This window comes from Triturus cristatus, chromosome 11 (assembly GCF_964204655.1).
Source record: "Triturus cristatus chromosome 11, aTriCri1.1, whole genome shotgun sequence".
In the NCBI taxonomy this organism is placed as follows: domain Eukaryota; kingdom Metazoa; phylum Chordata; class Amphibia; order Caudata; family Salamandridae; genus Triturus; species Triturus cristatus.
The window spans coordinates 283,451,553-284,604,985 of record NC_140594.1 but is presented as its reverse complement, the minus strand read 5'-3'; the positions used below and the strand labels follow the sequence as shown (position 1 = coordinate 284,604,985).

The 1,153,433-nt window shown below is 47.6% G+C and overlaps 2 protein-coding genes and 1 pseudogene across 9 annotated transcripts in view; 1 reads left to right on the top strand and 2 right to left on the bottom strand.

Annotated features, from left to right (window-relative positions):
• MTMR3 (myotubularin related protein 3) overlaps positions 1-205,743 on the top strand; it is a 1,575,327-nt gene extending 1,369,584 nt beyond the window's left edge. For 4 of the 8 annotated variants that reach the window (XM_085633882.1, XM_085633880.1, XM_085633884.1 and 1 more), the window contains 3 exons: positions 53,729-53,817; positions 143,685-143,711; positions 205,050-205,743. In XM_085633882.1, the coding sequence (XP_085490008.1) occupies positions 53,729-53,817; positions 143,685-143,711; positions 205,050-205,221 (288 nt within the window). In that variant the 3' untranslated portion in view covers positions 205,222-205,743. Of the gene's footprint in view, positions 1-53,728; positions 53,818-143,684; positions 143,712-157,475; positions 157,767-205,049 lie in introns of those variants that run through there. The other 4 variants (XM_085633888.1, XM_085633887.1, XM_085633886.1 and 1 more) reach the window with 3 other exon arrangements.
• Positions 205,744-640,993: 435,250 nt separating this feature from the next.
• On the bottom strand, positions 640,994-1,143,623 carry LOC146784046 (acyl-CoA dehydrogenase family member 11-like). The gene is made up of 15 exons (XM_085635447.1): positions 1,143,470-1,143,623; positions 1,107,255-1,107,522; positions 1,063,081-1,063,313; positions 1,005,908-1,006,007; positions 983,253-983,370; positions 951,621-951,763; positions 909,619-909,768; positions 883,033-883,127; positions 858,750-858,849; positions 804,024-804,164; positions 751,108-751,200; positions 750,546-750,653; positions 749,236-749,407; positions 687,718-687,784; positions 640,994-642,456 (listed from the first exon to the last, which is right to left on the bottom strand). The coding sequence occupies exons 1-15, from the start codon at positions 1,143,487-1,143,489 to the stop codon at positions 642,330-642,332; spliced, it is 1,935 nt and encodes a 644-aa protein (XP_085491573.1). The 5' UTR covers positions 1,143,490-1,143,623; the 3' UTR covers positions 640,994-642,329.
• LOC146784047 (large ribosomal subunit protein uL23 pseudogene) lies at positions 921,856-922,339 on the bottom strand (annotated as a pseudogene).
• Positions 1,143,624-1,153,433: the final 9,810 nt, after the last annotated feature.

The window sequence follows — 1,153,433 nt, the reverse complement described above, 5'->3', positions numbered from 1 at the left end:
TAGCAAATACTTGTTCGACTACTTGAAGCGAGAGGAGGAAAACCTTGTATCGCTGTAATAGAGAGGATGCGGATGGTAAAAATGGAGAGAAAAGAACAAAAAGAAAAAAAAGCGGGGTCTCACCCGTTCTTTTAAATGAGGCCCCTGGTGGATGGCCAATCCAATTATTATATTGCGGGGTCTCTGTAGGACTGGGGATCTTAATGTCACATGTAAATTAGGCGCGGAAGGGCACAGAGACGTTTTGCAGCCTAGGGGAGCGCCACCTTCCCGGGTATTGTTTACTAATTGTTCGGGGGGTTCGAGGCCAACTGAAGTCCAGGGATCGCCACACTCCGGGTCTTTATTTAAATATGCAGGGTGGGCCTCGGCAGTCCCTGAAGCCTCGGTGGTCCTAGGCAGTGCCTTATTTGTCCTGTAATCACACAGGCAGTACTTATGGTGTTATAAAGTGATACACTCATAGAACTCTTGCAGTTGTACATTACCCAGGCTTCATTTGTCTAATAGTCAGTTAGATTATGTTTGGTAGGTGCACTCTAATATTAAATGATGATGTCCTTAAAATCGTCTATATACAGATGATTTTCACAATAAACAATAGACAAGTGTCTTCAGAAAAAGAAGACGTATACACTCAGTTATTTATTTGAAAAAATAAGTAACCTTTATTAAAACAGAAATAAATAGAAATGTAACTTTAATAAAACAGTATAATTAAAAAAACGTGGTTGGACTCCAGTGGAAGCAGCGTAGGAAACCTGCAAGACAAAAATGAAACATAAGTATGTGTGCTATGTGGAAGAAGTAAAGAAAGGTACTCCGAATGAAAGGACCATAGTGAGAATGGAAGGGAGGGGGAGTGGGTGGAAGGGAGAAGGGGAGGGTGAGTCAAAAGAAGAGAGGGAGGAGGAGACAGAGCGTCAACCTATTGCACCCAGCCCTTAGTGTTTACCCTCCGTTACCCATTTGTCTAGGACGCTGGGGTCTGCGAGAAAGTGTGGTTCAGCAAGTCCTTAAAATTAAATACATGAGGTCAGAGATTATGGGCCATATTATGAAGGAAGGGCGGTAACATTAGCGCCACTTTTGCGTCAGGAAACTGCCGCTAAAGCGGCGATAAGGGGGTGATAATATGCCCTTGTGAATTCCCTTAGAAGCCCAGGTTCTGGTGTGAACCTGGGCTTCCATGGGAATTTACAAGGGCATATTATCAACCTCTTATCGTCGCTTTAGCGGCTGTTTCCTGTCGCTAAAGTGGTGATAATGTTATCGCCGTTGTTTGATAATATAGTCCTACATTATTAGCTACGGGAAAATCGCTTACATGCACCTGTGCACCCAGGGTGCTGCACCACAACCCCTTCCCCCGCACTGTGCTCAATTGTAGGTCTTGCAAACCGAGGCTTCACTGCTCACTGGCCACCACTGGTGTGTCCCACGGCGTGTCGGTGCAAGCTCCTAGTCCGGGGTATGTTTGTACGATAGACCAGGTCTCCGGTCGGGGATGGTGTCTTGATACCACGATGGAAGGTGTCAGAATGCCAGGGCATCAGCACCGGTTGAGCACCTGCTGCGTGCTTTTTCGTGCAACTAACTCAGTGTCGGAAGAAATAATATAATGGAAACGTCTGGAGGTAAATGAAGGTTTATTTCAAGCTTGATAGAAAATAGGAGTTGAGTGCATCCTTTGTTTTTGAAGTACGATCTACCAACTGTTAGTGGTAATCGTGGTTCAAAGAGGAGTTGGAGTGCACGAGAATACACAAGGTTAAATAATTATATGTTATGCCAACGTTCACATACAAAGGAACAGAGCACATGCTAGAAGCATAATGTGCGTGTGTAATGCAGTGGCGGGAGCCTGTGTACATGTACACTTAGTAAGGAGCTCGCTACAGTGTCCTAAAAGCCAACGCCACGTGTCTGTAGGGCAACGCTGCCTGCTGGCTCAGGCCTGCAGTACGGTCCAGCAGGTCCTTAAAATTAGACCGATGTGACTGAATGAGGTCAGAGGTCACATCATTACGCACAGCGACATCGCTTTTTCGCACGTGCGCACTCAGGTGATGCACCTCATCTCTCCTGCAGAACCGCCCTCAATAGGTGTCTGTAGGACAGCGCTGCCCGTAGGTTCAGGCCTACCTTATGGTATAGCAGGTCTTTAAAATGAGACAGAGATGTGACTGACTGAGGTCAAAGATCACATCATAACACATGGCAATATCGCTTATTCGCACGTGCGCAGTCTGGCTGATGCATCCCATCCCTCCCGCAGCACCGCGCTGAAGAGGTGTCTGTAGGGCAGCGCTGCCCGCTAGCTCAGGCCTACAGTACAGTCCAGCAGGTCTTTAAAATGGGACAGAGATGTGACTGAATGAGGTCAAAGATCACATCATAACACATGGCAATATCGTTTGTTCGGACCTGCGCAGCTAGGCTGAAGCACCCCACCCCTCTCGCCACAGCGCGCTCAATTGGAGGCCATGTGCAAACCAGACCGCTCTGTGTACCTGCTGTCATTGTTGTGTGAGCAAACACTACGGGCAGCAGTGCTCACAATTCAGATGGAGTGTTGATTGCAGGAGAGTGTACACCTCATGGATCCCTTTCGTAGACGACGGGCAGTAGGGCTCACAATTTAGAGCCCGTGTTGATTGCCAGGATGGAGCACACCTCATGGATCCATTTCTTTTTTTTATTGCGCATTGTGATATGCGAGGTGGATGCGGCAAATCATTTGAGGTAGTGTGGAAGAAGTGACGTGTGGCGTCGTGGTTATCCTATTTATACGTACTCAAAGTGGGCTGGGCTTGCGTACACCAGGCCAGCGTAGGGGGTGTGAATAATTATTCCGGGGACTTGGGCGTTGTTCAGTTCCTGCCTGGCCAGGAAGTGTACTTGTGTGTTTCTGTTGTAGTTTTGACATCGCAGAGTGTGCAATTGAGATTAGTGTCAAAAAAGAAACAAGGAAACCCTGAGGTCAGAAGGGACATGGGGTAGACAGGTATTTGCAAGGAACAGTGGTCCCATTCAAGAGGAGTCAAATTAAATATCACAATTACTACAATAAGGAATTGGAATTCAAGAGAATGAACAATGCCTGTGTCTCTAAACTCAAAACCCTACTTTACATTTGTTTTCTGAGTATGAGATGTTGATTTGACTTTACGTATTTGCATTGTTTATTCTAAAGTCACTTTTTAAGTCACCAGCCTGGGTTAAGGAAATAGGCTGATTTTGTTATTTATCACGTTTTTTTTTATAAAATCTACATAAAAACCTTCTTTCATCACATGCATTGTTCATTTTCTTGAATACCAAATCCTTATTGTAGTAATTGTGATTTTTATTTGACTCCTCTTGAATGGGACCACTGTTCCTTGCAAATAATTGAGATTAGTGTAGCATGTGTCGGGAGGGCGGAAACTATCGTTAATGAGAGGTCATGTGATCTAGGATGTGCAGTCTGCCCGTGGCTGATGATGCTCCTTACAGCCAGCAATACCCAGGCCAAAAGGCAGCACAATAATGTGCAGACACACACACACCAGGGACATCATGTAACACATTTGTTTTTTGATGGAACGATTGAGATGCATGGCAATCACACGTGGAAGGCTAATGTACAGAGCATGAATATTGATCAAAATGATAGTTATATGTTGTGTGTAGTATAAAATATGTGTATACAGGAAAACACTTTTCAAAAAAGCTTTCTAAGCATGCTTTTTTTTTAAGGTCGCATGGCAATTGCACACCGAGTGCGCAAGGAGGCCGCACCTGACACGATTTTGACAAAATATATTTATCATAATATAAGTTTATTACAATTAGAAATATATAAATGTTTAAAATAATTTAGATTTTCGCGTGCTCTCATATACTGTTTAAAGTTATTTAGATATACTTTTGAGACCAAAAAAAAAAAGGGAATGGCGTACACTGCGCAATACTATACGTCTGTGACGTAACACAGGGCCTGGCAGCATGTACTTGTTGAATACACCGCGCAGCAGGCACAACCCCATACGTACATGACATAGCGCGTGGCTTTGTACTGCGTACCCGTCGGATACCAAAGTAGTACCTGGGGTGACTTCATGCGTATATGATGTTACGCGGGACGCGGTGCCACGAACTCGTCGGATACGAAATGCGCATCCTTTACGAGTTTAGCAATATGGCGGATAGGATTCGTGAGGTGATGGAGCTTGGTACGCTACTGGTATGGGAGTGCAGTTTTCTCCCCAAAAAAACCAAATATACATCTTTTTACATGATTTTTAAAGTTAAAAACAAGAAGTATAATAGAGTTCCAAAATATTTAAAAATGTAATAGAAAAAATATAGGTTTTATAAATATTAAAATATGAAATTAACATTTAAAAAACCTTCGAAATTCACTGAAAAAACCATAGGTTTTACAGGTGTTATACTTAGGAATTAGCATTTAAAAACCTTGGAAATTCCCCCCAAAAAACATAGGTTTCAGGGACGTTATAGTTATTTGAACATTTGACTCCTATAAAACCAGAGAAATTTGCCTGTTCTAGTTAGTTGAGATAACTATAACTCGCGTGCCCGCAATGCTGATGATGTCACATATTACATCACTCATGGCATGGTCAGTGACATCACTCATGACATCACTCATGACATCATCCATGTGACAATCTGATGCACATACTGATGCTCTAATATAAACTTTGATACACCCATTCTAAAATGCTGACTACTATTTTTGAAACCATACACAGAAGAATGCCATATACTACATAGCACTCACTATTTCCTAGGTCTACTCACACATCCAGTCACTTATACATGTAGTTACTCATCAATAGAGGACTATAATATGTACTCGTACATCTATACATGCAGTCACACGCTGCCACTCATCCATAGTTACTCACACGCCTATTCAGTAATGCAAAGAATGAATCACATACCCATTTAATCATGTATACAGTTATACACACCAACTTCGTTATTTTTAGACATACCACATCTTATTTATACAGATACTAACACATATTTACGGTCTTATACAATCACTGATAGAAGCAGACACTTATTTATACACCCACTCTTGAAATAACTTAGTCTCACGTATACTCATTTATATACTCCAGCAATCACATATAGTGGCTTAAAACATATGTAGTTAGTCACAGATATACCACTTAGACATTTATTCACTCACCAACACACCCATTGACACACTAACTCACCCATACAGCCCTTTCCATATGCACTTTTTAATCCATACAACCACTGAATCACCCACTCAGACATCTGTGCACAGACTCATACACCCACCCTCCCACACAGACACTCAGGGACCCATACAGATACTCAGACAACAAATCAATAACCTATATAGACACTCATGTAGGTATTCAGCAACCCATGCAGTTGCTTACACACCAGTGGAGAGACTAATACAGACTTTTACACAGTTTAGTCACTAACCCATGCATTCAGTAAGACACTTTCAATCACTCACTTATACAGTCAGTCACACACATACGAAATAATTCCTTTAGGCACTTGTAAATGCATTCATTCTTCAATACACCTTGGCATATATATATATAAAACATATTTACATTATATAGAAACACACATTCACTGGATGATGTCATGAGTGATGTCACTGACCAAGTCATGTGTGATGTAATATGTGACATCATCAGCAGTGCACTGCGGGCGCGCGTGTTATAGTTAGCTCAACTAACTATAACAGGCAAATTTCTCTTGTTTTATGAGTCAAATGTTCAACTAACTATAACCTCCCCGAAACCTATGTTTTTTGTGTGAAAAAAAAGATATATATATATGTGTGTATGTGTATATGTATATGTGTATATGTATATGTGTGTATATATATATATATATGTATGTGTGTATAATACACACACAAATTTGGTAACCCACTAGAAAATCACTCGAGCCGAAATGAAGGTTACCAGCCTTTAATTACAGGTACGGAAAGTGCAGCATGCCGGCAACAATGAAAACAGCCTTGCGTCGAGCCTGACGCGTTTCGAGCATTCTCTTCCTCAAAGGCTTTGGACGAAGGTACGTGCTGTGGCGGTCATTCACACCTGGTATTTATTGCCAATTAATGACACGCCCCCAATGGGGCTGCTCCAGTGAGACAATGTTAGGCATTATGGGAGTTGTAGTGACCGTCATTCCATCCATAATTTGGCGCGCTATTACTGTTTTTGAAAATTTCAAGCTCAGTTTGAGCCCTAGCAGATGCACAAGTCTTGACACCTGCATTTCGGCTCCACATTGATGTCGGTGAATCCGGTTCTCGTGGCCCCCTTGACGTCCTGGGGTGGTGCGTTCTCGGCAGACGGGCTGCTGCCTATTGATGCACAAATTTGGTACCCCACTAGAAAAGCACTCGAGCCGAAATTAAGGTTACCAGCCTTTAATTACAGGTACGGAAAGTGCAGCATGCCGGCAACAATGAAAACAGCCTTGCATCGAGCCTGACTCGTTTCGAGCATTCTCTTCCTCAAAGGTTTTGGACGAAGGCACCTTCATTTCGGCTCAAGTGCTTTTCTAGTGGGTTACCAAATTTGTGCAGAAAAAAAAAATTAGGATCTAGTCTGGCACCTGGGGAGAATTCAAAGGTAATGAATCCACGGCTAGATCCTGTCTCTACCATATAAGGCTTAACTGAAAGTAAATAAATAAATTATTCACCAGAATCAGAAGGGCGGTCTCTGTGTTGTGCTTAGGCCTGAAGCCCATTTGCATGTGGTACAGGATGGAATTAGCTTCCAGGAAGTCTGACAGACATCTTTTCTTATATTTTTCTGCCACTTTATTTAAACCCAGGAGCACTTATAGAAAAACTAGTAAAACAAATTGCAGGTGTAGGTGCCCCTTCTGCCTAGGTCCTCTAAGGCCTCCAAAAGGTGCCTTTGCAAGTGTTTCTAGTAATCTTCACTGAATTCGTCCTGTTACTCTTTCTTTAGTTGAACATAGCATGGTAGCACGCAGTGCCTACGTGTCTCTTTAAAGTGTGAATTCACACTCCATAGCACTCACCAGCACTAACATCAAAGACCTTGCCTTCCATCGCGGCAAGACAAGTGGCAGTCCCCCAAGGGCGGAGTATTTGTTACCAACCGTCAGAGCGGGTCGGCAGCTGCTCCCTCTGGTCTCTTCAGAAGGAGACAAAATGGCTTCCAGGCCCAGAGTCTGTCCCATGGAGAATACTTGACTTGGGACCTCAATCTTCGTACATCCCACAGCACGACATCCATAGCTCCCAACATGGACTCCGCAGCCAGCCTACTATGGTGAGAAGCAAGCTCCAACAACACAGCACACAGAGTGCGGGCATTGTCTCAAGTTCACTGGCAGCGCGTGTCACAGCTGAGCCTCCAAGACGGTGCTGTATATAACTCCCAGAGGTTACCAACAACTGCTTGCCATGTTAATATCAGTAAGTGGTGCTGCTCTTCGTCCTCTTCACCTTGGGAACCAGCCACCCATTAACACCAGTGGAGACTCCTGACCGGCAATTAGGACATTTGATGGGTATACGCTGAAAGGAACGTGGAGCTCCACTTTAGGCAGCCTTTTTCCATGGGCTTTGACCGCCCCCTGGTGCTGGATGTCAACTTAGCAGCCAAAAGATCATCCGTCGTTGTTTAGGCTGCTTTTAGTGGCACAATTTCTGAAAGGTTGCTTTACCTCTTTCCTCTCGCTCCGTTAATTGTGATCTAAATCTTTTGTTGACTTTCTTAATGGCATCTGCTTTCTCGCCAATGGACCGTTTACTTTTTACCTATTTTGTAGATTGGTTTGTGGGTAGCAATAACTTGAGCATGTTTGGAGAATTTGGGGACTTCGCACTTTTCTACCTAGAGAGGTTTGCCCTCTGTACCTGTCCACCTTTCTTGCTTAGAGTGATTTCAGCCTATACTATTGCTCAGTTTATCTCCCTACCATCCTTTCTCCCTCCCTTTTGGATAAATAGGAGTTCCGCATGTGGCCTCCTGCTACATTGAACAGACTCAACAGGTCAGATTAGATGACAACCTGTTTGTGGTCCTTGCTTGAGCCCAAAAAAGCAGTGCAGTCCTCAAACGCACCATTTAATGTGGGATCTTGCTACACCTTTGCCAACAGATTGATTGATTTGAACATTTGTACAGCGCTCGAATGCCCGAGGGCGCTTAGGCGCTGATGCCAGAGTCAGAAGGTTGCCGAAGAGAATTCTAATGAAAATTTAATTGGCGAAGAGCCAGGTTTTTTTGAGAATTTCTGAAGGATAATAGCGTTGGACTGTTCTTTACGTCTACCGGAAGCGAGTTCCATGTTTTAACAGTCCCCAAGATTAAACTTCTTCCACCCCAATGAGCTTTTTTAAATCTGGGGGTCTGTAGAAGTTTGCTGTGTTAAGACCTTAGGTTTCTGGAGGGCGTGTACCACATCAGATGATTTTCCAAATATTGAGGACCGGCACCATATAGTGCCTTGTATGCTAAGCACTGGGATTTTAATGTAATCCTTTTTCCGACTGGGAGCCAGTGCAGTGTTCTCAAACCATCGGAGACTGGCTGATATCTTGGGATATCCAGCAAAAATCTGGCTGCCTCGTTTTGAAGTCACTGTAACTTTTGTAAATACTGTGTTTGGATATTCATGTAAAGAGCATTTCCATAATCCCGTCTGGACAAGGCTAATGCTGTCACAAGTGTTTTAGGGTGTCTGGAGGTGTGAAAGGACAAATTGTTATTCTCTTTAAAATGAAAAAAATTATAGAGGTGAGAGTACTGATCTGCTTTTTAAAAGTAAGATTGTCGTCAAAAATGTACCCTCAGTTTTTCACCTTGTTCGCAGGGGCTTGAACGTCTCCCAGAATAGATGGCCACCATCTAGGTGTACCTAGCAGGAGAGACTCGGTTTTTCCACTGTTGAGTTTTAAACAGTTGAAACTCATCCACTAATTTACCTGGGTCATACAACTATTAAATCGATCTGCAGTTTCTTCCATGTTACTAGAGACTGATACTATCTGAATGTCATCGGCATAAGAGATAACTGAGAAGCTGAACTCCCTAACTAATAATTTTAGCCAGGGTGGTAACCTAGAGATTGAACAATTTAGGGCCTAAAGACTAGCCCTGTGGTACCTCTCACGGAAGTCTGAATTGATCAGATGAAAAAGCTCCCATCTCGACTGATTGAACCCTATAAGATAGAAATGATGTAACCAGTTTAAGGGTAGTGCCTCGTATCCCTAACTCTGATAACCTGTTGGCCAGTATTTCATGATTCACTGTGTTGAAGGCTGCCGATAGATCCCAACAGAATCAGGGCAGCCTTACTTCCAGCGTCCAAAATTGATCTTCGCTTTTCGGCAGCCATGACCAAGGCCGCCTCGGTGCTATGTCCCTCCCTGAATTAATTGAGACTGATCTAAAAGTTCCTTGGAAAAGATGGACGTGAGTTGTATATTTAGCACATTTTCCAACGCCTTTGCCGGGAAGGGTAGTCTAGAGATTGGTCTATAGCTACTGGGATCAGCAGGATCTACACTGAGTTTTTTCTAGAGTGGGAGAATCGAGGCTATTTTCCAAACATCAGGGAAAATACCTGAACTGATGATCTCCTTGAATACAGCTCCCAGTTGTTCACTGATAATTTCAGAGGCAAGGTGCAGTATTTTTGGGGGGCATGGATCCGAAGGAGCCCCAGATTTGAACGTCCTTACCATCTGAGTAATCTGTTCTGCGATAGGTGGAGAGAAGGAAACAAACAAATTAGATGGGGAAGGTGTTGTGACTACTGGATGATTTCCCTTTGCAGTTAACTTACTGTCCCTAAAGGACTTGTACACTGCCTCTACTTTGTCCTTGAAAAACTGTGCTAGGGAATTACAAAATTCAACACTGCTTTGAATTCTGGAGGTTTCTGATAGTTTGCCTAGGCTTTTTACTGTCATGAAGAGCTCATTGCTAGAATTCTTCACCTGCAGAATTTTTGCCAAGAAATACTTGCTTCTCTCTTCCATTATTTATTTTTTATAGTCAAAGTGATTGTGCATATCCACTGCCTCTCCTTCTTTGTTTCTGAGCTCTCAATTTATCGGTGAACCAAGGTTCTGAGAGATTTTTCCGCTTAGTGGAAAATGTCCATTCAGGAGCTAGGGGATCAACCGCAGCTTTAATCCAGGAGGAAAACCCGTGAGCTGCAGTGTTTGCATCTGTGATCAGGTCGGGCTTTGAACTGGTTAAAGACAATTGTACTGCAAGGGGGTCAATATTCCTCCAGTCACAACTCGTAATTACTGTACAGGGGCTTTGAGGTCTTGGGGAATGCTGGGAAGTACTCACTGTGAACATTGCTTTATGGTCTGACCAGAGAATAGGCACTTGTTCAGAAACCTTCAATGACAGATTTGATATAAATATGCCATGTAAGGAATGTCCTGCAGTGTGGGTAGGATGCTCAACTACCTGTCTCAAGGAAAAACTAGCCATAGCATTGACTAACAAGGCTAGATCACGGTCCTCCAGTTTTTCCAAATGTAAATTGAAATCCCCCAACACTGAGAAATCAGCTGCGTAGATACTGGATTCAATAAAAGGACTAATGGAATTCACAAAGGTATTTCTTGGTCCTGGGAACTATATAACAAAAGGCCTTCGAAAGAATCGTTTTTGCTTAATATAATCTGGAACGATAGAACTTTGCATTCAGGACTACTTCCTGCTAAGAAACCAGAAACTGACAGGTTGTCTCTGAAGAGGATTGCTAGACCCCCACCCAGCTTATCTGCTCGATCAGCACTTAGAATCGAATAGCCTGCTTGGATAGCTAGAACCAAATCTGGATCAGACGTTTTGTCTGCTCAGGTTTCGGTGACAAATGCCATGTCAAGCTCAAAAGTACACACCATCTCTGCAAATTCAGATTTTTGTTTTATTAGGGACCGTGCTTTGATAAGCATACCATGGAATCAATCAATCAGGATTTTGTAAAGCGCGCTACTCACCCATGAGGGTCTCATGGCACTGGGGGGAGGGTGGGGTGCAGCTTCAGTTCATTTGAAGAGCCATGTCTTGAGTTTCTTCCTGAAGGTGTGCTGGGTCGGGGAGCATCTGATGTTAACCGGGAGCTCATTCTAGGCTTTGGCTGCAACGTAGGAGAAGGCTCTTCAGCCAGCCCTGTTTCTGCGGAACACCTTGGTTGCTTCTAGTTGTGAATGCCTATACAGGTTTACAGAGGAGCTAGCTCTAATCTTAGCAAAGCTGCAGTGCAGATTGCAATAATCACATTGCTTCGGCTCACTCTCTTGGTCGAATAGGAAACAGTTGGGATTTTTGTCTGCAGTATTTAATGTCAGTAATTCTTTCCTGGAATATTTATCTGTGGACCCCCCTCCTGGAGTGAAACGAACAGGGATTGTAGCGCTGGGCGCAAACTGACTTGCCTTTGGCGTGCCAGTGGTGTGCCCGCTGCACGCATCCGCTCCGGCATCCTAATAAGATGGTGGTTGCTGCGGGAGAGTAGACCGCACACCGCTCTGCAATGCCTCCGCAGGCTGGAAGTGGCCTAACCGAGAGTATCAGGTCTCTTACGCCCTCCGCGTAAACGGCACACTAGCTGCGACGGAAGAGGGCAGAGACCTCACTGATATTGGAAGTAAGTTCTAAGCAGTTCTGTTATTGCAAATGAAGTTGAAAGTGGAAATTAATCCAGCAAAGAGATTAGGGTTTAAAATTCATGTTAAAAGAACTGTAGCAGTGTTAAAAGAAATAAGCCACTCTAAGTGAGGAATGAATAAAGCAGCCATGGCAACCTTACCGCCCTTTAGAGGGCATTCAAGCCTACTCCAAATTTACAATGACTACTTCCAGTGCTTTCACCAGAGTCAGTCCAGTGGCTGACTCTGGCGGCCAAGTGGTTATCCCTGCAAAAGTTTGCTGAACAGTACTACCTCGCAGCCTACATATGCAGGGAAGGATATTTGTTAGCGGGTTCTACATAATTTCCTTGGTTTATCTACACTGCTCATTCCCACCTCCCAGAGAATATTTCATTGAGACCCATTCTTGCAGGTGGGAAATCTGCAGAAATGTGTACATCCAAAGAAAACGTCACTTAACTTTGGTAAACAATATGTTCGAGGCATGTGTGCTTGCATGTTTGCCTCTTCAAGGAGTGTTTGGTTTACAAAGTAGCAACTGTATATTGCCAAGTACCAGTTTCTTTGCTGACTTTAGTCTTAGGGGAGACGAACAGGGTCGGGTTTCACCAGGTAGGCTAGTTGGAAACTCGGAATGCACAGCACTATTGACCTACCATAATCTGACTCTACACGCTAGATGATGGCGGATAAAGCAGATTTGTCACTCTGTCCTTATCTGGAATGTGAGCGGGATGAGGGATAAAATAAAGCGTGGAATTGTTCAGCAATATTTAAAAAGACAGGCTCCTGTCGTTGTACTACTACAAGAGACACACTTGGTACGGTACAAAAGTAAAGCTCTCACACGATGGGGATACAAACTCCTAGTGCATGCTGACTACACCACGGGATCCCGGGGAACAGGTATCCTGGTCAGAAAGAACCTGGCTCTTATCGTGCACCGTGCATGGGCAGACCCTGTGGGAAGATTTGCCGTTTTGGAGGCCCAATGGGAGGGAAGAGTGCTTAATGTGATCTCAGTATATCTGCCTCCAGCATTGGGCAAGGAAGCACTGACAGACCTAGGCAAAATATTGACTGACCTTCCTGTGGGCACCCTAATTCTTGGAGGGGATTACAACTTGACCATGAATGACACTTTCGATAGACACCCACGACGACCGGGGCGAGACCAAATGTGCTAATGGAAGAATTCACCACAGCTATGGGTCTAACAGATATATGGCGTACGCTACAACCGACTGACACCCAATACACCTATTTCTCCAATACACACAAAAGCTCATCCCGTATTGATTAGTTCCTGACACACACTGCCTCCATAGGCAACTTCTGACACCCCCAGGCTTTGCCGAGAAGTATCTCTGCCCACTCCCCGGTTAGTGTCGAATTTACACACTGGGAACAGCAACCACGAACCAATATCGTTCTCAACCCATGGTTGCTGAAAATTCCGAACATCAAAGTGGAGTTATGCACGCAAACCAGCAACTACTTCAAGGAAAATTTGGGTTTGGTTAGCTTGGCACAAACTATATGGGAGGCCTTAAGGGACAGGCCCTGTCTCTAGAGCTGGGCTACATCCAGAACAAACGTCGCCTATTAGTTCAATTGGAGGATGAGCTCCAGCAACTGGAACTAGCCCACACAAATATACCATCAGACGACACGCTACACCGTCTCGCACTTACACAAGAAGAATACAAAATCAAAGATAGGGAACAAATGATGGGCAAACACCTTAATACCCAACACAGAATGTATGAACTGGATAATAGCGCCACTAAAACTTTGGCATGGCTAGAGAGAAGAGAACAAGGGGATAGATGGGTGCCGAGGCTGACCCTGCTGGATGGCGAGACGGTTACTCACCCCAGGGATATTGCGAAGGCATTCGCAGATCACCTAGAGAAGATATACTCCCCCTCTACTACTAACACAGCGGATGATTCCCACAAACTCCTCTCTGATAGCGACCTGCCAACACTCCCTGAGTCAGATAGGGACATCCTAGATGGTGACTTAACGGAAGGAGAGATCCAGAAGGCCATCAGTCAAATCCACTCTGGGAAAGTAATGGGGCCCAATGGGACTTCTATTGACTTTTTAAAAGTAACGACCTCTCAAGTAGTCCCACACCTATGTATAATGAAAGCTATGAGACAGGAAAACTGCCCAAAGGCCAACGTCTTGCCGCTATAGTTGTCATACGCAAACTAGGCAAGCCCGTGGACAGTTGCGGCTCGTATAGACCGATTTCGTTAATCAACGTGGAAGCTAAGACCCTAGCGAAATTTCTTGCCAGTAGACTAGTCACAGTTATATCCTCCTTAGTCCACCCTGATCAATCAGGCTTTATGCCAGGGAGGAATACAGCACTCAATATCCGTCAACTTCACAACGTACTCGCACACAGGGAATTCCTGGAGGATGACGCAGTGGTTCTGTCGCTGAATGCCTCTATAGCGTTCGACTCTATAAAGTGGCTGTATTTATTCGAAGTGCTGGCGAGGTTTGGATTTGGTCTGAAATTTTTGGGATTGGTGAAACTACTTGATACAGACATACAGGGACAAATAGGAGTCAACTACACGTCCCGTGCATTCACACTGCGGAGAGGTACCCGGCAGGGCTGTCCCTTATCTCCGCTGATATTTTTCCTTATGCTAGAACCACTTGCCGCTTGGATACTCGAGATGCAATGGTAAGGGAATTGAAATGGGCGGAAGATCGACTATCCTTATACACTGATGATATACTGTTGTACCTCACCTCCCCATATAGATCCATTCACGGTGTTTTAAACATCTTCACGAATTTTGGAAAGTATTCAGGTTATGGGATCAATTGGAGCAAGTCGGTATTGTTCGTGCTCCGGGGTCAGGTCCCTCGTCTCCTGGTAAATTGTAGGATTGAAGTGGCTAGGAATGGTTCCGTTATTTGGGAATCTTTGTAACGTCTAATCCGACCCTTTTCCACAGCCACAACTTAGCCCCCACGCTTGCTCGGCTGCGAGCGGACGTGAAGCACTGGAGGTCCCTACCTCTGTCCCTGGTGGGCCGTGCTGCTCTCTTTAAGATGCTGCCTCTCCCGCGATTTTTATACATCCTTCAGAACTGCCCACACCGTGTCCCAGATACATATTTCACAGCAGTGGAAAGCGAAGTCCGTACGTTGTTGTGGGATGTCAAGGATTCTCGTGTTGCAATGAAGAAGTTAACGAAAGGGTGGTATGATGGGGGCATAGCCCTGCCAGACCTTAAGCTCTACTATTGGGCCTCGCAACTGGTAGTGGTGAACCACTGGATATTCCGTCCCTCCTAATGATTCCGCATTGCTATTGGACAGATACCAGACTGGGCGTAGTGGTTATGTAGTAGCACTGTATTCCAAAGTCAGGAGAAATAGATATTTTGGACCAACCTTTCATACTATATAGATCTGGCACCAGGCGAATTCACGCCTGGGCTGGGCTAATATCCTCACAAAAGCGACGCCGCTGTGGCATGCCCAGGGACTGGGTTCTCTGTCATCAACCAGGTTTTGACAAGTGGGATACAATCGGGATTTCAATGGTTGGAGACTTGATCAAAAAGGGTTCTATTCTTAGCTTTGATGAGCTCCGGGGCCAATAGCAAATGGCCCAGGGAGAAACGTTTCGATACTTACAAATTAGACATGCCCTTATCACAGCTTTTCCAGAACTCAAAGATATACCAGACTCATCACCGTTAGAAGACAGACTGCTAGATGGGCCACTACACTCGAAAGCCATATCATTAACCTATAAAAAACTATAACAACCTACCTGATACATTCCACAAACTCAGAGAGCAAGGGCAGGGTGACTTGGGACCTATGGACGATGAAGACTGGCAAACGGCTTTAATGTCCCCAAGAGAAGCTGCAATCACCCTCCGCTTCCGACTGATGCAACTTACGATCCTACATTGGTCATATTTAACAGGGGTCATTCTGGCAAAAATAGGCGCAAGGACAATGTGCTTTGCCTTAGAGGGTGCAGAAAAGCTGCTACCTTATACCATACGATCTGGGAATGCCCTGAGATACAGCGTATATGTGGGATGGAGCCACGACTCACATTCAGACAGCACTAGGGAAGGAAATAGCTCTCATACCGCAACTAGGCCTACTCAATATATGGATGGCCACAGACCTTACAGAAATTGAAAAGCAGCTGGCCACACTAGGATTTACGCTAGTAAAGCGAGAAATAGCACGAAAAGAGGGGGCGGCGGACTCATCATCCATCCATGTATGGGCGAAAGAACTAGACATGTGTATGATTGCGGAGAAGGAAGTATTTACGACACGTGGGCGCCCTAAAAAGTGGGACAAGAAATGGAGCAAATGGAATGCGTACCGCGGAAATGTATGTATATCCCCATTGGTGGAACTGGAACTGCGTAGAGGTGGTGACAGAGATGGGAACATTGTGTAAAGATGGTTTCTACCTCTAGATATTCTATGAAGTATCAGATAATCGCCGTAAGCAAGGAATGGTACTGTATGTATAATTGTTATTGAACTCAATAAACAGATATTAAAAAAAAAAAAAAGTTTATTCACTCAAATCAAGCTTCTAGCAACAAATAACTTCACCTGGAGTTATTACGACGATGTGACAGATGAACATCCCAAAGAACGGTGCAGACCGCGAGGTGCGCAGCGTCGGGCCCGGAGTCAAGCAAACCCACAAAGAACAATAACTTGGATTTGGTGGAAACAAAGACAGTGCACGGCGTCTGGGAGGTGATACTTCGTTGGCGGCTGCGGCGTCGGTTCCTTACAACCCATGGGGAGGTGATGCCTCTGTTCCTTACTGCAGTGCAGGGGAGATGAGATGTCGATTCCTTACTGTGTCGGGTAGGTGACGTCACAGATGGCGGCGAGGCGGCAGTTTCTAACCGATGCGATGTTGATAGATTCAGGAGTCACCCACGTTGGGGATCGGCTCAGCGTTGATGAAGCACCGGCGTTGTTGAAGCCGGGGCTCCGGTGCAGGAAGCGGCCTCAATGACTGCTTTGGAGTCGATGCGGCACGGCGTTGGCAGGCGTTGGGCCTACAGTGCAAGTTGGGGCAGTGCGTTGTGCTCTTCACAAGCGGTGCCCAAGGCTTCGGTGCAAGTATGGCGTCGCTCGCCGTCGTCAGTGTTGCAGTTTCGTTCTGTGGCAGCTGAAACAGCAGTTCCAAATGCAGAGAGACCGGAGGGGTGAAGTCTTTGTGTCTCTGAGACTTCAGAACAGGAGGCAAGGTCAGTTTCAAGCCCTTTGAGATCCTTACTTCAAGCAGGTGACAAAGCAAACAGCAAAGTCCTTTTAGGTCTCGCCTGTGCCAGGGCATGCGCTGGTCTGGCGAGACATTTAGGAGTGGAGTTTTAAAAGTGCTGCCAATGGCTTTTGCTGGCCTCAAGCGTGCGGATGTGCGAGAACGTGCACAGCTGCCATCTGGCTTTCTGTAATGGCTCATTAAGCCTTACAGCGCGTGAATCATGCTCCTCCACCCCTTGCTCTCTGCTCTCACTACCACCTCCCTTCTCTCCCTCCCTCCAGCTTCATGGCAGCGTGTGAATCATGCTCCTCCACCCCCTTGCTGTCTGCTCTCACTACCCCCTCCCTTCTCCCCCTCCCTCCTCATCAGCTTGTTTTTGTTTGCAAACTTGTAGAAGTGATATCGGCTGCTGAGTCCTACAAAGTTGTATAAATGACGCGGCAATCAGGACAAACTAGGCCATAATAAATGAAGAGAGATAGTAATAATGTGTAACTGAAAGCGCTTTATAAAAAAGAAGCTTATCTTTTGTTCTGACCTACAAAGAGCCCTTTAAAAGGTCTCTTTGAGCTTGCAAGAAAGGCATTTCCGCAATGCAAGTCTAAACGTGTTGTTCCGATCAATTGCAATGTTTTGTTCACACAAAATAAAATGAGCTTTAAACCCAATTTTTCGGCATGACACCCCTTATATATTTAAGCATATATTCGTTTCTGAGTCCTTCATCTATGATTTCTTTTTTCATACCAGCCTCAACCGGCCGGCATGGTGATTTGTGATCAATCTCCGTGTCCCTTTTCAAAATACACCAGAAAGATTGCTTCGGTCTCTTAAAATGTTCAAGCTGTGTGGGAAGGCATGCGCGTGACTCTTTGTGCCAGCACCAGTTTCCTCACCTCTTGTGCCTTGTGGCCAACAAACACGCGGTTTGTAATTCTGCTGTTTTTTTTTTTTCATGTTGTATGTATTTGATAGTTGGGCAATATGTTATGGGTAGTTTTACCACAGATCATGGAGTATTATACAACAAATACATTATTCTAAAGGTTTTTGTAACATTTACTGTAAGAACTCGAGGTTTAATGCAGGTAGAATGATTTATTTAAGCTCCACAGGGCATGGCATCACAAACCGAGCGAAAACCTCCATCTCCCAGCCTCACCGCCTGCGAGCATTCCAGCTGGTAAAACTAAGAGATAGTAGAAAGTCCGGAACAGGGTACATTCGAAAAATAATACCATTACAAAACCAGCATTGGCATAGCCAATAGGTCTCACCTTTGGGACCTTATAAGTGTTTAGCCATGCAACAGTTGATGTTGTTGCACCAAGGATATTGTGCTGCATAACTAAATACTCATAAGGTCCCAAAAGCGAGACCTATTGGCTATGCCAATGCTTGTTCTCCTTTCCTTGGCAGCAAGCAGCCACTGCAGGCCAACCCCAGACAGCAAACAGCACAGGGACAGTATTCCTCCTCAGCTTATCCAGTTCTTCTTCTTGGCAAAAGTTCCTCTTGATTTCCCAGAAGTGATCTAAAAGTCTGGGATGTGGGCCCCTCTTTTTATCCACAAAAATCCTTTGTTCTCTGAAGGCAGAGTGTGTCTGTATCCAGCCAAAACCAGTTCTGTCTTCACTGGTTCAGCTTCCTGGCAGGAGAAGGAGACAGCATTGTTGAAGGCAGACCAGGCCCATGCAGATGAAAGGAAATCTCCTCCCATACTTTAAATGCAGCCCAGGTCTATTCAACCCAGCCCTGAATCATCAGACGTCTGAAGCCACTGCCCCTCTCCAGCCCCTGTCATCCAAAAGCCAGACATGCAATACACAACTAGCAGAGGCAGACTGGATGGGTAGGCAAAAATTACCTACTTTCTTAAAGTGGTATTTTTAAACACAGAATGTAAAAATACCCCTCACTAAAAGATGCACTTCAACATTCTGAGTTCACTAAAAGGAAGTTATGGCTCTCTTGGCCAAGGGAGCCATCGAGCGAGTTCCTGCCCCAGAAATAGGTTGTGGTTGTTTTTCCCACTAATTTCTGATGCCCAATAAGGACAAGGGCCTGCGTCCTATCTTGGATCTCAGGAACGTCAACTGCTTCCTCCAGAAGGAGAAGTTCAAAATGTTGTCACTGGCTCAGATCCTATCTGGCCTCGACCCTGGAGACTGGATGGTAGCGTTGGACTTGCAGAGGACGCTTATTTTCACATCCCCGTCCTGCCGGCCCATCGTCGTTACCTGCGGTTCACAGTAGGCCACAAGCACTTTCAGTTCACCGTGCTCCCATTTGGCCTTACCAGCGCCCCACTGGTGTTCACGAAAGTGATGGCGGTGGCCGCAGCTCATCTGCGCAGATCAGGGGTTCCAGTCTTCCCCTATCTCGAGGACTGCCTGTTGAAGGCGGGTTCGCCCCAGGATGTTGTCTCCCACCTCCAGACTACGGCCGACCTCCTGCATTCGCTGGGGTTCACCATCAACGTGCCGAAGCAGCGCCTGATTCCCTCTCAGAATCGCCTTTTCATTTGAGCGGTTCTGGATACAACGTAGTTTCGGGTTTATCCACCCGAGGAGTGAGTTTGGGGTATTCGGGCTATGATTCCGATCTTTCAGCCTCTATCCGGGTTTCGGTCAGAATGACCCTGAGCCTACTGGTGGTGGACTATGCCTGGTGGCATATGTGGCCTCTGCAGTAGGACCTGAAGTTCAACTGGGCACAGCATCAAGGGAATCTTTCAGATTGCGTCCAGATCTCAGAGGGCACTGCACACCAATTGCAGTGGTGGCTATATAGCCAGAATTGGGTCAACGCCAGGTCCCTCTTCCTTCCCCAGCCAGAGTTCACAGTGGTGACAGATGCATCCCTTCTAGGGTGGGGCAGCCACATGGGAGAGGCTGAGATCAGAGGCCTCTAGTCTCTGGCGGAGTCCGGGCTCCACATCAACCTTCTGGAGCTGCGGGCAAGCCGTCTTGCACTGAAGGCATTCCTTCCTTCTGTCAAAGGGAGAGTAGTGCAGGTGTTCACGGTCATCACCACCCACATGTGGTACTGCAACAAACAGGGCGGGCTAGGGTCGTGGACCCTATGTCAGGAGGCACTTCGTCTCTGGAAGTGGCTGGAACACCTGGCAGACACTGAATGCCAGGGCGGACTAACTCAACCACCGGTGCATGATGGATCACGAATGGCGCCTTCACTCTGAGGTGGTGCAAGGTCTCTTTCAGCAGTGAAGAGAGCCTTGGTTAGATCTATTTACCACCGAACAGTACACGCAATGTCAGCAGTTCGGCGCTCCGCGGCGCTTTTCGTCGCGAGTGGAGTTGCTGTCTTCTATACGCGTTTCTGCCTATACCACTTCTACCCAGAGTGCTGAAGAAGATCAAGCGCGACCGGGCGCAAGTCATTCTTGTGGCCCCGGACTAGGCATGAAGAGTCTGGTATCCCAAGCTCTTGCACATGGTCATCGATCCTCCGATCAGACTGCCCCTTCTGTCGCAGCAGCAGGGAACGGTCCTCCACCCGCACCTGTCCAGCCTCGCACTCCTTGCGTGGAGATTGAGCGGCGACAGTTGACAGCGACAGTTGACAGCTTTTGACCTTCCTCTCAAAGTCTGTAACGTTATCTTGGCAGCCAGGCGTCCGTCCTCCAAAACGGTATATGTATGGAAGAATAGGGGTACCCCTGACAAAATTTCCTAAATCAGGGGATGAATATCAGCTGTAAACAAGACATTTAGGAAATTGATTACAAACGTGGACCTAGGGTTTACATAAACAGTATATAACCACCCAAGTGTTTAGGTAACAAAAGTATTTTTTATTATTTATTGTAATATAAATAGTAAAAAGGAGAAAGAAAAATAAACATTTTCCCCTGAGCACAATATCTCAATGTGCACAATAGTGATGTATTCAGTACATTTCGCTACATTGGATATACGTTTCCTAAAGTGAATATTCAGTCATGCTAATACATTCACAATGTGCCTAATAGTACACATGAATGTAAAAATGTAATACAAACTTTAAACATTCTTTATGTAAAACCAGAAACATGAAAAATACAAAACAAATCACTTTGTGAAAAATGGGATTTTTTCAGCTAAAATGGAGGTTTGCAGGGGATTCTGGGCAAGGAAACGTTGGGGGATCCACGCAAGCCATACCTCCCTGGAAGCCCCCGGGTGTCTAGTTTTCAGAAATGTATGGGTTTGGTAGGTTTCCCTAGATGGCCGCCGAGCACCGGCCAAAAACCCAGGTGACCTCCCTTGCAAAACCAGGTCGTTTTGATGTAGACAATTTTCATGTCGCCTCAATACGTTTTGGGCCCTTGCCTGTTGCGGGTACTTGGGCCTCCCACACGAGTGAGGCACCGTTTTTATCCGGAGACCCGGGGGAACGCTGGGTGGTAGGAAATTTGTGTCAGCCCGGTGATGCCACAACTTTCCCCCACAAAAATGTGTGAAAAAGGTGATTTTTTTCAGCTAAATTTGAGGTTTGCAGGGCATTCTGGGTAAGGAAACGTTGGGGGATCCACGCAAGCCATACCTCCCTGGAATCCCCCAGGTGTCTAGTTTTCAGAAATGTGTGGGATTGGTAGGTTTCCCTAGATGGCCGCCAAGCCCGGGGCCAAAAACTCATGGGACCCCCTTTGCAAAACCAGGTTGTTTTGTGATAGGTAATTTTGATGTCTCCTCAATAGGTTTTGGGCCCTTGCCTGATGCGGGCACTAGGCCTACCCACGCAAGTGAGGTACCATTTTTCTCTGAAGACTTTGGGGAACGCAGGGTGGGTGGAATTTTGTGGACCCACGCAGATTCCAGAACTTTCCACCACAGAAATGTGAGGAAAATGTGTTATTTTGGACACATTTTTAGGTTTGCAATGGATTCTGGGTAACAGAACCTGGTGAGAGCCAGTGAAGTCACCCCACCCTGGATTCCCCTCGGTGTCTAGTTTTCAAAAATGTACAGGTTTGCTAGGTTTGCCTACGTGCCAACTGCGCTAGGGCCCAAAATCCACAGGTATGCACATTGCTAAAAAAGATTCGGAGCCCAGTGGGCTTTCTGCCGCCCTGGGGGGGAATCGGTGATGGGGGTTTCATCCAGATATGCCCCTAAAGGGGCAGAAAGACTGTGGCTATTTTTTGTGGGGGTGGGGGCATTGGTATGACCATTTTAGGCAGCCCCCACCCCCACGCATTAAAAAAGCCGGCGTACTCACTGGCGCCTAGTTGGCTTTCTGCCCCCCCAGGGGGCAGATCAGGGGCCACTGCCACCATCTGCCCTCCCGGGGGGGGCAGAAAGATTAGAATTTCTCTGGGGGTGGGGTGGGGTATGGTCATGCCCATTTTGGGGAGCCCCTACCCCTACACGAATAAAACAAAAAAATCCATGGTTTCTAGTGGGTATTCTGCGCCCCCCAGGGGGGCCAGATTGGGGGCTACAGCTCCCATCTGCCTCCTGGGGGGCAGAAAGACTGTCATTTTTGTGGGGGGGAGGGTGGGGGCATTGGCGTGCCCGTTGCGGGCAGCCCCCACCCTAAAAAAAACCTAAAAACGAATCCCTGGTTTTTAGTGGACTTACTGCCCCCCCCCCCCCCGAAGGGGCAGATTAGGGGCCAATGCCCCATCTGCCCCCCCGGGTGGCGCAGAAAGACTGTAGTAATTGGGGGGGTGGGGTGGGGGCATGGGCCTGCCTGTTTTGGGCAGCCCCCCCCCCCATTTTTTTTTTTTATATTTCCCTGTTGTCTAGAGGGCTGTTTTCCCCCACGGTGGCGCAGATTGGGGGCCAACGCCCCATCTGCCCCCCAGGGGGGGCAGAAAGGCTGTAGTAACTGGGGGTGGGGTGGGGGCATGGGCCTGCCCGTTTTGGGCAGCTCCCACCCCTATTTTGTATTTTTTTTTTTAAATCCCTGGTGTCTAGTGGGCTTTTTGCCCCCCCCCCCCCCGGGGGGGGGGCAGATTGGGGCTACTGCCCCCATCAGCCCCCCGGGGGGGGGCAAAAAGACTAAATTTGGCCAAAATTCTTTGGGGGGAGCAAAGGCCCTTGCCCAAGGGGCCGCTCCCCCCTCCCTGGTGTCTAGTGGGTGGATCCCTGCTTGGGGATCGCCCTCCTGTGGCGATCCCCAAGCAGGGATCCACTGGGGAGATTCTCCCCTTTCCAACGATACCTCTCCCATCTTTCTACGTGCTCAGGGGGCTGAGATAGCCCCCTGAGCACGTAGAAAGTGAAACTGAAATGAGCCTCTTGGCTCATTTCAGTTTCACTGTAATGACATCGGCGCGACGTGCGCGCCGATCGTCATTACAGTGAAAGGGGGGGGAGGCCTCGGGAGCTGGGGAAGCTCTTCCCCAGCTCCCGAGGCTGTTTTGGCAGAAAGGGAATCCCTCTGGTGCCCGCACCAGAGGGATTCCCTAGGGTATGCCTCATGACGAGCTGGACTCATCAAGGGCACAGCGCGACTGTGCTCCATGACGAGTCCAGCTCGTCATGGGCATACAAGGGGTTAATGGATACGAAGGATAGTCTGACCAGTAGCAGTAAATGATAAAAGCGTAGTAATGGCATTTTTACATACTTGTGTACTATTAGGCACATTGTGAATGTATTAGCATGACTGAATATTCACTTTAAGAAACATATACATCCAATGTAGCGAAATGTACTGAATACATCACTATTGTGCACATTGAGATATTGTGCTCTGCGGAAAATGTATATTTTTCTTTCCCTTTTTTACTATTTATAATAAAAATAAAAAATAATTTTGTTACCTAAACACTTAAGTGGTTACATTCTACTTATGTAAACCCTAGGTCCACATTTGTAATCAATTTCCTAAATGTCTTGTTTACTACCAAAACGGTATATGCCTGTAGATGGAACTAGTTTGTAGCATGGTGCGCAGCAAAGGCTGTGGATCCCCTTTCTGCCCCCCTTTCAGAGGTTCTCCTCTTCTTTCTCTCTTTGGCCCAGCTGGGCTCTGCTCTGGGCATTCTAAAAGGCTATCTTTCGGCAATTTCGGCCTTCCTTTGGCTTCCTAACCAGCCTTCTCTTTTCTAGTCCCCTATTGTAAATCGCTTCCTTAAGGGCATTACTCACTTGTTTCCTCCAGTTCCTTTCCTAACGCCCCAGTGGGACTTGAACCTATCTTATGTGCGCTCCTTTCGAGTCGTTCCATAACTGTCCTCTCAGACTTCTGACACTTGAAACTGCCTTTCTGGTTGCCATCACCTCTGCTCGCAGGGTGAGTGAGCTTCAGACTTTCCTTGCTGTTCATCCGGGCATGGTTGTCCTCCGCACTAAAGTGGTTATCTCTTTCCACATCGGACAGACCATCACTTTGCCCACCTTCTTTCCACCCCCGCATCCTTCCAAGGAGGACGAGAGGCTCCACCGTCTGGATCCAGAACATGCGCTTTCATTCTATCTGGATCGCACACAACAATTTGATGTGGATGACCGGCTCTTTGTTGGCTATATGGGAACCAAGAAAAGTTGGGCCATGCAAAAACGAACCATCTCCCGATGATCTGATATTTCTTAGCGAAAAATTAACCTCCAGTGGTGTTGCATGCCCATTCCACCAGGGCGACGACAGCCACTACTGACTGCTTTGGGAAGTGGGGTCCCACTTCATGACATCTGCCAGGTAGCTACGTGGGCTTCCTTGCACACGTTTACTAAACACTACTGCCTGGACAGCGAAGTCCGGAGAGACGGCTTCTTTGGCTGTTTAATTCTGCATGACTTTCTGGTGTGAACTTGGTTCACAGACCCACCTCCGGGGTTGGTATTGCTGGGGTATCTAGTCTAAGGTGAGGAATCCATAACAAATTTTCTCTTCAGATGAAAAAGTTACTTACCTTTGGTAACAATATATCTGTAAGAGACATAGATTAGTTATGGGTTCCTCACCGCCCCACCCATCCTCACCCGTTCTGCCAACTGACTTCTAGGGTAAGGGACTTCCTTTCAGGGCCCTTGTTTTGTGCACCAGTGGCCAGTGTCTTGCATGGCTCTGCGCTTCTGGTGTGGAATGTTGTGTAAAGAACTGACATCCGCTCGCAGGGGCGGTGTCTAAGTAAATACCGCAACGTCGTTCTGGCGACCGCAACGCCAACAACGAAGGCGGAGTCGAACAACTCTACCTACCGATGCGCAGGGGTACTGCTCAAGGAAGATTCTTCTGATCCAGTCTGACCCTTGGGGGTAATTCTACGGTGAGGAATCCATAACTAATCTATGTCTCTTACAGATATATCATTACCGAAGGTAAGTAACTTGTCTGCTCTTGGCATGTAGAGCTGTAGATTCACAAGCGCCCTCCCACCTCCCCGGTCACGTGTAGTTGTTGCAGTTCTCCTTATTTACATTATATACGCATGAACATCTCTTTACTAAATTCACTTACTCCGTTCTCATCCTCTTACGGGAAAACAGCTAACAATGGAGTCAATGCCCATGTGCACTATCATCAAAAGGAGGAGTCACCTTACCTAGTGACTAGAAGACTTCTTCGAAGAAAAACAACTTGCAAACATCGGGACCCAACACTAGATGGCAGGAGCATGTGAATCTACAGCTCGACATACTAAGCACAGATGCTTACTGGGTAAGTAACATAATCTTTCTGTTGGCAACTGTATCTCTCTCTCCAGACTGCTCACTACCATCCTTCATTCCCTGATGAGCCAGTGCCTTATATAATAAGATTCCAAGGTATGCAAATGTGTTGCATTGCTTTGTCTATGTTGTTGATGCTCTTGTGGTTCCCCCCTGCATGCCTCTCAGGGACTGTAAAAAGTATCAGGAACTGACAGCTATGTGCATGTTGCCAAATATTATACACCGGTGTTGTGATATCCAGCGGGCAGAGTTGCAGCTGTAGCCACATCGCACCATCTGGCAGTGCTAGAGAGCTACTGCTGGTGAAAAAGATTTTTGTACCAGTCTAACATCTGGGTGGATATTCTTAAAGTGAGGAATCTGCAGGAAGACCAAGGGCCAGATGTACAACCCTTACAATTTGCGAGTCGCAAATTGCGTTTTTTGCGACTCGCATAATGTAATTTACAACAGTGTCTCAGACACTGTTTGAGATTCCTAAATGGGGTCGCAAATTGCCTGCCTCATTAATATTCATGAGGCAGGTGCAATTTGCGACCCCATTGGGAATGGCTAGCACTCTGAGATGGTGGCCTGCTGGGGTTAGCAGACCACCATGTCTGTGACTGCTTTTTAAATAAAACAGTTTTTTGTTTTAAATTCAGCTGGTTTACTTAAAGGAAAACGTGATGCGTTTAAAAAAGAAAAATGAAACGTTGCTGTTTAATTTTTTAAGAGTAAGCAGTGGTCCCACGCCACTACCTGCTCCAAAAAATATTTTTCGCTGTCGGTCACAAAGGGGGAGGCGTCCCCTGGGGACCCCATTTCTGTTTGCGAGTGACTTACCTCCTACTTGAAGTAGGTGGTAAACTGTGAGTGTTTTCTGACCGCAGTTGCAAAACAATCGTACATTGAAGTGCGACTTGCTATTAGGAACAGACGTCCTTGGCACTCCCCTTCTTAATAGCGAGTCACAAACCCTATTTTGCGAATCGGTAATAGGTTACCGACTTGCAAAATAGGGTTTGTACATGGGGCAGACTAATTTTGTGAACGCAAACGGTCCGAATTCCCGTTTGCGACTGCAAAAAACGTCCCCAAGTATCCAGCAGAAATATTGTTACCGAAGTTAAGTAACTATTTCTATGCATGCTATTTTAGAGGAAGGTCTAAATTTAGAAACGGGGGTGATCTAGGCCACGTTTCTGCTTTCCTTGACTTTTCTCTGCAAGACTCATTATTCAGGTTACCTTAAAAATAAGGTTCCTAACTGATTTTTAAAATAGGTTTGAGCCAACTCATTTTCTTTTCCTCTATTGGAATCATAATCTGAGGGTTCTATAGATCCACCTTGTGACCCACTACACGTGTGACCTAGTTCATATTATGAAAATGAAAATAATTTTTGTTGTTGGCCCATTACCTTGAGTCGAAGAAACTAGGTGCTGGTTCTTTCTGTCTGCTTTATTATAATTTTTCTTCTAAAATTAAAAATAAAGGTTTGATGACTACGCCCTTCTTTTTATCTGACTAACCAGATCTTGTTTCATGTTATTTCTCTGTCAGCTTGTTATCCCCCTCTACCTATTACCAAGACTCAAGTGTGCCTGCACAGACATTAGAACACGATCAGGGCCCTTAGTGATTATAGCCAAAGAACAAAAGATAGGAAGACGGAGGGTATCTTCTGCTCTTCACCAGCACAGCACCATCTGGAACTGTTGAAGAGCAGTTGCAAAAATAATGTCCTGGTTCAAGCTGACTGCTTCTGAAAGGTTCCTAAGGAATCTGCAAGAAGTTGCGTGTCTTTGATATAGAAAGGTACCGAATGTAAGTAATTTCTTTATCCTGACCCAGCATTTGCCTGCGGTTAAAAAAAAAAAAAGCCATGCCAAACTTTTTCCCTTAAAGCCCAGGAATGTATTCTTGTTCCTGACTCCGTTTGCAAGCCTTCTTGTTACACTTGGGGTTTGTGTCCTCATGGGGTAGTAGTAGCCTGTCTCCTTTTTTCTATGCTCCATAAATTAAAGCCTTTAAAAACAAAGGATAGGCTTCATATCTCTACTCATTCTGATCAGTAGGCCAGGACAGCTGTCGACCTTTCTGAATGTGGTGCCACCACGTACCTAATCCCTGCCCACCATGGAGCACTCTGCCCCTGTAAACAGAAGATTTCTATTTTTTATCAGCGTTGGCTGCTTTTCAAACAGGTCATCAATGTAGTTGATAATAGCAAAAAAAAATTGTCATGATTTATTTTCTTTGTCTCCTTATCATGCAATCCTCTGGTTTAGAGCTCATTCTGGAAGTTCATAGGTTCTTGCAACTGAATAATATTAAGGCAGAACCAGAGATTGGGGTGGAGCAGGAACAAAAGTATGAAGACCAATCCCAGATCTTCTGTTATTATGGACACAGTGCTCCAGTCTTGTATTTTCAGTTGACACACAAATGCATTCTGGGGCCTGTAGACTTTGTTCACAACAGTTGAACAAATGTTTTCTAAAAAGAAAATGTAGGGTCGACCTATTTATAGAAAATCGTCAGGTAGCCAGCCTTAAGATGTTTCTTTACTCTTTGCTTCCACCCCACCCTTAAAATTTGGTTTCTCTTTAAATCATCTAGCACCATCCATGCGATACACTCAAAATTCTGTCTACTGCAGTACCTGGAAAAAATTCTGGGAGCAGAGTAGATCTCATATTTCACACTCTCCAAGTTAGGAAAAAGATTACTTAATTTGTGTTTTCCTGCACTGCTCAAGATCCTGGTATTCCTTGCAGAAAACCTTCATTTTCTCCTAATGTTGCATTCAGGGAATGCATGATAATGTTTTTCCTGCTCAGCTTTCACCTGCAAGACTACTCTTTTTTTTTTTGTCCTCCTTCACCTCAGAAAATAGTAATGTCCATTTTTTCAGCCCTTTACTCGAAAGAGATACTGACCACTGGTGGGCTTACTACAATGGGAGTAGTCCTTCCTGCGGCTATCTCTCTCCCGCGGTGTAAACATACACCGGCACTGCTTATAATTTGGAGTGTGGGGAGGAAACCCTTTAGCAGTCCAGAGTATATTGCTGGTGTTATCATTGGACATAGTTACGATCTTATAACTCCAATATCCTTCAAATCTTACACCAACCCTTCTGGGCTCTCCATCCGTACTAACAACAAATTCCAGAAGTGTTTCTTCTTAGACATTTTTCCTAATAAATCCATCTTAGACATATAAACAAGGGATTCCAACCATTCAGAATGCTGTGGTGGAGTAATGCTCACCCATTTCCGACAAATCTTTTTTCTGGCGAGTAGTATTGCATAGAACAGCAGATTTCTGATGGCACCCATAAAATCCTCCACTACTCCGAAGATAACCAATGAAAGGCTTACCTTTATTTGCTGACCCAAGGTACCTGACATTGAAGTTTCCACTTTGTACCAGAGTCCTCTGATTGCGGCGCATTGATAAAACATTTGCACATCCGTTGCTTTTTCCAATCCACATTTACCACAGCTGGTTAGACTTTCATTCCCCATCTTTGATAGCTTTTCGGGTGCTATATATGCCCTGTGGAGCGAAAAAAGGTGGTTCCTTCTTAAAAAAGCAGGTTTGACTGTGAGGTAAAGTGTGCACTTAGATACTTGCCAAATATTCAGCAGCTGCTCCCTCGGCAAGTCATTTCCCCAGAGTTCCTCAGCCAGCATAAACTCTCCGTCCATAGTATCCAGAAGGTGCCAGTACCAGAATGCAACTTCCTTGTTTCCAATAGGTTTTGTTACCAGTTGCTCTTCTAAAATATTGCCTACACCCAGTGTGAATTTCCTACTTTGCTCCCAGCTTTTTCATTGTAGAAATGTAAACTTTGAGAGGGTGCCCTTCATCAGCCCATTAAGATCTTGCCAGGGTAGCAAATTTCCGTCCCTGGTCAGATCCCCCCAGATTTGTAAGTTAGCCTTTTTAATGGGCACCGCCAGTTTGTCGTCAAGGCACTTTGGAGTCCCTGGTGAGTCCCAAATTGGAGCAAAGTGAGAGTAATAGTCCAATTTCGAAAGGCGTCTAATGTGATGCCACATTTTTACCATCGACTGTAGCACCTTCAGTTTAATTGTCTTAAAACATTTAGGATCTCCAAATTTAAAAAGGAAGCCATCTATATCTACTCTGCTTACTTTAAACATTGCTGAAAACATTGAACCTATTATTGAACCATCTGGTATCTTTGCGAGCATTCTAGAATTTTTTAATTGGATGGCCCAAGCCTAATATTGTATGTCTGGCAGTGATAAACCTCCCTTCTCCCTCCTCCTCAGTAGCTTTTTCCCGGAGATCCTGATCCCTTTGTTAGCCCAAATAAATGAATTTATAGCCTGCTGAATTTTGTGTATGGTGATTTTATCAAAGTGCAGAGGTATGGAATTGAATATAAACGTAATCTTTGGTAATATAGTCATCTTGACCAAACTAACTCTTCCTAAGATCGTTAATGGGAGGTTTACCCAGCTCTTCATTAATTGAACAATCTCTTTAAACACCCTCCTCAGATTAATTTCCACAATTTCATTTATATCTTGAACTATCCTTAACCCAAGTTATCGCATTTCCCTTTTAATCAGAGGATTACTGCTTACTTGATTCCATATCATGATTTCTGTTTTGTGCTCATTCACCGAGTACCCCGACACCTCTCCGAATTCTGATGCAATACATAAGATAGTAGGTAAGGCAGTGCCGAGGTCAGATGAATAAACAATTAGGTCGTCGGCATCTAGCACAATCTTTCTAACCCAATCTCCCTGTTGAAAAGGGGAAATGTCACTTGCATTTCTAAGTCTGGAAGCCAAAGGCTCCATATAAAAGTTAAACAGGAGAGGAGAGAGGGGGCAACCCTGTCTTGTGCCCCTAAGTATTTTAAAAGGAGAGGATAACTTCCCGTTCACCAAGACCCTTGCTACGGGTTCCTGATATATTAGCTGTATAGCTCTACAGAAATTGTCTCCCACGTTGTATCTTTTCAATACCGCAAATAAGTAAGACCATCTCACCTTATCAAATGCTTTTGAGGCATCGAATGTTGTTATTGCTAAAGGAATATCGAAGGTTGTCGCAAAATTAATAGCCCCAATAAGCTCATAAGTGAGCTCGTGCAAATATATCCCCTTCACAAACCCTCTCTGCTCTTCATGGATTGAATGGCCCACAATTTTGGCTAGTCTACATGGCCCAAATTTTTGTGAAGATTTTGTAGTCTAAATTTAAGAGTGATATTGGTCTGTACGACTCACAAACTGCCGGATCTTTACCCGGTTTCAAAATAATGATGACTGTGGCCTCATTCTAAGATTTCGGTAACTGCATTCCGTGCTCTAATGCTTCAACCATCACTGATGTCAAAAGAGGGGATAGCACTTCTGCCAACATTTTATAAAGCTCCATGGGAATGCCATCAGGCCCGGACGCTTTACCCCCTTTACTAGATTGAATGACCCTGACTTCCTCCTCCTGCGTAATCCCTTAATTTAGAATTTTTTTGTGGTTAAGATCTATGGGTTGAATCAAATCAGCTAGCCAACCCTCAATGTCGGTATCTAACATTCCTTCCTTCTCTTCCGTATATTAAATATTTAAAAACTCCTTAAAGTCTTCTTTAATCTCGGTCTCGCTATTCAAAATAATTCCGGACTGATAGTCCTTGATCTCCTTGATCCTGTTTTTATTCGGGATCTGTCTTAACCTTCCAAGCTAGGAGTTTACTTGCTCCCTCTCCATATTCAAAATGTGCTAGTTTACTAGCATCCCATCTTTTTCTAACCCTTATTTGGAGAATCTCTGATAGTTGGTTTTTCAATAACAGCTGCTTCTTTTCTAATTCTACTTTTTTCTCCTCTGAAACTGATCTTTTTAACTCCATAATTAGTTGCTCCATTTTATTCTCTAACCCTGAAATTTCACTTTTATACAACTTATTCATAGGACAGGTTACACTAGTGATCTTTCCTCTAATGAAAGCTTTTAGGGTATCCCAAACTATTGCATTTGTAGCTGAGCCACTATTGATTAAAATAAATTCTCGAACCTCTTCCTTCAGGTTATCCATTACTTCACTCTCAGCCAGTATTGTGCGGTCTAAAGTCCACCTTCTTTCCTCACTCCTGATGCTATTTTTGAATGTTAATAAAACTGCTAAGTGGTCTGAAAGGTGGGCTGCCATATAATCGATATTCGAGATATCTTCTCTGAGGCTCCAGTCTACTAGGAAGTAATTTATTCTAGACATACTTCCATATTTTTTATTATGAAAGGATGTGCCTTGTTGATTACCTGCTCTTTCTCTCCAAAGATCACACAGTGTTCTTTGGAGAGAACACTGTGTCGGTGTCGGTGTTGCTCTGGTTCTGCTTGACTTATCTAATTTTAAATCTAATACAAAATTAAAATCTCCACCTATTATAATTGGGCCAGGGAATTCTAAAAGGTTAGTAAACAAATGTTTTAAAGGCTCACAATCGTCATGATTCATGTCATAATAGCCTACTAACGTTAATGGTTTATAGTCTACTTTTACATCAGCTATAATCCACCTGCCCCCTTTATCTGCCTTCGACTTATTGACCTATATTTTTGCTTGCTTTTTCACAATTATAGCAACTCCTCTAACATTCCCACTCTGGTCAGTGCATAGAACTTGTTGTACCCATCTTTGTTTTTCAAAAAGGTCAACACATTCCTTTTTTAGGTCTCGGCTGTCGAAAGCAGCGCATGCGCTGCTCTCGGCATTCGAGAGCTTTTTGGAATCAATACAGGTTCCGAACCTCTCGGAGATGGAGTTCAAGCCTACTGGTGGTGGACTATGCCTGGTGGCATATGTGGCCTCTGCAGTAGGACCTGAAGTTCAACTGGGCACAGCATCAAGGGAATCTTTCAGATTGCGTCCAGATCTCAGAGGGCACTGCACACCAATTGCAGTGGTGGCTATATAGCCAGAATTGGGTCAACGCCAGGTCCCTCTTCCTTCCCCAGCCAGAGTTCACAGTGGTGACAGATGCATCCCTTCTAGGGTGGGGCAGCCACATGGGAGAGGCTGAGATCAGAGGCCTCTAGTCTCTGGCGGAGTCCGGGCTCCACATCAACCTTCTGGAGCTGCGGGCAAGCCGTCTTGCACTGAAGGCATTCCTTCCTTCTGTCAAAGGGAGAGTAGTGCAGGTGTTCACGGTCATCACCACCCACATGTGGTACTGCAACAAACAGGGCGGGCTAGGGTCGTGGACCCTATGTCAGGAGGCACTTCGTCTCTGGAAGTGGCTGGAACACCTGGCAGACACTGAATGCCAGGGCGGACTAACTCAACCACCGGTGCATGATGGATCACGAATGGCGCCTTCACTCTGAGGTGGTGCAAGGTCTCTTTCAGCAGTGAAGAGAGCCTTGGTTAGATCTATTTACCACCGAACAGTACACGCAATGTCAGCAGTTCGGCGCTCCGCGGCGCTTTTCGTCGCGAGTGGAGTTGCTGTCTTCTATACGCGTTTCTGCCTATACCACTTCTACCCAGAGTGCTGAAGAAGATCAAGCGCGACCGGGCACAAGTCATTCTTGTGGCCCCGGACTAGGCATGAAGAGTCTGGTATCCCAAGCTCTTGCACATGGTCATCGATCCTCCGATCAGACTGCCCCTTCTGTCGCAGCAGCAGGGAACGGTCCTCCACCCGCACCTGTCCAGCCTCGCACTCCTTGCGTGGAGATTGAGCGGCGACAGTTGACAGCGACAGTTGACAGCTTTTGACCTTCCTCTCAAAGTCTGTAACGTTATCTTGGCAGCCAGGCGTCCTTCCTCCAAAACGGTATATGTATGGAAGAATAGGGGTACCCCTGACAAAATTTCCTAAATCAGGGGATGAATATCAGCTGTAAACAAGACATTTAGGAAATTGATTACAAACGTGGACCTAGGGTTTACATAAACAGTATATAACCACCCAAGTGTTTAGGTAACAAAAGTATTTTTTATTATTTATTGTAATATAAATAGTAAAAAGGAGAAAGAAAAATAAACATTTTCCCCTGAGCACAATATCTCAATGTGCACAATAGTGATGTATTCAGTACATTTCGCTACATTGGATATACGTTTCTTAAAGTGAATATTCAGTCATGCTAATACATTCACAATGTGCCTAATAGTACACATGAATGTAAAAATGTAATACAAACTTTAAACATTCTTTATGTAAAACCAGAAACATGAAAAATACAAAACAAATCACTTTGTGAAAAATGGGATTTTTTCAGCTAAAATGGAGGTTTGCAGGGGATTCTGGGCAAGGAAACGTTGGGGGATCCACACAAGCCATACCTCCCTGGAAGCCCCCGGGTGTCTAGTTTTCAGAAATGTATGGGTTTGGTAGGTTTCCCTAGATGGCCGCCGAGCACCGGCCAAAAACCCAGGTGACCTCCCTTGCAAAACCAGGTCGTTTTGATGTAGACAATTTTCATGTCGCCTCAATACGTTTTGGGCCCTTGCCTGTTGCGGGTACTTGGGCCTCCCACACGAGTGAGGCACCGTTTTTATCCGGAGACCCGGGGGAACGCTGGGTGGTAGGAAATTTGTGTCAGCCCGGTGATGCCACAACTTTCCCCCACAAAAATGTGTGAAAAAGGTGATTTTTTTCAGCTAAATTTGAGGTTTGCAGGGCATTCTGGGTAAGGAAACGTTGGGGGATCCACGCAAGCCATACCTCCCTGGAATCCCCCAGGTGTCTAGTTTTCAGAAATGTGTGGGATTGGTAGGTTTCCCTAGATGGCCGCCAAGCCCGGGGCCAAAAACTCATGGGACCCCCTTTGCAAAACCAGGTTGTTTTGTGATAGGTAATTTTGATGTCTCCTCAATAGGTTTTGGGCCCTTGCCTGACGCGGGCACTAGGCCTACCCACGCAAGTGAGGTACCATTTTTCTCTGAAGACTTTGGGGAACGCAGGGTGGGTGGAATTTTGTGGACCCACGCAGATTCCAGAACTTTCCACCACAGAAATGTGAGGAAAATGTGTTATTTTGGACACATTTTTAGGTTTGCAATGGATTCTGGGTAACAGAACCTGGTGAGAGCCAGTGAAGTCACCCCATCCTGGATTCCCCTCGGTGTCTAGTTTTCAAAAATGTACAGGTTTGCTAGGTTTGCCTACGTGCCAACTGCGCTAGGGCCCAAAATCCACAGGTATGCACATTGCTAAAAAAGATTCGGAGCCCAGTGGGCTTTCTGCCGCCCTGGGGGGGAATCGGTGATGGGGGTTTCATCCAGATATGCCCCTAAAGGGGCAGAAAGACTGTGGCTATTTTTTGTGGGGGTGGGGGCATTGGTATGACCATTTTAGGCAGCCCCCACCCCCACGCATTAAAAAAGCTGGCGTACTCACTGGCGCCTAGTTGGCAGAAAGGCTGTAGTAACTGGGGGTGGGGTGGGGGCATGGGCCTGCCCGTTTTTGGCAGCCCCCACCCCTATTTTGTATTTTTTTTTTTTAAATCCCTGGTGTCTAGTGGGCTTTTTGCCCCCCCCCCCCCGGGGGGGCAGATTGGGGGCTACTGCCCCCATCAGCCCCCCCGGGGGGGGGCAAAAAGACTAAATTTGGCCAAAATTCTTTGGGGGGAGCAAAGGCCCTTGCCCAAGGGGCCGCTCCCCCCTCCCTGGTGTCTAGTGGGTGGATCCTTGCTTGGGGATCGCCCTCCTGTGGCGATCCCCAAGCAGGGATCCACTGGGGAGATTCTCCCCTTTACAACGATACCTCTCCCATCTTTCTACGTGCTCAGGGGGCTGAGATAGCCCCCTGAGCACGTAGAAAGTGAAACTGAAATGAGCCTCTTGGCTCATTTCAGTTTCACTGTAATGACGTCGGCGCGACGTGCGCGCCGATCGTCATTACAGTGAAAGGGGGGGGGGCCTCGGGAGCTGGGGAAGCTCTTCCCCAGCTCCCGAGGCTGTTTTGGCAGAAAGGGAATCCCTCTGGTGCCCGCACCAGAGGGATTCCTTAGGGTATGCCTCATGACGAGCTGGACTCATCAAGGGCACAGCGCGACTGTACTCCATGACGAGTCCAGCTCGTCATGGGCATACAAGGGGTTAATGGATACGAAGGATAGTCTGACCAGTAGCAGTAAATGATAAAAGCGTAGTAATGGCATTTTTACATACTTGTGTACTATTAGGCACATTGTGAACGTATTAGCATGACTGAATATTCACTTTAAGAAACATATACATCCAATGTAGCGAAATGTACTGAATACATCACTATTGTGCACATTGAGATATTGTGCTCTGCGGAAAATGTATATTTTTCTTTCTCCTTTTTACTATTTATAATAAAAATAAAAAATAATTTTGTTACCTAAACACTTAAGTGGTTACATTCTACTTATGTAAACCCTAGGTCCACATTTGTAATCAATTTCCTAAATGTCTTGTTTACTACCAAAACGGTATATGCCTGTAGATGGAACTAGTTTGTAGCATGGTGCGCAGCAAAGGCTGTGGATCCCCTTTCTGCCCCCCTTTCAGAGGTTCTCCTCTTCTTTCTCTCTTTGGCCCAGCTGGGCTCTGCTCTGGGCATTCTAAAAGGCTATCTTTCGGCAATTTCGGCCTTCCTTTGGCTTCCTAACCAGCCTTCTCTTTTCTAGTCCCCTATTGTAAATCGCTTCCTTAAGGGCATTACTCACTTGTTTCCTCCAGTTCCTTTCCTAACGCCCCAGTGGGACTTGAACCTATCTTATGTGCGCTCCTTTCGAGTCGTTCCATAACTGTCCTCTCAGACTTCTGACACTTGAAACTGCCTTTCTGGTTGCCATCACCTCTGCTCGCAGGGTGAGTGAGCTTCAGACTTTCCTTGCTGTTCATCCGGGCATGGTTGTCCTCCACACTAAAGTGGTTATCTCTTTCCACATAGGACAGACCATCACTTTGCCCACCTTCTTTCCACCCCCGCATCCTTCCAAGGAGGACGAGAGGCTCCACCGTCTGGATCCAGAACATGCGCTTTCATTCTATCTGGATCGCACACAACAATTTGATGTGGATGACCGGCTCTTTGTTGGCTATATGGGAACCAAGAAAAGTTGGGCCATGCAAAAACGAACCATCTCCCGATGATCTGATATTTCTTAGCGAAAAATTAACCTCCAGTGGTGTTGCATGCCCATTCCACCAGGGCGACGACAGCCACTACTGACTGCTTTGGGAAGTGGGGTCCCACTTCATGACATCTGCCAGGTAGCTACGTGGGCTTCCTTGCACACGTTTACTAAACACTACTGCCTGGACAGCGAAGTCCGGAGAGACGGCTTCTTTGGCTGTTTAATTCTGCATGACTTTCTGGTGTGAACTTGGTTCACAGACCCACCTCCGGGGTTGGTATTGCTGGGGTATCTAGTCTAAGGTGAGGAATCCATAACAAATTTTCTCTTCAGATGAAAAAGTTACTTACCTTTGGTAACAATATATCTGTAAGAGACATAGATTAGTTATGGGTTCCTCACCGCCCCACCCATCCTCACCCGTTCTGCCAACTGACTTCTAGGGTAAGGGACTTCCTTTCAGGGCCCTTGTTTTGTGCACCAGTGGCCAGTGTCTTGCATGGCTCTGCGCTTCTGGTGTGGAATGTTGTGTAAAGAACTGACATCCGCTCGCAGGGGCGGTGTCTAAGTAAATACCGCAACGTCGTTCTGGCGACCGCAACGCCAACAACGAAGGCGGAGTCGAACAACTCTACCTACCGATGCGCAGGGGTACTGCTCAAGGAAGATTCTTCTGATCCAGTCTGACCCTTGGGGGTAATTCTACGGTGAGGAATCCATAACTAATCTATGTCTCTTACAGATATATCATTACCGAAGGTAAGTAACTTGTCTGCTCTTGGCATGTAGAGCTGTAGATTCACAAGCGCCCTCCCACCTCCCCGGTCACGTGTAGTTGTTGCAGTTCTCCTTATTTACATTATATACGCATGAACATCTCTTTACTAAATTCACTTACTCCGTTCTCATCCTCTTACGGGAAAACAGCTAACAATGGAGTCAATGCCCATGTGCACTATCATCAAAAGGAGGAGTCACCTTACCTAGTGACTAGAAGACTTCTTCGAAGAAAAACAACTTGCAAACATCGGGACCCAACACTAGATGGCAGGAGCATGTGAATCTACAGCTCGACATACTAAGCACAGATGCTTACTGGGTAAGTAACATAATCTTTCTGTTGGCAACTGTATCTCTCTCTCCAGACTGCTCACTACCATCCTTCATTCCCTGATGAGCCAGTGCCTTATATAATAAGATTCCAAGGTATGCAAATGTGTTGCATTGCTTTGTCTATGTTGTTGATGCTCTTGTGGTTCCCCCCTGCATGCCTCTCAGGGACTGTAAAAAGTATCAGGAACTGACAGCTATGTGCATGTTGCCAAATATTATACACCGGTGTTGTGATATCCAGCGGGCAGAGTTGCAGCTGTAGCCACATCGCACCATCTGGCAGTGCTAGAGAGCTACTGCTGGTGAAAAAGATTTTTGTACCAGTCTAACATCTGGGTGGATATTCTTAAAGTGAGGAATCTGCAGGAAGACCAAGGGCCAGATGTACAACCCTTACAATTTGCGAGTCGCAAATTGCGTTTTTTGCGACTCGCATAATGTAATTTACAACAGTGTCTCAGACACTGTTTGAGATTCCTAAATGGGGTCGCAAATTGCCTGCCTCATTAATATTCATGAGGCAGGTGCAATTTGCGACCCCATTGGGAATGGCTAGCACTCTGAGATGGTGGCCTGCTGGGGTTAGCAGACCACCATGTCTGTGACTGCTTTTTAAATAAAACAGTTTTTTGTTTTAAATTCAGCTGGTTTACTTAAAGGAAAACGTGATGCGTTTAAAAAAGAAAAATGAAACGTTGCTGTTTAATTTTTTAAGAGTAAGCAGTGGTCCCACGCCACTACCTGCTCCAAAAAATATTTTTCGCTGTCGGTCACAAAGGGGGAGGCGTCCCCTGGGGACCCCATTTCTGTTTGCGAGTGACTTACCTCCTACTTGAAGTAGGTGGTAAACTGTGAGTGTTTTCTGACCGCAGTTGCAAAACAATCGTACATTGAAGTGCGACTTGCTATTAGGAACAGACGTCCTTGGCACTCCCCTTCTTAATAGCGAGTCACAAACCCTATTTTGCGAATCGGTAATAGGTTACCGACTTGCAAAATAGGGTTTGTACATGGGGCAGACTAATTTTGTGAACGCAAACGGTCCGAATTCCCGTTTGCGACTGCAAAAAACGTCCCCAAGTATCCAGCAGAAATATTGTTACCGAAGTTAAGTAACTATTTCTATGCATGCTATTTTAGAGGAAGGTCTAAATTTAGAAACGGGGGTGATCTAGGCCACGTTTCTGCTTTCCTTGACTTTTCTCTGCAAGACTCATTATTCAGGTTACCTTAAAAATAAGGTTCCTAACTGATTTTTAAAATAGGTTTGAGCCAACTCATTTTCTTTTCCTCTATTGGAATCATAATCTGAGGGTTCTATAGATCCACCTTGTGACCCACTACACGTGTGACCTAGTTCATATTATGAAAATGAAAATAATTTTTGTTGTTGGCCCATTACCTTGAGTCGAAGAAACTAGGTGCTGGTTCTTTCTGTCTGCTTTATTATAATTTTTCTTCTAAAATTAAAAATAAAGGTTTGATGACTACGCCCTTCTTTTTATCTGACTAACCAGATCTTGTTTCATGTTATTTCTCTGTCAGCTTGTTATCCCCCTCTACCTATTACCAAGACTCAAGTGTGCCTGCACAGACATTAGAACACGATCAGGGCCCTTAGTGATTATAGCCAAAGAACAAAAGATAGGAAGACGGAGGGTATCTTCTGCTCTTCACCAGCACAGCACCATCTGGAACTGTTGAAGAGCAGTTGCAAAAATAATGTCCTGGTTCAAGCTGACTGCTTCTGAAAGGTTCCTAAGGAATCTGCAAGAAGTTGCGTGTCTTTGATATAGAAAGGTACCGAATGTAAGTAATTTCTTTATCCTGACCCAGCATTTGCCTGCGGTTAAAAAAAAAAAAAGCCATGCCAAACTTTTTCCCTTAAAGCCCAGGAATGTATTCTTGTTCCTGACTCCGTTTGCAAGCCTTCTTGTTACACTTGGGGTTTGTGTCCTCATGGGGTAGTAGTAGCCTGTCTCCTTTTTTCTATGCTCCATAAATTAAAGCCTTTAAAAACAAAGGATAGGCTTCATATCTCTACTCATTCTGATCAGTAGGCCAGGACAGCTGTCGACCTTTCTGAATGTGGTGCCACCACGTACCTAATCCCTGCCCACCATGGAGCACTCTGCCCCTGTAAACAGAAGATTTCTATTTTTTATCAGCGTTGGCTGCTTTTCAAACAGGTCATCAATGTAGTTGATAATAGCAAAAAAAAATTGTCATGATTTATTTTCTTTGTCTCCTTATCATGCAATCCTCTGGTTTAGAGCTCATTCTGGAAGTTCATAGGTTCTTGCAACTGAATAATATTAAGGCAGAACCAGAGATTGGGGTGGAGCAGGAACAAAAGTATGAAGACCAATCCCAGATCTTCTGTTATTATGGACACAGTGCTCCAGTCTTTTATTTTCAGTTGACACACAAATGCATTCTGGGGCCTGTAGACTTTGTTCACAACAGTTGAACAAATGTTTTCTAAAAAGAAAATGTAGGGTCGACCTATTTATAGAAAATCGTCAGGTAGCCAGCCTTAAGATGTTTCTTTACTCTTTGCTTCCACCCCACCCTTAAAATTTGGTTTCTCTTTAAATCATCTAGCACCATCCATGCGATACACTCAAAATTCTGTCTACTGCAGTACCTGGAAAAAATTCTGGGAGCAGAGTAGATCTCATATTTCACACTCTCCAAGTTAGGAAAAAGATTACTTAATTTGTGTTTTCCTGCACTGCTCAAGATCCTGGTATTCCTTGCAGAAAACCTTCATTTTCTCCTAATGTTGCATTCAGGGAATGCATGATAATGTTTTTCCTGCTCAGCTTTCACCTGCAAGACTACTCTTTTTTTTTTTTGTCCTCCTTCACCTCAGAAAATAGTAATGTCCATTTTTTCAGCCCTTTACTCGAAAGAGATACTGACCACTGGTGGGCTTACTACAATGGGAGTAGTCCTTCCTGCGGCTATCTCTCTCCCGCGGTGTAAACATACACCGGCACTGCTTATAATTTGGAGTGTGGGGAGGAAACCCTTTAGCAGTCCAGAGTATATTGCTGGTGTTATCATTGGACATAGTTACGATCTTATAACTCCAATATCCTTCAAATCTTACACCAACCCTTCCGGGCTCTCCATCCGTACTAACAACAAATTCCAGAAGTGTTTCTTCTTAGACATTTTTCCTAATAAATCCATCTTAGACATATAAACAAGGGATTCCAACCATTCAGAATGCTGTGGTGGAGTAATGCTCACCCATTTCCGACAAATCTTTTTTCTGGCGAGTAGTATTGCATAGAACAGCAGATTTCTGATGGCACCCATAAAATCCTCCACTACTCCGAAGATAACCAATGAAAGGCTTACCTTTATTTGCTGACCCAAGGTACCTGACATTGAAGTTTCCACTTTGTACCAGAGTCCTCTGATTGCGGCGCATTGATAAAACATTTGCACATCCGTTGCTTTTTCCAATCCACATTTACCACAGCTGGTTCGACTTTCATTCCCCATCTTTGATAGCTTTTCGGGTGCTATATATGCCCTGTGGAGCGAAAAAAGGTGGTTCCTTCTTAAAAAAGCAGGTTTGACTGTGAGGTAAAGTGTGCACATAGATACTTGCCAAATATTCAGCAGCTGCTCCCTCGGCAAGTCATTTCCCCAGAGTTCCTCAGCCAGCATAAACTCTCCGTCCATAGTATCCAGAAGGTGCCAGTACCAGAATGCAACTTCCTTGTTTCCAATAGGTTTTGTTACCAGTTGCTCTTCAAAAATATTGCCTACACCCAGTGTGAATTTTCTACTTTGCTCCCAGCTTTTTCATTGTAGAAATTTAAACTTTGAGAGGGTGCCCTTCATCAGCCCATTAAGATCTTGCCAGGGTAGCAAATTTCCGTCCCTGGTCAGATCCCCCCAGATTTGTAAGTTAGCCTTTTTAATGGGCACCGCCAGTTTGTCGTCAAGGCACTTTGGAGTCCCTGGTGAGTCCCAAATTGGAGCAAAGTGAGAGTAATAGTCCAATTTCGAAAGGCGTCTAATGTGATGCCACATTTTTACCATCGACTGTAGCACCTTCAGTTTAATTGTCTTAAAACATTTAGGATCTCCAAATTTAAAAAGGAAGCCATCTATATCTACTCTGCTTACTTTAAACATTGCTGAAAACATTGAACCTATTATTGAACCATCTGGTATCTTTGCGAGCATTCTAGAATTTTTTAATTGGATGGCCCAAGCCTAATATTGTATGTCTGGCAGTGATAAACCTCCCTTCTCCCTCCTCCTCAGTAGCTTTTTCCCGGAGATCCTGATCCCTTTGTTAGCCCAAATAAATGAATTTATAGCCTGCTGAATTTTGTGTATGGTGATTTTATCAAAGTGCAGAGGTATGGAATTGAATATAAACGTAATCTTTGGTAATATAGTCATCTTGACCAAACTAACTCTTCCTAAGATCGTTAATGGGAGGTTTACCCAGCTCTTCATTAATTGAACAATCTCTTTAAACACCCTCCTCAGATTAATTTCCACGATTTCATTTATATCTTGAACTATCCTTAACCCAAGTTATCGCATTTCCCTTTTAATCAGAGGATTACTGCTTACTTGATTCCATATCATGATTTCTGTTTTGTGCTCATTCACCGAGTACCCCGACACCTCTCCGAATTCTGATGCAATACATAAGATAGTAGGTAAGGCAGTGCCGAGGTCAGATGAATAAACAATTAGGTCGTCGGCATCAGGCACAATCTTTCTAACCCAATCTCCCTGTTGAAAAGGGGAAATGTCACTTGCATTTCTAAGTCTGGAAGCCAAAGGCTCCATATAAAAGTTAAACAGGAGAGGAGAGAGGGGGCAACCCTGTCTTGTGCCCCTAAGTATTTTAAAAGGAGAGGATAACTTCCCGTTCACCAAGACCCTTGCTACGGGTTCCTGATATATTAGCTGTATAGCTCTACAGAAATTGTCTCCCACGTTGTATCTTTTCAATATCGCAAAATCAATAGCCCCAATAAGCTCATAAGTGAGCTCGTGCAAATATATCCCCTTCACAAACCCTCTCTGCTCTTAATGGATTGAATGGCCCACAATTTTGGCTAGTCTACATGGCCCAAATTTTTGTGAAGATTTTGTAGTCTAAATTTAAGAGTGATATTGGTCTGTACGACTCACAAACTGCCGGATCTTTACCCGGTTTCAAAATAATGATGACTGTGGCCTCATTCTAAGATTTCGGTAACTGCATTCCGTGCTCTAATGCTTCAACCATCACTGATGTCAAAAGAGGGGATAGCACTTCTGCCAACATTTTATAAAGCTCCATGGGAATGCCATCAGGCCCGGACGCTTTACCCCCTTTACTAGATTGAATGACCCTGACTTCCTCCTCCTGCGTAATCCCTTGATTTAGAATTCCTTAGCGTAGAATTATCCCCAGGTGTGAGACTGGACCCGGAAAACTTTCTTGCCCAGCATCTCTGCGCGCCGGGGGGCTGTACCACGTGACTCCGCCCCAACGTCCTCCCCAGGCGTGACGTCGGTGAGGTCACATAAACCCCACCCCAGCGCGATGACGTCAGTTTTCTTCTTTTCCGCGTGCAACGCGGATCCGGATCATGTTCCTGGCCTGATTTCAGGTCTTCTTTTTACGCTTTGCGTTTTCTTGAGAACAGTGTGCGAATGCCTTTGGGCTTAAAGACGTGCTCGTCTTGTGCGCGCCTAATGTCTGTGACGTACCCTCACCCCATCTGTATGTGGTGTTTGGGGGAGCACCACGACTCCACGGATCGGGAGTGCCGGATGAAACGCCTCTCGACCCGCATGTCCAGGTCGGCGTCCCCGCGTCCGTCCCCCGCAGAAGGGTTCAAGAACCGCCGCTTCCGTCTCCGACATCGTCCCTCTCCCAAGGCCGCAAGGGCATTGCTCACCTGTTGGTAAGTGTCAGTTTGTCCCCGAGGCCCGGTTCCTGGCCTGTGGGGGGGCGTGGGTTCTCCGTGGGTTGTGCAGCTCCGGGCGTCGCCACCCTGCCCGCCGTTCCCCGGCGCAGGGGCGACCAGAGCCCAAATGGAGGCCTATGCAGCGGCCTTGCAGGCCTCTTTGACTTTCCTTCTTCTCCTCATCTTCCTGGGACGTCTGCGGATCCCTTGCCATGTGCGGGGCTTTCTGCGGCGTCGCCGGCGGCTCCGGCGCCGACAGGTTCAGCTCCAGGTTCTGGAGATGTGGTGTCATCGGGGTGTGGCCCTCCGGGGTTCCCTCCTTCGGACCACGGCGCCTCTGCCTCGCAGCAAACCCCCACGGACGTCCCTGTGGTGTCGCGGGAGGTTGCTGGGGCTTGAGGCTCGTCCTTGAGTCCCCCTTGATCCTCTGGGCCTTGTTCGAGGCCGGGCTGATGCCGCTCAGGCGCCGGCGGCTGCTGGCCGTGGCACCGCCGCAGGGGCCGGCTAGGGGCCACCACGTATCCCTGGGCCCCCCTCGTCTCTCCACACAGGCGGCTGCCTCATCGGAGATCGAGTCGATGCCTTTTCAGTGCCGTTCCTTGGCCGCCCCGGCTCTGATCCCGCCCCGTTCTCGCGCGGCGTGAGTCGTGGCAGAAGTCGTTTCGGGCGTCCACTTTGGCGCTTGTTGACGTTGAGCTGACGCCTGTGGCGGACTCTACGGCGCCGTGCCGGTGGCGGGTCGTTAATTCGTCTTCGGATGCCCCCTCAACTGTTTGTTTCATCTTCTCCGGAGACGGGACGCCGCGTCCTGGCCTTTTACCTGACGTCTTCCAAGGGCGGCTCTTCGCCATCCCCGCACCCGCAGTCTTCCCCGGAAGTGCCTCAGGTTCCCCACTCATCGGTCCACCTTACCCCGTTCCCAGCTTTGCCCTTCCTTCCTCCGGTTGGGCTGGGGGACGGCCGGCTTAGCTTACAGCAGTCGCCCACGGAGGAATTGCTTTCCCCACCGCGTTGCCCTACGGAGGCGAGTGCTGCCTTCGCCCGGGCTGTCTCCACGGCTGCAGGGATCTTGCCCATGGGCGATCCGGCTGCCCCTTTCCCCACGGATCATTTGCTGGAGGTTCTCCATCAGGGCTCTGGTGGACGGGAGCCGCTTCTTCTTCCCTTCGAGGCTTCGCTCCATAATTCTCTCTTGGGGGGGGGGGGGGTGGCTGGGGGCATCCTGCCACGGGGACCCGGTGCCCCAGCCGCTTCTGCTCCGCATGATCCTGTCTGCCTTTCCTTTCACTCTTCTACCAGGGACCCTCTTTTGCAGACCGCCTTTACCTCCTTGCTCTCTGTGTTGTCTCCCCCGTCACGGGAGGCCCAGTGGTTAGATTCCTGGGGGCACAACAGCTTCGTCTCCTCCTGTGCTGCCTTGCGGGCACTTAACACGCTTTGTGTATTGGCCAGAGCCACTTCTTGCTTATGGGATTCGGCGGAGTCCCTTCTGTCTTCCGCTTCTCAGGAGGGTGCCTGTGCTGATCTGCGGCACCATGTGTTGGATGGCCAGGAGCTGGCGGCGTTTATTCTTCGCTCGGCTCTGGACGTTTCGGTGGTGCTTGGTTGCACCATGACTTCTTCAGTGGCCCTCCGTCGCCATGCTTGGCTGAGGGATATTGTTTTCCCTGAGAACGTTAGGGAGTGGCTAGTTGACACTCCCTTCGATGGCGCTCTTTTGTTTCATGCCCCTGCGGATTCTGCCATTCAGAGGTTCCTTGAGGGCTTCGTCCTCCTCCTCCTCCTCCTCAGTGACCCTGGATGTCAGTCTGTATTCTGGGAGGTGTTCTCCTGTTATTTTCTGGGGCCTAGTAACCAGTAGTCCTGGTTGTGTGTTCTGTGTGGTTGGTGTGCCTTCAGGGTCCTTCCTTGGTCCCTTTACTGCTGGGGAAATTTTTTCCTAAGAGTTGTTCCCATGTTTCTTGGCACGTAACATACCCTATGTGGGGTAATGGTAGCTATTACATAACTCTGTCATGTGCTGGGGAGGTGTGGTCACCCTTCGGGCTCCTTGCTCTCTGTGGCTGTACGGTATGTCGCAGGTGAGATCTTCTTGCCAATTGTTTTGAAGCAGCTTGCGTTGTGCCCTGGTCCGTCCTTCTCCTGGTTCGCTACGTCGCTAGCCCAGTCTGGCCTGCTGTCTGCACCATCGTGTTTTAGCGGTTCTGCACTTCTGTCCGGTGTTTCGGCTTGGCCCTTTGTCTGGTGTCCTGGGGGGGACTGGCTTTCCTTGGCTTCTGTGTTCTGGTGGACGGCTCTCTCTCTTTGTTGTCTGCCTGGTTCCACTTCTTTCGTGGGTCTGTGTGTGTGTTTCTCGACTGGCACCTCCCTTGGGGTGTATCCTAGCTCTTCCTGGCCTCTGCCTTCGGCTGGCTTGTCCTGGGTGCGCCGTTCCGTGGTGTTGCCTGCTGCTGGCTGCGCAGGCCGTGCAGGCCTGTTTATTCTACTCCACCGTTGTGGCCTTTGATGTATTCCCTTGTGCTCCTGCCTCTGGTTCCGCTGGGGCTTTGCGCAACTGTGCCTTTCTTTTCCGTCTGTGATTTGGCGGTGGAGCTGTTCCTGCCTTGTCCACTGCTTGCGTCTAAGGGTGTTCAGCTTTTTCTGTCATTGTGTCTGTATTTCTTATGGTGGGCCTGTCTCCGGTTCTTCCTCTTCTCCCTAGGGTTTGAGGTGGTCCTTGTGTTCCTTGGGGCTTCCGGGCGCTGTCTGCCCCTGCGGGGTGTTGGGCAGTTCTCCCTTGGTTGTGCTTAGGATATCCTGGCATTTCCCTTCTTGTCCCTGTGACATGTCCCCTGCTGGAGCCCTGTGTCTCTCCTGGTTGGGAGGCACTCTCTCAGGCCGTCCTCCCTTCTGGGTATGGCTAGGGTACCTAGTCTACGTTAAGTAATCTGCGGCTAGTAGTCTCTATCAGATATACAAGTTACTTACCTTTGGTAACGATGTATCTAGTAGAGACGATTCTAGCCTCAGATTCCTTCACGACCTGCCCTTCCTCCCCGTTCTGCGAGGACCCTCTGCTTGGGTTTTTGCAGTCGCCTCCATCTGGGTGGCTTGTCTTCTGTGGGTGTCCTCTTCGTTTTCTTCCGGTCAGGCATTCCTCCAGCTAGTTTCTCTCCAGCGTGAGGGCCTACTTTTGCTATTACCCTCTGTTGTTAGAGTTTCTGCTCCCCACCCGGTCTTCTTCGTTGGGGGTTCTTTTACCTGTCCTTTGACCTCCTACTCCTTTCCGGGGATATGGCCCTCCTTGGCACTGTAGTCTGCGGATGGATTACCTGTCCGTTGGCCTCCTACTCCTTTCAGGAGGTATGGCCAGTGTAGTCTGGGGATGGATTGCTGTTATTCCTCTGTTCCGGGCTTGTGGCCCTTCCCTTTGTAGTTGTGGTTGCAGACCATCTTTCTTTCTGTCACGCCGTTTTCACATGCTTGTGCCTCCAGGATAGCTCTCGCCTTGGCTTTCAAGGTGGTTTCACGGAGTGGTGCTTTGCGCTTTTCTTGCTCTGGCTTCGCTACTCTGGCCTTCTGGTGCTTTAGTGCCACCTGGTGCTTTCGCCTTGGCTTGCACTGTTGTTCCTCAGAGTGGTGCTCTGCTCTTTTCCTGCTCTGGCCTGCTGTTGTCGCCTTCTGGTGCCTTGGTGCCACCTGGTGATGTTTCTCACCTTTTGTTTCTCTCTATTTTGTTTCTCTGGTTTTCTCACACACTGTTCCCATGCTCTCCTCAGTTTTGTTGTGATGGCTCCGCGTTGTGGCGCGAAAAAAGTTCTCTGAAGCAAACTGAAGTCAGCGCGCCGGGGTGGGGCTTATGTGACCTCTCTGATGTCCCGCCCGCGGAGGACGTCGGGGCGGAGCCCACATAGCCGACAAAGAGCTGGTCATCCACCCGGAATTGTTTTGTACGATCCAGATAGAAGGAAAGCGCACGTTTTGGATCCAGACGGAGGACGTTTGGTGAAGTCGCGTGGTACCGCTCCCCGGCGTGCAGAGATGCTGGGCAAGAAAATTTTCCGGGTCCAGTCTCACGCCTGGGGATAATTCTACGTTAAGGAATCTGCGGCTAGAATCGTCTCTACCAGATACATTGTTACCGAAGGTAAGTAACTTGTACTACGCGTAGCCCGTTGACATTCCAAGTTAGTACCAAATGATCTTACTGAGGTATCTGAGGATTTTTTTTTTTTTCCCATATGCTCCCCACCCCGTGACACCCTACTACCAACCCCTCCCACCCCTTACCTTGGAGAACTCACCCCCGCTTCTTCTTCTTGGACCTGATCTTAGTCCAAATTCTTCTTTTGCTCCGTTAACCCCCAGTCACACAAAAAAATTATTACGGGTCTATACATGAGTGTATTCATATGTAATTCATTAAGTTGCAGTATCTACCTCCTCAGCTGCCCACTCCATCCCCCTTAATGTTTTCTAATAACTCATCTGCTTCCCTTATGTCGCTTATCATGTGCATTTTATTATTGTGCATTATTCGCAGTGAAGCCGGGGAATTTAAGTTGTACAGTTGCCCCTGCTTTCCTGAAGTCCTCCACGCGTTTACCCAACTCCCACTGTCTATCTAGGGTGGCTCGTGATAGATCTGATCTTATTTCGAAGGAGAAGTCAGGACCTTTCAAGGATTTTAACTTTAATGCCGATGCAAGAATTTTCTCTTTCAGCGCATATGTCTGAAAATTGATAAGGATCTTTTTTGGTTTTACTCTACCCGGGTTTTTCCTGAAGAGGTCTCTATGTATTCTTTGTATGTCTTTTACAATGCCCTCCTCACTCTCATCTACCTGGACTGCAGCTTTTTTGAGGGCCACCACATATGATTTTAAATTGTCCCTCTAATTTCCTTCCGGTACATTTAGTACCCTCGAATTGTTCCTTCTGGAATTATTCTCTAACTGCTCCAGCTTTTCCTGAAGACCCTGCTCATCTCTACGCAGTGCTTGGAGCTTTTTTTGTTATTTGCGACATCCTTTTTTAACTCCTCCACTGTGTTTTCAAGTATTTCTGTTCTCTCAGATAAAGTGTCCAACTTTTTATCTAATGTCTCGCAAACCCCCCAATTTCACGCTGGTTAGCTTTTAATACTGAAAACCCATTCCTAATATCCAAAGTTAGCGCTCTTAACATTGCTTGTAATGAGCTGGACGATAATTCACTTGAATTCCTATTGTCAGGAGTTATGTTCTGAGCTGATGTATGCCCCCCACAATCTTCGTGTCCATAAATCTGAGTGTTATCGCCATTCCTATTTATTACTCCGTCGTAAGTCGTAGCCATAGTACTTTCTTGGGTGTTGCCCTGGCTGAATTGCTCACCCTTTTCCATTGCTGTAGCAAAGGTATCTATAGTGGCTATAGCAGCTGTGGTCTCTTGACAGGCTTTAGAGCTCACTACCTCTATGCGTGGCGGTCTTTTTAGTGTAAGCACTGACGGTTGAACTTTAAAAAAGGTGCGCAAAGAAGGTGTAACCTTTAGTTTAGGCTCTGGGAGCACTTCCTTTTGTTTGTTTTTTTCCCCTCCTTTTTACTTCCCGTTTTAGATTCTCTCTAGGGAGACTTTTATGAGAGTTTGTGAGGGGAGTAAGCCCAACCAAAGTCCCTAAGTCCAAAGACTGACTCTGTTTTAGGCTCTTTTTATCTGCGGTCGTACTGGCTTCCTCAGTGGGGGCTCCCACTTATACCTGCCCTTCTAATCCGTAGGATATGACCGCCGCAATGGGCCCCCTACATCTCAAATTCTGGGTTCCACATTCGCAAATGGCGGTCGGCTGCTCCTCCTCAGACGAGTTTGCAGCCCCCAATCCTCCAGAGCATGCGGCTGCAGCGTATGTGCTGAGGCTGCCTCCACTCGCCCAGAGGTATCCTTGCACTGCTGCCCTGCAGCTCTTCCTGAGCTCCGGGACGGCCGTGAAGCAATGCGGACCGGCGTCCGATAAAGGAAGGGGAAACACCGGAAAACTTCCAAAAGTGAGGCACATCAGGTATTCAGTGGGTTTCCAGGGGTCTTAATAAATGTAATTTATCAGCAAATTATCGGCATTTGAAAGGCGATAAGACACTAAAACACGCATTTCCATATGCAGCGACTGGGAGTCTTCAGAGCTTGCGACCTGCGGTCGCCATGTTCTTGTGCAGGACTACTCTTGCACTGCTGACTTTTTCCCATGTAATAGTTCATTATCAATATAAATTCACCCAGATTAGTTTTGTTGTTACCCACACATTAGTTTCTATAAAGTTTTTTGCTTGACTTAGGGTCATTTTTCTCTAAATAAATGTTTTACATTAAATGAACTGTACACCAACCATTGCACAGCTCTTCAGTAGAAAATCTCAACTTTCCAAGAAACCAAGGGCCTGAATGAGATACAAGTATTTTCTTACCAAGTAAACTTGTGTACAGCATACCAGTGCACTCCGTGCCTAGTCAAAAAGGTGTACAAACTGTAAAGTGAGATGGCTGACCTCCCCTCACAGGAGAGTGGTTCTTACAGGCCCACTCAAGTAAAGTTCAGCTGTTGTGTACTTAGCTCACTCTTTCCCTACATGATCATTGTATGTAGCGCTGTACACTGTGTGATACTTGCGTGTGCCGACTAGCATGCATGTGTGCCTGTGAATGGTACATAACATGAAGACCTGTGGGTTCCATTTTAGAACCTTTTGACCTGGAAAGGCTAGTGGAGGTGAGGATGGCAACTTCCAAACAGGATATGTGCTTTGCTGACATTCATCAGTGCTGGGCTGGAAAAACCCAGACTGGAGGAAGGGGAGCAGAGCATCATCAGTGTACATCAAAGATTGCTTCCATTCCAGGAATAGTTCCTGATCAGTGGGGCCTGGGCTCGTTGTCATCAAAATGGTTGGTCTAATAAGGTTGTGACTGTAGGACCAGGGAATCATGAAAGAGGGGATGGCTTGGGCCTTTGAACCTTTACGAGACATATTTCAGTGGATGTTGACAGCTAGGTGTGTTCTCTTGTCACCCTCTTGGCTGGTGTTGTAGGGCAATCGGAATTTGAGCCACTGCTGCTGTGACAGACTGTGCCTTTGACAAAGGACAGCGGAGAGGGCACTTAAAAACTGTACACCTACCACAGGAATATCAAAAGACTAGACACTAAACCGCATCCGTTTCTTTATTTGGACTATAAAGGTGGGAGCATGAGTGCCATAAGTTGTCCGCAGCATTGTTTTACAGCCAGGTCTAACTGGAGAGAAGTTCACCAAAACATCTAGGTGCTGGAACCAGGTCTAGGGACCAAGGCCTTCTTGTCTCCCTGCTAGGTGAAGGGCATCACCTAGGACGTCCGCTCTTCTTGCCATGATCCTTGGGCACTAGCCTTCTATTTGCCTAGACATGCGGATCCGGTGAGGGGGAGGAAAGCATCTGGAGGGAGTGAAGCCCAGCAGGGATCCTGCAGAGTGGATCCTGGTGAGTGAAGTTTGAGAAGCCTGGTCCAGTTGCAAGAGTGCAGGTTGTCCAACCTCTTTTTCAGAAGTTAGGGCCATTGCTCTTTTGAGCGCTGAAATTTCCAATAAACCTGAATGCCAGGAGGGGGCACTAGGAAGCTATAGCCATTATCCTTGTGTGATATGAGGTCTTGGATCCCTGTGTGCTTAGAGGGGGCGACCTTGAAGCTAGGGTTAGCATGTGTATGTGATGAAGTTGCCAACTGTGTGTTAGGAAGGGGGCCACTGTGAAGCTAGTATTCTCTCCCAATTGCAGGCTGAGGTTAGCAACACGTGTGTACCAGGAAATGGGCCACCATGAAACTAGGGACTCTGCCCCAGTGTGCACTAAGTTTTGCGATCCTTCTCACGCAAACCCCCCCCCCTCCCCTCCCCCACCCCCCATTTCCCACAAGGCCATAACCCAAGTGTGAGGTGAAGTCAGCGACCCCGTGTGGTCAGTTTGGGTGCCACAGTGAAGATAATGCCGTTGACAGCATACAAACCAAAGTCGGTGATGACTCCACTGACTCAACCCCCCCCCACCACCACCCCTGTAGTGCTTTGAGGGGGGCAATCGTGAATTAATGGCTCTTTCACCCTGGATTGTTATGCCAAGGATGCTGTGAAGAACAGTTAAGTATTGCCTCAGGAGCTGAGAGAAGATGTGCGGAACCGACGTGACCCATCCTAAAACTGAGGATGCCTGATGTGCCATCAAGAAAATGCCACAAAAGATCATAGGCCCATAGCATCAGCAGACCAGAGCCCTCAAAGAAGCATCCCGGTCCACATGTACTTGCTGGCTACATTTGGGTGGGGTAAGACTGATGTAGGCTCTTGGGCCTTCTGGGGACTTACACAAATTTAGTACATAGTGCTGCTAACATTGACTCTTGAGGCCAAACTTAGACTTTTTGGTGTGGGTTACATCTGAAAGTTGCCTCCATTACCGAATGTGGAATAACAAACCTCACTAGAATGGAAAGAGGGTTTTGGGGATCCAGCCTGTGACGATGCCAGCATGTCGAACTTAAGACACTGTGGTGATTATTTAGTGTGTTGTATCCGTGCTTTGTGTGTTTTCACGAAAATACTTTTCTCATAACGACTAGTATTTGACTGGGCAAACAGCTTATTGCTGTTACCGTTTGTACTTTGAGTATTATGCTTGTGTATGTCATACACTTACCTCCCCCTCAAAGAGCTTTGGACTTATTGACCCACCCTACCACTGAGAGTCAAGTGCTGGAAGGTGTAGTTATTAGCCAGTTACCCAGGACCCATAGTAGGCTGGGCCCCAGGGAAGCAGGAGTAAAAGGCCACAATCCTCACGGTTGGGCCTAGTAATCCCTGCTTGCCCCATGGTCCCTTGAAAGGGGTTCTGACAGTTTGCCTTTTACAAAGTTAGCAGATCGCCATCATAACTGCTTTGAATTTGCTTAAAGAGGAACAGAGACCACAATCAGGTCTCTTGCTAGGAGAGGGTAAAGGTTGCATTTTAATATGTAAATTGCATATATGGAGTACAGAATATTTTGTTATTGTGCAGAGGAAATGTGATTCTGGTGTAGTGCCAGTCCTCTTGTGTCACTAGCAGCAGCTGACCTTTACTTCCAATAACCCTCTGGCTAGCCATGCAAGTTTAGAAATGGACCCTACATTTTTAGCTTTTTGTAGTCCATCTCTTGAGTATATATAAGTTGCAGACCAATACTCATCATATGCCATCCCACTTCATACAGTTACATTTGAAACTCACAGCCTAATGGTGTATCTTCAGCACTAGTGGTGTCCCTCAAGTCAACTTGTTTGCCAGCAGGCTCACCTGCAAACGCCATCAGTGTACATCCTGGATTGAGAGAGGGCAGTGCTCTTTGCAGTGTGCCTTGTTCTTTAGCAGTTGAGAGAGAGTCTTATGTGTCTCACTCGTCCTCCTAGAAATCCTCCAGGAATTGAATCATTACCAGTACTGCATTCTCGTTTGGAAAGCTGGTGGACTGGGCTTGGTGGAATTGCTTCCTGACCAGTGATTTGCTCTTCAACTTAGTTCCCTATCACATTTCTCAGCAGCATAACTAAGATCTCCCACTTTTTTCTTTAATTATTATTTATGCATTTCTCACTTTTAATAGTTGAGAATACTAATAAAAAGAAGTAAATCCAGAAGTATAACGAAAGCAAGCAGTCTTCTCATTTTAATCGAATTAATACTAAACATTATACAGCATGCCTACATTTTAATAGGCCTTATAAAGATATAATACATGTTGCTGGTTTTAAAAGGAGACTACTCTGGTCACTGAAACTAAAGCTGGATGTACACCTTGATTCTGGGTAACCAATTATAATTCATTTGCACTCAGTACTACATCGTGGATAAATGTTCTAAACTATTTTTTTTACTTACTGCAATTTTAAAGTTGTTTGATGTAGTTCTGATTGACCAGTGTTTTGCCTATTCAATTTTATAGGTGACCCGATGGCTTCCAGACCACCTAGCTGCAAATTGTTATGGTTGTGACAGCAAGTTTTGGCTAGCAAGCAGAAAACATCATTGCAGGTAATTTGGAAAGGGAGAGCGAAATAGGAATGAATGGGTGGGAAACAAAATGATGCACAGAGCAGTAGTGAGAGTTGGGAAAACAAGAGAGTTGACCCTGAAGCATCATATTTGTAAGTGACTTTAGTTTGCTCCTTTTGACATAGTGATCTTATCTCATGACAATGACTACCCCTTCCAAATTGTTAAGTGTTATATATAGCCTTTTGCAGACTCTGTGTTGTCATGCAAAACTTTGTTTCAGTTATGCTGTGTAATTTTTAAGTTTGGCATTAGCCAAGGCCTTTTAATTTCACTAAAATTAAAAATGTCCAATTATTTACCCATGAGTTCAATTAGCTCTGTTCATTCATTGGTCTGTTATTGTGTCTTCCACCCTCTGCAGCATACAGCATAGGGCAGAGGGTTAGCACACTACAATCATTGGCTAACTTCACTTGAAGTGTCGGCATTCTGCCCTGTCACAAGAGCACATCTGCACACAAGTGTTATCCTTTTTACCAGGGATTAATAGGACAGCCTGTACTGTTTGAGACAAAAATATTTGGCTCTTGACCTTTTTCTTATTATTTTTTTTTAACATTGGTGTCAGCCCTGCAGCTCCTCGTGCAAGAAAATGTAGCAAAAAACTGAACAAACCAAAACCTGCCTTGACAAAGCTAAAAGACTGAAACCAACTCCAGATTGGCTTTGCCAGTGCTTGTTATGTATTGCCACATATCTGCTTTGGAGTTTGCTTACTTAATGTCCTAACTCTATGTGAAGTGTAGAAGGTAGGATGAGAAAAGTGCGTTCAGTGACTTGTTCCTTACACCTTTAAGTGAGCAGTGGAAGAGGTAGACGTTTCTGCAGGTAGTGAAATTGCAGAAGCACAGAATCAAAACTTTCATATTCACCAGAAATTCAAAGGTATCTTGCCTTTGATGGTATAGAAATCATAACAAATTACCCTTATGGTTGATCAGAAATTACAAAGAAATTGTTGGAAATATAAAAACTAGGACTAACTCTTAAAATACGAAGTCCCCTTCATGGGTGTACAGTTGTTTTTGCATTGAAACCTCTGTCTCCTTGGTGTTGTAAAGGTTTATATTCCTATTTATCTATTCTCATATTCTACAATGTGACTGATAGTGCAGAATTTAAGATAACCAGTTTAGCTAATTCCATGCATTATCGAGTCCATCAAATGGTGAGGGAGCTTCTATGGTTTCCTTGCATCGTTGTCGACGGGTTACAATGTGCCTCTATATAACTTGTGTTTTTTAGAGCCCTTCCTTCTTGTGATGAGCAAGATGAGATGTGGATGAATAGAGTTTGTTCAGAAATATGGGCTTTTGTAGGCTAAGAGGCACATTGCTATCCAATGAAAAGTGGCATATTCAAAGTGCATTAAAACATGTTTTGGCCACAGGAAACTTGCAGTGTCTGCAAATAGAAGAATGGGGAATCCGCCCCATTAGTTCCTTAGCAGCCACATATTGAATTAGTTGTAGTATAGCCGTTCTAGACTAAACCACCAACAAACACCGGGAATTTCCATTGTAGATAAGTGAGCAAGAATATTAGCTTTCACCAGCGTCTTTTGACACTCCAGAGGCAAGAGAAAGACGACTTTTTGAGGCACACAACTATAGTAGAAACATAAAGAATAAACAATTTAGTAAATTAACACATTCCAAATGTCTAAGAAATCTGAAACTCACATTCTTTGCAGATTGGACAGCGATGGGAAGTGCTCCAAGTTCATATGGCCGCGAGGTTGATGATCATAACGAGAAAGGACCTCGAAAAATTTGTGCCTCTTTTTTGTTACCATATAACATTAGAGTTAGCCTTAATCCATGAAGTGACAGCTGACATACAAGAGTGGAATGTATTCATAAGGACACCTAAATCATCATTGAAGAAATTATATGGTTGTCTTCTGTGAGCAGATCATGAAGAACCCAGAAATATAAAGAATGCCTGCAAGAGGTGTGAGGTATGTGTTAAAAAGAGTAGGGCTCAGAGAAAAACCTAGAGTTACTCCTCAAACCCTTGACTCTGAAATGGAGTATAATGAGAAGACTGCTTGTTGGCTGTCTAAGAAAAGAGGTTAGCCAAGTCAGAACTCTGTCTCAAATCCTCAGGCAGAAAATGTGCTTAATGAAGGTGGAATATGAAACCATACTGGCACATCACTGAGGTCTAAATGAATCAGCGATGCACTTCTACCCTGGTTCAAAATAAGTAGATCCTCTTCAAACAGTGAGGAGAACTACCTCTGTTCTCTGACTCGCTTATATACAGTCCTGTGAACTGTTTGTATGACTATTTAATTCAATAAATACGGAGTTTACCTCCTTCTCATGAATCATAGTCACAAAAGGCAGGATAGCGAGATCTACAATTGCTATTGATCTGATGTAGTGTTCTTCAACTTAGGCACCACTAATGTGTCTGTCACACTCAGGGAATGATGGTTGTTGAAAGAGAGATTTAAGAACCAGACCATTACCTTCAATACCTTTAGAAACTGTCTGTGCCAGAGCTGGATTTGTGGTGCAATGTCAGATGTTTTCATAAACAAATACAGAATGAACTGCACAAATCGTCTGAAGTTTTTGTGAGAAACAGGTGATGGAGAGTAAAAAAACAAAAAAAAACAGCCTTCAGACAATTTGAAAGGTTTCACATTAGTACTTGCAAGCAGCTTTGTCTAGAAGAATATGAGAAACCAGCTTTTTTTTTGTTTGTAATGGCAACAACACATGATGTCTTAGAAGTGGAAATAAAATCTTTGTGCCACACTCTTTTAAAAGTTTTACAGGTATGGTTTTCCACAGTAGTTGAGCTTGTGACTCGGGTAGGGTGTGGCTAACATGGGGCAGAGGAGTTGACAATATGGATAGCCAAAAGCATGAGTTATAGCACAGATTTGAAGTACGGTGTTTACATATGGAGAGTAGGTGACCAGGTTAACAACTAGGAAAATATGAGGGTTCAAATGAAAATGATAGAGAACATGTACATTGCAAGGTACTGTGAGCAGAGTGAAAGACTGGACACCTGAGGAAGAGACAGGAGGGACCCTCCCTGCAAAATACATATAGCTGACCGAGGAGCAATGGTAACAGCTCAGTGGATAACAAAATTAAGGCAAGATGCAGGACACTAGTAGGCAAAATCCCAAAAGGCAGCAGGCTGGGTGGTAAAGAATGTGCAGGAAGAAACAGGAACAGGACATGGGGATTCACTTCTTAAAACAGTCTTTTAAATTTATCGTAAAGCTGTTATAGATTAATTGAAATACTTCATATTTAATTATTTTACTTGAGATCATCACACGTTACAGGTAGTAAATCTAATTAAAATTGTCACAACATCTTGTGTTCATTATCTCAAATCCTACCATCCCTGCTGAAATCAAATTTAACGTTTATTGCAGTGTCATTTTCAGCAGACAGTAAAGCTGGGTCTAAAAGTTGCCCAGGCCTCGCCTATTTATCAGAAGCTGCCACTATGTGATTGCGGTTCAGCGCTATTTGTTGCGCTGATGCTAAGCATGCGGAGTGTCGATCCTCAGTTTTTCTGTGGGTACTCTGTACTGAACGCAGATAGCTCCAAAGAACAGAGCCCTCTCAGCTTTCTCCAGAGGTTTCCTGGATTAAAAGACATTAGAGCACAGACCGTTCCCTCATTGAAGGAGAGCCTCTGTTTTCTCTATACTTCCTCATGTTACCCAGTTCTTTGTCCCTTTGGAGGTTAAAATTAGCATGCGGACAGAACATGGGTGATAGTCAGAACAAATCATGCACAAGCAGCCTTACTTACCCGCTGCAGTGACTTCAGTCCGAAAAGTAGCTAAACCTGTTTCGAACTACTCCCCCCAACAGGGGATCAAAACTGGTAGAGGCGTTTGGAAAGAAAGCCTTCTCATCCACCAACATGGCTCCAAAATCAGTGAATGCCAGCTGCCTTCTGGGGCGCTATTCTCACGCCCTTTGAAATTCGGTGGCTCCTGTTCTCCCAGGTGTTCTTGAAGATCTCTGATCTGTCCTCGCCGTGCTGTACAGGACAGTCATGATGTGGTGAAGTTTACAATTCATAGTGACTTGGACACCACCAATTCCAACGGGTGGGCCATTGGCTCTAGTGTTGCAATTAGCCGCCACGTTTGGCTACAGTCAGCTAGTTTTTCTGGCAGTGTCCAGTCAGCCCTCATGGACATGCCCTTTGACAGAATTTGCCTGTTAGAGGACCATGCAGATTCTGCTTTTGAGCAGCTGAAAGAGAGCAGGGCCACATCATGCTTCCTGGGCTTCTATGCCCCACCTTGGCAGCCGCATCAAACCTGTTGCTCCCTTTGCAGCCCCATCAAAGGAATCCCATACCTTCAGCCAATCCAACCTCAAATCGGTGCCCAGCAGGTTTGCAGTGTTGACTGTGCTGCCCACCATCCCCAGGTTCAAGGACAATGGGAAGCTCAGGCCACTGCCGTCCCATGCTGCCACACGTACCAAGCCACTTTATCATGCACTCAGTAGAGGACAGCCACCCAGTGGGAGGTAAGATCCAACAATTCTTTTTTTTTTTTTTTTTTGCAAATCTGTTTTTATTGTTTAGTTGTTTTGGTAAAAGAATACATGTTACGGCAGCATACTTTACACACAGAGATTCATAAGCATATGCAGATTGGTAAGCCGCGCCTGCAGTCAAGATAATATAACCTGCTTTCGGGCTATGCGCCAACCACCACCCGCTTAGGAGCCGGTTACATTGTCCTTATCAGTTCTGGTGTCGTCACTTGAGAAGGGGCCATCGCCACCGCATACCAGCCACTGAGCCGTACATGGAAACTTATATCGCCCACACAACTTAGGCGTCAAAAACAGAGGAGTTACGTACAATGCAAAAGAAGAACCCATAACAGAGGCAGCGTGAACAGTGATACACATAGTTTGCTCCTTCCCCCTTCCTACCCCGACTCCCCTCCCCCCCCCCCCCCACCCCCTGGACCGCCCCCCCCAACCCCCACGGATGCAACTATCCCCATGTGTTCGCAGACGCCCCGTCCTTAGGCCAGAGATAATGGGGGCTATGCTATCCCGTCAGCAAGGCTGCCTGCACTGCGCCGTCGCTTGCGCTGTCGTGTCTGACCACCCCTATGCAGCCTGTGTGACCCTCCCCGTCCAAGAGCCGGAGCTCAGCAAGTAACTGCTCCCAGCAGTCCGCCATGGGCTCCCTCCGCAGCCCCAGAGTGTCCTCCCTACGGATGGCAGTCCCCTCCGCCCTGGCCCATGCCTGGAATGAGGAGCTCCAGGCCCGTGTGTGTGGTGGGTCATGCGCCTTCCATCTCCTGGTGATGAGGCGTTTTGCTACTACGAGCCCCAGGTCCAGGAATCGGGACGCTACCTTGTCTTTGGGCGATCTTGTAAATTGGTGTAAGATGTGTTCAGGCCAGTCTAAGGGGATGCTACGACCCACACTCCCCTGTAACAGCCCACTGACCGCCCTCCAATAGGTGCGCAACTCAGGGCAGCTCCACAGCATGTACAAAAACCCGGCACCGAGGGCAGAGCGCGTCGTTGCGGTGAAAGTACCTATTAATCAACTCAGGTGTAAGGTAGGCCCTGTGAACTATGAACAGCTGGATTTGGCGGAACCGCATATTTCGGGGGATACACACTGGGCTTTTAAGGACTCTCTCCCACTCCTTGTCTGTCAGTTGCCTCCCCAGGTCTAGCTCCCATTTGCCGCGGAGCGGGCCCAGACCAACCGCCGTGTGCTCCCGTAACGAGGCGGCGAACCAGATGTCCGCCCCTCCCCATGACGTGCAGGTATTGCATAGTTAGGTGCTGGCCAGGCTCCGTAGCCATGCTTCCCCATTTGGCGGTCAAGCTCGCCAGTAGTGAGCGGTGCGTAAGGAACCCACCGGGTGGGAGCCCGTCCTCCGACACTAAGGTCTCATACGGTATCAGCTCACTGTCCCTGTATAGGTCTCCGTGTGTGCACATCTGCCTCCCACCAGCCCGGCAGTGCGGGGGCCGCAAGCACCCCCCCCACCTCCGGGGGAACCCTCCAGAGGTATTGCCGGCGCGTATGGAACAACAGCGCGTGTGAGGTACAAGGCCCTCCGAAAGCACCTATGCGCCACAGCCAGGAGGAGCGGCAGCGGTCCCGCAACTGCAGCCAAGGGGTGAAAAAGACCGGTCACACGTTCCAGCGAGTAAGGGGCTGCCACCGTGGCTGTATCATCCCTGCCTCTATCAGCCAACCAGCGGGCAACCCATTGTAGCTGGGCGGCCAGGTAGTAGTGCTCAAAACATGGAGCCGCCAGACCACCCCTGTCCGTCGGGAGGAAGAGCTTTGCGAGCGCCAACCTGTGCCTGGCAGTGCCCCAAACAAAATCCTGCAGCATCCTATTGAGCTTACCAAAAAAGGCGGGGGGGGACATATAGCGGCAAATTGACAAAGTAGTACAGGAGGCGAGGAAGCATGACCATTTAGGCTAGTGCCACCCTGCCCGAGGTCGTCAGCGGGAGCGTGCTCCAAAAGGCCACCTGCGACCTGAGCGCCGTGACCGCCCTCCCTAGGTTGCCATCGAATAAGTCGGTCGGGCAGCGGTAGATTTGTATCCCCAGATATCGAAAGGTGCCGTCCCTCCATTGAACCGGCGTGCCATTCAGGTGATAACCCGGGTCCGCAGTCCCTGCGCTAAAAGCGTACAGACAAGATTTACCCGCGTTCACGCGGAGTTCCGAAACAGTGGCAAAGGACCGCAACAACGGGGCCAGCTGCTCCGGCATACATCCCACATCCTTAACGTACACTAACAGGTCGTCCGCATAGAGCGACACCTGGTGAACAGCGTCTCCCAGCTGTATACCATCTCCCAGGGTTGTCCGCACAGCCGCCGCCAGGGGCTCCATCGCCAGGGCGAACAGCAACGGGGACAAGGGGCATCCCTGCCGGGTGCCCCGGCCCACCGGTACCGCCTCCGAGACATGGGGGCCCAGCCGAACACGGACCGTGGGGTTCCTGTAGAGCAGGTCGACCATCCGGAGGAAATCCCCATCCAACCCGTATTGTAACAACACCGTGGACAGGTAGCCCCATTCCAAGCAATCAAACGCTTTCTCCAAATCTAGGAGGAGGCACCCCGCTCTGGGCCATCTGTGCATGGCCTCACCGGCCACCCTGAAGTATCTCCTAAGGTTTAACGACGTGGTCCTCGCAGGGACAAACCCGTTTTGGTCGGAATGCACCAGATGCGGGACCACTGGCGCCAATTGGTCCGCTAGGGTCTTCGCTAGGATTTTGTAATCGACGTTGAGCATCGCCAGGGGACGGTAGGAGCCCAAGGCCGTGCGGTCGCGATCCGGTTTAGGCAGGGAAACCAGGAACGCCTGCCGCATGGAGGGAGGGAGCGACCCCTCCTCCAGCGCTTTGTTATATAGCGCACGCAGCAGCAGCACCAGGGACTTGCGGTACGCCTTATAGTACTCCGCAGGCAATCAGTCCGGCCCCGGAGTTTTGCCCGTCGCCATTGATTGGATCGCCTCCCCAATTTCCTCTAGGGAAAGGGCGCCACTGAGCGCTGCGTTTTGCTCCCTGGTGGCCACAGGCAGGTGAATGGAAGCTAGGAACTCCCCAAGAAGGTGCCGGGAACCCGTCCCCTGAGCCGCGTACAAGTGCTTGTAGTGGTCCACGAGGGCCCGATGTATTTCGCGCTGCGTGTGTACCACCACTCCGTCCTCCCTGGGGATTGCTCCGATCGGGTCCCGGCGATCCTTCTGTCGGATTAACCAGGCCAGCAGCCGGCCCGCCCTATCTGCTCTGGCATGTGTTCTGGCTGTGTGCGCCGCATAGTTGTGACAGCGGAGCCGCTCCAGGAGCTCCGCGTGCTGCCCACGGAGATCCTCTAGAATACGTGAGTGTCTGTCCCCTCCTTCTCCTTCCCTCTCGTACTGCAGGAGGTCGTCCTCGAGGCGTGCCAGGGAGTCCGAAAGGGCCTGACGTATGTTCCACTGGGCCCCCAGGCAGTGCCCCCGAATGGCCACCTTATGGGCGTCCCATTCTACCAAGGCACTGCTCGCCGTCCCCTCGTTGGCGTCAAAGTACGCTAGTATGGCTGTACCAAGGGAGGAGCGGAACTCCGGTCCTCCAGCGCGCTCGGCTGAAGTCGCCAGGTGGGCACCGGCGGGCGGTCCACCACCCAGCCAATCCGAAGCCATAAGGGGTTATGGTCGGAGTGCGTCCGCCCCAGGTATTCCGACTGCTCGATAAGCGGGAGCAATGACCAGGAGCCCACTATCCTGTCCAACCGTACGTGCAGGTCGTGTACCGCTGAATAATAAGAGTATATCCTATCCGTCGGGTGGAGTATGCGCCACAAGTCCTGCAGCGACCAGTGCGTGAGCCAGTCTCCCAGCGCCCGGGTGTTGGACTCCACCACCGTGCACGGAGGGGAGGGAAGGATCTGTCCAACTGGACATCCAACACCATATTAAAGTCCCCTCCCAGCATCCAGGGGAGCCCAGCATAAGGGTGTAGAAGCTGCGTCAATCGTGCTAAAAAGGAGGCCTGATCCACATTAGGCGCATATAACGAGCCCAGCAACATCTCTTGGCCGTTCAGCTTCCCCCGCACTAATGTATACCAGCCCTCCCGATCCACCACCACCTCTTTGCAATCGAAAGGGACGCCTGCTCGCACCCAGATCAGCGTGCCCCGCGCATGCGCCGAGTAAACGGTGCCGTACGTTTGCCCTCTCCAGTGCCTAGAGAGCCTGCCCAGTTCCGTCTGGGACATATGCGTCTCCTGTAGGAGGGCAATCCCAACGGAGTGTCGCTGCAGATAGGAGAAGATGGCGTAGCGCTTGGACGGCGTGTGCATGCCCATATGTTCCAGGTCACAATGTTAGTGTGCGTCATCGCAAAGCTAGGTGAGCAAGCCGGGCTGGGGGCAGAGCGTCAGCGCCAGGGAAGGGGGGTGGGCCGCAGTCCGGGGGGAGCATGTTAATGCGCTGCCATGTAAACAGTGTAACCATTATGAACAGTTTAACAAGTAGGGCGTATTCCCAATGGGGCATCCGTCCAAACCTCAGGAATGCTAAGTAGTATTAGGCTATTGCAGTGTGGTGACTGATGGGGTTCGTGTAATCGTAGCGACCTGCTGGCACTAGTTCCCCTCCCCTATCTCCACTGGAAGAGGAAGGAGCAGCATCGTGTCCAGAGCTGAACTGCCGCGCAGGCCCAATGCAAGCCCCGGCGGGAGGCGCCCGCTGGTGTAACGTTTGGTGGCACGCGCCTTGCGCAACCCGCCCCCACGAGGCCAGGCGCTCCTACATCCCCCCAGGAGGTCCCAGGGCCCCAGAGCCACCCAACACATTGCCACGGCATACACGCGGCCCCAGTTTAACATACGTGGACCCTGCCCAAACTTCGACATCTTGACATCTCATCACACAATCAGGTCAGCAGTCTGCGGGGTCACCACTGGCAGAAGCAAGTCTTCCGAGACCACCGTGGACGGGGACGACGCCCCACTCGCTCCCGGAGCATTGTGCGTGCATGCCTCCATTCGGTCTCTGGCGGGTGATGTCCCAAGCGTCACCACCGCCTCCAACACCTCCTGCCGCTCCATCCGGATTCTCTCCGGGCTAGGTGCCACCGGTCCCGGCAGCGCCAGCTGTCGTGCCCCCTGGCGCCCACGTCTTCTGGATCGCCTCCCCGGGCGGCCGTCGACGTCAGAGCCAGCAGGCCTCGCCCCCGTCCACTGCCCCGACTCCTCCAGCCAGTCCCACACGTCTGCCGGGGAGTCGAAGAAGCGGGCACCCTCTTTTGCTACCACTCGCAGGCGGGCCGGGAACAGCAGGGAGTAAGGTAGAGCCAACTCCCGAAGCTGGCGCTTCACCGCCATGTAGTTACTTCTGCGCCGCTGCACGGCTGCGGTGTAGTCCGGAAATAGCATGACTCGGCTACTACCCACGGTCAGGTCACCAGACTTTCTAGTTTCACTTAGAACTGCATCCCTGTCCCGGTAGTTGAGGAACTTGAACAGGAACGGTCGGGGCCGGGCCCCCGGCTTGGGCCTCTGCGCCGGCACCCTGTGCGCCCTTTCCACAACAAAGTGCTGAGATAACACCCCCTGAGGCAGGAGGTCCCGCAACCAGTTCTCCACGTATTGCTCCGGGTGCCTACCCTCCACTCCTTCCGGGAGACCCACTGCGCGGATATTATTGCGCCGTGAGCGTCCTTCCGCATCATCAACCCTATCCTTGAGCGCATGGACCCGGTCCAGCACATCCTGCAGCGCTGCGCTATGACACCGGACAACAGGTTGTAGCTCCTGAAGCGTCTGACCATGTGACTCTACCCTCTCAGCCAGTTTGCGATGGTCAGCGTGAAGGAGGGTGAAGTCGGATGTGACCTTGTCAATCCTCGTTTCAAGGGACTCCCTTGTTTGATCCAGGGTAGTGCCAAGTCTCTCCACCGCCGCAAGCATGGTGTCCATTTTAGTTGAGAGGGCCGCCGCTTGCGACTCCGTTTCTCCCCCCGACCGGCCCTGCGCGGGGTCCAGGCTCCCAGCACGCAGCTGACCCTGCTGCGATTTGTCGCGAAGTCGGCCCATCGCGTACTGTTGAGCAGTCTACATTCACAGCTCGTCCCCGGGCGTCGTGTACACAACCGGGCGCGGGCCCTCCAATCCCCGCCAGCACTCAGCTCCGCGCGGCCGCCGGAGCTATACTCGTTCCCCAGGGCCCGGCCACAGACAGCAGGAAGAGGACCGGGGATACCCCACAGCAGCAACAGGCTCCAGAAGGGAAGCACACCGGCAGTGTTCCCCCAGGCCATAAGGGGCTCCCAGAATCGTGCGCCTCGTTCCCCTTAGGGCATCGCACCACCGTGTTTGCTCACTGATGCGTCGATCAGCCGATGTCCGGCCCAGTCCCGTTCTGGCCCTGCCAGGTACACCCGACCGGTGCCCGCCAGCAGACCGCTGTGCACCAAGGCTCGCTCGCTCTGCGTCGTTGCAGCTGTACAGCCACGAGAGCGCTAGGCAATCCAGGCGCGGCAGCCCCGTCGGCCAGCTTCACAACAGGGGCCCCGCTCCCAGGGTCTCTACGCCCAGCACCCCGGGTCACAGTCACTTGCGGAGGCCCCCCACCTCTCCAGTGCGTGGCTCCTGGCGGTCCCTACAATGTCTGGTACACCATCCTCCGCCACGGCCTCGCACAAAATGGCTCTTCCCATGAAATGGCGCCCGCCTCGGCCAGTACTGGGCCTCAGAGTCCACAACGGGCAATCCACGCCTCGGCCTCCGGGCTCTCCGGGCACTCCAGGCGCGCCTCTGCACCCCTCCTATGCAACAGTTGGCCTCTCCTGGTCGCCCCAGTCCAGGTTCCACTACTTGTGCCGCTCACGCTCAGGGCCCTCCTCTCCACACGGCTCGCACCCAGTCACTCAGGGCTCACCGCAGCAGGTCCCAGGTCTCAGCTCACCGTGCTGTCTTGGCCTCGACGGCGGCCCATACCACTCTGGGCCGCAGACTCCCCCTGCACTCCGGGCACGCCGTCCCCCGGGGCCGCAGCTCCTCAGCGCTCCGCCGCCGTGCACACCACAGTGCGCAGCAGGCTCCCAGCATGCAGACCAGGGTGTCGCACTCCGCTGCACGCCACTTCGTTGGACCCCCCACAGCACCGCAGCACCCGGCAGGGCTCCTACCAGTCCGAGTCCGCCAGCAACGTCAGCTCGCAGCCTTCAGGACACCTCGGCCGCGAGGGGAAGGGACCTCTCGTGCAGCGCCGTCCCCCGCTCCGTCTCCCGGCACTATCGCAGGGTCCCGCGGCCGGCCCCGCCTCACAGGCTGCCGCGCGCTGCCTCTCCTCTCAAGCCTCGCCGGGTCGCGGCGCCTCACAATCGCCGCCCGCTGGGCTGCGCCGACTCCTCGTCACTGCCCCACACCGGGCCCGCGTCTAGCTGCCACGATCTGCCCCCTCATAGGATAAATGGCAGGATATCCAGGAGGTAACGGTCGGAGCCTCAGTCGCTCGCGTTCGCCATGCTGCCCGGCTGGCCACGCCCCCCCAAGATCCAACAATTCTTGCCGGTTTGGCAGGCTATAATATTGGACAGACCCTTGCCCTATGATTCCATGCCACTACACCTTCTCCGTCCCCCCCCCCCCCCCCCCCAACGACTGATGGAGGACCTTCTGTTCATATTTTGGCAGGTAGTGCAAGCCCTTTTGGTCAAAGGGGCTATTGAATGGTTGCCAACTTCAGAAGTAGGAAGTAGCTGTTATTCCTGCTACTTCCTGGTGCCCAGGAAGGATAGAGGTCTCCATCCTATTTTAGACACGTGTCCTCTCATTGTCTATCTCGGGAAGGACAAATTCAAAAAGCTCAATCTGGCCCTGGTCTTGTCTGAGCCCAACCCTGGAGATTGTTTGGCGGCGTTGGACTTGCAGCATGCCTATTTTAGTATTCCCATCCTGCAGGCCCATTGACGATGTCTGAAGCTTGTGGTGGACTAGGAGCATTTCCAGTTCATGTTGCTCCCCGTTGGTCTCACAAAAGCTCCTCAGGTGTTCACGAGTAAGTGACAACAGTGGTGGATTTCATTAAGAGCGACTCGAGGCTGCTGGGACTGATGGCCACCTGCATTTTGCTAGTCAAGCTTGCTAAGGTGGCATATTCAGGCTCTGGAGTGGGATCTGAACTCTGCGGGTCAACATCTGAAAGAAACAGTTAGTTATAGATTCCTTACCTTAGAATTACCCCCAGGCGTCAGACTGCTTCTGGAAAGTTTTGCACCAGCAGTACCCCTGCGCATCGGAAGGTGGCATCGGTCGACTCCGTTGTCGTTTTTCCGTGCCAGCAAGCGCAGATCTGGATTGAGCGGTACCCACAGTCACTTTTTGACTGAGTTTTTTGTGACTTTTGTCGACTTCGTTTTTGAGTCTTAAACCAACTCCTGGTGCCCGGTTTCAAGGCATGTGGTTCCTGTACCCGACTGATGTCGGTGACGGATTCGCACCGCGTGTGCCTCTTCTGTATGGAGCACAACCATGACTACAAGTCATGCTCTGATCATGGCCCCAAAGTCTTTGGCCTGGCAGACGGCTCCGCGTCGTGCAAGGTCCCGGTCGCATGGGAGGTCGAGGGACCGATTGGGGAGTCATCACTCCTCTTCTAAGCCTTCGCACTCGGGGTCAGGTAAGTCAAAGCACAAGGAGAAGTCGAAGAAGCATGGTCGCTCTTCGACTTCCCCCTCATCCGTCAATCAATCCATCAATCAGCGGCATTTGTATAGCGCACTACTCACCCGGAGGGTCTCAAGGCGCTGGGGGGGGGGAGGGGGGGGGGGGAACGTTACTGCTCGAACAGCCAGGTCTTGAGTTGCTTCCTGAAGGCGAAATGGTCCTGGGTTGTCCGGAGGTGGATGGGGAGGGAGTTCTATGTCTTGGCCGCTAGGTAGGAGAAGGATCTTCCTCCGGCGGTGGCTCTGTGGATGTGTGGGACAGCGGCAAGAGCGAGGCTGGCGGAGCGGAGCTGGCGGGTGGGCTGGTGGAAGGTCAGGCGGTTGTTGAGGAGCTTGGGGCCCAGGTCGTGGAGGGCCTTGTGTGCGTGGGTGAGGAGTCTGAACGTGATCCTTTTGCTGACAGGGAGCCAGTGAAGGTCTCTCAGATGTCCGGAGATGTGGCTGTGACGGGGGATGTCCAGGATGAGTGGAGCTGAGGCGTTCTGGATCCGTTGGAGTTTCTTCTGGAGTTTGGTGGTGGTGCCGGCGTAGTGGGCGTTCCCGTAGTCCAGCCAGCTGGTGACGAGGGCCTGGGTGACCGTCTTCCTGGTCTCGGTGGGGATCCAACGGAAGATCTTTCGCAGCATGCGCAGGGTGTTGAAGCACGAGGACGAGACGGCGTTGACTTGTCTGGACATTGAGAGGGAGGAGTCCAGGATGAAGCCCAGGTTGCGTGCGTGGTCCGTTGGCTTGGGAGTGGCGCCCAGGGCAGGGGGCCACCAGGAGTCGTCCCAGGCGGAGGGTGATGACCCCAGGATGAGAACCTCCGTCTTGTCTGAGTTCAGTTTCAGGCGGCTGTTCTTCATCCATTCGGCGACGTCTTTCATCCCTTCGTGTAGGCTGGCTCTGACGGTGTCCGGGTCGTTGGTGAGGGAGAGGATCAGCTGGGTGTCGTCGGCGTAGGTGATGACCTTGAGGTTGTGTTGGCGTGCGATGGCTGCGAGGGGGCTCATGTAGACGTTGAAGAGGGTGGGGCTGAGCGATGACCCCTGAGGAACGCCGCAGATGACTTCAGTGGCCGCGGACCGGAACGGGGGGAGGCGGACTCTCTGGCTTCTTCCGGCGAGGAATGAGGTGATCCACTCTAGGGCCTTCTCCTGGATTCCGGTGTTGTTCAGGCGTTGTACCAGGGTGCGGTGGCAGACAGTGTCGAATGCTGCGGAGAGGTCCAGGAGGATGAGGGCCGCTGTTTCCCCGTTGTCCAGTAGGGATCTGATGTTGTCTGTGGCTGCGATGAGGGCGGTCTCCGTGCTGTGGTTGGCTCGGAAACCGGACTGCGAGTGTTCGAGGGAGCAGTTGGTCTCAAGGAAGGCGGCTAGCTGTCTGTTGACGGTCTTCTCGATGACTTTGGCGGGAAACGGGACGAGCGAGATGGGGCGGAAGTTCTTGAGGTCGGTGGGGTCTGCTGTAGGTTTCTTCAGCAGGGCGCTGATCTCGGCGTGTTTCCAGCAATCCGGGAAGGTGGCGGTTTTGAAGGAGGTGTTGATGATGTCGCGGAGTTGGGGTGCGATGATGTCGTCGGCCGAGTTGAAGATGTGGTGTGGACAGGGGTCCGTGGGGGATCCGGAGTGGATGGTGTTCATCGTGCGTGTTGTGTCTTCGGTGCTTACCGGGGTCCAGGTGCGGAGGGTGGCGGTGGGGGGCATCGGTTCGGTGGTGGGGGGCATCGGTTCGGTGGTGGGGTTTGTGGTTGGAGGGCCGAAGCTGTTGTGTATGTCGGCGATCTTGTCGTGGAAGAAGGCGGCGAGAGAGTCGCAGAGGTCCTGCGAGGGAGTGATGTCGTTGTTTCTGGCGTCGGGGTTGGAGAGCTCTTTGACGATGGTGAAGAGTTCTTTGCTGTTGCGGGTGTTGTTGTCCAATCGTTCCTTGAAGGCTGTCTTCTTCGTGGCGCGGATCAGTTGGTGGTGTTTGCGGGTGGCGTGTTTGAGGGCCGTCATGTTGTCTGTGGTCTGGTTGGTGCGCCAGGTATTCTCCAGGGAGCGGCAGTTCTTCTTGGAGGTGATGAGTTCGTCGGTGAACCAGGAGGTTTTCTTGCTGCCGTGTCTGCTGGGGGGGTTCTTCATAGGTGCAAGGGCGTCTGCGCAGTTGGTGATCCACTGCGTGAAGTTGTTGGCGGCTTCGTTGGGGTCCAGTGAGCTGGTGGGGGGGGTTCTGGCTGAGGAAGGTGGTGAGCTGGTCGTTAGTGATCTTGTTCCAGTTCCTTCGAGGGACTTGTTGCGGGTGGTGGTGGGTCGTCGTTTTTCTGAAGTTGAAGTGGACGCAGCTGTGGTCGGTCCACTGGAGTTTGGTGGAGTGGCTGAAGGCGACGTGCTTGCTGGATGAGAAGACTGGGTCAAGCGTGTGGCCGGCGTAGTGGATGGGGTTGGTTACCAGTTGCTTGAGTCCGAGGTTGGCAAGGTTGTCCAGCAGGGCGACGGTGTTGCGGTCCTTGTTGTTCTCCAGGTGGAAGTTGAGATCCCCTAGGAGGATGTAGTCGGTGGAGTTGATGGCGTGTGACGAAATCAGTGATGACTTCGCTGAATTGTGTGCGTGGTCCCGGTGGTCTGTAGACGAAGGTTCCCCTGAGCGTGGTCTTGGGGTCGGTGTGTATCTGGAAGTGGAGGTGTTCGGCGGAGGTGGGGGTGTCATCCGAGTTGATCGTGATGCGGATGGTGTTCTTGTGGGCGATGGCGATGTCACCTCCTGTCTGGTTGACACGGTCCCTCCTGGTGATCTTGTAGCCGTCCGGGATGGCTATGTCGGGTGCTGAGGAGGCGTTCGTCCAGGTTTCCGTCAGGAAGGCGATGTCTGGTGATGTCGAGTCGAGGAGGTTCCAGAGTTCGACGGCGTGACGGTGGATGGAGCGGGTGTTGAGCAGGATGCACTTCAGATGGTTGTTGCTGGGGCTCGGTTTGGCTGGTGGGGTGCGGGGTCGGAGGCAGGAGAAACGGCAGGCATGGCAGGAGAAGGGTCCGTGGGTGCGTCTCGGGGTGGCGTGGTGGCAGGCGTTGTTTTGTCCGGCGTTGAGTGCGAGGAGGGTTGTAGCGTCGTAGGTGAGTCGGGTGCGCTGGTGGCAACGAGGGCCAGGGGGTCTGGCGCTGGGCGTGGTCCAGGCGCGGACGGGCGCAGACGGGCTTACCTTTGGCGCACCTTCAGCGCACATTCGGCGCTCCCGCTGCGCGCGTCCACTGCGCGGTTGCTTAGGGGGCGTCATAAGTAAGGAGCCGGGAGGGAGGGTCAGCTGGGTGGCGGGAGCGGGGCGGCGAATGGGCAGGAGGGGGGCGGGGCCGCAGGGAGGCAGCGGCGGGAAAAGGAAAATCCAGCGGCAGGAATCGGCGGGAAAAGAGGAGGTGGGTGGCTCAGCGAAGGCTGGGTCGCCCTCGAGGAGCAGCGGCAATCAGGTGCAATCTGGGAAGCGAGGCAGTGGAGCGTGGGGCGACCTCTCCTTTGTGGAGGCTCAGCGGTCGCTACCTGTCTCTGGTGTGGACCCCTTAAGTAAGGAGCCGGGAGGGAGGGTCAGCTGGGTGGCGGGAGCGGGGCGGCGAATGGGCAGGAGGGGGGGGGGCCGCAGGGAGGCAGCGGCGGGAAAAGGAAAATCCAGCGGCAGGAATCCGTGGGAAAAGAGGAGGTGGGTGGCTCAGCGAAGGCTGGGTCGCCCTCGAGGAGCAGCGGCAATCGGGCGCAATCCGGGAAGCAGGGCAGGAGGCAGTGGAGCGTGGGGCGACCTCGCCTTTGGGGAGTCTCAGCGGTCGCTCCGCATCCGTCGGCTGACGTGACGAACGGTGCTGGTGGTGCCCCCCGCGGCTCCGCGTGCAGAGCCTTCAGGGTTCACTCCAGCCTTCAGTCTCTTCCCGGGACTGACCCCTGCTCAGCTTCGTCAATTTTACTAAGCGATGCTCGCCATCTTTGGGCAGCCCGACTCCACTGGCGTGCCTTCGGGCCCGGCCGTCTTGGCTGGGGGCCCTAGGCTTTTGACGCCAGGGTCTTCGGCCTCAACACTGCAGGGCCCCCTTGGATCCAGGCCTGGATCCGGATCGGCGCCGGACTACCTCGTTACACCTCCACTGTGTCCGACTCCTCTGGCACCAGGTCCGCAGTCGACCACGGCTTCCACCCTGACGTAGACACGGTGCCGAACCGTCGTCGGCCGACGCCAGATCCGGCGCCGATGGGTACTTTTGTCCCTGTGTTCCACCCTGGCCATTTTCAGCCAGATTGGCAGCCAGAGGAGGGTGAGGAAGACTGGGAGGGGTCTGGTGACCCTTTGACAGACCAGTTGGAGTACAATCCGGGCTGGAGAGAGGACCAGGGTGATGCCAGGGGTCTGGATACCTCCCCAGACCTAGGCATGTTGTCCCCTCCTATCGTGGCTACGGAGGAGGGAGCGTCATATGCAGTGGTATTGCGTAGGGCAGCCAAGGCTCTCGAGCTACCTACGGTGGCAGTCAGGACTAACCTCCTGACAGAAGTGCTTCTGCCGGCAGCGAGCTCTTCGGAGCCTCTGCTACCGCTTAATGAAGCCCTCACGGACATCCTTTTGGGCACCTTGTCCAGGCCCAACACAGTGGCTCCTGTGGACAGGATGATTGCCCGACGCCACTGCCGGGCCCTGTGCGACTCCACTTTCCTCTCCCAACACCCTACCCCTGAGTGATTGGTGGTTCAAGCCTCCACTTCTAAAGGCGCCTTCCCTACCGCACCACCGGAAAGGAAATTAAAAAAGCTGGAAATGTTTTCTTCTGCCAGCTTGGGACTGCGGTCGGTTAACACCAGATGTCTGTTGGGTCGTTACTCCCACTCTGTGTGGGATACGGTGGCGCAAGTGCTGCGTCAGTGCCCAACCATACTCTCCCGTGCAGTTGCCGAGGGAAGAGACGCAGCGAATTTTACCATCCTCTGTGGACTGGATACCGCCGACACACATGGCAGGACGATTTCAACGTCAGTTGCCCTTCTACGCTACACCTGGTTGCGTTCAACTGGTTTTTCATGGGATGTCGAATCCACACTTATGGACATGTCCTTTGATGGCCGTCGCCTTTTCGGCGACAACGCTCTAGAGCGCTTTAAGGACTCTCGGGCTCCAGCCAGGTCCTTGGGCCTCTCCACCACCCGCCCTGCGCAGTCTGCCTTTCTCCCCTTTCGTGGCTGCAGAAGGGGTGCCCCCCTACATCCTGCCCAGAGCTACAGGCCGGCGCAAGCTGTTCAGCCCCAGCGTGTCCGGAGACGTGGGAACCACCGGTGTGGTTCTGGGAGCCAGCGGGCGGGCCAGTCCACCACAGCCCCTCCTGCAGCAGCCTTCAAACCTTCCTAGTCCGACCTTTCAGGGCCACCAAACGCCAGTGGGCAGCAGGATCCGCCATCACCTCCCCCGCTGGTGCACCATCACGTTGACAGGTGGGTTTTGCAAATATTTCGAAGGGGCTACTCCCTCCCCTTCGAGACTACCACTCCCTCCATGCCACCTCAGTACCATTGCATGTTGGAGGATCACCTGGCCCTTCTCCAACAGGTAGTTTCGGCACTCTTGGCCAAGGGTGTCATCGAACGCATTCCTGCCCCAGAAGAAGGTCGTGGTTGCTATTCCCACTACTTTCACTAGGGTCTACTGAGATCTTGCCACCGCTGCCGCTGAGCTAATCGTTTCTTGCCTGCATACCTGCACTTAAACTTTTAACCACAGGAACCTTTGTTCCTCACTTTTTATTGTTGGCCAGAGTGTTTCCTGTGTGTGTTGGTGGGGACTAACGTTTGGGGCGTTTTCGCTGTCACCTGCGTTGGGTTGCCATGACGCCCTCTAAGACTCGCTCCTAATTTGCGAGTGAAGTAGGAGGGTCTCTTCCGCCTTTGGCCACGCCCCCTTAACACGACCGGCCGCTACTTGAACAATCGGATGCAAGTGCGCAGCGCGCGCGCGCAGCGGGCACGCCGATGGCGTGCCGGAGGCTCGCCAGAGGCAAGCCCGTCTGCGCCCGTCCGCGCCCAGCGGCCAGTAATAATGTTCTTGATGAGCGGGATAGCAGTTCACGTTGCAAATACTCTGCTACTGAACTGTACCAGCTACGGGGTAAGGAATGCGCTTGTACACCCCTTGACTTGTCAATTAGATCTCTGGCTAAATGCACAGGCTGTGTGTGACTTCACATTTAGTTGCATCAGAGGCAAGACTCAATCTGAATATTTCACAATAAAAGCCTCATCTGTGTCAGTAAGCTCCATTTTTTAATTTTGGAGTATTAATTGCAGGTCCCTCCCTAAGAATAAGGAATATATATTTGATCTTTTAAGCACTGCTCACCCGGATGCACTGTTTCTTACAGAAACTTGGCTCCACTCTAGTTCCTGCGCGGATGTGGCCAGTGCCCTTCCGCCTGGATATGTAATATTGAGAAGAGACCGAAGCTCTGGGAAAGGTGGTGGGATTGCAATCATATTTAAAGACATCTGTACATGCTGGCTAGAAGCTCTGCCATTCCTTGACTGTGAAGCCGGGCTGTTTAAATTAGCACTCTCACCTCACCTGACTCTTATCGGGTATTCTTCTTTATCGTCCCCCAGATAAACCCACCCATTGGCTCTCTTCATTCTCAGAGCAGATAGCTCCTTATGTTGTGAAGGCTGCAAATTTCATCATCATAGGAGATCTCAATCTTCATCTAGAAGACGCTCATAACAACCTGAGCAAAACGTTCCTTGCTGACTGTGAGGCAATCAATCTAGTTTTATGTAATCGAGGACCTACCCATCAGGCTGGACACTTACTTGACCCTGTTCTATCTAATACTTTGCTTGATTGTAGTATCCCGCCCCTCCCCCTTATTTGGTCGGACCACTTTGCCGTTCAATTCAGCCTAACTTCAGACAGTGTGGTCACACCAGCCTTGCCCCTCAATGCTGTTAGGTACAGAGCATGGTCAATGCCGAGTTGATATCTACATGCCCTGATACCTCTCTTCCTGTGTCCTCTCTGAACTTGGAGGTGTCACAGTGGCTGTCATCTACGATCGATCACCATCTTCCTTTATGCACTAGACGTCCCCTTGTGCACTTGCCCCGGCCCCTTGGTTCACGCAGGACCTGAAAATAATGAAGTCCAAGTGTAAACACCTTGAAAGGTGTTGGAGGAAAACCTACTCATCAGATAGTAAATCAACTTATAGGTTAGCTTTAAAACACTATCACCTAGCCTGCAGGAAAACGAAAGGGATTTTTATTTCTGACTCTACTTCTAAGGCCAGTAATCGCCCTAAGGCTCTTTTCTCTATGATAAAGAAGCTGGCAGGGGCTGACACCTCCCCTGCCCCCCCGATACTTGAGGAATCCCAATGCAATGAGATCGCTGACTTTTTTACCACCAAAGTTGAAACTATCCATCATTCCCTGGCAGCTAGCTTGCCGCTACCCAGGAGTGAGCCTTCTCCCATTATTCATGGTGAGACTCTTTCTCCCAAGGAAGTGATCTCTGACTGGCCTCTATTGGATCGAGAGTCTTTCCGCCTTTGCCTTTCTAAGGTAAAATCTGGTTCCCCTCTATGCCTACTGCCATTCTTGGCCAGCTCGCACCTGCTCCCCTCCTGGTGGTCCAAGAATTGCTTAACGCCTCTCTTCGGGAATCTACTGTTCCCGTAGAATGGAAGAGGGCTATGGTGATCCCTCTTCTGAAAAAACCTGGGGCGGATCCTAAACTTTTTGCTAATTTTCGGCCTATTTCCCTGCTACCCATGTTCTCAAAAATCCTGGAGAAACATGTTAACACTCATCTGACTGCCCATGTGGAGGCAACAGGCTATCTCCATTCTTCTCAGTCAGGCTTCGCACTCATTTCTCTATGGAAACTGCCCTACTGGGGGTTACAGAGACTCTACGTGCTCGTTTGGATCAAGGCGAAACCATGGTGCTGATCCTGCTTGATTTGAGCGCCGCCTTTGATACGGTGTCCCATTCTATTCTTCTCACCGCACTAAAAAATGCTGGGGTGGCGGGGTCCGCTCTGACCTGGCTAGCCTCGTTTTTGTGTCAGCGCTCATTTCAGGTCTGCTCATCTAGTTGCTCCTCCTCTATTTGCGCATCTGCTTATGGGGTTCCCCAGGGGTCCACGTTAAGCCCTATGCTTTTTAACATCTACGTGCGACCCCTGGCCTCGATTGTGGAGGATGCGGGGCTATCCCTCTATTCTTATGCGGACGACACGCAGATTATTTTTTCTTTATCCTCAAACAAAGAGTGTTCCTTTTCTACTTTACAGGAGGGACTTGGTCACGTGGCAGAATGGAGGCAGGCGAATCTACTAAAACTTAACGGCGATAAAACCGAGGTAGTTATATTGGGCAAGGATAAACATCTCTGGGGCCCGAATCACTGGCCCTTGGCAATGGGCCCGCTACCCCAACCGGTTACGCATGTACGCAATATGGGCTTCCTGCTGGACGATTCTCTATCCATGCGTCAACAAGTGGTCAGCATTGCAACCACCTGTTTTACCATCTTAAGGTGGCTTCGAAAAATCCTCTGGCTGCTTCCCGTTTCAACTAGACGTACTGTGGTCCAGGCACTTGTCACCTCTCGCCTTGACTATGGTAATGTACTTTATCTGGGTAGTAGCCAGGAGGTACGAAAGAAGCTCCAGTTGGTGCAAAATTCTGCCGCCCGGCTCCTTTGGAACGTCCCTAAGAGATCTTCCATCTCTCCCTGTCTGCGGGACTTACATTGGTTGCGTATAGAGAGCCGTATTAAATTCAAGGCTCTCTGCTTTATGTTTAAAATCAAACAAGGCCTGGCACCTCTGTATCTGCGATCATTTGTTTATCCCTATGCCCCTTCCCAGTCCCTTAGATCAGCTTCTCAGGGTAACTATGTGATCCCCAGATTTAGACTGGTTAGAATGGGCGGGCGCTCCTTCTCTCACCTTGCCCCTAAGCTTTGGAACTCTCTTCCTACCTCTTTAAAATTGGAACCCACTTTTACACAGTTCCGTAGGGGTCTGAAAACTTGGCTCTTCCCTCAATAAACAGCTATCTCAGTTCTGGCCTTTTCCATCCTTGGCGCCGGGAGACCCCATGGCGGGTAGCTGTGCGCCGTTATAAATTTAATTACAATACAACAATACAATACCTTCTGGTACCCGAGAAGGGCAAAGGCCTGCGTCATATCTTGGATCACAGGGACTTCAACAGCTTCCTCCGGAAGGAGAAGTTCAAGATGTTGATGCTAGCTCAGGTCTTGTCTTCCCTGGAGACTGGATGGTAGCGTTGGACTTGCAGGACACTTATTTTCACATCCTCGTCCTGCCGGCCTACTGGCGTTACCTGCGGTTCACGGTAGGCCACAAGCACTTTCAGTTTACCGTGCTCCCCTTTGGCCTTACCAGGGCCCCTCGGGTGTTCACGAAAGTGATGGCGGTGGTTGCAGCTCATCTGCGCAGATCAGGGGTTCCAGTCTTCCCCTATCTGGCTGTTGAAGTCGGGCTTACTCCAGGCTGTCGTTTCCCACCTCCAGGCTTCGGCTGACCTCCTGCATTCGCTGGGGTTCTCCGTCAACGTGCCAAAATCACACCTGACCCCCCTCTCAGAAGCTCCTCTTCATCGGCGTGGTTCTGGACACGACGCAGTTTCGGGTTTATCCTCCCAAACAGCGCGTCCGGGATATTCGGGCTTTGATTCCAATCTTTCAGCCCCTATTCCGGGTTTCAGTCAGGATGACCCTGAGGCTGCTGGGCCTCATGGCATCCTGCATCCTGCTGGTCGATCATGCCAGGTGGCATACGGGCTCTGCAGTGGGACCTGAAGTTCCAGTGGGCGCAGCATCAGGGTAATCTGTCCGATTGCGTCCAGATCTCAGAGGGCACTGCACGACAATTGCAGTGGTGGCTCATGAACCAGGATTGGGTCAACGGCAGATCCCTCTCCCTTTCCCAACCAGAACACACAGTGGTGACAGACTCATCCCTTCTGGAATGGGGCGGCCACATGGGAGAGGCGGAGATCAGAGGCCTTTCAACATCAACCTTCTGGAGCTTTGGGCGATCCGTCTTGCACTCTATCTGGGAAAGAGAAGTGCAGGTGTTCACGGACAACACCACCGTCATGTGGTACTGCAACAAACAAGGCAGGGTGGGGTCGTGGACCCTATGTCAAGAGGCCCTCCGCTTCTGGACATGACTGGAACATCAGGGCATATCCCTGGTGGTTCAACACCTGGCAGGTTCCCTGAACGCCAGGGCGGACAAACTCATCCGCAGGTGCATTATGGATCACGGATGTCGTCTTCACTCTGAGGTGGTGCAAGGTCTCTTTCAGCAGTGGAGAGAGCCTTAGTTAGATCTATTTGCCACCGAAGAGAACGTGCAATTCTGCACGTTGGAATTTCCATGGCAGCACTCACTAGGCGACGCCTTTCGTTGCAAGTGGAGTTGAGGTCTTCTATACGCCTTTCCGCCTATACCACTTCTGCCTGAGTGCTGAAGAAGATCAAGTGCGACCGGGCCCAAGTCATTCTTGTGGCTCCGGATTGGGCATGAAGAGTCTAGTATCCCGAGCTGCTCAACATGGCCTTCGATCCTCCGATAAGACTCCCTCTTCGGGAGCATCTTCTGTCGCAGCAGTAGGGGACGGTCCTCCACCCGAACCTGTCCAGTCTCCACCTCCTTGCTTGGAGATTGAGCGGCGGCAGTTGATGTCGTTTGACCTGCCTCCCGAAGTCTGTGATACAATCTTGGCAGCCAGGCGTCCCTCCACTAAGACGGTATACGCCTGCAGATGGAATACATTTGTGGCATGGTGCACAGCAAAGGCTGTGGATCCCCTTTCTGCCCCTCTTTCTGAGTTTCTCTTGTCCCTCTTATGTTTGGCCCAGCTCTGCTCTGGGCACTCCTAAAGGCTACTTCAGCCTTCCTCCGGCTCCCTGATAAGCCTTCTATTTTTTATGTCCCCTGTTGTAAATAGATTTCTTAAGGGCATTACTCATCTTTTTCGTATTGTTCCCTTCGTAATGCCCCAGTGGGAATTGAACTTAGTTCTGACATATCTTATGTGCGCTCCCTTTGAGCCACTACATAACTGTTCTCAAAAACTTCTCACTTTGAAAACTGCTTTTCTGGTGGCCATCACCTCTGCTCGCAGGGTGAGTGAGCTGCAAGCTCTGTTTTCCAAGCCTCCCTTTCTGGCTGTCCATCCGGACAATGTTGTCCTTACAACTAGACCTTCCGTTCTTCCCAAGGTGGTTACTTCTTTCAACCTTGACCAGACCATCACTTTGCCCACCTTCTTTCCGCCTCCGCTACCTTTGAAAGAGGAAGAGAGGCTCCACCGTCTGGATCCAAAACGTGTGCTTTCTTTCTACTTGGATCGTACAAAACAATTATGGGTGGAAGACCAACTCTTTGTGGGTTACGTGGGTGCTAAGAAAGGTCTGGCCGTGCACAAACGGACCATCTCCAGGTGGGTCATTTTGTGCCTCAAAGCCTGCTTTTCATTGGCTAAGAAGGAGCCTCCAGTGGGGCTGCGCGCCCATTCCACCAGGGCGACAGCAGCTATTACTGCTTTGGGACGAGGAGTCCCCCTAGATGACATCTGTCAGGCAGCTACGTGGGCATCGCTGCACACGTTTACGAAACACAACTGCCTGGATAGCCAAGTCCGGAGAGATGGCTTCTTTGGCCGTTCTGTTCTCCAGGACTTTCTGGTGTGTACTTGGTTCGCAGACTCACCTCCGGGGTTGGTATTGCTGGGGTATCTAATCTAAGGTAAGGTACCTATAACTAACTGGTTCTATCTGAAAGAGACACGTTAGTGATAGATTCCTTACCTTAGAATATCCCCAGCCGTCAGACTGGATCCAGAAAGATTTTCGGCAGCAGTACCCCTGAGTTTCGAAAGGAGGCGTCGTGCGGCTCCCCGTCCGTCGCCGGCATCGTATGCGCCAAGAAGACGTCACAGAGACTACTTGGGCGCCACCCATGCGCGCTGACGTCAGTTCTTTCTTTTTCTGCGCCAGCAAGCGCAGATCCGGTTAGAGCTCGTACCCTAGTCACTTTTTGACAAACTATTTTGAGACTTTTGTCTCCACTATTTTGTGTCTTTGACTCCTGGTGCCATGTAGGGATGCCTGGGTTTAAATCCTGTGGGGCCTGTCGCCGTACGATGTCGGTGGCTGACCCCCATGGCGTTTGTCTCTACTGTTTGGAGCACAACCATGACTCCCGGTCATGATCCGACTGTCTGGCCATGGTTCCAAAGGCCCTACGGGAACGGTCTTGTAAACTGCTGGAGGCCCGGCAGTCGTCTCCGTGCCGTTCAAGTTCCAGGGGTCGATCAAGGGACCGACCGCGGAGCTGTCATCATCGCTCCTCGGGGTCGAAGTCTTCACACTCGGAATCGGGTAAGAGACATCATAAGAAGAAGTCGAAGAAGTGCTTGCGCTCTCCGATGTCCCCCTGTGCGCCTCTGGACGTGGGGGCCGGGGGTACCTCCCCCGCGGGTCCGTTGGAGCCTGTGAGTCCTGGGGCCTACCCACCTTATCCGGGTCTGTCGGCGACTCTGGCCCAGGTGCAAGATTTTCTTGCTGCCATGGACCGCCTTTTCAGGCCTAGGGCTCCCACCTGCGTGCCTCCGGGCCCCGCGGTCCCACCTGAGGGGCCTCCCTTGCCGTCGGCTCCGCTACCGGCGGCGCCGGCCCCGGCGCCGCAAGGTCCTACGCCGGCGGCTCTGGCCCCGGCACCGCAGGGTCCGTCGCCGGCGGCCCTGGCGCCCCCCGTGTCTCTGTTTCCAGTGCGCCGCAATGGGTTACGTTTGTACCACCTCCGCCCTTGCCTGGGTTTCTGGACAATTTTGCTCCAGGTTGGAACCCTAACTGGGATATGGAGCCGGATCGGCGCCGACCGGCACTGTTCACGGAGCCGTTGGCCCTTTTATATTCCCCTGTCCCTCCCCCGCCGCTGCCCCCTGTGCCTCGGGTAGTGGAGGAAGGGGACGACTGGGAGGGGTCTGATGACCCTCTTGCACGACAGTGCGAGTCGGAGCAGGAGTGGGCAGAAGAGTCAGAGGATGCAGGTGGCCTTGAGCTCTCCTCTGAGCCTGGTTTCCTTTCTCCTCCTGCTGTGGCCATGGAGGAGGGCGCCACATACACTGAGGTGCTCCGTAGAACAGCTGAGGCCCTTGACCTGCCTACGGTAACTCTAACAACTAACCTCCTCACTGAAGTCCTTCAGCTGGCGGCAAGCTCTATGGAGCCTCTGCTACCGTTCAATGAGGCGTTAACGAATGTGTTAATAGGCACCTGGTCTAGGCCAGCCACGGGGGTCCCTGTGGATAAGAATGTGGCTAGGTGTCATCGCCCGTCCCTGGGTGACCCTTCCATTTTAATGACCCACCCAACTCCGGAGAGCCTGGTCATCCAAGCCTCCACCTGCCAAAACGCATTTTCTACCGCCCCACCAGATAAGGAATCTAAGAAGCTGGAACAGTATGACAAGAAACTGTTTTCCTGTGCCAGCTTAGGGCTGCAGTCAGTGAACACCGCATGCCTCTTGGGCCGCTACTCTCATGCTGTGTGGGACACAGTTGCGCAGACACTGCATCAGTGTCTGAAGTAAGTTCGGGCAGTGCTTTCCCAAGCTGTGGCTGAGGTGAAAAATGCAGCAAAGTTCACCATCCGGTGTGGACTAGACACCGTGGACTCTTTGGGTAGGGCGATTTCCACCACTGTGGCCCTCTGTCGTCACGCCTGGTTGCGGTCCACTGGGTTTTCAGGGGATGTTCAGAGTTCCCTTATGGACATGTCCTTTGATGGGACCCGCCTATTTGGCGATAAGGCAGATAGTGCGCTGGACAGTTTAAAGGACTCCCGGGCTACGGCCAAGTCCTTGGGTCTCTCCACCACTTGCCCGGCCACGTCTGCTTTTCGTTCCTTTCGTGGCCACGGAAGGGGCGCCCGACACATTCGTTCAGCCAGAAGCCTGTGCAGAACCAACCTCAGCGCGGTCGCGGACGTGGTTCCCGCTGTGGCGGTACAGGGGGCCAGCATGCGGGGCAGTTTACTTCCGCTCCCGCAGCATCCGCCTCAAAACCTTCCTAGTCCGAGCTTTGGGGTGCACCCCACGCCCGTGGGCAGCAGGAATCGCCATCACCACCGCCACTGGCATTCTGTCACTTCGGACAGGTGGGTGCTGCAAATCGTCCGAAGGGGCTACTCCCTCCCCTTCGAGTCTGTCCCCCCAGCCATGCCACCTCAGTTCCACCGCATGTCGGGGGATCACTTTGCGCTTCTCCAACAGGAAGTCACAGCCCTCTTGGCCAAGGGGCCCATTGAGCGCGTTCCTGGGCCAGAAGTAGGACGTGGTTGTTATTCCCACTACTTTCTGGTCCCCAAGAAGGAGAAAGAGGGCCTGCGCCCCATCTTGGACCTCAGGAACGTCAACCGCTTCCTCCGGAAGGAGAAGTTCAAGATGTTGACTTTGGCTTAGGTCTTAGCTGCCCTCGACCCTGGAGACTGGATGGTAGTGTTGGACTTGCAGGAGGCATATTTTCATATCCCCGTCCTTCCGGCCCACCGGCGTTACCTGCGGTTCACGGTAGACCTAGAGCACTTTCAGTTTGCCGTGCTCCCCTTCGGCCTTACCAGTGCCCCTCGGGTGTTCACGAAAGTGTTGGCGGTGGTCGCAGCTCATCTGCGCAGATCAGGGGTTCCAGGCAGTCGTCTCCCACCTTCAGACTACGGCCGACCTCCTGCATTTGCTGGGGTTCTCCATCAACGTGCCGAAGTCGCACCTGAATCCCTCTCAGGAGGTCCCCTTCATCGGAGCGGTTCTGGATTCGGCGCAGTTTCGGGTTTATCCTGCCGAGCAGTGTGTCCGGGATATTCAGGCTATGATTCTGATCTTTCACCCTCTTTCCCGGGTTTCAGTCAGGATGACACACCGACTCCTGGGCCTCATGGCCTCCTGCATCCTGTTAGTGCAACATGCCAGATCGCATATGCGGGCTCTGCAGTGGGATCTGAAGTTCCAGTGGGCACAGCATCAGGGCAACCTGTCCGATCATGTCCAGATCTCGGAGGGCACTGCACGACAATTGCAGTGGTGGCTCACAAATCGTGATTGGGTCAATGGCAGATCCCTCTCCCTTCCACAACCGGAGCACACAGTGGTGACGGATGCGTCCCTCCTGGGATGGGGCGGCCACTTGGGAGAGGCGGAGATCAGAGGCCTCTGTTCTCCGGCAGAGTCCCGACTCCCTATCAATCTTTTGGAGCTTCGGGCGATTCGACTTGCAGTGAAGGCATTCCTTCCCTCTGTCCAGGGAAGTGTGGTGCAGGTGTTCAAGGACAACACCACGGCCATGTGGTATTGCAACAAACAGGGAGGGGTAGGGTCGTGGACCCTATGTCAGGAGGCTCTGCGCCTCTGGACATGGCTGGAACATCAAGGCATTACCTTGGTGGTTCAACACCTGGCAGGTTCTCTGAACGCCAGGGCGGACGAACTCAGCCACCGGTGCATGATGGATCACGAATGGCATCTGAACTCGGACGTGACGCAAGGTCTCTTTCTGCAGTGGGGAGAGCCTTGGTTAGATCAATCTGCCACAGAAGAGAACGCGCAATGTGATTAGTTCTGCGCGTTGGAATTTCCAAGGCTGCACTCGCTCTGCAACGCTTTTCGTCGTGAGTGGAGCTGAGGTCCGTTGTACGCCTTTCCGCCTATACCACTTCTGCCCAGAGTGTTGAAGAAGATTCGGCGCGCCCGGGCCCAAGTCATTTTTGTGGCTCCTGATTGGGCACGAAGATACTGGTATCCCGAGCTACTCAGCATGGCGATCGATCCCCCGATCCGACTGCCTCTTTAGGAGGATCTTCTGTCGCAGCAGCAGGGGCTGGTCCTCCACCCGAACCTGTCCAGCCTCCACCTCCATGCGTGGAGATTGAACGACGACAGTTGACAGCTTTCGACCTTCCTCCCGAAGTCTGTGATATCATTCTGGCAGCCAGGCGTCCGTCCCACTAAAACGGTATACGCCTGCAGGTGGAACAAATTTGTGGCATGGTGCACAGCAAAGGCTGTGGACCCCCTTTCTGCCCCTCTTTCCGAGGTCCTTCTGTTGCTTCTCTCTTTTGCCCAGCAGGGCTCTGCTCTGGGCCCTATCCAAGGTTATCTTTTGGTCATCTCCGCCTTTCTACGGCTTTCAGATCAGCCTTCTCTTTTTAAGTCCCCAGTTGTTTTTTTTTATCTTCCTCAAAGGCATTACACACAAGTTTCCTCCCGTGCCTTTCATCTTGCCTCAATGGCACTTAAACCTTATCTTGACATATCTGATGTGCGCTCCCTTTGAGCCCCTTCATCATTGTCCCTTGTGTCTTCTCACTCTCAAGATGACTTTCTTGGTATCTATCCCCTCTGCCAGAAGAGTGAGTGAGCTCCAGGCTCTTTCTTCTAAACCTCCTTTTCTTTCTGTTCATCCGGACAAGGTGATTTTAAGGACTCGTCCTTCTTTCTTGCCAAAGGTTGTCACGCCCTTCCACATCGGGCAGACCATCACTTTGCCCACCTTCTTTCAGCCTCTGCATCCTCCAAAAGAGGAAGAGAGGCTCCACCGTCAGGACCCAAAATGTGCGCTCTCGTTCTATCTAAAGCGCACCCAACAGTTCCCAGTGGATGACTAGCTTTTTGTTGGCTACGTGGGCGTCCAAAAAGGTCGGGCCATGCACAAACGAACCATCTCTCAGTGGGTCGTTCTGTGCATCAAAGCATGTTACTCATTGGCTAAGAAGGAGCCTCCTGTGGGGCTGCGTGCCCATTCTACCAGGGCAACGGCAGCCACTTCTGCCTTGGGATGCGGCGTTCCCTTGCAGGACAGTTGTCAGGCAGCTACGTGGGCCTCGCTGCACACGTTTACCAAGCATTATTGCCTTGACAGTCAAGTCCGGAGAGACGACTTGTTTGGCCGTTCTGTCCTCCGTGACTTTCTGGTGTAATCTTGTTCACAGACCCACCGCCGGGGTTGGTATTGCTGGGGTATCTATTCTAAGGTAAGGAATCTATCACTAACGTGTCTCTTTCAGATGTACAAGTTACTACTTGTGTAACGATATATCTGTAAGAGACATTAGTTAGTGATAGATTCCTTACCACCCCACCCATCCTCCCCGTTCTGCGTACTGATTTCTAGGGTAAAGGTCATCCCTTTCAGGGCCCTAGTTTCATGGCACCAGTGGTCAGTTTCTTGCATGGCTCTGCGTTCCTGGCGCAGAAAGTCATGTACAGAACTGACATCAGCGCGCATGGGTGGCGCCTAAGTAGTCTCCGTGACGTCATCTCGGCGCATACGACGCCAGCGACGGACGCAGAGCCGCACGACGCCACCTTCTGACGAGCAGGGGTACTGCTGACGAAAAACTTTCCAGATCCAATCTGATGCCTGGGGATATTCTAAGGTAAGGAATCTATCACTAACTAATGTTTCTTACAGATATATCGTTACACAAGTAGTAACTTGTGCTTCAGACGAACAAGTTACTTACCTTCGGTAATGATATATCTATAAGAAACATAGGTTAGTTATAGATTCCTTACTGCCCCACCCAGCCTCCCCGTTATGCAAACTGACTTCTAGGGTTAAGGACATCCTTTCAGGGCCCTAGTTTTGTGCACCAGTGGTCAATGTCTTGCATGGCTCAGTGCCTCTGGCGTGGAAAGTCGTGTACAGAACTGACGTCAGCGCCTGAGGGTGGCGTCTATGTAGCTACTGCAACGTCATTCCTTTGACCAGGACGCTGAAGACGGACGTGGAATGGACCGACACCACCTTCCCACGCGCAGGGGTACTGCTGACAAAAAACTTTCCGGATCCAGTCTGACGCCTGGGGGTAATTCTTAGGTAAGGAATCTATAACTAACCTATGTTTCTTACAGATATATCATTACCGAAGGTGAGTAACTTGTTCAGCAAGAGGACCCCTCCAATCACGTCCAGATTTTAGAGGAGGCTCCAAAAAATCTGCTGTAGTGGTTGCTGGGCCACAATTTGGTTGATGGGAAACCCCTCTCCCTTTCCCCCCTGAGCTGACAGTGATGAACGATGAATCACTTGTGGTTGTAGTAGCTATCTGGGATATTTAGAGATCAGAGACCTCTGGTAACCAGCATAGTCCAATATCCTTAGCATCCTTCTGGAGCCGAGGAACATCTCCTTGTTGCTAAAAGCCTTCCTTCCATCCATCAAAGCGAGGTTGGTACAGGTTCTCATGATAAAATCAACGTCATGAGACACTGCTGCAAGTAGTGCGGGTGGGTAGGGGGGAGGGTCAGAAGCTTGTACCAGGAGGCTCTGCATTTTTAGGTCTCGCCTGAGCCAACGCTTTAGCGCTGCTCTGGCGAGAGTTTTAGTACGCGGGTTTTGGAAGTGCTAACTAGTGGCTTTTTTCAGGCCTCCAGCTTGCGTTCGCGATGTCGTGCACGCGCACAGCTGGCAGGCTTTCCTCCCCCTCTCTCACCCGCTCCTTCGCATGGCAGGCTTTCCTCCCCCTCTCTCACCCGCTCCTCCCCATTACTAGCTAATCAAACCGCAACAGCGAGACATGCCACTGCGCAAGCGAGGCGCTTCCAAGCCATATGTTTACTTTACTAGTTTCTGTTTCTTTTTGCAGACCCTCTCTCCTTCTACGTATCAGGTCTCTGTGTCCTTTCAAACAACTCCCATTATCTCTCGGCCCCTCGCTACCACCGATCCCGTCCAAACTGTTGTCTTCTGTTACTAAATGCAACGTTGTCCCCTCCCCTGAGTGCAGGCAAAAACACTTAAAGGGGAAGGCCGACTCCAGACCTGGTATCAGAATGCTCGTCACTCCTCCTTTCCCATATTCACACACCCGTTCGTAGCAACATCCCAGCAGTAGTCAGGTTTTTCAAAAGTTTTGTTCTCTCTCTCCCAAAAACAAACGCGAGAGTACCTCCAGGAAACAGTGGATAGATATTTTAACTTTGCAGCCAAAATAAAATTGACCTTAGTTTGCCCCCTCACAGCCTATGTGCTTGTGAACTGATTTTGTCTGTCACGTAGTATCATGCATAGCGTAGCAACCTGTCTGTTTCTTTGCTATGTAACCAGCGGTCGAAGTGCGTTAGTACGGGGACTGCTTTTATTGAACTTCTCAGCTTCTCCTTCTCTACCCATGTGCTCCCCCCAACCCATGTGATCTGTTTCTCATGTACTTTTCTCCTGTTCCCTCGCTGTTTGTTGCCCCCCTCGTGTGCTTTTCCCCCCCGTTCCTTATGTGACTGTGCTGTTTCTCGCACTCATGTGTTCTTACCCACCACCAACCCCTTTGTAAAACCTCTGAAACAGGCATGAGGAAGCAAAATGAAGTGTTCGATTTCACACACTGCATCAAATCACAAATCTAGGTTGCAATTTCGAAATTAAAACGTGAGAACAATGAATTGAAACAATATTAAAAATTTAGGTTGTTACTTTTTATTTCTAAATTATGACCTGAAGCCCAAATGAACAAGCATTAGCAATACAATACGTCACGCATTTAGGCGAGTTTGAGCTATTAACAATGCAAATAACAATGCCTTTTTTTTTGTTTTGTTTTTAGAACATAAATAAAAGGCATTGTCATTTACAATGCCAATAGCTTAAACTCGCATAAATGCGGGACCTAGTGCATTGCAAATGCTTGGTTTGTTTTGAAAGCCATAAGGGCTGGGCAGGGCCACACGCATTGCCGAGCTGCTTTCTACCCTTCAGGGTCGTGTGTCTCTGCAGGGCCCCGAATTACTGTGACATTATCTACACTCGCTCAATCACTCTTGTGGCAGTGCGCTCACTTACTGATAAGATGCCCATGCTACAGCATTTAGAGAAACAGCCTTCTCCAAACAAAACCTGCAAGTCCCGTTTCTCTCACAGATAATATTGACTGATCTCGTTATTGATTGAATGCTTTAAGAGGTTTTGTTTCCTGAAGGGCTTGATAAAGGGGCAAGAAAGGTGACAAAAGATTGGCACTGGGTCCGGGAGATCTAATGGCCGCCTCGTGCATCAGCGCAATCTAAGATGAGGCCGAAGTGTTTGGCAAAAACATTAGATTCACCGACGACTTAATTCCTCCCCTATCTCGAATCTGTCTTTAAATTTACCGGGCAATTTAGTCTTCGTGTCACTGATGTTTATCACCCAAATGTGCCCCTATGAGGAACTGCACTCGGAGACATTAATCTGCTTCTGCTTTTGAACAATAAACAGCCTGTTCTCCCCTAAATGCGAAAGCAGCCACACTAGGAACATGCGTACAGCAAGTGACCATTCCACTGATCACTGGATGCTGACGACGTGTCATTTTGAATCTATGCCCTACATTTTTATATCTAGTTCAAACAAAACAAAATCAGTTATCTGCTTGCTCCTTTCCTGTAGACCCGCATTCTAATCACAAGCAGGTTTTATTTATTTTAATTGTAGACAATTTAAGGTCGATCTGTGTCCTATTACCCCATGAAGAATACAACAAGCATTGGCATAGCCAATAGGTCTCGCCTTTGGGACCTTATAAGTGTTTAACCATGCAACAGTTAATGTTGTTTCACCAAGGATATTGTGCTGCATAACTAAATACTTATAAGGTCCCAAACGCGAGACCTATTGGCTATGCCAATGTTTGTTTAAAATAGCTGGACCACCAAAGAATTTTCCCAGTGGTGAGCCACCTGACAGGCTCTTTAAATGCCAGGGCAGACGAGCCCAACTCATTCTGTTCCCCACCACTGAGAACGCACAATATCAGTACCTCGCCCGTTGGAGTTTCTCACGTATTTACATGTTCTGTCTAGAGTGGAACTTGGTACTCCAGTGTGCTTTGCATCCATTTCCACTCCTGCCCCGAGTTCTCAAGAAGATCAGAACCGACCGGGCCCAAGTTAGCTTAGTTGCCCTGGATTGATCACGGAGAGTATAGTATCCAAAATTTCTGTGCCGGAGCATCTGTACTCTCATCAGGCTACCCCTTTGGAAAGGACATTCGGTTGAGGCAACTGTTAAAGGTTCTGCACCCAGGCCATCGCAATCTCCATCTTCATGCATAGAGATTCAGCAGCGACAGCTGAACAGCTTTGACCTTCCTCAGGTGGTAGTTGAGGTCATCTTGAAAGCCAGGCGTCCCTTGATAAAGACTATATATTCTTGTCATTGGGACAGATTTGTGACTTGATGCGGTACATGGTAAGTAGGCACCGTCCAAGCAGAGTTATCTGATGTTTCCTTGTTTTGGTCCCTAGTCTGGCGAGTTTTACTCTGGACACAGTTAAAGGGTAACTTTCGGCTTCTTTCGCCTTTTTACGGTTGCACAATCAACCCTCATTGTTTCAGTCTCCAGTTGATTGTGTTTTGAAAGTTTTACAACATTTGTTTCTTCCTCCTCCTTTTGTCATACCACATTGGGACCTTAACTTGGTCCTCACATGTCTAATGTGCACTCTCTTTGAGCCACTTCACAGCTGTACCTTGTAGTTTCTTACTCCTAAGACAGTGTTCCTCATAGTCATAACATCAGGCCAGCTTTTGAGTGAGCTTCAGGCTATCGGTGTCAACCCGCTGTACACCACCTTCTTCCCAGGCAAGTAGATCCTATGGACACAGGCATCTTTTGTGCTTAAAGTTGTGACGCCATTCCACGTTGGTCAACACATCACCTTGCCGTGTTCTATGCTCTACCTTACCTCTCCAAAGAGGAAGAGATACTTCATCTTTTGAATCCCAAGAGACAGTGGGGTTTGTTTTAGTGGAAAAAACGGTAAGGTAGTGCAGAAGAGAACTATCTCATGTTGGATTGTGCTCTGCAGTAGGATCTGCCATGCACTGACTATAAATCAGCCTTTGGAAGGACTGTTTGTTAATTCTGCCAGGGCCAAAGCTGCTACCATTGCGTTGGCCTGGGTAGTCCCCGTCCTGGACATTTGCAAGGTGGCTACGTGGAAGGCCCTCCATAGGTTCACAAAGCGCTATTTTTTTGTACAGTCAGGTTCACTAAGAGGGATATTTTGTCCGCTTGGTCCTGCCGGACTTTCTGGTTTGAATCCATTCACAGGTCCACCTCCAAATAGGTACTGCTTTGATATTTATTCAAAAGGTGAGGAATCTGCAGCTAGAAGTTTCTATCAGAAGAACAAGTTACTTACATTCGATAACGCTTTTTCTGGTTGAGACTCTATCTAACCACAGATTCATCACCGACCTTATCGTCTCCATTCTGTGATTGGACTCTATTCATTAATAAGATCACAAGTCTAGAAATCTTCACACTAGTCACAACTAATTTACCATTGGGGCTGTGGGTCTGGGGAGCAGACTGCCTCGAAAGCAGACCGCCTTGAAAGCAACTGACGTCGGCTCGCAGGAGTGGCACTTATATAGCCTCTGCATATCATTTCCAGAGCGAAATGGCATCAGTGCAGAACAAAACGCTGCCACCTACTGGCACACAGAGGTAATGCTGAAAAGTTTCCGGATCCTCTCTGACGTCTGTGGAATATTCAAAATATGAGGAATCTGAGGCTAGATAGTCTCTATCAGAAAGAGCCTTACTGAAGGTAAGTAACTTGTCTTACAGCATAATTTTGAAGTTGCAGGGCATTCTGGATAAGAAAACTTATCAGGATCTACACACCCTGGGTTTTCCTGGGTCTCTAGTTTTCAGAAAAGCTGAGTGTGGTTGAGTTCCCAGGGTGCCGATGGACCCCTGGGACATATACAGTAGTCATCCCCATGGAAACTGAGCGGATATTGGTGTTTTTAAGTTATAGTTTTAATGTTTGCCAGAAATTTTAGATAAGAAAATATGTTGGGGTCCACTTAAGCCATTCCACCCTGGTTATAGGTTTCTAGTTTTCAGAGATGCAGAGATGCCCATTGTTGGTAGAGTTCCGTGGGTGCTGGCCAACCCTTTGCTCAAATACTGCATTCGGATACTGAGAGGAAATGTTTTCAGGCATAGATTTGATGTTTGAAAGGCATTCTGGGAGAAAAACGTGCCCAGACCCATTTCAACCAAAACCACTATAGTTCCCGAGGGTTCTCGATTTCAGAAATGTACTAAGTTGAACAGTAGCCATGGACAACAGCCAACTGCTGAATGCCCTACAAACATGAAACATTAGTGAAAATAATAGAATTGGTCCTCATCTTTGTGACAAACTTCTGGAATTTGCAGGGGATGGTAAAGGCCTACCATGCTGAATTCCAACACTTCTACTGATAAAAAAGTACCCCACATATGTAGGTAAACAAACTGCCCGGAAAAGAATGTCCAAAAATGTGATGTTGAAATTACTTAGTGTAGCTTTGGAAAAGGTGTTTCTTAGAGATGTGGCTAATGTCATATTTGGGCAAACCCTGCCTATCATTAAAGAACATTTACCAACCCCAGACACTTACCAACCCCAGACACTTACCAACCCCAGACACTTACCAACCCCAGACACTTACCAACCCCAGACATTTACCAACCCCAGACATTTACCAACCCCAGACATTTACCAACCCCAGACATTTACCAACCCCAGACATTTACCAACCCCAGACATTTCTGAAAGTAGACACGTGGAAGAGTCTAGAGTGCTGTGGCTTGCTTGGATCCCACCACTTATTTAAACCCAGAATGTCCTGCAGACTTAAAATATGCGTGAAACAATGAATTTTCTCACATATATGTGACAGAAAACTCCAGAACTTTCAGCCAACAGGAAAAGTCCTACCATCAAGGGTTTTACTCTTTTAATAAAAAAACTTTCCTTTGGGTGTGGATGAGCCTATTGTGTTGGACAGGAATGGGACAAAAGTGTGACCTCTGAAATCGATGTTGTCAATATGGTTACAGATTTGGTCCATTTCGATCACTTGTGATGAGCTTACACACACTTGTTGGGTAGTTGTTTTAAATGGGTAATTTTGTTGGCGGTGGATGGACTTTTTCCAATTGGCTGGAATTTCTTGTATTTTCTGTTATGTAAATTTGAGGAAATTCAATTACTTTCAAACATACTTTAAAGTTTGCAAGACATTCTGCCTAGGAAAATGTGCCGGGGTCAACACATGCCACACAACCTTGGGTTCGCTTGTGGCTCTACATTTCAGGAGTGCTCGGGGGTTCAGGAATCCCTAGGTGCCAGCTGAACACAGGCTGAAATGCTGTTCCCATTCCCATGTAAACTGAGAAGAGCTCTAACACCTCCCCCCCTCCACTCACCGACCAGAAACCCCCCAGCCACCGGGGGGTGGGGGTGGGGTGTAAGATTGTCTGGGCCCCAGGGTGAGTGGATAAAGCCAGATGCCTGGATGAGCCAGCTACTGCCTCATTTTATATAGAAAACTATTTTAACAAGTGGGCAGACCACCAATCTGCCTCTGCGAGGTCCGGAAGACTTCCCGACCCTAAGAGGGAGAGGATTCAGTCTAATACTATGACAGGCCAGGCTCCTGTTGGAATTCTTTCTTATAAATGTACTCCCTGGCACCTACTGGGGTTTGTGCCTCCCTGGAACTGGCAATTTCTGGAGCAAACCCCTAAATCTGCCTACCCTAGAAGAGCAGAAAGACACTCTTGGCCCAGGGGGATGGGAGATTGCATCCCAATGCCAGAATGGGCTGGCTCCTCCACCAAATTGGGCTTTTTCTCACTTAAATAATTTCTAGTGTCTAGTGGTATTTCTGCCCCTCAAGAGGAGAGAGGGTTTTTGCCCTAGTGGTGAAGCCGTGCAGCTCCATTAAAAGATGGGTCTGGCTCCTAATCCCAATGATTATTATGTGATGTATGGTGGGCTTTCTGCCCTTCTAGGGTAGGCAGATTGGAACATATCTGCCTAATGATTTGTATAGCTTCCTGCTATATCTGGTCTGTCCTTGCCCATAGGCAGCACACATTATATGGCATCTCTACAGTAGTGAGTGACTGATGGCCAGTGCCGGTGGTGCTCGGGGTACTAGGATGTGAAATTAACACTTTTGGTGGTAGCTTTACGCCTAATCTTGTGGTTGACAAGGAAAGAAAATGTTTCAGCAGCAACTCCCAGCTCACTCCATAGATATACATTCTTTGCTGTTGGGATGTGGGCTCATTTTTACCAACTTTACTTACAGGAAGCATGGTCACTAAAGTTATGATTTTATCATACAAACGTGCTGGTGTCAAAAACAGTTAGTTTCACTGCCTCTCTCTGTCTCCTTTTTGCAAAACCACTTTTGAGGAGATAGGTAGGGCCTGTAATTTGTACTATTTGCATATTGGTGATAAACAATTTCAGTGCACGATTTGCTATTAATTTACATAGGAACCTTATTCCATCAATTTCTTCAGCATTGACTCTCACAGATTCATATGCTTGAATCATTCCCCATAGTCAAGCTGTAAGTCCCTCTTTAATAACGAAATATTAGTATAAAACTTTTTCTGGTGGATTATTTTACCAATTGAATAATACCAGGTGCCAGACTTTTTCTGGTGGATTATTCTACCAATTGAATAATACCAGGTGCCAGACTGATCTATAATCTTGTCCTAGCTCTCCCACGTAGGTATGGGAGAGCTAGCTCCAACTATGTGCCGCCTGAAGCAGCATCCGTATGATGTCACTGGAGCCATAAAACACTCCAGCGCATTCTCTGTGCCTTTTTTATGCACTCTGATACTGATCCAGAGTTGCTCTCCATGATTATTTCATGTTTCGAGCATGCTACTTCAGCTTTTTTCTAAAAATATCATCAGTGCGGTGTGTATGGATGTCACTGCTAAAGAAGTCAGGTTTTCAATCCTGTCACACTTGCAATGTACAAATGTCCATTTTAACCTTCAGTGGTGCTTGGTATCGAAGGATGACTTAAGGTTCTACAACAAATGTGGTTTTAATGCACCTCAAAGCCATCAAAGAATGCAAAGCTAAACTATCATTCATAAGTCCACTTTTTCTGTCCAAGGAAAAGTTCAAGATGATGCCCCGGGATCATCTACTTCTGGTGCTATAAGCGGCTGACTAGATGGTGTTCCTTGACTTGCAGGACATATACTTCCAAATACCGATTCTTCTGCTACACAGGAGGTACCAGCGTTTAGGTTATACGACCCACACTTTACCAGTTTGTAGTTCCTTGTGTCTTCATCAAGGTGATGTTGGTACTTTCTGGACATTTGAGAAGGTCAGTGATCTCGGATTTTTGGTACCTAGAGGACTGGCTGCTCAAGGCCAGCTTGCTGAAGATGATGTAGGTCCACCTGTAGGCAACTGCATTTCTACTGCTCAACACAGGCTTTTCTCCTCTCTCTCCTCTCAGCTTCTCCTTTTCATTGGGGCAGTGGTGAGCACAACATCTTCGAGAGTCTTCCCTCCTCCTCCTTCAGAGTATCTATGACATTTGGGCTATAATTCCAATGTTTCGGGAGGGGGGCTTAAGTTCCAGTACTAAAGGTTCTTTGTCTATTAGATCTGCTAGCTTCCTGCATACTGTTGGTCACTCATGTAACCTGGCATATGAGGGCTTTCCAGCGGTGCCTTTGACTGTGGTTCCAGCATGAGGAGATCTGAAGGGCACCATCACAATCAGTTTTTTTAACCTCTAGTAATGGCGATGGTGGTGACACACATCCAACCTATGGAATGGAAGAACTGGTTATCAGGGGCCTTTGGTGTCCACAGAAGCAGGTTCATCACATCAGTCTGCTCGAACTGTGGACTATTCACATACCCTTGAAAATCCTCCTCCAATTCCTTCATGATCAATCTGTCCAGATCCTGACAGACTATGACTGTTAGATGGTGTGTCAGCAAGCAGGGTGCTGTGGCGTCTTGCACTGTGGCTCTGGTCTTAGGCGTGTGAGCAAGGACTCTTGTTGCTCACCAACCATCTGACAGGCTTTCTGAACACCAGGGCGGACAGTTTGGCTCAGCGCTATCTTGCCGACCACAAGTGGAATGTCCACCTAAAGGAAGGCCAGACTATCTTTGCCCTTTGGGGCAAGTCGCAGGTGGATCTTATTACTACTCACAAGAACACACACTGCCCACAGTTATTTGCCCTCCAGTATCCACTGCAGGGAGCGTTTCTGACGTATTGCACTTTTCCTTCTCACTAGCCAAGCAGGGTAGTGCGGTAGGCAAGGCCAAGGGTGGCATTGCTGCACTTTCGGCATTAATTTCCCTCCCAACCAGTCGTCTTTATTCTGGAGGGACTGGCATATAATGTTTCCTCTTATGTCATTTATTGTGCCCCAATAGTGTTTGAATTTGGTTCTAACTTACACAGTTGTTAGTTAAGTTTTACTTTTTGAACAGGTTTTCTTGTGGCCATGACCTTGGTAAGGGCAGTCCGTGACCTGCAGACTCTAAATCCGCCAGCATTTCACTTGATTCTCCCTGGACAAACTAGTCCTGAAGATTAAAGCGGCTTTTCGGCCAAAAGTGTTAAACCCTTTTTATCTAGATCAGTCCATCACCCTTCCTTCTACCCTCCACCACATCTCACCAGCCATGAGGCGAGACTACAGCAGCTGGACCTGCAGTGGCAGTCAATTACTTTATCCAGATAAGAGATAAGTTCTGATTACTACATCATCATGAAATGTGTGCAACAAGAAGGGCTAGGCAGGATAATATCCAGTGGAGGACGTTATCCTGTTGTTCATCAAAATGTTGTTCCATAGCTAGAAAATAAACATCAAATGGAATCCATGCACATTCTACCAGAGTGCAGGCTTCAAAATCTGCGTTTGCAAGAGGTCTCCATGTGGCTCCAATTTTACAGATGACGCTTGGGCATCTGTTCATATTTAGTTAAGCACTAGTCTTTTTACTCTGAAGTGGGATGGACATTTGCACAATCGGTGCCAGGATTTCCTTGTCTGACTGTCTTTTCAAGCCCACCCCCTGGAAGAAGGCCCTGCTTTGGGATCTATTTAACAGTTGAGGAATCTACAGGTGGAAGCTACTTATCTTTGGTAACAGTTTTTTTTATTTTTGTCTACTCGCAGATTTCTCACCAATCCTGCCATCTCCCTGTTCTGAAGGATCGTCATAGCCTACCATTTTATTATGGCTCTGTAGAAAGCTGCAGATACCAGTAAAGGCCAAGTAGGTCTTTATTCAAGAGCATCCCATCCACAGGTCAGGTAACATCCAAGTCCAGCATCACCTGACAGCAATGGAATTATAGGCAGATGGCATCACTAACCAGGAATGTCCCAATACTCTATTTCCCTAACATTACAGTCACCACATTCTTAGCATACCATACCTCCTCCTTTACAAAAAAAGAAAGAAGATAAACAGAAAAAGCCTGCAGAAGAAAATTATGCATAACATGAATACTTAATATACAAACTTAAAAAAATGTATAAGTGCAAAAGGGGAAATCTACCACTTAACGGAGACATTTCCCATGTATGACACCACTCTGCTGATATTCCAGACTCTCCCGTCTTCTACCTTAACAGCATTCCAGACAGATTTGACAAGTCTTTGAGGACCTGAAAACTTGGAAATATCTTTTTATCGCACAGGTTTTTATCTTAACTAAATCTCCTACTGAGAACTCAAACTGCATCACACCCTTCTTGACCTCATAGTTCAACTCAAGATTTTCCACACATCTCAACCCTTTTGCAACACCTGCCTCCAACGATTCCCATTGCAGAATGTTGATTTTACCCCAATGCTACCATCTGGAGGAGAACTCTGTTATCTTTCCTTTTCCTGAACAATTCAAAAGATACTTTTCCTTTCGTTGAATGCGGTCAAAATCTGTATGACTACAAACAATTCTTCAAGCCCTCTTTCCAATTCTTTCCCGCACTCGACTCCAACTGGATACATTCTTTTACTGCTCTGTTATACCTTTCTACTGTGCCATTTCCTAGGGGGTGATAGAGCATTTTCTATCTTTAACACACTGCTGAAGTATAAACTCTACCATCTCAGCTGAGACAAATTGTGGGCCATTATCAGTTAGAATGATATTAGGCAAAACTTCACGATTGAAAAAATCATTCAAGAAATCTTTAATTCTTCCTATTTCAGCCCAACTAGAGAACTGGTTTACCAAAACTAGAAGATAATTAGCGACTCATCTGCAGTGTTATAGTCTTAACAATATCAACAGCCACTACCTCCCATGGCTTAGTGAGTAAGTCCCTATAAACCATTGTGGGGTTCCTAACTTTGTACATTATGTCACTTTTCATACAGTCCAAACATACGCTGACTATTCTTTCAATCATGATATCCATTACGGGCCACCAGTAGCTCAACCATACTCTTGCTTTTGTGTTGCTCATGCCCTGATGCCCCTCATGTCTCAGTTTTACAATCTTCTCTCTCAATGCTGCAGGAATTGCTAAACTCAAACCACGCAAAATGATACCATCTTCACAGGAACATGTATCCCTCACCTTGCAATACCCTTCCAGTATAGATTTTATTTCTTTATTCTGAACCCCAAGTATTCTGCGTGGCATTCAAACTTTCTGTGAAAGGAAATCCCTACCAATGGCATTCAACCAATCTTCCTGTGACACACTCGCTTCCCTAACACTGCACACTTAAATGCTTTTATCTTCACCAGAATCATAATCTTCTACTACAGAACGAAGTCTCGAAAGATGGTCTGCAGCTTTTTTTCTTGATCCTGGAACATAGCAAAGTTGAAAACTGAACTCTTGTAATACAACAATTCATTTGCAATTCTGCATTGAGATTATATCCAATCCCTTTTTAGTCAAAACCTCTACTAAGGGCTTGTGGTCTATCAAAATGGTGAATTGTTTCCCCACACAACATTTCAAAACATTCTCATTGCCCAAAAAACACTCATAGCCTCCCTTTCAATTGTGGAGTAGTTTGTGTAGTTGATTTCTGCTTCTCACAAAGACCTAGAGATATGAGCATTGGGTTTTATAACATCCTCTACTCCCTCCTTCTGCATTAGCACAGCTGCTAGATCCTTAGTACTGACATCTGTCATAATGCAACATTGTTTGGAGGGACATCTCAAAGTATTGACATTCTCAAGTTCTTTTTCACATTTACAAATTGTTTCTCGCATTCTTCATTCCACATAAATTCTGTTCCTTTCTTGAGTAATCGCCTAATGTTAAAAGTCTTAGCCGGTAAGTCCGGTATGAACTTGGCATGGAATTCCAATATGCCTTGGAAGGACATTAATTCATCTTTTTTTCCTGGGCTACGCAAATCCAAAATGTTAGCCACTTATTCTTTCTTTGGAAACACCCCTTTACAGTCAACACAACGTCCCAGGTATTCAATCTCCTGCTTACCAAAAGCACACTTGCTTAATTTCAGTGTTAGTTCCTTTTCTTGCAGTATGGTCACCCTGAAATCATGAAGTTGTAAAGACTCACCATAGATCAAGATGTCATCTTGAAAGCACTTCATCCCACTGAGGCCCCCAAACAAATTGTATATCACACGCTGAAAGACAGCTGCCTCTGACATTACCCCAAAAGACATACACACAGAACGGTATGTCCCAGAAGGGGTTATAAACATGGTAAGATCCTTTGAGTCTGGATGTAATCTTATTTGGCAGTACGCTGCAGTTAGGTCTAGAGTAGTAAAATGTTTTGCTCCATGCAGCAATGAGTCCATCACTGCAGTGTTTGGCAGAAGAAAATGGTGAACAGCCATACACTTATTTAAGGCCCTTGATTCTACACGCAGCCTGATGTCACCTGATTTTTTTTTTTTGAGCCACAACAATGGGCACAACTCATTCTGAACATTCCACCGGCTTATTGATACCTTCCTCACACAGTCTCTTAAATTCAATCTCAACATATTCCCTCATGGAAATGGGTATGGGCCCCACATTGCTGTCACAGATGTAGGGTCATGTTTTAATTTTGTCTAGTAAACGTAACCATTAAATAACCCCATCTCGCCCTTGAACATTCCAGGAAATTCATCAACAAATTTGCCACACAACAATGCTCTCTACATTAAGTTTCTGTACCGTACTCATTTGCAACTCTTTTATATTATCTTACCTCAGTCTAAGTGGAGATGGAGAATTTAGATCCAGTATAACCCCAAAGTCTCTCTGGTGTGCCCAGCTCAATACACTGTCTCTTTTACTGGATCATAAACCTTCCTCTGAATTTTACTGGTTTTGAACCCTTTATATGATAGAGACTTCTAGCCGTAGGTTCCTTACCTTAGAAATTTGCCCAGGCGTCAGTCTGGATCCAGACATTTTTCGTGAGCAGTAGCCCTGGGCACCGGTAGGTGGTCTCGTTCAACTCTGCTTGGGTTTGTCCACGCCGGAAGTGGTGTTGAGCGGTGCCTATATAGGCGCTATCCAGCCGTGCTGTCAGTTCTTTTCTTTCTGCACCAGCCAGCGCAGGTCCAGCAAGAACTACTCCTTAGTAACTTTTTGACTGGATTTTGTTGACATCTTGTTGAAGTCTTTTTTGAGGTTTATCTCCTGGTTAAGTAGGGATCTCATCGAAGAAGGCCAGCTTCAAGACCTGCGGTGCATGTCACTGACAGATTTTGGTGAATGACCCGCACCTTGTATGCCTCTGGTGCCTTTAGCGGGACCACAATCCAAAGGCCAGCCACGACTGCCATGCCATGCACCCCAACGTCTGGAGGGAGTGATCCCTCAAGCTTATGGCTGCTCAACGTCCGACGCCACGACCTTCATGGGCCCAGTCGAGAAGAAGGTCCTAGGAGTGGTCGCGGAGCCCAAGGTGGTTGTCGCATTCAAAGTCGTCAAGCCATTCAGGTAAGTCCAAATTCCACAAGAAGAAGTTGTTGAAGCATGCCTTGACTTCACCTTGGTCGTCGTCGACAGTGAACGAGATGAGTGAGGAGGCCTGGCTCTGCGATTGAGCCAGCATCTGGGTGCGCTCCTCTCCTCCCTGAGTGTCAGGAGCTGGAGCGGCCCCTGCCCAATTGAGAGAATTTTATGAGGCCATGCACCTCATATTTGGGTGGCCCTCTGATTCCAGCACACCTTCTGGCCCAGAGGGTTCGGGAGGAGCCCCTACTTGATCCACACCAGTGGCTCTTGTGCCATTCGAACCCCAAGCATCCACAGACAGATTGGATCAGCAACGGTCATGCCACCTCAGCCTTTCCCGATGCCGATCCTGATGCCGACGCTCCTGGCGCCGCTATCCCCATTCTCATCCCAGACACTGAGCCGAAGGGGTGTCATATAACGCTGCCTGATCCATGCCTTCCAGGCCAGAGCCTGAGTACTATATTCTTATTGGCTAGGACTCTGGAAAGATTGGGAGCGGTTGCTGGACCCTGAAGAATACCAGCCTTATGAAGAACAACATGACTGGGCTGTGGATCTTGGTGAAGCCAGTGGACTGGATAATTCTCCAGATACTGGCATGCTTTCCCCCTCTAACATGCCTATGGAGGAGGGAGCTTCCTTCGCAATGGTGGTGCGGAGGGCAGCTGAGGTCCTGGACCTTAGCTTTCCCTCGGTGGCACGGAAGTGCTTCAACCGGGAGTGTTCATCAAAACCGCTTCTCGCTTTCAGTGAGGCACTTACTGACTTCCTGCTTGGGACTTGGTCCAAGCTAGCACAGGGGCTCCTGTGAACAAGATGATTGCCTGCCACCATCGCTCGCTCTGGGGAATCCAAATTTCCTCACTCAACACAGTACCCCAGAGAGCTTGGTGGTCCAAGCCTCCATGTCCCGCTTAAATCCTCACCCATTCCCTACTGCACCCCCGGACAGAGAATATAAGAGGAAATCCAAGGAAGATGTTTTCTTTAATCAGCCTTGCACTGCGGTCTGTGAACACCACATGCCTTTTGGCCTGCTATTCCCACACGCTGTGCAATACGGTTGGGCAGTTGCTGCCAATGGTCCCGGATGAGGCCTGGGCTGTGCTCTCCCAGGCTATTGCCGATGGGAGGGATGCAGTAAAGTTCACCGTCCGTTGTGGATTTGACAAAAATGACCCACAGAACGGTTATGTCCACACTGGCTCTGAAACACCACACCTGGGTGAGGACGACTAGCTTTTCTGGGGAAGTTCAGTCCTCACTCATGAACATGCCCTTTGATGGCTCCCGTCTCTTTGGAGACCAGGCAGATTCGACACTAGAGCGCTTTAAGGACGGCAGGGCTACAGGCCTTTCTATAGCCTCTAGTCACTCTCACTCAGCCTTTTGCTCCTTCCATGGCAAAGGAAGGAGCATGCAACCGCCTCTTTACCCACCCAGCCACTGCGTTGTGCAAGCTCTCCAGCCTCTGCGTTGCTGGGGATGTGGTTCCTATCGGTCCTGTGGGTCGGGTAGCTAGCAGTTCGGTCAGTCCTCTAACCTCCCTGCAGCCGCAGCCTCCAAACCCTCCTAGTCTGCCCACGTATCATCATGGGCACCCAGTCGGTAGCAGGATTCACCATTACCTGTCCCGCTAGCAGTCCATAACATCGTACACATGGTTTTTGCAAATTGTCCAAAGGGGCTACTCCCTCCCATTCAACACTACCTTTCCCTCCATGCCACCCACTTACAACATTCTGATGCAGGACCTCCTATCTCTTCTCTGCCGGAAAGTAACAGCTCTTTTGGCCAAAGAAGGCATAGAGCGAGTGCCGGCTCCAAAGGTAAGTTGTGGTGGCTATTTCCGCTACTTTCTGGTGCCCAAGAAGGACTGAGGCCTTCATCCTAACCTTGACCTACGCTTACTCAGTTTCTTCCTCAAGAAGGAGAAATTCAGGATGCTCACTGGCTCAGATCCTGTCTGCCCTGGAGACTGGGTGGTAGCGTTGGACTTGTAGGACGCTTACTTTCACATTTACGTCCTACCTGCTTGCCCATATGCGTTACCTGCTGTGCTCTCTTTTGGCCTCACCAGCACCCCCAAGGTGATGACGGTGGTTGCAGTTCACCTACGCACATCAGGGGTGCCAGTCTTCCCTATCTCAACAACTGACTGTTGAAGACGGGCTCGCCCCAGGCTGTCGTCTTCCAACTCCAGACTACGGCGGACCGCCTGCATTCGCTGGGGTTCACTATCAATGTGCTGAAACCACCCCTGACTCCTTCTCTGATGCTCCCTTTCAACAAAGCTTTTCTGGACACAGTGCAATTTCAGGCCTATCCTTCTGAACATAGAGTCCAGGATATTCAGGCTATGATACCGATGTTTCAGCCCCCTATCCTGTATTTCAGTGAGAGTGAATCTGAGGCTGCTGGACATCATGGCTTCCTGCATCTTGCTTGTGACACATGCCCATTGCCATATGCAAATGCAAAAACAACAATTGATGGACAGAATGCAGAACAATGTCATACATTCACCCCAGTACAGAGATCTGGGCCTAAATCCATCGTTTTTTTGCTCACCATCCCATTCCAGTTTGAACCCAGCCATATGCAAATCAGTCTTGACCCCGTGCTTCATGGGAACAATCCAGCCCGAACTGCCAAGCCAGGTCCTCCCTGGACTGGAAACAAGCATCCTAGGACCGGTTTCGGGGTTTCACCCCTCTTCATCCAGGATAGCTTGATTCCAGTGGCATGGAGAGCACGGGACTCACGTCTGAGCATACCCGTCCCACTCGGGGTGACAAATGCAAAAACAACAATTGATGGACAGAATGCAGAACAATGTCATACATTCACCCCAGTACAGAGATCTGGGCCTAACGGTGATGGATCAAACCCAGATCTGTTGACTGGGTGTGAGTATTTGATTGGTTCTGATGCTCCGTCCATCACTACCCCCTTCTGTACCGCTTTGTTCGCCATAAGTTGGCCGGGTATGCTCAAACGTGAGTCCCTTGCTCACTTTGCCACTGGATTCAAGCAAGCCTGGCTGAAGACGGCTGAAATGCCAGAAACCGGTCCTAGGAAGCTTGTTTCCAGTCCAGGGAAGGCATGGCTTGGCAGTTCGGGCTGGACTGTTCCCATGAGGCACAGGGTCAGACTGATTTGCATATGGCCATGTCTGAACTGGGGTGGCAGAGTGGGCTAAAGAACGGTGATGGATCAAACCCAGATCTGTTGACTGGGTGTGAGTATTTGATTGGTTCTGATGCTCCGTCCATCACCACTCCCTTCTGTACCGCATTGCCATATGCAGGCTGTGCAGTGGAACCTGAAGTTCCAGTGGGTACAGGATCAAGGCAATCACTCTGACATGGTCCCGATCTCATAGGGAACTGTGAGAGACCTGCAGTGGTGGCTTACAAACTGCAGTTGGGTCAGCAGGAGACCCCTCTCCTTTCCCAAACCAGATCAGACAGTAGTGACCGATGCGTCACTCCTGGGATGGGGCGGTCATCTGGGAGAGGTGGAGATCAGAGGACTCTGGTCTCCAGCGGATTCCGGACTCTACATCAACTTGTTGGAGCTCTAAGCAATTAGATTGGCATTGAAAGCCCTTCTACCCTCCATCCAGTGCAAGTGTTCACGGACAACACCACCGCCATGTGGTACTGCAACAAGTGTGGCGGGGTGGTGTCTTGGACCCTTTGTCAAGAGGCCCTCTGTCTCTAAACATAATTGGAACAGCAGGGCATATCCCTTAAGGTTCAACATCTAGCAGGTTCTCTGATCGCCAGAACGAACAAACTCTGCCGAAGGTCCTAAATGATCACGACTGGAGTCTCCATCTGGAGGTGGCTCAAGGTCTCTTTCAGCAGTGAGGAGAGCCTTGGTTAGATCTGTTCGCCACCACTGAGAACGTGCAATGTAAGCGGTCCTACTCGCTGGAGTTTCCAGGGCGGCTCCTTCTCAGACACTGTTCGTCACGAGAGGAGCTCGGGCATCTTGTACGCCTTTCCGCATATACCACTCCTGTCTGCAGTTCTCAGGAAGATCCGGAAAGACTGCGCCTATGTCATCCTTATGGCTCTTGACTGTGAATTAAAAGTCTGGTTTGATCTGTTTTTTAAGAGTTTTTCATAATTCAGTTGCAGTATGATAGCCACAAGATTAGGGGTGTTAATAAATGACTATGCATTAGATACAATGGAGTGAGCACAACACTGCTATCCCAGGTTACATCACTGTAATGCAGGAAATAATTAACTTGTGTAGCTCGGAGTAAGAGAGGTTCCTCCCAAGGTGACCAGTCAGGATATAGCCATAGTTTCTGCAACATTCCATGATAATGACATCAAAAATAGATGAACTGTATAACTGTGAGCAACAATTTAGCTCAGGGGTAACACAAAAAGAAACAATACGAGGTTGAGGTAAAACAAGCAGGGATGGGGACAAGGGAGTAAATAAAGAGGTTCGCTATCGCCCAGTGCAATATCTGTTCATCTTGAGTGAAGTACAATCAATACAATGTAACTCTGTTTCACTTCATACGTATCTTAGTTTGCAAACAAAGGAGCATTACAGACAGTATAGTCGTGGCCTATGAGGACGTTCTTGCTCGGGTGTTAATTATAGATCGGTAGTATCACCTGTTTACCCTCCGGGGCACAGTGCATTTTGAAGGGCCTTCAAGATCAAATGTCAGGTAGACGAAATGGGGTATTTACGTAGACCCAGGTTGTCTTTTCTGCGGAGAGAGACTCCTTCTGCTCTAGCCCAGTTAAGGATGGATTGTGACCAGGCCTAAAATGACGGTGGTTCACTGGATTTCCAACGCCTTGCAATGAAAGGCTTGGCTACTATGATGACAAGGTCCAGGAAAGGACTAGTGGCCCTGTGTTTCTTATCCCTTGGAAATATGCCCAATATGCAGACCTTCTGTGTGTTTGTAAGGAGACGGTCTGTGCATTCAAATAAATGATACATTACTCCCAATAATGCCGTCATTTGGGGCATGACCACAACATATGTAAGATATCAGCAACAAGATGGCTACATTGGGGGCAGCTCGCATCCAGCCTGTGGAAGTAACAGTTCATTTTTTCCGGGGTAAGATATGTCCTCTGTACCATGTCGTACTGTATTAACCGAAACCTAGCGTTGCGAGGCACATGTGTAGGCCTCTCCAGAATCATATGCCATTTTCCGGGTGTGCATGGACGAGCCAAATCTGTCTCCCAGCGGTGATGCAGGGAAGTCAAGTCCATGGCAGTCTGAAGATGAAGTGCATCCGCAAGCCATCTGGTGAGAACACTCATGACGTGTAGGTATTGAAGTGTGAGATGCGTTTGTGGTTCTTGTATAATGTCTCACTCAGTGGCGCTGCAATGTGCCAGTCCAAAAGACGTGACTAATGAAGTGTCCCAGAGGCATTCCTTCTTCTTGTATTAGGATGTCATAAGTCATGAGCGTGCTGTCCCAATAGTGGTCGCCTAATGTGTGTGGGCCTGCTGTGTGCCATGCTGAAAGCTCAACTAGTAGTGTCTTCCTGTTGCCTTTGAGCATACCCAGGATTGCTGGGGCCTAGGGTGTTATATGTTTGGTGAGAAATAAGCAGCGATGAAAACTATGATAGGCCACCTTTAACAGTAGAGGGAGATTGTCCAGTTTATAAGGAGGAATGTCCACTACTGTGTCAGATAGGTGCAACCCTGCCATCAGCGTGCCACCCATTGTATCTGGGATGCTCAATAGTAATGTTCCAGGTTGGATACCGCTAGCCCTTCTTGGGTTGATGGTAGATACAGCTTCGAGAGAGCCACCCTACATTGAGATTGTTCCATTTTAGATCGGCAAGTATTCGCTCAATGGAGCGGAAAAAGGGCGGAGGGAGGTAAAGCAGCAGGTTAGTGAAATAATATAGAAGCCATGGGAGCACCACCATCTTGGTAAGAGCAACTCTCCCTGCAACTGAGAGAGCAAGTGTCTTCCAAAATGACATCTGCAACGTAAGGGAGGTCAGTGCCCTAGTGAGGTTGCATCTAGTAAGTCTCAGTCAGTATGATACATTCGAATACCCTGGTACTGAAAGATAGTCGGCTGCCAAGTAACTGGAGCACTATTAATTATGAGTGCCGGGTCCGGTAGACTGGGAACAAAGGGAAACAAGCAAGACTTTCCCCAGTTGACATGTAGTCCTGATAGACGTGCAAAACGATTGAGGAGGTCTGGTATGGCATCCAAGACATACATCATTATATCTTCTGCATATAATGGTATTGCATGCAGGTATTGCATGCACATCCCCGTCCATTGGTATATCCCATTGTTCTGCGGCAACACGTATGGCTAGAGCCAAGGGCTTCATGGCGCAGGAGAAAAGGAGGGGAGAAAGGGGGCAGCCTTGCCTGGTGCCTCTGCATACTTTTATTGGTTCTGAGACGAGACTACCAGATTGGACCCATAAGGTCGGTTTGTCATAAAGGAGCTTCACAAAGTGAATAAAACTAGGTCCAATGTCATATCTTGCTAGGACATCAAATGGGTAGGGCCATTCAATAGTGTCAAATGCCTTTTCTAGATCGAGTACTAAACTCCCCAATTGTGACCAAGCATGAGGAGCGTATCACATTTTTCGAAATTGACAGCGTAAATTATAAGAGGTGGTATGCACCAGAAAGAACCCGCTATGGTCGCCATGTATCAAAGAAGGTACTAGTGGGGCCAGTCTCTTCTCCAACACCTCGGCCAAAATTGTGTAATCGTGTTTAGTAATGCCAACAGACCGTTGGAACCCAGCTGGGTAGGATCTGTTGGGCTTCAGTAAGGAGACAAGTATGGCCTCGCAGAGAGAATCTGGGAGGTGCGAAGAAAGAAGCGCCTCGCCATATAGCCGTTGAAGATTCGGGACAGGAAGGTCTGCATATGCTTTATACAGTTCAGATGAAAGCCTATCTGGACCAGGCTCCTTCCCAGTGGCAAGGGTGCGCATCATGTCCCGGATCTCAACAGAGGTAATGGGAGCATTGAGGTCTAAGCGTTGATCTGGGGCCAGCTTAGGAAAAGAAAGCTCTTCTAAGAAAGAGCTGATATCTGATACGAGCGCCTCCAGCTCTGATTTGTAAAGTTGCGCATAATGGAGGACCATCTCCTCGTGTTTTACATGTTGGGTATAGCGCATTTCGCCTCTAGGAGACCTCAGCACAGTGATGGGTCACACCGGTTGCTCCTGGTGAATCAGCCAGGCAAGAAGGGATCCTGAACAGTCTGCTGTCGCATGCACCCTGGATGTGTGTCATATAATTCAGGCATCGCAGGTGTTCGAGTAGAGTCATATGTATTTGCTTTGCATCAGCAATAGAGTTCACTCCACCTTCCACAGTTCATCTTCCACTTGTTTCCGCATACCACAGACCAGACCCAGGCAGCAGACCCTCGGTGTCACTGAGTGCATCTCATTTTACCAGAGTAATGTTCGAAAAACTCAGTAAATGCATACGTTAGGGAGACATGGAATTGGGGTCTTCCAGCATGGCAGGCTGTAACGCCAGGGGGGGGGGGACCGGAGAGGGTCGGATGTCCCAGGCAACAGTTATGTTTTGCGGGTTGTGGTCTGAATGGATGCGGCCCAGATTATCAACATGTGTGATGGAGGGTAGTAGTTTGGGTGAACTCAGAAAACCTGTCAAGAGGAACATGTAATGCATGTGGGTGGGAGTAAAAATAATATACTTGTGCCGTGGGGTTGCGGTGCCTCCATATGTCCACTAGTTCCCACAGTTGAGCCCAGTCTCTTAGCGTCGAGGCATTAGTAGAGGCCACCGTGCACTGTAAAGGGGGTGAAATGAGCAGTCTAGACCTCTCCTCCCATCAGCCATCGTAGATCACACCACTTGGAGAGTATCTGTGACAGTGATCGCAGGAAAGAGCCCTGAACAATGTTAGAATCATAGATGTTGTCCAACAGGAGGTGACGACCATCGAGTCTTCCTCTGATTAAAATATACCTGCACTCTGTGTCTGTCTGCTACAACCACCTCCTCTGGCAAGAAAGGAGTGCCTGGGTGAATCCAAATTAGTACACCACAGGTGTATGAGGAAACATTTGTAGCAAAGACTTGCCCCCTCAATCTGTGTTGCAATTTGTTGCTTCTAAATGCGTTAAGTGTGATTCTTGCAGTAAGGTGATTTGGGCATGATGTATTTTGAGATACGAGTATACATCCACAGGGTGGGCTACACAGACCATGAACATTCCAGATGATAATACATTGAGGCGTCATGTTATGCCTGTGTGATATATTGTGTAACACTTAAATCTGAGAGTGTACATTTGTCTACATTGGAAAGCTAGGACAAAGATCCACAAGGAGCGTGTGTAGCAGAACCCAAACAACATAATATTTAAATACGGCGCCAACTTGGCATATTGTCAATACCAAAAGAGTGAGCCTTAAGAATAGGCTTCCCTAGACTCCGTCAAACAGAATGTACCCTGAAAAATGTGGGTGAGAGGGTGGATGGCTGCACAGAATAATTAAAACAGCATCCCCCAACATTGTTGAGATAAAGTGAAATCCCAGGTAGCATTCTAGACACGAATCATTTGACAAGCTCCCTTCCAGCCCCTGAGTAGAGAGCCTCCCATCCGCCGCCCCAGGACCAACCCTCTCCGATCATAGAGACAACATGCTTCTACAAAGGTACATGTAAGGAGTAAATTAGGAAAACAGCAGGGGACGTGTAGTAGCTGGTAACAGGTTACATCTCAAATAATGTAATCTGACATCTGTGGTGTGATGTCTGGCAGAATTGTCGAGTTGGTATCCGATGGGCAGGCTACAGAAGACTACTGGTCTCCGGACGATCGAGCGGATGCTGCATCCCGATCGGAGCCATGAATGGGATCAGAGATCCGTCCTCTGTCCCAAACAGCTTGCTTGCGCTCCCTGATGATTTGCTCCAAGTTCAGTACTGCTGTCAGATTGAGTGAACGTCTTTCATGGCCCAGGTGCGTCCCTCCCCCCCACGTGCTTCGTTCTCCTCCCTTGCCACTCCGCCGGGAACCAGGAAACCACCCAGATGCCTCTAGCAGGTCCCAGGTGGCCTGCGGTGTGTTGAAGAACCTTTTTATTTCCTTCTTCTACTACACAAATTCTTGCAGGGTAGAGTAAGGAGTACTGGATATCTAGCAGTCAGAGTTGCTGTTTTACTGCTAGAAAAGAACTGCGTTGGCATAGTACACCTAGGGTATAGTCCGGAAAAAACATCACCCACGTGTTTTCAATTCTTACCTCCTGAAGCTTCCAAGTTTCACACAATATTGAGTCTCTGTCGCAGTAATCGCAGTAATGCAAGACTTTCAAAATAAACAGCCGTGGGCCGGTTCCCAGCGCAGGTCGCCTCGAGGGAATGTGGTGTGCCCTCTTAAAACGGAAGTAGGACGATAGGGAGGATTCCGGCAATAGTTCCTTGAGCCACCACTCAATGAGTGTAACTGCATCCTGGTCTTCCGCCCCCTCCAGGAGAGCAATAAGTCAAACATTGTTGCGCCTTAAGCGCCCCTCCGCATCCTCCACGTACTGGATCCTGGCATCGCTATCTCTTAGGTGTTTCTAGAGCGACTCAGTGGCTGACTGCACCACCGAGAGGGTCTGCTCCGTGGCCACTACTCAGTCAGTTTTCTGTGGTCAGCATGAAGCAGCGTGAGATCCGCCACTACATTATCAATTTTAGATTCAAAGGAGACACGAGCGTTCAACAGCCTCCAACTCTGCATCAATTCTATCCCCAGGGGGAGAGGGCTGACTCCGGAATTCGAGCTGGTCTGTCTCCTTTATCGACGAAGAGTGTGAGGAGGCCCTAGGGCTAGTGCCACGTGTGCGGCGCATTTTGGTGACACCTCCATTGTCCCAGAAGCTATATTTGCACTCACCTTCTTCGCACTGACAGCGTGCACAATAGGTTAGTATTCAATAGGGTACAGATGCAATTGCCGCTACACGTCAGCTAGCTGTGTTGTTGTATAGCACACGTTGCTCTGTGCTGCAAAGACCCCAAAACTGGAGAGAGTCACAATGGCCAGGGAGACCAGACCCTTTTGTTCGGGTGAAAATGTGTCGCTGCAGACACAATATCAATCAATAGCAGTCAGCATCAGTCATTGCATCACAGGGCAGCATAAAGAGCAAAGCTTAGCATGGTCTATTGGAGAGAATACTTGTAGTGCAGCAGAAACAGTGGAGAAATAAACGATGCTCCTCGAAGGGAGATCTTCCCAGCGTCAAGTTTCCAACTGCCCCGAACCCGAGGTGTGAAGACCAGGCTCCCAGCAGCAGGGGCACACACAAGAGATCCCTCCACCGGTCACAGAAAAACTTGCAACTACTCACAGGGCACCAGTGGCTCGGTGGGTAGCCCGACAGGCCAGGAAGCCATTAGAGAAGAACACTCCAGGCAGGGCGCTAGGGCCCGGTCGTTCCCCAGCAGCATGCGCAGAGCATGAAGTGGGCAGGAGAGGGGCCTTCATCGTGGCACAGACCTGCTTCAGAGTGTGTCCAGGCCCCAGCTGCAGCCCGCCCAGTGAGCCTCAGGATCCCCAGTGCAGGACAGCAGTAAAGGCCGATGGAGCATCGGTGACATGCTCAGTAGCCCCACGATTCAGGGAGCCAGCTGGTGAGGGCATTCCAGGTATGGTGGCGGAATCTAATAGATCCCCAGCTGTATACTCCAAGCATGGAGTAGGCATAGGAGGAGCTGGCACCTAGGCTCTGGCCGCCTTAACTCTCATCAAGGCCCCAGTTGCGGCCCTCTCCAGTGTACCTCGGTCTCCCCGTCACCGGAGCAGCTGGTGCATGCCCCACGGTCGGTGTCTGGGCAGCCCTGCGACGGTTTCGTCCACTGCCTCTCGTCCGTCCTCAACACCACCTGGTGTCAATGCAGTCTTTGATCTGATGCCCACCACCGCCACTCTCGGTTTCTCGCCTCTCCCGGTTTCTCGCCTCTCCTTGCCGCCTGCCACAGGCCGCCAGGTTACGGCGATGGCGGCCTGGCCATTGCAGGCGATTCCTCTACGTGTTGGCAAGCGGACAGGGCATTGAGTCTGCACGGATGCCGTTCCCGGGTGCAGAAATGTGTCGGATAATGGGGGTGGGTGGCGGAGTAGTGTTAAGACGCATTCGCAATCTTGCCCCTCCTGGGAATGAAGAGTCTGGTATCATGAGCTGTTGAGCCAGGCCGATCAGGCTGCCCCTTCAGGTTGATCTTCTGTTGCAGCAGCAGGGTAAGCTTCTCAACCTGAACCTGTCAACGCTCTGCCTTCTTGCGTGGAGATTTAGCGATGACAGTTGACAGCTTTCGACCTTCTGCCCGAACCCGGCAATGTTATCTTGGCAGCCAGGCTTCCCTCGACCAAGACTGTATATGCCTGCCCTCATGTACTTCCATTTATTCTTTCTCTTGCCCAGCAGGGCTCTTCTTTATAAACCTCAAAGGCCTTTCTTTCTGCCTTCTCAACCTTTCTGCTGTTGCCAGATCAGCCATCCCTGTTCAAATCCGCTTTTGTAAATAGGTTTTTGATAGGTCTTCAACATATGTTTTTGCCTTCATCCTTTTTCATGCCTCAGTGGGACCCCAATCTAGTACTCACATTTCTGATGTGCGCTCCTTTCGAGCCACTACACAGCTGTTCTATCAGGCTCTTTACCATCAAGATGATTTTCCAAGTGGTGATAAATCTAAGCCCGAAGGGTCCATGAGCTTGCCCAAATCGTCCTTGTGGCTCTGGACTGGACACGGAAAGTCTGGTATCCTGAGCTGTTGATCATGGCCATTGGTACTCTGATCAGGCTGCTCTTTCAGAAAGTTCTTTTGTCCCAGCAGCAGGGGAGGGTTCTCCATCCGCACCTCTCTGTGCTCCACCCTCTTACATGACGATTGATCAGTGAGTTCATAGCCTTCAACCTTCCACCCGAAGTCTGTAATGTTATCTTGGCAACCAGGCCTCCCTCTACAGGGACAGTTTACGTGCCTGCCATTGGGCTAAATTTGTACCATGGTGTTCAGAAAGACATGTTAATCCCCTTCTGCCGCCCTTCCTGAGGTGTTGCTGTTTCTTCTTTCCCTTGACCAGCAGGGCTCAGCTGTGGGCACTGTTAAGGGATATCTATCTGCATTTTCTGCGATCTCATGACCAACCTTCCCTTTTTCAATTCCCTATTGTACATAGGTTTTATAAGCTTTGCAACGTATATTCCGTTACACTCCCTTCATTATGCCCCCAGTGGGAGCTCATTCTCATCCTTCTTATGTGCGCTCCCTTTGAGTCTCTGCAGAGTTGTCCACTCCGGCTCCTTACCATCAAGATGACCTTTCTTGTGGCAATAACATCTGCTTAATGGGTCATTGAGCTTCAGGCCTTGTCATCCAAGCCTCCTTATCTTAACACAGACAAACTGGTGGTGCTTCGTACAAGAGCTTTCTTTCTTCCGAAAGTGGTCACTGCATTTCACGTTGGCCAACCATCACTCTTACTAGTTTTTACTCTCCACCTCACCCCTCTAAGGAAGAGGAATGACTTCACCATCTGGTCCCCAAAAGAATGTGATCGTTCTACCTTGAACGTACGATAGAGTTCCAGGTGGAAGACTAGCCCTTCATGTGGTATGTCGGAGCGAAGAAAGGACGGGCTGTGCAGAAGCGGACCATCCCCTGATGGATTGTGATCTGTTTGTTTCTGATGCGTTCCTCCAACGTAGCACCACACTTACAATAGAAGATATACATTCCTCCACACTCACCTCAACTTTGTTCCCTTATACCAACATGATATCTCTCCAATATAGTACTAATTTTTTGCAAGTAATATAAATCCAACTTCTTAATGCATGTATCAAATTTGTTAAGTTCCTCGTCTTCCTAATCTTCTAACTCTGGTAAATTCTCAAACACTTCTTGTCCCTTACAACCCAAAGAATGCAATAGGTAACTTTTTCTTTCAGACATGAGATTTGAACCACACACCTTTGAATAGTGCATAAATGTTTTTTTCCTTTTGGACCTCCAAATCAGTGGTTCACCGGGTGAAGTGAGGAAAAAAAGTGGAGGGACACTTCTGCATAATAATTCCTGCAAAGGAAAAGGATTAGTACAAGTAAGCCCAACAAAATAGAACAAGCATTTGCAATGTAATAGGTCTCGCATTATTAAAGTTTGCGCTATAGGCATTGTTAAATAATGCAACACCAATAGCTCAAACTTTAATAATGCGAGACCTATTGCATTGCAAATGCTTGTTTTCTTAGGTTTGCGCTGGCTGGAAGCACTTAACATCCCACGCAATCGTATTCAACACACAGATCAGTAGCAAGTACATTGACCTCTGGAGCTACAGGCTTTCCTTCCCCAAGTGGCGATTCGGCGAAAAACAAGGAGCATGTGGCGAGAGAGGAAGGTGCCGGCTAGCAGGGGACGCCGTCTCCTCATGATGGAGGGTGCAGGCTCCATTGTGTACGTGCAGAAGAGCCCTCCAGCCCCTGAGTCTCCCCCCCTCTCTGCCCCCCCCCCACCCCGGGCACTAGCAGAAACTTGAGACTGCGGCGGAGCTCGGCCAAGTTCATCTCCCCGCGCCCGCTTCCTGCCCCCGCGACCCCCGGCCCCTTTACTCGTAATGCGATTTATTATACATTCAAGCTTAAAAAATGTCAGACCCGGCCACCGCGACCTGCCGTATAATTAAGAATTGTCTGCGCGCATTCATCTGGGGACGGATGCCCGGGGTTGCGAACTCCCCACCAACCACAACACACACTCTGACGCGCATACATACACACGACCACAAAATGCACAACTCACAAGACAGCGCACCACACACACATGCATGAAACACCACACTACAGGCATAGAGTTACAAAGCACGGTCATCTCTCACACACACACGAAATGCTACTCACAAACCTTAAACTTACATGAAACACAACAACACAGGCATCGGGCTACAGAGGACTGTCATCTCACGCACACAAAATGCTACTCACAAACCATCTCACACACGCACATGCAAACAACACCACTTCGTAGGCACATGCCACAAACACTGACAACACAAGCCAACGTCACCTTACACTTACATGAAACGCCACAACACAAACACGTCTACAAAACACAAGTCACAAGACATCGCACCACACGTACATGAAACACCACACTACAGGCATACAAAGAAAATGGCCATCTCACGCAACTCACACCAAATACTACTCACAAACCATCTCCACCGCTCACTACACACGTACATGCATGATGCAACACCATTTTGTAGGGACAGGTCACACACATACCGAGACAACTCAGGCCATCGTCACCTCACACAGCTAAATCGCAACTCACAACAGAGACTCAAATAGACTAGGCATTGCCACAGCAACACACACACAAGTTCCCCACAACACTTGCACACACCTCACAGCAGGCCAACGTATCACAAGTGCACTCGGAGGCATTGCCCACACACGATGGACACACATTCCAAGCACGCCCATCAGAAACACTCCACTGCTGCCAAACACACCCCTACAACACAGGCACATTCACAACCATGCACGACCTCAAAGCGCACGTACCCACAACCTGTGCACAGCGTAAGTGTTAGCCCGAAGCCACGTACCACCACGGCCCCCCCACGGACCGCAGCACCCACCGCGGGCACCCACGAAGTACCCCTTCAGCAGGTCCTAGCAGCCCCTCACCTGTAGTTGGAGTGTCCCGGGGTGGAGGGCTGGAAGCGCCCAGAGCCAGGCGGTGCGAGGGCAGGAGGCGCTGGAGGCAGCCGAGGCTGAGAGAAGAGAAAATTTTGTGGAAGAGGGAGATCGGGTTTCAGGCACGTCACAGGCACAGGCGGCCACATCACCCTTCTGCCGCAGGAGGGGTGGGAGGGTGAGCTGTGTGCAGGAGTGGCAGAGGGGGTCCACAGAGCAGGCCACGGGGTGCCACCTACCGCACGGGGCCCAGGCACCTCACGCACAGGGGGCCCAAGCCTGCATGAGGCTCCCTGCTGGGCGTGGGTGCCACCAACCACACGGGGCACAATCATCTCATGCACACGGGGGTCCAGGGCTGCACGAGGCTCTCTACTGGCGCGGGGGGCACTGGGTGCCACACACCACATGGGGCCCAGTCATCTCATGCACACGGGCACCCTGGGCTGCACGAGGCTCCCTGCTGGCTCGGGGGGCACTGGGTGCCACCCATCGCACAGAGCCCATTCATCTCATGCACACGGGGCCCAGGGCTTCACGAGGCTCCCTCCTGGGTGAGGACTTGGCCCAAAGGCCTTTTGTTACAGGAAAGACTACTCAAGCCAACATGGGAACCGGGCACTAGAGGCAGAAGATGCCTCATAACCACCCAAATATTCCAACACTAGGACAATTAAACCTTCCCCGACCCCTTAAAAAATAAACAAGTAGAAGAAAATAAAGCGTCCGCTCTTTATTTTCCTGGGAACTGGATCAGAAGAGTCGGAGAGCTAGACGGCGCTTGAAAGGTGCTGAGAGCTGCGATCAGATGTGTGCGCGCGCGCAAGGCATGTGCTTTCAATTATCGCGCCCATGTCTGGGCACGATAATTGCTCCTCCCACGGCCTATTGGTGTCTATTACGCGCTTGGTGCACGTAATAGACACCAATAGGCCATGGGAAGAGCTATGCGCGCGCCTTGGGCCAATTGCATGCAGTCTTTTACAATAAGACCCACGCAACGGCCAATGGGGGAGCTCAAAAGGAAACGCACACGCACGAGCGTGTGCAATTCCTAGATCACCTCACATTCCCCGTTTTTCACATACAAAATGTCTCGCGCTGTGCAGTGCACCGCTAGGTGCGAGACCTAAAAACTGTATTTCCAAACCACCTAGAGAAAACAATAATTGTCAAAAGTATGAGCACAGTTCCAGCACAAATGAACAGTTGCAATCTAGACTTTTTATAATGGGTGGGGTCGGAGGATAGTATTTTGTAATGTGGGCAGGACCGGAGTAGGAGAATATTACAGCAGAGAGTAGAGAAGAGAAATTAAAAAGTAGTGACCACAACAGTAGAAATGAAGCACAGTAGGCTACCCCTTTACAGTAAAGTTTTCTGTCCCCTCTCCGGAATACTGATCTCCAAGCTGAGATACGCAAGCAATATGTTCCACTTGTTACAGCAGCTTCTGTAACCGCTAACGTTATGTGCAGATCCTTACGCACCACGACGTAGTCAGGTGCATGAGTGGATACACGTTCACAATGCTGTGATTAGGCCTGGGCAAAAATTTCGTTCCGTTCGCGGAAATTGCGATAATTTGACATTTTTGCGTTCCGCGGAGAGCGCGAAAATGTCAAAAATTCCGGTTTCCGCAGCTTGGCGATAATTTGTTTCTTGCTCGCGCTGTAAAATGATACATTCTCGCGCGCGCGCGATCGCCTTACCTGAATCCCTGCGTTCGCCGACAAGTTTTCTTGATCCGGTCGCGTTCTCCATGAGATGTTGTATTGTTTTTAGCCATTTGCGCTGTCTCGCGACAGTTCGCGCCCGCAGTGACGTCATGCGTCGCGCGATCACGTCTTTCTTCTCGCGATCATGCACCGCGAGAACAACTCAAAACAAGATGGCCGCGCCCGCAAGCAACCACATGGGTAAGTTGGCGACCCGCAACCATGCAGAAAATCTCGCGAACATGCCGGAAAAAAACTTCCGCATCTTCGCGATATTTCTGCTTGTTTGCGATAATTTTAAACATTCTCGCGATAATTTGCGAAGGTTAATTCCGCAAATTCCGCCCACCCCTAGCTGTGATGCCCTTGTTTTGACGCCTGTGGACGCGGACAGATATCTTCACACGCTGTAGCTGCAAACTGGTTCATTTTCACATGCTGTAGCTGCAAGCTCCAATATCTTGGGGAATCCAGCAAACTGGCTCCACCAACCACAAGACTGGAATCGAATAATGCCAAAATGTCACTAATGGCACATTCAGGTACACATGCGGGATCATGTGCTTTGGAGCCACTATTGGGATGATGCCAGAGCCAACTAGAATGCATGCAGCTCCACAGAAGCGCTCGAGTACCAATGCTGTGCTTGAGTGTTAAACGATACGTATAGCGCTTACCAACACAACGCTTTTTGCAACACACTTGGCCACCTCCAAAACTCCAATGGAATATAGCACTTTACAACGAAAGACTCTCCCTTTCAAACCAAACAGTCCTCCAGTTTAAAGCTTTACAGGGCGCAGATAGGTCCAATTCAACTTGAAATTTCTCAAAGTAGAGTAAACTCCTTATAAGAGAAAAAAATCGGGGGGTTGACATGCTCTTGCCTAATCGTCGCCAATGTAGAAGAGACGCAGACTCCAGTAAATGCCAAGTAGGTTCTTTATATCTACTGGGTGCACTGCACTGTCACCATTGATTAGTCAGTCCTCAAATTTGACTCTGAGGCATACAAATAATGGATGGAGATCTGACACTGGTGCGCTGGATGGGCTCTGTATGTCTTCAGTAATGTCATGCTTGTGCTGAGATGGAGCCGTCTCCAATTAGTGGGGTATAAAAGCTATGAAAAGTTTCCAAATCAAGTCTGGGACCTGGTATTCAACAGGTGTGAATTCTACAGTATCCATGAGGAAGATTGTTTCTATGGTAAGTAACTTTTTCACCATGCCTGAAAGACTGCACACAGTGCCACATTAGAAAGACACCCATCTTATATGAAAAGGCCCAAACCTTTGCCAATGTGTGTTGAGAATAGACTAAATCTCACAAATGCCACCATACCTCTAATTTCTGCTGCAGTTCCTGTACATTACTGGGATCTTCAGTGTTTCTGATAAGCTTGTACATAGATTTTAGTCAGAAAAATCTTTCATAATGTCTTTTTCAAGCCCAGCTGTACCATGCTGTCCTCTGGAAAGTTGTTTTTCTGGGATTTTGTTTGACAGGGGACATAAAGCTTTAACAGTAGCTGGCAGTGTTGAGGGCACCTGGCTCCATATCTTAGCCCTCTAGAGGAGAAATATCTTGCTTCATAAAATGTCATTCCTTGGCTGAGAAATCTGCCTCAATTACAATCTGAATTCCTCTTGGGGAAGGTGACCCTAAGAATGCCCTTCCTAAGGGGGTGACTCAGCGAGGACCTAGAGAGTCATCCAAAGTATTACCTTGAGGAACATCAGAATGCCCCAAAATGTCACATCTTTATGAAAAGTACTCTCTCCAGTACATTTCTGTGAAAGACACACCCTGTATAGAGACCCTGTAGGCAGCTGCTTGTAGACAAGGCCCTGTATGCGGCTGCTTGTAAACGAGACCCTGTGGTGGGTGCTTGTTGATTAGACACTATACATGGTCACTCTTAGACAATGTCCCGTAGATGGCTGCTTGTTTACAAGGTCCTGTATCTGGCACTTGTAGGCGGCCACATGTAGACAAGGCAATGTAGATGGTTGCTCGTAGACAAGGTGCTGTAGGTGGTCACTCGTAGACAAGGCACTGTTGGCTGTCACTTGTAGGCTAGGCACTGTAGGTGGTTGCTTGTATTCCATACACCCTAGGTGGTCACTCGTAAATGAGGCACTTTAAGTTGTCGCTTGTATATGAAGTCCTGCAGACGAGGGCACCATATGACGATGCACTGTAACCTTTGTGGGCTATGCATGCATGGAAAGTGACACCCTAGTCAACGATGGCCACATTATTGTCACGCTTTGACACTTCATTGGCAGTGCACTTCAGACATTTCTCTATATGCTGGAAGAAAGTGTTCTGTCTAATCCCAGAATGTCAATGCTTTTTTAACCAAAGTGCCTTATCTGTCAAAGGATGCGATGGATGATGCACCAGGTGTTAACCTACCATGTTATAAGGATCCATAAATAATTTAAAACAGGATGTACAACCTTTATGATACTTTTCTTAAAAAACTATGGTCCAGCAGCCAACTTCGGCAGCTGTACATTTAAAGGAAGATTTCTCCCCTAGTGATCTTTCTCTAGAGTCTGAAAATAGAGAGCTATAATAGAGGAAAAGTCCCATAAGGCACAGTGAGGTTAATGGCCCACTCCATGGTCCCTGCTTTCTACTGCAGACTGACAGGACAATATTGCCTATTTTCGCAGTATAATGAAAGTTGTAGTGAGCTATCTGAATTATCTAAGGGGATCTTCCAAAGTAGTGACTTATGTATGGTCTTGCTGAAGAACGTCAATGTCCTGGTAAAGATGTTCAGATCCTGTTAGAAGATACAGGGTCTGTTTGCAGTCAACCTTAAGAAAAAATTATAATGGTGCAACATAACTAGAAGAACACTGTTGACCTGCGACTCTTTCCCCAGACTTGAAAGTAAAGCTCATTTGTACCATTGGCATGTGATCTCTATGGTCTTAAGATATAGCTGTCCTGGGTCACTATGACCAACCGAGGTGGCTTCAGATTTTGCCATGCCTTGATATTATTCCTTGAAGGAAAGGGACCACAGCAAAGCAGTGCTCATCATCTGAGATGATGGACACATCCTCTGACATGTCCAGTACAGATTTTCTTCAACTAGCTGGGACAGCTATCTCTCTACCTCTAAAGACAGCTTTATTGTACCATCCTTCAAGTAGGCAGTTGACCACTCACCTTTAGACATGCTGGTTAAAGAAAAAACTGTGTTGGACAAGCAAGTAGGTGGTACGGGTCCAGGTCTCAGAGCATCACGATGGGTATTGTTAGACTTGGGGGTCTCTGGTTGGCGCAAGGTTGTCCTTGTGTCAAGCAGGAACCCTCTCCTCTACGTCAGGGCGCAGGATAACCCCTTGTGAATGACCCTTGCTCACCCTCTAGGTGCGTGGCGTGAGCAGCCAAGGCGATTCCTCAGGCGTTGTTGGTTAAGCACTTACAATCACACACACAGTAAATACATCAGTCCCCCCAGAAACGGACACCAGACTTGGATATGTAGAAAAATACGCTTCTTTATGTAAAAATAGGTATATATATCTCAGCAGACTTATCACAAGACCAATAACGTTTTCGCTATGCCACCAGGTTGTAAAGCAGGCAAATGTTCTTTGTTAGCAGGTTCAAATTAGATACTTTGTAGTCTCTCGCAAATGTTACTTGTGGTTCCAGTACTTACAGGGAATCGGCTCCTGCGAACGGGGAAATAAGGCGTTGCGGGCCCCGAGCCCGATACTGGAATTCTTAAGAACGGGTAGTTGCTTTTGGGAGTCGGCACGGGAGGGTGCGACTCAGCAGTGATGGGGGCACCTTTGGATCCTCTTGAGCAGGTGCGTGTAGTCAGGCAGGCGCGGCCCACGACCCTCAGCACGGCAGTGCGGGGGTCTCCTCAGCGGGGGCGGCGCGGCCTGATCTCAGGTCGAGATCGCGAAGCGGGGTCACAGGGCACGGTCCGTGCAGCTGGGGACCCGGCGGGGGATCACGATCGTCGGACCAGTATTCCGGCGGGAGGGGCGATAGCGCTTCAGCGCGCTCCAATAGCAGGCGGTGGCAGAGGTGCCGGCGGCCTAGCCCGGGGTAGAGAGCGACTCCGGTCGGAGCGAGGCTCTCAAGGGGGGCAAAGGCAGGCAGGCTCCCGAGTGTCACGGACCTAGGAGGGGCGATGAGGGGCGCAGTCTTCCTCAAGCGGGATACTCACACGGCTCGAGTTGCAGGACGAGCAAAGGCACAAAGAACCCACTGGTCCTGGGGTTCTGTTCAGGGGGCAAGCTCAGATCAAGCCCTTGGAGAATGTTTAGAGCACAAAGCAGCAAAGTCTTTTCAGCAAGTCTCTTCCTCTCCTTTCTCAGCAAGGCAAGCAGCAGGCCAGCTCCTCCAGCGTCTTCTTCTCCTTCTAGTCGGGCAGAGGTTCTTTGTGGTAAAACAGGATTCTGATTTCTTAGGAGCCAGGCTCCTACTTTTATACAGTGATTCTTTTGTTCTTTAGCGCCAGGGGGCCTGGGCCTGGCCCAGTCCAGTTCTGGAGCACTTTGTTGTGGTGACTCGGCTCTTTCCTTTCAGCAGCAGGGCAGAGACATCAGCCGCTCCACAGGGGGCGGAGCCGGATTTGTGGTGGCAGAGCACAGGTCTATTCAAGAGTCAAGGTTTACTCCTCCCACCCATCCTGATGTAATCTCTCTACCCACCACCTGGCAGCCAACCTGTGTCTGGGGATTCCCCAACCCTGCTCCTTACTGTTGCTAGGCAGAACACACACACACAGCAGAGGCGGACTGAAATGGCCAGGTCAGTAAATACTAACTTTCTAAAAGTAGTATTTACAAACCCAGGATATTAAAATAAACTTGACTACAAGAAGTATTTTATTATTCTGAGTTCAGGCATACTAAACTTGACATTCTACCATGCTCTCTGAGTTCACTGGGGTCACAGCGTGTAGTGACTCCAGCAGCCCATTCTGGCCTATGGAGAGCAGGTAGCCTTCAATAGTGAAAAACGAAAATGGCTGTAATTCACTACTAGGACATGCCACACACATCGGGGCATGTCCTACCTTATGCCTACAATGCACCCTGCCCTTGGGCCTACCAGAGGGGTGGCTAATATGTAGGTAAGGGAAGGTTTAGGGACTGGCAAGTGGGGGCACTTGCGCAGTCAGCGCGACAGTCCCAGACTGCACGCAGGGTCTGCGGTGGCAGACCCTAGACACATTTTACAAGGCTGTTTTCTGTGGGTGGCGCAACCAGCGCTGCAAGCCCACCAGCAGCATTGGCATTCACAAGCCCTGGCACCCCTGGTGCACTTTACTGGGGACTGACAGTAAATCCAATAAACCAATCATGAATATCAATTACAGGTACACTTTACCTAGGGAGCACTTGCACTGCGGCACAGATTAGCCGTGGCGCAGTGCCCTGAGCGGACAACACCAGCAAAACAGTTGAGGCACACCATCAAAAAAGTGGAAGGGAAACTCACGCCAAGGTGCCAGGTCTAACAGGTATAGATGTGGCTTATTCCTAAGGAGCTCTGAAGATATGCCCTCCAGTCATCACTTGGGAAGCTTAAGGGAAAGATCAACACCCATTTCAAGGAAGCTATCAGTAATAGAGTTTTTACCTCAATTGCATAGCCTAATAAAGCACTGTGCCTTCATAAACAGTGGCCATTCACCACCTTCCACACTTTGCATGCTTTTTCAATGGAAACGACCCATCAGAATCAGTGCCCCAAGAGGGGCTCTTCAATATGTTGCTGAAGGAAGGAGTAGAATCAGTTTCCATCTTCCTAATGAATAAAAGGATTAAGGTGTCCTCTCTGGGTTCATCCTAAAGCAGAAAGACAGGATTAGGTCCTGTCATTTGGCCATATGTGTAGACTTTTCTTAATAAAGAAACCTCAGTTCTCAATCTTTGTTCTAACTCTTACAAGAATAAGATTTTTGACGCCCTTAACATTTTCAGTGCAGTGTATCACTTACCTATTTAGCTCGGAGGACATCTCAAATACCCTTGTCTCCCTACATTGTGCCTCTTCCCTATGGTAGAAAACTTAACTAACTGGACTTAAGTGGAAAATACAAGATCTGCAGGGTGCTAACACTGTTTGCTTATGGCCATTCCACAACTGCAATTAACGTCCAGGCATCACATGTTTAAATAGACACTCCGTACTTGTTTATAGTATCTGGGAGCTACCAAAGCAAGCCACCATGCAACCTTTTTCAGAATAAATCCTACTGGTTGTTACTATGAATTTCAGCTTTCACCATACTAGCGCAGTATACCTTTATGAAGCACCTTCTTGCTTTGAGGTCATTACTGGGTTTTTAGTAGTTAAGAGTCACTTGATCAGTAAACCACTATGGAGAGAGGGACCTTTAATAACCCTATTTCGCACTTCATCAGTATGACCAGGACTTCCATGTACGGATGTGTAGCACCCTCACGGGGGCTGTAGACAAACTGAAGTACTTATTCCACATCAATGTACTAAACTCAGATCCACCTGTCTGTGGCATCAGACAGTACTTTCCTGAATTCAAGGGCATTCCTTTGCCTGTTGTACTAGTGGTACTTGACCAAATCATGTCCATTGAAAGAGCAGCGGGGAAGATCTGCTATCTTAATAGCGCAGAAGCTGTGCAATTGAGCAATCCCATATAACATCAAACTATTGACTAAGCACTTGCCAGTGATAGGCAGTGATTGAGAATACCCCAAACAGGTCAAGTGAGAGTGCTGCAAGTGAAAGCTAGACTATGGACCGCACTGGAGAATTCTCTAGTTCTTCGAACATCCAGAAGTAGAATATGTACCACAAGAGACAGTGGAAAATGCTGGTCCCCCGCATGTAGACACTGACAACAAGAGTCGACAAGGAAGTATTTTCCAGGGTGTATCGCAGGATGTTGCTTTCTCTTCTGCATCCTTTTCTCTGATCCTCAAAGTGATCAGTAGTATAGAGAAGCAGCTATGCACATTAATCATGGTAGTCCCAGTGTGGTTGTGGCAATAATAAAGTCTTGCTTCTGCCGTCTCTAAATTTTCTTTAACAATCATTCGCCAATGAGCTGCACTCGAGACAAATCATTTCCTTTTACTGTTTCTGTAACCTAATTACAACACCTATTAGTTTGACTGACTGCCAGACACCAAATTTTGCCCCTCTACACATACCTACTGTATACAGTGAGATGATAATGCACACTTACCAGAATCATACAGACCTGAACTGAAGTGCTTCTGCAGCTGGTGTACACAGCAAAGTGCCCAGCCTCCCAAACTGGTGCCAAGCTATGTGCATCTTTCAAATTCCAGTTTCTCACTTTAACGATGATCTCTCGGCCCAGCTTAAGATTCAGTTGCATACTTGTTCCAATACTGTCACAGAGCATAGTGAGTGGATTTGGGAGAGAGCTAGGGGAGATAGTTTCCAGTTAAACTGAACTATGTTTCAGGCTCAGATAAGTAAAACCACTGAACTTTTCCAGTTACACAACCCTCGACATAGAACCCAGCCTTCTGTAGTAGGGGATCTCTGTGTATAGTCATAATCTAGTGAATAGTCCCGCCCATGTGCGGGGACCCCGGAGCAATAAAAAATAATCTCAAGGTGTCAAATCATGCAGACCTGCATCCACCTTTAAGAGAGAATTTAATTTAAAGACAGATAATGCAGCCTATATCCACAGGCTACACTGTCCAGTACTTCAACTAGAAAATTCCACCAACATCCACAAACAGCACTGCCTGTCCAGCTTTTCTCCACAAGGGAAAAAACCCTGCCTCTACCAGCAAAAGCCTCTGGAATGATAGAGAGGAAGGAATGGACAGACAAGCCCCATAGGCTGCCATTATGTGGCTCAGAACAGGATACTGTGCCTTTAAGAAAACTTTCCAGAACTTTCCCAGTATCCCAGAATGCACAGCAGGTCCCTTTTACTTTCAGTTCTTTTTTCCGGCTCCTGCTAGCAGGACCCTGGAGCATTGAGCTCTCCCTTTTCAAGGGTTTATTTGTCACTTTCAAGTGATTTAGGCACGAGGTGGGTCTGGAGGGGCTGATTCTGCCCATGCTGAGGCCTCTGGGGGGCTCCCCAGGGGCAGGAAGACCAGCAAGCGTCCCCACTCCCCGTCGAGGGCGGCGGCGTCGAGGGGGATGACTACGGTCTGTTTGCCGTCCCCCCAGGGCTCTGGGGAGAAGCGGCGTCGACGTTTGACGTCGAAGGAGCTGAACAGGCTGCCGTCAACGACATCGGCATCTTCTGCGACGACGCCGTCTACGTCGCGCCATCGGCGTCAAGATCCGGCCCGGCGTCGGCGCTCGCCGTCGAGGGGAGAGCGCCGCTCGCCGTCGGCGAAGAGAAGAAGGTCGCCGTCGAGGCGATCGACGTCACGAAGATCGACGTCACGAAGATCGACGTCACGAAGATCGACGTCGCGAAGATCGACGTCGCGAAGATCGACGTCGAGAAGATCGACGTCGAGAAGATCGATGTCACGAAGATCGCCGTCGAGGCGTCGCCGTCGAGGCGGTCGCCGTCGAGGAGGCAAATGACGTCGCGGAGGCGCTCGACGTCGAGGAGGAGACCGATGTCGCAGAGGGGTTCTTCTTCGAGACGGCGCAGGGGGAGCCCTGACGCCAGGAGTAAGAGGGGAACGGAGTCGCCGGGATCGGTGTACTCTGTGGTGTATACACCTCCTCGGATCCCTACGCCATCGCCGCCTCCGCCACCACCGACTCCTCCTCCTCCACCGCCATCACCGCCACCACCACCGCCTGCGTCACCGCCTCCACCTCCCCCTCCTCGGCCTATACCGCCTCGCACTCCGTTGGGGCCACCTGCAGTTCCGCCGCGGTCGGTCTCCCTGCCCAGGTATCCGACTCCACCGCATGGGACGCCGAGGCCGCGACATCCACGGTCGCCGGGCCCGGCTAGACCGGCGGACAGGCTGAAGCCGAGGAGGTCGCGCTCCCGCTCCGTCAGGAGGAGAAGGTCGCGGAGCCATAGGCGGTCGTCGTCATCAACATCAGGACGGCGCCATAGGAGGCACAGGTCCAGGTCGCGCACAAGGTCCTCGGCCAGGGATTTCTCACCGACTCTGTCGGACTCACCGGGAACTAGGGTGTCTCCTGTGGACGATCTAGTCTCCTTCCAGGAGGTGCTGCTGAGGGGTGCAGCCAAGTTGGGGATCACGGTGACGGTACCGACACCCACGACGTCTGTGATATTCGAGACTCTACACAAAAAACACCTGTCTCGCCCCCTGCTGCCTCTCGTGCCGGGGCTGGTGGAACCCGCGTTGGAGTTGTTCCTCACTCCCGCGGTGACGAAATCCGCCCCCTCACGGCTCCTGAAAAAGTATCGGGCCCCGGACTCGGACCCTGCTTTTTTAAGGATGGACCCGAAGCCGGACTCTGTCATCGTGACGGCGGCGAGGAAACAGCATGCGACGGCTCCTTCATCGACGGTCCCGCCGGACAAGGAAAGCCGCTGGCTGGACTCTGCGGGCAGGCAGGTGTGTGGGACCGCGTCTACCACCATGAAGGCGGCGAGTGCGGGGGCGCTGTTGGGGCGTTACGACCGGGCCCTGTGGGAGTCCCTCCAACAGTATGCGGACCTGCTGCCTCGGGACAGGAAGGAGGATTTCCTGGAAATGGTGCGAGAGGGTATGCTGGTTTCGAACCAGGTCATCAGTGCGGCAGCGGATGTCTCCTTGTTGGCGGCGCACACCTACTGTCATGGCGTTCACCAGAGGCGTCCCTCTTGGCTGCGCCTGACGTCGCTCAAGCCAGAGGCTCAGCACAGAGTAGCCAATCTGCCCTTCTCGGGGGAAACCCTGTTTGGTAAACATGCGGATGATGAGATGGCCCGCATGAAGACGGAGGCGGAGACTCTGACGGCTGTCGGGTTGGAGAAGGCCGAGAAGAAGAAGCGCCCGTTCCAGAGACGGTTCGGGTCTACGGGCAGAGGGCGTGGACAGGGTTTGGGACAACAGCAGCACCAACAGTTCCGGAAATCCTTCCAAAAATCGCCAGAAGGGTAGAGGAGGCCAGCAGGCCGCTACTACTACCAAGGGCCCGGCCGGGTCTCGACCCTGAGCGACTACTTCCCCTGAAACCGTTACCCACTCCAGTGGGGGGAAGCATTCAATTTTTTCCGGCAGAGTGGAGAAAAATTACTCAAGACAAGTGGGTGCTGAATATTGTTTGCAATGGATACAGTCTTCGGTTTGTCAGCCCGCCTCCAGCGATTCCGCCGGTAAGCTCTCAGTTTCAGCTGCGAGAGCTCCAGGCGGAGGCAGACATCTTGTTGAGAAAAAAGGCGGTAGAAGAGGTACCTCTGTCTCAAAGGGGAAGAGGTCTGTACTCTCGGTTCTTCCTCGTTCGCAAGAAGGACAAGAACGAGTTCAGGCCCATTCTGGATTTGCGACAGGCAAACAAATGGATTCGCAGAGAGAAGTTTCGCATGCTATCGTTGCATCAGATGTACCCTCAGCTGCAACGGGGAGACTGGCTCTGTGCCATAGATCTACAGGATGCGTACTTCCATGTGCCCATTGCACGGAAGCACAGGAAGTTCCTGCGATTCCAAGTCGGCGCCAATCACTATCAATACACAGTACTGCCATTTGGGCTAAAGTCTGCGCCCAGGACCTTCTCGAAGTGCATGGCGGTGGTGGCGGCACACCTGCGGAGGAACAAGGTGTTTGTCTACCCGTACCTGGACGATTGGTTGATCAAGGCCTCATCCTTCTCGGAAGCGCAACAACACTTCCGGTGGACGTGTGCTCTCTTGCACAAGCTGGGGTTACACGTCAACATGTTTAAATCGGTCCCGACTCCGGTCCAGTGCATACAGTACTTGGGAGCCTCCATCGATACGTGGTCAGCAAGCGTGTCTCCTTCGGAGGAGAGACGGTTATCACTCCTTCGGAAGGCTCAGGACCTCAGGACTGCTCCATCGACGACAGTGAGGAAGGTGTCTTCACTGCTGGGATCGATGGCCTCCTGTATCTTCCTCACGCACGGCTGCACATGAGACCACTGCAGGAGTGCTTGGAGGATCAGTGGGATCAGAAGACAGGTTCTTGGGACGACAAGATACGGCTGTCTCTACATGCTCTTCAGTCTCTGAAGTGGTGGTGTTCGGTGGAGAACCTCCTCAGGGGGGTTCCCTTCCACAAGGACATTCCCACGAAGAGTGTCGTGACGGATGCGTCTCTCCAAGGCTGGGGAGCGCATTCCGGGGAATTGCAGATTCAAGGAAAGTGGTCCCCGTTGGAGTCGACGTACCACATCAATTTCCTGGAACTCAGAGCTGTCTTCCTGGCGTTGAAGGCCTTCCTTCTGTCCTTCCAGACCAACTCGCTGCTGATACAGACGGACAATACAACCACTATGTATTACCTCAACAAGCAGGGGGGGGGTCGAGATCGCGCACTCTGTCGCAGGAGGCGCTGGCGATCTGGCACTGGCTTCTGGCCCGAGGACTGACTATTTCGGCCACGCATCTGCCAGGGGTGCAGAATGTTCAGGCGGACGCACTGAGCAGACTGATTCAGGAAAACCACGAATGGGTCATAAACGACGAAGTACTAGGAGAAGTCTTCACAAGGTGGGGGACTCCAGACGTAGATCTGTTCGCCACGGCCGAAAACAGCAAATGCCGAGACTTCGCATCCAGGTACTACCAGCGGGGGACGCTGGGGAATGCGCTATGGATCGACTGGTCGAACAGCTTTCTGTACACTTTTCCACCCATTCCCCTGATTCCGGCGGTGCTCATCAAACTGTCCCAGTCAGGGGCTCGGATGATCCTGATTGCTCCGGACTGGCCCAGACAGTGGTGGTTCACGGACCTACTTCACCGGTCGCTCCTTCCTCACATAGGGCTGCCGTGCAGGCCGGACCTTCTCACGAAGTTCGGGGGGCAGATGGTGCACCCCAACCTCTCGTCTTTGAGTTTGGCGGCATGGCTCCTGAGATAGTGCAAAATGGCCATTTTAATCTACCAGAAGATTGTATGGACATACTGAAGGAGTCTAAACGGCCTTCCACTAGGACGTCCTATGCCTACAAGTGGAAGAGGTTCTGTATCTGGTGTAAGTCCAAGAGCTTTGACCCTATGTAAGGAAGATGTCATCCTTCCATATCTTTTACATTTGGCGCAGTCCAGCCTTAATTTCCATTCCATTAAGGTTCATCTGGCTGCTTTGACTGCTTACAGGAAATGCCCTTCACAGACTTCCTTCTTTCAGATCCCTGTGGTCAAGGATTTTTTGGAAGGCTTGAAGAAAGTGTTTCCTCCTGTCAGACTTCCCTCGCCTTCCTGGGACTTGAATGTGGTGCTGTCCAGACTGATGAAGGAGACTTTTGAACCCATTCACAAGGCTTCGTTGCAGCACCTATCCTGGAAGGCGGCGTTCCTAGTGGCCATTACATCGGCCCGCAGGGTGAGTGAACTTCAGGCATTATGTTGTCAAGAACCTTATACTGTATTTCACGCTGCTAAGGTTGTTATGCATACTCACTCTAAATTTCTTCCTAAGGTTATCTCTGATTTTCATGTCAACCAGACCATAACTTTACCTACGTTCTTTCAGAATCCCTCTTCGCCAGCGGAAACGTCTCTCCATTCCCTGGATGTTCGGAGGGTGTTGAAATTTTATCTTGATAAGACCAAGGATATTCGTAGGTCAGACCAATTGTTTATTAATTAGGGATCAGTCAGGACCGGTCTCGCGACCTCTAAGCAGTCCATCTCTCGGTGGATTGTGTCCTGCATACAATTGTGTTATCAAAAGGCTAATAAGACCTTAGGGGGTAAACCTAAGGCTCATTCCACCAGGGGCAAAGCTGCCACGACTGCTTTGCTGCGTAATGTTCCGATTGCAGAAATATGCAAGGCGGCCACTTGGAAGTCGGTCCATACCTTTGCTGCGCATTACTGTCTGGACGCGGATGCCAGGACAGATGCTCAGGTTGGGCAGGCTTCGCTGCGAAATCTGTTCGCACAGTAGTGGTATTGTTTTGTATCTTCTCCACCGCAGTTTTTGTGTGGGGATGGGCTTGCCATTCTATTCACTAGATTATGACTATACACAGAGATCCCCTACTACAGAAGGAGTAGTTTCTTTTCTGTAACTCCAGTTCTGTAGTAGGGGTATCTCTGTGATAGTCATAAGCGCCCGCCCTCCTCCCCGGTGGAGAGATGATTATTCATATAAGGAATGCTACAGGTCTGGCGTGCTACGCCTTCAAAAAGAACTGAAAGTAAAAGGGACCTGCTGTGCATTCTGGGATACTGGGAAAGTTCTGGAAAGTTTTCTTAAAGGCACAGTATCCTGTTCTGAGCCACATAATAGCAGCCTATGGGGCTTGTCTGTCCATTCCTTCCTCTCTATCATTCCAGAGGCTTTTCTGGTAGAGGCAGGGTTTTTTCCCTTGTGGAGAAAAGCTGGACAGGCAGTGCTGTTTGTGGATGTTGGTGGAATTTTCTAGTTGAAGTACTGGACAGTGTAGCCTGTGGATATAGGCTGCATTATCTGTCTTTAAATTAAATTCTCTCTTGAAGGTGGATGCAGGTCTGCATGATTTGACACCTTAAGAGATTATTTTTTATTGCTCCGGGGTCACCGCACATGGGCGGGACTATTCACTAGATTATGACTATCACAGAGATACCCCTACTACAGAACTGGAGTTACAGAAAAGAAACTACTCCTTCGGTCATGTTGTTCTCCAATTAACTGTAGTTTTGTTTTGTCTGTGCCCTTGACAAATAGGTATTATGTGCATGGCGGATGGCTGTGATTTATGTTGTATGTGTACATAAACATAACTGGAGAATTTCAGTGGTTTTACCTGTGTGAGCACAAACATAACTCAGTTTGTAACATTTTGTTGTTGTGTTTTTTTTAATTTTGTACTTAATTTTCAGGCTGTGTATAGTGAGGGTTGAGTGCTCAGCCAGCCATTGGCAACTAAACTCAGCTGCGCATGGCCTTCAATAATGTGCAGCAGGTGTTGGGCGCAGAGTCTGGCCTGTGCCGTGCCCTATTCCCAACCTTCTGCGAAGGCCCAGCACCCTTGAACGTGGCCTTTGGGCACTCCTAACTTCAAAGCAAAGCCAGAAACAACTTTTAGTGGCTGGATTTCATTGTGATTTAGTTTTTCTGTTTTTTAAACAATGCCTGAAACTTCCTAGTAGGTACCGAATGTTCTGGCTCCAACTCACGTGTTTTTTCCAGACGTTTGTTTTTCACTCGCGCGTTTGGGTACCCCTGACCACTGTCAACTTTGTGGTTGACCACCCAAACTGCAGATTTTTTTTTAATAGTGGAAAATACGCAAGTCGGAACCAACCTACGAGTTTCAAGGGAGAAAAATCAAGCCTATTCCAGCTAAACATACGTTGTAAAAGAATTTAAATGTGATGGACATCTCACGGGTTAAAACCGCAGAGGTCTAAAAACGTGTAAAACATTTAAAGTCCACTCTAACTTTTTTAAATGCGTATATCTTAAAAACTACTGAACGCTGTCACATCAGACCAAAACAAATAGAGTACAGTGTAATTTACTGCCAATTTCGGTGTAAATCCATTCGGCCCTTTGGGCTATAAATATGAAAAACATTTCATATTGGAGCTAAAATGATAAATCACTAATCTTTTTACCCCATCCCTTAACTTTATCTTTGTGGAGGGATCTTGATGAAACTTGGCAAGCCAATAACTTAGCTAACTGAGTAAGTAGGTTGCCGTGTTTCATGAAAATGTTTACTGGATCAAAAGTTACAGGCAAATCAAAAAACATCTTTTCTGCAGAAACACCATCTCAAACTTAACCCTTGTAATGTATACATGTGTGTTTAACAACTATTACTGCATGAACAGAAATTAGGCAACTGATGCAGGAATGGTACAAGCTGTTCTTTGCAATCTGTTTCAGCAGAACAGTCCTGCTTGCCTACCTGCCACTTAAGATACGGGATTTATTTAGATACTACTTATTATTCTGATACTACAATGCGAATCCACAAAAGATCTGATACTGCAGACTTGTAAAAACTGTTGTTTTATGTTGTTCTCGTTCATAGATTCACATGCAGGTCCTCCCTTGCCCCCGTACAGAGCATTTCGAAATATGTATGGCCTTTCACATCTGTGTTTAAAAAAATGTGGTATGGTGGCCTCTGGGGAAAAATGGAGTTTCATGTACTTTTGCCTCTGGCTGGTTTGGGTCTTTTCAGATGGCATATTTGTGCTACTGAAAAGGCACTGCATACAGCTTTTGAGGCATGTTAAAGTCTAATACTTCTTTTTAAAGTTACTGAGAGACTGCCAGCCCGACAACTGTCAATGATAAAAGCAGTGCCATGTTAAAGTACTTATTGCTTTCCCTTCAGACAAATGCGCTTATCAGATTTGCAGCACTTTCCCTGGAAGGTAGCTTCAGCACATAAGGTTTGTGAGATACAAGCCCTGTTATGCAATGAGCCTTACTTTGTATTCATACAAATGAGTTGGTCTGAAAGGTTCATTTGTTGTTCTTCATTGAGGATTAACAAACTTCTGTAGTGATCAAATTATGTTACTTTCTGCTCTTTCTCCTCTGAGGCAGAAAAATCCCCCATACCCATGATTTGAAAAGTGCTCTCTGATAGATTTTTAAAGTCCATAGTGTTTGCTAATTATGTCCTATTTGTGAGCTCCAAAAAGAAAACCTCTTTATCTTGCAGACCATCTTGTAAAAAATATCTATAAATTGATTGCAATAAACTAGCAAAATATCCTATCTGAAAGAAACACGTTAGTTAGATTCCTCACCTTAGAATATCCCCAGGCGTCAGGCTGGATCCGGAAAGATTTTTCGTCAGCAATACCCCTTGCGCGTCGCTAGGCGTCGTCTGCGGCTCCACGTCCGTCGTCGGCTTCGTGCGCCGGAATGACGTCGTGGGAGTACTTAGACGCCACCCTTGCGCGCTGACGTCTGTTCTTCTTTTTTCCGCGCCAGACAGCGCCGATCCGGGAAGTGCTTACCCCTTAGTCAATTTATGACTAAAACTTTTTTTGACTCTTTTTGGTCTTTGTCGACTCGACTCTTGGTGCCGGTAGGATGCCTAGATTTAAGGCCTGTGACGCCGGTCATCGCCTGATGTCGGTGACGGATCACCATCGCCGGTGCCTTTACTGCCTGGGGGCCGACCACGACGCGGAGTCGTGCCCCGACTGTCAGGCCTTGACCTCGAAGGCTAGGCGGGAGCGGTCCCGTAAGCTTCTCGAGCTTCGGCACTCAGCTCACGGTCCCGGTCCAGGAGGAGGTCCAAGGACCGGTCGTGGAGCCGCAGTCATCATCATCGCTCGTCGGGCTCGAAGTCTTCGGGTAAGTCGAAGCGATCCAAGAAGTCCAAGAGGCGACACTGCTCTTCGGACTCCACTCGCCCGTCGCGTGACTCGGCCGAGGGTCAGGGTGGTCCCACCCCCGCGGCTCCGACGGAGCCGCGTCCGTCTCCATACCCGCTGGTCCCTGGGACTGACGCGACTCCGGCGGAGGTCAGTGCCTTCCTCTCGGCCATGAGGGGCCTGGCTCAGCCGTCGACGCCTGCCGGCGTGCCTTTGGGCCCCGCGGGCTCGACTGGGCGACCTCGCGTGCCGGCGGCTCCGGCCCCGGCGCCGTTGACGAATTCGGTCCCGACGCCGCAGGTCCCCGAGGAGATCCAGCCCTGGATCTGTCTGCGCCGGTCGACCTCACGACGCCTCCTCCGCCGGCGCCGACACCGGTTCCACCTCCGGCGCCATCTCCGGACTACGCCGGTCCCCGTTTAGTCCCTGTCCGGACCCGGCGCCGCCCGGCGCCGCAACCGACGCGGATGGATGAACGCTTCATCTACCGTCTGGCTCCGATCGTTCCTCCTGTTTACCAGGAATCGGATGACTGGGGCGACTGGGAGGGGTCTGAGGACCCTATGGCCCTCCAGGGTCAACTTGCACAGGACTGGGCAGACGAACTGGGGGATGCCAGTGGTCTGGACACTTCGCCGGACGCTGGTTTCATCTCTCCTCCGACTGTGGCTTCGGAGAAAGGTGCAGCTTTTTCCGTGGTGCTGCGCAAGGTGGCCGAAGCCCTGGGGCTCGAGTTGCCTGCTGTGGCCCTGAGGACTAATATCCTCACAGAGGTGCTTCAACCGTCAGCAAGCTCCACAGAGCCTCTGCTGCAGTTCAATGAGGCCCTCGTCGACGTTCTGCAGGGCACTTGGTCCAAGCCCTCCACAGTTCCTCCTGTGGATCGGAACGTGGCCCGGCGCCACCGCCCTGCTCCGGGCGACCCCAGTTTCCTGTCCCAACACCCCACCCCCGAGAGCCTGGTTATCCAGGCCTCCACTTCCCAATCCTCCTTCCCGTCCGCTCCTCCGGATCGGGAATCCAAGAGGCTGGAACAGTTCGGCAAGAAACTGTTCTCTTCCCTAAGTTTGGGCCTGCGGTCTTTGAACACCGCTTGCCTCTTGGACCGTTTCTCCCACTCTCTGTGGGATACGGTGGAGGACGTGCTGCCACTGTCCGGTGGATGCCCGGACACGTCTCTCCCAGGCACTTGCTGACGGGCGAGATGCAGCGCGACATGCCATACGGTGTGGACTTGACACCACGGACTCGCTGGGTAGGGCGATTTCCACCACGGTGGCGCTCCGGCGCCACGCCTGGCTGAGGTCCACGTCTTTTTCGGGGGATGTCCAAAGTACCCTCATGGATATGCCCTTTGATGGCGCTCGCCTTTTTGGTGAGAAGGCGGATAGTGCGCTTGCTCGTTTTAAGGACTCCCGGGCTACGGCCACGTCCTTGGGTCTCTCGGCCCCACGGCTGCACACTTCCGCCTTTTGCCCCTTTCGTGGCCAAGGAAGGGGCGCCTCCTCACGTCCGCCTAGCCACCGGCCGCAGAACCAACCTGCACGCGGTCGTGGACGTGGGTGCTGCCGTGGCGGTTCTAGAGGACAACGTGCCGGTCAGTCCACATCCACCCCGGCAGCATCCGCCTCAAAGCCTTCCTAGTCCGAGCTTTCAGGCCCATTCCACGCCAGTGGACGGCAGAGTTCGCCATCACCTGCTCCACTGGCGCTCCATCACTTCGGACAGGTGGGTGCTGCAAATCGTCCGAAGGGGCTACTCCCTCCCCTTCGAGACGACCCCTCCAGCCATGCCACCGCAGTACCACCATATATCGGAGGATCACTTGAATCTTCTGCAGGAGGAAGTTACGGCCCTCTTGGCCAAAGAGGCCGTTGAGCGCGTTCCTGGTCCAGAAGTAGGCCGTGGTTGCTATTCCCACTATTTTCTGGTTCCCAAGAAGGGCAAAGGGGGCCTACGTCCTTTCTTGGACCTCAGGAGCGTCAACACCTTCCTCCGGAAGGAACGGTTCAAGATGCTAACTTTAGCTCAGGTTCTGGCTGCCCTTGACCCTGGAGACTGGATGGTAGCGTTGGACTTGCAGGACGCCTATTTTCACATCCCCGTCCTGCCGGCCCATCGGCGTTACCTGCGGTTCACGGTGGGTCAGGAGCACTTTCAGTTCACCGTGCTCCCCTTCGGCCTCACCAGTGCCCCTCGGGTGTTCACGAAAGTGATGGCGGTGGTCGCAGCTCATCTGCGCAGATCGGGGGTTCCAGTCTTCCCCTATCTCAACGACTGGCTGTTAAAGGCGGGCTCGCCCCAGCAAGTCGTCTCCCACCTCCAGACTACGGCGACCTCCTGCATTTGGTGGGGTTCTCCATCAACGTGCCGAAGTCACACCTGAGTCCCTCCCAGAAGCTCCTCTTCATCGGAGCGGTTCTCGATTCGGCGCAGTTCCGGGCTTATCCTCCGGAACAGTTGGTCCGGGATATTCAGGCTCTGATTCCCATCTTTCGGCCTCTATCCTGGGTTTCGGTTAGGTTGGTGCTGCGGCTTCTGCGGCTGATGGCCTCCTGCATCCTGTTGGTGCATTACGCCAGGTGGCAAATGCGGGCTCTGCAGTGGGACCTGAAGTTTCAGTGGGCCCAGCATCGAGGCAACCTGTCCGACCATGTCTTGATCTCGGAGGGCACTGTGAAACAGTTGAAGTGGTGGGTCACGGACCGCGATTAGGTCAGCGGCAGATGCCTCTCCCTACCCCAACCGGAGCACGTAGTAGTGACGGACTCGTCCCTCCTGGGATGGGTGGGCCACATGGGAGAGGCGGAGATCAGAGGACTCTGGTCTCCGGCGGAGTCTCAACTCCATATCAACCTTTTGGAGCTGAGTGCGATCCGGCTTGCACTGAAAGCCTTTCTTCCCTCTGTCCGGAGAAGTGTCGTGCAGGTGTTCACGGACAACACCACCGCCATGTGGTATTGCAACAAACAGAGCGGGGTGGGGTCGTGGACCCTTTGTCAGGAGGCTCTGCGCCTCTGGACCTGGCTGGAACACCAGGGCATCACCCTGGTGGTTCAACATCTGGCGGGCTGTCTGAACGCCAGAGCAGACGGACTCAGCCGCCGGTGCATGATGGATCACGAATGGCGTCTGAACTCGGACGTGGCGCAAGGTCTCTTTCTGCAGTGGGGAGAGCCTTGGTTAGATCTATTCGCCACCGAAGAGAAAGCGCAATGTCAGCAGTTCTGCGCGTTGGAATTTCCAAGGCAGCACTCGCTCGGAGACGCTTTTCGTCGCGAGTGGAGTTGCGGTCTGTTGTACGCCTTTCCGCCTATACCACTTCTGCCCAGAGTTCTGAAGAAGATCAGGCGCGACCGGGCCCAAGTTATCTTAGTGGCTCCGGATTGGGCACGAAGGTTCTGGTATCCCGAGCTACTCAGTATGTCAATCGATCCTCCGATACGACTGCCTCTTCAGGAGGACCTTCTGTCGCAGCAGCAGGGGACGGTCCTCCACCCGAACCTGTCCAGCCTCCACCTCCATGCGTGGAGATTGAGCGGCGGCAGTTGATGCCATTTGACTTGCCTCCTGAAGTCTGTGATGTCATTCTGGCAGCCAGGCGTCCCTCTACAAAGACGGTATACACCTGCCGGTGGAACAAATTTGTGGCATGGTGCACAGCAAAGGCTGTGGATCCCTTTCCGCCCCTCTTTCTGAGGTTCTACTCTTTCTTCTTTCTTTGGCCCAGCAGGGCTCTGCTCTGGGCACCTTGAAAGGTTATCTTGCTGCAATCTCTGCCTTCTTACGGCTTCCTGATCAGCCTTCTCTTTTCAAGTCCCCTGTTGTTTCACGTTTTCTCAAAGGCATTACTCACATGTTCCTTTCGTAATGCCTCAGTGGGACTTGAACCTTGTTCTGACCTTTCTGGTGTGCGCTCCTTTTGAGCCTCTTCACAATTGTCCCATTCGTCTTCTGACCCTGAAAACTGCTTTCCTGGTAGCTATCACCTCGGCTAGACGGGTGAGTGAGCTTCAGGCTTTGTCATCTAAGCCTCCCTTTATTTCTGTTCATCCGGACAAGGTTGTCCTCCGGCCTCGTCCTTCTTTTCTACCGAAAGTGGTGACCCCATTTCATCTCGGGCAATCTGTCACGTTGCCCTCCTTCTTTCCACCTCCGCATCCTTCAAAAGAGGAAGAGAGGCTCCACCGTCTGGTCCCAAAACGGGCGCTGTCCTTTTATTTGGACCGCACCAAACAGTTCAGGGTGGACGACCAACTTTTTGTTGGATACGTAGGAGCTAAGAAGGGGAAAGCGGTACACAAACGGACCATCTCGCGGTGGGTCGTGTTGTGTATTAAAATTTGTTACTCCTTGGCAAAAAAGGACCCTCCTGTTGGGTTGAGGGCCCATTCCACCCGGGCCACAGCGGCTACTACTGCCCTGGGCCGGGGAGTTCCCTTGCGGGACATCTGTCAGGCGGCGACGTGGGCCTCACTGTACACGTTTGCCAAGCACTATTGCCTGGACAGCCAAGTCCGGAGAGACGGCTTCTTTGGCCGTTCTGTTCTCCAGGACTTTTTGGTGTGATCTTGGTTCGCAGACCCACCACCGGGGTTGGTATTGCTGGGGTATCTATTCTAAGGTGAGGAATCTAACTAACGTGTTTCTTTCAGATGAACAAGTTACTTACCTTCGGTAACGATGTATCTGTAAGAAACATTAGTTAGTTAGATTCCTCACCGACCCACCCATCCTCCCCGTTCTGCGAATTGACATCTAGGGTTAAGGCTATCCTTTTCAGGGCCCTAGATTTTTTGGCACCAGTGTCGGTCTCTTGCATGGCTCTGCGTTCCTGACGTGGAAAGCTATGTACAAGAACTGATGTCAGCGCGCGAGGGCGGCGTCTACGTACTCCGATGTCATTCCGGCGCACTACGCCGACGACTGACGCGGAGCCGCAGACGACGCCTAGCGACGCGCAAGGGGTATTGCTGAGAAAATCTTTCGGGATCCAGCCTGACGCCTGGGGATATTCTAAGGTGAGGAGCTGGCATGTACCCAGTTGGTCACACTGTCTCTAAAGGTATCTAAAAAAAGATGTGCAAGTATTTGAGTAAGATATGCAAGTATGTGACTAAGTAGCGAAATGCAAATATTTCTTTCTTCACCCATTGTGTTCTATTTTGTGATGCTGCAGACATCACCTCTATACCCTTTAATATTACCTTGCACCCTCGTATAAGCCTCATGTGGTCTGCAAAGCTCCATTTCCCCTTCTACATGAGTGGCATCATACAAATTATTTTGAAACGCTCAGGATATAAGGAGCAATATTATAATATGCTGCAGTTGCTCATTGCATGGCTTGACAAAGAAAAGCTGGCTGCTGACTTCACTAAAGACTAAACTCATTTTATTTGGAACCAGCGACAATTTGGCAGTCTGGTCCATACCCTTTGATAGAAACCGTATTTAGATTATTTAAAATCTGTTTTATTTTTGATGAGGCATTCACCTCAAGGGGATTTCCTGCTTCATGCCGCATTGACGGCAGCCATTAGGAGACACTGGAGAGAGGGGATGGTAGAACCTCCGACCTCACTGGTATGCCAATATGTTGTGATGGCGGCGGGAACGTTTAAGGCTGTCGCGTGTCTCTACAGGCGGATTACCGGCAGCCTAAGAAAACCACTGGAGGCCCTACGCCTCAAGTGCGAGGAGGGCTTTTGGGAGCCCATTGGGGAAAAGCCATGGGGGGGAACTGGTGGAGCGGCCCTGGAAGTGCTCCGGGAACGCCCGTTTCCAGTTAATCCACTTCTATGTGCTACATAGGGCTTACCTTACCCCGGGTAAGGTGAGTGACTACTTCGGGGTTTCGGCGGCGTGCCCACGGTGCGGCCTGGAGGCCGCGGGATTCCTACACATGCTCTGGGACTGCCCGCTCCTGAGAGAGTACTGGCGGGGAGTGACATCTGGGCTGGAGGCCGCAACTGAAAGAAGTGTAGCGCTCACACCGAGCTGTTGTTTGCTGCATTGATTTCCACACACTGCCAAGACCAAAATCACAAGCAAGTTTATTGACCTGGGGCTGGTCCTGGCCCAGAGGGAGATTACCAGCCACTGGAAATCAAGGACGGGGCCCAATTTAGCGCGCTGGACTAGGGAATTAGTGAAGTGGGCGGTGGCGGAGGGGAGCTGCAGGTTACGTATGGCTGCCCGCAATGGGAGTGACAAATCATTGGAGATGGCGAGAGCGTGGGTTGCATTGGTGGAGCTGGTAAAACATCCGCCTGGAGACACCGAGGGCTCTCCTGCCCGGGGGGTGTCAGCAGCGGACACTTAAAGCTGGGTGGTACTGTTGGCGCACGGAGCGGGGCGTAGACACGAGGAGATGTGCTTGGGTGAATACTTGCCCCTCACACACACTGACATCAGAGGTTCGGAACACGTGAACTGTGGACTATCGCTGTCCTGTCCGCGGTTTCGGCTTTGACCCTGTTCTGGGCTCAGCGGCATGGGGAGCGGGGAGGGGGAGGAGAGGTTAGTTTGGCTGGGGTGGGGGGGGGGGGAGGTGGGTGAGGTCCGAGATACATACAGGCAGGGGGTGCCGGTTTCGACTGCAGGACGGTGGAGGAAGGGCCCGGGTTATCCCCCAACTGGATTGCAATTCCCCATGTGGGGCGGGGGTCCTTTTCTTCTTTGTTTGCAGCCGGATGTCGATGCACTGTAATAGCCTGCTCGATCCTGAGATTGTATTCCATCTGTCCACTCGCAGACTGCTCTTTCTTTCTGAGTACGTGTATGTGCCTATGTCTTTGGATAACTCAATAAAGTCTGTTTAAAAAAATAAATAAATAATGAGGCATTCACCTCAACCCCTCCAGTAACCCAGGTTGGTATAAACACCTTTTCGTTAATTCTATCTCAAACCAGTCACCAAAATGATGTACCCACGTACATCCTAATCAACTGTTGGCTAGAATATGCCAGTATTTATACTATAATTCTTGCAAGAAAAATCGAAATAAACAGCAGTGTGTACAGTGAGCAGAAGTTAGATTGTTATTATGCAAAATAGACTGCATCTGACACTCTCTCCACCCTCCATTGACTGTTATTTTAAGGGTCCATTTGTGGAATTCTTTGTTTGGTCTACAAAAGACAGTTGCTTTTGGTATTGGAAGCACAGCTCAAATAGCATCTTTTCTGTTAATATGTCATACTTCTACCAACTTGATGTACTGCATCTATAGGCGCATTGCCACAAGTGCTTTACACAAATGTACTTACTGGTTGATGACTGTGTGACCAGTTTGAATCAAGCTGTTTTGTATGTACAGAGGTTCTGGAACTCTAATGAAGTGGAGGATCTTAAAACTAAGCAGGACCTCCGTGTGACGGAATAAGTTCACAGTTATGTAAAATGTATTTAGGGTAGACAGTTGAGTCAGAGTTTGATGGAAGTGAGTCTGCGGTTGGTGACATTTTCATCCAGTTAAGTTATTGAACATAATTCAAACATTCCTATAGCAGGATCTACATACTTCTCCTGTTAATCAAAGCAGGATGTGCAATGTTGGCAAGACAACATAGGAACCAGGACGAACTGCATATACCCAGGAGAGTCTCTATTCTTTTCTCATAGTTGGCTTATGCTTCTGTCTTCGGCGGCCTGACTGTTTTAGCCTTGAAAAAGCCCCAGGTCTGAGTGCCGCTTAAGGAGCTAAAGTGTTGGCTGGCTGATCAAACATTAGGTATTTTAGAAATATGCTCAATAAATTAACTGGATGAAAATATCACCAACCACAAACTCACTTCAAATTGACTCGGATTCAACTGCTTACCCTAAATATATTGTACTAAACTTGTCACTGTGGGCGTAAGGGGTTCTGCCCGCGTCAGGGTACTGACATTCTTCAATTTCAAAGTTAGCCATCATAGGTGCGTGACTCCACGTCCCCACCCCTTTTTCCTCACTCCCCCCAGTTCTCAGTTGTGGAATCTTAATACATTTTTTAAAAAAAACTGAATATTTCTACTTATGTGCTGTATCTCTGAACACTTTAGCTGAGAGCGGGTATTCCCTCCAATCATAAAAAGCCTCTGTGAAAACAACATTTACATTTATTATTTGAAATTGAAAACAATTGAAAGAAACTACCTTCATAAGCAGCCAAGAGCTGTACTATTGATATTTGTCCCGTAATCCATTTTTCTGCTCTCTTTCAATATTCTCTCTCTGAACAACAGGTCTCTACCCTGTTTAATCACAACATTTAAACCAACATTTTTTTTGTCACTCCACATGATGTTCGTTCCTTTGTACTAAGATATTTTTCTGACAGATGGATGTTGGACTTTTCCCATCTCCCCCTTAAATATTCTTGACTAATTGAACAAGGAATCCATTTGAAATTTATTTTTTGTCTGCAGCTTTTTATAGCACTGACTTGCCCAAGGTCATTAGAGTGCTTTATGACCGAACCAGAATACGTTACACATTTTTTCCTTTTTAATTACAGGTAGATTAAGTGATATGCTCAAAATCACAGGATGTTCAGCTGAGGCTGGGGTTCTAAGAGTGGTTCCCAATTTTCAAGATCAGTTCTAGCATGTTGACTACATCTCCTCCCTTGATTTACAAGCTTGTCCCCTTGGGAAAGGCATTTTTCTTTCCAGGGATGTTTTTTGACTCTATAATAATAAGGACAGAGGCAACCGTGGTATGACCTGCAAGCTACAAACCTAATGAGGTGAGACTGATTTTCTGCCACACCAAATGTATGGTAAGGTGCAGGAAAGATGCCATAAAGAAGATGTATCCTACCCAACCTCCACTTGCCCTAACAGGCATGCCTTCAGGCATTTCAGAAGGCTCTGTACTTTGAGATAGTTGATGCTGAAAGGATGTTTAGCCCTTGACACCAAAGAAGGTACATGCAAGTAGGAACATTATCCATAATGTGTTGGTCACCCTATAGAAGTCCATTATGCAAACCCACACCAGAATAAAAGGTCTGACACAGATGAGTACCAGTGCATCTCTATTGGTTACTTCCGAGATAACTGTACTTCCATCAAGCTACTTTGTATTGCTTCCCTCTTGCATCAAATGTGGTTTTAAGATTCACCCAGCTGTAATGATCAGGAAGACATGCCCCTTATTCACTCTCTCAGTTACACCGGAATTTGGCACTGCTATAAATCTTTCTTGCTATCTGATATGAATAGGATAAAGGTCACCCGGGATGACCAAATATGCTGACCTGTGCAGATTGATGTAGTTTTGTTTGTCAACAAGTTTTAATTTTGTAATGGCCTTTTAGAGGTGGTTATGCTGTTTGGTGGTATATGGTGGGAAAACATAGTTGCGTTTCTGTTAATTCATTTAGAAAAGGCATAACTAAAGTACATATAAACCATGGACTAAACTTTACAGCATTGGCAAAATTAAAACAGTCCATAGTCTGCTGAATAGTAGCTTGGATAGCGACGTGGCACCGAAAGGCAAAAAAATCAGGAAACGCTAGGGCTCATTCTGCTATAGTGCAGCGTTTACTTAAAAACCCTTCTCAGGAAAGTTCCAGGTGTTGACATTTGTAGAGCACTAGCCAAGGATCATTGTGAACATTTGAAAAGCACTTTTGCATAGTTCCGAAGCATCCCTACAAAACCTTTTCTGTAAGCTTGCAGTCAATTTTTATCACTCATGCGTTTCTGCTTTCTAGTTTTCATTGGTGACTGTGGCTCAATGGTATGAGCTGTTACACATCAGTGAAGATCCATGATAAAGATATGAGTTTGTTACTTGTGATCCAATTCTCTATCATGTGATTATTCACTGAATTAATAAATGGCCCAACTACCTTCAAAAACATGATGGGTATGTAATCTTATGCTAAATATATTCATAAAGCACAATGTATGCTAAAGCTTCTTGTCACTAGACACAATGCTGTGGTAAACAACTAGGGGTGACAAAGAGAATAAAATACTGTATTCAAAAATTTATAAGCAACGCCTAAAATGCAGCAGATTTTGCTGTGTGGGGAGGACTGTAGTCAAGGTAGTAGGTTATTTTTTAACATCTTATAAAGTATTTTAAGCTGCCGATCGAAATGTCTCAGCAACCTAAGCAGTATATTCTAAAATGGGTCTCCCTGGCTGGCCTAAAGCAAAACTGCTGTTAGTTGTAGAGTTGCGTTGCCTATCTGGTCACTCTTTAACATTATTGTTGTTACAGAATTTCAATAAATAAATTATACCCTAGAGGTGGATACGCTCCTTTCACTTTCCCTCTCCTTTACGATTCATTCAAGGTCCCAAAACGCCTTTTCCAAGTCTCAAAGAGATTTCAGACTCAAAGAAAAGGGTTTTGCAAATACATTTATTTTGTGGCTGCAACCTTCTGGAGTTCGTCAATTGCTGGCTTTGCAACCTGCAAAAACGTTTCTTCATTAATTGCGAAGTGTTTGTTAGATGGCTGAAGATAACCTTTTTACGGAGCCTCTGTTTAGCCCATATTTACACACTATGATTTCTCAGATATAAATGTGAGAAGGTTGCTGCATGCCTTGTTTTTTCACTCTCTGGCCAGTCTCCACTTAGCCCCAGGTTAGTAAATCCCTGTATTCCTTTCAAATTTCTGTCCTTAATTTTAGGATCAGGAAGTTGCAAGATTCTTTGGCCACCTGACCCTTAATCATGCTCACTGGCACAAATTTCAAATATTATTAGTAAGGTCTTTGTGTTGTCCAGCTTCAGTCTCTGACTGCATCCTCCTAAAGAAGGATGTATGTTTGCTGGAGGCTGGATGATATCAGGTTGAAGTAAGGGTTGATGTCTTGATAAGCATCTAATCTGGATCCAAATGTACGACCATTCTGTTTTGCGGGTCGCAAGTTGCGATTTTTTGCGACTCGCAATTTGTGACTCTCAAAACGGAATGTACTAATGTCTCAGGCACAATTAGCTATTCCCAAGGGGGTCACAAATGACCTGCCTCATCAGTATTCATGCGGCGGGTCGCAATTTGCGACCTATTGGGAATGGGCTACAATCTCTGGGATTGTGGCCTGCTTGGGACAGCAGACCGCCATATCTGTTTGCTTTTTAAAGAACAAATTTATAAATTAAACGCAGCCCGTTTTACTTAAAGGAAAACAAGATGCGTTTAAAAGGAAAAAATTATAAGTTTTCTTTTCATTTTTTAAGGGCAGGCAGTGGTCCGTGTGACCACTGGTGGTAACTGCGATTGTTTTGCCACTGCCTTTGCGGTCGCAAAACAGTCCATCCCCCTGCAATTCGCTATTCGGAAGGGACACCCTTGGCATGCCCCTTCCTGATAGCGACTCGCAAACCCTATTTTGCAAGTCGGTAATAGGTTACCGACTCGCAAAATATGGTTTGTACATGCACAACCCTTTTGATCGGTCTCAAACGGCCTGATTTTCCGCTAAAAGCGTTCGTACATCTGTCACCAGGTTTCTTCTAAGGAAGGGAAAGGGGAATACATTCTGTTGTGCGGTAGCAACTAACTAGTCTGTGTTAAAAGGACAATATTGAAGTCTCCATTAGGTTGAGTCCTAATTTACAGAGTTTAGTTGCCTTTCGGCTTGCTCTTTCGCCCAAGTTAAATTGGGAAGTTTATAGTTTTTCTCTTGGGTACCATCTGTGTGATCTGTGCCTCTGGGTGTAAAGGTTACTAAATTGTCCTAAATTTCCTCATATCTGCTGAGGCTCAGGGTTTCAAAAATTATCAATACTTTCTATCTGGTTTCTTAGTTTGATGTTGCAACATTCCTATTGTTTCTTCTTTTTCTCTGTGACACTGATCAGTCAATTTCAGCATTCTTTGTTTGTACTTGAAAACTATTAAAGTTTCCCATTTATTTTGATGATTTTCTTCCATTGAGCCATTTCTCACCTCCTTGCAGGGACTGCGAAGCTATTCAGGAATCTTGGTGAGCATTTACAACGCTTGAGTCTCTTGTATGTTTCCATCTCTCTCAGCTTTGTATCACTAACTCACGGTTTTTGCCTGCTGCACAAATGCTCAGGGTCTATTTACTCTAGGTAAAACTGTGCCAAACTGTGGACCTGATTGATCTGAAATGAGTCTTGAAAGGCTAGAGCACATGCTGTCACGTCGCCTGTGGATAGCATTTATGCATGCAATGCTGGTGTTCAAATTGGAGATAAAACTGCTGGTATTGGGTAAACAACATTGCAGGCAAAATGGGACAAGGAGTGATGGGCATGCAGTGAGTCAGGTGACTTAACTGCTGTTTAGGGAGTTAGTCAAGTGATGATGATTAGTGCATAAGTAATTGTTTACCTGTGGTAAAGTGTGTGTTTTAAACCTTCGACAATGAATGAAAGTTCGAGAACAGGAGACGATGGGACTGAAAGCTGTATTGATATTGTCCCCAGCTAAATATTATTTTTTCAGAAGGAAAAACGCGGTTGATTTTAAATACATGTAAGGATAGTAATTGTGGGAATATGGGGTTCCTAATCATTTGTGTTTGGTTGGTGAAGAGAGTAATTAGTGGTTGACAAAAAATTGCTGCAGTGTTTATTTTGTTAGAATGATCCAAGATGGCCAAACTCCTGTGCATGTCCTGGTTATGCATGATAACAGCTATAACAAGTAATTTGCTTAATAGACCAAGATATATAGAGTCTCTTATTTTCCTGGATGTAGAATTATGAAGCAAGTCCTATATGTTGTTCAAAGTCTGTCTGGGGGCCATAAAACATTGCATAAAACCTGTAATGGTTAAGTATCTGAAGACAAAAGATGAAAGAGGTAAAAATGCATTATAGAGAGGCAAGAGTCTCTTGAACTGCATTATGGAGGTCCGAAATTACTTACACTCGTTTTTGTCAATGTTAATGCGGAGTCACACCATGTTGTATATTTAAAAAAATATATATTCATTTTATCCCGAAATTTCTTATTATTCAGACGTGTCATATGTAAATAACATACCTCCTGAAAACATCATCCGTACAGCTTACTTTTTCATGGCCAAAACATCTAACTGTTTAGCTCTATATTCTATATCAAAGTCAAGCTATGAAGTTTCCTTTCCCATTTATTATTTTATGTTCCCTTACATTTTTCACATCGAGTTAAGATTTCACAGAACCTAGCCCTATAGCAGCCTTTTTTTATACGTAAAAATATTGATAGGTGTGTAGATCTAAAGCATTGCAGTTTTCAGTTAACAGTTGGCTCTTATTCCTTTCAAATGTTTAGTAGCTTTTCTCAGGTAAAATATTCCCTGCCTCTTCCTCTTTCCATTAAAATGTTGTATGTTAGGGGATGCTAGAGAGCCCGGAGCAAAATGGCCGCACTCTAGTGCAGCTCTGCTGGCCGAGATAAAAATCCGTCTATAATCTGTGTTACCTGGCGCCATCCATGGCTGAAACGGAACAGTAGCTGATGTCGCAGCGCTGAGGAGCACTTTGGTGGCCTTCCTGGGTGCATTGATCGCCTCTGCCTTCGCTCTGGCTTGCCGGGCCTTGCCTGCAGCAATATGGCGGCACCCGAGGGCATGGACTGATCATCCCGTCCCTGCCTGCACCGGAACGTCGGCTGTGGATTTGTGGAGGGCTGCCTGACTGGCTCCCGGCGCCTGGTGTACTCTTCGTCAGCGCCCCTGCTGTTGATGTGGCTGGTCGTGGCTCCGGGGGCGGAGGGACGCCGTCTGCCAGCCGGCCCCTGCCCTTGTCTACAGCTGGGGGGCAGGGCCTCGCTCCTGGTGATTGCGGACGCCGGCCGATGCTGGAGGTGAGGCAGTGCAGTGAGAGGCATGAGGCGTGCGGGGGCCCCTATGAGATTTCCTGGTGTGCCCTGGGACCCCCGCGGGACGGTCTCTGGCGGCCCGTGCCTGCGGACGTTGGCGCTGGCTGCGGTCGCGTCTGTGCCTTTAGCGCGGCGGCTGCTCTCTGGCTGGCGGGAGATCTCCAGGCACGCAGCTCAGGCCTAGCGGGTATACGGCGGCGGATGAGCCTCTGCTGTGGCCTACTTCTGACGCCGGATCGCACCGGTGAGTGCGCTATAAGACTTCGCTCCTGCATTTTCCCAGGGATTAGCTGCACATTTGATCACCGCACTGCCTGGGGACATTTAGATGCAGTGCCTGCTGACCGCCTCTGATAGCGACCCTTCCCTGTCTCAGGATCTTTTGGCCTGCAGTCTTGTGTATGCTTCGTTCATCCTGCAGTACATGGTATAGCCCACCTGCCTGCCATCTCTAGTGTGGGTTCTGTGAAGTTTTGGCGCTGCATTTGGACCCTCATTGGCAGCACTTACTGTTTGATGCTGATGGCTGCTGGTTGCATATTTGAGGAGGTTGGGGTCATGAATCTGCGCTGAATGGTGGACGGATTGCCCTGCATGTGCCATGCTGGGGCATGGTGCACAGCAGACCCTGCGTTGCAGGTTAACTCCTGGGCTGTGACTTTTGCGGGGGTGGAGTGTTGCTTACCTTATTGCTACAGCTGGGCGGGACGTCGTCTGCCTCATTATTTCTGCGCAGTGGTAATCTTCCATGAAAGGTAACTTTCAGCTCTGTGTGCTGTGCCCTACTACTGTTTGGCAGCGCTGGGGGTCTATGGGCTGTCGATCTGGGGCATTTTGTGCACGGGGCCAGCTTATGTACGCATTGATGTAGTCCCTAGAATACCGTGGACATTGGGTGTTCGATTGTCTCTGCTTGAATTGCTCTAGTTGTGACCTGGGGTGAGCTGGTCCATTGGGCTTATTGACCTCTAGTACTTCAGGTGACGCCCGGCTTGCGAGTCTGCCAGCTAGTAATCTGTCAGCATGGGCAAGACCGACAAGCAGCAAACCAAATTGCAGTTTGAGGCTAAGAGAAACACTAAGGCCGCAACGCCTATTGCTTCGGACGCGGAACCTGACCTGGAGGCGGGTGCGACTACAAAGCTGGAGCGTATGATGCTCAATATGCAACAAAGCCTACACACAATTGATGCTAAGATTGACCACATTAACTTGCGCATGGACACCATGGCATCGAAAAATACGAAACATGATTTGCAGATCGCAGAAGCTGAGCAGCGCATTTCGACCGTGGAGGACCGCGTGGAGGCGGTCTGTGCGACATGTTCTAGTATGGAAAAAGTACTGGAGGTAATCAGGGCAAAGAATGAGGACATCGTAGCCCGTTCCCGCAGGAATGATCTACGCATAATTGGGTTGCGGAGTCCACTAAAACTGGGCCCCATGGAGTCATACGTCGAAACGCTGCTCACGACCCTGCTGGAGGCGGAGCACTTCTCAAAGGTGCTGATAGTTGAGCGGGCCCAACGCTCCATCACGGCTCGGCCGGTCCTGGGCGCTCCACCGCGTCCAATAATTGCTAGACTATTGAACTATAGGGACAGGGACACCGCACTTCGGCTGGCTATTGAAAAGGGGCGGCTAGAGTACCAAGGGATGAAAATAGAGCTGTTCCCTGATTTCACGGTTGCAGTACATCAAGCTCGCCGGGAATTTCAAACGGTCAAGAAAAGGCTCCAAGCCCTTCAGATTCAGTATGCCATGCTTTACCCTGCCCGTCTGCGCATCCAACACAATGGGAAGGCGCGTATTTTCACCACCCCGAAAGAGGCTCTTCAGTATGCCCGGCGCCTTGAGCGTCAGGAGTTGCCGCATGAGAAGGGTGGGAACTCTGATTCGGACGGCTGAGCACGAGAGACTATGTTGACGTTCCTTATAACTGTACTAGTAGTCCTGTGATGCTGGCCTTTTATATGCAAAGGGCCTGATAGATCTCTGTTCCGGGAATAGCAACTGCATTAAGATAGATGTCTATGTGCTATTGTTTTCTGTTTGACAGGGACTGTTCATAGATTTGCTTTAAGTCAATGACTGTTCAAGTTCGGGGGCGTATCGCGCACCCGTTACTGATTTGTTAAGCGGTTGAGCTTATTAGCTACTAATACTTGCTGGTAGGTCATGTATTGGTTAGCTTCTTTCTACCTGTCTCGGCCCACCCTGTTTACACGGGGGGCCAAAGGGCTACTAGCGGCCCACTCTATGGGAATACCCCAAAAGGTTTCTTTTGTTAGTGAGGTTGGCGCCCTTACGGAGGCACTGTTTTTCTCCATTTCTTTTTTGATGTGGGTTAGGAAAGAACTGTCCTTTTGTAATTGTAATGTTCACGGGGGGTTTGCTTGCAGTGTGTGTTTTATGCTGCTGTGGGTGGGAGGGGTAGTTGGGGATCAATGTTGTGTTGTATTGGCATTGACTGGAATGGCATAGCGGGTGCAGCTTTGTGTAACTCATTTTTTCTAGCTTGTGTGAGGGGCAATATGGCTAAAGGGCTCGGGCATTGCGGATCCGCAACGGTCTAATGTTTACTGGATTAGCTGGAACGTGCGGGGTCTTAATAATGCTAAGAAGGTACGACAGGTACTTTCTTATCTAGACCGGCATCACATCCACATTGCCCTGTTTCAGGAGACACATCTAACTAAACATACTGTTTCGCAGATTGCCACCAGGTGGGCGGGAGTGCGGCTGGCGGCCTCCTACTCCTCGTATGCAAGGGGAGTTATAATCCTAGTAAAAAGGGGTGTCCCATTTGTGCCAACACATGTGGATGAAGATGACGAGGGGCGCTTTATAATAGTACAGGGTCTGCTATATAGCACGGAACTGACTATTGTGAATTTGTATGGTCCTAATGTGGATGATCCCGCCTTTTTTTATAAAATATGGTGTAAGCTCTGTCAGCTATCTCCTGCAGCGATTATATGTGTAGGCGACCTCAACGTGGTTTTAGATCCTGCATTAGATCGGGTGTCCATGACAGTTCTGCCACCCCGATGAGCTGCTAAAGCTGTACAAGATGGGATGTGGTCGTTGGGCCTTACGGAGATCTGGCGCTTAAGGCACCCGCATGCTAAAGAGGGCACATGTCAATCCTATGCGCGACAGTCTTGGACCCACCTGGATTACTGGTTAGGTACGCAGGAAGTATGCACATGGGCCACGAGGATATGACATCTGCCTCGAACGCTGACGGATCACTCGCCGGTGGCTCTTGATGTGACTTTGCCGTCTCACGTTCCTCCTCCCTTTCAGTGGCGCTTACAATCGTCCTCATTACTAGACCAGGTTTTTAGAGAGGGGATCTGGGAGGCTGTTTCTGATTATTTTGAATTCAATACTGGGTCCGTTCAGGCTATGGAAACGCTGTGGGAAGCGTTTAAGGTGACCATACGGAAGAAGTGTATCAGTTTGCAGGCCGGGGTATTAAAATCGTTACGCCGCTCTATGACTATGTTAGAAAAGGAATTAAGTGATTTAGAACGCAAATATGGTGTTCAGGCGGACCCCAGTACGTTAGCGCTCATTAGGAAAAAAGTAGTGGAGTACAATGCGATAGCTGACCAAGAAATAAACCTTCTGTCACGCTAGGCGCGTTATTATGGGGAGGGAGGCCGGCCGGGCCGAGTGTTGGCTAGTCGTATCCTGGAACCCCAGAATAGGATGCACATGATCCATGCAATCACTACGGCTGCAGGCACACATTATGACACGCCGTCCATATTGCGTACCTTTACAGAATATTATGCCGGGATGTATGCCCATAAGCCCACGGCTGATGCGACCGAGCTCGAGTAGTATCTTGAGGACATTGCCTTGGTGTGGCTGTCGCGTAGGCAGCAAGATTTCCTGATGCATCCGCTCACGTTGGATGAAGTGCACGATGCTATAGCAACTCTGCCCAATGGGAAAACCGCAGGCTCTGACGGGTTGCCGGCTGAGTTTTATAAAGAATATGTAGACCAGTTGGCCCCCTGTCTCCTGCAGTTATATGAAGAGGCATATGATGCCCAGTGCTTGCCGCCCACCATGCGTGAGGCGCTAGTGGTTGGGATCTTAAAACCGGAGAAGGCTGGGGACTGACGTTGGATATTGCTGCCTAGGTGAAAGCGATGCAAACCTTACGCACACGTTTGATTGCTTGTAGGTCCCAATTATGCACCACCCATGTAGAGGATCTATGCTGTAAGAGAGGCCTAAAGCGGCATCCCTTCAGGGAGGAGCGGTGCGGAACATAGGCTCTTACAGAGGCTCTCGGCCATTCGACCGGTCCTCCAGGAAACCCTGTCTTGATCTCGGTAGACTAGGTCTTCCTTGGGTAGAGCAAGCAGGGATCATCTCTGAGTAACAGTAAAAGTGGTACCCAAGAAAAGGCCATCAGCCATGTGGCTTCCTTATTATCAATCCAAGAAAGTTACTTCCGCAAGTGAACAGTCCCTTTTGGTAGGTGTGGCTCCTGAATAAATATATTAATATCGTAGGCAAAGTATTGAGGGCAAATTTATCAATTGGTAAGTTTGAATAGATTTTCTATACCTGACTCTACATATAATTACAGTGACGATATATAGATATATTTATTAGAGAGAGAGAGAGAAGCAGTAGATGTGGAGTTAAGAATTATAATTCTAAACTTTCCTATATGCACTTAATTACTTTTCGGTCTTTTGGCTACAATATTAAGATATCACAATATTCATCTACTAGATGTGCCAGCCTACAATCCTTTTGGTAGTCATCGGCCAGTGGCCATGGTGCACCTTGGTAGGCTGTCTTGATCACAGCAGGTGGAGGTCGGATAGAGAGAATCCAGGAAGGAAAGCAAATAAACAATTGTGGAGAGATCGGATGCTTCTGACCACTTAGGACTTTCGCCAATGCAGCCTAGAGTAGGTGACCGACTTGTTTGAGATGTGCTCATGAATGCTGTGTGTACAACAAGTCACGTGAATGTTCTTTGTGTATGGTTATTACTTATATTGTGCAAAGCAAATGCAAGGAAGGCCAGCTTCAAAGTGCACAAGGAGGACAGATTAAAAACGAAGTGGTAAATAGATGAACAAGAAACCATAACAAGGCAAGAAATGAATCAAACCTACAATTGGTAAACACTGGAAACGCCTGTAGGTCTGGATTTGATTTGCTATCTCCTGCAGCCTTAGACATTAAAGTGACACACACCGGAGGAAGCCAGCAGGAGTGGACAGAGGGCGATGGTTGTAAAGTAGTCCCTGGTGCAGAGAAAAGCAGCACTCTAGTGAAGGCAGAAGGACACACCCAAACAGCCAATCACATGAGAGATGAATACGCCACTGTACTGAGCCAAGACGTGATTGACAAAGTCGTAAGCCAATGGCTGAAAGGGGATGCTTTCTGAAAACCAAAGGTTGAAAGGGGCAGACTCAAAGCCTACCCTGTGTAAATTGTGAACAGTAGGTCTGTTTGACAGGTGTGCAGACAAACTCCAGACATAAAAGTCAAGAATCTGCATTAAACTTAGGGAATGCTGCAGCAGGGCAAACAACACCCTATTGATGATTGGAACAAACTGAAACAAAATGAGTCCTTAAAGTCCCCGATAACTGCAGCTGGTGGGCGTCCTTGGCATGGTACGCTTCAATAGCGTAATTTTAAAACTGCAAATTGAGTAGAGAGCTGTGCTGTCATTATATGAGGACACTCTGTGCCTGTCTTTGTGTGACACTGACTGCTCTGTGCCTGCCTGTATGTCTCTACTCCGCCCCAGCTTATATAAATAACATTTGCGCCAGGTGCTCGATATGTTTTTGCACATAATTTAATACCTGTGACTAAATAATGCGGAATATTTTTCGTAAAACAAAAAAACAAAAAACGGAGAAGGCACCCGACAGTTGCGATTCTTACCGTCCCTTATCTCTCATAAACACGGATGTAAAAATGTTTGCAAAAGTGTTAGCCACCCGACTGCAATTACTCCTTCCCGTTATGGTCCTTGCGGATCAGTCCGGGTTTGTCACCACTCGAGCCACGTCGCATAATTTACGTATGATTTTAGCCGTTATGCTTGTCCTGGAGCCCCAGCTGCCAGCGGTGGCAGTTCTACTAGACGCTGCGAATGCGTTCGATTCGATATCCTGGTCCTATATGATTGCGGTCCTGCATCGCATGGGGGTTCCCTTTGCCTTTACGAATTGGATTAAATTATTATATACCAATCCGGTGGCCCGGGTCAGGATCAACGGGCAACTCTCGGAGGCGATCCCTCTCCAACGGGGCACGCGGCAGGGATGCCCATTATCGGCGTTATTTGCTCTGGTGTTAGAGCCCCTAACTTGTATCTTAAGGCAATGACATGCTCAGACGGCTTTGCGGTTTTTGCAACGTCCGCTTGCAGTCTCCCTATATGCGGATGACATGGTGTTGTACGTCTGGGAGCCGTCGAAGTTTCTTGTGCAGCTTATCCGGGAATATGTTGAGTTTGAGCGCTTCTCGGGCCTGGGCATTAACTGGTCCAAGTCGACCATTCTGCCACTCACGGAGAGTACGCAGCACTTTGACGTAGAGTATCCCTTAATGTGGTGCTCGGATGCTGTAAAATATTTAGGGATTTGGCTGTGTAGGGACCAGCAGGCCGTCATACAGGCTAACTTTGGCACGGCCATTGAGCGGCTTGAGGGGCATGTTACTAGGTGGATTAAGTTGCTGCTATCGTTGGCGGATCGGATAGCGCTGATGAAAATGGTGGTTCTCCCGCGGTTTTTGTACCTGTTTTTAAACATCCCGGTGCACCTGACGCGACACTTCTTTGACAGGCTTCGCTCTCTCCTGGTCACACTAGCCTGGGGAGGTAAAAAGCCTCGCCTTAAATGGGAGATTCTAACACTCCCCTATGACCAAGGCGGCTTCTCCGCGCCTGACTTTCACCTGTATTATCTCTGTGCGCAAGCGCACTATGCCTATTATTGGCAACACGATACAGCTTATATTCCGCATGTGGCGGTAGAGGCCGGGGCGGTGCGCCCTATACCTCCTAAGGCAATGATAGTAAACAACTATTCAGTATTTGAAAAGGGGGAAGTTGATACGGTACAAACTATGGCTAAGGCCTGGCATGACCTTGGTCAGCGGGCGCACAAGTTACCGTTATATGCGCCTGGCCTGCCGCTCCTCCACCAGTCAGGCCTCTCGGTAACTAGTGAAGCTGGCATGCGCCAGACCCTCAAAGATATGGAGTTGGTCACAATGGCGGATGTGTTCCAGAGTGGCCAGTTCCTAACCCCGGATCACGTAAGCGCCCGAGGCAATGTCTCCGCCATGCACCTTTTTGCCTACACTAGATTACGATCAGCGATGCGAGCCCTTTATCCCACTTTCCCTATAAAGCCTCTGACTCTGGAGGCGCTACAATTGATATACACTACTACATCTAGGGCCAAGTTAGTCACCAGACTTTACAACGCATCGCAGAAGGATGTACCATCTGGAGAATCGGTTGCGTTGGCTAGGTGGAATGCCGTGCTGCCAGATCCCCTCTCGGAGAGTGATTGGTTTTATAGCTGCCGTTTAACGAGTCAGCTGACGGCCAATGGTAATCTACGATTGATACACTACAAATACCTGCATCAGCTATATTACACGCCGATGCAGCTTCATCGATATGGGCTGCAGCCCTCTGACACTTGCAAGCGCTGTAGAGCCCAGGGGGCTGACTTCTATCATCTAGCATGGGCATGTCCAAAAATTAATGATTACTGGAGCTCACTTACAAGAGTACTTGGTCTGATGGTTGAGGAGTCTGTTGCCTGTGACCCGAGAGTGTGTGTGCTGGGGGTCGATGCCAAGGTGAAACTATCCAACAAACATTTTGTTTCCATAGCACTGCTAATGGCTAAGCGTAGGATTTCCCTGTGCTGGGGCAGTAGGGCTACACCCACCACTAAGCTATGGTTGCAGGATCTGGCCTATTGCCGGGATCAATTCACGTCCTATGCAGAGGAACTACCTGCCAAGTCCAAGCTGCGGGATATATGGGGACAGCTCACGTCTTACCTGTTGAAACTCACGGACATCTGAGTCCTGACAGCTGTTTGTTTGAATATCTTGCATGCACTCGCTCTGCACTGTATTTTATCTGCCTGCCATGTCTGAGGTCCCATATGCCCTGGATATTGCACCATGCTGCACTATGAGTTGCGTAATGTATATGTGTATACCCTGCATACTATGTCAATACCATAATTTTGAATGATTGGCTACTGTTTGCTACTGTTTTTGTATGGAAAACGAAAAAGCATAAATAAAATAAAAAAAATGTGTATGTTAAATTAGGTTGCCCCTTATTCACTATTGAGTAAAATGTAAGTATCATGGAAGCCTTCACATTTATTGCCTAAATATTACAACTTCTCTCCAGTAGACTAATTCATAAGTATTTAAGTGAATTGCCCATCTGGAAAGCAACATGGATTAAGGCAGAAGTTAGCAGTGACTGTTAACATAATATGGACTGGATCCCCTACAGGAACCACGAGTAAAACTCTGAGAATCAGCTGGAATATTCAGTAAATTTACCAGAGGAACACTCGGTAGCACTGCCATGTAGGTTATATGATCCCTGGGCACGTCAGAGCACCATAATCTGCACTAATGTCACAGTGCACAGTTACAAGCAGTTGTACCATCAGCAGTAACTAACCACATCAGTCTATCAACTGAGACAAAGTACAACCAAAGCAAGATATATCCAAGACTATATTTGTTTAACCAGTGATTCGTGAAAGAAACAAATGAGCTAATTATGTCACTGGATCTCCTGCGTGTTCTTGTTTACATACTATTCTAGAAGACTCTTCAAGTCTCCGATGTGGCTTTGTCAGCCAGAACAATCATCTTCGAATCGCTATGGAGGAGCTCCAACAAATTTAAAACAATCTGTATCAAACCATTTTTAGAAGAACATGGGTTAAACCTGGAGGACCCAACATATTTCAGAATAGTATCAGGCAGACGATTTCTGATTGGCACATCATCCTTCATATTCCTCACTTAAGAATGTCTGCTCAGCTTTCTTCCCTATTTTTTTTTTTTTTTTTGCAAAAACATTTTTTATTGCATTACTCAAACACAATTGACATCCACAATGTTCATCTGGCCAGTGGCCGCCATCCGCTTATAAAATCACATCCAAATACAATCTGGGCCACTTCCACCTACCAATGCGCCGTCCCCAAACCCTCCCCTGAAATAATACAGCCCCCCCCACCCACATGTCAGTGTGCCGGGACGACTACTACCAGGATAACCTCTCTCAGAAGGAGCCGTATTAAGAGCCATGAGCCGCCCCCCCCCCCCCACCACAGACAGGCCCCAGGCAAAGAGGAAAAGGAGAGCCCCCGGCCCCCATGAGCCAATCAGCTAGCCTCCCCCACCCCTAAGTACCTGCCTGTTGCTCCAGTGCCGCAGGGCCTCCCTCCCCCGCTGTTACCCATCCCTGGAGATCAACCATTAGTGCTTCCCACGCCCGAGCCATGTCCAGAGCCTTGTCATCGTTTCTCCTAAGCGCAAGCTGCAGCCTGAACGTGCCCTCGCTACCCGCCCACTTGGTAAATGTCGCTCTCCACCTCGCGACGCTGGGACCCGTCCTCGACTTCCAGTGGAGCGTAATTTCTCGCTTGGCCACCACCAGCCCCAGGTCGCAAAACTTGCTAGTGATTTTCGTGCGCGGCGTGTGTGGAAACCAAAGCAGCAAACAGACTCCCATCTCCACCCGCAACTCCCGCCCTGTCACTTGGGCCAGGCATCCGACGACCTCCTCCCAGTAGCCACTTAAAACATCGCAGGACCAAAACATGTGTTTAAAGTCAGCCCCCTCCTCTCCACAACGAGGGCACTGCGGCATGGGGCCCCCAAAATACTGAAACAATTTAGCCGGCGTCAGGTATGCCCTATGCAGGGTGAAATACTGGACCAGCTGAAACCGGGCGTTACGCGTGCTCTTCCAGGCCCGTCTCTGAAGTGCAGGCCATGTCCGTTCCGGGATAGGTTTTCCGATATCGGCTTCCCACTTATCCTTCAGCGCAGTCAAAGGAGCTAGATGTTCCGTGGCCATTCTCTGATAGAGGCAAGTAATGGCCTTGAATGTGCCCGCCGCCATGACCACATACTGACAGCCGGCCGCTGTCCGCGGTTCCGATAGCCCCACTCCCCAGTGCCTCCGCAGCGCCGCCACCAAGGCCGCGTGGAGGAGATAGTCGCCCCTCGGAATCCCGAAGGAGTCCTGCAGCTCCTGGAATGGCCGAAGCTCTCCATTTAGGTACAGGTCTCCCACCATCTGTATCCCTAGATCTTCCCAGCGGGCCAGCCCCGACCAGTCCCCGCCGTGGGGGAGGGCCGTGCACATACCCAAGGGGATCTCCGGAGCGTAAGGGCGAGCAGCGCCGGCCCTCCGCAGGCTCCGGTTCCAACACAGCCGGAGCGTTCGCTCTTCGAGCTGAAAGACTTTAAAGGCTAGGATTGGAATTGACCTGCAGGTCGTGCTTGGCATGGGGTTGGCTGCAGGGTCTGGCCCTGTACCCAATATTATTTTATTTTTTTAAATAATGTCTTCTAGTATTTAACATTTTGAAGCTGCAAAGTGAAAACCCAACACAAGATGACATTGTGGTCCAGCTGATGAGCATAGAGCTCCAGCTTGGAGTGCTTTAAAAAACATATGGTAAGCTGTCCTAGCGTCATGGATTTAATGACCTGCGGTTAGTTTTCTTTTTGTACGTTGAGGGGCTGTTGCGCTACCTGCAGCCTACAACAACATTAACTAAATATTTGGTTGTGCCCCTGTCCCTTCTAGGGACACCACCAGGCTAAAAGAATAGGTTTAAACAGCCCTGGCAGGGCATTATGGTGTGTGCCAAACAAGGAGCAGTGAATAATAAATGATTGATTTTCATTTGTATTAATTTATATTGTGGGTGTCCCAGTGCCCACCCAGGACATCCAAATCTTTATTTTTTCTTGAGAGCTGTGGGGGAGCACCTGAGGCCCTGTTGCCTGTCGGTTCCCCTGCCATTAGCCATCCCAGATGTCGGAGGGAGCTGCAATTTGTTATTTGAAAAATATTGGGGAGCAGGGATGTTGCCCCTGTCCCCAAGCCAATACTGTTACCAGTGTCGGGGACCCCATCCACTGGGGTCGAAATTCATTTAAAGGAGAGGGAGGCATGCAGACCCACTCCTCGTGCCATTACAGGCCGAGGGGACCCCATTCGCTGTTGCAGGGATTCTGCTTGGAAGCAGGACTGTGCCTTAGGAGAACAGTATGTCAGAATGTAGGGGCCAAGTCTTTCTACCACGTCTGTACCTGGGGGCCCAAATCCAACTAGCTCACAGTGTGTTACCTGAATTACTTATCTTTCCAGAGTAGCAGGTGATTTTGTAAAACCTAGAACATGAACCTCTAGTCCCAAAGGGAACTGAGGAAACATATCATCACCTTAGTTTCTCACTCATGCATGTTCATAGTAAACAAAAGAGAGACACAAAGGAAGTTTACAATATATTTATTAAAACTATCGTAGTTTATTTTGTAAGCAGGTGCACTGCGATAAGTAAGCAAATACAACCGAGCAATGTAATTAACATTACTAGCTGGCTGTATAGAATGAACAACTCAACTATGGCAACTAATATATATATCCATCTAGGCCTACCCTCACTATGTGAGCATTATGTCTGCCTAAGATTATGGTTGATTTGTAGAGGTGCCACATTTTTTCCCTGGCACTGTATAAAATACCGATGCTCAAGTACAAAGATAAATGTACTTATTACAATGTGCTGCTAATAGCAGGTGCATTTCCAATTAATAATTTTCTCTCCCCCAGGCTCAACCACCAAAGAAGACAAAGTGGAGAATGGTTTAAAGAACGTTTTCCTTGGATTTTCCTATATAAAGTTAATTTGCAGTGGCAGTGTTTGGAGCATTTTAATTTGTTGGGCTGTCAGTAATGGGGATGGTTGTGTATTTGTGATTAGATCTTTTAACCACATCTATACCTCAAAAGCATCTTGATATTTATAATGAGAATGCTTACTCTCAACGATGTTACTCCATATAAAGATTGGCCCATTCCAAGGGACATTGAGATCACTATTAAATAGTACTAGCCCATTTTATTCTTGGTCTAGTGTGACAGTGTTTACTAGCTTACATACTGGTACATGTTTGTCAGCAGTCCATATTTGCAAGGCACTATGCTTTGCAAGAGGCACATGGATTTGGCTATGTGTGTTGCACTCTGCATGTGCTAGATCCTGTGTCACAAATTGCAATTTGTATTTTTTGCATCTCTTACAATGTGGCTACTGTACGCCTTTTGATGGTGGTTTCATTGCTGCATGACGTAACACATGTTGTGCATGATCATCTTTGCTACATTCGTTACATTGCAGTTTAGACTTCACTGTCAGTCTTTTAATATTGCTCTACAGCATCTTTTGAGCCTATGCATCTGTGGTTTTTATTTGAATTGTTAGTCTTGGTAAATCAAGCATTTAAACATTGTCTTGACTTATTTGAAGTAATTCAATGCAGCGGGAAGTATATAGTATATGAAGTTTAAAACTGTCAAACGTAGTGTTAGCTCACTATTTTTCTGAAAACTCACCCTGGCTTAGTGAAGAAACCCAGCAGGTCTAAATTATCTTAATAATGTTGATCTTAACCGGATGCACAGTGAATGTCTTTATGCCCTAAACCATAGGGTATATATTTTGGAGCTCAATGCTGCCTTTATTGAAGCACAACTAATCAGATGGTCTGTGGATGTCACTAGTAGTTATTGTTGCGTGACCCTCAAGTTTTTAACGTTACTCTGTGCAAGTCTCCAATTTGCTTCTTGTAAAGCTTGTCGATCACTATTGTGTTTGGTTGATGCTCGGCAGACCATAAGTTACATCACTGGCTTAAGGGCAGAGCATGTTCTAGTAAGGCATGTATTTGTCTTAAAACTGAATACCTTGGAGTAGAATCCCCCTGTGCTGTTTGTGACTGAGCAGCTTCATAAAACAAGAGTGTGGTGTTCAATATACATTGTAGTTCAGGAATAAACAACCTGTATATGTGTTCTTAGAAGAGATCCTTTATGAAGACATGACCAGACTAGGGCCACTCCCTGCTGTGCCCTGCCTTCTCTATTAGCACTCTAACACTGAACTCGAAGAATTCTCCTGCTGTCATGGGAGAGTTCCATAAGGTAAGACCCACGAATCCTACTAGTTACTCCACAGAGTTATTGAAAAAGTTGTTTTATCTATACTGCAAGGCTGCTTTGAGTGCAATTCCAGGGATCATGTTTATAGCTGGGACTTATTTCCTCATCACCTTCACTAGGCCTTTCTCTTTCCAGTCCTGGATTGAAACATGTTTGTAATAGCTCAATACTGTACATTTTAAAGGACATCGAATGGTGCGTCAGTACATGCCTTTAGTTAGCATAGCTACCCTTATCCCTTGGTGGATGTAAGGACGCCCTAGAACATAAAATCAATGACAACTTTATTTGTCGAGAAAATATTTTACAATTTTATTGATTAAACAGGTTGGCTTAGCTCATGGGCCATCCAGGTGTCCGCTGTGAATTAATCGAACAGCTGGAAGCCACCTTTAAAAAGCTAGAGCTGTCTTGTTGATGATATCAACACCAATGCACTTAGATTCTTTACAGCTCCTTCACTTAAAGTGGATTGGTACCCTACTGTTTACTTTTGCATCATACTCCTGACAAGTCAGAGCAAGACCTTATCAGTCTACACAGTTTCTCAGGATTTCATCTGTCCCTTGAGGGATTAAGGAGTGTCCATCTGTAATGACTCTCACTGACCTGAGTAATTCCCTTTTGATTCCAAGATCCACTATCTGGAGGTGTTTGTAGTTTCATTGTTTATGATCACCATGTAACTCCACCTTTTTTTGATGAAAGAAATATTTGCCATGATTCCCCTCCTTTACCTTTCATGTAAGTAAATGGGTGATTGGCTAGGAAACACCGACAACCAAAGAGGCCAATCCCTGCCAGACGATCCCTTTTAGCCTTACTCCTCCCCTCCTGATGCACAGGGCAATAAACTGAGGGGTGAGTGCCCCTTCTTCCTCCAGTGGCCTTATGTGCACAACTGCCATCCTAACTAGCAGGAGAGCAACACTAGGATGCTGTCCATCTCTGTCATCCTGTGTGTAATGGGGCCAGTCACAGAATCAATTTGCCTTTTTACATTGCTTCTAATGATTCAAAAGGATAATTCAGTGCACAGGTAACCGACGTTTTGAGATGTTGCATCTCCTGTTTTGGATTCCAGAATCAGTTCTTTGGACTCCTGTATGCTGCATGTATTTGTCAAAAGCATTCTCCTTTTTAGATTTCACCTGCACAGCGCTTGCGAAGTGCTTGTGAAAAATATTGTTTTTTAATATAAACTTAAAAGGGGCTCACATCAGGCCTCCTCTTTCCTGGCTTTTCATTGGTTGCTGTGTGTTCCACTTACTTTTCCTCCATTTCTATTGGCTGTAGCATATTTTCTTGCATTTACCAACACTTGTTCCTGTGTTGTTGCTCGTATGCTTCTCTTCTCAGTTTCCCGTAGCCAAATGACTGTTTCCATCCTCTTTTCTGGAACTATTTTCTAAAGGCTATTACCTGCAAAGCAGCATTCAAAGTGTCTATTTACATGTCCGACTGCACTCATTTTAAGCTCTCAACGGCCCCCGTCTCATATAAACTGCTTATGCCTTTTCAGTTTCATGCTAGCTCCTATTATTACTTCTTTCGTGGCGCTCACTCAGCCTGAATTTATTATGGATGTCTCTCAGGACCTTGCCTTAAATGTCTTCCTGCCTCTAGTTTTATTTTATGTATTGCTCAGTCTCCTCAGACTTCTTATAAATTTTCAGTGTTGAATATTTTTAGTTTATATGAACTTTGTTAAGGTTTTATTTAGCACTATTTATATGCATTTTGCAGAGGGCTCCCTTCATGCTGAGCTCCTCGCCTCAGATCTCTTTCACCCTTTACTGCCACTCCCCACCAGTTCCAAGATTTCTAGAAGCTTTGTAAGTCCAAATGAGTCACCCCATAAAGCTCTTGCCTCTCTACCCACTTCCCCCTTTGTTCTTGTGCTCTTCCTGTAAGGGATTTTCCGAGAAGGCAGCTGGGGCACTTTCCCTTTTAGAAGTGCAGATGCCTCTTTGTCGTTTTGTATCGACTCTTTTCAGGTAAGGTAACATTTCTTTTATGTAAAAAAGGGGAATCGCTAGATCTCAAAGTGCGAGATAGCACCTGTTTATATATATTTGTGCTGCTTTGTCTTTTCTTTAGTGGCCTAACGGTGCGCTGGGCTGTTATTTTTTCAGAGCGTTGTGGTGAAGGGCCCTCAAAGCTTATGCTGGCAGTGTTGGGCCCATTTTTAGGTCTCCCCTGAGCCAGCGCTTTAGCGCTGCTCTCGCGAGAGCTTTTGTAAATGGGGGATCTGGAAGTGCAAACGAGTGCTTTCAGGCCTCCAAATACAGTGCATGTGCGCCGGGCGCGCGCACCATTTGGCAGCCTGCGTGCTCACTTTCTTGTCCGCTTTGATGTCCTCAGTGAGCCTCGCGGGCACTGAGGACATCAAAGCGGACGCGAAAGTGCACACCATTTGCTTTCAATTTCGCGTACTTCTCGCTCCCCGTCTTTATTTCTCATCTTTAACCCCTCGCGTTTTCCACTCTCAGACGTTTCTTCTACTTAGCCTCATATTCGCCTCTGTGACTCTTCTGTAACTCCCACCTGTTTCTCTCTCGTTCCCTTTTCATGATTTTACCTTTTGTCCCCAACAGCCGGGCTGTGGGCTTATTACCACCTGCGTGATTGCGCGGACGAAAAACAATCTTGTCGCCTAAGCAGAGCCACCCCGGACTGTGTTTTTACGATTTGCTTAACTGCAGTGTTGTCCAAACGGCTCCCACCGCCTTATTCATGTGCGTTCTTATACAGAGCACCAAAAAATGCAAGCATACACCAAGGGCACCTTCCGGAGGCCTGTCTGGGTTCCCGATGGATGATTCAGCGGGAGAAGGGCCTACAGGCTTCATTGCCTAGAAAAACCATCCCCGCTCACTGTGGTCCTAGAAAGTACAGCCAAGCATGCCCCCCACTTCATAAGCAACACGCATGCACAGATCCGTGCGCTTCCTATGGAACTGCTGGCGTCCACGAGCCGCCTTATAACAATGCTGTGATATTTGCAGACCGTTCTGCAGTGTGAAATGGTGTCAGTCTGCAAGCCCTAGGCGCGAAGTGTCTGCGGGAATTACATTGGCTATCTATTAGGAAAAGAGTGCATTTCAAAATTGGCTGCATGATTTTTAAGGCTATAATGAACTTAGCCCTCACTATCTTGCTAAGAAATTGGTAATGTATCACCCTATATCCTCCCTCAGATCGGGTTCGCAGAAACTGCTCTCTGTTCCTAGTTAAGAAAGCTCGTTCAGGTGGCAAGGCTTTCTCATATCTGGCTCCTATTTTCTGGAACAGTCTTCCTCTCTTCTTTCGTATGGAAATGCCTCTCTCCCGCTTTAGGAAACTTATGAAGACTCATCTTTTCTAGCTTCCTGACTAGTTCGCTGTTGCTTGTGCAGAGATACCCCCAGGGGTGATTCAGCGCGATATAAAATTATAAATCAAATCAAATTAACAATGCCTATTGGCATTGTCATTTACATTGCCAATAGCTTTAACTTGTGTAACTGCGAGACCTATTGCATTGCAAATGCTTGTTTTCTTTTGCTTATTAGGACTACTCGCGTCCGCAATGCTGGGAGAGGTGTGAAGTTTTACTCTGCCCTTCGCATTTACTTAAGAGCAGTTGCTTGGGCCCGCAGCTATGAATTAGGGGTGAGGGTGTGGGAGGAGGGAGGGAGCCTGCAGCAATCTCTCAGAAATAACCGAAATGCATTTAAAAAATCAAAAACACTCTTGCCATTTTACTGTGTGATTAGAAATATACAGAACCACAGGCATAGATGTGTCTGTGGTAGTGTTCTGTATATCACTGCGTGAGCAGCTCTGGCTTTTTCAGCATGGCCGCAATGTCACCGAAGTCTGCTGGAGAAGTTCATGATTTATTCTACACGCACCTTAACAAATACACTGATTCAACAACATGTGGAATTGCATGGGGGACCCATGTAGGGATAAGTGAAGATACCATGTTTCACGTGTGCATGTGAAAAGTGTAACATATTTAAACCACATTATACAGAGAATGCTTACCCACAGCTCAACCACGCAGCAATTTGCACAGTACAAGCACCAAAAAAGTATTAGAAACTGAAACAGTGCATTCTTGCTGCTGTCTGGCAATGCTCTGTTATAGGGAAGACATGACTTGGCAGTTCGGGCTGGACTGTTCCCATGAGGCACTGGGTCAGACTGATTTGCATATGGCCTTGTCTGAACTGGGGTGGCAGAGTGGGCTAAAGAACGGTGATGGATTAAACCCAGATCAGTTGACTGGGGGTGAGTGCTTGCAATGTTCAACACTCCGTCCATCATTTCCTTTCGTTTTTGCTTTGTTCGCCATAAGTTGGCAGGGTATGCTCAGACGTGAGTCCCTTGCTCACGTTGCCACTGGATTCAAGCAAGCCTGGCTGAAGAAGGCTGAAATGCCAGAAACCGGTCCTAGGAAGCTTGTTTCCGGTCCAGGGAAGACATGACTTGGCAGTTCGGGCTGGACTGTTCCCATGAGGCACTGGGTCAGACTGATTTGCATATGGCCTTGTCTGAACTGGGGTGGCAAAGTGGGCTAAAGAACGGTGATGGATTAAACCCAGATCAGTTGACTGGGGGTGAGTGCTTGCAATGTTCAACACTCCGTCCATCATTTCCTTTCGTTTTTGCTTTGTTCGCCATAAGTTGGCAGGGTATGCTCAGACGTGAGTCCCTTGCTCACTTTGCCACTGGATTCAAGCAAGCCTGGCTGAAGAAGGCTGAAATGCCAGAAACCGGTCCTAGGAAGCTTGTTTCCGGTCCAGGGAAGACATGACTTGGCAGTTCGGGCTGGACTGTTCCCATGAGGCACTGGGTCAGACTGATTTGCATATGGCCTTGTCTGAACTGGGGTGGCAGAGTGGGCTAAAGAACGGTGATGGATTAAACCCAGATCAGTTGACTGGGGGTGAGTGCTTGCAATGTTCAACACTCCGTCCATCATTTCCTTTCGTTTTTGCAATGCTCTGTTATCCACATGAAATACTGTAAAACTTGTGCAGATGGTATAACATGTTCTGTAGCTGCAAGTGGTCGACTGTGATACCACTGTTGCCGTTATCTCATCCTGAACACCCCATCTCTACGGCTGCTGTAACTGAGAAACACCTCATCCCTTCGCGCTTGACAGCTCTGGGATCACATTTTGCCAAGGTCTGCAGTATGAGGCATGGGAAGCAATGGGCCAAGCAATATTGGTAAGGTTAATTCACACTAAATCATCTCAGAAGGGTCTCCACCTGCTCTTTCTTTTTGTACAAAACTGCATTTATCGCTGTGCTGCTTAGAGAGGAAAAGATGCATTTAGGCACTTGCCCCACCTCAAATAAAGTAAACCACCTGGAATAAAGCAAACGTCTAAGGGGGGTGGGGTGTTCTTGGAACAGAAGCCGTATTGCCAGTTGCGCCAAGCTCATTTTCTTCTCACTGAGGGAAAGATTCCTCTGCCTGAATGGATCAAAAGTTAAATATGGTTCAATGCCCGAATATCCTTTACCCGTCTCCTCAATATAGTTTGCATGTTTACCTACTTTCTTGACATCTAAGCCACTTGTATAGGGTTGGTTCTCGCTGCTTTATAGTACCACCAGTAACAGCATAATATATTGTCTTTCTCAATAAACAAGTCCTAACACCCTTGCCTTGGTTTTTACCTGCTCTGGACCCTGGACTGTGGAGACTGAAGGATGGCGCTGGATCTGCAGGATGCTTGTTTTGAAATCCCCTTCTTGCATGCCCACAGGCATTAACTGTGTTTCACTGTGGGGCTCCAAGCACTTCCAGTTTGCTGTGTTCCCGTTTAACCTCATGTGTCCCTCAAGTGTTCACAAAAGGTGGTTTCTGCTCACTTTCACATTTTGGGGATCAGAGTAGTTTTACCTACCTTGGTGATTGGATATTGAAAGCCGGCTATCCCCAGGTGATAGTCTACCCCTTCCAGATGGCCTGAAACCTTCCTCATTCCTTGGGGTTCACTATCAACATGCCGAAATCACACCCAACTCCTTTTATCAGATCAGTTCGAGACGCAGTGCAGTTTCACGCCTACTGCCTGGTGTGAAGAGTCCAGGACATTCACGCGATGATCCTGATGTTTCAGCCGCAAGCCTGAGACTAACTCTGAGGATACTGGGTCTGATGTTCGCCTGCATCCTGCTGGAGAAACACACCAGATGGCATATGAGGACTGTGCAGTGGGACCTGAAGTCCCAGTGGGGACAACATCAGTGGAATGTCTCTGACCAGTTCCAGATTTTAGAAGGGGCTACAAAAGATCTTCAGTGGTGACTTTGGAACCAGGACCTGGTCAGTGGCAGGTCCCTCCCCCTTCCAGAGTTGACAGTGGTGACCAGTTCACCTCTTCTGGGGTAGGACAGCCACTTGAGAGAGAGATGGAGATCAGAGGGCTCGGGTCTCGGGGATACTTAATTCCACCAACCTCTCTATCTATATCTTGTAGAGACAGATGTGACGTGACGGTGCTTATATAGGTGCCATCCTTTTTTTTTCAGTGTCAACACGTGGATCCCGGATAGCTACTGAAGTCATTTTTGACCAACTGTTTTTCAACTTTTGTGAAGAGATTTCTTCTCTTCATTTCAAAAAGCTTTTCTTCGGCAATATTGTCATAAAAGCAAGGCAAAACAGTATACATAATTTGATAAATTAGTGGATCTTACAAATCAATATATACAGTGGTAAAAGCAAAAAAAGGTTAATCATGACATCTTAGAGGATTTAAAAATAAACAATTTCATCAATGGTATCGCCACAAAATTCATATATCATACAGTATACAGTACAAGCATGATGTATAATGTAGTAAAATACCACAACTCAGGGGGTACAAACCTCAGGACGCAAGGTTAACCAATTCAAAAGTAACCTATAAAATATGTCAAGTCAATACAATCAGCATTTTATAAAACTCCATGCCTGATAAAAGGTTAATAAACAAGTTTAAAATGCAAGTAATAAAAGATTATACACAGTGAGGTTCAATCACACTATGTAAAGATCAAATTGATGCTTCAGCGGAGGGTGAACCTGGTAGCAAGGGTGCTTGATTATACTCGGTTGGCACGGTTTTTGATCTGATGCACCAAACCCACTTTAGGTAGTTGGCTAAGGGGAAAGCATAACGAAGCAAGGAATCAGTCCTGAAAATTCTTCAGGCTTTGCTGCTTTGCCTGGTTCCCAAGTTCTTGCACATAGGCACTAGCCAAATCTTTCGTGGCGTAGCACAGGCGGGACAATACAAAGAGAACATGTTGGTACGTTTCTGCGTGTTCGGCACATATGGGCACTTATCTCCCGCTTTTGACCACTTTGCCGTGTAGGTTTTTATGGGCAAGGTACCGACTATAAATTGGAAGTAGAGTCTGCGGTCAAGATTCTTGGAGATGTGGGGGGGGGGGGGTGCGTGGCGCGGACGCGTGAGCCGAGAGCTCCGCACCAGCGAGGTTAATTATCCTGAATATAGCGGACTCGACCCGGGGGCGCGCTACTGGGGGCCTGAGCCATGAGAGATACTGGAGAGGCTGTTGGTGTGCGATGAACCCAAATCCCCACTGAGAACTGTCGAAGGAATGTACCCGGGCGGAGGTCGCTGCAGTAAAATGGCGACCTGAAGAGAAGCAGAGCACTGTGCATCGGACGGAATCATCCGTGCCGGCCAACTGCGGAGACCGGCGGGCATACCCACCCGCCCAGAGACTTGTCAAATTACTACGGATTTCCTCTGAAATTGGTGTGACGCCGAGGATGAGTTTGGGGCTACGTGGACGGCTGGCCTTGCGGTGCGCTCTGCCATCGCGCAGGTGTTGTGGGCCCACAACGGAGAGCAGTGACGCGGCCTCGGTGAGAGCGGCCACTGACGCTGGTGCGGTGAGTGAAGTGTATATACTGAGACGATCATCAGCCTTGGGGTGACGCGTGGGACACACGTTTAGCTGCGTGATCGGAAGATAAACTGGGTGCCCCACGGCCGGAAAAGATCTCAGCAGATAATAGACCGGTGAACCAAAGTAGACGGAAGGCGTACACTGGCTTGGGCAGAGCTCGCTAAGACCCTTATAGCTCCTGAGGCCTTGAGAAGTGAGGGGGGACGGGAGCGAGGAGCGGTGTCACCTGGGCCTGCCAGAAAAAGGCCAATTTTCCCCCTCCCCCCCCAACCCCCCGGCCCCCCCCCCCCCCCCCCCACGACTGAGATGGCTGAGATTCTTCACTATCGAGAGAGGTATTGCTGCTCGACCTTCTCCCCCCGTCGTGATCGGTGCAGTTCTATGGGGGGCAAGTCCTGTCCCCTCTGCCGCCACCACGAACTGCAAAAAGGGGTGAACTTGCGTATCCTTTGGTTGGCCAGTGGGGTGGAAGACGATCTGCGTGTGCTTCGGGCCCTCCTGGGGAGCAGCGTCTTCGCTCTTCCACAAGAGCCCACACCGCTTTGCAAATGGGGAAACAAGTCGCCCCCCCCCCCCCCCCCCCCCCGGACCAAGAGGAGAATACGACCGGCATCGTAACAGTTGACGAAGGGGGGGGATCACCCAGAAATACCCATCCTCCAAAAATTTGCTAAGGTACTAGAAGCTATCGACGACACAAAGGAGACCCTGCACCAGGACATCAGTACGGTAGCAGTGGGTCTGGGGTTGTTAAGAGCTGAACACACTAAACTTTCGGAGAGAGTGAAACTAACTGAACAATCCTTGGGGACACTTACCCCTGCGCATCAGGCCCTCGCTGCACAGGTCGGAGACTTGACTACCAGAGTCACTGTCCTAGAACGACAGGCAGAGTATGCAGAAGGGCGCAATAGGAGAAATAATGTGAGGGTCCTTGGACTTCCGGAAGGATCAGACATGGTGCAAGACATGGCTCTGGGAAGTAGTGGCGCCGGAGGGACTCTCACAATTCTACACTTTGGAGCGTTCACACCGAGTACCAGCCAGACCACCGGCTCCTGGGCGGCCACCGCGAGCTGTGGTGGCCAGATTGCTCCATTTCCGAGACAGGGACCTGCTTTTAAAGAGAGCACAAACAGCTGTGCCCTATATGGTGGATAATAATAAAGTGGCCCTATTCCCGGATTACACCATGGAAGTCCAGAGACACCGTACCTCCTTCCTGGAAGTGAAAAGAGCACTAACAGATGAGGGGATTCAGTATGCCCTCATGTTTCCGGCTAGACTCAAAATAATGCTAGATGGGAAAGCTCATTTCTGCGAGGATCCCAAGACAGCCTGAGAATGGGTTGAGGCCTACAGAACAGAAGGTAATCCCAAACGACGTAACGAACACAGACCTGGACCGACAACCCAAGAGAAATGACTGCGGAAACGACAGACGAAAAACCACAATGAAACCAAGTCCTTCTAAGACAGCAATAGAGAGAGCGGAAGCGCTGAAGCTGTGTCAGTCATGATGTGTAGCAGAGACGCCTCCCTAGACAGGGACTCCGAAGCAAAATACGGAACTGAGAACTCTGAGACAGATGGCTCACATGTTAATAGTGGTTCTATGCCTGTAGCGACTCCTCAAATGGCTGATGAACTGATGTGATAAGTTTCTCTTCCTACACTTTGTCTCTGCTGTGTTGGGGAATGGTTGGGTGGGCCTCCAGGTGGGAGCGCCTGGGCGGGGTTGGAACAGCCCATTAGGCTGTGAAGTCTACCTAGCTTTTTCACTGTTGGATAACCTTTGTGGGAAGACCACGCTCCCCTGTAGGCACTAGTGCCCATAGCCTGGTGCCTTAACTGCCTGTTGTAGGTAACTGTTATGCAGTATTACTGTAAGTTTGGGCAATTGACAGTTGTCAGACAGCTCATGGGTTGGGGAGTTATATGGTTGGGACTGTTGTTGCACACCAGATGGTCTAGCATGCTTTTGCGGGTGGATGGGGGGGGGACAAAATCTGCTAATGGCACACAATACCGATCGTGTCGAGGAGTATAGATTCCTAACGTGTAATATTAGGGATATGGGTTCATCCTCGAAACGCTACAGTATTCGGAATTATATCAAACGCAGGGGTGCCCACGTGGTCCTGCTACAGGAGACGCACCTTACAGAGATAGAGGTCACTAGACTCAGACGTAGGTGGAGAGGGCAACTATTTGCAACCACTTATTCGGCCTTTGCGAGAGAAGTATTAATATTAATCCGTCCGGGGGTTCCTTTCTCCATCACTCGAACAATAATAGACACAGAGGGGAGGTTTGTAGTAATCTCCGGCACGTTAAATGGGAAGGAGATAACGGTATGCACCTAATCGGGAGCAACTTTCCTTTTTCGACCGTTTATCGGGTAAACTGGCAGGAATATCAAGTGGAAACTTGATAGTGGGAGGGGACTTCAATTGTGTGTATGATGTGGGATGTGATAGATCGACTCCACTAAAGGGTACTTTAGCTGCAAACACAGCGAAGGGTCTTAGGAGCTGGGCTGCGGGATGGGATTTGTTGGATATTTGGAGGTTGCAAAATACACAACGCAGAGAATACTAATATTTGTATGATTTACCCACACAATTGGATATGTTCTTCTGCTTGGCTACATTGTCCAATATGATAACGGGGGCTGAATATCTGGGTAGGTCCCTTTCTGATCATAGTCCCCTACTCTTGAGATTTACACCCACCCCTGAGAGGACACCCATCCCCTTGTGGAGGATGATGGTTTCCGCCAACTCCTTTCTGCAGCTTTGGGCCACTATTTTACCGAAAATCAAGGGACTACAAGCTCCCCATTAATAGAATGGGAGGCACTGGGGACACTGTATGGAACAGAAGGTGGGACTCCGAAAGATGGTGACCCAGTAACTGGATGATTTAGAAGGAAAAATTCTGACACTGGATAGAGAAATTGCAGGAGAGTCTTGATCGCAGGGTAAATTGGTGGAAATGAAAAGCCTCTATAATTCCACATGGGATAGATTGAGGGCATTAGACCTCAAAACCTATCAATCGAAACAACACATGGAGGTAAAGCTGGACGATTGCTGGCCTGGTTGATTAAACCAGAGACAAGGGGTACACCTATTCCCAGTATAACAGATGCACGGGGCCAGATACTTTCCTCTCCAAGGGCTATTAACGCTGAGTTTCGAATTTATTATGAGTCGCTTTATGGGTTACCAGAGGTGAGCCGGCACGGAGAACTACTTTTATATCTCGAGGCCTTGAGACTGCCAAGCTTAGACCACGAAACCGAAACCTCGTTGGCACTACCAGTTACAGCGGGAGAAATTAGAGCGGCTATCAGAGATATGGCTAGAGGGAAAACGCCGGGACCTGATGGCCTCCCTGCTGAATTTTATGCTACCTATTTAGATATTCTAGCCCCAGCACTTAAAGAACAGCATCTACCGCCCTTAATTAGAAAGGCGTTGGCGATTCCCCTGCCCAAAAACACTCATGCCCACTAGACTGAGTTTCGACCGCTATCCATGATAAATATGGATTTTAAGATACTGAGCAAGGCGCTGGCGATTAGGCTCCTGCCTCATATGAGATGCTTGGTTCATGAGGACCAGAACGGTTTTATTCCCACACGATCCACGTCCAACAATCTTCGGCGACTATATCACGTCATGTTTCATTCGGATATAGGAAATTTCCCAGATGCTGTAGTAGTCGCAATAGATTTGGAAAAAGCTTTTGATTCCTTGCACTGGGATTTTTTACTGGCAGTAATGGGGAGGATGTGGATGGGGAAGGGGTGGCAGAAATGGATTCACCTTCTATGCAGCAAAGCCTCAAGCCCGTGTGCGTACTGGCCACATAATATCGACTCTATACCTTATCCATAGAGGCACCAGACAGGGATCCCCCCTGTCGCCACAGATTTTCGCACTAGGGCTGTAAGCATTGGCGGAACGATTTAGACAGGAAGGGAGTAGACTGGGGATCCCCCTCGATGGGTCCGAACACATAATATCGTTATACGTTGATGATGTGTTGATATATTTACGAGATGGCCTCAGTGGGATACACACAGTGATGCCCATATTTGAGGAATTTGCGGAACTCTGTTTTACGCTTGAACCAGAAAAAAACCTGTGTTCCCACTGCACCCCGCTCTCCCGAGGCCACCAGCTTTCCCGCCTAGCCTAGAATGGGCATCGGTCTCCTTTAAATATTTGGGGATACAGATTTATCACACACAAACTGATCTATTTGACGGTAATCTAGGGGGTACCTTGAGAACACTTCGGGCGAATGTGGCCTTTTGGCGTATGCTCAAACTTCCAGTCATGGTAATAATAGCGTTATCCAAAATGCTAATACTGCCACGACTTTTATATTAACCTACCAGTCGTGGTGCCCAAACACTGGTTCAGGACGCTTGATGGACGCTTGATGGAATAGTACGGGATTTGGTGTGGGATGGTGGTCGGAATAGAGTGTCGCTGCAGACCATGAGGCTCCCGTTGGTGAGTGGAGGACTGGGAGCCCCTGACTTTAAGGCTTACTATCGGGTGGCCCAGCTCCAATGGCTTGCTAGATGGTTGGATGGGAGAGACCTAACTACATTATCACTTACCCCTAGTGCTATACACATGTTTCTGCTCCCTAGGTTGCTTAATCGTCGCCAGAGAATTAATCTAATAGGGGTGTTGCTCTCCATGGTGATGACTTGCTGGGACAGATGCATAGCACGTTCCAAGGGAAGCCTGCTCTATGCACCAAGTATTCCACTTACAGGTATCCCTCAGGAGGGAAGATGTCCTCCCCTTACTGGCCGACAATTGGTGGGATGGGAGGGAATACAGAGAATTGGTGACTGCTACAGAGATGGCGAATTGCTGCCATTGGATGAGTTTCTGGAATATCACAAACTCCCACCAGGACAATTTTTAAACTACCATAAAATTCGAGGGGCGATGACAGAATTATGGGGTATAGCAGGGACTGAACCGGGTACTCATCCCACCTACAGGTACTATTGACTCTGGGTTCGGCGGGGAATTTGTTAAAATGGTTGTATCCTGCAATAAGGGAACTAGTACCACAATCCTTGCCTAGATTGCTAGAGCGATGAGAGAGCACGCTGAATAGACAATTGACTGAGAAGGAGTGGGGAAGGGTCTTGAGTGGTCCAAAAAAGATATCCCGAAATATAGCTGTTAAACTAATACAATTTAACATTCTCCATAGAACTTACCTTACCCCACGCAGCTTAAATGTGGTGTATGGCAGGGAGGACCAGGCCTGTGCTAGGTGCTCACAATTGGATGCAGACTGTGACCATATGATTTGATCCTGTGGGCAACTAGTAGACTTCTGGTGCAAAATTGTGGTTATGCTTAATAGTGTCTTCTCTAGATCCCTAGCGTGTTCCCCGGAGATTTGTCTGCTGGGTTTATTTCCGAGACCCAAGCCACAAAGAATAGGGCATAGGTTTATTGATCTGGCTCTCATCCTGGCCAGAAGATGGATAGCTCTTCGTTGGAAATCGAAACATACCCCGCTGGTGGTGGCTTGGGAGGAGGCCGTTACTCGCTGGGCTAGAGAAGAGGAACAAGCTTTGCTTCAAAAGGATAGGATTACAAAACGGCGTAAACCGCTAGCAGAAACCTGGGCAGATATGGTGAGGATGTGGGAAGCACGACACGCACCGGATCAGACCCAGATCTCATCCTCGACCGACGCTGAAGGATAGCTAGAGGTATTCATCTAGACATTACGACTCCGCACTTTCCCCTGTCTATATTGGGACCTCCTCTCCCCACCCCCTGTCAAACACTGATGGAGATTCTTTAAATTACAATCGTACCCTAAGTGCGCAGACCTCTGGTGGTTTAGGTTTAGATTTAGGTGTAGTAGAAAGTTTGTTTTGTGTGGTTTATCTTTTTGAGTGGCATATTTTATCAGCTTGGCACTGATTGAGTATATACTGCAGAGATGGTAATGTAGAAAGCAACGATCGGTATATTCACAACCAGCTACAAAGATAGATGCTTACCAATTCCCCACTGAATCGGAGTTAATAGCAATTGACTATTACAAAGATGCTTGTATCCACGAGAAATAACTGCTTCACGTACTACTGTATTTATGTGCGATACTGAGCTTTCGACTAACCATTGCCTTGCAGGAAGCACTTGAAATATTATACCAGATGTAATCCAAATGTACTGTAATGAACGTGCTCTTGCTATACTTCAGTAACTGTGCTGATTATCTTCTAACTATATATATAAATGCCAATAATAAAGATATTTTTTTTAAAAAGGGTCTTGGTGATAGTATCCCAATACGGTTCAAAATGGGGGCGTGGTTTAACTAGCAGAAACCTCCAGTTAATGTTGAACTTTCACTCAATCTACTGCAGTTTTGACCCACCATGTCCCAGTATTTGTTCTTCAATACATCTTTCAGTATAGACGGTAAGTTAGCCGGATTTTCCCACAAATTATTTAACCCCTTTAAAGACAGTGTCCCCTTGATATCTCTAAGCCAGCTTATTTTATGCTGGCAATCAGCATCTAGAACATCCCTTAGTCTGCTTGCGTAGGTCGATAGCTCGGGTGTAACCCAAATTCTACGCCAGTATGGTAAGGGGCGAAGTCTCGCTATGTCTGCCACAGAGTGCCTTCCCATGTCACTAAGCAATGGGAGGGAAGGCTGGAGATTACACAAAATAACTTGTTTTCAGCAATGGTTAACTGTGCAAGATTTCCGAACCCCCACAGCTCCGAACCATATAAAACTGAGCTAATCACCTTGGCATTACAAATCTGGTTTGGTCAGGGGCAAGCAAAATTCTTTACTTAAGGCACCCGCTAGTTGCCTATGTTTTAGTACCATCTTACCAATATGGGGACTCCATTTCATTATTTTCTCCATGGTGACGCCAGGTACGTAAACGCATCTACCTCCTCTAATGCCACATCCTCCATAGGGATTTTCCCCCTGTATGATCGGTGTTTATTAAAAGACATAAGTTTTGTTTTGCCGGCATTAATCTTACACCCTCTGAAGTTACAAACATCTTCAAACCGGGCCAATGCACACCGTAATCCACTTGGAGTCTTAGAAATATTAAGGGTGTCATCTGCGAACTTAAGAATTGGGTCCTTAGAGCCAGCAAGGGTCGGGCGTCAGTAGGTGTTTGGGCTAAGAATTTAGCAGCCTCATTAATAAAAAAGGGAGAACAACGTGGGTGCTAGGACACACCCTAGGCGCACTCCCTTATCATCCCTAAATGGGTCGGTGAATTCCCCCTGTGCACCCCACCGTATATGCTCTCGTGCAGGCACACTAAGAAAACTAGCAAATTGACCGGCATGCCGAGATCCCGCAGCACCTCCCACAATTTAATACGGGAAACTAAATCAAAAGCTGATTTTAAATCGACAAAAACTGCATACATACTGCCTTTACCTAGCACTACTATCCGCCAGTATATCAAAATAAATCTAAAAACTTGATCTACTGTGCTGATGTGGACCCGAAAACCATTCTGATGAGTTAGGATACTGTTATCATCGACCCATTCCTGAACCTTTCCCAAGACAAGGCGTGCCACCACCGTCTGGATCTAATCGATAAGACTGATGAGCCAATAATTTGCAGGCTGTGATCTGTCCCCCTTCTTGTAAGCAGGTATAATCTCAGCCCCCTTCCACGAATCAGGAATGGGGGCACCCTGAGCCAGACCGTTTACTAACAATGTTATATACCTGCACCAATTTTCCCTATTGTATAAAAAAAAAATCTGCGGGAATACTATCTATACCCGGGGCTTTTCCCACCCGTGATGGCATGTAGAGCAACCATTATTTCAGAGGGTTCAAATACTAGGCTTGGCCGATGGCTAGGTCCCTTCTGTGTAGGTTCAGGGATTCCACGTCCTCTAAAGAATACTGTTGACAAAAATGTTTTACCCATGGTTTGGGGACTACATGATTTTCTGTTGGAGGAGGATGTTCCCCACTACCCCATTTTACAAGTGCCCAAAAATGTTGCAGGTTGCTTCTTGTGCATGCTGCCTTCAATTCCTGCTACCTTCTCTCATCCCACTCTCTTTTAGCTTTACTCTGTGCATTTCTAAATGTGTTCCTAGCTTCCCTAATAAAATTCAAATTTCATGTTCTGATAGCTACCCCATGGGATTTACGTGCAACACTGCATTATTTGTTATACCAGGATTGTCGATTTTGTTTGAACGAACTTCTATTACTACAAGGTTTCAAATAAATGGGTCCGTACTTTGTCGAATAGTGAGGCGTGGATTGTAGTAGTGAGCCCTATTGATTGAGCACTAGGGCAAAGGGCCTCTAGTGCAGCAATAGCCTCATCAACATCCCTACCGATAATGGACAATGCCTCTGGATCACTACTTATGTTAGACCATTTGAGTCTCCTCATGTCATTACTGACCGTTAGGTCTCTAGTGGACGCTAAATTAGCAGGACAGGAAGATTCATCCAATGGCAGAAGAGAAAAAGTTGAAGAGAGTGGGTTATGGTCACTCATCTTGTTCTAAAACGGCCATATCGATTAGGGTATGCCATAAGGTTAAATCTATAAGGAGATAATCAATTTGACTAGTATGGAACCCGTTATTGAATGTGTTGGCCCCTAATCTGTCCGAAGTGGTTCTACCAAAAGCCGCCCTAAGGCCTCTTTCTAAGCAGTGTGTCTTCAGTTGCAATCCTGCTTCTGTCCAGTGTTTTATTGGGACTAACTCCAATTTAGGAATACCCCAGACGGCATCCTAGTCCTCTGAGAGGTCACTATCGTCCCAGTCCAGTGGCTCAAAAGTGGTATTAAAATCACCTGCAATTATGACTGAGGATTCGCCTGATCTTGCGCCTAGGAGCTCATCTGGTTCCTCTACAGTATTAGACTTCCTCCCTCCTCTAGCCCCTCTCGCATATACGTTATAAATGTCAAAGATGCTAGACGGACTGCACAACAGTCGAATGGCTAGAATATCAGGGTTACCTGAGGGGAGCTCCTGAATCAAGCGGCCGATACCTTGGCGAATCCATATTGTTAGCCCCCCTGAAGGACGCTCCTTGCTTCCCGTAATGGCAGGAGTGTGAAAATGAAGGTACCCTGGACAGAAGACTGGAGCAACAGACGACGTTTCCTGAAATACACCGATATAATATTGCTCTATAAAGGTGTTCCAGTTCTTAGAGACCGTTTTGGACCCAAGCCCTGCGATGTTCCATGACATAAAGGATGTTTGATGTATTTGATGTTTCCATTGTGCTAGGGATATGTCCCCTTAGAAGCCTTGTGGGGAATGCCACAGACGGGTATCTGTGACTGATATCCACTTGGTTTGCTTGTGGTGGCTGAGGTCAGGTCACATCTCCAAGGGGCTTGCTCAGATTGCATCTCAATGTACCCAACACAATTTAGGTGCCTAAAATGTCAGCGTTATTCCCACTCCCAAGGACCGTCTCGGCTCTGTGAAAGTTCAAAGGGCCCATTCCTGGAGCTGTCCCCCAGACAGGTCTTCGTCGAAGTCCAAGATGTCGTCCGGTAAGTCTAAATAGACAAAAAGTCTAAGTGCCATTCAACTTTTCCGCACCCTTCCAGGTCCTCAAAAGAAGCATAAGAATTACCCCTCACATCCTGGCCCCACTCCTACACGCCAACTACGGAGCAATGCTGAATCCATCGCCATGCTTCACGGAAAACCCGGGTGCCGGAGCCACTCCAACCCAACTTTAGGGGTTTTACCAACAAATTTCCTGCATCCACCCTCAAACCTGAGAGTGACTCTGAGGATACTGGGTCTGATGTCCTCCTGCATCCTGCTAGTGAAACATTCCAGGTGGCATATGCAAGCTACACCTTGGAATCTGAAGTCCCAGTGGGCGCAATATTATGGGAATCTCTCTGACTGGTTCGGAATGGATTACAAGAGATCTGCAGTGGTGGCTTTTGAACCATGATCTCGTCAGTGGTAGACCCGCTCCCTTTTCCAAAGTTGACAGTGGAACTGATGCACCACTTCTGCGGTGGGGCGGCCACCTCAGATAGATGGAGATCCGAGGACTCTGGTCTCCGGCAGAAACCCACATCAACTTGTTGGAGTTGCAGGCCATCCTCTTGGCGTTGATAGCCTTCATGATCTCCATCTAACGGAGGCTGGTTCAGGTACTCACTGACACCACCACCGTCATGTGGTACTTCAACAAGCAGGCTGGGGTGGAGTCATTGACCCAGTGCCAGCAGCCCTTGCGCTTTTGGAAATAACTTGACATTTTCCTAGTCATGCCACACCTTGCGGGATCACTGAACAACAGGTCGGAAAAATTCAGCTGTTGATGCTGTGCAGACCAAGAACGTCATTTACACTTGGAAATGGCACTAGGTTATTCACCACCGGTGTTAGCAATTCTGCGCGTTGGAGTTCTCAAAGCGGCTCTCGCTAGAAGATGCATTCCGCTTGGCGTGGAACCCTGGATTTCTGTATGCCTTTCCGCAGATACCATCCTGCCCTGAGTCCTCAAGAAGATCAGGGCCGACAGAGCCCAAGTCATCCTAGAGGCTCTGGACTGGGCACAGAGACCTTGTTGTCCAGAATATTTGGGTCTGAGCATCCATCCTCCAAGCAGGTGGCTCCTTCGGGAGGTTCTCCTCACAGCAGCAGGGTTGTGTCATGCACACCAACCTGTGCACGCTCCATCTTCATGCTTGTTGATTGAGCGGTGACAGCTGAGGACTTTTGAACTTCCTCCCGAAGTTGTCGAAGATATTATTCTTGCAGCCAAGTGTCCCTCGATAAAGTCCATATGCCTGCTGTTGGGGCACATCTGTGGCTTAGTGTTCAGGCAAGTACAGTGACCCACTTTATGCCCATCTGTCTGAGTTGTTGCTGTTTTTGTTGTCCTTGGCTCAACAGGGCCTCACGCCGGTCACTGTTAAAGACTAATTGGCGGCTATCTTGGCATTTTTTTAAGTTACTGAATCAGCCCTCCCTGTTTGTCACCTGTTGTGACTTGGTTTCTGAAAGGTTAGCAGAACATGTTTCTGCCTTCTCCTTTCATTATTCGCCAGTAGGACTAGCATCTGGTCCCCACCTTTCTGATGGGTTCCACTTTTGAGCGCATGCACAGCTGACCTCTCCGATTGGTCTTTTTGGTGGCCATTACATTGGTTCCAAGGGTGAGCGAACTTCAGGGTCTTTCAGTCCATCCACTGTGTACTACCTTCTTTCAGGACAGACTGGTTCTCCTGAGGCATGCTGCCTTCCTATCCGAGATAGTGAGTCCCCTCCATGCTAGTCAAGTGATTGCTCTTATGACGTTATTTGGTCCGCCTCACCTCTGTAAGAAGGATGAGAGGCTCCAACATTTGGATCCAAAGATTGCCCTTAGTTTTTATATTGATCGTACCAAAGACCATCAGCTGGACGATCCTCTCTGTCTAGATCTTGGATAGTCGGAACTTGGCTCCAGTCTCAGCTCTGTAAGGGGTATTTTGGTGCTGGCTGGCCTCGTCATATAGCCTCTTTATTTTCTCCTTACTGTTCCTGTCCCAGGGAAGGTGAATGCCATGTGAAACACGTCAGATATCTTTAAATCCTCAGATCTTAAATAACCGACTCTGGTTTTGCCAAAACCCTCCTAGCTCTCATCTGATGCAAGTGCAGGTTTCATATACATACTTTTATCCAGTCTCAGTTAAGACTTCTTTTTCAAGGCTCTAACATTTACGGAAGGAATGCCCTTCCTGTCCTTTGATTTCAGCTTCTAATGCCAGTGGTCCAAATCCTGTCATGGATGGTGGTTCCAATCCAAGCAATTTATGACTAGCTCTGTGGTCTCCCAATATCTGCAGGTCCTGCCCCTGTGGCTTCTCACCCTCTGCACCTTCTCACAAGAAGCAGTGCTTGAAGGATTTGATAGACTTCTAGATGCAGATTCGTTACCATAGAATATTCCCCAAGCGTCAGACTGGATCCGAAAGTTCTTGGTGAACAGAACACCTACGCTCAGGTAGGTGGCGTTGTTCAGCTCTGCATGGAGCTTTCCGCCGCACAAGTAACATGCATGGTGCCTATATAGGTGCCACCTCATTGCGCTGATGTCAGTTCTTTATTTATTTTTTAATCTATTTTTATTCGATTTTTTTATTTTTTTTATTTTTATTGTTTCAGCAACCGTACAAACATATCTAATGTCATATATTTGGTGTTGGCTATGCAGTGGACAATGTAACATATAGCATTGAAAATATTAACAGTTACAGTCTGGGCTCTCAGTTGTAACACACACAGAAAGGCAGTCCGTAATTGAGATACAAATGCCTATTACTTATGCCCATGCAATCACAATGTTGTCTTACTGTGTAGTGTTTGCCAGCGTTCTAGATTGTTGCTGCGTATTGTCTGGTAGTCTACGGAGGCGGATTATAACGTAAGAGGGACAACTTAAAACATAATGGGTGTTGTAGAACAGGCTAGAAGCTTTCCCACAATTCCCCCACCTGATGCATCCTGTGTGCTGTTACGTGTAATGTCAGTTTTGGCATGTGTTCGCTAATTGGTACTGGTTGGAATGCAGACATATTTGTCACACACTGCAGCTGCTTCGCTCATTGCTCTAGGCCTTTCCTGCTTCTTGTATGTGTATTCATAATCTGCAGCACCAGTCGAGGGTGACCCCTCCATGGTAGTGTTGTGGATATGTAGTAGTCCAGCCAACATCACATCCCAGCTTGTGGCAATCAGGGTCTCACCTATACCCATGGTGTCCTCCCGGTGGAGCGCAATACTCTCAGCTTTGGCTCTGCGTGCATGGAGTGTCTCCATGTTGTGCACTGGGCTTTCTAGCACTGAGATCCACTCTCTGTCTGCGAGTTGGTGACCCATATCTTGCTCCCAGTGGTGCCGAAGTGGTGTTAGGTTAGCTGCTGTGTGTTGCCTTAATGAGGCTGCAAACCACCGTGTGAGGTGTCTGGCTTGTCCCATAACGTGTAGGTGGTGTTTGGTAAGATGAGTTTGAGGCTCATGTGTTAGTTCACCCAATCTGAGGGTGGCTATTTGTAAGAGGTGTAGTAGGAATTGACCTGGGGGTAACTCGTCTTTTTCTATTGATGTCATGTATGGGATTAGAGCGTCATCATGGTATAAATCTCCCATGTTTTGAATACCCGCCTCATGCCAGCTTCATAGTTCGGCCTCTGTAACTGTTGTTTGCCCCCTGGGTGTTCTCTCCAATGGTAACGCAGGCACATATGGTGTGATGTGTCGGGTTCGATTTAGATTTCTGTGGAAGCATCTGTACATCACTTTGAGTATTAATGGTTCCAGTTGTCTTGTGCTCGCACCGGGATGAAACAACCTTATCAGCTGCAATAATGTGTAGGTTGGACACGTGGGTGCTGTATCGTCACTTTGGCGATCGGCTAGCCACCATTGCAGTTGAGCAGCTAGGTAGTACTGTTTAAAATTTGGAGCAGCTAGGCCTCCCTGGTCTGTGGGCAGTTATAGTTTATTAACTGCCACTTGGTGCCGAGCTTTGCCCCATATGAAGTCTTTAGCCTGCTTCTCTAGCGAGCGGAAAAAGAGGGGGCTATATATTGGCAGATTTAAAAAATAGTATAGGAACTGTGGGAGGGTCACCATTTTGGTAAGGGCTACTCTGCCTGTTAGAAGTGGGAGCGTGTTCCAGAACAACATCTGGGAGCGGATGACAGTCTGCTATCTGCCCAGGTTGCCATGGAACAAGTCTGACTGCCTATACACTCTTATGCCTAGGTATCGGAATGTGTCTGCCCTCCACTGTACGCATAACCCATTGAGGATGTATCCCGGGTCTTGGTTTGGTTCGTTAAAAGGATAAAGGCAGGACTTAGCAATATTAACTTTCAGTCCCGAGAGGGAGGCGAAGTCTTGTCGGATATGCGCTAGTTGTTGAGGGATTCTCCTAGTGGCTCTGACATAGACCAAAAGGTCATCCGCATATAGCGATAACGTGTGTGTGCCGTCTTCCAATGGAATGCCCTCCCCTATTTTAGTGCAAATTGTCTCTGCTAGTTGCTCTATGGCTAGTGAGAAGAGGAGGGGAGAAAAGGGGCATCCTTGCCTGGTCCCTCTTCACACCAAAATTGTATCGGATATGTATGAGCCCACTCTCAATCGGACCGTCGGCTCCATATAAACTAACTGGACCATTTGGATGAACTAGTCGCCTAGGTTGAACCTCTCTAGTGCTGCAAATAGGAATTCCCATTCCAGGGAATCAAATGCTTTTTCTAGGTCTAGTATAATGTAGCCTGCGTGCATCTATTGAGATACTGAGTCATTTGTGACTCTGAAGAAGCGCCGTAGATTTAATGAGGTACTTTGAGAGGGTACAAATCCGTTTTGGTCTGCATGGACCAGGGTGTTGGGACCACCTGTGCAAGCCTGTCCACCAGGATCTTTGCTAATATCTTGTAATCTACATTAAGCAGGGCTGTAGGAGCCCATTTCTGTGGAATCTTTGTCGGGTTTAAGCAATGACACCAGGTTCGCCTCACATGTTATTTATGCCATCCAATGTCCCTGCAGACTCACATATGTGGGACAAACAACTCAAAGTTGACCAAATTATAGAACTGTCTGAATCCTTCACCACACTTTGGATTCATTTTGTGCAGCACTCCCTAATTTCAGTATACATAGAGCTGTCTGATTTCTTTACATATGTACGAACTTGCACTCCCTGAAATTGTTTATTTTATGTTATGTGAATGACTGCTATGAACCATACAATGTGGCACGAATTATTGGAATCTTGTTATTTGTACCTCGGCTTCCCACCCGAGCACATTTTAAACCTTGTATGGAGACTTTAATCTCATGCTGACTGCTAAAATAGGTGTGCATATAGTAAATGTTTACTTGGTCACCGTAATAACATATGATGTTTGGTTACGTTCCTTGACGCACGCGCCACGCATCACTTGCTGCTCAGCAATTGGCGCATGGGATTCCCTTAGATGACGTAATTTTTTACGTTGTTACTACGGTAACATATGACGACTAGTTACGTTCGTTGACGCTCGCGACACGCATCACTTGTTGCTCAGCAATTGGCGCATGGGATTCCCTTAGATGACGTATTTGTTTACTCTGTTACCACGGTAACTTATGACGACCGGTTACGTTCATTGGCGCTAGCGCAACTCGTTGCCTAGCAACTCACAGCGGTCGACGTACACGCGCACGCCACACTCGGCTTTTATGCAGACTCACTGCAGACGTGACTGCCGATTCAACCAGATGAGCCAGGACCCCCAGGCCTGCTGCCCGTTCTTCCGAATGAGGTAATTGCGGATTCCCCAAGCAAACCCGTATAATCTCAGACCTTGCTCCCTTTCTGATCTCAGACTTTCAAATTCAAACTTGATTCTTGCTTCTTTACAGTTAATTTTGTCTGAAGAAGCCAACTTTACCCACACTAAGGGAATAGAAGCGTCTGGATTCTAGACAGCACTTCGCAAGTAAATAGGTGAGCGCCAACCCTGCACTATTTCGACCCACTCACCGGCCTATGTGCAGCGTTTGTTCACGCTAACATCCCGTTATTTATTATCTTCTAGATACAACCATTCTAGATACAACGGTGGAGCCCCGAATGCTACGGGCCCAGCGAATCAACATAGGTGAGCAAGTCAGGCTCCCTCTTCACGTTGATCGTTAACCCCCACCCCCGCCTTTTCTTGTGTTTACATTGATTGTAATTACTTACAGGCCCTTCAACAAGATAGACCACTGGAGTGAACTCCATCCTGAGACTCATGCTGGATGACTACCTACTCCATAGACTTAGACTATTTTGAATCTGAATTTCTTTCCTACTAAGGTGAGTCGTCCACCACCCTCAGTACATAGATCCTTTCTTTAATGTCAACACACCTGACCAAGTCCTCTTGTCACTCACAGGCCGTCACGCTTAATTCAAGTCCTGATGAAGACCCGCACTGACCTATCAAAAGTGCAGTACTAGGGTTGAAACGTCGACTATCATGTGGACCTTCGCATAGAATCTGCGCCAAAAGGAACTCTTCCATTACGCAGCTTTACTATTGTACACCCCCTGGCCACTTTCGAATATCCTCGATTTTAAACTACTGTACATATCACGCACACTGTCACCGAGCACTTATTATTCACTGTGTCACTTGTGTCATCACACTATTGCTTGACGGCCCTTCATAAAATATTGATGCATACATATATGAATGACGTAATTTATATATAAAGAATTTGTTTTGCATTTGAATTGTCTTGTGTGTTGCTTACAGTTTAATTATTGTATATTATCTGAATAACGCTTGACTATGCCTAATGCGTAAAGCAATACTTTCACCCAACGGAACCACTGTTTACCTTATAAACTTCACACCACCACAGCATAAGACGCTCCCTTCTCTGTAGCCACGGTAGGGGGAGAAAGCAGGCCAAGGTCTGGGGAAGTGTCCAGACCACTGGCGTCACCCAGGTCCTCTCTCCAGTCCGGCTCTTCAAGCTGGTCTGTTGAAGGGTCACCACCAATACCACCACCATGGAAGGAGGAAGGAGACAAATTTGGACGATCAGGTGGAATTCAGGGCCTTGAACGAAGGTTGCTATTAAAATAGGTACTGTGCACTTTGATTTACACAAGATGTCTGCATTTCTAATTGCAGGTTTACTGGAGTGACCCTGATGAGTTGTACTTGCTTCCAAATGGTGGCCTAGAGTTGACTTATGTTATGTTTGATATTTGGTTTCTGTCAGAAAACTGTATTCATTCTTATATTCTAAATAAATAATGATAGCAAAAAAAAAATATCTCTCTTGTTCTGCTGATGGTAGTTGTGGTGATTGCAGAAGCGAGGTTGATGCCTATTGATGTTGTATGTGACTAACTATCTTTTTTGCATGCATGGAAATGGAATATTTGAAGTCCATAGTGACTCTTCCTTGACATCAAAAGGATCAACGTTAGGAGGAGCCAAGATGGCGACCGGGATGGCAGCGTAGGCTCCCAGCTCCGTGAACCTCCGCACCCCGCACAGATATCCTGCACGAGATCCTTAGCCTGCGCTATCTGCCCGTGTTGGTGAACACGAGCGGCAACCGACCGGGTGACCCCGAAGTTTCTGGCAGCGGTACCGCCGGAGAAATGTCCGTCTGAAGTTTGCGGCCTGTGCAGCCCTGGAGCCGGGACCTCGAGTGGACGCCGTGGCCGGGTGGCAGTGTAACACCAGCGGCCTTCGGTGACTGGGTGGAGTCGGACTGCCGGAGTGGTGCGAATGTCGGCCTGCGTTTCGCCGTGGTCGTTCCTACCACTACGCGTAGCGGAACGGGTGCGTGCCCGAGGTGGCCACTCCAAGACTCTCCAGTGATTGCCTCAGCCTTCGCCGGTGAGCTGCCTGGACGCCGCCCGTAACTCGCCCCGATTCTCGCGGGCTGCTCCCGGATTTTCGCGGGCGCTGGTCCGTGGTGGGGACGACTGTGGCCCGTGACCACACACCGGACACATCATTTGCCTGCCCCCGGAACCCTGTTTCCAGCGACATGGAACCCGAGGCGCTTGGGCCTGAGTCCCGGTCCCGATCTGGGTTGGATCTACCCAGCGGCCATTTTGGTAGGACAGTGTCCACTATCCTGTACACTGGGTTGCAGCAGGATTGGGAGGGTGCGCCTCTGAGGAGCGTAGCGGAGCAAGCGCCGGGAGCTGTACTGGGGTACGGTGACCTTCTCGAGGCCCTCGGTGCCCTTCATTCCACCTTGGTTCACGGCGCCTGTGTGTTGGGGAGCAAGCTCGATGGAGTGACATCAGCGTTGAAACAGTTGCCGCCTGCCTATCCCCAGGTACACTGGGACTTCTTACACCGCGCACGAGGGGACAGTGTAGTGGCCGCCCCTGTGAATAGTGCACGCCTGGACTCTCCGGACAGTATATTAACGTGCGATCAGCTGGCTGTGGATCTGGTCTGTTCTGGAGGTTTCGGACCTGAGTGGGGGGTGGTGGCCTTGTCCCGTGCGCGGCCTCCGACGACTCAGGCGCCATCCAAGCAACGGTCGCCTACTCTGCCTGATTCCGCCTTCCTGGGCCTGGTGTGCAGTGTAAATCCTGGCTCAGCACTGGGAAAGACGACCCTTCGTAGTGCTGATTGTGTCGACCTTCAGAGCCCTCTACCCTACTTGTGTGTGTCGCTTCCTGATCTTTATTGGACGCTTTTCTTCCTGGTAACACTGGACATGGCACTGGGACGAGGGGTATGCATGGGTGGGTTTGCAAAGAGTGGCCAAGGATGAGGCTGACCCTTCAGAGATGGTCATCTACTAGGCGGGCGGGCTCGGGCGTTGTGTGCTCTCACGGCATAACTGTTAGTGTACCAAGTGCGTAACGCTCCTTACTTCACTTTGACAGGGTCGATTTCGTGTTCTGTATTGTATGCTTTGCGGGAAAACGTAGGGTGCGGGAGGGAGAAGCCGGGGGCGTGTTTTACAGGCCCTCCTCCAGTTTATTAATACTCTCTCTACCCCCCCGTCTGGTGGGGGTTCTTTTCCTACTCTTTTTCTCTGTTTCTTCTATATTTCGGGTCTGGTTCAGGGGCGACAGGCACACTGCTGGGGGGGGGCGTACTCATCTGCAGAGGTGCAGGGTGGGGGGTTGGGGGGGGGGGATTCTTTAGTCTTTAACCCCTTTTTTCTATGGCCTCCTTTTCTTCTCTTATTCTTCTCTGTCTTTTTCTGGGATCAGCATGGTAGAACTCCTTTGTTGTTAATCACTGCTGTTTCCGGAGTGCCATAATTTCCGTGGAGTTTCCTGGGTCTCGGGGCAGGGGGGTCGCAGGCGCAAATGGCCGTGTCAATCCTTCACATCCTGAACTTCCTGTTTCAGCGCCATTGCCTAGATAGACTGCTGTTTATTGTTTACGTTCATCATTCTGCCTGCCATTTTTCGCTGCTGGGAAACTGTTTGGCGCCTGATCCTTCCATCCTCTTCTATTATAAAATGTAAACCTTTATTATCCTTGTCTCCTACTTGGGCCGTTCAGAGACTGAGAGTATGCTAACGTCGAGATTTTGCACCCCGAGGTGCTGACTGTGATAGACTTGCTTTCTGTTATCCTGACTGTTTAGCGGCCGGCCCCGGGGGTTGTAGGCCCATACGTGTAATTGATTGAAATATCAATAAAGGTTTTCAAAAAAAAAAAAAAAAAAAGGATCAACGTTGAGCAAGAAGTCTTCGACGTCGTAGATGAGAGCCATATTGATGTACATTATTTGGGTTTAGACATCGATGTAGCCGGCATCTTTGTTGACATGTAGTGGTGGATAGTCTTTGATGCCGAATGATCTTAGATGGTGATATTTCTGGGCGCATGTGTTAAATATGGTGTTCATGACGTCCTGTAGTAGACGTCAAGCCTGCTTTTGACAGAAGCAAGTAGGGGCCGAGGCTCTCAATGTCGACACGAATACCTTTAACGGCGATCTGGAATGACATTGAGAATAGTGCTGTCAGTGTTTTCTTGATTACCCCTTTCTCTGAATCTCCCTTTGCCGGAGTCCTTGTCAAAGGTGGTCTGTTTATTGGAGGGAGCATGAAAGGATGATCTTCCCAGTTTTCTTTTGTTTCTTTCTTTCCTCCTGCGCCCTCATGTCCTGCATCATTTCCCCGAGTCTGATGCCTTCATGGACCTTCATGTTTCTTTTGGACATCTTTTTACAGATGCCGCAGCTCTTTAACTGAGTGTGTGTCTGACACAACACAAACTATGTGAGGAATAGAGATATCCTTTTTTCTCCCACAGGAGGGACACCTATCCAGAAAAGAAGGCAAGTTTAAAAAAAAAAAAAACCTGTCAGAAAACAGCAAAAAAAAGAAAAAATACTTCATTCGTCAGAAAGAAGTTAAAGACCGAGGGAAAATGATAAAAATACATTTTGCTGTCAAATTTTAATCGCAAGCAGAGACATTGAAACCTCACGTGCTTGGAGATTCTACACTCAGGAACAAGAGAATAGGACTTGCACTGTGAAGCAGGTGCGAGTATAATGCATTGTGTTTTTCCTTCCCTTAGATATACTTCAAATTTTTCGACACACAAGATGGTGCAATCCACTCTTAAAACTGTTTTTAAGGTTCATAATTGGATTTTTCAGAAAATAATTGAGCCGTTAATAGGCGATTACAGGGTGTTCTTCATCATGAAGATCAATGGACACTGACACCCTGTGTCATATATGAATAGAGAACATATCTATGAAAATGGCTCCAGGGTCCACACACACAGCAGAGAATTGTTCTAATTTTATAGCTAAAATGAAAAGTCCTAGGATGCAGAATCAGGACTACAATTAAGTATTCTTTCTTTTCCACTGTCAAATGCTTTTTGGCAATAATAACAGAACAATTTCCCTACGCCACTCAAGTTGGACGATGTTCTTTTATAACTTTATCCCATTGTCCATTAAGGGCAGAGGATAGGTTCTTGGGTGTTGAAAGGGTATGGAGCCTATGGAAGCAAGTGCTTGCGAAATTTCGATTACTTTCAGAGGACACTGGATGGAGAATTTGACGTAACACAATAAGCAAGCAATAGAGCAATTGATACACTGATCTGGGTGCGGGCGGGCATTCCCTTCAATTTTGAAGAGGTGGAGATGGATCGGGAGGGCATGTACACGCTAGTGCGGGGGAAACTGAATGCTCAAGAGATGTTGTTGGGATCGTTATATGCACCTAATGTGGATCAGCCGTCCATTCTAGCGCGGCTGACGCAGCTCCTGCACCCCTATGCTGGGCTCCCTTGGTTGCTAGGAGGGGACTTCAATATGGTGCTGGATGTCCAGTTAGACAGATCTTTTCCCCCCCTCCGTGCCACAGTGGCGGAGTCCAACGCGCATGTGCTTAGGGACTGGCTCACACACTGGGCGCTGCAGGACCTGTGGCGCTTCCTCCACCCGACGGATAGGATCTACTCCTACTACTCGGCAGTACATGATTTGCATGTCTGGTTAGACAGGATAGTGGGTTCCCAATCATTGCTCCCGCTTATTGCGCAGTCAGAATACCTGGGGCGGACGCACTCCGATCATATCCCCCTGTAGTTTCAGATCAGCTGGGAGGCGGACCGCTCTCCGGTGCCCACGTGGCGACTTCATCCAAGCGCGCTGGAAGACTCAGAGTTTCGCTCTTCCCTGGATACGGCTATCTTAGCATATTTTGACATTAATGAAGGGACGGCGAGCAACGCATTAGTGGAGTGGGATGCCCACAAAGTGGCTGCCCAGGGTCACTGCTTGGTGGCCACGTGGAATATACGTAGGACGCTTTCAGACTCCCTGGCGCGCTTAGAAGATGAACTATTATAGTATGAGCAGGTAGGAGAAGGAGGGGGTAGACATTCGCACAGGTTGGAGGATCTCCACACCCAACATGCGGAGCTTCTGGAGCGGCTCCAATGTCACAACTATGCGGCACACACGCTAGGGCGGATAGAGCGGGCTGCCTATTGGCTTGGTTGATACGGCAGGAGGAACACTGTGCCCCAATAGGAGCAATTTGCAGGGTGGACGGGACGCTAGTATATACACAGCGCAAAATCCACCGGGCCCTCACTGATCACTATAAGCAGTTGTAGAAGGCCAAAGGAGTTGGACCCAGGCACCTTCTAGAGGGGTTATTGGACTCTATCCAAGTGCCCACAGCCTCCGAGGAGCATAAGGAAGCACTCAATGAACCTCTCTACTTAGAGGAAATTGGGGAGGCGATCCAGTCCATGGCATCCGGGAAAACGCCGGGGCCTGATGGTTTGCCTGCTGAGTACTATGAAGCGTATTGTGAGTCCTTGGCGCCGTTACTTCACGCGCTCTACATCAAAGCGATAGAGGAAGGATCGTTGAGGCTTGAGCCGGGAGAGGAGGGAAGCGTTCTTGGTAGAGGTTTTGCGAGGGCCCTGAACTTGGCGCTCTTGTATGCTGCTTACACTGAATTAGCTATTTTGCACACGGGAGGGTCTGCACTTCCAGAGACTTTTAATTAAAGTGTACTTTGTTGATAGGGCTTTTTAACTTACTGCTCGCATGTTTTTAAGAAAATAACTGTTGGTTTTTGGGCACACTTTCCTCACCTTGGCGCCGAATCCCGAGTTGAGCAGGCAGACTCTGTGGAGCGGTGCTCGCGGGCGGTGGCAGCCATCTTGAGGGGATTGCTGGGTGACAGTCTAGTGTGCGGACGCCTGCCTATTTAGAGAAACACTGGCGCGACCGCGCAGCGGACGCGTGCAGCGGGCGCACCGCTGGTGTGCCGAAGGCGCGCCTAAGGCAAGCCCGTCTGCGCCCGTCCGCGCTCGGGTCGCGCTCAGCGCCCAAACCCCTGGCTGAGTCACCAGGAGATTCTGGGAAATACGTTTACACCAGAGAGGCTTTACTGGGACTGAGAGGTGCGTCAAGGAATGCTACCTGCGGGTGTTTGGTTGCTGACGTAAGGGATAGCATACCCTCTGGATCCTGCCTAAATTGTAGAACGATGCTCCCCAAGCTGCTGTTTGAACCGGTCAGGTCTCAGAAGGTCCTTGATCGCCTAGCCGGAGCCTCGGTTAGGACTATTAGCTCTATACTAATTAACGCCAGGTCCCTAGTAAAACACAGTACTGAATGTGCTAATCTGTTGGAAGACAACGGTATCAATCTCACATTTATTACGGAAACCTGGATGGACGAAGCGTCCGGTCCAGATCTAGTTAAAGCCACTCCACCTGAGTTCCAATGCGAGGTGCTTAACAGGCCAAATAGGAAGGGAGGTGGTCTGGCTATTATTTATCAGAACTCTATTCAGGGGACCTTTTAAATCTGTAAATCTGCCCTCTTGTGAAGCCCTCTCTTTTAATCTTAGTATAACACATCATCACTCTTTTAAGAGCACCTTAATATACAGGCCGCCCGGTGCTAGTCTCTCGTTTTTCCCTTCCCTGGGGAACCTCCTGGAAGATGCCTTTCTGGGCGATTCTTATACTATTCTTGGAGATTTCAATTTTTATTTGGAACTCGCTGATGACCCAGAGACAACCCGACTATTGGATTTGATAGAAGCCTCAGAGCTTTCTCAGCATGTGAAAGGACCCTCCCATCAAGCGGGTCACACCTTGGATGGCGTTTTTCCCAACTTTCCAGGGCTATCCTTCATGGGCCTTCTGCCTTTGGTTTGGTCAGATCATGCTGGGGTTCTGTTTAATCTCAATATGAAGATTCACAAGCCTAAAGGTAGTGATTCGTTAGAACAGATTGAAACTAGAGCTTGGAATAGGGTGGAGGCGGAGATCCTGCTTAAGGTATTGACTTCGTCTGCTGCCCTTAGATCATGTGGAACGGAAGAGGCAGCTGCCTCTTACACGAGATGGCTCTCACTGGCGTGTAAAGAACTAGCCCCTCCTAAATCTATTTTGCCTAAAAGAGTTTTCTCCTTGGCCCCCTGGTACTCAGTTAAAATTGCAAAAATGCACATGCAAACGATTGGATCGCAACTGGAGGAAGAGCTACCTCGACTTCCTGGTAGATGTAAAACTATCTATGGCTGCCCAGGTTAAGGCGGTAGCCTCCAAAACAGGGTACATTCTAATACCATTGAAAAAGATTCTGCTTCCGCTTGATTGCCGTAAAACTGTGGTTACGGCCTTGGTCTTATCTAGGCTGGATTATTGTAATAGCCTGTATTTAAATCTACAGCAAAATCTGTTGCACAAGCTCCAGATGCTTCAAAATGCTGCGGCTAGACATCTGACGGGTACCCCCAAATTTGCTCCCATTTCTAACGTGATACAAAAACTGCACTGGCTCCCGGTTGAGAACAGGGTTCAGTTTAAAGCTCTTTGCTTGGTTTTTAAAGCGTTACATGGTGAGGGGCCGGACCATTTAAAAAGTCAATTTCAATGGTTCTCCCCATCGCGCTTGCTACGATCATCTGAAGCTAAATTGATCGCAGTCCCCTTAATAAAAAAAGCCCGATGGGGCGGGCGTAGTTTTTCCTTCGGCACCGCCAAGCTATGGAATAAATTGCCTTTTCATCGAAGAAACATCAACAATCTGCTAAGCTTAAAAAAATTCCTTGAAGACCTGGCTTTTTGTGAAATTATTTCTTTCTGCCCCTGCCCTATCTTTGGAGAAGTAGTTAGCGCCAGGACACCTATTTGATAATCGTGCGCTTTATAAATCGCCTTAATAATAATAATAATAATAATAATAATAATAATAATCGTTGCCCCCTTCAATGCTGGAGGCGTTCCTGGTCTCCCTGCCTAAACCAGACAGAGACCCCACGGCTTTAAGATCATACAGACCCCTGGCGATGCTTAACGTGGATTATAAAATCCTCGCAAAAGTGCTGGAGGAACGGTTGGCACCAGTGGTCCCCCACTTAGTACATGCAGACCAGAACGGGTCTGTCCCTGCGAGGTCCATGTCGTTGAATCTCAGGAGGTATTTCAGGGAGGCTGCCGAGGCCACGCATGAGTGGCCCAGAGCGGGATGCCTTATCCTAGATCTGAGAAAGGCGTTTGATTGCCTAGAATGGGGTTCCCTGTCGGCGGTGCTGTTGCGATATGGGTTGGACATGGGGTTCCTCTATATGGTCGACCTGCTCTACAAGAATCCCACAGTCTGTGTGCGGCTAGGCTCCCTACGTCTCTGAAGCAGTACCGGTCGGCCGGGGCACTCGGCAGGGGTGCCCTCTGTCCCCGTTGCTGTTCGCACTGGCAATTGAGCCCCTAGCGGTGGCTATACGGGCGACTCTAGGGGATGGTATACCACTGGGGGACACGGTTCATCAGGTGTCGCTCTATGCTGACGACCTGTTGGTGTATGTGAGAGACGTGGGGCGCATGCTGGAGCAGCTGGCCCAGCTGCTGCAGACCTTTGCCACTATCTCGGGGCCTCGAGTGAATGCGGGTAAATCCTGTCTTTGAGCTTTTAGCGCAGGGACCGCGGACCCGGGATACTGTCTTGACGGTACGCAGGTCCAGTGGAAAGAGAGCACCTTCCGATACCTAGGGATAAAAACCTACCGTCGCCCAGCTGATTTGTTTGATGGGAACCTAGGAAGGGCGGTCACGGCGCTTAAATCGCAGGTGCACTTTTGGAGTACACTTCCACTGACGACTACAGGTAGGGTGGCGCTCGCCAAAATGGTCATGCTTCCCTGCCTCCTGTACTACTTTGTTAATTTGCCGCTATTTATTCCGGCCCCCTTCTTTAGCAGGCTCAATAGGATGTTGTGGGACTTTGTCTGGGGCACTGCTAGGCACAGGTTGGTGCTTGCAAAATTATTCCTGCCGACGGATCGGGGTGGCCTGGCTTCTCCTTGTTTCGAACACTACTATCTGGCCGCTCAACTGCAATGGGTTGCTCGCTGGCTGGCGGATAGGGGCAGGGATGATACAGCCAGAACAATGCCGCCTTACTGGTTAGAGCAAATAACCAGACTTTTCCATCCTCTTGCTACAGTTACGCGGCTGATGCCGCTCCTCTTGGCTGTGGCATAAAAGTGCTACCGAAGGGCCCTATATCTCACCCGCAATGCTGTCCCTTATGCACCAGCTATACCTCTGGAGGGTTCCCCTAGTGGTGCTTACAGCTCCTGCGCTTGTGGAATGGTGGGAGGCCGATGTTCGTACGCTTTGACATCTATACCAGGATGGTGAGCTCATACTATACGAGACCCTGGTGGCAGAGGAAGGGCTCCCGTCCGGTGGTTTTTGGCGCACCGCTCCCTGATGGCGAGATTGACTGCCAAATGGGGGGTCATGACCCGGAGCTCAACCAGCATCTAACCATGCAATACCTACACGTCGTGGAGAGAGGCAGGCACCTGGTTTGCGGCAACGCTAAGGGAACATGCGGCTGTCGTCTTGGGCCCGCTTCCATGCAAATGGGAACTGGACCTGGGGCGGCCACTAGTGGATAAGGAGTGGGAAAGGATACTTAAAAGTCCCGTGCGTATCCCCAGAAACATGCGATTCCGCCAAATCCAGTTATTCATTGTCCACAGGGCTTATCTCACACCAGAGCTGATCAACCGGTATTTTCATTGTAGTAACGATGCATTGTGCCCTAGGTGTAATGAGCTTGGGACGGGGTTCTTGCACATGCTGTGGAGCTGTCCTGGGTTAGGCATCTATTGGCGCGCGATTAGTGGGCTGCTGCAGGGTAGCACAGGTCGTACCATACCCTTTGACTGGCCCGAATACATCTTGCACCACTTTAAGAGGTTCCCCAAAGACAAGGTAACGTCCCGATTCTTGGATCTGGGGCTCGTGGTAGCAAAGCGTTTCCTTACAGGGAGATGGAAGGCACACGACCCGCCGCACACACGGGCATGGAGTTCCTCATTTCAGGCATGGGCTAGGTCAAAGGGGACTGCCATCCGAAGGGAGGAAACACTGGGGTTGCAGAAGGAGCCTATAGCGACCTGCTGGGAGCAGATGCTCTGTGCGTTACAGCGGCTGGAAAGGGAGGGCCACATGAGACATACGGAGGAAGCTGGTAATGACCACGCTGGCGGAGGCATGCCACAGGCTGCTGTACTGACGGGATAGTATGGTCCCACTTTCTCCTACCCTACCCTGGCACGAGTGCAGCTACACTAACGCGGTTATGGCTGAGGAGCACACAAGTAGCCCCGGGGGGGCGAGGGGGGGGGGACAAAGGTAAGGGGGGAGGGAGTTACACATGTACAAATGGTTTACGCTGCCACTGTTATTGTTTCTTTGCTTTGTAAGTAATTCATCTGTTTCATTGCTCGAGCTGAACGATCAGCATTGGACCACACGAGTAACCGGGAGGTTGATACACTGCTTTTCCAATGCACCTTAGAGACTGCATCAGAACTGGCAGAATGCAGTACAGCTAGCTCCTGGTTGAGCATTCATTGTCTGATTCGCAGTAAAGTTTGAACGCATGTTAAACTAATGTGGTCACATGCCCATGTACTGATTAACAATTTATGCATGATTGCAAACTTCTGTATGCAATGCCTGTTATCACTGAGTGTACTCATAAAATAATAAAAACAGATTTGATAAAAAAAAAAATAGAGCAATTGATTATTTGTTCAGTCTCTACTATAGGGTATTTTAATTAACCCTCTGTGTGGGGTGGAGGGAGAGGTGGGCAGGAGGAGCTATGATTTATTAAAGCACAAGCTTTTTTTTATGTAGCAAAATAATCGGATGTGGTAAAAATGGTATAGGTAAGAGTGCCAGAGCACCCAAGTTCATGCATAGTTTTTAGTTTTTTTTGGAATACATGCATTTGCTTCTGTCTGAAATCAAAGTCTCTGGCATCAGGTTGATTCTTCACCCCAGCCATACTTTCAGCAGGAAAACAAACCTGTTTCGTGAATACAGATTATCTACACTGTTGGAATTTTGCAAACCCGATTCAGTTTATCTGACACACTGAGTGCTTGACGCAGTGGCATAATATATTAGACCAAGTCAGAGGCGCAGAATTGTTAGCGTTATCTGCTCAGAATCATAATGCCTATATTCCTTCTCCAAAGTGTGAAGTACCAGAATTACACTTAGTGCCCTCATGCTCATAGATCTCTCTATAATGCACCAGTATCCATTGGGATTGTCATCCCTTTACCCCTTTTGGTGCCAAATGCAGTTTTGAGAGATAATTAGTCTACCGTCTTCTAAGATTCAGTTACCTTCACCTCGATTCAGTATCTAAGGTTAGGTGTTGTTGCCTTAGCCCAATTATTTTAGATTTTTCTATCCCTTCATGGCCATTAGACTGCCGAGGTGCTGTGCCCACCAGTACGAAGAGGGAACCTTGGATGGAAATCCGGCATCTCTCTACCCATTAGTCTTTCTGGCATTCTCCTTTTGGCATGCATTGATAATGATGTGAAACTTAACTGGCACTCTTTCTCATTGCGCACACTTTAAAAGCCCTGTACTAGGAATGGTGCTGCACTGGAGTGCAAGTTGATTTTCAAAAACCTCTCCGCTGATCATGTTACATTAGTGCCAATTGTTATACATTGTGCTTTTTGGCAAATAACACATTTACTACTCATCTGTGAATATTGTACTCCTGAGATTTTTGGAAACAAGCAACAGAAAATGCGCAGACATTCCGGATACGTAGGACCATATTTGCTGCAATGTTTACTCTTCTTTTATTTTTGTGAAAATCTTTATTGCAAACAAAAGAATAGCAGTAAATCAGCAAAGTCGTCAGTTTACATATAATCCGACCTAGTGGTTTACAATTTCTTTTATCTGAGCTGTTCCCAACCAGTAATATTCTACCCTCCCCATGTGCTTCAGGTCCTTGTTACAATACCCTATAGGTTTGCCACTTCCCCCAGATTTTTTCCCGTTTCTTCAGACACCCTTTGTTATATTAGTTTGTTCCGCCAGCCAGCATCAGTCTAGATCTGTCTCCCAGTCCTCAATCCTTGGTAAAGCCTGTGTTCCTCAGCATCTGACCAGGTTGCGTTTGGCCACCAACGCAGCCAATGCCAGCCAGATCCTAGTATATCTCGGCCAATCCTCTTCTCCAGGTATCGTCAATAGGAACCATTTCGGGTCCGAGGGAACCTCCATCCCCACCAGTCCTAATTCTCCCAATTTTACCCCAGTACATATATGTCTGCGGGCATTCCCAATTAAAGTGGTAAAATATTCCCTCCTGGCCACAGCCCCAGTTGCACTGTGACGACTCTGCCATACCCAAATGGTGTGAGAACTTTCTGGAACAGTATGTGCGGTGGAAGACCTTTAGTTGAAATAGATGGAAACCGGAGCTAAATGCTACCTCTATCAGTCCTTGTAAAGCCTTCATCCAATCCTCATCCTCTATCGGGCCAACATCTCCCACCCAAGCAGTTCTTAATGAACCTAGGGGGTCCGGTGTATTGTTCACCAGTTGTTTGTACACTTATGATATCACCTTCCTCTCTAAGAGATCTGTTAAGAGTCTATCCTCCAAGGGAGCGGACTCCGTTAATTCCTCCCCCTCACAGATTTGTTCCCTGTTGGCGTGGCCCAGCTGCAGATATCTCAACCACTCCCCTGGTCCTAGTTCTCAAATTTTATGAACGGGTTATTTCTCCAGACATCCCCTAATTTTTCAAGCCCCAGCAGTTCCCATTTTACAAAGCCCTGCAGTCTGCCAACCTTTTCTAGTTGTGCACATACCCACAAGGGTGTCATCTCTGCAAGTTTCCCTCCTCAACCCAAGTGTTTCGTCGCCTTGCGCCATGCTCTAATTATCATTTGTGTGGATCTAAAAGAAACACGTTAGTTATAAATTCCTTACCTTAGAATTACCCCCAGGTGTCAGACTGGATCCGGAAAGTTTCTTCGTCAGCAGTACCTCTGCGAGTCGGAAGGTGGCCTCGGTCGGCTCCACGTCTGTCGTCTGGGTCGTGGTCGCCGGGATGACGTCGCGGCTGGCGTCAGTTCTTTCTTTTTCCGCGCCAGCCAGCGCAGATTCTGGAAGAGCGGTACCTCGGTCATTTTTTTACTACGTTTTTTTAGACTTTTGTTGACTTCTTGTTTCGAGTCTAAGACACCGAGCAGGTGCACAAGGGATGCCCGGTTTCAAGGCCTGCGGTTCATGCAACCGACTGATGATGGTAACTGATCCGCACCGCGTGTGCCTCTTTTGCCTGGAGCGCAACCATGACCCCCACTCGTGCTCCGACTGTCGGTGGATGGCGCCGGAGGCTTTCCGGGAGCGGTCCCGAAAGCTGCTTGAACGCCGACAGTCAGCTCTGCGCCGTTTGAGGTCCCAGTCGAGAGGGAGGTCTAGGGACTGGTCGTGGAGCCACCAACATTCTGGTTCCATATCATCAAATTCTTCGCACTCGGGGTCGGGTAAGTCGGAGCAAAAGAAGAAGTCGAAGAAATATTGTCGCTCTTAGACTTCTTCTCCTCGTCGGTCGGCCGATCCGACAAGGCACGCGGGTGGTGCCACTCCCACGGCTCCGTACGCGGAGCCCGAAGAGTCGACTCAGAGCTTCCCTCCCTTTCCGGGACCCGAAGCGACCCCGCCCAGCTTCGTACATTCTATGAGGCGATGCATGCCATCTTTGGGTGGACCAACCCATCCGGCGCTGCTCTGGGCCCCGCGGACTTGGTTGGGGGGGGCCTAGGTCTTCGTTGCCGGCGGCTGCGGCACTGCAGGCTCCCCTTGGATCTAGGCCTGGATCTGCATCGGTGCCGGTTGACCTTGTTAAACCTACACCGGTGCCGCTTTCTATGGCACCGCTACTGCGTTCGGCGCCGATCGACTCCCCGGCCGGCATCGACCCCGACCTCCTTCCCGACGTGGACACGGAGCCGGACTGGTGTCGTCCGACGCCGGATCTGGTGCCGGGTGGGGTTTTTGTGCCCCTGTTCACTCTTGGGGTCCCTTTCCAACAACAGTGGCACCCAGAGGATGATGAGGAGGACTGGGAGTGGTCAGGTGACCCTATAACTGACCAGTTAGATACTGAGCAGGACTGGAGAGAGGAACTGGGGGATGCCAACGGAGGAGGAAGCGTCATACGCAGTGGTGTTGCGTAGGGCGGCCGAGGCTCTCAACCTCGAACTTCCTACGGTGGCGGTCAGGACTAACCTCCTGACTGAGGTGCTTCAACCGGCAGCGAGCTCTTCGGAGCCCCTGCTGCCGTTTAATGAGGCCCTCACTGATGTCCTTTTGGGCATGTGATCCAGGCTCAACACGGGGGCTCCCGCAGACAGGATGATCACCCGACGCCACTGCCCGGCTCCAGGCGACCCCACTTTCCTCTCCCAACACCCCACCCTGGAGAGCTTTGTGGTCCAAACCTCCACCTCCAAAAGTGCCTTCCATACCTCTCCTCCGGAAGGGGAATCCAAGAAGCTGGACCACCTTGGCAAGAATATTTTCTCTTCTGCCAGCTTAGGACTGCGGTCCATAAACACCCCATGTCTCCTGGGCCGTTATTCGCACTCCGTGTGGGATACGGTGGCACAAGTGCTGCCTCAGTGTCCGGAGGAGGCCCGGGAAGTGCTGTTGCCGCTGTTTACGATCCATTGTGGCCTGGACACCGCCGACTCTCTGGGCAGGACCATTTCAACGTCGGTAGCGCTTTGGCGCTACGTCTGGATGAGGTCCACTGGCTTTTCAGGGGATGTCCAGAACACCTTGATGGACATGCCCTTTGATGGTCTTTGCCTTTTTGGCGACAAAGCAGACAACGCCCTAGAGCGCTTCAGGGACTCACGGGCTACAGCCAAGTCCTTGGGCCTCTCCTCCTGTCCGGCGCAGCCTGCTTTTCGCCCCTTTCATGGCTATGTCCCACCCAGGGCCACAGGCCACAGCAAGTTACCCAATCTTCACGCGGCTGGGGACGTTGAAATAACCAGCGAGGTTCGGGGGCCAGCGGACGGGCCAGTCCACCAACCCTCCCTCTGTAGCAGCCTCCAAACCCTTCTACTCCGTCCTTTCAGGCCCTTCAAACGCAAGTGGGCGACAGGTTTCGCCATCACCTCCCCCACTGGTGCACCATCACTTCGGACAGGTGGGTTTTGCAGATAGTCCAAAGGGGCTACTCCCTCCCCTTCGAGACTACCCCTCCAGCTATGCCACCGCGATACCACCACATGTCGGACGATCATCTGGCCCTTCTCCAGCAGGAAGTTACGGCTCTCTTGGTCAAGGGAGCAATCGAGCGCGTTCTTGTCCCAGAAGTAGGTCGTGGTTGTTATTCCCACTCCTTTCTGGTTCCTAAGATGGACAACGGCCTGCGTCTTGTCTTGGACCTCAGGGACGTCAATCGCTTCCTCCGGAAGGAGAAGTTCAAGATGTTGACGCTTGCTCAGGTCTGGTCTGCCCTCGTCCCGCGAGACTGGATGGTAGCATTGGACTTGCAGGATGCTTATTTTCTCATCTCCGTCGTGCCGGCCCACCGGCGTTACCTACGGTTCACAGTAGGCCATGAGCACTTTCAGTTTACCATGCTCCCCTTTGTCCTTACCAGCGTCCCTTGGGTCTTCATGAAAGTGATGGTGGTGGTCGCAGCTCATCTGCACAGATCAGGGGTTTCAGTCTTCCCCTATCTCAACGACTGGTTGTTGAAGGCGTGCTCGCCCCAGGCAGTCGTCTCCCACCTCCAGACTACGGCCGACCTCGTGCATTTGCTAGGGTTCTCCATCAATGTGCCCAAGTCGCACCTGATTCCCTCTCAGAAGCTCCTCTTCATCGGAGCGGTTCTGGACACGACGATGTTTCGGGTCTATCCTCCCGAACAGTGAGTTCAGGATATTCAGGCTATGATTCAGATCTTTCAGCCTCTATCCCAGGTTTCGGTCAGGATGACCCTGAGGCTGCTGGGCCTCATGGCCTCCTGCATCCTGCTGGTCGATCATGCCAGGTGGCATATGCTGGCTCTGCAGTGGGACCTGAAGTTCCAGTGGGCGCAGCATCAGGGGAATCTGTCCGATAGCGTCCAGATCTTGGAGGGCACAGCTCAACAACTGCAGTGGTGGCTTACGAACCAGGATTGGGTCAATGGCAAATCCCTCTCCCTTCCCCAAGCAGACCACACTGTGGCGACGGACGCAACCCTTCTGGGATGGGGCGGCCACATGGGAGAGGCGGAGATCAGAGGCCTCTGGTCTCCGGCAGAGTCTGGGCTTCACATCAACCTTCTGGAGCTCCAGGCGATTAGTCTTGCACTGAAAGCATTCCTTCCTCTGTCCGGGGAAGTGTAGTGCAGGTTTTCACGGACAACACCACTGCCATGTGGTACTGCAACAAAGAGGTCGTGGACCCTATGTCAGGAGGCCCTCCGCCTCTGGACATGGCTGGAACATTAGGGCATATTTCTGGTGGTTCAACACCTAGCAGGTTCTCTGATCACGAATGGCGTCTTCACTCTGAGGTGGTGCAAGGTCTCTCTCGACAGTGGGGAGAGCCTTGGATAGATCTATTCGCGACCGAAGAGAACGCGCAATGTCAGCAATTATGTGCGTTGAAAATTGAAATTTCCAAGGCGGCACTCGCTCGGCGATGCTTTTTGTCGCGAGTGGAGTTGTGGTCTGTTGTACACCTTTCTGCCAGTACCACTTCTGCCCAGAGTGCTGAAGAAGAACAGGCGCGACCGGGCCCAAGTCTGGTATCCCGAGCTACTCAACATGGCCAGCGATCCTCCAATGAAACTGCCTCTATGGGAGGATCTTCTGTCGCAGCAGCAGGAGACGGTCCTCCACCCGAACCTGTCCAGTCTCCACCTCCTTGTGTGGAGATTGAGCGTTGGCAGTTGGCGTCTTTCGACCTGCCTCCCGAAGTCTGTGATGTAATCTTAGCAGCCAGGCGTCCCTCCACTAAGACGGTATACGCCTGCCGGTGGAAATGACTTGTGGCATGGTGCACAGCAAAGGCTGTGGATCTCCTTTCTGCCCCTCTTTCTGAAGTACTCTTGTTCCTTCTCTCATTAGCCCAGCAGGGCTCTGCTCTGGGTACTTTCAAGGGCTACCTTTCAGCCTTCTCTGCCTTCCTTGGGCTGCCTGATCAGCCTTCCCTTTTCAAGTCCCCGGTGGTTGACTGTTTCTTGAAAGGCTTAACACATCTTTTTCCTTCAATCCCTTTCGTTATGCCTCAGTGGGACTTGAATCTTGTGCTCACCTATTTAATGTGCGCTCACTTTGAGCCGCTTCATAACTGTCCTTTACGTCTCTTGACTCTTAAGACTGCTTTTCTGGTATCCATCACTTCTGCTAGAAGGGTGAGTGAGCTCCAGGCTCTTTCTACAAAACCTCCTTTCCTGTTTGTTCACCTGGATAAGGTGGTTCTCAGGTCCCATCCACCGTCTTCCAAAGGTGGTCACTGCCTTCCACATCGGGCAGAACATTACTTTGCCCACCTTCTTTCCGCCTCCACATCCTTCAAAGGAGGAAGAGAGGCTCCACCCTCTGGACCCAAAACATGCGCTCTCCTTCTATCTGGATCGCACAAAACAGTTCCGGGTGGATGATCAACTTTTTGTTGGCTACATGGGTGCATAGAAGGGTCGGGCTGTACACAAACGCACCATTTCTCGATGGGTTGTGTTGTGTATTAAGGCTTGTTACTCTCTGGCTAAAAAGGAGCCTCCAGTCGGGCTACGCGCTCACTCCACCAGGGCGACTGCAGCCACTACTGCCTTGGGAAGAGGAGTGCCTCTGAATGACATCTGTAAGGCGGCCACGTGGGCATCGCTGCACACGTTCACCAAACACTACTGCCTGGACAGCCAAGTCCGGAGAGACTGCTCCTTTGGCCGTTCTGTTCTCCAGGATTTTCTGGAGTGATCTTGGTTTGCAGACCCACCACCAGGGTTGATATTGCTGGGGTATCTATTCCAAGGTAAGGAATCTATAACTAATGTGTTTCTTTCAGATGCACAATTTACTTACCTTCGGTAATGATATATCTGTAAGAAACATTAGTTAGTTATAGATTCCTTACCGCCCAACCCTTCCTCCCCGTTCTGAGAACTGATTTCTAGGGTTAAGGACATCCTTTCAGGGCCCTAGTTTTGTGTACAAATGGTCAGTGTCTTGCATGGCTCTGGTATTCTGGCGCTGAAAGTCGTGTACAAAACTGACGTCCGCGCGCGAGGGCGGCGTCTAAGCTGCCGCAACGTCATCCCGGCGACGCCGACCGACGCCACCATCTGACATGCAGAGGTTCTGCTGTCGAAAAAACTTTCCGGATCCAGTCTGACGCCTGGGGGTAATTCTAAGGTAAGGAATCTACAACTAACTAATGTTTCTTACAGATATATTGTTACTGAAGGTAAGTAACTTGTGTGTATCAGCAGTTCTTTATTCACTTTTTACCGTAAAGTAATTGTCCACCGCCCCTTGCACACATACAAGTTCTGTCCACTCTACTGCCTGGTTCAGTCCTATCGTCAAACATCCAGTCGTTCACCGTGACCATTTGGGCGGCCCAGTAATAGTACCTTACATCTGGTATTGCCAATCCTCCGTCATAGATGCTCCTTTGTAGTTTATGCAAGGCAATTCGAGCCACACCTCCCAACCATAAAAGGGAGCACAATTCCCCCTCCACTGTTCCAAAGAATGATGACTGAATCGGATAGGGGAAATTCTGCAGGACAGAAAGTAAGCAGGGAAGAGTTGTCATTTTAAATAGGGCAGCTCGGCCCATTACCGTTAAGGGTAGAGTCTTCCACCTCCTTGCTTTACTTTTAAATCTCTCAAGTTGGGTTTCCTCTCATATAATTCTTGGGGTCCCTCGTTATATTGATACCCAAGTAGCTAAACCCCTCCAATTCCATAGGTAGCTCACAGCGTGATGTCAGTTTAGGAATCCCCCCACCAATGCAAACAGTACAAAAGATTTGCAGGATTCTATCAACAGCCTGCTTCGGGCACTGTACATATGAAAGAATATCGTTAGCATACATGGAGATCCCTTCATCCCACTCATCCACGATTGGGATTCCCCATATCAACGGGTCCTGAAGAACCTACGCCGCCAACCGCTCCTGCGCCAGAGCAAACAATATCGGGGAGAGTGTCAGCCTTGTCTTGTTCTTTTTTGCATATTGAACTCTCTGGATACCGCAGCATTAACTCTCACCCTTGCCAACGGCTGCTCATAAAGCACTTTTATCCATCCAATGAATGTCAGTCCAATCACCATACGCGCTAGGACCGCCCACAGGTAGTTAGTTCCATTCTAAGCTGTTAAACGCCATCTTGGCAGCCAAAACAGGAGCGCCGAAGGCAGTGAAGGATCCAACCCAGTGACATGCAGGACCCTTAACAACCTATGAAAGTTGAGCCTGGTATTTCTGCCTAGAATGAAGCCTGAATGGTCCGGGTGAGCCAGGGAGCTGATTACCTTCCTTAAGCGTGTTGGAAATATCTTCACCAGTACTTTAACCTCAAAGTTCAGTAGGGAAATGGGCCTAAATGATGCAAAGTTTGTCAGGGGCTTGCCCTCTTTGGGTATTACTGTAATCCGTGCCGAGCGCTGATCTTTGGGCGAAAGTCCGGTGTGACGCGCCTCCTGAAACATCAATAGAAGATGCTTGGCAACCTTGTCCAGTGTACATTTATATAATTGCAGTGGAGACCGTTAGGTCCTGCTGCTTTCCCAGACTGCAAGGACCGAGCCACCGTGCTAATCTCTTCTACTTACAAGTCGCCTTCCAACTCATCTCTTTTCTCATTCGTCAAACCCGGAAACTTGACATCCTTGAGGAATTCCATGCAGTTCACTTCCGTATATCCGGACATAGATGTATATTGTTTTTTGTAATAGGACGCGAACGCCTCAGAAATCCCCTGCCCTGTCACATTTCTCACTCCAGAGTCATCTAGTATCTCCGAAGGTGTACTGGCTTTGTCCCCAATTTCATTAATTCAGTGTCTAGTTGCTCTTGTTGCCACTTTGGCCTCATCCTCCAATACCTCTCTGAGCTCCTTCTGTTGCAGCCGGACTCTATTGCATGTCAAATGTTTGCTCCCTACCTGGGCTTCCTGTCCTAGAATATTTCTCCAGCTCCGTGCATTTTAATACTGTCTTTTTTTTAGGTCCCCAATAAGGCCTGAGCATGTTCCCTTAGTACCGTCTTGTAAGCCTCCCAGAGTATTAACCCTGAGTCCACTGTTCCCATATTTTCTACAAAAAACTGGTTCGTACACTCCCAGATACTGGACTTGAACTTCTGATCCTTAAAATGCCATATATCTATCCTTAGGGGCAAAACATGGTCTTGTGGTGGTCCCACCAAGCTAGCCTCCACTGGTGAGTGATCTCACACTCTCCAGGCCATGTGTCAGACCTCCCTGAACTGTTCCACAGACTGAGCTTGTGTTATCAAATAATCCAACCGTGCTAAACCTCCATGTGTAGCAGACAAGTGAGTATATTGCTTGGTACTTGGATTATGGCTCTGCCAAATATCACCTAGGTCCATGAAGGAAAGTCACCTAGTCCCCCTGCTCTCCTCCCCGAAGTTACTCCCCCCAGGGTATCCCACTCTAACGAGAGTACATCGTTCATGTCTCCCCCTAATATTAACCGTCCCTGCGGTAGCTCCAATACCAGTGGACCTAGTTCGTCCATCGTGGCTGTCTGCAATTTTGGCGGGGCATACACCAAACATAGGTTAAACGTCATTCCCTCCCATTGCCTACTAAAGGCCACATATCTGCCCAGTGGATCTGACCATGATTTCTCAGGAGTAAATGAGAATACCCTTCTGCCTAGCACCCCTACTCCTCTAGAGCCTGAGGTGTACCCAACATGTGCAAGCGGAGCATAGCCATATCTATCTAAGGCGTTACAGTGATGCCCCAGGAGATGCGTTTCTTGTAGTAGGACTGTGATTGGCACATATTTTTTAATGAACTGCATGGCTGTTTTCCTTTTCACCTTCCCATTTAGGCCATTTTTGTTCCAGGACGTCACTATCATGGTTTGCGTTTGGTGACCAGCCATTCATGCTGTATAAATATACCTCCCGTATACAGATCCCTGGGGTCTATTTGAATTTGGTCCCTCTCCCACCCCTACCTTTCTGGTATTCTAGTGAGTCTCCCCCCTTGATGTTTACCTGATATCTGCCTGTATCTACTAATGTTTGATTCTTAAGTGATGATCTCCCACACTGATAAGTTCTTTCTATCTGTGCTTTCTATCTGTGCTCTTATAATACAAGTGTTGGAGCTGTGCATTACTGCTCTGCTCATTGATGTTTGAACATATATTCACATTTAAATTGTTGTGTACATCTCAGTTGTCTTCATATTTTCATAAGGGATACTTTCCTCGAATACTATTTCATTCCCTTTTCATAAATGGGCTAGGACACATTGCTTCAAAGGAAATAATTTCACAACTAATTGTGCTTTAAACTAAGAAGTTTGGATAGTTTCAAAGATAAATGGTACCTTTGACTTTCAAAACTAGAAGTGTGTATTTAGGCATGCATGGAACACCTAGGATCAAAGAGCTAGCCGTTTGCAGGAAATGTGAGCTGATATTCATTTAGAGGATGAGAGAATTTAAACGGATTTATGCAACAGAATAATTTAAGTGAATGTAGAAAAAACAAGTCTTGAACTATGAATTGACCAATGTTTGCTTTTCTTTATTTCTTCTCTCACTCGTCATTGGCTCTGCCTCTCCATGGTGAAGGAATTGTGGGAATGTTTTCTGCTCCAGTTGCTGTAACCAGAAGGTGCCTGTTCCCAGCCAACAGCTGTTCGAACCCAGCCGAGTTTGCAAGATGTGCTACAGCAACCTGCATCCCAATGAATCCAGCCTTGACCACGAACTGGAGAAACCAATTGCTGCCACTTCAAACTGAAAGCCACAGCCTTGGGACAGTTGGTCGCAAAACTTTTGCTAGTCACACTCTAAGTGTTGATGATGAGAAGAAAGGCCTACAGATGAAGGGCGTGCATTTTGGACTGCTTTACACTGCATGGACTTAGCAGGACAGTGTAAATTGATTGTGCAGTTCTCTCTCTAATTTTCTACATAGTGTTTTTTCTGGCCCCCTTTGTCCCATTTGTATTTATTTTGGCTTGCTGGAGAAGGACAAATAGGGTGAGAAAAAACAGATAGCCTTCCCTCACATCTGGTAGCTGACCATTTTGTGGCAGTACCACGGACAGCTAAAACGTTCTGATGGTTGGGAGGTGTGTAAGGGAGATGTACTGGAGCAGCATTTGCGCACATTAATTCTTTGCAGCTTTTTTACTTGTGTGTTCTAGTACTGCTCTTTGTAGTGTACAGGGTCTCGAACGACTGAAGCACTTTGATTATGGTCCAGTGTACCAGAGGAGCTTTAATTTCTCATTATATGTGACTAAAGCACTCTACCCCTCTTCGGTCCCTTCCCTTTGCATTGTGTTAAACATACACACACTGCCTATTCATGCACTCCTCTGCGTGTGTCTAGCACTGCGCTATCATCTCTTTCAGTTGGACACTCTGCAGTTAGGTTTTTCTCAACATTTCTGGCACAAGAGCATTTCAATTGCTGTTTGTGAGGCCAGGTCTCCTCTGCTCCCGTGTCTTAATTTTCACCTTGGGTATCTGAGACCTGATTTGTATACTGCTAAATTTAGTTGAAGGTGTAATTGCAGCTTTTCCTTAAGACCCAGTAGAGCTCTTTGTTGGGGGAAGCTAATTTTATATCTTGTTCAGAGTCTGTGGATAGTGATGGCAGTCATTCTTATTCCTCTGTATAATGGGCTGCAGGATGATACCCACCACTCAGTCTTGAATATCCTAGAAAAGAGGCTCAAGATGATTCACTGCTCATCAGTGATAACAGGGATAGGCTTCAACTGTGCCCTCATTTGGTGCTCTAGGTTTGATGTTGTAGAGCGATTATGATTTCCAGTTCATTGTTACATAAGAGGTGTCCCTCTTTGACAGCCTAGTTGGTTCTTATTTTGGAATATGCGGGTTGATGTAATGATGTTAACTTGGACTGTGTAGTTATTTAAGAGTAATTTATTTGCCGTGCTCAGTGGTTCAATACAGGAAGACATCAAATGTGACCTAACTTGGAGCATGGTGAGGGATCAACTCTGGAGCGGTAGTTCCAAGGGTAATGAAGAGGTTATGTCAATATGTGATTACATAATAGGGTTCACATAACAACAACATGCCTATCTGTAGATGTGGCTTTAAAAAGGAGTTGAGAGGAAGGCCTGCTTAGAAAATGTAGGCCTACAGAGAATATAGGCAGGAGAAGCTCAGAATATTGCCCTTATCTAGGACTGTGTGCTCAGAATAATGCCCTCATCTAGGAATGTGGTCATAATTATGACCTGCTAAGGGCATGAGAGCATCAAGATGGTCAGGCATGCACTCTGCTTTCTGCATGTGTGATTGAAGAGAGTTGCAATGAAGTCATGCCCAGAGATTATTTGCTTTTACAGTGTCACAGTGATGCCCTACTCTAGGGCTTTATGACTCAGGGTAGTCAGGATGAAAGCCTGCTTAGGGACCTCTGCTTTACGTCAGTTACAATAATGGCCATCTATAGGCCTTTTTGCTTGTTAGTGGGCCAGAACATGCCACGCTCAGGGACTGTAAGCATCGAAGGCCATACCTAAGACTCTGAAAAAAAACGCAAAAAAGGAGCGCTCGTTCTGAATTAGGTTAGGTGATACTTGATTGACTGTACGAAGGAGCTAGATAGTTATGAGGGCGGTGTGTACTGGTGAGCAAAGGAAAGAACAAACTTGAGCTAGGTAATTCGCTAGATTTTGGTACTGTGAAATTATGGTACTAGCGATGTTGGTTAAGGAGATTCCAGATGATGCACCTCCCTGCAGATGTAGACAGGAGTGTTTTGGAATGGTTTCCCAACCTGGGAATGTAGGCAGAGGCAAAGTGGTTCAAGACTGTGATGTGCTCTTCAACTGTGAGCATGAAGCGGGGTCATTATGATTTGGTGCTGTGGGTCTGTGTGTCCTAGGCAAGATCATCCACTGCTCTAGGGGTGCAGGCTGAAAGTGAAAAGATGATTTTTGGCTCCAGAGTTGTGGACATAAATATGCTGAATGATGACCTGTTAGGTGTCTAGAAGAGCGCTAAGAGATGGTGAGGTCAGGGGACTGCTCTGCTACCTGACTTAACGTAGGGCAGGCATGTATACATTTGGGTAACAGGCACCACAGCATCATGATCATGTAGTGCTCCTGTGGTAACCGAGAAAGAGATTCTGTAGTGCTAGATGAGAGCTCTATCGTGGGTGTGGGGGGCAACAATGAGAACTTGCTCAGAGTCTTCACAGAGAAAAGATGAGATGTAGATGATGCACTTTTACCTCATCATCACTATAAGGTACGTCTAGAAAGTTCCTTATTATAACAGTTGTTCATGCTGAAGAGATTGTTCTTCTGTGTGTGCACAGTTTTGGCACTGCTGAAGCACTACTATGCCTTAAAGATTCAACCCAGGAGCCACATTGGGCTGATGTGTGCAGGTGATATTCTGCTTGGAAAGGCATCAAGACAATATATAAGACAATGGTGACCGCATTCTGATGTGTGTGTGCCATCCACATCCTCTTTAAAACTCTAGGAACATGTTTATAGTTAGACGAGATATATCTTGATCTCTTATCCTAATAGGTGCTGGTCTTGGTCCTACTAGAGTGCACTTAAAAGCTAACCAAAACAACATTCAGCACGCCCTACAATGAAAGAACAGGGTTTGTTTTGTGGGCTGAACTGTGGTGTTTGCCGATGGTACCCACCCACTCCCTCCACCTAGCTGCACCCTGGACAGAATGAAAATGTCAGGAGAGAAGTTAAGGGAAGTGTATCTCGTGGGTGGCATTGCTATAAAACACAGAAAGGAGTAGGAAAGTATACATTGAAGGTGGCACGTGCTCAGTGAAATAAAACTGTCTTCACTCACAAAATTGTGACATGCTTCATCATTAGGCTTGCTTATTGACCCCCCTGCGCAGACCAATGCCTGGGGTGGAGCAAAAGGGAAGAGTAAACAATACAAACAACAAGATTTTGGGATCACCAAAGAGAAGTGCAGCCAGTGAAGGTTAAAACTAGCGCGGATGTGTCCCCACTCAAAATTGAATTCCTGGGCCATCCGCCTAGGTTTAAAAACGTGAAGGATGGTGGTGATAGGAGAAGATTAGGATTCCTTCACCCCTCCTTACTGTAGAGGTGTCGACATGTTTCTGTCGCTTAAATCGTGCTCACAGTGTCCGGTCACTCCGGCATTCATCAGGACTCTCAGGATCCCAAAACGTAATACCCCCTGATCCTGACTTGGGTATCTGTGGAATATGTTCTTTCCAACATAGGGTTTACCTACTTCACACTCTCTTCACATTCAAGTTTCACCAAGCGAATCACTAGAATTAGCAAGGTGTTGGGAGTGACACCCTGTAGTCAAACTTTCGTCAAGGTAGGTGCACTTCCTGAAAAATCTCCAACTCTTGCTGTGAAGGTGGCCTTTACGGCGAGAGTTGGAGATTTTCCAGGAATTGCACCTACCCATGTTGGAAAGAACATATTCCACAGATACCCAAGTCAGGATAAGAGGGTATTACGTTTTGGGATCCTGAGGGTCCTGATGAGTGCTGGGGTGACCAGACACTGTGAGCATGGTTTAAGCGGCAGAAACATGTCAACACCATTGCAATAAGGAGGGGTGTAGGAATCCTAATCCTCTCCTATCACAACCATCCTTCATGTTTTTTAAAGATAGCCGGATGGCCCAGGAATAAAATTTCAAGTGGGGACACATCCGAGCTAGTTTTAACCTTCACCGGTTACACTTTTCTTTAGTGATCCCTAAATCATATTTGTATTGTTTCCCCTTTCCTTTTGCCCTACCCCAGGCATGGGTCTGCGCAAGGGTGTCAGTAAGCAATGATGAAGCATGTCACAATTTTGTGAGTGAGGACAGTTTTTTTTCACTGAGCACGTACCACCTCCAATATATACTTTCCTACTCCTTTTTGTGTGTTATAGTTATTGACTGGGGAGGTCTGAGTAGGGATGTTGCCTCTCCCCCTCCCTTCTTGTTATGTGATTTATGGCTGACATTGTTGCCAAGTTATATGTGTTCCGGTTACTGGCAAGGGTTAATTTTTAACAAAACAGAACCTCTGGTACGGCAGAGTGAGTCGAAGTAGAGACCCAAAGGCAATGTTGTGTGGCTTCTGGCTGCGTTTCTAGATAGGTGCAATTAACTTTTGGGATGGGCACATGCAGTCTGATTGTGGGTGCCAAGTGGAGGTGTTACGGGTTTTGAAGGACTATAATGTGTCATGGAAAACGTCACTCGCAGCTCTTTGGCTTATCCTTTTGGCCAGTGAAGCACTTTCTCGATCACACTTCTCCTCTGTCTGTGGCGGAGAAGAGGTCTTGTCTCTGTAGCTGTAAATATATATAAATATATAAAGTCCACCTCTCCTGAAGAGGAAAGTGCTCCTATATTTTTCATTTTTTGTCAAAGCAAGAAGTAAATACTTTAGCATTGTTAAATCTATAAATAAAAGCGAAATAAAGCGTAGAGTTTTGCATGGTAGCGTTTGCCAACTTATTGTCTTTCTCCCTGACAACAAAATATTAGTCACCGATATTTCTCCCCTCCATTTCCTCCAGCGTCCCCCAATCTGAGATGCCATTCCCGACTGCAGAGACTTGAAGTACTTCTTCGTAGCTTATACTGATCTTGATCAAATTACATAATGCTTTTCCTAATCCGTGCCTATCAGATGGATGCTTTTACGTATAAGATTTTCGTTATTTTACTCTTCTTCATGATGGAGCCAAAGCCATTGATTTCACACCTGTCATCTGCTCCAATGGCATTCAGTGTGCCACTATGAGGTTTTCAGAGTCCACCTTTGGCACAACCTCAGTTGAAGATAACTCTCAAATTAATATGTAATATATAGCTCTAGCCACTTCACTGGTATCTGATAGAGACTTCTAGCTGCAGATTCCTTACCTTTGAATTTCCAGGCGTTAGACTGGATCCAGATGATTTTTCATGAGCAGTACCCCTGCACACCGGTAGATGGCGTTGATAGGCACCACGTGCATCAGCGCCGGAAGTGATGTCAGTGGCACTTATATAGGGTCCACCAAGTTGCGTTGATGTCCGTTCTTTTCTTTCTGCGCCATCTAGCACTGATCTAGAGATGTGCTTCCCCTTAGTCCTCAGTCACTGTTTGGCTGGATTTTTTCGACGTTTTCTCTAGTGAGTTTTGAGGATTTTCCTCCTGGCGTGTTAGGAAGATGTCATCTAGGAAGACAGGATTCTTCCCACACCTTGTCTGCCTGTGGTGTTTGGTCCACGACCTAAAGTTGTGCTCCGATTACTGTGCTTTGAACCCAAAAGCTTTGAGGGAGTAGTCCCTAAAGCTCATGGTGGCCCGGAATGCGACTCCCCGTAAACAGAGGTCCCGGTTGAGAGAAATGTCCCGGGAGTGCTCGTGGAGTCGTAGGTAATTGTCCCATTCGAAGTCGTTGGGGAAACTGGAGTAAATCAAGGCACAAGAAAAAATTCCTCAAAGAGATCTTTGAGTTCTCCTCGTCGGTAGACAGACGATCCCTGACACAGAGCCAGAGGGGCATCCCCCTATGCCGTATCCAACAGGAACTTTTCTTCCTAGATCAGAGCCTTAGCCATATTCCCTAGGGTTAGGACTCTGGGAGGAATGAGAGGGGTCGTTGGACCCTGGAGAATACCAGCCCTATGAAGAAGACCCTAACATGGACTGGTGTGAGGAACTGGGTGAAGCCAGTGCACTGGATACTTCTCCAGATACTGGTATGCTTTCTTCCCCTATCGTGGCTATGGAGGAGGGAGCTTCATATGCAGTGGTAATGTGGAAGGAGGCTGAGGTCCTTGACCTTCAGTTGCCCTCTGTGGCAGTCAAGAGTAACATATTGACAGAGGTGCTGCAGCCGTGAGTCTCCACATCCGAACCGCTAATTCTGTTCAATGATACCCTCACTGATGTCATTTTGGGGACCTGGTCCAAACCCAAGACTGGGGTCCTGTGAATAGGACGATCTCCTGCCACTGCATGCTCCAGGGGACCCAAATTTCCTTACCCAACACCTTACTCCGTGGAGCTTGGTGGTCCAAGCCTCAACATCCCATGGTGCATTCCATACCGCTCCCCCAGATAGGTAACCCAAGAGACTCCTTGGGGAAGAAAATGTTTTCTTCCACCAGCCTGGCATTGCAGTCTGTGAATACTACATGCCTTTTGTGCCATTACTCCCACACTCTGTGGTACACGGTTTCCCAAGTGCTGCCACAGGTCCCATAGCAAGCTATTGCCAGCGGGATAGCTGCAGCAAAGTTCAGAATACGATGTGGACTCAACACAGCCTACTTGCCAGGCAGAATGGTTTCATCGACGGTGGCCCTGAGGCACCACGTCTGGTTGAGGACGACTGACTTTTCGGGGTCTGTCCAAGCTTCCATTATGGACATGCCCTTTGATGGCACTCATCTTTTCGGAGTTTAAGCAGGTTTGACGCTTGAATGCTTCAAGGACAGTCCTTGGGCCTTTCTTGGGCCCACACCACCCCCAATCGGCCTAATGTTCCTAGCATAGCTACTGAAGGTGCTTCCAGCTGTGCATATTTCTTCTCAGCCACTGATCCGTGCATGCGCTCTAGCCTCCGCACGGACAAGGGCGTAGTAACCACAGACCTCATCTGTCAGGTAGCCAGAGGCCATCCCCCCGGCTACTGCAGCCTCCAAACCTTCCTCCCCTGCTCCTTTACCATCATGGACATCCACTTGCCAGCTGGATTCACCATCACCTACCTCACTGGTAGTCCATAACAACAGACAGGTGGAGTTTACAGATTGTCAATAGGGGCTACTCCCTCTCCATTGAGACTACTCCTGCTTCCATCTCACGACCCGGCTGATGGAGGATCATCTGTCCGTTCTCCATGATGAAGTTATGGCTCTCTTGGACAAGGCAGCCGTACACAGGGTTCCAGGGGCAGAAGTAGCTTGCGGTTGCTATTCCCACTCCTTTCAGGTCGCCAGAAAGGACAAATGCCTTCGTCCTATTCTATATCTGCGAGCTGTCAACCTCTTCCTCAAGAAGGAAAAATAAAAAATGCTCACGTTGGCTCAGGTCTGGTCTATCCTGGACCCATTTTGACCTGCAGGAGACCTACTTCCATAATTCCCTTCTTGCCTGCCCATCGGCACTACCTGCGGTTTACGGTAGGCCACGAGCATTTTCAGTTTACCACTCTCCCCTTTGGCTTTACCAGTGCCCCTCGGGTGTTCACCAAAATGATGGCTGTGGTTGTAGCATATCTGCGGAGATCAGGGGTGCCAGTCTTCCCCTATCTCGACGGCTGGCTCACTCCAGGATTACTATTCCACCTCCATACTACGGTGTACCTCCTGAACTCGCTGGGGTTCACTTTCAACATGCCAAAGACACCCAACTGAAATTCTGCTGAAATTAACTATCTCCCCTGTATACTGGTGGTTCCTTAAGCTCCATGTACTGTATTTTGTAATGAGTCTGATGAAAGCTATCCTGTCATGCCAAGTGATGTCAAAAATGGATAAAACCCAATAAAAATTCAGAAGTCACACCTGACTCTCACACGCTTCCTTTTATTGGAGCTGTTGTGGACACAGTGCAGTTTCAGGCTTATCCTCCAGAGCGGCGAGTCCAGGATATTCAGGATATGATACCGATGTTTCAGCCTCTATCCTGGATTTCAGTGAGAATAACTCTGAGGCTGCTGGGCATCATGGTCTCCTGCATCCTGCTTTTGACGGGCTCTGAAGAGAGACTTGAAGTTTCAACTGGCACAGCATCAGGGAAATCTCTTAGACATGGTCCAGATCTTGGAGGAAACTGGGAAGGATCTGCAGTGGTGGCTAACCATCCGCGATTGGGTCAGAGGCAGACCCCTCTCCATTCCCCAATTAGATTTTTTCGTAGTCGTGACAGATGCGTTGCTCCCTGGGCTGGAGCAGCCAACTGGGAGAGATGGATACCAGAAGACTCTGGTCTCTGGTGAAATCCAGACTCCACATCAACCTGTTGAAGTTCCATGCGATGCAACTGGCCTTGAAAGCCTTTCTACCCTCCATCAAGGGAAGGCTAGTGCAGGTGTTCACAGACAACACGTTTGCCATGTGGTACTGCAACAAACAGGGCGGTGTGGGGTTTCGGATCGTCTGTCAAGAGGCCCTGCATTTCTGGACATGGCTGGAACAGCAGGGCATATCCCTGGTGGTTCAATACCTGGCAGGTTCCCTGAACGCCAGAGCCAAAGAACTCAGTCGTCGATGCCTAGCGGATCACGAATGACGTCACCATCCGGAGGTGGTACAAGGTCTCTTTCAACAGTGGGGAGAGCCTAGGTTAAATCTGTCCACCTCCATCGAGAACATGCAATGTCAGCAGTTTTGCATGCTGGAGTTTCCAAGGCAGCTGTCACTTATGTTATGTTATGTTACTCCGCACTTTTTGAGCGCACGGCTACCCCAGAAGGGTGTCCCGGCGCTTTGGCAAAGTGACCCAGAGAAACACGAAACCAAAGGGAAAGACCTACTACCGTCACACTAGGTTACTTAGTAAAAAGCAGAGTTTTCAACTCCTTCCTGAAAGCCAGAAGATTATTCGCTTTCCGAAGGGAAAGTGGGAGCTCGTTCCACAGGCAGGCTGTCACATACTGGAAGGAGCGGCCTCCCATCCGGACGCGTTTAACCACCGGCACCTCCGTTTTAGCCAGGTCCGCTGACCTCAGCAGCCTCCGCGGCACATAGAAGACGATACGCTTCCTCAGGTAGTGAGGGCCAATCGCATGAAGGGCCTTGAATGCCAGAGAGAGGAGCTTGAATCTGATTCTCCCCAAAATTGGGAGCCAGTGCAGCCTAGCCAAAAGCGCAGAGGCACTAGCTCTCCTAGGCAACCCATAAATAACTCTGGCCGCCGAGTTCTGGACAATCTGCAGTTTGGATAACAAATACTTAGGTAGGCCTGCAAAAAGAGCATTTGCATAATCCAGGCGGGAGCCCACAAGCGCCTGGACAACCTTCCTACGATACTGCAGTGAAAGTAGGGGAAGAAATTTCTTAAGCATCTTAAGGATGCTGAAACATTTCCCTGCTAATCCCAGGATGTGTGGACGAAAAGATAGAACATCGTCAAACACCACTCCGAGATTTTTTACCTGGGAAGACGGCTTCTCTGGGGGGGACATGTCCTGGGGCCACCATGACTTCCAGCCCGGATCAGGGGCACAGCCGAAAAAGAGCAGCTCAGATTTGTCTGAGTTGCATTTCAGGCTGTGCCGCTGGAACCACGCAAAGACTGCACTCAGGCAGTCCTTTATTCTGCCGCCGCTAAAGGCCTCTCCCTTCCTGCAAGTGAACAAGAGCTGGGTGTCATCAGCATATGAGATGACCCGGGCCCCAAACGCCTCCGCTACCTCCGCAAGAGGGGCCATGTATATGTTAAAGATGGTGGGGCTCAGGATAGAGCCCTGAGGCACCCCCACCTCCAGCGGAAGCATTTCGGCCGAGAACGGTGGGGCCCAGATCACCTGTCGACGGTCGGCAAGAAAAGATTGAAACCAGTCCAACACCGTCCCTCGCAGACCAATCTCCCTAAGTCTTGAGAGAAGGCCTGCGTGTGGGACGGTGTCGAATGCCGCCGATAGGTCCAACATAACCAACATAGCCTTTCCCCCATGATCGAGCGTCTCCCTGATGGCGTCGGTGAACTCAACCAGAGCCGTCTCCGTGCTGTAATTCGCACGAAAGCCGGACTGGGAGTCATGCAGCAGTTTGTTGTTCTCAATAAAGGTGGTCAGAGTATGCTGAACATGTTTCTCCAACACCTTCGCCAGAGCAGGGAGGAGGGAGATTGGTCTGTAGTTAGCACATTGCAGGGGGTCGAGCAGAGGCTTCTTGATCAGCGGCAGAATAAGTGCGTGTTTCCATTGGCGTGGAACCACCCCTGAGCTCAATGAAAGATTAAGCAGGGGGTTCAGCAGACCGTTCACCGCCGGAGCCACCTTGCCCAAGCATTTCGCCGGACAAACATCCAACGGCGAACCAGATTGTAGCCTGGATAGCAGCTCAAGCGATGTTTCACAGGACAGCTGGGGAAAAGCAGACAATACGGGCCCAGTTTCAGCCTGCAAGGGCGCTGAATAAGTCAACTTGTCCCCTGACACCACGTCCACTGATTGAAAATCCGCCGTTGGAAAAGTGGCCTGAATCTTTGTGATCTTAGTCACAAAAAAGTCAGCGAGCTGTTTGATCCATTGCTCCGAGTGAGAATGGACCGGGGTCCCAACTGCCGGGTTGACAAACTCCTTCACAACCCTAAAGAGTTCCCGGCTCATATTATCCGCTTTATCAATCCTCTGCTCCAAATAGTTCTTTTTGGCTGCGACAATCTGTTTATAATAAGATTTTATCGCACCACGGTAATTCATTCGCTCCACAAGATCGTATTTGCGCCGCCACTGCCTTTCCAACTTTTTGCAGTCTTGTTGCATTGTGCGTAGAGCGGACGAGAACCATGGAGCAGAATTGAGATGAGCTGTTCTAGCAAGCTTCAGAGGGGCCAACTCCTCAAATCTTGCCTGCATCCAGTTCTGGACCAAGATGAGATCAGTTTCCAGAACCCCTGTCACTGGACACGGATATTTGCCGAGAGCCTCGGATAGCATATCTGCTGACACAAGATGATAGGCTCTGAAATGCCGGGGACCTTCCTCTCGAGCCCTTTGACTAAGCTTGGCTTCAAACACCAAGTCAAAATTTATCAGATAATGATCTGACCAAAGGACCGGGAGTGGAGGGGACACCTCAATAGGTTTGGAGGCAAAGATCACATCTAATGTGTGGCCTTTCTCGTGAGTGGGGCTATGGATAAAAGAGGCTAGCCCTAACATCTATGTAATCTCGCGGAGTTTAATAGCCTCCGGATCCGTAAGGCAGTCCATATGCAAGTTTAAGTCGCCCAGTAACAAGCAGTGCGCCGAACGCATACAAGGTACAGACAAGGCCGACTGTAGATCCTCAAAAAAGGATCCAATGGGTCCAGGGGGTCTATAAAGGAGAATACCAGTACAGGTCTGGGACGCCGATAGATGAAGTGTAAAGCCTAATGCTTCACATCCGGCAATGCTGTCCACCACAAAGGAGGAACAGTCAAAGACCTTGTCCACTACCAGAGCCACCCCGCCGCCTCGTCCCTCAGTTCTATCCCTCCGTAAGATGGAATAATTAGGAGGGACAGCACAGGCGATGTCGGGTTCAGAGCCCGCACCCAGCCAAGTCTCAGTTAAAAATAAACAAGAGATCTTGGAGTGCGCGAGTAGATCCCATATATCCGAAGTATGGCGAGGCAGGGACCTAGTGTTAAGCAGCGCGCACTGGTAGTGTTGCGGAGGGGTAGATGGACTATGGGTAGATGATAATGAGGGGAGCCAATTACACACGGGGCAACCCCGACCCAAGCGGCGACCACCAGGGAAGAGAGACAGACAAGCAGAGCGTGTAGGGCGCAAAGCACGCAAAGAAGCAGCGCTGTACGTAATCATCCTGAGGCCACAGGTAGGCACCTCTAGTCCAGCAGACACCGGAGTCGAGGGCCAGAGTCCGGCCTCGTCCGCCTCCGAGACGCAGACGAGCGCAGACGGGCAGGACTCTGGCACGACTCAGGCGCAGGGAAGGCGCTCCGCTGCGCGAGACCAGCGAGCATTAAATAGCGTCGTCTCGGCGTCCCAGGTGACCTGGACGCTCCAAGATGGCGCTCGCGCTTCCTCCCCAATGCAAAATGGCGCCGAACCCTGCAAAACCCACAGACCTCCCGGTAACCCGGACCCGCCAAACAGCGGTGGTGATGACAAATTATGGTGCAAGGTAGGGGCCAGGAGCGCGTTATAAAAACAGGGGGAAGGCAAAAATAAAAGAACTAAACTCCACAAAACGGGGTAGTTTAAAATCTAGGCAGAGCAAAGATGACGCGCGACCAGCGCGAAACAGCAGCAGGGCACCGATAGTGTTCTAGCCCTCCAGGGCACTAAGCAGACTCACCTGCTGCTCAGCTCGCCCTAAATAGCGTCGTCTCGGCGTCCCAGGTGACCTGGACGCTCCAAGATGGCGCTCGCGCTTCCTCCCCAATGCAAAATGGCGCCGAACCCTGCAAAACCCACAGACCTCCCGGTAACCCGGACCCGCCAAACAGCGGTGGTGATGACAAATTATGGTGCAAGGTAGGGGCCAGGAGCGCGTTATAAAAACAGGGGGAAGGCAAAAATAAAAGAACTAAACTCCACAAAACGGGGTAGTTTAAAATCTAGGCAGAGCAAAGATGACGCGCGACCAGCGCGAAACAGCAGCAGGGCACCGATAGTGTTCTAGCCCTCCAGGGCACTTAGAGATGCTTTTAATCTTGAGTGGAGCTTAGGCCTCCTTTCCGCCCACACCACACCTGCCCAGAGTTCTCAAGAGGATCAGGAACAACCAGGCTCAAGCCTTCCTTGGGGCTATGGACTGGGCATTGAGAGTTTAGTATCCCGTGCTACTGAACATGGCAATCGATCTTCCCCTCACGCTGCCCCTTTGGGAGGATCTTCTGTCGCAGCAGCAGTGGAGGGTCCTCCACACTAACCTGTCTACTCTCTGCCTTCTGGTGTGGAGTTTGAGAGGCGACATTTGACAGCTTTCGACCGTCCTCCCGAAGTTTGTAATGTCATTTTAGCAGCCAGGCGTCCCTCCACCATGACTGTGTACGCCTGCGTTGGGAAAAAATGTGTGGCATAGCGTGCAGAAAAACACATTGATCCCCTTTCCGCCCCCCTTTCTTAAGTTTTACTCTTCATTCTTTCCCTTTCCCAGCTGGGCTCTCCTCTGGGCACTCTTATGGGCTTGCGGCTGCCTGACCAACCCTCATTGTTCAAGTCCCGTTTTATACATAGGTCCTTAAAAGGGCTTGTCTATTATGCACCAGTGGAACCTTGATTTGGTTTTGACTTTTTTCATGTGTGCTCCTTTCAAGCCAACTCCATAATTGTCCCCTCATGCTTCTGACAGTCAAAACAGTCTTCCTTTCAGTGATTACATCTGCCTGTAAACTGAGTGAACTTGCATGCCCTATCATCTAAGCCGCCTTATCTATTAGTCTATCCTGACAAACTGGTGCTCTTCAAATGGGTTTCCTTTCTACTGAAAGTGGTCACCCCATTTCATGTGGGCCAGTCTATCACCCTGCCACCTTTTATGTTCCTCCACATCCCTCTAAAGAAGAGGAGCGACTCCATCGTCTGGACATAAAAAGAACGTTGTCATTCTACCTTGACCGCACACAAGAGTTACCGGTTTGTCACAAACTTTTTGTGGGGTATGTTGGTTGGAAAATAGGGCGAGCGGTGCAGAAGCGAGCAATCTCTATATTGGTCATACTCTGCATCAAAATATGCTACGCATTGGCCTAGAAGCAACCTCCTGAAGGCCTAAGAACTTGTTCCACTAGAGCTAAAGCTGTGACCACTATGTTAGCACACAGTGTTCTAGTCCTGGACATCTACCAGACAGCAACGTTGGCTTCCCTGAACACGTTCACCAAACGTTACTGTCTGGACTTTCAGGTTTGTGGAGATGAGCACTTATCCTGTTCGGTCTTGCATGACTTCCTTGTGTGAAGATTGTTCGCATACTCGCCTCAGGGAGGTATTGATTGGGTATCTATTCAAAAGTAAGGAATCTGTGGCTAGAAGTGTCGATCAGATGAACAAGTTACTTAACTTCAGTAACTCCTTATCTGGTAGAGAATATATCTGAAAGAGAATATTAGTTAGGTAATTCCTTAATTAGAATTATCCCCAAGCTTCAGTCTGGATCAAGAGAATTTTTCTTCAGCAATACCGCTGCATGTCGGTAGGTGACGTCGGTCGACTCCACATTTGTCGTTGGCGCCGTGATCGCCGAATGACGCCACGGTATCTACTTAGACGCCACCCCTGCGTGCGGCCGTCAGTTCTTTCTTTTTCCGCCCCAGCCAACGCAGATCCGGAGAGAGCGGTACCCTTAAACTTTTTTGACTAGGGTTTTTTTTAGACTTTTTGTTGACTTCTTTTTTCTCGTCGCTTGACTCCTGGTGCATGGAGGGATGTCACATCGACGGGCCGGCTTCAAACCTAGTGACTCCTGTCACTAGTTGATGTCGGTCACGGACCCATATCTTATTTGCATCTGGTCCCTGGAGCGCAAGTCGTGCTCCGACTGTCGGGCCATGAACCCTGAGTCTTTGCAGGAGCGGTCCTGAAAGCTTCTCTGTGCCGCTCGAGGTCCCAGTCGAGAGGGAGGTCGCGGGGCCGGTCACCACCATCACTCCTCTTTGAAGTCTTTGTTTTCGGGTAAGTCGAAGCACAAGAATAAGGGCGAAGAAGCACAGTCGCTCTTCGCCTTCTCCCCGTCCGTCGGCCCACACAGGATGGTGAAGGTCATCGTCCTTTGGCTCTGTCTGCGGAGCCTATTGGGTCAGCTCCGAGCCTCCCTCTCTTTCCGGGAGCCAGAGCAACCCCTGCCCAACTTCGTACCTTTTACGAGGCCCTCCACTTTGGGCAGCCCTACTCCACGAGCTTGCCTTCAGTTGGGAGTTCTAGGCCTTCAATGCTGGCGGCTCCGACCCCGACACTGCAGGGATCCAGGCCTGGATTCAGATCGGTGCCAGTCGACCTTACGACACCTCCGGCGCCGATTCCATTGACACCTCCGCCATCTCCCATGCCGGTTGTATCCCCAGCCGGCGTTGACCCGGCCACCCCCTTGACATGGACACGGAGCTGTTCTGGCGTTGGGTACCGGCGCCGATCAGTACTTTTGTACCTCTGATCTATCCTGGCGGTCCTTATCGCTCTGAGTGGCAGCCAGAAGAGGGTGAGGAGGACTGGAAGGTGTCTATTGACCCTCTGGCAGACCACCTTGAAGAGCCGAACTGGAGAGAGGAACTGGGTGAGGCTAGTGGTCTGGATACATCCCCAGACCTTGGTATGCGTTCTCCCCCTACCGTGGCTATGGAGGAGTGAGCCTCCTACACTGTGGTGTTGCATAGGGTGGCTGAGGCCTTGGGCCTTGAGCTACTTACGGTGGCAGTCAGGTCTAACCTCCTGACTGAGGTGCTTCAACCATCAGCAGCCTCTTCGGAGCCCATGCTGCCGTTCAATGAGGCCCTCACAGCCATCCTTCTGGGCACTTGGTCCAAGCCCAGCACAGGGGTTCCTGTGGATAGGATGATTGCCCGATGCCACCGCCCGGCGACCCCATTTTCCTCTCCCAACACCCTACTCCTGAGAGCTTGGTGGTCCAATCCTCCATGTCCAACGGTGCGTTCCCTTCTGCTCCTCCAGATAGGGAATCCAAGTAGCAGGATTATCTTGGAAAGATGTTTTCTTCCGCCAGCTTAGGACTGCGGTCGATGAACACCGCATGTCTCTTGGGCCGTTACACCCACTCTGTGTGGGACACAGTTGCACAGGTGCTGCCACAGTGCCCGGAGGAGGCCTGGGCCGTACTCTCCCGTGCGGTCGCAGAAGGTAGGGATGCAGCAAAGCTCACCATTCGCTGTGGGCTGGACACCGCGACTCGCTAGGTAGGACGATTTCAACGTCGGTAGCCCCGAGACACTACGTCCGACCAAGGTCCACTGGCTTCTTGGGCGATGTCCAATCGACCCTTATGGACATGCCCTTTGATGGCCATGGCTTGTTTGGTGACAAGGCGGACAATGCGCTCAAGCGCTTCAAGGACTCTAGGGCTACGGCCAGATCCTTGGGCCTCGCTACCACCTCTCGCCGCACGCGATCTGCTTTTTCCCCTTCCGTTGCTACGGAAGGGGTGCCCCACCATGTTCTGCCCAGAGCCACAGGCCTGCTTAGGCTGCCCAGCCTCTGCGGGTATGAAGGACCCACCGCCATGGGTCTGGGGGCCAGCATGCGGGCCAGTCCGCCAGTGCCCCCTCTGCAGCAGCCTCCAAACCTTCCTAGTCCGACCTTTCAGGGCCACCAGTTTCCAGTGGGTGGCAGGATTTGCCATCACCTACCCCACTGGCAAAACATCACGTTGGACAGGTGGGTTTTGCAGATAGTCCTAAGGGGCTACTCCCTCCCCTGCAAGACTACCCCTCCCTCAATGCCACCTGCACTCCATCATATGTCGAAGGATCACTGTCCCTTCTCCATCAGAAAGTTGCAGCTCTCTTGACCAAGGGAGTCATCGAGCGAGTCCCTGCGCCAAAAGTAGGTCGTGGCTGCTACTCCCACTACTTTCTGGTTCCCAAGAGGGACAAAGGCCTGCATCCTATCTTGGGCCTCAGGGACGTCAACTACTTCCTCCGGAAGGAGAAATTCAAAATGTTGATTTTGGCTCAGGTCCTGTCTGCTGTCGAACCTGGAGACTGGATGCTAGTGTTGGACTTGCAGGACGCTTATTTTCACATCCCCGTCCTGCCGGCAGCCCACAGGAGTTACCTACGGATCACGGTGGGCCTCGAGCATTTTCAGTTCACTGTGCTCCCCTTTGCCTTACCAGCGCCCCTCGGGTGTTCACAAAAGTGATAGCTGTAGTCGCTGCTCATCTGCGCAGATCAGGGGTTCCAGTCTTCCCCTATATTGACGACTGGCTGTTGAAGGTGAGCTTGCCCCAGGCTGTCGTCTTCCACCTCCAGACTATGGTGGACCACCTGCATTCGCTGCGTTCACAGTCAACATGCCGAAGTCGCACCTGAACCCTTCTCAATAGCTCCTTTTCATTAGAGTGGTTCTGGACACTGCGCAGTTTCGAGGCTATTCTCCCAAACAGTGATTCCGGGATTTTGAGGCTATGATACCAATGTTCCAGCCTCTATCCCGGATTTTGGTGAGAATGATCCTGAGGCTGCTGGGCCTCTTGTCCTCCTGCATCCTGCTGGTGGATCATGCCAGGTGGCATATGCAGGCTCAGCAGTGGGACCTGAAGTTCCAGTGTGCGCAGCATCAGGGGAATCTGTCCGATGTCATCCAGATCTCGGCAGGGACTGCATACCAGTTGCAGTGGTGGCTCACGAACCAGGGTTGGGTCAACGTCTGATCCCTCTCCCTTACCCAACCAGATTTCGCAGTAGTGACAGATGCGTCACTCATGGGATGGGGCGGCCACATGGGAGAGGCAGAGATCAGAGGCCCCTGGTCTCTGGCAGAGTCCGCACTCCACATCAAGCATCTGGAGCTTTGGGCGATTCGTCTAGCACTGAAGGCATTCCTTCCTTCTGTCAAAGGAAGAGTAGTGCAGGTGTTCCCAGACAACACTTCTGCCGTGTGGTATTGCAATAAGCAGGACAATGTGGGGTCGTGGACCCTCTGTCAGGATGCCCTTCGTCTCTGGAAGTGGCTGGAACATCAGGGCATGTCCTTGGTGGTTCAACACCTGGCAGGTTCCCTGAACGCCAGGGCGGATGAGCTCAGCCGCCGGTGCTGCTTGGATCACGAATGGCGTCTTCATTCGGAGGTGGTGCAATGTCTTTCAGCCTTGGGGGGAGCCTTGGTTAGATCTAGTCGCCTCTGAAGAGAGCATGCAATGTTAGCAGTTCTGCGCGCTGGAACTTCCAAGGTGGCACTCGCTATGCAATACTTTTCGTCGCGAGTGGAGTTGCGGTCTTCTATAAGCCTTTCCCCCAATACCACTTCTGCCCAGAGTGCTGAAGACGATCATGCGTGACTGGGTCTAAGTTATTCTTGTGGCTCCGGACTGTGCACAAAGAGGCTGGTATCCTAAGCTATTGAACATGGCCATCGATCCTCCGATCAGACTGCCTCTTCGGGAGGATCTTCTGTCACAGCAGCAGGGGACGGTCCTCCACCCCTACCTGTCCAGCCTCCACCTCCTTGCGTGGAGGTTGAGCGTCGACAGCCTTCGACCTTCCTCCTGAAGTCTGTATTGTTATCATGGCAGCCAGGCGTCCCTTTACTAAAACAGTATACGCCTGTAGAGGGAACAAATTTGTGGCATGGTGCGCAGCAAAGGCTTTGGATCCCCTTTCTGAGGTTCTCCTCTTCCTGCTTTCTTTGGCCCAGCAGGGCTCTGATCTTGGCACCCTCAAGGGCTATGTTTCGGCCATTTCAGCCTTTCTTCGCCTTCCTGATCAACCGTCTCTTTTAAAGGCTCCTATTGTAAATCGCTTCCTTGAGGGCATTACTCACCTGTTTCCTCCCATTCCTTTCATAATGCCCCAGTGGACCTTGTTCTGACTTACCTTATGTGCGCTCCTTTTGAGCTGCCACATAATTGTCCTCTGAGACTCTTGACCCTAAAAAATACTTTTTTGGTTGCCATCACCTCTGCTTGCAGGGTGAGTGAGCTTCAGGCTCTTTCTTCTAAACCTCCTTTTTTGCTGTTCATCCGGAGAAGGTTGTCCTCAGAACTAGACCTTCTTTTCTTCCCAAAGTGGTTACCTTTTTCCACATAGGAGAGACCATCACTTTGCCCACCTTCTTCCCGCCCGCATCCTTCTAAAGAGGAGAGGCTCCACTGTCTGGATCCAAAACATGTGCTATCATTTTTTCTGCATTCCGTCCATCAATTGCGTGTCTTTTGCTTTCTCGCCCTAAGTGCGCCAGGTATGCTCAGACGTGAGTCCTGGGCTCAATGTGCCACTGGAATCAAGCTACCTGGCTGAAGAGGGGTGAAACCCCGAAACCGGTCCTAGGATGCTTGTTTCCGGTCCAGGGAGGACCTGGCTTGGCAGTTCGGGCTGGACTGTTCCCACGAGGGACAGGGTCAAGACTGATTTGCATATGGCCAGGTCTAAACTGGGGTGGCATGGTGAGCAAAAGAATGATGGATTTAACCCAGATCTCTTGACTGGGGGTGAATGTTTTGATTTGTTCTGCATTCCGTCCATCATTTGTGTGTCTTTTGCTATCATTTTATCTGGATCGCACAAAACAATTCTGCATCAAAACTTGTTATTCCTTGGCGAAAAAGGAACCTTCTGTAGAGTTGCATGCTCATTCCACCAGGGCGACGGCAGCCACTACTGCTTTGGGATGTGGAGTCCCCCTTCATGACATCTGCCAGGCAGCCATGTGGGCTTCATTGCATACGTTCACTAAACATTACTGCAGGACGGCCAAGTCCGGAGCGACCGCTTTTTTGGCCGCTCCGTTCTTCAGGACTTTCTGGTGTGACCTAGATTCGCAGCCCTCCTCCGGGGTTGGTATTGCTGGGCTATCTATTCTAAGGTATGGAATCCATAAATAATAGTCTGTTTCAGATGAAAAATTTACTTACCTTCGCTAACAATATATCTGTAAGAGACATGTTAGTTATGGATTCCATACCAGCCCACCCATCCTCCTCGTTCTGCGAATTGACTTCTAGAGTAAGAGACTGTCTTTCAGGGCCCTAGTTTTGTGCACCAGTGGTCAGTGTCTTGCATGGCTCTGCGCTTCTGTCATGGAATGTCCTGTAAAGAACCAACGTCAGCGTGCAGGGGGCGGCGTCTAAGTAGATACCACTATGTCATTCTGGCGATCACGACTCCAACGACGAAGTAACTTGTTCATCTAGCCGTAGATTCCTCGCCAACCCACCCATCCTCCCCACTATGCAAACAGATTTTTAGGACTAGGACTGACCGCTTACAAGGCCCTAGTTTTCCACACCAGTGGTCAGTGTTCTTCTTGGCTCTGCGCTTCTGGTGTGGAAAGTTGTGAAAAGAAACTGACGTCAGTGCGCCTAGGTGGCACCTATATAGAAGCCATGGACTTTACCTTAAACGACGCACATGGAGACGATCGACGCCACATACTGTAAATAATCTTCCAGATCCAGTCTGATGCCTGGGAAATTCAAAGGTAACGAATCTGCCGGCAGATGTAGTCTCTACCAGATAAGGTGTTACCAAAGATAAGTAACTTGTTCTACAGTGCCATTGGCACCAGTTGTGACACTTGTTTCGGCACTAGTTCTCACTTGGTGATCAATGAGCAAGAAGATCATCTGCCTGAATACAGGGTTGCACCCTTTCCCTTAGCAGAACATATACTTCCTTCTCAGAAGTTTGTACATAATTTGAAACGGTTTTTTTTTTCTCCATTCTCTGTGATGTCTTCCTATTGCAGTCAACATACTGAGAGTGAACATAGCTAGGTGAATGATTTATTTCCACCACTGGACTCTTTTTCTAGCCTTTGCTTAGATCTTGAAAACACAAGGGTGCTGGACACCTCACCCAGGGGTGACATCTCTTATATGTCTGGACCTACTACACAGAAATTCAACTCTTTCACTTGGTTAAATAAACAGCTGCATGGGTTCTCGAGCTTCTTGTGTCCACCACAAACGTAAGGTTAAATTTACTCATCAAAATCTCTAATCTAGTACCACCGATGGCAGAGCCTCTCACTCTTATATCAGCCATTGCTTGGTCCAATTTTGGCTGATTGGGAGATGCAGTGTTCGACCAGTTTATTGAATTGGCGAAATGCTAGAAGCATGTTACACAGCAGCTTTAGTCCTAAGATTGTTTTTATCCATCCATCTCGAAAGGTTCAATGGTGCGAGTATCTTTGGCTAAATTTAAACCTTGTGCCTCACTTGCTCAGTTTCCTGATATGGAGCGATTTTCTTTTTTTTTTTTTTGGATGCTACGGGGAGTAACATTTTGTGTGTTTTTAAACTTGGTCCTCTATAAATCCAGTACTTTGTGCTTATTGGCACCCAACAAGTATGTACTATGAGAAATACCTACTTTAGTTTCTCGGGATATTTTATATTAAATACTGCTTTTGTATGAAAAGAAAATGTTTCAAAACTTTCAGCCAGATTCTCGCAGTACCTAATTTATGGATATGTCCCTTGACAGACGAAAGCTATTTGAAGCCAATGTTGACTCATCACTGGAGTGCTTCAAGCATATTAAAGGTACAGCAAGGTTGTAGAGATTGGCATCCTCTGCCTATTAGTTTCATTAGTCGTGTGCCATTTAGCAGGCCACATCACAGATTTATTGTTCCTTTGGGATAATTAATGACTAAACTATCCTTTGAAAGTGTATCTTTGCCAGATTATTTTGCATTAACTTTCTTTTATGTTGTATCAAAGGAGTCCCTTCAGAGTGAGCCTACACCTTCTAAACAGACCTGCACCTTATCCAAGTGTTAGTCTTGGCTGCTATCCTCAGGTAAGTCCAAAATAGAAAATAACGTGCCTCAACGTAAACACAAAAAAAACCTAAACGCAGACACTCAGATGTGCTACTTTCACTCTTGGGAGAGGTTGGGCACCCAGTATTCTAAGGATCCGACTATGCTGCCATTGTCAAACTCGTATCACAATTGGCGATGATGTGCCTCGAATTCCCAGGGCCATCATCAACTCCGGAGCAGGTAGAGGCTTTCAAGGAGTTAATGCTACAGCTTTTTTGGATGATTACCTTTTTTTGTTGACACATCTCCTGTTTCTCTTGATTTTGCTCAGCTTTCCGCTGATCATGCTGTCATATTTTCAATGGAACTGCAGACTCTACTGGTAAAAGGGGCCCCAGGGAAAGTCTTTTGTCAAGAATTCCTGTCATGCGAGGGGAGGAAAACAGTAACCAGCAAAAACGGACTACATCTCCCAGGATGCTTAGCGGTTGAGAGGTTATGTAAACAGGAGAGCTGTTACATAACTCAAGGAAAACACGCCCTTATGTAAACAGGAGAGCTGTTACATAACTCAAGGAACACACGCCCTTATGTAAACAGGAGAGCTGTTACATAACTCAAGGAAAACACGCCCTTATGTAAACAGGAGAGCTGTTACATAACTCAAGGAACACACGCCCTTATGTAAACAGGAGAGCTGTTACATAACTCAAGGAAAACACGCCCTTATGTAAACAGGAGAGCTGTTACATAACTCAAGGAAAACACGCCCTATAAAGGGAGGAACCGGGAGGTACAACGCTGTCGGATATTGTGTTTACACCGACGTACCTGCTTAGTGAAGAGCAGTGTTCCGGAGTGGTGCTCCAGTAAGGCAAGAACGGAGGTAGGTCGAGTCGTTACTCCCTGGGCCGTGTCTTGCCCCATCGTCACCTGTGAAGGACCTGGAAGCTCTACCGGATAACCATTGAGCTTCGCTTTTTGACTCGGCTGAGTCAAAGCGCAGTGGCGCTTTTGCTGGTTGGAGTCGTAACTCCCAGCCCGACCAGAGATACAGGGACTGCCAGCTGTAACGCACACCAGGAGGTGTTTGCCGCGTTACAGACTCGGAAGTCCACGGGATCGATCGAGCGGCTGCTCTCGGTTCAGTCTTCTTTGCTTGTGATTGGGGTATCGGTGACGCATCATCAGGAGGTGACTCCGCGTCCCGGTGCAGTCTGAGGAAGAGGTTGAGCGGCTGCTCCCTTCAGGTAGAGACCCCGGCTGGGTGTTTCCCTGACTCCTCGATTCTCCCCAACACTCTTCGTGCCCCTCGCAGCCTACCGATTGGCATTGTCGGCCATTTCATTTCTGCCCTCTGTTGGCATACGCCGGGATCGGCGTATATGCAGAGGACGGTTAGGACCATCCGTGCTGTGGGCCGGTAACGTACTTAGCCTGGAGGATTCCAGTGACTATAACCTTTGTTTATTCCTTGTATTATTTTTGCCTTCATTAAAATAACTAAACCTTCACAAGTGGTTGCGTTCTCATTATCGTGTCTGTTAAACGATCCTGAGACGTTCAGGGCGTTACAAAATATCTGACCCTTAATAACACTAACTGTCTCCCGGTCGATAACAGACATGGCAACACTTGATGATGTGCTGGCTGCTTTAGCGACCGTGCAAATTGAATTGGCTGCCTCCAGGCAAGAAACAGCCGATGTAAAAGCCAGACTGGATGCTATCCAATTGGACCCGCTCACGCCCAGCACCTCCCTCACGAACCAGACCCCTGCGGTAGTAGTGGAAATGCCGGTAGCCGTCCCCTTGGCAACACCAGAGAGGTACAGTGGGGATCCTAACACAGTGCAGGTATTCCTCACACAAGTGGCGCTACATTTATCGTGCAAACCAAGGGCGTTCCCCACGAGTCAGGCTCGTGTGGCTTTCCTTATATCCTATTTGGCTGGAAACGCGGCACAATGGGCCGTACCTCTGGTGAGCAGGGACGACCCCATCTTATGTGATTGGGGTGCTTTTCGCGAGGAATTCCTGAAAGTCTTCGACAGAAGGGCTGACTCGTACACGGCGGACCGTGAAATGCTTGAGTTGAGACAGGGATCCAACGACCTGGTGCAGTATCTCAACGCGTTCCGAAGGCTGGTTGCGGAAACCAAGTGGCCTGTTGCTAAACAGACGGCGCTCTTCCATCACGGGCTGTGCGAGGAGCTCAAGGACGCCGTGGCTCATATTGACCCACAACCCAAGACATGTGAGGGCCTTATCAACCTGGTATTACGGCTGGAACATAGGCTAAGTGAAAGAAAGGGGGGATCATGGGAGAAAAGGAAAATCCCTTCCATCCTATGTGACAGTGGGAAGTCCTGCAACTTCCACCGCATCCAAGGGAGAACCCATGGACATCGGCGCAATACGAGCGAGCCTCACAGCCACGGAGAAAGAGTCACGCCGTAAACAAGGATTGTGCCTATATTGTGGCAAAAAAGGCCACTACGTACGTGAATGCCCTGCCAAACCGAAGACGTCACGTTATCGGGCCAACCGGTCGGTAACAGCCGTGGTGGACGTACCGGCGGAAAACTAGAGGACTCCCAGACCAAAGAAGGGGCATCTCGGAGTCACTCATCCATCCCTTCACTTTCCAACTCGGTCACTAAGGGACAACGACACCTGTTTCTCACGGTGCACGTGGGAGTGCATGACCAGTGGATACCCGTTGTGGCCATGGTGGATTCAGGGGCCACTGGCATGTTTATGGACCACAACGAGGCATGCAGGCTAGGGCTAGTGCTTCTTCCCAAAGCTGTACCCGAAGACGTCTATGCTGTAGACGGAAGGCGATTGGTGACGGGGCCCATCGGGCAGCACACGGGGGTCCTTCCGATGAGATGTGGGAGGAACCATTTGGAACAAATCGATTTTAACATCATCCGAGCGCCCCAATATGGCGTCATATTGGGATTGCCGTGGCTACAGAAACACAACCCCTCTGTGGATTGGCCAACACATCGCATCGAACTGACGTCACCGTATTGCATCCTGCATTGTGGAATAAGAACGAAATCCCTTGACGCAGATGAGAGCGGGAGTCAGACGGTGGCTACAGCGGCAGAAAAAGATGTGGCTCTCCCCCAGGCTTATCACAGTTTTGAGGATGTATTTGATGAGGTGAAGGCGGAAGTGCTACCACCACATAGACAGTTTGACTGCCAGATCGACCTGGTGCCAGGGGCCAGCGTTCCCAGCGGCAGGCTGTATGCCCTGACGGAGCCTGAAAACGTGCATCTCCGGGGGTACCTGGATAAACTCCTCAAGCTAGGATTCATCCGCCCGTCCAAGTCTCCGGCCGCCTCGCCACTCTTCTTCATCCCGAAGGCTAATGGGGAGCTGAGAGCCTGTGTGGACTTTAGGGCATTGAATGCGATAACCGTAAAGAATCGGTACCCCTTGCCTCTCATCAGTGTTCTTCTGGAACAGGTCAAGAAAGCTCGTATCTACACCAAGTTGGATTTGAAAGGGGCATACCATCTGGTGCGCATGAGGGACGGAGACGAGTGGAAGACCGCCTTTAAGACCAGGTTCGGCCTTTTTGAGTACCTCGTCATGCCGTTCGGTCTGTGCAACGCCCCGGCAGCCTTTCAGTACTTTTTGAATGAGGTATTCAGAGAGGAGTTGGATATCTACGTGGTCGTATATATCGACGACATCCTCATCTATTCGTCCAGTGTGGAGGAGCACGTACACCACGTCAAAGCTGTGCTCCAAAAGCTGAGGGAAAACATGCTGTTTTGTAAACTCAGCAAGTGTGACTTCCACGTCACATCCGTGGAATTCCTCGGAGTGATGCTGAGTCCAGAGGGACAGGAGATGGCAGAACGCAAGATCAAGGCGGTGAAAGAATGGCCGGTGCCCCAAAGCGTGAAGGACGTCCAAAGTTTCATTGGCTTCGCCAACTTTTACAGGCGGTTTATAGATGGATTTTCAGGATTGGTGGCCCCAATCACACAGCTACTGAGGAAGTCCAAGGAGTTTGTCTGTTCCCCTGAAGCGAACAATGCCTTTGAGGCCCTGAAAAGCGCCTTTGGTAAGGCGCCGGTGTTGGCTCACCCCGATCCGGATCTCCCCTACGTGGTGGAAGCGGACGCATCGGATGTGGCGCTGGGGGCTATCTTGTCCCAACGCAACCACGACACAGGGGTGCTTCATCCCGTTGCGTACATGTCCCGCAAACTCAACGACGCCGAACGCAACTACCATATTGCGGAGAAGGAGCTTCTCGCAATCAAGGACGCCTTCACCGAATGGAGGCATTGGTTGATGGGGGCAAGACATGTGGTGTCGGTGTACACGGACCATCGGAACCTACAGTTCATGACGGCCACAAGACACCTTTCTCCCAGACAGCTGCGGTGGATGATCTTCTTTGCAGGGTTCAACTTCCGCATCACATATCGGCCGGGGACGGAAAACCGGAAGGCGGACGCCCTGTCCCGTCAATCTGCAGTTAAGGAACCATTGCCTGCGACCGAGCATTCCATCATTTCCCCGAGGATGGTATTGGGGGTTATCCAACCGGATACTTTCCTGAGGGGAATAAAGAGAGGGATCAGGTCATTCGCATGGCGGAGGTGGCTCCTCAGTCACAGAGAATGGCAGCTGAAGGACGGGATACCCCTGAAGGGCAGGTGCCTATTGATACCCACGCCTAGGCTAAGGAAACAAGCATTCATCTGGTGCCATGACTCTCCATGCGCAGGTCATTTGGGCTTTGAAAAAACGGTGGCTAGCATGGGACGGCATTTCTGGTGGCCAACCATGAGAGTGGATGTCAGGAGGTGGGGACAGGAGTGTCCTACGTGTGCTACCATGAAGGCCGACCATGGCCGAACCCAAGGGCTCTTACATCCACTTCCGACCCCGGATAGACCATGGGATAGCATATCACTGGACTTCGTGGTGGGCCTACCGGTAGACCAGGGGATGACGGCAATACTGGTGGTGGTGGATTACTTGACGAAAATGGGGCACTTCATCCCCTGCAAGAGAGTCCCTACGGCCGGGGAATTGGCGTCACTACTCCTAAAGAATGTGGTACGACTGCATGGATTACCTGGGGTGATCGTGTCGGACCGGGGGTCGCAGTTTACTGCACAATTCTGGAAGACTTGGTGCACTGCGCTGCATGTTAAGACCGCCCTGTCCACCAGCTACCACCCTCAAACGGACAGCCAAACCGAGCGCCTGAACCAAACGCTCAAACAGTATCTGCGATGTTTTGTGGACCAGGGCAGGGAAGAATGGGTCGACTTGCTATGGGTTGCAGAGATAGCCTATAACAACGCCACTCACAGCTCCACACAGTCATCTCCGTTCTATAGCAACTATGGCCAACATCCCAGGTTCTTGCCATTTCTACATCCGTTCAGAGAGGACAGGATTCCCGCCACAGCGGACAGGGTGGCACACATAAAAGACACGTTGATGCGCTCAAGGGCTGTCCTAATAGAGGCCAAGAGAAGATACAAGGCTGCGGCAGACAGGAAGAGAAGGCCCGGGCCACTGTACCGCACTGGAGACTACGTCTGGATATCCACAAGAAACATGAGGTTTCGAAAGAACAGTGTGTTCCATCCCAAGTACATGGGCCCCTATCGAATTACCAAGTGTATGGGTCCCGTGAACGTGAAGGTGTGCTTGCCCCAGTCATTGCGGATACACCCAGTCTTTCATGTATCATTGCTCAAACCAGCACCCTCCAAGCCGTCTGCGACACCTAGGCCGGTATGCGTGGAGTCGGAGGTGGAGTATGAAGTGTCGGGCATACGGGCGTCCAAATGGCGCAGGGGGAAGCTGTGGTACCTGGTTGCGTGGAAAGGCTATGGCCCGGAGGAGCAGTCATGGGAACCGGCTGAAGGGGTTCATGCTCCGCGCTTGGTCTCCTTGTTCCATCGGCGTTTTCCTGCCAGCGCTGGACCCGTGGGGAGCCGCTGAGAGGGAGGATGTACTGTCAAGAATTCCTGTCATGCGAGGGGAGGAAAACGGTAACCAGCAAAAACGGACTACATCTCCCAGGATGCTTAGCGGTTGAGAGGTTATGTAAACAGGAGAGCTGTTACATAACTCAAGGAACACACGCCCTTATGTAAACAGGAGAGCTGTTACATAACTCAAGGAAAACACGCCCTATAAAGGGAGGAACCGGGAGGTACAACGCTGTCGGATATTGTGTTTACACCGACGTACCTGCTTAGTGAAGAGCAGTGTTCCGGAGTGGTGCTCCAGTAAGGCAAGAACGGAGGTAGGTCGAGTCGTTACTCCCTGGGCCGTGTCTTGCCCCATCGTCACCTGTGAAGGACCTGGAAGCTCTACCGGATAACCATTGAGCTTCGCTTTTTGACTCGGCTGAGTCAAAGCGCAGTGGCGCTTTTGCTGGTTGGAGTCGTAACTCCCAGCCCGACCAGAGATACAGGGACTGCCAGCTGTAACGCACACCAGGAGGTGTTTGCCGCGTTACAGACTCGGAAGTCCACGGGATCGATCGAGCGGCTGCTCTCGGTTCAGTCTTCTTTGCTTGTGATTGGGGTATCGGTGACGCATCACCAGGAGGTGACTCCGCGTCCCGGTGCAGTCTGAGGAAGAGGTTGAGCGGCTGCTCCCTTCAGGTAGAGACCCCGGCTGGGTGTTTCCCTGACTCCTCGATTCTCCCCAACACTCTTCGTGCCCCTCGCAGCCTACCGATTGGCATTGTCGGCCATTTCATTTCTGCCCTCTGTTGGCATACGCCGGGATCGGCGTATATGCAGAGGACGGTTAGGACCATCCGTGCTGTGGGCTGGTAACGTACTTAGCCTGGAGGATTCCAGTGACTATAACCTTTGTTTATTCCTTGTATTATTTTTGCCTTCATTAAAATAACTAAACCTTCACAAGTGGTTGCGTTCTCATTATCGTGTCTGTTAAACGATCCTGAGACGTTCAGGGCGTTACATCTTTTGAGTCAGAAAGGCACATGGTGCTACTCCTGATACTTCCTGGTGTCCAAGAAAGATGGTGGACTGACACAGATACTAGATCTTCAGTCAACACTTGCCTTTGGAAGGACAAATTCAAGAAGGTGACTCCTTTAGGGGATTCCCCTAACAGTCTGCCACCTAGTAAGCTCCCTCAACATCAGAGCAGATTCGCTCAGCAGACATCATCTAGATCCAAGTTCTGAAAAGGGTCAGAAGAGATTGGCTCAGCATATCTGAACGGCCCTGGAACTGGCTCAGATGATCTGGATTTCAGAGCTATGGCGTCTGTGCATCTGCTCTTCCTTGGTTTGTCTCTTCTGGAGGACCTGCTATCTCAACAGCAGGGCAGGCGTCTTGATCCAAAACTCCTCTTCCTTGTGTGGAGATTGAATGAAACCCATGTTGCAGGGTTTCTAAAGAGTCACAGAACTATGCTTGGGATCATGGAACCCTAGTGGGCTGAAACTGAGTCATCCTACCACCTGAGTGTCCATGAGCCCGGGGACCGACTAGCTATAGTGTCTCACTTGCCCTACTACTCACTCACAGAGGAACAAGTGGTTACACACCCCAGAATACAACACTCCCGACCGTCTCACGAATCACGGTTACAGGACAAACCGTTTGGCTCTCACTCTCGTACCAGTCCACAATAGGATTAGACAGACACAAGAAAAGTTTATTTCAACTAACATGCTCGAGTGTGCAGTATACATGCCACAACAAGTAGAAAAATGCCTAACACAAATGCCGTCAGCTTAGCAACTTGTCCGTAAATCATAAAGGTGCTGTGATTGTATAAGACAGTGAGAGCTAACCCCCCTCCCCTGATTATATGCTAGAAGATCTCTGGGTGTTTAGCAGTAGACCCTGTACCTCAGTCTATAGATAGAATATCACAGGTGCTGTCACGCTCCCTTCTCAGGAAAGATCCCTCTCCGACTGCCTGTGGTCCACCCGTGTATACCTATATGACCAAAGTACATGTTACCAAACAGCTGGATCTGCATGTTTCGTCTAAGTACTAGGGCCTGGCCAGAACAGAATAACAAGGGGCATTGTTGTACAACCTGGTCTGCAGTGTTAAGACTAAATCCCAGGAAAGTGAAGAACGCAAAACAACAGTATATTCTAAGTGAAAACTGCAGTGTGGCACAAAGCAAAAATATGTTAGTCTTGTAACGAGTGCAAAGCAGAGGACAATCTGGCTTGGGCTCATGCTAACTTAGGGAAAATGACCATGGCTACCTGGACCACATGACACCCTCCCTTTGGTCAAGACAGTCGCTCATAATGGACACAGAAATCACTGGTACACAGAGTCAAAGCATTATAGGTGAGTATCCTGAAGACAGCCTAATAGACTGACGGGAGAATCTTTTATACACAAACAAATATCCAATTATAGCGTGTCGTCAGGGTCCAGTATATATGCTTCCAAGTGGAACTCCATAAACTCCAGTAAGGAATCAGAACCTTCCAAACAGAATAGTGCAGCCATCCAATTGAGCAACTGAAATGAACAGACGTGTTCCTCATATCCAGTAGTCGCCAGGACCATCCACAGAGTGTTGGTATTGACTCAATGACTCTGAGAGCCAAGAGACTGTGTGCACCTGCATATGATGCCGTGTCAGCCACTGGCCCTAATGATGGATTCTATACATGTCGCATACCCAAGCAATCATTCTGGTTATGGGACATCAACGGACCCATCAACAGTTCATAATCCAGGGCAATGGGTGACGGTGTAGCCAGGCAGATATCCAGAGCCCACTGGAAGGGGCACCAGATTCAGGAAAACACAGGTTGAACACAGGTTAAATAGGCATTAGGGAAGGTCAGACAGAAATAGACATCCAGAGCTTCTAGTGGCATTGTTCCAAAAAGCAGACTCATCCACTTGTGATACAGCTGTCCTGTCCGGGCAGAACCACAGATCGAGCAGCCATTGCAGAACAGATAACAATGTCACAAATCTAAAGGAGCAGCAGTGGGAACCCATTGAACATGCTGGAAAAAATAGAATGTATAAAGGCAGGAATTACTCCAAAAATAGTCTGGAAAGAGGACACGAGGCCAGAGCATACACATTTAAAAAGGTTTGGACTCCTGAGGCGAAGAAGCCGGGAGAAAGCATTTCTCTGTTTTTTAAAATTGAATCGTAATACTGTGTGCTTTTAACTCCCCCCTCCTACCTGCACTCCTTGCCTTCTTCTTAAAACAGCGCTACACGCTGCAACGAACCCCTTTCCTTCAGACGCCTTCCTCGAGCGCGAGGCGCGCCACAAACACGCCCCCTCTGTTGGCCACGCCCCCTCATCAGTTACTACATATAGTGGGCGCAGACGCCAGGCGCTTCACTTCTGTTTGGACTCCTGAGGCGAAGAAGCCGGGAGAAAGCATTTCTCTGTTTTTTTAAAATCGAATCGTGATACTGTGTGCTTTTAACTCCCCCCTCCTACCTGCACTCCTTGCCTTCTTCTTAAAACAGCGCTACACGCTGCAACGAACCCCTTTCCTTCAGACGCCTTCCTCGAGCGCGAGGCACGCCACAGACACGCCCCCTCTGTTGGCCACGCCCCCTCGTCAGTTACTACATATAGTGGGCGCAGACGTCAGGCGCTTCACTTCTGTTTGGACTCCTGAGGCGAAGAAGCCGGGAGAAAGCATTTCTCTGTTTTTTTAAAATCGAATCGTGATACTGTGTGCTTTTAACTCCCCCCTCCTACCTGCACTCCTTGCCTTCTTCTTAAAACAGCGCTACACGCTGCAACGAACCCCTTTCCTTCAGACGCCTTCCTCGAGCGCGAGGCGCGCCACAGACACGCCCCCTCTGTTGGCCACGCCCCCTCTAACATCCTGTCCCATTACCATAAATCATGTGCCTTGGTAGGACGCGCAGCGGACGAGCGCAGCGGGCGCGACGATTGCGCGCCGAAGGTGCGCCTAAGGCAAGCCCGTCTGCGCCCGTCCGCGCACGACCGGGCACAGGGCCAGACACTATGCCGGACCCCACCGTCTCAAGGAGACACTATTCTCGTTGTGATCTCCTTAGCCTCAGACCTACTAGAAACAGCAACTGCCATGTCATATCCGACCCCAACGACCCCTTCACTGGATGCAACACCTGCAAAACTGGAAATTTATCCCTTCCCAGTGTTACTCCCCCGCTCCCGGGGCTCAACATAGCGACACTCAATTGCAGATCGCTGCCCAAGCACGCCCTACTCATAAACCATCTTATCGTCGATTACGAGTTAGATATACTTTTTCTAACCGAAACATGGATCACCGGTCACTCTAACTCCGACATAGTCTCAGCCCTCCCCCCGGGCTTCCTTATCATGTCCCAACCCCGCCCTCTTGGTCGAGGAGGCGGACTCGCCATCATTCACCGAGACCACTTCACCTGTCGATCTACGGAGATTCAGAGCCAGGAGTCGGAGAGCTGCCACTTCTCGCTCCAGCTTTCCCCGACCAACTCCCTATCGGGCCTTCTGGTCTATCGGCCCCCAGGGCATTTCGGCCCCTTCTCTGCCGCCTTTCTGGAAACAGTTTCTTCCCTGGCCCACCTAACATCTAACTTCCTGATTACCGGTGACCTCAACATCCATTTCGATGACCCATTCGACACAGGAGCATCCGACCTAATTTGTGATCTGGGCGCCCTCGGCCTCTCCCTGGCTAATTCAGGAGCCACGCATTTGAAAGGACATCTGCTCGATCCTGTGTTCTCGAACACCCCTTCCCTTCAGTTTACTAATTCCCTCCCGTGGACAGATCACTTCTTGGTCTTGGTCTACCTTCCAGGTTCTTTTAAAAAACCTCATAAACCTCCAACTTACACCAAGGACAGATCCTGGGCCAGACTTTCGGTGGAAGACTGGGCCCTGGCTCTGGACGCCACCACCCCCAGTCTCACAGCCGACCCCGCCATTGCGGACACTCAAGTCAGAGACTGGATTTCCTCCTCCCTTGACAGCCTCATCCCCTTTAAAAATCGAGAGGTCAAAAATAAGACCAAGGGCCATGCACCTTGGTATAATCCCGACCTCAGAGCGCTCCGTAAAGAGTGTAAAAAGGCTGAGAGAGTGTGGAGGAAAGACTGGCTCCACAGTAACAAAGACCTGTATCACAAGGCAGTAAGACGCTATAAAACTGCCTTGAAGTCAGCCAAAGCGACATACTATGACATTAGAATCAAAACCGCGACAAACTCCTCCAAAGAATCATACCGGATAGTTAAAGAACTATTGAACATCCCTACAGCACCCTCTTCTCATTCCCCCCCCCCCCCCCCCCCCCAGACAGAAGTAAGGATCTGGCCAACTATTTTGATTCTAAAATCTTGCGGATACTGGACTCCCTACCCACTGTTAGCCCCCCTTCCATCTCGGACATAGCGGACGGTACCAACATTCCACAGCTGGACACTTTCAGAGCAGTCTCTCTCTCTGAAGTCACTTCCACGCTGGAGAAAATGAAGAGCGGCTCCCCCCTCGACCCAGCCCCGGCTAGATTCCTAAAAAAGGTAGCTCACAATATAGCCCCTATCATCAAGGACCTTATCAACACTTCCTTGTCGGAAGGCACGGTGCCCCCCAACTGGAAGAATGCAGTCGTTAAGGCCCTGCTGAAAAAGCCCCAACTCAATCCGGACGACATGGCTAACTACCGTCCTATCTCGCTGCTCCCCTGTATCAGTAAGATGGCGGAAAAGCTAGTCAACTCGCAACTGTCCCAATTCCTCGAGACCAACCATCTCTTGCGCCAATCCCAAACCGGGTTCCGACCCGGCCATGGCACGGACACCGCCCTCCTCTCTGTCATCGAGGAGGCAAGGGGTATTCTGGACTCAGGAGGATCAGTGGCAGTGATCCTCCTGGACCTAAGTGCCGCCTTTGATACGGTGGATCACCGTGTCCTATTACATCGCCTGGCCAAGGCAGGAATCGTGGGCACAGCGCGAGCATGGATTGAATCCTTTCTTTCCAACCGCTCCTTTCAGGTGTGGGATGGTAATTCCCGGTCAGACCCACTTCCTCTCAAGAACGGAGTCCCCCAGGGGTCGTCGCTCAGCCCCACCCTGTTTAATGTTTATATGCCCCCCTGGAAGACGTAGTGGCCCCCTATGGTATAAAAATAATAAACTACGCAGACGACACTCAACTAGTCGTCTCCCTGTCTCACCTGGATAACCATCCTGACAGCCTGCTGAACTGTCTCCAGGACATCCATACCTGGATGTGTGACTCGGCCTTGAAGCTGAACGGGGCAAAGACCGAGATCATGCTTCTGGGCAACAAATGGACGTCCATCCCACCCTCAGCTTGGCCTGACTCCTTTGGTGAAATCCCCGCACCTAAAAAGGAGATCAAAACTCTAGGAGTATGGTTGGAACCCGACTTGACCATGAAGACGCAGGCGACCAAGACTGCTGGTACGTGCATTGGTCTCTTGCGGTCCGTGCGTAAGATCCTACCCCTTCTCCCCCCGCTATCCAGGAAATTACTGATCCAGGGACTTGTCTTAGCCCGGCTCGACTACAGTAAAGCCATCTATCTTGGGGCTCCGGAATACACCCTGGCCAAACTCCAACGCACCCAAAATGCGGCGGCCAGGCTCATTATGAACCTCCCCCCCAGAGTTTCAGCCAAGCCTGCCCTCAAAGCCCTACACTGGCTCCCGGTTCGCCAGAGAGTAGAATTTAAAGCCTTGTGCACCACCCACAAGCTTATCAATGGAGTTGGCCCAGCCGCACTAAGACACATGGTTACCCCATATAAAGCTTCCAGACCCCTCCGCTCTGACGCCGAACATCTGGCCACTGTACCAAAATTCAGGAAGGCTCGAACCGGCGGCCGTCGCTTTGCGGTCAAAGCCTCTATAGGCTGAAACATACTCCCTCACAGCCTACGTCTGGAACCCTCGCACACCCTGTTTCGTAAAAAACTCAAGACCCTTCTGTTTCCTAAATAATCCTTCCCCTCTCCCCCTCTCTGGTCTGCACAGATTTATAGCGCGGGGATGCCTACGGGTCACCAGGCGCTCTAGAAATCACAAAAATAAATAAATAATAAATTTGCTAGGCCGGTCGTATCAGACGCATTAAGTATTTGGTGTATCAATTCCCCGAAATGAAGGGGGAGATTCATGTATAACAATGATTGTATTTCACTGGACGTTCTCGCAACCTGCAGTTCGAAGGTCTCACAGGCTGACATGAGAGCTACTTCTTGTTGAAACAATAGCGCTTTGAGTCTGCTTAGCTTATTGAAATATGGTTTTAGGGTTGGACTAGAAGGCCACAATGAACGATCTACACTGCCATGTGGAGGGGGAAATAGGACATTGTTGCAACAAGTACCTAGTTGGTAAACAGTCACCTCATACGGGATACCAGCTTGCAGACCACAGCAGTCCTGATTATTAAGGACAAGATAATTGCCATTGGAAAGCAATGTGAGAGATGGGAATAATAGCAATAAACAATCCAAATTAGGGGCAGAAGCTTTACTAGCACTGTTAAATTTTACTTGTTGACATACAAGGGAATGTCTGGCAGTGGAATCACTATCTTCCCCTGTTAGAAAAACCTCTCTTTCTGCTCTTTGACAGCGATATGTAAATGGTAAAGACCATAACTTCTGTATGTAACTACTCCCAAGGGGCTCATATCTACCTACGGGAAAGTGTTTCATACAAGCCGTGAATTGAAACATAGAGAAGGGCATTTAAATGGCCCCATGTATTAATCATACTGCAGAATCAGTTTCTGTTACAGTGAATGGAAGTTTTTCAAGTTTTTCTATATGTAACACAGTGTATGTAGCGTCTTTCATGGCCATCAATTGTTATTTACATGTTAAATTGAAAGGTAGGAACAACACACTTGCATTCAAATAATCCGAGGGAACTTTCCTATTTTTGATGGTATGTAGTTTCCACCCAATTACATAATTGATCTAAGTTGGTGTTGCCCGTGATATAATGTAGACACTGCATTTTGTACAGTATCATTAACAGAAGATACAATATTATCTAAAGTATAATTGCGAGGTCTGGCCAAAATGGCTTACGGATGAGACGCGTGTTCAGGTCTCGCCACTTAAGCAGGCACATCACAAGGGGGGAGCACATTAGCAACAACGGCATCCTCGCTGCACAACGTAGCCATCCCAGAGGGCTGTCGGGCCCTGGCTCGCTGACTCTGAGTCTGAGACGACCGGATGGTGCCACGGGTATCGTGGCATTCACACTGACGGCCTGACGTCGGCCTATCTTCTGTGCGGACTGCTCCGGGGAAGGCCTCTGATGTCAGCACAATAGGCTGCTTCCTCTTTTGGGAGAGGTAGACCACACTGGAGCTCCCAGGGACACTCGCCGTGGAGAGGGAGGAGCTGCGGAGACCGGCAGCAGCAAGAGGAGAAAGGGATGGGCGGCGGCCTAAACATAACGGCACACATCAGAGCTTCTTGCGGCCTTGCAGTACGGTGGTAGGTGGTAGGCACAACCTGGGGAGGTCTGGGACAGCGCAATCCCCTCAACACATTGCACGCTACGGGGGTGCTTTGATCCCGGCATGGGGGGCTCGGCATAGTACCAAATAGGGCTCCCAACCCCAAGAGAAACAGTGCAAGGAAACTAAATACACTCTCTGGAGAGGGAGGGGGACTTCCTTTCCTGGCCGGCCCCATGGGCCCCAAAAGAAAACAACACATCTTCACGGCTGCTGGTCTGGAACCAGGGCGACCTCCTGACCGGGTTCGGGGGCCTACACACCTCCACACCCTTGGGGTCACTGTGTTACTTGGTGAAGGAGAAGCACAGTGGGCCAACTCTTGGATTCGAGGAACGAGTGGGGAGGAAAGCACAAAGCCTGAGAGGGGAGGGGAGGGAAGGCATGGCTGTTCTCCCCTGGGAACCATCCTGAGTAGCCTCACACCCACCTACCACACGCTGGGCCAGTACAGAACCCACCAATGGAACTTTGCCAGGCCACTACCTAATCCTACCTGACGTACAAGGCAGACAGCTGCTTCCGGGGGCCCGTTCTCATTCATGCCGGAGCAAGATACGACACCGCTCTTCCAGTGAAGCCGGCCCAAAGCAACCCTATAGCACACCTGCACCTCATCTGAGCGCTCATACGGACTAGTCCACCCACTTACATCAGGAGGCACCCACAGAGTAAGCTACTCGACTGGTACCCTTGACCGGATAAGTAGACCTGACCAGGAGGACTGCTTTGGACACACCAGACCGGTAGGTGCACTGAGAAAGACCTACCGGCTTTCTGATAACACCTCCCCTAGGCCAGCCTCTGGAACATCACCCACCTCTTAACATGGCGACGGGAAAGATGAAGAAAGACTGCAACCTCAAGGACATGCTCCTAAAGCCCACCACGGCCCAATTAGGTGATACTCCATCAACATCACCCTCCGACCGGCCTCCCAGCGTCGGCACCCCGGAGGACCCGATCACTCGCCCCTACTTGGAGTCGCTGTTTGCCTCCCTTCGTGAAGATCTTCAATCAATAAGAAAGAGCTCACCCAAGAACTGAAGGATGTCCAGCGGGACATAGATGGGCTTGGGGACAGAATCTCCACTGTGGATGAGATGAAGAAATAGCACAACTACTACAAGAAATTCTACACCTCTGGGACCAGCACCTGGACCTCCAAGCCCACAACGAAGATCTGGAAAACAGATCACGCAGGAATAACATCCGTATTCGAGGGGCCGCCTCCAGGGAGGAGGGGACGTACATCACCTACTTCGTGATGGGAGTCTTTCGATCTATCATCTAGGGTCTCCCATAATTGGACATTAAGCTGGACAGAACAGATAGGGTTGGTCCCAGATGCTCGCCTACTGCCCCACCACCAGATATCCTAACTTGCGTTCATGACATCTCCTTGAAGGAGTCCATCCTCCAGCAGCCTAGAGGGCAACACCCACCTCAATATCAGGGCTATCACCTGGTTTTGTACCAAGACCTCGCAGCCATGACCCTCCAGAAGCGCAAAGCTTTCTGCCCAATTACCATGCATTTCGGAGCAGCAGGAGTACAATACACATGGGGCCACCCCTTTAGTCTAATATTTCGTCTCGGAGGGAAACTACACCAAACACTCTCACTGGAGGAGGTACGTCCCATTTTGGATCTGAAAGAAACCACAGCCGGATCCCCACAGGGCGTACCTAGGACCCCGACAGGAAGAGAAGCAATGGTCAGGGAAGTATGAGATCCTCCACGACCAAACTGCGTCCAGATCCAGAGACCATAGTCAAGGAGAGACAGGCGGTCATTGATTTGCTATCCAGAGAACCAGCCAGACCCACGACACCCTGATGTCATATGGAGGGCCTCACCGGTGATTTCTGACTTATCTTCTCTGTTGGCTCTCCCTCTCATCTTCCTGTTTGCATAGCCATATTGCTCTTTGAATTGGCTGGGGTGGGCCTGTCCACAAATACCATATTGTGAACACCATGGACTTGTAGTACTCTGACATGGACAATACTTATGCTCCTCTTAATTATTTGTTGCTTATAACCAAGAGTTTCGGCGATTTATTGTTTCTTATCTTTAGTTGGACCCGGGATTTCCCCAAATACACCTCAAATGCTGCCACCTCGACACATGGAGCTCATCACTTTCCTTACCCACCTACTTGTTCAAACACTCAAGAGAGGCCCTTGCAGCGAACTTAGTTCACCACCTAATGCTAGACAGATTAAAAGTACTAACCCTGAATGTCAGGGGTCTTAACCACTCCTTGAAAAGGAACTCGATCGTATCATGTTTAGAGAATTCCAGGGCACATATTTGTCTATTGCAAGAGGATGAACCGAGGCTTTGCTCCCATTCCTTATCTCATCAATATTTTTCATCCCTGCCGAATACAGAGATTAAGGGGACCCCGAATCGCTTAGTCCCGGTGGGAAGAGACCTAAAACTCGTTTTCTAGACAACAAGCTTGATAGATCAGAGCAAAGACATAGCAAAACTGGGGCTCTCTTCTCGGGGGCAGGGAGGGGGTGGAGTGGCTGAAGGGCCAGGGTCTAACAGACATCTGGAGTAACGCACACATACAGGCCCGAGACTATACATTCTTCTCATCCGCACATAAAACCTATGCCAGGCTGGATTACTTCCTGGGTTCAACCGATCTCGCTTCTAGGGTACAAATAATAGACATTTGATAGAGACTTCTAGCTGTAGATTCCTTACCTTTGAATTTCCCAGGCGTCAGGCTGGATCCGTAAACTTTTTCTGAGCAATACCGCTTGCACACGACGTCGGGTGGCTCCGTTCGGCTACGCGTGATGGCGTCTGTAGCATCGGTCATGATTTTGCGGTGCCTATATAGGCGCCACACAGGCACATGCCTGTTAAGTGCCGATCCGAGCTACTCCTCTGCTGCTTTTTGGCTAACCTTTTTTTTACTTTTGTCGATATTTTTGGATTCGACTTCATGTGCGAGGGATGTCTTTGAGAAAGACAGGTTTCAAACCATGCGGTACTTGTTCCCGCATGATGTCGGTCACCGATCCCCATCGCATATGTCTCTGGTGTCTTGAACACGACCACGATTCGAAGTCGTGTTCAGTCTGTCGGGCGATGGCCCCGAAGACCTTGAGGGAGCGAGCAATGAAGTGGCTTGGCAGTCAACACCATCAAGCGAGACTCCGAGGAGGTCATGGTTCCGTTCGAAAAAGAGGTTGCAGGACCGCTCACGGAGCCCTAAGTTCTCTTCCTCTCATTCGAGGTCTTCTGGACACTCGGGTAAGAGGCACAAAAAGAAGGCGGCCAAGCGGACTTCGACTTCGCCTCAACTGACGTCCGTCGTTGAGAAAGGTAAGGAGCACCGACGCTCTAGGCACGGTTCTGTGGAGTCGGAGCGTGAGTCGACTTTACGCCTTCCACCCTTTCTGGGAGCTGTAGCTACTCTTGCTCAAATTAAAGAGTTTTCACGAGGCCATGCGCCATGTATTTGAGCGGAACGACCCTGTTGGTGAGCCCTCTGGTCCCATGGGGGTCAGATAGGGCCCCATCCGGTACGATGCCATCGGCTCCCGCCACGGCACCAGTGGGGCCTCAGGGATCTGATCCCAGATCTCAGTCGACGCCTGTTGTGCCAAAGCAAATTTTTTTTAATGTCATTTTTTTAATTGATTTTCATGAAGTCTCATACAGTGTACAGGTGAGTCATTGAAGAGTACAACAAAATGAAAAAATAAAACCATCAACCAACTTGTGGCTACAATGTACGCATAGAAGGGATAAATTCCAGCCACAGTGATACGGCTACATATAGCTTTCAGTACATGTGAGTATAGCGATTACTATTAACACAAAAGTGTTGACAGGGGCATCTGGCTACACAACAGAAAGCAAGTATATCAACAGGGGTTCCCATGTGTCATTTGGCTTGGAGGTCGACCGTAGCTCCTCCGCATACAATACTAAATTGTCTCTACAGTATGTCAACTCCCTGAGCCACTGCTCTGCTGAGGGACTCTGCATGCTGTCCCACACCATCGCCACTCGCCTTTTGGCAATAAGCAGTGCCACCCTTGCCAGTCTGCCCTTGACACCTTTCTGGAAAGGAAGTAGGCCCAATAAACACATCTGCGGGGAACATTCCAATTTGACCCAAAGTATCTTTATAATTTGGCAACCACCTCAGCCCAGTATTGCCACACCCGCAGGCCCAGGCCAGGTGCCAAAAGTCTGCCCCCAAGGCACCACACCGTGTACAAGCATCAGTGTCCCTAAGCCCATATTTAAAGAGTTTGAGTGGTGTGTAATAAACCTGGTGAAGGTAATTAAAATGTATGATACTTAAGTTCCTATTAGAGGTGAGAGCGCTAGTCAGTTGGCAGCAATGTTCCCATTCTTTCTTCGTAAGCTGTGGGTCCAGACATTCATTCCATTTGTCCAAGCTCTTAATGGATGGAGGACCTATCCTCTCTAGAGTTTGGTAACAAGCTTGTGTCAGGTGGGGTATATAAGTAGTGTGTGCAATGTCAGTGACGTCGGTGGTTCCGCAGGAAACGTGGGGTAATGGGCTTGCAACGCTTTTATCAGTCTGTGAAGCAAAAAAATGAAAAGCGACGTCTTATTCTGAATATAGTCAATGTCATCAGTTGTCAGAAAAGTGCCATTGGGATAAAGATCCTGTAATTTGTCAATTCCCACCAGTGCCAGTGTGCGCATAGCTCCTGGCTCATGAGTCACCAATATGTCCGAATGGTAAGCAAGAGGCAGCAGCGGAGAGTAGAATGGCAGCTTACCGGCCCCTCTGCCCAGCGTCAGCTAGGCTGCAATTGTCGAGTTGGTATGTGTTAAGATGGAGCTTAACGGAATGGGATGTGTGTCCCAGTGTTCCACCGCTACATGCGAGACAAAATCGTGAGACGTGAACCAAAAATGTGCGTACTGTGCGTGCGAGCAAAGATAATACAGGTAGCTATCCAGTACATTGACGCCCCAGCGCTTATAGTTGAGAGTGAGAGTCCTCCAGCCCAACCGAGCCTGCGTGCTACCCCAGAGCAGACAGAAAAACAGGGAGCGCACCGTTAAAAAAAAAGTTGGGTGAGAGGGATCGGTATGTTATTGAAAAGGTATAAAAACTTAGGCAGCACTAACATTTTTATTAGGGCAATACGATCCGCAAGAGAGAGCAGGAGATGCACCCATCTGTCAACTTGCTGCTCCAAAACCTCTGCACAGTTCCATAGTTCTCCCGGAGGACTCTATCTGGATCTCGATTAACCCATATCCCTAAGTACTTAACCGACTCTGTTGCCCATTCAAGAGGGAATTCAGGCTTATGTGGAAGTGTACACACAGTTAGTGGCATCACCACCAAATTATCCCAATTGATATGTAGCCCAGAAAACCGAGCGAACCAAATGTATTCCCGCAGAACCGGTGCCAGGTGATTGCGGGGCTCGTGTATGAAAAGCAGCATATCATCCACATATAGAGAGATGATAATTGGGCGGTGTATAAAATTTAGAGCTGCATGCTTGTGACCTTGCCTGATGAGGCAACCCAGCGGTTCCAGCGTCAGCGCAAACAAAAACTGTGAGAGGGGGCACCCTTGTCTGGTTCCTCTAGTGATTGGTATAGGGTCCGAAGTGTGACCTCCCACCCGGACCCACGCCGTGGGGTTTGTGTACAGTAGTCATACCCAGTTAATAAAGAAAGGAGAGAAACCCATTTGTTTTAGAACATAAAACAGCCCCATTCTATTGAATCAAACACCTTAGCAGCGTCAAGCATGACAGCTGCCGCTGGTAGTTCGGGAAATAGGGTGTGAAGCAGAGCAAACAGTGTGCGCAAGTAATGGGAGGTGGACTGCGTGGGAATGAAGCCAGACTGGTCGAGCAGCACCAGATTCTGCATGAGCAGTTGGAGACGAGTGGCCAAAATCTTCGCCACGATTTTCATGTCTGTGTTAATGAGCGACAGTGGCCGATACGAATCTAGAGGGCAGCTTGTCCTTCTTCAGTAATGTAATGATTAGCGCCTCACGGAGAGATGGTGGAAGCACACCCAAATCGTAATCCTCAGCATACATTTCCAACAAGTAAGGAGTGAGCTCCTCAGCGTAGGTCTTATAAAATTCGCCAGGAAACCCGTCAGGACCTGGCGCTTTTTGGTTGGGGAGGGAGCTTATGGTCACGCAGATATCTTCAGCTGTGATGGGCTGGCAGAGATAGTCTCTCTGAAATTGGTCTGTAATATCTGGGGCACTATAATGGACTCGTCCTGCGTCATCTGTAATCTTAGTGATTTATGTCCTGGCTCATGTGGTTTTTGGTCTTAGTAGCTAAGTGATGTCCCGGCCTCCCACCCTCTCCATAAGAGCAAGTCACATGATGCTTAGAGATGTATCACATCTCCTCCTCTGCCAGTTTTGCGTGTTCAAGTATAGCGTCCTTAATGAATGCCAGGGTCGACTCACAGGGTGCAGTCTTGTAGCCCCGCTCAAGTTTTGTCAGAGTAGCCTCCACCCTAGTCAATTGGACTCGTAGGTCCTTTAAAATGCCGGCTGATGTACCTATGCAGGTGCCCCGAATAGTAGCTTTGAACCCTTCCAAGAGCACCCCAGTGCTGTGTACAGAGCCCTTATTGTGTTCAAAATATTGAGTGATGGCCTCAAAAATTGTCTCCACATAGAGGGGGGTCCAGCAACGCATCGGGCCGGAAGCGCCAGGTGAAAGACCTGGTAACTGTTTGTGGTATACAAAGAGTGAGACGAACAGGACAGTGATCGGAGAGTGTGCGTGGTAAGCTCTCCACAGCTGACACCCATCCTGCCGCCACCTCACTCTTTAGCCAGTAATCGAGGGGAGACCAACTGCCATGCGCTGTGGAGATCTGTGTACCCTCTGTCTCTTCATGTCTGTGTCGCCACATATCCAGTAGTCCCAATTCAGCCATCCCATTGTTAATTACGCGAGCCGCCCCAGGAGAATGTCCCTCCCTGCCACTGTATTAATCCTTAGCGGGGTCCAGATGCGTGTTTAGATTTCCCCCCCCCCCCCCCCCCACCAACCCCCCCACCCCCAGAGAACCATCGCGTCAGGCAAGCTTCGCAGTACTGCGATAAGACGCTCGTATAGAACAGGGTCATCTATATTGGGACCATACGTATTGACAATGGTGACTAGCCTACCCGCCATAGTCCCGTGTACCACAGCATGGCGACCCACAGTATCAATACGAGTCTGGAGTGCATTGAAGGAAAGGCTTTTCTTGACAAGTGTGAGAACCCCCCGACTATAGGAAGAGTAGGAAGAGGCCTAGCGGTAACCAGCCCAGCGAATCCCAACCAGTTGATCGGTAGCCTGCGTTAGATGTGTTTCCTGTAGAAGGCATTACTGATCCCATGGCGATCCAAATGCGCTATCACCTGTTGTATCTTTTTTTGGCGTGTTAAGCCCCCGCACATTCCATGTTAAACAAGAAATTGTCATTACATTGTTATACATAGCTAAAATGAAATATACATGAAACTGAATCTATCATAAGTCTATCAGCCGTGTAGAATGTATGAGCATTGTCTGATACATTGATAAAATAGCCAGCCACATAAACCGAAAATAGCCAGCCACGTAAACAGACCCTATAACACCCACCCACCCACTTCAGCAACCCCAACATGCTAAAGCCATCACCCTCAATAACTGTTCCCAAGTGCAGTTCCGAGGGTTTAACCAGTCGTGGGGAATACCCATAGGGGGGGACGCCAGAGCACAAAATCCCTCCCGGTGAGATTGGTGGGCAAGCCAGCGTGTAGTTCCTTCCCGACCACTGCAATGGTACATCACATAATGACACAAGAGCTGCCCCCGTTAAAAAATTGATGCATATGGTAACAGTGAGGAAGAATAGAGGCACAAGTAGTCTGGAGCCTGCCAAACGTTTGCGGCAATCATGCTAGAATCTAGTGCGGCAACCTGGTTGGATGACGTCTCAGCGGCGGAGCAAGAAAGAGGCATGTCCCAACTCCAGCACATGCGGCTCGTAGGTGTCCCTGTTCATCTGCAATTTCGCTAGTTCCTCTATCCTCATCCCCCGCCATAGTTTTGGAGGACCGGTTGCAACGGGTGACAGATTTGGCTAAGTCAATGGCTGATTTCAGGCAGGTGAAGATCCTGTGCTTTCCATTGTCCTCTATATGCACCACGCAGGATATAGCATGGCATATGGTACCTATGCTGACAGGCTGGTACTCTCTTCGGGCCTCCTGTACCGCCACTGTTAAGTTCGGGTAGAAGGTGAGGGCATTTCTCTCATAGGTGATAGTACCCTTCTCTCGAGCCAAGCGAAGCACAGCATCACGGTCCCTATAATTTAAGATGGGCAATGATGGGACGCGGCGGGGCACCCGGGTGGGGGGGGGGGGTACGCGCAGCCCGAGAAAGATGAGCCCGCTCTGCAATCAGGACTGGAGACAGCTGGTCTGCCCCAAAGATCTCACGGAGAAGTGTTTCCACATGTCTCAAGACGGCCCGTGTTCGTGGACTCTGGCAGGCCCGTAATGCACACGTTGTTGCAACACGATCTAGCTTCCAAGTCTTCATTACGGGCCTGTATGACACCTAGCACCTTCTTCATAGATGCCGCTTTGGTGGTTACTTGTTGCAAACCATCTTCGGCATCAGAAATACGTGTCCCAGCTTCTCCAAGACGCAGCGCATACTTGTCCAGTTTCGCGGACATATGATCCATGTGCAAGTTCAGGTGGTCAATCTTGCCATCTATGGACTGTAGACTGGCCTGAACCGCGAGAAGGGTCTTGTCAATGTTAAGTGATTGTTAGGAGCATCGGCCTCGGTGTCCGAGGCGGCGTGCTGAGAGTCCCTGCTGGTTTTTTGGGGTTCAAATGTGCGACGCAGTTGGCCACGCTCGGTTTTTCTCATGATGCTGGCACAGTACAGAGGGCAGTAATATGCAGTCCTGATAGAAAATGTCGAGCCGCACCTGGTAGCATCGTGCCGTAGAGTGTAGAGGAGTTGGAGAGCAGGATGAAGTTGTGCCCATTCAGGTAAGGTGTAGCGCAGCCGAGGACAGGAGCTATGGGGCAGACAGGCCACCCCGGCCACAGCGCATCTGGGGTTCACCAGCGTAATGTAGGCTCAGAGCTAGGATCTGTGGCATAGCAAGATCCGATCAGAAGTTATGCCTGGAGGAAAAAATTGTGTACTTCTCGTGTCCCCAATACGGAATCGCTACCGTGCACAAAGAAAAGTCAAGTCGGGAGGGGGGTGGGGGCAGCGGACACAGTCACAGTCAGTAGGTATGCAGCAAGATGAGGCACAGTCGGGACACTGCGGGCACCGAAGTAGCAAGTTGCAGGAGCACAGTCAGGCACGTCAATATCGCCTTGGAGTTAAGGAGGAGATAGTAGGGAAGGCCCGCATCAAGAACACATTCCGCCGCACCTCTCCACGAGGCCTGAGTGAAGCAAATATGGCGGTTCCGCTAAGTCATGCCGCCACCTGAGACCCCCGTAGGCTGTAGAGGAATCTGGTCTGCCGCCAGGTCGCCGATCCGCAGCGCCTGCCGTTCTCCCACAGAGGAGCAGGGGCGTCACCAGGTCTCCACCTGCTGCAGCGGGCGCCCCGACCCAGCCACGATGGTGATGACAGCCGCAGCCGGGCTCAGGACAGCAGCACGCCGCAGCAGGGATAGGCTCAGCGGGAAGATAGGCACGCAGGGCACCCGTATATGGGACCGCGGCCCAGCCCCCAGCAACGGCCCGATGCAGCACTGCAGTGGGCCCGACTGTCAGCCTCGAGTCGGGAGTATGCAACCCTGCCTTCTGTGAGCCTGCAGGTGGTAGGCCGCACAGGCAAAGACCCGAGGGCGGCCCGCACCCCAGGTGCTACGATATGCGCAGTAGGGAGCCCGCCAGCCCACCAGTCCACACTGCACAGCCCACTGGTCGTCCGACGAGAGGTGCAGCTCACCCCCCCCCCAGCACCCGCTGACCACAGCCAGCGCCAACTGCAGCTCATCTTGGCCGCGCGCTCAGAGTGCGTCCCCATCCACCATGCTGCCAGTATAGGCCCAGAGCTTCCCCATCCTTCAATTGCGGTGAGGACGCCGTCGCGGTCCGCAACACTCAGCCAGGACAGTCCTCAGCACTTCAAAGTGCAGTGCCTGCGGGCTGGGCAGCAATCTGGGCAGGATGGCGAGGATGATGAGCGAATGAGGAAGTTGGCTGCCGGAGCTGCTCTACAGAGCGCCCATCTTGCCGTGTACCCTCTAGCACCCCCCCCCCCCCGTGCCAATGCAACCTTCCCCGGCGTCAAATCCAAAGTCGGTGCCTGTGACGTCCCCAATACCCATCGGTGGTGCCAGCCCCATCCCCGACGACACGGAGCAGATTCCGACGTCAATAGAACCCATGGGTTCTATGTTATCGCCAGAGCACTTTGTGGATGTGCTGAGCTCAGGAGAGGAATAGGAGGAGTCTGGAGACCCTCTTGAGAACCGGAATGTCTCTGAGGAGACAATGGACTGGTATAGGGAACTTGGGGAAGCCAGTGATCTGGATACTTCCCCAGACACTGGCATGCTCTCTCCGCCTACAGTGGGTACTAAGGAGAGGGCGTCCTATGCCATGGTGGTTAAGAGGGCAGCTGAGGTCCTAGGACTGGAGCTGTCCTCATTGCAGGTCAGGACTAATCTCCTGACCGAAGTGCTTCAGCCTGGGGCTTCCACTTCTTAACCCCTATTGCCCTTTAATGAGGCTTTTACGGACATACTTCTAGGTCCAAGCCTAGCACAGAGGCTTCTGTGAACAGGATGATTGCAGGCCGCCATCGCCCAGCTCTGGGCGGCCCAAAGTTCCTCAGCCAACGGCCCACCCCAGAAAGTTTGGTGGTGCAGTCCTCTTCGTCCGAAGGCGCATTCCCTTCTGCCCCTCCAGATAGGGAATCCAAGAGACTGGACCCATTTGGGAAGAAGATGTTTTCTTCCTCCAGTCTGGCATTGCGGTCGGTGAATACTGCGTGCTTATTGGACCGTTTCTCTAACTCTCTCTGGGAGACAGTTGCGCAGGTGCCGCCACCAGAGTCCCAGAGGAGGCTCAGGCTGTGCTCTCCCAAGCTGTCAAGGACGGGAGGGATGCAGCAAAACTCGCCATATGGTGTGGATTAGATATGACCGATTCGCTAGGCAGGTCGATTTCAATGACGGTGGCCTTGAAATGCCATGCCTGGCTTCGTACAACTGCCTTCTCGGGGGATGTCCAAGCCAATGTGATGGTCATGCCCTTTGATGGAACCCACCTTTTTGGGGAAAAGGCAGACTCGTCCCTGGTCAGATTCAAGGACTATCGAGCTACGGCCAGATAATTGGGCCTCTTTTCCACTCCTTGTGGCCAGTCTTCCTTTCGCCCCTTTAGTCGCAAAGGAAGGGTTTTCCAGCCGTGTCAGCCCTATCCGTCCCGCTCAGACTACCCAAGCCGTGCATGGACGCGGTACATTCCTTCCTCAGAATGGAGGCCAGAACCAGTCTACCACGCTGCCCCCAGCAGCCGCAGCCTCCTAGCACTCCTAGGCTGATTCTGCAGGACCACACTACTCCAGTAGGTGGGAGAATTTGTCATCATCTCCCCCGTTGGAAATCCAAAACAAGACAAATGGGTCTTGCAGATCGTCCAGGAGGGTTAATCTCTTACCTTCCTTTCTTTTCCTCCTCCTATTCCGCCAAGTCAGGATCTGCTGGCAGAAGATCATTTAAAGTTGCTTCAAGAGGAAGTGACAGCTCTTTTGACCAAAGAGGTTATAGGAAGGGTTCCAGCTTTAGAAGTAGGCAGTGGCTGTTATTCCCACTACTTTCTGATTCCGAAGAAGAACACGGGGCTTCGGCTCATTTTGGATCTTTGGACCGTCAATCTTTCTCAAAAAGGAGGAATTCAAAATGCTCACTTTGGCTGAGGTCTTGTCTGCCCTAGACCAAGGAGACTGGACCTGCAGGATGCTTATTTTCACATTCCCATCCTGCCTGGCCACAGGCGTTACCTGTGGTTCAAGGTAGGCCGCAAGCACTTTCAGGTTACCCTGCTCCCCTTCGGTCTTACCAGTGCCCCTCGGGTATTCATCAAGGTGATGGCGGTGGTTGCTGCTCATCTGCGCAGGTTAGGGGTTCCAGTCTTCCCCTACCTTGACGACTGGCTATTGAAGGCCTCCTCGCCCCAGGCAGTCGTCTCCCACCTTCAGACTACGACGGACCTCCTGCATTCACTGGGGTTCTCTATAAATGTGCCGAAGTCACACCTGACTGCTTCTCAGACGCTCCCTTTCATCGGAGCTGTTCAGGACACAGTGCAGTTTCGGGATTATCCTCCCGAGCAGCTAGTCCAGGATATTCAGGTTATGATTCTGATATTTCAGTCTCTATCCTGGATTTCGGTGAGGTTGACTATGAGGCTGTTGGGTCTCATGACCTCCTACATCCTGTTGGTAATACACGCCAGGTGGCGTATGCCATTAGATTGAAAATCCAATGGCAGGAAGATCAGGCCCAAGAGGTACTTGATTCCGCAGGACAGGTACGGAATGAAGACCCACACATAGCAGAGGCATTTTGGGAATACTACCAAGAATTATACTCTGCACAGAATATCCTGCCAGAGGCTATTTCCGGTGTACCTCCGAATGGCATTCACCTTCACTCTTACCCCAGATCAGAGAGAAGACCTGGACCGCCCCATTCGTATGTACGAGGTTATCTCCTGTATAGCTCGCTTTAAACCATCTAAATCTCCCGGCCCGACGCCTTCCCAGCTATCTTTCATAAGACTTTAATGCCATACCCTGGCGCCCCTCCTCACTAGATTCATTAACACCCTGGGGACCTCAGCAACCCCTCCCATATCCATGAAGAGGGCATCCATTGCAGTGATCCCCAAACCAGGCAAAGATAGATCACAATGTTCCTCATACAGACCGATTTTCCTGTTAAATGTAGATCTTAAAATCTTTACGGGGATATTAGCAGCTCGCCCTAACCCCCTCCTCCCAGGCATTATAGATCCAGACCAGGCGGGATTTGTTATGCAACGTCAATGTAGTGACAACACACGGAGGGTCCTTCATCTCATAGACAAGAACCAGAGACACCGACAAGAGGGTATTATCCTGGTGGTAGACTCTGAGAAAGCGTTTGACAGAGTTCACTGGACCTACTTTGAGGCCATCTTGAAACACTTTGGCCTTGGGGACTGATTCCAGAAATGGGTCTTTAGTAATTATGATCGCACAGAGGCAACTGTTTTGGGATTAACGACCATGCTTCCACCCCATTCCCAATATCCATCACCACCAGGCAGGGTTGTCCCCTGTCACCCCTGCTCTTTGCTTTAAACATGGAGCCCGTGGCATACAGAGTACAAAGCAATCCAGCTATTTAAGGGATCAAATTTGGTGACATTTGCCAATCGATCAGACTATATGCAGACGATATCCTGGCGACTTTAGAGTCCCCAAACACGTCCTTAACAGCATTTCTAGACAAACTAACGGCATTCAGCGGAGTATCCGGATCCAAAATGAATATTCATAAATCCCAGGCCCTCAACTTGACCTTGCAACCCAACACACAAGAGATTCTTAAGCAAACCTTTCCTCTCAAATGGGCTGTATCTTCCCTTCCTTAATGGACTTCAGATCGTCCCCCACCCGAGACGGTAGCTCTTAACTATAGCTTCCTGACCCACCAGTTAAGGTCTGACCTCGGCCGCTGGCAACGACACACCCTCTATTGGGTGGGGGAGGATAGTGGCAGTAATGATGGAGGTCCTACCCCAGATCCAGTATTTATTCCAGGTCATACCGGTAGAACACCCTCCGGGCTCTCTTCGCACCCTTCAAGACAAAATAAACCACTTCGTCCAGGCTGATTGGCGACCCCGTCTCAGCAGGGACCTGATGTATCAAACGCCCCTCGCAGGTGGCCTTGGGGTTCCACATCTGTCCCAATACTACCAGGCCACTCAATTGAGAATCTTTGTTGAGTGGTCCCTTTCAGAATCTAAAAATCACTGGCTCTGCATGGACAAGGCCCTGGCAGGACAACCTCTATGGAAGATCCCCTTCCTTCCTAAGAATGCTAGGTCCACCCCAACCTCTACTTCTCCTTGATCACCAAACCCACACTGTCAGACTGGGATAAACTGGTGACCCGGAGAAGTCTCACCTCCTTTCCTGACCCCTTTTGTGGGAAACCCCGAATTTACGCCGGGCCTAATCGACTCAACATTCTATCGCTGGAACCAACCGGGCTGCAGATCTATCGGACACCAGTTGGATGTCGATGGCCCTGTCCCATTCGTGTCCCTTCATGCTTAACATTGCCTGCCCGAGGGTGAACGCTGGCGCTACACCCGGATAAGGTACTGGGTGACACACTCCTCGGTCCGCCCAGGGGCACAACGGCACCCTACCCTGTTTGAATGCTGGCTGCTCTCGGATACTGCGAACTCACGCCTCATCACAACTTTTACAGAATCATAAGCCCTTCAACCACAAATAGAAAATCCCCTGACCAAAAACGCTAGGCGTTGGAAATCGAGCGGGAATTTACCTCGAAAGAATTGGAGGATATCCATTACTATACCCACCACACTGCTCGTAACATACCAGGAATAGAAACTCCAACCAAAATCACCACGTACTGGTATCTTACCCCCGTCAGACTACACAAGTATAAGCCATCTCACTCCCCAGAGTGCTGGCATCAGTGTGGGCCCCCAGCACACTTCTATACATTTTATGTGATTTGCCCAAAACTAGCCTTTTACTGGGCCCAGATTATTAGTGACATAGACATGCACCTCTAAACTGATCTACCCAGATGCCCCACTTACATTCTCCTAGGCCTCCCCAATGCACTCACCTTTCCCTTAAAATCTTGCAGAGGCAGACATATCAGCCTAGCTCTATTAGCGGCCTTTCATACTCATATTCTAGAGGTAATCCGGGTCCGGGCTGGGGAGGATGGGGGGAGTTTTGGGGCAATCATGCTATCATATGCTAGGCATCCTGTCTAACAGGCTGTTAAGCTGCTGTTAAATATTGTTTGAACTCACAATAAAAAACTTAAACCATAAAGTATAAATACAAGATGACGATGTGTTAATACTGTTATCGACCACGGCAAGGACTTTGTCCAAATTGTCCTGATTAATTTGTCGTAGACATACAGCAGCTTCTAGTTGTGACAATTTCCAAAATTCATTATAAGCAGCATAAACAAAACGCTTAGTACAGGGAAAATTTTAGACCCACAAGGAAATCGGCAAGATCTAGGTCTCTGGGCAAAAGAGAAAGATGTTGTTTTACAGAAGACAGTGTGGGATGTTTTAACCATTGTCAACATACTTTTCACACAGAATAAGTGGTGACAGTATTAGAATGGGAGGGTCTGAGGGTAGCATGGATCAGGTCTATGTAGTGAAAACCCTGAAGTAGTATTTATAAAACGTGAATGACAAACATTTGTGTCAAATGGCCACAAGGCCCACCTCGTTAGGTTCACCCTAGAAGAATTAAATGTACAGTTTCTTATCATGCAATTAAGATGATCTTCCATATAAGTTGTATAGGTTTGCCAATTATCGTAAAGAGACAGTGATGGACTAGTGTGAGAATTTTTTTCTTTTAATTTTAGCCAATCCCAAAGGAGTAGTTTGTTGGACGGTGTCATTGAGAAAAAGTTTTTGGGTCGGTATTAGACATGCACAGGACAAGGACTCCGTGCCTTGCACTTGCCAATGCTTAGTGCCTCATACTGATTTTAAATCAATGGCATCCTTCCAATAATCATATCACTTCATTGCTACATTTTCAATGAAAGAAAAGGAATAGATTAATATAGTTTGGGTCAACATATATATTTTTTTAAGACATGGGCGCTAATTTAACCCCTTCGACGCGCATGACGGAGCGGTTCCGTCATGCACGTCGGTTGCGCTGTGCGCATGACGGAACCGCTCCGTCATGGCCCCGCCCGCGCATGGAACCTTCAGCGTGGCGCGGAAATCCGCGCCGCGCTGAAGGGGTTAAAGAAATAAGAAACCGGGACTGAAAGGTTATAGCTGGTAAAATACTTGTATTTTCGCTTTTGCGTACTTGAACTGCCCTGGGATGGAGTAGGGCAATGCTCCCATTGAGTAAATTAGAACAGGGCCTCTGTCCGTTACTTCTATGCAGACAATTATGTCCATAGTGTTTATAACAAACTAGCTGGGCATAGTTAGCAGAATTCAAATATAAATCTACTGTTTCAAAGACAGTGTAATCTTATAATTCAGAAAACAAAGAATACACAGCATTGACACCAATAGCGCTGTTGTAAAAGGGAAACTGTAGCCGACACTCCAGCATGAGCAAAAGCCAAGCCTTCATAGGCGGCTACAATGAGAGATCGTTTACGGTCATTGTTGTGAATCAAACGATCACCAACATTAGGAATGGCCACAAATGGCACATTTTCAGATTTCATGTGATAAGTATAACGCCCTGTGAAACTGGGGAAAAGGAGTAGCCTCTATGGCTGCGGCTATAACCGCTAAAATGTATTGTCTATTCTAGTCTTGGACCCAGTATCTGCGTCTACTTTAACTGTGGCTACTGCAGATTTGGCTGTTTCATCAGCCATGGAATTTACAATAGTGTGCTCTCCCGCACGTTGATGTTCTAAAGTATGGACTACATGTGTAAGTGGCAAACAATCTTTATGAGCAGCCATTCGGACCCAAAGCAGTTTATGCTTGATTGTGCTACCCTTAGAATCCCGAAAATCATTCTGTTTCCAGAAAGACAAATTGTCATTGTAAGACTGTACACAGTAAAAGGAGTCCCTCACTAGAACTGTGGACATATCAGAATTTGCCTATTCCAGAGCTAAAAGTAGATCGCGCAACTTGGCCAATTAAGCCGTGCAGGCACCAAGGGACTGCGTTTGAACTAAGGTAGTCTGAAAGGCTCCATCTACAATTGCACCTGTTGGACCTGGCCCTTTTTGCAGGGTCATCCCTAAACTTTTTGCCTTCCTCCTATTTTTTTTCTGACCTGTTGTTGGCTGTTTTATGACTCTGGGTACCATACCACTGCTGATCAGTGCTATGGTGCATATGCTCTCCCTATGGTAAAATGTTGACATTGATTGGATTCCATGATTGGCTTATTTGGTTTACTATCAGCCCCTAGTAAAGTGCACCAGGAGTGCCAGGGCTTGTAAATACAAATGCTGCTGGTGGGCTTGCAGCACTGGTTGTGCCACCCACAGAAGCGGCCTAGTAAAATGTGTCTAGGGTCTGCCACAGCTGAACCTGCGCGCGGTCTGGTACTGTCGCGCTGACTGCGCAAGTGCACCCACTTGCCAGTCCCTAAACCTTCCCTTAACTACATATTAGTCACCCCTCTGGTAGGTCCAAGGGCAGGGTGCATTGTAGGCATAAGGTAGGACATGCCCTGATGTGTGGGGCATGTCTTAATAATGAATTACAGCCATTTTCGTTTTTCACTATTGAAGGCTACCTGCTCTCCATAGGCCAGAATGGGCTGCTGGAATTACTACACACTGTAATCCCAGTGGACTCATAGAGCATGGTAGAAAGTCAAGTTTAGTATGCCTGAACTCAGAATAATAAAATACTTCTTTTAGTAAAGTTTATTTTAATATCCTGTGTTTGTAAATACTACTTTTAGAAAGTTAGTATTTACTGACCTGGCCATTTCAGTCCGCCTCTGCTGTGTGTGTGTTCTGCCTAGTAACAGTAAGGAGCAGGGCTGGGGAATTCCAGGAGACAGGCTGGCTGCCAGGTGGTGGGTAGAGAGATTACACCAGGATGGGTGGGAGGAGTACACCTTTGACTCTGAATAGACCTGTGCTCTGCCACCACAAAGCCGGCTCCGCCCCCTGTGGAGCGGCTGATGTCTCTGCCCTGCTGCTGAAAGGAAAGAGCCGAGTCACCACAACAAAGTGCTCCAAAACTGGACTGAGCCAGGCCCAGGCCCCCTGGCGACAAAGAACAAAAGAATTGTGCTATAAAAGAAGGAGCCCTGCTCTTAAGAAATCAGATCCTGTTTGCGCCAAGAAGAAACTCTGCCCGAAGAGAAGGACCTGGGAAAGCTGCATGGAGGACTACTGTCTCTGACCTGTGAGACTGGCCTGTGGTGGGTGCCTTGCTGCTGAAGGAGAGGAGGAAAAGACTGAGAAAAGACTTTGAAATTCAACTTGTGCTGAACAATCTCCAAGGGCTTGCTGGTGAACTTGCCCCCTGAACTGCGCCCCAGGAACAGTGGGCGCTACCTTTCCCTAAGAAGAAGAGAAGCTGCTGGAGGTGACCCTGTAACGCTGACCCCCAGAGAACCTGTGTGCTCCTCTCTCTCTCCGAGCACCGTGACGTCTGCCACCGGGGCTACCGTAAGCACCGCAAAGGCCTGCCTGCCTGGCCCAAGCACCGCAAGCAACTTCCCCCGTAGCTCGCAACGCAAGGAAGAGACCCTGGACGTCCAAGCGCCGAGCCTCTGCGACCCTGCGCCGCTGAGATCACTGTAAGGACCCCAAGCACCTGTTCGTCACCTGGACGAAGCCGACAGCGCTGCAACGCGCTAGAAATCAACCCCGAGCCGCCCCTCCTTCTGCCAACCTAGTTGTGCGCCGGGGACTGTCCTCGAGTGCTCCACGAAGCACCGCCGCCTTCTGACTGCAAAGGACGACAACGCGACATGGGACACCTCCTTGTGGACTCCAGAGGCCGCAGCGGACCTTCCCCTCGAAGAACCAAGGTACTGTGATCTGTGCGCCTTGGTACGACCCGTACTTGCCTCTGTACGAGCCGTACCTGCTCTGCCGTCCGTGTACGGCCCGTCCGTGCCTCTGTACGGTCCGTACAGCATCCAAACCATTGCCGGCGCTCACGCGGGGAGTGTGAGGATTGGCAAGAGGCGTCCCGAACGTGTACGACGCGTACCAACGAGGGTACGGTCCGTACGCGTCACGTCCGGCATACACGTACTCACGCGAGAAGCGTGAGAAATGGAAGAGACGTCCAAAACTTAGTACGAAGCGTACCGAAGGCGCTACGAAGCACACAGAACCCCAAAGAAGCTTATTTTGAATAGAAAAGTGCCATTCTAAGAACTGTGGACTGCCTAAAAGCATTTAAAGTAACTGGAACCTTACTTAAGTGAAAGAACTGTATTTTGACATCCTGCTTGAAGAAATCTTTTATATAAAGAACTTTATTTTGATATAAATACAGCCTTGTGACTTTGTGTGGTAGGGTGGTGATTATTGTGTGAGATATCTTGAACGCTTAACCTAATGCCCTCTGGAAATCTAGCCTGACTGCTCGCGCCACGTTACCTAGAGGGTGAGCAGGGGTTATTTTTAAAGAGGTAATCCTACGCCCTGACTTAGAGGAAAGGGTCTCTGCTTGTCGCAAGTGCATACCTGCGCCAACTAGAGACCCCGGATTCTAACAGCACCTATCACAATAGCTCAAGTCGCAGAATAGGCTTGTTTAGAACCAACGGCTGGTTGAGCCGAGCCATCAGTGTGGATGATACATCTGTATTGGTAAAGAGGAAGAACCGTTGAAGGCAGAGGGTGAACATATTCATATTGCAGAAACTCTTGAGTTTGTAATGACGGGTCAAAAACAAAATCGACATCAGCTGAGGTCAAGGGAGTAGCCCACTGGATCCATCAAGGATGCATTGCTTTAAAATTGGTAACAGTATTAGGAAGCAGAAAAGGAAGGATGTATCAATGCATAGATCGGCTTGATATGGCTTGATTCGCTGAGCATAGTCAGGGATGTAAGTTCTGCTGAAATTCAAAAAACCCAACAGAGACTGTAACTTTTTAAGGTTAGATGAAGGTTGCAATTGAGCACACTTCCAGAAAGTGAGGTGCTAAACCCCTACCTTCATTTGTAATTTCATAATCAAGAAAAAGTACAGCTCGAAATGCTAAATGTGATTTTCCTAAGTTGAATTTGTACCCCAAGGTTGCAAATCGAGTTATAATGCAATCTACTCACGCAAGGTGAGTATTCAATTCATCATCCGTCAGGTATATGTCATCAGCATATGAAAAAGCTTCAGGATCAATACCTTTTCAAAGGGACATGATACGTGCCGCAAAAACAGCTGGGCTAGTCTTATATCCCATAGGCAATCTCGCATATCGCTTCTGAGAGATGAGTGCTAAATACAGACAAGTCACAGCTCTCCGGAGCCAAATTGTGACTGAAAAATCTATTGGAAATATCTAAAGTAGTTTTATACTTTATCCATACGATATTGGTAACCAGTGCTGTAGCATGCGTATTTGTAAGGCAAAGGTACGGGTATGACTATTAAAAAGGGAAAAAGAGAATTATTTATTGCGGAAATACAGGGTTCAATTAACCACTGATATTCCAATTGTCAGAATTTCTTTAACGGATGCTTTAGTGTCACGTTTAATTGGCTATTGAGTCTGAGGCTGAGGAAGAGAGGGACCAGGCACAATATGAAAAGGCGAATGCTTATCCCAACCAGCTTGGTTGCAGTATTAGGCAGGAGCTTGGGCAAGAGCCGACTCGGAAGCATAAGCGTGCTTAGTCTCATCCAGGACATATTGAGAAAAAAAAGGAATAATTACATCCTCACCTCAAGGACAAACAAGAACACATCTGGATGGCCAGTCCACCTCTGCCAATAAAATGTCATAAGAAGACGTCAAGTTGTCCCAAAAAAACTTGTTTATGGTGCATTTAATATCACCTTCGATTTGAAGGTCTACATGATAAAGTCTATCCGGGGAAGCTATGCTGGTGTCCACGGTTTCTACAGTTCTAAATGTGTCAGATACTTTCGCCTCCAGATGCTGGCGGAGTGTCTGCTGCACTCTGGTAACTTCCATCGCGCTGTTGAGGAGAGCCACCGCCCAGCTCCTGTCCAGGAGACGGGTTCTCACCGTCTAGGGCATACTTCGCAGTCAACTTTATTCTTCTTTAAAGGGTCTTGACACGGAAGTGGTTCCTCCCGTTTGACCTAAACGTCAAACTGGTACTGCGGGTCCCGCTTGAATTGTGTGGACTCGCCTTGTCTGCGATCCTGGCGTCCCCCTCCGACAAATTGTTGATTTGACGATTCCTGATAGAAATTCGGCGAACAGAGATCAGGAACCTGAAGCCTCTCTGGAGTTTTAATTTTAGAGCGATCATGTAAATCATATCTACGTTCAGTAGCCTCATGTGGTGATGACCCAGCACAAGACTTAGGCTTCTGTTGCTGTTTATTTCTATCCCATGTCTTTTTAGGAAAGACCGAACGTCCCTCCTTGTCAGGAGGTGGTTTACCTTGAGACTGGGTAGAAGGTCTGATCACCAAGTTATTGCGACCTAAGGATGTGTACACATCATCAATATTTATGGGTAACTCACGTTCTCGATCAATGTTGGCCTCTGCCGAAAGGCATTGGCAAACCTGCCTCACCTTTAATGTTAGAAAGAATCATTTCGGAGACAACTGGAAAAATACCCACAAATTTCATCCCCAAATCTAGGGCTGGACCAGCCCCGTGTTCATTCTGTATTTGTTTCAGAACGCTCTTGGAGGGGGTATCAACATAGTGTATACACAGAGGCAAATGCTGTCCCCCAGGTGTTGCAATCTGCCTGTGGAGGAATCAGACCACTAGGTAAACACATGGCAAGGATCCTGTGTTACTCCACAGGACCAGTATGAGGAAAGACCGCATCAAGATGTTCAATCTTCTGAGCTATCTAAAATGGAATGTCCTCACAAGCTTGAGGAGGTTTTCCTATGACCAAATTAATAAGGACTGGGCTAATCATAAGGGCTCCACCATGTGCCTGTACGGAAGGCGCAGCTCCAGGTGGAGCTACCAAAAAGGCACTTGAAATAAACTGAATCAGGCATCTGTATAGAAGACAGACCTGGGCATACAGTAAACAAACTTCAGGCAAATTAGCATTAAGATAATTGGGATGAGGAGTGAAACAGGACAAGACAGTCCATGTGGCTTCATCAATGCTTAAGGAGCCCATGCAAACGAAAGAAAGCGTGTGGGGAATGGCGCCATTAAACAAAATTTGGTGCTCCCAGGCTGTAAGAGGAACTTCAACCACCGCATAAGGACGATATGCTGCTGGCACTGCAGCCGCTGTATAGGAATGAAAGGTATTGTCATTTGCATCAATTGCGGGTATTATAACCCACGAATAAAAAACTTAGAAGTGGTATGCTGCATCAGCTTCAACCATGAAAACTATAGGAGACCCCGCATTGGAGATTCCATGTTGCAACAAATGTTGCAGAACCGTTGCACGGCAATGTGCCGGAATTGCAACCGGTTGAGCCATAATGAAAAGGTTGTAAGGTAACTATCGGTAGCACAAAAACTAGTCAAACGCCTTTAAAAAAATTCAAGCTTGAATAACCTTCAGTAATAGGTGTACCATATCTACCGAGGAGGCAAAGCCCTCCCACCCAGGACGTCTCTGGAAACCGGTGTGAGGGTATTTTGGACTAACACAAGCGCTACTCCGGCATGCCGTGAATCAGTACCAGACCAAACGTTTGTGCCGCCATGTGTCAGGGATTCTGCGGAGTCACAGAACTATGCTTGGGATCATGGAACCTTAGTGGCCAGGGACCGACTCATCCTACCACCTGAGTATTCATGAGCCTGGGAACCGACTAGCTATAGTGTCTCACTTGCCCTCCTACTCACTCACAGAGAAACAAGTGGTTAGACACCCCAAAACACAACACCCCCGACCCTCTCAGGAATCGCGGTTACAGGACACACCCTTTCACTCTCACAATCGTACCAGTCCACAATAGAATTAGACAGAGACACGAGAAATGTTTAAAATGTGTATTTTAACTAACGTGCTCTAGTATGCAGTATACGTTCCACAGCAAGTAGAAAAATGCTTGGCTTGGCAGTTCGGGCTGGACTGTTCCCATGAGGCACAGGGTCAGACTGATTTGCATATGGCCATGTCTGAACTGGGGTGGCAGAGTGGGCTAAAGAACGGTGATGGATCACACCCAGATCTGTTGACTGGGTGTGAGTGTTTGATTGGTTCTGATTCTCAGTCCATCACCACCCCCTTTTGTACCGCTTTGTTCGCCATAAATTGCACCTCAGCGCCTTATCATTATGATGCTGCCGCAGTTCCGCTGCTAGCGGTTCCACTGCAATAGCAAAGAGAAGCGGAGAGAGTGGACACCCCTGCCGGGTTCCCCTCGTAATGGTCAGAGGCGGCGAAGCGTGGCCACTTATCAGAATCTTGGCCACCGGTACATTATACAGGAGCCTAATCCATGATAGAAATAGGGGGGGGAAGCCCATCCTTAGCATTACTCCAAAAAGATAATCCCACTCTACCGAATCGAACGCCTTTGTGGCGTCCAGGAAAACGGCTGCGAGGGGTAGATCAGGTGAGACATTGTTGAGAATCGTAAAGAGTGTCCGTAAATTATGGGATGTTGCCCTTCCCGGCACAAAGCCGGACTGGTCCGGTAGTATAAAATTTTCAAGGAGTAAACTCAGCCGATTGGCAATCAGCTTGGCTAGTATCTTAGCATCGCAGTTTAGGAGGGATAGCGGTCTGTAGGAATCACACTGCCGGGGTGATTTTCCCGGCTTCAGCAATGAGACTATAAGTGCTTCCCTCATGGACGCGGGGAGGGTGCCCACTTCCAACGATTCCTCATAGACTTCTCTCAGAACAGGGGCCATAATATCTACATACGTTTTATAAAATTCTATAGGGATGCCATCCGTACCAGTGGCTTTCCCGGACCGCTCAGCCCTCCACAGGGCTTGGTCGCCCCACTCACTGCTGCCGCTCCTGCCTGCCTCTGCCGCCTCCTGCCTGCAGATTCCTTCGCTCGCTGCCCGCTGCTCTTGGGAATTTCCCACTGCCCGCTGCTTCTTGGAATTTCCCGCCGCTGCCTCCCTGCGGCCCCGCCCCCCTGTGATTCCATTCGCCGCCCTGCTCCCGCCACCCAGCTGCTCCTCCCTCCTGGCTCCTTACTTATGACGTCCCCAGAGCGACCGCGCAGCTGAAGCGCGCAGCGGGAGCGCCGATTGAGCACTGAAGGTGCGCCAAAGGTAAGCCCGTCTGCGCCCGTCCGCGCCTGGACCGCGCCCAGCGCCAGACCCCCTGGTCCTCGCCCTCGCCAGCACACCCTGCACATCTACGACGCCAAAACCCTCCACGCAATCAACGCCGGCCGAAACACCACCTGCTACCGAGCCACCCCGAGACGCACCCACGGACCCTTCACCTGCCGCTTCACCGGCCTCCGACCGAACACCGCACCTGCTAAACCGAGCCCCAGCAACAAACACCTGATGTGCATCCTGCTCAACACCCGCTCCGTTCACAGGCATGCCGTCGAACTCTGGAACCTCCTCGACTCGACAGCACCAGACATCGCCTTCCTGACGGAAACCTGGATGAACGCCTCCTCAGCGCCCGACGTCGCCATCGCCGTCCCGGAAGGCTACAAAATCACCAGGAAGGACCGCGTCAACCAGACAGGAGGAGGCATCGCCATCATCCAAAAGAACACCATCCGCATCACGACCAACTCCGATGACACCTTCACCTCCGCCGAACACCTCCACTTCCAGATACACACCGACCCCAAGACCACGCTCAGAGGCACCCTCGTCTACAGACCACCGGGACCACGCACACAGTTCAGCGAAGACATCACAGACTTCGTCAGCCCGCACGCCATCAATTCCACCGACTACATCCTCCTGGGGGACCTCAACTTCCACCTGGAGGACAACAAGGACCGCAACACCACTGCTCTGCTGGACAACCTGGACAACCTCGGACTCAAGCAACTGGTAACCACCCCCACCCACTACGCCGGCCACACGCTTGACCCAGTCTTCTCATCCAGCAAATACGTCACCTTCAGCCACTCCACCAATCTCCAGTGGACTGACCACAGCTGCGTCCACTTCAGCTTCAGTAAAACGACGACCCACCACCACCCTCAACGAGCCCCCCACAGGAGCTGGAAAAAGATCACCGGCGACCAGCTCACCACCTTCCTCAGCCAGAACCCCCCCACCAGCTCAACGGACCCCAACGAAGCCGCCAACAACCTCACACAGTGGATCACCAACTGCGCAGACGCCCTCGCACCACTGAAGAAGAACCCCCCCAGCAGACGCGGCAGCAAGAAAGCCTCCTGGTTCACCGACGAGCTCATCACCTCCAAGAAGAACTGCCGCTCCCTGGAGAACACCTGGCGCACCAACCAGACCACAGACAACATGACGGCCCTCAAACACGCCACCCGCAAACACCACCAACTGATCCGCGCCACAAAGAAGACAGCATTCAAGGAACGACTGGACAACAACACCCACAACAGCAAGGAACTCTACAGCATCGTCAAAGAGCTCTCCAACCCCGACGCCGGAAACAATGACATCACTCCCTCGCAAGACCTCTGCAACTCCCTCGCAGCCTTCTTCCACGACAAGATCGCCAACATTCACAACAGCTTCGGCCCACCAACCACGAACCCCACCACCGAACCGATGCCCCCCACCGCCACCCTCCGCACCTGGACCCCAGTCAGCACCGAAGACACAACACGCACAATGAACACCATCCACTCCGGATCCCCCACGGACCCCTGCCCACACCACATCTTCAACACGGCCGACCACATCATCGCACCCCACCTCCGCGACATCATCAACGCCTCCTTCAACACCGCCACCTTCCCGGAGTGCTGGAAACACGCCGAGATCAGTGCCCTGCTGAAGAAACCAACTGCAGACCCCTCCGACCTCAAGAACTACCGCCCCATCTTGCTCCTCCTGTTTCCTGCCAAAGTCATCGAGAAGACCGTCAACAGACAGCTAGCTGCCTTCCTCGAGACCAACGGATCCCTCGACCACTCGCAATCCGGCTTCCGAGCCAACCACAGCACGGAGACCGCCCTCATCGCAGCCACAGACGACATCAGATCCCTAATGGACAACGGGGAAACTGAGGCCCTCATCCTCCTGGACCTCTCTGCAGCGTTCGACACTGTCTGCCACCGCACCCTGGTACAGTGCCTGAACAACACCGGAATCCAGGAGAAGGCCCTGGAGTGGATCACCTCATTCCTCGCCGGAAGAACCCAGAGAGTCCGCCTCCCCCCGGTCCGGTCAGCGGCCACCGAAGTCATCTGCGGCGTTCCACAAGGGTCATCGCTCAGCCCCACCCTCTTCAACGTCTACATGAGCCCCCTCGCAACCAACGCACGTCAACACAACCTCAAGATCATCACCTACGCCGACGACACCCAGCTGATCCTCTCCCTCACCAGCGACCCGGACGCCGCCAGAGCCAGCCTACACGAAGGGATGAAAGACGTCGCCGAATGGATGAAGAACAGCCGCCTGAAACTGAACTCAGACAAGACGGAGGTCCTCATCCTGGGATCATCACCCTCCGCCTGGGACGACTCCTGGTGGCCCCCCGCCCTGGGAGCCACCCCCAAGCCAACGGACCACGCACGCAACCTAGGCTTCATCCTGGACTCCTCCCTCTCGATGACCAGACAAGTCAACGCCGTCTCGTCTTCATGCTTCAACACCCTGCGTATGCTTCAAAAGATCTTCGGTGGATCCCCACCGAGACCAGGAAGACGGTCACCCAGGCCCTCGTCACCAGTCGGCTGGACTACGGGAACGCCGGCGCCGCCGCCAAACTCCAGAAGAAACTCCAACGGATCCAGAACGCCTCAGCACGACTCATCCTGGACATCCCCCGACACAGCCACATCTCTGGACACCTGAGAGACCTGCACTGGCTCCCCGTCAACAAAAGAATCACGTTCCGACTCCTCACCCACGCACACAAGGCCCTCCACGACCTGGGCCCCAAGTTCCTCAACAGCCGCCTGACCTTCCACAAGCCCACCCGCCAGCTCCGCTCCGCCAGCCTCGCTCTTGCCACCGTCCCCCGCATCCGCAGAGCCACCGCCGGAGGAAGATCCTTCTCCTACCTGGCAGCCAAGACATGGAACTCCCTCCCCATCCACCTCCGGACAACGCAAGACCATCTCGCCTTCAGGAAGCAACTCAAGACCTGGCTGTTAGAGCAGTAGCGTTCCCCCCCCCCCCCCCCCCCCCCAGCGCCTTGAGACCCTCCGGGTGAGCAGTGCGCTATACAAATGCCTATGATTGATTGATTGATTGATTGCATACCCATAATAGCCTCCCGAACCTCATCCAGCTCAAACGGAGCACATAAAAACTCTCTTTGTCTATCACTAAGCCACCCCAGCGCCACATCCCCCAAGAACCCCTCCAGATCCAGCTCCCCCCTTCTGGTGGTGGTATATAGGGTCCCATAATGCCTCGCGAATGCGCTAAGAATGTTAGCTGTATCTCGGTACACCCATCCCTCAAGGTCATCAATTTCAAGAACGTAGTTTGAATAACGAGGTTTCCTAACTGAGGTTGCCAGCACCTTCCCCGGTCGGTCACCCTCTCCATAGCAGCGGGCCCTCCAGTATTTCCCCCGAAATCGCGCCTCCCGTTCCGCTGTAGTCATATATTCTGTGAGTGTGTCTCTGAATTTTACTTGGACCGTGGCAGATGGAGCACGTGCCAACTCCTCCTCCATCAATTTAAGCTCCCTCTCCTGCCTGCTTAGTGTGTTAGCAAGATCCTTTAGCACCCCGAACCCCTTGGACATGCAGAACCCTCGCATCGTTACTTTAAACGCCTCCCAGATAATTTCGACGCTGTCCACCGAGCCTTTATTGCGGGCAAAAAAGTGCCGTATTTCCTCCTGCAGTTCCTCACGGAAGACCGCATCCAGCAGCATGGTAGCCTGCAACCGCCAGGCACTTCTCGGCACCTTAAGGTCCGCGGAAGACAGCGTGAGCAGAACCGGGGCATGATCAGAGTATGTTCTGGCAAGATGCTGCACCTTTGAGACCGCAGGGCCCAATCCCCTAGACACCAACCAATAATCAAGTCGTGCCCATGAGGCTGCCTGCGCCGTGTAATGTGTGCCTTCTTTCAAGCTCGGGTGAACATGCCTCCAGGCGTCTAGCAGTTGATATGCATCAATTGTGTCCCTGAGAACCCCAGCCGCCTTGTTGTAATGATGAGAGGCCGGGTGCGATCTATCACACCCCGGATTATACGTAACGTTGAAATCCCCACCCCAGATAATGTGTTGGGAGCCCGTCTCAAATATTTTGGCCCACAGTGCAGTAAAAAAAGCAGGGTCATCCACATTTGGCCCATAACAGGCCAATGTAACCGAGGTCGAGCCCAGCCTCCCCCACGCTATACAATATCGTCCCTGCGCATTCCCCACTGAACCCACGAGGTGAAAGGGCACCTATCTTTTTATAAGGATAGCCGTCCCGCGCGCATAAGAAGAATAGGAGGAGAAAATCCTTTGTTCAGCCCACCTGGCCGCAAAACCTCCAGCCCCCTGAGGAGTAAAATGTGTTTCCTGTAACATGGCAATGTTTGTGTACGCAAGCAACTGTCGTCTCTTCCGCGCGTCCCCCAACCCACGAACATTCCATGTGACGATATTCATACTACCTACTGTACAGTCAGCCATACTTCCGATCCCCATACATTCCACCAAGCGCTATTCCAGCATTGTAGCGTGACAAACCTCCCATGATATCACATAGACTCTTTGACAATCCGAGATGCACAGATATAACCACAACCCAACTCTCCCCTAGACCCTGTTCATTAGCAGCCTTCTGGGGGTTAAACATCTTGAAACTAAAAACTTCCCCACTGATTCCCACCCCCTCCCACTGAAGCAGCCCCAACTTGCCAGAAAAGAAGCCCTCCCTTGCCCTCCCCCATCCCAACATGTAAGTCATATACGCCACAACACCCTTCTTGGATGTGCAGCAAAACACCCCAGGGTGATACCGGTTGGGGGCTTCTACTAGGTGGACGCACATTCACCTCTCACCCCCAAACCCGAAGCTCCCCCCAACGGAACATTCAGGCCTAGGGGGCCAGAGGGTGCCCGGTACTCCAGACCATTTGCTCAATTTGGGCAGCCGGCAGTAGTAATGTACAGCCTCAGTCTCGACTCCTGCCACATCAAGCGCATTATACCTCCGATTTCAAGATTGTCCCCTCCAGGTCCATTTGCAGCAGCCTCATGAGTGTCCTCCACCTCTCTCTACGACATCGCTCGCTTCATAGCTGGATGTCCCCCACCTGGACGATTCGGTCTTTTCAGTTGCTTAAGAAAGTAGTCTACTTGGTTCGGCGCAGTGAAAAAATGCTGTTTCCCTTGATATGTCACCCTGAGGCGCGCCGGGTAGAGCAATGCATAGTCAATTTGTGCCTTTCGCAGCTTGGCCTTGACCTCCAAAAGTTTACGCCTCTCCTCTTGAACCATGGGCGTAAAGTCAGGATAGATGGAGAAGGAATTCCCATCATATGTCAAAGTCTGTTTGCCTCTGGCAGCTCGCAAAGCTACATCGCGGTCTCTATAATTTAATAGCCCCGCAATGATCGGGCGCGGACTGCCCTCCGGCGGCGGCCGCGGGCCCAGAGTTCTATGGGCACGTTCTACAATGAACTGGCTAGAGAATGCGTCCGTGCCAACCGAGGATAATAGCAATTGTTCTATATATTCCTCCATCTTCCCAACATTTGTAGATTCTGGAATTCCCAAGACGCGTATGTTGTTGCACCGACTACGCGCTTCCAAATCTTCATTCTTTGCGGCGATTACCCTCAGCAGATTATCCATCCGGGCAAGCCGCATGGTATGGTTGGAGGTCACATCTTCCGCTTCTGGTATGCGCCGTTCCGCTTCTGTAAGCCTCTCCTCGTGCCCCTCAATCTTGTGGACTATGGCATCCATTCTGGTCGCCATGTGATCCACCTTTTCAACCACTGTAGCGAAACCTTGCCGGATCTCCTGTAGAATACTCTGGACATCTGTATCTGGCGCCGCAGCCCCGTCCTGAGCCCCGCCGCGTCCCTCATGGAGCGGACCTGCTTGTGGGCCCTGGGTCCCCCGTCGCACCGTCTGGAAATGCAGTTTCGGCTGCCTGGCATCTGACTTCCCAATGCTGTCTCTGTAGCGGTGGTCTAGGCCTAGTGCCGACCAACTCCCACCTCCACAGCCTTTCTCCGTCGCACAGTAAGGCCTCCAGTCTCGGCCGTGATCTTCGTTTTCCGGTCTCCCTAGTATCTCAGTCTCCAAGACCTCCTGGTAGTCAGCCCTGGCTCTGCTCTTCTGCAGGACAATCGCCGATCAGCTCCTCAGATCTCCAATCCCCTTGGTGACCTCTATGCTGCCCTGGTACTTTTTCAGTTCTGCCGCCACCGCAGCGCTATCACCGCCGGCAACAGCGCCAGATCGATCCCCCAGTCGGAGCGCGCTCCTAATCCGGGGCGATTGACGCATGTAGTGCCCCCTCAATGGGTACAGAATCGGTTCTTTTTCGCTGTGGAGGCGGTGTTCCCTGTAGTGTATTTTATTCCAGCCTCATTGATGAAGGCAGCCCGTCATGGCCGTTAACCCCCACAGGCACGCAGCTCGCTGTCTCCCTCTGCACCGTCCCAGGAGGCGCTCCCCGTCTCCGGGCTGCTCCCAGTTCGCAGATCTGCTCCGCACCTGTGATCGAGGATGCCGCAGGGGGGCGGGGGATCACTGCTTCACCCCGCACCCCCTTCAGGCACCGCACCTCCGCCGCCTCCCCCCCGCGATGAATCCTCTGCTACTCGGCTCTCACCTTCTCAGCTCCCAGGTATGCCAGCAATTCCTCACTCGCCGATGAATATAAACCAGGATCGCAGCCAGGGCACAATCCCGCGCCGATCGTCTCTGCCTCAGGGTCAGGCCGGCACTTCGGGAGCATCCGGCGGGTAGGGCGCCCCCGAGGCCTACCACCTCATGTGCAGCCGCGGCCTCTGGCAATCACAGCCGCCGACCTCCTTCCTTCGCGCGAACAGCCAGAGCGTCCCGGTCACGCCTCCCGGCCGTCCAACGTCGGTTATCTCAGTGCAATCTTCTCCAAAATTTCAGCGAGGCTGCTTGACAGGTTCCCTCAGCTACCGGGAAGGTCTAAAGCTGCTGCCGCCGCCGTATTCGAGCAGGATTAGTGAAGGATCAGTGTACCGGGCCACGGGAGCCTCACGGCAGTGCAGCCATTCCGTGTGCGTGCCACCTAGCGCCCCACTGTCACGCTCTCTTCACTGGAAAGATCCCTCTCCGACTGTCTGTGGGCCACCCGTGTATACCTATATGACCAAAGTACATGTTCCCAAACCACAGCTGCATCTGCGTGTTTTGTCTAAGTGCTAGGGCCTGACCAGAACAGAATAACAAGGGGCATTGTTGTTCGACCTTCTCTGCAGTGTTCAGACTTAATCCCAGGAAACAGCAGAATGCAAAACAGCAGTATGTTCTGTGTGAAAATTGCAGTGTGGCACAAAGCAAAAATGTTAGTCTAGTAACAGGCGCAAAGCCGAGGACAGTCTGGCTCGGGCTCATGCTAACTTATGGGAAACAACAGTGGCTACCTGGACCACATGACACCCGTAGAGTGTTTTTGATCTGCCTGTGAAAGTGCTAGATGTTATTTTATCTGCACATTATTTGTTCACAAAGTTGAAGTATTCTGGCTGCTGGCAAAGTTTGGGACTTGGTGTGAGGACTCTTCTGGTCGATCCACTTCAAGCTACTTTTTCTGATGATCTTCTATTTGTTCTGTCTTTGACCCTGCAAGGCCTTGCCTTGGGCACTGTTGAAGGCGAGTTGTTGGCCCTGTATGGCCTTTCTACGTTTTCCTAATTAGCCCTCTCTGTTTCAGTCACCAGTTGTGATGCATTTTATGATTGGGCTTACATGTTTCCTCCTGCAACTTTTCTTATGCCTTATTGGGACCATAATTTTCTCTGTGGTTTTAGATTTTTAGATTTTTTACACCTTTTGAACCAGTGCACAACTGGTTCTTTGAGGTTGCTTACTAAAGACTGCTAGTCCTCATCATGATCACTTTAGTGAGTTGCAGACACTGTCAGTGCAGCCACCTTTTGCCCATATAAGGTAGTGTTCAGGACTCTGGCTTCTTTTCTATAGAAAGTGGCATTTCCCTTCCATGTAGGGCTGTCCATCACTCTTTGCTTTCCTCTCTTGGCCACACCCTTCTAAAAAAGAGAGGCTTCATCAGTAGGATCTGAAGAGAACACTTAGTTTCCATATAGATCGAACTAGGCACCACCAAATTGATGACAAGGCCTTTGTCAGATCCAGCAGTGCAAAGACGGGCAGAGAAGATCAGAAATTGATTTTTTGAGATGGGTTGTCCTCTGTATCGTGATGCCCTAAACCTTTGCCAAGAAGGAGCCTCCTGAAGGTCTCTAGGCTCATTCCTCCCGAGCTATGGTCACCACTAAGGCTTTGGTTGAGGGTGTTCTGATGCTGGACATCCGCTAGACTGCCACATGGACGTCCGTTTACACCTTTGCCTGGCACTATTATATTGATTCTCAGGTCCGAAGGGAGTTCCGTTTTGCCTGTTCAGTACTGCTGGACTTCTTGGTGTAAAGTCCACTTCAGTTTTGGAAAGGGTACTGCTTCGGTTTCTATTAAGACTGTGAGGAATCTGTAGTAAGAAATATCCATCAGAAGAACCTTTGGTAACGCTCCTGTCTAACCAATGATTCCTCCCTGTAGATTGGACTTGTGCTAAGTCATAAGGTTCAGTTTGAGATTCAACTTACTGTCTTCTGATTAGCCTTAGAATGCAGGAGTTAGCCTGATGAAACGGACGTTGGCATGCAAACATGGTGCCTATATACAGCTTAGCATTGTCGATCTAGGCAAGGCAGCTGCGGAGTCAGAGGGTGCGACCTGCTGGCGGGAGCTGTTGTTGGGGGAAAAACATTCCTGATCCATTCTAGCACCTAGAGCAATTAAAAAAGTGAGGCATCTGCAGTTAAATACAGTATCTATCACAAACCGCATACCATGGGTAAGTAACTTGTTCTTGGATCCAATGCTAGTTTGCAGACTCTTGGCTCACATCGCAACTCACCTTTGGCACACTGATATTCCACAGCATTTCCGGCATTAAAAACATACTTGTCAACATCTGGAAATAATCTGCCGTAAGCCAAAGCCAACTATGCGATCACTCTCAACGTTTGTAAAGTGGAAATAAGGTCAGCACAGTTTGACCACTTCGCCTCTCACATGTAATAATGCATCCCAAGAAATATTTTGAGTGGTAAATTAATTTTACAATCTACTTAGTGCTCTACAAACTTGTTACTTCCCTGGCACTTTGCAATTCATTTTCAAGTTTTTTTTAGAGACCAAAATCTCTTTATCAATCTTTTCCTAATGGCTACCACATCTATCCTCTCTCATGCCCATTCAATTAATTAGAAGAATTCCATGTGTAGTACTCATTTGTGTCTTTTAGAATTTCAATCAACCACCATTGCAGACTAGTCAGGCACTAATTTCTATAAAGTCAAGATCCCCAGAAAATCGAAGCACTGCTTTCATTTTACAACTCTGTGACTTAGTTTATCAGTCCTTAAATGTTGGATTGGACTGGAAACTGCCCTATATTGTTCCGCTTCTTAGAAAGAACAATAATCGTGGACAACTTGGCATTAAGTAATTTTAGACCTATTTATTTCATTGTTAGTCTTTCCTGTCAAAATGGTAGTGAATTAACTGTTGTCCATGTTTATTTTGGATATTTCTTTCTTTGCTGTGGTACAAACAGGATTCAGGACATTCCATGGGATTGAAGTAGCACTGGGCACTGTTCCAAACAAGTTACAGTGGATTTTTTGACCAGGGAGATGTTGCTGCTCTTAGCCTGCTAGATCTCTCCACAGCTTTAGACACACTGTGTCTGTATACGCTAGTGGGGAATATTACAGGGGGGTAGTAATCTGGCAAAGAGGACTAGTGTAGTTCTGCTCCTTTGTAATTAGTCTCACTCAATATTTTTGATAGCTACCAAGTTGTTCTTGAAGGCCCCCCCTTTGGCGCTTCCCTAAGCCCTCCTCTGTTGAGTCTGAATGTAGCTCCTCTTGCAGAGCTTATTGAATCTTCTAATCTCTTGTGCATGTGTTGTGCTGAAGATACACAGGTGATTCTCAGATAAGATGGCAATAAGGCATTGGCTGACTGGATGTCCAAAACTGCCTGATGTTAAACTCTTTCAAAGCCAAGGTAATGATTGAGGGTAACTATCCATCAGTCTGGTCCTCCGGTTGGTGGCTGGATGTTTTGGTGCTAGATGCGCGAACGATCTTCCTCCCCGTCTGGATCGCCTAATCTTAGTAGTTTTGGCCGGCGATCTGAAGAGGATCTTAGGGCTCTTTCTGGTGCGTAGGGTGTGATCAGGGCCCTTAGTAAAGTTGGCCCTTTTTTGCTTAAGGCCCTGTGTGATATGCACAGTGCTTTGAACTTGATCCTGGCCTGTACTGGCAGCCAGTGGAGTATTTTCAGAGCCTTTTCTGCTGATTCATGGCTTGGTATGTTTCTGAGTAGTCTGGCTGCGGCATTTTGCACCATCTGTAATCTATTCAACACGTATTTGGGTGACCCCAGGAAGAGTGAGTTCCCGTAGTCAAGGCACGAAACCACCAAAGCCTGTATCACGGTTCTCTGGGCCTCCTCAGGAATGAAGTCCAGAATTTTTTGAAAAATCCGCCAGATTCCGAAGCAGGTGGCTGCCAGCTTCCTGGCTTGATTCTCCATGGTGAGCTTGTGGTCCATTCACACTCCTAAGTTCTTAATGGAATTCTTATGCGCCGGTGGGTGTCCTAATTCTTTTGGCCAATTCATTTGATTTGAGGTGGCAACTTGTTACCAAGGAACAGGATTTCTGTTTTTCCCCAATTTAGTTTTAGCCTGCTCCTTGTCATCTTGCTGGCTACCTTTTCCATACAGGGCGACCCTAGGTTGTATTTGGAGTTGGGTCCCCGTTACTGAGACTACCAATTGAGTGTCATCTACGTATGTTACGATTGGCAACCCAAATTCCTGGACGATCTCGGCCAGAGGTTGCACGTACAGGTTGAACAACGTGGGGCTGAGGGAGGTACCCTGTGGCACCCCACATGTGACCTCGAAGATGTCCGAGAAATGTCTGCATTCTGTGGTTTGGAAGGACCCGTCCTTCAGGAATGACACTATCCACCTTAACACGTAGTTTTGAATCCCTGCTCTCTCTAGCCTAAGAGTGAGTGTTTTTTGATCCACTGTGTTGAAGGCTGCACTTAAGTCGAGCAGCAGGATGGCAGCGGCACCCCCCTGATCAATGATTCCCTTCAATTTTTCCGTGACAAGCAATAAGGCAGATTCAGTGCTGTGTGCTGGGCTGAACCCCATTTGGGTCTGGTGTAGTATCTAATTTTTCCCTAAGAACTGAGACAGTATGTGAGTAACATGTTTTTAGCCATCTTTCCTAAGATGGGAAGGATGGGAAGGAGTGATGTAGGGCAAAAATTCCCCAAGTCTTTTGGGTCTAAATATGGCTTTTTTAGCGAAGGAAGTACTATGGCGTGTTTCCAGGATTTCGGCACTTTCCCTTGTCCGAGGGATAGAGTGAGTAGCTCTGTGGCGGTTGTCAGGATAGTGTCTCCCCCCTGTAACAGAATGTGGGGGGAATTGGATCTAGAGGGGACCCTGATTTGATGCCTTGTAGGCTCTTAGTCATAATGTCCTTATTTATTGCTGGAAATGCCTTTAGTGTGGGTCTCGTGTTATACTCCATAGTTGCCTAATTGCCTTGAGGGTCTGGACTATAACCACTCCCAGTTTATTTTTAAAAAAGGCTGCCAGTTCGTTGCATCTCTCCTTGGAGGAGGATTGTGGAGAGTCATCAGGTTCCAATGATGTGAGGGATTTAACCACCTTGAAAAAGTTCTATGGAAGAGTTAGTGGCTGACTTTATTTTTTCCTGGAAATATCTGGCTTGGGCAGTCTTCATTTCATTATGGTAGTGTCTAATCTCTTTCTTATATTGTCTTTTTAAGGTGATATCATATGATTTCTGCCAGGTCTTATCGGTGTTTTTGCAGGCTCTTTTTAAAGAAGCCAAATGGCTGTTAAACCAAGTTGGTTTCTTTTGTAACTGGTTTGTTTCAGTCCTCTATATCTTGCCACATTGCTGCAGCTTTCGTGAGCCATTCATCTCAGTTTGAGTCTGCCATCTCTAACTCCCCAGTCATTTCCGGCGTCTGTCTCTTTAGGGATTCATCAAGGTCTCTGATGCATATTTTCATTTTAAGGTTTTTCGTAAAATCTTACCTTTTCTTCAATTTGACACCAACTACCCTATTATCCAAGAAGTGGTGGGTGGCTGACTGGATTATGCCAACACGCTGTATCTTTGGTTTCCAAAAGTATGATCTCGCAACTTCATTTGGTGCAAAATGCGACTTCTGCCTACTTTTTACACTGCAGTGTTATGTTTCCATTATCTGAAAGAGACAATTAGTTATGGATTTCTCACCTTAGAATTACCCCCAGGCGTCGGACTGGATCTGGACAATTTTTCTCCAGCAGTATCCCTGCGCATCGGTCGACTCCGCATTAGTCGTTGTTGTCGTGGTCGCTGGAATGATGTTGCGGTATCTACTTAGATGCCGCCCCTGCGCACTGACGTCCGTTCTTTCTTTTTCCGCGCCAGCCTGCGCAGGTCCCGAGAGAGCGGTACCTTGAGTCACTTTTACCTCTGTTTTTGCAACTTTTTGTCGACGTCTTTTGGAGTCGTTATGACTCCTGGTGCACAGGGGTGTCATCGCAGCAGGCCAGCTTCAAGCCTTGTGACTCCTGTCACACACTGATGACAGTGATGGACCCCCATCTTGTGTGCCTTTGGTGCCTGGTGCGCGACCACGACCCGAAGTCGTGCTCCGACTGCCAGGTCAAGGCCCTGAAGTCTTTGCGGGAGCAGTCCCAAAAGCTTCCGTAGGCCTGGCAGTCTGCTCTGTGCCGATCGAGGTCCCGGTTGAGAGTGAGGTCGCGGGACCCGTCGCAAAGCTATCACCACTCCTCGTCAAAGCCTCCATCTTCGGGTAAGTCAAAGGCAAAGAACCACTATCGCTCTTCGCGTTCTCCCCTTCCGTCGGCCGATGCGAAACGGGATGCAGGTCGCAGTCGCCCGGCTCCGCCCGCAGAACCTGTTGGGTCGACCCTGAGCCTCCTTCCCTTTCTGGGAGCCGGGGTGACTCCTGCCTAACTTCGTAGCTTTTACAAAGCTCTTCATTCTATTTTTGGGCAGCCCGACTCCGCTGGTGCGCCTTCGGGCCCCGCAGACTCGGCTGGGGGCTCTAGGCCTTCTATGACAGTGGCTTCGGCCCCAGCACCGCAGGGCCCCAGGGATCCAGGCCTGGATCTGGATCGGCACTGGTCAACCTCGAGACACCTCCTTCGGCGCCAAATCCATTGGTGACACCCCCACCCCCTGCGATGCCGGTTGTGTCCGCAGCCGTCGACCCCGGCCTTCCCCTTGATATGGAGAGAGAGCCGGACCGACGTCGCCCGACATTGGGACCGGCGCCAACCGGTACTTGCGTATCCCTGTTCTCCCCTGGTGTTCTCTACCAGTTGGAAGAACCAGACTGGAGAGAGGAATTGGGTGATGCCAGTGGTCTGGACACTTCCCCAGACCTTGGCATGCTTTCTCCCCCAACCATGGCTACGGAGGAGAATGCGTCATATGCAGTGGTGTTGCGTAGGGCAGCTGAGCCCTTAAATCTTGAGCTTCCTACGGTGGCGGTTAGAACTGACCTCCTGAACGAGGTGCTTCAACCGGCAGCAGCCTCTTCGGAGCCCCTGTTGCCGTTCAATGAGGCCCTTACGGACATCCTTTTGGGCATGTGGTCCATGCCCAACACATGGTGTTTGCCCGACGCCACCTCCTGGCCCCGGGCGACCCCTTTAACCTCTCCCAACACCTCACCCCTGCGAGCTTAGATGTCCAAGCCTCCACTTCCAATGGCACATTCCCTACCGCACCACCTGTTAGGGAATCCAAGAAGCTGGACCACCTTGGGAAGATGTTTTTTTCCTCCAGCTTAGGACTGCAGTTGGTGAACACGGCATGTATCTTGGGATGTTACTCCCACTCTGTGTGGGATTCGGTCGCGCGAGTGCTGTCACAATGCCCGTAGGAGGCCCGGCTGTAGTATCTCGTGCAGTGGCCGAAGGGAGAGACGTTGCAAAGTTCACCATCCAATGTGTGCTGGACACCGTCAACTCGATAGACAGGACAATTTCCTCATCAGCAGCCCTTAGACGCTATGCCTGGCTGAGGTCTGTTGGCTTTTCGGGTGATGTCCAAGCTACTCTTTTGGACATGCCCTTTGATGGCCGTCGCCTGTTTGGCAACAAAGCAGACAACGCACAAGAGCGCTTTAAGGACTCTAGGGCTAAGGCCAGGTCTCTAGGCCTCGCTTCCACCTCTCGCCCGCACAGTCTGCTTTTCACCCCTTTCATGGCTACGGAAGGGGTGCCCACCACGTTCCACCCAGAGCCACAGGCCTGCGCAAGATGTCCAGTCTCTGTGCGGCCGGGGACGTGGGACCTACCGTCATGTCTCTAGGAGCCAGCGGGAGGCCTAGTGCAACAGCACCCCCTCTGCCACAGCCTCCAAGCCCTCCTAGTCTGACCTTTCAGGGCCACCAATTGCCAGTGAGTGGCAGGATTCGCCATCACCTCCCCCACTGGCGCAACATCAAGTCGGACAGGTGCGTTTTTCAGATCATCCGAAAGGGCTACTCCCTCCCCTTTGAGACAACCCCTCCATCCATGCCACCTCAATTCCATTGCATGTCGGAGGATCACCTGGCCCTTCTCCAACAGGACATTATGGCTCTTTTGGCCAAGGGAGCCATCAAACGAGTTCCTGTCCCAGAAGTAGGTTGTGGTTGTTATTCCCACTACTTTCTGGTGCCCAAGAAGGACAGAGGCCAACATTCTAACTTGGATCTAAGTAACGTCAATCGCTTCCTCCGGAAGGAGAAGTTCAAAATGTGGACATTGGCTCAGGTCCCGTCTGCTCTCAACCCTGGAGACTGGATGGTGGGGCTGGGCTTGCAGGATGCTTATTTGCGCATCCCAGTCCTTCGAGCCCACAGGCGTTCCCTACGGTTCACGGTGGGCCGCAAGCACTTTCAGTTTAGCGTGCTCCCATTTGGCCTTACCAGAGCCCCTCAGGTGTTCACAAAAGTGATGGCGGTAGTCGCAGCTCAACTGCGCAGATCAGGGGTTCCAGTCCTCCCCTATCTCAACAACTTGCTGTTGAAGGCGGGCTTGCCCCAGGCTGCCATCTCCCACCTCCAGACTATGGCCAACCTTTTACTTTTGCTGGGGTTCACCATCAACGTGCCAAAGTCACACCTGATCCCCTCTCAGAAGCTCCTTTTCATCGGAGCGGTTCAGGACACAGTGCAGTTTCGGGCTTATCCTCCTGAGCAGCGAGTCCGGGATATTCCAGCTATGATTCCGATCTTTCAGCCTCTATCCCGGGTTTCGGTCAGAATGACCCTGCGGCTAGTGGCCCTCATGGCCTCTTGCATCCTGCTGGTGGATAATGCCAAGTGGCATATGAAGGCTCTGCAGTGGGTTCTGAAGTTCCAGTGGGCACAGCGTCAGGGGAATCTTTGATTGCGTCCAGATCTCGGAGGGCACTACACACCAATTGCAGTGGTGGCTAACGAACCAGGATTGGGTCAACTGCAGAACTCTCTCCCTTCCCCAACCAGAGTTCACAGTGGTGACAGATGCATCACTTCTGGGGTGGGGCGGCCACATGGGGGAGGCGGAGATCAGAGGCCTTCAGGTGTCTGGCGGAGTCCGAGTTCCACATCAACCATCTGGAGCTTCGGGCAATCCGTCTTGCACTGAAGGCATTCCTTCCTTCTGTCAAAGGGAGAGTAGTGCAGACAACACCACCGCCATCGTATGCTGACGACACCCAAATTATTTTTTCCCTTTCGGCAGAAAAGCTGCCAGGCCCCTCAACTCTTCAAGCTGACTTGAGTAAGATTGCATCTTGGATGCAAAGAAATCTACTCCTGCTCAATGGTGAAAAAACCAAGGTCCTTATTTTAGGGAAAAACAAAGACCTATGGCCAACCATAATGGGTCCTCTACCTGTGCCCACCTCTCAAGTCCGCAACCTGGGATTTATCATGGATAGTAATCTATCTATGAAGCAACATGCGGTAAAAACTGCTGCCACCTGCTTCACCATATTAAAATGGTGGAAGAAAATCATCTGGATGCTCCCTAGTGCTACCCAAAAGACCATTGTCCAGGCACTTGTGACATCTAGACTGGACTACGGAAATATTCTGTTCGAGGCATGTGGGCTGCTGAATTCATATCTGTGCATAGATCGCCGCCTAGTGTTGGGTCCGGATGTTTGCACGTTGTTGTCCTGGAAGTGTCTTCGAAGTATCCTGAGATAGGTGACTCCTCCCCTGGACCACAGTGCGCATGGGAATCCTCTCCATCCTCAGATTGTTTTTTTCCACCATTGGGTTCGGATGTGCTTATCTTGACTCAAGTTAGGAAAAACTTTTTTCAGGCCAAAAGGCCTGTAGTTCGCATCGGTACTGTTCCCGATCGGTATCGACAGTTACTTGTTAGTTAACTAACTTCAAAACCAACTTTTTCGCATAGACATCGACACCATCGACGATGGAATAGAGGACACCATTCAAGCGGTGTCCTGTTTGCAATGCAAAATATCCCCATGTCGACGTCCACCCGGTGTGCAACAAATGCTTTTCACCGGATCACGACGAATCCACATGTATGGCCTGTGCCCGATTCCGATCCAAAAAGACTCTCCGGAATCGACGAGCAGCAAGACTTGAAGCGCAGCAAGCGGCACCGGCCCCGACCAACATCTTCAGCGCCGAGGACGAAGATGTCGAAGGCGTGGAGAACCTACCCTCCAGCCCCGCTTCCGAACACAATTCCGGATCGGAAGACATCGAAGAGCAACTCTTTCACAGGGATGAAGACGACACCGAGGTAGGAGACTACGATGAGGCCTTAGGGGCCGAAGAAAGTAGCTCCGGTGACGAGCAAGGCCTACCCGTACAGACGGAGGATATCCCAGTGCGTCAATCTATGGCTCCGGTCGAGGGATCGCCTTCGGGCCTTACCCAAGACCTATCCCGCAGTTCTTCGGCCCCGCCCTCGGGCCCAGCCTCGGACATTCAGCGACAGCCATTAGTACCCAAAACGACTGGTTTCCCTTCATCGAAACCGAAACCAAAAGTCGTGTCGGTTCCACAGAAACCGAAACTGAAAGTGACACTGGTCGGATCGAAGCCCACTACACCTTCGACGACAGCAAAACCCGTCGGCGCCGACCGCACCAAACGGGACTTCGGTGCCGAACTCGCAGCAGCCGACGTCGGCGCCGACACACGGAAAAAGGCCACCGGTACCGCCAAACCGCCTCGGCACCGAACCAATCGGCTCCGGCCATGAAGGTCAAAATGGCCGCTGCGTCGCACACCACTTCGAAAGCAGCACCTAAGGCCCAATCATCGACGCCGTCGACGGCTACTACCTCTCCTCGACTCGATGACCCCGTGGCCCCGAAGAAGCCCACGCCTGCCTCTACAGAACCGCTCGGCGCCAAAGAACCGTCGGCACTCCAGGTGCGACAAGTTGCAGCGTCCTTGCAACGCATCAAAGAAAAGGCAGCCCTCCAGGACACGTCGGGCCCCGAGCCGAAAACAGCTCAAAAAGCTTCTCCGGCACCACCCCATATCACCTTTGGCCTGCCGCCATCCACGGCGCCCAAAATGTTTGAAATAAGAACACGTGTCAACCACACTAGGATCACACCTGCCGAACGCTCTCCTCCGGAGACGTCACCGTCCCACATCATCGATGCCGACACCGGCAAAATTATGCTCCACAAGCGGAGAATATCTTCCGAACACCCTTTGGACTCCTACCGGATCCCGCTAAAGAAAAAGCTGCCAGCGGATTCGGAACCAGTTCTTTACGAACGTCTCCATACCTCCTACCCAGATCCACAGTCCTTCTCTCCGACACACTCCGAAACCGACGTTTTGGAGGACTATATGGGTGACGACGTCCCCTACCCCAGAGAGATGGACCCTGAAGGCCAACAGGACCCTGACCAGGCTTGGGATGACCCTGTAGACACAGGTGCACCTATGGATACACAGGACACGCAGCTATATGGCGCAAAAACGTCTCCCACAGAGGACACTGCCGCATTCAACGCCCTAATTGAACGCGCTGCGGCAAATCATGGTGTGCAACTCCACTCTGACACAATCGAGGACTATTTTCTAATGGATACTTTCGCATCCTCAGAGAGAAACATCAAAACTCTACCCATGTTGAAGGGTGTCCTCAAACCAGCAAAGGACATTTTCAAAGAACCTACCAGGGCAAGAGTAATAAACCCCAGGATCGACAAGAAATATAGGTCGGCTCCTGGGGACCCTACGTACATTAGAGGCCAGTTGCCTCTGGATTCCATCGTAGTCGCAAATGCTCGCAAACGGGCGCACTCGCAGACAACTGGGGATGCTCCTCCCCCGGACAAAGAGTCCAAGGTGCTCGAGACCTCCGGCAAACGGGTTGCAGCCCAGGCAGCTAACATATGGCGTATTGCTAATACCCAGGCGCTCCTAGCTCGCTACGATCGCGCACACTATGACACATTAGAAACCCTACTCCAACATCTCCCTGACCAATACAAAGAGGGAGCAGAGATCCTCATCAGGGAGGGACAACTCCTCACAAACGCATCCATTAAGTGTGCACTGGATGCCGCAGATACAGCTGCCAGAGCAATAAACACCAGCGTCATGCTACGACGACAAGCCTGGTTACGAATCTCCGGATTCAAACCTGAGGCTCAAAATAACATTCTCAATCAGCCGGTCAACCCCGACTACTTATTCGGGCCAGACGTTGACACCACCCTAGAAAAAATAAAAAAGGACACAGACACTGCAAAGTCCATGGGGGCTCTCCAAACACAGACCTTTCGGAGTGGCTCCTTTCGTCGCCCCGGAAATAGAGGAGCAGGTAGAGGACAGGGGTCACAGCAAACCTACAACAAGGGCAACACACAAAGTACCTACGATAAAAACACCCGGGGTGGTTATCGTGGCTCCAGCACAAAGGGCAGAGGACGCGGATACGGCAATACCAGGTCCTCCCCCAAGAACAAACAGTGACGCCCTCTACCTTCCTCCCGACCACATAACACCTGTCGGGGGAAGGCTACAAAGGTTCCTGTCAACGTGGAACACCATCACCACGGACAGGTGGGTCAAAGATATTATCAAACACGGTTACTGCCTAGAATTAACCTCCACTCCACCCACAATACCACCAAAACACCGTCCTATGTCCTCAGAGCACTTAGCGCTCTTACAGCAGGAAGTGCTCAGTATGCTGGAAAAAGGCGCAATAGAGGTCGTACCCGTCCACGAGCAAGGCACGGGGGTGTACTCCCTGTACTTCTTAATACCAAAAAAGGACGGGTCACTCAGACCTATACTAGACCCGAGACCCCTCAACCGCTACATTCTCTCAGAGCATTTCCACATGCTCACCCTACAACAAGTCCTCCCGCTGCTCAAACAGGGAGACTTCCTGGCCACGCTAGACCTCAAAGATGCGTATTTCCACATACCCATTCACCACTCACACAAAAAATATCTCAGGTTCACTGTTCAAGGGCAGCACTACCAATTCAAGGTTCTTCCCTTCGGCGTAACAACAGCACCCAGAGTCTTCACAAAGTGCCTAGCTACTGTGGCTGCACATCTACGGAGGCAACACATTCACGTCTACCCTTACCTGGACGACTGGCTTGTTCAAGCAAAGTCAGCCCAGCAATGTGCCAGCCACATGTCCCGCACCATTCACCTTCTTCACAGTCTGGGGTTCTCACTAAATTACCCAAAATCACATCTCCAACCCGCACACGTACAACAGTACCTAGGTGCGACCATAGACACTCTGGCAGCCACAGCTCAGCCAAATTTAGTGAGGATCAACAGCATGCAAATGCTGATTTCCAAATTCAAACTCCAACACTCCCTTCCTGCGCGAGTGTTCATGCAGTTGATAGGCATGATGGCCTCCTGCATCTTCATAGTCCCACACGCGAGACTACATATGCGCCCGCTTCAGGAGTGCTTAGCACGTCAATGGAATCAGGCTCACGGGCAACTAAAAGACCTAGTGTTGGTGAGCGGTCGGGCATACAACTCTCTGCATTGGTGGAATACACAAAACCTTTGCAAGGGCCGACCGTTCCAGGAGCCTGTTCCACAAATAATACTGACAGCGGACGCGTCTCTCCAGGGATGGGGAGCTCATGTACTCAATTACACAGTGCAGGGACTATGGACAATACAACAAAAGAAGATGCACATCAACCTTCTGGAACTGATGGCAATCTTCCTGGCAATGAAAGCATTCAAAGTACACCTGTGCAACACGGTCGTGTTGATCCGGACGGAAAACATGACCGCCATGTACTACATACAAAAGCAGGGAGGAACACACTCTCCACAGTTGTCTCATCTGGCTCAGAGCATGTGGAAGTGGGCCATTCAGAGGAACATGTTCCTCATGGCGGAACACCTCCCCGGCAAGGACAATCAGATGGCGGATCTGCTCAGCAGACACAGCCACCAGATGCGCGAGTGGGAGTTACACCCATCAGTACTCCAACCGTACTTCCAGCAGTGGGGTCATCCAGAGATAGACCTATTTGCCACAAGCGAAAACGCAAAATGCCAAAGCTTTGCCGCCAGGTTCCCACATCCGCAGTCGCAGGGCAATGCGATATGGATGAACTGGTCCGGCAGATTTGCGTACGCTTTTCCCCCAGCACCATTGATACCGCTGGTGGCACGCAAACTCAGACAACACTCACTAACACTCATCCTGGTTGCTCCAACATGGGCACGCCAACCATGGTACACCACCTTTCTCGAACTTTCCGTGGTGCCGCATCAAAGGCTGCGGATCAAACCTGCGCATTTGACGCAGAACCATGGCGAGATTCAGCACCCAGATCCGCAACAGCTGAACCTGGCAATCTGGCTCCTGAAGTCCTAGAGTTTGGCTACCTGAACCTGCCACCTGACTGTATGGACATCATTAAGGAGGCTAGAAGACCCACTACCAGAGCTTGCTATGCAGCCAAATGGAAAAGGTTCGTAATTTATTGCACTAACAATAACATTAACCCGCTAGACGCATCCATCCAAAACATAATTTGTTACCTCTTACACCTATACCGATGCAATCTGGCATACACCTCAATACGTGTCCATTTGACCGCAATATCAGCCTATCTCCAGAACAGGCAGCACCTCTCTTTATTCAGAGTGCCTGCCATCAAAGCATTCTTGGAAGGACTCAAACGAGTAATTCCTCCAAGCCACCCACCAGCTCCAATGTGGAACCTCAACTTGGTCCTCACCAGACTGATGGGTCCACCCTTCCAACCTCTGCACTCATGCGAGATTCAATTCCTCACCAGGAAAGTAGCTTTCCTAGTAGCGATCACCTCTTTGAGGAGAGTTAGTGAACTCCAGGCACTAACCGTTCAAGAGCCATTCATACAGGTTCACGCCAACAGGGTCGTACTACGTACCAACCCCAAATTCATGCCCAAGGTGATATCGCAGTTCCACATGAATCAAACTATTGAACTGCCTGTTTTCTTTCAAAACCCACAAACTGTCGCAGAAAGAGCACTCCATACACTGGATGTAAAGAGAGCCCTCATGTACTATATAGACAGGACTAAAGTCTTCAGGAAAACAAAACAACTTTTCGTTGCCTGTGCCCCACACCACAAAGGTAACGCCATCTCCAAAGCAGGTATAGCCAGATGGATCGTTAAATGTATTCAAATTTGCTATCAAAAAGCTAAACGCACATTAACGATTTCCCCACGAGCCCACTCAACACGTAAGTTAGGGGCCTCCATGGCTTTTCTGGGAAACATCCCCTTGCATGATATATGTAGAGCAGCCACCTGGTCCACTACACATACATTTACCAAACACTATTGTGTAGATGTGCAATCAAAACAGCAGGCAGCTGTAGGACAGGCTGTTCTCAAAACTCTTTTTCAGACCGCTGCAGCTGGCACTGGTGGCCGCCGCTAATAGAGGGTACTGCTATATATTCTATGCACAGATATGAATTCAGCAGCCCACATGCCTCGAACTGAATATGCTACTTACCAGTATGCATCTGTTCTTGGCATGTAGGGCTGCTGACATTCATATCGCCCACCCTCCTCCCCGGCGCCTGTAGCAGCTGCAGCTCTCAGAATTACTGTAAGCATGGTCATCACTTTCTGTATCTACTCCATCACTGCCACAATGGCGAAAAACAATCTGAGGATGGAGAGGATGCCCATGCGCACTGTGGTCCAGGGGAGGAGTCACCTATCTCAGGATACTTCGAAGACTCTTCCAGGACAACAACGTGCAAACATCCGGACCCAACACTAGGCGGCGATCTATGCACAGATATGAATGTCAGCAGCCCTACATGCCAAGAACAGATGCATACTGGTAAGTAGCATATTCATTACTTGGGAGCAAACGGGGATGTATTACGCAAACTTCAGGTGGTTCATTACTCTGCAGCAAGATTGCTTTGCAAACTCCCAAGAATGTCTTCCACTACTAGTGCCTTGAGAGATCTATACTGGCTCAGAGTGGAAAATCGGACTAAGTTCAAAGCTCTGAACTATATGCTCAAGATAAAGACAGGCACTGCACCTCAATACCTGCAAAAGTTAGTCCGTTCCTATCAGCCCTCCCGCTTGTTGCGTTCCACCACTCAGGAAAAATGTGTGGTTCCTATGGTCAAGCTCATAAGAATGGGTGGTCGTTCGTTTTCCTACCTTGGCCCGCTCTTATGGAATTCTCTCCCTATAATGAGTCGTAGAGAAACACTTTACACGAATTTCCTTAAACTACTAAAAACTTGGTTATTGAACTCCACAAGCTCTGACCGGATAAATTGGCCCGTATCTAAAGGCTATGTACGAAGACAGCCTCGAACTGGGGTTGCTGCCTCTGGATCAGAGAATCGCAACTATTGTCACAATTCATAAGGAATTGAAAATTAAGACAGACTGCGCCTTCTATCGCCCTATTTCACTGTTGAATGCAGAACCCAAAATCCTTGCTAAATTACTCGCAAATAGGTTGACCAAAGTCATAGGGGACCTAATACACCCTGATCAATCAGGATTTATGCCACATAGGAATACTGCATTAAACCTGCGCAGGGTCCACGGGGTTCTAGGTAGGGCACCTACCATACGAGAACAGGCGATCATAGTCTCCCTGGATACCAAAATGGCATTTGACACGGTGGAGTGGCCTTATCTATTTGCCGTACTCACAAAATTGGGATTTGGGCCTGGATTTATTCAATGGGTGTGTCTGTTATATTGTGAACCTATGGCTCAAGCAGTCATATATAACAAAAAATCGGAGGCCTTTACACTCAGCCGAGGGACCCGACGGGGATGTTCCCTGTCTCCCTTATAATTCGCACTGGCCCTGGAGCCCCTTGCAACATGGATCCGGAGAGACCCAGTCATTCGTGGAATGCGATGGTCCCCGGACTGGGAGGACCATATTTCTCTATATGCTGATGATGTCCTGTTATATCTCACATCTCCCAAGAAATCTCTTCTCGCTGTTCTCAATATCTTGGCCATTTTTGGCAGATATTCCGGGTTTGGTATCAATTGGCAGAAATCTCTCCTCTATGTCCTCTGTGGGAGTCCTCCTCCGCTACCTCCAAATTGCCCGATACAGATAGTCACGGAAGGCTTTAAATATCTGGGAATATTCGTCTCCCTTGATCACTCCCTCTGATATGCCCGTAACCTTGTCCCCCCACTGCAAAGGCACAGACGAGACATCGCGAACTGGAAGTCACTCCCACTTTCCCTGTTGGGCAAGGCGGCCCTTTTTAAAATGATGTCCTTACCCCGTTTCTTGTACGCATTACAAAACTCGGCTGACCCTGTCCCAAACTTGTACTTTAAAGAAATAGAAGGGCTCCAGCGAGAACTTCTATGGGACTGGAAACCACGTTTAGCTCTACAGAAACTCACGCTCCACTGGTATGATGGAGGGATCGGGTTGCCGGATATTAAAAAATACTACTGGGCTGCGCACCTTGCAGCCATAAATCACGGTACATACGGCCGCTTTGACGACCCGGGGTTCAATATGGATAGATGGCTTCTCTCCAACGGTGCTTACAGCCGAGCACTTAATTCCAAACCAGGCAGGTATCCACTTACAGGTCCCACCGGGCACGCTGTTGGAATCTGGCATTCAGCTAATAAATCACTCAGTTGGAGCCAGAAGCTTACACTTGCTACGCCTTTATGGGATTCTCAGGACTTGGGAGTTCTATGGAACTCAAAAGGCTTTGACAAATGGGAACTAATAGGTATGTTGCATATCAAAGACATCTGGGACGCAGGTGACATGAAACCCTTCGACATTCTCCAGCGTCAATATGAGTTGGCAGATTCGGAACGTTTCCGATATCTGCAAGTCTGACACGCGTTGCGATCAGTCTTGCCCCGAAACTCCTCCTTTCCAGACTCATCTCCACTAGAGGACAGAATACTCGAAGCTCATTTGCCTGCAAAAGCCATTTCCCTCACTTTCAGGAAGCTCATCAACAATATGGAAGATCCTTTGCGCCCGCTGCAGGAAAAATGGGTTAGTGATGGTATCGACCTGGATGACGAAGATTGGCAAGTGGCAGTCTCCTCCCCCAAAACTGTTGCTATCCCAGCACGTCACCGCTTAGTACAACTGAAGATCCTGCACAGAATATACATTACGGGCCCCCAATTGCTACACATGGGAGGGCCAACGGATGGGTCGTGCAGGCGGGGATGCAACCAACTGGGCATGTTCATGCACATAATATGGCACTGTGAACCTATCCAAGAATACTGGCTGAAGATACACGAGGTGATGGGTGAAACTCTGGGGGTTGTGCTTCGCCCGGAGGCGCATAGATGCCTCCTTAATATCTGGGACCTCACACTACACAATGGGTCACACTTGGTTACATGGTTGCCAAAAGGAACATTGCTCAGCTCTGGGGGGCCTCGCATGCACCCAAAATTATAGACTGGAAGAAAGACCTCGATTGGTGTATGTTAAGGGAAAAGACGGTGTACATGGCCCGAGGCTGCCCTTGGAAATGGTCCACGATCTTGGACCCCTGGAATGTCTACCTTGGTAATATTTGTGTTCCACCCCGTCATTTTGATTGTGAGGATGCCCCTTCTCTGTGATTTCCAATGAATTATCCTACTGTATCTGTATAGGTAATTGTCTCCACTGTAATTTCACCTGTCACATTTGCGGTACTGTACGTTTGTCGATTTTTGTTAATAAAAAGATTTATAAAAAAAATACAAAAAATAAAAATCTATTTTAGAAAAACGTGGTTATTTAATTAATAAGTTTTCATTTCCTTGGTCCCTCAGTCCTGCGCTGGGAAACCCATTTTGGGTAGCTGTGCGCATTATAAAACTACTTTAACATAACATGTGGTACTGCAACAAACAGGGCGGGGTGGGGTCGTGGACCCTATGCCAGGAGGCAGTTTGTCTCTGGAAGTGGGTGGAACATCAGGGCATGTCCATGGTGGTTCAACACCTGGCAAGTTCTCTGAATGCCAGGGCGGACAAACTCAGCCGCCGGTGCATGATGGATCACGAATGGCGTCTTCACTCAGAGGTGATGCAAAGTCTCTTTCGGCGGTGGGGAGAGCCTTGGTTAGATCTATTCGCCACTGAAGAGAAGGCGCAGTGTCAGCAGTTCTGCACTTTGGAATTTCCAAGGCGGCACTCGTTCGGCAAAACTTTTCCTCGCAAGTGGAGTTGCGGTCTTCTATACACCTTTCCGCCTATACCAGTTCTACCCAGAGTGCTGAAGCTCAAGCGCAACCAGGACCAAGTCATTCTTGTGGCCCCAGGCTGGGCACGAAGAGTCTGGTATCCTGAGCTCTTCCACACGACCATGGATCCTCCGATCAGACTGCCCCTTCGGGAGGATCTTCTGTTGCAGCAGCAGGGGACAGTCCTCCACCCAAACCTGTCCATTCTCCACCTCCTTGCGTGGAGATTGAGCGGCGACAGTTGACAGATTTTGACCTGCCTCCCGAAGTCTGTATCGTTCTCTTGGCAGCCAGGCGTCCCTCCACCAAAACGGTATACACCTGTAGATGGAACAAGTTTGTGGCATGGTCGCAGCAAAGGCTGTGGATCCCCTTTCTGCCCCTCTTTCAGAGGTGTTCTCCTCTTCATTCTTCCTTTGGCCCAGCAGGGCTCTGCTCTGGGAACTCTAATCGTTCCGCCATTTCGGCCTTTCTTAGGCTTACTGACCAGCCTTCTCTTTTCAAGTCCCCTATTGTAAATAGTTCCTTAAGGGCATTACTCGCTTGTATCCACAAATTCCTTTCGTAATGCCTCAGTGAGACTTGAACCTGGTTCTGACATATCTTATGTGCACTCCCTTCAAGCCTCTACATAACTGTCCTCTGAGACTTCTGACACTTAAAACTGTCTTTCTGGTCGCCATCACCTCTGCTCGCAGAGTGGATGAGCTTCAGGCTCTTTCTTTGAAGCCTCCTTTTCTGGCTGTTCATCTGGACAAAGTTGGCCTTCGCACTAGGACTTCTTTCCTTCCCAAAGTGGTTACCTCTTTCCAGATAGGACAGACCATCACTTTGCCCACCTTCTTCCCGCCCACGCATCCTTCTAAAGAGGAAGAGAGGCTCCACCGTCTGGATCCAAAACGTGCGCTTTCCTTCTATCTGGATCGCACAAAACAATGACCAGTTCTTTGTCGGCTATGTGGGCTCCGCCCCGACGTCCTCCGCAGGCGTGATATCAGCGAGGTCACATAAGCCCCACCCCGGCGCGCTGACGTCAGTTTTCTTCTTTTCCGCGTGCAACGCGTATCCAGATTGTGCTCCTGGCCTGTTTCAGGCTTTCTTTTTTGCTTTGAGCGTTTTCTTGGGAACAGTGTGCGAATGCCTTCGGGCTTCAAGACATGCTCGTCTTGCGCGCGCCAGATGTCGACGACGGATCCTCACCCCATCTGCATGTGGTGTTTGGGGGAGCACCACGACTCCACAGATTGTGAGGTGTGTCCGCAAATGAAGCCGAAGTCCCGGCGAGAGTGCCGGATGAAACTCGTTTCGGCACGCATGTCCAGGTCGGTGTCGGCGCCGCGTCCGTCTCCCGCAGACGGCTTCAAGAACCACCGCTTCCGTCTCCGTCATCGTCCGTCTCCCAGGCCGCAAGGGCGTCGCTCACCTGTTGGTAAGTGTCGCAGTTTGTTTCCGAGGCCCGGTCCCAGCCTGTTGGGGACGTGGGTTCTCCACAGGTGGTGCTGCCCTATGCGTCGCCGCCCTATCCGCTGTTCCCCGGCGCGGGGGCGACCAGAGCCCAGATGGAGGCCTATGCGGCAGCCTTGCAGGCCTCGTTGGCTCTTCCTTCTTGTCATTCTCTTCCTGGGATGTCTGCGGATCCCTTGCCACTGACGGGGACTCCTGCGACGTCGCCGGTGGCTCCAGCACCGACCGGTTCGGATCCAGTATCGGAGGATGTGGTGCCGTCGGGGTGCGTCCCTTCGGGGTTCCCTCCTTTGGACCACGGCGCCTCTGCCTCGATGCAAACCCCCACGGGGGTCCCTGTGGTGTCGCAGGAGGTTGCCGGGGCTCGGGCGTGCTCTCGAGTCCCCTCGGTCCTCTGGGCAGGCGGCGGGTTTGTCCAATTCCGAGGTGACGCCGCTCAGGTGCCGGCGGGTGCTGGCCCTGGCGGCGCCGCAGGGGCTGGCTAGGGGTCGGGCGTGTCCTTGAATCCCCCTCAGTCCTCTGGGCAGGCGGCGGCCTTGTCTGAGGCCGAGGTGACTCCGCTCAGGCGCCAGCGGCTGCTGGCCCTGGTGGAGCCGCAGGGGCCGGCTATGGGTCGGGGGTTTGTCCCCGGGCCCCTCTCGTCCCTCCACGCAGGCGGCTGCCTTGTCGGAGGTCGAGTCGATGCCTTTTCTGCGCCGTTCCTTAGCCGCCCCGGCTACGACCCCGCCTCGGTCTCCTGCGCCATGCATTGTGGTGGAGGTCGTTCTGGCGTCCCCTTCGGCGCTGGTCGATGTTGACCTGACGCATGTGGTGGACACTACGGCGCCGGGCCGACGTCGGGTCGTTGATTGGTCTTCGGATGCCCCCTCTTCTACAGAGGTTCGGCTGTTGTTGGTTTCATCTTCTCCGGAGACGGGTTGCCGCGTCGTGGTCTTTTCCCCTGGCGTCCTCTAAGGTCGTCTCTTCGCAGTCACCACGCCTGCAGTCTTCGCCGGAGGCGCCTCAGGTTCCCCATTCATCGGTCCACCCTCCTCCTTTCCGAGCTTAGCCTTTCCTTCCTCCAGTTGGGCTGGGGGACGGCTGCCTTAGCCTGCAGCCATTGCCCACAGGGCAACTGTTTTCCCCGCTGCGGGGCCCTATGGAGGCAAGTGCTGCCTTCGCTCGGGCTGTTTCCACTGCTGCAGGAATCTTGCGCATGGGCGATCCGGCTGCCCATTTTCCCACGGATCATCTGCTGGAGGTTCTCCATCAGGGCTCTGGTGGACAGGACCTGCTTCTTCCCTTCGAGGCTGTGCTCCACAATTCTCATTTGGGGGCCTGGGGGTGTCCTGCCATGGTGGACCCAGTGCCACAGCCTCTTCTGCACCGCCACCATCCTGCTCCATATGATCCTGTCTCTTTCTCTCCACCCTTCTACCAGGGGCCCTCTTTTACAGACTGCTTTTCCCTCCTTGCCATCGGTGTGGTCTCCCCCGTCACGGGAGGACCGGTGGTTAGATTCCTGGGGGCGCAACATCTTTGCCTCCTGCAGTGCTGCTTTGCGGGCCCTTAACACTCTTTGTGTGTTGGACAGGGCCACTTCTTGCTTGTGGGATTCGGCAGAGTCCCTTATGTCTTCTGCTTCTCAGGAGGGTGCCTGCGTTGATCTGCGGCACCATGTGTTGGATGGCCGGGAGCTTGCGGCGTTTAATCTTCGTTCAGCTGTGGAAGTTTCAGAGGTACTTGGTCGTACCATGGCTACTTCGGTGGCCCTTCGTCGCCATGCCTGGCTACGGGATAGTGTTTTCCCTGAGAACGTTAGGGAACGGCTGGTTGACCTTCCCTTTGATGGCACTCTGTTGTTCCACGCCCCTGCGGATTCTGCCATTCAGAGGTTTCTTGCGGGGCTTCGTCCTCCCCCTCCTCCTCCTTCCCCCTCAGTGGCCTGACTGTCGGTCTGTGTTTTGGGAGGTGTTCTTTGTTGTTTTTCCTGGGGCCTTGTAACAGGTAGCCAGGGTTGTGTGTTCTGTATGGTTCCTGTGCCCTTGGGGTCCTTTTGTTGGGCCCTTGGTGCTGTTGGATGCTGGTCCGGCCCTTTGTTGACTTGTGGTGTTGCCTGTTGGTAGCCTGGTAGGCCCTGAGATTATGCCTTCTGTGTCTTCTTTATTGGCTGCTTGGTCAGCCGTCCGCGGGTTTTTTCTGCAGGTCTTTCTGTTTTGTCCTCTGCTGCGGAAATGTTTTCCTAAGAGGTGTTCCCTTGGTTCTTGGGACGTTACCTACCCTATGTGGGGTACTTGTAGCTATTACATAGCTCTGTCCTGTGCTAGGGAGGGGTGGTCACCCTTTCCGGTGTCCTTGCTCTCCGTGGCGTCACGGTATGTCGCAGGTGTGATCTTGCCAATTGTACTGGAGCAGCTTGCGCTAGCTCCGTCCTTCCCCTTGTCGGGGGACGTGCTTTCCGCTCTCCTTACTGTGACTTTCCTGAGGTGGTCTTCTGGTACTTTTTGTGCTGCCTGGTGCTACCATTTGTCTTCCACAGTTGTTCCTCAGAGGTGGTCTGCTCTCTTCTCCTGCTTTGGCTTTCCTGCTGTAGCCTCCTGGTGCCTCGGTGCCGCCTGGTGCTGTTCCTCACCTTCGCTCTCTTTGTTTCTCTGATCTTTTCGCACACTGTTCCCATGCTCTCCTCAGTTTTTTTGTGATGGCTCCGCGTTGTGGCGCGTAAATGTTCTCCGGAGCAAACTAACGTCAGCGCGCTGGGGTGGGGCTTATGTGACCTTGCTGACGTCACGCCTGCGGAGGAGGTCGGGCGGAGTCGCGAGGTACTGCCCCCCCCGGCGCGCAGAGATGCAGGGCAAGAAAGTTTTCCGTGTCCAGTCTTACGCCTGGGGATAATTCTACGTTAAGGAATCTGCGGCTAGAATCGTCTCTACTAGATACATAGTTACCGAAGGTAAGTAACTTCTACGCCAAGTCCTGAGCAACATTTTCTTTGGCCGTTCTGTTCTCCAGGACTTCCTGGTGTGAACTTGGTTCGCAGACCCACCTCCGGGGTTGGTATTGCTGGGTTATCTATCTTAAGGGGATGAATCCATAACTAATTGTCTCTTTCAGATGAACAAGTTACTTACCTTCGGTAACAATATATCTGTAAGAGACATAGGTTAGTTATGGATTCCTCACCGCCCCACCCATCCTCCAAATTCTGCGAACTGACTTCTAGGTTAAGGAACTCCCTTTCAGAGCCCTAGTTTTGTGCACTAGTGGTTAGTGTCTTGCTTGGCTCTGCGCTTCTGGCGTGGAATGTCGTGTAAAGAACTGACGTCCGCGCGCAGGGGCGGTGTCTAAGTAGATACAGAGACGTCATTCCGGTGACCACGATGCCAACGACGAACCCGGAGTCGACAGTGCCACCTACCCGCATGCAGGGTTACTGCTGAAGAAAAATTCTCTGTATCCATTCTGACTGGGGCTAATTCTAAGGTGAGTAACTTGTTCAGTAGCCATTTAAGGAGCTTGTATTGGCTCCCTATACAATTACATATTTCTACTGAAAAGCCTCTTTATTTGTTTCTTTATCATAGTGGTCAACTTTTTCTGATCGTTGCCAGAATCTATTAGTGCACATTCCACTAGAGGCATGACTGGTTGTTCAGCTTTGCCTAGACTCCCTAGAGGAGTCCCGGGTCAGGTAGCTTCCAACTGATATGGTCATCGTTGCATACTTTTACAATGGTCAGAGTCTAGTAGCATGGGATATCTTGAAAGGGCAGTCCATTAGGATTTCTTGCTTTGATTGTCAAAGATTTTCTTTTGTGGGAACCACATTGATATTTGGAATCATTCATGCTGGTCCCAATCCATGGGCATTCCTACCCCTGGTACCAAAGTGACATCCTTGGGAGTTCATTTTACTACTTTTCTCTTTGCCTTGAGTGAAACTCTCTTAAGTGGGTTTGTTAGACTGTTATTTTTCCTCTGTTTCCTTCCCTTAGTTACCTAGCATGTGATACCTGTATGGGTGAAGAAGCACTCAAGAAATTTTCAGTCTTTAAATTTTCAATCCGTTATGCTATTTCCCTCAGACCCACCTCACATTATGTGCTGCTTGAGAATCATTCCTAGAGGATGAGCCTGTGGGAAAGAAGAAACAATTAGAAGAATAATTCATCTTGAGTAACATTCTTTCTAGTAAATAGTCGGTCCTTCCACAGATACCTCATCAACCACGCACCTCCTGGTTTAATTTAGTATAAGAGACTGTTTGCCAAAATTTGAGGTAAATTTGTTCTGTTTATGATTTTAAGTTGTTATAGTTTTAGTTTACCTTTGTAGTACAGATAACAATGCACAACCAAACATACAATTCTGGGAATGAACAGTTTGATACATTTTTTGGGGGGTTGGGGTAATGAAACCGAATATAATTAGGTGTGTGCTCAGTGCTCACATGTGATACCCTCTGTGATCCAGTCATAGCTGTGCTTTGCACTTTGTGTTTTATGGCTTATGACCCTACCACCAAAAAGCTAATACACGTGAGACTTCAAAATCTGCATAGTTAATGGTTTTTCAGTCCCTTCTTGGTTTGGTATCAACATCAGGACTCAACAGGTAATAAAAGGAGCCCAAAAACTTTGGAAGAAACTAAGAATATGCTAAAGGACTGGCTACATCAAAGATCAAACTGCTAGAAAATTAATGAGTATTTCTCCTGCTAAGGCTCAATTACCTAGTGAAAGGGACCTGGCAGACAAAACAGCTTATAGGAGTCCATCTGCACAGGTAGAGCAGAAAATGCAGAAGAGTTGCAATGTCCGGGAAGAGGCTGAAGCAATCTCCTGAAAGGGCTCAAGGGCCCATAGGGGAGGTCACAGTGTCGGATTACCAAATTATAGAAGTCTAAAAGCAAGCTCAGTGGTCTTCAGAGTTGGCTATAATGATCAATAAGTGGCGTAAGGTATATCGCCCAGAAAGTAAATGAATTGGTTGCGCGAAAAGGCAAAAAAATCGGAAAAATACACAACCAATTGTCCAGCAGTAGCCGTGACTGGACACACTGTGCATTGATTGGTTACCAGATGCACATTTGATGTAGATTTAGGGCTGGGGGGAGGATTGCTACTCACATTGTAGGCACTCTGACGAAGGCCAGTAGAGTGGGGCAATGCCACTCATGTGGCAGGCACCTCTGAAAATGTCAGTAGTAGTTCTGGGACTTTCAGATGCTAGTAGGACTGGAGAAGTCTTCCCTGTCAGGTGCATCTCTGAGAGGCAAATAAAGCTCAGTAATAATCTGTCACTCAGTCACATTTCTCATATGCATGATTAGTTTATTGATTAATTGCGAATTACTTAAAACCAGTGCAATAAATGGTAGTTTACATATTACAGTTTGTTTCATTTTATAATAGTCTACGGCATTATACTAAAACGTGTTAAAATTTCCATATTACAATTTTTTTTAAAAATGTTTTAAAATCGTAGAAAATGTTGTATGCGGGATGAGTTAAGATTGACAATTAAGAATAATTTGAAACTTGTAGAGGATTCCATGGACCACATTAGTCCCGTGTCCCAGAGGAAGGTCTACATTTCCTAAGCAATGCAAAAAAGTGCAAGTAACACATCAGTGTTATCTAAGATTGTTATGATTCGGGGTTTTGAGGAGGGTGGTTCAATTCTGATCCTTCGGTTGGTTCTACCCCGGCAGGCAGCGTGGGGATTTTACAATGCAGCCTACCCTCCACCTTTAACAAGAATTTGACGATTTCACATAAGAGGAGTTGTAATTCTAATAAAACAAGGTACATTATGTACAATGGGGAGAATTCAATCCGACTCCTCGGGCAGGTGGATTGTTGCTAAAGTATTTCTTAATAATGTAGAGACAATCTGTGTCTCTTTTTATGGTCCAAATGTGGACGATCCCTCTTATTTACTTAAACTTCAATCAATCCTGATGCTGGAGGAACCTCCTTTAATTCTAGGAGGGGACTTTAATGTGCTGTTAAACCCCAAAATAGATAGATCTAATTTAAGCCATTATGTAGGAGCCCCTAAGGTTCGTCGGGCACTTCTAAATTTAATCCACGACCTCCAACTAGTTGATTCATGGAGGGTTAGGGAGGGTCAACGTAGAGGGTATACGTTTCAGAATAAGAAACTGGGTCATTCCTCGAGGATAGACTATCTATTTGTAGATAGTCTGTCGCAAAGGGATATTGAGCAGATTACTATCTTACCTAGCCACATATCAGATCACGCCCCTCTAGTTTTAAAACTCTCTAGCGGTAAAGAACGAGGGCAGACAAGGTGGACATTAAAGAGGGTAATGCTCAACAACCCTGATGTAATACTAGCTATTAAGACCCTTTCCGTCGACTTTTTCCCCAGAAACTTCGGTAGTGCCTCGTTTGATGTGGTGTGGGATGCGTATAAGGCCACTCTAAGAGGGTCCCTCCATGGATTAATTTCAGGAATTAATAGAGAGGAGACCAAAGTCTTAAAAGATCTAGAAGGGAGAATCGGCCAGCTTGAGTCTACCTGGTTATCCCTCTCCTGTGATCCTGTGCAAGCCCGACTGATTTCATCAGACCTTGATAATGCGAGACAGGATTATAGGGTGATGCTGGACAATAAATGCAAGGCACAGTGGGAAGCATCTCGTATGGAGAATTTTGAATATGGGGAGAAAGCCGGGGCTTTGTTGACCTGGAAGGCTAGACTTGATAGATCTAAAAATTATATTAAAGAACTGGTAGTAAATAATGAAGGAGAGATCTCAAATAGAGTTGAGGACATGCAAACTTGTCTGCTATCTCTGTTTTCTGATTTATATAGGGAGGGGTCTGTTCCAACCCTTGAAGCAATAAGAGCTTGGCTAGGGGATAAACAGCTCCCAGCGTTATCGTCGGAGGATAAATTATGGTTAGATGCTCCTATCTCCGAAGAAGAAATCCAGGAACAGATTAGGAGATCAAAGAATAAAAAAGCGGCTGGTTCCGATGCAATACCAAGTGAGATTTATAAACTCTTAGCGGACGAACTAGTCCCGGTCTTAAAGGTAATCTTTAACTCTATTTTTTCGATAGGAGGCAGGGTCCCTGCATCATGGAAGGAAGCCATTCTGGTTCTGATTTTGAAGCCAGGCAAAGACCCCACTAAGGTAGATTCATATCGACCGATCTCCCTGCTGAATGCCGATTATAAGATCTTTGTCGGCATTCTAGCGGGGAGATTGGCAAAACTGGCTCCGAAGTTGATCCATCAGGACCAGAAGGGTTTTATGGCCGGAAGACACTTAGATGATCTGATGATATACTGCTAGGAAATATAGATCTTGCGGTACAAAGACAAGTTCCCATGGCCTTGGTCGCGCTGGACGCGGCCAAGGCCTTTGATAAAGTTTGTTGGATCTACTTGTGGGTTGTTCTTGAGGCGATGGGATTTGGCCCGATCTTTATTGAGACCCTTCAGAGATGTTATCAGGGGGCCTCGGCCCGGATACTCCTGAATGGTGTGCTTACCTCTGTTTTTTACATCCAACGAGGGACTAGGCAGGGCTGTCCACTTTCCCCATTGTTGTTTAATATTTATATTGAACCGTTGGCCCAAGCGATCAGGCTAAATAATCTAATAGTTCCCTTTCAATCTGGCCCTTATAGCTCGAAATTAGCCCTCTATGCGGACGACCTAGTAGTATATACTGGCAATCCGGAAATCACGATTCCGGTTATAGAGAATCTAGTGGCCTCATTTGGTGCTGTGTCCGGGTATGAAGTAAATAGTTCCAAAACGGAGGTCATGTGCTGGAACATAGACAATTGGAGTGGGAAGGTCTCTTCTGAGTTTAGATACTTGGGAATTACAGTGGTCGCAGATTTGGATAGAATCCCGCAAATCAATCTAGATAGAGTTTCCAAGGAAATAGTCCGTCTGTTAAACAAATGGGGCAATCTTCCTTTGACGATTTTTGGCAAGGTTAACCTTGTAAAGATGATCATTCTTCCTAAACTCTCTTTTTTATTCTCCACCATTCGGTTGTCATTTTCATTGAAGGGTATTAATAAAATACAGGGTAGGATTGGGAGTTTTATATGGGGCGATAAGGGAGTAAGGCTCTCTTGGGAAAAGCTCAGGCGTAGACTCCTTAAAGGCGGATTGGCTCTCCCAGATTTAAGCCTTTATGCAGCAGCCTTTCATTTCAGGAGCATACGAATGTTGTTGGGGAAGTTGGATGAGTCAAGCTGGGGCAAACCTTTAGCTGACATGGTGAGAACTGAGGGAGGGGATGTAGGAGAGGCTTTTCTTTACAAATTTGGTTCTCCTAGATTTTTCAAGCGGGTTAGACTAAAGATATTGAGGGCTGCTCTAGAGTTATGGTATAAGGTGAGATCGAGTTGGGGGATTGGTTATTTCTCAGACCTGGCTAATATTTGGGATTCCCCTGGCACTCCTCTCTGGCTTAAGGATGCCCTAGCCATCCCAATAAAATGTGCTGGTATCTCTGTCTGGTCAGATCTGCTGGATGGTGAAGGCGTTTTACCCTGGGAATACCTAAGAATCAAGATAGGTCCAGGTTTGTCTAGATTCAAATATCTTCAGATAACTTCTTGGTTTGGGGTGGAAAAGGAGAAGGGCGAGATAAAAGGAAATGGGGAAATCGAGAGATTGTGTCAGCAAGGGCCCCTAAAGAAGGAGATTTCGGTCTGGTACAATCTACTTCTAGCGGCAGATGACATCCAAATACCCAAGGCGATTGAGGTATGGTTTTCCTCCAACATGGGCCCCCAAGTCAACGCCCTCTTTGAGCCTTCCTTAAAAACTCTTTATAAATTTATAAAGCCAGCCTGCTTAAAGAAAAATCATTTTTTTGTTATAAATCGACTCTACTACACTCCCTATAAGATCGCTAAGTTTGCCCCCCTCCGAAATCTCCAAGGTGTCATACCCCGTTAGCCAATGATGAGCATATTTTTTTCCAATGTCACAATCTGGAGGCTTTTTGGAATGAAGTGGGGTTATCCCTCCGGGACATTTTTAAATTCAAGGTGGAAGTAAATCTCTCTTTGGTGTTTTTTGGAGCCGATGGGCATTTCACTAGCTCTGCCACCGAGCAGGATAAAGGGTTATTAATGTACTTGATATTATTGGCACGGAGAGAGATCTGCAAGAGATGGAAGGATCCACTCCCCCCGAAAAGAGAGGATTGGCTGAATGCGACATTCAGTATGGCTAGGCTGGAGTATGAAAGCTCTGTGGACAAGGTCTTAAATATCTGGCACCCGTTAATGTGTTGGGGTCGCTCGTTGAGCTTGTTACCATCAGTCCTATGATTACACCATATCCCTGAGAAACATCAGAAGGGATGGGTCTGGTGATCCCAAGCAAGCGCGGTAAGCCACTAGGCCTCCCCCCGCTCCATCCTTATTTGTTGGCTATTAAAACCGCTGCCGCTTGATCAGGTGAGATGAGGACAAAAAAAAAAAAAAAAAAAAGAATTTGACGAAACGACAATTCAGCTGGGTGTCCCTCAGCTCAAAGCAAGGCAGCACCCCCTGCCTTCTTGTGCATATTTCCCTTTAATTGAAGACTTTTTTCAGTAGCTGGCTCCTTTCACCCGGTACTGTTTTGAAAGTGTCAACTGAATACAGGAGATCTTCCTTCCCAACCCTGCATGAGCAACAAGTGTCTGGCAGACTACCCCATTGCCAGGAGGAGAGGTGCTCTCTTGTGGGTAGTAGTAGGCCCAACCAGTAGCTTAAAAACTGTAGCTGGACAGTAGCTGGGTATCTGGTGGTAAAATATTTTTGAGGGGCCAAGTTTTTTTGTAATTTTTTTTAGCTTCATCCTGCTGGGTGCTCTGTTTGATTGCGAAGCCTTGCACATTTTTAGGGCCCTCCAGGTCATCTGCTTAAATACCTAGTGGCTCGTGGGGGTATCCTAGAGTGGTGTAAGCCTTGTGAGTTCAAGCGATTCTTGTAGATAAGCCCTTGCTAGGTACGAGTCACGTTCTTGTAGCTCCTTCCATAGCCTGTGGTTCAATGTGAGGGATTCTGCTTTCCTGATCTTGTTCCAGCATGTTATAAATACCCCACCTTTAGCCAGCCCAACCTCCAGCCGAATCTGTGCTGGGGAGGTGAAACGTGGCAATGAGAAGATTGTTCTGTAGGCACAAACTATTATTTTATCTAGGATGCTTATGGGACTGAATTGCACTTAACACGTAACATCTCCTACTCACATCAAAGGACATATACTTGACCAAATCTGAACTTCAAATCTCAGTGTCCGCCCTGACAGTGGCACCTTGCACTTGGTACGATCACTTTTTAATAGAATTAGTGATCAACAATATGACGATAAACAAACCCCTAGCAAAAGGGGGACTCATGGCACATAATTGGAACAACATTGACATTAATGACTTATGCAACTCACTGGCAAACGCTGCTACGGCCAATCAGCCTTCTGTTGATATAAGTGAAGAAAATATTACGGCATGGCTCACAGCAGCTAGTAAGAAATTTGCCCCTTTGAGGAAAATAAAAACAGCCAGGCGTCATGAGGCCGAGCTTTGGTTCTCAGAAGATTTAAAAACTCAAAAACTAGCCCTGCACCACACTGAAAGGAACTGGAGACAGAATTATTCTCCTGACAAAAAAGAGACTTGCCTGCCTCAATTGAAGGATACAAAAAATCCATCCAATCTACAAAGGCTACTTATTTCTCATATAAATCGAAAGAAATATTCACCATAGTCAATGAGCTATCTAACCCCGATAGTCACTATAAAATCCACCCCTTCTCAGGCACTTTGCAATTCATTAAACACCTTCTTTATCGATAGTCACCTCGATTAAAGCCAGCATTCACGCTAGACCTGCACATTCAACTGAGACAGTAATATTGACTGTATTGGATGAACTACTGAAGGAAGCAGACAAGGGCACCCCTCAGGCCTTAGTGTTATTGGACCTGTCAGCAGCCTTTGACACGGTCGACCATGGTATCCTGGTAGATCGTCTCATGGAAGCAGGTATTCAGGGGTCGGCCCTCAGCTGGATTATATCCTTTTTGGAGGACCGTGTTCAGTCTGTTCGCCTCTCGCCAGGGCTCTTCATTATCCCCACACCTTTTTTACATGCACCTACTTCCTCTTACACTGTCTCTAAGAGAAAGGAAAGTGAGCACATTTAAATATGCAGATGACCTTCAATTAATATTTTCCATCGACAATTCACCCAACTCCATATCCGAATTCGAAGCCACCCATGCTACATATCCGCAGCTGGATATTAGCAACCATCTAAAACTGAAACCAGATAAAATTTAGCTGATTCTGATAGGTGGCACTTGCAATCCCTGGAGCCCACAGTTCTGGCCGGCTGAGCTGGTTTTTCCCCTTACTCAATCCTCCTCAGCTAAGAGTCTTGGAGTCGCAATCAATTGTGATCTATCAATGAAGTCCCAGATTGGAGCTGTAGTCTCTACCTGGTTTTTTTTCAGCTATAGAAAATAAGGAAAATTAGCAGATTTCTCACTAGGGACGCCCTGGAGTAGGTGGCCATAGCCCTGGTTATGTCCCGCATAGATTATGCTAATTCCCTGTTCTTCAGGATGCCACTATACCTGGTAAAGAGACTGCAACTCGTGCAGAATTAGGCTGCAAGACTGATTTTTCACCAGCCTAGATGGCAACATGTCTCCCCTCTTATGAAAAAGCTTCATTGGCTCCCGTACCCCAACGCTGTGCCTTCCAAGTCAGATTTCTCATTTTCAAATCTTTACATGGCACATGCCCAGAATTTATCTTCAACATTATTCAGAGATATATACCCACCCGCAACTAGCGATCAGCCCACATGAATTTACTGGTTACCCCATACTATAAATCAAAGCGGTTGGGGGCAGCAGATTTGCAGAACTGGCACCCCTCTTTTGGAATACCCTGCACCTTGACATTAGATCTTGTACAGATCTCCTAAGATTCAGGAAACATCTCAAAACATGGCTGTTTGCCCAGGCATATGATTCATCTCTAATCTCGGCGGTCCCCCGATTCTTGATTGCCACCCAGGACTTTGGTCACTCCTACATATGGCTCCATGAAACCAATCGGTGTACAATTAATTTCAACATAACATATTACAATACAGGCCTCTCTGCAATTCGCACTCGTATGTAATTGTCAGCAGGAGCTTTGCTCATACTACTTCCAGTAAGGGTCTCATAGAAGGCCCGGCTAACTTTTTCTTTAGGGTTTTAAGAGTTGTAGCCAGCACCAATCCTTTTCTCAGAGTTGCCTCCTTCTAGGCTGTGAAGGAGCCTTTCTTATCAATATTGACCTCTAGATATTTGTACTTGTCCGTTCGTCCAATCTGGTTCCCAAGCCAGAACCATGACTACATTTGGGTTTTCTTGTTGTTGTATGCCATGGTCTTGGTTTTTCCAAAATTCATTGTCAAGTTGTTGGCCTGGGAGTAGGTCTCCTTAGTATCCAATAGCTGTTGCAGCCACACCTGTGTTTGGCTGACCAGTACAACGTCGCCTAAGTTCATTGTCAAGTTGTTGGCCTGGGAGTAGGTCTCCTTAGTATCCAATAGCCGTTGCAGCCCCACCTGTGTTCGGCTGACCAGTACAACGTCGTCAGCATGAAGGAAGCTCCAATGACGGCTCCTCCGGTAAGGCAGAGGAGCGTTGCTGCACTGCTTTTCGCAGTGTAAAAAAAAAAAGAAATGAACTTGACGTTATCTTTTTATTTTTTCCTGCTGCAGCAGCTTTGCAGGGCAGGGTTGGTCTGCTATCAGAGCAGGGGGAGGAGGGGTGGGCACACTTTGTAAGTGCGCAGGAATGTTTGGCCGGCCGTCCCAGGCAAGCCAAACTGTCATGCACACTTTGCATGTTCTCCACCCAGACCTCATTACAGCTTCGGTCGAGAACATATCCAAACATCCATTCCCTGGCTGTGCGCTAAACCAGGGCGCTCAGACCAATCACAACACTGCATTGCAGCGTTGTGATTGGCTTAGGGGAGCCTTGGTACTTCCTTTTTCTGGCCCGACGCGAGAGTCCACGGAGGAAAGACGCGGCGATAAGGTACGTTGATTTTTTATTTTTTTTATTTACACCCCCGTACACTCTCCCCACTCCCTATGCACCACCCCCAACCCATGCCAGCCGCCACTGGGTAGCTTAATATTTTCGCTGTTTCCTTGTCGACTTATATTGGAGCGTGGGAGTTGCAAGATTGTAGTTGCTCAGTCAGGTGAGCCAGAAAGAGATTGAAAAGCATTGGAGCCAAAACACACCCCTGCTTTAAACAGCGAGTAGTTGGAATTTTTCTACAGAGGTGTGTTCCACTTACTAGCTTAACCTGCACCCAGGTATCATAATGGAGCATGATGGACATGTTCAGCAGGTTTTAGGTATTTTCCAGCCTGCTAGCTTGCTCCACAACCTTCCCTGATCAACATTGTCAAAAACCGCCTTAAAATCAATGTAGCAGAAGAATAGGGTTGTGCTGGTGCCTCACGTAGAGTCCATTAGAAGGGAGAAAAATATATTGTTTTTTGTACCTGATGTTTTCGAGAACCCTGTCTGATTGAAGGGTATGATGTAGTTACTGGAGGCCCATGATGACAGCTCCTCAAGCAGGTGTATTTGGCCTCATTGCTAATCAGGGCATTTAACCGGTAGTTGGCTGGAAGGGATCTGTTGCCGCCCTTAAATATTGGAGATATAACTGAGTCTCTCCAGGATGCTGGCAGGTTGCTGGTGCTTCTGGTCTGTGCAAATACTGGTGATACCCTTTCTTCCGAGAGAGATAGATTGTGCTTAAACACAGCTGGGGAAATGTCATTAGGACCAGGTGCTCCTTTCCTGCACCCTTTGGCTATTTGCCCTTTGATGACTATGTGCCCACTATGGTTGACTCTTCAGTTGACATCAAAGTTGCAGCTTCACAGGAGCCCGGCTGGGAGCTGTTTGTCAACGTTTAGTTAAAATATTCTTTTAGGTACTGTGTCTATGTGGCTTTAGGAATATAGGAGTCATTACCTCTGTGGCCGGGTCGGAGAAAAAGGCTAACCGAGGTCCAGACTCTAGCACCGTTGTTGCGTTTTAAATCAGTTTGCAGGTTGTCACAGAGTTTGTCTTACTGGGGTCGTTTTATGGTCCATTTAATATAAGTTTTGAGTTGGCCTAAGGCATTAAGGGCAGTCTGGCCACGTGGACTTTTCTGTAGGGTACGCAGCACCCTGTTTGTTGCGGTTTTGAGCTGCCTAAGGCAGTCGTGTTTTGTGGCTTTTCCCTTGTTAAGGGTTTTGCAAGCATGCTTTGGTTTGATCACTTTTGCATATAGATCCTGCAGTGTTCCACTTAAGGACCACATTGATATCTGTGCCTCTGAGAGTCTGAAGAGTGTCCTTTATAATAGCGGGCAGTTCCATAAGTAGGGCCAGAGTGACCTTGATTTGTTTGTAAATTAAGGCTCCTGGATTTCTCTTTTTACTGATTTTTAGAGATAAAAACAGACAGAAAATCATTTATTTTCCTCTCTATTTATTTTTAAATGTAGATAAAAACGAAAATTGGCCTCTTTTTTGAGTGATTCTAAATGATGTCAGTAATAACTGCTTGGCCAACAGCTGTGCCTATGCACGGTTATGAGCTTATAAAAAGAAAGGAATTTTAGTAAAGAGGCTTAAACATCAGTAGATATGCACAACCTTGATACTAAAATGTTTTTTTTCATATATGTGCATAGATTTATCATCTGTGGGTGTTTATATTATTGAAACCCATCAGATGTTCAAGCATTAAGGCACATTTATCAGGTAAATAAAAGTGGAAATATGCTACTTTCAACTTCATTTTTACACAAAACCAGAAATAAATATGGATAAATACAGATGACGAGAGCAAAAAATAAATATGGATAAACACAGACAGAAATGTTAAAAAAAAAAGAAAATACCATATAACCGAGAGCCCTGTTTGTAATTGATGGGATAAGTGGTCTCCATAGCCTCTGTGATGTCGAGATGTTTATTTTGGAGAGAGAAATATCTTCTGTGGGAGGTGATTGCTACCAGTTCATTCTCTAATTTGGTATGAGTATACATATTTAAATAGCAGTAAGGATGTTAATGTGTAATCCAGATTTGAGCTGGCTCTGGTGGATTAATATGTGGGTGCTGAAGGGTTGTCACTTTCAAATATACTGTTCAGGGCTTTAAAACTTAGATGTTCCAGGTCATCCAGAAATCGAAATCTGATTTTTGTTGAACTCCCAGGTTTATTTTTACCTTGAATGGGTATCTCCCACAGTGCAGTTTGAGATGCTACTAGGTCACTAGTGAAAGCACATAGTAAGTACAGGTTGAAGTCTCTTGAAATTACAAGGTTTGTGGAGTCGGTTTCTGTTAGTCTTGTTAATTCCTGCTTTATTTTCCTGCAGTCTTTAGCCTTCCTCTTTGGATAGACATAGGTGTTAATGAAAATGATGTCAACTTCGGCGTTGTTGATGGTTAGGGAGCATTTTGTTGCGCACATGCCAGTGAATTGAACAGGTAATGTTGTTACAGAAGCTATGCTTGCTATTGAGATATAGGTAGCAAAGTACCGCCGAGAGGTAGCCGTATTTCGTTTTTTTTACAGCTGGAGATGAAAGGTTTGTATAGTCTTGAAAGTGAGCAGGGCCAGCTAGCCAAGTCTCTTTCAGGAGGAGGACGTCAAATGACCTCAGGTATTTGGGCACATCTGGATCTGTGAGTTTTCCACTGAGGCCGCTTATGTTTCAGGAGCACATAAGAAGTAGGCACGTGTTGGCTCTGTCCCTCGGTTTTGGGCTGTTAGCACTCACATTTCCGTTGGACATTGATAATTTGTTCTCATTATGTTCATTGTGTTGCTTTTTGAAAACTCAGTGTTTGAGGCATGTGAGCTGTAGATCACATGCTTTGCATCTAGTGTTGGGTCTGGATGTTTGCAGTTTGTTTTTCTTCGAAGAAGTCTTTTCCAGTCACAAGGTAGGTGATTCCTTTCGGTTATAGTGCGCATGGGCATCGACTCCGTTGTTGGATTGTGTTTTTCTGCCATCGGGTTCGGACGTGAATTCCTGCGCTCTGGTTCGACACCGTTTTTTCGGTTTCCCTCGGTGCGCAAGACACCCTCGACAGTATTGTTTTCGATCACGTATCCCATTCTCCGCATATCGTATTTATTTCTAAAAACCCTCTTTCGAACAGGAAGCTCGTGAAGGCCATTGGGCTTACCCGCGTCATTCCGCCTCGCAGTCGATGGAACGGACTCCATTCAAATCCTGCCCTCTGTGTCACGTGAAGTATCCGTGCACCGACTCACACGAAGACGCTTCGCGACCGTCTGGCTCGACGTCACGACATGCAGAGCCAACTCGCAAGTTCCATTCTGGACCTATTCGGAGAGGATTTGGAACAAGAAGCCAGAGACGCCATGGGAGCCGAAGAAGAACAGGGTCCCATCTCCATCTCCGACTCCAAGGGGGACGATGAAATCCCCAGAGGGCAGCGTAACGTGAGTACAGATCCTCCCTTGCCCCAAAGTCCACCTCAGTCCAAGAAGAAGGCTCTGTTCCAACCCCCGCCTCTGGGCCACGGTCGGCACCGAGAACATGTTTCCAACGCCCCTCCCTCTGGCTTGGCATCGAAACACACCCAAAAGACTTCCGGAGCCGAGCCGAGCCGCCCCAAAACGGGCTCCAATCCGAAACCTTGGGGATTGAAGTCGAAGCCACTTTCAGATCCGAAATCATCAGGATCCAAAACCTCGGCACCAAAACCATCGGCATCGAAACTTTCAGCACCGAAACAATCGGACGTGCAGATTCCATCTCAAGAACAGCATTTCGATGCTCCACCGACCAAAGCGGATCAGAAACAGAAACAGTTCTATATCCATCCAACTACTGGACATATCACCACAAAAGTGACCCTCAAAAGGAAGCCTGACACAGAGGAGACCTACCAATTGTCTGGGCTAATCCTTCTCCTCCTCCCCTTCCATCTCCTTCTTCTAATCAGCCTCAATCTTTCATGATTTCACCTGAGCACTCACCACCACATACACCTCAAGATCAGGATGATGGGGCTGGGGACGATGCACCATTACTTCCAGACCCATGGGCAGATTATAATACTGACTCCCCCACAGAAAATGACCCTGACCTGTTCCATACAAAACCCTCTCCATCGGACGATAGCGTCGGTTACATAACACTGATGAGTAGAGCTGCCAACTACCACGGTTTACAGCTGCACAAGGAATCCCTTGAAGAGGATTTCCTTTTTGAAACCCTTAGCAGCACACAAAAGGTATCGCACACTCCCCCCATGCTCAAGGGTATGATCAGGCACGTTGATGACATATTTAATGACCCCGTCAGGGCCCATATATTTACCCCTACGGTAGATGAAAAGTACAAGCCAGCATCCTCTGACCCAGTGTAAATAAAGGGACAATTACCATTGGACTCCCTAGTGGTGTCCGACGCACGTAAAAGGGCCAACTCCCAAAGCGCAGGAGATGCTCCACCCCCAGATAAAGAATCTAAGTTTTTTGACGCTTTGGGGAAAAGGGTAGCCTCTCAGGCAGCAAACTGCTGGTGCATCTCTAACACGCAAGCGTTGGTCGCAAGGTATGGCATGGCGCATTATGACGAGATGGAGCACTTGCTCCAATTTCTGCCCGATGAACATAAATCTAAAGTGCAAGACCTAGTGCGGGAGTTGGCAGTGGGGGGGGAAATTGGAGGGGCTGGGGGTGGGCAGAGGGGGTTTTGTTACCTTGTTACTTATTGCGGAGGCTTGCAGCGAGGCCTCGCAGGACACTTTTGCCTGGATACCCTAGATGGGACTATAGGCCATGCCTAACCTGACGCTGTTGACGAAGAGATGGGGTTGCAGGGCCGACGGGGGAAACAGGGATAAGGGGAGTGATGCTCCTTCCAGGGGTCTTTGATATCGCAGGGGTAGGATGGGACAGAGGCATGGGAGTTCAAGGAAAGACCCTGTCTTATGCGTCTTATGTCTTATGCGGGGGATGGTAGAGGGTTATCGATATTGTGGAATTGGGTCGGGGGAACTGGACAGGGGCCCTAGAGGGGGTGGTTTATTTAGGCACGGCCAATCTTGCAGTAGTCATTGTGATGTTTACTATCTTATTGTGATAAACATGCAATCAAGTTTGTTTAAAAAAAAAAAAGAAGGCACGCCTGGCTACGTATCTCAGGTTTTAAACCTGAGGTTCATACTTCCATACTGAACACACTCTTTGACAAAGAACACCTCTTTGGTCCGGTGGTAGATTCCTCACTGGAAAAAATGAAGAAAGACACTGAAGTGGCCTAAACCATGGAAGCCCTTCAATTAACACAAGCATGTGGTTCCTTTCGGCGCTTCTTCTACCACGGAGGGTCCAAAAATACCTCCTCAGAGACCACCGCCATGTACAAGGGCATCAACCAACCATCTGCCTCTAAGGGTTACTTCAGAGGGGGTTACAGAGGCAACAAAGGCAAAGGTAGGGGGTCAAATACACGCACCTCCCCCTCCAATACAAAGCAGTGACTTCCCTACACTCCCCCTCGACCATTTAACACCTGTCGGGGGCGACTTTCAGAATTCCTACCCGTCTGGCAGTCCATAACAACAGACAAGTGGGTAGTAGAAATTATCCATTCTGGGTACTGCCTGGAGGTCACCAACATTCCTCCAAACATTTCCTCAAGGTCTCACAAACTCTCACTGGATCACCTACACCTCCTCAAACAAGAGGTTCAGTCTCTCCGCCTAAAAGGGGCTATAAAGCCTGTACCACCGCAACATCATGGGTTAGGCGTGTACTCCTTTTAATTTCTAATACCCAAAAAGACGGTTCTATCAGACCAATATTGGACCTCAGAGAACTAAATCATTACATACAGTCAGACCATTTTCACAGGGTAACACTTCAACAAGTACTACCATTTCTGCAAAAGGACGACTTTCTGTCTACTCTAGACTTAAAGGACGCCTATTTCCATATTCCAATCCATCCCGCTCATTGCAAATTTCTCAGATTTGTGATAGCGGGTCAACATTACCAGTTCCAGGTACTCCCGTTCGGAGTCACCACTGCCCCCAGAGTCTTTACAAAGTGTCTGGCGGTAGTCATGCTCACCTGAGAAGTCAGCACATCCTTGTCTTCCCCTTCTTGGACGACTGGCTTATCAAGGCCAGTAGGTATCCAAAATGTCTCCAGCACACTCGCAGAACAATTAAGTTTCTAGTTCAACTGGGGTTCACAGTCAATGTGCTAAAATCACATCTCCAGCCTGCCTATAGTCAAAAATCGTATCACACATGAGAAACTGCTGCCGCCTGAATTTCCGTTGGGATATCAAGCCTTTCCTACCAGAGAATAAGAAAAAGGAGGACCCGGAGGTGGACAGAGCGAGACATGGAGGTACTTCAGTGGTGCTAGCACTTTGACGAATATGTGACTATAAGGCTGCACCAACCGCATGATCCACATGTTGCCTAATAAATACACCCAGTAGAAAATTTACTGAGGACACAGTGAAGACAGGTGAGCGCATTAGGCCCCACTTTAGTGCATGAAATGCGTGCATTTTTCAGAAGCAGGGACACATATTAGTAGATATAATTAGTCCTGACGAAGGCCCCAGACTCACATGGGCTCCCAGTGTAGGCCGAAACATGTTGGTACATCTGAACAATTCTATTCAGAAAACACCAAACTTTTCATGTTTTTATTCATGCCCCAAGTACCCTCCTAATAAACCTATTGTTTGGGTATACCTGTAGGTATTTTTAGTATCCGAAAGGAACAGTTATAGATTCCTTACCTTAGAATTAGCCCCACGCGTCAGACTGGATCTGGTAAGTTTTTCGTCAGCAGTACCCCTGCGCATCAGAATGTGGCGTCAGTCGACTGTGCGTTTGGGGTCACGGTTGCCGGGATGAAGTTGCGGTAGCTACATAGATGCCACCCTTGCGTGCTGACGTCAGTTCTTTCTTTTTCCGCGCCAGTAAGCGCAGATCCGGAGGGAGTGGTACCCCCAGTCACTTTTTGACTGACTTTTTTCTCGACTTTTGTCAACATCGGTTTTTGAGTACGACTCCTGGTGCTCAAGGGATTCCTGGCTTCAGGGCTTCCGGTTCCTGTAGCTGTCTGATGTTGGTGACGGATACGCACCGTGTGTGCCTCTTCTGCCTGGAGAGCGACCACGACCCCAAGACCACGACCATGAATTTGAAGTCTTTGCGGGAGCGGTCCCGGAAGCTTCTCGAGGCTCGGCAGTCGGCTCCACACCGCTCAATGTCCTGGTCGCGTTGGAGGTCGAGGGACCGGTCGCGGAGCCACCACCATTCTTCATCCAAGTCTTCGCACTCTGGGTCAGGTAAGTCGAAGCACAAGAAGAAGTCGAAGAAGCATAGTCGCTCTTCGACTTCTCACTGTCCGAATGCCGACGAGATGAGGGTTGCGGGTGGTGCCCCTCCCGCAGCTCCACAGGCAGAGCCCGAAGGGTCGGCTCTGGGTTTCCCCCCCTTCCCGGTACCTGGAGCGACACCTGCCCAGCTTAGTCAGTTTTACGAAGCATTGCACGCCATCTTTGGGCAGCTCAACTCCGCCGGCGAGCTTTCTGGCTCGCGGACTCAGCTGGGGGCCCTGGGCCTTCGACACCGGCGGCTTCAGCCTCTGCACCGCAGGGCCCCCTTGGATCCAGGCCTGGATCCGGATCAGTGCCGGTCGACCTTGTTACGCCTCTCCCGGCGCCAATTCCACTGGCACCACGTCAGCAGCCGGCGTCTGCTTTGTCCCCAGCCGACATCGACCCTGGCCTCCACCTCGAGGTAGACACAAAGCCGGTCCAGTGTCGACAGACGCTGGATCTGGTGCTGATGGGTACTTTTGTGCCCCTGTTCTACCCTGGCTCTTTGATTGGCAGCCAGAGGAGGGTGAGGAGGACTGGGAGAGGTATGGGAGCCCTTTAACTGACCCTTTAGGCTATGAACCGCACTAGAGAGAGTAACTGGTGGAAGCAAGTGGTCTGGATACCTCATAAGACCTTGGCTTGTTGTCTCCTCCTACTCTGGCTACAGAGGAGGGAGCGTTGTACGCAGTGGTCTTGCGTAGGGCGGCCGAGGCTCTCCACCTCAAGCTACCTACGGTGGCAGTCCAGACTAACCTCTTGACAGAGGTGCTTCAACCAGCGGCGAGGTCTTTGGAGCCCCTGCTGCCATTTAATGAAGCCCTGAGGAACATCCTTTTGGGCACCTGGTCCAGGCCCAACACATGGGCTCCTGTGGACGGGATGATTGCCCAACGCCATTGCCGGGCCCTGTGCGACTCCACTTTCCTCTCCCAACACCCCACCCCTGAAAGCTTGGCGGTCCAAGCCTCCACCTCCAAGGGCGGATTCCCTACTGCTCCACCAAACAGGGAATCCAAAAAGCTGGATCATCTTGGGAAGAAGATATTTTCTTCCTCCAGCTTGGGACGTCGGTTGGTAAACACTGCATGTCTGTTGGGCCGTTACACCCACTCCGTGTGGGACACAGTTGCGCAAGTGCTGTCTCAGTGCTCGGAGGGGGCCCAGGCCATACTCTCTCAGGTGGTTGCCGAAGGGAGAGACGCAGCCAAGCTTGCCATCCGTTGCGGGCGGGATACCGCCGACTCACTAGGCAGGACGATTTCCTCGTCAGTAGCCCTTCGACGCTACGCCTGGTTGAGGTCGACTGGTGTTTCAGGGGTTGTCCAATCCACTCTTATGGACATGCCCTTTGATGGCCGTCGCCTTTTCGGCGACAAAGCAGACAGCGCGCTAGAGCGCTTTAAGGACTCTCGGTCCACGGCCAGGTCCTTGGGCCTCTCCACCACCCTCCCTGCGCAGTCTGCCTTTCACCCCTTTTGTGGCTACGGAAGGGGTGCCCCGCCACATCCCACCAGAGCCAAAGGCCGGCGCAAGCTGTTCAGCCTCTGGGAACCAGCGCCATGGTGCTGGGGGCCAGCGGGCGGGCCAGTCCACCACAGCCCACTCTGCAGCAGCCTCCAAACCCTCCTGGTCAGACCTTTCAAGGCCACCAAACACCAGTGGATGTCAGAATTCGCCATCACCTCCTTCACTGGTGCACCTTACCCCCTCTCAGAAGCTCCTCTTCATCGGAGAAGTTCTGGACAAGACGCTGTTTCGGGTCTATCCTCCCGAACAGCGAATCTGGGATATTCGGGCTATGATTCCGATCTATTACAATTTATAGTACTCCACTGTTTATTCTTATCATGATATTGGAGACAAATATTGGAGGATTCCAGTGTGAAGCTATTATTGGTGGAAATAAAACAGGAAAACCCTTTGTTTTTATTTATTTTCCCTCACACACCCTAGTGGTGTCATGCTTCATCATCGGGACACCACGACCCCTACAAGTCGCGGTGGGCTCGACCAATATTCCAGGGAGCACTTAGATCATATAATAGGCCAGGGGATAAAGATTAAAAAATCACTGTTGGACCCCAGTTTCCCTTTATTCTTGGGTACAACAGGAATGTTAAAATTAAAGACAATAGGGTCCTATGGAGTGTTATGGTCCTAGGACCCTAGGGCCAACATGTTTCAGTCCTCGTATGCCCAAAAATGGTGGTGCTGGGACTTTCTTCAGGGCTATGTCGTCCCCTGGTGTATACAGGAACTGGGAATTACCCTATCCTATTTAAAATAAAGGGCAGATAGCTGCTCCTTTATAACATATGTATATGTTAATGTACCAGATTCTTAGAACACCAACCAACGCCATAATGTAAGAAAAACTCACATATTGTCTCGGGCTTGCTTTTATCAATATTATGTTTAATAAATCTTGGATTTATACCAAGCACATTGGTTTATTTGCAGCGTGTTATTCCACGTACCTGTCGCCCCAATTATGACGAAAACACCAAGTGCTCAAATCGTGCATTTCGCACTCACTAAAATGTATCACTTTTTGTGAACAATAAAGTTTTTTTTTTTTAAACCTAAATGAGAGTATCTTACCCCATATTAAGGATGGTAATCGTCCGTGTGGACTCCCACCTAAACGGGCGTATCCCTGATATCAGTGATTGTAAAAAGTATATTGGACCATCAATGTATGCACGCCATTATTCCAGGTTGTTTGTGAAAGCGTAGAAGAAATAAACAGACATCGAGACAGACAAGAGACACACAAAAAACTCGTTGTAGTTCCCATGCTATAACCGCTGTCGATCTATTTGTAATGCGCGATAGTATTAATGTTTGCGCATGGTTCATGAAGCGGTACTCACGGTATGATTCCGATCTTTCAGCCTCTATCCTGGGTTTCGATCAGGGTGACCCTGAGACTGCTGGGCCTCATGGCCTCCTGCTGGTCGATCATGCTAGGTGGCATATGAGGGCTCTGCAGTGGGACCTGAGGTTCCAGTGCGCGCAACATCAGGGGAATCTGTCCGATTGCATCCAGATCTCAGAGGGCACTGCTCATCAATTGCAGTGGTGGCTAACGAACCAGGATTGGGTCGCCGGCAGATCCCTCTCCCTTCCTCAACCAGAGTTCACAGTGGTGACTGATGCATCACTTCTGGAATGGGGCGGCCACATGAGGAGGCGGAGATCAGAGGCCTCTGGTCTCCGGCGCAGTCCAGGCTCCACATCAACCTTCAGGAGCTCCGGGCGATTCATCTTGCACTCAAAGCATTCCTTCCCTCTGTCTGGGTAAGAGTAGTGCAGGTGTTCACAGACAACACCACCGCCATGTGGTACTGCAATAAACAAGGCTGGGTGGGGTCGTCGACCCTATGTCAGGCGGCCCTCCACTTCTGGACATGGCTGGAACGTCAGGGCATATCCCTAGTGGTTCAACACCGGGAAGGTTCCCTGAGCACTAAGGCAGACAAACTCAAACGCAGGTGCATAATGGATCACGAATGGCGTGTTCACTCGGATGTGGTACAAGGTCTCTTTCAGCTGTGGGGAGAGCCTTGGTTAGATCTATACCCCACCGAAGAGATTGCGCAATGTCGGCGGTTCCGCGCATTGGAATTTCCAAGGCGGCACTCGCTAGGCAACACTTTTTGTCACAAGTGGAGTTGCGGTCTTCTATACCCCTTTCCGCCTATACCACTTCTGCCCAGAGTGCTGAATAAGATCAAGCGCGACCGGGCCCAAGTGATTCTTGTGGCCCCGGGCTGGGCACAAAGAGTCTGGTATCCCGAGCTGCTCAACATGGCGATCGATCCTCCGATCCGACCATCTCTTTAGGAGGATTTTCTGTTGCAGTAGCAGGGGACGGTCTTCCACCTGAAACTGTCCAGCCTCCACCTCTTTGCATGGAGATGGAGCAGCCAGCGGCAGTTGACATCATTTGACCTGCCTCCCGAAGTCTGCGATGGTATCTTAGCAGCCAGGCATCCCTCCACTAAGACGGTATACGTCTGCAGATGGAACAAATTTGTGGCATGGTGCACAGCAAAGGCTGTGGATCCCCTTTCTGCCCCTCTTTCTGAGGTTCTCTTGTTCTTCCTTTCTTTGGCCCAGCAGGGCTCTGCTCTGGGCACTCTAAAGGGCTATCTCTCAGCCATTTCACCCTTCCTTAGACTTCCTGATAAGCGTTCTCTTTTCAAGTCCCCTGTTGTAAATAGATTTCTTAAAGGCATTACTCATCTTTTTCCTCCTGTTCCCTTCGTAATGCCCCAGTGGGACTTGAACTTGGTTCTTACATATCTTATGTGCGCTCCCTTTAAACCGCTACATAACTGTCCTCTCAGGCTTCTTACTTTGAAAACTGCCTTTCTGGTGGCCATCACCTCTGCACGCAGGGTGAGTGGGCTACAAGCTCTTTCTTCCAAGCCTCACTTTCTGGCTGTCCATCCGGACAAGGTTGTCCTTAGAACTAGACCTTCCTTTCTTCCCAAGGTGGTTACTTCTTTCCACATTGGCCAAACCATCACTTTGCCCACCTTCTTTCTGCATCCGCATCCTGTAAAAGAGGAAGAGAGGCTCCACCGTCTGGATCCAAAATGTGCGCTTTCCTTCTACTTGGATCGCACAAAACAAATCCGGGTGGACGAACAGCTCTTTGTTGGTTACGTGTGCGCTAAGAAGGGTCGGGCCGTGCACAAATGGACCATCTCCAGGTGGGTCGTTCTGTGCATCAAAGCTTGCTATTCTCTGGCAAAGAAGGAGCCTCCAGTGGGACTGCGCGCCCATTCCACCAGGGCAACGGCAGCCACCACTGCTTTGGGAAGGGGAATCCCCCTTAATGACATCTGTCAGGCAGCTACGTGGGCATCGCTGCACACATTCACCAAACACTAACACCTGGACAGCTAAATCTGGAGAGATGGCTTTTTTGGCCGTTCTGTTCTCTGGACTTTCTGGTGTGAACTTAGTTTGCAGACCCGGGGTTGGTAATGCTGGGGTATCTATTCTAAGGTAAGGAATCTATAACTGTTTCTTTCAGATGAAGAAGTTACTTACCTTTGGTAACGATATATCTGTAAGAAAACATAGGTTAGTTATAGATTCCTTACCGCCCCACCCATCCTCCTCTTTCTGCGAACTGACTTCTAGGGTTAAAGACTTCCTTTCAGGGCCCTAGTTTTGTGCACCAGTGGTCAGTGTCTTGCATAGCTCTGCGCTTCTGGCGTGGAAAGTCGTTTATAGAACTGACGTCAGCGTGCGAGGGCGGCGTCTATGTAGCTCCCTCGACGTCATCCCGTTGACCACGAAGCCGAACGTGGAGTCTACCGACGCCACCTTCCAACACGCCAGGGTATTTCTGACGAAAAACTTTCCGGATCCAGTCTGACGCCTGGGGGTAATTCTAAGGTAAGGAATCTACACCTAACCTATGTTTCATACAGATATATTGTTACTGAAGGTAAGTAACTTGTTCATCACTCATCTGGTTCCCTGCATGACTAGTCCTTGCATTATGTAAGAACTCCAATCACATCTTTGGTTGAGCCTGCCTAGGTAGAATCATCTTACCTGGGTGTGGATAGACCCCTATGATGAAGCATGTCACGATAAGTGAGGCGTCTACTCCAATATCTTTGGATACCTCATCGCCAAAAGATTAAGCAGAGGGTGACCAACACACCCCTTCGGGTCCTGTTTTACCTCCTTTTTCTTCTTCTCCGGTAGGAAAGGCTTGGTATCCCTACGGAAATTCAGGCGGCAGCGGTTGCTCATATGTGATACGATTGTACTAGGGAGATTGCAACTGACCTGCTTTTCTCTTACTCTCATTTGTGAAAAAGAATACTCAAAACTACCTAGGAGCCACCTTAAATACTCAAAAGGCTCTGGCGTTTCCCAACGCAGCCAGAATTCGCAACAGTCAGACTTTAGTTCTCCAGTTTCAATCAAATCACTCGCTTCCAGCTCGGGTATATTTGCAACTACTGGGAATGATGGCATCTTGCATTTTGATCGTTCCGCCTGACAGGCTGCACATGCGTCCCCTTCAGGAATGCTTAGCGAGTTAGTGGAACCAATCGCAGGGTCTGATAACTGATCTAGTGTTGGTAAGCGGCCATACTCATCGCTTTCTGCAGTGGTGGAGCACACAAAATGTATCAAAAGGCCGTCCCTTCATGGACTTGGTTCCACAGACAGTACTAACAGCGGATGCTTCGCTCACTAGTTGGGGAGCTCATCTTCTACACCACACAGTGCATGGCCTATGAAGCCAACAGCAAAAATTGTTCCTCATCAATCATCTAGAGCTGCTTGCAAACTTTCTAGCTCCCAAGGCATTTCAAACTCACCTGGTTGGCAAAGCTTTCTTAGTTTTTACCGACAACATGACAGCTATGACATACAAAAACAGGGGGTGCACACTCTCCAACCCTCCCACTAATCCCAAGTCATCTGGCGGTGGGCCATTCACCACAAAATCTGTCTCCTAGCAGAACACCTCCCAGGAGTGAAAAACCAGATTGCAAATACACGAATGGGAACTTCACCCTCAGGTTCTCCTCCCATACTTCCAAAGTTGGGTAGTCCCTCAGAAAGATCTGTTTGCCACACACCAAAACGCAAAATGCCAAAGCTTCGCCTCCAGGTACCAACACCCACTCTCCAAGGGCAATGCACTATGGATGAACTGGTCATGGATATTTGCCTATGCTTTTCTGCCTCTCCCACTCATTCCATCAGTGGTTCGGAAGCTCAGGCAAACATCCCTCACACTGATCTTAGTAGCCCCCACATGGGTCTGTCAACTATGGTTCACAACCCTGTTGGAGCTGTCTCTGGTCTCACATCAAAAGCTGCACCCAACATCCAGTCTCCTCACACAGAGCCATGGAGAAATCAGACACCCAAATCCCAAACAACTGAACTTCACGATCTGGCTCCTGAAATCATAGAGTTTGGTTATATGAACCTTCCACCAGACTGCATGAATATCAGATAGGCCGCCAGAAGGCCTATCACAAGAGCCTGTTACGCAGCTAAATAGAAACGCTTTATTTATTGCAATAACAATCACATCAACCCTTTTGATGCTTTCATACAAAACATCATCTGCTATCTGTTACACTTGCAGCAATCAGGATCGGCTTACACCTCCATCCGGCTACATCTTGCTGCAATAGCTGCATATCTACAAAATGGTTAACATTTCTCGCTTTTCAGAGTGCCCGTAATTAAAGCTTTCATGGAAGGACTTAAAAAAAGTCATACCACCAAGACTCCTACCTGCCTCTGTGTGGAATCTTAACATAGTCCTCACAAGATAAATGGGGCCACCTTTTGAACCCATGTGTAAATGTGATCCACAGTTTCCCTCTTGGAAAACAGCTTTCCTCATTCCAATCACTTTACTGAGGATAGTGGGTGAACTACAGGCACTAACCATATTAGAATCTTTTTTTCAACTGCACAGAGAACAAGTGGTTCTTTGTACAAACTGTGAGAAGTTGGCCTGATATATGATGTCACTAATTCTAGTGTACATCTTGTATCAGTCCAAACAACCCTTATGGGTAAAGTCAACCTTATAGACCAGCTATCCTAGTGGTAGCATGGGCAAGAGCAGTCTTAGGCTAAACTCTGAATGGCATGTGAAGCCAGCTGTTATACCATTTGTAACCCCTTGAATACCAAATGAAAGGACAACACAACAGATATATATATAAAATAAAGTGTATTTATTCTAGTCAAACCCTCAGCACTCTTTATGAGATTCGAGGTAAGTACAACACAGTCTTATTCAAGCATACATTGTCACACAGGTAAGTAATACAGTTAGGCCCTAGGGGCCACGCAAACCATATACTAAGTAAGTGGTATAAGGACCACTGTCATGGAAATAGGATAGGCCTAGGCCTAGGGAATCGCTGGGGCTACACTATACTACCCAAGGTTAGGAAGTGGGAGGCCAACGGGATTCAGGTGCAGAGTGGAAACACTCACGCGTAATGCGTATAATCGATAGAAATAGTACAGTTTAGAAATAATAAGATTTAGGACACTTCTGGAGTAACTAGGAAGTCGAGACTTGAGAACTAGACACTAGGATAGTCAATACCCTGATGAGCACCGGAGTACCCAAGTTACCTAGCCCACGGGCTGCGGGTGCATAGGTGTGAACTTGCGTCGGGTTTCGTCGTCGACTCCTATGGATGGCTGAAGGAAAGATGCTGACAGGCAGTCAGTGAAGAGTGTCCGGTGGATCCCAAGGCCGGGATCAAGAAGGAACGATACCTGCAAGCAGAAGGGACAGAGTCTGGGTCACTAGCCAGTGGCCACGTGGAACCAGGAAGGAACCAGGCGATGTCGGGAGATTGCAGGTGAAGAGGTGAAGCTTGTCGCAGCAGCCACGGGTACCAGGAGACGTCGAGGACGACCAGGACCAGGAGGCGAGCTGTCCCACGAAGGCTCGTGCTGTTGGCGGCGTCGAAGTCGAACTAGGACTCACCAAGCCTTGGCAAGCGGAACCCACGAAGAATGGAGGACTTGCTTCTGGTGCAGACCAGGAGGGTCTGGGGTGCTTCTCTTTTACAGAGGAGCAGGAGCCAGTCTGGAGGAGCCAAACCAGCAGTGGAAAATTGAAGGTGTGTCGTCGCAAAGGTTACTAGCCAACGGGCAAGCAACCGGACAGACGCGGCAAGCAGGAAAATGCAGAAGGGCCCCACGCAGGAGTCGTGGAGTGTGGGGGGCTGATCTTCGGTGCAGATGGTGCTTGGGGTTGGGGCTTCTCAATCCCCGGTGCACAACCTTGAGGGTGCCTCAGAAGCTGCGCTGGAAGATACTCGCCACTTTTCCCAGGTAGCCGGTCCCACGTCTCTCGTCGCCTCCACGGATCTCAGCTCGGCTGTGGATGTGGATCAGGGTCGGAGAAGTCTGGAAGTCAAGGCTCTGGTCAGGCTCTGCAGTCGGTCCCTCGTAGAACTTCAGCAAAGCAAAGGGTAAGTCTCTTGATGGTGCCTGTTCGCACAGGGTGACCACTCCTTGGCCACAAGGGAGATTCTTCAGTCTTCTTCTTTCGTCGAATGTCGAAGGTCCAGAGTTTCTGTTCAAGTTGTAGGTTTAGGATAATCTAATCTCCTGGGTCCCAGCTACCACACTTATACTAATCTGGGGGGCTGGGTTGCCTGCTAGGTCACGCCTTATGGGTGGGACCTGGGAGGGGGGTGGTTACACCCCCTTCCCTTTGTCCAGTTTCGCACTGGGGCTGGAGTGCCCCAGCACCGGTTTGAACTGGACTATAAAGGGGACACCTTGTGTGCCCCAGGCATGTTTCATTCCTTTCAGCCCTCCCTGCCCCAATACACTAAAGTCTGTCTGGGGAGGTGCTAGCACCTCCCCAAGCAGGAAACCTATTGTCCAGGCCTCCCTGGCTGGGAGGGCTCCCAGCAGCAGGAGGTCAGACTCGTGTCTGTGGCAGTAGCATCCATTTTGTGATGCTGAGGCTTTGGTGAGAGTTAAACAGCAAATTAGGATTTTACCATGTCTCTCCCTCTAGAAGGGAGGAATAATATCCTCATCACCAGAAATGGTATGGGGGTATTCTTCCAAAGTGTTAGACACCTTACACGACATGTTTTGATAAAGCCAAACCATAGTTACCATAACCGTTTAAGAATATAAGGTACTTTAAGAGTATATGGTAGGCTATATCATAGAACAGCTATAAGGACATGGTTCCGAAAGCTGCAGACAGGCTCAGCTCATGCTAGAGCACCATCTCACATGTTACCAAGCACTCTGCCTCCAGGATTGTTAAGGCCTGCCATAGAAGTGACTGATAGGTACACATGTGTCTATATATAAGGGTAGATATAGGTATACTATATCTAAGCAAGGGGTGATTACACGACCTTGCCCCAGCTGAATGATCAGCCAGTTGTGTCTGATTGGAAGGCCAGACCAGGGGTGGCATAATACATGCTGCAGCCCCTGGGAGGCCTAGGGTACACCTATGCCCTGGGTACCTAGGGTACACTGTACAGGGTCCAATAAGGTGATCCTTACCAATTGGGTATGTACCTAGGGTACATGGAGTCCATTTTAAAGAGAGAGCAGACAGCCTGAGACCCTGAATGGCAGGATCTCAGGCCAACTAAGTCGAAAAACCAGCTAGACACTAGGCAAAAAGTTGGGGGTAACCATAGTCAGATATCCACCATCCTACACTAACCACACATTTTTACCTAAGGTAGTATATGCATTTCAAATAAATCAGTCGGTAGAATTACCTGTATTCTTCCCACAACCAGATTGTTGCAGAACAAGCTCTACACACCTTAGATGGCAAAAGAGCTCTTTAATATTACGTCGAAAGAACAAAATCATTTAGTAAGACCAAACCACTTTTTGTTGCTTTTGCACCACCACACAAGGACAATCCTATCTGCAAATCAGGTATTGCAAGGTGGATTGTTAAATGCAAACAAACTTGAGCGCATTCCACTCGCAAGATAGGGGCTACTATGGCTTTCTTAGGAAACATCCACATAGTTGACATTTGCAAAGCTGCAACATGGTCTACACCGCACACATTCACCAAACACTATTGTGTAGATGTGTTAGAGAGACAACAAGCTAATGTGGGCCAAGCAGTACTTAAAACACTATTTCAGACAACTCCAGCAACTACAGGTTAGTCACCGCTTTGGGAGAATACTGCTATATAGTCTATGCAAAGCATGTAATCTACAGCTCACATGCCTCAAACGGATAATGTTACTTACCCAGTAAGCATCTGTTCTTTGCATGTATAGCTGTAGATTCACATGCGCCCACCCGCCTCCCCGGGCACCTGTAGCTGCTGCAGTTCTCTCTTTAGTATACATGCATATGCATGGACATCTCTATTCTTAACTACTAACTCCATTCTCACCCTCTGCGGGCAAACAATCTAACAATGGTCGATGCCCATGTGCACTATCACCGAAAGAAGGAGTCACCTATCTCGTGACTGGAAAATACTTTTTCGAAGAAAAATATACTGCAAACATCCGGACCCAACACTAGATGTCAGGAGTATGCAAAGCATGTTAATCTACCGCTATACACGCCAAGAACAGATGCTTTCTGGGTAAGTAACATTATCCTTTGGTTTGCCCTGTTCTCCAGTGGTTTCCTCATGCAAAGACTTCTGTACGTGGGGGGCCCCTTGCACCCCTGAGCACAGAGGAAGTTTTCCTCTGTGGCCGGGCTGACCTCATTGTTTGGCCAGGGGGAGAAGGAGCAGAGGATATCCTAGGTTGTAGTATGGGGTGACATTTATTCCCCACCTGCCAAAGGTAGGCCCTTCTGTGAGGACTCTGTTTGTGATGCTAGGTGTGCTCCGTGTAGTGTTGGTTACTTCTCAGCCTGGGACTCTTCTGAGCATTTGAACTGGATTGCAACAAGGTCCTTGAAGCTCAGGTCGCATAGCCTATAGATCTATTTTAATAGTTGAAGGATGTTGCCCCTATTTCAGATGTTTTGGCGCCCTCCGGAGACGTATTCCGGGGCAAAGATTATTACTGTAGTGATATCCTGATGATCCATGGTGATAATCTGTGAGGTTTTATGTTCCTGATGGCCTTGGTATGAGTTCAGTATAGTTTCTTGTAGGAGATATTGCCTCCAACGTGGTGGTTTCTGGGGCTTCCAGTGGTGGTGTTTTGGACAGCACAGGCAGAAATCAAGGGTTACTGGCCGTTGCTTGGCTGGTGGTTCAAATCAGTGTGCCTGGGAGGCAGGCACTCTGTGTTGTTTACGATGCCCATCTCCGTTGGAGTTTCTTTTATGGTTACTTGAGTTATCTGTAATGGGTTTGTGGAATATCCAATGGAAGATGAAACGGTAACACTTGTTTCCAACCCCATTGGCAATGGTTCCAGAATCTTGGGGATAGTTTCTATTTTGGTTGGTTCCCTAGAGCGTGTATCTAGTGAGCTTGAAGCATGAGGACTGGAACTTGGGGCGGCCGAATAGTTGCCCTGTCATTGTTATTTTGTCGGGGTATAGGCACTCCCTTCATTTTGCTTGAACTCTTGTTCTTGTTTCTGGAAGGCTTGGCCATCCGTTTTGGTTCATCGCAATGTGGGGTTAAAGAGAGTAAACAATTGTGGGATTGTCACCCTTTTTATTTCTGCCTTTTCTCTTTTGTGCCCATTTGTGTTTGTCATTATTCCTTATGTTCCCGGACCCATTTTGCCCTTCTTTTTTTTTTTTAAATTTTTTTTTTGAAACCTTTATTACAGAATGCAATAGATATACAAGTATGGGCCTACAACCTTCAGGCCGGCCGCTAGCAAACAGTGGGATCATAAAACACAGTTATAAAACACAAGCGGCAAGTGGTAAAGGTCCCGGAGTCGAAGGAAGCGTTTGCGGCCACACCGTCCAGACCCCCCAAATGGCGGTTCCATTTTTTAATGAAAAACGACAAACAAACCCACAAGGCAGCAAAAGTCTAAGCAGCATTATGTGCTCCCCTCGGGAGGACCCCACCGATCCACAGGAATAGGGGGGGGGACGGGCCGGGACAGAAACAAAGTGGGCATGATGACACAGAATCAAGGTAACAAGCAGACTAGGGAGACTGGGCCGCTGCCAAGTCAGGCGTCAGTGGCGGGGTACAAATCCCGCCACGATAGGAGTTCCAGGGGCCCCACACTTTCACCCATTTCCCAGGCTTACCTCTCGCCACATACACTACCTTCTCCCGAAACATACACCAATCCATGTTGTCCTTCCATACCGAAACCGTTGGTGACCTCTGGGAGCCCCACAATTGTGCTATGTCACGCTTGGCCACCATATATCCCAGTGTCACCCACCACGTTTGCGGCACCGTGTAATCAGTCGGTTCCCACACATTCAACAGACATCTCCTAGCCTCGGGAAACAGCGTCACATGCGTGACCGCTTGCAACACCGCATGCACACCACGCCAGAATCGCGCCACCTCCGGGCATTCCCACAGAGTATGGAAGAAGGTCCCTAACAAACCACACCCACGCTTACACATCCCATCCACGGCATATCCCATACGCATCAGACCCGGCCCCGTAACGTATACCCTGTGGAGTATTTTGAGCTGGACGAAACGAAGGCGGGCCGGTATGGCCACCTCCTTCGGGGAGGCCACCGCAGATACCCAGTCCTCGTCATCCAGCTCCAATCCATCGGCAACCCATGCCTCACGAAGGCCAGTCAGCAGTCCCGAGCGATCGTTGATGAGCTTTTTATAAATCAATGAGATAGTGCCATCCGGTACATGTCCGTCTAGCACTCTATCTTCCAGAGGGGAGCACTCCGGGATGGACGCCACATCCGGGAATACAGAACACAGCGCGTGACGAACCTGTATATACCGGAAGTACTCCCTGTCCTGCAACTGGAATTCCGTCTGCAGCACATCAAACGTTTTAAATCCCCCCCTCGTCCAGAGATCGCCCACCCTGCTGATGCCAATCGTGTCCCACTTTCAAAGCCTTTCGTGGTCCACAAGCAGCCCTATCGCTCAGATGCATACAAGGGCGTCGCCCTGGTCAACCGATCCTTCCACCCCATCGCCAAGTTTGCCGCGTGCCACACCCGTACCGCGACCCGTGTAGGACCCGTCAAACGTGCGTCGAGCGATCTAGAGTAGAGCGCACGATTGTAGTCGCCACCCGGCAACAACAATTTGTCCATTTCAAAAGCCGGGTTAAGGGCGGGCCCATAAAGCCCGTGGTTTATCGCAGCCAGCTGGGAGGCCCAATAATACCGTTTGATGTCTGGGAGGGCCACCCCCCCCGTCATACCACGGGAGCGTCAGCTTCGCGAGGGCGATACGCGGCCTCCCATCCCAAAACAGTTGGCGCTGCAGACCCTCCACCTCCCGAAAGTAGCGAGCCGGGACGACGTCCATCGTGTTCTGTAGAGCGTATAAGAAACGTGGCAACGACATCATCTTAAACAGCGCCGCACGGCGGAGTGGCGAGAGCGGCAAGCGCCTCCAACGCGCCACATCCTCCTTCAGGCGTTGGAGGGGGGGGAGCAGGTTCTGTTTATATCGGGCCGCAGAGTCCAGGGTAATAAAGATACCCAGATACTTAAATCCCTTCGGAGCAACCTGGATAGGACAACCCCGCGGAAGGATAGGAGCCTCCCCTGAGAGGACATATACACAGGATTGAGCCGTTGATAACTAGGCCGGAGTTGCGGCCAAATGAACACAATACATCCACTAACACAATCAACGATTCACGCGGGGAAGAAAGGTACAAAAGAATATCGTCCGCGTAAAGGGAGACGCGATCCTCATACTCAGGGGTCCATCGGAGACCACGAATCGAAGGGTGCCACCGCAGCCACTCCGCCAGGGGCTCCAAGGCGAGCGCAAAGAGGAGCGGCGACAGCGGGCAGCCCTGCCGCGTGCCCCTGCCCAATTCAAAAGGAGCCGATACTCTACCATTCACCACCACCTGCGCCAGCGGTCCGGAATACAACAATTTCACCCAGCCAATAAATCCCGGGCCAAACCCAAACTTCGCCAGCGTCGCCCAGATATACGGCCACTTGAGCGTGTCGAACGCCATAGTGGCGTCCAACGACGCCAAAATGGCTGGCTCACGTATGAACGGGACCCTCGCGAGCACCCCATGCAGACGCCGCAGGTTAAGCGCGGTGTTGCGATGAGGGATAAAGCCGGACTAGTCCTGATGGATCAGATCGCACACCACGCTGACCAGCCGATTAGCCAGCACCTTGGCCAGAATTTTCGGCTCCGCATTCAACAACGAAATGGGCTTGTAAGACGTCACCCGATCCCGCGGCCTCCCCTCCTTATGAATAACCACAATAGTGGCAAGACGCTGGTCCAGCGGGAGGGAACCCGCCGAACGGGCCGCGAGGAACATATCTCGGAGATGCGGAGCCAGTGTATCCGGTCACAATTTGTACAATTCGATGGGAAGGCCATTAGGACCCATGGCCTTGCCAGAGGCGACCGAACGTATGGCGAGGGCAATCTCCTCAGATGTCGGAGCCGCGTCCATCAACAATTTATCCTCCTCCGAAAGGGAAGGCAGCGCAATATCTTTAAGCAGGTCATGGGAATCCTCTTCCGGGCGGGAAGATACCGGGGAATACACCCCGCGAAAATACTCAGCGAAGCAATCAACAATTTCCTCCGGCTCAGTGACACACACACCATCCAGTCTCTCAACCGACGGGACAACTCGACTCGCTCTCTCCTTTTTATCCAGCCACGCAATCAGTTTACCAGCCTTATCACCCACATCATACAGTCGCCCCTGTTGCTCTCTACTCAGGCCCCTGGCCGCCTCTGTGACTAGGGCCTTGTAGTCCGCTTGTTTGAGTCTGAGAGCATGCAGTTTGTCGTCTGTGACACCATAATCCAGATCACCCTCCAACTCAGTTATCGCAGATTCGATACGGGTCACCTCCTCCCGCTCGCGCCTCCTGGAATGTAAAATGAGGGAAAGGGCCTCCCCCCGGATTACCGTCTTGAACGCCTCCCACAGAGAAACAGCAGACGACACAGATCCCACATTATCTCCAAAATATTGCTCAAGGGATTTAACCAAATCTGCGCGAATTGTGGGGTTACGCAGGTACCAGGGGTTGATCAGGACCACCCTCCCCTCCCCCCTCGGGACAATATCGAAGTGCAACAAGAGCGGGGAGTGGTCGGAAATACCCCGAGCTAGATGCCGCACCTCCCCAACCCTCCCCGCCTGTGCTGCTGGCATCAGAACATAGTCAAGCCTCGAAAGACTGCCATGAGCCCCGGAATGAAAGGTGTATTGTACCTGCGTAGGGTGTTTCAGCCGCCAACAATCCACCAGTCCCAGGGTATCCAAGAGGCCAGACAACCAAGCTTGGGCACGGGGGAGATCCCTGGGTGGGTGACGATCCTCAGTTCCGGAAATTACAGCATTAAAATCCCCCCCAACCACTAGAGTCCCCTCCGGCAGTCCAAGAAGAAGGCGCCCCAAATCCGCGAAAGTAGTCGTCTGCAACCCCGGCGGGACATAAACAGAAACCAAAACAATCACTCTACCCTCCAATCTACCCACTAGAGCCGTATACCGTCCCCTATCATCATGGAGCACCTCATCAACCTCCAACGGGAGCGAGGTTTTAACCTTAATGCCCACACCCCTCGAACCAGAGGTGAAGCCCGAGTGGGCTACAAGGCGATAGCCCCGCCTGTTCATGGCACGAAAGGAATTGCCAATAAGGTGTGTTTCCTGCAGAAATACAATATCAGGTGAAATCCGTTTTAAGAACTGCAGGACCACCCCCCGTTTTATCCTGTCCCCCAGTCCATTAACATTCCAGGACAGAAGTCTCAGTCCCCTACCCCCCATCACAGCCAAAACCGATCAGTCTCCCCCCAGAGAGCACTTTAGATATAGCACAACAATACTTCTGCCTTGTGGTACAAATAAACAATACCCAACCCCAACTCAACATCCCAAACAAAACTCCCCCCTCCCTGCACCCCTGCATGAGCCCAGACAGCCCCCCCAACTTGCAGTGTGCCTGTCGCCCCTGTGTGAACTAAACTGCAAAGACCCCCTAGAGGAGGAAAGAGAACCCCCTCGAGACACAGCACAACCTCCAATGGAGGGGGAACGAGATACAACAGTCAAGAAACCCCGAGCTTGGCCGAAAAGTGGCATCATCAGGAATGAGCCCCAGTGTCAATAGCTCATACACGGTCCGGTGGGCACTCTCCTCCCGCTGCCCCCATCCCATCCCGATCATGTCCCCCAGACAAAGTGTCCAACCAGTCCCCGGCCGTCTCAGGACGGTCAAAAAAGTGAGTGCGACCATCAGACTCCACACGCAGCCTGGCCGGGAAAAGCATTGCGTATTTTAAGTTCATATCTCGAAACCGCCGCTTGACGCCCATGAAACTCAGTCTCTGCTTCTGGACCGCCTGCGTGAAATCAGGATAAAAGTTCACCTACATGTTATCCAGCTTAAGCGGCCCCCGCAGTCTGGAAGCTTGTAAAATCGCATCCCTGACCCGAAAGTTGAAGATACGGGCAATAAGAGGCCGCGGGGGAGCTCCGACCTTCGGCTTGCCGCCAGGAACTCTATGGGCCCTTTCCACCGCAAAGAATTTACTCAGTCCTCGAGGCTGGAGATGAGTAGAAATCAGATCCTCCACAAAGAGATCCGCCGCCGAATCCTCCAGTCCCTCAGGCACTCCGATAATGCGAACGTTATTCCTCCGGGCCCTGCTCTCGGAGTCCTCCAGTCGCCGATCCGTGAGCGCACTGGCCTGCCGGAGCCGGCGCACCTCCGCCTGGAGGGCCGCCACCTCAGTCGTGAGGCCCGACGCGGTATGGGCCAAAGAGTCAACCCGGTCATTTGTCTTGGATAGATCTGCTCTAACAAGGTTGACATCGATGAGGACCGCGTCGAGTTTGTGCGCCAGGGTGTCGAATGGTTGACCCACCGAGGTCTTCATCTCAGCTATTGCGCCCATGACGTCCTGCAAAGTCAGATCCGTCGGCAAATCCGGGGCATCCGGAGGGCACTCGGAAGACTTATGCGACCCGCCGGGAGAACCTTTTGGTAGGGTGTAGCGATCCATAATGTTGACTTGAAGTGCGGCGCCACGCCGGGTCGATTTGGCCTTCAGCCGATCTCCATCCTGCTTCGTGGCCATCGTCTTGTATCTCGCACCCCCACGAGTCATGCAGCGGAGAACGAGCAATCGAGGCCAAGGACCCCGGAGGTCACCTCAAAAAGGCGGAGCAGGTCCCCGCAGGCAGGCAGGATCCCCCAGCGAGGCAACCACCACACAAAGAAACGCCGTGATCCCACTCGCGATGACGGCAAGGGGACTCAAAAGTGAAAGTGTGGGGTACACGGCTCGCCAGGCTCGTCCCGCCGTTGTTATTCACTTCTCCACTGGATCACCCCCAAACTCAAGTCCGGGGTCAGGAGAGGAGCAGGCCGCAAACTTCAGTCGATGCTCATCACGGCACCCGGGGTCCGATTCAAAAACGGAAAACGGGTACCACCTCGGCTCAGGTTCACCGACACAGACCCCTCAACCGATTCAGGATGAAGACAGGATAAACGTAGGAGGTTGCGGAGGTCCTCGGGAGCCTCGCACCTACGCGGCCATCTTGGTTGGGCGCTAGGCTCCTCCCCTCCATTTTGCCCTTCTTGAGAAGGTGCAAGGTCTTGCTGTCCCTCTAACATCAGAAGGTCTTTGGGCCTGTTTTCTTGGGCTGCCTTTTTGGGTCCCCTGCGATCTTTGTGTCCTTTGCTGGCTGTTGTATTTTATATTTTTGCTCCTGTCCATGCGTGTTGTCATTGGCAAAAAGCCTGTGTGATCCCCAGCAGGGATTTTACTTTGATCGGATTTGTCTGTCCTAGTTAGCTTGTCCCCTTGTGCCGCTGTCTGTAGTTTGAAGCCAGTCACAAAATCATTCAGCATTGGTGGTAAAGTTCACAGTTTGTCAATGGTGTTTGTGCAGGAACAAGTGGTTTGAGAAAATGAGGTGTCGGTCTGAACCGGTTTGATCATAGAGTTCAGGTCACCCAGTTTATCATAATTTCAGCTAATTGCCAAGGTGGTTAAAAGTGTGAGCTGAATATCAATCTTGTTTGATTGATACTGCAGAGCTTCTGCGGATACCTGTGCTGTACTCAGGAGAGACTCCCATATGTTGTTTGAAGATGGTTGATGTTCCCTGTTTATCTTGATTTTATCGCCTTCAAAGCTGCATTGGTGGCTTGGTTGCTGAGGGGACTGAGGTAGTTGTTCAAGGTCATGGTAATAGGTGCCCAGTATTTCTTCCCATTGTGGTGTTTTTAGGTACAAGAGTGCCACATTATCCCCTCCTTACGCTTCTTCTTTCATTCTGGGAGGTCCTATAAGTGGGACTCCTGGGCACTCCGATAGAGAAAGGGAATTTGGAGTGCTATTAAGGTTGGCTACGGTAATCGAGGCTGCTGGACTTCCCTCCGGGACTATGTTGGACCAGTGGAGGCCTTGGGTTCCATTTCTTGTTTGCAAGCAAGAGGTTCTCCCACTGTGTTCTTCATTCCTATCCTGTGGACTGCTGGATTTGTCCCCTTCCGTCTTTGGGGCGGTTGGCAGTCCAGTCAGTCTCCAGCTATCCATGTCACTGTTTTGTGAAAACATGTTGGAGGTACCTAGCTGTTGATGAGAGGTCCGAGTGTTTGGTTTGTCTAGGATCATAGGTGAGGGGTGACACAAGGTTGATCCTAATTTGGTGTCTGATGCAGAGGGAGGGGGGAGATATTAAAGGCGGTTGCAGCTCCATAATCTTTTCGTTGCTTTAAAAGAGCGCTTTTCCAGCGCCCTTTAGAAAGTTGGATTTTGTGTATGTTTTTGGCATTTTTGAGCATACAGCTGGCTAAGCGGTGGGGGAGGGGGTGATTTCCTGGTGCTCCCAGGTTTCCAGTTGTTATTTCTGCTTGGCTAAGGAGGTCTATTAGTGGGGCTACGTTGGCTCGAAATTTGGATTTTGCTTTAGACCTTACACATTTCGTTGCTTGGGCGGGGGCGACAGGATGCCCAGCTTCCTCCTTGTGGCGGTTGCTGGACCTCCCCTCTAACCTTCCCACACCTTATGTCTAGCCGAATGACTTGGTATCGGTGCCTGTGCACTGATGCAGGACACCTTGAAGGTGATTGAGCTGTGGCCGTAAGAGAGTTGTGGGGAAGGCTGTGTCCTGATTCTGTTCTTCTATTGCTGGCAGGTCTGTGGCAGGCGTGGGCCCGGTCTGCAGGGAAAGACCGTGAGACGCAAGTAATTCCTTCTCCTGTTTGTTGGTTGCAGGCTGTTGGGAGTGTAGTCATTCTTATGATTAGTGCTACTTGGTGGACCTAGCTTGCAAGCCGCACCCAACTGATCGGGCCGCTTCTGCAAGCATGGACCAGGCTGCACCTTACTGTTGCTGCCTCGTCACTCTGCCGTGAGATTCCGTGCTCAGGATCAATCCGAGAGGTGCCCCCACATACCTGCTGTGTTTATCCTTATGTTGTAGAATAGTAGCGGGGGGGTGCGGCACTAGCGCACTGATGGAACAAGAGTTTGACAAACTGAATAGACTCCTGCCGGCAGGGCAGAGTAGTTCTGTCCAGTCCTGTGATCCAGGCAGCAGCACCGCTACACCCCCTCCGTTAGCTGGCGTGTGCCACCCTAGTGGCTGAGGGGGGCACAAGCGCGCCGGTTATTCTTTTGGTCCTCAATTGGTCGTCAGTCTTGTTTCCTGTCTGTTTGCCATGAGTTTGCTGGTTACAGCTCCTAACTGTAGGTTGCTCTCAATTGACACTAGCGGTTGCACTGGTTCCTTTCACTTGCTTGAGACTCGGGCTCTGTCTGGCACCTACCTCCCATCCGGACAACTCCTTCCAAGGCTAGAAACTCAGGAGGCGGCTAGTGCAAGGTCTGAAAGAAGGGAAAGCAAGAGCCAAGGGTAAGCGGGGCAGCAAGCCGCACCAAAACTTGAAGTGGCTGCTTCCTCCACTCACTGCTGTTACCCTACTAGCCGCAGGGGGCCTATTGGCGGCCGCTCTAGGGTGCCCATCTCTCACTCGTTCTCAGTGCCCCAAGATTAAGCTCCTAGCCTCTCCAGCATTTGGGCCTAGCAATCTTTCACCAGCTTACGGTCCACTTCTGGTCGTCCAGTTGCTGCTCTGTCCCTCGTGGCCAGGTGTGTTGCTGAGAGTCCGCAAGAATTTAATGGGCCAGGGTAAGGTCCTGGCAGGAGAAGGCAGAAGAGACCTGTTCGGAGCAGAGTGTCAAAAACCCACCCCTAACCTCCGCAAGGCTCTATTGTCTTGGGCTGCTGGAGAGGGAGGTCGGAGGTGAGGGAGACGGGAGACGGGAGCGTCCAGTGCGGAGAAAAAGCACCAAGTAAGCTCCGGTCCGCCTGTTTTCTTGGGCTGCCTTTTTTGGATCCCCTGCGATCCTTGTGTCCTTTGCTGGCTGTTGTAGTTTATATTTTTGCTCCTGTCCGTGCGTGTTGTCATTGGCAAAAAGCCTGTGTGATCCCCAGAAGAGATTTTACTTTGATCGGTTTTGTCTGTCCTAGTTAGCTTGTGCCGTTGTATTTAGTTTGAGGCCAGTCACAAAATCATTCAGCATTGGGGTAAAGTTCACAGTTTGTCAATGGTGTTTGTGCAGGAACAAGTGGTCTGAGAAAACGAGGTGTCGGTCTGAACCCGTTTGATCATAGAGTTCAGGTCACCCAGGTTATCATAATTTCAGCTAATTGCCAAGGTGGTTAAAAGTGTGAGCTGAATATCAGTCTTGTTTGATTGATACTGCAGAGCTTCTGCGGATACCTGTGCTGTACTCAGGAGAGACTCCCATATGTTGTTTGAAGACGGTTGGGCTTCCCTGTTTATCTTGATTTTATCGCCTTCAAAGCTGCATTGGTGGCTGAGGGGACTGAGTTAGTTGTTCAAGGTCATGGTAATAGGTGCCCAGTACTTCTTCCCATCGTGGTGTTTTTAGGTACAAGAGTGCCACATTATCCCTTCCTTACGCTTCTTCTTTCGTTCTGGGAGATCCTATAAGTGGAACTCCTGGGCACTCCGATAGAGAAAGGGAATTTGGAGTGCTATTAAGGTTGGCTACGGTGGTCGAGGCTGCTGGAGTTCCCTCCGGGACTGTGTTGGACCAGTGGAGGCCTTTGGTTCCATTTCTTGTTTCCAAGCAAGAGGTACTCCCACTGTGTTCTTCATTCCTATCCTGTGGACTGCCGGATTTGGCCTCTTCCGTCTTGGGGCGGTTGGCAGTCCAGTCAGTCTCCTGCTATCCATGTCACTCTCAATTGACACTAGCGGTTGCACTGGTTCCTTTCACTTGATTGAGACTGGGGCTCTGTCTGGCACGTACCTCCCACCCGGACAACTCCTTCCAAGGCTAGAAACTCGGGAGGCGGCTAGTGCAAGGTCTGAAAGAAGGGAAAGCAAGAGCCAAGGGTAAGCGGGGCAGCAAGCCGCACCAAAACTTGAAGTGGCTGCTTCCTCCACTCACTGCTGTTACCCTACTAGCCGCAGGGGGCCTATTGGCGGCCGCTCTAGGGTACCCATCTCTCACTCGTTCTGAGTGCCCCGGGATTAAGGTGTGTTGCTGAGAGTCCGCAAGAATTTAGTGGGCCAGGGTAAGGTCCTGGCAGGAGGAGGCAGAAGAGACCTGTTCGGAGCAGAGTGTCAAAAACCCACCCCTAACCTCCGCAAGGCTCTATTGTCTTGGGCTGCTGGAGAGGGAGGTCGGAGGTGAGGGAGACGGGGGCGTCCAGTACGGAGAAAAAGCACCAGGTGAGCTCCGGTCCGCCAGTAGCGAGTGCGGCTGGTCCGGGGACGGTAGACCACGGGTGAGTGGGTCGCAGGCTGCAGTTTCAACACTTCAGCTTCTGTCAGCCGAGTCTCGGGGCTCCTGGCGTAACTCTGACGGCGGATAGACACGTGCGTGCGTCGACGGCTTTCACCACCCTTCTGACAACTCAAGCAGGTGGGATAGGAGGATCGACGTCAGTGATCATGTAGTTGAACCTCTTATAGTTACTTTTTATTAATCCAAATGGTTACAATTGTATTCATCAAACATTATAAACAAAGAGTTTTAAATACGGACAATATGTTAAAAGTCAAGAGCGTATACTCGCATAAAGTTTCATAAATGGTCCCCTTAATACCGGATTAGTGACCTCACTTTGTTTTCCCCTCTCATTACAGATAGTCAGCGCTCTAATAGCCTAGCCTTTTAATAATGTCTACTCCACGAGGCAACCTGGTAATTAATCCCTGAAGAATGGTCATACATATGGCAGCACTGTTTGTCTAGAGCCAGTCCCTGGCAATCTCTAAAATACATGAAAACACCTTAATTGAGTGTGGACCACCTTAGACTTTTACAATCTTGCATTTGCGCTTCGATACATTTAACATACTTTATCCATTTTGGTCTTATTTATTTATTATTTATATATTAGTATTTGCTTGAATCGCACAGCTTCTCTCCCCGAAAGAACTGTCTTGGCGCAATTCAGCTTTGGAGAGCAGTGAAATAGGAAAGTGTTCTAGTTAGAAGTGCCATGCTTATTTTAAATAAAATGTTATTGAGTTTTAACAGACAGTTTAAAGACACAACAGCACTTGTACATGAATTGCGGATGCGTAACTCAGACCACATATGAAATACAAAGCGACACGCCCACATAAAACTTATTAATACACACATTTAGCCAGACGAAGGATCAAGGTTGGCGACCCCACCGCCCCTTTTCAGCCCAGCAGACCCAACCATTTGCCCCACACTCGTTTGTACTTCAATGGGCATCGCCGAGCCAGGTATACTGGCTGTTCCTGTAACCAGTCCAAGCCCTTCCTCCATTGGATAATTGTAGGGGTGGTTGGAGCTCTTCCATTTGGCGGCAATGTGAGGTATGCACAATGGAGGTAGTAAAGTTGGATTAGTCTCAGTCTGGCTGAAATGATGATCACCCGGGGGGGGGGGGGGGGCATAACAGCAGCCCACCAGTCATCATCCTCCATAGGGCCCAGCCAACTCTCCCATTGGGTCCGTAAGTGGTCCAGCGTGGTGGTTGAGTTGATTATGAGGGATTTGTAGATTCGGGAGACCCCTCCTTGCCTCAATTACCCCATAAGTATCTTTGCTTCAAGGGGGCTGAACTCGGGAGCGTGGTGTCATTGGGTATATGTGTCACAAGTGCATGCCGGAGCAGCAGGTATTTGTGGAGTCGTGTGGTGTTAAGTGAGTATGTGTGTTGGAGGTCCTGAAATGTTCGGAGTTGACCTCCCCTCCTGACGTCTCTGATTTGGAAGCTACCAATGGTCCCACTTCTAAAATCCTTTTAGCTGCGCCTATTCAAACCCACGTGCCCTACCACAGGGGTGTTTGTAGTGTCAATTTGTTCTCCCATCTGTTGGAGCGAAGTGCAGAGCACCACGCCAAAAGAACAGAACAGATCTGGTGACAGAAGGGATACTCGGTGGGATTGATGAGTTATAAAGCACTGCTTGGATTTGTGGGAGTCCGAACCCTTCGAGCTCCAGCTGGTAGGCCGGGTCCACGTACCCTCCTGGCATCCACTCATTGATCACCAACAGATATGTGGCAATATAGAAAAGGTATAGGTTTCCCATGACCCCATCATACAGGACCATTTTGCTGTGGGCCAACGCCATGTGAGGTCTCGAATTTCCGCAAAGAAACGAGGTTGGTGCTTTGTCTAGGACATGGAACCAGTGTCTTGGGAGGTGCAGAGGGATATTCTGTACTATGTATAGGAAACTGGGAAGGATCATCTTGTACAGAGCAATTTTCCCCATCGGGTTTAAGAGAAGAGTTTGCCATTCCCGAAGCTCCTCTTTGGTCCTCTTTAGCAACGGGGCCGGGGTTAAGGGACCAAGTAAGTTCCTGGTGTATTGCTACCCAAATCCCCAGGTATCCGAAACTCGGACGTCGGATTGGGCTGTTCATTTGCCAGTCCACACACTCTTGGGAAGGGTGTAGCAGGACCAGTGTGGATTTAGCAGGGTTGATTTTCAGTATTGAGGCTTCACCGAAGAGTTTGAGGATCTGTAAGCATCGGGGACCCGAGAATGCAGGGTCTGCGATGTAGAGGAGTACATCATCCGCGTACAAGGCTATACGGTCCTCGTGGGATGTGCTCCACCGCCATCCCTGGATTTGGACATCGCATCTAATGAGGCGGGCCAGGAGTTTAATGGCTAGGGCGAAGTGTAAGGATGAGAGGGGACAACCCTGCCTTGTGCCGCGGATTTGTGGAACTCCTCCGATAAGACCCCTTTGGTCATGACCCGAGCCGATAGGTTAGAGTATAGCACCTTCACATGTTCTCTGAAGTAAGGACTGAAGCCTGTACGGACCAGTATGGCCTCCAAGTATCCCCAGTCCACTGTATCAAAAGCTTTCTCGAAGTCTATTTACAAGAGAGCAAGGTACAGTGGAAGGAGATGCCGGTGAGCCAAAACCACCTGTAGATGTATCCGGCAGTGTCTCGTGCTCCTGCGTGGCATGAACCCACACTGATCAGGGTGTATTAGCGTTGTGATTACGACGAGTCGCAAGGAAATCAGTGTATCATTTTACCTCAGTGTTGATGATTGAGATTGGGCGGTAGGCCGAGCAAGAAATGCCATGCTTTTAATGCTTCCCTAGCTGTTAGTAACAGAGATCTGATTTCAAACTATGACATTCTAGAATTTAGCTCCTTGTGTTTTGAAATGCCTGCCCACCACATTTTGTGTATGTAAAATGTCTGTCTTCGAAATCTGCTTTTATTTTTACAAGATCGCAAATTTCTTGTAGGAGTGTATTTTATTTTAATTTGTCCAGAAAATTTGGGAGTTGAGTGAGATTTTTGTACATCAGACAGGCTGACTGAAAAAAGTACACATTTCCTCATTGGAACTCAGTGAAGTTGACATAAAAAGACAGTCAATATTTTTAAGACTGGATATGGCTCTGACAAGTGCATTGTGAATTTTGTTTTTGTGACGGGTCCATTGAGTTTTGGGGGAAACACAGATCGACTGAGTATCCATAGTCCAAACATTATTGGACAAAAGCATTTGCAATCAATACCTTGGGAGAAAAAGAAGTAAGGAATAACGAGTCACAAATTGCAGGTCTGGAGAATACAAGATTTGGTGACAATAGTTACGTGTTTTGCTAGGTACAGTTCTTTGTCAATATGGACTTCAAGGTTATACAGTACTTACTTTGACGTACCAACGCAAAATTGGGACAGCCCCCAAGGTATGGGCATAATGTAGAATCCTAAAGATTGATGTTGCTAAATATGGGTTACATTTCTACTTTTGTTAGATTTAGCTGTAAAAAAGGTTTAGCCCATCCAGGTCGCAATTGTTGTGACTGATAGTCCTGAGATGGGGTTAGGCTGTGGGGTCGTCTTTTAGATTGATGACACTCTAAGTGTTACCTAAGAAGAAGTGGAATTTTGTGTTTAATAGTTAGTATTGAAGCTGCTGATCGAATGTATAGGTTGAATAATTAAGGTGAGAGTGATGAAACCACACTTCCCAGTATGGCACAGTTGAGGCAAAACAAATCTTATCTAACTGAGTTTGTTGAAATATGTCAGAGAAAAAGCATTCTAACCAAAAGTAAGCTTCATCGTCAATTGGCAGGGATCTGAGACAATGTATGAGAATCTGATGGTCTATAGAATAGAATGCAGCGAAACGTCGGAGTATAAATGCTCCCGAACTACCCCTGTTGCTTAGCCATCTCAGGTCATCAATAGCACATGTTATGACTGTTCCATGCTGAAACCAGGCCAGAAGCTACCTGGAGTTGCATCCAGAATTTATTGTCCACAATGGATTGTTGTTAATTTGAAAAACTCATCCATGAGCGTACCCACATTTGGGAGGAAGGAGATGAGCCTATAATTTGCTGGGTCCTCAGAGTTCATATTTAGGTTTCGTTAGAATAAGTCTTATGAGAGCATTTTTACCTGACTAAAGGAGTACTCCCTTAGACAATCAACTTTCCTGCACTGGTGGAAGAGGGCTGTTGGAGGGCTACATGGGCATCCGTGCACAAATTCATGAAGTACTGTTGCCTTGACAGTTAATCAGTCGAGGTGGGTATTTTGCCTATTTGGTCCTGCAGGATTTTGTAGTTCCACAGACTCACCACCACCTGGGGAGGTATTGATTTGGAATCTATTCACAAGATAAGGATTCTGCAGTAGCAAGTAACCATCAGAAGAACAAGTGTCCTGCCTTTGGTAATGCACTTTCTGATGGATACTCTATCTGACCGCAGCTTCGTCACAGACCCACCTACCTCCCCGTTCTAGTGAATGGACTCTTTCCATCTAAGAATGTTTCAACCTAAAGATCCGTACACTAGTCAAACCAATTTGCCTAGGGCCTCTACGTCTGACAGCACAGATGAACCTTAGAAACCAGTGTATTTGTGTGGCCCTGATTTGGAGACCCACTTGTTGCTTACAGAGCAGTGCGACATCAGTGTGGAGCTACAAGCTGCCACTTACTGGCATACAGGAGTACTGCTCTTGCGTTTTCAGATCCAATCTCACGCCTGAGGGAATATTCACAAGGTTAGGAATCTGCATTTAAATAGAGTATCCATCGGCAAGAGCATTATTGGAGGTAAGTAACTTGTACTTCTCGTCCGTATTTTTGAAGGCACAGGTAGAAGCCAACATACAAGAGGTTTATGGATTCTGGTGCCAACAGCTCCTGTTCATAATGATACATGGAGTGGTATCAAGGTGTAACTCTACTCTCCATTTTCTTGATAAAAACATCCCATTCGTCATCTTTTCTGCTAGTAAAATATGGTCAAATAAATGTCTGCTCTCCTAACATAGACATTATGCAATAGTCCCTGCGCTTTCTTTTTTTGTATTGAGCTCTGTTCCATCTATAGAAACTAAAGTAATTTCAAAACTCTTTTTCAACTACTTTTTAGGTCGAGCCTGGGCAGCGCATGCACTGCTCTGTGGCATTCTGTATTGGAGTATGGAATAGAAGCCCAACCCCCCCGCTCTCCGCCTATTTTTGTCATGGCTTATGTCATTGCCCTCAAAGGAGACCTCTACCATCAAGGGCAAGTGCCAGATCGCACAGAGGCAATAACCGTCCTGCACATAAATAAAGCACCTTACCAAGAAGAAACATCTTTCCCTGCTATCCAAAGCCGTAAAGGGCACCTCCTGTACTGGTCACTAACGAGCATGTAGTAACTGTTACAACCACTGCTGGAATGAAGGGGAAACCAGGCAGATCCCCAATCCAGCAACTGCTATTCAGCCGTGACGGGGATCTGTCTGTCCCCAGTGAAATATGGTTTATTGGTCCTGGTATAACTTGCCAACACTGGGACAAAATTGAGAAGTACCTGCATGTTGTCTTCTTTCTGTTCTCAGCAGCAACATGCAGGCAGTGTGGCGGGTCTCTTTATTAGGTCTCGCTTTTGACATCACATACACAGCAAGAGATATTATATACAACAAGGGGCTTGCAGCCCGCCCATTACTTACCATTTGTTGGCTTCTTTGTCACTATTATTTGCTGCTTTCTAATTGGTCAGTGTGTGCCAGCCTCACTTCTTCTTTCTGGTGGAGCATGAACCAAGTACTGGTTGCTTCAGCTGTCTTGCTGACCTTCCACTGTGATTACAGTACTATTTAAATTTGTTGTCCTCTGTTGCTACTTCCTCTCCCACCCCTGTGTCCATATTGCTTCTTTCCCTTCCCACATCCACCCCATGTCTGTTTTGCTTCTTCACCCCCACCCTCCTGTTCATGTTACCCACTCCCCAATTGGCATAAGAAGCCAAGCAGTGGTGAAGCTAATAGGCCTCGCCTATGCAACAGCTGTTTGCTTTGGCAATGTATTTTATCCATGTTGTACACTAGTGCGTGGAGTGGATTGGCGTTAAGTGGTGTTGAATGGACTCGAGCAGAGTGTCCTGAAGTGGAGTGGCAGGAATTGGCATAGAATTGAGTGGCATAGTGTGAAGTGGTGTGTCATGAAGTAGAGTGAAAGACTGAAGTGGAGTGGCATAGAGTGACTAAAAGTGGAGTAGACTGTCATAGAATGGGCGGTGTAGTGTTTTGTGGCACGGCACAGATTAGTGTGAAGTAGAGTGTTGGTTCGACCTGTAATGGAGTGGAGTGTCATAGGCCCATATGTACAAACCAATTTTGCATTTCTTAACCGTCTGAATCGCTATTTGGGGCCATTAAAAAATGCAAGCCTGCATTTTGGTATGTACAAAAGGCATAATGCGGTGTCGCAAAATGAGACTTCTACTCAGTAGAAATCGCACTTTGCAAATGGCAAAATAGGAAATCGCTAATGGGGATTTCCAATTTGCGATTCAGTTACCACATGTACATAGCATTTTCTAATTGCGACTAGTCGCAAAATTGCCATGTCAGAAATGTAATTACCATCGGATCTGATGGTAATCAGGTGCATATAGTAATAAGCATTGGCAAAGCCAATAGGTCTCGCCTTTGGGACCTATTGGCTTTAGCAGTTGCTTTTGGTGGGACTGTACAGCATCGGGACACATAGGCGAGACAGCAACCCAGCTGAGTAAACTAGGCACCCCCAACAAAAACCGCTTAATGAATGCAACTGATGGGCACTTTTTTCGCTATGTAATTCACTAGTGCCATTTTTATTTTGTTGCCCGGGGTCTATTTTCTGTCCAAGTCCGATCCTGTAGGTGTCATTCTTCATCATAGGGTTGCTCTTTCGCCAGCAGTAACTGTTGCTGGATCCAGTGAGATCTTGTTTTGAGTGTTTTTGTTCGATATTAAATTTTATATTAAGAGGCAGAGTACCATTACTTAATTAGGTTTTTCTCCCTAATTATTTTTATTTTTATTTTGTTAAGTGGGTGAGTACATGAAAGGGGTGCTGGCGCTGAAACTGGTACACTGAGTACATCCATTAAAGAATCTAGGCTGTAGGAAACAACCAGTTAATAGATCCTACTTTGCAGATTGAGGGGGCAGGTAATGGAGACCCTCCCAAACTGGAAGACCAGACATTAGAAGGTGACCTAATTGGGGCTTGGTGCCCAGGTATGACCAGGGTCTTCCTTTTCTCTGTTAAGTTTCAGAAAGTACAGCGACATCCAATTTACTATTATTGACATGCATTCTCTTAACCTGGTGAAGCCATTCTCCATATTTTTATCCAGTGAAAAGAGGATTTGAGTGTCATCAGCATAACTCATTGGCCTAAAGCCTAAAGAGTGAATGGGATCACCCAAAGGACTAATATGAAGATTGAAGAACTTAGTGCTCAATGAAGACACTGTGGTAAGCCTTGAGGAACTGCCCTAAAGCTGGACTGAAAAGGTGACATGAAGACTGTTTCACTGTGGTGTGTAAGAAAGGATTTTATCCTTGCCAGAGCAGGCCACTTGATCCCAGACTAAGCCAATCGAATGATCAAACAGTCATGAGGGATCTATTGAAGGCAGAACGGGTGTTAGGTGCATCATGGCATCTCCTTCATCTTACATAATGTCAACATGTTTCAACCCAATCATGTTCCACTTAGGACCCAAAAATGTAAAATGAAACCCTTCTGCTTTCCTATTCCCAACTTTTGTGAAAGCTACTTGTTGTGATGTGTAGGAGTTTAAGAATGTAACCAGGCCTTCTTGGTGATCGGGCTGCGTGGGAAACTTTCCAATAAAACTGAATGAGAGAATAAATAATACCATCAAGTTTTATGAAATCATGTTTAGTTAAAGTCGGTAGGTTTCTATGTAGTTAGAAAGTAGATTTCCATGAAATCAACAAACTGTCTTCTTTGTGAACGGAATTCTTTTGCAGTTTCCCATACTGAGTCACTGCATAGCCTTGGTACGTGGGTGTTCCTTTTAAAGGCAATTGAGCTCTTAGAGTGCTCAGTGTGCAGCACAATTGCTGAGTGTAGCCTTCACTCAGTTCACATGTGTGAGGTCACCACATTTACATGCATGTGACTTCATGGCTGCAATGCGCCAGTAAGGTAACTAATGGACTATGTAAGTTTTCCCTCTGCCCAACAGTTGTTCCCTGTCCCTTTTAGAACCTCGGTTTCCAAATTTGCAATTTCCTACTAGCAAATGCAAACTACTGGTTCGCCTCACAAGACTCACAAAACAAAGCTACAACTCTATGGAAGACTATTGCTCCAAGTTCGACTCACAAAAGAAAATTACAACTGCACCAAAAACCATTGCTCCAACCTTCTAGAGACAATTGACAGATTATTCTAAGAGCTGGTCCTCGGGGGGAGGGGGTCTTGGCCTGATGCAAGGGAAACAAGCATTGGCATAGCCAATAGGTCTCGCCTTTGGGACCTTATAAGTTTCTAGTTATCCAGCACACAATCCTTGGTGCAACAACATCAACTGTTGCATGGCTAGAAGCTTATAATGTCCCAAAGGCGAGACCTATTGGCTATGCCAATGCTTGTTATAATTGAGACACAGTAGACACAGGAGCCCTACAACATGCCCCCTCTCTGGGGGTTTTATTAGCAGTATTAACAACACCGGCGTTACCGTTGTGTAAAAAAAATGTGAACTCCTCGTCACTTTACTCTGGAAATCCATCTCTAAAATTTGAAAATTGTGACGCTTTTTATTGGGCAAAAGTGCACTGGTGGTGGAAGGCAAACAACTACAAAAGGACACAGACAACGTCACATGGACAGGACTGACGTGTCATCCTGTTCACTCTGCCTTCTAAAGACGGGGCCTGTGCAGGAGCGCAGCAAAGATGTCATCACCCCTGATGCACGTGAAGAAAATGTACCTAAGGAAGATACACACCCCGGGACTGGAGAGGTGAATGAGGGCTACATTTAGACCCCAGGTGCAGGTACATGAACGCACTGAGCTATCTCGCCAGCTTTTACTCAGAAATCTGGCCTCTTAGACAGGCCAGGTAGTTTCGAGTGAGGGGAATATTGCCGCAGATAAATATAACCTGAAAAACGCAGCAACATAGAGACTATCCCACTGAGCTATCACCAATACTCACTCAAAAGTTTGGTCTTTGAGACATGCCCGGTAGATGTGTTGTCGCGGAAAAGCGCTGATTACTTGAGCCTGTGTAACACAGTAGCAGGTGCACTATCCCACTGAACTATCTTAGCAACATTTACTCTGGAGTCTGGCCTCTGACAGTAGCTGTGTGTCCACGGAAATGAGGCACTGATGACTTGAATCTGTAAAACACAGCAGCAGATGCAGTATCCCACTGAGATATCTTACCAACATTGACTCAGAAGTCGGGCCTCTGGGACAGGCCCAGTAGCTGTGCGTCCTCGGACATGCCCTGATGACTTGAAAGTGTGGAAGTAGCAGACAGCAGGTGCACTATCCCACTGAACTATCTTAGCAACATTTACTCTGGAGTCTGGCCTCTGTGACAGTAACAGTATGTGTCTGCGGAAATGAGGCGCTGATGACCTGAATCTGTGCAACGCAGCAGCAGAGGCAGTATCCCACTGAGCTATCTTGCCCACATTCACTCAGGAGTCGGGCTTGCCACAGTGAATGAGGAATAATGACAATTGGAGTGCGACATTAAGGAATAGAAGTGTGCAATAAAACAGTGAGTGAAGACAAGGAGGCAAGGGTTGGATCAAAGCAAAGACACATTGCTGCAATAACGGGACAAAACACAAGCCGACCTCAGTGCTGGGGAAAAGTACTAGGGGGCATATTATCAAGAAACGGCGTTAAAATTAGTGCCGCTTTAGTGGCCGAAAACTGCCGCTAAAGCGGCGATAATGGGCTTGATAATATGCCCTGGAGAATTCCCATAGAAGCCCATGCTCTGGTGCCAACATGGGCTTCTATGGGAATTCTCTGCGGCATAATATCAAGCCTATTATCGCCGCTTTAGCTGCAGTTTTCTGCCGCTAAAGTGGCGATAGTTTTAACACTGTGCTTGATAATATGCCCCTAGGAGTGATAACAAGAGTGTGAGGTCCGGGGAGGGCGACCATGTACTGAAGAGACGCACATGGAGAGGTCAAATGGTGAAATGGTTTAAGAGAGACGAGAAAGTACGGAAGACAGCTGGTCTGACAGCGCGCGGAGGCGAGGGACAGACATACACACTGAGAGTGATAGAGAAAGGGGGACATTATAAAGTAAGGATGACAAAAGTTACTAGAAGATGCAAGGGGGCGAGAAAGAAAAACGTGGTAAAAGGTAAAGGAACTCGGCGGTGAAAAAACACAAATAGAAGCTTTACCTTACTGGACTTTTTTATGTTAAAACTGTTACCGAACAATGTATAAAGCGACAAAACAAAGTATGGACAGGCAGAATGCTAGCACTAATAAGGGGAACAAAACAGGAAAAAGTTACAGAGAGAAAAAAAGTCCTAAATGTCACCCCATTTTTGGGGCATATTATCAACAAACGGCGTTAAAATTATCGCCGCTTTAGCGGCAGAAAACTGCCGCTAAAGCGGCGATAATGGGCTTGATAATATGCCATTGAGAATTCCCATTGAAGCCCATGTTCTGGTGTCAACATGGGCTTCTATGGGAATTCTCTGCGGCATATTATCAAGCCCATTATCGCCGCTTTAGCGGCAGTATTCTGCTGCTAAAGCAGCGATAATTTTAACGCAGTGCTTGATAATATGCCCCTAAGTTTTTAATGGAAAATCTATATCCAACGAGATGACACTTTTGCACACAATATTTAAGACATGATATTCCCGTTAGACAATATATTTGATATTCCGATACACAAACCTAAGCGGTGTCCTTATTTGTATAACATCATTAAAATATTATGCATTACTGGTTTGCCGAGTAGTAAGAGCGTTCCTCCTATGTTGTGTCTTTGTTGTAAACTACAATTGGGACTGCTACTCAAAGGTGTTATAGGGCCTTCGATTGAGGGTAACCGAGGTAGAACACGGACTGCATGTTATTTAGCAGACCCCTGTAGCTAACACACTCCCTACTGATGGGAAAATGAAAGTTACAAAACTATACTTAAATTCGTGCTTTGTTTTCCAAATACACTCACAATTCTTCTCAAGGAACAATTTAGCCATATTTTGCTTAGACTAGTGCTAAACATACCTTATGGCGGTGAACACAGAAGGACATGTGAGTTCTGTTGTGGAAGCCATGGTGTACCAGTAACACAAAAGCGCAGCCAAGACCACCTAAACATGGCGGCCAGTTTCTGCCTAATTAGCAGAAAGGATGAGATGTGTGGAGGGGATCTAGATTCACCAACATACAGCCTGCGGTTTTGCTCGTACATTCTATTTCGCCTGCGTGGCTCAGGGCAGTATTTTTTGCTGCAGCTGATTTCGGTATGCAAATCGGTGAACGATAGTTCCTGGAAGGAGGTATAAACGTGTCTCAACGCCAATAAGGTAATGACGAAAACATATTAGTTCTGGGTGTGACCAACGTGTGCAAGCTATATGACAAAGTGCATAATGAATTGAAAAAACATAAATGGCAAAGTTCGTGAGTAGACCCGGAAAAGAAAAGAATCATGCTCATGCCAAAAAAAACAAGTGAACGCTGTGCACACCCATTATAAAAAGCAAGTGAACATGCCTCAGACCACTTATTGTTGGATACTGAAATGCGGTTGTGGAACAACTTGACACGTACGTGCTTGCATGCTGTAGCGTGGTTAACACGTGGCTTAGATGAAGATACATTATATTGATAGATAAGTTCAGTGCCTACCACGATAGTTGAGTATCGCTTCCTCGCTCCCTCAAAGTGAATGTAAACTCGGCGTGTGACGAGGCTTAATTAAGCGTTACGTGGGAGTGACTACAGGAAGATTCCGACGTTTTAAAGGAACCACGTTGAAGTGTTAATGAAATTCTGGAGGGAATGAATAAAGTTCATTGCAGCAAAATAAAATTAAACAAAATGTGTATGTGCGTATACACAAACGATAATCTATATGTGATTATTCCAAAGATTACCAATCGTGTTAATATCACTGCGATGAAATGCGTGAGACACTCAAAGTAATGTTCTTCCGTGAGAACGTACATATGCCAAGAAGGTGCTCTTCAAATGTAAAAAAAGGTAAAGGTCGCGACATGATCCACGTTTTTTTTTGTTTTTTTTTGTAAAAACCTTTATTGACATTTCAACAAAAGACAAGTATGGGCCTACAACCCCCGGGGCCGGCCGCTAAGCAGTCAGAGTAACAGAAGCAAATTTTAATCACAGGCAGCACCTCGGGGAGCAGATTCTCCATGCTAGCATACTCTTGGCCACTGAACAGCCCAAATAGGGACCAGGATACAAAAGGTTTTCATTTTATAATAAGGGATAGAAGGATCAGGTGCCAAACAATTTCCCAGCAGCAAAAAATGGCAGGCAGAATAGTAAACGCCAACAATAAACAGCAATCTATCCAGGCAATGGCGCGAAAACAGGAGGTTCAGGATGTGGAGGAATATCACCGCCATTTGCGCCTGCAGTCCCCTGCCCTAAGACCCAGAAATCACCACGGAAATTGAGGCACACATAAAAAAGCAGTGATTGGCAGCAAAGGAGACCTACCGTGCTGACCCCAGAAAAGAAGACAAAGAAGAATAAGAGAAGAAAAAGGAGGCCATAGAAACAAAGTAAAAAACTAAAGAATCCCCTCCCCCAACCCCCCACCCTGCACCTCTGCAGATGAGTACGGCCCCCCCCCCCCAGCAGTGTGCCTGTCGCCCCGGAACCAGACCCGAAATATAGAAGAAACAGAGAAAATGGAGTAAGAAAGGAAACCCCACCAGACGGGGGAGTAAAGAGAGTAGTAATAAACTGGAGGAGGGCCTTCAAAACATGCCCCCGGCTTCTCCCTCCCGCACAATATGTTCCTCCCCAAAGCAACAGTAAACAAACACAAAATCGACCATGTCAAAGAAAAAATGGGGAGCATTATGCACCTATTACACTATTAGTTATGTCGTGAGAGCACGCAACCCCTGTGCCCGCCCGCCTGTTAGATGACAACCTCTGAAGGATCAGCCTTATCCTTGGCCACTCTTTGCGAATCCACCCATGCATACCCATCGACCCAGTGCCATGTCCAATGTTACAAGGAAGAGGAGCGTCCAAAAAAGACCAGGAAGTCACACACACATGTAGGGTGGACGTCTCTGAACACCAACACAGTCAACATTATGGAGGACCATCTTTCCCAGTACTGCCCCAGGATCTGTACTGCACACAAGGTCCAGGAAGGCGGAATCAGCCAGAGCAGGCGACTGTTGCTGGAATATTACCTGGGTCGCCGGAGGCTGCGCGTGGGACAAAGCCACCACCCCCCGCTCAAATCCAAAACCTCCGGAACAGACCGGACCCACAGCCAGCCGATCACACGTTGGCACATTGTCCGAAGTTTCCAGCTTTCCCCTATTCACAGGGGCGGCCACGACGCTGTCCTCCTGTGTGAAGTGTGACAAGTCCCTGTGTGCCTGGGGACAGGCAGATCGCAACTGTTCCGACGCTGAAGCAACACTATCAAGCTTTCTCCCCAATACCGAGGCGCCGTGAACCAGGGTGGAATGAAGGGCACCGAGAGCTTCGAGAAGGTCACCATACCCCAGCCCAGCTCTCGGCGCCCGCTCCGCTACGCTCCTCTTAGGCACACACTCCCAATCTTGCTGAGACCCAGTGTACAGGATGATAGACTCCATCCTAGCAAGATGGCCGCCGGGTAGGTTCATCCCAGATTGGGACCGGGACTCAGGCACAGGCGCATCAAGTTCCATGTCACTGGAAACAGGGTTCCGGGGGCAGACAAAAATATATATCCAGTGTGTGGCCACAGGTAACAGTCATCCCCACCACGGACCAGCGCCCGCGAAAATCCGGGAGCAGCCCGCGGAAATCGGGACGCGTTACGGGCAGCGTCCGGGCAGCTCACCGGCGAAGGCTCAGGCAATTACCGGAGAATCCTGGAATTGCCACCCCGGGCATGCACTCGTTCCGCTACGCTCAGTGGTAGGAATGACCACAGCGAAATTCAGGCCAATATTCGCACCGCTCCGGTACTCCGACTCCACCTAGTCACCAATGGCCGCTGTTGTTGAACTGCCGCCCGGCCATGTTGTCCACCCGAGGTCCCGGTTCCAGGGTTGCACAGGCCGCAAACTTCAAATGGACATTTCTCCGGCGGTACCGCCGCCAGAAACTTCAGAATCACACGATCGGTTGCCGCTCTCAGCCACCAACACGGGCATATAGCGCAGGCTAAGGATCTCATGCAGGATATCTGTGCGGGATGTGGAGGTTCACGGAGCCGGGAGCCTACGCTGCCGTCCCGATCGCCATCTTGGCTCCTCCCTCATGATCCACGTTTTAAAGGGAACAAAAACAAAAATAACTGGGAAGACATGGCAATCAAATAAAGTAAACATTGAATATGTATGGAAAACAAAGACACCAGTCATTATGTACATGCTGTGGCCAATCACAACAAGTGCATTCCTCGCGCTAAAAGGAGGCAGCAGGGGGAGGGGCGAGAGGAGGGGGCGAGTGCTGGATAAAAAAGTGTTGGCAAAAGTGAAAGGGTTTCGCTTGCGAGAGCGAGCAGCGCCAGGAGCGATAATTGCTACCATATAGCGCCACGCGCTCCCGCAAGTGAATCGCCACACGTGCACGCGTTGCCATTGAAGGTAATGGAACGTGTGCATGTTTTTGGCTGAAAAGCCAAAGCGATTGCTAAAGGTCTTTTTGCCTATGCAGCGCATGCGCGTTTCGTAGGCGAGACCTAAAAAGGCCACCTGAGTGAGGGCTCCATCTCCTTGGCACTGCATCCTCAACTCAAAGATTCAAAGATAAGCCCAACGTGGTAATCTTACCCCGAGCACAAAGGAAAAAGCTCCGGTGCACACAGGCAGCAACGGCTCTGAGCCACTCACTGAATCTGCATTTCCCCAGGGAAACACGGCGACTTTGAATTTGGTGGCTTGAGGCCTACAACGAGGCTGCTCCCAACCTCACAATGCTACAATGCCACACTTCATGTACCGGTGAAATCGCATTAGCCTCTGGTGCATCCTCTGATGAGCTAATGACCTTCTCCTTCCCTGCACAGGAAATGAAGTGAGTGACTTTTATTTTTGATTGATGGATCGTACCTATCCTTGTTAAGAGCCCCGACGGCCTACTTTCGCGGCACCACTACTTCTGAGCCTGTTCCCGGTGGGTTCCTGACAAGCGGGACTATTAGCACTGCATGCAACCACGCATAATCGGCCAAAAGGACAGCAACTTTCCACATAATTATAATGCTGTAAACATGGCGCTTACACCCACATCTGCTATCACAGGCACATGGGTCCCACTGCGCTCGTAAATGTATGGTAGACCTTCACTTCTTGGGCAGAGTGAAATGACATAAGCCGCTCTCACTACCTTCTTGCATTCGCACCTAACAAGCCACGTGAGACATCTCTCTCTAAAATGAAGCATCTGTGGCTCTTATATTTTTGTGACTTTTGCAACCACAACCGGCTGCTTGACCTTTTCTGTCTGGGGGAAGGGACAGGCCTTAGGATTGCTCCTGTGCCTACATGTGCTTGCCTTCCTCGCAGATTGGAGTACTCTTTGTCCCTCTGCCCTAGTCCTCACCACTGCAAATATCTCCGCAGGGGATACAAATGCTAAGACACAGTTAAACACTGCCCTCTGACACTAATCTGTGACAGAGGGGGTATACATGCTCCACCTCAGAGATGGAAGGATTTGCGCACTAGCCACCAACTGAACCTCAAAGCGCAGTGACTCTCTATTCCAAAAATTACTTCTACGACCACAGCACAACGTACGATTGCTGATTTGATCCCTACCTGATGGATGTGGTGGTGACACCTCATGTGTAGGTGCCTACTCCCCTCATACATGTGACCTCAGCCTACTGCCTACCAACCTGCAAAGAGGCAGCTGATCATCTTCCCTGGTGCATCGCCACCCTCATTATCGTCCTTGTTTTCAGTCTACTAAAATGATACGATGGCCGAGAATGTGTCCAAACCTGTTACGAAAAAGAAACAGCCAGATCCACCTGCCCAAGATTCTACCATTTAACAAGACTTAATTGAAAGAAACAATGGATATCATTCTAAAAAAGCTATTTAACATCCAACAACTGACTCAAACAACAAAAATCAGCATGGACATTATACAACATGATGTGGCTGGTATTAGGTCTGATATCAAACAAATAAAGGTAAAGCTGTCAGCAGCAGAACAACGCATCAGTGATCATCAAGATAAGGCTCTCCCTACAAAAAAAGACCTCGGTTGACTAAACAAACTGTCTGCATCAGTACAGCATGATATTGTAGAACTTGAGGACAGAAATGAGAGGGGCAACATTACATTTTTTTTGGCTTTCCTGAAGGCAGCAGAGGAAAATATGGCTCATGCATTACCTTTTTGGCAGACTGGCTCCCTCACAACACCAATAGCCCCTTTGACAACAGTTTTGAATTTGAGAGAGCACATCGCATCCCTATACCACAAAACGACTGCGCTACCTCAGCAGGCCTGCCAAGACCGATCATCTGCAAACCTCTGCGCTACCAACATGTGGATTTAATCCTGGAATTCATACATAAGCACAGATTCATCACTTCGAAAGGACACTGGATCACGATATCACAGTACTACTCCAAGTCCACCGTCCAAGTGAGAAAAAGCTTCCTGTCCCTCAGACCTAGACTATGGAACATGAACATCCCCTTTTCCTTTTCAGGACCCGACAGTTTCCGCCTTCCCTACAAAGGCTCAACCCACCTGTTACACGACCATCAAGACCTGACTTCCTTCCTTGATAACATCAAAGAGGCGGAGATGGCAACATCCTTTTTCACCACAGAGATGTAGCATATTACCACTTTTACGCCCTACCAAATCACTTGTATTCTGGAAAAGCATTTGCTTATACCCTTTTGCTGTCTTTGTCATTTGTAATGATGACACAGATTGACTGTCTGCAATCCCTAACCTTCAGTGTTCTATTGTCTTCTTTCTCCTCTCCCACAGAATCATTTTTAGTTCTCGCTTGGCGTTAGCAGCGCATGCGCTGGTCTCGCCGTGCTAGGGCTTCTTGGAATCAATACGGTTCCAGAAGTCGTGTCTCAGCTCTGCCTGCAAATTTGATTGGTATGCGTCTTTTGTCATCATATATTATTCAGAACAGACTTTGTTGATTGTGCCGGAGGGTTTTTAGCCCCTCCTGGTTGCCACCCTGTCCTTATTAGGCAACGCCCAGCGGGATTGGATCTTTTACTGGCGGCGTGAGACGGTGGGTTTAATATTGACTTGCTGCACTTTAAAAAAACAAAAAAACATTGCATGCGTTTGCATGTGGAATGCATTCTACGCTATTTTGTTACCCTACTTTGTTACTATGTGCTTTTTTTTTTTTTTTTTTAATCTAAACAATGCTTGAATGTGCACATGCCGTTGGAAGCGTTTTGAGGGGATGTCCGTAACATTAGCATCCAGACGGCAGACTCAGCATAAAAGTTAAGCTTTTGTGGATGAGGGCTCGGAATAAAAGGTAAGCTTTAGTGGATTATGCGTTTCTGATTGGGTTATTTATGGCTTTTTTAGGTCTCGCCTGAGGGCTTAAAAAAATGCTGCCATTGCCGGCCTAGAGCTTGAGTGCAGGTGCGCGCACGCGCTTTGCGTGCCTCTCTCCGCGCATCAATTCCCTCCCACTCTCCCACCACAGATCTCGTCACTCTGCTGGTTTCATTAAGTGCGTCGCAATCATGATCACTTTCACTTTCGCACACAACTCACGGGCTTCTCTTGCGTTTCTTCCCCCACTGTTCTTCCTTTAATTCCGGCTTCTGCGTCAGCTCTTGTTTTCTCTTTCCTACCATTCCCCGTACTTATCTTCACCTACTGCTTCTCCCTCACCTTGCGTCTCTTTCACTGCCGGTTTCTCTCGTCCTATATGGTTGCTCTTCCCCGCTATTACCTCACTAAGGTAATAGGTGCATGTGTCCATCTCGTTTTTCTCTCTCCTTTCCGTTGCCCTACTGTGTATTTGTATTTTACGCATGTTATACTTTTTAATAGAGAAATCGTGTTTCATGGACATCGTGATCGTGGCCAGGTGTTCGTATATTACACTTATAATGAAGAAGTCAACTTTCTATAATGCACTCGATCCCGCTATCCCCCATAACAGATGCAGGCACTGTTAACAGATTTTGAAGCTTCCTTTGTTTACTTGTTACCTCCCCGATTCAAAGTTGTCATATTCCCTTTCACTGTGACAGTATACATATACTTGACAGTATATAGAGAGTATACATAGAGCAAACAATGAATAAGTGACGTACATACAGGGCTATTTATTTATGTTTCGATTTTCTTGTATAGAGGTTGCAACCTCGGCTATTTAATACGTAATCAACGTAATAAATATAAAGTTGCAAGAGCAAGTGGATAATGGTGCCCGCCGAGGATCAGTTCAACATGTTTGTTTTCTTCAACAAGTTTTGACAGTCCAACCCCTTGTGCGCGCTAAAATAATACCGCCTTGGTCGCCAATATGAAGAGTCTTGTGTTAGTACATTAAATAACGTCCTATCCCGTCGCTTTTAAAAAAACTTTACAGTGAGACATTTTGACCCCCAAAAAAAACGAGATAGTAAACTGAGGCGTTTTGTACCCCCTTGTCAGGCAGAGTTTGTGATTTTTATACTTTGATGTAAGCAGTTCTATTTGATTGCATGCAATATGTGTGTGTGTGCAATAGTGTGTGTGTGCACGTGCAATAGTGTGTGTGTGTGTGTGCAATAGTGTGTGTGTGCATGCAATAGTGTGTGTGTGTGTGTTGGACTCAGTGTGTCCCGTGAGAGTGTGTGTGTCTCTATCAGGTATCCCAAGGCCTGCGGATATGACTCCCCCAGCCAGTCGCAGAGCTTCATGAAAGCCACTGTCCAATGAATCACAGATGCTGCCTCGGGGCTGCTTGTTCTCACAGTGAGTCTGGCATTCTTAGTACTCAGACCGAGAATAATAAAATATTTCCATCGCCTAAGCCCATTACCTTCTACAGAGCTCTCTGTGCACCCAAACCCCAGCAGGGCTCAGTACACCTAAGCATCATTCTAAAGGGGCACAGTGCGCGAAACACTCACCAGGTCTCCGTGGACAAAATATCTCTAGGAATACTGACCATCCCACTGACCTCTGCACACCAAAGCATCTCTAGGGATCCGTGCACCCAAGTATCCACAGGGCTCTGCACGTCTAAAACACACAAGCCTATTTATAGGACTTCTCAATCTGCAGGGCCCTCTTCTGTGCACCAAGCAGCCACAGAGACTATGCACAAAACACACACGTTCATATATATCTAAAAGGCTGTCCGCACCAACATTTCTATTGAGCTCTGTGCACCAAAATAACTACTATGCACTCGTTCCCCTGAACAAACAAGCATTGGCATAGCCAATAGGTCTCGCTTTTGGGACCTTTTAAGTATTTAGTTTTACAGCACAATATCCTTGGTGCAACAACATCAGCTGTTGCATGGCTAAACTTTGTACCTTATAAGTGTTTAGCCATGCAACAGTTGATGTTGTTGCACCAAGGATATTGTGCTGCATAACTTAATACTTACAAGGTCCCAAAAGCGAGACCTATTGGCAATGCTAATGCTTGTTTGGTGATATCAGTTATGCTATTAAGGTGCGTGTGGGATGCATTTTGTATATTCTACGCTACTTGTTTCTATATCTTGCCTGTGGGATGCTTTTTCTTCATTTTATGCTACTTTGTTACTATACGATTGAGGTGTGGTTGATGTTTTCTTTATCTAAAGAATGCGTGAACGTGCACATGCCGCTGCTGACATACCACTGCTGACACGCCGCTGCTGACACGCCGCTGCTGACACGCCACTGCTGACATGCCGCTGCTGACATGCCGCTGCTGACACGCCGCTGCTGACACACCACTGCAGACACTACTGCTGACACGCCGCTGCTGACATGCCACTGCAGAGACGCTGCTGCAGACACGCCGTTGCTGTTCACATCACTGCTGACACACCGCTGCTGACACGCGGCTGCTGACACGTCGCTGCTGACACAGCACACGTCACTGCTGACACACATCGCTGCTGACACACATCGCTGCTGACACACTGCTGCTGACACGCCGCTGCTGACACGCCGCTGCTGTTCACATCGCTGCTGAGACGCCGCTGCTGACATGCCACTGCACCACTGATGACACACCGCTGCTGACATGCCGCTGCTGACACGCTGCTGCTGACACAGCACACGTCGCTGCTGACACACATCGCTGCTGACACACATCGCTGCTGACACACATCGCTGCTGACACACATCGCTGCTGACACACATCGCTGCTGACACGCCGCTGCTGACACATCACTGCTGACACGCCGCTGCTGACACGCCACTGCTGATACGCCGCTCCTGTTCACATCGCTGCTGACACGCCGCTGCTGACACACTGCTGCTGACACGCCGCTGCTGACACCACTGCTGTTCACACCACTGCTGTTCACACCGCTGCTGACACGCCGCTGCTGACACGCTGCTGCAGACACCACTGCTGACACGCCGCTGCAGACACACTGCTGCTGACACGCCGCTGCTGTCACATCACTGCTGTTCACATCGCTGCTGACACGCCGCTGCTGTTCACGCCGCTTCTGACACGCCGCTGCTGACATGCCACTGCACCACTGCTGACACACTGCTGCTGACATGCCGCTGCTGACACGCCACTGCTGACACAGCACACGTTGTTGCTGACACACATCGCTCCTGACACACATCGCTCCTGACACACATCGCTGCTGACACGCCGCTGCTGACAAACCAATAATGACACATCACTGCTGACACATCACTGCTGACACGCCGCTGCTGACACGCCGCTGCTGACACGCCGCTGCTGACACACCACTTCTGACACGCCACTGCTGACATCGCCGGTGACACGCCGCTGCAGACACGCCGCTGCAGACACACCGCTGCAGACATGCCGCCGCTGACAGCACTGCTGACAGGCCACTGCTGACACATCGCTGCTGACACATCGCTGCTGACACATCGCTGCTGACACACCGCTGCTGACACACCACTGCAGACACTGCTGACACACCACTGCTGACACACCACTGCACCGCTGCTGACACGCCGCTGCTGACAGGCCACTGCTGACACACCGCTGCTGTTCACACCGCTACTGACACACCGCTGCTAACACGCCGCTGCTGACACACCACTGCTGACACACCACTGCACCGCTGCTAACACACCACTGCTGACACACCGCTGCTGACACACTGCTGCTGACACGCCACTGCTGACACGCCACTGCAGACACGCCACTGCAGACACGCCACTGCAGACACGCCACTGCAGACACGCCACTGCAGACACGCCACTGCAGACACGCCGCTGTGTTCACACCGCTGCTGACATACCGCTGCAGACACGCCACTGCTGACACACCACTGCAGACACGCCACTGCAGGCACGCCGCTGCAGGCACGCCGCTGCAGACACACCGCTGCAGACACGCCGCTGCAGACACGCCGCTGCTGACACGCCGCTGCTGACGCACCGCTGCTGACATGCCGCTGCTGACACGCCGCTGCTGACACGCCGCTGCTGACACGCCGCTGCTGACACGCCGCTGCTGACACGCCGCTGCTGACACTGCTGACACTGCTGACACTGCTGACACGCCGCTGCTGACACGCCACTGCTGACACGCCACTGCAGACACGCCGCTGCTGTTCACACCGCTGCTGTTCACACCGCTGCTGTTCACACCACTGCTGTTCACACCGCTGCAGACACGCCGCTGCAGACACGCCGCTGCAGACACGCCGCTGCAGACACGCCGCTGCAGACACGCTGCTGCTGACACGCCGCTGCAGACACGCCGCTGCTGACACCGCTGCTGACACACCACTGCTGACGCTGCTGCTGACACACCACTGCTGCTACACCACTGCTGACACTCCACTGCTGACACACCACTGCTGTGTGTCTCACTGCTGACACTCCACGATACTGCTGTCACACCACTGCTGACACACCACTATTGTGCACCTCACTGCTGACACACCACTGCTGTGCACTTCACTGCTGACACACCACTGCTTACATGCCACTGCTGACACACCACTGCTGTGTGCCTCAATTCTGACATGCCAGTGCTGTGCACCTCACTGCAGACACGCCACTGCAGACACGCCACTGCAGACACGCCACTGCAGACACGCCACTGCAGACACGCCACTGCAGACACGCCGCTGTGTTCACGCCGCTGCTGACACGCCGCTGCTGACACACCACTGCTGACACACCACTGCTGACACACCACTGCTGACACACCGCTGCTGACACACCGCTGCTGACACGCCACTGCAGGCACGCCGCTGCAGGCGCGCCGCTGCAGACACACCGCTGCTGTTCACACCGCTGCAGACACGCCGCTGCTGACACGCCGCTGCTGATGCACCGCTGCTGACATGCCGCTGCTGACATGCCGCTGCTGACACGCCGCTGCTGACACGCCGCTGCTGACACGCCGCTGCTGACACGCCGCTGCTGACACGCCGCTGCTGACACGCCGCTGCTGACACGACGCTGCTGACACTGCTGACACTGCTGACACTGCTGACACGCTGCTGCTGACACGCCACTGCTGACACGCCGCTGCTGACACGCCGCTGCAGACACGCCGCTGCTGTTCACACCGCTGCTGTTCACACCGCTGCAGACACGCCGCTGCAGACACGCCGCTGCAGACACGCCGCTGCAGACACGCCGCTGCAGACACGCCGCTGCAGACACGCCGCTGCAGACACGCCGCTGCTGACACGCCGCTGCTGACACGCCGCTGCAGACACGCTGCTGCTGACACGCCGCTGCAGACACGCCGCTGCTGACACCGCTGCTGACACACCACTGCTGCTACACCACTGCTGACACTCCACTGCTGACACACCACTGCTGTGTGTCTCACTGCTGACACTCCACGATACTGCTGTCACACCACTGCTGACACACCACTATTGTGCACCTCACTGCTGACACACCACTGCTGACACACCACTGCTTACATGCCACTGCTGACACACCACTGCTGTGTGCCTCAATTCTGACATGCCAGTGCTGTGCACCTCACTGCAGACACGCCACTGCAGACACGCCACTGCAGACACGCCACTGCAGACACGCCACTGCAGACACGCCACTGCAGACACGCCGCTGTGTTCACGCCGCTGCTGACACGCCGCTGCTGACACACCACTGCTGACACACCACTGCTGACACACCACTGCTGACACACCGCTGCTGACACACCGCTGCTGACACACCACTGCACCACTGCTGACACCGCTGCTGACAAGCTACTGCAGACACGCCACTGCAGACACACCGCTGCTGTTCACACCGCTGCTGTTCACACCGCTGCTGTTCACATCGCTGCTGCCGACACCACTGCTGACACACCACTGCTGACACACCACTGCTGACACACCACTGCTGACACACCACTGCTGACACACCACTGCTGACACGCCGCTGCTGACGCGCCGCTGCTGATGCGCCGCTGCTTATATGCCGCTGCTGACACGCCACTGCTGACACTGCTGACATACCACTGCTGACACGCCACTGCTGACACGCCACTGCTGACACGCCACTGCAGACACACCACTGCAGACACGCCACTGCTCACGCCACTGACACGCCACTGCTGTTCACACCGCTGCTATTCACACCGCTGCTGGACACGCCGCTGCAGACACGCCGCTGCAGACACGCCGCTGCAGACACGCCGCTGCAGACACGCCGCTGCTGACACGCCGCTGCTGACAAGCCGCTGCAGACACCACTGCTGACACCACTGCTGACACCACTGCTGACACCACTGCTGACACACCACTGCTGCTACACCATTGCTGACACGCCACTGCTGACACACCACTGCTGTGTGTCTCACTGCTGACACTCCACGCTACTGCTGTCACACCACTGCTGACACACCACTGTTGTGCACCTCACTGCTGACATACCACTGCTGTGCACTTCACTGCTGACACACCACTGCTTACATGCCACTGCTGACACACCATTGCTGTGTGCCTCACTTCTGACATGCCACTGCTGTGCGCCTCACTGCTGACACACCGCTGCTGTGTGCCTCACTGCTGACACGCCGCTGCTGAAGCCGCTGCTAACACGCCGCTGCTGATACGCCGCTGCTGATACGCCGCTGCTGACACACCACTTCTGATACACCACTGCTGACACACCATTGCTGTGTCTCACTGCTGACACGCCACTGCTGACACGCTACTGCTGACACACCACTGCTGTGTGTCTCACTGCTGTCACACCACTGCTGTGCACTTCACTGCTGACACACCACTGCTTACATGCCACTGCTGTGTGCCTCAATGCTAACATGCCACTGCGGTGCGCCTCACTGCTGACACGCCACTTCTGACATGCCACTGCTGTGCGCCTCACTGCTGACCCGCCACTGCTGACATCACTTCTGACATCACTTCTGACATCACTTTTGACGCAACACTTTTGACACAACACTGCTGACACAACACTGCTGACACGCTGCTGCTGACATTACTGCAGACATGCCGCTGCTGACACACCAATAATGACACATCACTGCTGACGCACCGCTGCTGACACAACACTGTTGACACGCTACTGCTGACATTACTGCTGACATGCCGCTGCTGACTCACCAATAATGACACATCACTGCTGACACATTACTGCTGACGCACCGCTACTGACACAACACTACTGACACAACACTGTTGACGCGCTACTGCTGACATTACTGCTGACACACTGCTGCTGACACGCCAATGACACATCACTGCTGACACAACACTTTTGACACACCACTGCTGACAGATCACTGATGACACACCGCTACTGATACAATACTGCTGACACAACACTGTTGACACGCCGCTGCTGACACAACACTGCTGGCAAATCACTGCTGACACACCACTGCTGTGTGCCCCAATGATGATTGACCACTGCTGAAAACACTGCTAATACACCACTGCTGTGCACCCTAATGATGACAGAGAGTCACTGCTGACAAAACACTGCTGTGTGCCCCAATGATGACTGACCACTGCCGACACTCCATTGTTGTCATGCCACTGCTGACACATCACTGCTGTGCACTCCAATGAGGACATACTACTGCTGACACACCACTGATGTGCCCCCCAATGATTACACACCACTGCTGACACACCACTGCATGTGTGCCCCATTGATGGCAGTCCACTGCTGACAAACCATTGCTGTGTGCCTCAATAATGACACACCACTGCTGTACTCCACAATGATGACATACCACTGTTAACACAATACTGCTGACGTGCCACTGCTGACAACTACTGCTGTGTGCTCCAATGATAACAGACCACTGCTGACAACACTGCTGACACACCACTGCTGACACACCACTGCACCACTGCTGACACACCGGTGCTGACACACCGGTGCTGACACACCGCTGCAGACACGCCACTGCAGACACGCCACTGCAGACACGCCACTGCAGACACGCCACTGCAGACATGCCGCTGCTGTTCACATTGCTGCTGTTCACATTGCTGCTGTTCACATTGCTGCTGTTCACATTGCTGCTGTTCACATTGCTGCTGTTCACATTGCTGCTGTTCACATCGCTGCTGTTCACATCGCTGCTGACATGCCGCTGCTGACACGCCGCTGCTGACATGCCGCTGCTGACAAACCACTGCTGACACACCACTGCTGACACACCACTGCTGACGCTGCTGCTGACACACCACTGCTGACACACCACTGCTGACACGCCGCTGCTGACACGCCGCTGCTGACATGCCGCTGCTGACGTGGCGCATCAATGACACGCCGCTGCTGACACGCTGCTGCTGACACGCCACTGCAGACATGCCACTGCAGACACGCCACTGTAGACACGCCACTGCTGTTCACACCGCTGCTGTTCACACCGCTGCTGTTCACACCGCTGCTGACACGCCGCTGCAGACACGCCGCTGCAGACACGCCGCTGCAGACACGCCGCTGCAGACACGCCGCTGCAGACACGCCGCTGCTGACACCACTGCTGACACCACTGCTGACACACCACTGCTGACACACCACTGCTGACACACCACTGCTGACACACCACTGCTGACGCTGCTGCTGACACACCACTGCTGCTACACCACTGCTGACACGCCACTGCTGACTTACCACTGCTGTGTGTCTCACTGCTGACACTCCACGCTACTGCTGTCACACCACTGCTGACACACCACTGTTGTGCACCTCACTTCTGACACACCACTGCTGTGCACTTCACTGCTGACACACCACTGCTTACATGCCACTGCTGACACACCACTGCTGTGTGCCTCACTTCTGACATGCCACTGCTGTGCACCTCACTGCAGACACGCCACTGCTGTGTGCCTCACTGCTGACACGCCGCTGCTGACACGCTGCTGAAGCCGCTGCTGACACGCCGCTGCTGACACGCCGCTGCTGAAGCCGCTGCTGACACGCCACTGCTGACACGCCACTGCTGACACACCACTGCTGACACACCATTGCTGTGTCTCACTGCTGACACACCACTGCTGACACGCTACTGCTGACACACCACTGCTGTGTGTCTCACTGCTGTCACACCACTGCTGTTCACTTCACTGCTGACACACCACTGCTGTGTGCCTCACTGCTGACACACCACTGCTGTGCATACCACTGCTGACACGCCACTGTTGTGCGCCTCACTGCTGACACGCCACTGTTGTGCGCCTAACTCCTGACACGCCAATGTTGTGCGCCTCACTGCTGACACGCAACTGTTGACTCACAACTTCTGGGCCCCACAATGATGACAGACCACAGCTGTGCTCCCCACTGCTGACAGACCACTGTTGACACACCACTGCTATGCTTTCCAATGATGACAGACAATTTCTGTGCTCCCTACTGCTGACTCGCCACTGCTGGGCCCGACAATTATGAAGGACCACACCTGTGCGCTCCAATGATGACAGGCCAAAGCTGTGCGCCCCGATGACAGACCGCAGCTGTGCACCCCAATGATGACAAGCCACAGCTGCGCCCTAATGATGATAGACCTCTACTTTACGCACTGGTGATGACAGACCATTGCTGAACCCAAAATGATGATAAACCACTGCTGTGCGCCCCTCTACTGACAAGCCACTGATGTGCACCTCACTGTTGACACGCCACTGCTGTGTGGCTCAATGCTAACATGCCACTGCTGTGCGCCTCACTGCTGACACGCCACTTCTGTGTGCCTCACTGCTGACACACCACTGCTGACATGCCACTGCTGTGCGCCTCACTGCTGACACGCCACTGCTGACATCACTTCTGACATCACTTTGACGCAACACTTTTGACACAACACTGCTGACACAACACTGTTGACACGCTGCTGCTGACATGCCGCTGCTGACACACCAATAATGACACATCACTGCTGACACATCACTGCTGACGCACCGCTGCTGACACAACACTGTTGACACGCTGCTGCTGACATTACTGCTGACATGCCGCTGCTGACTCACCAATAATGACACATCACTGCTGACACATTACTGCTGACGCACCGCTGCTAACACAACACTACTGACACAACACTGTTGACACGCTACTGCTGACATTGCTGCTGACACGCCAATGACACATCAGTGCTGACACAACACTTTTGACACACCACTGCTGACACATCACTGATGGCACACCGCTACTGATACAATACTGCTGACACAACACTGCTGACAAATCACTGCTGACACATCACTGCTGACACACCACTGCTGTGTGCCCCAATCATTATTGACCACTGCTGAAACACCACTGCTGTGCACCCTAATGATGACAGAGAGTCACTGCTGACAAAACACTGCTGTGTGCCCCAATGATGACTGACCACTGCCGACACTCCATTGTTGTCATGCCACTGCTGACACATCACTGCTGTGCACTCCAATGAGGACATACTACTGCTGACAAAACACTGTCGACAGACCACTGCTGACACACCACTGATGTGCCCCCCAATGATTACACACCACTGCTGACACACCACTGCATGTGTGCCCCAATGATGGCAGTCCACTGCTGACAAACCATTGCTGTGTGCCTCAATAATGACACAACACTGCTGTACTCCACAATGATGACATACCACTGTTAACACAATACTGCTGACGTGCCACTGCTGACAACTACTGCTGTGCGCTCCAATGATAACAGACCACTGCTGACAACACTGCTGACAACACTGCTGTGCACTTCACTGCAGACACACCACTGCTGCCAAACCACTGTTGTGCACTTCACTGCTGACACACCTCTGCTGACATGCCTCAGCAGTGCTCTTCATTGCTGACACACCACTGCTGAAACACCACTGCTGTGCACTTCACTGCTGACACACCACTGCTGTGTGCCTCACTGCTGACACACTACTGCTGTGCACTTCACTGCTGACACACGACTGCTGACATGCCACTGCTGTGTGCCTCACTGCTGACACCCCACTGCTGACACACTACTGCTGTTGACACACCACTGTTGACATTCCACAGCTGTGTGCCCCAGTGATGAAGGCAGAACATAATGCAGCCAAATTTGGAAGAGGTGGGCATGCACAGCACACGTCCACGTCATCTGAAGGAGTCAGGGCAAGGAGGAGGGTGCAAGAAGCTGCCAGCACATCTACGATAGGAGGAACATTAGACAGGTGCATGAAAGAAAAGGGCGAAATCCATTTGATCCCAAAGCGGAGTCACGCGGGCGGGGGATAAGAAGGTGGGTGTAACTAAAAGAAGTGGAGTAGGAGGAGGCAAGAGCTCTGATGTCAGGAAACAACTAGCTCCGTAGAGCAGATGGACGACCAGGGATGCTACCGGGTGTACGAGGCTTTACAGAGCAGATTAAGGCTGCTCGGTCCTCACTAAAGATAGTCGCAGGTGCAGGTAAAAGGGATGTTTGGCAAGGATTGTAGGGGGAGAGGACACGGGAGAGTTACACGAATAGAGCAAGCATTGAATATGCAATAGTTCTCGCCTTTGATTAAGTTAAAGCGATTTGCTTTGCTAATGGTATTGTATAGCAAAGCAAATGGCTTTAACTTAATGAAAGGCGAGACCTATTGCATTTTTAATGCTTGTTTCAACAAGTAGGTTATGCTTGCCCTACTGATGTGTGCAACCAAACACCTTGGAAATTACTTAAACATTTTCTGATTTAATTGTCAACATGAGAGCTAAATAGAACACAGTGACTTTGTGCATATCACTTTCAGGTCATTTTTGAAATGTTACTTTTGATTTTAAATTATTTACCAGCGTCAACGTGTACGGCAGCTCTCCAGCCACGTTTTGTCCATTTTCATATCGTGTATCACTCTGACAACACCCCACATGGGGAATGCCACGCAGAGCATCAGCTTACAGCTTTGCCGGACGACCACATGCCGAGAAGATTTTTAATTTGATCATCTGCTAAGAAAATCTTCATTTAACAGCTGTCAACAAAAAAGCTTGGCAATAATTTTAGGTTTTCCTGTGCATAGTGTGAATTTCCTGCCAACCACTCTGTCCTGTGTATGGTATTAGACTTGTAGCCAACTGTACTGTTATCTGTATCCCTAATGCGGATTTTTGTTGTTATAGGCAAACACGGATCATGTATTTGTCGCATGCCATACAGGCTTGTTTCACAGATTGCATTCTGGTTGGACTGGTGGGCACCCAAAGCGCTACCCTCAGTGATGGAAGGCTACCGCCTTCACCAAGAGTTAAGCAGTACGGGCCCGGTGTTGGCAGCATACCATGTAGTGATTGTTAGGAGTGAACAGGTCTTTTTTAGGTCAAGCCTGGGCAGCGCATGCGCTGCTCTGCGAGGCATGCTGTATTGGAGTATGGACTTGACGCACTGTCCAAACTCCACCCATATCTTTCATTGGCGTGTCATTGTCCTTTATAAATGCTGGCTTCCGATTCATTAATAGGCTTGTTAGTCCCTCCTGAGTACCGCCTTGTTTTCATTTGTAACTTCCCATGAGGACTGGCACTTTTACTTCGGTTGCCACAAGTTATGTCTTTTTTAGTCTGTAAGCACTATTTTCTTTAACGAGTTTCTCCTACTGCAGGCATGAATTGTTTTCCTGCAACATTCAGTGCGCCATACGCACTTTCACTTTCCAAGAAGCCCTGGACCATGGCGGCCGCTTCTTTGAAATGCAATAGGTCTCGCATTTACAAGAGTTAGAGCTAATCTCACTGTAAATGACAATGCCTTTTACATATGTGTTAATTATCAAAAGAGATCAATAAAAGGCATTGCCAATAGCTTAAACTATTGCAAATGCGAGACCTATTGCATTGCAAATGCTTGTTTACTTTAGCTATTCTCATGTTGATCCTTGCCTGTCTTGTTACAGCTTATGATTGCTAGTAATTATTATGTTTTCTAAATATTAGGCTGAATGGTCCAACTGCTGTTTTTGAAATTGTTTGCCTTATAGGCTAGGACTGTCACCTGGCTTCCTTCCTTGATAACATCTAAGAGGCGGAGATGGAAACAACCTCTTTCACCTCAGGATTGTTGGAATGCATTATCACTTTTACGCTCTGCGGAATACATTGTCTTATTGATAATCCTTTTCTTACACCCTTTGGCTGTCTCTGGCATTTGACAGTGATGGCACAGATTGACTTGTTAATAATTCCTTACCAATAATGTTCCACTGTTTTCGTCTTAATCTCCCACAGAATGATTTGATACTTTATGTATGCTCATATTGATGTCTTGTTTCAGCTCATGGTCCCTGGTAAATATTAGATTTTCTAAATGATAGGCTGAATAGACCAACTGCATGCTTTGAAACTTAATGTTCTCCTTATATGCTCTGATTGTCAGAGTTGTACTCTCACTTTCATTGCTCGAATAAAGCCAACACTGGGCTACACTGTGCTACACTTTGGTAGCAACGCACCCTCACTTGGACTCATTTACTTACCTGTATAGTTGTATTATGAAGCCCAGGAGAAATATGGACTTCTCCTTTGGGTCCCGTGCTACTCCACTTTCGGGTGGAGTGGGTGGTTGGGGTGGCTGATGGTGGGTTACAGAGTTGGGGGACTCTAACTGTACGTTTTTCCTTTTTTTTTTTCTTCTTTTCTCCTACCCTTTCTCCAAGTAACCTTCTCCCCTGTGTCATGCTCAGAACGGATTTGATTTGCAATGCCTATCCTGACAGTATCCGTATTTCTTTACTACAAGATACTTCAACCACAAGTAGTCCTCTTACACAATTATTGTGATGAATATGAGTAACTTGTGCCCCTCCGTCGTTTTCTCATACCCCCAATGCAGAAGTGCTCAACACAGCTACTATCACTTAACAAGAAGGGGTTGAACCACTGGGTTAAGAGGGGGAAAAGTCTTGAGTACACATACAAATTTCAAATGTGACATATTCTGCTACAAGAATGTAAGATTTCTATCACGACAAGCCCTCCTTTAAAGCCCCTTTCATCTCAGAGGTCATAGACTAGCCTGCACAAAAGAAGAAGAATGGGGTACACACTGCCATAGCCAAACAAGCAAAAATAATTGTTTTGGACACGCTTGCCAAACAGAATGGGAGGTGGATACTGAATACATTGTCAATCTGGTGAAGAATCTTTTGTACTGAATATTTATACACCCAACACAAACAATTTGAGTTTCTGGAAACACATAGACAAAACGGTTTGCTGGACTCCCCAATGACTCTCTACAATAATGTGGGGCACCTTGAATTTTCTACTTGATCCCACCATAGACTGTAACTCAAGAGCCAAATTTAGGCCATCTTCATCCCACAAACTATTCCTTAAGATATGCTCCTGTTACTCCCTAGTAGACACCTGGCGTATCCAGCAACCGGATACCAGGTATAATACTTTCTTGTCCTCTCCCATCAATCCTTTTCCAGAATTGATCATATATTGGTGTCTAGTAGTCTGGCAAAAATGATCCCTGATTTCACCATTGAACCCAGACCGATCTCCGATCATTCAGCCATTTCGGCCTCTCTAGACTGGGCCACAACCACCCTAACCTACAAATCATAGAGGCTTAATCCCGTTATATTCCAAGATACGATCCATACCGAGACAATTCACCTAGCCATCAAAACATTTTTCAAGCAATGCCCCAGACGACTGCTCTCCCCAAGTGCGATGGGGCGCTTTCAAGGCCACTATTAGGAGGGTGATAATCGGCATCAGCTCTCACATCAATAAATCAAAAAATACGCAGATGAAAATTTTTGAAACTGAAATGAAACAATTGAATTGAAACATTCCAAGAAGGGCACCCTTGTATTAGACACCCTAAGCCGGAAAAAAATATGACTGTAAAAAACTCCTGAACACCAGGGCCGGCCAATGGGCAACCAAATTCAACTCAATAAAACTCTGTGCTGGCAACACTGCTGGTAAAGTCTTAGCTCACTGTAGTATAGTAGGACCTGCTTTCTTGGTCAACCCCATGTTTTGCCTGGTGTCAGTGTGTTTTTGACTTAGTCTGCTGGGATCCTGCCAATCAGGACCCCAGCATTTGTGCTGTCTCCTCCAAATTAGCTTGGTAAGTACTTTGGTACCTCCACAATTGATTAATAATGTACCCTTATACGCCCCTAGTATTCAGTACTGAGGTACCCAGGGCATAGGTACACCAGGGGTCTCCCATGCGCTGCAGCATGTATTGTGTCACCCATGAGAGTCCACTTAAACTGTGACTACAGGCTCCCACTGCAGCCTGTGTGAGGTGGTGCTTGCACCTCTCACAACAAATATGTTTCCTTATATCTGAGGTCACTGCACTTAAAATCTATAAGTCACCCATGGCAGGCTCTTCAGTCCTAAGGGAAGGGTGCTTGGTTACAAGTGAGAGGGTGCCCCTGCATGAGCAGGACTCCCCTACAAACCCTGGAGTCGAATCTCCAGGTTTTGTAATTGCGGTCAGCCATTTTAAGATATATAGTGGACATCAGTTATTACGAGATGTCTAACTATATAATGGCTGCACTGAACTCCCGGTAACAGACTTTCAGATCCTTCCAACGAGCTACTGCTGCTGTCAACCACAGACACGATTCTGCCCTCTTGCTGCAGAGCTGAGCTTGAGCAGGGGAAGGTATAACAATAGGTTTCCTGTCACAGGGAGGTGTGACCACCTCCCAGACAGGACTTAGTGTATTGGGCCGGGGTGGGGCACTTGCTAGCGCCACCGGACTGCTTTGAAAGGCACAGATGGTGCTTTCCTTGCATACTCCCGTTTGAGCTAGTTCAGGAACCCTTAGTTTCTGCTCTGGCACAAAACTGGACAAAGGACATGGGGAGTATCCGCCCCTCTATAAAGCCCCACCCCTGGGAGGGACCCCCGAGTCGGCCCAACCCTTTCCTTAGGGTATTTAAAGGCTCCCCTGTTGGTGGCTCCTTAGATTCGTCGTGGGACCAGACTCAACCCTGAAACTACATCACACGACACCTGTACTTTGTCGTACTTTGACTGGAACCATGATTGCACCAAGGAAGACTTCTGCTGCTCCTGGTCTCGCTGTTCAAGTCTTCTGCGTCACTTGTGCTACACTCAGGTACTCCAAAAGACCTATTGGTATCAAGGACATCCAAAGAAATCTCCCTTTGAGTGAAGAAGTCACTCCCCTGCATCTGCAGGCACCACAACAAAGCTGACTGGTATGCTACTCCTGATGTCCCACAGACATCCAGAGGCTCAGCAACACAGGTGGTGGTTCTGTGGCTCCCTAGAAGCCTGACCTGTCTTTTCTGCAATTTAGAATACAGTATCCCTCTTCGGGGATTGCTGGGACCAAATCCCTATTCACTGTGCCTACTTGCCATTGCCAAGGCTTGTTGACTTTGCACTCCAGAGATCTTCGGGCTACAAGAAGCTCCAGCACCTCACAATCTGAAGAACAGAGTCCTCCCTGCATCTCCTACATCGTGGGCCTCCGACTTTGGTGAGCTGCTTGAGGTCCTCTTGTGACTCCTGTGCCTCCAGCCTGAGGGTAATCTCAAAGGTGTTCCTTTGCTTCAGTGGGCTCCCACGCTTTCTCAGGCCTGCTCTGACTCTCCTGCATTTGGTGAGGCCCTTGCTGGTCCCAACATTTGCTCCTTTTTGTTCTGAACACCAGTAGCGGCTACCAAGGCTTGTTGGTGCTGCAGCCGGACACCGACCACCTAGACACTGACATTCGATGTGGGACAGCTCGTGTCAGGCTCCTCGTCTTCCTCAGCGTTGCCTGGTCCTCACAGCTGCAGCGACATGGTCACATTCATCTCTTCTGAACCCCTTTTTATCGGTGGCTATTGTTCTTCCATGCCTCTTGGTCACCTCTGAGTGGCATGCAAGTTCTTCACTTCAAGAATCCATATTTGGATTCCACCAGACTTTTTCACAGTCTTCTCCACAGGCTTCTCCTTAGAAGTCTCCTATTGTTGTTTACAGCAGGTTCCGACGTCACTTCACCCCTATGCGCCTAGCTACCCTGGTTCAGGGAACCAGATTCCTGGGGCATCCGGAAGTCTGGGGCATCCGGAAGTCGGGTGGCTTCCAACTTTCTGTCTTCCACAGGGTTTCTTTGGGCTCCTCCGGATAGGGTCCTTTTTTTTTTTAAACCGCAACTTCTCCATTGACATCCATTGGGCACGAGGTTATGTTTCCACTCTGCACACAGCCAATGTGGGGTTCCTGGGTAATTACCTTGGGTGGTTCCTTGTGTCTCCAGCTCCTCTGAGTCGTCTGGTCCAAGTCCCGTTCTCCGTTGCAGTTTGCATTCCACTTTCCTAATATATGGTTTGGTCTTCCCCCTGGAGACCAGTGTATAGTGCTACTTACCTGATTATTTCAAAGTATTCTTGTGTATTTTGTTGATATCTCCAGGTAGGAGATATACCAATATGTTAGTGATTGTGTTGTGAACTAGACTTATTTTGATATAAACACTCTGTGGTTCTTTTTCATTTAACTTACTCTATTGATTAAAGTTGGTAAAACAATCTGCTTGACGCTCCTTCAAGATGAGTCTGAAGGCTGCTCTTCACAGCTACCACTTTGAGAGCTTTTTATGGTTATCAAAGACCACTAAAATCAAATCACCATAAGGTTTGTCTGAATTAGTGCACGGTGCATCACTTGAATAAGTATGCACCATATTCTAAGCCTGCCTCCGACACCCACTACTTAAAACACAAACAAAACTGCTCTCAAATGACTCCTGTCAGAGAGGAGGAGTGGCAGTTGCACCTAAACCCCATAAAATATTTTGAGTCTTTTTAGACTTTTATCGGAATTTATATGATGAAAATGTCAATGTTAATTCCTCAGATAGCTTAACATATCTAAACAACTCAACCTCCCCAATTTAGATCCCAATGCAATTCCACCTAGACCAGGCCATCTGATAGAGCCAGGTAGGTGGCTTATGAAAGAAGTCTAAGCCACACACGTAGCATTCGGGAGGCACTATGACCAATCAAGACCAAATATTCACAGATGATCTATCACGTTCCTTATCAGGAGACCTCAATGATGCTAACAATCTGAGTTGATGCAGCAGTTGAAAGTAGTTCTGAATAGGTTAAAAGCAGAAAATGCAACACTTAAGGAAGAGTTGCAAAGAGAGAGGAGACATTTCACACAATGGAGGGAAACTAAACTCAAGGCAAGTCGCATAGTTTTGACCCAGCCTGTGTTTAGTGAACCATATCTGAAGAGACAGTGATAGATTCCTTACCTTAGAATTACTCCCAGGGGCCCGACTGGATCCACAGATTTTCTTTCTTAGTAGTACCCTTGCATGTCAGTGGGTGGCGTCAGTCGTCTCCGCAACCGTCATCGGTGTCGTGATGATGTTGCAATGCCTACATAGACGCCGCTCCTACACGCTGACGTCAGTTCTTTCTCTTTCCGTGCCAGCCTTGGGCAGATCCGGAGAGAGCTACCCCTTTAGTCACTTTTTGACTAAACTTTTTGACGTTTTGTTGACTTCTTTGTTGAGTCCTCGACTCCTGGTGCACGTGGGATGTCCCACAGTCAGACCGGGTTCAAGCCTTGCGAGGCCTGTCACAGGCTGATGTCTGAGATGGACCCGCACCTCGTGTGCCTTTGGTGTCTGGAGCACGACCACAATCCGAAGTCATGCTCCGAATACCGGACCATAAATTCAAAGTCTTTGCGGGAGTGGTCCCGAAAGATTTTGGATGCCTGGCAGTCGGCTCTGTGTTGCTCCCTGTCTCGTTCGAGAGGAAGGTCTTGTGGCCGCTCGCGGAGCCCCTACACCTCATCCCATTCCAAGTCTGCGAAGTCCTCGGGTAAGTCGAAGAACAAGAAGGCGGTAAAGAAGCACCTGCTCTCTTCGCCTTCTCCCCACCAGTCGACTGACGTAATGCAGGACCCAGAGCGTCGTCGCTCTAGGGCTCCGTCACTGGTGCTTCCTTCAGGGATGACTCCGCACCTCCCCCCGTTTCCAAGTGCCGGTGCGTTTCCTGCCCAGCATCGTACATTTTACTAAGCCCTACACTGTATCTTTGGGCAGCCCGACTCTGCCGGCGCGACTACTGGGCCCGCAGAGCCAGTTGGGGGTCCTGGGCCTTCGATACCGGTGGCTCTGGTGCCCGAGGACCCCCGAACCCAGGCCTTGATCCAGATTGATGCCAGTTGATCTTACCTAACCTTCCCCGTCGCCGATGTCCTAAGCGTCGGCCATGCACCTGGCCGATGCCGGACCCTTCCTCACCCAGAGATGGACACGAAGCCAGAACGATGTCGGTCAACATCGAGTCCGACACCATAGGGTACTTTGGTTTCTCAGTTCATCTCTGGTGTATCCTATCGCCCAGAAGGTGGTGATGAGGATTAGGAGCCAATTTTTGAGGGTGCGGTGTAACTGCACATATAAAGCTGACTATATGCGAGAAGCTGAAATATTAAGAATGAAACTAGTCCAGATGTATGCTTGCAGAAACTGAGGTTTTTAAGATGAGGGGGTGCCCCAAAAAATGGGATAAGAAATGGTCGCAATGGAATAAGTATAGGGGAGAGCCCTGTGTGTCGCCTACAGTTGAACTGGAGCTGAATAGACGTCTCGCATAAGAAAGTCCTACTTAATTGTACTGTACATCTATGACTGCCCGACTGAAATGTTGTGTACCCTGAAAATGTTGTCCACTTTTGTATTTGTGGCTGTAATAAAAACCAATAAACAAATAAATAAAAAAATAAAAAAGAATGAAACTAGAGAGGCTATCCAAATAGACTAGTGAAGAAGTCACAAACGGGCTTGGCATTGCCTAGAGAGGAACTGCTAAAAACAAAAACCAAACCAAATCTTGAAAAGATTGTATGCGTTACGCACTTTGGAACTCACACCAATCAGGTGCGCAACCTGATCACAAAAAATTGGAACATAATCCAAAGTGTTGACCCCACAATAGAGACACCACTATTTGCATACAAGAGAGGGAAAAATATCAAAGATCATCTTGTCAGATCTGCCACAGATATCAAGATTAACAATACCAATACACTTATCAGCGCTTGGGGCCTTCCTAAAATCAAAGGGCATCACAAATGCGGCAATTGGGTCTCCTGTGATCTCACGTTTAACACTGCCACATTTGAACATGGCAATGTGAAGCATAATCTATTAACCTTTTCCAACTGTAACAAAGGAAATGTAGTGTACTGTATTTGGTGTCGCTGCGGACTCCCATACATTGGACAAACGCAACAACCGGTCAAAGCACGTATTAGTCAACACCGTAGTCGCATACGTAGATCGGTTCCCAATGCCCCTCTGGTGTCGCACTACAATGAGAAAAATCACACTGCAGACGAACTAAGATGGCAAGTAATGGATGTCGCTACTCTACCAGAGAGGGGAGGTGACATAACACACATACTACAACGCAATGAGTGTCGTTGGATTGACAGGGTCAACTCAATAGATGATGGTCTTAACTCTGCTGAGGAATGGAGGGGGTATGTCACCACCCTCCAATAAGAACTTAATATTGATTATCCGTGTACTAATCCATGACCAAAGGTGAAATGCCATTTTGGTATGAAATATGAAGTATTTTAATGTTCACTGTTTAATTTTATCTCTCACACTATTCCTAACAAATGGTCTACTTATACCAAATCATATGTAATGTAATATGAAGTTCTCAAAAATATGATTTTTGTAAATGATGACTAATAATTATGATACTGTTCTTGATCATGATCAAAATTCCTGTATCTGTTCCCTTTGCATAATAATTTAGTTAATGCCTCACAATTTCACATGCCTCACAATATCACTTGCATTTAACAGCAGCGCAGCATTTACACTTGTGCCACAAGAACACGGAGGTCTTTCTTTACTTTCTATCCTTCACAGATACCGAGCACCGGATTGAACGGTGTTTTCCACTATCCCTAGCAAGGCCTGCCGGTTCCCAATGTAGAAAGGCGGGAAACACTACATAAAGGAGCAGTCTTCCAAAGCGATCACTGTCATTGTACCGTCCTTGAAGTTGACTCACGTAGCTTGGGAATACAGATACTGTGACTCATCGCGCACAGAATATCATCCAGGTAAGAATAACTATAACTGAAGAGCGCAATACCATAGCGCTCACTGCCTTCTCTAGAAACCAACCTCCCCTTTTATTAAATCCATAGACCGACACAGTGCATTGTCACTGTTTCCAGAACTTACCAGGGATTAACCATACCGCTATGGCTATAGCGAGTTGACGTAAAGAGCCGGTCGGCCAAACCGTACGCCTGATTGCCAGCCTTTCCTCACACTGAGGTAAGAGCACCTTTTGAATCAAAGTGCATCACATATTCTGCCCTGCCTCACCGCTTTCCCTTAACCATACTCTCCTTCTCTCCCATTTCCCCCGGCAGTACCCGGACGGGTCCTCTTGTGAGTAATACCCTTTCACTTCTCACTTGTGGCACATCACTAGTTCACAAGGCTGCGCATTAAGCAATCCAGGTAATTCACACTCCATGTCCCCCTTTTTATTTCTCGCATTTGTGCCGGTACATGGGCCTTATGCTCTTATTATTTCATTATAGATGTCCCTGCATCACTAGTCCTGAGGAGACCCCGTACTGATAGAGGGTCGAAACGCCGTCGACAAGCTGAAAGAGCGAACCATTACCCAGCGCGTATTATTATATACAGTTGCTGTTTACAAAGAAATTATACAAGAATGGTCGCCTTTTAAGATTTATGGCAACCTTGTATATAAATATACACCCTGTCACTTACGATTAGGTTCCATTTTTCACTTTGGGACACAGTGCACAAATATCTGTTCTATTGTAAAGTTAAACAATGTATATAATAAGTCTGTTGTGTTTATAAAACAAGTTATAATTGTACAAATGTGTTGGTGGTTCCTTGCCCTCTGACATTATTCTACCCTCTTTTTATTGCGATTGTGCAAATTATATTGCTTGAATTATTTTTTATGAGTCCACAGGAACCGTTGTTTCCCTTTATAGTATCATCTTGGTAAGCGCATGTTCTCTTCCTCTAGCTTGGCACTGCGGTCTGTGAATACCGCGTGCCTCTTAGGCCGATACTCCCAATCTATATGGGATACGGTCGCGCAAGTGCTGCTTCAGTGCCTGGGGGAGGCCCTGGCCGTTCTCTCCCAAGCAGTGGCAGATGGGAGAGACGCAGCTAAATTCACGATTCAATGCGGACTGGATACCACTGACTCCCTAGGCAGAACAATTGCCTTGTCGGGTTCCCTTAGGCGCTGCGCCGGGTTGAGGATGTCTGGCTTTTTGGGGAATGTCCAGTCAACCTTGCTGGACATGCCCTTCGATGGCCGTCGCCTTTTTGGCAACAAGGCAGACTCGGCGCTGGAGCACTTTAAGGATTCTTGAGCTTCCGCCAGATCCTTTGGCCCGCTGCATCTTCCCGGTTACCCCAGTCTGCTTTTTGGCCCTTTCGTAGCCACTGGTTCACAGAAGCTGCCCTGCCTCTGCGTGGCTGTGGACGTGGGACCCAGCGAACTCTCGGGTCTGGGAGCCAGCGGGTGGGTCAGTCCACCCTTTTCCCCCTGCAGCAGCCTCCTAGTCCAACTCTTCAGGACCATCAACGGCCAGTGGGTGGCAGGATTCACCATCACCTCCCCCACTGGCAATCCATCACGTCGGACAGGTAGGTTTTGCAAATAGTCCAAAGGGGCTACTCCCTCCCTTTCGAGACTGCCCCTCCCTCCATGCCACCATCTTTTCTTTCGATCGCATGTTGGAGGATCATTTTGCGCTTCTTCGCCAAGAAGTTCCAGCTCTCTTGGCCAAGGGAGCTTTGAAATGATCCCTGTGCCAGAATTAGGTCATGGTTGCATTCCCGCTACTTTCTGGTGCCCAAGAAGGACAAAGGGCTGCATCCTATTCTAGACCTCAGGGCCATCAACCACTTACACATGAAGGAGAAAGTTAAAATGCTCATGTTCGCTCAGGTCTGGTCTGCGCTCGACCCTGGAGACTGGATGGTGGCATTGGACTTGCAGGATGTCTATTTCCATATTCCCGTCCTGCCAGCCCACAGACGCGATCTACGGTTCACGGTAGGCCACAAGCATTATCTGAAAGAAACATGCTAGTTATAGATTCCTTACCTTAGAATTACCCCCAGGCCTCAGACTGGATCTGGAAAGTTTTTTTTATCAGCAGTACCTCTGTGCGTCGGAAGGTGGCGTTGGTTGGCTCCGCATCCGTCGTTGGCGTCATGGTCACTGGAATGACGTTGCGGCAGCTACTTAGATGCCACTTTCGCACACTGACGTTAGTTCTTTCTTTTTCCGCGCCAGCCAGCGCAGATCCGGAGAGAGTGGTACCTCCAGTCACTTTGACTGACTTTTTCTCGACTTTTGTCGACTTCTTTTCTGAGTCTATCAACTCCTGGTGCACATAGGGTTGCCTGGCTTCAAGCCTTTCGGTAGCTGTACCCAACTGATGGCGGTTACGAATCCGCACTGCGTGTGCCTCTTTTGCCTGGAGCGCGACCATGACCCCAAGTCGTGCTCCGACTGCCAGTCAATGGCGCCAAAGGCTTGGCGGGAGCGGTCCCAAAAGTTGCTTGAGCGCCAGCAGTCTGCTCCGTGCCGTTCAAGGTCCCGGGTGCGAGAGAGGTCAAGGGACAGGTCGCGGAGCCATCAACACTCGTCTAAGTCATCGAAGTCTTTGCACTCGGGGTCGGGTAAGTCGAAGCACAAAAAGAAGTCGACGAAGCATCATCGCTCTTCAACTTCTCCCCGTCGGTCTGCTGATGCTCCCTCTGGCACTGCAACCACAACCAACGCCGGTCATGTCCCCGGCCGGCATCCACCCCGGCCTCCATCCCAAAGTGGACCCAGAGCTGTTCCGGCGTCGCCCAGTGGGGTTTTTGTGCCCCTGTTCACTCGTGGGATTCCTTTTCGGCCACATTGGCAACCTGAGGAACAGGAAGAGGACTGGGAAGGGTCAGGTGACCCTTTAAGTGATCAGATGGAATCTGAGCAGGACTGGAGAGAGGAACTGGGGGATGCCAGTGACACCTCTCCTGACCTTGGCATGTTGTCTCCTCCTACCGTGGCTACGGAGGAGGGAGCGTCATACGCAGTGGTGTTGTGTAGGGCGGCTGAGGCCCTCAACCTCGAGCTTCCTACGGTGGCGGTCAGGACTAACCTCCTGACAGATGTGCTTCAGCCAGCGGCGAGCTCTTCAGAGCCCCTGTTCCCCTTTAATAAAGCCCTTACTGACGTCTTTTTGGGCACGTGGTCCAGACCCAATACCTGTGGATAGGATGATTGCCCGTCGCCACTGCCCGGCTCCGGGCAACCCCACTTTCCTCTCCCAACACTCCACCCCTGAGAGCTTGGTGGTCCAAGCCTCTACTTCCAAGAGCGTATTCTCTGCCGCTTCCCCGGAAAGGGGATCCAAGAAGCTGGACCACCTTGGGAAGAAGATTTTCTCTTCCGCCAGCTTGGGACTGCGGTTGGTAAACACTGCATGTCTATTGAGCCGTTACTACCACTCTGTTTGGGACTCGGTTGCGTAGATGCTTCCTCAGTGTCCGGAGGAGGCCTGGACAGTGCTCTCCCAGGCTATTGCCGCCGGAAGGGATTCGGCAAAGTTTACCATCTGTTGTGGGCTGGATACCACTGACTCTCTGGGCAGGATGATTTCCACGTCTGTAGCTCTTTGATGCTATGCCTGGATGAGATCAAGTGACTTTTCTGGCGCTGTCCAGAACACCTTGATGGACATGTCGTTTGATGGCCGTCGCCTTTTTGGCAACAAGGCGGACAACGCTTTAGAGCATTTCAAGGACTCAAAGGCTACGGCCAAGTCCATGGGCCTCTCCAGCCGCCCAGCGCAGTCTGCCTTTCGCCCCTTTCGTGGCTACGGAAAGGGTGCCCTGCTCCTTCCCGCCCTGAGCCACAGGCTGCAGCTAGTTACCCAACCTTCGCGGGGACGTGGGAACAACCATCGTGGTTCCGGGGGCCAGCGGGTGGGCCAGTCCACCAACCCCCCTGCTGCAGCAGCCTCCAAACCATCAGCCCCACCAAACGCCGGTGGGTGGTAGGATTCGCCATCACCTCCCCCACTGGTGCACCATCACATCAGACAGGTGGGTTTTGCAGATAGTCCAAAGGGGCTACTCCTTCCCCTTCGAGGCTACCCCTCCGGCCATGCCACTGCAATACCATCGCATGCCGGGGATCAGCTGGCCCTTCTCCAGCAGGAAGTCAATGGCCAAGGGAGCCATTGAGCGCGTTCTTGTCCCAGAAGTAGGTTGTGGTGGTTACTCCCACTACTTTGTGGTACCCAAGAAGGACAAGGGCCTGCGTCCTATCGTGGATCTCAGGAAAGTCAACCACTTCCTCCGAAAGGAGAAGTTCAAGATGTTGACGCTTGCTCAGGTCTTGTCTGCTCGCGACCCGGAAGACTGGATGGTAGCGTTGGACTTGCAGGACGCTTATTTCCACATCTCCGTCCTGCCGGCCCACCAGCATTACCTACGGTTCACGGTAGGCCATGAGCATTTTCAATTGACTTTACCGTGCTCCCCTTTGGCCTTACCAGCGCCCCTCGGATGTTCACGAAAGTGATGGCGGTGGACGCAGCTCATCTGCGCAGATCAGGGGTTTCAGTCTTCCAATTTGGCTTTCGTACCAAGGATTAAGAGAGTCAGAAGCGGTGGTCGGCTTTTCTCCTACAATGCTGCTAAGCTTTGAAACTCCCTTCCCCTTCAGCTACGAAGAGAGACCAACCACCTGACCTTTCACAAGCTGTTGAAAACGTGGCTTTTCCCCAAATGAGCCTCGGAAGCCTCTCTCACTTTCAGCACTGGGATGCCCATGGGTAGCCATGCGCTTTATAAATGCTACCTCATTCATTCATTCTTCCCCTGTATCGATGACTGGCTGTTGAAGGCAGGCTCGCCCCAGGCAGTCGCCTCTCACCCCCAGACTACGGCCGACCTGCATTCGCTGGGGTTCTCCATCAATGTGACGAAGTCACACCTGATTCCCTCTCAGAAGCTCCTCTTCATCAGAACGGTTTCAGACATGAAGCGGTTTCGGGTCTATCCTCCCAAACAGCGTGTCCGGGATATTCAGGCTATGATTCCGATCGTTCAGCCTCCTATCCCGGGTTTCAGTCAGAATGACCCTGAGGCTGCTGAGCCTCATGGCCTCATGCATCCTGCTAGTCGATCATGCCAGGTGGCATCTGCGGGCTCTGCATTGGGACCTGAAGTTCCAGTGGGCGCAGCATCAGGGTAATCTGTCCGATTGCATCCAGATCTCGGAGGGCAACGCACAACAGTTGCAGTGGTGGCTCACAAACCATGATTGGATCATCAGCAGATCCCTCTCCCTTTCCCAACCAGAACACAAAGTGGAGATGGATGCATCCCTTCTGGGATGGGGCGGCCACATGGGGAGGCGGAATTCAGAAGCCTCTGGTCTCCGGCAGAGTCCGTACTCCATATCAACCTCCTGGATCTGCGTGGAATTAGTCTTGCTCTGTCCGAGGAAGAGTAGTGCAGGTGCTCACAGACAACACCATCGCCATCTGATACTGCAACAAACGAGGCGGGGTGGATGTCAGAAGGCCCGCTGCCTCTGGACATGGCTGGAACATTAGGGCATATCTCTGGTCGTTTAACACCCAGCAGGTTCACTGAACGCCAGGGCCGAGGAACTCAGCCGCAGGTGCATGATGGCTCAGGAATGGCATCTTCACAGGTGGTGCAAGGTCTCTTTCAACAGTGAGGTGAGCCTTGGGTAGATCTATTCGCCACCGAAGAGAATGCTTAATGTCAGCAATACTGCACGTTGGAATTTCCAAGGTGGCACTCGCTAGGCATCGCTTTTCGTTGCGAGTGGAGTTGCGGTCTGTTGTTCACCTTTCCGCCTAAACCACTTCTGCCCAGAGTGCTGAAGAAGATCAGCCGCGACCGGGCCCAAGTCATTCTTGTGGCTCCGGATTGGGCTCGAAGAGTCTGGTATCCCGAGCTGCTCAACATGGCCATCGATCCCCCGACCCGTCTGCCTCTTCGGGAGGTACTTCTGTTGCAGCAACAGGGACGGTCCTCCACCCGAACCTGTCCAGCCTCCACCTTGCGTGGAGATTGAGCGGCGGCAGTTGACGTCATTCGACCTGCCTCCCGTAGTCTGCAATGTAATTCTAGCAGCCAGGCGTCCCTCCACTAAGTCGTTATACGCCTGCCGGTGGAACAAATTTGTGGCATGGTGCACAGCAGAGGCTGTGGATCCCCTCTCTGCCCCTCTTTCTGAGGTTCTTCTGTTCCTTCTTTCTTTGGCCCGGCAGGGCTCTGCTCTGTGCACTATCAAGGGATATATTTCGGCCATCTCTGCCTTGCTTCGGCTTCCAGATCAGCCTTCCCTTTTCAAGTCCCCAGTAGTAAATCGTTTCTTGAAAGGCATAACTCATCTCTTTCCTCCTATTCCTTTCGTTATGCCTCAGTGGGATTTGAACCTGGTTTTAACTTATTTAATGTGTGCTCCCTTTGAGCCGCTTCACAATTGTCCTTTGAGGCTCTTGACTTTCAAAACTGCGTTCCTGGTGGCCATCACCTCTGCTAGACGAGTGAGTGAGCTCAAGGTGCTTTCTTCTAAGCCTCCTTTTCTCTCTGTGCATCCGGACAAAGTTGTCCTCAGGACTCGTCCATCCATCCTTCAAGGTTGTCACTGCCTTCCACATCGTGTAGACCATCACTTTGCCCACCTTCTTTCCGCCTCCGCATCCTTCGAAAGAGGAAGAGAGGCTCCACCATCTGGACCCAAAACGTGCGCTTTCCTTTTATTTGAATCGCACCAAACAGTTCCGAGTGGACGACCAGCTCTTTATTGGGTACGTGGGCACCAAGAAAGGTCGGGCCGTACACAAGCGGACTATCTCTCTGGCAAAGAAGGAGCATCCGGTGGGGCTGCGCGCCCATTCCACGAGGGCGTTTCATAAACAACTGCTTTGGGACGTGGAGTTCCTCTGAATGACATTTGTCAGGCAGCTACGTGGGCTTTGTTGCACACCTTTACCAAACACTACTGCCTTGACATTCAAGTCCGGAGAGACTGCTTCATTAGCCGTTCTGTTCTCCAGGACTTTCTGGTGTGATCTTGGCTCGCAGACCTACCACCGGGGTAGGTATTGCTGGGGTATCTATTCTAAGGTAAGGAATCTATAACTAACGGGTTTCTTTCAGATGAACATGTTACTTACCTTCTGTAACAATATATCTGTAAGAAACATTAGTTTGTTTTTATATGTTTATTAAGTTTATGCATAACAAACAGGAGACAGTGACATAATTCACAGTTTGACGGTAGTACACAACATTCAGAAGAAAATAGTGCAGCATCATACTGGCAATTAGAGAGATTATCATCAGACATTTGGGGGCTGTAGACCACTCAGCTTCGAATCCCTTTACACCACCATCGCAACATTGTCAGAGTACGAAACATAACAACTTATGCAATTCATAATATACGGGCACAATTCAGCAAGTGGGTCAAAGGGCCAAGTTGGGCAGGGCCACGTACAACAGAGGCAGCGTCTGTGTCAGTGGCAATCGTGTTCTCCATACAATTCTTATACATAGCCCAGAAGTTTTTTGGTCTGTTGCGAGGTGGCAACATATCACTGTAATTTTTGGTCTGAGTGCAGCAAAACATCATATCTTTTGACCACTGGGCTAGTGTAGGTTTAGGACCGTGGAGCCAGCAGACTGCTACACATCTCTTTTCTAAGAGTAACGCCATATCTATCAGCCGTCGTTTTGCCTTAGGGATAGGTTTAGAGTACCCAAGCAGTGTAAGGAGCGGGTCAGGGATTAACGTCAACTCTGTAATTCGGCTTAATTCTTCAAATACCAGACCCCAGAAATAGACTATCCCCGGGCAAGTCCAGGCTAAATGCAAGAAATCAGCAGTTCTTTCATCGCATCTTTCACATGTAGACTCCTCTCGAACCTACACCGGCGAAACTTACGTTGTGCAGCCCACTGGACTACCAGGCACTCGGGAGGCAGCCGCTGTTTGTTCCCCTCGACGCCAGTTTCCATTGCTGGCCGCAGTGGGGGGAACTACAGCTCCCGGCAGTCTCTGGGGCATTCTTCCGGCCAGCAGCGCGCCCGGAGGCGCTACAAAATCAGCGGCTCCCTCGGTGGAGCGGGGGGGACCTACACCGGCGAAACTTACGTTGTGCCGCCCACTGGACTACCAGGCACTCGGGAGGCAGACGCTGTTTGTTCCCCTCGACACCAGTTTCCATTGCTGGCCGCAGTGTGGGGAACTACAGCTCCCGGCAGTCTCTGGGGCATACTTCCGGCCAGCAGCGCGCCCGGAGGCGCTACAAAATCAGCGGCTCCCTCGGTGGAGCGGGGGGGACCTACACCGGCAAAACTTACGTTGTGCAGCCCACTGGACTACCAGGCACTCGGGAGGCAGACGCTGTTTGTTCCCCTCGACGCCAGTTTCCATTGCTGGCCGCAGTGGGGGGAACTACAGCTCCCGGCAGTCTCTGGGGCATACTTCCGGCCAGCAGCGCGCCCGGAGGCGCTACAAAATCAGCGGCTCCCTCAGCGTCGCGGGACGCGTGCGGGCGGCGCCGGGCTGAGCCCGGGCAGAGGGCGGGCCGTCTGTGGCCGTCGGTGGCAGGCGGCGGCAGGGCCGGGCCAGCCCCCTGAACAGTTACAATGGGTAAGCGCAAACATACTGTTACTACTGATGCCGGAGTCAAGAGAGCGAAGGTGCCTAGACAGTCCGAGTCTATTATTTCGTACCTTTCCTCTGCGGTGGGTGTACTATCAAAGGAAATAGCAAACGCTGAACTGGAGCTGGGTTTACCTGCTTCCCCAGCGTCATTGCCTGCTCACACCTTTGACTCTACGCAACGTACTCCCCTTGAGCTGCAGGCACCCCAGGAAGATAGTAAAGAACAAAGGGAGAGCTAGGGAAAACTGGGGGGGTTGTGTCCGTATCCCCTGGATTTAGATAAGCTTTGTCAAAGGTGGACAGACCCAATGTAGTGTGGTACGGTCAAAATGAAGCAATGTTTGGGAACCCACCAAGTGGGTTAAAAGACCCCTCACACACCAACCTGGTTGGTGTCATGCTTCATCATTGGGGCCCCAACCGGGTGGCCGACTGCCTCCCGGTTGTGCTGCGACGCCTGACTACAGCGGAGCTGGTGTAGTGCAAAACTGTGATCCGGGACTTTGGGAGGCCACAGTAGGTGCAAGGCGATGGTAGCTTCACAACCAAATCTGTTGTAAGAAGCGCCCCCCTCCCGCTTCCTGCATAGCGCCTTCACTCAGCCATAGTGTTTGCGCCGCAGTGTCCGCTATTGTGTTGACACCGCGTTCCACACACCTTAGCGAGTGTGTAGGTAACTTATATTTTTAATTTCTTTTTTTTCACCACGTGGCACATCACCTTTTGCCACTCACTTCACACTGGTCCTGACGAAAGCTCCTTTTTTTTTATTTATTTTTTTTTTTATTCAGGACAGCAGATATCGAACATTACAGTTAAATTTACGTAGAGCCATGGCAAGAGCAGGCAACTTACTGATACAATTGATAACTGTAACGTAGCATAGGTATTCCAATCAGTGTATTGTCCCTTTTTTACACCTAAAGTCGTCAACAGATGAACCATAGCAAAAACAAACAATGGTACAGATGGAAGGTAACAACACCCTAACAGTTCACACTATCGATTGATGCACGTCTCCTGCAGAGGGGACGGCAAGGTCGGAGAAGCTCGCAGCTAGAGGAATCACATTTGGACACACATCCCAGCAAGCCGGGACCCCAGTGGGCTTCCCCCCCGCTGACCCGGGGAACCATCCACCCTGTCGCCCCACCCCGCCGACCGTGCGGCCCAGCCGCACCTCACCGACATCCGACCACCACCCACAGCCCATAGTGTCATGCAGAGCTCAGCAGCCCATGCGACCCCACACACAACTCCAAACAACCTTAACCCATATCATCAGATACCGCACCAGACAGTGAGCCTGTGGCTCGTGGGGATTCCGCCCTCTCGCGGGACCAGTGCAGAAAGGGCTCCCAGATGTCCCTAGGTCGGGAGGTGACCGGCATAGATTCCCAGTAGCATGCAAGTTGTGTGTTGCCATATGTAACGTCTGCCACCCAGTCTTCAAATTTAGGCAAGCACCTGCGTCCCCAACGTACCGCCACCTGTCGCTTAGCATAAAGGAGCAGCATCGCGTGCAGTTTCCTAGCTTTTGGTAGAGTATTTTGGACATGACCTAGTAGTCCCAGATGTGGAGACGGCGTGTCGGCTCTATGGAGGATTTGGTTAATAGCTGCAAAAATGCTCGACCAGTATTCCTCCAGGCGGGGACAGCTCCACGCCACATGAAGAAATGTGGCATTTTCGGCACCACACTTCCAACAAGTGTCGTCTTCCCTGAGGCCCATACGGTGTAGCAGCCGCGGTGTACGGTAGTATCTATGTAGGAACTTAAAGTGTATTAGGCGCAACCTATAGTTAGGCGACAATTCCTTCAGTTGCCCGCAGCAGAAGGTCCATTGTTCGTCCGAGAGAGGGGACTCCAATTCCGCGTTCCACGCATGCAGCGAGGACGGCACCATAATGGGAGCTTGCTCCTGCATACAATTGTACAATCGGGACACAAGTTTTTTGGGGGAGGGCCTGGACAGTAAATTTTGCAACGCCTGAAAATGCGGGGGCTCCTCTGGGAACAGAGGCCATAGCGCCCTGCAGGATTCTTTAAGCTTATAGAGCGCGAACGTGTCCGCAAATGTCTCCGGTGTCTCAGAGTCCTCCTCTACAGGAACCCCAAAGGTGCCATCGGGGTAGAGGTCCGCGAAAGTACGCAGAACTTTTCCTCTAATCACGACCTCCCCCCCGCTGTCCTGCAGGCAGGGAATCAATGGGTTGCCCCTCAGGGGCACAGCAGGTGCATACAGGAGAGGGAGGCGTGCCCTCCTCTGCAACTCCCGCCACGACCAGCGGAGCAAGGCCACCGTGTCGACGTCCCCAGTCGGGCGGGGCGCCTTCACGTATAATGCCACGCTAAGGGGCAATGGAGCTGCCACCGCCCTTTCCACCGCCACATGCGGCTGGTAGGGGGTGGGGAAAACCCAGAAGTGTAGGAATTGTGCTTGCGCACATAGCGCGTACAGCGCCATGTCTGGAGCCCCCAGTCCACCCTGTCGCAACGGGAGGGTGAGCAGCGCCCAGGACGATCTCGCCTGGCCTCCGGCCCAAACCAGCGTCAACAGCAGCGAGCGCAATCGAGTATGGAAATGCGCAGTCAAGGGCAACGGCAAATTTACAAAGAGATATAGGAATTTCGGGAGGACTACCATCTTAGCCAGGGCTATCCTCGCAACCAAAGATAGGGGGAGCTTATTCCAGATCTCGATCTTCCCCTCCAGCCAGTCTATCGCTCGCCCATAGTTCATCGTCCACAAATCACTCAGGTTGCGACTGATCCAAACCCCCAGGTATTTGACCGAGTCCGTTTCCCAGCGCAAGGGATAATCCGAAGTTACCTCCGGGGTGGCATCCGTCAGAGGGAACGCAACAGACTTGGACCAATTGATAGCTATTCCGGCCAGGCCCTCGAATCTGACAAACTCCCTCAGCAGTGGATCTAGGTTTTCAGTGGGGTCAGCAACATATAACGTTACATCATCCGCATACAAGGATATCAACAGGCTACGAGAGCTAAAGCCAATACCCCGGGCAGTGTGGTGCTGACGGACCCGAGCCGCCAGAGGCTCCATGGCAATGGCAAATAGCAGCGGGGACAGGGGGCACCCCTGCCTAGTCCCGCGAGATATGCCAAAAGGCTTGGATATCAGCCCGTTCACTCGCACTCTCGCCCGTGGAGCCGCGTATAAGGGCCGTATTAAGTTTATGAAGAGAGGGCTAAAACCCATTCTGCCTAGGATCCGAAACAGGTAGGGCCATTCAAGCGAGTCAAACGCCTTTGTGGCGTCGAGAAAAATAACCGCCGCCCGGATGGAGGGGTGTAGGTAGTGCAGCACTGAGAATATCGTCCTTAGATTGTGCGACGTGGCACGGCCGGGGACAAACCCCGATTGATCAGGCAATGCCACCATGGGCAACAGGGGCTGAAGCCTGTCCGCAATCAGTTTAGCGTAGATCTTAACGTCCACGTTGATGAGGGACAGTGGTCGATACGAGTCGAGCAGCTGGCCGTCTTTGTCCGGCTTCAGCAACGTGATTATCAGCGCCTCTCGCATCGAGTCTGGCAGGGATCCCGTCTCCTGGGCCTCAGCGAAGACCGCGAGGAGCCTAGGGGCCAGTTCCTCAACATAGGTCTTATAAAAACTGGTGGTCAACCCATCAGGGCCGGGGGCTTTGTGCGCCGGCATGCTCTTAATCACCTGCGCGACATCCTGAACAGTGAACGGGACATCCATATAGCGACGGTGGTGGTCATTGAACCAGACAATGGCAATGGAGTCGAGGAAGGCGTCCAGTGACTCCGGGATTGTAGTTTGCCTGGACGTATAGAGGGCCGAGTAGAACTGTGCGAAAGCAGTCAGAACTGCATCATGTCCTAGCCGGAGTTCACCCGACCCATCTTTTATGGACGCTATGAAATCTGATCGCGCCCGCGGGGAGATGAGCTTCGCCAGGGTTCTGCTAGGCCTATCCCCTTCCCCATATCGACGGGCCTCCGCCTGTCGTCCCAGGAACTTTACTTCGCGTTGCGCCTCCTCACCAAACTCCAACAGCTTAGCCTTCATCCGAACCGCCAGTGCGGGCGACGGGTCAGCACAGAAACTGGCATCCAAGTCTCGCAATTCCCCCTCCAGCCTGCGCAGTGTGCCGCGGATTGTCCCGAGGACCCCCGCTCTTCTAGAGATGCACTGGCCTCGGATCACTGCCTTAAATGCGTCCCACAGGGCCGCCTCTGTTTCCACCGTGCCCTCGTTGAGATCGAAATAGCGCACAATATCCTCTCTGATTTCCTCAGTAAACACAGAGTCGGTAAACACGTACGGGGGCAGCCGCCAGGAGAACGCGCGAGCAGGGGCCTCAGGCATCCGCACCACCAACAGGCAGGGAGCATGATCAGAAAGTGACCGGGCCTGAATATCCACTCCCTCCGCCCAGGTCGCCACCTCCGGCGAGACAAGCCAGTAGTCCAGCCGGGACCAGGCCGCGTGCTGACTCGTGATACACGTCCCTACAATATCATCGGGATGCCTGACTCTCCATATGTCCGACAGCAACCCCTCCTCCATGATGTCAAGGACCGCCTGTCTCGCTTTGGTGTGTGTGGGACCTCCCGCCCCTCTACGGTCCACCGCATCTACCAGTGGTACGTTAAAATCCCCTCCGAGGATGATCGTGGAGCAGTCCATCAACAGTATCCGTGCCCATAGATCCCGGAAGAAGTCAGGATCATCTACATTGGGTCCGTACACCGCCGCCAGCACCATCTCCCTCCCCTGCAGCACTCCGTGAGTGATAACGTAGCGCCCCTCTGCGTCCACATGAGTACGGTGTTCCTTCCAATCCAGCCCTGCTCTAATGAGGATTGCCACCCCTCTAGCGTAATTAGAATAAGCTGTGGAATGTACCCACGCCCAGCGTGAGCGCTTCAGTCTAGGGGAGGGGGTGGACCGCACATGCGTCTCCTGCAAGAAACAGATATCTATCTTGTGTCGGGAGAGGTATCCTTGCATGAGCTGAGCTTTTTTATAGTCCCCGAGTCCCCTAATGTTCCACGTTAATATCCTAACGCCTGCTATACCTCCAGCCATGTTGCCTGTACGGTTCCCCCGCCCCCATCTATAAACCGCATCACTTCCCCAGTGTGCACACAGGGCCATGCATACGGGAGCATCCTGGTGAACTGCGAGCATACCCCTCCATCGTACCAAAACCAACATAACACAAACCAACCCGCTTTCCCCCCCCACCCCCCACCCTCACCAACCCCCCAATTAGGTGGTGACAGAACCCCCCGTGGATCACGCAACGCGTGATTGCAACTCAAACTGTCCAACATTGGGATGCACCCCATGGGGCGTGGTGCACCAAGCGTACTCCCCCGTCTGCACAGGGTGGCTGCACAATGTAACCCACCACTCCGCACCGGCTGAGCACGACTCACTCGGAGCTAAGCTTATATCTAATCGGGAGACCATACCAGGAAGGAACAATTCGGCAAATGCAGCACCTTTAACAATTGCAGGCCACCCACAGCCCCTCAGCAACCAAACTCTGTGTACCAGGAGCAACAATAGGCAGAGCGGGGCCTGCGTCCCACCGGCCAGGTGGGACACCCCACACAGAACTTACACAACCGCCCTCCAGGGTCAGTCATTGTCACTCAAGCGCCCTTCGTCCGCCACAGCCAGTGGCGTCTTGCGCCTAGACGCAGTCCCCCCAAGTTGCTTGGCGTACTTCAGCGCTGCCTTCGCCTCTGTGAAGTAGTGTGTGGTACCCTCGTGCGACACCCTCAGCTTCGCCGGGTACAACAGCGCATAAGGGATGGCAGCCTGCAGCAGCAGTTTCTTAGCAGGTAGAAATTCCTTCCGGGCCGCCTGAACCAAGGGAGTGAAGTCCGGATAGAAGGAGATGTTATTCCCTTTGTGTATAATTCTCCCCTTTTCGCGAGCAAGGCGTAAGATGAGGTCCCTGTCTTGGAAATTCAGGATCTTTGCCAGGATAGGACGCGGCGCCGCTCCCACCGGTGGCTTCTTACCGAGCGATCTGTGCGCCCTTTCCACTGCGAACACCGGGGAGAGCGCCGGATCAAAGAGCTCATGGAGTAGTTCTGTGACATATAGTTCCATCCTTCCAATGTTCGTCGTCTCTGGTATGCCCGTGATTCGGATGTTGGATCTTCGGGACCTCGCCTCTAAATCGTCCGTTTTGGCCCGGAGGTATTCCAGTTCTTTTTCCACTGCCGTGAGTTGTTTCTTGGTGTCGCGCCTGAACTCGCAGCATTCAGTGTGCCCACGTTCCAGGCTGTCCAGTCTAGTTTCGTGCGAATCGACCCGTTGTTTGACGGAGTCCAGCTGGGTAGCCATGGCATCTAACTTGGTATCGATGCTCTTAAGACTCGAGCGGACCTCCAGCATCAGTGCTCGGTAGTCAACCTCCGGTTCTGCCCCGTGCGCGGAGGACTCCGCCGCCTCCGAGTCTGCCGCCGTCTGTTTGGCCTGACGCTTATGCTCAAACGTGAGCCTGGACTGCTTCGTCTCGTTCTTCCCTCCCATGACTACGGGGCAGTGCCAGTCGAGTACAGCAAGGCGGCCTCAGGACGGCTCCCACAGCCTCGGTCGCTATCCAGGCAGGCTATTCACCCTTTCCCAGGGCTGGCGCTTCACCGATCTCGGGCCCGCCGGGGCACCGGCGATGCCACGATGTCACAAGAGCTGGCGAAATGGGGCAGGATGGCAGGATCTCTAGACCTCGCAGCTCGGCCGCCAGTCAGGCCGCTCTAGACCACCCACCGCAGGGCGCCGCATGCACGATTCTATAGGCTGCCGTCGAGGAGCAGGACAGAGCCCCAAGTCCGCTAGTGTGGCCGTTACTTCCCAGGGAGGCCAGGTGAGCGCCACGTGTGTGCCCCCACAGCAGTTCTTCGGGATTTCGGCGGCAGCCGCCCCCACCAGCTCACCTCGGTCCGTCGCTGGGCTCCACAGCAGCGTGAACGTGGCGGCTCGGGGCACCAAGGATCAGAACCAGCCGTCCGCAGCCGGGGAGCACTGTGTGTCCGCCTCCTGCAGAGGCCACAAAATGGCGGCTTCGCCCCTCGCGTCTCCCCTCACCGCGCCAGCGGCAGCCGGGACCAGCAACAGCGCGCCCAGAGCAGCACCCGCAGGACAGCAGTCAGGTCTTCGGGCGGAACCGCTCCGCTCGGCACGTCCTGCGCTCCGACCGCGGCCCCCAGTGTGTGGGCCACAGCCACCACGCTCGCCTCAGGACCACTCAGCCTCGGTCTCTAGTAGCCGCTGCCAGCCGCCCCCGGCCGCCGCCGCGTCACAGGATCGTCGCGCTCGGGAAGCCAATGTGCATATCTCCGTCCCCCGGTCGCAGCCAGGCTTCAAATTACAGTAGGTGCCACACCGAGTCCAGCGGAGCCTCCCGGAATGTAGATCGGGACTCTCAGTGCGGGCGGTGCAGGATTACGGAAAGGATTAATAGTGCAGCCGGCGGAGCTCGCTCACAGAGCGGCCATTTCGCTGCCCGGTTGGCCACGCCCCCCTGACGAAAGCTCCTTACTACTTTTATTCGTGAGCTGAAACATGTAGACCCACCACATAGCCAACTAACAGATAATTATTTCTCCATTTAGTTGCATCACATATCTTTTTAATCAATACCCTGAGCCGCCAATAATAAATCTTCTAATGGCAAGGATTCTCAGCGGTATTTTTTAATTATCACCACATCACAGTTTTGCACTACACCAGCTCCGCTGTAGTCAGGCGTCGCAGCACAACCGGGAGGCATTCGGCCACCCGGTTGGGGCCCCAATGATGAAGCATGACACCAACCAGGTTGGTGTGTGAGGGGTCTTTTAACCCACTTGGTGGGTTCCCAAACATTGCTTCATTTTGACCGTACCACACTACATTGGGTCTGTCCACCTTTGACAAAGCTTACCCCAGGAAGATACCCAACAGCCCATCCTTACCCCGACACCTATTACTACTACGAATCCTACCCCACTTGATGATACCCAGGCCCCCGCCCTACACGAGCCCACACACATACGTACTGTTACTAACAAAGCTTCGAGGAAAAGAAAGAAAGCGTAGAGTAATCTAATATCCGTCCGCGCTCGGGATGTTTCTCTGGGTGATCAGCTTGAGTTATTGTTTACAGCCCGTATTGAGCCTCTATTGGTGGGTATTGCTAAGGACATTGTTGAAACACTGAATACCTGTCTTACTGGCCTACTGGCTAAATGCACTGCTATTGATAATATGGTGAAAGACTTTTCTACACTTTCTACTCAACTGACAAAGGGCACTGTCCTTGGGAACCCAAAGTATAGTAACAGAAATGAAACATCCGACTTTAGCCCCTCTTCTGGAGGGAGGGCTCCAGATTTGGAGGGAGGGCATAGTTTAATACCTCTCAACAATGATCCAAGCCATGCACCTGGTGGGTCTAAGCCTATTCTTCAGATCAGAGGTGGAACTCACAGTGGGCCAACAGTACCCAGTGGGCCAAAGGGTTGCAATGTAAACATTGATTTGCCCCCGCAAGCAGCCCCACTAGTCGCAGTTTTTATTGGCGTACCCCCCTTTGCTGATGGTACGGGTGAATCAGCCACCACTTTAATCTCTAAGGCAAAGTTATGGTGCGGAGAGGCATCTTGTGGCGGGCAAGAAATTGTTAATCATGTGATATTCGCCCGCAGGGTAGGGTGGATTGGGAAAAGAAGCAAGACTCCTCAGGGTGATTGTGTTATTGTTAATTTTGATTGTCCAGATTTGGCTGATAGACTTTTTTGGGATGGGTCGGACATCTCAGGGAGCGACTGTCTGAGACCTATTCCGCTGGGATACTTCTACCCCCCTCCATTGCCAATACCTGTATTAGGGCGTTTTAGAGGGAGCAGAGGTTTCACAACAGACACCGTAGGTCCAACTCAATTGACACAACATACTTTTGCGAGCGTTCCTGGTATTCAGCCAGCTTTGCCTAGTCTACCTAATGTACAGGAGAGGGTGAGTCTGGTTTTGTCTAACAGATTCTCTACACTCTCTGATATTGAAGAAATTGATTGACAACCAGCACCAGTCCAAGTTATTAACCCCAGCCCCCCTACTCTAATCAAGCCCAACTTGTGTAATTTTATTAGTTGGAATATTGCTGGACCAAGATCCAAGAGGGAAGATGTCGACTGGATTAATTTTATCAGCACCTATGATATTATAGCATGTCAAGAAACTTGGGATACCTCTACCAATTTCTGGGTGGATGGTTATTCTACTTTTGCTATCCCAGCTGTCCCTAGTAAATCTGGTACGGCTAAGGGTGGCCTTATGTCCCTTTTTTCTTTAAATTTGAAAGGCACATTTAGGCAGGTGGATAGTGGTTCACTAAACCTCTTAATTGTAGAATGGGCAGTTTCAGCAGATTACTACGTTTTTATCATTAATTTTTACAATTCTTGGGACAGAGATTTGGAAACAGGCCATTTAAATAGCCTGGAAATTTTCCTCTCTACGTTCAGTCAAAATAATTATATGAATTATGATTTGGTTTTATTAGGGGATTTTAATGTTCATCCATGTAAGGATCTGTGTATGGTTAGTGAGCATGAGGACATGATGGTCTTTCAGATACCCCACTTAGAACACTCCAAAGGGGGTGAAGCCCTTGAAGAGTTGCTCGCCAATTCCAATATGTACGAACCCGACATCCCGGTGATAGGTGAAAGAATTGTCACCTACAAAGGATCAATCCCGGGCACGATACTTGATTACATTTTTGTGAGTGCAGGTTTTTTCATCTAGAGTGGTGTCCTACGGGGCTATGACTTCAATATATAGTGACCACAATCCTGTTTTGCTTGTGGTAACATGGAATGAATGGTTGGGCATTAATACCCGCCCTAACAACCCGGGATTAGTCCTACGTCCCATAGATCAAGGGAGAAGGCTCAAATGGGCGAAAGTGGTGCCTGGAAATTTCATGCAGGATTTGATGCCTAAATTAGGCGGGTATGTTGAGATTTGTCAGAAGGAGAGTTCCTCAGCTTATGAAGTTATGGGGGCGTTTGAAAGCATCTGTGCGATAGTATCCATTGCCCTTACGGTTAAAAGCACCCGTGTTGAAAAAAAGCACAGGTGGTTTGACGCTAAATGTTCTAAAGCCCATAAAGCCTTATTAACAGCTCTGAAACGAACCCCGAAAGACAGGACTGAGGTCGCCATGGCTAGGAAGGTATACAAGGCTTCTATTATGGGGAGAAAGCACGCCATAAAACAGTTGGCGTGGGAGAAATTAATATCTACTGGCGTCTTGCATAACAGCTCCCAGTTCTGGGCCACTGTTAATCAACCCTTTTTCTCCGATGTAGATAACAACATAATGGACTGTGTTATACCGGATGATAAATGGCTCAACCATTTTAGCAAAGTTTATGGTGCCAGCGATCCGAGCCTAGTTAATATTGGCTGGGAGCCCCTGGATTGTCTCCCGTTAGTTTTTACTCCTGCTGAAGTGGAGAGGGCTATCATGGAGACATCCAAAAATAAAGCCCCGGGTCCGGATGGGGTCCCAGGAGACTTTTACATGCTCTCGCCAAAACTCTGGGCAGGGGTTTTGACCCAAGTTTTCACAGCAGCCAATAGCAACATCTTTCCCAGTAGTTGGGCCTCCTCTGTCATCGTGCCAATTTTCAAAAAGGGCCAGCGCGAAGACCCGGGGTGTTATAGGCCCATTTCCCTCCTAGACTCTGCCATTAAGATCTTAGGGAGAGTCCTGCTTTACCAACTTACAGATAACATCGAGAGGAGGGGTGGCCTTTCAAACATGCAATATGGCTTTAGGGAGAAAAGGGGCACGGTGGACCAGTGCCTAAACCTCCATATGTTAATATCAAAATACACAGTTGCCAAGGAGGGGTCCCTGTTTTTGGCATTCATGGACCTCTCCTCGGCTTTCGACCTAGTGAACAGGTCAAAATTGTGGGCTGTTCTATTGGAATTGGGGGTCGATAAGTCCCTTGTGAATTTCATGGCATTACTCCATCAGGACCTCTTTGCCAAAGTAAGAGTTACAAAGGAGGGAAGATGTACTAGCCACTTTAAATCGGTTAGAGGAGTACGGCAGGGCTGCATCTTGGCCCCCCTCCTTTTCACCGTTTATATAAACGGACTCGGTAAACATCTTGAGGCTGTGGAGGGGGATATGCCGCGTGTAGGAGAGACGAGGATATCTGCTCTCCTATACGCGGACGATGCAGTCCTGTTAGCACGTACCGGGGTAGCCCTTCAACGCTTGTTGGACTCCTTTGGGGCTTTCATGGATCAACTTGATCTGAAAATTAATACCACAAAGTCCCATACGATGGTGGCAACTCGCCATGTTAAGAAGGGCAAAAACATCTCCTTCTTTTGCAAGGGCGAGGCTGTGTCTAGGGTTGCATCTTTTCCATATTTGGGGGTATTGTTTGATGAGAGGGGCACCTGGGGTCCGCAGATTAAGGTAAAGAACCTCTCAATGGCCAGAGCCACATCGGCCTTACTGGGATTTTCTAACAGGCTGGGCGCAAGGCCCATGGAGGCCCTTTTAAAAATATACGATGCTAAGTGCATCTCCATAGCTACATATGGTTCATCTCTATGGGGTTTGTTCATCAGGAATCGCTACAACGAGTGGAAAATAAGTTCTTAAGAAACCTTCTGTCTGTTCCCCAGTCTACCCCCACTTACTCGATTCATAGGGAGGTGGGCTTAGACTATGTAACAGATAAGCTCGGCTGAGCACCCCTAATATGTTGGTTGAAGACATGGCTTAATCAAGAATTATCTCTTAACCATGTTATCCTGCAGGATGTTATGTCCCTGGATCGTATGAATAAAATTCCATGGTTGGAGTATGTAAAAAATACTTTTTCCAATTTAGGTCGTCCCAACCTATTTGCTCTGCCATCGTCTATTAGGAAAGAGGATATTAATTGGACTAAAAAACACTTTATGGATAAGGCGAGACTGGCCCGTGAGGAACAGGAACTGACTAAAACAACAGTCAGATCACACTTTATGCTGTTATCCTCCCCATCCCTGGAGCCATATCTCACTATTGTTACAAAGCCCTTCCATAGATATTTGTTGATCAAATTTAGATTCAATTTAATCTCCTACACCTTAGGTTGTTTTCAGACGTGGAGCAAACCGGAAAGGGGTCCGCCGTGTAAGTGTGATGACTTTTCCACTCAGGACACTATGCACTTTATGATGTTTTGTAGTTTTTATAGGGCCCCAAGAAAAAAATATTTGTTACCCATTTTAACAGAAGCCGGGTTTGTCCAAGTTAGGCCAGCGCTACTTTTCTTGCAGCTTCTTGGTAGTACCCGCATAATATTTTCTGTAGCAAGTTTTTTGGTTGCAGCACAGAGAATTAAAACAAAGAAAAGGGCAATGCCTGTCATTGGGGAGATCTGAAGCGCGATAATTGAGCTTTGTGTTCACACTAATTTGCTCTATCATGCACTTTCCATCTGAATTTTTGTATTTGTATTTGTATTTTTATAAGCTTGTGTACTGCTGACTGTATCCCGATCTCAATTCATGATTTGTATTTTTAACCTGTACATACTGTTGTTTTATGGCTTTTATGATTTTTAAAAAATCGAATAAAGTGTATTTTGACTGACTCCTCTCGAAGTCCATATCGGTGCAGACGCTCCAGGGTATAATAAACTCTGTTTAAAATTTTTAAATGTTCCAACCGGTGCCGGCCATTCAGTGAGACACGTTTTGTGCTCAAGCAGCAATAGGACCATATGTCATCAGTGAGGTCCCTCTGTAGGTCCCGCTGCCAGGCTGTGATTTAGTGTATTTACTTCCCCTAGCAGTCATTGTAATGTGTTAGATCCTAGACATCATTCCAGCATGTGATTGCGCTTTAATGAGGGTAGTCAAGTCTAGCACCTCAGGGGGTTCTGCCATATCTTCTCCCAATAATTCGTTAAGAGCATGCCTGACTCTATGGAATTGAAATCTAGCAAGGAGCGTCGGCATGCCGTCCTTCTCAGTCATATCGTCCCATGTGCGCGCTGCTCCGTCTGTGAAGAGATCGCCCATGACTTGGGCATTGAGCGTGCGTAAAGCGGCTATAACCCCTCTGTCTTTACTTGGCGCAAGCCAGTGGCACCACTCAATGCGGGCTGCTGGGGAATATAGAATGTTACCCGCCTGAATAGTTAGTAAATGATGCCAGGCATGAGTAACAGTGTTAAGGGAATCCAATATACCCGTACGCCCATCAGGTGGTGTAAACAACAATCCCGGGATCGGTATATGGGCAGCAACTATTGTCTCTGTCCGGACGTACGGTATGTCAAGCGGGCCATGTATCCAATGATATGCCTGTGAACATTGAGCAGCTCTATAATATAGGTCAAAATCAGGTGCTCCCAAACCCCCCATTGAGTACAACAGTGTAAGTATGTGCCAGGCGACGCGTGCCTGTTTGCCTGCCCAAGCAAGATGCACCATAAGGGACTGCAGGCGTTGAAAAAACACTCTGGGTAACACCATGGGTATATTCGTGAAGAGGAAAAGAAAGCGCGGCAATACATTCATTTTCATAAGGGACACTCTGCCCATCAGCGATAACGGGAGGTGCACCCAGCGGTTAACATCCTCTTCCATCTTGCTAATTGCCACCCCATAATTCTCCTTGAGGACCACCTCAGAGTCTGTATGTAGTTTGATCCCTAAATAACGCACCGCCTCTGTAGACCACTGCAGGGGATATTCGGGCTTGAAGGCCGTCGTGGTCGGAGTTAGGGGAAACATGATGGATTTGTTCCAGTTGACTCTCAGGCCAGACAAGGAGCCAAAGAGCACAACCTCCCGTAAGACCGGCGAGAGGTTGGTTTCAGGGTCACGGACATAAAGCAACGTGTCATCTGCATAAGTGGAGACGATAAGGCGGTAGTTTGGAAAACGGATGCCTCTGTAGCTATGATACTCCCGAAGGGCACATGCTAGAGGTTCTGCTACCAGTGCATATAGAATAGGAGACAGGGGGCAGCCCTGCCTCGTGCCCCTATATATTTGTATGGGGTTAGTGACCAGGGAGCCTATTTTTATACATGCCGTGGGAGAGTAATACAGTACAGCAAGGAGCTGAAGGAACACCTCTCCCACCCTCATGCGCGAGAGGACGTGTCGCAAGAATGGCCATTCGACAGAGTCGAATGCCTTTTCCATATCCAAGAATATTGCTATAGCAGGCACTTCCGGTCTAGTATGTTGTAGGGCTGCAAAGGTCGTATGCAAGTTGTATGTCAGGTTCCTACTCGGCACAAAACCGGCCTGCTCCGGGACCACCAAAGTCTGGACCAACAGAACCAAACGATTGGCAAGCAGATTCGCGAACATTTTGGTGTCCACATTCATCAAGAATTGTGGACGATACGAGGCGCAATCGTCCGGGGGTTTACCCGGCCTAAGGATAGCAACTATAATCGCCTCTCGCATAGAAGGGGGCATCTCGCCTGTGGTGCATATGTCCTCAAACAGCATGATCAGGTGCGGCAACAACAGGTCAATGAACGCCTTGTAAAAAGCAACAGTGAGGCCATCCCCTCCCGGCACACTCCCCACCCTCATATCAGAGAGGGCCAATAATATTTCATCCCATTCGATCGGCGGCATCAAAAATTCCCGATGCCAATTGGACAACCATGGCAGTTTTTTTTCTTTTTTTTTTTTTTTTGAAAAGATTTTATTGTGCATAAAAGGGTTACAAACACGGGCCTACAACCACCAGGGCCGGCCGCTAGTAGTCAAAGTGTTCCAGCATATCAGAAAACAATGGCTGGCCCACAGGGGCTCCGCACTATCACAGTAAATCAGACTGCACATACAGGAAATCAGAATACACACTTTTAGTATAAATAACAACAAAAAAGAAAAATACAAAAATACAACAAACAAGGCGAAACGACTTATGAAGGGCGGCGAACACCAGCCGGGGGAGTCAACACCCAACCACCCGAGGGCGGTCAATAAAAGAAGACCTGAGAGGGAGGGGGGGGGCAACGAGAGAACCAAATCTGTACTCCGAAGTACGAGATGCACAAGGAACCCTCAAGGATCAGGGGGACGAGGCAACCCCGGACGTATCTACCAAAGGGGGAGCACAGATAGACCCACGATACGCGTTCCACTGCCGCCAAATTTTACCCCAAGCCCCCGGTTTACCACGGGCCACATACACCGTTTTCTCCCTGAACATGCACCAGTCCATGATTTCCTTCCAGACGGACACGGTGGGAGGCCGCTGGGAACCCCAAAGCTGCGCAATATCTCTCTTTGCAATCATGTTCCCCAAGGCCGCCCACCGAGCCTGAGCCGCATTGCAGTCATTGGGCTCCCATACATTCAGCACACAACGACGCACCTCCGGCAGCAGAGCGACCCCGGTGACTCGTCTCATAATATCATGCACCCGGCGCCAGTATTCCGCCACCTCGCGGCATTCCCATAGGATATGGAGAAAAGTAGCACTGAGCCCGCAGCCACGCTTACAGAGTCCGTCGTCTGAAAACCCCATCGAGACCAGGCGGGGGCCCGTCACATATACACGATGGAGAATCTTAAGCTGGACCAGGCGGAGACGGGCCGGGATGGCCACCTCCTTAGGGGATGACAGTGCAGTCTGCCAGTCCTCATCGTCCAGCTCCACCCCATCTCCCGTCCATGCCTCCCGAAGACGCACCAAGAGGTCAGCCCGATTGTTTATCAGTTTTTTGTAAATCAGGGAGATAGTACTGTCGGGGACGTGACCGTCGAGTATGCGGTCCTCGAGAGGCGAAGAAGAAGGGACCGTGGTCCCCTCCCCAAAGACCGAAAGCAGGGCGTGCCGGACCTGTGCATAACGGAAGAACTCTGTCACTAAGCTCATACTCGCGCTGAAGCGCCGCGAAGGATTTAACCGCACCTTTAACCAACAGGTCCCCCACTCTGCTGATGCCGATCGTATCCCAGCGCTCGAAGCCTTTCGTTGTCCAGAGGCTTCCCAAGCGGTCTGAGTCGAATAGAGGAGTGGCGCACGTTAAACGCTCACTCCAGCCCATCGCAACGTTAGCCGCCTTCCATACACGGACCGCAATCCTGGTAGGGCCCGTAAGGGCCCCACCAGCAGACCGCGAGTAAAGCGCTTTGTTATAGTTACCGCCGGGGAGCAGGAATTTATCCATCTCATATGCCGGGTTCGAACCAGGAGCGTACGTAGCATGATTAATGACAGACAGCTGGGAGGCCCAATAGTACCGTCTAATATCAGGAAGCGCGATGCCCCCGTCATACCAGGAAAGAGTCAGCTTGGCCAACGCGATACGCGATCGCCCGTCCCAAACCAGTCTCCTCTGCAAACTCTCCACCTCCCTAAAGTAGGCCGCAGGAATGACATCGAAGAAGTTCTGGAGTGCATAAAGGAATCTGGGAAGGGACATCATTTTAAACAGCGCCGCGCGACCAAGCGGAGACAAGGGCAGCTTACACCACCGAGCCGTGTCTGCCCTCAAACGCCGAAGTGGAGACAGGAGATTCTGCTCATAGCGGACCGCCGGATCCAACGAAACGTACACCCCCAGGTATTTAAAGCCGGACTGAGATATTTGGAGCGGAAGCCGAGGCGGCAAGAGAGGAAGACCACCAGAGATAGGATACACACAAGATTTGGACCAGTTGATTATCAGACCCGAGTTTTTCCCGAAGGAAGTAAGGACATCAAAGAGAACATTGAGCGACTTCCGCGGTGAGGTGAGATACAAGAGAATATGATTCGCGTACAATGAAACCCGATCCTCGAAGCCCGGGGCCCACCGGAGCCCTCTAATCGAGGGCTCCCAACGGAGCCAGGCAGCGAGCGGCTCCAGGGTGAGAGCAAAGAGCAGCGGGGACAACGGGCACCCCTGTCTAGTTCCCCTCCCGAGAGCGAAAGGCCGAGAAACCCGCCCATTGACAACCACCTGAGCCATTGGTCCAGCATAAAGGAGCTTCACCCAGCCAAGGAACCCCTCCCCAAACCCAAACTTCGCCAAGACGGCCCAAAGAAATGGCCATTCAATGGTATCAAAGGCCATCGTGGCGTCTAGGGAAACCAATATGGCCGGTTCAGCCAAGTACTCAGCCCTAGCAAGGACGCCGTGCAGACGCCGTAAGTTGAGAGCGGTATTACGATGTGGGATGAAGCCACATTGATCCGGATGTATCAAGTCACATATAACGCTCAGCAAGCGATTAGCGAGGACCTTAGCAAGTATTTTGGGTTCGGCATTCAGCAGGGAAATAGGCCTATAGGAGGCACAGCGGTCACGTGGCTTACCCTCCTTGGGAATCACTACTATAGTAGCCAGACGCTGGTCGTCAGGAAGGGAACCCCTCTCGAGCGATTCCTGAAACATATGACGGAGGAAAGGCGCGATTTTATCCGGGCGCAACTTATATAGTTCAATCGGCAGGCCGTTGGGGCCCATAGCCTTGCCCGAGCGGAGGGAGCGAATCGCAGTAGCTATCTCTTCGACAGACAAAGGGGCATCCATCAGCTCGCGGTCCTCGACGGATAAGCCGGGCAGGGCAATATCCCGAAGCAGAAGACGAGAGTCGTCCTCATCTCTATCGGACACCGGGGAGTACACTGCACAGAGGTGGTCAGCAAAACACTCAACAATCTCACCAGGCTCAGTCACACACACTCCATCCGACACCCGAAGCTCCGGGACCACACGATTCACTCTCTCCTTCTTGTCCAACCAGGCAATCAGCTTACCCGCCTTGTCTCCGGCGTCATACAACCTGCCCTGCTGCTCCCTATATATAGTCTTGGCAGCATCAGTGACGAGAGACTTATATTCAAACTGCTTCAGGCTGAGGGCATGCAGCCCATCCGGGGTGACACCCGCCTCCAAGGCTGCCTCCAGCCCCGATATTTCAGTCTCCAGCGTCACAACCGCCTCTCTCTTGACCCTCTTGGCCTCCACTATCTGGGACAGGGCATGCCCGCGGAGCACTGCTTTGAAAGCTTCCCACAGGGACACCGAGGACAACACCGACCCCTCATTCTCAGAAAAATATTGATCAATCGACTTAATCAGGCTATCACGGATCTTGGGGTCTCGCAGGTACCAAGGGTTAATAGGAGCGATCCGCCCAGCGGACCGCGACCCGGTGTCAAAAAGCAACCACAGTGGGGAATGATCAGAAATACCCCTGGCCAGGTGTTTGACCTCTCGAATCCGAGCAGCCTGGGCCGCGGGCATAAGGAAATAGTCCAGTCTGGAGAGACTCCCATGGGCCCCAGAGTGAAAGGTGTACTGACACTGTGTCGGATGCATTAACCTCCAACAGTCCACCAGACCGAAGGTCTCCAGGAGCCCGCCCAGCCACGCCTGGGCAGCAGGGAGGGCCCTGGGCGGATGACGGTCCAGGTCACCCGAGACAACCGAATTAAAGTCCCCACCCATAAGCAAAAGACTGTCAGGAAGCCCAAGCAACATACGACCCAAGTCTGAGAAGGTGGAGTTCTGGAGGCCCGGGGGAACATAGACCGAGATCAAGGAAAGGGACTGCCCCTCCCACCTCTCAGTCAGAGCCACATAGCGCCCTCTATCGTCTGGGACCACCCTGGTGATCTCCAACGGAAGTGAAGCTCGCAAGAGAATGCCCACCCCTCTCGAACCAGTGGTGAAACCAGAGTGGGCCACAAGTCGATATCCCCCCCTGTTCATAGCTTGACAAACATTGCCAACCAGATGCGTCTCCTGTAAGAACACCACATCAGGAGTCAGACGACGCAGATATTGCAGCACAACACCCCGTTTGATACGGTCCCCCAATCCATTGACGTTCCAAGACATCAATCTCAACCCGTCCCCCCCCATCCCATCCAGTAGATCAAGGGCCCCCTAGCAAAGAGCTCAACACCCAAGGATGAACCATAGCCAATACTTCGCCTTGAAAACAAAAAACACAAATGCAAACAACCCCACCCACCCACCAACCCCCCCCCAACTCCAACACCCCCCACCCTGCACCCCTGCGGTCCAAAAAACCAACCCCAACTTGCAGTGTGCCTGTCGCCCTACAAACCCCATTCTACGAAAAGACCCCGGAGGAGGGAAGGGACCCGTCCCCGCCCGCTCCCCACACACAACATAGTGAAACATAATGCACAAAAGAAGTAGAACCCAGCCGAACAGTACAACCTGGCAGAGTCCGGGACCATAAGTCACTCCAAAGGAGACCCACCACCCTCGGTACCGGCAGAGGGCCCAGTCCGGTCACCCCGGTCTGGCAGCGAATCCAGCCAGTCACTCACAGTCACAGGAGAGTCAAAAAAGGTAGTCCGATCTTCATGTTCCACTCGGAGCCTTGCAGGATAAAGCATAGAGTACTTGAGACCGAGGTCCCGGAGACGCCGCTTCACCCCCTGGAAGCCCATCCGCTGTTTCTGGACAAGTTGGGTGAAGTCCGGGAAAAAGTTAATGGACGAGTTCTCATGTCGGACCGGGCCATGAACCCGTGAGGCCTGCAGAATCGCGTCTCGGTCTCTGTAATGGAAAAGTCTCGCAACGATAGGCCTCGGGGGGGCACCCGGTCGCGGCCGGCCACCTGGGACTCGATGGGCCCGCTCCACAGCGAAAAACTTACTCAGGCCAGCGGGAGCAAGATGTTCGAGGATGAGCTCCTCGACCAGGAGATCAACCGGGCGGTTATCGGAGGTCTCCGGAACGCCTATGACGCGGATGTTATTGCGGCGGGCCCGTCCCTCGAAGTCTTCCAGCCGCCGGGCCATCAGATCATTGGCCGACTTGAGATCGCCGAGAGTGGCCTGCAGGTCCGACACGTCCGTACCAAGGGAGGACGTCCGCACATCCAGCGATTGAACCCTCTCGTTGGTCTTAGAGAGATCCGCCCGGATTAGGGTAATGTCAATGGCCACCGTGTCGATTTTACGGGCCAAGGCCTCGTACTGTGTAGCGATGGTCTCTCTGATGCCCTTAATGGCGCCCATGATGTCCTGCAGGGACAGATCCGGAGAAACGGACGGGCCACCACTGGTGTCCTCCGGGGGGACATTGGCTGTCCCGGGGGATCCTTTACCCTGAGTGTAGCGGTCCATGTTGTTCGTCTGGACCGGTCCCCCACGTAGGGATGTCTTGGTCTTACGCCTCTCGGGGTCTCCCTTGCCTCCCATGAGAACCTCGATCGCCGAAGGGGACCACCGAGGAAGCGTCGAGGTGGCACAGGCCAGGCAGACGCGTGTCGCACCACAGGCCGCAATATGGCGGAGCGAAGGGACCACCGTCAATGAGCACACTGGCAGCAGGCGAAGCCACCGGCATCAAGCGAAGGCAAGATGGAAGCCCAGTCGCACCAAGCAAGTCCACAGTCCAGCCCCTCAAAGACCAAAAGTGAAACCGAAAGTGATGTGACGGCCACTGGCACCGCTCCGCTGCCGTTGTTGTTCAACTACGCCCCGGCTCCACAGATCACCCTCGCATCGGGCACAGCCGTAGGGTGGGCCTCAAAAGTTCAAACCACCATAACTCCGGATTGCCAGGTCCGATTTGATTTCCGAAAGGAGTTTAGTGTTCAGCCAGCATTCGTCTCCCAGATTCCATCAACCGAGTCAGGATAGATTCAGGATAAATTCCGAGGAGCAGCGAGGGTCCGGGGAGCCCTGTGCTCACGCGACCATCTTGGATGCGCGCTAGGCTCCTCCAACCATGGCAGTTTAATATGCGTTAAATAGTCTAGGATTTGATCATCGGAGCTGCAGCCTCTCGAGGCGTGCAAGGTCGAATAGTATTGCCGGAATTGCTCCGCAACCTGAACATCCGTCAGCAGAGTCACCAGACTGCGTTCTGATTTCTGGGATCGACGAGGTGTCTCTGCTCTGTCTAAGTAGTTGCGCAAGAACCGCCCCCGGTCGCTCACCTTCACCGTAAGTACGGGAAGTGGCATATTTTCCTAGGTGTTTAATTTCCGCATCCGACTCTGCATGGTAGTCCTGTAAAGTCTGCGTTAATTCTAGGGTAAGCGTTTCATTCGTGTCAGCTAGCAGGGAGGTTTCCAACACCTTTAATTTACGTTCCAAATCTGCCAGTCTGGTACGAATCGATTTAAGGACTCCCGCGTGTTTGGATATCGCCACCCCCCCAAATATATACCTTAAAAGCCTCCCATACGGTTTGGAAGGAAGAGACTGATCCCACATTAGCCTCAAAGTATGTCTCAATAGCAGTGGTCATGTCCGCCTTAAAAACGGCATCCATTATGGAATAGGGTGGAAAGCGCCATGTAAAGGGGGAATACGCATCTTGGGTGAGTCGAGCACCAATAAAAGGGGAGAATGATCAGAGTAGGTGCGAGGTAGAATCGTACAAGACTTAATGTGTGGTAAAGTTGTCTGTCGGTAAACAAGTAGTCAATTCTAGTGTGGACATTGTAATATGCAGAGTAATGTGTGTACCCTCCTTGACCCGCATGTCTAAAGCGCCAGACATCACACATGTCTAACCTGATCAGTGAGGTCTCCATAATTTTAGCCGAAGCAGATACGCGTCTCTCCGGGCCGCCAGACCTATCCAAGGCAGGGTCCCTGACAAAATTGAAATCCTCTCCCCATAAGAGCTGCCCAGTCGTACGCAAGTAGATGATGTCCGTCAGTCTGCTATAAAAGTCCGGGTTATCATAACTAGGGCCATAAGCATTTATTAGAAGCAAATCCATTCCCTTACCAGAACATCTTGTGAGCACATTTCGGCCCTCCCCATCAGTCTCCAAGGGCGACAGTCGGAACTTCTTTTTAGGATTAACCCACGTCAGAACCCCCCTAGCATGTGTGGTGAATCCAGCCGCATGCACGTTGGCCTGGAGCCCTTTAGTGCATAAAATAGGGCTATCCAGTGGGAGGTGCGTCTACTGCAATAGAACGATATCAATGTCATGCTTATATAGGTAACTTAAATTTTTTCCAACTTTCCTATAGTCGTTTAAGCCTCGTACATTCCACGTGAGCACTGTAACCGAGTCTGGGCAGCCATCCCTGCGTGTCTCTGCCCTATCCGTCATGAGTGGATATCCAGTATGATTGCCATATCACCAATATCTCCAGGACTATAACACCAGGGCACTGTGCACCGTGAATTGTCACAAAAGAAAAAATTGCATACGTCAGTCTCAATACATTCCCGCCCCCCACCCACGCCAGGCTTTTCCCAACTGTGCCTGTGCAATTCAAACCTACACCTTGTGCGTTTCAGCAGAAAGTATCATCCTTGAAAAACATCGATGTGTAACTCAAATCCCGCTCGCCCCCCACCCACGCCAGACCATCCCCAACTTGGCTGCGATACATCCCCATAAACCAATAGAACCTCCCCGCCCTCCCCTCAATAACAAAAGGAACACTCCCAAGTGTGATTCACGTGCAGGCGGATGTTGCTCGTTAGACACACAGAGCTATGTGGCCTATGTGAGGCCATGGTCCAGACACCGTTAAATGCACATTATGCAACTGCAATGCGTGATGTATCTCCAGATCCCTAGAACATCCCCAAGCACAGTACATTAAATGTGTCCACAGTACAAAATTATACCATTCCAGGTATTTCACCAAGACAGTAGCAACAGACCAGTACCATCTCCCACGAGAGGAAGTCCTTGCACCAGAGCGGAGCGCACTCTCTGCACCTCCCAATAGTCGCCCTCCCCCTGCAGGAGGTTGAGCATTTCGTGCTGGTGCAGTGGTTATAACTGGGGTGGGTATCAAATAACAAGTGTGCACTACCTGTCAATTTTCAAAAGAACGCAATTAAGTTGTCAGGTATAATTCTCCCGCTATGCCATGTGCTGAAGCCAAGAGAAAAAGAATAATTGTTTAATCAAAACATTTTATTTTGGTTTTGTTATTTTCATCATAAAATATATACAACAAAATTGCAAATGAAAATGAAAATTCCCATGGACTACCTTACATACCATTCATTCATGCATACTCACATAACCCATTCTGACTGTAAAAGTGCATTTAACATTCATCAAACATAATGCACAAAATTGATATTGATTCCCTATACAGAAACAACATAGCAAAAACTTTAAAGTATATCAATATATGTCCTTTCGTCAATCAAATAGATTTCAGGTTCAGGATCCACCATTGGTGTATGCTGATATCAAAGGTGACGCTGGGGGTCGCGTAACTAGTTAGCATGGAGGAGTCTCGTTCGTTATCGGAATTAACCAGACAATTCGCTCCACCAACTAAGATCGGCATTGCACCACCACCCACAGGGTGGGATCTCAGCTATTGTGGGATGCAAGAAGAGAGACCGAGGAGCCTCATCCCATCACCCAGGAACCCTTCAAAAATCACTCCCCCCCCCCCCCGCCCCGTAGGTTCCAGGCCATACTTATCACACAGCAGCTTCAGGCTGTGATCAGTCCTGTTCCTCCATCGGTCCTCCCATCGCCTAATCAAGCAGTTGCTTCACCGGACTGTGTCGCTGCTCCTTCGACCAATCTTTTAAAGCTTTCTGCAAGGCCTTCGGGTCCGTAAAGATGTGTAATCAACCCTGTCTGTTAACGCAGAGTTTCTCTGGCTATAGCATGGCATAGTCCACCCCCAGGTCACGAAGTTGCCTTTTCATTGGGGCGAACAGTCGTCGTGCTTCTTGGACCTCAATCGTGAAGTCCGGGAACAGAGAAATCATAGACCCTTCAAATCTTAGTGGTTGTTTCTCTCGAGCCAGCTTCAGCGCAACATTCCGATCTCGTTAATTGAGCAATTTTGCAATGATTGGTCGCAGAGCCGCACCCGGGGGTGGCCTCGGGCCCAGAGAGCGGTGCGCTCTCTCCACCACGAACATAGTGGAGAAGGAGGCCTCGCCAAGCAGGGTTTTCAGAAGCCTCTCCGTGAAGTGCTCCATATTGCTGTCTGAGTAGTTTCCGGGAGACTCGTAATTCGGAGGTTACAGCGCCGGGAACGTGCTTCCAAGTCCTCAGTTTTTTCCTGCAGGACATTCAGAACCCTACCCAGCTGGTGATGTTCAGTGTCCAAGGTGGTCTGTGCTTCCTCCACTTCCGACAGCCGACGCTCAGACATATCGAGCCGCTCAGCATGCTTATCTAACCTTTCAGCCATACGATCCAGTCTGTAGGACAGCGCATTCATCTTAGTGCCCAGAGCCGTGATACCCCCCCTGTAGGTTGTTCTCCATTGCCAGCAGCAGGCCACGAATGTCTTGGGGCAAGTCTGCGGCCAGCCGCTCCTGCATCCCAGCGCCGTTAGCGATGGAAGGGTCGCTGTACTCTGAACTCTTCTGTTTGAACGTTCACTTCGGTTGCGCTTGATCCACCCTGCCCATCTTGACCTTCAGCGGCTTGCCGCTTGCACTCAGTCCAGCACGTTCGCACATGATCGTCAGCAACACATAGGCTGTGTCATCGTAGTGGGAAGATTGGTTGTCTGTAAGGTGCGTCACAAGCCTATTTCTCAGCCAAGGGCGGCCGCGACCAGGGCTACTACGTATCAGCACCCCCCGGAGTATGCACCTTCTCCCGTCACTGGGCTCCAATAGTAGAAAGCAGCGTGACGGCGCCTACCCCAGTCGTCATGGCAGGCGCCTACGTATTAATAGTCGTAGATCGAAGAGTCCCCTTTCTTCCAATCTGGGCAATGTCTTCACTCCGCAGATAGAGGCAGACTCCTAGCACTCCAGGCGCCCTATTACAGAGCCAACACCAACAGGGGCTCAAGGGCAACCAAGCAGGTTCGTCAGGCTCTGCGCCAGGTGCGCAACAACCGGTCAGTGAGCACCACAGCAAGCGCTCCGTACGGATCCAAGGGAGCAGGCCCCATAAGGGTGGCAATCGTCCGCCGAACAGGCCCCTCCAGCTCTTTAGCAGGAGCAAACAGGCACAGCTTCGCGCTGGCTCCAAAATGGCTGCTCCAGTCAGGTCTACTTCTCAGGGCTCTCAATGGCTCCACAGCCCAACAGTGGCAAAGGTTTCGTCGTCAGCGCGTGTTTGGCAGTGCCTACGTGCACCCGGGAAGCCAGGCGGGGCAACGCAGCAGCAGGTAAGCAAAGCAACAGGTCGCCCGTTGGCGGATCCTAACTCCCGTTGCGGGGCAAGCCCCACTCACCAGGGTCCTTCGTCGTGCAGCGCCGCAGCCAGGGAGAGCGCTGATCCTCTGTGGCACAACAGCGCTAGGCTGCGCGGGGTCCGCCAGGTCCAGTTACCGTTGGCATGAGACGGCAGAGCTTGCGTGCCTCCAGTCCTCACGCGGCGCCACCTCAGAGAGCACGCCGGACGGCGCTTAAACTTTACCTCGGGGATCGAGGCCTGTCCGACTAAAAAATTACGGGATCTCTAACTCCGCCCGTAATGCAGCTGAGAGGCCACATTTTTGCCCATGTCAGGGCCGTAGGTCACCAGAGTCAGGGGATGACCTCCTCGTGCCTCGTCATTAGTGGTGCAGTTGCCGGATAGCTGATGGATCGGTAGACGGTGTTACGGAGCTCTTGGCTCAAGCGGTCATCTTGGTCACGAGCAAGCTCTGCCCCAACATTAGTTAGTTATAGATTCCTTACTGCCCCGCTCATACTCCCCGTTCTGCGAACTGATTTCTAGGGTTAAGGATGTCCTTTCAGGGCCCAAGTTTTGTGCACCAGTGGTCAGTGTCTTGCATGGCTCTGCGTTTCTGGCGTGGAAAGTTGTGTACAGAACTGACGTCAGTGCGCGAGGGCGGCATCTAAGTAGCTGCCACGTCGTCATCCCGGTGACCACGACGCCAACGACTGACGCGGAGCCGACCGACGCCACCTTCCGACGTGCAGAGAAACTGCTGACAAAAAAACTTTCCGGATCCAGTCTGACGCCTGGGGGTCATTCTAAGGCAAGGAATCTATAACTAACTAAAGTTTCTTACAGATATATCGTTACCAAAGGTATGTAACTTGTTCTTCAGTTCACCTTGCTCCCCTTCGGTCTTGCCAGTGCCACTCAGGTGTTCACGAATGAGATGGCGGTGGTCGCAACTCAGCTGCGCTGATCAGGGGTTCCAGTCGTCCCCCTCTCTCGACGACTGGCTGTTGAAGGCAGGCTCACACCAGGCTGTTGTCTCCCACCTCCAGACTACGGCGGACCTCCTGCAATCGCTGGGGTTCACTATCAACGTGCTGAAGTCACACCTGAGTCCCTCTCAGACGCTCCCTTTCATCTGAACTGTTCTTCACCAAGTGCGGTTTCGGGCATTTCCTCCTGAGCAGCGAGTCCAGGATATTTGTGCTACGATATCGATGTTTCAGCCTCTATATCGGATTTCAGTGAGAATGACCCTGAGGCTGCTGGGCCTCATGGCCTCCTTCATCCTGCTGGTGGATCATGCCAGGTGGCATATGCGGGCTATGCAGTGGGACCTGAAGTTCCAGTGGGCGCAACATGAGGGGAATCTTTCCGACTACGTCCAGATCTCGGAGGTAACGGACCAAGATTGGGTCAGAGGAAGATCCCTCTCCCTTCCCCAACCAGAGCTAACAGTGGTGACCAATGCATCGCTCCTGGGATGGGACAGGTACCTCTGAGTGGCGGAGATCAGAGAAGTCTTTTCTCCAGCGGAGTCTGGGCTCCATATCAATCTGTTGGAGCTCCGGGTGATCCACTTGACGCTGAAGGCATCCCTTCACTCCCTCAAGGGGAACACCACACCACCATGTGGTACTGCAACAAACAGGGTGAGGTGGGGTTGTGAACCCTATGTCAAGAGGTTCTTTGCTTTAGGCATGGCTGGAACATCAGGGAATGACCCTGGTGGTCAACACCTGGCAGGTTCTCTGAATGCCAGGGCAGACAAACTCAGCCATTGGATGCCTTGTAGATCACGAATAGCATCTTTACTCAGAGGTGGTGCAAGGTCTCTTTCAGTGGTGTGGAGAGCCTTGGTTAGATCTGTTCGCCACTGAAGAGAATGCGCAATGTCAGCAGTTTTGCATGTTGGAGTTTCCAAGGCGGCACTCACTCCGCAATGCTTTTCATCGCGAGTGGAACTGCTGTCTCCTGTACCCCTTTCCACCTGTACCACTTCTGCCCAAGTGCTGAAGAAGATCAAGCGTGACCAGGACCAAGTCATTCTTGTGGCTCCAGACTGGGCACAAAGAGTCTGGTACTCTGAGCTCCTGAGCATGGCCATCGATCCTCCATTCAGACTGTCCCTTTCGGAGGATCTTCTGTCACAGCAACAGGGGACGGTCCTCCACCCGAACCTGTCCAGACTACACCTCCTTATGTGGATATTGAGCGGCGACCGTTGATAGCTTTTGACCTTCCGCCCGAAGTCTGTTATGTCATCTTGGCAGCCAGGATTCCTGCCACTAAAACGGTATACGCCTGTAGATGGAATACGTGTGTGGCATGGTGGACAGCAAAGGCTGTGAATCCCCTCTCTACCCCTCTTTATGAGGCTCTCTTGTTCATCCTTTCTTTGGCCCAGCAGGGCTCTGCTCTGGGCACTCTAAAAGGTTATCTTACAGCTATTTCTGCTTTCCTTCGGGTGCCAGATCAGCTCTCCTTGTTCAAGTCCCCTATTGTAAAGTGATTCTTTAAGGGTATTATTCATTTCTTTCCTCCATCTCCTTTCATAATGCCCCAGTGGGACTTAAATCTTGTCTCAACTTATGTTATGTGGGCTCCCTTCGAGCCTCTTCACAACTGTCCTGTCAGGCTTCTTACTTTGAAAACTGCCTTCCTTGTTGCCATGACATCTGCTGGCAGGGTGAGTGAGCTCCAGGCTCTATCCTCTAAGCCCCCTTTCCTCTCTGCATCCAGACAAAGTGATACTTAGGACAAGACCCTCGTTCCTTCCTAAAGTGGTTACAGCATTTCACACAGGACAAACGATCCCTTTGCCCACCTTTTTCCCACCTCCACACCCTTCCGCGGAGGAGAGACTCCACAAAACGTGCACTATCCTTCTACCTTGATTGCACAAAAAATTTCGGGGTGGATGATCAATTCTTCGTTGTCTGTGGGTGCCAAGAAAGGTCGGACTGGCCAAAAGCGTACCATCTCTCGATGGGTTGTCCTTTGTATTAAAATCTGTTATGCTTTAGCGAAAAAGGAACCTCCAGTGGGGTTGCGTGCTCATTCTACTAGGGCTACGGCAGCAAGTACTGCATTGGCACTTGGAGTCCCGCTTCTTGATATCTGCCAGGTGGCCACGTGGGCATCTTTGCACACGTTCACCAGACATTACTGCCTGGACAGCCAAGCCGAGAAGGATGGCTATTTTGCCTGTTCTGTCCTCCAGGACTTTCTGGTGTGAACTTAGTTCGCAGTCCCTCCTCCGGGGATGGTATTGCTGGGGTATCTATTCTAAGGTAAGGAATCTATAGCCAACGGTCTCTTTCAGATGAACAAGTTACTTACCTTCGGTAACAATGTATCTGTAAGAGACATAGGTTAGTTATAGATTCCTAACTGCCCCATACCATTCTCCTTGCACTGCGAACTAGTTTCTAGGGATAGGGACTCCCTTCCAGGGCCCTTGTTGTGGTGCACCAGTGGTCAGTGTCTTTCATGGCTCTGCACTTCTGGCGTGGAATGTTTTGTCAGAACTGACGTCAGCGCGCAGAGGCAGCGTCTGGGGAGATGAGTTGGCCTAATGGCTAGGGCTGTAGACCTCTAATCTGGGGAACTGGGTTCGAGTTTCGGCAATGACGCTGAACATCCTGTGATTCTGAGCAAATCACTTAATCTCCCTGTGCCTGACAAAAGCTAATGTGTCCTCATGTAATGCAACTGGTGCTATGTAAAGCACTCTTGATACCCGATTCGGGTCAAGTTCGCGCTATATACAACTCTGTAAATAAATAAATCTGTAAATAAGTAGGCACCGTGACGTCACCCCGGCGACCACAACGCCTACAACGGACATGGAGTCGACTGACGCCACCCACCGACTAGGTACTGCTAAGAAAAAAAATCTCCGGATCCAGTCTGAAGCCTGGGGATAATTCTAAGGTAAGGGATCTATAACTAACCTATGTCTCTTACAGGTACATCGTTATCAAAGGTAAGTAACTTGTTCTTTATAGAGGGGCGTTTACAACTACTGACCAGATTCTGCATGTATCTGTCTCTCCACCCAGTCCTGTGTGCTTTCATGGTGACAAATGTAAATTTGCAGCCTTTATGAGTCAATGCCAATTACATTTCCTATGCAAACCTCAGGCGTTCCCCAATGACGCTGCAAAATTAGCTTTTATAATCTCTTATTTGGGCAGTGTATCGGCTAACTGGGCAATTCCTTTAATAGAAACAAACGATCCCCTGTTTTACAAATATTCTGCTTTTAAGGCTGTCATGACTAAGTTATTTGTAAAACAGGTTTTTATCCAAGCAAGTGAGAATGAGTTATTAAACCTATGACAAGATTCTAAGGACCTTCTGACATATTACTACTTTCAATCGACTGGTGGTGGAAACGCTCTGGCCGAAAGAGAAAAGAAAATCCTCATCTCTTAATCCTTATTCTATCAAGGGTTAAGAGATGACCTCAAAGATTCCCTCTCGCACATCGTTGATCTGCCCGACGATTGTGCAAAATTTACCAATTGGGCGAGCGAAAGGGTGACCGATCTCGTAGTGACACCATAGTAATTGTTCTCAAAACCGAGAAGGAGTCCGACAGTAAAACTCTTGATACTGAACCTATGCAGATATGAGGGATAAGGGGCCCACTATCTAATGAGGAAAAGGAACGTTGCTTCAAATTAAACCTAGTTTTTTTTTGGCAAAGCTGGTCATTTCGCTAGGTAATCTTTTTTTGCATAATTAAAAAAGACTAAGGCTGTGGCTAGTGTAGAGGTCGATCAAGAACAGGGAAACTAAGTCTCTAAACCAGAAGGGAGATCGTCTCGTTGAGAGAAGCCTTACACATCTCACAATATCTGACCAATGTAGGAACACAAATTCCACAGCATCTAACTATCAGACTCACAGCAATCCTAGCCCCACAGTGGAGGCACATAATAGCCATGCTTATTGACTCAATGGCCACAGGGAATTTCTTTGATCTGACCCTAGCTGCCAAGCTCAGGCTCACAAAAGTTCCCAGAGAAAAACCTGAACCTGTGCGAGCAGTAGATGGTTCAGAGTTGTCTTCTGGATCATTTGTTTTCAGACAGAGGCTCTAACCTTAGTGTGCGATAGTGGGCATACTGAATGACGTGTCTTTGATCTAATAAACACTCCAACCTTTGGGGTCATTTTGGGAGTACCTTGACAAATGGATTGGGTGCAACGCACCGTATACTTGGACTCCCCATTATCCGCTATTACCTGCTACCAAGACGCTCCAGAAGTGGGAATACCTCTGCATTGTGCCTTGGTCCAAGGAACAGAAAACATGAAACTACCCAAAGAATTGCCGGACTTTCAAGATGTTTTTGACCCCGTGAAAGCCACCCAACGGCCCCAACACAGAGTCTTTGATTGGTGCATAGATCTCCTCCCTGGAGCAACGCTGCCCTGCAGTAGAGTTTACGCATTGACAGAACCAAAACTTCAAAATAAACACAAATATCTGGATGAGGTACTAGAGATCGGTTTTATACATCACTCCAAGTCGCCTGTGTTTTTCCCACTCTTATTTGTACCCAAGAAGATTGGGGAGTTGAAGGCTTGTGTGGATTATAGGGTTGTCAATAAGGGGACTATTAAGAACCACTATCCTCTCCTTTTCCTTGTGGTAAATAAAATATTACGCTCTCAGAATTTTAAAATATAAATAAGATCATGCATAAAGCAAGAGGCTGAGTCTGTGGTATCAGGTTCATAAAGGGCTTTATTCCAATAACTCGAGTCAAAGGGAGAATATTACCATCACCAAAAAGGATCTGGAAAGGGACTCAAAAGTATTCTCAATATTCTCAAAACATTATTCACAGAGTACAGTATATATACATTTCTCAATTGTACGTAAGCAAAAGAGCAAGAGAGAATGAGATAAGAGCATGTGGGCGTGTAAGTAGGCGTGAAGGTGGGCGTCCATGTGGGCGTCCACTTGATGATAATGGGTAATTTGTCATGTGTGGGTGGATACCTGGAGGGGGTTGCGTGATCTGCTGGAATTGTACTGGAACTTTGCCTTACTTGTGCTCAACTCGAGCATGACGTGTAACTGACGTGGGGAGGGTTGCTATGCAACCGGACAAGTCTGGAAGTGAGGCCTTCAGTGAGTGAGGCCTTCAGTGTCAGGACGACCAGCACATCTTGTATTATCTGATATCCGATGTCTGGAGCAGGGACTGATTTGTGACATAGGTTGCTCATCACCAAGAGCCGATGTGGCATCTATTTCTTCATTTACTTCATTTACTGCAGAGGCCTTACATGGGGGCTATGGGCTTTTTACTGACGTGAGCTTTGCAATCTCACAAAGAGAGACAGTAAGGCTGGGCTCCCTCCTTGCAGATGGGTCGCGTTCATTCCTCCTTCACCAGGCAAGAATGTGGTTTCAGTAAGAGTAAGCAGATAACCGTGCTCAATACTGTCTCGGCACCTCGGTCGGGGCCCCTTTGGCTGAGGCCCAAGTGTGCAAGGCCAAGGAGACGTAGCTGCAGCTTTCAGAGCGTTCTGAGGCATGAAACCTCTTTTCGGCTCTGGCTGAGCCATAAACATGGGCTTCATGAAAATGCAGGAAAACATGATGAAAAACGTGTAGGCCTCAATACAGATTTGTCGTTTCTCTCATGGGAGACTGGATGATGGCAGGCCACTATATAGCATAAGCATCATGATAGAAAGGCCATGGAGGGGAAATACATAGGTTACATGTATGTGCATATAAGCGTTGGGGGGGGCACATGGGGACACATAGGCCTCATAGATTTTTATTTTCCTCATCCTTCCGGTACTACTTGATCCAATCATAAATTCCATTTACACAAAACTAGATTTACAGAGAGCTTACCACTTAATCCGTGTACGAAAAGGCGATGAATGGGAATCCTCCTTTAGGACTAAGTTCGGGCTGTTTGAGTATACCGTTATGCCCTTCGGGCTATGTAATGCTCCGGCAACATTTCAATATTTCATTAACGAGGTCTTGAGGGAGTTTTGGGAAGTTTGTGCAATTGTCTACATAAACGACATTCTGATTTACTCAAACTAAGAACAAGACCATGTACAGCATGAACGCGCCATCTTGCAGCGCCTGAGGGAAAACGCTCTTCGCTAAATTAGACAAATGTTCTTTCCGTCTATTGTCAGTAGAGTTTCTGGGGTATCACTTATGTCCAACAGGCATCACTCTGGACCCCAAAAGGTAGAAGCCATTACCAATTGGCCAACTCCATCAAATGTCAAAGAACTTCAAGAGATAGTTGGCTTGGTCGAACGTCCTCACAAAGGCAACGCCGCTATGGTATGCCCAACGGTTGGGTTCTCTCTGTCATCAACCCGGCTTTGATAGGTGGGACACTATTGGGATCTCCGTTGTTGGTGACCTGATCAAAAAGGGGTCTATCCTCAGTTTTAAGGAGCTTCAGGACCAGTATGCAATGGCACAGGGGGAGCAGTTTCGATATATGCAGATCCGACACGCCCTCACCACAGCACTGCCGAACCCCGCAGAGCTACCAGAGTTGTCACCGTTGGAAGATCGGCTGCTTGATGGGCCAATATATTCCAAAGCCATCTCGCTGACTTATAAGAAATTGTGCAACACCATACCTGACACATTGCATAAGCTCAGAGAAAAATGGGAGGGGGACCTTGGATCACTTGAAGATGATGATTGGCAGGCTGCTCGGATGTTCCCAAGAGAAGCAGCAATCACCCTCCGCTTCCGATTAATTCAATTCAAAATTCTACATAGATCATATTTAACGGGAGTAACACTCGCAAAGATAGGAGCCAGGACTGACTGTTTCAGGGGTTGTAACTGTACGGCTACCTTTTTCCATACGATATGGGAATGCCCTCGGCTTCTCCAGCTATGAGTGGGGGCCACGACTCATGTCCAAGCGGCCTTAGGGAAAGAATTGATTCTCACACCGGTGTTGGGGCTGCTTAATATCTGTGCAGAAACGGATCTTACAGAGGTGGAACAACTGCTAGCCACACTTGGATATTCCCTGGTCAAAAGAGAAATAGCTAAGGGATGGGGGGCGGCAAGTTCTCCAACCATACGAGCATGGCTAAGATTGCAGAAAAGGAAGTTTTTATAATTCGTGGATGCCCTAAGAAGTGGGATAGGAAATGGGGCAAATGGAATGTCTACCGTGGTAATCTTTGTATCTCCCCAACGAGGGAACTGGAAATGAGGCGTAATGGTGATCGAGCAATTGATAATATCTAAATGTGACTATTTTACCTTGTTAATGTACGAATGTACTTCTTGATTGCTGAAATATCGTCTCTAATGTATGCATAACTACAACTGAAACGAATAAAAATAAATAAAAAATAAAAAAAAGAGATAGTTGGCTTACCAAATTTTTATCGCCGTTTCATTCTTCATTTTTCAGAGATAGTGGTGCCCATAACACAGCTGCTAAAAAAGGGCAATGATGTGTGTGGTCTCCAGAAGCCAATCAGGTGGTGCAACTGTTAAAAACTAAATTCACCATTGCACCCATTTTTCAGCATCCCAATCCAGATCAGCCCTATTACGTCAAAGCCACATCTTCACAGGCAGCCGTAGGTGGAATTTTATTTTAAAAGAACCTAAGAACTGACCACATGCATCCCATAGCCTTTTATTCCCAAAATCTTCTACCAGTGGAGCAAAACTATACGGTGGCTGAAAGAGAACTTTTGGCCATCAAACTGGTGATCACTGAATGGATGTGTTACCTACAGGGGACTAAACATACAGTCACTATAGTCTCAAGTCATAAAAATGTATAATTCTTTAGCTCCGTTCGGGCTCTCACTCCCATCAAATGCGATGGCTCCATTTCTTTAGTAGGCTTGATTTCATCATCACCTATCGCCCAGGGACCAAGCAGTTACAGTATGATGATCTTTCTAGACTGGGGTATGCTCACTCTTCCCATTCCACATCAGACTCCCCTACTACCATTCCATCAGAAAAGATAGTCTCAGTCAGCGAGGGTGACACCTTTATGGTGGCCTTCCATGAAAAATATAAAAAATGAATGGCCAAATAATGGATCAAAACACCTAACTATACTATCGCAGACAAGCTGTTCCTTCATGCTCAGAAACTGTACATCCCTCCTATAGAATTAAGACATCAGGTAATTCAATGGGTTCCCGACACAGCATTAGCAGGGCACCCAGGCATAACAAAAACCCTAAGGAAATGTCAAAAAAACCTTCTGGTGGAACAACATGTGGAAGGATATACAAGAATACGTATCTGGTTGTCCAACTTGTGCTCAAAACAAGAACACTTACACTGAGCCTGCAGGCTTATTACAGTCTCTACCTATACCCCCAGTTCCTTAGCACACCATTAGTCTGGATTTTATCACTCACCATCCAACAAGCAATACAATCTGAGGGAAACACGTTAGTTAGATTCCTCACCTTAGAATATCCCCAGGCGTCAGGCTGGATCCGGAAAGATTTTTCGTCAGCAATACCCCTTGCGCGTCGCTAGGCGTCGTCTGCGGCTCCGCGTCTGTCGTCGGCGTCGTGCGCCGGAATGACGTCGGAGTACTTAGACGCCGTCCTCGCTCGCTGACGTCAGTTCTTCTTTTTTCCGCGCCGATCCGGGAAGAGCTTACCCCTTAGTCAATTGACTAGAATTTCTTGACTCTTTTTGGTCTTTGTCGACTCGACTCTGGTGCCGGTAGGATGCCTGGATTTAAGGCCTGTGACGCCTGTCATCACCTGATGTCGTGACTGATCACCATCGCCGGTGCCTTTACTGCCTGGGGGCCGACCACGACGCGGAGTCGTGCCCCGACTGTCAGGCCTTGACCTCGAAGGCTAGGCGGGAGCGGTCCCGTAAGCTTCTCGAGCTTCGGCACTCGGCTCCGCTCACGGTCCCGGTCCAGGAGGAGGTCCAAGGACCGGTCGCGGAGCCGCAGTCATCATCATCGCTCGTCGGGCTCGAAATCTTTGGGTAAGTCGAAGCGATCCAAGAAGTCCAAGAGGCGACACCGCTCTTCGGACTCCCCTCGCCGGTCGCGCGGCTCGGTCGAGGGTCAGGGTGGCCCCACCCCCGCGGCTCCGCCGGAGCCGCAGGAGCCGCGTCCGTCTCCATACCCACCGGTCCCTGGGACTAACGCGACTCCGGCGGAGGTCAGTGTCTTCCTCTCGGCCATGAGGGGCCTGGCTCCGCCGTCGATGCCTGCTGGCGCGCCTTCCGGCCCCGCGGGCTCGACTGGGCGACCTCGCGTGCCGGCGGCTCCGGCCCCGGTACCGTCGACGACTTTGGTCCCGACGCCACAGGTCCCCGAGAGATCCAGGCCTGGATCTCTGTTGGCGCCGGTCGACCTCACGACGCCTCCTCCGCCGGCGCCGACACCGGTTCCACCTCCGGCGCCATCTCCGGATGACGCCGTTCCCCAGTTTAGTCCCTGTCCGGACCCAACGCCGGCACGGCGCCGCCCGACGCCGCAACCGACGCCGATGGATGAAGGTTTCATCTACCGTCCGGCTCCAATCATTCCTCCTGTTTATCAGGAATCGGATGACGGGGGCGACTGGGAGGGGTCTGAGGACCCTATGGCCCTCCAGGGTCAACTTGCACAGGACTGGGCAGACGAACTGGGGGATGCCAGTGGTCTGGAAACTTCGCCGGACGCTGGCTTCATCTCTCCTCCGACTGTGGCTTCGGAGGAAGGTCCAGCTTTTTCCGTGGTGCTGCGCAAGGCGGCCGAAGCCCTGGGGCTCGAGTTGCCTGCTGAGGCCGTGAGGACTAATATCCTCACAGAGGTGCTTCAACCGTCAGCAAGCTCCACTGAGCCTCTGCTGCAGTTCAATGAGGCCCTAGTCGACGTTCTGCAGGGCACTTGGTCCAAGCCCTCCACAGTTCCTCCTGCGGATCGGAACGTGGCCCGGCGCCACCGCCCTGCTCCGGGCGACCCCAGTTTCCTGTCCCAACACCCCACCCCCGAGAGCCTGGTTATCCAGGCCTCCACTTCCCAATCCTCCTTCCCGTCCGCTCCTCTGGATCGGGAATCCAAGAGGCTGGAACAGTTCGGCAAAAAACTGTTCTCTTCCCTGAGTTTGGGCCTGCGGTCTTTGAACACCGCTTGCCTCTTGGACCGTTTCTCCCACTCTCTGTGGGATATGGTGGAGGACGTGCTGCCACTGTGTCCGGTGGAGGCCCGGACACGTCTCTCCCAGGCACTTGCTGAAGGGCGAGATGCAGCGCGACATGCCATACGGTGTGGACTTGACACCACGGACTCGCTGGGTAGGGCGATTTCCACCGCGGTGGCGGTCCGGCGCCATGCCTGGCTGAGGTCCACGTCTTTTTCGGGGGATGTCCAGAGTACCCTCATGGATATGCCCTTTGATGGCGCTCGCCTTTTTGGTGAGAAGGCGGATAGTGCGCTGGCTCGTTTTAAAGACTCCCGGGCTACGGCCACGTCCTTGGGTCTCTCGGCCGCACGCTTCTGCCTTTCGCCCCTTTCGTGGCCAAGGAAGGGGCGCCTCCTCACGTCCGCCTAGCCATGGCCGCATAACCAACCTGCACGCGGTCACGGGTTCCGCCGTGGCGGTTCTAGAGGACAACGCGCCGGTCAGTCCCCATCCACCCCGGCAGCATCTGCCTCAAAGCCTTCCTAGTCCGAGCTTTCAGTCCCATTCCACGCCAGTGGGCGGCAGAGTTCGCCATCACCTCCTCCACTGGCGCTCCATCACTTCGGACAGGTGGGTGCTGCAAATCGTCCGAAGGGGCTACTCCCTCCCCTTCGAGACGACCCCTCCAGCCATGCCACCGCAGTGCCACCGTATATCGGAGGATCACTTGAATCTTCTGCGGGAGGAAGTTACGGCCCTCTTAGCCAAAGAGGCCGTCGAGCGCGTTCCTGGTCCAGAAGTAGGCCGTGGTTGCTATTCCCACTACTTTCTGGTTCCCAAGAAGGGCAAAGGGGGCCTACGCCCTATCTTGGACCTCAGGAGCGTCAACACCTTCCTCCGAAAGGAACGGTTCAAGATGCTAACTTTAGCTCAGGTTCTGGCTGCCTTCGACCCTGGAGACTGGATGGTAGCGTTGGACTTGCAGGACGCCTATTTTCACATCCCCGTCCTGCCGGCCCACCGGCGTTACCTGTGGTTCACGGTGGGTCAGGAGCACTTTCAGTTCACCGTGCTCCCCTTCTGCCTCACCAGTGCCCCTCGGGTGTTCACAAAAGTGATGGCGGTGGTCGCAGCTCATCTGCGCAGATCAGGGGCTCCAGTCTTCCCCTATCTCGACGACTGGCTGTTGAAGGTCGGCTCGCCCTAGCAAGTCGTCTCCCACCTCCAGACTACGGCCGACCTCCTGCATTTGCTGGGGTTCTCCATCAACGTGCCGAAGTCACACCTGAGTCCCTCCCAGAAGCTCCTCTTCATCGGAGCAGTTCTCGATTCGGCGCAGTTCCAGGCTTATCCTCCGGAACAGCGGGTCCGGGATATTCAGGCTCTGATTCCCATCTTTCGGCCTCTATCCTGGGTTTCGGTCATGTTGGTGCTGCGGCTTCTGGGGCTGATGGCCTCCTGCTTCCTGTTGGTGCATTACGCCAGGTGGCGAATGCGGGCTCTGCAGTGGGACCTGAAGTTTCAGTGGGCCCAGCATTGAGGCAACCTGTCCGACCATGTCTTGATCTCGGAGGGCACTGCGAAACAGTTGCAGTGGTGGCTCACGGACCGCGATTGGGTCAGCGGCAGACGCCTCTCCCTACCCCAACCGGAGCACGTAGTAGTGACGGACGCGTCCCTCCTGGGATGGGGGACCACATGGGAGAGGCGGAGATCAGAGGACTCTGGTCTCCGGCGGAGTCTCACCTCCATATCAACCTTTTGGAGCTGAGAGCGATCCGGCTTGCACTGAAAGCCTTCCTTCCCTCTGTCCGGGGAAGTGTCGTGCAGGTGTTCACGGACAACACCACCACCATGTGGTATTTCAACTAACAGGGCGCCTCTGGACCTGGCTGGAACACCAGGGCATCACCCTGGTGGTTCAACATCTGGCGGGCTCTCTGAACGCCAGAGCAGATGGACTCAGCCGCCGGTGCATGATGGATCACGAATGGCGTCTGAACTCGGACGTGGCGCAAGGTCTCTTTCTGCAGTGGGGAGAGCCTTGGTTAGATCTATTCGCCACCGAAGAGAACGCGCAATGTCAGCAGTTCTGCGCGTTGGAATTTCCAAGGCAGCACTCGCTCGGAGACGCTTTTCGTTGCGAGTGGAGTTGCGGTCTGTTGTACGCCTTTCCGCCTATACCACTTCTGCCCAGAGTGCTGAAGAAGTTCAGGCGCGACCGGGCCCAAGTTATCTTAGTGGCTCCGGATTGGGCACGAAGGTTCTGGTATCCCGAGCTACTCAGTATGTCAATCGATCCTCCGATACGACTGCCTCTTCAGGAGGACCTTCTGTCGCAGCAGCAGGGGACGGTCCTCCACCCGAACCTGTCCAGCCTCAAGTCTGTGATGTCATTCTGGCAGCTAGGCGTCCCTCCACAAAGACGGTATACGCCTGCCGGTGGAACAAATTTGTGGCATGGTGCACAGCAAAGGCTGTGGACCCCCTTTCCGCCCCTCTTTCTGAGGTTCTACTCTTTCTTCTTTCTTTGGCCCAGCAGGGCTCTGCTCTGGGCACCTTGAAAGGTTATCTTGCTGCAATCTCTGCCTTCTTACGGCTTCCTGATCAGCCTTCTCTCTTCAAGTCCCCTGTTATTTCACATTTTCTTAAAGGCATTACTCACATGTTCCCTCCTGTCCCCTTTGTAATGCCTCAGTGGGACTTGAATCTTGTTCTGACCTTTCTGATGTGCGCTCCTTTTGAGCCTCTTCACAATTGTCCTATTCGTCTTCTGACCCTGAAGACTGCTTTCCTGGTAGCTATCACCTCGGCTAGACGGGTGAGTGAGCTCCAGGCTCTATCATCTAAACCTCCCTTTATTTCTGTTCATCCGGACAAGGTTGTCCTCTGGCCTCGTCCTTCTTCACTACCGAAAGTGGTGACCCCATTTCATCTCGGGCAATCTGTCACGTTGCCCACCTTCTTTCCGCCTCCGCATCCTTCAAAAGAGGAAGAGAGGCTCCACCGTCTGGACACAAAACGGGCGCTGTCCTTTTATTTGGACCGCACCAAACAGTTCAGGGTGGACGACCAACTTTTTGTTGGATACGTAGGAGCTAAGAAGGGGAAAGCGGTACACAAACGGACCATCTCGCGGTGGGTCGTGTTGTGTATTAAAATTTGTTACTCCTTGGCAAAAAAGGACCCTCCTGTTGGGTTGAGGGCCCATTCCACCCGGGCCACAGCGGCTACTACTGCCCTGGGCTGGGGAGTTCCCTTGCGGGACATCTGTCAGGCGGCGACGTGGGCTTCACTGCACACATTTGCCAAGCACTATTGCCTGGACAGCCAAGTCTAGAGAGACGGCTTCTTTGGCCGTTCTGTTCTCCAGGACTTTCTGGTGTGATCTTGGTTCGCAGACCCACCACCGGGGTTGGTATTGCTGGGGTATCTATTCTAAGGTGAGGAATCTAACTAACGTGTTTCTTTCAGATGAACAAGTTACTTACCTTCGGTAACGATGTATCTGTAAGAAACATTAGTTAGTTAGATTCCTCACCGACCCACCCATCCTCCCCGTTCTGCGAACTGACATCTAGGGTTAAGGCTATCCTTTTCAGGGCCCTAGATTTTTTGGCACCAGTGTCGGTCTCTTGCATGGCTCTGCGTTCCTGGCGCGGAAAGCTATGTACAAGAACTGACGTCAGCGTGCGAGGGCGGCGTCTAAGTACTCCGAGGACGTCATTCCGGCGCACAACGCCGACGACGGACACGGAGCCGCTGACGACGCCTAGCGACACGCAAGGGGTATTGCTGACGAAAAATCTTTCCGGATCCAGCCTGACGCCTGGGGATATTCTAAGGTGAGGAATCTAACTAACTAATGTTTCTTACAGATACATCGTTACCGAAGGTAAGTAACTTGTTCTTCACTACCATTTTAGTAGTTGTTGACATGTTATCAAAAATGGGCCATTTCATCCCCCTCAAAAAGATACCAACTGCCTCAGAATTTAGTCAAATATTCATTGATCACATCGTAAGACTGCGTGGTCCACAGACACAATTCATCTCAGATCGCACATCGTAAGACTGCATGGTTCACAGACAAAAATCATCTCAGATTGCGACGTTCAGTTCACTCCATGATAAGTTAGGAATAGAGGTAGCCTTGTCATCTGCCTTCCACCCTAACAGCGACGGGCAAACTGAATGGGTCAACCAATCCCTAGAAAGTACACTAAGATGCTCACTATCAAAGTACACAGGACAATTGGATCAGGCCTTACCCCTAGCTGAATTCACTTGTAATAAAAGCACCCACTCAGCCACAAACAATACTCCCTTCTTCTTCCCATCAGGACAACATCCTTGGGCCCTTCCCATTGATATATCATGAGTTTCTATTATGCTACCTTCAATCACAGAAAGATTAAATTCAAAAACACACTAGGACAAGTTTAGCAAAAGCCAAATTGGTTGTTAAGGTACAAGCTGACTAGCATAGAACCCCAGCACCTGTATACAACAAAGGGGACGGTTTGGTTATCAACATGATACCTACAACTAGAAGGTCCAAGGAAACTACGACCAAAGTTCATCGGCATCGTTAAGCTACGGCATTCCTCTGAATACACTATACATACAGTGTTTCACGTGTCAGTGATCAAGCCATACCACCCCGCCAAATGAAAAGATACCTCACCCGCCACCTGTTCTGATTAATGGATCACAAGAGTTCGAAGTTTGCCGTATCCTGCACTCTAAATGATCTCAGGGAAAACTATATTACCTTAGAGATGGGAAGAGTTATGACCCTTCAGAGAGTTCCTTGGGAACCGGCCTGCTCGGTTCATGCTCCCCGTCTGGTGATATGATTTCATGACTTCCACTCCACCAAACAATGACCTGTAAGACTGCCTTTAGGGGGTGCAACCGTCAGGATTCCTGCCACAGCTCATCTCTCTTGACTATCACAATATAACGGCATGACTCCATCATTCCTCCCAACACTTATGAATGAACAAACGTCTTGTACCCTGACTTTTGACAGTATTCCATGCTGTTGGTAAAAGCTAGCTGTGGCTAGTGTTTTTTGGGTTTGTTTGAAAAGGCTTAATAGCTTTTACAAATGTTTTACCATGCATATGCAAGGTCAAGTTTCAGGTTCCACTGAAACATCCAGAAATTCCACCAGAATAAGCATCAAGCAACCGGCAAAGAAGACCTCAACGTGAACCTTCTGTAAGACAGACCTCAGCAAATTAATCATCTGCACCAGTTTCTTGCTATATGCAGTTAGAACACTAACTTTGTGAACATTCTAAGAACCTTCTAGAAGACAGCCTCATCAAGTACATTATCTGCACCTGTCCCTTGTTACAAACAATTAAACATCACGCAGAGCCAAAGGAAGCCACCCGACGAGCGCAAGGGGTACTACTCATACAAAAGATTCTAGATCCAGACTGTTAAATTTAAAGGTAAGGAATCTGCAGCTAGATATTGTCTCTACCGGATAATGCATTACTGAAAGTAAGTAACTTGTTCTTTACAGAATCATAATTACACATAGCTTTTAAATCACTCAAGGATGGGAAAGCTCCTAGACACTATGGCCTAATTGCCCACTTTTACAAATCTTTTACGGAAGAACAGCGACTTCCCCTGCTGGATCTCTTCCATAACTATACAGAGACTGGATACATTGGGGGGACCACTGCAGAAGCAATCACAGCTCTTCTCCCTAAAGAAGGTGAAGATCACACTTACCCCAGAAACTACAGGCCAATATCACTCATTAACCTAGACTGCAAACTATATACCAAAATCCTAGTTAAGCATTGTATGAAAGTAGAATCTGCTTTCATGGTTACCCCCTATTTTTGCATGGTGTCAGTATGTTTTTGACATAGTCTGACTGGGATACTGCAATCAGGATCCCGGTTACTGTGCTTTCTCCCTAAATTGACCATGGTAAGTACTTTTGTACATCCACAGTTGGCCTCTTGTGTACCCCTTGTAAATCCCTAGTATTGGCACTAAGGTACCCAGGGCATAGGTGCACGAGGGGTCTTGCATGGGCTGCAGCATGTATTGTGCCTCCCATCGATGTCCACTGTGACTACATGCCTGCCATTGCAGCCTGTGTGAGTTGGTGCTTGCACCTCTCATGGCAGATATAGGTTTCCTTATATCTGAGGTCACTACTATTTGACAGGCTCTTCAGCCCTGATGGCAGGGTGCTCAATTATGAGTGAGGGTGCCCCTGCATGAGCAGGACACCCCTACAAACCCCGGAGTTGATTCTCCAGGCTTTGTTATTGCAGCCAGCCATTTTAATACATATGGTGGACATCAGTCATTGCACGATGCCTAACTATATAGTGGCTGCACCAAACCTGGTCATGTTTGGAATCAAACACGTTGGAATCAAACCCCAACACCGATTCCAGTGCTGGTAGTATGATCCAATTACTGGGGGTGCTCTTTGGGGTGCCCCCCCTTGTATTCTCAGTAACAGCCTTTCAGGGTCTGACAGCAAGCTAGTGCTGCTGCTTACAACAGATATGATTCTACCCTCCTACTGCTTTGCCTAATGCTAAGCCAAGCTCGAGCAGGGTAAGTTACGACAATAGGTTTCCTGTCACAGGGAGGTATGACCAACTCCCAGACAGGACTTAATCTATTGGGCTGGGGTGGGGGCGCTTGCCAGCTCCACTAGACTGCTTTGAAGAGCACATTTGGTGGCCTCCTTGCCTACTCCAGTTTGAGCAAGTTCAGGGAGCCCTTGGATCCCGCACTGGAGCGAAACTAGAAAAAGGACATGGTAGTATCCTCCCCTCTGTCCAGCCCCTCCTGTGCGAGGGACCCCAGAGTTGTTTCAACCCTTTCCCTAGGGTATTTAAGGGTTTCCCTGTGGGTGGTTCCTTAGATTCGTCGTGGGACAAGACTCAAGCTGAAACCACGTCACTCTTCGACTGCCTGGACACTTGGACTTCGTTGGACTTCGCCTTGAATGGAGACTGCACCTAGGAAGACTCCTGCTGCTCCTGGTCTCGCTGTTCTGCAAGTCTTCTTTGTCTGTCTGTGCTTCTTCCAGGTTCTTCAACAGACCTGTGGGAATCAAGGACACCCAAAGCAATCTCCCTTGGAGTGAAGGAGTCACTCCCCTACATCTGCAGGCACCGCAACAAAGCTGACCGGTCTGCTACTCCTGTTGTTCCATGGACTTCGCGAGGCCCAGCAACACAGGTGGTAGTTCTGCAGCTCCCTAGAGGCCTGACCTGTCATCTCTGCAATTTTGAGGACAGTATCCCTCGTTGGAGCCATTGGGATCAAACCCCTGTCACCGCGTTGACTTGCCTTTGCAAAGGTTTGTTGGCTCTGCACTCCAGAGATCTTCAGGCCACAAGACGCTCCAGCTCCTCATCCCTCGAAGATCAGCATCCTCACTGCATCCCTTGCAACATGGGCCTCCATCTTTGGTGAGCTGCTGGAGGTGCTCTTGCGTCTTCTGTGCCTTTGGCCTATGGGTCCTCGTGAGGGTCTTTCTTTACTTCAGTGGGCTCCCCTGCTTACTCGGGGCCTGCTCTGACTCTCCTGCACTTGGTGAGGTCCTTGGAACTTGCTGGCTCCAATGTTTGTATCTTTTCTCTTTCCACGCCAATGCTGGACACCGACCACCGAGACACAGACATCCGATGTGGGGCAGCTCGTGAACGGCTCCTGGTCTTCCTCAACGTTGCCTGGTCCTCACAGCTGCAGTGACAAGGTCATTGAATTCATGCCAGAATCTCCTGACATTGGTGGGCATTGTGCTTCTGTGCCTCCTGGTCACCACCTGCGAGTGGAATAGACTCTCTTCCCTCTTCTTGCAGGTTCTCCTCTTTAAGAGTCCATCCTTGTATTCCACCGGACTTCTTTACAGGCTTCTCCAGAGACAGTTTTTCCAAAGTCTTCCATTGTTGTTTACGGCAGGTTCCAGCGTCACTTCACCACTATGCACCCAGCTTCCCCGGTGTAGGTAACCTGGTTCATGGGGCATCCATGGGGGGTGGCTCTCTAACCTTCTGTCTTCCAAAGGGTCCCTTCGGGGTCCTCTAGGGAGGGTCTTACTTCCTTACAGCCGCAAGTGCAACCTCTCAATGGACTTCTATTTAGCACGCTGCTGTGTTTCCTGGGTACTTACCTTGGGTGGTTCCTTGTTCCCCCTGCTCCTCTAAGGCTTCTGGTCCAAGTCTTGTTTCTCCTTGCAGTTCACACCCCACTTTCATGATATATGGTCTGGGGTCCCTCTGGAGACCAGTGTATGTTTGTGCTACTTACCTGATCCTTTGAAGTATTATTGTGTGTATTGTTGATATCTCCCGGTTGGAAATATAACAATGTGTTACTGATTGTGTTGCATAATGAATAGACTTGTTTTTTATAAACACTGTGTGGTCCTTTTTCATCTAATCTACACTGTTGATTAAATGTGATAAAACAAGCTGCTTTAAACTCCTTCAAGATAATCCTGAAGGCTGCTCTCCACAGCTACCACTTTGAGGGCTTTTTATGGTTATCAAAAACACCATAAGGGATGCCATGATTAGTGCAAGGAGCATCACTCCGGAGAGTGTGCACCATATACTAAGCTAGCCTCCTTCAGTTTGCTTAACAAATTCATTTGGAATTCTAAAAAGCCACATATCTCCTTGAAAAACTGCCTGCCCAAGCACCTATGCAAAAAGAGCAATTGATGGACAGAATGCTGAACAGAATGCTGAACAATGTCAAACATTCACCCCATTACAGAGATCTGGGCCTAAATCCATCGTTTTTTACTCCCCATGCCATTTCAGTTTAATCCAGCCATATGCAAATCAGTCTTGATTCTGCACCCCATGGGAGTAGTCCAGCCCGAACTGCCAGGCCAGGTCCTCCCTGAACTGGAAACAAGCAACCTGGGACCGGTTTCGGGGTATCACCCCTCACCAGCCAGCCAAGCTTGACTCCAGTGGCATGGAGAGCAGGGTCAAGACTGATTTGTATATGGCTGGGTCTGAACTAGGGTGCCATGGTGAGCAAAAGAACATTGGATTTAACACAGATCTTTTGACTGGGGGTGAATGTGTGATTTATTCAGCATTCCGTCCATCATTTGTTTGCGTAGCACTTTTTGCCCTAAATTGGATGGGTATGCCCGGAGGCGGGTCTCTTACTCACTGTGCCACTGGAATCAAGCTAGCCTGGCTGATATGGGGTAATGCCCCGAAACCAGTCTTAGGATGCTTGTTTACGGTCCAGGGAAGACCTGGCTTGGCAGTTCCCATGATGAGCAGGCTCAAGACTGATTTGCATATGGCTGGGTCTAAACTGGGGTGGCATGGTGAGCAAAAGAACAAAGGATTTAACCCAGATCTTTTGACTGGAAGCAAATGTATGATTCATTCAGCATTCCATCCATCATTTGTTTGTGTGGCACTTTTTGCCCCAAGTACCTAGGCCATGTCTGTGAGAAGTTGGCCTGATGTATGATGTCACTAGTTCTAGTGTACACCTTATATCAGTCCAAATACCCTTATGGTGATTGGTTGTAAAGTCAACCTTATAGACCAGCTATCCTAGTGGTAGCATGGACAAGAGCAGTCTTAGGCTAAACTCTGAATGGCATGTGAAGCCAGCTGTGATACCATATATAATCCCTTGAATACCAAATGAAAGGACACCACAACAGATATATGTAGGAGAGTAGGGTCTGCAATCCTATGATCACCCAGATTTTTTTGCTTTTGCTTCATTGGTTTACGACTTTCTCCGGCTGTGGGCCTGCCAATCAGACCCACAGCCTAGCTGTTCTCTCTCGAAATTAACACACATGTACGTTAGGTGCATCCACTAATTGGAACTGGGCCGCCTTGTCAGTCCCTGTCTCAGCCTACCACAGGTACCCAGGGCATCGGTGTACCCAGGGCCTACCAGGGGCTGAAGCATGTATTATGCCACCCCTGGAATGGCCGCCCAAATCTGACACAACTGGCTGCACGACAGCTGGGGCCACGTGGTGTAATCACCCGTTGCTGTAGGTGTAGTATTCCTACACCTAAACCCTAAAATGGACACATGGATTCCTATCAGTCACTCCTATAGCAGGCCTTATCAATCCTGAAGGCAGAGTGCAGGGAATCATGTGGGACGGTGCTCTGGCGCGAGCTGAGCCCGTCGACGGCTTGCGGAACCAAGTCCTAATAGCCGTTCCATGGTGACGCGGGCCAACTACTTTTAATGCCTTATAATCCTTGCGGTTATTTGCTAACTTTGGCCTCGCATCACCTACACATGTCGAGTAAGGTGTCATACGAATGGGAATGCGAACCCCTCGCCAGTCCTGGTGACGGGGTTGGCATTCCCCCCTTTTAGAGGGACACGACATGGAAGTAACCTTGAACCCCGGTTAAAGTTGACTCAAGCCTCAGCATCACAAAATGGATGCTGCCACCAGACACAAGTCTGACCTCCCGCTGCTGGGGGACCTTCCAGCAAGGGGAGCTTGGACAAAGGGTTTCCTGTCGAGGGCGGTGTTAGCACCGTCCCAGACAGGGTTTGTGTATCCCAGGTAGGCAGGGCTGAAAGGAAGGTGATTGCCAGTGGCACCCCGGTGCTCACTGTGCATAGCCCGGCTCAAACCAGTTTCGGGGGCACACCAGCCCCTGAGCTGGCGCGAAGCCGGACAAAGGATAGGGGTGTAACCACCCCCCTCCTGGCTCCACCCATAGGTAGAACCTAGTCACGGGCCAGCCCCTTTTCTTAGAATAAAGGTAGGAGCGCGTCCCCTTCCCAAATTGGATAATCAGATAATCGGATAACTCCGAATCACGAACCACTTTCCACGAAAGGAACTCTTGACTATTTCTGAAGACTCTCCCTTGTGGCTAAGGAGTAGCCACCCTGCACCAGCAGGCACCACCTAAGCGCTTGCGGTTTGCTGTAAGTCTCTCCTACGGATCCAGACTGCCCAGCTCGACGAGACCCGAGTTCCCTGCCATCTCTGACCTTTTACCTACCTCATCAGCCCAGCTGAGAGTCGTAGGTGTGACGAGACCTGCGGGACCGGCCATCTTCAGAACCTGCACGACGCTTATCTAGCACGCCCACCGAGGGACCCTCGAGTGAGTGCACCTAGGGTTTGAGAAGCCCTAAACCCTGAGCAGCTCCAGCTTCGAAGCCTGTCTCCCCAGCATCCACGAGATCTGCGTGGGGGCCCTTCCGCTCCTTGCTGTTCACCGCGTTGTCCGACCACTTGCCGACCGGCTTGTGGCCCTCTTCACGACGCACCACGTTTGTTCATCACTAGTCTGGTTGCTCCAGACTGGCTCTTGCTCCCCTTCAACAGAGGAGTACCCCGGACCCTCCGGGTCCACTCCCGACGCCATCTTGACTCCCCCGCTTGGGTTGCCACTGCCAAGATCCGCTGCCCCTTCCTGGGCCCAGCATCATCGACAGCAGACACCTTCGTGGGACAGCTCGCCCTCCATCCTGGTCGCCGCCGCGCCTCCTGGTCCGAGGAACAGCCGAGTCCGACGTCACCCACTCACCTGGTCGAGGTGACTTCAGCCGGTACCCTCCTGGTACCCACACGATCGCTGGCTAGCGGTTGAGAACTGAGTCCCCTCTGCTTTCAGGTTTCCTTCATCACCGATCCAGGCTTGGATCGCTCTGAACATCGTCACTGGTCGCCTGCCAGCAACTTCTTCTTTCAGGCTCCTGAGACTACACGAGGACTCCCGACATCTTGCCGAACTTCACGCAGCCGCAGCCTCCGGGCTAGGTAACTCGAGCATCTCGGTGCTCCAGCGCAGGTTCGCTCTACAAGTGTCCAGTTCCTTTTTCGTTTAGTCCCACTGATCGGAACACTCCGGAATCAGTACCTCCAGACTCTAACCATCCGCATTTCACTGTTAGTGTAGATGGTTTCTCGTGCCCCTCGGGCATTTGTGTAAATTGTGCAACTGAAGTATTTTCCTAAGAGTTTTGTAGTGTGCTTAGCTCCCTGACTCATAAAGAGCCAGGGTAGTCTTGTTATAAATAAATATCCTTTTATTTTCATAACAACTTGTGTGGTGTCCTTTCACTTGGTGTTCAAGGGGTATATGTGATGGTTAACAGCTGGCTTAACACGCCCTCTAGAGTTTAGCCTAAGACTGCTCGTATCCACGCTACTAGGATAGCTGGTCTAAAAGGTTGACTTACAACCAATCATCAATAAGGGTCGTTTGGAATGATACACAGTGATCACTAGAATAGTGAGCACTACATATCAGGCCAACTTCTCACATTGGTGAGCAGCGGTTGGGATTTGAGCTTGCTGTTGTTTTACCACACACGTATCCTAAGAATATCGCAGTGAAAGATCACATAAGTACCCAGGTACATATAACTTAACTTAGAATACTCCGAGTTCTACTGAACCGGCTGTTGTAGTGTAACAGGGCTTAGCACACCCTGACTACAACTCTTAGCAAGGGATCAGTAGGTAAACCCATAGTGTAGGTAGGTGCAACACTTACACCTCACTAGAAAAGCATGTCGATCCACGGAGAGTCTTCGCAGACTCCCTTAGTGGTCAGTGACCCTCCACAGGTCGTGTCACGATATGCAACTCTTAGCTTCAAGGAGATGCGACAACTGTGTGCCTCCAGGAAGCTAAACCAGGGTTCTAACCCTACCATCGCAATACTGATAGGTCTCTTAGAGGCGTACGATGCTAGGAGGTCCTCTAACACAGGTCCCCCCAGTGCAGATGGGAACATGCCGCCCTTAGAGGGAACCCTCGGTGACCCGGACCTCGACCCCCACACAGAGGAGGAGGACGAGGACGAGTTATCGGGAGACGAGGCAGACAAAGGTCCAGTGGTAGTCGGCAGGCTTACAAGGACCAACTTAAGCAGGCATGAGAATGGAACTGGGGGAGCCCCGGGCCCACGCTCAAGCAGGCTTAACCTTGGGAACGGACGAGCTAGGTCTCTCTCCAGAGGCTCTGGCAGATCGGTTCATACACATGTCTCTCAGGCATCTTCTCAGAGAGGAATGACTTCCCCTCAGAGGAGGGAGCATGAAGCGAAGATGCGGGAGGTCAATCTGAGGATCGAGCGGGAAGAACTTGCCCTCGCCAAAGAAAGACTTGCCTTGGCCCGAGAGCAGAAATTAAGTGGGTTAGATCCCACTGGTGGCAGCATTCTCAATAGAGAGAAAGACAGGGGTATAGACACTAGACACCTGAGTAAAATAGTGCCCCCCTTTAAACAAGGAGACGACATCCACAAGTGGATAACTGCCTTGGAGAGGGCCTGCACTGTCCAGTGCGTCCCCCCAAGTCAGTGGGCAGCTATACTGTGGCTTTCCTTTGAAGGTAAAGGAAGGGACAAGCTCCTCACTACAAGAGCTGAGGATGCTAACAACTACCAAGTCCTGAAGAACACACTGATTGATGGGTTCGGCTTAACCACGGAACAGTACCGGGTGCTGTTCCGGGACACCCAGAAAATTCAGTCTCAGGATTGGGCTGACTTTGTCGATTGTGCCACTAAGGCTTTGGAAGGCTGGTTGCTGGGTAGCAAGGTTACTGATTACACAGGATTGTACAATCTTATCATGCGAGAACAGATTTTAAACAACTGTCAGAACCAATTGTTGCATCAGCACCTTGTCGACTCGGATCTGACCTCTCCCCAAGAATTGGGAAAGAAGGCAGACAGATGGGTCAGAACAAGGGTCAAGCAGAACCAGAATCAGAACCAGGGTGGTCAGAAGAAAGCAGACCAAAAGGGTAACAAGAACGAACAAAATGACCAGAAGTCTTCGACAGGTCCCCAACAAACCAAAGAGGGTGGGGGTCAGGCTTCACAGAAGAAGAAGACTCAAGAAGGCCAGTCAAAAAGGTGGTGCCAATACTGTAAAAGTAAGACTCACTGGTTTAGTGAGTGCACCAAGAAAGGAGGGCAAACTCCTGCCACTGCAGCCCCTAAGGCACCTGCACCCCCTAGTACAGTCAGCAGTGGTAGTGCGCCTCCCAAGGCATTAGTTGGGTTAACCTTGGGAACCGAGGGGAGTGACGACTTAGTCGGCACGCTCACTCAGGCCGTCCTTGTCTGTACAGGGGATATGGACATGTCCCCTGACGCCAGTCCCAATACTTTGGGCAAATACAGACAGACACCTTTGATAAATGGAAGAGTGGCTCAGGCCTACAGGGACACGTGTGCCAGTGTCACCATGGTGACGCCTAACTTCGTGGACCCTGGACAGATCATGCTAGGTAACAGTTACCTAGTGACCAATGCCAGCAACGTCACTACCAATCACAGTATGGCAGTTGTTGATTTCTCCTGGGGAGGGGTAAGTGGCCCGAAAAAGGTTGTGGTTAGTTCAGACCTCCCCGTAGAATGTCTGTTGGGCAATGATTTGGAAACGTCACAATGGTCAGAAGTGGAGCAGAGGACTCACATGGAGATGTTAGGCTTGCCAGCACATGTCCTTGCTGTGACCAGGTCACAGGCCAAAAGATGCCCCACTGAACAGGTGCTGGATCCTGGAAGAACGGACCAGACACCTTCCAAGAAAAGGAGCAGTAAGGGTAAGGCTTCGCCTTCCCCCTTGCCCCAGGTCGTGGATCAAGTCTCCGAGGAGGCTGACCTTAAAGAACTGAGGGAAACTGAGCCGCAAGAGCTTGAACCTGGTCAGGTTGAGTTTCTGGGCTCAGGGGGACCCTCCAGGGAAGACCTGGGGAAGGCACAGTTAGACTGCCCCTCACTTGAACCCCTCAGACAGCAGGCCGCTGCTGAGGCTGCAGGGAACGCCACAGGTACCCACAAAGTGTACTGGGACGATGGACTCCTGTACTCCGAGGCAAGAGACCCCAAACCTGGTGCGACCAGGAGGCTGGTCATCCCCTTGTCTCTGAGAGGTTTCCTTCTCACCTTGGCCCACGAGATTCCCCTTGCAGGTCACTTAGGCCAGAATAAGACTTGGGACAGAATTGTTCCACACTTTCACTGGCCCCACATGTCCGAAGATACGAAGGAGTTTTGCCGCTCCTGTGTCACTTGCCAAGCCAGTGGTAAGTCAGGTGGCACGACAAAGGCCCCCCTCATACCACTACCAGTGGTGGGGGTACCCTTTGAACGAGTGGGGATCGACATTGTCGGACCAATGGAACCCCAGACAGCATCAGGGCACAAGTTTATACTGGTGGTGGTGGACCACGCCACCAGGTATCCTGAAGCTATTCCCCTTAGGACCACTACAGCACCTGTGGTGGCACGGGCCCTACTTGGAGTGTTCTCCAGAGTGGGCTTCCCTAAGGAGGTCGTCTCAGACAGAGGTGCAAACTTCATGTCGGGATATCTGACTGCTATGTGGAAGGAATGTGGTGTCAACTACAAGTTCACCACCCCCTATCACCCACAATGCAATGGGCTGGTTGAGAGATTCAACCGGACCCTAAAAGGGATGATTCACGGACTACCTGAAAAGCTTCGGCGGAGATGGGATGTCCTGATACCCTGCCTCTTGTTCGCCTACAGAGAGGTCCCGCAGAAGGGGGTTGGCTACAGCCCTTTTGAGCTTCTGTTCGGACATCCTGTAAGGGGACCCCTTTGTTTGGTAAAGGAAGGATGGGAGAGACCTCTCAGAAAGCCGGCATCAAACATTGTGGACTATGTGCTCGGTCTCCGCTCGCGGATGGCGGAGTACATGGAAAAGGCGTCTAAAAACCTGGAGGCGAGCCAAGAATTACAGAAAGCTTGGCACGACCAAAAGGCTGTTCTGACTGTGTACCAGCCTGGACAGAAGGTGTGGGTGCTGGAGCCAGTGGCCCCAGCAGCACTCAAAGACAAATGGTCTGGGCCCCACACGATCATTGAGCAGAAGGGAGAGGTCACCTACTTGGTAGACCTGGGAACTCCCCGGAGCCCCCACAGGGTGCTCCATGTAAACAGGCTCAAGGCATATGTCGACAGGGAGGGCATGGGCTTGCTCATGGCCACAGATGAGGGACAGGAGGAGGAGAGTGACCCTCTCCCAGACCTGCTCTCTCAGAACCCTGACGATGGATCAGTAGATGGTGTTGTCTTTTGTGGCAGCCTCTCTGGACATCAACAAGAGGATTGTAAACAGGTTCTTCAATCCTTTCGACATATGTTCTCTCTGACACCCAGTCAGACCAAGTGGTGTACCCATGAGGTCGACACTGGGGACAGTCTGCCCGTAAAGAGTAAAATCTATCGGCAGCCTGATCATGTCAGAGACTGCATCAAGACAGAGGTGCAGAAAATGTTGGAGCTGGGAGTCATTGAACCCTCGGACAGCCCCTGGGCTAGTCCCGTAGTGCTCGTGCCGAAACCTCACACCCAGGGCTGTAAGAAAGAGATGAGGTTTTGCGTGGACTACAGAGGTCTCAATGCGGTCACTAAGACTGACGCCCACCCGATACCAAGAGCAGACGAACTTATCGACCGGTTGGCCTCGGCCAATTACTTAAGTACGTTTGACCTGACAGCTGGGTATTGGCAAATCAGGTTAGCTGAGGAGGCCAAGCCCAAAACAGCATTTTCTACCCCGGGTGGGCATTATCAGTTCGTGGTAATGCCCTTTGGTTTGAAAAATGCACCTGCCACCTTCCAAAGGCTGGTGAATCGAGTTCTCACTGGGTTGGACGACTTCTGTGCGGCGTATCTGGACGATATCGCTGTCTTTAGCTCCACCTGGGAGGATCACCTGGTCCACCTGAGGAAAGTGTTAGAGGCCCTGCAGAAGGCAGGCCTCACTATCAAGGCCACCAAGTGCCAGATAGGGCAGACACAGGTTGTATACCTGGGCCACCTTGTAGGTGGAGGCCAGGTTCAACCCTTGGAGAGCAAAATACAGGCCATCCAGGACTGGGCTCCTCCAACCACCCAGACTCAGGTTCGAGCTTTCTTGGGCCTGACTGGTTATTACCGGAAATTTGTCAGAAATTATGGATCCATTGTGACCCCGCTAAATGACCTGACAAGTAAAAAGATGCCAAAAAAAGTTCAGTGGACAACAAGCTGTCAGAAGGCATTCGATGACCTAAAGCAGGCCATGTGCACAGCACCTATCCTAAAGAGTCCAGACTACTCCAAACCATTCATTGTCCAAACAGACGCTTCGGAGCTGGGTGTGGGAGCTGTTCTATCGCAACTGAATTTTGATGGTCATGACCAGCCCATAGCTTTTATTAGCAGGAGGCTGACCCCCAGAGAGAAGAATTGGTCAGCTATTGAGAGGGAGGCCTTTGCTGTGGTTTGGGCCCTGAAGAAGTTGAGGCCATACTTGTTTGGCACTCACTTCAAGATTCAGACCGACCATAAGCCCCTCTTGTGGCTAAATCAAATGAAGGGTGAAAACCCCAAACTACTTAGGTGGTCCATTTCCCTACAGGGGATGGACTTCACAGTGGAGCATAGACCTGGCACTGATCATGGCAATGCAGATGGGCTCTCCAGGTATTTCCACTTAGAGCAAGAAGACTCACCTGGTCAAGGTTAGCTTATTGTCCCAAAGTTTGGGGGGGGGTCATGTAGGAGAGTAGGGTCTGCAATCCTATGATCACCCAGATTTTTTTGCTTTTGCTTCATTGGTTTACGACTTTCTCCGGCTGTGGGCCTGCCAATCAGACCCACAGCCTAGCTGTTCTCTCTCGAAATTAACACACATGTACGTTAGGTGCATCCACTAATTGGAACTGGGCCGCCTTGTCAGTCCCTGTCTCAGCCTACCACAGGTACCCAGGGCATCGGTGTACCCAGGGCCTACCAGGGGCTGAAGCATGTATTATGCCACCCCTGGAATGGCCGCCCAAATCTGACACAACTGGCTGCACGACAGCTGGGGCCACGTGGTGTAATCACCCGTTGCTGTAGGTGTAGTATTCCTACACCTAAACCCTAAAATGGACACATGGATTCCTATCAGTCACTCCTATAGCAGGCCTTATCAATCCTGAAGGCAGAGTGCAGGGAATCATGTGGGACGGTGCTCTGGCGCGAGCTGAGCCCGTCGACGGCTTGCGGAACCAAGTCCTAATAGCCGTTCCATGGTGACGCGGGCCAACTACTTTTAATGCCTTATAATCCTTGCGGTTATTTGCTAACTTTGGCCTCGCATCACCTACACATGTCGAGTAAGGTGTCATACGAATGGGAATGCGAACCCCTCGCCAGTCCTGGTGACGGGGTTGGCATTCCCCCCTTTTAGAGGGACACGACATGGAAGTAACCTTGAACCCCGGTTAAAGTTGACTCAAGCCTCAGCATCACAAAATGGATGCTGCCACCAGACACAAGTCTGACCTCCCGCTGCTGGGGGACCTTCCAGCAAGGGGAGCTTGGACAAAGGGTTTCCTGTCGAGGGCGGTGTTAGCACCGTCCCAGACAGGGTTTGTGTATCCCAGGTAGGCAGGGCTGAAAGGAAGGTGATTGCCAGTGGCACCCCGGTGCTCACTGTGCATAGCCCGGCTCAAACCAGTTTCGGGGGCACACCAGCCCCTGAGCTGGCGCGAAGCCGGACAAAGGATAGGGGTGTAACCACCCCCCTCCTGGCTCCACCCATAGGTAGAACCTAGTCACGGGCCAGCCCCTTTTCTTAGAATAAAGGTAGGAGCGCGTCCCCTTCCCAAATTGGATAATCAGATAATCGGATAACTCCGAATCACGAACCACTTTCCACGAAAGGAACTCTTGACTATTTCTGAAGACTCTCCCTTGTGGCTAAGGAGTAGCCACCCTGCACCAGCAGGCACCACCTAAGCGCTTGCGGTTTGCTGTAAGTCTCTCCTACGGATCCAGACTGCCCAGCTCGACGAGACCCGAGTTCCCTGCCATCTCTGACCTTTTACCTACCTCATCAGCCCAGCTGAGAGTCGTAGGTGTGACGAGACCTGCGGGACCGGCCATCTTCAGAACCTGCACGACGCTTATCTAGCACGCCCACCGAGGGACCCTCGAGTGAGTGCACCTAGGGTTTGAGAAGCCCTAAACCCTGAGCAGCTCCAGCTTCGAAGCCTGTCTCCCCAGCATCCACGAGATCTGCGTGGGGGCCCTTCCGCTCCTTGCTGTTCACCGCGTTGTCCGACCACTTGCCGACCGGCTTGTGGCCCTCTTCACGACGCACCACGTTTGTTCATCACTAGTCTGGTTGCTCCAGACTGGCTCTTGCTCCCCTTCAACAGAGGAGTACCCCGGACCCTCCGGGTCCACTCCCGACGCCATCTTGACTCCCCCGCTTGGGTTGCCACTGCCAAGATCCGCTGCCCCTTCCTGGGCCCAGCATCATCGACAGCAGACACCTTCGTGGGACAGCTCGCCCTCCATCCTGGTCGCCGCCGCGCCTCCTGGTCCGAGGAACAGCCGAGTCCGACGTCACCCACTCACCTGGTCGAGGTGACTTCAGCCGGTACCCTCCTGGTACCCACACGATCGCTGGCTAGCGGTTGAGAACTGAGTCCCCTCTGCTTTCAGGTTTCCTTCATCACCGATCCAGGCTTGGATCGCTCTGAACATCGTCACTGGTCGCCTGCCAGCAACTTCTTCTTTCAGGCTCCTGAGACTACACGAGGACTCCCGACATCTTGCCGAACTTCACGCAGCCGCAGCCTCCGGGCTAGGTAACTCGAGCATCTCGGTGCTCCAGCGCAGGTTCGCTCTACAAGTGTCCAGTTCCTTTTTCGTTTAGTCCCACTGATCGGAACACTCCGGAATCAGTACCTCCAGACTCTAACCATCCGCATTTCACTGTTAGTGTAGATGGTTTCTCGTGCCCCTCGGGCATTTGTGTAAATTGTGCAACTGAAGTATTTTCCTAAGAGTTTTGTAGTGTGCTTAGCTCCCTGACTCATAAAGAGCCAGGGTAGTCTTGTTATAAATAAATATCCTTTTATTTTCATAACAACTTGTGTGGTGTCCTTTCACTTGGTGTTCAAGGGGTATATGTGATGGTTAACAGCTGGCTTAACACGCCCTCTAGAGTTTAGCCTAAGACTGCTCGTATCCACGCTACTAGGATAGCTGGTCTAAAAGGTTGACTTACAACCAATCATCAATAAGGGTCGTTTGGAATGATACACAGTGATCACTAGAATAGTGAGCACTACATATCAGGCCAACTTCTCACAATATATATATAAAATAAAGTGTATTTATTCTAGTCAAACCCTCAGCACTCTTTATGAGATTAGAGGTAAGTACAACACAGTCTTATTTAAGCATACATTAAGTCACACAGGTAAGTAATACAGTTAGGCCCTAGGGGCCACGCAAACCATATACTAAGTAAGTGGTATAAGGACCACTGTCACGGAAATAGAATAGGCCTAGGCCTAGGGAATCGCTGGGGCTACACTACACTAGCTTTAGTTAGGAAGTGGGAGGCCCACGGGATTCGTGTGCAGAGTGGAAACACTCACGCGTAATGCGTAAAAGTCACTAGCAATAGTACAGTTTAGAAAACGATAGATTTAGGACACTTCCGGAGTAGCTAGGAAGTCGAGACTGGAAAACTAGACACTAGGATAGTCACTATCCTGATGAGCACCGGAGTACCCAAGTTACCTAGCCCACAGGCTGCGGGTGCATAGGGGTGAAGTTGCGTCGGTTTTCGTCGTCGACTCCTATGGATGCCTGAAGAAAGATGCTGACAGGCAGTCAGTGAAGAGTGTCCGGTGGATCCCAAGGCTGGGATCAAGAAGAGAGGAGACCTGCAAGCAGAAGGGACAGTGACCACGTGGAACCAGGAAGGAACCAGGCGATGTCGTGAAGATTGCAGGTGAAGGTGAAGCTTGTCGCTGCAGCCAGGAGGACCAGGAAGCGTCGAGGACGACCAGGACCAGGAGGCGAGCTGTCCCACGAAGGCTCTTGCTGTCGGCGGCGTCGAAGTTGGACTAGGACTCACCAAGCCTTGGCAAGCGGAACCCACGAAGAACGGAGGACTTGCTTCTGGTGCAGACCAGGAAGGTCTGGGGTGCTTCTTCTTTGCAGAGAAGCGGGAGCCAGTCGGGAGGAGCCAAACCAGTGCAGAAGATTTCAGGGTGCGTCGTCACAAAGGCCACTAGCCAGCGGGCAAGCAACCGGACAGATGCGGCAAGCAGGAAAATGCAGAAGGGCCCCACGCAGGACTCGTGGAGTGTGGGGGGCTGATCTTCGGTGCAGATGATGCTTGGGGTTGGGGCTTCTCAATCCCCGGTGCACAACTTCGAGGGTGCCTCAGAAGCTGCGCTTGAAGTTACTAGCCACTTTTCCCAGGTAGCCGGTCCCACGTCCCACGTCGCTCGTCGCCTCCACGGATCTCAGCTCTGCTGTGGATGTGGATCAGGGTCGGAGAAGTCTGGGAGTCAAGGCTCTGGTCGGGCTCTGCAGTCGGTTCCTCGTAGAACGTGGGCAAAGCAAAGGGTAGTCTCTTGATGGTGCCTGTTTGCACAGGGTAGCCACTCCTTGGCCACAAGGGAGATTCTTCAGTCTTCTTCTTTCGTCAAATGTCGAAGGTCCAGAGTTTCTGTTCAAGTTTGCAGGTTCAGGATAATCTAAAGTCTTGAGGTCCAACTCCCACTCTTATACTAATCTGGGGGGCTGGGATACCTGCTAGGTCACGCCTTATGGGTGGGACCTGGGAGGGGGTGGTTACACCCACTTCCCTTTGTCCAGTTTCGCGCCAGAGCTGGGGCTGGAGTGCCCCAGCGCCGGTTTGAACTGGACTATGCAAGGAACACCTTGTGTGCCCCAGGCATGTCTCATTCCTTTCAGCCCACCCTGCCCCAATACACTAAAGGCTGTCTGGGGAGGTGCTAGCACCTCCCCAAGCAGGAAACCTATTGTCCAGGCCTCCCTGGCTGGGATCGCTCCCAGCTGCAGGAGGTCAGACTTGTGTCGTGGCAGCAGCATCCATTTTGTGATGCTGAGGCTTTGGTCAGAGGCTAACAGTGAAGTATGATTTTAACATGTCTTTCCCTCTAGAAGTGGGGAATAATATCCTCATGTCCAGAAATGGTATGGGGGTATTATTCCACAGTGTTAGACACCTTACACGACATGTTTCGATAAAGCCAAACCATAGTTACCATAACCGTCTAAGATTATAAGGCACTTTAAGAGTATATGGTAGGCTATATCATAGAACAGCTATAAGGACATGGTTCCGAAAGCTGCAGACAGGCTCAGCTCATGCTAGAGCACCATCTCACATGTTACCAAGCACTCTGCCTCCAGGATTGTTAAGGCCTGCCATAGGAGTGACTGATAGGTACACATGTGTCTATATATAAGGGTAGATATAGGCATACTATATCTAAGCAAGGGGTGATTACACGACCTTGCCCCAGCTGAGTGATCAGCCAGTTGTGTCTGATTGGAAGGCCAGACCAGGGGTGGCATAATACATGCTGCAGCCCCTGGGAGGCCTAGGGTACACCTATGCCCTGGGTACCTAGGGTACACTGTACAGGGTCCAATAAGGTGATCCTTACCAATTGGTTATGTACCTAGGGTACATGGAGTCCATTTTAAAGAGAGAGCAGACAGCCTGAGACCCTGAATGGCAGGATCTCAGGCCAACTAAGTCGAAAAACCAGCTAGACACTAGGCAAAAAGTTGGGGGTAACCATAGTCAGATATCCACCTTCCTACACAACCCCCCCCAAACGAAAGGAGATAAGGCTGGCCTTGACAAGGTAAGCCTCTATTGCCTAAGTGGCCATATAAGGAAGAACCAGCACTGGCATGGTTACCCCCTGTCTCATGGTCCACTAAGCAATCCCTCATCCTAAAGGTATCATAGGGTCTCCACCATAGGGAATCTCTACCTTTGGGGTGTCTTTGCGAAGTAAAAGGCTGGTGTTGAGATGGAGTACTGAAGTGAGTGTCCTCAAAGTGAGGCCTCAGCTTCCTCCAATCATCCTCCACCATGGATGCCTTTCTTTCTTTCACTGAGTTGCACTGTGCTCTCAGGGTCAGCCTCTGGCTACCTAAAGCTGGAGGCTGGGTCCCTTTTTTGGGCTTACTGGAGGGACTGGTCAGGTTTGGGGCCCTAAGGTCCCAGGTTTGCCTGTGCCCAACAGAATCCCTCTGGGGGAGGTCCCTAACTACCTGTAAAGAGGATCCCTCAGGAATGTTTTTACCCATCACCTGGCTAGGGCTACTAGCCAGGCAATCCTCATTCTTTTGATGGGGGGGTTCTTGTGGACAGGGGCCCTCTTGGGGTCCAGTGGCCTCCCTGACCTCTGCAGCCCTGGGCTGACTGAGGCAGGGTAGAGAGAGGCAGGCTACCTGCACCAGACTGGGTCCCACCTTGGAAGGGGCCACTGACATCAGAGGCTCTGCCAGGCCAGGCCTGGCTACCTCTGGGGCAGTTCCTTCACAAGGGGTGAGGTCAGATCCCTGAGGAGGCTGACCTTTTCCTAATGTCTGGGGAGAGGGAGACTTTTCTTCCTCCCCACTACTCTCTGTTTGTGTGGAGTGATCCATAGTTTCAGGCTTCACTACACCTATGTCAGTCTGAGTATGGGCTGAGACCATTACAGCCTTGCCAACCTTTTCAGGGAGGCACTCAGTTTGGGTTTGAGCTGTGACTGTCACAGCTCTGCCAGTCTCTACAGGGAAGTCTGTCTTTGCCTGGGCTGTGGCTACCACTGCCCTTCCAACCTTTTCAGGGAGGAAATCTACTTGGACAGGGGTTGTGGCTGGCACAACCCCACTACCCTTTTGTGAAAGGCCTACCATTTTAGAATGGGTGTCTTGTTCAACTTCAGCCCAAGCTGAGAGTTCTAAGTCATTCCCCAGTAAGCAGTCCACAGGCAAGGTTGGAGACACTGCCACCCTTTTAGGGCCAGTGACCCCTCCCCAGCTGAGACATGCCTCTGCCATGGGATGACTGTTCTGTTTGCCATCAATGTTAGTTACCTGGTATGAGAAACCAGGCAAAAGCTGCTCAGAGGGAACTAGCCTATGGGCCACCATAGTGATGCTAGCTCCAGTGTCTCTGTACGCCTCAGCTTTTCTACCATTGATGTAGGGCTCCTGTCTGTACCTACCCAAAGTGTTGGGACAGGCAGTGAAGTTGGCAAACCCCATGCCACCATCACAGACAAGAGTAGCTGCTGTAGGGGAATTGGCTAAGCCAGGGTCCCCCTGTGCTCCCCAAGAAAACCCAACCAAATTTTTGGGGGCACTCCCACCACCTGGGGGATTACTGCTGACAGTAATAGGTGGTGTGACCGGAGTAGTTGGAGGAACAGTTTTGTTTTTAGCCCTTGGGCAACCGCTGTCAGTTTTCCAATGCCCAGGAGTTTTACACTCATGGCAGTAAGGCTTTTTAACTGTGGTAGAGGAGGGAGCTTGGGACCCACCACCCTGTGTGGAGTTTTGGGGCCCTGAGGAAGATTTCTCTTTTGTTTTATCCCCACCCTTCTCTTGAGGCTTGGTGGTATCTTTCTTTTGGTCACCACCCTGATTTTTAGGCCTAATCCTGGTCCTGACCCATTTATCTGCCCTCTTTCCCAATTCTTGGGGAGAGGTCAAATCTGAGTCTACCAGGTGCTGATGGAGAAGCTGGTTCTGACAATTACTAAGGATCTGCTCCCTCATAATCAAGTTGTACAATCCTGTATAGTCCTGCACCTTGCTGCCAGTTAACCAACCTTCTAAAGCCTTAGTGGCACAATCCACAAAATCAGACCAGTCCTGTGTCTGTGTCTTCTGGGTGTCTCAGAACAACAACCTATATTGCTCAGTGGTTAAGCCAAACCCATCTATCAGAGCACTCTTCAGGACTTTGTAATTGTTAGCATCCTCATCACTGACTGTGAGGAGCTTGTCTCTACCTTTGTCAGAAAAGGAGAGCCACAAGATAGCTGCCCACTGACTCTGGGGTACCTGCTGTACTTTGCAGGCCCTCTCCAAAGCAGTCATCCACTTGTGGATGTCATCCCCATTCTGATATGGGGGGGGGGGGGCTATCTTGCTTAGGTTTCTATGGTCATAAGACCTATCCCTATCTCTAGGAATGTTGCTGCCACCAGTGGGTTCTGACCCACACAATTTTTGCTCTCTAGCCAGAGCAAGCTTCTCTTTGGCAAGGGCAAGTTCTTCCCTCTGAATCCTCAGATTAGCTTCCCTCATTCTGGCTTCATGCTCCTTTCTCTCAGGGGAAGTCATTCCCCTGTGAGAGGAAACACTAGAGATGCTAGAGACATGGGAGTGGATGGATTCCCTTGAAGGGGATCTGTCCCTCCTGCTTCTCTGTGTAAGCCTACTTGGGGGTCTGTATGGGGGGACCCCATGCAAACTCCCATGTAAGCTTAGGTTAGCCTGGCTAAGTCTTCCTACTTGGCCCTGGCTATCTACCTCTTCATCTGAAGTCCCATCTGACTCCTCTGTGGTGGGTAGACCCTTATCTACAGCTATGGCACCATACTTGGCAGCTCTTTCAGCATCATAGGCCTCCAGAAGCTCCACTAGCTGTCTAAGGGTAGGGTTGGAACCCTGTTTTAATCTCCTGGAGGTACACAGTTGTCTCATCTCCTGGAAAGTGAATGCATCATATCTAGAGGGAACCTGTCTAGGATTCTCCTCTCCTGAGGGAGCATCAGTGTGATCTCCATTCAGGGACATGATTCTAGTGAGGGTGTGGTGTGTGCACCTACCTACACTAGTTGTATCTACTAAACCTCTCTAGTAGTTGTAGTCCGGGTGTGTTACTCCCTTCAACCTACAACTACTAAGTCCAGTAGGACTTAAGTATTATAATCTATGTTATATGTACCTAGACAATATCTGTGTGATCTTTCAATTTAGTATCTCAAGATTACAATGGTATTACAACAGCAAGCTCAGATCCCACCGCTGCCACCAATGTGAGAAGTTGGCCTGATGTATGATGTCACTAGTTCTAGTGTACACCTTATATCAGTCCTAATACCCTTATGGTGATTGGTTGTAAAGTCAACCTTATAGACCAGCTATCCTAGTGGTAGCATGGACAAGAGCAGTCTTAGGCTAAACTCTGAATGGCATGTGAAGCCAGCTGTGATACCATATATAATCCCTTGAATACCAAATGAAAGGACACCACAACAGATATATATATAAAATAAAGTGTATTTATTCTAGTCAAACCCTCAGCACTCTTTATGAGATTAGAGGTAAGTACAACACAGTCTTATTTAAGCATACATTAAGTCACACAGGTAAGTAATACAGTTAGGCCCTAGGGGCCACGCAAACCATATACTAAGTAAGTGGTATAAGGACCACTGTCACGGAAATAGAATAGGCCTAGGCCTAGGGAATCGCTGGGGCTACACTACACTAGCTTTAGTTAGGAAGTGGGAGGCCCACGGGATTCGTGTGCAGAGTGGAAACACTCACGCGTAATGCGTAAAAGTCACTAGCAATAGTACAGTTTAGAAAACGATAGATTTAGGACACTTCCGGAGTAGCTAGGAAGTCGAGACTGGAAAACTAGACACTAGGATAGTCACTATCCTGATGAGCACCGGAGTACCCAAGTTACCTAGCCCACAGGCTGCGGGTGCATAGGGGTGAAGTTGCGTCGGTTTTCGTCGTCGACTCCTATGGATGCCTGAAGAAAGATGCTGACAGGCAGTCAGTGAAGAGTGTCCGGTGGATTCCAAGGCTGGGATCAAGAAGAGAGGAGACCTGCAAGCAGAAGGGACAGAGTCAAGGTCACTAGCCAGTGACCACGTGGAACCAGGAAGGAACCAGGCGATGTCGTGAAGATTGCAGGTGAAGGTGAAGCTTGTCGCTGCAGCCAGGAGGACCAGGAAGCGTCGAGGATGACCAGGACCAGGAGGCGAGCTGTCCCACGAAGGCTCTTGCTGTCGGCGGCGTCGAAGTTGGACTAGGACTCACCAAGCCTTGGCAAGCGGAACCCACGAAGAACGGAGGACTTGCTTCTGGTGCAGACCAGGAAGGTCTGGGGTGCTTCTTCTTTGCAGAGAAGCGGGAGCCAGTCGGGAGGAGCCAAACCAGCGCAGAAGATTTCAGGGTGCGTCGTCACAAAGGCCACAAGCCAGCGGGCAAGCAACCGGACAGACGCGGCAAGCAGGAAAATGCAGAAGGGCCCCACGCAGGACTCGTGGAGTGTGGGGGGCTGATCTTCGGTGCAGATGATGCTTGGGGTTGGGGCTTCTCAATCCCCGGTGCACAACTTCGAGGGTGCCTCAGAAGCTGCGCTTGAAGTTACTAGCCACTTTTCCCAGGTAGCCGGTCCCACGTCGCTCGTCGCCTCCACGGATCTCAGCTCTGCTGTGGATGTGGATCAGGGTCGGAGAAGTCTGGGAGTCAAGGCTCTGGTCGGGCTCTGCAGTTGGTTCCTCGTAGAACGTGGGCAAAGCAAAGGGTAGTCTCTTGATGGTGCCTGTTTGCACAGGGTAGCCACTCCTTGGCCACAAGGGAGATTCTTCAGTCTTCTTCTTTCGTCGAATGTCGAAGGTCCAGAGTTTCTGTTCAAGTTTGCAGGTTCAGGATAATCTAAAGTCTTGAGGCCCAACTCCCACTCTTATACTAATCTGGGGGGCTGGGATACCTGCTAGGTCACGCCTTATGGGTGGGACCTGGGAGGGGGTGGTTACACCCACTTCCCTTTGTCCAGTTTCGCGCCAGAGCTGGGGCTGGAGTGCCCCAGCGCCGGTTTGAACTGGACTATGCAAGGAACACCTTGTGTGCCCCAGGCATGTCTCATTCCTTTCAGCCCACCCTGCCCCAATACACTAAAGGCTGTCTGGGGAGGTGCTAGCACCTCCCCAAGCAGGAAACCTATTGTCCAGGCCTCCCTGGCTGGGATCACTCCCAGCTGCAGGAGGTCAGACTTGTGTCGTGGCAGCAGCATCCATTTTGTGATGCTGAGGCTTTGGTCAGAGGCTAACAGTGAAGTATGATTTTAACATGTCTTTCCCTCTAGAAGGGGGGAATAATATCCTCATGTCCAGAAATGGTATGGGGGTATTATTCCACAGTGTTAGACACCTTACACGACATGTTTCGATAAAGCCAAACCATAGTTACCATAACCGTCTAAGATTATAAGGCACTTTAAGAGTATATGGTAGGCTATATCATAGAACAGCTATAAGGACATGGTTCCGAAAGCTGCAGACAGGCTCAGCTCATGCTAGAGCACCATCTCACATGTTACCAAGCACTCTGCCTCCAGGATTGTTAAGGCCTGCCATAGGAGTGACTGATAGGTACACATGTGTCTATATATAAGGGTAGATATAGGCATACTATATCTAAGCAAGGGGTGATTACACGACCTTGCCCCAGCTGAGTGATCAGCCAGTTGTGTCTGATTGGAAGGCCAGACCAGGGGTGGCATAATACATGCTGCAGCCCCTGGGAGGCCTAGGGTACACCTATGCCCTGGGTACCTAGGGTACACTGTACAGGGTCCAATCAGGTGATCCTTACCAATTGGTTATGTACCTAGGGTACATGGAGTCCATTTTAAAGAGAGAGCAGACAGCCTGAGACCCTGAATGGCAGGATCTCAGGCCAACTAAGTCGAAAAACCAGCTAGACACTAGGCAAAAAGTTGGGGGTAACCATAGTCAGATATCCACCTTCCTACAATGTCAATCTTAAAGACTTCAAAAAATACCAGATCACCTTTTTAGGTGCAAAATGGCTCGACAGTACCTTTGAACTTACACCCCCATGGCTTTCCCTGGAACATTGACTAGCAGATAACATCTCTATCTGATAGACTTCTAACCGCAGATTCCTTACTTTTGAATTTCCTCAGGCGTCAGACTCAATCTGAAAGATTTTTTGTGGGCAGTACCCCTGCTCTCCGGTAGGTGGCGTCAACCAGCTCCACGTGGCGTCTGTGTTGCAAGTGACGTCTTCATCACCTATACAGATGTTCCACTTTGTTTCTTTCCTCGATAGCCAGTGCTGATAAGAGAGAAGAGCTACCTTTGACCATCGGGTAGGTCACTCCCCCCCCGCTGCAGCTCCACCTGCACCCTCACTGTCGCTGCTGCCGCCGGAGTAGTCGAGGCCCTCCACCACCCTCAGGCTCCACCTGCGCCTTGTGAGAAAATGGCCTGATATATGATGTCACTAGTTCTAGTGTACACCTTGTATCAGTCCAAACAACCCTTATGTTGATTGGTTGTAAAGTCAACCTTATAGACCAGCTATCCTAGTGGTAGCATGGACAAGAGCAGTCTTAGGCTAAACTCTGTATGGCATGTGAAGCCAGCTGTTATACCATTATAATCCCTTGAATACCAAATGAAAGGACACCACACCAGATATATATAAAATTAGAATGTATTTATTCTAACATATACCCTCAGCACTCTTTATGAGTTCAGAGGTCTAAGCACAACAATTTCTTAAGTAGCATACGTTAAGTTACACAGGAAAAATACAGTTAGGCCCAGGGGCCACGCAAACCATATACTAAGAAAGTGGTATAAGTACCACGTCACAAACTTGGAGTAGGCCTAGGGCCTAGGGAATCGCTGGGGCTACACTACCCTACCAATAGTTAGGAAGTGGGAGGCCCACGGGAAGCGTGTGCAGTGTGGAAACACAAACGCGGGTTACATTAAAGTCAATGGGAATGTAGCAATTAGAAATAGGAACATAAGGACACTTCCGAAGTAACTAGGAGGGAGCAACTAAAGACTTAGACACTTGGATAGTCAATATCCACTGGAACACCGGAGTACTCGCGTTACCTCACCCACAGGAGACGGGTGCATAGGTGTGAAGATGTGTCGGGTGTCGTCGCTGGATCCTATGGATGCCTGAAGAACAGATGCTGGCAGGCGGCCAGGAGGAAGATGTTCGGTGGATCCAAGGATGGATCTTGAAGGAAGAACACCTGCAAGCAGGGGGGACAAAGTCTGGGTCACTAGCCAGTGACCGTGTGGAACCAGGAAGGAACCAGGCGATGTCGTGCAGAACACAGGTGATGTCTTGAAGCTTGTCTCTGTACCTGCGTGGACCAGGAGGCGTCGAGGATGACCAGAACCAGGGTACGAGCTGTCCCATGAAGGATCTTACTGCTGGCGGAGTCGACATCCCGATTGGAGTCAACAAGCCTTGGCAAAGGCAACCCACGCGGAAATGGAAATTCGCTTCAGGTGCAGACCAGGAAGGCCTGAGGTGCTTCTCTTTCACAGGGAAGCAAGGGCCAGTCTGGAGGAGCCAAACCAGGGGTGAAAAGTTAAGGGTTCGTCGTCACTGAGGCTACTAGCCAACGGGCAAGCAACTGGACAGACGCGTCGAGCAGCAAAATGCAGAAGGGCCCCACGCAGAACTCGTGGAGTGTGGAGGGCTGATCTTCGGTGCAGATGGTGCTCGGGGTTGGGCTTCTCAATCCCCAGAGCACAACGTTGAGGATGCCTCAGAAGCTGCGCTGGAAGCTACTCGCCAATTTTCCCAGGTAGCCGGTCCCACGTCTCTCGTCGCCTCCACGGATCTCAGCTTGGCTGTGGATGTGGATCAGGGTCAGAGAAGTCTGGAAGTCAAGGCGCTGGTCGGGCTCTGCAGTCGGTTCCTCGTAGAACTTTGGCAAAGCAAACGGCAGGTCGCTTGTTGGTGCCTGTTTGCACAGGGTGGCCACTCCTTGGCCACAAGGGAGATTCTTCAGTCTTCTTGTCGTTGAATATCGAAGGTCCAGAGTTTCGTGTCTAGTTTCAGTTCAGGATAATCCAAAGTACTAGGGACTCAGCTCCCTCTCTTATACTAATCTGGGGGGCTGGGTTACCTGCTTGGTCCCTCCTATGGGTGGGATCAGGGAGGGGGGTGGTTACACCCCCTTCCCTTTGTCCAGTTTCGCGCAAGGACTGGGGCTGGAGTGCCGCAGCACCAGTTTGAACCGGACTATGCATGGGACACCTTGTGTGCCCCAGGCAGTGTCTGGTTTCTTTCATCCCTCCCTGCCCCAATACACTAAGCCCTGTCTAGGGTGGTGCTAGCACCTTAACCCACAAAATAGGAGAGACGAGGGACAACAATGTCTCTGACACCCTCAATCAGACTTAATCACACTCAACAGAGACAGAGGAAAACAGAAAAAAGCAAATCTTGCAATCAAGGATGCAGAAAGTGGGAAAATCAATAGATTTTATAATACTGCCCTCACACACCCGAGAGTGTCATGCTTCATCATTGGGCCGCTTCATACACCAAGGTGCAGACCAACACCTTTGGTGGAGCGCAATTTTTTTGGAGAGTGAATGATGAAGAAAATGGTGGTGAGGGTAAAGTATAAAGGACAGAAAAGGTAGAATAAACACACTTTCGTGCTATTCAAAAAGAAAGACAACAGATAGTCTCTCAAAATCAAGGGACCAAGGGAAGCAGAAAGAAATTAAAACTGTCTAGGGGTTGACTTTGGTACTTTATTCGTGTCAACCTCTGGCAGGGTTAAAATGAAACGTATGGGGTCTCTAGGGCAGGTAACGACCCTATAATCCCCCTGCTAAAACCAACATGTTTCTGCCAGTTACTCGTGTGCCCAGAAGGGTCACTCTGGCATTCGTCAGGGTGTTGGTCCCTATGTAGTACCCCTTGTCGAGTACTTATTACCTTGGGTGTTTTGGACAATATGCCCGTCTCGCTCTTTTAGGAAATTCCAAGAGGAGGAACATATCTAGGAGGAAGAGGAAAACAATGGATAGTCATTCCCTCCAAACTTCATAATAAAAATACAACATCGTGCTATGTCCCACGCATCCATCATATGTGAACCATGTTATCACACTACAGCCCATTAACCAGCGCACCCAGTGAAAAACATTCGCACACAGACACCCCCACACACCACAGTTTGGTGGGTATACCGAGTCATTCTTTTGTCTATGTGTCCTGTTCTTGATCAGGACCCCACTCAAACGGTATTGCTAAAATCGTGCTTTGTATAGTACTACAAACTGTGTGACCCCCCAATTGTTCGATCTCTCTCACCCCTTCTGTGTGTCCATCTCTACATAAAACGTAGACATACTCACAAGGGTTTACGAAAATTTTTCTAAACCCGGGGCTGCGGGGGCGGGTGCTCTTGTAGTCACACTCTGCATAAAACAGACTTAGTCAGTATCTCCAACCAAAAGACACACTTATACACCACAGAGACTCTTATTTCGGAATCGCCTCTTTCAAAAACGGGCGAGATCAACTGTGTAATTCAGGTGCCTGCCATGTCCTACTTTGTTCCGGGCGGTGGTCAGAGGTATTTAAAACCAACTCGCCAGAAATCAACGTGTTTGCGGTTTTTTCAACCCCACCCTGGCTCTCCTTTCGAGCGCTCAAAGCCCTTAGCTAAATCCAAATGGACCGTTACTTATACTCGCGTTTCAGAGAATCAATCAACACTTACTACTCCAAAGAGGCACCCGATCCTTTTTCCCTCCGTCAGTCCTCTGCCGATACCTTACGCTCCTCTCGTGTCCTATTTAAACACAGTGGAACCTTGCTTCCGTGTGGAGGCTGTTAGTCACGCCCCTTCTCCTCATTGGCCAAGCCCATCGCTGTATTCCCTAACATAGAAAGAGGCCTTCTGTGTACTCTCTCGCCTGGTTGTTCTCAAGGCGGCCATCTTTGAATTTCCCCATGCAAAGTAGTTTGCAACTGCAAATTAGTTAGCAACAATGGTAACCAACAAGGAATTTCTATCGGTTATAAAGGAATGTTGGGGGAGGGTTTTTATGCTCTTATTTTATTCATACTCGTGAGCAATTATCTTGTCATGTCCTCATCCTATGTGAAATAACAGTGTATTCAGAGTTTGAAATTTTATTCTCTTCTAAATTTCCTTCAACACAGCCAGTACAGATCTTATAATCCTTATCTCCGGGCTTACTTTGTGATACCATACAACTGGAACCAGGGAATTCCATCATTTAGTCCTGAGGTATGGCTCCTCACCCGTTCAACGCATCTAGCACCTCCCAAGGCAGGAAACCTATTGTCCAAGTCTCCCTCGCTGGAAGGACTCCCAGCAGCAGAAAGTCAGACTTGTGTCCGTGGCAGCAGCATCCATTTTGTGATGCTGGGGCTCTGGTTAACTTTAACCGGGTAGTAGGTCTTCAACATGTCTTCTCCCTCTAGAAGGGGGGAATACTATCCTCATCGCCGCCAGAAATGGTGTGGGGGTAGTATTCCAAAGTGTTAGACACCTTACACAACATGTTTTGATAAAGCCAAACCATAGTTACCATAACCGCGAGGATTATGAGGCACTTTAAGAGCTTATGGTAGGCGATATCATAGAACAACTATAAAGGACATGGTTCCGAAAGCTGCAGACAGGCTCAGCTCATGCTAGAGCACCATCTCACATGTTACCAAGCACTCTGCCTTCAGGATTGTTAAGGCCTGCCATAGGAGTGGCTGAAAGGTTACCCATGTGTCTATACATTTTTTTTTAAACTTCTTTTTATTGGCATTTATTAGTACAATTGTTACAGATATATATTTTCCCACAGTATCAAGGTACAAATACAGCCAAACAGCTAGTATCAGTAATAATCTGTGTGATGACGTCGAGTTCCTGTGGGAGCTGTATATGCTACAACCCATGTGTCTATACATAAGGTAGGTATAGGGATACTATACCTAAGCAAGGGGTGATTACACGACCTTGCCCCAGCTGAGTGATCAGCCAGTTGTGTCATGATGTGAGGCCAGCCAGGGGTGGCATAATACATGCTGCAGCCCCTGGTAGGCCTAGGGTACACCCATGCCCTGGGTACCTAAGGTACACTGTACAGGGCCCTATAAGGTGATCCTTACCAATTGGGTTATGTCCTAAAGTACATAGTATGAATTTAGAGAGAGAACAGCTGGGCTGTGGGTCTGATTAGCAGGCCCACAGCCACATCTAAGTCGAAAACCAGTGAAGCAAAAGCAAAAAGTGGAGGTGACCATAGGAAGCAGACCCTACTCTCCTACACAACCCCCCCCCCCAAAACTTAAGGACATTAAACTAACCTTGACCAGTTGAGACTTCATGTTCTAAGTGGAAATATCTGGAGAGTCCATCTTCATTGGCATGGTCAGTCCCAGGTCTATGTTCCACTGTGAAGTCCATCCCCTGTAGGTAAATGGACCACCTAAGAAGTTTGGGATTTTCACCCTTCATCTGATTTAGCCACAAGAGGGGCTTATGGTCTGTCTGAATCTTGAAGTGAGTGCCAAACATGTATGGTCTCAGCTTCTTCAGGGCCCAAACCACAGCAAAGGCCTCCCTCTCAATAGCTGACCAACGTTTCTCTCTAGGGGTCAGCCTTCTACTAATAAAAGCAATGGGCTGGTCTTGACCATCTATATTCAGTTGTGAAAGAACAGCTCCCACACCCAACTCAGAAGCATCTGTTTGGACAATGAATTCTTTGGAGTAATCTGGACTTTTCAGAATAGGTGCAGTGCACATGGCCTGCTTCAGGTCATCAAATGCCTTCTGACAGCTTACTGTCCACTGAACTTTCTTTGGCATTTTCTTGGAGGTCAAGTCATTAAGTGGTGTCACAATGGACCCATAGTTCTTAAACTTTCTGTAGTACCCAGACAGGCCCAAGAAAGCTCTGACCTGTGTCTGGGTAATTGGAGGAGTCCAGTCCTTTATGGTCTTGATATTGCTCTCCAGTGGTTGAACCTGACCCCCACCTACTAGGTGGCCCAGGTACACAACCTTGCTCTGCCCTATCTGGCACTTGGTGGCCTTGATAGTGAGGCCTGCCTTTTGCAGGGCCTCGAAAACATTCCTCAGGTGGACCAGGTGATCCTCCCAGGTGGAGCTAAAGACAGCAATATCATCAAGATAAGCTGCACAGTAGTCATCCAGGCCTGTAAGGACTTGATTCACCAACCTTTGGAAAGTGGCAGGTGCATTCTTCAAGCCAAAGGGCATTACCACAAATTGATAATGTCCTCCTGGGGTTGAGAAAGCAGTTTTGGCCTTTGAACTCTCAGCTAGTCTGATTTGCCAGTTGCCTGCTGTCAGGTCAAATGTACTCAGAAACTTGGCAGCTGCCAATCTGTCAATGAGCTCATCTGCCCTAGGTATTGGGTGGGCATCTGTCCTAGTGACAGCATTGAGACCTCTGTAATCTATGCAAAACCTCATCTCTCTCTTACCATCTTGGGTGTGAGGTTTTGGCACAAGAACCACAGGACTAGCCCAAGGGCTCTCTGAAGGTTCAATGACTCCCAGCTCCAACATCTTTTGTACCTCAATCTTTATGCAGTCCCTGACATGGTCAGGTTGCCTGTAGATTTTACTCTTCACTGGCAGACTGTCACCAGTGTCCACCTCATGGGTGCACCAGTTTGTCTGACTTGGGGTCAGAGAGAACATATGTCTATAGGCCTGTAGAACTTGTCTGCAGTCCTGTTGCTGATGGTTAGTGAGGCTGTCAGAAAAGATCACACCATCAACTGAACCATCATCAGGGTTTTGAGTCAGCAGGTCTGGGAGAGGGTCACTCTCTTCCTCCTGCCCCTCATCTGTAGCCATGAGCAAGCCCATGTCTGCCCTGTCAACATATGCCTTTAACCTGTAGACATGAAGCACCCTGTGGGGGCTTCTGGGAGTCCCAAAGTCCACCAAGTAGGTGAATTCTCCCTTCTGTTCAACAATAGTGTGGGGTCCAGACCATTTGTCCTGGAGTGCTGCTGGGGCCACTGGCTCCAACACCCACACGTTCTGTCCTGGCTGGTACACAGTCAGCACAGCCTTTTGGTCATGCCAAGCTTTTTGGAGTTCTTGGCTTGCCTCAAGGTTTTTAGAAGCCTTCTTCATGTACTCTGCCATCCTTGAGCGGAGGCCAAGCACATAATCCACTATATCAAGCTTGGGTTGTCTGAGAGGTCTCTCCCATCCTTCCCTTACTAGACATAGGGGTCCCCTCACAGGATGCCCAAACAAAAGTTCAAAAGGGCTGTAGCCAACCCCCTTTTGTGGGACTTCTGTGTAAGCAAACAGAAGGCAGGGTAAAAGGATGTCCCATCTTCACCTAAGCTTGTCTGGTAAACCTTTTATCATCCCTTTTAGGGTCTTGTTGAACCTTTCCACAAGCCCATTGCATTGTGGGTGATAGGGGGTAGTGAATTTGTAGTTAACACCACACTCCTTCCACATTTCAGTTAAATATCCTGACATGAAGTTGGCACCTCTGTCAGAGGCAACCTCCTTTGGAAACCCCACTCTGGAGAACACTCCAAGTAGGGCTCTTGCCACAACAGGAGCTGTTGTGGTCCTCAGGGGTATAGGTTCTGGGTACCTGGTGGCATGGTCCACTATCACCAGTATGAATCTGTGCCCAGATGCTGTTTGGGGGTCCATTGGTCCAACAATGTCTATCCCCACTCTCTCAAAGGGAACCCCCACCACTGGTAGTGGCATCAGGGGGGCCTTTGTGGTGCCACCTGATTTGCCACTGGCTTGGCAGGTGACACAGGAGTGACAAAACTCCTTGGTATCTTCTGACATGTGAGGCCAGTGAACGTGAGGGACAAGTCTGTCCCAAGTCTTATTCTGGCCTAAGTGTCCTGCAAGGGGAATATCATGGGCCAAGGTAAGAAGGAAGCCTCTGAAACTCAATGGTATGACCAACCTCCTGGACGCACAAGGCTTGGGGTCTCTAACCTCTGAGTACAGCAGCCCTTCATCCCAATACACTTTATGGGTACCTTGAGCATTCCCTGCAGCCTCAGCAGCAGCCTGCTGTCTGAGGGGTTCAAGAGAAGGACAGTCTAATTGTGCCTGCCTCAGATCTGCCCTTGAAGGTCCCCCTGTCCCAAGAAACTCAACCTGGTCAGGTTCCAGTTCTTCTAGGACAGTTCCTTCATGACTCTCAGAATCATCCTCCTGTGAGGGCTGATTCTCTACCTGAGGCAGGGGGAAGGCACAGCCTTAACCCTACTGCTCTTTCTCTTGGGTTGTGTCTGGTCCATTGTCCCAGGATCCAGCGCTTGTTCAGTGTTGCATTTTTTTGCCTGTGACCTAGTCACTGCAAGGACATGTGCATCTATTCCCAGCATTTCTGCATGGGTCCTATACTCCACTTCAGCCCAAACTGAAGTTTCAAGGTCATTTCCCAACAGACACTCTACAGGAAGGTCTGAACTTACCACAACTCTCTTGAGGCCAGTTACCCCTCCCCAGGCGAAGTTAACAATTGCCACACTATGGGAGGTAGTGGCATTGCTAGCGTTGGTCACTAGGTAATTCTCACCTAGCATGATCTGTCCAGGGTCCACAAAGGCAGGAGTCACCATTGTGACACTAGCACCAGTGTCCCTGTAGGCCTGAGCCATCCTATGGTTGATTAAAGGAGTCTGTCTGTACTTGCCCAGGTTACTGGGGTTCACAGTAGAGGACAAAGCTATGTCCCCATCACAGATCAGAACAGCCTGAGTTGGTATTCTGACTAGGCCAGAATCCACTTCAGTTCCCAGGGTTAACCCTATTACACCCTTTTGCTGGGAACCACCACTTACAGCTGGACTAGGGGGTACAGTTGCCTTAGGGGCAATGGGGGCTGGGGGCTTGTCCTTTTTGGTGCATTCACTATACCAATGGGAATTGGACTTACAATAGTTACACCAAGGTTTCTTTTGGCCATCTTTCTTTTTATCCTTTTTGGGACCACCCTCCCCCTGAGCCTTTTGGGGGCCTGGTGAAGACTGCTGGTCTTTTGCTTTCTGCTCATTACCCTTCTGGTCTGCCTTTTTCTGGTCACCGCCCTGGTTCTGGTTTTTCTGCTTAACTCTAGTCCTGACACACCTATCTGCCTTTTTTCCCAATTCTTGGGGAGAAGTTAGGTCAGAGTCAATCAAGTGTTGATGCAGCAGCTGGTTTTGACAGTTGTTAAGGATTTGTTCTCTCATGATCAAATTATACAAACCTATATAATCCTTAACCTTACTACCCAATAACCAGCCTTCCAAAGCCTTAGTGGCACAATCTACAAAGTCAGTCCAGTCCAGAGTCTGTGTCTTCTGGGTATCCCTGAACAACAACCTGTATTGTTCAGTGGTTAGGCCAAACCCATCAATCAGAGCACTCTTCAGGACAGTGTAATTGTCAGCATCCTCATCACTAACTGTGAGGAGCTTGTCTCTACCTTTCTCAGAGAAGGAGAGCCACAAGATGGCTGCCCACTGACTTTGGGGTACCTGCTGTACTTTGCAAGCCCTCTCCAAAGCAGTTATCCATTTGTGTATGTCATCCCCACACTTGTAGGGAGGGACAATCTTGCTCAGGTTTCTATTGTCATAGGTCCTGTCTATATCCTTAGGGATAGTGCTGCCACCAGTGGGTTCTAACCCACTTAACATTTGCTCTCTGGCCAGAGCAAGTCTCTCTTTGGCAAGGGCAAGTTCTTCCCTTTCAATCATCAGATTGACTTCCCTCATTCTGGCCTTATGCTCTTTTCTCTGTGGAGAAGTCATTCCCCTGTGAGAAGAGGCATTGGAGCCATTAGAGATATGGGAGTGGATAGATTCCCTGGAAGGGGATCTTCCTCTCCTATCTCTCTGGTGAAGTCCACTTGAGGGTCTGAATGGGGGGACCCCATTCTGACTCCCATGTAGGCTTAAGTTAGCCTGACTAAGTCTTCCAACTTGGACCTGGCTGTCTACCTCATCTCCTGAAGGCCCTTCTGACTCATCTTGATCAGTATTGTGAGGGGAGTCTTCTTTAGAGAGCAGACCCTCATTTGTACCTAAGGTACCATCCTGGGAGGCTCTCTGAGCATCATACTCTTCTAAGATCTCCACTAGATAAATGAGGGTAGGGTTGGAACCCTGTTTTAACTTTCTGGAGGTACACAATTGTCTCATCTCCTGAAAAGTTAGGGTATCAAATCTAGAGGGTATCTTTCTAGGATATCCCCCTCCTGAGAGAGAATCATCTTGATCTCATCTCAGAGACATGATCTAGTGAGGGTGTGGTGTGTGCACCTACCTACACTAGTTGTATCTACTAAAACCTCTCTAGTAATTGTAGTCAGGGTGTGCTAGGCCCTTCAACCTACAACAACTAAGTTCAGTAGAACTTAAGTAGTCTAAGATTTTGTTTTATATGTACCTTACAGTACCTAATGTGATCTTTCAATTTGATATCTCAAGATTATAATGGTATCACAACAGCAAGCTCAGATCCCAACCGCTGCTCACCAATGTGAGAAGTTGGCCTGATATATGATGTCACTAGTTCTAGTGTACACCTTGTATCAGACCAAACAACCCTTATGGTGATTGGTTGTAAAGTCAACCTTATAGACCAGCTATCCTAGTGGTAGCATGGACAAGAGCAGTCTTAGGCTAAACTCTGTATGGCATGTGAAGCCAGCTGTTATACCATTATAATCCCTTGAATACCAAATGAAAGGACACCACACCAGATATATATAAAATTAGAATGTATTTATTCTAACATATACCCTCAGCACTCTTTATGAGTTCAGAGGTCTAAGCACAACAATTTCTTAAGTAGCATACGTTAAGTTACACAGAAAAACTACAGTTAGGCCCAGGGGCCACGCAAACCATATACTAAGAAAGTGGTATAAGTACCACGTCACGAACAGGGAATAGGCCTAGGGCATCGCTGGGGCTACCCTACCAATAGTTAGGAAGTGGGAGGCCCACGGGAAGCGTGTGCAGTGTGGAAACACACACGCGGGTTACATTAAAGTCAATGGGAATGTAGCAATTAGGAAGAATAAGGACACTTCCGAAGTAACTAGGAGGGAGCAACTAAAGACTTAGACACTTGGATAGTCAATATCCACTGGAGCACCGGAGTACTCGCGTTACCTCACCCACAGGAGACGGGTGCATAGGTGTGAAGATGTGTCGGGTGTCGTCGCTGGATCCTATGGATGCCTGAAGAACAGATGCTGGCAGGCGGCCAGGAGGAAGATGTCCGGTGGATCCAAGGATGGATCTTGAAGAAAGAACACCTGCAAGCAGAGGGGACAAAGTCTGGGTCACTAGCCAGTGACCGTGTGGAACCAGGAAGGAACCAGGCGATGTCGTGCAGAACACGGTGATGTCTTGAAGCTTGTCTCTGCAGCTGCGTGGACATGGAGGCATCGAGGACAACCAGAACCAGGGTACAAGCTGTCCCACGAAGGATCTTACTGCTGGCGGAGTCGACGTCCCGATTGGAGTCAACAAGCCTTGGCAAAGGCAACCCACGCGGAAATGGAAATTCGCTTCAGGTGCAGACCAGGAAGGCCTGAGGTGCTTCTCTTTCACAGGGAAGCAAGGGCCAATCTGGAGGAGCCAAACCAGTGGTGAAAAGTTAAGGGTTCGTCGTCACTGAGGCTACTAGCCAACGGGCAAGCAACCTGACAGACGCGTCGAGCAGGGAAAATGCAGAAGGGTCCCACGCAGAACTCGTGGAGTGTGGAGGGCTGATCTTCGGTGCAGATGGTGCTCGGGCTTGGGGCTTCTCAATCCCCAGAGCACAACTTGGAGGATGCCTCAGAAGCTGCGCTGGAAGCTACTCGCCAATTTTCCCAGGTAGCCGGTCCCACGTCTCTCGTCGCATCCACGGATCTCAGCTTGGCTGTGGATGTGGAGCAGGGTCAGAGAAGTCTGGAGGTCAAGGCGCTGGTCGGGCTCTGCAGTCGGTTCCTCGTAGAACTTGGGCAAAGCAAACGGCAGGTCGCTTGTTGGTGCCTGTTTGCACAGGGTGGCCACTCCTTGGCCACAAGGGAGATTCTTCAGTCTTCTTGTCGTCGAATGTCGAAGGTCCAGAGTTTCGTGTCTAGTTTCAGTTCAGGATAATCCAAAGTCCTAGGGACTCAGCTCCCACTCTTATACTAATCTGGGGGGCTGGGTTACCTGCTAGGTCCCTCCTATGGGTGGGACCAGGGAGGGGGCTGGTTACACCCCCTTCCCTTTGTCCAGTTTCGTGCCAGGACTGGGGCTGGAATGCCCCAGCACCGGTTTGAACCGGACTATGCATGGGACACCTTGTGTGCCCCAGGCAGTGTCTCGTTTCTTTCATCCCTCCCTGCCCCAATACACTAAGCCCTGTCTAGGGTGGTGCTAGCTCCTCCCAAGGCAGGAAACCTATTGTCCAAGCCTCCCTCGCTGGAAGGACTCCCAGCAGCAGGAGGTCAGACTTGTGTCCGTGGCAGCAGCATCCATTTTGTGATGCTGGGGCTCTGGTTAACTTTAACCGGGTAGTAGGTCTTCAACATGTCTTCTCCCTCTAGAAGGGGGGAATACTATCCTCATCGCCAGAAATGGTGTGGGGGTAGTATTCCAAAGTGTTAGACACCTTATACGACATGTTTTGATAAAGCCAAACCATAGTTACCATAACCGCGAGGATTATAAGGCACTTTAAGAGTATATGGTAGGCGATATCATAGAACAGCTATAAGGACATGGTTCCGAAAGCTGCAGACAGGCTCAGCTCATGCTAGAGCACCATCTCGCATGTTACCAAGCACTCTGCCTTCAGGATTGTTAAGGCCTGCCATAGGAGTGGCTGAAAGGTTACCCATGTGTCTATACATAAGGTAGGTATAGGGATACTATACCTAAGCAAGGGGTGATTACACGACCTTGCCCCAGCTGAGTGATCAGCCAGTTGTGTCATGATGTGAGGCCAGCCAGGGGTGGCATAATACATGCTGCAGCCCCTGGTAGGCCTAGGGTACACCCATGCCCTGGGTACCTAAGGTACACTGTACAGGGCCCTATAAGGTGATCCTTACCAATTGAGTTATGTCCTAAAGTACATAGTATGAATTTAGAGAGAGAACAGCTGGGCTGTGGGTCTGATTAGCAGGCCCACAGCCACATCTAAGTCGAAAACCAGTGAAGCAAAAGCAAAAAGTGGAGGTGACCATAGGAAGCAGACCCTACTCTCCTACACAACCCCCCCCCCCAAACTTAGGGACATTAAACTAACCTTGACCAGTTGAGTCTTCATGTTCTAAGTGGAAATATCTGGAGAGTCCATCTGCATTGGCATGGTCAGTCCCAGGTCTATGTTCCACTGTGAAGTCCATCCCCTGTAGGTAAATGGACCACCTAAGAAGTTTGGGATTTTCACCCTTCATCTGATTTAGCCACAAGAGGGGCTCTCATGGTCTCTCTGAATCTTGAAGTGAGTGCCAAACAGGTATGGCCTCAGCTTCTTCAGGGCCCAAACCACAGCAAAGGCCTCCCTCTCAATAGCTGACCAACGTTTCTCTCTAGGGGTCAGCCTTCTACTAATAAAAGCAATGGTCTGGTATTGACCATCTATATTCAGTTGTGAAAGAACAGCTCCCACACCCAACTCAGAAGCATCTGTTTGGACAATGAATTATTTGGAGTAATCTGGACTTTTCAGAATAGGTGCAGTGTACATGGCCTGCTTCAGGTCATCAAATGCCTTCTGACAGCTTACTGTCCACTGAAGTTTCTTTGGCATTTTCTTGGAGGTCAAGTCATTGTCACAATGGACCCATAGTTCTTAAACTTTCTGTAGTACCCAGACAGGCCCAAGAAAGCTCTGACCTGTGTCTGGGTAATTGGAGGAGTCCAGTCCTTTATGGTCTGGATCTTGCTCTCCAGTGGTTGAACCTGACCCCCACCTACTAGGTGGCCCAGGTACACAACCTTGCTCTGCCCTATCTGGCACTTGGTGGCCTTGATAACGAGGCTGGCCTTTTGCAGGGCCTCTAAAACATTCCTCAGGTGGACCAGGTGGTCCTCCAAGGTGGAGCTAAAGACAGCAATATCATCAAGATAAGCTGCACAGTAGTCATCCAGGCCTGTAAGGACTTGATTCACCAACCTTTGGAAAGTGGCAGGTGCATTCTTCAAGCCAAAGGGCATTAACACAAATTGATAATGTCCTCCTGGGGTTGAGAAAGCAGTTTTGGCCTTTGCACTCTCAGCTAGTCTGATGTGCCAGTAGCCTGCTGTCAGGTCAAATGTACTCAGAAACTTGTCAGCTGCCAATTTGTCAATGAGCTCATCTGCCCTAGGTATTGGGTGGGCATCTGTCCTAGTGACAGCATTGAGACCTCTGTAATCTACGCAAAACCTCATCTCTCTCTTACAATCTTGGGTGTGAGGTTTTGGCACAAGAACTACAGGACTAGCCCAAGGGATCTCTGAAGGTTCAATGACTCCCAGCTCCAACATCTTTTGTACCTCAATCTTTATGCAGTCTCTGACATGGTCAGGTTGTAGGAGAGTAGGGTCTGCTTTCTATGTTCACCCCCACTTTTTGCTTTTGCTTTACTGGTTTTCGACTTAGATGTGGCTGTGGGCCTGCTAATCAGACCCACAGCCCTGCTGTTCTCTCTCTAAATTGATACTATGTACTTTAGGTGCATAACCCATTTGGATAGGATCACCTTATTGACCCCTGTACAGTGTACCTTAGGTACCCAGGGCATAGGTGTACCCTAGGCCAACCAGGGGCTGCAGCATGTATTATGCCACCCCTGGCCTGGCCTTCCATTATGACACAACTGGCTGATCACTCAGCTGGGGCAAGGTCGTGTAATCACTCCTTGCTTAGGTGTAGTATTCCTATACCTAACTTACATATAGACACATGTGTACCTATCAGCCACTCCTATGGCAGGCCTTAACAATGCTGGAGGCAGAGTGCTTTGTAACATGTGAGATGGTGCTCTAGCATGAGCTGAGCCTGTCTGCAGCTTTCGGAACCATGTCCTTATAGCTGTTCTATGATATAGCCTACCATATACTCTTAAAGTGCCTTATAATCTTAAACGGTTATGGTAACTATGGTTTGGCTTTATCATAACATGTCGTGTAAGGTGTCTAACACTTTGGAATAATACCCCCATCCCATTTCTGGGGATGAGGATATTATCCCTCCCTTCTAGAAGGAGAAGACATGTTGTAACCTACTTACCCGGTTAAAGTTAACCATAGCCCCAGCATCACAAAATGGATGCTGCTGCCACAGACACGAGTCTGACCTCCTGCTGCTGGGAGTGATCCCGGCAAGGGAGGCTTGGACAATAGGTTTCCTGCCTTGGGAGGTGCGAGCACCACCCCAGACAGGCCTTAGTGTATTGGGGCAGGGAGGGATGAAAAGAATGAGACATGCCTGGGGCACACAAGGTGTCCCGTGCATAGTCCAGTTCAAACCGGTGCTGGGGCACTCCAGCCCCAGTCCTGGCGCGAAACTGGACAAAGGGAAGGGGGTGTAACCACCCCCCTCCCAGGTCCCACCCATAAGGCGTGACCTAGCAGGCAACCCAGCCCCCCAGATTAGTATAAGAGTGGTAGCTGGGCCCCAGGAGATTAGATTATCCTGAACCTGCAACTTGAACAGAAACTCTGGACCTTCGACATTCGACGAAAGAAGAACACTGAAGAATCTCCCTTGTGGCCAAGGAGTGGCTACCCTGTGCAAACAGGCACCATCAAGAGACTATCCTTTGCTTTGCTGAAGTTCTACGAGGGACCGACTGCAGAGCCCGACCAGAGCCTTGACTTCCAGACTTCTCCGACCCTGATCCACATCCACAGCCGAGCTGAGATCCGTGGAGGCGACGAGAGACGTGGGACCGGCTACCTGGGAAAAGTGGCGAGTATCTTCCAGCGCAGCTTCTGAGGCACCCTCGAAGTTGTGCACCGGGGATTGAGAAGCCCCAACCCCAAGCACCATCTGCACCGAAGATCAGCCCCCCCACACTCCACGAGTCCTGCGTGGGGCCCTTCTGCATTTTCCTGCTTGCCGCGTCTGTCCGGTTGCTTGCCCGTTGGCTAGCGGCCTTTGTGACGACACACCTTGAAATCTTCACTGCTGGTTTGGCTCCTCCAGACTGGCTCCCGCTTCCTTGCAAAAGAGAAGCACCCCAGACCTTCCTGGTCTGCACCAGAAGCAAGTCCTCCGTTCTTCGTGGGTTCCGCTTGCCAAGGCTTGGTGAGTCCTAGTTCGACTTCGACGCCGCCGACAGCAAGAGCGTTCGTGGGACAGCTCGCCTCCTGGTCCTGGTCGTCCTCGACGTCTCCTGGTACCCGTGGCTGCAGCGACAAGCTTCACCTTTCACCTGCAATCTTCACGACATCGCCTGGTTCCTTCCTGGTTCCACGTGGTCACTGGCTAGTGACCTTGACTCTGTCCCTTCTGCTTGCAGGTATCCTCTCTTCTTGATCCCAGCCTTGGGATCCACCGGACACTCTTCACTGACTGCCTGTCAGCAACTTTCCTTCAGGCATCCATAGAAGTCCACGACGAAACCCGACGCAAGTTCACACCTATGCACCCGTGGGCTAGGTAACTTGGGTACTTGGGTGCTCACAAGGGTAGTGACTATCCTAGGGTCTAGTTTCCGAGTCTCGACTCTCTAGCTGCTTCAGAAGTGTCCTTAAACTGTTAATTTCTAACTGCTAGTAATCCTATCGACTTTTACGCATTACGCGTGAGTGTTTCCACTCTGCACCTGAATCCCGTGGGCCTCCCACTTCCTAACTGTTGCTAGTGTAGTGTAGCCCCAGCGATTCCCTAGGCCTAGGCCTATTCTATCTCCTTGACAGTGGTCCTTATACCACTTCCTTAGTATATGGTTTGCGTGGCCCCTAGGGCCTAACTGTATTACTTACCTGTGTGACTTAATGTATGCTTGAATAAGACTGTGTTGTACTTACCTCTAATCTCATAAAGAGTGCTGAGGGTTTGACTAGAATAAATGCACTTTATTTTATATATATATCTGTTGTGGTGTCCTTTCATTTGGTATTCAAGGGATTATATATGGTATCACAGCTGGCTTCACATGCCATTCAGAGTTTAGCCTAAGACTGCTCTTGTCCATGCTACCACTAGGATAGCTGGTCTATAAGGTTGACTTTACAACCAATCACCATAAGGGTTGTTTGGACTGATATAAGGTGTGCACTAGAACTAGTGACATCATACATCAGGCCAACTTCTCACATTGGTGAGCAGCGGTTGGGATCTGAGCTTGCTGTTGTAATACCATTGTAATCTTGAGATACTAAATTGAAAGATCACACAGATATTGTTTAGGTACATATAACATAGATTATAATACTTAAGTCCTACTGGACTTAGTGGTTGTAGGTTGAAGGGAGTAACACACCCTGACTACAACTACCAGAGAGGTTTGGTAGAAACAACTAGTGTAGGTAGGTGCACACACCACACCCTCACTAGATCATGTCTCTGGGAGGAGATCAAGTAGATGCTCTCTCAGGAGGGGCAGGTCTGAAGAAGACCCCCTCTAGATATGATACCCTAACTTTTAAGGAGATGAGACAATTGTGTACCTCCAGAAAGATAAAACAGGGTGCAAACCCTACCCTCCTTCAGCTAGTACAACTCCTAGAGGAGTACGATACTTTTAGGGCCTCACAGGCCAGTACCCTAGGTACAAAGGAGGGTCTACCCACCACAGATGAGTCAGAAGGGACTTCAGATGAAGAGGTAGACAGCCAGGGCCAAGTAGGAAGACTTAGCCAGGCTAACCTAAGCTTACATGGGAGTTTGCATGGGGTCCCCCCATACAGACCCCCAAGTGGGCTTAACCAGAGAAGCAGGAGAGACAGATCCCCTTCAAGGGAATCCATCCACTCCCATGTCTCTAGCATCTCTAATGCTTCTTCCCACAGGGGAATGACTTCCCCTGAGAGAAAGGAGCATGAAGCCAGAATGAGGGAAGCTAATCTGAGGATTCAGAGGGAAGAACTTGCCCTTGCCAAGGTGAAGCTTGCTCTGGCTAGAGAGCAAAAGTTAAGTGGGTCAGAACCCACTGGTGGCAGCAATATCCCTAAGGATAGAGACAGGCACTATGATAATAGAAACCTGAGCAAGATTGTCCCTCCCTACAAGTGTGGGGATGACATCCACAAATGGATAACTGCTTTGGAGAGAGCTTGCAAAGTACAGCAGGTACCCCAAAGTCAGTGGGCAGCTATCTTGTGGCTCTCCTTCTCTGAGAAAGGTAGAGACAAGCTCCTCACAGTTAGTGATGAGGATGCAGACAATTACACTGTCCTGAAGAGTGCTCTAATTGATGGGTTTGGCCTAACCACTGAACAATACAGGTTGTTGTTCAGGGATACCCAGAAGACACAGACTCAGGACTGGACTGACTTTGTAGATTGTGCCACTAAGGCTCTGGAAGGCTGGCTAGTGGGAAGTAAGGTTAAGGACTATACAGGATTGTATAATTTGATCATGAGAGAACAAATCTTTAACAACTGTCAAAACCAGCTACTGCATCAACACCTGATTGATTCTGATCTGACTTCTCCCCAAGAATTGGGAAAGAAGGCAGATAGATGGGTCAGGACTAGAGTTAAGCAGAAAAACCAGAACCAGGGTGGTGATCAGAAAAAGGCAGACCAGAAGGGTAATGATCAGAAACAAAAAGACCAGAAGTCTTCACCAGGCCCCCAAAAGGCTCAGGGGGAGGGTGGTCCCAAAAAGGATAAAAAGAAAGATGGCCAAAAGAAACCATGGTGCAACTATTGTAAGTCCAACTCACATTGGTTTAGTGAGTGCACCAAAAAGGATAAGCCCCCAGCCACCATTGCCCCTAAGGCAACTGTACCCCCTAGTCCAGCTGTAAGTGGTGGTTCCCAGCAAAAGGGTGTAGTAGGGTTAACCCTGGGAACTGAGGAGGATTCTGGCCTAGTCAGGATACCTACTCAGGCTGTTCTGATCTGTGATGGGGACTTAGCTTTGTCCTCTACTGTAGGCCCCAGTAACCTGGGTAAGTATAGACAGACTCCTTTTATCAACCAAAGAATGGCTCAGGCCTACAGGGACACTGGGGCTAGTGTCACAATGGTGACACCTGCCTTTGTGGACCCTGGACAGATCATACTAGGTGAGAATGATCTAGTGACCAACGCTAGCAATGCCACTACCTCCCATAGTGTGGCTATTGTTAACTTCTCCTGGGGAGGGGTAACTGGCCTCAAGAAAGTTGTTGTTAGTTCAGACCTACCTGTAGAGTGTTTACTGGGCAATGATCTTGAAACTTCAGTTTGGTCTGAAGTGGAGTATAGGACCCATGCAGAAATGCTGGGGATAGATGCACATGTCCTTGCTGTGACCAGGTCACAGGCCAAAAAGTGCACCACTGAACAAGTGCTGGATCCTGAAACTATGGACCAGTCACAACCCAAGAGAAAGAGCAGTAGGGTTAAGGCTGTGCCTTCCCCTCTGCCTCAGGTGGTGGATCAGCCCTCCCAGGAGGATGATTCTGAGAGCCCTGAAGGAACTGTCCTAGAAGAGCTTGAACCTGATCAGGTTGAGTTTCTTGGGACAGGGGGACCTTCAAGGGCAGATCTGAGGCAGGATCAATTAGACTGCCCCTCTCTTGAACCCCTCAGACAGCAGGCTGCTGCTGAGGCTGCAGGGAATGCTCAAGGTACCCATAGAGTGTATTGGGATGAAGGGCTACTGTATTCAGAGGCTAGAGACCCCAAGCCTGGTGCATCCAGGAGGTTGGTCATACCACTGAAGTTCAGAGGCTTCCTTCGTACCTTGGCCCATGATATTCCCCTTGCAGGACACTTAGGCCAGAACAAGGCTTGGGACAGGCTTGTCCCTCACTTTCACTGGCCCCATATGTCAGAAGATACCAAGGAGTTTTGTCGCTCCTGTGTCACCTGCCAAGCCAGTGGCCAATCAGGTGGCACCACAAAGGCCCCCCCTATACCACTACCTGTGGTGGGGGTTCCCTTTGAAAGAGTGGGCATAGATATTGTAGGACCAATGGACCCACAAACAGCATCTGGGCACAGATTTATACTGGTGATAGTGGACCATGCCACCAGGTATCCAGAAGCTCTTCCCCTGAGGACCACAACAGCTCCTGTTGTGGCAAGGGCCCTGCTTGGAGTATTCTCCAGAGTAGGCTTACCAAAGGAGGTCATTTCTGACAGAGGTGCCAACTTCATGTCAGGATACTTGACTGCAATGTGGAAGGAGTGTGGTGTGAACTACAAGTTCACCACACCCTATCACCCACAGTGCAATGGGCTTGTTGAGAGATTCAACAAGACCCTAAAGGGAATGATACAAGGTTTACCAGACAAGCTTAGGCGAAGATGGGACATCCTTTTACCCTGCCTTCTGTTTGCTTACAGAGAGGTCCCACAAAAGGGGGTTGGCTACAGCCCTTTTGAGCTTTTGTTTGGGCATCCTGTAAGAGGACCCCTATGTTTAGTAAGGGAAGGATGGGAGAGACCTCTCAGACAACCCAAACTTGATATAGTGGATTATGTACTTGGTCTCCGCTCCAGGATGGCAGAGTATATGAAGAAGGCTTCTAAAAACCTTGAGGCAAGCCAAGAACTCCAAAAAGCTTGGCATGACCAAAAGGCTGTGCTGACTGTTTACCAGCCAGGGCAGAAAGTGTGGGTGTTGGAGCCAGTGGCCCCAGCAGCACTCCAAGACAAATGGTCTGGACCCCACACTATTGTTGAGAAAAAGGGAGAAGTCACCTACTTGGTGGACCTTGGGACTCCCAGAAGCCCCCACAGGGTGCTTCATGTCAACAGATTGAAGGCATTTGTTGACAGGGCAGACATGGGCTTACTCATGGCTACAGATGAGGGGCAGGAGGAAGAGAGTGACCCTCTCCCAGACCTGTTGACTCAGAACCCTGATGATGGCTCAGTTGATGGTGTGGTCTTTTCTGACAGCCTCACTGTCCATCAGCAACAGGACTGCAGACAGGTTCTGCAATCCTACAGACATATGTTCTCTCTGACCCCAAGTCAGACAAACTGGTGCACCCATGAGGTGGACACTGGTGACAGTCTGCCTGTGAAGAGTAAAATCTACAGGCAACCTGACCATGTCAGGGACTGCATAAAAGTTGAGGTACAAAAGATGTTGGAGCTGGGAGTCATTGAACCTTCAGAGAGCCCTTGGGCTAGTCCTGTAGTCCTTGTGCCAAAGCCTCACACCCAAGATGGTAAGAGAGAGATGAGGTTTTGTGTGGATTACAGAGGTCTCAATGCTGTCACTAGGACAGATGCCCACCCAATACCTAGGGCAGATGAGCTCATTGACAGACTGGCAGCTGCTAAGTTTTTGAGCACATTTGACCTGACAGCAGGCTACTGGCAAATCAGACTAGCTGAGAATGCAAAGGCCAAAACTGCTTTCTCGACCCCAGGAGGACATTATCAATTTGTGGTAATGCCCTTTGGTTTGAAGAATGCACCTGCCACTTTCCAAAGGTTGGTGAATCAAGTCCTTACTGGGTTGGATGATTATTGTGCAGCTTATCTTGATGATATTGCTGTCTTTAGCTCCACCTGGGAGGATCACCTGGTCCACCTGAGGAATGTTTTAGAGGCCCTGCAAAAGGCAGGCCTCACTATCAAGGCCACTAAGTGCCAGATAGGGCAGAGCAAGGTTGTATACCTGGGCCACCTAGTTGGTGGGGGTCAGGTTCAACCACTGGAGAGCAAGAGCCAGACCATAAAGGACTGGACTCCTCCAACTACCCAGACTCAGGTCAGAGCTTTCTTGGGCCTGACTGGGTACTACAGAGAGTTTGTTAAGAACTATGGGTCCATTGTGACACCACTTAATGACTTGACCTCCAAGAAAATGCCAAAGAAAGTTCAGTGGACAGTAAGCTGTCAAAAAGCATTTGATGACCTGAAGCAGGCCATGTGCAGTGCACCTATTCTGAAAAGTCCAGACTACTCCAAAGAGTTCATTGTCCAGACAGATGCTTCTGAGTTAGGTGTGGGAGCTGTTCTTTCACAACTTAATATAGAACGGTCAAGACCAGCCCATTGCTTTTAGAAGTAGAAGGCTGACCCCTAGAGAGAAACGTTGGTCAGCTATTGAGAGGGAGGCCTTTGCTGTGGTTTGGGCCCTGAAGAAGCTGAGGCCATACTTGTTTGGCACTCACTTCAAGATTCAGACAGACCATAAGCCCCTCTTGTGGCTAAATCAGATGAAGGGTGACAATCCCAAACTTCTTAGGAGGTCCATTTCCCTACAGGGGATGGACTTCACAGTGGAACATAGACCTGGGACTGACCATGCCAATGCAGATGGACTCTCCAGATATTTCCACTTAGAACATGAAGACTCAACTGGTCAAGGTTAGTTTAATGTCCCTAAGGTTGGGGGGGGGGGGTTGTGTAGGAGAGTAGGGTCTGCTTTCTATGTTCACCCCCACTTTTTGCTTTTGCTTTACTGGTTTTCGACTTAGATGTGGCTGTGGGCCTGCTAATCAGACCCACAGCCCTGCTGTTCTCTCTCTAAATTGATACTTTGTACTTTAGGTGCATAACCCATTTGGATAGGATCACCCTATTGACCCCTGTAAAGTGTACCTTCGGTACCCAGGGCATAGGTGTACCCTAGGCCTACCAGGGGCTGCAGCATGTATTATGCCACCCCTGGCCTGGCCTTCCATTATGACACAACTGGCTGATCACTCAGCTGGGGCAAGGTCGTGTAATCACTCCTTGCTTAGGTGTAGTATTCCTATACCTAACTTACATATAGACACATGTGTACCTATCAGCCACTCCTATGGCAGGCCTTAACAATCCTGGAGGCAGAGTGCTTGGTAACATGTGAGATGGTGCTCTAGCATGAGCTGAGCCTGTCTGCAGCTTTCGGAACCATGTCCTTATAGCTGTTCTATGATATAGCCTACCATATACTCTTAAAGTGCCTTATAATCTTAAACGGTTATGGTAACTATGGTTTGGCTTTATCAAAACATGTCGTGTAAGGTGTCTAACACTTTGGAATAATACCCCCATCCCATTTCTGGGGATGAGGATATTATCCCTCCCTTCTAGAAGGAGAAGAAATGTTGTAACCTACTTACCCGGTTAAAGTTAACCAGAGCCCCAGCATCACAAAATGGATGCTGCTGCCACAGACACGAGTCTGACCTCCTGCTGCTGGGAGTGATCCCGGCAAGGGAGGCTTGGACAATAGGTTTCCTGCCTTGGGAGGTGCGAGCACCACCCCAGACAGGCCTTAGTGTATTGGGGCAGGGAGGGATGAAAAGAATGAGACATGCCTGGGGCACACAAGGTGTCCCGTGCATAGTCCAGTTCAAACCGGTGCTGGGGCACTCCAGCCCCAGTCCTGGCGCGAAACTGGACAAAGGGAAGGGGGTGTAACCACCCCCCTCCCAGGTCCCACCCATAAGGCGTGACCTAGCAGGCAACCCAGCCCCCCAGATTAGTATAAGAGTGGTAGCTGGGCCCCAGGAGATTAGATTATCCTGAACCTGCAACTTAAAACAGAAACTCTGGACCTTCGACGAAAGAAGAAGACTAAAGAATCTCCCTTGTGGCCAAGGAGTGGCTACCCTGTGCAAACAGGCACCATCAAGAGACTACCCTTTGCTTTGCTGAAGTTCTACGAGGGACCGACTGCAGAGCCCGACCAGAGCCTTGACTTCCAGACTTCATCGACCCTGATCCACATCCACAGCCGAGCTGACATCCGTGGAGGCGACGAGAGACGTGGGACCGGCTACCTGGGAAAAGTGGCGAGTATCTTCCAGCGCAGCTTCTGAGGCACCCTCGAAGTTGTGCCCCGGGGATTGAGAAGCCCCAACCCCAAGCACCATCTGCACCGAAGATCAGCCCCCCCACACTCCATGAGTCCTGCGTGGGGCCCTTCTGCATTTTCCTGCTTGCCGCATCTGTCCGGTTGCTTGCCCGTTGGCTAGCGGCCTTTGTGACGACACACCTTGAAATCTTCACTGCTGGTTTGGCTCCTCCAGACTGGCTCCCGCTTCCTTGCAAAAGAGAAGCACCCCAGACCTTCCTGGTCTGCACCAGAAGCAAGTCCTCCGTTCTTCGTGGGTTCCGCTTGCCAAGGCTTGGTGAGTCCTAGTTCGACTTCGACGCCACCGTCAGCTCGCCTCCTGGTCCTGGTCGTCCTCGACGTCTCCTGGTACCCGTGGCTGCAGCGACAAGCTTCACCTTTCACCTGCAATCTTCACGACATCGCCTGGTTCCTTCCTGGTTCCACGTGGTCACTGGCTAGTGACCTTGACTCTGTCCCTTCTGCTTGCAGGCATCCTCTCTTCCTGATCCCAGCCTTGGGATCCACCGGACACTCTTCACTGACTGCCTGTCAGCAACTTTCCTTCAGGCATCCATAGAAGTCCACGACGAAACCCGACGCAAGTTCACACCTATGCACCCGCAGCCTGTGGGCTAGGTAACTTGGGTACTTCGGTGCTCACAAGGGTAGTGACTATCCTAGGGTCTAGTTTCCGAGTCTTGACTCTCTAGCTGCTTCAGAAGTGTCCTTAAACTGTTAATTTCTAACTGCTAGTAATCCTGTCGACTATTACGCATTACGCGTGAGTATTTCCACTCTGCACCTGAATCCCATGGGCCTCCCACTTCCTAACTGTTGCTAGTGTAGTGTAGCCCCAGCGATTCCCTAGGCATAGGCCTTTTCTATTTCCGTGACAGTGGTCCTTATACCACTTCCTTAGTATATGGTTTGCGTGGCCCCTAGGGCCTTACTGTATTACTTACCTGTGTGACTTAATGTATGCTTGAATAAGACTGTGTTGTACTTACCTCTAATCTCATAAAGAGTACTGACACTTTATTTTATATATATATCTGTTGTGGTGTCCTTTCATTTGGTATTCAAGGGATTATATATGGTATCACAGCTGGCTTCACATGCCATTCAGAGTTTAGCCTCTTGTCCATGCTACCACTAGGATAGCTGGTCTATAAGGTTGACTTTACAACCAATCACCATAAGGGTTGTTTGGACTGATATAAGGTGTGCACTAGAACTAGTGACATCATACATCAGGCCAACTTCTCACACAGGTTGTCTGTAGATTTTACTCTTCACAGGCAGACTGTCACCAGTGTCCACCTCATGGGTGCACCAGTTTGTCTGACTTGGGGTCAGAGAGAACATATGTCTATAGGCCTGTAGAACTTGTCTGCAGTCCTGTTGCTGATGGTTAGTGAGGCTGTCAGAAAAGACCACACCATCAACTGAACCATCATCAGGGTTCTGAGTCAGCAGGTCTGGGAGAGGGTCACTCTCTTCCTCCTGCCCCTCATCTGTAGCCATGAGCAAGCCCATGTCTGCCCTGTCAACATATGCCTTTAACCTGTTGACATGAAGCACCCTGTGGGGGCTTCTGGGAGTCCCAAGGTCCACCAAGTAGGTGACTTCTCCCTTCTGTTCAACAATAGTGTGGGGGTCCAGACCATTTGTCCTGGAGTGCTGCTGGGGCCACTGGCTCCAACACCCACACTGTCTGTCCTGGCAGGTACACAGTCAGCACAGCCTTTTGCTCATGCCAAGCTTTTCGAAGTTCTTGGCTTGCCTCAAGGTTTTTAGAAGCCTTCTTCATGTACTCTGCCATCCTTGAGCGGAGGCCAAGCACATAATCCACTATATCAAACTTGGGTTGTCTGAGAGGTCTCTCCCATCCTTCCCTTACTAGACATAGGGGTCCCCTCACAGGTTGCCCAAACAAAAGTTCAAAAGGGCTGTAGCCAACCCCCTTTTGTGGGACCTCTCTGTAAGCAAACAGAAGGCAGGGTAAAAGGATGTCCCATCTTCGCCTAAGCTTGTCTGGTAAACCTTTTATCATCCCTTTTAGGGTCTTGTTGAACCTTTCCACAAGCCCATTGCATTGTGGGTGATAGGGGGTAGTGAATTTGTAGTTAACACCACACTCCTTCCACATTGCAGTTAAATATCCTGACATGAAGTTTGCACCTCTGTCAGAAACAACCTCCTTTGGAAACCCCACTCTGGAGAACACTCCAAGTAGGGCCCTTGCCACAACAGGAGCTGTTGTGGTCCTCAGGGGTATAGCTTCTGGGTACCTGGTGGCATGGTCCACTATCACCAGTATGAATCTGTGCCCAGATGCTGTTTGGGGGTCCATTATTCCAACAATGTCTATCCCCACTCTCTCAAAGAGAACCCCCACCACTGGTAGTGGTATCAGGGGGACCTTTGTGGTGCCACTTGATTTGCCACTGGCTTGGCAGGTGACACAGGAGCGACAAAACTCCTTGGTATCTTCTGACATGTGAGGCCAGTGAAAGTGAGGGACAAGTCTGTCCCAAGTCTTATTCTGGCCTAAGTGTCCTGCAAGGGGAATATCATGGGCCAAGGTAAGAAGGAAGCCTCTGAAACTCAATGGTATGACCAACCTCCTGGACGCACCAGGCTTGGGGTCTCTAGCCTCTGAGTACAGCAGCCCTTCATCCCAATACACTTTATGGGTACCTTGAGCATTCCCTGCAGCCTCAGCAGCAGCCTGCTGTCTGAGGGGTTCAAGAGAAGGACAGTCTAATTGTGCCTGCCTCAGATCTGCCCTTGAAGGTCCCCCTGTCCCAAGAAACTCAACCTGGTCAGGTTCCAGTTCTTCTAAGACAGTTCCTTCAGGACTCTCAGAATCATCCTCCTGTGAGGGCCGATTCTCTACCTGAGGCAGGGGGGAGGCACAGCCTTAACCCTACTTCTCTTTCTCTTGGGTTGTGTCTGGTCCATTGTCCCAGGATCCAGCACTTGTTCAGTGTTGCATTTTTTTGCCTGTGACCTAGTCACTGCAAGGACATGTGCATCTATTCCCAGCATTTCTGCATGGGTCCTATACTCCACTTCAGCCCAAACTGAAGGTTCAAGGTCATTTCCCAACAGACACTCTACAGGAAGGTCTGAACTTACCACAACTTTCTTGAGGCCCCTCCCCAGGCGAAGTTAACAATTGCCACACTATGGGAGGTAGTGGCATTGCTAGCGTTGGTCACTAGGTAATTCTCACCTAGCATGATCTGTCCAGGGTCCACAAAGGCAGGAGTCACCATTGTGACACTAGCACCTGTGTCCCTGTAGGCCTGAGCCACCCTATGGTTGATTAAAGGAGTCTGTCTGTACTTGCCCAGGTTACTGGGGCTCACAGCAGAGGACAAAGCTATGTCCCCATCACAGATCAGAACAGCCTGAGTTGGTATTCTGACTAGGCCAGAATCCACTTCAGTTACCAGGGTTAACCCTATTACACCCTTTTGCTGGGAACCACCACTTACAGCTGGACTTGGGGGTACAGTTGCCTTAGGGGCAATGGTGGCTGGGGGCTTGTCCTTTTTGGTGCATTCACTATACCAATGGGATTTGGACTTACAATAGTTACACCAAGGTTTCTTTTGGCCATCTTTCTTTTTATCCTTTTTGGGACCACCCTCCCCCTGAGCCTTTTGGTGACCTGGCGAAGACTGCTGGTCTTTTGCTTTCTGCTCATTACCCTTCTGGTCTGCCTTTTTCTGATCACCGCCCTGGTTCTGGTTTTTCTGCTTAACTCTAGTCCTGACCCACCTATCTGCCTTCTTTCCTAATTCTTGGGGAGAAGTTAGGTCAGAGTCAATCAAGTGTTGATGCAGCAGCTGGTTTTGACAGTTGTTAAGGATTTGTTCTCTCATGATCAAATTATACAATCTTATATAATCCTTAACCTTACTACCCAATAACCAGCCTTCCAAAGCCTTAGTGGCACAATGTACAAAGTCAGTCCAGTCCAGAGTCTGTTTCTTCTGGGTATCCCTGAACAACAACCTGTATTGTTCAGTGGTTAGGCCAAACCCATCAATCAGAGCACTCTTCAGGACAGTGTAATTGTCAGCATCCTCATCACTAATTGTGAGGAGCTTGTCTCTACCTTTCTCAGAGAAGGAGAGCCACAAGATAGCTGCCCACTGACTTTGGGGTACCTGCTGTACTTTGCAAGCCCTCTCCAAAGCAGTTATCCATTTGTGGATGTCATCCCCACACTTGTAGGGAGGGACAATCTTGCTCAGGTTTCTATTGTCATAGGTCCTGCCTCTATCCTTAGGGATAGTGCTGCCACCAGTAGGTTCTAACCCACTTAACTTTTGCTCTCTGGCCAGAGCAAGTCTCTCTTTGGCAAGGGCAAGTTCTTCCCTTTCAATCATCAGATTGACTTCCCTAATTCTGGCCTTATGCTCTTCTCTCTTTGGAGAAGTCATTCCCCTGTGAGAAGAGGCATTGGAGCCATTAGAGATATGGGAGTGGATAGATTCCTGGAAGGGGATCTTCCTCTCCTATCTCTCTGGTTAAGTCCACTTGAGGGTCTGAATGGGGGGACCCCATTCTGACTCCCATGTAGGCTTAATTTAGCCTGACTAAGTCTTCCAACTTGGACCTGGCTGTCTACCTCATCTCCCGAAGTCCCTTCTGACTCATCTTGATCAGTATTGTGAGGGGAGTCTTCTGTAGAGGGCAGACCCTCATTTGTACCCAAGGTACCATCCTGGGAGGCTCTCTGAGCATCATACTCTTCTAAGATCTCCACTAGATAAATGAGGGTAGGGTTGGAACCCTGTTTTAACTTTCTGGAGGTACACAATTGTCTCCTGAAAAGTTAGGGTATCATATCTAGAGGGTATCTTTCTAGGATATCCCCCTCCTGAGAGAGAATCATCTTGATCTCATCTCAGAGACATGATCTAGTGAGGGTGTGGTGTGTGCACCTACCTACACTAGTTGTATCCACTAAAACCTCTCTAGTAGTTGTAGTCAGGGTGTGCTAGGCCCTTCAACCTAGAACAACTAAGTTCAGTAGAACTTAAGTAGTCTAAGATTTTGTTTTATATGTACCTTACAGTACCTAATGTGATCTTTCAATTTGATATCTCAAGATTATAATGGTATCACAACAGCAAGCTCAGATCCCAACCGCTGCTCACCAATGTGAGAAGTTGGCCTGATATATGATTAGTTCTAGTGTACACCTTGTATCAGTCCAAACAACCCTTATGGTGATTGGTTGTAAAGTCAACCTTATAGACCAGCTATCCTGGTGGTAGCATGGACAAGAGCAGTCTTAGGCTAAACTCTGTATGGCATGTGAAGCCAGCTGTTATACCATTATAATCCCTTGAATACCAAATGAAAGGACACCACACCATATATATATAAAATTAGAATGTATTTATTCTAACATATACCCTCAGCACTCTTTATGAGTTCAGAGGTCTAAGCACAACAATTTCTTAAGTAGCATACGTTGAGTTACACAGGAAAAATACAGTAAGGCCCAGGGGCCACGCAAACCATATACTAAGAAAGTGGTATAAGTACCACGTCACGAACAGGGAGTAGGCCTAGGGCATCGCTGGGGCTACACTACCCTACCAATAGTTAGGAAGTGGGAGGCCCACGGGAAGCGTGTGCAGTGTGGAAACACACACGCGTGTTACATTAAAGTCAATGGGAATGTAGCAATTAGAAATAGGAAGAATAAGGACACTTCCGAAGTAACTAGGAGGGAGCAACTAAAGACTTAGACACTTGGATAGTCAATATTCACTGGAGCACCGGAGTACTCGCGTTACCTCACCCACAGGAGACGGGTGCATAGGTGTGAAGATGTGTCGGGTGTCGTCGCTGGATCCTATGGATGCCTGAAGAACAGATGCTGGCAGGCGGCCAGGAGGAAGATGTCCGGTGGATCCAAGGATGGATCTTGAAGGAAAAACACCTGCAAGCAGTGGGGACAAAATCTGGGTCACTAGCCAGTGACCGTGTGGAACCAGGAAGGAACCAGGCGATGTCGTGCAGAACACAGGTGATGCCTTGAAGCTTGTCTCTGCAGCTGCGTGGACCAGGAGGCGTCGAGGATGACCAGAACCAGGGTACGAGCTGTCCCACAAAGGATCTTGCTGCTGGCGGAGTCGACGTCCCGATTGGAGTCAACAAGCCTTGGCAAAGGCAACCCACGCGGAAATGGAAATTCGCTTCAGGTGCAGACCAGGAAGGCCTGAGGTGCTTCTCTTTCACAGGGAAGCAAGGGCCAATCTGGAGGAGCCAAACCAGTGGTGAAAAGTTAAGGGTTCGTCGTCACTGAGGCTACTAGCCAACGGGCAAGCAACCGGACAGATGCGTCGAGCAGGAAAATGCAGAAGGGCCCCACGCAGAACTCATGGAGTGTGGAGGGCTGATCTTCGGTGCAGATGGTGCTTGGGGTTGGGGCTTCTCAATCCCCAGAGCACAACTTCGAGGATGCCTCAGAAGCTGCGCTGGAAGCTACTCGCCAATTTTCCCAGGTAGCCGGTCCAACGTCTCATCCACGGATCTCAGCTTGGCTGTGGATGTGGAGCAGGGTCAGAGAAGTCTGGAGGTCAAGGCGCTGGTCGGGCTCTGCAGTCGGTTCCTCGTAGAACTTGGGCAAAGCAAACGGCAGGTCGCTTGTTGGTGCCTGTTTGCACAGGGTGGCCACTCCTTGGCCACAAGGGAGATTCTTCAGTCTTCTTGTCGTCGAATGTCGAAGGTCCAGAGTTTCGTGTCTAGTTTCAGTTCAGGATAATCCAAAGTCCTAGGGACTCAGCTCCCACTCTTATACTAATCTGGGGGGCTGGGTTACCTGCTAGGTCCCTCCTATGGGTGGGACCAGGGAGGGGGGTGGTTACACCCCTTCCCTTTGTCCAGTTTCGCGCCAGGACTGGGGCTGGAATACCCCAGCACCGGTTTGAACCGGACTATGCATGGGACACCTTGTGTGCCCCAGGCAGTGTCTCGTTTTTTTCATCCCTCCCTGCCCCAATACACTAAGCCCTGTCTAGGGTGGTGCTAGCTCCTCCCAAGGCAGGAAACCTATTTTCCAAGCATCCCTCGCTGGAAGGACTCCCAGCAGCAGGAGGTCAGACTTGTGTCCGTGGCAGCAGCATCCATTTTGTGATGCTGGGGCTCTGGTTAAGTTTAACCGGGTAGTAGGTCTTCAACATGTCTTCTCCCTCTAGAAGGGGGGAATACTATCCTCATCGCCAGAAATGGTGTGGGGGTAGTATTCCAAAGTGTTAGACACCTTACACGACATGTTTTGATAAAGCCAAACCATAGTTACCATAACCGCGAGGATTATAAGGCACTTTAAGAGTATATGGTAGGCGATATCATAGAACAGCTATAAGGACATGGTTCCGAAAGCTGCAGACAGGCTCAGCTCATGCTAGAGCACCATCTCACATATTACCAAGCACTCTGCCTTCAGGATTGTTAAGGCCTGCCATAGGAGTGGCTGAAAGGTTACCCATGTGTCTATACATAAGGTAGGTATAGGGATACTATACCTAAGCAAGGGGTGATTACACGACCTTGCCCCAGCTGAGTGATCAGCCAGTTGTGTCATGATGGGAGGCCAGCCAGGGGTGGCATAATACATGCTGCAGCCCCTGGTAGGCCTAGGGTACACCTATGCCCTGGGTACCCAAGGTACACTGTACAGGGGCCAATAAGGTGATCCTATCCAATTGGGTTATGCACCTAAAGTACATAGTATTAGTTTAGAGAGAGAACAGCTGCGCTGTGGGTCTGATTAGCAGGCCCACAGCCACATCTAAGTCGAAAACCAGTGAAGCAGAAGCAAAAAGTGGGGGTGACCATAGGAAGCAGACCCTACTCTCCTACACGCCTCATCCCTGGTGGCCAGTGGTGGCCTTAGGTTCTTTCTCGCTAACCGCCTGTTGTTTTGCCTGTTTCTGTCTGTGCCCCCTGCCCCCCGCTCGCCGCTTGCTTTGTGCCCCTTTTATTCTGTAACCCTCGCCGTCCTCTTTACCCTTGCGCTGATTCTGTGCCCCTGTGACCCTTGAACTTTGTGCCTGTATCTGTTCTGTGCCCCTTGCCCCCCGCTCGCCGCTTTGCTTAGTGCCCCTTTTTATTCTGTACCCCTCGCCGTCCTTCCTACCCTCGCGCTGACTTTTGTGCCTCTGTGACCCTGATTTGTACACTTTCTTGTCTGTGCCCCGCGCCGGTCTCCGGTCCCCCGTCCCCGCCGCTGCCTCCCCTGCGGCCCCGCCCCCTGCGCACCCATTCGTCACACCCGTCCCTCGCCTCCCGCCTCCCAGCTGCTCTGCCCTCCCCACCTTCCCATATATGGCGGCTGCTGCGCGGCCGCGCCGCTGGCGTGCCGAAGGCGCACCTAAGGCAAGCCCGTCTGCGCCTGGACCGCGCCCAGCGCCAGAACACCTGGCCCCCGCAGCAGTCACGATGTACGCCTCCGCTACGACGCCAACACCCTCACCGCCCTCAACCCAGGAAGGACCAACACCTGCTGCAAAGCCACCCGAGGCGCACCCACGGCCCCTTCACCTGCCGGAACTGCAACTTCTCCTGCAACGAAAGCGCCAAGACACCCACCACAATGGAAGCCAACCAGCTCAGATGCATCCTGATCAACACCCGCTCCGCACACAAACACGCCGTCGAACACTGGGACCTACTCGACACCACATAACCAGACGTCTCCTTCCTGACCGAGACCTGGATGAACGAAACCTCCTCGCCAGACATCGCCATAGCCATCCCAGACGGGTACAAGATCACCCGCAGAGACCGCACCAACAGGGCCGGAGGAGGAATCGCCATCGTCCACAAAACCACTGTCAAGGTCTCAACAAACACAAACGACACCCTCAGCACCGCCGAACACATGCACTTCCAGATCCACACGGACCCAAAGACCACCCTAAGAGGCACCCTCATCTACAGACCACCAGGACCCCGGCCTCAATTCTGCGATTCCATCGCTGACCTCATCAGCACGCACGCGCTGACCTCCACCGACTACATCCTCCTCGGAGACCTAAACTATCATCTGTAGAACAACAACGACAGCAACTCCTCCACCCTGATCGACAATCTCGCCAACCTCGGATTGAAGCAGCTCGTCACGACGCCGACCCACATCGCCGGCCACACGCTAGATGCCATCTTCTCCTCAAGCCCCCACGTCACCTTCAGCCATGCCTCCGAACTCACCTGTACAGACCACCACTGCATCCACTTCATCTTCCGAAAACCACTCACACACCACCGCACCCTACAGACCCCCCCGCCACCGCTGGGGCAAAATCACTGAAGAACAACTACAGACAAGCCTCGCACTCAACCCTCCGACGAACCCCACCAACCCGGATGAAGGTGCACTCGCCCTCGAACGCTGGATGAACGACTGCACCAACACCGTAGCCCCGCTGAAAAACCCCACCAACAGAGACACCAGCAAAAGAGTCAGCTGGTTCACCCCGGAACTCCTAGACTCCAAACGCACCTGCCGGAAACTGGAAAACATATGGCACAGCAACAAGACGCCAGACAGCCGCACTGCCCACAAAGACGCCATCCACAACCACCACCACCTCATCAGGACTGCCAAAAGAACCTTCTTGACAGACCGCCTTGACAACAACGTGCACAACAGCAAGGAGCTCTTCACCATTGTGAAGGAACTCTCCAACTCCAACGACATCCCCCCATCACAAGCCCTGTGCGACTCCCTCGCCGCCTTCTTCCATTGGATACATGACAGCTTCAGACCCCGAACGACCCCTGCCGACCACACTGCACCGAACCCACCGCACCCCACCGCCCAGGACACCCAGACAACCTGGGCCAACGTGAGCCTCGAGGACACAATCAAGACCATGGGAACAATCCACTCCGGTTCCCCATCCGACCCCCTCCCGCACCGCATCTTCAACAAAGCCAGCAACTCCATCGCACCCCACCTGCACAAAATCATCAACCTCTCCTTCGAGACCGCCACCTTCCCTGAGAACTGGAAGCACGCAGAGATCAACGCCCTACTGAAGAAACCAAAGGCGGACCCGAGCGACCTCAAGAACTTCCGGCCCATCTCCTTGCTTCTGTTCCCAGCAAAGGTCATCGAGAAGATAGTAAACACCCAGCTCACCCGGCACCTCGTAGACAACAACATCCTAGACCCGTCCCAATCAGGATTCCGCAGCAACCACAGCACCGAGACCGCCCTCATCGCCGCCACTGACGACATCAGGATCCTACTAGACAACTGCGAGACGGCGGCCCTCATCCTCCTGGACCTCTCCGCCGCCTTCGACACCGTCTGCCACCGCACACTACGCACGCGCCGCCACGACGCAGGGATCCGAGACAAGGCCCTGGACTGGACCACCTCCTTCCTCTCCGGCAGAACTCAGAGAGTCCGCCTCCCCCCGTTCTGATCCGAGGCCTACGAGATCATCTGCGGCATCCCTCAAGGATCCTCCCTCAGCCCGACGCGCTTCAACGTCTAGATGACATCACTAGCACGCATCGCCCGACAGCCCGACCTCAAAATAATCTCTTATGCCGGCGACACTCAGCTGATCCTCTCCCTCACCAAGGACCCCCTCACCGCCAAATCCAACCTCCACCAGGGAATGAAGGCCATCGCCGACTGGATGGAGGACAGCTGCCTCAAACTGAACACAGGCAAGACGGAAATCCTCATCCTCGGGTCCAACCCCTCCGCCTGGGACGTCTCCTGCTGGCCCACATCACTGGGGTCCCCCCCCCCCCTGGCCCCCACCGACCACGCACGCAACCTGGGAGTCATCCTCGACTAAAAACTTTCCATGACCAAACAAGTCAACGCAGTCTCCTCCACCTGTTTCAACACCCTCCGCATGCTCCGCAAGATCTACCGATGGATCCCGACAAACATGAGGAAAACTGTCACCCAGGCCCTAGTCAGCAGCAGACTCGACTACGGAAACGCCCTCTACGCCGGAGCCTCGTCCAAGCTCATCAGCAGACTACAAAGAATCCAGAATGCCTCTGCATGCCTGATCCTCGACGTCCCGCGCCGCAACCACATCACTCCCACACCTGAGGAACCTTCACTGACTCCCCGTCGACAAAAGAATCTCCTTCAAGCTCCTGATCCACGCACACAAGGCTCTCCACAAAACCGGCCCAGCCTATTTCAACAGTCGACTCTCCTTCTACGTACCCAACAGGAAACTCAGCTCCGCTGACCACGCCCTGGCCACGGTCCCACGCATTCGGAGAACTACTTCCGGAGACAGATCCTTCTCCCATCGCGCCGCCAAGACCTGGAACACCCTCCCCCGCTACCTGCGACAAACCGAAGACCTGCTGACCTTCAGGAGACAACTCATGACCTGGCTCTTCAACCAGTAGCAGCTACAACCCCCCCCCCAGCGCCTTGAAACCCTCCCAGGTATGTAGTGCGCTTTACAAATTATATGATTGATTGATTCTGTCAGTTTTTGACATGATTTTTGCGACATTTCGTCAACCTTTTTTGAGTTTTTTCCTCATGGTGTGTTGTCATCGGGGAAGACTGGTTTAAAACCCTGTGGCACCTGTCACCACACCATGTCGGTGACAGATCCGCACCTAGTGTGTTTGTGGTGTCTGGAGCACAACTCCAACTGCTGGGCCATGGCACCAAATGCTTTGATGGAGCAGGTCTGAAGCTGCTAGTGACTGACATGCAACTCGGCAGAGGTCACAGTCGCGTTCAAGAGGAAGGTCTCTGGACCGTTCCAGGAGTCCAAAATCCTTTTCGTCCTACTCAAAATCATCTAAGCACTCTGGTAAGAGGCACAAAAAACACAAGAAGTCGAGGCGAGCTACGACTTCTCCCTGTCTATCGGCCGGCTCGATAAAGGAACATCAGTATTCAACACCTGGTTCCTCAGAACCTTCACCTAGGCCGACTCTGAGCCTTCCCAGTTTTCCAGGAGCCGGAGCTACCCACGCTAAGATTAAAGAGTTGTTGGAGGCCATGTGTCTTATTTTTTATCAGCCCGGCCTCTCTGACGCGCCTTTGGACCTGCGAGGTCAGAGGGGACCCCATCTAGTTCCGGCCTGAGGCTCCAGCTCCGATGGGCCCCCATGGAGCCGGTCATGGATCTGGACCGGCGCTAGTCGTGCCACTACTACATTCCCTGGCGCCGGCCTGACGCTGTTGATCCTGGCGGCCCGGCATCATTGTTCTCTCTGATGACCCGGAGCTGCGTCCACTGATGCTGGTTTTGGCGCCAACAGGACCCCATGTCCTATGTTGCAATCCCTACTGTGGTTACGGAGGAAGGAGCAACATAAGCAATGGTGGTGTGGAGGGCATCTGAAGTCCTCCACCTTCTGTTGCCCTCAATGGCAGACAGGACCAACATCTTGATCTTCTGGGGACCTGGTCCAAACCCAGCACAGGGGTTCTTGTGAATAGGACCATTGCCTGCTGCCACCGCCGCTCAAGGGGACTTGGTTGTCCATCTTCCACCTCCTATGGCGTGTTCCCTGCTGGTCCTCCGGACAATTAATCCAAGAGGCTCGACAGCTTGGGAAAGTAAATGTTTCCTTCTGCCATCCTTGCATTGCTGTCAGTGAACACTTCACGCTAATTGTGCCACTGTTCCCACACGCTGTGGGAAACGGTTGCACAAGTGCTGCCACAGGTCCTGGGCCATTCTCTCCCAAGCAGTTACAGACAAATTCACTATACACTGTGGCTTGGACATGACCGACTTACTGGGCAGAGCGGTTTCATCAATGGTGGCCCTCAGAATGCCATGCCTGCTCAGAAGATTTGACATTTCGGGTGATGTCCTGGCTTCCCTCATGGACATGCCCTTCGATGACACCGGTCTCTTCAGAGACAAGGCAGGCTTGGTGCTGGAGCACTTTATAAACTCAAGGGCTACGGCCAAGTCCATGGGCCTCTCGGCTGCCCTACGTCCCCAGTCTTCGCTTCGCTCCTTTCAACCACGCCAACCCTATCCCACCCTCTGAGCTGGGCAAGCTTCCCAGCCTTTGGGTGGCACAGTTCCTTCTGGCCTTGAGGGTCGGGTAGCCAGCCGTAATGGTGCAGCCATGCTCCCCCCCACTTCACCCTTCAGCAACTGCTGCCTTCAAGCCTTCTAATCTTGCCCTTTTAGATCCTGGGTGTCCAGTTGGTGGCAGAATCCGCCATCACCTCCACCACTGGCAGTCCATAACATTTGACAGGTGGGTTTTTTGCCTACATCCAAGATAGAAGTAAAAAACTCTGTCTATACGTATGCCAGTTGCCTCTTTTTCTTCATAACAATGATGCCCTGTTTAATATGCATAAACGTTGTATGGAAAAAGTTTAACTAATAGATAGATGCTTCCTTTTCCTATAACTAATAAGTTATTTTAAAATATATATATATTTTATTGAGAACAGGAAAAATAGTCAGCCAAGTAACAAATCAAAACGAACATATAAAGTCAAATAATTAGCCGAGGATACCATTACTTTAGAAACAATGTCAAAGAAAGATTTGAAGGAGTCAGCAAAAATAATAATTATCATAAGACTCATTTACACAATCAGTTGATAATAAATACAGTCTGTCTGGTATAAAACAACAGTCTGTCTGGTACAGAACAACATTCTCCCAGTTGCAGATTATCTAAGGTACTCCCTTGATTTTATATTTTAACTAACATAATCATGATCGTCTAGCAGCAACAAATATCTCAAATCACTGAGTAATGTTTTCCGAACGTTTCCAAAATAGAACCAAGAAAAATCCAGCATTTCTTAAAATGCACTGTGCGATATAAAATTAGGAAAGATTTGGAAAGAAATTTTTCCAAATACCCCTAAATTTCACAATTGCTCCTACACGTTTGGCATAGGCCTCCTCGAATCTGCAGGTCTGAACCATTTTATTGAACCAATGCTCGGTACTAGATTGTTTATTGGTTCTCCAGTTTTGGAGAACCAGTGACCTGACTACAGCAATGGAAATCAATATACAATACTGGTGGTTTTTTGTTAAACCTTTTACCTTGACTGAGGAACCGAATAGCACCAGGGTGACAGATGGCTCAATTACTACAGATAAAATCTGAGAAATCTCAGAAAATAACCCTTGCCAGAATTGTCGTAAGTTATTATAGTTATAAAAAGTATGTACCCATCCGCCCTCGCTCTGTTTGCTACATCTAAAACATCGATTAGAGCATGTTTGAAACATGTTGGATAATCTCTGGGGTGTATAGTACAACAACCATCTTGAAAAAAAATTAATTCTCTTGAAATTTGCACCTCTGAGTGCTTTGTTTGCTAACTCGTTGAGCTGTTGCCATTCTTTAACATTAAACCTGCAACCTGCCTCAGAATACATTATTTGAAGCTCTTTCGTAATAATCTCATCAGTGGGCCCTTTGATGAAGTAGGCGATACCAACAGCCGACCCCCAGCATTCTGTTTGCCATTTGTTTAGCAATTTGGCGTGCAGTTTCGCCCAGCATCGTTAGGTAGCTCTGACGTTTCAACTGTGGATAGGTGCGGTGCGGAGGGTCATCCAACTTGACTCCATGCCGAAAGGCTGGCCCTGTCTTCTACTGAAGAAAGTAGTTTTGCACTGAGTTTGCTAGCCCCTTAAACTCGTGTTGGCTGGCATGTAGGGCCCAGAGGTTGCTCAGGCCAAGAGTGCTAAGGCCGCAGGACAGATAGCGGTTCCCTGCCTGTCATCGACTTGTATCCAGCTGGCTTCAAAGGTAGTGGGGCCAAGCTACCTTCCTCTGACGCCCTCAGCTTATGGCAGCTTATTAAAAAAGTCGCCATACGGCCCAGCGACTGTCTACAGATTCCAAATACCAATCTGATTTGTGCTGGTGACGTGTAAGGAGGTAGCTGGAAGATCGTTCTGTAAATTTTTCAGCCCTTTTAGCGCCTCGCAGGTTAGAGTTGGAATGACCTTTGCCTGGGCCACCTGGAGGATTGGAGCAAAAGTTGGGCCATTTAGTTATTTTTTTAATGGAGTTAAGTGTGATGGACAACGCAATTCCTTTATTTTTCACTTCACCCAGCTGGTTCGCATATCTGCCGTTGTTGTTAAAGAAGACTCCTAAATACTTATGGCAACTGGTTGCTTCTATTCTTTCCTGATTTAGGAACCATGTCGGATTTTTGGGCCCTGATGTACGGATCACAAGAATTTCAGTTTTCTTGTTGTTTACCTGTAGCCCATTCTTGTTAGAATACGTGGCAGTTGAATCCAAGAGACGTTGTAATCCTATCTTGGTATGACTAAGAAGGACCAGGTCGTCGGCGTACAGAAGATTGGACAGACGAAGGCTACCTATCTTGGGTGGATGTGAGTCGACTAGACTCGTTGAGCTGTTGCCATTCTTTAACATTAAACCTGCAACCTGCCTCACAATACATTTTTTGAAGCTCTTTCGTAATAATCTCATCAGTGGACCTTTTGATGAAGTAGGCGATACCAACAGCCGACCCCCAGCATTCTGTTTGCCATTTGTTTAGCAATTTGGCGTGCAGTTTCGCCCAGTATTGAATAGTTAGTTTTATGAAAATTGACTAGCTGTAAAAAACTCAGAGAGAGCAGTGGTCATTGTAGTGATTCACATTTGAACCATATCCCAGGAGATTAATGTTTCGTGATTATAAAAATCCCTGAGCTGTCTAAAACCTGAGTTTTGCCAGACTCGATAAAGCTCTGTAGAAAATATCAAACCACCTACTTCAGAATCCTGTATAGAGGTATATGCATGAAATGCCGGAATATCTTGTGATTTGAAAAATAACTGTGTTCTTTCGGCTAGAATCAGTATTACCTTATAAGTTATTTTGATATAAATAGTTTTCATTTATCCTGCTAGTGCTTTTCTTCTTTTTATACTGTTTTAGAATATATCAGAATTAGTACAAATGAAGCACATTTTTTGTAATTCTGAAGTGTGGTGGATACATTTATTTGAATCAAAACACATCAATACACTAGATGATGACATTTGCACACATTATCGTTTGTGTGCAATAAAACCATATTTCGGTGCAAATGTAATTTTCATTTCAATAAAAAATGTGTTGTCTGTAACGGCAGTGTGCAACCACACCATGCCTACTGAACACTATGCCACTCCACTCCATTCCACTATATTCCCTCGCACTCTATTCCATGCCACTCCACCCTACGACACTTTACGACATGTCACTCCACTCCATACCACTTTCCCTACTCCACTGTACCCCACTCCTATCTATCCCCCTGCACTCAAATGTACTCCAGTGTACCCTACCCCACTTTGCTACAATCTACCCCAATCTACTCCACCCCAGTTAACCCCACTCCATGCCACACAATCCAACCCACTCCAACCCACTCCACCCCACCCCACTCCAATCTATTCCACTTCAATCTACCCCACCCCAATTTACCCACTCCACCCCACTTCAAATTGCCCCACTTCATTCTACCCCTAATTAACACAATCTACCCCACTCCACTCTAATGTACCCCAATCCACTACGATCCAATCTACCCCACTCCACTACAATCTACCCCGCTCCACTATATCCCAATACACTCCACTCTATTCCACTACAATCTACCCCACTCAATCTAGGTGAACTGTTTGTTCATTGGTGAATTAAGGCTCTTTACTGGTCAGATTTTGGCTGAGCTCCATCTTTCCAACCATGTCGCTTCTCAAATCCCCCTGCTTTTTGATCTGAATGTACAATGGGATTTGGTTAAATCTCCTTCATGTTCCCCTTTATAAGGCACTTGTTTTTGTGTTTGCGCCGTCCCTCCTGCCCTGTTTCTTGCTGCATCACGTCAGCATTGTTACTAGCCATGTCCCCCTCCCGTCTCACCAGACCGAATACGTTTTATCACACGACCAGCATTGACCGGGTCATTGAGTTTTTCTACTAACTTTCATCCATGCTTTATAGCAGCTGTGCTGCTTATAACATGCCTAAAGATATAGACTTAGCCAATAGTTCTAGAGTAGGCAACACCTATTGGCTTTGCCAATGCTTGTTTTCTCTTCCAGCTGAGGCCCAAAACAAAGGGCCAGTTCAAATGTTCATCATCCTTCCTTTTGTTTGAGTATAATCCTGGCTGCAAGCTATCAGCAGCCTAGCACCTAGATGCCAATGCAATGGGGAAACAAATGCACACAGCTTGTCATCACTTAACCAGTACTTAAGAGAAACTACAATTTGAAGATATGTTTTTGACCTTGTGCAACTCCTTTCTGAAAGAGATTTGCATGCACTGTAAGAATGTCAGATGTGTCAGTAGCATGAGCATTTACACGAATAGCGAATAAAATGGCACTTGCTATTTTTTATTTATTTAATACTTTTGTGGCTCTACTCATCCCAATGGAGCGTGTCGGAGCGCTTTACATCACAAGCACACATTATACATTGGCAATAAATCATACAAGTGAATGTTATTATTATAACTTTATTGCGTGATTTGTTAAAACCTTTGCAACGATCTACAATGTGGAGAATCATTACTGTATATAAAATAGATAATATGATTAAAAACTTTGCATGCAATTAAAAGTCAGCCATCTTCATGACACATAAAACTCTGTTACAAATGCACTGTCCTTGGCTTTCGATATATTGTGTTCAGACAAGGAGACAGCAATCCCAAATAGACTGGAGATTTAAGTCCCAGGCCGACTAGCCTATGCACGTCTTCCCTCCTTTTAGCTTTTATATAAAAATTTATTTTTATTTTTTTAAAGCTGTCCGTGATTCAGGCCGGGTCACAGGTAAGGATGGAGTACAAATAGGCAAGAGGACTAGGTCCCAGGCCGAGAGTCCAAAACGCGTCTCGCCTCCTCTAGCTTTTTTGCGAAGCGGTCCATAACCTGACCAAGGTGCAGTTTAGTATGGTGTTCCCGGGGTCGAAGCAGGCCAGCACTGCTCCTCTGCAAGATCTAACGTCCTTATTGATCTAGCCCCTTTGTAATAGGGTTCTTCTATTCTCTAGGAGATTAGGGCACAAGCATAGCACATGCAGTATGTCTTCCCTATGTTGACCACAGAGCTGGCACGTTTCCTGAGCACGGTCTCTTTTCCATTTAGGGAGATGGCAGTTCATAGGAATCACCCCCATTCTCAGCATTAAGAACTGAAGCGGAGGAGGAGCCTAGCGCGCGACCAAGATGGACGCGTAGGCACAGGGCTCCCCGGACCCTTGCCGCTCCTCGCAACTTATCCTGACATTATCCTGGATTTGTGGACGGATTCTGGAAGATGAACCTTGGCTGAATCCATAACTCTTTTCAGAACGTAAATCGGACCTGGGAGACCTGAAATATAGCGTCTTGCATTTTGGAGGCCCACCTGGAAGCTGTGCCCGGTGCTTTGGTGAACTGTGGGGCCGGGGAGTAGTCGAACAACAACGGCATCGGAGCCTTGCCAATGACCGCGCCCCCACTTTCAGTTTCGCTTTTGCACTTCTGCATGGCCTGATTGAGGAGCTACTTCGCGCGGCTGGGGCGTCCTCCGGCCTTTGTACTGGACTGATTTGTGCCTTTTTCTCCACTCTTCCGAGCGGGCTCTTGGACAGTCTGTGTCTGCTCTGCTGGCACCCTTTTGCTATCGGTCCTGGCGGACCCCTCCGGTGAGCATCGCTCAACATGGCGGGCAAGGGGGATCCCGAGAAATGGAGGACCAAGACATCCCACCGTGGGGGACCAGCCCAGAGTAACATCATGGATCGTTATACCCAGGCCAAAGGATCCCCCGGGCCAGCAAGTGCCGCCGTGGAGGACTCTGGTGGTGGCCCGTCCGTGCCCACGGAATTGTCGCTGCAAGACGTTATGGGCGCCATCAACGGCATAAGGGAGACCATCGCCCGGCAGTACGAGGCTCTGGCCCGTAAAATTGACACGGTTGTCATTGATGTTACGTTAATTCGGGCGGATCTCTCTAAGACTAACGAGAGGGTTCAATCGCTGGACTTGAGGACATCCACTCTTGTTACGGATGTATCAGACCTCCAGGCAACTCTTGGCGATCTAAAGTCGGCAAACGACACGATGTACCGGCGGCTGGAGGATTTCGAAGGTCGGGCACGACGCAATAATATCCGCGTCATAGGTGTACCGGAGACTCTCGACAATCGTACGGTGGACCTCATGGTCGAAGATCTCGTCCTCAATCATCTTGCTCCTTCTGGCCTGAGCAAGTTCTTCGCCGTGGAGCGTGCCCATCGTGTCCCGGGCGGTAGGCCTCGACCAGGAGCTCCCCCGAGGCCTATTATTGCAAAACTTTTTCATTACAGAGACCGGGATGCGATCCTGCAGGCCTCGAGGGTGCCTGGCCCAGTTAACTATGAGAATGCCTCCGTTAACTTCTTTCCGGACTTCACCCAACTCGTTCAGAAACAGAGAATGGGCTTTCAGGGGGTGAAGCGCCGTCTTTGAGATCTGGAACTTAAATACTCTATGCTTTTCCCTGCCAGGCTTCGTGTGGAATATGAAGATCGGACTCTTTTTTTTGAACGCCCTGACACTGTGAGTGACTGGTTAGACTCCCTGCCGGACCGGGGCGAACGATCTGGGCGTACTACAGGTGCTGAGGGCGGAGGGCCTCCGCAGGAATGATTCTTGGTCCTCTACTTGACATTTCCTTCTGCGCCCAGCCAGGTTCTACTTCAATTGTATATTTTGTCTATTAATGTTCTGTTTGGATGCGGGCGGGGACGGGTCCCTTTCCTCCTCTAGGGTCTTTTTGTAGCATGGGATTGTTAGGGCGACAGGCACACTGCAAGTTGGGGGGGCTGTATAGTCCGCAGGGGTGCAGGGTGGGGGGAGTTGCAATGGCGTGGGGGTGGGAGGGGGTCAGTGGTTGTTGGGTTGTGTGTTTTTTCTTTTCAAGGCGGTGTGCTGGTTTCCTTTCAGTTTTAGGTGTCTGGCTGCGTGCCCGGGGACTCCAGCTTCTTGTGTTGGGATGGGGGGGGACGGGTTGAAACTTATGTCTTGGAACGTCAACGGATTGGGGGACCGTATCAAACGTGGGGTTGTGTTGCAATATTTGCGCCGATTGGCCCCTGATGTGGTATTTCTTCAAGAGACGCACTTGGTGGGCAATGTATGTCATGCCATGAACAGGGGGGGCTACCGACTGGTTGCACATTCTGGCTTCACCACTGGATCCAGAGGGGTGGGCATCTTGCTGCGATCTTCCCTCCCGCTTGAGATTGACAAAGTTACTCTTGATGATAGAGGGCGCTATGCGTCCTTGACTGGACGGTGGGAGGGTCAGACCCTTTCATTGGTCTCGGTCTATGTTCCCCCGGGCCTCCAAACCTCCACTTTCTCTGATGTGGGTCGTATGTTACTTGAACTTCCTGATAGTCTCTTGCTTGTGGGTGGGGATTTTAATTCCGTGATTTCTGGCGAGTTGAATCGTTACCCTCTCAGAGCCCTCTCTGCCGCCCAGGCGTGGCTCGGCGGGTTCTTGGACACTTTTGGCCTAGTGGACTGCTGGAGGTTGATACATCCGACACAGAGTCAGTACACATTCCACTCCGGGGCTCACGGGAGTCTCTCCAGACTAGATTATTTTCTTATGCCAGCGGCCCAGACCACCCGGGTCCGGGAGGTTAAGCACCTGGCCCGGGGCATTTCCGATCACTCCCCATTGTGGCTCCTCTTCGATACCGGGATGCGATCCGCCGGGCGGGTCGCCCCCATTAACCCCTGGTACCTGCGTGACCCCAAGATCCGTACGGGTCTCATTAAGTCGCTTGACCAGTATTTTCTTGAGAACGAGGGGTCCGTCTTGTCCTCAGTGTCCTTGTGGGAGGCTTTCAAAACGGTTCTCCGAGGACACGCCCTATCCCTGATCGTGGAGGCCAAGAAAGCTAAGAACGGGGAGGTGGTTGCGTTGGAGGCTGAGATATCGGGGTTGGAGGCTGCCTTGGAGACGGCTGTCACTCAGGACGGGCTCCACGCTCTCAGCCTGAAGCAATTCGAATATAAGTCCCTTGTTACGGATGCTGCTCGGACAATGTATAGGGAACAGCAGGGTAGGCTGTATGATGCTGGGGATAAGGCGGGTAAATTGATTGCTTGGCTTGATAAGAAGGAGAGAGTGAATCGAGTGGTCCCCGTCGGAGGGAGTGAGTGTGACTGACCCTGGTGAGATTGTGGAGTGTTTTGCTGATTACTTCCGCGCTGTGTACTCCCCGGTGTCTGATAGGGATGAGGCTGACTTCCGTCACTTGTTGAAGGATATTGCTTTGCCCTGCCTGTCGGTGGATGAGCGTGAGCAGTTAGATGCCCCGTTATCGGTCGACGAGATTGCTACCGCGATTCGTTCCCTTCACTCAGGCAAGGCTATGGGCCCCAACGGACTCCCTATTGAACTTTACAAACTGCAACCGGATAAAATTGCGCCCTTTCTCCGTCGTATGTTTTCGGAGTCGCTTGAACTTGGTTCTCTCCCTGCTGACCAACGTCTGGCCACTATAGTCGTGATTCCCAAGGACGGTAAGCCTCGGGACTGTTGCACCACGTACAGGCCTATTTCTCTGTTGAACGCCGAGCCGAAAATCCTTGCCAAGGTTCTTGTTAATCGCCTGCTTACTGTTATCTGTGACCTGGTGCATCCGGACCAATCCGGTTTTATCCCGCACCGGAATACGGCCCTTAACTTGCGGCGCCTACATGGCGTACTTGCAAGGGCAGAATATCTTTCAGAGCCGGCCATCTTGGTTTCCTTGGACGCCACGATGGCCTTTGATACGATAGAATGGCCGTATCCTTGGGCCGCCCTTGCAAAGTTTGGATTCGGGCGGGATTTATTAGTTGGGTTAAACTCTTATACACTGCTCCGTTGGCTCAGGTTGTCGTTAATGGGAGGGTTTCCCGGTCCTTCGTTCTTGGGAGGGGCACTAGGCAGGGGTGTCCGTTGTCTCCCCTGCTCTTCGCTCTGGCTTTGGAACCGCTCGCTGCTTGGCTTCGTTGGGAACCGTCGATAAGAGGGATCCAGTGGGCCCCTGGCTTCGAGGATCGAGTTTCGTTGTACGCGGATGACATTCTCTTGTACCTCACCTCACCACGTCAGTCACTCAATGTGCTCTTTGACATCCTTACTTCCTTCAGCAAGAACTCTGGTTTGATTATTAACTGGTCCAAATCTTGTGTCTATGCTCTATCCGGTGGCTTTCCTCTCTTGCCTTCTCGTTTTCCCATTAAGGCGTCCCACTCCGGCTTTACGTACCTGGGGGTGTACGTCTCATTGGACCCGGCGGTCCGCTACGAGCATAATCTCCTTTCTCCACTTCGGAGATTGAGGTTAGACGTGGCCCGTTGGCGTAAGCTTCCCTTGTCTCCCCTCGGTCGTGCGGCGCTTTTTAAAATGATGTCTCTTCCCCGATTCCTTTACGCACTTCAGAACTCCTTTGATATTATTCCGGCGGCCTACTTCCGGGAAGTGGAGAGCTTACAGAGGAGGCTTGTTTGGGATGGTCGTGCACGTATTGCTCTTGCAAAACGGACTCTCCCCTGGTATGACGGGGGCATTGCGCTCCCGGACATCAGGAGGTACTATTGGGCCTCCCAGCTATCTGCTATTAACCATGCAACGTACGCACCTGGTCCGAATCCGGCTTTCGAAATGGAGAGATTTTTGTTGCCTGGCGGCAACTTTAACAGAGCGCTTTACTCTCGATCGGCTGGGAGGAACTTAACCGGTCCCACTAAGATTGCTGTGCGAGTGTGGAGGGCTGCGAATGTGGCCATGGGCTGGAATGAGCGTCTGACGGGTGCGACCCCTTTGTTTGCGTCTGAAAGATTGGGAAGCCTCTGGACGACGAAGGGCTTTGAGCGCTGGGACACGATTGGCATCAGTAGAGTAGGTGACCTCTGGGTGAAGGGTGCGGTTAAATCCTTTGCTGCGCTGCAGAGTGAGTACGAATTGAGTGAGAGGGAGTTCTTTCGGTACGTCCAGGTTCGGCACGCCTTGCTCTCGGCCTTCGGGGCTGGGACTGCAGTCCCTGTGTCTCCGCCACTCGAGGACCGCGTACTCGACGGTCACTTGCCCGACAGTACTATTTCCCTTATCTATGAAAAACTAATAAACGTTCGGGCGGATCTCCTCGTGCGCCTTCGGGAGGCGTGGACCGGGGATGGTGTGGAACTGGACGATGAGGATTGGCAGTCTGCGCTGTCCTCCCCTAAGGAAGTGGCCATACCCGCGCGTCTCCGTCTTGTCCAGCTTAAAATTCTCCACCGTGTCTACGTGACGGGCCCTCGTTTAGTTTTGATGGGTTTTTCTGAAGACGGGCTCTGTAGGCGTGGCTGTGGGCTCGGCGCCACTTTTCTCCATGTTCTCTGGGAGTGCTGTGAGGTGGCGGAGTATTGGCGCCGGGTGCATGCTGTCATGGAGTGCGTCACTGGGGTCGCTTTGTTGCCCGAGGCTCGCCGATGTTTGTTGAACGTGTGGGAGCCTAATGACTATAATGCGGCTCAGGCTCGGTGGGCGGCCCTTGGGAACATGATTGCTAAGAGGGACATCGCACAGCGTTGGGGTTCCCGACGGCCTCCCACCGTGTCAGTATGGAAGGAGAACATGGATTGGTGCATGTGCAGAGAGAAGACTGTGTATGTGTCTCGGGGTAAGCCGGGGGCGTGGGGTAGAATCTGGGGTCAGTGGAACGCGTACCGAGGAAACATCTGCACGCCCCCCCTCGTGGACACATCTGATGCTGCCTTGTCCCCCTGATCCTGAGGTTCCCGGACTGTTACATTTTATCTGTAGACGGTTGTGGCTCTCCCGTCGCCCCCACCTCCCCCTTGCTCATCCTCATTGTCCACCTGAGGGTGGAGGATGTATTGTGTAATTCCCCGGTTGTGGTTAGACGCCCCTTTTTTGATGGTTTCCGCCTTGCTTTTTGGTGTTATTTTATTTTCTTCTTTGTTTGTATTTCTAAAATCTGTGTATCCTGATAACCTCTGAGGTGCACTCCGTGATTTGTTAATTCGGCTGGGCCCCAGGGGGCCTGTTGCTGCCTTGATGTTGTTTACCATGTATATATTAGCGGCCGGCCCTGGTGGTTGTAGGCCCATGTTTGTATTGATTTTTATGTACAATAAAGGTTTTCTCAAAAAAAAAAAAAAAAGAACTGAAGCATAGTACATGCATTGAAGATAGTCGTTAGGTAGCTCTGACGTTTCAACTGTGGATAGGTGCGGAGGGTCATCCAACTTGACTCCATGCCGAAAGGCTGGCCCTGTCTTCTACTGAAGAAAGTAGTTTTGCACTGAGTTTGCTAGCCCCTTAAACTCGTGTTGGCTGGCATGTAGGGCCCAGAGGTTGCTCAGGCCAAGAGTGCTAAGGCCGCAGGACAGATAGCGGTTCCCTCCCTGTCATCGACTTGTATCCAGCTGGCTTCAAAGGTAGTGGGGCCAAGCTGCCTTCCTCTGACGCCCTCAGCTTATGGCAGCTTATTAAAAAAGTCGCCATACGGCCCAGTGACTGTCTACAGATTCCAAATACCAATCTGATTTGTGCTGTTGACGTGTAAGGAGGTAGCTGGAAGATCGTTCTGTAAATTGCTACGACTGTTTTATTTAATAGCGCGCTATTTAGCCCTTTTAGCGCCTCGCACCCGTAGGTTAGAGTTGGAATGAACTTTGCCTGGGCCACCTGGAGGATTGGAGCAAAAGTTGGGCCATTTAGTTATTTTTTTAATGGAGTTAAGTGTGAAGGACAACGCAATTCCTTTATTTTTCACTTCACCCAGCTGGTTCGCATATCTGCCGTTGTTGTTAAAGAAGACCCCTAAATACTTATGGCAACTGGTTGCTTCTATTCTTTCCTGATTTAGGAACCATGTCGGATTTTTGGGCCCTGATGTACGGATCACAAGAATTTCAGTTTTCTTGTTGTTTATCTGTAGCCCATTCTTGTTAGAATACGTGGCAGTTGAATCCAAGAGACGTTGTAATCCTATCTTGGTATGACTAAGAAGGACCAGGTCGTCGGCGTACAGAAGATTGGACAGACGAAGGCTACCTATCTTGGGTGGATGTGAGTCGACTAGATTGAGGGCTACGGGAAGATCAGACAGGAATATATTGAAAAGTGTGGGAGCAAGGACGCACCCTTGCTTCAGGCCTTGTGTTTTTGGTACTGGTTGAGACAGTCGTGAACAGTCTCCAATCTTGATCCTGACCTACGAGTCCTGATGCAAGAGCTGCAAGGCCCTAAGTAAGCTATTTGGAAAGTTCAGTAGGGAGAGTTTCTGCCACAGCTTCGTCCTGTTGACCTTGTCAAAGGCCGATTTGTAGACTATGAAACCCATGTATATGGGTCTAGTACTGGATTCAGACTGGTCGATCAAGAGAGAAAGTGTGATGAGGTTGACCGTTGTGCCAGTGTTGCTCATGAATCTAGTCTGATTTGGTGGAATTATTGAGCTTCCCGTAGAGAATTTAGAAGTATGCCTGAAAAATATTTAGCATCATTGTCAATTAAGGCGACAAAGCGGTAATTAGCTGGAGATTTTTTTCCGCCACCTTTGAAAATCGGAACGAGGATCAATCCTTCCTATGAGGCCGGGATGGCACACTTTTCTAAGATGAAAAGTTAGAGCGGGCTAGCTGAGTGGCCCAAAAAGCTGGATCCTTCTTGAAAAGGGCTGGTGGAATGCCGCCCGGACCAGGTGCCCCGTCCTTGCAACCTTTATCGATCTGCTTTTGAAATGTTGTCACTGTGTATGAGTGCTTGAGAGGTGACTTGTCATGAGGCAGAGGTTGCGCCTCTGGGGCCATGCTGCCCACAGTATCATTAGACTGTATGTCAGATCGGGCTGTGGAGGGTCATTGAAATGGTTATATAGAAAGAGGTACCACTCAGACTCCAGTATGTTGGACGGTGCAACTTTGGGGGCCCTACCCCCTAAGCTATTTAAGGTGCGCCAAAACCTCACATGGTTGCTGGATCTTATATCGTATTGTAGTCTGGCCCAAAAAGAGTTCCAGGAGTTCATTCGTTGTTCCTGTTTGGCCACCTTCAGTTGACAACGTGCCTCGCTTAGTTTAGTTAAGGTAGTTAGGTCCATTGGCATCGTTTTCAGTTTCCGCCACAACCGATTCATGCTTCGTTAGGCAGTCCGTATTGCGGGAGCTAGAGAGGTCGATTGTTTGGGCCCGTCACTTGTACATGCTGTATCGGTTTTGCAAACCGGCTGCTAGGCAGTTCGAGAATATTGCCCAATTCGCAATTGGGTCCTCCGTTGACCTACAGGTGTTCACAATTATTTGCTTTGCTTCTGTGGCCAGAAGCTGATGGTTATTAGCTGAGCACTTGATACGTTTTAGATTGATGGTGAAGCTTTCGAAGCCTTGGTCCACTGCCTGATCATATTGCAACAGCCTGATGTTAAGGGAAAGTTCTTGGGGACGGTGATCGCTATCCATTTTGTTGCCAAAACCAAAAGAGGAGAGTTGGTCCAACAAGGGGAGGCTGGCAAAAGAGTAGTCAATCAGAGAAGCCCCGGTTTTAGATAGAAATGAGAGACCTGGCAGCTTATAGGGATAGTAACTGCCATTGGGGGCTCCAAGGCCAAGATGTTCCAGATTGCCCCTGGAGGACTCGACCCTTTAGATCCACTTTACATTGACAATAAATCATACAAATGTGAATCAATGTACAGGATTTAGCATAAGACGAAAAGGGTTTCAAGGTGTAGGTGTCACACATTGTCTTTACTCGTAGGGATTATATGCTAAAATTGTATAGCTGGAAAAAACTGTTGGGATTTAAAATGTTATGCAGTGCTTCAGGTTGGACTTTATTTCTACTCAAAGAAACATTTTTTAAAAGCCTTCTAATAACAGAGCAAGAAAAAAGAATATTGTTCTAAACCCATGTCTTGCAGTTTGCATGCGTGTCCCTGATGCCGGTTCTAAGCTCACTGTGCTATATTGGAAGGATTGCAATGTATGAACTGCAAGTAATAGGATTTCTGTGGCAAAAACAGTGACCCACTTGTCTATTTGCATAACATAACATTCTGTCATCTGCATGTTACACGATGTGCTTTAAAGGAGACACATTAATCCTCTATGCTACTTTGAGTGTAAACTGAGGCTAAACAAAACATAGCTCTCCCCAGCAAATGCTTTAACCACCAGAGTTAACTTACCAATATTATTATTTCCTGAGATTCACTGGGCACACGCAGCTCTCTGCAGCAGGTGTTTTAACCCCATAAGAGCCTGGATCATTGACATCGTACGTGTTGCGAAAACGCCAACTTGAAATCTCCGCGATTAACACACCCGCTGTTAGCGAAGGACTTCTCCTTTTCGGCGGCAAGACGTGCCTCCCGGTACGGACAGAACCCTCGCTCTTTGATTGGAAGTCTTTCCTGCCGTGCGCTTGTAACGCGCCTAGACGTGCCACCCGGTACGGTACAAACAATCTGTGTCTTCCGGAAGCCTTTCTCTAGAGCGTCGAAGCACTCCAACCGGTGCGGGGAATCTACCTGCTTCCTTGTTTGCTTGGCGCATTCAACCGGACCACAACCAGACTTACACCCTGCGGAATTAATTGTGTTACTGCTGAATTTCAGTTACCTCGCTTCTGACATAAAACTCCGGATCTTCACCCCCAGCGGCAAGTAAAGACTTTGTTTTGTTGTTCCTTTCTTTCTTTAGTCAGACATCGAACGTACTGATTACACTTGACATCAATCCTCCTACAGGCTTAGGACTTATCTGAAGATACTTTCCGTTGAGTATGAAACCTAATACCTCAGCGGATTTCATAACAGATATCCTAGTGAAATCCACCTCAGCTCATTCCGAGCACGACCGGAGCAGTCTTCAAGCACAGGAGCAGCCTCTCGAGGCTAATTAGCACCGCTGTCCGGCTAGGAAGCCCCAGCACATCCCGCAGCCGCAGAGGAGGGAGAGGCGCTGGCCCCGGGACTGCGAGGACCAGCACACAACAGCTCCAGCTGGTCCTCTTCCCGTGCGAGCCGCGCCCCCTCCCAGTGCCACGCCCCCACCTGAGCGCGATAACTCCTCGCGGCACCCGCTTCGCGGGTGCCACTCGCCAAGAGCCTCAGCTCATTCCGAGCACGACCGGAGCAGTCTTCAAGCACAGGAGCAGCCTCTCGAGGCTAATTAGCACCGCTGTCCGGCTAGGAAGCCCCAGCACATCCCGCAGCCGCAGAGGAGGGAGAGGCGCTGGCCCCGGGACTGCGAGGACCAGCACACAACAGCTCTAGCTGGTCCTCTTCCCGTGCGAGCCGCGCCCCCTCCCAGTGCCACGCCCCTATTTACAAACCACAGCATAAAGGCAATCCCTGTAACGCGTATCGCGTATCGCGGGACGCGTGCGGGGTGCGTGCGGGGCGCAGTCCGGGACGAAGACCGGACAAAGAGCGGGCCGTTTGAGCCCGTTCGAGGACATAGAGGACTGGCCTGGCCCACCCACCCTTATTTGGTTCCTGCTAATTGTTTCGTCCCTTCTTCATCAGTAAGTACATCGTGGGCATTGTAATTGACATATTATGAGCACACGGGGCAGTCGCAGTAAAACTGCAATGGGGCTGAGCAAGCCCACCGGGACACTAGATGACTTCCTTGTTAAGACCAACTTAGCAATTGATGCTGAAATCACCAAAATGCAAAAGAGGGTGTCAGACGAGCTTGATGCGGCACGTAGGCTTTCCCAGACTTTTGCTAACTCTAAAAAATCTTCCCTAGGGAAAATAGCGTTTGCTGCATCTCCACAACATGTTTCTTGTCCTTCCCCATTGATAATCTTGGCAGATGTTCATCATGCTTCCCCACCATCTTCCCTTCCATTGGACGCAATATCTACAACATCAACAACTGGCCTCTCAAAAACTCACGAGGGAGTTACTCCCATTGGTCCTGGAACCGTCATGGTTTTGGCAGATAGTCCTCACCACCCTGACCCCTCTCCCCCAGCAGCACAAAACAAAAACAAAATTGGTTCAACTCTTAAAAAGAAAAATAATGCAAGATCTGCCTATGCCCGCAAAAAACAAAAAATTGCAAGGTCACAGTTTTTTAATAATAGGCGTACACTACCCACCACTGGGGGGATCACACAAGCCCCAAATTTGGTTAATCAATTAACAGGGGTGGATAGCGAACTTAGCAACCTTAACGCAGTCCTTGACCCTATCCAAGGGCCTTTCCCCACATATGGTGAGAATCCTATTCAGGGAGGGCAAAGTGAGTTAGGGAGGGACAGAGACAAGGGGGGTGACGACGAAGACTTTCTTAAGATAGTCTGGGGTACATTAAAACAACTACTGTCACCTCTGGAACTTAGGCTTTCTCGTATAGAGAACAATCTCCTCGAGATGGACAAGACCTTAGTCTCCCTGGCCACTCTTAGCCTAAAACAACTGGAAGCAATTTATCCTCATATTGCTGAGAGTACTTCTCAGGAGAATGACGATGCCATTCACCCGGTACCAGAAACTAATGCTAATGCTAGTTCCCTTGCTCCTGAAATTCCAGCGTCGGCCTTGTCCCCACCCCTACCAAAGCCAATCACAATATCCAAACCCTGTCTTAAGCCAACTGTTCCCTTTCCCCCATTACCAAAAACCCCAATATCAGTGGTAACAGACTCCGAGAATCAGCCCTTATCCAACCCTATCCCTAAGGCCGTATATAAGTCCAATAAGACTAATGTTTCCCCTACTGCGTGCATAACTAATCAGTACCATGGCCGCCAGAATTTTCGTGGGGGTTACATTGATCTTCCTCCTGATGCCGGGCCTTACGTCGTTATACTGGCTGGTGTACCACCACTTGACCCACCTTCTAGGGAGACCCAGTGGTCCCTAAAGAATAAGGTGATCCACTGGCTTAATACCAACAGGCAGCTCCCCAACACCGTCAGGACGAGGGTTCTAATGGTCAGGAGAGTGCCTTGGGTGGGGCGTACCCATAAATCTATCCCAGGTGACTGCATAGTGGTCTCATTTGCAGACCCTCATACAGCCCAGTATATCACTACCTGGGATTTACAGGACACTGATCAATCTATTGTCATCAGACCCCTTACCTTTTTCTATCCCCCAAAACAGACGGTTGAGTTACCTGGGGCCTGGTCAATAGTCCATAATCGCAGACGGAAAGGACATGGGGACGGTTGGCAACCTTTTAATAACTGGTGGGAAGGAGCATCCACCATGAACAGGTTCGAATGTCTGGATCAGGTGGATTGACTGGGAATTAGTGCTGCTATAATCCCTACCAACCCTAAAAATCCCCTAATGGAAACCGCTCCGAGAGCAAAATCAATGTCCACACCCCTAGTCCCAACTCATATTGGGATAGATCTAAACCCCCCTGTACAGCGCCCTCTTGTACCACAGGGCAAACTACCGGCAGACTCTGTACATCTGCAAGCTCGGATAGGCATTACTGGGAACGCGGGCCGTCATCCACAGGAAATTAGTAATTCAATGCATTCTCTCCTTTCTTGGAATGTCGCAGGCCTCGATAGTAAGATCACCCACAAGCCTTGGTTGGAGATTGTGCAGAAGTATGGCATCCTATGCCTACAAGAAACTTGGCTTATAGAGGAAGCGCATATGTTGGGCTATCGAACCTTGCATACCCCAGCGGCGGCATCAGCCAAGGGTCGCAACAAGAGGGGTTTGTGTACATATATATCCAATGTAGGGGACGTAAAAGTTTACGACTTTCAATCTAATCAGTACTTCCAAATTATATCATTTAAATGGGGCACTTCGCAAAAGGTGATTCTTGTGAATTTTTATAATAATTTACTAATTGGTGAGGTGGAACCAACTTTGAACGTTATGATCCATCACATTCACAAGTTGAGAGATCAAGCCTTGGGGGATCTCATAGTGCTGTGGGTGGGTGACTTCAATTGCCCCGTCTGTCCGTCTTCTGAGTTAGGTTTGTGCGGCCTTGCAGATCCCGGGGAGGACGGGCCCCTGCACTTTTCCCACACCAATATGGGGTCTCTCCTTAACAATGTTATATTTACCTTTGACCTCACCTTTATTAACCAGGTATGCTCACCCCCGGTTCCCTTTGCCCCAACGTACCATGGAAGAGGTTGTAAATCTACAATTGATTTCGCCTTGATATCACCCACCTATCCTGATTTTATAACATTCTGGGAAACGGGTGATGACCCCACGAGCGATCATTACCCTATTATCTTCGGGGTAAATCTCATGGAGGGCAAAGTAAAGGAACCTAGTAGGGCTTTATATCCATTTGAGGTTACCCTATCTAAGACCAACGGGTATGTAATTAAATGGGAGAAAATAAATGCAACATCTTTTTTTCAAAACTTTTTATCCTCCTGCTCCACGGATATACTTGCCTGCTTAGAGGAAGATACTGATCCAAAGAGCATCATGGTAGCTTTTTCCAATATTCAGTGCCACATAAAAAATGCACTGACTAGGAACTCCAAAGACCAGGGGAGGCATACTCGGGGCTGGTTTGACTCTAGATGTACATCAACATTGAAAACCTTAAAGAAAGCTTTGTCTGCCGACCCTAAAGATAGAGTTCAAATTCGTCGAGCGAGACATGATTATAAGCTGGCAATTAAACAGCGGAGGGCGAAATTGAAGCAAGAGGCCTGGGAAGCCCTGGGGGAAGCTGCTGGGAATAAGGACAGTAATGCCTTTTGGAAAGTTATAAGGTCTGTTTATAATTTAAAAGACAGAGATAACTCTGTAGAAGTGGCCATAACGGCTGAGCTCTGGGCAGAACACTTTGGTAACCTCTATTCCAGCAACATACAGGGTAATGCCTCGAACCCAGGCAATGTGAATTCACCACCAGATGGCATTACCCAGGATAGCAATCTTACTGTTTCCCCAGCTCCTCCCTACCCTATTGAACTGGTATTCACCACACTAGAAGTGGAAGATGCCCTTAGAGAAAGTCCCTTAGGCAAAGCTCCCGGCCCTGACCACACCCCAGTGGACCGCTATAAATCAGAACCGGACTTCTGGGTTCCCTTGTTAACCAACGTACTTAACATGGGAAATAAATGCGGTTTTATCACCACCTGGTCGGATGCAATTGTAGTCCCCATTTCTAAAAAGGAAATAGGGACGACCCTGCTTGTTACCGTCCTATATCGTTATTGGACGGTCTCATGAAAGTCGCTGGCAGGATCGTCCTCAAGAGGATACAATACTGGGAAAAAGAGAAGAAGGTTATCTCGGAGTTCCAATATGGGTTTCGAAAGAGACTAGGGACACTGGAGCAATCTTTAAATTTGTCCCTATTAGTCTCCAAATATACACAGGCCAAAAAAGGGGATCTATTTGTCACCTTTGTCGACCTCAGCTCCGCATTTGATTGTGTGGATCATGCGATGCTCGGGTCGACACTGGAAGATATCGGGGTGGACACAGCTATCCTTATATTTATTAAAGAATTATATAGAGAAGCGGGGGCCAGAGTAAGATTTGGGACCCAGGGGCAATGCTCACAAAAATTTGCTATAAACAGAGGGGTGAGGCAAGGATGCATACTTGCGCCCTTGCTCTTCTCATTTTACATAAATTCTATCGCGGAAAGCCTAATAACATTGGCAAGCGATTATCCGGCTGTTAAGGGTAGCCCTGTACCCATCCTTTTATATGCTGACGACGCGGCAATCATGTCTAGGACAAAAATAGGTTTGCAGAGAGCAGTAAATGAATTTTCATCCTACATGCATAAAAGAAATTTAAAGGTGAATATTTCCAAAACTTTCTCCATGCCCTGCTCTCAAAAGAACAATAGACCATCATGCTCAATATACTTAGATCAGCAAAAGATTGCTATTACTGACACCTTTTGCTATTTGGGCATTGTGTTTGACAGGTGGGGAAGGTGGAAACACGCAGTGTCAGCTAGGAAACTCGCCTTTAGCCGTGCCATAGGTGCTTTAAGAACCTTTGCAGCTAAAATTGGGGGTAAACCCATTCAAGAAATGCTACAGGTCTACCGCGCAAAGTGTATAGCAACGGCCACATATGGCGCAGGTCTCTGGGGTTTTGAGAATGTGTCTGTATTACAAACCTGTGAGAACATCTTCATTTGTTACTTACTAGGTGTGCCCAAAACTACGTCGACTTTTATGACTCACATTGAGACCGGCGTCAAATACCTCAGCGACATTATAAAAATATCACCTTGTCTGCTTTGGTATAAGATCTGGACCACAGAGGAGTGCTATCTGAATAGAAATCTCATAGAAGACTGCATGGGTTTGGACGGTGTTGCAAAAATTAAGTGGCTGCGACACGTACAAGCGATGTTTACTAACATTGGACACCCTGAATTTTACAACGAGCCAGAGACCCTACAAACCTTGACTAGACCGGCCCTCAAAAAGCTATTATCTACACACCTAGAGAGCGCTAGATGGGATACCGAGAAACTCAAAGGCACAACCCTGAACTATCAGCAAATTACCCCCACTGAAGGCCTACAATTTTATCTTGGAACTGAAAAGGCACCCTATGCCCGCATGCTCCTAACTAGGCTGCGCCTAGGGAATTTCTTCCGCTTGGTTGCTTTCCCGAAACAGAATGACTGGGCCTCATTGAAATTAATATGTCCATGCGATGACCATTCCACACAAAGTAACATTCACATCATGTTCTTTTGTAATTTGTACACCAGTCCGAGGAAATTATTCCTCTTACCCCTTCTTAAACGCTGGGGGATAAGAACATGTAAATCGGCATACTTAAAAATTTTGCTTTTAGAAGATGTGGATGTTATTTGGGTTGTTTCTCGCTTTTTAATGTCTGTGATGAAATTTAGAAACTCTATGAGTTAACTAACACATGTCAATCTTGACTGATTAATTCAAATCACTGTTGTACTTTTTTTTAACTCTTGCGAGTAATGTTTTTTATCCATTTTGGTAATTTGTTTATATGGAAAATGTTTTTTAACTGTCTGCATAAATTGTATCTGTATGCTTTTATGATTTTTAGATAAATCGAATAAAGCTATATAAATTCAAATTCAACCCCATAAGATATTTTAAAATACATCCTTTGCAACCAGTTAAGCCAGAACAGATTTACTGCCACTTTTCTCCTCGGTGCCGCTTTCTTTGACACAGAATTTTAAAGAAATAATTGTAGAAGTTGTCTGTCGGAATGCTTTTCATGACTCCCCTTCTGTCCTCACCCACCTTTTGTTGTCCAACTTGACCCTCAATGTATGGGTTCCCAGAGTAGTAGTTCCAATTCCAGCACTAGATAGGACGTATGTGAGAGCACACAAGTGATAATGTTGTTACATACCACACTAGCGCCACGGGAAGGGCGGCCCAACGGAGCTACAAGGAAAGTTAAGTATCTCACCAAGTGAGGCCCCTTGGGCTCACGCATTTGAAGGAGAGCGAAAGGAGAGTGAAGGCATAAGGAGTGACTGGACTAAACGGAAGGGCATCAATAACAATACGTGACATTTTTTTAACATTATGCTTGCCTTCTCTAATAGAAAATGTATCTCTTCTGCAGGAATTATAGCTTTGTCTCCACATAGGAAGCCGCCAGCCTCATATTTGCACAGTCCCATCTTCAGACTGCACTTGCCCTGTTTATTCTCACCGAACCACTGTTGCTGGCACCTGGTTTAAAAAAACGAATCATGCATACTAGTTGGTATTTTAGGACTATATTCACATGGCGCTAGATATACAGGCACTATCGTAATCACCTGTTGTGTACAAAAGAGAAACAAAAGTGCTGTGCTCGACTGGAGCATAAAAGGTCTGTCTCGTGAGTGTCTTAAAGGAGGAAAGCTTGCTCCTATTAAAGGATTTTATTTTGGTTTAAGACGGGTTCAAGGCAGTGTTAAAATGGGCTCATCTGACTTAAAACAGTGTCCCGGCAGTCTTATGGATTGATAGTTGCCTCAAAACTACAAAACCCTGAGCAAACCAGGCCCATGTTTCCTAACATAAGAATGACTTCGCTAAAGAAACACCTTCGTGAATCCATGCCACTCTTCATACCTGCACGTGGAAAGGATGATCATGGCTGCTGAATACAGCTGCTACAGATGTGCTAAAGAAACAATTTAGCAGTTCAAGGCCACACTTGTTACCTGCAAATGGAAAGGCGAATCATTGCTTCCAATTACAGCTGCGACAGAGTCAGCAACAGTGCACGACATGCTCTAGAGAGATGATACTAACCTACGGATGACTCAAGAGGGCTTTGGAAGTACATGTTAAACTGCATGAACATTTTTGTACTATTTTGAATGTCCACGTTGTAACAGGGGTAATAACCACACCCTCTTTCCCACGCAGATGAGCATATACTATAGGTTTTTTCCTTTACCACGCATATTTAAAAAAATAATAATAATATAATTATTAGTTAAAAAAAAAAAGTCAACGGATCTGATGGAAACTTATAGCACAGATTCTTTACTGTAAAATTATCAATCAATCAATCATATACTTTATTCGATAAAAAATTTTCATCATAAAAGTAAGTATACAATAATCATGACCTGTGTGAACACACACTACAAAATACAATATGAATCATTAAAATTTGTTCAACATAAGCATCAAATAGATCACAATACAAAAGGTACGTTTAAAATTCATCAAATTTACTCCACATTAACAACATAACTACACATACCCCCTGTTATATAAATAAATATCTGGGGCCACTAACCCTGCCCTAGGGCCTATCCTTCATTTCGACGCTCCAGCTTACGAGGTAAGTTGGAGCTTAAGTCTCCTCATACGGATCACCCAAGCACTTCCAATAAATTTGGCAACACCACATACCAATGAGGGAGAAGATGTATCAGTACAAAGAACTCGCAGGGCCATTACATGGCATCGAAGGCCCAGACCCTTACATAAGGGTTTTAGCCATATGTAAAGGCTTACAAGGGCCTAGGCACCTTGTAAGCCGGACAAGCAAACATAAGGTGCGCCACAGACTCAATGGGGGATGCACAACACGGACACGCCTTAGTTGGACTACCTTTAGGGTTCCACCCAGAGGTAAAAACATTAACAGGAAGTATTCCAAACCTGACTTTTAAATATAATGATCTATCTAGGGGTTTCTCGATATAATCAAGAAATAGTTCAAATGACCTAAACCCCTTAAATTCTAGGAAGCGCTCAGTAGAAGAACCCCCAGCACCTCTACGGGAAGTCTCCTGCTGGACCCACTCCCAATACAGCTTCTTAATAATTAGTTTAGGTGGGGGGGATTGGCTCTTCCAAAGATCACTTAGGCCAATATATCCAACCAACTGCCTCAGATTACTCAGCCACTTTATCCTGTTACCTTTATCTAACAAGATAAGTTCGTCCAATGCAGCTGCGTAGTTCTTGAGCTCCTCAGTCCTTCTTAGTCGAACCCAAAAGAGTAGAGGGCGAAGGCGCACTATTTCTTTAAGCGGGCGCCTGCCCAAATCTAGACGTAATGGTGTCAATGGGGTAGAAACAGGTAAGGCAACCAAGTCTCTCAAGAACTTATTTTCTGAGGTAATTAAATCCGGGAAGCTCTCGAACCCCCAGAGTTCAGAACCATACAGGGCGGTTGGCAATATTTGGCCTTCATAGATTGCTAGGGCCGGGGCCACAGGTTTACTCACAGACACCCTATGCTCGCGTTTTACCGCCCCTGCAACTCTTTTAAAATTTAATAACATTTTAGCCAGGTGGTCATTCCAACGCATCCGGTTATTCACCCTAACACCCAAGTAGTCAAAGGACTCCACCATCTCCAAAGACTCCCCGTTAAGCGAAAAATTATTATGAAACCTTTTGGAAGGAGAAAGGGCCATAAGTTTGGTTTTCGAGGTGTTAATTGTAAGACTCCTGTCATTACAAAATTCACTGAAGCGGTGCAATAGTTTTTGGAGGCCTGCTGGGGTTTTCGAAATCAGAATGGTATCGTCCGCGAAGAGGAGAGTTGGTGATCTTTCCCCAGCCAGGGATGGCGCATCCGCCGACTCGTCCCTCAGATGGTCCACCACACCGTTCACAAAAAGGGAAAAAAGGGTTGGCGCCATGACACATCCCTGGCGGACTCCCCTTCTCACGGGCACCCTCTTGGTCAATTGGCCTTGAGTACCCCATCTGATTCTAGCATAATTACCTTCATGGAGTTTAACTATAAAGTCCAGAAGGTAACCTGGCAAGCCCATCTCCTCCAAAATATCCCACAGCCTAGCTCGGGGGACCAGGTCGAACGCCATCCTGAGATCTATAAACACCAGGTAGAGACTACCATGGTTGATTGTCACAGTTTTCCAATAGATCGCAAAAAAGCGGAAGACCTGGTCCATCGTACCTACTTTTTTCCGAAACCCGGCCTGGAAATGGGAGAGGACCTGCTCCTCCTCCATCCAAGCACCAACTCGCAAGATGATGACCCTGCCAACCACTTTCTGAATCACATCTATCAAACTGATTGGTCTGTAGTTGGCAGGGTCATCCCTGTCACCCTTTTTATAAACCATAATCACCTCAGCCCCCTTCCACGAGTCAGGGACAGGATGTCCCTTGGAAATTAGGTTCATTATTAATGCAATAAGTGTGGCCCATGCTATGGGTTCTTTCATAAGGAGGTCCCCCTGGATACCATCTTGGCCTGCTGCCTTCCTCGGAGTTAAGTTTCTTATGGCCACTTCTACCTCCGAAGGCACAAATGTATTCTCGAGTGTTGGTAAAGGGGGGGCCCGATTGGCTGGATCATAAAAAAGAGATTCAGTTGCATCTTGACCACCGTATATTATTGAGAAATGAGAATACCATTGTTGGCTACTAATATGATTAGCCAACAGTGGCCTGTTATAATTTCTGGCCTTGTTGATCAAATCCCAAAACAGTGAAGCGTTTTTCATTTTAGATGCATTTTTGAGGTCCTGCCAATGCTGTTCCTCCAACTCTTTTTTTGCCCTCACTTGTTCCTTCGCGTACTCCCTCCTGGCTACTCTAACTAAAGGCTGGTTCTTTTTATGGAGGGCAACGGTTAACTCTCTTCTTTTAGCCCGGCACTTTGCAGAGTACCAGGGATTACTGGGTTTAGGGGGTTTTGCATTAGAGCTCAGGGTTACAAATTGTTTACCAACTTCCTCAATAGCATTATTGTATAACTGAGGGAAAGGTGATTCCTGAGCAACCCCTGATCCCATGGTTAGGTCCTCCAACTCTCTAATCAGCACATCAATATGCGTCTTAATCTTTGCCAATTTATCTGGGTGAGAGCCAACCTTATCCCATTTCAGTCTTCGGTTGCCATCATAAGGAGTCACCTCCTTTGTTAGCTTCAATGGGGCTGCGTTTGGACCACCTTTTAAATTTCTCCACCCTAACGTCAGACATAAGGGATTGTGGTCACTGTCCTGCGAGGGGAGCACCTCCATGTCAACTAGGTCACGCCACATAGTAACGTCCAGTAAGATATAATCAATTCGGGACGGGCTGCTGAGTCTATTAAACGTCATGGCCCCCTCCCGATCAGATGGTGATCTACCGTTTACTGCTCTTAGATTATAATCCACAGTAAGAGCATTAATCTGTAATGCTTTAGCGGACCATTTTTTAATCGGGGGTAATAACATTGCAGGGATGGACCAACTAGCATCGTCCTCCTCTATACCCAGGGGGTCATCCTCACTTAAGGGTTCAAATGTACAGTTAAAATCCCCCCCACAAGTATTTTAGAATTTGAGGGGCAATTGGCTAATGCCTGTTCTAGACTCGTGAAAGTACAAGGCATTTTATCTCCCCGGGTCCCTCTAGCATAAATATTAAATAACTCAAACTTACTTCCCATCACCTGGCCTGGAAATGAAAGATGTTGAATGTCCCTACAATCCGAGTCATGAACGGAGATAATCCAGTTTAGATCTATTTTTATCCATATATGTAAACCCCCCGAGGGTCTGCCCTTACCACAACTGTAAGCGGGTACACAAAAGGTTGCATATCCAGTTTTATATACTGGTACTAGGCTCCAAGTTTCTTGGAACATACATATGTCAAATTTTTCAATAAAGTTGTTCCAATCAGGGAGAATCCGTTTTTTTTCCAACCCAGCTATATTCCAAGATAACAGTCGGATAACATCTTTACCTCTAAAGGGCGGAGCTGGAATAACTCCAATTTCACCAACCGATACCCCTGGGTTGGGTGTTTGAAAGAGTTCTCCCCGAATTAAAAGCTGATTGACATCGCTACTATCCTCCACAGGTAGTGAGTGGGTAATAGCAAGGGGGCTAGTAGCAACCCTACTTTTCGGATCCAAAAGAACCCTATCACTAATAAGGGGTTCGTCAACCTCATTGGATATCTCAGTTATTTTCCCCTCTAGTCTGACAGCACTTAGGCTGTCCCACATACCCTTCCTGTACTGTAATCTTCAATCACAGTCATCCATGCCCGAAAAAACATCAAACCTGTTCCCAAGCTCCAGGGGAGTAAAATACCTCAGGTGCTTCGTTCTCCAGTTGTCGTACCTTGAACCTCTAGGAGGTATCATGTTCCAACCTTGTGGATCGAAAAGCAAATTCTTGCCATATAATGCTGTGGGAATAGCTGGATAAGCTCTAACAATATTCCTAGCTTGGGTTGGAGGGAACACCAGGGACCTGGGGTAAAAATAAGTCAAGGCTCGGGGGCTAATTTGGCTGTTACCATTACCTAGAGGCCAGTTCAATATAAAATCAACCGCTTCTGGATCTCTAAAATTAATCAGGACTATATCTCCCTCGACATCTTTACTTCTACCACCAAGCCAAGGGAGACGTCTGACATACAATATCTCACCATTAACGTTCTTGTTTATAGGTCTATAGGTTCTTAACCAATGTATAATTTTATTTTTCAGCTGAAAAAAGTCTTCTCTCTTATTATCAGCCAATGCAGGGACCCCTGTCAAAACCACCACCAAGGGCACAGCTTCTGGAGGTAAATCAACGTGGGGCCCAAGGGCCCTTGGACGCCCCATCCCAGCTGAGGCTACCCTGCGCCTGACATGTAATCCCCAGTGGTGCAATGGTAGGACCTTCCACAAGATCGATAACGGGCTTACTAGTCAAATGTTCCAAAGTCGTTGGAGGGCCCTTTCTAGCACGATCAAGTGCTAGACATTCGGGGACCTGTGGTACATTTTTACTAGAATCGGGAATGTCCTGAAGACTATTACTAGTGGGTACTGTGACCTGAAGACTAGCCCCATTCGTTTGAGCCTTATCTGCGGCAGTCATGTTTCTCAATGAGGATTCAATATTCTCTAACCTGTGCTCCAACCTCCTCAAGTTATCAGTAATGGGCAATATAAGAGTGATAAGCAAATCTCCTAGTTTAATTAGGAGAGCAGTGGAAATATCAGGAATCTGGGGAGGGTTATAAGCAGGCAAAACAGGCTCGTGATTAGTCACAACTAAATCGGGCCCTACAGAAACGGTACAGGTGGCCAAAATTGGCCTACTTTCTGGCTCAATTGCCTGACCAAAAGCCTTTTCAGTTATAGATTTTTTATGTTGGCCAAAATCAGAATGTTTAATCCTAGGGATAACTGGGGCCATCCCCTCCTTGCGTCTTATTTTCCTAGGTGGAGGACCATGAATTTTCCCTTTAGCCGATTTCTTGGCCTTTTTCCCAATTTGTTTCCCACGGCCTGGTAGCCGTGTGTTGAAGACTTTACGGTTTCTTATATCATTTAAAGGGAAGGAATCACTAATGACATGAACACTGGGAACATGATTTGTAGGGGAACAATCACGTAATAGTAGCGGGACACTATCTTGGGACAGAGGGGCATCACTGGTACCACAACTATCACAATCATCTGGAGGGGCCTGAGGGATAGGAGCCTCTAAGGCCCTACGTTTCATATTCTCAATTGAGCGTCGACGCTCAGTTCTACGCTCGGCCATTAAAATACCCCTCTCATCGTCCACACTGATCTTCTTGAAGTAGCTATCTAAAGGGCCATTTGTCACGCCCCCCAGTTTATCCCCTAGCATTTTGTTCTCTAACAAGGCCATAGCAATAGTGATGTACCACGATACCTTCAATGTCAATAACCAGGCCCAGCCCTGCCTCGGAGGGCCTTAGAGGGCCCTCTCTTTGCCCGGTCTTCGCCCCGGATTACGCCCCGCACGCGTCCCGCTAACGCGTGGGGAAGTGTGTGGTTAAGCTTAAAGAGGGGCGGGGCCGGGAAGAGGAGCCAGGTGCGGGCGGTGATTATAGCCCAAAGGAGCCTGGTCCTCGCAGTCCCGGGTAGTTAGTTGCACAAGTGAAGAGTTCCTTGGCATAAAGAGCGCCGCCGCATCCACACTGCGATCAGCGCAGCAACGAGGGCAGAGACAGTTAGTTGTTTTAAAGTCCGCAGTCCCAAAGAATATTCACAGCAGCAGGGAGAGTTCAGGTCAACAATTCTGCAATGTCCGCAGCCTACGAGCGGCTCCCGCGTAGCGGGGGCCGCGAGGCGTTGTATGCTGGATGGGGGCGGGGCCGGGAAGAGGAGCCAGGTGCGGGCGGTGATTATAGCCCAAAGGAGCCTGGTCCTCGCAGTCCCGGGTAGTTAGTTGCACAAGTGAAGAGTTCCTTGGCATAAAGAGCGCCGCCGCATCCACACTGCGATCAGCGCAGCAACGAGGGCAGAGACAGTTAGTTGTTTTAAAGTCCGCAGTCCCAAAGAATATTCACAGCAGCAGGGAGAGTTCAGGTCAACAATTCTGCAATGTCCGCAGCCTACGAGCGGCTCCCGCGAGGCGTTGTATGCTGGATGGGGGCGGGGCCGGGAAGAAGAGCCAGGTGCGGGCGGTGATTATAGCCCAAAGGAGCCTGGTCCTCGCAGTCCCGGGTAGTTAGTTGCACAAGTGAAGAGTTCCTTGGCATAAAGAGCGCCGCCGCATCCACACTGCGATCAGCGCAGCAACGAGGGCAGAGACAGTTAGTTGTTTTAAAGTCCGCAGTCCCAAAGAATATTCACAGCAGCAGGGAGAGTTCAGGTCAACAATTCTGCAATGTCCGCAGCCTACGAGCGGCTCCCGCGTAGCGGGGGCCGCGAGGCTTTGTATGCTGGATGGGGGCGGTGCCGGGAAGAGGAGCCAGGTGCGGGCGGTGATTATAGCCCAAAGGAGCCTGGTCCTCGCAGTCCCGGGTAGTTAGTTGCACAAGTGAAGAGTTCCTTGGCATAAAGAGCGCCGCCGCATCCACACTGCGATCAGCGCAGCAACGAGGGCAGAGACAGTTAGTTGTTTTAAAGTCCGCAGTCCCAAAGAATATTCACAGCAGCAGGGAGAGTTCAGGTCAACAATTCTGCAATGTCCGCAGCCTATGAGCGGCTCCCGCGTAGCGGGGGCCGCGAGGCGTTGTATGCTGGATGGGGGCGGGGCCGGGAAGAGGAGCCAGGTGCGGGCGGTGATTATAGCCCAAAGGAGCCTGGTCCTCGCAGTCCCGGGTAGTTAGTTGCACAAGTGAAGAGTTCCTTGGCATAAAGAGCGCCGCCGCATCCACACTGCGATCAGCGCAGCAACGAGGGCAGAGACAGTTAGTTGTTTTAAAGTCCGCAGTCCCAAAGAATATTCACAGCAGCAGGGAGAGTTCAGGTCAACAATTCTGCAATGTCCGCAGCCTACGAGCGGCTCCAGCGTAGCGGGGGCCGCAAGGCGTTGTATGCTGGATGGGGGCGGGGCCGGGAAGAGGAGCCAGGTGCGGGCGGTGATTATAGCCCAAAGGAGCCTGGTCCTCGCAGTCCCGGGTAGTTAGTTGCACAAGTGAAGAGTTCCTTGGCATAAAGAGCGCCGCCGCTTCCACACTGCGATCAGCGCAGCAACGAGGGCAGAGAAAGTTAGTTGTTTTAAAGTCCGCAGTCCCAAAGAATATTCACAGCAGCAGGGAGAGTTCAGGTCAAAAATTCTTCAATGTCCGCAGCCTACGAGCGGCTCCCGCGTAGCGGGGGCCGCGAGGCGTTGTATGCTGGATGGGGGCGGGGCCGGGAAGAGGAGCCAGGTGCGGGCGGTGATTATAGCCCAAAGGAGCCTGGTCCTCGCAGTCCCGGGTAGTCAGTTGCACAAGTGAAGAGTTCCTTGGCATGAAGAGCGCCGCCGCATCCACACTGCGATCAGCGCAGCAACGAGGGCAGAGACAGTTAGTTGTTTTAAAGTCCGCAGTCCCAAAGAATATTCACAGCAGCAGGGAGAGCTCAGGTCAACAATTCTGCAATGTCCGCAGCCTACGAGCGGCACCAAAATTATCTCCAGGCGTCAGGCTGGATCCAGACATTTTTTGTGAGCAGTGTCCCTGCGTGCTAGTAGGTGGCGTCATACAGCTCTGCATGGCCGCAGCGTCCACGCCAGAAGTGATGTGCGTGGTGCCTATATAGGTGCCACCCCAGCGCAACAACGTCATTTCTTTTCTTTGCGCGCCAGTCAGCACAGATATGGAGAGAGCTACACCCAGTCATTCTTTGACTGACCTTTTTAGACTTTTTGTGGAAGTTGTTTGAGATCTTTCTTCTGGTGTGCCAGGGATCGCCATTAGGAAAGCTTGATTAAAGCCCTGCGGCACCACCTGTCATCGAACGATGTCAACGAGGGATTGGCAAAGTTGACGCTGGTGCCTTGAGCGCAACCATGACACACACAACTGTGTTGACTGCTGCCACATGCACCCCAGGGCCTTGAGAGAGTGATCCCTCAAGCTTCTTGCCACGAGGGTCTCAATCTGTTGAGATGTACGTCCCTGGATGGGTTGCGGAACCATCGATCTTCATTGCAGTCAAAGTCATCCCGGCGTTTGGGTAAGTCCAACAAGAAGAAAAAGAGAAAGAAGTCAAAAAGGTCTTCCACTTCACTCCATTCATCGAAGTCATCTAGTGAGACAAGGGAGGGTCATCATTTAAGGCCCGGCTCCGCGGATGAACCTGCGCCTGAGCCTGCTCCCCTGAGTTTCTGGGAGCCAGAGCGAACCTGGTCTATCTCTGCAAATTTTATGAGGCCATGCACCTCATATCTGGGCAGCCTGTCCATGATGGTGCTCCTTTGTGCACTGGCGGTTTGGGAGTGCCCCTAATGGTTCCCCGCTGGCAGGTCCACCCTCGACCTTTCCAGATGCTGGTCCCAAGGTCGACACTCTTAGCATCGCCTGACTGTGAGTGGAGCCTTGCCCTCCAGACCGGAGCCTTACTATCAAGACCGGAGCCTGAGCCCTATTGCTACATGCTAGGGCTTGTGAAAGATTGAGAGGGGCCACAAGACCCTGAATAATACCAGCCCCTAGACCCCAAAAGGGACTGGTGTGAGGAATTGGAGGCACTAGTAGACTGGACACCTCCTCAGATACTGGCATGGTGTCTCCCACTATCGTGGCTACGAAGGAGGGAGCCTTGTTTGCTAGGGTGATGAAAAGAGGGACCAGGGTCCTTGACCTTAGCCTGCCGTCAATGACAGTCAAGACTAACATCTTGACAGAGGCGCTTCAGCCAAGAGTCTCCCATTTAATAACGCCCTTATGGACATGCTGTCTGGTCGAAATCCTTCACAGGGGCTCCAGTGAACAGAACATCTGCCCACCACCATCGTGCACCAAGGGACCCAAGTTTCCCCACACAACACACAACTATAGAGATCTTGGTGCTCCAAGCCTCCATTTTTTGTGAAAATCTTTCGCGCATTCCCCTACCACTCCACCAGACAGGGAATCCGAGAAGCTGGACACCTTGGGCAAGAAAATGTTTTCTTACACCAGCCTGCACTGCAGTCCGTGACACCACATGCCTTCTGGGCCGTTACTCCCATGCACTGTGGGATTTGGTTTCGCAGGTACTGCTCATGGTCCCGAAGGAGGCCAGGGCCATACTCTCCCAAGCTATGGCAGACGGGAGAGATGCAGCCAAGTTCACGATCAGATGTGGGCTGGACACCACCGGCTCTCTTGCAGAGCGGTTTCTTCATTGTTTGCCCTAGGACGCCATGCTTGGTTGAGGATGACTGGCTTTTCAAGGGATGTCCAAGCTTAATTTATGGACATGTCCTTTGATGGAGCCATCTCTTCGGAGACCAGGCAGATTCATCACGGACTCAGCGCCGGAGTGCTTCAAGGATAGCAGAGCTACAGCCAGGTTCATGGGCCTTTCCATGGCCCCGCCAGCCCCAATCCACCTTTCACTACGTTTGTGGCCACGGAAGGGGCTTCCATCTGCGTCTTCCCTCACCCAGCCACCACTGCTTGCAAGCGCCCCAGCATCTGCATGGCCAAGGACTTGGTACCCCCAAACCGTGTAAGTAGGGCAGCTAGAGGTCAGGCCAGTCCACCACTGAGGTTTGGAGCCGCAGCCTCCAAACCTATTTAATTCACCCTCCAACCAATGGGAGGCAGAATACTCCATCACCTACACCACTGGAGGTCAATAACATCAGAGTACTGTATTGTCCAGATTGTCTGAAGGGGCTACCCCCTCACCTTCGTAACTACCCCTCCACACATGCCACCCACTTACGACGGGCTGACAGAGGACCATCTCTCCTTACTCCACCAGGAAGTGGCGGTCCTCTTGGCCAAGGGAGCTATCGAGAGGGTGCCAATGCCAGAAGTAGGTCGTGGTTGTTATTCCCGCTACTTTGTGGTGCCCAAATAGGATGGAGGCCTTCGTCCTATACTAGACCTGCACACTCTCAATTTCTTCCTGAAAAGGAGAAATTCAAAATGCTCACACTTGCTGAAGTTCTATATGGTCTGGAGGTCGAGGCCAGACAGAACTTGAGCAAGCGTGAGCATTTTGAATTTCTCCTTCAGGAAGAAATTGAGAGCCCGCATGCCTAGGATAGGATGAAGGCCTCCATCCTTTTCGGGTCACAGAAAGTAGTGGGAGTAACAACCAGACCAATAATTGGTTGCATGGTTAGTAGTGCTGGACTTGCAGGCACATGTTTTCCCTTTCCCGTCTTGCCTGCTTACAGGCGTTACCTGGGGTTCGTGGTGTGCCACAAGCACTTTCATTTTGCCATGCTCCTATTTGGCCATACCAGCGCCTCTCAGGTGTTTACCAAGGTGATGGCGGTGGTTGCAGCTCATCTGCGGGGATCAGGGATTCCAGTCTTCCTCTATCTCAATGACTGGCTGTTGAAGGCGGGCTTGACCCTGGCAATCTTCCTCAGACGGACTAAGGCGGACCTCCTGCACTCGCTGGAGTTCACTATCAATGTACCAAAGTCACAACTGACTCGCTCCAAGATGCTCCCTTCCATCGGAGCTGTTCTTAACATTGTGCAGTTTCTGATTTATCCTTCTGAATGGTGAATCCAGGATATTCAGCCTATGATACCGTTTTTTCAGCCTCTATCCTGGGTTTCGATAAAGCTGTCTCTGAGGCTACTAGTTCTCATGGACTCCTGCATCCTGCATGTGACACATGCTCACTGGCATAAGCGGGCTCTGCAGTGGGACCTGAAGTTCCAGTGGGTGCTGCATCAGGGAAATCTCTCTGCTGTGGTCCAGATCTTGGAGGGTACTGCAAAAGATCTGCAGTGGTGGTTAACAAACCACGATTGGGTCAGCGGAAAACCAATCTTCCTTTCCCAACCAGATCTGACAGTAGTGACAAATGCATCAGTGCTGCTATGGGGGCCATATGGGAGAGGTAGAGACCTGAGGCCTCTGGTCTATGGTGGAATCTGGACTATACATCAACCTCCTGAAGTTCCAGGAAATCCGGTGGCAGTTAAAGCCTTGCTACCCTCCATCAAGGGAAAGCTAGTGCAGGAGTTTACAGGCAACACATCCGCCATATGGTACTGCGACAAATGGAGTGGAGTTGTGGACCATCTATCAAAAGGCCCTGAGCTTCTCCACATGGCTGGAATGTCAGGGCATATCCCTGGTGGTTCAATCCCTGGTGGGATCTCTGAATCCCAGGGCAAACAACCTCAGCCAAAGATTACTGCGGATCACGAGTGGCATCTTCATCCGGAGGTGGTGCAAGGTCTCTTTCAACAGTGGGAGAGTCTTGGTTAGATCTCTTTGCCACTACTGAGAATGCGCAATGTCAGCACTTCTGCACGCAGGAGTTTCCAAGGCAGCTCTCACTTGGAGACACTTTTTGTCTTGAGTATAGCTCAGGCCTCCTGTATGCCTTTCCGACCATACCACTCCTGCCCAGAGTTCTCAAGAAGGTCAGGAATGACCGGGCCCAAGTAATTCTTTTGGCTCTGGACTGGGAATGAAGAATCTGGTATCCTGCGCTGTCTAGCATAGCCATCAGTCTGCTCCCTTCAGGAGGATCTTCTGACACAGCAAGGTTCTCCACCCGAACCTGTCAATTCTCTGCGTTCTTGCATAGAGATTGATTGGTGACATTTGACACCTTTCCACCTTCTGCCTGAACTCTGCAATGTATGGCAGCCAGACGTCCCTCCACCATGATGGTATATGCTTGCCATAGGTCCTTCCATTTATTCTTTCTCTTGCCCAGCAGAGTTCTGCTTTATGGACCTTAAAGGGCAATCTTTCTGCCAACTCCAACTTGCTTTGGCTGCCAATTCAGCCATCCCGGTTCAAATCCTCCTGCAAATAGGTTTTTGAAAGGTCTTCAACATATGTTTCTGCCTTTACCCTTATTCATGCCTTTTTGGGATCCCAATCTAATACTCACATTTCTTACGTGCACTCCTTTTGAGCCACTTAACAACTGTTCTTTCAGGCTCCTTACCATCAAGATGACTTTCCTAGTAACGATAATATATGTCCGGAGGGTCAATGAGCTCCAGGCTTTATCCTCTAATTCCCTGTACCTAACCATCTTCCCAGACAAGCTGGTTCTTTGCACTACAGCTTCATTCCTGCCGAATGTTGTCAATTCCTTTCATGTAGGCCAGCCCACCACCCTGCCTACCTTTTATTCTCTGCTACATTCCTCTAAGGAAGAAGAGGGACTCCATCGACTGGATCCAGACAAGGCATTTTCGTACTACCTTGACCGTAAAAAATATTCTGGGTGGACGACCAACTGTTCATGGGGTATTTAGGAGCCAAGAAGGGAAAGGCTGTGTAGAAAATGACAATCTCCTAATGGATCGGGCTCTGCATAAAAATGTATTTGCTATGCACAGGCCAAGAGACAACACCATGAATATTTGCGTGCTCATTCCACCAGAGCAAAGGCTGCGATCACGGCATTAGCACACGGAGTCCTGGGCATCTGAGATAAAGTCATTTAGCTGAGGGTAAGAGGCACATGGAAGTAGGGGTGACTTTAGGGGTGGGTAGAGAGGTAAAGGGAGGTAAGGGTGATTTTAGGGTTTAGGGATGGGCACAGGTAGAGCAAGGTAAGGGTGATATTAGGTTTTAGGGATGATAGATGTAAGGATGATTTTAAGGTTTAGGACTGGCAAGAGGTAAATGTGGTAAGGATGAATTTAGGATTATGGGGTGGGTAGAGGTGAAGGAAAATTGGGTTTCAGGGAAAAAAGGGGACATGAGGTTCCCCTCCAAAACACCCCAAAAGGGGTGGGGGGGGGGGTAGAAGGGGTTATGGGGGATAACGCATCAAAAAATACCAACAAATTATGAAGGAAAAAAAACGATAGGTGTCTGGTGGAGGGTTACCCCAAATTAAAAGTATATATATAAAAAATATATATGGGTATATATATATATATATATATATATATATGGGTGTGTGTGTGTGTATATATATATGTATATATATATAAATAAAATACCTTCACACATATACATATGTGTGATATGTTTATATATACATATATGTGGATATCAGACACATTGAATTGCCTGGTTGTAAAGCCATGTGTGGTAGTACAACGCGTTATAAAGGTTTACTTGTTGTAATAACTGTGTGGTAAAGGCATGTGTGGTAATAACACGTGAGGTAACATCTGATATTCGCAGCAGGACATTGAGACAGGCTTCTTTTTCAGCACCTATCTTTCAGCCTCATCTCTTCCATTCAGTATAACAAAGTATTGCTCTTGTAGGTGCAATTTTTAGCTCTAAGTTGTATATGGCATACGCCAAGGAAATAATAAATAAAAACAGATGTAGTCAAAGTAGAAAAGAGAGCAGAATTATCACAAAATCAAACATTTGTCTATATAGCTAGTTTGTTGGCAATGGGGAAGGAGCGTCTAACATATCAAAATGTAAATCACACTATGCATGACATAAAATACACAAAAGATGCGCAGTCTACATATTATACAATGTTGATGCCTTATTAAATATAAACACTTAAGAGAATAGATGGGACAATTTAAAATGAAACAGTCCAACATAGACAACTTTTTGGTCCGTTTTTAACTGCTTTATTGGCTATCATTAGGACAGGAGTGATCTAGTAATTTATATTTCTCATGGCTATCCTCGTTCAAAAAAAATCTTTAGTCTTCAAGTAGTCTGTCAAACAAAAGCCAATTTAATGCAGTTTAAATATGCCAACTCATTAGTTTAATAATTCAATTTGGATTGTACAATGAATCAATGCACCAATAACAGGGTTCAATATCATAATTCATAGTAATGATGCAACAACCATATATACTATTCTGGCTCTACAGTGGAAAGCGAAGCTTCTGCATACTAACAAATCTGCAACCTCGACAAACCTCCCCATTCAGCACCAGCCCATGTCATTCTCAATTCTATATTTCTCCTTCCATAACTTGGACAAAGCCGTCCATGCTATCGCCTCACTAGTTGGAAGGCTGCTGGTCAGGGCAGTGTTCCCACATCTCCACGAGTACTGATTTCTAAGAATACATCTTTTGGGCCCCAACACTTAAGTGAACACTTCAGTCAGTGAATGACTGTTAAACAAGGAGCTCTCAATTTATCAGAGGATTACAGCTCCTGTAAAAGAGTTTCCCTTTCGACCAGACTTAATCACACATTATAGATCGGCACAATAAATCCACAATTCATTTTTTCATCAGTGCAAATATTGTGTTTTACCACTGCCCACTCCTCCATTTCTGACCTAAACAAACTTCTCTTATTTACTTGAAGTTAGTGGGCGATGATTCCTTTTCATGTAAAACCCTCTAATCTTACACTCCCCTATAACATAATCTATACATTATATTTAATGTTTAATGGCCACAGCACGATTTTTCAGAATGTTCAGAAAATATGTTGGGAGAAAGCCTGTAAGACTGCTCCCTCATACATTTATATATTGGTTCTAAAGCCTTAGTGACTTCTGATCACTGTTAACCCCCAACAAAGACAGTTAAGGCAACAATATGGGGGGAATACCTCGTATACGATGATAATTTCCAGCATGGTGGGGAACATTTACAGTAGACTTTGCCTGCATTCCTCAGACTGTGTGAGCAGATCTACCTTTGAAACTAAACTAAACATACTGAGGAATACTGTCCCAAGTTCTCTAGAGATCACGCCCAAAACTAGTATGGGCTGTAAGGTTTGGCGCACAGTGTACTCGGTAACAGTGTGGAGTATTGTCTGTCCACAGTTATGTGCAGTGCTATGGCTTTAATGCAATTGTCATAAGGTAAACAGAATGTCTGCCATGTATTGATGGAGGATAAATGTGGCAAACTGGGCATAAGCAAGATCAAGTTGTAAAGATTTTTCCAAACTAGAGGGAACAGTTACAAAGGCTACTTGCCTGGTCAAGCAGTGGCCTTTGGAAAGGACATATCCATGCACAGCTGTTGAAAGGTACATTCTACTTCAGTCAATTTCCTAAAATTTCCCTTTTGTGTGATACAAAGTAAAACAAGTGGAAAACATAGGCCTGGCTCAGAGGGGCATGATTTTACATCATCCAGTGACCACTGTTTCTCATCATCAATTTGCACAGGAAGTGACATCACTGGTCTACTGATTTAAAAGAATCATCTAAAGAAAGGACTTCATTTCCCATCATCCATCTGCACAGGAAATTATATAATTGCTTTTTCAATCATCCATCTGCACAAGTAATGATATCAGCTTTCTTCACTAAAACGTTCTTTAAAAGAAGCCAAGCAAGAGGACCTGATTTCCCATGATCCCTCTGCACAGGGTGTGACTCCACTGAATTTCCCATCAGCACAGGAAGTCACATCACTGTGTTCCTGCAAAAAAACAATAAAAACAAAAAGAAGGGGCGTGGCCAAGATGGCGATTTGAGCGGTCGCGGAACCTGGTGGCTCCTCGCTCCTGGCCCCCTAATCCAGCCAAAATCCTGACCTTGCTCCCCCTGTGGTGCACCGCAGATGGTGGTGTGACGGGCAAGAGTGAAGGGGCAGGATCGGGAGCGTTGGTGGTGGGCGCACACTCCTAGATCACATGCTAAGCGGCCCAGCAACCCGCGAGAGAAATGGCGCCCAGGCCGGGAGCCTGATAGAACCGGAGCGAGCCAGATCAGGCTTATCGTCAGTGGGGGCAGCGGCGGATCTGGCGGCGGTGAAATTGAGCGGCCGCCTGTCTGACATCGAGCGAGTGCACGCAGCAAAGATGGCTTGGCGGAGGGAAAGGTGAGCAGCTCCGGCAGGGATCGGCGGTCCCTCCCTGGGCCGCGGCGAGGACTAGAGGGCGAGGCTCACGGGCCTACCTGGGCGCGTGCCCGGTGCCCCTACAGAGTAATAGCGGCTGAGCAGCACACGGTGACCACCGCTGGGGAGGCGCAGCAGGGGCAGAGCGTGAAGCGTGAGACACTCCTGATCATTGCCGCACAGCCCCCTTCAACAGCATTTGCCGAGCTAAAATGGCGGGACGGGCCTAACGGCCCTATTACCAAGCACCGTGGCGGCCCTGGAGTTGAGGTGTGGGGACATCCCTGGGGCCATACATGAGCGACAGGCACCTCGGGTGACGGCCCACGCTACTGACCCAGCAGATACAGAAAGGGCGCCAACATCAGAAACGGCGTAGAGCTACTGTGCGGTCGGAGGCGGCAGGGCCACTGTACGAGGGAGTAACAGCGGGGCTGCCCGGATTGTCGACGGGCGAAGGTCATCGCAGCCACAGTGCATCAGCGGCAGCGTGGAGCAGTGCTATAGGGACTTTCAGGCCGAGGAGACAATTGAGGGCCATAGCGAAACAACTCCACCCCTCCCACTGGGAACAAAAGGCGGACGTTAAAACAGACTGAAAGGGCCGCGGGCCACCTTTGCAGGGATATCTCCTGGGCTGCACAGTGCACACTGATACCAAACGAAGTAGTTGGAACACAAAAGAAGATTTTTGCACCGACGGTGGGGTGGTCCGTTGGCACACCTGCCAACATCCTTCATAAATCCGCTGTACGCACAGCCAGCGCTGCACGGGGGCCCACATACACTAGAGATCTGCACGCCAAGGGCTCGCATGCTTTTCAGAGACCAGAGGCATGGAGAGGTACAGTATTCTGCAGCTTGAGGGCACTGGAGAGTAGGCAGGCCCGCAGCACGGAGAGGAGAGCAAGCCCTATAACACTGAACTGACTCAAGTTCCAATCGGTCCCACACGACATATTGCAACACTACCCTTGTGGCACACCCACGAAGCAGGGGAGGGAGCTGGCTCCTAGAGGCCCCAATATGTCCACGCTGAGGAAAAAAGGGGAGAGATCCCTAAATGAGATGCTAGCCAAGGGCGCCACGACAGGGGAAAAAGGGGGGCAGACGTCTCCGGCCCCTAGGGCACAAGCAGACCAAGGAGATGGTGAGGTATCGATCACATGTACATTTCTTGAAACCCTCTTTAACACTCTCCGAGAGGACTTTCAGACGCTGAAGCAGGAAGTGGCGAGAGAAGTGAGAGAGATACGCCGAGATGTGGATGAGATCAGGGAGCGAGTGGCTGCCATGAAAGACAGAGATCAAACCAAGGGTGAAGAGATAGAACAACTACAGCAGGAACTCATTCGACTGAAAGACCAACAGATAGAACTGCAGGCCCACCCAGAGGACCTTGAGAATAGGTCTCGACGCAATAACATTCGCGTCTGAGGAGTCCCACCGAAAGAAGAAGGATCCGATGTCGCCCGAAACCTACAGGGCATGTTTAGGGAGATCCTAGGAGAGGGCCCAGACTTCGAAATCCACATTGACCGAGCACACCGGGTGGGCAACATGAGATGGACGTCGACCCCTCCACCAGACATATTAGCCTTCCTGCCGGATTTTCCACTCAAGGAACGCATACTACGCAAAGCTAGGTCTAAGCATCCCCTCAAGTATCAAGGTCATTCAGTAGCGCTTTACCAAGACCTGGCCTCCACCACCTTACAGAAGAGGAAAGCTTTCAGGGAGGTGACCACATTCTTGAAGGAAAAGGGTGTGACATACTCCTGGTGACATCCTTTCCATTTGATCTTTACGTGGAATGGTAAATTACATCAGTTACGCTCCCTCCAAGAGACATGTGAGATCCTCGGACTGAAACAGCCGAACCCCGACGAGTGGCCCGGTGGCTCACAAAGACCTCCAAGGGGAGAATGGCAGATGGTGGGTCGCCGACGCTCACCTAAACTAGACTCGAGACCGGATCCTGCGACCATGACGCAAGAAAGAACGGCACCCCTCGAAGCGGTATCAAGAGACACTACCACCCCAGATAGACTGTGATCTGTGCCATGGGACATTATGGCACTGACGTATAGCTGGCTGGGGGGGGAACTGGGGGGCCCGGGTCACTTGGGCCACACATACACCCCTACCTACTCTTTTTCCACATGCCTGCGGGGATGGACGATGGGCATTGGAGAATAGTACTACGTTGGGGTTGTTCAATTGGGGTTAGGGAGGGACTGGGGGGGGATCCGGGAAGTTGGGGTGGAGAGGGGGCCTCTCAGGAGGGGGGGTGGAAAGCGGGGGGAACAGAGCTGACTTGGAGCAGACTATGAGAGTGGGGAGAACAAGACCCCGTATGTGTTGAGGGGCGGTTGTTGGGGTGAGGGAGGAGGGAAGGGTGGTGAACCAGAGTGCTGACGGGGGCGGTACATGCAGGACAACCAGAGTCGTTGAGGGACAGAGCCCGGGATCAGGGGTACGACCACATACATGGAATAGGTGCATTCCTAGGGATATCACAAACACCACTCGTGAACACATTATGTCGAGACATGTTCTTCAGGTGATAACCCTCAATGTGAAGGGGTTAAATAATCCTGTTAAAAGACGAGCTATCTTATCTTGTCTAGTGCGGATGTGTGCCTTTTGCAGGAAACCCATCTCCTCTCTAAAGACTGGCATAGAATGAGGTCCAGAGCCTTTCCTCAACAGTTTTACCTCTCCACCAATGACAAAAAGGCAGGAGTAGCCATATTGCTCGCCAGAACATTCCAGGGCAAGGTGGGAGATAAGGTGGCAGATGTAAAGGGCAGGCTACTGCGTACACGATATAGGTGGGTGGGGTTGCCATGGTGGTGGGGTCCATTTAAATCTTCAATGCAGGACAAGAAAAATTCCTTAAGGGAGCCATATCAGAGGTTCTTAGTTCCCACAACAGGAGGATTCTAGTGGGAGGCGACCTCAACCTAGTCATGGACTCAGAGAAAGACAGATCCGGGCAAAGTTATGGCCAAACGGGAGCCCTATCTAAGGAAGGACGGGAGTGGTTGAATCGCAGGGGGCTGGTAGACATGTGGCGGGTGGCTCATCCCCATAGCACGCAATTCTCCTTTTACTCCAATGCACCCCACATGTATGCCAGACTTGACCACTTTATAGGATCGACTGAGCTCAGCGCCCTAGTGGATAAGGTGGATATTACCCCAGTGGCGCTCTGTGACCATGACGCGGTGATAGTAACTCTCGACGTGCCCCTGACTGATAGACCGAGGGGGAGGTGAAGACTACGGGAGAATCTGCTACTGCGCAAGGAGATATCTCAACAGTTGCACAAATGCATCACTGACTATCTTGCGACAAACGACACCCCGGATACGTCTCTGACAGCACTAGGGGGGGAGAAGAGTCCCGGCCCGACGAGGAGCAGCCCATATGATGATGCATGACACCTGAAAGGGTGTGTGAGGGCATTATTATCCAACAAATGGATTACCAACTCTAAACACGTAGTGTATGTAGTTGGTTCCAGCCTTCCCTTGACTCTTCTTCTTCTTTTTCTTTTTCCTTATATTGAGGAACAGCAGAAACATCCTTATTGGTTATGTGCATCCTTGGGGCATCTCTTCCTGCTGGACCTCCCGCTCCTCTGTGAGCGGAAATAGCCCCTTTTGTCCCTCCTTTTGTTATTCAAGCACTAGGGGGGGCCCTCAAGGCGGTAGTGAGGGGAGAGCTGATATCTGTCTCCGCAGCGGAAGTCAGGGAACAGAAAGAAAAGAGAGAACAGCTTACGGCCAATGTGGTTGAACTGGAACGAGTACATAGCCGGACAGGTGCCCCTAGAATATGGCGCCAACTGAAAGCAGCTAGAGCGCAGCTGGCAAGCCTGGACATCGATAGAGCGGAATATGCAGCTCTCGGCTTAAACATTCATACTATATAGAGAGGGATAAAACGGGATGTCTTCTAGCCAGCAAACTGAGAGCCCGCGCTCAGCGTTCCAAAATTGCCGCCCTCCAGAATATGAAGGGTGATACAATGGAGCTAGATAACCAGATAGCCGAAACCCTCAGGGAGTTCTTTGCCTCCCTATATAGTAAACATCCGCAACTGCATACGGATGGAGAGACATATCTCCAACATGCCGCCACGACGGCCTTAAATGCCGCGGGGGGGAGAAGCTTTTGATGCGTCGATTAGGATCGACGAAGTGATAGGTGCAATCTCCTGTCTTAAGCCTTTGAAATCCCCGGGGCCTGATGGCTTTTCTGCTGGGTTTTATAAAGCGTTCTGTCCACTCATAGCCCCGATCTTAACTCGCCTTTTTAACTCGTTCCAAGGTCCCGGATCTATCCCCTCAGACATGCTTGCCGCTGATATAGTCGTCCTTCCCAAGCCTGGGAAGGATGCTACCCAATGTGGATCATATCGGCTGATCTCCTTACTCAACCTGGATCTAAAGTTGTTCACAGGGGTTCTCGTGGCCAGATTGGGTCCACTCATGCCAGGCATCATCGAACCAGACCAATCCGGTTTTATTCCCAATAGACAAAGTAGCGATAACACCAAACGAATCATGCATCTAATAGACAAAGCCCATCGCACCAAGATGGATGCCCTTTTACTGTCGATAGATGCTGAAAAGGCATTCGACCGAGTGGATTGGAGTTTTATGGAAAAGACACTGGCGCACTTTGGTATCAGTGAGCGATTCAGGGCATGGGTGACAAGCTGCTATGACAAACCCACAGCTATGACCCGGGTTAATGGGACAATCTCTGAGCCCTTTGACATCCGACTGGGCACGAGGCAGGGATGCCCATTGTCGCCCCTTCTTTTTGCGCTCTATGTAGAGACCCTAGCACAATGGATACAAGATAATCCCGACATCCTTGGCATCCCCTTCGGAGGGGAGAAGCACCCAATCAGTTTGTATGCGGACGATATCCTGGCGGCCTTGGAGACACCCAAGCATTCGGTGCCGGCTTTCCTCCGGGAACTGCATACTTTTGGCGACGTCTCCGGTTTCAAAATAAATATGGGGAAGTCCATGATCCTACCGCTCGGCCTCAATGAGAATCTAACAGGGAGAACAAACAGAGAGTTCGGAGCGCTCCAACTTCAAGACAAGATCTCATACTTGGGGATAGTTCTGGCCCCTTCCACTGGGCAAACAATCGCCCTAAATTATTCCAACCTCCTCTCGCAAATACAGGGGGATCTGCGTCGGTGGCAGAAGCAGCCATTGTCGCCTATGGGCCGCGTCGCTGCAGTTAAGATGTCTATCTTCCCTAAAGTGCTATACTATTTTCAGACCATCCCAGCTTAGCCTCCGAAAGGCGCCATTTACAAATTGCAAAGCGTGGTGCAACAATTCATCTGGGCCAGGAAGAGACCGCGGATGCGCAGATATCTAGCCTGCCGTCCCCCTGACGAAGGAGGGCTGGGGATTCCCAATCTATTGGAATAATTCCGGGCGTCACAACTTAGGTATTTGGTGGAATGGAGCAGACTGGAATCAGAAAAGAGGTGGCTGTTTCAAGATAGGGCACTGGCACAGCTATCCCTTTGGAAGGTGCCATTCCTCAAATGCCCTGATAGGCCCCTGAACCTCGCAGGCTCCCCATTTACATGCACTGTGCAGCAAGTGTGGGACACAGTGGCCACTAAACGTGGATTCACCTCCTTCCCCTCACCACTAGCACCCCTATTTGATAATCCGGAATTCCCAGAAGAGCGAGCGTTCCCACAATGGCGGGCATCAGTTTGCAAGTCAGCCGGACATCTGTTTGACTTGGAAGGGTTCCTCCAGTTCTCACAGGTACCACAAGCATACGATATCAAGGGACTGAAAAGATTCCAATACTTCCAAATCCATCACTGGCTATTACACCCAGATGTGCGCCCGATGGTCGGTAGGAAATTGACGGCCTACGAGAAATGGCTCATAACCAAAACCTCGGACAGGAGGATGATCTCTGAACTCTATGGGTTGATACGTCCTCCGGCCCGTCCAGGGCCCTCGGCCGCACAACGGCGATGGGCGCGAGAACTTGGGAGAGAGCTTTCCGAAAAGGAATGGCGCGATATCTACTTTCGGGCGAATCACACGGCCAGGAACACAGCAAGTAGAGAAGCAGCGGTCAAGGTGGTGACCTACTGGTACTTGACACCTGCCAGACTGAACAAGGGGAATCCCGATCGCAGTCCGACATGTTGGAGGGAATGCGACGAAGAGTGTACTCTGACTCACCTGCTATGGGAATGCAGGGAAGTGACTGGATACTGGACGGCTGTCCTAGAGGACATTGACAAACAATTTGACACAGAAATCCCACGCTTACCTGCATACACTTTGATGGGGCTACCCAACTCGCTTACATACCCACTGAATTCAGTTAAGGGGAAGCAAATGTGCCTGGCTCTGGGAGCAGTGGTACAACACATTATCTCCTTATAGAGCACACAGAATAGACCAACACATAAGGGATGGCTACACAAATTGTGGTACACTCTAGGCATGGAGAGAATTCAAGCTAGCCTGACACAATCAACGGACGTATTTACCACTATATGGCAACCTCTAATATCCATGCTAGCGTTGGAATTCAATGAAGTCACATACCCGAAATACCTTCACCTTCCTAAAAACCTGTGGCAGTCTCCCTGAACATGGTACACTTAGACTCTATACTTAATAACCTAATAAAGATCCGTTATGGCACACAGGTCCGGGGAGGGGGGAGTTGGGATACGGGGAAGGGGGGGGGATGGGAGTTTTTATTCGATTAGCTATCGCATATTGCATAGACAGGCCTGGCCTCTACCCTAACTTGCCGGCTCAAGCAGTTGATTTCCAAACGGAATTGTATAATGGTCTCCAATGCTGGGGGGCGGAGGGGCTGGAAGGAAGGATGGAAAGGGACCTAAAGGGCAGAGAAAGGGATAAATTGCTGTATGTAATATGTCTTTTCACTTGTCTGCAGCCAATCAATAGAACTTCATTTTCTATCATCCATCAGCACACCACCCAATGGGCCCTGCTCTCCTCCCCATCCCGACCTACTTACCAGCCCAGATGCTCAGCGGGCATGCAAGTGGCACATCAATTCAATTCAATTTATCTTTATTCGGATATAATATATATCCATAAAAGTACAACATCACTGTTAATTCACATGTAACTACAATCATCTCTCATGAATAAAATAGTTAATAAATGTAGATGAATTTATTAAATTGAATATCATAAAACCTGTACATACAGCTTATCAGTGCAGTTTTTAAAAATAAGTAAATTTGACTGATAATTCATACAAGGACCAACAACCTTACTGTGCAAAAAACGCGAGTGTAAACTTTTAAACACTGTGCAAAATGGGCAATTTGTAAACATCCGACTGTGTAGAAAACAGGTTTGTCACGTGTGTTACAATCTGTTGGGTACCAGAAGGCCCTGTATATACCTATATTAATAAATTACAAATAGGCAATAATTTGCCTTGTGTGAACCATAAAAGTATCCCCAACATAACTGTGCAAAATTCACAAGATGTAAACATAATCATAGTACAAATAAGCGATTTATACTGACCGACTTTACACAAGATAGACATATCATAAATAGACATAGTCAAATGAAAAATTTTAGCAAATTGGTAAAACCTATCACGGGGCGGTCATAGAGGCTCGAGATTTGACAGCTGCTCGTAAAAAGGAGCTAACACGGTAAATCCTATCCTCACAGCCCAGTTGCAATATTTCTTGATATGCAGAGTTATGATTAGTCGTCTCATTTGCCTTAAAATAGGGGATTAGATATTGTTTTGTGTACCTTACATAAAATTTACAGGAGAACATAAAATGTGGTAGTGTTTGTTTACAACCGTCACCACATGGACAAAATGTCTCCTCCAGATTTTTATTAAAACCAATCGGAAAGGAGAGTAGATATTTTAGACTGTTATCCCTAAGTCGGAAGAGCAAGCTCCTGTTCCATCTCCCGATGTTTTTCCTTAGATACTCCTGTGGTTTAGAATAGTTGGTACCTGCTGTCCTTAAAATAGGCATATATCTAGGCTTTCCTGTTTTCAGTTTCTATTTTTGGTAAATTCTGGTGGGGTTTTTTCAGTTTTTTCAATATCTTAAAAAACAGTGGTTATCAGTGGTTACACATTTTTGTGCCATTAAAAACAACAGAAACAGTGTTTTTCCGGTGTTTATGGAATTTTAATTTAATTTTTATTATTGCTTTCTTTCTGCACTGATAGTGCATGTGTATAGGTAGTGTGTGCACAGGGTATGTATGAGGACAAAATACATTTTTACTCCACCAGAATGGATTACTAAGTCAATAGCATTCTTCATTAACTCTGAAGATTGTAAAGATGCTTTCAGCATACACTCTAGCAAGTGACAAGGATATTTTACAGGGAAGCACTTCAGCTCAGGTATCGATTTTGACAGGCCATCATACAACTTGTTCATATACGTAGCTGAATTACTGCAAATACAAACAATATCACTCCAATCTTAATTGAACTTGGTAGGAACTTTTTTCAGCAGCATTCCAAGTGACACTGTTCCATGTTTACCAAATGCCTGGCGTCATGTTTTCACCACTATCTCAGATGCTTGGTGACAATATTCGTTTCACACATACCTGTCACTACATCTTGCATTGAATGTTTGAAAACTGGGCTGTTTGGCAATTCACTTACAATCAATACTGACTCACTAGAAAGGGGGACAGATGTATCAAAGGACTTCACCCATTCTCTGTCTGTGGGTAAATGTGATGCTACATATTAGGAAAGATTCTGATTAATCCAGCCATTTCACCTATCAGTGAAGTCAAATGTAGCCAAAATTTCAAATATGATTTTGATATTTCCCAATTCTCTACAGTTTATACAATAACTAAATAAGACCTAAAAATGCATCTAAACACTGCATCTTTAGACCAAAGACCACAAACCTAAATAAAACAGAAGGAAGAAGAGACAATGTTTCAGTGACGTCCCTAAACAACAAAACTCAAGCAGAATAATGTAAGCCCAGTCTCTCTTGATACTACCTTGTATAACAAAGTTACATTGTATTGGCCACTTAAGGACGAAATAAAAATGACTCTTTCACTCATCTTTTCCTTTCTTTGAAGGGCACTTAGTTTGTGGTTGCAAAGGTGTTTTTTCAGTGTTTATATGATTACACCAGTGATGGCTATTTTCCTTTTGGTGGGGTTTTATCAGTTATTATAGGTTTAAACCTAAAACCAAATAGCCTACATATATCTAATAATAGATGGCTTACAAGACTCGATCTTTACTCTATCTTTGCAATATAGGTCGTATAATGCGTCCCTTGCTGATTTTAAAATTGTATTTTCAACAGCAGAGGGAAAAAGGAAAGTGTGTTCTAAATGAATGCTAGCTAAGCTTTTATGTACAGCATTAAGCCAAGGTATATATTTACCCCTATCACATCTGAGGCAATCTGTGATGATCCGTTGGGTTAGAGTGGCAGCAGGATTTCGCCATATCTTTAACCAAAATAAGGCGGGGCGGGATTTAATAAAGTCCTCGACATAGTGTAAGTTCAGTTCTTTGTGGCATATGAAGGTGGGTGATGAAATTTGTGCCCCAAGTAACCTTCTGCAAAATCTGTTTTCTTCCACTTGTATGCCGCTGCAGTCTGCGTGCCCCCATACTTCAGAACCATAGGTCACAGTAGGCAGACACTGGGCTCTATAAATCTGCAGAAATGGGGACACCACTTCTGCCTTTCTGGGTTGTCACAGACTAATTATAGAGTTAATTGCTGTGCCAAGTTTGTTTCTACCTCTAGCTACATGCGATTGCCATGAGCCCGTGTCAGAAAAGACTAGGCCCAGATAGGGGAAAGTGCTAGTGCTTTTTAAGAGATCACTTCCGATCCTTATATTCGTTATACAGTACTTTTTAGGTCCACATGACATTATGAAAGATTTGTTAAAATTGGTACGTAATCCCAACTCTTCCATAAAAGAGACAAAACCTGAAATTAAAATACGTAATGTTTTAGGTGTGCGGCCCATGAGGACCGCGTCGTCTGCATATAAAAGTGCGGGGTACAGGTGACCATTTATTTTTGGTACATCACTAGTCAGTTCAATCAGGGAATTATTCAATTCATTAATATAAAGAATAAAAAGCAGGGGGGACAAGTGGCACATCAAAGTCAACCCCCTCTTTGCCTCACTGCACCAAGCACCAGGAACTCTTGTCCCTACCGACCGCTACCCTGCTACGCTCGTCTGCACTCTCAACACTCACTGTACTGCTGCCACACTGCACCACATAACACAGAGGGGGCAGTCACATGTGCCTTCTACAAGTTCACATGCACTATCTCAACATCCTAAACCCACCAGTACCACATCAACAGAACCCCACTTGATCAAACACATATATAAGCCACCTGCTCACATGGACCAACCATCACCCATGCCACACTCGCATGCATGCTCCTCAACAGGCAGTTGCTCACTAAACATGCCACAGAGGTATGGGACCTACTGCTTGACCACTTTCTAGATCTGCTCTTCCTCATGAACAAATGAAGCTAAACCCAACCGTTGCACCAAAATCGCTACAGCTATTCCTGCTGGCTACAAGACCGCCAAGCAAGACCGTCGGTATAAGTCCAAAGGCGTAGTTGGTATCATATTCAGAGACATCAGCTGCACTACACATAGGCACACCCTTACCAGCTACATGGAACACGCACATTCAAGATTTTTATTTTTGTTTAAACATTTTTTTATTGTTTTCTTACCAACATACCAATCCAATTCCCACAAAAGCCCCAGCAACTCACCAGAGAATATTACATATGTCATTTCAACCATTTATGCATTGGAGAAGTTACCCTTCCCGCTGGGGCCCCCCCCTCCCACTCCCTCCCGCAACCCATGTCAGTGTGCCCCCGTCTTCCTATCCCCCCACTGATGTGGCCCTCCCTATTACTATGATGCATATAGGGGTATTCAAACCTGTCTCTGTCAGCTTGGGCGTTCCCCTGGGTTCAGCCGCGTTGAATGTGTCCACCTACCATAGTGACCCCCCTCCTACTCCCCGCTTATCGCATCCTCATGTCGGTCAGGTATGCCCCCCTCTCCTATGGTTTCTGACATCAGACCCTGAAGTTCAACCACTAGTGACTCTCATGCACGGGCCGTCGCTAACGCCTTTTCGTCGTTCCTCCTATGCGCTAATTGCAGGCGAAGTGTGCCCTCCGCGCCTGCCCATTTCGCGAACGCCGTCCTCCACCTCAGAAAGCTAGGCCCCACCCTTGACTTCCAATGCATGGTTAGCTCCCTCTTGGCCATGATCAACCCTAAGTCACAGAACTTGCTAGTAACCTTCGTGCGGCGGGTGTGGGGGAACCAAAGCAACAGGTAGGCCCCCATCTCAAAATCGATGTTGCGATCTGTCACTTGGTTCAGGCATTCCGTGACGTCTTCCCAGTAACTACCCAGCGCCGCGCAAGACCAAAACATATGGCGAAAATCAGCCCCATCTCCCCCACACCGCGGGCACTGAGAATGGGTGCCCCCAAAATATTGCAATATCTTAACTGGCGTCCGGTATGCCCTGTTCAGTGTAAAAAACTGTACTAGCTGAAACCGGGCATTACGCGTAACCTTCCAGGCCCGCCGCACCAACGCTGACCATGTCAACTCGGGGATGGGCTTCCCAAGGTCAGCTTCCCATTTATCTTTCAACGTGACTAGGGGCAGCAAGCGCTCCGTCGACAGCCGTCGATATAGGCAGGTAATAGCCCCGAACGAACCCGCGGCCATAACCACATATTGGCAGCCCGCGGCGACTGGTGGTTCCGAGAGCCCCGCATTCCAGTGCTTCTGGAGGCCTGTTATGAGAGCAGCGTGAAGTAAATAATATCCCCGTGGGAGCCCATAAGAGTCCTGCAGTTCCTGGAAGGGTAAGAGCACCTCCTCCCTATATAAGTCGCCCACCACTTGTACGCCAAGGTCCTCCCAAGCGGCTAGTCCCGACCAATCACCCCTGTGCGGGAGCGCCGTGCACATACCAAGGGGGATCTCCGGGGCATAAGGGTGGATAATGGCGGCCCTCCTCTGACATCGGTTCCAGCACAACCTAAGGGTGCGTTCCTCAAGAGTGAGCTGGGCTAGGTCCATCTGCTGTTGGAGGACTATGAAAGAAAGCACATGGCGAGGAATTAACCTGCCCTGTGGGCCCTCTGGGCCTCTAAACTCCCTTGCCACCGCCTGTGTGAGCCATTGTAATTGTGCTGCCAGATAATACCACTCGAAGTCTGGGACCGCCAGGCCCCCCTCCACGCACATTCAAGATATACACCACAACCAAGTTCTCCCCTGGTGGAACCCTCTGATACAGACCACCAGGACCACACAAGAATTTTGGCAGCAACATCATGGACTTGGTTGCATCCCTCATCAACTCCAACACCTTCATCTTCCTCGAAGGCCTTAACTTTCACCTAGAAAACCACACCATCCCAAACTCTATGGCCCCTCTAGAAAGCCTCAGAAACCTCAGCCTCACCCAACACATTACCAAACCCACCCACACTGCAGACAATCTAATGGACCAGATTTTCTCTCGAATCAGTAACATCAGCAGAAAATCCAGTTACTGACCTGGACAGACCACACCCTCATCAGTTTCAACATACCCATCCCGCACCACCACATACCTACCACCAGCGGACCCACTCGCCACAGTTAGAAAAGCATGCTAGAAAAGGACTGGGCTTCTACCCTTTCCGTGACCAGTCCCAAGCAAACTTGCCACTTGCCGAAAGCCATCAAGAACCTCAACAGCTGGATCACTGCATATGCCAACACCCTGCTCCCCTCGAGTGCAACTCAACAGCAACAGCAACAGCCAAACCAAAGGCCAGCTGGTACTTTGACGCCGGCACAAATAGCAGTAAGGAAAACTTTGCCATCATCATAGAAGACCTTCTCTCCTGAGGCGGAAGCCGGGAGCTACAACTCCCAATGTACTTTCCCTATGAATGGTGGTTATTCCTAAAATGATGACGAAAATCGACAGAAAGAAGGTAGGCAGTCCTATGAATCTCATCTATAAAATGCAGTAATAAGTCCACACATGGACACTTAATATGTGACCAGACAGCATTGTCTTTAAGAACAGGACACTCTTAACTGTCGATTTTCGTCATCATTTTAGGAATAACCACCATTCATAGGGAAAGTACATTGGGAGTTGTTTTATGTCAGAGAAGCCACATAAACAATATACAACTTCACGGCTTCTTCAGAGAAATAATAGTCACAGCTTAGGTTGTTTAGTCCATAAGTAGATAATGGTAATTTGATACACCGCAACTAATAAGGCCCTTTACATTGCAACAAATTCTCCTTGGAATCCCAAAGGGTTAAGATGGAAGGTGTAATACTGAAAATCTTGACACTACACTTTGTATGTATTACACCAAGACCTTAAGAACCAGATGAATTAGACACCCATACTGGAGATAGATTGTGTTAATATGTATTATAATTATGTAAATATTGTATATAAATAGTGGATGTATATAGTCTCTTTTTTTTCTTTTTTCTGTTGATACACTGTACATATGATGAGCGCAATTTTGTATACATGAACAATTATAGTGTGTTGTTTTTGCTCTCTTTGTAATGTATTATAGGAGCTAAGAAATCATGGCTGCCTGAGGAAGGCTGAACGCCGAATCGCGCGTAGACTGAAATCGAATAGAGCCATGTTGTATAACAATTTTCTTTTCTGTGCTTGAATATAAATTGAAACACAATTATTTGACCAAACAGGCATTAATGCAGTATCCAGAATAGGAATTGCTTATATAAAAAAGACATTGTAAACAAAAGACATTGTGGAATATGAAATGATTCACTAGATGTATGTCCATAAATAAATGTAAAAAGATATTTTTTTTTAAAAAATAACGAATAAATGAATGCAAATAATTTATTATTGCTTGAGTCCTATTTTGGTTAATGAAAGAGAAAAATTTCTATGCACAGTTGTATAAAATACTTCTTTTATGTACATTTGTCTATATATTTTGAGGGCACTTTCTTTGTATACTCACACTATATTCGTATAAGTTTCCTATATATTGTTTCATAAACTGACCATTTCCTAATACCTTTCGAGCTACCTTTGACTCAAATTGTCAAACAAGAATCTGCCATCAGAACTCAAGGCAGAAAATGGCACAAACTCACACCTACTGCCCTAGAGCAAAGCTACCATAACAATTTGACCCTTCTTCCGGACGATCTTAACGAAGCGGTGCGTATACTAAATAGTGATCTAACGACAGCTATTGAGAAAGTTGCCCCTTTACAAATCCTTACTTCCCACAGACAAAAACCTTCGGCCCCATGGTTCACTCTAGAACTACGGGCACACAGAAGCATGTGCAAAAAGTTGGAACGACTTTGGAGACAGAACTATGATCCAGGAGCCAAGGCCCTTTACCGACAAGGCCTTAAAGAGTTTCGCAAACTCAAACGCGACTCCATGAGCACCTATTTTTCAAACACTATTGCCAAAGCAAAAAACTCGACCAAGGCCCTATTTAATATAGTGAAAGATTTCACTCATCCCAGTGCACTGTTCACTCCAGTACCTATGTCCCAAGCACTGAGTGAAAACCTATCAAACTTCTTTGAAGAAAAAATTGCCAACATTGCGGCAACTATTCTTCAGAACGGCACCGACATCACCAAAGACCTAGCCTCCAATTGCAAACATGCATTCACTGCATTCCAACCACTTACCAAGGAGCTTGCTCTGAATTTATTTTTGGAATGTAAATCTGGCTCCCCTTTGGACCCAGCCCCAGCCCTTATCATGAACGAAATTGCCCCCCTAATCATTGACCCCCTACTTGACATCTGGAATTCCTCTTTACTTACTGGAGTTGTTCCCTCCGCCTGGAAACACGCAATGCTAATCCCAATCCAAAAAAAACCTGGCATTGATCCTACCTGTTTAAACAACTACCGACCGATCTCACTTTTACCCAAGCCCGCAAAAGTTCTGGAAAAAGCTGTTCATAAACAACTATCCCACTACCTGGAATCTAACTCCTTATTCCATGATACCCAATCAGGTTTCAGACCAGACTATAGTACTGAGTCGCCGCTACTCGAGGTATCCGAGTCGATCCGAGAATGCACGGATAGGGGAGAGGAGGCCATGCTGGTCCTCCTCGACCTATCCGCGGCATTTGACACCATCTCTCATGACAAACTTCTAACTCGCCTGCAAGAAGTAGGTGTCTGCGGGTCACCCCTCTCATGGGTAAAATCTTTTCTTACTAACAGAGTACAACAAGTGATGCTGGGATCCTTTCTCTCCACCAAAAAACCACTGATCAGGGGCGTTCCGCAGGGCTCTGCCCTTAGCCCGCTCCTTTTCAATGTATATCTCAAACCACTGGCAAAAGTAGTTGAATCCTGTGGCGTCAAAGTAACCTTCTACGCAGACGACACCCACTGGTGTTCTCCTTCAAAGACCACACCGAAAAATCATTTTACAACTTTCGCCTTTGTATGCTTAATATCGCCTCCTGGATGTCTGCCAACAACCTAAAGCTCAATACAGATAAGACCGAAGTCTTATTCTTTAATCAAAAATCACCTTTACCTTTCAATCTCTGGTGGCCGACTGCACTCAACACCCCCCCCACCCCCCCCCCCGGAACCTGTTCAAGCCGCCCGTAACCTAGGCTTCCAATTTGACACCACCCTCTCCTGTAAGACTCAAATCAACAAAGTCACCTCAGCCTGTTTCGGGAAGCTACGAATGATAAAAAAAATCATCCCCTACCTACCGCTGGACTCCCGAAAAACAGTAGTCCATGCCCTCATCACCGCTCATCTAGACTACGCCAACAGCTTGTACGTAGGTGCCCCTACTTACCTCATTAACCAACTACAAAAAGTTCAGAATGCTACAGCAAGGCTAATTTGCAATATTCCTTACCGTCATTCCATTTCACCCCACCTCATCATACTTCACTGGCTCCCAATAAAACTGCGCATTCAATTCAAAGCCTTAACCTTGGCCTTTAGAACTCTCACTGATCGAGGCCCCTCCTACCTACGTCGCAGAATGAGGTTTTCACAAGCACCACGAAACCTCAGATCCAACCATCTCCGCCTCATGATCTGCCCCCATTTTCGCCTTGCCCGCACGGGAGGAAGGGCCCTTGCAGTAGCCACCTCCAAACTATGGAATCAGCTACCCACAGAATTAAGATTTCTGATGTCAGAACCCCTATTTCGGAAAAAACTAAAGACCTGGTTATTTTCCCAGATCTAATTCTAATCCTTCCTTTCAAACTCCCCTGACCCTTCTGAGATAATGTCTTCAGCGCCGGGACACCGTCGGAGGTAGCTGTGCGCTCTACAAAATACTAAATAAATAAATAAATAAATAAATCAAAAATTTCATTGTGCCTCCTACTGCCTCCAGCCCCCCTCCCCCCGAAACAAGCTCTCAAAGTTCTTCTGTAACAAAATCACCTCCTAAAATCGCAACGTCGACCCTGAACTTGACCCTATCACTGTCGCAGTGCAAATGCCACCATGGCCAAAGAACTAGATCCTGACCTCATAGCCTGCTGTTACCATGAAGACAATCCCACTCAAGGCCCCATCTGACCCATGCCCCCACCACGACTTCACCAAAGGACTCTTATCAATCAGTGAAGCACCCCCATCAACTCAGCCACATTCAAGAACACCATGACCCTGCTCAAGAAACCATCTGCTTACTGAGCAACACTCTTCATCTACAGACCCTTCTCCCTCCTGCCATACCTGGCCAGGAGCTTAGGGAAACCAATCAACTGTGACCTCACCGATCACCTCGCCAACCACTAGCTCCTCAATGCCAAACAGTCCGGATTCAGGCCCAACTGCAGTAAGAAACAGCACTCAGCACCACCTCAGATGACATCCGCATGATCCTTAACAGAGAAGACATGGCATTCCTCATTCTCCTGGACCACTCTGCAGTATTTAACACAGCCTCACACCCCATCTCATCAGATGCCTGGACGAGATTGGCATCCATGGAACTGCTCTCCGCTGGATCTTTTCCTTAATAATAGATAGAACACAAGCTGTCAGTCTTATAAAGAAAAAAGAATAATGAGTGATTTGTAAAGCACTTGGTTACATCGGAAATGGTGTGTCCCCGCGCTGAGCCCAGGACCTACGTAGATAGAGATACAGAGGAGACTATAGAGGTACTAGGTGGAGCTAAACAGACAAGTTTTGAGTTTGTTCCTAAATATTTTCTCAGAAGGTTCTGCTATCAGGTGAGGCTGTAACGAATTCCAGGCCAGGAAGGAAAAAGAGCATGCCCCTAGTCTGGCCCGACGGACACGGGGCAACTCTGCTAACTTGGCTTTAGAAGACCTTAAGTTGCGGGATGAAGAGTATGGTTGAATCAAGGAGGGAAGATATTTGGGACCATTCTGGAAGAGAATTCTATAGGAGAAGCACATGGATTTGAAGCGAATTCTTTTTTTTTTTTTTACAAGGGGAGCCAGTGAAGACGGGTGAAGGCTGCTGATGCCAATGATGTTCTAGGGAGGTTGAGTACCAGGCGTGCAGACACTTTTTGGACTTTTTGAAAAATGTTCAGATTGACCTTGGTTTCTCCCAGGTACAGGACGTTGCAGTAATCTAGCTGTGATGTTACAAAGGTATGAACAATAGTTTTACGTGACTCCATAGGGATTAAGTCTCAGATTTTTCTTGGGGTCTTGAGAGTACCAAAGCATTTCCCTGCTGCACTGCTAATCTGTTGATCAAAGGTGAGTTTGGAATCAAACCATACCCCCAGATTTTTAACTTTGGGTTTAGGTTCAGGGATCTGCCCAAGGCATCCGGCCACCAGGCCAATGTCTAGATGGATGGGGCCTTGCCCACAATCAACATTTCCGTTTTGTTGGCGTTTAGTTTCAAGCAGCTGTTACAGATCCATGTGGCTACCTCTATCAGGCAGGAATTGTTTTGAAGTTCACCCTCAGGCTGCGAGAGTGTGACAATTAGCAGTGTCACGGTGCGTGACACTAGTTTTACCTTTTGCCTGTCTATAATGTCGGCTAAGGTGCGGATGTATAAATTAAACAAGGTAGGGCTTATAGTATTGAGCCCTGTGGGAGTCTCGGATACAAAAGGCTTCTGGGCAACTTGAAAAGTACGATCCTTCAGAAAGGATGTGAGCCATTTAAACACCAAACCCCAACACCGCACTCCCCCAGCCTCCGAATCAAAAGGCGATGGGAGACAGTGTTGAATGCCATGCTCAGATAAAGCAATATCAGTGCTGAGGTCTGACCTTTATCCGCACTCTGTTTCAGAGTTTACCCTGCGAGAAGTAGGGCTGACTCATTGTCCTATATAGCTTTATTCAGAAGCATAGAAGACATCCAAAAAGCATTTGTGCAAAACATACATCATTATCCTTTCATTTCATACAATAGAATACAATTGTGTGAATAAAAAATACAGTATAAACATAGGTTAAAATTATTAAAAACATACCGAATTTGATGCTGCTAGGCCTTTTCCCCCCCTGTGCTAAGCCTTTTTTTGGCAATTTGGGGTAGTTTGTGCTTGGGCCCCTGTAACATTTTGACCACATAATGTATCCATGCCAAATTTGCGTCCTTTTCTTCCAACATCATGGGGATTTTAAAGGTACCCAGGGTTTGTGGATTCCCCTGGAGGGGACCCAGAAATTAGCCAAAATACAGCTAAATTTTGGGGTTTTTTGGAAAAATTGGAAAAAAGGGCTACAGATGAAAGAGTCAGTTTTTTTCCCTGCAAGTGGTATCAAAAAAGGGGTTGTGGTGCTGAATTCACCATCTTCCCAGCTTTAAGGGTCAAACCAACATTTTTTACACCGTTTTGGCATTTTGGGGGGGACAATAGCCTATTTTTGCTATTTTTTGTTCGTTCAACCTCCTTCCAGTTAATGGTAGAAATGAGTATGAAAGCAATAATGGATCCTAGACAGTTATACATTTTACAAACGTAGACAAAAATCTGAATCCAGCAAGGGGTCATTTGTGTAGATCCTTCAAGGTTTCTTTATAGAAACTAACCGTTGAATATAGGAACAATTTAAAATTAGTTTAAAAAAACAGCCATTTGTGTCAATGTTTTCACCTGTAACTTCTTCTAATTATGACAGCTGTTTCAAAGCAATATACCGTTACATCTACATGGACCTTTCTGGTTGTGGGGATATATAGGACTTGTAGGTTCACCACAAACCCAAAGCCAATAACTGAGCAGGGTCTTGCAATGGTTTTTTATTATGTCCCGGGTGTATAGCAATTAATTTGGAAAAATATATACATGGAAAAATCGGTATGAGAGACACCTATGTATTTCTGAAATTGGAACAATATATAGAGTTTAGAAACAGTAGATATTTGCACATTTCTGAAATTGTGAGTACCCATACTAGCATGAGAATTATAGGTCATTTTTCAAAATGACTTATTTTTTACACATTGTCTTTCATTTCGAAGGCAGAAATGTATCGAATGTCAATAGGTAATAACAATTGCTCTGCAATTCTGTGTTACCCTAAGTCTCCCGATAAAAATGGTACCTCACTTGTGTGGGTAGGCCTAGCGTCCGCGACAGGAAACGGCTCCAAATGCAACGTGAACACACTATTTATACAGTGAAAACTGACCCTTTTTTTTTGGCAAAGTGCCTAGCTGTAGATTTTGAACCCTAGCTCTGTCGGCAACTAGGGAAACCTAGCAAACCTATACATTTTTGAAAACTAGATACCCAGGGGAATCCAGGATGGGGTGACTTGACTGACTCCGACCAGGTTCTATTACCCAGAATCCCTTGCAAACTTACAAATCTGTTAAACACATTTTCCTCACATTTATGTGGTGGAAAGTTCTGGAATCTGCGTGGATCCACAAAATTCCACCCACCCCGTGTTCCCCAAAGTCTTCCGAGAGAAATGGTACCTCACTTGTGTGGGTAGGCCTAGTGCCCGTGACAGGAAACGGCCCATAACGCAACGTGGACACACCACATTTTCACAGTGGAAATGGACCCTTTTTTGCAAAGTGCACAGCTGTACATTTTGAACCCTAACTCTGCCAGCACCTAGGGAAACATAGCAAACATATACATTTTTGAAAACTAGACACCCAGGGAAATCCAGGATGGGGTGACTTGACTGGCTCTCACCAGGTTCTGTTACTCAGAATCCCTTGCAAACCTAAACCTTTTTCAGAAATGTGTGGGTTTGATAGGTTTCCCTGGATGGCGGTGAGCCCGGGGCCAAAGAACCAGGTGCCCCGCCCCCCCGAAACCAGGTAGTATTGTTCTAGGTAATTTTGAAGTCTCCACAGTACGATTTGGGCCATTTCCTGTTGCAGCCACTATGCCTACCCACACAAGTGAGGGACCATTTTTATCGGGAGACCTGGGGGAACGCTGGGTGGTAGGAAATTTGTGTCGGCCCGGTGATCCTACAACTTCCCCACACTGGAATGTGAAAACCGAGGTGACCCCGCCTTGCAAAACCAGGTTGTTTTGTGATAGGTCATTTTGATGTCTCCTCAATACGTTTTGGGCCCTTGCTTGTCACCGGTACTTGACCCACCCACACAAGTGAGGTACCATTTTTCTCGAAAGACTTTGGGGAATGCACGGTGTGTGGAATTTTGTGGATCCACACACATTCTAGAACTTTCCTCCACAGAAATGTGAGGAAAGTGTGCTTTTTTTAAACAAATTTTGAGGTTTACAAGGGATTCTGGGTAACAGAACCTGGTGAAAGCCAGTCGAGTCACCCCGTCCTGGATTCCCCTCGGTGTGTAGTTTTAAAAAATGTGTAGGTTTGCTAGGTTTCCCTAGGTGCCGGCTGCACTAGGACCCAAAATCCACAAATAGACACATTCCCCCCAAAAAAGTCAGTGCCTATTGGGCTTTCTGCCACCCTGGGGAGGGGGGATATCAGGGGCTATTGCCACGATATGCCCACGGGGGGGCAGAAAGACTGTGGCTATTCTTTTGGGGGGGTTGGGGGCATTGGGATGCCCATTCTGGTCGGCCCCCACCCCTGCGTATAAAAAGCCAGCATATTCGCTGGGGCATAGTGGGCTTTTTGCCCCCCCCCCCCGGGGGGGGGGCAGATCACGGGCTACTTCCCCATCTGCCTCCTGGGAGGGGCAAAAAGACTGTGGCATCTTTTTTTGGGTGGGTGGGGGCATTGGCATGTCCATTCTTGGCAGCCCCCACCCGAACTTTGAGAAAAACAAATCCCTGGTGGCTAGTGGGCTTTTTGCCCCCTAGGGGGTGCAGATAAGGTGCTATTTCCCCATCTGCCTCCCAGGGGGGTGCAGAAAGACTAGCATTTTTTATTTGGGTAGGGGCATTGACATGCCCAATCCGGGCAGCCCCCACCCCTACCTATATTAAAAAAACAAATCCCTGGCGCTTAGTGGGCTTTCTGCCCCCATCTGCCTCTTGGTGGGGCAGAAAGTCTTTTGTTTTCTTTGGGGGTGTGGTGGGGGCATTTGCATGCCCATTCTGGGCAGCCCCCAACCCAGGCCTATAAAAAAAGAATCCCTGGCATCTAGGGTGCTTTCTCCCGTCTTTCTACGTGCTCAGGGGACTGAGATAGCCCCCTGAGCACTTAGAAAGGGAAACTGAAATGAGCCTCTTGGCTCATTTCAGTTTCACTGAAATGACGTCAGCGAGACGTGCGCGTTGATCGTCATTTTAGGGACACCGGGGGGGGGGCCTCAGAAGCTGGGGAAGCTATTCCCCAGCTCCCGAGGCTCTTGGGTGGATTTCCAGTGCCATGGCGTTGGACGCGTGGGAGCTGTCCGACGCACATGAGCACTGATGCGTCGGACAGCTCCCGCGCATCCGCTGCATCGAAGGGGTTAAATACATTTCCTACAAATATTAAAGTGCAGTAGTGCAATGTTTTTGACGTTCATTGACGATTTCTCTTAGTCCCGTAAATCATACTACATATACTCCTCGGGTATATGCACCTTATGCCTTGTTCTAGGCGGTAACTGGTGCCATATTCTTCCTAGCATAGAAAACTGCCCATAGAAAAGATGACATTCCACAACAGATCTTTAGAGTAGACAACTCAGTAGAATCGTCTGCCCTAAATCCAGATTGGTAGGGGTGGAGCGACTCATTGGCTTAAATAAAGCGAGTTAGCTGATTATTGACATGTTTTTTGAGGATTTTTGCAAAGGTAGAAGAGAAATAGGGCTCAGATTTTCTGGGATCGCGAGGTCAAGTGCAAGTTTCTTGAGTAAGTGGAGCACCAAAGTATGCTTCAATCTCTTGGGAACTTGTCCCAAGTTGAGATACATAGTTATGAATTGCTTGAGATAAGGAAGGATAGATGTCATGCCTAGGCACAGTATTCTAGACGGGGCCTGGTTCAAGAGGCGAGCCAGATGGGGCCGTGGATTGGCACCAATGTAGACGAGAGCGAGTTTTGGAGCTCAGGCCCCGGACTCCCATGTTTGTCAATATCCTAAGCCCCCGGTCTTACATTGAAACGGGGAAATTGGCAGCAGACTTCCCCCGGCACCCAGTGGACGTGAAAGGGTGTGATAATTTCCCCTGCAATGCCGGTAAATGCTGAAATTGGCGGTGTGTGGTCCCCGGGAGGCAGCGTACAAAATGGCAACCGCTGTGTGAATTGGAGGCCGGAGCCTGACCCACAGCGAGGAAAGAGGGGAGGAGCAGCTCACGGAGCATGTACAGGCTGTGACGGCGAGTAGAGTTGGCAGTGGATGCTGGAGGCCCCATGGTGACGACCTGCCTGCTTGTGCCATAGCCTGGGGACGAGAGCGATGAGCGGAGACCAGGCTGCGACGCAACGAGAGGTGGAAGGCTGCAATCGGCCGTGTGGAACTGCACGCGCGGTCAGTAATGGTGCGAGCTGGGGGAGCACTGCATTCCTGAGAGGCGTCCCACTCAGTGTCTGAGGTGAGGAGGGGGAGACCAGCTCAGAGGTGCGGGAGACTGGCCCGGCAGCTGGACGCTGTGGTGATTGGGCCCTCCGGCCCTCATGTGCATCAAGGACTGACACGGGACACCAAAGTACTGGTACTGTCAACTGGCCTCGAGCACGTGCGCTCGGCCCCTTTTATTGTCAGGGTCACCTGACTGGTGACGCCTGTGGTGGGTGGGTGTTCAGTGTGGGTTACAGGCACAATGGAACACTAGACTGTATCCAGCCGGATACTACATCCCTCCCAAACTTTAATGAAAGTTAAACCAAAATGAAGTCCGAACCTGTGGGAGAAAACACAAGTTCCAAACAAAACATAAATTGGCGATCATGACTTCCACGTAGTCTCTTGGCTGATGGTCAACTGCCCGCGAGGGTGTTCTGACAGCTGGGACCACTCTGTCTCCTTGGCACGATGTCTGAGTGCTCTACGGATGTGTTCTTTTGGACTTACATCGTGGGAGTGCGCCTCACAATCTCTTTCTAGTACCGCCATCGGTGGAAGTGTGGGTGGAATGGTGGTGGACCACTGTTTGTTTGACTTTCCGCTGGGCGCCCTGGTAGAGGTGTTTCCTCCGACTAGTAGTTGTCTTCTTCCAGGACTCACCGTTGCAGGATATCCCTCTCACGGATACCCCTCTCTCGTGAGTGTCCCCTTTCACTGGACGACCCGGAGGCCCTTTGTTGCCAGGTTTCCACTGGACCGGTGGACCGCCGCCTTGTGGCTCCACTCGCGTTGGGGGAGTCGCTACGGGTCCTCTTTCCGTGTCCGAAGTTCCGCCTGAAAGGGTGCTGTTGCCACTTGGTCCTTCGCGCTCTGCCTTTGTTCTCCCAGGAGCTCCAGAGCCAGCTTCAACAGTCCATCTCTCGTCTTGGGGATCCGCTGCCACCGGTGTCCCTGAGGCCTCTGCCCCTTGGATGTCCACGGTCCTGTTTCCGTGACTTCCCAGAGGTGGTTGTTACCAACGGACCGGCCTGCTCGCTTCTGTCGTCCCCGGGTGACCTGCGGGTTTGCGCATCGACGCATACTCCCAGTGGTGCTGATGGTTTTCCCAGGTACTGAGTCCGGCTGTCCATGCACCTTCTCACTCCCCTCTTCGGGTACTCCTTCTGGTGTGTGTGTTGATCTGTCACGCACACCTCTGTGCTCTTCTCCTTTCCTCTTCGGGTGTTCTCCTTCTCCTTCCATTGCGACGTGATCCAGTCTTCCTGCCTTATTGCTCGTCCTTACCAGGCTTCTTCGTGTAGCGTGCACTCTACGCGTTTCCCTCTGGTCTTGTCCCGCCACTAGGACACTGTCTTCCTTTCACTCTGTGACTGGACCGATTATCGCGACCTTCTGTCTCGTAGTTGCTTCTGATGTTGCTTCTGATGTCGAGTGATGGTACTGGACCTCTTTTCCTACTCCTCCTGGTCCTCTTTGTGAACCTCTCATGGGGCCCTCTTCACTGACGTCGCTTCGGACTTCCTCTTCTCTCCAGCTCTGACCTTCCTCTTCTCTCCGGCTCTGACCTCTTGGCAGGTTAGTGCGCTCTCCGACCTCTTGTAGGTCTGTATCCTCCTTGCGACCATCTGGGTGGTCGGCGTCGTCCTCCTTGCGACCATATTGGTGGTCGGCTTCGTCCTCCTTGCGACCATCTGGGTGGTCAGCACCCTTCGCGCGACCATCTGGGTGGCCGGCACCCTTCGCGCGACCATCTGGGTGGCCGGCAACCTTCGCGCGACCATCTGGGTGGCCGGCAACCTTCGCGCGACCATCTGGGTGGCCGGCAACCTTCGCGCGACCATCTGGGTGGCCGGCTTCACGAGGTGCGTCACGTCGTGTGACTCCCTGCGTTTGCTGAATTGTCGAGTGCTGGTGCATGCTTCTCTTCATACCGTCGCGGTACATCTCCAGAGTCGCGTTGCTCCTTGCGCTGTGTGATTTCTTGATGTGGTGTCTTCTTGGCGCCACGGGGTGTACTTCTTCATCCTTAGCCCGCCAGTGTCGGATACTTGCTGCGCGCTTCTTCGTCAGTGAGTTCCTCTTCGTAGGCGCTGCTGTGTACCTTCCGCATCCGGGGTACATCTGCGCTGAGTCCTTTAGTTCGCTCGAGGGTTCCGCTCCACTTGATGCGGCGACAGCACTGTCCTTGCTGGGGTGGATGTGGCTTAACACCATTCTTCTTTCTCCTTGTCTTGCTGTGGGATGTCGCGGCATCCCGGTGACACACTGTCTCTTCTTCCTTGCGCTTTTGTCGCGTTCCTGCGCTTCTGGGGCATTCCTGCGCTTCTGGGGCATTCCTGCGCGCCTCCGTCGCGTTCCCGTGCACTCACCATTGTGCATCAGTCTGTCCTTGCGGTACATGCCTTGCTGCCTCTTCTCCACGCCTCTCTATTCCTTTCCTGCAGCTGGTGCAATGCTGCTCTCCAGCCACTAGATGGCAGTGCAGGGTTTGCTCTTCTTCCATTCAGCAGCGACCTTCTCTGCTGCAAACCTGTTCTTCCTTGTTCTTCTTCCACTTTCAGGCTTCGGCAGGCTGTGCAGAAGGGCGGGGGCCACAGCAAGGCAGTGGAGTGTAGGACACGGGTCCAGACAGCAGGTAAGTCTTTTTCCAGTTGTATATTTTGAAGGCAGGAGGGGGCACAGGCATTTTCGGTATGCTGCAGAGCTCAAGGCATTGCTCTGTGTGTGTGTGTCGGGTGAGACCTGCTCTTTTGCCACGCTGTGTTTCCCAGCACATTTGGGACCTCTGGGGCATGGTGGCAGTCAGCGCTATCACGCACTCGGGTACAGCCTACTTTTGGCGGCGCTGGCCGCTTGCCTGCAGTTCTCGTCATGCTGCCGGGGTCCTGTTAGGGGTGGCATACTCCTGTGGCCGGCGGCGGCCATTTTTTATTTGTTTTACTCTTACGATCGCCCTCCCTGCCCGCGGCAGCTTCCTATAGTCCTCGCGCGGCAGGGAGGGGGGTGGGGGCCACTCGCAGCGCCCTTCGCCGCTTTTACGGGCTTCTTGTCAGGCAGTGACTCATGAGGCGGAGTGCCTCGCTGCTCACTTCATGTACGAGTGTTCTCTGGGTGCCGGCGCTGTTCTCCCGAAGCTCCTCCCGCCCGCGGCAGCCTCCCTGGGCTCACATGCTGCGCGGGCGGTGAGCGGAGGAGACGTGGGCTACTGCTAGGTTCTCTCAAGTTGCGGGTGGGCTCCGCACTTGCCTTTGTGTTGCTCCTGCCCACTTCCACATCGATACCGCCCCCGCAGCCGGTCTCCTTGCCTCACGGACCGCGCGGGGGGGGGGGTCTGCTGGTGTCGCTTCTGCTTCCACTCTGTCGCGGCGGGGTAGGCTCCCGTCCGCTTCTCTTCCTCACTTGCGGGGTGGCGCCTTCTTTTCGCGCGGCTCCTCACCTTCGGCCGGCGGGCCTCTTCTCTTTCCTCGGGTGGGCACCGCGTGGCACACGTCTCTTCCGGGTGGGCTCCGCTGGGCGTGCTTTCTTTCTCCTACACCAGGCAGATCGCGGCCGATGCGGGTGGGCTCCCGGTCACCTCGTGGATTGGGGTCACTGCGACGCGGCCGATGCGGGTGGGCTCCGCACGGTTCGCACTCTCCACCGGGCACAGCGGCAGGCGCGACGGGGTCGGGGTGGGCACCCGACTTCCTCGCCGTCTCTCTGGGGCGGGATGCACGCCCGCTGGTCTTCGGTGCGGGGTGGGTACCCGGTCGCTGCTCACGCCCGGGGCTCTTCACACGCCCGGCGGCGATCAGGCGCTGTCCATGCCTGCTGGGGTTGATATGCAGGCACCTCTCACCCCTCCTTTAATTTTGTTGCTGGGCTGCTGCACGCCAGGGCACAGCCCCCTCGTCGCCAATGTGGTGATTGGGCCCTCCGGCCCTCATGTGCATCAAGGACTGACACGGGACACCAAAGTACTGGTACTGTCAACTGGCCTCGAGCACGTGCGCTCGGCCCCTTTTATTGTCAGGGTCACCTGACTGGTGACGCCTGTGGTGGGTGGGTGTTCAGTGTGGGTTACAGGCACAATGGAACACTAGACTGTATCCAGCCGGATACTACATCCGCCATACTGTAAGCATCGGGGACTATAGGTCGTGGCCGCATTGGAGGGAGCAGGCGCCCTAGTGGAGCCCATGCACGGATCTACCAGGCAAGACCCAGACCCTCGGGAGCACAATAATACGAGGGCGGACATAGCCGGAGAGGTCTCGTCCGAAAACGGCAGCATCCAAGAGCCCCGCACAACTGCGCTGGTCGCTAGCCCACATCACGGCAGAGGAGGTTAGACGGCAGGCTGGAAGGGGAACATGTTGGGGAATGACCTGAGAGGCAGCCTCTGACGGTGATAATAGATGGCCAGGCATATTAGGAGTGATGGACTGAGCTGGGGGAGCGCTGCAAACTGCCTGCGACAAGAAGAGTACGACAGTTGCGGGTTTGGAGGGCTGCACCCGTAGTAGAGAGCCACGATCCAGGAGGAAAGGCCATACCAAGAGGGGATAGAGGCCCTGAGTGCTGCATCCACTGGCCTATCAAGGGATGTTTGGGCCTTTGAGAGAACAGCGCTGTGAGCGCGAATATTGGCAGAGGGGCCGCGCAAATTGGAAATAGGGCTGACGAGCCCCACAGAAAGCAGATGAATACGTCAATATCCCCTGAAGTCAAGACGTGACTATACCCAATACGAGAATGGGTTATAGATCAGGAGGGGAGCAACTTTCCGAGGTGCGGGGTGTGAGGCCAAGGGAGGAGGGTCAATTCATGTGACCCACCAGGTCGTGGACTTGAGGAGTACATGGGTGCTGTGCCGTGGAATTTACTGAGAGCATACTCTGAGCGTGGTGACACGAAGATGGAGAGAGGTGCTCTGCATACAATTGTGAGTGCGCTGGTCGCCATGGGGAAAGTCCCCAGAAGGAAAGGTCAAAGCACCACCACGGCAGGGGGCAGAAGCACCCCAACGATGAAGATGACGACAACCTGGACCCGGAGAAAGACCATACTCCTCGAAGCCCACACTGACAGACATAATGGAGGCTATCACGGCATTAAGGGAAGTACTAGAAACTAAAATAGATTCTATCGGTGCCGACCTCAATCTCCTAAAGGACGACCACCGTCGGCTGGCGGAAAGGGTCACAGGCACAGGGAAAGTGCTTGCGGATGTCCCCACAGAGGTAGCAGAACTCAGGAAATCTCTTGCTGAGGTGGCAGCGAAAGTTAAAACCTTTGAGAAAGAGGAAGGCAATGACATGGTACAGTATCTGGAAGACTGGTTCAGGAAAGAAGTGGTGCCAGAGGGGCTCTCGCAGTTCTACGCACTCAAAAGGGCACATAGAGTGCCAGCCAGGCCTCCCAAAACGGGGATACCTCAGAGGTCAATTATAGCTAGCCTGCTTCTTTTCTGACACAGAGACCATATACTAAGGCAAGCTAGACAAGCGAAGGACTTACAAATAGGAAATGGCAGGGTGATGGTGTTTCCGGATTTCACCAGGGAGGTGCAGAAGCAGAGATCTACGTTCCTGGCAGTGAAAAGAAAACTACGACAAATGATACTCCCCTATACAATGCTCTTCCCAGCCAGGTTGCATGTTATTGGACCTCGAGGAACACAGTTCTTCCAGATACCTCAAAAGGCATGGGATTGGCTGGATACGGAACCAGGACGGAGGCCGGGAAGCAGCTCACAGAGATGAACGACAGGAGGTGGTGGGACGAGTCGTAGACAACCAAGTGCGCCGTCCCCGACAGAAGCAAAGTCGAACGGAACAAGGTCATCAGGCCGGTGTTGGAACTCAGCCAAACGGGGTCCAGCCTGAGATCAACGAGGAGAGACAAGGATGAGGACAGATCAGAGAGCTCACCCATGAGGAGTGCAGCAGAGGACTCGGAGACGGAGATGCCTGTAGTGACACCCCACACCGCGGACCAGCTGGGATGAAGCGCAAGACCCAGAACTTTAGAACTGTAATCTCTGGCGAACTATATCCTTTTTGCTAAGCATATATTATGTATGATATAAGACATAAGGGGCTAGGGAGGATCAATAGTTTTCTAACAAGGGGGGATACGGGTTGAGGGGTTCCGAGGATGGGTGGCAGCCATCATACCCACATAGTCAACATAGTTAGAAGAGTTAGGAGGGAAGGGGTTTTCTTCCGACTGTCCTGGGGAAAGGGAGATGGGTAGTTCAGTTGTTTTGGGGATGTTTACTGGAGACCAGGCGTGTCTGGAGAACTTGGTTAATTTGTTCTAGGACAATGTTTTTTCAATGGGACCCAACATAGACTACAAGTGCATCTCCTGGAATGTATGTGGGATGAACTCCATGGTAAAGCGCCATAAAATACTTGCGTTTCTGGTGCGCAGAGGGGTGCAGTTTGCGCTACTGGGAGAAACACATATAGATGCAACAGAAGGAGGTGCCTTGAAACGCAGATGGCGAGGGCAATTATTTTATACGAATTACTCAGCTTTTGCCAGAGGAGCACTGATTTGGGTGAGGGCAGAGGTCCGGTTCCAATGCACCAGGGAATTCATTGACCCGAATGGCAGATATGCAGTGATACTGGGTAAACTAGACGGGCAGGTTGTAACAACTGGGAGTATATATGCCCCAAACATAGAACAAGCCTCAATCCTGGCAGACATTTCTAGGTCATTCGCACATGCACTGACTGGGTCGGTACTTTTGGGAGGAGACTACAGCAACGTTGAGGACGTCGGGCTTGACCGATCTCACCTACCCCTACCTGACTCGCCTGCTCACAGGGTGGCAAGGGCACAAAGAGATTGGCAACAGCAATGGGGGCTAATAGACTCTTGGAGGGCACACCACCCCGAGGAACGGGACTGCTCGCTCTTTTCCCCAATGCACGACCTTCACATCAGATTAGATGCCATTCTGTGTACTCCTGATGTGCACGGGCACATACAGAGTAGTGAATACTTAGCACGCATGGTCTGGGACCATAATCCTTTGCTGGCATGCCTTAGCTGGTCCAGGATTAGGGCGAGTATCCCTACATGGCGCCTTAAGCCGGAGGCATTGGAGGATCAGGTTTTCCAGGCTGAGATCCACTCAGCCATAGAAAAGCACTTCGCGGAGATTGAAGAGACGGCCTCCAACATAATGACAGAGGGGGAGGCGTTTAAGTTGGTGCTTAGGGGATGTTGCATCTCTGAGGCGGTAGGAGTGAGAAGGACTCTACTGAGGGAGACGCTGGATGCAGAGCAGAGGCTGCGACAGCTTGAACGCGATAGGCCCGAGAATGCAGAAAAGCAAAGGGATGTATTAGAGGCCAGAGAGGAAGTGGTGGGGCACGTAAAAAGACTGCATTGCTTCGATTAAAAGAACTATATGACTAGGGCTCATGCAGAAAGGGACAGTCCTGGGGCCCTGCTGGCCTGGTTGGCCAGTTCAGCCAAGAGGGGATTAGTTATTTTGGAACTGAGGGATGATCAGGGGAGGACTTTGTATCAACAGCAAGATATTAACCAGCATTTCTGTGACTATTATGTCGAACTGTATAAAAGTAAAGCTTCCCCTACAGCTGCAGAACTTGATGAATATGTAGAAAGTGTTGAGCTGCCGCAACTCTGTGAAGAGGAGGCAGAAGCCCTGGGGCGGGAGATTGACCTGCATGAGGTACGGAGCGCTGTTAACGCCATGGCTAGAAATAAGACGCCAGGAACTGACGGGTTCCCTATACAATTTTATGCCACATACATAGACTTGCTGGACCCTTGACTTGTAGCGCTATATAACCAAGTAAAACATGAGGGGAAATTGCCCTGATTATCCCATTGCTGAAACCTGGGAAGCAGGCGCATGACAAAACAGCATATAGGCCACTATCAATGCTTAATATTGACTACAAGATCCTGAGCAGGATACTAGCTACACGGTTCTTACCACAAATGACGACTCTCATACACTGAGACCAGGCTGAGTTTATACCAACAAGGAATACAGCAATGAATGTGAGGAGACTGCTAGGAGTGTTGGGGGCTGACTCCTATTACAAAGAAGAGGTGACTATCTTGACAATAGACATCGAGAAGGCATTCAATAGCCTCGAATGGCCGTACCTATTCAGAGTGATGAGCACTTTCGGATTAGGGCAGGGATTTGGAGCAGCCCTACTATATAGGGAATCAACAGCCCGGGTTCAGACAGGAAAGATTATTTCACGGGGGTAAGCAGTAGAGAGGAACACGGCAGGGATGCCCGCTATCAGCACTACTGTTTGCAATAGCCATGGAGCCGTTGGCCGCCAAAGCCAGGTCTGGAACTTAGTACAGCGGACAGGAGGTAGAGGGTCATATCCATCACATAGCGTTATACGCTGATGATTTGAATCTATTTCTACACAATACGGAGACAGAATTGAAGGGTGTTAAAAACCTATTGTTAGATTTGAAAGGGTAGCCGGCCTCAAGGTGAATTGGCAAAAGTCACTTTTATTCCCCACCATGCAGGGGCGGGAAAAACCTCAGACGGCGGAGGGAATTGTGTGGGAAGAGAGAAGCATCCCATATCTAGGAGTACAAATATATCACGATAAAACGGATCTCCTGGAGGGCAATGAGAGAAAGATTATACAAGGAACGAAAGCTAATTTTGAATTTTGGGGAGCCCTCCCCCTCTCGGTGGCGGGCAAGACATCCCTGCTAAAGATGATAACTCTTCCAAGACTCCTCTACATCTTTGGAGTTCTGCCAATATGGATCCCTGCGGATCGGTTCAAACAGCTCCGGACAATGGTGACGGAATTCCTATGGGGAGCAGGCAGGAGGAGAGTGGCTTTGACAACCTTAATGAGGCCCAAGATGGATGTGGGACTGGCGGTGCCGGATTTTGAATACTACTATATAGCAGCTCAACTGCAATGGCTGACAAAATGGGTGTCCAGCCACCTTCGGGGAACAATGCAGAGAGGCGATGAATGCCCCGCTCCGGATCTCCTTTCCAGGGTATTATTAAAACTACCTATATCGGAGAGAGAGATGTACGCGGAAGCACATGTGGCCTACAAATGCTGGATCAGGAGGTCGCAGAGAACTAAAGTGAGACACCCGTATGCGCAGGAGATACCATTAAAATATTGCATGGCATTGCCTCATAGAGCGGACTGGAGGAAGCTACGTGCATGGGAAATAGCCGGAGTCCTTACCATAGGGCAACTATCTCAGAGCGGCGAGTTATTACTATTCGCAGACTTTAGCGAGCAAAATGAAATACCGGGGGTGATTTCTTGCTTCATGAGGCCTTAACTGCAGCAATACGTAAGCATTGAGTATGGGCCTAACTGAACCTGGGTTAGATGAGGGTTGCCAATATGTGGTAAAGGCAGTGGGGACGTTTTAGGCGGTCACCTGCTTATACAGAAAATTGAGTTGTGCAGTACTTCTTCCACTTAGTGAACTACGACAGAAATGGGAAGAGGACTTGGGAGAACCCTTGGAGGATAAGATATGGGGAGAGTTAACGGAGAAGGTCAGTAAGGTCACTAAAAATGCCAGATTTCAGCTGGTTAATTTTTTACATATTCTGTAGGGCGTATCTTACCCCCGGGCGTATTAACAAGTAATTTAACACGGCCACGGCCATGTGTCCCCGGTGTGGCGAAGTAGGAGCGGAGTTCCTCCATATGTTCTGGAGTTGCCCGGAAATAGAGAATTATTGGCGGAAGGTGACAGAACTTTTAGCGGAAATTGCTGAGAAAGAAGGGACTAAGACAGCAGGATATTGCTTGCTACACAGATTCCCACATACATCTAAGAACAAGATCACCACCAATTTCCAAGACCTAGGCCTAGTAATAGCAAAACGCGATATCACCAGTCATTGGAAAACGAGGGGGGGGGGGCAACATAATTAGATGGAGAAGAGAATTTGAGCGTTGGGCAGGTAGCGAAGGAACGGTCCGCTTACAAAATGCTAGGAGAAGTGGGAGTGAGAAGGCACTGGAAGCAGCCAGGGCATGGGTGGCTTTAACATTGCAATTGAAGCTGCTCAATGACCTCTCAGAAGAGTGAGGCCGAGAATAGTCGGGCGGATGGGTGATTTCGTGCACTACAAAGCATAGGTGGAGCGACAGGAGGACTGCAGAATAGGCTCCCAGTGAAAATCTAAGTGGGACTTTCAGGGCACAAAAGATTTAGATAGGAGCAACTGAATGATATCCCAAGGTGGGGTTCAGGTGCTTCATAACCCAAGACACGCCTGGGGGGCGGGAAGGAGGATAGTGGGTGGGGGGAGTTATTGTTTAGAGGACGGAGGGGGGTTGCATTATTTATTTGCTTGTTTGTAAGCAAGTCCTCAGCCAACATCTAATACTGAAGCAGTGGAGCTGGAGCATGGACATTCACATAGTGATATCGAACTGTATGTGTACGATGCCTCATTTTTCAAATGATCAATTAAGTTTGTTTACAAATAAAAAAAGAGGAGAACGAAATTTTATGTGTGAGAAGAGGGCTTGTACTTCCTCAAGGGAAAGGCAGGTGAAGTTGATCAGTCCCTAGAGTTGACAATTTCTTCCTCCGTAACTAGGTGGTCACAACCCTTCCTGCCTTCAATAGGAAACGTGTCGTATATCTTGGCCACTTTTGAGGCAAAGAAGGTGGCAATAATATTAAAACATTTTATTGACGAGGTAGCTGCTCTAGACACGCATTCGAGAGAGGATAGGAGTTCTTTGGATGATTTGTCTGCGCGGCCATTTTTTTGTGCATAGAACCCTCTATGTGAGCTTATGGTACTGTTTGAGAGCAAGTTTGAGGCAAGAGTGGCTCGTCAGGCTGTAGTCTTTCCTCCAGTCGTGTTCAAGGCATTTGCATTGTTTCTTGGCAGCCACTACGTGTTCATTATACCAGGTTGCGGTGTGGGAGGTTCTAGGTTGATGTCTGAGAGTCAGGGGGGCTATACCATTCCATTAAGCCAACTATCTAAATTGTACTCCGCTAGGTCCATGTCCTCGCAGAGGGTAGGAGTAGTGACTGCCAAAGCCTCCGTAAAAGTCTCTGAGTCTATCTTGGCCCATTTCCTAGATAAGACCGTCTGATGATTTAATAATCATCAGACGGTCTTACACACAGGAGGCGGGTTTAGAGAGTGGAAAGGAAAAAGAAATCATACAGTGGTCTGACCAAGGAATAGTAGTAGGAGTTTCCACTATAAGCGAGGGAAAGTTAGAAAAATGGGGTCCAGAGTATGGCTTTTAACATGTGTGGGGCCCAAAACTTGCTGAAATAGATGAAGGGTCTCATGACCTCTAATTGCGGATCTCGCCCTTCTTCAGGAGTTTCCTCAAAGTGGAGATTAAGGTCACCTAAGATTATCATTCTGTCATGGCGTAAGGCCAGCTGGGCAATGGTATGTGCGAGAGTCAATGTAAAATTAGCTGCAGACCCGGGGTGGCGATAGATGAGGAAGGTTAGCTACTACTACTATATCAACCTCCTTTAGAGAGCACTTTGTGGTGAGTTTAAAAATTATTGCGATGCCTCCGCCTCTGAGGGAGGAGTGGCCGCGTCTTACGATGCCATGGCCATTTGGTATAGCATCAAGAATATCGGGAGTGGAGGCTTCTGTGAGCTAAGTTTCCATAAGGAATAGGGCGTCTGGTTGATTGTCACTAAGTATGTCAAAGATTTCCTGTTTGTGTTTAGGTAAAGTGCTGCAATTTAGGGTGAGGCAGCGTTTTAGATTAGTAGGTGTCAAGCTGCTGTCCCCGGTACCATCCACAAGACGCCGCAGAGTGTACTAGTATTTAGAGTGAGGGCCACCTACCTTGATAGAATTCCAGCAGTTGCTTGGTAGCGCTGAGGCTAGGTTTTTTAAGTCGAGGGCGGAGTAACACACTCTTTTGGGGTTAACTCGGGTAGGTGTTCTGGCCTGAGGCCCCGGAAGATCACGGACGGGCGCAGACGGGCTTGCTTTAGGCGCACCTTCAATGCAGCACAAGTGCTGCGCGCGTCTGCGCATCGGCCATAGTGAAGTAGGTCACCTAAGGAGGGTGTGTCAATTCTCCAGCCAATCTGGGCGTGCAAAGCAAACACTAACCGGGGCCCAGCAACCCGGCACACGTCAGGAGCACTTCTTCCCCTCCACAGCGCTACTTGTAAAGAAATAACAAGCTAAAATAATAATGGCAACTAAAAGGTGAGAAAAAGAAATCATATATTAATTAAAAACAGAGGGGAGCCTGGCATGTCCCTGCACTTCTCAAGTGCTTACAAGGACAAGTAATCACTGTAGGAGAGTAGGGTCTGCTTTCTATGTTCACCCCCACTTTTTGCTTTTGCTTTACTGGTTTTCGACTTAGATGTGGCTGTGGGCCTGCTAATCAGACCCACAGCCCTGCTGTTCTCTCTCTAAATTAATACTATGTACTTTAGGTGCATAACCTAATTGGATAGGATCACCTTATTGGCCCCTGTACAGTGTACCTTAGGTACCCAGGGCATAGGTGTACCCTAGGCCTACCAGGGGCTGCAGCATGTATTATGCCACCCCTGGCCTGGCCTTCCAATATGACACAACTGGCTGATCACTCAGCTGGGGCAAGGTCGTGTAATCACCCCTTGCTTAGGTGTAGTATTCCTATACCTACCTTATATATAGACACATGTGTACCTATCAGCCACTCCTATGGCAGGCCTTAACAATCCTGGAGGCAGAGTGCTTGGTAACATGTGAGATAGTGCTCTAGCATGAGCTGGGCCTGTCTGCAGCTTTCGGAACCATGTCCTTATAGCTGTTCTATGATATAGCCTACCATATACTCTTAAAGTGCCTTATAATCTTAAACGGTTATGGTAACTATGGTTTGGCTTTATCAAAACATGTCGTGTAAGGTGTCTAACACTTTGGAAAAATACCCCCATCCCATTTCTGATGATGAGGATATTATCCCTCCCTTCCTTTCTATAGGGAGAAGACATGTTGAAACCTACTTACCCGGTTAAAGTTAACTAGAGCCCCAGCATCACAAAATGGATGCTGCTGCCACGACACAAGTCTGACCTCCTGCTGTTGGGAGTGATCCCGGCACGGGAGGCTTGGACAATAGGTTTCCTGCCTTGGGAGGTGCGAGCACCACCCCAGACAGGCCTTAGTGTATTGGGGCAGGGAGGGATGAAAGAAACTAGACACTGCCTGGGGCACACAAGGTGTCCCATGCATAGTCCAGTTCAAACCGGTGCTGGGGCACTCCAGCCCCAGTCCTGGCACAAAACTGGACAAAGGGAAGGGGGTGTAACCACCCCCCTCCCAGGTCCCACCCATAAGGCGTGACCTAGCAGGCAACCCAGCCCCCCCAGATTAGTATAAGTGTGGTAGCTGGGCCCCAGGAGATTAGATTATCCTGAACCTGCAACTTGAACAGAAACTCTGGACCTTCGACATTCGACGAAAGAAGAAGACTGAAGAATCTCCCTTGTGGCCAAGGAGTGGCCACCCTGTGCGAACAGGCACCATCAAGAGACTTACCCTTTGCTTTGCTTAAGTTCTACGAGGGACCGACTGCAGAGCCTGACCAGAGCCTTGACTTCCAGACTTCTCCGACCCTGATCCACATCCGAGCTGAGATCCGTGGAGGCGACGAGAGACGTGGGACCGGCTACCTGGGAAAAGTGGCGAGTATCTTCCAGCGCAGCTTCTGAGGCACCCTCGAGGTTGTGCACCGGGGATTGAGAAGCCCCAACCCCAAGCACCATCTGCACCGAAGATCAGCCCCCCACACTCCACGAGTCCTGCGTGGGGCCCTTCTGCATTTTCCTGCTTGCCGCGTCTGTCCGGTTGCTTGCCCGTTGGCTAGTAACCTTTGCGACGACACACCTTCAAGTTTCCACTGCTGGTTTGGCTCCTCCAGACTGGCTCCTGCTCCTCTGTAAAAGAGAAGCACCCCAGACCTTCCTGGTCTGCACCAGAAGCAAGTCCTCCATTCTTCGTGGGTTCCGCTTGCCAAGGCTTGGTGAGTCCTAGTTCGACTTTGACGCCGCCGACAGCACGAGCCTTCGTGGGACAGCTTGCCTCCTGGTCCTGGTCGTCCTCGACGTCTCCTGGTACCCGTGGCTGCTGCGACAAGCTTCACCTCTTCACCTGCAATCTCCTGACATCGCCTGGTTCCTTCCTGGTTCCACGTGGTCACTGGCTAGTGACCCAGACTCTGTCCCTTCTGCTTGCAGGTATCCTTCCTTCTTGATCCCAGCCTTGGGATCCACCGGACACTCTTCACTGACTGCCTGTCAGCATCTTTCCTTCAGGCATCCATAGAAGTCGACGACGAAACCCGACGCAAGTTCACACCTATGCACCCGCAGCCCGTGGGCTAGGTAACTTGGGTACCCCGGTGCTCATCAGGGTATTGACTATCCTAGTGTCTAGTTCTCAAGTCTCGACTTCCTAGTTACTCCAGAAGTGTCCTAAATCTTATTATTTCCAAACTGTACTATTTCTATCGACTATACGCATTACGCGTGAGTGTTTCCACTCTGCACCTGAATCCCGTGGGCCTCCCACTTCCTAACCTTTGGTAGTATAGTGTAGCCCCAGCGATTCCCTAGGCCTAGGCCTATCCTATTTCCGTGACAGTGGTCCTTATACCACTTACTTAGTATATGGTTTGCGTGGCCCCTAGGGCCTAACTGTATTACTTACCTGTGTGACTTAATGTATGCTTGAATAAGACTGTGTTGTACTTACCTCGAATCTCATAAAGAGTGCTGAGGGTTTGACTAGAATAAATACACTTTATTTTATATATATATATATCTGTTGTGGTGTCCTTTCCTTTGGTATTCAAGGGGTTACAAATGGTAGAACAGCTGGCTTCACATGCCATTCAGAGTTTACCCTAACACTGCTCTTGTCCATGCTACCACTAGGATAGCTGGTCTATAAGGTTGACTTTACAACCAATCACCATAAGGGTTGTTTGGACTGATACAAGGTGTACACTAGAATTAGTGACATCATATATCAGGCCAACTTCTCACATTGGTGAGCAGCGGTTGGGATCTGAGCTTGCTGTTGTAATACCATTGTAATCTTGAGATACTAAATTGAAAGATCACACAGATATTGTTTAGGTACATATAACATAGATTATAAATACTTAAGTCCTACTGGACTTAGTTGTTGTAGGTTGAAGGGCCTAGCACACCCTGACTACAACTACTAGAGAGGTTTAGTAGATACAACTAGTGTAGGTAGGTGCACACACCACACCCTCACTAGATCATGTCTCTGGGAGGAGATCAAGTAGATTCTCTCTCAGGAGGGGTAGGTCTTAGAAAGATCCCCTCTAGATATGATACCCTAACTTTTCAGGAGATGAGACAATTGTGTACCTCCAGAAAGTCAAAACAGGGTGCAAACCCTACCCTCCTTCAGCTAGTAGAGATCCTAGAGGAGTATGATGCCCTTGGGGCCTCCCAGGCTGGTACCCTAGGTACAGGGGAGGGTCTACCCGCTACAGATGAGTCAGATGGGACTTCAGATGAGGAGGTAGACAGCCAGGTCAAAGTAGGAAGACTTAGCCAGGCTAACTTAAGCTTACATGGGAGTCTGCAGGGGGTCTCCCCATTCAGACCCCCAAGTGGACTTAACCAGAGAAACAGGAGAGACAGATCCCCTTCAAGGGAATCCATCCACTCCCATGTCTCTAGCATCTCTAATGCCTCTTCACAGGGGAATGACTTCCCCCCCAGAGAAAAGAGCAGGAAGCCAGAATGAGGGAAGCTAATCTAAGGATTGAGAGGGAAGAACTTGCCCTTGCCAAGGATAAGCTTGCTCTGGCTAGAGAGCAGAAGTTAAGTGGGTTAGAACCCACTGGTGGCAGCAATATCCCGAAGGATAGAGACAGGACCTATGATAATAAAAACCTGAGCAAGATTGTCCCTCCCTACAAGTGTGGGGATGACATCCACAAATGGATAACTGCTTTGGAGAGAGCTTGCAAAGTACAGCAGGTACCCCAAAGTCAGTGGGCAGCTATCTTGTGGCTCTCCTTCTCTGAGAAAGGTAGAGACAAGCTCCTCACAGTTAGTGATGAGGATGCTGACAATTACACTGTCCTGAAGAGTACTCTAATTGATGGGTTTGGCCTAACCACTGAACAATACAGGTTGTTGTTCAGGGATACCCAGAAGACACAGACTCAGGACTGGACTGACTTTGTAGATTGTGCCACTAAGGCTTTGGAAGACTGGCTATTGGGAAGTAAGGTTAAGGACTATACAGGACTGTATAATTTGATCATGAGAGAACAAATCCTTAACAACTGTCAAAACCAGCTACTGCATCAACACCTGATTGATTCTGATCTGACTTCTCCCCAAGAATTGGGAAAGAAGGCAGATAGATGGGTCAGGACTAGAGTTAAGCAGAAAAACCAGAACCAGGGCGGTGATCAGAAAAAGGCAGACCAGAAGGGTAATGATCAGAAACAAAAAGACCAGAAGTCTTCACCAGGCCCCCAAAAGGCTCTGGGGGAGGGTGGTCCCAAAAAGGATAAGAAGAAAGATGGCCAAAAGAAACCATGGTGCAACTATTGTAAGTCAAACTCACATTGGTTTAGTGAGTGCACCAAAAAGGATAAGCCCCCAGCCACCATTGCCCCTAAGGCAACTGTACCCCCTAGTTCAGCTGTAAGTGGTGGTTCCCAGCAAAAGGGTGTAGTAGGGTTAACCCTGGGAACTGAGGAGGATTCTGGCCTAGTCAGGATACCTACTCAGGCTGTTCTGATCTGTGATGGGGACATAGCTTTGTCCTCTACTATAGGCCCCAGTAACCTGGGCAAGTACAGACCGACTCCTTTTATCAATGATAGGATGGCTCAGGCCTACAGGGACACTGGGGCTAGTGTCACAATGGTGACACCTGCCTTTGTGGACCCTGGACAGATCATACTAGGTGAGAACTACCTGGTGACCAACGCTAGCAATGCCACTACCTCCCATAGTGTGGCAATTGTTAACTTCTCCTGGGGAGGGGTAACTGGCCTCAAGAAAGTTGTTGTTATTTCAGACCTTCCTGTGGAGTGTTTACTGGGCAATGATCTTGAAACTTCAGTTTGGTCTGAAGTGGAGTATAGGACCCATGCAGAAATGCTGGGGATAGATGCACATGTCCTTGCTGTGACCAGGTCACAGGCCAAAACGTGCAACACTGAACAAGTGCTGGATCCTGGAACCATGGACCAGTCACAACCCAAGAGAAAGAGCAGTAGGGTGAAGGCTGTGCCTTCCCCCCTGCCTCAGGTAGTGGATCAGCCCTCACAGGAGGATGATTCTGAGGGCCCTGAAGGAACTGTCCTAGAAGAACTGGAACCTGACCAGGTTGAGTTTCTTGGGACAAGGGGACCTTCAAGGGCAGATCTGAGGCAGGCACAATTAGACTGCCCCTCTCTTGAACCCCTCAGACAGCAGGCTGCTGCTGAGGCTGCAAGGAATGCTCAAGGTACCCATAGAGTGTATTGGGATGAAGGGCTGCTGTATTCAGAGGCTAGAGACCCAAAGCCTGGTGCATCGAGGAGGTTGGTCATACCACTGAAGTTCAGAGGCTTCCTTCTTACCTTGGCCCATGATATTCCCCTTGCAGGACACTTAGGCCAGAACAAGACTTGGGACAGGCTTGTCCCTCACTTTCACTGGCCTCATATGTCAGAAGATACCAAGGAGTTTTGTCGCTCCTGTGTCACCTGCCAAGCCAGTGGCAAATCAGGTGGCACCACAAAGGCCCCCCTCATACCGCTACCTGTGGTGGGGGTTCCCTTTGAGAGAGTGGGCATAGATATTGTAGGACCAATGGACCCACAAACAGCATCTGGGTACAGATTCATACTGGTGATAGTGGACCATGCCACCAGGTATCCAGAAGCTATTTCCCTGAGGACCACAACAGCTCCTGTTGTGGCAAGGGCCCTACTTGGAGTATTCTCCAGAGTGGGCTTTCCAAAGGAGGTCATTTCTGACAGAGGTGCCAACTTCATGTCAGGATATTTGACTGCAATGTGGAAGGAGTGTGGTGTGAACTACAAGTTCACCACACCCTATCACCCACAGTGCAATGGGCTTGTGGAGAGATTCAACAAGACCCTAAAAGGGATGATAAAAGGTTTACCAGACAAGCTTAGGCGAAGATGGGACATCCTTTTACCCTGCCTTCTGTTTGCTTACAGAGAGGTCCCACAAAAGGGGGTTGGCTACAGCCCTTTTGAGCTTTTGTTTGGGCATCCTGTAAGAGGACCCCTATGTTTAGTAAGGGAAGGATGGGAGAGACCTCTCAGACAACCCAAACTTGATATAGTGGAATATGTACTTGGTCTCCGCTCCAGGATGGCAGAGTATATGAAGAAGGCTTCTAAAAACCTTGAGGCAAGCCAAGAACTCCAAAAAGCTTGGCATGACCAAAAGGCTGTGCTGACTGTTTACCAGCCAGGGCAGAAAGTGTGGGTGTTGGAACCAGTGGCCCCAGCAGCACTCCCAAGACAAATGGTCTGGACCCCACACTATTGTTGAGAAAAAGGGAGAAGTCACCTACTTGGTGGACCTTGGGACTCCCAGAAGCCCCCACAGGGTGCTTCATGTCAACAGATTGAAGGCATATGTTGACAGGGCAGACATGGGCTTACTCATGGCTACAGATGAGGGGCAGGAGGAAGAGAGTGACCCTCTCCCAGACCTGTTGACTTAGAACCCTGATGATGGCTCAGTTGATGGTGTGGTCTTTTCTGACAACCTCACTGTCCATCAGCAACAGGACTGCAGACAAGTTCTGCAATCCTACAGACATATGTTCTCTCTGACCCCAAGTCAGACAAACTGGTGCACCCATGAGGTGGACACTGGTGACAGTCTGCCTGTGAAGAGTAAAATCTACAGGCAACCTGACCATGTCAGGGACTGCATAAACGTTGAGGTATAAAAGATGTTGGAGCTGGGAGTCATTGAACCTTCAGAGAGCCCTTGGGCTAGTCCTGTAGTTCTTGTGCCAAAACCTCACACCCAAGATGGTAAGAGAGAGATGAGGTTTTGCGTGGACTACAGAGGTCTCAATGCTGTCACTAGGACAGATGCCCACCCAATACCTAGGGCAGATGAGCTCATTGACAGACTGGTAGCTGCTAAGTTTTTGAGCACATTTGACCTGACAGCAGGCTACTGGCAAATCAGACTAGCTGAGAATGCAAAGGCCAAAACTGCTTTCTCGACCCCAGGAGGACATTATCAATTTGTGGTAATGCCCTTTGGTTTGAAGAATGCACCTGCAACTTTCCAAAGGTTGGTGAATCAAGTCCTTACAGGCCTGGATGACTACTGTGCAGCTTATCTTGATGATATTGCTGTCTTTAGCTCCACCTGGGAGGATCACCTGGTCCACCTGAGGAATGTTTTAGAGGCCCTGCAAAAGGCAGGCCTCACTATCAAGGCCGCTAAGTGCCAGATAGGGCAGAGAAAGGTTGTGTACCTGGGCCACCTAGTTGGTGGGGGTCAGGTTCAACCACTGGAGAGCAAGATCCAGACCATAAAGAACTGGACTCCTCCAACTACCCAGACTCAGGTCAGAGCTTTCTTGGGCCTGACTGGGTACTGCAGAAAGTTTTTTAAGAACTATGGGTCCATTGTGACACCACTTAATGACTTGACCTCCAAGAAAATGCCAAAGAAAGTTCAGTGGACAGTAAGCTGTCAAAAAGCATTTGATGACCTGAAGCAGGCCATGTGCAGTGCACCTATTCTGAAAAGTCCAGACTACTCCAAAGAGTTTATTGTCCAGACAGATGCTTCTGAGTTGGGTGTGGGAGCTGTTCTTTCACAACTTAATATAGATGGTCAAGACCAGCCCATTGCTTTTATAAGTAGAAGGCTGACCCCTAGAGAGAAACGTTGGTCAGCTATTGAGAGGGAGGCCTTTGCTGTGGTTTGGGCCCTGAAGAAGCTGAGGCCATACTTGTTTGGCACTCACTTCAAGATTCAGACAGACCATAAGCCCCTCTTGTGGCTAAATCAGATGAAGGGTGAAAATCCCAAACTTCTTAGGTGGTCCATTTCCCTACAGGGGATGGACTTCACAGTGGAACATAGACCTGGGACTGACCATGCCAATGCAGATGGACTCTCCAGATATTTCCACTTAGAACATGAAGACTCAACCGGTCAAGGTTAGTTTAATGTCCCTAAGTTTGGGGGGGGGGGTTGTGTAGGAGAGTAGGGTCTGCTTTCTATGTTCACCCCCACTTTTTGCTTTACTGGTTTTCGACTTAGATGTGGCTGTGGGCCTGCTAATCAGACCCACAGCCCTGCTGTTCTCTCTCTAAATTAATGCTATGTACTTTAGTTGCATAACCTAATTGGATAGGATCACCTTATTGGCCCCTGTACAGTGTGCCTTAGGTACCCAGGGCATAGGTGTACCCTAGGCCTACCAGGGGCTGCAGCATGTATTATGCCACCCCTGGCCTGGCCTTCCATTATGACACAACTGGCTGATCACTCAGCTGGGGCAAGGTCGTGTAATCACCCCTTGCTTAGGTGTAGTATTCCTATACCTACCTTATATATAGACACATGTGTACCTATCAGCCACTCCTATGGCAGGCCTTAACAATCCTGGAGGCAGAGTGCTTGGTAACATGTGAGATAGTGCTCTAGCATGAGCTGGGCCTGTCTGCAGCTTTCGGAACCATGTCCTTATAGCTGTTCTATGATATAGCCTACCATATACTCTTAAAGTGCCTTATAATCTTAAACGGTTATGGTAACTATGGTTTGGCTTTATCAAAACATGTCGTGTAAGGTGTCTAACACTTTGGAATAGCACCCCCATCCCATTTCTGATGATGAGGATATTATCCCTCCCTTCTAGAGGGAGAAGACATGTTGAAACCTACTTACCCAGTTAAAGTTAACCAGAGCCCCAGCATCACAAAATGGATGCTGCTGCCACGACACAAGTCTGACCTCCTGCTGCTGGGAGTGATCCCGGCACGGGAGGCTTGGACAATAGGTTTCCTGCCTTGGGAGGTGCGAGCACCACCCCAGACAGGCCTTAGTGTATTGGGGCAGGGAGGGATGAAAGAAACTAGACACTGCCTGGGGCACACAAGGTGTCCCATGCATAGTCCAGTTCAAACCGGTGCTGGGGCACTCCAGCCCCAGTCCTGGCACAAAACTGGACAAAGGGAAGGGGGTGTAACCACCCCCCTCCCAGGTCCCACCCATAAGGCGTGACCTAGCAGGCAACCCAGCCCCCCCAGATTAGTATAAGTGTGGTAGCTGGGCCCCAGGAGATTAGATTATCCTGAACCTGCAACTTGAACAGAAACTCTGGACCTTCGACATTCGACGAAAGAAGAAGACTGAAGAATCTCCCTTGTGGCCGAGTGGCCACCCTGTGCGAACAGGCACCATCAAGAGCCTTACCCTTTGCTTTGCTGAAGTTCTACGAGGGACCGACTGCAGAGCCTGACCAGAGCCTTGACTTCCAGACTTCTCCGACCCTGATCCACATCCGAGCTGAGATCCGTGGAGGCGACGAGAGACGTGGGACCGGCTACCTGGGAAAAGTGGCGAGTATCTTCCAGCGCAGCTTCTGAGGCACCCTCGAGGTTGTGCACCGGGGATTGAGAAGCCCCAACCCCAAGCACCATCTGCACCGAAGATCAGCCCCCCACACTCCACGAGTCCTGCGTGGGGCCCTTCTGCATTTTCCTGCTTGCCGCGTCTGTCCGGTTGCTTGCCCGTTGGCTAGTAACCTTTGCGACGACACACCTTCAAGTTTCCACTGCTGGTTTGGCTCCTCCAGACTGGCTCCTGCTCCTCTGTAAAAGAGAAGCACCCCAGACCTTCCTGGTCTGCACCAGAAGCAAGTCCTCCATTCTTCGTGGGTTCCGCTTGCCAAGGCTTGGTGAGTCCTAGTTCGACTTTGACGCCGCCGACAGCACGAGCCTTCGTGGGACAGCTTGCCTCCTGGTCCTGGTCGTCCTCGACGTCTCCTGGTACCCGTGGCTGCTGCGACAAGCTTCACCTCTTCACCTGCAATCTCCTGACATCGCCTGGTTCCTTCCTGGTTCCACGTGGTCACTGGCTAGTGACCCAGACTCTGTCCCCTCTGCTTGCAGGTATCCTTCCTTCTTGATCCCAGCCTTGGGATCCACCGAACACTCTTCACTGACTGCCTGTCAGCATCTTTCCTTCAGGCATCCATAGAAGTCGACGACGAAACCCGACGCAAGTTCACACCTATGCACCCGCAGCCTGTGGGCTAGGTAACTTGGGTACCCCGGTGCTCATCAGGGTATTGACTATCCTAGTGTCTAGTTCTCAAGTCTCGACTTCCTAGTTACTCCAGAAGTGTCCTAAATCTTATTATTTCCAAACTGTACTATTTCTATCGACTATACGCATTACGCATGAGTGTTTCCACTCTGCACCTGAATCCCGTGGGCCTCCCACTTCCTAACCTTTGGTAGTATAGTGTAGCCCCAGCGATTCCCTAGGCCTAGGCCTATCCTATTTCCGTGACAGTGGTCCTTATACCACTTACTTAGTATATGGTTTGCGTGGCCCCTAGGGCCTAACTGTATTACTTACCTGTGTGACTTAATGTATGCTTGAATAAGACTGTGTTGTACTTACCTCGAATCTCATAAAGAGTGCTGAGGGTTTGACTAGAATAAATACACTTTATTTTATATATATATCTGTTGTGGTGTCCTTTCATTTGGTATTCAAGGGGTTACAAATGGTATAACAGCTGGCTTCACATGCCATTCAGAGTTTAGCCTAAGACTGCTCTTGTCCATGCTACCACTAGGATAGCTGGTCTATAAGGTTGACTTTACAACCAATCACCATAAGGGTTGTTTGGACTGATACAAGGTGTACACTAGAATTAGTGACATCATATATCAGGCCAACTTCTCACAATCACACACTCTAAAAGAGAGAGGAGCCAGGCATCTCCCCACATCAGAAGTACTACAAGAAAAGGAAAGTATAATGGTAAAATCAATAAGTAAAAACAGTACACTCCTCACCGAGTGGTAGGTCCCACTCCGGCGGGAATGGAATAAAGCAACAGCAATGGTGATCTCCTACCAGAGGTCTGGTCCGGCGCGTTTGCACTTCAGCCATAGTGAAGTAATTTGCCAGAGGAGGGCGTGTCAGTTCTCCAGCCAATCCGGGCAGGGGGGGCGGGCAACCCTGCGTGCATCTGGAGTGCTTCTTCCCCTCCACGGCGCTACTGGTAAAGAAATAAGCTAAAATAATAATAGCAACTAATAGGTGAGAAAAGGTAACTATATACTACTTAAAAACAGAGGGGAGCCAGGCATCTCCCTGTACCTTTTAAGTGCTTACAAGGAAAATAAATCACACACTCTAAAACGGAGAGGAGCCAGGCATTTCCCTGCACCAGAGGTGCTAAAGGAAAAGAAAGTATAATGGTAAAATCAATAAGTAAAAACAGTACAGTCCAGACCAAGTGGTAGGTCCTTCTCCGGCGGGAATGGAATAAAGCAATAGCAAAGGTGATCTTCTACCTTGCGCTTTACCCCTTGAAAACCAGCAAACTTCTGTGGAGTGCCTCAAGGTTCATTGCTCAGCACCACCCTCTTCAATGCACACTTGATCTTTCTGGCCAACGTCATCTGGCGCACGACACATAACCTATACTCTACCTCTTGGACAAGACCTCCAACACAAGAAACAACGTCACCACCTGCATAACTAGAAGTCGCTAACGGGATTAAAGCCAACTGTCTAAAGATCAATGCCATGGCAAGAACACCTCGCCTTGAGACTCCAACTGGTGGCCAGCTAATCTCACACTAATGCCCAGCACCCAGGCTAGGAACCTCTGAATCAACAGCAAACTGGACATGACTGCCCATGTCAGGGCCATCACTGAATCTTGCTTCTACACACTGAAGATGCCGAGGAAGATCTTCAAATGACTCCCAAACAACATCATTAATAAATGTCACTCGCCCCAGTAAGTTATAATACGGGAACACTCTCTAGGCTGGGGTCCCCAAGCAACTCACCAGAAGACTACAAATCACCCAGAACCTGACAGACATACTCATCCTCAACCTCCTACATAGAACTCACAACACACCACACCTCAAGGAGCTCCGCTGGCTCCTGATACACAAATGCGCTAATATAAAACTTCTTAAACACACATTCAAGGAGCTACATGACTTAGGCCTCACTTACCTGAACAGTCACATCTTCCACTAACCACCCAGTCACCTACACTGCATAGGACTCCTACTAACACATATCTCATACATAAAATATGAACAGGAGGATGGGGGTTTTCTTACATCACACCTATACACGGAATGACCTCCCACTCCACATCAAAGCCTCCTCCTCTCATCTTGAATTCCACAAGAAGTTGAAGACCTGACTTTTCATTTAACAAACCTACCCTAGCATGGGCTAGGCACACATACCTGCTTGGCACCAGTACTACCTACATATACGCTCCTGTGGGAATCCTCTGCAGCAACATCAAACTGTCCTGCATGTTACAGTGGCAACTTTGTACAGTTCACGGAGTAGCTTGAATTCTTTATAGAAGCTGTCCACATAAATGTTACAACCTTTATGAAGGAGTGATTGAACAAGCTCCCATACAATCTTTGCACTGATTTATAGCAGGGTCCTTCCCTGTATATACTTTCAGAATGTGTACATAACCAGAAGAGCTCTTGCACTGCATGTACATGTTGGTACCATAAAAAGCTATTTTGCTTGTACTGCTGAACATAAGTGTCACTGTTTACAGAGAATAAAGGACTCCAACTGAAACATTTATTCCAGGAATATACATTTCTGGAAACCTGGAAGATAAATGTTCCACAACAGATGACTTTTGAACAACCTTTCAACGTTTGGATGGTCCCAGGCCAGTACTGCAGGATTATCATTGTAGTGCAGCATATGCTGCAAACATCAGAAAACCTGTCTCTACTCATGACTGATGTGAAGCTAAGTGTTGCCGAAACTGTGCTAGTAGATCAGTGGGACTTTATTCTTGATTTGTGTAATATTCCCTTACTGAGCCTAAGGCCCAAAACAGTTTTCAACTTCATAAGTGAAGTAGAAGTTAACTGGTGTGCTCTAATTCCAAGAGTGCCTCCATGCTCCCTCAGAAACTGTTTGACACGCAGATATATTTGTGGAAAAAGTTTGTGAAGGAAGTCAACGTCAAGAGAGATGGAAGTCATCAAAAGGCAAACAAAATTGCAGTACTGACTACAGACAGCGTCTACAGTTAATGAGGGAATTTGGGGCTGAACTAAATTGGGTGGCTTCCAAGAGAGCACTCTTTTCAGTGCCGTACCTACCTGCCTGTTCTCTGGATTGTGCTACATTGCTACTGTTACTCCACTGAACAGATTCTGTTCACAAAGGTTCATCAAGACAGCCACAGTATGTTCCTCAGAATCACCAGAAAATGGGTCATCATTAGATTGAAAAATCGCTGCCATATTCTGCTCCATTATCCTGCCACTCTGATGCTCTGTCTTATTTTTAGGTCCTGCCTCATTAGCTATCCTACATTTCTAGAATTAGGACCTGGGCAGCAGTAATCCACCTAGATGCCATCTGTGCTAACTGTTTAAAACTTTCCTTCTGAAATACTGTGTCCTACATAGAAGGCAGAAGTATGATTACAAATCAGAGGGTGGGTTGTTGTGTGTATGAGATACGTCGAAGAATTGGAAAAGCAAAAAAGCATTTAGCTCTCAATCCTGCGATCCAAAGAAGTTCTCTGAAGACATTAACTTGCCACATATGCAATACCACAGCACACATCATGGGGCGAAGAGTGACGGTTGTGGCATTCACAGGATTGCAGCCATTCTAAAGGAAAAAAATACCAGCCATTTCTTAACTGTCAGCTTTTCTGCAATAGCCAACAGCTGATATATATCAAAATAATTAATATAAAATCATTAGGATTCTTTTTTAGGTCTCGCCTAGCGTTGCATCACGAATGCGCTGCCATCGCTTTGCGAGGCATGTAGTATATACTGTAGTGTGGAAGCTTTGTGGAAGCTCCACCCACTCTCTACCCATTGGCTTTTGTCTTAAATGCTGCCTTCCGATTGGTTTGAGGCTTGTTAGTCCCTCCTTACTGATCATTTGTATCCTTCCACGGCTATTGGCCCCTTTACTCCTAGCACTATTTTCTTTTAGGCCTCGTCTAGCATTGCAGTGCGCATGCGCTGCCATCTCTTTGCAAAGCATGCAGTATATACTGTGGTGTGGAAGCTTCGTGGAACCTCCTCCCACTCTCTGTCCATTGGCTTTTGTCTTAAATGCTGCCTTTCGATTGGTTTGAGGCTTGTTAGTCCCTCCTCATTCTTCATTTGTATCCTTCCATGGCTATTGGCCCCTTTACTCCCAACACTATTTTCTTCCCTGTCTCCCCACCCCATCGCCCCCTTCCTCAGTCTGTTACTTTTCAACCTCCCCTGCCCCTCCCCCCCACTCTCGTTCGTGTTTTCTTGCCTGCCAGCACTTCCGTTTTCATCTTTATTATTGCCACCTTGAAATATGCTCATTCAAGATGAGTGCTGTACAAAAACTTCTCTTGTTTAATGAACTAGATTTTAATGTTACTCTAAATATAATAAGACTCAAGGCAGCATTTGGGGTATGCATGGCAACTGACGCCTCTTAGTTCACAAACGGCATTGTTGTCGGGCAGGAGGAGCGGCAGTGTTTTAACTCATGCTTAAAACAAGCACTTTTAATAACTTCCTCTCTATTCAGTGATATAATCTTGTGTACTGAGGTGAGGCGCTAAAGAAATGCACTTTTTTTAATGCTGAAGAGACTTTATCGCACATTTACATCATATTTACTGTATGATTAACGTGCAGATCATTTTCAAGTCTCGCCCACTGGCTCGTATACGCTTGGCTCTTCTCCGGCTGGCTCTACCTGCTAATTAATATATTGGCTTGCGCACCTCTAACAAAGAGAGATGAATGGATACATGACAGTGAGCCCGGTAGATGGTAAAAAAATAAACTGGTGCAGACAAACAGACAAAGTCAGTCTCCATTGCCTCACGTCAGAATCATCACTTTCAATAACCTGGAAATCTGCCGGCAACTCCTGCATGCCCCAACCTCCTCCCCCTCACCTATTCTTAGCAGAAGCTGCAGATTCTGATGGTGCAGAGGAGCACGGCAGAGTCTGTAGAAGCGCCCTAGATCCCTAGCATCTCCGGGTGGGCACCTAAGCCTTCCGGGTGCCTTCACACTCAGGATAAATTAATACATTTTGTTCTGTGCTTTAATCGTCCCTCTGTGAGCACTGTCAGGTAGATGAACCTCTGTGTTAATAAACACATTCAAAGAGGTGGTTGGGTACAAACAAACAACAGCCACAAAACTGTACGTTTTGAACGTGTAGTTAAATAACTGCTCATCGAGTACCTCATTGGCTGATCCTTCCATGACACTACCAAAACTACATTTGGACACATTTGCTCAACTGTAAAAGACTCCCTTCTATGGGTCATTTAACAACTCAGGGCTTTGGGGTTAGGTAACCTATTTTGGATGCTGTGTAAAAGAGTAAATACAAAAATTAATGCAATGAAACTAAGCAACCAGTACTGTCTAAAACACTGTGAAAACTGACACGCATTCTGCCATTTTGTTTAGTTAATGTTGATTTCTAATATATGCAAGTAAAGTACTCTTAATATCTCAATGAAATCTGCACTCTTTTAACTAATAGCACCGGGCAACCTTTAACAACTAGGCAATTAATACATTTTCATGTACCCCCCTGCCCCCACCCTGTTGGCAAACTTCATTGCCTCCCAGTGTTTTGGCGATAACCAAGACGCAGGATAGTGAGTCAAATAGTCCAGAAAATGAAAGAGAAGCCGGGATTCAGATTCACATGCTCCGATCGCGTTGTTTAGTCTGTAAGCACTACTCTTATTAATGAGTTTCGCATTATTAAAGCACCACCGTGTGCTTGTGTGGCGACACTTCACCCATGAGGTACGTACCAAGCAATTGTTGACACAATCCACACTGCGTCTTTTTCAATATAGTTATTACGAAGTGCAGGACCTTTCCAAGGGATTTTGCACACTACATACATTTACTCCAAAAATAAAACGTGTAGGTATAAAAGAAATTGCCATTTACAACGTCAATGGCTCTAACTCACAAATGCGAGACCTATTTGCATTGCAAATGCTTGTTTTTTTAACCATCTCTATTTGATCTAAGAGCACAAGCTAGTCGCAATAAGCAACAATAACTACTGGATTATCCATTGAATTTGGGTTCTGGAGCAGTCGTAACATGCTTCAACGCTTTGCCAAGGGTAGTAATTGCTATATAAATGCACATAAAATGGCATAAATTACAACAGCATTTTGAAAGTGGAAAGATGGAGACTTTGAAAAGTAATGAGAATCTTTTTATCCCATTGATTTACATTGCAGCAGAAATCATTTTAGGTGAAAACAGCTCAAATAAAGCCATATCGGAATCAGACTGGGACAAAAACTTGGCCCGGGCACCAAAATAAAAGTGGCACCATGGCCCACATTACCACACAGGGGCAGTTTAAATGTGTAAAAATATGCTGCGTAGGAGCTTTGCAAGGTATGGCAGTCTGCATGCATGTGTGCTTGCTGCAGGCAATATTGTCGAAATATCAGGAAAATCAACATAAAACCATAAAATAGGCCCACAAACTGCAGAAAGTGGGCCAGAAGCTTACGAGTCTCACCAGTCCTTCTGTCACTGCTAAATTATCCTATGCCAGTCTGACGCTGACGTCATTTTAGCCAACTGTCACGGGTCGGAGGTTCCCCCACTTAAGGACACACCTGAAGAGAATGAGTCTCGAGAGGGGTGGTGGTCCAATCACTCTGAGAACCAACATCTCCTTTCTTTGCAGCCGGAGAACTGGAAGCCTGCAGCAGACATGGTCTGGTTTGCGCGCTCCCCAGCTACGGAGGGATATGCCTTTAAAATCCACGGAGACCAGGGAAGCTCCGTCTGGAGGAGCGACGTCACCTGGAACGAGCTAATGGAATCGTGCGGCCGGGACAACGGAGGTGGAGAAGAACCCGGAAGAACGAGAGACAGAGAGCGCGAGAGGGGCGAGCCGAGACGTGAGAAGAACCGAGGAGAGGAATCCGAGAAGCTGCACCCTGGTTTTGAGAAAATGAGGACCGAACAAATGCCGGAGGCCAACATCCCTGTGCTGCACCCAGCCACACTCCAGGAGGAGTGTGGCTCACTCAGGTATGGAACCGGGTATCAGGCTGGGTCGAGAGGGAGGAGAAGTGATTGTGGAGCTTCGGTGAGTCGCCTCCTAGATTAAACCGTCCCCCTTCCCTCACGAGCACTCTCTTCTTCAAACTCCTGTTTGTGCACACCGGTGACCCTGCACTTCCCCTACCCTGGGCTGCAACAAAAGTACAAACTGGCTGACGCGTGGTTTCTTTTTTTTCTTTTCATTTAATGGTTTTGAAGATACAAGTCGACCTGAGTGAAAGACCGCCTCTGACCGCAAGAAGCCGACGACCGGAGCCGCGGCTACTCGGAGCATTAAAGCTGGATAAGAAGCATTATCCCCGTAAGACCAAGACATATTGACAATGGCCTCCCAAAAACAGCATGTATTTGGAAAAATAAAACCATGTTTGAGACAAAGCGGAGTAGACCTCCTTTCTGACCCCTACCCCACCGATCCCCTCCCGCTACACTTGGATGAGAATACGGGCAACCGTCCATTGGATATAATGGACGCCCTCATCCAGCACATAATAAAAGCCCAGGACAAGTTAGGATGGGCGGTGGAGCGTCAAATGACATCCGCCCAGGCCGTCCGTGATGTGTTTAAGGACACCATGGCGGCCCAGATGGAGGGCTTGCAGAAGATCATGACGGAACAAACGGCAGGCACCCAATCAGGTATGCGCAACCCGAATCAGTGACCCACCGGAGTGGCGCTGCAGAAATATGTGGCGGTCGAAGACCCGGTCGCCTATCTCCTCAATTTCGAACACGCCACCAGGGCTTGCAACTGGCCGGTGGAGAAATGGCCTTTCTTCCTGGCCCCTTCACTAACAGGAGAGGCACAGGCCGCTTATCAAGTGGCCAACCCTATGGGGAATAACCCGTATGGTGAGGTGAAACGCATTATCTTAGACCATCTGGGCCTGGACGATGAGGCATATCGGGTTCATTTCAGGAAAGACAAAGGACATCCGGGTGAGAATCCAAAGACCCTCTTTTACCGCGTCAAATTTGCAGCAGACAAGTGGCGAAAGCCCGACAAAAGCACAAAAGAGGACATTATGGACAAAATTTACCTGGAACAGTTCTTGGAGGCCCTCCCCTATAATACCCAGCGCTGGCTGCGGCAACATGCCAACCTCACCACAAGGGAAGCAATGGAAATGGCCGCCACCTTTGCGTGGGCCCAGCCTCGCCAAGTAGGAAGCGATGCTGACCGTGTATACCACCCTTTACCAGGGAAGTTCGTGAGACCAACACCGAAGGTCCCCTTCGAAGCCACTAAGAACACGTATAAACAACCTGAGGTCCCACCATCGAGGGGACCTCAGTGGTTCGAATGTGGGGAGTGGGGTCACATCGCGAGGGCCTGCCCCAAACGAAGACCCAGTGAAGAACCAATGGATATTGGATATGTCCCGAGGTCCGTCATGTATACTGCAGAACTCGGGCACGCCTTCTATGTGAGCGTGAGGGTAAACAAGCATGTCATCAGGGCACTGCTAGACTCGGGGTGTAAACAGTCTGTAATACAGGGAAACCTTATCAGATCACCCTAAATTGTACAGGGAGTCATGGTACACATTAGATGCGTTCACGGGGACGTGAAGACCTACCCCCTAGCTATAGTAGACTAAGCCTGCCCAGACGGAGCTCACTGTACAGTAAGAGTAGGGGTAATGCCGAATCTACCAGAGGACCTCATTATAGGAACAGACAACCCCCATTTCTTGGAATTATTTAGGACCGTCTTACAGAAAGGAGAGAAGGAAGGTTGTAACTCTCCGATACTCGATAAACCCTTACCAGGACTGATCACTCCTGAGCCCTGGCTTTTGGATAAGGGCTTCTGGTTTGCCCAAACAAATGACGCATCCCTCCAGAATGCCTGGCAGTCATCCTCCAAGAGTACCCAGGAACCTATACAACAGTTCCCATGCTTCCAAGTCCAAGACGGCCTACTGTACCACCTAGGAGCTAAAGATGATGACCCCCAGCTCTTGGTCCTCTCCACTTTTAGGTATCAGATCCTTTTTTTTTCACACTCCCACCTCACTGCAGGGCACATAGGCAGTGAGAAAACAACCCAAAACGTCCTACGACACTTCTATTGGCCAGGGATATTCAACGATATAAAAAAATACTGTCAGGATTGTAGTACTTGTGAGAAGTTGAGCTCTTATAAACCACCCCCTGTGCCCTTACAACTCCTCCCTGTGATAGGCAACCCCTTTTCTAGGATAGGTATGGACCTTATAGGACCCCTCCCCAAAACAAGAAGAGGGCATCAGCATGCCTTAGTAACAGTCGACTACACGACCAGGTATCCAGAAGCCTTCCCTCTGAGGGCCCCCACTTCCCAAGCCATAGCCGATCGGCTGCTAGAGCTTTTTTCTCGGGTGGGATTCCCTAAAGAGATCCTGACGGATCAGGGAACCCCATTTGTTTCCAGATTGAGGAAGGAAGTGTGCAAGATCCTCAATCTACAACATATCAAAACGTCTGTGTACCATCCCCAGACTGATGGTCTGGTGGAAAGATATAATGGGACCATCAAAAAGATTCTAAAGAAAATGTTGGTAGTAGAGGGAAGGGAATGGGATCATCTCCTCCCGCTGGCTCTCTATGTAATCCGAAGTCAGGTGCAGAGCAGTCTGGGTTGTTCTTCCTTTGAGGTGCTCTATGGAAGGCACCCAGGACTCTCTTGAACATGACTAAAGAAGCATGGGAGAAAGAGGAAGAAGAGGACACCCGACATTTCCTAGACTACACCCAGAGTCTTAAATCCAAGATAGGGAAACTCCGAGACCTTGCTTATTCCCAGTTGGAAAAGAAACAAGAGAGAGAAAAGCATTTCTATGACAGAGCAAAGAAATGGCGGAAACTGAACCTAGGTGACTGGGTCTTGGTTCTGCTGCCCTCTTCCTCTAGTAAGTTGAGAACAGAATGGCTCGGTCCGTATAAAGTTGTGGGTACGATCGGTAGGACCACCTATAAACTACAGATAAAACCAGGTCGGACACAAATTTACCACATTAACCTGTTAAAGAAGTGGTTAGGTTCGCTTCCCACCCCTGCCAGGCTCACTATGCCCAGCCACACTTCTGACTGTACTATTGAGCAACTGGTGATCAACCAAGTCCTGGAAGAACATGAAAGACGATGATCTGTTGATGTCCTTCAGTTCTATGTTCTCTGACCAACCAGGGAAAACCTCCCTGATAGAACATACCATCAATACGGTACCTGGTCAAGCGGTTAAACAACGACCCTACCGTATACCGGCTGCCAGAAGAGAGGCCATAAAGAAAGAAGTCCAGAGCATGTTAGAAATGGGAGTTATCCGCCCTTCCCGCAGTGAATGGTCCTCTCCTATCGTCATGGTGCCTAAAACCGATGGCTCCACACGGTTTTGCATGGACTTTAGAGCCCTAAATGCTATTTCGAAATTCGACTCATACCCCATCCCGAGAGTAGACAAATTAATTGAGAAGCTAGGAGAAGCGCGATATATAACAACCCTCGACCTCACTAAGGGTTATTGGCAGGTCCCCCTCCGTGAAAGTGATAGGGAGAAAACTGCCTTTATCACCTCTGATAGACTATGAATTCACGGTTCTACCGTTTGGTCTTCACGGGGCACCCGCTACCTTCCAACGACTTATGAATACGGTGCTCCGTGATAACCAGATCTTCTCATCGGCCTACTTGGACGACATTGTGGTGTACAGCCCCACCTGGGAGAAACACCTCTCAGACCTCTAAAAAGTCCTGACAGCCCTATCCACAGCAGGCCTACACATAAACTCCAGGAAATCGAGAATAGGGTTAAACAAGGTTAGATACCTAGGATATGTGTTAGGCTACGGGCTAATCGAACTCCAAGAAGAGAAAGTGAGGGTGATCCGAGACACTCCTCTTCCATCAACCAAACGAGAAGTACGGTCTTTTTTGGGACTTTTGGGGGTATTACCACAGATTTATACCGCAATATTAAGAGATAGCAAGTCCCCTGACAGAACTGCTAAAAAAAGGAGTGCAAACCAGGACCCTACTACACCCCTCGGAAGAGGTAAAAGAAGCGTTCCAGCGTCTAAAGGACGCCATCACTACCTCTCCAGTCCTGCCCTCTCCTGATTTCTCAAGACCCTTTCTACTTCAAACGGATGCTTCAGAGCATGGCTTAGGAGCCGTACTTTCCCAGATGTCTCCGAATGGGGTAGAACACCCCGTCCTCTTCATAAGCAGAAAGCTGTTCCTGCGAGAGAGAAAATATCCCACCATTGAGAAAGAGTGCCCAGCCATAAAGTGGGCGGTGGACAAATTGCGATGTTACCTAGAAGGGACACGTTTCACCCTATATACTGATCATGCCCCTCTGCAGTGGATGAGCCGGAACATGGGACAGAATCCTCGCGTATTGCGATGGTTCCTAAGCTTACAACCTTTCTCATTCGAAGTGAAACACCGTAGCGGGTGAGACAACGGAAAAGCTGACTTTCTGTCAAGGGTTCTTCCTCTCCCCAATCGGGAGAATCCTAGGGGAGGGGTATGTCACGGGTCGGAGGTTCCCCCACTTAAGGACCCACCTGAAGAGAATGAGTCTCGAGAGGAGTGGTGGTCCAATCACTCTGAGAACCAACATCTCCTTTCTTTGCAGCTGGAGAACTGGAAGCCTGCAGCAGACATGGTCTGGTTTGAGCGCTCCCCAGATACAGAGGGATATGCCTTTAATAACCACGGAGACCAGGGAAGCTCCGCCTGGAGGAGCCATGTCACCTAGAACGAGCCAATGGAATTGTGCGGCCGGGACAACGGAGGTGGAGAAGAACCTGGAAGAACGGGAGACAGAGAGCGCGAGAGGGGCGAGCCGAGACACGAGAAGAACCGAGGAGAGGAATCTGAGAAGCTGCACCCTGGTTTTGAGAAAACAAGGTCTGAGCAAACGCCCAGAGGCCAACGTCCCTGTGCAGCGCCCAGCCACACTCCAGGAGGAGTGTGGCTCCCTCAGGTACGGAACCGGGTATCAGGCTGGGTCGGGAGGTAGGAGAAGTGATTGTGGAGCTTCGGGTGAGTCGCCTCGTAGCTTAAACCCCCTCCCCTCATGAGCACTCTCTTCTTCGAACGCCTGTTTGTGCACACCGGTGACCCCGCACTTCCCCTACCCTGGGCTGCAACAAAAGTACAAACCAGCTGACGCGTGGTTTCTTTTTGTTTTCTTTTCATTTAATGGTTTTGGAGATACAAGTCGACCCGAGTGAAAGACCGCCTCTGACCGCAAGAAGCCGACGACAGGAGCCGCGGCTACTCGGAGTATTAAAGCAGGATAACAAGCATTATCCCTGAAAGACCAAGACATATTGACACTGGCCTCCCGAAAACGACGTGTATATGGAAAAAATAAAGCCATGTTTGACACAGGGCGGAGTAGACCTCCTTTTTGACCACTACCCCACCGATCCCCTCCCGCTACACCAACTTTCTATGTTTTCCCCTGGGGGCTGATCGCATGCTCCATTGGGGTAAAACCTAAAGTAAAAACACAGACTATTATGGGGCAAAATTGCATTTTTATATAGTTATGTAATTACATATGTCAGAAAATAACGGACCATAGCGCTTTACATATACATCATAGAATTGTAGGCAGGTATTGTTCAAATGTATGATGTAGATGGGCTCTGCATCATCTGCATTGTCTGCTCAGGAAGTGAGGTGGCATGGTGAGCAAAAGAATGATGGATTTAACCCAGATCTCTTGACTGGGGGTGAATGTTTTGATTTGTTCTGCATGCCGTCCATCAATTGTGCTTCTTTTGCTTTCTCGCCCTAAGTGTGCCAGGTATGCCCAGACGTAGGTCCTGGGTCACTGTGCCACTGGAATCAAGCTATCCTGGCTGAAGAGGGGTGAACCCCCGAAACCGATCCTAGGATGCTTGTTTCCGGTTCAGGGAGGACCTGGCTTGGCAGTTCGGGTTGGACTGTTCCCATGAGGCACAGGGTCAAGACTGATTTGCATATGGCCTGGTCTAAAGTGGGTTTGCATGGTGAGCAAAAGAATGATGGATTTAACCCAGATCTTTTGACTGGGGTGAATGTTTTGATTTGTTCTGCATTCCGTCCATCAATTGTGTGTCTTTTGCAGGAAGTGACATGTGCAGAGCCTATATAGGCGCCATCCCACTTTCATTGACATCAGTTTATTTTCATGACTTTTCTGTGCCAGAACGAAGGTGCCACAACTCAATGCTGATGGACAAGTGTGCAGACTTGATTGTACATTTTATTAGAAAGTTTTGAAGATAGATAAAATAAAGGATGTCATTACAAATGTATGAGATTGGACTTCTCTTCCTAGTGCACCTCCTTACGTACAACAAGTGTGCAGGCTCTAAGGACCTAAAAGGGGCACCATATGTAGAGAAATCAGTTTTTTGTTGTTGTTGAAATTTCTTTATTAATTTTGTTCTTTGGCAGGTACAGATCATGTTCATAAACAATACATTTCTCTCACACGATAACTGATACCAGGAACATTCCATTCGTGAAGTCAGGATAAGAACATTATATGCTCTTCGAGAGCAATTTGCCACTTTAAACAAAGATTTGGTGTGCGGTAAGCAAACTTTAACTAACCCCCTCCCCGAACTCCCCCCCCCCCCAACATCCCCAACACCCTCTCCCCCTCCTGCCGGTTCCATGCACTTTAAGTCTGATTATCTGAAGTACCACCTTGGGTCTCTGCGTATCTCCCCTCCTGACTGTGGGTTTCCGTCCCAGTGGAGTGTGTCTCATCGGGCGATACCTTTGTGGACTTTGGGGCCAGCCCCTCTATCACCTGCACCATCATCCCCCATGCCATCAGTACCTCAGGCAGTTTGTCATCTCGTCTGGTGGCGCGCATATGCCCCTCCTCCGCCAGTGCCCATTCTCGCAGGTCAGTTCTCCAGCTTGCTATTTTTGGCCGCTGCTGCGCCAACCAGTGTATTGCTATCCGCCGCCTAGCTATTATGAGGCCCAGCACCGGGAACCGTCTTCTCGTCTTGCATTTAGGGTCACGGGAAAATAGACCGAGGAAACATGAGCTCGCCTCCAAGGCAATCGCCCAGCCAGTTATTCTATGCAGGTCCTCTAGGACCTCCGTCCAGTATGTCTGAATTACTGGGCAGGTCCATACCAAATGTGGAAAGTCCGCCTGTTCATAGCGACATCTGGGGCATGCTGGATCCCTAGAGCTATCAATGGCGTTGAGCCGCCTAGGTGAGAGGTAGGTCATGTGTACAATATTATACTGTATTTGTTTGAATCTGTTAGAGACCGATACCTAGCGTGGATTTTCTCCCAGTCCCGCGGCGTAAGTTCCTGCGGACACACCTGCTGCCATTTACCTTCTACTTTTAAGGGTCCAGGTTTTTTATCTTCCCTCAGTGCCCTATAAAGATGGGTAACAAACTTCCACCCCCCCGGCCATTGCTATCATCTTGGTCAGGATATGGGTGGGAACCGGGGCTGCAGGGAATGAGGGCCATAGCTGCCGTGCCGTGGCCGCAATCTTGGCATATTGCAGAAATTGTCCCGGTCCCAAGTTAAAGGTAGCCACCGCCTCCTGATAGGTAATGAACCTATTTTCCGGGTATAGGTCAGATAACATTAGGCAGCCCCTGTCATTCCACTTGTCAGTCGACATAACCCGCTAAATTGGAGCGAAGGGTTGTATAAGCCAGAGATCAACCTCCGGGGCGAACGGCCACTCTATGTAGAGAAATCAGTTGGTTGAGTGGGGAGAATGGGAGGGATGGTAAGGAATCTGTGGCTTGATAGAGTCTACCAGATAAGTAACTTGTTCATCTGATAGAGATTTCTAGCCGCAGATTTTGTTACCTTAGTATAGGCACCCACGGAATGCCTCTCCAGAAGTCGGTCTTCGAACAGATTTATACGAGAATGCCCAGGAGGATTGCATAGGCAAAGTACGCATCATGATGCACCTGACTGTCCAGGAAGTAATGCTTATTAAATGTGTGCAGAAATGTCCACGACACAGCCTGACAGATGCCCTGGACAGGGACTCCAGAGTTAATACAGTGGTTGCAACCTTGGCTCTAGTGGAAGGAGCATGTAAGCCTTCAGGGGGGTTGCTTCTTGGCCAGTGTGTGGCAGATTTTAATGCAGAGCACAATCTATCTTGAGATAGTTCTTTTCTGTATGGCTTTTCCTTTCTTGCTCTGGCGAACCAAATGGAGAGTTGATCATCCACCCGGTGTTCCTTAGTACGATTAATGTAAAATGATAACACTCTTTTGGGTCTAGGTGATTGAGTCACTCCTTCTCTTTGGAAGGGCGAGGGGGAGCAAAAAAGGGGATGTCATAAGGGATGCCTGGAAATCCCCTGAAAAGTCAGTAGATCTCAGTTAGGCAAGGTGTCTGAGTGCCACTGACAATGCAATAGCTCTGCCTAGTGAGTTGATCGTATTCGGACTGCAGCGAATGGTGAACTTTGCTGCGTCCCTATCAGCAATAGCCTGGGTCAGGATAGTTCAGGCTTCCTCTGAGACCACGGGCTGCACTTGCGCAACCGAATCCCAAACTTTGAGGGTATATCAACCCAAGAGGCATGCAGTGTTCACCGACCACAGTGTGAGGATGGCATAGGAGAACATCCTCTTGCCAAAGCTATCCAGCCACTTGGATTCCCTATCTGGTGATGTGATATCCAGACTGTCCGGGGTAGGGTGCTCGGTGAGGAAAGCGGAGTCCCCAGGAACGGGGCAGTGGTAGTAGGCAAATGTCCTGTACAAAAGAGCACCTATGCAGAGCTTCGTCCAAGCCCCCAGCAGGACATTGTTATGTTATGTTAATAACACATAAAGTGCACAAATACCACTGGTCTCTTGGCGCTTATCTGAGGGTTGTGAAACATGTTACTGCCATGCTTGTTTACATAAAAAAGGTTTTCAGTCTTTTCCGAAAGGGAAGAAGCTTGGTATCTTTCATCAGGCTATATGGCAACTCATTGCAGACCTGAAGTATCAGAACTGAGAATGCCCCACCGTCCAAGGTTGCTTTATTAAAGTGTGGATGGGTCAGTAGGATCGCCTCGGAGGACGATAAGCATCGACTGGGCACTTAGTGCCCCTGACTTTCCTTAATATAAACTGCCACAATACCATACAGTTTTTTGTGCGCAATGCACCGTCACCCTCAAACACGGCCCTCCGTGTGGCTGGTAACCAGCTGGTAACCAGTGCAGTTGCATCAGCAACGGTGTGGCATGTGCCCATCTCGTTTGTTTCAGCAGCAATCTTGATTCATCATTCATTGCCACCTTGAACTTTCCCAGCAACTTATTGGGAATGCCAATATAAAGGGTGCTCCCATAATCTAGCTGTAACAAAATCATTGCCGCCACTACTGTCCGCATAGTTGAAAATGAAAGAATTGGGACCAGTTTTCAGAGATGTTTCAGGAGACCTGTGCAATCTGCAAGGGCTTCATAAAAAGGGAAGAGAGGTTCTGTGTTGGAGACGCCCAGCTGAAGCACCTCTTCAAGACTGAGGGAAGCATAAGGTCCAGGACCTCAGCTGCTTTCCTCACAACCATGGCAAATGAAGCCCATTACTCCATAACTACACTAGGAGGAAAGAGTAAGACAGTGTCTGGGGAGATGTTCAGACCACTGGCATCCACCAGTTCCTCATACCAATTGTCTTCAAGCTCTTCTAAGGGGTTCTGGTAGCCATAAGGATCCTCCTATGCTCCCTAATGATTCTTCTCACAGGGCTTGTCAAACAAAGGTCCTCACTCCAAGTCTGGTATGATGATGGATTCGGGCAGCCAGGAACGACGTCACTGGAACGGGTTCCTGGGAAGGTCATGGTCTCGCGATCGGAGCTAGTCCGGATCCAGCACTTGATCCAGGAGGTCCGACTGAAGGCGCGGACAGGGCGTCTGGTGGAATTTCAGTGGAGGGCACTTGCCGGATCCATGAGGCCCTAAGACACTTTAGAGGGGCCCCCCTGCCCAAATATGAGGTGCATTGCCTCATAAAACTATCTTAGTCGGGTGGAGTAGTTCTTCAAAATTCAGGGAGGCGAAGAGTGGACCCAGGGACAGGCCTCGTGGCTGATGCGTGGGTGCGAGACCTTGAGTGTTAATGTTGTTCCTAGGCCTCATCCGAAGACTTTGAGTGGCGCAGAAAGTCAAAGAGTGCTTCTACTTAGATTTCTTTTGTGGGAGTTACTCGACAACTTTGAGCACATTGATGAGCGTCTGGAACGGCTCCACGACTGGGACCTAGAACGTTACGGAGTCAACTGGCGTTGTGCGACCAGGAGCTTTAGGGATTGCTCCTTCTGCTCCGTGGGAGTCATGGTGCATCAGTCTTCACAGGTCTTGGAGTTATGGCCCTGCTAATGACAGAAGACAAACCAGATGGGGGTCTATCAGAGACAGGAATCACGGGGTTTAAACTGCACAACTATTTGGGGGGGGGGGGGGGAGGTGGCATCCCTAGCACACTCAGACAAAATCTCAAAATAATTCGACATAATGTTGAAAAAATGGTCCAAAAAGTGGACAGAGGTAACTCTTTCCAGATCTGTGCTGATAGTGCGGAACGAAAAGAACATAGCATGCTGGGGTGGTGCATACATGGGCACTGCACACGTCACTTCTAGTGCTGCTGAGCCAAACAATGCCACCTACTGATACACAGAGGTACTGTTCAAGAGTTTACTGAACCAGTGTGATGTCTTGGTAATATTCAATGGTAAGGAATCTGCAGCTAGAAGTCTCTTATCAGATACAATGCTTTGCACTTCCTTCAGATATAAAAGTTTTAAAATGTTCAGACAACTTGAGAGATTATACATCAGAAAATTGGGAAAGGAAATCTATTGAAAGTCCGTCAGGATAGAGGTTAAAGCGTTATTTAAGAGGAGATGGCATTTTTTACTTCTTGTAAAGTAACGTTGGCTTCTAAGGATTCTGTAATTAAGTTAATAATTGTGTTATTAGGATGGTTCAAGTAATTTTTAAATACTCATTGGGAAGGATGAGTATTTTCGCTATACAAAAGTTTATAAGATTAATCAATAATTTAGCAATGTTTTTGTCAGCAACTGAGACGGTGCTATCAATGTAATTTAATAAGTTCAGTTTTTTTATTTTGAAATTCTTTGTTAACATTTGTCAAACTTTATTTTGGCCCCCCAAAATATTTAGCTTTGAGCTTTAAAAGAATATTGCTGCTGTTTAGTAAAGCAAATTTGTTTAGCTCAAACTTTGCAGCAACATGGTCAGAGCGCATTTTGATGTAAAATAAAAATGCTTTAAAGATTTTATTTTATTTAACAATGGATGTATGAGACATTTTAAGTAGACTTTTTTTTTACATCATATGAAATAACAGACGCTCATAATGGATATTCATGTGTATCCCAGCTAATTAGATAAGGATGTTTCTTCAGGTTTATTAGTACAATACAATCATATATGTAAACTGAAAATTTCTTCCGAAATATATCATCAGTTTTAAAAAAAACTTTCATTTATTAGTTTTAGTTAACAGCAATGACATAGCAGTGTACACATGGCATTTCAAATCCCTTCAGCATGAAATTCTACCAAGACATGGAATCAGGGCCACCCATTCTTCTCCATTAAAGGCTTGAGACAAAACATCAGTATCCTCAGCAGGATTACAATACTCCTTCCGGAGCACCACCCGTTCCCCTTGTGTTTTAATCGAGAGTATCAGAAGGGGCTGTGGTGTGTCCTCTATCTGGGGAACTCCTCCCTCCATTAGGTCCCAACAATCCCTCCTCCTGGTCTATAAAGCTGTTCAGCAGGTCCGCCCATGTTTGCAAGTCGCACTGCACCTTCTCGTGTCTGTTCAATTTAATGTGCTTCTCTTCCACAAGGGCTACGTTCTCTAAATTACATGGGAATATGGGGCTTCTGCTACAAATCACATTTGTACACTGCAGCTGAAATGCGTTTTTTCGAATGTTGAAAATATTTTGACAGCAGAACAGATGGCGGTTCTGAAAGAACGCTCACTGGCGTAAGGTAAACACATTCTAATGGTCACGCCCTTTCCTGCTTTGGAGGCCGTGACTAAGGCAAGTGTACCTAACTCTAAGGCACTACATCCCTGTTGGTTGCAATGGGCTACTTCTTTGAAATCATCAGATGTCACGTTTATCTTTGACCCTGCATTTCAGACACAGGAGTTTTTACAGTATGAACATGTTAATCCTCCTCCATTGTTGTTGCTTCCTTTGGACGAGTACCAATGTATCATTTATACCGATGGCTCGGCTCTACCAGCCACCGACTCAAAACACGCTTATTCAGTGGCCTGCACAATTGTTGCTGGCTCAATTGTCAATTGAGAATTTAAGTCTTCCAGAATGCATACTCAAGCACTTGGGGACTGTACAGCTCAATTGGCGGAGCTGCGTGCTCTTGTTCCTGCTCTTGAGTTTGCTAATCCTAATGTGAATACTCTTATTGTGCGCGATTCTTATTACTGTGTTCAGTCTTTTAATGACAACTTATTCTTTTGGTCTCAAAATGACTATCGAGATTCTAAAGGCAGCACAATTAAGCATAAAACGCTTTGGGTTCGAGTGGCAGACCTAAAACGTCTGCTCCTCACACGTTATACATACTCTTGGCCATCAGCGTGTGGGAGCACATGCTCTTGGTAATTCTTTGGCTGACGAAGCGGCCAAACCTGCAGTAGCCACGTGTTCCGTAGCAGCAGTTACAAGGTCCATGACTAAAATAGATAATGGTATTCTGGGAGCGGAAGCTGCTACGAGGGAGGGATCTTATCATATATCTCCCGAACAAGTTCCTTATGCTAAGATTCCTTCAGTTGGGGATCAGCTGATTCCCAACTTGGACCGCAGACTTGCTTTGATCAAAGCCGCACAAGAGGGCATGGCTTCTGCTTATGCCGGTGTGTCAGCGACAGTTTTTGTTACAGCAATGTTATTGGTGGCGTGGTTTATATAAACAGACCCGTAATTTTGTACTCTCTTGTGACATTCGTCAACAAATTAAACCGCCTACGGTCACACGCACACCTCAAACACAGCTATGTATTTCTAATCAACCATTTGGCTGTGTATATCTTGATCACTGTGGTCCATTTTCTTTTGATTCTGTGTATAAATATATATTTGTTGCAGTTGATTCGTGCACTAGATTCCTTTGGGTTTGACGCTCGAAATTCATCAGGGATTTGCGTGTCTTTGTCTGGATGTTTGCCTGTGGCACCTTCCATTTTGGCCAAGGTCCAGTGTTCGCCTCTAAGGCGTACAAGGACGCGATGAAGTCAATGGGGGTGCTAGTGCAGTTTTTGTCTCCATACAGGCCTGAGGGCAATTCAATTGTGGAGCAAATAAACCGTGACTTAAAGCAATCCTTGACAGCTAGAGTCTTGGGTACTTGCAGGCCCATTTGTATTGTGTTCAACGTGCACTCAATAATCTCCCTAGAAGATCTCTGGGTGGGTGGACCCCATACGAAATGCTCTTTGGTATTAAAATGTTTGTGCCAGAACTTGATGGTCTAGACGTTGTGGCGGCTGCCGGAACCTTTGACATAGATAATCATTATACTGTGTTACAGGATCTACAAAAGACCCGTGACAGCTACGCAACTGAATATTTACCCTCCTTCAATGATGCAGCACTGCTGATTCCGGTTGCCGGCTGGCTTCCCAAGATTGGAGATCGTATACAAGAAAAACTAGAGAACAAAAAAGAATTTGGTCCCTCTTATCATGCACCAGTTCCGGTCCTTGGATTGAAGGGTACTCGTACAGTAATTTTACCACCTGTTCCTGGTCGCAAAGACAACAGATACGTCTCAGTGGACAATCTCAAGTTACACTGTCTGTCCGATATTGAATAGTGTAAACCCTGCTGTTTCCTTCAACACTATTTCTTTGAATCTAGTAACCGCAACGTCTACGACTAAAGCTTGTACCTGTGAGAGTGAGATGGAAACTGCTGTTGACCTTTCGTCTGTTCTGCCTCCATCCTCTTCCACCGTGGATGTCGAATATACGTACCTCACAGATGAGTCCCAGAGGGAAGTGCCGAGCAATTCGCGACAACATCATGCTGATACATCCCACCCACCTTTAATACCGAGGGATGCAAAGTTATTTTGGGGACCATGCCAGCTTCTCTTATGACTCATCCTCCTCAACTTCCAGTTTGGCCATGCCACCGACTAAATTAGGTGTTTTCATCTCGTGGTTCAAAAAGACTTACCAGGTCCCACCATGGACCTACATCTGGTTGGTGCTTATCCTGATTTTCCTCTTTATGTTGATTGGATTTGTGACAGTGCTATTCTTATACATCAATGATCATTATTTGCCAGAACACTCTGCTGTGAACTTGGTCAATGGAATTCTGGCCCTTCACACATCGTCCCATATCGTGAAACATGATCAAACACTTGTGAACATTCCAGCATTCCCGGTTGCAGATGGCATAGTTTGGGACAAAGTAGTTTTTGAAATTCACGGTCCGACTGAGGTGCTCAGGGAGCCATACGTGGTTCGCGTCTCATTAAGAGATGTGGTAACACGGGACATACATTCTGACAATTGGGATGTGCAAGCAGTACATTGATTATATTCAGATTTTAAATATTATACTGCTTTTGATGCTGAAGATTTGTATTTAAATGATGCCAATTATGCTGATCTCTTCTGTTATCAACATAATGGGCATCACATTTTTGCACAAAACTAACACGTTAAGACCTGTTCTTAATTACAGTCAATGGGAACATTGTCCTACTCCCGTACAAGGGAGTTGTAAAACTCTTAGAGATAAGTTCACATATTTTACCGATTATGACACGTCTAATCCAGAATCCTATTTCGTTAAATTTACAATTGTCATCTCAATCCAAATTTCTTTTGACCCACTCTAAATTAATTTACTCCAACTCTTTTAGGACTAAATTGGCCACAGAGGGTTATGATCACTGGGAAGGGACCATTGATTTAAAATCAGTCTGGGGCACTAAACAATGGCAAGTTCAGGGGACTGAAGCATTACATTGTGCCTGTCGGTCCGACTTAAATTTTATTTTTAAATGATAGAGTGTACCAAACCACTTGTTTCAGCCTGGCCACTGTAAAACATTTAAATATCCCATCCCATCCTTAGTGGAACACTACAATTGGCATGCTCAGACTAATTATACTATCAATGCTTTACAGGCATTGTTTCAAAATGACACTTTCAATGTCTCTGAAATTGATTCATCCGGTTGGTTGGTGTGGCAAATAAATTCAAATGCATGTCAATTGTGTTTTTATAATGTAACACCTGGTTTCACACAAACTAGACCGGATCCACGTCATCCACTTACACATTTCATCACCAAATAGTCGGTGGGTAAATTATGCCAACAATGGTTGGAACATTCCACCTTATCATCAGAGAAACAAAACCTTACACTCTTGTCGAGTGACATCAATTTGGATGATTTTATCCTAGGATTTCTCAATCTAAAAGATTTATTTATGCCGCTTACAATGAAATTTGGAAACTTTCGCAGATTGAGGCAGTTCTTCGTCTGCGCCAAATTGATCAAGCCAAGTTAGAAAAAGTCCTAGCCGTGGTCGACAATAGCATCAATACACTTTCATCACGCATCTATAATAATGTTTCTTCTGTGATTGATATTGTTCAAAGTGATGTATCTGTGTTATATCATGGTCAAAATCAATTCAGATCAGTTACGCAGTTTGCTTGGAAGTTACAGACCCTTAAAATGGGAAAAGTCCCTTGGGATTATTTGAATGCTTCTGCTTTGTATCTACCATTTAATCTGACTGATAAACAGAGGTTTATGCCCATGAAAGATGCTGCATATAAACTGTTGCATATTGAACAATTGGAGCCGTTACCGTTCTCTGTAGCGGAAACATACTCTGCTGTTTGGTTAATTCATGGGGTTATATCTCTCCCATTTTCGCTGTTTCAATTTAAATCATGCATGCAACATTGTCCGATTCGCCGTTTTGAACCACTGGGCAGTGCATTTCTCCATGAATTATTGTCCCTTCCTTTCATTTACAGATGTCTGCGGGGGATAAGAATGTTTTTCTAACAGGGAAGGACTGAGATTCCACAGTAGGACATTCCCTGGTTTGTAAAAACGTTAAGTTGCACGGCGCATGTAATGTATCGGCGCCTAATCTCGCTTGTTTTTTTAAAAGGAACCCCAGTGCCATCAATAATTCCTGCTTTTACCTTGCTTACTAACGGCAGTTATCTTATTTTGAACAACCAAGACTGCTGTGGTTTACGGGCAGGAATCCCGTATTTTGTAACAGTGTCACAGCATGTAACTTGTTGTAGCAATGTGCTTTTTCCGCCCCCCGCATGGGAGGGTAGATAGTTCCATTTGGCCTTCCATTCCAACTTTGAGCCTGCTTAATTTGTTGAAATCTGTGTTCAAAGTGCTGTTGTTCCAACAAGAAGTGGCTCTCACTTCAGCTTGAGAGACCTTCGAGTTACAGGTGGCTAGGACATCTAGCGAGATTGTCACTTCTGAACACTAACCTCCCACTTCGGGAAGCTTATACATCAAATATTTAATGCGTCCGACTCTTAAGGCCTTGCACTTAATTTTTAAACATGTGGGATACGGCCTTTTGACCTCCTTTCAGATGATATTTGGAGTAATTCTGGCTTTATTCATTCTATTTTTTCCAGCGTCTTCGGAGGAGTCTCTTTATTACTAGCGTTAGCTGATGGAATCATGCTTCTTCTGTTCCTGCTGCGCAATGGCTGCTTATCTTGTGGTAATGCGCAGATCAGGCCAATTGCAACTGTACCTTTGATCAAATGCAACAAGTTTTTGGATGCTTGCCATTAGCAGCACTTGGCTTGAGTTAACTTTTTGCTTTGCCTACTTTACTTGCGTGCAACCAGTGTTCTACTGTCAACAGTGCCCCTTCTATTGGGCTATGGATTTATTCCTCTCCAATACGTCATGTCCAGTCCCAGATTTTAACCAGTTAATGGGTCCCTTACAGGCTCATGACCAGGCTTGTTCTGGGGATGGCTGTATGGCGCGTGCAGTAGCATGTGGAGTATTGGCTGAATGGGATATCTGTGCAGCTGCGCAGAACCTCTTGCATCAGAGTTTCATTGAATATCACGCAAGATGTCTGGTTATACTTTTGGACGCATCAGATTACGAGGAGCACGTTTGTTCCTTCAACCTACTTGAGTGGATGGCATCCCTTTTTTCTACTAACGATAGGGATGATCTTTTGTAGGTAATTTCGTTCTTAAGTTTACGTACTTTGATGGATTTACCACCTCCTTCATAATACCATTAGCACGGAGACAACACTTTTTTTTTCCCAAAGCTTCAAACTCTGCTTGGCTTTTGAACTCTGTTTTGGTCCTTTGTCTATGTCCTATGACCTTACCAGGGGGAGGGTGTTATATGGCCATTAGAGTCATTGTTGACATTGCTAAGTTAGCATGATCTTTGCTGCCATTGCGCACGTTACTACAAGACTTTTTTATTGCTGGACTCTTTTTGTGCCTTTCACATGAGAACTGTCTGCTTTTCACGTTCTCTGCTAAGTTCCTAGAGTTTGGTCTGAACACGATGTGCAAGGTCGATAAACAATGCCCCTTGTTATTCTGTTCTGGTCATTCCCTAGCACCTAGACATAACATGCTAAACACAGCTGCAATGCTGGAGATTCGTGATTTGATATTACGGGGATGCATGTTGTTTTAGCACACACTTGGAGAGAGCCCTTTCCATGGAGAAGAGCTATGCTGTGCCTATGATGTAAACCTTCCATCTAGGCTTTAAGGTATGAGGTCTGCTGACAAAGCCCAGGGATCTTCTTTTATATAATAAACTTCTTCCAGTCAAGGGGAGGGTAGTTATGCCTTATAGTCCTTTTTCCACTGTCTTTATATAATGACTTCCCACCTTCGTACGCTATGGAATTGTAACAATGCTAATTGTTTTGAGTTTATGCACTATGCTGCTGGTAGTGGCTTGTAGACTGTATTGTAGAGCACGATAGTTAAAGAACAAGTTACTTACCTTCGGTAATGATATATCTGTAAGAAACATTAGTTAGTTATAGATTCCTCACCTTGGGAATTACCCCCAGGCGTCAGACTGGATCTGGAAAGTTTTTTCGTCAGCAGTGCCTCTGCGCGTCGGAAGGTGGCGTCGGTCAGCTCCGCGACCGTCGTTGACGTCGTGGTCGCCGGCATGATATCGCGGTAGCTACTTAGATGCTGCCCTTGCATGCTGACGTCAGTTCTGTACACAACTTTCCGTGCCAGAAACGCAGAGCCATGCAAGACAATGACCACTGGTGCACAAAACTAGGGCCCTGAAAGGACATCCTTAACCCTAGAAATCAGTTTGAAGAACGGGGAGGATGGGTGGGGCGGTAAGGAATCTATAACTAACTAATGTTTCTTACAGATATATCGTTACCGAAGGTAAGTAACTTGTTCATCTGAAAGAAAAACGTTAGATATAGATTCCTTACCTTAGAATAGATACCCCAGCAATACCAACCCCGGAGGTGGGTCTGCGAACCAAGATCACACCAGAAAGTCCTGGAGAACATAACGGCCAAAGAAGCCGTCTCTCCAGACTTGATTGTCAAGGCAGTAGTGTTTGGTAAAGGTGTGCAACGAAGCCCACGTAGCTGCCTGACAAATGTCATTCAGAGGAACTCCATGTCCCAAAGCAGTAGTTGCTGCTGTCCCCCTGGCGAAATGGGCATGCAGCCCCACTGTAGGCTCCTTTTTTTGCCAGAGAATAACAGGCTTTGATACACAAAACGACCCATCGGGAGATAGTCCGCTTGTGTACGGCCTGACCTTTATAGGTGCCCACATAGCAAACAAAGAGCTGGTCATCCACGGGGCATGGCTACGGCACGTTGCGAGATGGCTGCCTGTTAGAGGAGCTCCGCAGGCCAGGCCCTATTACATGACAAATACCATCCTGAACCACCGTCAAGCTTGCTAAAATTGCGCACATCGGATGCTGGAAGAGTCCAGGGTTGGCGATCGCGGTCTCTGAGCTCCGAATCTGTGACACCGCCAGATTGAGAGCAGATTGTGTGCGGCGTGAGCTGGGAGAAAATGGCTCCTTACATTGGCGGTGCGGCCACTGAGCGGATGGGCGGCGACTGTGCTGCTGCATGCTAGGGATTGGCGTGCCGCTGGGCCGTGTGAGGCGCAGGACGGAACCGGGCACAGTTGCCGGCGTGCATGCTGACGAGCTAAGAGGCGACCAACCGTGTCATTGTGGCTGCAGGCGAGACTCCAGGATGTGATATACTGTGAGCGGCGAAGTGAGGAGTGGAGCGGATGGCGAAGACTGTGGCTGAGGCAGACGTCCCCCTCGGAGCACGAAGCGAGCAAGGTAAGGGTGGTGGGGCTGGAGCTCTCCGACGCTGGGCTGTCTTTTGCTGTGTGGCTTGGGTCTGGCCTGGCATAATTTTCACGTGGGGATTGGGCTAGCGCCGCGAGTCACCTGGCCTAGGCGGCGGTCTTGCGCCTCTCCTGCCCCCGAGAACACTTTGGGCTGGTTCGTGTGCATGGTGAGGAGCGCGACAGGAGGTCTGCAGGTGCGGCCGATCTCCCCCTTCACACATAACGCGGGGGGTGTATCGGCTATGTTCGTGGCTTCCGGGTGTCCCCCTCTTCTGCGCAGCGGTCTGGCCAGGTTCTCCCTGTGTTACTGGTGCTTTCAGAAATCCTGCTCCGGGCCGGGATACTAGCCTAGATCGGCGGCTGAGGCTGCGAGCGACACCCTGCTGATGCCCTGACTCCACAGTTGTGTTGATTGCTGTGGGAGGCTGCTTGTAGGGCACTGACATAGTTCCATTTGCCTCTCTTTGACGTTCTTTTATGTGCCTTGCCCATATCATAATCCTAAGTCGCTGTGATTGAGAGACTCATATACGCCACCCCGCTCTGGATGTACTAGTGGTTGCTTGGCTCCCCAGATTTACAGAACGCAGGCTCGCCTATTTCACAACATTACTTGCCTGGTGGTGACGTGACGAATTGCAAAAAGCATTTTGTTCTAACACTACTGCCATTTGAACATGGGCAAAGCGGACCCCAAACAGCCCAAGCTGCCATTTGAAAGTAAACGCCACGTGCGTACTGTTGACACGCTGACTGAGACGGAAGCCGCCCAGGGTCCGCTGGATCATGGCGGAGGACCTTCACGAGGACATGAGATCAATATTGCTGGAGATGCGCACTGGGCTAAAGACTATTGATAGTAAGATCGACGCCCTTACCTCCAGTCTTGACGCAGTTAAGAAAAATGTGGACAAGCATGAAACCAGGCTGGATGTGATTGAGAATAAGTTGTCCGACACACAGGATTCCAATGCCGAGGCAAGGACACAGATCCTCAACATGGAAAAAGTGCTAGAGGTCCATAAGGATGAAAAACGAAGATTTGGAAGCGTGCTCACTGCGTAACAATCTTCTCATAATTGGACTTCTGGAAACGACAGCCATTCCGAAAATGGAGCCTTTCATAGATAACCTGCTCCGAGAACTGTTTGGGCCTGTGTTGTCCTCTGTCATGATTGTTGAAAGGGCGCACTGATCTCTTGGACCTCGCCCGGCACCAGAAGCACCACCGCGTCCGATAATAGCTCGCCTACTCAATTATGCGGACAGGGACGCTATGCTTCGAGTCCCATTAATCATCAGGGCAATAATCTCTCCTTCTATACGGATTACACTCCAACAGTACAGACGGCACGCAGGGAGTTTGTGACGGCAAATAAGCTGTTACAATCTGCATCTATCCCCTATGCTATGCTCTACCCTGCAAAATTGAAAATCAGGGCAGGCTCATTTCTTTACAGATGCCAAGTTGGCCATGAAATTCGTAAAACACATCTGTCCACGTAAAGCGGCTAAAACTGCCTCAAAGTGTTCAACTGCGTCACCGTCTCTTAGTGATGCGGATTGATATTGGACTGAATGGATGCACACTGTTGGGGTTTGAAATATGCGATGCTAAACATGTACATTACCGCTGACGCCCATAGAGACTGTGCTATGACACTATGCTGTTGGTGTGTTGCAATTAGGGTTCATTTCTACTTGTCATGGAGTGCTTTATCCAGCACACCTCTGTTTACAGGCTTCGTAAAGCTAGGAGGTTCTGTTGATATTGTGGCCTGGTCACCCTACTGGCTGGTAGGAGTTTGCTACTGTTCCTCCCCCCCCCCCCCCAGAGGGTGATCCCCTAGTTGTTTGTAGCTTATATAGTAATTGGGATTGTATTCGGAATGGGGTGGGGTCTGTTGTCTCGACCTGATTGGGAGGTTGTAGTGGGTGGGGTGGGGTGGGTTTTTTTTTGCGTCTAAAACCAGCCGTTGTGAACGTCATGGTACAAAGAAGATGGCTTATTGTGATGTTATCGACACCAAGTGTGTGAACACTGATTTTGGCTCGGTGTATCACGATGATTGTAATGCTCAAATGTTTGATTTGAATGTAAATTATTATGTCTGTGAGGATTATGGGTGAGCATTACAGATTTCTTATCTGGAACGTCAGAGGGCTAAACTGTCCTAAGAAAATTAGACAGGTGTTCGCATACCTTAATCGCCATGACATTCAGATCGTTTTCCTGCAGGAAACTCACCTGACCAGGGTCTCTGAAGCTAAAATAGCGCTTAAATGGGCAGAGTACAGATTGGCTCCATCATACTCGTCTTATGCCAGAGGGGTTATCATTATGATCAAAAAGGGCATCCCGTTCACGCCACTTAAGACTCATATTGATGATGAAGGTCAGTGTGCAATGGTACAAGCCAAATTGGGCAACACGTTACTTACTCTTGTAAACACATATGGTCCCATAGCAGACGAGCCAGAAGTGTTTAAACGAATGTATAGCATACTGCGACAGTGGCCTGAGTCACCCATAGTGTGGGGGAGGGGGGAGACCTCAATACATATGTGGATCCAGCACTAGATAAATCCAATCCGCAAAGTACACGAACACCTGGGGTAGCCCGGAGTATCACCCAAGCTCGGTTGGAATTTGGACTGGTAGATGTCTGGAGATTGCGAAACAATACCGTTAAAGTGGGCACACATGCCGCACATAACAGTTGGTCTATCTAGACTGGAGTATTGGCTCCTTAGTGAGGGTGCGGCGGAGTGGGTGACTGATGTTGCCAACCTCCCTCGTACGTTATCAGACCACAACCAGTGAAGCTGAAACTGCATATCCCTACATCGACGCACCGTCCATTCACTTGGCGCTTCCATTCGGCGGCATTGTTGGATCCTATATATAATTACACTATCCGCACAGCGATAGAGAACTATATTCTGGAAAATAAGGGAACTGTGGACAGCGCTGGCACTCTATGGGAGGCGTGTAAAGTGACAATAAGGGGAGTTTGTATAGGCACTTCAGCTGGTATCCTGAAGGATATCAGGACGCAACTCGCGAAAATAGAGACTACCCTAAAAACCCTGGAAAGAGCTTATGAAGACAACCCTGCTCCAGACACATTATCACGTATTCACACATTAGTTCAGGAATATGACATGGCTGCGGAAACAGAGATACGGTACATTTCGCGCCGACATGTAGCTAGGAAATACGGAGAGGGGGGCGACCGAGCCGAAACCTGGTTGAGAAAATCAGGCCTCGAAACGAACACACTCACATAGACAAATTGACAGACTCTCGCGGGAAAGAACACTACGCCCCTCTAGACATAGTTGAACAGGTTAGAGAGTATTACGCTGGCATGCATGCATCATACGAGTCGGGCCTTTACGATGAAGTAGATAAGTATCTAGAGGACATTGCCTGTGCATGGTTGTCGGATGGACATTGGGAATACTTGAGTCAACCTGTAGATAAGGCAGATATAAAAGCTGCGATTCATGCCTTACCCAAAGCGAAAGCGCCGGGCCCCGATGGACTGACCGTCGAATTCTATAAAGCTTACGCAGATCTTATCACTCAGTTTCTTTTGGAAGTATATGCTGAGGCGCATGAAGCGGGCGTCCTGCCTCCATCTTTTAGACAGGCACTCATAATCAACCTTCTGAAGAAGGACAAGCCTCCTGAGGCGTGTGAATCCTATAGGCCCCTGTCTCTGATTAATATTGACGCAAAAATCCTTGCTTAGATTCTGGCCACGAAATTACAGCCACTAATGACATGTCTGGTACTACCGGACTAATCGGGTTTCATCCCGGAGCGCTCTACCTCACACAACTTACGCACTATTTTTGCAATGATGCACGTCCTTGACCCCAAACTGCACGCCGTGGCAGTCATGCTTGACACAGCCAAAGCGTTTGACTCTATAGAATGGAACTACATGTTCCGCATTCTGCAACGCATGGGATTCCCTCTAATTTTCCTGGGGTGGGTAAAGACGCTGTATACTGACCCATCGGCAAGGGTCCGTGTGCGTGGCTTGACGTCGGAGGCCTTCTCTATCAAACGTGGCATGCAGCAGGGCTGTCCGCTATCGCCTCTGCTGTTTGCCATTGCAATTGAGCCCCTGGCATGCGTGATACGCCAAAGACAGAGAGAGGCGGCTTTGAATTTTAATCATCGACCGGTGGGTATATCGCTCTACGCCGACGATATGGTGCTCTTTATACGTGAACCTGCTCAGTATTTATCACAGGTACTGAGGGAATACATTAGATTTGGGTTGATCTCATGCCTTAGAATTAATTTGGATAAGTCGATCATTGTTCCCCTGACAGCAATTACCACCGCACCGGCCCTGGAATATCCAATAGTATGGTTAACAGACCCGGTTAAGTATCTGGGGGTCTGGGTTCATCGGGATCCGGAAGTGGTTGTATGAGAGAACTATGGGCGAGCATGTGTTACACTTGATCACCAAATTAATACCTGGATAGCATTGCCTCTCTCTCTCTGGCGGACCGTATCGCTCTTATAAAAATGGTGGTGTTGCCTCATTTTCTATATCTTTTTTCTAACATCCCTATTAAACTGACACAGGGTTTTTTGCCACACTGCGAACCTCGCTTATACGATTGATATGGGGAGGCAAACAGGCTCGGGTATCGTGGACAATCATCACCTTGGATTATACTAGGGAAGGGTTTGGTGCACCGGACCCCTACATATATTATTTGAGCCTATTGTGATGTAAGGAGTGGAGGGCTGCCCCCTGCTGCTGCGACAGAAGATCCTCCCGAAGAGGCAGTCTGATCGGAGGATCGATGGCTATGTTGAGCAGCTCGGGATACCATACTCTTTGTGCCCAATTCGGTGCCACAAAAATTACTTGGCCCCAGTCACGCCTGATCTTCTTCAGCACTCTGCGCAGAAAAGCGTACAAGAGAGCACAACTCCACTTGTGACGAAAAGCGTCGCCTAGCGAGTGCCGTCTTGGAAATTACAACACGCAGAATTGCCGACATTGCACGTTCTCTTCGGTGGTGAATAGATCTAACCAAGGCTCTCCCCACTCTTGAAGGAGAACTTGCACCACCTCAGAGTGAAGACGCCATTTGTGATCTATCACGCACCTGCGGCTGAGTTCGTCCGCCCTGGCGTTCAGGGAATCTGCCAGGTGTTGAACCACCAGGGATATGCCCTGAGGTTCCAGCCATGTCAAGAGGTGGAGGGCCTCCTGACATAGGGTCCACGACCCCACCCGCCCTGTTTGTTGTAGTACCACATGGCGGTGGTGTTGTCCGTGAGCACCTGCACTACTCTTCCCCGGACAGAGGGAAGGAATGCCTTGAGTGCAAGACTAATCGCCTGAAGCTCCAGAAGCTTGATATGGAGCCCGGACTCTGCTGGAGACCAGAGGTCTCTGATCTCCGCCTCTCCTATGTGGCCGCCCGATCCCAGAAGGGATGCATCCGTCACCAGAAAGAAGGGTACGAAGTTCCTTTTAGTGGATTATTAGCCACTAAATGTGTACTCTAGGTGGTAAGGAGGTTGGGGAATACCTCCTTTCGGAACTGGGACCCTCACACACCCAGCAAGCTAGGTGTCATGCTTCATCATTTGGGTCTGCTTCTTGACAGGCACCCATAAAGTGGCTCTTTTTCAGAGATCATTTGTTCCTCGCCGTATCGGTGCCGTGGGTGTAAGATGCCTAGGAATGTGTAGATGTAGGATGTGAATGTAAAACAGATAAGGGAACCCTTTGTGATAAATGTTATTCTGTTAGGGTACCACCCTGGTTAAAAGGATTAGAGGGGGGGGCGACTATTTTGTTATTAGGTGCGAAAAATTTCGCTCAACCCCCAGATGGTCAACATGTTTCTCGCCTCAATAAGTCACAGATGTGATCAGGTGGCGATTCCTCAGGACCGTGTGAATGATACAAACTATCTACAGTGAATGGTGTGGTGCAACGCTATCTACCACTTACTCTCCCCGAGGGTCGTTACCCTGGACAATGGCAGTCAACCTAGAGTACAAAGGAAAAATTATAAAAACATGATCAGGGGGGGGGGGAAGAAAGAGATATCCCCTGTTGAATTCAGTCGTAATGTTAAAAATTACACAATCATAATACAAGCGTTCTTGCTAAATACATACTGAGCTCTTATGGAAACCATTCAAGCTCTATATGTGCTTCCATACATCTCCCCTGTGTGTACATGCTTAAAAAGTGGTGATATGGACCGTAGTGGTCGTGGGCTCACCTTTATGCTTTTTTAGTACTGCCACATCAGTTAGCTGCGGATTGAAAGGACACTCAATGTAGTGTCTCTATATGGGAAGACACATGAAAGACCAGATCAATTCATTGGCTGCATGCACATATAGTTCGTTGCTCACTTACTGGCACTAGTACAATTATCGAAAAGGAGCAGAAAGTCCAGGTCAGGTCGGTTGTAATCTACCATAGTGATCCTAAACCAATTTGCACCAGCGAGTTTAAAAGGCCCACACAGGGCCAGTATGCCTGGGGGAGGAGCTGCGCACAGTGTCAGGAACCGGAGGCTAAAGGGGCCGTACCAGTAGAGCTGCATGGCATAAGACCCACACCCACACAGGGACCCTGCCGCGTGGAGGGCTGGTCCCGTAATGCTGACGGTGTCAGCTTAGAGCACAGTGGCTGGATGCACCCCACGTCTGTACCTGGAACCTCTTACCTCAAGTAATCCGCCAGTGTCAGATTGAGCCTCCCCATAGGATGCACACACTCACCTGCTCCCGTTCAGAGATGCATGTCCGACCTACCCGCTCCGCTGCCGCCCGGAAGGTATCTTGTTGCTGCGGGAGCCAGTTTAAATACTTGCCGTAGTGATTGCAGAGTAGGCAAATTGTCCGCAGCTGGGGAACTACGAAATCAGGCGATAGTTGAGGCTTGATGTCGCTATAGACTAGACCATGGTGGCCATCTTAAGATGTGTTTTTTGGTAAGTGGGGGTATACTGGTATAAACTGTATGCTAGTGTGTAATGGCTGCAAGCACGCCACGTCACTACGAAATCACGCGGTAGTTGAGGCGTGATGTAGCTGTAGACTAGACCATGGCAGCCATCTTAAGATGTGTTTTTGGAAAAAGGGGATATACTGGTATAAACAGTATGTTAGTGTGTAACAGCTGCAGATTCGCCACGTCAGTGAGTGCCATGCTGTACGTGGGGCGAGCTCAAATAACACCATGTGGGGTGCCTCATTACGGTCATTTAGGCCTTAAAAAACGGGCTCACAAAATAGTGAAGGGCGTGATGTCATTGTGACCAGAATCATAGCGGCCATCTTGGAGTATGTATTCTAAAAACCCAAACCTTCTTGTATTTGAATGAGATAAATGTGTAGATGATGCCCGATGGGTGTAAGGTTCCTCAATCAACTATCAGCAAAATGCTAAGGTGGTTCACACTTCATGGGTTGCCTGCTAGGGCAGTTTAACATGTATTCGTTAACATGCAGTGTTAGAGTCGGGGATCTCTGATTGGCACAAGGATGTCCTTGTGTCAAGCAGGGACCCTCTCCTCCACGTCAGGGCCAAGGATAACCCCTTTTGGAATGACCCTCACTCACCCTCTAGGTGCGTGGCGTGAGCAGCCAAGGCGATTCTTCAGGCGTTGTTGGTTAAGCAATTATAATCACACACACAGTAAACACATCAATCCCCCCAGAAACGGACACCAGGCTTAGGTATGTGAAAATATGCTCTTTTATATAAAAATAGTTATCTCAATATGCAGACTTATCACAAGACCAGTAACGTTGTTTCTATGCCACCAGATTATTAAAGCAGGCAATCAGTTCTTTACGCGAATACTTTTTTTAGTCGTTTCTCAATGTCACTTGGGAGATTCCAGTCTTGACTTACTTCAGGCCTACCGCGGCTCACGCATCGGTCGTGGGCGCGCCCGCGCCGTGCACAGCTCCTCCCGGTGGCTCCCGGGCAGCGGCGGTGAGACGGGCGTGCGGTGAGGATTTAACGGGGAAGTAAGGCGGTGCGGGCCCCGAGCCCGATACTGGAATTCCTGTAGCACTGTTGCGTGGAGAGAGTCGGCGCAGATCGGTGCGACTCTTGGCTTTGGGGAAGTGTTCTTGGATCCTCAATCAGCGGGTGTGGGCAACAGGCAGGCGCGGCCAGCGACCCTTAGCACGGCGGTGCAGGGGGGCCTCCACAGCGGGGGCGGCGCGGCCTGAGAGGTCCGGGGATAGCGAAGCGGGGTCACAGGGCACGGACAGTGCAGCTGGATGACCCGGCGTAGATCACAGTCGTCGGACGGATTCCGGCGGGAGGGGTGACAGCGCTCTCAGCGCACTCCAGTGGCACGCGGTGACAGGGGCGCAGGCAACCTAGCCCGGGGACAGAGAGCGGCTCCGGACGGAGCGGGGCTCTCACGGGGTAAAGGCAGGCAAGCTCCTGAGTGTCACGGCCCTAGGAGGGGGCGATGAGGGGCGCAGTCTCTTTCCAGCGGGATGCACACACGGCTCGATTGGAGGACGAGCAAAAGCACAGAGAACCCAATGGTCCTGGGGTTCAGTTCAGGGGGCAAGCTCAGATCAAGCCCTTGGAGAATGTTCAAGCACAAAGTAGCAAAGTCTTTTCAGCAAGTCTCTTCCTCTCCTTTCTCAGCAAGGCAAGCAGCAGGCCAGCTCCTCCAGCGTCTTCTTCTCCTTCTAGTCGGGCAGAGGTTCTTTGTGGTAAACAGGATTCTGATTTGCAAGGAGCAGGGCTCCTACTTTTATACCACATTTCTTTTGTTCTTTCAGGCCAGGGGGTCTTCACATAGTCGTTCTCAGTCCTGAGCACTTTGTTGGGGGTACTCTGACTTCTGCTTTCAGTGTGAGGGGCAGGCACATCAGCCGCTCCACAGGAGGTGGAGCCGGCATTCAGGGGACAAGTACTTTCAGGATCACCTTGTGGACAGCGCTTCGCCCGTCAGGGGCCAGGTGCAGGCTGAGTCATCAGTCGCTCCCCAGGGGGCGGAGCCAGCTTTGTGGTGGTGGAGCACTGTCCTATTCAGAGTCCAAGGGACACCCCCACCTCCAACCAAGGTGCTCTCCTGCCATTCGCTACCTGTCATCCCCCCAGCCCTGTCACTCACATAGCCCAGACAGTCAGATACACGCACAGCAGAGGCGGGCTGAGATGGTTAAGCGAGTAAATACGGACTTTCTAAAAGTCGTATTTACAAACCCAGGATAGTAAAATAAACTTGACTACAAGAAGTATTTTATCATTCCGAGTTCAGGCATACTAAACATATCTCTCTACCATGTTCCCTGAGCCTGCTGGGATTATAGGATGTAATAATTCCAGCAGCTCATCTGGCCTAAGGGGAACAGGTAGCCTTGCAATAGTGAACCACGAAGATGGCGGTGATTCACTATTAGGACAGGCCTCACAACCAGGGCCTGTCCTACCTTACACCTACAACGCACCCTGCCCGCGGGCCTACCATAGGGGTGACTAACATGAGGCTAAGGGAAGGTTCTGGGGGCTGGCAAGTGTGTGCACTTGCCCAGCCAGCGTGACAGTACGGGACTGCACGCGGGGTCGGCAGTGGCAGACCCAGGACACATTTTACATGGCCGCTGGTGTGGGTGGCGCAACCAGCGCTGCAGCCCACTAGCGGCATTGGCATTCACAAGCCCTGGCACTCCGGGTGCACTTTACTGGGGACTGACAGTGAATCCAATAAACCAATCATGAACATCAATTACAGGTACACTTTATCTTAGGGAGCACTTGCGCTGCGGAACGGATTAGCCGTGGCGCAGCTCCCTGAGCGGACAACACCAGAAAAACAATCGAGGCACACCATCAAAAAGTGGAAGGGAAACTCACGCCAAGGTGCCAGGTCTAACATGCAGTGTATCCTACTCACCCAAGAAATGAAGGGGGCAGTTAGCATGTATTGGTTAATTAATGGTGCTCCAAGGGATGTCATCATTTAAGCCACCATTGGCTGAGTCAAGGCGGAACACCCACCTTTGTTCAATCCTGAACAGAGCCGTGTGTGTTATTTGTTGGTGTGCCTCAAGAACTACCCAACGTAGACTTTCTGGGGGATGTCTCAGTTTTTTTTAAATATCTTTATTAATTTTCCTTTTACAAGTGCTTCACCCCTAACCCATCCCCCACCCCGAGCCCACTTCCCCCCCCTCCCCCCCCTATTCAAACACAAACACAATTTACATAGTTTCTCGAGACACTTGGAGCATACACACGGGTGTGGAGCGTTTAAGATCATATTTGATAGAGTACAAAAATGTTGTCATCCTTGATTTATTGAATTCTCCCCTTTTTATAATCTTTCTAATCTATGTATAGTTGGACTTCCATTGTAACAATGGGTCCCATATCGACATGCCTCTCTTGTATTTATTGCGCCCTTTTCTTTTATATATGGCTACCTCCAGACTGCATGTTGCTAATAGCCGGGTCCTCCATTGCTGGAACGTCAGTGGATTCGGGTCTAGCCAGGCTGAGGCTATGCATAGCCTTAGAATGGCCATAGCTACAAAAATCAGGCCATGCATATATTTTGGACAGGTGCAATCTGCCGTGCCCAACAATATTTCCTCTGTGGAAATATAAATAGCTTTTCCAAATATTTCTGATATAAAATCTGAAATCTCCACTAATATATTTGACAATACTTTACAGTAGGCAAAAATATGTACACTATCAGCCTCAAATAGTGAGCATCGTGGGCATGTTGTACCTCTTCCAGTCCCCCACTTTGCTATTTTCTTCGGGGTATAATATAATGAAAAAAACGTTTTTATAGTACTGGGCTTGTAGTTTAACTGACATAAAACAAGACTGTGATATTTCGAAGGATCGAAGAGGGGTTTGAGGTAATACAGCTAGCTTTGTCTGCCACATATCAATCTGTTTCTCCAGATCATCGGAACCCAGCGAGTTCAGAAATTCATATATCTCCCCAATAGTTAAGCTAGATTTTTTGCATATACGGTCCATAATTTGTGTTGCATGAAATTTTTCCCTACCCCCCCCCCCCCTTTTTGTCAAGAAATCTCTAACCTGTAGGTATTTAAAAAAATCCCTATGACTGAGGTCATATTCATTACGTAATTCCTCAAAGGTCTTCAAACCATTTCTGTTGAAGAAACAGCCAAGCTGTGATATCCCTACCTGTATCCAACGATCCATACAACTATCATCAAATACCTCAGGGAGATCATTATTTTTGAATACCGGAGTATAATATGACTATCGTCCAAAACCCAACATTTTACTAGCACAGCCCCAAACCTTATATATACCATAGATACTCTTGAATGTTGCCTTCTTAAAATAATTGTCGTTAATGTGTTGCCAAAAACACCCTTCAGAGCCCCTTTCTAATATAAGTGTTTGTGGGGTAGGTATATTATTGCCATTGGGCCCTAAAGATATAAGTGCTGAACAATATCTCAAAACAGTAGCCCAATAATACAATTTGAAATTAGGCATTGCCATACACCCTCTATCCTTTGAGAGTGTGATATACTTTAAAGCCCGGCGTGGGTTTTTATATCCCCATAAGAATCTGGAGAACATAGATTCGATAGATCTGAACAGTTGAGGGTGGAAATTCTAAACAAATAGTCCTGAAAAAATAAAGAAATCTGGGAAGATACAGCATTTTAATCACATTACATCTCCCTCCTATCGTTAGATGTAAGTTGTTAAGATGTACCAGTTCTTTTTTTGTACGTTGAATCAGAGGTTCTACATTATTGCTGACTATATTATCCATCTCTGCCGAAATGCTCACTCCGAGATACGTGGCTTTGTCAATAACTCTGACATCTCTCATCATGATCTTATCATTGAGAATGATCTGTGTTTTACTCCGATTTAATTTATAGCCAGAGACTGCTCCAAAAAGCAAAGCTTCCTCTTCTATCGCGACAGTTTCTTTGTTTGGATTACTAGTAACTATAGCAATATCATCTGCGAAGGCTAGTGTTTTAGTCTCGTATTCTTGTGCCCATATTGGAGGAATTAACATGTTTTGATCTAACCTACGAATGAACGGGTCAATGTAGATCGCAAAAAGAAGAGGAGAGCACGGGCACCAGTCTCGTCCCCCTTGTGATGGTTATTTTTTCAGACAACACTCCGTTTATTAATACCCTGGCGATAGGTTCCACATATAGCATTTGTATTGCCTTAATGAATCTCTTGCTAATCCCACTATGTGACATTGTGGCCCAAAGGTATTCCCAGGAGACCCTATCAAAGGCTTTTTCGGCGTCGAGTAATATAAGCGCCATAGGGTCTCCTGTCACCTTGGTAAAGTCAAAAAGAGAAATTACCCTTTGGACATGATCGATTGAAGATCTTCCGGGAATGAACCCGTGTTGGCGTTCCGATACAATCTTATGGATAATTGGTGCTACTCGGCTTGCTAATAGTTTAGAGTAAATTTTAGAATCTCCATTTATCAATGTAATGGGGCAATAAGACCCAGGTGCTAGAGGATCTTTATTTTTTTTTAGAAAAACTACAATTTTGGCAGATGACCATGAAGCTGGTGGTCTTCCTCCCTCGAAGATATGAATAAACAGTTCCTGCATTATATCTTTTAATTGTGCTGAAAACTTGACATAGAATTCTCTTGTGATACCATCCATTCCAGCGGCTTTCCCTGTACCAAGGCTGGTCATGGATAATAAAATTTCCTCCCAGAATGGAATACTATCTAAGCTTTCCTGGTCCACTTTTTCAAATCTTATTGAGGCGTTTAAGTTTAGGTATGTCTCTGATCTACCCATTTGGTTCTCTATTGTTTCATAAAGATTCTGATAGAATTTTTGAAATACCATTCTAATCTCGGAAGGTTCAGTTTTGAGGCCAGTCTCTGAATCCATGATCTCTTTGACTAAATTGTCCGAGTATTCTTCTCTAGTACGTATCGCCAGCTGGTGGCCAACCTGTTCACTCCATTCATAGATTTTTTCCTTATGGGCTGTGGCTTTTGCGACTGCCTTCTCCGTTAGAATATCAATTATCTGATTTTTGGCCACCGCAACCCGATTTAGTTCATTCCCAGGTGTACCCCCCTCCTGGATAACCATAGTCAGCTCTCCCTCAGCCCTACCCAAATTACCCTGGAGTGTTGCCATCTTTATTTTAGCCTCTTTATTAGAGCTGAGAGAAAACTGCACTGTCTCCCCTCTAATACCGGCCTTTAAGGCATGCCAGACCACATCGATTGTAGCACTACCAAGATTATCCTCCCAAAAACCCGGTATCCATTTAATCATATGTTGACAAAATGTCTCATTCCCCAAAAATGCTCTTTCGAATGTCCATGTCCTAATCTTAGGCTTATTTAACCCACATTCAAGACTTAACACAAGAGGGTTATGGTCCGATAAAATTCTTGGTGTTCTTTCTATTATACTACTGGACCTCAACGTGCTAGACATGAGTATATAATCTAGCCGCACAAGCAGAGAGTGTGGGTATGAATAGTACGTGAATCCCAGATCCCCAGGATGCCATCAACTAAGCCATGCAATGCACACATATTTTTTAATGCCTGAAAAACTTTTGGTTTCCGCCCTGAATAACTGAAACCTGGATCTGAAAGCCACTCCACTGGGATGTCTCAGTTCTGTTAAATGAGTATACAGTTTAGTGTTTGTCTTAAGGCAACGAATACTGCTTTTATGTTCAGTGATTCGTGTCTTGATGGCTCTCATGGTCATCCCAACTTATCTTTTCTCGCAAAGTCATGTCAATAGGTACACACAGCGACGAGATGTGTTGCAATTTGTGTGTTTAGTAATGGTCCATGTTCTTTAGTTTGTTTTGTCTGAGGACAAACAGTGCAAAATCCGCAAGGGTAGTGTCCCGTGACAGGGGGGAGATCCCACAATTGTCTCTGGCTTGAGCTGTTCCTATTTCTGGGTCTCGTGTATATCAACATGTCTTTTAAGTTGTTAGTACGTTTAAACGCAAATCTAGCTTTGGGTATGGCAAGTGTCCCTGTGTTCAGAATCTCCCAATGTTTGTTTACGGCTCTCTTAATCAAGTTTGATCTGGGTGTGAATGTGGTTACGCATGTCACAGTATTAGAGGGTTCTTTTTCATGTACCTCTAGAAGGCTTTCTCGATGATTATTTCTTGCTCGTTTCATGCAAGAGATGATTTGTCTTCTAGGGTATTGTCTTTTTTGCAAGTTGTATGATGATGTTTCAGCTTCAATCTTGTAGTCATCTACTGAACTACAATTCCTCCTGATTTGTAAAAATTGGCTGAAGGGTAGATTATTTTTCAGAGTCTTGGGATGATAACTGCTATATAACAGTAAGCTGTTCCTGTCAATAAGTTTTCTAAACATAGTGGTCGTCAGTTTTCCCTCCTGTAATATGATGGTTATATCTAAGAAGGCAACTTCTGTTGGTGAGATAGTGTGGGTGAACCTTATACTGGTTCTTGGTGTTGATCCACCCACAGAATTCGTTGCATGTCTGAATGTCCCCCTGCCTAAAGATGAGTATGTCGTCTATATACCTCTTCCACAATCTCAGGTTAGCTTCGAAGGGGTTGCTGGCATGTCTAACGACCTCTTGCTCAAATGCCACCATGTATAGACATCCCACACTAGGAGCAAAGGTACTCCCCATCGAAGTACTCTGAGACTGGTGGAAGAGTTGGTTGTTAAACTCAAAGAAATTTTCTGCTAGTGCTAACGTAGCACATTGCATAATGAACGAGATCGGTGTTGGGGCCACCCAGTTAGTCTCTGTTAGTGCAGTTTCTATCACTGTCAGCGTCTCTCTCTGTGGGATATTGGTGTATAGTTGCTCAACATCTAGGGTGACCAGGAGGTTGATGTCGGTGTTGTTTTCCAATTCCCCAATGGTTCGTACGATATCGGTGGTGTCCCTGATGTATGAGGGGGTCTGTTTAAACAAAGGTTGTAGGTAGTGATCACAGAATTTCGACAGGGGTTCTAAGAGAGAACCGATCCCCGAAACTATGGGTCTGCCCGGGACTGGGGTGGTCCCTTTATGTATTTTTGGCAGGGTGTTAAAGTAGGGAATCTAGGGATGGTTGGTGATCAGAAAATCTGCTTCTTTTCTGCTGATCCATCCATTACTTTCTGCCTCAAACACCATAGTGGCAATCTCAGTGGTTAACCGGGCTGTGGGGTTCGTTGTTATCAGTGTATAGAATTTTCTATTCTGGAGTTGTCTTAAGAATTCAATGTCATAATCCTTAGTAGATTGTATGACCATTGCTCCCCCTTTGTCAGCCTGTTTTATTGTGATGCTGTTGTCCTCTGACAATGATTTGATTGCAGCATGTTCCTGATTGGAGAGATCATGAAAAGGGGCCCTGGTTTCCTCATTTTTTAGTTCTTTTAGTACGGCCTTTTCAAAGGTCAATACCTCCACCGGTACCATGCCACTGCTGGGCGTAAAGGTAGAGGGGTTCCATAGGCCGGAGTCTAGTGTCCTAGGTTCTTCATCTGTATCCTCAAAGTATGCTCTAAGGCATACTTTTCTAAATAGGCTCTGGATTTCGCATTGTTCTAGGAATTTATCCTCTTTGGGGGTGGGGACATATCCCAGCCCTTTCTCCAGTACTGTTTGTTCTATTGATGTAAGTTGTCTATGTGATAAGTTTACCACTAGACTCTCCGGCCTCGTGTTTTGCCCCTGGTTTCCATCATGTTGGCTTGTTGGTCCTGCCATTGAACCTGTTTGTATCCTCCTCTTTTGAGCCCTCTTCCTCTGCTCCAACCTCTGCCTAAAAAAGGTGGGTTGCTTGCAGGAAAAAATTGAGGTTGGCCGTAGGGATACATTGTAAAAGGCCAGTAGGGAGGCTGTGGGCCTTGAAAATTTCGTATGGGATAGTTAGCAGCCAGTGGGTGGTTGTTTCTCCTTTGATTAGGGCCCTCCCAACTCCCGCTGCTAGAGTCACTACTGGCTGAATCTCTTCTGTTTGCATCGCTACTTTCATCAGAGGAGTAACTAGTTTTGTTGGCCGTATAATCTGCCTTCAGGTAAGGATATATTTTTTCCTTGTCAAATCTATTTAGATCCTTTTGGAGCTTGCTGACCTTCTGTTTTATCAGGAATTCCTTGTATTCAGCTATCTCATTATTGAGTTCAGTCAATTTGGATTTAAACAGGGTCTCTTGAATCGTGGTTTTAATGGCTCCCTCTGCCAATTGTATTTTAGAGCGTCAGCTTGTGGTAAATATTTAAATTACCGGTACTATTTTTTATGCGGTAAAGTCTAGTAAGAATAACTCAGTCAAAATAAGAGGCAGAATCCGTGGTATTAGAGGTTCTGAAAAGGGCTTTATTCCTTACAAAGGAATTATAGTTCGAACTAGGCAATCTTATTCCATCACCACGAAGGTTCAGGAAGGGATAGGCAATACATTATTGACAAGTAACAATATATATATGAAAAGCATTGCATTAAGACAGATGCAGGAGGCGTAACAGCTGATAATACAGATAAGAATACACATACGTAATGAAAATAGGCGTAAATACAGGCATTTACTAGAAACGTCATTTAAAATGATGTCACAAGTGGGTGGATCCATAAGAGAATCCTGCAGTGTCAGCAGAAATATTTGGCAGAGATGCGCGCGCAGCCGCATGACGTGTGGTTGACGTGCAACTAGAGGGTGAAGGGGAATTGACATTTAGCTCTTACATGTGGAGACAGAAGTCTGGGGGGTCAGGTCAACCTAATCCCGAATCGTATCTAATATCTTTGTTTAAGGAACTGTTTTATCCAAAAGGAAAGGTCTCTCGGACGGAATCTATTCTATACTGACTGTTAGTGCATGTACAAGCGTCTATGTGTCTACATGAGATGCGAGGGGGCAGGAATCTTCCATGGTAACAGGGGCTATGAATTACTTGCATAAAGACAGCGAGGCCGGGCCCTTTGCTCGGTAGCTGGAAGGATGTTTACCTAAACTACTAGACAGGAATGCATTGGATGAGGAGCGGAGCAGATAACTTGAAGGCTGAATACAGTTTTTGGCAGGCAACAGGCCGCGTCAGGCACCGTTAGCCGCGCAGAGAGTAAGACAAAGTTCATGGACGCGGATGCAGGTCCAGGCTGGAGCATTTCAGAGGCAGAAGCAGGGAAAGGCTTGATGACAGAATTCAGGGCCTACTCGCCTGAACTGTAAAACTAGAAAAGTGAACCATATAAAGTCGGTGGCCAATCATACTTAGGAATGGAATATTCGACCCATTCATGGCGGATCTGAAAGAGGGCATGTTGACGTTGGACGCACATGTATTTGCGTCTTCATAGCTGGAACTGGAGGGAACATACATGTACTTGTAGCATGTACATGGAGCCGTTGGGGTCTAAGATAGGGGACATAACTGGTCATAAAATTCATATTTCCTCATTCCCTCCTTGTCCCCTACGGACCCTTATGAAATATCCATTTTCATCAATCCATCAATCTGTTCATATAGCATCATTTGTTCTTCTTTCTTCTTCCGGGATCTTGAATGAAAATTTGAAGGCGGGATACACGATGTGGCACACAGACCACAAATCGCTGGCCCACATTGTAGACACAAGCAGCAACTGAATAGTATGAGAAAGCCAATACCTAGGAAGGATAGGATCCTCCATCCCCAGGCTGACAACACGCTCCAGAACCAACCGGACCAAGTCCAGGTGCCTGGATTCTGGTGTATCTGGCTTACGATTTTATGAAGTCGAGTTATGGCTTTATATACCGACGGCGCGTTTTCTGGTATGAAAACACAGCAACTTGATCCGATGACCCTACAAGCTCCGCCCCTATCGGCCAGAATGACGTCAAGGACAAGACGATTTTGAAGAACAACAATCCGCATCGCAGACTGCTCCTCTGTTAAGTTGCCTAAAGCGGAAGTAGTTTCATTCACTACTGCTTCAAGGGTTCTAGTTAATCTACGTATCAGCTTACTATTAGTGACTGTACCTATGTAGGGAAAGAAACCTTTATTGAAATCTGTGTATTGCTCCCATGCTGTTTCGGTGTAGTCGACAATCGGGAGATCTCTCTGCTGTCTATTGTGTACTAAATGGGTATTCCTATGATAATCAGGCGGGGCTAGGAAAACAGGTGGCAGAAGGAATGCAATGTAACAGGTACCATCCCAATCTAGGGGTAGGCGTATGTATGCGGTGTGGCCACAAATGAAGTAGGAGTGACGAGAAGCTCTAAATGTAGACTTGCCTTTATCACTGAATTCTATTACAGTGGTACATTTACTATGGCCCATGTGTATTGAACCATTCTTTCTTACACATAATTCGCCTCTAACTGGAAATACTGACATAGCGGGCAAGATTGGTGTAGCTTCGGATTCAACATTCAGGATCATGAGATTAAGTGTAAAGTTACCTAATCCATATACTTCATTTTCTAGATCAGTTCCTGTTCTTTTGGGAAATCCCTCCTTGTTAGGGTAGCAGACCTTAAGTAAAACTAGGTTCAGGTTTCCCCAAACCCAGTTGTCTTGATAAACTACTGAATTTGAATCTAGGGAATTAATCAAACTAAACCATGCTCCACAGGAGCCATTGTGTGTGAATGGATACGGAAAGAGAGGCAGAACTCCCCTATATTTCTGATAGGGAGGGAGTCGGCCACATATCCAACAATTTGTAGCATTGCTGGTCTGATGAGAATGATGTAACATACTAATGAATGTGTTGTTGCGCAGCGCAAATCTATAGGACAACTCATGCGGGGGTAATTCGCTAAAAGAATGTTCGGCAGTAGCATTAAAAGCACGCTTGGAGATAGGGTAATACATGTGTAATAATATACTGGAAATAATAATCAGAAGACTTAGAAAAAACATAATTAACAATGTCACTATGCAGTGACTACGAAGTGATTTACAGTACGCCTGTTTCTTGAGCTGTTCCTGTCTATTTCTCTCTCTATTTCGGTCTAGAGGATACATGTCAGAGACAAATTCAACCGATTCACCTTGGAGAGGACTTAAACAATCAAATTGTCTGACTTGCTAGACCTTAGTTTCAGTTTATAGTTTTGTTTTTCAGTTTTGTCAACCAGGGGGAGTTTTGAGTCAGTCTGTGAGGGAATGCAGGGCTGAAAATTCAAGTCGGATGATAGTCCATGAAACTTTTTGATATGGCTCGAGTGCAACCACCCTTTACGTCCCTCAATCTTCACAGCGGTCCTTGTGGTCAATAAGACGAGTTTAGGCGACTGCCAGCGAGGCTCCAGCGGGTTCCTTCTGTCGAAGTTCCTTACAAGTACGATATCTCCCGGAACCACGTCATGGGGCTTCACCTCAGTGTTATCGGGAAAAGCTGCAGCTACCTGTGAACGACAAGATTGTAGTGCAGACATCAAGGAAGCCAGGTAATCTGTCAGCATATTACAATCAACATCAGTTATTTTACGAGGTATAGGCGTCCCCCACATATTTGGTGGTCTACCGAAGATCACCTCATACGGGGATAGCCCTGTTCGAGAGTGTGCTACCATTCTCATGTAAAAGAGCGCAACCGGTAAAGCTACTATCCAGTCGACACCTTTTTCTCTACATACTTTGGACAGTCTAATTTTCAGAGTTTGATTATGTCGCTCCACGAGACCTGCTGCCTCGGGATGTCGGACACAGTGGAATTTCCATTGGTAGCCTAACAGAAGTGAAACATGTTTCATTAGCTCGGATGAGAACGGCTGGCCATTATCTGAGTACACGACACGGGGCAAACCATATCGTGGGAAGAATTCTCGAACTAACTGTTTGGCAGTAGTCGGGGCAGTGTAATCTGAGACGGGATACGCCTCTGTCCACCGGGAAAGAGCGCATACAACTACGAGGACATATTTGAATCCTCGACATCGTTCCATCTGGATATAATCCATCTGGAGGACTTCAAAAGGGTGATCGGGAGGTTGAAATCCACCCTGTTCTACAGGTACGCCTTTTCCTGGATTGAACTGACAACAAATCATGCAGGTACGTACTTTCTGTTTAGCTGCTGCTCGCAAGTGTTTATTGAACCAAATGTGTTGAATGCTGTCTAGCATAGCTTTCTCTCCTAGGTGCGCTGGACTATGTATAGTGTTAATGATGACCTGAACCATTGAGTCGGGGAGAAACCATATAGATTTTCCCTTCGTCATCCATCCTTGATCCGTTTGGATCCCTCCTAATTCAGTCCATCTCTTTATTTCTTCTGGTGTAGCATGTGTCTGTATGTCAATTACATCAAGGGCGGGATCCTTAACTGTCATGCAGTGTGTTGGTGTCGGAACTATTGTCTTTGTCGTGTCAGTTGGACGAGTCTGATTCTGAGCAGTCTGTTTAGCTGTTCTGTCAGCTAGGTCGTTACCCTGAGAAATAATGTCAGTCACTTTCGTATGGGCCTTGCACTTCATAATCGATATTGCAGTAGGCAGATGTATTGCATCTAACAGAGCTTGAATAAGGGGACCGTGCTGGATGCGGGCACCGTGAGAAGTTAAATAACCTCTCTCTCGCCAAAGCACGCCGAAGTCATGGACGACTCCGAATGCATAACGTGAATCTGTGTATATGTTGACTTTCTTATTTTTGGCTTGAATACAGGCTTGTGTCAGAGTGACGAGCTCTGCTGCTTGAGCTGACAAGGTATCGATACAATTTGTTTCAATAATTTCAGTGTCTGTTGTGACTGCATAAGCGGCCACTAACTCTCCTGTACTTGTTCTCATGCATGAACCATCTACATACAGTGTCAGGTCTGGATCTGATAATGGAATATCTGTCAAGTCTTGTCTGGGTTTCGTCGTAATAGTAATAACTTCAATACAATCATGTGCCAATGGGTCTGTTCCACTTAATGGCAAAAGTGTGGCAGGATTTAATGTACTACAACGTCTGATTTCTATGTGTGGCTGGAACAATGTCAATTCATAACCCGTCAGTCTTGCTATAGTCAAGTGTTGTGTTTGGGTCCGGTTCAAGAGAACCTCTACTGCGTGTGGTACTTGTACTGTCAATTGATGTCCTAACACTATGGCATCGCTTTGTCTGATTGCTAAAGCTGTTGCTGCGACTGATTTCAGGCACGCAGGAAGAGCCTGAGCTACGGGGTCTAATGTACTAGAAAAATAAGCACATGGCTTGTGTGATCCTGCTTGTTCCTGCGTGAGGACTGACAAAGCAGTACCTTCACGTTCTGTAACAAAAAGTGTAAAACGTTTGCTGTAACATGGCGTTGCTAAAACAGGTGCTTGACATAAAGCTTTCTTTAAGCTTTCAAAAGCTTGCGTATGTTCCTGAGTCCAAGGGAGGACAGTCGATGTCGCTGCCTCCTGTGTTGTCAACTGAATGAGTGGTTTTGCTAGAAATGCATATTGAGGGATCCACTGCCTACAGTACGAAGTGAGGCCTATGAATGCCCGTACCTCCTTTTGTGTCTTGGGTGGCGGCATGTTAACAATTAACTGGATACGGTCGGGTGTAAGCTGTCTTCCCCCCTTGGACAGCAAGTGCCCAAGGTACACAACTTGCTGGACACAGAATTGTAGCTTTGAAGGGGACACTTTGTGCCCCTTGTCTGCTAAGAAATGTAAAACCGTCAGTGATGCTTTTTCACATTCAGGTTCGCTTCGGGCGGTGATCAGCAGATCATCGACGTATTGAAGCAGAGTAGTGTTAGCTGGCATGTGGATATTGTCAAGTTCTCTTTTCAATGCCTGGCTATAGATGCTGGGGCTTTCTGTGAATCCTTGAGGTGCGCGTGCGAATTTAAAACTTCGTCCATTTAAACTGAATCCGAACAAATATTGGCTTTCCGGATCGATTGGGACGCTAAAGAAAGCGTTCTTGAGATCAATTACAGTAAAGAACGATGCTTCTGAATCTATGGCTGTTAGCAATGAAGAGATATCTGGGACCACGGGGTATTGTGGTACAATGCATTTATTTAATTCTCGTAGATCAATAACTAGTCGATATACTGGTGGTGCTTTTGGATCAGTTCGTTTAAGAATCGGAATTATCGGGGAATTACATACATTGGAGTCGGTTTCCACAACCACTCCTTGTGTAATGAGCTCGTCAATGATTTGCAGCAAAGCCACAACAGCATCTGGGGGTAACTTGTATTGTCGTATTCGTGGTAGTACCACTCCTGTTTTGATTGTGACTCGATATGGTGTAATGTGCATACAACCTACATCAGTGGGGCCTTGCGCCCATAAATGTGCAGGTAGATTCTGTAACCGGTGATCCATGTCTTCCTTAAAGTCACGCAAAAATAATCGTACTCCTTCCGGAGAACAACATATTATAGCTCCTAGAGCTTTCAATGTTTTTATACCTAACAGGTTCTCTGGACATGATTTCGTAAGTAATAGATCTGTAGTCCGTGTTAATGGACCGACTGTAAATGCAAGTGGTTGCGATACTTCGTTAATAGTGGGCTTTCCTGAAAAACCAAGGGAAATATTTTGTGAGCCTGAGAGGGGTACCCCTGGGACTTCGCTGTGACGGATAGTGGTTCTGCTTGCTCCTGTATCGAGTAGAAACTTTCTGTCTTTCCCTAATACCTGACTCTGTACATAAGGACCCTCTTGATCTACTGGAACCTCGATAAGGGGTAGATCAACTTCCCTCTCTAGGCTATTTCATGTGTAGCGCTGATACTCTGGATAGTCATTTTGTGCATACTGGTACATCTGTTGTGTCGTGTTTTGTGTTGCAGCAATAGGCTGTGGCTGCTGTTGTGGTTGCTGTTGTGGTTGTGGCGCGGTCTGTTGTACAGCTGGCATAGGCTGTATATTCTGAGGTACTTGTTGTTGGATCTGATCCTGTCTAGGCGGACGTGGTCTCTCTTTCGTTATACCCGTAGAGATATTATGTTTCAGAACTGCGCAATCGTGTATATAATGACCTGGCTGTTTACAATAGTTGCATGTCCCTCTAACAGGACCTACTGAATCATTGGACTGTGTCGTACCCTTTTTATGACCGTCAGCTGGAACTGACTGGGCAACAAGCATTTTCATTTTCGTGTCTTTCATACGTCTTTGTTCATGTTCTTGTTCTTCTCTAATTCTATTGTGATGATATTGTAACATTTGTAACATCTGTGACGGTGTGTTACCTTGCCAAGTACTCTCGAATTTTAATACTCTACTCTTAACTTGGGGCAGGGAATTCTCAACTAATTTTGTCACAAACAGATGTGGGTATGACTCACTACTTGCTTTTATGCCACTATTAATACCAAAACATTTTTCAAATCGGGAATAGAAATCACTAGTGTCTTCATCTTGTTTTTGTTTACAGGCTGAGATTGCACCCCAGTCTTCCTTTTTCGTAGTTAATAAACGTGGTAGTACCTGCACTAATAATCCTGGTAATGCTGTAGTCCTTTCCCCAAGCCCTGAACCTGCAGCTCGGGCCTTTTCTTCGTTTTCTAATGCTGTCCAATCTATCTTTTGGTCTCCCACCTCCCATTCCTTTTCTTTGAGTTTCTCGTAAATACCGGCAGGCAATAAAACTTTCAATATTTTCATAATGTCGGGATAAGTATACTCTCCCATGAGTAACATGTCTTTTATCTCACGGTGGAAACCTGCTGGGTCTTTGTCATGGCTAGGTACTACTTTCTTCATTTCTAATAATTCGATTTTAGTTATGGGCGCGTACACAAACACGCGTTTAAAATTATTGTCTTCACCTCTTATTGGGTGTACTACGCGTAAGGGATTCTGTCTGTCTATGTGGTACGTTTTTCTTTCCAACTTGGGGGGAACTGAAACATGTTCTGGGCATACGAAGACAATGTACTGGTGTCGATATTCTAGAATTTCTTTAATTAAATCAGTACCTGAACCTCTCCATTTATTCGTGAGTAATTCTATCAGTATATCAGGCAGGGGACCAGGATCGGAGTGTTGGCTTCTATATAATATAACGAGGTGTTGTATCATGTATATACCAGCTAAACGCTGTTCGTCTGGGGTAAGGTTCAAAAACGTGTGTGCCAACGCATCATCACTGTATTTTTCAGAACTGTCAGCCCATTGTACTGCTGACCTGGCTAATTCTTGTTCATCCATAGAATCGAGCATATGATACCCCCTTCGGTCTCGGAGTAATTTATCAGCAGCCTGGAATAAGTGTTCAGGGGACTTCGTATTTAACATAGGGGTTTGAAAATGTCTGTTACATTCTGGACGTATCGGACGTATCGGGTCATTAAAGTATCTGGTATTGTTACAAGGTCTTCCCCTACCTACATAAGCTATCGTTTCTAATTGTCCTGTGGGTATTTCTGATTCTTCCTCCTCCTCTCCCTCTGATTCAGTTTTGTCTGCCTCCAATCTGGCTTTATGTATTCGTTCTACTTCTTTGCGTATTTTTCGGCACATAGCTACTATACATGTCTGTTTATCATGTTTTCCCTCTGATATATTCTGACCCCATCGGGTAAGTACTTGCATTTCATCCTGGTCTACCTCGGACCTATCTCTGTCTCTGATCAAGCAGTTTATGAAGAAGCGTAACAGTAGTCTCTGTATATCCACTTTCTGGTAATCCATGGCTTCGTCAATACTTTCAGGGCCTTGCCCTGTTTGGACAAAGCGATATATATTGTCTAGATGATTAATCATTCCTGGTAGTGTCGTTAAATACATTGAGGCTCGTCTTATACGTAGTGATGATAGCAGCATTCTGTCATTTTTACCGGGCACTGGATCATATCTACAATCTACAAGATGTTCTTTAAACATGTCGGACGTTGCTATTTGGGGTGTACGTTGGTTTGCCAAATCTCTAAGAGACGATTTACTTCGTGATGGTGGCGTGGCAAAAATTGCTGTCGCACCTTCTGAGGTGCTAGGCACGAAAGGATTCGTGGGATGTAAGGTAGAGACTGTGGATGCAGGAAAAGCGGTGGAAACAGATGGACCTACTGGATTGTGCGGAGGAGTTTGTTGTTGCGGAGCTGGGGGCTGATGATCTCGGTGTTGAGCACCATCGACAGGTGGCGGGTGTGGTGGAACATTAGCATATTCGGGAGCTACATCGTCTAAATAGGAAGAAAGGAAAATATCTTTTGCGGTCTTGGGATGTGCTTTAATCGGGAGTAATGGGGGTGGCAAATCTTTCGGTATTTCCGGGGTGGCCTTAGGTAAACCTTCGGCCAAAAGAGGATACATACCATTCATAAGCGTGTTTCGTTGTCTGTCTACTTGTTCTGTTTTCACTCGGATACCTTCTTCAACTAATACGTTTTCTCGGGCTTTATTTGAGTTCTCCCTACTTTTCTCTTCCTGTCTGAGCGCTTTCTCTGTGCGCCTATGCGACTCTTTACGCCATAACTCAATGGCATCCTTCTGTGACTGTCTGGCTTTCTTTTTCCATAATTCTTCTTCTACTCTCATGATGCAATCTGCATCCCATGTCCCAGCTGCGGGCCACCTCTGACTTTCTGCTAGATCCTTGGTGTAGTCCACCCATAAGTCAAGATATAATACGGCATCTAGGCCATGTTTATGATACATAAAGTAATTTTGAAAAGAACGGCATCTTTAAACCTTGCTACTTGATTCTTACTTGAACTGGACTTGAACACAATTAATACAATAAACACAATAGTGAACACTCATTCATACCACAATTTTTGAACACATTAAAACATTTAACATTTTAACGAACAATGATAATTAAGAGAAAACTATCTACTGACATAATACTAATACTAGATAATACTGAATTATATACATGAACATACTGGATATACTGCTAAACAGTACAGATACACTGCTAAAACAGTGCAGACCGGATCTGTGTACCCAAACCCGTCAGGACCGGCACAAACCAATGTGCACGTCTAACTGCCTCCCCAGCAATGGTACTCACCGGGTAGCACGGAACGGAAGGCCTCGGAACTGAACTGAACTGGACCGGACTGGACTCGACTCGGAAACTTCGGAACCTGGTGGGCCTCTGTATACCTCGGATCTTGCTCTCTCAGCTAGGCTCTGGTCGGGATACTTCGCACTTCTCACCGCCTCGTCTGGGTGTTGATCGCAGCCTCAGTCACCCCCGCTTGGCCGGAGGGAGATACAGGAAATCCTGCGGGTACGCGTTTTTGTCCGTTCAGCTGTGGCAGGGGACCGGGCCTGCAACGCACCTCCGGCGCGTGAGATGAGAAAGTGTCCCTATTCGGGCGCCAATTTATGTGGTAAATATTTAAATTACCGGTACTATTTTTTATGCGGTAAAGTCTAGTAAGAATAACTCAGTCAAAATAAGAGGCAGAATCCGTGGTATTAGAGGTTCTGAAAAGGGCTTTATTCCTTACAAAGGAATTATAGTTCGAACTAGGCAATCTTATTCCATCACCACGAAGGTTCAGGAAGGGATAGGCAATACATTATTGACAAGTAACAATATATATATGAAAAGCATTGCATTAAGACAGATGCAGGAGGCGTAACAGCTGATAATACAGATAAGAATACACATACGTAATGAAAATAGGCGTAAATACAGGCATTTACTAGAAACGTCATTTAAAATGATGTCACAAGTGGGTGGATCCATAAGAGAATCCTGCAGTGTCAGCAGAAATATTTGGCAGAGATGCGCGCGCAGCCGCATGACGTGTGGTTGACGTGCAACTAGAGGGTGAAGGGGAATTGACATTTAGCTCTTACATGTGGAGACAGAAGTCTGGGGGGTCAGGTCAACCTAATCCCGAATCGTATCTAATATCTTTGTTTAAGGAACTGTTTTATCCAAAAGGAAAGGTCTCTCGGACGGAATCTATTCTATACTGACTGTTAGTGCATGTACAAGCGTCTATGTGTCTACATGAGATGCGAGGGGGCAGGAATCTTCCATGGTAACAGGGGCTATGAATTACTTGCATAAAGACAGCGAGGCCGGGCCCTTTGCTCGGTAGCTGGAAGGATGTTTACCTAAACTACTAGACAGGAATGCATTGGATGAGGAGCGGAGCAGATAACTTGAAGGCTGAATACAGTTTTTGGCAGGCAACAGGCCGCGTCAGGCACCGTTAGCCGCGCAGAGAGTAAGACAAAGTTCATGGACGCGGATGCAGGTCCAGGCTGGAGCATTTCAGAGGCAGAAGCAGGGAAAGGCTTGATGACAGAATTCAGGGCCTACTCGCCTGAACTGTAAAACTAGAAAAGTGAACCATATAAAGTCGGTGGCCAATCATACTTAGGAATGGAATATTCGACCCATTCATGGCGGATCTGAAAGAGGGCATGTTGACGTTGGACGCACATGTATTTGCGTCTTCATAGCTGGAACTGGAGGGAACATACATGTACTTGTAGCATGTACATGGAGCCGTTGGGGTCTAAGATAGGGGACATAACTGGTCATAAAATTCATATTTCCTCAAGCTATCCTTCTTGCCATGTTGATAATGAGGATAAGTAAGTCCCTGGTGCATTTCCACACCACCAGGGACCACTCCTTCTTGAAGACTGCGTCGTCAAGGAACAGTCTAGGGAAGTTTTTGACTATCAGACCATTAGGTGCGATATTGGCCCTCAGATACTCCGTCATCATCGCACCGTGGAGTGTGATTTTGAGCCATTCCCTCTTCATATTAGTGAGGGTTGTCCAATCCTCGGATGATGTTCCTGAGGTAGTGGGACCCTCTCCCCCTAAGATGGAGGATGCTGGCTGCACAATGGCACAAGCCCTGCGCCAGGAGCTAGTGACACTGCAACTCCAACTTAATGTTACGGGCCCTACCCATCAGAAGGGTCACTTACTTGACCCTATTTTTTCCAACTGGGAGGAGGTGGCTGTCAGCACCCCCCTCCCTCTGATCTGGACAGACCACTATCTAATCCCTTTCATGCTTCGGACCCCCACTTCGAAGGTGAAAGAACACTCATCTGAGGGTATAGCATGTCGGAAATGGGTTGCTTCTCCCCAGACAGGTTTAAGAGTATCCTCCTGAGGGGGGGCCCACCCAAGGGTAAGGACGCTGATAGTGCCTGTCATGATGTGGACAAGAGGATAAATGAAGCCCTGAACATTACTGCCCCTTGGGCATGTAAAACATCTGCCAGAACCAAAAAATCTGCACCTTGGTTTAATAATACCCTCAGAGCTGCTGAGACAGAGTGTAAACGCCTAGAAAGACTATGGAGGAAGAACTTCTCTATGCAAGGGAAATATGAATACATAACATCGATGAAAGCCTATCATAGGCTTATCAGGAAAACTAAGGCTGAATATTACCAAGAAAGAATCAGGTCTGCGGATAACTCCACCAGAGAATTATTTAGGGTCTATAGAGAGATCTCCTCAATGGACTCTAGAGTAGCGCCTGTCGCAGGTTCAGCCGAACGTTGTAACCAAATAGCGGAATTCTTCTCCGAGAAGGTAACAAACATCTACTCTTCCTTCCCTGATGTGGCTCTGGCTGACCAAGACAGATGGGTTACAGCACGCCATATTATTGTTTCACAGGAGGAAAGGCTTGAGAACTTCTTAACTCCTCCCCCTGAAATTTTGATAAAAATTTGTCGGAGTGTTAAGTCAGGGTCTCCCAAAGACCCGGCCTCCCCAAGAAAACTTGAGGGATGCTTAGAAGCTTTGGAACCTTTTATCAGGTACCTCCTGCAGATCTCATTTGAAACCAGCACAGTTCCTCTCCACTGGAAGGAGGCAGTCGTTCTCCCTCTTCCCAAAAAACCGCACCTGGGCCTCGAGTGCCTTGAGAATCTACGCCCCATTTCTCTTCTCCCCTACTTTGCCAAGATCGCAGAGAAAGTGGTCAATCAGCAGCTCACGGCGCACATTGAAAAATTCCATCTTCTCCATCCCACCCAGTCGGGCTTCCGCTCCTGTCATTCGACAGAATCCGCCCTCCTCCTGGCCACTGAGACCATCCGGCAATTTGCGGACGCGGGCCAGACTGTCGCCCTGATCCTGCTCGACCTCAGTGCGGCCTTTGACACTGTGGCCCATAAGATACTGGTCGATCGTCTGAAGAAGGGAGGTGTGTCTGGGAAGGCCTTGGGCTGGCTCACTTCTTTTCTGAACAACCGTAGCTTCCAGGTGAGGCAGGGGAAATTCTACTCCAAAGTGATGGCACTACAGCAGGGAGTCCCCCAGGGCTCTATCCTGAGCCCCACCCTCTTTAATCTTTACGTGGCTCCCTTGGCCGAGATTGCTGAAGGCTTCGGGATCGGAGTGGTGTCCTATGCCGATGACACCCAGCTGGTGGTGTCCCTGACTCAAGACCAACAATCAGCAGCTCCCAACCTGGTGACATGCCTCCAAGAAATTGCAGCCTGGTTGGACGTAAACTGCCTAAAACTCAACGGTAATAAGACCGAGGTGCTCATAGTGGGGAAAGCCCCGTCAGTATGGTCATCTGCGTGGTGGCCACAAGATTTGGGTCCTACCCCCATACCTTGTGCCCAGGCTAAAAACCTAGGGGTCTGGATTGACACCCACCTCTCGTTTGATTACCATACCAGGCGAGTTGGTGGAACATGCTACGGGGTTCTAAAAAGTCTCAGGAAAACCCTTGACATACTGCCCACTGAGGCCAGGAAGACCATGGTCCACACACTTGTGACGTCCCGTCTTGACTATGGGAACGTCCTCCTGCTGGGGGCTACTGATAGGTGCACTCAGAGACTCCAAGGCGTCCAGAACGCAGCGGCTCGATTAGTCCTGAAGCGCCCTAGGAGTGCCCCCTCTAAACCGGCCCTAGCCTATTTGCACTGGCTCCCTATCCGGGAACGAGCCCGTTTTAAGGCATTATGTGTGTGCCACCGCATTTTGCGGGGGACTGCTCCTACCTATCTGCGTAACCTCCTCAATCCCTATAATCCTACCCGTAGCCTCAGGTCTGAGGGACTGGGCCTACTGTGTGTCCCTATGATAAAAAGGGCCAGGATGGGGGGCCGTTCTTTCCGACTTCTGGCTGCTCAATCCTGGAATAAACTACCTGTAGGCCTCCGACTTGAACCCGCTGAAAGTATTTTTAGGAAGAAGCTAAAGACTCTCCTCTTCCCCCTCAAATAGGCCGAGTATCTGCTCTTGCTGCTCCACCGCAGCGCGGGGACACACTGTTTTAGTGTAACCAGGCGCTTTACAAGACCCTTTAACATAACATAACATAACATGGAAGGTGTATTCCTAAGAATTTCTGCAGCTATCTCATCGCCAAAACGGAGACCTGGGTTATCGTCCATTGTGACTAGTATCCCAGGGGATGTTGTAAAACTTTAAAAATAATAAGAGGACTGTAACGTAAGTCCCAAAAAATGGGCCAATAAGAGTAACTAACTCTCTTGGTAACCTGGGTAGTCCCACGGGAATGCCCGTGCGAAGGTATGTCAAAAAAAGGAGGGACAGGAAGGGCTTGATATAGTTCCATCGCACATTCCCTAACTTAAGCCACAAGACAGAAGGGTACGAAGTTCCTTTTAGAGGTGTATTAGCAACTAAATGTGTACTCTAGGTGGTAAGGAGGTGGGGTATACCTCCTTTCGGAACCACCATGTGCTCTGGTTGGGGAAGGGAGAGGGATCTGCCATTGACCCAATCCTGGTTCGTGAGCCACCACTGCAACTGTTGAGCAGTACCCTCTGAGATCTGGAAGCAATCGGACAGATTCCCCTGATGCTGCGCCCACTGGAACTTCAGGTCCCACTGCAGAGCCCGCATATGTCACCTGGAGGTGGGAGACGACTGCCTTTGGCGAGCCCGCCTTCAACAGCCAGTCATCGAAATAGGGGAAGAATGGAACACCTGATCTGCACAGATGGGCTGCGACCACCGCCATCACTTTCGTAAACACCCGAGGGGCACTGGTAAGGCTAAAGGGGAGCATGGTAAACTGAAAATGCTCGTGGCCTACCGTGAACCGCAGGTAATGCCAGTGGGCTGGCAGAACGGGGATGTGAAAATACGTGTCCTGCAAGTCCAACGCTACCATCCAGTCTCCAGGGTCGAGGGCAGACAAGACCTGAGCGAGCGTCAACATCTTGAACTTCTCCTTCCAGAGGAAACGGTTGACGTTCCTGAGATCCAAGATAGGACGCAGGCCCTTGTCCTTCTTGGGTACCAGAAAGTAGTGGGGATAGCAACCACGACCTACTTCTGGGGCAGGAATGCGCTTGATGGCTCCCTTGGCCAAGAGAGCCAAAACTTCCTATTGGAGAAGTGCTAGGAGGTCCTCTGACATGTGGTGGTATGGAGGTGGCATGGCTGGAGGGGTAGCCTCGAAGGGGAGTGAGTAGCCCCTCCGGACTATTTGCAAAACCCACCTGTCCAACATGATGGAGCGCCAGTTGGGGAGGTGATGGTGAATCCTGCCGCCCACTGGCGTTTGATGAGCCTGAAAGGTCGGACTAGGAGGGTTTCCCACGTGCCCAGCCACGCGAAGGTTGGGAAACTTGCTGCGGCCTGTGGCTCTGGGCGGGACGTAGTGGGTCCCCCTTCCGTAGCCATGAAAGGGGCGAAAAGAAGACTGCGCTTGGTGGCTGGTGAGGCCCAAGGACTTGGCCGTAGCCTGCGAGTCCTTGAAACGCTCTAGAGCGTTGTCCGCTTTGTCGCCAAAAAGGCGACGGCTATCAAAGGGCATGTCCATCAAGGTGTTCTGGACATCCCCCGAAAAGCCGCTCGATCTCATCCAGACGTAGCGACGAAGGGCTACAGACGTGGAAATCGTCCTGCCTCGAGTATCGGCGGTATCTAGCCCACAATGGATGGTAAACTTAGCTGCATCTCTCCCGGCGGCGACAGCCTGGGAGAGCACTGTCCGGGCTTCCTCCAGACACTGAGGCAGCACCTGCGCAAACGTATCCCAGAGTGGAAATAACGGCCCAATAGACATGCAGTGTTTACTAACCGCAGTCTGAAGTCCCAAGCTGGCGGAAGAAACATTTTCTTCCCAAGAAGGTCCAGCTTCTTGGATTCCCTTTCTGGGGGAGCGGTAAGGAACATGCTCTTGGAAGTGGAGGCTTGAACAACCAAGCTCTCCGAGGTGGGGTGTTGGGAGAGGAAAGTGGGGTCCCCGGAGCCAGGCGGTGGCGTCCAGCAATCATCCTATCCACAGGTGCCCCCGTGATGGGCCTGGACCACATGCCCAAAAGGACGTTGCTAAAGGCCTCATTAAACGGCAGCAGGGGGAGGTTAGTTCTGACTGCCACCGTGGGAAGCTCGAGGTTGAGGACCTCGCCCGCCCTACGCAACACCACTGCGTATGACGCTCCCTCCTCCGTAGCCACGTAGGAGGAGACAACATGCCATGGTCAGGAAATGTGTCAAGACCACTGGCATCCCCCAGTTCCATCTGAAAAGTTAAAGGGTCACCTGACCCCTCCCAGTCCTCCTCCCCACCCTCAGGCTGCCAATCTGGCAAAAAAAGGGACCCCAGGAGTGAACAGGGGCACAAAACCACCACTCGGCGTGGATCCGGCGTCATAAGACGCCGGTCCGGCTCTGGGTCCACATCGGGATGAAAGCCGGGGGGGACACGACCGGCGCCTGTAGCGGTGCTGGAGGAAGCAGCGCCAGTGGAGATGTAATAAGGTCAACAGGCGCCGATCCGGATCCAGGCCTGGATCCAAGGGGGGCCTGCGGCGCTGTGGCCAGAGCCGATGGCGGACAAGGCCTAGGCCCCCCCCAACTGAGTTCGCGGGGCCCGAAAGCACACGGGCTGGTTCGGGCTGCCCAAAGAGGACATGCATCGCCTCATAAAACTTACGAGTTGCGCGGGAGTCGCTCTGGGTCCCGGGAAGCCAGGAGTCGACTCTTCGGGCTCCGTGCGTGAAGCTGCAGGAGGGGCAACGCCGGCATCCCTCGTCGCATCAGCCAACCGAAAGAGAGAAGTCAAAGAGCGGTGATGCTTCTTTGACTTCTTTTTGTGCTTCGACTTACCCGACTCCGAGTGCGTAGATTTCGATGGACAAGTGGTGATGGCTCTGCGACCAGTCCCTCTACCTCCCTCGCGACCGGGACCTCGAACAGCAGGGAGCCGACTGCCAGCGCTCAAGCAGCTTCCAGGACCGCTCCCGCAAAGCCTCCGGCGCTATCGACCGGCAGTCTGAGCACGACTTGGGGTTGTGGTTGCACTCCAGGCAAAAGAGGTAAACGAGGTGCGGATCCGTGACCGACATCAGTCGGTTACAGGAACCGCATGCCTTGAAGTCGGGCATCCCTCGTGCACCAGAAGTTAATAGACTCAAAAAATGAAGTCGAGAAAAAGTCAATCAAAAAGTGACTAGAGGTACCGCTCTCTCCAGATCTACGCTGGCTGGCACGGAAAAAGAAAGAACTGACGTCCACGCGCGAGGGCAGCGTCTAAGTAGCTACCGTAACGTCCTACCGGCGACCACCACGCCAACGACAGACGCGCAGAGGTACTGCTGACGAAAACGATCCAGTCTGACACCTGGGGGTAGTTCCAAAGGTAAGGAATCTATAACAAACGGGTTTCTTTCAGACGTGTTTCTTTCAGATATAAATGTTTCAAACTATTACAGTGACTCTGCCAATTCGTATTGTGGACAAGTATGAGCGAGCGAAAGAGTATGTCTTTCTTCCGCGATTCCTGAGTGAGTCGAGAGTGTTGTTTTCTGGGTTGTCTAATCATTTGTAGCTCCGTGATTTTGGAGAACAAATGAGTCACTATAGCTAGTCGGGTTGGGGATTTTGGGTACTAAGGTGATAGTTTGGTATACAGCGAGGTCCTGTTTTCCTGCGCATAGTTCTGTGTAGGTGCAGAATCCCCGCAACAGTATGAAACACTGCAGACATATCCCTAGATGCTGAGACCAGGAAGCCACATTCGCACACATGGTGTGGAACTGCACCGCGATTCAAATATTCTGGACTGCGGTGGCCACTACGCTCACAGAAGCGGCAGGAGCGCGAGTAGAGGCGGAAACTTTTCATTTGTTGTTGGGAGTTACGAGACGCTTGAACAAGTTCCTGGACCTTGCCCTGAGCCAGGCCAAGCAAAAGGTCGCCATGGCATGGAAGGTACCACTAGGCCCCAATGTACGTGCCCCAATGTACGTGCGTGGATGCTTGATCTCTGCAGGGCACTGGTGTCGGAACATACAAACCAGTTAGCGGCCGCGGCACAAGCTATAGCGCCCACGCAACAGATCCCCACACAATGGCAGGACTACTTATCCATGATCGAGACTAAATTGTCCACAGCACCCCTTCCCTCTTAGACCCGCTCACAGGCGCAGGACACTTAGCATCCTGGAAACCCTGAGACATACACTGACATGCAAGCACACCAACCTGCGACTCCTCGATGCTATAGCCGTCTGGCATCTACCTCTCCTCCCATACCTTGCCCACCTCGCATCCCACCCAGTTGCTATCCTTTCGCCTTATGGCCCCCCCTGCCCTTCTCCCCCTTCACCTAGGCACATCCACTAACATGACCTACCACACCCTTGCAACTGCACATACGCTATCCATTGAGGCATCAGACTGTCAGACGCACTCAAGTTGGTGGCTCAAATAAGAGATCGATTGCTCCTATCTCTTTTGTTTTCTTCATTTTTTCTTCGTTGTTTCTCTTGTTCAAGTCAACATTTAATTGCAAATGTATGGGACTCAATGGAGAAATGGTTTTGAAGAACAAGGGCTGATCCCCCTGTGGTTATCCTGCTCTCATTTGACTGAGTAGAGCAGTGCTGTGCCGCAGAGTGAAGCGGCGTACCAGCCAATAGAATGGACTTTAATGCTTTCCAGAGGGGTGTTTCCCTGTACCCTGCCTCTGCCATTTAAATGTATTGCTATTTTATATTGTCAATGTTCGATTAAATCACCCTGCAAGTGTCAATGATGTTACCTTTTCAAATCGAATAAAGAACATTTAAAAAAAAATAAAAAATACTGGGCCAGTAGGTTCAAAACTTCCAAGAGATAATGAGATTCTTGGATCAGAGGGCGAATGATGCTAAAGGGTACTCAAGGAGGATCAAAGTCTGAAAGGTGGGGTTACAAGAAAAATGGATGTTGGTGTACTGACCATGACTCACGCAGATTAAGTATACTTTAAGGCCCACAATAGTAGGACTGCTGTGTGCAGTGCCAATTCACCAGACACAGGATTCACAATTTGATCACGATTATTGTAAATTTGTTATCTTTTCAGGCCAATACAAATACATATCTGTGGAGTTCCACCTGAAAAGACATTTGGTGCTGTATATCCTATTGTGTTACTCTTCTCACTACATATTTAGATAAACAAAGAGGGAATAGTCTGATGAATGCTGTTGCAACTCCATGAGGGCATTTGTCTAAGGTAGAGACATGTCGACTACTCTTTTGGTTAAATAGAATCCCCAGTGTTTTCATCTTGCCCACTGGGACCAACGGTCCTAAAAACTCAAGAACGCCTTTCTTAGTGACTAAGCAGCACACATTGTATATGCACACTTTAGAATGTACTTGAAATGACACATAAGGTTGTGTTGGTTGACTGGAGGTTCAAGACCAAATATAAAGTAGTTGTAAATAACAATGTCTTTGCCTGATATGTCTCTGAACAGTGTTTAGCCTGCACATCTGTAACTACTATGAGACTATTTAAAATAAAAACACCAGTTTTATTGTTGACAAGACTTTAATCCTCGGATTCAACGATGGGTTGGTTTTCAAAAGGGCATGCTTGTTGGCAGGCGGGTCATCTGTTAACAGGTCTTTGATGTTTTGGTATACTTCATCGTGGACAAACTTTATTCCACAAGAAGTGTAGCAACCTCTACAACCCTTTTCTCTGGTGTTTCATTACCTGATATCTGTAGGGCTGGAACATGGGAAAAACATTCATACATTTACTAGACACTACTGTATAGATGCCTCTTCGAGTCAGGATGCTGTGTAGGTCAAGCTGTGTTTCGGCATTCTTACAATAATGTGAGCATTTATATTTTGATGTATACATTGGAGATTTTATATAAAGTATGTTTAGTACATGTTTCCCACCTTCACAAGTTAGTTCTATACTGCTTACTATTTGGATTCAATGAAAGATCTATGAAAGAATCAACATGAGAAAAAACAAGTTATTTACCTGTACACTGTGGTTTTCCAACATTGATATCTTTCATAGACCTATATGTTCGTGTGTATATATATATAGATATATATCATATCCTCTCTGCTGCTTATGTACATATTGGCCTATGCACTTGCACTTTATTGCAATTTAGTTCTATTGTGTAGTTCCAATATGATGTTTTTTAGCTCTCTTGTTCTCTATGCACTGCTCGTATTATTTTATACATATATATTTATGTATGTGTTATACATTTTGCACTTGCACTTTTATAGCCATTATTAATTATGGCACTTGCAATGTTGAGGTTAATTAGGCCAAATTGAGAGTATATGTGCTTTTAACAAGGAGCCAAAGTAGATTTCGTTTTTTAGGTTTATCCTATCAATTGGCTACACTGTAGTTACTAGCAGCTTAGTGTGCACTCTAATATTTTCAATGGCAATATTAGCGTATATGAATGTTGGGAATCTGCTACAGCTTCCTTTTGATTGGTTCACATATATTGTACTTGTACCTATTGGCCAAGTATAGGAAGGGTGGGGAGATTAGAGATTTCATTTTCGTCTCTCATAAGTAGATAATCAAAAATTTAATTTTACACACTTTACCCCTTTTTTCTATACGTATATATTGGCTACATTTTATCAGCACTAGCACTGTGGTTCATTATTATTTTTTTATCCTCCCATAGAGCTATTAACAATTTTGGAAGATGATTTTATGAACAGGACCCTTTTAAGAACGTTCTTTGCTTAAACTATTAGATAATGTGTATATAGTTTACACATTAGCAGTCTGTCTTTTTGGATTCTAATATTTTATTTATGTCTATGAATTTGGGTGCTCCTGGTCATGGTAGTGTGCTGTTTAGCTTCATCACGTATTGGCATTGGCTGTTCTGGGAAGAGGGTACTTGGTGAAAGCATTCAAAAAATGAGACTTGATTACAGCGTTTCATGTGATCAAGGTCGTGTTCAAACGACCGAAACGCGTCATGTCAGGGTGCCTGGAATAAAGTCTGCACTGTTTATTCAATTTCTGCAGTACGTTGTGGTCTGTACCCGAGTTTCTTCCTGGAGATCACGGAGAACGGGATGGTGAACTGTTTCATCTATTTCTGGCAGAGTACGGCTATCTCTGCCTCTACGGACCCTCCCTGTGTTTCGCGGCAGGTTTGCTTACGGCCAACATCGCGGAGGCGTTCTTTTAGAAACCCAGAAGGAGTTTTGTGTAAACCAGCCCCCCGCTGACGTGACTCTGCTGTACTGTTGGACCTGGCGGCATCGGAGGAAGACGGAAAGCCCGCGTGGGGTCGGAGGACGCCGGCGGACCTAATCTTCTTCTTTTTCGGTAAGCCTGGGCGACACAGCGGGTTTCAGGGATTGTACTGACAACTATAAGGGAACGTGTCTTTGAATATTGAAGTTAACATCCCTAGTGCATATTTGAACTTTATACCAGAGAACTATGTCCACCCTGGCTGACAAGCTACGTGATCGAGAAGCTGTAGCAGAAACCCTATTCGACAATCTGCCTGAAACCGATGAGACACCAGGGGGCAGTAATGTTAACAATTCAAAAGTGTCTAATGATGTCAAAACACTTCTCAAGACTTTAGAAAAACTCCTTCGCAACAAATTAACTAAATGGTGGGAGAAGCGGTCACTGGAAAAGTATAAAGAAGTGGGGAGGGTACCACGTGGGCTACGAGTTTTAATTGCTCCCTCATTTGAAAACCCGAACCCGCTAATGCTAAAAGAATGGGCCACCAATAATCTTGAAGCTTCCATGAATATGGTCACAATACTAATTAAGTATGCTGCTATCGATAGAGAGGAAATACTCAAACAAATTAATTCTCTCAATCAGATTTTGGCTGGCCATGAGGAACAAGATTTAATTAAAAAGAGTAGAGCGGAAATCGATTTACGTCTTCAAAAACATGAGGAAACGATAAAAGCTTGTAAAATATTCAAATTTGCAAGGGATAAGAAGGACTACGAATCGGGCACAATTTTTACCTTTGCACACAAATTTGATATAGCGAAAAGACAAGCAATGGGGCCCAACATACCATCAGCTACCTCAAGTTACTCACGTATTACTGAGATTAGTGAGAGTGACCTGAGCTCTGTGGCAAGCAGTACTGGTTCACAAGAAAGTGGACTTAACCAAATACTAATAGTAACATCTATTAGTCTTTCACCATCAGAAGAACTCAGTTTTTTAGTAGAGGACCGCCGGCAAACTCTCCGGCAGAGCACTCAAGAGAAGAGAGGCGCAGACGGAGGAACAAATGCAGACAACAAAGGCGCCAATGTAAAATCAGGAAACTACAGGGGAAGATGGCACAATTCAATGAAGAAAAGTTAAACACTGACCCATCTACCCATATGGATAACACTGTCATCAATTTAACTAATTTTCATCTTACTGCAGCGGAAACACGAATATTATCCTTAGGTTTGTCATACTGCCCGCCAAATTAGTTCAAATATGTGCAAACCAGAATTGATATTTTTAAATTTGTCCGCAAGCTTAAGCTTTTGAAGCACTTCAAACTGAATAAAGCTGTAAGCAAAGTTACATCTATATTAGAAACGGACAATCCGAGCAGTAAGGTACAAGTAGGCGATATTACTAACCTAAAAAACATTCATGCACTTGTGGCCAATCTTGATGACATTGTTTGTAGTACACAGGACCAACTAGTTAATCTCGCCACCACTGGCAATCAATCTGCATTCAGTCCTTTTCGTCCACAATCTACATTCATCCCTCTAATGCCCAAAGATGCCATTGACACGTTTAGTGAGTGAGTGTGTCATTAATGATTTAAAGGTTCTTAATCGCAAAGTTTTGGCAAAATTGAAGCACTGCTCATATCGAGACAAACAGTATGCAGCATTGATGAAGAAGCTGAAAGACAATCCTGACATAATTATAACTAAGGCAGACAAAGGTGGCAATACGGTATTGTGGCCTAAAGCCGAGTACTTGCAAGAGGCATACTGTCATCTCAACGATGCCTCATGCTATAGAAAAGCCTCAACTAATGATATGAAGCAACTGAAGGATTTGGTACATAAGGAACTCGCGTAATGGAAAAGGGATGGTCTACTAAACAAAAATGAGTAAACATTTTTAAAAGTTGATTTTCCCATCACAGCTGTGCTGTATTTCATCCCAAAAGTACATAAACAAGTGTCTCCTATTCCGGGTAGACCTATTATATCAGCGCAGAGGAGCCTTTTTGAGTCTATATCCAAGTATGTTGACTATTTTCTACATGATTTTGTTGAGGAACTTCCATCATTTATTAAGGATACTGGACATTTTTTATCTAATGTACAATCAGTGAGATGGCAGGACGACTATTTGTTCATTGTTATGGACATTTGTTCCTTATACACCAGTATACGACATATTGATGGGCTAAATGCAGTTAAATTCTATCTGGAAAAAAGAAGCATTGTTTTTTACCAGCATAACAAGATGTTATTACACATGATTAAACTGTGTTTAGAAAACAACTACTTCTTGTTCAACAGTGAGGTATTACAGCAGCTGCGGGGCGTGGCCATGGGGGCTTGCTTCTCCCCCAGTTACGCATGTTTACTTGTGGGCTGGTGGGAGGAGCATGTCCTCAGGCGGACTCACGGTGAGCTGTATGATACCCATGTTGTCCGTTGGTGGCGATTTATTGATGATATTTGCATTATCTGGAAACGATCATTAGAATCGGCCAATAACTTTGTGAAGTGTGTTAATAACAACAGTCTTAACTTAGAATTCACTGCTCAGATCTGTTCAGAAAAAGTTAAATTTTTAGATGTAGAATTATACATCGAGGACAGCATGCTACAAACCAGACTTCATAGGAAAGTGACAGCAGGCAATGCCATTCTGCATGCCTACAGTTCACATCCTCGTCATCTCTTGAGGAGCATTTCTTATGGAGAGTTTCTCCGTTTAAGACGTATTTGTAGCTCCAATAATGAACTGGTAATGTGTCAGAATCAATCATTTGACAGATTCTTAGCCCGTGGGTATAAGAGCAACGATTTGAAGTTGGCCTTAACCAAAGCCAACAGCATGGATCGTTCTTATTATCTTGGCAGAGTATCCAATAAGACTATATGCAAAAACACCGCTATGTCTTCTGAATCAGCCCCTGTCCGACTAATCACCACCTTTTGCAGTCAGCATAAAGAAATAAGAAGGGTTATTTACAAAAACTGGCCTATCATTCAAACCGATCTTACCATGTCTCAATTGGCCCCTAGTCTACCTCAGATTACTTTTAGAAGAGCACCCTCTATGAGGGATGCTCTAGTAAAAACAAGCCCAGAAACAACAAAGAGAGGCGCATGGTTGTCCAAACGTACCGGGTTCTTTAAATGTAGTACATGTAGGGCCTGCAAGTTTGGTATTACTACTACTGAGTTTACTAATGCTTTTGAATCCAAGTCTACCAAAATATCAGTTTTTTTTACTTGCAGATCGGACCATGCAGTGTACATACTTGAGTGTTCGTGCAAGTTAAAATATGTGGGTAGCACTAAATTGCCCGTATTCACTCGCATTTTACAGCACCTTCGTGCTATTGTCAACTCAGATGCTAGTTACCCGGTGGCATGACACTTTAAGTTAGTTCATCAAAACAACTTAAATGACTTAAGGTACTTTGTTGTTGATGCGGTGCCCAAACTATCAAGAGGTGGCAATAGGGAGAAAAAACCTAAGGCAACTTGAGTCCCATTATATAGTACTACTTGACACGAAGATGCCAAACGAGCTCAATACGGGAGAAGATCTGCATAATTTTCTATTAATTCAGTTTAGTCTCCTCCTGTTTCTTCAGATCTGGTTACTGTTGGGTAGGGGATTTGATGTTGTATTCACCGATTTTTGCTGGCCTATTAACCAACTTCGTTCTTGCTTCTTAACCCGATTTTAACCTTTTGGGGTTTCTTTTGGGGTCGGGTTCGCGGTTTGATTTTTGGACGGCTTCTTGTTGGTGTGATATGGCGACTCCAGTTGTTGAGTGATATATTAGCATATACAGCATCCTGTATTTCACTTAATAATTGGTCCGTTGTTACAACACACATACATAGATTGTACCCTTCGTATGCTGCTAGTTTTCTATATGTCACATACCGAGTTTCTCTGATATATGATGTTATGAATTTGAACACTGTCTTTGTTGTTTATCGGTTTTATTGGTTAGCAATTTCTATATACATTTTGCACCTATACTATAGATTGTAACCCACTAGGGTTTTCCTATCTGCTGCTTATGTACATATTGGCCTATGCACTTGCACTTTATTGCAATTTAGTTCTATTGTGTAGTTCCAATATGATGTTTTTAGCTCTCTTGTTCTCTATGCACTGCTCGTATTATTTTATACATATATATTTATATATGTGTTATACATTTTGCACTTTTACAGCCATTATTAATTATGGCACTTGCAATGTTGAGGCTAATTAGGCCAAATTGAGAGTATATGTGCTTTTAACAAAGAGCCAGAGTAGATTTCGTTTTTAGGTTTATCCTATCAATTGGCTACACTGTAGTTACTATGGCCTGTCTCACTAGCAGCTTAGTGTGCATTCTAATATTTTCAATGGCAATATTAATGTATATGAATGTTGGGAATCTGCTACAGCTTCCTTTTGATTTGTTTACATATATTGTACTTGTACCTATTGGCCAAGTATAGGAGTGGTGGGGAGATTAGAGATTTCATTTTCGTCTCTGATAAGTAGATAAACAAAAATGTAATTTTACATACTTTACCCCTTTTTTCTATACGTATATATTGGCTACATTTTTATCAGCACTAGCACTGTGGTTCATTATTATTTTTTTAACCTCCCATATAGCTATTAACAATTTTGGAAGATGATTTTATGAACAGGACCCTTTTAAGAAGGTTCTTTGCTTAAACTATTAGATAATGTGTATATAGTTTACACATTAGCAGTCTGTCTTTTTGGATTCTAATATTTTATTTATGTCTATGAATTTGGGTGCTCCTGGTCATGGTAGTGTGCTGTTTAGCTTCATCACGTATTGTCATTGGCTGTTCTGGGAGGAGGTTACTTGGTGAAAGCATTCAAAAAATGAGACTTGATTACAGCGTTTCATGTGATCAAGGTCATGTTCAAACGACCGAAACGCGTCAAGTCAGGGTGCCTGGAATAAAGGCTGCACTGTTTATTCAATTTCTGAAGTACGTTGTGGTCTGTACCTGTGTTTCTTCCTGGAGATCACGGAGAACGGGATGGTGAACTGTTATATATATATATATCCACACAAAACACTTGTGCTTAGAAAATATGAAGTAAGCTAGCCCTGAAGAGAAGGTGTGATTTGCGAGATGTTCTCTGATTGACTACAGTTTGGTTATTTCTAAAATTATGACAATTGCCTTAGAATATCACCTGTTTACGATCATCTACTCTATGAGACTTTGGTTAGCATTGCTGATTATAACTACCATGGGAATCCAACACAGATTCAAGCATGTACATCTATGAATCAATACTTGAGAAACATTTTCTGGAAGCTTAATGCCCACATTAGAGGTATGTGCCTTAGAAACAAGCCACAAGATTTTTGAAGTAGGGTTCAAATTGGCTCTGGAGATTAGGCTCTGACCAGCTCCAACTTGCACATTTTGCACTGAAAGAAGACACTTTTAGCAGAAGCAGTGCTTGATTAAAGTTTACTCATGGTGTACAAGGTTCTTGCTTCTGTGATTCAGAGGTTAATGACTGAATGTTTGGCAGGTTTTGTATCTTTTTGCCACGATTCCAGAATGATGGAGCCATAGCAGGCATTTCTAATGAGAGTCATAATGGTAGATTTTCCTGGCTCTACAGGATAAGCAAGGTTTGAATAAGGCTCTACCCTTAGGGGGAGTGTCAGCCAACAGTTCCAAACTCCCCCCAACCAAATATTAAAGGAGCAGAAACACTGCTCCCAAAAATGAGCAGAAACGCTGCTGATCTCCCATAGATGGTGGTGAGAGGATGCCAAAGAACAGAGCTCACCACCAAAATGAGGACGCAATTTGCAAATCCAAAGATAAGAGCCTTCGTGGAGAGTTGGAGCTCCAAATGCTTTCATCTCATTTTCCAGACGTCTAATAATTTAACCACGTACAGTCTATGTCTGATTCAATTTCTTTGAAATGTATGAGACACTTCTATGTTATTTTTCACTATTGAATATTCATGCAAGTGCATCTATGAACGATCCATTGTTAGACAAACGTTACCTGTAATCCTGCAGTTAGAATATCTCCATATATGTGCAGGATCCTGAAACACCAGATTTAAAGTACTTGTACCAAAAGAACATGATTTGAAGATGCAATATTTTCTTGTATCTTTGGTTTTTGCTATTTTTGAAAGTAAAACCAATTAGTCCAATCCAACTACAAAACATTTTACTGAACAACATGCTAATTCTAAAATCCTAATGCTTAAGGAACATGTAGCCTCTAATAAGCCGAGGACACACTCTGGTAACTGGTGAAGCAACTTTAAGCATTCCAGAGGATCCCAGCCTTCCCATCATGCAGTGCAGGGTCAGTAAGGCAGTCTTTTTTTGCAGACCATAGCATGGGGGAAAAAGAGGCAGGGTTGTAGTTTGTTGATTCATGGAAAATACCAATGACAATAACACAAAAGTACACATTCATTCCTGCTGTTTCTGGTACTAAACAATAAATACTGAGCAGAAGTCCTACCTTTTGAGTTCAATTCAGCACCTACGATGTTATTGACGTGCACAACTGTAGTCGCCACCCCTCTAAGAATAAACATCATACTTGTTTAACCACAGCTCAACGACTAGTTCATCAGTCTTGTTTCGACAGCAGGCCTCACACCATTAGCAACTGCCAGGCCATATTCTGCAATCATTGGCCATCCATGTCAATCAAGCCAACTCCACATCCACCTAGATAGTTAATCCATTACTTTGGAGCTGTGTTAAACACTCAAAGTGCATGAGTGTTTCTTTCAACAGAGAGATTCATCTTTTTGCCGGAAGTGTCACTCTTTTCTGAAGACTACTAAGCCATCAGCATGCCCGATGTCGTCTTTTGGGATCCAGGATGTCCTCAATTTTCCTTGTACTTCACATCTGGTGTCAAGATTATTAGGCATAATCAGTTCATGTATTGGACTGTTGAACGAGCTGTGAAAAGTAGGAGTCTAGAATTGTGTTTGGTATCTTTGCTTTGAGTGCCGATGAGGGGGATGTGATGAGAATATGAGGGTTCATAGAACAGAATAAGGCAGTACAAGGGTTTCAGTGTGAAATGGTTGAATTGTGGTGCGGTCGTGTGGTAAGGATACTGTGAGTGTTGTGATATGTAGTGGTTTTGAACTCAAACAGAAGATCTACTTCTCTTTATCAACCTTTGGACAGTGATGCCTTGGGTGGCTGAGGAAGGGAAACAGGGTGCTGGAACCCAAGTTCATTGCTAGCACAGTGGCCTTGTAGTGCAGGTGTTCCTTATTTCTGGTTCTTTGTGGCCCACAAGATGAGTTGCAGGATGCTTTAGAGGGAGCAGGGACAACAGCATGGGGGTTTGGCTTCTCCTTTATGTGCGGCATCAAGAGGTGTAAAGGCATGGAGGAGAAAGACAGGTATCGTTGCTGGGGCTGATGCCACCGTTCTGGGCCATGGGACTCCGGAATAGTGAATTGTCAGGTGGGCTGGTGGCATAGGCATACACTTCTTCTTCTGGTCCTGTGGACCATACGTTGATTTGGAGAATGTTGCAGAGACAGTTAGATACAGCCTCTGCCTTTTTGTGATTTACGTGCAGGCTTCCTCTAAGGGTATGTTTTTTAGCTGAATCTGGAGAGGCTTTTTAAAGTGTGTTTTAAAAACATAAAATCTAAGTGGTTTACTCGATTGCTATGGCATTTAATAATTCTGCAAAACTATTTAATAATTACACTGCCAAGCAATGAAACAGCCTCACCATTACACTAATGACAGACAGTATAAATCAAATTGTTGTCTGTAAAATTCTTGCCAGCTACACACCACCTAAGACACTGCATGGAACGATTCAGTTGTAGATGTCTGCTGTGTATCTCCGGCTAACTTCAACCAACACCTACTTCATTCCTCTCCGTGGTGGACTGCTCCAATCTAGCACTGAACAGTGTTTCAACAACCTGTATCTACATGGTTTCTCTCAAACCAAACATGGGGCTTCTACACTGATGCCCATTTATCATTCAGAGAGCATGTCAAGAAAAGAACACAGATGGCTTAGTGTCAGTGAAACTTTATATGCTGGATCACAGTGCAAGCACATATTTTCAGATATCAATGGGGGCAACACCCTGCTTCCTTTAGTCTACCCGTTCTTACTTAACAGACTGTATTTCACACTGCTGCCCTCTTAATCACTGGGCAATGCCATATCAACCTCCAGAACTTGCACTGGCAGCCCCTCCCTCCTTTCATCAAACTGAAGTCACAGTGCATCACATACGAAGTTATCAACATCAGTAATCTGGACTACCTACAGGCAACATCTTTCACTAACCCCAAACTATAAGCAACATGGTGATTCATGAGGGCTCCAGGGTGTGGCAAGAGAAGGATGTCTTTAGAGTGACAACCTCTGAAACAACATTGCACTTCATCAGAGACTGCTCCCCTTGCTCCTGACTTTCGGCAAATAACTTATAAACTTGTGTACCATCAGCACATTTTGGATTCACTCTACTTCTCCAGGTCATTGATCTCTTTAAAAATTATTTGTGTTGCTCAGTTAATCATGCTTCATAAAAACTCAACCATTGATTCTGTAACCTGCACACACTTAAATACAAACCATGTCCTATTAACAGCAACCCCTTGTTACCTCTCGAATCTAGATTTGTGGTATACAAAATCCCATGATAAAATAAATTAATAGTTTGCTTTTTCACTATTCCTTGGATATTATATATTTACAGGTCTATTCTCTTGGTTTACAGATCCCTAGTTGGTCTAATGGAGGATTTTCAAACTGTTACACAGGCTATCCATCCCGCTATCAGGTTTAAGTTACCAACATAGATTCCCATTTCTCCATACAAGTTTGCAGGTCCAACCACATAGTGAGACATTATTTACATTTATTTTACTTTTATCATAAATTGAAATCGAAGTAGCTATAAATGAAGAGCAATAGTGTTTTTACAAAAGCAAATCAGACCATTCTAAAAAACACATAGATTTAGAAGATTTTGGTATAGTATGATTGAGGTTCCTCTTAAAGCTCCTGCCTAACAGAAGCTACTTCCATGCAACATAACTAATCTCTAACCAGGGCGAAAACATTAAAAAAAAAAAAGTGTTGATTTTGCTTGGATGCAGGTACCAATTATCATTAATTTCACAATGGTGGGTTAAGGCGTATAGCTCTATAATGCTGTACAACACCAAGTGCTTGTTAAATTTAAGACTAGCAAAGGCTAGTAAAGGCTTAGAGTTATCCTATTAGTTAGCCCACACTGAACTGAAAATTTCAATTAATACTAGGTGCACTGTGATCTGGAGCAAATGTGATACATGCCCGCCAAGGACACATTTAAAATGGCCCGCCTTCTTGCTTTAGTTATAATTTTCCTTTTAACAGAGGACTACCATCATAAACCAAACTGGCATCCATCACAACTGCTTCGCTAGTATAGGAACCAGCTTTCTCTGCAAAGTCCACGGGGCAGAGGTCCTGCTCACACCATCTGTAGAATAAATACAGCACAAGTTAATTCTGAACTTAGCACAACATACATGAATTAATTAAAGATATTTGCATTGCAGCATGGTCACTGACTAGTTTAAATGTGTTTAATGTTATCTACCTTTTTTTAAGGCTCTTTCTGGTGGATACTTTATCTAAGAACAGATGCCTCACATTTAAAATCTGCCCAGATAGGAATCGAAGATTGTCGAGCAATAGCTCCCACGTGCCTAAAGCTGGAGCCACAAGGCTCCACAGCAACTTAGCCTCGCCGCGGAGGTGAGATGGTAGAGCCACGTGTAACCACGACTCCTGCTTGCTGATGTTGGTTTCTGCATTGTTTCTAATTCCTTGCCCTCACATGTGGGTCAGTTGAGGGAAATTGAAGGTGATAGAGTGCTGAAGTCTAACTTGGGCCATTGTTAGAATGTGCAGATATCCACTCCACAGGACAGTGTGAGAAATCAGTGGTTAGAATATCCACCAGAAAGAGTGTTACCAAAGGCAAGGAACTCGTACTTTTAGCTGCAGAGTCCTTCCCTTTAGAACAGATTCCCAAGCAGCAGTTCACAACAACAGGTGCAGTGTCTGAAGAATGGATTCAAACCAAAAAGTCCTGTAGGAGGGAGTGGGCAACATGACTCTCTGTGCGGACTTGGCTGTCAGACATTAGAGCTTGGTTAATGTGTGCACTCACACCCAGGCTGTAGCCTGGCAGATGTCTTACATGAGAACACCCCTCGCTAATGCGGCATTGGTGGCATTAACTCTGGCGGAATGAGCCAGTAGACCTTGAGGGTGTATCTTCTTGGCACACAGGACAAACCATCTTGCCAGAGTCCTCTTTTCTATTGCCTTACCTTTTTAAGAAACAGCAAATACCACAAAGAGTTTATATCAACACAATAATCTTTCATGTGTTCAAAATAGAAGTGAAAAGATCTCTTTAGATAAGGAAAACAAAGTCTTTCCTCATCTTTCGTGGGTTTGAGACGGAGAGTAAAAGGGCAGTATAGAAACTGATTGTCCTATTTGAAAGTGCAATTCCACTTTAGGGAGAAGGGTAGCCCGGATCGTCAGCAACAATTTGCCTGGCTAGAACCCAGGGGCATATTTTCAAAAATTTCAAGGAGCGCAGTGCAGCAAATGAAATTGCTTGGCTGCATTGTGTGAACGGTAGAGATCAGAACTGCACAATATCTTCAAAGAAATATCGCAGTTTTGCTCTCTTTGTGCATTGGCGCACTTGTGGATGCCTAGCGCTAACACAGGCACCTTTGAGTCATAGTGCAATAGTGTCTGTGTTAAGGTCAGGAAGGGGTAACTTCCTGCACGACAACTACCCTTTGAGGCTATTTCCTCTTTGTACCTCAGCTGGAAGATGCAGCAAACATGCTAATTAGAAATAATGAAACCCTTGTGTACAAGTCTTTGTAGATATGGGTTTGTGTCAAATTACATCGGAGGATGCACGGAAACGCCCATCGAATGCCTACATTATGCAAAGTACAGTTATTATTATTTTTTAAACAAAGCAATGCTAATAACCATTTGCATTGCTTTGTCAATACCATATAGGATTATGCGTCGAGTCTGCCACAAAAAGTGAAGCAAACCGGATGCAAAATCTTTGACAATCTGGCTCACGGTGTTCAGCTCCCCAATGCAATTTGCAGAGCTTATTGTAATGAGCAGCACCTAATAGTAAAGAGCTGCAAGGAGAAAGTGTGCATACGCTCAAATAACATGCATATTATGAAGGTAAGGCCAAATTAAGGCCACGCTGAGGTACTATGAAAGGTTTTAGGGGAAACATGTTAGTCCATTCAGAAAATAGATCACAACAGGGGATTTGAAAAGGGAAGTCTGATCTAGCACACATGAAAGAGCTGATATGTAATCCTTCACTGTGCCCACTGCAAAGTCTCAGTCAGCCAAAGATAAAACAAATAACAATACATCAGAGTGTTTTGTCTGAAAAGGATAACGATCACAGGCCCTCTTCACCAAGTCACAAACTGTTTCCAGCATCCAGAATAGATAGACTTGGTCAAAGAACGTCTTGCAGCGAGGATTATATTCACTACCTCCAACGTCAAACTGAAAACTGCTCAGATGCCACAGTTTAATCTTCAGTTGTGGTTGTAGAAATCCTGTTGAAGGGCCCACCCATGTTGCTGCCTGACTTAGGAGGTACTCCTGAAGGTGTAGCAGAAGCAGATGGCAAACGCTCAAGCTAAAGGCGTCTATGCGCCATTCTCTTCTGGACCATGCTGGGGCAATCAAAATGAGTTGGGCCTGGTCTGTCCTGGTCTACCTTTCTTCAGAACTCGAGGCAGGAGCGTTAATGGCAGAATGCATCTCTCTGACTGCCTCTTGGTGGAAATACCAGTGCACAGTAATCCTGGTGCTATGCATTCTTGGCAGTGATGAAAAGATTCAGCTGGGGTACATGTCAAAGATGTTCTTATGGATATGTCTAGCTGAAGATTCCTCATCCCCAAGTGCCAGACTGGATAAGGAGAATTTCAACAGCAGTGTTCCAGTATGCTGAAGGTGGAGTTGTGTGGCTCCACTTAAGCTTTATACTGCTCGGATGTCATGGAACAGAGCTGCATATGAGTGCCACCCCTGTAGGCTAACATCACTTTCTTTTCTTACATGCCTTCTATGCGGATTCAGAGCTCTGCACGTTTGTCCTTCTTACGACAACTCTACATTTTGCACAGTGTGCTAGGGAATCATGCCCCACTGAAAACTACAGGCTTTAAACTGGGCCAAGACTGCTGAAGGTAGAGGACCGTCATGGGCACACACGACATATGTCTTTGGTGCCCAGGCTCCAGTCACATCTCTTAAGTTGTGTGACATATCTGCCCTTATGGATCCAAAAGTGACCCAGAACCGGAAGTGAAGCTTTACATCTAAAGCCATCATTCCCTGAACCCTAACCCCTTACTACCTCTAATCGCTACTTTTCCCTGAACCGTAAAAACCTATTTCTACCACTTTCCGATACCCTTCACTGAACCTAAAAACCATGCCCTGCCATTTTACACAACCTATTCCTGAATCCTAAAAATGCCACATACACTTTAATGCTACCCTTCCCTGAATTCTAAATACTCCTGTTTATTTCTTAACGCTACCCTTTCCTGAGCATAAAAACCCCTACTTCCCCATATTGCTACCCTTCTCTTAACCCTAAAAATCCTCTACTAGTCCCCACTTTCCCCACCTCAATATAGAGGCTCCGCTCAACTTCAGCAGGAGAATGCCACATGGCCCCTGTTCCCAATACACAAACATTTGCCCTATAAACATGACAGTTTTCGTTTCTTTTTTGTAGCCACAATTTGTTTCAATCTACTTTTTCCCAATTTTCTTTTTACTGTAAACCCATCTATTATACAATCATCAGCTGCGATTTACTCATAAGGGGCGCAGAATCTGCCTATGCAAACATCAGAGTGACTCCTCGCCTCTCCACTGACAGACAAAAGCTCCCTTATTATTCATTTATCTCTCGAACGCAAATCACACAGGAGACCAAGGAATACACCTGTTAAAAATGGAAAACTGGCAAATGGGCTAGGGTGTGGGGAGGGTGGAATGAACACAGAGGAAACATCTGCTCGCCCCAGAAGAAGATAGTGATTCTGGTGAAGACATGTAATGTTAGGAAGTACCTATGTATGAAATTAGAATTTTATAATAAGTGACTGTACAGAAATGTCATCATGATTGTATAAAACACATGTAGATCTTTATTGTTATAATGGAACTTGAATAAACAGTTCTAAAAAAAACAGCAAAAAAAATGGAAAACTGGATGGGTGTGCCTGGAAACGCCTTGCCCCTGATCTGGTCTTTTCCTTCCAATTGTAGCAAAAAATAAGAATCAGCTCATTCTCTATCCTCGTTATGGAACATTCCAAGGAAAATACCAACCCGGGCCTGGATAGCCCAGATAATCAGTTTAACATCCCTCTATGCATGGAAAACATCTTCCACTTGATGAAAGTGAGTTTCCACTGTATAAACGGATCCAAAAAAGAATTCCTGGTGATGGAGGGAAATTAATTTGGCTCTCAGACTTTGTACTGATGGAGCAGGGGAAAATACAAAAAATGTTGTACCCCCTTTGAAGTTAATGATCTCATAACCTTAAAAATACTAACTGTTTGAATGCATGAAAGTAATCAATAAATGCACCATTAATTAGCGCTACACGCAGGAAACTAACTGGCATGTGCAAAAATCTAATTTATTTACAAACGTGAAATTTATTAACATAGGTTTGTGATTTGTGTAGAAAAATAGAAGTAGATTGCATGTATTTTGTTCGTAGTAAAATATATTGTGCAAAAAGAATGCAGATGGTAAGTAAAATGGCTTTAAATGTCGCTTATGCTAGGTAACACCTAACACGGGTCATTAGAATGGTGGGTGGTAAACAGAAGGGCTTATTTTCTATGTCTAATTTCTGCTATGTTTTCATGTTAGTTCCGTTCGGGCCTGCTAGGCCTTGCTTGGAAAATGGCCGCTGCCGAGGGATGTGATTGTACGCAAGAACAAAAATGACCCCCGCGCATGAGCAGAATGGAAGTTTCAGTCACGAGTGTGTGGCCTATGCCGGAATGAGAGATGTCAAGGCCGAGCTGACCTAGGACAAGAGCTGTGCCAACAATCCCTGTGTGAATGCATGGGAACGGATGAGATACTCGAACTGCAGAAGCTGATCCTATTCATCATTGATGGAAATTGTTGCAAATACTTTAAAAAAGTTAAATATTGGGACTTGACGAGTCACGAGGGTGGTGCAAAAATGTATTAATTACAGAACCGGTTTAGGCAAGGAGGACAATGAGGTGACCATCACCACCCCTCCAATGAACCAATCAGAATGAATGCAGCCCCTAAAAAGTTTAAATTTTGGGTACAGCAAGTTAGTGAAAGGGTATAAAAAAGTGGTGCTTATGATGACATTGTGGCATTTGCTTATTCTTCTATTCAACACGATATGCTGTCTTTTGAGACGATTTTTCTTCCTGATGCTGAAAAGACTTTGACAAACTTGAACTTTGATGGGGAAAAGGAACTAAACCGTCGCGGGATTCTATCCAGGGAGGAAATACGTCCGAGGAGGTTAGAGGGACAGTCATTCAGTTTGGGAACCTATCCTGTGATCTGCAGTTCATGTTCTGTTGAACCATTCTCGTCATCGCCCTTAGGCCAAGGGCAATGAGTATTTTCCATTTCTATTTCAATCTTTACTTGAATGTTCATGAAATTAATGGCAATAGTTTTGTCTAATAAAACTTTATTTATTCAATGTATTCAATGAATCTAGATACAATTTCATTCTAACTCAAACTGAGTCTGTGGTTATTAGAATTAAAGTTATGACCTATAAAAGTTAAAGGTTTTAATTGTGATTAAGCTGGACTTAATCGCCATCTACTGATTCCTGCTATTGGTCCATCGACCCAAAATAGCGTAGTATCTTAATGTTTAAAACCGAAAATTCTAGAGTCAAATGTATATAGTTATTATTTAGAGAAAAATAATATCTAGGTATCCCGTATGTTTTGCAGCTCGACAACTTATCACTGATCCAGAAAAATCGAGTTAGTGTGTGTTTTCGGTGTTATGGGTCCCACCGGTGTTATAAGGGTTTTTCTTGGATTGGTGTCGGTTGTAAAGGTTTTGCTATAGCTGCGCTACATCAGTACCACCCCAACAATTTCTTTTAAAAAAGGACCCTCCTAATTGTCTAGATCGATTTCATGCATCAGGTCAGCAGTGTCTCTCCTGGGTTCCAAACGATGTCCCTCTTCTACAAACCAAGCACCGTGAGGAACTTATGAGAGAACAGGTCATCACAAGTCTGGATTACCGACATTTACTCTAGGCTCTTTAAGAACCTCATTGAAAGGCTACAAAACCAGGTCGCCATAATGTGTTTGAACCTGCGCAAACATGACCACTCCAGACCAGTACTGAAATTGCTTCACTGCTTCCAGCTAGCAGCCAATGTTCTTTGCACTGGCCCCACAGCACGCAGAGAGAACTGTTCAAACAATTTACATATATTAGCTCTTGATTATTCACGTAGGCGAGTACACTTGACTACTAGCCTCACCACCCAAAGATCTTTCACACAGGTCAAACACATAAGCAGATCCTTAAGACCAAAACACATGCTTCAGAATGCTCTGTACCCAAACCTGAACACTGAATCAAACTTTACACTGTGCAGAAAACAGCACTTTTCAAACGTGCCTACAACGGAGATCTATCTGTGCAGTGAAGGGGTAGCAACTGAAGAACATCGAACAAGGTTTCTACCCTACTAATCTGATTCGAACAGCTCGCACAAGAGACCAAAGTTGACTTTAACTACGCTGCAATTTTCAGTGTTCTAAAGTAACAGAATTTAGACTTAAGACATGTATTGCTTTATAAAACTTCAAAACACACAGAATTAATAAATGCAGAGATGCGCAGAAGAATAGTAAAAGGACAACACATTCAGATCTATTTAATATATAAAAAAGTAAGTTAGACTTTTGATGGCCATTTATTGCCAGAAGCAGGCAAAATGTCCGGGTGAAAATATGTATTGAAATGATGAAAGCCATGCAGTAACTGGAGTGGAAGCTCCAATTCCATCTTGTTAATCCTCACTATTTGGTAATGAGGAGCTACTATCCCACCATGAAAATCACTGATGTCTGTGGTATCCATAATTCCAAGGTGTTAGAATTTTGGCCCAATTACGGGGCAATATATAATAAGACACTTGTAGTGTCTTGTGTATTATAGAACACGGGACCCCTATTGTCCCTAAAGGACTCCGAGGCAAGTGATGCAAGTGATTGGGTGTGGTTAATAAAATTCCTGACGCAGTATGCATCAGCTAACGGTTACACTTTAGATAATAATGATGTGTAATACCAAGCTCTGTGTCTGGCGGTATTCATTTACATGCTACTGGGATGCGGAGGACGCTACAACTGGCGACAAGATAGGGGATACGTAAAACCCGCAACTAGAAGAGTTGAGAGTGCTCTCCCAAAAAGTTTGCTGAGATCCCGCACACTTCTTGTGCGTGCCATGTGCAACTCAGTCGCAGTGAAGGATCAACGGTTGGCGTATGCGGAATCAAAATGCAACTCCAGCCAGTATGAGACCTATGAAGAAAGTGAAGGCCCCAATGAAAGTTTAGTTTATCGTTAGCCAGAAAATTGCTAATACAACCAAGATAAGAAGTGTGACGTTACTATTTAACACAGAGCAGTCATTCATACAGTTCGGAAATGTCAAAGGCAGTATCAACCACATACAGAAAGTGCAACAAGAAGCGACAGCCTGGTGGAAGAGAACGCTGTGAGCAGAAGTAGATATGCACAAAGTGTTGCAGGGATTCTGCTAATACACAGAACTATGCGTAGAACCCCAGGACCTCAGTGAGTTGTGGTGTACCAGAAACTCACCTCAGAACCCAGAACCCAGTATCCGGCTAGCATAAGTGTCCCATTCGTTATCCGAGATTTAGCTCGGCGGTCCCAATGAAAAGACAACCCAGAACAAGCGACTCAGTACATACTCAGGAATGGTGGGAATCGGAAATACCTGTTCGTATATTATTCTCACATCAGTCCACAACAAGAATCAACAGAGACACGGTGAAAATAAAAAGAGTTTATTTTTATAGACCACGTGTCCTAATATGCAGTACTTTGGCTAATACAAGCAGACAAATGATTAAAATCAAAACCATCAGCATAGTTACAATTCCATAGAATATAAAAGGGGTGATCATGTTATAATGACAGTGGATACTACCACCTTCCCTTTACTAAGAAGCTAATATTATTATTAGACTAACAGAAGGTCTCATAGGCTTGAATAGGGGACCCCATACCTCAAAGATCAGCTTAGTGAAATCACATCACAGGAGCATCAGGAGTCTTCTCGCAGGAAGGCTCGTCTTCGGTCTGAATAATAAACATGATGTCTGTGATATTAAAAGCACCAACTTTCAGGTATGTGCAGCTGTGTCTGTTATGACTAAATAGTGGGTCGATCAACCTAGAGTGGAAAACATGCATTGTCTAACAACTCAGACTGTTTGTCACATCGTGTGCAGACCAAGGTCGCTGCGCAGAGCTCAGGATGGTAACAACAGATTGCTCTCGTGTGAGGCAAAACTCGAGTCAGCAGTTTGTTTAAGCAATAACATGTGAACGCAGTGTCGTGTGCAAAAGCAGCAAGATGGCTTTCTACTTCTAACGTGGTTATGCTAACTTAACAATGCATGTACGTTATTAAGGAAGTCCTTACTACATGCCCCCTTGATCGAAGCACTACTTAGTATGCAAGAAAAGAGAGAACGCAGAGTTCAAGCGCGACAGAGCAGAACAAGGCGTATCCAATTTAAAAAACACTGGTCAGTTCAGGCAAAGTCCGAATAGGAAAAAACCAAAAATGGAAGGAAAAAACAAAAAAAACCTCAAACGTGCCGTGGGGGGTGAAAAAATGAAAAAACGCCTCACCGGGCAGAAGTGCAGACGTACAGGGACAGTTCAAGACACGTAAGGAAAACACAGTGGACGATAGTTCACTCAATCCATGAAAGTATATGCAGCATATGTGGCCACTGCTTCCAGCAGAAAATCATTGGCACGGCCACTGAAGGTTTCAGCCATCCAGTTAAGCAAAGAAAAGGAACATACGTGTTCTTCTATTAGCGGAGCCTCTAGCACCATCAGAGGGCAACCAGCGTGTACTTCCAAATAACTCATATCCAAGAAGTCATATGCCGCTCTCACGATGTCCCAATTACCCAGGATACCATGCGCCGCACCGCAGGCCATAATCCGAGCACCAGAACAGGCAGACTCGTGAGACACTAAGGGTCTCATCAGTCGATCATAATCCGGGTCCGGAGACACCATGTTGGATAAGCACAAATCCATAGGCCATTCAAAGGGACAATCTAGGCAGTGGAAGACAGGTTGCACGCAGGTGAAGTAGGAATACCGGAAGGATAATCCATATGCCAGGCTCAAAGTCGCCAATGGCAGGACACCATAGTATTCAAGCATCCTGTCACGAAGAAGCTGCAGACGGGACAGGCTGTCGTGTGGCACAGAAAGAGCAGCCATTCCGTAAGATGAAAAGTAAAAGCAGCACACCTGCCACTAGCGCCAGAATTAACGGGACACCTCCAAAGACGCTTGAGAAAATAGAATGAAAAAATGCCGGATTCACACCAAAAATAGTTTGGAAAGAGGTCACGAGGCCCGAGCCCACAAGTTTAAAAAAATGGGCCAGGCCAGTCGTGGACGAGGCATTGAAAATTGTTTGGATCAAAGCTCCAAAATGCAGGGGGAGGTCAGTATTCAAAAGCGCCTGTACCTCAGAGCGCGTATTTGCTACGTGAAGGACAAATGTTTCCCGGGAGGAAGTCAATGGCACCTCCTTTTGGGACAATAGCGCTCTTATTCTGCTCATCTTGTTGAACTCTGCTTTCAAGGTTGGAATCGAAGGCCAGATGGAAGCATCCAGCCTCCCATGCGGGGGTGGAAACAGGACGTTATTGCAGCAGACAACCCTCTGTGATACAGTTACTATATACGGGATCCCTACTATAGCTTCATTGTTTAAAATTAAATAACTACCGTTTGCAAGCAGCGTGAAAGATGGCGTAATCACTGGTACCGGGATACCTTTGAGGACGCAGGCCAAATTCGGAGCGTGTACATTACAAGCTCCGTGTAATTGAATGTGCCTACATACAACAGAATGATCAGGTGACGTTGTACATTCTTCACCCTTCAGATAAACCTCAGTACCGTCCCTTGTACATCTATACGTAAAGGGGAGGGACCAGACTTCATGTATGAAAGCGGTACCCAGCTGTTCATATCTACCCAGAGCATAGTGTTTCATACAAGAGGTAAACTTAAAAAGTGCGAACGGTAGAGTTATCAATCCGTGTAAGAGCCACACAGCGGAGTCGACTTCCGCTACAGAGAAAGGTAACGGCTCCAATTTTTCAATATGTAGCAAGGAATAGGTAGCATCCTTCATGGACATGAACTGCTGTTTGCCAGTAAGGTTAAAGGGAAGAAATAACGATGTTGTATTCAGATAGTCCCAAGGGACCTTCCCTGCCTTCAATGTTTGTAATGTCCATGCAAACTGCATAACAGAACGCAGCTGGTTTTGACCATGATACAACACAGACATATCATCCTGCACAATATCCACAATTGAAGAAACAATATTATCTAATGTATAAATGCGAGAAGAAAGAGTGCTAATGCTGTTATCAATAACTGCTAATACTTTTTCCATATTAGCCTGATCAATAACTCTCAATCTTGAAGCTGCCTCAATTTGCGACAGTTTCCATACTTCGTTGTAAATAGCATACGCCCATCTCTTGGATCTGCCACCCACAGGACCTTTAACAAAATCATTCAAATCTATTTTGTCATGCAACTTCGATAAATGAACTTTGACAGATGCCAAGGTGGAATGTCGCAGCCAGGACTGACATAATTTCCCTACAGAGTATGTAGTTACTGTATGTGACGACTCAAACCGGGGGTCCACGCGATCTTGAGTATACCCCGGTTTCAGTCCTAGAAAACGACGTTGACAGGTATCAGAACTGCTTTGCCAAATTAACCATCCCTCACTATTAAATTTCGAAATATTGAAAGATGAATTAGAAACCAATAACTGCAAAGCAGGAAGGGACAGATCTGTGTGGTTATCCCAATTAGGGTAAGCGCCCAGATCTGGCACAGAAGGCGAATTTAGTTTTTTAGAAGTGGCCAATCCGAAACAGGTGGTTTGGAAGATGGTTGCATTTAAAAACAACATATGATTTGGTACTAGACAGGCACGGTGTAAAGCTTCAGTTCCCTGAACCTGCCACGGTTTGGAACCCCAAACCGACTTAAGATCAATAGTAGCCTTCCATAGATCATAACCTTTGATTGACAACTCATCCATAAAGGACTTAGAATATAGCAATTTGGTGTGTGTCAGTCTAACCTTAGAGGCAGACTCAGGCTTAACTTTAAAATAAAAGGATGCCGGAGCCGAAACACTGAAATCAGTAAAATAAGTAAACTTATCAACTAATGTATGTGAACTGCCAAACGAGGGGGTGGGACAGTGCTCCCACTGGGTAAAATTTACAAAATTTCTAAACGTATTCGCTTTATGCAGGAAGTGATTGCCATAATGTTGAAAACAATACTGTTCCGCATAATTAGCCGCATTTTCATACAAATCCTCAGCATCAAAGGCGGCATAATATTTCAAATCTGAAAACAGTGCTTCAATGGCGTGTACATCCCAATCATCAGAACGTATGTTCTGTTTAACTACATCACCCATAGAAACACGAAATACATTAGGCACATTAATGACCTCTGTAGGCCCATGAATTTGAAATTTAACTGCATCCCATGCGATTCCATCCATGACGGGCCAGGCAGTAATATTCACAAAAGTCTGGTCCCTTTTCATGATGTGGGATGAGGAGTGGGGGGCCAAAGTTCCATTGATAAGTCTAATTGTCGATCTCTCTTTGAGATAATGGCCATCCACCAAACGGAAGAAAACTACAACAAATCCAATGGACATGAACAAAAAAATACTGAAAAGCAGCAACCAGATGTATGTCCAAGGGGCTATCAAAAAATGTCTCTTAAACCAACTTACAAAAACAGCAATGTTCGATGGGGGAGTTGAGGGCAAAGAGTTAGTGTCAAAGGAAAAACGGGACTGGCCAAGCGCTGTAGATTGTAAAACAGGCGAGGGTCCACGTGTAGGATAAGCATACTCAGTCTCTTCGGGCAAACCACCAGCCGGTGGTATCAGCAAGGGATCAGTAACTGAATGCATCTCGATGGCAACATCAGACAAGGTGGTAGAAGCAGGAACCAACATCGAATGTCTTTGCATTGTCTGGCATGAAACTGCCGGAGTCATACTAAGAAGTATCGGCCACTCGCTGAAGTTTGACATTGTCAATAGAGATGTACCTGTTTTCTTTGCGACCAGGAAGTGGAGGTAAAATGACTGTTCTTGTACCCTGCACTCCAAGCACTGGAACTGGTGCACGATAAGAGGGGCCGAACTCCTTCTTGTTCTCCACCTTCTCACGGACCAGATCTCCAACTCGGGGTAGCCAGCCGACTACCGGAATCTGAACCTCAGCTTCAGATGTGGAGGGCAAATGTTCTTTCGAAAGAGAGTCTCTGGCTTCTTGTAGAGTCTGCAAAACAGCACAGTGATCATCTACGTCAAAGGGTGCGGTCGACGCCGCAATGTCTAGACCATCAAGGTCTGGAACAAACATTCTGATTCCGAAGAGCATCATGTACGGGGTCCGCCCACCCAGAGACCTTCTAGGGAGATTATTAAGTGCACGTTGGACGTTATACAAATGGGCTAGCCAGTTCCGGCCTGTGCCTAAAACACGTGCTGTCAATGATTGCTTTAAGTCACGGTTCATTCGCTCCACCACACTATTACCCTCAGGTCGGTAGGGAGACGAAAATTTGACAAGGACCCCCAAATTTTTCATAGCCTCCTTGTAAGCCTTAGAGGCGAACGCAGGGCCCTGATCAGAATGGAAGGTACCACACGCAAAAGTTCCCACAAAGGCACGCAAATCCCTGATGACAGTCCGCGAGTCAGCACTCCTTTGTGGCCATACCCATAGAAAACGTGTGCACGAATCCACTGCAACCAAGATGTACTTGTACGCAGTATCAGAAGAAAAAGGACCGCAGTGATCTAAATAAACACAACCAAATGGCTTATTAGAGATGTACAGCTGTGTCTGTGGTGGGCGCGCAACAGTAGAAGGTTTAATCTGTTGGCAAATGTCACAATCAAGAACATAAGCGCGCGCTTGTTTATATAAACCAAACCACCAGTACCGTTGTTGTAGCAGAGATATTGTAGCCGACACACCGGCGTGGGCTGACGCCAACCCCTCGTGCGCAGCTAGGATCAGTGCTGGTCTGCAGTCCGCGTTGGGAATAATTCTGTCACCAACGTCGTTAATCCTCACTAATGGGACGTTATCAGGACTTAAATGATAAATATACCGAGAGGGAAAACCCTTCGGGTAATCACCTCCCTTCTCTGTAGCAGCAATAGCTGCCAAGATGTCATCATCAATCTTACTTTTGGATCTTGTAACTGCTGCCACTAAGTATGTAGCCACTGCTGTTTTCGCTGCCTCGTCAGCTAAGCTGTTGCCGACAGCATGGACACCAAGCCGCTGGTGACCAAGAGTGTGAATAACACTCACGAGAGGGAGACGTTCTTTAAAGTCTGCCACTCGAACCCAAAGCGTTTTATGCTTAATTGTGCTACCTTTAGTGTCGCGGTAATCATTCTGAGACCAGAAGTGTAAATTGTCATTGTAGGACTGGACACAGTAGAAGGAGTCACTCGCTATAAGAGTAGTGACTCGGGGATCAGCAAACTCCAGTGCAAGCACCAGAGCCCGGAGCTCCGCCAATTGCGCGGTACAATCACCCAATGACTGCGTATGCACTGCATCAGATTGGAATTCACCATTTACGAATGTACCTACGACAATTGCGCAAGCCGCTGAATAAGCGTGCTTCGATCCAATTGCGGGTTGCGCAGACCCGTCAGTGTATATGACACAATGGTATTCTTCGAGCGGGCGCAAAGACAGAGGTGCCGGATGAACGAATTCATACTGCAAGTACTCTTGAGTCTGTAATGACGCATCAAAGATGTAAGTGACATCTGGCGACGTCAGTGTTGTGGCCCATTGTATCCACCGTGGATGCAAAGCTTTAGAATTTGGTACACTTGCTTTAGTCACTGCCTCTAAAGCAGGATATGGTGTTACAACCAGAATCTGTTTCCCATGCGACAGTGCGCGTTCCTTGAGGATCGCCATCTGTACAGCAGTCAGAACTTTTTCGACCGTGGAAAAACGTAATTCAGCAGAGGTGTACAAGTGGGATTTGTACGCAATGGGGACTGTGTCGCCCTCATTAAACGTCAAATACGTGAACCCCACGGCGCCTGGTACTATTCTTATTACCAGGTTAGTGCGGTTATCACGTGTCAGCAAGTATTGTGAAGCAAGAAGGTCAGCCTGTAAAGACTGTAAAATTGCAGAGTGTTCTAGCTGCCAGCTAGACTTCGAAAACGAAGGTTGTACCAAGGCGTAAAGCGGCTTGATACGCTGGGCATAATCAGGAATGTACGTACGGCGAAATTCAGAAAACCCAGCAAAGATTGTAATTTCTTCAGTGTCGTAGGAGCACTTAAGCGTGCACACTTTTCCAGAAAGTGGGGGGCTAACCCCTTACCTTCATTGTTGAGTTCGTAGCCCAAAAACAACACCGTATATTCTGCGATGTGTGACTTCGCAAAATTAAATTTGTAGCCATAGTCAGCAAAACTCACGATAATATTGTCGACACGAGACAGATGTGGCATAAGCTCATCATCCGTAAGATAGATATCGTCAACATAGGAGTACGCGTCGGGGTCTATTCTTTCTAAGAGAGAAACCACGCGAGCAGAAAAGACGCCAGGGCTATTTTTGTAACCCATGGCCAATCTTGTAAACTGTTTTTGTTTGCCGCCCGAAGTAAACGCCGTCCACTGGCTACTCAGTGTGGACAGGTTGTGGCTAAAAAAGCCATTGGAAATGTCAAGTGTCGTTTTAAATCTTTTACGCACGAGACTGTCGACCAAAGCCGAGCTATGTGTATTTTGTACCGCGCAGGTCCGGCAATGGGAGTTTAGGTGCCGGTAATCCAAAACTAAACGGTACGAGCCGTCAGGCTTCGTTACAGTGAATAAAGGGTTATTCATAGGGGACACACATGTTTCAATAACACCCTGATATTCCAATTGTTCAAGGATTGCCGCGACGTGGGGTCTCGCTTCACGACGCATAGGATATTGAGGTTGAGGCTGGGGCATAGACCGCAATGGAATCTCATGGCAGGGGGACAATCTGTCCCATCCCACCTGAGTACGATACACCGCCGGCGCAAGTGCCCACTCCCCAGCATACACTTCAGCTTGGTCCTTAGGCACCGTGTGCGCAAAGGACGGGAGGATTACTTCCTCCCCTCTAGGAGCCTCTAAAATGAAAGCTGGGGGCCAATCTGCCTCCGCTAGGAGGATGTCATAGGTGGTGGTCAGATTATCCCAAAAAATCCCTTTTATTGTACGTTGTATGTCACCCTCAATTAATAAGACTATTTCATAAAGTCTGTCAGGGGGAGCCACTCTGGTGTCAGCTGTTTCAACAGTAACCGAGATATCAGTTGCTGTCACCGCCAGAAATGGACGCAGAGCTTGACGGACTATGGTAATTTCCGCTGCGCTGTCCAGGAGCGTCAGCGCCCATGTCCGGTTCCGAAGCTGTGTCCGCACTATCTGAGGCATACCTTGCCGTCAGAGCCGCCACTTTCTTCTTCTGAAACGGGGGTCTTTGTCGTGCAAATTCGTCCTGCTTGCCTTTACCCTCAGTCTGTCGGGGCTGGTCACGCTGTTGTGGAGCACCCCGACCTTTGCCACCGCCTCCGCCACCGGACTGTGTAGCCGATGTTTCCTGTGAAGAACGAGGAGAGCGCTGTTCAGAAACCTGAAATCTATCAGGAGACTTTATAGCAGCACGATCGCGCAGATCATAAGTGCGTTCACTACTTGACTGTACGGGAGAGGCAGGCCGAGAGCCCTGTTTCTGTTGCTGCTGCTTTCCCTGTTGTTTAAACTGCCATTTTTGTTTTGGAAAAATGGGTAGTTCGTCCTTACCAGACGTTTCTGCCTTACCCTGCTGTTTTAGATCGGGATTCTTTATGACAGGCTTAACTCCTAAAGAGCTACGACCCAAATCCCGATATGCCTCTGCGATTATTTTCGCAAATTCCTGCGGTTTGTCCTCCTCAGCAACTCGCTTCAGTTCATTTCGAACCTGGAAATGCAAAGCATCACCCTTTAGGTTTCCAATTATCATGGTAGCCACCAGGTCAAATTGACCGAGGAGCCGCATCCCTAACTCTATCGCAGACTCCGCACCATGGTTCTCTTGAACTCTTTTGATAACGGAGGGCAGCTGCAACATAGACGGAGTGCCAAAGCACTGCGCGTACGTCGCCGCAAAGACCTTGCCCCAATTTACACAATCATCTATGTGGGGGACCAAGTCCTTAGGCAAACTAATGGTGAGGATCCTGTGTTTCTCCACAGGAGTAGTATTCGGGTAAACCGCTTCTATCTGGTCAAATTTTTCAGCAAGCCAAAAGGGGAAATCATCCCTATTTTGGGGGCGCTTGCCCATAACAGAATTAACCATAACAGGACTAATGACCACCGCGTGATGATCTGTAGGCTGCCCCGCAACAGCAGGTGCCCCCGCCTGCATATTGCGCGACACGTACTGCACCAACGCCCTATATACCGTAATTAGGGCAGTGTGTAGTACACGCAACTCAGCTACCGTCACCGTGAGGTAACGGGGATGAGGCGTAAATCCGGCTAGTACCGGCCAAGTGGCCCCTGCAATTGATAAAGGGCCCATTCTCGGCGGTATAACCACATGGGGAAGGGCGCCATTAAACCAAATAAGATGCTGCCAAGCAGATATCGGTATTTCCTGTGTCCTATACGGCGTATAGTTCGCTGGCACGGCAGCGGCAGTGTAAGAATGAAAGGTGTCATCATCCCCCACCGCCGGAATCGTCACCCAAGAGTAGAACAACTCATAGGGATGAGCCGCATCGGCTCCCACCACAAAGATGACGATCATACCAGTGTCCGGCACCCCATACTGCGTCAAATGACGCTTCAGAGCTGCACGGCTATGCGCCGCAATATCCACCGACATTAAGAAAACACACTTGAAACTATCAGTAGCACAAGGGTTCAATAACCTTTTTAATTATCAAGCTTGAAAGAACCTATATCAATAGACCTAGGTAGGTTTTAAATCCGTCAGACTTGTTATCCGGAAACAAGAATGAGGGTGTTGTGGACAAACGCGAGCACTACTAAGGCGTTTCAACTCATAGACCAAACGTTAGGTGCGCCATGTTGCAGGGATTCTGCTTATACACAGAACTATGCGTAGAACCCCAGGACCTCAGTGAGTTGTGGTGTACCAGAAACTCACCTCAGAACCCAGAACCCAGTATCCGGCTAGCATAAGTGTCCCATTCGTTATCCGAGATTTAGCTCGGCGGTCCCAATGAAAAGACAACCCAGAACAAGCGACTCAGTACATACTCAGGAATGGTGGGAATCGGAAATACCGGTTCGTATATTATTCTCACATCAGTCCACAACAAGAATCAACAGAGACACGGTGAAAATAAAAAGAGTTTATTTTTATAGACCACGTGTCCTAATATGCAGTACTTTGGCTAATACAAGCAGACAAATGATTAAAATCAAAACCATCAGCATAGTTACAATTCCATAGAATATAAAAGGGGTGATCATGTTATAATGACAGTGGATACTACCACCTTCCCTTTACTAAGAAGCTAATATTATTATTATTAGACTAACAGAAGGTCTCATAGGCTTGAATAGGGGACCCCATACCTCAAAGATCAGCTTAGTGAAATCACATCACAGGAGCATCAGGAGTCTTCTCGCAGGAAGGCTCGTCTTCGGTCTGAATAATAAACATGATGTCTGTGATATTAAAAGCACCAACTTTCAGGTATGTGCAGCTGTGTCTGTTATGACTAAATAGGGGGTCGATCAACCTAGAGTGGAAAACATGCATTGTCTAACAACTCAGACTGTTTGTCACATCGTGTGCAGACCAAGGTCGCTGCGCAGAGCTCAGAATGGTAACAACAGATTGCTCTCGTGTGAGGCAAAACTCGAGTCAGCAGTTTGTTTAAGCAATAACATGTGAACGCAGTGTCGTGTGCAAAAGCAGCAAGATGGCTTTCTACTTCTAACGTGGTTATGCTAACTTAACAATGCATGTACGTTATTAAGGAAGTCCTTACTACAAAAGAAGCACTAAGAGGCAGAGATCAACCAGATGCAAGACAGCGTGAAGTGTGGGGCGCCTCAGATACAAGAAATAAGCCTCTACTCACCCATCATCTAGAGTAATGAGTCATCCAACCTTAGCGCCAGGTGCAGCAACTCAAGCGTAAGTATGGGCTGTGCTTATGAGGCAGTCAAATCCTGATAAACTTAAAAAAGAGGGAGTAAGTGGCGGTTGGAATAGTGAACATTTTCAGCTCTGCCACAGCTGCCGAAGAGAGCGCCTGATAAGGCGCTGCAGAAGAGAGCGCCCAATAATTACTGTGCTTCCGCCTTTCTAAAACCACCATCCATTTTTTATATTGACAGGAAGCAGAATATTGGCGTTAGATGGATCAAAGCTTCCGAGGATTTTATTGATGCGCTGAAAGAAGCAGATGAAAAAAAGATCATCAAATAAATTAAAAAAAAATTGTAGATGACGGAGTGAAGGAAGTGATAAACTACCAAGAGGTGAAGAAACTTCATACCCTAAAATTAAAGATGTGCTGGACACCAAATTTAATCCAATGCAGAACATTGAATATGAAAGGTACATAATCAAACTAGAGAGATAGTGATCCGATAGATACATTTGTTGAAAGACTTGAAATGCTCATCAAACACTAAGTTCAATGAATCCAATGACAGAGGCCATCTGCGTCAGTGTCAAGGATGGCTGCATTTGCTATTCCTTCAGATGTTGAATGCTGAGAAAATCGCTAAGTCTGGAGCATGTTCTCATGGCGGCCAGAGTTGAAGAACATGCCGACGATCAAGCCGCAAACATTGAGGACGGAGGAGTCCAGAGTGAATCGGCATTAACTATGAAATGCAAGAAAAAAAAACATGGAGGAAGGACACAAAGTGCTTTCTCCAAAGAAAAAGAAGTTGCGTTATCAATGTGGATTTTCCTTTCCGTATAAAAGGTAAACATCTCGCCATTGAACAGATATGTAAAGGCTGTGGGACACAGAACCATTTTGTAACAGTTTGCTAAGAAAGAGAAAAAGTGAGTGCTTCACGTCGTGAAGACAAAATGGCTGGCAGTGTGTCACATCGAGAAGACAAAATGGGTGCCAGAACGTTCCAAAAGCATTCCAGTCACACCCACTGTAGTAAACGGTAACATCAGTTGAGGCAAGTAGAAAACTGCTGAAAGAGGCCAATTGCCATCTAATTCTTCATCAAGAGGTTCTTCGACGTCACTGTTGAGCGACAGTGAAGAAGATGGGTCTGTGATGCCAATGCGGACAACTAAATGTAGTGCACATATAGGTTTGGCTTCTCTAAAGAAGAATAAAAGTCGGAAAAGGCTCAACAAGTCACAAAATTCATCTGGACATTGTCCCAAGATCAAACTGAAAGTTATTAGTTGCTATATACCGTTTGCCATAGACACTGGTGCGTCTATAATCAAGCCAGTCGAAAAGTACCATGAGCTATCTCCAGTGCACCCTCTCACACCATCGAAAGCCAAGGTATACACGTGTGCAACCCATCACAAAGTCAAGGTTCATTCAAGGCAACCGTGAAACACAAAAAGACGAAGGTAAAAGCCTTAATTCATGTTTTCAGGGTACTTCATCAAGTGCATGTTTGATCAGCTTCAGCATGGCTGCTGACATGGGACTAATTTCTGTGAATTGCAATTTCAATGGTCATCATGACATAGTGAATCAGTTTCCATCGTTGTCCCATGGTTTAGGAAAACTTAAGACAATGCAAGTGCAGCTTCACTTTAATGAGGACATTCGTCCTGTTGCTCAACAACATTGTCAAATTGCATTTCATGCAAGAGGCTGTAGAAATAGAAATTGAGACTTTGCTAAAACATGATATAATTTAACACTCTACTGGTTGGACGCCATGGATGTCACCCATAGTGGTGGTACCTAAAAAGGACAGTGGAGGGTTTGTGTAAATTTGAGTTGACATGCGTCAAACAAACGAGGCAGTTGAAGGAGAAAAACATCCAGGTCCGCAAATTGCTGATTTGATTACCCAGTTGAAAGGTGCAAAAGTCTTTTCATGACTTGATCTGAACAAAGGATATCATCAGCTTGAATTGGAAGTAAATTGCAGGTATATTACTACTTTTTTTTTGCAAATCTGTTTTTATTGCTTTTTTAGGTATAGTAAAGAAAATTGCATGGTTCGGTAGGATACATTACACACAGAAGTACATGAACATATGCAGGTTGCTAATCCGAGCCCGGCCTAGCCAGCTGAATATCCCCCGCAGTCAAGTAATGTGCCAACCGCCACCCGCCCGGGAGCCGGCTGCATTTACCTCATCAGTTCTGGTGTTGTCTCTTAAAGAGGGGCAGCAGCCACCATATACCAGCCACTTAGCCGTACATGCAAATGTGTGTCGCCCAGACAACTTAGGCATTGAGAACTGATAAGTCACAAACAAGTCAAAAGAAAAACTCAGAACAGTGGCAGCGTGAAGTTGTACACAGAGTGCCCCCCCCGTCCCACCCACGACTCCCCTCCCCCCTCTGGTCATCCCCGGGATCGCCCCCCCCAACCCCCATGATTGCAACCGTCCCCATGTGGCCGCAAGCGCCCCTATCTGCGGGTCAGAGGCAGCAGGGACTATGCTATCCCGTCTACGGGGCAGCTGATAGCACGCCGTCGCTCGCGCAGGCATTCCCAGCCATCCCCGCGTGGCCCGTGTGACCCTCCCCCTCTAAGCGCCGGAGCTCAGCAAGCAACTGCTCCCAGCGATCCGCCATAGGTTCCTTCCGCAGCCCCAGGGTTTCCTCCCTGCGGATGGCCGTCCCCTCCGCCCTAGCCCATGCCTGGAATGAGGAGCTCCATGCCCGTGTGTGTGGTGAGTCATGTGCCTTCCATCTCCTGGTGATGAGGCGCTTTGCTACTACGAGCCCCAGGTCCATGAATCGGGACGTTGCCTTGTCTTTGGGCGATCTCTTGAAGTGGTGTAAAATGTGCTCGGGCCAGTCAAATGGGATGTTGCAACCCACACTCCCCTGCAGCAGCCCATTGACCTCTCTCCAATAGGCGCTCAACCCAGGGCAGCTCCACAGCATGTGTAAAAACCCCGCCCCCTGTTCTCCGCACCTAGGGCAGAGTGCGTCATCGCGGCGAAAGTACCTGTTAATCAACTCAGGTGTGAGGTAGGCCCTGTGTACTATGAACAGCTGGATTTGGCGGAACCGCATATTTCTGGGGACACGCACTGGGCCTTTAAGAACCCTCTCCCACTCCTTGTCTGCGAATGGCCTCCCCAGGTCCTGCTCCCACTTGACGCGGAGCGGGCTCAGACTAACCGCCGTGTGCTCCCGCAACGAAGCCGCGAACCAGCGGACCAGATGCCCGCCCCTCCCCATGACGTGCAGGTATTGCATGGTTAGGTGCTGGCGAGGCTCCGTAGTCATGTTTCCCCATTTGGCGGTCAACCTCGCCAGGAGCGAGCGGTGTGTAAGGAACCCGCCGGGCGGGAGCCCTTCCTCCGACACTAAGGTCTCATACGGTATAAGCTCACCGTCTCTGTATAGATCCCCCAGCATGTGCACATCTGCTTCCCACCAGCCCGTCAGTGCAGGGGCCGCAAGCACCCCTCCGCCTCCGGGGGAGCCCTCCAGGGGTATTGCTGGCGCGTATGGAACAAACGCGCGAGTGAGGTACAGAGCCCTCCGGAAGCACCTGTGTGCCACAGCTAGGAGGAGCGGCAGCGGTCCCGTGACCGTAGCTAGGGGGTGAAAGAGTCCGGTCACACGTTCCAGCGAATAGGGTGCCTCTGCCGTGGCTGTGTCGTCCCTGCCTCTATCAGCCAACCAGCGGGCTACCCATTGTAGCTGAGCGGCCAGGTAGTACTGTTCAAAACAAGGAGCCGCCAGACCACCCCTGTCTGTTGGCAGATATAGTTTTGCGAGCACCAGCCTGTGTCTGGCGGTTCCCCAAACAAAATCCCGCAGCATCCTAGTGAGCTTACCAAATAAAGGCGGGGGGGGGAGGGAGGGGGGGGGGGACACGGGGGGGGACATATGTCGGCAAATTAACAAAGAAGTAAAGGAGACGGGGGAGCATGACCATTTTGGCGAGTGCCACCCTGCCCGTGGTCGTCAGTGGGAGTGTGCTCCAAAAGTGCACCTGCGACCTGAGCGCCGTGACCGCCCTTCCCAGGTTGCCATCAAATAAGTCAGTCGGGCAGCGGTATATTTGCAGCCCCAGGTATCGAAATGTGCCCTCCCTCCATTGAACCGGCGTGCCATTCAGGTGATAACCCGGGTCCTCCGTCCCTGCGCTAAAAGCATATAGACAAGCTTTACCTGCATTTATGCGGAGCCCCGAGATAGTGGCGAGAACTGCAACAACTGGGCCAACCGCTCCGGGATGCATCCCACATCCTTGACGTATACTAACAGGTCGTCGGCGTAGAGCGACACCTGATGAACAGCGTCCCCCAGCGGTATACCATCTCCCAGGGTCGTCCGCACGGCCGCCGCCAGGGCGAACAGCAACGGGGACAGAGGGCATCCCTGCTGGGTGCCCCGGCCCACCGGTACCGCCTCCGAGACATAGGGGCCCAGCCTGACACGGACCATGGGGTTCCTGTAGAGCAAGTCGACCATTCTGAGGAATTCCCCGTCCAACCCGTACCGCAACAATACCGTGGACAGGTAGCCCCATTCCAGGCAATCAAACGCCTTCTCCAAGTCAAGGTGAAGGCACCCCGCTCTAGGCCACCTGTGCACGGCCTCGCCGGCCACCCTGAAGTATCTCCTAAGGTTCAATGATGTGGACCTCGCAGGGACAAACCCGTTTTGGTCTGGATGTACCAAATGAGGGACCACTGGCGCCAGACGGTCCGCCAGTGTCTTCGCTAGGATTTTGTAATCCACGTTGAGCATCGCCAGGGGTCGGTATGAGCCCAGGGATGTGCGGTCACGATCCGGTTTAGGCAGGGAAACCAGGAACGCCTCCCGCATGGAGGGGGGGAAGTGACCCGTCCTCTAGCGCCTTGTTGTAGAGTGCTCGCAGCAGCGGCACTAGAGACTCACGGTATGCCTTGTAATACTCCGCAGGCAATCCGTCCGGCCCCGGCGTTTTTCCCGACGCCATTGATTGTATCGCCTCCCCAATTTCCTCCAGGGAGAGGGGCCCACTAAGCGCTTCGTTATGTTCCCTGGAGGCCACGGGCAAGCGGATGGAAGCCATAAACTCCCCAAGGAGGTGCCGGGGACCCGTCCCCTTAGCCGTGTACAGTCGCCTGTAGTGGTCAGTGAAGGCCCGATGTATTTCGCACTGCGTGTATACCACCACTCCGTCTTCTGTGCGGATTGACCCGATCGGGTCCCGACGATCCTCTTGGTGGATTAACCAGGCCAGCAGTCGGCCCGCCCTATTTGCTCTAGCATGTGTTCTGACTGTGTGCGCCGCATAGTTGTGGCAGCGGAGCCGCTCCAAGAGCTCCGCATGTTTCCCACGGAGATCCTCCAGGCTACGGGAGTGTCTACCCCCTCCTTCTCCCTCCCACTCATACTGTAAGAGTTCGTCCTCAAGGCGCGCCAGAGAGTCAGAAAGGGTCTTACGTATGTTCCACTGGGCCCCCAGGCAGTGCCCCCGAACGGCCACCTTATGGGCGTCCCATTCCACCAAGGCACTGCTTGCCGTCCCCTTGTTTGCGTCAAAATATGCTAGCACAGCCATGCCAAGGGAGGAGCGGAACTCCGAGTCCTCCCGCGCGCTCGGCTGAAGTCGCCAAGTGGGCACCGGCAGGCGATCCGCCACCCAGCCAATCCTAAACCACAGGGGGTTATGGTCGGAGTGCGTGCGCCCCAGGTACTCCGACTGCTCGATAAGTTGGAGCAAGGATCAGGAGCCCACTATCCTATCCAACCGTACGTGCAGGTCATGAACTGCTGAATAGTAAGAGTAAATCCTATCCTGCGGGTGTAGTGTGCGTCACAAGTCCTGCAGCGACCAGTGCGTGAGCCAGTCTCTCGGCGCCCGGGCACCGGACTCCGCTACCGTGGCACGGAGGGGAGGGAAGGATCTATCCAACTGGACATCCAACACCATGTTGAAGTCTCCTCCCAACATCCAGGGGAGCCCAGCATAAGGGTGTAGAAGCTGCGTCAATCGCACTAAAAAGGAGGCCTAATTCACGTTGGGCGCATATAACGAGCCCAGCAACATCTCCTGACCATTCAGCTTCCCTCGCACTAGTGTGTATCTGCCTTCCCGATCCACCACCACCTCTTTGCAATCGAAGGGGACGCCTGCTCGCACCCAGATCAGCGTGCCCCGCGCGTGCGCCGAGTAAACAGTGCCATAAGTCTGCCCCCTCCAACGGCTGGAGAGTCTGCCCAGCTCCGTCTGGGTCATATGCGTCTCCTGTAGGAGGGCAATCCCAACGGAATGTCGCTGCAGGTACGAAAAGATGGAGTAACGCTTGGACGGCGTGTGCATGCCCCGTATGTTCCAGGTCACAATGTTGGTGTGCGCCATCGTGAAGCCGGTCGAGCAAGCCGGGCCGGGGGCAAAGCGTCCGCGCCAGGGGAGGGGGTGGGCCACAGTCCGGAGGGAGCATGTTAATGCGCTGCCATGTAAACAGTGTAACTACCATGAACAATTTAACAAATGGGGAGTATTCCCAACGGGGCATCCGTCCAAACTTCTGAGATGCTAAGTAAGATTAGGCTATTGCAGGGTGGTGCCTGATGGGGTTCGTGCGAGTGCAGCTACTAGTTCCCCTCCCCTGTCTCCGCTGAAAGAAGGAGGAGCAGCATCGTGGCAAGGACTAAACTGCCGTGCAGGCCCAGCGCAAAGCGCGGCGGAGGGGCCCCGCAGCTGTGACATCTAATGGGGCGCGCCATATGCCACCCGCCCCCGCGAGGCCAGTCGCTGCCAGCGCTAGTCCCTCTCCCCCCCAGCAGGTCCCAGGGTCCCAGAGCCACCCAGCACGGCGCCACGGCAGGCACGCGGCCCCGACTAGCATGCATGGTCCCTGCCCAGACCGTAACATTGCAACATCTGATCACACCATCAGGTCGGCAGTCTGTGGGGTCACCACTGGCAAAATCAAGTCTTCCGAGACCACCATGGACGGGGACGACGCCCCGCTCGTGCCCGGGGCACTGTGCACACCAGTCTCCATTCGCCCACTGGCAGGCGATGCACCAAGCGTCGCCACTGCCTCAAGTGCCTCCTGCCGCTCCATCCGCATTCTCTCCGGGCTAGGCGCCACCGGTCCCGGACGCGCCAGCTGCCGTGCCCCTCTGCGCCCACGTCTTCTGGATCGTCTCCCAGGGCTGCCTTCGATATCCGGACCATCGGGCCTCGCCCCCGTCCACTGCCCCGTCTCCTCCAGCCAGTCCCACACGTCCGCCGGGGAGTCGAAGAAGCGGGTCCCCTCTTTTGCCACCACTCGGAGGCGGGCCGGGAACAGCAGGGAGTAAGGTAGCGCCAGCCCCCGGAGCTGCCTCTTCACCGCCATGTAGTTGCTTCTGCGCCGCTGCACGGCTGCAGTGTAGTCCGGAAATAACATGACTCGGCTACTGCCCACGGTCAGGTCGCCAGACTTCCTGGTTTCACTCGGGACTGCATCCCTGTCCCGGTAGTTAAGGAGCTTGAAGAGAAACGGTCGGGGCCGGGCCCCCGGCTTGGGCTTCTGCGCTGGCACCCTGTGTGCCCGTTCCACTACGAAGTGCTGAGACAGTACCCCTGGAGGCAGGAGATCTCGCAGCCAGGTTTCCACATCGCGCTCCGGGTGCCTACCCTCCACTCCTTCCGGAAGGCCCACCGCGCGGATATTGTTGCGCCGGGAGCGTCCCTCCGCATCGTCCACCCAGTCTTCAAGCGCATGGACCCGGTCTAGCACATCCTGCAATGCTGCGCTATGACTCTGGACAACAGGTGGGAGCTCCTGAAGCGTTTGGTCGTGTGTCGCTACCCTCTCGGCCAGTTTGCGATGGTCAGCGTGAAGGAGGGTGAAGTCCGATGCGACCTTGTCAATCCTCGTTTCAAGGGACTCCCGTGTTTGGTCCAGGGTGGTGCTAAGTCTCTCCACCGCCGCGAGCATGGTGTCCATTTTAGCGGAGAGGGCCGCCGTTTGCGGCTCCGTGCCTCCCTTCAAGCGCCCCTGCGGGGGATCCAGACTCCCGGCGCGCAGCTGTCCTTGCTGCGATTTGTCGCGAAGCCAGCCCATCACGTACTGCTGGGCGGTCGGCATTCACAGTTCGGCCCCAGGTGTCGTAGGCACAGCCAGGCATGGGCTCTCCAATCCCGCCAACACTCCGTCCTGTGTGGCCGCCGGAGCTGTCCTCAGCCCCCGGGGTCCAGCCGCTGGGCCGCAAACAGCCGGAGGAGGACCGAGGACACCTCACAGCCCGCGCAAGCAACAGGCTCCAGAAGGGAAGCACACCAGGAAGGCTCCCCTGCCCGGATGGGGCGCACAGAACCGATCACCTCTTACCCCTCAGGGCACCGCACCACTGTGCTTGTCCCCCGGCGCGGCAACCGGCTGACTTCTAATCCAGGCCCTCTCCAGCCCTGCCAGGTACACCCGACCGGTGCCCGCCAGCGGACCGCTGTGTGCCCAGGCGCACTCTATCGGCGCCGCCTTGACTTCGCGCCCACTGGGGTGTTAGTCGGTCCGGGTGTGCCAGCCCTGTCAGCCGGCTTCACGGCGGGGGCCCAACTTCCTCAGTCTCCGCACTCCGCTCCCCAGCTCACCGTCTCATGAGGGGGCCCCAGACTGCTCCGCTGCGTGCCGGCCGGCGATCCCCGCAGCGTCCGGCAGACCAGGCGCTTCTGCGGCCGCACCCAAAATGGCGCCTCCCACGGAGTGGCGTCCGCCCCTGCCTATGCCAGGCCTCAGGGTCAGCAGCGGGCCACCCACGTCGTGGCCTCCGGGTCCTCTGGGCTCTCCAGGCGCGCTTCTGCACCTCTCGCCGCCTTACGTCCCTCGACGTGCACCGGCTCCAGGCCACCCCAGTCCAAGTTCTTGTGCCCGTGTCTTGACGCGGGTGCGACCATGTATCACCCCCCGATGCCAGGGCCCTCCGCGCCACACATCGCTCACACAGTCACTGCGGGCTTACTTTCAGCAGGGGGACCGGCACAGGCCCCCGGCCCCAGCTCACCTCGCTGTCCGGACCTCAGAGACGGCTCGATACCTCAGGCTCCCCCTCACATTCTGGATCTTGTCGTCCTCCCGGGCCGCAGCCCCACGATGCTCCGTCACTGATCGCCCAACAGGGTGCAGCAGGCCTCCAGTGGGTAGTCCAGGTCGCTGTACTCCGCCTCGCGCCACCTCCTCTGGGCCCCTCGCAACGACCCAGCGCCCGGCAGGGCTCCCGCCAGTTCGCGCCCTCAGGCGCCGTCGGCCCGCAGCCTGCAGGTCACTCCGTCGTGAAGCGCCGTCTCAGAGCCGCCTCCCAGTGCCAGCGCGGGCTCCAGCGGCCGGCCCCTCCTCACAGGCCACCGCGCGCGTCCTCTCCTCCCGAGCCGCGCCGGGTCCCGGCACCGTGCAATCGCCGCCCGCTGAGCTGTGCGGACTCCTCACCGCTTCTTCACACCGGGTCCGTGCCCTGCCGCCACGATCTGCCCCCTCACAGGATCATTGCCAGGATTACCAGGAGGTAACGGTCGGAGCCTCAGTAGCTCGCGTCCGCCATGTTGCCCGGTTGGCCACGCCCCCTACTACTTGTTCGACTCATGGTTTGCTCAGATTCAAAAGGTTGAGTTTCGGAGTGTCTTCAACTGCCGAACTTTTCCAAGATGTCATTCGTTGCATTATACAGCCTGTGACGCATGCTTTCAATTAGAGTGATGATATACAGGTATTCAGGGCCATCCTAAAGGAAGATGATAGGAACTTATACATGTGAGCCGTCTATTTGCTGATGCAGGTCTTATGTTGAATGCTGAAAAGTGCGAGTTTCACAAAACATAATTCAAATTCTTTGGGCACATTTTCTATGATGGGGGGATGACTCCAGATCCAACCAAAGTTCAGTCTTTGTCATCCACCTCTCCGCCACAAGATGTAACCATGCGGCATTCTTTTCTTGGTATGGCCAGTTACTGTTACAGATACATCTGTGACTCTGCCACTGTGAGTACCCCATTAAGAGAGCTGACAGAAGGGAATGTTTAATTTCAGTGGTCACAGGAGTGTGATCACAGTTTCAAGACGATTGAGCATGCAATTGAAAATGCTACTGAAATGGCTTGCTTTGAACTGAAATTGCATACAGAGATTGTTGTGGATGCCATCCCAGTGGGTTTGGGCCCGATTCTTACTCAACATAGTGGACAAGCAAATGCACAATGGTGTACTGTAGCTTATGCGAGCCGCAGTTTGTCACACACTGTACAAGCTTATTCGCAACCTCAGAAAGAGCCTTGCTGTTTTGTGGGCTTGCAAACATTTTCATGTGTTTCTGTATGGGAAACATTTTAATCTTGTAACTGATCACCAAGCACTGCTCACTATTTTTGGTAATCAAGAGTAAAATGGCCCCTCCCACTGAGAAGTGGGGGCTGCGACAACAGGAGTATAACTACATCATTGTGCACAAGCCAGAAAAAGATCAAAACCCTTTCGACTACTTTTCTTGGGTGCCCATACAATGCCAGGGTACCCCTTCTAAACTGGCTGAGGCATATGCTAACTTCATTGTGAGATCCAGCACTCCTGCAGCTGTGTCCATGGAGCAAATAAGTGCTGCTATGCAGATTGGAATATGATCATAATCAAAGACATTATTATGCATCAATCCTGGAGAAACATGTTCAACCTCTTGATAATGACAGTGAATATCAGTCATTCAAGAATGTGCATCCTGAACCGTCAATTACACAAGAAGGAATTATTTAGCAAGGGTCGGATCGAGCGTTGTCACTCCTGAAAGTCTACAACAGCAAGTCATTGAAGTGGCACATTAAGGACATTGTGGAATTGTCGCCACAAAGCAAGCCCTTCAGGACCATGTTTGGTTCCCTCATTTTGATGAGCGAGTTGAGGGAGAGCTCCAGGATTGTCATTTGTGTAACTGTTTATCTCCCAAAACACAGCATCCTTTGAACATGTTGGATCTTACAAAACTCATCTGGGAGAAAATTACAGTTGGCTTCTTTGGACCCTAGCATTACCTCGTGGTAATAGTAGATGAGTACTCCCGGTTTTCTATGGTGGAACACCTTTCGTCAATCACTGATGATTGAGTTATTGAAAGACTAGAAAGGCTTGTTTGCAACCTAGGGTGTTCCGTCCATTCTAAAATCTGACAATGGCCCGTCGGGAATTTAAAACCTTTCTTACTCATTTGAATATCAAGTATCAGAAAAGCACATCTCTATGGCTACAGGTTAATGGTGCTGTGCAACGTTTTATGAGCACTCTTAAGGAGGCTATTCAGCGCTCTGTGCTAGAGGGACTTAGTTGTTCATTCTACTCTTTGTGCCTACAGGTTGACCCCCCTAATTCTACAACCAGCGAACGTCCTCCCTGATGTTCGGGAGAGCCGTGGGTACCATTCTGCCCTGCCTGGTGGACCACAGAAACAGCAATGGACGTATGCAGAAAAACATTTATTTGCTTGGAACATTACATTTCAGAAAGGGGATCGTATCCTTGTCAAGCAGAGTCGAAAATGCAAATCTGATGCTCCATTTGATGCCGATCCATTGCAAGTTCTTACTAGTAAGAGACTCATGGTGACTGCTTACCATCCTGGAAAGTCCATATCGAGGGATTCCTCACATTTCAAGAGCCTACTTCAGAGTTTATTGTTTCCAGGTATCCTGAGTGAGATTTTGTCATCAGAGGGCCAGGAGAGCCTCAATGGCTAACTCACCAGTGCCTGCTGCAGTTGTTTCTCCTGTGTTTCCTCGGCCTCACACCACGAGATGTGGAAGAGTAATTTGAGCTCCCTGGCGACTTATTGAGGAACTATGATGTGTATAAGTTTTGTTTTTTATTTAACAATGGGGGAGATGTAGAGTCTTGTGTATTATGGAGTGCAGGACCCATATGTTCCCTAACGGACTCCGTCGTCTAGTGACGTAGGTGATTGGGCGTGGTTAATAAATTTCAAGATGCAGTACGTATCAGTTACCAGTTACACTCTAGAGAATAAAGAAGTGTAATATTGAGCTCTGTGTGTGGCGTAATTAAATTACATGCTACCGGGCTGGGGTGGACGCTAAAACACTTAGTCTGGTTTCATTGAGTACCAGAAAATCTACCTTGTGATAATCTAGATTATATGTTTACATATAGGTTTGATATTAATTGGAAACAACTGCATGGCTGACTATAATACTCCTATTCAAAAGCATCTCTCCCGTTCACAAAATTGACTAACCCATCCTTCAGCTTTCGTGAAACACTATACAGAGAAGATGTTAATTGAACTTGGTTTGGTGTGTGACAGGTGATAATGCACGATTGTGTGCATATTAGCGGGTGTACACAGCTATGGGGAGCAATTTCTTGTCATACAGTACCCACAAGTTAGGAACGGTCATAAACCTGTGGACTAGGATTCATGGCGTCACCATGAAGATACATTTATCGTACTACTAGCCCAGCCTGTCTCCTACTCTCATCATGTGGGGGACCCTGCCATCCACAGGTGTGATCAGAAACTGGTCCTTAAAGCTATTGTAGTCCCGCAAAGAAATTGCTGCCACTAATATGCAAGTACACACGCTTACCAGTTAATAGTTCTTCTTTCCCCCATCATTCGTGGTAGATTCTAGCCTATTGACTTGTTTTTCACATCATGGGAACGCTACAACCAAAAGTACCTTATTTATTTAGCTGTTTGCTTTGCTTTTTCAACCCATCTCCCAAGCCTTTTCTTGCTTGGGTAGCCTGTGCACAAAGGCCTTGCTTCAAATGGCAAAGTTTGCCACAGATGATCTGTGCAAATACTGGGTATCTTACATGAGAAACATACTAGTCAAGACAATATATCTAAAGAACAGTTCTCTCATACAGAAATCTAATTTTATTTTGAACTGTAAGAAACCACAGGTAAACGCAAGGGCTCAGACACTGAGCACTGCACCAAACTCCTCAAAACCTAGTGTAGTACTGAGGATTCATATCCAGTGCTTCCAGTCAAGTCTAACTCCCTTTCTTGGCATAGGAGCCCCAGCCCCACAGCATCATGTGGTAGAGCAAGGCTTCCACTCTATGAATGTCTCATCAGGTTAATTCTCTCCAGATCTGTGCTACTAAGGTTGCACCAGAGAATCAACTCTACCTCCTTGTGTGAGTGCTAGTTCTTAAAGGGACACAGGACAAGTTTCCCTCACCCCACCCGCTTTTACCTCTAGGAAAGGCCTCTATTGGTGACGGCTGACGCTACCACATGCCAGATAAAACCTCCTGCCGCTAACTCCTGACAGACGCTACTTCCTGCAAAAATTCTGGACAACGAGACAACCATTCAGAATATAGCCCCCATTCATCAGGATCACATATTACTTCCACATGTCAGGTAGTATGTGACAGGCAGCAAAGGTGGCCCTTCAAAGGGATAGAAGTAAAAGTAGATTAAGGTGTTGGCACTTGAGCACCAGACTAGAAGAGTAAATGGATTTACACATTGAAAAACTGAAAATGTGTGGGACGGGGGTTGCCGCCCCCTTCCTCCCCGAGTAGAGGGAGAGGAGTGAGCGGAGCTAAGAGACGACAGGCTGTAAAAACGTCAGCGGGGGCGTGGCCAGGAACGTCAAGATGGCGGTCACACCTTAGGTGTGCTCCAGACCCCTCCGTCATCCGTTCTGCCATCCGCCGTCATCGGGATCCCCTTGAACCCCACATCTAATATCTTGCTGCCTGGGGGCCCCTGGGGCGTCTTCTGTGGAAACGTGAGGAGATTTCCGAGTTGTGCGGGCCGCCCTGGTCTCCCAAACCCGCCACGCGTCATTCCCAAAATGGCGTCCGCCGCCGGAGAAGTTCTCTGAATCCTGGCCGGTCCTGTGATCCTGGCCGGTCTTGCCTGCGGGGTGGAGGGGCCTAGTGCCGCATAGGCTGATTGAGAAACCTGGTTCCCCCTTGCGATGCCTTCCCCTGCTCTGTAGCGGTGGGGTTTCCCTAAGCCCGCCAGCCGTGAGCAGTGACCTGGTGGGGCTAGTGCGAGAGACCTGGAAGTGTCTAGGCCATCCCTGCTGCCTAGAGCCCTGGATTGCCGCAGCGGGCCGTCTGCTGTGAGCGGAGACCCTGCGGAGCTTGTGAAGAGGCCCGGAGGTGACTGGATCATCCCTGCTGCCCCAAGGCCTAGGCTGGTGCCGCAGACACTGTGGGCCGTCATCCGGTAAGAGGCCTGCTGCGGGGGACCAGTGTGGAGGTGGGGAGCGGGGGGTCTGGGGCGAGGTTTCGGCCGGGCGGCAAGGTCAGGGGGGGGTGGGGGAAAAGGCCCACTGGTTGGCACGGCTCCTCTCCCCCGCCGTCTCCCCCTCCCCCGCGCGTCCGGTGATACCCTGCAGTTGGGGAGGCCCTGCTCCTGCGCTCCGGCCTGCTTTGCTCGCCTTCCCGGGACTGCTGCGGCCGCCATTTCGGGCGGCGGTGACTCTTCAAGGGGTTAGAACCAATTAAAAAGCCCTCCAGGACATGTCAGGTGTTCTCGTCCAGAACAATCTCAACAATAGCGAAGGAAACCTAAGGTCTAAGCCAGACCATCACTGCCCGAACATAGCTGGAGTGTTCAGTGCAATAGTACAAGCTCCTCCATACCTTCTGCAGTTTTGAACCCTGTCCCTTCCACTTTACTACCACGCTGCTGCAATTGGTTCAACCGCAGGAAGGCGCGGATCCTGGGGCCCCCCTGTGACGGAGGCCCCTGCAACTGCATTTCGGCCCACCTGTGGCGCTGCCGCTGTGTCGGCTGCCACACCGGGGGCTGAGGCTGGTGGTGGAAAGAGGCCCTCGGCGCTAAGTGGTGATCTGGAGGAGGCGAGTGGCGGGACTGTGGAGTGGTGCCTCCGGTTGAGAGGGGGGTCCTGGGACAGTTGTGAGTGACCCCCCCATGCGTCTGGCTTGCCCGCGCGCCTTATGCATGGAGGGGTGTTGCGGGTGGTCGGCCTGTCGCTCCCACCGCCTCGTCCGGTGTGAGTCTGCCCCCAGGGCCATACTACTTTGCGTCTTACCTGCTGGAGCTGCATCGCTAATCCTGCCTGGTGGAGGCCCGACGAGGGGGCGCCGCTTGCATTTGCTGCTGGGTTTCTGGAGAAGTGAAGAGCTTACGGAGGCCACGTGGTAAGGCCTGCTTGCCCCTCGCTAGCCCCTGTTGGATTTGGGGCCTGTGCTGATACTGCGGGCCCCGCCGGCAGTTGGTGGGGGCCTACGGCGAGCTGCTGCGCCTTGCAGTGGAGGTGAGGAGTGGGGCTGCTGAGGCATCTGGGTTGGGGTGGAGGATTAGTCGGTCGGGCGGAAGGCGGGTGCCCAGGTCGGCATGGCTTCTTTCCTTCCGCCCGTCTCCTCCCCCTCTCCCCCGTTCCTGGTGCCCCTCCTGGGACCTGCGGCCGAGGTGGGCTGACCTGGCTGGACCTCCCCTTCCCGGGCCTGGCGCTGTCCGGTACCGTGCTTCCGTGATCATCTGTCCTGTTGGTCCCGCAACCAACACTATTCCTGCGGGCGCTGGGAGTGGTCTGGAGGGGGGTCCGGCTGGGAAGTCATTGAGTGCCCGACCCTTACTGGGGGCAGAGCATGGGCAGAACGGATAGATCAGCGAGGGTTCCCGCTACCCAGACTAAAATGGACTGCTTCACCACTCCGGAAGGGGGAGCTGCCGGGGGAGTGGCTGGGCAGGAGGCTCCTCCGTCCGCTGAACTGGCCGCCACCCTCCAGGCCATCCACACATCACAGACCTCAGTGGAAGGCAAAATCACGGAAGTAAGGGTAGATATGACTCATCAGGCAAGATCTTCACAACGCAAACACCCGGATCAAAGAGACTGAGTCCCCCGGATCTCCTCTGCGGAGGATGACGTGCAGCAACTCAAGGGGCAGGTGGCCCGTCTTCAGTCCCATACTCAGGAGTTGCATTGCCGGGCGGAGGATGCGGAAAACAGGTCTAGATGCAATAACCTCCGCCTGGTGGGCTTTCCGGAGGGAGCGGAACAAGGTCGTACAGTGGACTTCCTGGAGAGGTGGTTGAGATCTTGGGTCCCTGAGGGAGCCTTGTCTCCTTGGTATGCAATTGAGCGGGCACATCGGTCCCTGGCCCCTAGGCCAATGACGGGCGCTCCTTCCCACCCGATTATAATGAGGATTCTTAATTTCAAAGTCTGAGACACTATCCTGTCTGAAGCCCGCAAGCAACAACGGCTCCTCCACGAAAATTGTGCCATTATGATCTTCCCGGACTATACCCGCAAGGTCCAGGGCCAGCGGCGCTCCTTTGGGGAGGTCAAACAAAAGTTGAGGGCACTTCACATCCAGTATCGGCTCCACTTCCTGGCTCGTCTGAGGGTGGTATTTGATAATAAGACACTGTTCTTCGACAGCCCGACGGAGGCTTGGACCTGGGCGACAGAGGAGCGCCCCCTGTGGGCTGAGGGTCGTGTCATGAGCAGGGGGGATGCGGGGCTGGGTTAGGCCGCTCCACTCCCTCTGCTCCTCAGCCTCCACGCAATCGCTCCCGTAGGTGTCGTGACCGGAGGCGGGCTCGCTCGGACTCCCCGCCGGGTCACACACAGCAGCCACCCCAGGTTGAGGAGAGAGCGTCGAAGGGGAGGCGCTCAGGTTCATCTGGCCGACTGGATGACGGAGGTGTGGCATCCCGGCCCTCCGAGATTGACCTTCCGGACACAGACCTCTCCTGTAGCCCGATGCTGTTGAGGGACCCTGCTTGAACCGGTCTCTGCCCGCTGGGCCTTTCTCCGCGGCCGGAGACGGCGCATTGTCTCTGATCTGTTCCTAACTTCCCGATGGTCTTTGTAAACATGCATCCGCTCACGAGGAGGGGTCCTTCACGATTCCCCATTCCCAGGCGTTATAGTTTGGTTGTTCACCCTGTGTACTTGGTGTTGTTTACTGGGTGGGGTCGACAGATGCTTCTGTTCCTGAAGTGTAGGGTGGGTGTGAAGGGGGGTTGGGGAAGTTTTTCCTTGTACGTTGTTCTGCTTTTTGTTGGTTTTTGTTTGAGCTATCACAGAATGACAGCTTACAGGCGGGAGGGATGGGTGTATCCCCGCAGTAAGTGATCGCACGCGCCACTGTAGGCTCCCAAGCGCGTCCGTACACCCAAAGCCGTGCGCTCTGCCTAGACCAGGAACTGCATACCATGACAGATAACTCTTCCCCTTTGCGCTCTCTCCACGTGTTGTCATGGAATGTGTACGGTCTGTTGGATCGGCATAAATGTACAGCGGTTTTAAGGTACGCGCAGCGTCTCCACATAGATATCCTCATGCTTCAAGAAACGCACCTCTTGGGTAACTGCTGCCCCTTCTTGGCCCGTTATGGCTACAATAGGGTATGGCACTCTGGCATTTCCAGGGGCTCGCGAGGGGTTGCAATCCTTCAAAGGCGTACACCGCCCTTTGTCCTTTCCTAAGTGGTACACAACCCCCAAGGCTCCTCTGTGACAGTTTGTGGCTCGTTGGCTGGTACACCCCTCACTCTCATGTCCATATATGCCCCTCCCTCCATGCTTGCACCCACACTTGCACACACTGCTTCCTTACTACATAACGCGCCCGCAGGCAACATGGTCATTGCGGGGGATTTTAATGCAGTCTTGGCACCGGCCCTCGACACATTGGGACCCCCATCTGCCGCTCGGACGGCAAGTGCGAAACAACTGCGAAACTGGTCAGAGTCTCTGGGGCTTTGCGATGCATGACACACATGGCACCCAGCATCCAATTTACACACACCTCCGCGGCTCACCACACCCAAGCTCGCATAGATGCAATCTTTGTCCCCGCGCCCGACTGTTCACTGATTGTTGATGTCCGTATTCTACCCAGAGGCATTTCCGACCACTCCCCGGTACTCCTTAGCAAAGGGGCCCCCCCCCCTCCCGCGGCTCGCCAAACATGGAGGATGAATGCCTGGTTCCTCCAGGATAAAGAGTTCAGGAAGGAGGTAGGGAAAGAGCTTATAAGATACTCTGATACCAACGAGGGATCGGTAGCCTCTCCAGGTACCCTGTGGGAGGCTGGGAAGGCGACCATAAGAGGTTTCGCAAAACGGCAGCTTAAAATCCAGAGACAGTCACAGCTGCAGGAGATCTCTTCCAAGGAGGCACAGGCGCTTCGCTTGGAACAGCTACTATCCACATCAGAGGATGCCGCTCAGGCCCGACAATTGGCCCTCATCCGAGACGATACTAGGAAACTATCCCTGGATGCGGCCAAGCTCCTCTGGAGGTCTTCGGTAGCAAGAGTCTACGGCTGGGGGGACAAGAACGGTTCGATCTTGCACAGGTTGGCCACATATCCCAGGGCGAACCGCATCATCCCGGAGGTGGTGGACTCAGCTGGAGCAGAGCATTGCGCTTCCGTAGCAATGGCAAATGCCTTTGCTGCATACTATCGGAAACTGTATGCTACACAGACCCCCGGGCTGACCGTTGCTGCTCTCCTTGACCGGGGAGGGGTGTGCCTCCCTAGGCTGGACCAGCGGCCCAGAAGGACCTAGAGCGCCCCATCTCCTTGAAGGAAATTGAGGAGGCGATCACTCTGGTCTCCCCGGGCAAGACCCAGTGTCCAGATGGCCTTCCGCAGGAGTATTATGAGGCATACCGAGGCACCCTAGCGCCCCACCTAGCTAACTTATTTAAAGAAACCGTGGAAAGAGGTTAGTTTCCGCCGGAGGCGGACATCGCCACCATCGTGGTTCTCCCGAAGTCCCAGCCTCCCTTCCGACTGTGTGCAGAGTATCGCCCCATATCACTCCTTAACACCGAAATTAAACTTTATGCCACCATTCTGGCCCAACGGCTGAAACCCTACTTGGCCTCATTGGTACACCCTGAACAATGCGGGTTAATGCCTCAGCGGGGGACCCGCCACTGCCTCCGAAGGCTGCAGCTGGCTTTGGCAAATCGGCTTACCCCATATTTAGCACTTCTGTCCCTAGACTTCGTGAAAGCTTTCGATTCGGTGGACTGGACATACCTACAGGGTGTGCTGACCGAGATGGGGTTCGGAACACACTTTCGTTCGCTGGTCCAGGTCCTATACGCCCACCCGAGAGCGCGAGTCTTGGTTAACGGGGTACTGTCGGAGGCCTTCCCCATCGCCAGGAACACTAGGATGTCCCTTTTCTCCGTTGCTGTTCGGCCTGGTGATGGAGCATTTGGCGTCCCTGGTGCTGGCCGAAGACCGCCTCCGTGGATGGGAGTGGGCCAATACGGCCACGGACAAGATCGCATTATATGCGGACGATGTTCTTGTCTTCCTGTCTGATCCCACCTCCTCCGGGCTACAGTGTCTCCGGATTCTGCATGCATTCGAGCAGGCCTTAGGGTTGCGGCTGAACCCCAGGAAGTCAGTGTTGATTCCCCTTCATCTTTCTAGAGAGTGCTTCGATTGGCAGTCCACCATACCACTCCGGAGGCAGTCTTTTAAATATCTGGGGATCTGGATCACCCTTCTTCCTGAGCTGGGCTGGTCCCTTAACGTAGCCACGCTGGATAAGAAGGCTAGCGAGGACCTCCTTAGATGGAAAACACTGCCTCTGATACCCCTGGGGAGGGTGGCCCTGTTTAAAATGATGATCCTTCCCAGGTTCCTTTACGTCCTACAGAATACCCCCTTCTGTTTCTCCAGGGCCTGGTTCAGGTAACTGGACAGTCTAATCACTAAGTTTCTCTAGAGCGGAGGGCGGGCCCGCGTGGCTCTGTCGGTGTGCCAGATTCCCTCCTACGATGTCAGCATGGGGATGACGCACCTGTATCTGTATTTCCTGGCGGTACGCCTCCTAGTAGTCCACGACTGGTTCAATGGGGGCTGGTCGGACCCAGCCTATAGGCTCGAACTGAGCGAAATGGTGCTTGCGGACATCCAAGCCATGCTGTATGGGGAGCCCATTCCGACCCGGTTGCCTGAGGTGATGCGCTCTGGGTTGTTAGCCTGGCGGGCCTCGCTCCGCCACACGGGGTGGATGGGGAAGTTGACCCAATGTACTCCCCTGTGGCAGGGGGCTTGGCTTCGGGAGGTTAGCGGGTTGCAGGGGTTTAGAACTTGGGACCTTATTGGTATCTCTCAGCTAGGGGATGTATGGGCAGGGGGACATAAGTTGTCCTTCCAGGAGCTCCAAACACGCTACTCCCTACACTCATCCAAATTTTATAAATAATTGCAGTTGAGGCATGCTCTCCACATACATATCATAGGCGATACGAGGCTCCCCGAATACAGCCCCACTGAGGCTCAGACGATGATGGGAGACTTGGGTAGGCGGGGTCTCCCGCATTTACCGCACCATAATTAACAACACTCCCACGTCCCTAGACAAGTTGAGGGATCAATGGGTGGACTGGGTGGGCCCCCTTGACGAGGTAGACTGGTGTGATGCCAGAATAGTCACCGTCTCTGCCAAACTCAAGTTGATTCAGCTATACTATTTGCATGCCACATACCTCACTCCCCTGCGCCTGCATCGGGCGGGTTTGTGCCCAGACGCGTTATGTGCCAGATATAAGCATGCCCCGGCTGACTTCTTCCATATGGTTTGGTTGTGCCCCCGCTTGGGGCAGTTCTGGGGAACCATTGAAGTGGAGCTAACTGAGGTATTGGGCTGGGAGGTCCCGCACGATCCACGTCACTCCTTGCTGGGGATCACCGATGGGCTCTATTGGTCCAGGAATGAGAAGCTGTTTTTCAGCACAGCTATGATGGTGGCTAAACGGGACATTGTGGCGGCCTGGATAAACCCCGAGACACCAACTCTAGAGAGGTGGCGACGAGGGGTAGACTGGTGTGCGACCCAAGAAAAAGCCCTATACAAAGCTAAGGAGTGCGTCAAGAAATATCGTAGAGTGTGGGGTAAGTGGTTGGGAAATGTGGAGGGACCGGATTCCAAATTTCGCTTATGTAATTTTATGGGGATTGTGATTGGGGGGTACAGTGCTTGTGTGAATGAATTTATACTTGGGATTTCCATGAATTGGCTGAATTGTTTACATGTTTTAAAATCAATAAAAATGTGCTTATCAAAAAAAAACGTCAGCATCAGCAGGTGTGTAAAGTAAGAACTAAAGCGCCAAGTGAGGAGAAATCTGCTCTATAACCCTAGAAGGAAGAACTCAGTTAGTCTTATTCTCAAATATCTGCAAATGGTCAGTAAAACAGAAAGATTCTTGGGGATTTCAGAAGTGCAGAACCCTTGAATTATTTTGTGAGTCTTCCATTTGACCTGCTAAACTGTCTGTCTGCTAGTAGGAAGAGGGCTATTGACTGGGCTATTGACTGACTGGACAAGCACATCCCAAAGCATGCCAAGGCAGAGCGGAAACCTTCATTCATGGGGACCTTTTCCTGCTACGAGCTCCCTCAACCTGCATCCTCGATCTGTGCAAGTGATAATTAAAGAACAATTGCTGGTCTTTCATATCACACAAGGCAGTAACACTTTGGTTCTCAATGTCTCTAACATGCTCAAAGATGCTTTCCGCTATTGTTGGAGAACCTTTTCCTTACAAAAAAAGTGTTTTGATTGAGGACCCCGTAGTAGCAGGAGACTAATATACACACAGAGTGGATTTCTGAGGTCTGTGCTCCCACTGATAGAAGTAATTGTGTATTTGACACAAGTATTTGATAATGCAGAAAGGGTTCTGGTAATAAAATAACAGGGCATATGCGTTCTTGTTGAACAAGTTACTTACCTTCGGTAACGATATATCTGTAAGAAACATTAGTTAGTTAGATTCCTTACCTTAGAATATCCCCAGGAGTCAGGCTGGATCCGGAAAGATTTTTCGTCAGCAATACCCTTGCGTCCGTCGGCGTCGTCGTCGTGATTGCCGGGATGACGTAGTCGGAGTACTTAGACGCCGCCCTCGCGCGCTGATGTCAGTTCTTGTACATAGCTTTCTGAGCCAGGTACGCAGACCCATGCAAGAAAACAACACTGGTGCCATGAATCTAGGGCCCTGAAAGGGATGACCTTAACCCTAGATATCAGTTTGCAGAACGGGGAGGATGGGTGGGGCGGTAAGGAATCTAACTAACTAATGTTTCTTACAGATATATCGTTACCGAAGGTAAGTAACTTGTTCATCTGAAAGAAACACGTTAGTTAGATTCCTTACCTTAGAATAGGTACCCCAGCAATACCAACCCCAGTGGTGGGTCTGCGAACCAAGATCACATCAGGAAGTCCTGGAGAACGGAACGGCCAAAGAAGCCGTCTCTCCGGACTTGGCTGTCTGCAGAGGGACAACCCGTCCCAGGGCAGTAGTAGCCGCTGTGGCCCGAGTGGAATGGGCCCTCAGCCCCACAGGAGGTTCATTCTTAGCCAAGGAATTACAGGTCTTAATGCACAAAACGACCGACCGAGAGATAGTCCGAATGTGCACCGCCCGCCCCTTCTTAGCGCCCACGTAGCCAAAGAAGAGTCGGTCGTCCACCCAGAACTGTTTGGTGCGGTCCCGATAGAAGGAGAGCGCACGTTTTGGGTCCAGACGGTGGAGCCTCTCTTCCTCTTTCGAGGGATGCGGAGGTGGAAAGAAGGTGGGCAACGTAACAGACTGGCCGATGTGAAAAGCAGTAACCACCTTAGGGAGAAAGGAAGGACGAGTCCTTAGAACAACCTTGTCCGGATGGACAGAGAGGAAAGGAGGTTTAGAAGAAAGAGCCTGGAGCTCACTCACTCTTCTGGCAGAGGTGATGGCAACCAGGAAAGCAGTCTTAAGAGTCAGAAGACGAAGAGGACAACTATGAAGTGGCTCAAAAGGAGCGCACATCCGATTGGGCACCATGCCATAAATGTGTTCCACCTGCAGGGGTATACCGTTTTAGTGGAGGGACGCCTGGCTGCCAGAATGACATCACAGACTTCAGGAGGCAAGTCAAATGGCATCAACTGTCGCCTCTCAATCTCGACGCATGGAGGTGGAGGCTGGACAGGTTCGGGTGGAGGACCGTCCCCTGCTGCTGCGACAGAAGGTCCTCCTGAAGAGGCAGTCAAATAGGGGAATCGATGGACAGACTGAGTAGCTCAGGATACCAGTACCTTCGTGCCCAATCCGGAGCCACAAGGATGACTTGGGCCCTGATCTTCTTCAGCACTCTGGGCAGAAGTGGTATAGGCGGAAAGGCGTACAACAGACCGCAACTCCACTCGCGACGAAAGGCGTCTCCGAGCAAGTGCCGAAATTCCAACGCGCAGAACTGATGACATTGCGCATTCTCTTCGGTGGCGAATAGATCTAACCAAGGCTCTCCCCACTGCCGGAAGAGACCTTGCGCCACGTCAGAGTTCAGACGCCAATCGTGATCCATCATGCACCGGCGGCTGAGTTCGTCCGCCCTGGCGTTCAGAGAGCCCACCAGGTGTTGAACCACCAGGGTGATGCCCTGATGTTCCAGCCATGTCCAGAGGTGCAGAGCCTCCTGACAAAGGGTCCAAGACCCCACCCCGCCCTGTTTGTGGCAATACCACATGGCGGTGGTGTTGTCCGTGAACACCTGCACTACACTTCCCCGAACAGAGGGAAGTAATGCCTTCAGTGCAAGCCGGATCGCCCGCAGCTCCAATAGGTTGATATGGAGCCGGGACTCCACCGGAGACCAGAGGCCTCTGATCTCCGCCTCTCTCATTTGGCCCCCCATCCCAGGAGGGACGCATCCGTCACCATCACATGCTCCGGTTGGGGTAGGGAAAGGGATCTGCCACTGACCCAATCGCGGTCCGTGAGCCACCACTGCAACTGTCTTGCAGTGCCCTCCGAGATCCGGACATGGTCGGACAGGTTGCCCCGATGTTGAGCCCACTGGAACTTCAGGTCCCACTGCAGAGCCCGCATCCGCCACCTGGCGTGATGTACCAGCAGGATGCAGGAGGCCATTAGACCCAGCAGCCGCAGCACCAACCTGACCGAAACTCGGGGAAAAAGGCTGAAAGTTCTGAATCAGTGCCTGAATATCCCAAACCCGCTGTTCTGGAGAATAGACCCGAAACAGCGCCGAGTCCAGAACCGCTCCGATGAAAAGAACCTTCTGGGAGGAACTCAGATGCGGCTTCGGCACGTTGATGGAGAACCCCAGAAAATGCAGGAAGTCGGCCGTAGTCTGGAGGTGGGAGACGACTGCCTGGGGCGAGCCCGCCTTCAACAACCAGTCGTCGAGATAGGGGAAGACTGGAACCCCTAATCTGCACAGATGAGCTGCGACCACCGCCATCACTTTCGTGAACACCCGAGGCGCACTGGTGAGGCCGAAGGGGAGCACGGTAAACTGAAAGTGCTCGTGGCCTACCATGAACCGCAGGTAACGCCGGTGGGCCGGCAGGACAGGGATGTGGAAATATGCGTCTAGGGCAGCCAGAACCTGAGCTAAGGTGAGCATCTTGAACTTCTCCTTCCGGAGGAAGGCGTAGACGCTCCTGAGGTCCAAGATAGGGCGTAGGCCTCCTTTGCCCTTCTTGGGAACCAGAAAGTAGTGGGAGTAACAACCCCGACCTACTTCTGGGCCAGGAAAGCGGTCAATGGCCCCTTGACCAAGAGGGCCGTACCTTCCTCCTGCAGAAGTTGCAAGTGATCCCCCGACATGCGGTGGTACTGCGGTGGCATGGATGGAGGGGTCGCCTCGAAGGGGAGGGAGTAGCCCCTTTGGACGATTTGCAGCACCCACCTGTCCGACGTGATGGTACGCCAGTGGAGCAGGTGCGAACTCTGCCTCCCACTGGCGTGGAATGGGCCTGAAAGGTCAGACTAGGAAGGCTTTGAGGCAGATGCTGCGGGGGCAGATGTGGGCTGACTGGCTCTCTGTCCCCCTGCTCCGCCTCGGCGGAATCCACGTCCGCGACCGCGTTGAGACTGATTCTGTGGCCTGTGGCTAGATGGACGTGCGGGGGCGCCCCTTCCTTGGCCATGAAAGGGGCGAAAAGTGGAAGTTTGCGGGCACGGGGCCGAGAGGCCCAAGGACTTGGCCGTAGTCCTGGAGTCCTTAAAGCGCTCCAGCGCACTAGCCGCTTTGTCGCCAAAAAGGCAACGGCCATCGAAGGGCATGTCCATGAGGGTGCTCTGCACACCCCCGGAGAAATTCGTGGATCTCAGCCAGGCGTGGCAACTTATCGCCACCGTCGTCGCAATCGCCCTACCTAGCGAGTCTGTGGTGTCAAGCCCACATCGAATCGAGTACCGTGCTGCATCCTGCGCCTCAGCAAGAGCCTGGGCGAGCCGTGTCCAGGTCTACTCCGGACACTGGGGCAGCACGTCCGCCACCGTATCCCACAAGGAGTGGGTGTAAAGGTCCAAAAGGCACGCGGTATTAATGGACCGCAACCCCAAACTGAGGGAGGAAAACAGCTTCTTCTCAAACTGTTCCAACCTTTTGGATTCCCGATCCGGAGGAACAGACGGGAAGGCGGTCTGGGACATAGAGGCCTGGATAACCAGGCTCTCAGGGGTGGGGTGCACCGACAGAAAGCTGGGGTCGCCCGGTGCAGGGCGGTGGCGCCGGGCCAGGTTCCGGTCCACAGGAGTGACTGTGGAGGGCTTGGACCAGGTGCCCATCAGAACATCAGTCAGTGCTTCGTTGAACTGCAGTAGAGGCTCCGAAGAGCTTACTAGCGGTTGAAGCACCTCAGTGAGGAGGTTAGTCCTCATGGCTGCTGCAGGGAGCTCCAGATGAAGGGCTTCGGCAGCCCTGCGCAGCACCACAGAATAGATCGCACCCTCCTCCGTAGCCACGGAGGGGGGAGAGATGAAGCCAGTGTCAGGGGAGGTGTCGAGACCACTGGCATCCCCCAGCTCTTCTGTCCAGTCCTGATGAAACTGGCACTGCTGTGCCAGAGGGTCCTCAGACCCCTCCCAGTCGTCCCAGTCATCCGATTCCTGATAGACAGGTTAAAAGGACAGAGCCGGGCGGTAGATGAATTGCTCATCCATGGCGCCGGGCGGCGCCGCTCCTATGCCGGACCCGGACCGGGGCTAAAACTGGGGATGATGTCGTCCGAAGACGGCGCCGGGGGTGGCACCATAGGGGTCGGCACTGGCGGAGGGGTCGTAAGGTCAACCGGCGTCGACCGGGATCTAGGCCTGGATCCCACGGGGGCCTGCGGCGTCGGGACCGAAGTCGACGACGGCGCCGGAGCCGCCGGCTCGCTAGGCCTCCCAGTCGGACCCGCGGGGCCCGAAGGCGCGCCGGCAGGCCTCAACGGTAGAGCGAGACTCCTCATGGCCACGAGGCAGTCCCGAATCTCGCCTGGAGTCGCATTAGGCCCAGGGACCGGAGGGTATGGGGCCAGATGCGACTCCGACAGAGCAGCGCGGATGGTGCCACCCGAACCCTCAGCCGAGTCGCGCGACCGGCGAGGGGAGTCAGAAGAGCGATGTCGCCTCTTCGACGACTTCTTATTGTGCCTCGACTTACCTCCTCGACCGGGACCTCGAGTGTCGCGGCGCCGACTGCCGGATCTCGAGGAGCTTGCAGGACCGCTCCCGCCTAGCCTTCGAGGTCAAGGCCCGGCAGTCGGGGCACGACTCGGCATCATGGTCGGCCCTAAGGCAGTAGAGACACCAACGATGGTGATCCGTAACCGACATCAGTCGGTTACAGGCGTCGCATGGCTTGAAACCGGGCATCCCTACCGGCACCAGGAGTCGAGGTCGACTCGAAAGATGAACCAAAAAAGTCCAAAAAGTTTAGTCAAAAAATTACTAAAGGGTTTGCTCTTCCCAGATCTGCGCTTACTGGCGTGGAAAAAAGAAGAACTGACGTCTAAGTACTCCGACGACGTCATCCTGGTGATCACGATGCCGACGACGGACGCGGAGCCGCAGATGACGCCTAGCGACGCGCAAGGGTATGGCTGATGAAAAATCTTTCCGGGTCCAGCCTGAGACCTGGGGATATTCTAAGGTAAGGAATCTAACTAACGTGTTTCTTTCAGATACATTCATTAAACAGGACTGGTTGCTATTGATGATCCAGCCTGTATGCTCTGTATACACAATATTACATACATTCTTAGTATGATAAGGAAGAAAACACTGGTTACCTCTGAGCGCTGTAAACGTCTGTATTAGATGACCCTTCCCAGGATGCATGTTCTAACAAGAGGGAGCCTGCAAATAGAAAACAATTGCCACAGCTTACAACCGACTCTGACAAAATAATTAAGTAGTCTGTGTGGATGCGAGTAAAATTAATACAAGGGAAATGATTAAGACTTAGAAGAATAGACAAACTAAGAAAAACAAGCAAAAGAAGTAATGGGATAGGGAACAAAAAGATGGACACATATATGATCCAATCTTACATCTGCGTGTGTAATCAGTCAGTCAGTCAGTCAAAAGTCTTTATTCGGTTTAAGTGCAAACCATAAAAGCATACTACAATAAATAGGCTTAAAAATACAGATTTCATTTTAAATGATCATTACAGCTAAAAAACACAATGACACAAATTAATAAAACAGAGCAACGTGTCCAATTTAAAACATTAAAAAGGATACAGTTCATTTCCTCAAGGAGCGAATTACAACGGATAAAAAATTCGCAATATTAGAAGTTTCCCAAACATCATTTAACATCTGAGGGTAAAGAAGAGCAGGTCTCACCTGAACAAAGCCTTTGTTTCTTAATATAGGGAGTAAAAAGCGTTTCCTTATATCAATAAAGTGCTCACAAAAGAAGAAAAAATGTGTCATATCCTGTGGGGAAAAATTGTCACAGGAACAAGGGCCAAGGTCCACAGCCCTTTTCCAACCTTTCCTATCTCCAAACAGGAGATGTAATTGATTTAGTCTGAATCTAGTCAGAAGGAAACGGTGATTTACATTTGTGACAAATCCTAAGGAATATGCTACTTACCAGTATGCATCTGTTCTTGGCATGTAGAGCTGCAGAGTTGTACACTTAGCATAGGTCGCCATCTGGTGTTGGGCCCGGATGTTTGCAGTTTGTTTTTCTTCTTGGACCGTCTTTGGAAGTCACGAGTTTGGTGACTCCTCCTTCGGTCCGTACTGCGCATGGGCTTCGGCTCCATCCTCAGATTGTTTTTCGCCAACAGGGAAATGATGGAGCGTAGTAATAACAGTGAGAAACCCATGTGTGTTGTATCTAAATAAGATGGACTGGAACGGATACAGGTAGCCGGGGAGGCGGGTGGGCGTGTACAACTCTGCAGCTCTACATGCCAAGAACAGATGCATACTGGTAAGTAGCATATTCCGTTCGAGGCATATGAGCTGCAGATTGTACACTTAGCATAGATTATATAGCAGTACCCAACCTTAGCGGCGACCACCGGTATCCGTTGCAGCTGTTTGAAAGAGTGTTTTTAGTACAGCCTGGCCCACCCTAGCTTGCTGCTGGGAATGCACATCTACACAGTAGTGTTTTGTGAATGTGTGCGGTGTAGACCATGTGGCTGCCTTGCATATGTCATCTAAGGGTATATTCCCTAGAAAAGCCATAGAAGCCCCTAACTTTCTTGTAGAGTGGGCTTTAGGGGGAACAGATAATGTTCTCTTTGCCTTCTGATAGCAAATTTGTATGCATTTTACAATCCACCTAGCTATCCCTGATTTTGAGATGGGGTTGCCTTTATGTGGTGGAGAAAAGGAAACGAACAACTGTTTGGTCTTCCTGAAGGGTTGCGTTCTTTGTATGTAATATAGCAACGCTCTTTTCACATCTAGTGTGTGTAAGGCCCTTTCCGCAACAGATTGGGGTTGCGAAAAGAAGACAGGTAATTCCACTGATTGATTGAGGTGGAAGGGGGTAATGACTTTGGGCAGGAACTTCGGATTAGTTCGAAGTATGACCTTGCTGTGATGCATTTGTATGTAAGGTTCCTGTATGGTGAACGCTTGTATTTCACCAACCCTTCTAAGGGAAGTGATAGCTACAAGGAAAGCTGTTTTCCAGGTGAGAAATTGTAGCTCACATTTGTGCATTGGTTCGAAGGGCGGACCCATTAGTCGTGTAAGGACCAAATTTAGATTCCATACAGGGGAGGGTGGTGCCCTGGGAGGAATTACTCGTTTGAGGCCTTCCATGAAGGCTTTAATAGCGGGCACTCTGAAGAGTGACAAATGCTGTCTGTTTTGTAGATAGGCAGCGATCGCTGCTAGGTGTAGGCGTATGGATGAATACGCCAGGTTACACCTGTGAAGATGGAGCAGATAGCATATGATGTGTTGTATGGATGCATCTAGAGGGTTGATTGTATTGTTACGGCAGTACATTACAAATCTTTTCCACTTTGCGGCATAGCATGCTCTAGTGGTAGGACGTCTGGCTTCCATGATGATGTTCATGCAATCAGGGGGAAGGTTAAGGTACCCGAATTCTAAGATTTCAGGAGCCAGATCGCCAGGTTGAGCTGAGCTGGGTCCGGGTGCCTGATTTCTCCATGGTTCTGGGTTAGGAGGCATGGGGAAAGGTGCAGTTTTTGATGTGGTACCACTGATAGTTGTAGTAGCGTGGTGTACCACGGCTGTCTGGCCCACGTCGGAGCTACCAGAATGAGTGTGAGGGAGTGCTGTTGTAGTTTCCTGACCACTAATGGAATTAGTGGGAGAGGTGGAAAGGCGTATGCAAATCTGCCTGACCAGTTCATCCATATCGCATTGCCCTTGGACAATGGGTGTGGGTATCTGGCGGCGAAGCTTGGGCATTTTTTGTTTTCGTGGGTGGCGAAGAGGTCTATTTGAGGATGCCCCCACTGTCGGAAGAATGGGTGAAGAACTTGTGGATGCAGTTCCCATTCGTGTAGTTGTTGAGTCTGTCTGCTGAGCAGATCTGCTATGGTGTTTTGTACGCCTGGAACATGTTGTGCCAGGAGAAAAATGTTTTGGGGAATTGCCCATCTCCATATGCTCTGGGCTAAGCGGGAGAGCTGGGGAGAGTGTGTCCCCCCCTGTTTCTGTATATAATACATCGCAGTCATGTTGTCTGTGCGAATGAGGACTGCTTTGCCTGAAATCTGCTTTTGGAAAGATTTTAGGGCTAGAAAGATCGCCAAAAGCTCCAGATGGTTGATGTGGAGCGTTTTTTGCTGTGGCGTCCATAGACCTTGCATTGTGAGGTGTAAGAGGTGCGCTCCCCAGCCGGAGAGCGATGCGTCCGCTGTTAGAGTCACTTGGGGAACCGGGTCCAGGAACGGCCGTCCCTTGGAAAGGTTTGTGGTGTTCCACCACTGCAGAGAGTGATGTGTGCGGCCGTCCACCAACACCAGATCCGTCAGCTGACCCTGGGCCTGGTTCCACTGTTGTGCTAGGCACTCCTGAAGTGGACGCATGTGGAGTCTTGCATGGGGCACTATGAAGATGCAAGACGCCATCATCCCTATGAGCTTCATAAACACTCTTGCTGGTAGAGAGTGTTGAGGAAGGAATATTTTGCGTAAGGCTAGAATGCTTGTGATTCTGGCTGAGTTTGGATAGGCAATACCTTTTGAGGTGTCTATGGTGGCCCCGAGATATTGCTTTGTGTGAGATGGTATGAGGTGGGACTTTTGGTAGTTCACCGTGAAGCCTAGCTGATGAAGCAGTTGGATGGTGCTGTTTGTATGTTGCACGCATTGGTGGTAGGACGCGGCTTTTATGAGCCAGTCGTCTAAGTAAGGGAAGACGTGAACATGTTGACGTCTGAGGTGTGCTGCTACTACTGCTAGGCATTTGGTAAACACCCGTGGTGCAGTGGTGACCCCGAAGGGGAGAACCTTGAATTGGTAATGTTGCCCGTCCACCACGAACCTGAGGTATTTTCTGTGAGAGGGGTGTATTGGAATGTGAAAGTACGCGTCTTTCAGATCCAGTGTTGTGAGAAAGTCTCCCTGGCAGAGGAGTGGGAGGACTTGTTGTAAGGTGACCATGTGAAAGTGGTCTGAATGTATGTAGGCATTTAGAGGCCGGAGATCCAGAATGGGTCTGAGGGTCTCGTCTTTCTTTGGGATTAAGAAATATAGGGAGTAGACCCCTAGATTTCGTTGATTGTCGGGTACCTGCTCTATGGCGTGTTTCTGGAGGAGCGAGAGTACCTCTTGTTTGAGCAGTGTGGAATGCTCTTGGGACATTGGACGGTGCCTTGGTGGGATATTGGGTGGGGTAGATGTTAGCTCGAGGCAGTACCCTGACCGAATGATTTGGGTCACCCATTTGTCCGATGTTATGGACTCCCATACGTGGATAAAATCTTGTAGTCTGCCCCCGACCGGAGTGGAATGGTCTGGGGGGAGCGAAGGGGAGTCATTGTGCGGGTGGGGTGGCAGAACGGGTATTGTTGGTTTTGCCCCTGCCCTTATTGTTGTTGCCTCTGTAACCACCTCTTTGGTTGCCCTTTGAAAAGGTATTTTGAGGAGGGGATTTGTAGGAGGTAGAGGCATTATCGGTGGAGGAGCCTCTACCTGTGCCACGAAAGGACGAGCGTCGAAAGGAACGCTTAGAGGCTTGGGTCTGGAGCGCTCCCATAGACTTCGCTGTGTCTGTATCTTTCTTCATTTTTTCGAGCGCTTCGTCTACCTTTGGGCCAAAGAGTGTTTGCTGGTCAAAGGTGTGATTAAGTATTGATGTCTGGACCTCAGGCTTGAACCCTGATATCCTGAGCCAGGCATGGCGTCGAAGCAGGACACTGGTGTTTATGGCTCTAGAAGCAGTGTCTGCTGCATCGAGGGCACACTTAATGGAGGTGTTTGTGATTAGTTTGCCCTCCTGTATCAGGTCATGAGCTTGGCGTTTGTATTTCTCTGGAAGGTGCTGCATAAGAGCCTCTAATTCATCATAGTGTGCTCTATCATATCGCGCAAGCAGTGCTTGTGTATTTGCAATGCGCCACATGTTTGCAGCCTGGTAGGCGGTGCGTTTACCAGACGCGTCCAGAAGTTTAGATTCCTTGTCTGGTGGTGGGGCATCTCCTGAAGATTGGGAGTTAGCCCTCTTTCTAGCTGTGGAGACAACTAGGGAATCTAGAGGAGCAGGGCCCTTGATGTATGCAGGGTCTGTGGGTGCCGCCTTGTACTTCTTCTCTATTCTAGGGTTTAGTACTCTGGCTCTGACAGGGTCTTTGAATACCTCTGTAGCGTGCTTGGTGACACCCTTAAGCATGGGTAAAATAGCAGTGGAACGATCTTGTAAATCAAATGTATCCAGTAGGAAGTCTTCTTCCACTGGTTCCGTGTGCATGTCCACCCCATGGTAGTGTGCTGCTCTCTGCACTAAATGGTGAAACCCTAAAGAGTCCTCTGGAGGAGACGGCCTTGATGGGTATAGGTCGTCTTGAGGTACATTGGGTACATCAGGGTTATTATAATCCTCCCATGGATCTGGGGTCCCTGGTGGAGTGGGATCCATTGGGGCGTCCCCTGGGTCATTGTCCGGGTCCCCGTCATCCGGGTCTGGGGATGGGGCCGGATCGTAGTGAGGTAAAGGTGGAGGGGGTGGTGGTGGGAGGGGGGGTGGCAGTGGGGAGGGTACTCTAAGGGGAGAAGTAGCTGAGTCCCTCTTTTTGGGTGGAGGAGGAGGAGCCGGAGCCTCAAGGCGACGCTTCTTAGTAATCACAGTCAAAAGGCCAGTCTTTGGATCTCTGGACAAAGTCTTTTGTAAAGGGTCTGGTGTAAACAGAGCCAATGGCGCCGAGTCGTCTGTCGGCACCGGCGATTTCGGAACCGGAGGTTTCGATGTTCTGTGTACGCCCTGCTTTTTGGAGGTCTCCGTGTGTTTCGGCGTCGAATGCTGTTTCGGCGCCGGAGCATCGGTGCCGACCGATTTCTGTTTGTGTTTGGTCGGCGCCGAGTGTCCAGGCTTCGGCACCGGTGGTTTCGGAGTCGAGCTGGATTTTGCAGGCTTCGGTGCCGAGTGGTGTTTATCGGCACCGGGCGTCGGCTGGCTCGATCCCGAGCTGCCGTGAGACTTTGAGTGCTTCGACACCGGGCCCGAAGGTGGGGTGATCGAGGCTTTGGTTTTGGTTTTGCCCAGGCCGGCAGGCGAGGGAGTAACCGGAGTCTCTTTGGTTTTCGGTGCGGGGCTGGGAGGGGGCATTGTACTCACGGCCCGCTGTCCTGGTGTTACGTCCTCCAGGTCGGAGTCGTCGGCCTCGGAAGCGCTGACGATGTCTTCTCCCAGTTCGGTGTGTGTCTGCCCCGAAGCTTCGGCGTCGTCTCCGAAGATGTCCGGTGGAACTGTCGAGGATGAGTGCGCCATGGTGCGTCGAGCCTTTCGATCCCGGATCGTTTTCTTCGATCGAAAAGACTTGCAGGCGGGGCAGTCTCGAGCCTCGTGTTCCGGAGAGAGGCAAAGGTTACACACCTGATGGAGGTCGGTGTGGGGAAATTTAGACCCACATTTTGGGCACTTTTTAAACGGAGTCCTTTCCATCGGCCGGGACCGGAGTCGCGGAGGGCCCGAAGGCCGGTGTCGATGTACGGGATGGAAAAAGTGCCGCTTCGAGAGATGAAGATGATGAAGGAACTCGAAGAATCGAGGATTTTCTGTCGAGGCTGGAACCGTAGAAGTTCGAAGCCGGAGTACGAAGGATCACATCCGAGCCCGATGGCGGAAAAAAACAATCTGAGGATGGAGCCGAAGCCCATGCGCAGTACGGACCGAAGGAGGAGTCACCAAACTCGTGACTTCCAAAGACGGTCCAAGAAGAAAAACAAACTGCAAACATCCGGGCCCAACACCAGATGGCGACCTATGCTAAGTGTACAATCTGCAGCTCATATGCCTCGAACATATGGTTCCATGGATGGTGTTGTTTTACAAAGCTGGTGAGCCCTAACGGTGCCCTTAACCAACTCGTTCCCTTCCCTATCCATGGTAGATATGTGCATAAATGTTTCTTTGCACTATTTAATGTCACCTTTTACTAGGGCCTCTGGAGACTGATATAATTCAGGTCTACCTAGCTTTATAGCCAGTTTCTGAATATATTTCAGCCAGGGTATACGCGACCCATAATCTAGCAATGTACAATCTTTCATAATTGTACGATTCAGCTGTAGATCCGGGTTAAGCCAAATGCTAATCCATTTCAATAATGGGGCCAGGGCAATACTATCTTCTAAAAAACCGATTCCGAGTTCCTGATGGACATTATAGTTAGCAGTTGAGATTGGGACTGAAAGGAGGTTTTTTAAGAACCTATCCTCGACAATCTGAATGCTTTTGACATTTTTGATGCCCCATATCTCGGCTCCATACAATGCCAAGGAGAGACACTTGGCTTTATAAACTTGAATGAGGGCCCTCATTGGTCTGGCGCCTAGCTTTCTGGCAAAACCCAGAACACCCACAGTTGCTCTAGATAAAACAATCTTTTTTGCTATTATTTGGGTTACCCAGGAACCTTGGTCGTCAAAAAGAACGCCCAGATAAGGAAATGAAGATACCCTGGATAATTGGTGACCCCCACATTTAAAGGTTTTAGACTTAGCGGATTTTGGACCAATGACCATAACATGCGATTTAGCAAAATTGACAGTTAAATCCAGGGCCTTCATAAAACCTGCAAATGAATCAAGCAGTAACTAAAGGCCCACTCCCGTTCTTGCGACTAGGGCGGCGTCATCGGCATATAAAAGTGCAGGGATTAAACATTTCCCTGCACGAGGGATATCATTACATGAGGCGATTAGGGCATTGTCTAATTCATTTATGTAAAGTGTAAAAAGGAGAGGTGCCAAAATGCACCCTTGTCTAACACCATTTGATATGGGTATATCTTTTGTACAATTGCCCATTTGATCATACCGAACTGTAGCTGATAGCTCTCTATGTAGATCAGCTAAGAAGTAGACGATGTCTTTGTCTACTCCATGGGATAGGAGCAGGGACCATAGTTTTGACCTATTTACACGGTCAAAGGCCGATGACAGGTCCATAAAGGCTACCAATAAGGTTCCCTTCTTGGCCACCGTGTATTTGCCAATTAATAGTTGTAAGTTTAGACATTGATCTATGGTGCCCATCCCTTTTCTAAATCCGTACTGGACCTTAGAGAGTGTTCCTGTTTCCTCTAGCCAACCAGTCAGTTGGGCAAGGACAACCCTCCCCAGTACTTTCACGGATGAATCTATTAGGGAGATTGGACGGTAACAGCTCGGATCACCTCTATCACCCTTTTTAAAAATAGGTATGATGACAGATTTCGCCCAAGTCGACGGTAGGCCCAGTTGACATGCGTTTACGAAGACATTGAATAAAATTTTAGACCAGGTTTTTATATCGGATTTAAAAAGGTCTGCCGGGACTCCATCAGGTCCCGGCGCCTTGTTACTTGTCATTTGCATGATGGCATTTGTGACCTCTAGTTCTGTAAAGGACAGGGTATAATTCTCCGAGTTAAGTGAAGACGTCACCCTAGGGCCATCTCCATCATACACCTGTTTAAAATGGCTAAACCACTTATCTTCTTGGATACCGCAGTCAAGCTCGTTATTACTTTTACCGTTAACAAAAGGCTTGTTTACGATAGACCAAAATTTGGCACTATTTTTGATAACATCGATGGATAAAAGTTCATTCCATGCCTCTTCCCTAATTTCATTTTTACGCTTATTCTGTGCCTTTTTATAGGCTTTCCTGAATACAGCGATTTCTGCTCTGTCTGGTGGAACAGCTTTCAGAGCTCTCATTAACTTCCGTTGGGCTGATGAGCAGCTGTGATCAAACCATTTCTCCCCGTTCATGGGTTTGGCCTTACATGCTTTTTTAAGATCACTGTTTACCTGAGAACAAATTTTACCAAAAGCTGTCAGGACCGCTTCACCAAAAATCCCATCTTGCAAACACATATGCATTTCATCCCCAACCGTTCCCAACAAATTCTCATTAAAGTCCTTTGGTACCACTTGACAACATTTCAGGCGACGTGTTTGGTCAGTTGGCCTTATGTCCAGAGTTCTGACAGTGGGATTGTCAGATTCTCTTTTCCTAAGATCGTCAGTCAGGATTATCTGGACAGAATTATGGTCACTGTAAATAGACCAATTTACCTTGTATCGACTTACATTATCTGCTAGGGTTGTGCTGACAAAAATGTAATCAATGGTGGAGCCCAAGCCGCTTCCTTTATAGGTTGGGATATCATTTGGATGATTAACGGGGTGAACCAAGGCATTGCCAGCAAGAAGCTCATCTAGATACATACCCTGTGGTGTATGTTCGAAATGCGTATTTCCTTGGTTTGATGGACCTAAGCTGTCCCATACAAAACAGTTGCTAAAACAACAATGAACATTAAAATCACCAAGCACTATAACCGAATAGGGATTCTTGTTATTTTCATTATACATTTGCAAAAAATCATATAGACTGACTAAATGTTCATTTGGCGTACTCTTAGTAAACGAATTATAAAAATTAACAATAAGCCAGTTCCCATTAGAGTTGGATTGAATTTCCACTGCTAGGCAATGAGGCGAACTTGACTCCACTTTACTATATTTACCCTCGAGTGTCAATGAAATGAGAGTGAGAAGTCCGCCTTTTGCCCTCCCCCTGCAAGAGACCACCGCAGGTGACCAAAAAGCAGAAAACCCATCCAACAAGAAGGTACTTTCAGTGTCCCAAGTTTCTTGTAGCCCAATAATTTCATGGCCTAATAAACAGTCCCTCCATATGGGATCATGCGCTTTGCTGTTAAGGCCGGCTATATTCCAACTAAGGACACTTGTGCCTAGAGGCTGCAATGGAACAACAGCTATACTATCCACATTTTCAACATTAACATTCCTCACTCCAGTCATAGCATTTGAGGTGCCCTCTACCCTCGTGCTTAACTCAATTCCACTTAATCCCTGGTCCTCCTCCAATATTGAAATTGAAGCTTCCCTGGTAGATCTAGAAGTAACCCAATCATGGTGGAGTCAATCATTAGAGTCTAAATCACTCAAAACTTGAAAACGGTTAGAAGTGACGACACCATGAGAAAACTGTCCTTCAGGGTAACGTACTCTGCCCTCCAACGGATCACTAATGGGTAGATTTGTCTGTTGCCTATAAAAATAACCCAGTGATCGGAGGGTAATACCCTGATCGGTATGAGGGAGCAAGGTAGCTTTTAATAGGGTGTTATTGACTAAGGAAGGATTGCTAAAGTTTATTATAACACAATCCCCCTTTGTGTTCTTACGAGAATGCCCTATCCATGAAACTCTTCTAGTTGTTAATATCTGGTGGGCTAAATGCACTGGAAATCCACAATGTTTATTTAACCACGAAACTGTTTTATTTTTAAGAGATTCGTGGGATTCTGAATTAATTTTTTGGGCACCATCCTTCAGGGGGGGTACATTTGTTAACACTACAACAAAAGGGGCGCAATCAGGGGGTAAGTCTGGTTTCACTCCACCCGTATGCATGCTCCTGGGTACCTGGTTTCTCCTTGAAGAGCTATCTAGTGGTAAAGTATTATTCGCGTTGATCGTGGGTACAACAGCCAGGGATTCAGCACAATTTGAAATTACCTTTGAGGACTTATGAGGATCAACAGTTCCACATGAACCCCCAGCTACACTACAAGATTTCCCGGAAGAGTTGTTACTAAGGGCCACGAGATTACGTAGACCTTCAATCTCTGCCGATAGTTCGCCAATCTTGGTTACTAGGGGTTCAACTATTTTTAAAATTTTAGCCTCCAAAAAGCCTACCAAAAGATCTAATTGGTCAGGATCAATCTTAGTTGTTAGATTATTAGGAGAGGCTACCTCCGAGGTAACCCCGATTAAAGACGCAGAACCAGTTTTTTTGTGGATGCTTCGTGCACCTCCCTGTTTCAATTGAGTGCGTTTACGGGATCTCAGAACTCTCTGAATAGTCAGGTCCGGGGATTCCTCTGATGGGACCTCATTTACATCATTTACTGGGTCCCTATTAGCTTCTGGCAATTCTTGTTCAACAAGAACTCGATCGCCCAGGGTTACCAAATCGTGGTTATCATTGGAACTGTTCACACCGTGAACTGGAGGGGAAGATATGGTGGATGTATCATCTAATAAAGGGCAGGTGGTCGTTGAATTGGACCCCTGACCTAGGGATTTGCGCCTATCGCTATTAATTTTTGTAACTACTTTAACTAAGTAGTTATCTAATGTTGAGGCAGTGGAGGATTTACTTCCCAGTGTAGATTTAGCCATGGTAAGCAAAACCCTGGGAATTCCTAAAATTTAAATTAAACAATAACACAATATAATATCACCAACACATACAGTGATACAAGGTAGCCAAAATGAATAAAATAAAACCAGTACAACAATATCTGTAATCCAGGGGATAAGCAGGTCACCCAATCCAGGTGCTCGCGGGTATATGCCTTACACCTTAATGACGTGGCCCGACCCGGCCTCTCTCGGTCCTCTGAGGGCCACAGAGGGCCCGCCCTTTGCCCGGGACGCGGAGGAAGCCGTTTGATTTTAGCGCCTCCGGGCAGAAGTGCTGGCGTGAGGGGGCGGTACCCGCTAGGATCCTGGGAGCCGTAGTCCGGCGCTCCCTTCGTGTGGCAGCCAGCAAACACCAACAGCGTCGTGAGCATGCGAGGGCGTCCGCCTCGCAGGTCCCCCACAGGTTGCCAGGTGTCCAGGTGAGTGTTTCGCCGCCCGCTGCCGAAGGCCAAAGGGTTCCGCAGTGTCTTTTTGTATCATATCTCAGGATGCGAACTTGGCAACCCCCGGGCTGCTTGACTGATGCCTGCTGTAGGCGGCGCTCAACCTCCTGGGCGGGTCTGGCGGTAAATCTTCTGCTTCCTCGTTAACTCTTCCAGCTGAGGAAAAAAGCGGGCTGTCGGGAAGGAGAGATTTGCCGAATGCAGTAAAAAGTGTGCCAATCAGATATAATCCAAGATTTGAGTGCATACGGGGTTTAGGAATTTGATGGGAACCGACAGATGGAGGACATAGTCTCCTCACCACCACTGTATTCCTTGATCTTTCCTGACACACAATACAATAATTTTTCACACAAATTCTGGATTTTAGTCAATGTTTTTTAAAGATCTGTCCACAGCAATAGTGGATAATTAAGCATTTCAGTACAACAGAGGAGATCAGGAGGAAGAATACTCTGAAAGTATGAATGTGGGCTCCAAAGTGTCACCAGCAACATGGTTGCATGACAGAAGCAATACTGGATCACAGAAAAACTTTGCTTACCTTGTAACATACCAATTTCTGTTTAACATATGACATAACTAAGCAGAAGAGGCTCATGGTATCGACCAACAACAAAAACATTCCACAAACACAGTGTGCTAATCGTGATTCCTTAAATGCAATGTAAGTAGCACAAATGAAATGCAATTTAGCCTTTAGGAATCGCTAATTCTATGTCAGGACCGGAGACGAGGATTATGATATTCTTTCTTCACTTTATTGAATAGCATCCATTTGTAGTCACCAAAACAAACTACTATTGCCATGAACCATAGGGAATAAGAAAGAACAATAGAGTGTCCCAGAACAGAGTGTCCATAATTGCACCAATCACAGGCCCCAAATGAGTCGATAGTCCTTTGTCTCTGCTCAGCCCTCCTCTTTCTTCGCTGCTTGCAGCCAAGATAAGTCCCATATTTATTTCTCATTTTAGTTTGCTTGTTAAACACTTTAATACTTTGTAATTTGCCTATTGCCTTGTTCATTTCGGCTAATTTGCTTATTTATTTGCTTAATGTTGGCTTTGTTGCAGCGCTTGTGTGCGACCGCGCTAATATTTGAATTGTGCAATTTTGCGCCATGAGACGTTTCCTTCACGGCTGTGTAGGGCGGGGCGCATGCGCTCACTTTGGCGCGATCGCCGCGTATTTTCCTGAAGTGTGCAGCGTTTGTTTCTGGTCCCTTTGTAGACCTTGCTGCGAGTCCGCTGCTACTCGGTGCCTCGCGTGTGGCCGTCGGAGCTCCCTAGCGGCCGAGATTTCGGGGCCGGCGACCCGTGGTGGCGGCGCTGCCTCGCTAGAGGGCGCCTGGGTCGCGCGCTTGACGCGGCTTGCGTGCTCCGGATTCCGCGCATTCCTGACATCGCGTCGGAACCCGGAGCACTGCCGCCGCGGCAGCCTGGCCTTCCCTGCCTGCAGCGACACCCCTGACCTGGGTCGGCCCGTTTCAAGGGATTTATCCCTTTCTTGGCAGAACGTTTTTCGTGCTCATTTATAACGCCCCCAGAACGCCTGCTATTTCAGGTTGGTGCCTGCCGTTAGGCAGTGATTAAATCGTTCTGCCCTAGTGGGGGTCTGTATCTGTAGGCCAAAAACGCTTCTTTGAAGGGGTCAGTATTGCAGTAGAAAGCTGCTAAGGACCTGTTTACTGCAGGCTGCCCTTAGAATTCTTAGGCACCAGGGCTGTTGGGGTCCTAGGGCTGTGCCTCTGTGCTTGCATTGTCGCCCCTTTTCATTCGGCTGTCACCCAGCCCCCCATAGTTTTTGAGGTATACTCCCTCATTTTCTTACTCAATCGTCTCTCTGACTTGGTAGTATGGAGTACCAGGAAGATGGCTTCGAGGATGGCCAGTGGGAGCAGAATCCCCTGGCAGCCCTTCAATGGGACGATGACTTTTACGACGCAGTTGACGCGTCCATCCTCAAAGCGGTTGAACAGCGTTTGGTGCGTAAAATTGATCAGGCCTGCGACCGCCTAGCCAAAGCTTCCCAGGGATTACCAACCCCCCTCTTTTAATGATCTTCCTGCGGATCCTCAGCCCCCGGCGAAGCGCACCAAGCCGGCGGGCGTAGATAGTGATGCATTAGGCCGCCTTAAGCAGGCTTTTCTTGCAAGTACTGTCCCTCAGTTGGTCCCCCCTGCTCTCCCATCTACTCCGGCTTCACCCCCGGCGGGGATGAGGACACTTAGGGGGATGATGAGGATGCTGCGGGCCCCTTGCGTCCTTCTCACCCGGATCCTTCTTTGGGAGCACAAAACCTTTGTGCGGACATGCTGGATCCCGATGATATTCTACATCCTCGCTCCTCCGATTGGGCCCCCTTGGAGAAGGTCGCTCAGTACGTGGCTGGTCGTATTTGCCGCCCGCTTGAACCGGCGACTCGGAATCGTTTGCGGGCGAAGTGTCCTCGTCCCTCGCTGGAGGGGAAGGTGGCTGCAACACCTGACATTGACCCACAGATGGCCACCTTCCTCCAGAAATGTATCAAAGACCCTAAAAAAGGTATTGATAGGTCCTGGCGAGCTTGCCAGGATAAACTCCTGGATGTTCTAGGCCCAGCTACTAAGCCAAGGCTTCTGGGTCCCTCATTTCTCCAGACCATCTATCCTCCTGGGCCCAGCGGGTGATTGTGTTCCTGGGTAATGCGAATTGCGCTATATCCACGGAACGGTGCAGGTCCCTATTAATCAAGTTAGACCCTAAGTTGGGGGACCTGGCCGATTCCGAAGCTGGAGCTGTGGCACAGGGTGGCCTTTTTGGCGAACCTTTCATTAAGGAGCTAGGGAGGTTTAACACCTTTACCTCCCTAGACCTGGCGCAGTCCTCTATCAGGAAGGTGTTTCGCCCTTGGAATTTCCGAGGGGCCGGACGGCCGGCCCAACCAGAGCAGGGGGCATGGCTCCGCTAGCGGGCAGTATCAAGACCAGGCCCGCTTTGGCAACTTCTATCCCACCCGTGGCAGAAGAGGCAGGAACAGAGGAGGCAGAGGAGGTGGCATCTCCAGTTCTTCCGGTGAGTGTTCTCCCTTCTTCCCTTTTAAAAGTGGGGGACCAGCTGGCGCGTTTATTCCAGACTTGGAGTTCCATCACCGGGGACGCGTGGGTCCTGCAGACAGTGCAAGATTTTCACATAGAGTTCCTCGGGTCTCCAGCGCAAGCGGTACCTCCCCGGCCACTTTTCTTCTCCGCCAAGGAATCGGCGTTGGTCGACCAGGAGGTGCGTTCACTGCTAGACAAGGACGCTATTGCCCAGACTTCTCTTCATCCTCGCGGTTTTGTCAGCAACCTCTTCTTGGTGGACAAACCGGACAGGGGAAAGCGGCCTGTAATAAATTTGCGCGATTTCAACGAGTGGTTAGTTTATCGCAACTTCAAGATGGAGGGCATCCATCTGTTGCGCGATGGGCTCCGCCCCAACGATTGGATGGCACGCCTCGACCTCAAGGACGCCTATCTCACAATCCCGGTTTTCCCGCCTCATCGTCGGTTCCTACAGTTCCTTTGGGGGGGCGAGGTGTACGAGTTCACCACTCTGCCTTTCGGACTTTCCTCCGCTCCTTGGTGCTTTACCAAGGTTCTTCGCCTGGTTGTCGAATGGTTGCGGACGTCAGGGATTCGGCTCATCGTTTACCTGGACGACATTCTGCTGATGGCGTCGGACCCTCGAACGCTCTTGCGGCACCTGCAGACAACAGTCGACCTCCTGCAGAGCCTCGGCTTTGTCATCAACGAGGCCAAGTCGATCCTGGCTCCGTCGCAGACTGTTCTTTTTCTCGGCTTCACAATAGATTCTCTACTCTGAGTCTTCCTGCGCGAAAGATGACGAAGATTCGTCACGAGATTCGACGGTCTCTATCCCAGTCTCGGTTCTCCCTCAGGCAACTTGCTCGCATTATCGGGCTTCTGTCTGCCTCCATTCAGGCGATCTTTCCGGGTCCTCTACATTACAGAGCTCTTCAGCGTCTCAAGGCGGCGCATCTGCACAAAGGCCTTCCTTACTCTCACACACTGACTGTCAGAAGATGCCAGAGAAGAGCTTCAATGGTGGCTCTCGCACATGGAGGCGTGGAATGGATGAGCCATTTTTGGTTCCGATCCAGATGTCATAATAGAATCCGACGCGAGCAGATCCGGCTGGGGTGCGAGTTGCGGCGAGTTCGCCACAGGAGGTGTGTGGTCTTCGTCGGAACAGAACTTACACATCAACTGCTTAGAACTTTTGGCGGGCTCGTTCGCGATCCAGTACTGGACCAAGGACTCCATTCGCTCCTGTGTCCTCATCCGCATGGACAATGTGTCAGCGGTCCGGTACATCAATCACCTAGGAGGCGAACGTTCAAAAGCCCTGTCAGATCTAGCGGCAACCTTCTGGCAGTTCTGCCTGGATCACCAGGTGTCCGTCACAGCGGAATATCACCCCGGCCACGACAATCAAGTGGTGGACTTCCAGTCGCGTCACTTCCACGACGGGAGTCTCTGGAAGCTTCATCCGACAGTGTTCCTAACTCTCCAGAACCTCTGGGGGCCCTTCGCGGTGGACCTTTTTGCCTCGCGCCTTGATCACCAGCTTCTGCGTTTCTTCAGCTGGCGCCTGGATCCGCTCGCGAAGAAGACAGATGCATTCCTGCAGAATTGGGGGGAGGAAGCAGGTTATGCCTTTCCCCTGTTCGCCATAATCACGAGGGTGACGGCGCAGGTGCGGTGTCAAAAAGCAGACTTGGTGCTTATCTCGCCGATTTGGAGATCGCAAGTTTGGTTTCCGGTTCTTCTGGAACTTTCTTGGGATTCTCCAATCCCACTCCCCCGGTTTCCGTCTCTCCTCCTCGATCCACAAGGGAATCCTCACCCTCTTATCGAACAGGGGTCTCTGTCACTCATGGCCTGGTGGATTACAGGGGACGATGGTCGGTCGAGGGCCTTTCGGAACCGGCTGCGACGTTCATGACTAGAGCCTGGGCTGACAGCACCACCAAAAGATATCGGTCCTCCTGGGGCCGTTGGTGTCGTTGGTGTTTGCGACGGGGTGTCGATCCTGTGGCAGCGGATGTGACCCCCATCTTAAATCTCTTGGCCTCCCTGGTGGCAGAGGGATTGGCCTATCGGACAGTTAATACCTTTCACTCCGCTATTTCAGCTGGGCATTCCATGGTGAATGGCTCTCCGGTGGGTGAACACCCCTAGGTCTGTGGTCTAATCCGTGGCATCCGTCTGTCTTTGCCCCCTGAATCACGTTACTCCCAGTTATGGGATGTTAATAGAGTGCTGAATTTGCTGTTGTCTTGGCAGCCGAATAGATTTCTATCTCGGAAAGAGCTGTCCGCCAAGTTAGCTATGTTGCTGTGTTTGATCTCTTGCAGGCGAGTCTCGGATGTCAGAGCCCTGGATGTCTCGAGTAGAATCTTTTCCCCTACGGGGGTTACCTTCACTATCCGTAGACGCACTAAGTGTGGCACCAGGTCTACCTCATATCCGGCGTTTCCGGACTCACCAAAGTTGTGCGTCGTGGCTTGCCTCAAGGCTTATGATGAGATGTCTGAGGAGTTCCGGCCTCCGGGAGATAGGCAGTTGCTAATTTCTTTCAAGAAACCCCATAAGGCTGTGTCGTCACCCACGATTGCTCGGTGGGTGCGATGGGTCATGCAGGAGGCTGGTATCGACCTGCGTGCGTTTGGAGCGCATTCTGTGAGAGGGGCAATGGCCTCTAAAGCATTTACCCTGGGAGCTTGTCTGGAAGTCATTCTGAATGCTGCAGATTGGTCTTCAGACTCTACTTTTGAACGGTTTTATTTCAAACCGGTTATTGACATGGCTCATTTGGTGGTGAGTAAGCTGTAAACTAGCATAATCCTCGCCTCCGGTCCTGACATAGAATGAAAAATGTCCTAGCTATCGTAACGGAAAGTTTCAATTCTATTAAGGACTCGGAGGCGAGGATTATCCCACCCAGAGTACAAGTTCCTTGCTGTTTTTCCCTCCCTCGTACTGGAGTAAGTAAAGTCAGTTTGTATGTGCTTCCTTGGACAGTTGGTTACATGTTGAAGTGCTTCCTTCCGCAGGAATAATTCTTACTCCTTCCAGACGATTCCAGCAAACAAGAGTCTTGAGGTATCCGGTGGCTGACCAAGCGACGAAAGAGGAGGGCTGAGCAGAGACAAAGGATTATCTACACATTGGGGGCCTGTGATTGGTGCAATTATGGACACTCTGTTCTGGGACACTATTGTTCTTTCTTATTCCCTATGGTTAATGGGAATAGTAGTTTGTTTTGGTGACTACAAATGGCTGCTATTCAATAAAGTGAAGAAAGAATAGCATAATCCTCGCCTCCGAGTCCTTAATAGAATTGAAACTTTCCGTTACGATAGCTAGGAAATTTTTCATTACCACCAACTTCAAGTTGGTGGTAATTAGCAATTTTCTTTAAAAAAGCACTTTTTTGCTTATTTAAAAGTGCCATGTGGCACACATTCATGCCCTTAGGGCATTTATGTGCGCTACAAGTGCACACATGCACATTTCAGGGGTGCAACAGGGTGTCCCTATGGAACCCTTGAAATTGCACACGCCATTTGCGAGTACCTATTGGGTACTCGCAAATTGCGTGCGCAATTCCTATTAATTCCTATGGGCCTCTAGGCCCATAGGAATGGATGGGAAGGTATTCCTTGATTGCGAATCGCTATTTGCGATATACAATTAAGGAATATTAAGGATTCGCAAAAAATATTGCGATTCCTACCTACATGGCATTTTGCGAGTCCTTAATAGCGATTCCCTAAAAATCGCTATTAAGGAATCGCAAAAATGCATTTACCTACATCTGGCCCATTGTTATTTATCAGGTGTGCTAAATTGGCACCTACACTCGTAACCAGGGCCAGTATCAAACCTGTTAATTAAACTGCTTTCTAATAACAGCTGCTAATTAGTCTTGCTACATAAAGAGTGCCTCCCCCTGTTTTCAGCTGACCCTCTCTAAAAAGCTGGACAAAATCTACTGCGACTACTGGGGAAAAATTGGGACTGTCCTGACAAATCCAGGATGCCTGCCCATCGCAGATGCTTATGCTGCCCCTTCTGTAATAAGGATCTTGTTGACGACCTTGCAAATGAGGAAACCCTACATCATTGCACCCTTGATGTATTACAGACAGGGCATCACGGGCAAAGAATCTGTCAGAAAATGCACAAATAGTCAGGGCTACTGGAATTATGTTGGAGGGGAGGAAAAATTATTGCGGTAAGGTTATGAAGCAACAAAAATCACATTATGCAGTGTAATGCGGCCGGCACATTTTGTGACCGTATTACTTCAATGTTTTCTCATTTTTACTCATGGCAACACTTTCTGTGCAAATATTTCTCCTCATTAGTATCAATTTAACAACCAAATACAGGATTAAGCAACTGAAAGATGACCAGTTAGCTTTTATGAAGGGCCTTCCATTGAGCATAAATAAACATTCTCATGTTTTTAGTAACTTTAAAACAGTTAGAGCTAAAAAAAAAATTAATCTGCAGATTATGCAGCAGATGATGGATTACGAGGCAAACGTAAACCTATAGATAAACGGAAAATGCTACGGGCTCAGAATCGCATAATTCTAGCGGCCCTGCTAATAGTTTAGCTTACCATATAGAAGGTAGCATACAGCCAGTGCGCCATACTAAGGGTGCCACTTGAGGGGAGCAAAAGAGGGTCGCAAGGACCGGACCAGGCATCCTTCTGCAGGCGGCTGTAATCACTTACCGCAGCCGCACCTTTGAAATTGAGGCCGAGTCTCCGCCTGCAGTCATGTTGTGGAATTTGTAAAGCACATAGCTGCCATAGAATTGGGGCTTCCCAGCGCTAGTTCAGTGTGAAAAACAACTGCAGAAAAATGGTGCAGACCATATTGAGGGGAGAGAGCCTACAAAGAGAAAAGTTAGTTAAAAAGTACTTGGTAGAGCGCACTGTGACCAAGCGGCTTCCTGGCGCTAGGGTAGAGGACTGAGGAGCATAGAAGTCTGCCGATAAGAGAATCAATAAGAGTATGCTTGGGAAAACAGGAAGGGTCTTTAATGATTTTGTAAACTGCAGGTGGTTCTGTAGGATTCTAATATGGAGAGGAGGCACGTGCCAAAGAGCTGTGGCATTTGCGCGGAAGGAGCGACCTTCCACTCTGAGACTCGACATGGGGAATCGTAGCCAGATTCAAATTGGCTGAAAGCAAAGCACGTAGTGGGTGGCACAGAAATACCAAATTGGCCGTAATAGGAGCTCCCTGGGAATTCATGATCTTATGGTTAGTACACTAGGCATTGCAACGTACACGCCGATCCACTGGGAGTCAGTGCCAACTGCGAAGAAGTCCAGAATCCAAGCAAAACCTCGGAAGGGAAAACAGGAACCTGGCCGCAGAACTTTGCACCAGTTGAAGTCTGCTTGTGGCTGATTTATTGATTTGCAGTTATAGAACGTTGCAATAATCTAACCAGGATAGAAAAACTGCCTGAATAATATTTTAACTAACATCGGGGTGAAGAAACCCGGCATAGATTTAAACCCTCTCAAGAGCCCAAAACACATGCCTGCCACCGATTTAGTCTGTGCTTCAAAAGATAAGAGTACTATCCACCCAGACTCCAAGGCTTCTGATGGCAGTCTTAGGAACAGGAGGGGGGCCCTAAGGAAGAGGGCCACCAGTGGGTGTGAACGAGGGCCTTCCCCTAAGAGGAGGAATTCGGTTGTGCTTGCATTCATATGTAATACAACAACAACGATGCCAATACTGCAACTCATCTTTAAACTCATATTCAATTGTAAGGGACCAATTTGAACAAAACAAAAATGGACCTTAGACCTCTTTTTCCGTCGATTTAATCAATGAATTTTTATTTTCCCAGGTTATTAGATCGGCTGATCTATTCACCATCGCACTGAGTTTACAGGTCCTGATGAGAGCCCCATGATTGAAGGGGTTTTGAAACGCGTAGACCTTGATATCTGGCCATAAGAATTACGAAGCCATTCAAAAAGTGTTGAACACAGTGACAACTTTGTTTAGTATTGTTTCTGTGGCCTATATGAAAAGAATTTTATAAAATTGGAATCTAGTTTTGTTGAATTAAGTTTATGTATGTTTTGAATGCGTGAGATGAATGCGAATAAATGACATATGTATGAATAAAATGCATGGAGTGAAAAAGAATGTTGTAGTATGAAACTTGTATGCATTTAGAGCTTTTTGAGGTTTGATCAATTTCTAAAATGGAAGGTGTTGAGAATGAAAATAGAAAATTAAAATTCATTGATTAAATCGACGGAAAAAGAGGTCTAAGGTCCATTTTTGTTTTGTTCAAATTGGTCCCTCACAATTGAATACGAGTTTAAAGATGAGTTGCAGTATTGGCATCGTTATTGTTGTATTATGTTAGAGGCTCAGCTTTACTGCCTTCAGCCTAAACCCAGTTTTGTTATTGGTGCATTCATATGTAAGCAAGTAGTATTCATCCACTCTGCGATGGTGGATAGTCCCTTGTGAAAGTTGGCCAAGTTTGAGAAGTGATTGCCAGAAAAGTAGAACACGCAGTGAATGCAGATCTGCAGCTTCAAACAGCTAGTATGCTTTACATGTATACACTGCTCATGGTGCAGGTGTGAGCCCATGCTTGCATAATGTACAGCACATCTGCTGTAACAAGGCGCACTGTCCCAGTCTGTGCCCGGTGCACCGTGTTAAGAGTGCGCTGTGGCACAGGGCAGGACAGTTCACCCCCTCTTTAATAGGGCCACTGGAGTGAATGCTCAGAATACCATGAAGCTTAAATGATCCCACATTGTTGTAGAGTGCTTGGGTAACACACCTATTCTGACACTGCACACCTATGCACCTCTAGCGCTGACAAAAGGCATCTGCCACATGCAAGCATGGAGCAGTCACTCCACGGCCCTCACAGCACGAATCTTCCACAGAAACACAATGTCAAAAGCATCAACTACTTTTTCTGCAGCTCTCCCTGTGCCTCACACATTCTTTCTACTGCAGAGATCTGGAGTTATGCCATATAAAGATCAGTAATCCAACTGGTCCAGGTATTTATATGCAAGACATACACAGAACACACTACACATAAAAACAGCAATCGCTGTTGAAATGTGTACACAGCTCTTCAGGGTGAAGGCAAACCATAAGGTTCAATATAAATTGCACGCATAGAAAAAACCTGGACAAGAAATGTGAGCACTGGCTCAGCATTTATGGTATTATGCTTAGTTTTCAGAGGATAGGCCCGTACTGATGTTTTGACTTTCACGGATTAGCTGCACAAACACAATACATCAGCGAGGGGGGCTTGTCAGACACAGATAAGCACCCCTCCTCACACGTCTCACTGTTTCAGACTGATTTAACAGTTTTCTCTCGTCTTGTACAGTAGGCCTTTGATCTGAAATGTGTTTGCTTTTTGGTAACAGAGAATAATGCATGGGACTATTCATCTAGAACTCAACTGATGATGGTGCAGCAGCATCAGGCATGCTTAAGTTTGTCAATCATCTTGCGTCCATCCAGCAACAGATGAGCCACAATTGTGAACAACTGAATGCTAGCAAAGCCGAGCTTCTGTTATTGGGTAATAACACCTCTTACTGGGACAGTACTCTTTGGTCAATGAACTTAGTATCACCACCAACCCCTGTGGCAACGATAAAACCTCTTGAAGCCATACCAGACCACAAGCTCTCCATGTCGGCTCAGGTCAAGATGTTCACCCTTTGGCTCCCGAGCCTTTTATTCCTAGAATAACGCATGCACTGGTGGTCAATATTTGTGTACCTTCCAAAACAAGACTTCTGAAACAGATTGTATTTAGGGCTCTCTGGTTACTCTGTGGCAATACTGAAACGATTCAGAAGTTTGAAGTCAGGACTGACTAGTTCACTTGCCAGGGTTCACCTAGCTAGGTTATCTATCTATAAGAAGCACAAAGCGGTCTACAATGGCTCCCTACAAAACAATGTGTACACTTTAAGTACACTTTAAGTAACTCTGCGTAGTTCACCGGGCATTTTATGGCTCCAACATATTTGAACTTATCTTCCTGCTGAAGAAGTATGTTCCAACCTGTGTCGTGTGATCAGCAAACCAGCTTATCCTTCATATCCTCTGGATAAAGAAAGAACAAATTAGTGACCAGTAGTCTCACTATCTGGTGCCTTTGCTGAGGAGCATCCTGCCTGACAAGCTCAAGAAAATAGATATCCATATTGGATTCTACAAACCTTCCTTTTTTGTGAGTCAGTCTCCTTTGTTCTAGCACAGTTTTCCGTCTTTTGTTCCTTTCTGTTCTCCAGTGTCCTAAGACCATTCCAGTTCGATGTGTGCTCAATAAATTAAATTGAAAAAATTGAATGTTTTGAAGCGGACGATGCAAATAGGTTCATAGTTGGCATACAAATGTCCAGATATTTTAAGGCCTTTGGTTTTGTCTAGATATAATTTGAGCCCTCTTCCGACATCCAGCATATGAAGAGCTGGAAATGGAGTGCACCTACTTATTTGCAGTGCTACCACACTACTGTCTAGGCGTCCACTTCATCCCCTGATCAAACTCCTTTAAACTGAACCCTCCGCTAGGGCAAAAACGGGTTGTCTCATCTCTGACCCTATCTTGATACACTGAGGTACGCGTCAGGGATATCTGTTGTCCCCATTACTCTTTTCTTTATCAATAGACCCGATGACACATATCCTGTGTATGCAGGGCCATTTATGGGGTATACCGCTCAGTGACAGAACTCATTCAGTCTCACTCTACACAGACGATATGCTCCTCTACCTGAGGGACATCCACAACATTCCGGGAGGCAGAGCGCGGGCACTCTATCAAATTGCACGTACATGAGGCCTCAAAGTCAACTGGGCTAAATCTCGTCTCTTCCTTTTGGCTAACATGACGTAAAATCATTGGCACCCTCCTACCCTGGCAGCCTGTTGGGTTCCGCTATTTGATTTTAAGATTATACTACACTTCTGCGGACCTCCTCAATGGCAATCTACGCGTGTGTTGGCCTCACTGTGCTCACAGATGGCTTTCTGGCGGACTCCACCACTTTCAGTGGCAGGCCGCATTGCCCTTACGAAGACGGCGATGTTGCCATGCATCCAGTATTTCTCTGCAAATCTACCCCTCTATGTCACTGAGCCCTTCTTTTGTTCGCTCAACCAACAGACAGGAAACTTTATCTGGCATGCTACGTGGCGTAGGGTTGCGCTTACCAACCTCTACCTCTCGTCGAAGCAGGGCAGTTTCGGCGGCTCAAATTTTGAACACTACTATCTGGTGTCGCAACTACAGTGGGTGGCCAGATGGTTATCAGGCTGCTGGCTGAACGACACAGCGACAAGGTCCCCCACCCGTAGGAAATAAGACGTCTAGTACGCCACTTTAACCCATTCACTAAAACAGCACCACCCCACTACGGTCTTCTAAAAGTGGCATATCGTTATTACCAGAGGAGGCTCTAACTCACCCGTTCAATGACACCGTAGCTTCGGCATTCCCATTGCGTGGTACACCCCTTGGGGTGCCGATTACTCCCTCACCAGAGACGGCCCCTTGGCACGCAGCGGGAATCGATAGTTTGAGAGATCTTCATGGGAAAGATGTTCTCCTTCCATTGGAGGATCTCATTGCAGATGCTGGACAACACCCATGCCAATTTCTATTGCGCAACTCCCTTATCTGTTCATTGGGGGAGCACTCATGGCACAATTCAGAAAGCACTCATGGCACACCTAACAATCCAATATCTACAGGGCATGGGGGCGGGATGTCTTTAAATAAAACGGTTCGCTAGCTCCTTACTGACACGCTGCTGTGCCTCTCACTCAATTGCGATGCTATTGGGACTGTGAGCTGGGCCACCCTTGTTTGGATAAGGAATGGCAAAACATTCTGGAATATCTGGCCTTGGTGTCTTGCAATGCACACTTCAAATTAATTCAATACTATATACTACACAGGGCATACCTCATCCAGACAAAATCATCTGCTACTTCCACCGTACGTACGCAGCCTGCCCCGCTGCCTCTTGATAAATGCTGATTTCCTACATATGTTCTGGTCGTGCCCCACGCTTGCCCTGTATTGGCTTGGTGGCAGGAATCTCCTGGCCCGCCGTACAAGGAACACCTCACAGGCATATATGGGAGGTGTGCCTACTGGGCATGTTCCACAGCACCAAAAAGAATAGACAGACTGCTTGGTTCCTAGACCTGGCTAAACGGTTGATCACCCGCAGATGGTAGTCACACACACACACCCCGAAACTCATTGTCTGGGTGCATTCCATGGAGGACTTGGCTCATGCAGAGAGAACTGCCTTACACCAGGATGATATCAGGTGCCTGCATAAATACCCTATCTCTAACTGTTGCGATACTCTGCTCAATGAGCTACAATCTTCCCAGAAAGATGCTAATCATCCCCCATGAAGCCAGAGAATCTTATAACTACATGTGATTCTAGGTATCATCAAACAGGCACACCGACCTCTGAAAGTAGATGCCCCTGGTAACATACATTTTCGTGCCTTAAACGGTATTGGTTCTCCCAATGCACTATGTGGGTGTAGGCTACTTTTACTGTTTGTAGTTGAGACATGTTCTATCTTTTTATTCCAACAGCACTCATACTTTTGATAATTTACTGCAGAAGTCTGTGTAGGTCTATTAACTGGTGTACTGCCACCTCTATGCTTATTGCTGCACAAATACTTGGCAGGTACTCAATAATGCTATGGTAAAATGTCAGTTAGGTGAGTGGAAGTTTTTTTTGTTTTTTTTTTAAACAAAGAGCTGGAAAAGAAAGATATATATATATTTTTAAAAAAAAGGATGGTATGGAATTTTAACTTGGTCTGAATCTACTTTGGGAAGAAAATATGAACAAGTTCTCTTGAACGCCCTATTCTTAGGGAACACTTTGTCTGGTTTATAATAGAGAATACAACTTGTACTTCAAAAACTTCATGGAAACTAGAAAGACCGCCTTCCAAGATAATTATTGTAATGAAGCTTTATAGAAAGATTCAAAGGGTGTATCAAAAAGCTTTGAGGAGACTATGTTCAGATCCCAAGGAGAAGATGGCATCCTAAGAGAATGCAGCCCTGATTTTACCAAATATAGCAAGTAAGTGAAAAAAATGTTCTTCCTGGCAATTTGTAGGGCCAAGGTTCTTTAGCATTTACTATATGCAGAATCTCCATTTGAAGGAGTAAGGTGCACTGGTGGTACACAGAATACACTCTTACAGCAGGTTTCCACGCCCATACTGGATGTGATCAGGCCGCCAAATTCGTCATGGTTTTATGTGTGTTAGTTTTATCAGTACTAATGAGATAAGGAAAAAAGATGGAAAAGAGTAGGAAAGATTTCCTGACCAATTAATCAATATAGCATTTGCCTTAATCCTTGTTTACTAGTATGTAGAGGTGAAGTTAGTACATTTACTGTTTTCTACAACTGCGAGTAAGTCTATTTGTGGGAAATCCCACTCCCTTAACATGCTGTGTAGAACTACTCTGTCATTGAGCACTCACATGAGGTTTTCATGGAAGGTTCTGCTGAGGAAGTCTACTTCTGCAATGTCTGTTCCTGGAAAATGGACTACTGTGACCTCTAGTTTTCTGCCTAACTACTATTTCCAGATGTTATGTTTTTTTTGTTTAACTTTGTTTTTATTGTTTTTCACCACATTTGCAGTTTACGGTGTACCTTCTTTTTGATCAATAGTATCAATACTGTTCAGATCATAACTTTACAGAGATAGAACACTCATTATCAGCTGACACTTTGGACTGTTACACCTGTTATAGTCTGCTTGCGTCTATTACTGTTCTAGTATCGTAGCATACTGAGATAACCTATATAACAACATACCATGGAACGTTGGAACCCACCACCTAGAGCATTTACAATAGAATTATACTTTTCCCCGTGTGCCACCCCCACGACTTCCCCCTCTGCCCGTGCACTCCACCCAGCAAGTATTTTTGTCTGTGGAGTGTGTTCACCCAGTCTCCCATTCCGTTCAATGTGTAATAGCTATTGTTCAGATGGTGTACCCTTTTCTTATGTGGGGGCTAAGTATATACATGGGAAGGAAGACAGAGAGGACCTTCATGGGCCGTGCAGAGCGGTAAGGACACGGTGCTGAACCCTGTCCTACGTTCCCTTGGTTATGTGTCAGCTGCACTCTCATGTCCGTCAACATTCATTAGTGTACCCGGCGGCGACTGCCAGTGGTCGCGCCAAGCTGCGCGAAAGTCTGAGAGAATCGCATCCCACACTGCCGCTATCGGCTGTTTACGCAGCCCTCTGGCGTCTTCTTGATGAAGAGCCACACTTTCCACTTGTGCCCAGCATAGCAGGGATTGGTACCAGGCTACAGCTACCGTGGGGATAGGAGATTTCCATCAGCGCGTGAGCAGCCGTTTGGCGACTATGAATCCCAGATCTATGTACCTGGAGGTCACCTTGTGCCCTTTGGATCTGGGGTACAGCCCCAAAATGCACTGCTCCCACGTCCACTCCAGCTCCCGTTCCGTGCACCAATCTAAACAGCTGGTGACCGCGCCCCAGTATGCCTGAATGGCAGTGCAGGTCCACAACATGTGCAGCAGGTCTGCATTTACTTCATCACATCTTGTGCATTTGGCGTCAGTGTGACCAAAATAACTATTTATCCGTTCCGGTGTCAATTAAGCTCTATTTATGATGTAATATTGCATGAGCCTGAATCGGACGTTCAGAGCTATACGCACCGGACTTTTGAGAATGTGTTCCCAGTCCCGGTCTGTGGTGAGCTGCTGCAGGTCCACATCCCATCGGGCACGGAGGGAGAGCAGCTGCGGCGCTGTGTGCATGTGGAGAGATTCCGCAAACCACTTTGTTAAGTGCCGGCCAGTGCCCAGTTTGTGCAAATATTGTACAGTTAAATGGGTAGCAGGTTCCTGCATTTTATCCCCCCACATTGCGCTAAGGGAATGAACTATTGCGGTATGCAGCAGGACTTGACCCTGCGGCAACTCCGAGCTCTCGGCTAGGTCCGCAAATGGGAGAAGCAGCCCGTCGACATATAGATCAGTCAGCGTCTGCACCCTGGCTTCTTTCCAGATGTTATGTTAACTACTTTTTCTAAACTGCTTCTACATCTAAAGGTTTCTTTGTACTAAGAGAAGAGCAGCCACGCAAAAATTTTAGCTAGAAGAACTCTTCAGAATATTGAGAGCTAAGCCAAGTTTCAGCGCTTTACAAAAAGATAGAACAACTTGATTAGCCTTTTGGAATTGAGGAAAAGAATGACAGTACAAGAGTGCAGATGGAGAACGACTAGCCTCACAGAATCTGGAAGCAGTGGACCACTTTTTGAATTTGAATTAGCGCAATCTGTAGACAAGAGTCTTTGCAATGCAATCCCTGGAGACATGCTCCCCCAAAAACGATCAGGAGTCAGAATTTTACTGGCCTATACATTTCAATAGGGTGTGGTGGCCCAGAAGAGGGTTAAGGAAGGTCTTTGTGTTATGATGAATGGTACCTACCAATGGACAGCCTCTGTCACTGGATTTGTTTATGTTCCGAAACAAGGATATGAGGAGTTCCTCCGTTAGTCTCTTCAGAGAATGATGACATTCACAACTGTGCAACTGGCCCGCTATCTGTGTGTTTGTGGGGTGGTATATGAGTCTTGTAACATGCCTTCAGTAAGACAAATCTCAGCAGGGTCACTGCTGTCACTTCACTGGTGGGAATCAAAGAGCTTGAAGAGATGGGAATAATAGATACCTGGTGGTACAGATCACCCATCCATATCAACTATACAGATGTTGGCCACCCACGACCCAAATTCAGGAACTTTACAGATAAAGATTATTCTGATTAATAAAAAAGGTAGGTTAAGTTTCACACCTGCTCCCGGAAACCCCCCTTTCGGTGGCGTATGTCCCCTTGGCACCTACGGGACCCAGCATACCAGGATATGCTCCACAAAGCGGTCACTACATATCTGGCAGATAACTGCCCCACTGCCCCCCTCTCGGACTATTTTGTGCGAAGCCCTTAAACCGACAATCCACGGTACCGAAATCAGCTATCGCGCTAATGAAAAGAGGGTTCAGACGGGAGCAGTTGGAGGCTCTGGAGTCTCACCAAGCGACATTGGCCTCCCAGCTTAATATTTATCCCAGCCCTACTATTCGACAGAACCTGCTGCAGGCGTAACAGGATCTCAGGCAGCATCTTATGGACGAAGCTAAGGAGATCTGGGAGGCGTCACAGCACCAGATTTATCAATGGGGCGATAAGTCCAGCAAGATGCTCCATAGACTGTCAGGCGGATTCGTCCCCGGCGGTTACACCTGCTATTCGTGGCATAGACGGGTCCCTGCACACAACACTGCAGGGTGTCGCTGCAGAATTCGCGAGGCACTTTACAACCCTCTATACACGGCAAGACCAAATTTCAACCAAACTTATAGCCAAATTTCTCGTGGACCTCCCCCCCCCCCCCCCGATAACTCCCTGATCATCTCCGTGAACAACTAGACGCTCCTATTACAGCAAATGAGCTGACCGGGGCCCTAAACGCGCTTCATCCTGATCGTGCTTCCGGGCCTAATGGGTTCCCAATGGAATTCCTGAGGCCGAATGTACACACTTTGGGGCCTGCTGGCGACCATCCAGGAGGCCACGGAACTCGATATTCTGCCTAGGGACTGGCGACATTCAGAAATCGTGCTATTCCTTAAGCCCGGCCGACCCTTTCTCTTATCGCCCCATTTCTCTTATAAACTTTGAACCTAAATTGTTGGGGAAAGTGTTAGCTGATCGCCTGCGTAGCTGTATCCCTGACCTGATCCATCCCAATCAGTTGGGTTTTATGCCGCACAGGGCCACCCGTCACAATATTCAACCTGTCCATAATGCCAAGGCGGCGGCCCCAGCGCTAGGCCGGCCAGCCGCCCTGCCCCTCGCCGATATCGAAAAAGCATTCGACTCTGAGCTGGGTGTATTTATTTCAGCTACTCGAGGCGATAAACTTTCGGCCCCGCTTCTTGGCATACACACGCCTGCTATACACAGAACTGACAGCGTCAGTCCGTGTCGCGGGACACTGCTCCCAGCCTTTTTCTATCCAGCGAGGTACTCGTCAGGGCTGCCCCCTGTCCCCATTATTGTTTGTTCTCGCAATTGAGCCCCTGGCGGCGTGGGTCAGGAGCGACCCAGTCCTTCAGGGGTTTGACTGGTCCCGGTCGCGCTCAGACCGTATAGCATTATACGAAGACGATGTCCTCTTTTTCATGACGGATCCCTGGTATTCGAGACCTCGCATATTGGAAATCCTCAGGGTGTTCGGGGGGACTACGGGCCTTCACACTAACCCCGCCAAATCTATATTATTCCCGGTGTGCGGACATCAAGGTCGTGATGCCTGGGCTTCACAACTGTCCCGGGCGACAGATGGCTTCAAATATCTCGGCATCTATATCTGCCCGTGTCCAAAGGTCTCCTGGGCGCGCAATATTACTCCACTACTAGCAAGCCTCAACAGTGAAACAGCGAAACAGCTATTTGGTCTTTTCTCCCTATACGGCGATCCGCTATTTTTAAGATGGTGTTGCTGCCCCGATCCTGTACCGCCTCCAGAACTTCCCATACCCCATTCCATGCTCATGGTTCGCGCAAGTCGCAGCCATACAGAATAGATTTCTGTGGAACGGTGGGGCTGTTAGAGTGGCGCTCCGTACCTGTACGCGATCCATGTATTTCGGAGGGATTGCAGCAGCAGATATCTATGCCTATTACGTAGCATCTCACATCCTGGTAATAAACGAATGGCGGTATAACTCCCCCACAGATCCAGCATATTCGTCTGAACATGCTGCAATGGACCAAGTCCCTCTCCTTCACCTGTTATACAGCTCCCCTCGCCTTGAGCACTTGCCGCCAGCAGGCAGGGTGGTGATACAGCTATGGCGTGCTAAGACCCGACAGATGAGCTGGCAGGGGACACGTTTTCAACTGACTCCCTTATTGCAGGGCACATATCTCCGCCCCATGACGACCTTGAAAGGGATCGGGGGTGGGATCGCATGGGGATTTCGACCCTCTGGGATGTACTAAGTGGTACCACAATGAAGTCATTTCAACAATTACAGACTGATTTTGATTTACAAAAATCACAATTTTACTAATTCCTCCGACATGCACTTACCCCTCAGATCCGTACATTAGAGACCCTCTCCGAGTTTTAGCCTCTAGAGGGCCAATTGCTTATGGGAGATCTCGGACTTCACAAGATCAAATATATCAGACGCTGACAACCAATTCGCCTACCACACTAGACAAGACACGACTTGCATGGCAGGCTGATATACCAGAACTGACAGATGACGATTTGGCTGAAGCCATCGCTAGCCCAAGGGGCGCGGCAGTTTCCGTGCGCAATCGGCTCATCCAAATCAAGTATCTACACCACACATGCTTTACTAGGGTTTGATTGTGGCAGATGGGTGTTATCCAATCCCCCACATGTCTGAGGTGCGGACATTGCTACACACAGTCTGGAGCTGCTCGGCATTACAGCCCTTTTGGCGTAGGATCAGATCATGCCTCAACGAGGTGCTGTCGTGGGACATCCCACTAGATCCATGACTCTTCCTGTTACACTCGACAGATGATATCGTGGGGGAATAGGTACAAACAGCACCTATTGTTTCTGGCCCTCACCGTGGCCAAGAGGGACATAGCGTAAATGTGGAAGGCGATATCTCTCCCGACTCTGGGTAAATGGAAAACTGAGCTAGATAAATGTATGGGGGCTGAGATTGCTGTTTTTGAGGCCTGAGGGTGCCCTGCGAAACATCGCAAGATATGGACTCGATGGGCAGACTATCGTGGAATCGACTTCCCCCCCTTTGCCCGAGGTGGACCCCTGAGAATGGCCCTGTTTTTCTTGAGCTTCATTATTCCCAATGTATGTCTGAAAAAGGTTGTACTGCCATGTTTTATAATGCACGTTGCAACTGATGCACCATTTGCACAAAGGTGGAGATCGGAAACTGTCTGTATGTTATCTGTTTATTACACCTGCATGTTTAGTGGGTGTTGTTACAAGTCAGAAAAATGGTTGTTGGTGCAAATTATCCTTTTGCCTTCCATGTTTGGCGGGGCTGTGGCCCCTACGTATTGCAAAATAACCAAATAAAATTTGTTGTTAAAATTTTTTTAGATTAGAGTCCATTGTCCCCGACTGACCACAGAATTAGTAGGACTGGGGTAGAACGGTCACTTAGTGGTTGTGTAACTCCCTCCTGGAAGACCTCATAAGGTGAAATATAAGGCAGTATATCGAAGAAAATTTGATCACAAACAAGATTGAAGAGGTGTGGAAGGAAATAGTGTAGGATGGCCTGAAGGTAGTGTGTGAGTCAGTGCCTTGAGACCCTTACGGGTGAGTAGTGCGCTCAATAAATCCCTGATTGAGTCAGTGAGACTTAAGCACAATAAGGAGAAAATAGCTAAAAATTATCAAGGGGGTGGAGTTAGAAATATTAGACTGCTAAGAAGTTTTAGCAATTATTATGCACTGCTGAACCCACCCAAGAAGGGTGTAGGCTTGGACCGCTTTTCAGTGTTAACAGCAAAGAGAGACGCTCTGGATGCTCCATTCTTTAATCAGGAGGTGCTGCGAATTATCCGTCGTATAAAGACAGAGAAGACTGCCGGACCTGATGGATACATGACAGATACATGTCAGACTTTTACAGAGCCTTTGCACAATAGCTATTGTAGATATTAATGGAGCTAAACATATGATGATATCAAAGGTCAGAAAACCACTCCCCCATGCCTCTAACGCCCCACAGGAAGGTACTGTTTTGAGACTCACACATAAGGCGAGTTGTGTATGGGAAGATGTATCCGGTTGGAAGACAACATTTCTTACCTTAGGTTATTTGTGGTCAGTACATAATCTTCACATAGATTCTTCATTGCGCTCACCCATGTATTATTGCTGTGATTGATAAGATCTTCAGCCATGCAAACATGTTACATCCTATTTTGGTTGCTGTGATTGATGCCCACTTGGCTCATCTCCTCACACAAGTGTGCCAATCAGCACCTAAAATACGCTAATGTCACCATGTGCAGTATGTGCGTCAGAGCTGTCACAGGGGGGTGTTGCCTCCTTTATCCTGGGACGTAGCACCATACAAATGAGGAAGCCCTGTGAGTCCAAGCTGTATTACATATAAAAGCGTGATGGCAAAGAATCTGTCAGAAGGTGCACTAGTTGTGCTTTAAATGCAAGAAGAGCAAAGTTAGGGGCCACCCCGAGAGCTGCCTTTGGGAAGAGGAAAAAGGGGTCCCAAGCAACAGCCCAGGCATCCTTCTTTTGGCAGCTTCAATCAGGTGCAAAAAGCACCTGCAGCTTTGAAACTAAGCCGGGTCTCTGCCTGCAGTGAAAGGCAGATCAGCAGTTATAAACAGACCCTCAGACCTACACGATAAATAGCACATTTGCTGTAACAAGGTGCACTGTCCCAGTGGTGGACGGCGCAGAGTTAAGAATGCATTACAGCACCCTTTCTTTAATATGGCCACTGGTGTAACTTCGCAGAATACAATGATGCTTTAATTGTTCCATCTCATCCTAGAATGCCTGGATACAGAAACCTATTTTGATATTGCTGACCTAGAAACCTCTAGGGCTGACAGAGTGTATCGGTCATATGCAAGCACTGCTAAGGGGGCTGACTTAGCATCGCACTGCCATACGGTTCTGAAGAGCGATTGCTGGGGAAAAGTTATCCGGATTAGTCTGATGCCTGAACGGTATTCATATGATGAGGCATTGGAAGGAAGATTTATTCATTACAGTCTCACTATCATATATTAAAGACAGACCAGATAAGATGAAGAAACCTTATGGTTTCTTGTTTGGGGAGAACAGAGGCGATCAAGAAGGATGTTCACATTACAATATGATAACTACACGTCTGTTTGAACAGGAAGGAACCCTGCATGGTCAACAGACACGCATCCCGGCCAGAGTGCCTGATTGCTTGTGAAACTGGCATCATGGCTTATTTTGATCCTGGCTTAATCTCATCTAGTGTTGCAGAGGTCTGTCCCTGATAATGTGAGAACCAGAAACTGTTCTCTACAGTCTATGCCATGGATGTATCACATATAGTGGTGGTGGCAAGGTACTGCATTTTGTTAACTAGTAAGTAATATGACAATACCTTATTCTCAGTGTGAAGAAGAGTCGAGCCTACTGGCTTCTCTCATATAAAATAATGGTGTTGTGCGAGACCGAGAACCTTGCTCTAACATTCTGTGTGTCAAGTGCTTGTATATGCAGAGAGAGTGTAGCAAATTTATGGTAGGAGACCCTGTATTGTGTGGAACGGAGTATTGAGGTCAGCAGGATCCAATTTGGATGCCCTTGGTTAAGCATGGCAAAATATGGAGGGTAAGGAACGCCTCTCCTAAAGGTGAAAATGTATTGGCTGCATTCCTGTGATTAGAAGATGAAGACACTGAAGTGAAGGAGGACGGAGACAGGGCCTCCCTCAGAAATTCAATGAGGTCCTTGTTAGGAAATGGCTGCTCATTAGTTCTTCCTTAGCACTGCCAGTTTGTAGAAGGTAAAGGTGTGGGACGGAACTAAAATGTTTGTGTCGTTCTAGGTAGAGCCTGCCCTCTTGTCTATCCATGATTACTGATTCAGGGAGGCTGAGATCTCCCTGTGCCATTGTTTTGCATATTTCTGCTTGGAGAACACCCTGTTGCTACCTGCTGCAAGAGCTATCATCTACCACAAAGGCTGTCTCTGAGAAACATCAAATACACAAAAGGTGATCGAAAGAATGCTTGCAATAAGTCTACCCTCTTGCGACCACTGGAGTAGCATTCCAACCCACATTTCTTTTACCTGATATGCCACCTCAGATTTGACCCAGCCATATACAAAATCAGTATTGGTCCTGCTCCAATAGGAAACGTCCGCCTGAACTGCCATAGCAGGTCCTTTCTGAACCATAACACAAGTACCCCAAGACCGGTTTTGGAGTGACTGTGCCTCTTCAGTCAGGTGTAGCTTGGATTCAGTGACACAGTAAGCAAAGGTCTGCATAAGGCAGGCTATGTTGGTTTTCATAAGGCAAGCATTTGTCTAGAGTGGCACAGTTGGCGAAAAAAGATGACCTGGAAAGGTACACTGAGTGATTGCAGGTGTTTAGACATTTTTTATTAAGCATTCCTCCCATCAACTTTTGTGTGGCTGATGTGTTTGAGGAACAGTCAGAAAATTAAATTTGAAAGAGAACCAACCTAAAATGGTTTTGAAGCCACATCAGCTTCACATTCAGTATGAATAAAAATGGGATCTAAACCAACCCACTTTTAATTCAGCCCCGTATGTGAGAATTGGTGATTCATTTCATGAGGGAGCAAGGGCTAAAGTAATTTCCTTAGAGTACAGAGTGTTTTCATGTACCTGATGCTGAGAAATATTACTACTCACAGGTGTAGCACTCTGGATCTCAGTCACTAGGGAAGCTAGGCAGAATCAGAGATTTGCCTGTCTGTGCCCGTCTGTGACCCGACCGCGACCAGCGGCAGGGACCCTGGTCTCCTGACCCCCCTGCGGCTACGACCCCAACACTCTCCACACACTCAACCACAGACGTAGCATGATTGCCAGCTCTCGACGCCTAGCAACACCCAAGGCCCGATCTCCTGCGGACACTTCCACTGTACCTTCACCCACCTCTGGACCCTTGCAACAATCCTCCCTGGATGCCGGCACACACAAACCACTAAGCTGCATCCTCCTCAAAGTACGCTCCCTGCACAGACACGCTGTAGAAATCTGGGACCCCCTCAACACTCACATGCCCGAAGTCACCTTCCTCACAGAGACCTGGACCAACGCCGGCTCCACACCAGACATCGCAACTGCCATCCCCGACGGATACAAGATCCTGAGAGAAGACCGTCCCAACTGCCCAGGAGGAGGCCTCGCCATCACTCCACAAAAGCTCCCTCCGATTGATAACCACCGACTTGGACGACGCCTCACCCCCATGGAACACATCCACTTCCAGATCTAGCCCAACCCCAGAATGGCGCTCCATGGAACACTTGCCTACAGACCACCTGGCCCCAGCATCTCTTTCACCAACGTCATCGCTGACCTCATCGCACCCCACTCCTGCGCCTCCACAGACTACATACTACTCGGAGACCTGAACTTCTACCTAGACAACCACAGCACCCCCAACACCACCGCCCTCCTAGAGAACTTCTCCAACATAGGGTTGAAGCAACTTGTCTCTGCCCTCACTCACACAGCAGGACACACACTCGAACCCATCTTTTTCAGCCACACCATGGAACTGCTCTGGACTGACCGCCACTGACTTCATTTCTCCTTTACGAAACCCACCGCACACAAGCACGTACGCCGCCTCCCACGCAGAATCAGGAACAAAGTCTCCGAAGAACACCTCACCTCCACCCTCACCTGCACGACACCCCCCAACTATGACACAGTGGCAAACAACCTCCACCAATGGATTGCCAAATGCGCCAACACTCTCACCCCCCTCCAGAACACCACGAGACGACACAACAAAAAAAGCTAATTGGTTCACTGCGGCTCTCCAAGAACTCCTGCCGACGACTGGACAAGACGTGGAGAAACAGCAAAACTCCAGAAGCATGCTCCGCCTACAAAACAGCCACCACGGCACACCACCAACTCATCAAATCCACAAAGAAAAACATATTCCAAGACAGAATCCTCTCCAACTCCAAGGAACCTTTCGTCATCATATAGGAATTTGCAAAATCCAACAGTGAAACAACTGATGTCCCACCCTCCAAAGACCTCTGCAATAGATTCAGCTCCATCTCTCACCTCAAGATCAAGATGCTCTACGACAACTTCGAAGACTAAGACCTCTGCGCCACCACAATTCCCACCCCCAGCGACTCCACCCAACAGACCCTTCTCACCTGGACCCCACTCACGAGAGAAGACACCCTAAAGACCATGAAGAGCATCCACTCCAGAGCACCTTCTGACCCCTGCCCACCACACCCTTAAAGAAGCCCTCCGGCCCTTAAGAACTTCAGGCCCATCTCATTGCTTCCATTTGCAGCCAAAGTCCTCAAAAAGGCCACCAACACCCAGCTAACACACTTAATCGAAACCAACAACATCCTAGACAACTCTCAATCCGGATTCCGCAGCAACCACAGCACTGAGACCGCCCTCCTCGCCGCTACGGACATCCAAGCCCTCCTCGATGAAGGCCAAATAGCAGCCCTCATCCTCCTAGACCTATCAGCAGCCTTCGGCACCATCTCCCACCGCACACTAGCTACCAGACTCCACAACGTCAGCATCCAAGGAAAGGCCCCAGACTGGTTACGATCATTCTTCTCAGGCAGAACACAGAGAATAAGACTCCCATCCTTCCTCTCAGAACCGACAGAGATCAGATGTGGAGTACCCCAAGGATCCTCCTTCAGCCCCACCCTCTTCAACGTCTAAATGGCCCCCCTCGCAAACATCATCAGAAACCACGGGCTCAACATCATCTCCTATGCCGATGACACCCAGTTCATCCTCTCCCTCACCAAGGAAACCAACATCACCAGGCACAATTCCCAAGAGGGGATGAAAGCCATCGCAACCTGGATGAGGAACAGCTGCCTGAAACTCAACTCGGAGAAAACAGAAGTCCTCATCCTCGGCTCCACCCCCTCCACATGATACTACACCTGGTGGCCCCCCTCCCTCAGAAATACACCCACCCCAACGGACCATGCATGTAACCTCGGCAACATACTGGACTCATCACCATGAATCGCCAGATCAACGCCATCTCCTCTGCATGCTTCAACACCCTCCGCATACTACGCAAGACATTCAAGTGGATCCCCCCCTCCCCAACTCCAGGAAAACCGTCACTCACGCACTCATCACCAGCAGACTGGACTACGGCAACGCCCACAATGTCGGAATCAACAAAAAAATCCACCACAAACTCGGCCAGAACGCCGCAGTCAGACTAATCCTCAATATCCCACACACAACCACATCACCAAACACCTCTGCAACCTCCACTGGCTCCCCGTCGAAAGAAGAATAGCTTTCAAGCTGCTTAGGCACACCTACAAGGCCCTCTCCAACACCGGACCCCAATACCTCAATGGCTGTATCTCCTTCCATGCCCCCAAGAGAAACCTACGCTTAGCCGACCTCTCCTTAGCCACCGTCCCAAGCTTCTACAGGACCAGAGCAGGTGGAAGGTTCTCCTCCTACCTCGCAGCCAAGACCCGGAACCAACTCCTCCTTCGCCTCCGGCGAAGCCCAACACTGCACCAATTTAGGAAGAACCTCAAGATCTGGCTCTTCGAATGACCCCAAACGGAACTGCTCACATTCACCCCCAGCGCCTTGAAACCCTAACGGGTGAGTAGTGCGCTTTACAAAACCCGGATTGATTGAATGATTGATTGATGATTTTAGAAATTTGATCCAGGCCTTCTTCCAATGACATCTTCCAGATTTACAAAGTCTTGACTAGTCAATAAAAGAAGAATAAGCTTTGATTTCAAGTGCTATCAGTAAGATGGTTAGAAAATGCTATTCAAAATCACGTACTGAACTGCCTGTATTTACTAGCTAGGTCTTGCACTGACACATATAGAGAGGGTTTGGTAAAATGAGGTTACTCATAAATTCCTAGTGGTAACCAGCTTTTAGAATGGCATCCTCACTAGGTCAGACTGGCGACAGATTTGGCTTAGTGAGGTACCCAGAGGTGATTTAGCACAGTTGCTCTTGGGAATCAACTTATCGTCTTCACTCAACACTGGGAATCCTACTTTCCTATTAAGGAGTCACTGCAAAACAAGTTTTGTTATCAATGGACAGCTATGGGGCCATCCATAGAAATGTGGCTACAAAGAGTCTGGCACTCACTGTGGTGTAAAAAGCTGGAATATTGTGCACAAAAGAGTAAAACACAGTTTAAAAAAATGTGAATCGAAATGATTGCAAGGAAATGATTTGTCCCAAATAAAGAATGCTGAACATCTTGGCCGGCAACTTGAAATTATCAATTTAATTTGTTCCTCTCATCAAGGCTTCAAGAATGTTTCTAGAAAAAAAGGCAAGTTCAGAAATGCTTTTGAAGGGCTTTATCGTCCTATGCCAGATATCCAACAAACACGATATGATACAAAATTGGAGGATTACCCGGTTGTAATCAATCATCCCTTTACTAAGAGTCTCTTGAAAACATTCTGTGTTATCTCTTGAGAGAGTTTCAGCAAAACAGAGCAAGGACTCATGTAGTACATGTCGTATTTTATTTTTAAGGGGTAGTTGTGTCACAGACTTTTTTGCCAAATAATTCTAGTCTCCTGCCCTTTGTTTAGAGGTAAGGGCGTGTCTTCCTCGCTTATGGAAACAATCACTGGTCCGCTTGAGGATGTGCCCTTAAGAATACATGTTACTTACCCACCTCTCCTCCGCACCCGAATCGTGTACTCATTGTCCCCCGAGCAGGATTAGATCCCCTAAGGCCCTGAAAGGAGTCCAGGCCTGTAGAGAGGGACTAAGCCAGATCACCTTTTCACGGGAGAAGCAGCCCAAAATCTGTAAGTATTTGGGGCACGTCACTTTTCTGAATTATATAGAGAGAATAGGAATAATGGGGGCCCATAGATCAGGGTATACAGCTGCTCTGTTCTCAACTGTGAGAGAAAGTCTTTCCATTGCCAACAAAACCATAGTTTGCAAAGCCAGAAGGTAAGATCCGGGATCTTCTCAGATACCCAGTGCGTGAGAATCACTTGGCGTGCAGCATTTAACGCTAGGTCCATCTGCTGACCCCATAGCGAGCACAGCGGGAAAGTCAGAGGGTTTGGCAGCCCAAATATAGTGTAGGCGGGGAAGCACGGAAGAGTAGTCTCAAACGTTGAGTCGATGTTGTTTAATACTTGCTCCCAGAATCTGGACAGTTTGGGGCAGTGCCACAGAAGATGAAGAGAACCCGTCAGCCCACAACCCCTCCAACATTTCTCTGAGAGCCCCTTTTTCCACCTGTGTATACGTGCTGACTTAAGATACCATTAGGAGACTATTTTGTAGGCTGCTTCCCTACCAGCCATGTTGTGTGCTGTGGGATGTGTTCTATTAAAAATGGAGGAGAGAGAGCACCCCAATTCCTCCTCCCAGGCCAACTGGCCTTTGGATTTACACGCAGAGTGGACACCACCTTGGGGGCATAAGGTGATGTAGGATGACAGCCCATGTGCTTTGTCCTCATTGGACACTTAGTGGCCTCTTTCTGTATGGTTGAAAGACACAAACAACTGACCCGATATGCGTGAGTCTTCTGTCTTTTCCATTTAACATCAAATGCAAACGCGGAAATCTAGCAAGGACAACTTTCTCTGCTGGCATTGCGTTTGTTAAAAAGGAACTAAGGATAACTTGTTCATTCATATGAAGCTCTATGACGACTTTAGGCATGAACTTCGGATTGTCTCCTAGGATTACACTGTCTTTGGTAAATCGAAGAAAAGGCTCACTTATATTAAATGCTAACCTACCATCCTTGCTGACGACGGGAAGCAATACCGCTGTTTTCTATAAGATGAATTTAAAATGCACTCTATTAATCAGTTAGAAGGGAGGCGACATGATTTGATTCAGTACTGTATTCAGCTCCTATAGCACAGTAACACAATACAGGAGGGAAAGCCATAAAGAAGTATTTGATACATTGCTTTATGATTCTTTGTGGCTACAAGGATGAGTAATTGTCTTCTGTTCTTAGTGAATCTTGAGATTGCTGTGAGATGGACTATGAGTGAAAAGTATTTAAGGCCATTTTTGGCCAGGTACAGCAAGTATTGAAGTACTTGACAAGGCTGCATGCAGATAAGATTAAAGCCCTAGTTTTTGCACTAGTCTTCCATCTAGCATTGTAGGTTTTTGTAGTTGCTGGTGTGCATCTGCACCAGATTGTTTCTGCAGTCTGTTGGACTGTCCTAATGGTTGAATTCAAGGTGGTCAAGAAGCAGGCTGTGAGGCTAATAGACCCGAGGTCATAGTGAAGTACCTTGCACTTCTACCTGGAAAGGAGCCTCAGGTGAACTTTAGGCAGGATTTCTGGATATGTGGACAGTTCCAGGAGGTTGCCGTACCAGTACTGACTAGGCCGCACCTGGAAAATGAGGATCAGGGAATAGTGATCCACCTTTGCTTCCCCTCAGTACCCTCAGGATAAAGGGGAAATGAAGGAAAGGTGTTCACAAAGACATTCAAGCAGATCATAAACCAAAACAAGCTGGTTTAATACTGGCGGTTTCTTATTCTGCATGTCCACTGTAGGCTGGCTCCATTTGTTGAAGTTGCAAACAACTTTGTCTTGGTGGAGCTCCCAATCGTGGCAGTCTGAAAGAGCATAGCTCAGCATATCTGCCTAGTTGTTCTGGCACCTGATCCACACTTGTGTACACCTTGCTGTAGAATAGACAAGTCTCACAGCTCCTGTTCCTCTTCTAAAGGAGAACAGAACCTCATTTCTTCTTCTTGTGATGCAATACATGATGAACAATGCTCACTTAGCTAGTTTAAAAAAACACCTACTGCACAGCCAGCCTTTTAATACGTAGGTCAAAGATGTTGACATGGAGCGTCTTTTCTATGTCTGACCAGGGGCCTCTGTCTGTTAGATCTTGCATGTGGGAACCCCAGCCCTCCATGGACAAGTCTATTGTCATCACTATTCTATTTGTCAAAGGCTGGAATGGGAAGCCCACGCTGAGGTTTAATGGAAACCTCCACCACAGCAATGCCTATTTAAATTGTCTAGTCACCCACGCTGTATCGTCCCATGAGCCATCTATCTGACACTACTGGTGGTCTACTTCTTGCTGTATCTTGAGTCTGTAAAGGGGTATCAGACCTATGCAGGATAACATCAGGCCCAGAAGGGATTTGTACATGCACACAGAAACGGTCTGCTTGCAACAAAATGTTTTTGCCATCACCTAGAGCTTTATAGTCCTTTTCACCCAAGGAAAGACTTTCCCTAGTTACATGTCCAGGATTGCTTCCAAGAACTGGAGTCTTGTCAGTGGGTCGATGGAAGATTTTTCGATGTTTAGCATCAAACTGTGGAACAGACAGATATAGGTAGCCATAGAGACGGTTGCCTCTTCCTTTGATTAAGCTTTGACGAGTCATTAAGTGAGGGTATACCTAGTGACCCTGTCCTCGCAGGAAGACAACCCGTGCTAGGCCCTCTGTGAAGATCCGGGGTGTAGATTTGTCTGAAGTGGAGCACCTTCGATTGACAGTGCTGTCCCATCACTGTGGTTTTGATGTATGGGAATAGGATATATGCATCCTGAAGATCACAAGGAGGTATGGTGTTCGCCTTCCTGGAGTATCAGGAGAAACTTCTGGAGGGTCACCATTCAAAAGGATGGTTTCTTTAAGAAATGGTTTAATTTTGTGAGATCCAAGATAGGTCTCCATTGTCACATTTTCCTGTTTATTAAGAAGAATCTTGAGTAGAATCCCTATTGTGTTTAGAATGCACTCCTCCTCCTTCCATAGGCTCTGCCACAGCATTGCTTTTGGACTCTACAGGATGAAAAGCCCTAGACATATCCCTCTTGTCTGGAGGGGTAATAGGAACGCTCTTGACTCCTGTAATGGGTGAAACCTCACTGTAAAGGCTAAATTTCACATACCAACGAAAGGCAACTGAACCAGGGCGCCGGTACTGCAAAGCGCACATGGATCACCCAAATCTAGCTTGATATTTTGTATGGCATCATCCATGTGTTTTCTGACCATCTGCAAGTCGACGGTCATGGCCATGATCATCGGTTAGACTTCTGGGTGCAGGCTGCAGAGCATAGCAATCCCTACCTTCTTAGTTCTGCTAGTCCTGCAAGCTGGTGGAAACCTGCATTAGATACTTATAAGGCCGCATCAATGAAGGCTGATAATGCATTGGTCCCTTCCTTTACTACAGCTGTCGTGTTCTCTTTTCTAACATCTGGGTTCAGATTTATTAGTGGTGAGAACTCACGCCAAATTTGGCGATCGTAACGACCAAAGATGTGCAAGGAATTTACAACTTTATAGAAGTTGCTGCAATTGAGCTAACCCTGCTTTCAGATTAGCTATCGTCCTTTTCAAAGCGAGGCACTACTACTTCCATCGTTGCTGGTATTTTTATTATTTTAGGGCCCTCAGACCATACAAAGTTGAGTATGGGAGATAGACTTTATAGCCTTTCGAGGTCCCTTTTCAAAATCATAGAGAAAGCATTGCTGCTTTTTGGATTCCATTGGGAGATTATGTTTTTTTTATCTACTCTTTCCAACTGTGCCTGAAAATAGGCTAAGTCATCCAGTCAAGTGTCAAGTTGAAAAGATTTGTCTCCCTCTTTTGGTAATAGTAATCCTTCAATGTCTGTTTGTAGTTCTCCTGTTCTCCATCTTGCAGTTCCTCCTCTTCCTCCATTTCTGAGAATTTATGAAAATTGGAGGTAACTATGCTTCTAGGTTTTGGTAGGACTAGGTGTTTAATGCCTCAGTAGGTAAGAAGCCGCTAGTATCAGAGATGGTGGAAGTGGTGGAGGCCTTGAAGGTTCTTTCTGTGGAAGTGGCACCAAGGTAAACCAAGGAGGTGAGCTGGCAGCTGGCAAACAGGATGACAAAGCAGTTTTTGAGAGTTGGTCATCGTCTATTGAAGTGTCAACATGAATGCCTTTTAATAGAGTCAAGGACAAAATTATCGTAGAGGATTTTTCAGACACAAATTTCTATGGTTGATAATGACACTCTTGATATTCTTCCTTTACCTCATACCTCCTCCTTAAATTCCACCCATTAAACTGCGTTGGTCCATATACTGCTCCTGAGGTGTTACCTGATCACTTCACGCCAGCTTCAATCTCTTTTGTGCAACTCTGGTGGAAGAGCTTGTTGGAGCAGTTCTCATGGAGTCATCCCCAGATGATGGGGCCTCCCTCTTGAGAAGGAATTTTCTTTTTCTCTAGTAGATAAACTGCCAACTTCCTTTCGCTATCCTTCAAAGTCAAATCACAGCATGATGCTTTGTGCGCTGGATGAAGGCAAATAATACACTGATCATGTGGGTTGTTTTTTTCTGCCCACAGTCAGAGCAAGATTTGAAGAGAGTTATTTTCTCTTCGTTAGTTATGATAGCAGTTGGTTACCGAAAATGGTCTCCATAGCCCAGAAGATGTGGATTGTCACCTAAAAATCGCCTACAGTATGCTGAAAGCTAAGGCTGGTTTAAGTTTAGGGACCACTAGGAAAGTATCCTAGTTGCATACTGTGTTGTAGCCAGAATAAGGTAACACACAACAGGTTGGAGCAGAACTCTTCTTACGGACTCCCTTACACATGACAAGCAGTAGTAATGTGAGCTATGTTAGCCTTTATGGGAAGTGAGAGAGCTCAGTACTTCCATCCAATTGCCTCATGTCCGGGTTGTTTTAAATGGGGTAGATGTACTAATAAACCAATACTATCGCTGAGGCCTATGGCCATTTTAGCATGGCTTACTGCTAATTAAAATTAACATGGATTACCAGCCTGATGACTGTGTAATGTTTCCAGCGCTTAAATCTTTGTAAGTTCCATTACTGGAGGACTCACTGAGCCATCCTCTGTCCCAAAAAAAAGACAGGGTAATGGAAAGCAGTTATGTCATACCAAGTGACATCCTCTGATGAGACACAGTTCACATATTAACTGCTATCGCCACAGCCAACACTATAGTTCCAACCAAGATTTAGTTTTGGCCATCTGAACGCTATTGGCAGTTATTGGGGATTCCCAGCCTGACGACGGGGAAAGATTCAAGAATGTGAAAGATCCAGTGCTGGGAAAGTTGTAGCTATAGCACTAGGTCTAGAGGTGTTTCAATGGTTGCATGTACAAGACCTCCTATGACAATGATGTCTTTGAGGGGTGTGGCCTCTTCTTGGTATATGGCAACTTTTAATTGTGTACTTTAGAATGGATGCTCTATGGACAGAAGACCTTCTCAGAGAAGCAGATTTTCTATGTTCTACATTCTTACTAGAGGCACCGGTATTACTGATGCTGGAACCACAGGAGTTGGAGCCATAAGTGGAACTGGAGGTACAACTGGAGCCTGAACCACAGGGTGGAACCAGAGATGTGGCAACAAACGGAGCTACTGCAAACACCTGTGGGGGAGACTATCAAAGAGGTGAAGGAGAAGACAGTACATCTGTTGCAGGTGTCACTTCTTTTGTAGAATAGGCTCTGGACTATTTGAGTCAGACCTTCCTAGTAAGCCTCTCAACTTTGACTAGTGATTCGATGTGAAAGAGCCCTTCAACTTTGAATCCTAACATTTGTTTGTCATTGTGTGATCTTGTGATGTCGAATCAACTCTCGCTGGAGAGCAGAAAACAACCATACCAGTTCTATAGTTTAAGTACTTTGATAGGGAATGGCAGTGGTCGTTGTGAAAAGACCACTTCTCAGAGGAGCATCTTCTTGGTTCTCTTGAGCGAGAGTGTGACAGCGGAGGCAGACGGAGCCCCTTCTCCATGTTTCACAGACCTCTCTGATCCGGTCTCCAGGCTCAGACAGCTTTTTTTCTATTCTTACAGGTTATCTGGAACAGTTTCAAGAAAATGTCACTCTTCAGTTGAGTGAGACTTCAGCAAACATACAAGGCAAGGGAGTCTTTTTCACTGTTTTCTTCCCAGCGATGGGGCACTTCACAAATAAAAATTACATTTTGGTGAAGATTCCTGACAATAAATGTCAACTGAGATGTACATCTGAAGGCTTGGGAAGATTTTCCACTGCTTTGAACCGCGAGTCGCAGGAGCATTGTATAGAGATGCACCTGCTTCTCTAGTAATGAGGCACAGAAATGTGGATCCATAACACAATCTGACCCTCCCACCACGAGCTACAGAAATGCTGAGGTGACGGCTATTAAAGAGTACACCCGAGCAGACCCAGATATTTCAGTTTGTGTTCTCTTTCTACTTTTATCAAGGTTGTATTTCTATTGAGCATTCTGCAAACCTTTGCCATTGCACTGAAATAACTAAATACGGATGTAGACTAATTAAACAAAAACAAACTTAAATGGGGCTTTAAGCAAAGGGAGAGGGTAATGGACTTATTAGACAGACCAGGGGATGGGGTGACGAGGTAGAGAGAAGAGGCAGGGGAGGTGGTAAGGGTCGGTTGAAAAGAGGGGCGAATGGGACAGGATCGGAGGGGAAAATACATGCAACAGACTATAAACAAGATAGGCTTAAAGCAAAGAAAAGTCACGGGCATCCTGATATATTATGTATATGCATGCATGGATGTCTGAACCATGCTCTCAATCGCTGTAAGTGTATGACTCACAACATTCATCATCTGACATAAACCTGCACATGAGGTTCTGTTGATTGCCTACTGTTTATTATCTATTTGGTAGTGCTGTTTATTTTTGCCTCTTTCCTTATTTTATTTTATTTTGAAGGTTTTATATAGCGCTGGCTAGACCCAGAGGTATCAGAGCACTTTACAAGATAAGGATAGTATGAGGCACATAGGGTATAAAACATATGAAAGGTAGTGCAACAAAAATTTACAAAGTACAGACAACATGAGCATTATACAAAACCAGATAAATAAACAGGGGCAGGAGCTATACATTTAAGTAATTAGGAAAATGGTGAAACAGGAGAATAGGGTATATAAATTACTGAACAAATATAGTGTGATAGATAAGAAATCAGGAGTAGGACAGAGGTTAGGAACCCCAATAATAATTGAGGAGGTGAGTTTTGAGGTATTTTTTGAAACTAGAATAGGAGGGATTACAGCGCAGGTTTTCCAGATAATAGGGACATTACCAGAGAAGGAGCGAGATTGTGTATCTTTCTTTTTATGCAGAGGTGGGATTAGGAGTAGGGTGTTGGTGCTTCATAGAGGTCGAGTGGAGCCCGCAGTGTGGAGTTTCTTTGAGAGATAATGTGGAGTGTTTTGGTGGAGGACTTTATGAGTAATGCAGGCGGTTTTGTAGGCAGATCTGCCTTCGATAGGAGCCATTTAAGAGATTTGAGAGCCGGGATATATGATCGAAACGTTTGCAGTCCGTGATGAGCCTGGCAGCAAGGTTGAGCACAGCTTTGATTGGAGCTAGGTGTACTTTGGGGATTCCATTAAGGATGGCATTACCATAATCAATACGTGACAGAACAAGCGACTGAACTACGAGTTTGAAATCATCGGTGGGTATGAATGGTTTAATTTTCTTGAGGTGACGAGAGTGAGGAGGGCTCCTTTGGCAGAGTTTTTGATGTGAACATAAAGGGTTAGGGTGTTGTCGATAGTGATGCCAAGAGATTTGACTGAGTTGGACAGGGTGAGTGAGCAATTGAGGTCAGGGATCCATGATTGAACGGGTAGAGGGTTATTTTTGGGGGAGAAGAGAATGATTTTGGTTTTGTTAGGGTTGAGTTTGAGATGATTGGAATGGAACCAGGTTTGGATCTTGGTAAGGGTGTTGTTCAGGTGTAAGATGTCAGCATGAGTTTTAATCTTGTAATAGATTTGGGTGTCATTGGCGTAGAGGTGGTAATTAATGCCTGCTTGGTTAAGAGTGAGGGTGAGGGGTTCCATAAAGAGGTTAAAGAGGGAGGGAGAGAGAATAGATCCTTGGGGGACTCCAAGGGAGACAGGAGTGGGGGTAGAGAGACAGTTTTGAATTTTGATTTGCCGAGTACGGTGTTGTAGATAAGAGATGAACCATTTGTAGGCGGTGCCATTAAGGCCGAAACGGGTCCTATGCACATTAAGTAGGGCTGAATGGTTGACTGTATCGAATGCTGCGGAGAGATCAAGAAGGATAAGAAGGCAGGTCTCGCCATTGTCAAGTGATTGATGGATGTCATCTATGACATTGAGCATTGCCGTTTCGGTGCTGCAGCCTTTTCTAAAGCCAGATTGAAAGGGGTCGAGAAGGTTGAAATTTTCTATGTGTTTGTCTAGTTGTAGTAGGACACATTTCTCAAGTACCTTTGAGAGAAGGGGGAGGTTAGTGATGGGGCGGAGATTATTTAGGTCATTGAGGTCAGCATTGGGGTTTTTTATTATGGGCGAGATTTGACCAAGCTGAAGGGAGGAGGGGACACAGCCCGTGGAGAGAGAGGTGTTGATGATTTTGGTCCAGAATGGGGTGATGATGTGCTTAAGGGCAGGGACAAGGTTGGAGGGTATTGGGTCTTTTGTGTGGGAGGACGGTTTTAGATTGCCAATTATATTGAGGACTTCAAGCTCAGTGACGGGGAGAAAGTTGAGCAAGGATGCATTGTTCTTAAGTTGAGATTTAGGGGAGTTGGTAACTGGAGATGTGGAAGGTGAGAGGCCTGTGGAGTGGTGGGGGGGTAGAGGAGAGAGTGTGTCGTCTGGAAGGGGGGGATGTGGAGTAGGCATTAGAGGTGAGGACAGGATTGGATTGGTAGTTGGAGGATAGTTGTGTGGGAAGGAAGGATTTGTCAATTTTGGCAATTTTTTCCGAGAAGAAGTGGGCAATTTCTTCACATCTGTCTGATGAGGCTGTCATATTTGGAGGTGCGGGGGAAGTTTGGTTTCAGATGATTTTGAAGAGTTCCCTGGGTCTGTTTTTGGCACGGTCAAGTTGAGTGCGGAAGAAGGATGCCTTTTCCTTGAGGATGTGCATTTTTGTAAGTGGAATTGGCATGTCTGAAAAGTGCAAGATGGGAGGGTGAGGGATGGTGTCTCCAGGTTCTTTCCGACAGTCTGAGTGCCCGTCTCTCACTATTTATCTCTGTATTAAACCAAGAGTTTGAGGGAGTGTTTCTTTGGTTTTTGAGTTTAGGTGGGGCTAGTTGGTCAAGAATATCTGTAACAGTATTGTTAAATAGTTCAGTGAGCTCATTCGCATTTTGGGAGGGGGAATGAGAAGAAGTTGAGCTTGGAGTTTCGATTGTAGAACTCCTGGGGGGATGCCTTTTAAGTTTCTGGTCAACTTCTTAGGTCTGGTAGTTTTAGGGGCAGGGAGGTTTGCTGAGGTAGCAATGGTGAAGAGTATAAGGTGATGGTCGGACCAGTCAGTGGGGATGATATTGGTAACGGAAGTCAGATCATCGTTGGACAGAAGGATGTCAAGTATGGATCCTTTAGTGTGAGTTGGAGATTGGCAGAGTTGTTTGAGTTTGTTGATTTCAAGAAGTGTAGTGAGGAGGGAGATGGTGGGGTCATTGGTATCATTCCAATGGAGGTTAAGATCCCCAAGAAAGAGATGTTTTGAGTTGGATAGTGCTGATTGCGCCAGTAGATCAGATAAGTCCTCAAATGAAGGGCTGTGGTGGTCCCGGGGGGCGATAGATGTTGTGTAGACGAATTGGGCGGGAGTTTTGAGTTAACAGTTCTGCTTCCAGGTATTCGCATGAGGAGTAGCCTGGGTTAGTGATAAGGGAAATCTGAAGTTCCTTTTTGAAGATAATGGCTAGCCCTCCCCAACTCTGTTAGGTCTGTCTTTTCTAAGAATAGAGTATCCCAGGATGGAGAGAAGGTCAAGTATGCTCGTTGAGTGGTCATTTAGCCAGGTTTCAGTGAGGAATGCAATATCAATGGATTCACTCAGGATGGTTTCCGAGATTTCCATGGCGTGTAGGACCGCGGAGCGACAGTTAACTAGCATGCATTTCAGTGGTGTGGGGTTGGGTATGGAGGGTGGGCAAGAGTGGATCAGCGAAAGTAGAGGTGGTGGTCTGGGGGAAGTGGGGGGAGGAGGGGGCTCTATTTATACCTATGATAACAGGGATGGGGGCATAAGGGAGTGGAGGGTTGGTGGTTGGCAGATTAGTAAGGTAGGAGTTACATAGGTCGGCGAGGTCGGACGGGGAGAGATGGTTCGAGGTGCGGAGAGGTCTATGCTTACGGTATCGGAGAGGGAGTGATCTCCAAAGGTAGTGTTTGTTATTGGGGATGTTTGAGGGAGGGAGGATGGTGGTTTTATGGTGAGGGAGGGTTCTGGTGCTGTGGACAAAGAAGTCTTTTCTGAGTTGGGCAAATTCCGTAGTTAAATTAGATAGGTCACATTCAATGTTGTGTAGGATGTGGGCAATTGAGGAGAGGGGAGGTATCGGGAGTGCGTGGTCTGAGTTATTTGCAGAGGGTGGACTAATGTGAGAGGGGGGAGATGTGGTAGATGGTGTGGGGTGAGCGGTGACGGGGTTGGGAGGAGTGGAGGGGTTCGGAAGTAAAAGTAGGTAGGACGAGTACAGTGTTGTGTAGGCTTGGGGTAGTCCGGGTACAGGGAAGTGATGAAGGGGCGTGGGAGGAGAATGTTCTGGGGATAGGGAGTGGTCGTGATTAGTTGCGGATGGAGGCCTACTGTGTGGGGGGGGAGATAGGGTAGTAGGTATGGAGTGATGGCTGGCGGATCTGTTAAGTGAGAGTGGAGGGGTTAGGTTAAACAGGGGGCAGAAATCTGCAGGTGATGTGGTCAGAGAGGATAAAAGGGCATGAAGCGAGTGAGAAGGAATATGCTACTTACCAGTATGCATCTGTTCTTGGCATGTAGAGCTGCAGAGCCACACACTAAGGATAAGATCGCCATCTGTTGTTGGGCTCGGATGATTGCAGGTTGTTGTTGTCTTCGGAAGAAGTCTTTGGTCACGAGATTGGTGACTCCTCCCCTGGACAACAGTGCGCATGGGCATCCACTCCATCCTCAGATTGTTTTTCGCCATGATGGGAAATGATGGAGTGTGTAAGAAGTAAAGAGAAAGGATGTCCATGTGTAGTGTCTAATTAAGACAATGCTGGAACAGATACAGGTTCCGGGGAGGCGGGTGGGCGTGTGTGGCTCTGCAGCTGTACATGCCAAGAACAGATGCATACTGGTAAGTAGCATATTCCGTTCGAGGCATATGAGCTGCAGATCACACACTAAGGATAGACTATATAGCAGTGTCTCCCCTAGCGGTGGTCACCTGTATCAGTTGCAGCAGTTTGGAATAGAGTTATTAGGACAGCTTGGCCTACTTAAGCTTGTTGTTTGGATTGCACATCAACACAGTAATGCTTAGTGAAGGTGTGTGTAGTAGACCATGTGGCTGCTTTGCAAATGTCTTCTAAGGGGATGTTCCCTAAGAATGCCATAGAGGCCCCTATTTTACGCGTGGAGTGCGCCCTAGGGGGAACGGTAAGAGTACGTTTAGCTTTTTGGTAACATATTTGGATACATTTGACTATCCATCTGGCGATACCCGATTTGGAAATGGGGTTGCCTTTGTGTGGTGGAGCGAATGCAACAAACAGTTGCTTGGTTTTCCGAAAAGGTTTGGTTCTGTCGATGTAATAGAGCAAGGCTCTTTTAACATCTAAGGTATGAAGTGCCCTCTCGGCTACTGAGTCTGGATTAGGGAAGAAGACTGGCAGTTCCACAGACTGGTTTAGATGGAAAGGGGAAATGACTTGAGGGAGGAATTTTGGATTTGTCCTAAGAACCACTTTGTTCCGATGTAGTTGTAGGAAGGGTTCTTCAAGATTAAAGGCTTGTATTTCACTTACTCTTCGCAGGAATGTGATTGCGATGAGGAAAGCTACTTTCCATGTTAGGAACTGCAGTTCGCATTTGTGCATTGGTTCAAATGGTGGACCCATGAGCCTTGTTAGAACAATATTAAGGTTCCACACCGGGGAAGGCGGTAACCTTGGAGGAATGATTCTTTTAAGACCCTCCATAAATGCTTTAATAGCTGGTACAATAAAGAGGGACAGGTGTTGTCTATTTTGCAAATAGGCTGCTAATGCCGCTAGATTTAGACGTATCGAGGAATACGCTAAATTGCATCTTTGCAAGTGCAATAAATAGCAAATGATGTTCTGGATGAAAGCATCCAGTGGTTGTATGTCATTGTTAGCGCAGTAAATGGCAAATCGTTTCCATTTTGCAGCATAGCATGCCCTAGTAGTAGGGCTCCTGGCTTCTTTAATGATATTCATACAGTCTGGAGGAAGGTTGAGGTACCCGAACTCTAAGACTTCAGGAGCCAGATTGCCAAGTTCAGTGTTTGAGGATCTGGGTGTCTGATTTCTCCATGGTTCTGGGTTAAGAGATCCGGGGAGAGATGCAGTTTTTGATGTGGAACTAGCAATAGTTCCAAAAGTGTGGTGAACCAGGGTTGACGTGCCCAAGTGGGAGCCACTAGGATGAGTGTCAGCGACTGTTGTTTCAGTTTGCGTACCACAAATGGAATGAGAGGGAGAGGCGGAAAAGCGTACGCAAATCTGCCTGACCAGTTCATCCATATTGCATTGCCCTTTGATCGCGGGTGTGGGTACCTGGCGGCGAAGGTTGGGCATTTTGCGTTTTCTGGTGTGGCGAACAGGTCTATGTCTGGTTGTCCCCACTTTTGGAAGAATGGGAGTAAGACTTTGGGGTGTAGTTCCCATTTGTGTATCTGCTGTGTGTGGCGACTTAAGAGGTCGGCCACCTGGTTCTGAACCCCTGGGAGGTGTTCTGCTAGCAGGTAGATGTTCCGGGGAATTGCCCATCTCCAAATTTGTTGCGCCAGTTGGGACAGTTGTAGAGAATGTGTCCCTCCTTGTTTCTGTATGTAATACATTGTGGTCATGTTGTCCGTGCGGATGAGGACAGTTTTGTTTTGGAGATGCACTTGGAAGAATTTCAGTGCTAGGAACACCGCTAGAAGTTCTAGGTGATTGATGTGGAACTGTTTTTGTTGAGTGGTCCACCGTCCCTGAGTGGTGTGTTGAAGGAGGTGGGCTCCCCAACCTGTGAGAGATGCGTCGGTGGTCAGCACAACTTGTGGAAGGGGCTCCAAGAACGGCCGCCCTTTGGACAGGTTGATGGTGTTCCACCACTTCAGTGAGCGAAGTGAGCGGCTGTCCACCAACACCAGATCGGTAAGTTGTCCGTGGGCCTGATTCCACTGTTGTGCTAGACATTCCTGTAAGGGACGCATTTGAAGGCGTGCGTAGGGTACTATGGAGATGCATGACGCCATCATGCCTAAGAGTTGCATGAAGACTCTTGCGGGGAGAGAGTGTTGTGTTTGAAATGTTTTGATCAGACTTTGTATGTTGGCTATCCTGGGTATGCTGGGATAAGCTACGGCTTTGGCTGTGTCTATGGTGGCTGCCAGGTATTGTTGTACTTGGGAGGGTTGTAGTTGAGATTTTGGATAGTTGATGGTAAATCCCAAGTTGTGCAGGGTTTGAATAGTGCGGTGGGTGTGGTGAACGCATTTGTCTAGAGTATTGGCTTATATGAGCCAGTCGTCCAGATAGGGGAAGACATGGATTTGTTGTCTCCTGAGATATGCTGCCACAACTGCCAAGCACTTGATGAACACCCTTGGTGCAGTTGTTACTCCGAATGGGAGAACTGTAAACTGATAGTGCTGACCGTCTACCACGAATCGTAGATACTTCCTGTGAGCGGGATGCATAGGGATGTGAAAATATGCGTCCTTGAGGTCTAATGTGGCAAGGAAGTCTCCTTGTTGAAGTAATGGAAGGACCTGTTGGAGAGTGATCATGTGGAAATTATCTGATTGAATGTACTGGTTCAGTAGTCTGAGGTCCAGTATGGGTCTTAATGTTTTGTCCTTTTTGGGAATGAGGAAGTATAGAGAATATACTCCTGTGCCCTGATGTTGTAGTGGAACAGGTTCTATTGCGTTTTTCTGAAGCGACTGTATTTCCTGTTTGAGGAGCGTGAGGTGGTGAGACGTCATGGGACGGTGTCTGGGTGGTATGTTTGGGGGGGTGTTTATGAGTTCGAGGCAGTAGCCATATTGGATAATTTGTCTTACCCACCTGTCTGTAGTGATGGTATTCCAGACAGGTAGGAACTGTTGAAGCCTGCCCCCGACCGGAGTGGAATGGTCTGGGGGGAGTGGTGGCAAGTCACTGTTTGGTGGCTGTAGAGGAGCGGGTGTTGTTGTTGTTGCCCCGTCCCTTATAATTGTTTCCCCGATACCCTCCTCTAAAATATCCTTTGTTAGGGGATGTTTGACCTGATGCTTTGAAGTTGGAAGAGTTGTCTGTCCCCACATTTTTGGAAGCTCCTCTATAAAAGGAGCGACGAAAGGAGCCTCTGGGTTGAGTAGACTGCAATGCTCCCATAGATTTTGCAGTTTCATTATCTTTCTTCATTTTTTCTAGGGCAGCGTCTACTGCAGGGCCGAATAGTTGCTCCTGATTAAAGGGTTGAGCAAGAATGGAGGTTTGTACTTCCGGCTTGAAGCCGGAGATGCGCAGCCATGCGTGACGTCTAAGCAATACGCTGGTGTTGACTGCCCTAGAGGCGGTGTCCGCTGCGTCTAATGCACATTTAATGGAGGCATTGGATATTAGTTTGCCCTCTTGTATGAGGTCAGTGGCCTGTGTTTTGAAAGGTTCAGGCAGGTGTTGCAAGAGATCCTCCAGTTGATCATAATGGGCTCTATCATAACGAGCCAATAGGGCTTGTGTATTTGCGATACGCCAGTGGTTAGCCGCTTGAGCGGCAACCCTTTTGCCGGAAGCCTCCAGGAGTTTAGACTCCTTGTCTGGGGGCGGCGTGTCTCCGGTTGTTTGGGAGTTGGCCCTTTTTCTGGCATTGGAGACGACTAGTGAGTCTAGGGGGAGTTGCGCCTTGATGTACGCAGGATCTTGTGGCGCTGGTCTGTATTTTTTTTTCTATTCTGGGGTTGAGAACCCTGGCCCTGAAGGGTCTTTAAAAACCTCAGTGGCATGCTTTATCACTCCCTTAATCATGGGTAGAATGTGGACTGTTTTCTGGGACTGCTCAAAAGTGTCGAGTAGAGAGTCCTCCTCAGGAGTGTCGGTGTGCATGGTGACACCATTAAACGATGCTGCTCTGTTAATAAGCTGACCGAACCCTAAATGGTCATCAGGAGGGGAGGGTTTTGAGGGGTATGGAGCGGGGTCAGGCACATCAGGCATAGGGTAAGTCCAGTCATCAACTGGTGCTGTGTCCGGGAGTGTAAAGGGATCAGTGGGATAAGTAAAGAAATCTGGGTCTCCCCCTCCCCCAAAATCATCATCATCCTGTGGAGGTGGTGTATCAGAAGGAGATGGTAGAGGTGCAGGCGGTGGGGGTTGGGGGGATGGAATAGGAGGTAATGTAGGAAAGGAAGGACGTATGGGTGAAGTGGCACAGTCCTTCTTCTTTGGAGGTGCTGGAGGAGGTGGTGAGTCCAGCTTCCTTTTCTTGTAGGAGCACTGCTGTGACATGTCCAGTTTTCGGATTCATGTAAATCCGTTTTTGCTTAGGATCAGGTCGAAAGAGTTCCTCAGTGTCCGAAGGCGGCTGTGGCGCCGACTTTTTCGGGTCTTTATGGACGTGTTTTGGCACTGAAGATGTTTTGGGTGCCGAAGAACCTTTCGGTGCCGATGAGCCTTTCGGTGCCGACGAGCCTTTTGGTGTCGGTGGAGACCTCGGCGCCGAAGAACGTTTCGGTGCCGGTGGAGATGTCGGGGCCGAGTGACGTTTCGGGCCCGATGGAGATTTCGGTCTCGAAGCCTGCTTTGGTGCCGAAGGTATTATAGGCACAATGACATGAGGTTTGCTCGAGCCCGAGCCACCTGCAGGCTTACTTTTCTTCGGAGCCGGGCCCGAGGGCGGGGCTTCAGAAGATGTTTTTGGATCGCGACTGGGTCCAGTTGGCAGAGTCTTGACCAATGTCTTCTTGGGTGGTGTTGGGGTAGGGGGGCTGGTACTCACAGGCTGCCCCGGATCTGAATCGTCAGCCTCGGACACGATTTGGAGATCTTCGGAGTCATCTTCAGGGACGTCCTGTGCAAAGATGTCTTCTGGTTCCGGAACCGGCTTGGCCATGATATTGCGTCGAGCTCTCCGGTCCCGGATGGTTTTCTTCGAACGGAATGCGGCGCAGGCTGGACAGCTGGATTCGTTGTGGTCTGGTGAAAGGCACAAATTACAGACCTCGTGGTGATCGCTATGAGGGAACTTTGCTCCACATTGGGGGCATTTTTTAAAAGGTGTCCTTTCCATCAGCCGCGTCCGGAGTCGGTCCGATATGGTTTTCGACGTCGAGTTTTGAAGTTATGAGAGTTGTAGTGATTGTGATAAGTTTTCTGCTGGAGCGGAAAAAAGTTCATCCGAACCCAATGGCGGAAAAAAACAATCTGAGGATGGAGTGGATGCCCATGCGCACTGTTGTCCAGGGGAGGAGTCACCAATCTCGTGACCAAAGACTTCTTCCGAAGACAACAACAACCTGCAATCATCCGAGCCCAACACCAGATGGCGATCTTATCCTTAATGTGTGATCTGCAGCTCATATGCCTCGAACACTAATATATTGGTGTGATGGGGATGTGTGATTATTGAGGGTTGGGTTGAGGGGGTGTGAGGGAGATGGGTGTTTAATGGGGGTTGAGGTGTGGGGTTGGGGGGGTTGGGTAGGTAGAGCCTGAGGGGGGCGGGTAGAGGGGAAGGAGCAGAGAGTGTATGGGATTGGTAGGGGTAGGGGGGTGAGGAGTTGTGATAAGTGATTGCGGGGAAAAGACGGTGGAGTAAGTGAGTGGTTGGGTCAGGGGAGGGAGGTTTGGGGGACAGGGGGAGGGCGGGTCATGGGAAGGGAATGATAAGTAGGTGACAGGAGTTTGGGGCTACCATTATTCAAGGAGGGGTCCGAGGAGTAAGGGTTAAGGGGGTTAGGGGGAGAGAGAGAGATAAGTGGGGGATGAGAAGTAGGTAATTGGGGATGGGGGTAGTCGTTATCAATAGGGGGGTCAAGGGAGGGAGATGGTGAGGTTAATTTTTGGAGGTTGAGAGTGGAGGTAGAGTAGGGGGAGGGGGCAGGAAGAGGTTTGAGGGGTTCTGTTCGTTTGGGGAGGAGGAGTGTTAGGCGCTGAATGGTTAAGGAGGAGAGACATAGTGCTAAAGTGGTGTTCAAAGATAGAGAGGTGGGAAGGCGAGGCTTGTATAAGGATATTACCTGTTTTGAAGATGGAGATATCAATATCACCCTGAAAGGCTGGGGAGGGAGCGGTGGATATTTTAAATCCATATGGGATATTGATTGATTTAGAGATAGGGAGGTGTTGGAGGAAGATGCTCTTCCATTTGGAAGGGCGCTTGGAGTAGAAGATGTAGTTGGTAATAATGGGGGAGGTGAGGCTGAGGTAGTTATCGACAATGAGTGTTTCAGGGTTGCGGATGAGGAGTTTGTTTGCAATTATTCCTTGCGTGTTTGGAGAGATTTGGGGGGTAGAGAATGGTCCAGGAGTTGGGGCCGTGTTTAGAGAGGGTATGGTCCTCAGGGTGTTGGTCAGTGTTGTGAAGGGGCATTTTGGGTGGACGTGAGAGGGAGACAGAAAAAAGAGAAGGAAGTTAAAGGAGATGGGGGTATGGGAGGGGAGGAGAGGAGAGGGGGGCGCTGGGAGAGTGTGGGGTCGAAACATCGGGGGCAAGATAAGGAGGTAGTGTTAAGCAAGAAAGGAATAAAATCAGGAGCAGATTTGATAGCAAAACAGAATGACATCACTGATGTTCAGTAGGGTAGAAAAGGAAAAACAAGCACGGTAGATATGATGAATCAAGCAAGGGGGCAAATAGGAGAGGAAATACAGTCAGGCGCAGATAAGATAGTAAAAGCAGATTCCAGTGCAAATATGGATCACATTAAATAGTTAAACAAACACCATAAAATATGGGAGTAGGATAACCAAGGGAGGAATTAAAAATCAAGAGCAGATTAGGTAGCAAAACAGATTACATCGTAAAATTGGAGCAAATTAAATAGGTAAACAAACACAAACCTCAAAAAGCAAAAGAAAAAATCCCAAAACAATAGTCTGTGGGGGAGCAATTATATAATATTAATATTATAATATTATATCATATTTAGCAATATGAATCAAGTAGCTTGGTTTGATAGGCTCGAATTCCAGGGTTTACTCAGGATTTACGCCGATGGCGTTCCCAAACCTCCGAGGCCCAATCCTTCAATAAGCATAGAAAAACAAGATGAGGAGGAAAACAATGGCTGATGTCCAGTCGGCCCCTCTGCTCACCTTTTGTGGGCCACACATGGCGTCAACCTGAAATCACCTAACCGGCGCCATTTTGAAGATAGGCGACATCAACCAGTAGGGACAGAAAAGTATAGGGTGGTCATGAATAGTTAAAGTCTTCCTTTTATTAGCGGCCCCTGCAGAAGGTTTCATTTCTTGTACTGCGGATTCTTTCAAATGTTTTGCGAGTTCTTTTGGATTTGTGAAGAAGTGTGGCTTGCCGTTTTCAAAGCTCCTGAACTTTGCCTGGCTTGTATCCACCGTTGGATTTGAAAAATCCTACATAAGGTTTATTGCGTAACACCAGCACTCAGACTGGTTTGAGTGGGACACTATGTAGAGGCTTGCGCAACACTTGCACCATAGAGATTGATGAAGGCACTCCTGAATGTCACCTCCGATTAAGGGCGTCGCTGGGCAACCTCATAGGATGGGTTCGAACACATTACCGAGTGGTGTTGTTGGAGTTATTGGCAGTTGCTTTGTGTCTTTGCAGCCCATGCCGCGTCAGAGCGTGCAGCCCCCTCTCCTCTTCCCTCTGTGGATGGAAGATCCTTCACCCCTTATTTGTGGAGTCTCCCAGATGCTATTCCCTCCTGCGCAGTACAAAAGGGGGTGGTGATAGACGGAGCATCAGAACCAATCAAACACTCACACCCAGTCAACAGATCTGGGTTTAATCCATCACCGTTCTTTAGCCCACTCTGCCACCCCAGTTCAGACATGGCCATATGCAAATCAGTCTGACCCTGTGCCTCATGGGAACAGTCCAGCCCGAACTGCCAAGCCATGCCTTCCCTGGACCGGAAACAAGCTTCCTAGGACCGGTTTCTGGCATTTCAGCCGTCTTCAGCCAGGCTTGCTTGAATCCAGTGGCAAAGTGAGCAAGGGACTCACGTCTGAGCATACCCTGCCAACTTATGGCGAACAAAGCGGTACAAAAGGGGTGGTGATAGACGGAGCATCAGAACCAATCAAACACTCACACCCAGTCAACAGATCTGGGTTTGATCCATCACCGTTCTTTAGTCCACTCTGCCACCCCAGTTCAGACATGGCCATATGCAAATCAGTCTGACCCTGTGCCTCATGGGAACAGTCCAGCCCGAACTGCCAAGCCATGCCTTCCCTGGACCGGAAACAAGCTTCCTCGGACCGGTTTCTGGCATTTCAGCCGTCTTCAGCCAGGCTTGCTTGAATCCAGTGGCAAAGTGAGCAAGGGACTCGCGTCTGAGCATACCCTGCCAACTTATGGCGAACAAAGCGGTACAAAAGGGGGTGGTGATAGACGGAGCATCAGAACCAATCAAACACTCACACCCAGTCAAGAGATCTGGGATTGATCCATCACCCTTCTTTCTTAGGCCACTCTGCCACCCCAGTTCAGACATGGCCATATGCAAATCAGTCTGACCCTGTGCCTCATGGGAACAGTCCAGCCCGAACTGCCAAGCCATGCCTTCCCTGGACCGGAAACAAGCTTCCTTGGACCGGTTTCTGGCACTTCAGCCATCTTCAGCCAGGCTTGCTTGAATCCAGTGGCAAAGTGAGCAAGGGACTCACGTCTGAGCATACCCTGCCAACTTATGGCGAACAAAGCGGTACAAAATGGGGTGGTGATAGATGGAGCATCAGAACCAATCAAACACTCACACCCAGTCAACAGATCTGGGTTTGATCCATCACCGTTCTGTAGCCCACTCTGCCACCCCAGTTCAGACATGGCCATATGCAAATCAGTCTGACCCTGTGCCTCATGGGAACAGTCCAGCCCGAACTGCCAAGCCATGCCTTCCCTGGACCGGAAACAAGCTTCCTAGGACCGGTTTCTGGCATTTCAGCCGTCTTCAGCCAGGCTAGCTTGAATCCAGTGGCAAAGTGAGCAAGGGACTCACGTCTGAGCATACCCTGCCAACTTATGGCGAACAAAGCGGTACAAAAGGAGGTGGTGATAGACGGAGCATCAGAACCAATCAAACACTCACACCCAGTCAACAGATCTGGGTTTGATCCATCACCGTTCTTTAGCCCACTCTGCCACCCCAGTTCAGACATGGCCATATGCAAATCAGTCTGACCCTGTGCCTCATGGGACTGGGTGTGAGTGTTTGATTGGTTCTGATGCTCCGTCCATCACCACCCCCTTTTGTTCCGCTTTGTTCGCCATAAGTTGGCAGGGTATGCTCAGACGTGAGTCCCTTGCTCACTTTGCCACTGGATTCAAGCAAGCCTGGCTGAAGACGGCTGAAATGCCAGAAACCGGTCCGAGGAAGCTTGTTTCCGGTCCAGGGAAGGCATGGCTTGGCAGTTCGGGCTGGACTGTTCCCATGAGGCACAGGGTCAGACTGATTTGCATATGGCCATGTCTGAACTGGGGTGGCAGAGTGGGCTAAAGAACGGTGATGGATCAAACCCAGATCTGTTGACTGGGTGTGAGTGTTTGATTGGTTCTAATGCTCCGTCCATCACCACCCCCTTTTGTTCCGCTTTGTTCCCTCCTGCGCAGCACTCCAATATTTCCCTGGGGTCGCATTTTCCCCTCCAAAAGGACAATGTGTGTGCTCCTCAACAGCACTGTAGCACTGGGTCAGCTCTTGTCCACTTCATCAGACTTTCACCACTCTATTTTCTTAGGGCCAATGACATCTGATCTACTGCTCGCCGTCTGCAAGCTCCGTTGGTCACTCCTAGTGGCAGTTTCCCAGTGGGATAGCTACCTCCACCAGGCGCGCAGCACCCATTGAGCTCACCGAGCTTCAGCTTCCCCCGTCATGTGTGTCAGCCCGGCTGAGACAGCTTCGCGGGCTGGCGTCCGTCTAATCTGGCGCCAGGGATCAAACCGTGATCCCCAGATTCCGGAGTCAGTCGCCCTGGCCGCGGCGTCACACCTATAAGGGGACACACTACCTCCCACTCTTCCAAAGTTGTCAGAGGGAGTACCAAAGATGTAGAGATTGCTGCCAACCAGTGATAATACTAACTGGAAAGAGGTATCTCTGGGTAGTATTCCCTCAATAACGGCCTGTAGTTATGGTTGTTACGATATAGATTTAGAGAGATCGTTTGATCACCGTAGTGCCTCGAGGTGGCCCAGTCGTGAAAACAACAGATCACCACAATAATCTTGAATTCAGATTAGTGGCACAGAGTGTTGGCTGTTACATATCTATTGTAGGTATCTGTCTATTATTCAGGAAACTGGAAGGTCACATATAGCACATTGGTAAGTGGGATACACAGGGACACAAGTTAGAGTGTTGGCAATGAAGTCCTGTGTCGTTCCCTCTCTGATTTAGAATGGACGTTGGGTGATGCGTCCACAGTGGCTTCTACCTCTTTATGGCATCAACATTGTAAATTGTTATACACAAATCTGGTATTACCTACATGGCTATATAAGTGGCCATAAAAGTGATTAGGCGCTGGCAGCAGTGTAGTAGATTCTATTTACCCCTCATGAAGTTATCCAGCACCATGGAAGACAACATGTACCAATAAGGTGTTGTAGAGGCAAAAGGAATATATATTTCCTTGTAGCCTAACACTAATTTACTGTTATCACATGTGAACACATGCATATTGATAATACAAGAATGTACTGCAGTCCTTACCCTTATCACAAGTGTTGCTGTTCTACAGGCTATACTTTTAAAAACGAATAAAAACAACTTAAAAGAGTAAAGTAAAAAATAGTTACCCATGTAGATTCTTGCCAGACTGTAAGCGAAGTCTCTTGCTGCAAGTTCCATAAATGTGGGCCCCTTCAAGGTAGCCTCTCGTATAAAGACTCCCAGTTTATCCACTGCAGATCTTGTCTGTGCTACAGATGACTTCAACGCAGGTACTGATGAGGCCAAATCCAGCTTCCCCTGAAACCAAATGAAACGCTCATTAAAGACTCAAATGGTCCTATGGATAAAGGATGCCTACACTTCCAGTGTCGGTGCTGCTTGGGGGATGAGCACATTGTTAGAGGGCCGCAGCACGGGCAATCGAGTGATGAGACGAAGCTCACATCATCCGAACACTTCTTCATCAAGATTGCATCTTTCAGAAACCACAGGCTTTGTATATTTTACTGTCATTTGGCTAAAAATACTGGACATAAATAATATAGCAGTAACATTAATAGCTCTTTTAGAGCCCTTTACGACTCGAGTTGCTCAGTACAGGAGTCATGGGAATTTGAAACTAGGATTCACGTTTACCGCCCGGGGTTCCCCCCCCCCCCCGAACCACACAATAAGGAACTCTCAGGAAAAGAATGGGGAATAACATGCAGGCCCTGAAATTATTAGGGCATTTTTCGCATGGGATTGCCAAGCTGCAGAACCTTTCCACACATGAATGCCACCTGCTTTCAGCAGTCAATCTGAATTTGTACCGAAATTACCACTTCTCATAACTCGTCATCTGTGTTATAGTGTACCTGCCCCCATTATTCGTCTCGATATTATTAAGGAAATGAAGTGAATCTCTGCCTCAGATTCCCCCTCTCCACTATATTCATCTTCTCCCCACATGGTGAACGACAGAGACAGCGATCCTCTCGCGGTATTTCTGAAAGAAACCCTGAAGCAGACTAGCATGCTTAAGAAGAAACACAATTATGACTCTCAGGCAATATTCCTATAAGGTTTGTGCAGTTTTCAGTCCATTTTGATGAAACAGGCAGTGGGAAAGTTCAAAGAAAGTAGGGATGGCTTGAAGCAATGCACATCCAGCCTAAAAGGCATGGCAGTATACTGGCCGAGCCTCTAGCATTACTCCAGCAGGGTATCGCTGGCAGCAACCTTGCATCACATGGACGAGACCAGGCCACAGCACCAGATCATATTGAGAATACCCTTTTTAATGAGGCCCTACTGTGGGGAACAGCAATACTGTTATTGTATTACAGCATCCAGAGATCTTGCTGGATGAGATTTGACAACACTGAAGAACCATAACACTAGCGGGTAGCTGCTGTAAAAGTAATGGAAGACATACTCAGGACGGGAACGTTACCTGGACTGCCGAGAAGAAAGCAGTCAGCACATCTCCCTTACTCTTGGTAACAGAACGCAGGACATCCAGTGACAGGATGTTGGTGGTGCCTTCCCAGATGGTCAGTACCTGAGAACAGATGGAGAAGTGATTCACAGGAGTTTACGCCCATATATGCTGACATAAATAAATGTAAATGTAGTGCATTTATATAGCGCTCCGCACAGCCCCGAAAGGGTCTCTCAGGCGCTGTGCACATACCGCTGTGGAACCCTTCCTGGCCTTTCCCTGTGAAGTGCCCACTCCTGGGCACCCCCAAGGTGAAACCAGGCATCCTAGCGCTGTTGGGGCCATTGTGGAGATTAAGCAAGCTATTGCCCAGAGTTGCAGAGTGTGACCCATGATTAGAATAGGCACTGAGGCGAGAATTATCGGGTCCGGGGAAATTGAGCCCAAGACCCGCCGAGGCGGGAATTGAACCCTGGTCCGGGCCAGACCTCTGCATCAGGGTCTGCCGCTCTAACCATTGAGCCACACTTCTCCACATAAATAATACAAGGCTTTCTTCTTCTTAACTCCTTACCTGTGCGTCCCGCAGCATGGCTGGAAGGCCGGTGTCCTCCATGTAACCCTGCCCCCCAAAGCACTCCAGGCCCTCGGAGATAACAGCCATTGCCTACAATAAAAAAAATGTTGCCTCATCAGTGCCTAAAGAATGGCCTGCAGCCTTTTTCAGTAAGGTCAAAGTTAGCTGCTGTTCAATTTATGCACGAGTTCTGCTGCCGGGGCATCTCCTTACAAAATGAACGATTTACCTGTGCATTTTGAAACTGTGGCACACTTGTAATAATAAATTGCCTTTTAGATCACAATTTATACTGCATGTCTTCTTTTTCTGAATACTGTAAATAACAGATATTTCTCTTAATGGCACTCAGTTTGCCAGCCCATGAAAGATGAAAGGCTGAATCAATTTTACTTCAATTCAAACATTAGGAAATGATCTAAATATCTGTAACTCCAGCACCACAGAACTGGCATCTTTCATAGATTCATACACTTGAATTATTCCCCACAGGCAGGCTCGAAATCCCCAGTAAAAATAAATACGAGTAAACAGTGTTAAAATGGCCATTGGCCTCAACAACAGGGTTTGTTTAGAAGCACATCCACCACATTCGAAACAAACTGATCATCAGCCAATGAGGTGGCAGTGCTGAGTTCTCTACTACGCTTAGAGTCCAACATAGCACATATTTCTACTGCACGTCATGTGTGAGAGACTCCAAGAGAGCAGCTCGGATCAAACTTGTGTTTGACCTTATATTGGTTACTTATTGGCTTCTACTTTGTCCTCTATAGAGTTTAGCCAACCGTTTCTTCATCGTTAATTAAACCGTGAGCTGCTGTAAGAAATTTCCGAGATTTTCACATCAGTACTGGCGGAACGCTGAACTGCCGCCAACTGGCTCTATGGGGAAATAAGAGAATACATCTCTCTTCAATTCCTGCTTAGATTTTCGGAAAAAGAAGATCTACACTTATGATCACTGTATGTATTCTTTATGCCACGGACATATTTTCAGATGCAAGTCATTAACAGTGAAAGCTCCACTGTTCTTAAAAAGAGACAACTATCAACCAACCTCGCCAGCAAAGCTCATCAACAGTGCCATGTGGTCAACTAGACAAAGAAGCCACCATCGATAACAAGCCAAGGTCGAAACTGTAGACAATGCTTATGGTGACTATCAGGTCTCTTGTCAATGACAGCCCCGTCAACAGTAATAATACTACCACCGTTCATGGCAGAGACTACGACAACCACCTGGTCGACATTGGAAATGACTCTACAAGCATTAACTTTTCTTCATCCGTTGCTGGAGAACCCCCTTAGCCATCTTGTTAGCAAAATAATCCATGTGTATGGAAAGTAGCTATGTCACACCGATTTACATCCTCTGATGATATAGAATTCACTTATTGTTATCACAACAGCCAACACCATAGTTCCAACTCCGATTTAGCAAAGTGGTGCTGATACTGTACCTGCACGGGCCATGAGGCTCTATAGGTTGTATGGAGTAGTCTTCTGCAGCATGGATGAGTAATATTCAATAATCATCTAGTGAATGTGCAGAGATTAAGAGGTGCCTAAGCTGAGAAAGTTTATCGGTCGCACACAAATCTTAACTGCCACATAACCAGGCACTATTCAAAAAAGCCCTGCATCCACGTCATAAGGTAAAACCCACTGCAAGAGCCTGCTCGAAATTAACTAGTGACAAATACATTTCTCAATAGAAAATTCAATACAATGTAAAAGAGTGACCTGCATGACATACATAGCAAAAGTACCTAAATTAATTTCACATTGGCCTCAGATACTACTTAATTGAAATCACATCTTTAAACTTAGCTCTAAATAGAAATGAAATTCAACAGAATAGAATTGTCCTTATTGTGTGAAGTTGCTCTTGCTAGTCTGACAAGCATATAAACTGTTAGAGAAATTAAGAAGGATTAAATTCAGAAGCATTGAACAGCACAGGGGTTTCTAACCCACAGTAACGCCTGTTCCTGGCTGCCAATTGGAATATGCTAAACTACCTGGATCCCACATGTGGATATAAAGTGAACATAATGATATATCGCAACTACTGTGACTATTTCCTCCTGATATTATTTTAACGAGGAAAGGAAAGAAACTGGTTTCTGTAACCAACATTCATATAACCTGCTGGTGTGCAATTTCGCTGACTAATTAACTGTTGTTTAACCCATCGGTAAATTGTAAACTTTCAGTAAATCAAACTTACTTTTAAGGGATATTAGAGTTTACTGTCATGAAAAGATTTTAAATAGAGACGAGTAATGCATTGATTACTTACTGGTTATCTCAAAGCTCGGATACTTCTTCCTCGCCTCAATCCTTACATCATGCATTGGATCCACACCCTGAAGACAGACACCCCTGCAGTTTACCTAAATAAATCAAGTTTAAACTCCTGGGTTGCCTAAAAAAGACCACCTCTACCCAGAATCCTTCTCACTCGATTACCAAAGCAGACCAATGAACTATGATGGAAGCCTGACAGAACGAAGGTAGGCAGGGAGGTTTGTAAGAAGTGGCAGAAGGAAGAAGATGGCCAGTAATGAAATTACTAGTCCGTAATCAAAGTATTACTGCCATCACTTCCTCTTCCTTGTCCATCCATCATGAGAATCTACCAAAGGTCAGTCAAAAGGTGCAACCAGAAAGAGCAAAGATCAGAATTAAACCATGAAGCTGCCAATACAAAGGCAAAAGTAGACCCAATTGCATGAGACTGAGAGTGCAAGTCGACAAGGACAGGAAGCCCAAAAATCAGAAGGCATAGTTGCACTAGAGGAGCAGGACGTCTGCAGAAGACAACAGGAGAGCCAAGGAAGCCAAAGCCAGCTACTAGCCAAGGAATCCATCACGCACAGGCAGTGACATGGGAAAAGAAGACAAAAGGTACTATAAAACTAGAGCATGAAATACCAGGGACCAAGGCTGCCTGAGGCTGCAGTAGAGCAAAACAAACCCAAGTACTCACAGAAGCATGTGGGAAGGCCACAAAAAGACATCACTCAACACCTAAAAAGAGAGGACCAACAGCACGCCAGCCTGGGCCAGTCAAGGAACACTAAGCAGAATCAGAGCCAACAGCAACCCACAAGGCAGTAAAACCGAGCCAAATGCCATATAATGGGATAACCCAGCCCATAAGCACATCAAGAAACGCCCAGGACCAAGCTAGCCAAGGCAGGAGCGAAGCCTAGATGATGACTGACGAGTTTTACACCTACTAAGGCATACCTACCTACACTAAAGCACAGACAAGAACAGTCAAGTGTAGATCCCCCACAACACAAGGTCAACAGGCCTGAAAAAAACCTCTGACCCCAATAGAAGAGCGAAAAGCTCCATTCACAAGCAGGGACACCCCCAGCTCAGCAGCTAGAAGAAAGCACAGGGGTGAGAGCACGTGAACAAACCATGCACACGGTCACTCGCCAATGTTACATTTATTCTTTACAATATGAAACAAGCTCTTCATACAACATATATAAAGCTAGAAATCTTATATAAACATTATAGGAATGTATTTTTTTTTAAATTATAGTACCTTGATATACAGCAAGTTATATTTTTCCAATGTATCCATGATGTTCATATTTAATAAAGTGTTAAATTAATGTGTTTATAAAAAAACTATAAGTATGGTAAATTTTCAAAGGCTGATGTAGTTTAAATGTGTTGTTGTACTAATCTTATAATCCCTAATTATAACTAAGTTGTAACCTTTGTTTTCCTGTGTGAATATAAATATCTATATATCTATAATTGTTCAAATCAAATGAAATCAAATATAACTTTATTCGATTGTTAAAAACAACCATAAAAGCATGCATTTAAAAAATCATTGCGTTTAAAAAAGTCACAACTGTTCATTTCGCGATAACTCAATGGCTTAAACACCAGAATTATTAATACAAATCATTCAAGGACTTAATAAAGTGCATTATAATATACTTTTCCTAGTGCAAATCACTTTTTTTTAAAACAATGTAAAACAGTAAAAATGATTATCCAAATGTAGGATATTTACCATAGCCAAACGACATTGCCGATGACCCGCCTCTCTCAAAAATGGCAGTAAAACTGTGTGCCTAATATAACTGTAAAATTTACAAAATAAAACAACATGGATAGTACTTTGAGAGGAAACATCATCACAAGGACAGGGCAATAATTTGTGCGTGCAATCATTTGTTATAGTCAAAACTAACCAATCTGTGGAAGATTCCAAATCTGACACGTGATAATAGGAATCTATCATAGTTACCAGGGACATACAGCAAATAGGGCTGAATATTAAAAGTTGTTAAAATTAATTGATGTTGCAGGACAGTAGGTTTTAGGATTTCCACAGAAATTTTCGCGGAATCCAAACAAGCAAGGCCCTCCTTCTTCAACTCCTTACGCGATATGGCTGAGATAGTAAGAAGATTTAAAAAATAATCCAGCTTTCCCATGTCAGCTAAAAATTTACGTACATATCTCAGCCATGGTATCCTCATCACTCCTTCCAATTCCAAGATATCGATCAGTATATCTCTATTAAACTTGGTTTCATCTTTAGTCCACATCCTGTGCCATAGTAGCACTGGTTCAAGTTTAATAAGATCAGATATAAAAGGAAGACCCAATTCTGCATGACAATTATAGTTAGAGGAACTCTTGGGTACTGCGAGGATAAATTTCAAAAAGGAGTTTTCAACTGCCTGAATGGGAGCAGAGCCAGCAAAGCCCCAAACCCCACTACAGTACATTGTACCAGACACGCATTTAGCTTTGTAAATCTTAATTAATTCTGCCGGCGGTCTGGTACCTAGTTTCATGGAGAAGGATTTAAGGGCGGCAGTCGAGCGAACCAATGCAAGTTTTTTCGCTGCCACTGCCGGACCCCAAGAGTCATTCTGGTTGAACAAGATACCCAAGGAAGAAAATTGTTTAGTGGAATCCAGCTTCTGTCCTGCTATAAAAATGGCCTTTTTAATTTTGGGATTTCGACCACAGCGCATGATGAAAGTTTGAGGTGTTCATTCTAAGGCCCAACTCGTTCATAAAGAGGGCAAAACTATCCACCACCTGCTGTAATCCCACTTGAGTACGGGACATTAGCACAGCATCGTCCGCGTACATCAACGCCGGGATTGGACGACCAGCAGCGTATGGGGGTCGAATTTACTATTGCACAGGGCTTTCTCCAAACCATTTATATACAAATTAAAAAGGAATGGGGCGAGGACACAGCCCTGCCTGACACCACTCCTGATTGGGATTTTGCCCGTGCATTGCCCCCTAAGGCCATAGCGGACGCGAGCTGAAGCGTCACTATAGAATGGTTTAAGAAAATAAATAATATTGGATTCAAACCCAAGTTGTCCCAGCACAGTCCATAAAGTGGAATGGTCAATGCAATCAAATGCGGACGAGAGGTCAACAAAGGCCAGGAACAAACTCCCTTTCCTGGCCCTCGTGTACTTCCCGGTCAGCATTAGAAGATTTAAGCTCTGTTCCACTGTTCCTAGGCCGGAGCGGAAACCATATTGTAAGTCAGATAAAATAGAATTATCCTCAGCCCAAAGCAAAAGGCGGTCCAAAATTATTCGACCCACTATTTTAGTAAGGGAATCTAAAAGGGAAATGGGTCTGTAACAACCCGGGTCGTGTCTATCCCCTTTTTTATAGAGGGGCACAATTATGGACTCCACCCAAGTGGGCAATAATTCTGTAATACAACTAGCGTTAAGCACCTGGACCAGAAGGGGACCCCACGAAGGAACAATTGCCTTAAAAATATCTATAGGGACACCATCTGGACCTGGTGCCTTCCCGCCCTGACTCACACGTAAGGCTAGTTCAACCTCTTCCAGGGTGAACTTTAAGTTTCTTGAGATGGGATAAGCAGAGGGATTCAAAAGAGGGCTAGACTTACCTAGTCCTTCGTATACTTTAGTAAAATGATTAATCCAATCTGTTTCAGCAATTGCTATCTCTAGAGTTGGGCCAGTAGCATCGCTAAGGAAAGGAGTTCTAATGATCTTCCAGAAGCCCGCACTATCCTTCCTTACCGCAGCGTCGTGCAATGCTTCCCAAGCTTCTATTTTTAGCTCGTTCTTTCTATCTTTTAGGGCGAGCTTATACTCAATCCTAAGTCTACTCACTTCCTTTGCACACCTAGGTGATTTATGCAGTTCTTTCTTTAAGAGAGAATAAGCTCTTGTGCACCTAGAATTAAATCAGCCTCCGTTTTGTTTGTTTTTAGTTTTACATTGCCTAATAAGGGAGGACCTGATTTCATTACAAATAGATAGGAAGGATGCAACAATCTCTTCAGATGTAGACTCCTCCCTCAAACAAGTCACTACCTCAGACATACTTTTAACAATTACTGTTTTAAGTGTTTCTACTTGATCCACCTTATCCCATCTTAGCGTGTAGCCATTCATACTACCAATGCTCAAGTTTTCACGCAATCTGTCCGCGTCTATGTTATCTTTTGGGACAGAATTCCTTGGAATCAGAATGGTTACACAAAGAGGAAAGTGGTCACTTAACGCAATATCTGAGACCTTGAAAGAATATATGCTACCATCATGCTTAATAGTTACAAGAGCAAAATTAATTGCGGAAGTACAACCCCTCCCAGTAAATGTAGGAGGTAAGATGAAAGGGTTTGCACAAACTTAATTTACAAACCCCAAATCAAGTTTGCCTATTAGTTCGTTAAATCGTTCACCCAAAAGGGAATGATTAAAATGTGACTGACACAAGCCATCTTCCTGGGTGATTCCGCACCTATTGTCTCCCCTCATGGTGCACAAAGTACAATTAAAATCACAGAGGAGAAGGGTCATCATATTATCTCCACAAAATGTACCTTGTAGAAAAAGTGCATTTGCCAACTTTTTAAAAACATTAAGTACATCACCAGGGGGAATGTTATTATACAAATTAATCAGGGCAATCGGAGTGTCTGAGTCCAAAACGAGTAACAAAAATTGGAAATAAGTATCTTTAACAGGCTTTGTTGCCTTTAAGATGTTCAACTTATTTGACAAATAAATCATCAGTCCACCCTTAGCTCTACCGTGGGTAACGTCCACGGCTGGTGTGTGAAAGGTCTTAAAACCATTTATATGGACCGGATCCCTACTCCATGTTTCTTGTAGACAAATCAGATCGTAAGTCTGAATAAAGGCCTGCCACAATGGGTTACCAATCTTAGATTTGATACCAGCAATGTTCCAAGAACAAACATTACATAAAGGAGGACCCAAAGGGGGGGAGATGGAAGAGTCCACACTCAGACCGATGGGTAGAGATACAAAACCACACTAATTCCGCTTCTCTAACCCACCAGCCAGAGCCTCCGGCCCCCCTGTGAGACCCTCAGACGTAGAAGGACTAGGATCTAACCCCTTACCTTCTTTGCTGTTTTCCCTTAAAGTAATAACAGGCATAAGATCCGTGACTATCTCTGGGGAGTTGTAAAGGGAATAGAGTTGTGGTCAATCATTTGTGTCCAAACCGCTAAGGGTGTCATAGGGATTAAACGTCGGGATACCATATCTCCCTCCCATGGACCCCCCGTGACTTAATGTTTGGCAACGAGGACCTGAAAACCTATCCAGGCGTTGGGGAGAGTAGAAAAAGCCAAGGGGGAGAATGTTAACAAAATCAGTACTAGCTGACCCAGCACAAACCCTCTCAATTATATTCGGAACCAATGGTGGTGACCGAAATGTTAAAATTACACAATCACCACTCAGAGATTTAGTCGACGGGCCTAGCCAACTAACTCTTCTAACCATCTTGAACTCAGGAAACAAGGAACTATTGGGTCCAAGCTTGGTAGAAAGGAAATGAAGTGCTTTATTCCTGAGAGTCGACCAGTGTTCGTAAACATTGGGAGGGAGTGGAGGAACATTTGCTAACACCACTGTATATGGAATAGCCTCAGGGGGCAAATTAAGAGTTGGTAAAATTGATATCGAATCAGCCTCCCTAATATCTTCAACTCTTCTCATAACAGTCTTACAGTTGTTAGTTAGCACTTGAGAGGGACCGGATATACCTGCTACGCTAGGTTCTAATCCCCTGGGTTCATTAAACTCCAAACGTCCCAATTCCACATTGGTTTTAAATTGAACATGTTTTTCCAAGGCCCCCGTTATTTTTTTGGGATTACTATTTGCTTCAGGCGGAGTCACTTGGGGTAAGATAGGGGGTAATTTAACCTGCGTAGACTGCAGATTTCCGGTAAGCTGTTTCTCCATATTAATTACCCTGGATTCTATATTCGATACTTTAATACGAATAGGTTCTAGGAGAGTTGATATCAATATCTCCATTTCCCCCCAAAAACATTCCCCAACTACGCGTTCACCTGTACTAATCGAGGGAAAGACAATCTCTGTCTGCCTACTACCCCTTTTTCCCTTTCGTTTCATTTATTATTGCAGTAGATTTACGTTGCTTATGGGTAATCTTCCCTTTGGCAGTCAATACATTTGGTCCTTCCTTATTAATATGATTTTGTTTACGCTTTGCCTTCTGCTCTCTAGTTGTTACTCGAGGACTGTGACTATCTAAACTAACAATTGATGCCGAAACCAAGGGCAAACTTAAACACGAGTCAGACCCTCCTTTCTCTGTTGAATCCTTAGGCAAGGGTGTGATCTCAGAGGATATATTTGCTGGAGGAATTGTTGGTGTTAAAGATAACCTGGTAATAATAGGCATAGAGGGAGATGACAAGTTAGGCAAGATAGAAACAAAGTCCTGGGCAGAATGTGTCGATCGAACACCAGGGAGGCCAGCAAAAGAAGGCACTAATATCGAGTCCTGGGAGTTTATTGTAAGCAACAAAACATTTGTAGCAGGCAAGGGAGGAAGTGTGCCAACTGGAAGAGAGAGTCACCTTTCTGTGCTTTCAATAGCAGAAGCAACTACCCCAATAGTTTGCTGCAGCATTCGATCAATCGCTGTCAAACTAGGGAGGTGAGTATTAGGAACTACTTTTTGCTTAGTAGCAGGACAGAGTTGGGGGAAAGTACTCTTCCCCATTATTTACCACAACAAGGGATCAGTGTCCAAATTAATAACAATATGAATACGTTACTGACCAAGTAAAAACTAGTAGCGTGATTTACATATAGCACTTAAAAAGTCACTTGAGTTATTACTTCAAGAGTTGCTGAAACCAAGAGACATGGCCCAGCCCAGCCTCTACCGGCCCCTGACGGCCACGGACGGTACCGCCCCTATCCCGGGCTTCTCCCGCCGCGTCCTGGCGCGTTAGAATCAGAAAGGCCTGCCCAAGGGAGTCCTGGGGCCTGTAGTTGTGAGCGGCGTGACCGGCGGAGCCAAACCCGGCCGGCCAATATAATTATTTACTTTAACGATATTTAGGTCTCGATGGTTAGATCTCAATAGCTTGGCCCCACAATAGTTTGCAATTGATATTCAGATGGATTTGGAGTCTCACTACAGAGGCCAAGCGCAGACTTGCCACAGTGAGTCAGCTAATTACTGACCCTAAAAGATTGGCATGACCAATACCCAAAAGGCCGGCTGATTTACTTAAGCACTAGTAGAGTACCCTAGTCTTGTACAATATGCCTTTCATATGTTAACAAGTCATCAGAACCTGAATGAAGATATAGGACCGCTGTGCAATGGACACTGTATGATCGCTTAATTTAGAAACCTAATTGTGCGTAAATTGAGTCATCTGCGCATTGCAGTTGACATCACTTTGCAAAAGATGTGGAATACTTTCCTAGCAAGCAGAGGCTATGCCAGTCCCGTGCACACTATACAATGACCAGTAACATCATATATCTGCAACTGGACATTTGATTCGATTTTAATATTTGTAAAGCACAACCAATACCCAATTTAGGGCTCCCAGGTGCTGTAAGAAAAAGGTGTTGAATATTAATTTAATATCCACGTTTTAATTTTCTTTCTAAAGGTCAAGTAGTTGGATTCTAATCTGATGTCTAGTGGAAGCCCGTTTAAATGCTTAGCTGAGTAATATTAGAAAGATATTTCATCAATTTAAACTTGCTTCATTTACAGAATGGAAACTAGAAATCCGGAAGAGGACAAAAGTGTGCATGGAGTGTCTTGATGTTCATCTGACCATTGCCAATAAGGGCCTTATGGCAAATGCAAAGGGCCTTAATAGTAACTTGTCTGTGTTTGGACCCAATGCAAAGCACATACGTGTGTTGAAATGAGCTAATGTCAAGGGATACCTAGATGAAATCTGGCAGCACTATTTTGAATAGCTTGTATTCTACTGCATATCATAAAAGTAAATCCAACTTCATGTGAGTTGCAATAGTTCCTCTGGGATATAGTCACTGCCTGGGCTATATATAGTCTTATGTTGTTCCATAGTAAGAAGAGGGACCATTTTATGCTAAACCAGTAAATAATAAAAAAGAATGGTACTTGTAACTTTATTAATTTGTCTGAAGAAGGTGAGATTACAATCGACTATCACTTCTAAGCATTTTGCTGATTTTGGAGGTGATGGGCGTGGCCATGCACAGAGGGCTAAGCTCAAGAACCAAACAGAAGACCTCTGTTGGACTCTTCTACCCACAGATTCTTCACCTTTAGAATATCCCCTAGGTGCCAGATTCGAGCTGGAGACCTATGGCATTGTGAGGCTCCACCCAGGCTCCCTACTGCCCTGAAAGTGAAGAAACTGAGCCAAATATGAATACCAGCCCTTCGTGTTGATGCCAGTTCCTTCCATTCTGGGCTGTCTGATGCAGACAGTCGATTGCTGATATTTCCAAATTATTTTCTAACAGTGTAACAAGGAGAATGTCACCTCCAGAAGCTACAGGAGTCTAGTCATGCTGAGACTGCTGAAAGTAAATGTCCATCATGGACCTCTAGAGTTGTCTTTTGTGCCTGAGCTTGGATCACCACTCCAACTCATGTGACCAATGTACCCTCATGCACCTGAAGACGATCCAAGACTGGGAGGGAAAGCTGTATATCCATTAGACGTCACACAGAACCCATTCGAAGTCGTGGGCACAGTCTTGGTCACAAGGCTATTTCCATGACTGCTCCATTTCCCATTAAAAATCGTTGGGTAAGTCAAAATCCAGATGCACACGAAAGTGAAGCAATACTCGACCTCTTCACCCCACTCTGATTAAAAAGAGAAGGCATGAAGGTCCCAAGATTTGAGAAGCACTTTATTGATGTTGCTTGTCCCAGAACCAATACCTGTCATTGTCCTGGCATGCCATAAACTCCCCGTGCCATCATCAATGCCAGAGCAAATTGGGGCCTTCAAGAAGATCACACTGCAAATCTATAGTGTACTTTTGACACCCTGATGAGTGCTTTCTGGCCCCACTGCAAAAAGAACAATTGCTGGACAGAATGCTGAACAATGTCAAACATTTACCTCAGTACTGATTTCTGGACCTAAATCCATCGTTTGGTGTGTGCTCCCCATGCCATTCCAATTTAAATCTAACCATATGCAAATCAGGCTTGACTGACTAAAGATCTCTCGACGGGGGGTCAATGTATGATTTTTTTCAGCATTCCGTCCATCATTTCTTTGCATAGCACTTTTTGCCCTAATTGGGATGGGTATGCCCAAACGTGGGTCCCTTGCTACTGTGCCACTGGGTTCAAGCTAGCCAGGCTGATGAGGGGTAATACCCCGAAGCCGGTCCCAGGATGCTTGTTTACGGTTCAGGTAGGATCTGTCTTGGCAGTTCGGGCTAGAGTGTTCCCATGAGGAGCAGGGTCAGGACTGATTTGCATATGGCTGGGTCTAAACTGGGGTGGCATGGTGAGCCAAAGAACAATGGATTTAACCCAGATCTCTTCACTGGGGGTGAATGTATGATTTATTCAGCATTCCATCCATTTGTTTGTGTAGCACTTTTGGCCCCACTGAGCCGCAAGTGCCTCCAGTCAGTTTACTGCTGGCAGGCCATTCCCTGATGCCGCCTGCCCTTATGATGAGGGCAATGGATTGCTTCCCATCCTCACTATACTGATTATACCCTATACTTTGATGACAAATTTGCCACTGGGCTTGGCACTTCCCCACAGACATTGCTTGATTGGCCATATGGGCTGCCAATGGAGGAGAATGCCTCATTTGCAGTGGTGGTTCTGAGGGCACCTGAGCTGCTAGAATTTCACTGGCCCTCTATTCAGACTATTGTTCTAACAGCGATCCTCTATCCTTAACCAGCGATATTGGAGCCTTTGCTCCCTTTTAATGATGCTTTCAAAGATGTCTCAATGGTTACATGATCAGAGCTATGTTCTTGCCCAGTCATTAGTCAGCAAGTAGACAGACGGCACAGGCCAGTGCCCAGTGATGCAGATTTATTCACCAAGCATCCTACCCTGGAAAGTATCGTTGTGCAAGCTTCGAAAAGTAAGGTTAATGCCAATTCATTTTGCAAACAATCTCCCGGACCGAGAATACAAACAGGCTAATTCTTCTTCTGCCAGCATGACACTGTGGTCCATAAACACAGTCTGCTTAATGGGTCACTATACGAATGCCTTATTGGACATGGCCAGCAAGAACTTGCCACCGGTCTTGGAAGACCTGGCTCATGCAATCCATGATAGGCAGGATGTGGCTAAATACATTATCCGAGCAGGCCTAGATACCAAGGCCTGCTTAGGCACAGCAGTTGGCAACAGTGTTGTGCTTTGAAGGCAGGCCTGGATGAGGTTGACCGGTTTTTCTTGCATCGTACCAGCATCAATGTTGGGCATGCCCTACGATAGGTCCAGACTCTCTAGCAAGAAGGCAGAGACTGTGCTGGAAATCATCAAAGACAGTGGGACCACAGTGTGTTCCTTGGGGCTCCTGAATCCTGTAAAATAAGTTCCCCCTCTGTTTTACAAATTTAGGGCCATTCAAGGGGGCTAGCCTATAGGCAACAACCTCTACAGCCAGTGATGTCATTTAATCCATTTGGCACCAGTCCTCCACCTCAGCCTTCCCCCGCTACAATGGCTATCAAACTGCTTTAATTTGCCCTTAGCATCTCATACTTAGCCATTTGGAGAAAGGATTCATCTTTTCTGCCAAGGTTGGTGTTCCATCTCGTCTGACAGATGTGCCTTACAGATTGTTGAAAAGGGCCATCCCTTTCTCTTGAGGTGAAGAGTCCTCTGCATCAAGATCGATCGCTATGCACTAGCCAAGAAAGGCCCCCCTGAAGGTTTGAGAGCATTTTCCACCAAGGAAACGGCCATTACAACAGTGTTGGCACAAAAGGGGCCTATCCTTTACAACTGCCAAGCTGTGATGTGAGCATTGGTGCATACGTTCACAAAGCACTACGGCCTTGACAGCTAGGTCCAGTGGTAAGGACACTTCTCCCACTCGCTTCCACAGACTTTTTTGAGTCTACTCTGCAAACCATCTGAGAGGTACTGCTTTGGTATCTATTCTAAGGTGGGGAATCTGCAGTTATTAGAATATTAATCAGAAGAAAAAGTTACTTACCTTCGATAACCCTTCTTTCTGCTGGATTCTCTTTCTGTAAGTTAGAAATTGGGTTTCTGGTTGGCAGAAGTATGCAACCTGTCCAAGGAGGAACCACAAACCTAGTCTCAGGGTAAGTCAGAAACATACTTTAAATGAACTTAACTTAAGAGGCAACGTGCAAAGTATTTTGCAACACTTCAAACATTAACACAGTGAAAACTTGACAAAAAAACTCCACACCAGTTCAGTTCAGAAACATAGCTTATATTTTTATGAGTAAAACAAGATCAAAACGACAAAAATCCAATAAGTAGAAGTCAAAATATGAATTTGTAAAGAACAAACTGTTTTGTAGTGCTTAGAAACAAATAGCGCCAACCAAGGCTATTTTGTTACACTTAACCGGGTCAAATCCAAAAGTTCAGGCTGAGTGTGGGGCGGATACAGGAACTATTCTTGGCCTGCTTAACAGTATCTTGGATGTGTCAACATCAAGGGTGATGAGGGGAGTAAAGGCGACGAGGCGTTGTCATCGATCTTGCAGATGCAGGTGATGCATCTGTTCCGAGCTGCACACCGTCAACGATGCGTTGAGAGTAAAAATGCAGAGAACACCAGGGCAATGCGTTGTCATCGAACCGTTGGGCTGTAGGCGATGCGAGAAACATAAAGCGATGCGTCAGCGTTGAGCCACATAAAGTCAGAGATGTGTCATAGCCTGGAGGCGATGCGTGGTGCAGTGGGTGATGCAGAGTCCGTGCAACAGCAGAGATGCGTTAGCGTTGAGGGAAATGTGCTGGTTCCGATTAGCGATACGTCGTTGATGCGTGGATTTTCACAGATACAGCACTTCAAAATAAATTCCAAGTGCCCAGGACTGGATTGACACCAGTTGCCAGACCAGGAATCACAGGAGATAGAGTCCAGGTGCTGGTTACAGGTCGAAGAGAGAAGTCTTTGATATCCCCGAGACTTCAGAAAACAGGAGGCAAGCCAACAAGCCTTTGGAAATACTTTGGTTCTGGGATGTAGAGATGCAGGCCCAGTACTTCTCATTCCCCTGCAAGAGGGAAGCAGTCAGCGGGCCAACACAACAAAGCAGTTTAGCAAAGTGGCAGTCCCTGTAGCAGGAAAGCAATCCTTCTTCCTGGCAGAATGTCCTCAGTTACAGAAGTGTTCGGAGTTGGTGGTATCAGAGTTCCAGTACTTCTACACAACTGGGCCTCTGGTATCAGAGTTCCAGTACTTTTACACAACTGGGCCTCTGAAGTGGGGAAGACTTCAAAGAGATGCCTTTGAAGTGCACAAGCCGCTTTCTTCCCTGGTCTGGCTCAAGACTCATTACTGGGGATATGCAACCCTTTGTGTGGGGACAAGACACAGCTCTTTCAGGTGTATCAGCTCCCACTCCACCCCCATCCTGCCCAGGATGGCCCATCAGAATGCAGATGGCCACTCAGTCACACCTACCTTTCATTTGTGTGTGGCTGTCTAGAGGTAATGCACAAAGCCAGCTGTCACCCACCCCAGGCGTATATTCCAGAGACAGACAGAGGGAGGGCACCAAAAGGTTACAGTGGGAAAATGCTATCTTTCTAAATGTAAAAAGGAAAAAGAACAGATGATGGATGTAATGCTGAACAAATCAAACATTCGTCCCCAGTCACATATCTGGGTATAATCCATCTTTTTTTGTACACCACGCCACCCCAGTTTGGACCCAACCATATGCGAATCAGCCACGACCTGCTCCCCATGAGAACAGTCTAGCCCAAATTGCAAGGTCCTCCCTGGACCGGAAACGAGCACCCTGGGACCGGTTTAGGGGTGCCACCCCTCATCAGCCAGGCTAGCTTGAATCCAGCTGCACTGTTGTGTAGCTCCTACCAATTCGTAGGATCTACACATTTGTTGGACAACATAAACTTTGGGCAAGGTGCCCAGACGGATTCCGGGCACCTCCGCAGGATATGTTGCCCTAGAGACCAGCTAGCTCATAGTGCCACCGTAAGCCCCCCTAACCTTACCAGAGAACAGTTTCTGGCAACCACTGGACACGACAACCCTGACCCCTCAGCGATAGTGGAAACCGATCAGAACCTTTCGTTCAGTCACTTGTGCCTACTTGTGCTCAGAGAAATAAACAGAATACACAGTGGGGCGTTTTCAATATAATTATTGAACCAATGTTATTCTGGTGTAGAATACATGTACTGCGACAATCAGTACACAGAAGCAGATAAATGTGATTAAAAGCAACAAAAGCGTAAACAGTAGATACAGTTCTACCATTGTGCTAAAACAGTATATATATGCAGTAATATAAACAAGGCAATAATCTGGAGTACTCCTACTATGCAAAACCCTATTCTAAGTGTACCTAGAGGGTGTGTGGGTGTAAAGCCAAGAATCCCCCAAAGGACGATTCAACCCCATTACCTGGCAGGAGAAAATGTAAGAGCCCGTCTTGGTCACAAACTGGACACCCACTCATGGAAATGTCAGACCGCTGAGTGGTGAAGTCTCAGCATGCAGGGACCCTCGGTGTCAGCTGAAGTGCCTCCTCTGCTAATCTATCGGAATGCTCATTATTTATAATAGAAAGCAGCCTTGCGATGTACGTCGTAGATTAGCGATGTTATGGATATGTAGATAGCTCTGTCGCCCCATAGATGATGATAGAACGAAATTTGTACATAGTGCGCCAAGAGGTCTTGTACATGATATTTGAGGCATCGTGATAATTTTGTGCGAAGCTAGATGTGTAAACAAGTTTTGTTTCAGGGAGACTAATCCAACATTGTCGTGCACACAAATATGTGCAAAAGGTCACAGCTGAAGATGGTATTTGTGAGGATAATGTAAGAAATAAGCTGCTTCGCTACATGGGCCTAAATTGGGAATATAACACCCACTCCTCATACTAATGGTCGATATCTAAAAAGCCAGCAGACAATTTTAAAAACGTTAAAAACTATTCTTAAAATCATCTAAAAGCAGGCTTCCCTTTAAAATATTTATTTAAAAGTCTTTAAGTCATTATATCATTTTTTTTATAGAGTTTAATATAGCGCAACCTAGCCCCGAAGATATCGGGTATCAGAGCGCTTTACATGAGCACCAGTTTGGTTACACAAGGACACATTCATTGTTAGGCACGGGGAGATTAAGTGATTTGGCCAAAATCACAGGATGTTGAGCGTCGCAGTCGAGACTCGAACCCGGTTCCCCAGTTTCGAGGTCCACCGCTCTAGCCGTAAGGCTAAATCCTCATTTGAGATCCCAAGCACTCAGAAAGCCATGGTGCCTAGAAAAAGAAAAAGCTGTTTGGTTCATTTTGTTTAAAAAAAGAGGCCAAATCTGTTCCCACATGGAAAAGGACAATTGTTTATGTGTTCTAGTGGTAGACGCAAAATTACTGTTGTCCACAACTGCAGACATTCCCAGAGGCACACCTCGTAGAATGTATATGGAGCAAAAAGGGAGACCACATCACTAAGAGCTGAAGCATCCCAGGGTGGCTCTAAGAATGCATTCATCATCAATGGAATATGCTGGGAACAGCAATTCGCATGGCCTTTAAGGGGTCCATCAGTACTTCAATGTCCGGTGACACAACCAATTCTGATCCTAGACATATATCCAGGACGCATTTGTAGCTGCAAAGCAGACAGCGGAAGACAGGTTGTATAAAGTCATGCCAGACTGGCCTGAATCATAAGAACCAATGCTCATTTAGTTCTTGAAGCCGAGGTGTGCCAAAGCAGTGTATCATGCGATCACAGCAAGGCACCACTAGCAGTGCTGTCTCCATGCCCAGTTGAACTTTGACGGAGCAGATAAACTAAAGTAGCAGGACAAGCAGGAGCCCTCCAAAAACGCTTCCCAACACGGAGTGTATGAAAGATGGTATAACTCAGAAAATCGTCTGAAAGGTGCTAAACAAACCAGATCTGATACATTTTAAAAAGTGCACTATTCCTTTCGTATTAGACATGTTAAAGATACAATGGACCAGGGGGCATATGTATCAAACGATTTTGTGTTCGCAAACGCTGCGAATCGCAAAAAAAAAGCGTTTGCGAATACAAAATCGCAAAAGGAGATGTATGAGGCATTTCAGCCTCGCAATCTTAAGGAATCGCTAAATTTGCGATTTCTTAAGCTTGCGTAAGCATTTAAGAAATCGCAAATTGCGATTTCTTAAATGCAATGTAACACGCACCCAAGTAGTGCGATTTCTCCTTAAGAAATCGCAAATTACCAACAACTTCAAGTTGGTGGTAAATTGCGATTTCTTTGAAATATGCACTTTTTTGCATATTTTAAAGTGCCATGTGGTGCACATACATGCCCTTAGGGCATGTATGTGCGCCATATGTGCACACATGCTGATTTCAGGGGTGCATCAGGGTGTCATCATGACACCCTTGCACCTTTGAAAATATTCTCAATTTGCGATTAGCAAATAGCGATTCGCAAATTGAGAAGGACTTCCCATTCATTGCTATGGGCCTCCTGGCCCATAGGAATGAATGGGAAGGTATTCCTTAATTGCGATTTCGCAATTTGCTAATCGCAATTAAGGAATTTTAAGAAGTTGCAAAATTTGTGCGATTTTTTAAATACATCCCGTTTTGCAATTCTCAAATAGCGATTCTCAAAAAATCGCTATTTGAGAATCGCAAATGGAAATGTTGATACATATGCCCCCAGGTCCCTTAAATGCAGCTGCAAGTTAGTGTGGAGTAGTGTCTGTATCTCAGACGAGGACCTTGCAACCTGGAGATCAACTATCTCTGGCTGAAGTTAAGGCCACATCTTGGCTTTCAGTTGCTTAGGGGAATCAAATTTTATGTTGGAAACATTTATTGAAGGCCATAGCGCTGCCTACCTAACTGTGCAGGCAGGTGGAAACAGTACTTGTGTACAACAAGTGACTACGGAATTAACCATCACTAGATAAGCGATGCCTGGCTCTATTCCAACGCAACCTTGATCATTCAGCATCAAATAGCTCCCATTCCAGAGCAGCCTGAACACAGAATGAATCATGGCAGCTGGGAACCCTTCAGATAAAAAGACAAATTTGCCACTAAAGCATTGCATACCCTGTGGAGAGAAACGTCCTTGCAAACCAAGGAGCCGCTTATTGCATCTCCACACTCATAGCCACAAAGAAAAACATCTGTGTCCCCATTTCTGCATCTAAACCTGAACGGTAATTCCCATGCACATATCCTTCCCCCAGCGCTTCATATCTGCCTACCTGTTGGCATTAGAGACAATATTGGAATTGGAAAGTCAGTAGGGTGATGTAACCATGAATTATCTAGTCAGTGAATGGTGTCTCAGCCACGGTGAAAGGTAATTGGTCTAATTTTTCAAGGTGCAACATGGTATAATTTGCGTGCCATTACTATCTTTCCGTTAGATCATATGCTTAAAACAGATGTGTACTGTTGATGAAACCCCATGGCACGTGGCCAGAACATAACACTTCTAACGTCCATCTCAGTATTACTATTGACCGTAATTGTGGCTGTCCATATTGTAATATAGACATGTCTTGCTGTATTATGTCAATTTGCGGAAGACACTATGTTGCCCAGTGAATAAATTCTGGATGATAAAGTGGTCATACCATTGTCAACCACAGACAAAGCCTTTTCTAAATTATCCCCATCAATCTTGCGCAATCTTTCGGCAGCTTTCTGTTGAGAAATCTTTCACAGCTCGTTATATATTCTGAACAAAAAGCGTTTGGATTCCGGGGGTCCAATTAAAAATCCCTCAGATCCATGTCATCAGAAATAAGGGACAAGTGTTGTTTCACCTGGGAGAGTGTTGAGGTTTGTAGCCAATCTAGGCATAACTTTGTAACACTATATGACATCACCACCCGAGTGTTCTGTATGTACATATCGCTGATCAGGCCTACTGATCCAAAACCCTTCAGTTTTACCTAGGAATCTAGATTGTCACTCGTTTGTGTCATAAGGCCAAAACAACTATCCCTTCCAATTGGGGTCTGATGAATTGAAAGAACCATTAGGTATCATGGTATGCAGTGTATCCTCACTGAAGTGTGTAAAGTGCTGCCAATTCTCGAAGCATGCGAATGCGAAAATAGGAGGTGTGTTCAAATCCTTAATTTTTGCTATACCAAGACATGAAGTTTGTTCCACTGTCTTGTTCAGGAAAATCATTTGATGTGGTATGGGGCATGCTCTAAATAAGGCCTCCGTTCCCTGAACCTGCCAATCTTTTGTCCCCCCGATAGATTTTGTGTCTATAGTGTCTTTTTGAAAGTCGAAACCCTGTATAGACAGTTGGGAAATAAAGGCAACAGAGTATATCAGCTTGGTGTTTGTTAGCATATTTTCCTTTCCAGGTGTAGGTGCAAGCCTATAGTAATACGAAGCTGGATCCGATGTTTCAAAACCTGAAAAATAAGCAAACTTCTGTGTAAATGTGTTTGAACTACCTTTCAACGATGTTGGGCAGTGTTCCCATTGTGTGTAATTGTAAACAGCGCAAGGGATACAAGCTTTATGTAAGAAATGGAGACCATATTGCTGGTAACAGAACATGTCTCCAAAATTACTTGTGCCATCATACAATTCATCATTAGAAAATGCAGCTGATAGCTCTAAATCTAAAAGCAAATTATGCACAGTTTCAATGTCCCAATCATCAGAGAAAGTACTAGAGGTGGTGATGTTATTTAAAGAAATTTTAAACAACAAAGGAATTTGCAAAAGTTCAGTAGGACCATACATATCATGCGATACCCTGTCCCATACAATTGCTTCAGGAACTGTGTGAGAGGCTGGCTTAGTATATGATGCTCACTTATATAAGTGGTAGCTGTGGAGAGCAGCCTTCAGGCTTAGTCCAGAAGGAGTGTAAAGCAGCTTGGTTTACCAATATTTTATCTTAGGGTATAGGTTAAGTGAAAAAGAATCACACAGTATAGTTATAAAAATAGTTATTTTATTATAAACACTCACTAATACCTTGTATTATCTCCTACCCGGAGATGCAAACACAATGCACACAATACTTAGGAAATAGAGCATGTAAATAGCACAAATACACAACAGTCTCCAGGGGGAGACCAAACCATATTCTAAAATAGTGGAATGCGAACCAAGACTCAAGACAAGAGTGGACCCACAAGACGTAGAGGAGCCGGGACCCAAGGAACCACCAAAGGTGAGCATCTAGGAACCCCACGGAGGTTGCGTACAGAGTGGAAACACAACCGCGTGCTCAATGTTAGTCAATGGGTAAGTTGCAGTTGCAGTTCTGAAGAAAAAGGACCCTTCCCTGCAGTCCCTGAAGACAACCCGTGGAAGATGGAAGGTTGGAGAGTCACCCCACCCATGGATACCCCAGGAACCAGGATACCTACACCAGGGAAGCCTGGTGTATAGGTGTCAAGTGACGTTGGAAACCGCCGCAGACCACAATGGAGGACTTCAGGAAAGGTGCTGCTGGAGAAGAAGACGAAGGAGTCCGGTGGAACCCAAAGGTGGATTCAAGGTGAGAAGAACCTGCAAGCAGAGAGGACAGAGTCTATGCCACTCAGGAGTGACCAGGAGGCATGAAAGACGAATGGCCACCGATGTCGGGGATGCAGGGGAATTTGACGGAGCCTTTGAAGCTGCATCTGTGCGGACCAGGAGACAAAGTGGAATACCAGGAGCCGTTTAAGAGCTGTCCCACGTTGGATGTCGAGAGCCAGGGGGTCAGTGTCCAGCAGAGGCACCAACAAACCTTGGCAGCGGACAACAATGTAGTTGACGAAAAAGGTGCGTGTTGGGACCAGCAAGGTCCATGTGACTCACCACGAGAAGGTAAGTCAGAGCAGGCCCCGAGCAAGCAGGGGAGCTCACTGGAGCCAAATAAGACCCTCAAGAGGACCCATGGGCTAGAGGCACAGAAGTCGCAAGAGGACCTCGAGCAGCTCACCAATGAAGAAGGCCCACTGTGCAGAGGAAGTGGTGAGGGTGAAGATCTTGGCTGCAGGAGCTGCTTGAGGTTGGAGCTTCTTGGAGCCCGAAGATCTGTGGAGGAGAAAGTCAACAAGCCTTGGCAATGGCAAGTCGACGCGGTGCACAGGGGTTCTGTTCCAACGGTTCAGACTAGGGATACTGGCCTCCAACTTGGCATGAAGACAGTGCAGGCCTCGAGAGAGTTGTAGAACGACCACCTGTGTTGCTGAGCCTTTAGGAGTCTGTGGGAGCCCAGGATCAGCAGACTGGTCGGCTGCGTTGTAGTCCCTGCAGATGCAGGGAGTGACTCCTTCACTCCAAGGGAGATTCATTCAGGTGTCTTAGATGTCCACAGGCCTGGTGAAGAACCTTTATGGAGCATGGGCACAGACATTGCAGAAGACCAGCAGGACGACGAGACCAGGAGCAGCAGGAATCTTCCCCGGTGCAGTCTCGGTTCCCAAAGCGAAGTCCAGACAGTCAAAGTTGTAGTGGTATGTGATCTGAATCTTGTCCCACGACGAATCCAGGCACCCACCCACAGGTAAGCCCTTAAGTACATTTAGGAGAGGGTTGGGACGATTCAGGAGTCCCTCCCATGCTCTTAAATCCCTACGTGGTACGATTGCCGCACATTGCGCTCACTCTGTAAATCCCATTACAGAGCTCTCTGGCTGCCCTTCTTGTCACTTTAAACTACTACCAAGCCTCAAGGACCCCAACACATCTGCCCCACCCTTGAAGTTCTTCCTACTAAACTGTCGCTCCCTCCCCAGACACTCAGCTGAACTCCGCCTCCTACTAGAAGATCGTCAGCCTGACGTCCTATTTTTAACGGAAACCTGGCTACATGACAACTCCGATCCAGTTATTGTCCAGACCTTACCCCCCGGTTATCTCAAACATAGAGCTGACCGTAAGACCTCTAGAGGCGGCGGTCTAGCCATAATATACAAAATGTTTATTAGCTGCCGCTCATCTTCAGAGGGCCCCCATGACTGCGAAAGTATGCAGTTCGCTTTGAAAACCTCACCCACTTGCACCTTCTCTGGTCTTTTAATATATCGCCCTCCTGGACCCATAGGCCAATTCCTCAACTCCCTTCCTTTATTTGTGGCCGAGCAAGCTGTAAATCTAGCAAATTTCACGATGCTCGGAGACCTCAACATCCACTTAGATGACCCCTCTAATCTATCCGCCAAGGAGCTGTTTACCTGCCTCTCTGCCCTCCAAATCACAGGACTTCTCAGTGGCCGCACCTGTCCCACTACCTTGGACTGATCACTTATTAGTTCCCATGACCTGGGTGATCCGTTCCCCTAATCCCGCTCTGCAGTCTTCAGTCACGCTGGAGAGAAAATGGTCGAACCTCTCTGCCAGTATTTGGTCTGCTACTCTTGCCACCAACAGACCCTCCCATGACCCTAATCCTGAACTGGCAAATAACAACTTCAACGCTTGGATCCGTAACTCACTGGACACGCTCCTGCCTAAAGTACCAGCCCACAAGAAATGTAGAGAGAAATCGGCCCCTTGGTATACCCCTAATTTAAGGAAAATTAAACAATCCTGTAGACAACTAGAAAGAAGATGGAGACTGAACTACGAGGAATGTAGGAAATCTGAGTACAAAGAAGCTTTAAGGTCCTACAAAGCTGAGATTGAATCAGCGCAAATACACTTCTATGAGGATAAGATCATTGCCGCCGCTTCTACCCCTAAAGAAATATTCCGAATAGCCAAATCCCTGTCCTCCCTCCTCCAGGAACCTCCCAAGATGGAGGATGCCTCTCAGCACTGCAATGAGTTACCTGAATACTTCCACCAGAAAATTCAACTAATATGTCAGTCTTTTTCTCCTTATGCGCCTGATCCCTCCAACTCTAGTTCTAGAACCAATACGACAAACTCCCTAGAAGAATTCCCCTTGCTAGACGAAAAAGGTCTGGATAATCTCCTCAGGGTAACGTCTGGCTCTCCTACAGACCCTGCCCCCCCTCAACATCTTTCCCTGGTCTTTCATACTGTAGGCCCAGTCATCATTGACATACTCAACTCCTCCATCACCTCTGGCAGTGTACCCCAGGCCTGGAAGTGCGCCCAGGTCAGAGCTCTTTTAAAAAAACCTACCCTGGACCGTTCCGACTTGGCAAACTATCGCCCCATCTCTGTCCTCCCATGGCTGAGTAAATTGATTGAACGTCATATCAACTCTACTTTAGTCAATCACCTCGAATCCAACAATTTGCTCCACGTCTCCCAAACAGGTTTCCGTCCCCAGTTAGGCACTGAGACGGCCATGCTCGCTGTTACGGAAGAAGCCAGAAGACTTCTAGATCAGGGCGGTTCGGCAGCTATTATTCTACTTGACCTCAGTGCCGCCTTCGACACTGTCAACCACAACATTCTACTTGAACGGCTGACTAACATGGAGATAGGAAAGATGGCACTCACTTGGATTCAGTCCTTCCTAAAGGACCGCTTCTATCAAGTCTTTGAGGGGACATCTGTGTCCAATCAGTGGCCTCTTAACTGCGGGGTCCCGCAGGAATCCTCATTGAGCCCCACCCTTTTTAATGCCTACATGGCCCCACTAGCCGAGATAGTGCTTCCTTTCGGCATCAAAATTATCACCTACGCAGACGACACCCAACTGGTGGTGGCACTTAACAACCCTGAGGGTTCATCTGGCGTCCTAGGCCTATGTCTTGAGGCAGTTGCCCAATGGATGAGCCATTCTCATCTCAAATTAAATGGGGAGAAGACTGAACTTATGTTCCTAGGGAAGACCTCCTCGCTCTCCTCCTCTTTTGTCTGGCCACCCTGTCTTGGACCTATGCCCACTCCCAAGCAACAGATCAAAAGTCTAGGCGTATGGCTTGATAGCTCCCTCTGTTTTAATCATCAGACCACTAAGCTCTCGGCCACCTGTTTTGGACTGCTGCGAATGCTCAGGAAAATCCTCCCCCTACTCCCTTTTCAAGCCAGGAGAATCATGGTACAAGCCATGATTCTATCCCGCCTGGACTACGGGAACGCACTCTACCTGGGCGCCCCTCAGTCCACCCTAAATAGACTTCAGGTGATCCAAAACTGTGCAGCGCGTTACCTGTTACAGATTCCCCGCAGACAGTCAGCTAAGCCTGCCTTAATAAATCTACACTGGTTGCCCATCCGAGCCAGGATCCAGTTTAAAGCCATGTGTCTAACTCACAAGGCCATATGGAAGTACGGCTCCCACATTATTCAATCCTTAGTTGTGCCCTATCAACCCACCAGAACTCTTCGTTCCAGTGCCGCTTTCCTTGCCACGCCTCTGAAAGTCCGAAGATCTAGGTGGGGCGGACGCTCCTTCACTCTGAATGCCTCCAATCTCTGGAATACCCTCCCGCACACGCTCCGTAGTGACCCCAACATATCGATCTTCCGTAAACACCTCAAGACCCACCTGTTCCTCTCAGCATTTCAGTGATACTCCTTTTTTGTGCTCCCCGTGTCCGCAAGCGCTAGGAGGCCTCCGGGTAGCTACGCGCTATACAAATATAATTTCATTCATTCATTCCCAGAGGAGGTGCTGGACAGTGGGGAGGATACTCCCATGTCCTTTGTCCAGTTTTGTGCCAGAGCGGGAGCCAACGGCTCCCTGAACTGGTTTGAACTGGAGTATGCAAGGAGGGCACCAAATGTGCCCTTCAAGTAGTCTCAGTGGGGCTGGCAAGCACCCCCACCCTGCCCCAATACACTAAACACTATCTGGGAGGTCATCATACCTCCCTGTGACAGGATATCTATTAATCTGCCCCCCTACCTTGCTCGAGCTTGGCTTAATAGCAGGGGGCAGAAACATGTCTCTGGTCAGCAGCCGCCCTAGCTTGCTGTCCAGTTCTGGAAGACTGGTACCTGGAGCACTGAGGGCCTCCCGGAGGAGCTTTACAGTGCATGGAATCATACCTCTGACTTCGTTTACGGTGTGGGGGTATGATTCCAACATGTTTGATACTAAACATGCCAGGGTTCGTTACAACCAGTTTAGAGATGGTCATCGCGTAAAGACACATGGCCACTCTATATGTCATAATAGCTGATACACTTACAACTCGGGAGAATGGACTCTGAAGGTTGTAGGAATGCCCTGCTCTTGCAGGGGCACCCTCCCACTTATGACCCAGTACCCTTCCTTCAGGAATGAAAGGCTTGCTTTAGCAGTAACTTATAGGTTTTAAGTGTAGTGACCTCAGATATAGGGAAACCTATATTTGCCGTAAGTGGTGCTAGCAGCAGCTCACACAGGCAGCAATGGCAGGCCTGGAGTCACAATTTGAGTGGTCTCTCATGGGTGGTATAATACATGCTTCAGTCCATGGGAGACCCCTGGTGTACCTATGCCCTAGGTACCCCAGAAAAATATACTAGGGACTTATCAGGGTACAAGAGTAGCCAATCTGGAGTGTACCCAAGTACTCACTTTGTCCAATTTAGGGAAGAAGCACAGTGACTGGGGTCCTGATTAGCAGGATCCCAGTGAGACTCGGCAGAAGAACTTAATGACATGAGCAAAAAGTGGGGGTGACCCTAAAAAGAGGATCCTACTTTCATACAAACTGGAACTGCTGTAATGTTCACCAGAGACAAATCCCTTAGTTCACGGTGTGATGATGCAAGTGGTCTAAAAACCAAGTTCACGAGTTGTATTGCAGAGTGTTCTGGGAGAAAGTGTCCATTCAGAAGTAGGAAAAAGACAGTCACTATACCAATCCAAAGTACCAGGAAAAGTAATCCAATTTTAATCCAGAGATCTATCCGGGGAACAACAAAGTAAGTCTTTTTCAGCCAAAGATAGAAAGCATACACTCGTAGCTTGAAAGGGAGAGGAGGTGTTGGCAGTTCAGGTTCACTTGGTTCTGATGAAAAATTGTCCTAATGCACGAAGTAGCCAGACGCTGTCTCGTCTGTTCTTGGAAGCTCAGCAGGTTTTGTAGAACTAGTAGCTGACTCAATCTTTGGCATGTTTACATAGACGTCGTCAATTTTTCAAATTGAAATTTCTGTACATGTTGATTGAACAGTTGTAGTTGTTTCAACAGAGAGAAGTATCATTTCATTGTTGTTTACTGCCTCTCTTTGGAAAGTGGAGTCTTCAGTCGTAATTAAAGCTTCCATCTGAACTTCCTGCACATAAGCAAGAGGAGTGCGGCGGCTACTCAGGAGCCCACTTGGCTTACTGTTGAGAATCGGCCACATAGTGTGGTTCAATCAGATCAATTGACACAAACCTCTTGTCTCAGAGACCGGCATGTGGTGGAAGAAGTACATTTCTGGTACCTTAAGACAGCCAGGACGGATATAGGCTCTGGTGTTGCCGGTACTGTGGCGATGCATTTTACTTGGACGTTGCTTTGGAAAGCTCGGTATTCTTTAAGGTCCTGTAAAACATCTAAACGATCATTGATGTCAAATGGGGTTTCAGCAGCCATCATGCTGACACTATCGAGGTTATGTACCGACATCCTCACCCCAAACAGGAGTTTATAAGGTGTACGACTCCTGCAGGGATTTTCTTGGCATGTTGTTAAGTGCCCTCTGGACCCCATATAGATGACTGACCCAACTGCCACCCTAGCCTAATACCTCAGCTGTCAAGGATTGCTTTGAGTCCGGTTTCTTCCTCTCAAAAACAGAATTTCCTCCGACGGTACGGCGAGGAGTACCACAAGGCCACACCCATATTTCCCATGACTTCTTTCTAAGCCCAAGAGCTAAATGCTGGACCCTGCACCAACTGCATAGGTGCTGATAAAGACTCACAAATCCTTCATTACAGTACGAGCGTCATCCGAGAGCTGGGGCCAAACACACAGGAACCTGGAGCATGAATCTGCTGCCACCAAACTGTACTTGTAAGCACGGTCTGAGTGTAAGGAGCCGCAGTGATCTAAATATACACATGCAAGAGGTTTGTCTGAGATCAATTAAAGGTGTTTGTGGTGGACTTGCTATGGTGGAGCCTTATGATCTGCTGGCAGATGTCGCATTTGAGGACAAAGTCCTTCGTCTGCTTAGTAAGACCTGGCCACCAATAGCGCTGCTTTAGTAGTGAAACTGTATCAGTGAACCCTGCATGAGCTGAACCCCGACCCCCGTGTGCAGCTAGTATCAGTCCTGTTGGAAGCCGGAGTCCCAGTCCCGCCTCACTGTCACTGAATGCGAGACCCGGGACTCTTCACTCAACGTTAGGCCAAGTAAGGACACCGTTTGAGATAGCCCTGCTCACCCCCTTAGTAGCTTGTCACGAGCAGCCAGGCCTATCTCCAAGGCACGAGTGTACAGTATGTGCAACCACACTCACAGCAACCCACTGGTGACACCACAAATGGACTCCACGCAAGTTTGATAAAACAAGTATAAACTTCATATGAAAAGATTTACAATCAGACCACACGAAACAAAAGCCAACATATAATAAAGGGTAATATTCGTTCCGGCTGGCTGGAAGGTTCAAATCCCAACCACCGTTTAAGATGCTCTGCTGGTCGTAATGCTAGAATCACACACGTTGCAATGAACAAATAATAGTGCGCTGTGTAACAATACAATCCTGTGCTGTGCAAAGGAGAAATAATACAATGCATAATAATACACCCCAGTACCTTGCAATGGGAGAAATAATGCAATGCGTCACACTCCAATCACGTACTTTGCAATGAAGAAATAATGCAATGCGCACCGCTACAATCATATACTTTGCAATAAAGGAATAATGCAATGCGGGCCGCTACAATCCTGTACTTTGCAAGGGAGAAATAATGCAATGCGTAGCACTACAATCGTGTACTTCGTTATGCAGAAATAATGTCAGGCGTCATATGACAGTCCGGCAGTTCGTTAGCAGCAATATTGGCAATGTGTATTAAGACAGTCAGCCTCTTCGATAACAGTTGCCCCCCACACGGATCAACGATGACATAAAGTACAGCTTCTCACTCCTTTGGTCAGTACGGGCCCCAATCTGAGCCGAAGCAAAGGCTCACGTCGCCAGAAGGACTGAGAGGTCGAGAGAGTGTCCCTCCGAGCCCACGTTCCCTGGGGGCGCGACCCCACTCTCCTCTCCTTCAACCAACTGGGCCTTCCTTGTAGAACTTCCTCAGTGGGCCTCAGGGGCTCAGCCTGGCAGCTCAGCTCCTCCGGGGCTGCCGGTCCGGACTGTTAGGAAGTACTCAGGTGGCTGCAAGGCACACGTACCCCACGCCTCCGAGATTACTTTACTCCGGGTGCACGTTCACCACAGCACCCTCCGGGTCTCCTCTGGCATGAAGCCACACACACAATGCTGATGGAACTTCACAGGTAGACTCCAAGTGCACGTTCACCAGGAACTCCTTCCTGCGGTCTCAGTTGGCACCAAGACACGCACACCGCGCTGCAGAGACTCACTTTCTTCCGGTGCACACGATAATCAGCTGATCACCTCCACAGTCCCAGGTTGCATCAAAACACACACACTGCTTCACTGAGACTTACTCCAACTCCGGTGCCCCGATATCCAGGCGCTCTTCACCAACACCTTCGGCCGCACCTCGACATGCTCACCGTGTCCGAGCCTCACTTCTTCTCTGGTGCACTCGATGACCAAGCGCTCTTTACCAGCGCCGCCGGTGCAACCAGACACGCACCCTGCGCGTCTGAGACTCACTCCACTTCCAATGCACAGCTGACCAGGCACTCTTCACCAACGCCTGCGGTGCACCACGACACGCACCCAGCTCGTACGAGTCTCACTTCTCCTCCGTGTGTCCAAGATCACAGGGCACACCTTTCGAGGGTCTCAAGCTGCCACAACACACGCCCACCGCTTCGCTTGAAACGTCTCCGGAAACTTTTATGTTCCTGTGTTTCCAAACAGGGAGCCAGCTCACCTGGGGCCCTTGGAGTAACAAGACACAGCACAAAGCACAATCTTCTACAAGCAGGGGGACCAAGCGCACAAAACACAGTCCCAACAGCCTCTTCCTTGGTTAAAACAGCAAACTGACGACCAGCCCCAGATCACAAAGCAAGGGTTGGTCCTTCCCAGCAGTCTCTTCAGTTGTTCCTTCCATAGCAGAGGTTCCTCTTGACCACAAAATGGGTCCAGGTCTTTTCAGTCTCAATCCATTTCTATTCCAACATTCAGGGGTCTCAGCTCTCATAGTTATACCCCTAAATGTCTTTGAAGTTCGGTGTGCTCAGGGGTCCCTGACACCTGCCTAAATCAGTTCTGGGTGTCTCCCTCCCAGTGTCAACTTTCTCCCTTAGTTACTGGGGGTCTGGATCCTTAATCACTCAGCAGGAGATAGGTCAATTGTTTTATAGCCGCAACCCAGGCCTCTTCACCTCCCGGGGTTTCTCCTAATTATAGGGCTGGACACAGTAAAATGAATCACACACAATAAGTGTGGGGGAATTCACAATCCATATTTTGTTGTGCCAGTATCAGGGCCTTTAGTTCTTCCAGCTGTGCCGTACAATCCCCTAGGGATTGAGTGTGTGTTTTCTCAGGACTGAACTTTATGTCACGAATGAGCCCTTTCACTATCGCGCACGCCGCAGAATATTGTTGTTTCGTTCCTATGGCCAGCTGGGTAGATCCATCAGTATAAATGGTACATTCATATCGGTATTTCTTTCGGCAGAGGATATTCTTGTTCGTACTGCAAGAATGTTTGTGTTTGTAATGTAGAGTCAAATATGTAATCTACATCTGTTGCAGCGAGAGAGTTAGCCCATTGAATCCATCGTGGACGTAATGCTTTAGCATTCGGGATGCTTGCCTTTGTAACGGCCTTTAGGGTCGGTACTGGGGTCACGACAATTATACATTTCCCCTGCGCTAGTGCTCTCTCTCTCACTGCAGCAGTCTGTACCGCTGTGAGTATTTTCTCAGTTGGTGCAAAGCGCATTTCAGCGTTTGTGTACAAAGGTGATTTGTATGCAATAAGGGACTGTATCGCCTTCATTGTAAGTGATATAGGTGAACGCTGATCACCAGGTTAGTCGTGTTAACACGTGTATGTAAATGTTTAGAAGCTATCATGTCAGCTTGTACGGAACGTAGAAGATCTGTGTGTTCCTGTGTCCGATGATGTACTGAAAAATCAGGTCTAATTAAGTCGTAGAAAGGTTTCACCTTTACTGCATAATCCAAAATGTATTTTCGGCCAAAATTCAAAAATCCTAAAATTTATTGTAGTCTTTTCAGAGTTGTTGGAGTTTGGAGCAGTGCACATTTTTCACAAAATTGTGTTGTTAGGCTTTTGCCTTCACTTGACAACTTGTACCCTAAAAAGAAGACAATGAGGTGGGCAATTTTATTATTTTCTTTTAATTAAATTTGTATCCCAGGTAGGCGAACCCAAGAATTATATGGTTCACCTTAGACAAGTGTTTCATTCATTCATCATCCATCAGATACATGTCATCTACATAGGACAATGCCTCCTCAACAAAATTTTGAAGTAACTCTGTTACCTTGGCTGAAAACAGTCCGGAGCTAGTCTATACCCTTGTGGTAATCAACAAAACTGGCGTTGAAAGCCTAGCACCGAGAATGCTGTCATTTGAGATGTCTAGTGTTGTTTTGTATTTTTTCCCGCACTATATTATTCATTAGTGTGGTACTATGTGCATTTTGTACTGCAAATTGCGTGTGGATGCATTTAAATGTTTAGAATCTAAGACCAGACGATATGAATTTTCGGGGTTCATTACAGGAAACAAGGGATTATTTATAGGTGAGGTGCAATTCTCCATCACACCCAGGTACTCAAGTTGATCTAGGATCTCCCTGACTTGTTTCTTTGCCTCATGTTTAATCGGATATTGTCTCTGTGGTTGAGGAATTGATTTTAATGGGATTTCGTGATGAGGTGACTCATCATCCTACCCAACAAGATTGCGGTAAAGTGCAGAATGTAATGCCCACTCCTGCGCGTATTTATTTTTTACTGATTCTGGTACGAGGTCTGAGAAAGCAGGTAAAATAACTTCTTGCCTCATTGGGCAATCCATTACACAATCAAGTGGCCAATGTTTTTCAGCCAAAATCGTAACCGTATGTCAGTTTCTCCCAAAAGAGACCTTTTACCTTCTCGGGTATGTCCCTCTCCATTTGGAGCGTTATTTTGTATAAATGATGTGGGACACTTAACCTTGTATCAGGTGTTTCTACCATGATATGCTCACTCAGTGCTGCAACCCCCAGATAATTTGTCAAGTTCTTGTGAGCTATTGTGACTTCTGACATGCTGTCTAGCATCGTCACTGTCCATTCCCCATTCAGAAGCAGAGTCCTCAGTAGCCTGGGCATTTCTAATTTTAATTCCGGCTACCTTTTTCTTTTTAAATTGAGGTGTAGAAGTCTTTTGGTTATGTAGTCTGAAGTGCGATGTGTCTCCCTCTTTGGCTTGACTCGCTCTTCCGATCTGTGCTCTGGCTGTCCTTCTCTTTCCGAACGTTTTTCGGACGACTCCTTAAAGGAACGAGAGGAATGCTTATCAGTATCCTGATACCTATCAGGCTTTCTAATATTGTCCCGGTTTCTCAAATTGTATTTTCTCTCTTCGTGCTCCTGTTGAGGAGACCCACACCGTAACTGTGTTTTGTTTTGTTCATTCTTTGTTCATATTATCCCATTTCTTCTTTGGAGAATCGGGTGCTTGGTTAGTGCTATACTTTTCAGAATTGCTCTTAACTATTGGTTTCCAGGTCTAGCTCCCAGATCATCTCTACCAAGCGAAGCATATGTATCTTCGATAATCATAGGCAATTCTCGCTCCTGCTGTGCAGAAGTGAATTCCCTCAGACGTTGTTGTATAGCCACAGCTGCTGCCTCCTGTTTTATGTTACTCAACATAATGGTCGCTACCTGGAAAAAATTGCCTATCAGTTTCATTCCAGATCTAAGGCGGGCGCCGCCCCATACTCATTCTGCATCTGTTTCAGTACATCTGGTATGACTGCCATTGAAGGGGTACCATGTGTTCTGGTATATATGGCAGTGAAGATAGTACCCTAAGTGACACAATCTTCTATCGGGGGAGCCATCCCATTGACAAGCAAATTGTCAGTATTCTGTGTTTTTCCTGTGGACCGGTATGGGGAAAAACTGCTTTAAGCTGTGCTGTTTTTTGTGCTATTGTGAACGGGATTTGCTCCCGGCTGGTCGGAATCTTTCCCATAACAGCATTCAGTGTTTGTGGGCGAATACCTGTAGTTGCCATATTTGGTTGTGTAGCCTAAGCAGCCCTTGCAGGTTGAACTGTTAATGTTCTCATTATGTATTGTGTAAGATTTCTGTCCATTTTTACTAAATCTCTGTAGAGTGTATGCATTCCTGCTGCTGATAAAGCAACAATGTCTGGATGCGGTATATATGAAGCTAAGACCGGCCAGGTCGCTCCTTCTCTGCTGAGCGGACCGAGTCTCACGTGTTCTGTGGTATGGGCTAGGGCGCCTTTAAAGCAATTAATATACTCTTGTTAAGTTAACGGGAATTTTAAGTACACGTATTAGGAAATACTCATCATGGGTTAAGCTTCAAAGTATTTATGAAATACCCGTATGTGTACATCTGCGGGCGGGAATTTTTTATTTTTTTATTTTTACATAACATAACCAACAAAACAAGCCAGTTAATGTTACAGCCGATTTACAACTGTGGTGCTAGACATGTCGTCCGTGTACATACATCATTAGCAGTGGGACTTTCCAGCATAGTGAGAGACACACACATAATACATCCCCCGTTTTATGCTCGGGGCCAAATCAGCTGATATGCCTACTTATTAACATGTGTAAGTGTGACTGGGTCAGTCAGGTACTCTGTGGGTGGGAATTTAACCCAAGAATAGAATACCTCTGTTCTGAATGCTTTGTGTGCCTCAACCACGAAGGTAACATCTGCACCAGTTGCCGGGAGCCCATGTTGTAGTAATTTCATGGTAACTGCCTGTCTGCAATTTGACAAATTATTTAGTGCAACAACCTGTTCTTCAATGTCCTAAGCTTGTTCGTCATTGTCAGAGGAGTATGCGTGTGTGGAAAATAAAATATTGTTCAGTTAATAAAAACCTACAATAAAACACCTTTATACAAATTTCATACATATCCATTATTAAACCACGTAAAGTGCGTTTACTGGTAACATCATCTACCTACTATTTCATCTTATCTAGAGTACCCCAATTAATCTATTCGTTACCAACTTGCTGCACACTATGAATGGACTATCCAATCCTGATGTATGGCATGCAGAGGGTCCTAATTGATTTGTATTATTTGACATGTCAATAGAATAAAAACTGTAAGATCTCTTTACCGGGCACTATTGGCCAATTTCCTCTCAACTATATCTACGAACTTCAAGAATCTGCCACTAAATTGTAAAAATTCTCCCTGCAAGCGGGCTAGAACTGCTTGTCAACATGATTGTATAGTTTGACTATTAAAATCCTGCCTCAACAGACTTCTGTGTTCAGCTGTTAAAGCTGGGCAACTACAAACTATATGGCAGATGTCTTCTCTCTTATAATTGTAAAGGCGGCATGCCCTTTCACTACTCAGCTTTTTCCAAGCTGATGCGTCACCACGAAATTGGAAACTGCCAAGCCAGAGTCTCAAGAACTTCATCTTAGCATTTAGACCATTCAGGTCCCCTAGATAATTCTGAGTGTATAGATTGCCGTATGATGTAATTACTATCCACGCATTGGATCTCATCGCAAACGCCTCTATCCATTAATGAAGAATTTCTTTTACTGCACCCGTTGATGACGTTATTAAATGCCGTCTGAGAGAGGGGTAAGGCCCATAATTGTTCTGCCTTAAACGTAGATAAGCAAAACACACAAGACGATGGACGGAATGTTGCACAATGGCAAAACATTCACCCCCAGTCACAGATCTGGGTTTAATCCATCAATATTTTGCTCACCACACCACCCCAGTTCAGACATGGCCATATGCAAATCAGTCTTGACCCTGTGCCTCATGGGAACAGTCCAGCCCGAACTGCCAAGCCATGTCTTCCCTGGACCGGAATCAAGCATCCTAGGACCGGTTTCTGGCTATCAGCCGTCATCAGCCAGGATAGCTTGACTCCAGTGGCGTAGTGAGCACGGGACCCACGTCTGGGCATACCCTTCCCACATAGGGTGAACAGCAAAACACACAAGATGATGGACGGAATGTTGCACAATGGCAAAACATTCACCCCCAGTCACAGATCTGGGTTTAATCCATCATTATTTTGCTCACCACACCACCCCAGTTCAGACATGGCCATATGCAAATCGGTCTTGACCCTGTGCCTCATGGGAACAGTCCAGCCCGAGCTGCCAAGCCATGTCTTCCCTGGACCGGAATCAAGCATCCTAGGACCGGTTTCTGGCTATCAGCCGTCATCAGCCAGGATAGCTTGACTCCAGTGGCGTAGTGAGCACGGGACCCACGTTTGGGCATACCCTTCCCACATAGGGTGAACAGCAAAACACACAAGATGATGGACGGAATGTTGCACAATGGCAAAACATTCACCCCCAGGATGGGTATTCCCAGACGTGGGACCCGTGCTCACTACGCCACTGGAGTCAAGCTATCCTGGCTGATGACGGCTGATAGCCAGAAACCGGTCCTAGGATGCTTGATTCCGGTCCAGGGAAGACATGGCTTGGCAGTTCGGGCTGGACTGTTCCCATGAGGCACAGGGTCAAGACTGATTTGCATATGGCCATGTCTAAACTGGGGTGGCGTAGTGGGCAAAAGAACGATGGATTTAACCCAGATCTCTTGACTGGGGGAGAATGTCTGCATTGTCAGCATTCCGTCCATCATTTGTTTGTTGTAACGCTTAAACGTAGATAAAGCCAATTTGAAGTATTCATGGGCCTGTGTGTGTTTACAGTCACTTATAGCCTCCCAGACAACTGTCATAAGTGTAAAATTATGATCCCTTCCAAGTTTGTGGCAGAATTTCAAGTATGCCTATAGGCTGTTTAAATTCTGTCTTTTAAGCCCAATATAATCGAATTTGTGTGGTGATGCCTGCTGAGGGAGATTGAACAGGCGACGGTAGGTTCCTGTCACGAGCTATCTATGATTTTATCAGCCTTCCCTCTTAAGATCTCCACAACGTAAATCAGATTTGGAACATGTTTAACTGACATAACTTGTAATAGTGGCTTGAGGGAACGCCCTTTTAAGCTGTTCTGGAGGGTAGCAAATGCTGCAGTTAACAAATTGCTCCTTCTTTGTAGTGCCGCACACTGGTTTTTAAATGAGCCCCTCGCGTATAATATGACACCCAAGCATTTGTACTCTACAACCGATTCCAACATGGTCCCTTCTATGCTTAGTGTTGGGAGAGCTGCTATGACCCTTGACACCAACATGGTTTTTGTCTTCTTTAAGTTGACCTTTAACCTGTGGGACGAGGCATAAAGGGCAGTTTCCCTAATTAACCGCTGCAGCCCCACCTCTGTATAGCTCAGCAGCTCAATATCGTTGGCGTACAATAAATGGGAGACCTTGAAGCCAGCCACCAACAGAGAGTGTGAGTTAATGCTATTCAAACCTAAAGAGATTTCAGCAAGATAGAGATTGAACAAGATTGGGGCCAAGACACAACCTTGTTTCAAACCATTTGTTGTTAATATTTTTTTTTAAATGGTTGTGCCCTGGCCCAAAATTACTCTTGTCCAGGTATTTATATAGAACAGTTGAATCGCTCTCAGAAGTTTTGGTGAAATTCCCATATTCGATAACTTATCCCAAAGAATATTCCTTTGCACTGTGTCAAAAGGCAGAACGAAAATCAATAAAACCCCAATGATGAATCAATGAGCGATGCCGTGCCAATTTCATTGAGAGTGCTAGCCTTTGAATATTAATAATAGTACCCATGACTTTAATAAACCCATTCTGATTTCTTGGCAGCAGATTTTTGGAAGCCACCCAAGACGTTAGGTCTGCCAGAGGAATAGTATTTACATAACATTTTATAGCGATATGGTATGCACAATGTGGGAACTTCCAATCCTACAAGCTTGATTAACCTACAGCCAATACATAGGGTATACCTACTCAGCTGTGGCGGATTTGTTTCCCTTCCCACTACAGACGTCTCCGGTTAAAATGTGAGTAGGGGTCTCTGAGAAAGCATGACTGAACTACTTCGATTTGACCATTAGATAAAAGCCTAACCAACATTAGCGGTGCCATGTCAAGAAAGTTCCTACCAATATGTAGGATCTGTGAATTGTTTGGACAACATAAACTAGGGGCTTGGTACCAAGACTGATTCTGGACACCCCGCAGAATATGTTGGCTTATAGACCAGCTAGCTCAAAGTGCAACCGTAAGCATGCAAGGACCTTGGTGTCCTCGGAAGTGCCTCCTCTGCTTATCTAACGGGATGCTCATCATTTATAATAGAAACCAGCCTTGCTATGTGCGTATAGATTAGTGATGTTATGGATATGTAGCTAGCCCTGTCGTTCCATGGATGAAGACAGTGATCACATTTGTACATAGTGCAAAATGAGACCTTGTACATGATGTTCAGGGCGTTGTGATATTGTTGTGTGAAGCTAGATGTGTAAACAAGTTTTGTTTCAGGGAAACTAATCCAACATTGTCGTGCACACAAATATGTGCAAACGGTCACAGCTGAAAATGTTATTTGTGAGGACAATGTAAGAAATAAGCTGCTTTGCTACATGGGCCTAACTTGGGAATAGAACACTACTTCTTGTACTTCTATGTACCACCTGTACATCTTGGCCTCCCACTTGTTTATCCATGAGCAGGCCACTGTCGATTTTATTTTTGCCAATCGAGCCATGTTCCGGGGGGGCGCTAGATAGCGCGCAGCAACATGGCCGCAATAGGTCTGCTCTGCCGGCCGGAACAAGTCTCCGTCGTTTATCTGCAGAAATGGCAAGAAAGGATGCACCTGAACTACGAAAAAGTGCATCGGAATATCAGCACTATTAGAAAACGCAGCCAGAAGGCAGAGCTGCCCGAGACAATCGCGGGTAACTCTGTTGGAAAACAACGTGCTCTGAAACAAGGAGTGGAGACAAAATTGCGGCACTGTACGGTGCCTGGAGCACAACGGCTACGCTGACTGCTGGTTAAATATGACCAAGTAAAGACTCAGCAAATACACCACGAGCGACAAAACTGTTAAATCAGCCTGTATGCAGCGATAATCGACAGGGGTATCGAGCCTGAGCCAGAAAGCAGACAACGTGCATTTAAATATTAGCTGTGAGGGAAGATGGCGGAACAACGTGGCACCTGTACTCCTGGGAAGACGTGTATCCCCATATAAGAATCCTGCAAATGCGCCCATGAAAGCCAGCAGAGACCACACCAGACACCGGTACCGCGTTAAGGAAATGCTGAGAAGCAGAGCCAGCGCTTGAAAGTAGGCAAGTACCGAGCGAGTGGGCGGCGTGTGAAGCTACCGCGTGTAGTGTGCGGGAATCTAATTCCCAAATTGCATCAAAAGACGGCCAAAACGGAACATATGCTTTGCAGCACCTAGTTTGCCCAACGCTCATTGTTGCAAACAAAACGCCCGCTACTCTGGGGAGCTGAAACCACGCAGGGGGCTATCTAAGTAGCGCTAAGACGATGCACCGTGGCCAATGGTGAATGTATCGTACTGTTCTGTAATAACATACGCAGGCAACAGCAGAGGCTGTCTGAAATTGTAATAATCGCGTGAACGCCGATGGGCTCAGCGAGAATACAGTAAAGAAACCACAACTCTACCCCTAGGTACGCTAAGAGTTCTGGACTGAATATTTATCGACTGTGCGCAATATTTCAGACAGTACACAGCATGGACGCACTGTGCCAATGACCCTGTAGTAACACAGCTTCTCACGAAACAGCATACTCCACGAAGGGGCGCTATACATGGACCACAGCAGCAACGCTAACTGTGCAGCGTAAAAATTTCAATGATGGGCAAAACTGACAAGCAACAATCGAAGTTAACATTTGAGACCAACAGAAACCAAGAACGACGATAGTGCATTCAGATACTGAACTCGAAATGGAACAGGCAAGTGGATCAACTATGGAAACTGCACTACAAGCCATCCAACAAAGCCTGTAAGCAATTGATGGGAAGATAGATACCCTTACCCTCAGGGTTGACAATATGGCGGCAAAACTAGACAAACAGGGGGATCGCTTAGATGCCGCAGAACAGCGAATCTCAGCAGTCGAAGATGAAGCAGGAGCCATGTCCAAAAAATGTAATGACACGGAAAAGCTACATGAAGTGATAACCAACAAGAACGAAGATTTAGAAGCGAGATCCCGCCGTAATAATATATGCATTATGAGCATTCCGGAAAGTGCAAACATGGGACGCTTAGAAAATTATGTTGAGAACATGCTGAAAGAGGTATTTGGCATAGACAAATTCTCCCCCATGCTCATTATTGAAAGGGCGCATAGTTCACTTGCCCCAAAACCACCGCCAGGTGCCCCGCCACGACCATTCATATCTCGAGTTCTGAATTACCGGGACCTTGACTCGATACTGCGATTAGCTCGAGAGCAACAACAAATCAACTACCAGGGTAACAGCATCTCCTTTTATCCTGACTTTACGATGGCAGTCCAAGCAGCGCGAAAGGAGTTTACCCATGTGAAGAAGAAATTGCGAGATATGGGCGTAGTGTATGCCATGCTGTACCCTGCCAGGCTGTGGATCACACACGAGGGCCAGACGAAAATACTAAATAAACCGAAAGCGGCACAGGATTTCCTGAAACAACTGGTTGTCAAAAGAAGAAACAGAGCAAACACGGTCACCTGTGCATTCAGACTAAGACAGAGGATATGTTATCTACTCAATTGTACTGAACTGTAATTACCTGTTATTAAAGTGTATGTCTGGCAACAGGAAAGAGATATGCTAAGGGGTAGTAAAAGGGATATGCCCCGTACAGCTGCCAATACATAAAGACGATAGGTCAAGGCACACTGCATTGTAAAAAAGCAATGATCAGCCACAGTGTAAACTTTTAAACGCATACGTGACACTAAAAGTCGAAAAATACAGACACTTGTCAAACGTCTATGCCGCATTCCGCTACAAGTACCCTTAGCTGTGCACAATGCCATAGAAGACTGTACGGTACTGTGAAGCAAGGGATTCATATGGGTGTTAAGAACGATATAACAGTGATACACCCTGGTTGTGACAGGACGATACAAAGAGTTGCATAAAGTATAAGTCAGAAAAAAACGATCATTTCGGCCACATCCGCTTGGCGGATGAGAAAGCGGGCACCAGAGCCCCCCTTCTCTCCCCCCCCCCCCCCCGAGGGTGATCCCCAACAAATTTAAAATGCTATTCATGTTATGTTGGTGGGTATGTCTTTGGCATGGTTGGGATGCTAAAGTGGGTGGGGGGTGTAAGGGGTTGAATGTTATAACAGGCATTTATCGAAGAATACGGTACTACTAGAAATTGTCATGCATAAGTTATGTATGAATAATAGACACAGAATCCAACTACCAGACGCACACGCGAGAACACCAATGAAGCAAGCTATACAAAAGCACAAAAAATACCTATATGGATAGCAGGAAAGGCACATCATCAACCAGATTATTGACTTGGAACGTTCGGGGACTTAACAACCCCAGGAAAATACGGCATTCACCTACTTAGACAGACACCATATAGAAATAGCTATGCTACAGGAGACACACCAGCCTGTGTAGCTTGGGGAGCAAATGGGCAGAAATCATAATAGCGTCCTCCTACTCAACATACTCAAGAGGAGTCTTAATCCTTGTTAAAAAAGGGGTGCCATTTACAATAGATAACATGATTACAGATGAGCAGGGAAGATATATAATTGTCACCGGGAACTTAAGAGGTACACGATTGGGGCTGGTTAATGTCTATGGCCCGAACATAGACGATCCAGATTTCTTTCTAGATATATGGAGAAAACAGAGAGAACTACCAGATATGGAAATCCTATGGGGAGGGGATCTCAATATATCCCTTAGAGAAGATCAGGACAGATCAGGCACTTCAACAGAGCCCCATAAACGGGCAGCACAGATAGTAACGGATGGCATGGCTGAGTTAAAGATGGTAGATCTCTGGCGGCTGTGCAACCCGCGAACACTTGGGAGCACAGACACATCTACAGCGCACAACAGCTGGTCGCGCATTGACTACTGGCTGGCAACGGAAGAGGCTAGCACATGGGCACGGGACATACAGCATCTTCCAAAGACACAGTCGGACCATAAGTTGGTATTATTTTCTATCGATCTCCCAATGTACATATCTCCACCATATATAAGGAGATTCAACGCTAAAGCACTGCTGGACCCACTATATAATAATACAATTAGAGAGGCTATAGAAGAATACTTCACACTAAATAAGGATTCGGTAGACAATGCAAGCCTACTTTGGGAAGCTTTTAAAGCCACTATACGCGGAACCTGCATAAGCACTAATGCGGGAATATTGCGTGACATATGGGCCCAACCAACTAGATGTGAAAATACCCTCAAACAATTAGAGGAGGAATATGAACGAACACATAAAGCTGAGACGCTAGGCTACATTAGAGACACAATGACTGAATATCATGAATTTGCCGACAATGAGCTTAAATTCATAACAAAATGGCAAGTGGCTTGGTCTTATGGTGAGGGCGGCAGGGCAGGCAGAGTGCTGGCACAGATAATATGCAATGAGCGCAAAACGCAAACAGTCATTAAAATAAGAGACGCACGAGGCATGCCGCACTACGACACTGCAGGTATACTAGAAGCATCCATGGAAATGTATCGCGAACTCTATGCTGTACAACCCACAGCATCTGCATAAGAAGTTATAGAATACCTAGAGGACATAGCACTAGCATGGTTATCTGATAATCAAAGAGAGTGCTTAGACCAACCGATTACAATAGAAGAGGTCAAAGACGCCACCAAAACACTACCCAATGGAAAAACGTTGGGGCCCGATGGCTTCACGGGGGAATTCTATAAGGAATATGAAGAAATATTGAGCCCGTACATTGTGGAGATGTACGGAGACGCCCACAGAAAAAACATTTTCCCACCAACACTACGGGAAGCATTAATAATAGCTTTATTGAAGCCCGATAAGGACCAGGAAATATGCGAGTCATATAGGCCTCTGTCCCTCATTAATACGGATGCAAAAATATTAGCTAGAATTTTAGCCACACGACTAGAACCGCTTATGCAAAACCTTATATTACCAGATCAATCCGGCTTCATTCCCGCTAGATCTATGACACATAGCATACGCACCATTTTTGCGCTATCACATCAGTTAAATCCAGAGTTGGAGGCAGCGGCTGTTCTATTAGACGCAGCCAAAGCCTTTGACTCTGATGAATGGGTATACTTATTCACAGTCCAACAAAGGATGCGCATGCCCGGTACATTACTGAAATTGTTCAAGATTTTGTATACCGAATCCTGATTAATCCTCCTGACCTGCGCCGCCCAGCCGCCGCGGATTACCGGCATTGAAGTGACTGGCGTTCTCCTGACACCTTTATCGGCGGGTTTGGTGGCTGACTCGGTGCCTACTACGACCTCCGGCGCTCCCACGGGTCCCTGCGTAGATGGCCGCCGCTGGACGCCGAGGGATGTGGACGGGGTGCTGAGCTGGAATACTGCGGGTGATCGCGGGGGAGGAAATGCTGGCCGTGCGACTGGAGTCAGACCCTTACGTCCGGGTCGGACTCCCCCGAGCGCCGGCAGTGGTGTGGACGACGTCGGAGCCCCCTAATGCGAGCTCTCCTCCGCCACCCTGAAGACAAGCGAGCGGACTCCATTTTGTAGCGTCTTCCTGCGGCGAACGGCCGGTTCTCGCGGTGGCCGTGGGGCGCTCTCGCCCGGTGCAGCTCCCGAGTGGAGCACGACGCTTTTCCGGTGTCTACATCCTCGGATCATAGTCAATTTTGTCCCGTCACTAATTGCCCGCAGTGGAGATGACAATGGCGTCTGCTCTTCTTGCTGAGACGCTGGCTGACCCTGGACTCGCAGTGTCTGCGCGCCCATGTGCCCCGGAGCTGATTGCCGCATTGGAGGAACAGCGGGATAGTGCGGACCGATGCTTGGTACAGAGGGACCCGACCTGTGGGGATGTATTGGCCGCCATTGTGGCGTTAAAAGTGGCAATGCAGAGTACTTGCCGGGCGCTGACCCGGAGAATCGATGAGGCACTGGTTGCAACGGGACGTTCCCGGCTGGAGGATCCCCCGCCGCCCCTGGTTTCTCCTGGAGGTGAAACAATGTCGCAGAGTGGGGGGCTGGTGGTGCGGAGTCCTCCTGGCTACAATGTAACGCGTCAACCCATCGACACGGATACAGTTGCAGGGACACCCTTCACTTTGAACGTTGTGACTCTGCCTACGAACTATCTGCTGAGACCTAGCCTTTCGCTTCCCTTGCCAGATGTTACCCTGAAAGCACCTATCGCTCGAGCCTCTGTGGCATGTTACTGCTGCGTTTGGGACCCTGTGGTGCGATACGTCTTCATTGTCCCCTTTCCTCGAGAGCGGCCATCTTGTCTCTTTGTCCTGGCTGAAGGTGACTCGCAGCAATGGACGGGCCTGAATCATATCTGCCGGTCCGGACAGGGGTGATGGCATGCCGGTTGTCGCTTTGGTTGGATCGGCATACGGGGCCCTGGACTGATACACGTTTTGTAATTTTGGATGAGTAGTCTTTAATGACCAGTTTTTGTTACATGTCGCTGCGATTTCGCCTCCTGTTTCCTTCTTCTGCCGGGGGGAGGACTTGTGAAGTGCTGAAGTGCTGGGTGTTATTGAATCGGGACCACCGGGTTTACGTGGGTCTTTTGATACTGTTCTGTACATGGCGCAGGATGTATGAGCGGCGCGGGAGCCCGGGAGTTCGGCAGTGTGGTGGGCTCCTCCCCGCTTTATGGTCTTTTTTCCTTTCTTCCTTCCTTAATTCTATATTTCGGGTTCCTATGGGGCGACAGACACGTAGCTAGGGGGGGGGTAGGCCATAGCCTCGGCATGCGTGTAGGGTGGGGGGTCTTCTTCGATACGTTTTTTGTTACTATGGGCCTTCTTTTTCTTTCTTCTGTCCTTTTCCTACGTCTTTTTCTAGGGTCAGTGGGGGGGAATGGTGTTAGGAGGGTAGCGGCTGGGAGGCACATTTCGCTGCGTATCTATATCCTGGTATTATAGTTTCGTGCCGCCATTTTAGATATGTTCACTGTTAGTTGACTCTCCTGTTGGATGTTACCCATTTATTGTATGTTCGTCTGTTCTGTGCACTGATCCGTTCTAGCTCTGTATCTCCTTAACTTTAAAACTTTTTAAAATTAACCTTACTGTCTCCTGCCACTCAGTGCACGTGGATTTTGCAACATAGGTCGTATGCTTTTAGGTGCTGCCGTGCCACCGAGTGGACGCGTACTTTGCTATCAAGCATCAGAAGTGTCGAGGCCGGCCGGATGGTTGTAGGCCCGTATTTGTCTTGTACACAGTGCTAAATAAAGGTTTAAAAAAAAAAAAAAAAAAAAAGATTTTGTATACCAAACCAGTGACGCTCAGCAAAGTAAATAAGCATATATCAGGCATATTACCGATACAACGCGGCACAAGGCAAGGGTGTCCACTATCACCTTCACTTTTCGACATCGCCCTATAGCCATTAGCGTGTAAAATTAGCCAACGGCATGCAAATACTGCACTGAAGTTCATCCAGCGCCCCATAAGTATCTCATTAAACGCTGATGACACGGTCCTATAGGTGTGAGAGCCAAGAATTAACCTACCTCCACTGTTGCGAGAATATATTAAATTTGGCAGGCACTCTGGCCTACAAATAAATTGGAGTAAATCCATGATCCTTCCATTAACGGAAATCACCCAGCTACATCATGTGGAATTCCCCCAGGAATGGCAAATAGAGCCAGTCAAATACCTAGGAATGTGGCTCCACAGGGACCCAGCAACAGTAATAAAAGCAAACTACGGAACAGCGAAAGTTAAATTGGAAGCGCAAATTGAGCAATGGATCCGACTACCATTATCATTGGCAGATAGAATAGCCATTATAACAAGCATTGGCATAGCCAATAGGTCTCGCTTTTGGGACCTTATAAGTATTTAGTTATGCAGCACAATATCCTTGGTGCAACAACATCAACTGTTGCATGGTTAAACACGTATAAGGTCCCAAAGGCGAGACTTATTGGCCAATGCTTGTTTTCCTTCCAGACACAACGCGTTTGAAAGTCAAATCCCAGCAGACAGTTCACTTTCAGCACACTCTTCGTTTGGCTTCCTAAGCAGTAAGAGAATACACAGAGGCACCACTAATGCGCCCAAACAATCAATCACCGGCAGTTACACCAGACACTGGTCACCAATCAAAGGTCCACCTTCTCCAAAACAAACACTGCAGGCCATGCTTCTCTTTCAGAAAGAACGCTAAGAGCAGCCTTCCTGCCTCTCAAGGGCAATCAAAGCCACTTGCTGTGCTATTGAAAAACAAACACAAAATACAAGCAGCAATTAAAAGCTCAAATGGTACCTTGCAAGCAGAGTTTCAAGTCAGGAAAATTAAACTGGTTGGAAAAAAATTGTGTGGGGTGTGATGGGCCTCGTACAACAAAAAGAAAAAAAGAAAATACAATAAAAAGTCTATGAATTGAGAAATACAACTCTGAAGGGCCACGCAGGCACATGCTTTCATTTTAGTCTTCACTAGAGAGGTGTAAAGATTCAACACTTATTGCAGCTACACAGCTTGTCGTTTTTATCACTCGCTCGTAAAAACGATCGGACAGGATAGTTTGCTCTCTGTGACTCCATGCAGTGTGTGCCAAAAAAGCACATAAAAGATTAGAAGGAATCATGTAAAAGGAGCTGCACGGGCAAAGAAAACTCGAGGACGTTTCACCACAGAGAGGCAGACACCTGGAGGGGGGAAGGGAGGGGGAAAGCTAGAGAAGGGGGCACGAGTCTGACAGGAGCCGTTGAGGGGGCGCCGGGTAGGGGGAAGATGCATGTTTGGAACAGCAATACCCGTGGGGGAGGGGGAATGGCTGAGAAACGGGGCGAACTAGGCACGAGACCTAGGGAGTAAAGAATTATTCCTCAAGAAAAATACATTGCTTTGCAGACACCAGGAAAAGGATTACACCTGTTCAGCACTAAATTTAAAACGACCCATTGCTCATTGAAGGTGGGAACAGGCATGAGTTAATTGCGTGGTTAATTATTACCTCGAGCACGAGTGTGGCTGCAGAAACGCAGGTCCTTGCAGTTCGGTCCTCGAAGGGGCTGCTCTTACCAAGGCTGGGGCGTCGCTACCAATGCTGCAGCAGGTACGATTGCACCAGGGGCCCAGAGGCCTTAGATGTTCACTGTAGCCTGACTATTAAAGAATCTAACTTTCCAAGCAGAGGTGAGGCGGGGCCATTGTCGTTGCTCACACGATTGGCCCATGGCACCCTTGCTGCGCCTATGACTGAAAGCCATTTGTGAGTCGTTGGCAAGAGGCAAGAAAGTGTCAGGTAGAAACAAGAGCAATTCTTATATTCAATTAAAAAAATAACCAGTAGATGGCAGTGTTGTCCAGGTCTTCCAATATGGGGAGAGAGTGAAGTAAAATCGTCACACGGCTCGAGCAGGCACTCTAATATAACTGCCGAAAACAAAGTTATAAAATCGTTCAAGAATTTAAGCCCACATAAAATGTAGAGTGAGATCAAATGAATAGTCCTCAATGGCGTCATGATGAAAATATCAGGAATGTAACACAGTTGTTTCTATGCGTGCAGCCAGAGAAAATAAACAAACGAGAAGGGAGGGGGGAATGCCAGCAACAGAGGAGCCCGCGAAAGTGAAAGTGATCGTGATTACGATCTACGGAGGAAAGACACATGGCGCTGCGCGCGTGCACGTTCACGTGCACTGTAGCTTTAGGCCACGGCAGCACTTTGAAAAAGCCCAGATATAAAATGTCTCTTGAGCCTTTGGCTCGCGAGCCCTAAAAATGGTTATCCTCCCCCAAATTCCTCTATTTATTTAACAACATTCCCATTCCGCCGCCACACCCAGTCTTCAAAAGGCTCACCACAATCATAACAAAATTAGTATGGACAGGAAAACAAGCACGCATTGAACTACGAACATTAACACTGCCATATATGAAACGGGGCTTTGTGGTACCAGACTTTTTACTATATTATTTATGTACGCACGCGGAATACGCGCACAACTGGTACCACCCAATAAGGTATTTGTCGCACGTAGCAGTTGAGGACGGAGATTCCCATCCCATCCCTCTACAATGCAAACTACCACACCAATGTACACATGTGGCCAAAACTGAAATAAACACAATCCAAACCACAACACTAGTATGGCAGGCCATGGGAAAACTAGCACGTAAGCTACTGCTATATGCACCAGCAATGCCACTACAACAGCACCCATCAATATCTATGACACAGGGTAGAAACAGCATGGAATTGCTACAGCAAGTTGGCTTAGCCACAATGAGTGACCTTTATAAAGAAGGTAGCTTCATAGATCATAACCATTTAAGCTACATAAGCAATCAATCATTATTGTTCAAATTTGCATACCACAGACTTAGAGGAGCGATAAAGACACTATATCCCACTTTTCCTGATGAACCTCCAATGCTGAAACCACTACAAATGATCATCACTAACTCAAACAATGCACATATGGTAACAAAACTGTACAGAGCACTACAAGATGATAAAGCGAATGATGCTAGTAAAACGCAAGAGAGATGGAATACTCACCTAGAATCCCCTCTTACTGAGGACTGGCATAGCTGCTGGGCACTAATGGAAATGGTAACCCCTAATGGAAACTTGCGTATAATACACTATAAATATTTACACCAAATATACTATACCCAACTCAAATTACACAAATATGGACTCCGGGCAGATGCCAGGTGTAAAAGATGTAGGGAAGACCGAGTTGACTTTATACATATGGCGTGGCAATGCGCCAAGATCAGAGCCTATTGGGAGGAAATCAATGTAATATTGGGTTGCATACTGGAAACCAAAATAGAATGTTCAATACAAGTATACTTACTAGGCCTAGTGACGCATCTGCGCTCCTTGAAACGTAAACTCTGTGCAATAGCGCTATTGTTGGCAAAGAGAAGCGTATCAATGAACTGGGACAGTAAAAAATCTCCCAACAGCAAACATTGGATTCTTGACATGGTGTACTATAGGGATAGCCTGAAAACATAAGAACTCCCATCCAAGTCAAGACCAAAAGATTATTGGGCACCACTAACGGACTATTTACGCTCTAACCCAGATATGCTGTCTATACCTGCTGTATAAATGAGCGCACCTCGGAGAAAGTTGGAATTAATATTGTAGTGTACCACGTATTATTGATGTATATGTGTAAGTTGCACTGTTGCAACGTGCAGAGACGAAGCCTGTGATGTTTGTTGTATATGCTTGTGAAAATATACTAAAAAGCTAATAAAAAAACAGAAAACGAGCTATGTTCCACAACTTCCCATTACTAGTTTTCACCGTCTGACCTTTTATTTCAGTGATAGAAGTTGGTTCCCTAAATTTTGATTTTCCTTTTTGCAAAAATGAATCTCTAACATGAACAACATCACCTACTGTAAAATTCACCCAACATTTTTTTTCTTTGCAATTTCATTTTGTTACATCTCTCACTACTGAATTTTTTACTAGAATTCTTGGCCCTGTGTGATTCACTGAATACATCACTCTCGCCACCTAATACTTTGGATTTCCAAAATGGATTCAATGTCGAAATCACTTTCCTGCCTTTCATTACCTTGAACGGAATAATTCCGGTGAATGAGTACGGAGTGGTCATGTGAGCCCATACTGCATCTTAAATACGGGTTTCTTAATCAACCTTCGCCTTAATAGCACTCTGTATGCCCATCAGTACCATGTTGAACCTCTCAACTTTGCCATTGGCCTGGGGTTGATACAATGGAGTGCACAAATGCTTCACCCCTATTTTAGCCAAGAACTCTAACATAGCAGCCTGATGTAAATTAAACCACATTGTCTGTTAAGAGTTCCTCAGGAATCCCTTCTCTACTGACCACATCCTGTAAGAAACAAATGACTGACTTAGTGTTGGATTCTGAAAAGCCTCTCACTTCAACCCACCTTGACAGATGATCTATTAATACAACGAAATACCTTATGGTGTTTGGTAATACATGGAAAGGACCTAAACCATCCACTGCTACCATTTGCCAAACTCTGTCCGGACTCAATACAGGTCTAGGAGGAGGTGTCGCTGTGGATAAATGTCTGTCACTTTATGAACACTGTAACCACTCCCATACCAATATCTCCGCTGGGCTACCAAAAGTAATTCCTAATTCTGCGTTCGGGCTCAGACATGCCAAAATGACCAGTATGTATTCTTTGTCCTAAACGCCTGGGAAGAATCAACTTGCCATCCCGCAATAACAAATTATTTTCTAAAGACAATTTATCAGCCACTTTGCAAAATGCTTGTAAATCCCCTTCACTGCCTTCTCATTAGGCTACCCTGTGATAACAAAAACTTCATGACCTGTTTTAGCACCACATCAGCCTCTAAAGCAGTTTGCCATTCTTTGAACAAATCACCCTGCCCTCAACACTTTTGATAATGCATCTTCAATTTTCTCTTGTTCTTTTGTTTCTAACTCACTATTCTTAATGGGTAATCTATATAGAAAGTCGGCTTTTACGTTTTTTCCTCCTGTGATATGACCGACAGTAAACTCCAACAACCTGGTTTACAATTTCACTAATCTAGCTGTTCCTTTCTTTGTAATCTTGTATGTAGATAATACATCAACCAAAAGTTTATGGTCCATTCTTAACCAACACATCCTTTCCCACAATTATGGTCTGAATTTTTCTATCTCCCCCACAAACAAGCTAGCATTTTCTTCTCCATAACTAAATATCTCATCTCTAGTTCCATCATTCTTCTAGATGCAAATCCAACTGTTCCCTCTTTATCTCCAACTACTTGCGATAGAGCTGCACCCATACCATATGAAAGAGCATCAACTGTGACATATTTATCACAACCCTCAACGTATTCCGAAAGTGCTGGAGTTGGTATTATACATTGTTTAATTAACTGAATTGTTTTTGGACAAGTTGAGGTCCAAATAGAGTCTCCTCCTTTTTTAAGAGATTCCTGAAACATTCTGAGAGACCTGCAAAATTTCTAATAAACTTTGCGTAATAATTTGCATAAACCAATGAACGAACGTAGTTGTTCTTTATCTGTTGGATGGGGAGTATTAATGATACGTCAACAATGCTGGGTTTGAATTTCACACCATTCTTCGAAATAATATATCCTAAATATTCAATTTCGTTCACACCTACTATACACTTATACTCTTTAAGTGTTGCACCATTTTTCTGCAAGGTCACTAAAATCACTTCCACTACATTATTGTGTCTCTCTTCTGTGTCAGTATGAACAAGTATGTTTTCTTGGAAGACAACTACATTGGAAATGTCTTGCAGCATTCTGGTCATTACCTATTAAAATACCAATGGGGCTGAGGCTAGTCCTAATGACATGTGACAAAATTGGAATTTTCCATTGGGTGCGAAAAAAACTGTTAAGTGACGAAAATGTCCAGAACCACCTGATGGTACGCCGCTCGAAGGTCTAATTTAAAAAAACCTTTGGACTGACCTACTGTCGTGATCAGATTATCTACGAGTGGTAAAGGATAGTTCTCAACCCAGATCACTTTGGTTGAGATATCTTACTTCAATGTACAATCATAAATCGCCTGATCATAGCGTTGCATCCACTCTTTCAATAATTCCTTCCTCTTGAAATGTCTTTAACATCGGTGTGAATTCACTCCTTATACTATGTGGTACATTGCGGGGCCTATGCTTCGCAGGAGTCACTCCCTCTTTGACTTTAATAGTGTACACAAAATCTTTGATTTGACCAATTCTGTTCTCAAAAGTACTTTGAAATGTGTGTTTCCAATGCAACTGATCTGATGTAGAATTCATGATAGACACAGGACATTTCCGACCAGGTTTGATTATCATGCCAAACTCCACCTGATGCCATCATCCCAACATATTTATACCCTTCTGTGCTACATAGGCTTTCCCATGTATGATTTTGTTCTCGAATGATAAATCACTGCAAGAATAACCCTCAAGATCTATCTTACTACCTTGAAATGCAGTAACCACCACATCTGAAGGTAACAACACCATATGCAACCACAATTCCGTATACTTGTCAATTGATATTGTCATTCTTGAACCTGAATCAATAAGAAGAGAAATAGCACAGTTTTCAATTTTCACTAAAGAATCACCATACCTTTTCGCGTTTCGTACAATGTTAATTTCCACACAGTCCATTGACAATACTAATTCTTCTGTTTTTTTCTCAATCTTTTCAGGTTCATGACACCCTCCATAGCCCTGAACACAACTAACCGGGACACGTCTACCACCCCTGCATACTTTTCCACAATGTCCTACTATTTTGCATCTCCAGCACTCTTGTGCAACTGTTGGACTATTAAAATTAGACACATGCATGGTTGATCCACACCTAAAACATGTCAATTTTGACTGACTGCATGCAGCATTAATATTTTTTACACTTTTGTTATGATTGTCTATGCTACTTTTACTACCTTCTCCATAATTTACATTGTCTATAGAAGCACGTGGTCCTTTGTTCTGGGAACTATTGTTAACAACAGATATGTGTAGATGTTCAGCTTCTAATTGTTTGGCATCCAGTTGCAAACATTCTATGCTCCTAGCTATAACTATAGCTTCATCCACAGATAGCTTCTTGCACAATAACAATTTTTGCAGAATTGTCTTTGAATTGCATCTACTCATATGAGCGTTGTTGTGACTCCATCACAGATGCTTTGTGGCCATAAAAGTCTGTCGCTTGACTAGAACAATGACAAACCTCAAATAGGTAAGTATTTGGTCAACAAAATGTCCTGAGACATTACCAACATTGCCGCTGCATAATTACATATGCCAAATGTTCAGTGAAAAGGCCGAACCTTTCAGCCACATGGACTCGCTCAGAGGTGATGTGTCTCCTGGCTGGCATGCCGATAAATTCAAATTCACATCTCCGCTACAGAGACATTTCCAGCATCCATTCATTTATTGGCAACCCGGGAATAAAAATCTGCAGTATGGCCCAACGTATTTGCAGTCCTTGCTCACGGGCCTCAAATATTTTTTTGCAGATATTGCAGACAGTATGCAGCAGGTCTAAAGGGCCCATGAGATCAGCACTAACTGGCTCCAAGGTTCTCTCCCTCTACATCATCACATTCTACAATACATTCTGTAACACTCCCATTAATATAAACTCAGCAGATTACTAAACACCACAGGTACTGAGTTGAATAACCTTAGTGGGATGAAGGTGAAGGTAGGCCCTTGGTGTAAGCTTCACTCTGCATATTTGCGCTTATTTGCATAATGCCCAAGAGTGTGAACTTAAAGGATACATAATACATAATTCCAATTTAGGAGGGCTCTGCAATGGTTTTCACCAGCCAATTGCCAACGTAAGCGTGGAGGAAGACGACCATGTGGACTGTCCCCGTGCTCAGAGTGAGCCGTTCATTTGCCTAGAAAACCACAGCTGGTGAGCGCTTCACATCAGTGGATGTAGATTGCTATCAGTAGCATATGGGCCTGGGAAACTGGGGGGTGGTGAATGTGGTAGTGACGCAGGAGCCTGGGAAATCGGGAACAAAGGGAGGTTCACATTGTAGTGACAGCTGCTATACTAAAAAGCTAAATAGCAGGTCTGCTGGTACCAGAGTATGGATTGATACACACCACCTGACGGAATACCAGAGCCAATGGAACACCTTTGTAAGTGGACTAAAATAAATTCTGCCAAATCAAATGTTGTATTCAAGGTAATCAACTTGTGGGTGTAGCCCAAGTCTTTCTCTCAGTAGGGCTTCTTAAAGTTCTTTTTGTGGTGACCACATTTTCTTTTTTACACAAAAAGGTTCTGTTAACTAGAGTTCTAAAATCCAGGGAACAGAGCAAGTAATACTTCATACACAAGTGTGCAACAGTTAAACTGTGTATGTGGAATCCGTTTGTACGTTTTGAAATCTGTGAAGCAATTATTTTGCAGATCTCGTTTTTTTTGCGTCGGAGAGAAACCCCAAAAGAAAAACTTTAGCCTTACACTGTAGGCTCCCTTCTGAAGCCCGATGTACCTTACCTGTTTTCCTGTGTAGAGTTTGACAAGCGGAGTTAAAAGACGGAGGATGTGAGTTTCTTGTAGAGTTGCCATATTATTCTCTTCTAGTCCCAGTAGCCGTGAAACCTCCATAAGTAGAAGAAATGCACCTCGAGTTTGGACCTGGACAATTAAGAATGACATATCATAAATAATTAAATATATTTTTAAAAGAAGAACACCAAGACTGCTTTTCCCTTTACACCCACCACATGGCATAGCATCCTACAATCTCTGTCTCTACCAGATCTTGCATTCATCCTCAACTGACTCAAAGCTACCTTATAAGAAGATAATACCCTACCATCATCCTTTGTCAAAGCCCTCTCTGGAGAATCTCTTTCATCCTTGTTAATGCCTTCACCACTCAAGGCAACTAACTGGAAGCTCTTAAGATAGGCCATACTTTTTCACTCCTGGAGAAACCCACATTACACCCTGATGACATAGTCACATTCCGGTCCTTTGCTCACCAAGCCTTTAACCACAAGATCATTGAAAAGCAAGGCTACCAATCAGTTTTCAGATCACACTGAATATGGAGACAGATAATTTACACATCATAGATGATGCACTTCTTATCACAGATGAAGATGACTTCTGCCTCCTGATATTGCTTGACCTCTTAGCCACCTTCAGCATCCTACCCTCATGCACAAACTGAAATCACAAATGGCATTTACTGGAAACATCCTTCACTGTTTCTTCTCCTAACTATCTAACCAAAACCAGTTTGTCCACATGGAGAACGCCAGGTCCAGAAGTTTCCTGTTGTCACATGCCGTCCCCCCAGGGTTTCATCGTGCCCTGGTAACAGATAACGACTGCCTAAGATTACATTTTTAGGCCCACGTTCTCAATGCAGAATTCAGAGTAATACACTTATTGCAAAGGCCTGAATGGCTAAGACCAGACTATCATGTGTTTTAGCATATAGGAGTATGATGATAAATAGTGGATTTCAAATTTATGCATTAAGAACCCAACCAGTATAGTGCTAATCTCTCAAACCAGAGCAGGCACAACAATTGAGAAGCACACTCCGCCCACAAAAAATATGACTGAGTTCCGCTGAAACGCAGTTCAACTCAGCACCTATAGAAGCCTTGTGGGCTTTTTATAATTTTTTTGGTTTGTTTAAAAAGTATCTTACTTCACTACTGTTCATGATGAAAAACGTTGTAAGCCTTGACTATGTGACTCAGTTTGTGAGACACATATTAGCAGTTTCTGTGGAAAATTCTAGTTAAATGAAAATATGCCAATGGCTGTCTGCTTGCACTGAACAAATTGAAGAATTGGATGGCTTTTGAAAATAGAGCTATGAACTAACACAGAATAGACAAATAAAAGTGATATTTTTATTCAGACACAACCATGATCTCTTTTTTATTTTCAAGTATACTTGCTCACGACATTAATAGAAGCATATGGTGTCAGAACTGTAGGGAACCTGCTCAGGGCTAGGCAAATAACCTTCAATTACTTTGTGTACTTTTTTAGTTTCACACACAAATCACAAATATCCGTGCATTGCAACAGACATGGCTTTAAAATGGTTTCTAAAATTCAAAGAAAACAAATCTAGATTTTTTTTAGCAGAAACAAAAAGCATTTGCGGAGTTATCACAATACAAAATCAAAATCCATACATCATTCATATCCCTCGAAAATTCCTGTTTCAACAAAATACAGCAGCTTAGAAAAACACAGGATGCTGAAACGCCTGGAATAGACAGAAGACTTTTCCTACAGACCAAATGCAAAAAGTTTATTTTTCAATTTGCAGATGCCCCTTTAGAACATTCTGCTCTCGATTAATCAAGAATACCAAATCAAGCCAGTGAAATATCAGTGGTCAGAGAGTGTACCCCAAAAATCTGGACTTATATGGAGAATCAGTTCTCCCCTTTCATTTTCATAAATCAACAGTGATCTTAATCTAGATGCAAAAAGGGAGGAATCGTTGAATTAATCTCAGGCACTGGTAATTACTCAGTCCACATTCCAGTCCATTGGGTTTGTGTCCATGATGCCAACCCAGTCAGAGACTAGCCATATGATAATCAGGCCTAGTTTTGCTGCAGTAAGTGCAGTCCAGTCTAGTCCAGCCCGACCTGACAGACAAAATCCCCTTTAAATGGGAACAAAAGTATTACCAGATAGGTTTCAGCCTATTGTGGACTCATCAGTGAGATGCAGCTTGAGTTTAATGGCACAGTGAGCACGAAACTCCAATCTGGACCAATATTATAACTCTCTTGACATCGAGTGGCTAGAATGATGCACCTCTGAGCACCTCAATGTAGATTGCAAGTTGGAGTAGCAGTGTCCCTGAGGAGCAGAGTTCAAACACTGAAGGGTGTGAGACCTGGCCATTTCAGGGGGTGAAGGAGGAAAAAAAGAGTCTCAGTTGAAATCTAACGAAAAGGATATAATGAAATATGACACTTTAGAGTAAGAAGCCTCAATTTATTTGAATTTGGTTTAAAAAAATGTACTGTGCCTTCAGAAAGGCATGCACTTGTGTGAACAAATAAAACATTTTTGTGGTCAGATTTATTTATTTGTCAAGTGTATCAGTAAAGGGCACATTTACCTGTAAATCCAGTACTTCAGCCTTGGTATCTTTTATATATTCACATGCCTGAATCATTCTCCCCTCATCAGGCTGGGAATCCTCAGTACCATTAAAATAGTAGTAAATAAACAGTGCTAAAAAGACCATAGGCCTCAAGAACCGTGCCGGTTTAGTAGCACAGCCACCACATTGGAAGTCAAATTGCAGCCAGTGAGATTGAAGTGCTAAGCTCTCCAACGCCCCCCTCGAGGAAGATACAGCTCAGATTTCATAGCCCGAGTGTGAGGCGTACATATGGTAAAAGTGGGATTGTGACTCAGGAGGGTTGTATGCGAATGTATGAAACATATCAACACTGCGGAACTAGAGTTACATGCAAGTAACTCATTTCTTCTCCAGCAGTGGATCTTTCATATATTCACATGCTTGAATCAGGCTAGCACACAGTATATAGCATTTGAATAAAGAAAGCACTCTCACATTTATTGGAACAGGTTGCACAGAACTGCCTGCTTCACTGCTGTGTTGCCTGCTGCATTCAAAGTAAGGCAGCATTGATTGATCAACATGTGCCTGCTCCTCCATGTGGCCGCCCAGCATATGTCTTGTAAAAACACTCCGGTATAAAGTGCAGCAATAGTCACCAAGCTTCGGGTAGACTGCACACCCACTCAACCCAGGAGTAGACGCCTCATCTTGCTGTGACAGAAGATGATGCAGGAGGGCAGCCAACATGATATACTCTGGACACTGAACTGCCTCTTCCTGTATGACTGAAAGACACAAACAGCTGGTCTGATGTGCCCAAGACCCATATGTACGAAATTCCTATTCCCAAATAGGAAATTTGTAGAAATCGTTATTTGGGGATCGCAAAACGGAATGTATATAACTTGCGATTTGCAAATAGCGATTCCTACAGATTCGCAATCGCTATTAGGAAATAGAAATTTAGGACATTTTTAAATTGTGATTTTCTAATAGGAAATTTCAATTTAGGAAAGGGAGCATCCTGGAAGCTTCTGTTTGCTTTATAGATACCACTAATCCTGAAGTACTGGGTATTTTAGACCCAGCGGTGCAGGGGCACACACCCTATGACTTCTGGGTTTCACCCTGTTCCGGACCTACAGAAACACAGAGTCTTCTGGGTGAAGTCAAAGAATCGTTTATTGGCTGCAGACCAATGACAGGTATCCTAGAAGTACAACAGCGTGTATGTTCTCAGGAGACTGCTGAAAATCATAGGAACGGACTTCTCCTTAAGTACAAAATATCATGCTCCAGGCACACATTCCTTGGTTTACGATATGGTCATATAAAGGCATACATTACAAACGAAAAAGCAGAGTCATGATGACCATCCCACATTCCAGTTCGGCCAGCCCATAATGATTTACACAGTAAGGTTCAGATCCCATGTTTGAAGTAAATAGACCCCCCAATAAACATGAGCATCTCCTGTTTTGGGAAACAAGTCATAAAGCAAGAACAAGCAGGTGTGGAAGAGATTAGCCGGGGGATTGTGTAGAATGAAAGGATTTTATGACGGGTCAAACCCTGATGCTAATCACAGGTGGACGGAGGAAGGGGAGCTCGTGAGACCGGTTTGACCCAGGGCAGCAGAGCCAGCTGCCCAGGTCACAGAGAAGTCAGAGGGAAAGCCCATGTACTGTGAGGCCCGTATTAACTCCATCATAGCCTATGTGAGGGCAATGACAAGATGGCCACTGCTTCCAAAATGGAACCCGCGTAGTTGAGCAGAATAACGTGTACACAGTGCATTCATAGCTAGAACGGTATATAAAGCACTCGTACATGCCGCATTTACCATTTGCAGTTCGCTAATACCAACATAGACAGGGGTAGGGCCCTGTCCCCTACGCGGTCCCGAATATTAAAGTACGACAGACCCTCCTTTTGCCCTTACATAGGCAATCACTATACTCATCTTAATCCGAGTCTAGGTCAATGTTCACGAAGTCATGGAGATGTTGCTGTAGCATCATCCTGTTACTTAGCTCGTCCCTCGATACAGGTTTCCTTACACATAAGGTAGCACAGAGACCACATATCGCAGGAGCACACTGTATGCACAGACAGAACAGGAAAAGAATGGCTAAGATCATTCCAATGACCATCAGAACTTTCCAACCCCAGGCAGATATCAATTCCCAGAACCACCCCATCAGTGACCAATCTCCCTTATCCACGTGTATGGCTTCAGATATTTTATGGAGTTTGGAGATGGCTTGATACACTGTTGGAGCATTATCTGGTATGAAAATGCAGCAACTGGATTGGATGACCTTGCATACCCCACCGCGGTCTGCAAGAATAACGTCTAGAACCATGCGGTTCTGCAGAGTCATAAGGCGATCCGCTTGGAGCTCAGCTGTCAGATTACTAAGGGCACCAGCCGTTACATTGACAGTGGATTCAACCACACGAGTCAGCTGTCTCAGGTTCCTACTATTGACCATAGGTCCCCAAAACGGCAGGAAACCCAAGAAGAAGTCTCCTGCTTCCTGACCGGCAGTGTCCTCCTTACTAATCACACCTCTCACAACTCTGGTCTTGTGATAGTCAGAGGCAGCAGTAAATGTCGGCGGTAGCAAGTTCGCAATATAACATGTGCCCGAGAAATCAGGGGGCAGCCATGTATATGCTCGGTCATGACAGATGAAATATGTGCCCTTAGCAGCCAAAAACGCAGGGGAAAACTGTGACGGGAAAGTTTACGTTTCAGTACAGTCACTTCTTCCCAGTTGAGCCCTAGGATTCTGACCATTACCCTGTAAGCAGAACCGACCCATGTGGGGTACGACCCAGATTGGAGATGAGATTTTTCGCTGTCTTTCACCCAGACTAATACTATACCCCGTCGCGTTCCATCCCACATAAGGTCTCAACTCTTCTTTGGGAATAGAGGAGTATGCATTAATATCCCTACTCATATCGGCAACTCCTTTCATCAAAGCCTTATTATTGGTGATGGGTCTGATGGAACGCGGTTGGCGAGGGGAGTATGTATCTAGAGCATAGAGAAACATGGTTTGGAATGCCCATGACGATCCATTGTAACTGTACGGTAGCACCAGGTAGGGAATACCCTTGTTAATGGTATGGGGCATTAACCCACACACCCAGCAATTGGTCGTATTCATTACCAGTTGGTGCTGGTGCAAGAGTTGGATAAACGAGTTATTTACGAACTCTGATCGTCTGGTCTGTTCGTGCTCAGGCAAAGGGTGAAAAGAGTGAGAGGAGGCAGTAGAAGGAGATATAGGCTGTTGAGTGGGTGCAATGGGCTTTTGAGCGGAGAAAAACACAAATCCTACAATAAACATTATGATACTACACAGTGTAAAAAAGCACAAAAAGACAAAACATTTACTTTTTACAATTCTACACATCCTTGCGTTAAAGGTCATTTCCTCAATCGGTCTCTCCATCTTAAAAAACTCCATCCTCTACTCGGGCCGCTCGCGGCGGATGAGTTTCTTCCGCTAAGGAGTACGCCTGTCAGTCCAGGGAAACGCCCTAGACTAACCAGAACCGTCGACCTAGCGTCTTCGGCCTGTACCCCAAAGTCTTGGCACCGCGACCCTGCGGCAGAACCCGGATGGTGGTTCGAAAAACAAAAATCAAGAAAGTCCTTCAGATGGGAGAGCAAAAATGTCAAAAGGGAAATAATGAGGAAATCTTTATTTGTCCATGGGCCTAGGTCTCAAATTATAGCGGAGACGGCCAGGTGCTGTTTGGTCTTGAAACAAAAGTTCAGGCTCAGTGGTGTCCAGTCGACTCGATGGTGGCACAGCTTCCTGCAGAATATTGTCACTCTCTTGGTCTGAAACTGTGTCTCTTAAGCGTGCGTCACTGAATGGTACAAAGCGAGGTACAATGTTTGTCTCTGAGTCGGCGATACCCTCCTTGACCCACTGGTCATATGGCAGAGGCAAGGGGACTACTTTGCAGTGGGTACCATGAATCCAGTGCTTCTTCCCTTTCACTCGCACTGCTGATCTTGTCGAAAGAAGAACAAGATGAGGGCCGATCCAGCGAGGCTCGTCGTTGCTCTTGCGCTGGAAATTTCGGACCAGGACCCACGAGCCAGGGTTGATAGGGTGTCCAGGAGGTTCAGAGGCTTGGGGAAGAGTATCATGTACCTGTTGGTGCAAAACACGCAGTTTAACAGTCAAATCATACAGGTAATCGAGCAGTACTGGATGCTCAATCTCACTGAACTTCGTAGGTCTCGGTACACCCCATACGTTGGCGGGACGGCCAAAAACGACCTCGTAAGGACTAAGTCCCACTCGTGAGTGTATGGTCATTCTAGTAGACAGGAGTGCTAAAGGCAGAGCGTCAGGCCATTTAAGACCGGTGCTCGCCTGGATTTTGGCCAGCTTGAGTTTTAAGGCTCCATTGTAGCGTTCTACTAATCCAGCTGATTGGGGGTGATTTGCGGCGTGGAACTTCTGCTTTATCCCTAGCCCTTCACATAAATTCTTCATCACTTTACCCACAAACTCACTTCCGTTATCACACCACACCATTCTTGGCATCCCAAACCTAGGAAAAAACTCTTTCACAAGGGCTTTGGCTGTGGATAGGGCAGTGTTATCTTTCAGAGGATAAGCCTCAATCCATTTTGAGAAAGCACAAACAACCACCAGTACATATTTCAGGTTGTTGCATCTTTCCATGTGAATAAAGTCCAGCTGCAAAACTTCAAATGGACATGATGGGGGTGCAAAGTGACCAGCCGGAGTTGGGGTTCCCCTACCAGGGTTGTACTTCAAGCATACTATGCAATTCTTGACCACATTCTCTGCACACTTGGGAATCCCAGCATTCTGCCATACTGGAGCCAACAACTTGCATATACCTTTCGTACTGATATGTGCCATTCCATGTGCCATAGTAACTACTGGAAGCACATATGCATCAGGCAACAACCATCGCCTATGTTCTGTCAGATCAATCCAACAACCATTCTCATCCAACTTACCCATACTCTCTCTCCACTTGCTTAACTCTTCCTCTGTGGCTTCAGCTTGAAGCGACTTCACACTCTCTATTGTGTTCTCACACATTCCCACATCATTAACCCATCTTGCGGGACCTGCAACATACATTCTAGTCTTCACATTCTGTGCCGTTTCTCTCGCGGTCTCATCAGCAAACGCATTCCCACGTCCAACATCATCTGTGACTTTCCTGTGCGCACTGCATTTCATGATCGCAACTTGCAACGGTAGGGTCAGTGACTCAAGGAGATCATTCACCAACTTGCCATTCTGAATTTTAGCTCCATGCGACGTCAGGAACCCACGCTCCTTCCACAAACGCCCAAAATTATGAGCCACGCCAAAGGCGTACTGGCTATCTGTGTATATGTTCACTCTCATTCCTTCAGACAACACACATGCTCTCGTGAGGGCGATTAATTCTGCTGCTTGGGCCGAATTATGTGGCACTCGTGCAGTTTCCACGACCGTGTGCAACGTCGTGATAGCATAGGCAGCAGTCGTGTCACCATTAGGGAGCTTGAAGCATGAACCATCTACCCATAAAGTGCCATCACACTCAGTCAGGGGAGTATCTTTCAGGTCTACTCTCCCTTTCGTCTCTTCTTCTGTCCTGAACAGACAGTCATGTTGCTCAATCTCATCTGAGTCTGCTGGAATTGGCAACAATGTGGCTGGATTCAGCGTATTGCATCTCTTTATGTGTATGTGATTAGCTAACAGTGTAAGTTCGTAGCCCGATAATCGTGCACTAGTCAAGTGTTGTGTCTTAGTTCTATTTAATAATGTATCAACAGCGTGTGGAACCATGACAATCAATGTGTTGTCCATTACCAAACCAGACGATTGTCGGATAGACATCGCTGCAGCAGCTGTCGCTCTCAGACAGCTTGGCAATGCCCTTGCTACAGGGTCCAAGGTGGATGAAAAATATGCGCATGGGCGCGGTCTGTCGCCAAAAGGCTGTGTTAACACTGACAACGCACATCCATCTTTCTCGTGAACATACAATGTAAAAGGCTTACTGTAGTCGGGAGTACCCAACACAGGTGCTGAACATAATGCATTACGCAATTCCACAAAACTCTTCTGGCACTCTTCAGACCATGGGATAGGATTCGGTGTGTCTTTGCATGTTAATGCTACTAAAGGTTTTGCCAATAAAGAAAAACTAGGGATCCAATGCCTACAGTATGAAGTGATGCCCAAGAAAGCACGCACTTCTCTCTGTGTTTTTGGCACACTCAACTGTGCAATGGCTTGAATTCTTTCTGGGGTCAGTTTCCTTCCCTCCTTCTCTAAGAGATGACCTAAGTAGGTCACTTCTTGTCGACAATATTGCAGCTTAGAGAGAGACACTTTGTGATGGAATGCGGATAAATGGCGCAACAGTGACAATGTGGCTTCTTTACAGATCTGCTCAGTATCCGCGGCGATCAGTAAATCATCCACGTACTGAATCAGGATAGCGCCACTAGGTAAAACAAGTGCATCAAGCTGCGCTTTCAAAGCCTGACTGTATATGGATGGACTCTCACAGTAGCCCTGGGGAGCGCGTTTGAAGCGGAAGCTTCGGCCTCCCAGACTAAACCCAAAAATATCTCTACTCTCTTCTGCAATTGGGATACTAAAGAAAGCATTCTTTAAATCGATCACTGAAAACCATACAGCAGAGGCTGGAATCATCGTTAACAAGGCAGTTATATCGGGGACAACCGGAAACTGTGGCACAACAATCTTATTAACCTCTCTAAGATCAATCACAAACCTGTAAACAGGTGGCTGTGAAGGATCCGTTCGTTTTAAGACAGGTAAGATCGGACTATTGCAAACGTTGCCTCTTGTCTCTTCTATCACACCCTTATGAATCAAGTCGCTGACAATGTCTAACAATGCTTTCTGCCCTTCATTAGAGATCTTGTACTGGGGAATACGTGGCAGTCTGACATTAGCCTTTAAAGTCACCACATATGGCGGTATCTCCAAGGGGCCCACATCATTGGGACCAGTAGCCCAAAGGGCATCCGGAAGGGATGACAATTCAGGTGGCATCGTGTTTTTAGACAGGTACATTGGGGAAATCACTTTCCTATCTAATGTAAGTTGTACTCCTGAAGGAGAACAATACAGTGTAGCGTGCAATCTTTTCAACAAATCTAATCCCAGTAAATTCTCACCACAACCTGTTGTCAGGATCAGGGGTGCTTTCAGCTCACAAGGTCCAACAGAAAGTGACATGGGACTAGAAATCGGGTTCCTAACTGGGGCGCCAGAAAAACCTACTGAAACATTTATATCGCCAGACAAAGGTGCGCCAGGGAGTTTTGAATGCATGATTGAACTCTTTGCAGCACCAGTGTCTAGCAGAAAAGGCTCCGTTACATTGGCTGTAGTCACCTCAACATACGGTCCACTCTGATCCACTGGCACTGAAACAACTCCCTCTCTCTGTCTATGGCTGTCCTAGTAATCATTATTCTCTGCATCACCGTCCTCTGCATAATAATCATTATTATAATACTGGGCCGTATTGCTAATCGCGTTAGCTTGCTGATCAAAGCTATTGATGGTACTTTGAGGCGGCAGAGGACGCGCGTTCTGGGGAGCATTTCCACGCCCTCTGCCTCTAGGAGCTTGCTGACCACCTCTACCTCTTGCGCCATACATATTACCGTTCCGCTGCATTAATTTAGGGCAACTATATTTAAAATGACCTTCCTCTTTGCAGTATGAACATTGGTTGGGACCTACAGGGACACGTGGTTGGTAATACCCGTTCATTTGCTGATTGTTCTGAAACTGTTGGGGTTGGTGATAGACACCTTGGGGTTGCCTATAATTATTCTGACCTCCACGTGGCGGATAGGCCTGCTGTAAAAGGACCTTTGTCTTCAGTTCCTTCGTTTTCTTCTCCGTTCTATCTTTCTCGTCTTTATCTCTATTTTCATAATACTGTGCAGTAGCCAGTATTTGCGCTGAAGAAGAAACAGCCCAAGAACTTTCTGAATCTTTTAACTTTTTACACAGGTCAGGAAGTAAATTCTGCACAAACTTATCCACAAACAGCCGTTGGCCACCCTCAGTACTCATATCTTGCCCACTGTGGTCAATAAACGTTTCTTCAAACCTAGTAAAGAAGTCTGACACTGTCTCATCTTTCTTCTGCTTGCATGCAGATAACTTGTCCCAATTTACGCGCATTGCAGGCATTAGTGTCTTCATATACGTGATGATTCTACCAGGGAGTTCAGCTACTAAAGGTTCTGGTTTCGCACCACCCGTTTGTCTAGCATCAGCAGCAACAATGTTGGCCCATGTATCCCCTAGTTCTGCATTGTGATCTACATTACGAATTGATCCCCATAGAGGCTGTGGAACAACATTGCCAAACAACATGTCTATATCGGCCAGATTCATAATGCATGACCCTGCCGTCTGTGACAACTCTTTATAATAACCTGCTGGGTTCTTACGGGGATCAGGTAAGGACTGCTTAAGCGCTAATACTTCAGAGCGCTTCCATGGAACATGCACCCAAACACGCTGGAAATGCGCTGCCACAGCGGGGTTACCACCGACAGCTGCAACCGCTTCCTTCCATACCGGGGGAACTTCTCTCATGGGGTATTGTCGCGCTTTTGCCTTTTTCCCCACAAGGACTTCTTGTTCAAACAATGACTGTTGGCAATCGTCATTCCTAAGTGACAATACAACCGCAACTGCTTTATCTACTTCGCGGTCCACAATTATACCAGTTCCAAAATCGAACCTCACTCTACACAATTCCTGCGGACTCGGATTTTTACCACTATCCTCCAATTCTTCACAGAGAATTTCGCACATTTTCTCGAACACATATCTCTGTTTAGGGGCATCCCATTGATGGAAAGTATTGACAACTGATTCCACATCATAAAGTGAAGGAAAAACGATCCATCTACGCGCCATGTGATCTATTACCTTTTTCTCATCGGGGTTAGGCAATTGGCTGCGCAGCTGCTTACGCTGTAAACCAGGAGTTGCACCAGATGACCCAAAGAGAGGAGACATTAATGTAGTAACCACATTAGCTAAGCGCTGTCGCGCCGAAGGAGAAGCTGAGGCGAGAACAGGGGGAAAAACAGAGGGAAGAAAAGAGGATGTAGAGACAGGTACTGGAGTGATGGAAGGGAGAGTGTTAGGGGAGGCAGTTACTGGATTAGGCAAAGTCGCAGGAAGTGCGGGGGCAGTTGGAAGCACAACTGGCGGCCCTTGAGAGGGCTGCGCTACAGGAATAGGAACTGGCTGCAAAGCAACTGGCGGTTGCGGCATGGCTTGCAGTATATGCACTGGAGGTGGCATATTTACAAGCTGGGGAGGCGCCGTGGCAGTTTGAGCATACGGGGGTGGCGAACTCAACAAATGTGACATCAAAGGATCTTTCTCCTTTTCTTCTGACTCATCCTGCTTAGAATGTGGCAAAGCTGGGTAACATTTGTCAATCCCTAACTTACGCTGCCTGTGCAATTGCTCATTCATTTGCTCCTCTTCATTGTCTTTAAATTGTACAGCTGCTTGCATTACTGACATACCTCTCTCTCTTTTATTCTTTTTCGCTAACTTAATTTCCTTCTGTTTGGCTTCCTTTCGCCATAAGCGGAAAGAGTCAAACATCGCCGGCCGGGCTTTCTTCTTAAACAATTTAATTTCCAGATTATCTAAAATATCGGTATCAAAACTACCATTTTGGGGCCATTTTAAAACACCATCTTTCCTGGTGTAGTGGATCCACACTTCGTTATATGCAATGGGGCCTACGCCATGTTTCACATAGAGCTCATAAGTTGGAGTTCCAACCGGAGGAACCGGACATGATTCCTCTAGCTGGAAATCTTTTCCACAACCCAAACAGAATAATCTACCAAATAGTCCAGAACCAGGCATCTTCGCTCACTAGTCTAGATCCAAACGTCAAAGGATTATCGAATACGATATTCTCGTGAATACACGAGTCCTCTGGCTTTGGGGTTTGCAAACTCCAAATGACTAATTACCAAATCAAACCAAACGATCCCGAGGGATACCAAAACAAATGGGAGATGCTCCACTTATACTTAACTGAATATTGCTGATCGATGGCGTCACCAGAAGACTCTCTCGATTGTTTCGCTCTCTCAAACTCGTCAAGGGTCCAAAACAGGTCGATTAATCAGGGCAGCAGTCCTTCGTAGCCGTCGGGACGCGGAGAACCTCGCAGAAAAGACTTTCGGACCACGTCGACATGCAGGGGTCGATGAAGTGGCGGCCTTCCTCCGGAATTTCCACACGAAGCTCCTCACGAACCTCTGGCTTGGACTGGTACCGCTGAAATCGGCCCCACGTTGGGCGCCAAACTGAAGTACTGGGTATTTTAGACCCAGCGGTGCAGGGGCACACACCCTATGACTTCTGGGTTTCACCCTGTTCCGGACCTACAGAAACACAGAGTCTTCTGGGTGAAGTCAAAGAATCGTTTATTGGCTGCAGACCAATGACAGGTATCCTAGAAGTACAACAGCGTGTATGTTCTCAGGAGACTGCTGAAAATCATAGGAACGGACTTCTCCTTAAGTACAAAATATCATGCTCCAGGCACACATTCCTTGGTTTACGATATGGTCATATAAAGGCATACATTACAAACGAAAAAGCAGAGTCATGATGACCATCCCACATTCCAGTTCGGCCAGCCCATAATGATTTACACAGTAAGGTTCAGATCCCATGTTTGAAGTAAATAGACCCCCCAATAAACATGAGCATCTCCTGTTTTGGGAATCAAGTCATAAAGCAAGAACAAGCAGGTGTGGAAGAGATTAGCCGGGGGATTGTGTAGAATGAAAGGATTTTATGACGGGTCAAACCCTGATGCTAATCACAGGTGGACGGAGGAAGGGGAGCTCGTGAGACCGGTTTGACCCACGGCAGCAGAGCCAGCTGCCCAGGTCACAGAGAAGTCAGAGGGAAAGCCCATGTACTGTGAGGCCCTTATTAACTCCATCATAGCCTATGTGAGGGCAATGACAAGATGGCCACTGCTTCCAAAATGGAACCCGCGTAGTTGAGCAGAATAACGTGTACACAGTGCATTCATAGCTAGAACGGTATATAAAGCACTCGTACATGCCGCATTTACCATTTGCAGTTCGCTAATACCAACATAGACAGGGGTAGGGCCCTGTCCCCTACGCGGTCCCGAATATTAAAGTACGACAATCCTGAACCAGTCTTAGAATGGATCAAAGTCATGCCTAGATTGCAGCTTCCCAGCCTCACGCCTGGGTTCCCACCTTGCTATCGATCTGGGAGGTATGCAAATGATCAGCTGTACAAGCAAAAGATTATTTGTGGCTTCTGCCACTTATATGATGGTTAGGTTTGCACCAGTTCAGGGAAACATGACTCATTCACAAATACTTCTGAATAACTACTTTGGTTTGCACGTCTTTGAAATGAAACCCAACTGCGAACACTTGAGTGCAGGTGATATAGTAGTGTGCATGAGCCAATAATGTTGAACTAGACACCTTATATTTCAGACTACTAACCCTTAATCGTATTATAAACATGAAGAGGTAAGAAAAACAAATCATGGACATTTTTGACAAGATGGTCAAAACACCACAAGGGGACAGGCTTCATGGTGGGTGTCATTCAGAAGCGATTAAAATGCTACTGAATAACAAAAATTATCGTATTGCTGTGTGAAGACAGAACAATCAGAAGGCAAGCAGTGGTCAGACAGTCCGAATAAATTGTCTCAATAGAAGTATTCCATCTGCTTCCCAGTTTCTTAATGGGGTTTTGCAGTAGATTCTCAGCATTCAACATAGGAGGGAGGTGAATCCACGAATGGCATTCTTCAAGCTCAGTCTCCGCTAGCTCATTGTCATAAACATTTTAATCTCCTTTATACAGTAGTACTAGGATGTCTTAGCTCTACATTTGACTCAGTATGTGCCCTCAAAATACTGATGCATTTGAGCGACCTCACCTGCACACTTCTTGACCTCGTGTACAAATGTAATTGTACTTGGTAATGCTGGTTCTGAGAGAACTGCCAATATATTGTGTTTTAAAGAGCTTTAAAGGAGAAACATTTCACAATATCGGTGTTTTGCCAGGTAAATTTGCTGAAACCCTGCTGAATATAGATATATATATATATATATATATATATATAAAAAATAACTGGAGAGTTGAGTTTACCATTCAGACTTTTGATTATTTTGGGGGTAAATATAGACAATACTTCATCCTAGGTCCCTCAAATTATTAAATCAGTTGACACTTAGCTATAGATCAGCTTTAGTGACAAAAAGATGCACTTTTAGAGCTACTAAGATGACATCTACAGCGTTGGAAATTTACCGTCCCAAAGGATTGTGCCAGCCTTCATGGGGCAGAGGTCTGAAAATGTCTCGGCCCCAACTCTGAAAATTAAATTCCTGAAGCCTCTATTTAGCCTCCAGAGTAGTGCTCCACTGCCCCCAATATATTTTTTTTTTGCATAAAATAAAGTTGCTCAGTTATTCAACCTTAGGCCATTGCTATATTGTCTACAGGTTTGGACCTTGAGAAAACTGGAGAATTACAGACTGTCCCTAATGGAACTGATTGAACTAGTTAGATCTTGTGCCACACGTAGCTTTACTGTGTTAAAACTTGGTTTCAGTTGTTGGCTCTGAAGGAGCTTTGGGAGTATCCCAGGCTGATTTATGGTTCCTTGAGGAAACTGTTTTAGTAGTATTGATTATATGTTATGAACAGATTAAGGGCAGAGGTCAGGAATGGGGGGGTTACTTGACATTTCTTTAATAACTTGTTAGAAGAGCAACATTCCAGATTCAGCTAGATCAACCGAGGTTACAACAGACAGAAAGTCCTGTTTGTATATGGTACATTCCATAAGCTGGTAGTGGCTGTTACTAGCTGTGAGGGGGGTCGACGCGTTTCTGAACCCAGGAAGGGGGTTGAACACTACAAAACATGAAAGGGAATTGTGTGTGATTAGGGAATCCCTGCGTTATATATATATGTTTTGGATTCAGAAATGCGTCAACCCCCCCTCACAGCTAGTAACAGCCACTACCAACTTATGGAATATACCATATAAAAACAGGACTTTCTGTCTGTTGTAACCTCGGTTGATCTAGCTGCATCTGGTATGTTGCTCGTCTAACAAGTATTAATTAGTTGCACTGCCATACAAATAAGGACTGGTCTGATGTTTGTCATGTTGTTTTTTGGATATACTTCTTTGATCATTGATTTGGTTTTTTCAGCTATTTCTGTCTGAAATGTGCTTTATGTCAATGTTTATCTGTATTTATGAATATTGTACAGTGTCCTCCTCTATGACATGAATCAAATGTCGTAATAGTTTGTACTTTGAATGAAATAAGAAAAGGTGAAATAAAAGCACCACAGCCACTTAATGACTAAAGGTGGTGATTCCTGAAAGTATCATTAGAACAGCACAAATCCTAAACATCCCCTCTATTTCCCTTACTTTTAGAAATTTGGCATTTTTGCATTTTAGCCATTTGGTGCCTGAAGCCCGTCTCTGGTCATATAGCTGGGTGTAGTTAGCAGTTGGACTTTGCGTATTCCTCCTAGACAGCCACACACAATGGCAGCTTAGATGTGACTTGATGGGCCATCCTGGCAAGATGTAAGAGAGAAACTGGGAACAGCCTCACTTACACCTGAATAGGCTGTGTCCTGTCCCCACACAATGAGTTGCATTGCCCCAGTAGTTAGTCTGGAGCCAGAACGGACTCAGCATATTTGCACCCCAAAGGAATGCCTCTAGAAGCTTCTTCCCACTTCCAAGGCACAACTATGTATGAAAGAAGGACCCCAGACACCACCACTTCAGTATACGTCTGGACCTAAGGATACTCTGCCAGGACGAAAGACTGCTGTGCTGCTGAAAGGACTGCCACTCTGCTGGACTGCTACTCTTAAGGAGCTGCTGCCTTGCTGTGCTGACCTGCAGCCCTCTTGCCTGGGGAAGAAAAACTGAATCTGGAACGCATTTTGAACCCAGGACCCCAGAGTCACTCAGAGGGCTTGTCTTCTGGGATCCTGATCTGAGCCTCAGGGATATAACAGGCTACCTCCAGCCACTGGACCAGTCTTCAACAAACTCCTGACCCCCCAAGAGGTGCCTCTCAGGTCCTGGGCCATAGGTGTTGCTCTCTAGAACTTTAAATTAAGCTTTTGAGCTCTCCGCGACCACAAACAGGCCCACTTGCATTGGAACCGTGCGGCTTGCAAAAATAATCAGCACAAGCCATCACAAATTCGTCTATTCGCACAGCAAGCATCGTCCATCAGAATGGATCACAACCGCAAGGCTCCAGCCAGTCCATCCGTGATGCCTGGCCTGCTCTTCACGCCACGCCGGCCATCACCAGCGATACTCTCCTTGCTCCCAGTGAAATTCTTCCCCATGAACGGGACTTTTTGCACAAAACTTGAGAAGGTGAACCTTCAGCAGGACTTACATGGGACTGTATATGACCCATACTCCATCATGGTCGGCTTGAACTTTTGAATTTGACCCGGTCCAGTGCAACCAGATATCTCCGGTTGGCGCTTTTGATTTTAGGCATTACATTGCAATTTATTCTTAAAAATTCATATCTCCGGCTCCATTGGCAGATGGCAGGGAAGGGAGTTGGCGGGGAGGGAGGGGTTTGAAAAAATCCCCCAAAAATAAAAAAACACTTTTCTTTTAAACGCTTGCCTTCTCTCCATCGCATTGCCGCTCTTCTTGGCAAGGTCCGATCCAGGAAGCACCCAGGCTCCCCACAGCCAACTGCAACACTGCAATGCAGCGTTGTGATTGCCTCCCCATAGCCAATCACAACGTTGCAATGCAGCATTGGGCGTTGCTCCTCATCGGTCCGGCGTTGCAATGCCCTACGGGTCCCCCGAAGGGTCACTTTGGCGGAGATCTTTTAATTAAGCTGTATGATGAGTGAGGGTGTGAGATTTTTCAGTGAGAGAAAGGGATCGTGAGAGATGGTGAGTGAGTGAATTACTTAAACTGGCCAAGGGAAACCCTAAAGGGTTTTTAATATATTTGTTCCCCTGACAGGCTAAAAAAAAAACGTAAGGTGTGTGTTACTGACTGGGTAATAATGTACCCCAGTAACTATCAGGTCGACATGTTTCGCGCTCTCCAATGGTCTAAACGATACTTGGCGCTTCATTAGGACCAAAAAGGGTAATTTTGAGAAGTGATAAAGAACCCCTTTATTACAAGGAGAACGGTTCCCCTTGTGAAAACTACAGGGTGGCGTCAGCTCAATTATAACCACCCTTGTTGGGACCTATTGGTAAACTTCAGATCGTTCCATAGGCTATTGCATGTCTGCCCGCACTGTAACGGGGGTTTCAGCTGGGTGCACTGTTCTGCAACACCTACCCTCGCATGCGTGCCTACATATTGCATATTGTGGCGATATTGTGAAGCAAAGAAACTTGTATAAAAAAAATTGGAGGATTGAGTCCTCCCATTGGCCAGTGTTCGACCGATGAGAAGGGTCGACATGTATTTGAACCAATAGTATCGGTGCACTGAGTAAAAAGCAATTCAATGGCGTTTGAGAAAGGCACTACGCTGAAACGCATCATGCCGGGATAAGTGCTGCTAATAAAATCCTTGCAAGACTCCGCGAGTGCTGTGAGGCAGGCGAGTTCCCAGCCTGCCAGTGGATGCATCCGTCCTGTGTGCAGCGGCCACAATGGAACCATCGAAAATGAAGTTCATGGCAGCACGCTAGCACCACCGCTGATTGGATGCCAGGTCGACCAGGGGCAAGGTCGCGAACTATTCAAGCTCGAGGATGCCAACCCAATTGACCGACACCCATGTTTGGGTCCTATATTGACTTCCAGCGGCTGAGGCGAAGGGTGACTCAAGTGCACTAATTGGTCAACCTTATTTAGAGGTATATGGACTATTTCAGTCAAAACTTTGGAGGGGACCAACAATTAATTGAACATTTTAATAGATAGTATTGCCCAAACGATACGTTACCTGCTCCCAAGCTAGTCCATCGGAGGGAATGATTTATTAGACATTGGAGCCCTAACCTTGATTCATTGAGATTGTGAAGTTCGTGGCGATATCGTCAAGCAAAGAAACTTGTATGAAGAACATTGCGGGATTGGGTCCTCCCATTGGCCAGTGTCCGACCAATGAGAAGGGTCAACATAGTATTTGCACCAATAGCATCGGTGCACTGAGTAAAAAGCAATTCGATGGCGTTTGAGAAAGGCACACGTTGAAACGAGTCATGCTGGGATAATTGCTGCTAATAAAATCTTTGCAAGACTCCGCAATTTTGGGAAATGTATTGCTGTGAGGCAGATGAGTTCCCAGCCCGCCAATGGATGCACCCGTTTTGAGTGCAGCGGCTTCAATAGACCATGGAAAATTATATATATATATATATATATATATATATATATATATATATAAAAAAAAATTTTCAACTACAAAGTTCTAAGATTGTCAAGAAAAAAGATCAACAAAAGGGACATCCAGTATTATTCACTTATGACCAAACTTAAATCAAACACTGAGTTGGTCATTCGTAACTCCGATAAAGGAGGAAATCTGGTCTTATGGAATAAAGCTGACTATGTAAAGGAAGCAATGAGCCAGCTCCAGGACAGGGAATGTTACCGCAAATGTGATCAGTCAACCCTCAGAACCATGTACAATATGTACAGTATGAAACTGGTAGCCTGGAAAAACAAAGATCCCTTAAGACCGCCGGGAAGACCAATTATATTGTCTCGAAATAGTCTGCTGGAGCGAACTTCCCAGTATGCGGACTATTTTCTTCAAGACTTTGTACAACAACTACCCTCATATATCCGGGACGCTGGAGACTTTTTATCAAAATTCCAGAACTGTTAGTGGAGAAACGATTATTTGTTAATCACTCTAGATGTGACTTCACTATGTACATCCATAAAACATCAGGATGGTATGAGGGCACTGACATTTTACCTTGACCAAAGATCGCCAAAGTTCGCACATCACAGTAAGATGTTCAGGGATATGATTGAATTCTGTTTTGGCAATAAATTCTTCATATTCCAGAATACACTTTTCCAACAATTACGTGGTGTAGCTATGGGGGCCAGCTTCTCCCCCAGTTATGCTTGCCTCCATATGGGGTGGTGGGAGGAACTGGTCCTACATAAAGAACATGAGGCAGTTGTCACCAACAATATCAGGGTTTGGCTGAGGTATATCGATCTTTTCATCGTCCGGCAGGGGACCCAGTCAGATGCAGAGAAGTTCATTGAAAATGTAAACACCAACAACCTCAACCTACAGTTCACAGCTACCGTTAGCAATCGAACCGTCAACTTTCTAGATGTACAGATTTACATCAGGGAAGGGAAACTTGCCACCAAATTACATCGCAAAGAAACTGCAGGAAATGCAGTTTTGCATGCCAGGAGCTCTCTCCTGCAACACCTTATACAGAGTACACCTTACGAAGAGATGCTCCAATTAAAACACATTTGCAGTAGTGATGATGACTTACTGACAGCCCAGCTAGCTAGCCAAAGAAAGTTTCTAGAAAGAGGATACTCTAAAAAGATGATCTCTGCTGCTATAGCTAAAGGTAAAACCATCAAAAGAGAAAGTTTACTGACATCTCAGCCAGGGTCAAAGAAAACCAGGGCTAGCATATCTAATGCACGGTATGAGAATCCTGAAGCCTTTAGAATTATTCTCGGATTCAGTAAACAAGCAAAAGCCATCAGCAACATTAACCAGAGAAATTGTCCTCTTGTCTTAAGTGATCCAACCATAGGCCATTTGCTACCCACCCGGGCAGCAATAACATACAGCAAGGCACCTTCCATGAAGGATGAGCTGGTTCACAATGATCCCCGGGCTCTGCTGTTCCTCCAGGTAGCCACAACAATCTAACACATCTGCTGTGTGCTGCTTGTTCTAGAGGGTACCTGATTCAACGGCCCCGGGAACCTTTAAGGGTCATTGCAACAGCTGATCTGACTGTGGCCGCAACCCCCTTGTTTAAAGCACACGCACTGCTTCCCACGAGGAGGAGACAAACTACGAAGAGGTGAGCCTCCCCCCTCCCTGCGATGGCATGTGGAGAGATGGGAACACACAGGGGCACCCGGACAGACACCAGACGAGTTTCCCAGAGGTGGGCTGCCCCGTTACATAGGGGAATGCCTGAATTAGCCTGGGGACCTCCAGCCAATGAAGCGGACATTTTGGGGAACACTCCACATCCACACACTTCTGACCCAATAGTGCAGAAGCCTGCCAAACATCTCCCCACCTCATTGATGGACCGCACTGGAGTTCAGAAAATATTAAGGGAGGCACGGAACGCGCTGCAGCACGGTCTGAGTAACCAGCTGGACAAGCGCCACGGAGCAAGCACTGGCCTGATGTCTGTACTACATTCAGGATTTCCCAGTAACACCGGGACTAGTGTTGCCGATTGAACTATGATGATGCCTCCCCGGGTGGAAACCATGAATCTTGTACTTACCGCAGAGACCGAGCAACATGGCCGATGCTCGGTGGAGGTGTTCAGGCAGCTATAGAGGAGTATGGCTCTGGTTCACCCCCTCAGTCGTCACCTGCCCAGCCGTACATTGGACATAGTTTTTCCCTCATCTCCCCGTTGTGTTTCCTTTCCCTCCCCCCCCCCCCCTCCGTGTTTCTGTGACTACCTCCCCGTTGCCAGCCCCATGTGTTTTGGATCGTTGGTCCCCAGCCGGTTTGTCTGTCTATTACTTTGACTGCTTTATCCCTCTGAAGTACTTTTTCCCTTGCCGGTCTGCCTGACACTATCTGCTTTCCTTACCCCTTTTACCATTCCCCCGCTACCTTCCATTCCCCATTTGACGTGTGTCTTGGCTATGCTATGCGTTAATATCTCTTTTTATTGTGTAATCACAGTTTTTTCTCCTATGTTTACTCTTGGCTCCTATAACTGATGTAATTTTGTAACCTGTAACTCACTGATCCTCATGTAAAGCGCTCTGATACCTCCGGGTCCAGCCATCGCTATATAAAACTCTGCAAATAAATAAACAAATAAATAAATAATGCATGATGCCATCATTCCCATCAGTTTGCTCACTGTTCTCACTGTCACAGCTTGCCCCTTGTGGTAAAGACGTGTCTCCTTCAATATGGCCAAAGTTCTTTTTGTGCTCGGAAACACCTTGCCCTGTATGGTGTTGATCTCTGCTCCAAAGAATATCTTCACCTGTTCTGGTTCTATTGATAACTTTCCCCCAATGGATTGAAAACCCTTGTTGGACTAGTGTTTGTACCTCTTGCATGTGCTTCTTGCATTGGTTGTATGAGCTTGCTTTTACCAGCCAGTCGTCGAGGTACGGGTATACATGTATTCCTTGACTCCTTAAGTGTGCTGCTACTGCTGCCAGGCATTTTGTGAAAACCAATGGTGCGGATTTGAGTCTGAATGCCAGCACTGTGAACTGGTAGTGAGTCTTGTTGATCAAAAACCTTAGTAGAAGTTTGTGCTTGTTGTTGATGGGGATGTGTAAGTAAGCGTCCTTTAAGTTGATAGTTGCCATGTAGTCCCCTTACTGTATCTGGAGTATTACTTCTTGAAGAGATGTCATTTTGAATCTTTGAGTTTTTATTAACTTCTTTAAGAACCTTAGATCCAGAATTGGTCGTAAGTTTTCGTCCACCTTTGATATGAGGAAGTAGGTGGAGTAGACACACTAGTTCTGTTCCTTGTATGGTACTATTTCTATAGCCCTTTTGTTTAGAAGTTCCTGTGCTTCTTGTAGCAAATGAGAACGCTCCTTTGCTGAGTCTACTCTGCTGTTAGGTCGCTTGTTTGGAGGTGGTTTTTCTAGCTCTATATAGTAACCGTATTGTATGAGGTTTAGTATCCATTTGTCTGATGTGATCTTCCTCCACTCCTGGAAGAAGTGTTTTATCCTGCCTCCTACTGGTGTTATATGCTGGAGGAACTGTTGTTGGTCTTGAATTAGTTCTTGTCTTTGTCTTATCCTTTGCTGCACCCCTAGAGATGTTGACTGGGTGTGCGTTGGTCTTACAGCGGAGTCACTTGGATGTGGGTTGTTGACCCCCTCTCTGTCCGTTTCCTCTTCCTCGTGCGCGCCCACGAAAGGATTGTCCTCGGGCTGGTACTGCCAGTTTTGCTGCTGCTGTCCCTGCAGTTGGCCCTGGTTAACTCCTCGATAACCCTGTTGGAAGGTTTGGTGTGGTGCCACAGGTTGGTGGCTCCCCCTACCCGCTGGTCTTCTTGAAGGTGTTCCTCTTCTCATTCATCTGAACTGTAGTGCCCCCATGGACCTAGTTGTCTCATTGTCCTTCTTGAGCGGATTGAGTTTCTCGTCAACTGGAGCACCGAAAAACTGTTCCCCGTTGAAGGGTGTGTTGAGGATGTTGTTTTGTACTTCAGTCTTGAAACCTGAAATTCTTAGCCAGGCATGCCTTCTCTCAGTTACCCCCAGCATCATCTGCCTGCTTGATGTCTCTGCTGCATCCAGGGCCGACTTCAGATATGTGTTTGCCATGTTCTTTCCTTCTTCTACCAGTTGGCTCACCCTTCTCTGGTATTGCTCTGGAAGATGTTTTAAGAGTTCGCCCACTTCCTCCCAGTGCTGGTATGCGTGCCTGTTGATGAGCGCATTAGAATTGGCGATGCTCCATTGGATCGCTGCACTCCTTTCCATTTTCCTCCGCATTAGGTCCATTCTTCTGCTCTCTTTGTCTGGAGGTGGTCCTGTATTTGTGGGTATATTGACCTCTTCCTAGCCGTGGATGTTATGATTGAATCCGCTGGTACTGATCCCCTAATATATATAGGGTCCTTAGCAGAGTGTTTATATTTCTTCTTAGTCCTTGGAGTTACAGCTTTACACATATCAGGTTCCTTGAAGGCCTCCTTCCCCTGGTCCAGCCCACTTGAGAGCATGGGTAGGAACTGGCTTCTTGTCTGGGACGGTAACAATGTCTCCAACAGGAAGCAAGACTGAGGTTTCTCCTCCTCTAGCTGCACTCCATACGTGTCTGCAGCCCTCTTAATGACCGGGTTATAGATTCCTATGTCGTCTGGCGGTGAAGGCCTCGAAAGATAAGATTCTACACCCTCTTCCGGGGACTCGGCATCGAGATCCTACCACTGCAAGTCTTGCGCCTCCGAGCCCTGGTAAGTTTGTTTGTCTTCCTCACCTTTGGCATCGCCGTAATACAGGTCTTCCTCCTGTTCCTCAACTGGTTCTGGTGTAGTCGGTGGTTGAAGGTCCTCGATGCACCTTTGGGCTTTGGTCGTGGGCTTCGGCAGAATAGTGAACTGCCTCATCTTTTCGTCGAAGTCCCTCTTGCGTTGCAAAATGCTCGCCATTTTGGCCTCGAGCCTTTTCTTTTTCTTCTCCATCTCGGACGCAGGCTCGGCGTCGAGAGTTTCGGCCTTTCTCTTTGAGGTTGTCAACGTCGAAGTCGTAGCCACATTCAACCCTTCATTTTTCGACGTCGAAGAGTCCCTTTAGTGACTGCTCTTTGACGCCTTTGCCTTATCTTGGTTTTTCGCCGTCTGGGAGTCCTTGTCAAAGGAACCGACGGGCTGTTTGGCCTTGGATGCAGTTGCGGGCGTCGAGTGTTTCAACAGCAATGCTCCTTTCGAGAACTTGGACTCACTCTTTGGAGTATCCATGGAGTGCCTGGGGTTCGACGACTCTTACCTCCTTCGGCGTTTTCTTTTTGACCTCGACGGCTGTGGCGTCTTCCGGTCCTTCGGCGATGTTGTTCTCTTCTCCACTGGAGATTCCAAATCTTGGGAGCGATAGAGGTGTCCCCTGCATATTGTAGTTTGCCCTTCTTTGCCTCGCTCTTACTCTGAGGGTCTATGGAGTGAATGCCGTGCAGACGTTGCAGTCCTCGCTTCGATGGTCGAGCGGCAGGCAGAGATTGCAAACTGGGTATTGGTCCTTCTGCGCGTACTTGTGATGGCAGTTGGCGCAGAATTTAAAGGGTGTTTTGTCCATCACCGCAGCCAGGGAGACCGCTGTGTGCGCATTCTCCGTAGAAACATCGAAGTTCTCGATGTTTTATCACCTCTTTCGTCATCCCAGTACGTGACTCGCAGTCCGGTATGTTCTAGGATGATTTTTCGATTTTCCTGTTTTCCGTGGATTCTTCTCTCCAAAGTTGTGGAGCTCCTTCACTGACGATCCAGCCCCAACGGTGGAAAAAATCATCTGAAGATGGCGACCAAAGGTGGGAGCTTCCGGGGGGCACGAAAAAAAAAAAGAAAAAAAAAAAGAGAAGAAATACAACAATTCCGGACCCAACCACTTAGCAGGCAGAATAATGCACAGCGTAGTGAATCCAGAAAGATTCACGCTGCAAAAATATATCCAACAGGCGGTCGCCAGTAGGTAGTTCTAGTTAGGTCCAAAGTTCCTATAGGAAAATCGTTTTTGTTCTGCCAATAACTTTGGGGACGCTTGACGAATCTTCACCACATTTTCACAAAACGTCCTCTTTTTTGGTTCAGCTGCTGTGTTGAAAGTTTTGGGGGGGATCTGTCACGTGGGGGTCAAGAAAAACGGGGGGCCCCAAAACGCGTTTTCCCCATGTTATGTCTATGGGGATTTTATATTATTTGAACACGACTACAGCCCGAAATGCTGAAAGGAATTACACCACATTTGGCAGAAAGCTGGATGATCTGGTGTAAATCTGTTCAGTAGTGTTTGAGATATTTAACTTTAAACAATATAGATATCTGGGGGCACGAGTCCTTGCAGTGGACTCTCTGATCCTACTAAAATTTGACTGGCTGCCAACACTTCAACCAGGAAGTGTTGGCAGCCATCCTGGGACTCAGCTTGAATCAGAGTACCACAAAAAAAGTAAAAAAGAAAGAAAAGGGGGCAGATTAAGAATACCCTGACCACTCCAGACACAGTGGGAGGGTCCCACAGGGACCCCGCTGGGATTTAAAAGCATTATTTATGCGGGTGGATGAGCGAATATCGACAAAATTAAAACAAGAGGTGCTGGGGCATGTTTTATAAAAATATGGAGGTGCCCATTCGGCACCCCTGCGCACCATCGTCTGTGAATGCATATGTAAGTGGCTGTGTCAGTGGGCGTATGAGAGATTCTATGGATTTTGTGGATGATGTCATCAATGATATCATTTAAGATGTCATCAGTGAAGTTGTTTGGGATGTCATGAGTGATGTAATATGTGAGGTCATAAGCAGTACATTGCGAGGGCGTATGTTATAGTTAGTTCAGGTAACTAACTGCTGAATTTCACTGGTTTTGTACGAGTGAAATCTGAGCCTCCCTGTAACCTTTTGGTTTTTTAAATGAAAAAAAAAAAAAATATATATATATATATATATATATATAACCTACTGGCGGTCGCCAGTAGGTAGTTATAGTTAGGACCCTGTTTCCATAGGAAATCCGCAACATTCTATTTTGAATAACTTTGGCGCCGGTCGACGAATCCTCGCGAATTTCTCAAAATAGGTGGGGCGCTACGCTCCGCTCCTACCCTGAAAGTCTCGGGGGGATTCGTCAAGCGGGGGCTGAGATAAAAGGGGGGTCCCAAAACGCGTTTTTCCCATGCATTTTTCCATAGGACCTTTAGACAGGGCTACAGCCCGAACGGCTGAACAGAATTACTAGAAATTTGGCAGAGAGGTAGTCCTCAGGTCAAGGAAGTGCCTTTTGTAGGTTTGGTGTAAATCTGTTCAGTAGATTCTGAGGAAATAGCCTTTAAATCAATATATATATCTGAGCCAGCTTACGGTACGCTTACCGTAAGCTTACCGTACGCGTACGGTGGTGTGCGCGAGCGCGATTCTGATTGGCTGTTACATCTAAGTAAACATTCGAATCGGTCGAAACCAGGAAGCGGCGGCCGCCATTTTCTCTCTCGCACTCTGAGGGGGGGGCTGTAAACAAAGGCAAAAAACATATAAAGGGGCTGTTTAGACAGCGCCCATGCACATAGCCATGTTAGTTGAGTCCTCAAAGATCCCCCAAGGCCAAAAACGGTAAATTTTTATTTTTGGAAAATTTCGCCGATTACGCTTACCGTACGCGTACGGTGCGCTTACGCTAAAAATTTTAATAAAAAAAAAAAAAAAAACACTCTGTGCATGGCATATTATTGTCATCACTTACAAATTAAATTTAACAGATTACCTATCACAAGGAAGCGCATAATATGTCCTCCATGTGCGTAACGTGGGCACGCGGTGCGCGTAGCGCACTGCGTGCCCACCTTGCGTGTACGGCACTAACTGCGTAAAGCGTGCTCACTGTGCGCGCACGGTGCGCGAAGCGCACCGTGCGCGCACGGAACGAACTGCGTTAAGTGGGCGTGCACGCCACGAATGGCGTAAAGTAACTTAGCATTTAAAAAACCGTACAAATTCACTGAAAAAACCATAGGTTTCACACACGTTATAGTTAGGAATTAGCATTTAAAAAACCTTGCTAATTCAATGAAAAAACCATAGGTTTCACACATGTTATAGTTAGCTGGAAATTTTACTGATAAAAAACCAATGAAATTCCCCCGTTATAGTTACTGTAGGCAACTATAACTCACGCGACCGCAATCCTCTGCTGATGACATATGTGTCTTTATGAAAAAAAAATATTTGTAATATATGTATAGCTAAAATTTAATGGAAGAAGACATGGGCAAATAAGTGTCTAAATACAGTATTAGCATCAGCAGAGGATTGCGGTCGCGTGAGTTATAGTTGCCTACAGTAACTATAACGGGGGAATTTCATTGGTTTTTTATCAGTAAAATTTCCAGCTAACTATAACATGTGTGAAACCTATGGTTTTTTCATTGAATTAGCAAGGTTTTTTAAATGCTAATTCCTAACTATAACGTGTGTGAAACCTATGGTTTTTTCAGTGAATATATATATATATATATATATATAGAACAATACTCTTTCAGGCATAAAGTGGCAAATAAATTATGCAAAAACAAGAGGTAGAGAACTCAGGATAGTTCTCAAGTTTAGGGGGAAAGCAGCTCCAGTATAGTGCACTCTCAACACCAGTGACACTCTAAATTTGCTCTCCTCAAATGTCTGCTTTTCTATCAAATTCTTTAAGCATAGGATTAGCACAATGCTATCCATGCTGAACTGCAAAATTACCAAAGCCTTTTACCACTCCAGGCACAGTATTACAGCTTTGGATTGGTAAAATACAGTCCAAGCCAACCTGAAATGAATAAAAGCAACCCCTTCCACAAAAGCAGACATTTGAGGAAAGCAAATTTAGTGTGTCGCTGGTGGAGAGTGCTCTATACTGAAGCTCCTTTCCACCTAAACTTGAGAACTACCCAGAATTCTCTGCTTCTTTTTTGCATAATTTATGCGTCACTCTATGCCTGAAAGGGTATTGTTTTGACTTATACTGAGGGCTCCCTTGTGTCTGGACAAAGCTATACCTAACTGAAGAGCTCTAATGAGAGCGAAACACTTGACTTGGGCAGGAGGAAGAATTAGAAAACGCTGGGGAGGCATTGCGCAGGGCACGGGTAGCCATGCAACCTAGCATCCATCCATTGAATCGGAAACAGACAAGGAAAACTCAAGCCAGCCAGGGGTCATCGCATCAGAAGCTGAATGGGATAAATGAGTGGAGAGAAGGCTTTTAATAGATCTGGTCAAATCCTCTGGGTCCTGGAAGACAGTTGACTTCTCATCCTTAACTATTCTCATCCTTGAGGGACCTGCGAAATAAAAGGTTATGTTCAGTGATATCAATGATTGTCTAAGGCAAGAAAACTCTTTAGATACTGGTAGCTTTAGAATAATCCTTTGAGATACTGATTTTAGCTCCAATGCACTCAATAGTTTACATGTGTTCAAGGATTAATTCGCATATTGATACCTGAGATGGCGAAAGATCATTTGTTTAGAGTATCTGGAGAATAGAACCAGGGGCGTAAGCATCCTATGGGCTCTTTCAATTTTAAATTCTTTCCCAAAGGAAATGCCAAGAATCCTGGGGATTCATGTTTCCGGGAAAGCTGCATCAGAAAGGGCATCTTGCTCTGAGTTTTCAGGCAGGCCAAAAACCCTGAAGTTACCCCTCCTATTTCGGTCTTTAAAATCAGAGATTATTATTTCCAGGGAACTTTATAGTTGTTGTTGCGGAGTTACATAACGTAACAGGGCTGGTTGCATGTTCTTTATCTTACTGATACAAGACTCCATCTCTTCACTTCTGCCTGGCATTACCTTCATATCATTGTTTAGGCTCAGCATCTAAGATTGAAGGATGTCAGTATTATTTTTTGTACTCTGAGTAAGTTTGAAGAGGGAGCCGAATCACTGTATGTCCATGTTTGCTAATGCATAAGTTTTTCCTTTGATAGGGGAACTTGGGGTTGGTGGATCTAGTTTGGACCTCTTTCGACCCGGTTTAAGGTCTTTAGTCTGACATTATGTTGGTCACAGAGGTTGGGCCTTAAGAAAAGTTTATGCAAGGGATCGTTGTTAGTAGGTGTACCAAGACTGTTGGCAATTGGTCTCCCGTAATGTTAATATAAGTAAAAATGATATTGCCGGTTAGGATGTCAGATTGGGTACTCCAAACCTTTATTATGCGAGCCTGCAATGTTCTCACACTAGTTTCCTTGGCGGCTTCTTGGAGGGTGACAGAATAGGGAGCTGCCGTTCTAGGTTTTTGCATATATGAAGAGGCATTAAGATGGAGAGCCAAGGAGAAGGCTTATGAAATTGAGAAGTTCGAGGAGCTTGCAGTAGAATGGCATCACATAATGTAGGTATTGAGGGGGTCAAGCTTTGAGTCTAAAAAGGTCTCAGTGTTCCAATACGGTGTTGATGTGCAAGGATGTGATGAAGTTGCCTAAATTTAACACTGATTAACCAACTCTAGGGCAATAGACCCCTAAAATGGTCAAGAAAACCAAAGGAAGTGTCACCATCGTCGGGGGAGGAGTTTAAACAATCGATTAACTTCAAACTCCACACTGGTGTAAAGAGCAGAAAAGCAATAGTGGGAGTGCATTGCGCCTTCCTGTCCAGTGCTGCGAATGTACACCAGGATCACAGAGGTGCGGCTGCAAGCTGTCTCCCTGAATGAGAGTTCAGGTTCAAGGTGAGCGCTGGCGGGGGGATCCGAGGACTTACCTCCCATCACAGAGCGTATCAAGGCATGTTCATAAACACTGTGGTTGCGGTCCAACTCTCTGTGTGGGACCGGTGTGTGTTCACCCTCCGGGGGAGGTGTCAGAGGGAAGTCAGCCATGCTAAGGAGTGGGGTCGGAAGTCTCCAACCTTCTCCATGTAGTAGGTGTAATAAGGTCCGGCTCCGAGGCTTGAATCTTTAATGCAGTGATTTCAGCAGCTGGTGGCCATCTTGATAGCTCATCAAGTGTAGATGGGGAGGTCAAAAAAGAATTAGGGAAAAACGTACCAACAGATTTCGTTATGAAGTTGTTGGCGGGGTGCTCCGACATGGATGTCTAGATTCTTGAGTGTGACGTTGGGTGAAAAAGTAGATTTCTTTGGAGAAAACGTTACTTCCTGCAGAGGAGCTCCAATCTTAGGTGGCCATCTGCTTGGGAGCTAAACCACAACCCTGTGAATATTTTTAAGTCTTAATATCGGAGACAAGACAAACTATATCAAAACAGGCCAAGGGTCCAATCCCTCAGAGGGCCTACGGCCTAAACACACAAAGGCAACAACAACGCTCATATGAGAGATGCCCAGCTAGAGGAAGAGGACAAGAGCAGCAAAAATGTTCCTCATCTTATGGAAACTCCAAAACTCGGTCCAGACAAGGATGGCCACACTTCCTATCCTATGTTCACCACTCAGGTGGGTGTAAGTCACAACACCTGGAATTGAGGAAATTAATTACATCAGACAAACAGGTATTGCTAATAATCAAAAGGGATACACAATTCAATTTAAATCCCTGCGTCCCCAAATTCACCAATAGGTGCAACAAAACACCAGGTTTTGAAAAAGGAGATTTATGTCTTTCCTAAAAAACAAGCAATACAGCCTGTTTCTCCATCACGGGGGAATGGTATTTACGCAAGAATGTTTTTGGTTCCCAAGAATGGCCCCAGGAATTATACAGTCAAAACTTGGACAGTAATTTAATAAAAACTTCACGAAGTAAACATTTTTGCTGTTGGTCCTGCATCAAATTTATCCACAATGTATGAAAGGGTATTGGATGGATTCCATGGGTTTGCAACAAGGCTATTTCCAACTTACAGTGATGGAAAAACACAAAGGTCATGACATTCAAGGTGGGGAAGGCTCGCTACCAATACAGAGTGCTTCCTTTCGGGATGACGCCTGCTCTAAGGACATTTTACAAGTGCCTGACATTCGTGGCGGCTTACCTAAGCAGGGGAAAAAAACAAGTTACTTACCTGTACACTGTGGTTCTCCAGTATTGATATCTTTTATAGATTCACATGCTTGAATATTCCCTGTCGTCATGGCGGTAACAGTAAAATAGTAGTATAAAGCTAAAAGGACAATCTCCCTTGAGAATCAACGGTATTTAGTAACCAGTTAACCTCATTAAAGAACATCCAAACTTCAGAAAAATCAAATCGCAGACCCCTGAGTATTCATCCCCTGCAGAGCCACCATACCTCAGATTTCGAGCACAAGTGTAGTTAGTCAAATAAAAGAGGTATGGAAGGGTGCACCTGTAAGGGGAGGATAGAGGGCCGCATGTGAATCTATAAAAGATATCAACACTGGAGAACCACAGTGTACAGGTAAGTAACTTGTTTTTTCTCCAGTATTGTATCTTTTATAGATTCACATGCTTGAATCAGACTTGTAAACAGTACATAATCACAATCGGAGGTGGAAAAAACAGGTGAACCATCCCACCATGCGACATAATGCCATCACCTGAAGTGAACCAAGCAACTTAACTTCAACAGTTATAAAATACACATATATCTATATATATACATAAATAAGATTTGGCAGAGATACTAATAATAACCATAATGGTAATAAACATAATAATGATAATAAACTGGCAGGTAGGCGCTGCAAAGGCCTTTCATGAATTCCTTCACCAACCTGCAGGATCATACGGACGTCTGGTTCGAACGTCTCCTATACCTTGAAATTGAGGCCAAATGGACTTTTACTGAGGAATGAGAGAGGCCAGATTTTGCTAGCGATAAGAGATATGGCAAACCTCCTACGGAGATGAAAAGAGCGGATGGCATGAATAACACTTGACTGTGGAGGGAGCACAGGCTTTGTTAATAATGGAACAACACTCCTCAGAAATATCTAAGTTCTCAAACTCAGTGTGGTGAGGAGCCAGACCGACAAGTGAAGAGATTGAATTTGCGGATGAATCACCTGGCCTTGGTCCATAGAAAGTAGACATTCTGAAGGATGAAGATGAACTGGAGAAACTTTTGATAGGCGAAACAGCTCTGTGAACCAGTATTGTCTTGCCCACGCCAGGACAATGAGAATGATGCGGCAAGGTTCTAGTTTCATTTTTTGCAGGACCTTGGGTATCAGTGGGAACGCGTAGGCAAATGTCCCTTCCCGGGAGAAATGGAAGGCATTCCGTAGGGAACCTGGTTGAGGGAATCTGCTGGCGTAGAACTCACATTTTTTGTGGGGTAACGTAGCGAACAGATCCAGGGATGGCGATCCACTACACTGAAAAATTCTTTTGAGTTGAACGGCATCCAATTCCCATTTGTGACACTGCTTGGAATCTCTGCTGAGCGAATCAGCCCATTCGTTGAGCAGCCCTGGAACATGTTGGACCTCGAATGAGATATTGTGGTGAATCAACCCATTCCAAATTCGTTGCGCCAGACTTGAGAGGCGGCGATCTAGTCCCTCCTTGTTTCTGTGGGTAAAACATTGTGGTTGTGTTGTCCGTGTGGGCAAGGATTAAAGAACCTTTTAGCCTTGGAAGGAAGGAACGTAGCCCTTAAAATACTGCTTTCAGCTCCAACAGGTTGATGTGGCATAGAGATTCCTGATCCGACTACTTCCCCTGAACCTCCTGGAGGTGAGCACCCCATCCCTCCATAGAAGCATCCGTTGTCATGACCATCAAAGGCTCTGGTGGAAGGAAGGATAGGCCTTGTGAAAGATTGCTTTTGACTCTCCGCCAGGACATCGCCCATATCATCTGAGGCACAACAGTGAGGAATCAGCGGAATGTAAGATGACATCATCCCCAACATCGATTTGTAAATCCTCACAGAAACAAACTATTTTAAAGACAGGGACTGAGCCATCTTTAGAAACCGAGAAATTCTTTCTTCTGTGGGAAAGGCCATTGAGAGGTCGGGGTTTATTCTCGCTCCCAGAAACACCAGAGACCTAGAAGGAAGGAGCGAAGACTGCTCTCCGTTGAGATTAAGACACAGAGAGTGAAAAAGGCAAAGACAGGAGTGTGTGGATTCTACTGCACCCTGAAATGTCGGAGCCTTGATTAACCAATCGTCCAGGTAGGGAAAGACCTGGTGACCAGAAAGCCAGGAAAAGGTTGCTACTGGTGCTAATCATTTAGTGAATACCCTTGGCACAGACTTTAGCCTGAAGGGCAGCACCTTGAACTGGTAGTGGCACCCTGCCACTTGGAACCTGAGAGAACGATGGTGCTTTAGATGAATAAGAATGTGAAAGTATGCATCCAGAAGATTCAGAGAGGTCATGTAATCCATTGAATCCAAGAGAATGAGAATATCCTGGAGTGACAGCAACCGAAATGGTTGGCTTTTGGTGAACTTGTTCAACAACCTGAGGTCCATGACCTGCCTCCATTTTCCAGTTCTTTTCTTCATGAGAAAAAAGTGGGAGTAGAATCCCAAGTTGCGCTGACTGTGAGGCACTATCTCGATTGCTTGCTTGTCAAGAACGAGTTTTATTTCCCTTTTGAGAAGCGCCAGATGGCGGTGAGCAGTCTTTCTTGGGGGATAATCTGGAGGTTGTTGAAGAAATTGTAGGGTGTGACCATGATTGAAAATGTCTAACACCCATCTGTCGGTCGAAATGGAGTTCCATTGCAGAAAGAATTTGGAGCAGTCTTGAACCGAATGAAGTGGGACTGGGGTGGCGGGTGCCTGATGAGTCTCATTGTCTCCTGCCTGTGTCATGGGATTTACCTCCCAGAGTGGGACGTCTTTGAGCTGGAGCTCTGGAGTAAGTTGATGCAGGCGTCTGCCGAAAGGACTGAGCGGAGTACTGAGAATGGAAACCCTGCTGTTAATAAGGTTGAAAACTCTGTTGAGGCTGGATCCGAGCTGTAAACTGATCCCTTTCTCTTCCCCGAAAGGCAGAGAAACTTCTATGTTGTAAATTGGTTAAGGATTTCGCCGTATCCGTGTTGGATTTAATAGCCTGGAGTGCCTCATTAACATGCTTATCTAACAGATTCTCTCCATCAAATGGCATGTCCAGCACCTTTGCCTGGACTTCTGGCGGAAACGTTGTTGCTTTCAGCCAACCCTGCCTGCGCAACACTGTGGCACCCGCCATCTGCCTAAAGGCGGTGGAGGCAATGTCCACATCAATGGATTCCAACAAAGCTCTTGCACCCTCTGACTCTCCTTTGCCTCCTTTTTCTTATGTTCCGGCAGGAATTCCGAAAAAAGGCGCGATGTCTGACCACATCTGCCTATCGTACCTTCCAAGAGTAGCCATTGCATTGAAGCTCTGATGGCTGTAGCAGCCAATGTGGAGAACCTCTTCCCAATATTGTCCAACCTACGCCCCTCTTTGTCTGGCAGGGTGGTACATGGAGAAGCAGGGTTTTTTGATCTTGATCTTGAGCAGCCTGCATTATTACTAAGGCTCCCTGTTTTCGTTTTTTACTGATTTTTACAAAAACATTTATTTTTTTGTCTGTATTTAATGTGGATAAAAACAGAAATTGTGTTGCTTTTTTAGTACTTCTAAATACTGTCTGCCATGACTGCCAGGCCAATAGCTGTGTAGATTGATAGGTAAGGGGGCTAAAAAAATAACAGAATTTTAGTAAAGAGGCTTTAACAAGGGTTGATAAGAGCAAGGTTGAGACTGAAATTTGCATATTTTCTTATAAGTGCATTGATTCATCAACTGTGGGTGTTTACAGCATTGAAACCTGGTAGGCATTCAAACATGAGTGCATATTTACCGGTAAATTAAATGTGGAAATATACTAATTTCAGTTTCATTTTTCCATAAAACCCAGAATAATTATGAATTAATATAGATAAAATTAGCAACAAATAAATATGGATAAATACAGACGGAAATGTCCAAAAAATAAATACCATAAAACCGGGAGCCCTAATTATTACTGGATCAGGCTTCAGATGGCTAATGAGACATGTCGGAGAGTCTTCTAGCACCTGGTACTTCTTATCCAGCTTTGGAATGACTGCTGGCACAGACGCAGAATTCTTCATTAGCTTGATACCTTCCTGACACAAGAAGTCGATAATAGGGATTGCCCCAACCGAACGTTGAGTGGAAGCCTTAAAATTGTACAAGAAGCATTCCGCTTGCTTAACAGGCATAGGATGGTCGAAGCGTTTTGTAGCTCTCTCAAGCAGATATCTGCAGGTGGCGAGTCAGCCACTGGCAGCATGGAGAAGGCGGCATATGCGCTATGTAATCCATTCACTGGTCATGGACATCAGTGTCCACTTGTATATCCCCCTCTTCCAGTTGATGGTCTCCACTGTCCGATGCTCTAGTTGAGATCTGCAGAGGAGGTAGGGACTTCTGTTTCGGTGGTGGCAGTGGGGTTTCCTTAACTGGAGTCATGGCAGGCCCCTCCTGCTGCGAAACTGTTTTTTGGGTGACATTGGCTTCAGGGACACGCTTGCAGTAGTCATCTAGTATGAAACATAAGTCCGTAACTAGTGACATTAGCACATTAATGGAGGGTTCTTGATGATCTTCCTTCTCCTGTTCATAATATGGGTAGTGCTCCTGGAAGGTATCCCGGCATTGTGCACCCGCGCGTCTCTCCGAAAAGGAATAGTCACCCTCAAAGTAAGCCGAAGAGTTATCTGGCTGATCCTCTCCATCAGATTACTGGCACTTCACTCTCAGTTGAGAGGAGCTGTAGGCAGGGACAAACGGACCTTCATCCTCCAATTCCTGGAAATCCAGGAGGCGAGAAGGAGGCAGAGGAGATATTTTTGAGAAGTCTTGTAAAAGAGATTTTGAGACTGGCATCTTCATTTTCCTCGTCGAAGGGATCATCGAAGGGATCGTCGCCAGGGACTGTGACAACGACGTGGATGTATCCGTCGACGGGGCAGAGACGATCGACGACGGCGTAGCGCTCAATTGGACCATCAACAGCGAAGCTTTCATCCACAAAGAACTCCTCATTGAAGCCGCCGACGACATCACTACTTCCGTCTTCGGCGATGAGACAGCCGTCGTTGTCATCACCGTTGATGTTGTCCATGTCACTGACAAAACCATCGACGGAGTCTTCCTTTCGACGGTCGTAGGCGGATTTTCTGTGAGGGAGTAAGTGGTGCAGAAGGAGGCACAGAATCACATCTTTTTTGGGTCTGAGAGGAGCCAGGTTGCTCTTTTTTAATTCTCTTTTCCACTGAAGACTCCTTGCTCAGAGATCTTTTTTTTCGGATCTCTAGGACCAGAAGAAGGATCTTTTTCCTTCCTTTTCTTTGAAGAGGAATGAGGCCTCTCTCACGCTTTGAGTCAGAATCCCTCATAGATCTTTTCTTATGAAAAAAATAAGAAGCCTTCCTTCACGGTCTTTGAGGGTTTTTTAAGAAAAGGTCCGGCAGTGCTTACAGTCTTTAGGGTTGTGCTCTGGATAAAGGCAATATAAGCACTCCTTATGAGGATCCTCTGAGAAAAGCCTGGACGTTCCACAAGTCTTGCAGGGCCTGAACAGCCTTTTTCTAGACTCTGACATTCTGTAGACAATACATAAAATAAGCAGTAAACTCACTTTCCAGCAGCACCTCAGTTGAATAGAAGGTTGAGGAAAGAGAACTGCCAGTTGAAAGTTGAAGAGTTCAGAGGAGAAACACTGTGACTGAGCAGAGCTCAGGGAGACTCCCTAACACACGACCTGTGGTAAGAAATCTTCCCAGGGGATTAAATGGTAGTGACTGCCACTTGTGGAGGTTGCCTCAAGCTCTCTTCACCAGTGGGGTAACATTGAGTGACCAGGCAAGATCAGAGAGCAAGGCCACCAAGATTCCCCGATATTTGAATTATTGCCTTCTGATAGGTATCGTGGATTGCCAATCAAAGCAATTTCTTGATATGTGGAGAGGGACCAGGACGGACTTACTGGGATTTAATTGCAGGCCACAGATTTGTCCAAAGGAGTGCAGTGCCCGGAGGCAATGGGGACAGGAATGAGCCGGTTCGGCTAGAAAGAGCAAGACATAATCGGCGTATAAAGCGATTTTGTCTTCTTCAGAGCCTGGCCATCTCCAACCCTGAATTTGGTCGTCAGACCGTATAAGGCATGCCAAGGCTCCGGCACCGGGGCGAATAGGAGCGGTGAGAGGGGGCAACCTTGTCTTGTCCCCCTTTTAATGGGAAACCGCTCCGAAAGCGCCCCATTGACCAGCACTCGAGCTTGCGGCCAGGATTATAACACCTTAACCAAGTTGCGGAAGTGTTGGCCCATACCCATCTCAACCAGTACATCCTCCAGATACTGCCAGTCATCGTCTGAGTCTTTATATCAATTACGAAAAGTCAACAACAAAGCCTGTCTGAATACAATCTAAGGGCAACTCTGAACACATTAAAGGAGAAGTATCTCCTCTGGAGGACAGAATGCTTCAACTGCTACAAACTCTTTCACCTACAGCACGCCAAGTATCATCCTTGCTGGGAACAATAGCCTTGTGCATTTATCTAGTACCAAATGCAAGACCTCTCCAACAGTGAATGAAGGACCAATTGATTCAATAATAAGGCAGTTTGGGGAACAACTTGAAGCTAATGCTAGAAGCCAAGGATTCACTCAAAAAGTGGTGCAAAACCAAGAATCTCTTGAAAGAAACTCCCTTTAACTAGGCTTAGCTTTTCAGAACAAAGTGATGGATGATTCCCTGACAGGTTGGAGAGTCCTTCTGCATAACCTGACAATAAAGGGGTTGAAGAAACTGTACCATATAAATGTCCTAGAACTCAAGGCAGTGCATCTTGTATTGAAAGCATTTCTACCATCCATCACAATAAATCAATTATTATTTCAAACCAACAATACAAAACAATTTAATATTTAAACATACAAGATAGCACCCGGTCCAGGGCCCTATTTCTAGCGGCACAAGTACTCTGACATTGGCTCCTAGGAAGCAATTTATTCATTAACTCAGTGCATTTCCCTGGTCTTCAAAATTGTCAAGCAGACCTATTAAGGAGTTAACAATCACGAATGGGAAGTAGAAGACATGTTGCAAGACATTTTCCAAAACAGGGGGTTTCCTCAAGTACATCTATTTTCTACAAAATAAATGTGAACTACCAAAGCTTCACCTTGAGAGTGTGGGAACCAGGTTCAATGAGCAAATGGGCAACAGATTTCAGTATGCCTTTCCACCACTTCCCAACCTTAGGGCCTGATTACGAGTTTGGCGGCATGGAAGCTGCCGCCAGCCCAGTGCCCTGCTTCTACAGCGCCAAACTCATTGGCACCCCGCCCACCACATTATGAGTTAATTCATGGTCTGGTGGGCGGTGCTTTGAGAGTCCCACGGTGGTGCCTCTTAGAAAGGCACTGCAATGGGAGCACAAAAGCACATTCCTGCATGACATGGACTTTGAAGTCCATGACGTGCAGGAACTGGGGGTACATACAGACAGGGGGGCACACCATGTGCCCCCCTGCATGCATCCTCTGGCATAGGGAAAACTGGTGGTGAGGAAACTCGTAATATGCTTGGCAGTGCTGCAGCAGCACCGCCAGCATATTGCGGGCTTCAGAACGATGAAAGACTAACAGGGATCGTGGATCCTGGCGGTAGCAATGGTCCCATGGTGGTCCAACCTTGCAACTCGTAATAGGGCGATCAGTGCCCGCACTGCCATGGTGAATCAGGCCCTTAATCAGTGCTAATGAAACTGAAACACTGCAACAGCATGAGAATTTTCATTGCGTCAAAATGGCTGAGGCAGTGGAGGTTTCCAGAGCTTCATCATCTATTGATACGCCCACACAAGAAATTGTCATGCCAACTCAACCTGTTATCTTAAATGCAAGGGAAGATCCACTACCCCAAAGTACAATTGCTGAATTTGGCTGCATGACTCCTGAGGTTGTGCTACATGGTCAGCTATATTTGCCTCATGATGGTATAGACATTCTTAAAGAAGCCAAGCATTCTTACACTCAGTACAGCTTCAAACAGAAAGGATTTGCCATTTAGTGTCTAAAAAACAATGATGATCTTATATGTTGTCATATGGATGTTATCATCCCTTATTTTCTACATTTACCAAAATTACAATTTCAATAATCGTCTAAAAAATGCAGGCCTCGTAAAACCATAAACATTTTACTTGACCTGCATGTCTAGTAACTTGATTAGTCTACTCAACTTAACTGTAATCTACTTGATCCGTAAACTGGTCTAAAATTGTGTGATCCTAGGCAAATGTATTTTATTTTACAGAGCAGCCTTTTTCTTCATTATCGCGAGAGCACATTTAAATATGCGAGTTCAGCATTTCTGCTGTATAAAAAAACCTCTTATTTGACTTAATAAACTAAGAAGAACATTTTATCAAGGGTTTGCGTCGCCTGTGCAACACGCAACGTGGTGCATGTGCGAAGCAAATTCTAAAATGCAATTTGTCAAGCCACGCAAGGCCTCTTTGCGTGGCCCTAAGTGGCTTGATAAATCAGGAGTAACGCAACGCAGCACAAATCGGTGTGCTGCATTACTCTGCCCTGGAAAGCAGCGTTTCGTGGGTGTTCCAACGCAACTCCCATGGCATGGATTTTGATGCATTCTCAGATTTACTATTCCTGGTAACCTGGGAATGCACCAAAATGCTCTGCCTTCACAGGTGTGGCATAATGAGGAGTAATATCTTCATTTCTCCTTGTTACTTCCTCTTTCTATGTGTGCTGCATAGTGAAATAAATATGTCTCAGGGGATTGTGTTTGTGCAGGACGTCGCCTGTTCCTGTACAAAAACAATCCTGCAAGCAATGTAGGCACCCTTGCACCTTGGTGCAAGGGTGCCTGCTTTGGAGCTAGTCAGCCCATTGTGCGCGAGCACTGGGGAAAGAACAGGAATGTACTGTATTGTAATAAATATGGCACATGCCTGCCCTTTCCCTGGAACGCAGCGCAAGAAGGTGACTTGCTGCACTGCACTAAAATACTTTTACATAAATATGGGCCTAAATGTTTGCTCCAAATATAGTGAAATTCTAGCTCCTGTATAGGGTACACATGACCCCTGATTGCCTATTAGTACACTGATAATATTGCCATCAGGGCGGGAGCAAGAATGTTTCTGAGTTCATATGTAAAAACTCACTTTTAACAAATATATTACTAAAGCATGATGTGTTAGTGCACTGTCATTTACCAACAGTACATTTTCTATTGAAGTGGCCACAAAACATGCAGTTTTACAGATAAAACTATATAGTGTATAAACAATAATCTTTGGAAATTGGCTTTCAGCAAAAATTATCATTTGCACATCACAAAGTAAAGTGTTCTGATTTGTTTTCATCATATTAAAATCTTGTCTTTCATCACAGAGTTACAAAAAATTTGCTTTTATTCATAGGTCACTTCTTAGATATTTAAATGTGTGTTAGAAAAAAAACCTGACATCCTACAGCCTTTCATTTAACATTTTGAACAGCACGATTTTCAGACAGTTCACTGTTCATAATCCTCTACTTTTCTTTCCCAGACTCCAAAGTTAATTGAATAAAGACATAAACTGACTTTTGACCTCTGTCTCTGAACTCTGAGTAAATGTGTCAACTTAAAAACAAGATTTAAAGGCATATTTACTGCTCATTCACTTTGTGAGTGGACAGAACACCTGTTCTTTGTCAGCTATGGGCTAGTAGGCCCTAAAAATAGCTCTCCCTGATAAAACCTGACTGCCATAGTGAGTAGACTAGTAGATTTTTCGAGGTCTGAAAAGTTCATATGGCTGCCAAAGTAGCCTTCAGAAAAGGCCAAACCAAAGATTGCTTTTAATAATTCCAGTGATAAAGGACTTTTTGAAAGGAATAAAGAAAATGTTTTCTCCATGAGGGCAGCTTCCTCCCCCATGGGAACGTAAAATATTCCTCTTCAAATTGATGGCCCCTCTCGTTGACCCTATCTAAAGGCCTTCACTGAGCACCTTTCATAGAAAGTGGACTTCTAGCATCCACTTCAACTAGAAGGTTTAGTGACCTGTCAGCATTATCTGCACTAAAACCTGACAGTTTTTCATCACAATAGGTTAGTGTTGAAAACTAACCCAAATATTTTACCCAAAGTTGTTTCAGACTTTCACATTAATCTATCACTTTTTGTTAGTATTTTTTTAGTAATTTTTCCACCCAATCGGAGAGATCACTATACTCACTAGATGTGAGAAAAGTGTTAAAATGTGACTAAGAAAAAACTAAAGACATACATAAAACTTACCACATATTTGTCAACTACGGACCTCCGCATACTGAGCTGTTGTCCGCTAAGAAAACCATTGCTAGATGGATAGTGCCCCGCATAGTTGACTGTTACCAATAAGCTAAGAAACCCCACCGAGCAAAGTAAAAGCACACTCTTTTTGAAAATGCAGCTATAGCTGTTCGGTCGAGAAATGTTTCTGTTAAAGAAATCTGAAAAGCTGCCACACGAAGGACAGTTAAAACATTCACTAAACATTGTGTGGATGAGGGAATTAAAGCCGGCACAAAGGTTGAGTAGGCAGCATCAATAAATGTATTTGGCTAAAATTGTTAATTTTCAGCTTTTCTAGTGAATCTGTAAGAATTACTATTGATTACTGGCATGCGCTTGCTACTCTATTCTACATTTAACTCTCAGTGAGGATTTTACAATGCAGAAAGAAATGTTACTTGTCATCTTAGATCTGTATCGTATGGCTCCTCACTGAAGTCCAAAACAACCCTCTCTCCTTCCCAAATGCAAATAATTTCTCCAGATATCAGTAAAGTGCATGCTGGGAGATAGAACGCTTTACGACAAATGCTTTATAACTAGTAAGGAAACCTTTTCTGCGTGTGTTCAGTTAAAATGCAAGGGTTTGAATCTTTTCTAAGCTAGGGGCTGACATTTTTCATGCAAACGAGGATTACAAGTAAGTAACATTTGCTTCTTTAGCATTTTGGGCAAACCTCTATTGCTCCTTTCAGGAGAAGGAGAAACAAATACCCTGCTGTAGCTCCCACAGGGGTAGATGGTACTCATTCCTTTGAGGATGATTTGGTGGTTGTTGTGTAAATTTAAGGGTGTGTCCGGAGTGTACTATCCGCAGTGGCCACTGGCCCAATATTATGGATTCCCCAGGAGAAGTGAAAAAGGAGTTTGTCCCCTGACCAAATGAGTAGGGGATGTCGCAGGGGTCACTTGGCAGCGTCAAGTTTTCTTTTGGTTTTTCTAGGCGCATGGTTGGGACATAGTCTCTTCCTTCCAGAGGCTCTGCCACCATGGTGTTGCCTTTGGCCTCTGCTAGATGCATAATCTTGGTCATATCCCTCTTGTCTGGAGCAGTAATAGGAATGACCCTGACTGAAATTAACTGAACCGAGGCGCTGTCTCTGCAAAGCTCCCACGGATCGTACAGTATCAGTGACCATCCTTATATTTTATGGGTCATCATTCACATTTTCTGAATCATGCCGAAGGTCATGTCCAAGACTATGGATTAGACGTCTGAGCACAGGGCTGTGGAGCGCAGCCATCTCTTTCTTTCTAGTACTTCTGCTCCTGCATCAATGGTTGTGGCTAATGTACAGGACCCTTCCTTAATTACGGCCTTGGCTTCTTCTCGTCTATCCTCTGGTATCAGATTTATCAATCACAAGACACAATGCCTCCCCTGATGGTCATAACCACCAAGGATGGCCAAGGCATATGCAGCTTTACTAGAAGACCGACCATTGAGCTAACTCAGCAGTCCAGGTTTTCTATCCTTTGTCAGTTTTCTATCGGTCGGTACGGAAGCAGGAGTGACAGCATTTTTTGATCCTCTCTGTGCTGCCGCTACTATGATGGAATCTGGTCTTGGGTGGTCCTTCAAGCAAGCTGGAACTGTATTCAGAGCCCTCAAAGTGGGGCACTACTAGTTGCATCATTGCTGGTGTCCTTATTAATGTGAGGACCTCCGACAACACAAAGTCAAGTACAAGATAGACTTTACAGGTGTCTAGAGTTCCCGTTTGAAATCACAGAGAAAGCATTGCTGCTCTTCTGATACCATGAGGATATTAACGTTCTTAGATGTTCTATCCAGCAGTGCAAGAAAACGGCTATGTCACCAAGAGGAGAGTCAGACTGAATAGGAGATCTGTCTCTTACCTTTAGTTATAATAATAATTGTTAGAAGTAGCACTTTCTGATTGGCTGAAGGGATGCCCTAAGCTAGGCAGGACCTACCACTCCCGTCAAGGGTGGGTGATTACACAAGCGTATAACCTGTGCTCACCCTCGTGCAGCTGGCAACTGAGCAGACTGGCTTAATCCAGGGCAAATGTGTAAAGCATAGGCACAGCAGGCAGTCGCGATAAATACACTGAGCATCACAAAAGAGCCTTCACACAGGATTTATGTAAAAGTGTTTGCATTAAACAAACATATTCAATCTTTATAACATAAACATCAGGTACTTTTGGGCATTAAACACATTTGGATTTATTACTAGTAACAATAGGCCCACTCGTATGATTTCAACAGAATGTACGTAGGGGATAATTCCTAATCTAACTCCCCCCACACAAGGAGCAGTGCAATACGCTTTCCACCCCAGGCCACACCTGGTGACCCTAATAATACAGTCCCACACAGTTATTTGGCCTCGGGTCACAACGATATCCACAATCTGTACATACATGAAACAAGAACACTTTTTAGCAGCACAGTGGGCCAGAGCTACGCAGGATAACCCAATGTCAGATGTATTGTGCTTTTAGCATGCAATTAACGTATAACGTGGCACCGCCAGCCAGTGATGTGAATCTTAGGCTGTCCACATACTATCACCCCCACTCGCTCACACTCACTCTGCACTGCTCTATGGTGCGACAGGTATCCAGCATAGTCTGTACGGAACAGTCTCACACACCTACGCACTCAGCACCCTAATGCTGTATTACTGTTACCCAGCAGGTCCATGGGTCACACCCTCTGCAGACTATGTGACCCCAGCCTCCCTCCATCCTCTAGATCACCCCAATTGTCCTGTACCCCCTGATGGTAAATACGCAACCCCGCCTTCCAGTGATATGGGCCCCAATGTACCCCAATAGGGGCCTAGGTAGCTGCACAACCTTTTACCTAGTCATGTGCCGAATAAATGTCCTGTGGCTTTCTTCGAAAACTAGCCTAATTTATTATGCAGGAGGATTCTTAGTATCACACAGCAGAATTACCATCTTCTGTGTAATGACTCACCGTTATCATCATCCTTGGACGACGGGCCCACAGTACCATTACACATCTAATTAGAACTCTGAAGGTACCTTTTGGGTATATAAGCACCACATCTTCGCTGGGCAAACCAGAGGAGAAGCTTCCATGCTGACACCCAACGCTGAAGTCCCTGCACGCAGAAACTCCAGCACGCAGGGTTCTTACATCCCTTGTGGGGTGTCTGACTCAAGACCAAGACGGGGTCCTTCGTTCTTTCCCATGAGGTAATGGGGTTGGCTCTTACCTAGGGAGATTCTTGGCTTTACACCTACATGCATGCTAGGTACACTTAGCTAGGGTATGCATCTTAGGAGTACGCTTGAATACTGACATGTATGTATATGCCTGCATAGATTCACTGCGTTAGCACCATGGTAGAATTCTACCTTTTATTTACTCTGTTGGTGCACGTTATAATATATTTCGGTTTTTGTCTAATGATTATTGCAGCACACGTATTTTATACTAGAATGACGCTGGTTCAATAAATGCTTATTGAAAACGTCCTCATTGTTTATTCTGTGCATCTCTCTGAGAGGAAGTGGGCACCAGTGACTGAGCGAAAAGTACTGAACTGTTTCCACGATCCCTGAAGGTTCAAGGGTTGTCATGTTCAATCATTGCCAGAAACTATTCGCTCCTTGGTAAGGTTAGGCAGCTGATAGTGGCACTGTGAGCTGGCTGGTCTAAAGGCTAACATATCCTGTTTGGGTGTCTGGATTCAGTCTTGACACAATCCCTTAGTTTATGTTCTCTAAACGCACACATCCTTTATAGATTTATAGAAACTACACAACATAGAAACTACACAACACCAGACACGAGGCCGCATGCGGCCAAAGTCACTTAGTCTGGGTCTTCGGAGGCAGGCAGCAATATATAGCAAGTTTAATTAAGAGGTAGTTGTAAACAAGGGGAGTTTAGCAGCCACTCGGGAAGTTCATCCACAGGTTTCAAAACACAATGGAGTCATGCAGTGTCTTGACCAGCTTCTGAAATGTCTCAGAAGTGTTCCTTCGATCGAGTCAATCTCTCTCGCTACTACCTGGAGCCAAGATGTCTCCGGGAGGGGCCAGGTTAGGAGAAGGCTGTTGGTCCGCGACGATGAGGGTGAGAAAGGGAAAAACCAATGAACAGGAAGTAACACTCGGGAACCTCTCGATAGAATGAGGCACTCTGTCAGGTACATGATGATAATAGTCATTCGCAGGCAATCCAGGCACAGTGCCTGGTGTGCGTTGGGATGAACTGCACCAGACACTTCAGATCTCAAACATGATGAGTTTCAAATTCCGTACCTCCCTGGAAATGAGGCCCTATGACTGGTGCATATGGGTTGCACCAAGCAATTCTGGTCACACACAACAAAGGGTTGCAAATTCCATACCTCTCGGGACAGGAGGCACCTCGTTCTGGTGAACGACGATCAGGTTGCACCAGACGCCTCTGGTTTCACACTCACAAACACACACACACACACAGGTGCAAGTTTAGCAGAGCCACACGAGGTAGACTGTGGCAGTACTACGGGTACACTCCCACCTTCGAGGGTCGCACTCTGTGAATAGGACACTGCACGCAATTAGCATGCAGTCAGTATGTCACACGAGAGAGATGTGACACTGGTGACAAAACAGGTCATCTTGGACCTTGCAATGGTGAATCCGTTCAACATCAACTAGATGCTTATGAGTATCAGGTTTTCCTGCATTTCGGGAACCACATGCCTTAGCTGCAGGCAAGATTTCTGGGCTCCGCACTAGACAATCTGGTCTCCGGGTAGAAGTCTTAAGCCCACGCTCACACCGCGCTACCCACTGGGACTTAGCAGCCGGTGTGTGCACTTGAGCGGACACCGCTCTCCATATGTAAGGTAGATGGTCTATATCCCTCACAGAAGATCTCTGATGTCCCTGAGATCCCAGGAGGCCTGCAGACAGGCTCTTGGAGAGCACACTTTTGAGCGCCACACTTCAGCAGGTCTCATTTTTTTGTTTTTTTGCTAGGAACGGGGAGATTAAGTTATTTGCCTAGAATCACAGGATGTTGAGCGTCATTGCTGAGACTCGAACCCGGTTCCCAAGACTTGAGATAGTCTGCCCTAGCCATTAGACCACATCCTCTCCAGTTTACTCAGTATTAATGCCCGTGCGCACCCACAGGTCCATCATGACAGGTCGGCCACATAGGCTTAACCAGCCCTAGCACCTCGGATGCAAGTGGGCGCACACAACCCGGTCTGGCCAGCCGGACATGGGTTGACCCCTAATGGATGCTATCGCACACACCTGGCCTGCGATAGCGGCCAGGCACCTCGCCACTAGCACCATGGGTACAAGCACGACAGGCCTGACCTGGGTCTTAGACCACCGGGGGTACAGGTATGCACTCATCGATCTGCGTTGGCAGATCGGACACCTATCAAACATGCTATAGGTGCCAGGACGCAACCTTAAGTCTTCGATGGCAGTCTGGACATCTATTTGAAACAGTACCAGGGCCGGTGCGCGCACCTAAGTCTGTATGGCAGGCTGGGTGCTAAATCACACTCCACAGGAGAAAGTGCACATTACCAGGTCTATGTTGGCAGACCGGCCCATGTTTCAAAACACCATACCAGCCCGTCTTCCTACCTGGTGTAAGAAGGCTTGCTCCCTTCCACACTGCCTCGAAAGTGACAACCTTCTCAGAGCCCGGATGCCCCATAAGAGAATCGACAACCTCGCAAGAGTATCCTCCTGGGAGAGCCTAACTCCAAAGCAAGCAGGGTAAGCCCCAGGAGGGATGGCGTGGGTTGCAGGCGGTTCTCACTACCTGGGCAGCAAACACCCATCTGTACCTTCCCAGCCTTCAACCTAACATCCCTCCCCTGGAGCCCTTAAGGGCTTCCCTGGGGGATGCCCTCCTGGTATGCGATGACCCACTCAGGGTTGGCTGAGGCATAAGTGATGCCAACCTAGGCAGGGGCACAATGGCTCCCCACAGGCACAAGCACGATGCATGGTTGACCGGCTATCGGGTGGGTGACACATTCAGTGCTATGGCCGCCCTACTAGCCAGCACTTCCACTTCATGGTCTGAAGGTTAGTTTGTTTGAAATGAGGTTAATGTGCTACTAATTAAACACTTTTGATGAGACCTATGGACATTTTTTAAACACAGCTTAATGCTTTTTAAAGCTACCAGGGATTTCCAGCCTTGGGACTGGGAATGGTTTAAGTATGTGAACATATGAAGGATTCAATTCTAAAAAATAAACGATTTCAATAGAAAACAAGAAATAGTTTGACTAAAAGTCAGCCTTTTAATGTATATTAGTTCAATCGGTAACAGAGAAATGTTTTGGTCCAGAAAAGCCTAAATGAGCAAACCAGAATACTTGTACTGCCAAATGTGCAAAGAAGCAATTAAAACGCCGTTAGAAATAGTTTTTGAGGAAGGGGCGTCGTCACGACGCCGAGCAAGATGGCCGCCTGACGCGGGACCTCCGGCGCACCGGAGCTTTTCTTTTATGCCGGTTCCCCTCTGAAGAGGATTATAAGCACTGCGGACATCGGTTTCGGCTGTGAGAATGTAGCGCGCTTCTGGTGAGCGCTTTTTGACTCATTTTTAGGGCCGGACTGCCTCTTTTTTCACCGCGATCGTTCTCTCCTCAGAGAGCGGCCGCCATTTTGTTTGAAGCGCGATGCTCGTGCTTACTGCCGGCTTGCCTGCATTTGCCCCACATGGCCCTTTTTTGGTGTCCTTCGCTGCCTGAATGCTGATACATCCTCTTTTTGGACACTGTCTTGCCCTATGACTGCCTTATTGCTTGTGCTGCTTCATGTTACTGGAATGAGGTAACCCTCCAACGATGGCTTTCATACTATGTTTTTGCCTCCCCTTTGGTTACGTTCACCATTGCCTCTGACGGGAGCGTCCATGGCCTGGTTGGTCACTGATCCTGCGCTCTTCATTTTTGCATAGACCGGCACTTGCTTGTCCCTATGTGATTATCCCGGACTGTTTCTGGAACATTTCTTTAATCACTCCCCAGGCTCTCCTATGGTTATTGCTGTCGCATTATATGTGAGTGGATGCCTTCACATTCTGGTCTTCCTTTATATAGTCGTCCTCTTGCTTGCTGCATGGTTATTTGTGATTGGCTTTCTATGGGCAAGTTACGCAACCCAAAATTTGTCTTTACTCCTTCGGGGAGCTCTCCTGTGGTAACGTCTTTACCTCATTCAACGGTGGACTCTCCTCCCAAAGCAGCGCCAATGGCGGGAGTAGCTCTCCCTCGTTCTTCCTCAGCACAGCCGCCTTTAAGCAAATCTTCGCCTCCGTCAACATCTTCTAAGCGTCTTAAACAAGATTCCTCTTCATCAGAGAAGTCGCCATCCCCTATTTCCATGGAGATGCTTTTAGAGGAAATTCGTGCTCTTCGGCCGTTTGTGGAGGAGACCAACAGTAAGATGCAGTTTCTTGAGGAGAAATGGTCGTCCATGGATAACAGAGTTACATCTGTGGAGCATCAGATTTCGGATCTTCAATCTACTTCCCAGCGGGTCTCCTCTTTGGAAAAATCTGTTTTGGCGCTTCAACAGCATACGGAGGAATTGGAAAACAGAAATAGGAGGAACAACCTTCGTATTTATGGTTTGCCGGAATCTTTAGAGGGGGACGACCCTGTGCTCTTTTTCTCCTCCTTTCTTCCGAAGCTTTTGGATATGCCGTCCACCACTTCTCTTAATATTCAGAGAGCACATAGACTTGGTCCTCGCTCGTCCACATCAGCCAAGCCAAGGGGAGTCATTATTCTTTTTTGAAGTTCACAGATCTTCTCACTGTTCTCTCAGCGTCCAGGGCCAAGCGTCAGGTCTCCTGGTTGGGTCAGAGAGTGTATCTTTCCCAAGATGTTTCAAATGCTACTGCCTCTCGTCGGAAGGAATTTTTATCTCTACGAGCTCCTTTGAGGTCTCTTGGTGCTAGATATGGTTTATTCCACCCATGCACTTTCAAAGTTACGCACCAAAATCAGACTTGGACCTTCCAGGATCCTGCTGAACTCAAAAACTTCATTCATATTCGTTCTAATTCTGCTATGGAGACCTCTTCCTCTTCTTGTGGCTGATTGTTTAACTGCTTTACGCCTACAGATTACTTGAAAATGTCTAACTTTTGCTTCCCTTACAGGTCATCCATTTTTGTCCCTGTCTTTGTTTCCGTTTATTAGTCTCTTCGTATTAGATTATAAAACATACTTTTCTTATTCCCCTGTATCTAACTTTAAACTCTCTCTATCCTTTGTTTAATAATTGTGTTCAGTTCTTTCCTTTATGTGTCGCTCTTGTATTTTCACCCTTTGATCGTCATAGTATGTCTTCCTATTCTCAAATGTTACTCATTCTTTATTCATTTATCTAGATGGACCGAATTCCTCTCCACCTGGCTCTTCGGTTATGTTCTTTGTTCCGGTGCGATCCGGCCTGGTCTCCCGTCTTGGGGGATCTGTCTGGTTGAGTGTCGCCATTTCCCCGTTGTCCTATTTCGTACTCCCCTCAGGTATGTTTACTTCAGTCATCCCTTTGGGATATGTGCTGTCTCTCCTTGTAATCTCTTTCTTTTCCTGTTTCCTTTTCTCTCCCCTTTACTGGTTGATCAATTCCGGTTCTCCTTCATTTCTCTTTACCCCTCACTTTTCTTTTTCAACCTACCTTATCGATATTCCTCAGAGTTTTCTCTTTTTCGGCTTGTCTTTTGCGCATGCCCCCTCTTTTTCACTTTTCCTGTCCTATTTGATTCTATGTTATTTGTTAATTCAAAGTTGTTACCTGGAATGTAAAAGGTTTCATTAATCCCATTAAGCGGCAGAGAGTTCTTTCCCATTTAGCTTCCTATAACCCAGATATAGCTCTCTTGCAAGAAACCCACCTTAATGATGTTGAATCTCTTAAGTTAAAAAGAAGTTGGGTGGGTACAGTTTTATTTTCACCCTCTGACAACAAAAAGAATGGAGTCGCTATTCTTTGTCACAAAAGACTTAAATGTACGGTTCTGTCCCAAGAGACGGACTCTGAAGGTCGTTGGATATTAGCCAAATTACTACTGAACTCTATTCCTTTAACTGTTTTCAATGTTTATGGACCTGTACAAGCAGATTGTTCTTTTTAGCCTTTGATTACAAAGAAATGTATTCAATATAAGGATGGATCATTTATTTTTGGTGGTGATTGCAACCAGATTGTTGACCCGTTCCTTGACCGTAAATCCACAGTCTGTTTCACACCACACAAACCCCACAAACAATTTCTTAATACCATTTCACAATCACACCTTATTGACTCTTGGCGTCTTGCACACCCTGACACGTTGGACTATTCCTTTTTCTCTCCTCCTCACTCATCTTTTTCTCACATTGACTATATTTTTCTCTCTAAATCTTTATCTCAGAATGTTTTGTCTTCTTCCATTGAACCTATTGTCATCTCGGACCACGCTCCCATTGTGACGGATTTTGACCTACTCCCACCACATCCTAAACCCTCCCGGTGGCGCTTTAATAGCGCACTTCTTACTGATCCCAACTTTTCTTCCTCTTTTCGCTCTTTTGTTGAAGAATTCTTTCTTCTCAATTCTGATCCTAGTATTTCTTCCCATACTCTTTGGGATTCCTTTAAAGCCTCTGCGAGGGGATTCATTATTGACTTCGTCTCTCGGAAGAAGAAACAGTTTACTCAAAAGCGGAAATCCTCCCTGGCCCATATAAAATTTTTGGAGCATCAGTTTTACACCTCTTCAGATAAATTTATGTCACCGGATCTCTTACGAGCTAAGCTGGAATTCAATAAATTAACTACGGACAATGCTTCTTCGGTTCTTCTTCGCAGTAGTGCAAGGTATTATGGAGGTCGCAATAAATCTGGTAAACTCTTGGCTAACTATCTTAAATCCCGTAAGAAACGCACTCTTATTGACTCTATTTATTCTTCTGCAGGCACTCTTCTCCACAAAGACAAAGAAATCCTTAAGCAATTTCAATTGTTTTACCAGAATCTTTACACCCCGGAGTGCCCTCCAACTCCTTCTCTTATTCAGAATTATTTTGAAAATCTTCCTAAACCGTCTAACTCTCATCTTAATTTTCCGGATCTTGAACTTGATCACTCATTAAATGAACTCTCTACAGCCTTGAACTCTCTTACTAAAGGTAAAACCCCTGGCCCTGACGGCTTTCCTGTGGAATTTTATCTGCACTTTTCAGACATTTTATTGCCTAAACTTTTAACCCTCTTTCAATCATTTTCCTCATCCGGCAAGGCAGAAGGCTCTTTTCAAGATGCTACCATTTGTCTGATCCCCAAAGAGGGTTGAGATCATCAATTATGTAAAAATTATCGGCCGATCTCGTTAGTCAATGTAGACTACAAAATTTTTGCCAAATTACTAGCAATGCGCCTTGATCCCCTTATGCCTCATCTCATTGGCAAAGAGCAATGTGGCTTCGTTAAGGGTAGACTTACATCGGACAACTCTCGCCTTTTTCTTAACGTCCTAAATAAAGCTTCCTCACTCTCAACCCCTCTTGCTGCTATCTCTGTCGACGCAGAGAAGGCCTTTGATAGGGTTGATTGGTCTTTTTTGTTTGCTTCATTGCGTTGGCATGGCTTTGGTATCAAATTTATATCCCTTATCTCTCTTCTTTATTCTGGCCTCAAAGCCTCGGTACTTGTGAATGGACAGCTTTCTCCATCTTTCAACCTTCAGAGGGGTGTTCGTCAAGGTTGTCCTCTCTCTCCACTCCTCTTTGTCTTGACTCTTGAACCCTTTTTATCTTACATTCGCAATAACACTTCCATTTCTGGTTTCCCATATGGTTCTAATCAATTGAAACTTTCTGCCTATGCGGACGATATCTTATTGTTTATTTCTGATCCTGAATCTTCCATACCCCCCTTGTTATCCGAGTTTAACTCCTTCTCTTTGGTCTCAGGTTATAAGATCAACTCGGACAAAACGGAAATTCTCCCTCTCACCTCATCTTGTCTCCCCCATCTTTTCTCTGCTACTGGTTTTGTTTGGAGTAGCTCCAAGATTAAATATCTTGGCATTTGGTTTTCCAATTCCATCTCATCCTCGGTTAAATTAAATATGTTGGCAGTTATTTCTAGGATTGATCAATCGCTCTCAGCCTGGAATCCCCTCTTTCTTTCCTGGTGGGGTCGATTGGATTCAATTAAAATGATGATTGCTCCTATTCTAATTTATACCTTCTCTATGTTGCCGGTTCATATCCCTACATTTTATTTTAAAAAAATCGATTCTCTTCTTTCTTGATTTCTCTGGAAAGATAAGAAATCCAGAATTTCTCTTGCCACCCTCCGTAAACCCAAATCTAATGGTGGGGTTAACTTCCCTGATTTCCGTCTTTATCATAGGTCCTTTTCTTTACGTCAGGCCTCGAGATGGATCTCATCAACTCTTTCTCCTTTCACGCCTCTTTGGCTTCTCATTGAACACTCTTTATTATTACCCTTCTCCTTTGCCGAGGTGGTACGATTCTCTACACACACACTTTTTCCCTTTTAAATCCTTTGGTTCTTCCCTCTATGGTTACACGTACGTCCTTTTTAAATTCTCCTATCTGGTATAATTCTCTTATTCTTCTAAAGAATAGACCCATTTTTTGGAGATCGTGGAGGGTAAAGGGCGTAATGTGGGTCAACCAACTTTTTGACGGTACATCCCCTTGCTCTTTTCCCCAATTCCAACTTTTATTTCGATACCCTCGTTCCTTTTTGCAGAAATTCACAACCCTCATGGCAATTATCCTTGATCGTTATTATTCTCTCCCTACATCATCATCGCCACCTCCTCCTCCTCTTCTCAATATTCTTGCTACACTCCCTAAAGCATCTCTCATCTATAAATCTTTTGTATCTCCTAACCCAAATCGTGTCAAAACTAAAGTGGAGCTCTCTTGGGAAACAGATTTTTGTTGTACTTGGCCGATTACTCTTTGGGATAAGCTGTGGTCCAGATCTTTAAAAATTTCTCGCTCTGCTTCTCTTACTCAATCCTTATTTTATCTGTATCACAGACTCTATCTGTCTCCTCTTTCTTTATCTCGTTTTTCCCCCTCCTCTGACTCTAAATGCTGGACTTGCGGTTCTTCTGATGCTGACCTTTTTCATCTGTTTTTTCTGTGCCCAGTTGTCTCTACCTTCTGGGGGAAAGTGTGGTCATGCCTCTCTCGTATCTTCCCTCTCCCTTCCTCTTTTACAAATTCCTTTCTCTTTTTGGGTAGTCTTTCTGAACCTTTGAACCTACCCGTTCATCTACACGGTCTCTTTGACCGGACGCTTGCTCTTGCTTTCCAACACATCTCTTCCAACTGGAAATCTCTAGCTACTATTTCCTTACAAGGCTGGTGGAATTCCTTATGCCATTTTCACAGACTGGACGTTTCCTTTGCCTCCACTTGTAAACCTGTTCGTAATGTTGATCTTTTCTGGTTGCCCCTCACCACGTATCTGGACTGCTTGGCCCTGAAGAAGCCTATACGTCTCAATGCAGAAAATTTTAAACCCCCTTGAATGACTTGAACTCTCTCCTTTTGTTATCCCATATAGGTTTATTTAACACTACTGTTTGTTTATGATGGTAATTTTGCATCGCTGATTTATATAGTTTGAATATACGCCGTAATTCTTTGATAACTTATGGTCTGTATTATTATCTTTATCTCTTCCCCTCCCCTCCCCCCTCTTTTCCTCCCTTATCTTATCCCTTCTCTTGTCTCCCTCAATGTTAAAATTCTCTTAAAAATGCGTTTTGGGTTTCTAACATTGATATTAGCAGTGTTAAGTTTTTTCACTGGATTCTGTATTGTTGCAGTGTATGCTGATATCTCCCTTTTGTTATCAATTCTTTAATAAAGCTGTCAAACATAAAGAAATAGTTTTTGAGGCCTGTAAGAGCAGAACATTGAAGTTTGGATTTAGTGGAAGAATACTATGAATACATGCGATGTTGCTGGCCATTTCCAGCTATCACAAACAATAGAGAAACGGAAATTCCTTTCCCAAAAGGCTGTGAACGTCTCGTCTTTCATTCTGTGGAGCAATACTGGGACTTTTCCCACACTGGTAAAGATGTGGTTTTGCATTCTTTCTGTCAGTACAAAGCAGTTCCATTCTATCAATGATATACGCTGGATCCCTTCCTGATCTCCACCATAGAGACAAGAGCCCTGTATTGATTTCTTGCACTATCAATTACAGATTCATTCTTGCATACTAGAGATTAGAGATCTCTTCTGGGTGCCTTTACTTACTTCCATGTGTGCCATAGTCTGAATGTGAAGAGGGTGATCCTTGATGAACTTCCCAAACACATAACGCTTGCTGGCATACTCTCTCCCTAAATTGATCACCCTGGAGGAGAAATTATAAATATTTATTTAACTGACAAAAATGCAATCTATCAACAACATTGTTTCCTTTTCACAACTAGGATCAGCAGTGGGATTTTCTTAAACCCGTATTAAGGATGCTGCATATATCAGGCAAACATTCCATAAATTATATAGCTATACATCAGTATTACAATTTAGCTTTTGCAGACCCTCTTATACGGGACCTGTTATGTTGCAATTAGTCAGTTAATGACACCATCAACTGATATTAGGTGTACCACATGAGCAGAGCCAGTCCAAGGACTTGTGCCAACCTAAGCAAAGTGAGATTGTGCCATCACATCTTCTAACAATGTGGCTTGTTCCCAAATAACAAAACAAATATGTTGAATAGTATGGATAATGACCCCTAAAACTTTGGCGTTTAGTAAGGCAGTCTAAATAATTGTGTGGGACAAACCCATATCAGCCCCATAAGCAACCCATCTGTACCTCCCCTAGAGATGTTCATGTATGAGTTGAAGCATGTGTCTGTGGGGTCAGGGCTAGAATCCAGGTCGTCAGGCTCAGGAAACATGACTTTATGTAAGGGCCTTAATCTTTGTAGAACAAAAGTCATGTTCAAAGTGAATCTGTTATTCCAACTGTATAGGGTTTTATTCTCAACTTCCGGGTACCTTTTAGTGGAAACTAAAAAAGTATTTACTTAGTAGTTAATGCAGAGTTTTGGGCAGTCACTACTCTGCATGCATGAGGACATCAATGCATACATTCTTTTTCACATGCTCTCAAGGTTTCTCTTTTAAAAATGATCTGACCATGTAATGGCCTTAACTGTTGACAAGGACATGGGAAGTAAGATTAATGTTCTAACTTAAGACTTCAGAGGGCTGCACTTTGTGACGGTGAGGTACATAAATAGCATTTCTACAGCAAACATACTTTAAATATAGCATGCATCTGAGGCTTGACAAATGATGGAGTTTTATTGCGCATCATATTCCAATTATTTGAGATTGGTGGATATTTGGATAGTACCGGCGGAGTCCTTTATAGGTAGGCATTGCTGGGTAGAGCTGCAATTTTTAAAATAATTACACTCCCAAATCTCTTATTTGCCATGGAGAATACCTACTACCCACTGCCAGAGGTCTTGTTTGTCAAGATGGGGAGCGATCTGCACTCCCCGCAATGGTGTGGTAAGCACCCTAGAATAGTCCTCTCCACGCTTCAGCGTAACTCTTACAATGGGGGTATAAACTCCCAGACGTTAGGGCGTACTATGGGGCAGCACACCTGGTGGCAATGAACGACTGGACATTCACCCCTCAGGACCATTCCACATTAATACAGGCTACTCATATAGTGAAGATGCACACGTGTTAGCTGTGCTTATGTGTATACTGAAGTATAAAAGAGAATGAAAGTAAGAGACAGCTGTGCATGTGGTCATGCCAAGCATTATAGCCTTTCTTGTGATAGTGAATGGTTCTGACAGCTGGTTGGTGGACACGTTATCATCTGCTGTGGAAGAACCATGTTTTTTCTACCTTCCTAAATTCCAGATGGTTATCAACGTTTCTGGTGTTTGCAAGGAGTGAGTTCCACAGGATTTGGGCCTATATGGAGAAGGATGCATTCCTTCTTGTACACAAGCAGCTGGGCTGCCCGTCTGGATCTACTACTAAAGACCTTGGACTTCTTGCAGCCACATTTCAGAGACACTTTTAAATAGCTGTATTCCTTCATAATGAATGCCTCCTTGACGTTGATGGATGCTGCAATGTCGTTTTTGACAATGACCTAAGTTACATCGACGTTGTACCAGCTCTAAACAGCAAATATGTAGTCACTAACCCTACCTTTGACATCATGGACATCAACATGTTCCCTTCGAGATCTATTTCTAGGTTTTCCACAGTGGAGGGGCCTTTGAAATTGTGGCAGGAGCAGAGATAGGAGTAGCTCTGTCTTCATGTCCCTCAGCTTTTCTGGACACTGGCTTCTCATGTCTGCATTAGTTCTTCTTGTAGTCCATGCGGACTGATCTGGTCTCTGTCCTTTTAAGTGTTCCTGGACATTTCATAGACTTGAAGCAAGGAGCTATGAGTTTAAAGGGAAACCATATTTAGATCCCTTGGGGGGGTTGGGGGGGGGAGGCAAGCCTTTTAACTGGAGGGTAAATCTGTTTTAGTCCTCCCATTAAGTCTTTGATTACTGGAATTCTGAGGAATAACCTGTGGTTCGGTACTTTACGAAAAGCAGCAATGTTGGTTAGTTGCACTTTGATAGAAGAAAACTGAAGCTTGTAGTGTGCCAAGTGCAACAAGTACAGGAGGATAATATTTTCCAGCCATGAAATAGAATCATGACTGTTGTCAAGGCATCAAATCACAAATCATTTACACTTTAAAGCATAGGAACTCCTGGTAGATAGTATCTTTGTTTCCTTAAGAATTTCCATCCAATTTAAGTGTCCATACTGTATGATCTCAGGAGCCATGCTGCCAAATTCAAGGATTGTATTTTGTGTAGGAGAATTTTTCCCCCTATCCAGGACGGTAGATTGTGGTTGAATGGTAATTTCTTGAGGGTTTTGAGCGCTAGGTGAAGTAGCTCTGGAAACAATCATTGCCTGAGCCATTCCGGTGGTATAAGGATCATGGTCGAGAGGGATTGTTTGACATTCATGATTTTCAGATGGTATCAATGGTATCGGGGGAAAACTGTGTAGAAATCTGCCTGACCAAGTCATCAAAAGAGCGATGCCCATAGATTGTGGGTCCCACATTCTGGATCTGTGGATTGTGCATTTTGCATTTTTCTAGCAGCTAATAAGTCTATTTCTGGGAAACCTCAATCTCGAAAGTCAGAATGCAAGATGTCATCATTGAGCTCCCACTTAATTTTCATAGAAGCATTTGCTGAGTAGGTCGGCCTGATGGTTCTGGCAGGTGAACAACTTGAAGAGATAGATTTCTTGCTACTAACCAATGCCAAATAGTTTTGACTTGTAATGATAAAATTATTGGTTTTCTTCCTTCTTGTTTATTTAAATAGAACATGGTGGTGATACTGTCTGCCTGCAGTATAACTCTGTCTGTGGATAGTGCTGGTAAAAAGGCCATAAGAGTGAGGTGGACTGCTTTGAGCTTGAGAACGTGGCTGTGGTATCGTTTTATGTTTCAGAGACTACTGACCCTGAACTGTAATACTATTAAGAGACGCATCAGTCGCAATGGTCTGAGTAGGGTGGTCCAGGTGGAATGGGAAGTCTTTAAGTAGATTCTGTCTGTTGAGCAACCAAGGAAGGGACTGTTGAGCTTGTTGAGTCAATGAGATTCTATTTTACCAATCACTGTGATGTTGCCACCACTGATCTTCCAAGCACTGTTGTAGTGGTCTCAAGTAGACTAGCATTGAGTACTAGCAAAATGCAAGAGGCCATAGATCCTAGCAGAAAGGAAACTAGTCTCACTGTCTGCTTTGTGGCGTGTAATAACTGGTGACTTTTCTGAGAAATGGTACATACTCTGGCTACCGAAGAAAACAATTCTACTGTGATGCTGTTCAGAGATACTCCTAGGTAATCCAGAACTTAAACTGAAGACAATCTGACTTTTAAAGGTTTACACAAAGACCTAGCTGGTCTAACAATGCAGTAGTGAAGCTAATATCTTGAACCTTATATGAACTGTATGCCTTTATCAGCCAATCTGATAAAGTATAAGTATAGGTAGACAAAACGTTTGACTGCAACTACTGCCATGCATTTGGAGGACGCCGTTGGTGACGATTTGAGGCTGAATGGTAGTATCTTGGATTGGTAGTGAGTTTTGCCAACAAGGATGCAGACACATTTCCTGAGCTTTTCTGCTATTGGAATGTGGAATTATGTATCCTGAAGACCCACAGAGCACATCCAGCCTCTCTTCATGAGCTGTTGCTTGATCGGATGTAAAGCTAGGATCCTGAATGTTTCCATGTAGAGGTATTTGATGGCTTGCTCCAGGTATAGTATGGGTCTGAATTCTTGCTTTGGTCCTTTCTTGAGGACCAAAAGAAATATTGAATAGATACCTTCCCTCTTTGCGATGAAGGGACTGGTTCAATTGCTTGTTTTTAGAGTGGAGTTGCATTTCTACCTAAAGATGAAGTAGCTGGTGTTGTGGTTCTCATTTCGGTGGTATTATGGGATGTGGAAACTTTAACTTTTCTGGATAATTTGTAAAACCCATTTGTCAATTTTAATTCTTTTCCACTCTTCCAGGTTTTTAATACACATCCTCTCACCAGAGTGGTGGGCGGAGTAGATGGAATGGAGTGTGCTGCTCATTGTTAGTGGCTGTGGGAGCATGATGTTCCTGGAGTGGTGTCTCATCTGACTTTAGAGATGTTAGGAAAAGCCATGCTGCCTGTCATAGTGCAGTCCATGGAAGGAAATCACTACTACGTCTGTTGCATCGATGGCTGTGCTTATGACTAGATAGCGCTTCATTCAAAACTTCGAGGAAGTCTTGCCTTTATCCTTTGGTAGATCATCTGCAAAGGTGAGTAAGGATTCTCATAGCGCTCTGTCATACCTGCTGTTAAGGGCAGAGACACTGGCCGATTTGAGGGCTATTGGTGCAGAGACTTCCTGTCCACTGCATCCATCTTCGCACTGTCTCTTTCTGCTTGCACCAATGTCTCTTGTGCCGATAGATGAGTCTTACGCATTACTGAGATATTACTGAGTCCAGTTTTAGTTCCTCACGAAGAAATAAAGGACCTATCTGGGAAGATTTGTATTTCTTAAGGAGACATGGCGTCGACGATTTTAAAGTTCCTGGACTGAAGAATTTTTCTTCTGTAAGCTCAGTAAATCCTGGAGCCAGTGGCAGAATAGATTTTGGAGAAGCTCGGGTTTGTAATGTTTTCGTTCTAACCAAAACTGTAGGATTCTCTCTCTGTATGCTAAGATTAGTTGGATCTCTAACAAGGACATCATGGAATGTCAGAATATCATTCACTGGGGAAGTCCTTAATGGAGAGGCTGGAGTTGAAATAGGCGTATATGATGCGTCAGATGTGTGATATCGTGATGGGCTCAGGGAGGTGGAGGGTATTCTGCATTTACACTGATCAGGAGCACGTGAATAAGAAGGTGAAGTATTTTTGGGTGTTCTTAGAATGACTTAAATTTCTGTTGCCACATGCAGTTCTCTTATTGGTGATGGAGCAGTGATGATATGATGAGACACAGAAGGTTGTGAAAGAGATGGTAGAGTAAATGGGTGCAGGGGTTCTAACAACAGTTTCTCTGCTGGAATGCTAAATCTTGGTCTCTTCCTCTGCTGGAATGAGAAGTATTGTTTCTTCCATAGGGATGTCTTTGCCAGAATGAATTGAACACGGAGTGTGAGGCTGTAGACTGCCTTGACATTGATTTTCTTGACGTTGATCTCACGCATGGATGTTCTCCGTGCCTATATGTGATGTCTCGATGACGAAGACAACTCCGTGGAGTCTGTCAACATCGAATCCCGATGCTGTGGAGTTGCTGCAGTCAAAGGTCTATGATGTGACTGTGTCTTGACCAGTGCTACTTCCTGTATTGTAACCGTTACTGTCGAAGCAGGTGGTTTCGATGTTGACGTATAGGGAGGAGGTATCATGGAGGAGGTTATTGGTACTTGGGCTCTCTGTGTAAAATCGTCTTGACGGTGAACACAGCAGTACTGATGGTATCAACGTGAACCAGTGCCCCAGAATGCGTCGGGAGTGCACTGAGTGAAATGAGGGTGATGATGTTTTTGACATGTCCTCTCCGTCGATCCACCTCTAATGGAGTCCTTTTCATGAGGAGGAGCCTTGATAGCCCCACCTGTTTTCATCTGCTTCTTCCTTTCCTCCTCAGCTATGATTTCTTCTAGTTTTCCACTCAGGCGTATTCCTTCTTCGCCTTTAGGTGCCCTTTTTGTCGTTTTCTGACAAAGGACCAGTCCTTAACAGAATGAGAGGCAGAAAGGCAGACCACACATAGGCCATGAGGATCAGAAACAGATGTATTTTCTCCACAGCAGAGCCACTTCACTAAAAGTGAAGCCTAGTGAAGAAAACAAAATTACCTAAAGGTGTAAAAATACAAGGAAAGGTTCTAGTCTTTAAAAAATGATGAGCCAAGATGGGAAAATAATTGTCTCGAGTTAATATTCTCAGAATATTCCAGTCAGCACAAGCAGGAAAAACAGAACTGACACAAACTGCCAGAACAGTGCATGCTGAGTAATGGAATCTGCTGGATTTCTTAAATTTACAGTGTATGCTGAGTGCGGGTGATGCACTTATGTCCTGACAGGCACCTTTAGCCTACTTTTTCTTCACATTTAGACCACATTCGTCAAGTTAGTTCACTATGCAGCACATTTCTACCCTAATGCTGCAATGTGGTTTATGCTTTATTTACAACACTGTACTTTTCTACAGAAAAATGCAGTTAAAGCTGGCCTGTCAAAGAGGTGTCACTGAATTGTTCAACACTGGGGCGTGTACTTCCAACCCAGACAGGGCTATTCTACATTTATGAATGTCAGTGCGAATCTGACATTGCAGAAATTGTTCTTTTAACAGACACCCACTGCAGCAGGTTTCTTAAGTGAACCACTTCCATGGTATCATGTAAGAGGATGGGTGACAACACTTTTTTTTAAAAAATGGCAACACCGCCCAACTGAATTTAGATTGCTCGCTTTATTTTGAAACAAAGCAATTGTGTTAATGAAGGGATTACCATACGATCAAGTCTACACCAAGCAATGGTTTGAATAGGAATGCCTCACAAGTATAAAATTAGTCGTACTCTTAAGAAACAAGCGCAAAAGTAATCCTGGACTTGGTTTTTCACTCATAACAAAATGACCATCAAAGACAATCGTCAGGAAATTGTCTGTCCCCTAATGTTATGTCACATGTATTTGCTGGTGCTGAACAGGTGTGTATGCTGAGCTTTGCCTATGGTAGGTTGGCTAATTGAAAAGCCAGTTCTTCATCTTCTTGCGGAATTCAAGAAGAGAGGAAGAGGCTCCGATGTGGAGTAGAAGGCATTTCCACACTTTAGGAGAAATGCAAGTGAGCGCCTGTCCTCCTGATCTAGTTCTCTGCTTGTGTGGGATGTGTATGAGTAGCAGTCCCGTGGGGCGAATGTGTCTGGGCTGCAGGTGGAAGTATATGTGACTGTTAAGGTAGGTGGGGCCTAAGTTGTGTACTGCTTTGAATGCGTGTTCTAGTTTCCAATCTTTAGAACCGCTCTTCTACGGAAAATAAAATGACCCAAGGAACATGAAACTGGCCACATTCAGCAGAAAGAAAGGTTAATCTTAATTACCACTTTTCCCACATAAAACGTGGTAAATAGGAGAGAGTCTGATAACCGTGGAAGATAAGTAGGAAACTGTGTTCCACAAAAGATACTTGAGAATATAGGAATACAAAGGTTCAAATGGTTGTTCTATTTAAAACATCCGCACTATATTTAGGTCCCACTCAGGTACGTGAAATGGACAATTAACAGTGCATACCTACAAGTAGCTTAAACTGCGAATCATGATTTAGTGGAAGCAAGCACCCGGATATGGCTGCTAATTAGCCCATTATAGTATGTAGGTTTAGTCATTTTTTTGCTAGAGAAACAGCAAAAGCAGAATTTGAGCTAACTTCACCTGCAGCAGGACTAAATAGTTCTCATGACACAATGCTGAAAAAGATTTATCACCTACTGGATTAAAGAGGTTATGCAAGGGCACGTTTCTGAAAAGAGAAAACAATAATAAACGTTAGTTGCTTAAGTTCAAAAAGTACAAACTTATAGTCTCCATATTGTGTTGTATCATTCTGCCACTGTTCTGAGCGAGAAGTTCCTCCCGAATCAGAAAGCCATCAGGCAGACAGATGTAACAAGCTCAGAATCACCAGGCCCAGTCATGCATGATCAAGATCACACATGCCTCACCGAGTCTATGTTTCGGGTACACGACTAGTGTTGATGGGGAGGAGTACAGACGGTCTATGCAGGAGACAGTGTGGGGAGGTGAGGACGTATCTTCACATAATTTGGGGGTGCCCTATAATACAGGCATACTGGAAGCGGGTGCATGAATGTATGCGTACAGTATGGGAGGTTGACTTGCGACCCGAAGTTAAAAGGTGCCTCTTGAAAATCTGGGAGCCCACGGACCTATCAGCAAAGGGCAAATTATGGGCAACGCTCGGACAGGTGATCGCAAAGCGTAATATAGCACGCTTGTGGGGAGCGTGCACACCTCCAACGTTTAGTGAGTGGAAAAAAGATATGGACCGGTGTATGCTGCAGGAGAAGACAGTCTATGTGGCCCGGGGGTGTCCCCAGAAATGGGTGGCAGTTTGGTCAAAATGGAATGAATATCGTGGACACTTGTGTGAGCCCCCCGTGATCCCCTCCCTTGATGAACCACTAACGCAGTAAGGACCCTTGTACTGTCAGCAAAATGTATGCTAGGTCATCTTAAGTAAAATGTGTGTATACGAATCTGTGATTGCCGCAATGTACGAAATGTGATTGTGTATGTGTAATGACCAACGAGTTGCAAATAAAAAGAATTATAAAAAAAAAAAAAAGATCACACATGCCTGATGAAACGGGATCTGAAAGAGGACCTATTAAATGTGAAAGAAGCAAGGCACACAAAAGGGAGGATGCCCACTATATCACAAAAGAAACTTAAGTGAATCCTTAAGATCATCTATTTTAATGAGGTCCCACATCTGAAAGAGTAAAAGTAGCACCTGGTAAATCTCCCACTTGTGGTTTGCCAAGAGAAGTCAGCCGAGGTAATTTGCCAACAAACTGTCCCTGCTAGACAAGCTGCTGACGCACCAATTCTCTTTCTAGGGCCCAATGCATTGAGCACGTATTGTTCATCGTGACTTGCACCTGTTAACACTGACGGTGAGGCACAAAGACGTAGAGAGCTAGCCTTACCATTCTTAGTTCAGAAGTGTGATGTGCAGGTTCATTTTTTCCCTGACTCACCAGGGCACTGAAAAAGAGCCTGTTAAGATGCCTTTAGAGAGGCAAGTGTCAATTGTGGCCACAGTTGACAGGCACTTCTCTTGAGAGGTGAAATATACCATCCACCTCTTAAGACTCCTTTAGAGACCAGTATCAAAAATATCTCATTGTCCAAATCACCACAGAACTAGTTCCATTGGAATTGAAGGACCCACTGCAGAGGTTTTATCTGTAGATGAGCTTGCAGAACCAAATAGACAGTAGAGACCATTAGACCCAGCAATTGTAACACAGCTGTTACAAGCTAAGATGGAGCAGAGTGACATTTGTTCATCCTGTTTGGATGTTTATTAGTCTGTTCAGAGGAGACAAAGCCTACCTAATGCCACTATCTAATACTGTTCCGATGAACGGGATTCGCCAAATCAGTATAGGAGAAAAGTTCTTCTGGTTGATAAAGAAAGTCAGAAAATAAGACTGCAAAAGTGTAGGTGTCTTCGAAAAGGTTGTTATCCTCTACCGCCTACCTTTATTTTTTTCCTGATGTCCTTTACTACAGTAAAACCACATACCCATGAACCCATGTGTCCAATCTAAACTGTGTTGACTATTTTGATTAATCCTTGCCATCCTGACAAAAATCTATAAAGGATTTCAAGTGTTCAGGAAGGTTGAGGATTGCAACAGAAGCACTGTCCCAAAGATTGTGCTTTTAGCATGTTAGCTACCCGACAGCATTCAAGGTTTAAAGGGCATAGGTGCCTGAAAAGAAGATCTTATGTCTAAATAATGCAGCAGCTTTGCTTCCTGTCCAAGGGGACACTCAGAATTATGCCCTCCTTAAAGTTTGAGGTGGACTCCTTCACATTTATTCTTTCTGAAGACAGATGTGAACAGAGGTAAGGACGTTCCATCTGAGTACACCCTTAGGTACCCAATGTTGTTTGTGACTGACATGGTCTACCAGAGCTTCAATGAACTGCAAAATGTGATACCTGTTTGCCCTGCCTGAGAGTATCCCAGTAAGGAATATGCTACTTACCAGTATGCATCTGTTCTTGGCATGTAGAGCTGCAGATCTACACACTTTTGCATAGATCGCCATCTGGTGTTGGGCCCGGATGTCTGCAGTTTGTTTTTCCTCTTGGAAAGTCTTTGGAAGTCACGAGGTCGGTGATTCCTCCTTTGGATGGTATTGCGCATGGGCTTCGGCTCCATCCTCAGATTGTTTTTCGGCAGCAGGGAAAGATGGAGCGTAGTAATAACAGTGAAGAAACCCATGTGTGTTGTATCTAAATAAGATAAACTGGAACAGATACAGGTAGCCGGGGAGACGGGTGGGCATGTGTAGATCTGCAGCTCTACATGCCAAGAACAGATGCATACTGGTAAGTAGCATATTCTGTTCGAGGCATATGAGCTGCAGATTACAATCTTTTGCATAGACTATATAGCAGTTCCCAACCTAAGCGGCGACCACCGGTATCTGTTGCAGTAGTTTGAAATAGTGTTTTAAGTACAGCCTGGCCCACACTAGCTTGTTGCTTAGTTTGCACATCTACACAATAATGTTTGGTGAAAGTGTGCGGTGTTGACCATGTAGCTGCTTTGCAGATACCGTCTAATGGGATGTTCCCTAGAAATGCCATGGAAGCCCCTATCTTTCGTGTAGAATGGGCTTTAGGGGGAACGGAAAGCGTTTGTTTTGCTTTGTGGTAGCAAATCTGGATGCATTTTACAATCCACCTAGCTATCCCTGATTTTGAGATGGGGTTGCCTTTGTGTGGTGGAGAGAAAGAGCCAAACAGTTGTTTGGTCTTTCGGAAAGGTTGTGTTCTCTCGATGTAGTACAGTAAGGCTCGTTTGACATCTAGCGTGTGCAGAGCCCTTTCTGCAACGGTCTGAGGTTGCGAGAAAAATACTGGTAGTTCTACAGATTGGTTTAGGTGAAAAGGGGAAATGACTTTAGGTAGGAATTTTGGGTTGGTACGGAGAACAACCTTGTTATGGTGCATTTAAAGAAAAGGTTCTTGTATGGTAAGTGCTTGTATCTCACTGACCCTTCTAAGGGAAGTGGTGGCTATAAGGAAAGCTGTTTTCCATGTTAAGAATTGCAGTTCGCATTTATGCAAAGGTTCGAAGGGAGGCCCCATCAGCCTTGTGAGAACGATATTTAAGTTCCACACAGGTGAGGGTGGTACTCTGGGGGGAATTATTCTTTTCAGGCCTTCCATGAAGGCTTTAATGGCAGGTACTCTGAAGAGTGATAGATGTTGCCTATTTTGTAAGTAAGCTGCATTTGCTGCGAGGTGTAGTCAAATGTAGGTGGAGTAAGTAGCCTAGGATGTGTTGTATAGAAACGTCCAGAGGATTGATGGTGTTGTTATGGCAATAAACAACAAATCTTTTCCACTTGGTAGCGTAGCAGGCTCTAGTGGTAGGGGGTCTAGCTTCTCTGATGACGTTCATACAGTCAGGGGGAAGATTTAGGTACCCAAATTCTAGGACTTCAGGAGCCAGATCGCAAGGTTGAGCTGAGCTGGGTCCGGGTGTCTGATCTCTCCATGGTTCTGGGTTAGGAGGCATGGTGAGAGGTGTAGCTTTTAGTGTGGTACTACCGAGAGTTCCAGCAGCGTGGTGTACCACGGTTGTCTGGCCCACGTTGGAGCTGCTAGGATTAGTGTGAGGGAGTGCTGTTGTAGTTTTCGCACCACTAATAGAATGAGTGGGAGAGGCGGAAAAGCGTACGCAAATTTGCCTGACCAGTTCATCCATATCGCATTTCCTTTGGACAATGGTTTTGGGTATCTGGCGGCGAAGCTTGGGCATTTTGTGTTTTCGTGGGTGGCGAAAAGGTCTATCTGCGGATGCCCCCACATTTGAAAGAACGGATGAAGAACCTGTGGGTGAAGTTCCCACTCGTGGATTTGTTGTGTCTGTCTGCTGAGCAGATCTGCCACGGTGTTTTGGACTCCTGGGACATGTTGAGCTAGGAGAAAGATTTTGTGGGGAATTGCCCATCTCCATATGCTCTGTGCTAATTGAGAGAGCTGTGGAGAGTGAGTGCTGCCTTGTCTTTGTATACAATACATGGCCGTCATGTTGTCTGTGCGAATGAGGACTGCCTTGCCTGAAATCTGTGTTTGAAAAGATTTCAGGGCTAGAAAGATTGCTAGTAACTCCAGATGGTTGATATGGAGTAACTTTTGTTGAGACGTCCATGTGCCCTGCACTATGAGGTGTAATAGGTGAGCTCCCCAGCCGGAGAGCGATGCGTCCGTTGTTAGTATTATCTGGGGAACCGGGTCCAGGAACCGTCGACCTTTGGAAAGGTTTGTGGTGTTCCACCACTGCAGAGAGCGATGGGTGCGACCGTCTACCAACACCAGATCTGTCAGTTGACCCTGGGCCTGGTTCCATTGGCGCGCTAAGCACTCTTGGAGTGGACGCATCTGAAGTCTTGCGTGGGGCACTATAAAAATGCAAGAGGCCATCATCCCTATTAGTTGCATGAACACTCGTGCTGGAACGGAGTGTTGAGGTATGAATTTTTGTCGCAAAGCCTGAATGCTTGCAATCCTGGTCTAATTGGAGTAGGCTATTGCTTTTGAGGTGTCTATGGTGGCACAGAGGTATTGTTTTTTGTAGGGATTGTGTTAGCTGGGAGTTTTGGTGGTTCACCGTGAATCCTAGTTGGTGAAGTAGTTGGATTGTGGTGGTGGTGTGGTGTACACATTGATTGCATGAAGTGGCTTTTATCAGCCAATCGTCCAAGTATGGGAAGACGTGAATGTGCTGTCTTCTCAGGTGTGCCGCCACCACCGCTAGGCACTTGGTGAATACCCGTGGTGCTGTTGTGACTCCGAATGGGAGCACTTTGAATTGGTAGTGTTGTCCGTCCACTACGAATCTGAGGTACTTTCTGTGAGCATGGTGTAGTGGAATGTGGAAGTATGCGTCTTTCAAGTCCAGTGTGGTGAGAAAGTCGTTCTGGGAGAGGAGCGGAAGTACCTGCTGAAGCGTTACCATGTGAAAATGGTCTGAGTGTATGTATGTGTTTAGGGGCCGAAGATCTGGAATAGGTCGTAGAGTCTCGTCCCTTTTTGGTATTAGAAAATATAGGCAGTAGACCACCAAATTTTGTTGATTGACAGGAACTTGTTCTATTGCCTGTTTTTGTAGGCGGGAGATTACCTCCTGCTTTTGTAATGTTGAATGTTCTTGTGACATTGAGCGTTGCCTGGGTGGAATGTTTGGGGGGGTTGGTGTTAGTTCCAGGCAGTAGCCTGACCGAATTATTTGGGTCACCCATTTGTCTGAGGTGATGGTCTCCCAGACATGAAGGAAATTTTGGAGTCTGCCCCCGACCGGAGTGAAATGGTCTGGGGGGAGCGGGGGGGGGGGGGAAGTCATTGGGTAGTAGGTGTGGCAGAACGGGCGTTGTTTGTTTTGCCTCTGCCCTTGTTGTTGTTACCCCTGTAGCCGCCTCTTTGGTAACCTTTTGTAAAGGTGGTCCGAGTAGGGGATTTGTACGATGTGGACGCTGTGTCTGAGGAGTAGCCACTGGATGCACTCCGAAAGGAGGAGCGGCGAAAGGAGCGTCTGGGCGGGTGAGACTGTAAGGCCCCCATGGATTTTGCGGTATCCGTGTCCTTTTTCATCTTTTCTAAAGCCTCATCCACCTTTGGCCTGAATAGATGTTCCTGGTCAAAGGGATGGTTAAGGATGGAGGCTTGTACTTCTGGTTTATACCCAGATACCCTTAACCAAGCATGACGACGGAGAAGGACGCTAGTGTTAATGGCCCTGGAGGCTGTGTCTGGTGCATCTAGGGCACAACGTATAGAGGTGTTTGTGATTGTTTTACCCTCTTGAATTAACTCGTTGGCTCTACTTTTATATTTTTCAGGGAGATGGTGCATTATGCTTTCTAATTCGTCATAATGAGCCCTGTCATATCTGGCCAGCAGTGCCTGAGTGTTTGCTATACGCGATATGTTGGCGGCCTGGGATGCTGTGCGTTTGCTTGATGCATCTAGCAGTTTTGACTCCTTGTCAGGTGGTGGTGCATCACCTGACGCTTGTGAGTTTGCCCTTTTACGTGCCGTAGATACCACTAAGGAATCTAGTGGCGCTGGTCCTCTGATGTAAGAGGGATCTGAGGGAGCAGGTTTGTATTTCTTTTCAATACGTGGGTTAAGGACCCTGGCTCTAACTGGGTCTTTTAAAACTTCTGTTGCATGCTTTACCACCCCTTAGAGCATGGGCAGTATGGAGGTGGACCTATGTGAAGTATCGAATGTGTCTAGGAGGAAATCTTCCTCCACAGGGTCATTACGTGATAACGTGCTGACCTTTGCAGAAGATGGTTAAACCCTAATGAATCTTCTGGTGGAGATGGTCTAGAAGGGTAAATATCGTCTTGTGGGACGTTGGGGATATCTGGTATATTGTAATCGTCCCATGGATCTGGGGATCCTGCAGGGGTGGGGTCTTGTGGCACATCCCCTGTATCATCATATGGGTCCCCCTGATCATCATCGTCTGGAGACGGAGTAGGAGAACGATGAGGTGGGGGAGGAGAGGGCGGAGGGGGTGGAGGTGGGGAAGGAGGGGGAGGGGAAGGTATTCTGAGCGGAGAGGTGGCAGAGTTCTTCCTCTTTGGAGGTGGAGGCGGGGCAGGCTTCTCCAAATGTCTCTTCTTAGTAGTGAGTGTCAAATGTCCAGTTTTTGGATCCTTGGTGAGAGTTTTTTGCAAGGGATCCGGTGTAAATAGCTCTGGTGAGGTAATTTGGTACGTCGGCGCCGAAGGCGTCGGGGCCGATGATTTTTTAGGTTTTTCCGTGCCGGTTTGATGTTTAGAACCCGGCTTGGGACCCTCCGGTCTCTTGGTCGGTGCCGAGATGGGCTTCGGCTTGGAAGTGTCGGTGACGGTGGCCTTGTGTGGTTTGGTCGGCACCGAAGATGGCGTCGGTGCCGAAGAGCTGGGTTTCGACCCCGAGGGCTTCGGTGCGGAACTCGGTGTTGAGGTGGTGGCAGGTTTCTTTTTCGGTCGCGAAGTGTGTTTCTCGGCACCGCTGGTAGGCTGGCTCGAGCCCGAGCCGCCGGAAGGCTTACTTGGCTTCTTCACCGGGCCCGAAGGTGGGGTGTGTGAAGCAGTGGCTCTGGTCTTGCCTAGGCCCGGAGGCGAAGGCGTGACCGAAGCCTTTTTGGGTTTTGGCGCGGGTGTGGGAGGGGGTAGATTGGTACTCACGACCCTCTGCGCCGGAGTGATGTCCTCCACATCTGACTCGTCGGCCTCGGAAGCGCTGACGAGGTCCTCTTCGGTGCGATGATGTTCCGGATCGTCGATGTCGTCTCCGAAGATGTCGACTGGAATGGACGTCGAGGAGTGTGCCATGTTCCTTCTGGCTCTTCGGTCCCGAATAGGCTTTTGGATCGGAAAGACTTACAGGCCGGACAGTCTCGAGCCTCGTGTTCAGGGGAGAGGCAAAGGTTGCATACCTCATGTGGGGAAATTTGGACCCACATCGAGGGCACTTTTTAAATGGAGTTCTTTCCATGAGCCGGGACCGGAGCCTGGGTAGGCCCGAAGGCCGCCGTCGACGACTCGAACCGAAGGTTTGTGTCGATGAGAAGGCGCGTTGATTGAAGAGATCGTGATCGAAACAATACAGCGATTGGGGTGAGGATTGCGCGTGGATCGTCGAACTGGAAGCTGTTCGGAACCGGAGCGCGAAGATTACATTCGAGCCCGATGGCGGAAAAAAACAATCTGAGGATGGAGCCGAAGCCCATGCGCAATACCATCCAAAGGAGGAGTCACCGACCTTGTGACTTCCAAAGACTTTCCAAGAGCAAAAACAAACTGCAGACATCCGGGCCCAACACCAGATGGCATCTATGCAAAAGTGTGTAATCTGCAGCTCATATGCCTCGAACACAATGTTAATTTAGATTCACCTGTGTGCACCTAGACAGACCGCATATTAGCTATTGTCTCTGTAACTCTAGATAATTGCACCTAGGCAGCTGAATCAGACCCAAGAGGACATGGGAACTCTACTTCCAAAGAGATATCCAAGCCGGTATTGTTTTTCAAGGTCCACTAGCCAAGAAGTGAAAGAATCCAAAGGTGGTAACAGGCTGTTACCATAATCGTCATAATCGTCAGTTCGATAGGATCAGTCAGAAGCAAACAATGTTTGCATTGTAGACATGGACTCTGGTAGTCACAGGCGGAGTCTCAGGGAAAATAGCTTCTCTCAAGAGTTTATAGAATAGACTTCAAGGTTGAAGGTGCTGGGCCCAGCAGTACCCATGGCTAGACTGATGTCAAAGCTCTCAGAAGCTAGGTAGCCATTGCCCTATTAAGTGGCCTCCAGTCTGGCTTCGGAACAGAGGGTCATACTAACATATTTGCTACCAGAGTCGAGGTCAGTGCTGGGGTCGGAGCTATCACCACAGATTCGACTTTTGGGGTAGGCACCATAATGGCTTCAAGAAGTGCATCAGAGAAGGCCTTTGAGAAAATCTCTAACAGACACTGTTTGAAGGCCTAAACCTAAAGGGATGAACTGACAGTGTGGAAGGAAAAGTCAGAGTGTCTCCAGTAAGTAAGTAAGTAAGTAAAAGTTTGATTTGCATAGTTAATAAAAACACTGCATGCAACTAATAGCTATAGCGATTCTTACACTAATAGCAAGCAACACTCGAATCAAACACATAAAACATATTAATAACATTTAAAAATAGAATGACGGATATTAAATATTTAGCCAGATGAACAACTTACTTGTGAGTCTGTTGATGACCTTATGTGGCATGTTTCTCATTATGCTTGTTATGGGCCAATCCTCATATTGTGCAAAGGAGTGTCTCCAGTAATGGAACCATCTCTAAGGCAGATGTTTCTTCTAAGGCGCACTTCTTGTGTGGGAGCAGGGGCATATCCAGCCTCTGGAAGACGAACATGTCCTACCCTTCATTTAAGCCATAGTAAATTTAGAGTCTCTTTCCCAAATAGATTTTGAGTGCATGAGAGTGTACAGTGAACACAAGTATGCTGCATACCCGCTCCCAAGGCACTAAATGAAGTGTGCAGTTTCACTACAACATTAGGTGAAGACAAGCATAACAGAGTTTGAAGCCCAAAGATTTAGGAGTGCCCATGACCCCCAAAAGAGAGGAAACGATACATCAATGAAGGTGCAAAAAAAGAACTTTTGTCATCAATGGATGGGCACCCTTTATACATGTGAGATGTCACTTTTGACAATGGATTCACAGGACAGTACCTGATGTTGGTTATGGTGTGCTCATGCAACACGTTTCTGAATCCCAGTTTGCAACTGAGGAAGTACAATTAAGGAATCTGAAGCAATTGAGTAGCCACTAGAAATACACTTTTGCAACTAGATGCTCTAATAACAATCAGGAATATTGTCTAGCATGAAACAGCTTCATAATGTGGGACAGAGTAGACCATTTAGGTACCTGAGCATATACGGGAAATACCACTACATTAACCTTCTTCTAAATATTACTTGGATTCTGATCCTGCTGGCACTAACGGCTCCTGCTTGGGAAATCATGAGTAAGGGAGAAGAAAGGCAGCTGCTCTTCTGCTCCTCTAGCTTCTTTGTACAACCACAACCAGTACTAACACCAGAAGTTCTACCACCAACAGAATCACCACCAGTGCAACCACCTTTCCTGCTGGTCTAAATTGTAATCACTGACTGAATCCAAGCGTTCAACTCAGTTAAGGTGAGACACCATCCAGACACTGGTTCATAGTTGATGGGTGTTGTTTTCTGTTACTGCTCTTTCAGCAAGTCTGACTGTACTGTACTGTATTACACAATTTAAAAAAGGGCTTCACAGCACCGACAGTGCCATAAAATCCATAGACTCACAAATTATTCTGTGAGGCATTGAGGGCATGATTGAAATGGTGTGGGAGTCTAGTTTGGTGGGTGTGGTGCCTGAATTTGGAGTTTATGCTGCTATCAAGACTCAGTGAACTGGTAACTGCACTTAAGCATGAAGTGTTGCAGATACATGTAGATATTTAGGCAATGATGAGTGCCAGTGCCCACCATCTTCTTTAGCAGTGTCCTGTATCATGTGGAAATTTCAATGGAAAAATCCAGATTTTCAAGCCTCTTTGACATTGTATGCAAGTGTTAAATATTCTTTATCTTGTAGAAATCATGTTCCGGATCTTGGTCACCTGGACTTAGAAAGGACTGCCACCATTATGAGGCTATGCAAACGAAGGGACAGTTGCAACCTAGAACATTAAGGTCTAGTTTGTTTCTAGGCTTGAAAGAGGTACACTTGGAGCCTCACAGCATGAAAGGTTTCACCACTCAAGGGTATGAAATAGAAAATTTATAGTTACACTTCCTAGGGCATCCGCCACCGTTGGAATGATCACTGTGGATTTTGGGATGACTCTCAACCCATCTCACTTGAGCTTCTAGAGAAATCTTGGCATAGCAGTATGCATATATGAATGAATGAATAAATGAATGAATGAATACAGCATTTGTGAAGAGAGCCGACACTCATATGACAGCATCCTGCCGCTATTGTGGAAGCCGTCTCAAAAATTGTACTTGGAACAACAAGGGAGAGAGCCAGGGGCCCCCACTAGATTAAAGAATAATAGAGCGTCAGGTGTAAAAAAAAAAGCTAAATCTTTAGACTCTTTTTTAAAGCTGGCTTCATTGTCTATAAATTGAAGTAGACCTGGAAGTTGGTTTCAGGCTTTGGTACCTAAAACCATGAAGGACTTCCCACTCGGAATTTAAGTCTGAAACGCAGAAGTTTTAGAAGGTTGGCATTAGAGGATCTCAGCATCCTCTATTCATGTGGTGGCAGAATTGGGCAGAGAGATATTTAGGTCAAGTGGAATTAAAAGCTCTGAACACCAAGACAAGGTATTTGAACAAGACTCTCTTGTGAATTGGTAGCCAAGTGCTTCAGATGCTGACCTCTGTTTGGGGAGTTTAAGCACAAGTCTGGCTGCCGCAAGCTATACCATCTGAAGTTTGTGAAGCAGCTGTTTTGAACTTACTTCATAAAGGCTACTCCAATAGTCAAGTCTGGAAGTTATTAGGGCAAAGGCAACTGTTTTGCTTCCAGCTAGCAGAAGGAAGTCGAAGAATTTTTTTAGAGATCCAATCAGAGAAACACATATAAGCCATTGCATAAGCTTGCAGATAGAAGGAGAGAGCGGTATTGAATTTGACTCCCAGATGTTTGCAAGGGGGTGGACAGTAGGCCACCACTGCATAGGGAGAACAGGTTGGTAATTCCAAACAAGACAATTTTGATCTTATCCGCATTACATTTTAGTTGGTTATATTCCACCCAGCAGATAATATTGGCAAAGCAGTTCTTGAAGGTCTGTTCAGACCCAAAGGATTTCTTATCAAGAGATAGGATCAATTGTGTGTTATCCACATATGATGTGGTAGAAATTCCAAAGGGGGCTATCAAGTATATCAGAGGGACCATATAGACAGTAAATCATGCATGGCTTATCGACGAGCCCTGTGGAACGCGAAAAGCCACTAATCTTTTGTCTGAAGAGAATTGACCCATGGCTACCAGATGTTTCCTATCTGACAGGAAAGATCTGTATCTGGAGTATGACTGTGAGGCGTTGGGTGATGGCTGCTCACAGGATGTTTCTTGTGGGGCACTTGGTGTGGATTTTCTCTTTAGAGGCGATTTCCTTGGTGAATGTATCAAAATCTCTTTTTTATCCATCAGTAACCTAATGGAATTTTCTATAAAACTTAGAGGAGGGTAAAAGTCTCAGAAGGTTAACCTCTCGATGTTTTCACATTGTCTGCCTGTTGGGCTTTGAGTCAAAAGATAACATAAGTCACGGCATGGAATGTCTTCATGTTCAGCGTAAGACTATCCTCTATGACATCAAACATCTTACAGTCAAGCGCTTTGACATAGACACTATTGCTGAATACTCCTCTAGTGTTTTAGGCCTTCTCAATCATGCCTCTCAACATCGATATGGAATGAAAGGAAATTCATGATCAATCATATTCGGCTGTTTCTTAGATCTCGCCCGAGAACACCGTCTAAAAGTCTCAAAAAGCACAAAAGTGGAGGCAGCAGCTTCCCTCAGCTTTTCATTGAAGGAGTAGCCAATTCCGGAGAATGTTCCTTACCTCTCAGACAATCACTACCCAATCTTTCAATGTCTTCCAGGTCATTGTATGGGTCATGGGGCAGTCCTAAACAGGATGTAAAAAACAGGTGGACGCTGTTCTAACATTTTCTTTCTATGAGGGTCACTTTACACTATTATCCGTCAGAGAAAAGAAAAAAATATGTGTCTCACAAAAAATTACTGAGTGTGGGATTGCACCAAAGGTCGTTGAATGGTGTTAAAATTTGAATGAATTAGGAAGATGAAAAAGGAAGAACCCTGTGTTCAGGGATACTAAATATAAAGATGTGAAATATTAACTGGCAATCAGTGACCAAGGCTAATAACGGAGGGATAAAGAGTTCAAACTCAACCTGGGGACTCCAACGCACAGGGCAGTTATTGTCTCAGGGCTAAGTTGTGTTGCCTATCTGCCAAGCTTTTCCTTCTTTGGTTTAAAAAACACAATTTCGAACTTTTGCGGACTACCGTCTCTTATGTTAGTTTAGTAATTCAATAGGCTATTTTATTATGCCTTCTGCTCCGTATAAGTTTAACATAGGTAACAAAGAAAGCACTGTTCTGTAAATCAATTGAGATTCCCTCATAAAGGAGAGGCTAGTGTGAATAGATGATTATCGTGAGTATTACATGATGAAGAACGCAGGTCCTCACTTCAGCCATACTTCAAACAGCATCAGGAAAATATTCATATGTTCAGAAAGTAGATGCAAAGTTTGTTATTCGCACAGGCAATTGTAACAGCTCCTAACAACCTAAATTAAGTATGACAATTTACCCAGCTGAAAGCACCTTAATCCAGGGAGAGGCACATTATATCAAGTTTGCACTGAAGGGGCCGAATCTGACATCCCTACACAAATACATGAAAAGGCTATGGGTTTACACAACAACACTGCTGTCAGGAACATGAAGTTAACATAATTTAGCTATGAGTACAGATAAGAGACTAAGCAACAACATAGTAACAGAAGGGAACCATAGTTGGGAAGTTTGGGACCCATGTCAGAGTTTCAGCATAACCACTGACAAGATCAAGTTTAAAGTGTGTTTTTTTAATGTGGCTATAGAGAAATATAACAATTTCTCAATGGCAAGCGCTGGAAATCTCAAATTGAGAAGCTAGATGTCTAAGTGGCATTTTGCATCTGACTACAGTGCTATATAATTAGGACTTTGTTTCTTCGGAGAGACCTCGTTTCAGGTCTTCGTGATTGGTGCGAGGCAGTGGCAGTTCCTCCTTTAGGGCGGAGGAGCGTCGCCACGGCTGCTGCAAGCGGCGCACAGCAGCAAATGTAAATTAATAAAATAGTTATTACTATTTTATTATAAAGTGCTGTGTGTGCGCTGTTCTAGCTCCAGTGTGAGCCAGGGTGGGGATGACTCCTGATGAGTGACAACAGGCATGACTAAAGTGGAAAGTGTGGAGTGAGCAAGTCAGATTGGCCAGCTGTCTTGCGATGGGCGCTTTAAATGCACACTTCAGACCACACCAATCTGAGCGGTTCTAAACAACCTAGTCTGAAAAGGAGCATAGGGTTAGCTGCTTCCTGAAAGCAGCATGAGAGCAGCTCCAGGATTGGTTAGGCTTGTTGGCTTTTCCAAACAAAGTAAATTTTTCAGGCTCTTGGCAGACAGCAGTATCTGTAATTTGTCCACTGACCTGCCTCTGTGAGTCTTGGTGGTTGTCTCCTTTTTCTTATGGAGTGTAGTGGAGACGGAGCTCCAGGTACACACATTGCTATGTTAGCATAAGCGTCTTAGAATTAAAACGCCATCTTGCCACTTTTGCTGCTTTTGCACACGACACGGCAGGTAGCTGTTATTATAAGAAAAACTGCTTGCTTGCTTTTTCTTCACATGAGAACGGTCTGTGGTTCACATCCCTAGACGTGCACCGCGACCTTGGTCTGAACACTGTGTGCAGAAGCCATCAGGGCCAAATAACAATGTATGCTTTTGAATTCAGGTTGATCGGCCCACGCTTTAGCCATAACACGCACACAGCTGCAAATATCTGAAACTCGAGTGCCTTTAATATTGCAGTTTGCATGCATGATACAGACACTTTGGAGAAGATTTTTTCCAGACACAGAGCAGAGCTGATCCTGTGATGTGATTCACCTAAGCTGATCTTTACGGTATGGGGTTCCCCATTCAAACCTAGAGACCTTCTATCAGTTCAATAATACTAGCTTTCTTATGAAGGGAGGGTGACTATAATCTACTATCATTTATAACATGATTTCTCCCTTCATTTTATATGGTATTGTAACAATGCTGATGGTTTTATTTTTAATCATTTGTCTGCTTATGTTAGCCAAAGTACTGCATCTTAGGGTACGTAGTTAAAAATAAACATTTTAAACTTTACTGTGTCTCTGATAACTCTTGTTGTGGACTGATATGAGAATAATAACGAAAAGGTGTTTCTGATTCCCACCATTTCTGAGAGTACTCTAAGTCGCTTGTTCTGGGTTGTCTAATCATTGGTAGCTTCGAGATGATACGGAGAACTAATGAGACACTGATGCTAGTCGGCTAGGGGTTGTGGGTACTGAGGTGAGTTTTTGGTACAGCGCAATTCACTGAGAATCCCTGCAACAGGAGAAACTTGGAAATTGAAGCATATCCGTTCCTGTGTCTGACACTCACAACATAATTTTGTTGGTGAGAGCATGTGGGCGTCGGTGCCGCTACTACATCTCAAGGATAACATTCCATGCGTGCAGCACTTGGGCTCTTGGCTGACTGTAGTATCTATGTTTTTCCGGGATCGCATTCGCTGCCACTACATCTGGGCATAAAAGCACTAGTGTTCATGCCGCAATGAACATTGAGCTCTGGAACCGAGACCGAAGGCACTGCGGCTAAAAGTAAGAGGTATGTGTTCACTTACATGCAAACACAGCTGAAATCTTAGCAATTGTACTCTGATTGGCAGTCTGGCTGCTGCTGGGAAATCTCATTGGCAATCTAATCAACCAGTTAATTGTCTGCCATATACTTAATTGGTGCATGTCTGCCACTTTCACGGATTGACAGTGTCACTATTTGAGACACTGTTGACACTCTAATTGCTACACGTTTTGCTTGCTCAATAATTAGCCTTTGCATTACAGTCTTATGTATTTGGCTAGTATCATATATATCAGCAATTGCCCTCTGATAACACTCCCACTAATTGGATCATTGCCGTTATTTTCATTCATTTCCCCATTGATGGCCTGGTCACTAACTGGCCTATTCCTTACAGTTTCACAAATGTTCCTTAAATTGGCAGTCTCACTAACAGGTCTCTGATGGTAATTTGACCTATAAGCCTATTGTCAGTGTAACTAATCAGCACCAACATGAAGCAGAGTCCATTTTCTAAAACACACGGAAGCAGTGTGGATGCAAACGCTGCTCTGAGCCAATGATCTGATCTTCGCAAGCAGACACAACTCACCGGAAATAACCGAATGGTGGATCTTACTGGATTGAGTTCTGGGCACAGCAAAACAATAGGAAAGTTACTTCATTGGAAATGCTGACTTTAACTGTGAACTTCATTAGAAAGACAGATGGTGCCCAGAACATGCTCAGATTAGAGCTAGCTCTGAGTGTTACACCTGACCTGGCCAAACACTGCAAATCACCCCCATAGTACTGTCGCCTTAACATTTACATCCCATCACTTTTAAATATCACTAGCAAACACTGGTGTGAGGAAAACAAAGGAAATAGCGGTTGAAACCCCTCTATCCTTTATTTATAAGACACAATGAAATAAATCACATGTTGTAATACCTGCCCACCCACTTGCTGCACTTACTGATTACAGCTACCCAGCACTGCTAAACTAGGTCTCAATCATGCCAAATAGCTGAAGATCCACCCACTTCTCAGAAGACCATAGTACCTTTAAAATGACCCCTTCCACTGGTCTTTCATCCTTAAAAACATTTTCCATATCGGATAGTCACCTTCTCATGGCTGCAACCGCAGAGATTGTATTATGGATGCGAGTTACGGTAAGCATGTTAGCAATTGAAGCCACTCCACGCCCTTCTTCTGAGATCTAAAGAAAAAAACAGAGGCAACATTTTTCTATTTAATACTATGATATTTATTCATTATTTTTAAAGCAAAGCCTTACCAAGTCAAATTGTAACACTGTTATTGCAAGCATTCACTCCTTCAGCTGTCTGAAAAGATATCATTCAAATGACAACTGAGAGTTTCCAACCAACCACAGTAGCAAGCATTTCAAAGCTAATAGGACCAACTTTTTATCATTGATAACAAGCACATGTCACACACACATTCACATCACCCTCACACTCATGCTGTCAAATATACAATGGTATTACACACCCAAACTAGGATGCAGTGGTGGTAGTGGTGAGAAAGGTGGTAGCAGTGATGATGGTGGTCTTGATATTGTTGGTGGGGATAATGATGGCTGTGAAAGCAGTGGTGATGGTAGTGGGGACCGTGCTGTTTAAGTGGTGGTGGTAACATTGCCTTAACAAAACAGAAGCAGGCAAAAAAAATATGAATTACACTCACTTTCACAAAAAGTGTAGAGAAAAAAAAAAACAATCTAGTGTAGAGAAAAAAAAGTGTTCTTTACTAAGCCCAGCATCTGCTAAAAAGCACAATAGGCATTAAGAATGTTGCTTTGTTTGTTGATGTCAGCTGAGGTTTTGAGATCTAATGTGACATTCACCAGATGGTCTCTTTAAAATCCAACACTATAGTGCATATATGAAGACAAGACCTTTTTTAACAAAAACGGACTAAGGCTTGGAATCAAACAAGGTAAAATGATGCACCCTGACACATAACTGAAGAAGAAGAATACAAAAACTGACATCTTTATTTTACAAGTTAATAGGGCCCTATTTATACTTTGTCAGGCGGTCCACTGTCCACTGGGGCAGCGGAGGTCTTTTCACCACAGCCCTGGTTGGACTATTGGACACTCTATTAAGAGAGTTCTCCGCTGGACATGCTGAGATCACTGGGATACTAATAAAATAAAAAAAGAAAATGTCACCCACCATTCAAGACTGCCACATATCCCATTAGTACAATGAACACTATTAGCAAGCAACAAAGTAAGCTTAGGTGAGGCGTACCATCAAAAAACAAATGGTGCACACGAAGGTGCAACACATTCAAAGTTAATAATAACTGTGTTAACAAAGACTCATATTCTAACAAATAAACAGTTGCATAATAAAATTCTTTGGAAAACCTTTAAATACAAACATCGTTATTAACTTTATTGGCTCTACTTTTACTTATGACAACACTTTTACATTCATTGTTTAGACTTATTCTATATTACATACTGTGATTTTGATTTTTTCTTAACTTATTTGTACCAGGTATATTTCACTTGTATCACTTTTTAATTTTTTTTATTATGCTTGTTCCTTGTCTAATGTGTATATGATATACTATTTTGTACTTTATGACTATAATATACTTGTCTATTTATCTACTATAAGCATATTCAGTATGTTACAAACTTTGTTTTTATGTAAAATGTTTAATAAATAATTATAACATTAAATACGAACATATAATACGTTTCACGGTGACGATGTCTAGTTTTAGGGAGGTGTTACCTTTCATTTACAGCTCACATTACAAGTATTTTACGGATGCATCATAATGATGTGTTTTACCAACTACACCGTCAACTCTCCTTGTAAGGATGGATATTATATACTACTGGTAAAACGTTTGCTGCTACAGTGAACTTTTTTTTATATCTATGCTTCCTCCAAAAAGAGGAAGGTGTCTGTAATTGTTATTTTTTACATTGAAAATGGAATAAAGTTCCTCTTTTTGCAGGAAGCATAGATGTAAAAAAAAAACAAAAAAAAAGTTCATTTTTTGGTTGTTGTTTATTTTACATTGAAAATGCAATAAAGTTGGTGAATGAGAGGCAAGATGGCGGCCCCTTAGGAGGCTGGTAACGGCAATAGTGTTCCATGGCTGTGTAAATGAGCGAAATCCCATATGAATAAGGGAGAAATTACTTACTGACGGAGAAGTCCCCCCATGAAGAGATTGCGCCGTTGCCGCTGCGGAGACTGGGCCGACTGGGTCAGTTTTGGATTAAGGATATGAAGGTGAGCTATCCTGAGGTACCCGTTCCAGACTGAACACTGACTGCTTGTGACCCGCGGGAAGATGGGTCCGAAAGCGGCTGCAGGATCCGCCGCTTCTAAACTGTTGGTGAGCCGAAAGCTGCGGGGAGAGGGCATCGTGGCGCATGACTCTACGGAACAGGTTGCGGGATGCATGCAACCCTCTCGGACTCCCAGTGCGGAGCCCCCGGCGGTGAAGAGAGAAAGAGGCGGAGCAGCTGGGAAACTCCGTCCGGCGGGTCCCTTGGTGGTTGAGCTCCTGCAACGCTCGAAGAAGACAGGAGCTGTAGTTGGAGAGAGGGCAGGACAAACTCAGGAGGAGAGCCAGAAGGAGATCCGGGACATTTCAAGAGGTACAGTGAACGCTTTGGATACTGGTAGGCAACAGAGTGGTGGATACCCTCCCTTCCATGCAAGGTGTGGGGGGGAATGGGGAGCATGCCTCTGCTGCCGAGGATGGGGAAATTAGTGAAACCGTGGAAATTGAGGAGACACCACTAGCCCCTCTGGAGTCACCAGTGGGTATAGCAGAGCAGTCAGAGACAGGCTCTAAAGAGGTAAATGATTGTTTGGAGATACAACAAAGTGAAAACATTTCTGCTCATAAAACCATTGCCAGCACCTGGGGAAGCGATTCGAATTTGGTAGTGGACCTGGTAGCAAGAGAAACAGATAAAGAGCCCAAGTGGCTGTTTTTTCTCAGTTTTAGAGGGGGCTGATTGGTCGGAAGAAGGGTTTAGCACAACATCGGATGCAAGTAATCTTGATACCGATCCTGAAGATAGTGACGAAGCACATCCTCTAACAGCAAAAAAAAAATAATCAGCGGTTAAGTACACAAAGACGGGAAAAAAAGGATCTAAAGTGGGACCACTCATCCTCAACTCAGCTTTCCAGCTCCTTGTCCGGGATAACCCCCACAGAGCCTAATTTGGTTCCCCCACTCTGGAGGTAATACACCAGGCTATTCTATCACACAGGGAAGAAATACGTCAGGACAGCCGAAGGCGCAGGCTGCGATGCGAAAAATACAAAGGGTTGTCAGGAAGCTCTCCAAATCCAGTGTTAATATTGGGGAAAGGGTGACCGATCTGGAGGCCAGAATAATATCTACGGAAGCAGAGGCTATAGACGCTGTAACCCAGGTGGAAGCCCAAGGCTCCCAAATTAAAGATATACAATGGAAATTGGAAGAGTTTGAAAACAGACAGAGGAGAAATAACCTTAGGGTGTTAGGGATCCCGGAAGGGGTGGAAGGTTCCGATGTCAGGACATATATAATCAGGCTATTTAAATCTTCATTTCCCGAGTTATCATATTGGAACTGGGCAGCAGAAGTCCAGAGAGCACAACGCACCCCGTTTAAACCAATGATTCAAGCAAGAGAGAGAGCGAAACCGCGTGCGATCCTGGTTTACTTTGGAAATTTTCTCCTCCGCCAGGCACTTTCAGACCAGGCTTGACCCGATTCTAAGAGAAATAGTGGGGAGGTATCGTTTTTCGTGCATCCGGATTTCTGCCTAGCCACGGTAGAGAGTAGGTGGAGGTTAAGACAGCTTATAAAACCCTTCCAGGAGAAGAATATCCAGGTCTACTTGATAAATCCGGCACAGCTCAAATTGATTCATGATGGGAAGACTAGTTACTTCACATCAGAAATAAAAGCAAAGGAATATTTGGACTCTAGGGACAAATAAAGTTATGAGTGAGGGGGAAAAAAAGGGGGGGGGGGGAGAGGTGATTCAGGACACCATGTTTCTACTATATCTAAAGTAATATAAGCTCAGTTCCTGTAATGTAAGATGCTCTCTCTTCAAACGTAGTAATAACGACGTTTTAAAAAAAAAAAAAGGGGGGGGGAGATTTGAAGGAAAAAAAATATAGGAAAAAAGTTTAAGGAAAAAGGAAGGAGCATAACGAAGAAAAAAAAAAGGGGGGGCGGAGAAGGGGAAATTCCATGAATGTGTAGAATGAGACCTATGAATTAATAGGATTATTTTGGGGTAATGTAATTCATGACACTATTGGATTAGGATCAGCCATGACACTAAAGCTGCAAAACATCCTATGCACAGACCAAGGTCTGAGCGCCTCATATGGGTGGTGGGGGGTCATGTAAGAGGGGAGGGAGGAGTGGGGTCAGAGGACTGGGTAGGAGGGGGTGGGGGGAGAGGGTCACGGGGAGGAAAGGAATACCTGGTATTTTATAGAAAGAAGATTGAAGGTTCTGCAAATAAAACAGTTGATTATTGAGAGTAGTAATGGATGGTGTAACCTTATAAAGGAGAATGGGAAAGATTAAGATATGCACTATTAATGTAGGTGAGTTAAATGATTGGAGGAAGAGACAACGGTTGGGGGAATTCCTAAGGTCTAACTACTTTGATTTGGTCTGTTTACAGGAGACCCATTTACGGTGGGCAAAAAGAAATGTATTGAATATAAAAGGATATGATTTATTGGCTTGTTCTTCCCAAACTTCTACCGTTGGGGGAGTAGCAATATTGGGTAAGGTGGCTTTGGGCAGCGTGAAACGTAAAATAATAGACTCCCTAGGGAGATGGGTGGTGGTGGAGCTTGGTATTGGAATTACTCTGTGTACAATATATGGATCAAATCAAGACGATCCTGAAATTTTTGACCACCTTGAAGTTGAGTTGACGACATGGTCTAGCCCAACGATTTTATGTGGAGATTTTAATATAGCCGCTGACCTGGTCAATAATAATGTGTATGCGGGACGAAAACCCTAATCACCAGCCATGCGTTGGCAGACGTCTTGGGGTACAATGAACCAAACAAGGCAGGTTTAACATATTTCTCATGCCCGCACAAAAAATATACAAAGTTGGATTATTTTCTGACATCTGCAACAATATTAAAGAATGCAAGGATTGAGCAATTGCCAAAAGCAATATTGGATCATAATCCACTAGTATTACATTTAGAAATCGAATCCGCAAATAAGAACTATTCAAAATGGACATTTAATAGGAAGGTACTGGTCAACATGAATTATGTGGATCATATGAAGAAGTGGGCCCAAGACTTTTTTGATATGAACCGTTATAGCACCTCCAGGAATATAGTCTGGGACACATTCAAAGCTGCCCTTTAGAGGAGAAACAATCCGCATTATTGCTAGGTCATGGAAAGAGGTTCAGATGGAAAATGACAGATTGTTAAGAGAATTAATGAAAGCGGAGGAACAACATACGGAAGCCATTGTTCAGGGAAAAGAGGTGCTAGAGGCACAGCATAGGATTCTGAATATCAAATCTGAACTATTTAAATGGTTAGCTCAAAAAGCTGCAGATGATTATCAAACTCATAGGGGTAAGTTTAATGAGACGGGAGAACAGGCTGGCAAACTGTTAGGACTCCGAATTAGACAGGAAAGCACCAGAAATATAATCACAGAGATTCGGGAGGAGGATCAGGTATATACGGAGCCTAAAGACATACTTAAGATATTCAAGGAATATTATCAAAAGCTATATAAAGAAGAAACCCCCACGGAAGTCTCTAACCTGGAGGCTGTGGGATTAGGCTCCTAGTTAGATAGTCAATCAAAAGAAGTATTAGAGGAAGTTTTCTCGATAGAGAAAATAAACAAAGCTCTTCAAGAATTGTCATCGGGAAAGGCAGCTGGCCCAGACAGTATCCCTTTGGAGGCAGATAGATGTATACACAACGTGATTGCCCCTATTATGCTGGATCTATTTAATGGTATCTTACATACTGGCAAGATTCTGGAAGGAAACCAATATAGTAGTGTTTCATAAAAATGGGAAACCAAAGAATAACCCAGCATCTTATCGTCCAATATCCCTCATTAATGCAGACACTAAAATATACTCAAAAGTGCTGGCAAAGAGGATGGGAAGGATCATAGGTGGTTTGGTCTTCCGTGGCAGCATGGGTTTATCCCAGGGCGTGGAACAACTGATCATATAAGACGGACCATCACACTTTTTGATGTACAGGCGGCAACGGGGAGCCGAATGGCCATGATCCTTCTCGACGCAGAGAAAGCCTTCGACCGAGTAATGTGGCCATACTTGTGGGGGATATTGGAACAAAAGGGGTTTGGGCCAAGAATATTTAAGGCCATCAAGGCAATATACTCGAACCCAAAGGCCAGAATACAATTAGGGGGGCAGCTCTGATAATATTGTTATTTCTAGAGGGACAAGACAGGGCTGTCCCTGTTCACCAATATTGTTCGCCCTATATATTGACCCGTTGATAGAAAGACTAATGATGTGCCAAGACATTAAGCCTATAGTTACCAATGGCTTTGAGACCAAGCTGTTGTCCTATGCAGACGACCTGGCTATATTAACACCGGATCCAATTAGAGCTATGAGCGCAATTACGGAGATTGCCAGTGAATTTGGGCAGAGGTTAGGTTATTTGCTGAATGAAAGCAAGACCCAGATAGTATGCAATTGAAAATATCAGAATGAATGACTCAAGTGCAATATATCTAGGGGTCAGAATTAGCTCAGCAATCGACACAATAATAAAGGGTAATTTCGCTCCTCTGGTGAAGTCAATATCAGCTGACCTAAAAAGGATAGATAGGTTGCATTTGTCTATAATTGGGAGGGGCAACGTATTAAAAATGACTATGCTCCCAAAAATGTTGTACTTGTTCCGATCTATTCCTCTCATGATCGAAGAATTAATCATGAAATCAATTGAGGCAACATTTACGAATTTGATGTGGCAATATGGGAAAATCAGACGCGCCATGAATTATCTGTCTCTCCCACAGGCAAGGGGTGGGCTGGCGGTCCCGAACGTTAGATTTTATCAGTGGGCATGTCTTTTGAGTCAGATGGCAATACTACTCGACCCAGAAAGAAGTCAAATGGACATGATAGCAAGTAGTCACTCCCTTCCAACAATATATGAATTGATGTTAGGCAGAGAGGTCATAGGGCTTCTGCTCCGTAAAACTGATAGGCAATATTAAAAGAAAACACGGTACAAGGTAATGGTAAGCGCCTGGGAGGTATGGAAAGGAATTCAAAAAACCTTGGCGATCCCAAAAATAAATTACTATACCCCTCTTTGGAAAACAAGTGCACTACCACAATTAATATATGATAGGATGGGTAGGATTTGGGATCAACAAGGTATAAGAAAAATTGGTGATATTTTTAAAGGCGATCAAATATTGGGATTTAAGGCCATACAACAGAAATTTGGGCTTTCAGCAAGTCAAGGCTTCAAATATATAAAAATTCAGAAAAACTTAGCAGGCTTTAGACCACGGATAATTCTGGGCAGGAGGATTAAGTTGAGTGAGTACCTAGTAGGGGGTGGTTGTAAAATAAAGTTGATATACAGCTCCCTACTTCTAACTCTACAAGACGATCTGGAAAAATTTGAAACATCATGGGTAACCAAATTAAACGACCCTGAGGTAGATATGTATAAGGCGCAGCATCTAGCCGAAAAGGTCTTTCGCTCTACTAATTTAAAAGCCCAACACTATAAAACCCTCTTCAACCTCTATTTTACTCCAGCTAAATTGTATAAATGGGGCAAAAGAGAAGATGATAAATGTCCAAGATGTGGAGAAGGGCCAGCTGATCTATTACACATGTTTTATCAATGTGAAAAACTCATGAAGATTCAAGAAGAGATTGGGGCCTTTTGTGAGGGGCTGCTAGGATCTAAGATCGACCTATCCCCTACCCTAATGCTAATGGGGCATGATAACAGCTTGGGCCTCGGAAAGGAACTGGAATCATTTGTTTTTATTGGTATGGCAGCTTTTAGGATACTTTTAGCAGCAGGGTAGAAGGACCTCACTGCCCCTACCTTTCAAATGTGGCTTGCACACCTTTTAGGGATACATAATCTGGAATCCCGCCTATATTTAAGGAGAGGTAGGAAGATGAGTGAGCTGGGATCGAGAATTTGGGTTCCCATCAAGAGATGGAGAGATAATGCACAACGACCTCCTACTATGGAAACCGAAGGAGTGGGTTAGGATTTGATATAAGGCTAAAGGGGATGGGTATAAGCTGAATGAAAACAAGAGTATTGGTATTGTTGATATGCTGTTCTTTTATTTTTTTTATCAATGAGTGAACAAGACAATGTAATTTTATCTTTGCTCTCTTTTTATCTCAGCCTTAGCCTTAGCTTACACCAAGTGTTTCTATTGTATAGAGAATTAATTATTGGTTTTATGTATTCACAGGATTTTATACTTTAATCATTTTAGTACAAAATGAATTTCAAAATGTATGTATTATTGGTATGCTGGGTAATCAATAAAAGTTAAAAAAAAAAATGCTATAAAGTTTGTGTTTAATTTTTTTTCATGTTTTACACATACAACACAGTCCCCAGGCAAGAACACATCAACAGAAGGAATGCTGGAAGCTGGCAGCACAGAATGCTTACTTTTGCACGGATTTGACAAAGGCAATAGCTCGCAAAAGGAGCATTCTGATAGCCCTCTAAGCAGGTGGTGCATGAGGAAAATAGAAAATTGCACTTGTGTGAGCTAAACCTCAATGTTTCACTGTACCCCAATATTTCAATCACCTCTAATTTTAGCTCTGGTAGCTTGGCTCCTGCACCGTTGATCGTGCAATAACAGTCACCACCCTCCTTGACACCATATACTGTTAGCTTCTGTACATGAGCACCCCATCCCATCTGTTCCGCTGTTGTGAGAGTAATGTGGGGAACAGAGTCCATAAAAGGCCGGCCCTTCAACAGAATGTTGGTGATCAACTATTGCAGAGAATGATGAGTGAAGCGGCCTATTAACACTAGATCCCCCAGTTGACCCTGTGACTGAGACAACTGTTGTGCTAGACATTGCTGCTGAAGATGCATGTGTAACCTTGCATGAGGGACTATGGGAATGCAGGAAGCCATCATTCCCAGCAAACACATAACCGTCCTCACTATGAGTGGCTGGCTTGTCTGGAACTGAGTCAAGGTTGTCTTAAAGTTCTGAATTCGAGCAGGATTGAGGAAGGCCAATCCGAACTGTGTGTTCATGATTGCTCCTAAGTAAGGTTGAACTTGTAGAGGCTGGAGGTGAGACTTACGTATATTAATAGCGAACCCTAGGCTGTGAAGTAGAGCTATAATTATCGGAGTGTGTTGTTGGCACTGCTGATATGTTTTGACTTTGATAAGCCAATCATCCAAGTAGGGAAATACGTGAACATTTTGTCTTTGTAGATATGCAGTGACTACCGCTAAACATTTTGTGAACACTCGAGGTGCAGTTGTCACGCCGAATGGAAGAACTTTGAACTGATAGTGTTGTCCTGCTACCACAAATCTCAACTATTTGCGGTGAGCAGGGTGTATTGGTATGTGATAGTAGGCATCCTTTAGGTCTATTGTTCCGATAAAGTCACCCTGTTGAAGAAGGGGAATTACATCCTGTAAGATGACCATATGGAAGTGTTCTGATAGGATGTAGTTGTTTAAAGGCCTCAGATCCAAGATGAGCCTTAGAGGCCCGTCCTTTTTGGGTATTAGCAAGTATAGAGAGTATACTCCTGATCCTTGATGTTGAAGGGCAACAGGTTCTATAGCCCCTTTGAGAAGAAGAGCTTGGACTTCCTGTTTGAGAAGCGTCTGATCTTGAGATAATCTGTGAGCGCGAGGTGGAATATGGGGTGGTGTCATAATGAGCCCCAGACAAAAGCCAAGTTGGATAATGGCCAGTGCCCATTTGTCTGAGGTGGTGGTAGCCAAGACTGGGTGAACAACTGTTGTCTGCCCCTGACAGATGCTGTTTGGTCAGGGGGAGGGGATAGGGCAGTCACTGTTTTGCAGTGGGTGTTGCTCCACGAGTGGAGGCACCCCTGCCTCTACCCTAGTTGCTATTTCCCCCGAAAGAGCCTCTATAGAAACATTTGGTGTAAGAGGTTCGGAGCTGTTTCTGTTGGGAAGTGGATACCTCTGTGGAGGTGGACTTATATGTACCCCTGTAGCTTGGGCGATGAAAGGAACCCCTGGGAGTGAAAGCTTGTAATGCTCCCATTGCTTTGGCCGTGCCAGAGTCTGACTTCATTTTCTGTTAGGTAGAATCTACCTATGGACCAAAGAGGAGTTCTTTATCGAAGCACATGTTTATAACTGCCTGTTGTACGTCCCGTTTGAACCCAGAGCACCTCAACCAGGCAGACTGCCTAAGAAGGACACAGGTATTAATGCATCTAGCTGCTGTATATGCAGCGCCAAGGGCGTAGCGAACTGAAGTGTTAGAAATGATTTGCCCCTCTGTAACAATTTGTTGGCGTCTTTTCTTATAGTCATCAGGGAGGTGCTGGAGGAGCTCCTCTATCTCGATGGAGTCGGGTGGTACCTGACTGAATAAATAAAGGATCTGGTGGTGCTGCCTTGTATTTTTTATCTACCCTAGGGGTGATAATTCGGGCCCCAACAGGGTCCTTAAAAATGTAATTGGCATGCATCATCATGCCAGGTAACATTGACAGATATTGGGTATCTCTGAAAGTTGAATTTAAAGTATCAAAAAATCCTGCTCTAGGGGTTCCTTATGGAGCTGTACGTTGTGGAAAGCTGCTGCTCTCGCAATGACTTACTGATAGAAGGTTGCATCCTCAGAATAAGAAGGACGAGCTGGGTAGAGGTCAAGATCACTTGGTGTAGTGGGATCCATGTCATACATATTCCATGGGTCAGGATCCCCTAATGACCCATCTAATCCACCAGTGTCCGATTATGGAGACCCCTGGGGTGAAATGTCCAGTGTATCTTGTTGTGGTGACAATGGCTGAGGAGAATGTGGGAAAGGTGGAGGTGGTGGTGGTGGGAGAGGAGGAGTAGGAGGTGGCTGATAGGCATGACTTATGGCATTATCCATTGTTTTCTTCCTGGGAGGAAGAGGAATATTTAGTGCCTCCTCAAACAACAGTTTCCTCTTTGGAGGTGGAGAAACAAGGACCCAGCCAGTTCACACTTGTATGGGTTCGACAGGAGACGTGGAAGCAGATGATGTTTTTTGAGTCTTTCGGCTCCGAAGGTTTCGGTATTGAGGTTTTAGCCTTGGAAAAGTGATGCTAAGTCGGCGCCGAAGTACATGGGGTGGCTGCAGAATCAATACTGAAGATCAGCCCGGTACCGAAGCATATTTTTAGTCCAAAGAGGTCAATGCCAAATGCTTGGCTTTGGTAGGAATCTTTGGTGCCGGGCCCAAGGCGAGGCACCCAAAACAGTTTTTCAAATCTACCCATGGCCAGAAGGCAGTGGTGGTCCGGCGACCTCTATTGGTGGGAGTGCTGAAAATGTTTTGGTCGGCTTAAATGGGGGAGCTGGGGTCACAGTCCTCATGCGCTTGCTGGACAGGAGTTCTTGCATCTTCATGTACAACTCCACGTCAAAGACAGAACTTTCATGGATCGAGAAAGCCTCCTCTCCCTCTGCGGTCACCTACTCTCGGCCGTGTTCTTTGCAGAAAAGGTCAGAAGTGTCGTATGTGGCCTTCAAAGACATTTCCAGAAGACGAGCCCTTAGATCCTGAAGGGGTTTCTTAGACCAAAATGACTTACATGCGTTGCAGTTGGCTACGTTATGGTCAGGCGAAAGGCACAGGTTTCACACGAAGTGTTAGTCGTGCGGGAATTGCACGTGGCCACGTGGGCATTATCTGAAAGGCATGCGTTCCATCACCAGCAACACATTTTTGGGTGGGCTGGCACGATGTGGAAGGTAGGCCCAAAAGGTCGATCGGATGAATTAATTCGAACTGACGAGTTGTCAAAAGAGAGCGGATGATGAAAGCGGGAACGATAAACAATACTGTCTAAGACAGCAAGAACCGAAAGATCGTACTGAAAGGAGTCGAATCATGGATCAAAGGCACACACATCCAAACCCGATGGCAGAGAGAAAACAATCCATCAATGGAGTCAATGTCCATATACATTATCACAGAGAAGAGGATACACTCGACCTGGTGCCTCGAAAGACTTCTTCGAAGAAAAACAACTTGCACAACTCCAGACCCAACACTAAATGGCAGGAGTATGCAGAGCATGTGTATCCACAGCCACACATGCCATTAAACATTATAATTTTATACTTTAGGATGCACTGTCTTTTGACTTAAGGGACTCTTTTATGCAATTTTAAAATAGTAGCAATTTATTCAAGCTTGAATTTGCACATCATTACAACAAGTCAAGTGTTATTAACACAGAACTTGGATCCATGCAATATGAATGACGACTAAAGCACTTGCACTTAAATACACAGGTACCCTGACAAATATATTTGATATACTGTATAGTGATGAATTGGTTGTAAGTGAAATAGAAACACCCATCTCATTTAGGTGCCAAGTATTTAGTTAATTACAGGAATAAAATGAGGTCCTGGTAGACAACAGAGCAAACACATGCACTGCAAGATTAAAGTACTTTTTGGCAAGGTTGCCGGTTCTGTCAGTTTGGATGGGGGCTAGTTTCAGGGAACCTATCCTGGGGAGTGGGAGTTGGGGGTGTTTGGGTGCAGGGGTTGGGGGGGGGGGGGGGGGGGGGGGGGGGGGGGAGGGTGGGACCAAGCAAGTCGCCATGGACGGTAGGGGGAGTAGCACTCTTCGCAGCGTCATGGCTACCTCCGTAGGTATTAAATGTCTATCTTGGAACATCAGGGGGATGCACACTAACTCGCCGTCACAAAATTCATGCTTACCTTAGACGTCGAGGGGTGCAGATAGCACTGTTGCAGGAAATGCACTTGAACAAGCAGGAGTGTCTGGCTTTACAATGGAGGTTGCGGTGGAAGGTGTTCTGTACCGCATACTCGGCTTATGCGCGAGGCGTGCTGATCTGGGTTAGGGCGGGGGTACCGTTTCAGTGTCCTGAAGGTCAATATGTTGTGGTGGCGGAGCGATTAGACCGCAGGGACATTGTGTTGGGGAGCATATATGCCCCCAATACAGATCAGACTTCCTTTTTTGAACACCCCTCTGGGAAACTGGCTCCCTTGTTGACTGGTGCGGTGCTCCTGGGTGGCGACTTCAATTGCATCACTGATGTCTCCCTGGATCGCTCCCATCCCCCTCTTGCGGATTCCCCGATCCATAAGCTGGCTGCGGTGGGATTGGCAACAACAATGGGGGTTGAGTGATACTTGGAGGGCGCACCAACCATCTGACAGGGACTACTCTTATTTCTCATCGTTGCATGACCTGCATGTTCGGTTGGACTCAATCCTTAGCTCCCTAGATGTCCACGGGGGGATGGTACATAGTGAATACTTAGCCAGGACACTGTCTGATCACAACCCACTCTTGACAATCCTACACTGGCTTCGAGACCGCGCTGCCATCCCCACTTGGCGGCTTCGACCTGACACATTAGAAGACACAGTGTTCCGTGCTAATATTGGAGCGGTCATTGACGACTATTTTAGGGCTAACGCTAACATGGCATCTCCGTTGGTGGTTGTATGGGATGCTTTTAAGTCAATAGTTGCATAGGAGAGGTAGTAGGAGTGCGCAAAGGGTTGCTGCAAGACGTACTTAAAGCAGAACAGAGGGTGCGTGATTTGGAGAAGGAGCGCCCAGAGCGTCCGGAAAAACAGGCAGGGTTACTTGAAGTTCGAAAAGAGCTAGCAGTACAAATAGAGAGATTACGCTGCTTTGATTTTAAGGCATAGACAGATAAGGTACACGCAGAGCGTGATAAGGCTGGGGCGTTGCTAGCCTGGCTGGCCAATCCGGCGCGTAAAGGGACAATGATAACGGAACTGAGAGGCCAGGGAGATGAGGTGTTGTACACTCAAAAGAGTATCAACGACTGCTTCCTACGGTATTATACAGAGTTATACCGGAGCAGACTGGGTCCTGGGCTCCCGGGGGATGAGGAGTTTCTGCCACGGGCTGGGCTGCCACGGCTTGAGGCTGAGGATGCCGAAGCTCTTGGTCGGGGCATTGAGGCGGGCTAAGTCCGCAGCGCCATAAAGCACATGGCCAGACACAAAACACCGGGCACTGATGGGCTTCCCGTCGAATTTTACGCAGCCTACACGGATGTTCTGGTTCCCTGTTTGGTGGTGCTCTATAACAGGGTGCGTCAGGAGGGTGCCCTCCCGGCCTCCACGCGCGAAGCCCTCATAGTTCCCATTCTCAAGCCGGGCAAACCTGCTTGGGATCGCTCCTAGTATAGGCCCCTAGCGATGCTTAATCTTGATTACAATATCTTAAGTCGGATTCTGGCCAGTTGTTTGATGCCCCATATGACGAAACTGATTCATACGGATCAAGCGGATTTATTCCTTCTCGAAATACCGCAATGATTGTGCGCAGACTTATGCGCATTTTGGGGTCCGACTCCTATGATAAGGAAGAGGCCTGCATTTTTCCGGTCGATATTGAAAAGGCCTTTGATAGCCTGGAGTGGCCATATCTTTTTAACGTCTTGCGGGAATTCGGATTGGGTGAACGCTTTATACAGTGGACGGCGCTGCTATACAGTGCTTCTACTGCCAGGGTGAAGACGGGGGAATTGATTTCTGCTGCCTGTACAGACGCTCGGGGGACGAGGCAGGGGTGCCAATTGTCTCCTTTATTGTTTGCCCTGGCGATGGAGCCCATGGCTGCTCATGCTCGGTCTGGGAAGTATTTCCCTGGGCTCTTGGTGGAGGAACAAATGCAGCATTTAACACTGTATGCGGACAATCTCCTCATATTCCTGCCGGATGCTGGGGATGCCCGCTGGGGAGCGAGGACCTTGTTGGAGACCTTGGGGAGGGTGGCGGGACTCCGGGTGAATTTGGCTAAGTCGTGTTTGTTTCCTACTAAACCAGACAGGATAGTCCATCCGAGGGCAAGGGATGTTCAGTGGGAGTGTCGGTGTTTGCCATACTTGGGGACCCAGATTTATCATGCTCCTGGCCATCTTTTGGAGGGCAATGTGGGGCGAGCGGTGCGTGGGGCGAAAACCTGTTTTGATTTTTGGGGGACTCTTCCACTGTCTGTTGCAGGCAGGGTGGCCTTGGTGAAAATGGTCATCCTGCCCAGGTTCCTCTATTATTTCGGGACGCTCCCCGTTTGGATCCCGGGTAAACTCTTTGCCCAGCTTAATACTCTGATTACGGGGTTTATATGGGGGCTGGGAGACAGAGGGTTGCTTTGACAACCCTGCAGCGGCCCAGGGCAGAGGGGGGCCTTGCGTTGCCGGACCTAGAAGCCTATTATCATGCCGCGCAGCTTCAATGGTTTACGAAATGGGCGGCGGGCCATATTCGGCGCCCGGAGGACCAGGGTGGGTTGGATCTGAGTTGGCACCATTTGTCCTGTGTGATGCTGCGGACCCCGCTGAGAGGTGCATTACTGTCGCCGGATTTGCGCACGGTGCGCCAGTGTTGGGCACGACTGGCCAGGAGGGCGCACACTAAGACTCCGTATGCGCCCGAGATCCCGCTGAAGATGTGCGTGGCATTGCCCCACGGGGGAGATTGGAGCCAATTGCTGGTCTGGGAAGAGGCGGGAGTTATGGTAATAGGTGACCTTTATGAGGATGGTAACCTTCTCCCTTTTAATGACCTCAGGGAGTGACATGATCTCCCGCGGGGGAACTTTCTCTTGCATGCGGCCCTGACAGTGGCTATCAGAAAGCACTGGTGAAAGGGACTGTTGGAACCAGAAACGTCTCTCGCTTGTCAATATGTAGTGATGGCGGCGGGCACCTTTAAAGCGGTGACCTGCCTATACTGACGGATCACCCGGGATCTGCGTCAAGCCCTGACAGCGTTGCGCCTCAAGTGGGAGGCGGATCTGGGGAAGCCCATTGCAGAAAAACCTTGGGAGGCGATTGTAGCACGGCCGTGGAAATGCTCTCGGAATGCCCGTTTCCAGCTCATTCAATTATATGTCTTTCATAGGGCCTACCTCACGCCTGGTAAAATGATTGAATACTTTGGGGTGTCGGCCACTTGTCCTCGTTGTGAACAGGATGGGGCGAGTTTTCTCCACATGTTCTGGGACTGTCCGAAGGTTGGAGACTTCTGGAGAGAGGTGACGACTGCTCTGAGGACTGTGACGGAGAGGGAGATAGCCGTGACACCGGGGGTCTGCTTGTTACATTGGTTTCCACACACCGCCAGGACCAAGGTTACCAGCAAGTTTATTGACCTAGGGTTGGTTTTGGCTAAGAGAGAACTTACTTCCCACTGGAAAGCGAGGCAGGAGCCTAGTTTGGTGCGCTGGAATAAGGAGCTGGTGAAATGGGCAGAAAGTGTAGGGAACTATAGGTTATGTATGGCTCAACGTAATGGGAGTGAGAAATCACTGGAAATGGCCCGGGCGTGGGTGGCACTCCAAGAACTGGTCAAGCATCCGGCCATAGAAGATGAGGATACACTGGATGAGGGGGATGTGGGGCGGGCCCCTTGAGCAAACTTTCCCACCTGTGGGGGCGTAAGGTGAGAGGAGATCACTGCGATCACGATAAGAGGCTTCCCCCTGTGTCCCTGCTTCCCTAACTACCTTGGCTTGTGCGGCAGGGAGACGGATAGGTGGTATGGGAGTCTTGTTCGAATTCCTGAATATCTTAGTAATTGGCGACATGCTTGGGTGGGTGGGTGGGTGGGTGGGGTGTCCTTGTTGGGGGGGTGGTTCGGACGTGGGAGGGAGGGGGTTGGGGGTTCTTTTCGTTGCTTCACACCGTTGGACTGGATAATGCATGCGGGTGGACTGAGCTGTATCACGGATTCCTCGCAGGGGGGTGGATGAGACTTTGTGTTCAGTCTGTTATGGTACCTAAAGTACTGCATGCCGATTTCCTCCCTTGAGCATTCCGAGGACCGCAGGATTGAATGAATGTTTTCTGAAAATCAATAAAAATCTGTTAAAAAAAAAAATGAGATCACCGGCTTAAGGTGGATGAAAATGGGTCTGGTGCATAATGTAGGAATCAGGCTGCCAAGTGACAGAGGCATAATGCGGTTGGATGTAACATTTAATGAAAACAAATATTTTTAGATGTTTGAGGTAAACCGGTTTTGCAATGATTAATCTCACAGTAAAGCTGTTTCTCACACGATTTTCGTTTTTAATGACAAAGCCAAAAACATTTTACAGAAACAACTGCAGAAGACCTGTGTGTTTTAGAAAATGCCATAACAAAAGTGAAAGAAAATAACATTTTGAAAGGCTTCTTGTGCACTGCAGGTGGGTAGATTTGGTGGTGGGGTGATAAGAAATGGGGAGGGACACCGTCTATAATCGAACCAAACACTGACAAAGTCAGTCTTTTTTTCTTTTGTATGATGAAATGATTACGCAAATAAACCAGCATTGAAAATGCACAAAAAAAAAATTAAAATAAAATATTAAAGTACTTTTCCGGTCACAACTCTAAGTGGTATGCAAACACAAATATGTTCTTAAACGTGAAAATAACACTTGATTGACTGCGGTATAAACATCTAGAAAATGACACAAATAGGACTAAGGCTGGAGGTCAGCATGACTGAAATAAAGTATCTTTTTTTCAGGTCTTAATTCTTCCCTAATTTGACTTCTTTGGTAATGTGCCTTCCTGGCAGGGCAATTGATGATTGAGAAATTGAAAAATCAAGCACACATTGATTGATAGCCATATTCTGTCAACCTACTGGAGGTATTTATAGTATTAGTAGTGCCGGTTCAAAACTGCAGTAATCTCTATGGTTAACTGTTGGTAATTAGCAACGTATTGATAATTGTGAATGTACTTTACATGAGATATAACATGAGTGACTCATAATACAACCTTTTTTTAAGCTTTTGATGTCACAACTGAAATGCACAATCCGTTTCAACAGAAAATATAAACAATGTGATTGAAGAAAATGGTTGACAAAATGTGACACTGCTGCAGTATGCAGGTGTTCTAGCTGTTGTTTTTAAACACTCACTTTAAAAAGACTAGCTGGCCAACGGAATCTACGGTCCTGTTGAAGGCAGTACCCAAAATGTGTTGGCAGTGTTTTGCACGAATGGAAAAACAAAGTTTCACCTGTGACCAACTGCTGCTGTGTCACCCATTCCTCCTTCTTTCTTTGACCGGGGAATGGAGGTTTGGATCAGAAGAATATACAACCTTTTTGTCTTCCGTCTTCCTCAGTTAGTACAAGACTGTTTGCTCAGTGGCTGTACAGTTGACACTGCTGAGTTTTCAAAAAGCATTAGGAGTGAAAATGCCATTTGGAATGTGGAATTAATACAGTCCTGAGATCTCTTGTGATAATCAGTAATCAAGTGGAATTCTTAGTGATGTTGACTCAATCTGGATGCAATGATTTTAAATGGTACATCCAGACGTTTTACTTGAACTCCAGTAGTCCTTCCTTTACATGTTCCCCTGGGAAATTTTTCAAATTGGATAGCAAATGTTCCACAGACTTAAAACGATCGACTACAGGCTGGTCAAGTTTCTTATTAATTACTGCTGATTTGTAATTCCTGAATTGCGTTCAAGGTTGTTCACTATTTGGCCTACATATTGTTTTTACAGCTTTGACAACGAATCACATAAATAATGGATGTTGATCAACATGTATGATGCTGACATATACCATAGGTTCTTCTTGTAACATAACCTGTTACTAATGATGTTTGTAAAAGATATTCACATGTGATGCAACTTTTAGATTCATTCTCTCTCTCTCTCTCTCTCTCTCTCTCTCTCTCTCTCTCTCTCAATGGAGCAATTCCGTCTCTACAGAAGGTATCCACCTATTACAACATTTTCTCAAGTCTCATAAGGATAATGTAACTTACCCAGTAAGCATCTGTTCTTGGTATCTACAGCTGTAGATTCACATGCTTTGCATACTCCTGCCATCTAGTGTTGAGTCTGGATGTTTGCAAGTTGTTTTTCTTCGAAGAAGTCTTTCCAGTCACGAGGTGGGTGACTCCTCCTTTTGGTGATAGTGCACATGGACATCGACTCCATTGTTAAATTGTTTTCCCGCAGAGGGTGAGAATGGAGTTATTAGTAAAGAATAGAGATGTCCATGCGTATGTTTGTATAATGAAAGAGAGAACTGCAGCCGCTAGAGGTACCCGGGGAGGTGTTATGTTATGTTATTTTTGATTTCTATAGCGCACGGCTACTCCATTGGAGTGTCCCGGCGCTTTTTATTGGCAGCTAGTAAGCATAAAAACATAACACAGTGGGATAAAAGAAAAACAACAGTGGGATAAAAGAAAAACAACAAAACTAAGGAGGGAACATGCTAAGGGGCAAAGAGCCAAGTTTTAAGGCCCTTCCTAAAGGTCAGCAAATTAGAAGTGCTACGTAGAGCCAATGGCAAAGCATTCCAAAGCTGCGATGCCTTCAGCTTGAAGGAGCGGCCCCCTACGCGGGCCCTCTTTACTCGAGGGACCACCGCAAGGAAGAGAAATTCGGATCGCAGAGATCGGGCTGGGCGATAAAAGGTAAGCCTCCGTTGCAGATATTTCGCGCCCGAGGCATAAAGAGCCTTATGAGCCAGCGTCAAAGCCTTGAAGACTATCCGCTTCCGGATAGGCAGCCAATGAAGCGACTGCAAAAGGCCAGACACTCTGGCTCGCCTATGAAGGCCGAAGATAGCCCGAGCGGCCGAATTCTGCACCACCTGAAGGCGCTGTAGTAGATACTCCGGTAGGCCCAGATATAGGACGTTAGAATAGTCCAATCTGGAGCCAATTAAGGCCTGCACAGTGATCCTCCTGTGCTCTTCTGAAAGCAAAGGAAGAAACTTCCGGAGCATCTTCAGGAGGCCGAAACATGTTCCCATAAGACCGAGGATCTGAGATCTCAACGTCAGAACATTGTCGATCTTAATTCCCAGATTTTTTGCCTGCTGGGAGGAATGTGCAGGAGGAAACATATTAAATCGGCCACCATTCCTGCCAATCAGGATCAGAGGTACAACCGAAGAAGAGTACCTCAGACTTATCTGAGTTGCATTTGAGGCTGTTCAGCTGGAACCATTTGAAAACAGCCCCAAGGCACTCACAAATACTCTCTCCATCAAACTCCTCTCCTTTCCCACACGTAAAGAGGAGCTGGGTATCATCGGCATAGGATACGATCTGGGCCCCCAAGGACTCCGCCAGTGCGGCCAATGGAGTCATAAAGATGTTAAAAAGAGTCGGACTCAGCACCGAGCCCTGCGGGACTCCGACTCCCAAAGGCGGCATAACGGCAGAGCTTGAGGAGGCCCAGACCGTTTGTCGACGGCCCGCTAAGAATGATCTAAACCAGCTGAGCACCGTCCCCCTCAGACCGATCTCATGAAGTCTGACGAGGAGACCCTCGTGGGGGACGGTGTCAAAGGCCGCCGACAAATCAAGCATGACAAGCATAGCTTTACCTCCTGAATCCAGTACCTCCTTAATGGCTTCAGACACCTCCAAAAGCGCCGTCTCGGTGCTTAAATTGGGGCGGAAGCCAGATTGAGTGGGATGAAGCAGATCGTTGGTTTCCAAAAAGCCAGAGAGCACGGTATGCACGTGCTTCTCCACAATTTTAGCCAGCGCAGGAAGGAGAGAAATTGGCCTATAATTGGCCAACGCCTCAGGGTCTAGGCCAGGCTTCTTGAGGAGGGGGATCACCATCGCCTGCTTCCAAGCCTGCGGGACCACCCCCTCACACAGAGAGAGATTCAAGAGTGGATTTGCCAAAGGATTTACCACCGCCGCCATTTTCGCCTAAAATTTGGCAGGGCATGGGTCAAGAGGCGACCCAGATTTAAGATTGACCATCAATGCCAATGACGACGCAGCTGAAATAGGCGGAAAATCGGCCAAGATGGACTCCACGGGAGCCGATGGAACTGGCCCGTCCATGAAGCTGGGGCACGCTTCCACCATCCTTGAGGGAAAGGAGTCCTGAATCAACTTTATCTTAGCCGTGAAGAAGTTGGCAAGAGCCGAAACCCACGACTCGGTGGGCGCGGTGGGTGTGTGCATGTGAATCTACAGCTGTACATGCCAAGACAGATGCTTACTGTAACATTATCTGTTTGAGGCATGTGAGCTGTAGATCACATGCTTTGCATAGATTATACAGCAGTATTCTCCCAACGCGGTGGCTAACCTGTAGCTGTTGGAGTTGTTTGAAAAAGTGTTCCAAGTACTGCTTGGCCCACATTAGCTTGTTGTATTGATAACATATCTACACAATAGTGCTTGGTGAATGTGTGCAGCGTAGACCATGTTGCAGCTTTACAAATGTCAACTATAGGGATGTTTACCAAGCCATAGTAGCCTCTATTTTGCGAGTGGAATGCGCTCTAGGGGGTACAGCTAAAGTTAATTTTGCTTTTGCATAACAAGTTTGAATACATTTAACAATCCATCTTGCAATACCTGACTTGGAGATAAGATTGCCCTTGTGTGGTGGTGCAAAGGCAACAAAAAGTTGTTTGGTTTTGCAAAATTATTTTGTTCTGTCAATATAATATAAAAGGGTTCTTCTGACATTACGGTATGTAGAGCTCATTCTGCCACAGAATCAGGTTTAGGAAAGAATACTGGTAATTCAACCGACTGATTGATGTGAAAGGCAGATACTATCTTAGGTAGAAATTTAGGATTAGTATGAAGAACCACTTTGTCTCTGTGTAACTGGAAAAAAGGTTCTTCTATGGTTAGTGCCTGAGTGCCTCAGTGAAGTGATTGAAATGAGGAAAGCAGTTTTCCAAGAGAGAAACTGTGGCTCACATTTATGCATGGGTTCGAAAGGTGGGCCCATTAACCTTGTGAGGACTATGTTAAGATTCCACACTGGGACAGGTGGAAGTCACGGTGGTATGACTCTTAAGTCCTTCCATGAAAGCTTTAATTACGGGCACTCTGAAAAGCGATAAATGTTGCCTATTCTGTAGATACGCAGCTTTTGTAGCGAGATGTAGTGGGAGAGAAGTGTAAGCCAATGTTGACTGTTGTAAATGTTACAGGTAACAAATTATGTTTTGTACTGACTCATCGAGAGGATTGACCTTATTGTTATTGCAAAAGATAACAAAACGTTTCCATTTAGCTGTGTAGCAGGCTCTTGAAGTAGACCTTCTGGCCTCCCTAATGATGTTCATACAGTCTGGTGGAAGATTTAGGTAACCAAACTCTATGACTTCAGGAGCTAGGTCGTGACGTTCAGTTGTTTGGGATCTGGGTCTCTGATTTCTCCATGGCTCTGTGTGAGGAGACTGTATGTTAGGTGCAGCTTTTGATGTGGAACCAGACAGCTTCAACAGGGTTGTTAACCATGGTTGACGAGCCCATGTGGGAGCTACTAAGATTAGTGTGAGGGATGTTTGTCTGAGCTTCCGAACTACAAATGGAATGATTGGGAGAGGCGGAAAAGCATAGTCAAATATCTCTGACCAGTTCATCCATAGTGAATTGCCTTTGGAGAGCGGGTGTGGGTACATGGAGGGGAAGTTTGGGCATTTTGCGTTTTGGTGTGTGGCAAACAGATCTATCTGAAGTACTCCTCAACTTTGAAAGTATGGAAGGAGAACCTGAGGGTGAAGTTCCCATTGATGAATTTGCTGCCTCTGCCTGCTGAGGAGATAGATCAGCAATCTGATTGTTCACTCTTGGGTGGTGTTCCGCTAGGAGATAGATTTTGTGGTGAAAGGCCCGCCTCCAAATGTCTTGGGCGAAGTGTGACAATTGGAGAGTGTGTGTCCCCCTGTTTTTGTATGTAATACATAGCTGTCATGTTGTCTGTACGAACTAGGACAGCTTTGCCAACCAGGTGAGTTTGAAATGCTTTGAGCACTAGAAAGACTGCTAGCAGCTCTAGATGGTTGATGTGGAGCAATTTTTGCTGTTGGCTCCACAGGCCTTGCACTGTGTGGTGCTGAAGATGGGCCCCACAGCCAGTGAGGGATGTATCCGCTGTTAGCATTGTCCGTGGAACTGGGTCTATGAAGGGCTGTCCTTTTGATAAATTTTGTGTGTTCCACAACTGCTGAGAGCGATGAGTAAGGCCGCTTACCAACACTAGATCGGCTAAAAGACCCTGTGATTGGTTCCACTGACTCGCTAAGCATTCTTGTAGGGGACGTATGTGAAGCCTGGCATGGGGAACGATGGCAATGCAAGATGCTATAATTCCCACTAGTTGCATATGCACTCGAGTCGGAAGCAAGTGATTGGATTGAAACTGGAGAACTAGAGCCTGAATGTTGTGAATTCTGGCTGCGTTGGGAAAGGCCAAAGCCTTTGGAGTACGTAAAGTGGCTCCTAGGTAATTTTGAGTATTGGAAGGTTGGAGATGTGATTTTATCACATTGACTGTGAACCCCAGTTGATGTAGTAACTGTAGTGTTCTGTAAGTGTGTTGGAGACATTTTGGATACGTACTGGCTTTGATGAGCCAGTCGTCCAAGTAGGGGAAGAAATTAATGTGTTGTCTTCTCAGGTGAGCGGCGACTACTGCCAGACATTTTGTGAAGACTCTGGGAGCAGTGGTGACTCTGAAGGGTAGTACCCTGAACTGGTAATGTTGGCCCGCTAACACAAATCGGAGAAATTTGCCATGAGCAGGATGTATTGGAATATGAAAATAGGCGTCTTTAAGTCTAGAGTAGACAGAAAGTCGCCCTGTTGTAGAACTGGTAGTACTTGTTGAAGTGTTACCATGTGAAAATGGTTTGACTGTTTATAAAGATGTAGTTCTCTGAGGTCCAAGATTGGTCTGAGTGAACCGTCCTTTTTGGGTAACAGAAAGTAAAAAGAGTATACGCCTGACCTGTGGTCCTGTAGTGGTACGGGCTCTGTAGCCTCTTTTAGAACAAGAGACTGAACCTCTTGTTTGAGGAGGTGTAGGTGATCCGGGGAGAGTTTGTGTGAGCTTGGAGGAATGTTTGGTGGATTGTTGGTGAACTCCAAGCAGTAACTAGATAATCTCCAGTACCCATTTGTCTGTAGTTATGGACTGCCAGATGATTAGGAAATGTGAAAGACGTCCCCCGACAGGTATTAGATGGTCGGGGAGTAGTGTAGGGAAGTCACTGTTTGGTGTTGTGTTGGAGGGGGAGGCACATCTATTTGAGCCTCTACCTTTGCCATTGTTGCCTCTGTAACCCCCTCTGAAGTAATCATTAGAGGCAGAGGGTTGATTGTTGCTTTTATACATGGTGGTAGTAGTGTCTGAGGAGGTACTTTCAGACCCTTTGCGGTAGAATAAGCAACAAAAAGAATCACATCCTGGTGTTAATTGAAGGGCTTCCTTGGATTCGGCCACTTCGGTGTCCATTTTAATTTTTTCCAATGATGAATCTACCACAGGGCCAAATAGGTGTTCTTATCGAATGGTGTGTTCAGGATAGAAGTCTGAACCTCTGGTTTGAATCCTGAAATACGTAGCCAGGCATGCCTTCTTAAAAGGACGCTGGTGTTCACAGCTCGAGCAGCAGGGTCTTCAGTATCTAGCTCGCACCTGATTAAATTATTTGAAATGAGCTGTCCCTCCCACACTACGTCTTGCGCTTTGGACTTGTGCACATCAGCTAGAAATTGGAGCAACTGCTCTATCTCATCCCAATGCGCCCTGTCGTATCTAGCTAGCAGCGTTTGTGTATTGGAGATGCACCAGAAGTTTGCAGCCTGAGAGGCTACCCTTTTCCCTGAAGCATCAATGAGCTGAGATTCTTTATCGGGGGGTGGAACATCTCCTGTTGTTGGCGAATTGGCCCTCTTGCATGTGTTGGACACCACTAAGGAATCCACTGGTAATTGGCCCTTTATGTATGCTGGATCAGATGGTGCTGGCTTATATTTCTTACCTACCCTAGGTTTAAGGATATGGGCCCAGACGGGGTCATTAAAAATATCGCCCACGTGCCTGAGCATGGAAAGTGTGTGTGAGGACATTTGTGTGCTACTAAGGGTCCCGAAAAGGAAATCCTCTTCTAGGGATTCCTTATGTAGCTGAACCCTAAGGTAGTTAGCAGCTCCACCCAGCAGTTCTATATAACCTACACTGTCATCAGGATAATTCCCTGTGGGGGAATTGGGGTTATAATCTGTCCAGGGGTCTGGGTGTATAGATTCATTGTCCCCAGCCCCATCAGCCTGATCTTCAGGTGTATGTGGTGGTGAGTGTTCAGGTGAAATCATTAAAGGTTGAAACTGAGGAGATTGAGGGGGAGGAGTCGAAGGATTAGTACCGACATTTTTCCTTTTGAACGGAAGGTGGTAGGCCTCTTCGGTCTCAGGTTTCTGTTTTATTGTCAGTTTTGTGGCGATATGTCCAGTAGTTGGGTGGATATACAGCTCTCTTTGTTTGGGATAAGGTTTGGAAGGCGGAGCATTGAAATGTTGTTCCTTAGATGGAATCGGCACATCCGTTTGTTTCGGTGCCGAAATTTTCGGTTCCGGTGTTTTGGATGCTGATGTTTTGGATGCAGAGGCTTTCGGATCCGAAGGCATTTTCGGTGTTGAAGGGGATGGGGCGGGGCCTGTATTGACTTCGATCCCGAAGGTTTAGTCTCGGAGCCCGTTTTCGAACAGCTTTGCTCTGAGCCAAAAGACTTTTGAATGTGTTTCTGTGCCGAGCCAGAGGGCGGGGCATCCGAAACATGGCCTTGGTGCTGACTGTGGCCTGGAGGTGGGGGTTGGACCGGAGCCTTCTTCTTGGGCTGAGGTGGACTTTACGGCAGGGAGGATCTGTACTCACAGTACGCTGCCCTTGCAGGATGTCTTCTCCACTGGAGCCGTAGTCAGAGATGGAGATCAGGTCTTATTCCTCTTTGGCTCCCATGGCGTCTCCAGCCTCTTGATCTGAATCTTCTCCGAAGAGGTCTAGAATGGAACTTGTGTGCTGGCTCTTCATGTCGGAACTCGTCTTTATCGTTCCGAAAGCCTTACACGTGTCGCAGTCCTGTTCTGTGTGCTCCGGAGACAAGCACAGGTTGCACACTTGGTGTGAGTCATGCGTGGATATTTCGCGTGGCACTGATAGCAGAATTTAAATGGAGTCTGTTCCATCGGCTGCCAAGGGGACTGACTCGGGTAGGCCTGACAACCTTCCAGGAGCTACCCGATCAAAAGAGTTTTTTTAAAGTAAATACGATATGCTGAGAATGGGATTACGCTATCTAGAACAATACCGTCGAGGTTGAGTGTCTTGCGCACAGAGGAAACCGAAGAAACGGTGTCGAACCGGAGCGCAGCAATTCACATCCGAACCAGAGGACGGCAAAAAATAATCAAACAATGGAGGCGATGCTCAAGCGTACTATCACTGAAAGGAGGAGTCACCTACCTTGTGACTGGAAAGACCTCTTCGAAGAAAAACAACTTAAAAAACATCCGGACCCTACACTAGATGGCGTTTCTTTTTCAGTGTCTAATGCAAATGTCAAATACTTATCGTTCAATTTCTCCCTCCTACTTACCAAGTAAGCCTTTGTGCCATCCAGAAGTAGCTCCGCTGTTGGAACCTGCCTTGTGCCCAACTTATCTTTAAGTCTCTGGACCTGAATGCCATTGAGTTTTTGATCTTCATCTCTGATTTCCAAGTAGAATAGTGACAGCCCTTTAGTGCCCTGCAAATAAAGAGCAGAACAATTGAGAAAAGTGCATGAGTAATGCGGTATACACTATGGCCAAATGTGCTCTCGCGGTTTCATTATATTGCTTGAGAAGGCCACGTGTAAACATGGGTGCGTGGCTTTAGAGTTGTGTGCATTTTTACAAGTATCACTTTTATACAAGTTTAGAAAAGAATCATTCTGATACAGAACGAGAAAGCCAGTCACCAAAAACATGTGCAAACAAACATAATGCTTATGCAATATAGTGTACAAAAGTGTGCTTTGGTGCAGCAATGTGCATGGAGTTATAAAAGGTTACATTCATCGGTGTCCCAAGACCAATGCAAAGTACTTAGAAGAACTGAAGGACGAGTATGGGGACAGTAGGTGGGTCAACATGCTTTAAGCATCACACCCACCAAATGTAAAGAAAAAATACTAACCTATAAGCATATTTCACCACAGGTTTCTGCATCTGAGTCAATTATTCACTGCAAGTGGGGTGGATCTTCAAACACTTTGTGATATTGATAAGTACAGTTAACATGGTATTTGGTGAGAAAAGGGTTACCTAGGTTTAGAATAAAAAGGGACAGTCAACCCTAAAGACAGAATTACACAGAAAATGTTTTCTGAACAAATGAGTTGTCAGGTCTTGACAGAAGTTTCAGGTTCGTTCTGCAGTCATCAGTAATGGAGTTTTAGAGACTAAGGCCCAGGAACATGGAGATTTGGTTACCTGTTTTGCTATTCCTTGTTTTAGCGATTTTGAGAAGGAAGCTGTTTTTTCCTCTAGTAGATCTTTCACTACCTGATGAAGGTTTCTACAAGTAGCCTGTGTAGCTACTCAAGGACTGGGGTCATATCTATATTTCTGCATTGGCCATGAGCCAGACTACCACATGTAGAGTTGATCAGAGAGATGCAGTGGAAGTTTAGGGTGATTTGGCATGGAGAGCATTACCTTTATCATAATGTGAATGAACGAGGGAATGTAAGGCAGTCTTGAAGTCTACTGGGGGAATATACAAGCTTTGATTTCCCTGAGGAGGTGTAGTTGGTATGAATCCAATTTAAGCTTCTGATTGTTGAAACCAGTCATATAAAAAGGTGACAAAGTTTTCTGTATTGTGGAAATATCCCAAGTTGATGTAATGGGAGAAGAGATTCTGCTCCAATAAGAAACAAAATACTAAATTACTTAAAATGATTTCAAGCATGATGGAAAAAATTATTCCTTCTTTATCACAAAAATATTTTGTTTCATTATTCAAACAGCATACACGGTCTCAAAAAGGCTATTTAGAGCCAGAGAATAATTCCAAACTTGATGTATCTATTTTCTATCAAGTCCGATGCCTTGAATCTTACACACTTCCTTAAGTGACTCACTTGCCTAATAAAAATGAAATGTACTGCACTATTCAGAAGAAACGTTAATTTAAAAAAAGTTTGCTTCAGAGGGCAATATCTTCCATGAACTAAACAAATCAAACACCATTTTTATTTGAATGAACTCTGCACATGGAGGCCTGTTTTCAGCAAAATGGGGCAAGACAGTAAAGGCCTGGACATCCCAGGTCCTTTATTATAAGTTATGGGAAGAATCCTGTTGACATTTTCCGTCTGCTCTCAGCGGGATGACAATCTCAGACGGACGGACGGTCGGTGGAGGATACAGGGGAAGGATGGTGAGAAGGCTTGTGTATGTACCGAGGAAGCATTGTCGGCTCCCCCATGCTGCTGCAGGGGTCGGGCAGGGACATTTGTACTTCTACTCACAGCCTCTGACCCTACAGCATCTGACAGATCCAGTATCTCCAGTCCCGGAATCTCCAATCAGGAATTTACAGACCAGACAATTCCAGGCCTGATATGATATATTTTGTTGTAGTACATGAAAATAAAATGCAAGCCCTTAAAAAAAGATATAATGCAACAGAAGATTCCCCTGGTGGTTTATGGGGAAAAGAGTTAAAATTATAAATGAGTAGAGTCACTCAGGAGTTACCATCAATGAAAGTTCAACCTAGGAGCCATTATTTTTTAGAAGAAAGGGGCATGGAATTAGAATAAAGGGGGTGTGGACAGTTGACTATCATGGTGGCCACAATTTCAGTGAGCTCCTGTCGCTGCTAATAAGGTCAATGGCATGATTATTAGGCGTCGCCATTCGTGCTTGAGAGGAACCTGAATGGAAAGAGGGAATAATAGGAGTTTGCAATCTGGTGTCTGACTGAACCTGGATGTGCATGAAGCCAGCTACGAGAGGTGTTAAAGAAGGTCACAGGCCCTGAGGGTTGGAAACAAAACCCCTTTTTCCCCTGTCAGCCGCTATGCTTTTCTAAGACTACCGGGTTGGGAGACAATCCGCAGATCCCCCACCAATAAGAACTGAATCAGCACGCCCTGATGAGCCGGACTGGTTATGAAAGTGCGTCCAGTTGAGCATACTTCAGGGAAGCATGTATGAAGGTGCGTCTAGTCGAGCATACCCCAGAGAATCAGACTGCTATTCACAGAATATTTTGGGTGCCACTCAGGATGCCACAAACCATGGCCAGAGTGCTAAGCAGCAGTTGTGACAGCTCCAAGTGGCGATGTGAAGACTACCATGCAGCTGCAGAAAATGAGTTTGAAGACCATGGATTGAGGTGTAAAGGTGGAGGCAAATTGTGATAATGGCCCGCTTAGCAACTGTTGTGTAGGAAAGAAATGGAAAGCTCCCTAATGTCCACCAAATTTAAAAAACGTGATCAGAGGCATCTACCATAGGGTACCGTGATACAGCAGTGGGTAACGAGGAGCTTACGATGTGTGGGAGAATCTGGGAAAGATACCTCCTTGACAGGGTTGACCGCAGTGCCACAGTCAAGAGAGGAGGACAACCATTTGCCATAAACCAACTCATCACACAGAGTGTTGGACATTTCGGTAGGCTGTCAAAACATGGTGCTGCAACAGGAAGAGATAACGTCCTGTAAAAAGGGGTGATGCAGACAAAACAAAATGGTGAAATTACTCGAGGAGTTTGCTTGTGGAAATATCTGGAGCTAGATGAGGAAAATCCTGAGACGTCACAGGCTGTGAACTAACCAAAGAGTTAGAAATTTCAGAGGGCTCCCAACTGACTTCTGTGCTCTGGAGACACTGAGTAAGGCAGGTTCACCTTCCTTCCTTGCTTACACAGTAACTCAACCGTTTTCGCTAAATGAGTAACAAATGTTTTAAAGTTATGTCTCATGTCAGGTTAGGTTTAGCTGATTTTGGAATTCTAGTGGCTGCACAGGAGGTTTTCTACTCATACATTTTTTTTATATCATTCAGTGTTTAATTAAAGCACCACCATATGCACGTTCATAGCAAAACCCCATATTCTTTCTGCCTCCCTTACGGAGGTGCTTAAGATGGGTGCTCTATTCCACCATCTTATTAACCCCCGTTCACCGCCACTTAACTTACTTTCCCCTATCTGTCCTCATCTTTCCCTTTCTTTCAGCCCTCTCATTTCACAGAATGTTGATTAGAAGTCTGATGCAACCTTGGAGCCGCAGCACCACCTGAACAGGATACAACCTGTAACCCAGAAAACCATGGTATACCAAAGTATGCTAATATTTGAAGACTATGCATTTGACTGGCTGTGGATAAGGTTGCACACTTTGAATACGCTCAGACTTTGATCGCTGAGCTGCCAGATTACACCAAATTTATGTGATTTTCATTTAGACAATTAAACGAGATTGCAATGAATATGAAACCAGTCAAGTTTACAACTTTATATTCAAGTACTGGAAATCTGAAACACAACTTCTTGCACAAATACTCACACTTGGTTCCTCTTAAGTTGAATCTGAAATGGAAGGCGGCACTACATACCATTGATCACCAAGATGGTATTGTTTTTTATAGACCAGATGCAAAGATTATTGGCAGCTTAAAAGATAAGCCCCTCAGGACTTAACTCAAGATTTCTCTGAATTAGCCATCCCAACACTTTCCTCTTTTTCTATGTTAACAGTGGAACAAACCGCTAAATTCATCCCGATGACAAAATCGGGCTCTCCATCAGACCCATGTCCTCCTAAAATCCTGCACATCTCGCCTGAAATTATTGCCATCCCATTAACAGCGATCTTTAGTGCAATGTTCTCAATGGGACACTTTCCTACGGAATGGAAGAAGGCCTCTGTTCTTCCTTTACTGAAGAAACCGAACCTGGATGCCAAGGAGACTCTTAATTACAGGCCGATATCCAAACTCCCGTTCCCTGCAAAAGTGGTTGAAAGGGCGATGAACACAAACTTTCGGTTTTTATAAAGGATAATACCATTCTTGACTCCTCTCAGTTTGGCTTTCGCGCTCAGTATAGTACCGAGTTGGCCTTTGTCGCTGCCACGGAGGAACTTAGGATGATTCTCGATGGTGGGGGGAACGCAGCTCCGATCCTTTTGGACCTGTCAGCAGCTTTTGATACTTTTAATCATGGGCTGCTGCGGGAGTGGCTGACCTCCACCGGGATCAGAGGAAGTGCACTGTCCCTGCTGAGCTCCTTCCTGTCAGAGCGATCCCAGGAAGTAGCCATGGGTAACATGGTATCAGCTCCCTTTTCGCTGCCTTGGGCCAAGGGCTCATCACTTAGCCCAACGCTTTTTAACCTTTATGTCACCCCTCTTGCCAGCCTGGTAAGAAGCTATGGTTTTACCCTGGTGTCGTATGCAGACAACACTCAGATCATCGTTTCGGTAAGCAGCCCAGCCAGTCAGACTGCCACCAGGTTTCATAACTGTATGAGCCATATAGCCAACTGGATGTCAGACAATTGCCTAAAGCTAAATTCAGCCAAGACATAAGTACTGTTGCTGGGGAACAACCCAACATTTTGGACAGATAGTTGGAGGCCAGCCCAACTTGGCTCCCTGCCCAAAGCTGTGCTCAAAGTAAAAAATCTTGGAGTAATCTTTTACACCAAGCTGTCCTTTGAGGCACAAATTAACTCGGCCACCTCAGCATGCTTCTTCATCCTGTAAATGCTGAGGAAAATTCTCCCAGCAATTCCCATGGACCTAAGGAAGACGGTAGTCCCAGCACTGATAGCCTTAAGATTGGACTATTGTAATACCCTTTTCACCAGCGCCTCAAGGCGTAGCATTAATAAACTGCAGATGGTTCAGAATGCTGCTGCAAGAGTGTTACTGGGCATTTCTAAATTTGATTCAGTTTCCATGTCCTTGGCCCGAATCCACTGGCTACCTGTAGCCAAGAGGATTCAATTTAAATCTCTCTGCATCACGTTTAAATCCCTCAACAATAAGGGGCCAACTCATTTTGAATTTTTTAAAAAACCTTATACACCTGCCAGAGTCCTTAGATCCACCAACCTAGGCAATCTACTTGTTCCTAGAGTCAACAGGGCCAGAATGGGAATAAAGAGCTTCACGGCTACGACTAGCCTATGGAATTCTCTACCCATCATGCTGAAAGAAGAGTCTAGTCTCCTCAAATTCAGGAAAGGCCTGAAAACGCGGTTTTTCTCAGCTTAATTGTACCACTGTGTCCACTCCTTTTTGATTTATACCACAGGCAGCTCCTAGACACCGCAGGGTATTTGTTGCGCTTTATAAATTTATCATCATAATGACATAAAAGAACATCACAAAGAAAAGTTACAGCAAGATGACGATAGGGAGAACGTTTTCCAGAGAATGGGTGACAGAATTTACAGCACAAAGTTGCTTGTAACAGAAAATGCCTAATAGTGAATATTCTGTCTGATAGGAATTTATCTAAGACAGACAAAGGTTTGTTTGTCGTTTGTCCCACCAGACAATACTGTGCTGTTAAAATCAATTTGTATAGATTTAGCCGCACGCAAATTATGGCAGCCTAGGATTCAGTCTCCCCGAATCCATTAAGTACCAGATAACTTAACTATAAGAGATGTTACATATGTTCTTTCCACACAGTTTAGAAAACTGTGTGTTAGATACAGCAATCAGCACATATGACCTTGTACAAATGAGAATTGAATCGAATATGCCACTGGAAAGTAGCTTAAAAATGATATTTAAATACTGTGTATCAAAGTCACTAACAATGATGTGATCAACGTCTTTAAAAAACTGATATATGGAGCTGCATTTTGTAAAACAAAAATTAGGAAAATCATGGGCTTAATGGTTGGAAGCCTTTACAAACGGCTTAAACATTAACGAGGTGAGGCTCGGGAGCCTGGATTGAAATATAAAGAAGCCCGAAATTGCTGAACAAAATAAGAAGGGAATTTAACACTGCAGAGCCCTACCTGTATTCCTATGATGTGGAATTTGGTTTAGGAATCAGTACATTCACTGTGGTTTTATTTATGTATGGATATCTGATAAAGTTATGAACAGGATTATTCTCAGGTCAAATTTGTAGTGAATGCTCACCGGGGCTTGAAAATACAGATGATGAGTAATGACATTCTACCATTGGTGGAACTGATTGGATAACATAAGCTTTTATGACATAGTGTATCTCGTTTCTTCGATTATGATGCAACTTAATTGTTTTGAGGCGCTCAATTATATGTATTTTCTGACTGTGGCAAAATTGTATGAAATGGACATAATACTGGAATTAATGATATGTATGCATATCACAGATTCTATCATGTCATGCTTATGAAATTAGATAGTTAGATGTAAGTTTTTATTGCATTTACTTCGTGCCAGTTGTGTCCAATACCTTGGCATATTTATGTAATTACTAAACACCTATAAATAGAAGGCATCAGAATGAAGTAGAACTTAGGACTTCTCCCCTTTGTTTATATCATGGATTTATTTTCTACTTTCCTTTTGGAGTGGATTTCTTATCTTTTGGGAGAATGTGCCTTGTATTATTGTGTTGTCACTGAACTTAAGCTATTATATTGGGGGGTTGTTAAAATTTAGTCATCAGCTAGGACATTGTTCTGTGCAACCCTTAACATTGTTGTACAACACAAATGTGATCCAGTTGACAACTGAATGACGGAATAACACAATGTAAGTTACGTACAGTACAGATAGTGGTGTCTAAGTATATTTCTTGTTGGTGAAAAAAACAGATAATACATTAAAGAGCAATAAAATATGTTAAATATAGAGACAAATGTAATCCAGTCCCTTCTACATGGGGTAACTATTTGGCCGAAGGACAAGGCTGTATAGCTGGATTTTGTAGAATGATTGTCGTCATTCAAAACCAGTGTTTTGCGGAGCTCCATACTTGTCCAAGCCATTTGGTCTGAAATAGCACTTTGCTCAGTCAAAAGCACCCCTGCCTTCTATTTATTTACTGGATGCTACATAAAGAGTAAATAAAAACTATTTGCCCAACTTCATAGAAAAAACAAATCAAGAAAACATTCCTGGACTTATCCCTGGAACTCTGGCAATTACTGAACAATTTAGAACACAAACGAGACGCAACAAAACAGAGTACACATATAACAAGCATTTTCAATGCAATCCGTCTCGCCTTTCGGGCCTTATATGTATTTAGATATGCAGCACATTAGCCTGGGTGCTGAAACATCTACGGTTCTTTAACATGGAGGTAAACTAAGCACCAAACTGCGTGGCACGCCAGGTATGGGAACACATGGAGAGAAATATTACCTTTCAGCGGGTAATGGTATAGTCCAAAGCTCTGTTTTTAATATAAAATCAGGGCCTTCGGTGGTCACATCACTGAAAATACAAGATTAAAAAAAAATATTATTGTCTACGGGTGCTCGTGGAAGACAATTTCTATGGACTGGAATCTAGAGAATGCTAAAGTGATTCTGGCATTTTACTGACCTCTGCTGGTCGTTTTTTATCAGGAAAGTTAAATAGAGGCAGTTGCCAGAAAATAAAAAAAAGAAAGTCTCTAAGCAGAAAGCAATTTTGTATTTTACTCTCCTCTGCTGGTTGTTTTCTATAAAGACAGTTAAATAGAGGCAGTTGAACAGAAAAAAGTCCCTAATCGGAAGCAGACAAGTCTAGGGCTGATCTCTGGAGCCCACAAAGTACATACACATATAAGTATATACAAGAGGTCTCGAATGCTCAATCTAAAAATTAGTACACAGAACACCAAGAGGAAATGAATCGGAAAAAAGCTTTTGTTGATTCTGTGTGTCTTTAATCAATTTCTTTTTCACTGCATAGATAAGTGCAGCCAATGCGTTTCCCCTGGTTACAGGCTTCCTCAGGGCAAGATCGTGTGTCAGGTTAAGCACGCAGTTAAGGCGTTGCAATTGACATAAAAGTATTCCACAAAAGCTCTTGTAGCAGCAATCGACTGGAAAAATTCTATCAGCTGTCGGTAAGCAAGAAAAAAGGCATTTAAGCCACTTAAGTAGGAATGAAATCCATCAATCCAGGGCCATTTTTGGCAAGCAGCGTTCCAACCGCTAGCATTTGCAATATGCAATTAATGAACAACTGCTGCATCTCCAATGCTTTTAGCAAGAAAGGTTTGCTCCTTGCATGATCAGATATCTATTTGGATTTTGTTCCTATAAGCACAAAATGTACTACTTTCCCATTGTAGGATATATATATGCAGGTCAGGTGTGCAGCTTTGAAGCCTTCCTTATTATGTGCATGCACTCGAACAGAAGGTTAAAATGCTCTTTTTGGATAGCCTCAATAACCTGGCCTTCAAGGTCGGCTGCATTAGGTAGCAATAATACATTTTGGCATCCATTATTGAAAGATTTCCCTGCCAGGACACAAACAGGCATATATGGTACCAGCACTGGCAAATTGAGCTGGATCAATAAGAATCATACTGACAATTGAGTGCAGGACCTTCTGGATCAATCTGGTGTAAAGTAAATCCTGAGAAATCTGTCTGTCCAGAGAAAATGGGATGCTGGTGTAGGAACTTGCAGGTGACATCCAGGAATTTTTGTTTTGTCTGTCTAGTTTGCCCCACCTGATTAATACAAATGTTGCTAGGACATCAGAGTTTGATAATCACTCAGATTCTTTTCAACCACTTTGTCATGTAGTTCCTACAAATCTATATAGGATCTGCAGATTTAGAAAACATAAACTAAGGGATAGGTGTCCAGACTGATTCCAGACACCCCAAAGGGTATGTTAGTCTGTAGACCAGCATCATCACAGTGCTACTATAAGCCCCAAAATCTTACCAAGGAGCGAATAGTTTCTGGCAACCATCGAACATGACAACCCTGACCCCTCAGGGATCGTGGAAACAGTACAGTACTTTTCGCTCAGTCACTTGCGCTCACTTTGTCTCAGAGATATACACAGAATAAATGGTGTGGACGTTTTCAAATAGCATTTATTGAACCAGCGTCACTTTAGTATAAACTATTTGTGCTACAACAACCATTAGACAGAAACAGATATGATTACAAGCACCAACAGGGTAAATAAAATGTAGAAATCTACCATGGTGCAAAAACAGTGAATATATGCAGGCATATAGATACATGGCAGTAATCATGCATACTCCTAAGATGCTAACCCTAGCTAAGTGTATCTAAAGGTACCTAGCATGTATGTAGGTGTAAAGCCAAGAATCCCCTAGGAAAGAGCCAACCCCAATACCTGATGGGAGAGAACGAAGGACCCTGTCTCGGTCTCTAGTTGGACACCCCGCAAGGGATGTCAGACCACTCCATGCTGGAGTGTCTGCATGCAGGGTCTTCAGCATCTCGTGTCAGCATGGAAGTGTCTCCTCTGGTTTGCCCAGCTAAGATGTGGTACTTATATACCTGAAAGGTACCCTCAGGGGTTCTACCTAGATGTGTCATGGTACTGTGGGTACGTCGGCCAAGGATGACAATAGCGTTGACTTTTGTACAGAGTTATTATGCAGAAGATGGTAATCCTGCTGTGTTACTAAAAATCCTTCTGCATAATAAATGAGGCTAGTTTTTGGAGAAAACCACACAAAATGTATTCGGCACCTAACTAGGTAAAAGGTCAGTGCCAGACCCATTATGTAGAGCAAGGTAGGACAAATGTAGGTAAAAGTCGTGCAACTACCTAGGCCTATATTGGGATACATTGGGGTTCATAACACCCACTCCTCATCCAACTGAACAAAAATACTAACAAATGCTAAAATATGCCTGTTTAAAAAGCATAAAACATTGCTCAATATGAGTATAAAACATCTAAAAACATGGTATGTGTTAAAAACTAGGCAAATGTTTAAAAAGCCCTATAAGTCCTCTAAATAGTCAATATACTGCTAGACCAACTGAGCATGCCGAAAGCAATAGTGCTCAGTGAGAGCAAGAGAGGAAAAATAAAACAAAAATGATGTTTTTGAATTCCAATTCGGGTTGTTTTTTAAAAAGGCTGAATTGTTCCCATCAAACGGTGAGCCGAATGTTTGTGTGTTCTGTGTGGGAGACGCAACATCACTGCTGCTTGCCTTCGCAGACGGCGGTCCATGTAACATACCGACAGGAGCTGAAGCATCCCGGGGTGGCTCTAAGAATGCCGATATCAACATTGGAATATGCTGAAGACACTGCACTATGTGGGCCTTTAATGGGTCCTGCAGTACGTCCACGTCCGGAGGCGCAACCAATGGAAGCGTTAGATAGATGTCCAACACACATTCGTATCCGCAGAATAGGCAGCGGAGAACAGGCATGCAGCAGTCAACCCAGACTGATCTGAACGATAGCTCATTTAGTTCCTGAAGCAGAGGTGTGCCCAGATGAGTACCATGCGTTCACAGCTATGCCATCTTTTTGGAGGCTGGGGCGTCCATTGCGTAGAAGGAAAATTAAAACCAGGATACCCACTACAAAGAATAGGACCAGAGGAAGCCCTCCAAAAACACTTCCCAATACGGAGTGAAACTATGATGGAATAGCTCCGAAGATTGTCTGAAAGGTGCTTAAAAGCCCAGAACCTATGCTCTTAAATAGGTGTACTATCCCACTCGTATCAGATAAGTTAAAGATGTGATGTACCATTTCGCCGAAATGAAGCAGGAAGTTAGTTCGGACTCGTGCCTGTATCAGCTGAAGACCTTGCAACCTGGAGATCAAAAGTATCTTGGGCTGAGGTTAAGGCCACCTCCTTTTGTAAAAGTATGGCTTTCAGTCTGCTCAGAGGATCAAACCGCTTAAGGGAAACATTCAACGAAGGCCATTGTGATGCCTCCATGACTGTGTGGGTCAGTGGAAACAATACTTGCATACAACAAGTAACCCTGGAACTTACTGTGACCAGATATGCAATGCCAGGTAGCATCCCACAACAACCCTGATCATTTAACATCAAATAACTCTAATTCGAGAGCAGTTTGAACACCGGATGAATCATGGCAGCTGGGGATCCTTTCAAGTGACAAGACAGGTTTGCAACCGAAGCATTACAAGCTCTGTGAAGCATAATAACCTGACAAATTAGAGACCCACTTAATGAATTCTCACAGTCTGAACCGCTGAGAAAGACTTCAGTGTCTCCATTCTTGCATCTAAATCTGAAACGTAATTCCCAAGATTCATGTATGTATTCCTTACCCAGTGCTTCATACCTGCCTACTTGGTGATACGGTGGACAATAATGAAATTGGAATGTCGTGACTGCCAGTGTAATATGGCCATGGATTAACCATTCTGTGGAGGGTGACTCAGCCACGGTGAAAGGTAATCGGTCCAATTTTTCAATGTGCAGTATTGTGTATTTTGCATCTAGTCGTGCCATTGATGTCTGTCTTTCCGTTAGATTGTATGCAGAAAATAGAGACATACTGTTGATATACTGCCAGGGCACTTGAGTGCAATGATTGTAGCAACCAGCTTAATAATAGAATGGACCGCAATTGCGATTGACCATGCTGTAAAATATACAAATCCTGTTCTATTATATCGATAGCAGAAGACAATGTTGTAAGTAAGTGTGGTCATGTCGTTGCCGACCACAGCCAAAGCCTTTGAGGTTAACCCTGTGAATCTCACGCAATCTCCCAGCAGCCTCCTGTTGTGAGATTTTCCATACTTCATTATAAATAGCGTATAAGAAGCGCTTCTGACGTGGTTTCTGGAGGCCTAACAAAAAATCCCTAAGATCCTGAACTGTACCGGCGTGTACAGAGCAGGCTTAGATGATGCCAATTTTGTTGGCTACATCCAGTGCATCATAGTCTGGAGCTAGACGCACATATGCCTTCTTCTCGCCGTCTGGCCTGATCAGTGTGTTGACCTTGGCAACATCAATATCATAAAGCTTCTTTACAGACTGTTTGATCGGGTGCTTGTTTGCCTTGACATCAGCAATGAAGACCACCGTGGTGTTATCTTCAATCTTCTTCATGGCAGACTCTGTGGTAAGAGGGAACTTAAAAATTGCATAATGGTCAAGTTTGTTCCTACGAAGTGCACTCTTCCGGGGATACTACGGTTGCCTCCTTAACCTCAAGGTCCTCGGCCTCCTGAAAGTGGGGGCTGCCCTCATTTTCTTCTTCTTGTGACTGTGTACCCCCTTAAGAACAGCCTTTTTAGCTTTCAAACCTTGGACTTTGCTTCGGTTTTAACAGGGACAGCTTCCTTCATGGCCTTCGGTGCCATGCTGGGGGTGTAACATCCATGGCATCTGAGAGTAAGGACAAGTGTTGCTTCACCTGGGACATTGTTGTGGTTTTTAGCTACTCTAGGCATAACTTCCCAACACTGTAAGATGTCACCACCCCTGAGTGTTCTCGTTGTAGGTTACGTTGGTCAGGCCTATGGATACTAAACCCTTCGGTGGTACCCCTGAATCTTGACTGACACCTATTTGTGTTGATAGGCCACACCAACCACCCCTTCCAATTGGGTTCTGACAAATTGTACGATCAATCATGTAGAATGTCATCTAACATGTATCCTCACTGTGCTGTGTGTAATTCTACCCACCCTCAAAATGTGTAAGTGAGGGAATCCGAGGTGTGTTCAAATCTTTTATCTTAGCTAACCCAAGACAGGAAGTCTTTTGCACAGTGTTGTTCAGGAAGATAATCTGCTGTGGTATGAGGCATGCTCTAAATAAAGCCTCAGTTCCCTGCACCTGCCAATCACTAGTCCCCCCATACAGATGTTTTGTATATGGTATCCCTCCAAAAGTCGAAACCTTGTAAAGACAGCTGGGAAATAAAGGAAGCAGAGTATATCTGTTTCATGTGAGTGAGCGAGCATATTTTTCTTTGCAGGTGTAGGTGTAAACTTATAATGATATGAGGTAGGGTCTGAAGTGTTACACCAAGGAAAATAAACAAACTTCTGTGCAAATGTTTGTAAACTACCTTTAGGTGGTGTAGGGCAATGTTCCTATTGATGGTAAGTGAAAACATTACATGGGATACTTGCTTTGTGCAAGAAATTATGACCATAAGTTTGGTAACAATACATGGTGTCAAAATCAGATGCATCATCATACAATTCATTACTAGAGAATGCAGCAGATTGTTCTAAAAAAAAATACATCATACTATTTATCGTTTCAAAATCCCAATCATCAGAGAATGAGCTGGAGGTGATGATATCAATCAAAGAAATTTTAAATACATGTGGTATTTTCAAAAGTTCAGGCGGACCAAATACATCATATGAAACCCTATCCTAAACTATTCCTTCATGAACCTGAACTGCTGTAATGTTCACACAGGACAGATCTCTTTGTTCACAATGAGATGATGCATGTGGTTTTAGGACCAAGCACACATTTTGTACCATGGAGAGTTTTGGGAGATAATGTCCATTAAGGAGCAGGAAAAAGGCAGTCACTACGCCTAACCATAGGACTAAGAACAGCAGAACAATTGCCATCCAGAACTGTATCCAGTGAGTTTTTTTCAGCCAAAGGCAGATATATTTTTTCTTTGCGGGAAACAGAAGCTGGCGGTGACTGATGTTCACTCAGATCCAGAGAAAAGGTGTCAAAATCGATGATGTAACCAGACACTGTTCAATCTATCTTTGGTATATCAGCAGATTTTGTAGAACTAGCTGTCCGGTCGTTTGGAGACATATTCACATAGATGTCTGTATTAGACCAAATTGAGATCTGTGTTTCATTTATATTTTGTAGCTGTTAAATTTTAACAGGTACGAGTTTCATTCCATTGTTGGTAACTCCTATAGTTTGTAGAGTAGACTGTTCAAATGTTATTAATCTTTCTGTCTGAACTTCCTGAATCGTAGCGAGAGGAGAGCAGCAGCTACCCAAGAGCCCACGCTGCCTGCTCTTCAGTATCGGCCACATGGTGTGGTTTGATGAGATCAATGGAGACAAATCCCTTTTCTTACTTACTGGCAAGAGGCGGAAGAAGTACTGTTCTTGTCCCTTCAACAACCAGGACAGGTACAGGCGCTCTGTAAGATGGCCCAAATTCTTTTTTGTCTATGATCTTTTCTCTGACCAAGTCCCCGATCTTTGGGACCCAGGCAGGTCTTGCCGGAACAGCTTTCACTTCCCTAGTGGTGGTGTGTTTTACTTGGACGGTGCTTTGTAATGCCTGGAATTCATTGAGTTCCTGTAGAACAGCCAAACGATCATTGATATCAAAACCTTTTCCATCCACCACTATGCTGTCACAATCGAGGTCTGGTACCCACATTATAGTCCCAAACAGGACCTCATATGGAGTACGGCCTCCTAGGGAACTTGTTGGCATGTTATTAAGTGCCCTCTGGACGTCATATAAGTGATTGACCCAACTGCCACCCGAACCTAATACCCTTGCTGTTATGGATTGCTTCAAGTCACGGTTTTTCCTCTCCACAATTGAATTGCCCCTCGTCATGATACGGAGAGGATTACCGCAATGCAACACCCAAACTTGCCATGGCTTCTCTGTAAGCCCGAGAGCTAAACGGAGGGCCAGGGTCCTAATGTAATGTGTCTTTGAAGACTCGCAAATCCTTTATAACAGTTCTAGTGTGAGCCGAGCGCTAGGGCCAAACCTACAGGAATATAGAGCATGAATCCACTGCCACCAAGATGTAATTGTAACCCCCTTCAGATTGTAAGGGGCCGCAGTTGTCCAATTAGACACATCCAAGAGGTCTGTCTCATATCAGTAGTGGTGTCTGTGGCAGACGTGCAACACTGGAACACGTAATCTGCTGACAGATGTTGCACTTATGGACAAAGCCTTTAGTCTGCTTGGTAAGACCTGGCCACCAATAACTTTGTTTCAGTAATTACACTGTTGCAGTAATATCTGCGTGTGCTGAACCTGGACCCTCGTGTGCAGCTAGTATTAAACCAAATCTGCGATCCATGTTTGTTATTACTTTATCCCCCACTCCTGGAATTTGAGCATACAGTATGTTTTGCACATCTAACTTGTAGGAGTCCTAGAGGGGAAAACCTTCAGGCAAGGCTGAGTTGCTTTGACAGCTACCATTATCTGTCCATCTATCCTCGTATTAGAACGAGTGATAGCAGCAACTGCAGCAGTTCTCACTGTTGCCTTGGGGGCTTCATCAGCCAATGAGTTCCCTTCAACGTGCACATCAACACGTTGATGACTCAGTGTATGAATCATGTGAGCCTGTGGTAAGCCTTTTTTCAGCTCTGCCACTTGTTCCCAAAGAATCTTATGCTTTATTGCGCAACCTTTGAAATCACCAAACCCATTCTGGCTCCAATAGTGAAGATATTCGTCATATGACTGAACATAGTAAAATTAATTGCACACATCTATTACTTCGCTGCTCAAAAGTCTTACGACTGAATTAAAAACCCGTTTTGAAATATCAGAAAATAACCAAAAAGTTATTTGAGATACTTGTGATAACCTGGAGAAGAAATTTGATGACCTAAATGTAAGAACAGGACTCCTCGAAGGAGAAGTAAAGGTCCTTAAGGAAACATTGGAGGGCAATTCAGCGGAGATAGTGGCACTAAAGAGAAGAGATAAGGAACAACAGGAGAGGCTTGAGAGATTGGAAAACTTTCAAAGGAGAAACAACTTGAAGTTTTTGAAAATTCCAGAGGGCAAGGAAGGAGACGACATTAAACTATATCTAGTGCATTTAATTAAAAGGGAGTTGCTTTTGGAAGAGACAGAGGAAGAGATCAGTAGGGATATTCAGAGGATCCACAGAGACCCCTATCGACTTAACTCAAACAAGCCTAAGCCAAGAAGAATTCTGGTTAATTTTCTGACTTTTTCCTTGAAGGAGAAAATTCTTTCACGTGCACTGACAAAAAAAACTCTGCAGATTGATGGAGTAAGTTTTGAGGTTAGATCGGACGTCTCGAGTGAAACCTCCAATAGGCAGTGGGAGTTAGGCAAAAGAATCGACCCTCTAAAGAAGCTTGGGGCATCTGTGCAATTGAAATTTCCAGCGATGCTGAAGGTAATGCTAAACAATAAAATGCATTCCTTCCACTGTGTAGAAGAAGTAGATAATTTTATTGAAATTCTGCAGTCAGGTCCCTGATATGAAACGTATCTTTCCCTCCTGCCTTTTCCTCTTGAAACTCCCTTTTTTTTTTTTGTATTGTCTCCTAAGGGGAAAGGAGAGAAAAGAGGAGGAAAAAAGAAAAGAAAAAAAAATATATATAAATGTTTTTCCTTTTTGAAATACAGATTATATACAGGTATAATACCAGGTTGCTCCGGACAAAGGGCACCCATAGGGTTTCCCTAGATTGATAAGTCAGGGAAGGGTTTTCCTTGGAGGGGGGGGGGGGCACAGGGTGGGGAGCAGAATTGGGAGAAAAGAAAAAAAAGGTATCCTCATTTGCCATACCACATACCATAATTTTAACCTCTATTTTCTGTGTAATTAGAATTAAGCTCATCTATTTTCTGTGTAATTAGAATTAAGCTCATAGATGGTGGTCAAGAAAGCAATGAATGAGATAAAAATACTATCTTGGAATGTTAATGGGTTAAGGGGTGGAGCCATACGAGAAAAAATTATTCAATACTTGAGAGACTGCCAAGCACAGATCCTCATCCTGCAGGAGACCCACTTGACAGAGGCAGAAGCTACTAGATTCTTTGGAGATAAAAAATGGGTTTCTCTGGCAGCTGTATCAAAGCAAACAGCGGTAACAAAGGGTGTCGCCATTCTGATTAAAAATGAATAAACATTACGATAGAAGGCAAGATATCTGTGGTTTCAGGCAGGTGGTTAATAGTAAGGGTTAAGATTTTTGGTTAGAATTATACGTTGGTGAGTTATTATGGCCCCAATCAAGATGACATAGGCCCTCTGGAAGCCTTATATGCTGAGTTATTGAATTTTTCTAATCCGATTATAATGGCGGGAGATTTTAATACTGTAATTGATCATAAATTGGATAGATCATCAGCTAATAAGGTGGCAGTTAATCCAAAAATGTCGGCAATGGTGCATCATTTGAAGAAACAACTAGGTCTTTCGGATATTTGGCGAGAGAGAGTGGGCTTATATAGAGGTTTTACATTTCACAATAAAAAATACAGGCACCACTCTAGGATTGATTATTTCATAGTGGATATTAAACTAAGGGATGTAGTACTAGATGTTCACCATATAGGGGCACATCTCTCAGACCACTCAGCTATACTACTTCGAATTAAGCTGGGTCAATCATGTTCTCAATTTAGATGGGCATTAGATCGTTCCATCCTGTTAGACCCACAATATTTTGAAATGTTAATTTCTGAGACAGCAGAGTTTTTTTTATATTAACCTAGGCTCTTCTTCGATAGGCACGGTTTGGGATGCATATAAGGCATTTTTAAGAGGCAGATTAGGTACCCTTGCAGCAGCCAGGAGAAGATCATACCATCAGGAGATCTCAAATTTGGAACAGCAGATTCGCTATCTTGAGAATGATCTGATTTCTGTAAGTAATCTGGGTCAACAAGATCTCAGACGGACTGAAATTGAGACCCTAAAGGAAACCCTCTCAACAAGGGTCCAGGGGAGGCTAAAAGAAAGGTGGGACACTAGTCGTTTGGCACATTTTGAATATGGAGAGGGATCCGGTAAATTATTAGCTTGGAAAGTTAAGAACGATCAAGTTAGGAACACAATTAAGGAGATCAGGTGTGAACAATCTGGGGTTCTATTTTCAGAAAATCAGGCTATAGAATAGGTCTTCCAAAAGTATTATGGGGAAGTCTATAAGGAAGACTTAGTGGTCACTCAAGAAGAAGCAGCTAGTTGGTTGGCTCAAGATTTAGGTGCCCAACTTCCTATGGACAAAAGCGAGGCTCTGAATAGTGGTATAAGTATATTGGAAATCCAAAAGGTTTTAAAAGAGGGTAAGAAAGGGAAAGCTCCTGGGCCAGATGGTCTTCCACTTGAAGTTTATAAGGTCTTGGCGGAAGTGTTAACACCAATACTGCTACGTATGTTTAACTGAATATTTTTATCTGGAGTGGGCTCTCCAGATTCATGGAAAGAGGCCACTACTGCTCTAAATCTGAAGCCGGGTAAATCACCTAAAAACTGTGATTCATATAGGCCAATATCTCTTTTAAACAGCGACTATAAGATGTTTGCAAAAATTATCGCCGAAAGGCTGAACGGGGTTATCCCATTGGTCGTACATGAAGACCAAAAACGCTTTATTCGGGGTCGAACACTCAAAGATCTAACCTTTAACCTGATAGGCGCAATTGATTTGGCCACCACCTATGAACTTCCTTTGGCGGTCTTAGCACTCGATGCTGCTAAAGCTTTTGATCACGTTAACTGGGTCTTTTTAAGGGCAGTATCCAGATCGCTAAATCTTGGCCCCAATATTAGTAGAACCTTGGAAGGCATCTATGCTGCTCCGACTGCTAGAGTCTTAATTAGTGGGGCCCTGACAGACCTGATCCAGATTTCAAGAGGAACCAGACAAGGTTGTCCCCTGTCCCCTCTCTTATTCGATTTATATATTGAGCCACTGGCTAAAAGATTAAGAGGATCTTCAGAAATTTTACCTTTTGAACACAGAGGATGGACTAAAAAGATTGGCCTGTATGCAGATAATATTGTGATTTTTACCAGAGACATACAAAAAGCTCTTGAGTCAATTTCAAAAATTACTACCGACTTTGGCAAAATCTCAGGGTATAAAATTAACGAACAGAAAACTGAGATTATGGCCTGGAATTTGGGAGCTAGTGTAGTAAGGTGCACTAATGAGATGAGCTACCTAGGGGTAAAAATTACCCATGATATCACGAATCTCACGAAAGTTAACTTTGATTTGGTCAAAAAAAAAGTGCTTACCCTGTTGAAGAATTGGGCCCACCTCCCTCTGACGCTGTTTGGCAGGGTCAATATAATAAAGATGGTAATTCTTCCTAAGTTTACTTTTCTCTTTGAGACTATCCCTCTTCCTTTCTGTAAATCTTGGCTTTTAAAACTCCAGGGTCAGATCGGTTCTTTTATTTGGGCCTCCAAGGGGCCGAGGATTTCCTGGAAGAAGTTAAGAAGGAGGCTGGAAAAAGGGGACTTGGCGCTACCAGACTTGCTTTTTTACTCATGGTCCTTCCTACTCAAAAATGGAAGGATGCTTATGGCTATACTCCCTAAGTCTGACTTAGGTGCATTATTTGAGGTCCAGCTGAGGAGCCAAAATTTGACGGAAGTTGGTTTCATGCTCAAATACGCTAACCCAAAAATGTTTAAGAAAGTTAGACTGAAGATCTTATGAGGTATGGCCGAAACATGGTATAGGGTGAGGAAAGTTGTTAAACTGCCATACTTTAGCTATTTTGCCCCTATTTGGGACTCTCCGGGCTCTCCTGAATGGTCTAAAGATGTGTTAGCTATTCCCCTGAGGGAAGCCGGCGTAGTTGCTTGGAATCATCTTCTACAGGAAGGTCAGCTGATATCTTGGGATTATTGTAATCAAACAAATGATCAAAGTTTGTCTAGGTTTAAATACCTTCAGATTCGGAGCTGGTTTCAAGCTTTAACCACAGAGATTGGGAAGTATAATGAATTCGAGGAGGAATTAATTTCTAATCAGAGCCCAAAAAAGGAAATTGCACTTTGGTACTGGCTGATGGTGGACATGGAGGACGGAAATTTCGTTTTACCAGTTGAACTGTGGGGAAGATGCTTGCCGTCTGCTACGTTGGAAGAACAATGGCAAGTATCTATGTTTACTTTATACAAAATAGTAAGACCTGCACACCTGAGAAGGAACCATCTTTTCACTATCCACAGAGCATACTGGTCCCCCCAAAAGTTATCCAAGTTTGGGAGAGGAGGAGAGGTGGCTTGTCCGAAGTGTGGTAGCATGAAGGAAGACGATCAGCATATGTTCCTACTCTGCCCAAAGATCCAAGTTTTTTGGGGTGCCGTAAGTAAAGCGCTATCTGACTCTTTGAAGATCCAAATTGATGTAAGCGCTTTACTAGTCTTTTTTGGGCTTTTAGATGCTCAGGTAGAAACTAGTAAAAACAATGAAGATCTGATTTTTTTATACAATTTTGTTAGCCCGTAGAGAAATTTGTAAACTTTGGGTATCACAATCTCCACCAAGGTTTGAGGATTGGAGATTATCTGTGAAGAGAGTGGCCAATTTGGATATGTCAGTTAAGGGAGGTGGTAGGCATGGGTTTTGGGTACCCTTATTATGTTGGTGGAATCAAGCAACTATATAACTTGGATTGGGAGTCCTATGATTAAGCCTCTCTTGTCCTCGGCTGAAAGCATCTGATCTGATATCGGTGTATTTTGGGTGCTTTTTGGGGGTGTGGGAGCCACCAATTCAGGGTGCCTCTACATGTGGCCCTACTCCTTCCCAGATTACTCAACTCAGCATCATGAGGCTATGAGCATTTCGGCTGGAGAAAAAGAGTAAAAGCAAAATGGTGTTTTATGAGGCAAATGATGACAACATTTTTTTTTAATAAGAAAACATTTTTTTAAAAATTAAAAAAATAAGTGTGGGGAATTCTCAACCTGTATTTTTTAGTGCCAGTATCAGGGCTTTTAGTTCTGCCAGCTGTGCCGTGAAATCTCCTAGAGACTGCATCTGCGTATTGCTAGGACGGAACTTGCCGTCCCGCATGCGTCCCTTTACAATCGCACATGCGGCGCTGTATTGCGGTTTACTTCCTACGGCAGGCTGAGCCGATCTGTCAGTGTAAATTATGTATTCATACTGATCTAGAGGCATTTTTTCATTCGGGAGAGGATATTCTTGCTCGTACTGCAGGAAAGCTTGTGTTTTTTATGTAGAATCAATTTTGTAGTCTACATCTGTTGCAGTGAGAGAATTTGCCCATTGTATCCATTGTGGATGTAATGCTTTTGCCTTTGGAACGCCTGCTTTTGTAACAGCCTCTAAGGTTGGTACTGGAGTTACGACAATTATTCGTTTCCGATGAGCTAGTGCTCTTTCTCTCACTACAGCAGTCTGTACAGCTATCAGAATTTTTTCTGTAGATGCAAAACGCATTTCAGCGTTTGTGTACAAATATGATTTGTATGCAATGGGTACAGTTTCACCTTCATTGAAGGTAAGGTAAGTGTATCCGGATTGACCCACGGTTACATGCATCACCAAATTTGTGGTGTTTACACGTGTGTGTAAATGTTTGGAAGTTATCATGTCAGCTTGTAAAGAACAGAGAATTTGTGTGTGCCTGTCCCCAATGTTGAACTGAAAAATCAGGTCTAATTAAGTCGTAGAAAGGTTTTACATTTTCTGCGTAATCCAAAATGTATGTTCTTCCACAATTTCGGAATTTTAAAATGGACTGTATATTTTCAGAGTCTTTGGAGGTTGGAGCAGTGCACATTTTTCTAAAAGAATTAGCTGCTAGGCTTTTTCCTTCACTCGAAAGCTCACATCCTAAAAATAGGACATTGAGATGGGCAATTATTGATTTTTCAAAGTTAAATTTGTAGCCCTTTGTAGACCTTCGAGGCAAACCCCAAAATTATGTTGTTCACCCTGGTCAAATGATCCAATAGTTCACCATCCTTCAGATAAATATCATCTACATAGGAAAATGACTCCTCATCAAAATTTTGAAGTAACTCCGATACTCTTGCTGAGAACAACCTGGGAGTATTCTTATACCCTTGGGGCAATCTACAGAATTGGCGTTAAGTGCAGCAGGCTGAAAATGCTGTCAAATATCTGCTTCAGGCGCAATATTGTGGCAAAAGAATCAATATGAGATATGTGGTGTTGTTTTGTATTTTTTACGCACAATGTTATTCATAAATGCAGTACTGTGTGCATTCTGTTCTGCAAATGTTTTCATGCATGAGTTCCAATGCCTGTAGTCTAAAACTAGACGGTATGAATTGTCGGGTTTCATTACGGGAAACAAAGAATTAGTCATAGAGGAGGTGCAATCACACCTTGGTATTCAACTTGATCTAGGATCTCCCCGACTTGCTTTCCGCGTAATGTTTTATTGGTTACTGTCTCTGTGGAGTTGTAGTTTTGACTGGGATTTCATAGTGAGGTGACTCAGCATCCCACCCTAGATGATTTCGGTATAATACAGGAGCTAGTGCTACCGCCCACTCCTGCGCGTATCATAATCATTTGTCAGGTTCTCCCAAAAGAGACCCTTCACTTTCCTTGATATGTCCCTCTCCATATGGAGTGTTATTTCATGTAATTGATGGGGGCGCTTACCTTTGTATAAGGAGTGTCCACGGAGATATGTTCATTCAATGTGGCTGTCACCAGAAATTCTATCAGATTCTGGCGAGCTATTGTTACTTCTGCTGCGCTGTCTAGCATCGTCAGAGCCCATTCTACATTCAGAAATTGAGTCCGCAGTAGGCTGGGCATTTCTTATTTTAAGGCCAGCTACCTTCTTTTAAATTGTGATTACGATTTTGGTTTATCTTCTTTTTTGATAATGTAGTCTTAAGTGCGATGTGTGTCTCTTGGCTTGACTCGCTTTTCTGATTTGCGTTCTGACCGTCCTTCTCGCTCTCCGAGTTTTTCGATCAACCCTGAAAGGAACGAGAGGAATGTGTATCAGTATCCTGATACCTGTCAGTTTTTTTTATAATATCACGGGTCCTAAGGTTATATTTTCTGTCAGAGGGCTCCTGTTGAGGAGATCCACCCCGTGATTGTGCTTATGCTTTGATTGTTTATTATCCCATTTCTTCTTGGAAGACTCGGGTGCTTGCTTTGAGTTATCCTTTTCAGGATTACTCCTTAATTGTGGTTTCATATATCTAGCTCCTAAATTATCTCTTCCCAGTGAAGCATAGTTCTCTTCGATAATTTTAGGTAATTCCTTCTCCTGTTGTGCAGGAGTATATTCCCTCAGGCGATTGCGTACAGCCACCGCTGCTGCCTCCCCTTTTATGTTTGCTAACATAATCGTTGATACCTGGGAAAAATTGCCTATTAATTTCATTCCCAAGTCCAGGGACCGAGTCTCACTATTATACAAGCTTAGAAGAGAAGTATTCTGATACAGAACAAGAAAGCCAGTCACCACTTTATAGAAAACAATTCCTGGACTTATCCCTGGGTCTCTGACAATTACTGAACAACTTTAGAACACAATCGAGAGGCAACGAAACAGAGTTTACATATAAAAATTAACACACAGAACAACAAGAGGAAATGAAACAGGAAAAAGCTTTTGTTGATTCTGTATATCTTTAATCAATTTATTTTTTCACTAAATACAGATAAGTGCAGCCAACGCGTTTCGCCTGGTTACAGGCTTCCTCAGGGCAAGATCGTGTGTCACGTCAAGCACGCAGTTAAAAGCAGACACAGCGCTGCAACTGACATAAAAGTATTCCACAAAAGCTTCTGCAGCAGAAATCGAGTTGAAAAATCAGCTGTCGGTTAGCAAGAGAAACAGGTGTGTAAGCCACTTAAGTAGGAATGGCATCCATCCGAGCATTTTAACCGCCAGTGTTCGCCGTTTGCAATATGTAATTACTGAACAACTGCTTCATCTCCAGTGCTTTTAGCTAGAAAGGTTTGCTCATTGCATGATAAGATATTTATTTGAATGTTGTTCCTTTAGGGGCAAAATGTACTACCTTCCCATTATATGACATCAAAGGACATATTTATGAAGGGCAGGTGTTCAGCTTTGAAGCCTTCCTTATTATGTGCATGCTCTCCAACAGAAGGTTAAAATGCCCTTATTGGATAGCCTCAAGAACCTGGCCTTCAAGGTTGGCTGCATTAGGGAGCAATAGTACATTTTGGCATCCATTATTGAAAGAATTCCCTGCCAGGACACAAACAGGCATCTTTGGTACCAGCACTGGCAAATTGTGCTGGATCAATGAGAATCATCCTGACCATTGAGTGATGGACCTTCTGGATCAATCTGGTGTAAACTAACGCAAAATCCTGAGAAATCTGTCTGTCCAGAGACTGAAAATGGTGCTCTGGTGTAGGATCTTGCAGGTGACATCCAGGAATTTTAATTTCGTCTGTCTCGTTTGCCCCATCTGATGAATACAAATGTTGCTAGGACATCAGACTTTGATAATCACTCAGATTCTTTTCAACCGCTTCTGCTGACAATGTCCATTGCCAGGTTCTGAACTTGGGGATGGATTGCCTAGAGTAAAATCTGATGTGTCAATGTCACCTGCCGAACACCATAAGGCTCAAAGGACAAGATTTTCACCTAGTTGCCTTGTTTTTGACATGATACATTTTACTTGCGTTGTTTTGTCCGTTTGACTGAATTTGGACTTTCTTGTAACCACCAACACTGGGCATATAGCTTAGGTGTAAGGCACACCAGGCCTCTATTGACCACTGAGCAAGGCCACAGCACATGTACCAAAGGTAGAGGGAAATTTGGACTGGACAAAGGATGGAACCTCTGAACTCTCAACTTCCATACACAGTGGTTTGGGGGGCACCAGGGACTCTATATTATATTTCACCCATTTTCAACAGTATAGGATTGGGAAATTGACAAACCCTTGACATAAACAGACAACATCTTTGAAGTTTAGCTAAGGTTCATAGGGGAAACAACAGCTGCTACATCACATACCCTAAATAGCCCGAGCATTCACCATTTAAAGACGTGAAATAATCTGTGCACTCACTTTTCATTCAAACATGGAGCCAGTCTTGATATTTTGGATGATAGCTACAGCAATGGAACCATCCCCACTATGTTTTCTTTGCTCCATCATGAGGAGGGCTGCAAAACTGTCATCAATAGTTAAGTTACTATCCTAGTTTGTGGAATTCTGTCTCCACTGGTCTGTTAACCCCTTCAGTGCCCATGACGAGCTGGACTCGTCATGGAGCACAGTCGCGCTGTGCCCATGACGAGTCCAGCTCGTCATGGGACCCACCCTTGGGGGAAGCGCTGGCGCTCCCCCCGTGATTCGGCGATTGATGTATTTTTACTGGGGAGGCTGGGGAAGACCTTCCCCTTCCTCCCCCGCTCGCGTCATCAATGACGTCAGCGCGCGAGCCGCGCTGATGTCACCGGAGGCTTCCCCTTTGCTCTCCGAGGCGCAGGAAGCCATTTGCTTCCTGCGCGTCGGAGAGTAAAGGTCAGTTTTGGGGCTGGGGAGGGGGTATTAGTGCATCTGTGCGGTAGGTAGGGTGGGGGCACAATGTTGGGGGGGGTGGAAATGTGTTTTTGAACACTCTGCTTTGTTCCTGCGCTTGGATCGTCCAAGCGCAGGTGATTTTATGTGAATTGTACAAAAAAAAAAAACGCTCGTTTTCGTTTCTTTGTCGTTTTTCACCTTGGGGGTGCTGCTAGCGTGGGATGGGGGTGGGGGGCGAAATAAAGTCAGTCCTAGGGGTTCCAAAGTGGCCAGATTGATTTTATTTGCTTACAAAAACACCAGCATCAGAGTTTGCCAGTGCAGTGTGACTTTCGTTTTCTCGTGTAACTTTGAACTGCATTGTTGTACCAAGGGGGGGCGAAAGAAAGTAAGACAGAGGGGTTGCAAAGTGGCCAGATTGATTTTATTTGCTTCCAAGTACACCAGCATCAGAGTTTGCCAGTGATGTGCTTTTTTCGTCTTTTTGTCTTCCTTTGAACTGTATTGTTGTTCCCAGGGGGCAAAGTAAAGTTAGACAGAGGGATTGCAAAGTGGCCAGATTGATTTCATTTGCATCCAAGCACACCAGTATCAGAGTTTGCCAGTGCAGTGCGACTTTCGTTTTCTCGCCTAACTTTGAACAGTATTGTTGTTCCCAGGGGGGGCGAAATAAAGTAAGACAGAGGGGTTGCCAAGTGGCCAGATTGTTTTTATTTGGATCCAAGTACACCAGCATCAGAGTTTGTCAGTGTATTGCTACATTCGTTTTCTCATCTAACTTTGAACAGCATTGTTGTTCCCAGGGGGGGTGAAATAAAGTAAGACAGAGGGGTTGCAAAGTAGCCAGATTGATTTTATTTGCATCCAAGTACACCAGCATCAGAGTTTGCCAGTGATGTGCTTCTTTCGTTTTTTTGTCTTCCTTTGAACAGTGTTGTTGTTCCCAGGGGGGGCGAAGTAAAGTAAGCCATAGGGGTTGCAAAGTGGCCAGATTGATTTTATGTGCATCCAAGTACACCAGCATCACATAGTTTTCCAGTGAATTGCTTGTTTTGTTTTCTGGTCTTCCTTTGAACAGCATTGTTGTTCCCCGGGGGCAAAATAAAGTTAGACAGAGGGATTGCAAAGTGGCCAGATTGATTTTATTTGCATCCAAGCACACCAGCATCAGAGTTTGCCAGTGCAGTGCGTCTTTAGTTTTCTCGCCTAACTTTGAACAGTATTGTTGTTCCCAGGGGGGCGAAATAAAGTAAGACAGAGGGGTTGCCAAGTGGCCAGATTGTTTTTATTTGCATCCAAGTACACCAGCATCAGAGTTTGCCAGTGATGTGCTTCTTTCGTTTTTTTGTCTTCCTTTGAACAGTGTTGTTGTTCCCAGGGGGGGCGAAATAAAGTAAGACAGAGGGGTTGCCAAGTGGCCAGATTGATTTTATGTGCATCCAAGTACACCAGCATCACATAGTTTTCCAGTGAAGTGCTACTTTCGTTTTCTGGTCTTCCTTTGAACAGCATTGTTGTTCCCCGGGGGCAAAATAAAGTTAGACAGAGGGATTGCAAAGTGGCCAGATTGATTTTATTTGCATCCAAGCACACCAGCATCAGAGTTTGCCAGTGCAGTGCGTCTTTAGTTTTCTCGCCTAACTTTGAACAGTATTGTTGTTCCCAGGGGGGGCGAAATAAAGTTAGACAGAGGGATTGCAAAGTGGCCAGATTGATTTTATTTGCATCCAAGCACACCAGCATCAGAGTTTGCCAGTGCAGTGCGTCTTTAGTTTTCTCGCCTAACTTTGAACAGTATTGTTGTTCCCAGGGGGGGCGAAATAAAGTAAGACAGAGGGGTTGCCAAGTGGCCAGATTGTTTTTATTTGCATCCAAGTACACCAGCATCAGAGTTTGCCAGTGTATTGCTACTTTCGTTTTCTCATCTAACTTTGAACAGCATTGTTCCCAGGGGGGGCGAAATAAAGTAAGACAGAGGGGTTGCAAAGTGGCCAGATTGATTTTATTTGCATCCAAATACACCAGCATCAGAGTTTGCCAGTGCAGTGTGACTTTTGTTTTCTCGTGTAACTTTGAACAGCATTGTTGTACCAAGGGGGTTGAAAGAAAGTAAGACAGAGGGGTTTGCCAAGTGGCCAGATTGATTTTATTTGCTTCCAAGTACACCAGCATCAGAGTTTGCCAGTGATGTGCTTCTTTCGTTTTTTTGTCTTCCTTTGAACAGTGTTGTTGTTCCCAGGGGGGGCGAAATAAAGTAAGCCATAGGGGTTGCAAAGTGGCCAGATTGATTTTATGTGCATCCAAGTACACCAGCATCACATAGTTTTCCAGTGAAGTGCTACTTTCGTTTTCTGGTCTTCCTTTGAACAGCATTGTTGTTCCCCGGGGGCAAAATAAAGTTAGACAGAGGGATTGCAAAGTGGCCAGATTGATTTCATTTGCATCCAAGTACACCAGCATCAGAGTTTGCCAGTGCAGTGCGACTTTCGTTTTCTCGTCTAACTTTGAACAGTATTGTTGTTCCCAGGGGGGGGTGAAATAAAGTAAGACAGAGGGGTTGCCAAGTGGCCAGATTGTTTTTATTTGCATCCAATTACACCAGCTTCAGAGTTTGCCAGTGTATTGCTACTTTCGTTTTCTCATCTAACTTTGAATAGCATTGTTGTTTCCAGGGGGGGGCGAAATAATGTAAGACAGAGGGGTTGCAAAGTGGCCAGATTGATTTCATTTGCATCCAAGTACACCAGCGTCAGAGTTTGCCAGTGCATTGCTACTTTCGTTTTCTCGTCTTCCTTTGAACAGCATTGTTGTTTCTAGGGTGGGAGAGTTTACCATTTCTGTAGGTACTGCAATACCTGGTTGATGGGTGAATTGGAAAACACAATGTGCACCATGGTTCTGTGTTTATGGATGTGGTCTACCATACTGCTTATGTTTTGTAAGGATGTAAGCAATGGACAGTGAAACGTTTCCCTTCAGGGCCCTCTAGCCATGTCCATAACTTTTCCGGTGAAACCACTCGCTGATTTCTGAATAGTTAGTGAGAGATCGTTTAGGTAACCATGTTGTTTCTGCTTACATTTCCCATGCTTGGCATTCCCTAGGAGTTTTTTTTTTTTGTCAGCGTATTACTCTTATCAAGTGCATAATTTGAATTGAGCCACATCCAAGTGTTTATAGCGGGCACAATTAGGTTATAGCTGAAGGCAGTGCGAGTTTCTCTCAGTGGGCAAGTATGGCGTTCAGTGGGGATGTGGCACTATGGCCGGAGCTGTTGAATTTGGAAATGGGGAACCAGGTTCAGCATTCATGACCAGTCCACCACACCACTGTACTGAGGGAGCACATTCCCATGCTACACCGTAGAAGGCCCCACTGGACCTTAGAAGGCTTGATGTCTTAGCACAAGCAGGTGTACTGTAGTGGTGTCAACTTACAAAAAAAGAACAAAGTACAAGTAGAGGTATAATACTGCACTAAATGGCAGACACGCAAAACACAGGAACACACTGGGTAGGCACTTCTACGGGCATGGAGAACAGAATTTCCTATAATGTAAAGACTTCCTTCACACAATAGAGAGGGTGTGAATTAAGTTTGGAAGTGTCTTTGCAGGAGGAGAAATTTGAGGTTAGTTTTGAAGGACTGGGAAGAGGGAGGGGGTGGTCCGGAGCTGAGGCTCAGTTCCAGATTCTCGCCGCGTTGCTTGTAAAGGATTGGGCCATCAATCTTTCCTTTTTGAAAGTGGGAGGGTCAAACAATACATTTTGCGCAGTACGTGATGGTCTAGAGCATTATATGCATATGTTACAATAAAGTTTTTTTTCCTCTTTTTTTTCTAGTCTAAAGCTTTTCAACGGTGGCTGTTCTGCAGTTTTGTGTAGTTGCATTGTGTTGGTAAGAAATTTTTTGTTGTTGTATTTACACCAAATGAGTAATAATATAATGTCCGAATGAATTTGTTTGTAAGTGATGTCATAATGGCGGCATATTTAGTTAGTGGTTTGAGCATGAAATTCTTTGCGATGTGTTTTGCATAGTCTTATGTGTAATTGCTTTTCTCTTTCTTTTTTAGTGGGATATTGTTGATCCATACTGTGTCTGTACAGAGTTGGTGGTGGTGAGTAGTTTTGCTGCCTCTGGCAAGTGAGTGGTATTGTTTTGGAGTATATTTGAGTTTTTGATAAAGGTGCTTTTTGCTTATTACTTATTTTACAAAGAGTTTGTTGTTGTTGACAAGTTACATTTATTAGTAAGCAATATGGCTAGCCGTAGAATGACTGCTCAACAGGTGGTCGGTATGCTTCTTGAATCTTCCTCTGATCATGATTATGAGACTGACAGTGCGTCTGAGGGAGAGGAGGGAGGGGAAGATTCTGGCAGTGAGTTTTCACTCAACATGGAATCATCGGATGATGAAGGTACTCTCAGTGCAGATGAAGGTACTCTTGGTGTGGATGAAGCAACTCTCAGTGCGGATGAAGTGCCTGTCTTAGAGGAGGAAACTGCTGTGCCGATGGTGCAAGAGGCATCTGGATTACAGTCTGAGGCTGCTAGGCTTCCTACTGGAAGTGTTGGACTTTGGGTTGATCCAAACATGGTGCAGCCGGTGTTGCCTGCCTTTAGCGGTGTTGCAGGGTGTACAGTGAATTGTGAAAACTTTTTGCCTATACAGTTTTTTCAGTTGTTTATGGATGATGTATTTTTGGGTGAGATTGTTGAGCAGACGAATTTGTATGCTGAACAGTTTTTGAGGAACAACAGCGACAAACTTAGGCCCCAGTTTAGAGCTACCCGGTGGACTCCCACATATCTGGAAGAGATTAAGAAGTTTTTGGGTTTGACTTTATTGATGGGTGTGGTAAGGAAGCCAACCTTGGCTTCATATTGGTCTACTAGCCCCTTGTTGGCAACTGCCATATTTCCTGCAGTTATGACTCGTAATCGGTATTTACTTTTGCTACGTATGCTGCATTTTGTTGATAATTCAATGGCGTTGCCACGAGATCACCCTGACTGTGACCGTCTTTTTAAGATTCGGCCCGTTCTTGATCACTTTGTGGATCGATTTTCTGAGATCTATACTCCAGGGAAAGAAATATCTATTGATGAGTCTTTGGTCTTGTTCAAGGGCCGTTTGGTTTTTAGGCAGTACATTCCTAGCAAGAGGGCACGCTATGGAATTAAGCTGTATATGTTGTCTGAGAGTAGGACAGGATATGTATTTAATTTTCGTGTGTACACTGGTAGAGATTCTGCTATTGACCCCCCAGGATGTCCGTCCACTTTTGGAGTTGCAGAGAAAATTGTGTGGGATCTTGCTAGGAGACTGTTTAACAGAGGCCACCATTTGTACCTTGATAACTTCTATACTGCTGTGCAATTATTTAAGGAATTGTATAAAGTGGACACTTTTGCATGTGGCACAATCCGCTCTAACCGTAAAGCTTATCCGAAAGAGCTTGTTTGCAAAAAACTTCAGAGGGGGCAGTGCAGTTCCTTGCGTAGTGATGAACTACTAGCTGTGAAATTTGTGGACAGGAGGGATGTGTACATGCTGACTACCATCCATAATGAGAGCACTTCACCTGTGGCTGTTTGGGGTCAGGTTGCTGAAGTGCGCAAACCTGTGTGCATTCTAGACTACAATAAGCACATGGGTGGTGTTGACAGAGTAGATCAGAGGTTGGAACCTTACTCTGCTATTCGGAAGGCTTATGTTTGGTATAAGAAGTTGGCCATCCATTTCTTCGAATTAGCAATGTTCAATGCTTTTATTGTGTTCAAGGAGTGTTCTCCTGCGTCAAAGTTGACATTTATTCAGTTTCAGCACTCTGTGATAGCTAGCCTTGTTGTTGTGGAACAGGCAAGTGTTCCTAGATTTGGAGTGGTGGAGGATGTGGTTCGATTGAAAGATCGCCACTTTCCTGATTTCATCCCTCCCACACCGGCAAAAGATTTTCCCACTAGATGTAGAGTCTGTTGGCGAAGAGATAAGCGGAAGGAGACTCGTATGTACTGCTCCGACTGTCCATCTAAACCTGGGCTGTGTGTCCCTGCTTGTTTTAGAGCGTACCATACCCAAAAGAAGTTTTGGGAGCAATCATGAGTGGTAAAGTTAACTGATTGGTTTGTTTTCTTTGAAAAATGTGATTCTGTTTCAAGGTTGGCTTTAGTGCAATGTGTTTAGTTTCTGATTTTGTGTTTGTAGATTATTATCTATTTGTGATTTGTTTGTGTTTTTATTTTTGTCTAAAAAAATCCTAAATGTGTTGGCAGTGTGTGTGGACTGGCACTTCTTTGGCGGTGTACGTGGAATGGTGCTTGGCTGGCGGTATGCATGGACTGGTGCTTGGCTGTTGGCGTGCGTGGCCTGGTGCTTGGCTGGCGGTGTGCGTGGACTGGTGCTTGGCTGGCGGTGTGCGTGGACTGGTGCTTGGCTGGCGGTGTGCGTGGACTGGTGCTTGGCTGGCGGTGTGCGTGGACTGGTGCTTGGCTGGCGGTGTGCGTGGACTGGTGCTTGGCTGGCGGTGTGCGTGGACTGGTGCTTGGCTGGCGGTGTGCGTGGACTGGTGCTTGGCTGGCGGTGTGTGTGGACTGGTGCTTGGCTAGCGGTGTGCGTGGACTAGTGTTTAGCTAGCGGTGTGCGTGGACTAGTGTTTAGCTAGCGGTGTGCGTGAACTGGTGCTCGGCTAGCGGTGTGCGTGGACTTGCGCTCGGCTGGCTGGGTGAGTAGTGACTTGCTGCTGGTCACTACACACACTGCTAGCTGAGTGCCACTCCACGCAATCCATCTGCTTGTGTAGTTGCTGTGTCAGGAATGTGGGCGTGTGAAAGTGATGGGCCCTTGAATGGCGCTGCGTGCTGGTGGGAGTTTTGTTATGTGATGGGCCCGCGGCTGGCGGTATGAATGGTTTTGTATGTCTCACGCGTATGAAAGGTGTATGAATGGCCTGTAAAGAGGTTGGTGCCTTGTCGTGGCTTTACAGCTCACGAGCTGTGAGTCAATGGTTCAGTTTCTCGCCCTTTCAATTATTAACAGTGCATTTCATTTTTGTGAAATCACTTGCTAATACAATTGTATATTCTGAACCATCACTCACTCTCGTGCCAAATCCAACCAGTATGTGTGTGTGCTTGAGGATTAGATGGCTGTGCAGTAATATTTGCCTTTCTGAAGCAGGGTGTACCTTGTCCCTTTTGTGAATTTTGTAATGTGTTGTTTTTGTGCCTGGTGGTGTGAATGGTCTTGAGTGTATCACGTATGAAAGATGTGTGAATGGCCTGTAAAGCGGTTGGTGCCTTGCCGTGGCTTTACAGCTCACGAGCTGCGAGTCATTGGTTCAGTTTTTTCTCCATTGAATTATTGACAGTGCATTTCATTTTTGTGAAATCTCTTGTTAATAAAATTTAATATACTGAACCATCACTCGCCCTCGTGCCAAATCCAACCAGTATGTGTGTGTGTTTGAGGAATAGGTGGCTGTGCAGGATTCTTTGTCTTTTTGGTTTCTCTGCCAAAGTGTATGTTCCATGTAAAAATAACCCACCGACTGTAGATATTGTCGTAAACCCATGGGAGTTCATGGTGATGTCTCTCTTGTGAATTTCAAAAAGGTTTTTTATCCTCAATGTCCAGGCAAGGGCACAAAACGTAGTGATGCAACATTTGGGATAGGCAATGTTGATGTCGCATCACTACGTTTTGTGCCCTTGCCTGTCGCGGGTACTTGGGCCTCCCACACAAGTGAGGCACCATTTTTACCGGGAGACCTGGGGGAACGCTGGGTGGTGGTAAATTTGTGTGAGCCCGGTGATGCCACTACTTTCCCACCCCAAAATGTGTGAAAACAGTGATTTTTTCAGCAAAAATTGAGGTTTGCAGGGGATTCTGGGTAAGGAAACGTTGGGGGATCCACGCAAGCCATACCTCCCTGGAAGCCGCCGGGTGTCTAGTTTTCAGAAATGCGTGGGTTTGGTAGGTTTCCCTAGATGGCCGCCGAGCACCGGGCCAAAAACCCAAGTGACCCCCCTTGCAAAACCAGGTGGTTTTGCGACAGGCCATTTTGATGTCGCCTCACTGCGTTTTGGGCCCTTGCCTGCCGCGGGTACTTGGGCCTCCCACACAAGTGAGGCACCATTTTTACCGGGAGACCTGGGGGAACGCTGGGTGGTGGTAAATTTGTGTGAGCCCGGTGATGCCACTACTTTCCCACCCCAAAATGTGTGAAAACAGTGATTTTTTCAGCAAAAATTGAGGTTTGCAGGGGATTCTGGGTAAGGAAACGTTGGGGGATCCACGCAAGCCATACCTCCCTGGAAGCCGCCGGGTGTCTAGTTTTCAGAAATGCGTGGGTTTGGTAGGTTTCCCTAGATGGCCGCCGAGCACCGGGCCAAAAACCCAAGTGACCCCCCTTGCAAAACCAGGTGGTTTTGCGACAGGCCATTTTGATGTCGCCTCACTGCGTTTTGGGCCCTTGCCTGCCGCGGGTACTTGGGCCTCCCACACAAGTGAGGCACCATTTTTACCGGGAGACCTGGGGGAACGCTGGGTGGTGGTAAATTTGTGTGAGCCCGGTGATGCCACTACTTTCCCACCCCAAAATGTGTGAAAAAAGTGATTTTTTCAGCAAAAATTGAGGTTTGCAGGGGATTCTGGGTAAGGAAACGTTGGGGGATCCACGCAAGCCATACCTCCCTGGAAGCCGCCGGGTGTCTAGTTTTCAGAAATGCGTGGATTTGGTAGGTTTCCCTAGATGGCCGCCGAGCACCGGGCCAAAAACCCAAGTGACCCCCCTTGCAAAACCAGGTGGTTTTGCGACAGGCCATTTTGATGTCGCCTCACTGCGTTTTGGGCCCTTGCCTGCCGCGGGTACTTGGGCCTCCCACACAAGTGAGGCACCATTTTTACCGGGAGACCTGGGGGAACGCTGGGTGGTGGTAAATTTGTGTGAGCCCGGTGATGCCACTACTTTCCCACCCCAAAATGTGTGAAAAAAGTGATTTTTTCAGCAAAAATTGAGGTTTGCAGGGGATTCTGGGTAAGGAACCGTTGGGGGATCCACACAAGCCATACCTCCCTGGAAGCCGCCGGGTGTCTAGTTTTCAGAAATGCGTGGGTTTGGTAGGTTTCCCCAGGTGCCCGCAGAGCTAGGGTTCAAAAACTACAGCTAGTCATTTTTCCAAAAAAGGGTCATTTTTCACTGCGAAATTGAGGTGTGACCAGGTTGCGTTTTGCGCCGTTTGCTTTCGCGGGAACTAGGCCGATCCACACAAGTGAGGTACCGTTTTTCTCGTAAGACTTTGGGGAACGCGGGGTGGGTGGAAATTTGTGGATCCACGCAGATTCCGGAACTTTCCACGACAGAAATGTGGGGAAAATGTGTTTTTTTGCCAATTTTTTAGGTTTGCAAGGGATTCTGGGTAACAGACCCTGGTGGGAGGCAGTCAAGTCACCCCATCCTGGATTCCCCTGGGTATCTAGTTTTCAAAAATGTATAGGTTTGCTAGGTTTCCCCAGGTGCCCGCAGAGCTAGGGTTCAAAAACTACAGCTAGTCATTTTTCCAAAAAAGGGTCTTTTTTCACTGCGAAATTGAGGTGTGACCAGGTTGCGTTTTGCGCCGTTTCCTGTCGCGGGCACTAGGCCGATCCACACAAGTGAGGTACAGTTTTTCTCGTAAGACTTTGGGGAACGCGGGGTGGGTGGAAATTTGTGGATCCACGCAGATTCCGGAACTTTCCACGACAGAAATGTGGGGAAAATGTGTTTTTTTTGCCAATTTTTTAGGTTTGCAAGGGATTCTGGGTAACAGACCCTGGTGGGAGGCAGTCAAGTCACCCCATCCTGGATTCCCCTGGGTGTCTAGTTTTCAAAAATGTATAGGTTTGCTAGGTTTCCCCAGGTGCCCGCAGAGCTAGGGTTCAAAAACTACAGCTAGTCATTTTTCCAAAAAAGGGTCATTTTTCACTGCGAAATTGAGGTGTGACCAGGTTGCGTTTTGCGCCGTTTCCTGTCGCGGGCACGAGGCCGACCCACACAAGTGAGGTACCGTTTTTCTCGAAAGACTTTGGGGAACGCGGGGTGGGTGGAAATTTGTGGATCCACGCAGATTCCGGAACTTTCCACGACAGAAATGTGGAGAAAATGTGTTTTTTTTGCCAATATTTTAGGTTTGCAAGGGTTTCTGGGTAACAGACCCTGGTGGGAGGCAGTCAAGTCACCCCATCCTGGATTCCCCTGGGTGTCTAGTTTTCAAAAATGTATAGGTTTGCTAGGTTTCCCCAGGTGCCCGCAGAGCTAGGGTTCAAAAACTACAGCTAGTCATTTTTCCAAAAAAGGGTCATTTTTCACTGCGAAACGGAGGTGTGACCAGGTTGCGTTTTGCGCCGTTTCCTGTCGCGGGCACTAGGCCGATCCACACAAGTGAGGTACCGTTTTTCTCGTAAGACTTTGGGGAACGCGGGGTGGGTGGAAATTTGTGGATCCACGCAGATTCCGGAACTTTCCACGACAGAAATGTGGGGAAAATGTGTTTTTTTTGCCAATTTTTTAGGTTTGCAAGGGATTCTGGGTAACAGACCCTGGTGGGAGGCAGTCAAGTCACCCCATCCTGGATTCCCCTGGGTGTCTAGTTTTCAAAAATGTATAGGTTTGCTAGGTTTCCCCAGGTGCCCGCAGAGCTAGGGTTCAAAAACTACAGCTAGTCATTTTTCCCAAAAAGGGTCATTTTTCACTGCGAAATTGAGGTGTGACCAGGTTGCGTTTTGCGCCGTTTCCTGTCGCGGGCACTAGGCCGACCCACACAAGTGAGGTACCGTTTTTCTCGTAAGACTTTGGGGAACGCGGGGTGGGTGGAAATTTGTGGATCCACGCAGATTCCGGAACTTTCCACGACAGAAATGTGTGGAAAATGTGGTTTTTTTGCCACTTTTTTAGGTTTGCAAGGGATTCTGGGTAACAGACCCTGGTGGGAGGCAGTCAAGTCACCCCATCCTGGATTCCCCTGGGTGTCTAGTTTTCAAAAATGTATAGGTTTGCTAGGTTTCCCCAGGTGCCCGCAGAGCTAGGGTTCAAAAACTACAGCTAGTCATTTTTCCAAAAAAGGGTCATTTTTCACTGCGAAATTGAGGTGTGACCAGGTTGCGTTTTGTGCCGTTTCCTGTCGCGGGCACTAGGCCGACCCACACAAGTGAGGTACCGTTTTTCTCGTAAGACTTTGGGGAACGCGGGGTGGGTGGAAATTTGTGGATCCACGCAGATTCCGGAACTTTCCACGACAGAAATGTGGGGAAAATGTGGTTTTTTTGCCAATTTTTTAGGTTTGCAAGGGATTCTGGGTAACAGACCCTGGTGGGAGGCAGTCAAGTCACCCCATCCTGGATTCCCCTGGGTGTCTAGTTTTCAAAAATGTATAGGTTTGCTAGGTTTCCCCAGGTGCCCGCAGAGCTAGGGTTCAAAAACTACAGCTAGTCATTTTTCCAAAAAAGGGTCATTTTTCACTGCGAAACTGAGGTGTGACCAGGTTGCGTTTTGCGCCTTTTCCTGTCGCGGGCACTAGGCCGATCCACACAAGTGAGGTACAGTTTTTCTCGTAAGACTTTGGGGAACGCGGGGTGGGTGGAAATTTGTGGATCCACGCAGATTCCGGAACTTTCCACAACAGAAATGTGGGGAAAATGTGTTTTTTTTGCCAATTTTTTAGGTTTGCAAGGGATTCTGGGTAACAGACCCTGGTGGGAGGCAGTCAAGTCACCCCATCCTGGATTCCCCTGGGTGTCTAGTTTTCAAAAATGTATAGGTTTGCTAGGTTTCCCCAGGTGCCCGTAGAGCTAGGGTTCAAAAACTACAGCTAGTCATTTTTCCAAAAAAGGGTCATTTTTCACTGCGAAATTGAGGTGTGACCAGGTTGCGTTTTGCGCCGTTTCCTGTCACGGGCACTAGGCCGATCCACACAAGTGAGGTACCGTTTTTCTCGTAAGACTTTGGGGAACGCGGGGTGGGTGGAAATTTGTGGATCCACGCAGATTCCGGAACTTTCCACGACAGAAATGTGTGGAAAATGTGTTTTTTTTGCCAATTTTTTAGGTTTGCAAGGGATTCTGGGTAACAGACCCTGGTGGGAGGCAGTCAAGTCACCCCATCCTGGATTCCCCTGGGTGTCTAGTTTTCAAAAATGTATAGGTTTGCTAGGTTTCCCCAGGTGCCCGCAGAGCTAGGGTTCAAAAACTACAGCTAGTCATTTTTCCAAAAAAGGGTCATTTTTCACTGCGAAATTGAGGTGTGACCAGGTTGCGTTTTGCGCCGTTTCCTGTCGCGGGCACTAGGCCGACGCACACAAGTGAGGTACCGTTTTTCTCATAAGACTTTGGGGAACGCGGGGTGGGTGGAAATTTGTGGATCCACGCAGATTCCGGAACTTTCCACGACAGAAATGTGTGGAAAATGTGTTTTTTTTGCCACTTTTTTAGGTTTGCAAGGGATTCTGGGTAACAGACCCTGGTGGGAGGCAGTCAAGTCACCCCATCCTGGATTCCCCTGGGTGTCTAGTTTTCAAAAATGTATAGGTTTGCTAGGTTTCCCCAGGTGCCCGCAGAGCTAGGGTTCAAAAACTACAGCTAGTCATTTTTCCAAAAAAGGGTCATTTTTCACTGCGAAATTGAGGTGTGACCAGGTTGCGTTTTGCGCCGTTTCCTGTCGCGGGCACTAGGCCGACCCACACAAGTGAGGTACCGTTTTTCTCGTAAGACTTTGGGGAACGCGGGGTGGGTGGAAATTTGTGGATCCACGCAGATTCCGGAACTTTCCACGACAGAAATGTGGAGAAAATGTGTTTTTTTTGCCAATTTTTTAGGTTTGTAAGGGATTCTGGGTAACAGACCCTGGTGGGAGGCAGTCAAGTCACCCCATCCTGGATTCCCCTGGGTGTCTAGTTTTCAAAAATGTATAGGTTTGCTAGGTTTCCCCAGGTGCCCGCAGAGCTAGGGTTCAAAAACTACAGCTAGTCATTTTTCCAAAAAAGGGTCTTTTTTCACTGCGAAATTGAGGTGTGACCAGGTTGCGTTTTGCGCCGTTTCCTGTCGCGGGCACTAGGCCGACCCACACAAGTGAGGTACCGTTTTTCTCGTAAGACTTTGGGGAACGCGGGGTGGGTGGAAATTTGTGGATCCACGCAGATTCCGGAACTTTCCACAACAGAAATGTGTGGAAAATGTGTTTTTTTTGCCAATTTTTTAGGTTTGCAAGGGATTCTGGGTAACAGACCCTGGTGGGAGGCAGTCAAGTCACCCCATCCTGGATTCCCCTGGGTGTCTAGTTTTCAAAAATGTATAGGTTTGCTAGGTTTCCCCAGGTGCCCGCAGAGCTAGGGTTCAAAAACTACAGCTAGTCATTTTTCCAAAAAAGGGTCATTTTTCCCTGCGAAATTGAGGTGTGACCAGGTTGCGTTTTGCGCCGTTTCCTGTCGCGGGCACTAGGCCGAGCCACACAAGTGAGGTACCGTTTTTCTCGTAAGACTTTGGGGAACGCGGGGTGGGTGGAAATTTGTGGTTCCACGCAGATTCCGGAACTTTCCACGACAGAAATGTGTGGAAAATGTGGTTTTTTTGACAATTTTTTAGGTTTGCAAGGGATTCTGGGTAACAGACCCTGGTGGGAGGCAGTCAAGTCACCCCATCCTGGATTCCCCTGGTTGTCTAGTTTTCAAAAATGTATAGGTTTGCTAGGTTTCCCAAGGTGCCCGCAGAGCTAGGGTTCAAAAACTAGAGCTAGGCACTTTGCAAAAAAAGGGTAATTTTGCATTGTGAAAATGTGGTGTGACCATGTTGCGTTTTGCGCCGTTTCCTGTCGTGGGCACTATGCCTACCCACACAAGTGAGGTACCATTTTTATCGGGAGACTTAGGGTAATTCAGATTTGTAAAGGAACTGTTATTATCTATTGACTTTCCATGCATTTCTGCTTTCCAAATGAAAGATATTGTGTAAAAAAGAAGTCATTCTAAAAAATGACTGATAATTCTCATGCTAGTATGAGTATTCCCAATTTCAGAAATGTGCAAATATCTACTGTTTCTAAACTCTATATTTTGTTCCCATTTCAGAAATACATAGGTGTCTTTCATACCGATTTTTCCATGTACACTTTTTAACAGAATAATTACTATATACCCGGTACATAATAAAAAACCATTGCAAGTTACTACTCAGTTTTTGGCTCTGGGTTCGTCGGGTTCTTGGTGAACCTACAAGTCCTATATATCCCCACAACCAGTAATGTCCAGCGGATGCAACGGTAAATTGCTTTCAAAGAGCTGTCATAATTAGAAGAAGTTACAGGTGAAAACGTTGACACAAAAGGCTGTTTTTTTCAACTGAATTTCAATTTATCCTACATTTAACTGTTTGTTTCTATAAAAAAACCTTGATGGATCTACACAAATGACCCCTTGCTGAATTCAGAATGTTGTCTTCTTTTCGAAAATGTATAGCTTTCCAGGATCCACTATTGCTTTTGTACCCATTTCAGCCACTAACTGGAAGGAGGTCAAAAGCACAAAAAATTGCAAAAATAGGCTATGTCCCAGAAAAATGCCAAAACTGTGTAAAAAATGTTGGGTTTCTGTCAAAAGTCAAGTATCCCCGAAAAGCTGGGAAAATGGTGATTTCAACCCCACAAACCCTTTTTTGATAACATTTGCAGGGAAAAACCCAGATGCTTTCATTTGCAGCCCGTTTTTCCAATTTTTCCAAAAAAAACCAAAATTTTGCTGTATTTTGGCTCTTTTCTGTGACCCCTCCAGGGGAATCCACAAACCCTGGGTACCTTTAGAATCCCCATGATGTTGGAAGAAAAGGACGCAAATTTGGCGTGGCTACCTAATGCGGTCAAAAAGTTACAGGGGCCTAAGCGCGCACTACCCCAAATAGCCAAAAAAAGGCCTGGCACAGGAGGGGGAAAAGGCCTGGCAGCGAAGGGGTTAAGCACTCATGCAAAGTCCTCATTTCAACCGTGAAGGGTGGGCAATACACAAGTAAGTCACTGAGCGGAGATCTAGAAAGAGATAAACAAGAATTGCTTTTCCTCTGAGAAATTTGTTCGACCCCTCCCAAACAAACTATTGAAATTCAATTGACAGGCATAGCATGTGATGTCACTCAGTGTCAAAACTATGTGACGGACCAGTAGCTGCTATCCTTTCAAAAACTACAAGGTTCCATACCTTACGCAGAAAACTCCACACTTCTGGCACTTCCTCTTATCACAATAGGTGACTATCGCTTGCCATGCTCTTATCCGTTTCTGTGCTATGTGTAGCCATGTCTAAAAGTGTGGTGAAAAAGTTTAACTAATCCAGGTATCCAACCAAATAGTGTCACCTTGTGGCCTCTGGGTATGCCTACTGTGTATATCAACCATGCCAGCACCTATCATATATTTCTGTTTTTATTTATGTAATTTGGCTGGGATGGAGTACCGAAAGAGAAGGACCTTTTAGGGCCTTTCTTTGCCTGTTATGGTCCTAGTTATCCTGGATGTTCCTTTGAGAATGACGCCCAGCCAGAGTCAGTCTGGAGTTCTTGCTCTGCTTTTGTATAAAAAAGTTGACTTTTGTGGAATGTTAACAATATGCCTAAATTTAGTCATTTGTTGACCTCTATAATATGAATCAATTTCTCAAAAGCAGTCAGTGGTCTTGTGGTGGCAGATTTAACTGATTGTTGCAGAACTCAATGTTCAAGTTGGCTGTACCTAATCATCTCTGTCAAACCAAAGTCTTTTTTCAGCTACTAAAAGAGCTTTAAGGTTCACTTTCGGAAAAGATCACCCACCTTTGTGCTCTTTGCATATTTCTACCTGTCAAAAGCGATGTATAGGTCTAGCCAGGCTGGGTGAATTCTGAATTATTCCCCAGTGGGATAGAGTGTGATGGAAGGATGGAAAGCCAGTGAAACCTATGGAGTAGGTAACTTTGGCCTAGGTGGACTTGAATGCCTTGGTCAACTGAGAGTTATACATTCTTTTGAGTCTATGCACTTTTCATAGTCACAGCACCGCCCAGTCACAATTGGCCGCCTACTACAGTTTTGTCCATGAAGCACCATTGCTTTGCTGTCTCTTCCTTACCCAATTCCAGTATGGAACCTGAAGCAGAAGGTCATGACTGTGGCTCCCAGTCCACCTTACTTGAATGCAATATCATCTAATCAGTGCAAGTTGTCCCTTTGCATGCATGACAAATTAGGGTGGAATTCACTTTTTAACAATTGATAATGTGTCTATCTAGGGATCTTACTGCAAAGGTAGCAGGGAACATTAAAGGCATGTTAAAGTGATAGCCTTACATGACTGCACACAGTTAATGGTGTTATTCCGACACCTACCGGCTGAGTCTCTCCTCTGGCATTCATCACCCGCCCTAGTGTCAGAGTCATATCAGAGTCGGTTGCAGATGTAAACCACTTAAAACCATGAAGATGGTATGTGCCATCAGATTGTAGTCTTGCAATGGTCTCGGTTCCACCAGCTGCAAATGAAGAATATACATTTTAGATTAATGAAATGAGACCAGTGAGCTGTCATCATCAGAAAGGACATACTAAGTGAAGAAAGCCATTCAGTCATTTAATGTGCTTGGGGAAAGTGGCAAGGAATGCGGTCCTATCTAATGTAGAGCAAGTGTCAAAAAATGTTTTATGAAAATTAAAATAACACTACTTACCAATTTTTTGTGATCCTCATTGTGATACACCCATTACTTTACCAAAAACTTTCAAAATAACAATGGACTATCCACTGTAAGTCTTATCCAACTACACACTATTGAAAGTTGTTTGAATTCCTTTGAGTTAGCATAATCCTCAGACCTTTCTTCAGATACTCCTCTCTACCTTTTTTTATAAAATGGTACTTCCACCACTGTATTCTTGAGCAAATCCATTCCCATTCGCACATCCATACGCAGATCCTTCTATGCGGATGTCTTTTCTTCACTACAGTTTCCTTCCAATAAAACTGGCTTTTTCTGTCACATAAACCCTTTGATCAACTTCTCTTGAGCACTAGGTGTGAGACCTTTCGGCAAAGTAGCAGGGAAGACAGTAGTTAATGGGCAATGTATGTAGTGGGTGCTGTGGCTTAGTGATAATATTAAAGGTCTTTGAATCCAAAAGCTCTCGAACAGAAACCATGTGTCTATTTTTTGCATACCCCAAGGGTAGTGATGGGGAGTGGTCAAGGCTTACTCCAGGAGTTGTTAAATGATTAGAATGTCAAATACTAGATGACACAGATCAGTCATTAAATTATTCCTCACATTAAATTATTCCTCACACTCAATGCCCAGTCAGAACTATTTCCTTCAAAATGAATGCCCTTTATTTATTTATTTTATAAGTTAAGAAACAACCATAAAAAATATTTTAGCACCTTCTGGGGGGAGGGTACTACACCCAACACCATTATAGCATATATGCAGCAAGACGCATTAGTTGAGATGGGACCATCTAGCCAATAAATGGGAAAGGCAGACAGCTTCTAACAGTATGCTTGCTTTTTATTACTTAGCTATAGCAAATGCTCTAGATTTAGAACGTTTGTGGCATTTCCTATTCATACCTCAGTACATTTCTTTGCACTTTGTAGGCATTATCGGATTTATTTTTTTCAACGTAATCTATATAGTCATTATGATCAAATTCTATATGTTGTGATAAACAATGCACGTTAAAAACAAAGTTCATATACAAGAGCTATGCTATATTTTACATCTAAACAGGCAGTCACAGTGCAGTTACCTTGCAGACAACAGGGTCATGATTTGAATGGCGCAGCAGATGCAGTAGCACCAGGCTCAAAAGTTGTCAGAGCTCCTCTAAACACATAATATTGCTATATTTGATTACTAAACAGGCAGTCTGGAGGCTAAGACAGAAAAAGATGTCCCCCTAATGCTACTATGTTTTAACTTATTTTATTCTGGTTTTATTTGAATATATTCCGTTGGATTTTTTTTTCTTTTATCTGTGTTTATATATTTTGTATTTATCTGGTCTTTGATGGCCCTTCAGGCAGAAACAAAGATATTGACTGGCTGGCTATATTTTACTACTATGGAGGCAGTCACAACTGCAGTTATCTTGCAGTTAAAAGGGGAGTGATTTAAATGGCGCAACAGGTGCAGTGGCACCGGGGCCAAGGGTTGTCAGAACTCCACAAAACACCAAATATTGCTATATTTTACTACTAAACAGGCAGTCATAAGTGCAGTTATCTTGTAAGAAACAGTGTCAATATTTGAATGGTGCAGCAGGTGCAATGGCACAGGGCCCAAATGTTATTAGACCTCCTCCAAACACCTAATATTTATATATTTTACAACTAAAGAGGCAGTCATAAGTGCGGTTATCTAGCAAGAGCTAGAGTCATTATTTCAAAAGTGCAGCAGGTGCAGTGGCATCAGGACCAAAAGCTTCAGGCACCCCACTAAACACCGATTATTGCTATATTTTATTCCTAAACAGGCAACCGCAAGTGCAGTTACCTTATAGACAAAAGGGTCATGATTTGAATGGTGCAGCAGAGCAGGAGCAGTAGCACCAGGCCCAAACGTTATCAGAACCCCTCTAAAGACATAATATTGCTATATTTGACTACTAAACAGGCAGTCACAATTGCAGTTACCTTGCAGTTAAAAGGGACTTGATTTGAATGGTCAGCAGATGCAGTGGCGCTGGGGCCAAAAGCTCTAGAGACCGCAATAAACCCAGATTATTGCTAAATTGTACTACTAAACAAGACAGTTAGTTATCTAGCAGGCAATAGGGTCATGATTTGCATGGTGCAGCAGGTGCAGTGGCCCCGGGCCTAAACGTTTACAGAACTCCCCTTAACACCTAATATTGCTATATTTTACTATTATACAGGCAGACACAATTGCAGTTATCTTGCAGTTAAATTGGGCTTGATTTGAATGGTACAGCAGGTGCAGTGGCACCAGGGCCAAAAGCTTTAGGGACCCTGCTAAATGCAGAATATTGCTAAACTGTACTACTAAACAGGCAGTCACAAGTGCACTTATCTAGCAGGCACTAGGGCCATGATTTCAATGGTGCTGCAGGTGCAGTGGCATTGGGGCCAAAAGTTGTCAGCATTCTTATAAACACCAAATAATGCTATATTTAACTACTAAATAAGCAGTCACAAGTGCAGTAACCTTGCAGGGACTAGAGTCATGATTTCAATGGTGCAGTGGCACCGGGGCCAAAAGTTGTCAGAACTCCTCTAAACTCTTAATATTGCCATTAAAGGTTTCAAAATGTTGCCATAACTTACCCGCACTATACAACTAGCACCAACACAATATATTGCCTTTTTGTACATGAACAAGTCATAACACTTTAACAGACTTTCGGTAACTTATACTGTACAACTACTCAGCAAGCTACAACTTACAACAAAAAACTGCTTATTATTAATTACATAGACGAAACCTAATGCATTAACCAATGCTTGTCATCAAAAGTGCTCACAATGACAACGCTGTTCTCAGACCATAAATCAGTACACCAGGCAAGCCCACCCCGCAGGCTGACCGTTGCCACAAGCATATAGGAATAAATCTTTCCCAGTATGTGAAAATAAACATTGTAAATCTAGAAGTCTCTCAGCACTTTCTTTTCTATTTTATATAGCCTTTGTTAAACCTACTCGATAGTGCCAAATTACTACAAATGAAAAGCACATTTTAATTTCATTGCTATGTTATTTTAGATTTACATTTTACTTAGAATACATATTGTTGCATAAAAACACAATTTAGATATCAGCACATTATCCCCAATAAAAACACACATTTCTCAAAATGTTGACAGACATACAATCAGTTTTGTACAATGTATATTAAAATCTTCCTAAAGAGTACCAAAAATCAATTCACAAATGATGTGATATAAAAACATGACAATTGTAATATCACCCTATTATACCATCTAAGGGTTCAAGTGACATTCACAGACGTTTTTGCACTGATCTGTCAAGCGGGGGCCAAGAAAAAAGAAGGGGAGGGCTATTAAAAATGTGATTTCCCATGTAATTCCAATAGGAAATACTTTCCAATACCGAAATTACCAGCTAAATGGAATTGCATTAAATCTGGAAAAAAAATGTAAACTTTACTTAGAAAGTGTGTTATGCTGAACTTTGAACGGGATAAAAGAAAATAAGAAATTAATTGAACAAACACAAAGGTTAATAATAATAATAATAATAATAAGAGTGATGTAATATGTGAGGTCATAAGATGTACATGATGAGGTGCAAGTTATAGATAGTTCACTATACTATAAGTGGTAAATTTCAGGGATTTTTAGTTTTTTTAGCGTTAGTTCTTATTCAACACCTAACTATGATGTGACTTTAACGTTTGTTTTTTAGTGAATATTAAAACAGAATATACACACATACACCGACACACACACATATAAACATTATAGTAATAATTTATAATTTAAAAAGTAATAATAAAACTAATTTAAAAATGAATTACTTCATACACATTTAATTTAATAAATGAATGTGCTGGAAAGTTTCATTTTAACCCTTTCTACGTCCTCGGCTGCGGTGCTGCTGTGCCAAGGATGTAACCATTACGTCCTTGGCAAGTCAGTAAGTAATCCCTCTGCTGTAAATAAGACTAATCGGCAGGCAGGCGTGCCCAGGGGAACACCTCCCAACCCCCCCCCCCGGTCCAGAGGAAGACCGCCGGGGGTGCACATGGAGGCCGACGCCTGACTCCAAAATGGTGGCCACATGAGCGGCAGACAGCCCCGACGTGCTACAGGAATCAGAGGGGATAGCGGAGACCAGGAAGCTGCCCGAGAGGCAAAAGGAGGTTTGGAAGGTTACGCACGTCGGACGCTGATGGCATATGGGGGCCCCAAAGCGGGGATCCTTGTGCCCCTGGGCACCAAACCTGAACATGCCGGCCACCCACGATGTATAGGACATCCCCAGAAACAATAGGATGAGCCTATGACTACCGGTACCTGAGAGGGATCTACCAGCAATAGCAAACCTACAAGGAACCGAATGTAGCTATCCCCCTACAGAGACATACATAATGCAGGAGAAGCTCCCCAGGCAGGGGGAGACAGCTTGTAGGGACGAACCAAAATTTGTGACCGGCACGGGGTGAGAGACATAGCATGGTCTTCCTGACAGTTGGCTGCAGAAATTTTATCAAGTAATCCGCTGTAAATTTTCATTTGAACCCTTTCTATGCCTGAGGCATGTGGTCATGGCCGCGGGGACGTCCAAGGCTATTACCTGCCTCTATCGAAGGCTGTCGATGGAGCGCTTGCTGCCCCTGGACACGTTGAAGGTTAAATGGGAAGCGGACCTTGGGAAGCCCATCCCCGAGTCGACATGGTCAACGCTGGTGCGGCGAGCCTGGAAGGGAACGCGTAATGCCCGGTTTCAGCTAGTTCAGTTTTTTACAGTGCACAGGGCTTACCTGACGCCAGTTAAGATATTGCAATATTTTGGGGGCACGCATTCTCAGTGCCCGCGCTGTGGGGGAGATGGGGCTGATTTTCGTCATATGTTTTGGTCATGCGCGGAGTTGGGTAGTTACTGGGAGGACGTCATAGACTGCTTGAATCAAGTGACAGAGCGCACCATTGCTTCGGAGATGGGGGCCTGCCTGTTGCTTTGGTTCCCCCACACCCGCCGTACGAAGGTTACTAGTAAGTTCTATGACTTAGGGTTGATTATGGCCAAGAGGGAGCTAACCATGCATTGGAAGTCAAGGGTGGGACCTAGCTTTCCGAGGTGGAGGACAGCGTTTGCGAAATGGGCAGGCGCGGAGGGCACACTTCGTTTGCAATTAGCGCATAGGAGGAACGACGACAAGGCATTAGCGACGGCCCGTGCATGGGAGTCATTGGTGGTTGAACTTCAGGGGCTGGTGTCTGACGGTGGAGGGGAAGGGAGCATACCTGACCGACAGGAGGAAGCGATAAGCGGGAGTATGAGGGGGGTCACGATGGTGGGAGGACGCATCCGAAGCGGCTGAAGCTGGGGGAAAGCCCAAGCTGCCAGAGATAGGTTTGAATACCCCTGCACGAGTCATAGTAATAGGGGGGGCCGCATCTGGGGGAGGATAGGCAGACGGGGGCTCACTGACATGGGTTGCGGGAGGGAGTGGGAGGGGGGAGCCCAAGCGGGAAGGGTAACCTTTCCCATGTATACACAGTTGAAATGTCGTATGTAACGCTCTTCGGTGGGGTGCTGGGGCTCTCGTGGGAATTGTATTGAGATGTTGGTATGAAAATAATAAAAAAATGTTTAAACAGAATTCTATGCCTGAGGCATTTTTTTCCAGAGTAGTGACGATCGGGGCACGCCTACGTCATTACACTGAAAGTGAAATGAGCTGATCGGCTAATTTAAATTTCAATGCCTACGTGTTCCTGGGGCTATCTCAGCCCCCCGAAAATGTAGGCATAAAATGGTGGGGATGGAAAACGCCAAGAAAGGGCTCCACAAACAACTACAAGTCCATATCCTGAAATGTGAGGATCTCAAGAACAGGGCCAAGAGAGATAATGTTTGCCTGAGGAATTTGGAGGGAGGAGCAGAAGGGGCAGACCTGGAAGCCTTTGTCTTGTGGCTATTCGGAGAGGTAATCATCTCAGGAGGCATAAAGATAAAAATTGATAGGGTGGTCCCACCGCTATCTGGAGGAAACAAATGACCACAAGACGTCCTGGCTAAACTACTCTCCTACAAGATGAGGGCGGCAATCCTTCAAGCAGCAAGATCGAAAGATGAAGTATCTTTACAAGGTTTCAAGTGTGCTCTGTATCAGGATGTGTCACCGGAGACGCTGGCGCGCCAGCAACTGCTTCGCCCAGTCACGGACAAGCTATGACGAGATCACATAAAGTACCGGTGGACCTATCCCTTTGGAATCGGTTTTTCCCTACATAATAAGCACCACCATTGTACCTCCTCTGTCGAAGCAGAAAAACTCCTGGGCCTGGCACTCCCTGAATATACGGTAAATGGAAATATGGAAGGTGACACAAGGAGAAAGTCGGGGGAGACAGGCGGAGAAGGAAAATGGCAACAGCAGAAAAGAACAAAGCCACAAAAGAAGAAATGACTCCGCATGGGGGAGGAGGGACATGCAGAGAGAGTGAATAGAGTGATTCCTGAACATTTGGCCAAGTTCTGTTGATGATGGCCTGGGCCGGCCTTACAGGAACATTCATGAGGTTTGGTGGCGTTCAGGGGAACCGAGGGAACCAACAAATAACTTGGGTAATGATAAGCGGGGGTAAGGGTTGAGCTAACCTTCTGGAAAACGGGGGGGATAAACTACCCAAAGCCTCTCCTAAAGCTACCCAGGAGCAAGCGACTTAAATACAACACTCTACAGCTCGCCATAAGCGGTTATGGACCAATACATCCATGTTAAGTACACAGTAAATGTACTTTGCTAATGTATACTGTGAGAAGTTGGGTCAGGTTGACCCCAAATGTTTTGATTTAGGAATCTTTTGTTATTATGGTAGTGGGTGCACAAGCGTTTTCTCATTCATACGAAGCATGTATGGAGGGGAGGGCGGGTCTGACAAGGTGTTCATTAGTGACAGGGAGAGGAGGGGGGAACCCCAACAAAGGGCTAAATCTATAGAATGTAGGTTGGCGCAGTGTCCCATATGTTAAGTAAAAATGGTACTTACCTTACTTATGTGGAATTTGAAGGGGCGTAACTCCCCGGCAAACGCCAAAACTTATGGAAATACCTCCAAGACCTGAGGCATGATGTTGTCGCGCTGCAGGAAACGCACATAAAAAAGGGTGGAGGAACACCGGTTAAGAGACAGGGCATAACCTATTATCTATCGCTCATCGGCCACGACCATGCACAACGGGGTTGCCCTGCTCTTACACAGTTCTCTGAAGTTCCAGCCAGAAGGAAACAAAATAGATAAGTAGGGAAGGCTAGTCATGGTCAAGGAGAAACTACAGGGTGGCATTTGTACCTTTGGCTCCATCTATGCACCCAACATCAATCAAACCACATTCATATCCATGATCTTGTCGTGGTTGCGGGGACTCGATGAGGGAGACATTTTCTTACTGGGAGATTTCAACTTATCATGGGATGCAGGCCTAGATAGCACACACTCCCAAAGGGCAAACTCAAGCTTCTTTTCTAAAGCTTTGAAAAAAGATTTCTCCTCACTGAGCTTAATCGATACATGGTGCATGATGCACCCACTGGACAGGGTTTATACTTTCTTTTCTCATACACACAGGTCCTAGTCTAGGACCGACTACATTTTAGCAAGTAAGAACCTAATCCCTGCACTGCAGGCCACCACCATACACCCAATCACCATGTCTGATCATGCCCCATATACATTGACACTGGCCTGGGATAGTCCTCCCCCAAAATACAAGAGCTGGTTTTCTCCAGTAGCTCTTATAAGGGATCGCTTACTGAGTGATGAACTGCAAGTCCACTAAGGAATATTTTCTTAGAAATGACCCCAAGGACACCTCCCAGGCCACCCATTGGGATGCCTTCAAGCAGTCCTTGGAGGTCAGTGCATCACACTCAATGCGGAGTTTACTAAGCGCAGGACCCAAGAGAAACTGGCGTTGGAGACTGAACAGAAAGAGGGAGAACGGGAACACAAGAGACAGCCTATTTTGAGCCTACAAAGAAAGGTAATGGCCCTCAGGGGCAAACTGAATGCTATACATAGCAATAGGGCAGAGTTAACCCTCCTACTACTAAAACACTCTACCTACGAGAAAGGCAATGAGGTGGGAGCACACCTGACTAGACAGGTGAGGATCAAACTGGAAAGAGACTACATAGGAGACATAAGGACACCTGGGGGGGGATAAAGAGACTACGGAGCTGGATAAAGCGTACACTTTGGGCCAATTTTTCAAAAACCTATATCAGGCAGAGAGCTATGAAACAACTGAGCAAGAACGATACCTGGTGGGGGTGGAGCTCCAGAAAGTGGCAGCAATGCAGAATGACACACTGGGAGCGCCAATAATCACAGAGGAAGTGAGCAGTGCTATAGCTAATCTAAAATCACATAAATGACCAGGTACGGATGGATTGACGGCCTAGTTTTATAAAACTTTTGGGTCTGAAATAATCCCACAATTGGTAAATTTATATATCTCGTTCGCGGAGTTTGGGATGGTGACAACATCTATGGGGAGGCCCTTATCTTGATGCTGCCCAAACCAGGGAAGGATCTTCAACTATGCAGCTCCTACTGCCCAAAAGCGCTCCTCAATTTGGGCGCCAAAATCTCCCCAAAGATTTTGGCGAGTAGGCTGGAATCATTAATGCCAGAACTAATCCACCCGGATCAATCCGGGTTCATTCAAGGTAGGCAAACTCATGACTAAGGAGGGTTTTCCATCTCGAGGAAAAGGCAAATAAAAAAATCAGTACCGGCGGTTCTTTGGTGCCGGACGCTGAGAAGGCCTTCGATCGCGTGGACTGGACCTTCCTTTTTCAGGCCTTGAGGAAGTACGGGTTCTGTGACAGATTTATTGCCATGATAAGAGCGAACTATGCGTGTCCCAGTGCTACGGTCCTTGTCAATGGGGTGAGCTCAGCAGCGTTTTCCCTAAAGAGGTGGACCTGCCTGGGGTGCCCCCCTCACCTCTTCTTTTCTCCCTCAGCATAGAACCCTTGGCTGCTGAAATCCGTATGACGCCCAAGATACAGGGAATTACATTCGGGGGGGACGAACATAAGATTTCAATGTTTGCGGACGTTATGCTCTTATAAGTCACAGCCCCAGAATCATCAGTAGTAACAGTAATGGAGGAACTGAGGCGCTTTGAACTAGTAGTGGGTCTACGGGTTAACCTTACTAAGTCTCACCTGCTGAACCTCACACTGTCGCAGAGAGATATGGAAACATTGGTCGACTCCACACCCTTTCAGTGGGCCAAAATGGAAATCATATACTTGGGAATAAGAATAACCCCTCGGCACTAAGATCTCTATAAGTCAAACTATTCCCCACTTTTCCAACAAGAAAAAGTGGATTTGCATAGATGGGCTCCCATATATCTCTCATGGATAGATCACAATCAGGCGATCAAAATGATGATACTGCCTAGAGTCTTGTACCTTTTCCTGGGCCTCCCAATTGAGATATAGCAAAGGTTCTTCGCAACAATAAAAACAATGATCATCCGCTTTATCTGGCGAGGGCAAAGGGCAAGATTATCACTTCATAAACTCCGGCTCCCAAAAAACAAGGGGGGAAATGCCACTACCAGACTGATGAATACAAGCCCCAGCTAGGCCCGCAAGAGACAAGGGTTCGCTCTTCTGTAACGAAATCTATAAGGAAGTTGGCACGGAAACTGCAAAGTACAAAAACAACGTTTATTAACCCTTAAGGGTGGTCCTACAATCCACACAACACTCTTCAGTATTGCAAGGAGTAGCACACAGAACTTGCGTACATTGTCCCCTTTTATACACAACAGAGGGGCTCATGAGTGGGTGGATACCACAGAGTTGAAGAACATTACCATTTAGGGTCATTCTCGATACCAAATCAATACATGGGCGGAGCTAACACACTCCTTGGGCCCGCGAAAACACATGGTCAAGCAAAGCTAATTATAACAGATGTGGTCAAGTCTGGGCATGCGCCAGACGGACAAGAGAGAGCTATTTATAACTGTTGCTAGGCAGATTACAAGAGCAACTAACACAGAGGTCGGACTCTCCTCGTGGTGAACACGTGGCAGCATGTCAATACAAAATGGAGTCCGGACTTCGGCCAACATAATGAGGAAAACACGATAAAAGGGAAACACTAATGTTTTCAGTAAATGCTTAATCACATTCTGTCCTTAATTTACAACAGACGACCCTTTCAGCATTTACTGAAGACATCTGGCTTCCAAGAATAATCATCGTATATGTCAATTATCATCATTCCTTTAACCTCTTTAGCTAGACCCTTCTGGCGGGCAACATCGGCAATAGCTTTCTTATCTGGAATGCAGAATGAAATGCATACGGAACAGCACAATGGTCCACATTGAATACACATACAGAAAAGAAACAGAATTACTACAATAATACAGAGACCAGTTAGAACCTTCCAACCCCAGGCAGTAACCAACGCCCAAAACCATCCAGAAAAGGACCAAGTGCCGTTTTCTGTGTGGACTTCAGCTGCTATTTTGTGCAGTTTATTAATGGCATTATAAACGGATGGCGTATGATCAGGGATGAACACGCAGCAGCTACTTCCAATAATTTTACAGGCTCCTCCTCGATCAGCTAGCATCACATCCAATACCATACGATTCTGTAATGCAACAATCCTGGTAATCTGTAATTCTTCCGTAAGATTCCCAAGAGCAGCAGCAGTCTGATTAGTCACAGCTTCTACCACTCTTGTTAATCTTCGGATCTTCCTACTATTCAGAGCGGCTCCAACAAAGAAAAACAGTCCTAAATTAAAATCAATATACTGTTGCAAGCTGGTATCTGTTTGATCCACCTCATCAATAGATAGAGTACGTTTATATCTATTTACAGTCACATTATTCAGCAATTTCAAATCCTTATGATATGACACAGGTGCTAAGAATACAGGAGGTAATAGGAATGATACATAGCATACCCCAGACCACCCAGCCGGCAAACGGTAATAACCTTTATTTCCACATACAAAATAGGTATTATGGGATGCTAGGAAGGTGCTGTTATTTAACCCATCAATGTTTAACACAGTTATACAATCACTGACACCGACAGGGATAAAACCCACACTCTGGACGCACAGGTCCGCTTGGGCTTGTGCTACTTGGATTACAAATTTATCCTTCCCCACAGTGTCTCTGGTGTTCGTGAAGATATAGGGGATGGATTCATTGTCCGGTCGGTACTCTTCCCATTCCCAAATTGTCCCATTCGCTTGTGGATATCCATTCTTGTCCTGATGGCATTCTTTATTAAGTCTGAAAAGCAATCGTCCCACTGTCGGTTTTCGAGTGGCAAACAACAGAGTGTACCATGCTCTACAAGAGCCATTGTGAGAGAAAGGAAGTGGTATGAATGGCGTGCCTCCTTTCTTCTGATGGGCTGGCATCATCCCACATATCCAACAGTTCGTAGCATTTGTAGCAACGTGGGTGTGATGCAGCATCTGAATGAAAGTGTTATTCAAATAGGAGTGTCGATGCTTCAACTCTTGATATGGCAATGTATAAAAGTAGTGCTCCGCAGGCACTGGAGTCGTCAACACAAGTGTCTCTCGGGCTGGAGTTGCCTCCTCCACAAACCATGTGGTTATACCAATGATAGCTACCGTTAGCATGAACCCCAACGCACAAAAATTTTTCTTCTTCTCCATGTCAAAGGAAACAATACCCTGATGTCTTCCTGAAACTAAAAAGTCTGTCAGAACTCTTCCCCTTGGGCAGCGGTTGATTTCTTCACCAGCGGGCCAAGACGGGTGTCGCTACACTAATGCAGGGCTGATCCCCCCCCCTTGCCTCATTGGCTCTCCGTTTCACTAACCCAAGGGCCGTTCTGACAGTATGTCCCGGTACTGGAAACCTCACTTCCTTGGTCGCAGATGATATCGCCTTCCTCCAGAAGTCGTATGGTCCGGAAAGAGCTCCTCAGTGTCGTTTGGCTCTGCAGCACGGCCTGTCTCTGCTGCTAGGATGTCTCGTTGATCGGTCAGCACGGCAGACTCCACCAATCCGGGCGGTACCTTTCGACAGTGCAAGGAATGGATCCAATTCTTCCTGTTCGAGACTCGCACTGCCGTCCTCGTTGCAAGAAGGACTTGCTCAGGTCCGACCCATCTCGGCTCCAAACTGTTCGATCTGTCGAAAACCTTTATCATTACATGATCTCCAGGCCGGAGACCATGTCCTTCGCCAGTAGACCGATCAGGGAGCGCCTCTCGGACCTGTTGATGAATAGAAACCAAGTTATCCGTTAACTGTGCCAGATAATCACTCATCATCACACAAGGTACATCATACACAGCCTTAGGCCTTGGTGGACCCCAAATGTTCATTGGGCGTCCAAATACAATCTCATAGGGTGTAAGGCCGGTTCGAGAGTGTGGCACCGACCTAATTGACAATAACGCCAGTGGCAAAGCGTCTGGCCAAGTCAAAGACGTTGAAGCTTGAATTTTGGCGATCTTAAGCTTCAGTGTACCATTATATTTCTCGACTAGTCCTGCAGACTGAGGGTGGAACACGGCGTGGAACTTCTGGGTGATGCCTAGGCCCTTCAAGACATACTTTATAACATCTGCTACAAAGTGAGGGCCATTATCACTCCACAGAAGTCTACAGACGCCGTATCGGGGGAAAAACTCTTTCAGCAATAGCTTCGCTGTAGTCATTGCAGTATTGTCTTTCGCAGGGTACGCCTCGACCCATTTACTGAAGGCGCAAACTACTACTAGAACATACTTCAAATTGTTACAGCGCTCAAGCTGGATGTAATCCATCTGCAGAACCTCAAAGGGTGCAGTGGGTGTCGCAAATCCTCCTGCTGGAGTTCGCGTGCCTTTCCCTGGGTTATACTTCAGACAGATCATACAGGTCTGCACCACCCTCTTTGCCGTGCTAGCAATCTCTGGATGCTCCCAGACTTGGGTAAGCAATTTCACAATTGCGGAAGCTCCAACATGTGCTAGCCCATGTGCCATCTGGACCATAGGTTGTACAAAAGCCGTGGGTAATTTCCATCTATCCATCTGCTTATTTCTCCAGCAACCCTCGTCATCCAGTTCTCCTTCGCTAGCCCATTGTTCCCGTTCTTTGTCAGAAGCGGTCTTCTGTATTTCTCGCACTTCCTCCTTCGCATCATGCCATCTCTCCACCTGTGACTTCACTACATACATGGCAGTAGTACCGGGCTGCATCGCAGTCTCCCGTGCTACTCGATCCGCTAACGCATTCCCTTCTCCAACCTTATCAACTACTTTCCTATGGGCACTACACTTAACAATGGCAATTTTCTTTGGGTATGTCAATGCAGTTAAAAGATTGTGGACTAACTCCCCATGCATTATCTGCACCCCATGTGACGTTAGAAACCCTCTCTCCTTCCAGAGTAGGCCGAAATCGTGCGCTACTCCGAAGGCATAGCGGCTGTCTGTGTAAACATTCACACACAATCCTGTACTAAGCTCACACGCTCGTGTTAACGCTATCAGTTCCGCTGCTTGAGCTGATTTCTGTGGTATGCGTGCTGTCTCCACTATCGTCTGTAACGTGGTAATTGCATATGCTGCTGAAGTCGTACCATCTGGTAGCTTCAGGCATGATCCATCCACCCACAACTCTCCATCTACATCTGAAAAGGGCGTATCCTGGAGATCAATACGACCCTTTGTTTGTTCCTCAGTCACAAGAATACAATCATGCGCTTTCTGTGCCTCAGGCTGGGTCTCGGGGTATGGCAACAATGTGGCCGGGTTTAATGTCACGCACCTTTTTAACGTAATGTGAGGAGCTAAAAGCGTCAACTCATATCCCGTTAAACGGGCACTGGTCAAATGCTGCGTCTTTGTTTGATTAAGCAGGGCATCAACAGCGTGGGGAACTAACACCAACAGTTTATGGGACAATACAATTCCTTCACTCTGCCGTATTGACACAGCTGTCGCCGCAACCGAGCGAAAACACCCCGGCAATGCTCGGGCGACAGGATCAAGTACAGCCGAAAAGTATGCACAAGGGCGCTGCTTATCGCCGTGCATCTGCACTAAGACTGATAATGCACATCCATCTTTCTCATGCACATACAACGAAAAGGGTTTTGCATAATCAGGGGTCCCTAACACTGGTGCTGAACAAACGGCCTGTCTCAATTGCTGAAAAGCAGCGTCACACTCATCTGACCAGGGGATCGGGATGGGCGTGTCTTTTGTCAAGAGCGCTAGTAATGGCTTAGCTATGTGTGAAAACCCCAATATCCATTGTCTACAAAAAGAAACAAGACCCAAAAATGCACGCACATCCTTCTGCGTGGATGGCCTAGATGTGTCCAAAATTACTTGGATACGATCTGGTGTGAGTGCACGCCCCTCCTTAGACAAAAGGTGACCCAAATAAGTCACCTTTGGTCTACAGAATTGCAATTTCTTCCTAGAGACCTTGTGATTGTGGGATGCTAAAAAGGAAAGTAAGGCTATCGTACTGTTCTCGCACAACTCCAGGGTGTCAGCCGCCAACAGGATGTCATCGACATATTGAATGAGAGCGACCCCCTCAAGTAAAACAAAGGAATCCAACTGTCGCTTCAAAGCCTGACTATAAATACTAGGGCTTTCTGTATAGCCTTGGGGAATTCTACAAAAACGATAAGATCTATTGTTTAATGTAAACCCAAAAAGAAATCGGCTATCAGGGTGAATGGGGATAGAAAAGAAGGCATTTTTCAAATCAATCACTGAGAACATGGTCGCCGTAGGCGGGACCAAGGTAAGCAACGTCGTGATATCGGAAACCACCGGGTACTGAGGTATCACGATCTTGTTTACCTCCCTCAAATCAATTATAAACCGATAGACTTTTGCATCCGTGTCCTTTTTCAAAATTGGGAGAATCGGACTGTTACAGATATTATAGGGAACTTCTTCCACTACTCCCACTGCGATCAGGTCTTGCACAATCTGTATGAGAGCCTCCTCGCCCTCCTGGGAAATACGATACTGCGGGAGGCGTGGTAGTACCGCCCCCTCCTGGACACTAATGTGGACCGGAGGAATCACCATTTGTCCGACATCTGTGTCCGAAGTCGCCCATAAAGCTTGGGGGAGGGTAGCCAACAATGCATCCTCTGAGATTGTACACATCCGCCCAGATCGGGGGTAGTTGTCATTTAAAATCACCCTCACACCCTCAGGGGAACAACGAATTGTAGCCCTAAAGTACTTTAACATATCAAGGCCCATAATGTTATCCGGTGTGTACGGAGCAAGCAGAAACGGACAAGGCGCAGAAAAACAATCAACTTTAAATGCAAGGGGCTGTGAAAGAGGGCTTCGGGAGAGTGTACCGTCAAACCCTACCGATGTAACTATTGAGCCGGATGGGGGAGCCCCCGGAACCAAGTACCTAGACAATGCACTACGTGTCGCTCCTGTATCCACTAGGAACTGATCAGTAGAACCTAAAACCTCAGCCGATACATAAGGACCCGTCTGATCGACCGGCACCTCAACTGATTCGGACCCCCATCCTACGCATTCCTATGCATGCTGAGAATCATGATATCCTGAGCGATCGATGTCCGATACATGATACTGGTGCTGGCGATCAAAAACATTTGAGCTATCTCGGTGCTGTCCAGCGGTATCGAAACGGACATTATCGTTGGAATTCCCTCTAAAGTTCGAGAAGCCCCCTCTACCTCTCGGGCCACCCGGAGTGTGCCCCTGACGCGAAGCACGCAACGCTGGGCAATCCCTGGCCCAATGGCCCAACTGCTTGCAATACGCACACTGATTCCTATTCAAATCCGATCGGCCCGAAGGGGGACCATAAGATCCACCCCTTCCCCTACTATTATTACCCCGGCGGGGCGGGCCATATACTTGTGCTAACATCACTTTGGTTTTAAGATCTTTCGATTTCTTCTCCTCCTGGCCCTTCGCCTCGTGCTCCTGACGCTCATAATACTGAGCAATGGTCAGAAGGGCCGTCGGTGTCGCGGAGGACCAAGAACTCTCACTCGCTTTTAACCGGGCCGCAACTGCCGGCAGCAGATTAGCCACATATTTGTCCGCGAAAAGGTGGCGGCCCGTGTCGTCAGTAAGCGACTGGCCACTAAAATCATGAAACGTCTCCTCAAAGCGCGTAAAGAAGTCCGCGACTGACTCGTCAACTTTCTGTTTACATGCAGCTAACATGTTCCAGTCAATCTTTTTAGGGGGGATAATCGTCTTCAACTTAGCCACAATAGCCGCAGGGAGATCTAAAATATTCTGGGGGGGTTTCTGTGCGGGCTTTCGTTCCCTATCCTCATCCTCAAGGTCAGACCACCGGGCCTTGAAGGCAACCGCATCATCTACCTTCCGGACAGAGCGCCACGTATCCGGCGGTAGGATAAGGCCAAAGAATAGGTCTATATCCGCTAAGGTCATAATGCAAGAATTCAAGGCCCCCTCGACTTCTTCATAGAAGGCCGCTGGATTCTTGCGGGGGTCGGGCAGCGCATTCTTTAATGCCATAACATCGGCCCTATGCCATGGAGTATAAACCCAATTATATACAAAATATCCCCTTGCATCGGCGGAGTTAACATCCGAGCTAGTCCCTGCTCCCTTAGGAGGAACATACAAAGGCGCCGCCTCTCGCATTGGTTTAACATGCACTATGTCATCCTTATCTGACTGGGAGGCGGATGGGTGGCCCCCTGCTGCAGACGAATCCGACTGCTTCTCCTCCTCCGTTTGTTGACGTGCTTTCTCTCTAAGGGCCAGCACTTCGTCCCGCAAAGCGAACAGCCGCCGAGCCGCCTCAGAAGCCTTAGGGGGAGAAAAAACACCATTACGTAATGCTCCGGCATCCGAAGACACGTCGGCAGGCTCAAGGACACTAGAATATTTTCGGAAAGCAGCAATTACTTCTTCTGAAAAATGAGACAGAAAATACACCCTCTCTCTATCTTGCCACGACCCCCAAGCATGGAACAACTCCTCCATAGACATCTTGCCCTTAAGTGCACGAAGGGAAAGTTTCCGAAGCTCAGCCATATACTCGGCCTTTAACATGGACCGTGTGTCGACCTTACCCGGAGCCGGGCCAGAATCTTGCGGCCGTGGAGCAGATGCGCCAACATAAGGGGGCGGAGAGCGATCTAGTAAATAAAAATCGTCATCAGGATTATTAAGGACAGGATAAAGCGGCTGACGAACAACATATTGACCCGAAACTTGTAGCCTACGCTCTTTCTCTTGTCTGTCCGTTTGCTCTTTGTCCTCCCGACGCTTCGCTTCCTGCGCTCGCATATGATCATTCTTTCGTTGCTCCTTATCAAACAGCGCTTTCTCACGTTTCTCTCGCTCACGCACTTCCTTCACCCATAATCGCACACACTCAAACATATCCTGACGAGCACGTCGCTTACACATACACTGTTCCACATACTCAATCTTACGTATATCAAACGATCCATACAAAGGCCATCGCAACTCAGGATCCTTCCTAGTATATTTCCTCCATAACGTGCTGTACATTATGGAAGAAAGACCATGCTTCACGTACATATCCCTATTAGGAGTCCCCTCTGGGGGAGCTGGAGCAGATTCCTCGAGGTTCAACCGGTTCCCAAGACAGCAGCACCACTTACGAAGTGCGCTAAAAGCAGGCATGCTAGGAATAATGCAAAATATGCAGTATTATCAAAAAAAAATGGCACTTAATCGTTGCGCCGTTCAAAGTTTACACAGCTCCGGAGAAATTTCTCCACATTACCTGCCTATATGTGTTGCAACGCATATATTTTCACAAAGACAAATTCAAAATATGACTAGTCACCATCAATCAAACTCAAATAGCCAGACCAGGCTTCAAAACTCGGAGCAAGTACCGTACAACGGTTCTTACCAATCAAGAGTCCAGGTTCCAACTGCCAAGCTCCACAATCGCCCAAACGGCTCTCACGGCAGGACCGACAGAAGAGGTCTCAGTCGATGACCGGCGCCACCCAGATGGTCAGCTCGGAAGGGAAGGAAGAAAAACCTCGGGATGCCAAGGCTAAGACGCCGCTGGCAGTGATCACGTCCCCGGCCAAACTCCTCACCTTCGTCGCGACCAGTCCTTCGGGCATCCGAGTCGCCGATGAGCCCCACGTGACGGGCGCCAATTGATGAATACAAGCCCCAGCTAGGCCCGCAAGAGACAAGGGTTCGCTCTTCTGTAACGAAATCTATAAGGAAGTTGGCACGGAAACTGCAAAGTACAAAAACAACGTTTATTAACCCTTAAGGGTGGTCCTACAATCCACACAACACTCTTCAGTATTGCAAGGAGTAGCACACAGAAATTGCGTACATTGTCCCCTTTTATACACAACAGAGGGGCTCATGAGTGGGTGGATACCACAGAGTTGAAGAACATTACCATTTAGGGTCATTCTCGATACCAAATCAATACATGGGCGGAGCTAACACACTCCTTGGGCCCGCGAAAACACATGGTCAAGCAAAGCTAATTATAACAGATGTGGTCAAGTCTGGGCATGCGCCAGACGGACAAGAGAGAGCTATTTATAACTGTTGCTAGGCAGATTACAAGAGCAACTAACACAGAGGTCGGACTCTCCTCGTGGTGAACACGTGGCAGCATGTCAATACAAAATGGAGTCCGGACTTCGGCCAACATAATGAGGAAAACACGATAAAAGGGAAACACTAATGTTTTCAGTAAATGCTTAATCACATTCTGTCCTTAATTTACAACAAGACATGAATCTATATTACAAAGCAGCCCAACTTCGTGTGATTACAGAATAGTCATCCCGGGTATCCGACACACACTGGCTATACATGGATAGGGCAGTGGCGGGGATGAGCATCTGGGACCTACTTTGGAAATCCAAAGTGGAGCGTCCACCAAATGTTTACCTAAGTATGCCTACTACAACTACCCTTAAGGTGTGGGACGATATCCACAGGTCATCTTCCCTGACCACTTTCCCATCACCCTTCACGCCCATGCACTATAACCCAACGTTTCTGCCCGCATGCACACTGGGACCCTTCGATGTGTGGAAGGATGGGGGATGTTGTATGATTTCTGATCTGTTCCATAATTAGGATATCCTCACATTTGAACATTGTCAGAGGGAGTTTAACCTCACAGCCAATGAATATTATCATTCCACTCAACTAAGACACTGGGTCCTCACCCGGGGAGTTAGAGAAGCAGCGACTAGGGAGCTCACGCCAATGAATAAGCTAGCGAAATTAGAAAAGAGCACAAAACGCAAGATCTCAAACCTCTATAAGATACTACAGTCCACATTGCATACTGAGCAACCCAGGCACAGACCAGTCTGGGAGCATATTTTGGCGGTGAGCACCACAGAAAAGTAATGGTACAAACTGTAAATGGACATACACAAATTCAATCAATGGGAATGTGAGAGGCCCACTATAAAGTAATTTATGATTGGTACCTGTACCCTATGAAACATAAATTGATCTTTCCCAAGACTTCTGATTTATGTTGGAGAGGCTGTGGACTCCAAGGGGATTTTAGGCATATATTGTGGGACTGTCCAACGATTTGATCATTCTGGACAGAGATTTTGGCACAGATTAAGGATATATTGTGTTACCCCATCCCCTCTGACTTAGGATCAACACTATTGGGTCTCAGATCTGACACTCTCAAACACCAAACAATAAGCGATAGATCTATTCTATGGCTTTGTCTAGGGGCAGCCAAAATGGCAGTGGTGGCGTGGAAACGGAAAGAGGCACCCTCCATGACCCAATAGCACTCTCGCTTGTGGCAGGATCTCACTATGGAGAGGATGGCGAGCGTGCTAGCAGACCCATTTAAAAACTTTGAATACACATGGGGACCTCTTGTGTGATGTATTTATCACAGGGCCTTCCCCTGTTTGCATGCACTACATGTACCCGGGCTCTTCACCTCTTCCAATTTTACAAAACTTAGGGTGTAAGGGGAGCTCAAGATGGCGATATAGGAAAGAGACCTCTAGGTTTTTTCCCTGAACAGACCAGGCAAACCATACATTCAAACGCATTTCATTGAAACTCTGTGTACCCTTAATGTTTTGGGAGGGGGTTTTAGGTATTAGTTGACTTTTGTACGAGGATGAACAATAGTGCTGTTTATCCTAAATGTGTCTGCATGCATCTTCTCTGAAACGAAGAAACTGTACCTCCTCATAGACTAACATTGCATGAAGCGAGAGGAGGGTTTGGAACAGCACTATGTAATGATATGCTCTTGAAAAATTTCAATAAAAAGACTGTTGACAAAAAAACCCAAAAAATAGGTACTTGACCCACCCACACAAGTGAGGTACCATTTTTATCAGGAGACCTGGGAGAATGCTGGGTGGTAGGAAATTTGTCGGCCTACAACTTTACCACACAGAAATGTGAGGAAAATGTGTGTTTAAGGTAAGTTTGAGGTTTGCAGGGATTCTGGGTAAGAAAACATTGGAGGTTCCACGCAAGCTACACATCCCTGGACCCCCCCTCGGGTGTCTATTTTTCAGAAATGTCTGGGTTTGGTAGGTTTCCCTAGATGGCCGTTGAGCCCGGGACCAAAAACGTGGGTGACTACCTTGCAAAACCAGATTGTTTTGTGATAAATTATTTTGATGTCTTCACAATAAGTTTTGGGCCATTTCCTGTTGCAGGCAGTAGGCTTACCCATACAAGTAAGGTACCATTTTTATCGGCAGACTTGGGGGAATTCTGGATGGCTGGAAGTGTGTGGCTTCCCACAGATTCCAGAACTTTCTATCACAGAAAGGTGAGGAAAATGTTTTTTTTTTTTTTACAAAGTATGAGCTTTGCAAGGGATTCTGGGTAACAGAACCTGGTGGAGCCACACCAGTCACCCCATCCTGATTCCCCAGAGTGTCTAGTTTTTAAAAAAGGACAGGTCTGCTAGGTTTCCCTGGCTGCCGGCTGTGCTAGGGCCCATAATCGACTGCTAGGCACTTTGCGAAAAAATGGGCAGTTTTCACTGGAAAAATTTGATGTGTTCATGTTGCGGTTTGGCCGTTTGCTGTCGCGGGCACAGAACCTACTGTAAAGTTGCACATCCAAATGAAGAATATGTAAATAGCTTTGGTGTAACATGGTTCAGTTTATTCCAGAAGAAGTAAGATCCCATCCATCCAGTCCATTAAGTCAGGTGCAACTGACTTTCCCAAGCCCCAAAGTGTTCCATCTCCATGGAGCCATTCCAACCACAACAACATCACAGTATCTAGCCTTAAAGGGGAACTAACAGTATGTACAAGAAACAGTATGTATCCCAAACAGATACATTCAACATGCACATTACTACACATCCTCCTCCTACAAAATGAAAAAAATGTTATACAAAAACCAAAAGTGAAAAGTATGGATAAACATGTATACAAATATTACACAAAAACATAAGTAAAATGTATGGATCACCCTTTAACATAGTCTTTGAATTTCTGTGGAAGTTTAGTGATCCTTTTGTCATTTCTTCTTGTGGCACTAGGAACACACTGCCTATCTGAGATTAAGGCAGCTTCTTCCTCAAGTTTGTTTTCCCTTGTGCCCTTGATAACAACCATCCTATTAAGATTCCAAATTCTGGAGTCTTCAGTCTTGATGGCGTTGGAAAAAACCTTTATAACTTTGTGAATTTTATTAAAGATTTCAGAAGCCTTCCGTCCTGGAGGCGCCCTTATCATAACAGAATCACCTACATTGACACATGTTCTCTTTACAGCTTTCTTCTCATCAAATCTCACCTTACGATCAATAATTTTATCAGACTCACGCTTCCTCCAAGACTCAAATGAGGTTTTGACTCCTTTGACTTTCTCCACCTTCTGATTAACCCAGAAAGGAGTGATGAAAGTATTAGGCTGTCTCTTTTTTAAGAGAACAAAAGGTGTGCAACCAGTGGTCGCATGAGGTGTTATTCTATACATTTCTACAATTTTGTTGATTCCTTCTTTCCAATCTGTATTATTTTGTTTAGATAACGAAATAGATTCTTTGAGCACCCTAACAAATCTTTCCACCATTCCATTACTCTCTGGATGAGATAAAGAGCAACGCTTGTGTTTAATTGAGCACTTTGCTAAAAACTCCTCCATCTCCCTAGAAACAAACTGGACACCATTATCTGTAAGAAGCAGTCCAGGGAGACCTTCTCTAGAGAACACATCCATAAGAAAAGAGATAACATGTTTAGAGTCAATGTTTTTAGTGATTCTAATTTCTGGCCACCTTGAGAATAGGTCAATCAAAACAAACACATAAACTTCACCTTCCTTACTTCCGACAGGACCTAATATGTCTAGAGATAATTCTTCCCAAGGCGCATTAGGTCTATCCCTAATAACCATAGGCTGCACCCTAGGTTTTAAACTTTTCTCACTAAGAGTGCAAGGGATACATTCGCGCATCAACCTTTCAATATCAAGATCCATTCCAGCCCACCAATAATTGAGTCTAATACTCTCTTTTGTCTTAGAAATGCCTTGATGGCCCTTATGAGCTAAAGTAATTAACTCTTCCCGAAAACACCTAGGGGGAATCAATCTCGTCCCACGAAACATCAAACCTTCAGACATGGATAACTCACTCCTCACATTCCAATACTTTTCTGAGGCACCTTGACCTTTTTTGACCCATCCATTATTTATGAGCGAAGATAACTCCTAAAGTTCCTTGTCATTTTTAGGCTCTTCTTTCAATTTATCTTCATTGATCCCACCACACACTCTGGCACACACCCATTCAAGCTCCTCCTCTTCTTCATGATCTAGGTAAACATTATCTTGAGAGACTAACCTTGACAACGCATCAGCAGTATAATTGCGAACCCCTGGTAAATATTCCACCTTGAATTTATAACCTTGCAAATCAACAACTCATCTTGAAATCCTGCTCGAAATGGCATCAGTTCCCTTCTTATTAAAAACTTCAACTAAGGGTTTGTGATCAGTGCGAACTACAAATTTAATACCCCACAACAGGTTCTTTACTTTCTTGATCGCCCAATGGACAGCTAACGCCTCCTTTTCAATTACCGAGTATCGAGATTCAGCACCCCTGAGACTTCTTGACAGAAAAAGGATGACTTCGGTCTTGCCACTAGTCTCCTGTTGTAGAACAGCGCCTAAGCCTTTTGCACTTGCATCAGTAACTAGAACAGTACTGGCTGTAGGATCAAAACTTCCTAATCTAGGTGTCTCCTTCAAATACCCATTAATCTTGATAAATTCCTCCTCACACTCCTTGGACCATACAAATGCAACACCTTTGCACAAAAGAGTGCGCATGTGCACACATTTTTCAGCAAAACCCCTAACGAACTTGCTACAGTATTCAGCCATCCCTCAAAATGTCATAAGTTCTTCTTTACACTTGGGTGATGATAAATTTTCTATAGAATGAATTAAATCACTCTTCGGTTCTATTCCTTTTCCAGATATCGTGTGTCCTAAATACTCAATGGATGATTTCCTGAACTTGCACTTATCAATCCTAACTGTGAGATTGTGTAAACTAAATTTCTCTAACACTTCCTTAACTCTTAAATCATGCTCGCTTTCATCTTTCCCATAAATCAAAACATCGTCTTGGTAAATTTGTACACCTTTCTGACCCTTTAAAACTCGCTCCAAAGCTCTCTGAAAAACCGAGGCTGCCGAAACAAGACCAAATGGTAGGCGCCTAAATCTAAACGTCCCAAAAGGAGTTATGAACGACGTGTAATCTTTAGAGGCCTCATCTAACTTAATTTGATGGTAAGCCGATTTGAGGTCGACTGTGGAAAATACTCTAGCTCCTTTGAGAAGCATGAGCATGTCAGAGATTTTTGGAAGTGGATATTTATCTACGACTACATGTTTATTGAGTTCTCTAAGGTCAATGCACAGACGGAGACTTCCATCCGATTTTCGGGCAGCGACCACCGGAGCCAACCACTGCGTTCCTTCAACCTCTTCTATAATTCCTTCTAACTTTAATTTCTCTAGTTGATTTTTCATTTCCTCTCTAACCGACAAAGGGACACCCCGTACCTTGCTGGTAAAAGGAACGGCTCCTGGTTTGAGTATGATCTTGTGACAGTAATCATTCAAACAGCCTAGATCATCTTTGAAGACTTTGGGAAAAACACCCTTCAATTTCAAGGTATACTCATTACAGCCAGAATGCAAATTGACTTCGTTAATGTTGAAATTCTCCTTTAACAAAATGGGAGGGTCACTGTTTGGGTCTAACAGATAAATTCAACATGCACATTACTACACCTACCCACACAAGTGAGGTACTATTTTTATTGGGAGACTTGGTGGAGTGCTGGGTGGGTAGACGTTTGTGGCTCCCCGCAGAGTCCAGAATTTTCTATCACAGAAATGTGAGGAAAATGTGTTCTTTATGACAAAGTTTGAGTTTGCCTGGGACTCTGGGTAAAAGAACCTGGTGAGAGCCACACAAGTCACCCCATCCTGGTTTATCCTGGGTGTCTAGTTTTCTAAAATGTACAGGTTTGCTAGGTTTTCAAGGTGCCAGCTGAGCTGGGTTCCAAAATCCACAGCTATGCACATTGCAAAACAAGGGTCAGTTTCACTGGAAAAATGTGATGCGTCTCCGTTGACTTTTGGGCTGTTTCCTGTAGCGGGCACTATGCCTACTCACACAAGAGATGTACCATTTTTATCGGCAGAATTGGGGGAATGTTGCCTGGGTGGAAGTTTGCGGCTCCCTGCAGATTCCATAACTTTCCATCACAGAAATGTGAGGAAAATGTATTTTTTTTGTTTTGTTTTTTACAAAGTTTGAGGTTTGCACAGGATTCTGGGTAACAGAACCTGGTGAGAGCCACACAAATCCACCTATCCTGGATTCCCCGGGGTGTCTAGTTTAAAAAAATTTACAGGTGTGCTATGTTTCCCTAGGCGCCAGATGAGCTAGGGCCCAAAATTCACAGTTAGACACACTGCGAAAAAAGTGTCAGTTTTCATGTGTTAAGGCCTACCCACACAAGTAGAACAAGTGTGCTTACTATTTGTCTTTGTATGCATTTCTGCCTTCCAAATGTAAGACAGTGTTTAAAAAAGAAGTCACTTTGAACAATACCCTCTAATTCACATGCTAATATGGCTACCCACAAATTCAGAGATGCATAAATAAACACTGCTTATAAACTCCATATCGTGTTCCAATTTCAGAAATACATAGGTTTCCTTGATATCCATTTTTCCTCCTGGACCTCTCGGCTGCCTTCGACACCGTCTTCCACCACACCCTACGCACACGCCACCACGACGCAGGGATCCGCGACAAAACCCTGCACTGGATCACCTCCTTCCTCACCGGCAGAACCCAGAGAGTCCATCTCCCCCCATTCAGATCCGAAGCCACCACGATCACCTGCGGCATACCCAAAGGATCATCCCTCAGCCCGACCCTTTTCAACATCTACATGGCCCCACTCGCCAACATCGTCCGAGCGCACCACCTCAACATCATCTCATACGCCGATGACACCCAGCTGATCCTCTCCCTCACCAAGGATCCGGCCACCGCCAAATACAACCTCCACGAGGGAAGGAAGGCCGTCGCAGAGTGGATGATGACCAGCCTTCTGAAACTGAACTCTGACAAGACAGAGGTCCTCATCCTCGGCTCCACCCCCTCCGCATGGGAAGTTTCCTGGTGGCCGGCCACGTTGGGAGCTACCCCGACACCCACCAACCACGCACGCAACCTGGGGTTCATCCTGGACTCAACGTTCTCCATGACCCAGCAAGTCAACGATGTCTCCTCCTCCTGCTTCAACACCCTCCCCATGCTCCGCAAGATCTACAGATGGATCCCCACCGAAACCAGAAGGACGGCCACCCAAGCCCTCGTCAGCAGCAGGCTGGACTACTGCAACGCCGTCTACGCGAGAACCACGGCCAAACTCCAGAAAAGACTCCAACGCATTCAAAATGCCTCCACACGCCTCATCCTCGCAATCCCTTGCCACAGCCACATCACCACCAACCTGAGAGACCTGCACTGGCTCCCGGTCAACAAGAGGATCACCTTCAAGCTCCTCACCCACGCCCACAAAGCATTCCACAGCGCCGGACCAGCATACCTCAATGAACGACTCCCATTCTACACCCTGAACTGCCAGCTACGCTCCGCTGACCTCACCCTTACCACCATCCCATGCATCCGCCAAACGACCCCCGGTGGCAGATCATTCTCCCACCTCACCGCCAAGACATGGAACACCCTCCCCATCCACCTGATACAGACCCAGGACCTGCTGACCTTCAGGAGACTTCTTAAGACCTGGCTGTTCGATCAGTATCTGATTCATCCCCCCCACCCCCCTCCAAGCGCCTTGGGACCCTCATGGGTGAGTAGCGCGCTCAATAATTGTTTTGATTGATTATATTTTACCAAATTAATTACTGTATACCAGGTACACAATGAAAATGGCAAGGTGCAACACAGTTTTTGGCGCTGGGTACCTCGGGTTCTTGGTGAACATACAAGCCTCATATAACCCCGCAACCAGAAGGGTACCATGGACATAGCGGTATATAGCTTTCAACAATCTACCATAGTTAGAACTTACAGGTGAACATGTAGGCCCAAATGGCTATTTTTCAACTAAATTTAAATATTCTTTTATTTCAACTGTTACTTTCCATAGAAAAACCTTGACGGATCTCCACAAATGACACCTTGCTGTTTTCAGAATTTTGTCTACTTTTCAGAAATGTATAGCATTCCAGGACCCATTATTGGTTTGACACCCATTTCTACCACTAACTGGAAGGAGGTTGAAAGCACACAAAATAGCAAAAATAGGCTATGTCCCAGTAAAATGACAGAACTGTGAGAAAAGTTTGGTTTTCTGAAAAAAGTCTGCCTGTTCCTGAAAGCTGAGAAGATGTTTTTTTTTAGCACCACAAACCCTTCGTTGATACCATTTGCAGGGAAGAAACCAGATGCTTATTCTGAAGCACTTTTATCCCATTTTCCCCCAGAAAAAACAAATTTAGCTATAGTTTGCCTAATTTCTCAGTCCCCTGGTACCTTTAGAATCCTCAGGATGTTGGAATAAAAGGATGCAAATTTGGTGTGGATACCTTATGTGGACAATACGTTATGGGGGCCTAAGCACGAAGTACCCCGAATTGTCAAAAAAAGGGCGTGGCATGGGGTGGGGAAACTCCTGGCAGCAAAAGGGTTAATAGTTCTAGGTTTATAATAAATATTTTAACTTATTTGACATATACATGTTAAAATGTGTTTAATTTAAAAAAAGAAGAAGAAACTTTATTGTTTTTCCTATACTGTCCCTCTAGGGAGAACTCAACAGTGGAAAATAACTACTTATATTTGAGAGGTTACTATTAGTAACTTTATACACATACATCCTGTTGTTGGGGGCTCCACTGTGGGCTGTATATATGTATGTCTATACTTGGGTGTAAATTTACACTTGGAAATAGTGAATAGCAGAATAGTGTAGATTTACCCCTAGGTGAATCAGATTTACACATGAGGAAATCTACACATGTAAATTTGTGAATCAGGCCCATTCTAGTGAACAGAATCTAATACTTCTGACCTTTACTCTGCATTCTTAGCAGCCCATGTTGTAAACAGCATCAATGGTTAATTTAGTTTTTTTCGAGACAGAGTCCCTAAAACTTGAGGCAATAAAATGCAATATATATAATAAAAAAAGTTAATTAATGCATTAAAAATATAACAATTAAGGACATTTTACAATAAACAATTCTCAACAAAGATCATAGTAACACCCAACACGTGCCCACTATATATAAAAACAAGAGATAAATAAGGACTATGAATGAGCATTGCCTGTCGAACTCTTTTCAGTAAACTATAATTTACTTTTTAAAAGGTCTCCTTGAATTCAATGCAGACAACAAAAAGCGTGAGATGGCAAATACCTCCTGTCTTGTAATATCAGTTTTAAATAACTCCAAAGAATAGGTTACACTTCATATAGCCTTAATGAGCAGCTATTGCGGAAGCCATTTTGTCCTTGCATTAACATAAACCAGCCCAAAGAACAAAAAGGGCACTTCATGCTCCACCTGGTCTGGACAAGTATTTTTGATTGTAAAGGCACGCTACCATTTGTATGTAACATTATTCAATAGTAGAACTCCTAGCCTAAATTTGAAGCATAAAGCATAATCTTGGTGGTTTTGAGGCCATTGGCTTAGACTTTGACACTCGGTCACCCAACCCCGCCCCCTCCATAAAAAGCTACCTAAAACTAACAGGGGAACCTACTTAAGTCATAAAAACGGGATTCGAGTTCCAATCAAGTTCTTCCAAAGGTCTCAAAGCACCAGCTTTTCAGCAGTTTCACATATTTGGCATTGCAACAGGCTAATCTATTGATGGCCAAGGCCTGAGTCACTGAGAACTGGTCAGACCTTGATTAGCTATTATCCCCACCTGCAGTAACAACCACCACCTCTCCACACACCAGTCATTTTACAGTATTTTGCGACAACAGCCGTGGGGAAGCCACCTCTGATGCCTCTGTATCATCTCAGTTATCTTCTCCTGCCAGGCCCAGCGTGCCATCCGGTTCCACTTCAATGCGTGGCGGCACTCCATCTTAGGTCATCCCCCATTTATGCCTTTCCGCTGACCCGCTGAGTCTATTTATGGGCTTCCCCCCAAACACCTCCGCCTGACAGCACCCCCTCTCTGCGGCCCAACCAGTCCCATGCTTCCTCCGGGAGCCAAAGAAATGTAAGCGGCCTCCCTCCAATACGTTCAGCATACACTGCATATTAAGTGATCGGAGTTCCTACTTAACGGACAGAAATGACTTTCGTTGGGCCTGCACCACGCGGGTGTAGTCTGGGAAGACCCGTATCGTTTACCCCTCGAATCTAGGGTCTCTGTGCTTTCTGGCCCATTGCAGTATTGTGTCGCAGTTTCTATAGTTAAGGATTTTGGCTATTATAGCACTTGGGGGGCCCCTGGATGGAGGCCGTCGCGTCAAGGCTCTGTGGGCTTGTTCTATCACGGAGAGGTTAGATAGTGTCCACTCCCCTATTAGTCAGGTGAGCCATTGCTCCAGGAAGACTTCCGTCGCCTCTCCCTCAGGTCATCGGGGAACACCACAAATCTTAGGTTACAACAGCAAGATCTGCCATCCACGTCTTCAAGGTGTTTCTCAAAGCACATAGCCTCCTCCGACAGGTTGTGCACTGTGGCCGTCAATGTCTTCACTTCCTGTGTCAGCGCCTGTACCTTTCCTTCAGTCTCTTTGGAGAGCTTTGAGATCACCCAGAGATGCGAGCTCAGCAGGTTCACCCCAATGGTGATTGTATACATTTTGTGTTCCAGGACCTGTTTGGAGGCCTCAATCGGTGTCAGAATTTGAGCACCTGAGGATTCCGCTCCAGTTGTTGGAGGTGTGCATCTCTCCTCCACCCCGGTCACATTTGGTGTTTCTAGCTCTCATAAAGTGGTCCATACACAGTTGCTGAAATTCCCTCTCAGCCTTCCCACGCATCATACTGGATTCCTCGACCGGCACGGTGCCCGACAGATCAGGGGGTTTACAAATGCACCACAGGTCCCCAGTGTCCGGTCACCACTTTCAGCCGGTCCCAGGGCTTCCCCACAGCCAACCTCAACATGTCACTCTCAGCGGGGATTGGGAGTGAGGAGGTCGGAGCCTCACGTCTCGGCCTCAGGTCCGGGGAGCCCTGCAAGGGCCCCCCCCCGTACCCAAATGATAGGACCAGGCCTTCCACGCCAATTCACCCATTGCAGGCTCCCCCGCGCGGCCCTTTCAGGATGTGGGCCACCCTGCAAAAATTCTGGGTGGGGGAGCTCCAGTAGCACTCATGTTTCCAAAGAGGATGGGTCACACGCAATGCCACTCTCTGTGACTCTCCCCCTTCTCAGAGTTCGGGGAAAGAAATGGCACAGCGTTGTCCACTGCTCACATGAACATCCCCCCGTCTGCTCGGCATCGCATCAAGCGAGAGGGGATCACAGGTGATGGAGGCAAAGGGTTGAGTTCTCTGTACCCCTTGCTCACTGTCGCAGTCGTGTGAGCCTCTGCATCAGTACTCATTTGGGCCCACTGCTTCAGGCTGTCAGGCTAGACCACTCCAACTAGGCTGCTCCTATTGTTGTCAACCTGTACATTGGGGAGGGAGGGGGAGACGTCCCCTGTTTGTGTCTCTTTGGCACCCCCGTTTCCCAGAGAGAGCCGGCCCAGCCACTTTGGGCTGAAAAGGGAGCCAAGGCCCACTTCTAAGGGCGCTGCAGGGAGGCCAAGATCAGGGCAGGCAGCAGCTCCCACGCAGGCCACCCGATGGAGGCCTGCTGCTGCTAGTTTCTCTGCTCCACCTGTGTTCACCTGCCCAGTACAGTCTGTCCTCGACTGCCGTCGGTGCGGGCTGGCATCTGGTTTAGGCAACTCCGGCAGCAGGCTGCAGAGTCAAGGCCTCACAGGGGGGCCAGGCTTCTACGCCGCCATCACGCGGGCCACCCTCCTCCAAACCCACCGGCCCGCTGCGGCAGCTCGCTCTCCGCTAGCCTCTCACCAGCTGCCGCGGGCCCAAGCAGGCAGGTCCTCTGCGGCCTCCAGCAGTGCACAGCCACTGCAGGCTCAGGTAACGCCCCGTGCCTCAACCTCAGAGCCCGCTATTCTGCAGCTGGGCCCGCCTCTTCTAGCATTGGCCCCGCAATACAAATACTGTTTGGGGGCTTCTCCGAGGTCACCCACAAGATGGTCCTCCCAGCAGGAATTAAGGCAACGCAGAAGTATAGATTTACGGAGGATTTTAGAAAATTGTTGCAGGATGCTGGGGGGAGCTCTCCCCGAGCACGTCATGTTGGGCAACTAGCTTGGCCACCCCCCACCCGGAAATACAGATTATTGTGGACCTGTACAATAATCATGTTTCAAATCCTCTAGCACCTCATAGATTACATATTGACCTTTTAGTCTTACTATCTCTGGGGGGCAAATGTACAAATGGAGTAACTTGGTTATCCAACTAGAGTTAAATAGCAACTTAAATCCCGGAACATCAGTGGTAAATAACATAACACAAAGAAAATACTGTCCACAAGTAATTGACTTAGTGAGAATCCAGAGAAAAGGACTCGCATGTCCCACCCCTCCGATTAGTGAGGAAATAAATGTAAATACCGAACACTCACCAACATCAGAACCTCCTTTCCTTTCCGTCATCCACTGCCCTGAAGTCCAGAATGTTTTTGGGTCCCGTGAAATCAAATGGTTATAAGCCTCTTCCAAAATACCAGACTTACCCAATGTCTAAAAAGAAAGGGACATGGAGTGAGCAAAAAACATAAGAATCAAAAATCAAAAGTGAGCGTGAACTGAAAAACGGAGAAAGCGTAAAATACATAATAAGGGTACATGAAAGAGCAATGGGACGATAAAGAGCATACGAGCAGAAAAGTAAAATAGGAAACAGAAAAGGGGCAGTAAATTAGAGTAGCCACGTATTTTCTTTAATAACTATCATATTTCTGCATCACCTCTGTACCTCTGTGAGGGCTTTAATATATTGAGCAATAGAGACATATCTGTTAGCATGCATTTGTCTCCTGAGATTTTAAGTCGTACACTTGTAACACTTTCAAGAACAAATTCGTACTTCTAGATTAATAACTAATTTAAACTCGGTGGGCTGATCACAGTATGTTTTGCTTGCGGCTGTAACTTGCCCTTAGTTGCAAATAATGCTTGATTTGGTACACTGTTTTACCCCTATATCATGAAAGTGGGTTTCAGGCAGCAGTACCTGGTTTCTTTGTCCATACATAACGAGATCAACAAAAACACAGGACAACAACGTAATGTAATACCACAACAACAAAACAACCTGTCACCACAATTCAGTTACAAAATACAGCCCACCAACATAAAGCACATGCATGGAATGACAAAACACATCCAAACAGCAATACACAGGTGCGTGGCCAAGTGCGGAGAGAAGATGGCCGCATAGCGAGTGAGCTCCGTCACCCGTCGTCGTCCCGATCTATCCTGAATGGCCATCCGATTTACAGATTTCCAGTTCTCAGCGGCGGAGCGCTAGCAGAGCCCAACCCGCTTACCCCGACTCCTTGGGTGGGTCTGTAGCCTGAGGACTCGGAGGGTGGCGGCCTGTGGCAGAGCTCAAAGCCGGGACCCACAGTTGATGGTCTGGCCGTGGAGGCATCTTGGCGGCCTGGGGGTGGCGCCACGAATCCGGGAGGAGCGGCAACATCCTCAGAGCCGAGGAGCCCGGCGAACGTTTGGTACGGGCAGCGGAGGCGGCGTGTGAGCCCCACAGGCACTCCGGAGATCTCCCCGCCCCTCGACAGCAACCGCTGCAGGCGATTCACGCCCCGGCCGCGAGATATGAAAATGGCGGCGGCGCGTCTTCCTCATAAAATCGGACCCTGCTGGTTGCCGCATCTCAGTGGAGGCAGTAATTTCCTAACTGCATAAACAAAATACAGGGACAATGAGACGGCTGTGCTCCTGATCGGAGGGCTGTCGGTGAACTGAGCACACAGATGGGGGTGAGTGGCGGTGTGACTGAGAGTGGGGCCCCCTATAGGCTGAAGTCCATCAACCACCAGACAGTGATGGGAGACCTGGGTTAAGGAGCAGACTGGGCACTCACAACGAAAATACTCTTGCTACTCTATGACGCACCCTTCAGCGGTGGCCTGCACCCCAGCTGTCGGGGGTGAATGGCCAGGAACTTTCCCTCAAAGATGTCATTGTAGCCATCTCTGGTGTTAAGACCTCCTTGGAGCATAAAATGGACACTATGGCCATTGACATAAACCTTATTAGGGCGGACATGGGGAAACTAAATGAAAAAGTTAAACAGGTGGAAAAAACAGCGGGCAGTTTGGTGGGAGACATCGCACAGCTAAAAAAAGAGGTCAGGGACCTTCGGGACTCTCGCACTTCTTCGGACCTTAAGCTGGATGACTACGAAGGCCGTCTTCGTTGAAACAACCGCCGCATCCTGGGAGTTCCCAAGAGGTCGGAGGGGCAAACCGCGAACCTCTTTGTAGAGGAACTCATTCTCAATCATTTGAAACCTAAAGGCCTCAGTAAATTCTTTGTGATCGAGCGAGCCCACAGGGTCCCGGGTGGCCGACCCAGGCCGGGCGCTCCCCCACGGCCCATGTTGGCTCGGGTCTTAAACTTCCGAGATAGAGACGTTATCCTCCAAAATTCCAGGGCAGGCGCCCCTCTCCGTTATGACAACGCCAACATCTCCTTCTTCCCGGACTTTACACAAAGAGTGCAGAGGCAAAGGAAGACATTCCTAGCGGTGAAGCGAGACCTGAGAGAGGCCTAAAATACTCTATGCTATTTCCAGCACGCCTCCGGGTAGAGGCAGACGGAAAAGTGTGTTTTTTTGATCAACCGGAGGCGGAGTGGATGGAATATAGGGGCGTTGGGAGCCAAACAGATCGGGGAGCCAGGGACACGACGGGGGCGCAGCCGCCCTGAGGAGGGACTCTCAATGCAGGCAACTTTCTAAAGAATGCAATGATACAGTGGGGTGCTTGGGGGGGGGGGTGAGGGCTGCGCTTCGCTCAAGAGACTGGTAAATTTCTACTGTCTTCAATTCATGATGGCAACCGATAATGTAACAAATTATCTGCCTGGGGTGGGAGTACGGGGGCCGCTCCTCCTCCCCGGGATTTTTCTTTCTTTGAACTTAGTTAGGGCGACAGGCACTCTGCAAGATTTTAATGGGCAGTTCAGAGCCCAGAGTGCAAGGCAGCAGGGAGGGGGGATGTTGGGGTGGGGTTTTGAGTTGGAGGGTTGGGTGGTTTTTGTTTATGATCGGCACAGTATACGAGTGTTTCGGCAAAAGTCCTAATGCAAAGATGGCAGCAAGGGAATGTTGGCGGGTCCATGGTCATGTCAGAGATAATGGGAATAGGGATGTAGAGATCCGGAACTTGAGCGTGGCTGGATCAGGAGACAATAGCAACCGGAAGATGGCGATCCAAGATATCGAGTATCTTTACAAAGATGGGTGATAGAGAGATTAAAGTTCTGAGTTGGAACGTGAATGGGTTAGGGGATAAAATTAAGCGAAGTATAGTACTCCAACATATTAAAAAACATTCCCCGGATATGGTCCTACTGCAGGAAACACACTTAGTTGGCAATACCTGCAGAGCAATGTACAGGGGAGTATACAAAATGATTGGTCACGCGGGATTTACATCAGGTTCTAGGGGTGTGGGCATAATGATGAAAAACACTTTCCCCCTGGCAGTGAATTCCACATGGACAGATGATCGTGGCAGATATGTGGGGGTCACCGGGATGTGGGAAGGCCGCTTGATCACCGTTATGTCAGTTTATGTTCCCCCGGGTCTTCAGAGTACCACGTTTACTGATTTGGGTATGGCTCTACTCACGGTGCCTGAGGGACTTCTGATGCAGGGGGGGCGACTTTAACGCGATCGTCTCCGGGGAGTTGGATAGGTTTCCTCCCCGGGAAATGGGGCGGGCTTCCCGCTGGCTGCCTGACTTCCTAGATCCATGAGTCTAGTGGATAGCTGGAGACTTCGCCACCCAGAGCAGTTGCAATACACTTTTCATTCTGGAGCTCACCACAGCCTCTCTAGGCTGGACTACTGTCTAGTACCCGCTGCCCAAGCCACCTACATACATACCATCAGCCACTTGGCCAGAGGCATTTCTGATCATTCCCCACTTTGGATCCAGCTCCGTTTGAGCCTGGGATCGTCGGGGAGACTGGCCCCAATTAACCCCTGGTACCTGCGGAACCCTAAGATCCGTAAAGGCCTTCTCAAGTCTATAGACGAATATTTCACCAACAATGTGGGCTCAGTGAAGTCCGCCCAGTCTTTATGGGAAGCATTAAAAGCGGTAATCCGTGGGCAGGCTTTATCGCTGATATCCGGTTCCAAGAAGGATAAACAAAAAGACATTGTTGAACTTGAGACAGAGATTTTTGGTCTGGAGGGCGAACTGGAATTGGGGGTGACACCGGACAAGTTGCATCTACTAAGCTTAAAGCAACATGATTACAAAATGCTGCTGACGGAGAGAGCCAAAGCTCTTAGTAGAGAGCAGCAGGGCAGGCTATATGATTTGGGAGATAAGGCCGGGAAATTAATAGCTTGGCTAGACAGGAAGGAATGGGCAAGCCGTCTAGTGCCGGTACTTAGATAAGAGGGAGGTGTCCTACTCACGGAACCGCAGGAAATAGTGGACAGATTTGCAGAACACTTTCAAACGGTATACACTACCATTTCCCCCCAACTCGGAGGCGGACTCCCATGAGATGCTTCGGGATATCGAGCTTCCTTGTCTCTCCCCTGAGAACCGAAAATATATGGATAGTCCCCTAACAAATGATGAGGTCGCTCTGGCGATTCGCTCCTTAAACTCAGGAAAAGCACTGGGCCCAAATGGGCTCCCTATTGAACTTTATAAACTTCGGCCAGATAAATTGGTCCCCCACTTAAAGTCAATGTTCGAGGAGTCTAGGGAGGTGGGGGTGTTACCCCGGGAGCAGAGGCTAGCCACCATTGTCACCATCCATAAGGAGGGAAAGGCTGCGACGGACTGTGCCTTATATAGGCCCATATCACTTTTGAATGCAGAGCCCAAAATTTTGGCTAAACTATTAGCTAATCGATTGACAGAGGTGATCACAACCCTAATACACCCTGATCAGTCTGGCTTTATGCCCCGTAGAAACACCGCCCTTAACTTGCGAAGAGTACACAGGGTAATAGATGGAGCCCGCACTCTTCAAGAACCAGCGGTGATTGTATAATTGGACGCAACAATTGCGTTTGACACCGTGGAGTGGCCCTATCTGTGGGCAGTTCTGGCCAAGTTTGGGTTTGGTCCGGAATTTATCCAGTGGGTACGTCTACTGTACTCCGCACCTCTGGCACAAGTGGTGGTGAACGGGAAGGTATCGGCCTCATTCCCACTTAGTCGTGGGACGCGTCAGGGCTGCCCGCTGTTCCCTCTTCTTTTTGCTCTGGCCTTGGAACCCTTTGCAGCTTGGATTCGTTGGGAACCAATGATATGAGGACTGAGGTGGTCCCCCGGGTGGGAAGATCGTATTTCATTATACGCCGATAACATCTTGCTCTATCTGGCCTCACCGCAGAAATCCCTAAAGGTGGTTCTCGATATTCTGGCAGTCTTTGGGAGGTTCTCGGGACTCAATATTAATTGGGGGAAATCCTGATTATTTGCGCTTAGTAGGACCCCTCCTGTTCCTACCCGAGGATGTCAGATACAAGTTAGTGATAGTGGGTTTAAATATTTGGGGATCTTAGTCTCCCTCGACCCTTCAGGTCGATATGTTCGCAACCTGCCCCCCCCCCTCCAAAAACTCAAGAGCGACATTGCCCATTGGAGGAAGCTCCCCACCTCGCTCCTGGGTAGGGCCGTCCTTTTCAAAATGATGGCCCTGCCCAGATTCCTCTACGTCCTGCAAAATACACTGGATGTCGTCCCAGCAGCCTACTTTAGGGAAATCAAGCGCCTGCAAAGAGACCTATTGTGAGACGGAATACCTCGAATCGCATTAAACAAGCTAACGTTAAGCTGGTATGACGGGGGCATTAGTCTCCCGGATATTAGGAAGTACTACTGGGCCTCCCAATTGGCAGCTATTAACCATGGCATGTTCAGACGCATAGATGATCCGGGGTATGCTATGGATAAATGGATCCTACCGGATGGGAACTACAGTAGAGCTCATTATTCCCGTCCCGGGAGATTTCAGTTGTCGGGCCCTACAAAACATTCAGTTAAAATCTGGCACGAGGCCACAAACTCTCTGGGATGGAGAAACAAGTCAACTTTAGCCACCCCTCTGGGACGCGGAGAAGCTGGGCCATTTCAGGAAAACGAAGGGGTTTGACAGGTGGGATCTCATTGGAATTTCGGCTATCAAGGATATGTGGGGGAAGGGTGGGATCAAGACCTTCTGGGAACTTCAGGCTGAATACGAACTGGCAGACGTGGAAAGGTTCCGCTATATGCAGGTTCATCATGCGCTCAAGTCCGCGTTACCAACGACGGTAGCCCGCCCGGAGGCCTCCCCGCTAGAGAATAGGATTCTGGATGGTCTCCTCCCCAAGAGAACGATTTCTCTGATATACAAAAAGTTGGTCAATCATATGGCAGATCCTCTTCAGGCTCTGAGAGAAAAGTGGGTCCAGGATGGGATAGAAATGGATGATGAGGACTGGCAATCGGCAATATCCTCTCCCAAAGTAGTGGCGATCCCAGCGAGATTAAGGCTAGTTCAGTTGAAAATCCTTCACAGAATATAAATATCGGGGGCCCGATATGGGGTGGGCTGCCACGGGGGAATGCAGAAGACAATGTGGACTTACTGGCACCTACATGCACACTATCTGGGAATGCACATATATTAGCTCATATTGGCTTCAGATACATGACATAATTAGTGAGGTATTACACATCACTCTCCGACCGGATGCAAGGAGATGCCTACTAAATATATGGGAGCCTACAGATTTGAATACATCGCAGACTCAGTGGGCCAGTCTTGGATTTATGCTAGCTAAACGTAACATCGCTCAGCTATGGGGAGCAGCACACCCACCCACTCTAGAAGACTGTGAAAGAAATCTTGATTGGTGCATGTTTAGAGAAAAAACGGTGTATCTGGTAAGGGGATGCCCCAAAAAGTGGTCGCGAGTCTGGGGCCAATGGAATAACTATAGAGGGGAGATTTGTATACCACCCTGTATTGAGGACCGGGAAGACCCTGACTCCCCGTAACGCTCCCTAAGATTAGAATTAATGCTTGACCCTTTAAATGTGTGAAATGTGCTAGCTGACTCGCCCGATCTTCTGTAATGTTTGATTTGCCGATGTTTGTTAATAAAAAGAATTTAAACAAAAATAAAAAAAATAAAACAGCAATACACCAACATATCAGCACACCAACAGGACTCAATGACAACACAGATAAACAACACAAAACAATATAACAGAAAAACACTTCAACAATACAATAAAACACATCACCATATACAATACAACAACGCAACTCAACAATTACGCACCCCTTTCGCAGACAAGTTTAACTTCTGGGATCTTCCAGCATTCTGCCGGTTGACCATAACGGTGGATCTTACAGCTTGGAGGGAGGGGTTTGTTTGACTCTGGGAGATGTGTACCCCAATGAAACGTTCCGTACGTCTGAAGCAGCTCAGGAGGCCTTTGATGTCGGTCAGGGCCAGTTCCTACAATACGCAAGTATTGTGGATATAGTCCAGGATATCTGGCTAATATCTGTATGTCCCCATCTCCTTCAGCATGTTTAGGGCACTACTGGAGTTTGGTGGGGGTGGACATTTGACATCCCAACTGTACAGGGCCAAGATTGCTGATGGGCTGAAGACCGCATTTCACCCTAAACTGGCCTGGGGGTAGGAAATCAGTACTTTACTGAATAAGGCGCAGTGGAGGGGTATTTGTGCACTGGTTAAAGAAGGGAGCTGTAACACCTGGTTTAAATTGGTACATTTCAATTACATACACTGTACATATCTCACTCTGGTTTTGTTGCACACAATAGACCCTTCCAAGATGGACTGATGTCCTATGTGTTGGGGCAGCCCTGCTACATTCCTCCACCGTGGCATTGCATTGCCCCAACGTGAGTAATTTCTGGAACCTAGTCGTCAAAAGATTGGAATATATCGAGGGTTTGGTGCTAGTTGCGGAACCGACCAAATGTCTTCAGGGAAACATCATGAAACAAAAGGGTAGGAGAAATGGAGTGGAAATGTATGTAATCGGCACACTACTGGAAAAACAATGGTTGCCATCTCGTGAATGGGTCTCTTAGGACCTAGCGAACAGGGATGGATGAAAGATGTTAAAGAATTGAGGGTTGGCAGAGGAGATCCGTCTTAGTCAGTGTAGACGGGATGAAAGGGTGATCGATGATTTGCTAATTTGGGGCCTACTCCTGGCGGGGTTTGAAGAAACAGGGGAGGGACACGAAGACCACTCGTAGGACGCAGATGCTTGAAAACAAAATTATTTTTTATTTTTAGCCGTGGGTGATGGGATACTTTTCTGGAGAGAAACGGCTTGGACAGTACTTACTAAAGGAATGTTTTTTTCTTGTCCTTATTGATTCATTTGTATGGAATTCCTGCTGTTATACAACACATGTGGAGGGATGGCTATTTTCTTACAAATAGTTCATGGTACAGCTTTTGAGAAGTATTGTATGTTAAAATGCAACAAAATAAAATATTTAAAAAATATATATTAAAATGAAAAACAATAACATTTTATCAAAACATCATATCAGCGAGACAATACAAAACACAACAAAATGTCAACTTAGCACAACACCCCTTCAACTAGCTTGTGTTTTGTTGGTGTGTTTTAATTTAGTGGTAGTGTGTTTTGTGCTGCGGTCCTTTTTGGTTATTGTTGTATTTTTTTTAGTTTTCTTTACAAATTTCAAGAAGCACTACCACACTCTCCAAAAAGCAGTACATTTCATTAATTACAGTCAAAACATACACCACTTTCTACTGAGGGTCAGGGGCACACTAACCCCAGTTTCTACAACACCTGAAGACACTTCAGCAAAAAAACATAAAAACACAGCCATGCCACAAAGTAACGCTTCCCAAGCTCCAAGATATTTGGTCACTGCCTGTTATTGTCATTTCTGGAAATTCAAGAAAGTAATTTTTTTTTTTTTCTGTCCCAAAATGATGGACATTACGTTACTTTGGCTGCGAGATATTTTATAGCAGTAGTGTTCAACTTCGATTCAGGAGTGGCAGATCCTTGGGACAGCCTCAAAATACCCACTTAAGATAAATGTACACCGAATTACTCTAGATGGAAATCAGTACAATAATAATTAGGTATCCTGATAATCACACATTCATCCAGCTCTCTTTGACCTGGTCAACTATTTTATAAATCCATATGCTTATTAAATATTCCCCCGCCAAAGGCATGGAATCCAGTTTAAATAAAACGGACGCTTCGTTTTTGGAAGACCAATTTGGTAACATTTTCTACAGCCAGTGGAGCTTATTTTAACTCTTGCACATCTGACCTCGCCAGCACTCTGACTCCATCCACAGATGGCTCCTTAGTCCTATCCTGAACTCAACATCCACCACCACATTGGCCTCACTATATTTGACAGGGTCTGATCGCAGGCAGATCTAACGACAACCCTCCAGAGACAAACCCACAACGGCAAAAGTATATCTGCAGGAAACTGCACTAAGAGGGCAAGTAATTGGTGGACGTGCCCTTTATAACATCTCTCACCTCTATCAGAGGCAACGCCAGTTGTATATCAATCAATGAAACGTGGTGAACTACCTTTAAGGGTAAGTAACTTAGATGAATAAAGTTGTAAATATGTTGGCGACATAAGAGGAGCTATTCCTTACTGGACACAGGTTTCTTGGGGCCAGCTTGAGTTCCTAGTTCCTGGTAGCACAACTGGTGTATGAAGCATGCACAGAGTAACAGCATTTAGTCCTGAGAGCACCACATTTTCACAAGTATGTGCTGGCAGCCCAACAATAATTGGTTGAGATTAAAATACCTCACTACAAAGACTTTTTGAGCTCAGAACTCTGATTCACAAAATCAAACGGCATGTCACTGCGAAAGTATTTTTGACTAGTTGCCAAACACGATACCAGCCAGAAAATTATTTTCCTCTAGTAAAAGGGATTTTGCGACCAACTACGTAATGTAAATATAAGGAGTGGTGAAAGGAGCATTCCCCTTCTAATTTGGAGTCACCAGGGGATGAATTAATGGCTAGTAATAGTAACCGCTGTCGCTGCTCATTACTCAGATATCAACACCTGCATTGGGGTGGTATGGGATTCACAAAAGGAAAGCTGTTTCCATGGGACAGCTTCTCGTTTGGGAATCGTGTCAGATGGCCTTAAGGCTGGTGGAGGGGAGCGGAGAGCCTTCTGCTTTCCCAAACAGAACCCTATCTCTTTCTTTAATGCAGCACCTGTTTCTTTTATGTACATGGGCTGCTTCAAAAATATATTTCCTATTTGGAAAGCAAATGTAGAGGTGGGGGTCTCTTGCTAGCCATCATCCCTGCATATGCATCCGTTCATGGGGGAGGGGTGAAGGGCAAAAAAGGTGGTCTGACCTACCTTATTAATATTCATTAGGCTGATCCTTTTGAGACTCCCTGCCAATGGTACATTTGTGCTCTAACCTATTAGTACATTGGTTGTATCACAAATTACATCTCAGTTCACAAACCTCTCCGTGTGCAAATTGCACATCCATGATTTGTGACACGTACAAAATGTCTAGACTTGCATTCATTCTGTAAAAGGAAATGGACTAAGCAGGTATAATTAAAGAGACTGAAACCCTACTGCCATTAGATTGAAGTGGTAGGAATGGAATTCAAGAACATCTCAGATAGCAGATAAAAGAGCAAAGTGTACAAGTGTAGAGAGTTGGGTTTGTGGTGGAGTGTTATACTACAGTCCCTCGAAAACATACTGGGAAGTGCTTCTAGAGGTCGATGCCTTTGCGCTGACATTAGTGGAAATCTGGGCACTACATCCGTCTAGTCCATTTGGGAGGCTCTTGAAATCGTTTGACAAGAGAACATGATCTACTGGCCAGAAGGAGGGGGAAACTGTACAGAGGAATTTTCAGTTACAGCTGACCAAAAAGATCTCCCTCTTTGATGCCTCTAATAAATGGCAAAAATGTGTCAGTGTGTGTTTTCTTTTGTTGCAAACTGACCTACAGATGTGTATTCCTCGGCTAAAACCAACATTATACTGTCTTGGAATGATTGCTTGGGCAGTTCCTCACGTTGAGGTTCCGCTCTTTTCCTGTTGCAAAGTTTCATATTACTCCACCTTCTTATTTTTCTTCCCCTGTACGAGTCGCCGACCCTACAGACCTGCCGCCTCCCCGTCCTCTCTGTCCAAGGGAGTTCTTCACACAGGAAGCCCTACAGTGCCCGGGTTGGGCACACTGACCTTAATGGCCCCAATGACCGATCTTCATGTCCTAACTTGGAATGTTAAGGGCATCCAGACACTTTCTAAGCGCTATGCCATCTATGCCTATTTACAGCGTCACAAGACGAGTGTTGCACTGTTACAGGGAACGCACCTAGCAGCCGCTGAAGCCACACGCTTGCACCGGAGTTGGCGTGGTCAGATATACAGCACCAATTAATCGTCCATGGCTAGAGGGGTGATGATATGGGTTAAGGCTGGGGTCCCGTGGGAAGAAAAGGAAGTTCTGATGGACCCAATGGGGCGGTACGTCCTGATCAGCGGCAGACTGAACGGCCAACCGATTCTGCTGGGCTCCTTATACGCCCCCAACGTTGCTCAGGGCACCTTTTTGAGTGATCTCTCAGAGATATTGCTTCGATGGAGGGACGTCCCATGGCTCCTGGGCGGGGATTTTAATGCAGTACTTGATGTTTCCCTTGACCGTTCCTTTACCCCCCCTTACTAGTACTACGGCTTCTTCCAACACTCGCCTTTTAAATACATGGCTAGGGCACTGGGCCCTTTCAGATGTTTGGCGGGAACATCATCCTTGCTCCGGGGTATACTCCTTCTATTCCCCAGTCCATAAGCTAGAAGTACGCCTTGACCGAATGCTAGTATCCGCAGCCCTCCTCCCCTTGATACAAGCGACCGATCATAACCCCTTGTTGATGCATCTGGCCTGGGAGGCACCACCCCCACTGGTTCCAACCTGGAGCCTGCAGACCGCAGCCCTGGAAGACCCCTCTTCCGTAGCTCGCTGGAGGCAGCAATAGCTAACTATTTTGCGATTAATACCGGCTCCACAGACTCGATCCTCACTGAATGGGAGGCCTTTAAGGTGGTGGTCAGGGGCCATTGTCTGGGACAGACTTGGAGTATTCGCAGGCAGTTAGACACCTCGTTGACCCACATATAGGGACGGTTACTCCTAGTCAAGTCGCAAGCTGTCACCAACCCGGCAAGACAGCGACATCTTGATGCTGCCCATACCGAACGTGCGACACTCCTAGACCGCCTGCGCTGCCATAACTATTTAGTACATTCGATCTGCTCCCACTCGACCGCGGACAAAGCCTGGAGACTACTGGCCTATTTGATTAGACAGGAACATCCCCAGCGCCCCATACATTTCTTACTTAACGACCTCGGTCGGAAGCGTAGCAACCAGAGAGACATTCACACGCTGATGACTGAGCACTACACTCGTCTGTATGACACCCTACTGACAGGTAACACCCATGACGTGGGATCCTTCCTGGACACAGTGGAGTTACTCACTCTGACGGTGGACCAGTCCATGGAGCTGGACTCCCCTATAGTGGAAGACGAAGTGCGGGATGCGCTGCGTGCCTTGTCCTTGGGTAAAACTCCAGGGCCGGACGGTCTTCCAACGAAATTTTTCAAAGCCTACGCAGAACATTTGTTACCGCAGCTACACTCGATGTTTTTGGAGGCAATCTCGGATGGAACCTTACCCCCCCCTCCATGCGTACCACTAATGTGGTGTCTTTGTTGAAACCTGGTAAGGATCCCACATCGCCTGGTTCCTACCGACCGACTGCTATATTAAATTCGGATTATAAGATCCTGGCACAGGTCCTGGCCATCCGACTGACTCCGTTAGTCCCTGATTTGGTACACTCTGACCAGAATGGCTTTGTTCCACAGCAGAACACGGCCCTGAACCTGCGCCGCTAGTGGCGGAATATGCCCCAACCACCTGGCCGTGTTACGGTTGCATGATATTAGATTTCGAGAAGGCCTTCAACTCGCTGGCCTGGAACTTCCTATTTGCTGCCCTGGTTCGTTTTGGAGTCGGCCCCTACTTCCTCAGCTAAGTCCAACTGTTATATTGTAATCCGTCGGTTCGGGTTCGGACGGGCCCATATATTTCCAATCCGATTTGAGTACGGAGTGGGACCCGGCAGGGATGCCCGCTATCCCCGCTACTATTTGCGTTAGCGGTGGAGCCGCTGGCGGCTCATATCCGCGCGCACGTTGATATGGGGATAGAACTAGGCGATGGCATACACACCCTTTCGCTCTACTCTGATGACCTGTTAATATATGCCAGGGATCTTCATGATATTTCCCCTTCCCTTGATCGAGCCCTTAGCCTTTTTGCGCGAGCCTCCGGGCTGAGGGTCAACCCAACAGAGTCCATACTCTTCCCCGTTCCTGGGGTATACTCCGGATCCAGGCTACACACTCAGCCGGGGCACCGGTGGCCTGGTGCACTGACCCTTTTCGTTACTTAGGTGTTCGGGTTTATTGCACCAAAGCCGACCTCTTTGACGGAAATGTTGTCCGGGCTACCACGGCAATTCGATCTCAGATGAATTTCTGGAAGACTCTCCTGTTGGCAATCACTGGTAGAGTCACACTGGTTAAAATGGTGGTTCTTCCCCCACCTCCTTTATTATTTTGCCACACTACCCCTCATCATCTCCCTCCTCTTCTTTAAGCAGTGGGAAAGAGTAGTACGAGATTTCATATGGGGGACTTCACGCCATAGAGTGTCCATGGGAAAGCTTTATCTGCCAGCTGAGCTGGGCGGACTCGCGGTGCCCAATTTTGAGCATTATTACCTGGCCTCCCAGCTGCAATGGGTCGCCAGGTGGATGTCCTCCCGTTATCTACTAGACACGGCCTCTCTGCAACCCCCGCTACTACTAACAACCCTACTACAGATTTTCCATCCCTGATCCACACTTAGACCTCCAGATATTTTCCTCCTCACTGTAGCACACAAATGCTTTCGCAGGTGCCTTTTCCTCACGAGAGCCACCATTCCATACGCACCTGCCATCCCACTTTTGGGAACTCCACAGGGGGACACCTACACAACGGCAGCGGACTACATTACTGGACCTCGGAGGAGATACAAAATGTGGGGGACCTCTTTCAAGAAGGCGCTCTTATTTCATTCCAGGACCTCACAGTAGGGGAAAATATACCTCCTGGGCAGTTCCTAATACACGGAACACTCATAGCCTCATTAGCGTCCAAATGGGGTGCGCTCGCCCAGGAGCCCCCCATACACCATACGTTGCAGTACCTTCACGTGATGGGGAGAGGGAGACATCTCACGCGCTGGTTCGCATCCTCACTTCGACAACACACGGAAACAGACCTCACTCGCCTTCGGCTTCACTGGTAGGAGGCCCTGGGTAGAGCGTTTACTGATAGGGAATGGATAGCTGCCCGTAGCGATCCGGCCTGCATCCCATGGAATCAACGATTCCGACAGATACAATTTTCCATACTGCATCAAGCCTACCTTACCCCAGCCCAAATAAACAGGTACTTCCTCTGCATAGTTGCGGCTTGCCCCCTCTGCCAGCAATTGGATGCCAACTTGATACATATGCTGTGGGGATGCTCAGTCCTGACTGACTACTGGCACACCGTGACAACTACCCTCATAAGCTGCACAGCCCGCACCATTCCCCCAACCTGGGAGGCCCACGTACTGCACCTCTTCAGCAGAAACAAGAAATATAGAGCTGCCACAAGGTTTCTAGACCTAAGCCTAATAACAGCCAAACGCCTGATCACCAAGCGCGAGAAATCCCGCCTCAACCTCTTGCTTGGCACTGATCCTTATCCAACTGGGCGGAGGGTGCGGTGCTGCGCAGAGAGGACCTGCTTGGCATTGGTATGTTCCCTCTGGCACCTCAACGGGATGCGATGGTCTCCAAGCTTTCGGGGACAGACACAGGATCCCTGCCTACATCACAGAGGACTATCATTCAGGGTGCCACCCACACTGACGCGATTCCGGACTAACACCGACACCCAGGCTGCCACTGCCCTTCTACCTCAGAACCCCGCTGCCACTGAGTCTTAGAGGTGTTTTTAGGTCCTCTAGCAAATTTAGCTATGGCGGCAGGTCTTGCGCGACTCTATCCTACCCTTCATTCGCTTTTGTTGCCCTATGTCCCCGGTTACGTTTGAACTGCACTGCTCCTGCATTACTCGCACATTACTCAATGCTGTGATTTCTCAGCACCACCCTGTCTTTCTTGGGATATTTTCCACTAGCTTTGATGTAATTAATGCACACTGAATTTTCATCATCATGTAGTTATTAACCAGACTGTACCCTGTCGCTGGCAATCGATTTTTTCCCCCCCCTTTTTACCATCTGTTGCGTGAGTGATGCCCTACCTATATATCTTGCGGTTTTTGTTCTTCTCATAATACCTAATGCCGTATCTTGTACGCACCACTCCGCCTTTCTTGGGACATTGCCGCAAGCTTTGATGTAATTAATGTACCCAGAATTTTCATTGCCATGTTGTAATCAGACAAAGTGTACCTAGCTGCTGGCAATTCATTTTCTCCCCACTCCCTTTTTTTCTCATCTGTTACATGAGTGCTATTCTGACTATGTTTTATTGACCAATGTGCAAAAACAAACAAAAAGGTTAATAAAAAAGATTTGAACAAAAAAAAAAAAACAATATTTTACTATTTTCTTGGTTAATAGTTTGCTTGAGCTTTTGAAGCAATCTGCCTTTTATTTTCCACTCATTATAGAAATTGTTCTGATGTGCTGTTATGATGTGAACCACAATTCCTCAGCAAGTGGGTGTGGAGATAGGAAGTCCTTAAAACCCTCTGGGCTTATCGCATCACACCGTGCAGCAGTACTGGCCACAGCCCCTTTGAACTAATGAGAGGTAAAGCTCCTTTGTCAATGGACAATGTAGGGTGGTTGATGGCTGCTAAAAGAGATCTTTTGGTCGGCTGACCAAGTGAGGTCCAAGTTGGTGGACGCACAATCCGGAAGCAAGAACCAGTACGACAAGAAACATGGTTGCAGACCTGCCACACTTAATGCTGGGGACATGGTCAGAGTTAAGAGGAGTGGGCCCACTAGCAAGGGGACAAACTAGTGCGTGCAACCTTTATAGGTAAGGTGTTTTGCAACTCCAACACTCCAACTCCAACACTGAATCGTGCAACCCTGCCCAGGGTAGAGCACTCAGTGCTTTATCGGATGAGGAAGCTGACTACGAGTCCTATCCCACTGAAAGCGATGTACATGCCTCATCCTCACTACCCATCTCTACTCCCATGAAGGGTACCCCTGTTCCCAGAACCAAGAGTAGAGTTGGAAGAAGGTTGGTGCCTCCATTGAAACTCTTGGATTATATTTGTGAATAATATATTGTTTTCATGCCATTACTGCTTTATGCACAGGCAATGTTATTATTTGCCCTATCTATCTCTCTCTCTCTCTCTTTTCATCCCTCTCTGTTCCCTCATCTCCTATGGGGGGAAGATGTGTTGCGATCTTTACCCTTATGTCTGCCCACGGACACCGTATTGTTCAATGCTCCCTGTCACCAGCTGTCAGTTCTAGAATGTTGACAGACGACAGCTGGTTACTTATGGGGCGGCTGTTTCCCCGCAGCTCCGCACCTCTGTGGAGCCTGTGTTGGTGTTTCTTCAATAAAGAAGTTTTTCACTCCAATTATTAATACATTGCTTTATTCGGTACAGACTGATTAACAGACACCCTCTTCAATCCTAAAGGAGAGGACTAACACAAGACCATGCCTCTAGAAATTGTGTATCATCGTAGTGAGCAGGGAGGGGGATCAATGTAAGCTTTTAAAGGCTCCTTCAGTGATGCCGTGGTTTTGCGACTCCGGGTACTCGAAGGCAGCATTTGGTTGGAAAATTGTGTGATCAACTCGTGCTGCACCCAGAGTCTTTAGGGCAACAATACAGCCCTCTGTAAGCCAGCTTTACTGCCAGTACTTCCTGCCTCCACCACAAGGATGCCCAACACTGCGGCAGAGGCACCTCCCCTCCAGATATGTGACGGTCTAAGATCATGAGTGCTTCTTTTGTTATAAGGTCACTTTGCTGTGTTTTAGACTGTTCCACAGCAGTGTTCCCGTTCCTGAATTTTGTGAGTTTGGAGGCTTTGACAGCTTCAATATGGCAAGAGAATTCAATCCCTAGCACCTGATTTTGTAGGAATTTCTGTAAAATATCTCACGTGTACTCACTGTCAACTAGTGGGTTTATTCCCAGTATTCTGAGGGTCCTTTCTCTAGAGGCTCCACTTTGGTTTCTAATTGCATGAGAGAAGGGACAATGCATTGTGCATATCAGTCACGGACTCATGAATCAATCTAGAATCTACATTTTTTTTAAAAACCTTTTTTAGTGTTTTTATTGCTACAATCAAAATTTAGCATAGTTCGTTCCGTAGACATACAGTAGAAGTGCATTTCAGCATTTATTATCATTACATCCCTTCTCACAGTTTTGGCTAGATAAACTTTAACATACAGTAACATTACATACATGGATTCTATACATCCCCGTCCGACTCGGTCCCCGACACCCCCTCCAGCTGCTCCTCAGGGGGCTCGCAGGTATATCCCCTAAATGCATTCCATGCCCCCCACACTTTGTTCCATTTACGCGGACACCCACGATTAATGTATACTGTTTTTTCAGTTACATGGTTACGTCCAAGTCTTTATACCAGGCTGTGATCGTCAGTAGCTCCTCCGAGCCCCATCTCTGCGCGATGTTCCGCTTAGCCACCATTATTCCTAGCGTAGCCCATTCCTGTGCCTGACGCGTGAGATCATTCGGACCCCAAACATTTAACAGGCAACTTTTGGGCTCCGGCATAAGTGATTCCCCCACTACCTGAGATATTGTCCTCATAACTCTAATCCAGTAGTCCGCTATTCTGGGACACTCCCACATTGTGTGGAAAAAGGTCCCTTCGTCCCCACAGCGTCTCAAGCAATACGGATGGGAAGCTTTCCCTATTCTACAGAGGGTGACTCTAGTATAGTAACTGCGGTGCAATACTTTAAGCTGTACCAACCTAAGCCTTGAGGATATGCTCACCTCCCGTGGGGATGCCGTTGCGTCCTGCCAGTCGGTATCGTCTAGTTCCCCAACGTCTCTGGATCATTTTCCCCCCCGAGTGCTGTGGTGGGATCTGGTAAGTTGTTGATTAGCTTACGGTAGGTAAAAGAAGTGGCTCGCTTTTGCATATGGTCTGTAAGTAGTCTATCTTCTAAGGGGGTGGCCTCTGGGACTCCTGTACCCGTCGGAAGGGCGGCTTGTAGTGCGTGTTTTACCTGTAAATAGCGGAATATTTCCGAGGGTGCCAGGTCATATTGTTACTTAAGACATTCAAATGTGATTATTTCTCCTTTGCGCCACATGTCGCCCACCGTGGAGATGCCAATCGCGTCCCATTGCGCAAAACCTTTACTGTTCTTGAGTCGTCCCAACCGTTTGGTATCCTACAGTGGAGTGAGTTGGGTTATAACACCCCGCCAGCCTAATATAGCGTGTGCCTTGCACCATAGAGTGATTGTGTGTTTTGTAGGTCCAAGTAAAGAAGGGGGTCGTTTCTCGTTGTATAGCGCTGAGATTATACCCTCCGCCCTCAATTTGTGTCTATCGGCTTTAAAGGCGGGATCCGTTTGCGGGGCGTGTATCCACTGATTGATAATCTTTAATTGTGCTGCCCAGTAGTACAACTGTATGTTTGGGAGCGCTATTCCCCCGTCGTACCACCCCTTCACCAATTTACCCTGCGCAATTCGCTCCGGTTTGTTTCCCCACAGTAAGCTGGAAACCTGCGCTTTTATCGTTTTGAAATAGCCTGGGGGTACCAGGAATGGTGCGTTCTCAATAGCGTACAGGAATCGAGGAAGCGCCATCATTTTAAAAAGTGCCGCCTTTCCTAGGAGTGTCAACGGCAGTGTTCCCCAGTGTATCACATCTCGTTTAAAACGCTCCAGAGGGGGCACAAGATTCCTGTTATAGAATTCACCCGAGTGTGCAGTGATATAGATTCCCAAATATTTAAAAGTGCCCTTTGCAACTTTTAGTAGGCAATCCTTGGGGAGCTGAGGCGGTGGTCCGCACAATATAAATAGAACAGATTTGGACCAATTGATGGTATATCCAGACGCTCGACCAAAAAGCTCACATATATTGAGGAGCGCCTGAATAGAGCGACTGGTAGAGGCCATATATAATAGCACATCATCCGCGTACAGTGAGACGCTGTCCTCCCACTCAGCTGTCCACCTAAGTCCCCGAATCATTGGCTCCCATCTGCTCCATGCCGCAAGCGGCTCCAGTAAAAAGAGCAAACAGCAGTGGTGACAGAGGGCATCCTTGACGTGTGCCTCGTGAGAGTGGGAAGTCCCTGGAAATATGACCATTGGCCGTTACATGCGCCACCGGGTTGGTGTATAGCAAGCGAATCCATGCACAAAATTTGGGGCCAAAGCCCAAATGAGTAAGCACTGCAAAAAGGAAGGGCCACTCCACCATATCGAACGCCATTCGAGCATCCAGGGAAAGGATAACTGCCGGCTCTTGCAAATATGGTATGCGGGCCATCACTCCATGCAGTCGCCGCAAGTTTAACGCCGTATTTCTGCCCGGCATGAAGCCAGACTGGTCTGGATGAATCAGTCTCTCTAGATGCGGCGTGAGCCGCATCGCAAGAAGTTTTGCTAGGATTTTTGCCTCTGCATTGATTAAGGATATGGGACAGTAGGAGGTTCATTCCTCGGGGGGCTTTCCAGGTTTTGGGATCGCTACTATAGTGACTACCCGCTGATCTAATGGGAGCTCACCGTTTTGGAGGCTATCACGATACATGTTTAGCAGGTGCGGGGCTAGTGTTTTGGCTGTTTTTTTGTATATTTCTACCGGTATACCATTAGGCCCCATTGCCTTCCCCGATTGTAGCAACCCGATCGGCAGCTGCAGCTCTGCAACCGTAAGATCAGCCTCGAGCTCGAGGGCCTCCTCTGGTGCGAGTTTGGGCATGGCGATATCTTTGATATAGGAATGCACCTCCTCTGTAGTCATAACGGACGTCGGCGTGTAGACCTGGTGGAAGTGTCGCGCCACATCACGCTTATCCAGCCATGCCAGAAGTCTTCCAGCCTTGTCGCCGGTTTCATAAATCTTGTGCTGTGTTGCTGTCATGCGTGACCTAACCATGTCTTTGAGGTAGTCCCTATGCTCTTGTTGTTTGAGGGACAGGTATTGTGACACAGCTGGGGAAGGATCGCTGGAGCATTGGGCGTCTGCCTCATGCAGCGCCAGCTCTAGTTTATTCAGTTCCTGTTGTTTACTACGCCTATAACCGGTGATAGCGACGATGGCGCAGCCTCTGAGTACTGTCTTGTAAGCTTCCCAAAGCACGGTAGGGGAGCTGACTGAGGACATATTTTCCTGGAAGTAATTATGAGTGGCAGTAGTGACAGCTTTCTTGATTGTAGGGATTTGCAGATAGTCAAGATAGATAGGATAGGTACGCTGCCATATCTTGTGACTCCTTGTGTATGTTAAGAGTATTGGGGAGTGATCTGAAATGCCTCTTGGCCTAATCTCCACAGACTCAACGTTTCTCAGACACATAGCTGAGGTGAAAAAATAATCGATCCTTGAAGGACTGTTATGGACCCCAGAATGGAAAGTGAATTGTCGTGTGTCAGGGTGCCGGTATCTCCACGCGTCAGTAAGTCCCAGCACCTCTATAGAGCTCCCGGTCTGGGAGACACCACTTGGACGTGGCCTGGCGGGGTATCGGTCTAAGGTCCCATCAATGGCATCATTAAAGTCTCCGCCAATCAATAATTCTCCCTCCGGCAGAGCAAGCAGAAAGTCACTAAGTGCTGGGAGCGTTATTGTGTGGAGGGCAGGAGGAATGTAGACCGACACAATATTAATAGGCCTCCCTTCCCATTGACCAGATATTGCCACAAATCGTCCATATTTATCTGTTTTTGTATGCTGTATTATGAGCTGCCACTGTTTTCTGACTAGAATTCCTACTCCTCTTGAGCCGGAGGTGAACTCCGAGTGTGCAATCATTGTGAACCCCCATCGATTCAAAGCTTTGCTGCATTACCAGTGAGGTGCGTCTCCTGCAAGAGAGCAACCGATGGAGCACACCTTTTTAAACAGTGTAATAACAGGCCCCATTTTATTTTGTCTCCCAAACCTGGTGATCCACAGCTTTAATGGCTCAAGGCGGGCTTTATATGACAAGTTGCCGGTATAATGGCCCCTCAGGCACCCCCACAGTGTTCACGTGATCTGCTACTGTGTGGAGTAATGAGGGAAGCCTTTCACGGCATCACCCAGGACCACCTTCGGGCTCCACCTTGGTGCCTCTATACTCCCAGTGCCTGTGTTACTCTCCCGAGACTCTCGAGTCATGTCCACGTTCATTGCCGGTGGCGGCTAGCCCCCGCAACACGGTACTGCAAGCGCTGTTATCTCTTCCCCATGCTATTAGTTCTCCGTCCTCCAACCGGGGGCCGACCCCCTTCAGCCACCGCAGCGTAGGCGTCTCCGTCCCGCATCCGCAGATCCCCACCTCCGTGTGCTGATGCAGCGCTACCAGCGCAGCCGGGCCTCTGCCTTCTGAGTCACCTCCGGGCCGCTCACGCGCTCCGCGGCAGCCACCGGACGTCACCACTTGAAGTCCCGGCTCGGACGATACTCGTAGGCCGTGGACCTTCTCTTCGGTGTTACTGCCCTGCGGCGGTTCAGTTTTCGCGGAGACTATCAGTAAGCATCACCGCGGCATTTAGGCATGCAGGGACGATGTCAAACGTTGATGTAGCAGCGGATAAGTGGCAGGATAGTTTGGGAGAGACTCCTTCGGCCTCAGAGCTCTCTCAGGCTGTGGCCATCTTCGCTGGCAGCTAGCCACGCCCCAGAATCTACATTTTTAAACGCCATCTCAAACTTGCTTGTCAGGATGGTTCAGTTCCTGCTTATTCTCAGTTGCCTAAACTCTTTCATCATCCCTTCCATGCAGGTCATGTTTGTCTTAATTCGATAAGTGGATTCCTGCAAGCGAGACGGCGTCAAGGAGGTCCCAGATTTCTGTGGCGTGTTTGTGGAGGGAACGCATGTTTAGGAGGATGCAGCTGAATCGGTCGGGTGCGCTGTTGGCTGGCAGGACGGCGAGAGAAGCTGGACTGTGGAGGTGGGCAAGGGTGTAGCTGCACTTTCGGCAGTTACTGCTAAATCAAAAGACTAGATGACATTCCAATTTGGCTCAGGGTCACCAGTGCTCAAAGCAGCGGTGTTCAGACTGGGACTGCCACAATTTGAAATCCTACGCAGTCAGGAGGATCCAAGTCCAATGTGGACTCTGTATTTTGGGTGCTGGATTACTGGGAGGGCAGAAACGTGTCACAAAGGAATCCTCAGAGCTGGATCCACTCTCAGTACAAACACCCAAAGGCAGTCTCAAAATGGGAGATGTGGCAGAGCTCCCGGGAATTATGTGTATTTTAGTGCACGGGTGTTTCACCACGCCAGTACTGTTTTGAGCCGCTACTGTACTAATTCAGCCCCACTGTGTTTCTGTGTATAGCTGCCTATCGAGTAGTTATCCTTCTTATATTAGCCACAATATTTGGCACACTGTAGTCAAACTGCAACTATCACCTCCTTTATTTATGCATGCAGCTTCAAAGTGGCAAAAAAACAGCCTTTTCACAGTAAGTAAAAAATTGAATTGCAAAACAATTTAGTTGGGATTTGTGCTTCTTTTTCAGCTGCTCAAGCACATCTCTGGTGAGACGTCAGCTCAAGGGTCAAATTTATTAGCCCTAAGTGACTTTTTCAATGTAGCAAATATAATGAACCCAGGCCACTCTCACATCAGTAACCATAATACCTGCTGCAACTTTTACCTCAATTACTTTCGCAGCTCCATCAGTCATGGCAAGCGGGCAGCTGAACAGGCCTGAAGATGGTGCGTAGAGGTACATCTTAGCCACCTGATATACTCGACTAAAAGAGAAAAACATTCTCGGAACAAGGAAAGGAGAAGCAGTAAATGAGCACAAAGCTGAATATAATTTTTTTTTTAAATGAGTCTACAAAGTAGGTATCCAGAGCATAAAAAAAAATACTAGTAAATTTAAGTATCCAGAAGCAGAATCTTCATTAAATTCATAAATAGAATGGCCCACCTTTGTGTGGGATCCAGGAACACGTTTAAGGAGAGATGTCTCTATTTTTAAGAAAAATTTCATAAAGATAAACTACTGATATCAAGGCAACATATTGTGATTTTTATAATGAAATCCACTAAAATTCAAATTTGAAAACACTTTTAGCCAATTAAATTTCAAACGAAATTGTGCAAAAGCATAACCAACAATACATGTCTTTCTAAAAATCACAACTTTTTATTGTTAAAGACAAATGAATAAGCAAAACTTTTAAGAACAAATTACTTCATAGGTTCAACATGTCAAGTCACTAGAGTCCCCTTCTAGGTGGCCTTATTCAACAAAGCAGTCAGGCACTAATGTATGAAGAAGACACAAGTAGAATATATCCAGGTCGCATGCAAGTACTCTAAGAGTCCAAAGGCTAAGGCACCATTACCCTAAGGTGGCAATTAAGGTTTCAATTATGTTCTGCTAGAAAGTTTATCATTGGCCCCAGCTTTAGGAAACAAGTATCTTCTTTGGTGAACAGATCATGTAATTTGCTTCCTTGGCATTGTGTGCCGTAGTTTGTTTGCCCAGAGGAGATAGTGCCTTTTTTCCACAGCCCTCTCATCAGCAACTTTACTGTAGCCAAGAAATGGGAAACGGGCTCTCTACTAAGGAGTCCCAGTAAACAGAACTACTCTTCTGTCAACACACCCATAGAAAGAAAATGTTACTTTTCAGGTCAATTTTGCATCATCCATTGGTTCAAAAATGTCCAAATGAGTTATGTAGAATATATGCTCCAAAACAGGTGCTGGTCTACGAACTCTGGGAAACTTCCCCTTCAGATGGTCGATGTATTTATTAACATTTAACCTTCACCAACACTTTTCATGGGACGGGCTTCCTACTCTGCTCAAATATTTAACACTGCAAATGCACATCCTATTCTGCACGCAGTCTCAAGGTTTCAGATTGAGTTCTACAGAACTCCAATTCAAACAAGAAGACAAAAACCCATTATCCAAGCGGGAGCCACTATCCTGGACAAGTAAGTGATTTTCCCTTCCTCTTACACCCACACAGGTTCTTGAGCAATCTTTTCCTCACAGAAACGAAGGACAATAGTCAATGTCCAGTGATAAGCCTAAAAGAGTTAAATAAATTACTGGTTTACAACCATTTCAAGATTGCAGGGTTCCATATATTGCAGGACATCCTTTTAGTGGACAACTGAATAGTAAGGTTGGGTCTGAAGGATGACCCCAATTTTCCTGCCACAGAGGAGATTCCTCTGGCATGTGGGATCAAGAGCTGTACGAGTTCTCGGCACTTCCCACTGGGCTCTCTTCTGGCCATTGTGGCCTCACCAAGATAATGAGGCCCACAGTAGAACTGGTATAGTCCAGAGGTGTTGTATTGATTAACCTATTTAGACAATATTTTGCGGGTGCATCAGGATGCCCTATGCCTCCGAATTGACCTGGACATGACATGTTCCCTCCTGCAAGACCTAGGTTTTGTTATTAACAATCAGAAAACCGAATCATCACCCTCTGGAATGATGAAGTTTTTGGGTTTTGTGATCAATGCGGTTCAACAGAATCTAAAGTGTCCCACAAAGAAGATGGTGGTCATTAGCAAAGATCTAAGACGAGCCCTGGCAAAAAAACAGGTTTACTTAAGGTACACAGCATGGGTAGTGGGTCTTCTGGCATTGTCAATCCAGGCTAATTTGCGAAGGCCCTTACACTATTTGGCCGGAAAGCGGCTGAAAACAGCTCACCTAGGGAAAGGTCTTACTAATGCAGTTCGAACAAGATTAACAGGAAACCAGAATAAGGTCCAGTGGTGGCTCGAACACATGAAGCCCTGGAACAGCAAAGCCATATTTGCAGTGCTTAATCTGTAAAAACATGGTGCAAGTGCCCTTGTCAGGAGGCCACTACAGCTTGCAACACCCATTGCCCTTGCCAACGCTAACAATCAAACAACTAAACATCACAGTCGTACTAATGTGACAATTCAAACTGTTCTAAGCCACCAAAGCTATAAGAATGGCTTGTGTGGTAGGTGTCAATAATTTTTAAAGTATATTGAATGAATTCAACTGTTGTTATTCTCATTTCTAAATGATGCAAACAGCGCCACCATGTGGCAGACAGACTATCATAAGAGCCGGTGTTGACAATTAAGTAACGGTGCAGAGCTGTGTAAACCACAGGCTCAAATTAAGCACTGCATATTTGCTTCAACTGCGGCAACAGTTATAAAATCAAATGCAAGTCTGTCAGGCTGCAGAGCTCGTTGCGGAGACGAGGGCGCTGGAGGCCTGTTGTCAGAGCAGGATCGAGAGCTGCAGAAGAGCTATCTGGAACTACTCATGGGATCCTTTGTGGTGTCTAACCAGAAACAGAGTGTCCTGCTCCATCATTACGAAGATGGGAAACGTGCTGGCGGTCCGACAAGTCAATGGCTCGGAGGGACACAATCAAAAGTTCTAGTGGTACTTGCCAAGGACTGTTGGCACTTCTGTCTGGATAGGATGGCTGGGATGCTTTTATATGATAATCGAGATCACATTGGTGGACATTTGTTTGCTGCTTGGCATTTATATTCCTGCACTTTGTTACTGTGTTTTGTGCTTGCTTTGGGGTGAATTAGCAAAATAAATGGAAAAAGTAATGTATATTTCTCGTTGCTTTGTCCTTAATAGCATTGAAACTTCCTTTATAATAACTAGGAAAAATTAAATTGTCAGCATTCATATTTGAATGCGATTCAGAAAACGTTGCATATGAATAAAGATAGGTAAACAATCTCTCTGTCATTCCTATGCCCCAATCACTAGTTAAGAACCTGGCAATATGATGTCATCTTGGTTAAGCCTAAATGTTGCTCTTTGTCCCATGATCAGATGCAGAAACGTTTCCCAGTAGACATCAACTTGAACCAGAAATGCAGTCAAGTATACTGTATGATCCGATAAAAAGTATGGTTGCAGTTCAACACTGTCCGGTTCAAGCTCATCCAAATCCGAAAGATATTGACTATGCACCATTTGAATAGCAAAAACTAATATTGCAATCCATATTATGAATACCATCACAAGCAAGCTCATCTACAGGTTCCTCTAGGGCGATTGTGTGTACAGACAAAACATTCTCTTTGATGCTTTACAGACACTGCCTGAAAGCATGTGTTTATTGCTTAGTTCCTTTTTGTCCTCTTTTTCAATAGAAGAGGCAGACTTATTTCACATTGCTAGCCCGTTATCTGTTGTAGTTCCAGTACAGAGTTCAGTATTTGTTGCTAATCCTACCAGAGGTTAAAGATGTTCACCTGACTTTATATCAATATTCAATTCCAATTATTTTTCCACCACTTGATCCAGAGGAGTAGACTGATCACAGATGGCGATCGGTCCTCAAGCAGTCATATGGAGGTGCCATGGCAATAATGGTGATGGGGAGGCGGAGACGCGTCCCATCGTGGAATATCTGTGTAGTACTGGCAGTGCTGGCCACATGGTAAGGTTTCACTTTGTCAACAGAGAATTGCCTCAGTTTCTTCTTGCCAGATAGGGAAGATAGAACTAAAGCACTTGTACCCTTTGTTGCAATTATTGTACGGTATTTGCTATCTGCATTACCTTATGGTAAGCAAGCTTAGAATATGAACGCATCCATGTTCAGATTTACTGTAAGTCTCATGTTCTGATGTTCCCCAGTTGTTTTTCATTGTAAGTTCTATTTCAGTTATGCTCTGTGTGGTCTCTTTAATAAATTCCAATTATTGGTATAGTGGATCACCTGTCCTACTTCATACTGCTACCAGTTCTCTATAGGATGGACCAAAGACTTCCTTCTCTGCAATCTTTTCACAGAATTGGTCCCAACCTTTTCAAAACCATCAACTGATAAAGGCAAAGTAGAACTTGTTATGTTCTCTTCACACAAGTCTTGCAAGTCCTACAGACAATCAAAGTGTGATGGTTCAAAAGCATATGTGCCACCTGGAAGATCTGTGATAAACATTTTAATGCTAAACCGCATATTGAATGATGTATGATCTAATAGTACTCACCTTGGTAAGTTAATAACTTACTGCGCCCTGCACACAAGTTTTGTAGCCAATTGCACCATTGCATGAGCTCCTCAAAGTGTCAAGATCTGCTCAAGCATACGGTTGCTCTTTTCAACTACACCATTGCTCCGGAGAATGAATGGCTAAATTCCCACTTCATGCAAGGCATTAGCTAACATCCTTTGAGGTGAATTCCACACCCTGATGGTTGTGAAAAGTTCTAACTCATCCAACGGCAACCAGACATAACAAATCTTTTGCAACTGTGTGAGACGTCGCATTGCCCGCAAGCTATACCCACATAAAGCAAGTGCCACTATATATACATCTACCAATTTTTTTATATTGCTTAACAGCTGGCAATGTGATACACATAAACTGTCCCCAATTATTCTCTCGTAATAGACTGGGTACCAGTCACTCTTGGTGCCTTTTCACCCCAATTCTACAGTCTTCAGTGTTGGCCTACAGAAGAGTGTGTCACTCTACGATTGGCCATGCCATGTATGTAGAAGCTGCATTCCTAAAAGGAGAGATCTATTGGCTATGCCAATGCTTGTTGTCTGAGACGTCATTACAGCTGCAATTTCTTTCTTTAAAACTGCTCTTTTAACAGTTTCATCTGCAGTTGAATTACCTTAGCCGTGAATTACTTCACTGAAATTTGCCAATATACCTTGTACATTCACTTGTGAAAGATTACTTCACATAGTAGCTATGTGTTCCCATAGTTGTTTTGATTTCATGGTTTTACCTCTTAAATCTCTGTATCTATTGGATATTTATTGATCAGAGCCATTGTGTAACCCTAAACACAGAAGGAACACTCTGACACCACTAATGTAGGAATTGGGGTATGTTTTGTAAGGCCATCAACTCTGCAACAACTCTGCATTTATTTCAGTGATTTTAACAGCTCAATGACCTCGGTGCTACATGTATGTATGAAGGATTTCAGACTCACAATTTTTAAAGACATCTTGTAGTACAGCATATTAAGCTGACTACCTTTTTTGCATACCTACAGCAGGTGTCACAAAACAATCACTCAGAGATGCAATGGTTTCACATTTGGAGTACGAGATACCACATGTGTGGATTATAAAAATGTTTGATTCCTCAATGAGGGAATATACTCAAATTGGATAGCAGGAGAAGTCTGTGTTAATCCCAATTGCCTCACGTTGTATAAAGTGCACGAGTTTGGTACTCTAGCATAGCAGCATTATATGAAGTGGGGCACTATAATCTTTTGTTATTGATGGCGATCTGAAAACCAGCAATGATTTTCTCATTAGGAGAAAACCTTTCTTCAGCAATGAAGTACAAGCCTGACTTGTTTACGATAAGAATTTTCTGACCCACATTAAAGAGTATGCAAGTAAACCCTATCTTACTTGGTACAACTCTAAATACCAAGTTACAATAATTATCTTGAGTTTTCAAGAAATTTGACGCGATCATATCCTTCTGTAGTGCTTTTAGGATTTGTGTGTTACAGTCATATCTTCCAACTGAAGGCAGGAGTAGTCACAGTGACATAATAATTAAGCATTTTAGCACATTGTGGCATGTTTATTTACAGATAAAAACCCATTAAAGTACACCAGGAATATAGAGACCTGACAGCTAACGTGGCAAGGGCAGCCAAGGAAGAGACAAGATACCGAGTGTATGATCACGGGGATAAACCCTATTTAAAATGATGGCGCTGAATGCTTCCAGTACATCCTCCAAAATACACCCTTCCAGGTACCTGACGACTACTTCAAATCCATACAGGGCGAGATTAGAAAGTTGCTGTGGGATGGCGGAGTGCCAAGAATAGGCTAAACAAACTCAGCAAGGGATGGTAAGACGGGGGAATAGCCCTCCCAGAAACTACTATAGAGAAGCGCAGCTAATGGTAATCAATCAATGGGCCCACCAGCCCATGACCTAACCTGCGTATCAGATGGATCGGTTGACGCTGGGACCCAGAGGATACCTACTGGCCCTCTATACCCCTCCAGAACACTATAATTGGCAGGTGCCATGGGTCTCACAGTTCAGACTTGGCACTCGACATTGGGCGAGATGGGTTGGAAAAATAGGATCACGCAGGACTCACCACTGTGGGAGTCCCACCTCCTTGACAGTTTGAGGGTAAGACAGGGATTCGACAGGTGGGACCTGTTGGTCATTTCGACAGTCATAGACGTGTGGAAGGGAGGGAGGATCAGACCATTCAAAGACATACAGAATGACTACAACCTAGCCCCTACGGAAGGGTTCAGATACATACAACTCCGACATGCCCTGCAAGCAGCATTGCCTAAGGGGAAGTCCCTCCCAGAATCTTCCCCTGTAGAGTGCAGATTACTGGAAGAGAATATTACTAAAAAGGCGACCTCACTAACCTATAAGAAGTTAATAAATCACACACCAGTCCAGCTGACTAACTTAAGGGGGAAATGGAAGAGAGACATTCCAGACTTGCAAGACGAGAAATGGACTGAGGCACTGGCTTCCCCCGAGAAGTGGCTGTCAGAGCCCGCTTCCGACTGGTGCAGTTCAAAAGCCTCCATAGGGCCTACATCCCACGCGCCACATTGGTAAAGATGGGGAAGCAAACAGAAGCTCTCTGTCGCAGGGGCTGCAGATTGGAAGGCTCCTTTTCCCATATTACATGGGCATGTCCACGAAATCAAGAGTATTGGGCAGCAATAATCCAGTGCTTAAACAAAGTGTATGGGAGTGAGCTGCTCGTGGGGGCAAAATGGTGTCTTCTTAATGTGTGGGAGCTGTCAGACCAAGGCAGAGGTGACCAAATAGGTGAGAACCTATCATTGATGATCGCCAAGAGGAATGTAGCATGATTATGGAGGTCAGACTCAATCTCCTCCCTGAGGGACTGGAAGGAGGATATGGATTGGTGCATGGTGGCAGAGAAGGCGGTCTATACTAACAGGGGATGCCCTCAAAAATGGGGGAAGGTGTGTAATAAATAGAATGAATTTAGAGGTAACCCATGTATGGCCCCAATGTCACAGAGGAGGTGGGAGGAAGCACATAAAAACATTGAGTGAGGGGAACCATAAGATGTGGCATCTTGCGGTGAAATGATAAGATTGTTAAGAATCCTAAAAATGCGACTAGGAGAGGTGACATGATATTAATTTATAACCATGGTGATGATGAATGTCTTGTTGTTTTCGAAATAAAAAGAATAAAAAATAACAAAATTAAAGTGTAAAGAAAAAGTTACTAAATCTGTAGATTTGCTACACCTGTAATGTTGATATCCTATATATACAATACTAACTCTAAATTACTTATTTTGCAGAAAATATCATAAGAATATTTTTATACCTTTGCAGTAATCTAGTTTATCTATACTGGATCTTTTCCAGGGTGACAAATGGAAGACATTGGGCTCATGGAGCTATCTTCATAGTGAAGCTTTAACTGCAAAATATGCCACAGACAGTGAGAAGCCTCCTCCTCTACAGGAGTTGGGCAGTGACTTACCTTGAAGTCACAATAGTGCGCTGGAAACTCCATCAAGTTCTGGAAACAAAAGCAACTGATACCTTTATTACGGTTGAAACCAAAGAGACCCTCTTAGAACCTCAAGAGAGACTATGGGGCACATGCATCAACATAGACAATAGTGATTCTGTAATTGCGATTATTAAGGAATCGCAATTAAAGAATCGCTATTGCCTATGTATGTAGGAATCGCATAACATTGTGCGATTCCTACAAATTCCTTAATTGCGACTCGCAAATTGCGACTCGCAATTAAGGAATTGATTCCCATTCATTGCTATGGGCCCAGAGCCCATACGAATGAATGGGAATTGCATGCGCAATTTGCAAGTACCCAATAGGTACTCGCAAATTGCGCATGCAATTTCAAGGGTGCAAGGGTTCCAATAGGATACCCTGTTGCACCCCTGAAATTACAATTTAACCACATGTTGCGCACACACATGCCCAAAGGGCGTGTGTGTAACATATGACTATGGAAAATGCACTTTAGATTGATGGTAATTTGCAATTCATATTGGCGAAATCGCGAACTTTTTTTGTTTAGTGCATTGGATTTAAGAAATTGCAATTTGCGATTCCTTAAATGCAATCGCAATTTAAGTAATCGCAAATTTAGCTTATTTCATAAATAGCGATTTTTGCATTTGGCATGATGCATCCCAAATACAAAAATACCGGTCGCAAAGGGGCAGATTCTGTGAATCTGCCCATTTGCTACCGGTTTTTAGGTTGATGCATGGGGCCCTATATCACTTAAATATTCACATTGAAGGCGACGTTAAACGCACCACTAAAGCTACATTCTGGGACAACTTAACTGAAACTTATGACATTCTCTTGGCGGAGGTCGATTGGCCTCCACTTTTTGTTCTTTTATGTCCCCAGGATGAGGATGTCATCCTCCCTTCTTTCTCGTCCCTGACAAGGTCAAACACACTTATGCATCTGAATGGGCCCTTGCTTCGGCCCCCGCTCTTTATAGTAATCATATTGGTTGGGATAAGGATTCCCCTTACCATGTTATTCCTACACACTACAGCCCTCCCATTCAGCCACAGCATCCTATTAAACAGGATGCAAAAGCACCCATTAAAGAAATTCTTTCCTAGCTGGAATACCAGGAGTAATTGAACCCTGTGTATCTCCGATAAATAATTCTCTTTTTCCTGTTTTGAAACCAGATCATTCATATTGCATTATCTTAGATTATATACATTCAACTGTCATACACGCACATTTGCTGTGCAAAATACCGACAGTACAGCATTCATAAATAATGTGGTCTGTAAAAAACATAACACCACTTTGGATATGTCCACTCGTTTTTTCAATCACAATTTGGCTCCTGAGAGACAAGACTGCTTCACCTTTAGTGCATTGGGATTTCAGATGCGCTACGCTCGACTTCCTATGGGCTAGAAGACCAGCCCAGGAGTTTTTGCGGCATGTATTGTGTCAATTCTTCATGAAACTGACCCTGATTCTCTGTCCTACATAGATGATATCTACTTGACGGATGAGGAATTAAACCCCCCTCTAGTGGGAGTAGATTGCATAATATTGCGATTTTCAGACCTTGGCTACTAGTTTAACTTAAAAAAATCAAATATAGCCTTTTTGACTGTCCATTTCTTGGGATATGAACAAATGAAGGAAAACATCTTGCCTTCACTTTCTGGAGAAGTGTGCGCAATTGCAGCCTCCAACTACTCATAAAAAAATTACAATACCTGCTAGGATTTTTGAATTGTGGCAGAACATATGTACCTGATTATGCAGAGCATATTAAACCACTCTATGCCTTAATACGCCCTGATTTTTCCACTTCCTCTGGACGCCGGAACACACTAACAAGCTTAGATCTTTACAATCTGACTTACTTGAAACACGCCACTTACATACATGTGTTAATACCACAAATAGATCAGATTTTCTTTTAGGTTCAAAATCCCCATGCTCTAAAAGATTTAAATATGCTACTTATAATGAAATTTGGAAATTGTCCAAAATGGAAGCTGCTGCTTGTTGTAAGACAAATTGACCAAGATAATTTGAAAAAAGTATTACCTTTGCTGCTAGGCCTTCCCCCCTGTGCTAAGCCTTTTTTTGGCTATTTGGTGTAGTTCGCGCTTAGGCCCCGTAACTTTTTGTCCACATAAGGCATCCACGCCAAATTTGCATCCATTTCTTTCAACATCCTGGGGATTGTAAAGGTACCCGGGGTTTGTGAATTCCCCTGGAGGGGTCTGAGAAATTAGCCAAAATACAGATACATTTTGTTTTTTTTAATCCAAAACGGGAAAAAAGTGCTGCAGAAGAAAGCATCTGTTTTTTTCCCTGCAGATGGTATCAATGAAGGGTTTGCAGTGCTACAATCACCATCTTCCAGCTTTCAGGAACATGCAGACTTTTGCCAGAAAACCAACATTTTCTACACAGTTTTGGCATTTTAGTGGGCATAGCCTACTTTTCCTATTTTCTGTGCTTTTAACCTCCTTCCAGTTAGCGGTAGAAATTGCAGAACCCATGAGACGTAAGTGGGACGTCTTTCGACCATGCCTGTTGTTTGCTAACAGGGAGGTACCAGAGAAATCCTTATGGTTCAGTGTGTTTGAATTGCTGTATGGGCACCCTGTGAGAGGAGCTTGGAGTCTGGTGAAGGAGGGCTGGGAGAAAACTCTTGGTAAGACACACCCAATATGTGTTCTGCTACATGCTGGCCTTCAGAAACAAGACAACGCTTCAGGAAGCTCGCTCAGGCAAACCTGAAAGCCAGTCAGGAGGAGATGAAACAATGGTATGACCAGAATAACACTCTGGTTGAGTTTCAGCCTGGTCAGAAAGTGTGGGTGATGGCACCAGTGGAGCCTTGTGCGCTCCAAGACAAGTGGACTGGTCCATCTGAGGTGGTGGCGCGCAGGAGTGATGTAACCCACCTTGTTAACTTGAAAAACTCCCAGGAAACCTTTGAGGGTTCTACACGTGAACCGCCTCAAACCTCACTTTGAGAGGTCTGAAGTGACAATGCTCCTGGCTACAGATGATGGAATGGAAGAGGAGAGTGAGCCTCTTCCTGACGTCCTGTCAGCCAAGGAACATGATGGGTCATTGGATGAAGTGAGCCTCTCTCCAACTCTGACCCCAGAGCAGCAGAGGGACTGTTGCTCGGTGCTGGGACAGTTTGCCGTACTCCAAGAATCACCCATTGGTGCGTCCATGATGTGGACACTGAGGACAGTTTACCTGTGAAGCATAACATTTAGAGAGTAACTGACAAAAGTCAGGGCCAGCATTAAGGAAGAGGTTTCCAAAATGATGGCGTTAGGGGTGATAGAGAATTCCAGCAGCCCCAGGGCTAGCCCAGTGGTCTTGGTTCCGAAAGCTGCTGCACCCGCTGCCACTCCTAAACTCCGGTTCTGCATGGACTACCGTGGGCTCAATGCCGTCACCAGGACTGACTCACACCCCATCCAAAGAGCGTAAGAGCTGATTGATCTGCTGGGAGCTGCCCGTAACTTAGCACGTTTGATCTAACATCTGGGTACTGGCAGATTGCCTTGACCGATGGGGCAAGAGAGAGGTCTGCGTTTTCAACCCCAGAGGGGCACTACGACTTACGAGTCATGCCCTTTGGGTTGAAGAACGCCCATGCCACATTCCAGAGACTTGTCAACCAGGTACTGTCCGGACTGGAGGAATTCAGCACCGCTTACCTGGGTGACATTGCTGTGTTCAGCTCCAGATGGGAGGAACACTTCCAACACCTCTGTGAAGTGTTGGAGGCTCTGCAGAAGGCAGGCCTCACTATCAGATGAGAGGTAAGAATCCAAAAATATTGAGGTTGTCCATCTCCCTACAGGGAATGGACTTTAAGGTCGAACACCACCCTGGTACAGAACACACCAATGCTGATGGTCTGGCCAAATTCTTCCGCCTTAGTGATGAGAACTCCCAAGAGGGTGGGTAGTTCTCCCCATCTTTCAGATGGATGGGACATGTGTTAGACTTGGCATCTTTGGCGTGGTTTCCCCTGACGTTTTGCCTCTACCACCTGTATGTTTGATGCTGTGCTTGATTTCGTTTATGCTGGCTTAGATGCTTTGGGCACTCTGCCACTTCTGATCAGTGTCAAAGTGCAAGTGCTCCCTGTATAACGTGTTGTTACAATTGGTTCTCCCCGATTGGCATATCTGATTTACTGGTAAGTCTCTTGTAAAGTGCACTGAAATGTGCCAGGGCCTGTAAATCAAACGCTACTAGTGGGCCTGCAGCACTGATTGTGCCACACACATGAGTATCTCTGAAAAGGTAACTCAGGCCTGCCACTTCAGAGTCTGTGTGCAGTTGTTAACTGGCATGTCGACTTGGCAAGTGCACCCACTTACCAGGTCCTAACCTTCCCTTTTCCTACATGTAAGGCACCCCTATGGTAGGCCCAAGGTACTCTCCTGGGCAGTGTGCTGTGTATGTGAAAGGTAGGACATGTACTGTTGTGTGTGACATGTCCTGCTAGTGGAATACTGCCAACTTCGTTTTTCACTATTGAAAGGCTATCTTGCCCCATAGGAAAGAATCGGAAATGCTGTGTAATATCTTACAAGTATAACTTCCCATTGGGACAAGATAGAGAAATAAAGTTTAGGCTCTCTGAACTCAGAATTTAATAACACATCTTTTAGTAAAGATGGTTTTTAAATGATGTGTTTGAAAATGCCACTTTAAGAAATTAGGCTTTTTCTTGTTTAACCATTCTGTGTGCCTCTGCTTGTTTATGTATTGACAGTCTGGTTTTGGAGTGACAGGGGCTGGGGATGTGCATTCACTGCAGGCATCCACTGGGAGGAGGGGGGGTTGAGGTGTGCCTGGCCCTTCCTGAATGACTCAAAGCTGAGCTGAATGGGGCTCAGCTGAATATAGAGTAGTGCAAGGAGATTTCCTTGCACCTGAATAGGGCCGGTCTCTCTTGCACAATGCGGTCTCCACCCCCTGTGGTCATACTGCACCAGTGAGGACCGAACTGGTTTGGACTGGGCTTAGAGACCCTTGCACAAAGAGAACAAAGACATTTTGGGGCATAAGTATTAGACCTAAAATCCCTGACCTTTAGATTACTTCTGGAATCAAGAGGAACCTTTGCAAAGGAGAAGAGCTGGAGAAACTGGAGGAGGAGTACTGCCCCTTTGCTGTGTGCTGTCTGGGGTTGGCCTGCAGTAGCTGTTTTCGCCAAGGAAAGGACAAGGACTTTGCTGTGTGCTGTGTCCCCCTGCTTGAAGGAGCTCTCCAAGGGCTTGACTTCACTCCCAGCTCCCTGAACTTCCTTGCTGGGATTTCTGACCTGCCAAGAGGTGCCTGTGACTGTCTTGGGCCTCTGGAGTTTGTTCCTGCTGTTGGGAGCTGGAAAAGCAATGCAAGTACAAAAAAAAAAAGGAAAAAAAACGCATTGCTCTTCTTGTGGCTGTTTTCCCGACGAGAAGAATCTCCACGTATCGCCGCTGCTAACACCGACCCAGCGCCTGTCTCCACGGCAAGAAACGACCCATCACAGGATTGCGACTGAAGAAACCTACGCAGCCCCGCTCGACTCCACCGCATCGATCGCCAATGCATCCCTGATTTCCACGCATCGTACTCAAGCGGCAAGTTTTTCCAACGCATCGCCCACAGGACCAGAATAATCTTGGAGTCGACGCATCGCTTCCCTCTACAGACCGGATCGACACATCGCTTTTCCTGAGTGCAGCAGAACTGTCCCATTGCCTCCCCATGGCCTCAGGAACCGACACATCTCTTTGTGTTATCAACGCTTCCCCTCTCCATGGCTGTTTTGCCTTGTGAATTTTGTCATAACTACAGGTACTTTGAGAGACACCACGCATTCATCGTTTTCTATGGACCCAGTTGCTTAAAACATTTTTTTTTTTTGAAAATTTTATTGAACAATAAATCCATTACAAGCATGGGCCTACAACCACCAGGGCCGGCCGCTAGATTCAGAAAGGATCATACAGTTCTTAAGGCAGTAGTCGACTCCCGGGGCCCAGCCCCGTACATGGCTCCGGATAGTCCTAGGGAAGCAGGATACATAGGTTTAACATAAATAACAAATAAAAACAAAAGGCGAGGCATAAGGGCAAAAAGTGTGGGTCAGGCTACCTCCGGGGGACTCTACTTCAGACCTTCAAATAGCTATCAAGAGGAAGGAGTACTGATAGGTCGGGGTGGGGGGTCACGGGAGAGGAACGTCTATATTCGGTTATTCCAAAAGTCGCAAGGAACCATCAAGGGTCAGGGGGACAAAGCAATATCGGTGTCCACTAGGGGGGGGAGTACAGATACCCCCACGATACGCGTTCCATTGCCCCCAGATTCTACCCCATGCCCCCGGTTTACCACGAGCCACATACACAGTCTTCTCCCTGAACATGCACCAGTCCATGTTCTCCTTCCATACGGACACGGTGGGAGGCCGCTGGGAACCCCATAGCTGCGCTATATCTCTCTTGGCAATCATGTTCCCCAGGGCCGCCCACCGAGTCTGAGCCGCGTTATAATCATTGGGCTCCCACACATTCAGGACACAGCGACGCACCTCTGGCAACAGCGCAACCCCGGTGACTTGTCCCATGACCACATGAACCCGGCGCCAGTATTCAGCCACCTCGCGGCACTCCCAAAGGATATGGAGAAAGGTGGCACTGAGCCCACATCCCCGCTTACAGAGCCCGTCTTCAGAAAATCCCATCGAGACCAAACGGGGACCCGTCACATACACCCGGTGGAGAATCTTAAGCTGGACCAGGCGGAGACGGGCTGGAATGGCCACTTCCTTGGGGGACGACAGTGCGGACTGCCAGTCCTCGTCGTCCAGTTCCACCCCATCCCCCGTCCACGCCTCCCGGAGGCGCACCAAGAGGTCAGCCCGATTATTGATAAGTTTTTTATAAATTAAAGAGATAGTACTGTCGGGGACATGACCATCGAGTATGCGGTCCTCGAGGGGCGAAGAAGCCGGGATCTTGGTCCCCTCCCCAAAAACAGAGAGCAGGGCATGCCGAACCTGGGCGTAGCGAAAGAACTCCCTTTCCGTAAGTTCGTATTCGCTCTGGAGCGCCGCAAATGTTTTAACCGCACCCTTAATCCATAAGTCTCCCACTCTACTAATACCAATCGTGTCCCAACGTTCAAACCCCTTCGTTGTCCAGAGGCTTCCCAGTCGGTCGGAGGCAAACAGGGGAGTAGCACATGTTAATCGCTCACTCCAGCCCATGGCTACATTGGCCGCCCTCCAGATCCGTACCGCAATCTTAGTAGGGCCCGTAAGGGTCCGTCCAGCCGAGCTGGAATAAAGTGCCCTGTTATAGTTTCCGCCGGGAAGCAGGAATTTATCCATCTCATACGCCGGATTCAAGCCAGGCGCATACGTGGCATGGTTAATGGCCGATAGCTGTGAGGCCCAATAATACCTGCGAATGTCGGGAAGCGCGATGCCCCCGTCATACCAGGGGAGAGTAAGCTTTGCCAGAGCGATACGAGCCCGTCCGTCCCACACCAGTCTCCTCTGCAGGCTCTCCACCTCCCGAAAGTAGGACACAGGAATGACATCGAAGGAGTTCTGAAGTGCATAGAGGAATCTGGGAAGGGACATCATTTTAAACAGCGCTGCCCGACCCAGCGGGGACAAGGGCAGCTTACACCACCGAGCCGTGTCCTCCCTCAAACGCCGAAGTGGAAGCAGGAGATTCTGCTCATAGCGAGCCACCGGGTCCATCGAGACGTATATTCCCAGGTATTTCAAGCCGGACAGAGATAATTGGATCGGAAGCCGAGGCGGCAAGAGAGGAGGGTCGCCGGAGATAGGATAGACACAGGATTTAGACCAGTTGATCGTTAGACCCGAATTTCTCCCAAAGGAAGTCAGAACATCAAAGAGAACATTAAGCGACTGCCGCGGCGAGGTGAGATACAGGAGAATATCGTCTGCATACAACGAGACCCGATCCTCGAAGCCCGGGGCCCACCGGATCCCTCTGATCGAGGGCTCCCAGCGGAGCCAAGCAGCGAGCGGCTCCAGGGCAAGAGTAAAGAGCAGAGGGGACAACGGGCACCCCTGCCTCGTACCCCTACCGAGAGCGAAGGGCCGAGAGACCCGACCATTAACCACCACCTGAGCCATGGGTCCCGTGTAAAGAAGCTTCACCCAGCCAAGAAATCCTTCCCCAAAGCCGAATTTGGTCAAGACAGCCCAGAGGAATGGCCACTCGATGGTGTCAAAGGCCATCGTGGCGTCTAAAGAAACCAGCACGGCCGGTTCGGAGAGGTACGCCGCCCTGGCGAGGGCGCCGTGAAGACGCCGCAAGTTAAGAGCGGTGTTACGGTGAGGGATGAAGCCGCATTGATCAGGATGAATCAGATCGCAGATGACGCTCAACAAACGATTGGCAAGGACTTTGGCCAGGATTTTAGGCTCTGCGTTTAGCAGTGAAATAGGCCTATAGGAGGCACAGCGGTCTCGTGGCTTACCGTCCTTGGGGATCACGACTATCGTAGCCAGACGCTGGTCGTCAGGAAGGGAGCCTGCCTCAAGGGACTCCTGAAACATACGACGGAGGAAGGGCGCGAGTTTATCCGGGCGCAACTTATATAATTCAATAGGCAGACCGTTGGGACCCATCGCCTTGCCCGAACGAAGGGACCGAATCGCAGATGCAATTTCATCTACAGACAAGGGGGCGTCCAGCTGCTCACGGTCTTCGACGGACAGGCAGGGCAAAGCAATATCCCTCAGCAGAAGGCAAGAGTCTTCCTCGTCCCTATCAGTCACCGGGGAGTACACGGCCCGGAGGTGGTCAGCAAAACATTCCACAATCTCACCAGGCTCAGTCACACACACTCCATCCGAGACACGCAGCTCCGGGACCACACGATTCACTCTCTCCTTCTTATCCAGCCACGCAATCAACTTTCCCGCCTTGTCCCCGGCATCATACAATCGACCCTGTCGCTCCCTATACATCGTTTTGGCAGTGTCAGTGACAAGAGACCTGTATTCAAACTGTTTCAGGCTGAGGGCATGGAGCCCGTCCGGAGTGACACCCGTCTCCAAGGCCGACTCCAGCCCCGAGATGTCAGTCTCCAGCTTCACCACTGCCTCACTCTTATGCTTCTTAGCCACCACTATCTGGGAGAGGGCGTGTCCGCGGATTACGGTTTTAAAGGCTTCCCACAGGGACCTTGCGGACGACACCGACCCCTCGTTTTCAAGGAAGTATTGGTCCATAGCCTTAACCAGACTGTCGCGAGTCGTAGGGTCTCGCAGGTACCACGGGTTGATGGGAGCGATCCGCCCTGCAGACCGCGACTCGGTGTCAAAGAGCAGCCACAGCGGGGAATGATCGGAGATACCCCGCGCCAGGTGCCTAATCTCTCGTATCCGACCAGTCTGTGCCGCGGGCATAAGGAAATAGTCTAACCTAGAAAGACTCCCATGCGCCCCAGAGTGAAAGGTGTACTGACATTGGGTCGGATGCATTAATCTCCAACTATCTACCAGACCGAAGGTCTCCAGCAGTCCACCAAGCCATGCCTGGGCAGCGGGGAGGGCCCTGGGTGGGTGACGATCCAGGTCACCCGAAACCACCGAATTAAAGTCCCCGCCCATAAGCAAAAGACTATCCGGAAGTTCAAGCAGCATTCGACCCAAGTCCGCAAAGGTGGAGTTCTGGAGGCCCGGGGGGACGTAAACTGAGACCAAGGAAAGGGGCTGCCCCTCCCACCTCCCAGTCAGACACACATAGCGCCCTCTGTCATCCGAGATTACCCTAGTGATATCCAACGGAAGTGAGGATCGCAGGAGAATGCCCACCCCCCTGGAACCAGTTGTGAAACCAGAATGGGCCACGAGGCGGTATCCCCCCCTGTTCATTGCATGACAAACATTACCAACCAGATGCGTCTCCTGGATAAACACCACATCAGGAGTCAGACGGCGCAAATACTGCAGTACTACACCCCGTTTGATACGGTCCCCCAACCCATTGACGTTCCATGACATCAGCCTCAACCCGTCCCCCCCCATTCCCTCCAATAGATCAAAGGCCCCCCATTCAGTAGCACAGTTCCCGAATCTGGACAAAAATCAGTACCTCGCCCTGCAAACAAAAAACACACAGCAAAACAACCCCTCCCTCCCCCCAACCCCCCCCCAAATCCAACTCCCCCCACCCTGCACCCCTGCGGGCCAGAAAACCCCCCCAACTTGCAGTGTGCCTGTCGCCCTCCTAACCCCATTCTACGAAAAGACCCCGGAGGAGGAAAGGGACCCGTCCCCGCCCGCCCCCCACACAGGTCCTAGTGAGACAAAATGAACAAAAGAAGTAAAACCCAGCTGAACAGTGCAAAATGGCAGAATCAAGGACCAAAAGTCACTCCAAAGGGGACCCGTCACCTTCGGCGCCTGCAGAGGGCCCGGGACGGCCACCTCTGTCCGGCAGCGAGTCCAGCCAGTCACTCACGGCCACAGGAGAGTCAAAAAAGGCAGTCCGATCCTCATGTTCCACTCGGAGTTTTGCAGGGTAGAGCATAGAGTACTTTAGGCCCAGTTCACGGAGACGACGCTTCACCCCCTGGAATCCCATCCGCTGTTTCTGGACAAGTTGGGTAAAGTCCGGATAAAAGTTAATGGATGAGTTCTCATGACGAACCGGGCCGTGGACCCGTGAGGCCTGCAGAATCGCATCTTGGTCTCTATAGTGGAACAGTTTGGCCACGATAGGCCTCGGGGGGGCCCCCGGCCGCGGCCGACCGCCCGGAACTCGATGGGCCCGCTCCACGGCAAAGAACTTGCTTAGGCCTGCAGGGGCCAACTGTTGGAGGATGAGTTCCTCGACCAGGAGGTCAACCGGGCGGTTGTCGGAGGACTCCGGTACGCCTATGACACGGATGTTGTTGCGTCGGGCCCGTCCCTCGAAGTCCTCCAGCCGCCGAGCCATCTGATCGTTGACCGCCTTAATGTCACCCAGCGCGGCCTGCAGGTCCGACACATCCGCACCAAGGGTGGAGGTCCGCGCATCGAGAGCCTGAACCCTCTCGTTAGTTTTGGAGAGATCTGCCCGAATTAAGGTGACATCGATTGCCACCGTGTCGATTTTACGGGCCAGGGCCTCGTATTGCGTGGCGATGGTTTCCCTGATGCCATCAATGGCGCCCATGATGTCCTGCAGGGAAAGCTCCGGAGAGACGGTCGTGCCACCGCCGGCGGCATCCGGGGGGGGGCCGGTCGCTCCAGGGGACCCTCTGCCCTGAGTGTAGCGGTCCATGTTGTTGGCCTGGACCGGTCCCCCGCGGAGGGAGGCCTTAGTCTTACGCCCCTCGGGGCCCCCCTTGCCCCCCATGTGGTCACGGATACCGAAGGGGACCGCCGATCAAGAGTCGTAGGGGCACCGGCACCGCAGACCAGCGCCTCACCAGGGACCACAAGATAGCGGTGCGGGGGGACCCAAGGCGATGGGCACACTAGTGGCAGGTGGAGACAAGGCCTCGTGCAGAGGCCAAGGAAACACCCCGCCACATCAAGTGCGTTCGCAGGCCAGCCCCCTGAAGTCCGAAAGTGAAACCGAAAGTGGTAGAGCGGCCACTGGCACCGCACTGCAGCCGCTTAAAACATTTTTTAAGTCATATTCTTAATACTTGTATGTTGGATTTTTGTTGTTTTGGTCTTGTTGAGTTTAGATAAAGATACTTTTTTTTTTCTAAACTGGTGTGGTGTCCATTTGTAGTGTTATCACTGTATTACTGTGTGTTTTGAGTACAAATACTTTACATATTGCCTTTGGGATAGGCCTGTCTGCTCGTGCCAAGCTACCCGGGGGTGAGCAGGGGTTATTTAAAGTGTGTATCCCACTTACCCCGACTAGAAGCAAGGGTTCCTATTTGGACAAAGGTACCTACCTCTGCCAACTAGAGCGCTCATTTCAAACAATCCTATTTTCACCTAAAGAGAGGTGGTACAACAACCTATCCCTTCTGCCTCAACATCTACAAATAAAGGTTCCAAGTCAATAATGAATATTACAGCTCAAAAATATTATGAAGTAAAAAAGAAAGTGCAAACAAAGTCACTAGTAATGAAAGGAAACAAAAAGAAACGAAGATTCTCAAGACTGAAATTCCGTAAATAAAGTTTCCACAATTAGATCCTCTAGAAACCGACCAACAAGAAGGAAAAAAAACACAAAAAAACGCCGGAAAATCTTCAAAACTAAACCCTATCCAGGAAAAAGGATCATTACAAAAGTCTTCTTGGGATGACTCATCCCAACATCTGAATCCTCAAGCTGAAAATGCAATAAGACAAAATGTTCCAAATTCTTATTATCCAACTATCCAACAAACCTCAGTTCCAAATACTATAGATTTACCTGTAGAGAACAAATCTCATCATCATTTGCACGCCAGCGATTTCAGACCTTTATGCGACAGGCAATGATCTCTTAAATCGCAGATGGATACTGAAACATCTACAGACTCTTCCCACTTTTCATTCATTTTCATCTCCAGAATAAAACCAGTCTACTTTCCAGATATATGTAATGTGGCAATAGCAAGAGTGGAATTTTGGTCTAATTTGTACCATTGATAGTTTTAAAAGAAAGTGAAACGCTACATAAAAAAGATTTGATGGTATCGGAGTAAGCCCCAAAATAACCTCAAGAACCACAGTCCTAACCTGGAAGAAGTTATCTCAGCCCCAAAGCAATCTCCAGATTGCATCTTCACACACTGCATCAGCAGAAAATATGATAATCTAACTTGGAGACGCAGACAGGATAATCTGGAATGATAATCCATCTCAGTCGGAGGATGTATCCCAGAAAAACCCTAGGTCCTGGATCGCGAGTTCCTTAAACGGCAATAGGCAGGGAAGAGTATTTAAAGTTTCTTTTTAGCAAGACTATTAACATCATTTTTTGGAATATGGCAGGGCTTGAACCTATAAACGTATCTAATTTATTAGAAACATCAGCAATTGCCTGAGACCTGGGCTTTAAAAGAGTTTAGACAAACAGACTATTTTGTCTTTGAGATACAAACAGCAAAAGTGAGCCAAGGACTTGCAAAGGGAGGTCTTGCCATTCTGTTTTCCGAGAAAATCAAGTGGGATTTCGAAACTGTTCATTTACCGAGCAAAAACGTTCAGTGCTTTAAGCTAAAAATACCGAAGGAGAGTTCCACCCTTGCAGACACACTTCTCCTGTTTAATATTTACGTTCCCCCGGGCATAGAAACAATTCAATGCTGGTCCATATCTTTGATTTCATCAAATCTACCTTAGACCCAGAAAAAATCCACAAATCCTTCTATTGGGAGACTTTAATGCGAACATTTCCAACAGTTTGGTAACAGCTTCTAGGAGCAATGACTTAGATGAATATTGGTCTCTCTAAAATCCTATCCCCACGCCCCCCCTCCGAGTCGATAATAGGCAATAAACGAGGGGAATTGATTTTACAACTGGTATGTGAAATTAATGGAGTAATCTTGAACGGTAGGACAGAAGTGGATGCTCCTGTGCAATTTACAAGAACAGGAGTTACTGGTCAGTCTATTTTAGATTACATCATTTATAGCTATGGTATATTTCATAGATATCAACATTTAAGAGTACACTTTACACAAAGCAGCGATCATGCAATATTGATATTACAAATTGTGCTGAATCTTCTTTCTCCCACCTTTTGGTCCTTATATCAATTGACTGGAGACACTCTTATAGCTCATAAAATGGGTAGTGTCATATGGAACACCTCCAGTCTGGATATGCTGAATAATTTGATTACTACTCGATTGCTGCTTCTATTTAAAAAGGAAAAGAATCCAGTTTCAAACTTTGAACAGACTTCTGTGGCAGTAGTTCAAGCTATTCATAAACCAGCTGCCCTTGATAACAATCTAAAACTGCCAATAAATTTAAGTAATCCCATAGATTATATCTCAAATAATTAAACAGTTTAATTAGACAGCAATTCTCAAGTTTCTCTGTTCTCAGGAAAAAAGTAGTTTCCGATTTACAGAAAGAAAAGGAAGAAAATTAATTCTATCAGAAAAAGAGAAACTATGGACAGAAACTGGGTTGATTTGCAGTTGGCAATCTCTCAAAATCATAAGCAACTGTTTTTGAGTAATAGCAAAAGCGACTGGAGCTCAAAAACCTCCTACGGCATCTTCAGTCTCTCAAAATGACGGGGAAAAGTATCTGCTAGAGCTCTATACAGCAAACCTAGACAAATTCTGCCAAAGAGCTCCTTGCAGAATGACGATTGGTTGAGAAGCAGACCAAGGTATAAGTCCCCCGACAGAGGAACAAATAGAATCTTACATCAGAAGGTCTAAAACCTCAGCAGAGATGGGTCCAGACAAGATACCAGTTATAGTCCTCAAAAGTAACCCAGAAGGATGGAGCACATTTCTGGAGCCACTGCTCTGCCACAAAACTGGGAGTATTGTTATTCCAGTTTTGAAGAAGTGCTCAATACTTTCTCTCAGTAATTATAGACAGATAGCTCTGCTGGAAGCAACTGGGAAGATGTTTGCGGAAGGCATATTGGACCATCTGAAGGACTGAGCTTTTTCAAAGTGGGTGATTCCAGTGGCCCAGGCAGGCTTCCGTCCAAGGTACTCTGTCATCGATAACATCGGACTCTTACAATCATTAATTGACAAATATGTTATAAAGACATCATAGATAGTTTATAGATTGTTTGTAGACTTTGCAACACCTTTTGACAGGGTCTAGACCCTGCTGGTGGAGGAAACTGGTGAAAATGCGGATCCCAGATGCTTTATTAGGATTAATTGTGGCCTTTTTTTAAATTTATTTTTTTAAATATCTTCATTGGCATTTGAAACAAATGCAGAGGGTATATCTTTTAGACACATTCTGAAACATTTGCACAGAGAGGAAAAAAACTAATACAGTACCAATCTCTATTGTAGGATTATCAAACAGCAAATTATCTTTTTAGTCTGTTCCCTCAGTTTATATAACGTACATTCTTGAATAATGCCTCATTGGCAGCAAAATCTTTTAACTCCCCTATAACCCCCCCTCTTACCCACCTTCCTCCATGTCTGTGTGTCTACCCTACTCCTTTCTGAACTCCTGTGTGTGCATCATCTCGTATACTGGTCATGTTTCATTCTATTTATTTAAGCGATTTATAGAGCGCGCAAATACCCGTTATACTGTTATTAGTGGTTACCCTACTATCTGTGAGGTATGCCTGGCTTCTGAATCCGCGGACGGGGAAGACCCGGGCAGCTGCACTTCCTCTATATCTCTTAACATTGCCTGCCAAGCACGTAAATCATCTTCTACTTTTTCATCATGTCTAATTTGATTCAATCGGACCGTCTCTGCCGTTGCCCATTCATAAAGCTCCTTCACCCATAACGTTACATTTGGCCGGGTGTGGCTCATCCAGGACATGTTCATTCGTCGCATTGCAAGTACAAGCCATGACAGCAAACATTTAATTGTGGCCTTATACACACCAACATGGTGTAGAGTGCAGATGGGGGAACAAAAGGGCTTAACTCACAGGATACCTACTTCAAGCAGCCTTAAGAAAGGCTGCTTGTTAGCCCCCTACTCTTTTCCCTCTATGTAAGTGACTTACCGGAATGTCTAGTAGGTATAAAGAACTTTCCACCAAAAATAGCTTCTCGTGAAATCCACGCCTTAATGTATGCCGACGATATTGTCATACTTGACCTAATATCGATCGGTCTACAACACAATTTAAATGCTCTTTTCATTTACACCGAAACTAACTACCTGTAAGTAAATATTTAAAAAACAAAAGGGGTTCCTTCCAGTGGAAAGAATCATCATATTCACTTTAATTGGAAACTAGGAGGAAAACCAGTAGAGAAAGAAGTATGTATATCAACTGAAAACAACTCTCATCCACGGCACTTAGAATCAAAAGCCACGGCCCACGTAAATGATTTAAATAATTTTTATAATTACTCAGGAAAGAGGCATTTTCAATCTCTCTTGGAAATATATCAAATAAAGATCCCGTCTACCCTGACATATGCCCTAGGACATTTCCCAATAAAAAAATGTCATTTCCTGCACAAATGTGAAGGGAAACTCTCATGGAAAATAACTAACACTAGTCTGGCTACCCCAGTCTAGACACTTCGACTAGACCTGTCACTGACTAGTGCTTATACAATTGCCCTGGCCAATACAATTAGGTGGGCATATAATATGCTTCACGCAGAAAAAGATACCATAAGAGCTTTATTAAAGCTTGAAACCTTTGAGGTTGGTTCGAGAAATTTTACATTCAACAAAAATCTTGAAATAGTTCTATCACACTTTTAGTGTACAATCACACTCTTACAGTCCTGGTCGCGGGCCCATCTAAAATTTTTCTTAAAAAATATGACACCCCATCTTAGTCTTGACCTAGATTCAGCTTACTGCTCACAGCTATATCATTATAGGTATTTTTCTGCTTCTCTCGAATATAAGATGCATTGGCAGTATCTGAAATTTACTCTTGCACACATTCTTTGTTTGGGGATCTTGCCTCTGAACTCCTATACAAAACATTGGGTTAACTCTATTGAGGATGCAGGAATATGTAAGCTTGGCAGGGGAGCAGAACAAGATCTAGCCCACATGTTATCCATTTGTCCAAATAAAGAGGTTGTGGAAACCCGGCATAGTTTTTTAAATCCTATACGTTTTAGATATAAATTGACTACTGTGAATGATCTGATTGCTCTTATTTTTTCTCCCCCAAATGAATTAGTTTGTAATATTGTACCCAATTTTTTAATTTTTTCCCCATTGTTTTAAAAATCAATTGTATTTATTGCCATTATGTAAATTTATCAATGTATTTCTTTCGGTATTTTTTATTGTTGACCTCAGTAGAGGTCTAAATCAATTAATACATTGAAAAACTGAGGGGTAACAAAAGAGTGACCATAGGGCAGTTTTGTAATACATTTTTAGACTGACTTTGCTTTGAGCACCCACACAAGTGAGGTATCCTTTTTATCGGGACATCGAGGGGAACGCTAAGTGATAGGAAATTTGTGCTGGCGCGGTGATCCTTCAACTTTTACACAAACATGAGGAAAATGTGACATTTTAGCTAAATTTGAGGTTTGCCGAGGATTCTGGGTAAAACAAATGCTGGTGGATTCACGTATGCCATACTGCCAGCTAAGTGCCAGTCCACGCAAAACACCAGCCAAGGGCCAGTCCACGCACAACGCCAGCCAAGTGCCAGTCCACACACACCACAAGGAAAATTCTCTCTCTCTCTCGCTCGCTCTCTCTCTCTCTTTCTTTCTGCCCCCCTTGGGGTAGACGAGCCTAAAAAGATCTCTGATCTGCAGAAACGGCTAAAATGTGTGCCTAAAAAAGGGGGAGTGACCTTTGACTATGGGGGCGCTTTCTAACATGCCATAAACAAATCCCTGGTGCCTAGTGGGCTGTCTGCCCCAACGCGGGGCAGATCGGGTGTAATAAACTCAGAAAGACTCTGGGGGGCTCACACCTACACAAAGTAAATATAGTCCCTGGTTTCTAGTGGGCTTTCTGGAGGCTGTTGCCCATATCTGCCCCCAGAGGGGCAGAAAGACTACAATTTTTTCGGGGAAAGGATTGGGGGCATTGGCATACCCCTTCAGGGCAGCCCCCACCCCCGCTCAAGGAAAACAAGTCCATGGTGCCTAGTGGACTTTCTGCCTCCCTGAGGGGGCAGATAAGGGGCTATTGCTGCAATATGCCCCCCAAGAGGAGGCAGAAAGACTGTGCACACTTTTTATTGGGGCCCAGTCTGTGTAGCCCCCATCCCTACACTAAAAAAAGAAAATAGTCCCTAGTGCCTAGAGGGCTTTCTGCCCCCCAGGGGACAGATCGGGGGCTATTGCCCCCATATATCCCCGTGGGGGGGGCAAAAAGACTGTGCCCATTTATTTGGCATGCCCATTCTGCACAGCCCCCACCCCTCTTTTATAATAAAACAAAAACCAATCCCTGGTGCTTAGTGGGCTTTCTGCCCCCCCTGGAGGGTGGGGGGGAGAGAAAGACTAAATATGCCCATAAAGGTGTGGGTGGAGCAAAGGCCCTTTCCCAAAGGGCTGCTCCCCCTCCCTAGTGACTAGTGGTGTATCGCTGCTTGGGGATGGCCCCTCCTGCGGTGATCCCCAAGCAGAGATCCACTAGGGAAGGGTACCATTGTATAGGGGTGTTTTTCCCTTTTCCACTCATACCTCTCATGTCTGCCTAGATGCTCAGAGGCTGAGATAGCCCTATCATCACATAGGCAGTGAAAGTGAAAAGAGCCAGTCGGCTCATTTCACTTTCAACGTAATTACATCAGCACCCCATGCGCGCTGATCATCATGATATTGAATAGCAAAAATGCCTCGGGCAGCTGAGAAAGCTCTTACCCAGCTCCCAAGACTGAGAAAGAAAAAGGGAAATCCCTCTGCTGAAAGGGTTTTCCTGGTTGTGTGCAGGGGGTGAAACAGTTCTGCCCTCAGCACACAGCCACCGTGGCTCAGGACGGAACTGTCCCGTCCTGACCATGCACGAGGTTAAACAACATTGTATCCTCTGTTATTGATATTGTGCAAAGTGATATGTCAACATTATATCATGGGAAAAGTCAGCTTGGATCTATTATGTAGTTTAGTTGGACATTTAAAACACTCAAAAATGGGGAGATTCCATGGCATTACTTGAATTACAGCGATTTGTTTCTGCCTTTTTAGTTAACACAAACTACAACTGATGGCCATGAAAGACGCAACTTACACAATGCTGCATTTAGAAAAATTAGATCAACTTCCATTCACTATAGCTGAAACGCCCTCGGTGGGGTGGCTAATACATGGCGTTATTTCATTGCCTATTGCATGAAACATTTTCTTATAGGTAGATATCAACCCCTTGGAAGCAGCCTAATTTATGAGTTATGGTCACTTCCATTTACATATTGTTGTGAACGTTCTAATAAGAAAGTTTTTATCACTGGAGAAGAATGTGACTCTCTTGTTGGACATTCACTTGTTAGTAAACAAGTAAAAATTCACGGCGCCAGTAATACTTCAGCGCCTAATCTGGCTTGTTTTCTGAAAAGGATCTCGGTTCCTGCAATTCTCCCTTTTATTACTGTACTCTCTAATGGGAGTTATCCCTTGCTTAGTGATCAAGACTGTTGCAGAATGCTGGAGTCCCGTATGTTTCGGCCGTTTCCCAGTTAGTCACTTGATGCGACAATGTCTTGTTTCCCCCTGCGCATGGGATAGTAGATATTTCACTGTGGCCTTCTATTCTAACATTGAAGGCAGATTTCAACAACCTGAGCAGACTCAAATCAGTATTGTTCCAAAAAGAAGTATCTCTTACATCTGCTTGCGAGACCTTCGCATTGCAGGTGGCTAGAACTTCTAGTGAAAAACAGTCATTGTTAAATAAAAATCTCCTCCTACGCTTCGGAGAATTAGTGCATCAAATTTTTAATGAGTCTAATAAGGCCGGCCTTGCTCACTTTTCTAAGATTGTAGGCTCCAGCCTCATTAGTTCTTTTCAAACCATCTTTGGAGTAATACCGGATTTTATCCACTCCATTTTTTTCTAGTGTTTTCGGAGGAATCACGCTGCTGTTCCTCATTTGTGGCATTATGATCCTGTTCCTGCTTCTCTGCAATGGATGCTCCTTCTGCGGGTGCTCGGGAGCTGGCAATGCTCAAACACTATCGTGAGCATACGCTCCAGATCTTTGAAATGCTTTTATTACTGGAGCTGGATCTTGATTGATCTCTAACATTTTGACCTGCCCGGTTTACCTGCGTGCAATCAGTGTTCCACTCTATCTGGTGTTCCTTCAAATGGGCACTAGACATTTGCCTGGCTTCGCAGACTCCAGCTACCTTGAACAATGGATTGCTAATGAGTCCCTTAGCGACTCATTTTCAGAACTGTTCCCAAGGTTTGCAACTTCTTCACAATGCAAGGTTGGAGCCACTAGCCTACGAGGAAACTTGTGCATCAGCACATGGCTAATTTGATACAGGCTTTGCCCACACGGCTGTGGGTTGCTTGGAAACTGTTTCAGCATCAGCTACGACTGAGGGGCAATGTCTGTTCTTTAAAGCTCGTGTCTTGGGCATTTGACAAATCATCATGTGAGGACGCAGACCCCTTAATGGAGTCTCTAGCCTTTGATATTATGCAATGGATTCCTCCGAAGCACTTCGATTTGACTATTTTTCTAAACTGACATCTTTTTCTAGTAACTACCATTTTTAACCTATGCTTTGAGTATGTTTACCTTCTGATTGCATTTATTAGATTTAGCACTCTCTTTAGTGCTACTATCCTGACCAAAGGGATGGTGTTATCTGTTTCCTGCATGGTCCATTGTAGTTTCCCTATGTTAGCCTAATTCTGCACCTTTTAGGCTGCATTTTCTTTTGCACGTGTTACTATATAAACATACTTGCTTTGTGCCACACTGTACTTTCACACAGAACCTGCATAGGTTTTTGTGTTTTGATCTTTTCCTAGAATTTAGTCTGAGCACACTAGACAAGGTCAAACAACAAAGTCCCTTGTTATTCTCTCAGGTCAGGCACTAGCACCTAGACATTACACAAAAAAACCGCTGCTGTTTATGAGCACATGTCTTGTTATATAACTGAGCACAGGATAATAGGAAAAAACATGGAGCGGAGTTCAGAGACAAGATAACTGCGTCAGCTGAAAATGCAGAAAGCCCATCTGTGTTTGCTAAGTTACGGGGTCTGCCGCTAATCCCAGAGATCTTTGATATAAAATCATTTAGCTTCAGTAGGAAAGGGGGGATGGTTTAGGTTACTCTATCTCATATCATGACAGGGGTTTTTTTAGTATATGATTCAAAAGCTATGCTAACAATGTTTCTGATATGTATTTGTTTTCTAATTGTGGCACTAATACTACATTTTAGGACACAATAGTTTGAATAAATATTCTAAACTCCCTTCGTGTCTTTTGTTTATCTTACTGTGGACGAGTATGAGTGAGAGAGCGGAAGTGTGTATCCTGTTACTGTGATTCCTGAGAGGGTCGGGAGTGTTGTGTTCTGGGGTGTCAATTCACTTTTTTCTCTCGTAAGGTTAGAAGGGCAAGTGAGGCACTTAAGCAAGTCGGACTTGGGCTCATAGGTGCTGAGGTGGTACGGTGACTCAGTCCCTACATGCCGATGTTGTATGGCCCCAAGCATAGTTCTGTTCCTGAGCAGAATCGTTGCAACAAGATTACAGATTGTTTAACATACTCCATAGCCACATGGAACAGCAAAGCACAAATCTGGTAATAAATGACTAATAGGGTGTACAAGCATCTCAGCCCATGGATGCCTCTACTGGATGTTCATGTGGAGCCAATTGTAAAGTCCAAGACATTTAATATAGCAAAGCATAAGCGCCTTATAAAATCAATAACAAAAGGGGGACAATAAACTAGCTAGATCTACCCAAACTAAACCCATCCAATTGATACCCACCCATAGTAGTCAATAGTACTCGTGTTGCCAAAAATCGACTCAGCAAATCTGTAGGAAAAGTGACAGGTGAGCATCGGAATACCAATCAGTGCCTTGTGTTCTTGTTGTGAACTAAGAGGTCAGGTCCCTGTGTCTTTCTCACTCTCCCCTGTGGAGTCGCCCTGGGGAGCTGAATCAGTGCATGATTCAGTCTGAAAATCATGCAGTATGGTGTCCCAATTGATAGCTATAGGGATTTTGCGCAGTCCTAAATTATCCTCTCTATGTAACGCTAAACTCTCCACCTGGGCCCATACCAGGAGCAACTGCTTCAACGCCATCAAGGGCGGAGATTCTGGTGACCTCCAGCATCTCGTGATGAGGCGCCTAGCCGTCAACAAGTCCAAATCTAGGAATCGGGAGATGACTCTGTGCCTCTTAGCCTTCCGAAAAAGGCCCAAAATGCATAACTCCTATGTGTGTGTCACTGTGCGTCCTGTGCAGCTGGTCAATTGGGTCGTGATGCCTTGCCAGTAGACGGTTAGGAGTGGACAGGCCCATAACATATGAAGGAAGTCAGCGTCAGGCCGTGACATCTAGGACAAACAGCGTCTGTTAGGTGAAAGTAACTTAATTTGGGCAGGAGTGAGGTACACCCTCTGGACAATGTAGTACCGAATGAGGCGGAAGCATGCGTTACGGAGGACAAGGACCAGGCTTTCTAATATGGTAGCCCACTCTTTGTACATGGACAAGTCAGATTCTCCTCCAGTGGAGCCATAAAGGTGAAAGTGGTGTCGCAGTGTGGTGGCGCAGCGAACTTGCGAACCAGCGTGTGAGTTGCCTGTTCGTTCCCATAACATGCAAGTATTGTATGGTATGGTATGGTATGGTAAGGTAAGGTGCATGAAATGTTCCTGCAGCATGTCGACCCATTTGGCACCAAGAGTCACAAGTAATGAGTTGTACAGAAGAAACTGGCCAGGGTGTAGGCCCTCCTCCTCTACTAGTCTATCATAAGGTACTAGATGCCATCCCGGTATAGGTCCCCCAGGGTGTGCAAGCCAACCTCTAGCCAGGTATGAAGCTTCACTGTCTTGGTGGTGGCACACCCTCTAGGAGTGCAGAGTAGAGGTAACGCCTGCTCGTACAGGATCACAGTTCGGGTAAGATACAACCTCTGGTGGTAGCAAAGAAACGCAACATTAAGAAGTAATGATTTAGGCGGTTTCCCGCGGGTGCAGGGGTGAAAGAGCCAAAGGATCACTGGGAAAGTTCAGGCCGGCAAAAGCATGGCTGTGTCAAACAGGTGTGAGCCCGCCTACCACCTGGCCACCCACTGGAGCTGGGAGGTAAGGTAGTACTGTTCAATGTTTGGGACCGTAAGCCGGCCCATGTCAGTTGGCAAGTAGAGCTTTGACAATGCCATGCTGCTGCACAAATCACTTTGACTATCCCACGAGTCTCTCAAGAGAGAGGAAGAAAGAGGACAAGACGTATAAGGGCATGTTCATTAAATAATAGAGCAAGCAGGGTAGGAGCACCATCTTCAGAAGGGCTATATGGCCCATGACAGACAGTGCAAGTATGGGCCAGAAGGACATCTGTGATCTGATGGCTGTAGTAGCCCTCACAAAGTTTCCGTCAAACAAGTTGACTGGCTGAGGATACATCCTGACTCCCAAGTATCGAAACGTGTCTGGTTGCCTCGCTACAGGGAACTCCACTGAGGACAAAGGACGGGTTGAGGGTATGCAGGGGCAAAACGAAATAGGCACGATTTAGCTCAATTAACCCTTAAACCAGAACAAGCCACAACGCTGTTGAGCGTGTGGGTTACAGTGCCAGGAACCAAGCGCATGTCTCAGAGATACAGGAAAAGATCATCGGCCTAGAGGGAGATCACGTGTGTGGAGTCCCACAGGGGGATGGGCTCGGATGGCTGCAGCAAGTGGTTCGATGGCTAAGGAAAAGAGTAGTGGGAGAGGGGGCATCCCTTACAGGTGCCTCTGCATAGTGGATGGGGTCCGATATTTGAGAGCCTGTCTTGAATGAATTAATGAATGAAGTTATATTTATATAGCGCGTAGCTACCCGGAGGCCTCGTAGCGCTTAAGGACAGCAGAAAGCAGAAAGAAAAGAGGTTTACTGGAAAGCTGAAAGAAAAAGGTAGGTCTTGAGATGTTTGCGAAAGGGAACAATATTGGGTTCGCTACAAAGCGTAAGTGGGAGGGTATTCCAAAGATTGGAGGCATTCAAAGTGAAAGACCAACCGCCCCATTTTGCTCTACGGACTTTTGGGGGCGCGGTAAGGAAGGTGTTGCTGGACCGGAGAGACCTGGTCGGTTTATAGGAGACTATCAAAGAGTGTAGAATTTGGGGGCCGTGTTTCCAGAAAGCTTTGTGTGCCAGGCACATGGCCTTGAACTGGATCCTGGCGCGGATGGGAAGCCAGTGTAAAGACATCAAAGCAGGTTTGGCTGACTGTCTACGGGGGATCTGTGTCAGATGACGTGCAGCACAGTTTTGAATAACCTGTAATTTATTTAAGGTGGACTGAGGAGCGCCAAGGTAGAGTGCGTTCCCATAATCCAGACGGGATACAATTAATGCTTGGACCATAATTCTCCTGGCTTGGAAGGGAAGTAGGGGAAGGATTTTTCTGATCAGACGTAAGAGACCGAAACAAATAGCCAAAAGCTTTGTGGTCTGATAGTTGAAGCAGAGGGTCTTATCGAGCCAGATGCCTAGACTTTTAATTTGGTGCTTAGGCGATGGCAAAGGTCCCATGCATGGAGGCCAGGTGAGGGGGGAGGAGGGCGAGGGGGACTTTCCTAGGAACATGAGTTCGGATTTATCTCCATTTAGTTTTAGGTGCGAAGTGTGCATCCAGTGAGCAACTGCCTCTAGACAAAGGCCAAGCGTGTCAGATGAGCCCTCAGGGTAATTAAGTGCCACCACTAGCTGGGTGTCATCGGCGTAGGTGATTATTTTAATGCCGAAGGGGAGTACTACTTCAGCTAGAGGGGCCATATAAGAATTAAAAAGGGTGGGACTAAGGGAGGAGCCCTGAGGGACCCCACAGTTAAGAGGCCACTGCTTGGATGTGGCTGTCCCCTCAAAAACCTGATAACAGCGGTCCTCTAAGAAAGAATGAAGCCAGGTCCATGCAGTTTTCCCAATCCCCAGGTTGGTCAGGCGATCAAGGAGGATGTTGTGGTTGACAGTGTCGAAAGCGGCACTGAGGTCGAGCAGAATAATGGCTGCTGAGCCGCCCTGGTCTAAAAGTTTCCTGGCTTCTTCCGTAACAGCCAGCAGCGCAGTTTCAGTACCTAGCTGAGGACGGAAGCCAGTTTGGGAGACATGAAGTAAGTTGTTTTATACGAGGTAATTGACTAGAGTAGAATTGATGTGACGTTCGATCAATTTACTCAGCCATGGAAGAAGGGAAATGGGCCGATAATTGGCCAGGTTAGAGGGATCCAGATTAGGTTTCTTTATGAGCGCTTTGACCTGGGCGCATTTCCACGCCCGGGGAACTCTACCAGAGATGATAGAAGAGTTAAGTATATTCAAAATTACCGGGCCTACCATGTGCAGAACCAGGGATAGTTGCTGTGGGGGGGGCAGGGTCGATAGGGGAGCCAGAGGTAACACTGGAACAGAGAGTGTCCAGAGCTTTTGCGTCAAGCAGTGGAAAGCTCTCAAGGGACTGTGTCGATTCTGCAATAAGAGTGGAGTCAGACACGTAAGGCGAGAATGACTGCCGTTATTCCAACTGTGACCCGTTATTCCAACTGTGAAACCCTCAACCTGTGATTCCCTTTCATTAGGTCTAAATCAGGAGCCTTTGGGCTCTTCTTTTAAATTGATTTCTTGGAATGTAGCTGGTCTCAGAAGCAAAGTAGACGATCCCACTTGGAGAGATCTAATTAAATCAGGTTACATTATAGGTTTACAAGAGACTTGGGACACTGAGGACATACTGCACATGGATGGGTACGAGAGTTTTTTTGTATCCGCCACTCCTTCTAGTTCAGGGAGGGCGAAGGGAGGGCTGGCAATGTTAATATCAGCATCCATACCTGGCTCGTCCTCCCAAATAGAAACAGGTTCGTCAAATTTTATGGCTACTTCTATCCTGATGAATGAGGGACCTGATTTTTTGGTTATGAATTTTTATAACTCTTTTGATAGAGCTGCCACGACCGAGCATCTGGCCGCGCTAAATAGTTTTTTAGCCGACCGTATGGAGACCAATAAACTCAAAAGTAAAAACTGCCTTACCATTCTGATGGGTGATTTCAACATCCATGGCTGTCCACACTTTTGTCTCTCCATGGACCCTTTGGGACCGATTGATTCAAGTGTTGTACACTTTGAACATTCGGCGGCGGGACTTCTTCTAGAATCCATTTTGGCAGACTATGGTCTGATTCTCCCGTCCATGGAGGGAGAAATTATTCCCACTTTTAAAGGAACTGGGAAAGACTCGGTCATTGATTATATTTTTGTTAGTTCTATTTTGGGGGCTAACATTAAAAAATACGAGACGACCTGGTCCCATTTAAGTGATCATAACCCTGTGAACTTAATACTCTGTAACACCTTTGAAAAACCGGCTAAACTCCCAACAAGAGTGCATAAATCTGATATCTGCCCATCAGATCAAGCGCGTAGAATCAGATGGTGCAAAGTAATTCCTGGCGATTTTTATAACAACTTGTACAGTAAGGTTGGCTCTGAGCTAAAAATCTGCCTGGACCTCGAAGCAGGGGATAATGAGGTCCTTCTGGCTTACTCAGCCATCTGCAGTCAGATCCTTACCGACCTGAGCCGTCCTGGGAAACACACAGATAAGGCAGAGCCCGGTTGGTTTGACAAAAGCTGTTCATCTGCCAACAGAAAGTTAATGGCTGCCCTGAAAACTAAGCCAGTGAATAGGATTTTGGTTGCGGAGTTGAGAAAAGAATACAAGAAAACCCTGGATGCCAGGAAAAAGGTGATTAGGGAGGAAGCATGGGAAGAACTTTCCAGTGTGGACGTAATAAGGAATAGCGCAAAGTTTTGGTCTGTGGTCAATAAACCCTTCTTTTCTGATACAGGAACTGATCAATTAGATTGCGGTATCGGGAAACAATCGTGGCACTCACATTTTAAAACAGTCTACGAAATGGGATCTAGTGGTGAATTGAGCACATCTCCCACCACTGTGAACCCTTATACTTTATTAGTCTCTAAGCAAGAGGTGGTCGAGGCCATCGGTAAGATGACAAGCAATAAGGCCCCTGGCCCCGATGGCGTTCCAGCGGACCTCTTTAAATCTGATCCTGAGACATGGTCCATAGTATTAACCAACGTTTTTAACCGGGTATGTGTTGCTGGGATTCCTGACACCTGGTCCAAATCAGTAATCATACCAATTTTTAAAAAAGGTAACAGGGGGGATCCCAGTTGCTACCGACCTATCTCCCTTATTGATTCAGCCGTGAAGGTTATGGGGCGCGTGGTCCTGGGAAGACTAACTGATTGGTTAGAAGACACGACCACCCTATCGTGTCTACAATATGGGTTCCGAAAAGGCCGCGGGACCATAGATCAGAGCCTGAACCTCCAACTTTTAATAGGCAAGTATACCATTGCTAAAAAAAGGGGCCTTGTATTTGGCCTTTATGGACTTGTCTTCGGCGTTTGACCGAGTGAATCGCTCAAAATTGTGGGGGTTATTATTAAACTATGGAATAGATGCCAACATTGTTTATTTCCTTGCAGATTTGCATAGAGACCTCACTGCTACGGTCAGATATGACCGGCAGGGCAATTCCACAGATAAAATCGGAATCACTAACGGCGTTAGGCAAGGTTGCATTTTAGCCCCCCTGCTTTTTACTTTATATATCAATGAATTGGGCCCTACACTAACTAAGTCATGTAAGGATATTCCTAGGGCAGGCAAATTTGACATACCAGCATTATTGTATGCTGATGATGCCGCTCTCTTAGCACGTACGGCTGTAGGGCTCCAAAAGCTTTTAGACTCCTTTGCTAAATTCATGATTGCACTAGATCTTGGAGTGAATTTCTCCAAATCCCATGTGATGTTTGTGGGCTCTATCCCAAAGAGAGTTAAAACCATGTCTTGTGAAGGTCATGTTTTATCTCGGGTCTCAAGATTCCCTTATTTAGGTGTCATTTTTGATGACAAGTCCACTTGGGCCCCACAATTGGCTGCCAAACGCAACGCATTTGCTAGGGCCACACTTGCTGTCCTAGAATTTGGTCGCAAATTGGGGGTGAAGCCCATGCAAGCTATGCTGAAGGTCTGTAGCAAAATGCACCTCCATCGCACTATACGGGGCAGACCTGTGGGGTTTCAAAAATATTTCTGATCTTCAAGTTGTAGAAAACAGATTCCTAAAATCACTATTATCCCTCCCAAGTTCTACTTCTAACTACATAGTGCATCAAGAGTGTGGCATTGACTATTTAACCGATCGTATAGCCATTGCCCCACTCTTGAAATGGCTCTCGATTTGGCTAAACCCCGACCTAGTATTAAACCATGCTATTTTAAATGATTGCCTATCCTTAGAGTATGGCAAAACTATACCGTGGCTGAACCAGATCAAAATTCTAGCGGGGTATCTGGGCCGACCTGAGCTATTTGAGAACCCAAGCACTATAGTAAGGGGGGACCTTAAATGGGCTAAAGATGCATACAAACTGAGGGCTATGCTAACAAGGGAGGAAGGAGAACTACTTAAACCCACTGTAAAGGCACATCAGCTGATTACCACATCTAACAGTTTAGAGCCTTACTTGGGTATTGTCAATAAGATGGACCATCGTTTTTTATTAATTAAGTTCAGATTGAACAAATTCCATCTTTTATTGACTGACTCCCCTGGCTGGACTAAGGAGAAGGATTTGGGGATCTGTTCGTGTGATAGATTCTCAATAAAAGACACTATGCACTTTATTTTCTTCTGTGAACATCTGTCTTTAATCCGTAAAAAATATATTATTCCTCTTTTAAAACATAAAGGCTTCAGACAGGCGAAACCAGCTCTTATGCATCTCCAGATGTTGGGTTCTCCTTGGGAGATATTTAATATTGCCACATTTTTAGGAATCTCAATGAGACTGAGAAAAAAGATCACATGGCTATAGTGTACATCTTTTTAATGTCTGAGTAATTATTTATTGTAATTTTATGTCAATTGTTTTTAAATGGCTGTACTGTTTTATGTTTAATGTACTTTTATGGTTTTTGCTATGAACCGAATAAAGTAATTTTGACTGACTGACTGACTGCCGAATAAGCTGAATTTTTTGGTTAAAGTATTCTGCCAACATGTTGCAATGGAGGGAAAGGTCCTTGATTTTGGAAGGTTCTGTGGGAATAGCTGAGAGTGATTTGGCAATTTTGAAAATTTCCCTGGGGGCAGAAGCAGCGGCAGTGATCTTATCCGCGTAGAAGCGTGTTTGGGTGGATTTGATCTCTGCTTTATAATATTTTAACGCTTCTTTATATATGTGTTTCCTATCATCCTCAAGGTTCTGTCTCCAACTTCTTTCTAGACGTCTGCATGATTGCTTAATTTTCCTCAGGTTAAGGGTATACCAGGGTGCCGATTTCTCCCCGAGTTTTTTTTGGACTGGTACCTTAGGCAGGAATGAGTCTAGCGAATTACAGATCCATGAGTCAAAATTCTTATTCGCTAGCTCCGGATTGGGGTCATGGGTGGGTTTGCTAGTGGCTAATTTAGTGGACCAAGTAGTGGCCAAGAGCTTAGCCCATTTTCTCTCCAATGTGTTTATCGGAGGCTGGAGGGGAGTAGGGTTCGCAGGCTCCCAGACCATGGGCACTAGGAAGTGGTCAGACCACGGGAGTTACCACAGAGAGATTATGTGCGTTACTGAGAACAGGGTCAAGTAAATGGCCTTTTTCGTGGGTTGGACACAGACTCTTTTGAATAATTTGAAGGGCAGAGAGACCAGCAACTAGCTCTATGGCAGACGGGTTAGATAAATCATCCAGGTGGATATTTAGGTCACCGAGCACGGTAAACTTTGAGAGATTTACGGCTCGTTCTGCTACAAAAGACGGAAGGGATGAGAGGAATTGACCAATGGGACCGGGAGGACGGTAAATCAGAAGGCCGGAGAAAGTACAAATAGGAGAGAATTCTAGAGCGAACTGCAAACTTTCGCAGTCAGGTAGGCCGTCTGAGGGGGAAAGGCGGCAGCTTATATATGATTTATAAATGATGGCTAATCCTCCGCCTTTGCCGGTTTTACGGTCCGTCCTGCAAATGAGATAGTCCGGGGGGAGAGTCTGGACAATATCAGAAGCAGAGTTGTCATGTAACCAGGTTTCAGTTAAAAATAGGGCATCTGGTTGACGGTCTTCTAAGAGGAGATGGAGTTCTGTGGAATGTCTGGGCAGAGAGCGGCAGTTTAGCAGAAGCAGCATAAGAGGTGATGTGGACATAGTGGGTTTTTTAAGGTAGGGTAGCAATGAGAAATGGCAGGCGGAGCAGGTGGACTGTCCGACAGGATTAATGGAGTTGGCGCATTTAGCGAGTATGGAGCCCCTTAGGGCTTTGAGACCATGGCCGCTGTAACGAACAGTAGGATTGCTACCGACAGGGGTTATGGCCCCAGGTCCCAGCCGGTCGCGGACGGGCGCAGACGGGCTAGCCTTTGGCGCGCCGGCGGCGCGCCCGCTGCGCGCGTCCGCTGCGCGACTGGGAGTGCATCCAGATAAGTGCCGGGTCAGCGCGAACGTGAAGCGCTGATTGGCTGCCTTAGAGCCGGAAATGAGCAGTCTAGGGGGGTGTCTCCAGCCAGCCCTCCGCTCAATTGCACAAGCCAAGTCGGACCGGGGCTTAGGAGTACACAGTGCAAGAGGTGAGTGGGTGTGCAAATAAGCAGATCACATAGAATTTATATTTAGCAGCACAAAGAGTAAAACGAGTAAAAATTTACATTTAGCAGCACAAAGAGTAAAACGAATAAAGAAACGATTAAAAACAGCCCTATATGAGGTAGATACTAAAAGCTAAGAGGTAGGTCAATTTCATACAGCTGGCGGCAGCACCTCTAACATACAAGCTCTGCGCGCGTCCGCTGCGCGAATGGGAGTGCATCCAGATAAGTGCCGGGTCAGCGCGAACGTGAAGCGCTGATTGGCTGCCTTAGAGCCGGAAATGAGCAGTCTAGGGGGGTGTCTCCTGCCAGCGCTCCGCTCAATGGCACAAGCCAAGTCGGACCGGGGCTTAGGAGTACACAGTGCAAGAGGTGAGTGGGTGTGCAAATAAGCAGATCACATCGAATTTACATTTAGCAGCACAAAGAGTAAAACGAATAAAGAAACGATTAAAAACAGCCCTATATGAGGTAGATACTAAAAGCTAAGAGGTAGGTCAATTTCATACAGCTGGCGGCAGCACCTCTAACTCTAGTGAGCAGTTGCGTGTAAAGCAACCGGATCAAACTGAAGAAGCAGCTCCCAATAACGTACTGAAGCAGGCTGGCAAAGAAGAACGTTCATTCCGAGGAATCAAAGGCCTTGGCTAGCACCAAGCACCCTGAGTGTGGACATCGATGACTGGAACATGTGAGGAGATGAAAAAAACATAGCAAATTTAAGGAGGTATTTCGAGCTGGGACAAACCTGTTCTAGTCAGGGTGGACCAACGACAAGACCAGGGATGCCAAACGTTCCGCAAGAACCATGGCCAATATTTTGTAGTCAGTATTAAGTAGAGCCATGGTTCGATAGGAACCCAGTGCAGTGCGGCCCCTGTCTGCTTTGGGTAAGGAGATGAGGAGAGCCTCCCGCAGGGACTCGGGAAAGCAAGAAGCAGATAAAGCTTCCCCGTAGAGGGTATGTATTGGAGAGGCATATGCATTGTAATTACTTGGCCGGCAGGCATTACAGACTTGGGGACTTGCCCGTCGCCAGGGCTCTAATGGCATCTTGGATTTCAGTAAGGAAAACGGGTATGTCAAGTTCCACTCGCTGTTCATGCATGATGGTGGGCAATTAGATCGTGGTGAAGAATGCGTCGCTACTGTCCTGGCTAGTGTCTGCACATGATTGATAAACTGAGGTGTAGTGGCATGTCAGTTCTGTATGTATGTCATGTTGGGTATGGAGGAGGCATCCTGCAGAGGAGCACAGAGTAAGGATAGGTTGTCTAGGTTGGTCTTAGGATATCAGTCACACCAGTTGTCTGCTCGTGCAGTCTGACGAGGCATAGGTGCGAGAAGAGTGTGCTGCTTAGTTAAGACAGCACAATCGTTATCTTCCGCTAATGGGCGTGTGTGATCAGGGTCATGTATTACTCAAGTCTCGTGAAGCACAAGGGCATGCTTAATACGGGAAAGGTCACAGTCAAGCTGTTCGCAGATGTTCTGTGTCAACCCCAGACAATGCCCTCTGATGGTCACTTTGAAGGCATCCCATTCTATTAAACCTTGCCATTAATATTGAAGTAGTCAGCAATTGCGATGCCTAGTGGGGCACGAAATGGTGGGTCTTCAAACGCTGTGGGTTGGAGGTGCCACATGGGGATGGCAGGTATACCCATCTCCCATGCAAGCTGCAAGAATTGAGGGTTGTTGTCCAAGTGCGTACGCCACAAGTAGTCCGTCTGCAGGACTGTAGGGCGTAAGTTAGCTGACCACACAAAGCGGTCTATCCGAACATGTAGATCGTGCAGGGAAGAGTAAAAGGAGTACACACGCGTAACAGGGTTTCGAGAGCAGCACACATCTATAAGTTGCCAGTGCTAAAGCCAATCGCTTAGTGCTTGGGCATTGGAGATTGCTGGTGTGTGAGGTAGGGGAAGAAAGGAGCGGTCAAGAGTAGTACTAAGGACAGACTTCAAGTCAACTCCTATGAGCCATGGGATTCTACTCCAGGAGGACAGGTGACCAGATAGCACATGCAGGAACGAGGTCTGGGCTGTGTTGGGAGCATATATGGATCCTAGTAGGAGACGGCGGCCATCTAAGTTGCCCTGTAGGAGCACATATCGGTCTTCAGTGTCCACTGCAACTTCATCTGCCATGAATGGGGTGCATGGTTTCACCCAAAGCAATACTCCACTGGCATAAGTGCAATAACCAGTGGTGACCACTTGCCCTCGTCATCGTTTTTGGAGTCTTCTGGCTTCAGCTAGAGTTAGATGTGTCTCTTATAATAATACTATCTGAGTGGATCTGCACTTAAGGTATGAGTACACTGCATAACGCCTGGAGGGCGTGTGCATGCCCCACACATTCCAGGTTATGATGTTAATGTGGGTCATATGAAAAGTGTATTGTTGCCATGCAGGGGGTCAGCCTAATCGGGACAGGTGGGGGGTCTTGTGGCATGTAGTGATAACGGTGGACGGGGCAATGAGGAGGGCTGAACGCGCCAGGGCAACCAATTATAACTGGGAAAGGAAAAAAAGAAGAATGAAACAGGAAACATCATCGGAGCAAAAAAGAACAGGTATCCACCCAAACTGTTGAGTTAACTTAGGCCAGCTATCGGCCCTACAAACTGTGTGGAAGAAACGTTGGAGGAGGTGCAGTAGCCAAAGACGCACTACCCCACATATGAAAGGATATATATGTATCAGGTACTGTGGCGAGCTACCATTTTAAAGCGTTTCACAGTGGGGCACAGACGAGCTGTGCATCATGAAGGGGAGATCCCCAGTAGGAACCAGGCCCCCCAATAGCTGCAAAAGAAGAGGGGTTATAACATGCATGAATAAAACATTACAGACCCAGAACGGTAAATGGGAAACAGTTAGGCCTCTAGGTACAGCAGCTGTGGACAAATCAGATAATATCATCTGCTGTCAGGGGGGTCACTTCAGATGGGGCCCAGGAGTTATACCTGGAGGGCCACTTAGTGGTGGAGCCCTCACCAGTGATGGATTCTGCAGAGTCAAATGTCAAGATCTGGTCTCTGGTCACAGTGTTCTATGAAGGATGGCATCTGTATGGCCCGGGTCCTCTCCAAAATCACTTGCTCCAGGTTCGGAGCAGTGCCACACTGCGAAGGATGGCGTACATGTTGACGGTGTCCGCGACGGTATCCCTTGTTTGAGTTTCCTGGTCTCACAGTGTGAGACAATGTAGGGCACAAAGTCATGAGTCCAGTTGATCCCATCCAGTCCCATGCTTCCTCAGCTGAGCCGACGAGGTGCGTGGTTCCTTCAGCAACCACGTGGAGGCGGGCCAGGAATGAAAGCTAATAACGGATGTCCAATTTGGCGCTTAACAGCCATGAAGGAGCTCCTCTGCCGCTGCACCGCCGTGGTATAGTCAGGAAAGAGCATAACCGGGGCATTATCCACCGTGATGTTATGTAATTCGCACACCTCATGCACGATAGAGTCTCGAACCTGGTAATTGAGCAGGCAGAACACAAAAGGACTGGAATTCGCACCTAGAGGGGTTTTGCAGGCTTCAAACGGTGGGCGCATTCAACAGTGAAGAGGGGAGAGAGCATGGCATTCAGGGGCAGCGCGTGGATCTTGTTTTCAACGTAGTGCACTGTGTCCTGGCCTTCTACTCCCTCTAGAATGCCACTATGTAAATATTATTCCTTGTGGAGCGGCCCTCCAGATCTTCCGCACTACACTCCCGGATGTGTACACGATCAACCAGGGCCTGTAGTAAGGAGTCCAACACACGAGTCACCGGTTGGAGTTCAGGCAATGTCTATTCAACTGTATGCACTTTGTCTGCCAGTTTGCTGGGGTCAGCGTGTAGCAAAGTGAACTCTGCTGCTACTTTATCAATTCGGTTTTCAAGGGACATGTGTGTTTGCTCAAGTGTTGCTCCAATTTTCTCCACCGCTCACAACACCGCGTCTAACTTGGTGCCCAGGGACAGAGAGGTCTGGAGACTCAGCTGCATCAAGTTCCCGAAGTGGCTTCTCCAGAGCTGATGGCAGCTGCAGCACTGGGGCTTGGGTTACAGAGAGCGGGCGTCCCATGGCTAACTCATGTATGTCGCGCATGGGGGGCACAAGCTGAGTGGGATGTGCTGAGCATTCCCTGTACTCGGACCAGTTGCTTTAATCTATGTCCATGGGGTGCGTCAAAAACACAAGGGGTGAGGCCAGCTAGGTATCATGATTAGCACAAAGAGTGGGGGTCCGTGCCATGTCCATCCAGTGGGTGTGCCATCAGGAAGGGCCTGCTTGCTTGAGTTGGGCGCTACAGCACAAGCAGCCCAGGAAGGTACCAGGTGTAGGTGCCAGACCTCAGGTGAACTTAACGGCGTGGTGCAGGGCTCGCTTGCGTACACCAGAAGGAGAGTTGTGGAGACGCAGCACGAGCAGCCCCTTGTGCCTGCCTGACCATGCGGAATGTTATGCAAAAGCGTGTGGGCTCGGTGATCACTTTTTGTACCTCCTGGGTCAGTTTCCATACGGGCCTGATTGCATACACTGTTGTGTGTCTCAGGGTGTTTTAGCATGAGCAGCCCCAGTACTAGTAGCCCTGAATCTCCAGCCCTCGACATTCAGAGGCATGGTGACAGACAGCTAAAGCACCTGCCCTCAGACAGGGTGAGTTTTATAGTGCAGAGGCTGTCTCCACAGCAATGGGCGGGACGAGAAGGGGGAAGGTGTCCAGGCAGGTTACAGTTCCAGTATCAAACGCCTGCATTTGTACAGCCCAATGCAAGACTAGGCAACAAGTCAATTTAGCATATAAAAACAAGGCGAATAAAAACCAAAATCCCACGACTCAAAACTGACAGATTGTTTATGTGTTCCAAGAAGTATATGAAACATTGCTGTTCCCAGAAACTGCAGACGGTGTTCCCAGAAGCACCCAACGCTTCCAATCCATCGAGCAAATGAGCTCCAGTCCTTTCCCTTCAGCAGCTGTCAAAGGAGGAATGACATTCTCCTTATTTTCAAACTTTATGATTGGTTTAGGCTAGTACAAAAACATTTGCACAAGTGAGGGCACTATTTTTTTGCACAGCCTTGGTTCATTATTGCACTGGACCAAGCCAACTGTCAGCTGTGTACTTTCCACGTTTGTGTTCATTACACCTGTGCAAGCCCCAGTCCCCAAAGGACCTCAAGAACTTTCTACCCATCTCCCTGCTCCCGTACCCAGCGAAAGTCATTGAGAAGACCACCAACAGACAACTAACTCACTTCCTAGAGATGAACAACATCCTGGACTCCTCCCAATCCGGCTTCGCAGCAATCGCAGCACCGAAACCACCCTCATTGCCGCCACAGACGACATCAGGACCCTACTGGACAACGGCGAAACCGCGGTCCTCATCCTCCTGGACCTCTCGGCCGCCTTCGACACAGTCTGCCACCACACCCTACGCACACGCCTCCACGACACAGGGATCCGCGACAAAACCCTGAACTGGATCACCTCCTTCCTCACCAGCAGAACCCAGAGATTTTACCCACTATTGCATTTATTGTTACTGGACTAATTCCAAGTGTAGCCAATTGTGAATGTGCAGCTTTAGCAGCCCTCGCAGGATTTACTGTCATTGTTTGCATTACAAACTGTGTCTAACATCTTTATATGTGGACTAGTCCTGTGTACAGTGGATAAAGTTGCAGTGCGGTCAGATTTGTTGTGTCTAATTATGGTGTGTAACGGCTAAAACTGGCCATGTTGCTCCCTTATTGCTAAGGGGACTTAGTCTAGCTTCATCTTAGTGTGTGGTAGGGTGCCGTCACACCAATTTTGGTGTTCTTGGTAAGTTGGAGGCATTTCTAGTGCTTCATAAGCTGTGTAGATGTTAGGAACTTTAGCTACTGTTGAAGTATTATAAACTCTTGTGCATGTGACTTCTGCTGGAAATGTAACCCATGACTAAAATACCTCTGTCCGGAATGCTTAGCTGGCCTCAACTATGAAGTTAACGTCCCCACCCGCAAGGGGTAGACCATGTTATTGGAGCACATTAGAAACTGCATGTCTGCAATTTGCTAGTATGTTAATTGCTCCTTCGTCTTCATAAGCCACAGGAATATGTAGAATTCAGAGAGGGTACCACTACAGTCTGATCCTTTTAAAGGTTCAAGCTTGAACAACCTACAGCGGATACCTAGGGGTTGCCTACTCAGCTAAGGAGGATTCTTCCCTAACACTACGGACGTCTCCGGTTAAGAGGTGAGATGGGGTCATATGGTATACAAAAGAAAACTACTTGTGCGATACATTCGATAAGAACCCAAACTAGAATGTTGGGGGTGACATGTTGTATGGCTTATACTTTCCCAAGTAAATCTGTGCATTTGTTGGACAACATAAATGTCAGGATTGTGCGAGACTGATTCAGAGTATACCTTCAGGATATTTTGGCATAAGTCATGGTAGCTCATAGTGCACCATCTGTACCCCTAATTTGACCAAGTATCAAATGGATTATACAACCTCAGAACATGACAATCCTGAGTCCCCAAGGAAATCGTGGTAACAGGCCTCGAACCTTTTTGTTCGGTTACTTTTGCATACCCAAAGAGATGTACAAGACATACTCAGCAGGTGATTCAATATTTATTTAAGCATTGTGATTCTTACATAAAAGACGTGCTGCAATTATCCATAGAAGGAAACAGAATAGCGTAATTAGCATTATAAGAATGGTGAAAAAGATAAACAGTTCAACCACTGTGCTATAACAGTGAAGTTATGCTGGCATATAAGTACTGTAATATATTGTTCTCCTACCTAGTGCTACCTTACCTAGTATGTATGTGGTGAGTGAATCTGCCAAATCCCTGTAGGGTGATCTAACTCCCCATAACCTGTAGGTAAGTGCCATTCTCCCTCGCAGAGGTAAACAGAACTCAGCTGGGCTGGAATTCCGACATGTAGGGACCTCACAGTGTCAGCAAAATGCTCCTCTATCTAAACAAGGAAGTAATGCAGTATATATGATAAGCATCGCCCAGGCTGCAATGCTGAAGCCCCAGTCAAACCGCTATTATTTATTCTGTTGCGATAGCTGTTGCTGAGCAGACAGAAAATAAGTGACAACGTTTTACGTAATGAACTTAGCCCTTGTACAGAAAGTTCAAGGTATTTGATAATATGCCAACAAAGTGGAAATGTAAGCAAAAGCGGTTCCAGAGAATATTATCCTCCACAGGCACGCAATGAAATGTGTGTCAATTGTCAATGTTCAGAGTTCAAGAGAAGATGTCAAGTTTAAATGTGAGCATGCAAACTGGTGGCTCTCTTGCTCCTGAATGTGGCCATGTGACAGTGGCCCCAGTTAGAGGATTAAAAATGTGGCCCATGTTTGCAAATTGGGGCAGTTTTGAACTTGTAAGGACAAGCTATATTAGTGTTTTGCAAGGTATGGAAGACTGCATGGATTCGAGCTTGCTGCAGGCAATGTTTGTTTTAATTTCAGGAAAATCAACAGTAAAAAGAAACAGCTCCAAGACCTTAAACCACACCCCAAACAGCAAAGAAATAGGCCCACAACTGACTTGTCAGACCACCCGATCGGGCACTGCTTGATTGCTCTATATGCCATTCCGACCCTGACCACATTTCAGGGTTTTTTCGCTGTTACAGAAGCCTCATGCCAATGAGATACAAACTAAAATGGAAGCGTATAACCTTCCCAGACGGAAAATAACAATGCACTAGTGCACAAGTAGATCTATTTTAGAGGGCCGGAGTCTGCCTGGGCTGAAGACGGCCTTCTAGTAGGTGAGCTCCTTCAATAATCCTGCATAATCCTGTCTCATCGTAATATTTGAAGCATTACGAGGCATCGCCTTTTACTAAGTGAGTGAAGGTAAGTTGGTAGATTGTGTGATTCTCGATAAGAAATGGTGTTCTTGAGGCCATCGTTGATTGAGGCGGCCACGCTGGGCCTACATCGGAAGTGCGTGTGACCTACTGCTTCTTCGGACCTCTCCGCGGCCCTAGCCTGTTACTATATCAAAACATGTAGGGGTGATCCATTCTATTCGAGATCGCCTACACAGGCTGGAAAATGACTTGGTAGACCTAAAACAAGCTCATAAGGAGACGGCGGCACAGGATTTGGTGGCACAAATCAGATATGAAATGGATGACTATAATAAGCTGGCACAAAGAGAAATAACCCACTTAGGCAAATATGCTACTGCTAGAGTTTATAGGGAGGGTGAGTGGCCGAGCGCTATTCTGGGAGCTCTTGTTTGGCCTAACTGTGAATAGTATGAGGTGCTAACTGTGTTGGATGAGGGGGGAGGGCTCTGTGCATGGTACCGTACAGGTAGTAGAGAGATTTCGAAACTATTACACTGATTTATACACATCGTGCATTAATGTTAATGAGCAGGCAACTGCTGATTACCTATATTTTCAAAAGAAAGAAGGGGGACTGGGAGCTGATAAAGGTCCAGTGCCCGTGCTTCAAAGCTATAATTAAATTAAGGGGGTCACTGTTCCTGAGAGATAAAAATGAGAGGAGAGTATCTAGGTTCTGGACAGACTATCAGGGACAGTCAACAAGACTATTTCTTGTTGCCCTCACACATCCTAGGGATGACATGCTTCATCATTGGGCAGGTGCTCCTCTTTGGGCAGGTGCTGCAATGCCCTACGGGTCCCTCAAAGGGTCACTTAAGCGGATATTGTTTTGTTTTTACAGTTTAATGAGTGCGAGGGTGTCCAAGTGGAGTGGTTTGTGATGTGTGCAACATAGTAAGCTAAAACTGACTAGGGGATGTCAGATTAACCTTAAATATATAGACTACCCTGCCACGTTAAAAAAACAGGAAGGTTGGTGCTCCTTTTAGGGAGTGTAATGTGTCCAAGTAGCTTTATGTACCTTTGCTGAGATAAAACACAGGTCAACATATTTCGCGCCTCTGTGGTCTCTAAATGATCTGTGGTGCTTCTTCATGACCAAAAAGGGGTTATAAGCCTACCCCACATCTCAATCTTTTCCTTTCCTCTAAAAGGGTGGTACGTACTTGTTTTTTAGTTAAAATGATAGTCCAACCTAATCAGGACGATCAGCTGTGCCTCATTGATCGGGGCAGAGGATGTGCACGGCTGCGGGGTATTAGAGATGCGTCCCTTTCGCTACACCTACCCTCCTCCTCTGCCCGCCCAGGTCTACCTGTCACATATTTCCATGAGGTGGCTTACAGACGCTCATAGAGTGTGGCTCTCCATCCTACCGAAATAGCAACTGCATTGAAGGATATGCCCGGTGACGGCCTAACACAAGCTTTTTATAAGGCTGATCAGGATAAATGTATTCCTTACTTGGCTAATCTCTTTGAGGAGATGGTGCACAATGGCACTATGCTTCAGACTGTGCATGAGGTGCTATTGATTACGTTGCTAAAAGCTGGCAAGTCAGCTAAACATTGTTCTTCTAACAGTCCACTGTTGCTCTTAAATACCGATATGAAATAGTTTACAAAGGTCCTAGCCAATCGGCTGGTGCCTCTGCTTCCTTGTATAGTGGGTCCTGAACAATCTGGCTCCATACCCAGGCACTCTCTTACATACAATAGTTGCACCCTCCTTGGTACTATTTCACACATTCATCATGGTGTACGTGCTGTAGCTATTTTTTGTAGATGCTGATAAAACATTTGATTCTGTTGAGAGGGAGTTTATGTTGTCTGTATTGCGATGCATGGGAGTTGGCAAAAACAAATTTACGTTGATCCGGGTCATTTATCAATACACAAATGACAGTGTGAGGGTCAATGGCTTGGTCTCTGCCCCAATAACTATTACTAGAGTTACGCAATAGGGTTGTCTGCTGTCACCATTGCTGTACGCTTTGGTGGCAGAACCCTTAGTTTGTACATTGCTGGAGTATCATGCCCACAGAAGCATTCGGTTTCAGAAATACAATTTATTAATTTCTGCGTATGCCGATGACACGCTAATGTATGCACGCAACCTTGACCGGAATCTTACTCCAGTTCTTAGGGAGGTGGTGTGCTCTGGTGGTCATTCAGGACTACACTCTTTCTGATACCATAACACCGGCGATAGCAGACTTTTCCCTTAAATGGACCACTGATTTGATACGTTATCTGGGTATAATGATTCACACTGATCCAGAGGTGGTATTACAAGAGAATTATGGAAAAGTGATTCTGCTTTCACTTATTGAACGTATAGCCAGCATAAAAATGGATGTACTCCCACAATTTCTGTTTTTATTTGCGAATATCCTGATTTTATTAACGGGTGCACTGTTCAGGACCTTGCGCTCTTTGCGGTTACGATTGGCGAGGGCTGGGAAGCAACCTTGAGTGCATTGGTCTACATTTACTCTTCCTTATTCAGCAGGGGGCCTTAACGCTCCTAATTTTGAAGAATACCATAGAGCAGCACAGACTATGTTTTCGTATTATTGGTTGCATTCCCAGGCCGAGTTACCACATGTGTGTCTAGAACGCGATGGAGTATCTCCTTTGTCTCTACCTCTTTTTTTGCTTAGTAAATCAGTTAGCCGTTTCCATGTGAAAGACCCGGTGGCTACCACCAGATATCTTTTTCACAAAACAGTAGATAGGTAACAACTGACTTTGCCTTATTCCCCGATACTGCCACTGGAATGGTGTGGGTGGTTTCTATTGGGTACTGAGTGTGCAGTGTAGATGCCCTACGTGACCTGGGGATATAGTGTAAGAGTGATTTCTTCGATAACAAGCATTGGCATAGCCAATAGGTCTCGCTTTTGGGACCTTATAAGTATTTAGTTATGCAGCACAATATCCTTGGTGCAACAACTACTGTTGCATGGCTAAACACCTGCTACCCCCTCGCCGCATTCGGACAACTCAAAATGGAGGTCGCTCTTTTTCTTAACACCATTAGGATAAGCTGCCCTACCAAATTCGCTAGTCATAGTTTCACTATTTTCAAAAAGGTGTTAAAACCCCGATTATTTCACTTATTGCCTCTTTTAGGTATACCTGCTAGCAGCCCTCTGCGCTGGGATACTTCTATTGGACTGAGCTGTTGTTGCGATATTAAATACCAAAAGCATAACATAACTTATCCGATGCAATAAATAACAGAGCAATACGAAGGACTCATTATCGAGGCCAGAATGCCTGTCACGTGCCGACATCTAGACAGCGCGTGCTGGTGCAGTCATTTGGATGGGCTGCCTCTCACCACCTTATGCTTCACTTACACCTGCAGCCAATGGCAGCCGTCCTACGCTTCATGCTGACGAAATGGCGTCCTGCTGCCGCCGTGCAAGTGGTTCTCAGTTCTAACACGTCCTGAAAAGGGGCCACTCGGAGCTGGTGAGATGATAAATGTTATTAGCGGACGGCAGCTGCTCCAGTCTCATCTATTTCCACTTCCACCATCTCACACCAAAGCACAGCTGGAAGAAACGCAGCCCCCTCACAAGACGCGCAGAAGTTAGCAGGCCGGCAGGATATCTTGAAACATTTCAGGAATCCTGGAAGTGCTGAGTAAACTAACTTGCTCGTCTCAGCCCGCACTGCCGCCTTCACATACCTCCTCAGCAACACTACCCTGAACGGGTGCAGCGGAGGGCGGCGAGCTGCGACCAGATGAGCTGGGGCCAGGCCTCCTGCCTCCCAAACAATGCTAATGAACAACGGTGCTTCAAAGTGCCATCATTATTGAGCTGTCCCTAATTAGGGTCCAAGCAGATGCGGATCTGAATAAAGCTGCACATTTCAGACTCGAGGAAGCCGGGCCAGACCTCTCCGCAGCATTTGAGGCGTTGAAGGATTTGCATATCGAAATCAACGGCAGCAAAAATACTGCCCTGAGCCATGCAGGCGAAATATAATGTACGAGCAAAACCGCAGGCTTTAGGTTGGTGAATCTACATTCGCACATCTCATCCTTTCTATTAATTAGACGGAAACTGGCCGCCATGTTTAGGTGGTCTTGGCTGCGCTATTGTGTTATGTTACACATAGCTTCCACAACAGAAATCATACGTCATTCTGTGCTCACCACCATAAGGTATGTTCAGCACTAATCTAAGCAAAACATGGCTGAATTGTCCCTGATGAGAATTGTGAGTGTATTTGGAAAACAATGCAAGAATACAAGTATATTTTTGTAACTTTCATTTTCCCATCAGTAGGGAGTGTGGTAGTTACAGGGGTCTGCTAAATAAAGTGCAGGGCGAGTTCAGTTACCCTCAATCGAAGGCCCTATAATACCTTTGAGTAGCACTCCCAATTGTAATTTACAACAAAGACACAACATAGGAGGAACGCTCTTAATACTCTGCAAACCACTAATGCATAATACTTTAATGTCTTTATACAAATAAGGACACTTCACTTTTTGTGTTTGTGTATCGGAATATCAAATATATTGTCTAACGAATATATGATGTCTTAAACATTGTTTGCAAAAGTGTCATCTCGTTGGATATAGATTTTCCATCAATAACTTAAATGGGGTGATATTTAGGAATTTAGGACATGATAATAAGTGAGACCGTATTCCCTCTACAATATTCTGGTACCACAAAAGATACAGGTAGATCACTCACCAAGATGTGCAAGAAGATTTAATCATATATTGAAAGCACCTTTTCCTGGGAACTGCCCGTGAATTTTGGATTTCAGTTTTGAAGGTGGCATGCCTAAATTTAATGGTAAAACGAACTTTTGGAAACAAGTGCATGCTTTGAACCATTGGATTCTCCTCAGAAGATCATTACTGTGTTCACTGACCTCCTGAGTGGATAACTGCTTTTTCAAGGTGGGGGCCCATTTCCTTAAAAACTCAGCATTTAGCTCTGGACACATTTGCTATATTAATTAGCCATAACAGAAGGTTGCCACCAGGCAGGGAGATCTGTAAATGTGATGACGGGAGTGGCAAGCGGCTCTCGTGTTTGCCTTTCATAGAGGTCAGATAATGGTAAGGTTTCTGATACAGCACTAATGAATTCATTCTTAGACTCAGGCGTCACTTACACCTGAGCACACACAAAATCTGCTACTGAGATCCTCCTGTGCACTTTAAGACGACACATACATCTCAGGTGAAGCCGCACTTCACTAAGCGAGCTGAAAATTTAAGCTCCGAGATTTAAGCTCATTTACTGCCTTCTAAAACATCTGTTAATGGAAGTGAAAATGCCACACATTGCCATATGATTGTGAAATTAGTAATTAAGCAACCAGGTACTTTTAATTATGTAAAGAGACAAGCATGCCCTGATACACCAGAGTTGTCTCATCTCACTCCAAAGCAGAACAACAAAGATTTGGATATTCTCTCATCAAAGCTTGGTGCATACAGTCAAAACAAAGCATCTTCCTGAAGACTAAAGGCAAAATAAAATAATTAGCAATTCAGGAGACGGTGGAAAGACCAACTAAAGGCTCAAAATGTCGCTCATCTTCAATGTTTAGAGTGATTTAGAAAACACAAGGGGGATCGCAAATTGTGCTACAGCTTCACCTTTCAGATAATAACTGCTGAGTGCAGCCGTGGCACAGGAAACATAAACATCATTGAAATTCAGAAGCAGCCCCACGAAGGAGGACGCCTCAATCGGTATGCAAGTGATGCCCGCTGGAGCTTGAATACATTAGGATTATGAACTTGCAGCATGCTAATATGCCATGCTATCATAAGCACCAGATGGAACAGTAGGCAATACATGTCCCATCAAACCTCAGGAAGATACATTAATGTCCTGGTGCTGGGATTGTGTGCGCTTTTAACTGCAGGCCTTTGCTCGCTGTGTCTTTAGACTTGACGTGCCTTAGCATTAAGTCACCCAGCCCACCTCTCCGCAGGTTCAGTGCTTGCTGTAGGCAGGACCAGGGTCGGTGGCATAAAGTACAAGCATTGGCCGCGCGGCAGTAAAAGTAACGCTGCGCGGCCGTCAAACCAAAAGTCATCGCGATGAAAGCGAAAGTGATCACGATGACGCGCTCTGTACAAAGCATGCAAGGGATGCGCGCGCAGGAGTTATTGGAGAGGCGGTGCGTGGCGCGTGCGCTTGTGCGCCTGACCGCAAGCTGGTAGCCGCTTTAGTAGCACTTCGAGAAGCCGCTTACTAAATGTCTCACCAGCGCAGCGCTGGCTCAGGCGAGACCTATAAAGGTACTTCACAGCTGGGAACAGGTCAAAACACAGATAGAAACGCCAACATTGCTAACGCGATTTTATTATTATCGTACCTGCCATGCGTGGCGAATATTGCTGGATTGTGAACCCTCTGAGCCCATGGAAAGTTCTACTCTTACTTATTTGTTGTCAATACAGATACCTAGGCGTGCAATATCGGTGCTGTATGAGCTTGCACAGGAGGTTAAGCGTCCCAGGCCCTCAAAAACTTGCCCTGAATGGCAGACTGACCTGGGTGTCGAAATCACTGACAGGCAGTGGGATTATTGCTGCAAGGTGATCTGTACTGTTTCCTTGAATGGTCGTCATCGATTAATACATTTTAAATGTCTTTATCGTGTATAATATACTCTGATTTGACAGTATCGATACGGTTTGAGAGAAGATTTTTAATGTCCTTGCTGTGGTGTGGACGATGCTGGTTTTGCTCACATGGCATGGTATTGCGCAGGTGTACAACACTTTTGGATTGGGATATTTAAAATCCTGGGAGATATCATGGGTTAGGGAGTGGCATGTTCTCCATAGCTGGAACTACTAGGAAATGATTGTGATGTTCCGAAGTCTCATTGGAAATTACTGGCATTATGTCTATTGTTAGCATGGCACAGAGTTGCAATGCGCTGGATGAAGTGACCTTTACCAACAGCAGCCGAGTGGCTAGCCAATAAGGCATATTGCAACACACACTCACTGATTATTATTATGATCCTATGCCCCCTTGTAGTTGCCCAAGAGATATATGGCCCCTCATCGAACATATTTGCTCTGTGTGGGTTCTGATACCAAAGGGGAGGAGAATCGGGAAGCTGCCATATGACCGAATTGCACTAGTTGTAACTCAAATTTTCTTTTTCTGTTGCTTATTGGGGCTGCGGAAGATATTGGTCTGTAGAAGGAATGGGGGCAACTGTTGCTCTATGTGTCCCTGGTATCATATATGCTCTTTTGTGGTTGGCTGCAGTCAATTGTTGTTTACTGCAATTCTGATTCAGGATAATTGTATCATATATATTGCTTGACAGTCTGTTCATAATGCCTCCTCAATTTTTCTTTATTTTAGTATTCAAACCGCCATCCAGCCAATATCAATTACACATTTTTTTCTACTCGCTGCTTATTCCGACACATGATGAAATACTGGGCTATCTTTGTGATATGCCAAGCACCTTGGTCTAATATGCTGCCATCTTGGACGAAGAACTGTCAAAACTGCTTAATACAAAGTATGGCAGGCAGAAAAATAGTAACTTATTTTATTGCCTCTAGGTTAGGCGAGGAATGCCAAATGTCAAAATCTTGCAGAGGAGAGTGCAAGTGGTAACAACATAAATATTCAGTTATAAGAAGTATATCATCTGTTACTCACCTGTTTTCTCCTACAGGCCATCACGTTAAGGGGGTAACAGAGACAACCCAAAAAGCACCATGTGGAACAAGATAATACTGCTGTCTGCTTCAAGTGAAACGAACACCTGTGTAGTATTCCGTGGTGCAAGAATGCTCATTGATATCACAAATAAAACTCAGAACTCATGAAACAAGACATTTCAGTAAACCCTTTGGAGATTTAGCTAGATACATTTCTTGATCCAAAACATTTATCTTTGTAGAAAAGACTTATTGCTTCCTATGTGACAACTTTTCTGTATACTTTCTAAAACCTAGAATTTTAGTTGACTCAAATCGTGCTCATGTTCCCTAAATCATACGTCCACTAACTTGGATTATGGTTGACTAGATTACTTTAGTTTTAATTTAACAGCATTATGAGAATACGTTCAGTTTCGCCAATGCAGATTTTTCCAAAGGGACATTTCAGTACATAAATAGGTAAATACAGTTTGATGCATCATAGGCTGCTTTTAGATTGAATTTGAATGTTTGCCTTGAGTGTGGATGAATGACCTCTGGTACTTTAATAATGGCACGCAGTGGCCATAGATTGAACATGAAATGCATTGATTTGGATTCTTCTGCATTTTAAATAGTGTTTTTTGTGTAGCATGTATGAGCGTAAATGTAGGTTTATCATTAAAGATGCCTTTAAAACCTATCTTTCCTTGTCGCAGTGGCCAGAGTTTCAAGGTGATTCTACCGATGCAAGAACTGTAACAGAAATAATGGAACACAAAGACAAACTACCGATTTATGTATTTTCTCGTAATGATCAAAGATAGCTTCAATCTTTTTTTGGACACTATGGGTCCTATTCACCAAGGTAAATTTACATGCGAGTAAATCTCCATGTTTAAACATACTCTTATACTTTGTAGTAAATGTACTATTATTGACTACTCACAATTTCAGAGTGCAAATTTAATATAAAGTATAAACTTACATGCCTCTGTCCCCAGAAACAAGGTTTGGAGCCAAATTTACAAATATAAAGCTACTATTAGTAACTTTTCACAAGTAGGAGTTCTCAGCCACTGGGGCGGAGATCTCACTATGGTGAAGTACAGGAAAACGTTAAAAAGTTTATAAAACTTTAAAAAAGTAAATAGAAGTATTTTATGTGAAATATTAATGTAAATTTAATATTATATTTGTAATCTAGAACATAATAAACAAAATGCTACTATACAATTTAATTCTGAATTAAATATTTAATTTAAATATATGAATTTAAATATGTGAAAGTTTTATTTTAAAGACGTATTTTCAAAAATACTAAAGTAGAATGCTTACACTTATTATTTAATCAAAATTCCAAACAAATTCTGCATGGAATTAATTTAATCAACAGAATGTAATCATGATAAAAAATATTTATATTTGTTTACATTTATAATATAAAATATTTTAAAATGAAACATTTATATTAATTTAAATATATTAAAATAAATTAAAAATTTTTATAGATGTATTTAAAAAGAAATCTCACCTTAAGTAGAATGTTTACACCTATGTATTATTCATTCAAAATTACAAGCAAATTCTGCATGGAATTAATTTAATCAAAGGAATGTAATCTTGCTCAAAAATATTTATATTTTTGTTTAAATTAAATAACTATTAAAATATTTTAAAATTAAATATGTATTTTTTCATTTATATATAAAAAAATTAACTGTAAATTCAATTTTTAACATGTTCTATGAGACTTCTGTTTTAAGTCCCTGCCTCCATTATTTTCTAGAGGAGGGTGTTACAGTACCAGTGGTTGGCCATGTGTGATGCTGGCTTTACTGCTGGAGTACATTTACTACTGTTTGGGTCATTTTTTGGCTTCAGAAGTGCAGTTTGCCAATATCAATAGACTTACTCTTTTGGGGGTGAGTGGGTGTCCCTCATTAACCCTCCCTAAATCCTTGCTTACTCCTTCCCAAACTTCTCTTATTCAGTAGCAACTATTACCCATTGTCCGGCCACTCCCCCGGTCGCTTCTACATATACTACTAAGAAGTAAAACTTTCAGTGTGCAAATCTTCCCATAAAAAGACAGGAAATGTGTAGGTGCAGGTTTCCACTCACAGGTCTATGAATTGCACTCTGTAGTAAGTAAGGAGTACTACTGTAGTACTACTACGTACTACAAATGCAGTTTGTGAATCATACCCTATTTCTTTGGACTTATCGAGTACATCAATTAGATGACCACAAGCTTGACATTTCCTGAAGAACTTGTTTTTTGTGTCCCAGGTATTCAGATACATTAGATGTAGATGTAATGTAATTAACTTGCCTGAGCTGTTAAAAAAGGTAAATGATTTTTCAATCAATTTTGATTAAAAATGAACTAATGGAGGAGTTTATTCCTATAGGTTGGGTTTGTCTACATAGGGTGGTGGATATATTGTGATTCACTATGGAAATCATTACATATACAAAGGCATGCTAGGCTTCTGGAAGTGGCAGTGAAATCAAGTTTCTCATGTTTTAATTGCACTTCAGCCACTTTAATCTTAAGGTACTGTACCGTGCCCTGACACAGAATGAGGGTGTCATCTATGAAATAATTGTAGAAAATTAAACTGTTGAACCCATCATTATCAGTATAAATACATTTTGCTTCAAATTTGTCCATGAACAGATTAGTGCATTTGGGAACCATGGATGTGCTGTTTAATTGGAGGTAGTATATGTTTCAGCTTCCAAAGCAACTGTTACAAAGTGAGACATGCAATCATTGCAAGAAGAAGACCGGAAAGTCCCCAGATAACTCCTCGATCAATAGGAACAACACTACAAATTAAATGCATCTTTTTGTGAGAAGGAGGTTTACAGAGCTTTATGCACAGTGTCATTTTATCTCCATGTGATTGACACGGTCCAAAACAATGGATGAACGGGGCAGGCGCAAACAAACAGGGTGAATGCCTTGAACCCAAAACCCATACTATGCATATTGCAAACAAGAGGTATATAGACAGCTGCCTTGATAAGCTAGACAAAAATGGAAATGTAGGAGGAAACAACTTCGTGTTCGCCAGAGACTTCGTAGGTAACAATTTCTTCTTTGGAATTTTGGTGAAAGAGAAAATTAACAAATGGCCTCATGAATGTTTTTGTGTGGTTCGAAAAAGCATTGTTTAATGAAAAGGAGAGAAGGATTGACACTTCATTTTTAAGAGCATAAAGATAGAAGGTAAAATAAGTACAGTACCTCCAACTGGAATATCGCCTCTCATAGGCCTCAGCAATCAGGCCTTCTTCTGATGAAATTTCCTTCATCCTCTTCCAGGCGGGGCAGGTAATAATGTGATCCACTCGCTGACCCCAGGGGTCATACTGCTGAAGCTGAGGGAGATTCAACTCACACTCACGACCTAAAATGTCAATCTCTTCTGTCACACGTTTTCCAAACCGTTGCAGATCTTGGTCCACCTCCAAGAATATCTAAAAAATAAATACAAATTTAAGAAAGCAGCATTGGAATGATAATAACATTTCAATAGTAGTTTAGAGAGGAGTCTATTTTCCTCTTGAGAAAAAACAGAAGCAGAGGTGAACATTTATTGGAATTCTGTGTTTCAGTAAGAAAGATGACTTGGGGGCTCATTACGATGGCGGAGGGACTGCCACCACTGGGCCGGCGGTGGCGGTCCCTCCGCCATCTGGGTCCCATTTCCCCCCGCCACATTAGGATGGCAGGGGAATCGCTTACTGACCACGGCGGTCACAAAGACTACCCTCCACGCTTCTGCCACGGCAGATTACAATGCTGGCGTCAGCCAGCCTCTCCATGTTGGTTTCACCGCCATGGAATGGCTGGCAGAGGCTGGGTTCTGGGGCTCGTTGCGGGCCCCCTCTGTGTGGGGGGGGGGAGGGTCAATGTGCACTGGGGGGGCGGGGTGGGGGGGGTAACTGTGGTACACCCCTGCATTTCCATGCACAAGGTGGCAGGCACCACGTGGTGCCTGCCACATTGTGCATGGAAATGAACGACGTGCCATTTGTGCATTGCGAACAGTGCTGCAACCAGCAGCACTGTCCGCACATCTTAATACACTGGGCTGGACTGCCGCCTTACCGGCGGCCGGTCCCAGCTCCGCAACGATGGCGTGCGAACTGATGTCCGCCCGCCATCGTAATGAGCCCCTTAGTTACTGATTTAAAGTAAAGTCCTTTCACATGAGTTTGTTTCACTTAAATAAAATGTGTAATAATTTGATCCTCTAAAATTATCATCATTGGCCTAATGTGTTTCACTGCTATCCTGAAGACTGATAGGTCCCCGTGCTATTCAACATCCATGTAGACTCTAGCATCTTCACATACAGCAACCATGATGGCAGAAGCAAATCTGGATGCAGAATGTATAGACCTTTAGAAACATTAAATTGTATAAGGGACATTGTATTCAGCAATTCATACAAATTGTAACTCGCTACTTTACATACAACATTAATTGAAAACATGTCTGCCAAATGTGAAAAATGTAAAAATCACTAACATATTACTGGTGCTTTCCATCATGGGTATCTTCTTCATATTTAAAACCCTGTTTGAATACTCTTGATAGATGAAGAAACTCTACAGCAGCAGTATTAAAAAAATGTCACAGTGCTGGAGGGTTCTCCATTTTGAGCTGCCAATATCTAATAATGGCAGCCATTTGATGGATTGTAGGCTGTGGTTCATTTCACTCTTACAATCACCAGCCATGCTGGTCCAACATGGCATTTTTATGTTTTTGGCAACTTTTATGACTTACCTAGATGCACATTTATTTGGTCTGCAATGCCTAATGCACTTACAGGCTAGCCTTTATGAAGCGAACATTAGAATTGTACCGGATTTGCAGTGTTGAACAAGTTACTTATCACTGGTAACGCCTTATCTGGTAGAGACTATCTAGCTGCAAATTCCTTAGAATATTCCCCAGGGGTCAGACAGATTCTGGATGTTTTTGACCAGTACCCGTATGTGCTGTTAAGTGGTGTCATTCGGCTCCACAACGGCGTCGGCCGCGCCCGAAGTCTTGGGAGCAGTAACTAGAGAGTCTCTACCAGATAAGGGGATACCAATGGTAAGTAATTTGTTCATCTGATAGAGATTTATAGACGCAGATTCCTTACCTTAGATTCGATACCCTAGCAATGCCTCACCAGAGGTAGGTCTGCAGAGCGGATTTAAATCAGAAAGTCCCGAGGAACCAAACGGGTGAATTGCGAGGCAGTAGTGCTTGGTATACGTGTGCAGAGATGCTTCCGTTGCTGTCTGACAGATTTATTTATTTTAGGACTTTTATATAGCGCTAGCTGGACCCAAGGGCATCAGAACGCTTTACAGCAAATATCTTAAATGCAATCAAGCAAGGCTGAGATCATAATTGGACATAAAGATTTGTGAAGAGTTTGGTTTGCGAGTTTTCAGCGGGGGGAGTAGCAGAGTGTTGGAGCGCCTGAGGTTCCTGGTCTGGCCGGCCTTTATGAGTTTGGAAGCCAGGTATTCTGGTTTGTCTGTGTGTAGGGCTTTGGGCGTGAGGCAGGCTGTTCTGAAGCTGGCCAGCATTTCAATTGGGAGCCATTTTAGTTCTCCGAGTGCGGGTGAGATATGGTCGAATTTCTTAGTTCCAGTGACCATTCTTGTTGCTACATTGAGGGTTGTTTTGAGGGGGTTGAGGTGGGATTTTGCTGTACCAGAGAGGACCGCATTTCCGTAGTCTAGTCTGGACAGCACCAGTGCTTGAGTGGCTTGTTGAAGGTCCTTGGGCGGGAGGAAGGGTTTTATTTTGTGCAGTAGCTTCAAGTTGAGGAAGGAGCTTTTTTCAGAGTTTTTAATGTGTTTGTTCATATCTAGTTTCGGGTCAAGGGTGATACCTAGAGTTTTTACAGAGTCCGCCAGGGTTAGGTTGCCATTGAGTGCATCAATAGCTTTGAGCCATTCCGTAATTTGAGGGTTCTCTTCTTTGCTGAAGATGAGGAGTATTTCATTTTTCTCTTGATTGAGTTTTAGATGATTACTAGAGAGCCAGTGTTGGACCTCTCCAAGCGTGGTGTTGAGTCTTTCGATGTCATCAATGGAGGAGTTTTCCAGGTAGATCCGCGTGTCACCAGCATAAAGATGGAAGGGGATGTTGGATTTTTTGAGTAGGGTAGTAAGGAGTTCAATGTAGATGTTGAAAAGTTGTGGGGAGAGCACTGACCCTTGTGGACTTAAAGTTTTTAATTTGTATTTTTTGGGAGCAGTTGTGGAGGAAGGAGGAGAACCAGAGAAGGACCGTCTCTTCAAGAACTTCCCTTTCTTGAAGAACCTTGATGAGAAGTTTGTGGTCGACAGTGTCGAAGGCTTCCGATAGGTCAAGGAGAATGAGAAGGCAGCATTGGTCCGAGTCAAGTGACTTGTGTATATCATCTATGACATTGAGGATCGCAGTTTCGATGCTGCAGCCTTTTCTCAAACCTGATTGGTGGGGGATCGAGAAGAAGGATAGGAGAGGAAGGTTCGAAACAGGTCTGAAGTTATTCAGATCTTTTGTTTCTAGGCCGGGTTTTTTCAACAGTGGCGTGACTTGTCGGACTTTAAGGCAGTCTGGAACAACTCTGGATCTCAGGGAGCTGTTTATGATCTCGCATCAAAGTGAGGCTAGGGCGAGTTTCAGTTCCTTGGTCAGTTGAGGGGGTAACTGATTGAGTGCGTGGGATGAAGGCTTAGCGCTGGAGATTAGTTTGACTACCTCTGCTTCCTGGATGGGATTGAAGGAAGTCCAGTGTTTTGGAGGGTTCCTGGAAGCGCTGTCATTAATTCTAAGCGTCGGGTTCTCGGTGGAGATGTGATTGGTGACTAGTGAGAGCTCGATCTTGGAGATTTTGTCGTTAACAAAGTTGGCAAAGTTGTCGCACAGTTCTTTGGATTCCTGAGTTGGTGATGCAGCGGGCTTGGCGGTTTGTTTCCTGATGATATTAAAGAGCTCTTTTGGTCTGTTTTTTGCCTTGTCTAGTGCGGTGCAGAAAAACACTTTTTTTGTTCTTAATGAGCGCTTTGTACTTCCTACGGGCTGCTTGGAGTTGATCGCGGCTGCTGACGGAGGGGTTGTTCCTCCAGAGTCTTTCTGTGGCTCTAAGTTGTCTTCTTTTGTTGTTGTCAGTGGTAAACCATGATCTGGATGGAATTTCCCTGGTTTTTTTTTGTTTCAGAGGAGCTAGTTGGTCCAGGATGAGAGTCATATTTGAGTTGTAGACAGAAGTGAGTTCAGTTGTGGGGAGATGATCTGTGATGGTGGGGAGGATCAAGCTTATCCTTGCTTCTAGTTCAGCTCGGGGGATCTGAGCTGTATTTCTACTCCATTTGGGGGGGTCTTGCCAGGGGTGTTGGATTGGGACCGTTTGATTGATGTGGAATAGGATGATGTGGTGGTCGGACCAGTCCACAGGAAGGATGTGGTCGATAGTAATTGCGTCGCTTTGAGCAATAATAGCGTCAAGGGTTGCTCCTCTGTGATGTGTTTCTTCTGAGCAGTGTTGGGTAAGATTGTTGTCTTATAGGAGGTTGTTCAGGGTTTGAATTAGCGGGTTGTTTACTTTATTCCAGCGTAGGTTGAGGTCACCAAGAATTAAGTTATTTGAGTTTTCGAGTGAGCAATGTGCAATCAGGTCGGAGAGGTGTTCCCCGAATGCGGTGGAGTTGCATGGTGGGTGATACAGGAGGTGGCAAAGTGTTGGTCTGTTGTCCCTTGTCTTGATGTTGACTGTGAGACATTCAAAGGAGCTGTACAAGCAGGAGTCGGTTTCCGCAATAGAGATGTTGTTCTTGTGTATGATTGCTATACCTCCTCCTCTTTGAGCTTTTCTGTCTTTGTTGATGATTTTAAAGCCTGGGGGCACAAGCATATACAAGCTGGGGTAGGAGAGTTCGTTTAGCCATGTCTCCGTGATGATGTCCAGGTCATCGACTCTGCAGGCTAACGAAGTGGTCACAGCCTTGGCTCTTGGTGGAAACAGCACACAAGACCTCAGTGAGTTGCTTCTTGGCCAATACGTAGCAGTTCTTGATGCAGAGAACTATACATCATGTGTTCATTTCTGCACAGTCTTACCTTTCTTGGTACCTACATACCCAACAGAGTTGATCGTTCATCCAGACTCTATTGTGCAATCAAGGTAGAATGACAATGCTCTTTTGGGGACCAGACAGTGAAGTCTCTCGTCCTCTTTGGAGGAGTGATGCAGAGAAAAGAAGGTAGGCAGGGTGATGCTATGGCTTACATGGAAAGGAGTCACAAACTTCAGAAGGAAGGAGTCAGGTGTCCGGAGTACCAGCTTGTCCGGATAGTAGGTGATGTAGAGAGGGTGTGCTGAGAGTGCCTGCAATTCATGGACCCTCCTGGCGAAAAGGCAGTCTTGATGGTCAATAACCAAAGAGGGAAATTGTACAGCAGCTCAAAAGATGCACACATCCAATAGTCAAAACAAGGTTTAAATTGATGCATGATGAATGGCCTGGGAAGAAACAAATGTTGCACGCCTTTGATGAACCTAGCCACAACAGGTGAATGAACAAAGCAGGCTGGTCTGGCAATTGCAAAAATACCGAAACGGTGATAAATAGCCTTTAAATCGTACCCAGGGCAGAACTCTGCTGGGCGAAAGATAGAACAGAAGAACCTGAGAAAGCGGTGTAGAAAGGGATCGATGTTCCCGGAAACACTTGATCCCACAAAATTATAACAGTGGCAGGCATATACTGACTTCGTGGAGGGTCTCCTGGATGCCAGAATAAGATCACAGACTTCAGGAGGAAGGTCAAAAGCTGTTAACTTTCACCGCATGAAGGTGAACAGTGTGCAGGATCCTCCCCGTTACTGCGACAGACGATCCTCTTGGAGAGGCAACCTGATCGGGGACTGGGGATCATGTTCACCTGCTCTGGGCACCAGAATCTTCGTGCCCAATCCATCTGATCTTATTGAGAACTCAGGGCAGGAGTGATATAGGCGGAAAAGCACAGAGGAGGTCAGAGCTTCACTCGAGTCAAAAAGTGTTTTCTGGTGAGAGCTCCTTTGGAAACTGTAGCGCGCAAACCTGCTGACATGGTGCGTCTCGGCGGTGGTGAACAGATCCAGCCAAAGCTCACCCTACTCTTAAAAGAGTCCTTGCACCACCTCCGGGTGGAGATGTCATTCGTGACACGCTAGGCATCTTCAGCTGTTTTTGTCCACCCTGGCGTTTAGGGAGCCTGCTAGGTGTCGAACCACCAGGGAACTGGGAACCAGTGAACTGCCCTGCCATTCCAGTCAAGTCCCAGCCAAGTCCAGAGACGCAGTGCGTCTTGACAAAGGTTCCACAACCCCGTTTGTTGCAGAACCAGATGGAGGTAGTTATGTTCATGAACACCTGCACCAGCCTTCCCTTGATCGAAGAAGGAAAGGCTTTAAATCCAAAAGGATCGGCCAAAGCCCCAACATAAACCACTACTGCAGATCTTTCACAGTCTCCTCTGAGATTTGGACCATGTCGGACAGAGTCCCCTGATGCTGTGCCCATAGGGACTTCAGGTCCCACTGCAGAGTCCGCATATGCCAACAGGCATGTGTGTTACAAGCACAACGCAGGAGACCATGAGGCCCAATAACCTCAGGGTCATTGTCATCAAAATTCAGGATTGAGGCTAAAACATCGATATCATAGCCTGAATAGCCTGGACTCGCCGCTTGTTTTCAAAACAGCTCTGATGAAAGGAAGCATCTGAGAGAGACTCAGGTGGGACTTTGGCAGGTTGATAGTGAATCCCAGCAAGTGCAGGAGGTTCAAAGTAGTTTGGAGGTGGGAGAGGACTGCCTTTGGCAAGCCCGCCTTCAACAGACAATCGTCAAGGAAGGGAAATACTGGAACCCCTGAACTCCGCAAGTGAGCTACAACCACCGCCATCACCTTGGTGAATACCTGAGGGAAACTGGTAAGGCCAAAAGAGAGCATGGAAAACTGAAAGCGCTCTTTGCCCACCGTGAACCGCAGGCAATGACCGTGGGAAGGCAGGATGTGGATATGTAACTATGCATCCTGCAAGTACAATGCCACCATTCAGTCTCTTCGGTCAACGGCAGACAGATCTTGGGTGGAGCGTGTGCATTTTGAATTTCGACTTTTTCAGAAAGGATATTGAGAAGGCGCAGGTCTAGGATAGGACGAAGGCCTCTATCCTTTTTAGACACCAGTAAGAAGGGGGATAAGCAATCTCTACCTATTTCATTTTTCTGTACCCTCTTGATGGCTCCCTTGGCCAAGAGTGCCAGTACTTCCTAACACCAAAAGGAGAGTTTGTCCTCCGTCAGCCGATCACATTCAGGTGGCATGGGTGGAGGGGTGGTCAAAAAGGGGATGGATTTGCCCGTTTGGGTGTTCTGCAAAACCCAATGGTCTAACATGACTGACCTCCAGTGGTGCAGGTGGTGGAGTAACCTGCCCCCCAATGGATGCCCATGATGGTCGTGAGCAAACTAAAGGGGTTTGGAGGCTGCGGGTGGGTGGACTAGTCTGGTCTGATCTCTGGCTACCTATCCCACGTGGTCTACGGGACCCACATCCTCAGCCACAAAATGGTTGGGAAGTCTATTGGCCGTTGTGGCTGGAAGGGTATGCACGCAGTTGGAAACCCTTTCCATGGCCATGAAAGGGGCGAAAGGTGGACTGGTTTGACAAGGGCCTATGGAGAAGTCCAAGAACCTGGCCTTAGTTGTGCTGTCCTTAAAGCGCTCCAGCACTAAGCCTGCCTTCTCACCAAAAAGAAGAGAGCCACCAAAGGCCATGTCCATAAGCAAGGCTTGGACATACCGTAAAAAAAGGCAGTGGTTCTCAGCCAGGCGTGGTGCCGAAGGGTCACAAACTATGAAATCACTCTGCCAAGCAAGTCGGTAGTGTCACATCATATGGTGAACTTTTCTGCGTCCCTCCCATCAGCAATAGATTGGGGGCGTATGGCTCAGGGCTCCTACGAAACCATAGGCAGAACTTATGCAACCGAATCCCAGATCGTATGGGAATAGAGGCCCAAAAGTCACATGGTGTACACCGACAGCAGTGCAAGGCTGGCGGAAGAGGACATCCTCTCGCCAAAGTTATCGAGCCTCTCTGATTCCCTATCTAGTAGAGTAGTAAGGAACGCACCAGTGTTAGCTCTAGAAGTGGAGGCTTGGACCAGCAAGCTCTCAAGGGTGGGTTGCTGGGTAGGGAAACTGGGGTCCCTAGTGGGAGTGGGGCGTCTAACCCACTGGCCTCCACCAGTTCCTCATATCAGATGTCCTCAGTATCATCAAGGGGATGCTGGTACCCATGAGGGTCCTCAAACCCCTTACATTCATATCCCTCTCCTAGCCTGTCAAAGGAAAAGGCACTGGCTTTGATCCAGAGGTCATGGTCTCAGTCAGCGCCGGAAGCATGTAGGAGTCTGGAATAACGATGGGGATGGTGACAACATGGAGCTTTGGCACTGGAGCAGGCGCCAAGGAAGGTCTCAGTTTTGCAGGCGGCTTCGCTCCAGATCCAGCACCAGATCTATAGGGCCCGACTGGCACTTAAGGCGAACCCACCGGCAGGGATCCAGTGGGAGACCCTCTTGAATCCGCGGGCCCGACGGTGCTCCTGAGGAGCAGGATGCCCAAATATGAGGTGCATGGCCTCATAAAATTATTTCCGGTGGGCGGGATTGCTTCGGCTCCAGTAAAGCCAGAGAAGTGTGGAGTGGGCCCTGACTCAGGCTCCGCCAAAGCTTTGGACCTGAAGTGCCAACACTCCAGCGCCTCATCAGAAGATATCAACAGGTGCAGAGGAGTTGAAGACCTCTTTGGCTTCTTAAATTTCTTCTTGTGGTGGGACTTAACAACTTTGATCGAGACTAGGATCTTGATAGTTGAATGGTCATTCGACGTCGGGCGGCGAGGAGATTGAGGGAGCACTCTCTCAGCACCTTCAGGTGCTTCCATACTCGCAGGTCTTGAAGTCGTGGTCCCTTTCCAAGCACCACAGACAAACCAAGTGTGGGTCTGTCACAGAAATCTACCAATGACAGACTCCTGTCACACCAGGAAAGAAAATCTCCCAAAGAAGGGTTCGACAAAAGTCGAGGGAAAAAAACAGTCAAAAAACCTGAGGGTCGTTCTTTGTGGATAGGTGCTATCTGGCCCAGAAAGGAAAAAGCTGACATCAGTGTGCCGAGGTGGTGCCTATATAGATATGGTGCCTATATAGGTACCGTGCATGACATTTCCAGCATGTATGACGCCAACGTGGACCAGAACAATGCCACCTACCCTCGTGTAGGGGTACTGCGCGAAAATGTCTGGATCCAGACTGATGCCTAGGGAATATTCTAAAGTAAGGATACTTCGGCTAGAAGTCGCTATCAGATATGAGGAAATTCTTACTGGCTAGTATGAAACCAAGTTCTCTTTTTAACCTGCCTAAAGATAGTGAATAATTCACCTTCAAGCTTACAGTTATCTACGAATCACTCTGTTTTGATTATCGCTGTTCTGTTGTTGGTTTATAGAAATTTGCTGCATTTTATCAATTATGTTCCTGGGCAGAATTTTATGAACTGTTTATTGTTCATATGAAGAATAGTAAACTATAAACTGATTGACTTCTACTACAGCTGTCCTATAAAAAAAAAAAACATAACTTGTGATTTTGTCTTTATTGTCAGCTTTTTAAATTATGTTACTTCACACAGGTTCGCCAATCTAATACTCTGAACAATTTAAAGCCATTCAACCAGTACACAATAGCTTACAAAATCATAGAGCTCTTCCAAACTAGTCTATAGTGGAGGACCTGTGGGACACATATGAATATGACAGAGAATTCTGAGTAGGCAGCAAGCGATCCTGTAATAATCCACAAACTGTGCAAACACTACATCTCCTATACAAATGAAATCTAACAAATCACATTTTGAGCATGGCTTGGACAGCCACAGAATTTGCTTTATTATCTTAATAAATTAGATAACTAAAGTCCCAACTTCAGAGGTTGGACCACAGGACAGTTCATCTAAAAAACTAATGTGTAAAAGAGCAGCAACAGCAGCTTTCCTGGTAGAAAGGTGCTCTTGGGCATCCTGGGAATGGGTAGTTAGTTTTTTTGCATCCGAGACTTATGCAGAACGCAATTCAATTGCAAAGAATTGCTTTGAAATAGGAGCATTTACGCTAGGAACTACATAGGATACAAAATAAATATTTAGATGAGCTGATCTGTTTTCCTCTGTGTACATATATCTATATATGTATATAGATATATATATTATCTAGTGTGTAATGGACACTTTTATGCTTAGCATAAACTAGTTGCACTTGGAAACATTTACAAAATACACTGGTAAAGTCACCATCTTATTGGCAAAACCTAAGATGCCTTTGAGTAAAGAACAGTGTATGTAAAGAAAGAAAGCCTTGATGTAGCACCATGGACAGGACATTAATTCTAAAAGCATTGATCTTACGTTACTATAATGATCATCAGACATTAAACATTCTTAAAAAATAAAACCAAACAATGCAATTGGCCAGAAAAGGCATTGGTACACGTACTTCTTGTCATATCGGTATGTGCAGATGGGTGACATACACTTGGTTAGGGATTTTCCAGGGAAAAGATCATGAGAAAACCTGAGATGTAAAACTTTCATCTGTGTCTTCTGAGGTATGCGGGTCTGCTGCTAACACCTAGAGATTTTCTGATATATAATAATTTTGCTTCTGTAGAAGGGGAGGGAGGTTAGGCTACAATGTTGCATTTAATGACAGCTCCATTTAAGATTTATGGACTACTTGCTATGCTAACCGTATTTGTGTTAAGCATTTTCTTACTTGTTGTGGCACGTATACTGCATTCAAGAGCACAATAGTTAAAATAAATATTTTAAGCATTTCTCGTGTCTCTGTCAGAACTTATTGTGGACTAGTACGAGTGTGAGCGCGAAAAGGTGTGGCCAGCAACCGTGATTCCTGAGAAGGTCTGGAGTGTTGGGCTTTGGGGTGTCTAATCACTTGTGCCTAGTGAGACACTATATCCAGTCGGTCCCGGGCTCATGGGTACTCAGGTGGTAGGATGACTCAGTCCCTGCCTACTAAGGTCCCATAATCCCAAGCATCGTTCCCTGCAATATGGCGCTGCCAACATTTGGTCTGGTACTTATTCACAGGACCCCTGAGTAGCTCTTGTGTTTGTACACAATACCCTCACACCGTTTTCCCGAGACGTCCGTGGTGGGAGGGCTTTGAGGTTCCCCTATTGCTGTAGGCTTTTCAAGCTTGTAGTTTAAAAGGTTTGTAAACGCATTTTGTGCTAACATTTGTTTCTACTGCCTTTCAGTTATGGCACATCCGAATCCGGATCATTGTTGCGCTGCACTTACTCAACATTTGTTGCAGCATGGAGTCCTCAATGCAGGGTCTCCTATTGTTTTTGTTGACAAAGCGGATCCTGCATACCATTTCGAAGTCTTCTACTCTGGGTTATGTTTCCTGCTGTGGATGCAAATGATAATTCTTTCCATGCTTAAACTCCTGCCACGGCACCGGCAGCTTACCGCCCTTATGTGGTTATTGAAGTTCCTCTAAATGCCTGGGAGAACCAAATTTGGTTTAATGGCACCCTACTCCATCCTATTTTTTTTTAGTTCGTATGGGCCCCTTGAGTGTTGATGGGGCCACTTTGCCTGTTTTGGCCGGCTTTACTCCACATCCTAATTATCTTAATGCGAATGTGGTGGAGGTTCGTTTGTTATATGGTCAGGTTGTTCTTCTTTATAAACTCCTGATCGAAATGATTGCCCATGCCTTTCTAGTGGTTCCACCTGGGGCTGGGACTACGGTGCAAGCTGCACAGGGTGGAGGTTTTGTGATTAGCCCAGTTATTAACTTGGTGATAGGCAATCGTCCTCAAAATCGTGAGGACTTGTCGTTTTGGATTGCCCAAAAAAATTAACAGCTTGATGCAGTTTTTCCTCTTGAAAAGCATAGGATCCTTACTATGTGCTTGCCTAGTGGTCTAATTCCTCCTTTATCCGACTGCAACACTTGGGGGATGTTGTTTGCCTCAGTGTATACATTTTGTTATGGCACCCCCTCCATGAGCGTTCTTCCGAGTGTTCTTAAACAGGTACAGGATGAATATGTGGCAGGTCCTGCCCTAGATTTGGGGATGAAGTTATTGGGTATTTTTCCGGTATTCTCGGGTATGAAACTTTCTAATGTTAAAGGTGAAGCAGCGGCTTTGATGGTTCGTCAACACCTTTAAGCAGTGCCTGGCCTTGATTGGGAATGAGTTGCCGATTATTATTGCTGACGTTTATACGTCCTTGGGACACAATAATTTAGGGATTAGACCTTCTCCTCAGGGCAAGCCCCCTCCTGCGAAGACGTTCAATCTTTCCTAAAAAGCCTCGGAACAAAAATAATCAGCAACAGAAGCCTAAGTCTTGTGGTGGTTCCGCACCACAGGACTCTTCTGAATGTAGATATGATTTGCGCGATCGCTCTATGATTACCCTCCTGAGAGGTTTCAGGTTCCTTATCCTTGTTCTCTTCGTTCCTTTCAGGAATCGTCTGAGCAACAGTGCGACAGGGGAGGACGGCAAGATCGCAGACAAGGCGAGTCTACGCAAGCCCAGCTGGACCAGCAGCACTCTTTTGACGTGAAGGTCAGGAGAGAGGAACCACCTCCATATAGAGCCCCGTTCCAGAACAAGAAAGTTGCTGCTTTAACAGCGAAGTATACCCCAGACAGTGAGAACTCTCCTCCTGGATGGGAGTTGGGCGGTGACCCTTCTCGACAGTGCGGCAGAAGTTAAAGTAGTGCGCCAGACACTCCACCCGTTTCTGGAGGCAAAAGCAACTAATACCTTTGTCACTGTTGAAACTGCAGATACCTGTGTACCACCCACGGGCAGACTTTGTCAAATTGACATTCAGATTGATAATGACATTAAGCGCACCATAAATGCCGTTTTTGGGACAACTTGACATCTTCTTATGACATTTTAATGGCGGAGGTTGATTGGCCTCCCCCTTTGTTCTTGCCTGTCCTCTAGGTGAAGATGTGCTAATTCATTCCTTTTCGAAATACATCCCTGATGAGACTAAGCATGCGTGTGCTTCGGAGTGGGCTCTTGCCTTAGCTCCTGCCTTATACCGCATCCAGGCTGGTTGGGATAAGGATTTTCCTTCACATGTTGTGCCTGTCCACTCTGTTCCACAACCACAGCCACAATATCCAATTAAACGTGACGCAAAGGCGTCTACTAAAGAGATTCTAACTCAATTTGAGTATCAGGGAGTAACTGAACCCTGTGTCTCTGTGATGAATAACCCTCTTTTTCCGGTTTTGAAACCTGGTGGCTCATACTGCATTGTTTTAGATAAGGACATTTGAATAGTCATACCCAAACTCATGCACTGCAAAACATGCATAGTACAGCATTGATCAATAATATTGTATGTAAAAGATTCAAAACTACTTTGGATATTTTCAATGGCTTTTTTAGTCACAACCTGGCTTCTGAGAGCTGGGACTTGACTGCATTTAGCGCCCTCGGCACTCAGAGGCACTATCAAGATTGCTTATGGGGAATAAGAATATCCCCTGTGTTTTAGCCGCAAGTAGTGTCGCTTTTGAATTAAATTGACCCTGATGCATTTTCTTATGTCGATCTCATATATCTGACCGATGATGAATTGAATCCTCGTCTCACGTGAGTGGATCGCATTGTTACACTATTTGCAGATCTAGGCTACAAGTTCAATTTTGCGAAATCACATATTGCATTTCTGGCAGTTCTCTTTCTTGGTTATGAACTGAACAATGAGGGTAGGGGTTTGGCCCCTCATTTTTTGGAGACGTAAGCTCAATTGCAACCGCCATCTACCCTAAAGAAATTGCAATCACTGCTTGTTTTTTTTTGTTATTTTTTTTTACTTTGGCAGGACTTACATTCCTGACTATGCTCAGCGTATCAAACCTCTTTATGCTTTGATACACCCATCCTTTTCTGCTTCCTCTTGGCTTCCTGTAAACATCGCTGTGCTGCGTGCTTTGTAGTCTGACCTACTTGCAACGCAGTACTTACAAACTAGATTAAATACTGCTAATTTGGTCATCCGGATTCTCACCGGAGCAAACAGTTTCACTTAGGTGACTTTTAATGAGGATGAAACAGTTTGAATCGCTTATAATTCGCATCGGTATACTCCAGCGGAATTGCGTTTTTCTCTACTGAAAAAATTCTCACTGCTGTGCAGATGGCTGTTCTGAAGGAATCCCCTCTGGCACAAGGTAAAAGCATCTTTGTTGTTTCTCCCGTGCCCTCCCAAGAGGCAGTCACAAAAGCCAGTGTCCCTAATTCTAAAGCTCTTCATCCACATAGGATTCATTGACATCGGCTGATGTCAGTTTCATTCTCGACCCTTCTTTGCAAACACAAGAATTTCTTCAGTATGAACATGTTCACCCTCTCCCTTCTTCCATTCTTCCTCTGGATGAGTATAAAGGTCTCATTTACACTAATGGTTCAGCTCAACCTGCCATTGGTTCTAATCAGGCTTATTCAGTGGCCTGCGCTATTGTCGTGGGTACGATGAAAAATGGAGTTTTTACATCTACCTTGGTGCACACGCAGTGTCTTGGAGACTGCACGGCCCAGTCGGTCCTCTTATCTCTTGAAAATGCTGATCCTGCATTACTCAGCCTTGTCGTGTGGGATTATTTTTTACTGTGTACAGTCTTTTAATGACAATTTTTTGGGAACAAAACGATTTTCGTGATTCTAAAGGTAGCACAATCAAGTATAAAATGCTTTGGGTGGCGGCCCTTAAGGTACATTTGCCCCTTACACGTTGCCCATACGTTAGTACATCAACGTGCGGGAGCACACGCTATTGGAAATTAGTTGGCTGATGAGGCAGCCAAATCTGCAGTAGCCACAGTTCGAGTAACCGCTGTTACTCATTTCATGACCAAAAATGATCAATTAGATTTTGGCAGTTATTGCCGCAACTAGGGAAGGCACTCCTTTTCACTCACGCTATACTTACCAGTTAACTACTGACTAAGTTCCTTTTGTTTCTATTCCTACAGTTGGTGATCGCTTGATTCCCAACCTTGACCGCAGACATTCTCTTATAGTGGCCACTCATGAAGGCATGGCTTCTGCTCACGCTGGTTTTGCAGCTACTGCTTCTCTTTTACATCAGCGCTATTAGAGCGCGGGTTATACCAGCAAGCTCCCAAATATGTCCTTTGTTGTGATATTTGTCAACAAATTAGTAGTTCCGCGGTGTTGGAACCACCGCAAACTCATTTGTTTATTTCTAATCATCCTTTTGGATGCATTTATCGTGATCATTGCAGTACCTTACCATCAGACACTGCTTTCAAATTTATTTTGGTTGCAGTGGATTCTTGCACTATGTTCCTTTGGGTTTGGCCGCAGCGCTCTGCTGGCGCTCGCACTGTTATAAAAGATTTGCATGTGTTTGTTGGGACTTATGCCTGAGTCACTTTCAATTCAGACCATGGTCCAGTTTTTGTCTCCAAGGCTTACCACGATTCGATGAAGTCCTTGGGAGTGCAGGTGCATTTCACGTCTCTATATCGGCCTGAGGGCACTTCTGTTGTGGAGCGGCTGAACCGTGACTTAAAGCAATCTTTAACAGCAAGGGTATTTGGTACAGGCAGTGGCTGGTTGGCTTACCTTTATGGATTTCAATGTGCTCTCAATAATCTCCCAAGAAGATCTCTAGGTCGGTGGACCCCGTATGAAATGCTCTTTGGTATCAAGAGGTTTGTTCCAGACCTTAAAGGTCTAGTTGTTGTGGCAGGTGCCACAAAATTTTACGTCTATAACCACTGTGCCGTCTTACAGAATATACAAAAGTGTTGTGATACACTGGCAAGATCTCATTTGACTTAGACTTCGCCCCATGAAGCAGCTGTTCTGATTCTTGTTTCAGGCTGGCTGTCAAAAGTTGGTGATCTGGTTCATGAAAGGGTGGCGATCCAGAAATAATTTGGTCCCTCCTACTGTGCTCCTGTACCAGTGCTTGGTCTGCAGGGTACCTGTTCTGCTTGGGTTTTCGGATCAGATAGAACCCGCTCATCAGAGCCTCTCTAACCCAGCCAGAACGTTACCCTCTCCCTAGGGCCTATTCACAACAAGTAACCACAGATATATACCACCTAAGGACAGGGGATTCCTACTCATATATATATATATATATATATATATATATATATATCTAGACCTCTTATAATACAAGTGGCGGCCTCGCGATCCCAGACGGACCCAGGACTTCCTACCCAGACGGCAGCCTCAGCCTCGCGGTCCCAGACGGACCCAGGACTTCCTACCCAGACGGCAGCCTCAGCCTCGCGGTCCCAGGCGGACCCAGGACTTCCTACCCAGACGGCAGCCTCAGCCTCGCGGTCCCAGACGGACCCAGGACTTCCTACCCAGACGGCAGCCTCAGCCTCGCGGTCCCAGACGGACCCAGGACTTCCTACCCAGACGGCAGCCTCAGCCTCACGGTCCCAGACGGACCCAGGACTTCCTACCCAGACGGCAGCCTCAGCCTCGCGGTCCCAGACGGACCCAGGACTTCCTACCCAGACGGCAGCCTCAGCCTCGCGGTCCCAGACGGACCCAGGACTTCCTACCCAGACGGCAGCCTCAGCCTCGCGGTCCCAGACGGACCCAGGACTTCCTACCCAGACGGCAGCCTCAGTACAAGTTCATCCTATGATTACCATAACATACAACAAGGGAATCAGTTTTACTATTTATCAGATCACACAAGAACTGCCAGTTTGAGCACAACCTGTTCTCTGGTTCGAGGGGCTCCTCTCTCCCTTATTCAGTTACCACTTACCTGATCAGGGTTAACATCCGTTCATGTCAAGTCACAGCTGACTAGAAGAATAGGCTACCCTCTTATACAAGAACACGCAGCACATGTTGATTCACTACAAACTGGGTACTTTATTATTCATTATATACGCAATCACATAACATTACTGTGTAACACATAACCTGCAAAGAAAAGTGAAAGATTAGGTTGTACACTCTAATAAGAAAGGGGTCGACATCACCTTAGTCGTGTGTAGCCTGCACTCAATGGTCATCTAGGTTCCCTTCTCGTCTGTGCCTCGGCTCGCCTGGAAGTCACACCTCCGCAGTCACGGATCTGTTCCCTTCTCCCTTCTCCCTTCTCCGAGTCACTGGGACCTCTTCCTCATCGGCTACTCTCTCCTCTCTGGCTATTCTGCTAGAAGAGTATCTGTCTCTCGGTTTTTCTCCGCCTTCAAGTTTGTCATCTGTCTTCCCTGGAATAAGTGGTAGCTTTACTGCTAACGGCTAGATGCCGCCTACGGACTGAAGTAAGTGCACCGTAACTGCCTCAGACTTTCACTAATATAGAGGTGCATTTCCTCATGGAAAATTCCGGCCCGTAACCTGCCGCCCACCAAATTCTTGTACCTCCCCGTACCAAGGACACTTTCCCAGCCGGCCGGCCTGATGTAGTGTCTTCGGCATGAAGAAAAATACAATCCTTCGATAAGGGCTGGTCTGAACCGGTTCTCTCCAAGCGAATAACACCTCATAACTAAAACATCCCCCTTAACCTAGAAGCATCTCAAGCTGCCGGAGCAGAAAGAAAGATGGAGTCTCTCCCGTTTGAGGCCTACCAGGCCTGAATTCAGAAATACCCTCACTACAGGACAGGTTATCCCTAATACTAACGAATCTATCCCCTAGGATATGTGTGCAAGCCCTGATCTATGGGGAAGAACACAGGATCATGTCGAAGTGCCTAGTAAATAGGCTCCATTCACTACTCTAACCCTTAGGCTTGAATGGTAAGAGACTGAAGTCACCCTAATCACCCGTCAACACAATAGGGCCGGGAAAATCGAGCAGTACAGTACCCAACTATGATTTTACCTCCTTTGCCTGGATACAAAGAAAATCGCTGCGCCAATTGAACATGTCAAGTTACACCATATGGCCAATACTGGCTGTTCAAGGACGGGATATTCCTTTACAGCCTGTGAGCTCTACTCTTTCTGATTCTCGCCAGCTGCGGGAGGGGGATGTCAAGTCTTCACTGGACCTGATATCTGTTTTACCTTCTAAGCCCTCCTCAATGGAAATCATTTATTCTGATCCATCATGAGTCCTCTACGGGAGTACAAGCCTCAAATTCAAATCCAGAATCCCAGCCTCCGCTGTTTCAACTGAGTTCTTCTGGTTATTATATCTATCAAGACAATTTTTCTTCGGACAGTTCTTTGTTGTCCTCAGTTTTATCCCCACCACCAGCGAGGATTTGTGTATTCATATCTTGGTTAAAACGCACTTATCTGTTTGCACCTTGGACATATGTCTGGATTGTGTTTTTCATGGTATTTCTGTTTATGTGGATTGGGTTTGTGACAGTTTTTTTCTTTTTTATCAACAAGGTGTTGGCTCCACATTCATCCTAGCATAAAATGAAAAGAGACCCTTGTGAACATTTCAGCGGTCTCAGTCACTGATGGAATTGTATGGGATAAAGTACCATTCAATGTATTTGGTCCTACAGAGACCCTACTGATATCATATGTATTCTGTGTTTCTATGGGTGATGTGATAATACCTGGGGTGCAATCAGATAATTGGGACATACATGATGTCAATTCAATGTTTTCCGAATTACAATATTACACTGTTTCTGATGCTGAAGATTTATATTTGAATTCTGCTAACTATGCCAATGTATTCTACTATCAACATTATGGTCATCACTTTCTGCACAAAACAAATGGACAACGTCCCCACTTTAACTGTACTCAATGGGAACATTGCCTAGCTCCATCTCAGGGTAGTTCCAATACACATAAAATTAAGTACAATTACTTCACCGGTTATAATCTTTCTGATCCAGAATAATATTATTTTAAATTGCCTTACCATCTTTAAAAAAAAAAACACATGCTTACTCAGACCAAGTTGATTTATACCTCTCATTTTATTGATAAATATGCCCTCAAAGGATATGATTATTGGAAAGACAATGCCGATTTGAAATACATATGGGGTACTCTCCTGGCAGGTCCAAGGTATTGAATCTTTATTTCGTGCATGTTTGATAGCTGCTCAAATTACTTTTCTTAATGACACGGTCCAACAGACCACATGTTTAGGGTTAGTGGAGATTAAAGAATTGAATCTTCCCACTATTCTGTCCTTGGCCCTATTGGACAATTGGCAATCTTATACCAATTACTCTGCGGACTAGCAAAATGATACGTTTAACTCCACTACTATAGCCCTAGCCTGGATTGTCGTTATGGCCTCTAAACACAAATGTTTACAGGGTTTACATTAACTAGACCTGATCCACGTTATCCACATTACAACACGGTCACTACTTATTCTACAGGTAAATTCATGTCAACATTGATTAGAACATTCAACACTGTCTGCCGTGAAACAGCATCTTTCACTTCTATCAGAAGACATAAACCTTTCTGATTTCCTTTTGGGTCCAAAATCCCCTCGTTCTAAACAATTTGTTTATGCTGCATATGATGAGCTTAGGAAATTGTCACAAATGGAATCTGCTGTGCGTTTACATCAAATTGATCAAGACAATTTAGACAAGGTGCTTGCTGTTGTCAACAACAGCAGTAAGACTTTATCATCTCATATTTACACCTTGGATAATATTGGGTCTTCTGTCATTGATATTGTACACAATGAACTGTCTACCTTACATCATGTGTTACAGCAAACAAATGATGGACGGAATGCTGACAATGCAAACATTCTCCCCCAGTCAAAAGATTTGGGTTAAATCCTTTGTTCTTTTGCCCACTACGCCACCCCAGTTTGGACCCAGCCATATGCAAATCAGTCTTGACCCTGTGCCCCATGGGAACAGTCCAGAACGAACTGCCAGGCGAGGTCCTCCCTGGACCGGAAACAAGCATCTTGGGACCGGTTTCAGGGTATGTGACCCTTCTTCAGCCAGGCTAGCTTGAATCCAGTGGCAACAATACCTTATATCATGTCAACATCAACTTAGATCTGTTTTGCAATTTGGATGAATACTGCAGACCCTGAAAAGTGGGCACATACCTTGGCATTACCTCAATTGTAGCTCCCTATTTTCACCATTCAATTTAACACGTAAACAAAACAGCAATTAATGGTGATGAAAGAAGTTAGTTATACCATGCTACATATAGAAAAACTTGAACACCTTCCCTTCACTGTAGCGGAAAACTAATTCTGCAGTTTAATTAATACTGGTTAATACACAGGAGTATCTTCTTGCCCATCTCGATGTTTCAATTTACTGCCTGCATGAAACACTTCCCTATAGGTAGATAGGAACCCCTTGAGAGTAGTTACATACATGATATATGGTCCTTGACTTTTACATATTGTTATCAACGGACTGATAGAGAGGTTTTTCTAACTGGAGAACTATGTGATTCCACTGCTGGCTATTCCCTTTTCTGTCAACAAGTAAAAATCTACAGTGCCTGTAATGTTTCTGCCCCTAATTTGGCTTGTAATTTGAAAGAACTCTGGGTCCTGCTATTATTCCCACCATTACATTGCTTTCAAACGGCAGTTATCTTGTTCTTAATAATCATGACTGCTGCGACCTGTGGGCGTGAATTCCGTACATGGTATCTGTTTCCCAGCTTGTTACTTGTTGCAACAATGTTCTCTTCAGGCCTCCACATGAGAATGTTAATAGTTCGTTGTGGCCTTCCATTCCAACCCTAAAAGTAGATTTCAATAAGCTAAGTAGATTCAAAGCACTATTGTTTCAACAAGAGGTGGCTCTCACTTCCGCATGCGAGACCTTCCAATTGCAGGTGGCAAGAACGTCTAGTGAAATACAATCATTACTGAACACAAATCTCCCCCTACATTTCGAGAAATTGATTAATCAAATATTTAATGCGTTTGATACTTCGAGGATAGGCACATTTTTTTTTTTTACTTGTGGGCTCTGGCCTCGTGACTTCTTTTCAAACAATTTTTGGAGTAATACCAGCTTTTATACATTTGATTTTTTCCAGCGTATTTGCAGGATTCCTGCTGCTGTTCTTGATTTGTGGAATCATTGAGCTGTTCCTTCTATTGCACAATGGCTGCTCCATCTGTAGTCCTACCTGGAAAAGCATTGCTGCAGCTGTACCACGAGCAGATGCAACAATTTTTTGGAATACATCCTTTTGATGCCGAATTTTGTCTGACCCTCCGATATGTTAACTTCACCTGTGTGCAACCTGTGTTTCATTGTATCTGGTGCCCATTTCAGTGGGCCCTGGATATCTGCCTGGCTAACCTATCTCCTGCTGCCCTGGATTTCGAATTGCTGAGGAGTCCCTTAGTGGCCCATAACCAGATCTGTTCCTTGGGTGGGCAGCTTGTATACAACACAAGCATTGGTGTTGGTGGCTGAAAATGTTCCCTGTGCATCGAGCACAGCGTCTCCTGGATCTCAGTGGCATCGAACTTCACACATGTTCCCCTTAGATGGTTCTATTGACAACTGAAAGCGAGGAGCATTTTTGTTGCTTTGACCTGCTCAATTAGATGGCGACTATTTCCAATTTGGAAGGTTCTGATGTGTTACTGGAATAGATGTCGCTCCATTTGGCATCCTATATCTTGGGTCCCGGTGATACGTTGTGATTGGATATAATTTTGTGCACAAATATTACACCAAATTCAGCAATACTTTGCTGAAGACACTCTTGCCCTGCATTCACTTTCACACTTTGGTTCTGCTTATTATGGATTTCTGCCGTCATTCAGTGCTGCTAGCCTTACCAAGGGGAGGGTGTTAGTCCTGTGCAGGCCCATTGTCATTCTCCCTATGTTAGCATGAGTACGTTGCTGACTGCCCTTTGCTTTGCACAAGGTATTCTATGGGTATGTTTCGCTTTGTGCTGCAATGTCCTTTCACACAGAACACGCTGTTGTTTTTGCGATCTGTTCTTTCCTGGGATTTAGTCTGAACATGAAGACAAGGTTGAACAACAATGTCCCTTGTTATTCTGTTCAGGTTAGGCCCTAGCACCTAGACAAAACACACAAATGCAGCTGTTGTTTGGGAACACGTACTTCTTATCATATAGGTATGCACAGATAGGTAACACACATTTGTAGAGGGACCTTTCCAGGGAAGATTGTGACAGCGCTTGAGATGTAGAACTTTCATTTGTGTACACTGAGGTACGGGGTCTGCTGCTAACACCTAGAGATCTTCTGATATATAATCATTTTGCTTCTGTAGAATGGGAGGAAGGTTAGGATACACTGTTGCAATTAATGACAGCTTCGTTTATGATTTATGGACTACTTGCTATGCTAACCGTATCTGTTAGACATGTTCTTACTTGTTCTGGCACGTATGCTGCATACTAGAGCACGATAGTTAAAATAAATATTTTAAGCATTTTCTCGTGTGTCCGTCAGAATTAATGTGGACTAGTACGAGTGTGGGAGCGAAAGGGTGTGTCCTGCAACCGCGATTCCTGAGAGGGTTGGGAGTGTTGTGCTCTGGTGTGTCTAATCACTTGTTCCTCTGTGAATGAGTAGGAGGGTAAGAGACACTGTAGCTAGTTGGTCCCAGGCTCATGGCAACTCAGGTGGTTGGATTACTTAGTCCCTGCCTACTAAGGTCCCATAATCCCAAGCATAGTTATGTGACTGCAGAATCCATGCAACAATGTTAGTATCGAGAGTCTGTCTGCCGGGTTCCAGGTGCAAGCGATATCCTGTTTAGCTATGAGGGTACCCAGTCCCAGCAGCGACCTTTACCCTCTAGCTCCTCCCCGCCCCCTAGCTCGTCAAGCAGGACAAGAAGAGGCATGAGCAGGGAGGAGTCTAGGGGGAATCTAGGACACTTGACAGTATGACGAATATCTCTCCCCAGTATTGGGCTTTCACCGGGCAGGACCATATCACATGGAAGAGGTCCGCCCCTTCCTCATTGCATATACAGGGAAGAAATGGGCCTTCCACAGATGTGCCAGTGTCAGATAGCTACTGTGGAGATATTTTGATTGAATTAGGCGGAGCCTGGAGGATACTGGCAGCTCTCTTGGGGTCATCAATGCATCTCTCAGTCATCGTCCTAAAGTGTTCCTACTCATCTCTCCCATCTGGCTTTCAGGGATATAAAAAGGGTGGGTAAATTAATTACCAAGGATTTGTAAATGTAGAGTATTCTCCTTTCCCCCCATCAGTGTATGTGCTTTCAGGAATCTCCTTTAGGGAATCCCTATGAGCTTTAAGGGAGTATCAGAGTTGCAGGAATCTATAAAACTGCGAATGGTGCAGCCCAAAGTCGGCCTGTAAATCCTGGAAGGATTTCATGAGGAAGCCTCTCCATACATCCCCTAACTGTGAAACTCCGATTAAGTCCCATTTACCAAAGCCCTCCACGCTAGACACCTGTCGCAGCAAGCGTCCTTTCCAAAGGGGGGTTTCCTTAGTTAGTTTTCCATCCTACTCTGTCCAGTACAGTGAGGATCTCAACATCCCACACAACACATCTATATTGGATTCCCACCTCATGGCCAATACCTGAATAGTGACACCGGATCTGCCCAACCTCGGTCTATCCAGCTATTGAGGATCACAAGTTGTGAAGCTCAGTAGTATAAACGCACATCAGCTGCAGCTATGTCTCCATCATAGGTGGTTTGAGTGTACTTGCTATGTGCGGTGATGTGTCCGCCCAGAGGAAGATCTGCATTGTGGCCTGAAAATCTGCGAACCATTTTTGTGGGATTTGGAGTGGGAAATTTTGGAGAGTATATATTGAAATCTCAGCAGGATCATCATTTTAAAATGGCTCGACTTCCACAAAATACTGAGTGTCAGGCGGGTTCATCTATCCAAGTCTTTCTTCATGTTAACCACGAGGGGCGTTAAGTTCAGGGGGTGGTTAAGTACAGGAGCAGGGAGATGTAAATCCCCAGGTATTGAAAACTTAACTGACGGACAGGCACCACAACACACCACTCTCCTTTCTCTACATCCCCAGTGATCAAGAACAGCAGGGATTTAGGCCAATTAACTAGGAGTCCCGACATCTGACCGTATATGTAAAGCATCTGGAGGAGCCTGGGTCCAGTGGTCTCAGGCACAGACAGAAAGAGCAAGACGTCTTTGTCATCAAGGGCAATGCAGTCTTCCGGGCTGTCCCTCCCTTTCATACCCCACATCCGTGTGTCTGATCTGACCCACGTCACCCGGGCCCCATCGCTAGAGCAAATAGCAGAGGCAATAAGGGGCACCTCTGCATGGTACTGGGCTGGACCTGGAACACACAAGACAGTACTGCAATTACGTGGCCCTGAGCTGTGGGGTAGGCGTATAGAAGCCACACATATATTATAAATCGCAGTCCCAGTCCCATGCGTCAGTCAAATGCCTTCTCAAAGTCAATAAGGAGAAAGGCACTGGGCCTCTCCTAGGGTTCGATACACCAGGGCTGCTTGCACCCTCCACCTTCCGTATATAGAGTCTGGTGCTTTGGTGGGGTACGAAACACATTGATCTACAAAGACCAGGGCTGGCAATCACTTTTGTGTAAAGTTTAAGCTTGCAGTTGATCAACGATTTGGGCTGGTAAGAGGGGCACTCCTCAAGTGGAAGACCATCCTTATGGAGGACAATAGTAGCCACATACTTGCTTTCCGGAAATTGATCTTTTTCAATGGTCTCGTTGTACATGGCCAGCAGCGGTGGAGGACACTTCACAACTTCAGAGTGAAGTCCGAAAGCTTCAGAATTTCCGGAAACTAGACGAAAGTAAGCTGGATGACTACGAAGGCCGATCACGCTGTAACAACGTAAGAATCCTGGGGGTGCCGGAATGGCCAGAGGGACAGGCACCGGACCTCTTCGTAGAAGAACTCATCCTTAAACACTTGCAGCCTAAGGGCCTGTCAAAATACTTTGCGATTGAGAGGGCACATAGAGTCCCTGGGGGGCGCCAAAAACCAGGGGCTCCTCCGCGACCGCTACTCGCACGAGTACTGAACTTCCGCGGCAGAGATGTAATCTTACAAAACGCCAGGGTGAGCACCCTGCTCCGGATTGAAAACGTTCCTTTTTCCCGGATTTTAAACAAACAGTTCAGAGGCAGCGCAGATGCTTTCTGGCCGTCAAAAAGTCCCTATGTTATAAAGGAGTGAAGAATGCAAGGCTTTTTCCGGCACGACTTCAGGTGGAGAAGGAGGGGAGGGCCTGGTTCTTTGACACTTCCAAGGCTGCCGCGGAATGGCTGGAAGGCTGGCAAGGAGCTGGAGACCATAACCCTCGCTAAGATACTAGAAAGACCCTATTGGTGAGAAGCGGTAGGCCCCAAACCCTACTGGGGTGCAGTGCAACCTCCCTGCCTGGCGATCGTTTACTGGACTCGGAGACTGATGAAGGTACCAGACTTCGATCAAAGCTGCTGGCTGAATGAGCCTGCAAAGAACTGTTGAAGGCACAACTCCTGAGACCTGGTATTTACTTATGGGACAGTACATAATTGACTGCACGGGGGAGAAGAGGAGGGTGGGACGTCTATCTTAACCCCGCAGTTCTACTTTTAGTTCATGTTTGGGCGACAGGCACTCTGCATGGTTGTGTTTATGGGCTGTTTACTGACCAGAGTGCAGGGGAGCAGGGAGGGGAGTTGTTGAGAGGGGGTTTTGAAGATTTGTTTTGTTCTAGATGAATCAGCACACAAAGATGTAGTAACGTGGGAGGAATCATTAACTCACTTAACCAACGATGGGAGAGCACAGAGGTAGCCGCAACAAACTATTGAGCTGGAACGTTAATAGGTTGGGGGACAAGATCAAATGATGTATGGTTTTACAATATATCAGAAGACATGCCCCAGATGTGGTCCTCCACCAGGAAACTCACCTGATTGGGAACACCTGCAGGGCGCTGAGTAGGTGGTGATACAAATTGGTTGCACACGCAGGATTCACTTCTGGCTTACGGGGGGTGGGAATTATGACACAAAACTACTTCTCCTTCACAATCCAATCCACCTGGTCAGATGACTTGGGGAGGTACATTGGCACCACGGGGCAATGGGAGGGAGGTACACTCACTCTTGTATCCATCTATGTGTCTACAGAGCCGCACGTTTAGGGACTTGGGGGGGGGGGGCTGCTCTCTCTTCCAGAGGGACTACTGATGATGGGGGGGGGGCTTTAACGCGGTAGTCTCCGGGACACTTGAAAGACATCCCCCTCGAGACATTGGCAAGTCGACCAGATGGCTACCTGATTTCCTGGAGGCTTTGGGCCTCGCTGACACATGGAGAACATACCACCTGGACTCTATCCAACACACGTTTTATTCGGGGGCACACAATAGCCTTTATCGTATAGAATATCTGATCGTCCCGGGCTCCCAGATCACACACATTGTAGTGAAGAACAGGGTTCTACTTGTACACATTGATATGTTAGCATAAACGTATTAGAAGTTTAAACGCCATTTTGCCACTTGGCTGCTTTTGCACACGACACTACGTGTATCTGTTATTGTAAGTTAAACTGCTTGCTTTTCTTCACATGAGAACGGTCAGTTTTTTACATCCCTAGACTTACACCGCGACCTTAGTCTGTACACTGTGTGCAGAAGTCTTCAAGGTCATAATAACAATGTATGCTGTTATTCAGGTTGATCGGCCCACGCTCTAGACACAACACGCACACAGCTGCAAATATCTGAAACTCTGGTGCCTTTAATATTGCATTGCATGCATGATGCTGGCACTTGGAGAAAACCTTTCCATCTACAGAAAGCGTTGCTGATCCTGTGATGTGATTCACCTTACCTGATCTTGGAGGTATGGGGTTCAAACCTAGAGACCTTCTATTATTATAAAACCTAGTTTCTAGCCAGGGGAGGGTGGTACACAAGACGCTGTAAGACCTGTTTCCACTATCCTTATAACATGATTTCTCCCTTTGTGTTTTATGGAATTGTAACAATGCTGATTGTTTTATTTCTAATCATTTGCCTGCTTATGTTAGCCAAAATACTGCATCTTAGAGCACGTAGTTAAAAATAAACATTTTAAACTTTTTCATGTCTCCGATTACTCACGTTGTGGAATTGTATGAGAATACAAATGAAAGAGTGTTCTGGATTCCCACCATTCCTGACAGTACCCTAATTCGCTTGTTCTGGGTTGTCTAATCATTGGTAGCTTTGCTGTAGTACGGAGAACGAATGAGACACTGATGCTAGTCGGATAGGGGTTCTGGGTACTGAGGTGAGTTATTTGGTACACCACAATTCACTGAGGTCCTGGTTTCCTGTGCATAGTTCTGTGCATGAGCAGAATCCCTGCAACATGGCGCACCCAACGTTTGGTCTTGTATTCGAGACGCTTTAGTAGTAGTGCTTATATTTGTCCACAACACCCTCACTCCTGTTTCCGGTTGACAGAAGTGATGGATTAACCTACCTATATGGATAAATGATAGGTTCATTCAAGCTTGCCAACTAAAAAGGTTTGCATTTTGAATTACTACCCTTTTTGTGCTACATTTCATATAGGTAGTTTTCCTTCTTTGTGTCCTTATGGGTGACATTAATATAGTACCGCATAGTCGTGCAGGGCTCCGACGTCATCTGACGCAGTTTGGGGTGCCCAACGATGGTATCAGTAATCTTTGTGGTGATTGCCGATTCAGCGTTCCCCTATGAGCTTTTTTTACTCTTGGGTTACGTTTCCTGCAGTAAATGCGGATGATGAGACATTCCATTCTTACACTCCCACTGCGAAACCTGCGAATTACACACCATATAGGACACAGGAGATTCCGATTTCGGCATGGCAGCATCGTATTTGGTTTAATGGCGCCTTCCCCCACGCCGTAACTTCGGTTCGGTTAGGCCCCTTGTCAATCCCTGGGGCCTCTTGGCCGGGTTCACATCCAAGTTATTTGCAAGCCCCAGTGGACGACGTACGTCAGCTACAAACCGCTTTGATAGCGGTACACAGGGCTTTAGTACATCTCACGCAACCTGCAGGTGGGGGCACCTGCGGTTGCGACGCAACCAGTTGGACCGGCGGGATTTCTATTAGTCCCGTCATGGTTAATTTGGTAATGGGCAAGCGCCTTATTGGCTTGCTGAGACATTTGACCAGCTGGAAGCGGTGTTTCCTAATACGACTCCTGTGGAAAAACACAGGATTCTCACGATTAGTTTGCAGAAAGACTTAATACCCGAGGTAACAGATTGTGAGAACTGAAGTAAAGTATTTGCAGCAGTCTATGCGAAGTGCTTCGGCACACAGTCTATAACTGTGCTGCCCTCCGTGATTAAGCGTGTTCAGGATGAGCGCAGTCCGGAGGCGGCGGTCTAGTTGGGAATGAGGCTTGTCGGAGTATTTGACGTAGTTGCTGATCTCATCCTTGCTAACTTCAAGGGAGATGAGGTTAACTTTCAAGTGTCAAATGAGTTACGCCTCGTCCGATAAACCCCGGCAGTTACTGAAGATTTTTGCGTAGGCTTATAATACCATTGGCTGCAATAGTTTGGGTATCAAGCCTTTTGCTAAAATAGCAGCTCAACCGCAAACTCAGACGGTTAAGTCTACAAAAGACGACCGTCCAGTTTTCTGAAACAAAATTGGAAAAATAAAAAGGAGGGGAAGCAGCAACAGAAACAAGGGTCACGTTCTGCATCACCAATACCAGTGTCTACTGAACGCACATATGAGTTGCGCGATCGCGTGAGAATTAGGTCTCCTGATAGATTTCAGGTTCCTGATCAACGTTCTTCTCGCTCTTCACAGGAAACATCGGTCTCACAAGCCGCTGGAGAACGCGGCAGAGGTCGGGGTGCCCCACAATGACGTGAACAGCCCCGCCCGGCTGATGGTAAAGGCAAGCTGGATGATTTTCCACATCAACGCCCTCGGTTTCAGAAAAAGAAAGTTGCTGCATTGACTGCAAGGTATGCCACAGATACTGAGAACACCGCTCGGAACCTGACATGGGCGCTAACGCTGCTAGACAGCGCAGCGGAGGTTACAATAGTGCAGCAAGCACTGCGTCCGTATCTGAAGGCGACAGCAACTGACACGTTCATTACCGTAGAAACTGCTGACACTAGAGTGGCTCCCCGACAGGCTATATGAAATAGTCCTTTTAATTGAAGGTGACATAAAACGTACAATAAGAGGGATTTTCCTGGGAAAATCTGACCTCTACATATGACATTTTGTTAGCGGAGGCGGACTGGCCCCCACCTTTTGTTTTAGCCGCTCCGAGAGGGGAGGAAGTAATCCTCCCCTCTTTCGCACACACTGTGCCAAAGGAGCAGGCGCAGAACTTTGCAGAGGAGTGGGCTCAGGTGCTTGCACCAGCGCTGTACCGTACTCGGGTCGGATGGGTTAAACTGTCGCCCTGCCATGAGATTCCATTGCGGTCAATGCCTCAGCCACAACCCTAATATCCCATGCGCCAGGAAGCAAAAGCTCCCGTTGCAGAAATCCTTGAACAATTGGAATATCAAGGTGTTATTGAAACATGTGTGTCACCCATGAATAATCCTCTTTTAATGTAACCAAACCTGATGGGTCGTACCGCCTAGTTTTGGATTATCGGCATTTAAACTCTCAATGTCAGTCGTGTGTGGTACAGAATATCCACAGATAAGCCCTGGTTGACAGTCTCATGAGAAAAAGGTTTAGGACCACACTTGACATTTCAAATGGCTTTTATAGTCATAATCTGTCCTCTATTAGTAGTCAATGGACAGCCTTTACGTCTGGCGGCAAACAAAAACAGTTTAAAAGATTGGCCATGGGCTATAAAAACAGCCCGGGCGTCTTTGCCACACGTGTTGACTCTCTGTTAGAGAGCATTGACCCTGATGCGTACTTGTATGTTGATGATATTTATCTCACAGACGATGAATTATGGCCGCATCTGTGTCACTTTGACCGCATCATTGCCATGTTTGCGGACTTTGGTTACAAATTTAACTTTGCGAAATCACACATTGCAGAGTACACAGTGTCGTTTTTGGGCTATGAGCTCAACAATGAAGGACGAGATTTAGCTCCTCACTTTTTGGAGAAATGCACATGTTTGCGCGCTCCAACAACTCTGAAAAAATTACAATATTTGCTGGGTTTTTGAATTTCAGGCAAATGTATATTCCCGATTATGCCCAGCGTATCAAGCCGCCATATGCCTTGATACAACCTACCTTTACCTACCTTTACCAAATCTTGCTGGCTTCAAGAACAGTCAGCTATACTGCAACCTTTGCAGTCTGATCTTCTTGAATCTAAATACTTACGGACACGTGACAACCCCACAAACCTGGTAATAAGAATTGTGCCAGGCGCAGTGGGTTTCACGTACTTGACATTTAATGAGGGGGACACAGTCCCTATTGCTTACAAGTCAGACTTGTACACTTCGGCTGAAATGCAGTTTTCCACTGTCGAGAAAGTATTGACTGTTGTACAGATGGCGATTCTAAAAGAGAGAGCGCTGTCGCAGGTGAAACGCATGTTGGGTGTCACACCATATCCTGCCCTTGAGGCAGTGACGAGAGCCAGTGTACCGAATTCTAAAGCTTTGCATCCATGTTGGATACAATGGGCCAAGTCCTTAACGTTTATCTTTGATTCCTCACTGCAAACTCAGGAGTACTTGCAGTATGAATGTGTTCATCCTGCTCCTCTGTCCATGCGCCCGCTTGAGGATTACCATTGTATCATTTACACTGACGGCTCGGCGCAACCGGCATCGGAATCTAAGCATGCTTATTCAGCGGCCTGCGCAATAGTGGTGGGTACCATGGTGTATGGCGAATTCAGGTCCGATGTCGTGCATACGCAGCCATTAGGGGACTGTACCGCCCAGTTGGCAGAGCTGCGTGCTCTGGTGCTTGCACCAGAGTTTTCTGATCCCTGTGTGACTACTCTTATTATAAGTGACTCTTACTACTGTGTACAGTCTTTTAATGAAAATGTATTCTTTTGGACTCAGAATGACTATCGTGGTTCCAAAGGTAGCACAATCAAACATAAAATGCTTTGGGTTCGAGTTGCAGAACTTAAAGAACGTCTGCCTCTTCTGAATGTAATTCATTCTCTTGGTCACCAGCGCGTAGGAGTACACACTGTTGGTATCAGTTTAGCTGACGAAGCAGCGAAAACAGCAGTGGCGACATATCTGGTAGCAGCAGTTACAAAACCCAAAAGTAAGATTGATGATGACATCATGGCAGCTATTGCTGCGACCGAGAAGGGAGATAATTACCCTAGAGGTTTCTCTTCTAAATACTCTTATCATTTAAGTCCTGATAAAGTTCCCCATGTGAGAATTAACGACACTGGTGACAGATGGATTCCCAACGCGGACCGCAGGCTTTTCTTGACAACGGCCGCTCCCGAGGGTATGGCCTCGGCACATGCAGGCATCTCAGCGACTGTCACTATCTTGCAGCAACGTTACTGGTGGCGCAGATTGTATAAACACACTCGTGATTATGTCCTTACTTGTGACATTTGCCAGCAGATTAAGCCCTTGACAGCTGAGTGTCCACCTCAAACACAGTTGTACACATCTAATAAACCACTTGGGTGTGTTTATTTAGATCACTGCGGTCCTTTCTCCTCTGATAAGCGTATAAGTTCATCTTAGCTGCAGTGGATTCGTGCACACATTTTCTATGGGTTTGGCCACAAAGAAGTGCGGATGCTTGAACTGTCATCAGGGATTTGCGTGTCTTTGTGGGAATTTTTGCATGTGGCACCCTCTATTCTGAGCAAGGTCCTGGTAATCGCCTCTAAGGCGTACAAAGAAGCCATGAGATCTTTGGGGGTGCAGGTCAAATTTTTGGCGCCATACCGGCCTGAGGGCAATTCTGTTGTGGAGCGAATGAACCGTGACTTAAAGCAATCCTTGACAGCTAGGGTTTTAGGTACTGGCAAGAACTGGTTGGCCCATTTGTATAGCGTCCAACATGCACTTAATCTCCCTAGAAGGTCTCTGGGTGGGCGGACCCCATACGAAATGCTCTTTGGCATAAAAATGTTTGTCCCGGACCTTGATGATCTAGACATGGCGGCGTTGGCCGCACCCTTTGACGTAGATGATCATTCTGCTGTGTTACAGAACCTACAAGAGACTCAAGACAGTCTTGCAAAGGAACATTTGCCCTCCACAACTGATGCTGCACTTCAGATTCCGGTAGTTGGCTGGCTACCTCGAGTCGGTGACCTGGTCCGAGAGAAGGTGGGGAACAGCCCCTCTTATTGTGCACCTGTTCCAGTACTTGGCGTGCAGGGTACAAGAACAGTCATTTTACCTCCACTTCCTGGTCGCAAGGATAACAGGTACATCTCCATTGACAATGTCAAACTACAATGAGTGGCCGATTCTTCTTAGTATGACTCCAGCGGTCTCTTGTCCAGCAATGCTGAGAAATTCTGTTTTAGCCTCGGCAAATACGAACAGGCCTGACATTGCTATCGAGATGCATGCAGTTACTAATCCATTATTGACTCCACCGGATGGTAATCACCATGATGATACTGCGTATACCTATCCCACAGATGTGTCTTTGCCTGGTGTGCAGACATGTGCAGTTGACCAGTCACGTTTTTCATTTGACACTAACTCTACAACATCGGGTGCCCCATCGAAAATTTCTATTTTTGCTGTTTGGTTTAAAAGACATTTTTTAATTCCCCCTTGGACTTACATTTGGTTGGTGCTCATCTCTATTTTTTTTGTTCATGTCGATTGGATTTGTGGTTGTCTTTTTTCGTCTAGTAAATGGACATTATCTTACTGAAAGCTCTACAATTAATTGATGGAACTTTGGCACCCCACTCTTCATCACACATCATGAAGAGGGACCAGACTTTTGTCAATATCACTGCTTGGCCTGTGTTAGATGGGATTGTATGGGATGCTGTAAAATTTCAAATTCATGGCCCCAATGTACTTTGTGTTTCTATGGGGGATGTTTTTTTATTTCAAAAGTTTTTATTGGTTGTTACAGCATAGACATATATAAAGCAAGTCCATTAGTGTAATATGAGTCATAAATTTACGAATCAAAATTACTGTACGCTACAGTACATCATAGAAAATGTCAGTACAAAAGTACAACAGTAGAGCACGTATCACATACTCACAACAATTCAGTAACAGACATTGTATTTCAACAGCATTTTACTCATTCATTAAGGACAGTTATTTACGGTGGCAGGGAGTGCAATAAAGGCAGTCGGGCAGCATATGTTGGTGAGTCGTGGACGGTGTGTGGGCCCATCTAAGGTGGCTTACGTGTCGTGAAGTAGTTATCAAGAGTCGACCATAGTTTTCTCGTGGCAGGACGCCACGGTGTCTGAAGGAGTGTAATATTGTCTGCTCCACGTAAGCTAATTATCCAATTTAACCACCCTGCGTAGTTGGCCTTGCTGGTATCTTTCCAGTTGCTGAGGACTGTCTTAACTGCAGCCGAGAGGAGGAGGTCAAGTAATGCCCTATCATCTGCATCAAGGGATGGGTGCTGGGTGAACCCGAAAACTAGGTAGGGAGCTCTTTCACCGGTGAGATGGGGAATAGCTTTGAGATCAAGTCGAATATATTCTCCCAGAATTGCGCCACGCAGTCGCATTCTAGGATGATGTGTGATAAGTCACCCCCCGCGCGTTTGCAATTCCAGCAAAAGGCATCTGGGGAGAGGTTGTGTGCAAATAATCGTGCAGGGGTCCAGAAGGCTTTGTGTAAGAGCCAGTATTTTGTCTGTGATAGTGTAGGGCTGATTTTGTGTCTCGTGCAGGATATCCATGCGTTGGTCCAATCTGAGTCTGTGATTGGCCTAGATGAAAGGTTATTCCAGAATTGTGTGATTGGGGCAGTAAGGCCAGATTGTTGGGGACGGCTGAGTTTATAGAGAAAGGAAACCTGGTGTCCTAGTCTGTTTAGTCTGGCAAGGTATGGTGGGAGTGAGGGCGGTGTCGGGGAGAGATTGAGTTTGGACAAAGCCGTTTTTACGTTTAGGAAGTTATAGAATTCAATTGGTGCAAGATCGTATTTGATTTGTAGGTCGCTGAAGGGAATAGGGTATTCCCCCGCGTACAGCTGGTGTGGGAACAGTATGCCTTTTTTGATCCATGTCTCGTTGTGCATGGGCTTACCCTTGTACAGAATGTTACGGTTGTCCCAAAGGGATTCCCATCGTGAGCCCCGGATGTTGATTTCTAGGATTCTATCAAACTTTAGGAGAGCAGATTTTGTGTTATGAAATATCGATTTAGAATGGGTCAGTTTGTTCAGGTTGGATGAGAGGGCCGCGCTAGGGGAGATACCGTTAAGAATTTCCTCCTCAATTTCTAGCCATACTGGGGTGTATTCAGGTGAGGGAGCGAGCCAGTGGGCTCCTTGTTTGGCTAGGAAAGCGGTCTCATATCTCTTAAAGTCTGGTAAATTGACCCCTCCCGCGGATTTGTCTAAGCGAAGCTTTTTTATGCTGATTCTTGCCCTTTTCCCTTTCCATAGGAAATTAGAGATGGCCATGTCTAGTTTGTGATAGAAGTCTGGTGTGAGGGTTAGTGGGAGCATAGATATGAGGTAATTAACTAGAGGTGAAATCATCATCTTGATGGTTTCCACCCTACCCCACCAAGTGATGAAACGGGGGGACCACCCCTCTAGTTGCGTCTTGATTTTATTTAAAGTGATTTTTTCATTTCGATGGAGGGTCTCCATGAGGGAGTCACCAAACTCGATACCTAGGTACTTCACAAACTCTGGTTGCCAACATAGCCCTGAGTCTCCCAGCACCTCTTTGGTGGTTAAAATATTGAGTGGTTTGACCTCAGATTTATCCCGGTTGAGTTTGTATCCTGAATGGGAAGAGTAACTAGCTATGGTGGACATTAGTGCAGAGATTGAAGATTCTGGTGATTCCGTTACAATCAGGATATCGTCCGCATAGGCGGCGAGTTTGACGCACTTATCCCCGAATTCCACACCTTTGATGTTATCATTTTTTTTTATATGTGCAATTAGGGGCTCCATTGCCAAGAGGAAAAGTGAAGGGGAGAGGGGGCAGCCCTGTCTAGTCCCTTGTTCTAAGGGAAAGGCGTCCGACAATGAACCGTTTATAGCAATGCGTGCGGAAGGTGACCGGTATAGGGCCATAACCAAATCAGTGAAAGTTTCTCCCAGATTAAAGGCGGACATGCAGCTCTTGAGAAAAGACCAGGAGACTCTGTCAAACGCCTTCTCTGCGTCGAGGGTAATGGCTATGGCCGGGGCTGCGAGCATTTTGGCTTTTTCAATGACGTGACAGAGGATCCTCGTATTATCGTTAGACATGCGCTGTTTCATGAAGCCTACTTGTGATGTGCTGATTAGCTTTGGGAGTTGTAAATTTAGACGTGTGGCGAGGATCTTAGCATAAATTTTGCGATCTAAGTTAATTAGGGAGATTGGCCTGTAATTTTTGGTTAGCAGAGGGTCTTTACCATCTTTAGGTATGACTATGATGGTAGCTTCACTCATGGACTTGGTAATACTTTTTGTTACGCTAAAGGATTGGAATAGTTTTAGGAGAGTTGGGCTCAGGGAGTTTGTGAGTTCTTTATAGAAGCTGGCTGAGAACCCGTCAGGACCCGGTGCTTTCTTACATTTAAGCGTCTTAATGGACGCTGATATTTCCTGAAGGGTAATCGGAGAGTTCAGTGTGTCCTTATCAGTACCGTTTAGTTTAGGAAGACCCAGTGAGGTTAGGTACCTGTTACACTCTTCCGAGTCAAAGTCTAGGTTATTTTTGTACAAGTCTTGGTAAAATGATTTGAACGTATTAAGAATTAGATTCTGCTTTGTTTGGATGGCATTGTTGCTATCTTTAACTGAGGCAATGTTGAATTGCTTATTTTTATGTTTTAGATATGATGCTAAGATCTTCCCAGCTTTGTTGCCCTCACATGTTCTTAGAGCCTTAAACTTATTGATCCAGACCCCTGCCCTTCTGCTGAGTATCGAGTTGTATTCATATTTGAGTTTGGTGAGGTCGTTTAAAATATTCGAGTTTTGGAGATCTGCTATATGGGCGGTTTCCAGCTTTTTGATGTTGTCTTCCAGAGTGGACAAGTCTTTGTTTAGTTTTTTGTTAGTTTGAGCTCGGATGCCTATTATTACTCCTCTCAAAGTGGCTTTGAGTGCCTCCCAAAAACTCGCTATGTCTGAGTCGGGGGTGTCATTATGTTTGAGGTAGTCAAGGATGGCCTCCTCGATTTTTCGTTTGTTTTCTGGCTCGGAGAATATTTCGTCATTGAATCTCCATCTTTTAGGGGGGAGAATGGAACTGGAACCCACTAGTTTGGTCTGTATGCTGGAGTGGTCGGAAATCAATTTAGGGGCAATACTGGTTTCTTCGATGAGGTGGGTGAAGGGGCTATTAATGAGGATATAATCTATCCTCGAGTAGGAATTATGAGGAGGCGAGTAGAAGGTGTAATCACGGCCATCAGGGTGTTGGAGTCTCCATGAGTCGTGTAAGTTGAATCTGGAGCATAGGCGGTGTAAACTAGTATGTGAGCGTGTAGGGTGGTAGGCGCAATTCGAGTGTCGATCGGTGATTGTGTCTAGTGGCAGGTTGAAATCGCCCCCCACAATTAGTAGATCTCCCTGGGGAGTACAATCTAGGGTCGGGGCTAGTGAATCCCAAAACTCTGGATCGTCATTGTTGGGGCCATATATGTTTAAGACATGGATATGATCTTCGTTTCTCTGAAGGTGTGCCATGATGAAGCGGCCGTTATCATCGTGAGTGTGTGAAACTACGGAGATGTTGGATTTCTTAGCTATTAGTGTGAGAACCCCCCTTTTTTTGCCAACTGCTGGGGAGCAAAGGTTGTGAGATATCCAATGTTGGTTTATAAAGACAGCGTCATCCTTTGATAGTTTAGTCTCCTGCAGGAGTAGAATGTCACCCTTGGATTTTGCCAGATAATCTAGAACTTTTCTCCTCTTGACCGGATGGTTGAGACCTTTGACATTGAGGGAAACAATGTTAAGGCCCTCCGAGATGGATGTATTACGAGTCATTGGTTACTATGGTGTCGCTCTAGTTCTGGTGTATTATTGTTGAAGAGTACGTTAGAGGGTGGTAGGTGTGTGATGAGTATGAATGAGTAAGCTGCTTCATTGGATATGTTCTGTCTCGCGTGTAGTGCTGTTACAATGGTGATGTTAGAGCAGACGCATTTCGGGTTTGTAGTGAACATGGTACTGGAGGCTATTGCTGTGGATAGGCTAGTAGCACAATAGGTTAGGTCACCGCATGTGTACTGCGAGGGCCCCCATGAAATATGGGAAAGCAGTCCTTTTGCTGACATATAGTTGAGAAAGAGCATTAACCTCAAATAGAAAAAGCATGCTGAAACAAACCAGATTTTTCCTCCCCCTCCCCCCCCCCCTTGCCCCCTTCCCCCTCCCTCCTCTCTCCCTCCCTCTACTACCCTCCCCCTCCCCCCTCCCTTCTCAACAGAACTTGGGAACTGCGACGGCATTGCCATCCATCTGCAGCGCAGGAAGGAGTTAGACTGATGGATGTAATAGGGAACAGGTAATTAACCATATTCGATAGCTGTAAGTAGTAAGCAGTATATAGTAGTGTTTGATACACTGATAGTTTTTGTAAACATAAAACTTAACCAAGCAGTGAAGTTTAAGAACATATTCAAAAAGAGTAATGACCATTTAGCCACGCACCCCGTGTGCATTCATACGTGTAAGACATGCGTAAACAAAAGGTATGCGCAAATAGAAGACAAGATGACATGAGGGGATTTTCTGCAGATACATATATAGATAGTCCCTGAGGAACAGCTGATTCCCCGGTATGATCATGGTGTAGAGAGTGAAGGAGCAGAGCATATGCCCCGATTTCGGATTAGAGAGCATCAAGCAAGATCCATTCTAAAACACTTGTTAAGGATATTAATGGATGTACAGGTGACCACGGTATGAACACTGGGCGGTCTTACCTGACGGAGTCGATCAGAATCAAAGCATCAACAGAAACTGAAAACAGAAGAGACAGCAGAAAGTTCGGCTGCTCAGGGGTGAAGATTATTTCAACTAGCTATTTATCATAGGCGATACTGAACAATGAGAACATTATGCACTTCAAATTAGAGGCTTGAAATTGTTCCGTTAGAGTCACCCATGACCAGAACCCGAGTTTATATTTTCTTGCGAGTTGGTCTTCCGTTTGTTTGAAGAGCCATTGGACAAGTCCATGTTCTGCGGTGGAGAGTCACCGATGAATTGCGCCAGTGCATTGGGGTCCGTGAAGAATTTCGGTTTGCCCTGTATGGTGATCCTGAATTTCGCCGGGCCAACAAAGGAGTATTGAATGCCTTTTGATCTAAGTTTTTCTCTCAGGGCCAGGAAGCCTTTCCGGACTTCGAGTGTGTCCTTTGAGTAGTCCTGGGTGAAAGTTATATTATGGCCTTCCCAGGAGATTTTGTGATTGCGTCTTGCGAATTGAAGTATAGCTTCCGTATGTTGGTACCTCAGTGGTTTGCAAATCAGTGGACGCGGGCCTCTGTATCCATGAGGGATGTAGCTAGGAACTCTGTGGGCTCTGTCGAGTTCAAACTCATGGTGGAAGGAAATCCCTGTTATCTTCGGAATCCAAGCTTCTAGAAAGTCCACGCAGGAATTCGCATCTTTCTCCGCATTCTCTGGGATTCCAAAAATGCGCACGTTGCCCCTTCTGTTCCTGTCCTCCAAATCCGCCACCTGGCGTCTAAGTTGGACCGTTGATCCCTGGAGTTGCTGTATGGAAGTGGATGCAATATTGGATTTGTCTTCTAAGTCACTAATTCTCTGTTCCGCTTCATCTATGCTTTTGTGTACAGAGCTCATGTCAGCTCTAATTGCAGTAAGCTCCAGCTGCATAGAGTCGGTGTTGGATTTGGTTGATTTTGCTAGGTCGTGTACCTCTGCCAGTTTTTTCAGGATTACCTCTAGGGTACTGCTGACGTCTGCCCTCGATTTAATAGGAGAGTCTGATAATGAGGGTTCCGGTTTTACCTTTTTGTTGTTCTTCTTCTCATCCCTGTCCGACATTTTGCAGGCGGGTCGTGTGTGGAGGACGCTATTGCGACGGCCTTCCAGTTTGCGAGAAAGGACAGGGTGGTCTGAAGGATGTCAAAGCGCTGGTCGAGTTAGGTCGTCTAACAGAGATCTCAATATTGTGATCTTAAAGCTCAGACATCTAGCAGATGGTGTCGGTGCGTTCAAAATAAGGTTTGGGACACTTGCGCTGGACCTTTGGCTTTCAATTTGAACGTGCAGAAAGCTATCAGCCTCAAATGATATAGTGACTAATGCTGGTTAGTGTTCATGTGTCACGCTCTGCTTGTGGCTGTACTACCATTTGTGGCTGCAACTCCAAAAGATAATGTGTCATTAGATTATGCCACCTTGGGTCTGCAGGACTGATTGAGCAAACTTCCCATTTGTTTAAAGTGCACAGAGCACTATTATTGCATCTCTTTCCCGTTTTTCGCGCCGAAAAAAAGGTGAAAATTGAACAGAGTCGCCATCTTGGGGTCAGGCGCCAGTGAAGGAAGGTTCTCACTATTTTCGGCTGTATCGCCGCTGAAATTGCGCTCTCGCTACCAAGGGCACCCCTCAGGAAGGCGTAGGGCAGAGACACTGTGCCATTTGAACATTCCGCTGGGCTTTAGCAACTGTATTAGCGCTTTTGTGGAGATTTACTTGCAAGGTAGCTGGCGGGCGGCCATCTTAGGGACAGGCAGGCGGACACACGGAGTTACTGGCAAGCTCGAACCACGCCGATAAGCTCACCAATTTTAAAAACTGTGAGCATACATTGACCGGCGCCTCCCTCAAGGCTCACCTTCTCTCCGTGTGCGAGTCTCTTAGGTCCGCCGCTTTCCGCCAGGAGACGTGCAGGCTGACAGCGCTCCGCTCCGCTCCGTGATCAGTGTCGTGGCAGCATGTCAGCAAAAAGGTGCGTCCGGCCGATATCAAGAGCCGAGCTTCGCACCGAGCGTGCCTTAGAGGTTCTAAAGCCCTGCTCCGCGGTGCATACGGGTGAAGAGGTGTTTTTCTGCCCCCGAAAATTGATGAGATCGCTCTCCTGCACGGCAGAGAACAGGCTAGGCGGCCATCACCAACGCCGTCCAAGCCACGCCCCCTCTATGGGGGATGTTTTGAAACAAAACATACACTCTGATGATTGGGATTTACAAGCCGTTGAGGCTTTTTTTTCTGATTTGAAATACTATGCTGCTTTTGATGCTGAAGATTTGTACTTAGACTCAGCGAATTATGCAGTTATTTTGTTACCAGCACTGAGGCAATCATTTCCTGCATAAAGCTAATACATTTAGAAATGTGGTTAATTCTACACAATGGGAACACTGCCCAGCTCCCATTGAAGGTAGTTCGAAAACTCTATTGAAAAAATTTACATATTTTACTGATTTTAGTTGATCCAATTCTGAAGCCTTTTATTTCAAAATGACTGCTGAGTCCACTTCCAAAGTTAGACTCACTCACACTAAATTACTGTATTCCAAGTCCTTTATGGATCAATTAGCTGTAGGGGGCTATGAGCTGTGAAAAGATAAAATTGATCTTAAATCTGTTTGGGGTTCTAAAAGCTGACAAGTGCAAGGCACAGAAGCTTTACATTGTGCGTGCCTCATCCCTAACCACATGTTTTTGAATTCTAGTATTACACAAACTACTTGCATTGGATTGGCTACTTCTAAAAAAAAAAAAAAAGAAATGAATGCCCCTACCAATACTGATCTGGGTGTTTATCCTACATGGCGCAATCACACATATATGTCCCTTGATGAATTGCAGTCCCTAATTACCAATGACTCCTTCAATATTTCCAACTTGGATCCTCAAGGATGGTTATTATGGCAAAAAAGTTTGGATTCATGCCAACATCGTTTTCTGGGTCTGGCCCCAGGCTATACACAGGTTCAAGGTGGACCCCCGTTTTGAAACCTCCCATTCTGTTACTGCCTATTCAGTAGGCAAATTATGTCAAAACTGGCTTAAACATTCCACCTTAGCGTCAGTTAAACTTCATTTGTCCCAATTGACTATGTTGATTTGAATGATTTTGTTAAAGGCCCTGTAGGAAGCAGGTCCAAAAGATGGTTATACGCTATTTACAACGAAATTTGGAAATGATCTCAAATTAAAGCTGCTTCTAGATTGAGGGCTATTGATCAAGCTAATTTGGAAAAAGTGCTTGCTGTCATTGATAATAGCATTAATACTCTTTCTTCCAGAATTTACACATTAGATCATATTGTTTCATCTGTTGTGGATATTGTACAGGATGACGTGTCTGCTTTATACCATGGTCAAAATCAATTGCGTTCTATAATGCAGTTTGCATGGACTTTACAAACATTGAAGTCTGGGAAAGTTCCCTGGGACCACATGAATACCTCATCTTTGTTTTTACGGTTTAATCTGACTGATAAACAACAGTTCATGTCCATAAAGGATGTGAAATTCGCTTTTGCACATTGAAAAATTAGAACCTTTACCATTTTCTGTGGCCGAATCTAACTCGGCTTTATGGCTCATTCATGGGTTAATAACACTACATTTTCCCTTGTTTAAGTTCAGTTCATGTATGAAACACTATGCCTTAGGCAGATATGAACCATTAGGTAGCGCTTTTCTCCATGAAGTTTGGTCACTCCAATTCACATACAGGTGCCTGAGAGAAGGAAAATAAGTTTATTTAAAGGGAGAGGAGTGCACTTCTACACCTGATCACTCACTAGTGTGCAAGAACATACAATTGCACGGCGCGTGCAACATCCAAGCCCCGAATTTAGCTAGCATTATAAAGGGAAATCCAGTGCCAGCTATTTCACCCACTTTTACATTATTAGCTAACGGTAGTTATTTGCTTTTAAATAATGAAGCGTGTTGCGGGATGCTAGCAGGGATTCCGTACATTGTAACGGTCTCCCAACGTGTAGTTTGCTGTGAGAATGTGCTCTTCCCGCCCCCACATGGGAGACTCGATATATCCATCTGGCCTTCCCTACCGATCTTGAAAGCAGAGTTCAACAAGATAAGCAGAATAAGGGCTCTATTGTCCCAAAAAGAAGTCGCCCTAACTTCTTCTCGTGAAACATTTGTCCTTCACGTAGCTAACATTCGCACTGAGGTGCATGCGCTTTTGAATACTGATCTCCCACTTCATTTCGGCGCTCTAACTCACACTATGCCTCGTCAACAACTGGCTTGGCTAATTTTTTCAAAATTGTGGGCTCCGGTCTTGTGACCTCGTTCCAAACAATATTTGGTGTGATACCGGCATTTTTTCCAGCATCTTCGGCGGGTTACCATTAATTCTCGCCTTGGCTGCCGGTGTGCTGCTGTTGATTTGTTTGCTCCGAAATGGCTGCACAATCTGTGTCTCAAGACAGCCTACCCCGGCTGTTCCAGTTTCGCAACCGGATGCTTGAATACTATGGAACACTACCTCTGGCCACTTTGAGTGTAGCCTATGGATCATCCTTCCGGTTCTCATACTTTACTTGCGTGCAACCTGTTTTCCATTGCCTGGATTGTTCCTTTGAATGGGCTTTGGATTTGTGCCTCTTCAATACGGTGTCTCCTGCCCCGGATTATGATCGACTGATTAGTCCCTTAGTGGCTCATGAGTTGGACTGTTCTGGTATCGGGATTATGGCCTACGCATGGCGTTCTAGGGAATTGGGATATATGTGCAGCAGCACATGACTTCCTGGCACGAAGTTACCTCGAAGAACACGCAAGTTGTCCTCTTATAGTGCTAGAGGCTTCGGCTATCGAAGAACATGTATGTTCATTTACTTAATTAGCTTGGATGGATGAATCCGTTACTGACGATAATAATGACTTCCTCTTGGAAGCTGTTGTAACATACTGTGCGCTAATGGATTAAATTGGCTCTTTATATTTATTTTTTTTATTTTATGTGGTTTGTAGAGCGCGCAGCTACCCCCGAAGGGGTGTCCCGGCGCTAAAATCCAGAGTTACCAAGGGAAAGGGAGAGTCCATCTTCAAAGCATACAATTTTTTCTCTCATTTTTCAATAATGGATGTTGTATCGCCCCTTTGTGGTCTGTTTTATTTTTTACCTCACAACTTCGAACTTATAACTTCCAATTATCCAGCTTGGCAAAATATGAACTTGGTTCTGACTCACTCGAACTCCGCGTTCCTAAATTGCTTTCCTATTTTGTTCGTGGTCCGATCAAGGGAGGGTGTAGTGAAGAACAGGGTGCTGCTTGCACACATTGCTATGTTAGCATAAGCGTATTAGAAGTTTAAACGCCATTTTGCCACTTGGCCGCTTTTGCACACGACACTACGTGTATCTGTTATTGTAAGTTAAACTGCTTGCTTTTCTTCACATGAGAACGGTCTGTTTTTTACATCCCTAGACTTACACCGCGACCTTAGTCTGTACACTGTGTGCAGAAGTCTTCAATGTCATAATAACAATGTATGCTGTTGCTTCAGGTTAATCGGCCCACGCTCTAGAAACAACATGCACACAGCTGCAAATATCTAAAACTCGGGTGCTTTTAATATTGCATGGCATGCATGATGCTGGCACTTGGAGAAAACCTTTCCATCTACAGAGAGCTTTGCTGATCCTGTGATGTGATTCACCTTAGCTGATCTTGGAGGTATGGGTTTCCCCGTTCAAATGATTAATCAGGAACAACTCTGCCAATTAGTAAGACTTTATATAGAATAAAGTGAAAATAAATGCCTCACCACTGAAATTATTTGTCAAGGGTTAAAGAGGACTGTATAATGCTAGAGGTGGGTCTGACAAGTAAGTTGAGTGTGGTATCTAACTACCAGGTAGAAAACATCTAATAAGAAAATAATACAGAGAGAGGCCCAATTAGACGGGTGCCAATCCCTTCAGATTTTAATTGCTGTGTTAAAAAGGAAATAGATAAAAGACACCCCTCCACCACATCACTTGGAAATGTGGCCTATTAATTGTCAGAACTCATCTCTGACAGTGCATTACTTCAGACAAAAATGATGTTTCTGTTGCTGAAAGAAGGGTGCAGATTCACGAAGGATGATATTGCTCAAAATAACCCTAAACATTTGGAAAAGCTATTAACTTGGTGCATTCACCATTTTCTTGCTACACCAGGAACCCACACACCACCACTTTCAAACTTCTCACATGAAGTGTATCCAGAGTTGTACGAACCTTGGGAGGCAGGTGTCTTTTCAGAAATCCTTGAAGTAAAGTATCTTCAAGGTACTGGTTTCCAAGATGTGGTTTCTCTTGAAAAAATGTCCCGATGTGTGTCCTGATAAAGGGTACCTTCAACTCTTCTGAAACAGCCATGTTCAGTGGCCCTAGTTCTTGAATGGGAGCCCACGAGGTCCCACTTCTTATCTGGCTCTCTAAACGCCAAGGCCTTCTGTTACTAGGCAAGACTTTCTTCGGTGACAAGTAATTGATAATACAAATCCTGAAAGAAAAGAAATCATGTAAAAGGTGCCCAATAATAATAATATAGTGTTCAGAGGTACTCTTTAACCCTCCTGTAGTGGTCAGTGAACTGGAGTCTAGATGCAGTACTGTGAGCAAGCCAAACAGACCAACAATTACTGTTTATAGGTTAAGACTCGGTACCTATAACACAAAGTTTTGTTGTTCTACATTAACAGTCCTACTAGATTTGTAGAAATTGTATAACATGGTGCCACCAATGTTTAAAATTATGGTACCTATTTAATGGGTCTCCTGAGTAGTTTGTGTATGCTTAAAGCACCTTTATTACCTCTATAAGAAGACATTCGTGGTAATAAGGGTTTCATCCTCCTTCAGCTTGATAGGAAGCACCTATTTATGTCTGTAGGTGACCAAGCTGGATTGTTTACAAGGATTTACCCCTATAGTGTTTCCCTTCCACTGAATTCTATTCATTAACAATGGCGCTTGCAGTTATTGCTCTTAATTGCAGACAAGTAGTAACTGCACAGTTAACTAGACATGGGCTCACCAATGGTGGTGGTGAAGTTACCTTCGTGGCTTTTTATTCCTGGGTAGATTTTCCAGCAGTTGATGCCCTAACACACATATTTCGCACATACACTGAGGCTGCAGCTCCGGCTGCATACAAGACTGTATGAATATTTAGAAATACCATAAACTTACCAGGAACATTAAAATTGGTAGTTCACGATGTTAGACTGGGCCTTCTCTGTAATGAGGGGGCAACCTAGCCAGTCTTAGCAGGCTATACACCTTATCCTAATGAACAGACATTACAGCAGCGTGAGACACTTGCACTTTTAAACTAATTGGCTATACTGTATCAACGTCTGATGCGGTATGTTCTGTATACAATCACTACTACCCCAGCAAGCGCTCCTCAAGCTGGACATGCTCGGGTAGCTAAGCCTGCAATTAGTCCTATTACAATACATGCCATCATGGGTAAAGTCACTACCAAACAGGAGGACATTCTGTTTTGGATTTCACAAAAACAAATCAGCTTGAGACAGTATTTCCCCATACGGGGCTCTTTTGATAAATGTAGAATTCTCACAATGTGTCTTCCACTTGGCATGGTTCCTCCCATTGAGAAGTGTAACATGTGGGGTACTGTTTTTTTTGCAGAAATCTATACCATCACCCACGGTACTTCGTCAATTGCTGTTTTACCTGAAGTCCTTAAACAGATTCAGGCAGAACATGGAGCAGTCCCTGCCAAAGATTTGGGGAGGAAACTCATTGGCAGGTCTGTCACAGTGTCCTCAATTATTTAAGTAATATTAGTAGGGAGGCAGTCTCTTTGGCGATTCACCAGTGGCTCACTGCAGTTCCACCAGCAGATAAGAGACATGAGCTTCCTAAAATTATTTCTGAAATCTATACATCTATAAGTTGAGACAGTTGGGTAACCATGCATAATAAACCGTCCCTTAAAGGCAATTCTGATGCTGAAATTACCAAGCAGACAGCAGTCGTCTAAAAATGCTGGGATAAAAACGAAACAAAAACACAAACTGGATCTCCATAACCAGTCTTATGAAAACGTTACAATTTACGTAGCAGTAATACACTTAAACAGCCTGATAGGTATCAATATTCTGATACACATCATTCTCATTCCTTTCAGGACTCCACGCTAAATGGTCAAAGAGAGGGGGGCGAGCCAACCGCACACAGCAGGAGTACGCAAAACAGTGGACGGACTCACAGATCTCTTCTGACTTCATCATAAAAAAGGAAGAGAAACTTGCACAATAAAAAGGACAATTTAAAAAGAAAAGTGGCCGGAAATTTCGCTAAATATACAACAAATACTCATTTTTCAGAAGATTGCTCGACAGCACAGCAGAAGTTACCATAGTTCACCAGACTCTTCAAGAGTTTCTGGTGGTGAGACCGACTAATGACTACATACACGTAGAAACTCCAGATCAGCTGCTAAGCCCTCCTAATAGACTATATGAGCTAGACTTACAGATTGAGGGTGACAGACTGCGTACTATTAAAGTATGATTCAGGCAGAATTTAACGAATGCATACAACATTCTCCAAGCTGAGGCATATTGGCCACCTGAGTTTGTAAGAAAAGCCCCAAAAATGAGAGGATGTAATCATGCCTTCTTTTTCTGTTATTGTTCCCAAGGAATGCTATACTGTGCTTAAACCAGATCATTCCTATCGTTTATCTTGGACTACAGACAATTAAACAGTCACACACGTACTTCTGCAGTACAACATTCTCACAACTCAGGCTTGATAAACAACATTCTTCCTGTAAAATACAAAACAACATTGGACATTTCCAATGTTTTTTCCCTGTCAAAATATAGCGCCAGAAAGCTGCGACTTGGTGGCTTTCACAGTGCCCGGGGCCCAGAGAAGGTATATAAACAGTCCAGGTCTGTTTGCTGCCCATGTAACTTAATTTTTGCAAGAAATTCACCCAGAAGCGTTATCATATGCTGATGACATTAACCTCCCAGATGATGATCTAAACACACATTTGGCCAGAGTGGATCACATAATTCTGGGATTTGCTGAACATGGATATATTACATTTTCCAAAATCTAAAATTGCCTTTCTCCGTGTCCTGTTTCTGAGATACAAATTATCAAATGGAGTCAAAAGCCTAGCACCACATTTCCTAGAGAAATGTGCTCTCTTACAGTCACCCAATACCATGAAAAGCTTCGATCACTTTTGGGTTTTTAACTTTGGGTAGAACATACATACTAAACTATGCACAATGGGTTAAACCGTTGTATGACTTAATTCATCATGATTTTTCTAATAAGCATTGGACTGATGAACACTTCTGTTCTCAGTAACTTGCAGACAGACATGCTTGAGTCTATACACTTACATACTCGTGTTAACACCACCAACTTAGTAATCTGCACAGTTGCGGGTTCCACTGGTTTCACAAGTTTTATTAAATAAATGTAAAACAGTGCTAATTGCATATAAATCACACTTTTATATTCTAATGCTGAAATGTGTTTTGAACCCACTGGAAAAAAATGTGACTGCTATTCAGACTACGATTCTAAAGGAATATCCATGGGCTCAGAAGAAACATATAAATGTGGTATCTCCTATTCCAGCCTTAGAGACTATCACCAAAGCTAGCTAACCTCATGTGAAAGTCTTAAATTCAAGATGGATCCAGTGGACCACTTCCTAAACAACTACTGATGTAGAGAATATTTTTGACCCTACTTTACAAACACAGGAATACCTCCAGTACAAGCAAGAATACCCAGCGTCTAGTGACATTTTGCCTCTAGATCGGTATGATTTTATAATCTATACTGATGGATCACCCCAGCCCCCGGTTGGTACAATGTACAAATACTCAGCAACATGTATAGGGTGAAGGGCGTCATGAAAGATGATGTCTTTCAGGCACAAAAACGTATTTAGAAACTTCAGGTGACAGTACCGCTCGGCTGGCTGAATCTAAAGCTTTGGTTATGGCTTTGCAGAATACAGATCCTGAATTCCCCACACTTATAGTGTGCGATTCCTATTTCTATGTCCAGACCTTTAATGATAATTTATCTTATTGGCACTTGAAAGGATTCACTGATTCTAAAGGAAAGGCTATCAAGCATAAGTTGCTTTGGGGAAAGGAGGAGGCATATAAGGATGCTTTGACACGGCACGTTAATCATACATGGAGTCATTAGCGTGTTGGTATTAGTGTTGCAGTCAATTGGCTGATGAAGCTGCCAAGGAAGCTGTTCAATCAGTTTTGGGAGCTGCGATTACTAGTTCACATATGAGAATAGATGAAGACATACTGGATGTGGTCACTGCTTCGCTAGTGGCGAGCCCCTATCTAAAGGCTATTCAGAAAAATACTCCTATCTATTGAGTCCTCCAAATATCCTCTTAGCCTGCATTCCTGGAGTGGATGATCAAGTGATACCCCTCCGGGATCACAGGTTAGATTAAATAATATATGCTCATGAGGGATTAGCGTCTGACCATGATAGTATGGCGACTACAGTTTCTTTACTACGGAAACACTACTGGCGGCACGGTCTTTATAAACAGACTAAAAACTTTGTCCTTGCCTGTGACATTTGTCAAATAATTAAAAGTTCCAGCATTCCACGCCCACCGCAGACAACTTTTTTTAGTTTCAAATAAGCCATTACAAACTCTCTGATTAGATCACTGCAGACCACTCCATTCGAATGCTGCCTTTAAATTTTAGTGGCTGGTGATTCTGGTTCTCGATTTCTATGGGTGTGGCCACAGTGATAAGCCGGAGCTCCAACTGTTATTAAAGATTTTTAACCCTTTACCGGCACACATGTAGTAACAGCATTCCACTCCAACCACGGCCCGCACTTTGCCTCTAGGGCATACTGGGATACTGGTGGGCACTCTGGGTGTTGCTGTGCATAATTCCGCCTCCTATCATCCTGAGGGACATTTGATAGTGGAACGGAAGAACCATGACTTAAAGAAGTCTTTTACAGCTACACGATTAGTTTCAGGTCGTAATTGGATCCATCACCTGTATGGAGTCCAGAGAGCATTAAATACTCTGCCTAGAAGGTCTTTGGGTGACTGGACTCCCTATAAAGTTCTCTTCGGGGTCCAGATATATGTTGCAGATCTTGATAACTCTGGCACAGTGGCTGGAGATGTTTCCTTTGACATCAATGAACATTTCGTTGTCTCACAGGCATTACAAGACTTCCGGGATGAGCACTCTAATGTGAAATCTAAACATTCTAACACTGACAAAGTGAAAGAGCAACCATCGGTCTCTGGCTGGATTCCAAATGCTGGGGGGTCGGGGTTTTGGTTCAAGAGAAGGTTGCAGATAAAAAAAAATTTAAAAAAGGTTTGGACCATCCTACCGATAAAGGAATGACCACATTGTTCACACATATTTATTCGTTCAATAGTATTGTTTCATCTGCATTTGATATCACACAGAATGACATATCTATGTTGCAACTTGGCCAAAGTCAGTTGAGATACATTTTGCTATTAACTTGGACATTACAAGTTTTAAAATCAAATTGAGTGCCGTTGAAATATTTAAACGCAATTGATTTGTTTTTGCCTTACACATAAGCAAGAAATTATGGCTATAAAAGACGTGACCTATACTATGCTTAATTAGCTAAAGTTGCATTTGTCCGTAGCCGAAAGTCCGTCAGCCACATGGCTCATGCACAGGCTCATTTAATTACCTATTTTTACTTTTCCTTTTTCTTCATGTCGAAGACATTTCCCTGTGATCAGATATGAGGAAATAGGTGAACATTTCTTACATGAGGCTTGGTTTCTTCCAATCAAATAAAGATGTTTCCACAAGGACAAAGAGGTCTTTGTTAGTCAGCATGAGTGTGGTACATCTTTGAGTCACTCCTTTGTTTGTATAGAGATAACACTCCATGGTATCTGTAGTTTATCCACGAGCAACCTTTCATGGTATTTGAAGGAGATCCTGTTTCTTTGATAAAGTCTGAATATATGTTTCTTTCAAATGGTAGCTACTTAATTTTAAATGATGAGAGTTGTTGCAGGATGAAACCAAGTGTCCCTTATGTAGTCACTGTTTCCAAGGCTGTGACTTGCTATATCAATGTCTTGTTTCCTCTCATGCATTCTGTGAGAGAAGTTACCTTTTCGTCGACTGTCCTTCTCTCCCAGATTAATTTTAATTGCTGAAACATACTGAAAGCTTTGTTTCTGAAAAAAGACAGTGCTTTAACATCTCCAAGAGAAACTTTTTATCTCCACGTAGCCTATTCCTCAGCGGGGGTACAATCATTGTTGCGCACTCAATTACAGCTGCTTTTCGGTAAACTGATACACCATATTTGTAAGGCTTCTAACACAGCTGGAATAGTGCACTTTTTAAAAGTGGGTTTGGTTTTCTTTCTGTGATTAAACAGTGCTTGGAGTTATTCCATCTTTTGTACATTCATTGTTTTCCAGTGTTTTTGGAGGTATTCTGCTTGTGCCATTTCTTCTGATTGTAATTTTGGTCATATTCTGTTGCTTGCCAATGGATGTCCAACAACAAGGCCTGATGGTAATGGAACTACCACTTGGGCAAGATATTTGTGTTTATTTTGAAGTGCAGCAGAACCCACTTGGGAGGAACATTTGGGGGACAACAAGTACCAGCATGCCGTGTGGCACCGCCCACTGGGGCAGGACTTGGGAAATGCTTATCAGGTGTGTCCACAAAAGCTGCTGCTGCTCTTTCTTCCCCTGCCTGTGAACAAGGACAGCAATGTCTGAAACGCGCAAGGCTTCAGAGACCTTGAATTGGTGTGTGTGATCCTGTTTGCACTGCGGTCTTCAAATAAAGGTGCTAATCCTCACGAGTGGCGCATCCACCGATGGGCAACCTTTTTTGAGATATATATATATATATAAAATCTCAACTAAATCCCCTCCAATATGAGCAAGATCAGGGGACATAGCGGGGCTTCAAAGTGACCTTCAAAGAAAGATTCAGGCATGACGTGTTTCAGCAACAGCCTTCCTCAGATGCCTTCATTATATATATATATATATATATATATATATATATATATATATATATATATATATATATATATATCAACAAACTCCTCGTAAGTCTCCTCGTCTCTTTGAGCAAAAAAAGGAGCGTAGACCACAGCAAATTGGCGGTAGAGTGCGTTTATTGTTCCTCCTTACAGCGATGTAGCAGCCATTACGCGTTTCAGCCCCGGAGGGCCTTGATAACATGACACGCTGGTCATTGGTCACATGCTTTTTAAAACATTTTTTTCTCATTGCTGTTTTTTATAATTTAAAGTGCAAGTGTGCTTCAAAGTGACAGTGCTTTATACCACATAAATAAAGTGACAACAAAGCATTAGCTTACTGACATTATCCCAAATATTGAAAGCACTCACAAAATACGATATCCATAGTGTGAATATCTTCTCAGGGGCAAGAAATATTAATTCAGTGCAAAATTCGCAATACAGTACAGTCAGGATAAATCCTTAGTGCAAATTACATGGAGTCAAACTGTGCAAACATTGCAAATTAAAAAACAAGTTGCCCACAAATAGTTACTTTACTTAAAATCATAGCATAAATGCCGTGTAAAGTAGCTAGTTAAAAACCCAACTTGGTGCGGTATTGGGAATCTAAGATGGATAGTAAAAATTGTAAAAGAGATGCAAATTAAACATACAGATTTCTAAAAGTATTTGTTAAAAGAACTGTATTATAACGCATAGACAATTTTTATTATGTGCAGTTGTTCTACGGGATTTGGTCTAAATTAATCGTCTATCTAGTGGTTGATTATGGATGGACGTAAACTTGTCAAAGTAATGCTGATCACCCAAATTAGAGTGTTAAGTGTTAAGTGCAAAGCAGCTATTTATTAAAAAAATAAATAAATAGAATGCTAAAAGAGTAGTAAGTTTAAAAACATGTCATGATAAAATAATAACCTTAATGGTTTTATTTATCTAGGATCAAGGAGAACAGCTGTCAAAACGGCCTGTTCATATGCTCATTTAAATGTTTGGGTGAGCAATGATTTTGGTATTCAGATTAAAAACAGGCCATTGTTGGAACTATAAAAATGTATGGAGGTCTTCAGTCATGTTAAGACCCCCTGGATGTTTACAATCTAGTTCCAAAATATATCTGGTTTCGAGTTTGCGTAGTGATTTTTCCCTGTCGCCACCTCTTCTAGAGATAGGGATTGCATCAATAATAAAAAAAGTTAAAAACTTTGGATCTGATTGATGCTTCTCCTTAAAGTGGCGAGCCACTGGGTAAGATTGATCAGCATGTTTAATTGCCCGAATATGTTGCAAGATTCTCTTGTGTCCCTGAAGTTTAGTGCTGCCCACATATCTTAGGCCGCATGGACACAGGAGAACATATATCACATGATCAGTTTTGCATGTGAGGGCTTTGTCAATCTTAATTGCCTGCGTCTTAAAGGGTGTGGTGTAAGATGTAGTGTTGACACCGTTTTGACATGCCTTGCAGGTTTTGCATTTGGTGAAGCCTAGTCTGCTGGAGAGCCAATTGGATGCTGGTTTGTCAACTGGGTTATTTTGAACCAAGATATCCTTCATTGAGGGTGCTTTGCTGTAAGTGATGGAAGGTTTCAAGGGCAACAGATGGCCTATTATTGGGTCATTAAATAAAATAGGCCAGTTCTTTTTAATAATCTGGTAGATTTCTTTTTCCTGATTACTGAAGCCCAGGATAATTCTGAAATCCTCTCTTAGGGGAGTAGTTTTAAGAGATAGGGGATCTGTTTCAGTAAGCTGTGATTTAGGTTGGAGCAATTGAGCCCTGGTTTGCTTCATGCTTTTCTGAATTGCTGTTTTGATGCATTTTTGGGAGTACCCCCTCTCTATGAACCTATCTTGACTTGCTTGTTGTGCTGCTGATAGGTCAGTTGGATTGCTGCAAATTCTACGCAACCTAATCATCTCACCGTAAGGGATACTTTGGATTAGGTGTTGGGGGTGGGCACTAGAAGCGTGTAGTAGGGAATTTCCCGCTGTTGGTTTCCTATGCATTTTGGTTACCAATAACCCATCATTGATATAAACTTCAACATCCAGAAAAATGACTGTCAGAACTTATTTCAGCCGTGAATTCAAGATTAAGATCATTCTTATTCAAAGACTTGATAAATTCTTCAGCTTCGGTTTTAGTACCATCCCACACAACAAAGAGATCATCTATATATCTCAGCCAGAGTTTTACATTGTTACGGAGAGTGGACTCATGTTGGCTCTTGAGGACCAGCTCCTTCCACCAGCCCATGTGTAAACAGGCATAGCTTGGGGAGAAGCTGGCCCCCATAGCCACTCCGCGAATTTGCTGGAACAAGGCACTCTGAAAGAGAAAAATATTGTTGTGCAAGCAAAATTCAATCATTTGAACCAGCATTTTATTGTGTTGTTCTTGTTCCGGGGGTCTTTTGTTGAGATAGAATTGAACAGCTCTTAACCCATCTTGATGATTGATGCTGGTATATAGTGATGTAATGTCCATCGTTATGAGTAGAAATTGTTTTTGCCAGACAAAGTCATTGATTTTTAGAAGAAAGTCACTAGTGTCTCTGAGGTAGGAGGGTAGACCTTGCACGAATTCCTGTAAGAAGTAGTCTATGTACTGGGATGTCTTTTCCATCAGGCTATTTCGAGCAGAAATTATGGGTCTTCCTGGAGGTCGAAATGGGTCTTTGTGTAGTTTAGGCAGAAAATAAATGACTGGTGTCGTGGGTGAATCATTTTTGAGGAATTTGTATTCGTCCACTGAAACGAGTCCTGCACTTTTCCATGAAAGGAGCTTTGTGTAGTATACATTGTATGTTGTTTTCAGACTTAGATTATCACTGCGACCATAGCATTTGCGGTCTGAAAGTTGCCTCATGGCTTCCTCAATGTACTTTGTTTTCTTCCAGATCACCAAGTTCCCTCCTTTGTCAGCATTCCGAATGATCAGATCTGAATTAGATTTGAGTTTTTTCATTAGTTGATGGTATTGGATATCAGATTTATTCATTTTGTATTTAGATGTTTTCTGTAATTTGAAATTTAGCATTTTAATGCCCACTGTAATCTGTTCATTGAAGATGTCAATTGCATCTCGCAAAGCTATTGGGGTAAAGGTAGATCTTGGTTTGAATGGAGTTGTAGCCTTTAACTGATTTCCAGCCGTGTTAACAGAGTCACTAGAGAAAGAGGTCATATTTGGTTGAGAAGGCGTTTGTGCCAGATCTTCCATAGCTCTCAGGATAGGCATGTCAGATCCTGTGAGATTGAAGGGAGGCGAGATTTGTTGATCCATTGTCATATTCTCTTCGTGTGGTGGTGTCTCAGATTTCTTGTTGATCAAATGAAATTTTTTGAGTTTCAATTTCCGAATTCCTTTAAAGAAATCTATTCTAGTAGAGGCGTAGTTGAAATTGTTTTTTGGACAGTATGAAAGCCCCAGAGACAGAATCCTTTTCTCCGATTCATTAAGATGGATATTGGAAAGGTTAACAACCGTGTTGTTGTTCGCACTTAGTTCTTTTGCGGTTTGCGCTTCCATTTCCTTTGATTCTGTCTTTTTTGATTTCCATTGTCTTGCTTTTCGCCTCTCCCTTCTTTTGATGGTATTTGTCTTTCCTGCTGTGTCTGTTGATGGTTCCGTGGGCGAAGTGTTTGACGTCGTTCTACGCATAAAAAACCAACCTCTTGTTCAAGAGTATGTTTAACTGCAGTCTGTGCCAGGCTGAGAGCTCTTGATTCTTGTTCTGTTTCGCTTTCAATAGCTGAGCTGAGGTCTGAAGTGGAAGAGTATTCCAGTGTAGATCGACTGGTGCTTGCCATTACTTTTGGTTTCACTGTTTGTGCACCCGTGTCCTTGGGATTTCTGAGGGAATCGTATTTTCGCGCAAAGGTAAAAATGCGTCCGCATTCATAATCGACTTTGTCGCGATGGAATTTGAAATATATATATATATATATTCACTGAAAAAACCTTAGGTTTCACACATGTTATAGTTAGCTGTACATTTCACTCGTAAAAAACCAATGAAATTCCCCCGTTATAGTTAGTGCAGGCAACTATAACTCACGCGACCGCAATCCTCTGCTGATGCTAATACTGTATTTAGACACTTATTTGCCCATGTCTTCTTCCATTAAATTTTAGCTATACATATATTACAAATATTTTTTTTTCATAAAGACACATATGTCATCAGCAGAAGATTGCGGTCGCGTGAGTTATAGTTGCCTGCACTAACTATAACGGGGGAATTTCATTGGTTTTTTACGAGTGAAATGTACAGCTAACTATAACATGTGTGAAACCTATGGTTTTTTCAGTGAATTTGCAAGGTTTTTTAAATGCTAAGTTACTTTACGCCATTCGTGGCGTGCGCGCCCAGTTAACGCAGTTCGTTCCATGCGCGCACGGTGCGCTTCGCGCACCGCGCGCCCACTTTACGCAGTTAGTGCCGTGCACGCAGGTCACGCGGTGCGCTGTGCGCACCGCGTGCCCACGTTATGCGGGATGGGCCATGTACGCACGATGCGCTTCGCGCACCGTGCGCACATGGGGGACATATTATGCGCATCGTTGGGAAATGTATTCTTTATTATTTTCATATGTTGGATATGCCATGCACAAATGGTGCCCTTCGGGCACCGTTTGCACACGGGGTGGGGAGAGTGTGGATAATTTTTTTTTTGTAAAAATTTTTTACCGTACGCGTAATCGGCGATTTTTGGAAAAAAAACACATTTTTTTTTTGGCCTTGGGGGTTGTTTGGGGACCCGTATATCACTGCTGGGTGGTTATGATCTCAATATACTGCCCCTTTAGACATTTTTTGGCTTCATTTTTGCTGCCCCACTCAGAGTGCGAGAGAGAAAATGGCGCCCGCCGCTTCCTGGTTTCGGCCGATTAGAATGTTTACTAAGATCTAAGAGCCAATCAGAATCGCGCTCGTCACCGTACGCGTACGGTAAGCGCACCGTAAGCTGGCTCAGATATATATATTGATTTAAAGGCTATTTTCTCAGAATCTACTGAACAGATTTACACCAAACCTACAAAAGGCACTTCCTTGACCTGAGGACTACCTCTCTGCCAAATTTCATTTAATTCTGTTCAGCCGTTCGGGCTGTAGCTCTGTCTAAAGGTCCTATGGAAAAATACATGGGAAAAACGCGTTTTGGGACCCCCCTTTTATCTCAGCCCCCGCTTGACGAATCCCCCCGAGACTTTCAGGGTAGGAGCGGAGCTCAACGCCCCACCTATTTTGAAAATTTCGCGAGGATTCGTCGACCGGCGCCAAAGTTATTCAAAATAGAATGTTGCGGATTTCCTATGGAAACAGGGTCCTAACTATAACTATCTACTGGCGACCGCCAGTAGATAATATGAATGTGATTCATTGCATAAATAAAACCCAAGCCTTATTCTAAGTGTGGGAGATTCTGCATTACCTGAAAGGCGAAGCAAGACAATAACAAAGACACGCAGCCTTTCATCTCGTATATCTGCACATTGGTTGACCTTTAAATGTAGAATGCTCTACAACATTGCTTAGAAACATCGGCAAAGCCGATTGCTCTAGCTGAACACATATAAGGTCCCAAAGGCAAGACCTATTGGCTAAGACAATGCTTGTTATTTTTAGTCGTCTCATGTCCAACCAAGGGGTGGGTGTTAAGTAGCCTACATTTAGTCTCCATTTTAGTTTATCATTTATAGCTTAGCATCATTTTCTAGTGGTGATTTGCACATGTGTTTCCTTATGGTGAAAATGTCCTTTGCATGCATTCCTGTTAGAGGCCATTGTCGCCTTGTAGTCTGCACATTTAGCCCCAGGGTCGTTCAACTTAGACCATGAGGAATTGTTTTATTTTCTGTACTCGTAGGAGACGAAGTCTCTGCTTCAGTCTAATTAAAATGTTGTTCTGCACCTCTGGCACAGATAAGCTTGACGCTGTATAAATACAGCGTCCATGCTGAAGTCAGTGAGAGATTCACTTCATGCCAGACTTGTCGTGGAACGCTGGTGTAACAGGTGACTGAGATACAGTTCATATATCCCTCACCTTAATCGTAAGAAGGAAAACAGCTGTGCAGAAGTGGGCAGACTTGCACACTCGATACAGGGTGCAGTCCTGCAGTCCTTAATGCACTAGGGCGGCTTCCTGGCATACAAGACCAAAGTATGGGGTTGGGTCATTCCAATAGGCCGGTTGGCGGAAGGGTACTCCTGACATGCTCTCTTTAGCATAGAGATATTAGGAATAGATAGGAGTAATATTAGTAACATTATAAACAATTAACACAAGAGAATTGTTTGTATTTTTTTGAATTGTTTGTATTTATCACCATTCTAATATTGCTTATTTCAATGATGTGTCCCATCTTTTTCATAATTGCCCTTCATGTGACAGCTAAAAAGATTTGAGCTTTTCAATAAACGTTTGATAATGCAATACTGTTAATTTTTCTGACACTTTGGGCATGCATGAGAAACAAAAGAAAGAGTAGATCTGTTTCCAAGATTTCCTTGGGCATCTGAGAGTCATTTTCTAGATTACTGACAACATCTAAAACTCTATGGGTTTAGGAGCTTAGATGCAGCACTGTGAGCCAGCCAAACAGACCAACAATTACTGATTATATGGTAAGACCTAGCCCTGTATTATGAAGTTTTGCTTCTCTAAATACAGAGTCCTACTAAATTTGTAGGAGCTGTATAACAATCTCTTCAATGCTATGCATTGATCTTGTTCATTCTCTCTTTCTTCTGGGGCCCTATTACGAGGCCCCAGGGGTCCGGACTTTCAGGGCTCTGGATCTGAAAGCAATTCTACTCGTCTCCTCCCTGCCATCGTCCCCGACTCACCTGAATAGACATCTGGAAAGAGCTCGAAGTGGGTGGTATTTATCGGGAACGATATGCCCATGCCTTACTTACTTTACAAAGGCACTTCCCATACTTTTTGTCAAACAATCGTCCCTCAATGGCAGGGTGTAGCAGGTTTGGGGGGGTCTCCTGTACTGTGAAGCTCAAGAAGGGGCAGAGAGCTAAAGAAGGAACAAGCCTTCTAGCCAGATTGCCTGCTACCTGAAAGAAATGGAAATCTGTGCATTTGGTTAATCACCAAAAGCAAAGGCTGCTTGGGAGCTTGTCTAGGCTTTAATCGATGGAGTCACTTGAATTTTTATGATGGCATAGTTTTATTCTTTTGGCAAATTAATGGGACAGTGTTATCAGAGGAGTTCTGAAAGCATACTTTTAATGGACACTATAAAAATGTTTGCACTATATACAGTTTACCTATGACTAAAATATATAATCTGAAAGCACTTGTTTTATCTCAAACAGTGAATAATTTTGTTGCAGCCTATTTTATACTTTGCGTTTAAAATAATAACTACCATATTTATAGTGATTTTTGTTACAGGGTGATACCTCACAGCTCTATATAGACACAAGTCACATTTTCCCACTGCAACAATCAGGATTCAGTTCTTTGGCCCTCTGATCACACATACGGACATCTGCATTGACCATATTAACCAACTGAAGTTTAATAATGTAAAAGACTGCATTTCCCACTGAATAGTTTAACTTTCCAAGGCAGCCTGGAAATGTACCAAATAAAGTCGTACCTCAAGGCCATCTTTATCTACAATTACTTTCAGAGGCATTTGTGCCCAGCAAATACATGAGCCCCTCCATTTGAAGACCGCTGCCCTAAGTACATGGCATATAATATTGCTGTCACAATAAAACGGAAAAGGTGCTACATGAACTTCACATTCTTTGCTTGGGTATTTCTCACCTTGTAACGACTGTACGAGGAAGACAGATGAGTAAGTAATGACCTGGTTACTCTCTGGTAATCTTCATTACTCAGAATTCAGGTCTTTCAAGTCACAGTCCTGGAAATCCACTCCCCTTACGTTATGTTATGTTATGTTACTCCGCACTTTTTGAGCGCACGGCTACCCCAGAAGGGTGTCCCGGCGCTTTGGCAAAGTGACCCAGAGAAACACGAAACCAAAGGGAAAGACCTACTACCGTCACACTAGGTTACTTAGTAAAAAGCAGAGTTTTCAACTCCTTCCTGAAAGCCAAAAGATTATTCGCTTTCCGAAGGGAAAGTGGGAGCTCGTTCCACAGGCAGGCTGTCACATACTGGAAGGAGCGGCCTCCCATCCGGACGCGTTTAACCACCGGCACCTCCGTTTTAGCCAGGTCCGCTGACCTCAGCAGCCTCCGCGGCACATAGAAGACGATACGCTTCCTCAGGTAGTGAGGGCCAATCGCATGAAGGGCCTTGAATGCCAGAGAGAGGAGCTTGAATCTGATTCTCCCCAAAATTGGGAGCCAGTGCAGCCTAGCCAAAAGCGCAGAGGCACTAGCTCTCCTAGGAAACCCATAAATAACTCTGGCCGCCGAGTTCTGGACAATCTGCAGTTTGGATAACAAATACTTAGGTAGGCCTGCAAAGAGAGCATTTGCATAATCCAGGCGGGAGCCCACAAGCGCCTGGACAACCTTCCTACGATACTGCAGTGAAAGTAGGGGAAGAAATTTCTTAAGCATCTTAAGGATGCTGAAACATTTCCCTGCTAATCCCAGGATGTGTGGACGAAAAGATAGAACATCGTCAAACACCACTCCGAGATTTTTTACCTGGGAAGATGGCTTCTCTGGGGGGGACATGTCCTGGGGCCACCATGACTTCCAGCCCGGATCAGGGGCACAGCCGAAAAAGAGCAGCTCAGATTTGTCTGAGTTGCATTTCAGGCTGTGCCGCTGGAACCACGCAAAGACTGCACTCAGGCAGTCCTTAATTCTGCCGCCGCTAAAGGCCTCTCCCTTCCTGCAAGTGAACAAGAGCTGGGTGTCATCAGCATATGAGATGACCCGGGCCCCAAACGCCTCCGCTACCTCCGCAAGAGGGGCCATGTATATGTTAAAGATGGTGGGGCTCAGGATAGAGCCCTGAGGCACCCCCACCTCCAGCGGAAGCATTTCGGCCGAGAACGGTGGGGCCCAGATCACCTGTCGACGGTCGGCAAGAAAGGATTGAAACCAGTCCAACACCGTCCCTCGCAGACCAATCTCCCCAAGTCTTGAGAGAAGGCCTGCGTGTGGGACGGTGTCGAATGCCGCCGATAGGTCCAACATAACCAACATAGCCTTTCCCCCATGATCGAGCGTCTCCCTGATGGCGTCGGTGACCTCAACCAGAGCCGTCTCCGTGCTGTAATTCGCACGAAAGCCGGACTGGGAGTCATGCAGCAGTTTGTTGTTCTCAATAAAGGTGGTCAGAGTATGCTGAACATGTTTCTCCAACACCTTCGCCAGAGCAGGGAGGAGGGAGATTGGTCTGTAGTTAGCACATTGCAGGGGGTCGAGCAGAGGCTTCTTGATCAGCGGCAGAATAAGTGCGTGTTTCCATTGGCGTGGAACCACCCCTGAGCTCAATGAAAGATTAAGCAGGGGGTTCAGCAGACCGTTCACCGCCGGAGCCACCTTGCCCAAGCATTTCGCCGGACAAACATCCAACGGCGAACCAGATTGTAGCCTGGATAGCAGCTCAAGCGATGTTTCACAGGACAGCTGGGGAAAAGCAGACAATACGGGCCCAGTTTCAGCCTGCAAGGGCGCTGAATAAGTCAACTTGTCCCCTGACACCACGTCCACTGATTGAAAATCCGCCGTTGGAAAAGTGGCCTGAATCTTTGTGATCTTAGTCACAAAAAAGTCAGCGAGCTGTTTGATCCATTCCTCCGAGTGAGAGCATTATTTTATTCTTTCTTGGTTATTACAGGAAGCTTCCATACAGAGTTTCTCTTTTGAAGACCTCTAGGTATTTGGAAGCCATATTAATAGGATTTGTTTAGGTTGGGCTAGGTAAACTCTGTCTGTGGGACTCTTTTAAGTACTGTAACAAGGAGAACCTGGACTCAAAATAATGAGGATTACTGTTAAGTAACCGGGTCAGTATAGTGCAGCTAAACAGTCTGCTCTCAATCACTGACTGAATCTTTATCTTCGCCCCCTAGAGATCCTGCTGCCCTTCGGCTAGGGTTTGCGCTAAACAACTCATACACACTGGACTATCATATAGGTAATAAGTTGCATCCCTCACGCATGCAATATAATAAAGGTATAAAAAGCGAGTCATGGTCACATACCACCTAAATAAATCTTGAGTCAGGCTTCATTATATTACGTGCATAATGAGGCATTGGTAGCCCTGCAACAAATCCGCTTCCATATTGAATGCAGGTTGGTTCCCCCTAGATCAGGGGTCTTCAAACTGTGGGGCGCGACCCCCAGGGGGGCCGTGGAGTGATGCAAAGGGGGTCGCGCCTTCCCAGTCACACTTCTGCCCAGGCCCAAGGGCTTCAGCCCCCCTCCACCTCTTCCCCCGTCCTGTGTCTCAGCCCGGGCTGCTGCAGTGAAACTTGAGCTGCTGGGGGCTCAGCTGGGCAGTGTCTGGAGTCTTATCTCCGGCACCCCCTGTGTTTTTCACAGGTCTTTAAAGACCATTTGCATTTGTACATGCCTTTGCAAACTGGTTACAGAGGCTTAGGTTGTTTTCCTGGTTCCAGTACCCCCTGGGTCCCCACTCAGCCTATTCCTTTCATTTGTATTTTACATTTACTGCTGTAGTGTGAGAATGCATTCAAGGAAAGGAATACAAAGTAGGTTTGCCAAAAGAAAAATGCCTGCCGTATTTTGTTTAAAGAGCCTGCAAAGATCTCCTCTTGGTACTAAATAGACTTAGAAATAAAAAAGTATGTATGCATTCGTTATGTGACTTTTCTGTCTTTGTTCTCTTTAATTATCAGTCATGGATCATTGAGGCAGCCCTAGAACACAATTAAACGTGCTTTCTATTTATATTTGCTGTTGGAAGTATGCACAGATAAGTGCTGAAAATACCGCTTTAGGTGACTTCTTTTTTTTGTACCGACTGGGCCATCAAAATAATCTGCTGGCAACCCTAACCATAGGAATGGAAGTTTGTTACAGGATCAGCACATTATTTATTTCCTTCACCCTCGATCCCCGATTAATGCCGCAATAGTTTAACTTAGATCTTAAACTCTACGCCGCCGTCAATAACATGCGGAGTTACTTCATGGGTCTGGGAATGCACCCGCATTCAGACAACTCATTCCTCATTCTCGCCCTTCATTTTCACGCTCACCCTGCACCCACAGCGATCACAATGCACTCACACTGATCACCATACACTTGCACCATTCACCCGCTCACCTTGCACTCACAGTGATCACTCTGCACTCACAATGCACTTGTGCTGCTCACCCTATACCTCAACCTGCAGTCACACGAGTACACTACTCATCCTGCACTCATGTGACACTTCAATCACCTGTCCCCCTCACTACTCAATTTGCAACTCACTCAAACAAGCCCATCAGTAATCATACATTCATTCATCCCATTCTGAACTTGCATCCGCACCCAAATTCATACGCCACCTCACTCACCCTGCAGTCACTCCTCTTGTCCTACTCTCACTGTTGCATCGCTCACCGTGCACTCACATGGGCACTCTTGTCACCCACACAGTGCAGAGGGTTAATGTGCCTGCTAAAAAGAATATGTACCATGCAGATCCCAGAAATGAGTGTGAGTAAACTATGAGTAGTGCTATAAAAAATGAAATGTTTGTCAGAAAGGTGCTATAGAGAGATGCGGTGCATTGTTGGTGAGTGGCAGTGAAGAAATTCATGGAGAAGGAGGAAACGGGGGTGAGGCATCTAAAAAGATTGATGCACCAGGTGCGACCAGCGTTAGGACCAGCCCTGACTGGGAGTGTTAGCCCCCCCCCCCTGAAGTTCTGGTCTAGTGGCTCCCCTGCTTCTGCCTATTATTATTTACATTTGTAGTGCACTACTGTTACAAAAAGATGTCCTGGGACTAACAACCATCTACTGCCTGAAGGCAAATGAGAAACACATAGAAGGAGAAGGAGAACCAGCCAAATGGGGTAACCTACAGAGCATAGAGAAAGGTTTTTATATCTTCCTAAAGGATAATAGATTCTTGGTGGAGCGAAGCAAAGGAGGGTGCACGTTCCATAACTGCGCGGCCTGCACCAAAACAGCGAGACAGACAATTCATGCCTTCTTGAATTAGGAAACAATAAGCAGAGTGGCACCTGCCGAGAGGAGCATACGGGTCCGACCCGTATGCTTGGTGATGAGAGGGTATGAGTAGAAATGTGAATTGCCGAAGAGAAGTCTGGACACACAAGAAGTGAGTGTAATCCAAAGGTGAGGGCTACTGTTAGAACAAAGGGGAGATGTGAAAGAGGAATGGGGGGACTGCAGAGGTGTAAGATACAAATAGACAAAAATTTGAATGGAGAGACGAGGTGAATGAGAAGTGCTGAGGGGCACGGGAGGTGACAGGGCCAGAGAGGCCATGAGATAAATGTGAGAGACTGTTAGAGATGAGGGCAGTGAAAAGACAAAATGGCAAGAGGTGATTAAAGGTGAAGTGAGAGGTTGAATGGGGAGAATTCAGAAGTTGTAAAAAGGGGTGAATGAAAATGGCCTGCAAAGTGAGAGAGGGATCCGGGGTTAGGATAGGAGAGAGGGATGGAAGGGAGGGGGTGAGAGGAAAGCTGCATGGGTAAACTGCTTAACTCTGCACAAGACCCCCAGGGTTTTAAGGGACCCCCGCTACTCCCGTCCAGGGTCAGGTGAGCCTCTAATGTGGCAGCACGTATTCCTGCAGAGTGGAAGGGCCTTCACAAAGGTTGACTTGAAATCTTTCTGATGATAATTGCTGTATTTTGGTTATAAATGGATACTGATTGGGTGAAATCTTTCCTCAGTGTTACTGTGTGTAACAAATGTCAAAATAATGAAGCAATGCTATCCCAAAATACGCGGCATCACATAACCTCATTTACATTTTCATCCCACGCGATTTAGTCAACAGGTTTAGACATTTTTGTCAGGAGGGGGTCCTTACGCCTCAAAATGTTGACAGGGGGGTCTCGGCATCCAAAAGTTTGAAGACCTCTGCCCTAGATTCTTCTCTCACAACCTCATATACACAGACTTTTCATTCTAATACTTCTGCTAGTAAATGCCAACAAGAATACCCCTTTACAAATCAGACTGACCACAGATTACTGCTCCCTCCAATACCTATTTTGCTTGGACCCTGTGGTGCACTTCGCAATGTTAACCTATCCCTCTCTCTCTCTCTCTCTGTCACTTCATGGTGCAATTTGAAATATTTAACGGCTATGTTATCTGTAACTACAATCATATCCCTGGATCTCAACATCTCACCATTTTTGCATTTAACTAATGCCCCTGTGCCTTTAGCATGAGTACACTCAAACATTTCGAAACACAGAGTATTTGAAGAGGAAAGACTGCTTCTATTATCAAGTATTCCACAACGCTAGAGTGGAGCTGGTGACAAGGTTCCGTTGGAGAACATTGTGTCCATCTTTTTTCTACAGCCAAAGAGGTTGCAATTAAGCAGTAAATGTACCAAATTTCTCCATATGCCAGAAAATCTTAACAGAACTCCCTCTGCTCTATTCAAGTAGATAGTGTAGCTGACCAGAAAGGAAATATCTTAGAAAATCTGTTCTTGCCACTCTCTGCATTGCTTCTCCCCAATAAACAGGCCCATGTTTCCCCTAATGTTTCAATAGACTTGACATAGGAAATGCCACTGGCAGGAACAAGTTCAGAACTCTAGGGAATATAGCGAGCCTCACACCAATTACCCCACCTAGCCATGAAAATGACTAGCACCTTCATTTTCAGATCCACAATGATTGAACTGAAATTCTCCAGGTTATTTCCACCATACAGAGAACAATTAGTGAGGGTACTATGAAGTTCTGAATGTTTTTAGTGATGCACCATCCACCTAATGGGAATTTCAGCACAAGTCTGCCTGGCTTATTTTAGTCTACAAAATTATCAATATTCATCACTTGGTTTGACTATTTTAAGACTGGAAATCCTTTGAAATGCCTAAAACTCTACCTCTGGGACTACCCGTTTGTTTGGAGAGAGCATGAACTGGCAGTTGGGGGTTGAGCTGTTCCCACTAGAGCAGGACCAAGACAGGTCTGCATAAGGCTAATGTGTCTAGAGTGGTACAGTTGGTGAAAATAATTGACTGGAACAGGTTCTTGAGTGACTGTCAGTGCCTGAGATTAAAACAAGAATTCCTTACATCAACATTGCTTGTTTTTAGATATTTCGAACACACCATCAATGGATAGCTCTAGCTTCTCTGCCAATTCCCAAAATTCAATCCCTGGAATACTGTCACTCTACCTAACGTGTTGGGTTGACGGCTCCACGGCCAGGACGAAGAATGGGGTGACACCAGTTACCACTGCCTACTTTCTCTAACAAGCACCAATATCCCTTTAACAAGCACTAATATGTATAAATGTTAAACTTTTGGCTGCTAGAATTTGCAAATATACATCTCATGCAATTTGGTCCCCTGCTCGCTGTCTTGATGACTCTTCTAGAGCTGTCCTGTGTGGGATCCTGGCTCCCTTCATGTCGGCATAGATATAATGTTCTTCCTCATTATAAGGGTTTCTAAACCTCCTCTCTGATCCCTTCCACTTTGGGAAGCCTACTACAGTAATATAATTGTCCAACTGACGCACAGCTGTAGGTTCGGCAGCTTACACTTTTAACTGCAAGATTCGAAATTGCTTAAGTTTGCTTTGCTCACTAGATTTTAACGCCCATCAGATACCCCAACTTCTTGCATTTTGATTGGATTCTACAAGACGTCAATCTGTAAACCACATGCTTTGCCCTTTCATTTATTCTTGTTTAATTTTGGCCAAGCATTTTTGGCCAGAATGTTTGAGAAAAATGTAAATTGTCCCTTTGCTGGTGTCAGTCTCTTAGACCTCTTTCTCAAGCCTGTAAGGTTATGATTAGAACCTGAAATGTTTTTTTCTACATGAAGCTTACTTTTCCAGTATATAACCACTACAATCCTTAATTATCTCAATACCCCCCTTATTTCCCCAGATGCCTTGAAAGCCTCTCAGACTACAACCCTTACAACTTTTCCATTATCATTTTTCTAAAAAAAATATTTTTAAAACTTGTTGGTAGATTTGTGTATTTACAATAGATGGGTCCTTCACCAAATGTTTCCCAAACCGCGGTGTATTTGGTTGCTGTTCTCTCTACTTGGAAGGGTAATTTCCTCATTAGAGGTGTGTGACTGGAAAGTGATTCAAATCCAGACTTCCGACCAAGGTCACAGAGAATCAAATTACAATAAACAGTATATGACGATTAGGGAGTTACAAGAGTCTCGTCTTCATTCAGGGGTACCGGTGGGGTACAAATATTCCCTCTATACAAGTTCCAAGGCCCCCATACCCTGTTCCGTTTCTTGGGACACCCTCTGGCAACATAAACTGATTTTTCCTGGAACATGCACCAGTCTAAATCTTCCTCCCATTTTCGCATTGTGGGGAGTTGGTGGGCCCCCCAGTTTTGAGCAATGTTCTTTTTCGCCATCATTACTGCCAGAGTTGCCCATTGTTTAGTGTAAGAGGTAAGGTCCGTCTGCTCCCAAATGTTTAGGAGGCACCTGCGTGCTTCTGGCTGTAAGTCAGTTGTGAGTACCTCAAGAAGCGTGCGATGTATGGCATGCCAGTAAGATTGTATATATGCACATTCTCATATAATGTGGATAAAAGTGCCAACCTCCCCACACCCACATCTGCACTCCCCACTATCTGCCTTGCCCATACGGACCACCTGTGGTGTAAATCCTGTGTAGAATTTTGAGTTGTACTAAACGTAATCTGGCCTGGATCGCCACTTCTCTCGGGCAGGAGACCGCCTCCCACCAGTCCTCCTCATCCAGTTCTAAGCCGTCTCTTATCCATTTATCCTTAAAAGATTGGAGCAGGTCTTCCATATTATTAATTCATTTTTTGTAGATCAGGGAGATGTTTTTTTCGGGAAGATGGCCATCAAGTAGTCTATCCTCCAAGGGAGGACTTACTGGTAAGTGGAGTGTGTAGGGCATGTCGAATTTGGACATACCTATAGTGCTCAGTATCTGCCTGGCAATATTGCTGTTAGAGGGAGGCAAAAGGAAGGATTTCATCTTTAACCCATAGATCTTTAATCTGGGAAATTCTGATAAGGTCCCACTTATCAAAGCCCTTGGATTGCCACAGATTGCCCAGCTTTTCGGAATTCCACAGGGGAGTTGCCAGGGTGAGTCTGCGATCCCATCCCAGCTGTTTGTTCACCACATGCCATATATGGACTGAGTGTGCTGTCGGCCCAGTGAGGGGATATTTACGGGGCCTAGAATAGAGTGCCCTACTGTATTCCCCCCCTGGGAGGAGCCAGCTGTCCATGGCATATCCCGGGTCGTCTGGATGGCCGTACACCCCCTGGTTTATATCAGCTACGTGGGTCGCCCAGTAATACTTTTTAATGTCTGGGAGACTAATGCCCCTGTCATACCAGTTGAGGGTGAGCTTGGTTAAGGCAATTCGGGGTTTACCGTCCCATAAAAGGTCTCTTTGGAGATTCTCTATTTCTTTAAAACACGATTTGGAAACTGGATCCATTGAGTTCTGGAGGGCGTAGAGGAAGCGGGGCAGAGCCATCATTTTGAAAAGGACAGCTTTACCCAATAATGAGAGGGACAGAGACTTCCAGTTTTTGATGTCACTTTTCAATCTCTGTATTGGTGGTAAAAGGTTGTGGGTGAAACAGAGCTCGGAGCTCAACGTAATAAAGATGCCGAGATAGCGGAAACCGTCCGACGCTATCTGGATCGGGCAGCCCCTCCGGAGAACCCTGCAGGACATGGACCACGGACTTGGACCAGTTTATGGTAAATCCGGAGTATCTCCCAAACACTGCAAGAATGTCCAGCAGGCATATTAGGGAGGCTCTCGGGGAAGTCAGGTATAGCAGAATGTCGTCTGCGTACAGTCATATCTTATCTTCCCAATCCAGGGACCAACGCATAAGGCGGATCACTGGATCTCTGCAGATACATGCCGCCAGGGGCTCCTGGGCTAAGGCAAAAAGGAGCGGCGATAGAGGGCACCCCTGGCGCGTACTGCGGCTTAGTTGGAATGCTGGTGACTTGCGGTTGTTCACGACGACTTGAGCCATGGGATTTGAGTAAAGCATTCGGACCCAGCCCACGAATGTGGGTCCGAATCCCAATTTGTCGAGCACAGCGAAGAGGTACGGCCATTCTAGCATATCAAACGCCATGGTGGCGTCTAGATATACTAGTATTGCTGGTTCTAGGATAGTTGTTGCTCTGCCCAGAACGCCATGTAGTCTGCGTAGATTTAAGGCGGTATTACGATGTGGCATGAACCCTGATTGGTCGGGCTATCAAATCACTTTTGTCAAACGTATCGCCAATAGTTTTGCCAGGATCTTGGGTTCTGCGTTGAGCAGTGATATCGGTCTATGGGATGCACAGCAGGTTTTGGGTTTACCCTCTTTGTGGATGACCACGATGTTTGCTATCCTTTGGTCTATAGAAGTGTCCCTTTTTCTCTGCTATCTATGAACATTGAATGGAGGTATGGAGCTATTTCATCCGGTCGCAGCTTGTATATCTCGATTGGTATGCCATTGGGATCCGATGCCTTCCCCGAATGTACTGCCCGTATCGCCTGAGCCACCTCATCGTCCGAGAAAGCAGACTCAAGATACTCACGATTCTCGTCTGAGAGGGCGGGGAGCCTGATATCACGGAGTAGGGCATTGTTGTCTTCTTCCGTGTACTGCCCTTTTGTGTGGTACACCGTCTGGTAATAGTCTGCAAACCGGTCGGCTATCTGCTGCGGGTCAGTTATAGGGTCGGTACCCTCTTCATGCAATACAGGTATGTTATGTTATAGGTTTGTTGAGCGCGACAGCTGCCCCAGCAACGGGGCGTCCCGGCGCTAAGAACAATAGCACAACCTACTGGGGGGGGGGGGGGGGGGGGGGGGAGTAGGGAGAGTAGAGACTACATGAGAGGGAAGAGGTGAGTTTTTATTGCTTTGCGAAAAGCGGACAGATTGTCAAGGCGGCGGATGTGGAGGGGCAGGGAATTCCATAATTTTGCTCCCAAAAGTCTGAAGGAACGACCCCCGATACGGCAGAGCTTCGTGCGGGGGACCACTACTAAGTGTTGGCCCATGGAGCGAAGATTGCGTTGGGGGGTGTAAGGTGTTAGCAGCGATCGGAGGAGTTCGGGGCCATCAGTTTTAAGGATTTTGAAAGCAATGGTAAGTGCCTTAAATTGAATGCGGGCTTCCACCGGGAGCCAGTGGAGTCTTTGTAAGATGGCTCTAGCAGAGCACCTTCTGGGAAGGCCTACAATTGCCCTGGCCGCTGAATTCTGAATTCGCTGTAACCTGGTTGTTTCGGCTTTGTTAGCGCCTAATAATAGGACGCTCGCATAGTCCAACCGGGCAAGGATGGTGGATTGGACAATGAGCTGCCGTGTTTTGGAGTCAAAGAAGCCTAGAATGGGATTAAGGCTTCTCAGCAGCCCAATGCATGTGGCTGCTACTTTTTTAGTGTGAGTTTGGTAGTTCAGCGAGGAATCTAGCCATACTCCTAGGTTTTTGACCAGAGATTTGGGAGGGGGGATGGGGCCCAATAAGGGGGGCCACCAGTGATCATTCCAACAACTGGTGTTCTTGCCCAGAAGTAGCACCTCGGTTTTCCCTGCATTCAGTTGTAGGCAGTTTGCAGTCATCCAGTTGGCGATTGCGGCCAACCCATCCCTAAATCTTGTGGCAGAGACCGAGGGCATATCAGTAAGGGTGATTACCAGCTGTGTGTCGTCGGCGTACGACACCAGCGTGAGATCCCATTCTTTGGCCACTGCCGCAAGGGGCTGCAGATACAAATTAAAAAGGGATGGACTGAGGGCAGAGCCCTGCGGGACTCCTTGGCCGATAGCATGTGATTGGGAGATAAATGGGGGGGCTGACACGCGAAAGGATCTGCTCGTGAGGAACGATCGGAACCACTCGAGTGCCAGATCACTGGTCCCAATGCTTTCCAGGCGACTCAGTAGGATATTATGGGAGACCGTGTCAAAGGCTGCGCTGAGATCGAGCAATATCAGCGCAGCACTCTGACCGGTGTCCATAATCCTCCGGAGGTGTTCAGTGGTGGACAGAAGGGCGGACTCCGTACTATGTCCAGGCCTAAACCCGTGTTGGGAGGGGTCCAAGATGTTATTTTTGGCCATATGGTCAGTGAGTACGGTGTTCGCATGGGCTTCTGCTAATTTGGACACCCAAGGGAGCAGAGAGACGGGCCTGTAGTTCTCCGGCTTTGTGGGGTCTAGATTGGGTTTTTTAATAATGGGAGTGACACAGGCCTGTTTCCAACATATGGGTACTGTAGCCGATGAAAAGGAGAGATTAAGGAGCGTGGCCAAAGAGGGAAGAAAGAAGTCCAGAGCTCCTAGAAAATGGGCTGGTCTCATGGGATCTGAAGGGGCACCGGTTTTCACTTTTCTGCAGAATTTAGCTAGGTCTTCAAGAGTGATAGCTGGCAGATAGGTGAGCCTGGGACCTTTAAATGAGAAATTGGGGGAGCTAGTGTGGTCAGAAGGGATATGTGAAAAGGTGTTGTAGATCTTCCTCACCTTTTCTGTAAAGAAAGTGGCGAGGTCCTCGCATTGCTGAGTGGAGGAAATACACGAGGCAAGGTTGCCACTGTTTTGTAGTTTTTGGACCAGTTTAAAAATTGTTTTCGTGGGGTTGGAGCTGGAGTCAATTTCCTTGGCATAGAAGGATGCGCGAGCAGTGCGTATAGCTTTAGGATATGACTTGAGTGTGGCCAAATAAAGAGCTTTGTCCTTGTCCCTATAGTCTTTCCTCCAATGACGTTCCGCTCTTTTGCATTCCTTTCTAAGAATTTTCAAGTTCTCGTTATACCATGGGTTAGAGGGGGTGCTCCGTCCTCTAGTCCATTTGGCAGGTATGATAGTGTCGAGTCCTTTGGTGACCCAATCCTGAAAGGCGGCATATGATGTGTTAATGTCATTGGTGATTTCAAAGTTGGGTTCTCCTAAACTGGCAGGAAAATCCATATTCTGGAGTTTGTGCCAGGGCCGTTTAAGACGGGAGGCGGACGACGCCCTGTTAGATTGGATAGCGGCCGGTATCACAAATGTGACAAGGAAGTGGTCAGTCCATCCCACGGGTTTAGGAGGATCTGCTCTGGCTTCCGGAATATTAGTGAAAACCGGGTCGAGTAGGTGACCAGCAGAGTGAGTAGGGAATTGTATCAGAGGGGTCAGCTGCAAGGCAGTCAGGTCCGCTAGGAGATTACTGATGGTTGGATCCGAGATGGAATCGAAATGGAGGTTTAAGTCCCCCAGGATCGTGAAATTAGCGGAGCGTGCAACCAGAGCATGGGCTATCTCTAGGAATTCCTCTGTGAATTTAGAGGTGGGCCCCGGGGGTCTATAGATAAAAAGGCCAGAGAAGGAAAAATGAGGGCTAGTGGTGATTTTAACACGTGCGCACTCGCAGCCCGTAATATCTTCCTTTACAAATGAACAAGTGTATGATGTTCTATAGATGGCGGCAATGCCGCCACCCCTAGAGTCTCTATTAATGGCGGACATAGAGAATCCATCTGGTAGCGTAAGATTCGGGATGCTAGTTAGTTCATCCTTGAGCCAGGTTTCACTCAAGAACAGTATGTCTGGGTTCTCGTCTGTCAATAACGTAAATACCTCAGAATGGTGCTTTACCAGGGACCTGACATTAAGCTGAGAGATTGTGAGCGAGGAGTGGTTCCTTCTGGTGGCTCTGTGTCGGGGCAGTCTTGGTTCAGATATAATTAAGTTACAGGAATTACACTGAAGAGCAGTCTGACCAATGCAGCCCTCTAGCTTGTGACAGCGTAGGCGTGGGTTAAGTGCTAGGAGATGATTTTTATCATAACAGTGGGCCGTCCGAGTTTTCTGAGCAGGGGGACTGGCGAGAGGCGATGACTTGGCGATGACGGGCGCAGACGGGCTTGCCTTAGGCGCGCCTTCGGCGCGCAGACGGCGCGCCCGCTGCGCCCGTCCGCTGCGCGTACGGTAAAGACACATACTTTTATGGGAAGGGTGGAAAGGGGCGTGGCCTCCAAGGGGGCGTGGCCTATCAGCACACCGGTAATGGCGCCGTGGTTGTTTGGGAGTCCGCTGACAGCGCAGGGGCAATTTATCCACAGGTGACACACAAATATTTAAAAACAGATTAGCGGCAATCTCCCGGCTTTCCGCCTCAGGAGGTTAGTAGGATTCTGGCAGGCAACGCTAGTATTCAGCGTTAAATACCTGCCCGGGAAGGGGGCGTGGCCTCCAAGGGGGCGTGGCCTATCAGCACGCTGGTAATGGCGCCGTGGTTGTTTGGGAGTCCGCTGACAGCGCAGGGGCAGCTGTGCGGTGTGCTTTTAGGACCAAGTCCTGTGAAGCCTGGGTGAGTCAGTGCTTATAAAATCAACAATTTATCCACAGGTGACACACAAATATTTAAAAACAGATTAGCGGCAATCTCCCGGCTTTCCGCCTCAGGAGGTTAGTAGGTTCATACTTTATAAACCACGTCCATTACGATTTAGGGCTTGTTCCAAACAAGTCTTCACACCAAAATGAATTCAATAGAAGTGTCTTGGAAACATCATGTCTCGCTCCGCCTCTAACCCCGCCCTAGCTCAATTTACAAGGCGGGCAGCTCATTCCTTCCTATCTAGCCACACAATTAACTTCCCTGCCTTGTCTCCTTGTTCATAAATTCTGCTCTGCGTTTCCCTCCTCTGCGCCCTAGCTCTATCTGTTGCTATGCATTTAAAATCATCTTGTTTTAAATTCAGAGGTGTAATTTCTCGGGGGTCACTGCCTACTCTAATTCTTCTTCCAATCTAAGTACCTCGTCTTCTGCGCACACCAAATCTTTGTGTTTGTCTTTTTTCCTACCTGCGATCAGGGATATGGCTTCCCCGCGGATTACTGATTTATAGGCTTCCCATAGCGTTTGGACTTATTCAACAGTCCCCTCATTTTCTTTGAAGTAGTGGTCCGTGGCTTGAGTTATTTTCATAATTGGTTATTAAAATATTTTATTATTATTGGTAATAAGTAGCTGCTTTCAAACTGTCCCCCTTACTACTTCTCCAAAGACAGTCCGACTATAATGTGGGTTTTTTAACCTGTTCCACTCAAAGTCTGATTGGGGCGCTACCTTCCTGATGTCCTTGAGATATATTTTGTCCCCTACCTCAAGCGCCCCCAAGAAATCAATTTTTAATGCTTCTCCTTCAGTATTATTCCTAGATCTCAAAAGTCTGCAATCCTTCTCCGAATCTCACCACCCCACCCACCTTGAAGATTTTTATAGCCAATAGTACTCCCCACCCAAACACCATCAACCTATAGATGCCTGAAGCATGTTTCCTTCAAAGCAGCAAAATAGACCTGTGTCAACGTTAGGGTGACCAACTGTTTGTAAATTTCACGGACCGTCCGTTAGTTGGACCTCACGTCCGTTGTCCATGACAGTTTTTGTCCGTAATTTTGGGCTTTGGGGAACAGCACTGTTCTCCTGCGAGAAGCCTCAGATCTCTGATGGGGCCACCTCGCACTCATCCTCTGAGCACAAGAGCAGCCCCACCCTGCCCATTGTCATTCTGTATGCCGGCTGATTGTCACATTTAGAATGACAATGGGCCAATCTGGGCTGTTAAAGTGTGTGGTGCGTCTCCTCCAGCCTCTTGTCTAGGGCAGGGCATTCTGTTTTAATAGTACATAAAGAAAAATGTTGCACCTGACCAGATGGAAGAAATGTACAGAATCCATTTCATGAAAGAAGCCACAAAAGAAGGTATTATAGTTCTTTCACAGTCTCACCGTTTTAAGAACTGGAGCATTTACAATATTATATACAACAAAGCCATAGTTGCTGCTTTTTTTATTTTATGCAGCTAACAACCATTGACAAAGCCAATAGTCCTGGATTGTTGTAGGTGTAATGTATTATATATCTTGATGCAATAACAGAAGTAGCAGAATACCAGTCGGGCAACACACTATGCTAAGCACAGATATTTAGTTTGTGTTTTAAGCCAGCTTTTTTTTTTTTTTTTTTACATCGGACACGCCCTTTGGAGAGACCACCAAGTTTTTTCAACCCACTTAAAGCCCTGTAAACAACACCATGTCACAGTCACCTCACGTCCTGGCACTGTGCATCATGCATTACTCATGACTTCCTAGTTTTTAGATTGCCTATGTGCAGGGGCATAGTGAACCCTCTCCCACCGCAGCACTTGCATTAGGAACTACAGCAGGGTGGAGTTCTTGATGGGCCTCTTCTGTCTGCAACTCTACAGACAAAGGCTCAGCTCATAATTAATGTGAAAAGGTGGGTGCGTAAGTAAGTGAAGGGATGGTGGATGGCTTAGTGAAAGGGTGAATGGATGAAAGAAAGGGTGAATGGATGGATAATGGGAGGAAGGATGAGTGAGTGGAAGGATGAGAGAAAGGGTAAATAGATATATGGGTGGAGTGGTGGATGTATGGGTAAAAGGGTGGATGTATGGGTAAAAGTGGATGGATAGGTAAAAGGGTGGATGGATAAAAGGGTGGATGAATGAATGAAAGATGGATGGATCAGTGACAGGGTGGATGGATTGATAAGTGAAAGGTTGAATGGATGGACAGATGAGTGAAAGGGTGGATGGAAGGATGGATGAGTGAGTGAAAGGAAAGGTAGATGGGCAAAAGGATGGTTGAGTGAAAGGGGATGGATGAGAGAAAGAATGTAAGGATGAGTGAAAGGATGGACAGGGTCAATGGATGGATTCATGAGTGGATGGATGGGTAAAGGGTTGGCTAAGTGAAAGCTGGATGGAGAGAGAAAGGGAGGATGGATGGATGAGTGAGTGAAAGTATGGATGAGTGAAATGATGGACAGGATAGGTATATGATGGATAGGTTGGGAAATGGTTGAATAGGTTTAGATTTAGATGGGCACACAGATGGAAGGACAGAATGAATGGTGAAAGACTGAATGATGGATGGAAGTATAAATGAATGCCACACCCCCTGGTGACGCAACCCACCATCCCAAACCGACGCATGACGTCAGGTCGCAAGCACGGAACTTGGGCTTGAAATGCTCCTTCTGCCTTCCAATAAAGGAAAAACTGATCCCTTGTATGGCGCCGTGGTACCAGAAGAGGCGTTACGCTGTTGTGCCGCTGGGCGACGCTGTTCCCATGCCATGGGGAAGCAGCGCAAGCAGCCTTCCACTTGCCCAAGGCCATGAGAGATGCGTGAGGGCATTTCTCCCTGCAGCAATTCTGCAGGGAAAGGCTGGCAAGAAACCATAACCTGCACGTTCAGACAACAGCACTGACGTGACTCAAGTCACTTCCACCACAATTTTTTTTTCTTTTAAAATTTTGCACCCCTAAGAATATTGCACCCAAGGCAACTGCCCTTGCGGACCTGCCAGCGCTACGCCGCTGCCTACTAGTATGGACGACATCCGACTATTACACGTTGTAGCCCTTATTGTCTGAAGTAACATTTCCTATACATTGACTTTCACATTTATGAGTCATTGTCACTATATAATGTGTGTGTTGTAATGCACTCCGACTCCCTGCCGTACATACTTCGGATGAGTAGCACTATAAAAGAAATTAAATACATATGAGAGGGGGTTTATGTGAACATGATGGGCACCATTGGAGGGTGGTAGCAAGGCTAGACCAGCCGTACATGGCATTGTGCGTTTCCCTGGGAGGCTGGAAGGGTGGGGGGGGGGGGGGTTGTTACTGGGGCTTGGCATTGCTAAGTTCCTTGTATGTCCATCAGTTTTTAGGTAACAATAAAAGTGTCACGATAACTCTGGTGACTAATGAACCTGCTGGAGAGAGATGGGAGTTTTGTTTAGTGGCAGTTTTGAATCATCTAAGGTAGCACACAGAGTTAATATGCCGGCAGCAAATAATATGTACCATGCAAATCAAAGAATAGTATTTTATGTGCAGAGCTCAGTGGGTTACTGCTTTTGTCACTGAGATTCTTTTGTTACTGTACATACGTAATCTAGCAAAGTGAGCTAATAACTGCCATCAAAGAGCTGCATGCAAACTACATGATACAGGTTAGCAAGTTATGTTTTCTTCTCAGTTTTTCATTATCCTGATGTTGCTAAAAAAAGGTTTGTTTGGGTAGTAATAAATTCTTAATTCTTATCATTAAAGTCAACGCTAACTACTGTGTTATGTTCTGAATCCTGAGTTTGAGCTTCTTCAGACCAAGCACTCTTACAAAATGCCTACCAGTATGGGTGACGTGCATTCTACACCTTGTAGTCTCTGTGGCCTTTTGTAACATTTTCTATATACTGAATAACACACGTATGATTCATTGTCTCTGTATGTGTGTGTGTGTGTGTGATGTAAAATGCTCCGGGACCCTACACTGATATGAGAGGCACTATAAAACAAAAGAAATACATGTGAGAGAGAGGCACTGTTGTGGATAGTGAGGGAATCATTGAAGAGCCCCATCAAAGATTGTTGTATCCTGTTGAACAGTAAAGTCATCATTTACAATGCTTTAGAAGCTAATACAATCGATATATAATGACAAATGTGTTGTAGAATGCACCAAGTTTGCCCAAATTGTCTTGGGGGGTGCAAAAACAAAGGCTGTAAGCTGTCAGACTGTTTGTAACACACAACTTTGAAATATCTACAAATGAACTGTGCAAATATTTCAAAACTTATCAGCAGTTAGGAAACCACAAATGGACTACCTGTTAGTAATTCAGAAGTGTGTTGAAAACAGACTTTTAATAGGATCATAACAATCAAGAAACTTTACTTAGTGATGTTCAAATTCACACACATTAGTATTTGTGCGCTATATAGTTTTATCAGTAAAACGGCATGTTGGCATTTTGCTTACATTCAATAGAAAATGTTTTGTATGTATAAGACTGCCTCCTTCTGTCCTACAATTATGCCTTAACAGTGTATACTGTTTCTAGTCTGTAGCACAATTCTGTGCATCAATGAGAATTTGCGGTTTACAGCTCACAAAAATGAAACAGCCCAGCAGTATACTATTTCCAATATACAGGTAAAATAAGAAGGGCTGATACATGGTTAGCCACTAGCCAGGTTATTATATAGTAATGTCAAACAGGGTTCAAAAAAGGGTGTGGGACAATCACAAATATCCTGTCGCTCTCACTGATCGCCGACAAATATATTCAGAGGAAACAGCTTCACCTCAGTTTTGTCGATTTAAAAGCGGCATTTGACAGCGTGGACCGTCACATCTTATGGGGAAAAATGCATAAGTGGAACATCCCGGAAAAAATATACCGAGGAATACTACTTCTATATTCTAACACATGGATGACAGTGAAGCTAGGAGATGGCTCAAGGCTATCAAGAAAGGTTATAACCACCAAAGGGCTGAAACAAGGATGTGTTCTGGCCCCGCATCTTTTTAACCTCTTGATGGCAGACCTGGCACCAAAACTTAACAGGATCATATCTCATCCACCCAAATTATGCTCTTAATCAGTATCACACGTATCATATGCGGACAACGTCGTTCTGATGAACCTAACTAAGATTGGCCTACAAGGATCACTTGTAGGAATTCTGGAATATATAGCCGACAACAGGCTAGAGATAAACACCTCAAAAAGCAAAACACTGTTTATCAGTGGACATCGGACGGCCAATCAGCAATTCCAATTAGAGGGCAAAAAACTAGAAGCCGTATCTAAGTACCTGGGTGTTTACATCGACAACAGGAATAATCACCGGGATCAAAAAGCATACATGACCCAGAGGACAAACGCCTTATTGTTCGCTATCAGGTCGCTAGCAAAAAAATCTGAAGGGGCCATCATTTAAGCCCCCCATTAGCAGTAATAAAAGCCAAAAGGCTACCAGCACTATCATATGGCAGCACTGCACTACACGGGAAAGACGCCAACCTGCTAAACAAATGTCAAGTTTTAATTTATAAGAGTTTTTCAAATCCCTCAGGCCGCATCTCCAGCACAGGTAAGGCTAGAATTTGGAGTAACTAATGAAACGCTGAGGAGAATGTATGCAACCATTAAACAATGGAATAGCCTGAAGCAAAACACAGCAGATTTGGAACTAAACAATGCGTTGTGGGAGGCATTAGAGAAAGATGAAAAGTCCCCATACAACCGTTACCTAAAAAAAAGCATTATCTGAAACTGGTACAGGTGAGCTCTGGGAAACCAATTTGTCCTATTCATCCTTCAAGCAAGCTATAAATAAATCAGCAAAATTTCACTGGTACAGGTGAGCTCTGGGAAACCAATTTGTCCTATTCATCCTTCAAGCAAGCTATAAATAAATCAGCCAAATTTCACTCTTTGCTAGTTGACAAAAACATCATTAGTAAGAGAAAACACGCCTGGATCGTAATTACCAATTATAAGACACTTAACCCAGCGCCGTATTAAACATCACATTTTCGGCCTACGGCCTATCGGAAGTTACAACTAATGGCCCTGCGCCTAGGCAAATTGCCGTCCATCGCAGATCAGCCAACATGGGCACAGAAAGGGCCGAAAGAATGCAGACTATGTGGGAGTAGCAAAGAGGACTTTGTTCACCTAGTCTGCATTAGTCCTAAACTATCACAAGCACAAACCAACTTTTTAAAACATGCAATAAACACCAGAGGTATAAGGACATGCAGATCAGCTATTATAGCAGGCCAGGACCCAACACATACCCCCACTGAACTGTCAACTAATAAAGTTCCTCTCTGCACATGCGAACATATTAAAAAAAAAAAAAAAAAAAAAGGGATTATGATGATCCCTGAGCATTGTACCTGAACATCAAATAAGACTGACTGGTCCTGACCCAGAATTTGCATTTTTAAAATAATGAAAAGTTGGGAAAGAACGTCCAGAGAAACATTCTCCCTTGTACAGCTAATTAGGAATTAATTAATGCTTTGGTCTAATTAGCTGTTAACTACGAACATTTGAAAACCTTAGTACATTACTAAGAGATTAACTGATTGATGATATCTCATATAGAGTTGAGAGCTGATAACTGTCAAAAGATTTTTTTCAACGCTTTTATGATTTATATAACAATAATTTTTTACCACAGCTCACTAATTTATTAGGAAATGTATTGTTGTGGTTTTAATTAACGTAAACAATAAAAAAAAAATCATAGTAATGTAAACTTCTATCTAACCACTCTGACCTACAATAATACCATAATGCTCAGCAGTGGGCAGCCAATTATAGCTCATGCAGGCTGGTTAATAACTCCCTTTTCCTGCTTAATGCTCTTTACCCTGACACAAACCCTGACTGCTATGGATCTTACCCTCAGTACTGTACCAGCCTCTATGCAAGTCACCACCAGCTCAACAGAAATGGAATGCTTGAAGTGATCTAACACATAACGCTGGCCACTCGGAGGACTGCACTCTAATCGAGCACTGCAGGTCTCAATTAGCTTCATCCTATGCGTGTCGCTTTACATCTCACAATGGCACTCATGTGTCTGTAAAACTTACCATTTGTCCCGAAGTTCTGTCCTGAATTGTGACCTTCCTTCCTGAATTTTTACATTCAACGTCCTGAATTTGCACCCATGCCAGTTGGTCACCCTACTAAACGTTCATTCACCATACAGTTTTAGTTAATGCTACGCTGCATTCTGGGTCTCCTCGTTTTTTCCATTTATCAAGTTAAGCATAGGCTAAACAAAATCGAAATATGTTGACTACTGCTGGTTTATAAACCAAGAATGCTGAAGTTATTGCATATCACAGATTCCCTTGGCAGTAAATCCATATAGCCAGGTCCATAAACTGTACCCGTCAGTAGGTAACCCATTCGGTGTACCAAAGGGCACAAGTAGATGTCGTTCGCATGTCCACTTAGCCAATTCCAGACCAGGTATATCAGCCATTCTGACTGCAATTAGACCTGCCAACCATCCCTTCATCCTCCCCGTCTCCCAGGTTTTTCTCTCCCCGGACTCGAGATTAATTTGTTTTTTTGTTTGTAATTTTATATAGCGCGAGCTTGAACCAAAGACACTGGAGCGCTTTAAAAAAGCACCAGGTACATTACACAATGACTCTTTAATGTTTTGCCGCACGGGGAGATTAAGTGATTTGCATGGAATCGCAGAATGTTGGACCGATGCCACTACACGAACCCGGTTCCCCAGTTCCGTCATCGACAGCTCTGACCTTTACGCCGCAGCTTTCCTGCAGCAAACTCACCTGGTACCTACAACAGACATGTTGTGCAACTTGCGCTGTGCGCCGAGTGAGAACAGGACATCCGGAATCAACAAGGGTAGCTGGGAGGGAGGAGGGAGGCTAGGGGATCCAATAGCCTGGCACGGTGAGAGTGACTTCGGGGGACGGAACTGGTTATCCGCTGACGTAAGCGCCGGGGCGTTCAGCGGGAAACTAAATTACGGAACACGAAGAGCTGAGTGAGGCAGGTGTACTTTGGAATAATACCAGCTGAGCAGTACTGAGGGAAAACCTTGTAAACGGAACAAATTCAGCGCATGTTACAGCGCACCTGACCTGTTAGGTAAACAAGTGAACATGTAGCCCTCGGGTTTCAAACTGCCACTAAGATACGAGGAGAGCAATACTGAGGGAACACCTTGTAAACTGAACAAATATAGCGCATCTGACGTGAGGTAAACAAGTGAGCTTGTAGCCATCCGGTTACAACTGCCACTATGGTAGAGTGGATGCAGGCGCGCAACACCCATTGGGCTCCCACCCCCGTCATATGTGTCAGCCCGGCTGAGACAGCCTCGCGGGCTGGCGTCCATCTAATTGCAGCCGCACCAGCGTACTTCACGGGTCTTTAAAAGACCATTTACACGTTAATGAGGCTTTTGTTGCGTTTTCGCCCCTTCTTACAGCCACTCTGCCTATGGCTGGAAGACTTAGCCCCCCCCCCGCGAAATCTTTTTCAGCCCCCTCCGAAATCTTTTTCAGCCCCCCCCGAAATTTGGCTCTAGTTGCCCGCCTGAGTGGATGTCATTTGGCCTTAGGTCATGTTAGTGCTGCCAACGTTGGAGCTGGGGAACCAGGTTGGAGCCTCGGCGTTGGCTCAGCTTCCTGTGATTCTGGGCAAATCACTTATCTCCCCGTGCCTACCAGAAATTAATGTGTCCTTGTATAACGCGTAACTGGTGCTCATGTTAAGCGCTCCAATACTTTGGGTCGAGTTCGCAATATATAAATCTGCAAGAAAAAAAGGCCAGTATAAGTTGGAACAATAGGAGAGCGGCCCCGTGGGACAACCTTGTTTAGGAAACCAATAGAGCGCCTGCGCCACTCGCTAGTGGGGTACAAAGGTCCCGCGACGAAAACATGTGCAAATGGGGCGGGCCACAAAGACACAAAAGCATTCCTGCTTTCTGGGATGTCTAGTCTTGATTTCGTCCTATGAAACCGATTGGTGTAGGGCACATTGAAGTAATTGTTCTATTGAATGAAAACCTACTATCGAGAAAGTGTTTTTCTGTGGCCTGGAGCCTGTCATGTCTTGGTGGTCACAGACACGCGGGAGCCAGGTAAGGATCGTATATGCTTTATTGTTATTTACTCTGCTGAGCTGTGCCCCATGCACAGCTGCCCAAACTCTCCTCTGGATCTGTAATGCCCCCTCCCACACCTTTGACCCGATGTGGTGTCCGGTTCCCTCTGTGTCCTTGCTGTCCCTTGCAGGGTCCTAGTGCCCTGCCCCAGGTCACTACATCTCCCCCCTTTGTCACAAAGAATTGAGGAGAAAATTGAAACACAGAGATGTGTAGATAGAGATAGATGCAAGTCTGCCCGGGCACAGGTCGGTGTGCCTCCTGTCATTATATTTCTTCTATTAGTCTTTTGGGCCGTCGGCTCTTATCGGACCGGCCTACGTCTGTTGCTCTTCTGCTGGTTCCTCACCATTGTCTCTTTCCTTCCTGTTACCCTCCTGCTCTTCTTGTTCTGCTGTTTCCTTATCTTGGTCTTCCCCCTTTTTCTCTTTTAGTTCTTTGAAATGTGAGCTGTTCTGTGTTATCCTCTGATGTTCTGACTCCGCCGTGAAAATTGGGCCCTTCACCTTCGTGACTATGAGGGGGTCTTTGGAGAACATGCTGTCAGATTTTCTTTGTTGTCGCTGACGCACTATCACTGTGTCTCCTTTTAGGTCTGACAAGCTGGCGTGTCGCTTCGCATCTGCATATCTTTCATCTTTTCTTTCCCCTCTCTGTCTTTGCCTGCAATTTTGCTGCGATCTGGCGCCATAGTTGCTTCTATTTGCGGTAGCCTTGTTCTACTTGTTCTTCCCAGTACTAGCTCTGCTGGGCATCTTCCTGTGGAGTTGTGAGGTGTGTTTCTCTAGTCACGTGATCTTGGCTAAGTGATATTTGCGCCAGCTTGACCCTTTGAACAGCCTTTTTGATGTTCCCCATGAACCTCTTCACCATTCCATTCGCTTGAGGCCACAGCGGTGTTATCTTCTTGTGGTTTATCCCTAAGTAAGCCATGAATCTGCGGAAGTCTTCTCCTGAGAATGGAGGACCATTGTCTGTTTTTAGCGTTTCTGATGAACCCCACGCTGCAAATATGTCATCTAGTATTGGTAGTGTTGCTGATGTCGATGAGAAGGGTCGTACCGGGAATATTCGTCGATGACCACAAGCAGGTAGTTGCCTGTGTCCAGGGTCCCAAAGAAGTCAGCTGCTAAGGTCGTCCATACTGCTCTTGGAAGTTCTGACATTTGTAGTGGTTCATGCCTAGCCGCTGGTCCTGTCACTTGACAGATGTGGCACGTCGATGTCGTTTCTTCTACCATGCGGGCTAGGCTAGGGAACCATACTTTTTCTCTTAGCAGTTTCTTCGTTGCTACTACGCCTCGGTGTGACTCATGAGACAGATTTACCAACTGCCTCCTGAGTGAGCTTGGTATCACAATTCTCGTCACACTCATCATTATTCCTGTGTCTGTTTCTGATAGTTCCTCATGGATCTTCTTGAGAGCTAGTACTTCTTCCTTGCATACTCCTGTTCCCCAGGTGCAATTATTGTTAACGTGCCTCCATCTCTGCTTTTTCGTTATCTCCATGGCCGTTTGCAGCGTGGCATCGCCCTTGCTCTCTCTTGCTAGCTCTAGTAGTGTTATCGGCGCTGGGGTGTTTTGTTTCAGTACGAAATTGAGGTATTCTGCCATCGATGTCGTCTTGTGGACCTGCGGTAATGGGTGTCTCGAAATGTAGTCTGCCGGATTGTGTTCTTTCCCTGGCTTGTGCACAATCGTGAAGTCATAGTCCATCAGCCTTATGCCCCAGCGTTCAATCCTGGGTGGCATTTTGGCTGACGGGCTGCCATAGATCGTCACTAGCACCTGGTGGTCAGTGATGATGGTGAATGACTTCCCGTAGATAAACATGTGGTAGTGTTCACATGCCCACACCACTGCTAGGCTCTCCTTTTCTGGTTGCGAGTATGCCTTTTCAATGTCTATTAAGCTTTTGCTTGCCTTTGCAACAATTTTCCTTTGTGAATTTCTCCCTGGCAGATGTTGCGCTAGAATTGCTCCTAGTCCTACTGGGTTGGCATCGACAGTCATTTCAGTGCAGAGTAGGGGGTCAAAATAGGCCAGATGTTCCACAGTCACCACTGCTTGTCTTATTTCCTCGAATGCCTTGTTGCATTCCCGAGACCAGATGAACTTCTGCCCTTGTTTGGTCAGTTCTCTTAGTGGTGTGCTCATGGTGGCGAAGTCCTGTATGTACCGCGCACAGTAGCTAGCGAGGCCCAGGATTGATCTTACTTCTGCAACATCTGTCGGGGAATTTGCGTTCTTCAGTGTTTCAACTTTGCTGGGATCTGGCCTCATCCCTTGTTTGGAGAAAATGTGCCCGAAGAACACTAGTTCCCCTCTCCCCAGCTCGCATTTCTCTCCATTTAATGTTAGGCCTGCTTGCTCCAGTTGGGTGCACACTTGACGCAACGCTGCGTCATGTTCTCTGTCTGTTTGTCCAAATACCAAAATGTCATCACTGTAGTTTAGGCTGTTCCGTACCAGCCTTATCACTTGCTGTATTGTTTCCTGGAATATCTCTGCTGCCGACGAGATTCCGAAGCTTAGTTGCTTGTATCTGAACAGACCCAGGTGTGTGGAGAATGTTGTGATGTATCTAGACTGGTGATCCAGTTCTAGCTGACGGTACCCTTTGCATAAGTCCAGCTTCGAGAATTAGCAGACTCCAGTGAGGCAGCTGATCATGTCATTTAGGTGTGGCCCCGGGTGACGTTCCCTTGGGATTGCTGTGTTTGGGATTCTCATGTCCATGCAGATGCAGATCTTTGAGGTGTTCTTCTTAGGAACTGCCACAATCAGAGACACCCAAGGCGTTGGCCCTTCAGCAGGTTCAATTATGTCTTGTGCCAGTAAGCTAGTTATTTCCTCTTCAACTTGTGGTTGGAGATGGATTGGTACTAGTCTATGATGCTGAGCCACCGGCTTGATAGCTTCATTGATGTGTAATGTTATTTGTTTTCCTTTCAGCTTACCAAGACCTTTCAGTATAGCAGGGTATTCTTGTAGGATGTTCCCCGTTTCCGACATGTGGTATGTCATTGTTAGTAGCCCCATCAACTGTGCCGTCACGTTGCTTAGCAGGCATGTTGTTGGGATGTCTCCTTTGAGCACATGTATTTCTTCTTGGTAGGACCTGCCTTTGTATGTTAAAGTCTCCGTGAATTTCCTCATATTTTCTACTGGTCTTCTGGAACCCTACAAGAACACATCCACTGTCGACGGTGATAGCTGTGGTTTCACTCCAATTTTCTGGTATTCTGACATGCACATGATGTTGCATGTTGCTCCACTGTCAAGCACAAACTTAGCTTGGTGGCTCCCTACATCGATGTCCACAGTGGCTGTCTTCTTTATTTGTTGTTATTCCACGAGATGAACGTGCTCTGTCTCTTTGGCTTCTCTTGGTGTGTCTGACCTCAGATATAGTCTCGCTTCCGACACAGGTGCTGCCGTTTCTTCTGCTTCGTCAGAAGAGCTGCGATTGGCCATCTCCATGTGTCGTGCTTACCTGTTACTGGTCATCCTTGGTCTCATTTTTCTGCCTCTTTCACTTCTGAATTCTCTTGTCATGCACGTGCTTGAAAAATGATTGTCCCTGTTGCACTTCCTGCATTTCTGACCCATTGCTGGGCAGGCACCGACGTGTGGGAATTGGAGACCACAGCGGTAGCATGTTTGTTCGCCCTTTTTTGGTATGCCCGGCATCTGGAATTTTCTTTTTGAAATTCCCAGTGACGTGATGTGCTAGCGCCACTCTCTTCCCAACTCCATCTGCTTGGGGTGCTCTGTGGATCGTGCTTCCGTGCGAGCCATCGTCAATATCTTTTCCAGCGTCGTTGGTTCCTTCAGAATGCGTGCTCTGAACTCCGACTGACAACCTTCGATGATGCGCAGTCTTATGGCTTGCTCATTGTCAAATTTGTCAAACTCGCAGTATGTGACCAGTTTTCTCAATCTCGTCGCGAAATCATCTAGGCTCTCTTCTCCTTGCTGGTACGCAGTGTTGAATGTGTATCTCTTAAAGTCGACGTTTCGTTGGGGGTCAAATTTCTGAGTGAGACACTTTATCGCTCCCTTGTAATCCGCCGTTTGATCGGCAGGGAATGTTAACATTAGATCCTCTATTTCATCCCCTGCGAGATTCAGAAGCAGGTGCAGTTGCTTGCTATCCGGGACGTCCGTGGCGCTCATTTAGCGCTCAAATTTTCTGATCCATCTTTCCCACCGGATACCCGCCTGCGGCTCCGATAGGCTAAATGGTAGGGGCCTGCGGAAGATTGCTTGCGTGCTCTGTTTTTCATCATTGTCGCTCATTTTCTTCTTTGCCCCTTTTTTTTTTTTTATTTCTTTATTTCTCCAATTGTTCCTTTATTTCCTTTTTTTCCTTTTATTGTGCTTTATTTCCCTTGTTTCCGTCTTTTTTCACTCTCTTTGTGTTTCCCTATCTATTTCAATGGCCGCCTGACTTCAAAATGGCCGCCGCCTATTTCTTGCTTCAGATTGGCTCAGCCACCTGACTCAAAGATGGCCGCCGTCGTCTCGCGAGGTTTCTATCCTCTCACTGCTTGCCTGACCTCTTAAAATGGCCGCCACCTCCTTCTTGTTCCTGATTGGTCCTGCTTGCCTGGTTTTAAGATGGCCTCCGCTCTCGTGAGAGTTCATTTGAACTACGCACGTTTTCTTCTTGCAGTCTTCTTTATGCACTCACCGGTGCAGACGCTTTCCTTTGCATCGCAGGCGGGCGCTTAATTAATTTCTCCTCACAGCAGCCACAGCGCTCTTACTGCTTCTCCGCGGCTGGGGTTGGCTCCCGCGACGCTACTTCTTTGCTGCTGAATTCGGACCAGGGTGGGCTCCTGGCTCCGTTTCTTCTATTCTTCCGTCACGCTGCTCGCCGCAATGTTTCTCTGGTCAGCCAGCGGACCAGGGTGGGCTCCTGGCTCCGTCGCGCTTTCCTCGAAAGACAGCAATTCGATTCACCTCTGCTCTACGGATCCCACCTTCGTTCGCCAGTTGTCGTGTCTTGGTGGTCACAGACACACGGAAGCCAGGTAAGGATCGTATATGCTTTATTGTTATTTACTCTGCTGAGCTGTGCCCCATGCACATCTGCCCACGCTCTCCTCTGGATCTGTAATGCCCCCACACGCACCATTGACCGGATGTGGTGTCCGGTTCCCTCTGTGTCCTTGCTGTCCCTTGCAGGGTCCTAGTGCCCTGCCCCAGGTCACTACATCGCCATAAGGTTCTGTATTAATATCACAACAGGCATATAGACGGGCCTTTTTTACAACATGTTTTAAGGGTCGCAAATCCTGAGATTCTATTAAATCTGAAGGTTTGCGACCACTAAAATAATTTTTTTATAAATGTGCTAAATGCAATTCATGGTTTTCCGAATCATTAAACGAGTTTGGGACATAAGTTGAGAAGAGCAGATATGTCTAGTGGTGTCAGTGGTCGAAGTGGGCGGGCAGGGCACGGCGTGTCTCTACTTCCTTAATTCAATAGATTCCGTTCCCCTACTTTTTTTTTTTTTTTGGGCATGGGTCACAACACGGCAGAAATAGCCTACAGATAAGGCTCGCCCGGTCGGGCACGGGTGAGAATCAGATAAGGAAAAGCACTCTTTTTCTTGCCCAGAGAAGACCAGGACAGTGTCCATTCTTGCTCTGCCGCTGGCGGATACTCCCCTCCCCTTTCTTCCTCTTCTTCCCTCTCATTCTGTCTAGCTCCTCCTCAATTACTGAAAACTGTGACTTCATGTAACAGGTTTCTCACCCTCACTTTTCTCCTCTCATTTCTTTGTTCCCCTATGAAATGGATCCAAAAAAGAAAAACACTTGCTGGAAATGTATTTTACTGTGCTCTTCCGTTGATTTTTCCGCCCATTTTACCCCGCCCCTGCGGCCCCGCCCCCTGCTCGTCCATTCGCCGCCCCGTTCCCGCCTCCCAGCTGCTCCTCCCTTCCACCTCCCCTTATATGGCAGCCCCAGCGCGTGCCTAAGGTGCGCCTAAGGCAAGCCCGGCCAGCGCCCAGCACCAGAACCCCTGGCGAACGCCACGACGCCCGACACCGCTACAATGCGAGCACCCTCCACGCACTCAACACCGGACGACCACACACCTGCTTCCTGGCCGTCACGAAACGCACATAAGGACTCTTCTCCTGCCGGAACTGCAGCTTCACCAGCATCCGATCCGCAAATCCACCCACCGGGAAAGAACGCAAACACCTCAGATGCATTCTTTTCAACACCTGCTCCGCCCGCAAACACGCCGTTGTACTCTGGGACCTACCCGACTCAAACTCCCCAAACGTCTCCTTCCTGACAGAGACCTGGCTGAACCCCTCCTCGGCACCCGACATCGCCATAGCCATCCCGAACGGCTACAAGATCACCCGCAGGGACCTCACCAACGGAGTAGGAGGAGGGAATCGCCATCATCCACAGGAACACTCTCAGAGTCTCGACCAACACCGACGACACCCTCAGCACCACCGAACACCTGCACTTCCAGATCCACACCGATCCCAACACCACCCTCAGAGGAACCCTCGTCTACAGACCCCCCGGACCCCGACCACAGTTCAGCGACTCCATTGCCGACTTCGTCAGTACTCACGCCCTTGCCTCCACAGACTACATCCTTCTCGGGGACCTGAACTTCCACCTCGTGAACAATAACGACACTAACTCCACCAACCTGATCGACAACCTCGGACTCCGGCAACTCGTCACAACACCCACCCACTCTGCCGGCCACACGCTTGACCCCATCTTCTCCGCAAGCTCCCACGTCTCCTTCAACCACACCACCGAACTCCACTGGACCGACCATAGCTGCATCCACTTCACCTCCCGGAAACCCACCACGCTCCATCACACCCAACAGATCCCCTGCCACTGCTGGAGCAAAGTCACCGAAGTCCAGCTAACCACCACCCTCGCACGGAGCCCACCCACCGACACCGCCGCCCGCAACCTTAGACAATGGATCGACGACTGCGCCAACACCCTCACCCCGATCAAGAAAACCCTCCAACAGACACACCAACAAGAAAGCCTGCTGGTTCACTGAGGACCTCCAGGCCTCCAAGCAAACCTGCCGAAAGCGAGAGAAGAAATGGCACCGTGAACAGATACCGGACAGCTACGTGGCCCACAAGAACGCCACCCGCAGACACCATCACCTCATCAGATCCGCCAAAAGGGCCTCCTTCAAAGACCGACTAGACAACAACGCACACAACAGCAAAGAGCTCTTCAGCATCGTGAAGGAACTCTCCAACCCCAGCTCCAACACCAACGACATCCCACCTTCGCAAGACCTATGCGACTCCTTTGCCACCATCTTCCATCGCAAGATCGCAGACATCTACAACAGCTTCAACGTCAAGACCGCCCTGACAACCACTGAGACCACTGCCCCCACGGCCACCATCAGCACCCATTCCCTGCTCTCCTGGACAAACATAAACGACGACACCATCCACTCCGGATCTCCGTCAGACCCTTGCCCACACCACATCTTCAACAAAGCCAGCACCACCATCGTACCCCATCTCCGGAAAGCCATCAACATCTCCTTCGAGACAGCGACCTCCGGGAGAGCTGGAAGCATGCCGAGATCAACGCCTTGCTCAAAAAACCCAAGGCTGACCCCAAGGACCTCAAGAACTTCCGGCCCATCTCCCTTCTCCCGTTCCCGGCGAAGGTCATCGAGAAGACCGTCAACAGACAACTTACCCGCTACCACGAGGAGAACAGCAGCAACCACAGCACCGAAACTGCCCTCATCGCCGCCACCCATTATATCAGGGCCCTGCTGGACAACGGAGAAACCGCGGCCCTCATCTTACTGGACCTGTCAGCCGCCTTCGACACTGTCTGCCACCACACCCTATGCACACGCCTCCAGGACGCTGGGATCCGAGACAAGGCTCTGGACTGGACCACCTCCTTCCTCTCCGGCAGAACCCAGAGCGTCCGCCTCCCCCCTTTCCGCTCCAAAGCCACTGAGATCATCTGCGGCGTACCCCAGGGCTCATCCCTCAGTCTGACACTGTTCAACATATACATGGCACCGCTCGCCCACGTCGCCCGACTGCACGACCTCAACATCATCTCCTACGCCGACGACACCCAGCTGATCCTCTCCCTCACCAAGGACCCCCTCACCGCTAAAACCAACCTCCACGAAGGATTGAAAGCCGTCGCCGAGTGGATGAAGAACAGCCGACTGAAGCTAAACTCGGACAAGACGGAAGTCCTCATCCTCGGCTCCACCCCCTCGGCCTGGGTCGACTCCTGGTGGCCGACCACACTGGGAACCGCTCCAACACCCACCGACCATACACGCAACCTGGGGTTCATCCTCGACTCTACCCTCTCCATGACAAAGCGGGTCGACACCGTCTCGTCCTCCTGCTTCAACACCGCCCGCATGCTCCGCAAGATCTACAGGTGGATCCCCACCGAAACAAGAAGAACGGTCACCCAGGCCCTCGTCAGCAGCAGGTTGGACTACGGTAACGCCCTCTACGCAGGAGCCTCGGTCAAACTCCTGAAACAACTTCAACGCATTCAAAACGCCTCTGCACACCTGATTCTTGACATCCCTCGC

Coding starts and splice junctions, on each gene's coding strand:
- LOC146784046 (XM_085635447.1), bottom strand. CDS start 1,143,489: ATGTCTGTTGTAGGTACCAG. Junction 1,006,008..1,063,080: donor AGGCGATATTCCAGTTGGAG/GTACTGTACTTA, acceptor TTTCTCTTTTAG/TCGAGTATATCAGGTGGCTA. Junction 909,769..951,620: donor CCAGAGGAGAGACTCAGCCG/GTAGGTGTCGGA, acceptor CTTTATTTGCAG/GGCACTAAAGGGCTGTCACT.